The sequence below is a fragment of the Mustela erminea genome, chromosome 9, assembly GCF_009829155.1.
Source record: "Mustela erminea isolate mMusErm1 chromosome 9, mMusErm1.Pri, whole genome shotgun sequence".
NCBI classification, from domain to species: domain Eukaryota; kingdom Metazoa; phylum Chordata; class Mammalia; order Carnivora; family Mustelidae; genus Mustela; species Mustela erminea.
The window spans coordinates 41,763,719-42,917,151 of record NC_045622.1 but is presented as its reverse complement, the minus strand read 5'-3'; the positions used below and the strand labels follow the sequence as shown (position 1 = coordinate 42,917,151).

General features: G+C 38.1%; 4 protein-coding genes, 5 long non-coding RNA genes and 1 other non-coding gene across 15 annotated transcripts; 4 read left to right on the top strand and 6 right to left on the bottom strand.

Annotated features, from left to right (window-relative positions):
- Window positions 1–15,109: 15,109 nt before the first annotated feature.
- Window positions 15,110–20,080, bottom strand: LOC116598071. The gene is made up of 3 exons (XR_004288944.1): window positions 19,964–20,080; window positions 16,551–16,553; window positions 15,110–15,121 (listed from the first exon to the last, which is right to left on the bottom strand). It is a non-coding gene; the product is annotated as an uncharacterized LOC116598071 (long non-coding RNA).
- A 32,275-nt stretch (window positions 20,081–52,355) lies between these two features.
- On the top strand, window positions 52,356–52,462 carry LOC116600421. Its single transcript, XR_004289634.1, has one exon. It is a non-coding gene; the product is annotated as a U6 spliceosomal RNA (small nuclear RNA).
- Window positions 52,463–57,016: 4,554 nt separating this feature from the next.
- RAB38 (RAB38, member RAS oncogene family) lies at window positions 57,017–114,325 on the bottom strand. Its single transcript, XM_032358779.1, has 3 exons — window positions 113,868–114,325; window positions 89,063–89,343; window positions 57,017–57,903 (listed from the first exon to the last, which is right to left on the bottom strand). Exons 1-3 carry the CDS (start codon window positions 114,067–114,069, stop codon window positions 57,751–57,753), a joined length of 636 nt encoding a protein of 211 aa, XP_032214670.1. The 5' UTR covers window positions 114,070–114,325; the 3' UTR covers window positions 57,017–57,750.
- LOC116599094 lies at window positions 59,038–65,774 on the bottom strand. The gene is made up of 3 exons (XR_004289239.1): window positions 65,763–65,774; window positions 62,762–62,767; window positions 59,038–59,519 (listed from the first exon to the last, which is right to left on the bottom strand). It is a non-coding gene; the product is annotated as an uncharacterized LOC116599094 (long non-coding RNA).
- Window positions 114,326–194,006: 79,681 nt separating the features above from the next.
- CTSC (cathepsin C) lies at window positions 194,007–229,888 on the bottom strand. Of its 2 annotated transcripts, XM_032356380.1 has the most exons (7): window positions 229,625–229,886; window positions 227,603–227,748; window positions 210,080–210,246; window positions 204,895–205,050; window positions 200,667–200,782; window positions 196,386–196,517; window positions 194,007–195,026 (listed from the first exon to the last, which is right to left on the bottom strand). In XM_032356380.1, the coding sequence occupies exons 1-7, from the start codon at window positions 229,794–229,796 to the stop codon at window positions 194,524–194,526; spliced, it is 1,392 nt and encodes a 463-aa protein (XP_032212271.1). In that variant the 5' UTR covers window positions 229,797–229,886; the 3' UTR covers window positions 194,007–194,523. The 2 variants fall into 2 exon arrangements, with proteins under 2 accessions (XP_032212271.1, XP_032212272.1); XM_032356381.1 differs by lacking the exons at window positions 194,007–195,026; window positions 196,386–196,517; window positions 200,667–200,782; window positions 204,895–205,050; window positions 210,080–210,246 and adding exons at window positions 215,245–220,602; window positions 222,263–222,347 and having other exon boundaries at window positions 229,625–229,888.
- An 85-nt stretch (window positions 229,889–229,973) lies between these two features.
- Window positions 229,974–241,543, top strand: LOC116598106. Of its 2 annotated transcripts, none has more exons than XR_004288952.1 (3): window positions 229,974–230,128; window positions 236,566–236,696; window positions 240,965–241,543. It is a non-coding gene; the product is annotated as an uncharacterized LOC116598106 (long non-coding RNA). The 2 variants fall into 2 exon arrangements; XR_004288951.1 differs by having other exon boundaries at window positions 229,974–230,229.
- A 172,187-nt stretch (window positions 241,544–413,730) lies between these two features.
- GRM5 (glutamate metabotropic receptor 5) lies at window positions 413,731–977,673 on the bottom strand. 2 transcript variants are annotated; one of them, XM_032358929.1, is made up of 13 exons: window positions 977,287–977,673; window positions 972,689–972,889; window positions 941,904–943,192; window positions 922,550–922,640; window positions 921,471–922,332; window positions 736,753–737,002; window positions 560,454–560,689; window positions 512,424–512,670; window positions 499,268–499,436; window positions 493,558–493,684; window positions 468,221–469,160; window positions 436,103–436,198; window positions 413,731–419,113 (listed from the first exon to the last, which is right to left on the bottom strand). In XM_032358929.1, the coding sequence occupies exons 5-13, from the start codon at window positions 922,129–922,131 to the stop codon at window positions 418,186–418,188; spliced, it is 3,654 nt and encodes a 1,217-aa protein (XP_032214820.1). In that variant the 5' UTR covers window positions 922,132–922,332; window positions 922,550–922,640; window positions 941,904–943,192; window positions 972,689–972,889; window positions 977,287–977,673; the 3' UTR covers window positions 413,731–418,185. The 2 variants fall into 2 exon arrangements, with proteins under 2 accessions (XP_032214820.1, XP_032214821.1); XM_032358930.1 differs by lacking the exons at window positions 922,550–922,640; window positions 941,904–943,192; window positions 972,689–972,889; window positions 977,287–977,673 and adding an exon at window positions 939,745–939,956.
- LOC116599193 lies at window positions 419,051–448,180 on the top strand. 3 transcript variants are annotated; one of them, XR_004289271.1, is made up of 8 exons: window positions 419,051–419,137; window positions 420,941–421,059; window positions 435,156–435,246; window positions 438,069–438,158; window positions 439,141–439,298; window positions 439,809–439,911; window positions 440,381–440,525; window positions 446,395–448,180. It is a non-coding gene; the product is annotated as an uncharacterized LOC116599193 (long non-coding RNA). The 3 variants fall into 3 exon arrangements; XR_004289270.1 differs by lacking the exon at window positions 440,381–440,525; XR_004289272.1 differs by lacking the exons at window positions 435,156–435,246; window positions 438,069–438,158; window positions 440,381–440,525.
- On the bottom strand, window positions 538,792–541,727 carry LOC116599194. The gene is made up of 2 exons (XR_004289273.1): window positions 541,685–541,727; window positions 538,792–538,865 (listed from the first exon to the last, which is right to left on the bottom strand). It is a non-coding gene; the product is annotated as an uncharacterized LOC116599194 (long non-coding RNA).
- Window positions 977,674–1,046,704: 69,031 nt separating the features above from the next.
- On the top strand, window positions 1,046,705–1,153,095 carry TYR (tyrosinase). The gene is made up of 5 exons (XM_032360326.1): window positions 1,046,705–1,047,592; window positions 1,055,085–1,055,301; window positions 1,086,082–1,086,229; window positions 1,143,380–1,143,561; window positions 1,152,233–1,153,095. Exons 1-5 carry the CDS (start codon window positions 1,046,774–1,046,776, stop codon window positions 1,152,460–1,152,462), a joined length of 1,596 nt encoding a protein of 531 aa, XP_032216217.1. The 5' UTR covers window positions 1,046,705–1,046,773; the 3' UTR covers window positions 1,152,463–1,153,095.
- Window positions 1,153,096–1,153,433: the final 338 nt, after the last annotated feature.

The following is a 1,153,433-nucleotide window of genomic DNA, read 5'->3' as shown; positions in this document are numbered from 1 at the left end:
GGCTACAGAGACAGAGCGGAGGAGCTCTCAGCTCGGGGTTACCTTAAACTGTGAATCTGCGGCACAGTCAGATAACTGCTCTTTGAGCAGGGACCCCACAAGTGGCAGATCTGGGGAGACCCACCTTCATCCACTGGAAAAGCAGAGCAGCAGGAATCTCCTGGGTTTGGAGACTCCAAATGGGGCTGTGTGTCAGAGACAGAAATTCTTGATCACAGGCCAGGTGAGCTCCAAGGAATGCCAGAGACCAGGGAGACAGGAGTGATTGAGCACTTTTCTCTGAGGATGCACTGAAGAGTGGGGCCCCGAGCTCTCTGCTCCTCTGGGCTGGAGATTGGGAGGCTGCCATTTTTATTCCTGTCCTCCAGAGCACTATGGAAATTGGAAATCATTCAGGGAGCAAAAGCTCCCAAGAGTGAACTCGAGCAGATTACTTAGCCCTACCCCTGGCAAGGGTGGCATGATTCTGCCTCCAGCAAAGACTTTGAGAATCACTACAACAGGCCCCTCTCCCACAAGATCAGCAAGAACATCTCCCAAGACTAAGCTCACTGATCAAGAGAACAGCGGAATTCCTGAGGAAGGGAAAGCAAAGCATGGAATTCATGGCTTTTGCCCCATGATTCTTTAACCTTGTAAAGTTAATTAAAATTTTTAATTTTACTTTTTTCTTATTCTAATTCTTTTGACTTTTCGTCTTTCCTCTTTTAACATTTTTTAACTAGTTTATCTTAACAATACCTTTCTAAAAAAAAATCTTTTAAACCTTCAATATTATAGTCCTATTTTATCCCTCATTGTATCTAACTTTATTTTTTGTATACATATAGGGTTTTTTCTTCTAAAAAATTTTGGGATACAACTTCTTGTAATAGATCAAAATACACCCTAAATCTACCACAGGGCTTTGTTCCAGTCTCCAGCCTGACCAAATTCTCCCCACTTTCTTTTTCTTTTTTTTCCCAAACAACTTATCAATTCCTCTCTTATAACTTTTTTAATCTTCATCTTTACAGTCATATTCCATCCCTTCATCATATTTACCCTTATTTTTATATATAACATATATATATAAATTATATTTTATATATGTTATATATATATTTTTATAAACTTATATGTAAGTTCGTCTTTTGTGAAAATCTTGGGAGGTAGTTTCTTCTAAGAGACCAAAATACACACAAAATCAAGTGGGTGGCTCTATTCTATTCACCAGTCTAATATATAAATTTTTTTTTAACTTCCTTTTACCCTTTTTCTCCTCCCCCCGATTGGGGGGTCTCTTCTGATTTGGTTAGTGTACATTTTTCTGGGGTCCTTGCCACTCTCTTAGTCTTTTATTCTCTCATTCATATATTCTTATCTAGTTAAAATGACAAGGCAGAAAAACTCACCATAAAAAAAAAAAAAAACAAGAGATAGTACCAAGGGCAAGGAACCTAATCAATATGGACATTGGTAATATGTCAGATCTAGAGTTCAGAATGATGATTCTCAAGCTGCTAGCTGGGCTTGAAAAAGGCATGGAAGACATTAGAGAAAACTTTCTAGAGAAATAAAAGCCCTTTCTGGAGGAAAAAAAAGAACTAAAATCTACCCAAGCTAAAATTTAAAAAAAAAGCTATTAATCAGGTGCAATAAAAATGGAGGGTCTTATTACTAGGATAGATGAGGCAGAAGAGAGAATTAGTGAAATAGAAGACCAAAGGATGGAGAATAAAGAAGCTGAGCAAAAGAGAGACAAAGAACTATTGGACCATGAGGGGAGAATTCAAGAGATAAGTGATACTATAAGATGAAACAATATTAGAATAATTGGGATTCCAGAAGAAAAACAAAGAGAGAGGCAGAAGGAATATTGGAACAAATTATAGTAGAGATTTTCCCTAATATGGCAAAGGGAACAAGCATCAAAATCCAGGAGGCACAGAGAATTTCCCCCTCAAAATCAATAAAAATAGGTCCACACCCCATCATCTAATAGTAAAACTTACAAGTCTTAGTGACAAAGAGAAAATCCTGAAAGCAGCTCAGGACAAGAAGTCTGTAACATACAATGGTAGAAATATTTGATTGGCATCAGATTTATCCACGGAGACCTGGCAGGCCAGAAAAAACTGGCATGATATATTCAGAGTACTAAATGAAAAAAATTATGCAACCAAGAATACTATATCCAGCTAGGCTATCATTGAAAATAGAAGCAGAGATAAAAAGCTTCCAGGACAAACAAAAACTAAAAGAATTTGCAAAAACCAAACCAGCCCTACAGGAAATATTGAAAAGGGTCCTCTAATCAAAGAGAGAACCTAAAAGTAGTAAACCAGAAAGGAACAGATACAATATACAATAACAGACACCTCCCAGGCAATACACTGGCACTAAATTCATATCTCTCAATAGTTATCCTGAATGTTAATGGGCTAAATGCCCCAGTCAAAAGACACAGGGTATCAGAATGAATAAAAACAAGACCCATCCATATGCTGTCTACAACAAGCTCATTTTAGACCCAAAGACAACTCCAAATTTAAAGTGTGTGGGTGGAAAAGAATTTACCATGCTAATGGACATCAAAAGAAAGCTGGGGTGGCAATCCTTATATCAGATCAATTAGATTTTAAGCCAAAGACTGTAATAAGAGATAAGAAAGGACACGAGATCATACTCAAAGGGTCTGTCCAACAAGAAGATATAACATTTTTAAATATCTATGCCCCTAATACGGGAGCAGCCAACTATATAAACCAACTAATAACAAATTCAAAGAAATGGACAGATCATCCAAGCAAAAGATCAACAAGGAAATAAAGGCCTTAAATGACACACTGGACCAGATGGACATATATTCAGAACATTCCATCCCAAAGCAACAGAATACACATTCTTCTCAAGTGCACATGGAACATTCTCCAGAATAGATCATGTCCTCGGTCACACATTACGTCTCAACTGGTACCAAAACATTGAGATCATTCCCTGCATATTTTCCGACCACAATGCTCAGAAGCTATAACTCAATCACAAGAGGAAATTCGGAAGGAACCCAAATACATGGAGGCTAAATAGCATCCTACTAAAGAATAAATGAGTTAACCAAAAAATTAAAGAAGAATTGAAAATATTCATGGAAACAAATAATGAAAACAGATCTGTTCAAAATCTGTGGGACACAGCAACGGCAGTCCTGAGAGGAAAATATATAGTGATACAAGGTTTTCTCGAGAAACAAGAAAGGACTCAAATACACAACCTAACCCCATGCCTAAAGGAGCTGGAGAAAGAACAGCAAAGAAAGCCTAAATCCAGCAGGAGAAGAGAAATAATAAAGATCAGAGCAGAAATCAATGAAATAGAAACCAAAAAAACCATAGAACAAATCAATGAAACTAGGAACTGGTTCTTTGAAAGAATTAATAAGATTGATAAACCCCTGGCCAGACTTATCAAAAAGAAAAGAGAAAAGACACAAATAAATCAAATCATGAATGAAGAGGAGAGATCACAACCAACACCAAAGAAATACAAACAATTATAAGAACATATTATGAGCAGCTATACACTAGAAAATTTGACTATCTGGAAGAAGTGGATGCATTCCTACAGACTTACAAACTACCAAAACTAAACTAGGAAGAAATAGAAAACCGGAACAAACCCATAACTAGTAAAGGGAACAGAAGCAGTCATCACAAATCTTTCAAGAAACAAGAACCCAGGAACAGACGGCTTCCCAGGGGAATTCTACCAAACTCTTAAAGAAAAGTTAATACCTATTCTCCTGAAACTATTCAAAAAAAATGGAAATGGAAAAAAAAAACCCTTCCAAACTCATTTTATGCAACCAGGATTACCTTGATCCCAAAACCAAAGACCCCATCAAAAAAGAGATTTACAGACTAATATCCTTGATGAACTCAGATGCAAAAATTCTCACCAAAATACTAGCCAATAGGATTCAACAGTACATTAAAAGGATTATTCACCACAACCAAATGGAATTTATTCCAGGGCTGCAAGGTGGGTTCAACATCTGCAAATCAATCAATGTGATACAATACATTAATAAAAGAAAGAACAAGAACCATAGGATACTGTCTATAGATGCTGAAAAAGCATTTGACAAAGTACAGCATTTTTTCCTGATCAAAACTCTTCAAAGTGTAGGATAGAGGGTCCATACCTCCATATCATCAAAGTCATCTATGAAAAACCCAGCACGAATATCATTCTCAATGGAGAAAAACAGAGTTTTTCCACTAACGTCAGGAACATGGCAGGGATGTCCATTATCACCACTACTTTCAACATAGTACTAGAAGTCCTAGACTCAGCAGACAACAAAAAGAAATTAAAGGCATCTGAATTGGCAAAGAAGCAGTCAAACTCTCACTCTTTGCAGATGATATGATACTTTATGTGGAAAACCTGAAAGACTACACTCCAAAACTGCTAGAACTTGTACAGGAATTCAGTAAAGTGTCAGGATATAAAATCAATGCACAAAAATCAGTTGCATTTCTATACACCAACAACAAGACAGAAGAAAGAGAAATTAAGGAGTTGATTCCATTTACAATTTCACCCCAATCCACAAGATCCCTAGGAATAAACTTAACCAAAGAGGCAAAGAATGTGTACTCAGGAAACTATAAAGTACTCATGAAAGAAATTGAGGAAGACACAAAGAAATGGAAAAGCATTCCATGCTCATGGATTGGATGAACAAATTTTGTGAAAATGTCTCTGCTACCTAGAGCAATCTACACATTTAATACATTCCCTATCAAAATACCATCAACTTTTTTTAAAGAAATGGAACAAATAATCCTAAAATTTATGTGGAACCAGAAAAGACCCTGAATAGCCAGAGGAATGTTCAAAAAGAAAACCAAAGTTGGTGCATCACAACTGTAGACTTCAAGCTCTATTACAAAGCTGTCATCATCAAGACAGTATGGTACTGGCACAAAAACAGACACATAGATCAATGGAACAGAATAGAGAGCCCAGAAATGGACCCTCAACTCTATGGTCAACTATTCTTTGACAAAGCAGGAAAGAATGTCCAATGGAAAAAAAGACAGTCTCCTCAACAAATGATGTTGGGAAAATTGGACAGCCACATGTAAAAGAATGAAACTGTACCATCTCCTTATACCACACACAAAAATAGACTCAAAATGGATGAAAGACATCAATATGAGACAAGAATCCATCAAAATCCTTGAGGAGAACACAGGCAGCAACCTCTTCAACCTCAGCTACAGCAACTTCTTCCTAGAAACATAGCAAAAGGCAAGGGAAGAGAGGGCAAAAATGAACTCTTGGGACTTCATCAAGATCAAAAGCTTTTGCACAGCACAGGAAACAGTCAATGAAACCAAAAGACAACTGATAGAATGGGAGAAAATATTTGCAAATGACATATCATATAAAGGGCTAGTATCCAAAATCTATAAAGAACTTATCAAACTCAACACCCAAAGAACAAACAATCCAGTCAAGAAATGGGCAGAGGACATGAATGGACATTTCTGCAAAGAAGACATCCAGATGGCCAACAGACACATGAAAAAGTGCTCCACATCACTCGGCGTCAGGGAAATACAAATCAAAACCACAATAAAATATCACCTCACACCAGTCAGAATGGCTAAAATTAACAAGTCAGGAAACAACAGATGCTGGCGAGGATGTAGAGAAAGCGGAACCCTCCTACACTGTTGGTGGGAATGCAAGCTGGTGCAGCCACTCTGGAAAACAGCATGAAGGTTCCTCAAAAAGTTGAGAATAGAGCTACCCTATGACCCAGGAATCACACTACTGGGTATTTACCCTAAAGATACAAATGTAGTGATCCGAAGGGGCACATGCACCCGAATGTTTATAGCAGCAATGTCTACAATAGCCAAACTATGGAAAGAACCTAGATGTCCATCAACAGATGAATGGATAAAGATGTGAGATACACACACACACACACACAATGGAATACTATGCAGCCATCAAGAGAAATGAAATCTTGCTATTTGCAATGACGTGGATGGAACTAAAGGGTATTATACTGAGTGAAATAAGTCAATCAGAGAGAAAATTCTTGTGTGATCTCTCTGATATGAGGAATTTGAGAGGCAGGCTGGGGGGTCATGGGGAGTAGGGAAGGAAAAAATGAAAGAAGATGGGATTGGGAAGGAGACAAACCATAAGAGACTCTTAATCTCACAAAACAAACTGAGGGTTGCTGGGAAGAGGGGTTGTTGGGTTATGGACCTTGGGGAGGGTATGGGTTATGGTGAGTGCTACGAAGTGTGTAAGCCTAAAGATTCACAGACCTGTACCCCTGGGGCTAATAATACATTATATGTTAATAAAAAATTTTTTTTAAAGAAAGAAATGGAATAGACTGTAAACATATTGGAAAAGATCAATGAGATTATAAACTGGTTTTTTGTTAATGTAAACAAAATACAAAAAATCTTTAACTAAACTTACCCAGAAAAGAAAATGTTAGTGACTTAGTTAAATTATAAATAAGAGACTTTATGACTGATAGCCCACAAATACAAAGGATCATAAGAGACTACTATGACAAGAAATTATCCCAATCTGACAGCTAAAAATGACAGAAATTTATTCTTTCATGGTTATGGAGGCCAGGAAGCTAAAATCAAGGTTTTGATAGAGTTGATTCCTCTTGGAGACTGAAAGGAAAATACGTCCTAGCTCTCTAGCCAACTTCTGGTGGCTGTCTATAATCCTTTGTACTCTTTGAATTGTAGATACATCACTCCAATCTCTGCATCTGTCTTTACTTGGCCACCTCCCTCCGTGTCCCTGAGTGTCTTTTCCTTTTTCATCTTTTATAAGGACACTCATTATTCGACTTAGGGCCACTCTATCCAAGATGATCTTATTTCAATATAGTTACCTTAATTACATCTGCATAGGCCTTTATTCCAAATAAAGTCACATTCTGAAGTACTAAGTAGACATGCCTTTTGGAAGGCCACTACTCATATGGCTTTATTCATAATCACCAAAATATGGAAAAGCCCAAATTTTCTTAAACTGGACAATGGATCAATAAATTATGGAACACGCCTACAGCTCAGCAATAAAATAGAATGAACTCCAACTTACATGTAACAACATGGATGGATCTCAAAGGCCTCAGCTAAGTGAGACATTCCAGACTCAAAAGCTATATACTTTGTGATTCCATATTTACAGCATCCTAGAAAAAGCTAAGATTTAGGGACAAAATCAGATCAGTAATTGTCAGGGGATAACATGGGAGATGGGAATTGAGCACAAGATAGAACTTTGGGGGAAGATAGAACACCAAAATGATCAACGTTTTAATTGTGGTGGTTACATATCTGTATATATTTGCCAGCACTTATAGTTTAGGCCTCTCAGTGGTCAGGCCAAGGAGAGTCAATTAAATTTAATAAGCAATGGCTAAAGACAAAGTTTTTGAACAAAGATGTTAATCACTCCTGTGGTATACATATATAATGGAATATTATTCAGCCATAAAAAGAATGAAATCTTGCCATTTACAACAACTTGAATGGAGCCAGAACATATAGTGAAATAAGTCAAAGAAAGACAAATACCATATGATTATACTCATATGTGGAATCTAAGAAACAAATAAACAAAGGGGAAAAAAAGACAAATAAAAAAACACACTCTTAACTATAGATAGCTACGGTTACCAGAGGAGAGGTGGGTGGGGGGAATCAGTGAAATAGGTGAAGGGGATTAAGGAGTGCACTGAGTAATGTATGCAAATTCAAGGGAATCAGTGATTCCCTTGAATCACTGTATTGTACACCTGAAATTAATGTAACAGTGTATGCTAATTATACTGGAATTAAAAAATAATAAACATGTTAATCACCTTAATCTTAAAATGAAAAAATAATAATTTGTTGAATGAATCAGGAAAAGCAAGGTCTAGAGAGAAGGAGACCAGTTTTAAGAATCTAAGCAGGAAAAGTGTCAGTCCGGCAGAGGCACTGTGAAGTAAACAGTGTCAGAAAACATAACCACTGGGATACCTGAAAGGAACTTCAAATCTAAGCTAGCCAAACCTAACCTCTTAATCCTCCCCAACAAACGTGCTTCTCTCATAAACTACCTCTTCTCCTGAAACAGCAGCTACACTTTTCCAAGGTCCCTGATAAAAAACAGAGGTGCCATCATTGACTCTTTAACCTCAACCTCACATCTTGGTCATCAGCAAATCCCAAAACTCCATCTTTAATACTTGCTCAAAGGCCCCTATTTCTTAACTAACTTCATTGAAGGCATCCAGGTCCAAGCCACCAGCACCCCATTCCTGAATTTTCCCATTGCTCCCTAACTGGCCCCTAGCATCAACCTCTCCAATCTTTCCTCCATCCATTAGCCAGAGTCATTCATTTAAAACATAAGTCAGATCATTTAATTTCTCTGTGCAAAAACCTCCAACCATTTTCCATTGTACTAGTAAAAGCAAAGGTTCTACATTAGCCTACAAGATCTATATAACCTGGCCTTCTATTCCTCCTGACCTCATCTCCTACTACTCTTTTAGCTTACTTCCACCCCTCCACCCCCAGTCATACTAGCCACTTCACTGTACCTTGAACATGAATAGATACACTCTTCCCTCAGGGCTCTTGTATTTACTATTCTCTTTGTTGATCTGCTCTTCCTTCAGATGTTTGTAAGGCTAACTTCCCTTGAAAATATCATCTCCATAATGGAACCTCTTTGAAGACCCTATTTAAAATTACAGCCCTCATTCCCAGTTCTCCTTATCCCTTTTCTCTACTTAAATTTTCTCCTTGGCATGTTCCAATATCCGAGATATTACATGCATTTACATTATTGAATTTCATTGATCGAAAGATGCAAAAATTCATATTGTAACACATTTTAACATCTTGAAATCAAAAAGCTCATAACTGATAGTATCTTATTTTAATTAGTAGCATTTTTGTGATGATGCATAAAGTAATGATGTATTTGATAGTTATTGGTATCTTAGATTCAATTACATATGGCAACATTTATTATCTATTTATTTTCATTTGGCTATAAATTCTAAGAATTGTTTCTCTTGCTTAGTACGATATCCCTAACTCCTAGAAATATCTCTGGCTAATAGTAAGTGTTCGGTAAATAGTTATCCAATGAATATTGGATAAGAGTATTAAATGAATGAATGGCTATTTCAGACAAGTGTACAGAGGAAGTATCTGGCAACAGATAACAAGTTGAAAGCAGTATTATGTGTAGCAATAGTTAATGTAAGTCCTGCAGCCCAGGTACCTGGATATACTATCAGTAACCAATAATAGGGAAGTTGGGAGAAGAAGCTTCCCTGTGGTTGAAAGGAAGGGAGTATAAGGAATTTTGTGCTATGTTGTATTGAGAATCTGGGGCTAGAGTTCAGACAAAAAGTAAAAGCTAGAGAATTGACCCCATCTGCTCAGAAAGGAGAGGAAATATAGAAGTGAATGGGAGCTCCACGAGGGCTACAGTAAAAAAAAAAAAAAGGGGGGGGTGGGAGGTGGACAAAATCATACTGAAGAATAACTGTTACAATGAAGAAAAAGGAAAATGACCTGGCAAAGGATTTAGAGATTGATCAGAAAAGAAGAAGTCAAGATTACTTGGTCAGTGAGGTCATACTTCTACCTGAAAAATCCCTGAATCATTGTATCTATTTTGACTGAGAGTCTATTTTTCACTCCAAGACCAGACTGCATAATCGGGATCCTGCACTGAGCTTTCCTGCTTCCCTTACACATTTCCCTTTCCTGTTGGGTTGCTTTCTTCACTCTCTGATAGTAGCATTGTCTTTATAGCAATCTGTTATATCATGTGCTTCTTCTCAGCTCTTTGGAAATTTTTGAGGTTGCCACATCTTGATCACCATGGTAGCACCAGTGCCTACTACAGGGCCTGGAACATGATTGTGCTGAATGGGTGTTTGCTTAATGAAGTATTGTAAGATCAAACAAAAGTACAAAGAAACATATCCTTCTGGGCCTGGTGGGAAATAGATAACATACTCAAAATGGATAATTTGGTAAGAGTGTAGTAACAGATCCTGGATATCAACCTTTTGTCTGTACTGTCATTTGCAAATATCTTCTCCCATTCCGTGGGTTGCCTCTTTGTTTTCTTAGACTGTTTCCTTTGCTGTGCAGAAGCTTTTGATTTTGATGAAGTCCCAAAAGTTTATTTTCGCTTTTGTCTCCTTTGCCTTTGGAGACATATCTTGAAAGAAGTTGCTGTTGCTGATATCGAAGAGATTACTGCCTATGTTCTCCTCTAGGATTCTGATGGATTCCTGTCTCACGTTGAGGTCTTTTATCCATTTTGAGTTTATCTTTGTGTATGGTGTAAGAGAATGGTCAAGTTTCATTCTTCTACATATAGCTGCCCAGTTTTCCCAGCACCATTAATTGAAGAGACGGTCTTTTCTCCACTGTATATTTTTTCCTGTTTTGTCAAAGATTATTTGCCCATAGAGAATTCATATCTGGGTTCTCTACTCTGTTCCACTGGTCTATGTGTCAAGGATGTATAAAGAACTCCTCAAACAACACACACAAAACAGACAATCATATCAAAAAATGGGCAGAAGATATGAACAGACACTTCTCCAATGAAGACATACAAATGGCTATCAGACACATGAAAAAATGTTCATCATCTCTAGCCCTCAGGGAGATTCAAATTAAAACCTCATTGAGAGGGACGCCTGGGTGGCTCAGTTGGTTAAGCAGCTGCCTTCAGCTCAGGTCATGATCCCAGCATCCTGGGATGGAGTCCCATATCGGGCTCCTGCTCGGCAGGGAGCTTGCTTCTCCCTCTGCCTCTGCCTGTCATTCTGTCTGCCCATGCTTGCTCTCTCTCCCTCTCTCTCTCTGACAAATAAATAAAATCTTTAAAAAAAAAAAACCTCATTGAGATATCACCTTACACCAGTTAGAATGGCCAAAATTAGCAAGACAGGAAACAACACGTGTTGGAGGGGATGTGGAGAAATGGGAACCCTCTTACACTTTTGGTGGGAATGCAAATGGGTGCAGCCTCTTTGGAGAACAGTGTGGAGATTCCTCAAGAAATTAAAAATAGAGCTTCCCTATGACCCTGCAATTGCACTGCTGGATATTTACCCCAAAGATACAGATGTAGTGAAAAGAAGGGCCATCTGTACCCCAATGTTTATAACAGCAATGACCACGGTTGCCAAACTGTAGAAAGAACCAAGATGCCTTTCATTGGACGAATGTATAAGGAAGATGTGGTCCATATACACTATGGAGTATTATGCCTCCATCAGAAAGGATGAATACCCAACTTTTGTAGCAACATGGACGGGACTGGAAGAGATTATGCTGAGTGAAATAAGCCAAGCAGAGAGAGTCAATTATCATATGATTTCACTTATTTGTGGAGCATAACAAATAGCATGGAGGACATGGGGAATTAGAGAGGAGAAGGGAATTGGGGAAAATTGGAAGGGGAGGTGAACCATGAGAGAATATGGACTCTGAAAAACAATCTGAGGGTTTTGAAGGGGCTGGGGGTGGGAGGTTGGGGTACCAGGTGGTGGCTATTATAGAGGGCACAGATTGCATGGAGCATTGGGTGTGGTGCAAAAATAATGAATACTGTTATGCTGAAAATAAATAAAAAATAAATTTAAAGAAAAGAGTATAGTAACAGGACAATTTTTAAAGAATGGACAGGTGTAAAGAATCACAAGGGATACAGCATACACCTAGTGCATAATGGTTACTAGAACCAGAAGAAAGAGACTCTTAAAGGAACTGCCTTTACAGAAGGAATGATATCCTGGCAAGGCAATCCACCAGCCCTTGATGACCCTACAAGGAGCTAAACAACCTCACTCATCTCTCTTACTTTTATCTCTTCTTGATTCTCCCCACAGGCCAAATCCAGCTCAAAGCCAGAATGCATGGAGTCTCATGAATGCAGTTATTAGAGGTAGGCCTCCAAGTGCAAGGAGCAGGGTAAAGGGTAGAGGGTGTATCTGAAGGAACAATGGGAAAATGCCACAAGAAACCAAGTGACTTTTAAAGTCATAAAGCTCAAATATGACAAATGCAGTACTCAAACTCAGATATTCTGGCTCCAAATCTAATTATATTTCTATTAAATTGTGTCACCACTTAGTGCCAAATGCTATAAAGACATTAAACATTATGATGAAGGCTGAGAAAACTGCATTAACTTTAAGTTATGTGTCTGAGGAAAATAGTGTCAGCAATCCACAGGATTATAAGGAATAAGTGGTAATTTCTTATTCTAAAAAGGAATAAGAGAGATCATTGGGCAATGATCATTGGAAGATATCTTTGTACTAGTAGTCAACTATAGTCCACAATCCAAATTCACTGTCACTTACTTTTATAAATAAAGTTTTATTGGAACACAACTTATTTTCTTTTGCTTATGAATTTACTATGGCTGCTTTTGTACTACAGCTGCAGAGTTGAGTAGTTAGAACAGAGACTATAAAGCATGTGAGGCCTAGAGTATTTTCTCTTTGATTCTTTACAGAAAAAGTTTGACAACCCCTGTTTTACAGAGGATATGAGTTGAAGCTGTTCTTACCCCTGAACCTACCTTTCTTGGTAGACTCAGGGGTAAAGTCCAGAGGCAGGCATTAACTTTTAAGAAGGCAGGTTAATGTAGCATTGTATCAACTAGAGTCAGGAGTCTAGTTTGAATTCTAGCTCCACAACCTACTAACTGTACAATCTTGAGTAAACTACTTAACCTTTCTAAGCTTCTATTTCTTTATTTCGAAAATGTGATACAGTATTAAGACTTATTTTATAAGGTTATTGTGAGAACTAAAAGATATATGCATTTTAGGAATTCCTAAATCATGATTGTGATTCTGCTGCTTTAGGAGATAATTAGAATAGGTAGGAATCATAAAGTATTGCAAATATTATTTTAATAAATTTTAATTTCTCACTTAACAAAACTTCAGAAACATACTAAAATCCAATAATATTTTGTTATACCACGAATTAATAGATGAGCCAATAAGAAATAAATCCTGCTTTACCACTTGAGTGAGTCAACCAAAGAGAAGTACGGCAGCCTAGAAGGTGAGAGGGAAGAAAAATACTATTGAGTGAAGCCTTAGTTGGGGACATGGGCTGTCTGGTATACATTCTCCTTGTTGACTTCCTTCCTTCCTTCCTTATACAGCTTCTCAGCCTTTCCCAAAGAAGCTCAACAGCTGCTATGTCAATGATCCAGTAAGAGTCATTAATATATCATTCAACAAAAGTCAACCTTTCAGTGAGGAAGTAATGCAATCTTTATCCAAGGAGGATATGTGAAAACGGGGGTTGATGCTGTCACTTCTTCCTAGACCCTTGCACAAAGTAAATGGTCCTCTGCCTCAACAGTTAAGTGTTAAGGCTTAAGATATTAAGATTTCCTAGTTCTGTTGAGTCTTGATGAGACCTGACATAAGCATACCAATTACTAGGCCTTGAGTTTTTCAAAGAGCTGGGTGTTAGAGCTGGGATATAAGCCAGGGTAAGATTCCGAGTCACAGAGTTTTTGGATTGATTAATCAAATGACCAATCCTGTGGTCAGGATTTCCTTAACATCCTAGTAAACAGCACAGGAATTTGGTGTCAACTAGATGGCCAAGCAGGAAAATACAGATAAATAGTTAGATAAGTAGAGTGTTTCTTTTGGCTTTTCCACTGTCTTTTTCTAGGAGTAGCTGTAGTTTAAGTCCCAAACCTTCTGAGATATGGAAGCAGGGCACTTTTTTTTTTTTCTAGGTAACTCAGACTTTTCTGGGACAGAATGAAGAGCTTATCACAGTTCCAGCTCCCAAAACCTGGGAAGCATTCAATATGTGATATCTATTATTTTTACAGAATAAATGAAACTTAAAAAGTGGACTAGACAATGCTATGGGAACAATGGGGAGGGATGTCCATAAAAAGAAGTCTCATAATATAACTTTTAATACAGCTAAGGGGGTAAAAGTGGATGGAGAGGAGAGAGGAAGGACATTTGTCAATTTTGCCTTTCCTCTGAAAGGCGTCATATGCCTTGTTGAGCAGAATGTGCCTAGAACATAATACCTAATTCTTAAGCCTCTTTTTATGAGGTCATCTGCCACATGATGAACTCTGGATGAAGATCTACTTGCCACCAGGCGCAGAGCAAGGGAAAAGCCCAGGCTTTGCTATTTACTATATTGTTTCATGTTCTTTACATACTTTATCCTAAAGAATATGTTATGTAGGTAGATAATAGTTAATTCTAGTTTTCACCATAGGTATGATAAATTAATAAAAGAATTCATCCCTAGTCAAGAATACTCACTTCAAGGTGAGTGATTAACATCTGACAGCCTTTATTCAGAAGTCTGTATTTCAAAGGTAGTATACAAATGTGTAAATTTTAAGAAAAGATGCCTAAAGTCACAAGAGTTCATTTTAAGTATATATAAGATCACAAAAGAAGATAGGACTTTCTTTCACACAGCCAGACCTCATGAAGAGTGGAAGGATTCTAGAATTGGGAGATCACACAAGATACAAAAGATGTGTTGACACCTATTTTAGGGCTCCGTTTTGTGGTTGACCAAAAAATAAATAAATAAATAAAATAATTTTCCTTTGTTTCCAGTACCACCAATTAACCAGCTTTCTCACTATACTTTTTAAGTTTAGACTTCTTCAGAGGAAATTTGATTGGTTTATTGAGATAGTTGATTGGGTCCCCAGGGCCCCTATGGCCATAGTTGACTCACTAGGCAACCTCACAGACTTTGGGCTAGCCTAAACATACTGACTGCCTTTGGGTGAGATGTTTACCTCAGATCCAATCTACAATAACCAGAAGAGTGAATTTATATGGTGCACATCAGTTCCACCTATAGCTAAAAATCTGCTCAGTTCTGTGGGCTCTGTGTATTGTAGGCATTCAAAATATAATAGGTTTCTCTCTATCACATACTGTATTTTCCTTGAAGTGTGAAATTATCATATGGGCTCAACTTTCCTGGTGTGTTTAGCAACACCCACCTCCCATCTTCTCCTATACTTTGTCTCTAACTCTACTCCTGTGGGCCATAACAGTAAAGATTAGATATTCAGGGTTTAATGTTTAAACCCAGGTTATGACAGAGTTCAAGTATAAAGAGCCCAGCTACTTCTTTCTTTTTGGAAGTCTGCCATCCCCAGCTAGGTCATTTATGCTTATCCTTGCTTCCTGAACTCCTACACCTGTCACTAGCTTCTCTGTTTTATGCTTGTGCCTGATAACATTATCTTGATTGCTACTAGTGCTTTTAATTTATATTGATCTTGACTTCTGTATTTCTGACTTTGGTCCTGAAGTCCTAACTTGGTTTAATTCCATGTCATTTCCTTAGAAGGAAGAGACGTATGTCCCCAAGGCTCACTTTTCTTTTGATTCTTGACATGTTTTGAAAAATAACCAATAATAATAATTTTTAAAATCTGTATTGTTAAAATAAAAATCCACTTTGGATTTGGAAGGATTTTAAGAAATACAAACTTTGCATAAGGATAATTTTCTCTTTTTATTTTCCAAAGGAACTCTAAATAATTTATTTTCATTTCTTCTAGGAAAATACATACAAAAGATTCCATTTGGACCTTTCAGGAAACATGGGATGGATGATATTGCACATTTTACATCCACCATCAAAAGTCAGCCTTAATTGGAGAGTATGGAAAATGGCCATGGAATAAGAGGACCCTAGGTCCACCTGCTCCCATGAATATAATCAGATAACTATCAAATCACCCTAAATACCCTAGAAATTGACCTGAAGACATGCAGAAAAATCTCCACAGCTAAAGGTTGAGAAGAGGCCCTATCAAAGAAGGTGGGAAGTATGGAGACACAGTTTGGGAAAGAAACAGATTGTGACCACTGGTGTGGGGAGGGAAATGCTGTCACAGAGAGGGGGGAGAGATGACTAACACATGGGGAAGCATATGGGAAAAATGAATCCCTATGGCAACTGGCTTGTAAAGTAAGAGGGTCTGAATTTCATGAGTTCTTGAAATTAGCAGGGTTTAAAGCCTAAATTTCTAAAGGTCAGCAGACTCAGCTCAGGGAGAGCCTGGAGGATATTGTGCTGCTCTTGGAGAGAGGATAGGCAAAGAACCCATGGACATCCAGCCTAGAAAGTGATCTGAAGAGCACCTGGGGCACACAGTGGGAAGGTTATCTGCTCATCTCAGAGGATGATCCTGAGAGGCAACATTCATGGCGAGACCCCTCCAGGAAAAAAGGAACTAACAGGCACCATTTCCCTGACCTGCTCCTCATCATAAACACAGATCCACCTGAAAGGACCAACACAGTGCTTACACTCACCACCTAACTTTTACACCAAGCTCTCACCCCGCACTCCAATGTAACTGCCCTTCCCAGCTATTCTTGGCTCAGTCCCAGTATGGTGGGCCCCATGCCCCAGAAGACTGGCTCAAACCCCCTGTTCACAGCACATCTCTTGACCCAGGAGTTTGCATAACCTTAGTTGCATAACCTTCATTTCACAAGCAGACCAGAGCACAGCTAGTCAAAATGCACCACATTTAGGGAGGGACCAAACCCTGCCTACAATAGATAAAGAGAACCTCTGAAGATAGCTGGCCTAAAGGATAAAGTGGCCAGGACAAAACAGCAGAACACACACAACACGCACTGGAGAAACACATTAAAATACCAGGCCCTAGGGAACAGGGGATGCCATACTGCAAGGCACTACAGGATCTCTTTACCCTCATCAACAGGAGAAATTGTTAAACTTCCTAACATAGAGAAGCAGCCACAGGGACTTAGATAAAATGAGAAGACAGTGGAATTTGTTCTAATTAAAAGAATAGGACGAGGCTGTGGCCAGAGAGCTAAGTGAAACATATATAAGTAATATGTCTGATAGAGACTTTAAAGTCTCACTGGACTTGAGAAAAGCATGGAAGACATGTGTGAGACCATTAACATAGCAATAAGGAGTAACATAGCAGAAATAAAGGGCTCAATAAATGAAATAAGAAACAAGCCTGACAGAATGAACAGCATGCTGGAAGAAGCAAATAAATGAATAAGTTACCTGGAAGCGAGAGTGGTGGAAAGTCATCAAGCTGAACAAAAGTGAAAAAAAAAACAAAAAACTATGCAAAAGGAGAACAGACCTAGGGAATGCTGTGACTCCATCAAACAAAGTAACTTTCACATTATAGGAGTCCCAGGAATAAAGAGAGAAAAAAAAGGGACAGAACATGTATTTGAAGAGATAATAGCTGAACACTTCCCTAATCTGAGGAAGGCAATATATTCCAGATCCGGGAGGCACAGAGAACCCCCAACAAAATCAATAACCACAGATTCACACCAAGACATTGGTGAGAAAAATTTAAGAGAAACAACACAAAAGAAGACTGTTACATACAAGGGAAATCCGAAAAGCTCATCCAGGGATTTTTCAGCAGAAACTTTCCAAGCCAGAAGAAAGTGGTATGATATATTCAAAGTATTAAATGGCAATAATCTGCAGCCAAAAATACTCTATCCAGCAAGTCTCTCATTCAGAACAGAAGGAGAAATAAGGAGTTACCCAGGAAAATGAAAAACTAAAAGAGTGCATGACCACTAAATCAGCCCTGAAAGAAATATTTAAGGGGACTCCTTGAGTGGAGGAACTCAAAATAGAAGGATGTAAAATATTACACTATATACCTAACATAGGGAGAAGAGGAGTAAAGAATGTGCTCAAATGACCATCAACTTAACATAGACAGTAATATGCAGAAGAGGTTATACACAAACTTAAGGGTAACCACACATCAAAAACCACTAATAAATATGCAAATAATAAAGAGAAAGAAATGTGAATATATCATTAAAGAAAATAAGCAAACCATAAAAGAGAAAGATGAAAAAGGATCAGAGAAAATCTTCAGAAACAATCAATAAAACAAGTAATAAAATGGTGATAAATACATAGCTATCAATAACTATTTTGAGAAAAAGAAAAGATGAGGGAGGAGTCAAGATGGCAGAGAAGTAGCAGGCTGAGATGATACCAGGTAGCAGGAGATCAGCTAGATAGTTATCAAACCATCCAAACACCTACAAATCCAACAGGAGATCGAAGAGAAGAAGAGCAGCAATTCTAGAAACAGAAAATTGACCACTTTCTGAAGTTGGACCTGAGGGGAAGTGAATCCAAAGCTATGGGAAGGTAGACCATGGGGGAGGGGCCAGCTCCTGGCAAGCAGCAGAGCAACAGAGCACAAAATCAACTTTTAAAAGTCTGCTGCACTGATGGCCATCGCTCCAGAGATTAAACTGGGGTGAAGCCCACGCAAGGACAGCGTGGCTTCAGGTCCCATGGGGTCACAGAAGGATCAGGGGTATCTGAGTGTCAAAGAGCTCACAGGTATTAAAGAAGGGAAGCCAGCTACGGAGAGGGAGCCGAGGAGTGAGCTCTCAACTAGAGGTTACCTTAATGTGTGATCTGTGGCAAAGTCCACTGCTCTGTGAGTGGGAACCCCACAGATCTGGGGAGACACCCCTGAAAAAACACAGGGATCAGCAGGGTTTGGAGACTCCAGTTGGAGCTGTGTGCCAGAGACAGAGATGCTCAGTCACAGGCTGGGTGAGCCAGCCAGAGGCCAGGGAGATGGGGGTGACTGAGTGCTTTTCTCTGAAGGCACACTAAGGAATGGGGCCCCGAGCTCTCGGCTCCTCCCAGCCAGAGATTGGGAAGCTGCCATTTTCATTCCCGTCCTCCGGAACTCTACAGGAAGCATTCAGGGAACAAAAACTCCTGAAAGTGAACCCAGGCAGACTACTTAGCCTGGCCCCTGGTAAGGGCGGTACAATTCTGACTCGGGCAAAGACACTTGAGAATCATTATAACAGCCCCCCCCCCAAGAAGATCAGCAAGAAATCCAGCCACAACCAAGTTCAGTTACCAAGGAGAACAGCAGAATTCCAGAGGAGGAGAAAGCAAAACATGGAATTCATGACTTTCTCCACATGATTCTTCAGTCTAGCAAAGTTAATTAATTTTTTTAATTTTATTTTTTTCTTCTGCTAATTTTTTTTAACTTTTACCCTTTCCTCTTTTAATGTTGTTTAACTAGTTTATCTCAACAATACCTTTCAAAAAAACCTTTTTTGAACCTTCATTATTATAGTCATATTTTATCCTTCATTGTATCTAACTTTATTTTTTGTATACACATAGGGTTTCTTCTTCTAAAAAAATTTGGGATATAACTTCTTCTAATAGATCAAAATATACCCTAAATCTAGCACAGGGCTTTGTTCTAGTCTCCAGCCTGAGCAAATTTTCCCACATTCTCTTTCTTTATTCCCCAACCAACTTATCAACACCTTTTTTAGAATTTTTTTTTAAGATTTATTTATATATTTGTCAGAGAGAGAGAGCACATAGGCAGACAAAGTGGCAGGCAGAGGCAGAGGGAGAAGCAGGCTCCCTGCTGAGCAAGGAGCCTGATGTGGGACTCAATCCCAGGATGTTGGGATCATGACCTGAGCCAAAGGCAGCTGCTTAACCAACTGAGCCACCCAGGTGTCCCAGATTTTTTTTTTTTAATTTTCATCTTTATAGTTATATTCCATCCCTTCATCATGTTTACCTTATATATGTTTTTCATTCTTTAAAATTTTGGGAGGTAGTTTCTTCCAGGAGACCAAAATACTCCCCAAATTAAGTGGGTGGCCCTGTTCTAGTCACCAGTCTAATATATCTATTTTTTCTTTGTTAAAAATTTTCTTTCTTTATTTCATTTTATTTTCTCTTATTTATTTATTTATTTATTTATTTATTTATTTATTTAGAACTTCTTCTATCCCCTATCCCCCCCACACACAATTAGGGTTCTCCTATGATATGGTTACAGCACATTTTACTGGGATCTTTTCCACCCTTTTAGTATTTTATTCACTCCTTCATATACTCTTATCTGGATAAAATGACAAGGCAGAAAAACTTGCCAAAAAAAAAAAAAAAACAAGAGGCAGTACTGAAGGCCAGGGACCTAATCAATACAGACATTGGAAATATGTCAGATCTAGAGTTCAGAATGACGATTCTCAAGGTGCTAGCTGGGCTCAAAAAAGGCATGGAAGATATTAGAGAAAACCTGTCTGGAGAAATAAAAGCTCTTTCTGGAAAAATAAAAGAACTAAAATCTAACCAAGTTGAAATAAAAAAAGCTATTAATGAGGTACAATAAAAAATGGAGGATCTTACTGCTAGGATAAATGAGGCAGAAGAGAGAATTAGTGATATAGAAGACCAAATGACAGAGAATAAAGAAACTGAGCAAAAGAGAGACAAACAACTACTGGACCATAAGGGGAGAATTCAAGATAAGTGATACCATAAGACAAAACAACATTAGAATAATTGGGATTCCAGAAGAAAAAGAAAGAAAGAGGGGAGCAGACGGTATATTGGAGAGAATTATTGTAGAGAATTTCCCTAATATCGCAAAGGGAACAAGCATCAAAATCCAGAAGGTGCAGAGAACCCCCCTCAAAATCAATAAGAATAGGTCCACACCCCATCATCCAATAGTAATATTTACAAGTTTTAGAGAAAAAGAGAAAATCCTGAAAGCAGCTCAGGACAAAAAGTCTGTAACATACAATGGTAAAAATATTAGACTGGCAACAGACTTATCCACAGAGACCTGGCAGGCCAGAAAGAACTGGCATGATATATTTAGAGCACTAAATGAGAAAAACATGCAGCCAAGAATACTATATCCAGCTAGACTATCATTGAAAATAGAAGCAGATATTAAAAGCTTCCAGGACAAACAAAAACTAAAAGAATTTGTAAACACCAAACCACCTCTACAGGAAATATTGAAAGGGGTCCTCTATGCAAAGAGAGAGCCTAAAAGTAGTAGGCCAGAAAGGAACTGAGAAAATATACAGTAACAGTCACCTTACAGGCAATACAGTGGCACTAAATTCATATCTCTCAATAGTTATCCTGAATGTAAATGGGCTAAACGCCCCCAATCAAAAGACACAAGGTATCAGAATGAATAAAAAAAAAAAAAAAACCATCCATATGCTGTCTACAACAAGCTCATTTTAGACCCAAAGACACCTCCAGATTTAAAGTGGGGGGATGGAAAAGTATTTACCATGCTAATGGACATCAAAAGAAAGCTGGGGTAACAATCCTTATATCAGATCAATTACTTTTTAAGCTAAAGAGCTAAAGACTATAATAAGAGATGAGGAAGGCACTATATCATACTCAAAGGGTCTGTCCAACAAGAAGATCTAAAAATTTTAAATATGTATTTCCCTAACATGGGAGCAGCCAACTACATAAACCAATTAATAACAAAATCAAAGAAACACATTGACAATAATACAATAATAGTAGGGAACTTTAACACTCCCCTCACTGAAATGGACAGATCATCCAAGCAAAAGATCAACAAGGAAATAAAGGCCTTAGACACACTGGACCAGAGGGACCTCACAGATATATTCAGAACATTCCATCCCAAAGCAACAGAATACACATTCTTCTGTAGTGCACATGGAACATCCTCCAGAATAGATCATATCCTGGGTCCTAAATCAGGTCTCAGCTGGTATCAAAAGATTGGGATCATTCCCTGCATATTTTCAGACCACAATGCTCTGAAGCTAGAACTCAATCACAAAAGGAAATTTGGAAAGAATCCAAATACCTGGAGACTAAAGAGCATCCTTCTAAAGAGTGAATGGGTTAACCAGGGAATTAAAGAGGGATTGAAAAATTTATGGAAACAAATGATAATGAAAACACAAGGGTTCAAAATCTGTGGGACACAGCAAAGGCAGTCCTGAGAGAAATATATATAACAATATAAGCCTTTCTCAAGAAATAAGAAGGGTCTCAAATACATGACCTAACCCTACACTTAAAGTAGCTGGAGAAAGAACAAGAAAGGAAGCCTAAACCCAACAGGAAAAGAGAAATCATAAAGATCAGAGCAGAAATCAATGAAATAGAAACCAAAAAAACAATAGAACAAATCAAACTAAGAGTTGGCCCTTTGAAAGAATTAATAAGATTGATAAACCCCTGGCCAGACTTACCAAAAAGAAAAGAGAAAGGACCCAAATAAATAAAACCATAAATGAAAGAGGAGAAATAACAACCAATACCAAAGAAATACAAACAATTATAAGAACATATTATGAGTAATTATATGCCAGCAAATTTGACAATCTGGAAGAAATGGATGCATTCCTAGATACATATAAACAACCACAACTGAACCAGGAAGAAATAGAAAAACTGAACAGACCCATAACCAGTAAGGAGATTGAAGCAGTCATCAAAAATCTCCCAAGAAACAAGACATTAAAAACAAAGAAACAAAACATTTAAAGAAGAATTAATTCCTATTCTCCTGAAACAGTTCCAAAAAATAGAAATGGAAGAAAAACTTCCAAACTCATTTTATAAGGCTAGCATTACCTTGATCTCAGAACCAGACAAGGATTCCATCAAAAAAGAGAATTACAGACCAATATACTTGGTGAACACAAGGAAAATTCTCAAAATGGTGCAAAAATTCTCACCAAAATACTAGCCAATAGGATCCAACAGTACATTAAAAGGATTATTCACCACAACCAAGTGGGATTTATTCCAGGGCTGCAAGTTGGTTCAACATCCACAAATCAATCAATGTGATAAAATACATTTATAAAAGAAAGAACAAGAACCATATGATACTCTCCATAGATGCTGAAAAAGCATTTGACAAAGTACAGCATCCTTTCCTGATCAAAATTCTGCAAAGTGTAGGTATAGAGTGTCCATACCTCAATATCATCAAAGCCATCTATGAAAAACCCACCACAAGTATCATTCTCAATGGAGAAAAACTGAGAGCTTTTCCACTAAGGTCAGGAACATGGCAGGGATGTCTATTATCACCACTGCTGTTCAACATAGTACTAGAAGTCATAGCCTCAGCAATCAGAAAATAAAAAGAAAGTAAAGGCATCCAAATCAGCAAAGAGGAATTCAAACTCTCACTCTTTGCAGATGATACGATACTCTATGTGGAAAACCCAAAAGGCTCCACTCCAAATCTGCTAGAACTTGTACAGGAATTCAGTAAAGTGTCAGGATATAAAATCAATGCACAGAAGTCAGTTACTTTTCTTTACACCAACAACAAGACAGAAGAAAGAGAAATTAAGGAGTCAATCCCCTTTACAATTGCACCCAAAACCATAAGATACCTAAGAATAAACCTAACCAAAGAGGCAAAGAATGTATACTCAGAAAACTATAAAGTACTCATGAAAGAAATTGAGGAAGACAAAAAGAAATGGAAAAGCATTCCATGTTCATGGATTGGATGAACAAATATTGTGAAAATGTCTATGTTACCTAAAGCAATCTACACATTTAATGCAATCCCTATCAAAATACCGTCCATTTTTTTCAAAGAAATGGAACAAATAATCCTAAAATTTGTATGAAACCAGAAAAGACCTCGAATAGCCAGAGGAATATTGAAAAAAGAAAGCCAAAATTGGTGGCATCACAATTACAGATTCAAGCTCTAATACAAAGCTGTCATCATCAAGACAATATGGTACTGGCACATAAGCAGACACATAGATGAAAGGAACAGAATAGAGAGCCCAGAAATGGACCCTCAACTCTATGGTCAACTATTCTTTGACAAAGCAGGAAAGAATATCCAATGGAAAAAAGGCAGTCTCTTCAACAAATGGTGTTGGGAAAATTGGACAGCCACATGCAGAAAAATGAAGCTGGACCATTTCCTTACACCACACATGAAAATAGACTCAAAATGGATGGAAGACCTCAATGTGAGAAGGGAATCCATCAAAATCCTTGAGGAGACCACAGGCAGCAACCTCTTCGACCTCAGCCACAGCAACATCTTCCTAGGAACATCGCCAAAGGCAAGGGAAGCAAGGGCAAAAATGAACTATTGGGACTTCATCAAGATCAAAAGCTTTTGCACAGCAAAGAAAACAGTCAACAAAACAAAAGACAACTGACAGAATGGGAGAAGATATTTGAAAATGACATATCAGATAGAGGGCTAGTGTTCAAAATCTATAAAGAGCTTATCAAACTCAACACCCAAAGAACAAATAATCCAATCAAGAAATGGGCAGAGGACATGAACAGACATTTCTGTAAAGAAGACATCCAGATGGCCAACAGACACATGAAAAAATGCTCCACATCACTAGGCATCAGGGAAATACAAATCCAAACCACAATGAGATATCACCTCACACCAGTCAGAATGGCTACAATTAACAAGTCAGGAAATGACAGATGCTGGCAAGGATGCGGAGAAAGGGGAACCCTCCTACACTGTTGGTGGGAATGCAAGCTGGTGAACCACTCTGAGAAACAGCATGGAGGTTCCTCAAAAAAGTTGAAAATAGAGCTACCCTATGACCCAGCAATTGCACTACTGGGTATTTACCCTAAAAACACAAATGTAGTGATACAAAGGGGCACGTGCACCTGAATGTTTATAATAGCAATGTCCACAATAGCCAAACTATGGAAAGAACCTAGATGTCCATCAACAGATGAATGGATAAAGAGGTGGTATATATATATGATGGAATACTATGCAGCCATCAAAAAAATGAAATCTTTCCATTTGCAATGACACGGGTGTAACTAGGGGGTATTATGTTTAGCAAAATAAGTCAATTGGAGAAAGACAACTATCATATGATCTCCCTGATATGAGGAAGTGGAGATGCAACGTGGGGATGTTGGAGGTAGGAAAAGAATAAATGAAACAAGATGGAATCAGGAGGGAGACAAACCATAAGAGACTCTTAATCTCACAAAACAAACTGAGGGTTGCCAGGGGGAGGGAGGCAGGGAGAGGGCCGTGGGGCTATGGACATTAAGGAGGGTATGTGCTATGGTGAGTGCGTGAAGTGTGTAAACCTGACGATTCACAGACCTGTACCCCTGGGGCTAATAATACATTATATGTTAATAATAATAATAATAATTACTTTGAATGTAAATGGACTGAAATCTCCATTTAAAAGACATAGCGTGACAGAATGGATAAAATAAGAAGAACCATCTCTGCTGCTTATAAAAGATTCATTTAGACCTGATGACAACGGCAGATTGAAAATAAGGGAATGTAGAAACATTTATCATGCAAGTGGGTATCAAAAGAAAGCCAGAGTAGCAATTTTTATTTTTTCTTTAGATTTTATTTATTTATTTGAGAGAGAGAGAGAAACAGAGTGAGAATGAATGGGGGGAAGGGGCACAAGAAGAAGGAAAGCAGACTCCCCACTGAGCAGGAATCCTGAAAAAGGACTTGATCCCAGGATTCCAAAATCATGACCTGAGCCAAAAACAGACACTTAACTGACTGAGCCATCCAGGCACTTCAGAGTAGCAATTCTCATATCAGACAAAATGGATTTTAAAACAAAGACTGTAACAAGAGACAAGGAGTGTCACTGTATAATAATAAAGATGTTGATCCAACAAGAAGATTTAACAATTGTAAATATTTATATATCCAAAAAGGCAGCATCCAAATACATAAAACAATAACAAACATAAAGGAACCAATCAGTAATAATGCAATAATAATAAGGGACCTTAACATCCCACTTACATCAATGAACAGATCATCTAAACAAAAATCAACAAAGAAACAATGGCTTTTTGAATGATACACTGGACCAGATGAATTTAACAGATAAGTTCAGAACTTTCTATCCTAAAAGAGCAAAATACACATTCTTTTGAAGTCCACAGGAAATATTCTCCAGAATAGATCACACATTAGGCCACTAAACCAGCCTCAACAAGTTTAAGATCGAAGTCATATCATGTTTTTTACCACAAAACTATGAAACTAGAAGTCAACTACAAGAAAAGCTCTGAAAAGACCGCAGGTGCTTGAAGGTTAAATAACATGCTGCTGAACAATAAATGAGTTAACCAAAAAAATCAAAGAAATCAAAAATCAAAAATTATATGGAAACAAATGAATATGAAAACACGACTCTCCAAAACCTCTGGGATGCAATGAAAGCTCTTCTAAGAGGGAAGTTTATAGCAATACAGGACTACCTCAAGAAGCAAGAAAAATTTCAAATGAACAACCTAACTTTACACCTAAAGAAAAAGAACAAAAATAAAACCTAAAAGCAGCAGAAGGAAATAAATAGTGTGAAGACTGGAGCAGGAAAAATTAAATAAAAACTTAAAAAAAAGAAATAGAACAGAGATATGAAACCAGGACTTGGCTCTTTGAAAACATTCAATACAATTGATAAGTTCTTCACCAGACTTATCAAAAATAAAAGATAAAGGACCCAAATAAATAAAATCACAAATGAGCAAAAATAAATAAATAAATAAAAACCAACATCATAGAAATACAAACAATTACAAGAGAACATTATGAAAAACTGTATAGTAAGAAATTGGACAACCTAGAATAAATGGATAAATTCCTGGAAACATATGACCTACAAAAACTGAAATAAGAAGAAATAGAAAATTTGAACATACCAATTACCACCAAAGAAATTGAATCTGCAATCAAAACACTCCCATCAAATAAAGGTCTAGGAGTAGATGGCTTACAGGCAAATTCTACCAAATATTTAAAAAAGAGTTAATACCTATTATTCTCATACTATTCAAAAAAATAGAAAGGGAAGGAAATTTCCATATTAATTCTTTTTAAAGATTTATTTATTATTTTAGAGAGAGAGAGAGAGAGAGAGAGAGAGAGAGAGAGACTGGGGAAGAGACAGAAGGAAAGAAAGAGAGAGAATCCTCAAGACTCTTCACTGAGCACAGAGCCCAATGCAGGCTCAATCCCAGGATCATGAGAGCATATATGACCTAAGACAAAATCAATAGTTAGGTTCTTAAGTGACTGAGCCACTCAGGTGCCCCCCAATTTCATTCTATGAGGCCAACATTACCCTGATTCCAAAAGCAGATAAAGACACCACAAATAAAAGAGAAGCACCAATATAAAAAGTTAAAATACATAAAAGATTAAAAAGATAAAAATATTTAAAAAGATAAAAATATAAAAGAGAAGGCCGATATCTCTGATGAACATTGATGCAAAAAGCCTCAATAAAATACTAGGCAAACCAAGTCCAACAATACATTTAAAATATCATTCACCATGATCAAGTAGGATTTATCCTAAGTTACAAGTGTGGTTCAATACTCACAAATCAAAGTGACACATCACATTAATAATAGAAAGGATAAGAATCATATGATCATTTCAATAGATGCAGAAAAGACATTTGACAAAGTACATCTATTCATGATAAAAACCCTAAATAAAGTAGTTTTAGAGGGAACATAACTCAACATAATAAAGGTCATATATGAAAACCCCATAGCTAACATCATGTGTAATGTGGATAAACTGAGAGGTTTTTCCTTAAGATCAGGAACAAGACAAAGATGTCCACTCTCGCTACTTTTATTCAACATAGTACTGGAAGTTCTAGCTATAGCAATCAAACAACAATAAGAAATAAAAGGCATCCAAATTGGTAAGGAAAAAGTAAAACTTTCACTACTTGCAGAAAAAATGATACTCTATCAAAATGATAAGGACTCTGCAAAAACAAAACAAAACAAAACAAACAACAACATACAGAATGGGGAAAAGATGTCTTCAACAAATGGTGTTGAAAAAAACTGGACGGCAACATGCAAAAGAATGAAACTGGACCACTCTTATACCATACACAAAAATAAATTCAAAGTGGATCAAAGACATAGAAGTGAGATGGCTAACTATAAAAATCCTAGACAATGTAACAGGTAGTAACTTCTCTGACATTGACTGTAGCAACTATTTTCTAGATAGGTCCCCTGAGTCAAGGGAAAGAAGAATAAACTATTGAGACTACATTAAAATAAAAAGCTTCTGCACAACAAAAGAATCAATCAGCAAAACTAAAGGCAATCTATGGAATGAGAGAAGATATTCGTAAATGACATACCATTGAAGGGTTAATAATCCAAAATATAACGAACTTATACAACTCAACCCAAAAAACAAATAATCCAGTTTAAAAATGGGCAGAGAAATGAACAAACATTTCTCCGAAGCAGACTTCTAGATGACCAACAGACATATGAAAAGATGTTTATCATTGCTTACCATCAGGGAAATGCAAATCAAAATGATGATGTGATATCGCCTTACACATGTCAGAATGGTTAAAATCAACAACACAAGAAACAACAGGTGTTGGAGAGGATGTGGAGAAAGGAGAACCCTCCTGCACTGTTGGTAGGAATGCAAACTGGTGCAGCTACTGTGAAAGACAGTAGAGCAGTTCTTCAAAAAGTTAAAAATGGAACTACTATATGATCCAGAAATTGCTTTAATGGCTATTTACCCAAAGAATACGAAGTTATTAATTCAAAGGGATATATGCACCCATATGTGTATAGCCATTATTTATAATAGCCAAGATATTGAAGCAGCCCAAGTATTAACTGATTTATAAATGGATAAGGAAGGTGTGGTATATATCTATAATTGAAAATTGTTCAGCCATAAGAAACAATGAAATCTTGACATTTACAATGACCTGGATAGAGCCAGTGAGTACAATCCCAAGTAAATCAGGCACAGAAAGACAAATACCGTATGATTTCACTCGTATGTGGAATTTAAGAAATAAAATAATCAAAGGAAGTAAAGAAAAAGAGGAGAGAGAGACAACCAAGAAACAGACTCTTAACTATAGAGAACAAACTGATGGTTATGAGAGGGGGAGTGGGTGGAGATGGGTGAAATTGATGATGCGGATGAAGGAGTGTACTTGTCATTATGAACACAGAGAATTGTTTAATCACTGTATCATACACATGAAACTAAAATAACACTCTATGCTAATTAACAGGAATTAAAAGAAAAACTTGGAAAAAAGTGAGCCTTAACCAAGTTTATAGGTTTCACAAGGGGAAGAGACAATCATTTTCAATGGTAGAGCTGTTTTCTAACCAAAGCAAACTGATTTTGGTGGAAGCAGTACTAATGAAATTTGCTCAAAACAGAGTATGGGGCCAATATAATTTATTGATTGGATTTTCTCAAGGGTCCGTTTGTGGAAAAGAAAAGTTATGTTATGCTGATTAACAGAGACCATATGTTACAACTTGAAAGAGGTCATCCTTTGAGCCAGCAAGGGATGGGGAGGAAAGGCTTTAGATACCAATATGGAGAGTTAGGAGACCTAGACATATTTATCTCCTCACTGGATTTTCACAGTTATGTTTGGGAAAAGGGAGTATCACCTACAAAACTTGAAAGCGCTATAGAAAAAGAGCATCTGGGGTGCCTGGGTGGCTCAGTGGGTTAAAGCCGCTGCCTTCAGCTCAGGTCATGATCTCAGGGTCCTGGGGTCGAGCCCCGCATCAGGCTCTCTGCTCAGCAGGGAGCCTGCTTCCCTCTCTCTCTCTGCCTGCCTCTCCATCTACTTGTGATTTCTCTCTGTAAAATAAATTAAAAAAATCTTTAAAAAAAAAAAAGAAAAAAGAAAAAGAGCATCTAATAATGATCTTATAAAACAAGACATTTACTAATGTCCTTTTCCATAACTCTAGCTTAGTGAGTTGTACTCACTTGCATTCATGGCTAGAGAAGCAGTAGGGTGTTATAGAAAGGCAACAACTTTAAATTTACAAATACCCAGAATTGATAGTTGGTTCAAACAGTTAATAGCTCTGAGACCTTGGGAAAATTGCCTAATTTATTTGAGACTCTAGTTTCTCACAAAATGGGACTACACTTATAGACTTTGATAGGATTAAATGCCCATCTCTTTCCCTGGAATATTCTGTCCTTTTTCAGAGGACTGGTTCTTCTCTCTTTCCTAACCTTGCTTAAGCTACCCATCAGAGTAGCTTTTCCTGCATTCCAAAAGGGCCCTGTTCTTAAGTCTATCTAAACTGCTATCTAGTGAGTAGCTGAGCAATGTAATTGTCATAGGCTGTAAATCCAGGTCTCAAAAAAAATTAACTTTTATTTTTCTATATTGAACATACTTTGTCTACCAAGTCTTAATCCATCTTTCACAGAATCCTAATTTCAAAGTCTTCAGAGTCTTTTAAGTAAAATCAGCATTTGTCACCCCCATTTCTCGGGTTTATCTAATGCTACCATTGTGTGTGAGTGTGTTTGGCGGGCAGAGGATTTGTTTGAAACCTTGATATAAGCATATAACCATTAGGTAATAAGTCAATCAGAGAAAGAAAATTATCATAAGATCTCACTGACATGAGGAATTTGAGAAACAAGACAGAGGATCATAGGAGAAGGGAGGAAGAAATGAAACAAGATGAAACCAGGGAAGACACAAACCATAAGGGACTCTTAATCTCTGGAAACAAACTGAGGGTTCCTGGAGGGCAGGTGGGTGGGAAGGATGGGGTGGCTGGGTAATGGACACTGAGGAGGGTATGTGCTATGGTGAGTGCTGTGAACTGTGTAAGACTGATGAATCACAGATGTGTACCCCTGAAACAAATAATACAATATATGTTAACTTTAAAAAATAAATAATTAATTTTTAAAAACTGTAACATCACCAAAAAAATATGTTTTATTGCAACATCTGATGGTCAGTCTGTTCAAGACACATCATTCCCAGACATGGTACTAAAACAGTTAGCCCCATTCAGTTCTGAGATCCTGTCCCACAACTGTTTCTGCTCTATTGATCTCCCAACACAAGAGATTCAGGAAACCCTAAGAATCCACCCACAGTACTTTCTAATGGAAACACAGGGCCCTGTGAACTAGAATCCTCCACTGGGCAATCAATGTGCAAAGCCCTTCTTCCTCGGACTGCCCATCTTTGATGAGTGAATTCCAGGAAAATGGGATCAACAGCTCCTCACTAGAGGGATAAGTGTTGAATTTCATAACAGAGCTTTAAGTCAATGTGACCAATTAATACAAAAGCCCTGAGGACTAAACCTCTGGAATTCTTTCCCTTTCTTCCAGTCCAAGAGCTGATTTTACTTAAGAAGTTTACTCCATCATTGGGAGAGTAAACTGTGTATCATGCAATAGGCAGTGCATTGCAAAATGGTTTTCATGTGAGGTAGTTTGGTTTAATGGTTGAGAGAAAGAAAAAATTCAGTCTCAAATCTCTGCTTTCCTTCTCACTAGCTGTGTCCAGTGACACATCTCACCTTCCTGCATCTCAATAAGCTCATTTTAAATGGGAATACTGGGCTCACATCTTGGTATTGATGCAAGGATTAAAAGAGATAATGTATATAAATAAAGTTCTAGCAGCACCATTTGGCATATAATAAATGTCAATAAAAATGGTAGTATTAATGTTAATATAGATGAAAACAAAATATTAATTTTTGACAAAATGAAAAGTCACTATATGTATCTTCTAAATCCTGCATTCCCCAGCCTTAGTTTTCTGCCAGTTTATTTAAAGTATTTAAATTGTAAACATTTTACCTGCTGACATTTACTTCATTGGGTTAGATTTGCATTTTAGGTATGGTAGACTAGCTAATGGGGGAGTCCATGCTCCTGACCAGAGAAACTGGGGGGAATGGGGAACAACCTAAAAAGCTTAGAAAATATGTTAGAGGGTGCCTGGGTGGCTCAGTGGGTTAAAGCCTCTGCCTTAAGCTCAGGTTGTGATCCTAGGGTCCTGAGATGGAGCCCCACATAGGGCTCTCTGCTCAGCGGGGAGCCTGCTTCCCTTCCTCTCTCTCTGCCTGCCTCTCTGCCTACTTGTGATCTCTGTCAAATAAATAAATAAAATCTTAAAAAAAAAGAAAGAAAGAAAGAAAATATGTTAGAAAGTAGCTGAAAGGTTCAGATGCAGCCAGAACCAAAGGGATTGAAATTCCAGAAAGGAGTCTCATCATGGGGCCTGATCTTCTCCACTTCTCTTCTTTACCCTGGGGGCATTTGTTGGTTCTTTCTTGGACAGGAGTCTGACAACTTGGGCTTTGAATCTGGGGTGGGCACAGAAAACCTGGTGGAGTATTTGGAGGAAACTTGACAGGGCTTCAAGGCCACTGCCAGCTTTACCCTTGAGACTGCCACTGAACCCTTTGGCTACATAGGGCAGGTGGCTAAACTCAAGTGAAAAGCTTTTTTTTTTTTTTTTTAAGATTTTATTTATTTATTTGACAGACAGAAATCACAAGTAGGCAAAGAGGCAGGCCGAGAGAAAGGGGGAATCAGGCTCCCCACCAAGCAGAGAGCCTAATGAGGGGCTGGATCCAGGACCCTGAGATCACGACCCAAGCCGAAGGCAGAGGCTCAACCCACTGAGCTGCCAGGTTCCCTCAAGGGAAAAGCTTTTTAAGGGCTGAGCAGGTTCAAGAGTCTCAGGAATTGAAGAGCACATTTCTGTATCAATGAGGAGGAGTAAGGAATATGTTAGTATATTAGGCTCCTTGTCAAAAGGGGGATAAGTAGAACCAAGATAAGCTCACCCCTGATAGGGCTGCCCCTCAGCCTTGACTCAGAACTGCCCATGATTTGATTCAGGCCACCACTCTTCCGACCTACAAAGATGAAGGGTATCATCTGAAGTTTATTTTTAAAAAATATTTTATTTGATAGGAATTGCATTAAATGTGTAGATTGCTTTAGGTAGCATAGCACTACTGGGTATTTACCCTAAAGATAAAAATGTAGTGATCTGAAGGGGCACGTGCACCCAAATGTTTATAGCAGCAATGTTTACAATAGCCAAACTATGGAAAGAACCTAGATGTCCATCAATAGATGAATGGATAAAGAAGATGTGGTATATATACACAATGGAATACTATGTAGCCATCAAAAGAAATGAAATCTTACCATTTGTGACGACGTGGATGGAATTAGAAGGTATCATGCTTAGCAAAATAAGCCAAGCGGAGAAAGACAACTATCATATGATCTCCCTGATATGAGGAAGTGGAGATGCAACATGGGGGGGGGGGGTTAAGGGAGTAGGAGAAGAATAAATGAAACAAGATGGAATTGGGAGGGAGACAAACCATAAGTGACTCTTAATCTCACAAAACAAACTGAGGGTTGCTGAAGGGAGGGGGGTTGGGGGAAGGGGGGTGGGGTTATGGACATTGGGGAGGGTATGTGCTATGGTGAGTGCTGTGAAGTGTGTAAACCTGGTGATTCACAGACCTGTACCCCGGGGGATAAAAATATATTATATGTTTATAAAAAATAAAAAATTTTTAAAAATTTTATTTATTTGAGAAAGAGAGAGAGAGAGCACACATGAGAGAGAACACAAACAGGAGGGAGGGGCAATGGGAGAGGGAGAAGCAGACTCCCTGCTGAGCTGGGAGCCCCAATATAGGGCTCCATCTCGGGACCTTAGATCATGATCTGAGACAAAGGTAGATGCTTAACCAACTGAGCCACCCAGGCACTCCAAAGTCTATTTTTTTTTAAGATTTTATTTATTTATTTGAGAGAGAGAGAGCATGAGTAGGGGCAGAGGGAGAAGCCAACTCCCCACTGAGCAGGGAGCCAGATGTGGGACTTGGTCCCAGGACTCTGAGATCATGACCTGAACCAAAGGCAGACACCCAACCAACTAGGTGCCCCCAAAGTCTTTTTTTTAATAATCAAACTTTTTAAAAAATTAGTAAGACCAGAAAAGTAGAGACTGCATGATGAAAAAAGCAAAATAGAAAACTAAAACAGATAGCATAGACAGACCAACAAGTCATTCAGCTGCTGGAGTTTGGTAATGGAGACTATGATTAATAGGACTAAGGTGTGGGAGGATGCCAAAAAGATTAAAACGTTAGCCAAAAACTGATCTTACAAAAGACCATTAAACGCAAATTACAGAATTAAAATACATAACATCTAAAACATCTGAAATTAATTACTGTATTAAATTAAAATTTAAAAAATGGAATTGTTTTTCTGAAAATAAATAAATCAATTAAAAAATAAAAATAAAAAATGGAGTTGGTAAGATACTCTTCTTTTTTTCATCTATAAGCAGTAAAATTGAGGTACTAGATTCATAATGAATGATGATGTTCTGTCATTTTTGTAGTGTTCCTTCTCCTAGCCTCTCTCTCTCAAGCTCTGAAATTAAATCAACAATATACACAGCACTGAGTGCCATATACAAAAGGCTCAAGAGGGGGAGCTGTGAATAGAAAGGGAAGCTGAAGAATTTAAGAAAAAAGACTGATAAAGGATGGTCAGTATCTTCAGAGGAGATTACTGAATAATGTGTTGCATGGATCACTGGGTATGGTGCATAAACAATGAATTTTGGATCACTGAAAAAGTAAAATTTAATAAATAAATAAATAAATAAATTCAGGAGAGTAGCTTCTAGTCCAAGCTTCTTATTAATCGACTGTGAAACTTTGGGAAAAACTTTTTCCTCTAAAACTCAATTTAATCCTGTTGAAAACAAGAGGGCAACCCAGTATCTATGTCTAAGATTCTTTCCAATTATGAGGTTTAAAGCAAACTGAGACAATAAGACATAGGTCAGAAAACCCCATTTTAATTATAGGAAAATCTGTTCATGGATTTCCTGAAGATTTTTAAACATTTGTTTAAATGTTTGTTGTTTGTATAGGTATTTTTTGTTGTTGTTGAGGTATAATTTACATAAAATATGCTTCACTCCTTTAGGTGTGCAGCCCAATACTTTTTGACAAATACACATATGGTTATGTAACCACCACCATAATCAAGATACAGAACATCTCCAATGGCCCCAAAGTCCCCATATCTCTTTTTAGTAAATCCTAGCTCCCAATAACCACTAATCTTTTTTATTTTTATTTTTCTGTTTTAGCATTCATCTCCTTTGCCTGGTATTTTATCTTTCAACTTAAAATCATATTCATTTTTATATCTGTCAGAGAGGTAGCTATTCAGCATTCTTTTATATATGTATACATTCAGGCATACATAGTTAATCCTGTCAAGCAGCAACTCATTTGTACAAGTTCTTCTCACCAGGATTTTGTCTTTTCTCTACTGCCTTCTCAGTCTTTGACAATATGATAATGTTAAAATCTACCATTATTTTATTCTAACGGTGGATTATTACATTAGGTTTTTTTCTTAGAATGAGTTAACATTTTTTAAGTTTTTATTTTTTAATTTATGGCTTATGTATATTTTTATTATTATGCTATGTTAGTCACCATACAGTACATCATTAATTTTTTTTGTACTGTTCTATGATTAACCATTTTTGTGTAACATCCAGTGCTCCATGTAATACATGCCCTCCTCAATACCCATTGTTGGGCTCACCTATCCTTTCACCGCCCCCTTCTAAAACCCTCAGTTTGATTCTCGGTCCATAGTCTCTCATGGTTTGTCTCTCCCTCTGACGCCTGATTTCCCGCCCCCCTCATTTGACAAAATACAGCACACCCTTCAGATTAAAACTCTTCAGAATATAGGGATAGAGGGAACATTCATTTCTCAATTTCATAAAATTCATCTATGAAAAACCCACAGTTAATATCATTCTCAATGAGGAAATGCTGAGTCTTTCCCTTAAGATCAGAAACATGGCAAGAATCCCCACTCTCACCACTGTTGTTCAACATAGTATTAGAAGTCCTAGCAACAGCAATCAGACAACAAAAAGAAATAAAATGTATTCAAATTAGCAAAGAAGAAGTCAAACTCTCTCTTCACAGATGACATGATACTTTATGTGGAAAACCCAAAAGATTCCACCCCAAAATTACTAGAACTCATACAGCAATTTAGTAATGTGGCAGGATACAAAAATCAATGCACAGAAATCAGTTGCTTTCTTGAACAGTAACAATGTAACTGTAGAAAGAGAAATTACAGAATCGATTCCATTTACAATAGCACCAAAAACCACAAGATACCTTGGAATAAACCTAACCAAAGAGGTAAAGGATCTATACTCTAGGAACTACAAAACACTCATGAAAGAAATTGAAGAAGACAATCTTTTCCAAAGATGGAAAAACATTCCATGCTCATGGATCAGAGGAAAAAAACATTATTAAAATGGCTAGGCTGCCCAGAGCAATCTATACTTTCAGTGCTGTCCAGATCAAAATACCAACAGCAATTTTCAAAGTGCTGGAAGAAACAATCCTAAAATTTGTATGGAACCAGAAAAGACCCTGAATTGCTGAGGAAATGTTGGAGGAAAAAAAAAAAAAAAAAAAGCTGGGAGCATCACATTGCCTGATTTCAAGCTATATTACAAAGCTGTGATCACCAAGACAGCATTGTACTGGCACAAAAGCAGACACATAGATCAATGGAACAGAATAGAGAGCCCAGATATGGACCCTCAACTCTATGGTCAAATAATCATCAACAAAGCAGGAAAAAACATCCAATGGAAAAAAGACAGTCTCTTTAATAAATGATGATGCTGGGCAAATTGGACCACTATAAACAGAAGAATGAAACTCAACCATTCCCTTACACAATACACAGAGAAAAACTCAAAATGGATGAAAGACCTCAATATGAGACAGGAATCCAACAAAAACCTTGAGAACATAGGCAATAACCTCTTCATTATCAGCCACAGCTACTCCTTTCAAGACACATTTCCAAAGGCAAGGAAACAAAAGTGAAAATGAACCTTTGGGATTCTATCAAGATAAAAAGCTTCTGCACAGCAAAGGAAACAGTAAACAGAACAAAGGGGCAACACACTGAATGGGAGAAGATATTTGCAAATGACACTCCAAAGGGCTGATATCCAAGACCTATAAAGAACTTCTCAAACTGAACACCCCAAAAAACCCAAATAATCAAGTCAAAAAATAGGCAGAAGACATGAACAGACACTTCTCCAATAAAAGACATACAAATGGCTAAAAGACACATGAAAAAATGTTCATCATCATTAGCCATCAGGGAAATGCAAATCAAAACCACATCAAGATACCACCTTATACCAGTTAGAATGGCAAAAATTAGCAAGGCAAGAAACAAAAAGCATTGAAGAGGTTGTGGAGAAGGGGTACCTCTTACACCATTGGTGGGAATGCAAGTTGATGCAGCCACTTTGGAAAACAGTGTGAGGGTTCCTCAAAAAATTAAAAACAGAGCTACCCTAAGACCCTGCAATTGCACTACCAGGCATTTGCCCCAAAGATACAAATTCAGTGAAAAGAATGGTCATATGGACCCCTATTCATCGCAACAATGTCCATAATAGTCAAACTGTGGAAAAAGCTGAGAGGCCCTTCAACAGAAAAATGGATAAAGATGATGTGATCCATATACACAATGGACTACTACACAACCATCAGAAAGGATGAATACCCAACTTTTGCAACAATATGGTTGGGACTGGAGGAGATTATGCTAAGTTAAATAAGTCAAGCAGAGAAAGTCAATTATCATATGGTTTCACTTACTTGTACAACATAAGTTTTTATTTAAATTCTAGTTAACAGATAGTGTAGTGATTCATCACTTACATATAAAGCCCAGTGTTGATCACAAGTGCCCTTCATAACACCCATAACCTATGTAGCCCATCCCCTCATGCACCTCCCCTCCAGCAACACTGTTCTCTATAGTTAATAGTCTCATAGTTTGCTTGCTCTTTTACCTCCCTTCCCCATGTCCTTTTGTTTTATTCCTTAAATTCCACATATGATGAAATCGTATGGTGGTTGTCTTTCTTTGACTAACTTATTTTGCTTAGCATAACAATACCCTCTAGTTTATCCACATCATTTCAAATGACAAGCTTCCATTATTTTTATGGCTGAGTAATATTTTATTATATATTTATACTACATTTTAATCCATTCATGAATTAATGGACATTTGGGCTCTTTCCATAATTTTGGTAACCACTAATCTGATTTAGGTCAATATAGTTCTGTATTTTCTAAAATGTCTTATAAATAGAATTGTTGTAGTCCTTTGTGATCTGTTTTTTTACATTTAACAAGATGATTTTTTAATCCAAGTTAATGCGTTTATCAATAATTCATTTTGTATATTGCTGAATAGTATTCCATCATATATGTATATATATGGCACATTTTGTTTATCAGTTCATCAGCAAATAGCCAATTGGGGTTTTTTTTGCATTTTGGGCTACTTTACTATGAATAATTTGGTACATTTTTTTGTCTAGACATGTTTTCATTCATTTTGGATAAATACTTAGCAGTAAGATATCAGGCTCGTATGACAGGTCTATGTTTAACTTTTATTTTAAAAAAATCTACTGAACTATTTTCCAAAGTATCTGTACCATTTTGCATTGCAGCCAGCAATAAATGAGAGAGAGCTTCAGTTGCTCTAAATCCTAATATATTTATCCCTTTTAATTAGCTTTTCCTAGTAACTAATGATTTTAACTATCTTTGCATGTATTCTTATATGACATGTATTTTTGGTTAAATAAAAGCATGTTAAAATCCTTGGCTTAATGTTCTTACTTTTTAATTGACATTTTTACTGAGGTAATTATAGACTTGTATACAGTTATTAGATATAATAGGTAGTGATCCCTTGTAAAATTTGCTCAGTTTCTAACAATGTAAAAGCTTGCAAAACTATAGAATAACATAGATAGGGCCCATTAATCTCATTCAGATTTCCCATTTTATTTGTATGTGTGTATGTGTGTTAAATCCTATATAATTTCATTACCCATGTAGGTTTGTGTATCCATCATCCCAGTTAAGATAGTGAAGAGTTCCAATACCACAAAGATCACTACTGTTGCCCTCCTAAAACAGTTCCTACCTCCTGAATCCCCCTTTCTCCTAACACCTGGCAATCACTAATCTGTCCTCCATTCTCTAAATTTTGTCATTTAAGAAAGTTATATAATTGAAATCGTACAGTATGAAACCTTTTGTGATTGATTTTCTCACTCAGTACATTCCATGAATATTTATCAAAGTTGTTGTGTGTCTCAATAGCTTGCATCACTGAACAGTATTTCATGGTATGGCCATACCACAGATTGGTTAACACTCATCCAAAGGACATCCAGGTTCCAGCTACTACAAATAAGATTGCTATGAATATTCTTGTACCTAAGGGCCCCACTGGTAGAGGGATTCCACAGCACTCCTTCCCCACCAGGTGGCCCAGGGTGGTGAGTCCCCTTCCCTCTCCTCAGGCAGCACCAGCAGGGTTTCCATCACCTACCTACAGTAGTACATGTTGTAGAGGGTTTTAATTGTCTATTGTAGCAAGGGTTTTTCTTAAGATTTTTTGCTTATTCATTTGAGAGTGAGAGAGTGAGCATGTGCAAGAGCATAAGCAGGGCAAGTGTCAGAGGGAGAAGCAGACTCCCTGCTGAGAAGGGAGCCCAATGCAAGACTTGATACCAGGACCTGGGATCATGTCCTGAGCTGAAAGTAGATACTTAACCAACTGAGCCACCTAGGTGCCCACAAAAAGGTTTTTTTTTTTTTAATTACAAATTCATTTTGCTCTCTCTCCACTCTTGCCTCATACCTGAAAATTATCCTGAAATAGATCATAGATCTAAAAATTAAAGCTAAGATTGAGTAGACATAAAAGAAAATCTTTATGAACTTGGCTATGTAAATATTTCTTAGAACACAAAATACATGAAACAAAAGAAAACAGTAATAAATTTCAACTAAATCTAAACTTTTGCTTTTCTAAGAACACTGAAAATAATGTGAAAATGCAAACCACATATTAGGGGGGAGTACTTGCAATCTATAAAAGTGTTAAAGGACTTGTGTTCATAATATTTAAAGAATTCTTACAAGTCCAAAGTCAGAATACAGACAACACAATTAAAAACTGGACCAGGGGCACCCGAGTGGCTCAGCCAGTTAAGCATCCAGCTCTTGGTTTTGGCTCAGGTCATGATCTCACAGTGGTGAAATTGAGCTCTCAACCACAGAGTCTGCCTGAGATATTCCTCTCTCGCTCGCTCTGCCCCCTCCCCCAACTCATGCACACACTCTTTCCCTCAAAAAATTACATATTTTTTAAAGACTTTTATTTATTTACCTGACAGAGAGAAAGAGAGCTTAAGCCAGGGGAGTGACAGGCAGAGGTAGAGGGAGAAGCAGGGCCCCACTGAGCTGAGAGCCTGACATAAGACCTAATCCCAGGATCATGTCCTGAGCTAAAGCCAGATGCTTAACCCACTGAGCTACCCAGGTGCCCCAATAAATAAAATTAAAACAAACAAAAAAATTGGGCCAAATTAGGGTGGGCATGTGAAACAGGAAATAGGAACCCAGTTATAGCAAGGACCTCATCTAGAAGTCTCTTTTACCCTCTGCACTGAAAACGATCTCTTCCTATATAGAGGCAACTTCTCCATCTCTGAAAGGATGGAGGATCACTGGAGCTTGGGTTTGCTCCATTAGCTCCATTAATGTATCCTAGTGGTGGATGGTCATCATGGCATCCATTTTGTTCCATAGTCATCTATCTTCTGGGCTAGTGTCCTCTGCACCAACCCAAAAGGAGGAGAGAAGTATGGAGAGGGTTACCTTGAATGTGGTCCCTTTTCTATTTTACCCCCTCCCTTTTTTTCAATTCTTCCAGTACTTCCCTGGAGCAGCAGAATCCCCTTGGGCCATGGGAGGCAAGTGGCCTCTGAGAATATGGAGGCTGTCTACACAATGGTTCCCAGCCCTGGGAGTCAGGCCTCAGTTGAGGCTTAGTCTCTCAGGCAAAATCAGGTGCTGGCATAGTCTTTTCAACAACTATTGCTTGGACACTGGAGAGCCACATGCAAAAGAATGAAGTTAGACCTCATCCTCATAGAATACTCAAAAGTTAAGTGAAAATGGATCATAGACATAAATATAAGAACTAAAAGTACTTTAAAATAGTCTATCTTCATTTTGTGTCTTCTTAATAGGCATAATACTAAAAATTTTTTAAGAAATTTCTTTTATGACTAAAATCAACAACACAAGAAACAACAGGTGTTGGTGAGGATGTGGTGAACTCTTGGTGGGAAAGCAAACTGCTTTGGAAAATTAGTACGGATGTTCCTCAAAAAGTTAAAAATAAGACTACCTGATGACTTAGGTAATCTACCTAAACTACCAGCAAGCTCACTACTAGGGATTTCGCCAAAGAATACAACAATACTAATTCAAAGGAATACACACACCCCAACGTTTATAACAGCAATACCTACAATCACCATTTATGGAAAAAGCCCAAGTGTCCATTGATTGATGAATAAATAAAGAAGGCATGGTGTATGTATACAATAGAATATTAGCAGCCATAAAAAGAATGGAATCTTGCCATTTGCAACAACAGGGATGGAGCTAGATTATGCTAAGCAAAATAAGTCAGGCAGAGAAAGACAACTACCATATGATTTCACTTGTATGTGGAATTTAAGAAACAAAACAAAGGAACAAAGGAAAAAGAGAGAGACAAGCCAAGAAACAGACTCTTAACTATAGAAAACAAATTGTCGGTTTCCAGAGGGAAGTTGGGTGAGGGGATGGGTGAAATAAGTGATGCAGATTAAGGAGTACACTTGTGATGAACACTGGCTGATGTATGAAAGTGTTGAATCACTATATTGTACACCTGAAACTAATATAACACTATATTAACTAACTGGAATTTAAATAAAAACTTTTTAAAAATTATTTTTAGGTAAGCTAATTCTATCCTAAATCCTTTTTATTCTGAATTAAGCATATGATGGACCAATGAAAATGGAAATGCTTTTTTTTCCTGCTTTTTTTTAATTTTTAAATTTTTTTATAAACATATAATGTATTTTTATCCCCATGGGTACAGGTCTGTGAATTGCCAGGTTTACATACTTGACAGCACTCACCATAGCACATACCCTCCCCAATGTCCATAATCCCCCTCTCCCGACCCCCCGACCCCCAGCAACCTTCAGTTTGTTTTGTAAGATTAAGAGTCACTTAGGGTTTGTCTCTCTCCCAATCCCATCTTGTTTCATTTATTCTTTTCCTATCCCTCAAGCCCCCCATGTTGCATCTCTACTTCCTCATATCAGGGAGATCATATGATAATTGTCTTTCGCTGATTGACTTATTTCACTAAGCATAATACCCTCTAGTTCCATCCACCTCATTGCAAATAGCAAGATTTCATTTCTTTTGATGGCTGCATAGTATTCCATTGTATATATATATATATATATACCACCTCTTCTTTATCCATTCATCTGTTGATGGACATCAAGGTTCTTTCCATAGTTTGGCTATTGTGGACATTGCTGCTATAAACTTTCTGGTACATGTGCCCCTTCGGATCACTATGTTTGTATCTTTAGGGTAAATACCCAGTAGTGCTATTGCTGGGTCATAGGGTAGCTTTATTTTCAATTTTTTGAGGAACATCCATGCTGTTTTTCAGAGTGGTTGCACCAGCTTGCATTCCCACCAACAGTGTAGGAGGGATCCCCTTTCTCTGCATCCTCACCAGCACCTGTCATTTCCTGACTTGTTAATTTTAGTCATTCTGACTGGTGTGATGTGGTATCTCATTGTGGTTTTGATTTGTATTTCCCTGATGCCGAGTGATGTGGAGCATTTTTTCATGTGTCTGTTGGCCATCTGAATGTCTTCTTTACAGAAACGTCTGTTCATGTCCTCTGCCCATTTCTTGATTGGATTATTTGTTCTTTGGGTGTTGAGTTTGATAAGCTCTTTATAGATTTTGGACACTAGCCTTTTATCTGATATGTCATTTTCAAATATCTTCTCCCATTATGTCAGTTGTCTTTTGTTTTGTTGACTGTTTTCTTTGCTGTGCAAAAGCTTTTGATCTTGATGAAGTCCCAATAGTTCATTTTTGCCCTTGCTTCCCTTGCCTTTGGCTATGGTCTTAGGAAGAAGTTGCTGTGGTTGAGGTCGAAGAGGTTGCTGCCTGTGTTCTCCTCAAGGATTTTGATGGATTCCTTTCTCACATGGAGGTCCTTCATCCATTTGGAGTCTATTTTCATGTGTGGTGTAAGGAAATGGTCCAGCTTCATTCTTCTACATGTGGTTGTCCAATTTTCCCAACACCATTTATTGAAGAGGCTGTCTTTTTGGAAATGCTTTTCTATGTGTTTGTTTTATTTCAAATAAAACTCTTCAACAATTTCTATTTGTTTTAGTAATTAGTAAAACACAAATAGAATTATAACTGATATAAAAATATCAAACACAATCTCCACAGAATAAGAAATTTGTCTATGCAATTCACTCTTATGCAAAGTGATTATATGTAATATATTTTAATGCAATGAAATTATGAAATATAGACTCTGGGATTAAAATCGAGCCTGGTTTGTTATTAAATATTCAGTGATGTTTATGCTCTAAAGCTCAAGGAAATCCCTTTCCTCGTCATATTCTTATGTTTTTCAATTTTCACAAAATCCATTACCTCTTCTTGAGTCTCTCAGTCTCTGTGTGGCATTCTGAAATCAAAAGGAGGGAGGGAAAAAGAGAACTTAAAATGGGCACAGGTGTGAATTCTGCTTAAATTATATTGACATTCCATTGCTATCAATTAGAATCTCCTGAGGAGAGTAAACTAATCTAGAGTATGAGTGTAGTCAAATTAAAACAGGAGAAGTTTCACATGTGCATACCTACACATACACAGAGTGAGCTCAACGAATGAGAGCGTATGTTAAAAAATGCCACAACACTTGTAGTGATTGACATTCTCTTAGGACAAGAGTGTTGGATCTAATCTCTCTAAAGCTAAATGTATGGTTGCTACAGTAAAACCCATGGTACGTAGGTCTATGCGATACTTGTTTTGCCTTGTGATAATCTGAGTTATAGTTCAGATATCAGAATATCTGATCAGAATAATAACAGCATTTACTCAAGTTCAAGATTCTAGGGACTCTTCTAAATGCTTCAAATAGATTACAGTAGTTCTCCCTTATCTAGCAGAACAGGTTTCAAAACCCACAGTGGATGCCTCAAATGAGAAACCCACATCTACTGTTTTTTTCTATACATACTTCTCTATGACAAAGTTTAACTTACAAATTGGACACAGTAAGAGATGAGCAACAGTAACTAATAATAAAATAAAACCATTATAACAGCATACTGTAATAAAGTTATGTGGATGCAGTTTCACTCTCTCAAAGTTTCTTATTTTACTGACTCACCCTCCCTGCGAGGACGGGAGATGATATCAAGCCCTTGAAATGACATGAAGTGAACCGCGTGACACAGGCATATGTGAAGCACCAGGGTTAGGCTCCTGAAGGAGGGTCATCTATTTCCAGACCAGGGTGCCTTGGGAGTAACTGAAACTGCAGATGAGGCAGGGACTACTGGAGATACTTAACAAGCATTTATTTGGTAGTGATTCTCAACTTCCCTTAACCCATGCTTCCCTCCCCTCTTTCCCTTAAGTAGGCTACACGCCCAGCATGGAGCCCAATGTGGGGCTTGAACTCTTGACCCGGAGATCAAGACCTGTGCTGAGGTCAAGAGTCAGAGGCTTAACCACCTGAGCTACCCAGGTGCCCCAACCAAGCCCCTTTAGTAAGTGCTAAATCATCACTCTCTTCTCTTCCCATCCTCTTTTACTCTCAGACACACACCGGTTCTGACATGACATTTCACCTAGCACCTTTCCACCTTCTATATGTTATTCCCATCAGCCATGGCCCTCTGTTGCAAGTCCAGCCCATGAAATTAACTTCTACATATCCCATCCACAGAGCATTTTTAAATCATCTGAGATTTGTATCACAAAAATATTAGGTATTTTCGTTTTCTAAATATAAAACTGTAAGATTGAATATTTTCCCTCTTGTCACCACTGCTTTGAGAGTTTAATATATAGCCCATTCCCTCTTTCACTCTTGAAAATTTTTGATTTAAGGAATCTCGTATTTACTCAATGTCTATGTATTGGTCCTGTGTTTGTGCTTTATATACTATTTCTTTAAATTCCACAGCATTACTTCAAGGTAAATTTATAATTTTCTATTAAAGATGGGTTATTTAAGACTCAGAGGTACAACAACTCACTTCAACAGTAACAAGAGCCAGGCCAAGCGTTTGAAATCTAGTGTGGCAGAGACAAGTCTACCCATTCACCATCCATTTCATTTTCTGACAGTACATTTCCCAGGCACTCTTACAACTCGGTGGAAGGTTCTAAGCTCTGGTCAGTTCATTGTGGACAAATGTTATAGGGTGGGCTTTAGAGAATGCTTTTCAGTCTTTTATGTTCTCTCCCTCCCCTACTGCACATCCAGATACAGGGGACTCCAAAGTGGTGGAGTGACATAAGGGAAGAAGCCAAAATAGTTGAATTTCTGCTTGTAGAGTGGGAGGATTGTAGAGTCACCCAGGGACCAGATCACAACTTCATTTAAATAGAAGTGATCCTTCATTAAGTTATCATTAATGGTTTGTAGTTATTTGTCTCCACAGTTATCATGACGTCTCCTAATTAACACACTTGGCCAGTTATCAGCTTATTGCCGCTGTGTTCCAAATCCATGCTCTTTTCCTGGCATTTTGATTCTACAGCTGGACACTACAAACATTTCTCCTCTGCCAGCAGGCACACTGTAATGGCTTTGCCAGTGCAGGGTGCTAGAGGAATACTGTAGGAAGGAGGGGACTGTTTTCCTAGAACCGATGCTGCCAGAGGTCACCCTCCTACCAGCAGACAGGTTTCTTGCCAGAGGCCCTGACAATGACAAAGATCTACCAGTGCACACCATCCAATGAGTTTCAGCAGCACACCATCAAGCAACTTCCCAGAAAGTGGTTCTCTGCTCATCAGCCAAGGTAGGAGGCACCCAAGTGAACTCTTCCACCATCCAATGGGCCTCAGCAATACCTTCAATAATGAAATCTGGATGTCAGCCTCGGGCAAGAGGTGGGAAGTGGGCAGGCTCTGCCAAGCATTTTCCTTCTTTGGATGCTCTCCTTCATCCACAGAAGTGGTGGTTTTTCCCTACACCTGCTATTCCTGTAGAGTTCCTTCTAACTCTCTTCATAATTAATTTGCTTTTACTAGTTAACAATTCCTTATGTTAAATATTCCCTACTCACTGTATAATGTCTGTTTCCCTACTGAAACTTAACTGATTACATACATGAAATTTACTTCTTAAGAATTGGTGCCAGCTAAACGTTGTCACATAAAATATGGTCCCAAGGAGGCATATTGAAAATAAAGTCTTTTGAGTAAGCTAGTCTTGAGTTTGAGGACTGGCTTTGTCACTTGCTAGCTGTGTGATCTTTGGAGAGTCTCTAAATATCTCTCTGATTTGGAGTCTCTAAATATCTCTGTTGCTATGGAGATTAAGTAGTGTATGCACATCCTTGGCACAAAGTAGGTACCAGATAAATGGTATTTCAAATAATAATTCACTATGAGGATTTTTCAGTACCTGTGATTGAGCATTATTTCCTTCTATTATTTTCAAGTGACTGTGTCCCCCACAGTCTCACTGTAGATCTTTGTGTACTTATGTCTAAATAAAGCATTTCTAAATGTAGCTTAAGTTTTGTTCTCTCACTTCATTTCTTTTGCCAAAAATTATAGTTGAATATCACTTCCCTTAAAATTAATCAGTATTGAGGCGCCTGGGTGGCTCAGTGGGTTAAAGCCTCGGCTCAGGTCATGATCCCAGGGTCCTGGGATAGACCCCCACCCCCGCTTCCCACCCCCGCTGCCTGCCTCTCTGCCTACTTGTGATCTCTGTCTGTCAAATAAATAAATAAAATATTTTAAAAAAATTAATCAGTATTTAAGGAGTTTGTCAAATTCTTTCTTATAAGAGCTACTTTTGGGAGATTCTATGACCCCACATTAACGTTTTCACAAGTTTTTTATTTCCCATCCTTCTTTGATCCCACTCAATATTCTCTCTCTCTCTGAAAAAGAGATTCCCAAATCATACTTCATGGACTTTTAAGAATAACTACGTCCTGATTTTCACAGGCAAACACCATCTGGTTAAAGCATTTTTTAAATTAATTTTTAAATGTTAATTTAAATACAACATGTGGTATGATGCGTCTATTAGAACTTCCTCTACAGTAATTTCACAATGTCATCTAGTTCCCAAAAGTATTTATGTGCTTTATTTTTATTCTGTAAACCACTTGTCACTATTTATCTATTTATTTTGGGGATACTGACTGTTTAGTTATTTTTAGCATAAAGCACCTGTTCTTCCCTCAACTATGTCTTTACATATTTCCCTACTAGAAGAATATTTGAAGTAAAGCTTCCAATGCCTATGAAAGTCTTCCATTTAAGTGCTAGCTGTTGTTGTAAATAAGCATTATGGTCAAGAACATGGACTGGTCCACAGACACATTGGGTACAAGTCTTAACTCCCCTTTTCTTATTCAAATATAATTAACTTACAGTGTTATATTAGTTTTAGGTACACAGTATGATTTAACAATTCTGTACATTTCTCAGTACTCATCATGATAAGTGAACTCTTAATGTCCTCTATTTTACCCATCCCCCACCCACCTCCACTCTGGTAACCACTACTTTGTTCTCCGGGTTTAAGAGTCTGGTTTATTTATTTGTTGTCTCCTTTCTTCCTCTCCTTGTTCATTTATTTTGTTCATTAAATCCACATACCAGTGAGATCATATGGTATCTATCTTTCTCTGACTGACCTATTTCACTTAGAATTATACTCTCTAATTCCATCCCTGTCATTGCAAATGGCAAGATTTCATTCTTTTTGTGGCTGAATATATTCCATTGTGTTTGTGTGTGTGTGTGTGTACATACATATATATATGTATGTACATATATTGCATCTTCTTCACCCATACATCTATTGATGGACAGTTGAGTTGCTTCCACAATTCATCTATTATAAGTAATGCTGCAATAAACATAGAGGTGCACGTATCTTTTTATATTAGTGTTTTCATTTTCTTTGGGTAAATATCCAGTAGTGAAGTTACTAGAATCAAGTGATAATTCTTTTTTAAATTTTTTGAGGAAACTCCACATTGTTCTCCACAGTGCTGTGCCAGTTTGCATTCCTACCAATAGTGCTCAAGAATACCTTGTTCTGTACGACCTTGGCAACACTTGTTTCTTGTGTTTTTGAATTTATCCACTCTGAGAGGTGTAAAGTGACATCTTGTTGTGGTTTTAATTCGCATTTCCCTGATAATTAGTGATGAATAGCCAAACCAATCTTTTTTTTTTAAGATTTTATTTATTTACCTGACAGAGAGTGATCACAAGTAGGCAGAGTAGCAGGCAGAGAGAGAGAGAGAGGGAAGCAGGCTCCCTGCTGAGCAGAGAGCCCGACGCAGGACCTGATCCCAGAACCTGAGACCACAACCCGAGCCCAAGGCAGCAGCCCAACCCACTGAGTCACCCATCTTAAGAAAGAAAAACAAAGCTGGAGGTACCACAATCCCAGCTTTCAAGATATACTACAAAGCTATAGTAATCAAAACAATATAATATTGCCTCAAAAATAGACACAGAGATCAATGGAACAGAATAAAGAGTCCATAAATAAATCCATAAATACATGGTCAATGAATCTACAACAAAGGAAGAAAAAATATACAATGGAAAAAAGTCTCTTCAACAAATGATGTTGGGAAAACTGGACAAAAGAAAGAAACTGGACCACTTTCTTACACCATACACAAAAATAAACTCAAAATAGATTAAAGACCTAAATGCGAGACCTGAAACCATACAATTCCTAGAAGGAAATATAGGTAGTAATTTCTTTGTCTTCAGCCATAGAAACATTTTTCTAAATTTGTTTCCTCTGGGAAATAAGAGAAAAACTAAACTATTGGGACTATATCAAAACAAAAAGCTTTTGCACAATGAAGGTAGCCATCAACAAAACAAAAAGGCAGCCTACTGAATGGGAAAATATACTTGCAAATGATATATCCAATAAAGGGTTAATATCCAAAGCATATAAAGAACTTATATAACTGAACACACAAAACCACACAAATAATCCAAATTTTAAAATGGCAAAGAACCTGAAGGGACATTTTTCTAAAGGAGGCAAACAGATGGCCAACAGACACATAAAAGATGCTCAACATCACTAGCTCCACTTTTCATGACCATGTGGGCATATTAGTTGGGGTGTCTGAGTTACAAGTGGCAGAAAATCAACTCAGTCTGCCCTGAACAGAGGGAAAAAAGAAACCAAAGAGGAATTTATTGCATCACACACCTTAAAGGTTAACTCAGGTTTCAGACACGGCTGGGCTAAGGGATTCCGATCAGGTTTTCATTTGCTCCTGCTCTCTTTTCTCTCCTTCTTAACTTTTCATCCATATTGGCATGTGCTTACCAAACTGTCACATTCTGTGGTATGAGCAAATTGTGACTATTTCCCATGGCCCCCTATCTTAAAGCTCTGGAGGGGAAGGCACAAGAGAGCCTCGACTGGTTTAGTGGAATCACCAGCGCAACCGCAGATCTGTTACTTTAGCCAGGAAGAATGAGGTACTCTGATTAGCCTACTGTGGCCAAAAGGGCAGATACACTGACTAAAAGTTCCATCTAGAATCATATAATGTATGTGACCATTGTTCTCTATCATCCTGTTTTCTGACCCATAAATCGTGAAATCACCTGCCGCCCCATAGGGAGATCATGATGATGAAATGGCATTTTGTTTGGGAAAGATATAAGACTTGAGCAATAAATATTAACATTTATTATAATAATAAGATAAAAATGAAGAATATCATGTAGTAGAGACAGAAAATGACCTTTTTTCTTTTCTTTTCTTTCTTTCTTTCTTTTTTTTGATCCGTAACTGTATCTTTTGCCTGTCTTGTTAACTCTTACCCATCTCCCTGAGGAAATAGCAAAACTTAAAAAGCAAGGACCCATGACTTTTAGTTCTCATGTTTCCATGACAACAATCATCATAGAGAAAGGAAAGATACTAACATATAGTAAGCACTATGCATTTTAGTAGAGACCTTGACATGGGATCCACTTAAACGTACCAAATGCAACTTGTTCAGAGCAGTCACTTGATAGCTGTTTGATTTAAGGAGTTCAGGGAATGCAAATTGACTGATGTTATACACTTGGCATAAAGTAACTTCTTAACAGTGCAGTCCAAGAAGAAAACAGAAGACAGTGTATTGTATTACAAGCAATAGAATTCTTTGATATTTCACATTTAAAAAAAAAAAACACTTTCATAAGCTTTCTTTAAGCCCTTTTGTAAGAACATTTTGTTCTAATAAAAAGCATCATCTGGGCCAATTGGCAGTTGGAATTCCAGAGTCTTGTGCCTACCATTAATTACAGTTTCAAGGAGTACATTGCACTTAAAAATATTCTAGGGCCTGCGCCTGGGGATTAATATTCTGAAAATCAATACAATTGAACAAAATAAGTTGGTTTGTTGAAATGAAATTTTCAGACTCATCAAGTGTGATGGTGTGTATAAACTTCTCAGACATACTTTGCCCCCCCGCTTAGTCCATCAGCACCTCTGACATTTCTGCTGGGATTCCTTATGCTCCTTTCTAATGTTGGAGAATTCTCTGTGCCTGGAGTGCCCAGAAAACAAAGGATATTATCAGACCCAAATAGCTCAGATGCAGCTGAATCCAAATCCAGGTATAATACTCCTTCCAACATCTGAAAGCAAGTCATGAATTCAGAAGTGATGACTACCAGGACAGATGCCAGCAGTGGTAAAGGACACCTTGTGAGATTCCTTCCCGGGGACTAACAGCAGAATCAGTCTCCATATGGGGGCAAGATAATGCACTGGGGGAAATGATAACCCCATACCGATTTCTCCTGTGGCCCTAGTTTTTTATCACAACTTTATTATTTATTTGCATATCATACATTTCACCCATTTAAAGAATAACATTCAATGGATTTTCATAAATTCACAATGTCGTGCGAGCATCACCATAATCAATTTTCAATCACTTCCATCACCCCAAAGAGAAAAACTATACCCTTTAGCAGTCACACCTAATCCCCTCCAAGCCTGAGCAGCCATGAATCTCCTTTCTATCTTTATAGATTTGTTGTTCTAATTTTGGTACCTCCAAAAATATCTGCCATTTTTATCTGACCGTTTTATTTCCACTACTTGGATTTAATAAATAACTAAGCAGAAAGAACAATATTACACGTATCAATTACTTGCTATGGTTTCAGAGCTATGCTAAAGTGTTCTTCATGTATCACAAGAGGACACCACCTCTCCCAGTAGGTAAGAGAAGTGATTGGCAGTGTGCAGCGTATGGTAAGGTCTATTGGCATTTCCCAGAGCTGACTATTGTGCTCTGTGCTCCAACAGTGCCCCCTCCAGAAATCTAAGAGGAGAGGGTTTTGTTTCACAGTTCAGAGCAGGGACATTGTGATTAGGCTCTCAGGGGTGGAATCTTTGCCTTGCCAGTCTGCAGCTGTGTGAGTTTTGGCACGTTGCTCAGTATCTCTGTCCTTCAATTTCTACATTTGTAAAATGAGGCAATGCGTAATTCTTTGTAGTGTTGTGGGGATTAAATGACATAATAAAGGAAAGCTTACATATCAGTGACTACCCATGGTGTGTATTCTATAAATAACAGTGACTGTATCACTATCATACAGCATGTGACAAGAGCTAAGCAAATGTGGAAAGAGATTTGAGTTACTTAGACCTACAAGGCTGCAGGGCTGTGCCATTGGGCCAATCCATGAAGAAAGGGTAAGATTTCCAGGCCGGAATAGGCAAAGAATATTGTCAACAGAAGGAAGTGTTAGCTGAACAAAATAGTCTAGTGTGGCTAGAACTGGTGTTTCAGGAAGAGAAGAGTAGATGCATATAGTCTATTTCCTCAAACACAATTGGAGCTGCAGTCTCTACATTTAAAAACAGCCGATTGGGACGCCTGGGTGGCTCAGTTGGTTGGACGGCTGCCTTCGGCTCGGGTCATGGTCTTGGAGTCTCGGGATCGAGACCCGCATCGGGCTCCCAGCTCCATGGGGAGTCTGCTTCTCCCTCTGACCTTCTCCTCACTCATGCTCTCTCACTGTCTCTCTCTCAAATAAATAAATAAAATATTAAAAAAAAAAAACAGCCGATTTTTTGAAAGAGATATCTTGGTTTGGACATTTGACTTCTCTCTTGATACATGGTAAACTGTTTACATATTTGAATTCCTACCTGAAGATCTGAGACCATGGTGCTCACCTCAGCGGCACATATACTGAAATTTAAATGATACACAGAAGATTAGCATGGCACCTGTGGAGGCATGACATGCAAAATTGTGAAGCCTTCGCTATTTTAAAGGTTATAGGTTCCTCTTGCTGAAAAAATAAAAAGAAAAGATCTGAGACCACAACTTGGTTATTTGTATATCCAGAGAAGTGTCTAGCTGAATGCTGGGAGTATAGTCATTGTTCAATAAATATTTGTTGAGGGAGTAAGGGAGTCAATAAATCAATAGATACTCATTTTGAAGACTGTGTAAATAACAATTTTCTGTGGTGGATTAGGGCAGTTCTAATCTTACCATGCATATTTTAGACACCACATTTCAGTGGAGGTTTAAGAAAGAAAAGCAGTGAATTAGAGACTCCATGGTAATGAAAATTAATGCCTGAATGACCTGATGTTTTAAGAACTATTAGCAGTTGAAGCTCAATCAAAAATGCAAATCCCCTGGGGTGCCTTGGTCACTCAGTTAAGAGACCAACTCTTGATTTCAGCTGGGGTCATGATCTTAGGGAGGTGAGATCGAACTCGGTGTTGGGCTCTGAGCTCAGCATGGCGCCTGCTTGTCCTTCTCCCTCCCTCTGCTTGCTCTCACTCTCTCTCTCTCAAATAAGTAAATAAATAAAATCTTTCTAAAAATGAGAATCTCTTCATTGGGAGATGTTCCTTAGAAGTACTGGCAGAGGAGTAGAGAAGCAGGGCAGAAAAGGAAAGCAGGAAGGTTGTGATAACGAGCAGGTCACCACTGTGTGAAACTTTGCCTCGGTCCCGGGGCAGGGTTCCAGGGGCTCTGAGAGTTCCTAGAGTAAGCTTCAGATTTATCCCACCTGAGGAGGGGAGGACTACTTACCTCTCTGTCAGCCTCAGATGAGACTACTCCTGGCAAGGCTAACTCTGTGGCACTGGGTCTGTCCAGCATGCATGGCAAATACAGCCCATGCTTCTGGAGAATGCTCAGGCAGAGCTGTAGCGGATTACCATCAGAAGCCGCGTGCTGAGGAGATGTGGGCATTTCCTTGCTATGCCTTGCATATCTCAGATTCACTTACACTGCATGTTAAGTTCAGTCTGCCCTTTCACTGATTTTTTTTTTTTTTTTAGGGAAATTATTTGTCATAGTTCCGAGAGAGACAGAAATAGAGAACTTATGGGGCACCTGGGTGGCTCAGTGTGTTAAGCCTCTGCCTTCGGCTCAGGTCATGATCCCAGGGTCCTGGGATCGAGCCCCACATCAGGCTCTCTGCTCTGCAGGGAGCCTGCTTCCTCCTCTCTCTCTGCCTGCCTCTCTGCCTACTTGTGATCTCTGTCAGATAAATAAAGAAAAAATCTTTAAAAAAAAAAAAAAAAAAGAAAGAAATAGAGAACTTATAACAAAGGCCTGGTAGGACAAGCTATAATCTCCACTGCTGTAGTTAATCCTGAGACAATATTCGGTATCCAGCCTTTTCCTCCTTTACCACGTCCATTCCCCTGACCTATCTGCTCCTAGGCTAGTGTCCCTGCGTGGTGCAAGAACTGATAGTTTTATTCCTGAGAGTGTGAGGCCCTGGTTACATGTCCTCATCAAGATGTTATCAGGTCACTTGCCCTGTCAGTTCTCACTAAGCAGGGAAGCATCAAGAGGCACCCCCAGGAGTCCCCTGATTTCCAGACACACCCCTCCCCATTCTGTTATTTGGCAGCAATTCTATCCTCTTGGTAATCAGGACAAATTACCCCTGCCTGTGTAGCAACCTAACCACCTTCTCCGACAACAGGCCTGTGGGCACGAGGAGCCAAAAGTCATCAGGCAGCAGCTGAAGCTGTAGATTCAGCCGAACCTTGACCGTGTCCCTTGGTGGGATTATCAAGACCTCTGACTCTGCAGAACGTGGGCTTGTAATGAGAGGAAGCTCACTTTCTTACTTTGGTTATTGAAAGTGAGAGTAGGAAGCTTCACTCCCACTTCGACCTTGGATGTTCTCCAGGACCCCGCCCTGAATATACCAGCGTCGGGTCAGAGGAGTACCACGTGGTGAGTCTTAGCCATGTCGCTGTCATTCCCAGTGAAACACAGGAACATACTTACAGTCTCAAACCTGCTACAGAGAAGAGCCACTGCTGACCTTCTCATCAATGCTGGTATCCCTCTGGTGGGGACACTTCTTACTGTCTTCATGAAGGGGGTGTCTTTGGGCTTTCCGGAAGAAGTAATGAACTGATAGTTTCTCTGACATCACAAAATAAATACATTATCATATGCCCGCCTCTCTGAGACCTTGGAATTCTCCTCTAATACTTTGCCAGGGTAGTTCTGGCATCTCCACATCATTCATTTTAGGCCAACATTGTTTCCAAGCTTCAAAGAGCTATTTCTAGTAGCACATTGGGATTGGCTCCAAGTTCACTTGCCAGAGTGTTAAAAATTAACTCATTAAAGAGTGCTCTCCTAGAAATAGATTATCCATCATCTGGTGCTACATTCTGTCCTCCCTGATTGCATCTCAAGACCAAATCGGGAACATTCTTCAGATTCCTACCAGTACTTACTTATTAGCCAGGCTCTGTGGTTCATTTGATTAATAATCCATCTCATCCCGCATTACAGAATTTTGCTACTTTTCTACTCTGCTCGAACTGAGACTTGATCTTAGTTATTTGTCTAGAAGCAATGAGGGCATATGGGAGCAGAACTTGAGAAGGAAAGCATCACCTTATAAAACATCCTCCTCAGGTTGGAGTGTTGATGTGGCAAGTAGCTGTTCTCCCCTAGGGAAGCGTAAGGACCTTTTTTTCTGGGCCACAGTTTCAGAAGACTCTTATGGGTCAAGACTCCTAAGACTATCTACCCAAATATCTCCTTTTATATTTCAGTGTCTATCTCCTGTCCTACAAGAATTCTGATTTTAGTGGAGGGGACTTGCAAGCTCTGTGATGTCAGTCTTCTTTAAAAGTCTGCTTCTCCTAGAATCAAATCTTGGGCCTGATTTTCAGTATATCCTCTCTATCGTGTAGCTGAAGGAAATGAAGATCATTTTGATTATTGTTTGGAGGTCTTAAAGCTTTTACACCAAATCCTGAGATGACTGTTGGCTGACTCAAGACTACCTCCTACAGAGTTTCTAGAAGTTAACCGACTCTACAATCTCATGTCTTTCAAACACAAGAGCAATAAACTTTCTTTCCTTCCATATTCTATCCCAATCCACTTGATGAGTTTTACTAGTTATGGTGTTACTGTTTACTAGGGATTAGCTCCACCTCATTGTTTACTAGCAATGAAGTCCTTGTTGCCACTCAGGTACTGAATGATTCAGTTCAAGAAGCTGGTGCTGAGAATCTGCTTCTTAGGCCATCTTTGTCTCAGCCAACTTAGGCTAGGTTTGGGCTCCCATAAGACCCTGATATAAGGACTTGAATGAGAGTAGCTTATTTGGGAAGTGAACCCAGTTAGGACCAGTAGAGGAAGTGAGGAAAAAGAAAAGGAAGCCCATGCAAGATGAGTCAGATAGAAGGTTTCCCCTGTGAGAACCAGGGGTGTAACCCCACTGGGGACTTTTGTGAGACTTCATCAAGCATGACTCAGAATGTTGTTCTTGAGGGACAAGGAACCTAGGCTACTCAACTTCCAATTCCTACTATCACTGGTTGAGAGCTGCTCCTGGCGACATTCACTCCTGGAATTTCTCACCTACCTGCCTCATGTGTCAAGTGCTTCAGAGGCCAGAGAATGCCCTCAGCAAATGAGTCACAAATACTTATAATAAGAATCTGAGTGGTTGGTGCTTATAGAAACAGTGAATGCCAAGATAATATCTGGACGGAACACTCAAAAACATCTGTTACAAAAGATAAAGTTCCTGTGAGAGTATTATGTCAGTGCTGCCTTTTTTTTGGAAAGAGAGAGAGAGCATGAATGAGGAGAAGCAGAGGGAAAGAGAGAATCCCAAGCAGACCCCATGCTCAGTGCGGAGCCCAATGTGGGGCTCCATCTTGTGATTCTGAGATCCAGATATGAGCTGAAATCAAGAGTCAGACACTAATCCCACTGAGCCACCCACATGGCCCTCAAAGATGCCATTCAATGCCATTAAAAAGTAGTAGCTAGGGCGCCTGGGTGGCTCAGTGGGTTAAAGTCTCTGCCTTCAGCTCGGGTCATGATCTCAGGGTCCTGGGATCAGTCCCGAGTCGGGCTCTCTGCTCAGCAGGGAGCCTGCTTCCTCCTCTCTCTCTGCCTGCCTCTCTGCCTACTTGTGATCTCTCTGTCAAATAAATAAATAAAATCTTAAAAAAAAAAAAAAAAAGTAGTAGCTACCCACAGCATATCAGCACCATAGCCCTTGTGTAAACCAAAATGGTACCACGCATATTTAAGTTGTTTCTTTGCATGTCAATGAGTGTGGTACCTTTCTTGATCAGCGAATATGAGAATATATTCCTCTGCTTAACCAAGAATGTACAGATACAATGATTGGCCTAGAAGCTGATATGAACAATAGACAGACTCATCTCAGTGTAACAGTGCCCAGAGAAGTTCTTTCAAGTGTATGTTTCTCATCCCCTTTCTGAAGCAAAAGTTTAGAAATGGGTCTTGAGAGCCACGGACACAGAGTCAAAGAAAAAAATCACAACACTAAGACACTTACAGCCTTTTCAGAAATAGGGAAACAGCATCTTTTAATGTTTTCTTTTCCACTTGTGAAAATATATATAATATATATTACATGAACAGAAGAGTCCCACAGCTTGAGTCAGAGAAAGCTAGCAGAAAGGCACATATGGAGACAGGTCTGTTCATATAGTTTTCAGTTAAACCGACATTTAGGGCAGGGCGAGTGACAATAAAAGCCAGAAAAGCACAGAAAACCTATGTCCATGACTCTGAAGGGCTACATCAGAGACGACTCTTCGGTCTGTTGAAAATGGAGGTCATCTCTGGAGAAAAAAAATGTTTCTACTTAATAGGCCTGTCAGCCCAGCAGAGAATGCATTGAAATCTGGACAAAGGCACCAGAGCAAAGTGAAACCAGTGCTCAACTTGACAGCTACTCTGCTCCTCTCCCCTTTCTCTTAAAGACCTGAGGCCTTGGCTGATTTCAAGAAACAAGTAACAGGGCCGATGCTGGCCCTACAGAATTGCAGTTGGATACAAGACAGAATTTTGTAACAGACTACATATTAACAAGCCTGTAAACACTGTGCTGATGCTGGCAGAAACATAAAAAAGAACATTGGCTATTTTTCTCTCTTTTAGGAAAGGTACCAGCATAGGTCTTTGGCTTGCCACGTGTGTATCCCCATCCTGACATTTACTCAAATTGGTAAGAATTGAGACATGAGATACTGGGATTATTTCCATCAGATGCCAGCAAAGAAGCCTACTAGGATTTGGCACAGCTGGAGCAGCTGACAATCTTAGGCGATGTGAGATGGGGCTTCACGATGTCAGGCTCGATGGACTCCATTAGGTCACATTCATTTGCAAGTATATGTTTCACCAGGCATCTGGAGGCTTCATCAATGTTGATATTCTCCTACAGATGGGAAAAAAACAAACAGCTTTTCTTATCAATATTCTAAAATAATGGCAGAGCAGGGATCTATAAGTGACAAAGGATAATATTTTTTTGGCAATTCCTTTAAGTACCTCTTTTATACCCTATCCATGTATCCTCTATCTAGTCCCCTCACTCTCATTCCTTCCAAGGCCTTACTTTTTAGTCCTTCACAAAAACAAACGAACTTGTTTTGTCCTTCAGGAGAAATCGTATTTAATGGGCTCACTTCCTTTTAGTAGGTTGAATTTAAGTTAGAGGGAGATTTTCTAATTTTATATACTCTTACACAGTAGCATAATTTTACGTGAGGCACATAAGTCTCCAGGCTGACTTAGGTTCATAACTGCCCTCTGCCACAGACTACTTTTGTGACCTTGATAGGAAATAAGAATAATAAGAAACCTCTTCTAGGGGTCAGCAGTGATTTCACAGGTACTTTCTGGCCGGCTGCCTTTAGATCAAATGGTAGGAGCGCACTGCTCGTCACATCTTTGGAGTGAGTCATGGACATGTGACTTTCAGCGGACAATGAACTGGGAGGAAAAATGACATGTCTCGCTTTCATATAGAAGTAATAAAAGACAATGCTTAATCACCATGCTCTTTTCTCCCTGCTTCTGCAATCACAGAAGCACCGAGATGGAAATTCTCTTGGCCTGGGTCTATGAATGAGGATCAAGAGAAGCCAAGTATTCCATGAGGATGTATGTAGCACAAGTCAAAGTTACGACCCTGTTGTTTTAGGCCACTGAAATTTAGGGCCATCACTGTAATATTCCCTAGACAATCCAGATGGATGTAACTCTTTAAAGGAAAATATGAAATCAGAATTTGAATATGCTGTTCAAGAATAAAATAAGCTTTGATTTGGGGAAAATATGGAGCAAACATTTAAATCTAAAATACATTGTTTATTGAGGGGCTGGGATAGCATTATCAGTTAAGAATCCAACTCTTGGTCTTGGCTCAGGTCATGATCTCAGGATGGTGAGATCAAACCCCATGTCGGGCTCTGTGCTCAGCATGGAGTCTGCTTGAGATTCTCTGTCCCTCTGCCCCTCCTGCTTGTGCTCTCTTTCAAATAAATAAATAAATAAATAATCCTTTAAAAAATAAAGTATATTGTTTATTCAGTTACTCTAGATTAATTTTTCCCCCTGCTAATCAGAAAACTGTGAAATACAGAATATTCACTACTGGCATACTAAACAAAAACACCTTCATCTCCAGTAAAGTCAAATTGCTGATCTCCAGTAAAGTCAAAGTCAGTAAAGAACGTCTCTGAGTGTTTCCTCATAGTCAATATAAAGAGATAAGGACTTTATAAAATTGTTTCACTACAAGACCTTGTCCAATCTGAAGTATAACTACTTATCTCTGAATTCTGTATGTATGTTGAGATCACTGCATGAAGCCATACTACATGGAAAATGTAAGAGGTAGTGATGGTTTTCGATTGGTATCTATGGCTAATGGCACTAGATGTAAACATTCATTAGCATGTTCCCCATCCTTCAAGTCCAGTCCTGAGTTCACCTGCTACAAAAGCTTAAGGTAATTTCTGGAGTTCCAGGAAATAGACTGATTATTTTCTCAGTTATTTTCTCTATTAATAGACTGATTAATTCTAGTTGCTTTTTTGGCTTGTTTGTTGTGTCCTGGTTGGTGGTGGTTTTTATACCAGACCAGAATTCATGTCTCTAAGCCCTCCATTCCTCATCTATGCAACACTCTTGATGACGATATGTACTTAATGAAAAACTGCCTCTCCTCACAGGGGACAGTGGTCATTGGAGCTTGTATAATGTATACATTCTGGGTACTTTATACACATAATCTTACTTGATCCCATTTAAAGCCCTGTAAGGTAAGAGTTTGTTTTTTCTTACTGATTCTTTTGTTATTGTTTGGCTGGGCCTGGGGATGGCCTTGCTACCTTTGGCTGAAATATGTGCCTCATTCCAAGGAAGCCAGTCCACAAAGATCAGCCTCCTTCTGCCCTGTTTACTACTGGGTGGGTTACTGGGCCTTCAAGTCATTGCCCACGCTTGGCAAGCCTCCTGCAACTCTTCCTCTTCCTGGTGTCATGCCTGGGGGGTCACACTTGAACTATCAGCTCTCAGGCAGTAATCTGATCTAGAAAGGGCCTGGCTCTTTGGGAGAGACCCAACTCAACAGCTGCTCTTGACCAATTTATGGTCTGCTTATGTAACCAACTAGAAGCCTGGCCCAGGTTCTCTACTGCCTCCAATTCTAGGAAGTGCAAATGGGCAGCCTCACTCAGCCTTCCAGGCCTTGGCCTCATGGGCCAGCTCATCTCACCGAAGAAGCCCTACATTTGAGTGGTTTTAAGATGCTTGCCCAACCATTAGTAAACCAACACTTGGGTTCCCATTTGCCTATTGCTTGTGTTAGGGAAGGAGACAATAAAATTTCACCTCAAATACCAAACACAGAATGTCAATATATCTGTTTACAGATAAGAAAACTTACTGTTTAGGTAGATTAATGAGACAGGGAAACCAAAGGATTCCATAAAAATCTGCTTTCTGCTCCTTTTCCTGCTTCTATTCTTGATAAGACCTGCACCCCACCCCACTTTACACATGCCTCAGGATGCTCTCATCTCCTGTTGGCTCACATTTGATTCCCATCCTATGCACAGCCAAAGACACTCTGAGCTAGTCCTGATGGACCTTCTCTGGTCCCTGGACCTGGCCTGCCAGCACCATTAAGGAACTTCCCAAGATCACAAAGTGCCTGGGTTGGGGCCAGAACTCACACCTACATCTTCCTAACATCAAAGCATGGCTCTTACCATGCCATACTCCTCTCCAAGATTGTTTTGAAGATCAAGTGCAATAACAAATAAAAGTTCTTACCATGGTGTTAGGCCCAGTAGGTGCTAAATAAATCTTAGTTTCTTGCTCTTTCATATATTAGAAGAAAAACACGTACATGTGGTAGGAAAAACACGTTTTAAGTATTAAAAGGCCCCCCTACACATACAATGTTAAGTTAAACTAGTCAGTAGTATTCTTTAAACCTCCACTCATTTTAGCATGCCAATTAAGTAGGGTGCTCTTTCCTCAGCGTGCACCTTGGCAAACTCTACTAATGAGGTGAGTGAAATGCGAGTGTGGACAAATGTATGAAAATTCATCAGCATTAGAGGAAGACAACAAAAACCTAAGCCCAATTAGTGGCAGCCTCGTAGGAATGTGTTAGTAAAAGAGAAGACGATGCTGCTAAAGTTGTTTGTGAAGTTTAACACACCTAGTAGAGGCTAACTGGTGTCAGGGCTAGGACATGAGGTCATGGGGGATAGGGTTGTTGACAAAGGAATCCATCAGAGCCACGGACTGTCAGTGCCTGCTTTCAGGTGCATATATACGAAAAACATAAACAACGGCAGCTCAAGACGGCTGAGTGACATTCATTTGCCCGTCCAATTGATATTATTCAGATTCCCACTAAGTAGTAGACATACCAAGAAAAAGGTGATAAAAGAAGTCCCATCCTTAACTGAGCTTAAACACTAGCAAGGTTCATGTAAACGGCGGCGGTATGCGGTGAGGTGGGAAAAGGCATCCTGCACTGGACCACTGTGGAGTCTTGAATGCTAAAGGGGTCAGGTAGAGTCACTGAGGGTTTTCTTCAGGTGAAGTGTCAACAGACACAGTATGATACGCATCCGTGACTACACAGAACTGGAGAGGCCCTTAGCACTCCGTTTGATCAATTAATCTATCAGTAAGTATTTAGAAAATACCTATGGGACGAACCATGGTGTTTTCGCCAAGGCATACCTAGTTTAGATTAGAAATTGAAAGAGGACTCTCTCTCTCTCTTAAATAAATAAATAAAATCTTTTTTAAAAAAATGGAGTGGAGAACTCCCTCCCAACCCTGGCTGCGACGGCTCCCGGATTTCAGACTTCCAGCCTCCAGAACAGTGAGAAAATTAATTTATGTTGTGTAAGCCTCCCAGGCTGTGCTGTTTTGCAGTGACAGTGTGCACTGGTGAACCCATCTTAGGTTAGCTTTGAAACACCTATTTGCCTGCAAAGATAATTAATAATTTTAAAGTTAAAAACTTAATTAATTAATTAGTTAATTAATTAATGGGGCGCCTGGTGGCTCAGTTGGTTAAGGGTCTGCCTTTGACTGAGGTCACGGTCTCAGGGTCCTGGGATCGAGGCCCACATCAGGTTCCTTGCTCAGCAGGGAGTCTGCTTCTCCCTCTGTCCCTGTCTGCCACTCCCCCTGCTTGTGCTCTCTGCTCGCTCTCTCTCTCTGTGTCAAATAAATAAAATCTGAGAGAAAGAAAGAAATTAATTGAAAGAGGAGCAATCAATCCACATGCATTCTACGAAAAGGCCTGGTATGTAGTGTTTTGAGCACAGGCAGGAAGCCAAACTTGACCTTGGAAGAATTACTTTAACCACTCTCCGTGCCTCAGTGTCCTCATCTGTCATCAAGAAATTAAGAAATCTACTTTACAGGTGATTGTAAGTTAATACACATTCATATTTAGAACACGTGAACTACTTAGACAAATACTCAGACAAGGGCACAGCATACAGATTCAAAAAATGTTATCACAATATTCTCATTGAATCATCAGAAGAACACAAGAGTGTGTGTATTCTATTTCTTCATTTTGCACTTGAGGAGACAGGGTGATTGGCTGACCTCAAGACACACACTAGTTAGTCATGGGGCCACAAGTGAGTCCTGGGAGAAGAGTCAATAAGAATACCTACCACAGTATTTACCATACGCTCACAAAAAGCAAGGTATAAAATGTTGAGAGCACATGCTTGGAGCCAGACCCTCATCTCAGCTCCTCCAAAATAATTCCCCAAATAAATAAGAACAATATGTCTGGAAAACATGTTTCCAGCATAAGAAAAAAAAAAGTAAGAGCCCTCGGTCAGGGCCTCCAGCAAAGCTGATTTGTACTGCTGGTCCTACTGTCTTTCTACACACCACTGAGGTCACAGTCAAGGGCTTAGAAGAATGGCAAGACAGAGCAAAGTTCCTCTCTCCTTCTGTCCGTGGCTAGCCTGGATAATCAAACCTGCCTGGCACAACTACAGGCTCAGACCCTTTGGGCGATTATATTGCAATGTAATTGCCTGAGCTACTTGGCATCCAAGCAGACACAGCCAAGTCCACGTTTTCTAGGTGCTGTGAAGACACACCGCTGCGGGCTTAATTGCAAAATACGACCTGGGGGGTTTTATTTGCATTTTTTCTAGACGCTAGTAAAGTCTCCAGGAGGAAATTTATATATTCCATGACTTTCAGGATATGTACACTTAGACTGAATCTGACTGACTTATTTACATACTGCAGTGTGACAAGATGTTCTATTGCACGGACTGTGTTAGGTGTATGTGTCCCCGTCTTTGTGTCTCTGTTCAGAACCTTTTCATTCATATCAGTAAGCATGCCTCAAAAAAAGGCTTAAAATTCCTAACAAGGCATTTTAGTGAAAACAAATGGTAGTAACTATTATTATTGGTGTTGAGTGTCTACTCCATGCTGGGCATATAGCGGGTGTTATGAAATATTAGTTATGAAATAATGCTCACATCCAATCCTCATAAAAAATCCATTAAAAAAACTAATTGCCATATTTTATTTTTTTTAAGATTTTATTTATTTATTTGATAGAGAGATAGAAAGCACAAGTAGGCAGAGAGGCCGGCAGAGGGAAAGGGAGAAGCAGACTCCCTGCCATGTAGGGACCCCGATGTGGGGCTTGATCCAAGGACCCTCGGATCATGACCTGAGCCAAAGGCAGCTGCTATTAAGCCATATCTTAAAGGTAAAGAAACTTTAACCTTCAACAAGGTTAGGTAACTTACCCAGAACACTATGTGATCTCAGTCAATCTGTCTTTCCAGCCAATATTGGTCGACCTCCACTTCCTATCCTGTTCCCATACATTACACTGCAATGTCTTCCAGAAATAAGACAGATGTTAAAATAATTTTATTTCTAAATCAGTAGTTCGCAATCCTGGCTGCATATTCAAATTATTTAAAGGGTTTAAAAAAAAAAAAAAAAAAAGATCTATTGCCAGGGCCCTCCTCCTGGGCATTGAAATAATTGGTCTGGGATGGGGCCCAGCATGGATATTTTTAAAAAGATTCTCCATTTCTTTAAAATGTGCGTCCACATTTGAGACACACTTGTACAATTAAAAATGTCTTTAATGACACTGCTTTTTATTTCAGTAGTGAACTTTCTGGAAGTACCATTTAATAAGTGATTTTAAGCTGCACTGATTGTAATCTTCCCGTAGAGGATAGCATATTAATCTAACTATCTGAGGTCTTGGGTACTTGTCAGTTTTTTAATTAGCTCTTCAGAACATCTGTCTGGTGGCAAATTATTTAATCTCTGACCCCCGGTGCCAGAGAGCAAAAATATTCTAGCGGAAACGCTTCACATCTGCCTAGTTGGGAACTGGCAAAGAATTCATCCTCCTCTAATCTTTCCAAATGCATCAACCTCAAACAAAACACCAAGTGTACCAGAGGCTCTGAGGTTAGGGCACTAAATTCCTCAGCTCTGTGAAGTCTTAATTAGAGCAGATGGCCCCCGGGATAACACCATCTCTGGAAGAAGTCTCACGCAGAACGGGGGTTTTCAAGTCCTTTCTCTAAGAGTCGGGCTTGTTTATTGAGCACATAAGTGCTAAACAGTTAGCGTGCTTTCATTTGCTTTAGTTCACATCTAGTATGGGGCGGGCCCAGCAGACACCCGCATCTTTGTCTGCTTTGCGCTTCTTTCCTCCCCCACCCCTAACGTCGCTCCCCGCATCCTTCCGGTAACTGCTTCTTCCCAATCCTGAGCTTCTACTGGGGCTCCTCTAACCTGAGCCCTCTCTCTCAGATGTTGCTCTCAGAAGTTGGCATTTCATTTAATTTTCACAAAAAAGCTGAGGCAGGAGGCATTGCCCTCCTTATACGGATGAGAGGGAGGAGCACAGAGGCTAAATGACACATGCAAGGTGTCGGGGTCAGGAAGGGGCAGAACCTGGCTTCCAGCTCCAACCCTCTGAGCTTCTGTCTTGACTTTTCCTTCCCCCTGCTGGCTTCTTAATGACCAACAGTTGGTTAGTGCCCAAGCAAAGGTCTGCCTGAATCCAAAGCCCAAGGTTTTACTCTGGAGAGTGCGCTTCGGATAAACCAGGTCCTCGTGATGTCCTGTTGTCTGAAAGTCCCTTTTAGTCTACCTAACAGGCGCTGCGAAGGACAGATTGAGCCATGCTGACATACACTTCAACGACAGGGCAGAGTCACAGGTCCGCATGTAGATACTGGTGAAAAAGAGCCAAGTTCACAGACAAAAGCCGTTCCAAAGACTGTGTCCCACTGACAAGCTCCCCCCCGCCCCCGCCCCACCCCAGGCTTGCCTCAGCCCTGTCCAGGCACTCGATGTCCAACTTCATTCCTTACCCTGTTTCTCCCCTCTCCTCTGTAGCCCCAGGGCCTCGTACCTTACAGCTCTCTTCCCTAATCTCTCCGTCATCCTTCTAGCAGCTCAGGAACGCTGCCCCAGCCGGGAAATACCTCCAGGTTTGCCACTTACCAGGGAAATCAGATATTGCTAATTCAACCTGCTTTCTTTGACACAACCAGAAATCTAGGCAACAGAGAAGGAAAGTGACTTGCCTGGCATCACACAGACTGCCTCTTAGCTCTTGCTGTTTGCATACTTAAGCTTGTTTCCAGAAGCCTTAACTCTTCCGAGCAGCCTTCTCTCAGCACCATGAAACGTATCGTCAGGGCTCCTTGGCACTTTCTACCCACCTGGCACTTACCAGAGCCTATCCTCCGTGTCCTTAAAAATGGATTTTACCTTATTACATTTGTGTTCCCGGCTCCCAGCACAGTGTCTGGTGCATAAGAGGTCCTTAAACAAAATTACCAAAGTAAGCTCACACCTGTGAAAACTTAGTGACCGTCATGTCATTCACCCTATGAACAAAGCTAACCCTCATGAAAAACTCAGGTGAGGAAACTGACAGACAGAGGGTTTAAAATTTTTCCCAGAGTCACACAGCCAGCAAGTCAAACTTTCTGCACCTGGTTCCCCAGCCAATGCTTGGACCCTTCTCCTCTGACCCCGGAAAGGTCAATGTTATTAAACGGCAAAGCCTGACTGGAGCCCAGAGGCCTTGCTCCTAACCCAGGGTACAACACTCCTCTCCATAAACATCTGCGGAGGAAATGACACACATCTCCGTGCTTAAGAGCCACTGCTTTCTTCCTGCATTTCAGAAACTGTGAACGAGCCGTTGCCATGTGGTACGTCTGGCCCACAGGTATTTATTTATTTATTTTTAACTGTAAATGTCCTTCAGTGACACAAGGACACACTCTCTAGTTTGCCACCTACCTTACTCATTTCCTTAACTTCCTGGCTTCTGGAGGAATGTGAGTTTCCCCATCCCGGTCTCTTCTCCCATAGTGGACTACCAATCCTAGGACCGGGCAGGCACAGTTCCCAAGATCTTTCATAGAGTTTACCATTCCTGGACACATGAGCAAATGCAATGTGCAATGTATGACTTACTACTAAATGGCTATAAGAATCAAAACCTTGGGCGCCTGGGTGGCTCAGTGGTTTAAAGCCTCTGCCTTCAGCTCAGATCATGATCTCAGGGTCCTGGGATCGAGGCCCGCATCGGGCTCTCTGCTCAGTAGGGAGCCTGCTTCCCTCTCTCTCTCTATCTGCCTCTCTGTCTACTTGTGATTTCTGTCAAATAAATAAATAAAAATTAAATTAAATTAAAATAAAGAATCAAAACATTCCTAGATTTTGCCTCAATCAACATTTGGCTTTAATACAGTGTTTTGTTTTGTTTTTTAATTTCCCTCACTGTGAGTCCCATACTGAAACAGTGATAGAGTACCCAATAATCAGTCTTGAAAAGAAAACAAAGAATAAACATAAGCCTAAAAACTATCATTTAGCCAGACTTTATAAACCCCATTAATAAAGACACAGCAACTTTAGTTACAATACTTGCCCGTACATCAGTTGAGAGGATAAATGGCCCACCAGACACAAAATATTAATATTATGCTAAAAGTTATGTATGTAGCACAGTGATGACGGAACACTTAGTCAGGTACGATGCTATGTAAGCTTCATGAATGACCTAATTTCACTCTGAGTGCACGCTGGGAGGTGGATTTATTATTAATCTATTCCACAGACTAGAAGCCTGGGACACATAAAGGATAAGCTGGGTGTCCAAAGGATTTGCTGGACTTACTCAATTCAAGTTCAAGTCTCATTTATCGAGTGCTAGCTGTGAGCAGAAATTATCTATTTAATAATTCGCTTTTGTGATAATTAGATGCTTTCATTCTGACACCTCCATGTACCAAGTCTGAGGCTTGAGACTGGAACATCGTCATCCCAGAAAGCAGCAGGATATAATGGAAAAAGCAAGATTTGGAGTCAAGCTTTAAACCTGATATTGTCCCTGTCTGTGCAGCCAAGGGCAGATCCAAATCCTGAGCCTCCCCTGCCTAATCTGTAAACTGAGGCTAAAGATAACCACACATCATAGGGCTCTTGTTAGAATTTAAGAGTTAAATGCTACACACAGAAGAAGCACTTAGACATTACGTATACATCCTCAGATACACACGAGCCTCCCTACAATGTCTGCTTCTTTCATCTTCTCCCTTCAGGTCATTCTTCTGTGATCACCTTTCACAAGAAGTTGCCTCTGACTCCCCCAGGCTGGGGACAAGCACCCCTCTACTCCAGCACCTGCCACGGATCAGTATGTAATAGCTCGTCAGTCTGTAACCTCCACTGGGCTGAGGCTTCTGTGGGCTTCCTGGTTGCCCAGTGGTGAGCCCAGTGCCCGCAGACAGTAGGCACCTGGACCATACCAGGTAAACATCTTTGGGTAGATATCTTTGGAAGATATTGGTAAAGATAATGGGTAAATGTGTTAATTCTAACACACGAATGCATAAACAAATTAACAAGGGCCCTGCAAAGAGTAACAAGACCGGTTTCAACCTGAAAACAATTTTAGGTGTGGGCGATTTCTGCAGGGAGTGAAGAGGAAAATGTGTTTACCACAGAATTTATCTCTCAAGTCAAACTGCCTGTTCTTACCTTGTTTTCCAGGGATAATTTGACACCATTCTTTTTGGGTGAAATGGAAGGAAGACTGACTGAACCATTTTATAAAAATCGGGCTGAACTTCTAAAGGCTTTGCAGTTGAGCAGACCTACATTGGATGCTGATTCTGCTCCTTGAAAAATAAGTCTTTATATCCCAATGTTTCAAAACCTATTCCAGGTGATTTCCACGAGTTAGTCACTAGATGATTAACTTGGGCAAAATAGTCACTTTTCTTGGGTGTCACCTATAATATAAAGATAATAGAACCCACCCAACAGAATTAAGAAGATTAGATATAATTATATATGGGGCAAAAGTAGAAATGGGGTAGTATCATACATATTTATGACTATATGTTATATATTAATATTTTAGTATCATCTTTTCTTAACAACTTTTGTGAAACTGAATGAATGGTCAATTCAAACTTCACAATTACTTTCCAGGTCTGTCCTTTATCTTTTTTTAATATACTGCCCTTTTGTCTAGCCCTCAACTATCTAGCAGAGAATCTGAAACCTTTTGCTTTTCCAGATAGCATAAATGAAGCTCTTTCCACCACCATTGTTAGAATAGCATTAGCTTGGGTGAAAATATATAGCGATAAAAACTATGTGTAAAAGGTGATCTGTTGTTAATACTAAACAAATTCTTCTTTTAGCACCTTTTTTTTATGTTTCAATGTCATGCTATTAGCAAACTATCAGAGTTCTGGCCTCAAACCTAGGACCCAAGTCTACACTTCCCTACCACATCTCTGATGTCTGACTCCTAAATTCCACACTCAGCTAACAAGTCATTCTTAGACTGGGCAACCTCCCTGCAGTAGCACTCAGCATGTGCTAAATAATTTTCTTTTTTCTGATGTGGAATAACCCTGCCCTTTTCTTCATTCTATAAACTTATAGTAGCAAAGAAGGAGGAAATACATCACAGCTCCTATCATGTAATACTGAAGCATCATATAACCGAATGAAATCATTTATTATTCCACAAATAATCATCGATCCCTTTTCATGGACAAGGTACTTTCATCAGAGTCTCTACCATCTTTGCGTTAACACACTATGGCTCCAGTCATTATGTGATTATGTTATTAGCCCAGGCCTCTCCTGCCTCTGCTTAGAAACAATGATAGTGAAGTGCTCCATCTCACGGTCACTGTGACCTATGTAGCCAGGCCCTACAGAGTCTCTTCTATGATCTCATGCCTCCATTTTCTTCCCATGGCAATTGTCTTCCATGTTCCTTCCAGACTGTCTCCCGACTACTCTAACTCAAGAGTATGACAGATCTCACCCTGATTCCCAGCTAAAAACTTTGCTGGCTCACATTGCCTAATCAGAATCAGTCCAAAGCACTAAACTGATGGCCAACCAACAGGGCTCCAACTTAAGTCTCCTGGCTCATGCCTACCGACGCCCCTTACATTAGCTGGGTTTCAACTGAACTGTGCCAAAGTCCATTCCCTCAATATGCTTTGCTTGGCTTGTTCTTACTCCTTCTCTATCTGTAGGCCCTCTGCCTACAGAGTGAACATATCTCATTTGGAAGCAGTTAGCTACTGACATCTAACTGATTCACAAGAGCTTCATTTTACTCTGCTTTGAACATTCACGTGAAATTTGGATACAATTCCCAGTTTCAGAATCTTCTCAGTATCTTGAATTTTGATTTTTTGTGTATTTACTTACTTAAGAGTAAAGATGCAGTAAGAGGACTCAGAACTAACCTAGTTGCTAGCTACATAACCTCAGGGAAGTCACCAAAAGTCACCATGCATGCAATTGTGCATGACTGGTGCCTCCATTTCTACACCTATAATTGTGGTAAAAAATAATGTCATTTTCACAAGGTTGTTGAGGATGTTAATAAAACCTGGTGAGCTATGTGAAAGAACTCAGCAATTGTGTCAGTGTATAAAAGCCCTGCAAATAAAAAAAAAACAAACACTTGAGGAATAGCACAACATTGCTTAAAGATTAAGTTAGATATGATAATGTTTGAAAGGACAGACATAACATACTTCTTTATCAGAGTAAGGTATGTCAACGTGGGTTCTGTAGTTTCATAACATGGTACAGGGGAAAAAAGGCATCTTATGGTTAAGTAAGTTTAAGAAAAGTTAAGTTAAAAATGATTCAAAGATGTTTCGTGAACCCTGGTTTCCTCAGAGTCCTAGTAGCTCACAGAACGTGGTGTGGGATTCAACTTCTTGCATTAAATGGAGAACAGTTTTGGCATCTTGAGTGGGAGGACGTGAGGGGAACAAAAGCAACACAGCAGACGGGGGAACAGAGGGTAAAGGTCCACAACCATAATGTGAATCTAGGAGAGGCGGATTCACATGGGGATGGGAAGGTTGGAAAGAAGCAAGCAGTTCCCCTTTCCTCTTCCATCTCCGAGTAGAGAGCAAGTGTGCATTATTGCATCAACGCATCTGATCACAGAACTCTCATCTCGTGCTCTTACAAAGCTGGTGTTGCCCTACGCACAATCTGGCATTACTGATGGGGAGTAGTGGCAGCATATCTAGAAGCAGTTGTGGATGGCCAAGGGGTGGAGTGGATAGAGACATCTCTGTAACGGACTCTCTGTTCTACTTGTGGTTTTCTACCTTTACCTAGGTGACGCAAGGTGTTTTTACCTTTTCTTGTTTTCCTGAGCCTAGCCCCAAATGAAGTTTGTGTATTTTTTTTAAAATGTGACTAAGAGAGTTGAGAGAGATAAGGCTAATAATAAAGAAAGAGATCTTGGGCCTGGTTGGTGATGATAAGTTCCTGACATTATCCCCTCTGGGAGCTTTCCCTGGCAGATGTTGGGTGGGGCTCTTTGGTGTTTCCATTGCAACCTCCGTGGTTGCTTTAATCATGCATGGTTGCAATGACTTTCAGCCCATTACTACATATTAAACTTCTTGAGAGCAGAAAATGGCCCTTTTTTGCACTCGGAGTGTAACCAGCAGCTTATATAGGGCCTGTTGGCACATAGATGCTCATCAAGTAATTTATGAATGAACTGAGCTATGAAAGGGAAAGAGAAATGGACCAATACCAATTAAAATCACAAGAAAATATTGTGATCTCTTTTCTGTTGTTGTCTATTACACTGAACTTCCTTTAAACGCAGGACAACTTTAGACAGATAATTAAGGGAGCTGGGTCCTAGCCCTGACATCATGACAAACTAGCTGGGTCACTCTGAACAGGTCACGTCTTCTCTTTGGCATCAGTCTGATCAGCTGTGAAAGGAGAGAATTTATATTCTGCCTTCCTTTCAAACAGGAATGAAGGTGACTCGAGACTATCTCAACCCTTGACTAATGCAGTTAAACTGGTGGAAGTTCTAAGAATAATGTTTCCTTAAATGGGAACTATTTCTCAAATTGAGAGTTTAAGAACAAGACACTTACTTAAGCAATCACTTACTAGAGCAAGTGCACTCTATCAACATGATTAGCCATACATTTTTGGTTGCAAAAAATCAGAAACCCATCGAAGGGTAGCTCCCAGGAGCGACAGAACTGCTGAAAGATCCAGACAGGGCTTTCAAACACCACCAGCTCGGCTTCATTATTCTCTATCTGCCCAGCAGCTTTTTGCGTAGAAGGTGGGAGAGAGCTTCCAGCAGTTTCTGGGCTTACATCCTCACAGCTTTGCCCCCCAAAAGGAAAAGGCCTCTTAACCCCAAACTTAGCTATAGGAGTACTGGGGAAAAACCCGAATGAGCCTGGCCACCTGTTCAGACTCAATATTTCGAGACTAAAACAATTCTGAGGCCAGAAGAGAATGGCCCAGGACCAGCCCCACTCAGGTCATGTGGACAAGATTAGCCAATTATGATGGCTTGAAGACAGACAGTATGCGGGAAATGGTAACTTCCATTTGGATAACCCGTGGGGGGACCTGAAAGGGAACATTTGGGAGCAGAAGCCCAAAACTGGTCACGGAGGAATCAAGGCAAAATCAGGAAACTCTCTGTTGTATTTACTTTACAGCTTTTTGGACATTTATAATCTCCTACACTAATGTGTGTTTGTATTATAGACAGACATAAGTAAGGTATGATTTTAAAAGAAAAAAAAATATTTTTTCCATAGAGTTGCACATTATTAAACAGATACAGCTCTAGTGGCATCTGATAACTTTCACATATGCAGAATAAGTGGACGACTGAAGCTCTTACATTGGCCATGCACAAAGAAGTAAGTAGAGTTGAAACATACATGATCTGAAAAGAAGTACCTCTTCAGAAAGGTAGGCAGTAGTTGCTTAATAATTTTTTTGAAAAGGAATAAAAGAGGCTCTTGGAACTTAAGACTTAAACTTAGTCCTTATTTTCTGGTTATTTTTATAGATTTCCATGGAATGAAGCCAATTCAAAAGGACGAGAACTTTGCCAGGTAAAGCAGATTTCTGTTTCGAATGCAAACTTTCAAAATCTTAACTGTGTTCCTGAGAACCATTTAAGATGTACTACATGCTTTCTTCCATTACATGATTCAGAAGACAACTTAGCTTTTCTTATGGACCCTGGGTTCCTTTTACTTTTTCTCTCTTCCTTCTTTTGCTGGTGTTGTGTACATGTAGCTTTAGGTCTACAGCTATAAGATATAAGCCAATTCTGTGTGTTGACAACTTAAGAGTAAATACAGCCTAAAATGGAGAGAACAGAGTACTTTTTAATAGACCCCTATTTCTGACTAATAGAGACATTAAAATGTTAACAGTGAAATCAGTTGGTGGTTTGATTACAGATAATTTTATCCATCTATTTTATAATTCTGGTTACTTTATAAGTTATTTATAACGTGTACATACCATGTTAGCATTCACATTCAGAGGAGTGATTAATCTTGAATCATGAATAGTGTAGGTCCTAATATCTTTATTTTACTTTCAAAACCCAGAAAACAGGAAGGAAACAGTACATCTATAAATATTTCATGAACTGGAAAATAAAATTATGGAGTGTGAATGGAAACTTGTGTAGGTTTTACTCTGAGATGTAAAGCAATCCATAAGATTGAGTCTAGAGAAAATTAAGGATGAAAAGCTCAGATACAGAAATTCTAACTCTACAGTCATGAGTAACCCAGTGAAGAAAAAAGAGGAAGGAGATCAAAAAGAAACCAGTTTGACTACAGGAACATCTCAGTTAAGATTAGGTTTAAAAGTAACATGTACAACAGGTAGGCGAAGGGAAGTAAACTCAGAACAGATTCGAGGGGGCCTGAGCTCATCCAGATAGGGTCAGGATGCACAAACCAAGTCTAAGGACATGCCTGGAGAAAAAGAGAAGAGTAAAAGAAAACAGCGCTGGGGTTTAACCAGAGCCAAAGAATTGATCACAAAGGGAAAGAAAGCCTGATGCTGAAATAATGCGACGTGAGGTTAACAGATGACACAGAGAAGGCCAGGCTAACATAACAAACCCACTTCCCTCTCTTCTAATAATAATGATTTCAGATTGAGCAATCAGGACCCAGCCTTTCAAATGTTTTGTTTAGTAAATGCCTCTCATCACGTCCTGTGAACAGGGGGCTGTGGACTGGTTCCAAAGGAAAATGAGTAGATAGTGCCATAGAGCTCAAACCCCTGTTGGGAGCTAACCGCATTTTTATCAGAAGTTGGGATGAAGTCGTAAAAGGCATTATGAGCAAATTTTTGTTAGCCCCACAAGTAAGAGACAGAAGTGATGTGATGAAGGGTGGATTTTAGAAGGTTCTCAGAGAGATATAAACACCTGCCAAGTATAAATTAGCTCATTATTTTTGAAAATCTATATGAATGTATGTAATCAGAACTGTACAAACATCTATTCCCTTTGATCTAATAATCTTTTAAGAATAAGACCCCATTTTAAAAATCTTAAATACGTAAAATAATTGATGTATAAAGATATTCAAAATGACATTATTTATAATAGTGACAAATGAAAACAGTCAAAATGCAGAATAATAAGAGGAGGGTCAAATAGAGGGGATGCTTTGGCGCATCCTTATGGTGCGATATAATTCAGCTACTAAAAATGACATCTACAGAGAGTTCGCCATGGAAAATGTTCATGATGAATTTTAAAGTTGTATATGATATGACGTAATTAGGAAATACGATGCTAACAGTGATCAATCCTGAGTGGGAGCTTCTGTGTGATTTTGTTTTTCATTATCAAGTCCCATTTTTCTAAACTAGGTAAGATTTACTTTATCCACATTGGCATTTCCACTCATGCCCTGATTATCTACACATTATACGGTATCTCCTCTTCTTTTCTAACAGAAACCTGATTAGTCATAGGTAGCAAAAACTGTATTTCCCTGGCTTCTCTGTGCTAAGGGTAGTTATGATTAATAAAATATAAGCAGAAATCTATTTGGTAAACTTCGGGTAAAACTATTGTTTCCTAAACTTTAAAAAAGAGGAGGTGGGGTGGGAAAACTCCATTGTTTACAGGTCTTTGCCCTTACCCTATCCAGAATACTTGCTCCTGTCTAGAAACCAGTATAACAGGCATAAGTGTAAGCTGCCCCAACATTTCCACCTCCCAGGGTCCATGACCACTGAGTAGAGAAAGGACCTACGAATCTGATAGATACTCATTCCTCTAATTAGATTACCTTACATAAGACTCCATTATATGGGGTGCCTGGGTGCCTGGATGGCTCAGTGGGTTAAACCTCTGCCTTTGGCTCAGGTCATGATCTCAGGGTCCTGGGATCAAGCCCCGCAGCAGGCTCTCTGCTCAGTAGGGAGCCTTCTTCCCCCGCACTCTCTCTGCCTGCCTCTCTGCCTACTTGTGATCTCTGCCTGTCAAATAAATAAATAAAATCTTTAAAAAAAAAAAAAAAGACTCCATCGTAGATGACTGGGGAGAGATTCTCCCTCTGACCTTGAAGAGGTAAATTGCCATCTTGTGAAAGGCCATGTGGCTAGAAACTGACGTCAGCCTCTAGTACCTGAGAGCAACCCGCAATCAACAGCCATCTGTCATTGTTTTTAGGGTCTTTTCCAAACGTGTATGGATATAACCTTAACTGAATTTGACATTTTACTTTTAGCAAAAGTAATAGATTAAAATGAAACTGAAATCATAGATTAAAATCTCAGAAGAGAATTTAATAGATAGTAGTATAAAATCCAACACTTGGGCCTAAATGATCAGCAGCTTAAATCAGTAGTCTAAGATCTTATTTGACAACTTACCAATTGCAAAAATAAGGAGGCTTTTCAATGACCATGAGTGTAGCATATGTCAACAATTTGCTGTGGCTGTTAAAATAAATTAAAGCAGCATAATACTACAAAAAATTAAAAATGTGATCAAGGTAAGGTAGGTTAAAGCCTCATTATACCATGCTCTGTCTAGTCTGTCTGGTATATATTATCAACAGCCCTGGCCACTACACTAAAAAAGGCAGATGGGCCGATTACAGAGCACCCAGATAGGGAATCAGAATGACGAGGGTTCTCAAAGCCACTTCACAAGAACAACGAGCAGGAGTTCTTAACAAAGAATTTCACAAAAGAGTGAAGAATCAGAGGATTTGTGAAAGTCATTAAGAAACTCAATATTAGAAACTTCCAAAATGCAAGTACTCTTCAAATGTTAAATGTCATCATTTTGAACATTGTTGGCAAATAAAAGCTGATTTGCAGTCTACATGATGAACTTAATTTACAAAGTTTGTAAATGAAACTTAAGTTTGCATTACTGCTCTTAGAGGTGGATTTGAGTATCTCCCACCTCTGTAAAACCAAGTGAAAGCCATGCTCCAATCATCTCCTGGAGACTGGTCTCCGTGAGACCACCCAGGGACTGGAAAGAAAGTGCACTGTTGATAGCATTGAGGGAGAAAACGATTTTATCACTTTCTTACTTTGCCTTTTAGACCCCTCAACTAGCAGAAAGGCAGCAAGTAAACCCAAATTGATGCCTTTAACAGAGAGCCTATGCTGGGTCATCTTTTCTTGTCCATCTTTTTCCCACTTTACTACTGAGAATAGCACAGGAAAAGAAGATGAAATTTCAGGCTACTTACATGTAATCTTATTAGGGTCCTACACTGAGAAGAGTTCACTAAGTTCCAATCTTAGCTTTTCCGGAAAATACCTGGGCCATCTACTACTTCCGCTCTCCCTGGTCTCTTTGTCCCATCCAAATGTGGGAGTGCCCAGAGATCAGTACTTGGTCCTTTGACCTGCCACCTGGACTTTCCTCCTCAACTCCAGAATGATGAACAACCATTTGCTGGACATCTGCTCTTAGGTGTCTTCTAGATGTTAACATACACAAAACTAAGTCTAGCTATCTCCTCACAGACCCCTCCACACCTCAGGATTCCTACCTCAGAAAACGGCAACTCTCTTCTAGCGGCTCAGGCGAAACACCACAGAGCCCTGCCCAAATCTTCTCTTTCTTACAGAATCTTCCCTCAGATGGTCAGGAAATCCTATCTGCTACCTGTTCAAATCTACGTGTAGAGTTTGACTACTTCCCACAATTTCTCTTTTGTAGGTGCTGCAGTCGAGTCCCAGCTAATGTCCTGCTTCCAGTTTTTCCCACTACAACCCAGGCTCAACATGACCACCCAAATGATTGCTTAAACCAAATCATATCACATCCCATCTCACTGGAAGCAAAACCCAAAGTAGTTATAATGCTCCAAACACTCAGCATGACCCCTGTCACCTCTCTGACAAAAAACAAACAAACAAAATAACACCTCTGAGTAGAGTGAAACCTTCCCTCATCACCTGCCTGAAAGGGTTCCCCTTCCTTTGAACTCTTTCCTGTATCCTGTGCAAATGCACCACACTAGCTCTACACACCTACCTTGCTTGAATTTTCTTCTCAGCATTTAGTTCCACAGACAAATGATAGGTTGCACGTACTCATCTTTTTATTACCTATCTCCACCATGACAATGCAAGCCCCAAGAAGGCAAGGATTTTATTTGTCGTGTCCCCTGGTATAACTCTGCCGCCTAGAACGGTGTCTGTCACATAGAGGAGAGGTACTCAGGGACTATTTGAAGAATGAATGAATGAAACTATAAAATAAGTAGTTAGACCACAAGATCATTCCCAAGTCCTCTCTAGATCTATTTTCCTGTGTTTCTGCTCAATGGTAGAGGAAGACATAATGACATGATAATCTGGGGGTTAAGTGTGGGCTTCTCTTACTGTGGTAACAGTAGACCTCTTTAGACCTTGATGATTTGGCATTATTGTTCACATCTATCCTTTACAAGGACTAAACTTATAACCAGATGAACCAGAGTGATAATTCTCTTTCCAAAGAACTCTTCCTCTTCAAAGGGACTTACCCAGGAAAAATGGTCATAATCAGCTTTTTGAGGTATTGTTAAAAAATGGGACTTACACACAGTGTTTCAGAAACATACTGTATGCATAATGCTAGGCACCCCATTGCTGACACCCCCTCTTTTACCTTGGGAACCCTGGGGAACATGAAAACCAGAGGACTTGCCATTTGGTACACAAAGATTGTGCCCACCCTAGAAAATTCAAAGGGATCAAGAATTAGAAAAGTTATCCATAGAGAAATTCCTTCCCCTGGAGCAACCTTTGACAGGAAAGTGATTCTCAAAAGATGAATCTACCTCATTTGGTTCAAAGAAATAGATTTACAACCCTTGATTTTTCTGTCATTGGCTTTTCTACCTTATACCTAGGACAATCTAATCACTTCAGGATATCCCTGAACACGTCAGGCTAACCTAGTCTTCGAACAGTGTCCTAGCATGTCAGGTCAATGGACAGGCTGCTGAGAAGCAGCTGCTGCTTCTCATTTATATCTAATGGATATTGCTTTTTCCTCCAATCCCAGCAGGCTAGCCCAAGAAATCAATACCTCACTAGTCAGTGAGGCAGACAGAGATGAAACAGGAAGCCTTGGGAGAGCAGGGCTGCCGCCTACAAATCTAAGGCCATTTGCTTCAAAGATGGCAAACAATACACATCAAAGAAGGTAAAGGACCACAAAACAGGGACAAACAAAATCAATACTGAAAAAAAATGAAGTAACACAGCGAAGGGAGAAGGCAGATATGTCTTAGTAACAAAACCCCTCCTGACACAGGAAGCAGCCCTTCCCAGGAAGAAGGTTCTGGCAATGGTTCCGACAGAGGAGACACAGCTTGTGCCTGTCATTTTTCTCTTCAAGGTGGAATGCTAGTACAGAAAACAACAGGCAGATCAGAATCAACCAGACCTGGGTGTAAATCCTAGTTCTGAGACTCAGAGTTGTGCGACCTTGCGTAACTTACTCAAATCCTGTCGTGCTTTAATTTCCACATTACAAAATGCGGATAAAGTCACCCTAATGTTCAAAGAAACTCTAATGAGTTAAACTATATAATGACTAAGATTGTGTCAGAAATGAAGTAGACCAGCAACAAAAGGCCAAAGAGTACGTGCACCTTCTAGGTAAACGTGACAGACTTGCCAAAAATGCTGAAAAATTGATTTCAAGGAAACAAAATATTTCACTTAGAATCTCAAGAATTAAAAGAATGTGAAAATGTGCAGCAGCATTCAAGAGATTTCAATGCACTTTTTAAGGAATCTGAACATAATGAATAATGTAGTGGATTTACAAGAACAAGGGCTTTGAATAGAGGGATCTGGGTTCTAATTCCGACTCTGCCCCTTGCGACCCATATGATCATGAGTAAATCATTCAGCCTCTCTAAGCCTCAGCTCCTTAATTTGTAAAACAGGCATAATAACAGGATCTCATTCATAAGGGTTTGTGAGAAGTAAATGAAATAAAGCATTCAGGACAAGGCCTGGTAAGAAGAGAAAGGGTGGGCCACATAAATATAAAGTTTCACTATTATTCTTAATAGTAAGATATTTTGTTGTCCTGTATTGACAATTTTCTGGTGAGTGATAAAGCTATTAATTCTGCAGCAGTGACATGTTCTTACTTAAGATATCTCAGAGGGGCGCCTGGGTAGCTTAGCTGGTTGAGCCTCCACCTTCGGCTCAGGTCATAATTTCAGGGTCCTGGGATCGAGTCCCACATCAGGCTCCCTGCTCAGTGGGTGGCCTGCTTCTCCCTCTCCCTCTACACCTCCCCTCACTCAAGCTCACTCTCTCTCTCTCCTTCTCTGTCTCTCCAATAAATAATAAAATCTTTAAAAAAACAAAAAGAATTCTTAGAATAAAGACAAAAAGCTTATCTTCACTTTTAAGAATACCCAGGATCTCCTAACAGTGGCTTCTAATGTCCCTCTGCACAGCATCCCTTGAAAAGGAATTCCTCTCACTAGTCCTCCTTGGACTTTCCACTGGGGACTTTCTCATCCTTGGTGACAAGGAAGCTGTCTCACTCTCAGAGGCAACAGCCTTTCCCTCAAGTGTCCTCACAACTTGCGTAAAAGTCGCCAATTTTTTATGGATATTGATACTGTATTATAATTATTTGTCTTTGTGAGTTTCCTTCTAGGAGACTTACAACTTCTTTTTTACTTTTTAAAGATTTTATTTATTTATTTGTAAGAGAGAGAGAGCATGCGCACAAGCAGGGGGAGTGGCAGGTAGAAGGAGAGGGACAAACAGGTTCCCCGCGGAGCAGGGGGAGCCCGAAGTGGGACTCGATCCCAGAACCCCGGGATTCATGAACTGAACCGAAGGCAGTTGCCTAACCAACTGAGCCAGGCACCCCGACACTGGAAACTTCTTAATGGGAAGAATCTGTGCCCTTAAGCATCAGGGCCCCACTGCTTGGCGAAGCAGTCTACATAAATACATAGTAGCCATCCGAGGACTGCTTGAGGAATGAATGAATGAATGAATAAATGAGTGGATGAATTAACAAAATATAACACAAGTCATCTTAACTAGGGTGCTTATCAAAATCACCAGAGGACTATTTTCCAAAGACATATTTTGAGCCCCTCCAGACACCTCAGAGCAAGGCTGAGCCATGTGCAATCTTGGCATGTTCCTCAGAAGTTCCTGATCTACACCTCTTTAAGAATCATTGTCACTGGGGCACCTGGGTGACTCAATCGGTTAAGCATCCAACTCTTGATTTCAGCTTGGGTCATGATCTCAGGGTGGTAAGATCGAACCCCACATCAGGCTCCATGGTCAGTGGGGAATCTGCTTGAGATTCTCTCCCTCTCCCTTCCCCAACCCAACACTTGTGCTCTCTCACTGTCTCTCTGAAATAAATAAACGGATCTTTTTTAAAAAGTCATCGTCACTGGATTGAGTTCTGGACTAGATCTGAAGTCTCAGCCTGGTTTCTCCACTCAAAATCATTGAAAAGCTTCTCTGCAATTCCATTTTACCAGTAGTAAGAAAAAAACAGGATGATAGCCGTTGCGTGTGGCTCAAATGACAATTACTGAAGAAAATGAGAGATGACTGTAAACAAGATGACAGGAATTTCAATGAGGAGAAAACTGCTAAATTGTGATCCTGGGGTGTAAAGGAGGAGTATGCTGGATAATAAGATCCACAGGCTAATGGGAGATTCTTGTGGGTTCTTATGTGGCATGACCAAGCAAACAATCCTGCAGTTCCCAGTCTAGGCCCTAAGGCATGAAGGGGGGGGGGGGTGTTTCCCTCATCATCATTTTCCTTCTCTGCTCCCCCTCCACACTGCAGGGCACTACAACCTCCCCGCTGTGCAAAGTGTCTATAGAGCTTTCTGGATGAAAGGAGTTATGTAATGGAGAGTCCTCCTGGGAAATACAGCAGTAAATTAATTTTTCTGCTTCTGCACAGCTCTCTAAGGACAGAAATACCCCACCAAGGGTAGGGAAAAGAATAATAAGTAAAAGAATCTTCTGAAAGAGTCCTTGAAAAGCAGTGCAGCAAAATGTTCTGTCCTATCTAATAACAACTGACCACATGACCACTCTGCGTGTGCAAGCCACTGAGCTGGTGGACAAGACAGAGGGTTTCCCAGTGCAGCACAGGGACCAGGCACCTAAAGAAAGAACCTTAACATAACTGTGGTAAGAGGTTGGGGAAACTACCTGAGAGTCGGTAATGGAGAGCACTTGAGCCGAGTCCTGAGGGAAGACTTGAGAGAGACAAGTGCATAACTGTAGGAAGCATGTCCCAGACAGGGGGAATAGCAAAATATAAACAGGGGGTGTGATGCAGTTTCGTGTCATTAGGGGACAAACGGAGGGACAAGGTAACCAGAGACAGAGCCTGGAGGGGCAAGAAAGAACCTCACTGTGGGGTTTTCTGCGCTCAGGAATGGAGGGGTTCTGAAGGATGAGTAACCGGGTTCTAAGGGACCATGAGTTAGATGTCCAGGTGGATATGTGGTCTCCACATCAGATGATCTGATGGGCAGAAAAGCTAATGAATTTAGTTTCAGATGTATGGGTTTTGAAGAGTTGTCTAGGCGATATCCTGGTAGAGATCCAGAAGGGTATGAAGCTTGAAGTTTGGGAAGGAAGTCTTGGTTGGAGATCAAGATCCAGGAGGGAAAAGGACTCCGGAAATGTAAATTAATGAGCATGGCTGTGCTTCCGATAATACTTCACTTACAAAATACGGGGCAGGCTACATCTGGGCTGCAGGATATAGTTCACTGACCCCCGTTCTAAGGTGTCTAAACTTGAGTCAAGAAGTTGAGCCTACAGAAGATCTTGGATTATCTTGGGTAGGTTGAGTTTTTAGCACCATACAGTATAGACTACTGCAGGCAAGTTTTTAGAACCATACAGTACATGCACAAGTTTTTAGCACCATACAGTACAGACTACCATGACACAGACTACCATGTAAGGCCATCATTTCCTTTCCTTTTTTTTTAATGATTTTAAATATTTTATTTATTTATTTATTTATTTATTTATTTATTTGAGAGAGAGAGAGAGCGGGGGGAGAGACTGTGAGAGAGGGAGAGAAATTCTCCAGCAGAGTCCCTGCTGAGTGCAGAACTTAACAAGGGGCTCAATCCCAGGACCCCGAGATGATAAGCTGAGCTGAAACCGAGTCGGCTGCTTACCCAACTCAGCCACCTAGGCACCCCGCCATCATGCCTTTAAATGATGTCTTCTAACTTTGCTCTGATTTCAGATTGGGCCCTTCCTTCAATGTCCTAAGTACAGACAGCTCTCATCAAGTCACCTAAAATTCCAAGGTTAAGTGTGCTGGGAGCAAGTAAGTCAGTGAAGGCACACCTTACAAGCGCATCTAAATTCTTTGGCAATGGATGCCTAAAATCTGTAATATCTATTTCCTATAGGAAATTCCAACATTTTAAGAATAAGAACTGGCACCTCATAGCATGTCCTGAACTCAGAAAGGCCTTAATATACATCATTCCCCACACAGACCTGGACAGTCACTCAATAAAAATTGTGTTGAATCAGTGAATGCACCAGTGACTGTCGAGAATTTTCTCATGGTTTGACATTTGAAAAATGGGAATAATCAGAGATGGCCTACTACCCAATTTAAAAATAAAAGGTTTTTTTTTTTTTTTAATGGTGTTCTATATTTAACCCACTAAAAAATGAATTAGAATGACTCTCCACTCATACCCAGGTAATTATCTATGTATTTCCAATTTATATAAGGACATTATGTTTCTAAGTGTCTATTTTCCAGAAGCTTATAAAATAAATGATAGGTGATACTACTCTTCAAGCAGCTTCCAGAAAAACTAGCCACTTCTTAACTGCTGCGTATTTCAGCCTGCAGGGTAATAATAATGATGATAATAATAACAATAAAGAACTCAGTAAACAAGGAACACAGAAAACTTTTCCCTTAACTGAGAATTCTAGGCCAGCATTTCCTAAGCATGCCCCACTTCTGTGTTAAGTACTGCACATGATCAAACGTATTTAGGCACTTCTGCCTGGTGTCGTCTCTCTTGGAGAACACACTAGAAAAAGCCATTATTTGTATGGCACACCATCACTTTAGAAATCTACACTGGCACTGGGGCATATTTTGATTTTGAAATGTTAACATATGAAAGAACAAAATGAGTATGTTAGAATAAAAAAAAAAAGATAGTGATTATACAGCTTTAAAGAAGTCACCTACATCTCAACTTTTTATTTCTTGCAAAATGGTGAGTAAGAATAAAGCCTACACAATAGGCTCAGGCTAAGGCACAAAAATCTTTGCATGAAGCTCCCATATAGCAACCAGCAAGAAATACAACCACAGTTCTTACTGGAGATTCAGAATGCACATTAGAATAGCAAAGTCCCAAGAAGTCCCACAGCAAGGGAAGCTATAGTTAAGGTTGTTTTCTCAAATGTATTTGACCATGTGTATTAATCCATGTTCTCGGTTTCAAGACAGAATCTGAAGCTAGCTAAGTATGAAATAGTTTATTCAAGAAATACTGTTTGTGTAGTTTGTAGGATGATTTAATAGTCTAAAGAAATGGGTTCAAGCCTAAGCTTCCAGAAACTCAAACCCCACAGAGAACAGGCCTGATGAGGACATAGCTGCCAGCCACCATGGAGCACTGGGTCCTATAAATCCACAAAGCTTCAAGGAGCTCAGCTTGAATGCAACGAACCCGGGACCAACAGTGTTTCTCTTTCTGGGTCAAGCACGCGACCTTGCAGACTCCGCTGCCTCCTAAGGATGCAGACTGCTCTTCTTCCACCTACTCCCCACCCCCCACCAAAAAATGGATTTGGTATTGCACCTTCTTCTTCTAGTTGCTCAATCAGTATGACTGGTAGAATCTAGGTCATATGCCTGGGCTCTGGCTGCAAAGAGAACCAAAGAAGAAAGTTTTATGGGTTCTTCCTGGGGAGGTAAGCCGGCTGTGGCTGGAAGTTCCAATCCAAAAACATGAAAAATATCCACTATGCTGAGGACCACCCTGTAAAAAATGAGTAACTTCTTACAGAAAGCCCTGCTGAGTATACTCCTTCCCCCAGAAGGACACAAGTCAACATTTTTCTCTTTAACTGCAGGAAAGACACTAAAACTGAGTGCAGTTTAATGTAAGAAAGTTTCTTCCTGGGGTGCCTATTGATTTTAGAACATTCTGAGAAAGAGGGAGGGCCTAAAAAGTCACTATATCTAGGACAGGAATCTGCCAGGAGTAGGCCACGAGGTGGAGAGGCACTGCAGGTCTGCGATCTTGGTTCCTGTCACTACCACTGGAGAGATATTACTGTTCCATTATTTCCCATCTACCCAGGCATTTTTTTGGTGTCCTGTTTCTCAACACAGCCACACGTAAACCGCTGCACCATAAAAGCAGGATGGAACAGTCTGGAAAGGACAGAGATACAGAAATAGACTCTTCCACTGAGTGTAACCGCTGTGTGCACCAGAGCTGAGTATGGATAGTGACATCTAGCCCCGTGGATGGGCGGAGGAAACAGATGACAGGGATGTTATGTTTGAGGGGTAGCTTTGGTGTATATGTGTAATCAGGCATAATGTATATATTATGTCACTCAATGCTCTCGACAGCCCTAGAAGGTGGGTGGGTGTGGCCATAAAAGCGAATCTTAAAGGAGCGACTGGAGGATATTCAGGCCATGGCACAACTATATACCAGGTAAATGGGCCAGCAGGTAGCAGAGACCCACCGGCCACTAAGAAGGACCCAGAAGATAGGAATCCCAACACTGGGGATGGTCCAACAAGAACAGACCAGCTCTCATCCTAAAGAAACAAATCTACCAAAATGTATTTTGAGGACTGGGTTTGGCCACAGAAATACATAAAAGAGATATTATTAGAGTTCAGGTATGATGCAGACAGGGAGAAGTTCTGGAGCTCCTGATCTATAGGATGATCGTGTAAATCTAAATTACAACCCAGGAATGGGGGTGTTACAATAACTATCCTAGGACAGCAGAATAAACCAGGAATGTCCTTGGAAAATGGGACATGTGATCACTACAAGTATCCATCATCTGGTCCTAGTGAATCCACAGGTGGAATTCAAGCAAACACGGCTGAGAAAGGGAGAGAATGCCAAGGTTGAACACTAAAAGAAATTCGACTTAGGAGAGACAGTTTTCCCTTTTATTCCTTTGGTTTTAATATTTGAAGAGATGGTGTAAAAAGTCAGTGATGCCAGCTAGCATACGTTTTATTTTTTTGCTCTTAATGCACAGCCAGAGGCTACCATGAGTGTTCCAGCAACAGCAATGAGACAGGAGAACTCTCATGGAAAGTCATTCCAGAAGACTGAAGAGCAAGAGGACAAATTTCCTTTAGCAGTAGGGCCAGCAGCAAGATGGAGGCTAGTCCTAGTGAGTGAAATTCAGCTTCAGAAATGGCCAAGCCCCAGTGCTGTGGCAAGACATGGCCATGGAGACAAAGCCAAAGGTCATAGCTTTTGGTGCATTTAAGTTGTAGAGACGTGAAAAAAAAGGAAATCAGATGTTTATCACCAGACAGAATGATTACTACATCACTCAAAAGGACTTTAATTATTAGTAGATTCACTTTCTAAGAGAAAGGTCTCTATGGGAAATCCCCAATCCCAAATGTTGTAATCAAAGAAGAGGAGGACTGTAGTCTCCAAATGCTGCCATCTTGTCTTCAGGTAGACAGTCTGATTTTAAGATTTTATTTATTTGAGAGAGAGAGAGAGAGAGTAAGAGAGAGACCACAAGCAGGGGAGAGGGAGAAGCAGGCCCCCTGCCAATAGGCTCCCCTGCCAGGGAGCCCAATGTAGGGCTCGATCCCAGGACCCTGGGATCATGACCTGAGTCAAAGGCAGATGCTTAAATGACTGAGCCACCCAGGAGCTCCCAAAGATCTTTTACAAAAGACTTTTGGAGCAGTTTGAACTCCAGCATCCACGCTGCAATACTGTTCCAGAGATTCAAGATGCTGACTTTGCATACTAACCTGGCACCGGGGAGACACGTTCGTTATGAAGACATTCAGGACAATTTCTATAGCAGTACATTTGAAGGGAAGATGTTGAATGCAGTACAATGAGGCCTGTGCCCTCTTTAGCAATTCAGTGCACTTCAGGCTTGTGAAATCCCTCCACCCTCTCTCTGTACAAAGCTTCTCTTTAAAGTTTACACTGGCAGGGATTTGGAGGATTAAAAATCCCATATCTAAGTACCGTGGGTCATTCGGGCCTTAAGTTAATGAACCTCATGCTCTTAAGCAGAGTTTGACTGCCATGGTCAAGCAAGAACCGTCAGAGTGAGGTGAAAGAAAACATCCAAGAGTTTCTTCGGTCCACAAGCAATTCTAGCTCTCCCTGCAAATTCATAAGTCTTTTTCTCTCTTTTCTTCTCCTTTTTTTTTTTCTTTTCCTAACATTTTCCTCCTAACACTGTATATATTTTACTTATACTTTATTGTTTGTTATCATTATCCACAAGGTCAGGATTCTGTTTTATACATTTCTATATTCCCAGAGCTTGGTACATAACAGCTGTTCAGTAACATTTGTTGAATGAATGAATGAATGAATGAATGAGTGAGTGACGGAAGACTCCCTCACCATAGAGATATGAATCATTCATTCCAGTTTGCCCTTCAGATGGAAAGTAACCTATTGAGGGAAGGAATTCTTGAAGGAGAGCAATTCTTTTGAAAGAAAGGAATTTGAAGGAATATGCAGAAGCCGTATAAGGAAATTGAGCATGGAGCTAAGAAATAAGAATAGGTAAATTCACATGCATTTTTTGCCATGTAAAATGAAAAAAGCCAGACTAACATCCAAAATCAAACTATAAAAAATGTCATATTTCTGGGGCACCCGGGTGGCTCAGTCGGTTGAACGTCCAACTTTTGATCTCTGTTCAGGTCTTGATCTCAGGGCCATGAGTTCAAGCCCTGCATTAAAAAAAAAAAAAAAAAAAAAAGTCCTCTTTCTTAAATTTCTAAACCTCATCAGACCTTTGAGTTTTGCTCTACATTTTTCTCTTTATAGGAATCACCCCTCAAACAAACAAACCAAAAGGGTTCACTGACAAGAAAAGTAGAAAGACAACAGTAAGTGATGGATACCCCCATCGTGAATCAAAGGAAAAATCCTAAGAAATAGGGGGAAAGAAGGTTTTTGGAAGAGAGGAGAAAAGCATACTAAAAGTGTTCCATGGCTCCAAGAAAGCAGGCAAAAACCCCAGGAACTTCTGGAAGTAGCAACTTCCATACACAGGCCAACTCACAGATACCACTGAGACAGGAGGCAGATACTGAGACCGTCCAGGTCATGCAGCTGGAACAAAAAAGTCTCCCAACTATGACCAAGAAGGTGGCACCATCACCCGCTTCTCCGTCTCTATCATCCCGCAGACCACGCAGTTGCTTAATCCCCACTGGTGTTTAAACTTCAGCGAGGGACACCTGGGTGGCTCAGTCAGTTGAGTGTCTGCCTTTGGCTGAGGTCCTAATCCCAGGGTCCTGGGATCGAGCCCCATGTTGGGCTCTCCACGCGGCAGAGAGCCTGCTTCTCCTTCTCCCTCTGCCCCTCCCCATGCTTATGCTTGCTCTCTCTCTCTCAAATAAATAAATAATTACCTTAAAAAAAATAAACTTCAGTGAGAGTCTCAAATCAGGTTTTTCTTTCCAATCCCTACCATTTACCCTCATTCAAAGCCTCGCCATTTTCCCATAGGAATGTAATGACTACCGTGTTACTTTGCCTCCTACCTTTCCCTAGTCCCTAGGGAAAATCTGACCAACCTGCTCTCCAGCATAGAACGGGTCAGAGACTCCTCCTCAGTCTATCTGAATGACGTCCATTCCTATTATATTTTCAAACCATTCTCTAATGATTGCTTAAATGTTTACAATAAGGCCTTCGTGTGATTTCCATAAGTAGAGACAATGCCTATCTTTTTCACAGCTGAATCCCAAGCAACTAGCACAGTGTCTTTGCTCTGTCTTTAATATGTTTTCCACAAATTAATAAAAAGGGGAAAATTATGATCTAAAACTATGCAGAATGTATTCCTAATAATGTAAAATTTATACATTTATATGCAGATAGATACATATTACATAAATATACAATATAGATTTCAATATACAATTCATTTATAAATATAAAACGTAAATTATTTCATATTTTATATTTATATTTTATTTCATATAATTATATATTAAAAATGTATTAACATAAAATATATGCACACAGGAAATAGAAAAATACAGTGGAACATTTATTTTTTAATTTATGCTTTTTTTAACTTTCAAATTTTACCATATAAGCTTCGTTCTCTCTCTCTGAGATAAAAATATAGGCAAAAACAAAAGGGAGCAGAACAAAAACCATGCCTCTGACAAATCAGATAGCAGCATGGGGCAGAATGGGAAGAATAATGTCCTTATCATGCCACACTGGGTTCTTCATCTTCCCGCCTTGATTCTGCCCCATGCCCTGCTACTCCTCTGCCCACCAGAAAAGTGAAAAGTGCCAAACAACATGGTGTTCTTCACAGTTACACTTGCTGCCTACTCTTTAATTCTACTGTTCCAGTATTTCCAATGGGATAGTTCCACATTCTTGCCACCTTTTCATTTTTAGAGCAAAGCACAATTCCCGCATGCAGAAGAACACATTAAATATTCATGGAGTAAATTAATTAATACATGGATAAGGCAGTGACATTGAATGTGAGACCTATTTCTTTCATTGACTCTAAAATCGTACTTACCTAATAGGATTATGTGAGGACTAAAGGAGAAAATGCATATAAAACACGCCTAACATATAGTAAGCGCTTGATAAACAAACACAGTTATTAACCATTATCACTGAGACCATGTACGAGTCGCTTTTTACTCTCTTGGGCAAATACATCTTAAATTGTGGATAGCAATTTCTGCCCTGCCCACTCATCCCCTTGAGATGAGAAAGAGCTTCAAGCCATTTGGGAACCACAAATCACTAGACAAACACATATTAATATCATGATGATGATGACAATGATTACATGATTATTTTCTTTTTGCATCTTGCCTAATACCTTTCTCCTTTAAGGTCACATTACCTTTGCTGATGTTTCAAACCATCCTACGAAACCGTGCTCCTTGCAGAACTGGTCCATCTTGAGGCCATTGTTCATGAGCACGTCCTTCCCCTGGTCACACTTGTTGGCCAACAAAACCACTGAAACTGGTTTGCCATTAGGGAGACTCAACTTTGAGTCCAAATCATTCTTCCACTTTGTCACTGCTTCAAATGTAGCTGGCCTGGTGACATCGAAGACAATAAACGCACCCATCGCTTCTCGGTAATAGACCCTTGTCATGTTCCCAAATCTTTCTTGACCTATCACCAAAAAGAAACAGAAATCAAAGCCTTATTACAATTGTAAACAGAAGCACATCCTGGAGCCTCAGGAGGCCTCCAGGATGAGCAGACCGCTCAGGAAAGCGCTTCAGTGCCTCACTGTACAGAGTCAGCTCAATACACAGTCGCATACCTTTGTTTTTGATCTTTGAGTCCAGAAGGGATTCAATCATTTAACAAGTATTTTATTTACTAAAACTTCTGTATACCATATAATGTTCTAGAACTGTGCTAGCAGGGCATGAAACTGGCCACACACAGCTACTTATGTTTAAATTAATTAAAATTAAATCGACTTTAAAATTCATTTCTTCAGTTACACTAGCTACCTACATTTCAAGTGTGTAGTAAATTAAAAAAAAAAAAATTTTTTTTTAAGTGTGTAGTAACCACATATGGCCAGTGGCAACAGGATCAGATGACACCAATATATCATATCTCCATTACTCCTGTATGTTCTACTGGACAAAACTGCTCTAAGCACTTGGGATATAACAATTAAAACATGAAAGTCCCTATCATTGTGGAGCTTACAATTTAGTGGGGTGACAGATTATAAATGATAAACATAATAAACATAACTAAACTATGTAATATGTTAAAAGGCACCCACAGTCAATCCAATTAAGGATAGTAGGAGCTAGCATTTAGTTCTATTTACTAACGGTCAGAAATGCAGCTTACACAGAAAATCATAAAGGTCCAACTATTATCACCATTTTACAGTGAGAACGTTGAGACCTCAAGAGCCTAAGTAACTTGTTAAATTATACAGATAGTGAGCTTCGGAAGTTGGAACTCAAATCTGAACTTTCTGAATCGAGAGCCCATAGTCACTTGCCAACACTGCATCCTCTCAACTACCAAACCATTAGTCTTAGACTCTCTCCTCCAGGCTTTTGTGCCATGAGTGTCTCACTCAACTCTGCTGAACAGATAACAGATATTTCTATCAGTGCCGGTCTCCAGACTACATGCTTGAAATACAACAGTAAACCAGATGGCCTTAAGTACTCTACAATCTATTGGGGGAGAAAAGCCCTTTGACAGAGAAAGAGAAAGAGAGAAAGGCAGGCATGCAGGCACTGGTCTTATTCAGTCCAATCAACTAGAATCACTTTTGTTCTGATTCTTAATTTTTTAAATGAATGTTGGCCATTTTGTTAAACACTCTAAGGTTAGTCTTCCTCATCCGCAAAATGGCAGCAATAATGTATACCTCACAGGGCTGTCAAGTGGATGAAATGAATGAACATATAGAAAGCACCCATTATGGGACCTTAGAACTAACTGGTCCTTGAGGTTTCCATGCCTTTCTTCAGCATGTTAAAAATTATGAAAGACGATAGGGCATAGGTAGTGAAATCAGATCCAGAGCAGGGTTTACAGCAAAAAATTACTGGACTTTCCATCGATTAACAAAATGAAATGAATCCTATTGCTTTTAACCCTAGCCACTACTAGTAGCAGAAGACAGGTGCTTAATGAAGGCTGGGTTTGTATTTTTTGAACCCTAAACTCCAGAAGTGTAGGACCAGACAAAGGCCTTTTATTCTGATTTGGTCACTTATTTATGGTAGAGTCTAATAATAAGTTATGTAAATTAAAACAAAGCAAGGTGTGTATTTAATAAGCCACTGTGTAGCAAAAGAATAAAATGCCAAAACTAGTGGGTATCTCAGAAGATTCAGGTCAACATCTCGAAGAACACTTCACACTTAACTTTGAACACAAGATGTTGTGGTGGTGAGTTTTAATTCATGTTAACAAACTCTTTTGCAGGTACTTGAGTGGCTCAGTTGGTTAAGCGTCTGCCTTCAGCCCAGTTCATGATCCCAGGGTCCTGGGATCCAGCCCTACATCAGGCTCCTTGCTCAGCAGGAAGCCTGCTTCTCCCTCTCCCTCTGCAGCTCCCCCCTGCTTGTGCTCTCTCTCTCTCTCTGTCAAATAAATAAGTAAATCTTAAAACAAAACAAAACAAAACAAACAAACAAAAACCCTCTGCAGGTTGTTATAATCACATGAGCATGCACATTGAAGAGCACTGCAGATTCTGAGGACATGATCCATGAGCACTGAGTGAAAATGGATGCAGGTCAAGGTTCCGTCTTAGTGGTCCTAGTGGACAAGTGTTTGTGTTTACACATGTATCAGTGGAAAGAAGAGCATTCTGTAAGGGCCAGCACATGACAACCCTAAAACATTTCTTACACGGTTTTTTACCACAGAAGCCTTTCTTTGTCCCCCACAATCTAGCCGATGAAAGAAAGTGGCTTAATACTCTTCATATGACACAAAACCCGCAGTTGAACTTTCATTTCTCCCAAATGAGTTTTAGATTTCTTTTATTTCATTTCCTTTTTTAGTTCCTAACACAAACAGTAATCCCCTTTAATACTGCTCAGGATGGCCATGACATTTCAAGAAGAGAGGGGGAAAAAAAGCCCTCTGTGATCATTCAGGACTCCAAAAGCCTCTGGGCTTTGGGCAGTTGTCTTATGATCCCTTGCAGGAACTAATCAGATGAAAGGCAAAGTCATGGGTTATTCAATAATCTACTTGTCCAGAGTTTTCATAGTAGAGTAAGGAGGTCCTCAAGAAGAAAAATTTTTACAGTTCCAATACATGGCAAAAGGTCATTTTGAAGACCATGCAAAAAAGCAATGTATATATAGGCTTAACACCTTCATAGGAATTGAAAAAGGACAATCTGTGTGTGTGTGTGTGTGTGTGTGTGTGAGGGAAAGTGTGCCAGATCAGGAACAAAGGGGGAAAAAGTGATCTTTTGTAAACTGAGGTCACTGAGCCCACAGACTTGAAAAGTTTGTATTTCCGGGGTTCCGGCAAGAGGTCATGTTCAGACAAAGGCATTTCCAGTGCTCACATTTTATCCTTTCTTTGTCAGCTGATAGCGCTCTCTCTGCTGCTTCTTATGAAAAGAATGAGAACCATGTGACTCTTCATTTGTGCCTACATATGGGCAACATAGAGACCTGGTGAATTTATCACAGGTAATTTACTTGAAACAAACAAACAACAAAAAAACACAGTTCAAAAATTTCCAGTGGGGTTAGAGCACTCGTTCAATGCACATTTACTGAATAGCTAATACAGGCTCTGTGTTTTCTCCTGCAAATACATAGTTTTTTGCCCTTGAGGGACTTCTAAACTAAGACATGTCTTATTGGATGCCTGCCCCGAAAATGACCCAATTCACCATGTAGGCTCCCATTTCTCTTAGACTCTACACACACATCCATGGCCATGTCAATGTGACTCATGATTCAGTGTCCAGCTCCCAGACAAGTTCAATGACAAAGCAATGAACTGAATCACAAGAGTTAACACGGTAGCTGCAGCGATCATTTGGACAATCTTACTGCAGAAGGCAATAAATTGAATGGCCAGAGACATGGGTCTTAGTCTTAATTACTGGTTACCAGTGCAGCCTTAGACAAATGCATTTATCTGTTTGCGACTCAGTTTTCTCACTTATAAAATGAATTTGTTCTAGCTGACCTCTAAGGTCCCCTCCTACTTTCCTGCTTCTAGAGGTAAAATATTCCTAGTAAGTCAATGCTTGGCCTCTGTCCCAACAGCCTTCAGTGGTCTGTTTTGTGTCACAGACTCAGCTAAAAATACACACAGGTAATAGAGTCATAATGTGTATTTAATGGTATTTTCTCTTGGCAATTAATACTCTAGAGATATTCTCAGTGGGCACAGGCAAGCCAGGAATCGTCTACATAGACATAGAAACAATGGGAGGAAGCACCCTGGATGTTCTGTTAATCTGGGCACATTCTTTTTGCCACTCCACCACTAACCTACAGCTCTGTGAGCTCAGATTAGCAACTCCACTATTCTGAGTCTGTTTTCCTCATTGCTAAAATAGTGGTTTGGATACCTGAAACTAAATTCATTACTGCCTTGGCAACCCTTCCAATCACCCTCCACGGATGCAGGCTCTCCGCTTGCTACGTCCCAGTGTTCCCTCCAGTGCTCAGCATCACTAGTTACACTGCTCCCCTGAGCGCTACCTTCAAGTCATCTTCTGACTCTTTCCTCGCCCCTCTGCCTAAAGGGTCTCCAACATTCTACCAATGCTTCTGCTTTAGAAGCAGGTCCGGATCGTCAACAACCCCCCACCATCAGCACTGTTAATGCTCCCATTTAAGCCCTCACCTGGAGCCCTGACAGCTCCCCAAGGAGGCTCCCGGCATGTCAGCTCTCATCGCTCCTGCTCTCCCTCAAAATAAATACAAACACAGGTCTTCAGACCTTTTGGCAGTATAAGAGATCACCAGATGGGCATCCATTGGGAGGAAATGAAAACACTATCTTCAAGAGCTATCTGCACCCCCATGTTCACTGCAGCATTGTTCGTAAGGACTGAGACATGGAAACCTCTTAAGTGTCCATCAGTGAAGGAATAAAAAAAGAAATGTGGTATGTACATGCAGCGGGATATTATCAGCATGGAAAGGAAGGAAACCCTGCCTTTTGCAACAACATGGGCAAAAGCAATGAGAGCATTATACTAGGGGAAATAAGTCAGAGAAATAAAATACTGTAATGATCTCACTTATATGTGGAATCTAAAAAAGCCAGACTGGTAGGGGCACCTGGGTGGCCCTGCTGTTTAAGCATCTTTTTCTTGATTTCAGTTCAGGTTGGGAGATTGGCTCCACGATGGGCATGGAGCCTGCTTGGGATTCTCGATCTCCCTCTCCTTCTGCCCCTCCTCGCCCATCACTCATGTGCTTTCTCTGTCTCTTTCTCTCTTAAAAAAAAAAAAAAAAAAAAAGCCAAACTCATAGAACAGAGAGTAGACAGGTGATTGCTACGACAGGGAGTAGAAGATATAGGGAGATGTTGGCCAAAGGGTATAAGCTTCCAGTTATAAGATAAATAAGTTCTGGAGAGCTAATGTACAGTATGGTGATTATAGTTAAAAATACTGTATTATATACTGCAAGCTGCTAAGAGAGTAGCTCTTAAGTATTCTCACCACGTACCAAAAAATGGTAATTATGTGAAGTGATGAAGGTGTTCATCCTAATGTAATCATTTGAAAATATATAAGTATATTAAACCATCACGATGTACAGCTTTAATCTATATAAAGTTATATACCAATTATATCTCAATAAAGCCAAAAAAAAATCCTCTTAGGTATTTAGAGAATACTCATTCCTGGGCCCTGCTCTTCAGAGATTCTTACCCTGCTAGTTTGTGTGGGGTCCAGGAAGCTGTTTTGAAGGCCTCCCTAGGTGAAGTCTTTAAACTCTATTTCTTTCAGAGTCCACGTTCAAAAGGTCAACAATACCCGTATGCTCCACTACCTTAGCCCGTCAGTGACACATGCTTAGAAACAGACACCTTCGGGGCGCCTGGGTGGCTCAGTGGGTCAAAGCCTCTGCCTTCGGCTCAGGTCATGATCTCAGGGTCCTGGGATTGAGCCCCGCATCAGGCTCTCTGCTCAGCGGGGAGCCTGCTTCCTCCCCTCTCTCTGTCTGCCTCTCTGCCTACTTGTGATCTCTGTCAAATAAATAAATAAATTTTTTTAAAAAATAAAAGAATAAAAAAAGAAACAGACACCTTCATTATTAACAGTGCACAAGGAGACTTTGGCTCCAACCACCTTTCCAAACTCCTCCTGTCACTTCCTTCAACAAGCTCCATGGCCATGCCACAAGGGAATACTTATTCTCTCTAAACACACCCTCCATTACTGCCTCGGATTTTCTTGCCTTTTTATACCTCTGTTCCCAAAGCCTGAATTCCTTCCTCACCTTTCTTCCTACTCCGTTCAGTGAAGACATATGCATCCTACAATTGTGCCCTGAAGTGAAATGTCATATATGCATTTATATATATTATTATATATAATAATAAAATACATAATACATAATACATATATACATAATATATATATAATATATTATATATATATATAATTTTTTGAGAGACAGACAGCCATAAGCAGGGGGGTTGGGGGACAGGCAGAGGGAAAGGGAGAGAGAAAATCTTAAGCTGGTTCCACTGAGTGCAGAGCCTGAAACAGGGTTTCATGACCCTGAGATCATGACCTGAGCCAAAATCAAGAGTCAGATGGAGCACCTGGTGGTTCAGTCAGTTGAGCATTTGCCTTGGCCCAGATCATGATCCCAGGATCCTGGAACTGAGTCCCACATCAGGCTCCCTCTTTAGCGGGGAGTCTGCTTCTCCATCTCACTCTGCCCCTCCCCTCTGCTCAGGCACACATGCGTGCTCTCTTTCTCAAATAAATAAATAAAATCTTAAATTTAAAAAAAAAAAAAAAAGAGTCAGATGCTTAACTAACTGAGGCACCCAGATGCCCTGATTATAATTTAACGTTGCAAAGCTGAGGCCTATTCTATACTTGTATGATATAGTAAATACTCAAGATACTATTGTAGAAATAAGCTGAAATTAAAGTTATTTCTTTCTCTAAAATACATCACCATGTGTTCATGAACTAGTGTTCATGAACACTAGTTCATGAACATGTTCATACGTAACTGTGTTACGTACTAATGCACTTACTCTATATTATACTCTCACGTCCAATAAGTAATCAATAGTGGAGAAAATTAACATTATGCTGACAGGGTTATGCACGTATCTGTTGCAACAAGTTTCACACTGGAATGTTATGTTTTTGTTATCATTCTCATCTTCTTAAGAAATAATCCCTTAGAATCAATTTACTCTACTCAAAATAATATAAGTTTTGGGTCATGCATAATCCATAAAGCTAAAAGTACCAAGATACTCTCTTTGTTTCCAGGGAATAATAGCATGAAAAGCAGGAGGATGAAACCAAAAGTATGTATGGATCTTGGACAAGGATCTAGAGGAAAACAAATCCATCTGATTACTGTGATGGCCAAGAGGACACTGAACTTACAGTAGGTTAAGGTAGTTTTGAAGACTCAGGGAAACCCACAGACGAGGATCAGAGTCTGGTTAACATGCTCGTGAGTAGGTTTTCTCCAGGTTTTAGGAGCCCATCTGACCCTGCGGCCATATTTTTGAGACTCTTTCCTCTTCCCTCTTTCCTACTTTGCCCCCACCAAGCCAGCGACAGAAGCGCATAATCCATCACTCTTTTTCCAAGTCCGCTGGGCTGAAACTGGCATTAACCATGGGCAATCATCGCTCACAAAATTACAAGTGCCCCTAGCCAGAACCACCTTTCAGCAGTCCCCATGACACGTATTGTGTGCACCAGAGTGTGCAAAAAGGTCTCCTTCCTGAGTGAAGGAATAGTCCCTAATTCCCTCCCCGCTCCCAGCAGATACATGCAGACTTAACAAGACGGTAAGAGCCACCCTCTGCCATGTCCCTTGTCTTCATCATCATCACTCCAGTGAGGATCGCCCCATCTCGCTTCACTCATTCACTGAACAACTAAGTTTTGAATGCTTGTTATTTTTCAGGCACTCTTCGAGCAATGAGCAAAAAGAATTAGAGGTCCTTGTTCTAATGAATCTCATGTTCTAGTAGAAAAGATAAAAAGCTGGTAAGGTACACGTAACACTACATTAGCTGGTAAAGTGGTAGGGAGGAAAATAAAGTAGGAAAGGAGAAAATGGTATGTGGGGGTGAGGGCCAAGTTATGCAGGATGGATAGTGAAGGTCCACAGGGAAGTGGTCACTTAAGTAAAGACCCGAAAGAGGTAAAGGAGAAAGTCGTATGGATATTTAGAAGTGCGTTTTTGAAAGAACACCACCAAGAGAGAAAGACTCCGAAGCACAAATGTGTCTGCCAAGTGTTTAGAGAAGAGCAAGGAGTCTATCTGGAGAGGACGGAGCAGAGGAAGAGGAACATGCGGTGAGGCAGGCAGACCTCGGGGTCCAGACCGGAGCCCATTTCAGGCCATCGTAGGAAGGCTGCCTTGTATTCTGCAGGAGAGAGGAAAGCACTGAGGACAGGAGGAGTCCTGAAGGAACAGAAGAGAAACATGAATGAAATGGACACCGTGGCTGCTACAGTAAGGAATGATCCACAGGAGTCAAGGTTGGAAGTGGAGAGACAATCATCCCGGCAAGAGAGAATGACGTGGACGGATGTGGTGATGGTGAATGCTGGTAAAGATGGGTTTCTTCCTAAATACATCTGGAGGTCGAGATGCTCGTGGAGACGTTGTATATGAAATGATTCAAGCAGGACTCCAGAACTTTTGGCTTCAAAGATCAAAAGTACGGAGTTGCTATTAGCTGAGATGGAGAAGACTTTTGCAGGTGCAGGTTTTGTGGAAATAGTCAGGATTCTGATATGTTAAGTCTGAGATGTCTGTTAGGCTGAGATGTTGAGGAGGCAGCTGTGCACACAAGGCTGAAGTTCCAGGGGGCGGTCAGCACTGGAGATTGAACTGGTACTTTAATTTCCATACACCTCTGCCAAATTCACCCGATCATTTCCCTAATTAAACACTTTCAGAGATCTACTTCTGTTTACAGAAGATGCCACAAACTGGAGGTTGGTTGGGCTGCTAACATGTTCTGTGACCCATGCAAGATTTAAGGCAATTTGAACAATTTGCCAACAGTTATAAATTGGAAGATCTCTAGGGGGTGCCTGGGTGGCTCAGTTGGTGAAGCCTCCAACTCTTGGTTATGATCCAGGTCATGATCTCATGGGCAGTGGGATAGACCCTGTGTTGGGATCTGAGTTCAGCACGGTGTCTTCTTGAGATTCTCTCCCTCTGCCCCTCAACCCACTCACACGTGCCCTCTTGCTCTCTCTCAAATAAATAAATAAATCTTTTTTAAAAATTGGAAGATCTCTGGGGCACCTGGGTGGCTCAGTGGGTTAAAGCCTCTGCCTTCGGCTTCGGTCATGATCTCGGGGTCCTGGGATCGAGCCCCACATTGGGCTCTCCGCTCAACAGGGAGCCTGCTTCCCCCTCTCTATCTGCCTATCTCTCTGCCTACTTGTGATCTCTATCTGTCAAATAAACAAATAAAATCTTTTTTTAAAAAATTGGAAGATCTCTAATAAGACAGATATTGGAATGTCTTGAAAACTCAGAGCATTTAGAGTTACAATGTCCACATCATATGAGTAATGTTTGGGAGTTAATTCACTTGAGCTGAGTAGTACCAAATACCCACTTTTAAAGGCAAAATAATTTGTTCACATGCCATTTCTTTTGCATTGTCACATATCACAGAACACTGCCTTAAATTTAAATGTGTGTAATTATATCCATTTTATAATAATAATTCCAACAAAATATTTAGAATTTAATGAAATTGATATGACTTTATTTTAAAGAAATTGTTGCTACTGATCTGTTTTTCTTATGGCTCTTGTAGGCTCTAACAAATGGTTACTTAGGATCCCATGTTTGTTCATTTTTGCATCAAAATACTCTTTAGCACATGGGCCTGTTCCAGTAGATCCACCTAACTATCAGTAGAGTTTTACAAAGAAAAAAATGTGAGCCAGGATTATGGGGAAGCTGTGTTCCCATTTCCTAGGGAAGCAAGGACCAGTAGCTTCGGTGGTCCTAAATTGGAAAAAGATTTTTCAGAGAGAAACTCATCAAAATAGGAGCAAGAGTTTGCCAGACAGAGAAAAGAGTTCATTTACTTTACCATCTGGGCCCCCAGTGATTTCTTACTGGGGAGGGGGTACCCCAGGAAGAGGAGTGAACCGAATAAAGCAAGGTCTTGATCGCACCCACTTACTTGCTATGCTTGCTTAGACTCCTGCTCATTCTTAAGATTCACTTTGAATAAAATCGGTCCCCGATTCAGAACCACCCAAGCTCCTTCTGCAACTTCTTCGGTTTCCCCATTTCACCTCACTAGTGGTTGTCATCTCATAGGAAATCTTACTTCTGTTCAACAAGATGGTAAAGCTAGAGGCACTGTACTGAATTAAGCTAAAGTGTGCAAGAGTGAGATGACATAAAAAATAACAATTGGGGGCGCCTGGGTGGCTCAGTGGGTTAAGCCTCTGCCTTCTGCTCAGGTCATGATCTCAGGGGCCTGGGATCGAGCCCCGCATCAGGCTCTCTGCTCAGCGGGGAGCCTGCTTCCCTCTCTCTCTCTCTCTCTGCCTCTCTGCCTGCTTGTGATCTCTCTGTCAAATAAATAAAATCTTTAAAAAAAAAAAATTGGTTTTTCATAAGTTTTGTCCCTAAGGGTGGGTGAATTGTAGTGACCTATTTTAAAAATAAATTTCAAAATATTCCAATTAAATTCTATATTTATATTTAAATTTTAGGCTGTGTATGGGGGTGGGGGAAGAGAAACAGAGACAGAGAGACAATTAATACCCCAGTATCCCAGATTTTTTTGTCAGAATTTATTTTGACTGAGGTCTGACACTACTCAGCTTAGATGACATAATTCACTTGAATAGAGAATAATGTAATGTCAAATACTGGATAGTGGGAGGGAATGAAACCAAGTCACAGATGAGAGGTTGGCATGAATCAAGATAAAACAATCAGCATCCCATGTTGTTAATTTAACTACAACTTAAACAAATACCTAACAAACAACCTAAAAATACCTCCACTGAACTATAAGCTCAAATGTGTTAAGAAAAAGGTATGTTTGAATTACTTAGCATTTGAGACATCATCTCTAAGTAACCTTTAAAGATTCTTTTATAAGTAACTCATAAGACAGTAAAAAGTCAGGATTTCTAACACTTTTACAAATAACTCACAAGTCTAGGACTCAGAACTAGACTCTAAAGGTTTCACTCTTGGGGCGCCTGGGTGGCTCAGTGGGTTAAAGTCTCTGCCTTTGGCTCAGGTCATGATCTCAGGGTCCCGCGATTAAGCCCCGCATCGGGAGCCTGCTTCCCCCTCTCTTCTCTGCCTGCCTCTCTGCCTACTTGTGATCTCTATCCCTCAAATAAATAAATAAATAAATAAATAAATAAATAAATACTTCACTCTTAAAGAATTTCCAGATTCCTTTAGAGCTGTAGTTCCCAAAATGTGTACCAAGGTGCTCTGGGGTGTGTCAATGAACTCACAAGGGTGCAAGTGGATAAACAGGATATCTTAAAATTTCAAGGTAAACATGGAGGTACTCAAGCTCAGTCAAACACCTCAGGAACTACTAACTTGAGATAGTTCACAATTTTTACATTAGACCATGCTACATTCCTTCTAATGCGATCCTATCTTTTTGAAACAGGTGTTCATAGTTTGTGTGATATAAAGCAAGAGTCATGTGAAAATCAACGTGAAACAGGAAACAAGGGGGGTGATATCTACTCGGACTCAAAATTCTATTCCATGGCCCAAAGGCACACATATACCAACAGTAAATAATTATAGTTATTAAAAATGAAATTCAAAATCTTTTAAATTTGTGTTCCAATTTTTTTCAAATGGCTACTAAGTTTTTAGAACATAATACTTATTCAATTATTTGGTGCTAACTACTTAATAAATTGAACTTGGCGGGAGGGGGGAAGCCTGGGTGGCTCAGTCAGTTAAGAGTCTGCCCTTGGTTCAGGTCATGATCTCCATTCAAGTGAATTATCTCATCTAAGCTGAGTAGTGTCAGACCTAAGTCAAAATAAATTCTGACCAAAAAATCTGGGATACTGGGGTATTAATTGTCTCTCTCTGTCTCTGTTTCTCTCCCCCCACCCCATACACAGCCTGAAATTTAAATATAAATATAGGATTTAAATAGAATATTTTGAAATTTATTTTTAAAATGGGTCACTACAATTCTTCCACCCTTCCTTTCTATGATATTATTGTTTCTGGATACTTGAAAAACCGATTGCTACTTTTTTAAATTAAGATTTTATGCATTTATTTCAGAGAGAGAGTGGGAGTCTGGGCAGGGGTAGGGAAAGGAGTCTGTTTCTCTCGCTCCCTTTCCTCCAGCCACCACCCCTGCCCAGGCTCACGCTCTCTTTCTCTCAAATAAATACATAAAATCTTTATTTAAAAAAAAAAAAAAAAGATGGTTTTTATTAAGCCAAGCCAACCCCATGGTCTCAGCAGTGATGTGTGCAAAGAACTCAGCTCATTTAATTCTTAGCTCTATCTAAAACTATCAAGATTCAAAACATAATTTTTCTTTTAAAATAAATAATGTGTATCTTCTAAATGCCACTTAATCTCTGGAATGGGAAAATGACTGCACTGTTGTATCACAGTCAGGAAACAGTAGAACAGAGTAGTCAGAAAACAGCAAACAGAAAACATCTCTGTTCCTACCCAGCACCATCCCTCACGACCTCTATGACTTTTGAAAAGTTTTTTGTGTTTTTTTTTCTTCCTTGACTATGTTGTTTTCTAGCTCATCTAAGCAAATTTCTCTTGGCTCTGTGATGGGGCTAGTGACAGGACCTACCAGATCTACTCACTGTGAGCAATAAATGAAAGGATACATAAAAACACTTAGCACTGGGCGCCTGGGTGGCTCAGTCGTTAAGTATCTACCTTTGACTCCATCCCAGGATCCAGCCCCGCTTCAGGCTCCCTGCTCAGTGGGAAGCCTGCTTTTCCCTTTACCACTTTTCCTGCTTGTGTTCTCTCTCTCGCTATGTCTCTCTCTCTCTCTCTCTCTCAATCTCTGTCAAATAAATAAATAAATATTTTAACAAACCATGCCCGACACTCCATAAATGTTGGCTCTTTTTTTTTTTTTTTAAAGATCTTATTTATTTATTTGACACAGAGAGAGAGAGAGATAACAAGGAGGCAGAGAGGCAGGCAGGGAGGGGAGGGCAAGCAGGCTCCCTGCTTAGCAGAGAGCCGGATGCAGGACTCCATCCCAGGACCCTGAGATCATGACCTGAGCCGAAAGAAGAAGCTTAACCCACGGAGCCACCCAGGCGCCCTAAATGTTGGCTCTTAATAACACATTACATTGTACGGACAAATAGTCTTCCCAAAAAATAATTTGTCAATTTCCTTTAAATTTTGCGTGAAATTAGACTGCAAATTGCATGAATCCCGCTCACTACGGATATTCTCTTTGTCTACATTAGGCTGAGGGATTACATAAGAAGCTAAGTTTTTCATCACTTTTCTTGAGAGAACAGTTTTGTGCAAGGCTGATGAGGAAGAAAGGTTAATAATATATCGGGCTACGGGCTCCTGGATGGCTCAGCGGGGAAAGCCACTGCCTTCGGCTCAGGTCATGATCTCAGGGTCCTGGGATCGAGTCCCGCATCAGGCTCTCTGCTCAGCAGGGAGCCTGCTTCCCTCTCTCTCTCTCTGCCTGCCTCTCTGCTTACTTGTGATCTCTCTCTGTCAAATAAATAAATAAAATCTTTAAAAAATAACAATAATAATAATATATCAGGCTAAAAGAGGCTACAATAAGTAGGGACTCGGAGCAAAAAGAAAGAACTCTGATTTCTCTGAAATTATTGACCATCCTCTCCTAAAATTCTCCTTTGCTTCCCAAAAAACCCACACTTGCTTGGTTCTCCCCACAGTGTAGTACTTTATTCTTCTCTACCTCTTTGCTGACTTCACAGTCATTTCATTAAATCATGTCACAACCGTGGCAAGGTCTGCTAAAGCACACCAAGGATATGGGAAAGGTGGGAAATAACTCTTAATACAAGGCTAAAGGAAGAAGTGCTACCGGGAGGAAAAAAAAAAAAAAGGTTGCATGAGATTCAAGAGAAGAATGAGAGAATTAGGGAAGTCTGCAGAGGAGTTGCCCTTCTAGATGAATCTTTTTTTTTTCTTCTAGATAAATCTTAAACATTAGATAAGATTTGGATATGTGGAAACAAAGGGAAGGGTATGTTAACCAGCAAGAAGGGAAGGAGCAAGGCAACGAAAACGGGGTGAGAGCAAGGAAGGAAGAGGTTCAAATGGCCAAATTTTCAGCCTCATAATGGAGAGCAGAGGAAATAATATTAGGGATGTTATTTGACCCAGACCTGGAAGTCTCTGGGTATTCCCAATCTCATCATCCTGTCTTCTGCATTGCATAAATTTCCAGAGGGCTGGGTGCCCTCTGGAATAAAATTCAATTACTTTTGTGTCTCAGTGCTTAAGACTACACCAACACATCTAGTGTTAAAAAATCAGTTTTTAATTTTTCAAATTCCATCATTAATAACCCAGAGATGCCTGCATTCTGGTTCCAGATCTACTATTGACTAGTTCTAAAAGCCTGAGAAACAAAGGCAAACCTTCTCTCAGGGCACTGCTTTCTCTTCTATAAAAGGAAAGGTTGGGTTTGATGAGCCCTCAAGATCTTAACTTTGTGAAAATTACCCTTCAAAATTATTACTTCTTCTACTGTGTCAAAAAATCATTGCAATAGTTTTGCCACTTGACCTTCAAATGAATGACACTTCATTCCAAATTATAAAGACATGGTTAAATGATGAAGTACAGCTTTTAAGAATGGTCTTTAAGGTCACTCCCCAGTTTTTATGATGAAAAAATGAAACAGAATGCTACTTTCAGAAAAGTGACTACCATATTTATCAGATTTATAGTGTCTACATTTTTAATACATTAATATTCATAAAATTATTAAATCTTTCAAGCATAAGCAAATTAAGGGATTTTTTTGTTTTGTTTTAATGAAGAAATTTTTAGGTCAATGATATACCTGAGAATTGAAGCCATGATGAAATAGTTGACTAGAAAACTTGAATGAACAAACACTTGAGGCCTGCTAACTACCAAGAACAACGCTGGGAGCTAGGGTTATAGATTGGAAAGACATTCCAGTAGAGCAGTAGAAGGTTTCTAAGCCGGGACAAGCATGGTTATTACAGGAACAGAGAAACAGCGCCTCCATGGGCACATGAGCTCAACAGACATTTCTTAAAGGAGGTGAGTTGGGCTGAGTGACCAAGAATCCATAGGAGTTATCTAAGTGAAAAAGAGGAAAGTATATTTAGCCAGCGACTATCATATGAGCCATAGCACAGAGGAGGTGAGAGGTGAATTGAAGCCACCGAAAGAGATCTGGAATGGTCAAGAGTCCGAGGTATGAGAGATAAGGCTGGAATGGGTGACCTCAAACTTCACGGTAAAAAAGTTTAGCCTCTAATTCTGAAAGAGATGGTGATCCACCAAAGAATGCCAAACAGGAGCATTTCTGATTGGAGAATGAAGTCATGCTCAAAACTCTCACCTCTGCGGACTACAAACTGATGGGGTGGGGCGGAGCTTGAGGAAGGGACAGGTGTTAGGAAGCTGCTACAGTGGTCCTGATGAGTGGTGAAGACACAGGCCACCACAAAGGGATAACACGGAGTTAGTTTTCAAGACAGAAGAGATAGAATTTGATTAATACCTACGAGTAAGAAACTAAAAGGAGTGGGGAATGCTGGAAGTTAAAACCTGAGTTATTTTCAAAGAGTAATTTATGATCATATTCTCTATTAAATTTACAAACAGTTAAAAAAAAAATGGTGGAACTCAGTAATGTTAAAACCCAGGCTACAGAGTCTTGACCTTGCCAAGTCAGACACTACTCTAACACACTAACCTAGAAGATGAGGATCTTGCCTTGATGGAATAAACATGACTTCTACTCCCAGGAGAAGCAGGGCCAGCATATACCTCTGGGAGTCTCCATCTCAGAGTTAAAAGAAAGAAAGAAAAGTAAAGAGAGGCAGGGGCAGGGTGGTTCTTAATGACTTGAAAGCTTTGCAGGATTCCCCAGAGTGAATCATAAGAAGATGGAGAGAAAGGGCTCTAAGCCTTTCTACAAAGCAACTACTCTCAAAAACTCTTCAGGTGAGTGATGACTCCAGTATCCAACCACTGTCACTGAGCGGCCACTGTGGGCCAGGCACCATGTTCTACTCAGGCTTGGTCGAGTTTCCTCACCTCCAAAATTAGAAATGATAAGACCTATTTGTCACAAGCAGTGTGGTGTTTAAATTGCAAAAACTGCCTTGGCAAATTGATCAATGTAAGAGATTACCTTTGACCTTTAGCTTAGCATATATGTCCTTTCATGGTTTGTGTGCTGCTCCCTCACCAAGCCCTCCTCCTGTATTGTAACCTGTAGCGATGCCAGATTACCACTGACCACACCATGTCTCCTCACCTTCACACCACAGCTAGGGTAGGTGTCCTGTTTTGACTTTCTTTTAACACTTTCCCTTCAGAACACTCATCAAAACAGTGATCAAATAATTATCTCTCCGCTTTATGTCCCACCAGACTATCATATTCCATAATTGCAAAAATTGATCCACTTTGTTTATCCCTTAGTTCCTCTTCTCACCAAGAGAATGAATAAATTTTCCCAGGCAAAATCTTACACCTCTCAAATGCTCAAATTTTAAAATGACTTTGTAAATAAAATTCAGAATAATAAAACAAAAACAAATCTTTAAGTACTGCTTCAACACTCAAAGACAATAGCTGTATTCATGACAAGCCACAATGACATGGATCCTATGTTTCCTCTTGACCTGGTCAAGCCTCAAGGACTCCCTGCTAGGACCTCACCCACTCTTCCCTCAATGGTTCTGTGACTTGAAATCTGTCCTCTTTTTTGCCATCAGCCTTCCTATCACCTCATCTCTAGTGTTTTCATTCCTCATTTCATGACATGCATAATCTATAGGCAATAGGGAGCCACCAAAGCAATGTTCCAGAAAGATGAACTTGACCTTGGGTCACATAACAATTGAAGAAAGAAGAGACTAGTCAGATGGCTATTACAGAAGAAAAACAAGGAAGTAATAATAGCACTGTCCTTGGTCTACAGCAGTGGCAAGAGAAGCATAATCACTATCTGAGTTGGGAGGGTCAAAGAAGAAAATATGGCAGAAGTTTCAAGTTCAAGTGACTATGGGAAAGGTAATACCAAGTCCAGAGAATGGGGAAAGATGCCTAGTTTCGACATATAAAATATCATCCTTTACTACTTATCATTAAGAGGGATGATTGTGCATTGGGGAGGGTATGTGCTATGGTGAGTGCTATGAAGTATGTAAGCCTGACGATTCACAGACCTATACCCCTGGGGCAAATAATACATTATATGTTAATTTAGAAAAAATTTTAAAAAAAGAAGGATGATTGCGGATGTTCTCTGTATTCTCTGTTGTTGTTACTGTCATTTTCTACTTTATGATTTTGCTACATTCAGCATATTTTACTTCACTAATAGAGAAAAAACAACAATCTGCTTTTTCATGCCACTTTGCTATGACATATTGATCTTGCCAGATATATGAGAGATCGTGATAGAGATGGCCAGCAGGAAGACCAAACTGTAGGTCTGAAGGTCATGGAAATCAAAATTAGATACATGTTTTTGGAGACACCTGCATGGAGTTTAAAGCCATGGGAACATGTAAGACTCTCAACAGAAGGAGACAAAACTGAAGAGAGCCAGAGGATGAACTTCAGCCTCAAGCTGTAGAGCCCTGAAATCACTGATCACAGGGAGTAACAGGTTGTAGGTAAGAGGATTGGATATATTCCAGGAGCCAGAGGCTTTACCCTACCTGCTCAGTTGTTGTTTTTGTTTGTTTGTTTGTTTGTTTGTTTGTTGTTTTTTAAAGATTTTATTTATTTATTTACTTGACAGAGAGAGATCACAAGCAGGGAGAGAGAGAGGGAAGCAGGCTCCCCGCCGAGCAGAGAGCCCGATGCGGAGCTCAATCCCAGGACCCTGGGATCACGACCCGAGCTGAAGGCAGAGGCTTAACCCACTGAGCCACCCAGGCGCCCATACCTGCTCAGTTTTAAGCTCAGAGAATGGACAGATGTGGTTCAGGCAGGAGCTCTGTGCCACCAGAATATTTTGGAGTGTCCTTCTTGATACAGTTCATTAACTGTTACAGTGATTTGCTTTGGTGCCACACGCCCATCAAACCGTGAACTTCTTGAGGCCAGCAACCATGCCTTGTTCGCTCCTTTATCTTCCCCTCACCTAGAACTGTCTCTAACACATACTGCCCCTTTCATATACATTTGTGCTGAAGAAACCAGCCACACACCTTAGAGCTATTCCTCCCCATCCCGTCCTTCTCTCAAATGACTTAGCTTTGGTCAGACTCCTATGCGCTCTCCTGTCAGAACTAGTCCTCTAAAACACAGTTGTCCCACATGCCTAATGCTCACATGTCTGTGACAGAGTTTCTACTGCCCTGCAGAAAGCCCCGGGGTGTTTTGCCCACACACCGTTCACCCTACTTAGAAAGTTCCCCATCTTACTGCGTGTACACACTGCTTACCATGTTAGTCCGGATGGTATTTAGAAAATCTATAATTAGCCAGGCTAGGCTAGAAACAAGGCAATAAACTGCCCAGCAGAGAGTAGCCCAGACTTGACACACATTTTTTTGTTTGTTTGTTTGACATGTGGTTGCCAAATTTAGCTCATTCTACATTTCTAGATCTATTATGTTGACATTTAAGACCCTTCTTCTAAAACTCCTTGGAGAATTACAGTCTTTAAGAATCAGACACTGAAGAGAGTCAAGTCTAAAACCTGCCTTCTCCACCCCACCACCACCACCAACCCGCATCGAATTTCACAATGCAGAAGCATTTCATAAAACCTGAAACAACAAAGCACTGTGATGCAGATGAACCTCATGGCTACTGGCATGGGGACTCCATGTCCCAGGGCTCCTGACTCTAAGCCCAGGCTGCCTCCCCATCACTCTGCCTGTTAGATAATGTCCTCCAATGTTTCTCTGTCACACAGTTTAGGCAGGGGAAGTTACCACAGAAGTGCCTGATGGAAGTACTTTTCCTTGGCCACTTGCTGACTCTTGCAACCCTGGGCAAGTCCCTGACCTCTGATTCTTGTTTTTCTCTAATATAAAATAGGTGTAATACTACCTGATCTGTGTATACCCTCAGCGATGCTGGGCAGATCAAGCAGGAAAATGTACGTGAAGGTAGTTCGTACTAACAGTTAAGAACAGAATAAGAGCTAACATTTATTCACCAGGTGTTATACGTCAAGCAGGCACCACTTCCCAGGAATTACCTCGTTTTATTTTTTTAACAACTCTAAGGAGCAGGTTCTGCTACTGTCCTTGGTTTACAGACAGGAAACCACAGCTCAGACATGTAAGTGACTTGCACCCATCCCAAAGCTGGCAAGGGAAGAAGTTGGAAGAAGCTGGCCCATATAACCTGGGCACACTGAAAATGCTTTAGAACTGGCAGAAACTACAAGAGTATTACATGATACAAATATGTGGTATCCCAGGAAAATGAAACAAGAGCCTTTTTGTAGATGAGGCATCTGAGGTCGAGCAAGGTCTAGCAACTGAGGTCCCATAGTTTGCCCAGCGTCAAGTAGTATATTTTTAAAACATATTTAGAATATGTCTAGGGATGCTTGGATGGCTCAGTCGGTTAAGTGTCCAACTCTTGATTTCAGTTCAGGTCCTCATCTCAGGGTCATGAGATCAAGCACCATGCCAGGCTTGAGCTCCGCAGGGAGTCTGCTTGAGATTCTCTCTCTCCCCACCCCTCGCTGACCCTCCTCTCCACTCTCATGCACTCTCTCTCTCTTAAATAAATAGATAAATCTTTTTTTAAAGAAAGAATGTGTCTAAAGTATTTTATTTTGAGGGCATCTAAGTGACTCAGTTAAGCGTCTACCTTCAGCTCAGGTCCTGATCCCAGAGTCCCCGGATCAAGCCCCACACTGGCTTCCTTGCTGGTGACTGGTCAGGGAGCCCACTTCTCCCTCTACCCCTCACCTCACTCCTGCTTTCTCTAATAAATAAAATCTTTAAAAAACAAATAAATAAAGTATTTTAATTTTTTTTAAAGATTTATTTATTTATTTATTTATTTGCAAGACAGGGAGCAAGAGTCGGGGAGGGAGAAAGGGAATCCTAAGCAGGCTCCATGCCCAGCATGGAACCTGATGTGGAGCTCGATCTCACAATCCTGAGATCAGGACCTGAGCCAAAATCAAGAGTCAGATGCATAACTGACAGAGCCACCCAGGCGCCCCCGAAGTATTTTATTTTTAAATTGTGGGAAGTAGAGCAAAGCTGTTAGAAACCTTGGTACTGGATTCCATGGCCAAATTTTAAATTCCAGCACTACCACTTAACCAACTATGTTACTGGGGAATTAAAAATTAAGTATGTGTATTATACACATAATAATAAATGCTTAAGAAATGTTAGCTGCTATTACTACGACCATCCCAAATCCTCCAGCTGTGCTCCCAAAGCACACAAAGAGTTCTAGACAAAACTGTACTGTTCTCTTTGAAAATGCTGATGGAATAATTACAGTAATCAGATTTGGAGAGGAATAGAAAGGAGAGTCTCAAATGTGAACCTTTTGCTTACTTTTTTTCCTGATAAATCTATTTTAAAAACTCTACAACCAAGAATCAATTTTTCAGAAATAGATTTTCATTCTATTTCATCCCACTACCTGTACAGTCGTTCTGATTAATATCCAGAAACACGTTAGAAATAGGAAGAAGGCAAGAAAAACCTTAGGTAAATCTAAAGAAGCAACACAGAAAGAAAGAAAGAGAGAGAGCAAGAAAGAGAGAAAGAAAGAAAGAAAGAAAATGAAAGAAGTAATACCTTTCAGTGGGAGGAGGGTATAATCCCAGGGGACCAACTATGACCCAGGCACTCACAGGCCTGTGGTCTCTAAGAGCATGGCTTGATTCCAAGTCACACAGAACTGTATTAATTGGGCTCTTCCACTTAATAGGTAGGTGGCCTTGGGCGGAGGGACTTAATTTCTCTTGACACTGTCAAGTGCTCTGGAAGCCAGAGCTGACCCAGCTGCTCCTCCGTGATAGAATCTTTGGGACTCAGGATGATTGCCATTCCCTGTGAGGTTTGCGGAATTTACCATGTTGGTTTTCAGCCTACTTCACAAGCCCTGAGAGGTATTTTAAAAAAAGAAAAAAAAGTTTTCTGTTTTTTGTTTTTATTAAGTAATCTCTATGCCCAGTGTGGGGCTGGAACTCATGACCAGGGAGATCAAGAGTCATATGCTCCACAGGCTGAGCCAGCCAGGCACCCCCTGAGAGGTATTTTTTGGAGTCTTTGAGGAATAGACGGGTCAGTCAAAGTGGCTACAAGAGACGTATCACAGAATTTAGTTGGACACGTACAGGCCATGAGTTGGCACTGAATCAAATGAATATCAAAAATCCCATGAGCAAAGATTCCCTCCATTGCAGATGGATATGATATTCTATCAATGACAGGGCCTGTCCTCTCTATGTCATCCATCCTCTCAACCACCTCAAAGTGTGGCCCTCCTGTTCACACTTTAGCCTCACCTGTTCTTTCCACACACACAGCAGAGTTGAACCCAAAGGAGAAAGAGAAGCATTCTTAGGTCTGGACAGACAGGCTGATCTGAAGGTGCTGTAAGGTACGCTTAGCTGACTAGAGTCTGAGTGGGTACTTGAGGTTGGATTTCGTATGAATTCACTCCTCACAGGGCTACCTGTGTAGCTTGAAATATGTCACCACGATGTTCCACTAAACCTTTCCACAAGGGCCCAACTTCCCCACAACAAGTAGGGCCTGATTCCCAGCTTCTAACACAGCTCATGAGGGCCTTTGGGCTGGAGGCTGTCAAAGGCAGGTTATCACTGAACATCAGAGCCCTGGGAAAAAGTAGTTCCCCTCCTGAGATACTACACACCACTACAGCTGTACAAACGACTTTCCAAACGCCTCAGATTTCTTATTTGCACAGAATTCTGTGGCTATAGCCTTCCCAGCAACTTCAGTCCAGAAACAGAGCTTCAGAGGCATTTCTTCTTTCTTTTTTCCTTTTTTTTTTTTAAGATTTTATTTATTTATTTGGGAGAGAGAGAAAGCACAAAGGGAGAGGGGGAAGCAGGCGTCCTGCTGAGCAGGGAGCCTGACATGGGGCTCCAACCCAGGACCCCAGGTTCATGAACAGAGCCCAAGGCAGACACTTAACTGACTGACCCGCCCATATGCCCTGCTATGCAGTCTCTTTAAAAAAAAAAAAAAAATTGACAAACAATTACTTCATATGAGACTAGAGAGAAAGCAAGAAGCTTAGTGAGGAGGTTAATGCAATAGTCCAGGTGAGAAAAGAGGGTGACTTAAAATAAGGTTGACACCCAGGTGCCTCCTCAGGAGGCATTTCGAAATTTGATGCTTAAATTGTTCATGACAGCATGCTGTACCACGAATAAAGCTGAAAAATGATGCCGGGTATTCTGGACCAGATTATAGATGTAATATAGGACTCCTCATTTATTATGACTTAGCACATTCGTATCATGCCCTTCTTGCCTACCATTATACATGTTATTGTCACAATAATCCCTGAGGTTCTCCTGGATAGTAGGTACTGTCACCTTTAGGTGGCATTTGTTGGTTGCCCATTTCTTATTTAATGGGAGAAAGCATCCTGCCTAATTTGTAGATAAGGCAACTGAGATCAGGAGGTTAAGAAATTTGCCTAAAACAGCTCAGGACATGTGGGGTAAAACAGGGATACAGTCAAAAGTGGTTCGCCTCTGGAATTGAGACTCTTAATTACTATGCCTTTCTACCTTCTCTGTTAGATCAGGACACTGAGATTCACGGACATTCTCTAACATGCTAAGGTCACATCCCTACTTGCGTTTGACACAAAAGTCTAAATGACAGCTACATCCCCTTTGAAACAGTAAGTTCCTTCTAAACTTGAGTTCTAGATATATCAGCGCAGCCAGAAGAGTTTTCAGACAATAAACCATCCAACAACCGAAGTGCAGAGACTCACAGTGGCTTTTCTAGATGAAAAGCCCAATCAGTGGCTGATGGCATCGTCTGGTCCCTGATAACCCCCTATGCCACCAGAGCTGCTGAAGATGACTCCAAATGTAGGAATCTGTTCACATGCCAAAAGTTTTATCATAAGACTCAGCGGCTCATGATTAAAGAGGCACCGGAGTCCCCAGAAACAGAAATACCCTTTCAGAAATTTTCCACATTTACTCTTGCTTCCAGCCATGATTAAATATTTCCCAGACAAATACACCAGCTAAAAAGGAAACTGTTTTCTGAAAGAGAAGTGGCGAGTTTGGGTCCAGCACTTAAGCAAAGGCTCCTGGTACCACAATGAACAGCCAGAGGTGAAGTGGCACTGTTCACAGAGAATCCCAGAGGACCTTGAAACGTCGGAGCAGGAAGATTCCTGAGCTGCCATGGCCAATCCCTTTTCACTTAAGAGGGATGCAACTGAGCAGAAGGGACGCGTCTGGAGCCACTGGGCAGGTTGGTGAGTGACAGAGCCAAGATCTGTAATGAGGGGTTGGACATGGCCAGGTTGCAAACAGCTTCAGTCCAAGGGCTCACACATTTGCCTCACGTTTGCCTGACTCCCCCGCCCAACTTGGGGGACAAACCCTCAGAAGTAAACTCTGGTTTCAAACATTGTAATGAAGTTTCTCATTTCCCAGATCTCTCAGTGAAAACTTAATGGGCAAATCAAGAAATCTTAGGGCTAATGTCATAGACTCTTTGACAAAAGTGCCCCTAAGGTAGGTGCATGACTCCTTTTCTTTTTTTCTTTAAGATTTTATTTATTTATTTGACCGGGAGAGCACAAGCAGGGTGAGTGGCAGACGGAGGGAGAGGGAGAAGCAGGCTCCCCTCTAAGCAGGGACCCCCATGCGGGGCTAGATCCAATACCAGGGTCCTGCTCAACCAGCAAAGCCACCCAGGCACAAGCCTCCTTTTCATAGACCACAGAGAAACACGGAAATAATACTTTGCTCCAAAAACATATACACGAAGATCCTTGGCTTCCTCAAAGCTGAGGACCTCAAATTCACTTGACTGAGAGGGGACAGGAGTTGGAATGAACTAAGTAAGTAGTTAAAAACAGCAGTTGCGGGGCGGCTCAGTGGGTTAAAGCCTCTGCCTTCGGCTCAGGTCATGATCTCAGGGTCCTAGGATCGAGCCCCACATCGGGCTCTCTGCTCAGCAGAGAGTCGGCTTCCTTCTCTCTCTCTGCCTGCCTCTCTGCCTACTTGTGATCTCTCTCTGTGTCAAATAAATACAATCTTAAGAAAAACAAAACAACAAAACAGCAGTTGGGGGACAACAAGTGGGTAAGAGCCCTTCTAGCCCGGAACGCTCCTGCCCGCTGTTAACCGGTCTCAGGGCTTCCCCCTTGGTGGCTGGCATGACACTAGGGGCCGTGTCACCGGCAGCGTCGTCCACGCCCGGAAAAAGAGCCAGAGACCGAGAACTCCAGACAGTCTCTCCCCAGATAGTCTCTCCCTGGGTCCCTGGGGAGGCCCGCACGGGGTCGAGAGATCCCACGGGAGGGTGTGCGAGGGAGTTCGAGCAACAGCGCCAAAGCGCCAGGGAATGCACTTGAAGTTTCAGCGAGCGAGACAGAAAAACTTTTGTTTCCTCGGAAACCAAGTTTCCAGCGCACCAGGAAAAGTCTCGTGCGGGCGCCCGGGACCGGCCCGCAGCCCCCCGCCCCGGAACTGCAGGGCCGCGGCGAGGCCCCCGTGCCCTCGCCCCTCCCCCGGGGGCTCACCTGCGATGTCCCAGAGCTGCAGGCGCACCACCGTCTCCGGGTCCCAGTGCAGCACCTTGAGCGCGAAGTCCACGCCGATGGTGGCCCGGTAGTGCGAGGAGAAGTTCTGGTGCACGTAGCGCTTGATGATGCTGGTCTTGCCCACGCCCAGGTCGCCGATCACCAGCAGCTTGTACAGGTGCTCCTTGTGCGGGGCCTGCATCCTGGCGGGCCGCCCGCGTGCCGGACCAGGGAGCGCAGCTAGGGCCTGGGCGGGAGACCGACTCCGGGAGCACGAGTGCGGGCGCCGGGGAGAGGAGCGGCGGGGCGGGGGCGAGGGGCGGAACTCCTCCCCCGCCGCCTGGAGAAACGCCCAGACAGGCGCCCAGGGGTTAATCCTCCTTCCTTTCCCGGGGCCGCGCGCCGCCCTGGAGCGGGTGGAAGAGAGAGCGTCTCCGGGGACTGGCAACCAGGGGGCTCCCGTCTTAATGCCTGTTGCAAAGGTTATTCGTGCAGCACTTTACAGTCTCCGAAGCACTTTCCTCGCCTGTGATCCTGAACACAAAGCTTTGAGGTGTGGGCTTTGTTTTCCACGTTTTCCGTGCAGGAAAACTGCGTGTGGAAAAGTTCAGCGCATTGCAGGAGATGGAAGTGACAAACCCGGGGGAACCCAGGGCTCCTGAGCTTGGAGACCCGCCCCCAGCCCTCACTGTAGGGAGAGCTTGGAAGAGAGGCAGCTGAGAATACAATTTCAGGAGGAAGGGTCGGGGTCTCGGTTCCTTATGCACTGGTTTTTTGAGGTGAGTGGCCCTGGGCAAGTCATTTGACCTTGGGCAAGCCTCAGTTTGCTTTCTTCCTCGGTGGCGGTGGCGTGATAATGGTAATCCGAACCTGTCACCTCTCTTGGAGAGAAAACACTGAGCGCTTTCACACCTATTCAACTGTCAGTGGCCCAACAAGGGGGACCATGGAGCTGAAAACGCAGAGGGCATCCTTAGTTTTTAGACTTCTCTCCTATCCTAAAAGCTCTGGGCAACACTGAAATACAATTTCAATAACTATTCAGATTAGTTTAAATGCTAACAATAGCAAGTATTTATCCAGCACTTGCTGTGTGCCAATTTTTATATACTTACCACTTTATTGCCCTAGCAGTCTTAAATCGATACCATTATTCTTCCCATTTTACAAAGGAGGAAAAGGAGGCGTAGACATTTTAAGTAATGTACCCAGTATCAACCACTAATAAGGAAAAAGCCACCTTAAAAGCCAATTTCCTGAGCCAGAAAGGGGTTTTTGGTTTGTTTCTTAACGTACTCTTTTAACCAATCTGTATTTGTGCTTGGGATGATACAGAAATAACACAAAGATTCCTCGTCCCCAAAACTTTACCTTCTTGCGGGAGACTGACAATAATAACTAAGTACGATTTGTAACGTATTAGTCACTGATAAAATAAGGTAGGGGAACAGGCACGAAGAGTTGGAATGGGGTTGGCCTTTTAGAGAGGGGGCCAGAGGAGTTCTCTCTGAGAAGGGAACTATTCAGTTAAAAACATCAGTTTCTGAGGAAGTGGCATGTAGATCTAAGGGACAAGCATCCTGGACCAAAGTGAGTCATTTTGTACCTGAATGTGCCAGGAACTGAGCAACGACCCCATTATCTCATTTCAACTTTCCAACTGTATCGGGTCGTATTTTGTCCAGTTGATAGATGAGGAAAGCAAGACAGAGCACAGCTTTCCCAAACCCACACAAAGTGTTAAAACGGGGATTCCAGTACAGGCTTGGGGGAGAAAGAGGAGAGGAAGTTTGGCGGGCCTACTGTGTGCCTGCCATCAGACGACAAAACTGCGCACACTATTGTCAGCGTCCGCAGGCCCCTCACAAGCAGAGGGACGCCCCAGCGGCCTGCCCTGGATAAATCACATAGCCTCTCTGGAGCTCAGTTTCCACAACCACAAAATGAAAATAAGACTATCTGCCTCCTAGAGTTGCTGGTACAAGTCAATAAGATGCCAAGCCTGTAGCAGGTGCTGATGGCAGTTATTTTATTTTAGTATTTATTTATTAAAGATTTTATTTATTTATTTGACACACAGAGAGAGATAGATCACAAATAAGCAGAGCAGCAGGCAGAGAGAGAGGAGGACCCTGAGATCATGACCTGAACCAGAAGGCAGAGGCTTAACTCACTGAGCCTCCCAGGTGCCCCTGATGGCAGTTATTAATAGCAAGTGAGGGACAAGCTTTTCACACCATGTTCTCTGATATAAATACTAGGGACCGGCACCCTATCTTGTCAGCTTTCTGTCCCCTCCGGGGGTAACTCAGAAGCTTTGCTCCTAATCGGCACGCAGCAAAGGTGTGCAGAATTGCCCTGGTTTGCGTTTTATGGAATGCTCAGACAGGTAGCCATCCTTCTTCAGTTCCCACCCACGCAGGGACACACCAGGCAGATCATATCTAACAAGTAAGCCAAGTGTTCTACCTGCTTCAAGTATTGGCCAACACTGTGGCTTCATTTTGCAGGGACAGGAGTTGATAGACCTGAGGGGCCTCCGCCCTTCTTCGAGCTTGAAAAACGAGTGATAATTACAAAGACCCTCCCCAGATCTAAAATCCTGGCTCTGTAGATCTCAAGACAAGTTTGGTCCGGGCACGGAGCTGGTGGAGGAAACAAGGAGGGGGTAGAAGTTTGAGACATAACGTGAGCCCAGCCCTCGCTGTTGGGCCTGACCCAACCGCTTCACAGGCCCCGGCCTGTCTTCCCAGCCTCGTCCCCGCTGAGTCATCGCCCCCCCCACCTGCTCCTCTCTGCTGATCAGGAGCACGTCAGAGCACCAAATGGTGAGATTTTTACTGTGTAGGGCAGCAGACCAAGACCCAGATTTTTTGAGATGGAAGCCTATAAAATTGGGTGAGGAGAGTGGTCTTTAAGACAAAAAAAAAATTAAGGAACAGTTCCTGAAGCTTCAGCCTCCCTGCCTCTCCAGGGGGCAGGCAATCCCTCCATCAGGGGCAGTGGGCAGCCAGAGACAGCAAGCTCCCTGGCTAGACAGGAAGTATAGCAATTTGTTTCCAGAGTTATTCATTTAGGTCTCATGACAGTTCTTCACAGTGGGAAGAAATTACTCTTGGTTTATATTTTTTAAATCTTTTAGACTAAAGCCGCTCGGTGAGCTTGCCAGGCAAGCAGCCCCGTGAAATCCCGAAAGACCCCAAGTAAAATGAGGGAACTAGGTTGCAAGATCCCTGGAGCGCTCGGCTGACCCTGGGCCTTTTGGACACCTTCCTGCAGGAGTGACGCCCCAGATGATTCTAATCACCCCCACAATGGCACCATTCCCCGAGCTGTGGCGTTGTCTCTCCTGTGCTCCATCTGCTCCCCCTACCCAACTAGGACATTTGGGAGAAGGCTGTGGAAGGGCCATTTTAAAACAAACACTGTGGTTCTCTTCCGGTTTCATGGCTCCATTCTCTCCTCAGCTGCTCCGCATTTGCCCCCGAGGTATGGGCTCTCCAAGCACATTTTTGGGACGGCAAACCTTTCTGTGCCCCCTTGCTTTGCTTTGAATTTTTCTTCCCTTAGAACTAGGCTGCAAGCCAGGAGCCAGGAATTTGAAGGCAGAATATCAGCTAGATTCAGGCTAGAGTAGCTTTAAGTGAAAAGGACATTAGCCAACAGGTCGACCATCCTTGCCTCCTATCCTCCCTCTACCCCCGGATTATAAGACTCCATAAGAACCCATCTGCCCCAACCGAAGAATCCGTCTGCCTTGGATATGTTGGGACTCTCTGGAGGATGCCTGGCTTCATGCCGACAAGTCAGCTCTCCTTCCCTCCAGAGTGAATGGCTGGGGTTGTGCCATGTGGCTCCTCCCAGCAGCTACCCGGTACCATGGAGACCCATTTTCCACAGAAGCTCTTAAAGCATCTCTAGTGATGCTTTGATAATCTTACTACCCTCAAATTGCTACACCACAGCACGCCCTCTCCTGAACAACAGGAAGGGAGATGACTCAAGTCTGTAAAAGCTCTAGGAGACCATGCAGTGCTCAGAATTCAGGCATGGAATGGCCTTCCCAAAAGCACTGAGTCAGATTTCTCTAGGTCTCCGTTCCCCTGCTATCCAACAGGGTGCATATTCTTGCACATATTCAGTGGTAAAACGAATTGAAACGATTGGAAATTGCTTTGCAAACATAAACGTGAAGGCTGCATGTTTCCCTCCCAGGCTATTGCATGAGGTGAGTCCCTAAAAAGTTACCTTGTCTGCCTTCACCGGTAAGAGAGCGGTAGGGAGTTACTCATTAGCTCATATGGCTCTTCATGATTGCTCTTGAAAAATTACCTAAATAAATTCAAGGTAGGGTAACAAAGACTCTGTTGCAGGAAAGGTAAGGTAATTTTTCTTCGATTAATGCAAGCAATATATCTTCTGAAAAAGGCCTGTAAGAGACTACCCTAGAATTTATCATCCAAACAGGTACTCTTGAGAGTGAAAGGGGGACCTATTAATAATTACACCAAACCACAGAAACAAGCCAGGGCTGTCCACAAGAATGTTTACTCCTGAAGCAGAGGGCTAGAGCTCTCACGTGAGACCCACAACCAAGAATGACATTTGAAAAATCTCTTAAAGCATCATTTTAATAAATAGTTGGGGCCAAGGTAAGGCTGAGCTAATTTCTCGTTCTCTTCCAAGAGGCCCCCTTTTATCTACTAGCTTGTCAGAAACGTGTACTTACTTGCAATGGGAGTTATTCCAGTATTGACTCAGGACTGAGCAGGTCCCTGGAAGTAGGCAACCATTTTCACATTATTTGGAGAGAGGCCAAGATGGGTTCTGTATGGAAAGTGCTTGAAATGAATACACGTCAGTCTATGAGAATTTTGATGTTGGACTTTTTACCCAGAGAGAAAAACTATAATGGGATATTTACTGGTTATCATCAGAAATTGATTGCAGGTGAGTTTTTGAAGCCACCATTCAGTTTGGACCTAGAAAAGCAGATTATGCGCTAAACCATTTTCAGCAGATTTATTACCAGCTAAACCTATATGCTAAAGCTACACGCATTTGACTAGCTTTCAACAGAGGGGGGCTGAGCTGGGATTCATTTTCCTCCTAACCCACCCAATATGGACGAGTATAAATGGCCTGTGGAATGGCCAAAAGGCAAGCATCTGAGAAAAGGGAGCAAAATGATTCAATACGACTCAAGAGTTTCAACTGTCTTGAACCACGCACCAAGCCCTTTATCTTATTTAACCTTCACATCCAAACTGTTTTAGGTATCCCCACTTTGTAACGAGGGAAATGGGGATCCCAGAATTTAAATAATTTGCCCAAAGTGACGGAATGAAATTTGTAACTCGTGATTCCTAAATCCCTGCTTTTCCTACCCTACACACTCCTATGGCATGCGGTAAAAATCGAGATCCAGGCTTCTCCAGCTTTGTTTCTGCTATTACACCAGATATCGAAGCCATAAAAAAGAGGGGAGGGGTGATTCTCTTTATGTTTTACAAAGTCCTAAGTATGGAGGGAAACATCCAATAAAGGAGGAAAATAAAAAAGTACGCTTTAACCATGAAAGGGTACATGGCACCCTCTCTCACCAAGCCAGATGAATAGACAGCACTCCATTTGGATGCCGTGCTAGCCCTCTGTGGGCGTGACCTGATCTAGCAAACGTAGAGAGCGTAAAACAAGGAGCCTACGTCTGATGCTCTCAGAGAAGACAGTAGTCTAATAACACTCAGGATCTCCTGGGAGTGGAACGCCCAGCCCATAACAAGTGGGGATATAGGGACTGGTATGGTCTCACTCAGAGGATAACTCGAGAAAATTACTGACAAGAGTACTGATCCAAGAATATTTATGTGCAACATACCATGACAGAATTGTTTTGAGGGGCAGGGGCAGGAATGGGATCTTAGATTTATCTACAAGAATGTCCCTACCGTAAAATTTCACCATTTACATTGACGTGGATGGAACTGGAAGCGATTATGCTGAGTGAAATACGTCAATCAGAGAAAGACAATTATCATATGGTTTCACTCATATGTGGACTATAAGACACAGTGCAGGGCGCCTGGGTGGCTCAGTGGGTTAAGCCGCTGCCTTCAGCTCAGGTCATGATCTCAGGGTCCTGGGATCGAGTCCTGCATCGGGCTCTCTGCTCAGCAGGGAGCCTGCTTCCTCCTCTCTCTCTCTCTCTCTCTGCCTGCCTCTCTGCCTACTTGTGATCTCTCTCTGTCAACTAAATAAATAAAAAATCTTAAAAAAAAAAAAAAGACACAGTGCAGAGGATCATAGGAGAAGGGAAGGAAAACAGAATGGGAAGAAATCAGAGAGGGAGACAAACCATGAGAGACTTTTAACTATGGGAAAGAAACTGAGGGCTTCTGGGGGGTGGGCAGTGGGGGGATGGGGTCGCTGGGGGACCGGCATTAAGGAGGGCACATGATGTGATGATCCCCAGGTGTTAAACACAACTGATAAATTATTGACCAAAACATCTGAAACTAATGACATACAATATGTTGGCTAATTGAATTAAAAATAAAAATGTTCCTGCCATCAACATGTTTGCAGTCTGGTTAGTGTCGCTCAGCAGGCACACACATGGCCTTCTACCTCCCTTTCTGCCCCCTTCCCAGATCCCTTCACTGGCTGCTTCCTTTCTCTGCTGCCCACTGCTCAACTGTGCTAGCCTCCTTCTGTGGGGCTCTGCTTTTTCCTGCCTGAGCCCATCCACTTTGGTGACAATGGAGCAAACATGGCTATGGATTCAACTCTGGCATCAGACCCACTTACCGTGGTTTCACATGTGAACTTCACCGCCAAGCAGCGGTAGGACTTCCGTAAAGAAATGTAGCCTTATGCGCCTTTGTAAACCTGTCTCTTCAGGTATAAAATGAGAATAATAATTTCCCCCTCCTGCAGTTTTCAGGACACCTGCATGAAATTGGGCTGTGTAGTGCCTTGCCTGGTGTTTGGCCCAGGATATGCACTGAAAAGCAAACGGTGTTAAACTATCAAATTTACTGATGACTTCTAGATCTGTGTCTGAGACTCCAACCTCACTCTTGCATTCCATACCCTGTTCCAACAGCTTTGGGGGCATTTCTACCAGGCTCTCTGGCGGACATTTCAAGTGCAGCATATGCAAAACTGAACACATTATCTACCCTAACAGACTTGTTCCTTTTCCTGTATTCCTGGTTTTGGTCAGTGGTTCCACCCTCCCCACAGTCTACCAAGCCTGAAAACTCAGTCATGCTCGACTCCTCCCTCTGCATTACCCACGCATCCCATCATCTGAGTCCTCTGATTCGATCTTGGACAAATTCCTGAGCGCATTTCTTCCACTCCACTCTGTCAGAAAACAGAGGTGAATATCTATTCAAAATTATTGAGGACAAAGGATTTTTAAGCATTATGCAAAAGGCAAAAATCATAAAAGGAAAAACGTTTTAAATGTATATATATTAAAAATTCCCCGAGGCAAGATGAATGGTAAGTGCAAACGGAGGAGAAATTTGCAACTTTTAAGACAGGCAAAAAGGGAATATACTTTATATATAAAGAGCTCTTATAAATTATTTTAAAACATCCAAATAGATAAAGGGATGGGATATAAATAAACAACCACCACACAAGAAAATGAAAAGCCACTAGTAACAGGAGCAGAAAAATTAAACAATGAGATACCATTTTCCACTTTTTAAACAGACAAGTATGTTTTAATACTAAAAATACCCAATACTGACACAAATGCAAAGAAAGACATGATCATTTGATCGTAGTGGGGCTATAATTTGAGAAAAAGCTGTTGGAGGGAAATGTGGTTATATGTATCAAAAACCTTAAAAATGCAGTGCTCTTTGACTGAATGATGCCATTTGTATGAATTTATGATAGCAAAATCATTAGAGGTTTGTACATATTTATTTATTTTTTTATTCTATTTCTAGGAAGAAATCTTACTAGACTCCTTAATGGTAAAGCATACATCTTTAATAGTATATATTTCACTTCACAAATGCATATTATAGTGTTGCTTATCATGGAACAAAATTAGAACTTCTCAAATGCGCATCAGGTTAAATATAATAATGCTATAAATATGTAATGGCTCATCATATAACCTTTATAAAAAGGATGTGAAAGAAAAATACTGATTGATTTGGAAAGGTGGTCATCATGTTTTTCACAATATTTTAAAACTGGAAAAAAATGGTAAATTATTATTATACCCCATTTGGCATATCTATCTAATTTCCATTATATATATATATATATATATATATATATATATATATATATATATATGTAATATGCACACCAAAAAGTTACGGAAAATTATCTATTTGTTATCGAAGATTATCTCTGGATGATGAGGTAACTGCTTTGCTGTATCACATTTTTTCCTACTTTTCTATGTATTGTTTTTACAGGGAACATTATTGATTTCAAAGGAAGAAGAACAATTTTTTAAATGCATGTACACTGCATGGGTCTTGGAGCAGTTTGGCCAGCAGCCCCATTCCAGGCTTCAGCTGTCATTGTGTAACAGCGTTTTCTAGGCCTCTCCCCCAGGTGCTGAGAATCGTCAGTGTTTTAGATTTCAGTCTTTTTCCAGCCAACCTTTCTCATCCTGATTCCACTGATCTTATCAGTGCTGAGATGTTTGCCCTCCCCAGGGAACCACGGCCCCGTTTCATGGGTGGCATAATCAGGCCCACGCTCCAGAATGTCAGACAGGGTCCCCGCGCTATCCTGGAACCCCTGTCCCAGCAGCCCAGGCTCAGCTCACAGGGCATTGATGGAAGCCGTGCCCACAAGCTCCACCTGCCTGAAAGGAGGCATCGTCTTTCCGCCAAAGAGATGGGCCTCCCAGACCTTCAGAGCCTCCTTGTCTCCCTCCTGCCCATGTCCTGCTCTTCCACTCCGACACCAGTTTGCTGATTCTGCCTCCCAGACCCCTCCCATTCACCCTGGGCTTTCCACTTCAGTCCCTCTTGGCATCCCATCAAGTGGCTGCTTCCTCAGGAAATCTCCCTGGCTCTGTGTCCCCTTCTTAGACCCATCTGTCACCACTCTGAGATCAGTCTTCCTCAGAAATAATTTTTTCCAGTAGGGCACACCTCTACTCACAACCTCTGAACTCATTTTATGTTTGAGAGGAATAAATTCGGTCTTATTTAACCATTCCTGAGTGGTATTCTGTTCCATGCCACCAAACCAAATCCCAAATGACACACCTCTTGACGTCCAGCAAGGTCCTCTCCTTCCTAGCACACATATGTAACAGCAGCATGTATGTACACCGTTCCCGGCTCTGAATCCTACCAGAATTACTTTTGGAGATTTCCTCCCAATCTAGCCTACTGATCACGTATCTTACCAGCACCTTGGCACGGTACCTGCCACGTCACACCCGTGGGCTCTAGACAAGGTCTGTCTTCTTTCAGACCCAGCAGCATTTACTGTCCGGCTGATGTGGACAGTAAGGGTTTGCATGACAATGGAAAATATGAACCATGTGAGATCCTGTCTTACTGCCAACCCTTTTAAGCCCTGGATGCAATAAGCTGCTTGTTTTTTTTCTACAAGGAACTTACTGGAGCGTTGCGACTGGCATCCACAGTAAGCAAGGGAAGGGAGAGAGTCCCATGACTGCTAGACTAGAAGTTTTAAGAACTGTGTTCCATATTTTACTCTGCCCCTAGTTCCCAGGCCAGCCTGGTCAATTCACCCCACACCATCAGACCCCCTCTGAATACTTTCTCTAAATTGATGACCTTCTCAAAGACAATCCAGGCATATATGTTAAGAGTCTTGAAAACAGGCATGGGCATAATTATGCAACACACAGTAAATGCCTTGTAAGCTGCTGTTCCTCTTTCAAGACTCCATCCTAAAAAATAATCAGGCTTTCAAAGATTTAAGCACAAGATTTTTAGTAGTAACATGAGTACCAATCAATAGAGAATTGGCTAAAAAGACAGCAGCATATCTATAAAATTTAATATTTGATAGCTATTAAATATACATACAAATATAAACATAAATTTATATTTATACAAATATAAATACATTTGTAAAAAATATTTAGTGCCAGGTAATGTTTTGGGTATTTTATGGAAAGAAGCAAACTATGAAATTATACACGGAACACATCGATGCTATCATCTGTCTGTTCACAACCCTCCTGGGAGCTTCCCAGGTGTAGTCTAAAACCAGCCCCCATGCTTAGAGGTCAGGAAGAGAGGAACAGAGGCAGGCCACCCCAGGTGGTTAGGTGGCTATTCAAATAAGCAAAGGGAACTTATGTGTAAGGCTGGTTTTGGGTGGAATGGATGAATGGATCCCCACACCTGCCCCCCACATCTTAGGAGTATATGAAGAGGTCCTAACCGGGTTCAGTCAGGTACCCTGTGCAGTCATTGTCAACAGTGTCTCATAACTATGTCAAGGCTATGCCCCTGGAGCAGCCTCTGAGAGCAGGAAGAACAAGCAGAACACTTGGTCCCAAGCTGGGGTGGGGGTTGGGGGATCCAAGTGGCCAGTGACATTCCCACAACACCATCCCAATCTTGCAAACATATGTGCATGCTTATACGTATAGCTGGCAGGAACCTTACAGAAATACTTATTTTTATTTACCCTTGGCATTTTGAAATTTCACAGTAATGCACCTTTGTTGATGTCACGAAGTAAGCTCATGGCCTTCATTTTGGCAGCAGCATTTTTGTAGTATTTCTTTGATAATTTGATTTTTTTTTAATCTTTTTGCAGTATCTTGAATTTTCTTTTAATCTAATTCTAAACTCATTATTAAGACGTTGTGGGGGTAGGGGGCGCCTGGGTGGCTCAGTTGTTTAAGCCTCTGCCTTCGGCTCTGGTCATGATCCCAGGATTCCGGGATCGAGCCCCACATCGGGCTCTCTGCTCAGTGGGAAGCCTATTTCTCCCTCTCCCGCTCCCCCTGCTTGTGCTCCCTCTCTTGCTATGTCTCCCTCTGTCAAATAAATAAATAAAATCTTTAAAAAAAAAAAAAAACTTTCTTTCCTAAGTGTTTCATTCTTTTTGTTTCTCTTACTTTCTAGAAGACTTGCTCAACTTGCTTTGCCAAGTGTTCCATTGAAAGTTTTTTTTTATTAGCCACTACTTTTTTTAAATATGACAGCTTCTGAAAACATAAATATACACCTTAATCAATGAGCTCTCTTTGTTGATTTTTGTGAACAAATTTCATAGCAGCTTCCTAAATGTTATTGGAAAATTCACCAGTCCTCCCTACCCCGGCCCCACCACACTGGAAGTGTTGAGCACAGGAAATGTATGATGCCTGTAGATTTGCAAGCTCTAACAACCCTTAACCTCAGCAGTAACCGAGGAGTTTTGTGAAAGACGTAAATGATGGCCACTGGGGAGGGGGAATTCTTAAATTGCCTTGATCGACACTGGAGGGCCGTTTCCTTGAACTAAGCTCACTTTGGGGCAAGCTAAGAGGTAGGGAAAACAAATAGTTTTTGCTGTTTTTCCCCCAGTTACCTAATAGCCCTCTTTATCTCAGAAGTTTGGGTTAAGAAGAACTCAAAGGAAAGAGAAAATGTGAGCAAAGAGGAAGGATGGAAGTGTGCCTGTTGTTGTTTTTTTTAAAAAAAAAAAAAAAGCAAAAGCCTTTTAGCTCTGGTCCCTTCAGACTCCAGTCTACCCATTAGAGGCGTTTGGAAATGTGTTTCTGTTGACAAGGGTTTGGATCTGAGATCTTTGTCAGCAGCTGGGCACTTGCATCAGAAACTAGCCTCCCTCAGCCAGTTCCCACTGGAGAAGAGATTCTTAGCTGGACAGCGGGGATCACCTCGCCCAGGTTAGGCCCCACAAACTGGCCTATGTTACAGGGAACTGAGCCACAAGGAGGACCAGAGGCCTCAAAGACATGTCCGTTGGGCTTCTCAGGCTGGTAATTCCATGATAAGAAAAAAAAGAGAGAGAAAAGGGAAGGGAAGGGGAGGGTTAAGGAAAGGAAAAGAAAAGAAAGGAAAGAAAGGGAAGGGAAGAAAAAGGCACCAGCTTCCTGGGCTGTTGGGTACCAGAAGGCTCAGGAAGATCAGGGCTATAGACATTCACAACTCCAGGGCTCAGGGGACTAGTGTTTACAACAGCTGTACAGAGGGAAGAAGGCCTCCTCCACTTAGTTTAGAGATCCTGGTGAGAGCCACTGCTGAGTGCTTTTTGCGGCTGCTTCCTTCATTCAGTGTAATAATTCTTCAACCAAGCCTTTACTACCAACTCATTAAAGTTGGTAACCCCATCCAAGCACGTGACCTTGATGAACACATCCACCAATATTCTCAGCTGTTCCGGGATAAAATCTGTGCATCTCCAATGAGCACCTCTTGGCTGTGCTGACAGATCTTTCTGGAGGGCAATAGTTTGATCAGCTGAATGACTCCTGAGTCACTCCACAGTACCTCAGTTTACTCTAGGTTATTTATTGTTATTATTTAAGGTTTTCCAGTTTGTTAATTCTCTTCCACCTAGGAAAACTTTGCATTGCAAGAACTTTTCTTGAGCCCTTTTAAAGCAGTCCCCTTGGAGAACAACTATCAGAAAGCAACTCCTGATGCAGCCCCATCGCCACCCCCATCAGGGTCACGGCCTCTCCAATGAATGGCCTGGTCTTCCAGCTCCTGGTATGCAAGGCTGGCATTCTTTCCTACTGATACAGACTCCTGAGGCTCAGCCTGGGGGATTAGACAGCCCCTTGCCCTCCAGAGAAAAGGGCCAAATAAATAATAATTGAAGATGAAAGGGATTTTCACAGTTTCAACTGAGGCTAAGAAGATTACATGTATTCTAACCCTAATCACAGTGGTAGCTTTATTGCCACTGGGGTTCACGGTGAGGTCACAAGTCACTGGCAGCAAATAGGGGCCTTGGAAGAGCAAGTTATGTATCAATGTGCATTGTCTGCTATTTGCTAATTAACTAGTGCTGCCTGGCATGTATTATACAGTGAAGTTAGCAGAACTAGGAAAAACAAGATTTGGGACACTGGGCTGAGGGGCATTACTGAAAAGCCTGTAATTATGGGTCCTAGCAAGAGAAGTGACAGCCATCCTGGCTGAGAGAAGGAATGTATTTATGTAGCCAATCCCTGGGACACACAAGCAGGGAGGCCAATGGGAACTCTTAATTTTGCATTTGTGGCTCTTCAGATGCCACTGAAAAAGACAAATTATTTGGTCTCCTCTCAGCTCTACAACTCACCTGCCGTTGACCTTGGGCTGTCCTTGGATCTCTCCGAGCCTGGGATTCTTTTTTTTTCTTTTTTAATTTTTATTTTTTATAAACATATAATGTATTTTTATCTCCAGGAGTACAAGCCTGGGATTCTTTAACAGTAAATGTGATGAATATTATCTGCCCTCCCTAGTTGTAAAAATCAAATTAGATAAATGACTGAGCAATTATTTAGGAAATTAAAGAGATTACTATACAAAAGGTGTTATGATTTCTCAGTACTCCTGTTGCCCACACTATAAAACTGAAGGAACTCTGCTATAAGACCAAATATTAATATTCTACTCTAAGACATTTATTATAGGGTAAGAAAACTTTATTGTCCAGGCTATTAAACTAAAAGACCAAAAGAATTCAGCCTCCAGAAAGCATCCCTGAACATGGCCAACTAGAAAACTCCTCTAGCCCCTCTAAAAGTCTGTGACCCATGTTGCTGTTGCTTCGAGCAGACCTGAGTTCAAACTGTGGCTCTCCTACTCATTATCTGTATTAACTTGGGGAAGTCACTTGGCAATGGGTCTTGGAGCTTTCATGTCTGTATCCACTATGTAAGGCAAGCCTATTCTTTTTTATGGCTGAATTATCCCCTTTTGTTTCTGAGGGAACTCAGGTTGAGAGGCTAAGTTCCTCCTCCAAAGCCATATTAGGTGTTAATACTTGCATTGGGATTTAAACCCAGAACAGTCCAGGTCTGACATATTCATGCCTACCGTGAAGCAATGATGCATAATCAAAAGAGCACATGGTAGATATTTGCTAAGTGCAGGCATGGTGTACTGGTTACGGGTGTAGGCCCAGGAGCCAGATTGCCTGGCTTCACTCTGGCCCTGCCATTCATCTGCTGTGTGACCAAGAGCAGGATACTTAATCTCTCTGCCTCAGTTTCTTCTCCTGTAAAATGAAGATAAAAGTAGTATAACTTCGTCAGGCTGAGTACTGAGTTAATGCATATAAAACTCAGTCAGTTAAACCTCTGACTCTTGATCTTGGCTCAGGTCATGAACCCAAGTCCTGGGGTTCAAACCCGGGTGGGATCCTGCATCTGGACCTGCCTTGAGCCCCACGACCAACCAGCCCCACCCCCAGCCCAGTGTCAAGCCCTGTGTGGCCCTCTGCACTCAGCAGGAAGTCTGTTTGAGGATTCTCTCCCTCCATCTCCCTCCCTCTACCCATACACACTCTCTCTCAAATAAATTTTTTTAAAAATTATATAATCATTGTTTAATAGTAATTTTCGGAACTTCTCACCAATCTGTACTATACACGTATTATTCTCCACTTTATGAAGGGGCAAAATGTGGTCACTAAAAAGAAAATTTATGGGGCGTCTGGGTGGCTCAGTGGGTTCAAGCCTCTGCTTTCGGCTCAGGTCATGATCCCAGGGTCCTGAGATCGAGCCCTACATTGGGCTCTCTGCTCAGCAGGGAGCCTGCTTCCTCCTCTCTGCCTACTTGTGATCTCTATCTGTCAAATAAATAAATAAAATCTTTTTAAAAAATTTATTTTCTTTCTTTTTATTCACCACATGGAGACATATAGGGATTTTTTTTATTTTTTTAAAATTATACATTCATAGGGCACCTGGGTGGCTCAGTGGGTTAAAGCCTCTGCCTTTGACTCAGGTCATGATCCCAGGGTCCTGGGATTGGGTCCCACGTCGGGCTCTCTGCTCAGCGATGAGCCTTCTTCCCTTCCTCTCTCTGCCTGCCTCTCTGCCTACTTGTGATCTCTGCCTGTCAAATAAATAAATAAATAAAAATCTTAAAAAAAAAAATTATACATTCATACAAGTACATTTTCAAGAAGTGTGGAAAATACAGAAAGTAAAAAAAAATCATTCACAATTTCTTCAGCTAATAATCACTGCCAACATTTTACTGCATTGAATTTTGTTACTTATTTCTGTGTTGATTTCTTTAGAATGTACTTATGTGTAGATATATAAATACAGTTATAACAATATCATATAGGTATCTTGATTTCTTTTTTTTTAAATTATTTATTTATTTATTTATTTGACAGAGATCACATGCACGCAGAGAGGCAGGCAGAGAGAGAGAGGGGGGGGGGGAAGCAGGCTCCCTGCTGAGCAGAGAGCCCGATGCGGGACTCGATCCCAGGACTCTGAGATCATGACCTGAGCCGAAGGCAGCGGCCCAACCCACTGAGCCACCCAGGTGCCCCTAGGTATCTTGATTTCTTAATTCTAATTGTTTACACAATGGGGATTTCCTTTTCAAGCATTATGAAATGTATTTTTTCCAAACAGTCATCATCCATTGTCCCTTAAAAGTGTATTTAAGATAACAAGCAGGAAATTAGCAGTTTTGAACCCAAATAAAGCTTTCTGGTTATAACATCACTACAGTTAGTGAGATTTTCCTATTTTTAACTCCATATGTATGAAGTGATATATCACAGGAAATGTTAAGAAAATATCATTTCCGTTTTCAAAAGATAATAAAACATCTGTGGGTTTTGGGGGTTTTTTTCCTCAAAGTGAAATAGGGTGTAATAAAAATAGTCTTCTTGAGCTATATAAATTATCTTTCAGATATTTTGGGAGTTTATCCAAAATGCGAATTTCACAAAAAAATCAATGTGGTCTTTGAACGTAATTTTTAGCATTTGCAAATTTGCTCTATCTAATTATACTTAGCACTTAGCACTTCTTATCTTAAGAGCATCAAAGCATTTCACACATCTTAATAAAGACTCAAAGCTTTTTTTAATTAAAGATTTAATCTGGAGTGATATGCAACAAAGAAAATCTATAAAAATATCCTTTATATGATGCTACATGTAATATATGGTTAGATTCAATTTCTAGAGCACTAAAATAAAGGCTCTATTTCACAATAAATACTATAGCAAATTGAATCAAACCCCCTTATTTTCATTTTTTATCTATGATAATTACTACCAAAATAAAAGATTCAAATAGTAACTATTTGTCAAGTACAGTCAATTAGGTAAATAAATAGATTTTTAAAAACTTTACTAAATCCTCATGCTTTTCCTTCTTGCATATAAAAATATTTGCAATATTTCAGGTACATTTGAAAGAAGATATAATTTTTATTACTATGGTTTAAAGTTTGATATGTACTTTTATTATCTACTTTATCGCTTATATTTTTATGTCCTTTTAGCCTTGCTATTTTTGTCCTTTTGATCTGCCTTGAATTACAAAAGGTATATATTTTTTCTTTTGCAAAATGTATATTAAAAGTGTCTCTTTTCACAAAAATAAATACAAAAATAACAAATAAATAAATAAATAAATACAAAGAAAATGTTTTCCACTGTTGAACTGCCAATCTTGCATCACTGCTCGCACACACCGATTCTCAGCTGCTCCTCCAGAGTTCCCTGGGTGCCAACCCTAGTCCCCCTGTGGGGTCCCATTTCCACTCCAACAAGATGAAAGGAGCTATCATGAACCAGGGGAAACTTGCCAAATTGCAAGTACAGATGGTGGGAAGGGAACCACTCACTCAAAGAAGTTGGTTCACAGACCAGCTATGCAGATGATAAAAACTTCAGTTCTTCCCAAAGAAGTTAGGGGGAAATGATATTTCTTCGTATTGAAGGAGTGAACAGGTTCCCAAACCAAGGGACAGGATCCCCCTTCACAACCCTAAAGTTTGGGCATCCCTCAGAGGAAGGCTTTCACCTTTCCAGACCATGCTGAAACAGAGCAGCTAACAAATGCTACCCAGTGTCTCCATGGTTGTTGTAGACGGTCTGGCCAGTTTCAGAAGACTGGCGGAAGCTCTGTCCAATCTGTGAATTGTTTGCAAAAGCACCACTTGCTACCAGAGAGAGGAGGAGGGTGAAGTTCCAGATCCTGTGGAGAATTTTGATGAAGCTTCTAAGAACAGAGCAAACTGAACTGAGTCAACTTCTCAAAAAGATAAAACTTGAAGTTACTGGGAGCTGCTGTTTTATAGTATGATTGCTTTTAAAAATATTGTTCATGGATCTGATAAAATCTAGATCTCTAATATTTTGGGGGGGATTTTTTATTTTTCATTTTTTATTAATTATTTTTATTAACATATAATGTATTATTTGCCCCAGGGGTACAGGTCTGTGAATCTTCAGGCTTACACATCTCATAGCCCTCACCATAGCACATACCCTCCCCAATGTCCATAATAGATCTCTAATATTTTTAAGCCTTAGCCCTTTGGACACTGTAGCTCTTTCTAGTTTGGGCTTATATGCACTTAATTCTTTGCAGGTAATTAAACTGAAGAAGCCTGGGAGTAAAGTTTTATTTTTTTGTTTTGCTTTAAAGGTTTTATTTATTTGACAGAGAGCACAAGAAGAGTGAGCAGCAGGCAGTGGGAGAGGGAGAAGCAAGCCCCCTGCTGAGCAGGGAGCCTGATGTGGGGCTCGATCACAGGACCCTGGGATCATGACCTGAGCCAAAGGCGGATGCTTAGGCAACTGAGCCACCAGGCACCCCAAGGGAATGAAGTCTGAAACAAAGGTAATTAAGTTCTTTGCCTAGTAATATATACATACATACATACATACATACATACATACATAAAATCTTTTCCCCTGTCATTTTTTTTTAAATAGTTTCCCAGCCCTCTGTCATTACTAGTTTGGATATCTAATTGCTCTTTCTCAGCAACATCTGTAAGATACACCTGAAAAATTGCACTGGCCAGCCTCCCAGTTGGACAGTGACAGGTACTTCTGGTGTCGGAAAAAGAAACTATGCCATGGTCTAGGAAGGGAAAAACATACAGATCTCATAGAGTATTTTTTTTATACCCTTGATTAGATTGTTCAAAGAATATATAATCTGGAGCATTTGTGCTAAGGAGTATCTGTAAGAATTTCAATGTAATCTTAGAGAATGACAATTAGCATGTTTATCTGGAAAGGAAGTTTTGAAATTAGGAAGCCAGGAAGGTAGGAAAGAAAATAGAAAATGACATGGGATAACTCCCTTCTATTGTGCAGGAGGAAGTAATATAGGCATTTGGTGCTCATAAAGGAACAATGTGGCAGAAATTGGCTAGCCATTCACCAAAACCATTTCCTGTTTTTCTCTGAGATTATAGCTTGACTATTTTCTTTCTTTTTTTTTTTTTAAGATTTATTTATTTGACACAGAGAGAGAGAGATCACAAGTAGGCAGAGAGGCAGGCAGAGAGAAAGGGGGAAGCAGGCTCCCCGCTGAGCAGAGAGCCCAATGTGGGGCTCAATCTCGGGACTCTGGGATCATGACCTGAGCCAAAGGCAGAGGCTCAACCCACTGAGCCACCCAGGTACCCCTAGCTTGACTATTTTCTACTGGACTTTCAGTCAGATATAACCATGTGACCCACGTCTGACCAAGGTAATATCACAGACATGAACAACAACTTTTAGACTTGACTCATAAAATTACCTACACATACTCCTTCATGTTCCTTCTCTTTCCACGGCTTGATGATAAAGAGCACAGAGGTCTTGCAAGCTGTATGTTGAAAATGGAGGAGCCATAGCACTTCAGCTTCTAACTGGAATGGAGTAAAGGGATCAGATTTCCCTTCCTTCCTGAAACAACAATGAACTGGACAATATATTTAAAACAATGGTTTACAAGGCATTGGATATCTGGCAATGAGGGACAGTGATCCCTGAGAGACAGCCAACAGGTAAGCTTTACAATGGCCTCAAGAGTTTCCAGGACATGGCTTAGGGAGTGGGAAACCAGAGAGGACCCAGCACACTTGTCTGAACTGAGAAGTCAGAGATGGGAGCCAGGACACCCAGGCAGCCAGAGTTCACAGGATAGAGTACTATAAAGGAAACTGCTTTCCAGAGAAAGAGAACATAAGAGATATGCAGAAGGTACCCCCTTTAGTGTTCAGCAAAATACTCATCGCAAATGTGTGTGAGGAAACTATCTAAGGCTGGAAAAAGAATGTTCTAGAGGAAATAGTACCCAGAGATCACACAGGGCTAAAAAGGTCTTCTTATCAGCTAAGCTGGAAAACCTCATAATTTATGAACTGCTGAGGGAAGTTTTTAGAACTAAGATTCTCTCTCTCCCCCTCCTGCTGCCTCCCCCCCCAATGCTTACTCTCTCTCTAAATAAATTAATAACATCTTTTAAAAAATCTCTTACAGGGATTACAACTTTCTACCTTTAATTATAATCAATCACATGCATGTAATATGCTAAGAATATAACTACAGAGACAGCCAAGAACTGGAAGATTGTGAATCAAAACTCCTAGAGGACTGAAGGGAGATAGAACTTTTTGGCCAACAAAGGAAAATTTGGTCTCATTACAATGAGTTCCAAGAATATCTCTGTTTTGAGTGGAAAGTACTTAGGTACCAAATGTTACTATGCCACTTCTCCTTTTCTCAAGACAAGAAATAACATGAATTTTAGAGCATACAGTGTGTTATATCCAACAATGACCAAGAGTGAGAAAATGTTCTGATGAACATTCCTCCAAGGAGGAAAGTTCCCCAGATATTTTCAAGATCTAACAGTGAAGTCCCATGACATCTGAAAGATCAAACACAGGAGTAAATGAATCACCTAGAGAACTAAATTAAGCATCAATTCTGCCACTAATTCAAGTCCCCTGGTTTACTTTGGTGTTTCTGTCAGTTTGGTGCTAGGTGATGGCTGAAAGATATCATAAAGTCATGTTAGTAGGTCATGGTGAACTCCTACTGAGCAGGAGAACAGTCAGTTCTGGTTGCAAGCAAATACACTGGGTGGGTCACTTGTTCGCACCTATGAACTTGTGCAAGTTCACTGGCAGTATGTAAGATAGTAAATATACAATGAAGGAACTTTTATGAATGGTCCTTTAAATTTTTCAATATTGTATTTTATAATGAACCAATAACTAAAGTGGCCTACCAAAATAATATTTTGGCAGCAACAAAAATGTTTTTACTAAAAATGAAATTAAAATGATCGTGATCATGAAAATAACCAAAGAATAGTCTGGGCATTTCAAAAGAACAAATCAAGTACACACCAAAGTAAAGCATAAAACAAGCCAATGCATGTTTGTACTATTAAATTCAAAACAGTATTTAAATTTCAGTGATATCATCTATCACATTTTTTTTAAAGATTTTATTTATTTATTTTTAGAGGGAGTGTGAGCTCACAAGAGAGTCGGGGGAGGAGCAGAACGGAGGCACAGGGAAAGGGAGAGAGAATCGGAAGCGAATTGGATCCCACGACAGTGAGATCATGACCTGAGCCAATATCAAGAGTCAGATGCTTAATTGGCTGAGCCACCAAGGTGACCCTCATCTACCACATTTAATTAATACTCAACTCTAATTAAATAAATTCTAGATGTATGTATCTAATTTATATATATATATAGAGAGAGAGAGAGAGAGAGAGAGAGAGATTTTAGTTCTAAAAGAGCTAGTGAGTTTATACCCACTCTTATCCTTACACATATTTTAGTAACATCATATAAAAATAAGTTAAATTCGCACTAGAAATCCATGGAAATGTTTTCATTTTAAGTGACGTCTATATTTTACTCAAGTTTGAGAAACAATCTTATATCAAACTTTTTCTTAATTAAACATGTAGAGGGCAAGCTCTACATTTCAGAAATTCTCAAGCTTGATAGGTAAAGTACCAGAAGAAATGATATCAAGACGAAAAAGGCACAAGAAATTCCTAGAAATTCTTCACACCTCAGCAATTAATTTTTTTTAAAGATTGTATTTATTTATTTGACAGAGAAAGACAGAGATCACAAGTGGGCAGAGAAGCAGGAAGAGAGAGAGGAGGAACCAGGCTCCCTTCCGAGCAGAGAGCCCGATGCAGGGCTCCATCCCAGGGCCCCGAGATCATGACCTGAGCCGAAGGCAGAGGCTTAACCCACTGAGCCACCCAGGTGCCCCAGACAATTAATTTTTTAAAACCCTCCACGAGTGAAAACATTATACCTTTTGTTCTACCCTAGACTTTAAATGCCTAAGAAAGTTTTCATACCTGATTCACCATTATCTTACACTCTAACTTATTTAATACGTGTTTATATAAATAAATACACTCCAAAATTGGTCAAAACTAGGAAGTGGCAAGTCAGTCCATGACCACACATATTTCAAGTCAACAAAATTTATTGATTATGTGCTGAGAGCAGTTACTAAGCTAGGTGCTGTGGATGGATGAAAATAATATATCTTCGTGAATAATCACTGAGAGACAGACATAGAAACTGTAAAGCAGTATGGAAAAATTAAGACATATATTATAATTTATATATATATTTTATTATAAAATATGTATTACATGTTAAATTATGTATATACATCCAGAAAATGTTCAGAAGATGGAATAATTCACTTCAGAACGGTAGCCGCACTGGGTCAGGGAGGAGGAGGGAAGAGGAGGGTCAGGGAAACAAGTACAAAAGAGATGGTTAGATTCGGTTTTAAAAGCTGAAAGGATTTTCTTAAATAGTATAGAGTATGAAGCTCCTTCTAGGCAGAAAGAGCGTACATGCCCTGGGAACACAAGCGGCAGATTTTTAAAAAATTTAATCGTATGAAAAAAAAAATTAATCGTATGAAATGGTAAATTCTGTGACAGAATAAACTTCCTAGAAAAATAATTCATTATGTTTACTCAGACTGAAAACCATATTTGAATTTACTTGGTCAAATATCCTACACTTGATTTCTTCCTGAAACCAAAGAAGAGAAAAATTATATTTTAAAATGTTTATAAACTATGGACATTAAGATTTTATACTTCATCTGGCATGTGAGTCGGGGTTCTCCAGAGAACCAGTAGGAGATGCACAGACAGAGGACATACAGGCAGGCAGGCAGGCAGACAGACAGACAGATAATTATAGGAATTGGCTCACATGATTAGGGAGGTTCTGCTGTCTGCAAGCTGGAGACCCAGGAAAGCTGGTTGTATAATTCAGTCTGAGTCTGAGGTCTGACAACCAGGGACACTGATGGTGTAAAACATACCATGAGAGAGTGGAGCCAAACTAACTTTCCAATCACTGACTCGTTGATTAAGTGTCCTTGAAATTACTCAACAAAACTTTAAACTGACTGCTTTGAAATGGAGATGAATATATTTTAATAGACACCTAGTAAGGAAAAACAGTCCCACTAAGAAGTAATACCTGGAAAATACAAGGTTTCATTAATCATGACAGTCAGTGATATTCTTTTAACTCTAAAAACTGGAAATATGAGCCTGAGAACTTGCAAGTGTAAAGACTTGCAAGCGATAATCAAGAGATGACGGCTGAAGAGCAGGGCAGGGCTCATTCAGCTTCTTCCATGAGTCAGCACAAGCTCCTTGCCCGCACTGGGGTCGTCTTCCCACCCTTGTGTCATTTGTGTCTCACCCTGATGGCTTCCCCATAGGAAAACCCAGTCTGTTCGTCTCCATTCCAGTTCTCACCTACTACTCAATCTTCTCTCAACCCAACGTTCACAGCCCAACTTCTGCCATCAGCCTTGAAGCCCTTTAAAGCGAACACCATTGTATTTTTATTTCTGTTTCCATCAGTCAACTCCTGAAGTTCAGGACTCCCAGCTGATCCCCTACTGTGATCCTGCTTCTTATCTAGGCCTTAGCATTTGAAATCCTTCCACTGTGTTCTCAGGAACTCATCCATTACGTCATCCACAAAGTCCTCTACCTCACACCAGTATCTCTCAACAGTGACTTTTTTTTTAAGATTTTATTTATTTATTTGACAGACAGAGATCACAAGTAGGCAGAGATGCAGGCAGAGAGAAAGGAGGAAGCAGGCTTCCTGCTTAGCAGAGAGCCCTATGCGGGGTTCCAACCCAGAACCCTGAGATCGAGACCTGAGCCAAAGGCAGAGGCTTAACCCACTGAGCCACCCAGGCGCCCCTCAACAGTGACTTTTGCTAGAAACCGACTTCTGGAACTGACTTTTGCTAGGGATCCTGCCTTCCCCATAGGTGTCTAACATACCATATCTTAGATATTAACACATGGCTAGTAGTTGAGAGAAAAGATCAGTCCACAGGGAGACTTCCAGAAGGGTTTCCTTCAACCTCCAGATAAATGAGCTTTGGTGACCCTATAATCATCATAGGAGACATTATCTAACTTTCCTATGTATTTTAGGCTGCAACTGTAGCAGAACAGACTACTGAGAATATTTTGAGTTATAATCTCATTGTACATTTCTCTGTGATTAAGAAAGGGGATCTTTGGTGTGGTCCAGAGTCTAGGTTTATACTTACTTCAGTCTCCTACTTATGTGACTTATGTGGCCCTTCAGTCTCTTACTTATGTGACTCTGTATAAGATTCCTAATCCTTTACAGCCTGAATTGTCTTATTTTTATAATGTAGATGATAATATCTTTGAGAGTCTGAAAGTTCAATGAGAAAATTTACATGAAAATAACTGCATTTTTCATTTACATGAAAAAAGCATGCACTCAAAAATGACGTTTGTTCTCTTTTGGACTTCTATGTCTGAGAAGGCTTTGTTTAGGAGAAGGATGTCTATAACTTCAACTTTGGGTATAATATCTCGATAGCTCTTACAAAAATAAGTAATATAAAGGGAAATCATCCTATTTTCAGATTCTTCACATTATAATTAAAAAACCCTTCACATTTGTATATTCTTTTTCATTATCCAAAGACTTCTTTTTTTTTTTAAGATTTTATTTATTTATTTGACAGATAGAGATCACAAGTAGGCAGAGAGGCAGGCAGAGAGAGAGGAGGAAGCAGGCTCCCTGCTGAGCAGAGAGCCCGATGCGGGGCTTCATCCCATGATCATGAGATCATGACCTGAGCCAAAGGCAGAGGCTTAACCCACTGAGCCACCCAGGTGCCCCTATCCAAAGACTTTTCATACATATTATATTCAAAACTCTGCAAATATTAATTCATGTTTCTAGATAGAGACTGAATTTCAAAGAAATCCTTCTACATGGCTCCTCAATGAAAATGATCTGTTTCGATAAACTATGTTTGCTGATTTTATCTCAAAATATAATAAATTCCCAAATTCAAGAAATGATTCATAAAACTGGGGAATATTTAATAAAACAAAAGGTAGTTAACTTCCAAAAAAGATCTCTACTTTCAAAGGTAGTAAGCTGGGTCACACCTATATTCCCACTGGGTTTAAACCATTAAGCCTAGAAAAAGTCAGATAAATGATACAAATCCTAATTTTGAAGACATCAAAATGCTGTGGGACCATGGATTAGATTAAAATTTCGGAGAAGGTTATGTCCTAGGTAAGTGAGCTAAAGATCTCCAGTCATTGTTTCCCACTAAGGGCATTGCCCATTCTTTTTTTTCTTTTTTAAAGATTTTATTTATTTATTTGTTAGAGAGAGAGAGAGATATCACAGGCAGACAGAATGGCAGGCAGAGGCAGAGGGAGAAGCAGGCTCCCTGCTGAGCAAGGAGCCCGATGTGGGACTGGATCCCAGGACACTGGGATCATGACCTGAGCCAAAGGCAGACACTTAACCAACTGAGCCACCCAGGCGTCCCAGCATTGCCCATTCTGACCCCAGGCTTAGGGCTGGGAGTGGTCCAGGTCTACAACCTCTTCTGGGGAAGGAGAAATCCAAAGCTGTTAACAACCATGCCATGCTGGTGTAAAACAAGTTGGAAACTTGAGGGACCTCAAAGTCTACTATGATTCTGCTCCTAATCTCCAATGTGCTGGCAGCACGGGCAGGGTGCGGGAGATAGGTAGTGGATTTCCACACCACCACCAATTCTTTAGCCCTACCTGGGTGTCCTACAATTCAACTCAATTCTGACATTATCTACTATTTACTGGGAGAAAGCATTAGATTCCACAGGATAAGGGTACAGTTCTACAAGATTCTCCACCCTACTTCAGATGCCAGTTGAAAGCCCCAGTTGTCACCTATGTCTTTGATCAACAGGCTACATAAAGAGTAGAGGTTCCCAACATTCCCTCCATGGGTTCAATTAATTTTCTAGAATGGCACACAGAACTCAGAGAAACATTTTATTTGTCAGATTGTTAGTTTATTATAAAAGGATGTAACTCAGCAATAGCCAGATAGAATAGACACACAGGGCAAGGTATAGGGAAAGGACACAGCTTCCATGCCCCCTCCAAGCACACCACTCCCTCCCACATCTCCACATGTCTCCCAGAGGAACCTCTCCAAACCCCATGCTTTCAGGTTCTTATGGAGGTTACAATACATAGGCAAGATTACATCATTGGCCATTGGTAACTTAACTCAATCTTTAACCCCTCTCCCCTCAGCAAGAGGTTGGGTTAGAACTGAAAGTTTCAACCCTCAAATCACATGTAACCAGCTCCTCTCCCATCCGCATCTTTAGGTGCTTTCTAAGTAACTTTTTGAACATAACAAAAGATATCTTTCTCTCTCTAGGCATTTAGAAAATTCTAAGGATTCTAGGAGCCCCTATGCCTGAAACTGGGACAAAAACCAAATATATATCTCTTATTATCAATCACAATGTCACAAAAGCCCTCATAAAACAGTTCCTAAACTGGGGCTGCACAGAGGCTGGGAGTTATCAAAAGACTCTAGAAGGGGATGTTAAAATGCCCTTAGTCTCAGGGTGATGAGAATATAGACTGATGAGATAAGACCAGCCTCAAGCACACAGCCAACCTCTCCTCGGAGACATTTTACCAGATTATGAAGCTGAATGAGGTAGGAGGCCCCAAAGCTATGCAGAAACCTCTGAAGAACATAGTTGGTTCTCCCATGGTTTTTCAGTACCAAAGAGACAAATGCTTGCCAATCTCTCAGTGTAAACCCTAGCATTTAGGATTGCTACATGTCCTTGGTGAATTGTCCTCTTTATTACTACAAGATGGCATTCTCTCCCATTGGTAATATTCCACCTTCTAAAGTTCACTTTGTGTGAATTACTATAGTCATATGAGTTCTTTTAATTAGTTTTAGGCACAAAATTACACATCTCCTTCTCCCACAGCAGTTCCTCTCACATTTTGATAATATGGTAGGGTACCTTCAGTTTATGAAGTGATCAAAAAGCCTTCACATTGTGTGCTGAATATCCAGCACAGTTATATGAGCCGGCCACGCCATGAAAGGCATGAAGTAAGGTGTGACTCTCCTTTCCCTTCCACATACGGTCTCACCATGCTCTTTGCAGAGACCGATACGAGCACTGAGCTTCCCACACTCACAGCAGTATCTCAAGAACACTCAGGAGGATGCCTGGAAATTCTCAGTGTGCTACGTTCTAATTCTGTTTCTTTCCCAGTCAGAATGCAATTGAGTGTGATGTGACATTTAGTCGATCCGTTCTCATTTATTTTCTAAAGTACATCAGTCCTTGGAAATTTTACTTATTGTTAACCTAAATGCATGCCAAATTGGTAATTTTCTTGGTATTGGTTGACGGCACACTTGTCGCTAAGACCAAAAACGTAGGCCAGTCCCCACCCTCCCAAAATTCCACAGAGATGCTAGCCCATCTAGGCAGATTCTTCAAAGAACGTGACTAACAAGTCACCTCCTGAGGTGAGATTAAAGGATGACAGAAATTTGGAAGGAAAACAGCCGAGGTTGTTAAGATACCCACTACTCCCAGACAAAAGAGGTGTGTTCTCCCTCTTTCAGGTCTATTGAGAAAGGTTGCGAGAAGACCACTTAGGCAACTTGATATACAACCCTTGGGATGTGGGAACTAATGTCAAAGAAATCTGAACTGGGCAGGCCAGTGACTACTGTCCTAGGGTCAGAGTGAAAAGTGGTATCCAGGGCAGGAAGCAGCCAAGTTTCCAGTGATGACAGGGGAGATGTGTATTTGTCAAGGGCTCAAGGAGGATTGCATAGTAGGGAGCCAGCCTGGAGAGCGCTTTGAAATAGACTGTGTCCAAGAATCAGCCTCATTATAAATGTGTTTATTAGATTCATAAAGAAAAGGGTAGAAGTCATGAGTAGACAGCCAAAAGGGAGACACTGCCAACATCAAGGGTATGAAAATCAGATGTTTCCATCTAGGAATCTCCAAAGAAGCCACAAATGTGCCTCATGACAGGGGAAAAAGGAAAATCACTGACCATCCACCACACCCAGAGACCACTAGCTCCGGATCACAAGCATACAAGTGAAGCATGACATTTCCTGATTCTGACCTCTTTGTTCTTTCCTTATACCAATCCTAGAGAATTCAGAATCTCATCTAGTAAAAAGAAGCTTATCATCATTTCCTACCCCAAAACTGGTTTCCCAGCACGATATTCATGCAAGTTGGAGAAAAGGAAAACTTTAGTTTCCAAGGGATTTCATAGTTTTAGTTTCTCAGACTGAACATTTTAATTATGAGACTGAGATTTTTCTTGCAATTAAAGTGATGTTTAAATATCTGGGAGTGCCTGGCATTGTCTTAGTACCTGATCTGTTTTTCACAGACACCAAACAAAGGAACAGCTTCAAGGTAGTTACATGAATTGGTATTGGTTGTGAGGAGATGGTTGTTTCTGTCACAGAATTGCTAGATGCAGATCAATTCCATTTCCTCTTCCAGGGAAACACAGGAAAAGTAATTTCCCAGCTTTTACTGTATCTGGGTTGGGGTCGTGTGACTGAAATCCGGGCAGTAACTGTCCAGTAAAAAAGGGACTGGAGATTCCCATTATGTAGCTCTGGCTATCAACCACCCCAAAGATTCTTACCTAATTTTCTCTGACCTTACGACCACAGACGATGGAAATCATGCTGCATGATGGGAAGTCAATATCCCCAAGTCACTACTCGGAAGGCAGTACTACCCCCCAATCCCCAGGAAATCACCTGACCCTATGCGGACTGTTACATGAGCAAAAAATAAACCTTTATTGTTTTAATCTGCTGCAATTTGTTTTCCTCAGCAGCTAGAGTTAATTACCCTGATGAACACACAGCCTAACTCTCTTTCTGACAATATTAGCAATTATACGCATCATACCCACAACTGATGGTGATTAATCAGTGAGTGGTAAGACGAAGTAGAGAGTGATTTCCTTGGAGAACCAGAGGTCTGCTTCTAAAGCCTGAAGAGAACACAGAATCACAGAAATCTGCCCTTTAGAGGACAGGCTACCAGGACAGCATCACAAAGCTGTGGTGTGGAGAGATGAGTAGGATATGTCTATCTGAGGTCCACAGGAATGGCGAAGGCCCCAGTTGGGTATTTAAACCCTACTCAAATTTAAACCAAGGTCAACTCCTGGTTTCTTAGTGGGAAGATGAAATTATGACTTTTGGTTGGATTAGCCAGAGAAACATTTGGTTACACACAAATCTGAGCTTGGCCTGGAGAGGTAGGTGGGGTATAATCAGACAGAAAAGAAGAGAGAGGGTGTCTGTGGAAGGAAGCACAAAAAAGGGTCAGGGGCACTTGGGTGGGGCAGTCAGTCAGGCGTCTGACTCTTGATAAGAGCTCAGGTCATGATCTCAGGGTTGTGGGATCAAGCCCAACATTGGGCTCTGTGCTCAATGGAGAGTCTGCTTGAGATTCTTTCCTCCTCCCCCTCTACTCTTCTCCATGTCCTTTCTCTCTAAAAACAAATAAAAAAAATTTTTTTTAAGGACTGAAAAGATGAAAAGGGATAGAGGAGAATTTTAAATAATGGTTTGGTAACGTAGCGTAACTATTAGATGATTCCCAGGGATAACGTATTAAGGGCTTACCATATGCCAGTTATTGTACTAGGTGTTTTATATCTCATTTAATTCTTACAATCCAGAGAGATATGTATTCTACAATCCCATTTTATAGATGAGAATGCAGAAGCATACGGAAAGAACCTATCTCAGGTCAGTAGCACAGTAAGTGTAACATCAGAATTCAGACTCAAGGAGTCTGACTCTAGTAAATGCTCTTAACCACTATATTGTATAAGAAGATGAAGGTTGGAGGCAGTGAGAAATGGAAAGACCTCTAACTTCGAAATCATAATCAACTTGACTTGAATTCTCTCTCTGTCATATGAAATACTGGGCACTTGAAACTTTCTGAGTCTAAATATATATTCTTCTTTTTTTTTCTTTTAACGAAGGTAACACCACCTACCTACATTCATTCATCCATTCCTTCATTTTTAATTAAAGAACTCTCCAGGGTTAAGCGGTAACTTGCCCAGTACCCAGCCCACAATGAAGTGGCTCAGTACATAGTTATTCTTAAAATAGTGCAACATAGTATGCTGTGGGGAGAAGATTATGCATTTAGATTTTAGATATTTTGATTTTGCATCTAGATGATAGAGGTGGGCCTGGCTAGAAAATGCCCAGGAGATAGTTGGCACTCAGGTGGCAACGCCTGGCAACATTGCCAGACACAGGACTGGAGCTTGGGGTAAATGTGAGCTTTGAAACAATAGCCACGTGTATAATGTGCTAATTGAGTTCCTGGCAGTGAATGAGATTTGTGAGAAAGAAGTGTAAAGTGGGAACAGTGGCTATTACGTGGTGGGAGATGAAATGAATCCAGGAAGGAATGATGAGGGAAATTGTAACTTTAGTTAAGTTTAATTAGAAAAGAGCTTGCACGTCTTAAAGAGAAAGGGGATAACAGAATTATCTCTTACTTGGAATATCTAAGTGTCATGGATGAAAAGATTGCTGAAGATGAAGTATTTGTCACCATCTACAATGTGTATTCACATATGGATAGCATTTTTTTTTAAAGATTTTATTTATTTATTTGACAGAGAGAGATCACAAGTAGATGGAGAGGCAGGCAGAGAGAGAGCGGGGTGGGGGGGGAGCAGGCTCCCTGTTGAGCAGAGAGCCGGATGTGGGACTCGATCCCAGGACCCTGAGACCATGACCCGAGCCGAAGGCAGTGGCCTTAACCCACTGAGCCATCCAGGCGCCCATGGATAGCATTTTTAATTACATTTTTAAATTTTAAAAAATGCCTATTTCCCTGTAAATAACTGATAAATTAGAAGTGTTCATATTCATTCTTACATGCTATCATGACTGCATCTTAAACAGCTTCTTCCATTTCCACTGGACTTTTTCAAAATAACAAAAAGAAAAATAGTCCTTTCCCACAGAGAGTTTAAGTCCTTCTAATCTCTTCAATTCCTAATCTCTGGTGCACTTTTTTCAAAGTAATCTTTCTGTTCTTTATTCCACAACTAAACATTTGGGAGTCCCTACCACATGCAATGCACTGGGCTAGGCTTCCTGGGGATTAAAAAAAATGTAAAAATAGTCAACTATCTTTAAGGATTGTATATTTCAGAGAGGAAAAAAAAAGATATTTATAGGGAAACTGTGTGTAAAAATCACCACAAAACAGGGGTTAATGTTCATGCCATGGGGAGGTAAAAACTTCGTAGGGGTTCAGGAGAGGTCCTGTAGAGATACAGGACCGGGGTAGTTGGAAGTGAAATGTGAGGAAAGGGAACACTTCCAGAAAATTTGAGTAATTATAAAGAATTAAATTTCAAATTTTTATTTTTCTTGCTTACACAAAGCTACCATGCCATACTGATGTGTTCCATTAACAAAGATCAAACTTATATATTTCCTCTTCCTTTTGATTTGAAACAATTTTTATTTAGCCATACTGAGCACACTAGCTTATATAAAAAATTTTTTAAAACTAGCAATTTTCCATAATCATCCTACTGTTTGGAATATACCTACTCAGGTATAATTCTAACGTTCACACAAATAGGAGAAGGAAATTATCTTTTGATTTTCCCAATCTGCCACCCACTCAGAAGGCAGGAAAATAGCCCTTTACTGCAAATCTGTTGACCACCTTAATCTAACCCAATTAAGATAGAAGAACTAACTTAGTTCCTAGTAATATATGTATGGCACTTTCCCAATTGCTCTCTATTAAATAAATCAAGGTTTCATCAAATGACCAATACAATTCAAGGACAGAACAGTCCTCAGAATTTTGGAGCAAAACATCCTTCTATTTGAAAACCATCATGGATTTTTAAGTTTATTAGGAAGGGCATGCAGTAGAGGGGAAAATAGCCCGCCATCCAGAGTTTGCTAAATCCTAGCTGCAACTTCCTTCATAAAGTATCAGCTCACTACCATAACTGTCACTTCTTATGAGAGAAGTTTATAGAAATTTCTCTCTACCATGTCTTGCATTATCATTCCTATAGATTTTCATAATACGTGTTGTGAACAAGAAGCAATCATTTATTGGATAAGAGAGGCAGGCTTCCTATCACTGAAAAAAAAGTAATCACCCCTTGAAGTTCAGTCATATTTAAATAGTAATAACAGAACTTGTGATCTATCAGATACTGAGCTAAATGGTTTATCACAAACCTCAAGTCTGTGGGCATCGTGGTATAATGAAAGAGTTAATGTTCGAGAGTCAGATAGGTTGGAGCTCAAAACTAACCTTAACTATCTGGGTACCTTGAACAAGTTGCATATCCTTTTTTTTTTTTTTTTTTTAAGATTTTATTTATTTATTTGACAGAGATCAGAAGTAGGCAGAGAGGCAGGCAGAGAGAGGGGAGGGGGGAGCAGGCTCCCAGCTGAGCAGGGAGCCCCATGCGGGGCTCGATCCCAGGACCCTGAGCCGAAGGCAATGGCTTAACCCACTGAGCCACCCAGGTACCCCTGCATATCCTTTTTGAATCTCATTCCCTTATCTATATGAAAGAGACAACAATATCTAACAAATATTATATATGTAAAACTTCTTCTATAGCACTTGATATACAATAGGTACTCAATATATTCACAAGCCTAATAATGGTAGTCACAAAAAATTTGCCCACACTTTTAATAACATTCTCCTGGTGTTTCTGGCCACATGGCCTTAGTGTCTCACCAGTAAATCCAATTAGGCAAAGGAGTAACTATAAATGAATTTTGGTACCCAGAAAGCTACATTTGGGTACACACTAATGTTGACTCTTATTAATACCAATGCCTTGGTTATAGCTGAAAATTCAAGTCAGATGACTTACTCTTTGTCTTCAGATCCTGATAACTTTATACACATAAATTAATTTACTCTAGAAGCCCTATTCATTTCCCTACCTTTTTTTTCATCTGTAGTTTGAAGATCACTATTAACATTGTCTTCTTTAGTTTCAGACATTCGTAAGACCTACCACAACCTTTCCTGCCAGACGTGATCAAAGCTTTGAAGTCAATGACACATTTCATGGAAGATATTCGACAGCTGTTCTATGATGAGAATTAATAGGGTGTCTCCTTTCTTACAGGGGCTTGTGTGCAATTAATGCTAAGGGTTTATGGGGTATCTCTGAATAGTTTTGCTTTTGGTCTGGATCCTATCTGACTGAAATTTTTCCAATCTCTCAATAAAATTGTATACTGTTCTGTGCAGAGGGAGACCTTCCCCATCATTCATTAGCTATGTAGTTTTTAAATTTTTTCTAATTACTTTTTGCTGGTCTGTAAAAGGCAAATTGACATTTGTACGCTGAACTTATTAAATTCATTTGCTAATTCTTACAGTTTATCCGGAGATTCTTTGGGATTTCCCACATCTATAATCATGTTAGCCACAGATAATGGCAGTTTATTTTTTTCTTCCTTTCCAAAACTCGGGCCATTTTCTTCTAAGAGCTCGAGTATAACATTACACAAAAAAGGTATGAGGGGTCGGATTGCCTGGGTGGCTGAGCGATTAAGTGCCCGCCTCCAGCTCAGGTCAGGACCCCAGGGTCCTGGGATCCAGTGCTGCGTCCAGGAGTCTGCTTCTCCTTCTACTCTTCCCCCCTGCTCATGATCTCTCTCCCGCTCACTCTCTCAAATAAAATCTTCAAAAAAAAAAAAAAGGGGGGGGGTGTAAATGAGCTTCTTACTTTCATTCCTGATCTCATGGTGCACACTTCAAAGATTTTACCATTAACCAGTGAGGTGTTTATAGATTTTTTCATAAGATTAAAGAAATTTCTAATATGCTAGGATTTTTATCATGTGAATTCATGCTGTTATCAAATGCCTTTTTCTGCAACAACTAACATAATCATATGATTTAATACTTCATTTTCTTAATATAGATTATATTAATTTTGAATACTGGAACAATCTGAAATAAACCCACCCTGATCTCACCTGATTCCATTATCAGCCAATGTAATTTGGGATTTTTGTGTCTATGTTTATGACAGATATTAACCTGTAATATTTCTTTCTTAATGTGTCCCTATCAGGTTTTGTTATCAACATTATACTGGCTTAACAAAATTAGAAGTGCTCCCACATTTTCTATTTTCTGACCAAGTTTAGATAAGACTGGTATTATTTTTTTCCTTTAATGTTTGGAATAGTTCACCACTAAACTCATCTGTGCTTGGAGTTTCCTCTGTGGGAAGGTTTTTATTTTCTGTCACATTTCTTGTAAAAAAAATTTTTTTTAATTTTATTCATTTATTTGACAGAGAGACACAGTGAGAGAGGGAACACAAGCAGGGGGAGTGGGAGAGGGAGAAGCCGACTTGCTGCTGACCCCAGGACCCTGAAATCTTGACCTGAGCCCAAGGCAGAGACTTAAGGACTAAGCCACCCAAGCGCCCCCTTTTTGTCACCTTTCTTTACTAGATAAAGGACCATGCACTTTTCATAATATGCCTTGCGTATATTTTTAATAAATTGCATTTTAAAGTAATTTACTGGTTTTATCAAAATTGTGTAATTTGATGGCTAATGTTTTTCATTATCTCTATTTTAATTTCTTTAGACCCTAACAATAATCCCCTCACTTTCATTCCTGATATTATTTGTGCTCACATTTACTCTTCGTAACAACCCTATGAAGTAGGTATTATAATTTTCTCACTTTTATGGAGAAGGTAATTTATCTCCAAGATTAAGAAGCCGTCCAAATTCACATAGTCAGTCAGCACAGAGCCAGGACTCAAAGCAAGTTCTGTTGCCTCAAAAGCCTGTATTTTTTACAACCACCTCCTACTTACTTCAACCATACATGGTAGTCATGACTATACACTGATTTTAGTCTTTTTGGGCGTTGGGGGAACATAAGGGAGCAGGGCTTTTGTCCACGAAAAAGAACAAACAGACTAGGAAAAAGATAAATGAACTTTCCTGGGCTCTAAACACTTACACACTTGACATCAGTCCTGTTTGACTCATTTTCCACTTAACATGTGCCTTTACAGGCTACTCACTTTCTCTGAAGTGCGCCTCCTCATCCTGTTAGAAAACTAAATTCTCATTTAACTATCAGCTTCCGTTCTGTGAAGCCTTCCTTCTATTCTATTCTTCCATTCTGGGTCTTCGATCCCAAGAATTCCTTAACTCTCCCAACAAAATAGATCTGTTACATTACCACTTTATTCTTTTACAAACCTCTCTTATAGCTGCTATATTGATATACATCATTTGACGATGTTTATAAACACCTGCTCTCCCACTGACTTACCCGTCTCTGGGGGGTAATAGGCATACCGTCTCCTGCATTTTGCTATCCCCAGTGTTAAGCATAACCATAAAGGAGGTGCACAGTGAAAACATGCTCGCTATTTTATAGGGCCAATTATTTTTACACAGTCTTCTGACCTACCCCCCAGATCTTTTCCCTCAAGGAATCTACTAGAACAAAACACTGCTTGGCATATACAAAGCGCGCTGCCTACCTATGGACTTTCTCCAAAGTAAAAATGGTCTCAAATACTTTCATCATTCGAAACTCCAAATAGAATTATTTTAAATGAAGAAATGCTGATACCTAGCTACAAAAACTGAAACATCTTTCAAATGCTTACCTGTAAGTGATTAATAATTAAACACACCCTCCCCCCTCCCCGCAGAATTAATTGTATTATCTCAATGAGCGACATCAAAGTCTAAATTTGATCTAAATTTGAAGGTTTCACTAACTGTGAGGCTCAGAATAAATATTTGTCCTGTTACCTTTCTTCTCCCCATCCCACTCTATTCTCCCTTGTTTACGAATTATGAATGTACCTTGTGATGCACAGACCACAACCCGTCCAGGGCGCCCCTCAAAGAAGGCCTAGGAAAACCTGATAGAACTTAAAGCTGCAATACAGGGCATGGCCACTAGGTGGAACCTCATAAAATCTATGTTTGCCTGTGGCCTGTTATTAATCACTTCAGCCCCTGGAATGCTGAGGCTGAAAAGGACCAAGGAAAGCCACAAACCAATTCTTTCATTTTCTTAGAGAAGGAATGTGAGGGCCAGTCAAGGAAAGGACGAGCCTTGGGCCACCCGCTGAATTAGTAGTGGTCGACTCCAAGTCAGCAGCATTGCTATAGGTCTTTGGGTTTGCCACTGTGATTATTTTGCCCCAGGGCTACCAAGGGGAAAGGCCTACAGCTTAAATAAAAGCAGCTGACAGGGCTGACCAATCTCTCTATGGCGAGACAAAGCGGTATTGGCACAACATTGTGCTGTGTTCTGGAACAGTCAGCACAAAGAGTTTGGGATCTCCAGAAAAAGGAAGCCAGGATACATACAGCTTTCTGGATGGAGGACAAGTCATTTTACGCCCCAGCTACGTTTGCTGATTTCCCAGTCCTATTTGCCCAAGCATACGATTTTTTTTTTTTTTTTTTTTTGACAGAGAGATAGAGATCACAAGTAGGCAGAGAGGCGGGCAGGCAGAAGCGGGGGGCGGGGGCAGGCTCCCGCTGAGCAGAGAGCCCGATGCGGGGCTCAATTCCAGGACCCTGTATCATGACCTAAGCGAAGGCAGAGGCTTAACGTACTGAGCCTGGCCACTGAGCCACCCAGGCGTCCCCCAGGCGCCCCCCAAGCGCCCCCCAAGCACACTTTTTGTAGAACCTCCTAGAAGATGTTAGAATTACAAAGAAATGCAAAAACCTTAGTAGTTACAGATTCTAAGGGAACAAAGGGAATGCAAAAACGGTCTCTAGCAGGCCTGGAAACAGCCACATTAGATCAGAGACAGTAAATCAGTGGCGGGGCGCCTGGGTGGCTCAGTGGGTTAAAGCCTCTGCCTTCAGCTCGCGTCATGGTCCCAGGGTCCTGGGATCGAGCCCCACATCGGGCTCTATGCTCCACAGAGAGCCTGCTTCCTCCTCTCTCTCTGCCTGCCTCTCTGCCTACTTGTGATCTTAGTCTGTCAAATAAATAAATAAAATCTTAAAAAAAAAAAAAAAATCAGTGGCAAAAAAATAAGTAAGACCCTGCCTTCCTTACCTGATATCAGGAGCCCAGGACCCCAGGGCCACATCAGTTTACACCCTCTCTGGGAGCATGCCCAGAACCCCTTTTCCTAGTCTGACAGTCACCTCTGCTTCCTTATAATGTTAAAGGCCCCACCACAGGAGAAGCATAGGCTTCATTAACATAACACGGGATTCAGGTGTAGGCTTGTATTCTAAGTGCCTGTGCAACCTCCTGCCCGCCTTTATATACAATGCTTAAAGCTCCCCTTTCTGAATATGCATCCTAATCCTAAATAAAGGAAACTCACTCACCCCTGCTCCAGGAGTCCTGACTTTGAAAGTCATGCCCCAAGACCTCCTTATCTGATGCAAATGGAGTTTCCTTTGTGGGACAACTCCACCTGGTGTAGTCTCTCTCCATGGTGACTCATTCAGAAGAGAACTCACTAGTTCCATTACAGTGTTAACCATCTTGAGCTAGAGGAAGTGGGCTTCAGGTCTGTCTGTAACCGCACATCAGAATGAAAGGAGCTAGACTTCCTACTGCAGAATCAGAGACCTTATGTTATGGGTCTATTTCAACTGTAGGAAGGGGCTTGTGCAGACTGAGTGGAAAGGACTATCATTAGTTTTTCCACTGACAAACCGTGTAGTCCCAGAGGCAAATTTCTTGCCCACTGTATCTAAGGGGTAACTCAGTGCAGTCCGCCTTGCCTAAGGGGCTCAGTCGGAGCAAGGGAGTTACTGGACTTTGGGATCAGAGGATTGCGGGACAAAACTGATGGAGACAGGTTAATGTTGGGTCCCCCAATAACGGGTCTGTGATTAAAAGAGCGAGACTGATACAAAGCGAAGTTCAATGCTTCGCTCCAAGCATCGAGAATCAAACCGACCGGCCGGGGCCGCGCCTCTTACAGAGAGCGAGACCCCCTCCCTGCTTCACAGACTAACTTTTATAGAGCAAAGGCCATGTGGTTGGGCCTGGCCACACACAGGTGGCCAATGAGATCGCAACACACAGAGGAAGCTGCACAGTCATGCTAGGTCACACACGGGTGGCCAGTTGAACTACAATTCACTCCATAGTAGCTATTTGAATTAGCCTATCACCTTAATCAGAATGGGCACCCAAAAGTCACCCCAAGGGCGGGGCCCATACTCCTTGGTAGCTAGGAGACAGTATGCGCCTCCACTGATTGAATGTTTCCACCTGACCTGACCCACCCTTGTATTTGGGCTTTGTTACCTGGGACTGGTTTCCTGGACTTGCTTTTAAGTAAGTTCCTCTGGGTGGGGGCCGTGGAGGCCAAGAAAAACAAGGCTGTACCCATCTCGAGTCTAGCTCAGACACAAGTGCAGCCATCTTGATGTTCCAGATTATCACAAAATATTTCTTGGCTTCTGACCTACTCAGGTTAGCACTTTAAACAGTCCCTCTCTCCTTTAGTGATTGATTTAAACCCCTGGACTCAGCTGCCTCTGTCTTTCATAACTCCCCTATACATTCCCCAACGGATCAATGTTGACCCAAGTAGGGGGACAACTCTACACCCCTGCTCAGCAGGAAGAAGTTACAGAAGATGAGACCTTCCACCTTCAACAACCTTAAAGATTTAAGGGTCAAAATTGTTCAGGGGGAAATGTGGAGGCCAAGAAAATCAAGGCCATCCCACCTCAGGTTTAGCCTTAGCGTAAGTATAGCCATCTTAGTTCTGGCAGCCATCTCAGACCCCTGTGCCCAAGGGCTGAACTTTCCCCCACCCTGCTTTAGTGACCTCCACCCTGTTTTGGTTCCAGGAATCCCCACCCTGCTTTAGTAACAGGAACCCATAAATACCCCTGCCTTAACTAAGCTCGGGGTCCAAGTCCCTACTCCACTGCATCAAGTATACTTGAGCCCAAGCTTAAGCTTGTCGAATAAACCCTCTTGTGATTGCATCGGTGCTTGGCTCCTTGGTGGTCTCTCGGATGCAAAAACTTGGGCACAACAGGGGCAGAGTCAATTTAAGTTTTACTGCATAAAAAATAAAATGGCTGTTCAACCGAGGTGGGGCCGCTCTGGCTAAATAGGCCCTTACAGTTATCACTGGCAGCTTCTCCAGCCCTTCAATTCTATCCAGTCCCTTCTCCCAGGGTCCCTATTCTGCCATGCAGCTGTCCTAGAGAGGGGACGTGGCAAACAAACACAGGGATCTGAGAAATGGAGGCAAGACAGGAGACAGTAGTGTTAGGAGTTGGTTGGACAGGTAGAGAGTCAGGGACTCCAACAAGGAAATACGGAGTCAGGACAACTGAGCCAAAACAGCACTGACATCCTGCTTTGCCACTGAGACAGGACCGCAGTGACATTCTGCTTTGCAGCCTTTGCAGAAATGACTTCTGTAAAAACCTCCTAAAATAAGACAATTAACCACAAAAGCATTTGTTACTATCACGGGTAAGGGGCAGGCAAGACCTAAGCCTCCAGATGTCAACAAGAAAAGACCATCAGAACATGGACATTAACCCAATAGGTAGACAGTTACATGACCAAAGCCCTGATTGGCACTACTGTGCACTCCCTGATTGCTTAAGAAAGTTCTGCCAAAGAGCTCATAAAACCCCCCAAACTTAGAAACTCTGGGGGCAACCCACTGGAGCCCTCCTCCCTCTCTGGGAGCCTTGTACTCTTGCTCAGTAAATTTTGCTTTGCTGCTGCCCATCACTCTTCATCTGGTCTATCTCTTCATTCTTCAAAGCAATACAACCAAAAATCACAGGTGCTAAGGGGACACAAATCCTCTAACATTTGCTGGGAGCTCGCTCTGGATCTCTACCATCACCAAGGACATCTACAGTGAGTAGTGGGCAGCAAGTCTGTCTGTCTCTCCCATGAGCGCCAAAACAATGGGCACCCATCAGCCATATAAGAGCGATTAGCAAGGTTGCCGTTCTCAAGTGTTGGTTGACAGATTTTCTGAATTCCTTTCAGACTGATCCCCCGACATCAGTTGGGAATTTGGGTTTAGCAAGGACTCAGTATTCCTTTCGAGGCAGATCACTAGACATGGGGAACCTGGGAAAACCAAGCAGCACCTGCTGGGTCCTGACTAAAGGTACTCTTTGGTGGACACCCGAAGGCTCCGGAGGAACCTGGCTCCTTAACAACCTCGTCCGGCCATCCAGAGAGAAACCCCTCTATCATTCTTTTCTTGGCTAATTCCTTCCTAAAGAGAATGATGGGAAAAATCCAGGACGATCCCCCTGGACATACTCCTGAATATGGTTTGGGTGGCCTCCAAGGGATCACACTCACAGCTCCCTGTCATGGTGAGGAACAATCTTCTGTCTCTGTCGTCCGGTGGCATCTATACTGATGGCAGCATCTTTGACTCACACTCCCTTACTCCAGCTACCCAGTCAGATAGAAGGAATCTTCATATTAACCAAAAGGGCAGACCATTGAGACCTCAGGGTCCTGGCCCAGACAATACTTCTGGAAGCCCACCCTTTGATTCCTGTAGTAGTAAAGTGCTGGCATTGCCTTGTCTGCACATACACAGAGAAGAGGCTTAAATAGAGGGTATGATCCAACACCCCTGAGTTCTGATCTCTGTGATGTACCATACAGTCAACTTCCTCACCTCAATGGGGTCATCCATCTCTACCAGCCTATTGCCACCCCCCTCCCCAAATGGGATTTACCATGGACTCCCCATTGGCTGTGTCATATCTGTGAAAGAATTACAAGACAAGGCTCAGGGGTGAGGGTCTTTCCACGTTACTTGCCTCTCCCCATGTGCCCTGTCTTGTCACTCCAGCAGCTGGCCTTTTCTAACCTCCTATTATGGCTACGCCACACTGCGCATTTTTACTATGACCCTCATGCTGACTTCCAGTGGGCTATAAGGAGTCAGGCACATCCGTCTACCACTAGAGGAGTCTTACTTGGTCCCAATCCGTAGGCATTGAGTCCCGCGGGTCGGACACAAGAACACAGACAAGGAAAGGGCCTGGGAAACAGGGGCTACTCTATGGAAGTAGAGCCAACCCTGGTTAAGAGCGACTAGTCCCAGCACCTGGCAGAGATGATCAGGGTGTTGGCTGCCAGTCACTTAGCAGCCCAGCCAGTAACCAGGAACATGCCTCCCTGGCATCTATAGAAAAGGGACCAAAGGGACGCCTTTCTCCTCTGATTCTATAGATGTTTCTTCTCTGTTTCTGTAACTCCCTGGCTAAAGACAATATACCTCTGGGATGCATCTTGAATAATTGGGACCAATTTTACCCTCAAAACTTGAAGAAAAAATGACCTATATATATATATATATATTAAGATTTTATTTATTTATTTGAGAGAGAAAGAGGGCGAGAGAGAGAGAGAGAACAAGCAGGGGGAGTAGGAGAGAGAGAAGCAAACTTCCCGCTGAGCAGGGAGCCCAATGAAGGGCTCTATCCCAGGACCCTGGGATCATGACCTGAGCCGAAGGCAGGCACTTAACTGACTGAGCCACCCAGGCACCCAACTCATTATTTTGCACAGAGACATGGCCATGATACAAACTGGAGAAAGAGTCCTGGCTGTCTGACGGAACTATCAATTTTAACACCATTTTACAGCTAGACTTGTTTTGCAAACAGGAGGCAAGATGGGGGAAGTACCTTGTGTACAATGTTTCTGGGCCTTGCGGAAAATCAAGGCCTCTGCCAGCTGTGGAAGTTTAATCCTAGCCTCCTGGCTGCTGTCTTTCACAGACCCACCATGGCGGGGGAGGGGCAGGGGAGAAAAACAAAGGAATACCTGCTTGTGTGGGTCTTGGACCAGTTCCCCCTGCCTGTCTGCTATGCTCAAAACCCCTACAGATGCTCGAGGGCTTCTCCTCAGTCTTTTCCTGCATTAATGGCCAGAACTGGATCCAACTGTCTCTGGTTAGTCTCCCCCAGGGCGGGGACTTTACAGAATACTCCCAAGCAGCTGCTGTAACTCCGTTCCGGGGAAGTTCCCGGTCCTCTCTGGCTGGACATAGACTGCCAAATTCCACTTTGGTGAAAACACAGATGAACAAAAATCTGTGTCTGCTCGCCTGTCCGAGGTGATGAGGTTTAGACCCAGGAACCTTCTTTCTCTGCCTTCCGGCAGTCCTCTGCCTCTTCTGTCTCCCCCTCCTCCTTTGGTTTCTGCGCCACTCTGGACGCCTCCTGCATACACCCCCCCTTTAGACGTCCCCACCAGGGTCTGAGGTGAAAATTGACCCTGGAGAACAAATTGGTTGACTTCTAAAAGAGAATCCAGGTGAAACATAATTTGGTATTTAAACTGATATAAGTTGGTTTAATTAAGATAAAAGTTAAAGTTATCACTATGAAATATAAAGCTTGTGTTCTAAATTGGTTTGCTGAAGGTTAATAAGCTCCTGTTATTTTTGCTGCAGTTTGTTAGCAAAAAGCTGATCTCATCTGTCCCAAAGTTTTCATGAGTAATAGTTAAGGGTAACCTGAAACTTTAAAGTTTTGCTTGGATGATGAACAGGATTGAAGTCTTGGGACAGCTAGGTCTTTTCCAAATAGGTTAAAATGCTAAAGTCTTAATAACTGGACATTGGTTTGTCCTTTTGACTTCTCACTGCAAAGGAACTAAGGGATGGGTCGGTCTATTGATAAACATTATGCTAGGTTACTGTCACCCAGACTTGGGAAGAAAACCCAACACTTTTCTTAAAAAGGTTGAGAGATGCTCTCATTAAATACATAGCTATCTCCCCCGGTTCTCTCAAGGCCGAGATTATTCTGAAAGACAAAATTCGTTACCCAGTCAGCCCCAGATATTAGAAAAAACCTGTGAAAGTTGACTGTCAGCCCTGAGGGGACCTTTGAAGAGCTCTTGGAAGCTGTTAATCGGGTCTTTTACAACCAGGACCAAGAGGAGAGTAAGAGTAATGAACAGGAAAAGAGGCTGAAAAAGATATCGGAGGCTCTGGTTGGGGCCCTACAAGCCAGTGGCCCCCCCGGCTACCTGAGACTCGCATACCAGATGCCACCTCTGTGGGCACCCAGGGCACTGGAGATGAGAATGCCCTCCTGGGAAAAAGTCAAAGCCCCACAACCCCTGTCACGTATGTGGAGGAGGGTCCTGGAAATCAGAATGCCCTCGAGGATCTCAATCCATGAGGGCTCAGACAACCAGCACCCCCAATAAGGACTCGGGGTTTGGGGCTCCTTACAGTGATTCCTCCAAAACACCTTACCATGGAAAATCCAGAGCCTCAGGTAATTTTGGAAATAGGAGAAAGCCAATCAATCTCCTTTTATTTATTTATTTATTTATTTATTTATTTATTTAAAAATTTTATTTTTTTTAAAGATTTTATTTATTTATTTGACAGAGAGAGATTACATGTAGGCAGAGAGGCAGGCAGAGAGAGAGAGAGGAGGAAGCAGGCTTCCTGCTGAGCAGAAAGCCTGATGTGGGACTCGATCCCAGAACTCTGGGATCATGACCTGAGCTGAAGGCAGCGGCTTAACCCACTGAGCCACCCAGGCGCCCCCAATCTCCTTTTAGATACAGGAACCACCTTTTCTGTTCTACTCTTCACCTCAGGCCAACCTTAGAGCTGCAGCATTGTTAAGTGTGTTACTGGACAGTCTATAACCAGATTCCTCTCACCCACTGGGATGTGCTTGGGGAGATCTCACTTTCTCCCATTCCTTCTTAATAATGCCTGAGAGCCCCACTCATCTCTTGGGAGAGATAGCATGGCCAATTTAATAGCCCCTGAACAGACTAGCAACTATCTTCCCTTGGTAATGGCTGAAGCTAATCCCCAGGTCCGGGCAACTCAGGGAGAAGTGGGTCAGGCCTCAACCGCAGGGCCTCATTCACATACACCTTAAGCACCCCACAACTTCCCCTTGTCAGAAACAATACCCTCTAAAACCAGAAGCAAGGGGGCACCTGTGTGGCTCAGGGGGTTAAGCCTCTGCCTTCCACTCGGGTTATGATCTCGGGGTTCTGGGATTGGGTCCCGCATCGGGCTCTCTGCTCAGCGGGGAGCCTGCTTCCTCCTCTCTCTCTGCCTGCCTCTCTGTCTGTCAAATAAATAAATAAAATTAAAAAAAAAAAAAAAACACTTTAAAACCAGAAGCAAGGGAGGGCCTAATAAAAAATCATACATAACCTTAGACAGCAGGGACTTCTAAAAGAATGTAAGAGTCCCCGCAACACCCTGACCTTGGGGGTGCGGAAGCCTAATGGAGAATGGATACTGTTCAGGACCTCTGTGGTTCAACTTCATCCCATAGTTCCTAACCCTTGCACCCTACTGGCTCAAATCCCCGCTGACGCCAGTTGGTTCACAGTCTTAGACTTAAAGGATGGCGTCTTGTGTATTACAATGCACCTACACTCTCAGTTCCTGTTCGCATTTGAAGATCCTACTAACCCAGCCTCTCAGTTAACATGGACAGTCTTGCCCCAGGGACTCCAAGACAGTCCTCATCCATTTGGGCAAGCCCTATCTCAAGATCTCACAGACTTCTCCTCGGAGAACTGTGTCCTGACAATATGCGGGTGATCTCCTGTTTGTGGCCCCTGTGAGCGAGCATTCAGATTGGTTCTCAAAACCTTCTCAGCTTTCTGGGTGTCAGAGGGGTAGAAGGCCTCTCAGCCCAAGGCACAGCTATGTAAGACCTCTATCAAGTGCCTGGGCTCGATCCATCCTGAAGGAATGAGAAAGCTAGAAGAAGGTAGAATCCAACCTATTGCTTCCTACCCTTTCCCTAGGACTCAAAGACAGTTGAGGGGCATCTGGGTGGCTCAGTGGGTTAAGCCTCTGCCTTCAGCTCAGGTCATGATCCCAGGGTCCTGGGACCGAGCCCTGCAATGGGCTCTCTGCTCAGTGGGGAGCCTGCTTCACCCCCACCCCCCGTCTGCCCTTCTGCTTATGTGTGATATCTATCACATAAATAAATTAAAAATATTAAAGAAAAAAAAGACAATTGAGAGGTTTCCTGGGCAAAATAGGGTATTGCTGCTTCTGGATACCAGGATATGGGGACAGAGCACACCCCTAATTGGTCGATCGGAGAACTCAAACAACTGATACTCATCTACTAATATGGGGCTTGGACTCAGTAAAAGCTTTTAAGGATCCCAAGAAGGCATTACTCAATGTTACTGCGTTAAGCCTCCCTCCTGAGAAGGATTACAGCCTGTATGTGACAGAAAGAAAAGGAATGGCCTCGGGTGTCCCGACCCAGGCCAGAGTGCCAGCACAATAGCCAGTGGGATATCCAAGCAAAAACCTTAACTTGGTGGCCCATGGCCGGTCAATGTGTCTGAGAGTGGTGGCAGTCATGGCTGTCTCGATCCCGGAGGCTACAAAACTAACTCTGGAACAAGATCTTACTGTATACACACTGCTCATAATATTCAAAGGGTCCTGTGAACTAATGACAGGCACTGGCTCACAGATAGTCATCTTCTGCCAAACCAAGTACTATCCCTGCAATGTCCGGTCATGCAGATAGAAACTCCCGTCACTTTAACTCCTGCCCCTTCTTCCCCTAGAAGAATGCTGCTTCTGTGTCAACAACACAGGCCAGATGGTCTGTCATTTGGATTGTTCAGATAACCTGCTAGCCCAAATGGAGGCCCTCTCCTCTGATGGAAGTCCCTTGGGACACAGCAGTTAACTCTGGGTATGGCTGTTGATGTCCCTGCTATTAGTCATTTTCCTCCTCTGTCTTTTCAGTTCCTATATTCTATTTATTTGGCAGAGAGAGCACAAATAGGAGTCGGGGTTGGGGGGAGCAGGCTCCTCGCCGATCAGAGAGCCCCATGCGGGGCTCGATCCCAGGGGCCTGAGATCATGACCCGAGCCGAAGACAGAGTTTTAACCCACTGAACTACCCTAGCTCCCCTCTAAGTGTCTTTCTCTGATTTATCTGGTCTGGTCAGGCTACAGATGGGCCTGTCTGTGCAGCCACAGATGGAGAGAGCCCCTATAGACTTCTACCTGGGACCCTCAAGACAGACCTCTGGGGATGAAACCCTGCAACCTTTCCTTCTTCAACAGCGCCTCCTGCCATGGGGAAGCGGTTAGCTCCTTTGTCGCCCTCTCTCCCTAATGGCAATTAGGATCACTGCTTTATATTTGTATTTGTAGTAGCCACTCCAAATAGAAATGCTCCATATAAAAGGATTAATTAGGCCTCTGGTATCTTCATTTTTAAGTTTTGCAAATTGAAGATAAAAAGTGAAGCAGTTAAAAATTATTTTGTCCTATAGAATTTCCAGAAAGGGTAATATCCAAAGCCAGTTGTACACTTACACTTTTTACCGTCATTCTGTGTTGTTAAACCGCATTTGAGAAGCACTTCTGTAACCTAGTAAAATTAAAATGTAGACCACAGGGACTCCTGAGTAGCTCAGTTGGTTAAGCATCTGCCTTCAGCTCAGGTCATGACCCCAGGGTTCTGAGACTGGGTCCCATGTCCAGCTCCTTGCTCAGCAGGCAACCTGCTTCTCCCTTTGCCTACAGCTCCCTCTGCTTGTGCTCTAACAAATAAATAAGAACTTAAATAAATAAATAAATAAAATCTAGTCAATAACAAAGCATTAATGTGTATAGATCATCATATATAAAGATTATTTTATTACAAACAAATCTGTGTGTTAGGTAATATTGTCACAATATGTCAGAAGAAAATGTTAAAAACAACAGCAGAACAAATTGTGTCACAGGTAAATGTCAAAGCTGAGACTTTGTATCTGGTCAATTTAGCCTGTGCTCCTAACCACTACATGGGTTCACTATTCATTTCCTTAGACTCAAAGCTCAGAAAATAAACTACGGAAAGAATTACTTGTCTACAGAGATTAATTTATAATAGTGAAAAACTAGAAGCCAAATAAAGATCATATAGTAGAGAAAAATAAATAAATTATAAAACAATATATAGCCATCTGAAAGTATATATACGTATGTGTATATATGTGTATGTAAATATATAAAATAACTAAAAAAATGAAAAAGGCTTGTGGTATAATAACTTCTTAAAATGTGATATAAATCTATATTAATTCTATATAAATCTATATTAATTTTTTAAATCCTTTTAAATAAAATCTTTTTTTAAAAAGAGAGATTTTATTTATTTATTTATTTAACACAGAGAAAGAGAGAGAGAGAGAGAGGAGAGCACGCACACATAGGAGGAGCAGCAGAGGGACAGAGAGAAGCAGACGGCCTGCTCAGCAGGGAGCCTGATGTGGGGCTGATCCCAGGACCCTGGGATCATGACCTGAGCTGAAGGCAGACGCTTAACGACTGAGCCACCCAGGTGCTCAATAAATAAATAAAATCTTAAAAAATAAATGAAGAACCACCAAAAAATAAGGGTGTGCACCACCTCAACGGTTTAGAGAATTCTGCATTGCAAGCTTCTTCCTGCAAATGTCTGTGCCTTGAGGCCCTGCTCACAATTCCCTCATTAACTGGATTTAAAATAACCACAGGGAGTGAAGACCTTATGGCTTGAAATGTTTAAAGTTAGTTTTAAAATCTGTATTACATCAAAAATAAAATCAAATAAAATCAAATCTGTATTACATCAAGAGTTAAGCTTTTGCTTGCTTATAATGTCTAAATTCTATTGTATAGTTATAGATTCTTTCTAGTTCAAGCAAGGACCTGGCAGAAAACTCAGATGGATCGTAATTTAATAGAGTAGATGCCTGAAGGACAGAAATTTATCATGGGTAGATGTGCATTTAAAGCCACTAACACTCTTTTCATGTTAATTTAATCACTAATTCACCTAAGAGTCACTTAACCCAAAAGTTTCCATTCAATCTCAGAAGCCAGGTAACCAAGATTTAGCTGAGTAATATGAGGTACCACGGGAGGGGATCCAACCCATCTAGAAAGGGCAGAACATTGAGGGAGAGAGGAGAACCTTCTCTCACCTTCCTAAAATCTATTCTGTCTTTGTTATCACCATATCCAGAACCTTAGTTCAGACCTTGAGTAATTTAGGAACACAGAGCTTCCCAATGGGCTTCCCTGCCTCTCCGTCACTTCAGGGCCTCCCAACTTCAACAGAGCTGCCCCTGAGCCTTCCATTTCTTCACTCAGTAAATAGATCCTGAGCCCCTGCTGGGAGGCAGGCACTGTTCTAGAGCTCTGGTCACGATAGCCCAGACTTGAACACCTCCCTGTCCCTTGACCTTCCTGTTACAGTGCACATCCCTTAGCGTGGCACGCAGGGCCCACCTCCTGACCAGTCCGCTTCCCGCATCTCAAACCCCAGCCCTGCTGCACTGCGTGGTTTTTCCCTGGCACCTGTGTTCCCACTCCTCACAGCCTTTGCATGCATACTTGTCTGCCTTCAGCAGACTGTCTCCTCCTGGCCTGTCTGAACTCACCCCTTCCAGGAAGGAGAGATGACGAAAGTAGATGGAATCTCCCAAGGGCATCTACACTGATATTTTTTAAAACAAACAAACAAAAAATAGTTTCTGTTACTTATGCACACACACACACACACACACACACCAAAAAAAAAAAGAAAAGAAAAGACGCATTTACATTAACTGTGGTTATTTCTAAAGAGTTAAACAGTCGATTTTTTTTTCATCTTTCCATTTCCCTGTACCTTTTGCAAACTTCCTTTTAATGATCATCTATTTGATTTTGTAACTGACAAACATTTTTACCTTAGGAAGGGTGGAGGAGCAAAAGGGCAGAAGCAGAGAAAAAAGGTAAAATGCAAGATTGAGAAATGTGCAACAAATTTCAGAATGTTCCATCAGTTACCCATCAGTTTACTGAGCTCATCTTTCTTCTTGGCTACGAAAAATCACCCACACGTTTCCCATTGATAGTCAGACTCAGTTAATTACAGCATTGTTTGTGGCTGCTCCTGGGCAGGGTCAATACAGGTAATTAGATCTTTTACAATCTTTAGAAAGTTACTCTCATTCCCTGTGAAACCTCAATTATCAGACGCAAGGAGACACAGTCCGCAGCGTGAATGAGTAACGTGATCCTAAGGTCCGTGAACGGAAAAACTGAGGCAATTAGAAAGATAACTCAGACATGGATTTTTGTCCCTGAACAGCCAGGCGCAATTAATTTTTGTCAGAAATATTTAGAAAAAGGTCTCAATTCTGCATTTCAGGAAAATCGGGTGCCTTAAAGAATCATACATTCTTAGAGCTAGACAGACCCTTTGGAGTTGTCAAACTTTGTTTCAGAAGTTTGAAGTGAAAGCTTTTCTTCAGCTCACCTTTTTTTTTTTTTTTTTAAAGATTTTATTTATTTGTCAGAGAGAGAGAGAGCACACAAGCAGGCGGGGTGGCAGGTAGAGGTGGAGAGAGAAGTAGGCTTTCGCCCAGCAAGGAGCCCTATGCGGGACTCGATCCCAGGACCCTGAAATCATGACCTGAGCCGAAGGTAGTGGCTTTACTGACTGAGCCACCCAGGCATCCCCAGCTCACCTCTTATATAGGAGCTTCTCCATCATAACCTGTGGGGAGCATGAGATGGCAGAAATGGCAGGGGTAATGAGCCTGGACAAGTGGGCTTGATTCCAGTTACATCCCTGGTAAGTCAGTTGGCCAGCCTGAACTTCTGTTTTCTTGTGAGTAAAGACAGTAGCATCGACCTCAAAGATGGGTTGTGAAGGCCAGAGGAAGTGCAGCCTGCATATGGTGGGTGGTATTAACAAGTGGGCACTGAGGTTTTACATCGGCTCTCCTCCATCTAAATACTAGGGAAATGAGTTTGCCCCTTGGAAACTGAAATTAAGGCGGACATACGTAAAACCACTGAACAAGTCTGAATAATTTACAGTGCAGCAGAACTGGTTTGTGTCTGACTGAATTTATTAACACTCAAAGAAGGGATGTGAGGTCAGAAGGAGGGGTTGAGACTCTCAGAGGCATTCCACGTAGTAGCATTTTCCTGGAGGATTTTTCATATTGGCCAGTCATCTGTAAGTCCTATTCATGAGGGGATGGCCAGCGGGGAATGATTGGAGGGATTTTCTGCCAAGGAGGTTTCGAGTCCTACTTTCCTAGGCACTGTTGCCCTTACTTGCCGGCCTGGGTGTCAGGGTGTCTAAGTCTAACGCCTTTAGACCTCAGGTCCCTCTGGCTTCCTCTGTCCGGATTCCATGCTTTTCATTCAACCTCTGCTGCATCTTTGGAATCCCACGCCAGTCAGCCTCTACCCACAGTGCATACTGGGCTCTCAGAAGCTGAGTATTGCACTCCCTATGGTCATTATTTCTTATGGTAAATTCATAAATTGGCATTTAACTTTTACATCTCAGCTCTATGAGCCTGCTTGGTGTGAAACGCCCAACAGATGAATCTACTCTTTGTGCCAATAACATCAGCAGGGCCTCCGATCGGGGAAAACTGAGCAAGGCAATAAATGTCCCCTCTTGAGAGAGGATGGCTGGCAGCCTCCTTTCGTGGGATGGCCAGATGGCACTTTATGGCTAGATTCGATCTTTTTTAGTTTCCATCCTAGTCAGATGTGAAGTAGTCATTACATCTCTTAGGCTGAAGGATACATGAAGCACTGTCCAAGACAGATACTTGTGAGCTAAGAGTATCCTGGGGAGGGGATCCTGGGAAGCACCAACAGAGAAGTGGGGGCAAGAAGGAGCAAATGGAAGAAAGCCAGGAAAGTCTACAATATCAAGCAAGTTAATGTTGGGGGAGCTAGGTCTCAATCTCAGTAGGAATTCAGGGAGAAGATATTGACTTGAACATGGCAGAGTTACTTGCCTCCCGACCTCCGCAGACAAGGAAGGTGTACATCTGCCCACCAGTTTGCATCTTTTTGGCTGAAAGCTATTTCCTAGTGCATCAGCTCCTAGCACATCGGGCCTGCTGATGTCTGGCATCTCAGGGATGCCCTCCCAGGTAAGGACCATACAGAAGAGGTGTGTAGGCCTGTATTCAAAAGGGATTGAGTGCTGGGGGTGCAGAGGGCAATGAATGAGGTACTCCACAGTACCTGCCATTGGAGGGAGCTCATGAAAGGATAAAGCACAACCGATAGTCTCAAGTGCTTATGATGACTGGACACAATTCCGCATGAAAATCCAATTCACTGACATGGGTAAAAACAGTGGAAAATTCTCTGTGTTTTTGGATTTGATTCCATAAAGGGCACAGAAAGAAAGAAGGCCAATCTGAGGATGATTTCCACTTCTCCACATTCTCTGTGACTGGGAAAGTGATGGCTGTGGGAACTTACTCCAGAATGTTACAGCTTCGCCTCATAAGTACATTCTGTCTCTCATGTCTGGCAGAAACCAAAGCATGGTTGTGGGCCAGCTGACCCCAGTTTAACTCAGGCAAGTGTGATGAGATCAGAACATAAGCTTAAACATCTCTGTCCCCAACACTCAAAGTACAAGTAATGTCAGATTTGTAAAAATTTCTCAGTTTTATGTAGGATGCACTGAAGACTCTCTCACCTACCCAACTTTTAAGGAAATCCTTATGTCATTTACTTGAAGGACTGTTGGTATGGGTTTCTTTCTATCTTCCTTTTCATGAAACAAGAATGCTAAAAGGACAGGAGGGAGGTGAGGCTTAGACCAGAAATGGTGCCCACCAGGCATTAAAATCTTGAGCAGGGAAGAAGCAAGATCAGTGTATGCGTGTCTCTACTGGCCTTGCTCCTTGTGGCTGTGCGGTGGTTCTTGCTCCTTGAAGGAGGAGTGGTTCCCTTATCTTTCCTGCTCCAAGCTGTAGTAAAATCTCTTCCACCACCTCTCTGCCTGGGAGACTGCTCTCGGGGAAGACTGCAGACCTTCATAGCTAAACTCAGCTCCCATTCTTCTTTATACCTTCTCAGGCCACAGCTGCCAGCCCTGACCTGCATCCCCCCTGCCCTCTTCTGCGGAGGCCTATTGGGTATGGATTCCCCCCACAAAACTAAAAGTCAAAAGTACATTTCATTGCCTGTTCTTGAACAAGAGAGCTTAGTCACTACACTGGAACTAGAATCAGCCTTGATTAATTTCAAATTCCCTTTTTTGGTCTGTGAATTCTTAGACATAGATAAACAGAAATGCAGGAGGAGAGGAGAAGGAGAGTGACATGGTGATAAAGGGACTGGGGCGGGGGACGGTGACACACAGCTCCAAAGTCACTCACCGGAACCAAGAAGAACCAGCTGGCATCAAAGGCATTTCTGTTGCTAAAAGCAACAAAAATAAAATTTCTGGCCTAAAATTCCACCAGAAGATTTCAGGAGTTATAATTATTTACTCATATACGTTTCTGATGGAAGGGTCCCTGCCTTGACCGTCATTGGCGATCAATAGGCATCTGATTTCAGCCAGTCTCCAAGTTCCAGACTGCCCTGCACCATTCTCATCGGCGAAGATCACCTTAGTCATGGGATATTTAAAGACACAAAGAATTGACAAAGGTTTTTCTTTTAGATGTTATTGTTTTGAATTAGGTATTACATTCCCCAAAGTCCTCTATTAAGTTCCCTTTGAAGCATCTCTAGTGCAGTGGGTGATACTTTGGGTTCTAAGATCATTTCAAGAACCTCACTATAGGCTTTTTGGCTGTCTGAATCACACACACACACACACACACATACACACACACACATTTGTGTACGTGTGATGGAAATATTTAATATTTGCTTCATATAATAATTTTGAAAGTTCAGTGAAGAATGCTAAAGGGATTTGTTAAAAATGCAGGTCACTTCCTAAGATTCTGTCTTAATACGTTTGATATGGACCTTAGGAACCTATATTTTTAATAATGGTTTTCAGACGCAGGGGTGAGAGGACCACTTTCTGTAAAATTTATTTGATATCATCTACATGTCAAGCAATTTGCTAAAAGTGTTACAGGCTTTATCAAACCATCACCTCAATTCTGTAACACAAATACTACCAGCCTCGTTTTATAGATGAGTAAATGGGAGCTGAGAGAAAAGTTGAAACTCAAGGTCATTTAGTAAGTATGTGGTAGATCAGAGATTCAAATTAAATTATATCTAATGATTGCAAAACCTAAAGTTCTTCAACCACATTACAGTATAAAACAAATTTAAGTATCTAGGATGTTTTGATTCTAGCAAATGCGGCCATTCTTTACTAATACATCTTAAATTAAAAAAATAATAATCTGTTCAACCCTGCTGGTAAGGGAGTCTGGGAAATAAAATTTCAAGGCTTCTAGTCACATCTGTACAGGGGAGAGCAAAGGAAGGAAAGTGTGGGTGAACATTATTCTATAGTGACCTCACATATGTGATGGTTGTGGAAATGCACCTCGCCGGTCTCCACGCTGCTGGCTCTGATGTCATTTATATAACACGCGTATGTAACATCATGGTGTATGATGTTAGTTCATTCATTCACCAAGTAGACCTTTTTGTCTAATCTGCGATAACTGGAGAAGGAAGAGCACCGAGAACCGAGTCCAGGAGTCCTTGAACACCAGTATATCTCCAGCACCTATCAACATGGTGTACAAAGAATAGACAATAAACATTCCGCCAACAAATATTTTCTCTTCAGCCAGCATTTTACCTTGAGTCACCTACTTCTATCCATCAAACATACCAATCTCCATCCTGATGGGAATATAAATTATATGTTCCCTTTGGAGGACAATCTGGTGAAATACATTAGTCTTAAGAATGTGGGGCACCTGGGTGGCTCAGTTATTAAGTATCTGCTTCCACTTGGGTTGTGATCCGAGGTCCTGGGATTGAGCCCCGCATCGGGCTCTCTGCTCAGCGGGGGAACCTGCTTCCTCCTCTCTCTCTGCCTGCTTCTCTGCCTACTTGTCATCTCTGTCTGTCAAATGAATAAATAAAATCTTAAAAAAAAAAAAGAATGGCACATTTGTAATAGGAAAAATGTAGAAAATATAAATGTGCCTTAGTAGAAAATTTGTTAAAATTATGGCATATTCGAATGGACTAGTATGAAGTCGTTTAAAAGGATAATGAGATAGGTTGATGGAAACGTTGACAGGAAAAAAAAAAGGTAAACAATATAATCCACTGAAATGTTTTAGAATATTCGGAAAATTCAGAAATATTTTCAATTTTGTAAAAGTAAAAAAGTAAAGAAAATTAGTTTCATCTATATGGATGCATTAAAATAAACAAGAAGAGGGACACCTAGGTGGCTCAGTCGGTTGAGCATCTGCCTTCAGCTCAGATCATAATCACAGGGGCCAGGGAATGAGCCCTACATCCGGCTCCCTGCTCAGTGGGGAGTCTGCTTCTCCCTCTCCTTCTGCCCTTCTTCCCACTTGTTCTCTCACACAAGCTCTCTCTCTCTTTCTCTCAAATAAATAAAATCTTAAAAAAAATAAGATACAATAAAATGTACAAGAAGAATGAGCCTATAATGTCAACAGTGGTTCTCCCTGGGCAGTGGGATTGTGACTTTATAGGTCAGAACAGAAAATCAGACTCAATGAGAGCGAAGGGATCTGAGAATTTGCCAAACTTAAAATCCAGAAGCAGTACTCATTTTAGGTAATGATATATGCAGCTACTCAGGGTCACAAAAATATGGTTTCTTGCTCTCTTCTTCAGTCTCCTTCATCTTCAGTGCACAAAAGAGGACCACTTGGCCCCGAGGGATGCCCTCAGATAGCCACGTGATTCAGCACACTTGTTCCCCATTCAGAGGGAGAGAAAGGGTCTCTTCCAATTCTTCTTGCTTAAGTCCTGGGTTTTGCTCTTAGGGCTCAAGTTAAGCTTGTGCCTCATGCTGAACCAGCACCATACCCAGGAAGGTAGGATTGGCTTCAACCAATCTGGAATTTCTCTGGAACTGGGCCTCAGCATCCCTTGAATGGGTGACTGGTAAAGACCCCAGTGGAAAATCAGGGCCCCTTTATCCGAAGAGGTGAACAGAGCCCAAGGAAGCACCCACAAATGTGGTAATAGATAATTACCTACGCTATGCCTTTTACTCAATAACCTTATGTCCTTTTTTTTTAAGCCATCCTTTAGTCATAATTCATGTATTGATGCTAGTTATGCTGTGGTAATAAATAATGCCTGGAGAGCAGCGACTCAAGACAACTCAGATTCCTTCCACCCATGTTCCATGCCCATCTTGAGCTGGGCTGGGAGTCCTGTTTCATGTTGTCTTTACTTAGGGACACAAACGGGCAGAGCCACAGCCTCCTGGAATGTCACCGCTCTTTTTGAAGGCAGAGGGACAACAAAGCAAGAAGCCATCAGCCCTTCTCTCCCATTTATTTCCTCAGCCAGGACGAGTGGCATGGCTGTGCTTAACATCAGGAGGGCGGGGAAGTGTGATTCTGCCCTGTGCTCAGAGGCAGGGAGCTGCAGATAGACGTGTGAGCAGCACAAAGGATCACAGGAAAGCAGGAGACCACGAGACTCGGGGAAACACAGCCTGGGTGCAAATTCTGACTTCACACTATGCCAACGCTACCATTTTAACCAAGGGAATAAGTCTCAGTTTCTTTCTTTCTTGAGCAGGTATAGTCAGGCTTATGCCATAGGGTTGTAATAAGGCTACATCTACAATTTCAAATACTCGAGTGTCTGAGGCATAATAGATGCTCAATAAAACTAGCTGAACAAGAAATAATCACTGTGCAGACTACTGTTACCCAGCCACATACCGATGATGTTTCAGAGTCACGTAGTTATTTTATTTTCACTTTTAAATTCAGAGACAGTGTCTAATGCAACTGGGGAAATTGCCATGTGGGGGAGGACAGAAGGAATTTCCCTTTCTTGGTGAGAAGCTGTCTCAGCTGGGTTCCCCAGTAAACAGACTCTGGGGTAAACACTTGTTTGCAGGAACAGCCTCTGCAAAGGGATGGGTGACTCTTGATCTGGGGTCTGTGGGTTTGAGCCCTACGTTGGGTGTAGACATTATTTTAAAAAAATAATAAAAAGTTAAACCAGCAAATGGCACAGACTGTAACACTGGAGGAATCCAGATTATGACTTGTCATTATTTCTCACTGAACTATGCTTCCATCTGAATAGTAAGTGAGGTGTTTCAGTTTAATATTCTAATATATAAACTGGGACATTTATTAAAAAATGCAGAGTCGGGGGGCACCTGGGTGGCTCAGTGGGTTAAAGCCTCTGCCTTCGGCTCAGGTCATGATCCCAGGGTCCTGGGATCGAGCCCCGCATCAGGCTCCCTACTCAGCAGGGAGCCTGCTTTCCCCCCACCCCTCTCTGCCTGCCTCTCTGCCTCCTTGTGATCTCTGTCTGTCAAATAAATAAATAAAATCTTTAAAAAAAAAAAATGCAGAGTCGGTATAGAATCTAAATTATTTTTCTCTCGCCTCTCCTTTGTCCTCATGTAGGAATAATTGCCCCGTGTTAGGTCACAAATGGAAATTATTTTCATGGCAATCACCTCAGATAATTCCTGGAAGGTAAAAATCACTATTTGGCTTATTCTACAGTGGATGAAAAACTTTCTAATATTCTTAGACTGGAGAATGGAATTTCTGGAGGATTTCTTAGGGACATTTACCTACTTCTTAAAGGCATAACCATTTAATGATTTTTTTATTTAAAAGTATATATATTGGGATGCCTGAATGGCTCAGTCAGTTAAGCCGCTGGCTTCGGCTCAGGTCATGATCCCAGGGTCCTAGGATGAGCCACGCATCGGGCTCCTTGTTCATCGGGGAGCCTGCTTCTCTCTTTCTCTCCACCTGCCACTCTGCCTGCTTGTGCTCTTTCTCTCTCTGACAAATAAATAAATAAAATCTTTAAAAAAAAAAACAAAAACCCAGTATATATATTTAGGAGTACAAAACTGCATCATCTAAAAAATACAACTTTAAATAAACCTCATGCTTGCTGTAGAGCATTCAAACCACTTGGAGACACAAGTGTGCTCTGCTTGCCTTTAAGGGAACTTTACTGAAAAAGTCTGCAAAGCCTATTCTGAACAGTGACAGCTTTCTAATTACTGGCCAATTACCGCTTCTTTCAAATTTCATGGTTTTTATTTTTTTTTTTAAGATTTTATTTATTTATTTGACTGACAGAAATCCCAAGTAGGCAGAGAGGCAGGCAGAGAGAGAGAGGGGGAAGCAGGCTCCCTGCTGAGCAGAGAGTCCGACGTGGGGCTTGATCCCAGGACCCTGAGCCAAAGGCAGAGGCTTTAACCTGCTGAGCCACCCAGGTGCCCCAAATTTCATGGTTTTTATACTGAAAAATCACACTTCCAGTGATTGTTTCCTTGGGAAACAGAACAAAGCTTACACTTCTGTTACACCGCTAAGGGTGAACGTCTGTCTATCTTATCCTTCAAAGGGGCGCTATGTAAGCAGGCCAATGACACTCCAAAGAGATAGGAAGAACCTACCATCTCAAAGAGTCTTTCAAAACACGGTCATGATGGAGTGATCAGTGAGAACGGAATGAGTGATCATGGTTGTCAAGAGTTTTCCACAGGCCAGAATCTTTTCACAAAGTTGATCTCATATAACGCAGTTCTCAGGAACTATGTATTATCCTGATTTGAGTGAAGAAACAGAGGCTCAGAGAAATTAAGAAAATGGGAAAGGGTTTAAACTCAAGTTTGTTGTGTTCAAAAATTACAGCTCCTTTATGTTAACAAGTTGTCGGCCAAAAATCCTAAATTCTTTTGACTTCTATAGAGAAGACCTATAGCACAGAGAAAGGTGTCTAGGCTTTGGAATCACACAGAAATTTAGATCCTAGTTCTGTCTTGTACCAACTCTATCACATTTAGAAAGGACTTAATGTTTTTTTGAGCCTAAGATATTTTATCTAGAAAATTCCAAAACCCAGTGCTGAGTTGTGAGGATAAGAATGATATATAAAAGCATAGCAGAAGTTGAAATAAATAATAGTAATTTTGTTAGATTTTGTATTTAAGTTACACAGAATAACATTCTAGGAGCTTCCAGATCTAGCTTTATATAATTCCTTGGAGGATGAATTCAGCAAATATGATGAAATGAATGTGTCACTCCTCCTTCCCTATCTAGTTAGAAGGAAAAGCCCTGAGTCACTGCAGAGCCCTGGGCAGGAGAAGAAAATATTCTGAGTCAGGAGCTCGCCTACCTGTATAATTCAGCCCAGCCCTTTTGCTTAAGCTCCTCCAGGCAGTTGCTGATAGATGAGCAAATACCCTCCTCCAGTTTTCCCAAAGAAGCCTTGGTAATATAATCTCAGTATGCTGTGGCCACTGTTTTTTTTGTTTGTTTGTTTTTTGTTTTTTAATCTTCCTCTTTTACCTGACCCACTTTTGTGTGCGATATTTCCTCCACCATTTGAGCCAGTTTTAATTAAAGCTGATAATTCTGGGGTGCCTTCTACATGCTCCCTGATGAGTGTGATATAAATGGACACAATAAACAGACCATCTAATATTGATAGAGTCTACAGCTGCATCTGCTAATTAGGGCCAATAAAGGCTTTTGGGGCAAGAGTTCCCATGTGACATTTGTTTAATTAAAGCCTTTGTCTGCCCTACTCAGAAGGGTGAAAAATATTCCACTTAAAATGGACTGAAAACAAACATAGCTTTTAGAATGCAGAACATTCCATAATATACATTCCTGGACTTCTAGAAGGAAGCTTTTAGGCTGAGATAATGTTTTCTCTTGATAATACCTACAACGTGGTTGTTGTTTTAATGAAACCGGATCATTTATTCTATTTCTCAAGCCACCTGTATACTTAAGAGTAGGTTTGATCAATAAGCTTTAAGGGAAGGGAGTAGATTCACAGATAAGGCAGGGATCATAGAACCTACTGGCAGATTGGATCCCTCCTGTATTATCCCATGGATGATGAGCTTGCCTTGACCAACTATATAATGTTTGCTCTCAATCATGAGTTATTTACTGCAGATCTTTTTGTACCTGTTACAGGTCAAGGAAAAAAAAAAAAACCCACATGTAGTTCGATAATGAAGTGGGAAGGGCTTTGGGCACAGAGACCGGAGGTTTGGATTTCACTCCTAATTTTGCAATGAATTTAGGAAATTACTCTTCAAGTCTCAGTTGCTTTACCTTAAGAAATGGATATATGTATATTTGGGGAGGGGTTTAACCTGTTTGATTTCAAGACTTTGCTGCTTTAATTACTCTGATTATACTTTGAGGGGATTTTTCCAAATGCGGTTCGTATGACCTGCCAATTTTCAAGTAATTAAAACATAAAAGCATATGTTAACAAATTGACAAATTATTCTTTCACAATCTATCTTGTAAGGTTTTTACTTTTTGATGATCTATGTTGTAAGGTTGCTTTTAATTCAATATGAAAAATTCCAATTATAAATGAACTATAGATGCAGAGAATGAATGGCTAATTAATAGGAAGTATTGGCTCTTAGAAACCTAGATAAAATGATGTTTTTGTGGCATAAATCGAAGACTCTGATCTATATGGCTGTTCTTAGTTCATGATTCAGCCCTATATTTTGCTAAAAATGATAAATAGTGCAGCGTCTTAATTCTACAGTGCACTCCCTCTCCATATATTAATGTTTCTGAAATCAAGATGCTTCTCAAAAATCAAAGCCAAAAAGAGCTAGCCTTCATTTACAAGATGTTATTGCCTCCAGATATGCAAATTTCGCTGTGTGTGTGTGTGTGTGAGAGAGAGAGAGAGAGAGAGAGAAAGAGAGAGAGAGACCGAGAGAGGAGAAAATTTTTATTTAATACTCACCTGTGTTTAGTTACTTGCACTCTACTGGGGATTAAATTTCAGCTTTTATATTTAGGACACTAATTGTTACTAAATATGCCTTCAAAAATACTACCCTAGGAGGCAGTATTGGAAAAAAACAGTTATTATGAATGTTGACACTTTCCTGTCAACCACAAATTAGTAAATCAAAAGATTCCTCAACTCTTTCAGGACAGGTCATGAAATAGAGCTAGGAGAGATTGATTTGGCCAGGTCCCCTGTGTGAAGGACCGCAACTCCAGTTCCAGAATTCTCTCTTTGTAAGCTTTCTTTCCTCTTTTCTTCTTTCCTTTTTTAAAAATAAGTGATTTTATTCTTGATATCTTCACATTATTAACGATTCGATACATATGGAAATTTAATGCATATATAAATTATCAATCAATCAATCAATAGACTAGGTTAGAATAGACAAATTTCCTCTGTGGAAGAAAAATTCCAAATAATGTAGGTTGATCCTTCATCCTCAAATAAGTGAAGCATAACTCCTGAACTCCGTGTGGGCTGTGTATAGTAATTTCCCTCCGAGAGTAAAGTATGAAAAATGGGAAAAAGAATAACCTGACAGTGGAAAAACCAGACAGCTGTCACCTCAACCAGGTGAGTAAGGCTGACAGTGATGAGCCATGTGGACAGTAGGAACCCCTGATATAATGGGATGGGAATGGCACTTCCCCTTTGGGATCTTCCTCCCCCAAATCTGTAACCACAGCCTAACCATAAAAATACACCAAATAAATCCCAATTGGGCGATATTCTATGAATACCTAACTTGTATTCATCAAAACTGTCAAGGATATCATAACCAAGGGAAGTCTGAGACACTGTCATGGCCAAGGGGAGCTTAAGGAGACGTGATCACTAAATGTAATGGGATATGCTAGATGGCATTCTTGAAATTGAAAGAGACATTAGATAAAAATTAAGGTATTCTAACTAAGGAATTAAACTATGAACATAAGTTAATAAGAATGCATCAGTGTTGGCAAATGGACCATACTTAGGTAAGTTGTTAATAATAGGGAAGCTGGCTGTGTAGGTAGATAGGAACTCTCTGTACCATTTTCACTATTTTCCTGTAAATCTTACACTATTCTAAAGCAAAGAGTTTATTTAAAAAAAATAAGTAGTCCAAGGGAAGTACTGTATTTTTAAAATCTTTTTATATCACAAGAGATATTTCCTAAAATAGATTTCTATTTATTACATATGCCTTTAAAATTGAGAAGTTAGAGTCATATTTTTTAAGAATTTTTTTCAATTTTAGAATTTCTGTTAACTACCATCTGTGATAGATGAGAATTAGTACAAGTATGTATTATTCCTTCTTCTTGCCTTCTACCCCTTTCTTTTGATATATCATTATGTGTCAATATCATTATATTTAAAATATATAATACCTCCCACAAGTGTTTACCTTTAGTCCTATATTTAAATAATTGGGTGTTAGCATTTTTAACCCCTTTTTTTCTATTCATGAAATTTTTATTTAAAATACATCAGTGCATCCTCCAAATCTCATTATCAAGTAGAGTTTTGTTTTACAAAACTAACTCTGAGGTTTTTTATTTCCTGAGATCTGGGATGTCTGAAGACATCAATACACAGTATTATACTGGAAAGAAATATAAGCAGGAAGGAACTTACTGCATCACCCTTTTTAACCTTTGCATTTTTAAACGCTAACTATGTGGGTGTGTGTGATTTGCATTAAACAAATAAGAAGCTTGCATTAAATGTTTTCTTTTTTAAAATTTTTTTAAATTTATTTTCAGCATAACAGTATTCATTAAATGTTTTCTTAACGGATTCTGCTGGCTTATTGCTCTGTATAATGAAATCACCCTGCCTTTTTCAGCATCACAGAGTTTAAGTTGAAGATTTTTCACATTCAGAATCGAAAGATTACATTGAACTAACGTCGTTCATTTGGAGTTTTAGGATATGTAGGAAACTAGAATAACAGAAATGAAAATAAGAGGCATGGGAAGAAAGCACGGAAGAGTACCTCTTAGTTCTGTGCCACCAGTAGTTCTGAGACTAGTCTCTGGACTTTCCATAAGGAGTCCAGGCCTTCACTCTTCTGACATAACATTTGAAAACACTTTGTACGGGACCACGTGGAGCAGAGGTTTGTGATGGGAACGGGGGCAAGAAGCACGAGCGTGAGTGTGGCGATACTGGCAGAGCTCGCTTCTGCGGACAGTGTCCAGCATCCCTGCCCACCTCAAGCACAGTCTCAGTGCTTTGGGGATGCTGGGCACGTTCCAGCATGATCGTGTTCCTCTCTGAGCCTTTATGAATTCGGAGCACCCGTCTCAGCCTCTGTCTCATCGGCAGGCTGCTACCCACCTCCTAGGTGTGGGAATTTGTCAGGGAGCTCAGCGTCCGGGGAGATCGCAATAAAAATTAACTTCTAAAAGTAGAGGCTGCAGGTCCGCTTTGAGCAAGCAGTCAGCATTATGGGTAGAGTCCCTTCAGTAGAAACTTGTAGATGTGTAACTATGAAGGAATGAGACATTTACTGAATGAAGGGAAAGGTGAGTATGATCTCTTGAGCTCCAGAACAGGCTATGCCATCAAGTACCCTCCAGCATACAAGCTGGCCTCTCCGTCTCCCGTGCTTTTCCCCAGCAAACCCAATACCTGGTCCAGAGACCACCTATCACATCACCTGTGAGATTTTTGTCCTCCGTATTCTCCTACACATGAGCGGTCGGAGCTTTTTAATTTACAAGGAAAAAGTAGCTGTAGCCAAAACAGGGATTCCAATATAAGGAGAAGGGGCAAATTCAGAAAAATGTCAGTGCTGCTGTGTCTCAAGAAAATACTGTTGCCAGGAGTAGAAAACTGAATGATCTGTTTCTTTATCTCTGCTCCTGCTAACAAGTCTGTCTCTCTGTCTCCCTCTCTCCCTTTCAGATTGATGTGCTCTGTTTAAATTATTCAAGTCCAGGGGCGCCTGGTGGTTCGGTGGGTTACAGCCTCTGCCTTTGGCTCAGGTCATGATACCAGGGTCCTGGGATTGAGCCCCGCATTGGGTTCTCTGCTCGGCAGGGAGCCTGCTTCCCTTCCTCTCTCTGCCTGCCTCTCTGCCTACTTGTGATCTCTGTCTGTCAAATAAATAAATAAAATCTTTTTTAAAAATATAAATAAATTATTCAAGTCCATGCAAAGGGCTTCCTTTCTCTAGAAAGTTGGAATGATAATACATGATGAAGGCAAACGTGATTATAATAATGCTGCTGGTAGTGATGAAATACCCATTTTCTACCCCTAAACACAAGGGTAGTACCTATCTAGGATGCATGTCATAAATATTGGACAAAATCATATACAGAGAAATTAAGTCCACTTCCTGAGCCACGGTAATTTAAAAGTCAACACACTCACTGTGTTCCAGGCGAGTTTTGAACGGCTTTAGGTAAATTCTCTTCTTTAACACTGCACAACTGTATGAGTTGGGAGCTCTCAGAACCTCATTGTCCAGCAGAGGAATCAAACAGCCAGAGATGGGCGTAGGTGGGTAGGAGCACCTGGGACTGAAGCTTGTCCGTCTGATTCAAGGGCGTGTGCTCTTGACCTCTCAGTTACACCGACTTTCAGGTCGAATTTGAACCCCAAGACAGTGGCGATCTTGTAACGGTTTCAACCAATGAAATTTTAGGTACAACCTGAGACAGATTTGGCTTTTATAAAGATCACTCAGATGATAAAATCGAGAATACGTGAGGATGCAAAGGTTAGCTCCCAGCATCGCTAGTAAAATTAAGCATAAAAATAATTCTGTGCCAAGAAGCTAGAAATATATGTGACTCAAAATAACCCAGATAAATATATCACAGCCCTGAAGCCATTTGATGATTTTAAAGGGTTCAGACCAAGGTTACCCCGCATGCTGGTTTTTCAGAAAGCATTAGTTCTTCCTCTTTTCTCCTGTGAGGCAAAAACCTAGCTTAATGGCAGGACTAAGGACTTTTCAACTTCTGACAGCAGGCCAAACCTTGAGATAAAACAGCCTTGGATTCATGAAGAGATCAATCAGATATTCAGCATTTCCAGGACCAGACTGAGAGTGAGCTCCAGAGGGATACCCGAGGCCCCAAGTTTAAACATCCCTAAGTACAGGCTTGCAAAGCAAGTGTGTGTGTGTGTGCTGCAAATCCTATGCCCTAGCAATTGCAACTCAAAGAGAGCCGAATGGATTCAAAATATTTCATCTTCATACCAGGCACAGTCCCAATTTCTATTTGTAAACTGATGAAAACCAGATTCCTCTCAGCACTTGGCCTTCAGTTCTCAATTTCTCTCTCTCTCTCTCTCTCTCTCTCCCACACACATCTCCACATAAACATACATGTATGTACATCCCCACGTATATAAACACATACACACACAGATGCCTGCATACTTTAGTGATTAATTTTCCTTTGATATATTGTGTTTAAACAAATTCAGTTCCAGACAACGTGGATAGAAAATTGTTCCCTTTCATTTAATTCAGAATGCTCTTTGGTTTCCTTGTATTTTTTAATGATTTATTCTTGTGTTTCAGAGTTCCTCAAAGCCTGCACAGGGTCTTCCTCTATAAGCAAGTAAAAGAGTCAGAGCAACAAGAAATAACTTTTTTATTTTGCATAACCCAGGTCTATTTCATGATATTTTAGTCGATCTTTGCTTTTATGGGATATGAGGTCTTGGTATTCTGGATACAAAAAGAAAGAAGTCCATGTTTTCCCTCCTTAACAGCCAGCCTATTTTTCAGAGGTGAGGCTGTTGACCTAGATACTCTGCAGTGATCTGGTCACTTCCCCGGACAGTACTTCAAGATGTTATTATGCGGAATATTACTCTATTATATAACCCCTGGATGATCTCTAAATATATCCCCATCCTCCATACTTCAGAATGTCTGTGAAGTTATCAGAGATCAATACAATGTTTGCATAACAAGTATTCCCCACGGATTCACTCAAGACCCAGAAATAAAGTCTGATGAAGTAAGGCACGTTATGTGTGTACATGAGGTAAAGGTCTGTCTGGAAAAGGCAGAGAGGATTATAAACCCACAGAGTATCTCTGGTGATCATAAAGGCCTGCCTTGCAGGTTTCTTCCTTCTTTGCCCTGATTTGCTAGTATCTAGCACAACGAAAATAACATTTTTCCTCTTCATTGATGTACCTACGTACATGATATGCTGGAGTGATTTTTTTAGAGTTTATGTTATTGCTTCTTTCCAAAACAATCTCTGAATGTAAACACAGATTAAATTGAACAGTAATTTAAAGGTTTCTGAATAGTAGATGGGACTATTCATATCATGAAACTAACAAACATGTTTTTGAACAGCAGTAGGGGTCAGCAATTGTGCGAAGTATGGAGCATGTATCATCTGAGATCTACATTCCCTTAGGACATAGAAAGTCAGAGGATGACGCTGTTTCCACTCTAATAGTGAGAACAAGCTGCATACTATACAAAACCACAGAAGATTTTAAATGTATTAGAGAACAGAGGCCATGAGGTAGCCTGGGGAATTGAAGTACACAAGGTGATGGGCCTTTCTTGGATGAGAGAGCAGATCCGCCTTCTGCAGAACGCTAAGAGGAAGAGGGGGCTGCCATATACGTGAAAAAGAAACTAGATGGAATTCAATTAATTTTTAAATGCTGAGGCTTGGAGATCTCTGCATCCCCTCCCTCACTGACTCTTTCCTTGGGCCTTCACTTCACTTCACCTTCAGTGCTCACAAGAAAGACTGGGGACAGAGAAGAAGAAATTAAAGAGATACTCTCTGTGGTGCAAGGTATGTGGCCATCTAAGTGAGGGTGAAGAGAGGGAGCTGAGAGGAGCCTGCTTGTGGGAGAAGGCAGTCATGGCTGCAGGAGGAAGGGCAGGACAGAGTGCTGCAAGAGATCACTCTTCCTGAGAGGCAGGCAGGGGATCACCTAGTGTGCAGGAGGACCGCAAGGCCCCTGCTAGTGTTCCTGGCCTCTCACCAATGAGGACAAATCTTCACTGTCATGGGGAATGTGAGGACTGCCATGCACAGAAGATCACTAAACAGGGGGGTACAGAGCAAATGGGACAAACAGATGGTAAACACCAAGATGGCAGACTCAAATCCAGCTGTTTCAGTAACTACACTAAGTATAAATGGATTCAACACTGTAGCAAAATTTAAGGATTGCCAGACAGAATTAAAAAAAAAAAAAAGAAGAAAGACCCACCTATATACTGTTTACAAGTAACACGTAAAAACACAAACAAGTTGAATAACAAAGAAATAAAATAATATACCTTTGAACCTTAAATGTAAGAAAGATGGTGTAACTTTTGATTCAAGAAGTTGCCCACATAATAACACCCTGCTCTTGGAATCAATCAACCTTTCCCTTTTGACTCATGGATACTCTTAAGGACAATGTACCTCCATTTCTCTGTTCATGCCATAATTTTTCATGCTTTGTCTTTTTCACTGCAAAGCACCTATGTGTTTTTTATTGTTTATCACTAACCTAAGCAAGCAAATTAAGTGCATCAAATTCATCGAAGTTTACAATTGCATCAGGGAAGCATGAAACATAAACAGATACTGAGTGTTCAACGATTTGGTAAGAGGGACTGTTAGAGATTTCTGGAAAGGGGCACTTGGGTGGCTCAGTGGGTTAAAGCCTCTGCCTTCGGCTCGGGTCATGATCTCGGGGTCCTGGGATGGAGCCCCACTTCAGGCTTTCTGCTCAGTGGGGGGCCTGCTTCCCTTCCTCTCTCTCTGTCTGCCTCTCTGCCTACTTGTGGCCTCTGTCTCTGTCAAATAGATAAATAAAATCTTAAAAAAAAAAAAAAGATTTCTGGAAAAAGGAGTCTGACAAGGGGGAAGGTGAGACAGAAAATGCTTTGAAGAAACCAACAGCCTCCTCATCGATTTCATGGTTTCCAGTCAACCCTTCCTTTCAACTTTTCCTTAACAACAAATAAAAATGTTCACAAAATAACAATTGGATCATATTACTTCCTGCACAAATTGTTCTCCCCACTGATCCTATCTCCACCAGTAGGGGTATCTGTTTACTACGGTTAAAATTCAAAGTATGTGGGCTGAAATCCAGGCCCAAAGCTGGAATCTTCCTTTTTCCCCAGAACCTTGAACATTCACTCTCCAGGACTGTGTTAACCCCCCAGAGCCCTAGCCCAATTTCTTGGGTCCAGATATCATGCTTAGCCATTATATTGCTGGGTACTGATGATATGCCTACCTACTGCATCTAGGCACTAGCTTGGAATCATTTGCCAAAACCGAGAACCATGTTATTGCCTCCATTTGTGCCCATACCCGTCTTCCATCAACTAAAATTTCCCCGTAGATATATCAATGCTGCCTGGATCCCATCACCTTGTTTCCTTGAAGTCCATATATTGGACTGATGCTTCCCTTTATCTCTCGCCAACTCACCTCTGAGGTCCTAGATTGCTTTCCAAGCACAAGTTTATATAACATGGTTCCATTTGCCTCTCTCCTTGCTGACTTGTAATCTCCCTTCTCCAAGTAAAAGAGCCAGGATGATGGGAAGCAAATGCACACAGGACTGAACTCAGCCAGAATTATCATCAGATTGAAAGACAGTGAGTTAATGCTATCGCCTTTAACACAGAAGACAAGCTATGCCCTCATCTCGATGGAGAGAACCCATTTAGAGGTCTCAAACCACTAAATGATATGAGGTCATGGGTTAGAGGATAGTGACGTTTCAGAGGAAGGAGATCCTGGTTGAAATAAATTTTCTAAGAAAAAGGAATGTGGGCATCAACACATACTTAAGACATCAAGACATATTTACTTATGGGCACATTTGTAGACACTCGAGCCCACACCTGTTTTATAGTAACAGATCAATCACGAGTAGGATAATTACCTTCAGAAACTATAAAAGTACTAATGCTAAGGAAGGTATAAATAATTCTCCAAGTCATTATTGCTAAAAGTGGTATAGAATTTTCTGTGAGGCACAGTTAAGGGAAGAATTACTAACACGCTGTCTACTGCATTGCATTTCAGGTAAAAAAAACAATGAAAATAATGTAGCAAAGTGGAAAGAAAAGAGGCTCAAGTCTAGTATATGTGCTGCCGAAGCGAGCACAAGAGGCTCAAGTCTAGAGTTGTAGGTTTGAGTACTGATTCTTCCAAATACCCTGAGGCAGGCTTTTGGTCTCACTGGATCTCAGTTTTTATATCTATAAAATGGGCTATTAAAACCTGTCCTATCCCATGGCTTGTTTGGAAGAATAATACAAATATTATACTACCATGCAAAAGGTAATTAATGTGTTTATTATTATGGCCATTTAGACAGACACAGTGTCTCATAATCAGGTTAATATAATGGCTTATTTTTGACATGCAAATGACCACTAAATGTTTTAAATCCTTCTTTAACACAGGAGATTTGAAGATCAGCTTTTGAAGCCAGGGTTTTGGGCAGAAACCAAGATAATTCAGCTGCTAGCTACAAAGTACTACAGCAAGTGCCAGAAACACAACTCATTTTTGAATTGGGAAAATATCTTTGCCAAACCATGTCTTAAGGGTTTTTATAGTTCTTTCCCACATGTCACCATGAAAATGTTATTTTTCACATCTCATTTTTGAATGGGGCTGTCAGGATAACAAGTATCAACTGTTGTCCAGGTCCAGGAAATTGATCCAGTTAAACTGAATCTAAGAAGGAGGAGTATTTTAGGGAAGCCAGTGACTGATGTCTTGAAGGCATGGGCAGCCCTGACCGAAATAAACATGGGGGTCTGGTCTCCAGTTGCTGACTGGTATTCCCAAGTCTGCTTCTGCACAGACAAGCTCCCAGATGAATATTCCAAAATCGGCATTGACACCTGGGAGGGCATGGCAGTTGAGGAAATATTTGAAATATGTGACAACTAATCATGTTATAACTAAAGAGAACATGCCCCTTCCACTCTCAGCCGTCCCTCTCTTGTGGCCACATTAGAAAAAGGAGATCTGTCCAGAGCGGATCACAACATCTACATTCCCGGGGGCTAGAATCTTCATGTAGATGGTTTGGGGAGGGATGAGGGCTCCGCTAATGTGTGCAGGCATCCAGGACGTGCTCGGGAATGTCCTCCCCCTCTTACACTGCCACCCTGTGCATCAGGAGGGATCCGGAGAGGCTGAAGTGATAGCATAAATAGGTCTGAGTTTCTTAGAATGGGTGTGAAACTTCAATAAATGAAGCCATTTATTAATAAATTATTAATTATTATAAATTATTAATTAATTCCTTTCATTAAAAAAATGTTAATAACTGAAACACTTTCAAGGGACTCAGCCCTCCAAGAAGATCATTTTTTTAAAGGTTTTATTTATTTATTTGAGAGAGAGAAAGAGAAAGCATGAGAGGGGAGAAGGTCAGAGGGAGAAGCAGACTCCCCATGGAGCTGGGAGCCCGATGTGGGACTCGATCCCGGGACTCCAGGATCATGAACTGAGCTGAAGGCAGTCGCTTAACCAACTGAGCCACCCAGATGCCCAAGAAGATCATTTTTTAAAGAACACCTAATAGAAGTTATTGCAAATAAACAACTCTTAGAAGTTTACATCCCACATACTTACAATACCACAATAAACCACTTATATCCTACTAAGAAGTTTTGATATTAGTCAGATAAAAAGCTATTCCCCCTCACAATATTTGTCATTCAACTTGGTGTATCTCTATTGGCCAAGAAGATTTTGCTGACTTTGAACTCCTGTAGCCTGGCGTTCTGAAATCCACAAGTTTCCTGAAGGTGCATTTTCAGACTCCTTACCTTTTCCACCTTTACGTATTCCTGAGCTATGGAGAGCCAGCTGGAGACCAAGGAGGGATGTGACACGGTCCCCATGGCCTCAGTGAGGACCGGAAGAGGGCGAGCCTGGGAATAGGAGGGGGAAACAGGAGGCTGGGACAGTGACACAAGTTGCAACTCCTGAGAGCTTCAGACCGACCCATGGGCACAGACAGACAGGATACGTCTTCAGAAGTGAGCACGAGTAGGAGGTCATGACTAATTGAACACTGGGGGAGGGGAAGAAGAGGGAATCAATGACAGCGCCTCTCGTTTCTGATTTGGGGAATGTGGTGAATGGCGGCGCCCTTAAAGGGTGAAGGTGAGCTTACTTTGGGGATGGGTAAAGGATGATGTACACAGATCTGTGCATTTTACTATTGGTAATGGGACTCGTACATCGATGTATGAGTGGGAAGTGAGAGATCTGGTTTCAAGTCACAGCAGGCATTTTTCTGCTGGCCCCAGAGAGCCCCACCTCCTGGCATTCCGGCTCGCTGTACACCTCTCACCTTGATGAACTGGCTTCCGATCAGCAAAATGTGGGAACACTGAGGAGACGTCTCTCAAGATTAGGTTACGAAGACTGTGACTCCCATCTCGCTAGGGTGCCCTCTCCATTGCCTTCACAGGGGGCACACTTAGATGAAGCCAGCTGCTATGCTGGAGAGGTCCACGTGGCAAGGCTCTCGGTGTGCTCTCTGGCCAACAGCCAGGGGGCAACTAAAGGCTTTAATCCAAAAATATGCAAGGAACTGAATACTGCCTCCAGTGGCTGCAGGAGCCTTCACGGGCTGAGTCTTCAGATCACAATGCAGACTATTTGATGACACCCTGAGTCCCTTCTTTGTGAGCAGCCAGGAAGCAGAAAACCCAGTGAAACTGAACCCAGATTCCTGACCCACAGCAATTGTAAGACGATAAATGTGTGTCGGTTTAGGCCATTAAGCTTCTGGGTAATGGGTTTTGCCCCTACAGATAACCAATACATGAAGCTCTGGCGGTGGGACCTTAGATTGGAGACTCACCCCAAATGAATGGTTTATGCTAACATTTATGCTAAATGGATGGTTTATGCTGGAAAGCTCAACAAAAGATAATGTGTAGTGATGGGGAAAAGGAGATTGGTATAGAAGCTGGAGGAATAGTAAACTTTTTTTTAAAAAAAGATTTTATTTATCTATTTGAGAGCTTGAGCTCAAGCTCCTGAGTGAGAAAGCACAAGCAGGGGGAGCGGCAGAGGGAGCAACAGAGGAAGAGGGAGAAGCAGACTCCCTGCTGAGCAGGGGCCCTGATGTGAGACTCGGTTCCAGGACCATGGGATCACGACCTGAGCCAAAGGCAGGCGGCTCCAGGTGCCCCTGGAGGAAGAGCAAAATTAAGGGAGGGAGGGGGGACCACAAGCCAGAGGAGAACCATAAAGAAGGAGAGATCTGAAAGGTGCGAATTGGAAGGTTAAGGAAAGCGTGACCCAGTATCAAATGCTGAGATCAAGACTGAAAACTGCTTTTAGCAACACGGTGTTTTCTGCTTACTTTGATGTGAACAGTTTCAAAGAAGTGACCTGGCAGAAGGCAGATTTCAACAGACTGAGGAGAAAACACAAAGTGAGAAGGGAAAAGAAACTTCTTTGAAGAAGCAAAATTGTTAAGAGAAGGAAAGAATAATGTGCTATTTGCAGTAAGATGAAAAGAAGTAGCTTTTTTATGAGGGGAGAGAGACTTGAGCGTGTAAGGCCTTCTTGGTCATGCAAATTTTGATTACATTTTCGGGTATTTATAACTAAGTTGTTATAACAAAAACAATAAAGAAATAACATTCATTCACAATCTTCCTGCCCTTTAGAAGGTGCTTATGTGTCCATTTGCATTTTACAGAACAACAAAGCATCACCTTTGTATATATTGTAAACATTTGCTAGTGTCTTGTATCAGCATCAGAGTTGTTTTTAATATTGCATAATATTGTCAAGCTTGCATACTATAAATGATCTATTTCCTATTTGTTGGATCTCTAGGTTGTTTCCAACTTTTCATAAATGTAAATAACACTGTGATTAATTGTGCAATGTTGCTCCCAAACAAAAATAGTGCAGCTCATCCTAAAAGATGTTTTCTGGATGCTTGCCAAAAGGAGCACTCCTCCGGCTACCCAGGGCTCTGAGCTGAATTCAATAAAAATTCATGCAAAAACTGCAAGGACTTGGGGCGCCTGGGTGGCTCAGTGGGTTAAGCCGCTGTCTTTGGCTCAGGTCATGATCTCAGGGTCCTGGGATCGAGTCCCGCATCGGGCTCTTTGCTCAGCAGGGAGCCCGCTTCCCTCTCTCTCTCTGCCTGCCTCTCCGTCTACTTGTGATTTCTCTCTGTCAAATAAATAAATAAAATCTTAAAAAAAAAAAACCAAAAACTGCAGGGACTCTTTCTTTTTGCTTCTTTCATTATCCCAGACTTCAAAAGCCCAACAGGTGGGTAGTTGAAATATACAGAAAGAGATCCCTGAGTGCTCAGATTGATGTTAAACTTTCACTGAGCCCAAATGCTTTCCATGAACCCACTGTAGGTTGATGTCTTTGTACCAACATCTAGAGGCATAAGAAATAGAGCAGAGGGGCTCAATCACCTTTCTTTTTTTCTTATCTAGTTTTCATATTTTTTTCAAAAAGATTTTTTTCTTTCCTTCTTTGAGAGAGAGAGCACGAGCAGGGGGAGGAGCAGAGGGACAGGGAAAAGCAGACTCCCCACCCAGCAGGGAGCCAGATACCTGGCTGTATCCCAGAACCCCGGGAGCATGACCTGGACTGAGAAGACAGACTCTTAACTGACTGAGCCACCCAGGTGTCTCCTATTTTTCATATTTGAAGAAACGTGGCTGTCCTTAATGACTTACTTGCCATTGCACTCCAAGTAAAATAATCTACTCTCCCTCGGAGCACCAAGGGTGCTACCAGAAGATATCTTCCATTTGAGCCTGTAGCAATTGTTGCAAATCTGCTAAACATTAGGTTTGCCAAATCCTTAAAAAGAATCGCTATAGCATTTCTGGTGAGATGCTTTTTGAAAGGAAAAGCTTTTACTGCTTTTGCAGTGGTCAGCTGCAAGTTCACCACGTTTAAAATAGAATGTCATGCCTTTTTCCTTTTTTCATCTCCTGATTGACCTCTCTGTCTCTGAGATCACCCTTCTTTTGTTCATCCTGGTTTAAGATGATGAAGGAATCTTCTCATTTCTCAGGGCTAGCGCAAGTATGATAGTTACCTACAAAAGGACAAGGAAGTAAGTAAGCCCCTTACATACAATGTCTCATTCAATTCCTTGTAAAGATTGTTTTACAGATTAGGAATCAGAGTGGTTAAGTAGAGCTCGCTCATTGATTTGGGATTAGAAACCAGGTCTCCGTGTTTTCGAAATACAGCTTTGTTCTTTCTCCCTCAACATGTTCTTTCTCTGCCTTCCCCAGTTCTGTTGGAGAACCACCCCATTGTTCCATTGATCAAAATTTTTGGATCAATAAGTGATAGTGTTGAATTGACTTTTTCAGGAAATGGTCCCTATTACTCTCCCTGTCTTTTTGTTAAAGGGCTTACCACACCATCTGGCACAAAGTAAGACTTTGATAAATGGTAGCTATCATTATCAATAAAAACAACTAACTGGGTGCAAAAATCTAGGACATCTGGCAGAGTTAAGTTGGAAGAGATAATGGCGACGAGGTGGCCACGGGTTGACCCCCAAGCCGGACCTGAGCAATTAGAATTTCCTTACCTCCTCGCCTTGCTTGGAATGTGCGATCTGCCCTTTCCCACAGTGGGAGCTCTTCTAATGCCATTACCTTGAGGAAGGTGTCCTCGAGGCCATCCAGATGGTACACATGCCTGAAACCAGGTAAGGCCTCTTATGATGCTGGCAGGCATGTGCAGAGATCTACCCATCTTGTGGCTGCTTCAGATGAGCCTTGTAAGTTCTCTTGCTTATTAAACCTGCCACAGATCAGTCCAGAGTGACCTCCCTCTTTCCTCAGTCTCTCCTTGCCCTCTGTGTATGGCGTTGCGGGGGAGGGGCAGTCTGTGAACCACCAAGGAATGTCCTAGCTGAAGCTACCACAGCGGGCCGGGGGCAGCAGTGGGTTCAGGGGAAGAGGCCATAGTGATGCTACTGGTGTGGATGAAGTTCTAGAATATAGGTGACGTTTGGTGGGGTGAGGTCCGGAGCCGATGACCAAGAAAGAATTCTTGAGACATCTTTGGTGTCAATGGTGCTTTATTAAAGTGGGGGGACAGGACCCGTGGGCAGGAAGAGCTGCTGCCCCGGGGTTGTGAGGGGTTGCAGGTTATGTACCATGGAGTTGAGGAGAGGTAAGGAAAAGGGAGGTTTCAGTAGAACTTTCATATGCTAAAGAGGACCTACAAGATACGGATACCAGAGGCCTTGTCATTGCCAAGGTTGTTTTGCCCTCTCACAAGGTATTAAGAAAAACAATCTGAGGGTTTTGAAGGGGCGAGGGGTGGTGGGAGCGGAGGTGGGGTGGGTTGGGGGAGCCAGGTGGTGGGTATTAAGGAGGGCACGTATTGCATGGAGCACTGGGTGTGGTGCAAAAAACAATGAATTCTGTTATGCTGAAAAGAAAAAAAATTTCACAGATGTCCCACCCAGGAGTGGGGGTAGGGGAAGGTTGGAGGGTGTCACCTTTTGCTTTGATCTCAGCCAGCCTTCTGTTCCCTTATCAGTGGCAGCACAGTCGTGGGGCTCCAGTACTGCACAAAATGAAGAATTCTTGAAAGCAAGCAACAGAAGAAGCTCTCCACTAGTGGAAGCACTGTTCTTGCCAGGTGGAGTTTTGCCATCAGAGGCCTGCTCTGAAGACACCAACAGGAGGAGTAAGACTAGGTCCCGACCCCAGAGAGACCAAGACAAGGGGCTGGAAAAAGAGCCACTAGGGTTCAGAGAACAAATGGGGAGCTCAGTGTCCAAACAGGATCTGACCGAGGGTGGGATTATGACAGCAAACTGAGTTACCCACCAGATACAGGCCCCCTGAGCCCCACCTGCCGAGCCCTTTAAAATGGTTCCTCCCAGTCTATAGCTGAAAGAAAATGGGTAATGAAATTTCCACTGTGAAATGACTACTCACTGGGAAAAAAAGTGCCTGTAGGCACAGAAGTATGCTTCACTATGCTGGGGCTTGTACATCTCCAAGAGGTTACTGAAATTTTATGCAGAATTTAGGATTAGTGTGTGCTGTTTTGATGGGGAACGAATCCATCATTTTATCAGTCTCAGAACTTTTATCTGTCTCAGCGTCTGTGGTCCATGACCTCGCAAGGACAAAGGAATGATGTTTTAAAGAATTTTTTTTTTAAAGATTTTATTTATTTATTTGACAGAGAGAGATTACAAGTAGGCAGAGAGAGAGAGGAGGAAGCAGGCTCCCCGCTGAGCAGAGAGCCCGATGTGGGACTCGATCCCAGGACCCTGAGATCATGACCTGAGCCGAAGGCAGCAGCTTAACCCACTGAGCCACCCAGGTGCCCCAAGAAATGTTCTTTTTAAGCACAAATACTACAGTCTAGTTTTTTCCTCGGTCAAAAGTCTGGTGAGTTGAGATGGGGTGTTCACCTTCTATGGCAGATTTGTCTCATACACCTGGGCCTCCAATTACCATTCTATCTTCCCATTTGCTCCTCTCTATTTTGAAAATACAGATTCAGCAATTTCTGGTCCACTAATGAGCTCCATTCTTACTACATGGCTAAGCGTTTAATAAGTATAACATCTTTTTCAGATCATAGTGTGGGTTCCTATGGGGTGAAGGCTACCATAAGATGGGCCCAGTCTGTTGTCCTCACATGGAGAAGAAGTGGCCTGTCTTCTCTCATTTCTTCCATCTTCCCCAACCGCTCGGGCCTTGCACATCTTTTACTCCCCGGTCTTCATTCTTCACAGCCCAGCTCAAATTTCATGTATTCTCTGGAAGCTTCTGGGATAACGTTAGCCCCCTGGAATTCTCTGCCTTCTCTGAAGTCTATATTACACTTAGGTGCTGGGAAAAATGCGTCAGGCAGTGAGCGTGTTGTAGGCAGGCTTTCTCCACCATGGCTCCACTCAAAATAATTCTTCATTGTGGACTGCCTCTCCTCGCCCGGCATGACAACCCAGTGTCTGCTAACATCAGCAAACGGCCCCTGAGACAAATCACCTCTGGCTCAGAACCACTGTTGAAGCATGATCTTCATGTATCAGGCGATGTGATGTGTTAGACTCTGTACAGACCTTATTCAGGGTCATAGTCCATTCTCCTACCTTTATCTTCCTTTACTGCCGTTCACCCCTGGCTTCTGAGCTCACCTTGGACTGTGCTTTACCTTTACAAAGCACTTCAAACTCTTTACAAAGGGGCAGGTAATATATAAACACTTACTGCTTCTTTTACCCTTTGCCACACATAACCCAGAGAGGTAAATGTTACCATTGCCTTCTAACAGACAGACACCTGTCTGTTAAATCTGTGTTCAATAACTAAAAATCTGTGTTCAATAACTGAACTCTAAATAACGAAAATGAGAGCAGCGAAGACTCAAAGTCAGGATTGTCTTCTTCCAAAGTTCACGGTATTTTCAGAGCACAACGCTGCTTTGGTTACTTTCTCTCTAGAGACTCCTTGTTACTGCTCAACTGTATTTCAGCCTGCAGACCAGGGATCATGTCTATTGCCTCTTGGGAATACTGAGCATTTCTTAAGATGCCACAGGAATAGTTAATTCAAGGGAAAATTATTTATTTATTTATTTGTTTGTTTGTTTATTTATTTATTTATTTATTTTTAGCTCTCCAGAACCCCACAAAAGAGAATGCTGGTATTAAGAGCATTCATTTTCTACCACTTAAAACTACACTGCAACTGTTCAATACTTTTGAAGGGTCAGAAAATACATTCCAGGAAAAAAAAAATCATCTCTATGATTTCTTTAAAGCACAACCCCAGCTTCATGGCATTTCCCTCATTTCCACAGGGGAAGCCTACTTTTCCAGTTTAATTCTTTTCCATTGATTGCTAGGATTTCAATCTCTTTAGGCCTTCTGCATTAGAGGCAGGAACATGTCTGTTTTTCATTTTTCCCAACTTGAAAGGTTTGGAGTTTATCATATTCTTTCCCCTTTTAATGACCTGTAGAACTGAACTTCAAAAAACAAATATGCCTTTTAGGACAGAAAGCTCCAACTCAGTGTTTGGATCTGCATCACATCCTCAAATATGGAAAAGTAGAGGTTAAATTTTTCACTTCTGCTAACTCTTAGAAAGCATTTAAGGAAAAGTAGTCTTGATAAACAGACTTCTGAAAGGAAAAAGGAGGAAACTAGCAAAGGTGTTGTGTTTCCTGTACAAAGGCTAGTTTCTCTCCTGAGATTTTGGTCAGCTGTCATCACGAGGACATTCTGTAGCACAAGCAGGTCCGCTGAGGTTTCAATTATTTTACAGTCCAGGCGATTTCACACTTCCAGTCACAACTATGGTTCAATGAGGCCAATGTTTTACAGCTGATGAAACGAAGACCCAGTGGTTAAGTGACCCGCTACCAATATTCAATTTCAAGTTCACCCAATTCCTGTCACAGCAGAAGACTTTGATACATTTAAAGCTTTCCAGTTATGGTCAGGAAGTTTCCACTTAACCTTCATCCAAAAATAAATCTTTATTACAGCTAAGAAATAGAAATATTAATATCGCTGTATTTAGAGGACAACTGTTAAATTAAGCCTTCCAAACCACAGCATGTGGGCTGAAGCTTAAGAGTACTACTAGCTCCTGAGAGATAATAGGATTTCTGAAAGTTGGAAAATAACTTAGAAATGATTTTACAGAACAAGGTGAGTTTATGTGTCTCACAATATACAGATTTCCTCCTTTTGTAATTGGGAGGCAGAATTGGGAGGAATAGTAAAAGTTCTGGATACAGTGGAATCTAGATTTAACTTTATGAACTAGTAGTTATCTATAGCTTTACTAACTAGTAGCACGCTACTAGGTAGTAAAGGTATGCTACTTCACCCACCTCTGTAAGCCCATTTTTTATTTTAATGGGAGGTGAACCAGATGACCTTCCAACACTAATGTTTTGTGACCCCATTATGCTTACCTTATCCTTACAGGAAAATCCCAAATAGGAAGATAAACATATTATGACCTTAGATTAGTGTTTTTTGTTTCAAAATTGCAGTGACTTTTCTCTCAGCCGTAGCCTTCACACTTGATGGCCTCACTGTTTTTCTCTCCAGAGGTAGCCACAGAAGCAATCACGTGGTGAAGGATGTAAAAACCTCTGTACCAAGGGGCGCCTGGGTGGCTCAGTCAGTGAAGCGTCCGCCTCTTGGTCTCCGTTCAGGTCATGATCTCAGGGCCGTGAGACTGAGCACTCACTGAGCACGGAGTCGGCTTGAGACTCTCTCCCCCTCCCTCTGCTCCTCCCGCTTGTGCTCTCTCTTTTTCAAATAAATAAAAACAAACAACCACATCTGTACCAAAAAATCAAAATTATCTCCCTCAAGTTTTTAAAAGTTTTTCTGTTTCTTTGAGTTAGTGTTCCTCTGTAGGTTCTTTTCTTCCTTAAAAGAAAAAAAATCTCCCAAGCCCCTCCTCTACTCTCATAGAGCTTGTTTATTAATAGAACATGTCTCAACTGCCTCCTCAGAGCAAACAGTTATCTTATGATTTGAATTTAGAAAAGGAAGACTTGAGTAATAACTAATATTTACATACTCCTTTCTATGTTCCAAGCACTGTTTACATGCTCTACATAATAGGAAGGCCTTTAATCCTCAGAGAACTCAATGAAGTAGCTACGTATATCCCTTACTATTCAAGTCTATCCAGTCCCTGGCTTTCATGCTTGGAGGTCAAACAGAGGTCAGTGAGCAAGGCTGCCTGGCTGGGAAACTGAGTTATCTGAATCTACTTCAGTTTCCCCACTTGGGACAGTGAAAGACTTGAGTTTAAGGAAAGCAAACAATGGTGCCCCAAAGCGCCAATCTATTTGGTTCCTCGGTTGCAACAGCAGGGTTTAGAGGGAGAGGTCACAGAGGGAGGGTTATCTATCCAGTTCTCTCTGGTTCACAGCTCAGGCACCTGAAAAACAGGTGGGTTAAGGAAAACTGCCTCAGGCCTTATGCTAATATGAGGCAGAGCCAGAAAGGTGATCCAGGCACTAGGCACCCAAGTCACCCAAGTCAATGCCATGCTTGTGGCTTCACCGCCCAGCTAAAACTTCACTTTCCTTTGTGGACGGTGGTGTCTCCACATGTACAATGCCGTTCTCCTGGATAGGTCTTTGGGGAGTTTAGCCAGAGTTCCCATTCCACTTTTTTTGCAGAGCTCAATCCGTCAACAGTGATTAAATGTTCTATTAGCACCACTATAAACAAGTCTGAGATTACGAAATTTGTTTTTTCTACAGTTTAAGAGTTTAATCACAGGTCTTTAGGAACAGTGACGTTCCATTCAGTCGCCATCTCTAATGAATTCTGCCACGGGGGATGAAGCAGTGATCTCTGTCATTTAGAAACAGGAAAAGCAGACTTCCATAGCGGATAAATGCAGGTTGAAGTGCAGTGGATTCTCGGTCTGGGTAATCCCTCTCATAATGTCAGGAAAGTTAGGGTCCCCGAGAACCACGGCTTGTCAACTAATCACACTTGTGAGAATTGCTCCCCATCGCCAGTTAAGTTCCCACCTCTATGTAGTCTTTCAATATTTGCTGAAGTATTTTATGAATGACACCAGCAATGATTTCCTTAAGAGTTCATCCCGGATTCTCATGAAATTATGCAAAACCATGGGTTCCCTGTATCTTCATGACTTACTCTCTTTGGGGTCAGCAGACAGCTGTGCAGGTAGAAATCCAGAGGATAAGCTCCTGTTTTCCTGTTAAATAATACCTTATCGGTTAACCTGACAGGTAATATCTCTATAAGTTCTAGTGAAAAATAAATCCATGCTTGGTTTCAAAGTCAATTTACACTTTCACAATAGCAACAAGGCAGGCAAGGAATAAAGCCAAGACTAAGAGAGCATTCATAGCTCCTTGGAGGCCTTCCACATGACAAATGTGCTGGCTCTGCGCAGCATTCAGAGTGTCTGCTTTTGAGTCACCATGAAGGAGAGAGTCAAAGGTATGGGACCGGGGCAAGGACACCCCAGAAGCCACACCTTACACACGGGGCATACTCATGCAAGGAGAGAAAAGACGTCATTGTAGTGAATTGCAATACAAAAAGCCCATGAGGTTCCGGACAAAACTCTGACGCTTAACGTCAAAGTGAAATTTCCAAGTGTACACCTAGTATCTCTGGTCGTTTTAGATTTTCTGGTCGAAAATGCTGAGACTCAGTGTACAGGGCGCTCAGGGAGAACTGGCTTTAGATCTTGGTTCTAACCAGACCCAGTCATTACCATTTGGTGACCTGACTGAATCACTTGCCCTTTTCTAAGCTAGGCATTCTTTCCATGCAGAGAGAACAGATCCCATGAGCTCTCTGGCTCCTACGGGTTCCAAGAGGCTTGTGGGTTTTGCTTATGTTTTTTAACTCTGACCACCCAATCTGCCTGACTGTCACATCATTTCTAATAGATGCTATCTGTTTAACTCAGCAAAGAGGTTTCATATCACTGTGAAATATCCCTTGGAGATCTCAAAGATCTGTCCCAATCTAAACTGTTAACTTCCCACTAATGAGGCTGTAAATCTCACCCAGGGAAGGCTGACCAATACTTCCAGAGGCAAGATAAGCCAAAAGTTTAACCAACCCAGTTTCATCAAAACTCATTTCTCCCTTTTGGCCTCTGGCTTATCAAATATCCAGGGGATAATTTTAGGCTAACCTTAGTCATTATTTGAGTATGCTCCTTAGCATAAAGGTCCATAGTTGTTGTTGTTTTTTCAGTTGAAATATACTCACATTCTTTGTTTTTAAAGTACTTACATAGATAATAACCATGAATCTAACTGAAGGGTCAGTGGTGAAAACTGTTAAGCATGTATATATATTTTGTAATCTGTATCACCTGAACACTTACAGAAAAAAACTTTTAAAAAATGTAATAATCATTGCCATATTTTCTTGCGATTTTTATTTTAAAGATTTTATTTGAGAGAGAGCGCGCGCGCATGTACTCCTGAGCAGGAGGGTGGGTGTGTGGGTCATGGGGGCTGGGGAGGAAAGCAGAGGGGAAGCAGACTCCTTCCTGAGTGTGGAGCCCAACCTGGGGCTCAATTCCAGGACCCTGAGATCATGACCTGAACCGAAGGCAGGCGCTCAACCGAGGGATGCAGGCGCCCAGGCTCTTGTGATTTTTACAATTTAAAAGTAAGTCTGTGTTCTCACAAAGGCTTGGGAAAAATGTAACATGTTTGACTTACAATGATTAACAAAATCCTGCGTTTTGTTACTGCAGAGCTGTCAAGTAGGCCAGAGGTCAGTTCAAATTAAAGGCAGTTTTAATTTTAAAGGCCACAATCTTGATAGGCATCTACCTGGAATCCCTGAAAGTGCTGCTCTAAGAGGCTCCCGTCTGGGAACGGACCCCTCCCCCCACCGCCCGTGGCGAGCGGGGAGGGCCGGGAGCGCCCCCTACAGCCGCGGAATCGGCGTGGCGGCCATGGCGATGCTCTCGATGGCGCACTCATCGGTTCCTCTGCGGATCCGGAAGTACCCGTTCTCCCCCCAGCTGGCGCCCCAGCTGTTCTTTACAATCCAGTAATCCATGCCAGAGGCCGCGTCGGTGCCGTAGCCCACCAGCAGAACGGCGTGATTCGTCAGCTCGAAAGGGTTGAAAGGGTCCCGCAGGCCCGTGTGGTAATAGATCCCCGAGCGGTAGTGGAAGAAGTCATCGTAGACTTGAAAAGCGACGGCCATGGGCCCGTGGTGGACCAGCTCGAGCTTCATCAGGGCCTCGTTGCAGGCGCCGTAGAAACCGCCCACGTAGTGGTACTCGGAGGAGTAGTAGCGGGGACAGTCCTTCTTGGGTTTGCAGGGCGAATCCGCGGCCTTGTAGGGGAAGCAGGCCTCTTCCACCAGCCCGAAGTCTTGGGCGTATTTTCCTGCAATGAGGTACGGGAAGCCACCTTCACAGCCTGAGGAGGAATACCACACACACTGGTCACCCCTCCGTTAGAGAGCGGCACGGAAGAAATGGTCCCCTTTCTTTTTTCTTTTTCCCCTTTCTTTTCTACTCCATCGATCCTGTTACACTCGGGAGCCGTTCCTAGCTTAAATGCTACTCGGTCCACTGCCCACAGCCCTCTACGTACCTGTCCTCTCATCTCCATCGCATGAACACACAGTTATCCGGCACCTGGGCTGGAAGTAACTATAGCCTAGTGCTTAGGTGGGAAGGCTCTGAAGCCTGACCATGCAGGTTCAAATCCTAAACTGTGGAAGAATTTCACTTCTCTGTCCCTCTGTTGACTTGTTTGTAAAATACAGATAGGAAGAGGACTTTCCTTGTGGGAGTAAATTAGTTACTTCATGTTAAGTAACTTCATGTGAACTTTTCCTGGTTTAGGAAAAGTTGGCCACTCTTGTCATGATTAAATAGCCAGACACCACAACATGGCTCTTCCTGAAGGAAGTCTGCTCTGACCACCACCTGCAAAGAAGCTCTAAATCAGGTTCCCATCACCCTCCTCCAGTCCTGGCCATATTGTGCACATCCATAAGCCTGGATCTTTTCTTCAACGTTCCTTTGATTATTTAATTTCTACTTTCCTCACTTCAGTCTAAGCGTCATGAGGGTAAGGACTGTCTTTGATACTCAGTCCCCAGGGCCTAAAAGTCACCTTGGTGGTAGTTTTCTTATTTCAGAAAGACTAAAAGGTCCAATGACAAAGAATCATTCCTAAGCAGTTTCATTTCATAACTGCCAAATCTGGGGATGACAGCAGAAAACTTTACGACGAGAATGTTTTGCTCTAAATCAATGGCAGCTGGGCTTTCTACATCGTCACCCGAGGCCTGTTCTGGAAGCCAAGTACACATCTGTCACTCTCCCCTAGAGAGAAACCAGTGTTAGCGTGGCTGTAGTATGAATTCGGATTCGGAGTCAAAGTTTAGTTGGAACTGAAACTCTAATATTTAGAATCTATGTGGCCTTCAAAATGTTATAGAACAACTTCACATTGTCCCGGCTCTGTAAATAGGGCTATAAATAGGACTGTCTACTTCTCAGGGTTTTGAGCCTTGTTGGATAACGTACATAAATGGCCCCGAAGAGCTGGTGCTCACTCGGTATAGAGTAACTACTGACATTTTGCTGAATGGTGCAGTGAATTCCATGAGAAGCACTTGTTAGTAAGTGAGAAGGCTTGAACTCCAGAACTTGCACCCAGGCGCTCTGACTGTAGATACTGTGCTCTGTGCCACACCATCCTTTTACCTTTGTCGGCCATGGCCAGATACACCCAGGTAAATAGCGCCTGAAATACGAAACTCACCTTGAGCATACTGGCTGCAAGAGACCACCTCCTGAGGGCTCAAGATCGGGGTCTGAGTGTTGTTGGTTAGTATACGGATTCGCGCTTCCAGCATTCCCATCGAAGCAAATGCGTAGCAGCTTCCACACGATGCTGGTGATCAAAAGCAAACACATGTAACCTAAGGGAACTTTGAAGCACTTACAAAGAAACATGGACACATCTAGAAATCCGAGGGGAGAGATGCAGTTAATATATTTATACCGAGTGCTGCTGCTGTTGTTCATAAGGATCAGTCCAATACAGACGATTCAATCGACAAATACTATTAACCTCATAGGCAAACATAAAGATCTCAGCTTTTTCACCGAAAGGCAAATGTTATGACATGGGCCTTTCCTTGAGACTATTTTAGGAGGCAAAACAAAACAAAATGAAATCCAAAACACTCCCCTAGTCTCTGCAAAGCATTTGACACTATTCTTGACAATGAAATTCTATAGGTCTATAGCACATGGAGCCTCTCAGTTGAGAGATTCCTTTGGAGGGATATATGTGAGCTGAGCTTTTCAGTATCTCAAGAGTAGCATTTTCTTTTTCTTTTTTAAAGATTTATTTATTTATTTGAGAGAGAGCATGACGAGCACGCACACAGGGCAGAGAGGGCCAGAGGTAGAGGGAGAAGCAGACTCTTTGCTGAGCACAGAGCCCGACGTAGGGCTCGATCCCAGGAGCCTGGGATCATGGCCTGAGCCAAAGGCAGACACTTAATAAATGAGCCACCCAGGTGCCCCTAGTGATGCTTTTTAGATACAATACAATCTTCTAATGCAGACTGTGTTCTTTTCAGTTTATAGGTCTGCATCTACTTTAAACAATCTTCACATTTTCTTCCCCATCATCTTGTCACTAAATAGGCCAAAGTTAACTGACACATTTTGTTTTTAGAACCATCCAAGTAACACTATCCTTGGGACCCTGCTTTCAAATGATAGAGTGTCAAAGAACCAGATCAACGAGAGTAAACTGACAATGCCAGTGTTCCTTTCATGAGTCTTCTAATAAATAACATCCCAGGAATCTGGAAATGGTCCCATTTTGATCATCTGGCATTCCTGGGCCACAGTGGCCACAGAAATAATCACCCTTGCTACTAAACACAGAACTCTTCTCATCAGACCATCCAGCACTATGAGAGGGCCTTGCCATGTGTCCATCCAAGAACTCAGTATGCTGTTAACAGAGACACCATGGGAATGAGGTAAGGAGATGACCTTCCTCAAGCCAGTGATGTTCCCAGAAGAATGTGTCAGCTGCCAAGAAAATTAATGCCTCTCTTCAGTCAAGGCTGGAATACAGATTTTAAAAGGTCTATTATCCCTTAAGAATACTACAGCTTAAAAAAGAATAAGGGGGATCTGGGGCACCTGGGTGGCTCAGTGGGTTAAAGCCTCTGCCTTCTGCTCAGGTCATGATCCCAGAGTCCTGGGATCAAGCTCCACATCGGGCTCTCTGATCCCTGGGGATTCCTCCTCTCTCTCTCTCTCTCTCTGCCTGCCTCTCTGCCTACTTGTGATCTCTGTCTGTAAAAATAAATAAATAAAATCTGAAAAAGAAAACAAAAGAGTAAGGTGATCTGACTCTGATTCAGAGGTCTGTGGTGAATACATTTATTTCCACCACCTCAAATAGGTAATGTTATTTTTACACGGTTTAAGTGTTTTCAGCTATAGCTTCCCACAACGGAGAACACACTGAGCTAAGAAGGAGTCAGGAGTTTTCTCCATCCTCAGCCTGTCACTCAGCCGTGTGGTCCTGGGCAAGTCACTGGAACTTCCTGGCATTTCTTTTTATCTTGTGTATAAAATGAACAGCATGGAACAGACAGGGTTAAGGTCTCTGCATTCTAGTACTAATGGTACAGATGGTATTTAGAACAAGGCTTAAATGAACTAGAGTTTAGACAGTAGGAAAACACTGCACTTCCTAACTAACGTGACCTGAGAGACATTTCCCCCCTCTCTCTTGAAGATACAATAGTAAATAAAGACAGCATAGCGCAGAGAAGAACCCAGAAAGTCCAAGCCTTCCAATTTCCTAGCTTCTCCTCCCTCTCAAACTTGGAAGAAATCCAGCTACATGGCTGGTGCTTAAAGCTGCTTTCAAGTGTAAAGGTAAGACCTCATTTGTCCTGCCAGTATTTCTTCTTTTCATTAATCTTGATCTACTCTCTGAATACAGAAAAGTTGTGAATTCCCTTAACTTGGGTAATTCTGAATTCTGAGTGTTCTAGAATGCTGGTGTTCCTGAAGTCAGTGGAAATTTCCAAGTAGCCCTGTTTTTAAGAAGAGAAAATAACTAATATTTTCCCCAACCTTAAGTAAAGAAAACCAAAAGGAAGTCAAAAGGGGAACCTTAAAAATTGCCCATGTCTGTACAAACCATATTTACAGCACTCAAACAATATGGGATATCAGAGATAATAGCTTTTGCCAAGCTACAAGAAAAGCAGTGTCAAAGAATTTGGCTTTAAAGAGTCTAATTTCTGCCCCCTTGCAAAACACCCCCCCACCCCCAGATTATTGTCTTGTCACCAGTCAGCTGTATCTTTTAGGAAGTAAGTGGAACTAAACTTCTCTTTTAGCCATCTCCCATGCCCCCGATAGATTTTAAAAACTCTCTGTGAAGTAGTTACCCTTTGGTTATTTTAGTACTTTGCTTGCAGATCTTGCGAAATGGCAAGTCCCTAGGCCAAGAGCCATGCCACAGTACTCTTTATATCCCTAGCCATTAAAAAAAAGATCTTAACAGATGTTAGATGCTCTATAAATACTCTATAATACAGCAAAAGCAACCATGCATCAGGCCTTCAACAATCAACACTTGACATACATTATATACTTAATCCTGTCAGAGAGGTATAGGGAATGCTTGATGACAGTAAATTTTAATCCTCTCTTAATAACCCTTTAATTTCACTTTCCATTCATTCCTCAATTTACCTTCAAAGTTCTCTCATTTCCTAACCCCCCTTTCCAAAAAAGCCCTCCCCGGGAAAGGAAAGGTAGGGAAGAATTTTCAGGATCCACATATTCTCTCGAGTGGAAGAGTCCCAGAAGAATGTGTAGAAGCAAAAGCAAAGAGTCGAGTCTGATGTCCTCGTGACTGGCTGGGCTCTAAGACCTGCTTGAAGCTCCGCCCACTCAGAACACTTGGCAAGAACTCACTGAGCATGGAGCTGAAGGGCTTGTGGTGACTGCTGAGGAGTGAGAGGGGCTGATTATCACTGAGTTTCTAGGGAAGGGGAAGGACAATTTATCTTTGGGTACTATTAATTTATAATCCTCTCAGGAGACACTAATCAGAATGTTTCTAGACAACAAATACTACATCTATTTTATAGTAACAAATCAGTCATGCATACTATAATTATCTTCAAAATGAGCTGAGAAGCAATAAACCTGAGTATGGCATAAATGATCCTCCATGTGATTGTTGGCTAAAATTTAGGATAACAGGATAATTTGCTAGTGAGTACGATTAGAGGAAGAGTTATTAAATCTATTCATATTGGATCAAATTTCCAGAAATAATGGGTAAAATGCAACAAGAGTGACACTTTTGGTAAATCTGGGCTGTGTAAAGCCTCCATTCAGGAAGCGGGGTTAATACTTACCATCATGTGTCATGTTCTGACAGAAAGTGAATTAAAAATGTCCTTACACAGTTCAAAAAATCTACTTTACCAGAAAAAAAAATTTAAAGGATGCATTTTTCTGGGCTCTTACAGTAATTAAAACTAAATGATGGGGGGCAGGGAGAGGTGGAGAGTGGGTGGACAAGTAACAAAGAAGGATTTCACCAAACCACTTGTAGGAGGAAGACCAATTTTAACTCTAGGCGAACCTTTGTTTCTACATGAGTCTCTCCTGCGAGAGAGGGCAGAGTTTGTCTTACCTATTAATTTCATTAGCTAGCTAGAATGTATTTTGTAATTACTGTATGTATTGTATTGTATGTATTGTATTTGAATGTATTTTGTATTTCATTAGCTAGCTAGAATGTATTTTGAGAAGGATGCCCAAGAATGCTGGGCTCTGCTGGAGAGCTTATCTATTATCCAGGTCTGTCATGGATACAAAAGGAAGAGGTGGCCACTGGCCACGTACGTTCCATTTCTTTACTAAAGTGGATCATGCCTGTTGCATCTCTGTATGCCCTGAATCTACCCAAGAGCCTGGCACAGAGTAAATGTCCAATAAACACTTCCAAATGAATAAATGAAAAATCAGGCTTTTTTACCTTGGTTTCGAACAGGAGTAACAAAATTGATACCATGAACATTTCTCCAATCCCACGATGATGGCAAATGTAACATCTTCTCATTTATGTCAGCGGTCAGTGGTGCAGGTTTGGGCCTGGGATGGAAATATACATCAGACTTCAATATAGAGTCTTTCCTTTGAGGATAACTTCCTAACCTTTAATTCCATGACTTTAGCTACCTGGATGCCTAGAATCTAGATTCTAGCCTAAAGAGCACTTGTCCCATCAGAGTTTCCATTACACATGCCCATTATGCAATGTATCAATTACACCACTAAGCTGTGTCAATGGCTTTTATTATCTGTGTCTTTTTCAGGATCTATTATCTTTCTTCTATGAAATGACACTGGTTCTATACATCACGGAGATGCTACCGCTAGTATGCTTAAATAACTGCATTTTCTTAAACAGATTTTGACCAAGAAAGTAGACATATGGGATGTTAAAGACGGCCTTTGAAGGATACAGAGAAAAGAGAGGAGTGAGGCAGGTGGAAAAGAAGGGAAGGAGGCACAGAAATTAGAGGTCTCAGGATAAAGTAGACTGACCAGCTCCTTCAACAACAGACCAAAATGCTTCATCAGTATCGAAGTGTAGCCTACATAATGTAGTTGGAAAGTTAAGACCGGAAAAGCAGAGTTGCCTGTAACAATAGATAGACACATTGTCTGGAAATGAGAAAATTGTCCTATAAGCTTCTTCATATTAGTAGTTTAAGACAAATAGCATTCCAGCTCTAGACATCCTAGATTTCTTGGGAGCTTTCCAAGTCTGCTAAATGACTTCATTGTTCCATGTCTTTGTGCTGCTACTCCTTTTATCTAAAATGCCTGTTGCCCACTGCTTAGAAGAAATCCCTTTAGGGGCTTTTCCCTGATTTCTAATTTAAGGACTACTCCCAGAGCAGCCCCTCGTCACCAGACCCCAAGTAAAACTCACTGCTCTTCTCTTTCAACTCTTTAGTTAGGACACTACTATTATACCCTGATAATATGTATCTTTCTGATACTGTAACTACTTGAATTTCTCATTCAACTTGGCATTGCCAGACTGCACTATTCCAACTTTTCAGTGGTTATCCTGTACTTTAGACCAGATTCCAATTTAGTCACTGGTAAAGGTTATTTCTGGACTTCTTCATGTCCTCTGTAAGTACTCCCAAGGAGCTCCCTTCTGCACATGCTTCTTTTAGAGAGGATGTTAAGTCAAGGCTAGGACACAATGGAAGGGAGAGGAAATAAAGGAAGAGAAAAAAGAATCACATATTAATAGCCATCATAACCTTGAGAATTATTAAAAATAGACAGCACATTCCATACAGAAATGTCAACTTTTCACTAAAATATTAACTAAGCTGGGACACTGCTGGAAGCTGTATGTGACACAGAGAGGAACATGAGATGGTCTTTGACCATATGAAGGTCAGCATTAAGAGACATGAAACAGAGCAATCACAATCACAAATACAAAGAAGTTGTATTATCATAAAATATACAACTTGGATAGTACCCATGGAATAACCAAGGTACTTAAAAAAGCTATGCACCATGAAAACTGTATATATAGGGCAGGGGAAAAATCAAACCAAGAAACAAATATTGGATACTTCCTTTAAGATTTGTAAGTAAACATTAGGGTACGAACAACTTTTGGAAGGAAATAAATAGTTTCTGTGATTTCACACTGAGAGCCCAAAAGATTTGATCAATCAACAGATATTAACTAATTGTCTTGTATATACTTAGGAATACACTATGTAATTTGAAGGATAAAGAAGGAATAGAAGTTTTGCAGCAAAATGTAATTTCAGAGCAGGTATCTATCTTAGGGTCATACAGACCTCCTACAAGTGATTTCACCACTTACTAGCTGTGTGACATGTGTCAAAGAGTTTAACATCACAAAACTCCAACTGACTCCTACTAAAATGGGTATAATCACCTATACCTCAGAAGATTATTATAAAAGCTCAACGTAGTAATGATTAACAAGTGCTTAGAACACTTCCTGTCTCTGCAAATCCTTAATAGAGTAAGCTCTTATGATGGTAACTACCACTATCATCATCCGTGTCAGTAACAGGACTAAACATGATGCAGATACATTTATTTAAGTGACCATCTGGCCCAAAGCAGGCACTCAAATGTTAACTTGCTTCTTCCTGGCATCCTATAAGGCTGGGTGTTTGTCTGTCAAGATACAGACAGACAAAACCAACAATGTGACAATCGATCTCAATGATGTGAAAACGAAGAGTGAAAGAGGAACTGGTGAGACAGGAAGACTGCCAACATTACTGGTACACTACACATTACAGGTTCTTCCTTTGGCTCTAGATTTCTTAAGAATCTGGTGAAAGCATTACTCTACATTCTACATTATTCTACACTTCTGGCAGTCTCAATGACTCTATAAACCTCAATTTAAGAACCTGTGAGAGATTCACTGGATTCTTCTAAAAGAACTAATTTATGTACAAAAATGCTACCAAAAACCAAGTAGCCAGACCACAATGTCTACTTTGGTATTTCCCATTTCACTCAGTTCTACCTCCTACCCTTAAACTTCTGAATGGAGCCTTAGCCTTAAAAGCAGCCCTGCAGGAAGCTAGCCTTTCTCTAAAACAAAGATGGTTGGGTGGAGGGACAGAATCATCAAACATAAAAGCAGCATGGCCCATGAGGCATGGCCACGCAATCGTGTCTGAGGCTCAGATCTTTCACGTGGGAGCTCTGGGACCCATAGGCTCAAGTGCTGACACCTCTTCCTCTCATGCTCCTTTGGATTTTCACTGAACAGTTCTCAACTTCCTGTCTCACACATGCACAGTAGAACTCTGTCACTTTAGCAAACCTGAGAAGGGACACAGCATGCTCCCTTCCCTAATTTCCATTAACCAGAGCGTCTCATGGACTAGAAATTCCTTAGAACACACTTTAATACTGTATGAGATTCTTTTGAGAAAGGGGCAGAATAATGAGAGAATGCTATCAGTTGCGATAGGAAAATTCTCCATATAGCCTAGTAGTTGAAAAATGTCAGAGCATTAGGATTATTAGTCTGCAAATGAAAAAGTGAGAAATGCATTTTAGTTAATTAACCAATTAGTGGTCTGTTCAAATAAAATCTGAACCAAAAACTCTATAGATGTTAAGGAAATAATCATTGTATTCTCTGAAAACTGGAGAATGTTTCAACATACTAAGAGAGAAAATAACCAACCTACATAATTTATTGAGTCCCACTGACTCCCTATTGGTTTCCAGTTCTCTGCCCTTCAGTTATACCAATTTCTTCTCCTGGAACAAAGTATGGCATCACAGGAATATCCTTGGTCATTTAACCCATGTTAAGGGACCACATATTCTGGTATATATAGTTTGGAGGAAATTTTTAAAAATCTGCCAAATTCCTGACTCTATAAATTTGAAGTATATTTGACTCAATCTCCTTAAGAAAGAAGTAAGCTATGGGGTGTGTAAGCTACAGATGGGAAGTGTCACTTCTGGCTGAGGGTAGCTAATAGAGATAAATTGATATAGAAGAAGCCATTTTTTTTTGCTGGACCTTCTAACAAAGAGGTTTTGAGATTTTTATAGGTGACAAATCTGAGTTATTATAGGCTAGGTGAGGGATACTTGAAGCAAAGGGAACAGCATGAATGGAGGTAACTTGAAAGCAAAGATTTCGGTAATTGTGTCATATTGTTTGAAAACGGGCCATGGTACTAAATATAGGCATAGTCACATTTAGATGGCTTTGGTTACCAGTAAATGTATTAGGAGATAACAGGTAGTGATGCAACCTTAGCTGGATACAGGAAGATGAAACTGGCATTTCAGAGAATGGCTGAGAATGGGGCCCGGGAGGGAAAGAGACCCAAGAGATAGCACTAGAGAGACAGGAGGTGGGAGGCTGATCATAATGCAGCAGAGAAATGATCAAACCCTACATCAGCATGTATAAAATGGCCAGGGAATGATGGAAGTGGCAGATGTTGTGAAAGCAAGACCCATAAATAGGACTCGGAGAGCACCAGAAAACCTATGGAAAGGAGAGGGAGAGAGAACAAAGATAACCTAAAAAAGATTAGGCTCCCATGGCCAATAGAATGGTGGGCAAACCAGGGAGAGCAAGCTGAAAGGGAGGGTGACCTTCAACACAAATACCTTCATTAGCAATACATGGATATATGCTTTATTACCTGGGCATTCTCCAGCTACTCCGGCCACCGCCTCTCCTCATCATGTCTCTCAGGGTCAGTGTCTCATATTCCATGTATCTGGTTGCAGTCCAAGACTTCTGCATGGTATTGATCGCTTTCACAAACTCATCGTTATACTTGTAGAGCCTATGAGAGCTGCCAACAAAAATAAGGAAGCCTCAGTTATCCTCTTTATTGATGTAATTAGACTCCATTAAAAGAGGTACCCTTATGCTCTGGACCTTAAGTGGAATGTGTAATCATCTTTTAGGAAGGCATTTTTTTTTTGTAATGTACCTGAACCACTTTATTCAAATCTATAAAATAATCTTTATTTTATATTTTTAGTATAAAAATTCATAAGCTAAGTGCACCTCACTGCAGAGACACATGATACTGAATTTCCATAGCAGTCAATGGTATAGTCAAACATCACATGTTCAGAACACAAAATTTAGATAAACTGCAATGATCAGATAAAATAATCGAACTTCAGAAAACAAAAACTGAACTAAAACAAAAACTGATCCCTGAAATATTCTTTAAAAAAAAAACACATTTTATTTATTTATTTGACAGAGAGAGACAGTGAGAGAGTGAACACAAACAAAGGGCAGAGGGGCAGGGAGAATCATGCGGAGCCCGACTTGGGGCTCAATCCCAGGACCCAAGGATCATGACCTGAACTGAAGGCAGACACTTAACAACTGAGCCACCCAGGTGCCCCAGATCCCTGAAATATTCCTAACCCTCATGAAACTTCACTGGTCTCAAGTCATTTTGTAGTGAGGCATTCAGAGTATGACCCCATTAACCCAGCTCAAGAATCCTTGGGAGCCATGAGTAACTGCATCAGACTCTCTAGCATTAAATTTTACCAATTTTTTTTATCGAAAAATCCCCTTAATCTGGCTCTAAAGTTATCAGGCTTCTGAAATGCATCCCACTCCTTGCTCCTCATATTTTAAACAAACCATTGTTTATAGTAGTTTCTGTTGATATCTTTTGTTCAAACAAAAATCGGTTTTTCTGGTACCAAAGCAAATTTGGGTTTGGTTCATACATGAAGAGACAACCTATGAGGAGGGTCCAAAAAGCACCCTTCACTTTTGCCTGAGGAGGTGCACAGCCTGGAACTGGAATATCACCTATAAAAATAAAAATTCAATATGCATGTGTAAGGATGGTCAATGAAACACTTTAATAATAGCAATACATTATAAATACCCTGAGTGGCTTAGTGGGTTTAAGTATCACTCTTCACGTCAGGTCATGATCCCAAGGTCCTGGGATTGAGCCCAGCATTGGTCTCCCTGCTCAGCGGGGAGCCTGCTTCTCCCTCTGCTTCTGCCCCTGCTCACTACTCGTTCCTTTTCTCTCTTTCTCTCTCTCTAAAATAAATAAATAAAATCTTTTAAAAAAAGATAAATAACCTAATAAGCATCTGAAGATAAGGAATGATTAAAGAAATAATGGTACTTCATTTACTACATAGTTTATTCAGTGAAACTGTATAGAAATTATTTAGTGTGTGAATATTAAGGGAAACCACACTAAAACGGGAGTAGGGAGGTTGGCAGGGAGCTTTCATGCCCTACTACTGGTCATCAACTGTGAATCCAACAGGATGATAGGGACCTTGCATGTGAACACCATCGACTACCAGTAAGAGGAACAGCCCAGCCAAAAGAGACTGCCACATCACAGCCAATGAGAAGCCATGATACTTTCACCTCCTGGTTTACTCCAGTGGACTTTTTGTTCATAGAGCCTTCCCAACCCTTCCTTTCTCCTATAAAAGAGCCTGCTTCTCCTTTGTTCTGCCGCCTTGCCTACAGTTTTTGCTGTAGCTTGCCTGTCCCAGTTGAGGTTCCCTGCTATTCCTGAATAAAACCATCTTTTGCTGGTAAGATAATTGGTAGTTTTTTTTTTTTTTTTTTTAAAGATTTTATTTATTTATTTGACAGAGAGAAATCACAAGTAGTCGGAGAGGCAGGCAGAGAGAGAGAGAGGGAAGCAGGCTCCCTGCTGAGCAGAGAGCCTGATGCGGGACTCGATCCCAGGACCCTGAGATCATGACCTGAGCCGAAGGCAGCGGCTTAACCCACTGAGCCACCCAGGCACCCCGATAATTGGTAGTTTTAATGTTAACAAGTGATATGGAAGAGTGTTCAAACTTTATTAAATAATAAGGCAAGTTATCAAAGTTTAGATAGAATTAATCGCTTTTTATGAAAACACACTTATATTCTAAATACATTTTTGCAAATGCCAAAAATGGTACGTCTGAGTGACAATGTAGGATCACTACCTTTCCTCACCTTCTATAATTTCCACAATTTACCTTTCTTTTTTTTTTTTTTTTAAAGATTTTATTTATTTATTTGACAGAGAGAGATCATAAGTAGGCAGAGAGGCAGGCAGAGAGAGAGGAGGAAGCAGGCTTCCTGCAGAGCAGAGAGCCCAATGCAGGGCTCGATCCCAGGACCCTGAGACTATAACCTGAGCCGAAGACAGAGGCTCAACCCCCTGAGCCACCCAGGTGCCCCTACAATTTACCTTTCTAATGTTGTAATAATAATAATAAAAGGAGATGATGGCAGAAACTGTGTATCATGTACATATAACATGGCAAACATTATTACCATATGGTGCAAAAAATATATTACTACATGGGACCTGGGTTTATAACCTTGTTACTCAAACTTGGTTCTTGAGTTCCATATTAGCAGCTGTACCTGGAAGCCCTCTAAGTATCCAGTCCAAACCACCTAAGTCAGAATCTATAGTTGTAACAAGATTCCCAGATGGTTCAAAGTACCACTAAAATTTGAGAAGCACTGGTTTCCCTGTTATCAAATGCCTGGATATAGATACAAATAAATCTAGCACAAAAAGCATGTTTACAAAGCAAAAAGATTGGGGGAGTTGATTAGTCACACAATTCAAACCCGCATCAAACTTATGTGCCAGGTGCCAGGAATGACAGAATATACAACATTATTTCTACTAAGGAAGGGTCTGTTACTTAGGCGTAACTCATTATCCAAGACTTCCCAATTATCCAAAGCAAGACACACCTAATCTGAGTAAATTTAGCCATACTGTGAACTTTTCTTTCTCTTTTTATTTAGATGTTCACCAAGGAAGTATTCTGATACAGTCAAAAAACCTGGGAGCACTGAAGACAGTAAGAAAGATGTGGAACTACATGCAGAATGTTTGTGTGTTTTTATCAAAGTTCTTCCTTTCTTGGTGCAAAGTGAGGAACCAGAGAGGCACCTTCACTGAAGAGATTTTAAAACTGCCCTAATCATATTTCTGACAACACTCCCACAACAACAAAAACAAGTTATAGTTGTTTGTCTCTTTAGACGTGGGGGTAAAATTTTAAATTGTAAATGTGTATTTTTTTTTTAAGATTTTATTTATTTATTTGACAGAGAGATATCACAAGCAGATGGAGAGTCAGGCAGAGAGGGAGATAGAGAGAAGAGGGAAGCAGGCTCCCTGCTGAGCAGAGAGCCCGTTGCAGGACTCGATCCCAGGACCCCGAGATCATGACCTGAGCCAAAGGCAGCGGCTTAACCACTGAGCCACCCAGGCGCCCCATTGTAAATGTGTATTTTTAAGTATTTTCTACTGATGAGTCACTACTGATTTTGACGTAGTCAAGAAGCAGAATTCAGTCCTATTTCCCTTGCTTTATCGCTGATGGCTGGCAACCATCAGACACAGACATGTGCATTGTAATAATGACAAGCTAGGTCCCAAACACTGATTTTCAATGTTTAAGATCCAAGGATACTGAAAATAATGTACTTTACTATGGGATGACAGATCATTGAGAGCTGAAAGGGACCTTGAAGGGAATTTAGTCCCCAGTGTTCATTTTATAGGTGATCTAACAAACACAGGTTCTGAGCACTCCAGCTGGTAGTTTCTTCATAAAATGAGGCGTTTGAAATAATCAAGAAGAGCACATTAGTACATAAAATCTCCTAAATGGTGGGGTGAAAAGTGAACAGTTTAATAAGAAATGCATTGTTCAAGGATCAAGCCAAGCCAAGCAATTAAAAAGATAAATTCAAAATGGAGGGGATGTATTAGTTTAGATCTTGGTGCGTACTTTTCCAGACAAGTACGACATGTCCTCTTTAAACCCATGCCCCCAACCTCTCTACAACAGAATCATTCATTGCCAGCATGACCTGGCTTAGGAGGATTTATTCACATGTACTTTCAGTGGATTTCATAAACTAAATGAAACAGAAAAAGTTGCTACCATTAATATCCATTTGTCTTCTCCTTCCAAGTGAATAAAATCTGAAATCTCGTTTGTATGGTTCAGTTACTTAAACTGGACCTTACTTAACAAGAATATTAGCTACTTGTTTTATGTTGAATTGTGTCCTTCCAGAATTCACAGCTTTAAGTCCTAACCTCCAGTACCTCTGAAAGTGACTATATGTGGAGAGATGACCTTTACTAATGATAAAATGAGGTTGTACGGGCAGTCCCAACCCTGATTAAGATTGGGTGTGCTTAAGAGAAAAAGAGAGGACACAGAGAGAGGGTGGCAGTGTAAGGACACTGGAAGAAAGTGGCCGTGTCAAGCCAGGGACAGTGGCTTCCCAAGAAATCAAACCTGCTGACACTGATCTTGGACTTGTAGCCTCCGGAACTGTGAGAAAATAAATTTCTGTTGCTGAAGTCACTCAGTCTGGGGTCCTTAGTTAAGGTAGCCCTAGCAAACTACTATACTCCATGAATACTAAGAATTTTTATTTCACTTACTCACTGTCTTGTGTAAAATTTATTTCAATTAGTATCACCATTTGTTGCAACATAAACATATGTATCTATGAGAGTTCTACAACATGTTATCACATGGCAATAATAAAATGATTTTTCTTTATTAGTCACTGCAATTCTATGGTCTCTCATACAAATTTCCTTTAAAGCCACCATTAGTCCACTACTTTGGGAGTGCTATGGAGAGAAACACTTTCTCCTCTCAGTTCCATTACTCAACACCAGGGAGGTTTTACAGAATATGGCTTCTGTTTCTAAGCCAAATAAACTTTATGTAATCAAAATAAAAACTTCCAAGAACTAACCTAGACACATACTTCTACATACTCTACAGAAAAATTAAATGTATCTCCCACTGATGACAACTCACTTTTCCTGGAGCCTCCCAGAATCGGCTGTGTTCACCTTCACCTTCTCAGGGGTACTTCCCACCTTGGTCCCAGTGAAACAAGCCCAGTTCCGGCCCAGCACATCATGCACCCATCCAGGCAGGGTCTCATTGCAGTAACTGGTTACAGTGTGACCCTCTTCTTTATACTGCAATTAAATCAGGGGAGGAAACATCAAGTGAATCAATGATCATCTCGTAGGTCCATTTCCCTGGCTCCCGTTCAGTCAAGAAGCTCCTTCTTTCATCTTGGGAACCAGACTCTGCCAACCAAAATAAAAACTTCACCCTGAGAGGCTACATTCTGCGAATTAGCCTAGAAAAGGATGAGAAATAAACTTTTCTATGATTACCATCGCTGAGTGCCAAATAAAATTTACATAAGAAAACATTTCTGGGAATCAAAAGCAGGGGAAGAAACATTTTTAGAGCATCTGCCACATTCCAGGCATTTTACAAAAGTTCCCTCCTTCAATCTTCACAGGAAGCCTATGAGGAAGGAGGCTTCGATAACCTCATTTTACCAGCCAGCAAGTAGAAGTCCAGCTCAGAGAGGCTACGGAGCTCCTAAGGAAACAGAGCCGTGAAGGGGCAGAAACAAAATTCTGCTCTGGCCCTCAGACTATACCCTCTTCTACTCACAAAATATGGACTCCAGCAAACGACAAAACAAAGAGCGAAACATTTCCACACATAAAATCTTTTCTTCTGTCAACTCACAATTGAGTAGGACATTCTGATTATGGGGGAGCTAAGAGAAACCTGATTATTAAATATTCTCTCCATTTAATGTCACGAATATGGCCCTCTGTCTCATCGCAAAATTCATACTGAAAAACACCTACAAAGGAGAGATCTGGGATTTGAACTCATAGTTAAGCTCCAGAGCTTACAACCCCTCAAGTGATAGTATCTCCTCAAGGAAGAGGGACATAATATGCAGAATGAGAGAAGAGTGTGAGGAAGGAAACAAATCAGGCTCCACTTCAATGAGGAGGGACTTGGGCCCATGGCAGGCATTGATTTAATCTAATAGAACAAAAGCCCCAAAGCAGCCAGACAACCAAACAAACTGGCACGGCAGTCAGCTGTGTTGTAATACTTTCCAAAAGTCCACAGTAGGTTATTTTTGGTTCACAGGATATCATTTGCGAACTCCTAATAAATACGACGGATATTACATTACCTGTGTGCTTGGGTTGGCAAGCTTCTTTTTTTAAAAGCCAGAAAATCAATATTTTAAGGCTTGCAAACTATAAGACCTCTGTCAAAACCACTCTACTCTGCCACTGCCATATAAAAGATGTATAGGGAATACAGACCTGCATGAAGTAGGATGCGTAGCAATAAAATTCTCTTTATAAAAATAGGCCTGTGAGGGGCACCTAAGTGGCTCAGTTGGTTAAGCGTCTGCCTTCGGCTCAGGTCGTGATCTCAGGGTCCTGGGATGGAGCCCTGCATTGGGCTCTCTACTCACTGGGGAATGTGCTTCTTCCTTTCTCCCTCTGCCTGTCTCCCCTGCTTGTGCTCTCTCTCTGAAATAAATAAATAGAAATCTTAAAACAAAAATAGGCCTGTGGTTTGCAAACCCTGAGTTTAGAGGAATGCATGGATTAAACTCAACATAAAGTAAAACTACCGTATTATAACTGACTCTTTCTAAATTTAAAGCATATATTTAGGAATGGAGTTAAAAACGTCTGGCTTTACAATCCCAAGGAGCTAGATTTGAATCTTGGGCTTCAACGTCCACTAAGTTCCCTAGCACTGGATATGTTATCATGGATTATTCATACTTAGCATTGTGCATCTGTGTTGGTGGTTCATGACATCGTGAGAGCTGTCTGTCTGCCTCTGGCTAAGAATATCTTGACTTGCAGGACTTCAGGTTTCCATTCCTTCTGTCGCTGCCAAAGCCCCACCCAGGACGAGGAACACTGCGTAGAGGCCTAGGATATGACTGAGCTATGGCATTACAGGGTGTGTTGTATGAGAAGGTTATTAAAACTTTTATGTATTATGTCAAAACTATACACAACTGCTATTTTTATAGACAAAAACCACAGAAATATGGGTAACCTCATATGATGTAACCTAAACCCCTTTGTGTTGTATTCCGTTTCTCTTTGGCTCAGGCTCTGAATCACGTTCCCTCCTCTGCTATGTACTGACTGGTTGGAGAGGCCCAGTGGGGCTAGGCCAAGGCCCCCCACCCCTGCAGTTTCAGAAAGCGGTCTGACCAGGTTTTGAAGAGTTCTTAAAATATACCTTATAGAAACTGTCAGATACACATAAGTGGAAAAAAAAAATGCTAAACACAGGAAGGCACTCATCACAAGAGAACGGAAAACTTAAAAACAAAACCAAGAACAAGAGTGCGTCCTAAATGTTCATCTATAAAAGTAATTTAGTAAATTAATAACTCAAATCGTATTATACAGCATTCTACATGATAAACGGGAGTTCTGTAAGACAGAGGTAAGTAAAGTAAGGCGAGAGAAGGCTGCCTCCTTCTATGAATACAGTTTTACAGAGCACAACCAGGCCCACTCCTGTCTGCACAGTCCGTGGCCGTTTTCACGCTACAGCAGAAGGGCTGGGTAGCTTCCTCGGAGAACACAGGCCCACAAAGCCTGCAACGTTTACTATCTGGCCTTATAAGAGAAAGTGCATCAACCCCTCTACAGAAAAAACAAACAAACAAAAAAACAAAATAAAACAAAACCTATGTTAAGAAGGAAAAAAAATTACAAGACAGTGCTTAAGTTGAATACAAATACATAAAATTTTTCTGAAATAAGGTTTTAAATATAGAAAACAAAAGGTGAAACGGGTGTCTGGGTGGAATTTTCTTGTTTATAAAATGAAGGTTTATAAAAAGAAAAAAAGTTTGTTTATAAAATAAATTTTGTGAAATTAATCACTTAAAAAAAGACTCTTATTTCCTAAGAATGAGACTCACAAAGTCCTAGAAGAGGACACCCCCGAGGGATGATCCACGCATTGTTAGAGGCTACTCATGATCTTCTGTTTAGAATTAGGAAAGCACTTTCTGAGGAAAAAAAAAAAAAAAAAGATTGTTATTTATGCAACTGATTTTGTATTTTGCTAGGGTCTTTCACTTATTTATCAAGTACTTATCGGTCACATTTTTCTCAGACACCGTGCATGTGCCAGGCACACATGCACACGTGTACTGAAGGGGCCCCCAGCCCAGCCCTTAGGAGGCTCACAATTCAATGAAGAAAACAGATGTAAATAATTCAGATGTAAAAACAGATGTAAGTAAAAATGACATCATGTGGTTCAGCAAGTTAACCACACTGGAGAAGCCCGGGAAACTTCCCCGTCTAGACAGAAATTTAGATCACAGATAAAATAACTTTCCCTCAAAACCAAAAGAGTTAGGGGCATTCAAGTTGGAAGAACTGGGCCCCATGTTTTTTAAGAGTGTAGTTTCAGGGACACCTGGGTGGCTCAGTGGGTTAAGCCGCTGCCTTCGGCTCAGGTCGTGATCCCAGGGTCCTGGGATCGAGTCCCGCATCGGGCTCCTTGCTCGGCAGGGAGCCTGCCTCTCTCTTCACCTCTGCCTGCCTCTCTGCCTGCTTGTGTGCTTTCTCTCTCTCTCTCTGACAAATAAATAAAAAAAAAAAAAAAAAAAAAGAGTGTAGTTTCAAACACCTGCTTGACAACTCTGAGTCACAGTCCCAAGCATCACATCTAAGACCAGATGAACTTTCCCTGGGACAGGAAGGCCATCTTGTTATTTTGAAAGGGGGAAAAACTTCAGCAGGAGCATGACTGGTATCATGGCAGCCTCTCACCAGATTTGTTGGAGGACTCGAGATTCCTCACTGATATTACGGCGTGATGGCACCTCCACATTTATTGTCACCTCACGCTTTATAAATACAGGTCACTCAAGAATCTCAGAAGTTCAGGGGAACAGAGAGATAATAGAGTCTCGGGGATAAAGAGCCCTAAAGAAGGTCAAATGAGAATTTATAACCAAGGGCTCCTAGACCCAAGGGTTTTTCCCCATACTGCGGACCACTTCTTCATACCTTTTATCTTCGCACAAAGAGCTAAAGAAGTAAATGTACTGGTCAGTGGCCAAACATGGAGAGGAGATACCTAGAAGCCATGCAGCAAAGGTTTAAATCCCAACTGTGAGGGGCTTCTGTCTATATCATTTGAGGCTCACAGGATTCCTTGGCATAAGAGGCATTACTCTTCCCATGGGGGGAAAAATTTGTTTTGCAAGGTAAATGGAGAAGAGAGAATTCGAGTATGGGCTCACAGGTGATAGGATCATTGCTTCATCCATTGTTTCCCTAAAAAAAAAAATTGGAGAAGATTAACGGACTCCCAGAAGTCAGGTCCAACTTGCTGTCCAGGCCCTTTAAGGGCAACCTACATTCTCTAGCAGCCTGAACAGGTTAACGGTCCTTCCCCACAAGTCAGCTGTCTATGCTGCCTTGGCTTGTTCAGTCTTTTTACCACTTTTTGTCAAGGGTTTTTGATGGGGGGGTGGGTAGAGGTCAAGGACATGGACTTCAAGTTGGACTGCCGCTACCGTATCCACCTCTCCAATTTACTGGCCATGTGATCCTAAAGCAGGTTATTTATCCTTTCTATGACCTCATTCATAAAATCAGAATGACAAAAGACACCATCTCATAGATTCTGTTTTATACATACTAACCCATTTAATCCTCACAGCATCTTCTGAGGTTATTCTGGTCTTGAAAACAAGCGCCATGAGCACAGGAGTTTTTGTTTATTCGGGAAGTAGGAAACTGGTATTAGGAAGCAATTACTTATGGAATGAGTGAATAAACAAATGAAGAACAGAAGAGAAAGAACAAGCGTTAAGTCCCATTTAGCAGTAACACGAGAAACTCAGAAAAGATACAAAGTTTGTAACAGAAGTATGTGCTAAAATATTAGAGAGACCCTGAAATTACCTTATTAAAGGTAGGACATGGTTGTTAATATCACTGTGCAGGACTCAATAGGAAGGAGGAATTCATCACTTCAGAAGCCAAGTGCTCAGGACTATCCAACCTGCGAGGACCACATGCTGTGCTCTGTTATTTTCTTGACTGGAATGTTCTCATGGTATCTGTCATTTTTTTTTTTTTTTGGCCGTTATTACAAAATACTTTCTCTGTGATTTCTGACATTATTACCAATTAAGAAGTTGAAATTTTGGCCACACTACCCAGCTTGAAATGTATCCAAAAAATTTTTTTAAAGGTTTATTTATGTAAACATCAGTGTCTGAATACAGTCTTGTGCAGATGGTATGATTTAAGATTCTATTCATTTATGCCAATTTCAACAAATAGATAATTTCAGAAAATGTAAAGAAATTCCACACACCAGCCCTTAGCGTTAGCAATCTACTAGGATTCCATAGTTATCCATTTGCCTCTTCAAAATTACTGCTGGATTGCCAAACACTCCAACCTCTCCTGAAGTCCCCACTCATTTTATCAACTCTCCAATTAACATTTACCTAGTAATATTCACCACATGAAAAAGAACTGACTGGGATATTTTAGAACTTAATGTTATTTACCCTGGATCTCTCCCAACTGCTTTTTGACATGGAGGCCTTTCAAATCAATTTGTTCCACTGTTTCCCTGACTAATAATATACTTGGCAAATATTTGAATACTTTATGTAATGCACTAGGAGAAAAAAAACTGTTTAGTAAAAGGACTTTGCCCTTTAAATCCCGTTCCTCCACTTATAATTCACGTACACTCAAGCCACAACTGAAGAGCCCCAATTTCCTCACCTGATTGGGGAAGGAAACCTACACTTCACTGGATTCCTATGAAGGATAAAGAGAACACTCAAGTGTGAAGAGTTTAAAAAGTTACGAAACACTCAAAAAGCAATAATATAAACACTACTACCTGTTACCATGGGGGATACAAAATTGTCTTAAGACTTTACCTGTGTCAGGGAAGAACTTAAACACTAAACCCAATCTGTCAAAACTCAACATATTCTGTCAACCAGTGGCTTTCAAAATGAGATGAAAAGATGATCCCCTGGAATATGGGGGAAACACGGAATTTCTATTTACATTTGTAATTATATAAATAACACTGAAAACCCACTTCCATTGTTATCTAATATCCAAAACGACAGAGACAGGACCACTCAGTTTCAAGGTCTGGTGTTCACCGGCCCTGCAGCTTGCTTACCTGTGCGATGGTTAGGACACTGCGTCTTCCCTTGTACTCGTGCCTGCCTAAACTGATTTATGTACGTCTCTGCTTTAATTCGGCTAATTCTCACAAAATGAACAAATGGCTTAAAATACTTGCAGAGAAACCAGAACTTGCAAATAAATCTAAGCAGACGTGAGAAAAGGGCAAAGCTTACATCTGCCCTATTCCTAGTAGGAACTGTCAGCCATATAAAAATGTGAGTTTTTGAAATCGGATGTTTTGAAAGGGTTCCATTGCTGCAGTCTTCAGCTTCTCATCTTATTTATCAACAAAACAAACATTTCAGTTAAAATTTGTCCAGCTACACCGGTGAGCATAGCGGAATGCACAGAGCTGTAGAATCACTATACTGTACCTCTGACCCTAATCTAACATTGTGTGTCGACTATACTTCCATTTAAAAAACTGTCCACTAAACTGTCACTAACCCTAATACCAAACAGCAATTCTTCCAAACTTGACTGAACTTTGACACTCCTACTTTTAACAAAATGAATCAAAACTAGTGAAATCTTTGAAAGATTTTCAGTGGAAAAACTGCTTCCAAATGTTTAAAATTTTCAGTATGAAAATTATAGGAAACAGATTCTTATGATAATGAAGCATACTTTTCTATTATTTTCAAAGGATATCATCATGAAATATGTTTGGGCAGGACCTGTATTTGTGATAGCAAGTGAATCAAATATTTAATCATTTAATATTATGCCATGTGTCTGACAACGAACATCAGTATAGTACTGTAGGTATATAATTTATTAAGTGTACCTTTATACACCATGGAATACATAATAAAAGTTTTGGAGCACCAGGTCTTATCCATCAAGGTCATTCATCACTTCCAAAAAGAACACCCAGCATGATGTTGATTGACTTAATGGCAAACCATATACTAGAGATATTACATTCCGGCAATGCTGAATAACAAAAAATGTTTACTGGCATATTGCCCTTTGTTTGTTGTATATATCTGTGTAAATGTAAATTAACTGCTTTCAATTGCAGTCAGGTCTAGAGTGTGGGTAAAAGCCAAACAAAAGAGAATAAGACACACCCTCTAAATGGATACTTGGCCAAACTTCCCCCAAGAGTACCACATTTTTCCTCAGAAAGAAACATACTTCCCTCTGTCAGTTTCAAGGATTAGCTCTAGTTTTCTGACTTAACTATTGTTTAAAAAGTTGAATTTCGAAGAATTTTGATACTGCTAGGAAATCATTATAGTGGTTGCAACCAAAATACCTTCTAGCATTTTACTGAAGGAACTGGCAGCTGGATAGGCATGTGAAAAGGGAGGGGCATACATTTATTTGCCTCCACTCCTTAAAAGACTTTCAGTTTAAATGAAGATATATATCCCAGAACTAGTTAAAACCAGGTTGTCACTCAACAAAGTAGTCAAAATCTCTTGGCTCACTCCTCACTTCCTTGCTTATAAAACTGTTCAACTGGGAGACTAAGAGATATCTCAGAGTTCACCTTATCTAACTTTTGGCTGGTGCCTCTCACTGTTGTAAAGACAGAGGAAGGCAGGGCATAACCTAGAGCATTCCAGGCTAGTTCCTGGTTGTTGCCTCTCCAGGCTTTGGGGAAACACTGCCATCATAAAGCTCACTATTTACCCTGACAGCTAACTTAGTTTTGAGTAATTCTGAAAGTTAGAATTTTGAGCCCTATCTTGGCCTTTACAATCTCACACAAAAATGAAAATCTAAGCAAACCAAATAAAGTCTAAACGTCTCCACTGTTTTCTACCATGTCATTCAACAAATATGGCCTGAGGGTCCACCACAACAGACTTTCGGTACATAAAGGTAACAGAACTCCCAGGAACACATCAATGAAACAACAAGACAACACAACAAATATTACTCAATTTTCTTCTACAGACATTTATTAAAGGTCTATTTATCACAGATCACGCTATACATAGAGAACAAAATGATTAGTTGATACAGAGTATATTACTGCCCTCAGAATTTAAAGACTAGAGAAGACAAACAGCAATCATGAGAGAGAATGCTAAGCAGTATATAATATGGAGCTTCCTAATACAAATATCTGTAATTCTGTACCCATCAAGTTGTCTTCTCCATAATCAAAACATTTATGTGCAAAGTTGCTCAGAGAAAAAGAAAAAAAAGACTTCAGTAGAGGTGATGTAAAATTCCATATGAAATACATTCTTATACACATTAGCTGCTTTGTCAGTATTCACATCCTGGAAGTTAGGTTGAAAATACACAACTCTTTTAGAGCTCTGGAGACGGTAACTGGGTATGTTTTTTAGAACACAAGAATGAAAAATATTAAATAGCATTGTTCCTGATTTGTGCTTCTAGAATCCTCTAGAATTAATTCTTTGTAAGCTGATAATACTTGTGAAAAGCCTTTGAAGAGACAAGGGAAGTGCGGTCAATTTTCCAAACACTTAAAAATCCTGGGTAATTGGGTTCTGAAGACACACAGGGAGAAGTGACAGATTTTCAATCTGGAAGAAGGTGAGAACGTGCTATCAAAAATCACTCCACATTTACAGCACTTAGAATAGTACTACCTGAGTAGAGGTGACTGCAAAGAACAACATGAACCAAATAATGCCATTTCTCCCACTAACACAGAAAGCTGGGGAAGGTTTCACAGAGGCAGCATCAAGGTCCTGAGTGATGAATTATCGGGTCCAGAGGTAGGACGGAACAAACCATCTAGGTTTAAGTACTTGGGTATAGGATGACTTTACTTTTATAAGGCATGACCTGCCCAGAATAACAGACCTCTCAGAGATCATAAAAGTTATCTGAACCAATAAAATAATGAAAATCTGGTATCTAGAGCTCCCTCCATTGAAGCAAAGATTCAGGATAAAAGCCCTCCCAGAATATAGGGACTAGGTGTAACCCCACATTTTCAATTTACCATGGGTGGTATTAATTCTGAACTGAGCAGGAAACCAGTACATTGTTTAGTAGGAAAGAGCTGAAAGATAGCCATCAGTGTGAACAATAGTGTAATGAAAGAAGTCAACTTGGCAAGAGTACTTAATTTGTAATTAATTTGAAACTTAACAAAACTCTCCATCCAATCTAGAGGACTACAAAAGGAAAGAAGTTAAGTTATCCTCTTGAAAAGAACCCTGGTTTAGGAAAGAAAGGGAATAGCCAAGTTTGGTAAGGAAATAGAAGCTTTAGGCCAGTTCTCCTAAAATTTCAAAAGGAGCCATGCAATGCAATTGATTCCATTAAACTAGCATTTGTGATGCTTACAAACTAGGATTCACCAGAAAATCTACTGAAATATTACTCCAAGTACCACTGTTTCTTTGTGAAATGGGTTTTCTTTTACTCTTTAGCCCCAAGGAGGTCCTTAGGCTTAAGAGATTAGCTCTTGTCATTTTACAGTTAGATGCAGTGTGAGCTTAAACACCATTGAGACTAATCTTCCCCATCTATAAAATAAAGTTAGTTAATGTCTACTTCATAAGATTCTTGTAAGGTAAAGCAGGTCAAGTTCTTAGAACAAAGCTGGTATCTAATAAAAAAACAGATGAAAAAAAGTACTAATCACCCCATCTTTCTGGCGAGGGTAAGGCAGGCCTATGATCTGCAAAATTACCTTTTAGCAGTTTGACTTATCTCTCAGCAAGCCCGGTCCTCCAGACCAGTCCTCCCCAGAACCATCTTTCCACCAACAACCTATCTGTGCGTCTCAAGATATCCTGAAGCATTTTCTCCTTACAACAGGTGCTGGGGTTTCTCAAGGTAATTAGAGAAAGAAGGTGCACAAGAAGATAATATAACTGGAAGTAAAATCTGCATGATGAACAAAATTAAACACAAAATTCAAATCCTCATCAATCTGGAAACAATCATCTCAATAGAGCAGTATTCGAAAGGGAGAAACAGGAGTTGCGTATCGTTCCTTTCATTCAAAGGCTGAATGGTGGAGCCACCTAAGACTTCCAAACTTTTCTTTCCTTTTTCCTGTGTAGTCTCTGGTTGTTCACATTTCAAAATGGCGGTTGCTGCTTTCCAAGGAAATGTTCAGGAGGGCAGCTGCCTTGGAGGTAGGTCACCAGGACTCCTCAGCATTTTACAGGCAAAGACAAGACTCCAGAAGGGAATGCAGCTGCCCCAGGTCTCTGCTAGCTGTCAGAGGAAGGCAGGTCCATGGCTGCATGCGGCTCTGCCTCTTAGCCCCAAAGTCTCTGTGTGGCTGCTGTTTTAAAAGAGGCCCTCAACAGATGCTCTATTTAACAACTAAAAGACAATAAAAACTAGAGTTACAAGCCAACAAGGATCACACTCTTAAGAATGTTTAATTATATTAATTTACGTAAAACACACACACACACACACACACACACACACACACACACAGTACTAGCATTTGAAATGCTTGTAAATTTTTAGTGCTATTTAAGACATTCACAAAAAGCTGCCATTCTCAAAAGCTGAATGCTTAAGCAACATGTATCAGGCACACAGCCAACATGCTCAAGAAGCACATGCAGATGCATTTGAAATTAACTACCACTGCAGAAATCTAATTTTGAAATGTACTTAGAAGAAACAGGCTAATCTAACAACCCAGATGCATTAACACGTGTATCGTTCAAATTCTACATGGAGGCTTAAGGATGTTTTGATCTGTACTTCCATGTACCAGGCTATTTATCCATTTACAGAGCAAATACCTACTCAGGGGGGAGGGGAGGTATCTTCTAATGGAGGTGTCCCTTTAATTAGAAGGAACAGTGAGAGTTTTAAGACAGAATTTTGTAAACTGTACAAAAAATGAGAAGACCTCATTTTTTTGCGAGAAAAAAGTGATGAACTTATTTGGGGAAAGTTTCCTATTTTATCTTCCTAAGCAACCGCTCTCTAATATATTAAAGATCCTGATAAGTTCTGAAATAAAGGAAATGATTCAATACCATCTATACTTATTCAAGTACTAGGAATTCAGGAAAAAAAAAAAGCTTATTAATTTTGGCTCTAATTTCCACTTTGATCCATTCACAGCAGCTGCCTGGAACCACCTTCAAAGGTTCACAGGATGGAGTGAACAGAACTGATGAGCAGTTCCTACTTAGCAGATGTGTGGGCCGCTGCTGGGCCATCAACAGTGTGGAAAACGCTGATACAGGATAAAGCTGTGGCGCTTCCAACACTTGCCTCCAGTTCCCTTTTTCATAGCCCCCTTCTGTACTTCAGAGATTGTAAAAGAGGTAAGGAAAGGGGAAATAATATTGTGTTAAAATGCAAGGAATAGTTAAGTCCCTATCAACTTTACTCTCTAATCACCCTTTGCCCATAAAAATGTTAAAACCTTTATATTTATGGATCCAGTGAGAGTGAGATATAAACAACTTTTCCAAGTATGAGGAGAATGTAAAGAGTGAAAAAGGTCCTCTTCCTCCTAGTCAGTAGTCTGTGCTCTGACCAGGAGCCAGTGTGAAAAAGATGGGGGAGTCTCCCAAGGATGAGCGGCAGGTACGTGGATTTCTCTGGAAGAGCTGCCCTCTCTACCAGAAGGCAGACCTAAAATGTCAGAGCCTCCCATGGTTCCCTCTTGAGCCCTTTTAGAAAAAAAAATGAGCAACCCCAGGAGGCACAGCTACTTCAGGGAAGTGAAACAACCTTGGGCTGACCTTTTCTTAACCGAGTCTTGATCTTTTTGGGTTCAGGTCTGCTCAAGTTAGCAGTATCAGACTCGGGAGAACCAATTTGATGTGTGCAAAGAGAATAAAGTGAAAGCTCACTCACATACAATAGTGCAGGCAGGTAAGAAATTGCAAATAAGCAGGCTCAAGCAAGGAATCTGTGCAAAATCCCTAATCTTTCCAGTCTCTCTCACCCAGATGAATCAACAAACATTGCTCGCTTTTAAGAAGTTAAAAATTTCAACAGAGCTCACCCAGTTTGTTCCTCAGATGTCTCAAATCATGTACCCTCACAGTTCCCAGCTGCATGAACAACTGACTGATAAAATCAGTGACATCCTATGAAGAGTTCACAATGGGAAACTAAGTCATCATGTTAAGATTAAGTATCACCATGAAAGAAAATGAAATTAAGCACGGACTGTTAAACTTCCCATCCATTCCCTAAACTGAAACACTCTTAAGAGTAAACCACAGGGGTGCCTGGGTGGCTCAGTGGGTTAAAGCCTCTGCCTTTGGCTCGGGTCATGATCCCAAGGTTCTGGGATCAAGCCCTGCATCGGTTCTCTGCTCAGCAGGGAGCCTGCTTCCCTTCCTCTCTCTGTTTCTCTGTGCCTGCCTCTCTGCCTACTTATGATCTCTGTCTGTCAAATAAATAAATAAAATCTTAAAAAAAAAAAAAAGAGTAAACCACAAGTTGTTAAAATTAAAAAAACAAAAAAACAAAAAGCACCAAAATCTGGATCTCAGTATGCTGAATCTATATTAAATTACCTGAAAAAAACAAGTATTCCGAAAGCTGAACCATCAGATCTTAAATATGAACCCAGAAAGCGGAGTGAAAAAAAAGTGACAAGATTCCCAAATCTTTAATTGTAGAAACCTAATTGACACTTCTGGCTGTTGAGACAAACTGGAAATTGACAAGTCAGTAGCACACAAAATGAGCTATAAATCCTCTGGTATGGCTTTCCCAACATACAGCTCGTTTCCAGTACCAACCTGCTTTTGGAACACCCATAGAAGTGTTTTTTAGCTTAGAGTTTTACTAAGACTAGTGGGCCCTAAACAAAATCTATGAAGTTTGCTTGATGGTCATAAAATAAAATTTTCAGCCATGAGTCTAGTTTCCCTTCTATACATCTTCAGCACCTGGGTGACTTATTCTTCAAAACAAAATCGGTTCCTGCTCTACTGCTTCTTTCTATAGTCTCGGAGAAAGTGAAATGAGAAGCAGGAAAAGGCTAGAAAGTCTATTCAACCTGAGTGTGGTTTTTGGGACTTAGTATCTTTCATATGACTTTCTTCCTCTGTACAATTAGATAGACAGTGGAAAGTGAGCAAAATATATAAAAGCATTAAAAAGTCATTTTTCGGGGCACCTGGGTGGCTCAGTGGGTTAAAGCCTCTGCCTTCAGCTCAGGTCATGGCCCCCAGGTCCTGTGATTGAGCCCTACATCGGGCTCTCTGCTCGGCAGGGAGCCTGCTTCTCCATCTCTCTTTCTGCCTGCCTCTCTGCCTACTTGTGATCTCTGTCTGTCAAATAAATAAATAAAATCTTAAAAAAAAAAAATAAAAAAAATAAAAAATAAATATAAAGTCATTTATCCACCAAACAGCAAGTTGCCATAATTAAACATCCTGTCTCATTACACTTGGTTTTCATTTAAGGGGTCTGCTGCTTGGGCACCTGGGTGGCTCAGGCAGTTAAGTGTCTGCCTTTGGCTCAGGTCATGATCCCAGGACTCTGGGATCAACTCCCACTTCGGGCTCACTACTCAGTGCGAAGTATGCTTCTGTGCCCCTCCCTTAGCTCCTGCACTTTTTCTCTCTCTCTCCCTCTTGCTCACTCTCTCTCAAGTAAATAAAATCTTGAAAAAAAAAAAAAAAAAGAGGTCAGCTGTTTTTAATCTGCAGATATTCTCAAGCGGTACCTGGGTTTGAGAATTACAACCAAATGGTAAAGTGATTAAATCTGAGGACTCTTAGAAAACAACCTGCAGTCAGTACTGTCATTTATTTTGGCCAGTACATTATTTTAAAAGGAAACTGAATATGAATGCCTCTAAGAAAGTTTTCATTTTGTCATAGGTTCTAACTCCTCCTTACTGTTTTACATTAGGGTCATTTCAAATGCTTAGGTACCTGCCTGGGTGGGCCCTAAATGCATTTGAGTTTGTAACCCTCTACAAAGGGTCCAGATAATTGAATATATGTGGGAAGTTGAGTAGAAAAACTTACCTTCTAAGAATATATACCCAGTACTTCCTACAAAACTGAAACTATCCAAAAACTTTCGGTGTCAAGATGTATCTCCTTCCAAGCTTTTCTCTAGCTTGAAGTCACATGCAAAAAAAAGATTATCTCGACTTCACTCCCAGTGTCTCAAGCAGGTAAAACTAAGGTGCGCGGGGGGGGGGGGGGGGGGGGGGGGGGGGGGGGTGATAGGAAAAGGGCTTACAAACCTTGAGTCATGAAAAATGCCCATCTTCCAAGTGAGGCCTACAAATTTTAATAAGGCAAATTCCTACCAATAGCAGTGGCGTCACAACTGTTTCAAAGTCGGCATGCAGGGAGAACGACATGGAAGCTGTATGCTCTGTTGAGATGTAGTGTAGTCTGGGGAGCAGGTGGCCCAGGAGCCCAACAGAATACCCTGCCCAGATCACCTGCTCTGCTCCGCAAACTCTAGTAGCAACAGTAACAGACAATCAAATGCAAATGTGTCATGTAATGAACGCATATCTGAAGAGGACAAAAGGAAACAAGCAGTAGGGTCTGGTATGAGTCAAAGGAGCAATCTAGAAACCCACTTGATGTGTAGACTAACAATGGACAAAATCAAGAGGACAGATGGACATAGCAAAAATGTCAGATGTTTCTTTAACAGCGGTAGACTAAATGGAGGATGTTGTAGTTTACAGGACACATTTTAAATACAAAATTCTGCTTATACCTCAGTAATTCTTCATTTCTTAAAAATAAATTAATGTTGATTCTCAAAGCTATTTTCTAAGTCTGTAAAAGAAGCCAAGAGTGCTTTGTGCATTTCAATAGTACTCTTCTGCAAAATAAATCATAATTTTTTTTAGAAATTATTTATTTATTTATTTGACATAGAGAGAGAGAGATCACAAGTAGGCAGAGATGCAGGGAGAGGGAGAGGGAAGCAGGCTCCCCGCTGAGCAGAGAGCCAGACGCAGGACTCGATCCCAGGACCCCAATACCATGACCCGAGTCAAAGGCAGCAGCCCAACCCACTGAGCCACCCAGGTGCTCCCGCAAGATAAAATATTAAAAAAATAAACTCAATTCCACTCTATCATTTTTCTCAGATTTTTAAAAAAATTCAGTTCCTCATTACCCTGTCAGCTGGATTTGCTAAAAGGACATAGATTTTATCACACTACAAAACATGTTGACCTAGAACTACTTGATTAGGTTAACAGAAATTTTAAAGCCAACTATCTTATATATATCCTGCTCTGTTTACTGAAATTATGATCTTATCACAAAGCCTAACTATTGTCTAGTCAGAGTGATTGATTTCTCAGCACGAAAACAGCTCTGATAACGATTCTGGTCAAACAGGCACTTCAAGAATATACTGTAATCAGTTAATGGAAGAACATTCTTCCTATTTTTATTCCTAATCAGAGAACACCATTCAGGAGGCTGCGATTAGGTAGGGTTCTGGCCTAAAACAGTGTGACTGAGTACACTTATAACCTCATTTGGCATTATTAAGTGGTTCTCTACTGACCTAGGACTTAAGTTCTAAGGCTATGGAAAAATACCAAATGGGCTTACACTGTGATTTAAAGAGAAACACAAAGAGGTATTCCTATTCCTCATCCAGCCACCGGCTGTTGCCTCTGTCGCTACCAGCTCTGGATTCTTCTTTAAGCTGAAAGCAGACTTAAAGTACTAATGCAGGGAAACTCGTCTGTATCTATTTTCAGTTATGGCTCAGGAAATTAAGTGGTGACTTTAGAAGTCTGCCCAATAGTTTTTTCCATTCTACAGAAAGGAAGAATGAAAACTTTCCTAAGCCAAACGGGTAAAACTATTTTATTAATTCATCTACACTTAAATACAACTCCCATCTAAGCCTTAAATAATTTTTTATTCAATCTCTTTCTCAACTGAATTCTACTTCACAGATTCATTTTCATTTTTTTGAACAAAGTCTCAACCAAGTGCCTAGTATGTGTCAGGCGAAAAAGGACAGGGTGGGGGTTGGGGGGAGGCCTTGAATACCTCCTTGTACCTCAGTTCCACAGGCAAGTGGTTCTCAAAATGAAGGCAAAGAATTTTCAAAGGGCTGCAGCGGAGTACCTACAAGTCTGTGGAGCCCTAGGCTCATCAATGTGCAAACCAAGAATTATATTCGCAATGAATTATACTCACTACCAAAGTATTACAACTTTAAAGACTCATACAGGTACTGTCATGTATTTTTTTTTTTTTTAAATACACAGTATCCAGTGGTGATAGTGCAATGTTTCATAAATGGTCAAGCATGAGCTCCAACTACTAAAATGAACAGCCGGCCCTCCACAGCCCGAAGGACAGATCAGCACCCACCCACTGATACCAGAGCAGCCAACCCAGGCATGAGGGGATGATTTTCCCTCTTGTTCCCGCTTTCCTTTTTTCATACTCAAGGGAGATTCTCATGGGGGGGGGGGGGAAGGGGAGTTATTATTCTAAGAAAAATAGTTGGCTTGGATGTAACACCATATTGTAGTGATTAGATCGCAAGAAATCCCAATACATTTAGAGGTTACGTTTTTGTTGGTGCTTTGTTTTTCCATCATCTTTAACAGATTCTTTCCCCACTTTCCCATGAATCGCTACAATTGGCTAACTCTTAGCAGATGTTCCAAAGGCTGTAAACCCTACTTTCTGAGAAAGTCTGTGTTTGTTTATCTCTATTTATAGTAAGAAACGGCAAGTCTCAGGTTTGTGTCCTCAATGTACTTAAACCAGTTAGCACTCTGCTAACATTACCCTAGAACGTGTCTGCAGTTGGAAGCACTGTGTTAGAACAGAAGGACAGACATTGAAAGAAGAAAACGGGCTGCACTGGCAGGGCTACCTTTTACTTTAGCCTAGGGAGTAACTCAAGTTCTCTGTTTGTCTCAGCTTAGTAAAGTGAGTTATTCACATTAATATATCTAGCACAGCACATTCTAACAGTCCCCGACTTTACAATGGTCCAACTTACCATCTTGGGCTTTACGAGGTTGTAAAAGTTATACACATTCAGTAAGAATCAGAATTGGACTATTAGTATTTTCCTGGGCTAGCACTATGCAGTAGAACACTCTCTTGTGGCTCCGGGAGAATCAGGAGCGAATCAGTCAGCCCCGTGATCCCAAGACCAAGTGCAGGGCTTGAACTCAGGACCCCGAGATCAAGACTGGAGTGGAGATCAAGAGTTGGACACCTAACGACTTGAGCCACCCAGATGCCCAGTGCTGTCACTTCTAGTTATCTTAAACCAAAAATCAAAATCCTGAGGGTCTGGTAAGAAGAAGCTTCAGATACCAAATCACTGAAAATACAAACGCATTTCCAACAAAACTAACCTTAAAAAAGGCAAACCACTTGTAGTCGTTCAACACAATCTCAAAGCCTTGATTGTAAATGATGGTGAAATGGCCGGTATTGCCGAGATCATCACGTACTGTGTCCAACTTCTCAAGATGAACCACTACTTTTTTTTCCGGTTGTCCTAAAAAAAAAAAAATTCACAACACAGGAAAATTATTTGGATTTCAACAAATGGGAGGGGAAATCTCCTCTATAGTTTCCATTATTTTTAAGCAGCTTTCCTTTCATGCTACTGGATTTGGACCAGTCTAGCCTGTGAAGATACCAGTCTCCATCCTGTTGCTTACCTCTGCACACTCCCACAGGGATCTGAGGCAAGCCTGTGAAATGAGGGCTCAATAGAGCTGTCAAGTAGCTGACCAGGCAGAGACCCCAGAAAGTACAGCCCTTACCTTCCCAGAACATCCAAACACTGAGGAAATTTGTCCACTAAGGAAAAGGAGAAATAAGGGATGTTTAAAATGATACACAGAAATGGGTTGAATACAGGATGCCTATCAAAAAAAAAAAAAAAAAAAAAAGGAAATATAAAAGGATTTGCTATCAGATTATAAATACAAAGGGAATTATCTCTTCAGAGAAGAAAAGGGGTCTCTTTCAACTCAATGGCTCTCTAGTTCAGAACCTCAGAATCTGAATCCTTCCACAGTATTCAGCAAATGCAAGGTTTCTATCCTATAAAGATATTTTATGCTGACAGGAACTAAGCTTTCAACTTTCAGAAGATGGGGGTGTAGATCTGTGTGCGTCTTTACTAGATTAAAGTCAAAGGTCTGACTTACAGACACAGGCTGCCTGAAAGGGTTCTGCTCTGTCCATCTGGAGGTTTCACACTTTGGACGGTTTTTCCAAGTTTCAGATTAATGCTCTGAAATAGGAGATTGCATGTGACCGAATAGCACCAATCCTGATCTCCCTCTCCTTTGGACCTCCACATTATACATTTAAAACAGAAGGTTTGGAAAGCCCAGGATTAGGAAATGTCACACAGTCATTTGGAGTTGGACAGTTGAACAGTTGAACAGGTCTATTTTAGTAACAAATGACCTGGCAATCATCCTTCTGCTGACAAGGAAATCACAGAAGACAGATTCACTTACTCTGCACATACCACAGGGTGGTTAAGGGTTTGGGTACAGCAAGAGTGCCTCTTCTGAACGGGAGATAGCTTTTTTCCTTCTCCCTTCACTAACTCTTCATCCTCAGTATAGCTATGTTATCTGAGGGCATGTGGAATATCCCAGTGGTGTTCTAACACTAGGTATTTATTGACAGCTTTCCACCAGCCAGACATTGTGCTTGTCTCTAGCATTCCCCAAAATAATTACAGACTAAAGAGTTATTTCCCAAAAAAGAACGGAAACAAAGAAACAGGGAGTGTTGGGGGGCAACTTTTATATATCTCCCTGCAATACATGAAACAATGTAGCATCATACCAAAAGTTTTCTTGGACTAGCAGCATCAACACACGTGTAAATCAAAAACGCTGGGCATAAGGGCTTTTTCCCACAAGCTAAGAAAAGGAAAAAAAAAACCAAAAAAACCAACAACAACAAAACATTTTCTTGCTATGCTTTTCGGTGTTTGAGCTCATTTTCCATGGGCAAAATTTTTAAAAATTCAGATTGGACAGGGAGATCATTAGACTACACTGTCTCCACTCTCTTCCAAACTAAACAGACAGAAAAAAAAAAAAAAGAAACCAAAAAACAAAAACCCAAGGGGAATGGAAAGTTCCTGAAAAAAGTGTTTAGGTCCGGTAACAACCAAAGAAACATGAAATGAGAAGTTCTCAGCTGCTGAACTTAGCCTTCTTGGTCCTGGAGCGGTAAAGGGCACCCCAAGGGGTTTTAAGTCCACCCGGCTTCCCACCGGCACCGGCCCCGGGTGGGGGCGCTCCTGTCGGCGCTGAGGAAAGAAGAGCTCGGGGGACGGAAAGGAAGGAGTCCCGGGCTAAAGCGGGTAGGGGTGGGAGTCCGGGGGCGCCGCGGCTTACCCATAAGCAAGCAGTTGACGTTGCGTTGGGAACCAACGGGGCCCACCTGGAAGACCCACGTGCCCAGCAGCTCAGGGTAGGTGCAGTTGGCAGGTGTATCGCCGTGTGCGGTACCGACGCCGCAGAGGACCAGGAGGAGGGCGGCCAGCAGTGAGCGGGGACAGGTACCCATGCTGGCGGGGCTCCGGAGGGAAAACGAAGAGACAGACAGCGGACCGCCGAGAGTGAGGCGATCCGGACAGCGCGTGCCTTAAAATAACCAGAGCTGCCGGAAACCCGCGGCCGGCAAGGGCGGGGGCGGGGTCTGGGGCGCCGGGGGCGGGGGGCGGGGCGCTCGGGAGCAGTCCCGCCCGCAGGTGAGGCCCTCTCCGAGGGCCTGGCGCACTCTTCGGTACCTGGCTGCCGCTGGACCTTGAGCCCTGAGAGAAGCGAAGCACACGTTCTATGACCACGGGACGTCTCAAAATAGGACTTAAGAGCCACAGTGACTTTGCTTATTGAAAAGTAACTGGGCGGGGGGAGGGGTACGTGGAGAAAAAGAGGAATGTGTGCGGGCGGGAGGACACCAAAATCAGAAAGAGGTCCTCGGAGGGAGACTGAAGAAGGTAAGGCTAGGGATGCAGGAGGGAACACTCGGAAGGCGGGAAACATTCCCAGATAGGGAGAGATCTAATAAGTGGGGTTTTCTTTTACTTGCTTTTCTTCTCCACTTAGTCCTCAACCAACTCAGTTTTTTTCCCCTTCCTCGGAAAAATTTTACTCGCTACCCCCAGTCACCCTAGCTGTTTGAGAACTGCTCTTCCTTCCGTTTTCCAACAAAACTTTCACAACCTTTTTTTTTTTTTTTTTTTGCTTGGTTTTGTCTAGTTTCCTGTTAATGTTATTTATTACCCACAAGAGAATTCATTTGTAGTGCAAACTTGCGGTTTTTGAGTATTCGTTTTTTTCCCCCCTGCAAACTTTATAGGATTTGGTTAACACATTCAAGCACACACATGCCCAAAAGATGTCAGATTATGTGACTCAACCCCTTCTCCTCTAACGATGAAAGCAGGAGGCTCAGAGAGAGGAAGTAACTTGCGCAGAGTGAGGAAGGAAGCTGGTGGGAGAAAGCTGCTCTTACCAGCAGGTTCCAGTGTGCCAGTCTGACTGCCAATTAATTTTTAGGTAGCACTGTTTCCAAGTGCCTCTTTGCTTAGTTTAAATATCACCCTTTTCTGTGAGAGCTTCTCTGACTTTCCTGGCTGTTGGTGGAAGTTGGGTCTGCTTTTGCACACAAAACCCATTGTGCGTGTCAGCCCTTGTGTCAGCATCAAGGGCAAGTGATGAACAAAACAAACTTTTCTGTGTCCCTGCCCAGTAGGGCACATGCATTTTGCCCTCATCACACTGGTTACAAGTAAATATGCACATTTAACACACGATTCGCCTTTGTCTCCCTAGATCCTAATGCAAAAACACTCAAACTTTCTTGGAGTGTTAAAATAAATACGTAAGTGAAGGGGCTCAGAGCAAGTCTTCTCAAAATGTGCCCCTTGTGCATGTGGACTGTTTTGAGCTGAAGGTAATTAAGACTACAAGGTCAAGAAAAGCATGTTTGCCCCTCAACTACCTAGAAGAATCTAAATGGGGATCTTTCTCAGAATGAGAGTTATTACCAGAGATAACTTCTTTTTTTTAAAACTCATCTGTGTTGTAGGGTAAACATCTAATTATCAAACACCTGCTCTTCTTACTGCTGTGTGAATCCTACATCTGTCCTTTGAGGTGCCAGGCCCCTATCCCGTCCTTAGCTCAGGTTGGCGTACATAACTCATTTCACCTTTCTGGCTTTGAAGTGCTCATGTATGTGGGGTTCCCGTACAGACAAAATCACATTTAATTTCCTCCTGTTAATCTGATCCATGTCAATTTAATTCTTAGCCCTGCCAGAACTTTTGAAGGGTAGAGGAAAATTTTCTTCTCCCTGATACTTACCTCGGTTTCTCAGCCTGAAAGCCGATTTCAGTTTGGCAAGAGGAGTCACTTTGGAAGCTCAGAAGTGTACATATTCTGTAATGCAGGCACAAACTGCGAAGGCAGGGCTGGGGTCTTTTAGATTTTATAGTCCTATACTTAAGATTCAAAGTTGACATCATGTAATTAAGCTAACACACTTAGAGATGTAGCACCGCCTTTCCAAGTTCCTGGGAAAGCAAGCTATTTGTTGTTAAAACATTAAAACTTTTACTAGGTTGTCAATATCAAAGAGTCAAAGAGTTCAACAGTCCTGTTGTAATTTTCTTTGATAGCTGTAATCAAAGTAGTATACCTAATTATGAAGAAAGTTTAAATAGTCTCTTTTTTTTTTTTTTTTTTTTAAATTTGAGAGAGAGCATACAAGCAGGGGGAAGGGCAGAGGGAGAAGGAGAAGCAGACTTCCCAGTGAGCAGGGAGCGGGACATGGCGCTTGATCACAGGGCCCAGGGATCATGACCTGAGCTGAAGGCAGGCGCTCAATCAACTAAGCCACGCAGGTGCCCCTACATAGTCTTTATTCAATGAATGATAACTGAAAAGGGATTTTGCAGACCTTTTAGTCTAATGGGTTCATTTTAATATTGGAAAATGGAGATCCAGGGATCATAACTTGCTTAATGTCACATTGCCAGTTACTGAGATTCAAAAATAAGCCTCAGGTAACTTGATTTTTTTTTTTTAAGATTTTATTTATTTATTTGACAGACAGAGATCACAGGTAGGCAGAGAGGCAGGAAGAGAGAGAGAGAAAGGGAAGCAGGCTCCCTGCGGAGCAGAGAGCCTGATGCTTGGCTCGATCCCAGGACGCTGAGATCATGACCTGAGCCAAAGGCAGCGGCTTAACCCACTGAGCCACCCAGGCACCCCAGGTAACTTGATTTTAAATTTAGTTTATCTCCAGGGTGCCTGGGTAGCTCAGTGGGTTAAACCTTTGCCTTCAGGTCATGATCTCAGGGTCCTGGGATCAAGCCCTGCATCAGGCTCTCTGCTTCCCTCTCTCTCTCTCTGTCTACTTGTGATTTCTCTCTCTGTCAAATAAATAAATAAAATCTTTTAAAAAATTAGTTTACTCCAATTATCTACTAATTCCCAAACTGTTCCCCCCTCAAAATAAAATATTGCCCTGTCTCCATTAGCAAGGAGGAAAATCGGTGATTCTCAAACTGATGCGGCCCTAAGTTTTAATTTTTAACAAATATTTTATAGAGATCTTTATTACTCTGAAATGAAATGTACATATAAGCCAGTTATATACTTAATAAAAAAGAAAAATATGCCAAATTTTTAATTCAATTTCTAATTCAAAGACATATTTCAGCATCTAAAATGCCCATGGATCAATATACTGGAAAACAGAATAAGATATTCAGATACTTTTTTTTGCCTCTATGCAAAATTATAGAATCAGGATAAAAATGACGGGTACCTTTTCTCTGAAAACAGAAATCATTTCAGTGAGTTAGAACACAAATATTAGGGTGTCGGGGTGGCTTAGTCGGTTAAGTATCAGACTCTTGATTTTGGCTCAGGTCATGATCTCAGGGTTGTGAGACTGAGCCCCATACCAGGCTCTGCACTGGGTATGGAGCCTGCTTAAGTAAGATTCTTTCTGTCTCTCCCTCTGCACCCTGCCAAAAAACAAAACCAACAACAAAAAAAAAAACCCACAAATATCTCATCAGATATTCATCAGGTCATTCAACTACCATACCTAGGTGCTGATGCTAGATAACTCTTGGTCAAGTCTCAATGCTAGATAGCTCTTGGTCAGGTGTCAATGCTGGATAAATCTTGGTCAGGTGTCAGTGCTAGATAACTTGGTCAAGTCCCAGCAGAACAAAGTACAATCTCCTATTGATTTACCTGGAAGTTTCATTCCTGAAAATCTGGCATGTATTGAAATGATATGATACAAAACCAATTTTTTAAAAGACTTTGAAGGAGAGAAAGGGAAAGAGAGCACAAGTAGGGGAAGGGGCAGAGGGAGAAGGAGAAGCGAGATTCCCTGCCGAGCAAGGAGCTGTCACAGGGCTCAATCCCAAGACCCTGGGATCATGACCAAGCCAAAGGCAGATGCTTAACTGAGTTACCCAGGTGCCCCATAACCCAACTGATATTCTATGCAAACCAGAATTTGGTTCTCAGATTATTATAACAAGTAAGTTTCTAGAGAGGCTGCCTTGCTTAGAAGTAGTTCCCAAAGTGTGGTCCCAGAACCAATAGGACCAGCAGCAGCCACATCTTCTTGGAATTTGTAAAAAAGCAAATTCCTGACCCTACCTCATAACCTACTGAATCAGGAAAATTCTGGGTAGGTCCCAGCAATCTGTGCTTTAACAATCCCCTTTCCAGAGTTCCTGATACAGCTATTGTTGCGAATCACTGGTTTAAACATTGTCAAGGACTCAAGTCACACTGCTTGAGAGGGAAGCCTGGCCTCTGCCTTTCACCAGATGTTTGATCTTGGAAGTTATTTTTACTTCTTTTTGTGCCTTGATTTTCTCATCTATAAAATGTACATAATTATGTTCCCTATCTGCCTCATCTGGTTTTGAGAAGACAAAATGAATAAATACAGATCTCTATGAAGATCTGACTACATTTATTATTGTGTTTATTTCTGTTAGAAAACTTATCCCTCTTAATTAAAAATAGGCTCCAAATCTTGTTCTCTATTGTAATCCTAGCACCCTGAATAATTTTTGGCACACAATAAGTTCTCAAATATATGTTGAATGACTAGTACTATGATGGACATGAATGTACCTATATCTCATGGTAAAGAGCAAAAAGCGTCATGATTTCCAAGTTCCCTGCCTTGAGTGTAAGTTTGAAAGCCACTGTTCTGGAATGCATATTAAAATAATGAAAGATTTTAGAAGTAGAGAAATAAAGAAGAAAAAACTTGACATACCATTGTAGCACGTTATTTGGTTGTGTGTACACTTAGAAATAGAGAAATAGTACTCTTAGAAATAGAGAAGAAAAAACTTGACATATAGTTGTAGCATGTTACTTTCTTGCATGTACACCTCTGTCATTGGGAGTCATAATAATCATCTTAGTCATTTTATTTATGTAGGACTTTACATTGTACCAAGATAATTCACATATATTAGGTCATTTAATTATCACACAATTGTATGAGGAGGATATTATCTGAGACTCAGAGAATTTATTAGGGACCAACGCCCATGAAAGTGGAAGTTGAGAGGAAAGAGGAATAGGAGGGCAAAGCCTTGGATTTCACTCCCGTGAAAGGAAGGAGGGAAAGAGGGTTGTGGAGAAAGAGACTCAGGAATACAACTCTGAGATCCCCAGCTAGCACAGCAGAGATGAGCTTGACGTGGGCAGACATGGCCAGGCCCTAATACCTGAGTTGCATTTAGTTGTCTGCCTTGACTGGAAAGCTGAGGTGGTTCCTGAAGTCATTACAGGGGGAGGCTGTTGGCCAGCTGCCCTCTATGCAGGCTGTCTCTTAAAGAGACATGGAGCAGTGCTGAGCCATGGCTCCTACAGTGGGGACCTTTGTTTGGAAGTAGGGTTGACCCACAAGCTTAAAGGTCTTGTCACGTCCTGTCATGTTCTGAGTATAGTTTCTGTCCTTCTGATCTCCTGGGCAGATGGCAGAATGCTCTCTTGTGTTACCCCATGTTCCTGTGTTTTATGATTCATTTCAATGATCTGTCTGCTTTTTCCACTAGGATCCACGTTCCTTGATAGCAGGACTCCATTATTTTTGTATGTCAAAGTTTTTGACAGAGCCTGGCCCATATTCACTCATTTATCCTCTTCATAAAGAAAGGGTGGATCCTATGCAGGAAGGAAGACATAAGAAGCAAGTAATTAGCTTTCTGTACATGAAAACAAACTAATTAGAGCTTACCCTTGCTGAAATAAGAGGGTTGCTAGGAATGCTGTGCAGGTTGGCTGATTGCACTATAAGGTTTCTCCCACTTTTTGTTCTTAGGACCCCTTTGCATTCTTAAAGATTATGAAGACTCCAAAGAACTTTTGTGTGTATGGGTTATATCGGCAATATTTACCCTAGCAGAAACTGGATGTAAAAAGTACTGACTTACTGAATAATAACAATAAAGTGAAAGTAACACAATTCTAAAAATATATAGCTATATTATCAAAAACATGAAAAAAAAAAACCAGGAAAGTAACATTGTTTTACCATTTTGCAAATTTGAACGCCTGGGTTAATGGAAAAGTGCTGGATTATCTGCTTCCACGTTGCATATGTTGGGATAAGTTGTTCTGGTTGGAGAATATGAAGAACACCCACCATCATATAGGTGTATAGTTGAAAAAAAGAACCTTACAGACTCCTAAAGAAGTCCCATGGATTCCCACAAGTTCTTGGAGCATGTGCTGAGAACTTCTTCACTAGAATAACTGCATATTCTGAGATGCTCTCAAACGTGCATGGCCTTGGTGGTGAGGTGGATAGAGATAGGCAGGACGTGTGGTTTTCCAACCACGAACACAACTGCAAGAACGGAGAAACTGCTTAAGCCATGTTCCCTACTGATTGGGGGTTACTAGTGTCATTTTTTTATAAGAGGGGTGGTAATATTCTAAGTTTACTCAGTTAAGATGTAAAAATTGGAGGAGGACATCCTTGCATTTGATGGAATATGAGCTGATGAAGTTAGAGAATTATTGTGCTCTCTTTGTTATTTGAATAAAACACTCTTTGTGTTTCTATTTGAATAGCTTATCATAGCTTGCATAGTACAATCAGATGTTATGTAAATCTGATAGCAATCTTACATATCTCATTACTCCCACTCTACCGATAAGGAAAATGGGGTTTAGGAAACAGAAGTCACTTTTCCGCAGTCACGCTGTTCGCTGTTCGTGGGTATAGATAGGTCTGATAACCAACCGAAGACTTTTCTGCTCTCTGTTAGATTGCTGGAGTGTGATTTCAGAAGAGAAGCATGGTCTACTTATTGATGCCATCAGATATAAAATTAAAAGAAAGAAAGGTTCTACAAGTGAACTGGACAGAAGATGTATATGTTGAGGCAGCAATGGAACTGTAAGTTATGGAGAAAGTCTCTACCATTTGACCCTATTCTCACTTCACTATTCCTTCTGTGAAATAACACAAGTTTGGGAAATGAAATTTTTTTTAAAGATTTTATTTATTTGACAGACAGAGATCACAAGTAGGCAGAGAGGCAGGCAGAGAGACATGGAAGCAGGCTCCCTGCTGAGCAGAGAGCCTGATGTGGGCCTTGATCCCAGGACCCTGGGATCATGACCTGAGCCGAAAGCAGAGGCTTTAACCCACTGAGCCACCCAGGTGCCCAGAAATGAAATTTTTAAGAAGCATTATTTTTACTGATAGACCAGACTAATCCTGTAGATCACACAGAGTAAGAGCCAATTATGGATGTGTCCACTTTGTTCCCTTTCCACCAACATCATTCTGGTCCCATATGCCATCCTTTCTTGCTGAACAACCATGATTAGCTTCTAATTTCATCCACTTTTTTCTTGAATGTAGTGTACAAGCCAGGAACCTAAGGGACATCTTTGACGCTTCCTTTTCGCACACCTTCCTTCTGATCAGCCAGTATATCACACGGAGCCTACCCTCAGCACTGGTTTTTTAATAAATGTAAATCATATCAAGTTACTCCAAATATTGGAAAGCTGAATACTTCCTAATAGGTTACCTTTCTATCACCTTTGAATAAAATTCTATGGGAAAGATCTGCATGAACTGTCCCCTGTCTCTTTGTTTTCCACTTGCTCACTGTCCTGGGAACTGTCACCCTCTGTTTGATCCTCAGACGCTCTAGCTTTCTTCTCTCTTCCTTATCTTTGTACTCTGCTATCCTCTCTGCCTGAAATAACTTACCTCCTCACATGACTGCTCATTCTCACCATTGATGACATTATCACTGATAAGTATTTCGCCTTCTCAGGAAGGCCTCCTTTACCCATGCTACCTGAAGCTGCCTTCTCCAGCTCTTCAGTTTTATTACTACATTTATTTCTAGGTAACACCTAAAATTGCTAAAAACTGCCTGTAATTATTGAATATTCTTGTTTATTATGCTTCTCCCCTACTCGAAGGTAAGCTCCATGAGGCGTGGGACTTCTCTGTTTTGTTCGCCATGGTATTTCCAACATGTGGTAGGTGCTCTGAACTTAAAAAAAATAAAACTGCCAGTGTTTTACCAGCAAAGACAGGCTTATTCGGGAATAGCAGAGAACTGCAATCCAGGCAAGCAAGCTGTGGCAGAAGCATAGGCAGGTCAGCAGTGCAAAGGAGATAAACGCTCTTTTATAGAGGAAAGGGGGAAGTTAGAGAGGTTGTTGGAAACACAAAGTCCACTGCAGTAAACTGGGAGTTGCAAGTACAGTGCCTTCTATTTAAGTTAATATACTTGTGTGCGTTAGTTTGGAAGTTGACCCTGCACGGCTCCACAACTGTTTGGTTTGCTCTCCTGAAGTGAAGTTACGAACACATGCTGGGCAATAGGAATGCTAACCCATGTCTCAGCATTTTATTTCAAAGTTTCATATTTTGATTTGAATTCCCTTTTTTGTATATGTTATCAATGACAAGGAAACATGAAATCAACCAAGGTGAATTCTAAAATAGCAAAACTGTATAGCTTTTGCATGAAGAGCATTATTCAGGTTTCAAGGTCCAGACTGTCAGGATGACAGGTTTCAAGGTGAAGACTGTCCATTACTCCAAATAGAGAAAGACATCCCTTTTCTAAGAATCAGATAACTTACTCAAGTGATGATATGAGAACATTTAAAGTATTTCATTTTAGTAAGTTGAAAATAAATTGACATTATTTATCATGACTTTTTATTATTTAAGTTGACATAATCAAACTGATTTAGGCATTCCTCTTTTTAAACATTTAGTACCCTTAGAATTTAAATATATATATATATATATATATATATATATATATAATTAAATATATAAATAACTTTAGTGTGAGTACAATTAAGGTAACAACTCTGAGGAAAAATGACCTCAAATTTATCATCATTTTTATTTGTTCTGTAGGGGCAGAAAACTTCTCTGTTCTTCCTTTCTAGGTTCTTTGGATAGTTTAATAATTAAATTGATATAACACAGATTGACAGGAGAAAGAGAAACAAAAGTTTCCTAACATGTGTGCCTACTGTTCACATAGGAGAGACCCCATGAGACTGGACACCTGATTCCTGGGCCTGTAATGAATGCATAAGCAGAATTATAGTTCTTTTAGTTGCATTATTAACTTAGCTCCACATTTGTTTGGTTCCCTACTTAATTATACTTTACACACCTCTTATCATTAAATTTGCCTTATTCACTCCTACCCCGTGTTTACCCACTGATTGTAGAAACTTAATAGGAACCCAGCAGTAACATTCTTTTGAAATTAATGGACATACCTGATGTACCAGTTCCCAAAAGGCACCTCACTGTCCGAAAGAATGCATACCTCCAGATTGTTTCAAGCCCCCCATTCTCCTAAAGTTTTCAAGAAGCCCTTCACCCTCTTCTCCTGTATTCACTTCCTTTGCAAATTTATAAGCTGTCCCTAGGCTCAACAGGACAAGACCTGTCCTCAACAGGACAAGAAGCCCCTGCCTTCTCATTGGGCTGTCCTTCTGATAATAAAGCTTTCTTTGCTTTGAAACAGGTGTTTCAGACATCAGCTTACTGCCCATTGGATGCATAGACAAGTTTGAGTCTGATAACACCAGGAAAACTGAGTACCTCTCCAAAATGGCCAAAGCCATCACCTTAAATACCATCTTCAGCTAAAGACAAAAGATATTCACGATGGGAAGTCAGTGATAGGAGGTTACCAGGAAAAGCACAGTAAACACGAGTAAGATTGTAATGGAGATGTAAGTCCCTGCCATCTCCATTTATAACAGTTTCTAGAGATTTAGAGTCATCCCCATCTTCCTGGTGCAAATGGAGATTTCCCTTGTTAACTTCTCTTCTAACTTCCACTGGGTTTTCAGAACTTTACCTTTATCTGCTGTTTCTTAAAAATGGCCAGCTTGAAATAATCGATAGGCCAAAGAGGCATATTTTTGGGGAGGTATAATTTGTTCTCCTTCAGTTGCTACTGCTGATTTTTGTTCCTTATATTTAACCATATTTATCATATTATGTAATGAAATAGAAAATTCAATAAATTTTGTTTAAAATTACACCAAGTACATTTTGCTATTGTGCTACAAAGTTTCTTCCCCACTTCCACCCCTTTTCCTTTTCCTTCTTGTCCTCACCCTGCCGTGCAAGGTAATCTGTGTTTACTTCCTGGTGAGCCTGCTCCCAGATCTTTTACTAAACTTACCAGCCATTTACAAACATGCATAAGAAGCAGAGCCCATGATTATAAAGCCACAGATTCTAGATCCTGAATGCCATGGTTTGAATCCTGGCACAACCTTTTACTATCTTGTGTGACTTTTGGGAAGCTACCTTTTCTGACTCAGTTTTTACCTTAATAAAATTGAGATCATAGTAGTATCTACATAACACGGTTGTAGTGAAGTTTTGAATGAGTGAAAATGTGAAATGCTTTTAATAATGCTGTCACAAAATAAGCACTATAGAAGTGCTAGGTGAGTATGGATTTTGCGGTTTATTTTTATGACACAGAAGCAGACTGGATATATTTCTCCTCCATCCGATTTCATTTTTTAATAAAAATTTTTTATTCTTGAGGCCTGAGTTGGTCTCTGGTCTGGGTATGGAGACTGCTTAAGAGTCTCTCTCCTCCCCGTCCCCTACCTGCTTGCACGTGTGCATGCCTGCTCTCAAAAAATGTTGTTTTTCATTCCTAAAAATGAACTACAGAAATCTCTCCACATCAAGAAATTGAGTTTGTTTAAGGAAAATGGAGGCATGGTACTTAAGGCATATAACAAACCAATGTAACTGTTATTTAATGGGCAGTTGGGTTTTTTCTAGGTATTTTAGCATTATTACTTTTTTACCATTGCAAAACATGCTGCAGTAAGAATTTTTGAACATAAATCCTTCCTATAGCTGCCTTACTTTCTTCTTTCTTTCCTTCTTTTCTTTTTCTTTCTTTTTTTTTTTTTTTCTTTTTTTTTCTTTAGCTGCTTTTATTTCTGTACGAAAGTGACAGCAACTCATTGCTGGGTCAAATAGATACTGCAGCACTGAGTGTCCAGGAGAGCCCTAGCATATAGGACTTCTCCCAGTGTCGCCAGTTAGACCCCAAGACCTGACCTTTACTGCCCGTCTGTTTGTACCCACTGATCCTGTCACATTTTCCCTTAATCTCTTCTTTGTAGCTTATTTCTTAACTCAAGCAAAAGACCTGTGAGCCATCCCCTGATGGAAACCAGCAAGACCACCCCACAAGCAATCATGACTACTCTGAGGAAGAGCGCTGGAGGCCCCGATCACCCGGGGCAGTTTGTGCTCAACCCCCAACTCACACCTGCTCTGCAGGTCCCTGGAGTGACTCATGGAGTGCCCAGCACTTACCTTTATCTCATTATAATCCTAAAATCTCTACCCAGGAGGAGCACAAGCCTCATTTACATAATATACAATGCAGGTACAGGCATGTTTCCTTAAGATGCTTGCACCACTGATGTCTGCCTCTGTATATGAATGACCAGGCTTCCTGTTCTAAATATCCATCCTACTCCTCAATAAAAGGAACCCATTCACAGAGAATCTTGGCTTTTGGTTATTCCTTGTGATCTCCTTACCTGCTACAGATAACCTTTGCTTTGTGTGACAGTCCCACCTACCATAGTTTCTGTGACTCACCAAGGAGCAAACTCATGTTCATTCAGTGACACCAGCGACGTCAGAGAATCATCCCCTCTCCCCGGCCTGGCCTGCTCCTTGCAAACCTCCTCTCCCCCCAGAGTTATAAATCTTTTAAATTGTTTTAAATGTAAATATTTTAAGCTGTTTTAAATTGGTTGAAGTACTTAAAATAATTATTATTTAATTTTAACTGTGTATCTCTGAAACACACCTAAGGTGTGTTTTTGTATATCGTGTGATATAGGAGTTCAGTTGTCTTTTCATTCAGGCAGCGGTACCAACGCTTTATTAAATCTTATTCTCTCTAAATTTAAACACCGAATTTTAGTATGGTCAATTCCATAAACAATAGAATGCTTTGTTTCATTTTGTCTTACCGATTGACTTTAAAACAAGTTTGATCCTTATTCTCCGTTTTCATATTTTCAGCTTTCTCAGGCATTTTCCCTCCTCCATAATGAATTTTAAGAGCACTTTATTTGTTTTAACATTTTTTGCCACCTTCAAAATTGTATGTTTTGCAACCCATCAACTTTGGTTTACTTGTTTGTTTGTTTTCTTAATGGAGCATTCAATGGATATTATTTTATTTTTTAGGTTTTTATTTTAATTCCAGTTAGTTAACATATAGTGTTATATTAGTTTCAGGTGCTCAATATCATGATTCAACAATTCCATACATCACCCTGTGCTCATGAGAACAAGTGCACTTGTTAATCACCAACACCTATTTCTACTATCCAACCCCCTTCTGGTAACCATCAGTATGTTTTTAGTTGAGTCTGTTTCCTGATTTCTCTCTTTCTCTTTGAGTATTATTTTATCTCATTAAAAAATTTTTTATTTAGAGAAAGAGAGAGTGGGGTGGGGTGCAGAAGGAGAGGGAGAGAGAGAATCTTAAGTAGGCTCCGTGCCCATCACAGAGCCCAACTTGGGGCTTGATTTCATGACCCCGAGATCATGACCTGAGCCTAAATCAAGAGTCAGATGCTTAACCGAGCTACCCAGGAAACCTTGAGTATTATTTCAAAAGAATTAACTTTGTATTTATTCATCTACCATAATTCTTTGGGTTTCCTTTTTCTTTCTTTTTCAATTTGAGGATCTACTTGGCTTTATTAAATGGTATACAAATTGGGTAGCATCACATCTAGCCAGTAGAAGGAAGCTCTGAGAAGTTGTACAAAATAGGAGGTTTTTATTTTTTTATTTTTTATTTTTTTTTTTAAGATTTTATTTATTTATTTGAGAGAGAGACAGGGAGAGAGAGCATGAGTGAGGAGAAGGGCAGAGAGAGAAGCAGACTCCCCGTGGAGCTGGGACCCCAATGCGGGACTCGATTCCGGGACTCCGAGATCATGACCTGAGCCGAAGGCAGTTGTCCAACCAACTGAGCCACCCAGGTGTCCCAAAATAGGAGGTTTTTATAAAGGAGGATGGGTCAAGAAAATTATTAGCAAAAGGAAAAGATTGTTCCAGGCAAGATTTTTGTTTGCTTTGGTTCAACATCAAAATAAACTCTTATTTTACCAGCAAAATATGTGTTTATTTGGGAATAACAGAGAACTAAGATCTAAGACCAGCAAGCTATGGCAAAAACCACAGGCAAGTCTGCAGAACAGAGAAGAGATATGCTCTTTTATAGAGAAAAGCAGAAAGTTGGGAGAGTTGTTATAAATAAAAGGTCCACTGGGATAAAAGTATAGTGGCTTCTCTTTGGCTAAACTATGGCCTTCTTTTATTGGCTGAGCTGTTGCCTGGAGAAGAAGTAAGACTTTCTTCTTCCTGCTGGGATAGTAAAGTAGTACCCATGAGCAAGGTCCCTGTCTTCCTGTTGGATTTGCCATTGATGAAGAGTGGTAGGGCATAAGAGCTCCCCTGCCAAGCCACCCTACTCCATTTTGATGAGGTTTCCCTTAATTAATTTTCACATTTCCCCATTTTGATCAAGATCTTTCTTTTAAAAGTATTGCTGATTAATAGTTGGATTCTTTATATTTAGTGATTTTGCCCCTCAGTTCAATGAAGGACCTTTTCTGGTTGTCATATCCTCTGTTAGAAAGAAGTATTTAGTAATTAGAAGCCAGTTAAGATCATATTTGAGGGGCGCCTGGGTGGCTCAGTGGGTTAAGCCGCTGCCTTCAGCTCAGGTCATGATCTCAGGGTCCTGGGATGGAGCCCCGCATTGGGCTCTCTGCTCAGCAGGGAGCCTGCTTCCTCCTCTCTCTGTGCCTGCCTCTCTGCCTGCTTGTCATCTCTCTCTGTCAAATAAATAAATAAAATCTTTAAAAAAAAAAAAAAAAGATCATATTTGAGTAACCAGAAAGGTTAGGAGGGAGAAACTCTGAGGTATTCTAGTCTAAAGTCTACATCTTCTCAAAGTTGTAAGTGTTGGAGATCATCTTGAAGCCTTGAGCCAACCTCACCTCATTGGGTACTTTTTTTTCTTTTTTTTTTTTTAAGTTCAACAGTCAACAAAATACAAAACTTAAAATCATTATACAAAACAGATGAAGTAACATAACAATTCCAAATTGTATGATAGTTCTCAACCAGACTCTAGGTCTGAAAGTAGCCAGCTCATATATTTATTGGCACTTATTCCAACTTAGGGGAGAAAGGATCTCCTTATGAAGGCAAACCTGGAGTCTCTGTGTCTAGAAGTCTCTGCTTAAAGCAACCATGAAAGCAGATGAGTGGATACAGCAAGAGCACACAGAAAGAATTAACGGACTGCATTTGGGAAGGTACAGCACAGGTATAAACATGAAGCAGTAGCTGATAAAGCTTGCTGCAAAACAGCAAAACTTCAAAGAATCTTTTTAAAACAACTTTGCCATCTCAGAGGTGTCTGGGTGGCTCAGTTAAGCATCAGACTCTTGATTTCGGTTCAGGTCATGATCTCAGTATTGTGAGATCAAGCCCTGTGTCAGGCTCTGTGAGAGTTTGCTTGAGATTCTCTCTCTCACCCTCTGCTCTTCCTGATGCTCATTATCTAAATAAATAAATAAAATATAAACTACAAAGCAAAATAAAACAGTATTGTTATCTGAGAAGAACTGTTTGGAACCAATTGTGTTATTGATAATATGGCTTGTAAGATTGTGAATTCAGGGACCATGAATTTGAATATGCTTCCAAAGTCAGTTAATAGTTCAGATGAAAGATGACTTGGGTGAATTCTGAACCTTCTAACCCTTCAGAAAAAGCAAGTAAAAAATTAACTTGTCCTGAGTTCATGATTGAGGCTATTTGAAAAGAAGAGCCCCCCACCCCCGCCCCTTCACAAGGGTTTGGGAAATGCAAACAAGGGGCTTCTCTTTCGAAGAAACAGAGAAGCAGCAACAATGAGAAAAAGGTATACAGGCCTGCTCTGGACATTTTGGGAAAAGTCTTTCAACAGATGTCATCTGCTCCAATTCCAGGAAGTCTTCACTTTCAGGTCAGGAGCTGGTGGGTGGCTCCAGTCAGAGTTTGGTGCTCTCTTTAGATTTGCCCCGTGAACCCCATAATCTGTTTCCTGGAGTTGAGAGGCAAAGCAGTTGGTTTGTAGTTCCTCATAAGGGCCTTTTCAGTGAGGTTGCAGAAAATGTTTCTGGAGGTGTCTATTCCAATAGATGAAGTCTCCACTTTGCCAGGTGTGATGTTAAGGTCATTGTCTCATGGCAGTGCACTATGAAAAGACCTTTCTACCAAAGTACGATTATTTCTAATAGAAACTATGAGGAATTTATGCCGTGGAAGTAGATCTCTTTTTATCAGCTGTGGTTCAAAGGAGGCAGGGGCCAAATGCATTAGATGCCCTGTGACTATCTCAAAGGCTAGGAGTCTATGAGTTCCCAAGGGGGTAGATCTGAAATTAAGAAGGACTAATAAGAGGCACCTGGGTGGCTCCGTGGGTTAAGTCTCTGCCTTCAGCTCAGGTCATGGTCTCAGGGTCCTGGGATCGAGCCCCAAATCGGGCTCTCTGCTCAGTGGAGAGCCTGCTTCCCACTCACCCTCTGCCTGCCTCTCTGCGTACTTGTGATCTCTCTCTCTGTCAAATGAATAAATAAAATCTTAAAAAAAAAAAAAAAGACTAATGAGAAGGCAGTGAACTCTTAATACTGTCATTAGTGAGTGCACCTAACTCTGAAGATTCAGGATGTTATATATGATGAAGTATTACAAAAATTTGCCCAACAACACAGATTTCTTGAAGAACTTGACTGGTTAAGGGGTTCCCCACGTTTGAGAGGCATTTCCTAGGTAAGAATAATCTTTTCAAACAGAATTTTAGCCAGAAGAAGTGTTGATCTGTCTACAAGGGAAAGCTTTGGTCCAATAAAAAGGAAACACAAAAATGACTAAAACATTTATATCCATGATATTGGGAAAGGTAATGAAATACATTTACCAAACCTAAAATGATCCATTGTTTAATTTAAAATGTTCACAAGTGGTTCCCCGGATTATATCCTGATTAAGTGGGACAAGCAAGATAGGCACTTTCTGTGGCCTTCTCAAATTTCCCCACCAATACTGGTTCATAAGCATGATCATTTTTCAGTAGAAAAATGGTTTAATGTATGTACAGTGGTAAGTAGTGGGAATTTTAGGATTTCTAAGAGGTCTGGACTGTTATTTGGCCCAAACCCAAGTTCTCTTTTTATTGAGGCAACAGTTACTAGATTGCCAATATTGTTTCTCCCACCCTGGGGCCTCTTTTTCAATGTCTTTTGTCAATTTTACCAAATTCTCATTTGGGAGAAGATCTCTTTGGGCCATGACAGAAGTTTGGCTATTAGTTTCCTTGACAGCAAGCATTTTTGGTGGAAATATCAGTGAGGTGGATTAGGTCTCCAGGGACTGCCTGGAAACCTTAATAACCAGAGAAGCCAACAGGAAAATGGCTTCTAATGTATTTTGGATAAAGGAGCCATTTTGATTTTTATCCTCCTTGGAGGTAAACACATCTCGCAGTTTCTCTAATACTCCAATGTCAGGAGCTACCCCAAATGTATACTAATTATCAGCATAAATGTTTGCTATTTTACACTTTGATGTATAATTCAGCATTTTGGGCTGAAGTACCAAAGATAAAGGAGCTGTCTCAATGACTTCAGAAGACTTAAAATAGCATATCCAATATAATATTTACCATGTTTGTCCTTTAAGTAAGAAGCATCAGTAAAGCATGAAAACTCTGCATTAGTGGGTGCCTGGGTAGCTCAGTTGGTTAAGTGATGGCCTTCGGCTCAAGTCATGATCCTGGAATCCCGGGTCCAGTCTCACATAGGGCTCTTTGCTCAGCAGGGAGACTGCTTCTCCCTCTGACCATTCCCCCTCTCATGCTCTCTCTCAAATAAATAAATGAAATTAAAAAAAAAAAAAGATCTGCATTATTAGAGGAGTTTCTCTGTAATTGTCACAGAGAGTCAAAAGGTGATCTGTCAGTATTAAACAGCCATGAGGGGTTTTGTCTGACTCCAAATGTAGTCCCTGTTTTGAGATCAGATGCCTTAATCTGAGTTTCAGCAAACTGTAATTTGTCTTTGGAGAGTTTATGTCTCTTTAAGGCCAAAAGGTACATGCTGTCTTCCTTGAAGAAGTTTGAAAAAGGGGGTAAGGGAAGCAAATCGTCTATGTATTAAAGCAAAGTAGAGCCTACAGAAAACTTTGTATCATCCAAATCAGCTTTTAAGGTTTGTGAAAAGAAAGAAGGACTCTCTTTGTAACCCTAGGGCATTACTTATTGTCCAGCTATATTTCTGTTCTTCCCAAGTGAAAGCAAAAAGATATTGGCTATCCTTCTCTACAGAATACTAAAACTGCACCGCCTAGATCAATTACAGAGACAAATTTGCTTTCACGGGAATGGATGTTAGTAGCATGTGGGGGTTAGGAATGATAGGGTCCCTAGGGATAACAGTATTATGTATTTCTCAGAGGTCCTGCACAAACTTTCATCCCCAGTCACACATTTCTCGTGTGTAAAATTGGGGTATTAGAGGGGCTAGTGCAGGGGATATTGAGGCCCTGGGTCTTGTAATCTTCTATTATGGGCTTAATGCCCTGAAGGAATTCTTTATTTATAAGGTATTGATTAATTATGGAAACAGATTTTGGGGGATCTGTTTGAATATTGATGGGAGATGCACTGTGGATTCTGTCAACATCAATTGAAGATTCTGCTCTTAAAAGAGGATGGTGACTGATTCAACAGGAACAAATGATTATTGCCCCAGACTCAACTATAGTGTCATTACAGACAGAGCATAGAAAGATGTCAAATTCCCCTGGTAGGCTATTTTGATTACTACTTTTAGCCCACTGAGCCACCCAGGAGCCCCTGATCACTACTTTTAAATTATAAAATCATTTTCCTATTTCAGGAGAAATTCTGACATGATACTTTTTAAGAAATCTCAGACTGATAAATTTCTAGAGGTGGAGGAACTAAGGAGAAAAAGGGTGAGTCTCTCTTGAAAGACCTAGACAAAGGGATTAGGTTCAGAGACAGGGAACTGTTGCAGTTGATTGGACTCCCACTATTTGAAGTATTTTACTGCTCTGATGCAGGTGCTGCTTTATACCTGTGGGATTAAGCACTATGAGTGTATCTCCATTGTCAATACAGAGATTCATTCTCAGTCTGAGGAGTGGTTTCTCCAAGTTGATTAAGAGAGAGAACTGGGAAAAGATCCTCAGTTCCTAGTGGAGTTCCTGAGAGACGTTCCTCAAAGCTCCACCACTGGGAATTAGGAGGACACTAGAAAGGTTGGTTAGAAGGTTCCTGGAGCACTTATAACAATCCTCTTTCCAATGCCCTGTCTCCTTGGAATAATAGCAGAAACTAGAAGGTTTGGGGGTTTATTGGGGGCATCCATTTGCCAAAGTTGAAAAAAGGATTTTAGCAGTCTTTATTTTTTTCTTTTTTTAAAGATTTATCTAATTATTGATTTGCCAGAGAGAGATCACAAGTAGACAGAGAGGCAAGCAGAGAGAGAGGGAAGCAGGCTCCCTGCTGAACAGAGAGCCTGATGCGGGACTCGATCCCAGGACCCTGAGATCATGACCCGAGCCGAAGGCAGTGGCCTAACCCACTGAGCCACCCAGGCGCCCAGCGGTCTGTCTTCTTTTAGGAAGCTCATCTAGGATTAAGTAAGCTGGTTTGCCATATTAACTATATCTGGAGTGGACAATTTCCCATTCCATCCTGGTCCTTTTGACTAAGAGGAAAGATCCTAGTTCAGCTCATTAATAAATAGAATTATATGCTAGCAGGTAGAGACAACATCCAAATGAAGACCAGAATATTCTTAAAAGACAGTTTGGAGTTGATTGTAACAGTAATGAAAAGAGAGGTTCACAAGGCTTCTGTGTGTAAGCCTGAATTTTGTTCCTATCAACAGGCTTAGGAAAAGCTATTATAACAGCTCAGCAGAGATTCCCAGTGAGTTTTCTAGCTTGTTACCCAAAAGTTAGGAGTCTGTTTCTCTAATTCCCCTTCAAGATGTTCCCTTCTGGGTAGTTTCATAGAATGTTTGGTCTGATCCTCACCAACTGGTATGCAGACTAATTGATATAAACCTGAGAAATAAGGCAGATAAATTTCAATAACTATGCTAAATTCTTCAGCAAACTTATGGGTGTTCTCAGTTACTTGAAGAAACTCCTTAACTATGAGTTACAATCTAGCCTTAGTCCAGGGAACATAAAATATATGAGGTTATTTAGATCTTTTAAGTTAAGAACTTTAACTTTAAAAAGGCAAGTTTCAGTAGGTTCAGAAGAGGAGTGAGTGGGAGAAATGCAGAAGAAAAGAGTTCAGCAGAGAGAATAGAGGAAAATAGTGCTGGACGTGGAGCCTGAGCACAAGATGGCCGCCATGTGTCTACAGACAGAGAAGATGGAGAGGGACGAAAGAGGCCCCAGAAATCATTTTGACTTATGGCAATGGTTTGCCTCAGTTAATACAGAAATGGTATTTTGCAAAGACACAAAGAGAATCCTGAAAACATCTGTAAGTTTCAAGGTACCATTTAAAAATAGGCATCCCATTCAGTTGCTCCCCCCACCCTTCCCCCAACCACAGCTTTCTAATTTAATTTTGAGTAGAATAAGTTTGGGGAAATCTAAAGTTCCTCATAATGGCCACTGAAGTTCTAAATTGTTTTCGGCTAAGTTTTGGTCCACTTAGTGAGAAATTCACATGAGGAGGGACCATAGTTTTTGTTTTTGCTTTTGTTTGTGCAAAAAGATTTTTTGGGGGGGGGGATTTTTTTGTTTTGTTTTTTATTAACATATAATGTATTATTAGCCCCAGGGGTACAGGTCTGTGAATCGCCAGATTTACACTTCGCAGCACTCACCATAGCACATACCTTCCCTAATGGGACCATAGTTTTTTAAACATAAAACCTGCCCAAGTCTGAGTTGCTGGGGAGGCACCCTCAAAGCACTTGGTGACTGAGATGCCATTTTTTAAGAGGTTTTTCTGGAGAAAAGACAAAAATTTCCAAATACCAGTTTCAACAGAAACAGCCTGTTTCCAGAAGAAATCAGATCAAGTGCTGGAACAGGGCCAGTAGGAATAGCCCAGTTCTGAAGAAAGTGGACCAAAGGCTGGCATAGGTCCATCAGGAACAGTCCCATTTTGAAAAGAAGTTGGGCCAAACAATGACTCTGAGATTAAAAACAAAAACAAAAACCAAGACCTTGAAAGAGATCCCCAACAAAGCCTGCCAAGCTCAAACACAAAGCATGGAGCTCAAAGCCCAGGAGAAAACTTATCCTCAACTCCAAGGTCAGTGAGAGAGCAGTAAGCCCAATAGGCACCATCACCTGTTTGTTCTCCAGCCCTGTAGTTGTCAGAGGTCTTCTACGGATCCCACTTCTGGTCACCAAGTAATATTAATATTACAAGTAAAACTGCCAGTTATTTTATTGGCAAAAATGGTTGTTTTGGGGGAAGAGCAGAAAATTGCCATCAGGGACAAACTATAGTGAAAACCTCCTGACTCCATTTTAGTGTGGTTTCCCATGATTAATTTTCACAATGTTTAATGAATTAATTTCATATTTGTAAGAATTTTTCCTCCCAACTTCATTTGGTTCATTTTGTCTTTCTTTCCTTAATTTATTAGCATGAGTACTTAGCAGCTATTTTCACTCTTTTCCTTTAATAATTAAGGTATATTAGGCTCACACCTTTTTTCCAAGTATCCCACAAGTATACTTTTTTTCCCTTCCTTTTGTAATTTAAAAGCTTATAATTTAGACTTAGTTTCCTCTATAAGTTATTTAGGAGTCTCTTAATTTTGAGTAGTTAAGTTCAAATTTAACTTGTTTTCTTCTTTTATTAGATTATGTTCTGTAAAATAGCAGCATTTAAAATTTCTTTAGTTTCTTTGTGGCAAAATTTACGGCTGAGATTTATAAAATAAATATAAAAATTACATTTTCTTTACTCAAGCCAACTGATACACAAAGTAATTAAGTCTTTCTGTGGTTATGATTGTTATTTATTGTCTCTTGTATCTTTCAATTATGAAGAGTGAAATATCTCAATGTAACTTCATTATAATAAAGTTCTGAGTTATCTAATTATTAATATTTTATTTGTTTTGTTATCTGGTACATTTCCATGTAAGTATCTTATATCTTCTTTGAAACCTATGCTTTTTGCCTGTTCATAGATGTTCCACAGTAGCTCTTCCCTCTGGAAATTCTACCTAAACCTGCAGACTCAAAAGTACCTTCTAAAACTTGCTAGCTTGCCATTCCTGGGTGTTGTTTTGCTCTAAGACTTAGTTAACTTTGAGCAAAGAGGGAGAGAATGCTTGGGGTGAAAATCCACACTGCTATTCGATGCTTTGGGTTTTTAATTTAGTTTTTTCTAGTTGGCTCTTATGATTTTTTTTAAATATTTTATTTATTTATTTGAGAGAGAGACAGTGAGAGAGAGTATGAGTGAGGAGAAGGTCAGAGAGAGAAGCAGACCCCCCATGGAGCTGGGAGCCCGATGCGGGACTCGATCCCGGGACTCCAGGATCATGACCTGAGCCGAAGGCAGTCGCCCAACCAACTGAGCCACCCAGGTGCCGGCTCTTATGATTTTAATGGGCCTTCTAACCCATGTAGGGTACAGAATATTGATAAGAGTTATTAGTAGTAAACTAAGAGGAACAGAGAAACAGAATTAAAAGTGACAGCATGGATAGAAGCAAAAATGTCCAGGTTTAATTCCTTTTTATGATAACAATGACCATTTATTAGATGTCCACTATGTATACACATTATGTACACTTGCACACTGTTTAATCCCCATAGCTGCACTATAACACAGGTATTATTCACTGCATTTAGAAATGAAAGAGTGTTTAGAACACTCCTAGTAAGTATTAGGTATCTTACTAAATGCCATGCAAGTTAATAAGTGGCTGAACTAGAAAAGTCTGGCTGATTCCCAAAGTATGTCTGAATCCCAATACCCATTTCTATCCATCGAACCCACTGCCTTACTTGTATGAAAATTAAGAAGATATCTGAATAAATGGTCATACAGAGATAATAAAAGAAGTCTAATACTTAACCACAAAAATTGCATTTATTCAGTAAATATTTGTTCAGCATGGTACTAGTGTTGCAACCACTAAAAGTAAGAGGAAATGATGGTGGAGTACGTGTTTTGGGAAGAAAGACAAATGGAAATGTGTTATTTGAAGTACCTGTGGAATATCACAGTGGAGATGTCTACTGATAAGCTGGGAATATTGGTGTAGGACTCAGGGGAGAGGCCATTCAGTCATTCAACAGATATTTATGAGGCATCTTATCCGTTCAAGGCATAGGCAGGCTATGAAAATAGTTGCAGATGTTAAGACTACTATAGGTATTACTGATCACAGTTTTTATTACTATCTCCAAATATATGACAGTTGGCCCTTATAGGAGTAGAGAAGATCATCCAAAGCAAGTCAAGAGAATGTAGGGTGTGCAGGCATAGTTAACAAGGAAAGGCTGAAGATAGCTATTATAATAATTACCAAAATTTAAGAGATAAGCTCAAGAAAAAAAAAATTATGAAGGAAAGATTAAGAGAATCAGAATGAGGACCAAGAAAGATAATAATATTTTGAAAGTCAGAAAGAACCACTTTGGAGTCTAAATTTTAATGAGTGGAATTTTGCTTCAACTATCTGTAAGTCACGATCAACTGTGTCTTCCTCTTCTGGGTCCACCACCAAGCTGGTGCTCCATTTCTTGGACTCAGGGGAAGACTCCCAGCTATTTGGGAAACTTATCAGAAACCTGGGGTTTGATAGTCCCCAAATCCCCTAGAAATCAGAGGGCTCCCTGAAACTGTAGCATGGCTACTCCTGATAGACATTACTGTAAGTATTGTTTCATATGTTGTGGTTCTACAATATACACATTGAGTATTATCTTGAACCTGCTCATTTCCATTATACCATTCTACTACAATGTGGCACATACTGACAATTGCTTTAAAAAGTAAATTTCACATATGAGCTTATTTATCATTGGCCTCCCCTTATAAAAGGATACAGATACATTACCATAATTTACTAGTTGTTTAGAACCTGAATAAATAGGAATTATTGTGATATGTTTCAATTTTTTTATTGATTTTTTGGGAAAAACTGAAGTTTAGTCAATAGACCTGTTGCATCATTGCAAGAGCTAATGAAAAAATTCATCCACATGACTCACATGACATGTCTGAAAGTCAAAAATAAGTATTTCATTTTCTGTACAATGTGACATTCAGCATGGCTCCCTAAAGACCAGAAAAACAACTCAAATCATTTCTGATTAGGTTCAACTGAATCCTTTAATAGGAAGTAAGTGATACAGAAGTATTAATATCTCTACAGACAGAGAAAAATGACAGAGAATCGCTGTAATTATCCCTAATTGAGAAACCAATTTACATGAATGTTCTTTTTAATAATAAAAATAATCAAAATTTCCCCAAAGTATTGATTATATTTAAGGGGGAAACAAGTATCTTTCAAGGGCCAAAAAAGCTGGGTTTTAACTGTATCACTGCCATTAATTCACTTGGGGAGTTTGAGGAGATTAATTCTAACTACCCCTGTGACTCTTCCCTTGTCAAATTAGGAAAAATTGCCCTACCAACCTTGATTTGTTGTTATGAACTTTGAAAAAGATGAAAAAAATAAAAGAAAAAAAAAAGATGAATTCACTCTGGTAGTATTTACTAAGTGTTTACTGTGTGTCAGTAGTATTTACTGTGTTCTAGCACCAGAGGTTCAGTGAAGAACATAGCAGATGAGGTCCCTGCTTTCCTAGAACTTAAATTCAAGCCAAGAATAAAATCATTACACAGTTACATGAGGATGAGTACAATGAAGGTAAGCATCAGAGGTAACAGCAATGTACAGTAGTTTGGGAAGTCAGGGAAGGACTCTCTGAGGAAAATGACATTAAGGTGAGGTGTGCAGGGTAGGGGTTCTATATGTTAATGGCATTCTGAGTAGAGGCAAGAACATATATAGAGGCTGGAGGAATTTGAGGAAGTGTGCAGAGTTTGGAACAGCAAACACAAAGAGTGATGGGGAAGAAGTGAAAAATAATGATTGTGCAAACACACCGTGACATGGCTAGTGAGAACATAAATTGGTTTAACTTTTGGAAAGCATTTTGGTAATATGAAATAAGAATGTCAAAAAAGTATTTCTAGCCTCTGACTCAACAATCTCACACCTGGACATCTATCCTACTAAAAACCAGATTACATACAGGAAAAAGCTAAGAATAAAGATACTCATTAAAGTAATAGAGAATTTGTAACTGAGAAAAACCAGGAAAAAAGTATCTAACTCTAAAGAAATGAGCAAAAATATGGTGTGTGCATATTAAGAAATATACATAGCTATTAAGTTTGCTTTTGAAGAGTTCATAGTAATTTAAGAAAACATTTGACATAATATAATTTATTTAATAATACTAAGAGAAGAAGGGGCAATGAAGGAGTGGGCCCAGATAAATACTGCTCACACCTGGATCCAGATCACAGCCGAGGAACTGTCAGAAGAGGGTATCCTGATCTTATATAAGGGTTACTGGCAAATCAGCCTCACACCCCTCCAGAGAAATAAATTATCTTCATTACCCTGGAATGTCACTGAGAAGAAGAAGGAAAGAGCTCATCTTTCTTATTCTAATCAGCAAACCTGTCCTTTTACCTGTAGGGAAACTCAATTTCTAGCTTCCAAGGCTTTCTGTTATGGGAACAACCTTGCAAAGACAGTCCACAACAAATGTGTAGAAAGGCCATGGGGTGGGGTAACTGGCTCGCTCAGTTGGTGGAACATGTGACTCTTGATCTTGGGGTTGTATGTTTGAGTCCACACTAGGTATAGAAATTACTTTAAAAAAAAATGCAGTGGAGGATCATCTCCCTATAGCCCCAAGCTTTTTATGATTTTTTATTATTTCTACTGCTAGTATTTCTTTTTTTAAGGTTATTTATTTTATTTGGTAATCTCTATACCAACATGATGCTCTAGTTTGTGACCCCAATATCAAGAGCCACATGTTCTCTCAAATGAACCAGCCAGGAGCCCCACTCCTAATGTCTTTTTTTTTTTTTTTTTTTTTTTTTTTTGAGAGAGGAGCAGAAGGAGAGGGAGAGAGAGAATCTTAAACAGACTCCACGCCCAGCAGGCAGCCCAATGCTGGGCTTGATTTCAGAACCCTGAGATTGTGACCTGAACCAAAATGCTTAACCAACTGAGCCACCCAGAGGCCCCGAATAATAATTCTTCATGCTGTTTTAGCAAGAATTATTATAATGAGCACATGATATTCGTAGTTGTGTGGAAAATGGAAAGTTGGCTACATAGTGACATTCCTTCCCATAAGTATTGGCCAGCCTACAGAAGTTTCTGCCATTAATTAGTGTCAAAATTTCTCTGGGTTCCATTTTTGATTAAATGGTTTTTAGGCTAGTTGGCCACCTAAACTCTAATCGACTTTAAATTCTATGATTTTATTATTCCTTAAGTAGAGACAAAAGAAAAAAAACTCTATAATGAATGAAAACATATTCAAATCACTTTATTTGAAGGAAACTGTCCAATTATAATCTCAATAGTATAAAGTCAAGTTAATCAAGTCAAGTGATCTAGTACAGCCTCTATAAATAGATTTTAAATAAAATTCAGGTAGGTTTTTTTTTCCTATGCAGAAATTAAATTCACAGACTGTTTCTAGAACAAAACAGAGCTGTGGTGTTGGAGACAGATATTAATAAGATGTGGTAAAGATTATGGAAAACATAAATATATAAGAACAGGCAAGGAAACAAAGAAGTTGAAAATACACAGCTTATTATTTTCTTGATTTAGACCCAGTATGATTTTTCTCAATCTATAGAATGTTATATAAAGAATTTGGTCTCAACGTTCTCTTGTGGAAAGAACACTAGAGTTAGAAGACCGAATTTTGGCATCTGTTTACTATTAAGCAATGTACTATTTTGGAGAATTACTCTGAGGTTTAGATATACTCACTATAAAACAAAGACAATTCTTACTTTAAAGAGCTGCTCTTAGGATCACATGTGATGATGATATATGTGACAGTGTTTTGTAAAGTATAAGATCTACCGTAGAAATGTAAATAAAGGTTAACTGGGTGGTGATGGCTCTCATAGAGTTCTCTGAGAAGGGATGTGTGAAGGGAGCCTGAAGGGAGAGACCATCAATTCTTCTAAGGGCAAGGAAGGGACCTGAATCAGAACGAGATGAGGTTCTGCTAATCCTTGATGGTGGCTGGCCGTATTTAAGGAGAGACTTAAGGGGAAGACTGAGACTCACTGACTCAAGCAGTACACCTTAGGCAGAAGGAAAACTTATGCAGGCAAAAGAGGCATGAAAGATGCTACTTTGTTTGCAAAAAGTTTTGACATGATAAGAAAACAGAAATTAACTTCTTGGTAGCAATTTCCCTCCTAGTTCATCACTGATGTCTGAAATTTTACTCACGTGGTTAATTCTAAGTCCTCCCTGTTATATCAACTATACTTAATCATTCCTTCTTCTGCACAGCTAACTGCCTCATAATGTACCTGCTTCCACCACCATACCAGTCACAGGGTTCATTTAATTCATTGATTTGCCTGTGTTCCTGAGCATCACCTAGGGCTTGGGCCTGGGCAGCGGAGGCTGTAACTAAGTACTATACAGGAGTGGAATCGGTTTCAAGAAAGGGTTATTGAATTGAATTGCCTCTGGTTAAGATATAAACACTTCTGAGAACTATAACTAAATATGCCTAAATCATGACCTCTCCACCAGTAAAATTTTAAAACATCACTTCTAACTTCACAGTGGTTAAGATTATTTTTTTCCCACAACCTCTTTAGTAATAATAGCAGACAAAGTGATGAAAAAGGGATTCATACTTAGATAAGGCTCAGAGAGAACATCGTAGCAGGGGGCCCTCACGTGTGGGGGGTTTCCTGAAAGCCAACTAGAAGGAAAGGGGAAGCAACAGCAACAACATTGGTCTTCATATTTTTTCCACTAAACTGCCCTACCTGCCTTCAAGAAACTCACAGTTCTTTTGAGAAGAGTGACATGAAAAACAAACAACAACAAAATGAAGAACTGTATATAGGATTTCCAAATACAGATCATACGAAGTTGTTTTATGGGGTTGAGGGAGCAAAATGCAAAAAAACACACATACATGGATATTATGTCTCATACTCACTTTTTAATAAGCGTGTTGTGATTAAGCTACAAATTCATGTAAGAACATGTATAGAAATATATAGTCAACAGAGAGGGAGAAAAGCCATGAGATACTCTTAACTATAGGGAACAAACTGAGGGTTGGTGGGGGGTGGGGTTGGGAGAGGGGTAACTGGATGATGGGCATTAAGGAGGGCACATGATGTGATGAGCACTGGGTGTTATATACAACTGAAGAATTACTGAACTCTACATCTGAAACTAATGATGTAGTATAAATTGGCTAACTGAATTTAAATTAAAAAAATATTTAGTCAAAATATATTATAACAACTAATTCTAAAGGTAGTGAGATGGAGGTGAAATAGAGATTGACAAGGACATTAAGAAAAATAATTTGAATTGGTTATTTTTATTAGAAAAGGTGGAAAGTACTGCTGCACAGCATGTTTGAGAGGCAGCTGCTGACATTCTCTGCCCAAGAGGCAGGAAAACCAGGCTTCAGGCCAATATGACAACTATCTGACTGAAGATACCAGGCAAGTCATTCTGCTTAACTGGGTGTGTCTTGGTTTACCTGTTCTGTGTTAATCAAATGGAGACTAGAATAATCAAGATAGAGTATTTTGTGGTCATGAAAGTCTCTGAATTAGATTTGGGATGATAATTCTATTGTATAAAGACTTAGCAAAATTCCAGCCATTTGAAACTTGGTTATTTGAATTTCACTATGAAGGGAAGAGCACCTATTATCTCATATATTTTGCATTAATTTTTATTTTTTTAAAGATTTTATTTATTTATTTGACAGACAGAGATCACAGGTAGGCAGAGAGGCAGGCAGAGAGAGAGGAGGAAGCAGGCTCCCTGCTGAGCAGAGAGCCCAATGCGGGGCTCCATCCCAGGACCCTGGGATCATGACCTGAGCCGAAGGCAGAGGCTTTAACGCAGTGAGCCACCCAGGCACCCATATTTTGCATTAATTTTTAAAAGACACAATCCTCATAAAAACATGGGAGAGGAATAATAATATGCACATTATCATCTTGTAAACAATCCACAGTTTCTAAGTAATGGTGTCAGCATCTGACCTAAGTCAACATCCAATCTCTATGCTCTTTCATTATAACACATGCCTTATGTGCCCAATTCTTTTTTATTATTATTTTTTTAAGATTTCATATATTTATTTGAGAGAGAGAGATCACAAGTAGGCAGAGAGGCAGGCAGAGAGAGAGGGGGAAGCAGGCTCCCTGCCAAGCAGAGAGCTCGATGTGGGGCTCAATCCCAGGACCCTGAGAATCATGACCTGAGCCAAAGGCAGAGGCTTAACCTACTGAGCCACCCAGGTGCCCCTACCCAATTCTTTATCGTATAAAAGCAAACAGAAAATTTCCTAATTTCCAAGGCCTGACAAAAATCTAACATTACCACAAGCCTCTATGTCTCTCTGCAATTTGTCCCTTAAGAAACTCTAACAGTTCAAGAAGCATTTATATTAAACAGTTACCTCCTTCATTTGAGAAAGCTTCAGAGTCAAAAAGCGAAACAGTTTGGCAGAGCTAGCAAAACCACAAGTCAAGATCTCTTACTTTTTGGTGGCTAGTGTCGTTTTTAACTTCCTCTGTTTTAAAATCAGAGCAACTACCATTCTGCAGCTCATCAGGGTGTACTGCGGGATATGAGAAGGGGTGAGCCACTCTCAAAAGTAGAGTAGTGATTCAAAGAAGAGTAAACAGACATGGAGTGACGCTATAGAAAATGGTTCTCTAGCTGCTGATAAAACTCTCGTATGCTCAGAGTATATATGACATCTGGGCACCTGGGTAGCTCAGTAGGTTAAGCACTGGGCTCTTGATTTCAGTGGCTCAGGGTTCTGAGCCCTGTGTTGGGCTCTGGGCTGGGCCTAGAGCCTGCTTGAAACTCTCTCCCTCTGCCTCTGCCCCTTCCCCACTCCCTCCCTCTTTCTAAAAAACAAAAACAAACAAACAAAAACACATGCACCAAAAAATTATATTGAAACCCTGTACCAATTTCCCCTTTCCTTCTCTTTATTCCTTCCTTCATTTTTTATTTTAGTCAAACAAAAGGTTTGAAAGAAAGGGAGTAGAGTGTTTTCAATGGAAAAGAGTTTTAAATCTTTTGAGTCTTGCTTTCTTCCAAAAGTAGAGAATTCGACTAAGTTTATTCTTTTAGTTTTGGCATGCTAACATCACAGTTTCAAATTTAGAAATTTATTTTAGGTGGGGATTTATAAAACATTTTAAAACATTTCCCATTTTTAGGGATAGACAGAAATAGGCTTAATTCTTCAAACATGGAAAGCACTAAGGATCTATCAGCTTTTCCGACAACTTAATACACCCGAAGAGATGAATACTGCTATAAGAACTGTCCCTCCCTTGGGGCGCCTGGGTGGCTCAGTGGGTTAAGCCACTGCCTTCTGCTCAGGTCGTGATCTCCGGGTCATGGGATCAAGTCCTGCATCGGGCTCTCTGCTCAGCAGGGAGCCTGCCTCCTCCTCTCTCTCTCTCTGCCTGCCTCTCTGCCTACTTGTGATCTCTGTCAAATAAATAAATAAAATCTTTAAAAAAAAAAAAAAAAGAACTGTCTCTCCCTTGAATGCAAACAACATCTCTGGAATGGGGTGAGGAGAGCTAGGGAGGTTTAACCCACAGAAAACTGAACCAGATGAGAGAGAAAAAACACAGGGACTGTTTTTGGTGAACTGTGCTAAATAACTAATAAGAAATAATTAATTCAGTAAATGAATAATATGTTAAAGTTTTCATTGTTATATTCAGTAAATAATAGCCCAAACGCATGTTCACCAACCCTGCATCTTTTGTCGCTCTCCATTCTGACAAAGAGTTTCCCCAAATGTACCAACCTGTATACTCATCCCTATCCACCTCTGCCCCTCATTTACCCCCTGTTCTTACTCCTCATCCTCCACAGAAGAGAAGGAAGAATAGGAGTTGTTCTCTCTCAGGTTTACCATTATTTTAGTGAGGGTAGTGACAATGTCTGTTTTGTCCTGTTGTACCCCATTAACTAGCAATCACCTGTCGAAGGTATGAACTGATATCCCTTCAAGCTGAAGAATGTGTAGCACCCACAGAAGCTTCCTTCCCCAGTGGAAAATTGAGAGCCCCATCTAATCCTCAACTTCCTGCGCTTGGGCTTCATGAATAGAGAGTTTCCTCTTCTTATGGGGAAGGAATAACGGCAAAGCCAGCTCTCACAATAATTGTCAAGTTTGAATTCTCACTCTTTCTGCTCCCCTCAGGGTTTTTCTTCTCTGCACAGCTGTAAATGATTTATTTCTCCCAGGGAAAAGACATAAATTTAACAAGGCTCTTTGGTGACTGCATTTCAATTTTCCTTTTGAACAAATATACATTCTTCATTAATAATAAAAGAAAATCCAATAGAAAAATGAACCAGGGATATGAATTAGCAGTTTAAGTGAAATAAAAATATTTAGATTCTTACCGGTTAATTCACGATGCAAATTAAATGGAGATATTTTGCCTAGAAGTGATAAAAATGTAATAGATTGAACATATCCACTTTGGGTAAAGATGTGGAGAGATAGGTATTTTGCTTTCTTATTGATGGGCACAACAATGGAAAGAGCCCTTCTCAGGAGTAATTTGACAATATTGATAAAATGTAGTGCTTTAACTCTGCAATTCCATGGGTTATGGGTTCATTATATTATAGTTTATAAAAGTGGAGTTGTGAGTAATAGGAGAGTGGCTAAGTCAATTAAGGAAAATCCATAGTATAGAATATTTTTGGAGCTGTTAAAAGAAGAGTAAGATAGACCTTTCAATATAGACATGGAAAGATGGCCATAATACAAGGTATAAAAATAAATTACCTGGTAAAAGAATATGTATAAATTTTGTGTTTGTATTTACAAAGAAATAAACTATGTAGGATAATCAGAAAATTCTTGGCAGTCATTGCTTGAGGTGGAAGTGTGTTATGGGGGTGGGGGCTGAGATACAAGCACTGCAGTGATCCAAACAGAGGACTCTCTAACATTCTAGGAGGCGAGGATTTTTGTCAACTACAATTTTTTTTTTTTAATTTATTTATTTATTTATTTATTTAACAGAGATCACAAGTAGGCAGAGAGGCAGGCAGAGAGAGAGGAGGAAGCAGGCTCCCCGCTGAGCAGAGAGTCCAACGTGGGGCTCGATCCCAAGACCCTGAGAGATCATGACCTGAGCTGAAGGCAGAGACTTTAACCCACGGAGCCACCCAGGTATCCCAGTCAACTACATTTTTAATTGTAAACTCAATAGAGAAAATTTTAAAAGTAAATTTCAATCTTAATTTATTGAAGACAAATTGTTTTTTATGTTTCGATGTTCCTTTTTTACCCCCTGCATATATTATTTGAGTACTTTGTGCCCTGTGGTTTGATGGTGAATTCTAGTGAATGTGCTAGCACACTTGCCCACACATTCAGGTTCCTACTTTTATAGAGCTAACAGACTTTATCTCTGTGTATACGTGCTTTTCTTCACTGTGGCACAGAATTTATACCTCCTATTATTTTGCTTAACATTGCATCTTATTCCTAAACACAATAGTTATTATTTTGAATAGACCATCAAACAAACACAAGCCCTAAAATATACATTATTATTCCCCTATAAGTAGACATTTAGGATATATATGCATCGTTTCCCAGTTAAGGGATCTACTATCTAAGGAGGTGTTAGTATCTACACATACACTTTGGAGGGTAGGGGAAGGAAAATTACAGATGGAGTCCAAGAGATGTTGCCTGGTACTGCACAGGGTGACCCTAGAACAGAAATAGTTACATTGATACCTTTTACTTCTTGTGCACCTCCTATGAGCCAACCTCTATCCTGTACACCTCTTAATTCTCACAATAAGACAACAGTATCAGTATCTTTATTTTACCAATGAGAAAATTGAGTTCTGAGAGATATTGTGACAAGAGTGTGATATACCATCACTTAATTAATTAATTTTTTAAGATTTACTTATTTGAGAGAGAAAGAATGCAGGGAGGAGGGGGAGAGAGAGAGTCCCAACCAGACTCCCCACTGAGCACAGAGCCTGACTCGAGCCTCCATCCCATGACCCCGTGATCATGACCTGAGCCAAAATCAAGAGCTGGTCACTTAACTGACTGAACTCCAGGCACCCCTACCACCACTTAAAAAAAACACTTTTAGAGGTGCCTGGGTGGTTCAGTGGGTTAAAGCCTCTGCCTTCAGCTCAGGTCATGATCCCAGGGTCCTGGGATCGAGCCCCACATCAGACTCTCTGCTCAGGGGGGAGCCTGCTTCCTCCTCTCTCTCTGCCTGCCTCTCTGCCTACTTGTGATCTCTGTCAAATAAATAAATAAAATCTTTAAAAAATAAAAAAAAATTTAAAAACACTTTTAAATTGTCTTTTTTGAAGGAGGAAATTGATAATCACATTTAATCCCAAAACTCCAACAAGATATGTATCTTTATCTTAAATTTGCATTTGAGGAAATTTAGAAAACATAAAGCCCAGGTTTTTCAGGACCTAAATTGGTAGACTGGTAGCAAGGGTGTCAAGCAACACTAGTAAGTGATGGCATCTCACAGTGAGAGTAGATTCTCCTACTGCCATCCCAAGCACGGGATGAGGCAGGGGGATTCTCTGTTCCAAGATTTTCTCAATTGTTGTTTCCACTACACTGTCTATCTCAAGTTATTCCTAGGTAGATTCCTTCTCCTTAGTATGTCCCCAAGTTTCCCTTTCCATTTTGGTTGAAACCAGAAGGATGAAAAGAAAGCAGGACTCGTCATGACTGAGTACTTGATGCACATGGAGCAAAGACAACAGCAAGGTGACTTTAATGGAGAGGCTGAAGATAAACATATCTTTGACATTGCATGGTGATAAGATCACCTGTAAATAAACACTCTGCTGTTACTCACACAAAACACCACATATTCTGCCTCTGAAAAACTCCCTGACAAGACAGGGTTTCTCCCTGCCAGAGGCCATAGACTAGAATGTGTGGTCTTTCGCTCTTCTGCAGAACCCCTGTGTTTTCCAGTCCACCAAAGAGAGCTCAAACTGCCCCTCACCCCCGTGTCAGGAATCCTGGAGTTCAAACCGCACTTACTCCCTTATTCTAATGACAGTCATGTCAATCATTTCAGTTGTGCCTAAGGATATAGACATGTCCTCAGGCTACTTTACTCCTGCAGAGTCAGGAGAGTGGCAGTTATGAGTATAAAACTTCAAGTTAAAAGATTTTGATTAGAACAACCAGTCTGTTCCTGACTAGATTTTGGCAATTTATTACACCTTTCTGAGCTGGTTTTTGTAAAATGACAAAGCCAATATTATGTTTTTCATAAAATTATTGTGGAGAGTAAGTGTGGCTACCTAGTGTCAATGGCCATCACCACCATCATCATGGTTGCATCATGATTTTGTAGGTCTAAAATCCTTTACAGCTTCCATGTTGGGTTATACCGTCTATTTTTTCTGATCCCCAGGCTCAGACTTTTCTCTCAAACCTTGACTCATTTCTCACCTCCCTGACTTCCTTGGGTGTACCCCAGGTATTCTGGTCTTTCTCCAGTCTTCAGACCACCTTGTTTTCTCAATGTCCCTTGACACCTGGATGGCAGTTCCTCTGCTGAGTCCCACATGGACCCATGAGAGCAAGCCTCTGTTTCTAGCACATGGTCCAGGAAACGTTTCCAATAAATGTTTTTCTCTTTTCTGTGTGCTAAATTTTCAACCTTCGAACTCCATACTTTCTCAACTGCAAGCTTTCCCAAAACTTTAACTGTTGCCTTTAGTTTATTCTGACTCAGGAGTGATCTATGGTGAAAATTCTTTGGGAAATACAAAGTGCTATAGAAATGTTGAAAATGTTACTGCTTGTCTTCTGGCCAGCCGTTAGTACAAAATTCCAAACATTAAAACTAAAGCATTAAAAATCTCATTCACATTTTGATTTCTTCTATACTTTTACATGTAAAGGAGAAATACTTTTTTTTTTTTTTTTAATTTATTTGACAGACAGAGATCACAAGTAGGCAGAGAGACAGGCAGAGAGAGAGAGGAGGAACCAGGCTCCCCATGGAGCAGAGAGCAGGATGCAGGGCTCAATCCCAGAACCCTGGGATCATGACCTGAGTCAAAGGCAGAGGCATAACCCACTGAGACACCCAGGTGCCCACAGAGATACGTTTTTACTTTTATTCCTTTTCTAGACATTTGAGGACTTATGCAGTCTGCTTTCAATTCAGCAAAGCCTCTTTAGCTGTGCAAACCTAAGAATAAAGTTGGGTTTATGAAAAAAATGTACTTAATTTTTTACCAAGAAAAGCAGTTTAATTAGTTTCTATTCATAATCCCAAGCTTATTAATCAAGTGCTGGCAATCCAGGATCTTTAGAAAATTACTGTGATGAATATAGTTTATAACTTATTACAGAATATTTTTATTTTATTTTACTTTCATTATGACAAGTGCACTCTTCAATCCCCATCTTCTACTTCACCCATCCCTCCACGAACTTTCCCTACTCCCCCAACTATCAGTTTGCTCTCTATAGTTAAAAGTCTGCTTCTTGGTTAACTCTCCCTCTTTTTTCCCTTTGCTCATTTGTTTTGTTTCTTAAATTTAACATGCGAGTGAGATCATATGGTATTTGTCTTTCTCTGACTTATTCTGCTTAGCATAATACTCTCTGGCTCCATCCTTGTTGTTGCAAATGGCAAGATTTCATTCTTTTTATGGCTTAGTAATATTCCAGGGTGTGTGTGTGTGTGTGTGTGTGTGTGTGTGTGTGTGTACACCTAACTTCTTTATCCATTTATCTATCCATGGACGCTTAGGCTGTTTCTGTAATTTGGCTATTATAAATAATGCTGCAATAATAATAGGTGTGTGTGTATCCCTTTGAATTTTAAGTAAGTGTTTTTTGTATTTGGGGGGTAAATACTTATATGGTAGTTCTATTTTTAACTTTAGGAGAAACCTCCATACTGTTTTCCAGTTGCTGTCCCTCTTTGGATTCCCACCAACACTGTAAGAGGGTTCATTTTTCTCAGCATACTAGCCAACACTTGTTTCCTGTCCTGATGATTTTAGTCATTCTGACAGGTGTGAGGTGACATTTCATTGCAGTTTTGATTTACATTTAAATCAAAGATTTAATTAGTGATGTTGTGCATCACCAGATTAGTGATATTGTGCATTTTTTTTTATATATCTGTTGACCATTTGGATGTCTTCTTTGGAGACATGTCTGTTCATATATTTGGCCCATTTTTAATTGGATTATTTTTGGGTATTGAATTGCATTAAGTACTTTATGTATTTTGGATATTAACCCTTTATTGAATATGTCATTTGCAAATATCTTCTCCCATTCAGTAGGCTGCCTTTAGTTTTGTTGATTACTTCCTTCCCTGCACAGAAACTTTTTATTTTAATGTAGTTCCAACAGTTTATTTTTGCTTTTATTTCTCTTGTTCAGGAGAAATATCTAGAAAAATGTTGCTGTGGCCGATGTCAGAAAAATTATTGCCTGTGCTCTCTTCAAGGATTTTCATGGTTTCAGGTCTCACAACTTAGGTCTTTATCCATTTTGAGTTTATCTTTGTGTACGTGTAGGAAAGTTTCATTCTTTTGCATGTAGCCATCCAGTTTTACCAACATTTGTTGAGGAGAATTCTTTTCCTATTGTATAGTCATTCTTCCTTTGTTGAAGATTAATTGACCATATGATTGTGGGCTTATTTTGGGGTTTTCTATTCTATACTATTGAACTATGCATCTATTTTTATTCTAGTACTGTATTGTTTTAATTACTACTGCTTTGTAATATAACTTGAAATCCGGAATTGTAATGCCTCCAGTTTTGTTGTTCTTTTTCAAGATTGCTTTGGCTACTCAAAGTTTTTGGTGGTTCCATGCAAAGTTTAGGATTATTTGTTCTAGTTCTGTGGAAAATGCTGTTAATATTTTGATAGGGATTGCATTAAATGTGTAGATTGCTTTGGGTAGTATACGTATTTTAACAATATTTCTTCTTCCAACCCATGAGCATGACGGTCTTTCCATTTCTTTGCATCACCCTGAATTTCTTTTCTTTGGTCTTATAGTTTTCAGAGTACAGGTCTTTCACCTCTTCGGTGAAGTTTACTCCTAGATAATTTACTGGTTTTGATGCACTTATAAATAGGATTATTTTTTTCATTTCACTTTCTGATGCTTCATTATTAGTGTATAAGAATGTGACAGATTTCTATACATAGATTTTTGTGTTCTGGAACTTTATTGAATTCATTTATCAGTTCTCGTAGTTTCTTGGTGGACTCTTAGGGTTTTCTATGTATGTTACCATGTTGTCTGCAAATAGTGAGAATTTTCCTTCATCCTTACCAATTTGGATGCCTTTTATTTCTTTAGCTGATTGCTGTAGCTAGGGCTTTCAGTACTATGTTGGATGATATTTTAAAGCATTTTATGCAACAAATTGCTGTTACCAGATCAAAACCTTTTTTATGGGTCAAATAATATCACCATAATATTATTTCAATTATATTTTGTTCTGTTAGCTCATAGACATAGTAATTCAATATCCATTTCACATACTAATAAAAAGCCAAACAATGCTGTAGAAAAATTGAGAAAGTATAAATAGCCACTAACAATAAAAGAAATATAAATATCAATAATGCTTAGAAAATGCTTGTAATTTGAATAAAACATCAAAATTAAAATGAGACCTTGATAAATTAGCATATTGATCAAAACATGTATGATCTATAATATCCAATTGTTGGCTGTATTTTGAAGTGGCACTGTCTAATAGAATTTTCTGTGATGATGGAAATGTTCTACATCTCTGGTATCCCAAATGGTAGGCACTAACAACATGTGATTATTGATCATAAAAATATAGCCAGTGTGACTGAGAACTGAATTTTGAATTCTATTTAATTTAAATTTAAGCAACTATATGTAGGTAGTCGGTTCCCGTATTGGAAAGCACAAGTTTGAGAAGATGGGAAATTCATTAAATCTTTTGTGCTAGTATAAATTCACATACCTTTTTGGGTGAATGATTTGGAGAAATCAAAATTTAAAAGGCAGACACATTTGGACTTAGCAGTAGTAACAGCTGTGATTATGAGCACTTTAATGAATACTTGAAAATATGCAAAAACTCAAATGACATTTACTGGAGTATAATTTTTAAGAGTTAATAATTAGAAACCCAGTTAAATATCTATTAGTTAAAAATAGCTTAAGTAAGTTATGATAGGTTTGTAGCATGCATTTTATAGTTGTTCATAAAAGTTTATGTTAGATTTGAAATATTGATTTGAAAAGCTATCCATGATAGTCTGTTAGACTAAAAAATTAATGACATAGCTAAAAATATACATAGTATAGCAAGTTCATTTCCCAAAGAAAAGAATGTGTCTATATGCTTATCTATACGTAGCCAAAAGCATGATAATATATTAAACCAAGTGCCAGTGGTGGTTTTCAATGGAAGATGGGTTTATATGCTGATGTGCTATTTAAATATTTAAAAAGTGTGTTTTCTTTTCGAAATTAAAAGTAATCCATAGGAGGGGAAAAAAACGTCTACTGCTGTGTTCATTAGAATTCAAATTATGTGACATTTGTATTCTACCTTTTAAGATTTTATAATTTCAGACATGAAAAAAAATGCACTTATTAACAGTTGTGAATGCTGGGATGTTGACTACACCAATATACAAAATGGAAAAGATACATGATGGTATATTTACTCTTTGATGTGTGCAGGTGGTATTACTGAAGGTAGTTGGCAATCTTCATGCAGAAATGTGGGAGAAAGGTCACTGTGAAATCAGCTGTCTTTGAATGCCAAAATCATGTGGTATTTATCCTACATATTAGCCCCAGGGGGATGCCAACCAAGCCTAAGCCTAGACTTTTGCTGATTGATATCTTTTCTTTTAAGCTTCTGGTTATCACAAAGTGTTGGATCAAAGGAAAGGCTTTTTCTAAAATATAAATTTGATCTCCTCAGTCTTTCAAATAAAAATCTTTAGAAGTCTCCACGCAGGTTACAGAATATTGTTTAAGTCTAAAGTCCTTAGCATCATGTACCAAGACTTTTGCAGTCTGGCCCCAATTTTATTCTCCTTTATCTTGCACTGCTTATCCATTCTCTTCCCTTATACAAGACACTATGCATTCATTCCTGAAATATGCCACCCAAACCTTTATGTTCCTTTCCAGATAATTTTTCTCATAATAATCCTGATTACACCCTTCTGTTCTTATCTACCTACTGAACTAGCTTAATGTCACCTCTTTGAGTCTCTCCCTGATGCCCCTAGGCGAACTAATCTCCCTCATGCTCTCTGTTTTCTGAAACTCTCTGTAATTACCTCTATCCTAAATTAGAGATGTTTACATATTAAATTAGAGATAATTATTTGCATTACTCATTACCATTTTCCCCTCTCAATGATGAGTTCCTCAGGCTGCTATCATGTCTTATTCATCTGTGTATGAGTTAATGTATATATAACTTGGCAAAGTGTAAGCCCTTGATATATAGAGTTATTATTTTGTTGTGTATATTCTTAGTGCTTCCTCAAATGTATATTACAGATTTCACATTTAATTGATTTTTCCTGAATTAGTGAATTCCTCATAGCGCATACCTGAATGACTTGTATATCACCTAAACCCTAGCTGAAATTGTACTGTCACATTGCTCATCTATGCTTCTGTGAATGCTAAAATTTTCTGATCTTCCCTGGTTTTAGATTACCATATTTCTCCTTGTCTTTATATCTTCATTTAATTTGTTCATTTCTTATAGAAACATGTACTGAACACCTGTTTGAACCAGAGAACTTACTAGGCACTGGGATTATAGAAGTAGATACAATGAAAATTATTCCTGCCCTCATGAAACTTCAGCATCTAGCAGAAAACATAAATATTCAATAAAAGGTTATATAATTAAAACTTGTTATCTGTAATGTAGGTAAATCAAAGGGTATTAGGAATGCTTATTTTAAAAAGACTAATTTCATCAGATGAGTTAAGAAATACTTCTTTGAGGAAGTGATATTTAGGTTGATATCCGAAGAAAAGATAAGAATTACGTAAAAAAGGGGGGTGGGATTGAGAAAATGGGGGCAAATTTCGGACAAAGGGACCTAAACTCAGAAAAATAGATCCTGAGTGAGAAGAAGGCAGTAGGCTTTACAGGGCCCAGTTGTTCTGTAGTGAGTATGACTCCCTTTGCTAAGATTTTATGTATACATAACCATGCATGATATTAATGGAACAGTCAGGATGTAGCATCAAAGGTCCATGGAGTTCAAAAGCAAAACTGTTTAGTAAAACTTTGGTTTAGTCAGGAATTAGGTATGTATTTATCCCATTTATCATGTTTAGGTTGTAATCTCCGCAAACAAGGAATCATAAGGAAGTCCATCCACTTCCCATGAGCACTCTTACAGATGAAGAAGATAGATTTATAGCCTGGTACTCCAGTGTTTCCCACCACAATGTATACATCTATCATGATAAAGACATATATTTCTATCAGTTTTTAAATTCAAATTCTAAAATTGAGTTTTAAGTTCTTCCCCACAGACGTCTGTTTTGCTGAAGCTGTTAACTGTTCTTTTCTGGCATCAAACTTATCTAACTCTGAGCAATAAGTAGAGTCTTTTTGTCCAGGCTCAGAGAGGCAAGTATAATCCCCACCCTGGGTTCTGGAACCTACCTATTTTCCTGAGTCTACTTGAAAAGAGATATTAAAAGAGCTGATTCAATCATGATCTTCCCCACTTAAAACATCAATACCTTCCCTTCAACACAATGTTTTATTTTTCTTTGGGTAAACTGAGGTACTAATATCTCTCCTGAGTTAGAGCTTATGAAGGCAAAATATGTAGTTCAGGTCTGGTTAGTATTGATTTTGATGAGTAAAGACATGGTATTTCCAAGGTTTGGTGCCTGCAAAAGTCCTTTTGCTATGCATATAGAGAAAAAGTAATCTGTGGTCACGGGATGAACTGCTAACCTTAGTTGGCCACCTTATAAATGTGGGCCCTTGGTCACAAGATTGCACAATAGGAAAACCACTGATAGTAGATCACAAGTGTCATCTTTATGGGGGGAAAAGGCAAAATATTTAAAATAAGCAAGAGTCCTCTCCAACCTCACTTCCCACTCCTGATAAAAAATTATGTGCCAAGATACTTCCATCTTTCTTTGAATACAGTGCAATCAATAAAATTGAAATGAAAAGAATATGACGGAGGCAGGGATGACTAAAGAAATTCCACTGAACTCATTTAAATTATACTGCCAGTCACTGGGTAAGCAGCCAAACTGATTAGAGTTGATTCCTTTGTGATTCAGTTTGCTGAATCACGGGAGTACCCAAAGAAGGATATTGTCTTACAATGATACTTCACATGATCACAAGAACAGGAAATGCACTGGGCCTGGGTTCAGATTACATCAAACGGTTTATACTTAGATCTAAACTGATTCAGAACTGGGCTTTGCTCTCCTGCTGCCAAGTTCTATCTCTTCTTCTGTAGGATTCACTTTTCCAATTCTGCATCTTTTTCCTGAACTGAATCAGGGAAATGTCTTCTTGCCAGATAAGGGAGATATAATTTCACTGTTGCACTGCCCTATTTTTAAAAAAAAAAAATTTTTTTTCCCAAGAATCTTACATGTATCATCAAATGTGACTCAAGTGTGAGTCTTGCTCATGTTTTACTGGTGTTTGTTTAGAAGTGGAAACAGGGAGGGAAAAGAGCCTAGAACCCACAGCACTCTGAAAGAACATCTATTCATTTGTCTGTCTTCACTGTGGCCTGTTTGCTCCTCCAGAGCAGGGCATGTAGTCACACTTGCTACCAAATCCCCAGGGCCTTCCTCAGTGCCTGGTACAACAATGAATGTTTCTAGAATATATAAGCTTTCTGGAATAGGAAAAATAGTTGAAAGACCTAGAGATGTTTCGCAGGACAAGGAAAGACCTAAAGGGGACACAAATCTCATCTATTGGTTCTCTCTCTCTCTTTTTTAAAAGATGTTATTTATTTAAGAGAGAGCAAGGAAGTGAGAGAGAGAACACAAGGGGGGGAGAGGGGCAGAAGGAGAAGCAGACATCCCATGGAGCAGGGAGCCCAACATGGGGCTCAATCCCAGACCCTAGGACCATTACCTGAGCTGAAGGCAGCTGCTTAACTGACTGAGCCACCCAGTTGCTCCTCACCTATTTGTTTCTTAAGAGTGGATAACTGGAGGAGAGAAATGCCTTGTCTGTTTTACTATAAACAGTCGAGTCTAGAGTCAGGACAAAGAGTTTGTTCATGGAAAACGATTTCTGTTCCAAGGAGCTAATGCTTTTTAAAACTATCACCAAGACACATACATCAGCTACATCTGCTAATGTGAGTAAAGCATTTTGAGAAAATGGAAAGGAAGTCAGCATTAGAGTGTGATTATTATCACTCGTTTCAAGTAGACAGATTAGGCCATGCATTTTATAGCACTACAGACTCATTTCCCCTGTGTAGCTTCCCCTAACCTCCTCCCCAACTGGGAAGAAGTAATATCTCTGTGTTTGGATACATCTTTTGTCATAGCACTGTACCACTTACACATACTTCACTTGCACTAAATCCAGATCCTTGATGGAAGGGAGGATGGGAAGGAAACTAAGGGTTAACTGGAGTTATTACTCTATCAGACATAATACTAGATTTTATTCTTTCTACAGTCTCTACTTTCATTTAATTGTTATAATAGCTTAATGACATAGGTATTATTTCCCCCATTTTGCAGATGAAAAACTCAAGAGAGGTTAATAGAACCTGACCAGAGCCACACAGCTGTTTCCAGGTGCTGTTTCCAAGTGCTATTTCCAAGAATCTCAGGTCTTGCTGACAGCAGAGTCCAAGCCTGTTTTCCCCATCACACCTAGAGGGATTGGTTCTACAGTAAGACTGACTAAGGTAGACCTCAACTCTTCCTCCCCCAAGCTGCGTAACTTATTAATCTCTGTTATAGTTAACTGAATTGTAAATGAAAATATAATAATGGTACATACTTCATAGGACTGATGTGAGGGACAAATAAAATAATACTTACTAATAGTTTAGGAGAGTTCCTGGAAGATGGTAAAGGTTGAGTGAAGGTTAACTCTTTTGGAGGATGGATAAAAGGTTCTTTTCTTTTGAATCAACAGAACTCAGTGTGGTGCCTCATTCAATGCCTACCACTTAGCAAAACCTCAAAAAAAAAAAATGGTTGTAGGACTTAATTTTATAATGATAGCATAAATTAGCAGAATTATCTGGAAGCTATTTCCCTGGTATGCTCTCAAATGTAAATTTTTTCCCCTCGTAGTTCATATGCTTCAGGAAACACAATGTGGGGTCCCCTACTCATTTCTTGGCACTCCTAGTCTTTTCCACCTGTTTTCTTTTAAAACAAGCTTTCAAATGTCAATTAACAAATGTGGAAGGAATGATGAAATTAGAAAAATTTGTGAACATGATAGTTGTAACTATTTCAGGCAAGAACCATCAATTGATGCAAAAACTAGTAGATAAGACTTTCCATTTCTGCTTAGAATGTAGAAAGTGGCAAGCAAATGTCACTTTTGTAGCAATGAGAAAGGTTAGATAATCTGCAAAATCATAAATTTTCTTGAAATCATAAGAGAGCTGAGGTGGCAAGGCAAACCAATTCAATTTCAATGAATGACATGCCCCTCTGAGAAGAGATGGGATTAAAGAACTATTTGATTTTTGACAGAACATGAGAGGAAAATATTGCTGTCGGCAAATCAGGTAAGAGGCAATCAGCTACAACATTACACATTCTTAAAGTCAATGAGTAGGAGAGCTTAGCATTTTAGAGTGATGTGAGAACCTTGACACAAGCAGAATTCACCCTAACCCACAGTTTCTTTTCCACAGGCCTCCAAAGATGTTCTGATTAAAGGCTGGATGCAGGGCTTCAGGCAGCATGGAGACCCCTGGGTGACAACAATGTGCAGGTGTTTAGGTAGTGATGGCTTACCTGGGGGAGGAAGTTGTAAATCACACCTCACTTCCCCAGATCTGTGTCTCATATATCACAAATTCTTAAGCCACCGGGAGAGGGGCAGGAACCACTCCAAAATGTAGAGCCCTGGAAAAGATCCTCCGCTTATGTGAAAGTGATGATGTAGATGTATCTTTTTCTGAGGAGGGTTAAGAAACCTTCCCATCCCTGCACCCAGAGAAAAATCTACTCCTTCTGGGGGAAGGGTAGAATTAGAAGGTGAAAAAAGGGGCACCTCGGTGGCTCAGTAGGTTAAGCATCTGCCGTTGGCTCATCATGATCCCAGGGTCCTGGGATCCAGCCTATGTAGGGCTCCTTGCTCAGTGGGGAACCTGCTTCTCCCTCTCCTCCCTGCTCCTGCTTTCTCTGTCACTATCTCTGTATCTCTCTCTCAAATAAATAAATAAATAAATTTTTTTTTTAAGATTTTATTTTTTTTATTTATTTGACAGAGATCACAAGTGGGCAGAGAGGCAGACAGAGAGAGAGAGGAGGAAGCAGGCTCCCGCTGAGCAGAGAGCCTGATGCGGGGCTCGATCCTAGGACCCTGGGATCATGACCTGAGCCGAAGGCAGAGGCTTAACCCACTGAGCCACCCAGGCGCCCCAATAAAATATTTTTTTTTTTAAAAAGTGAAAGAAAAGCTCCTGGGTCCAGGGTCCAGGACTGATACAAAGTAGAGATCAGCTACTCCTGAGAGATGGATAGGAAATCTTTCCTGCCCAAGACCTGAAGTAGATAGCAGAGGAACCATAGGGAAGCCACAGGTATGAATGCTGAAAAGTTGTGGCTCCAAGGCCAGGTATATAGCCCCTGCTTAAGACTGAGGTATGAAGTTTATTCATGATTATTAATCATAGTAGTGACACTCTAATGCTGTGATCTTTTTTCTAATCACTTAATTCACATTGTAACACATGGCCAAGTTTTGAGCCCTCGTTTTGACTTGCAAAATTCATTAGACTTACAGAAGTCATACCCAGCATCTATAATCACACTGACCCACCCTCAATCATCGTAGTTACTTTCCACTCTATCCCAACCAATTCTAGCTCTAACAAGCCTTCTAGATACCAAACATCTCATCTTTTATGATATCTTTCCTTACCACTCTGGGCTGAATTAATTTCTTTCTTTACTTTAGCAAATGACAGTGTCTCTCACATTTCAGTATGATATCATTAATTTTGTAAAGCGAAGGCTGATCTCAAGCCTAGGATTCTGTAGTATTCAAATACTATCTCACCATAGAATTACTCAGAGTTCTTTCTTACTTTCTTAAAGTTGTACCCCCACTGAACTCATTTAGATCCAAAAAAACCTGGGAGATAAAGACAAAATGTATTTATCTTCTTACTGTTTTCACTTGGATTTCTTTGGGATCAGAAAACAAACTGGGCTTCTTTCACATCTGGTTTTCATTACTCTAGCCAAACTGAAATGAAATTACTTTGTCCAAATAAATAATGCCACCAACTTTTATAAGTATATACCTTTTATATTGGTTGGATATTGATATCCCTATCCAGAAAACTGCCCACTATAGCATGACAACAAGATATACGGGAGGAAACAGATTGCTTGGAACAAATAAACTTGAACAAAAGCAAAGGTTGTTGGATCAGACTGCAGGGTATTTTACTTAGACCAGTATTTCACAGACTCTGTCTCTGTTTCTCAAGCTGATAATAGATTTCCCCTGAAATGAATAATTAATTTCCTGATCAAGTGCATTGGGAAAATGCTGCACAGTGTGATTTATAACACAAGTTAACTATTCAAAGTTTTTCAGAAGTCCTACTAAAATCTGTTATACTTAAATACCCTTTAAACATCTCTCAGATCACTAATATTTTCAGATCTGTCTGGAAAATTCTATTTTCACAACTATTCCCAGGCATATTTTCCCCTTTTGTTAATCATTTCTGTCAGTCAGCATTTGGTTGCAGAGTACTGAAGTAGAAAGAAATTTACTGATGTGTATTAAATGACCTACTGAATTTGGAGGAAAAATTAAGTAACAAGACATGAGGCTGAACTTCCATCAATGACTGCTAAAGCTACACCCAAGAACTGTAACTCTAAGGGTGCTTCTGTTTTTTATCATGATCAGGAATTCATCTGCTCAGTCAAGAGGCTGCTGCTTTAGATAATTCCATAACCACTCTGCTCTGCTGTGATCGACAACAGAAAAATAAATGCCTCACACCTGGCCTTTCCCCCCACTTAACCTAATTTAAATTCAGATTTCTCACTTGTGCATCTGACTGGTAAAACATAAACATATCCAGAGTCTTTGCTTCAAGGGAATCTGGAAAATGTGATTTTCAACTTTCCAGCCTCTGCAATACTAGAAGGTGATAAGAATAGATGTTGAAAGATTTCTGTTTTTCTCCCAGAGGTTGAGACATTTCACCATTTCTGTTTACTCTCAGCATATATTAATTATATTGCAAGGTAATGAGATTTCTGATGATGCAATAATGAAATAATAAAAATACATATGAGTAAAGCTAGGTTCATAAAGATTCATGACGGCAGGAACTACCTAGCTCAGTGCCTATAACAGAATAGCTGATCGAGCTATAACTCCCCAATCAAATATGGGCCTGAAATGATTGCATGTTCAAAGAATGGCCCTCCAAAACCAAGTAGCTCTTGAAATCCCGACTGCAATTCAAGGAGGTCCAGAATTATATGACTGTCTCCTAACAGGACCCAGTGGCTGTGCAACCCTAACTTGTGTCCACAGACTCCCCCAGGCTGGATAGGCCACTGTACTCTGGGTTTTGCCTGGATGCATGGACTCAATTAAAACCATCACTAACCCAGCCAAACTTCCAAATTTCAACAATGGTGGACACGGTTTGTGTTACATTGGTATTACCACCTAGCATCCTCTTTTGAGACTGGAGGATGTCTGGCACATGGAAACTCTTTTTTTTTTTTTTTTTTTTTTTACAGATTTTATTTATTTATTTGACAGACAGAGATCACAAGTAGGCAGAGAAGCAGGCAGAGAGAGAGAAGGAAGCAGGCTCCCTGCTGAGCAGAGAGCCCAATGCAGGGCTCGATCCCAGTACCCTGGGATCATGACCTGAGCCCAAGGTAGAGGCTTTAACCCACTGAGCCACCCAGGCGCCCCCACATGGAAACTCTTAATAAGTACATGGTCAAAGCCCTAAATGACCCTCAAAGTAGCATTTCCTATTAAATGCTAAGGCAATACAAATTTGTAAAGCAGCTTTACAAAACAGAATGTCATTAGATGTTTTTAACTCTTGCACAAAGTAGACTGGCATTAGCATAAACAGCAGGCTGTACGTACAGCCCAGATTACCACAGAATACTTCTGGGTTTCTACCTGACAAGAATCCTCAACTTGGCAGTTTAAAGTGATCTCTCCTTTTAATGATTGCTTTAATCTCCTGGACTGGAGGAAAATTATCAAAGGTTAACTATCAAAGATCTTTTATTCAGACCTCTCTCTCATAATATTAACTGTATTTTGTTGTCATTTCTGGTGTCTCCCTGCCTAGTGCCAAGGCTCCTTCACTGCCATTACTTCCAGCTAACAGAAGATCCTTTCTACTCAAGGAGGTTCATATGCTGACCACGTTGGATTCAGCTGCCTCCCCACTTTGTGACTCCCCTATACATTCCTCAACTGACCAATATTGACCCATTGGTAGGGACATCTCTATGCCCCTATTCAGCAGGAGGACGTTACAGAAGATAAGACCTTCCAAATTCCACCTTAAAGATTTAAGGGTTCAAATTGTTCAGGGGTGAAACTATGAGGGAGGAGAAGGCTGACTGAGGACAAAGCAGAAGCTAACACTCTGCCAGCTCCCCCCTCCTCCTGGGTGGGACAGGTGTGACATTCTTCCATGAATCTCCCAACTATCTTAAAGTTAATGTCTTGCTAGAGGGAGAAAAACAACCTTAACTTGACAATGGCAAAGCCTCTGGTATCTTGTTGGTCTTCTTTAGCATATGAAAGTTCTTTTGAAACCTCCTTTTTCCTTACTTCCCCCAACCCCATAGTACATAATCAGGCACCTCTCACAACCCCAGTGCAGCAGTTCTTTCTGCTCAGGAGTCCTGTCCCCACACTTTAATAAACCACCATTTTGCACCAAAAAGAAAAAAAAAAGGATAGCTGATCTAGAAAATGGCGTCACTTTAATGACTGAATGAGATTATAGGATCACCTTAACCAACCTTCCTGTTACCCTAAGGACAAAACTGAGCTCCAAAGAGATGAAATGATTAGTTAATGTTCTCCACAGTGGAACCCATCCAAAGTCTCCTATCTTAAGTTTCTGGTCATTTTATTGTTTCAAGGTTCTGAGACTGTAATTCACCATATCAAATAAAGTAATTTGCCCTTTTTAATGGATTAGAGGGAGACAGCAATCTGTAATCAAAAGGAAACAAACAAATCGAATCAATAAACATTACTGAGCTGTTAAAATATGTAGAATGCTATGCTAGGTATTGTGGAGAACATAATTAATTATATAAAATCCTGCCCCTCTAAATATCAACAAAATGAAGTTCTCAGGGTGGACTTTCTCTCTGTTCTGTCACATGCAGAGTGTTAGAGCAAAATTACACATGCAATCCCTACAGCCACTTCTACATACACTTCCCAATACCTGAAGGCCTAGGAATGAAACAGAAAGATAGTACATTTAAACCTAAAGATATTGATAATTACATCAATTCTACATGGTTCAAACATTTCAACTAAAAGAGATCCCAGTCAGAGATTTTAGACTCGATAAAGAAAACAAGGGGTGCCTGGGAGGCTCAATGGGTTAAGCCTCTGCCTTTGGATCAGGTCATGATCTCAGGGTCCTGGGGTTGAGCCCCACATTGGACTCTCTGCTCAGCAGGGAGCCTGCTTCCCCCTCTCTCTCTGCCTGCCTCTCTGCCTACTTGTGATCTCTCTCTCTCTGTCAAATAAATAAATAGTCTTTAAAGAAGAAGAAAAAAAAAAGTACCAATCAAATACCAATCTATAAGAACCCAAGTTTAAAGGTAGAATTAGATAAATGTACAAGGATGAAAAAATATATAACATGCAAAAACGAATCAAGAGGAAACCAGAACGACTATGTTAGCATCAGACAAAGGGGATAACAGAACGAGCAATATTACTAGGGATAAATAGGAACATTTCATAATGAAAAACAGGTCAATTATGAAGATGACATTATGATCTTAATGTGTAAGCACATTACAAGGCAAAAACTGATAGAATTGAAAGGAAAGACTGGCAAATCCATAATTAGAGTTGTAGATTGAACTCCCAGTGATTGATAGGACAAACAGAATCAGTAAGGGTAGAAGATTGGAATGACACAATTGGGCAACATGACATAACTGACATTTATAAAATAATATATCCCCATAAAGCAACATATACATTTTTCTCAAGTATACATGAGAGAATCACCAAGATATAACATGTGCTAAGCTAAAATAAATCTTAGCAAATTAAAAAGATTCCAATTAGTCAAAGTGTGATCTGGGAACATAAAGAATTAAACCAGAATATTAACAAAATGTTATCCAGAAAATTCTGAAATATCTGAAAATTAAACAACACTCTTCTAAATAATCTATGGATCAAAGAAGTATTTCCAGGGGGAGATTATGAAATATTTTAAACTAGATAAAAATAAGAATGTAACATGTCAGTGTTAGTGTGGCACTGCTCAAAGAGTGCCTAGATGAAAATCTATAGCATAATACTTATATTAAGAAAAGAACAATTGTCTCATATCAATGGTCTACATTTCAACTTTAATTTTTTTTTTAAAGATTTTTGTTTATTTGACAGACAGATCACAAGTAGTCAGAGATGCAAGCAGAGAGAGAGGAGGAAGCAGGCTCCCCACTGAGCAGAGAGCCCGATGTGGGGCTGGATCCCAGGACCCTGAGACCATGACCTGAGCTGAAGGCAGAGGCTTTTACCCACTGAGCCACCCAGGCACCCCAACTTTAAATATTTTTAAATAAGAAGAGCAAATTTGGTCCAAAGTAAGACATGGAAACAAATAATGGAGCAAGTAAAAATCATTACAACTGAAATGGAGAAAAAAAAATAGAGAAAACCAGTAAAACTAATAGCTGCTTCTTGTCAAAGCTTCAATCAATTTATAAAACTCTAGCCAGACTAGGCAAGAACAAGAAGAAATTGCACAATTTACCAACATCAGAAAGGAAAGAGGGGCCATAACTGCAGATTTTTCTGACATTAAAAGATAACAGGGGACTATTTTGAACAGTTTCATGCTATAAATTAAAAAACATAGATTAAATAAACAAAATCCTTGAGAGAAAAAAGTAACAAAGTTTACTCACAAAGAAATGACCTAGATAGTCACATATCTAGTTCACATAGTTTTTATCTTAAAAGTCTGTTGAAGGGCACCTGGGTGGCTCAGTCCTTAAGCCTTCGGTTCAGGTCCTGATCCCAGGGTCCTGGGATCAAGTTCTGCTTCTGGCTTTTTGCTCAGCTGGAAGTCTGCTTCTCCCCCTCCCTCTGCCTCTGCTTGTATTTCCTCTCTCGCTGTCTCTCTCTATCAAATAAATAAATAAAATCTTAGGGAAAAAAAAAAAAGACACACTGCATTTCTGATTTATTTGTCAGATATTTTACATTTTTTTTCTTCTTATGCTTATGAGGGATATTAGTGTTCAGTTTCAGGGGGATGTTAGGTTTTGCCAGCAGGATAACTCTGACCTCATAAAATCACAAGTGTTATCTACTGTACTAACGTCAGAATTTCAGGATAAATATGAAGAAAAACACACTTTCACAATTTATAGTCAACTTGCTAAAAAACAAAGATAAAGAGAAAATCTTGAAGTGAGAGAAAAAAGCATTATACAAATGCAAAAAATAGGCAGACTTCTCTTCTGAAATGCTGCCAGCCATTAGACAATGACTGGCTTATCTGACGCACAGAAAAAAAAAACAACTCCCCACCCAGAATTATGCCCAGTGTAAGCATTTTACAAATAGGAAAACAAGGTGCCTTTTCAGACAACTAAAGTAAAGATAAATTATTTCCAGCAGACTTGCATGAAAAGACATGATAAGGACAGTTCTTTTGACAGAGGAAGTATGGGATCAGGTAGACTTCTGAATCAACACATGAGCGCAGGCACCCCAAAAGTTGGGGATGGGGAGGAGGCAGTGGCAGCAGCTGGACATGGTAATAATGTGAGTAAATATAACACACTTTAATTTTTTTAGTCCCTTTAAAATAAATTTGACTGTATTTATCCTGCTTTATGAGTTTCTCTGAGGCTTTTGGAAATGTGGCTTATTGTATTTCATTATATTTGAAATAGTCTTGGCCTTCACCTCTTCAGATATTTCTTCTGCCACATTCTCTTCTTCCCAAAATTCTAATTACGGGTATTTTAAACCATTTGGTATTGTTTTACTACTCAGATGTTTCTGTTTGCTTTTTCACTCTTTTTTTTTTTTTTTTTCCCCTCTTTGTGTTTTAGTTTGGGTAATTTTTATTGAACTATCTTCAAATTTACTGATTCTTTCCACTGCTGTGTCCCTCCTAATAAGCCTGTTGAAGTAATTTCTTCATGTATTTTTTCTAACATTTACATTTGAATCTTTTTTGTACTTTACTTATTTATTCTGAATCCTCCCCATCTTTTCACACATGCTGCCATTTCTTTCACTACTAAATTCTTTAACAGGTTAATTGTAGTTATTTTAAGCTCCATGCCTGATAGTCAATCTTTGGGCCATTTCCAATTCTGGTTCTGTTCATGCTTTTATTTCTTAAATATAGGTTTCTTTTTTTTCTTACTTTGTGTGTCTCATAATGATTAAATAAATGCTAGACATGGTGACTGGAATGTGAGTTAAAGCTAGGTAAATAAAATTTACACCTGGCAATGGGCAGCCTTTTCTTCTGTCAGACAATCTGAAGGGAAAGGCTGAGTAAATCTGATCTGTAGCTGAGCTAGGTTTAAGTTTCCTCTAGTGGTAGGGCAGTATTAACTTAAATTTAGCACAAGATGCAGAGTGCTAGAAGTTTTCCTGTCCCATCCTTGGCTCTCTGTGGGCTTGCATGCCTATGACACATGGGAGGTTTCTCTCCATGCTTTTGTCTCTCCCTTGGTGAAACAAAGACTGCTACAATTTGTTACTTGTGGTAAGAGCAATCCTTTCTTGGTTCTGCTGCTTTAGCCTCAATCTTAGGTAGACCCTGTGCACAAGGGTCTCAGTGGTAGGATTTTCCAGTGTTCCTTTCTCTTCCCAAGTGATAGCCAGTTGCCACCTTATGCTCATACAGAACCTGTACACAGGTGGACTTCTCCAAGTACTCTTCCACTCACACACCCAGGTAGGCCCATGCCTCTGCCACTAATAGGCCTCTTTCTGGTCCTGCCCTGTCCCCAGTTTTCCTCATGAACCCCAGACAGATGCACACAGAAAAAAGCTGTGAGAGACAGTAGATTTCTTTGCATCTGAGACTCCCAGGAATAATAAACTGTCATGCTGGTCCATACCCAGTCTTTAAGAATTAATTAAAATATTTGTTATATCCTACTACCCACTTTTATCATTAATTACCTTATCATCTTTTTGGGGGTGAAAATTCATTATCTGAAAATAATGAAAGGATATGAATGTTTCAACATCTATGAAATTCATTAACCATAACAAAGATATGATCTTACATTGCTTAATTCATGACACATAAATATCTGGAAAGAGGTTTATACCAACTTTATAAAGGAAGGAACTGTAAAAAACTGACATAAACTGTCACCATACAACTAACAAATGGTGAATCCAGTTCTCACTATCCAGAATTACTTCAACCTTCATGTATCTACTCTCCTAGAAGGCTTCCTCCCAAATATTTACAGTAAGTGGACATCTGAGAAAATAAAAAACAAAACCATTAATGCCTATTAAATGAGGTGTGGAAGGAGGAGTGAATGATGTCATGTTTCAGAACCTGCCTACTCACATGATCTAAATAAGGCACAGAGATTGTCAGATGATCTTGCCTTAGAATCAGTGCAGCATATGGGCTTCCGAGGCTGTATAAGTTCACCCTGGCCACATTTAAGGACATTTTTGAAATAACCAGCAGGAATAAACTTTGCAGCTTAAACCTAACCTTCTGTAGAAAGCCTTTTCTAAAACCCCTAGACTGACCTCTACACTCTTTCTCTGGGCTCCACAGTTCTTTCTCCCTTTTATCTTCATACTTGTACTGACAGTGTTTCATGATTCTTGCTTTTTTGTGTCTCTCTGGATAGGGAATCAATTCCCCTCTTAGAGGTGAACTACTTCTTATTTTTCATGGTACTGAAGATACAGAAAGAACATGACAAATATTTGTTAAATGAACTTAATGTCTTTGTGATGTGAAAAGATACATGTCACTATACTTCACCTTCTTAAAAAAAATAAGCTACAGCTATAATATTTGTCATAATTTAGATAGCACATCATTTTCTAAACATCAATGTTTGCAAAATATTGGGTTTTAGAAAGAATGACTTTTAAAAATTTACCCTTTGTATGAAAGAATGAAGCATATTAACTTTGTACAAAACATAATGAAATAGTATGCCTTACTAGATACAATATAAATAAGATTGGCAAGTTGGAGTGATTTTTGTTGCACTGAAGAATGCTTATGTTTCTAAAAGAACCCCTGAGTATTTCTAGAATTTGCCTTGATTACAGTAAAGGCCAAATGCAATAATTAAGAGAAGCAAAATAGTATAATACCATGCTTCCTCATCATTTTTAAGTCAGAAATGTCTTTCAATGAAGTACTACATGGAAGCCAAATATAAAAAATACATTTGAAGTTTTACTCTCCTCTGGTTGAAGTAAAAGTAGGGTGAGATTCACAAGGTGGACCCCTTTCTACCTCTTTTTTTTTTTTTTTTTAAGATTTTATTTATTTGGGGCGCCTGGGTGGCTCAGTGGGTTAAGCCTCTGCCTTCGGCTCGGGTCATGATCTCAGGGTCCTGGGATCGAGCCCCACGTCGGGCTCTCTGCTCAGCGGGAAGCCTGCTTCCTCCTCTCTACCTGCCTCTCTGCCTACTTGTGATCTCTGTCAAATAAATAAATAAAATCTTTAAAAAAAAAAAAAGATTTTATTTATTTGACAGACAGAGGTCACAAGTAGGCAGAGAAGTGGAAGGGAAGCAGGCTCCCTACGGAACAGAGAGCCTGATGTGGGGCTTGATCCCAGGACCCTGGGATCATGACCTGAGCCGAAAGCAGAGGCTTTAACCCACTGAGCCACCCAGGTGCCCCAGCCCTTTCTACCTATTTTCCATTTACACACACAGGCACATATTCCCTGGAAGCTTGAGAAAACCATGGGACTCTGTGAAGGACAGACTGAAAACACCAGTGTACTAGAATGAGCCTTCCAACAGGGCACTGGGAGACCTGGTTAAATAATAACGTTTTCACCAAGACATTCAATATCTTGGTTTTTAGAAGTTCCTCAGGTGATTCTGGTATTTAGCAAGACTCAGAGATCACTAGGTATGTATTCCTATGGTCTTTTAGAAATTTACTTTATTATTATTTTTCCCCATATCTTATATGTATTCTCTTTTCCTTCCTTATTAGTTTCTTTTTTACTTGTCTCCCCACTTTACTTCCTTTCTCTTTTCTTCCCTTTCTTTTTCTTCTTTTTCCTTCCTGAATAATACAGTCCAAAAGACATGAGATAGTACGTGTCTATGGTGCGAGGAGGGCCACTATAGCAGAGTGCATGCAGTCAGAGCTCAAGGGGGTTAGGAAGGATGTCTATGTAGGAGGGTATTACAATGATGGCATCAGAATCCAAGAGTTGGGGGAGATGGCCCTGAATACTGTGCTGGAGCCAGAGCAGGGTGAAGAGGGCATACACATACCAGGAGTTGGGAATCAACAGTTCTCAGGCCAATATGGGAACCACAGACCCTTTCACACCCTTCCTTGCTAGACAGGTTGCCTAATCCCAATCCCTGGACAATACAGCCCAGGGTATGTAGTCTGAGTAGAGTTAGGGCAGTAGAGTGAGGAGGGTGTCCTCATGAGGAGTGGAGGCAGGTAAGGGAGTATGTCAGAGCCCAAGCAGAGAGAAGAGGGCATCTGCAAGAGGGCATAGTGGGCATTAGTACTGGAAGATGGTTGACATTCCTGGGGCTTGGACAAATAAGTAGACAAAGGATAAGGTGAGCCAAGTTTTTGCTCTCAGAAAAGAAAATTACAAATATGGAAGGAGAGAAAACTAGAATGTACCTGTGGTGTTGGACTGGACTTACAATATCAATGTGACCTTATGATATTCCATGTACAGGCAGATACAAATACAGATGTAATTGTGAGTATGTATGTATATCTATATATATATCTAAGATTCATTTATTTATTATTTTGAGAGAGAGAAAATGTGGGGGGTGGGGAAGGGCAGAGGAAGAGGGAGAGATAGAACCTCAAGCAGACTTGATCTCACAACCCTGAAATCACGACCTGAGCCTAAGTCAAGAGTCAGATGCTTAACTGACTGAGCCACCTAGGCACTCCTCTACATACTATATCTAACTCTAAGTCTTTATATTATGTTCTTACCCTGTCCACTGAGGGGCCTAGGGTCAGCAATAAATCAACAGAAGTGAATATATCTAGCACCCAGATCTTAGTTTGTAAATATCATTATACTTCCAATAAAAAAAAGCAAGGAGTTCATGGAGAAATAGCTGGTTCCAGGTCTGGGGAAGGGAAAATATAAAATGAGTCCAGAATACAGATGTATATGCATGCAGAAATTGAAAGTTTCATGAGCAATGGAATATTAAAAGTTCAAAGTGCCTACTCACAAAATATTTACTGATTATGAAGGGAAAAAAGTATAAATTTACAGTGGAGAAGCTTGGTAGACACCATCCTAATCAAGTGATTGAGGTGCACATTACCAGTAATGGGACAAATCAAAATTATTTGCCCTGTGACAGGATGTACTCAGCATCACTGCTGTTATTCCTGCAATAAATGGATTACTTGAAGCTAATTATGAGGAAATGCCAGATGAACCCTCGCTGGTGTAAGTGCTACAGAGAAACTAGCCTGGAATCGTCAAAATTATGGAGTCATAAAAGTCAAGGAAAAACTAAAGAACTACTGGGGATTGAAGAAAGCTGACATGAAAACTAAACAGGAAACACTATTATGAGCTGGGTCTTTTTGTTATTAGAGATCGTATTGGTATAATTAATGAATGTTAATGGGATCTGAAGATTCGTTAGTGGTGATATTCTAGTACTTAATTTTCTGACTTTAATCATTTTATTATAAATATATAGAACAATGTGCTTGTTTGTAAGAAATACATGCAAAAGTAGAGGTAACAGAGCATCATGTCAACTATTTAACCTCAAAAGATCAGGGTAAAACTATTCCTATTATACTTACAACTTTTCTGTAATTTGAGGTTATTTCAAAATAAAAGTACATAATTAAAATGTATATATTTCCAGACTTTAAGTTCTTGAAATGACAGAAAATGTTTCACTTTCTTTTAATCCCATTCAAAAACCTGGGACAGCTCCAAGAGGTACTTTAAAAAAAAAAAGGAGGGGGGTTTTTCAAACAAATAAATTTAGAAGACTGGATAGAAACCAATGATAACTAAAAAGTGACTGCTATTACCACTTCAGAGAACACAACAATTAATACCGATTGTTTTCACTAGCCTCTATATACTAATGCAATAACCAATAATATATTTTAAAGTGCTGAAATAAAAATAGTTGTTGATAAATCCTAAAACAAAGAATTAAATACCACCTCCCATTTCACTGAGCATTTCAATTATTTAAGATTTTACTGCACACAAATAATTCAAAGAACTGCTTTATTGTTATGGACTGGGGATAAGATATGAATATTTAAACACAATTTGCATTCAGAAGATGTAATGTATAGTATGGTGACTAAAGTTAACAATACAGTATCATATATTTGACAGTTGCTAAGAGATTACGTCTTAAAACTTCTCATCACAGGAAAAAAAATAAAACCACATGAAGTGATAGATGTGAATTAAATTTCTTGTAGCAATCATTTTATAATATACAAATACATCAATCATCATGTTATATGCCTAAAACGAATATAACAGTAGTATAAATTATATCTTAATAAAACTGGAAAAAAACACAATTTGCAGATATTTTTGGTAGAGATAATTATGTTCCTATCTCTACATCCATTTACACTTTCTTCCTTAGTAAGAGACCTCTGGTTTTTGAGCTGAGCACACTGCCACTAGAAGACAAGACTGTATTTCCCATCCTCCTTTATAGTTAGGAATAGTAACCGAGTTTATGGCAATGCACTGTTAGTGGCTATTGTCCAGAACTTCATGAAAGGCTTAAAGCTATTCCAACCCTAGACTATCTAATGCTATAGTTCTTTACCTAAGAGCATAAGTTTCCATCTTATATAGGTTTCGGAATTTTTCTGTTAAATGCAGCTGAATATAATCTTAAGAAATACTCCATATGTTAACAAAAATTCTCGACTAATCCAAACATCTGTCAAACATATTTAAAGCATAGTTTAAATGTTAAGTCCATTATTTATTAGTTCTATAAGCTTGCAAAGGATATTTAGTGTCTTTTAGCTTCAGATTCCTCATTTGTAAAAAGGAAATAATAATAATAATAATAATATCTACTTCATAGTGGTTGAGTGGATATTCAATTAGATGATGGTTACTTCAGAATGTCTGAAACAGTAAGGATGCAATAAGTGCTAATAGATCATGCCAGCTCTTCTTTTAATGCACATTATTTTCTTTCCCTGTTTTGTGAACTGTAGGATTGTTAATGCTTTGCCAAGTTCTTACCACAGACTTTATTTCTTCTTTAAAATTTTCACTGATATTCATGATATAAAAATTCTTTCCTTAAATTCTAATCAGTTTAATGCTGATTTTCTGTTCTACCCTCTTTTTCTTTTCTATCTAAAATCTGAATCATCCGTTTACCTTATCTGTAAACCATTTGTCTTAAGAAACAGGTGTTGTTGAGCTGGAGTCGGTTAAGTCAAGTAAGGTGGGGGCAGAGGTGTGTTTTGGTGTCGGCAAATGCACCAACACAGCTCTTGGGTTGTCCTCTTCACTAAGGAACTGCAGGCTGGATTACCATGCAAGATCTTGATATAGCTTAAACCTATAAGCAAAGTTTGTGTGTCTCTTTTCCACTAGTGTTCATAGTATAAAATTATCATTCTTACGTCTCAGTGAGACCACTGTTTCTATGTTCCTTCTCAAAACTATGTGACACATACTGGAATGACAAATACGATTGAAGATTCCTAACAAATACAGTAGACCAGGACAGATAAGTTACATATGATTCTCAAATGGTATCTCCCACTGAAGGTGGGCTGTAACTCCCAGAGCACTTCCCTGCCTTCTGAGTAGATCTTGATTTTCTAGGAAGACCCAGCCAGAGCTCAACTCCTAGGAAGAGTAAGGCAAAATCTGGCAGCAGTTTAATCCAATCATAATCAATCCAATCAAACTTTTGTTCTATTGTGAAGATTGCAAAGATGAAAAACACAAGATCTCCTTTTCTATAAACACTTATAATTGGTTATAGTCTATGGCAGAGTCCAGCCAGACAGCCAAGGTGAAGTCTTTTAAGCTTCTAGGAATTTAAGAGATTGAAAACATTCCATGGAATTCAATATTATATGGTTCATTAGGATCTGTTGTGGCTGGCCTTGGACATTTTTGGCTGATTAGCAGAATTAGAAGATCATGTGATGTTGGAGGATTTATCTTTGTGACTTTAAGATGCTGGTTCCATTGCTGGTATAATTATGTAAAGCCAAGAATCTAGGAAAGAATTGCCAGAGGAGGATTTAAAAGTAAGATTTTATATGAAACTACCTACCTTAACCCTGAAAGAAAACAAACCAATGGCAACAGCAGCAACTGAGCAGAGACTCAAGCATAGAAAACCCAAATACAACCCACTGGAGTTAGTGTGAACAAAGCTGAGTTCAACTGCATAAACATCATATGTACCATAAGGTTTTCAATCAAGTAAATAAAGTATGTGTACGTTGTAAAACAAAACAAAAACAAAAAACTTGGAAGTGAAGGTCTTATTCCTTTTTGTATTTCCCATTCTTAGCCTAGTAAATGGCAGGGCATTAAATAAATGTTTAATTAACTTAAAAAACACAAACTCATTAAGCTATAGTAAGAGGCAGAGCTCTTACAGAAATCTGTTCCTTAAGAAATGACACTAGGTTGTTCACAATTTTTTTGAATAAGATGGGATAGAAATTTCAGGGTATAGGAGAAAAAAAAAGTCAAAGAATTTTTCTTTTTAAAAGTCTTCAGCCAAGAAAATACTTACCAGTGTTCAGATGCCATGTACTTTGCTTTAAGTTCTCTGCTAAGGGGAGGTTTATTTTGCACACTTGAGCCATCTAGACATTTGCGCTGGCATATTTCCTTTGGAAAAGGAAGCAAAAATTAAGTTTGCCCACAAGTCAAAGTCCACAGGCAAGACTGTAGGATGCTTTTAAGTGAAGTATGCAAATCCTTTTTAATCAGCTCCCCTATGGCAGATATGTTGGTATTCAATCCAAACTCTTTTAAGTTACTCAGGATGGTAAGCAGCATGTCTCTCTATATTCCTTAAAGAAATAATTCAAAAGCAACTTAAGACAATTTTTGGCAAGACAAGATTTCCCCTTGGAATTCTGGAAACACGTAAAAATTTCATGTGGGGTGCTGAGAATGGAGATGATTTTCAGGACCCTAAAGTGGAGTATGTCAAAAGGTGTTCATCATGTCCATTCCATTACAGCTAGCTATAGCTAGCTGGTTCCTCTGTTGTTTCCTGAAAGAAACACAAGCCTTCCAACTCTTTTTCAGATCAGGAAAATATTCAATTCCTAAATCTTCCTAATTTCCTCTATATAGGTATTCAAACTTGTGATACTAGATTAACAACTTTATAAAATTGTATATGTCTTCGTAAGACTAATTTCCCACAGGGCATGAATCAATTTTTATAATGGAAGGTATAATTGTCATGGCTTCTCAGGGAATTTCATCACTTTACATTAATTAAATGCTCTGGGAAGAGAGATATAGAGAGAAAGATAGCAAGATACACACACAAATACACATACAGAAAATGGAATGAGATTAACAGTGAGAGAAAGAGAAATTCAAAAGCCATCTGCTCTACTTATTGAATGAGCAAAAGGATTTTTGGACCCCTTATATAGTCTCTTTCTGTACACTTAGCATAGGATGATCATCTTAGTAAACTGGAGTCATTTCAAGATTTAAAAACTTGTATGTTTTTGATACAGCATGGTCTCAAATGTAAACCAATTATTACGCTATAAAATTGTCATTTTTAGGGACGCCTTGGTGGCTCAGTTGGTTAAGCAGCTGCCTTCGGCTCAGGTCATGATCCCAGCGTCCTGGGATCGAGTCCCACATCAGGCTCCTTGCTCGGAAGGGAGCCTGCTTCTCCTTCTGTCTCTGCCTGCCATTCTGTCTGTCTGTGCTCACTCTCTCTCCCTCTCTCTCTCTCTGACAAATAAATAAAATCTAAAAAAAAAAAAAAATGTCATTTTTATAGGTCCAAACCTGTCAAGTTCTAGCACCTGCCTATTGCTCAACTGTTCACATAATCTCTTATTCACTCTGTTGGTGAGGGAGGGATGACCCCTCACTTCCCACAAATAATACAAGATGATCAATCATATGACATTCAACCCTGGAAGTAAGGAAGGAAGGTTGCTTGTCATATAGGGCTACAAGGGGTTGTATCTGAGAGCACAGTGAACAAGCAGGGGCTATGGAAGCCAGGCTTTAAAGTAACAAGATGATGAGGTGCCCTTGGCTCTTATAGGAGGATGTAACTGGCTTGTTTGAATAATCCAGGGAACTGAAAGGGGTTGTATCTGAGAGCACAGTGAACAAGCAGGGGCTATGGAAGCCAGGCTTTAAAGTAACAAGATGATGAGGTGCCCTTGGCTCTTATAGGAGGATGTAACTGGCTTGTTTGAATAATCCAGGGAACTGAAAGGGGTTGTATCTGAGAGCACAGTGAACAAGCAGGGGCTATGGAAGCCAGGCTTTAAAGTAACAAGATGATGAGGTGCCCTTGGCTCTTATAGGAGGATGTAACTGGCTTGTTTGAATAATCCAGGGAACTGAAACAGTCAGGTTGAGGTACATGGGTAGCTGCTAGCTGAGGGAGTCTGCTGCTTAGGAAGCGTATCTGGTGAGAGGAAAGATAAACTACCCTTGGGACCCTTTGGAACCCAGGGACACATGTCAAAGTAGCACGTGCAATTTTAGATTCTACAAATACATCAACCTAACTTCAACCGATAATTCAACTGGGAAGAACTTCAACTGAAAAAAAAAGTTGGTATGTTCCATTGTTGGAGAAAATTTGGTTATGTTGTATACATATCTTTGATATGGAGCCTTCCCAATCATGATTTTTAGTATATATGATTTTCTGATTGCTAAGACAGATGCTGCTAGTTGTCTACTCAAGATTGGTTCTTTCTTCTTTACTAACTTCAACTTTATTCAGGCAACAATGTACTCAGTTAAAAAGTGTGATGTCACAGGCTCCATTATATTTGTAGTGACCATGTGACATAACTTTGGCAAGAAGATATTAACAGGAAGCTACTGGGTGGGACTTTCAGAAAAGCAATGTTTCCCTGATAAAATGTAACAGACTCATCTGGCACACATCTTTTTTTCTTAGCATCTTTGTCTTTTTCCTTTCTTGCTCCCTCATATGAACATGCAATGTCTAGAAATGGAGAATCATGACCATAAGAAGGATGAAAATTATATACATATATGAAAAATTTCAGGAGTTAATGTGGCATAAATTTAAATGTTGACTTCCAGTCCAAGACTTAGCCAGATAAACATGAAAACAATATATAAGTATATATATTATGATATATTTTATATATATATAAATAAATGAAATATAAATTTCAGTATTCTCATTATCTACTTTTCAATTTTCAAGGTTCTTGTAAAGTTTACATCTGAAATGGTTTTATACAATATACACTCCATTGTGTCTGGCTGGCTTCCTTTGCTTCACATTATGCTCTTGGGATTCATCCATATTTGCATATATTTGCATATAGCTGTAGACTTATTCATGCTTATTGGTTTATATTTACCACCAGGTGAATATACACAGTGTATTCATCCATTCCTGTATATACAAGCATTTGAGTAGTTGCCAGGTAGGGGCTAGTTCCATTATTATTTGCAAAGTATTGTTACAAACATTCTTGTATTTGTCTTTTGGTGACTGTATGCAGGCACTTCAATTGGATGCATATCTAAGAGTGGAATTGCGGGGGCACGGGGTTTATGAATGTTCGATTTTCTAGATACCGTCACACAGTTCTCTAAAGTGTAGCAGTGATTCCCCCTGTAACAATTTATTCTTCGATTACAGGGTATAAAAATCCTTGTTCTTCCATATTCTTATTAATGCTTGGTATTCTCTGGCATTTTCATTTTACCCACTTTGGTAAGGACGTTGTAGTATACAACTAGTTATAATTTGCCTTTCTTTGATAAACAATTGTTTACCATAGACTGGGTGGCATTTATTTCTCACAGTTCTGGAGGCTGAGAAGTCTCAGATCAAAGCTCTTGCAGATCTAGGGTTTGAGGAGGGCCTGCTTCCTGGCTTATAAAGAGCCACCTTCTCCCTGTATTCTGACATAGTTGAGAGAGAGGAGGCACATTCTTTCTTGTGTTTTCTTATAACAGTACTAATATTATCATGTAGGCTCTATCCTAATGACCTAATTAACTCTCAAGGGCCCAATCTCCAAATATCATCACACTGAAGATTAGGGTTCCAACATATACATTTGGGGGGAACATAAACATTTAGTCCATTGCAACAATGAAATTGAGTGCTTTTTCAGGTGTATATTTTTGATTTGGATAGCTTCTCTTGTCTATTCAATTCTGTGACCATTTCCCTTTTGAGATCTCTCCCCTTTTCCTTAATTTATAGGTCTTCTTTGCATATTCTGAATATACTGCCTTGTTAATATAGGTATTACAAGTATTTATAGGTGTTTTCATATATTCTGAATGCAACTCCTTTTTTAAGAAACACAGAGTACACTTTATTCATAAATAAGTCTCCATAAAGTTAAAAGCAGGGACAACCTCTTTTTGGAAAAAGGAATATAAGAAGACAACATATCACTTATTTTATATATGTATATATCTTATCATCATCAGTGAGTTGCTTTTATCTTTCCTTTCTCTTAATGGAGTGTTTTGATAAAGAAAAGTTCTGGAGAAGAATTTCCAAGTTATTATTATGCATATGCAGTGATTTTGGTGTCCTGTGTAAGAAACAGCTGCCTACTACAAGTTCATGTAGATATTTCTCTATGTTTTCTTCTAAAGATCTTTTTCCCCAGTAACTTTCAGTGAAGTGTATTCTGTATGAACCAGAAAGAGCTTGTTTACTTTGCCTGCAACTAAGAATACTATTATTTATAATCACCTGGATATACCAGTCACCCCAAACTCATCCAGAATAAAATTGCTCTATCCTCAAAAACTAGATCACTGCCTATATTCTCTGTAAAAGCATGTAAAAGTAGCTACAGAAGCCAGAAATCTAGGAATTATTTGTGATACCTTCTTTTTCACTTACCACATTTAATCTCTCTCCCTATTAATTACTACTGCTGTGTGATACAGTGGCTTAAAGCAGCAGTAACTATTTGTTATCTCTCACAATTACTATGGTTCAAGAATTCAGATGGGACTTGGCTAGGCAATTCTGGCAAGTAGTGTCTCTTAAGCAGGCTGAAGTCCTATGTCAGCTAACACTGCAGTGCTCAGAAGGCTTGGCTGGGGCAGGAAGATCTATTTTGGGAAGCTGGCTCATACACATGGCTGGCAAGTTGGTCCTGATTGTTGGTTTAATGCCCCAATTCTCCTCTACACACACCTCCTCAAAGGGCTGCTTGAGCTTCCTTATGGTATGGCTCCTGGCTTGCCCCCAGATGAGTATCTAAGATACCGAGGCAGAAGTTGCAATGCCTCATTTGATCTAACCTCAGTAGTAACTGTCACTTCTGTAAATATTTTATTGGTCACAGAGGTCAGTTTGATTCAATGTGGAAGATTTTATTTATTTATTTGATAGAGAGAAACACAGTGAGAGAGGGAACACAAGCAGGAGGAAGCAAGAGGAAGAAACAGGGAGCCCAAGGCAGGGGATCAATCCAAGGACCCGGGGATCATGACCTGAGCTGAAGGCAGATGCTTCATGACTGAGCCACCCAGGTGCCCCTCAATGTGGAAGTTTTTTCAACAAGAACATGAATAACAGAAGGTGAGGATCACTGGGTACCATCTTGGAGGCTGGCTACAATAATCACTGAGTTTTGTCCATTCTGTATGAGAAGTATCTCTCAACTCTGTGACTGCTGTGGTCTAACGCACAACCATTTATCTCTTGTCTAATGTGACATATCTTCTTTAAAACCCCTTACAGGGGTGCCTGGGTGGCTCAGTGGATTAAGCCACTGCCTTCGGCTCAGGTCATGATCTCAGGGTCCTGGGATAGAGTCCCGCATCGGGCTCTCTGCTCAGCAAGGGGCCTGCTTCCCTTCCTCTCTCTTTGCCTGCCTCTCTGCCTACTTGTGATCTCTCTCTATCAGATGAATAAGTAAAATCTTTAAAAAAAAAAAACCCTTACAAATCTTCTCACCAGGAGCCAGAGTGATTTTTCCAAAAGATAATCTGATCATGCTAGTCCTCTGCTTCAAATCATCAGTAGTGAAAATACTTACAATTTATAAAGATTATATTATAAAATATAAAGATTATATAATATAATCAGCATTATAAATATTTCCTAATAATTTTAAGAAAATATCTAAAGCCACTGAAAGACATATTGGGTCTTCCCTGATTTGGCTCTGCTTTCCTGTACCTCTCCTTCTATCTACTGTACTATTGCCTCAATAGTCCTCTCTCAGTTACTCCAGTGCTTAGATACTTTTATTTAACTCTAATGCTTCTTCCTGGAATACTCTTCCCCCTCACCATTTCTCATCTGACTAACTCCTAATCACTCTAAGATGCCCAGTTAAATACTAAGTCCTGGTCTAGGGGAGACAAGATGGCGGAGAAGTGGGAGGAGGCGCCGTTTCAACCTGTCCCCTAAAGTGAGCTGATTACCTACCAAAGAACTCTGATCACCCATGAAATCAGCCTGAGATTAGAATTACACACTTCTGGATCTCTACAGGGGCAGAAGACGCCCATGGGCAGGTAAAGCGGAGTGGGAACATCAGACCAATATCAGAAGATAAACAAAAGGGGGAGAGAGCCACCAGAAGTGACCCACTGGAAAGTAATACCTCAATACAAGAGTGCCCTGTGACTGCGGACAAGCATTAACTTGGAGTCTCGTCGAAAGCACTCAAAAAGAGCAAAGGATCATAGGGGGAAATTGGGGGAATCAGGGCGGTTAGGGACAGGGGCTTAAGCCCGCCAACCCTGGACAGCCACCTCTGGCACTGAGCCAGTGAGAGTGCAGCGAAGAAACAAGGTCTTGGTCCCTGAGCCACCGGCATGCCTGAGAGTGTCTGGGTGGCAGCGCCCAAGAGGCTGAGAAAGCCTTGCCAACCGGCAGAACCACAGCCTTTTGTACTCTCCACGCATGCAGTGTGTGACTGGAGTCTGAGTCGCACCCTACACCCTCCCCTGAAAGAGGTCTGTGCAGGCGCTAGTTGGCGCTCTCTGGGACATGGAGAGTCTGAGCACGCCCAGCCCGGGCCAGCAGGAAAATTTCAGTGCGCTATCGCTGCTTGAGACCTCTCTGGTGGTCTGGAGCTGCCCAGACAGCCATGGCTAGTATTCTTCATGGTTTTGGGTACAAGCTGGAGTTCCTAGGACCCCAGAGACCATGAAGGCGAACGTGCTCTGCCAGTGGCAGAGGGGGAATTTATGTGCTCTGGAGCACCTAGAGGGGAAGAAACTGATGCTCTTCTCTGAGAGGGAGGTCTGGGTGCAGTGTGCTTTCCTCTAAACCTCCAAAAACTGTCAAAAGCTGCCAAGGGGAGAGAAAACAAATTAACAACCAAACAAAAAAACCTCCAGAGAACAAAAACCTGAAAAACCAGTTTCCTCAGACCCCACCCCCTTGATGGGAGCAGGAGGACTTAACTCAGGGAACACTGCCTGAAAACCCATGTGGCAGGCCCCTCCCCCAGAAAGTCAGCCCCCCACCCAAAAAAAGACAAGAGGACAACCACCATTACTTCATAGATAGAACTTTTGTTTTTAATTCGTTCCCACTATTCTGGTTCTTTTCATTTTTTAATATATAAATTTTTAACCTATTTACCATCACAATGAGATGTTCAGTACATCAAATTCCATAATAACCTTTTAACCTGAACTTTTTGATATATATACCTGTGTTTTTCTTTTGCTTTTCTATTTTTTAATTGATTTAATTATTATTTTCTTAATATTCATATAAAGATGAGCTTCAAGATAATCCCCTTCCCCCAATCAATGCAACCCCTATAGTTAAACCAGTTTTAATCCCCCTTTAGCTCAGGAAAGTTGAGTCCTTTAACAAAGATATCAAGATACATCCAAGAAAAATCAAAATAAACTTCCTCGCCCATACTGAGAATTTATAACCACTCTCCCATCTTTTTCTTCTATTAGTGTTTCTGTGTATTTGTTCGTATCCTGGTAGTATATAAATCTTATACTTGGTGTTCTTTTTGTCAAGGTTCTTTTTTTTTCTCATGTCATCTACTTTTGTTGGTCTTTTTGTTAGTCTGTTTTTGTTTGTATTCTTCATAAATCTTACCTTTGGGGCCCATTTGGACTGGGCCTTCTCTTTTATTTCTTTCTTTCTTTTTTCTGTCTGTCTCTCTCTTTTTTTCTTTTTTCTTTCTTTTTGGTAGGGACTCTTGATTGCTCAGAAGCCTTCCAGGGTGCACCTTGCCTGCGCCATGGTCGATACATTCAGCTACATATCTGTTCAACCATCTCTCACCAAAATGACTAGGAGGATGAATGTCCACCATAAGAAAAATTCAGAGACTGGGCCTTTTGCATCAGAGCTATTGGATATGGACATAGACAGTATGTCGGAAAGGGAATTCAGGCTAACAATTATCTAGGCAATAGCTAGGTTGGAGAAAGCCTTGGATGACAAAATGGAATTGATTAGGGCAGAAGCGAAAGCCACCAGGGATGATGTTCACAATGTTCTCAATGAGTTCCAATCTAATCTAAATTCTCTAAAAGCAAGGGTAACTGAGGGAGAAGATAGAATTAGTGATCTGGAGGACAAACAAATAGAGAAAAAGGATCAGCAGGAAGCCTGGAAAAAACAGCTTAGAAGCCATAAAAACAAAATTAGGGAAATAAATGACACCACAAAACGTTCCAACATCAGAATTATTGGAATACCTGAGGGGGAGGAGAAAGAAAGAAGACTAGAGGATATAGTTGAATGAATTCTCCATGAAAATTTTCCCAGTCTCACGAATGGAACCAGAGTTTATGTACTAGACACAGGAAGGTCTCCCCCCAAGATCACAGAATCTAGAAAGACCTCAAGACACCTGATAGTGAAAATGATGAATCATAATTGTAGACAGGAGCTCTTGAAAGCAGCTAGGGTAAAGAAATTCCTTACGTACAGAGGAAAGCCCATCAGAATAACGTCAGACCTGTCCACAGAAACCTGGCCAGCCAGAAAGGGCTGGCAAGATGTATTCAGGGCACTAAATGAGAAGAACATCCAGCCAAGAATACTTTATCCATAAAGACTGACATTTAAGATGCATGGAGAGAGAAAGAGCTTCCAAGACCGACAAGGTTTAAAAGAGTATGTGACGACCAAGCTGACACTACAGGAAATATTAAGGGATGTTCTATAAAAGAGGAAAAATTCTAAGAATATCTTTGAACAGAAATATATGGAGACAATCTACAGAAATAAAGAATTCACAGGTAACACGATGTCAATAAAAACGTATCTATCAATAATCACTCTCAACGTGAATGGCCTAAATGCACCCATAAAACAACACAGGGTTGCAGATTGGATAAAACGACAGGACCCATCCATATGCTCTCTAAAAGAGACCCATTTTGAACCTAAGAATACATCCAGACTGAAAGTGAAGGGATGGAGAAGCATCTTTCATGCCAATGGGCCTCAAAAGAAGGCTGGGGTAGTGATTCTCATATCAGATAAATTAGATTTTAAACTAAAGACTGTAGTCAGAAATATAGAATGACACTACATAATTCTTAAAGGGACTATCCACCAAGAAGATCTAACAATTGTAAATATTTATGCCCCCAATATGGGAGCAGCCAATTAAATAACAAAACTGTTAAGCAAGATAAAGAGTAATATTGATATGAATACATTAATAGTAGGAGATCTTAACACGCCACTCTCAGTAATAGATCACCCAAGCAGAAAATGAATAAAGCAGCAAGAGTATTGAATGACACATTGGACCAGATGACCTCATAGATATATACAGAACATTCCACCCTAAGACAACAGAAAACACATTCTTCTCGAGTGCACATGGAACCTTCTCCAAAATAGACCACATTCTGGGTCACAAATCAGGGCTCAACTGACACGAAAAGACTGAGATTATTCCCTGCATATTATCAGATCACAATGCCTTGAAACTGGAGCTCAACCACAAGGAAGAGTTTGGAAGGAATTCAAACACCTAGAAGCTAAACACCACCTTGCTTAAGAATGCTTGGATCAACCGGGAAATCAAAGAAGAACTTAAACAATTCACTGAAAACAATGAGAATGAAGACACTTCAGTCCAAAACCTATGGGATACAGCAAAGGTGGTCTTAAGTGGGAAATACATAGCCATCTAAGCCTCCCTCAAAAAAACTGAAAAATCCAGAATACACCAGCTGTCTCTACACTTTAAAGAACTGGAGAATCAACAACAAATTAAGCCAATTCCACACACAAGAAGGGAAATAATCAAGACTAGAACAGAGATCAATGAGATAGAAACTAGAGATACAGTAGAATGCATCAATGAAACTAGAAACTTTTTTTTTAAAAGAATCAATAAGATCAATGAACCATTGGCCAAACTAATCCAAAAGAAAAGAGAGAAAGCTCAAATTAACAAAATTATGAATGAAAAGGGAGAGATCACAGCTAACACCAAGGAAATAGAAACAATCATCAGAAATAATTATCAACAGTTACATGCCAATAAGTTAAGCAACCTAGATGAAATGGATGTATTCCTAGAAAAATATAAACTTCCAAAATTGAACCAGGAAGAAATCAACAACCTGAATAGACTGATATCTAATAATGAGATTGAAGCAGTGATCAAAAACCTCCCAAAAAACAAGAGCCCAGGATCTGATGGATTCCCTGGGGAATTCTACCAAAGTTTCAAGGAAGAAATAACACCTATTCTCCTGAAGCTGTTTCAAAAAATTGAAGCAGAAGGAAAACTTCTAGACTCTTTCTACGAAGCCAGCATTACCCTGATCCCCAAACCAGGCAAAGACCCCACCAAAAAGGAGAATTTCAGACCAAAATCCCTGATGAATATGGATGCTAAGATTCTCAACAAGATCCTAGCAAATAGGATCCAACAGCACATTAAAAAGACTCTCCACCATGACCAGGTGGGATTCACCCCTGGGTTTCAAGGATGGCTCAACATTCGCAAATCAATCAATGTGATAGAATAAATCAATAAGAGAAGAGAGAAGAACCACATGGTCTTCTCAATTGATGCAGAAAAAGCATTTGACAAAATCCAGCATCCATTCCTGATTAAAACACTTCAACGTATAGGGATAGAGGGAGCATTCCTCAACTTCATAAAATCTATCTATGAAAGACCCACAGCAAATATCATCCTCAATGGGAAAAAGCTTGCAGCCTTCCCGTTGAGATCAGGAACACAACAAGGATGCCCACTCTCACCACTCTTGTTCAACATAGTATTAGAAGTTCTAGCAACAGCAATCAGACAACAAAGAGAAATAAAAGGTATCCAAATTGGCAATGAAGAAGTCAAACTCTCTTTCTTTGCAGATGACATGATTCTTTATATGGAAAACCCAAAAGACTCCACCCCTAAACTACTAGAACTCATACAGCAATTCAACAACGTGGCAGGATACAAAGTCAGAAATCAGTGGCTTTCTTATACACTAACAATGAAAATACAGAAAGGGATATTAGAGAATCGATTCCATTTACTACAGCACCAAAAACCATAAGATACCTGGGAATAGACCTAACCAAAGAGGTAAAGGATCTGTACTGGAGGAACTACAGAATGCCCATAAAAGAAATTGAAGAAGACACAAAAAGATGGAAGACCATTCCATGCTCTTGGATTGGAAGAATAAACATTGTTAAAATGTCTATACTGCCTAGAGCAATCTATACTTTTAATGCCATTCCAATCAAAATTCCACTGGTATTTTTCAAAGAGCTGGAGCAAATAATCCAAAAATTTGTATGGAATCAGAAGAGACCCCGAATTCTAAGGAAATATTGAAAAACAAAAATAAAACTGGGGGCATCACATTACCTGATTTCAAACTTTACTACAAAGCTGTGATCACCAAGACAGCATGGTACTGGCATAAAAACAGACACATAGACCAGTGAAACAGAGTAGAGAGCCCAGATATGGACCCTCAACTCTATGGTCAAATGATCTTCGACAAAACAGGAAAAAATATCCAGTGGAAAAAAGACAGTCTCTTCAATAAATGGTGATGGGAAAATTGGACAGCTATATGTAGAAGAATGAAAGTCAACTATTCTCTTACACCATACACAAAGATAAACTTGAAATGGATAAAAGACCTCAACGTGAGACAGGAATCCATCAGAATCCTAGAGGAGAACATAGGCAGTAACCTCTTCGATATCAGCCACAGCAACTTCTTTCAAGATATGTCTCCAAAGGCAAAGGAAACAAAAGCAAAAATGAATTTTTGGGACTTCATCAAAATCAAAAGCTTCTGCACAGCAAAGGAAACAGTCAAGAAAACAAAAAGGCAACCCACAGAATGGGAGAAGATATTTGCAAATGACAGTACAGACAAAAGGTTGATATCCAGGATCTATAAAGAACTTCTCAAACTCAACACACACAAAACAGATAATCCTATCAAAAAATGGGCAGAAGATATGAACAGACACTTCTCCAATGAAGACATACAAATGGCTATCAGACACATGAAAAAATGTTCATCATCACTAGCCATCAGGGAGATTCAAATTAAAACCACATTGAGATATCACCTTACACCAGTTAGAATGGCCAAAATTAGCAAGACAGGAAACAACATGTGTTGGAGGGGATGTGGAGAAAAGGGAACCCTCTTACACTGTTGGTGGGAATGCAAGTTGGTGCAACCTCTTTGGAGAACAGTGTGGAGATTCCTCAAGAAATTAAAAATAGAACTTCCCTATGACCCTGCAATTGCACTCCTGGGTATTTACCCCAAAGATACAGATGTTGTGAAAAGAAGGGCCATCTGTACCCCAATGTTTATAGCAGCAATGGCCAGGGTCCCCAAACTGTGGAAAGAACCAAGATGCCCTTCAACGGACAAACGGATAAGGAAGATGTGGTTCATACACACTATGGAGTATTATGCCTCCATCAGAAAGGATGAATACCCAACTTTTTTATCAACATGGATGGGACTGGAGGAGATTATGCTGAGTGAAATAAGCCAAGCAAAGAGAGTCAATTATCATATGGTTTCACTTATTTGTGGAGCATAAGAAATAACACGGAGGACATGGGGAGATGGAGAGGAGAAGGGAGTTGAGGGAAACTGGAGGGGGAGATGAACCATGAGAGACTATGGACTCTGAAAAACAATCTGAGGGTTTTGAAGGGGCAGGGCTTGGGAGGTTTGGTGAGCCTGGTGGTGGGTATTATGGAGGGCACGTATTGCATGGATCACTGGTGTGGTGCATGAACAATGAATTCTGGAACACTGAAAAGAAATTTAAAAAATTAAAAAGTAAAAAAAAATACTGATTCCTAACCTATTTTTTTTCTAAGCTCCTAACACTTCATTAGATGTTACTGTTATCCTAGGGCGCCTGAGTGGTTCGGTTAGTTGAGCATCCGACTCTTGATTTTGGCACAGGTCATGATCTCAGGGTCCTGGGATGGAGCCCTGTGTGGGGCTCTGTGCTCAGTGGAGAGTCTGCTTGAGGGTTTTCCTTCTCTCTCTCCTTCTGCCCCTCTCCCTGTCTAAAATAAAATAAATAAATCTTTTTAAAAAACTAGACCTTACTGCTGTTTTTTTATCACATCATATGATTCCTTTCTACCATAGCCCTTAGTTTAGTATATTTAACTATTTAGGTACCTACTTGATTAGTGTCTCTCTTTTCTACTAAAGTTCTGTAGGAATTGGAACCATATCTCCTTTGCATTCCATAAGGAAGTTCCTAACTCATAGTAAGTCAATGCATATTCTTGAATAGCCTTGAATGAATGGATGAATAGACTAATAGATGGGTGGGAGTGACTGAGTACCTAAAAGGCCAGCTGAGTAGAGAGCCTTATATATTGGGACATGAAGAAAAACAAGGTGGTAGATTTACCTGGATGTATCTTTTCCCCAAGATAATTGGTTCCAGAATTTCTTTTATGGATATGTGTGTCTACAAAATGGTGAAGGGATTAATGGGAAAGTTGTATTCCAGCCAATAGGGAGAATCTATAAACAATCCATACTTTACAGCATGGTTATCACTGAAGGAATGCCAGTTCATACATGCAAAAGAGTGACCACTTTCTTTGCAAACACATTTTGCCCTGTATGTATTATTGTTCATTATCAGAAGCTATTTCAATTTAATTAAAGAAATGAATAGTCTCCATTCTCTTGCATTGTGTTTAACTACAGAGCACCTAGAAGACTTCCCTCGAAGTCTTTAAAACTGAAAGGGCTTCTCTCGCTTCTAATCTTTATATAACATAATCAGAAGCAACCTAGATTCCCTGTCAGCTTAATGCTCTACAGAATAAAATGTCAATGACAGAGTACTTTCAAGTAGAGCCGTAACATGAATTCTTTTTTTAAAAAAAGTTTAGGGCTTCAAAAAATGAGGGCATGAACTATTTATAGTTGTCTTTATTTTTTATTTTAGCCCCAGTTCTTAATTCCACATACATCTCAGTAACTTTGTTTCTTAAAAACACTAAGGAACAGTAACTCAAAATGATAAAGCAATCTCTAAAAAGTAATTTTGGAAAGAAGATCTTAATATGAATACAAAGATGAAAATTACATGCAGTCAATGTGTTTGGTATATTTCGTTTTGTCAGTTTTGTGTGTGATGAGAAAAAAATTATCTATATAAAATACACAATATGCATTACAGACCACTCCTTTGCTACAGACCCTCATTTTCTAAATCTTGTCTAGTTTCTCTCCAATATCATGCATAATTGATCATATGCTGAAGCTTTTCCCTATTTGCTTAAACCAGATATCCATGGGGCCTTCCTGAAGTATTTACAAAGAAGAGAAGCTAGAGCTGTATTTGGTTCTATCAAGCAATTTCTTGGTGAGAATGAACAATGAGTTTAATTTCTCTCAATAGGGAATCATTTTGCCTTACTTCCTAGGGAGAAAAGCAATGAAAGAAGAAGTCATAAACTGGAGAACACATAAAATTTTAACTTCAATTTTATTCTACTTTGTAATAATAATGTTTGCAGTTGTATAGCATGCTACATATAGCACTTTCATGTTTACTAAGATATATTTTGTGCTTGCTTATACGGGATTCTTTCTTGTTAAAAGTCTATGTATTTTTTATACTTACCAAATTAGCTTAAATCTTTTCATTATCTACTTTTATTGGTCTGTGCCATGAATAAACATGCTCAGTACTATTAAGAATTCACATATACACACACATATGCTTAAGAAAGAACATCTGCTCATAATCCAAAATCAAATGACAAGAAGAAGACAAGCGCACAGACACCAATAACACTAGGGAAAATGTGGTAATGTGTGAAAGGACTCATAAAGAAAGAAGTTGTTCTGAGTAGAGTAGAAATTATCACTAGGATTCTTGAAGGCTATTTACAACTAGATACTTTGTACTTTATTCACTAGGTTGAACATTTACCATTATTCTGTGAGACAACTATTATTTCCATTTTACTGATGAAAGAAAAAGATTCTCAAAGTTCTTGAGTTCCCAATCCCAAATCAAAATAAATAAATGGAAGATCTAGAATCAAAAACCATGTCAAGTGCCTAGGTATTTGGCTATCATGAAAAGCTTCACATGGAAGTATCATTTGAATTAAGCCGAGCTTTGAAGAAATCAACAGAATTTTCAATAGACGAAGAGAGGGACAGGAGAAACCAACCATTTGAGCAGAAGAATAAATCAGACCCCAGGAAGCTGGAATGGGTATCTGGAGGAGTGAGCTCAAGCACAACAGTGAGTTCTCAGCACAAAGCTGAGAGTTGACAGAGGAATATGAACTCTAGCATACAACTGAGAATAATGCCAAGGATGAGTAAAAACGAAGATTGGGCACTAAGTGCTCAGGATATTAAGGAGGTAGGGGCATGAACTAGTTTTCAGGGGGAGAAATGAAAGCTAGGATGGATAATGCATGTCATTACATAAACTAAACTTGAAAAGTTCCCATGTCTCTGTTTTCGACCCCACACTGAAAAATACTGTGGTATCTGATTTTTGCCTTGTGTTTCAGAGACTGAAAGCAGTCACCGGTATCTTCAACTTCCTTATTATCTTCATCTCCCAGGAACCGATGATTTCTTTATCCATTTTCCTAACAATTAGATAAAGCCAATGACTAAGTCCTGGCCACTATCATGTGAGTTAAGTGATAAGCAGTACTTCCAGGCCTAGTATAGGAAAGCCCCCCTGAATCTGCTGGATCAATGATGGTGGGGGGGACACCATCCACTGACATATATTACTTGTCAGGTGGGAAACACCACACCCCCTGTCCTTTCTGTGGTAGTAAACCACTGGAATTGTGGGATTTATTGTCTCTGCAGTTATTCCATCCTGATACTCTTTGCTTCATATGTTGGCATGGTAACTACCATCTGACTTGGTCCCCAATTCTCTCCTGGTCGCTATTCCTGAGACTGAATAGTGCTGGAGAAATTATGCAGCCCTATAGGATAATGCCTCAACTGAGCTCCTAGTGTTGCTGGGTAATCCTTCTGTGTGCTTCTGGTCATGAACTGTTCTCATTTCCTTTATGGCCTATTTTGAGGATTCACTTCTCTCTTTAAGATCCTTCCTGTCCTCGCTTTCAGCAGATGAATCAGCCTTCTCTTTAGTTAAGTGCTTATTCAGAAATTGTGTCCGTGCTTTTGTTGCCCTTTTCTTATTAATTTAAGCAGTCCTTTCCATTTTATGGATATAAGGCCATTATGTGTGTAAGATTTTTAAAAAGGCTAAAATTAAAAAGACTGACTATACCAAAAGTTAGGAATGATGCGGAGGAATTGGAACTCTTGTACACCCTTGATGGAAATGTAAAATGCACAATCACTCTGTAAAACTTTGGGCACTTTTTCAAAAAGTTCAGCTTCCACGTATTCTATAATCTAGACATTCCACTCTGAAGTAGTTACCCAAGGTAACTACTTCTACTTCTACAGAGAAGATCCCCAGTAGTAGTCTGGCTGAGAAGAGGCTTTATACAGCGGATTTTTTGTTGTTTTGTGGCAGGGAGTGAGATGTAAATGCTTTTCTCTATTTTCCTTATAAACCCTTCACTAAGGTTAATGTCTGCGACTAGTTACTGTGTGTAAACTGTTTTTGATGAAAAGACTGCTGATAATAGGGTTATATTAGCAACATCTATTGATTACTTACCTTGGTCCAAGTACTGTACAATCCACATTAGCATATATTACCCTTTTCAAAACTTACAGTTACCTTGATTAATTATTATTCTTTTAGAAATGAGAAACAATGTACCTTGTACTAAAATCAAAATAAAACAAATAACAACTAAAAAGTTGCTAAGAATAACATACTGGGTGATCCTAATACCCTTTGCCATCCAATTAAAGATAAAGCTGCTTATTATTATCTTTACTTGGAACTTGACCTTATTTTTAATCCCAGTTTTTGACTTGTCAATCTCAGGTTAGTATTCGTGGGAACTTACTTTGGGCTAGGCTTGAGGCAAACAAACAAACAAACTTAGGAGTGAGCTGAAAATAAAACATAATACCTACATTTGAAGCTTTAGAGGGGATGGAGAATAAAAAGATATTGCCTGCATATCTATAGTGAAGTCAAGGTCCAAAGAAACACAGAGGAAAAGTACTGATGGTGTGAAAAAAGGAGTCTTCCTAGAGGAAGTGACACTTCAACTGAATCTTAAAAGATATGTAGGTATAAGAGAAAAAGCAGGGGGAAGGGGCCCTGAGCCACTTCTGACGAGGGACTTGATGGTACAAAAGTACTGACATTACAAATCACAAAGTCACCAGAGAACAGTGGGTGGTTCAGAATGGCTGCAGTCTGGAACAGGGATTTCAATACATGGCTCATGGCAATAAATATGGGAAATGGTACAGAGAACACCAATTCCTAGGAAACTACTCTTGTGTTTAGCAGCCAACTGGACCTAAATCAGAATCAGTCCCCCACACTCTATCGACAGGAATTTTATAACCATTTTTCCTTCTTAGACATACAACATGGAACTCAGTATTCTGATTTTCATTTATTTTTATATATACACTCAGTTTAAAACAGAGAAGAACAGATTATTTCATGGCACAGAACTTCTTATATAGACGACTATTGTAAGATACCCTGATTTTGTCCTCAATTTTGTAGGTTCTTTAATGGGATCTGATCACCTTCCCCAGGGATGAGAAGGCCCAAGAGCCCCCGGTGGACTGCCTCACATTAACAAAATTTACAACCAAATTGCAAATTAAATGTCCATTTATTGACTGATAACACAGGAATGCCTCTTCATTGGACAGAATATTAGATCTGGGCATTCTTGGTAAAGGGAATGGCATTTAGTGAAGAACTACTCCATACAGCAGTGAGCACTTACTTGTATTATTTCAATTAGTTGTCATCACAATTTTGTAATGTAGTTCAAATGAGAAACCTTAAATGATCTTCCTTGTTCTCACAGCTCTTAAGTCTTAAAGCTAAGATCCAAACCTAAGATTCTTTGATTTCTATCCCATACAATGGACAGAGTGCATCCACACTGGCTAGGGAAAAATGATGATAATCTAATTATTTTAATTTTAATTTATTGGATGCTTCCTTTCAGCCAGGTGCTTTTACATACATTATCTTATGGAAGCTTCACAACACCTCTATTAGGTGGGAAACTATTTTCATTTTAGAAGTAAGTAGATGGATGTTCGGAAAGATTAAGTAACTTTTCCAACCTTTCAACCTGGTTAAGTGGAGGGGCAAATATTTAATCCAGGTCTTTCTGCACACAAAGTTCTTTCCACTGCTAGTCCAATAAGAATATTTGATGAATGAGAGAGTGGAGAGAATTTATTAGTGAGAGTACTCCATCTGCACTGGGATAGAGGATAGAAAACCATTGAAATTGCCCTAGTAGGGACTGATTATGTGTTTATAACTTGATGTAGCAGACTGAACAGTTTATACTAACAGTTTTTGCTTTTATTAAGAAGTCTTATTAGTCACAAAAAGCTCATCACCATCTTTACTCATTGTAGGAATTATACAGTATAATTTTCAGTTTATATATCTTTTTTCTCAGAAAAAGTTTTAGGGATGACAAAGAAACAAATTTTCTCCAACCTGAGCAAAAATATAATTACTTTTTGATAATATCCTAGAGCAATTTTTCTTTACTAATTGGTAGTATATCTGTTTAATGACCTGATCAGTGAAATTATAGTTTAGCCTTAAAAAATGGATATATATATGGCTTTACAAACTTAAAACCTTTAAGCAGTCTTGGGACTACATCAATAAATTTTAGCAGACATTCTTTTCTTTCTTTCTTTTTTTTTCCAGACATTTTTTCTAACACCTAGACTAACAATCTTATCAAGACAGTGCTTTTTGTTTTGTGGGAGTGTGTGGCATTTTTTTTTTTTTTCTATAAAGGCTTTTTGCAGAAGTAAGATTTGAACTAGCTTTCTTTGAAGTTAGTACCCTTATGGCAAGTTAGAAATAAATCTAAACCTCTGCTCAAAATCAATACATCTGAGAAACTTCCTTCAACATTCTTTGTCTCTTGAATTCAACTGCTTGAGAAAGTTTTTTTTTTTTTTTAAGATTTTATTTATTTATTTGACAGAGAGATCGAAAGATCCAGAAAGCACAGGTGGGTGGAATGGCAGAGGGAGAGGGAGAAGCAGCCTCTCCACTGAGCAGGGAACCCATTGCAGGTCTTGATCCCAGGACCCAGAGACCATGATCTGAGCCAAAGGCAGGTGCTTAACTAACTGAGCCACCCAGGTGCCCTGAAAGTTTTGTTTTTTTTTCCACTGTAGCTCAATTATCTGGTATAAGGTTTGGTACAAGTGAACATGTTTTCTAAATGTTAGCTGAATAAATGAGTATTTGAATGAATTTCCAACTATGGACTTGGCTTCATTTATAAAATGCTTAGTTTTTGGAAAGATATCCCTGGTAAAGGAAATTCATGTACAGGGACCCACAAAATGGAGGCTGCTCCAATGGCCCAGATCACACTCCAGATCTAAACCAAAGTTAGCACACACTTAGGGGAAACACTTCGCTGTCTTGGAAACCTAACAGATACCAATCATAATCCTCCAATTCAGATTTAGCTAGCTCACCTTATACAGAAAACAGTATTTCTAGCCAATCACACTTTGTGTCTGTATTGCCTCCTGTAAATTCCATAAAACTTGCTCTTACCCAAAATCCCATGAAAGAGTGCTTCACTACTTGTGAGGCAATCCCCAGTCCATGGATTGTTTTCCCTTCCATAAAGGATATCAAACTTTGGGACCTCCTCTCCAGATTTCTCAGGTACGCCCTGTCTTACCTGGCTTAGAGTTTTCTAGGCTCTGGTATTTTCTGACTGGCCTGGAACAATTCCCTCTCCCTCCAACCAATTAATTCACATCACATTCAAGGATAGTTTCCAAATCCCCTTCTCCTATGCACAAGATTTTTGTTGTTGTTGTTTTGTTTTCTCCTTAAATTTGAAAAGGATGGTGGAAATTTATTTAGGTAACTCAGAGAATATTTAAAACAAAAGAGAAAAAATAAAACAAAAGAGAAGTAGGTAGAAGGTTAAGAAAAGGTCATTATAGTTAGTAAGAAGAGTCTGACTCACTGGAAAAAAAAAAAAAAAGCCATTAGCTGACAAAAACAAATCAGAAGAAAAATAATGAGAACATTTTGGGTGTCTGGCCAAACCAATACCAAAGCTACAAGTGATGAGAATGGGAAATTGGTCAGAAAACACCACAGGCACACCTCTGAGGTACTGCTGGTTCAGTTCCAGACTACCATAATAAACTGAGTATCACAATGAAACGAGTCATGAATTTTCTGTATTCCCAGTACATATAAAAGTTATGTTTCCACTATACTGTAGTTTATTAAGTGTGAAATAGTACATCTAAATATATCTATATTAAATATAGATATATCTAGATGTATCTCTCTATATCTAGATATATCTATATTTAATATAGATATATTTGTATCTAAATATATCTAAATATTATATCTAAATAGCATTATATCTAAAGACAATGTACATACCTTAATTAAAATATACACACCTTAATTAAAACACATTTTATTGATAGGGTAGGGTAGTAGATGCTGAAGGTTGGGGTGGTTGTAGCAATTTCCTAAAGTAAGATAACAATGAAGTTTGCTGCATCAGTTGACTCCTTTCACGAATGATTTCTCTGTAACATGCTATGCTGCTTAATAGCATTTTACTCTCAGTAGAACTTCTTTCAAAATTGAGTCAATCTTCTCAAACTCTGCCACTGCCTTATCAATTAAGTTTATATATATTCTAAATCCTTTGCTGTCACTTCAATAATTTTCAAAGCGTCTTCACCAGGAGTGGAGTCCATCACATGAAATCACTTTCTTTGTTCATTCATATGAAGCAATTTCTCATCTATTCCAAGTTTCATCATGAGATCACAATAATTCAGTCCCATCTTCAGGCTCTATTTCTAATTCTAGTTTTCTTGCTGTTTCCACCTCATCTGCAGTTACTTCCTTCCCTCAAGTCTTGAACCTCCAATTTGTAAAAAAAAAAAAAAAAAAAACCCCAAAAAAACAAAACCAAAACAACAACAACAATAAAAAAAACCGATGTATCTGTGACGTATAATAAAGCAAAGTTCAATAAAATGAGGTATGTCTGCTCTCATGAGATGGAGAAATTTGCATGGCTCCTAAAGTGTGTGTAACTTTGTGTTGGCTGGCTATGTGACTTTTCGGCACCCTCATTTTTAAAAAAATATTTATTTATTTAGTTAATTTATTTATTTGAGAGAGGGGAGTGTGGAGAGGCAGAGGGAGAGGGAAAGAGAGTCTCAAAGAGATTCCATGCTGAGCATGGAACCCAATGTAGGGCTCCATCTCACAGCCCTGAAATCATGACCTGAGCTGAAACCAAGAGTCAGACACTTAACCAACTGTACCACCCAGGCACCCACTGCGCCCTAAGTTTTTAAAGGAGGAGATTGGATTAACTGATTCACAAGATCCTTTCCAATTCAAACATTTTATAAAGGACTAGAATTTTCTAGCAGATTAAATAGGTTCTTATGTTTTAAGTCATAAAGTCATATTTAGTCTCATATAATTTGGTCTTTATTTTTTCTTCATTATTTAAGCCACAATTATTGAATGGTTGCATGGTGTTTGAATAGTGTTTTAGGTAGTAAGCATACAAGATGGGTAAGATAAAATAACTGCCATCTACTGCCTCACAGTTTTATAAACAGCAACAGAGCTATTGGAGCAGAGAAGATAGCTCGGGGAGGGAGGTTAGGATAGAGACAGAGTGAAAAGTTAAGAGCAAGAGAAAACATTTTGTTATTTCCGAAGACACAAGTGAGGCCACCATTTTAAAATAAAGACTGGGGGGAAAAACCCAAAAACTTCTCCATCCCTTACTGTTTCAAACTGACTATGGGTCAAAAGATAGCAGCAATATCCCTCCACTGAAAGCTCTGGTAAAAAGGCTCTCTGGAGACCACAAACTCAGACAACTTCTCAGACATGAAATTTTACCCATATTCCAGGACAGAGAGAAGTCTAAGTCCATGGTTAAGTAGGCTTCGCCATTCAGTATCTGCCTATGTTTCTTTTTTCAATCAACGTATCATGAAGTGAGGTTTCCTAATCACTGGATTTTCAAATTATCAAAACTTCTACTCAAGAGACTTCAAGTTCTTCCAAGAAATTATGCTTTTGCATTACTACTGGCTTTGGACTGAGCTTTCCTCATCAAGCAGGAATCCAAATAAAGCCCCTTCCCAAACAAAAATAAAATAAAATAAAATAAATAAAGAATGGCTAGGATTTTCATTTTCACTTTGGTTTTATGAGTATGGTTAGTGCCGTATGACTTCAGCCACCTAGAAGGTTAACTAGGGATTCACTGGACTTTCCACACCTTCTGTAAGAGAGGATAGCTGATTCTTAGTTGTGTTGATGTGGTGACTACCTAGCCTGGCCTACAGATTTGTGTTCAATGAAAAATAGCCACCTGGAGATCTGGGAGGTTGCTCAGTGGCTCTCACAGAGTTTGCTGCTGACATGGAAGTCTGAATTCCAGATGGAAACCCTGAGAACAGAAGTGCCTAGACCTGGCTGGGAATTTGGCCACCCTCTGAGGCCCGTGCAGGTGGATAAATGTGTGAAGCAAGTGAGCACAAGAGAATAGAAAGCAATGTGATTAGCAATTAACTGGAAAGAATATTACACTAAAAATCTTCAAATTCTCATGTCTCTCTCTCTCTCCTTTGAACTCAATGCCTGGAAATGGCTCAGGCAGTCCCAAGTCTCAGTCTGAGATCTCTGGTGGCCAATAAACTTCACCCCTGCATGATGACTTTTGATCTCAGATGCCTGGTCTAGTGCCTGGCACACTGTAGTACTTAACTAAGGAAGCTATTTCTGTTGTTGCTTACTTGTTTTAATGCCTCTTGTTCGAAAAGGTATTTAAAGTGGCCAAAGGGTAAATACTATTACTAGGATGACTATCATAAGTAATGTAAGAGGTTTAGGGCTGAACATATAGAAACATTTATTAAGTTAAAATAGTACATATGGACTACAGAAATACACAAAAAAATTATAAAGAAAAATATACATAGATATATAAACTGCGTATGCCTACATTAAGAAACACAACATCATCAGCATCATGGAAGCACCAGGCCACTTCATGCTCATTTCTAAGGATGATGCTTAACATCAGTTAACCATGTCTGCCTCCTAGAATGATCAGTGTAGAATCCAATTATTTTACTTATCTCCTCCATCAGACTGTGAAAGACTTTAGTCAGGGAACCAGTCTTTCTCTCCCGTGGACCCATATTATCATTTCAGTGGCTTATAGAGTCATCTTAAAGTCCCCAGAGCCCAGACTTAAGAAGCCACAGAAAAATCCCATTTCCAGGTCACATCTCAGTTTCTGATTTTATATGTCAGAATTAGCTCTTTAGATGTACTTAGAGGTCTCAGAGAGAGGCATATTCTAAATACAGTCTCTCTGGTTAAGCATTAAAAACTGGAGTAGAGGGTGGTGATGCAAAAGGGGTTAATTAGCATTTTGTGTACATTAGATAACAGAGCTGCTTCCAGTTCAATGACCAGCATCAGACATTCTCTAGAAATGTGTTTGATGGAAATTCCCACTTACTCTTGCTTAAGTGGGTTGATAAAACTTTAGTTAGCAAGTTGCAACACTGAGGTCGGGGGAGGAAGGAGACAAGTACCCACAAAGAAATTAAACTCAAGTGCTTTCTGGTATACCAAATAACTATGGGAAATTCAAGGCAGGATTGGAGGTTTCTGGCAAGCAGCCCCTCTATTCATTTTCCTGTCTGTCTTTAACTGGATCATGGCACACATTTTTTAATGTAGCTATTTCCTTTGTACACCATTGTCTTTAGCTTAGGTTTACCTCTAATCAATTCAAATTATCCTCATGCCAGTCCTGTGTTGAAATGTTACTGAGCACCAACTGAAAAAGATCATACTTTACTACAAGATGGGGATCCAGCAAGCTGTGAAGGAAGGGTGCAATAATCAGTCTGGAAACATCTGTGGGAGTAACCAGATGTTTTATTTAGAAGAGACAGGCAGGCTGAGTGAATGACAGAAAAAGGCAAAAGAGTAGATGACTCATTTCTGAGCAGATGAGAGCACAAATGCTCATGGATTTTCTTTTTGTTTAAAGCATGGTAGTTGGATTAAGTGTCTGAAATCATCCCCCTCATACCCTGTACATTTTCAAACTGTTGAATTAAGCTTCTTGGTTCATGGCTCCTACTCAAGGATAACTGCCTTTGCATAGCAAATTTCTGATGCCTGGATTGGAAGAATCAGAGCAAAGCCATACCTGTTCAAAAGCTGTGGTGGTGTGATTTTCAGGTCACTAGGAAAGACTTCATCGTGTTTCTCTCTCCCTGAAGTTCATAATCCCACCAAAAAGGATTCCTTCTTTAGACAAAATCAATCAGAATCTCAAACTTAGTTTTTTTGTTTTTTTTTTTTTTAAAGATTTTATTTATTTTATTTGACAGAGAGAGAGATCACAAGTAGGCAGAGAGGCAGGCAGAGACAGAGGGGGAAGCAGGCTCCCTGCTGAGCAGAGAGCCCGATGTGGGACTCGATCCCAGGACCCTGAGATCATGACCTGAGCGGAAGGCAGCGGCTTAATCCACTGAGCCACCCAGGCGCCCCTCAAACTTAGTTTTAAAATGTAAATCCTGCTACAAGGATTATCAAGTAAAATTCTGTCTGAATCTCTTAAAAAGCAAATTAAGGGCCGAGAGAAAAGCTAGTGCTGCGAGAATGAGAGAGAGAGAGAGAGAGAGAGAGAGAGATAATGTATGTGCGTGGCTTTCTTGAGAATGTAGTTCATTAGGCACCTCTCTGACCCTGGATTTTGACATTCTAGCATAGCAGCAAGCAGAAAAAGGGAAGCATTTGAGGAAGCAAAAAGGAAGACAAGAGTTCAGAAAATGAAATGAGAGAAAACCAATTTTGGATTTTGAACTGATGATTTGACTTTTTTGAGTCTCAATTTTCTCATCTGTAAAATAGAAACAATAATCTTTTTTCCCCCATCTATTTTTGGTCAGTGACCAGAAGGGACTCTTTTTCCTTTGCCAGATTAATTAATTAACTAATTATCTTGTTCTTTCTACAAAACAACTAGAATAAGATTTGGAATTTCAAGAGATGTATATAAGATTTTTTATTTATTTACTCGAGAGAGAGACAGTGAGAGAGAGCATTAACGAGGAGAAGGTCAGAGAGAGAAGCAGACTCCCCATGGAGCTGGGAGCCTGATGCGGGACTCGATCCCAGGACTCCAGGATCATGACCTGAGCCGAAGGCAGTCGTCCAACCAACTGAGCCACCCAGGCGTCCCTCAAGAGATGTATATAATCAAAAGAGTCTTTTCTGTTCTATATTTGTTTCTTGGCCCTTCTCTGGTGAGAATTCTTTCTTACTATTTTTTTTTTTTCCCAAAGGCATATTGAAAGAATAGTCTTTCTATCTTGGGTTAGAGACTGGGGACTAAAAGAAGTTGGATCAAGTTCATAGTTATGGACATAATTTGATCAGTAATTTGAAAAGGTCACATGATTTTGTGTTTTTAGTCTTTACTTATCTAAGGAAATTTTTTTTTGGAAGGCTTCTTTGATACTATCCTCTAGGTTACTTTCACTACTGATAGTTGGCCAAACCCAAGATTTTTCAAGAATGGAAAGATTTCATGTCAAATGTCCATCAGTTTTGGCTGCACAAGTTTCTAGAGACAGCTCAGGATCCCTGCAAATTATACCTCTAAGATTGAGAAGAGTAAACATGATACTAAATGTAAAGCACCTAGCAGAGGGCCTACATGCAATATGTATTCACAGCAATTTACATGCTGACAATTTCGAGAGTAGCTTTTCCGGATTTTTTGGAACCACTCTCTTTTATGCTACAAAATTCTTTATCCTTTTTCACTGATTGAAGGGGTAAAACATGAGCTTACAGAAAATTTAAATTTCAAGACACATGATATTTATTTCTATGGGCACCCAGAAGTATTGTTACTACTGAATTATTAGTGCATTGGCTATTAAGATATTAAAGCCCACGTTACCAGTTTAAAACAAAACAAAACTACAAAACTAGCTGTCTCTAGAAACTTGTGCAGCCATGATTATGACTGGGGACTTAGAATATCATAAACTTTTTCATTACCAGTTGGTTTGGAGCCAATTCCATCACTAATTTAGACTTTTCCTGAAGCAATTTTCAGTCTCTACCACCACTTGAAGTAATGAGTTTCACAAGTGTGCTTCATAATGAGATAAGTCTTTGCTGCCGAAGTCTTCCTCCTTCCCCTCATCCTCCTCTTCCTTCTTCTCCTTTTATTTATTTTTTTTCTCTTACTCCACTGCCTCTTCCTCCTTTTTCTGCTTCTTGAGGTCAAATTAACTATCAAGCTCAAAGCAGAGTTTCCTAGCTCTGACAGACTAGAACATCCAAATTATGTTTACCCATGAATAAAATCAGATTTAGGGAATACCTTTAACTATTTGGTTGTCAACCTCTCCAGGCTATTGACAAATATTTCATTTCTTATCCTATCACATAGAAAAATTGTGCTGCTCATCTACTTTAATATGGGGCATACTCATGTGACTTATATTTCCCAATGAAATCTGAATGAAAGTAGCATATGGCCACTTCTGAGCAGAAGTTTTAAGAGCCATGCTCAATTTGTCCCATCTCTTTCCCTGATGAAATAACTGTTGACAATTAAACCCTTACCAGCATAGTTCCCTATTATGAGCAGTGCTGACCTGCAATGGAAATGTACAGGGAAGAGAGAAATAAATCAGCTGTTAGGCCATTGAGATTTGGAGGATGGTTGTTACTCCAGTGCATAATCTAGCCTATTATAATAAAATACAATTGCATAATAGATTCTTAGCTTTTATCTTCTAAGACTGCAAAGTTAGTTTCTTTTTTCTTTTTTAAGACTTTGTTTATGTTGAGAGAGAGAGAGAGTGCACAAGCATGAGCTGAGGGAGAGGCAGAGGCAGGCGGAGAAAGAGAATCTCAAGCAGACTCTAGGTTGAGTGCAGAGCCCCATGCAGGGCTCAATCTCAGGACCCTGAGATCATAACATGAGCTGAAATCAAGAGTCAGATGTTTAATCAACTGAGACACCAAGGAGCCCCTGAAAAGTTAGTTTCTAATGATGGTTTTCAAGTCAATGTAAATATATGCCATACATTGATAAGAAGATCTAATACTCATGGCTGGTGAAATCTTCACTTGAATCCCTTCACTTTTCTTCATCTCCATCATCATCATCATCATCACCAGCATTATCAATGATGTACTTAATAGTAAATTACAGACTTTAAAGTTAAGAAATAAAACGAGTTATCTTTCTAACAGTCTTATTCCAGAAATGAGAAAGCTCAGATTTTCCAGAGATAAGGGATTTCTCTAGGATGATGTAACTAAGTTTCTTTTTAATTTTAACTTGTAATATTTTTCTAGATCTTTGAACTTTTAAACTCATGCCATTCCTTTGTGTATCCAATTTTTCAATTAAATTTTTAAAAAGTGAGTATTTCCTGCTTAGTAGAATAACCAAGATTAGTATTAATATCTTTTACCAGAGACCAGTGCTAGTTCTACATGTATTAATTTCTTAGGGCTGCCATAACAAAGTACCACAAGACTCAGTGGCTTAACAGAAATGTATTTCTCATGGTTCTAGAAACTGGATGTCCACAAGATGGACTTCCACAGTTCTGGAAACTGGAAGTCCACAAGATGTTGGCATCTCAGGTTTCTTCTGAGGTTTCTCTCTTCATTGTGAAGATACTCATCATTTTGTATCCTTTACATGAACTTCCCTCTGTGCATACATACCCCTGGTGTCTCTGTGTTCAAATTTTCTTTTTTTTTTTAAAGGATACCAATCAGACTGGATTAAGGCCCACTTTCACAGCTTTATATTACCTTAATCAGCCTTTAAGGTCTTACCTCCACAAATAGTTACATTTTGAGGTACTGGAAGAGCTTCAACATATCAGTTTGGAGTGGGGGACTGGATTCAGTCCCCAACACTAAGATGACAAACTGATAGCATTTTATATTAAAAACAAAATAAAACAAAAGTTATGGTTAGAATCCCACTGCAATTTTCACTAGCAGTGATGTTTACAGAGTATCAGGTGGAGGAGTTGGACAGAAAATATCTGGAAGACTAGTATATTTGCCCACACTACAAAAGGCATTCTACCCCAGTCCTGAGACTATACCCCAGTTTAGTGCAACTGACAGCTGAGCCATCTATAAGCTATGTAAGATTGACCACACCTCTGAAGGGGAATTCTCCCAGATGCTAAATGTAAAGAATCTCACTCCCAGTAATGAAAGTCATAATACTTCTCTCTTCTCTCTCTCTTGGTCCCTCCCTTTTTTCCCTCCTTACCCTCCCCGCCCCCCCCCCCCCCCCAGCATATGGACCCTGTGAGTACAATGCCAGTTTCAGGTACTATGCTAGGATAACCCTGTCATCCAGGGGCTCATATCTAGGACATAAAACAGAAAAGAGATCTCACAATTAGAAATAATGTAATATGTGCAATGCTCTAGGCTATATGAAACCCTGGAGGAGGATTTTCTAAGTCACAATTGAAGGAGGTGGGAAAGAGTCTTATCCCTTTCATTTCTACAACTGTTTTTTTCTTTTTAAAAGATATTCTTATGTTATTGTCATTATATGCCAAGAGATAGAGCATGTTATATCAGGCACTATGCAAAGCATGGGACAGAAAATTTCTAACTAGTAACTGGGAAATATGCTTCAAAAGAAGTTAGCCCCATTTGAAGTTATCCCTTTGAGGGCCTACCCTATAATTCCAAAGATGCTGCCTTTCCTTCAGGTATTTGGAATTTACATTTGGTGAGACTGTGAACTCTTCTAGAACACAACAAAAATGAATTTAATGTACAGTACATGATTAGGGCTTATAAAACAAGTCAATAAATCCAGAGACAGTGACACATTTTTAGTATCATGTCTGGTGGATAATACTTGTTCCTGCATGTTCTGGGTTTCTAGAGAGTTAAGACACCCAGATTAAACAAAATCGTGATCAGGTGAAGAATGTTTAGAGTTCATAATGAAGTATGACTATACAGTAACAGAACTGGATTCCTTTCAAAGCAGCTCTGAAGAAAACCAGAACAAAAGCAGGAAGACAAGAAAGCAGGGTTTGGTGAAGAGCAATGTCATTCTCAAATGTGAAAAGTGCTAGGTGTGATGTAGGAGGAGATTGCTATATAAAACCATAAGTATTTTCTAAGAAAAGCAGATTGTATTAGGGGTATAGTTTCTTCTGAGAACAAAAGCGCCATCCCAGGATTACTCAAGCCCTGGATGATTGTGAACAAACAAAAGTGCCCTACAGTTGAATTTCTAGATTGGTCTTAAAAGAATTTGAAGCTCCTAGGAGCAAACCAGAGGAAGCCCAACAGGAAGGAGAAGAGAGGAGAGATACCATCAAGATGAAGAAAGGACAAGTGACACCACTGTGCCTGGGTGACTAGGGGGCAAAGGTAGATTGGTTCACACCGCGATTTGTTTCTTTGCTGATTATACTGTTATTGCAAGTGTGAGCACCACACCTGCATGATTTTATTGTTGGTGTGTTTTAGATTCAAAGAAAAGATCTGAAATCTTATAATTGAGTCAAAGTGCTACAAATCAGAGACACCGTGCAAAGAAGATGAGATAAATAAAACCGATGTGTGGGAATAGTTCAGAGCTAGAAGTGACAAAGGAAACCTAAATTCTCCAGGGATTCATAGAACCCTCAGAAAAGGCTTTCATTGTGGCATGGGAATTCTGAGAAGTCTCGGCTTAATGAAGGAGTAGGGTTACTGCAGCTAACATGTGGGTTTCATGTAAAAGACAGTGCTAGACAGACTTTTTTTTTTTTTTTTTAAAGGAGAACACTTAATTTGAACAAACAGAACTGCATACTGTTAAGTTTTGCAGGTGAGATAAACACAACACCAGGTGAGGTAGGCACAAGGCAAGATTTATTAAAGTTGCTCTCCAGCGAAGTTTCAGGGCTCAGGAGAAGGGGAGCCAGGAAAGTAGCGCCCGGAGGAGGTGGGCACTCTCCCGCAAAGTTCCTCGACTCTGGAAAGCCAAGTTGGGGGAAGTCACACTGGGAGGGCCAAGGCAGGGCATGGGCTCACATCCATATATGGTAAGGTATTTGGTGATCAGAGGATATGGGGCATATGGGGGGAGGGGCTCCTCATACTCCTGTTTCCTGCATAGGTATCAGGTTACCTATGGAGACGTGACCTGGGCGTACATCCTTTTGGCGAGTCAAGGGTTAAGGAGGGGGGCTGCTGGAAGATGGCGGCCCCTGCTGTCATTTCTATTGTTCCTCCTGCATTCCCGGAACCACCGACCAAACACAAAACTTCCCTTAAATCCTTCTGTTTATTTTATACATTTTGTTTCCAAGAATCTGTGGTATAATCTGATCCCAGAGAGGGATATGATACCATGTGCAGAAAAAATGGGATGAACTAGACATAAGATCAGTTATAGAAAAGTGATCCCAGAGCTCTCTCCCTCTACCCCAGAAATGTCCTCCTTTTTCTTCCTTTGCTTTATAAAGAAAAGTTTCCCAACCAGCTACTGCCACTGTTACAGAACTGAACATGTCTGCTGGCATACCATTGTATTCTCTGGGAATTTCTATTTTAGCACCTGTATAATTTTAAAGAACTTATCTCTTTACATATATATTTTTCTTCCCCTTTAGAATGTGAGCTACTTGAGGGCAGAGAACATATCTTATTTATTTATGTTTACCCTGAACCTGTTATTTATATGAATCATCCAGGAAATGTTTACTGAATAAATGAGTGAAAAAGTAGTTAAATGAATGTATGCATAAGTACATGAACGAGAATGGGTATCTATATTCCTGGAACTTACAATGTAAATATAGAAAAATCTGAGTAACGAAGGATGAGTGAGACCGCAAACCAAGTCAAAACTTTACAAAAGTCAAAAGGAATTTCACTTGACTTCCTTCTTAGAGACTATCTTTGTTTGCATGGTTTAAACATATTTCATCTCCATGTCTTTTTCTTTAGAATTTCTGTAAGCTATCATCCTCAAAAAGCAAATCATTCCCTGAGAAACAAAAGAGGAAATAAGTGAAATTGGTTTGCATGTCTTACTGAATTCTTAAAATGAATGAATAACCTGGAAACACTTTCCCTTACACTCAGTTGATCATTCTTCAATCTACATAACCCACTAAATCATAAGCTTGATATACTGTTAAGAATGAAGCAAAATCCAAAGAACCAATTACATCCCCAATCAGGGTTACTGGCAATGTGCTCAGCAGCTGGTGAGAGAAAAGAGGAAGTGGCTAAACCAGAAGATCTCATCAGCCTGTTGATCATGTGAGGGAAACTCATAAGTTTTCTTTCTGTTGTTCTCGTAGATGCTCTGTGTCACCCAAAGGGAGACAAAAGACCTCTTTAAAGAGATCACATAAAGCTGATAATAGGAGTGCACGGGTAAATCTGAACCTTGGGGAGGGATTACAGACAGAAAACTAGAAGCATCAATTTGCCCTGTTCCTGGTCTTCTTCAAAGACCTGTTTCCAAAGCCAGCCAGCATGAGCTATTGTTGCTCTGCAGTCAACCAGAACACATTCTATTGCTGGAGAAAAAGCAGTATATGTGGGAAGGAACCCAGCAGCACTCTTTTGTGGGCCTTGGCTTATGACTGCACAGCAGAGGACCACAAAAGGAAACTAGCTTGCTTCAGGGTTTTTTTGTTTTTGTTTTTTAGGAAGAATTGATTTGAACAAACAAAACTATGTATCCTCCCTTAAATCCTTGTGCTGATTTTGTGCAATTTGTTTCCAAGGATCTATGGTATAATTTGATCTTGGTGAGACATGTGATGTTATGTGAGCACAAAAAAAAAAAGACAAAGTGAAAAAGAAAGGCTTATATTAAAAATTATTTTAAGATTGGAAATGAATGTGGGCTAGAAGGAAAGGATGTGGTTTGGTAGCTAAGAGGACCAGGAGGAAAGAGGGTGTGTTAGGTAGAAAGCGCATGACATTTGAAATAGTAGAAGTTAGAGGGCCTAGTGTTTGGGATGGGCAAATATTGGAAACCACTTGGGGGGGGGGGGCAGGTGATTATACCCCCAGACAAGAGATGGGCAGAGTCTCTAAAATCCAAGGTCAGATCCACAAACCTTTGTTTCATTTTTGGCTTTGACTATATACTGAGATCATTTAAAAATGACCAATGCCCTGATATTAGAGGAAGCTCTCTAGGTGATTTTAGCATACCACAAGCTAGAGGATGCACCCTCACTATACCCTGGGCAGTTTCAGTCTTGTAATATTCCTGGCAGTATTTCTTGACTTCTTTTGCTTTAATGACCATTTGTAGTGTGTCACCTGCTGATCCACCTGCCCTCTAAACATATGGTTTTTCAAATTTAAGATGCAGAGGAATTTCCAGGGTATTTTGTAAATTAATTTTTAAAGGACATATTTTGATTCAGTAAATCTGGGAAGAGTGTGAGCCTTAATGTTCTAACAAGTTCTTTGCTGGCCCTTTGAACACACTGGGTAGCAAGACCTTAAATTATACCTACTCACAGCCTTGTTCATACTTCAATTTTGCTGTAGCTTTTAAGAGGCCAGGCTTTGTTTTCTGACCACATTGACTTCTACCCTTCTACTCACTGATTGAGTCTAAACTACTAACCTAGTTTCCTCACCTATGAAAGGGTAAATGGGGGTTTTATGAGGATTATAAAAGATTTCTAAAGTGGACTTACATGCAGGGCATAGCACAAAGTTAGTGTCTAATATATATTCAATATGATTAACTCTAACTCCTTAAATACTTTCTCTCATCAGAGCTCCTTTCATTTTTTTTCTCCTCTGCTCACTCACTTCCACTGAATTTTACAGAGATTCTCAGTTCACCGAGTTGATCTCTAGTCCCATGAATTCCCCCAACTTCCTTAATTCGCGGCTTTTCCCTTGGCCTCTCTTCCCTTTCCACCCACATGCGTTCTCTGGTCAATCATGAAGACCAGGCCTTCCATCCATCCACTCATTAAACAAGTATTTTCTGAGTACCTGGTATGTGTCAGGCACTGCAGTAAGCCCTAGGAGTATATTTGGTGGCCAGCTGGTAAATTTTAATGGACATAAACATGTATATGTACATATGCATTTATACAGACATACATGTTTTTATATAAAACACTGATACAAAGAATGGCAGCACATGATGTTCAATACTCTTTATTGTAAATTTCATAGTGTCAATTAGTTCCCATTTTTTTTTTTTTTTTGGCAAACTCTTTTGTCTTCAGCCAATTTATGGCTGTAACTGATCAATAAAATAAACCACAGAAGAATGTCACTTGATTTTTTCAATATATATTAATGAGTAAGATGAAAGCAAAATGAGGACAAATGTTTTAACTTATTTGTTTGCCAACAACAAGCTTCCTTGCTAACCTCAGATTTTGAATACCAGAAGAACATTTTCTAAAGTTTTTGTGTAACAGCTATAAGCGCAGTCCATTTTTAAGCTTAATCAATGTTATTAATATTTTCACCTTTTTTTAGAAAATAAATAGTAAGTTATCAACTAGTGTTCACTAATTTCTGTGGTAGAAATACTTCCACTACAGTTGATTTCAAGCTCTCAATGTGACGTCACTGGACAGGTATTTGAATAGAGATGTACAGTAGCACATCAATAGTGTTTCTACTATACAGATACAATCAATGAAAACAACCTCAAGAGAATAGATAAAGGGATGCAGGGTATGATAAATAGGAAGTGATTATTTACTAACTTTTGAAATTACACTTTATGGGACACCTGGGTGTCACAGTTGGTTAAGCGTTTAACTCTCGGTTTTCAGCTAAGATCATGATCTCAGGGCCATCAAATAAATAAATTATATATTTATATATTTTTTAAGATTTTATTTGTCAGAGAGAGAGACAGGGGGAGAGAGCACAAGTAGGGAGAGTGGCAGGCATAGGGAGAGGCAGACTCCCCACTGAGCAAGGAACTTGATGTGGGACTCCATCCCAGGACGTTGGGATCATGACCTTACCTGAAACCAAAAGTCAGACACTTAACTGACTGAGCAATCCAGGCATCCTAATATTTACAAAAATCTTGGAAAAAAAAAAAAAAAAAAAGAAAAAGAAGTAAAGGTGGAAACGAGGTAGGTCCACCTATGAAGAGTCTTTTAAGCCAGGGTAATATTTTGAACATTTTCCCCAGAGCAAAGGGAATCAAATTATTTAGCATGACCAGTTTGCATTTATAAAGAATAGATGAAAGGAAGGGTAGACTGGAAGCCGGAGAATCCATTAGATCAGAGGAGCATGATAAGTTTGGGAAAAAGTCGACTGGGGATGCCTAACCCTGGATACAGACTATCACCTGCTTGTTTGTTCTTTTTTACTTCCATTTCTCAGTTCAGGTTAACAATCACTTGTTTGGTACCAACTCTCTGCCAGGCACCATGCCAGCAGCAGGATATCCACCCCAAGCTTCCAGACTCAGCATTGTTGTCCTTTATCAGCAGTCACGTGGGGTAAGATAAATAAGTTTACGGATTCCCTAAACTCATTCTGCCACTTATTAAGTGCACAATCTAGGGTGAGTCACTTACTCCTTCTGAATTTTCCTCTCCTGATGTGTCAATAACTTTATAGTTACTTCAAGAGGCTATTCTGGGAATCAAATATAAAGTATACAAAAACTTAAAAAGTCATAAATGATTTATTCAAATGATTTATTTCTTCTCTTTTATTTCTTTATATCCCATGTGCTCTAATTCTTACATTCTTTTCCTTTTCTTTCTTTCTTTAATTAACATATAATGTATTGTTTGTTTCAGGGGTACAGGCCTATGAATCATCAGTCTTACACAATTCACAGCACTCACCACAGCACATACCCTCCCCAGTGTCCATCACCAGCCACCCCCTCCCTTCCCCCACCCTCTCCCCCTCCAGCAACACTCAGTTTGTTTCCTGAAATTAAGAGTCTCTTAGCCTCCCTCTGTTTTCTTCTTGTTTCATTTTTTCCTCCCTTCCCCTATGATCCTCTGTCTTATTTCTCAACCAATTCTTATATTCTTTTAAAATTTCCTCTAGGTCATATTTCTCATTAAATTAGGTCAACAAATAATTCTTGAGAGCCTGTTCTATGCTATCCACTCACCTGAATTTCCCTCTGTATTTGTTTTATATATGTGTTTTACACACACACACACACAAACACAATTCTTGTCCTTCATTGGAATTTATTCTCTGAACATGTAAGTATATATAACAAAGCTCGTATTATGTTTTTAAATGGAAAAGAGAAGTGATTACAAAATACGTTGGATTGGGCAAGCATGTTTGTGTGTATATGTGTGTGGTATGTGAAGGGAAACAGGACAGAAAATATATAAATTTATGCATGGAACCAAAGATTGGAAAAGTATACTTCAAACATTAGTAGATTTCATTGCCAGATGATTTCATTTGGCTTTCTTTTCATATTTTCTAAATTTCCTGTAATAAATACATTTTACAAATTGAGAAGTATCACCACACATTTCAGTTAAGAGTATAAAGTGCAAAGTCCTATGAATAACTTATATATAGGATGTTATAGGAATGGATATTTCCTTTTTTTCTCTTCTTTTTTTTTTTGTGGGGGGGGGTAGGGATGGAGTAGATATTTCTAAATTAAACGATGCTTGACTGGAATCCCATGCTCAGCTCTGAGGGATAGAAAGTTTTTTAGGAAAGAACCTAGGGAATGACATTTCAGAAAGAGGACCCAGGAGGAAGAGAGGCTCAGCATGGAGTGCTCAGAGGATGATATTATATGTATAGTTCCTACTGCCTGAAGTGTGCCTTGGGGTGAAGCAGGAGATGGGAACTGAATGCCATGTTATGGATCTTAGATTTTATCCTTTAAGTGCTAAGGCATTTAAGCACAGAATTCATTCAGAGTCAGACCTTCACTTTCAGTAGATTATAATGGTAGCAGCATGAAACATGTTGAATAGAAAGGTTAGAGGCAGATGGGAAGCATGGAGACTTGTCAGGAAGCCAGTGTCCAAGTTAAAAGAAAATGATAGAGGTCTGGACAAGAACAATGTAGTAAGGATGAATAGAAATATTTTATAGATAATTAAGAAATATCTTGGGCTTATATCCTACTCTGCCAATGTCATACTACAGCGCTAAATTAATAAAACCACTATTCAGATTAAGAGAATACACGTGGTGCCTACATAAAATGCCTACATGATTTTCCAAGTGAAGAGTGTCAAAGCAGATGGGAAGGCCAAGACTGAAAGACCTTGGAAGAACTCATAATCTGGGTTAGGGCTAACTTCTGCAGGCACAGAGGAAATATTTAGGGTTAGAAACTGCCATACTCTGACCCAGGACGAGCCCACAGAGAGATGGGAAAAAGCACTGGGCCTGAGAGACTCCTGAGGAAGACCCAACAGGCCTCAATAGCAGATGAAGAGTAGAGCCCCTGCGGTCCTGTGGGTCGTCAAAGGACAGGCTGTGCAGATACGAGACTTGGAAAGGGGGGAGAGGGAGTTTTGTTTTTGAGTCATGCTTAGTTTTCGTGGCAGCACGATTTCCAATTGGCATAAAGTGAGTCAGGAATTAACAGAGAAAGCAAAGAGCTCGAGTGTGTCATGAGAACAGGATGTCAAGACATGTTTGCTGGCAGTGAGAAACAACTTGGCTGTCCATGCTAAGGAGGGGCATAAGGCACAGGGAGGGATACATTCTCAAACTCTCTTTGGCCCATGCTTTACCTCATTCAAGGTCTGCTTTATGTTTGTGCCAAGAGAGCAAAAGCTTTCCTGGTGTGATTTTGAGGCTTTCTCTTCATCATCTCTCCCTGATCATACACGTGGGAAGTGTCTAAAAACTGTCCAATTAAGAGACAAGTCTTCCTCTTCCATATAAATGAGTGAATGTAGGTGTAGAAATACAAACCAAGTTGTGACTGATCACTGCCTTTCTGCTGGCAGACCTTGATGAGTGTGAAGACCGGGGTGTGAGAGGGGAGAGAAGCCCTAAAGCAAGTTGTCAGGAACATAGGGAGGCTTTGCAGTAGAATGCCAAGAGCCTGATATCAGAAGTCAGGGGCACCTATGACATATGCCTTCTGAAGTGATGCCCAGAGAGGGCCACAGCCTCATGTCTCTGAAGAACCCGCTGAATTCTGCTACTGGGGGAAGTCAAACCTTGAGTGAGGTCTGAGGGGGTTAGATAACCTGACTTAGATAATCCCTAAGATTCCTTTCATTTTCACATTTAGATTCCATGGACTAGAAGGATTGAAAATAACAATTATTTGAAGCTTTTGCAGAAAATGAGAGGAAGCTATAAAAGTGACCTTTCCACAATAGGATAACAGAAGGTTTTACCCAACCAACATAGAAGGTCACAGGTAAAAAAATCACAGGGCTGCCCTTTTCAGTGAGGCCTATTTTGAGTTTCAAAGGTATGTGCCTCACACTAGCCCTACATTAAAATACATTTGGGATTTGGCAGGGTGGTGTGTGTGTGTGCATTTATTTCTTTTTACTCAAGTGAAAATTCTTTCTTCAGCAAAAAGCCCCAAGGTACAGGAAATATAACGAGGAAGCAGTAGGTGATGATGGGGTGGAGTGGTAGACAGCTGCTTTGGGCCCCCCTAAGGCTTCAGACTGGATACCAGGAAATGACCTGTCACATGACCTCCAGGAACCTGAAGACTTGTGGAACAGCTTTTCTGAGAAGACTTGCCTGGCAAACACTCACCCACAGCTTCCTCTTGCTAGCTAGTCCTAAAGGAGTTCACTGTTAGCAATGCAAGAGCGGCTACCCTGATGTCCCTCTCCCCAAACTCCAGTGTGGCTCAGAGAAGGCTGCCTATTTCCTTTACTCCTCAGAGGGGAGCTTGCTCCTGTGGTAAATACTTCCCTGGGAACTATTTTTTTCCCCCTCTGGTTTATTACAATTTTCCTAATCCTTTACTGTCAACAGATTTTCTTGTTAAAATGCAATTGTTGCTGGGGCACCTATTTGACTAAGTTGGAAAGCATGCAACTCTTAATCTCAGGGTCTTGAGTTCAAGTCCTACAGGGATCCTACTTAATTTAAAAAAAAAAAGGAGTCTGTAAAATGGAATTGTTGCCAATTAAACAAAATGAAGCTTGCTTTATAATTTTATCACTGGTTAGGCCCATGGTGATACATAGTAAATTTCTGAGGCCTTCTATTTCATTAAAAAAAAAAGGGGGGGGGTGCCTGGGTGGCTCAGTGGGTTAAAGCCTCTGCCTTCGGCTCAGGTCATGATCTCAGGGTCCTGAGATGGAGCCCCACATCAGGCTCTCTGCTCAGCAGGGAGCCTACTTCCTCCTCTCTCTGCCTGCCTCTCTGCCTACTTGTCATCTCTGTCTGTCAAATAAATAAATAAAATCTTTAAAAAAAAAAAAAAAAGTACTTGTTTGGGCTAGTTCTTTTTTCTGGGAGAAGCTGAAACTGCCCTGGGGATGGATGTGGATGAAATAAAGTCGGAAAGGCAGAGTAGGATTTCTGCACCGACTGGCAAGAAAACTTCTACCTGTGTGTGTATGACCTTGATTTGGGCAAGGTTATCAAATTTCCAGGGGTTAAAAGCAGAGCAGATGATTCAGTGAACAATTTTAAAACTGAATTTTGATACTCTATTTGAAATTTCCCTGGAACAAAAGCTTGTGGACCAATTCCTACATTGAATCTAAAAGTCCTAGTCTGTGAAATGCTGAGTACTAGACAGACTAAAAATCTTCAGATTACTCTCCCTTGCCTTCTTCCCACTGTTGTCTTTTTCCTATGGAGTTCCGTAATAGAAGATGGTAAGGTCATCCGAACTTTTCTAGGACAGTCAGCTAGCAGAGTGTGACTGTATTCTTCTCTGGGCAGAAGAAAACTCTGCCATCCTTTTCTTTGTCTCTCTATGTCCACCTATCCTTCAAAACACAGACATTATACTTCCTTCATCATAAATCCTCCTTTAATTCTTCCAAAATAAATTTTGAGAACTATAAGTAAAAGATTTCTCTCTCCTAAACTTTCTTTTTTTTTTTTTTTTAAGATTTTTTTTATTTGTTTATTTGTCAGAGAGAGAGAGCGAGCACAGGCAGGGTAGCAGGCAGAGTCAGAGGGAGAGGTAGAAGGAGCCTAATGTAGGACTCGATCCCAAGACGCTGGGATCATGACCTGAGCCGAAGGCAGCTACTTAACCAACTGAGCCACCCAGGCGTCCCTCTCCTAAACTTTCAAAGAACACAAAGCACTGTTTTATTCATCTGTAATTAGAATTTAATGGATTCTAAGCTATCAATTAAGCCCTTTACAAGTACTAATACTGTAGGTAAATACACTTATCTCCCTTTGTAACTGATAAAGAGATGAAAAGATGATTAGGTGATTTGCCCAAGGCCACTGGTAACTGGTAGAGCCATTTCTTTGCTGTATCGATACACGTAATATACTCTTTAACTTTACTGATGTTTATATTAAGTCTCATCTACATTTTTTCCTTGCAACAATAATTAACATTTGCAAAAGGCTTTTACATTTTGCCCATTCGTGAGCTCATTAACAGCAAGAACACTATTGTGATGTGGTATTACTATTTAACTCATTTCATCAACGAGGGCTCCCCACTTTCCATGGGAAGTTCTGTTATGGTGCCTAAATTGAGCCAGATGCTTTGATTATAGATTTCACTCCTCCTCAGACCACCGAACTCTCTTACCTAGCCTCATTTGAGGCCCTGGGCCAGGTCTTTCTCGTCATCATAAGTGCCTGAAGACTAAAGTTGTGGGGACAAGGAAGGGGCATGTCCAGCACTGGCTCAGGGCTCAGAGAAGGCCACATATTCCCTCTACCCCTAAAAGCTGCCTTAGGGAGAGAATGTTCAGATCTTTCTAAAGTTGTATTACTTCCAATAGGATTAAGGGGTATCACTTTACATTGGACCATTATAGGAGGTCATAGAATGTAAGAAACCAGGTCAATATAACCAGTGGCTTTATATGACCAGGTCAATAAGTAGTTTTCACCAGCCCAAATCTGGATATTGGTTCACAGAATGGTTCCTTCTCTTCTCTGAGTTTAGAATAAAGCTCCAGTTCCATTTGGCCAACATACACTAAGAAAAACTAATGTGGAATAAAGAGTTATTTAAATGAATCCCTACAGTAGTTAAAGGACATGTTATAGTTCATTTATCCTTTTAGTCAGTCACCGTCTTGAGCACTGTGTGTCAGACTCAGTGCATTTTAGAGCTTTACAGGTAAAACAGTGAACAAGAATTTGTCCACTCCCTCAAGGATTTCATAATCTTGTGAGAGAGAGAGATACAAAACGGTTATGGGTTATGCTTGTGATGGCTGCTCAGAATGACAAAAGCAGGGTGTTTTGCATCGAGAAGAGGGTTACCTACATGGCAGAGAGTTGGATAAAGCAGAAGGTGACAATGGAGGGGAGGAGAGTGATCGAAGGAATGAGATACAGGGGACGGGATTCCTGGCAAACGGAATAGCATGCACGTGGGTGAGAGACAAAAGAGGACACGCAGAGTCCTCTGTGTGTTCACACTTGCGGAAGTGGAGTTCAGCACTTGCGGAATATATTTGTATAGTAGGACTGGAATGTCTTCTGCCTCTTGGGAGGTTAGAGCGAATGCTGGTCTCTGAGGGTTATATCGCCTCACCATTTACTCACCTAATAATGTCATTACACTTTAAAGGATTTCTCCAGGCCTTGGGGCAAAAAAGTTCCAACTGTTAAAAAACAACTTATGCTCCAGCACCTGGGTGGCTCAGTCACTGAGCATCTATCTGCCTTTAGCTCAGGTCATGATCCCAGCGTCCTGGGATTGAGCCCCATATCGTGCTCCCTGCTCAGCAGGAAGACTGCTTCTTCCTCTCCAACTCCCCCTGCTTGTGTTCCTATTCTCACTATCTCTGTCAAATAAATAAGTGAAATCTTTTAAAAACAAAACAACAACCACAACAGCTAATGCCAAAAGGGCCTAGTATCTTGCTTCAGAAGTAAATGGATGGAGGATAGTGTTTTCTGGTTACTATATTGTGTAATAAACTGCCCCAGATGTAGTGGCTTGAAACAACAAGCATTTTATTATGCTTAGATTGTGTAGGTCAGAAGCTTATGAAGGACCAATGAAGAAAGCTACCTCCCATAAAATACAAAAACACATCCTGAGATGGACCACTGGGACTATGTAGTATGAGTATGGCAAGCCAAGGCTAACGTAAGAGTCTTCTTGGAGGCAGACTTCTTCCTCTTGTTTCCTTAGTTGGTCAAGCCCTCAACTAAGCCTTGGGTGTCCTTCCATGGCTGGACTCCTGGCACCAGGTGACGTACCTCTCATTCTACACAATATTTTACAAATGGACTTTTGTGAATGGATGATCTGTTGAGGCCACAGTGATCCCTCCTGTTGGCCTCACCCTTTTTCTGTTAAGCTCAGAAGTAAGCCTGAGTTGAGATATTCAGATTCTCTCATAAGGACTAGAGTCTGTACCCCTGTTAGACTCCTGAGAGTTCTCAAACCCTCAGTTTTTTGTTTTTGTTTTTGTTTGTTTGTTTGTTTTCTTTTTCAACCCCAGTAGAATTTGAAGGAATTTAACAAAGCTATGGGTAAGAACCATATCTCATTGGTTTCCTTTTAAATTTTTAGTTAAGAATGATTTTTTTTGAATAGGCAACATAGATAAAAGTTCCAAGATGACTAGATAAATAGGTACTCTTCTACACCATCATGTGCCTCATAAATGTTTCCAGTTTTTCTAGTATAGGACCTCAAAATACTCATTGAGTTTTAGCAGTCAAGTTCCTAGCAAAGTACACATAGTACATGAGATGGATTTAGCTAATGAGCCTTAAGCTTCAGGGCACCTCACTTGTCTGGGCCCTGTCCTAGTTTGTTTGGGCTGCTATAACAAACTTCCATAGGCTGGGTGGCTTGTACATAACTATTTCTCACGGTTTGGATGCTAGGAAGTCTAAGATCAAGGTGCCAGCAAATCTGGTGTCTGGTGAGGACCTGCTGTGTGGTTCATAGTTATTTTTTCACTGTGTCCTCACATAGTGGGGAGCTCTCTGTGGTTTCTTTTGTAAGGGCACAGATCCTATTCATGAAGGCTTCACCCTCATGCCCTAAACATCTCCCAAAGGTCCCACTTCCTAACACCAACCCACTGAGAGTTAGGATTTAACCTAAGTGTTTGAGGGAGACACAAACACTGGCTACAGCAGGTACCTTCCAAGTCACCTTCCAGGAGCACTATCAAATTGTCTTTGCAAAATTTGTAAGCGTAGTACGTTTTTACCACATTATTTGAGTCTAAGGACTCTCTCCCCTGGTACCTAGTGGATAGGGAGCAAACTCCCCTTGCCAAAAGGTATAGTGGGAGAGTACCTGTGGGTAATTTTAGGATCTGGTCAAGGAGAAATTGAAGTGGGAATATATTTTGTTTATGTTTAGGGAGAGATGTTTACAAGTTTTACAGTCTCTTCTGTAAATAGCTAAGTTATTGTTAAGTGTAGCATTGATTTTCCATTATATTCTTATTGCTCAGTCACCTACTGTCATAATGTGAATCTGTGAGGCCAGAGTTATCTGTTATACAAAAATGTGTAATGGCACCTGGAGTCAGACGTATGTGTGAGAAAAAGAAAAAGTATTATAGTGCTGGGGGAGACCATTTATTAAGGAGACCATTGTGTTATTTTTCTAAACTTTGTGATGTTTATACTGTCAGCACTGTTATATTTGTAATTTTTTCCCAAGTCTTTTGTCAATTTAAGAACATGTGTTTACACTATTTTTTGCTATTTTGTGTTCTTTTCCTTATTACCCCAAATTTTAAGAACTTCTGGCCCCACAGACAAGTGATCCTCTCCTAGATAAATAATAGCTCAGCAGGTGTCTTACTACTTTCCTTTCCTCCTCTGCCCATCTGTCCCCAAGGAATGACCCAACAATAGAAGGATTGGCTGTGTTTTCCACAATATAGTCTTAGCACTTTCTCAGTCTTTGCCGAAGTCGCCAGATCATAATCTCCATCATTATCGTTCAGATTAAAATGCAATCTTTACAAGTCATCTTGGCTACGCCAATGCCCGAGTTAATGAGCTGAGAAAAGGACAAAAAGGAGAAACCTAAAGGCAAAGTGAGGTGAGGGTGAGAAACAGCATCTCCTCTGCTGCCCATTCTTCACAAACTTTTCTAGTTTTATTTCCAGTTTAGTCAGTGTGTGTTCACTCTTTCTCTGACCTTGAGAGGACACTGTCAGATATGCACAAGGGAGGAACAAGAAGAACTCCAGGTAAACTAGACACCGACACAACACACCGAATCGGAGTCATTTGTCTTCTTTGACAGCGCTTTACCGCGCTGGATGGAAGGAGAAGAGATCATCAGTAAAGCAAATTGCTCAGATGGAGTTCTCAATCAGCTCTGTAGTCTTCAGAGGATGTATCCGGCTGAAGACATGTCCAGTCCAGGCCCTAATGGCTTTATTATTATTATTATTTTGCTTATGTGGAGAAATAACGGTTAATACAGTTAACTATCCCAAGGCAAAGGAGTAGTATTAAAAAAGAGTACTGTAGAATGTTATTGATTTCTCAAATATTTTAAGGTTTGGATTTAATAACATATAATACAATTTCTTTTTATGGGATCTTTATGTTTTCCCAATCTTCAATACACCATGTGTTTCGTATTTCAAAATCCTAGTAAGATCAGTTGAATGGAACATGATCTGAGTTACAGAAATCTATGGCCTTTAGAGCCACATTCCCCCAGTCATTTCTTTCTACATGACTGAATCTACTTTACGCTTATTCATATTTTTCTATTTATTAAATATACACAGTAAAATGTGGTATGTTCTATAAGAGGAAGGATCGGAGTCACAAGGATTCCCAAGCTGCATTGCAGAAATGGGTGAGGGAGAGAAGATGAGAAAAACTTAGAAACGCATCTAAACTGAATTTATGCTTTTTTTTTTTTTAAAGACCACATCTGTTTTGTTCTCCATTCCTTGCCCAGTACATATGAGTTCCTGGCATATGGGAGTTATTCTGGGTACAGGGGAGGGATGTGGGAGAAGAAAAAAAAAAGTTGTTTCACATGGAGACAATAGATATCTTCCAAAGAGGAGGAAGCACAGAGATTAACATTAATAATTTACTGAGGTCCTAAAATGTGCTAAAATTGCTATGTGGATGTGGTGAAAGATACATCTGAAGAGTGGTGATCAGTTAGGAAGTACATGCATACCTGAGAGCTTCACAATTTTCAGTAATATTTAAAAAGAGGTCATTTACTTGGAAAGAACCAGGTAGTTGGCAACATAATTGGGATACAGCTGAAGCCATCAAACCTCTGAACTATGATTTGTATGAGGAGATAAATTCCCTTTGTTATTTAAGCCAGTTTCTGCTATTTGCAACTGAAAGCAGCTGAGCTTTATGTCAGAGGCTAGATCGAGGGTAAATGCAGAAAAGGTACCTGCTCCCACCACACTGCTCTAAACGTTCTGTTACAGCAGCCTCACTGGCAGTGTCACCATGGAACTCATTAGAAAAGCAAATTCTTGGGCCCCACCCCAGGCCTACTGAATCTCTGAGGCAGGACCAGGGATCCTTTTGAACAGGCTTTCCAGGTGACCTTTATGCTTGCTGAAATTTGAAAACCACGGCTGTCCTGAGAGGTCTCTCCTGTGTATCTCCAAGAAGTAGCAGGTATTGCAGATACCCCTGTAAGGCAGACCAGCCTTGAGGGTTACTGTAAAATATTCTCTTTCCTAAGTGCATGTGGAGGTACACACTCCAGAGTTTCAAGGGATGCATACTAAGATTTTGTTCTTACCAGAGGTTTGCCCCCAGTGATTTGAGAATTAATTCCAGCTGGTTTCATTGCAAAAGAAGAGGTGAAACAACTGGAAGAATATTTCTTCTTTACTTAAACATTTCTTCTTTATATGAAGGAAAGTATATCCTATAGGTTCTTTGGCTGCTAGGAATAGTACAGGTCTCTAATGATTTTATTTTATTTTATATTAAAGCTTTTATTTATTCATTTGAGGGAGAGAGAGAGTACTAGCAGGGGGAGCAGGAGTGGGAAAAAGCAAGGCAGTCTCCCGGCTGAGCAAGGAGCCTGAGGCAAGACTTGATCCTAGGACCCTGAAATCATGACCTGAGCCAAAGGCAGATGCTTAACTGACAGACCCACCCACGCATCCTTCTAAGGATTTCAAATAAGCAGAAGATATTTAGTGGAAGGACTGCCTAATTCACAGAGGATTCTGTAGCAGCAGAAACACGGACCATTCTCTTTTGAGTGTTGCCACTGGATGAGGCATTTAGAACAATCTTATACCCCTGTGTCTTCACTGAAGTGTGACACTTCACACTGTAAAATGACAGAATGGCCTACTTTTGGGTCCCATAATCACACATGTGTTCTATGAACGATTGGCAGACTTATAACAATCACATGGATGGAGTTGGTGAGATGCTGTTTCCCCACAGGAAAAGCTGTTGGACGTTAACAAAAACACAGATACCGTGTTAACGCTTCCAATTCAGAAAAACAAGGAAGAAGAAGAAAAAAAGACTGTATAAAAAAGTCAAACGTGGGGCGCCTGGGTGGCTCAGAGGGTTGGGCCTCTGCCTTGAGCTCAGTTCATAGTACCGGGGTCCTGGGATCAAGTCCCACATGGTGCTCTTTGCTCAGTGGGAGCCTGCTTCTTTCTCTCCCTCTGCCTGCCATTTCCTCTGTTTGTGTTCTCTCTCTCTGTCAAATAAAATTAAACAACAACAACAACAACAACGAAAAACTTAAGAGAAAAAAAAAGCCAAATGTGAATCATGAGAATGAAGTTTGAAAGTTATGAATCTTTCATAGATTCATAGAATGAATTCATAGAATGAATGACCTCACGAGATGTATACATTTAATAAGCAACGAAAATAGTTAAACAGCATACACTAGTTATTGTGCATTCATGGCAAGTATGAGGCTTGTTTTATATACAGCAGGGTTTTTCAATATCTGTGCAATGTACAATCATTCTCTGTTGGGGGTGGGGAATGCAGCCCTGTGCACTGTAAGATGCTTAGCAGTATCTCTGGCTTTACTCCAAAGTTACCAGTAGCTGCCCCTTCTCCCTCAAGACAATCACAGATGTCTCCAGACATTGTCATACGTCCTCTGGGTCAAAACTGCACCTGGTTTAAAACCACTGATTTAGAGATTCCTGAGCTTCTGGAAAAAAACATGATCCAGTAAGGATGATTTTTAAGCACTGCTGGGAAAAGAAAAGCTTGCTGTTGATCACAGGAGACAGGGATAAATTGGCATGACTATTGTACTTTCTACTGATTCATTTAGATATGAATGAATGTAAACATCCTTATCAACCAGAGATGCTTTGTTCTTCCAAACCATGCATCATATAAGGGAAGGAAAGTTTCAGGAAGATGGCTAACCATTTCTCACTCCTGCTGACTTGTATCAGGATTAAAGACATTTAAAAATAGAATTCTTTCTAAGTGTTGAGCAGGAAGTTAAAGTAAGTGAAGGGACTACAAATCCCAAGTGGTATTTTTGATATATCTTCCCAACCATGAGACTTAAGAAGAGAGAAAAATGGTCTCAGAATTGAACATTTGGCTACACAGATGGTACTGGCAATCATTTGGACTTCTGAACAATAGCCCAAGACACTGGAATGTTGAGCTATTGAATGACATCTATTTCCTTAAAGCAGGAACATTTGTCTGTGAGGAATAGTACTTCTCAAAGCGTTGTCTCTATCAGAGTTATTACCCAGAATACCAGTGTCTGGACCTTAACAAAGACCTACTGAGACCACTGGGAAAAGGAGATTGGAAGTTACGAATTTGCAACACAAAATTAGTGCTATAGGTCCTTAGACACTGTGAGCTTTGAGAATTTATGGTCTACTAGATACTTTATCTGTCAGTTAATTACACAGCATCAAACCAGGTAAAAAGTGAGGAAAAATATGATAAGAAACTTCTAATATGGGGCTCCTGGGTGGCTCAGCTGGTGAAGTGTCTGCCTTCAGCTCTGGGATTGAGTCTTGCACTGGGCTCCCTGCTCAGCAGGGAGTCAGCTTCTCCCTTTCCCACTCCCCCTTCTTGTGCTCTCTCTCTTTCTTTCAAATAAATAAATAAAATCTTAAAAAAAAAAAGTAAGTTCCAATGTGAAGAAAGGAACATATATCAAGTATCTGGTAATTCTAAAAACAAAAAAAAAGCAGAACTAAAAACAGTAATAAAGAGGACAAGCTAATGTATACCTACATATTAACTTGTAAAATTGAGATTATTACCTCAAATAATAAGCATTAATCTTATAAGGATTACTGAGAGTTGCTGGGTTTAAGTGTGAGCCCTATTTAAAAAAACAATATATCTTTTAGGCTAGAATTCAGAGATTTATTGTATATTAAGAAATGTACTGCAAAAATCTGCAAATTAGACTTCAGAGTCCATTTTCATGAGGACAGAGGGAGGGAAATCAAAGTGATCACAGTGGAGATACATTAGAAGCAGCAGGGACCAGTTATAAAAATGAGTAATATATCCTAAGAAAGGACACAAAGCCAATCCTGCAACATCTGCCAAAACACTACTCTGGCTCCAAGAAAGGTTTCTGATGAATTCTTTACTACCTTTTGGATAACTGCACTCCTGAGAAGTAGGTAAAATTTTTAGAGTAACTGATATATGGGGCCTAAAGATATAGTGAAATGAATGAGATTTGCGTTGGGTAGAAAGCTGCCATGTTTGTTGGTTTATTATAGCCAGGAAAGGAAACACCAAGCATAGTCTGAAGTTAGCTTTGCAAAGCAGATTTCAAGTTCAGAGGAAAAAACAACAAAAAAAAACAAAAAAAAACCCCAAAACAACACCATGACACAGCATTCTGAACATCTGGAAGGGAAGTTTACTAGAGAGATTACAAAACTCTCAAAAAAAGCAATTGGCATTGTATGGTTGCCAAATAATAATGCTTATTATTTGAGGTAATAATCTCAATTTTACAAGTTAACAGAGAACAGAAGGGCATAATTTAAAAAATCAGTGACATTGTACAGAGAGTGTGCTGAAGTGACCAGATTTTCAAAAAAAGTACTATGTGAGTGGCAGAATAATTTATCAAACCATTAATATGTTTACTCTTTTTCATCTCTCATCCCTAATTCACTTCCTCATAAATTTTTCTAGAGTGGGAAACAGAAGCTTCTTTCATCTATGGCTCTTCTTTATTTTTCTGTAAAAATCCCTTAAGTTTACTATAGAGATTATACTAATGAATGTCCCTAAATATCAGGCATGAAGACTGTTGTAAAAACACTGTTAAGAGACTTTCTCATCCTGGGAAAGGGAAAGAGTTTAACGGGTTCTGAAAGCAACTGCATCTTTACAACATCCAACAAAAGACCCCTGTCGAGTAAGTTTCCCAGACCACAGAGAAAATGCCTGTGTAGTACAACTAAAGAACATGGATAGCAACCACTGTCATTACCCACACTAGAAAAGATACTTATGCCTTAGGGAATCAGCAAGGTGGGGTCCTGTGTTTCAGGTCAAGGGGTGTCAAAGAAGTTATCAGATGAACTGATAAACAAGGACTGGAGGGGCATTCCTAATCCTTTGGTGCCCTATGTTGGAATCTTTGCACAAATTTTGATCAAAGACTAAAGAATTCCAATAAGACATTCTATTAAATTCCCCCACATGGACTAGGTATGTGATACTGGGAAACTTAATCAGTCTCTTTGTGCTTCAGCTTCTTCTGTAAAGTAAGGAGGATCCATATCATAAAGGAGTAAAGAGATTAAATGAGACAAGCAAATGCTGTGGCAACACAGGGTCAGAGATGTATAAGGACTGGGTCAATAACTTCACTGTTCTTTTTTCTTTTCCAAGTTTAAAAATATAAAGCATTCTTGAGATTTCTGACTGGCTGACAACAGCAGGACTATTTAAAAGTCTACAAAGGAGGACTGACTTAGTCCACCTAAGTCCTTCCTTCACCAATGAAGGGCATTGGAGGTATATGTTCCTGAAAAATTAAAGCAGAGAGGCTATGGATTTGGGGACACCCAGCAAAGAGGTAAAGCTCTGTACTTTGAAAAGAGTGATTACTGGTAGTTATATATTGAAGGTAAGATTTCTCATCCTAGCCTCCTTTGTCTATCTAGCTTCAAAGAATCAGTAGCTAGACTTATAAATTCCTGATAGAAGTTTGGGGGATTATTCTCTAGAGTAAAATAAAATAACTGATACAGAAAAAAAGACCTGCATATATTGAAAATTGGAGAAGTCTTATATAAAGGCTGGGATACTTTCCAATTTCCAGTTTAGATTGATGTGCATCAGTTAAGAAGCCCTGAATATGTACATAATACTTCCAACCAGCTCTTTAGGAACCCACTTTTAAATATAAAAGGGAAAGAAAGGATTATTAAACATTATAGGAAATATCTAAATTGAAAGAGAGAAAATAGAAACAAAAAAAATCTACTTAGAAAAGTAAGAGACAAGAAAAGAAGAAAACTTGTAAGAGATCAAAAATTAATACCACAGAGATAAGAAAAACTACTTTAGCCATTCTGATAAGTGAACAGGAAGCTTTAAAAAATGAACAATCAGAGACGCTTGGGTGGCTCAGTTGGTTAAGTGTCTGCCTTCAGCTTGGGTTGTGATCCTGGGGTTCTGGGATCGAGTCCCACATCGGGCTCCTTGCTCAGCAGGGAGCCTGCTTCTCTCTCTGCCTCTGCCTGCCACTCTGCCTGCTTGTGCACGCTCTCTCTCTCTCTCTGACAAATAAATAAAATAAATCTTTAGGGAAAAAAATGAACAATCAGAAAGTAAGAAAGAGTTGCCAGAAATTAAAATAGGATATCCAAAGTAAAAGAAAAATGCTTGTAAGATAAACTTAATGAAATCATTCACAAATACAAAAAAAAAAAAAAAAGTCAAACAGATAAAAACAGAATAAATAAAATTTAGGGAATCAATCTAGAAGGCATTATTTTAAAAAAATACAAACTTGGGGGAAAATGAAGAACTGGAAAGAAGTAAATTATCAAATAAATAATATAATGAAATCAGGATATGGATTTCTAGTTGAAAAGGTCCACTGAGAATTCACCAAAACAAATGAATTTGCAAACACCGAAGATAAAACGTTAATTCAAAATTGATCAGACAGTAAAAACAGTATATATAAAGATTTTGTGTTAAGAATGGTAGTTTGCAGATAATGGACTATGGCCTCCTAAATACTGAGAGGAAATGTTTTTCGACATAGAATCATTATGTCCAACTCAATATTCAATCAGGTGTGAGGGTAAAGGACAAGAAGTTTCAGTCAAATACAATCTCAATCTCCATGCACCTCTTTTCAGAAAGCTCCTGGAAAATGTGCACCAGACCAAAAAAGGGGGTATATGAGGACACAGGAGAACATGGTTTTGTGGGAATAGATAACCCAGAGCAGGAAAAAGAGGAGGTGAATTCCTAAAATGGTGACAGAATCTCCAGGACCTCCACAGTGCAGCAGGATTTCTGTAGATCAGCCTCCAGAGTGGAGTATAGGACACAGACTCTCAAAAAGACTCCAAGGAAAAACTGGAAAAAAGAAATGGATTTGGCTGAATGATAGGTTTTTGTGTGCAAAGTTGTAATAGAGCTATTAAAAAAAGGGTAGGAAGAAGGCTTAGCCATATATTCATGTAAGCACATGAAAAAAAAAAAAAGAGGCCAATTTTAACTCTGGTAATACAAGAAACCTGTATAAGAAATGGCCAAGAGACTATTTGGTTCAGCAGTAATATTTATGTTATCATAACAATAAAAACACTATACAAATTTAACCAATAATAATAATGATAACTATAAAGGGGATAATGTGGGATAAAAGGGAAGGGAGAATGAAAGAAAACCAACATCTTCATTTTCTATAATAGGAAGGCAGTTGAGAATGTATAACTATGATGATATACAAGATAATAGTCAATGTATATTTTTAAATGTTTTTGCTTTGGAATAATAAATTTATATAAAGTTGCCCAAAAATGTCCAGAGAAGTCCCATGTAACCTTCACCTCATTTTGTAAATAACCATCTCACTCTTTTTCCATATCAGCTGTACTGGTTTACATTTCCACCAGCACTGCATGTGATCCAGGTTTTCTGCAACTTGTCAGCATTTGTTGTGGCAGCACTTTTAATTTTAGTCATTCCGACAGGTGTGTGGTAGCATTTCACTGAACTAAGTTTTCTTTTTTTTTAAACAGTCTCTACACTCAACGTGCAGCTGGAACCCACAACACCAAGATTAAGAGTTGCATGTTCCATGCACTCTTCATTGAGGTTCTGTCTTCTTTTGATGCTACAGATGTTGGCTATCTCTGCCTGTGCTTATCTGCCATCTGTATATCCTTTTCAGTAAAATATCTATTCGTTTCTACTGCCTATATTCTAACTGGATTATATATATATATATTTTTACTGTTGAGTTTTAAGAGTTCCTTATGTGTTCTAGGTATTTGTCTTTTATTGGATATGTGGTTTATAAGTATTTTCTCTCAGCCTGCACCTTATTGTCTGTCTTTTCACCCTCTCAAAAGGATGCAGAGAAGTTTTTACTTTTTTTTTTTTTTAAGATTTTTAAAATTTATTTACCTGACAGAGATCACAAGTAGTCAGAGAGGCAGGCAGAGAGAGAGAGAGGAGGAAAAGCAGACTCCCCGTTGAGCAGAGAGCCCAATGCGGAGCTGGATCCCAGGACCCTGAGATCATGACCTGAGCCGAAGGTAGAGGCTTAACCCACTGAGCCACTCAGGCGCCCAAGAAGTTTTTACTTTTACTTTTAAAGAAATGTAATTGATCAATTTTCCACTGGAGCATGTTCTTCATGTCAAGAACAGGAAGTCTTCACATAGCCCTAGTTCCTGCATACTTCTTCCCTATATTGTCTTTCTTTCTTAAATTGAGAGGCTTGTGTGTTTATTTGCCTACAGATGTTCAATTGCTCTGGCATCATTCATTGAAAAGACTACCGTTCCTCCAGTTAAATTTACTTTCAGATCTTTGTCAAAAATCACTTAGCCATATTTGTGTCAGGTTTATTTCTGCATTCTCTATTGTGTACTATTAGATTGTCTATCCCTTTGCCAGTACCATTGTCTTTGTTACTATAGGTATATAATGTTTTAACTTCAAGTTGAGTTACTCCTCCCACTTTATTCTTTTTCAAAATGGTTTTAGCTATAATAGGCCCTTTAAGTTCCACATACATTTTATTTTTTTTTCCACATACATTTTAGAATAATACTGTCTATAGCTATAAAAATTTTTTTTGGTGTGACTTTGATGGGACTTTTGTTAAACCTGTTGATCAGTTTAGAAAGAACCAATGTCTTCATTATCTTGAGTCTTGCAATCAATGAACATAGTATGGCTCTCCACTAATTTAGGTCATCTTTGATCTATTTCATTAACATGCAAGTTTTAGTATATAGCTCCTACACAGCTTTTGGTACATTTATACTTAAATGTTTTATTTTCTTTGGAATAACTATAAAAAGTATTTTTTTTTTAAATTTTGGTACTCACAACGTGTTTATTGCTAGTATGTAGAAATGCAATTGATTTTTAAGTGTTGATCTTGTACACTACACCCTTACTGAACTTGCTTTTTAGTTCTGAGAGGGCTGATTTTGTTTTTGCTTTTGTTTTGCTGTTGTTATTTGTTTGTTTTTGTAAATTCTTTGGTATTCTCTATGTAGACAATCATGTCATCTGCAAATAGGGACAGCTGTATTTCTTCCTTTCCAATCCATATTGTAATTTGCTTTTTATTTCTTTTCCTTGCCTTATTGTTTTGGCTAGAATTTCTAATACTATGTTAAATAAGAGTGGTGAAAGTTTATTTTAGTTGCTATATTTTTCAGTTTTGCAATTTTTATTTCTTTTATTCATTTGGTGGTATTTCTTTTTCTTAAATTTTTCCAAGAGTATTTATAATATTCTTATTTTTTAAATTCTGGCTATAAATATGTGTCAAATAATTCCAGTATTTGATTCATCTCGGTGTCTTTTGATTGTCTTCTCTTTCAGGTTGAGATATTTTTCTGGTTTTTGGTTCGGCGGGTGATTTTTGGTTGGATCATCAGAACTTGGAATATTAGGAGATTCTGAATTCTATTTTTTATTTTAGGTAATAATCAAACCTTTTAGTCTTAGCAAACAGGTCATAATATACTTTTGTGGGCTGTGTTTCCAATGACAATTGAGTTTTCAGAGCCCTCTCAGTGTGATTTTGGTCTGCTTCCCTTAAGTGGTGCTGAAGGAAGGGTCTTTGTTTCATTTCTACCCCTGGAGTGGGAGATATGCACTTCCTGGACCTGGTAACTCCAAGTGGAAAGCAGGAGAGATTGGGCTTATAAGGGTAGAAAGTTTTTCCCGTGGCCACCAGATGCCAACAAGCCTTTCAGTCTCTGCTGGTATGCCTCTGCAGTCAGAATGTGCTGCCCAGGCCTCCCTCCCTGGTTCTGTTCCTCGGAGAGATGGGAGATGCCAGGCTACTATCTTTTCCTCAAGTCCTGTGGTCTCTAACAGCTCTTCTTTCTTTCCACATTTCAGAGTCCTCCTATACATGACCACTCTGCTCTTTTATTTCCAGGTTTCTCAGTTGTACTTAGTGGGGAGGAACAAGCAGAGATGAGTCTATTCTATTGTGTCCCAAACGAAAACCCCAATTATCAGTAAATGCATTTTTTTAAACATATAGAAGCAAATTTTAGAACAAATAGCAAAATAACTGAAAATAGTTGGTTTGGAGGAACACAATGCAGAGGAGAAAGTCTTTAAGACAGAATATAGGACTTTTTTTTTCCCCCACCCTTAGTCTTCTGACACTATCTGACTTTTAAAACTATTTGCAGCTACTATTTAGGTGTGGTAAGCAGAATGATGGCCTCTAAAGATGCCGTGCCCTAATTCCTGAAACAATGTGATGAGATACCCTTTTGTGAATATATTAGTTACATGGCAACAGGGACTTTACAGATTTAATTTAAGTTACTAATTAATTGACCTTAAAATGGGGAGTTTCTCCTGGATTATCCAGATGGGTCCAGTATAACCACACAAACCTTTTAAAACATATGGCAAGGACAAAAGAGAGAAACAGAAGACAAAGACATGCTCTGCAGATGCATAAGAAAGCAAACATACATGTGGTGAACTGTCAGTGTAGAGTGCCAGCCTTCATTTTAGCAGCTAGGAGTGATCTCTAGCTGACAGAAAAGAGACAGGGACCTTAGTCCCTAGAGCATCCAAGAACTGCATTCTGCTAATTCTGCCCAGAGGTGTATTCTTTCCCAGGGCCTCCTGGCTTGCAGACACCTTGATTCTCTTATGAGATTTTAAGCAGAGGAGTCATTCAAGCATACTTGGACTTGATCTACTAAACTCTGCTGTAACAGATGGGTATTGTGTTAAGCCACGAAATAAATAAATAAATGAATATTTATTTATGTCAGGAAAGAAGAAATTGGTTAAAAATTCATTAAAAAAGAAACATGTAAACAAGAGAAAATAAATTGTCATACCGTTGTATATAGTCCTCTTATTATAGTTAACCCATTATATAATGATTAGTTCTATTTATATGGCTCCCATTCTAGATTATATGTTTATATCCTTTAAGATGATGCTAATGTCCATGACAGTGCTAATGCATGAGAACTGAAACAACAAATTCTAACGTGGAATAATAATAAAAGCTCCTAATTATTGAGTTGCTACTTTCCAACACAGTGTGATAGGTATCTTATACATATTAATGCACTCATCTCATCCTACTAGTCACTATTCTACCTATTTTACATATGAGAAAAGTGAGGTTTGGAGAAGTTCACTAACTGGCCCAAGTTAATGCATTTTCTAAATGCTAAGCTGGGATTCAAAGACTTTAAAATTAGTGAGTTTCCCACTATAACAAACTTACCTCTCTTATAAAAAAGCAATTGATATTTGGTTTCTAAATATTCTTTCTTGCCAAAAGAATGTTGGAAAAGAAAACCAAAACTGGAGGCATCACAATCTCAGAATTCAAGCTCTATTACAAAGTTGTAATGGTATGTCAGCTTGGTACTGTTATACCAAGGAAATACCAATGGAAAGATAGTATGGTACTGGTAAAAAAACAGACACAGAGATCAATGGAACAGAATCAAGAACCGAGGAATGGACCCTCAACTCTATGGTCAACTAATCTTTGACAAAACAGAGAAGAATGCCCAATGGATATTCACAAAAAAACAGTGTTGGGGAAATTGGACAGCCACCTGCAGAAGAATGAAAGTGGACCATTTCCTTACACCAGACACAAAAATAGACTCAAAATGGATGAAAGACCTCATTGTGAGACAGGAATCCATCAAAATCCTAGAGAAGAACACAGGCAGCAACCTCTGTGACACCAGCCACAGCAACTCCTTGCTAGACCCGTCTCCAAAGGCAAGGGAAACAAAGGCAAAATGAACTACTGTGACTTCAAGATAAAAAGCTTTTGCACAGCAAAGAAACAGTCAACAAAACCAAAAGACAGCTGACAGAATGGGAGATTATTTGCAAATGACATATCAGATAAAGGGCAGTATCCAAAATCTATAAAGAACTTACCAAACTCAACACCCAAAGAACAAATAATCTAATAAAAAATGGGCAGAAGATACAAACAGACATTTATCCAAAGAAGACATCCAAATGGCCAACACACACATGAAAAAATGCTCAACATCACTCGGCAGCAGGGAAATACAAATCAAAGCCACAATGAGATATCACTTCACACCAGTCAGAATGGCTAAAATTAACCAGTCAGGAAATGACAGGAGTTGGTGAGAATATGGAGAAAGGGGAACCCTCCTACACTGCTGGTGGGAATGCAAGCTGGTGCAGCCACTCTGGAAAACAGTATGGAGGTTCCTCAAAAGATGAACACAGAGCTAACCTATGACCCAGTAACTGTACTACTGCAACTGGGTATTTACTCCAAAGATACAAATGCAGTGAAGGGGCACCTGCACCCCAGTGTTTATAGCAGCAATGTCCACAATAGCCAAACTATGGAAAAAGCCCAGATGTCCATCAACAGATGGATGCATAAAGATGTAGTATATATAATACAACGGAATATTACTCAGCCATCAAAAATTGAAATCTTGGGGCGCCTGGGTGGCTCAGTGGGTTAAAGCCTCTGCCTTCGGCTCAGGTCATGATCCCAGGGTCCTGGGATCGAGCCCCGCATCAGGCTCTCTGTTCAGCGGGGAGCCTCCTTCCCCCCTCTTCTCTCTCTCCCTGCTTGCCTCTCTGCCTACTTGTGATCCCTGTCTGTCAAATAAATAAATAAAATCTTAAAAAAAAATTGAAATCTTGTCATTTGCAGTGATATGGGTGGAACTAGAGGGTATTATGCTAAGCAAAGTAAGTCAATCAGAGAAAGGCAACTGTCATATGATCTCACTGATATGTGGAATTTAAGAAACAAAACATAATCAGAGGGAAGAAAGGAAAAAGTAAAAGAACATGAAATGAGAGAGGAAAAGAAACCATAAGAGACTCTTAATCATAGGAGACAAACTGAGGGTTGCTGGAGGTGAGGGAGGTGGAAGGGATGGGTAAGTGGGTGATGGACATTAAGAAGGGCATTTGATGTAATGAGTATTGGGTATTACATAAGACTGATGAATGATTGACCTCTACCTCTGAAACTAATAATACATTATATGTTAATTAACTGAATTTAAATTTAAAAAAAGATAAATAAATATTCTTTCTTGAATTTGGCTAAAAATCTTTTCCTCTGAGGAATATGGGCTTTTTACATATAAAGATTGGATTTATAGGGACTCCTGGGTAGCTCACTCCACTAAGTGTCTGTCTTCAGCTCAGGTCATGATCCCAGACTCCTGGCATCAAGCCCCCATGGCAGTCTCCCAGCTCAGCCACAATACTTTAGTCTTTTTATTTTTATAATAACACTAAAGTATGTTACATAGAACAATGGAAAATTCAAGTTATGAATCCACGTCTATCTGGCTCCAAAGCTCTAAAGCATGTAGTTATTCTTCTACGTTGCCTCTTTCATTCATTCATATGACTTCATCTGTCCTTTACAATTCCAACTTGGCACAGTAAGTTATATCACAGTAAACACTTAATAAGTGTTTATAGAACTGAATTTTCTTAAATTGAATCCTTCATAATACAAAGTTCTCCTCATCCCAGAAAGATAATGGAGAAATAAAAAACAACCATCAACTTAAGATTTTTGATTTTCATGTCTTTTGGGATGTGTTCTTTCCCCCAAATCTAGCTGTCTGGATGTGTAGCCTTCCAAAGGGAAGTATGCTCTGATAGAAGCAATGCTAAATCAAATCCAGCCTCTTTTACTGTTTACTTGCTCCCACAAGGCAGACTAAGTCATCTTTCTCTGGGAGGCAACTTAAAGCCATTTCTTTAACTCTATTTGGTGTTAGAAGCAAGTTGCTACCTACCCCACATCTCTAGCATTTTGATCTAAAGTCCTTTAGCTTCCTCATCCTTTTCTTCTAGGCAGGTGTCCCTCTTATGGATAGTAAAAAGAACATTTTTGTTATAGTATTTTAAATCAGAAGAAAACATTCCCAGAGGTTATTTAAAGCAAACCAAAACAATACTTAATGTAGAGCTCTATTTTAGTTCTTTGGATTCAACATACGAGAAAGGAGAGTATCTTTAATAGGTGTTGATCTCTCCCTCAATCTCTTTCTCATACATTTAGTGTATTGAGTAAAGGTACATCCCAAACCACCAAAAACTCATGGTGTAGTGTGGAGACAATCACATTAACAAATAATAATGGTATGCAATTATGTGAGATTTCTTAGATACATGTAAGGTCCTATGGAGACACAGAGAAGGAACAATTAACTGTGCTAGGGCCCAAAGAAGGGCCCATTCAGCTTTTGAAATTGATGTCATGTCAAGGTATCAAAGATTGAAGAAAAGTTTGTCACACAGGAGAAAAGAAAGTCTACTCCAGAGTGGGGATAGTGTGAGCAAAGTCACGTGAAATGACACAGAGAACTTTCAATATTTCCTTTCACTGAAAGAGAATAGCACAGGGGAAGGCAAGTAACAGGAGCTGAGGCTGGAAAGGTAGGCAGTATCGAGCCCTTCCTGCCTCCCTTATATTCTCACTCTGTCACACCACAGGGTCAATGAAGAGCTCTGTCTTCACTATATACAACTATCCTCCTGAAGCTTCCCTGCTACCCATTCTTTGCACCAGTTCCATCTGTTCGGTTCAGACCTTTCTCATTTGTGTCTTTGCTTTTTTCCTCAACCCTTCGAATTGATCCTAGGCACTTCTGCTAGCTTCTATGCACATCCTATTGTATGTGACTCCTGTTCTCTCTCCCAAGATCATTTCTGAGTACTTCAGATAAACACAACTCCCAGTTTTTGTAGGTTTTTCTCTTTAGCCCTGCTACTGGTAACACTCCCTCAGGCCATACTGCAAAAAGCTTTGTGCAACATGCTAAGGCATTTGGATTTTACTTTGAGGCCAACAGTGAACAATTAATGATGTGTCAGCAGAGGAGTGACATGAGCAGATCTGCATTTTGGTAAATATCCCTCTAGTTGAAGTGTAGAAATGAATGGGAAAAACAGGCAGGGAAATCCATGGAGAGGTTCATAATGATTAAGACATGAAGAGTGACAGGCAGATGATGGAGGAAGAAGGGGAGGTGGATTCAAGAGTCAGTCAGTAGATATCATGTCATGTTATCACCAGTCACTATAATCAACTTAGGTCAATTTTCTCTTTTCTTTTTTTTAAGATTTTATTTATTTGACAGAGACACAGAGAGAGAGGGAACACAAGCAGGGAAAGTGAGAGAGGGGAGAAGCAGGCTTCCCAATGAGCAGGGAGCCAAATGCAGGGCTTGATCCTAGGACCCTAGGATCATGCCCTGAGCGGAAGGCAGACGCTTAATGGCTGAGTCACCCAGGTGCCCCTTCTCTTTTATTTCTTAAAAGGACCTGCCAATGCCTATATGTTTATTCTTGTGTTATCCCTTAAATCCATCTCTCCAACTAATATAAACAATTATTAATCCACAGAAATAAACTTAGAGCTGACTTTGACATCATTTAAGGCAACTGATGACAGAATGGAGGTCCCACTGTGAGAGGCCACATGTATGGTTGTTCTCCTGCTAGTTTCTAATCTAATTTTCATGCCATTACACAATGACTTTTGTTTTTATTTCCACTCCTTATTTCACGTAGGTACATTCTCAATCAAATAAAAGTACACATTGCTTCCATATTCTGCATTCTTTCTCTAGGGAGTACACAGGGCTTAGAGAGGAAGTTGGAAGAGGGACACAAAATCCACGTGTGTGCAGCAATGACACTACTTACCACTGAGCACCATCCCCAAGTCACTGGGCTGGAGAACTCTCTCCTGTATTGTTAGGTTCTACACTATAATCTTGCCTGCTTCCAGCCCAGTGGTTATGCCTCCCCTTGGAAAGCTCACACTATCTGATTGGGGGTGACTTTAAATGGAATGTCACTCCAGTGGCACCTTTGTGGCTTGCCATCAGCATCTTCCATTAAGTACAGCCAGAAGAGTGTCTGAGGGACTGTATGAAAGAGGCAATTTCCCAGTTATAAGGAACCTCAATTGTTTTAACAGCCCCAAGCCCTGTCACACACTTCTACTGAAGGAAGATAATGCTTTTTAGCTTGTCACAGAGTGTGATTCCCTTATATGATAGCTTTAGGTACCTCACTGTTTACTTTAAAAGCCCACCTTCTACTTCCATATCATTGGCAGCTGTTGTTAAATTTCTAAGTAAAACAACCATTTTGAGGGAGATTCAACCGACTAAGCCACCCAGGCGCCCATATATTCCATTGTTTTTAATGCACTTTAGCATTTCTTTAATCTCTCCCACAGAGAAGAAATCCCACCTAGTCTTATTGTTTTCTTTCAGTGGGATCTCTGCTTTGTATGAACTGAGACACGTGAACAATGCAGTAAACAGCATTTCTCTTTCACAGCTAAATACATTTACAGCTTGGGGGAGGAAAAAAAAAGCAAACATTGCCAAATGCAGCACATCAGTAAACTTCAGGATCTGGAATGGACTTTAGAGGTCTTGTCATCTGATATTTTGCAAACCAAATCATACTACAGTCTCAGTGGTCACCATCCACCAGGTAAAATCTAGAATTTGAGATAGGAAGAAAGGGAATCTGAGCCTCATTCCCAGAGGGGAATGGTGAAAGGAATAGTCACAAAAGGGTAAACAATGTGCCATACTGATCAGTAAATCAGCAGATGGGAACTATAGATCTAATCTGCAGATGAGGAAAATGGGACACAGAAAGAGTAAAGATTTGTTCAAGGTCACACAGCACACCATTGGCTATTTGAAGATGCATCCCTGAGTCTCTTTACTGTACTCCTTGTACATGATACCATAGCTGCTATTTGACCATTTACTTACACTAAGTACCTTGTCAGTAAAGACACATCTTTCCTTAACAGAATAGTTACTAGAGTCTGAGAGGTTTAAGTTTAAGTTCTTCTACACTCTGTGACTTGGGGTAAGCTAAGATGTTTTAGCTTTCTAAGCTTCAATTACTTCATATTTAATATCGTAATACTGATAGTACCTATGTTACCATACCAGGAATACGTGGACATTAAATAATAAATACATGCAAACTTTTTTGCTGAAGCCTGACACTGTGCTTAATAAAATTAAAATTATTAAAATTTTTAAAAATTATATGTAACTTGTCCAAGACAGTGCATAACAAAAAAATGGTAGTAAATTACAGAGTTTCCACCTCATTTTATCTCTAAGTAGGAAGGAAAACTTCCATTGCTTCCTTCATTCTTAGGATCCTCACCAAAACCTGATTTTCCACTCTCACTTTGGTGCTACCAAAAAAGGCAATCTTATCAATAGACTCTTTGAAATTCTCTTGAGAGTCTTCAAATTTCCTACTAATCGATCAAGACATTTTCTTAGAATATAATCAAATATCATCACTCTAAGAAAATATTGCCTAATGCCTACATTGTCTTCTAATAATACAATCAATTGTCCTTATAATCACACTTCTGTCTTAGACATGAACATAATCTTCCAAATAGTTGGTAGGCATATTTTCATGTATTTATCATCTTTTTATTTTTTTAAGATTTTATTTATTCATTTGACAGAGAGAGAGAGATCACAAGTAGGAAAGAGGCAGGCAGAGAGAGAAGGAAGCAGGCTCTCCACTGAGCAGAGAGCCCGATGCGGGGCTTGATCCCAGGACCCCGAAACCATGACCTAAGCAAAGGCTTAACCCACTGAGCCACCCAGGTGCCCCGGTATTTATCATCTTTACTTATCCATCCAGTTTTATTAGGTCTTAAGCTCCTTCCCTTCAATATCACCATTACAGTGTTTTGTCAGTCACTGTTTATTTTTCTCTTACTTCTAGTGCTTCTCCTGGAAAGTCAGGTCTTCACACTGGTTCCAGAGTGGTCTTCCTGAAATAAAATGATAATCTCATCATTTCCTACTTACAACTCACCAGTGAGTGACTGTGGGTTGTCTCACTATCCATACTTCAGTGCTCACTTTAGGGTGAATATCAAGACCCATTATGAAGACTAACCCCTTATGTCTAAAAGCTGGCCCATGGCCACCTCTATAGCTTTGTCTCTTGCCATATTTCTTGATATCTGAGTTCCCATCTAGTCCCCCACACCACTGTTGAAAATTATGTTTTATCTGTTTGAAAGGCCTATAACTCTATTCATAGCCATACTCCCCTCCCTGTCACTTTTGTCTTATTTTACTCCATTCGTTCTTCACATTTTTAGATCTTCACTGTGGTAGGCAGATTAATGGCCCTGCAAAGATGTTTACCTGCTAATCCCTGAAATCTACTTCTATGTGTGATGGTTAATTTCATGGGTCAACTAGGCCAGATATTTGGCCAAATATTATTCTACATGTTTTTGTAAGGCATTTTTTATAAAATATTTAAATTTGAATCAGTACATTTGAATCAGTACACTTTGAATACCCTCTATAATGTGGGTGGGTTTCATTCAATCAGCAGAAGGTTTAATTAAAGACCTTCTCCAGTGAAAAAAAACTACATCTATAAATCTACTTCTATATGTCTATTGGTTTTGTTTCTCTGGAGAACCCTGACTATATACCACGTTACCTGACAAAGGAAAAGAAACTTGGCATATGTGATTAAATTAAAGATCTTGTGATGGAAAGATTATCTCGAATCATTCAGTATGTCCAACATAATCACAAGGGAGGCAGGAGAGGCAGAGTCAGAAAGAATTTGAAGCTCCTGCACTTGGCTGGCTTTGAAGATGAAGGAAAGGGCAATAAGCCAAGAAATTTAGGAGGCTTCTAGAAGTTGTAAATGATAAGAAGACAGATTCTCTCCTAGAATATCCAGAAATACAGCCCTGACAACACCATGACCAACACCATAGTGAAAGCTATTTTAGATTCCTGTCCTCCAGAACTATAAAATAATAAATTTGTATTGCTTTAAGTCAATAAGTTTGTGTCATTTTGTTAGAGCAGCAGTAGGAAACTAATACAGATTTTGGAACCTAAAAGTAGAATGGTGCTATGTGAATACCTAAAATGTGTAAAACAGTTTAGGAATTGGGCAATGGGCAGAAGATGTAAAAATTTTGAACAGCATGAGAGAAAAAGCCTAGATTGCCTTTAATAGACTGGACATTAAAAACTCTGCTAGTGAAAACTCAGAATGAAGTGAAAAGCATAGTAGAGAAAATATATTGTCTTAATGCATGCATAAATCATTATCATCAGATTATTGATAGAAATATGGACATTAAAGAAACTGCTGGTATGGGATCAGAAGAAAATTAGAAAGGTGTTATTGGAAACTGAAAGAAAAAAGATACTTGTCATACTGTGGTGGAAAGCTTAGCTGAATTAAGTACAGCTATGTTGTAAGCAAAACCTGTAAGCAATGAAACTGGATATCTACCCAGGTACATTCCAAGCAAAGTATGAACAGTGTGACCTGGTTCCTTCTTGCTACTAAGTTAAATAAGGAGAAAAAGACAGACTAAGGGGAGAACGGTTAAGGAAAAAGAAACCAGGACTTCATGATTTGGAACATTCTCAACCTAACCAAACAGCAAAAGATGTAAAAGTTAGAAGATTCATTGTCAGGGACGTGTACTCTGGACTAAAAGTCAACAATATACCCAAAAACTTTCTTATAGTGGATAGGAAGGATTAAAAAGTCAGCATATTCAGTCACACAGAATGCTCTTTGAAGAGGTTAGGCATGTAACTCCTGGATTCCCCTCAGCCATCTAAATAAAATCCAGGAATAAAGATGGGTTTACATAAGGAAGATCTGCAGAAGCACTTCCTGCTTAAAGGAGTGAATCCCTAAGAAATACATGAAAGACCCCTGAAGTCCTTGAAAGTGCTGTATCATCAGAAACCCTGATGGCCTGGACTGAAGGAAAAAAAACAAAAACAAAACCAAAAAACCCCAGAAGGAAGACTTTTAGATTTACAAAATTCTCTGAGAGGAAACAGGCAAATTAAAATTTACTAAGAGAGTAGACTTTAAATGTTCATACACAAAAAAAGAAAGGAAAAAAAGGCAAATATGTGAGATTAAAAAAAAAAGTATACATACACACATATTTTATATATATATAATTTCCAAATTTGAAAATGTGTCAGGGGAATACAAAGAGAAGGTGGATACTATGGTTACTAGTGTTTTGGAAGAACAAGGAGAAATATATGACCAAACATATAACAAAATATACAGAAAGAGAGACAAGAGAAGGACTAAAGGACTTGGAAGAAAACCTAAGGGAATTTTATTTGCTAAAATGGTGAGACTTATAGAAATGAAAGGAGCTAGCATAAGAGCAATGTTTAACAAATGACAGAAAAAAATCTCGAATTTAAAAACATTTCAGTCTTCTAATTTAGAGTCCTCACAATGTTCAGGCAAGATGGACAAAACAAAGATACAGATATATACATATCCTGGTAAAATACATGAACACTAAAGATAAAGACTTTTTTTTTTTCAGATAAAGACTTTGAAAGATTAAAACATAAAGATTATAATTTAAAAGTTTCCTGACCGAAAAATAAGTTTAAAAAAAAATAAGTACTAAAGTGATATCAGGTATTTAATTTAAAATAGCAGAATCTAGAGGATAAAGAATAACAGCTACTGATGATGGATTAAAGAACTGCTACACTGGACTCTTTATTTTTATTTTATTTTAATTTTTTTTTTACTCAATAATATTCATGTCATATTTATTCAGCCTGCATGTTTGCTATTTTTTTAAAAAATTACATTTAAAAATTCAAGTGTGGAAAAAAAATATTTTACAGATTGGTACTGTTTTCAATATTAATGAAATGCTACCTAATGCAACTTTTTAAAAAAAATAAACACATAATGTATTTTTATCCCTGGGGTACAGGTCTGTGAATCGGCAGGTTTACACACTTCACAGCACTCACCATAGCATATACCCTCCCCAATGTCCATAACCCCAACCCCCTCTAACCCCACCCCCCTCTTCCAACCCCCCTGACCCCAGCAACCCTCAGTTTGTTTTGGACTCTTTTAATTTTTTTAAGATTTTATTTTTAAGTAATCTCTACACCCAACGTGGGGTTCAAACTCACAATCCTGAGATTATGGGTTGCATGCTCTACTGCCTGAGCCAGCCAGGCACCCCAGAGCTACTACACTGGACTCTTATACCTAATCAGATACTATTTAACTGTCAGGATAAAAGGAAAAAAGTATAGGTATTCAAATATTTAGAGAATATATCTATTTGATAAAAAATGTTCCTGAAAGGATTCTAATAAATGAAGAAATGAAACCAATTAGAGAATTAAGATGGTAGAAACTGAGGTGGTTGACTCAATCTCTCATTCTTAACCTCCACGTATATGTGTGTATAAATGGATAATGATAGTGTGTGAATGTATACAATTCTAAACAAGAGCTCTTCAACTAATATAGTCATACTGCAAGGGGAAAATTTGATAATCACCTGTGATTAAAATTTTCAATTTATCTTAACAAATATCAGGTATTCGGGAAGTTGGAGAATGGGAGAAATCTTAAAACTTTCTAAATGTCTTATCCTGGAGTAGCTAAAGGTTAGGGAAATAAAATACACTAAAATGTTTATCATAACACAGAGTAAAACAAAGCAAGAGAAATAGGAAACATAGAGATGGAAAATACTTGGTATCTTGTTTTTATGTAATACTGAATATACAGATTTATAAATTTAGAGACACATAGAGGTGTGAGTTTCAGGAAATGAAGGGTAAACACAATGGTTTGGAAGAATACAAATACTCCCTAATAAAAAAGTGTGAGATGTTGAGTCAAAACCAATTAAAACCAGGGGCACCTGGGTGGCTCAGTGGGTTAAGCCTCTGCCTTCGGCTCAGGTCATGATCCCAGGGTCCTGGGATTGAGCCCTGCGTCAGGCTCTCTGCTCAGCAGGGAGCCTGCTTCCCTCTCTCTCTCTGCCTACTTGTGATCTCTCTGTCAAATAAATAAATAAAATCTTAAAAAAAAAAAACAAAAACAAAATAAAATGAGGAAAATGAATAAGAAGAACAAGCATGAAAAACATAAAGTAAAATGGAAAGAAAAAAACCAAGTACATCAGTTGTTACAGCAAATGTGAGATAACTTATTAAAATAAAAAGCAATGGGGAAAAATGTACTTTTTAATAAATGTTTTGGTCAATTGAATATTCATAGGGAAATAAATAAAAGTGGATGTTCCTCACACATAGAACAAAATCAAAAACATTAACTTCAGATAGTTTATAGACCAAAACATAAAAGGAAAAACTACAAAACATTCAGAAGATCACATGATAAAATATAATCATGTAGTATTATAGAAAAACTGCTTAAACAAACAAAAATTATCCATTTGCTAATACAATGACATCTACAGAAAGTGATAAAAAGAAAAAGGTATGTGCAGCACATATACCTAGCAAGTGGCTTGTACTAGACTATAAAAAAAAAAAAAAGTGAAAAAGCAACAAGAATAAAAGAGGAAACTCAAAAGAATATTGGGCAGAAGACCTGAACTCTTGTTTCGAATAATAGGAAATCCAAATGATCAATAAACATATAGAAGTGTACACTATCCTTAGTAATCAGGGGAAAAAAATTAAACCACACCATTATACCAGAGGGGCAGACACACAAAAATAGGAAAGTCTGACAATAGTAAGTGTCAACTAGAAGGATGTCAACTAGAAGATATTCATATTCACTGCTGGTGGTCTTGAAATTAATTCAGTTACACTGGCAAATGGTTTGGCATTATCAAGTAAAGTTGAAGATGCACATGATCTATGATGCAGTTGATTTACTCATGTTATACATCCCAGAAAATTCATGCATATGTGCTCTAAGATATGTGATAAAAAATATGTAGGGCAGCATTGTTCACAATGGCCAAAACTAAAAAAAAATGTCCCTCAACAGGAGAATGGATAAATAAATTGTGATGTATTCATAAAAGAGAATTCTGCACAGTGATGAAAATGAACTCGAATTATATGCAAGAGCACAGATGAAACTTAACAAATATACTGCTATAAAAAGGAGCAAGACATGGGGCACCTGGGTGGCTCAGTGGGTTAAAGCCTCTGCCTTCGGCTCAAGTCATGATCCCAGGGTCTGGGGATCAAGCTCCGCATCTGGCTCTCTGCTCAACGGGGAGCCTGCTTCCTCCTCTCTCTCTGCCTGCTTCTTTGTCTACTTGTGATCTCCGTCTGTCAAATAAATAAATAAAATCTTTAAAAAAAAAAAAAAAAGGAGCAAGACATGAAATAATGAATATAGTAAAATTCAAAAGCAGTCATGACATTTCAAACTTAAGGGTGGTAACAGCGGCCTCCCTCAAAATCTCACTATACCCAGCTCACATGTTTACAGTTTTATAAACTCTTCTCAAAATTAGTAATTTGTGTATGCCAACTCTTCCTGATGTATTTTTATCTGATTCAAAAGTCAAAGTTATGGTAAATTTGGTTTGGAAACACTACTATTATTGATTGTATTTTCCAAAGTCAGCCACAAAATTATTTCCCACCACACATGCTCTTCCTACATGAGATTTCTCCCGTAGGTAGGTGAGATTTAGGTTCTCTCCTCTTAAAACTGGTTGGGTGTATAATGATTGGATGGAACTAGAGGGTATTGTGCTAAACAAAATAAGTCAATCAGAAAGACAAATATCATATGATCTCACTGATAAGTGGAATTTAAGAACCAAAACAGAGGATCATAGAGGAAGAGAAGAAAAAATAAAACAGGACAAACCAGACAGGAAGACAAACCATAAGAGGTTCTTAATAATCTCAGGAAACAAACTGAGGGTTGCTGGAGGGAAGGAGAGGGAAGGGGAGGGAGGTGGAGGGAATGGGACGACTGGGTGATGGACATTGGGGAGGGTATGTACTGTACTGAGCACTGCGTATTACATAAGACTGGTGATCACTGACCTCTACCTCTACACCAGTAATCATTATATGTTAATTAATTCCAAACATAAATTTTAAAATGTTTAAAAAAACCCAAAAAACTGGTTGGGTATGTGCCAGCTAAGTGGTGCTGTGTGACCTCCAAAGCTAGGTCTAAAAATGTGATACAGCTTCCTCCTTATTCTTGTAGGACCCTCATTCCTAGAACTCAGTCACTATTCATGAGAAAGCCTAGTCAGCCATATAGAGTGTCATTTTTAGGGGTTCATATGTAGGTATGAGGTCCCAGTTGATAGCCAGCACAATCCACCATGCATGTCAATGAGCAAACATTCAAATCACTCTAGATCTCAGCTACTAAGTCATTCCTAGCCATTGAGTCTACCCATCTGAGGTCCCAGACATCAAAGAGAAACAACCTAGCCCCACATTATATTTATGACTTCCTAACCTACAGAATCCATGAGTATAATACAATAGTGGTTGCACTACGCCACTAGGCTGGGGTTGTTAGGAAGCAAAGGAATAACTAGAAGAGATTTTGGTACCATAAGTTGTGTGTTACCATCACAAAAACCTAAAATAGCTATCACTGACTTCAGGACTATGCAGTGTATGAAAGCCAGAAGGCCTCAAAAAAGTATTAGTGAAGCCAGCAGAGTTTTGAAGAGGCCATAGTAAGAGCTTGAAGAAAATAAGTAACTTTTAATTAGTAGTTGTAGTAACAACTAATAAGTTGTTACTTATTAGTGAAAAGTTTGGCAACACTGTCACCTGCAGTGTAGAAAACAAGATACATACCTAATAAACTTGATGACATAACTTAGATTTCCAGGAGAACCACTCAAAGTGCCACCTGGCTTCTTCTCACTGCATAATAAATGTGAGAGGAGAGACATGAGCTCAAAAAACATTAAATCTAAAAGAACCAGGACTTGTTGGGTTCAAAAATACAACTATCTCATTCTCACCTTCTCCATGTGTCAAATTATTCTGAATTTAAGAAATGAGCTCTAGTCAAAGATCAAAATTAAAGTAAGGCTGTCAGATCTTTTCTTAGGACAACAAAAATATGTAACACACTGTTTTACAGAACCTCTCAGACTGACAGAAAGTTCATCTGAAAGAGGGTGCCTTGAAGATTTTCTCCAATAAGGTTTATAGACATTCTGTGATTAAGAATCTTTTCCAAGGGGCACCTGGGTGGCTCAGTGGGTTAAAGCCTCTGCCTTCGGCTCAGGTCATGGTCCCAGGGTCCTGGGATCGAGCCCCACATCGGGCTCTCTGCTCAGCAGGGAGCCTACTACCTCCTCTCTCTCTCTGCCTGCCTCTCTGCCTACCTGTGATTTCTATCTGTCAAATAAATTAATAAAACCTTTAAAAAAAAAGAATCTTTTCCAAATTTTCATTTTTTGATTGTTTTATTACATGAAATTGATTCATGTTCTTTTAAAGAAATTATCCTCATTAATAACTGTACATATTCATCTAATTCACAAATTTTAAGCAAAATATAAGTGCTATTCTCAAAGAAACAGTAAATGCTTGCTTTCAATTATTAACGATAAAACTTTGGAGTATCACTGTATCCAAACTTTATGTTACCAGCAATAATAAGTCACTCATATTTTTTACTGAAAGAATCAGCTTTTCTTTCCTCAAAAGGAAGTTACTGATTTTTTTTTTTTTTTTTTTTTTTTTACTTATTTGTCAGAGAGAGCAAGAGCGAGCACAGGCAGACAGAGAGGCAGGCAGAGTCAAGGAGCCCGATGTGGGACTCGATCCCAGGACACCGGGATCACGACCTGAGCCGAAGGCAGCCGCTTAACCAACTGAGCCACCCAGGCGTCCCGGGAAGTTACTGATTTTTATTTTGTACTCTCTTCCACGTCAACAAGACATTCTAGGCTCTTCTAACTTTTGCACGGTAACAGAAAAATGTCTAGACTACAGTGCATTATTAATGTCATTTTGTTCTCCCCTATAGATTCAGAAGAATCAATCTAAACTAAGAATTATCAGTCACATCATAATTCAAGGATAATGACAAACCAATGCTTTATCTAAAGAACAATGTGCTTCATAAGCAATCCTTAGAGCAGCCCTGCAACTTATCATGACTTAGGCCACCTGGAAGACAGTGCTGCATATTTTGCAGATGCCACCATGATGGGAATCCAGTCCCCTAGTGGCCTTTGTGGTATCCTAAGACAATCATCATAAACCAATAAAATTATGACTTTCTAATTAATATTGCTGCTTACCACAATTACCATTGTAGTAGTAACTACAATTACTACTACATGAAAGAATCTCGAGGAAAAAAAAGAGCTGTGCAGCCATTTCAGTACTAAAATATGAAAATGAATTTTTGAGAACTTAAGAACCAAGACAGTACATGGGTAGGAGCAGGTAGACTTAGGTGGCTATACTGAGTCCAGGCAAAAAAGAAAGACAATTATACCATATGGTTTCACTTATATGTGGAACATAAAGAACAGCGTGGAGGATCATAGGGGAAGGGAAGGAAAACTGAATGGGAAGAAATCAAAGAGGGAGACTAACCATGAGAGACTCGCCTCAGGGAAACAAACAGGATTACAGAAGGAAGGAGGGTGGGAGGATGGGGTAACTCAGGAGCGCACATGATGTAATGAGCACTGGGTGTTATATGCAACTGATGAATCGTTGAACACTACATCAACAACTAATGATGTAGTGTTCAACGATTCATCAGTATGCTGGCTAACTGAACATAATAATAAAAAGAGAAAAAAATACAAAAAAAATTAAAAATTATAAATTCAAAAAAAGGGGAAAAATATAAGCATTTTCTTCATTTGACAATACAAAATTCTGGGGTAAAACTATAAATGAATTATAGTTCTAAATGCATATGATGCAAATATTTGTGTATGTAATTGAAACCTACAGTGAAATACATTTTGAAGCAAAAAAAATTTTGTTGGTACCAAAAAGCCTAAACAAACAAAACCAAAACCAAAACTAAAATACAGCAAAAAGGAGAGAATATACAACAATGAACTTATATTCAAACATGTTACTCCATTCTTCTGATTTATTAATCCTCATTATGTCCCTAGAACACTGAGGTCAATAAATGCAGAACTCAAATAGACAAAAGTCAAAAATTTTTATATTCTTTAATATTCCCTTTGTAAACTTAGCTCCACAAACTCGGAACTGAAAATACATATGGTACTTCTGGAAATTTTTAGGATTGTTTTTCAAACTAATTGTTAGAAACATAACTAGATAGGTTAGAATTCAGAGAATAACATCTGAAATAACCAAACAGCACAAGCAGAGCTATGAGAATATAAATACACTACCATGAGATTAAACTTTACACTATGATCTATTGATAGTTCACCCACAAATCAACATACTGTGAACACAAAGTTATGAAAATAATTCACTTCAGCCAGTGAGCTTGGGATCATTCAGAAGGAATACACGTTATGTTGGCACATATATATTCTGATACAGATGAGCACAGGTATCAATTGGTAAATGAGTGCTCCCAATACTTACTGCATCAAGAAAATTACTTTAAAATTTGTTCTAAATCTTTTTTTTATAAAATAAAATTTATTAAAATTTATTAAAATTTTTATAAAATGCAATAATTGTATTTTACCCTAGTAAGCAGCAAACAGTGGAAAATAACATTTAAAAAATGTCATTTAAGATAGCACCAAAATAGTCAAACACATTTGAGACTTATAATGAAAGATATACAAGACTTTGTACTAAAAACTAAAAGATTATTACTGAGAGAAATTAAAGATTTAAATAGAGAGACCATGTTCATGAACTGTGATGATATCAAGCCCCCACAAATTAATCTATTTACCTACTGCAGTCCCAATATAAATTCCAGCAGTGTTACAGATTGAATGATTGTGCACCCCCCCAAATTCACATGTTGAAATCCTAATCTTCACTGTAATGATATTAAAAGATGGGGTCTTGCGAGGTAATTAGGTAATATGGGTGCAGTCCTCATGGATGGGATTAGTTCCCTTATAAGAAGAAAGATTTAAAATCTCTCTCTCTCCATCTTTCCCTCCTTCCCTCCCTCTCTCGTTTTCCATCACTTTCTCTCTGTCTCTCCCTCTCTCTCTGCCATGTGAAAAAGTAACAAAATGTAACCAGCCTGCAAACTTAGACATGGACCTTCATCAGATACCAGATCTGTCAGCTCCTTTACCATAGACTTCCCAGCCTCCAGAACTGTGAGAAAAAAATTTGTTATTTAAGCCATCCAGTCTATAGTAGTACATTGTTACAGAAGCCCAAGGTTACTTAGAGAAGCAGTTCTAAACTTTTTGGATAAAATTAACAGGTTGTAGTCCCTGTTGTTTGTTTTTTTTTAATTTTTTATTTTTTATAAACATATATTTTTATCCCCAGGAGTACAGGTCTGTGAATCGCCAGGTTTACACACTTCACAGCACTCACCAAAGCACATACCCTCCCCAATGTCCATAACCCCACCCCCTTCTCCCAATCCCCCTCCCCCCAGCAACCCTCAGTTTGTTTTGTGAGATTAAGAGTCACTTATGGTTTGTCTCCCTCCCAATCCCATCTTGTTTCATTGATTCTTCTCCTACCCACTTAAGCCCCCATGTTGCATCACCACTTCCTCATATCAGGGAGATCATATGATAGTTGTCTTTCTCTGCTTGACTTATTTCGCTAAGCATGATACGCTCTAGTTCCATCCATGTTGTTGCAAATAGCAAGATTTCATTTCTTTTGATGGCTGCATAGTATTCCATTGTGTATACCACATCTTCTTGATCCATTCATCTGTTGATGGATATCTAGGTTCTTTCCATAGTTTGGCTATTGTGGACATTGCTGCTATAAACATTCGGGTGCACGTGCCTCTTTGGATCACCTCCTTTGTATCTTTAGGGTAAATACACAGTAGTGCAATTGCTGGGTCATAGGGCAGTTCTATTTTCAACATTTTAAGGAACCTCCATGCTGTTTTCCAGATTGGTTGCACCAGCTTGCATTCCCACCAACAGTGTAGGAGGGCTCCCCTTTCTCCGCATCCTCGCCAGCATCTGTCATTTCCTGACTTGTTTATTTTAGCCATTCTGACTGGTGTGAGGTGATATCTCATTGTGGTTTTGATTTGTATTTCCCTGATGCCGAGTGATATGGAGCACTTTTTCATGTGTCTGTTGGCCATCTGGATGTCTTCTTTGCAGAAATGTCTGTTCATGTCCTCTGCCCATTTCTTGATTGGATTCTTTGTTCTTTGGGTGTTGAGTTTGCTAAGTTCTTTATAGATTTTGGACACTAGTCCTTTATCTGATATGTCGTTTGCAAATATCTTCTCCCATTCTGTCAGTTGTCTTTTGATTTTGTTAACTGTTTCCTTTGCTGTGCAAAAGCTTTTGATCTTGATGAAATCCCAATAGTTCATTTTTGCCCTTGCTTCCCTTGCCTTTGGCGATGTTCCTAGGAAGATGTTGCTGCCGCTGAGGTCAAAGAGGTTGCTGCCTGTGTACTCCTCAAGGGTTTTGATGGATTCCTTTCGCACATTGAGGTCCTTCATCCATTTTGAGTCTATTTTCGTGTGTGGTGTAAGGAAATGGTCCAATTTCATTTTTCTGCATGTGGCTGTCCAATTTTCCCAGCACCATTTATTGAAGAGGCTGTCTTTTTTCCATTGGACATTCTTTCCTGCTTTGTCGAAGATTAGTTGACTGTAGAGTTGAGGGTCTATTTCTGGGCTCTCTATTCTGTTCCATTGATCTATGTGTCTGTTTTTGTGCCAGTACCATGCTGTCTTGATGTTGACAGCTTTGTAATAGGGCTTGAAGTCTGGAATTGTGAAGCCACCAACTTTGGCTTTCTTTTTCAATATCCCTTTGGCTTTGAGGTCTTTTCTGGTTCCATATAAATTTTAGAATTATTTGTTCCATTTCTTTGAAAAAGATGGATGGTACTTTGATAGGAATTGCATTAGATGTGTAGACTGCTTTAGGTAGCATAGACATTTTCACAATATTTATTCTTCCAATCCAGGAGCATGGAACATTTTTCCATTTCTTTGTGTCTTCCTCAATTTATTTCATGAGTACTTTACAGTTTTCTGAGTATAGATTTTGTGCCTCTTTGGTTAGGTTTATTCCTAGGTATCTTATGGTTTGGGGTGCAATTGTAAATGCGATTGACTCCTTAATTTCTCTTTCTTCTGTCTTGTTGTTGGTGTAGAGAAATGCAACTGATTTCTGTGCTTTGATTTTATATCCTGACACTTTACTGAATTCCTGTACAAGTTCTAGCAGTTTTGGAGTGGAGTCTTTTGGGTTTTCCACATATAGTATCATATCATCTGCGAAGAGTGATAATTTGACTTCTTCTTTGCCGATTTGGATGCCTTTAATTTCTTTTTGTTGTCTGATTGCTGAGGCTAGGTCTTCTAGTACTATGTTGAATGGCAGTGGTGATAATGGACATCCCTGCCGTGTTCCTGACCTTAGCGGAAAAGCTTTCAGTTTTTCTCCATTGAGAATGATATTTGCGGTGGGTTTTTCATAGATGGCTTTGATGATATTGAGGTATGTCCCCTCTATCCCTACACTTTGAAGAGTTTTGATCAGGAAGGGATGCTGTACTTTGTCAAATGCTTTTTCAGCATCTATTGAGAGTATCATATGGTTCTTGTTCTTTCTTTTATTGATGTGTTGTATCACATTGACTGATTTGCGGATGTTGAACCAACCTTGCAGCCCTGGAATAAATTCCACTTGGTCATGGTGAATAATCCTTTTAATGTACTGTTGAATCCTATTGGCTAGTATTTTGGTGAGAATTTTCACATCTGTGTTCATCAAGGATATTGGTCTATAGCTCTCTTTTTTGATGGGATCCTTGTCTGGTTTTGGGATCAAGGTGATGCTGGCCTCATAAAAGGAGTTTGGAAGTTTTCCTTCCATTTCTATTTTTTGGAACAGTTTCAGGAGAATAGGAATTAGTTCTTCTTTAAATGTTTTAGAATTCCCCCGGGAAGCCATCTGGCCCTGGGCTTTTGTTTGTTTGGAGATTTTTAATGACTATTTCAATCTCCTTACTGGTTATGGGTCTGTTCAGGCTTTCTATTTCTTCCTGGTTCAGTTGTGGTAGTTTATATGTTTCTAGGAATGCATCCATTTCTTCCAGATTGTCAAATTTGTTGGCGTCGAGTTGCTCACAGTATGTTCTTATAATAGTTTGTATTTCTTTGGTGTTAGTTGTGATCTCTTCTCTTTCATTCATGATTTTATTTATTTGGGTCCTTTCTCTTTTCTTTTAGATAAGTCGGGCCAGGGGTTTATCAATTTTATTAATTCTTTCAAAGAACCAGCTCCTAGTTTCGTTGATTTGCTCTATTGTTTTTTTGGTTTCTATTTCATTGATTTCTGCTCTGATCGTTATGATTTCTCTTCTCCTGCTTGGCTTAGGGTTTCTTTCTTGTTCTTTCTCCAGCTCCTTTCGGTATCGGGTTAGGTTGTGTACCTGAGACCTTTCTTGTTTCTTTTTTTTTTTTTTAAAGATTTTATTTAATTTGACAGAGAGAAATCACAAGTAGATGGAAAGGCAGGCAGAGAGAGAGAGAGAGGGAAGCAGGCTCCCTGCTGAGCAGAGAGCCTGATGCGGGACTCGATCCCAGGACCCTGAGATCATGACCTGAGCCGAAGGCCGCGGCTTAACCCACTGAGCCACCCATGCACCCCTTTCTTGTTTCTTGAGAAATGCTTGTACCGCTATATATTTTCCTCTCAGGACTGCCTTTGTGTGTCCCACAGATTTTGAACCGTTGTATTTTCATTATCATTTGTTTCCATCATTTTTTTCAATTTTTCTTTAATTTCCTGGTTGACCCATTCATTCTTTAGAAGGATGCTGTTTGGTCTCCATGTATTTGGGTTCTTTCCAAATTTCCTCTTGTGGTTGAGTTCTAGCTTCAGAGCATTGTGGTCTGAAAATATGCAGGGAATGATCCCAATCTTTTGATACCGGCTGAGTCCTGATTTAGGACCGAGGATGTGATCTATTCTGGAGAATGTTCTATGTGCACTAGAGAAAATGTGTATTCTGTTGCTTTGGGATGAAATGTTCTGAATATATCTGTGATGTCCATCTGGTCCAGTGTGTCGTTTAAGGCCTTTATTTCCTTGCTGATCTTTTGCTTGGATGATCTGTCCATTTCAGTGAGGGCAGTGTTAAAGTCCCCTACTATTATTGTATTATTGTTGATGTGTTTCTTTGATTTTGTTATTAATTGGTTTATATAGTTGGCTGCTCCCACACTGGGGGCATAGATATTTAAAATTGTTAGATCTTCTTGTTGGACAGACCCTTTGAGTATGATATCGTGTCCTTCCTCATCTCTTATTATAGTCTTTGGCTTAAAATGTAATTGATCTGATATAAGGATTGCCACTCCTGCTTTCTTCTGATGTCCATTAGCATGGTAAATTCTTTTCCACCCCCTCACTTTAAATCTGGAGGTGTCTTCGGGCTCAAAATGAGTTTCTTGGAGGCAACATATAGATGGGTTTTCTTTTTTTATCCATTCTGATATCCTGTGTCTTTTGATTGGGTCATTTAGCCCATTAACATTCAGGGTAACTACTGAGAGATATGAATTTAGTGCCACTGTATTGCCTGTAAGGTGACTGTTACTGTATGTTGTCTCTGTTCCTTACTGATTTACCACTTGTAGGCTCTCTCTTTGCTTAGAGGACCCCTTTCAATATTTCTGTAGAGCTGGTTTGGTGTTTGAAAATTCTTTCAGTTTTTGTTTGTCCTGGAAGCTTTTAATCTCTCCTTCTATTTTCAATGATAGCCTAGCTGGATATAGTATTCTTGACTGCATGTTTTTCTCATTTAGTGCTCTGAAAATATCATGCCAGCTCTTTCTGGCCTGCCAGGTATCGGTGGATAAGTCAGCTGCCAATCTAATATTTTTACCATTGTATGTTACAGACTTCTTTTCCTGGGCTGCTTTCAGGATTTTCTCTTTGTCACTGAGACTTATAAATTTTACTATTAGGTGAAAGGGTGTGGGCCTATTCTTATTGATTTTGAGGGGCGTTCTCTGAACCTCCTGAATTTTGATGCTCGTTCCCTTCGCCATATTAGGGAAATTCTCACTAATAATTCTCTCCAGTATACCTTCTGCTCCTCTCTCTCTTTCTTCTTCTTCTGGAATCCCAATTTTTCTAATGTTGTTTCGTCTTATGGTGTCACTTATCTCTCGAATTCTCCCCTCGTGGTCCAGTAGCTGTTTGTCCCTCTTTTGCTCAGCTTCTTTATTCTCTGTCATTTTGTCTTCTATATCACTAATTCTTTCTTCTGCCTCATTTATCCTAGCAGTGAGAGCCTCCATTTTTGTTGCACCTCATTAATAGCTTTTTTGATTTCAACTTGGTTAGATTTTAGCTCTTTTATTTCTCCAGAAAGGGCTTTTATATCTCCCGATATAAAAAAGGGTTTTTATATATAGAGGGTTTCTCTAATATCTTCCATGCCTTTTTCAAGCCCAGCTAGAACCTTGAGAATTGTCATTCTGAACTCTAGATCTGACATATTACCAATGTCTGTATTGATTAGGTCCCTAGCCTTCGGTACTGCCTCTTGTTCTTTTTTTTATGGTGAATATTTTCGCCTTGTCATTTTGTCCAGATAAGAGTATATGAAGGAGCAAGTAAAATACTAAAAGGGTGGCAACAACCCCAGGAAAATATGCTTTAACCAAATCAGAAGAGATCCCAAATCGTGAAGGGGGAGAAAGGAGATAAAAAGAGGTTCAAAAAGAAAGAAAGAAAAAAAAGAAAAAAAAAGAATTAAAAAAAAGAAAACAAATAAAGAAAAATAATAAAAGAAAAAATATATATATTAGATAAACTAGTTAAAAAACGTTAAAAAAGAAAAGGGTAAAAGTTAAAAAAAAATTTAGCAGAAGAAGAGAAAAAAAATGAAAAAGAAAAAAAAATTAAATTAACTGCCACACTAAAAAAATCACAGGGAGAAAGCCAGTAGTTCCGTGCTTTGCTTTCTCCTCCTCTGGAATTCTGCTGCTCTCCTTGGTATTGAAACCGCACTCCTTGGTAGGTGAACTTGGTCTTGGCTGGATTTCTTGTTGATCTTCTGGGGGAGGGGCCTGGTGTAGTGATTCTCAAGTGTCTTTGCCCCAGGCAGAATTGCACCGCCCTTACCAGGGGCTGAGTAATCTGCTCGGGTTTGCTTTCAGGAGCTTTTGTTCCCTGAGCGCTTTCCATAGAGTTCCGGAGGACGGGAATACAAATGGCGGCCTCCTTGTCTCCGGCCCAGAGGATCCGAGAGCCTGGGGCCCCACTCCTCAGTGCGCCCTCAGAGAACAGCTCCCAGTTACTCCCGTCTGCCTGACCTCCAGCTGCGCTCCGAGCTCACTGAGCCTGCGACCGGTTCAAGGTAACCCAGAGCTGTCATCTTACTGTCGGCTCTGTCTCTGTGGCTTGTTTTCCCATTCCAACACCCGCAAGCTCTGCGACACTCAGACACCCCCGATCCTTCTGTGACCCTGCGGGACCTGCGGCCATGCTGACCCCGCGTGGGCTTCGCCCTGGTTTAGCCTCTGGAGCAATGACCCTCAGCAGAACAGACTTTTAAAAGTCCTGATTTTGTGCTCTGTTGCTCCACCGCTTGCCGGGAGCCGGCCCCTCCCCCCAGGGTCTATCTTCTGGTTGCTTTAGATTCACTTCTCCGCCAGTCTTACCTTTCAGAAAGTGGTTGTTTTTCTGTTTCCAGAATTGCTGTTCTTCTTCTCTTCGATCTGGATGGATTTGCAGGTGTTTGCAATCTTTAGATAAGCTATCTAGCTGATCTTCTGCTAGCGGAAGTAGTCTCAGCCTGCTACTTCTCCGCCATCTTGACTCCTCCCCTTAAAACTTGTTCTAAATCTTTAAAAAAAAAAAAAAAGGGGGGGTGGGAGACCCGCATGGCTCAGTGGGTTAAAGCCTCTGCCTTTGGCTCAGGTCATGATCTCAGGGTCCTGGGATCGAGCCCCACATCAGGCTCTCTGCTCAGCAGGGAACCTGCTTCTCTGCCTACTTATGATCTCTCTCTCTCTCTCTCTCTCTGTCAAATACATACATAAAACCGTAAAAAAAAAAAGTGTTCTGACTCTTCATACAACAATAAAATCAAAGCAATTGTTAGGATGGTTAAAAAAAAAAAAGAAAATATATTCTATGTGAGATAGGATAAGTGTTACAGAGAAGTAAGAGAAGCAGGAGTGCTGGGGAACACTGAGACTGAAGTTTTTGTTTAATATGGAATACAAATGAAAGGTTTTCAAAAATACTGGGGCACCTGGGTGCTCAGTTGGTTGTCTGCCTTCCACTCAGGTCACGATCCCAGGGTCCTGAGTTGAACTCTGCACTGGGATCGCTGTTCAGTGTGGAGCCTGCTTCTCCCTCTGCCTGTGCTCCTGCTCGTGCTCTCTCTCAAATAAATAAATAACATCTTAAAAAATATGTGTGTGTGTATATACATACATCTGTGTGTGTGTGTGTGTGTGTCTGTGTATACACACACACATATATATAACAGGTTCTTCTGTGATCATTTATAGAGCTATATTCTATGTACCTTTCTGAATGTGTTTATTATACTTCAAAAATGTTTTAGAAAATCCAGTCATCATCAACAATGTTTCAACTACTTCATTTATTTTATAAATGTACTTAAATGTAAAATTCATGACTTCAAAATTATTTTTATGGCTTCTGTTGATCCTCTGGACTAGAAGGGACATTATTTAAAATAATATACTAGTTTTACTATTTATGACTAAGAAAAGTGGAGTTCTTGAGAACTTTGAAAACTGCATTAAATCTTTGTGCAGATGGTACAGTGCAATACTAAAGAGGGAGACTGAAGTTTCAGCCAAGATTCTGAAAATTTCCAGATGTTTTAGTTGGGACGATCTCCAAATAAAATTATCTCTAGATAATGCAATCACTGGTAAATTATTCTATTATTCTAGTCACCTTTTTACAATAAACTTTCAATTTGTTTTTAGTAAACACATAAGTATCAAAGAGGATTAAATAATACATCTAAAGATCTAGAAATCAGCAAATGAAAGAATATACATGCAAGTTGAGCTGGCAGCAACTTGTTTTCTAGCTGTGGAAGTAGTTTGGACATTCTGTCAGACCTCTGATAGTCACTCTGTTGGAAATAATGAAATGGAGGTCACTAAAAATGTTTTAAGAAAATCTTAAATTAAACTTGGCTTTTCCAAATGATATTTTAACAGAAATGTTAGTATTTTCTTTCTTTTTAAAAGAAGGAAACATATCAGTTGTAAAATTGATATATTAATTCAATAAAAAGAGTGCTTGTATAAACCAAAGCAAAGAATGCATAAAAGAGAGGTGGAATTCTAGAAATTCTAGAAATGAAGAAATATGACATACAAACAAAACAAAAAGCAACAACTTCTAGAGGTTAGATCAATAATTAATTATATGAAAATATGCTTGTAAGATGACAAACATGAAAGCATAATAAAAGCATAATAAAATTTTGTATTTAAATAGTAAAATTTTTGTATTTCGAATTTATTGAGTCTTGAAAGTTGGCCCAATGATGTCTGCAAACCTCTATGAATCAGTGGTAAAAATAACTTATTAAAATTGGGGTAACTAAGTATGATAGTATAATGATCATTCCTTAACGTAATCTAATAAATGATTTTCTTCACTTAGTCAAAAGTAGAGAGATTAATACTACCTGAGATTTTAATACGCTCAAAGGTAGTAAAAAAAAATCATTTTGAAAATAACTTTTTCTATTCATCTTGGGTCTATTGTCATCTTGAACATTATCTTTTCATTCTTTTTTTTTTTTTTAAGATTTTTATTTATTTATTTGACAGAGAGTTCACTAGCAGGCAGAGAGGCAGGCAGAAAAAGGAGAAAGGAGGCTCCCCGCTGAACAGAGGGCCCAATGCAGGGCTAGATCCCAGGATCCTGGGATCGTGACCTGAGCTGAAGGCAGAGGCTTTAACCCACTGAGCCACCCAGGCGCCCTTTTTCATTCTCTTTTTGATAACTAGTTGATGATTTGAGTTACATTTTTGGGGTTATTTTTATAACATACTTGTTAGGAAGTTATTAATTTTTTTATTTGAAATTTTTTTGCTGAAGAGTTGCAAATAATATTCTTTTTTTTTTTTTAAGATTTTATTTATTTATTTGACAGACAGAGATTACAAGCAGGCAGAGAGGCAGGTAGAGAGGCAGGCAGAGAGAGGGGAGGAAGCAGGCTCCCCGCTGAGCAGAGAGCCTGATGCAGGGCTCGATCTCAGGACTCTGAGATCATGACCTGAGCCGAAGGCAGTGGCTTAACCCAGTGAGCCACCCAGGTGCCCCGCAAATAATATTCTTATATACATTTTCCTCATTTTCATACCTCTAGATATATTTTTTCTTATTTCTAAATTCAACTGTTTTTGCTCTTTCACTGTTTTGCTTAGTTAATTCTTATCTATTGTCAAATGATAACTCAGTAATTAATTTTTCCTGAAGTATATTCTATTTCATTAGTTTTAAAAGTTACTAGTTCTTTTACCCTATTTATATCTGCATAATTTTAATTGTTTTATCTTCTAAATTAGTGATTTAAATGTTAACTTTCTTCACTTTTGTCTTTTGTTCTTTAATAACGAAGACATTTAAAGTATCTATACCCATATATATTTCTACATATTCATATAACTAACACAAATACTCATGTACTTGGTTACAAAGTACATCTTCACATCTTTTCCAAAAGTAAAGATTTTATAAGTATTCTCTGATAATAAGCAAACATATTAAAAATAAATAATAAAATTGCATAAAAACTTGGAATTAATTAATACACATTTAGATAACCTTTAGATCATATCAAAATAAAACCTAAAATTACCTAATTCCTATAAAAAAGACAAAATGTGAACACTTCAAACCCAACCTATAGGAAACTAAAACAATTAACAGAATACAATACATACCTTAAATGTCTTCATTATATATATGTATTTGTAAGTTGAATCAATTATCAACCAATAATACTCATTTTATAAATATATATATAACTTATATATGCATATATGAATATATATATAACTTCAATCAACTAATTACCAAAAAAGAGAAAAGAAAGGTAATGTTTAAAAAGACAATAGGTCCGGGACCCCTGGGTGGCTCAGTTGGTTGGATGACTGCCTTCGGCTCAGGTCATGATCCTGGAGTCCCGGGATCGAGTCCTGCATTGGGCTCTCAGCTCCATGGGGAGTCTGCTTCTCCCTCTGACTTTCTCCTTGCTCATGCTCTCTCTCAAATAAATAAATAAAATCTTAAAAAAAAAAAAAAAGACAATAGGTCCAAGGTGAGTAGAAGAATGGAAACAAAAGATAAGCACAAAAATAAATGATATATTAGACTAAAATAACAAAAGAAAAAAATTAATGAAACTAAGAGCTGCTTCTTTGAAAAGATAAACAAAATTGATAAACTCTTAACCAGATTCATCAAGAAAAAAAGATAAAAGACCCAAATAAATAATATCAGAAACAAGACAGGACAAGTAACAAATGACACCACAGAAATATAAAGGATGGTAAGAGAATATTCTAAAAAAACTATACACCAACAAACTGGGCAAACTAGAAGAAAATGGATAAATTCCTACAAATATACAGCGTACTGAAATTGAACCAGGAAGAAATAGGAAATCCAAAGACTGATTACAAATTACAAAACTGAACTGGTAATACAGAAGCTATAAAAAAAATACAGGGTGTCTGGGTGGCTCTGTCAGTTAGGCATCCAACTCTTTTTTTTTTTTTTTTTAAGATTTTATTTCTTTATTTGGAAGAGACACAGAGAGAGAGGGAACACAAGCAGGGGGAGTGAGAGAGCAGAAGCAGGCTTCCACTGAGCAGGGAGCCCCATGCAGGGCTCGATCTCAGGACTCTGGGATCATGACCTGAGCTGAAGACAGACACTTGACTGAGACACCCATGCACTCCAGGCATCCAACTTTTGATTTCAGCTCTTGTCATAATCTCAGGGTTGTGAGATCAAGCCCCATGTCATGCTCCACATTCACGGCATCTGCTTGAGATTTTCTCCCTCTCCCTTTGCCCCTCCTCCCACCAATGGTCTCTCTCTCTCTCTCTAAAATAAGTAAATAAATCTTTAAAGAGAAAAAAAAACTATTAAAAAAAAGTCCTCGACAAATTGAGTTCAGAGGTGAATTTTACCAAATATTTGAAAAGCTAATACTTAGTCTTTTCAAACCATTCCAAAAAATAGAGGAAGGAACGCTTCCAAATACATTTTACAAGGTCAGCATTAACCTGATACAAAAAGCAAAGGCATCACAAAAAAAGAAATCTTCAGGCCAATCAATATCCATGATGAACAGAGATACAAAAATCCTCAACAAAATATTAGTAAAACCACATACACTGAAAAGATCAAGTGGGATTTATTCTGGAGATCCAAGGATGGTTCAGTATTTGTGAATAATCAATATGATACTTCACATCAATAAAACAATATGATCATCTCAATGACTGCAGGGAAAGCATCTGACAAAATTCAACAACCATTCATGATAAAATAAATCTCAACAGAGTGGTGTTAGAGGGAACATACCTCATTCATACTTCCATATATGAAAAACCCACAGCTAACATCATACTCAATGGTGAAAAATTGAGAGCATTTACTCTAAGATGAGGAACAAGACAAGGATGTCTACACTTGCCAATTTTATTTATCATAATACTGGAAGTTTTAGCTAAGCAATGTGATAAGAAAAAGGAAATAAGATAAATCCATGTTGGCAAAGAAGAAGTTAAACTGTCGCTACTTGTATAAAACATGATACTATATATAGAAAATTCTAAGACTTCATTAAAAAACTACTAGAATATATGAATTCAGTAAAGTTGCAGGATATAAAATTAATACTCAGAAATTGGTAGTGTTTCTATATATTAATAATGAAGCAGCAGAAGGAGAAATTAAGAAAATAGCATTATTGGGATGCCTGCATGGCTCAGTTGGTTAAGCATCTGACTCTTGATTGCAGCTCAGGTCTTGACCTCAGGATCATGAGTTCAAGCCCTGCATTCAGCTCCATGCTGGGTGTGGAGCCTACTTAAAAAGAAAGAAAAGGAAAAAGAAAATAGAAAAGAAAAAAGAAAAAGAAAGGAAAGAAGAGAGGAGAAGAGAGAACAGAAGAGAAAAGAAAGAAAACAACACTACAATTATACCAAAAAAAGAATAAAATACCTAGGAATAAACATAACCAAAGAGGTGAAAGAGCCGTACTCTGAAAACTATAAAACACTGATGAAAAAGATTAAAGGTGACACAAACAAATGGAAAGATGGTCCATGCTCATGAAGTAGAAGAACTAATATTGTTAAAATGTCCATACTACTCAAAGCAATCTATGGATTCAATGTAAACCCTATCAAAATACCAACCACATTTCTCACAAAACTAGAACAAATAACCCTAAAATTTATATGGAACTACAAAAGACCTGAATAGCCAAAGCAATCTTGAAAAAGAAAGACAAAACTGGAAGTATCAAAATTCTAGATTTCATGATACACTACACAGCTACAGTAACCAGAACAGTACAGTACTGGCACAAAAACAGACACGCAGATCAGTGGGACACAATAAAGAGCCCAGAAATAAATCCACAGATATATGGTCAGTTAATCTATGACAAATGAGGCAAGAATACATAATGGGGAAAAGACAGTTTCTTCAATAAATGTTGCTAGGAAAACTAAACAGTTACATGTAAAAGAATGAAGTTGGACTATCTTTTAACACCATACACAAGAATAAACTCAAAATGGATTAAAGACCTAAGTGTGAAAACTGGAACCAAAAAAATCCTAGATGAGAACACAGGCAGAAATTTCTCTGATGTTGGGTGTGGCATTATTTTTCTAGATGTATCTCCTAAGGCAAGGAAAACAAAAACAAAAATATACTACTGGAACTCCATCAAAATAAAGCTTTTGCACAGTAAATGAAACCATCAACAAAACGAAAAAGTAATGGCTAAATAGGAGAAGATATTTGCAAGTGATATATCTGATAAGGGGTTAATATCCAAAATATATAAAGAGCTTATACAACTCAACACCAAAACACAAACAATCCAATTTTTAAAAATGGGCAAAGGACCTTGATAGCCATTTTTCCAAAGAAGACATACAGATGGCCAAGAAACAGATGAAAAGATGCTCAACATCACTAATCATTAGAAAAAAGCAAATCAAAACCACAATGAGATATTACCTTAAACCTGTCTCAATGGATAAAATAAAAAATATAAATAACAAGTGTGGAGGAAAAGGAATCATCTTGGACTGTTTTGGTGGGAATCAGACTATAAATACAGAGAACAGACTGATAGTTACTGGAAGGGAGGGGCATAATAGGTAAAAGTGAGCGGGAGATCCAGGCTTCCAGTTATAGAACAAATAGCTCATGGGGATGAAAGGCAAAGCATAAGAATATAGTCAGTGATACTGTAATAGTGATGTATGGGGACAGATGATAGCTGCACTTGTGGTGAACATAGCACAGTGTATGAGCTTGTTGAATCACTATGTTACACTTGTGAAGCTAATGTAACATTGTGTGTCAATTATACTCAAATTTAAAAAAAAGAAAAATTTAAAAAAAGAAAAAAAGACCACCAAAAATGAACAAACAAGCAAGTAAATAAAAAGACAATAGGATCAGATGGTTTTGCAGCTAAGATCTAACTTTACTTTTTTAAAAAAAGATTTTATTAGACAGAGAGAGACTCAGCGAAAGAGGGAACACTAGCAAGGGGAGTGGGAGAGGGAGAAACAGGCTTCCTGTGGAACAGGCAGCCCAATGTGGGGCTCGATCCCAGGACCCTGGGATCATGACCTGAGCCGAAGGCAGACGCTTAACAACTGAGCGACCCAGGCACCCCAAGATCCAACTTTAAAATATACATTAATTGCAATGGTCAATAATTACAGATCACTGAAAAAGAAAAATAGCCCAATTCATGTTATAAAGGCTAGGGTTCCTTTTAACTGTACATATTAGAAACCTAATTACAGTAGAAAAAAAATAAAAGCTTATTTTAACTTCAAAACAAGTATGTCTGAGGCAGGGGTCCAGGGGCCTTAGTTCCATGGTAGAAGGGTCAGACTACTAGGTTTCCTATTCCCTGGCTTTTCTCTCAAGATGGCTACTCCATTTCCAGCCACCAACAGTAAAATTGTGACAAAGGATAAAAGGGGCAAGTGAGCACCTAGACCAGACTTCCATCGTATTTCCTGGGCCAGTGTTTACTGGGCCAGTGAGGTTACTCCTCACTGGAAGAAATGAAAGACTGAATTACTAGGTTTTACAGTGTCTATTATAGGGACTGGCAAGAAGTTAGGATTAACATTATGTGTGTATCTAAGGTATGGTAACAGAAGAGGAATGCATTTAACAGACGAGGGAGTTTGGTGGAGAAAACTGGAAATTTTGAAAAGGAACAAAATCTAATTCTGTAAACATATTTAATGTAAAAATTGAGAGTTTGAGCTTTGGAAAAATTTAGTAGCGGTCACACTTTACATCAAAATCTATCCTAGCATTATATTTCAGCTATCTTAGCTAAAACTAAGAACTGGGTAGAGAGGTTACCTTGCTTGGACTGATGTATGCAGGTGCTTGGGGGGTGCTTAAGTCTGGTACTCCCCTCCAGAGCTTGCTGGCACCCCACTCTCAACTCCACTCAACCCTGACATAAGGTTCCTGTCAAACCTCTCTGCTCTTGAATCCAGCTAGTCTCTTCACTTTGATGGCTACTTCCAATCAGCCAGGGTATAAGCAGCTGAAGCCCCTAAGTGTTGCTTCTTCTATTGCTCTCCTGTAGAATCCCAATGGAAGAAAAGCTAATGCAATTATGAAACTGAGGCAGAGTTTATTGATCAATTACATGGATACTGGATTCAAATATGGATTTGATCTCCTTCCCAGCCACTTGTTAGCTATGTGTAGTCTTGGGTAAAAAAATTTAACACCTTTGAATCTTGGACACCACACCTCTAAAATAACTACTACACAGAGTAATACAAGTACTGGCATAATGGCTTGCATATAGTAACCAGTTAATAATTTTTAGCTCTAAGTAATATCATTAGATGATGCTTATGAACAACTGAGAAATGTCTTATTAGAGATTTTCTCCTGCCATAATTTTATTCTTTCAGTCAGTCATTTTTTCAGCATCTTCTACTGTGCTAAAAACTTTGGGACTCACCAAGAATTTTAACCTAACAATTTTTTATGAGTATTAATTTAGCTAACACATACAATGAACCCTAGGTGAATATCCCTTTACACAAAAAGAAGCTAAAAATCAGATCAACGAAGTTATTTGTTCCAAGCTAAATAGGGAAAAGATCAAGGGCAGACAGGATCAGGCTTCTCTGTTCTCAGTTCACTACCTTTCTTAAGAAGTTTCCAAGGTGGGTGCTGCCTGGGTGGCTCAGTGGGTTAAGCCTCTGCCTTCAGCTCAGGTCATGATCTCAGGGTCCTGGGATAAAGTCCCGCATCGGGCTCTCTGCTGGGCAGGGAGCCTGCTTCCTCCTCTCTCTCTCTCTCTCTCTGCTTGCCTCTCTGTCTACTTGTGATCTCTGTCAAATAAATAAAATCCTTAAAAAAAAAAAAAAAAGAAGTTTCCAAGGTGGTTATGCATCAGAATTCTCTGGGAACCTTTTTTCTAAAGCACAAATGCCTGGGACCTACTCACTTTCATGCTTCAGTGAGTTTGGGAATTACCACTCTACCTTTGGTGTTCAACATGGTAGCTACTAGCTATATGTGGCTATTTAAATTTAAATTTAAATAAAATGAAACTTAAATTCAGTCCCTCAGACACACTAGCTAGCTACATTTGAAGTGCTCAATAGTTACATATGGCGAATGGTTACTGCACAGCATCACACATATTATAGAATATTACCAACATTGCAGAAAGTTCCATTGGAGAGAACTCTAGTCTATCTCATTCTGCTTCCTAGGATTTTGTAGTCAGTCTGACTGGGTATAAATAAAAATTTTTTGCTAACATATACTGATCCAGGGGAGAGAGTAGAGGTTGGTGGTAGCGGAGCATAATGAGTTGCTCAAGAACTTGGAAATAAGATGTTCCTTTGAGAAGAAACTTGTAGAATCAATGCCATCTTGATCATATCAGAGAAATGAAATATCTAGTGGTAGTGGCTCACCAGCCAATGAACTTAACTATAACTTGCTTGATTACAGTAACATATTAAAGATGGACTATCAGTCACTAAAGAGTAGAGAAGAAGAATCACAGAGATGAGCTTTGAGCCATGACCACTTAAGTACCATCCACGGAGTAGGAACTTTCATCAAGAAAAGACAAGACCAAGGTGCCTGGGTGGCTCTATCATTAAGCACCTGTCTTCAGTTCAGGTCATAATTCCAGGGTCCTGGGATTAAGCCCCACATTAGGCTCCTTGGGAGAAGGCTTCCCACTTGCGTTCCCCCTGCTTGTGTTCCCTCTCTTGTTGTCTCTCTCTCTCTCTGTCAAATAAATAAATAAAATATTTTTAGAAAAAGACAAGACAAGACCTTCTCTAGATGTTTGCAGCATGCCAATATATACAAATAATGCTATACAGTTATATGTTGTTGATTCTATATAATTCCTGTTTTTAATTTCATGCTTTAAAACAGCATTATTAATATTTGTTTCATGAAGGCCAAAGAAGAGAATATGACAGAATTTCTCCTTCATATTCAATTCTCATTGATTGCTATGTATTTTTATAGATTAGAATACTGGAATTGTTTTCTTTCCTGTTTTATTCACTTGTATATGTAAGTCTACCACTTAGAAATTCATCCGTCTCCTCTGTGCTGAGCCTGTAAAGCTAAGGACCAGACTTTGACACATAGTAAATTAAACACACCAAAGTGGTGGTGAACTGTGATATGATTTCTTGGCCTCCTTTCTTTGTTACAGACACCAGTGACGCACCCTACATAGTCCCTGCATGTGCTAGCAAAACTGATCAGCAGACAATGAAATCATCTCTATCTGCAATGTCTCACTTACTTTCATCACAGAATCACAAAAGTTATTTTTAGGATAATGTGACAAGGAAATTGAGGTTCAAGGAAGTATAATGATTTGACCAGTCATGAAATTAGCTGGAGAGCTCAAACACCTAGTTTTTCTAAATCCCAGCTAAGTACTTTCCCCATTATTTTCTTTTCATTCTGTCAGAACTTAACAACTAACCTACAACCATGTCATATCAGAGTTCTGTAGCATTCAAAATCTGTTCTGGAAATTAACTTGTAATTAACTTATCAAGTTCATTTACTCCTCACAGTGAATTTTTGTTTATTTCTCTGATGATCAAGTACAATAGAATTCTCTGATGTGTGTGTTTTAATTGCTTTGAGGCTCATTAACTAGAGCATTTGTCATTGTTTTATGCAGCCCAGTAGGAAAATCATCATTTGGAAATTATACTACTGCTAGTTGAATATCAGAAACACAGTATCAAGATTTCCTAAAGCTAGTAACAGACCACTGTATGTCAAATGAATCCTTGCTTCCCTAGACCAATGTTAAAATCATATTCTGTCATGCACACGTTAGATACCTCCAACATTTATTTATTGGATGGATGTGTACCCTCTATCTCTTTTAAGCTTAGAATTTTCACCCAATCATATCCAAACTTCGACCAATGAAATCAAATCTAAAAATCACCCCTGATGATATGTGAAGTTCATGACTCCAAAATTTACACCTCTCCTTGGGTTCCTAAATACAAGATTGTTTTAAATCTCAAGCTGTATATTTTATGTGAATATCCTTTATATACCTTAAAACCCACCTAGTATGAAGCAGACATGACTTCTCTCTGCAAACCTGCTCCCAATTTATTACTCAACTCACTTTCTAATATTTAATAAGAAATGTTGGAGTCATCTTTTCTTTCTTCATCTTATGGCATCAAGTCTTTTTCCCTAAACGTTCCACTAACTCTTTCTGAAATGTCTCTTTATTCAACCCATCTTTACACTACCTCTGCCAAAAAGGTGATACTTGGCTATATGCAATATAAATATAAATATAAATATATACATAAATATATAAATATATACATTTATATACATAGATATATACATTTAATCCTCACAATACATCCCATGAAAGGCGTCATTAGCATTATTTCCATTTTTCAGATTAAGACACTGAAACGGTTTCAGAAACTCCCTGAGCTCATATACTTAACAAAGCCTGGAGAAAAGATTCCAACCAGGCAGTCTAGTCCTAGACTGTCCAGTCCTAGACTAGACAGCAGGCTCTTAAAGACTGACTGACTGACTAAAGATGATGCTCCAGTCCTTCTGCCTGCCCACTCCAGGGCTGCTAACAAGATTCGGGTTCTGCAACCTCCCAACTGGTCTTTCTGCTCTAGTAACTCTCATTTCTCAACCACTCAAAAAAAGTGAGGGGACAGAGATGAAAGAAATCCTTTTGCCCTTATTATTTTGTCTTCTTCCCACTTAAAACCTTTTAAAAACTCTCATCACCTACCCCTCTCCTTCCCCTCTCCTTCACAATGCCCACAACTTAGAAATTCCCTCCCAAGTTGCTTACTGTCACTTTCCTTGAAGTCGTCTTATGTCAGTTTCACTTGTGTGCTCTGTCCTGCTTCAGTGCTCCTCCTTATGATGTTTCTGCTTTTCAAATGCCTTTTTCCACATCTTGCCCCATGTCCAGTACCAGTTCTTCAAAGTCAAGTTCATCCTTTATAGCTCTCCTCCAAAAAAAAAAACCTTCTCTTCATTCCCAAATAATTTACTCCCCAGCCTGCCACTTCTCTTTCTCTCTCCTTTGGGTGCTCTCATGGTCCCTCATTCTGGAAGGTGAGGAAAGATAGGGGCACACAAAACTAAAAAGAACAATTCAGTGTTAGGGAAGTTATTTACTTCAAACACCTAATTTTATAAGCAGGGACCTTAAAAACTGTGAGAGAAAAGGACTTTGCTTTGACAGAAATTGCTGACTCTGAGTTCAGTATGTAATGAGCACTATTAATATGACTCATCAATTCATATGATGAAAATGCTAAGCAGCCACTAAACATGATAATAGAAAACTTGGAAAGATATCCATGGAAACTTGCAAGAAAGATTAATAAAGTGTTACATACGTTTGATTCCATTTCTATAGGATGATGTATGTGCATGCATGTGTGTGTTTGTGTGTGAGAAGACAGAGACACAGAGGAGATGTGTGCGGAAGAACGTTCATCCAAGTGCAAACAATGTTTATGTTTAGATGATGACATTTGTTCTATATAATTCTGATACTATTTAAAGTATATACAACAAGAATGCATAATTGTTATAACCAGTAAAAGCACAAAAGGGCTGAGTGAATGCTTAGAACAGAGAAGGAAATGAGCTCCTCCAAGTATTTGTTTGTGAAATACATCACAGATTTAACTAAAGGATCCCTGTCATTTTCTTTCCTTTTACAGTTTCCATTTTTATATTTTTTCCATAAGAACTTTATTACTAGGTAGTTTAGACAAAACTGCCTAGTTTTCTGCTCCTTTGAATTTCAACTTTAATTAAATTAACAAAGTTGCTATAGCTCTACTCCCAACTGAAAAAGAAAAGACATCATTTCCCAATAAAACATCTTCTCCTCCCTGAGGTATTCTATGACTATATTAACTGAGAGGGCTGGAATTCTCCTACATGCTTCTTTTAATAAGTCATGTGACATTTTTATAAGCAATTTAAGAATATTGCCAAAAAGGACACTGATGGACTGAAGGGTCATACTTTAAATGAGGCTCACTTAAAGGTCACACTATACACTTTGAGGGTCTTCCTGAGACCGGGCATACTATAACTCTTAACAGCATTCCTGATGGCCTCACTAACTGTATTTCACTAAATCTCTGATGCTCCTCATTACAAGAAAATGAGGCTTCTATTTAAACAAAATGTTTTAACATTTTAAGAGCAATAGATTTTTCTTCTCATGAGCACATTCTTTGATTGTTTGTCCTGGTTCCCTTCAGACAGTACACATACTTCTGCCTCCTGTCAGCATCTGTCCCACCCACTTCACACAGCCCATGCCAGTCTGCTTGCCACACCTCCACGTTATGTTAATTTGGGAAGCATCTGTTGCATCACATGGTTGAGGCAGTACCACGTGGTGCAAAGAGCATGAGCCTTGCAGCCAGACATACCTGGGCTTGTGCCTTGGTCCTACTCATTGCCAAGTGGCCTTCACTAAGATACTTAATGTCTATGAATCTCAATTTTCTCATGGGAAAAATGTGAGCAATTCTAAATGCTGGTGTTTGTGAGGATTTAGTGAGTCAGGAATGTGTTTGTAAAGTCCTCAGCAGTGCCTGGCATATTGTAGAGTCTCTACAAAGTGTAGCTATTAAGAATCAAGTTAAAACCACTCTGGCTTCTTTCCTTAGTGATGCCACAAGGCTTCTCCATAGTCTTTTCCACAGGAAAACTAAACATTTGGATTTTAAAAGCATTTTATTTTACACAGTACCTCTGCAGGCAGAATATTACCACAACACTACAAGATATATGCATACAACATATCCCCATTTAACAATTTAGAACAATGAGGCTCAAAATATTAAGTCTTGAAACTCCTTAGGTAGAAGAGAGGAAAGCAGTAATAGAACCCAGGTGTTTAGGAATAAAGATATATTTTCTTTTGGCACAGCCATGTTGCTTCCCTGCTTTTAACTGGTGACTTAACAGTGACAGCCACTTGCTTGGGTCACAAACACAACTACCTACTCATATTCAAAATATATACAAACCGGAGTCCCTACTATATGTCAAAGCATACTACATGGCTTTTGTACAAACATCATACCAGATAACCTGGGTAGTACTACTCCCTGGGGTAGCAGTAACCTCTACTTCATAGAAAGGCGGTCAACTTGCCTATGGTCACACAGTCACTAAGCATCAGCTGGATGACAAAAATGTTTGAAAAATATTGGATCAGATGGTTGGTAAGTCTTAATGAGCTCTAAACTTTAAAACTTCTTCTCTCATAAGACAATGTTTCATGTGAAATTCTCTTTTCTTCTTTTTTTTAAATTTCAGCATGTTTCTTCACATGACAAAGTTGAAAATATTTCAAGTGTGCTATATACAAAACTGATCAAGGCATTAATTCGGGTTAATGGAATTAATTGTTAAGAGTAATTTCTCATCAAGAATTTACTGGTACTCATATAATTCTGATTTAAATGCTTATAACCATTAACACAGAATCAGAATGCTTTTAAAAACAACTACAGGAGGGGTGCCTGGGTGGCTCAGTGGGTTAAGCCTTTGCCTTTGGCTCAGGTTGTCATGATCCCAGGGTCCTGGGATCAAGCCCCAAAACAAGCCCCACAACAAGCCCCACATCGGGCTCTCTCCTCAGCAGGGAGCCTGCTTCCCCCTCTTTCTCTGTCTGCCTCTCTGCCTACTTGTGATCTCTGTCAAATAAATAAAAAGAAATCTTAACAACAACAACAACAACAACAACAACAACAACTACAGGATTAAAAATATATCCACTCTTTCTCCAGAACAGAGTAAGATTTTGATTAATGATCTTTGAACAAGTAAGTGAATATTTAAACAGTATGATGTTTGTTCATCACTTTCTAACTATAAAACTCACTAATTAAAATGTGAACTACAAGGGAAGATGGAGATACCACCATGGACAGAGATACTTATTTCACTTTAAGAATGAGGTTGACTCTGAATAAGGATTTACTGTAAAATGAAAAATATAATCATGCCTCAACTGCCTCGACTTAATGGACCCAAAATCCCCATTTGAGAAAAATCACCCAGAAACTTGACAACAGCAAGACTAAATTTTCCATCTTTCAACCATATTTGGGTGACAGCCACAGCCTAGCTGTTAAGGTTTTCCAGTTCTGTTTCAGTTAAAATTATTCATTTCAAAAGGTAAAATCCTACTAACACTGAATTGCAGAGGGACCTTGACATAAAGCCCTTGCTGTCCATAGACACTTCACTGGGGCAGATTTTTCTAGGTTAGGCTCTCTATGAAGAATGTCCACTTACTTCCAGTGGAAAACAAGAGTTTTGCAACTGGGATCAAAAGGAACGTGTATAACAATTTTTTTCTGTTGGCTTAAGAAAGAGGCTTAAGAGTTGGAAATATTTCTTGGTAGAGAAAGGTAGTATTTTGGCAGGAAGGAGTATAATTTTTTTAATGTAAGTTGGCTAAAATGACCTTTTCTGCTATAATCTAGATATATGTCATTGGTGCTGTACTCTCAGAGTACACTTTACTCTGTGGGTGAGTAACAAATGTTTCCCTTGGGGTGGGGGGAAATGAGGCTGGCATTCATCCTAGGTTACTGGGCTTTGTTCCCCATCACGCTCATCTGCTCAGCCACGACCATTAATTCAGTAGGTCAGCCTCTGCTGAAAGGAGCCCCAGTTAGTAAATCAATGCACAATAACAGAATCATGCATTCTAAGGGAAAACAGTCAGCAGTTCCATGCCACACAGGAGTGCCTTCAATTTTGAGATAGCCAAGACTTCATTCACTAAGGATGTGAAAGGGCCTGATGTTAGACCTGTTTCTTTTCTCTGTATCCATTGGAAATCAGGTGTCAGAAATGAGTTAGGAAAAAAATACAAAGGAACAAGAAAATAAATGACCAGACCATGTCATTAACAGGGTTTTAATCAGGGCTGTACGTTTTTCCTATGTTCTGTCATTCAGAAACTTACTGAAACGTATTTGTCCTCCCAACCCTCAGTTTCTAAGCTCTCTGTCACTTCTACTTATGTCATAAAGACCTCAGAAGTATCACTGATGCACTTTGTCTTATCTTCATTCTTTAGAATATCATTATATTAGTCTTTTCCTTTCCGTGCCCTGCCAACAACCTGGACACGGTCCTCAATAATACACACCAAGTCTGTGACCATTTTCTTTTAGCTGGTATCTCTGTCTCCTGGTTCAACTCTGTCTCAGCTCAATTTGCCTTCTTTCAATGCTAATTTCATCATGACATTTCTTAGTTTATGCACCTTTAGTAGTTTTCTGTTTCCCAAAGTCACATGGCCTGGCTTTGGGGCTTCTCCATATTATGGCCTCATTTTAATTTTGCCTCTTCCACTGTTCTCTAACACATTTCTCCTAACTTACACAGAATCATCATCCATCCATGCAGCCATCCATCCATCCATCCTCATGAACCCATGGAGTGCCCATTCACATGTGCACACCCAGCACAGGGTCATCCACATAAGTACAATTACTACTTTCATAAATGGGTCTACGAATCAAAGAGTCCTTTCCCACACTTTCCTCAGTGGACTGGCCACAAACCCAGTGATTCTTCCATGCCCAAGATGGTCCAAAGCTCCCAGGGAAGCCCTTTCCTACTACTCTGGTCATTGGGTTTTGTTTTTCTTTGAGTTCTCAAGGCATCTACTGTTTTTACTATACCACAAAGTACTTCATTAGACTCCAATTTCTTTTCACTCTATTTTATTGCTTTTTTAGATAGTCTGATCTTTCAAAAGAAAGCCCACATTATCTGAAGAAAAATTATTTGCCTTGTGCTATTTTGCATCCCTTACATATACCCACAATAAGTCGGGACTAGTGAATGGTATTGGAGAGGTTAGTGTGTCTACCTAGTCGCAACCTCTTCTAACAGAACATTTTTTTGTTCACAGTTTTGGCGGACTGAACAATGTGCACACCTTGAATATGTCCATCGAAACAGTTTGCTAGCTCAGGTGAACACCTGAATCAAATTCTGGACATCCAAACTACTGCAGAAAGATAAGCTATAGTTTAAATTTGGCTCATACATATTGATAAATTAGCTGAAAGCAAAAAAGAAAGAGGGAAATTTGTTGCACACAAAATCACTGAGTGACGTTAATGGAGGGCTTTGTAGTAAAGACTCTTCCCTCTTCTAAGATCACTAGTCCTAGCTTCCAGGCTGCCCAGCTATCCCACAGGTCCTATATTTCATTATGCAAGCCTCACCCAATCCTGACAACACTTCCCCCCTTTTGCTCTAAGTTAGTTTAGTAATGTTCCTAAGAATAAAAGAGTCTCGATTAGTCTTTTCTGAGAAAGCATGCTCCTTTGGGAAGTGACCAAGATTCTCCTCTCCTCCCTGGCTCTCTGCCAGGGTCCTTTGGCCCTTTGTTCCTTGATGCAATCATTCTCACCATTTTTCTCATGCTTTCCTTTTCTTTTGTCTTGGAACTTTACTCTGGAATTAGAACTGAGTAAAACTGAGACCCCAGAGTGGCAATAAATTATAGTACACATTTTATGAGTCATGACACTGAGTGGACCCAAACGAATTATGAATTTCTGATGGAGGCATCAAAATATTTGTCATAAAAACCAAACAAAATGTTTTCCGAAAGACTCTCATGGAAAAATCTGAGCCAGAATTGAGTGTGTAGCTTTCCTATTAACTACTGAAGTAGAACAAAACCAGAGTCCCAAAATTTGATATAAACAAAGATCCAAATACTCAATCATTATTTCATTTGATCCTCTTGATCCAACACTGTTTTCTGGTGTTAAAATACAGAGCTTGACAGAAATAACAATATCTTATTTTTGAACTGTGCTTTGTAGATTACTAAGTGTTTTCACATCCACATTGGAAGTGGCTGAGAACATGGACTCAAAAGCCATGTCCCTGATTCACTGCTTATTGCTGTGTGAGCTTGGACACATTTTTCTTAAATTCCCTGTTCTTCAGTTTCTCCATTTGTGAAACAGGAATAAATTAGCATCTGTATCATGGGGTCAATGAATAAATATGCAAAGCCTTTAAAATAGTCCTTATGCATGATAAGCACCTTATTAGTCTTACCTACACTAACTATGGATGGATGATGAATTTGTGTAAGTTAGGAGAAATGTGTTAGAGAATAGTAGAAGAGGCAAAATTAAAATGAGGCCATAATATGGAGAAGCCCCAAAGCCAGGCCATGGGACTTTGGGAAACAGAAAACTATTAAAGGTGCACAAACTAAGAAATGTCATGATGAAATTAGCATTAGCATTGCCCTCTATTTGGTTTCCACAATCACCCTGCAAGGCAAGCTGAGCATGGATAATTATAGATACTTTACTTTTGAGGAAACCAACACCAAGAGAGAACTAATGACTTGTTAATGGTAGTTGTATAACAGAAATCTAAACTCAGGACTTTTAAACTTCAACTCCAAGGATGTTTGATGATAGAACTGTCTTCATTGGAACTGTCTATACAATTCACAGTGATTGCCAAGGAATAAATGCTTCTTACATAGAGAGATAGTCCCTCAAGCAGCTTTTTAGTAGGCACCCCATCCCCAGTGACAGGACCAGAGTTGGGCATGCAATCAAGCTCAGTCAGAATTCCTTGGCTAGGAATTTGGAATCCAGAAGGAAGGAAAGACTAAAAATAAAAATAAAACTGAGCAAGAAAGAGTGAGAGATCCACTGTGGCTTGAGCTCAGTCATGTGCTCTTGGGAACTCTAAGTAGCCATTTCCTCCAGCATCACCATATTCCACCAGGGGGCTAAGGAAGCAGAGATCAGAGGGAAGAGGTGAATACAACTTTACCTGCCAACAGTTTTCCCATCTCTATTTGTAGCCCTTCCTGAGAGCTGGCCATATTCCTTTGGAGAGGGAGAGTGTTATGAGACAACTTAGCCATGGCAAGGAGATGTTCATATTGAGTTAATAGCACCAACTCTGTTTGAACTCAAATCCAATCTCTACCACTTACTAGCTATGTCACTTTGGTTAAAAGCTTGGTGTCGTTTTCCTCATCTGTAAAATGGGGATAACAACTGTACCTACCTCATCAGTACCACTATGAGGAAAAAATGAGATAACAATAATGGTTTTAGAATAGTGTAGGACTTTAAATGCTCAATAATCATTAGCTGCTAAATTCCCTTTTGGGGTTAAGCCAGGTCAAAATAGTTGGCATTGAATTGGTTTAGCATATTATCACCCTCCAAGCAATCCAACTTGGAAAATCATAGTCATATGACTTCTCTTTTTCCGTAATTTTCCAGTCACTAAGTCCTATTAGGTCTAACATTGTGATCGATTCCTTTTGCTATAGCCCTATTCCTTAAATCCTCATTTCATTGTATTTAGCTTTCTGGATTGCTAATGTGTTTATCTGTCTTGTACATTGGTTCCAGAGTAGATGACTGCAGGCATAGAACAGCATTGTTGAATGGGGTTGATTGCCATATGTGAGTATCAACTATTTATTTTAGGTAGGAAATATGCTGTCCTACTCTCTTCCATCTCCACTTAGAGAACAGTTGTCAAATATCACAATCTAGAATTCAAAATCCTTTATTATCTGGCCCCCATATGGTATTCAGTTCCCCATGCTCAATTCATGCTCGACATCACTTATGCTCTATCTTCACTGAACTGATTATTCATTTTCCTTAAATTTACATAGTCCTTCCATATTTTGGTAACTTGTTTCCTCTGGACTCTTTCCTGCCTACCTATTGAAATTATCCTTCCACAAACCCAAATCAAGGACTTTGTTTTCCAAAAAGTCTTTCAGAATGTCCCAGAATGTTGCCTCTCTCTGTTTGCTGATCTAACTGAACTTGAGAGGAGAGTCCTTCTCTGGGTTAACTCTGCTGCTCCTTACCCAGCTCCAATGAACATTTGTCAATTTCTTCAGCAGTGGTTTTCAAAGTCCCCCACAAAGCAGTTAAATTTAGATGAGTAAAAAGGCTGTGTGGGGAGAAGTAAACAAGGTGACATTCTTCATACGCCAGATTCGGTATTAACTAAAATGACAATAATTTGGGTGGAATATATGAAGAGAAGAATCAGTCCCTAGAACATCCCATTCTTCTGCTGGCTCTTATTTGCTTGCTCTAGGCTGCAAACATGCAGACATTAGGTAGGTACATATCACTCAGGCAGTGTGAACTGACATGTTGCTGAAAGGCTACAACTGAGGGATTCGATTTTTTTAAATCCCAAAACAAATCATGAAAGAAAGGTGCAAACAGGTAAACATTGGATAGTTTAAACTATGCTATTTTCTACTTAATAAAAAGAGAGGACTTCTGCCATGTGCTATCTTCAGGTCAAATGCTAGTTGTCTGAAAAGAAACCATAACTCAGACATGTTGAACAAAACAGAGATTTGAAGGCAAAGTGATTTCTCCCCAAAGCATGAAGTGTGTTACACGTGAACCATTATCTCTGTCCTTTCCAAGGATCTGGGTCACATTCTATTATTTAAGAGAAAGAGGCAGTTGGGAAACTGCTCATGTGTATGCCTTGGGATAAACCATTTTATCTATCTACCTTTTATTTTTGCCATGCAAACATTCTTCTTGCACTGTTAATTCTCAGTATAGCCCTGTGAGGAAGGCACCATGGTTATTTCCATTTTGTAATTAATGAAACTGAGTATTAGGTGAAGTAACTGGCTCAAAATCCCAGTTTAAGTAATCTGTCTAATACATCATACTATACTAAGTGGAAGAGCAGAGATTTTAATATAGGTTTGTCTTACTCCAAAGCTGTCTCTCGTAGAGGTCCCCCACATCTCTCCCAAGTCTTTTATAGTCTACTTATACTTAATATTTAGGCAGACATGGAGAGACCATTTAATTATCATCTAAACTGGGATATTTTTGAGACTGAAAGAAGATACAACCAGAACTTGTGCTGGGATAACAGGCATGAATTGGGACTGCCCCCAAGGGAAACCAAGGTGTGTCATCTTGGTTCTGTATCTATTTGGGGAAAGAACACAGACTTAGGAATGAAATAATCTTGGGATCAAATACAATTTTAAAGGCTCAGCTTTCTCAGCTCTAGGATGACCATAATCAAATCCATACATGATTTTTATAGACTACCTGGCATTATCAAAGTTCATGGTAACTAATGCAAAAAGAACACAGGACCTATTTATTATTCCCCTTTTCCTTCATATATTATTTTCTTAATCCTTCATTTGCATAAATTATTTACATCTCCATTTACATGCCCCCAGAATTCAAGGTGTAAATCTTAAAAAATCACATTGCCCACTCCCAGAGTAAATAAAAAGCTCACTGGCACTCAACATATATTTGATAATTTTACTAACAGGGAAATAAATTACATGCAGGGTTTGACAATAATTATCTTTCTTTTTTTTTTGAAAAATGAATTATGTCTAGATTTTCTTGTAAACGAACAGATTCTTACCTTTTTCTATATATTTCTATATATATTTCTCTATATATCTATTTCTATATATTTCTTTTCTATATATTTTTGGGCATTATATGGGGTCACTTTTCTAACTTGTTATATCATCAGTATCCCATAAATTTCTTCATTATTAAGATTATTTTTTTTTAAAAAGAAATATTCAGTAATCCTTAAATGGTCCAAAATGTTCTTTTACACAGACTTCCTGCAGACAGCATCAAAATCACCTGGGTTCTATAACAACTACAGATTCCTTAAGCTCTACCCCTGAAGATTCTGCTTCCATAAATGTAGGGAGTAGTGCACAAAGTTTCTTTCTTTCTTTAAGCCCATGAGCTGATTCAGACAAGCAGACATGGTTATAAGTGACTTTTTTAAAGTTTCCTTAAAGTTCCTAAAGTTTCTTCTAAACCAATCATCACAGTAGTTCAATCATTAAAGAAACATGTATTAGGCATCTATTAAATGGTATGCACTAGGTACAGAAAATACAGCTGTGAATAATATAGGTCCTGATTTCATAGCAATTAAAGACAGTAGGTTCCTTAAAGCCTAAATTTTCAGATAGTTCTAATCGTGGGATAAATACTGTCGGAAAGAACCTTATGATTCATATGGCATGAATTTAGATTTTCACAAATTCCCAAAAACTTGGAAAGAAAACAACAAAGTCACAGTAAGAAGGACTCATTCATTCAAACATCAGAGACCTTCAAGTAAATTATGGAAGAGCTGAAATCAAGACTATTAAATTTGTGAATGAAAATTTCTATTATACTCACAACAAAATAAGAGTTTGTCATCAACTCATCTCTCCCCTGTCTATTTTCTGAGTACCATATAACCTCATTCAAGCATGTATTTCTATAGTTGCAGTTTTCCTATTGGTATGTGTAACTGATAAATTTACCTCTACCACTGGATTAGATTACCCATGAGGGTGGCTACTGGCCCATGTTTTCTGTCACTATTATACCCCTAGTGCCTAGGACCATACTTCATATACAATAGATAATCAAAAAACATTTCTTGAATGTATAAGCAAATGAATGCATGAGACTTTTCTGCTGGCCATACTATAACATTCATATTCTAAAGGACTGTACAGTACTTCTAGGTAGCCTCCTGAGGGAACTTCACGTTTTCCTGATAATCTAGCATTTCCAAATCTTTCCTGGAAGTCTAGAGAGCCTATTGTGCATTTTGTTCAATAAATATCTACAGTGGCAATAAATATCCATAATTTAAGGGAGGCTTCTATTTTTTTAAAAAGTGTCAAAGGTCACAGTTGTGAAATATCTGGAAAAAATGAAAATATTTGTGTATAAATTTTGTTCTGAATTCTTGGGTAAATAGTCATTGCCAAACTTTTTTTTTGGAGAAGCTGTATATTTTATCTTCCCACCATCAGTGTACAAAGATACTTGTTTAATTGCTTTTCTCCTAATATGAAAAATTATCATTTAAATGTTTACTAATGTGTCAGAAACAATTACTTATCATTGCAATTTGTAATTCTTTTACTTCTCATAAAATTCAACTTTCACCTATTGTCATTTGCATTTTTCTTAATAATCAAACTACTGATTTTTTTCCCTTCATAATCTCCTGAGCTTAAATAGTCATTTTCTTCCTATTTTTTTTAAGATTTCACTTTTTTTAAAAACACTTAACAGTTTAATTGTACTTAAATATAGAGTGGTATTTGGTGTTTTTCAAATTCTCTAATTTTGGTTTTTACATGCTCTATTTTTACGTGAAGAGTATGTGTTTGTGCCTGTGTGTTTCTTCTTTATTTAACCTTTATTTAATTATTAAGCAAAATGCAGACTTGCTGCTTTGTATGACAAGCCTTTCTCTTTTTTCATCTCTTTCCTCTGGTAGGAGAGCTACTTACTTCTGTTTTATCCTGTTTTAAGGAGTCTTAAGGTTTCCCCCATATGTGAGTGACTTTGAAAGGGAAGCAAAGGACAGCAACAATGTGGCTTGTTGAAAACTCATGTTCAGTGTTTATCAAAGATAAAGAGGTTATTTTCTCACGTGGAGCTGCCTGACTTGCAGAAAAGTCCTCAGTCAACCCTTGGCTATAGATTATCAAGTGTTTCCTGCTGGATTATAGGAAAAGGTCTTTGGTTTGGGTTCATAGAGATGAAAGGAAGAGAGAATTTACTTGAATCACCAGTTTTTAGATACAGAGAAACCCAAGCATAAAGGATAAATGAGATAATTCAGTACACGTGACAATATCTAGCACAATGCTTGGTACATAAAAAGTGTCAACAGATACAAGTTTGTCTGGTCTACACCAAAGATAAAAGCAAAATAACTTTTTTTTTTTTGAGTCTTATAGCATAGATTCAAAAACAGTGGCCTTAGAATTGTATAGCCAGGTAAAGAATATCTCCTCAGTACTTAATATCTCAGTAAGTTATTCTCATAATATCTCAGTAAGTTATTCAATGTCTTTGTACTTGGTTTCCTGAATCTAAAATGAGAATCTAGTTCTGTAGCACTTTCGATTATGTTTAGCAGCATATCATTATAGTAGTTTATTTATTATGCAAAAGAAATCACAGAGGGAGACCACCCATGGAATATATAGTGTCTTTTAATACCCTCAGAAACCTAGGCTCTTTCTATTCTGCATCCTTAACAAGTGACTTCCATCCCAAAAGTCACCCTAGAGTTCAAGAGAGCTAATAGAACTCTAGTCATTTTGTTTACAATTTGTGCATCAAGAACCTGAAATTAAATTGGGGCTCTCTTTCTAAGCACAAAGGAAAGAATTACTAACCATGCAAGAATTTAGTAGTATCTGCCACATAAGAACTCTTTTGCAGGGATGGTGACATAATTAAATAGGATGAGTTATGTAAGGTGTCAGTGACAACGCCTGGGGCAAAGGAATAGAGTATTATAAGTGGTATTTACTACAGATCAACATCACAAAGAAAATCCATCAGAATCAAGACCTGTGTGTAGGTCTCCAGCTCTTCCCTACATTTCATTTCTTGTGTATTAAGGATATATTGATGAGTAAAATGTAGGGGGATTTTTAGAGGTTTCCACCAGCTACTAACGTATGTGTTTTTAATGAGATGAACTTCTGCTTGGTCCTTTCTTCTGCAGCCTGGGAAGTCTGCAGATTCAGAAACCTGATTTTGTTGACATAATGATAATAGATGCATCTTAGAAGAGACCCATGGTAAACAAGCCTACATAGGCTAATATATAATTACTAGAATGTCAACTTATTGATTTACACTGAGGAAATATAACTTCCAAAGGGAAGGATACCATAATCTTTTGCCAATATACTCATTCCCTGAGAGTGATCTACGCCTAAACCAAAATTTTATTTTAGAGTTATTAGTGAATATAATGGCAAGAAAAAAAAATGAGCTTAACCTGGAAAATCACATCCTCTAGCTAAGAGCCACCTTCCTTCCGGTGCCATGCTAGGGCCATACTGACAACTTTCCACATTTGCTTTCCCTTTTTTCTTTTCCCCCCTATCATGTATAGTTCCCATGTTCTCTTAAGAACTTATTAAAATTAGCATCTAAGTCTATTATTGCCAAACTTTGCTGATTATTTGATGCTAAATTTTATACCTAGGTCCTGGCCTAGATCTACTTAACCTGAATTTCTAGAAACTTCAAGAGAAGTAGCTCAGGAATCAATGTATTGAAAACTATCTCCAGATGTTTCTGCTGAATGACACTCCCTAGCCTGCTACTAGGAATCACTGCTCTAATCTACAACTTTCCTAAGACAGCTCTGGCACTGAAATGAGAGCCAGAAGGAGGCAGCTGGGGAAAGGAAGAACACAAACATTTTTACCCTACCGGGAGGTGCTTATCTTCTCCCATCCCCATTTAATTTTCAGTCTGAAATTCTGAAGGAGCTTCTTCCTACCTGCCTTGAGAATTCTATTATAATGAGCCACTGTGACTCATTCTGTCAAGGAAGGGACAATTTATCAGTACTTAGCAGACATACTTAGTAGATTAAAATGCAGAAAATGATTCATAGGCTAAGCCAGAAGGAGAAATTTTGGTGGGGCAGAAAAAGGAACACCCACTTTTGACTGAATGGATTAGGTAAGGATCTAAGAAGGCAATGATATCTAAATGCAGCCTTGACCAGTGGGTGGGATTTTGACAAGTGACCAATGAGAGGTATCAGTCCAGGCAAAAAGAATACTGTGTGCACAGTACACAGAAGTCTGACACTGCAGTATCATCTCTTTGAATTTACACCAGAGGTCAACTCTGTTCCCTCCCTCCACTTGTCTGTAAGATAATTCTTAACTTTGGAAAATTCCCATGGGTATGTGATGCTGCCCATGTTGAAAGGTCAGTTTCCAGAGCTTTGAGAACCTGATCCAAAGCCGTGTCTTACAAACTAACAAAGAAATAATAACAGAGAAGATGAAGCCAAGCCCTACGGAAGGTTAAAACTGGAGGTGAATGGTTTCATTGTCTCTTAGGTAGTTCAGAGATCCAAGAATTGGGCTGACATAGATGTTCTGATTCATTAGCAAAATGTCCTTAAGGGCATGAGAAGACCTTGAAGGCTATTGTAAAGATTTAGCTTTTAGTCTCAGTAATGTGAGAGGGTCTTGGAAGGTTTTAAGCAAAGGAAGGTCAGGATATAACTTATATTTTTAAAGGGATCACTCTGGCTATTGTGCTGCAATATGCTGGGGTGGGGGAAAGGGACATATGGTGGCAGCAGAGACCAGTTAGAAGGATACTGCTAAAATCTAGGCAAGAGACAATTGTATCTTGAACCAGGTAGAAGTAGAATGCTGTTAAGTGTTCTGATTCTATGTTTTGAATGTATATCAAATGATAGTTATGAAGGTATCAAAGAGAAAGAGAAGAAAGAGAAGAAGGGTGTAGTTTTTGACTGAGCAATTAGAAGAACAGATTTGACAGAAACATTTTGGTAGTTTAATGCTTAGTATAAGAGCGAACAGCTAATCATTTTATAGTCCTCCATTACATAATGTAATGTTATGAAATTATTTTATCAGCAGAACCTCCTTGAGATAGGCTTAGCACTATTATCAACTCTATTTTACAGAAAATAAAACTATGGCTGGCTCAAGGAAATAAAATATTTGGCCTTACATCTCACAGCTAGTTGGTGATGGGACTCAAATTTTAACTGAGGTCTGACAGATCCATCCAAGTCACACTCTGGCTGTTTGCCTTTTAATTTACTGTTCATCCAGTATTTATTCAGTCTAGGAGTAATGCTGTTTTCACACTGATTCCTTATACTCCAATCTATGTCACCAAAGCAGCTACAGCTAATGCCATTCTGGGGAGATGCAGACACAACAGGAAAGGTGAGAGAAATGTTTAACTGTATTACTGTGCTTCTCTAACAAACACACACACTTAGCCATGTACACTTGTGACCTTAAGTGGTGGCAACTTCTGCAAATTGCTGAGATACAAAGGAGTTCAAATAAAAGGAGGCAGTAGGGTGTCATGAAGTAGTCCTCACATCAGGACCTGATAGAAGACCTAGTTCAAGTTTCAGCATTCCAAAATATTAGCTATCTGATTATGTCCCCGTCAAAAAGCTAATGAAATCTTATTTAGGATGAAACATTATTATTAATGTTAATAAAAATAATTAACAACTTGTGAATGGCATTGGCCACCAACATTACTTTGCTTTAGCCACCATTAATCCTGCAAAGAAGGATGTCTTACTGATGAGAATTCTTACATTGTTAGTAAGCAGAGCTGGGAGTGTTAGTAAACAGAGCTGAGGACATGTTAATTCCATGGCTCTTTATAAAACACTTTCTATAGGGTCACCTGGGTGGCTCAGTCTGTTAAGCGACTGTCTTTGGGTCAAATCACGATCTTTGGGCTCTCGAATGGAGCCCCACATTGGGCACCCTGCCCAGTGGGAGCCTGCTTCTCCCTCTCCCTCTGCTGCTCCCCCTGCCTATGCTCTCCTACTCTCTGTCAAATAAATAAATAAAATCTTCAAGGGAAAAAAAAAAAAAACAAAACTTGCCATATAGAATCCTCTGAAATACCTGGGCTAATCCTCTATTTCTTCCAATTGCCAAGAATTTTGGCTTGAATTAATGAATCCTTGATCTAATAAAAACCCTAAAATACAAATGTTAGTTGAAAACTTGCTAAGCTTTCTCCTTAGCTCTTCTTCCTCTCCGTCCATTTGCTATCCCAAAACAACTTGTCACTTCAGTCACGGACAGATTAATGGCATGGTGAATTTATATTCAGTTGTTTTCCTGATTCAGATAGCTGTATGTTTCTTAGCACTCCTAGTGTCCCTCTGGAAGGTTTGCATGTGCTTCTTGAGCAGCAAAGGGACGTGTTGGTTAAAAATGAGTTAAAAACAAAGTAATCAAAACGGTCCCTGGTAGGGGAGGAAGGAGTATAATGGAATGATCCTGAAAGAGGACCATTTTCCCTGGGTGTCTAGATGCTATCACATGCAGCCTTGACCATCTGTCAGCAGAACGGATTTTTAGCATATTGTCCACAGATGGATGATGTTAACAGTGGCTACAATCCCTTGCCCAGGGCTTCTGAGCCAGAAGTGTGTCAGACTCATCTCTGGAGAATACCGAGGGAAATGCTGCTATATAGCATGTCTCACTCCTTTGCTGCTAGTGTTTTCCAAGTTGGCAACTGCATAAGCACATGATATTCGTTATTTAAAAAAGAAAAAAAAAAAAGTGAGAGTCATTTGGGACCTTCCTAAATTATTCTCTCTAGGAAAGAAACTGGGAGAAAGATTTTCAAATCTGATTCCAATCTTCCAAATCATTTAACCAGAGTGTCTTGCTGACCTTGGCCAGCCAGCTGCTCTGTTTTGTCTCTCCTGAATCCCATCCATTTATGATTTTCAAGCCACCTGTCAGTATGGTAAGCAGGAGAGAGGCCACAGCAAGACAGCAAATTAGATTTGAATGTCTGTGTGAGCTTCTCTGTCATTGGAAGCTAATGCAACTGCATGTTGAGCAAGCAGAGGATCCAAACCAAAGAGAAGCTGGAGCAGAAAGCCACCAGAATGGGACTAGGAAATGGGTTCTAGTATAATTCACTAGGTTTATGTTGGATTAAATGACATTACATATGTTCTATGTTATAAACACAGAGCAGATGTTCAATCTTTCCCTTTCCTGGTCCTGACTCTTTCATGAACTAATTGTGGCACTGGACAAATCAGCCATACTCTCTGCAATCTCATCTCTAATGGAAGAAGAGCTGAGAATAAAGGATGCATATTTAGATACTCTGTTGCCAAGAACTGTGCTAGGTGTTTTAACATAAATTATTACATTTAATCTTCATAACAACCCTTTTGGTAGGTATTATCATCATGAGTCAAATGAGGCATGCAACATAGTTTTAATGATTTGCCCAAGTTCATGCAAACTATTTTTTTAAGTTATTATTTTAATTCCAGTTAGTTAATACGGAATGCTATATTAGTTTCTGGTGTACAATACACTGATTCAGTAATTCCATACATCACCCAAAGCTCATTCTGACAAATGTAACCCTTAATTCCCATCACCTATTCATCCATTCCCCTCCACAACTGTCAGTTTTTTCTCTATCGAGATTGTTTCTTGATTTGTCTCTGCTTTGTCTTCCCTTTTGCTTGTTTGTTTTGTATCTTAAAGTCCACATATGAGTGAAATCATATGGTATTTGTCTTTCTCTGACTTATTTTGCTTAGCATTATACTCTCTAGCTTATCCATGTTGTTGCAAATGGGAAGATGACATTCTTTTTTACAGCTGAATAATATTCCTGTGTGTGTGTGTGTGTGTGTACCACCTCTTTATCCATCCATCAGTCCATGACTTTTGGAATGTTTTCATATCTTGTAAATAATGTATGCTTCCCTTTGAATTAGTGTTTTTGTGTATTTTTTAAGTAAATAACCCATAAAGTGATTGCTGGATCAAACAGTAGTTCTGTTTTTAACTTTTTGAGGAATTTCCACAGTTTTTCAGAGTGGCTGTACTGGTTTACATTCCCACCAACAGGGGACAAATGTTCCTAGATCTCTACATCCTTGCCAACATCTTTTGTTTCTTGTGTTGTTGGTTTTAGCCTCTCTGACAGGTGTAAGATGATAACTCATTGAACTTTTGATTCTCATTTCCCTAATGGTAAGTGATGATGAACACCTTTTCATGTGTTTATTGGCCATCTGTATGTCCTCTTTGGAAAAATGTCTGTTCTGTCTTCTGCCCATTTTTTTATTTAGACTGTTTAATTTTGGGGTATAGAGTTTTATAAGTTCTTTATATATATATTGAATACTAACTCCTTGTTGGACATGTCATTTACAAATATTTTCTCCCATTCAGTAGGTTGCCTTTTAGTTTTGTTGATTGTTTCCTTTTCTGTGCAGAAGCTTTTTATTTTGATGCAGTGCCAATAGTTTTTTTTTCTTTTTCATTCCTGAGGGGGCCTACCTAGAAAAATGCTGCTAAGGCCAACGTCAGAGAACTTACTGTCTGTGTTCTTTCCTAGGATTTTTATGGATTCAGGTCTTACATTGAGGTCTTTAATACATTCTGAATTTATTTTTGTGTATGGTGTAAGACAGTGGTCCGATTTTCCCAAAACAATTTGTTGAAGAGACTCTTTTGTTTCCTGTTGAAAATTCTTTCACGCTTTGTCAAAGACTAAATGACCATATAGTTGTAGGTTTACTTCTGGGTTGTCTATTCTGTTCCAATGATTTATGTGACTATTTTTGTGCCAGTACCATACTGTTCTGATCACTAAAGCTTTGTCTGAAAGTGTGACACCTCCAAACTTTTTTCTTTTTCAAGGCTGTTGTGACTATTTGGGTTTTTTTGTGGCTTCATACAAATTTTAGAATTGTTTGTTCTGGTTTTGTGAAAAATGCTGTTGGTACTTTGATAGGGATTGCATTAAATCTGTAGATTGCTTTGGGTAGTATAGACATTTTTAACAATATTTGTTCTTCCAACCCATGAGTATGGAATGCCTTTGCATATCTTGTGTCATCTTCAGTTTCTTTCATCAGTGTTTTATACTTTTTAGTATACAGGTCTTTCACCTCTTTGATTAGGTTTATTCCTAGGTATCTTGTTATTTTGGGTGCCATTGTAAATGGGATTTTTTTCTTATTTTCTCTTTCTGCTGCTTCATTCTTGTTGTATAGAAATCCAACAGATTTCTGTACATTGATTTTATATCCTGAGACTTCACTGATTTTTAAATATCAGTTCTGGAAGATTTTGGGTGGAGTCTTTCAGGTTTTCTATATATAGTATCAGGTCTTCTGCAAATAGTGAAAGTTTGAAATGTTACTTACTGTTCTGGATGCCTTTTATTTCTTTTTGTTGTCTGACTTCTGTGGCTAGGGCTTCCAGTGCTATGTTGAATAAAAGTGGTAAGACCAGATATCTTTGCTTTTTTCCTGACCTTACCGGAAACCCATTAAGGATGATAGTAGCTATGGGTTTTTCATACAAGAGCCATGTGAACTTTAAATAATATTTGGGGTTTGTGGACTCCAATAAGAAGGCCAATGAGAGAATTGGAAATAATGCTTCTTAAATTTTTCCTTATCAAGAGGAATATGAATGCATGAAATTATTTCACATCTTCTGTTTTACCTTTAAAACTCACATGGGTTGGGGCGCCTGGGTGGCTCAGCGGGTTAAAGCCTCTGCCTTCGGCTCAGGTCATGATCCCAGAGTCCTGGGATCAAGCCCCGCATCGGGCTCTCTGCTCAGCGGGGAGCCTGCTTCCTGCTCTCTCTCTCTCTCTGCCTGCCTTTCCACCTGCCTGTAATTTCTGTCAAATAAATAAATAAAATCTTTAAAAAATTAAAAAAAATAAAAAAAAAAACTCACATGGGTTTATTTGCATTCTATCCTGTAACACATGTGTGATTGTTTTAATATAAAATGAAGGCCTTATAGTTTTGTTTATTCTCTTGTTCCATGTGTTCCCTTCATAGTGTTAGTTCCTAGAGACATGCATATTAGAAATGTGGTAATAATCAATTTTAGTAGATAATCTCTATGGTTCCTTCCATTTTAATGATTTACAGGTTTAACCAACTGCTCTAATATCAGGCAATTAGGATTATAAAGATAAATAGTTGTCAATGATACTTAGAAATGTAATGTTATATTATTCCAAAGGTAATTGGTTAAAGTATTGCTAATATTAGCTTAGTCTCCATAGGCTGATGCAAAGGACAAGCTTAGAGTTGACTGGCTATCCTTTCCTGAATAAGTGTATTTTATACTGTCAAATGTTATAGTTCTAGGCAGCCCATGTGAGATGTGTAAAGCTTTGAAGAAAGGGAATGTGCCATTTCCCAGCTCCCAAAGACCATGGTGCCCTCAGGAGGCCCCTCTTACAGACGCAGTTCTTACCCATTCAGGATTCTCTTTATCCTCTAGCCCCTTAGGTCCAAAGATTCATGGCCACTTTCTACTATGGCTAGGCCCTACTAAGCTCTAGTTAGTTGTCTAACCCTGCTCATACTTTTGCAAATTGTTCCTTCATTAACACCTTTTCAATTATCTTTTTAGGTAGGCAACCTGTTTCCTGCTGAGATTCTATTCCTTTTTTTTTGAGTTCTGCCCCCATTATCTGTTACTTACTGGACTTGTTGACTATAGTTTCAGAATCTTCTCAACTCTCAAACAGAACTCATCACAAATCTGCTCCTCCCAATGTTTTGCCTGACAATGTTTCAGACATCCCAGTCTCTCCATCTCACTCACTTCAGCTAGCCAGTCACTAATCTGTATCAGTTCTCCTTCATGTTTCCTGAATTTACCACTTCTTCACCATCTGTACAGTTTCTCCTCTCATTATTTGTCAAGTATTTTGCCTCCTCATGGATCCATCTGCCCCTAATTTGCCTTCCCCATTCCTTTTCCATTTTTCTCTCCTATCCCAATCATATTTTACAAGCAAAAAAAATCTCTTCATGCCAATCTACTCTGTAAGTCGTTTCAATGGTTCCTTATCACCTTAAAGATAAAAGTCTAAACTCCTTAGAAAAGCATACAAGCCTTTCTTTCTTTTTTTTTAACCTTCTTAGTCACCTTCTTGATACTTTATAAGAACTCTACACTTGAGTACTGCCAAATCCCTTCATGTTTATCACAGATGGCTGAACTTCACACTTATATGTTGTACATGCTATTTCCTTTGCCAAGAATATCCTTTGTGTTGTAGTCTGACCTCCAACATCACCTGCTTTAGGAAACTTCCCCAGATAACCTTAACCCTCACAAGTGCTTTGGGTATATCTTAAGGATTCCAAAGGCCCCCCCTCCCAGCTGATGGCATGCCCTAGGCAAGGTGCTCTGTTTCGCTGGATAAAATACCATCCCTGATGTCTATCCTGCTGTATGCCAAATGAATACCAGAAGCCTTACGCTTGCTCTTCTCCTTGAGGTGCTCTTGACTGGGCTTGGAACTCAAGTGAGGGCTGTGCTGGAGGGCAGCACTTCAGTCAAGTCTCATAAGACATGTGGGAATCACTGAGAGACCTTGGAGTCAGAGGTGGTGTTGAATGCCAGGTCTCCCGCTTTTAAGGACAAAAAGTCCAGAGAGTGTTATGCCAATGGATAACTTGCTTAATAGTTATGCAAAGGTGTCAAGTTCGAGTGCAGTTTTAAGAACTCCTATAAGTGAAACTGGCTTACAATTTTGCCTTTGAAGTGTTAGGCCCATCTCACCTTATCACACAGTCAGAAGTTCCCTTTGTTACCTGTAAAATATTACTGGTCAGGCAAATGTAATTTAAGTTTCCATCCATACTGTAAAGTTCATTAATTTAGAAGCTAAAACATAGGAATAATTTAGGAATATATTAGGAAAATATAGTGTTTTTCAATCTTTGATTTGTGAAGTGGTATATAAACTCACAATTACCCCCTAGGAATTAAAAAATCAAAATTTTTAGGTAGCAAATAAAGAGGAATTTTTAATTAAATAATTTATTTTTTATCTTTACATATTCTGCCTTAATTATGTATTATATACAGTTGTCCCTTGAACAGTGTGTGGGGCACTGACCCCACATAATCAAAAATCTGTTTATAACTTTTGATCTCAAAGAACTACTAATACCCTACTATTGACTGGAAGCCTTACCAATAATAAAAGCAATTAACACATATTTTGTATGCTATATGTATATACACTACATTCTTACAATAAACTAAGCTAGAGACAATGTTACTAAGAAAATCATAAGAGAAAATATATTTATAGTTCTATAAAAAATCTGTGCATAAGTGGACCCATATTCAAACCTGTGCTGTTCAAAGGTCAACTGTAATAGGATTTGCTCTTATATTATCTTTTAGAATTGATATATGTTTTACAGCTCCAGCTCAGACTTCCTCCCTGAGCTCTAAACCCTAATACCCACCTACCTTCCCTTAGAGACATCTCAAATTCAGTATGTCCTGATTCACCTTCAAAAATCTGTTCCAACTGCTGCCTTTCCTAACTCAGAGGCTGCTCCATCCTGGTCTAAAAACTTTGGACTCATCATTCTCAATTCCTCTTTCTTTAGCAGCCCACTTCCAATCCATTATCAAATCTTGATGACTCCATCTTAGACACATATGCAAATTATGACCTCATCTCGTGACCTCCACTGCTACCACCAGTCTACAAGTCAGTCTCAGTTTCTTGTCTGTTAATTCCAATAGCTTCTTAACAGCCTCCCTGCTTCCTAAGTCTGCCTCCTAAAAATTTACTCCAGGGTTTCCAGACTGGTCCTCTTAAAATAAACTACATAAGTTATTGTTCTGCTAAAAACCCTCTTAAGAGAAAAGCCAGCCTCCTTATTATGGCATGTGAGGCTCTATAGGAGTTGACTCTGGGCTTACTGACAACAGCAGCTACTCCAGGATCAGTCTCTTAGCCACACTAGACTTGTAGTTCCTTGTAGTTTCATACTTGTTCCTCAGGGTCTTTGCATTTATCATTCCTCCACCTGGTGTATTCTTTCCCAAATATGTTCATGATTTGTTTCTGTACCTCCTTCATGTCTTTGCTCAGATACTACCTAGAAGTAAAGTCTTTCCTGATGAATTTATTTAAAATCACTCCCCTGGGGTGCTTGGGTGGCTCAATGGGTTAAAGCCTCTGCCTTTGGCTCAGGTCATGATCCCAGGGTCCTGGGATTGAGCCCTCCATCAAGTTCCTTGCTTGGTGGGAAGCCCGTTTCTCTCTCTCTCCCACTCCCCCTGCTGTGTTCCCTCTTTTGCTGTGTCTCTCTGTTAAATAAATAAATAAAGTCTTAAAAATAAAATAAAATAAAATAAAATCACTCCCCTTTCCTGATATTTTCTCCTCTAATTTATTTTTCTCCACAGCACTTAATACTTTCCAATATATGCTAGACTTTGCTTTAAATTTATCTCTTCTCAACACAAACACACACATTCATATGCATAAGAAAAAGTAAGGCCCCAGTAACATAATTTTTGTTTTGTTCATTGCTAGACCTCCCAGAATCTAGAAAAATGTCCTGGCACATAGCGGGCACCCATTAAGTATTTGTTGTTTGGATGAATTACATATATATAAAGACAAACCTCAACTCTTTTCCATTCATCAAAACATTTCTTAAAATCTATGCTAAATTATAGTTGGAAGAAAAACCCATGTTTTGATGATGAAACAAAATGAGATTATTTCATGTTTAGCTTACATATTAAATGTAATTTAAAAATAGGTTGAAATATACTACATATGATGAAAAAAACAACCTGTCTTCATGATCTGTGTTAAGAAGTATATTTGGAATTATGGGGCGCCTGAGTGGCTCAGTGGGTTAAGCCGCTGCCTTCAGCTCAGGTCATGATCTCAGGGTCCTGGGATTGAGTCCTGCATTGGGCTCTGCTCAGCAGGGAACCTGCCCCACCCCTCCCCTGCCTACCTGTGATCTGTCAAATAAATAAAAATCTTAAAAAAAATTTTTTTTAAAGAAGTATATTTGGAATTTAAATAATCAAGTTGCATATATTTCTAATGTTCATGATTTGTTTCTAAATTAAACCAGACGTGTTCATATTGGAACCAAAAGTGACTGGATGCCTCCTTGGGTTTAGCAGACTTAGCAAAGGTTTCTCGAACCCACAGATGTCATTCTTAGCAGCTGCTCCGCTCCTTGTTTTTCTCAGTGTCCCAGACATCTCTGTGACTTCCCAACACTAGGGTAAGTTTTGTTTTTTCGTTTTTTGCCAAGATGGGATCTGTATCCTCTAGAAGTCCCCACAAAGGCAGCATTGTGGAACAGCCCACCAGACCGCCTCCCCTGCCCTCCCCATCCTTCTCCTGGTGTCGGTTATTCTGGGTTTGACACCAGCGTCCGGGGTAAGCCTCTGGCAGGCGACCCTGTGTCCTCGCCAGTGCACTTGAGACCAGTCATTGTGTTGTCGCCTGCCGTGTTGCGCGCATTCCGTCCCCTCCCGGTGCCCTCTGGCGGGAAGCAGGACAGGCCCGCCGCCCTCTTCCAGTCTTTTTCTTCCCTACCTCCCCGGCACACCCCGTTGACTGTAAAAAGGGCAGTCAACCGGTTAGGTTTTGAACTGGCCCCAGGGAAATGGGTCAGGAGCTGTGCGGGCGAGGGACGCTTCAGAACCACTGGATGACTGAGAGAACTAAAATGAAACAGACTCAGTGGAAACCATTCTTTCGAAGAACCGGCAAGGGGATGTAAGTGAAGCAGTAAAAGAGGGCGACTTTTCACAAGTTCACCTACCCTGTCGTGGAGCTGGACCAGCGGCTGGACATGGCCTAGGGGCGTCTGAGGCAGCTGAGCACCAGGTGGGCCAGAAGCGCCTGGGCGGGAAGCAGAGGGCCTTGCCTGAGCGCCTGCGCACTACGCGCAAGGAGCCCTATGGAGAAGCCCAGGTGGTGCAAAGGCATCTGTGGGCCTACCCGGTTTTCCAAACGCAGGTAGAGGGCTTCTGCAAGGACCCGACCTTCAGTGAGGTGGAAAGCAAGCCGGGATTGACTGGCCACTCCCTAGGCGAATTCTCCATCCCTTACAAAGCTGTGAAGCACAGCTAGCCCCACATCCAGGCCACTTGGTATAGCTGCTTTGTAGCCTGCGTGCCAATAAAGGCATAGCCTTCTCTTAAAAGGAAGGAAGGAAGAAAGAAGAAAGTAAGCTTCAAGATGGGTGTTGGGTCACATGGATCTAAATACTTAATTTCTCTTTAGTTATTAACAGTAGCCCGGATGTGGAAACACCCATCAATAGATGAATGGATAAAGAACATGTGACATAAATATAGTGGAATGTTCTTCAGTCTGAAAAAAGAAGGAAAGACTGCTTTTTATAACATACCAGGTGAACCTTGAGGACCTTATGCTAATTGAGATAATCTAGTCACAAAAGGACAAATGCTGCAAGATTCCACTTATATGAGAGATCTCAAATAGTCAAACTTGAAGAGTAGATTGCTGATTGCCAGTGGCAGGGATTGGGAGAAGAGAAGAGTTGCTTGCTATTATTTGGGTATAAAGTTTTAGTGTAAGGGCCTATTCAGCCAAAGCGGCCCCACCCCGGTTGAACTGCCATTTTGTTGTAAAACTTAAATTGACCTTGCCCGCCCCCCGGGAACTTATTTAAAAGCAAGTCCTGGAAACCAGTCCCAGGTAACAAAGTCCAAATACAAGGGTGGGTCAGGCCAGGTGGAGGTATTCAATCAGTGGGGATGCATACTGTCTCCTAGTTACCGAGGAGTATGGGCCCCACCCTTTGGGCTCCTTTTGGGCTTCAATTCTGAACTCGGTGATAGGCTGTTTAAATGTCTACTAGGATAAATTGTAATTCAGTTGGTCGCCTAGTATCACTGTGGAGTTTCCTGTGTGTGTTACAATCTCATTGGCCACCTTTGTGTGACCAGGTCCAACCACATGGCCTTTGCTCTATAAAAGTTAGTCTGGAAAGCAGGGAGGGGTCATCCTCTCTGGAGGGGCGGCCCCAACCGGTCTTTTTGACGGTCGGTCTGATTCCTGATGCTTGGCGCGAAATAAAGCTTTGCTTGACCTTTGCTTTGTATCAGTCTCGCTTTTTTAATCACGGACCCATTATTGGGGTACCCAATTTTGGGGCACCCAACATTAGTAAGGCAAGATGAAATTCTAGAAATCTGCTGTACAACATTGTGCTTATAATAAAAAACCATATTATACACCTAAAGACTTTTTGAGAGGGTGGATCTCAGGATGTGTTTGTTATTGCTGCAATAAAAAAAAAAAGGGAGTTAAAATGGATGTATCTACTGTCTTAAAGACATGAAGACCCTTGCATAACTTTGGAAATCTTAGAAATATTAATATAAGACCAGTGTTGCAGCTCCCAGAAGAAAAGAGAAAGTATAGGGAAGGGGGATTGTCTGAGTGGAGGAAACTCCAGAACTGAAGGAGGCTCTCGTCCAAAGTCATACACAATGCAATTTGTATTCTTCTAAAGGGCTTCCTTTTTTGCCCTCCCCAGTTCTAAATATCCTTTTGTTTTAAAGATTCTATTTATTTATTTGAGACAGAGAAAGGGAACAGAATGGGGGGGGGAGGGGCAGGGGAGGAGTAGCAGACTCACTGCTGAGCAGGGAGATCTACACCTGGGCTTAACCTAGGACCCCAACCAAGATCAAGACCTGAGCCCAGGGTAGACGCTTAACCAACTGAGCCAACCAGTCCCCCCAGTTTTAAATATCCTGATTCAAATACTACATCTTTGTTATATTCTCTCTCATTTGTTGTTCTTTTTGAGTATTATTTATTTGTACTAGTTACTAACCAGAGGTGATTTAATAGTCCACTTTTTCATCTAATCTAATTCGGTTGTAAATTTTTATATCAACTTCTTTCTCACATTTAGTTCTGATATTTGCTATAGTAAATGGTTGTGAGCCTGTGGTGTGGGTAAGAGAGAGAACCATGTGTGTTTAAGATTCTGAATTCTGATTGGTTGAATTTATTTATGTACTGCCTGTTCAAGAAAGATGCATAAATGCTTAGGAATAAAAGTAACAGTATCAATTTTGCATCAGTGTATTATTATGTGCTTCATATTTTACATAATATTTTATTAAATCTGGATACCCAACACTACTATCACTATATGACTACAGCTGCTGTAGCAGCTAACATTGAGGGAACATATTCTGTGCTAAACACCGTGCCCTTCACTTCCTGTACATTTTCTCATTTAATTGTCCCAGTGAGTTCTAGTCAAATCAAACTAACGGTGAATACTCCTGAACATACCATGCACTTTCTTATGTCAGTGAATATGCTATTCCCTATGCCTAACCATTTTCTTCTGTATGCATCTGGTTGGCTCCTACTGATCCTTTAAAATTCTGTTCTTTGGAAAGAACAATTATTTTCTATATCTTGGAACATATGGATCTCGCCCACATCTTTCCCCTTTACTTCCTCTTTGTCAGGCATAGTTTACTGTTCCTCCTGCTCCACAATTAAAAAAATTACTGTGTCTATGTCTTTAATTTTCTCTGCTAGCTTAGCAGATTTTACAGTGTTCACGAGCAATCTGTGACATGAAATTGCTTGCCCGAAGTCCAAACTCATCACTACTTTTTCCCTTTTTGTTTCTTCATTACACTTCATTTAATATTTTTCTTTTTTAGGGGCGCCTGGGTGGCTCAGTGGGTTAAGCCGCTGCCTTCGGCTCGGGTCGTGATCCCAGGGTCCTGGGATCGAGTCCCGCATTGGGCTCTCTGCTCAGCAGGGAGCCTGCTTCCCTCTCTCTCTCTCTCTCTCTCTGCCTGCCTCTCCATCTACTTGTGATTTCTCTCTGTCAAATAAATAAATAAAATCTTTAAAAAAAAATTTTTCTTTTTTAATTTTTTTAATTTTTTTTTTTTTAATAAACATGTAATGTATTTTTATCCCTAGGGGTACAGGTCTGTGAATCGCCAGGTTTACACACTTCACAGCACTCACCATAGCACATACCCTCCCCAGTGTCCATAACACCACACCCCTCTCCCAACCCCCCCTCCCCTCAGCAACCCTCAGTTTGTTTTGTGAGATTAAGGGTCACTTATGGTTTATCTCCCTCCCAATCCCATCTTGTTTCATTTATTCTTCTCCTACCCCCTTAACCCCCCCATGTTGCATCTCCACTTCCTCATATCAGAGAGATCATATGATAGTTGTCTTTCTCCGATTTTCATTTAATGTTTTATTCCTTGTTTTAGATTTTATAGGTTGATGAATCTGCTTATAGTAGATTTCTTTCTTTCATTAAAGTATTAAAATCTGCTTTCTCCTTTCTTGACTTAGAATTTATCTAGCTCTTCAGGTATCATACAAAATAGTTGTGAGTTAGAGTGAGCCGTTTTGGTTTACCCAGGAAAGTCCAGTTGTTTGTAGTTGCCCCAGGTAAAGCCACTTGTCTCAATGTAACTAATGCTTACACTTTAATCATAGTCACACTTTAGAAATTATGCATATATGGCATATTTCTCTCATTCCTGATTTAATGGGAATGCTAATATTTTTCTATTAATATCATGTTGGCTATAAGTTCTAATAGAAGTTTTCTCATCTTAAGAAACTTTCCTTCTATTTTTAGCTGCTACTTTGTTTTACTTTATTTTAAGATTTTATGTATTTATTTCAGAAAGAGCAAGCATGAGCAGGGAGAGGGGCAGAGAGAGAGGGGGAAGCAGGCCCCCCCTGAGCAGGGAGCCTGATAAGGGGCTTAATCCCAGAATGGGGAGATCATGACCTGAGCCAAAGGCACCACCCAGGCACCCATGCTACTTTTTTAATTTTAAACAGGAATTGGTATTGACTTAACAACTGTTTTTATCATATTTATTATATAGATTATAGTTTTCTCTTATGTTAATATAGTATACTAAGTTAATAGATTTTCTAATGTTGAACAACACTTAAAATCTTAGAATTAACTATGTTTAGTTATGAAGAATTACTAGTTTGTCAAATTTCACAACTTGATGTACAGTTTATTTGGAATTTTAAAATCTTTGTTTATGAGAATAGCCTATAACTATTTCCTTCCTTGTTTGATTCGTCTTCCAAGGTTATAAAAGCCTCAAAAAATGAGTTATAGATATTTCTATGTTTTTCCATGTTATGTATTTATATTCTATAATAAAATTCAAGTATTTAGGTAAATGCTTTTTAAGGTAAGATATTTAAAAAATTTCTCGCATGATATTTTATCATTTTTGGCTTATCTGCATTTTCTGCTTGTTTTTGTTTCAATTTATTTTATATTTTCCTAGAATAATATTCATCAATATTTTCAGGTTTATTAGTAAAATGTTTTACCTAGTATTTTCTTTTTTTTTTTTAAGATTTATTTTTATTTTTATTTTTTATTTATTTGACAGAGATCACAAGTAGAGAGGCAGAGAGAAAGAGGGGAAAGCAGGCTCCCCACTGAGCAGAGAGCCCAATGCAGGGCTCAATCCCAGGACCCTGGGGTCATGATCTGAGCTGAAGGCAGAGGCTTTAACCCACTGAGCCACCCAGGTGCCCTACCTAGTATTTTCCTATATGTACTCTCTATACATGTAGCTGTGACTCCTTTCTTTTTACTAATATTCATTGCGATTTCTCTTTTTTACTTGATTAAGTTTGACATGTGATCATTAGTGTATTGGTTTTTCAAATTATAAGACTTAAATTTTAATGATCACTTTTAACTTTCTGTGAGATACTTATATTATTTTATTCGAAGATTTATTTATTTAATGGGGGGGAGTATTAGAGGGAGAGAGTCTTTCAAGCACTCCCTACTGAGCACAGAGCCAGACATAGGACTCCATCTCATAACCCACCAAGATCAGGACCTGAACGAAAACCAAAAGTTTGACGTTCAACCAACTGAACCTCCCAGATGCCCCAGATATTTGTTTTTTTGTTTTTTTGGGGTTTTTTTGACAGACAGAGATCACAAGTAGGCAGAGAGAGAGGAGGAAGCAGGCTCCTTGCTGAGCAGAGAGCCCAATGCGGGGCTCAATCCCAGGACCCTGGGATCATGACCTGAGCCAAAGGCAGAGGCTTTAACCCACTGAGCCACCCAGGCGCCCAAGATATTTGTATTTTTGTATTAATTCTGTCTTAATCAGTATTTGTATTTTCTTTTTTCTTAAATTTTCAACATGTTCAGTTGAATGTTTAATTAATTTATCTTCAGTCTATTTTTTAATGTACACGTTTAATGTAAAACATTTTCTTTGGAGTACACTAGTGGTTATACAGATTTTAATATGCAGGGTTTTCACTAATGTTCATTCTGAAGTAAGTAGTAACTTTAGTTTTCTTCTTCATCATAAGAAAGCTCTTATACAAATTATACAAATTAAGATATCTCTTATACAAATTAACATATTTCTTTTCCACATCTTTTTTTTTAATTTCAAAATTCATTTTTTAAGTCAGTGAATGTAGACTATATGATTTTTACTTTTTGGGATTTGTTAAGATTTCCTTTGTGGTTAAATCTAACTTTAATGCCTATAAATATTTCATGGATGATGAAAAGAATGTCTGTTATCTGTTAAGAAGAACAAAACTCTAAATAAATTTCATTATTTCTGGTATTCATGTTACTTGAATCCTCTAAATTCTACTTCTTTTTTTTTTTTCTTTTTCCTTCAGCTTCTTGCTGTATTGTGAGTTAAATATATTAAAAAGGTTCATCATGATTGTGGGATTTTTATGTGTGCATATTTCTATTAGTCTTTCTTTATATGTTTTGAAGCCATATTGTTGAGCACATATAGGTTCAAGATTGTTGTGTTTCCCGAGTAGATTTTTATCAATTCAAAATGTCCCTTTTGGGGGCGCCTGGGTGGCTCAGTGGGTTAAGCCGCTGCCTTCGGCTCAGGTCATGATCTCAGGGTCCTGGGATCGAGTCCCGCATCGGGCTCTCTGCTCAGCAGGGAGCCTGCTTCCTCCTCTCTCTCTCTCTGCCTGCCTCTCTGCCTACTTGTGATCTCTCTCTGTCAAATAAATAAATAAAATCTTTAAAAAAAAAAAAAAAAAAAAAAAAAAAAAACAAAATGTCCCTTTTGGCCCTCTAAATTAATTTCATTTTGAGTTACTTCTTGTCGGACAACATTCCTATACCCACCTTTGTTTATTTAGCATTTACGCTCTCAGGGTTTTTGTATATATGAGGGTTGGGTTAACTGATGGTGCTGGTTGATACCACTCAGTAACACAACTGCATTATTTTTTCTCTAGGTCTTAGCTTCCTTTAATCTTTTATCTGTTTGTTGGCCTAGTCATCATGACTTCTTTTTCTTGTGTCCCTCATCCCCACTTTGTCCATTTGGAATGGCTGTATCTTGGCTCCTTCTTTTTTTTAATTCTTTTTATTTTTATTTAAAAAGATTTTTTAATTCATTTATTTGACAGAGAGAGGGAGAGAAAGAACAAGCAGGAGAAGTGGCAGACAGAGGGAGAAGCAGGCTCCTTACTGAGCTGGGAGCCAGACACAGGTCTCTATCTCAGGACCCCAGGATCAAGTCCAAGTTGAAAGCAGATGCTTAACAGACTAAATTAACCAGGCACCCCTTGGGTCCTTATTTCTTAAGAATTGAATTTGGGGTTCTTTGTTATAATACAAAGAGCAAGAAAGCATTTCTACTGGCTTTTCTCTTACTGACCAGATAGAACTAGCTAGGGTGTTCTCCTAATTTTGCTGCTCAATTTCTCCGAGATCATTAGGATTGGTACTTGCCTTCCTAGAATAAGAACTTTTCTCTCTGTGTACATTTCCAGTTTTTAATACCTCCTTGGATTGTGGGGTGTGGGGGATATACTAGGGTTAATGATATGAATTGAGCTCTTTAGGGAAAGAAAGTATGTGACAGAGAGAACCACAATACACAGGTAAGTAAAAGTTGAAATCATTATTCTGAATATGCAGGAGTAGAAATGCATTATTAAGGTATATGTTATAGACACACCCATATAACTTTGCTTTTTTAGAAAAGTTTGAAAATAGTTTCTAAAATAACTTCTGGATAGCACTCTTATAGTCGTCTACTGCTCCTGGCATACAGTTCACTGGTTCCTTAAAATCTCCCAATACTATAGTGTCACATCCAAAGCTGTTGGAACTGAGAAAGCCATCCAACATATCCGATGAAAACAAAAAACAAAAACAAAAAAAGAAAGAAAGAGAAAAAAAAGAAAAAAACAAATTCTCAATGTGACCCCTGAGAGTAAAGTTAATGTGCTGGTAGAGACCTGAGGAATCAGAAAATAGAAGGAAAGTGGATAATAAAATTGAGTAAGACTTCCCATGGCTCAATAAAATGGCTCTGAAGGTGACACTACAGATCCTTTTTTTTTTTCTTCTCTAAAAGCCTTAGGAGATCATTATGGAAATAGCAACTAATTTTCAAGACTGAAGAAGAAAAATGTGTACAAATTATAAATTTTATATCATAGTATTTTCAAAATTCATTCTATGAAACTCTACTCAGAGGAGACTACTCATAAATAGTAATAAAAAAAAACCTTCTAAAGTTACTGTACATTAACATATTTAAGGAGTGGCAAGTTCTGGGGGTGCCTCGGTGGCTCAGTCAGCTAAGCATCTGCCTTCGGCTCTGGTCATGATCCTGAGGTCCTGGGATCAAGACCTGTGTTGGGTTCCCTGCCCAAAGAGGAGCCTGCTTCTCCCTCTCCCTTTGCCTGCTTCTCCCTCTGCTTGTGCTCTCCCTCTCTCTCTCTTCCTGTCCAATAGAGAAATAAAAATCTTAAAAAAAAAAAAAAAAAAAAAAGAGTGGCAAGTTCTGAAGCAAATGTAGTCATTTAACTTAGAGTTACTGTGTTTTCCAAACTTTTAAAACTCTAAAATCTTTTACTTTATGAAACACCTGTTACTACTTAGCAGTTTAGAAATGCCAATTTACTACATTATGTAATTTTCATGGGCATACCATTCATATAATTTATTATTTAACATTTGTCCTGTTACAGAAACACGATAGCTATGTAAAACTTTCTTTTATGTCAACTGGTAAAAATACAAGCTATATATAAATAAGCCAAATGTGTCTGATATATATACCACATAACTAGTCTGCTTATATAAATGTTTATATGGGTCATGTCCCTCAAAAGACTCATATGTCACAGCAAAAATAAATGTTTTTGGTCTGGAGTAAAAGCTAATTAAAAATATTGGCTCATGTGGCTGTTCTCCTATAATATTTTTTGTTTAGGACTCTAAGAATAGTCACAGAGGCTGAGACTACAAGTTTCCTTCATAGAATTTACTAAAATCTTCTTTAAAAAATAACAAACAGGATCAAATGTAGTAACTAATTCTGAATTTCAAAATACTTTGAGAAAAAATAAAAATATTATATTTAAGAAGATAATTTCATTAATATAATTCCGTCTATTTACCTACTTATGTATCTAGCTGACTACCTTGAAACAGTAAATGTTTGAGACTTATTTTTAAAAACTGATCATTCATGTATAGTATAACCAAAAAATTAACCAGTATCCAGCGTAGATGATAACAGAAGAAAAGCATTCTTTCTGTGGTGTTTAAGATCATTTGGCTAAGTCATCTACGATGGACAATTCTAAGGTTGCATGAATTCCAACCTCAATAGGCTTCCTCTCCACCCCTGCCCAGTGACATATGCTGTAAGTTGGACAAGAATTTTTTATAGTTCCACAAACATATTAGATATAACATATCTAAGCTGAATATTAACTATATAATAAATTCCATGTTGCCACGAATAAAAGCTCTTATCTACTGACCATTTGTCATGTACCAGGAATGCTGGAAATGAAAGAAATCCCACCAGTTATTGTAATTCATTTCTGCATTTAAAAAAAGAGGAACTGAGTTATAGAGAGCTCAAGGTAATTTTCCAAGGTCAAATGCACCAGGGTGATGGATTTTTTAGTTCACTGTTATTTCTATTGCGTTGGCGGGTTTTGACTGGCCTACCATGAGTCTATGGAGTCTTAGAAGACTCATTTGGTCTTTAGAAAATGATTTGCTTTATGTGTTCCAGGTATCTCACGTCCACCCTAAGTTTATATAAACATATGCCCATTTATATTACTTCAGAATAGAAGACACTGAAGCAGTAGAATCTGACAAAGCACACAAAATGGTTTTCTTTTTTAAGATCAAACATATTTTGTATCAATTTCCATATGTATAAGAATATATGTATATACATATTATATGTGTATAAATAATACAATGTAGGGAAGCAGAGAGAAGCTATGTTTTAAAATCTACATTGTTTTTCTCTTCCACACATCATGCTTTTACGTTTTAGATAACCTGTGTTCAAGGAGTGTAAATTTGCTTAAGAATCCATCAAAGTAGAAAGTGATTTGACAAGTAATTTTTTCCCATAAAATTATACAGATATGCCCATACATGCACACACAAACATACACACATAGACACATATATAGATGGACCCAAAGGAAAATGTCTATATAGATGTGTGTATGTTTGTATACACAACCAGACATACACAGATATATAAACACCCATAATCTATATTATTTTTATGATGTAACCTCTATCAACACAGATAACTGTGGAACTATAATTTGTATTTATATTTCCAGACACAAAGTCAAGGTTTAATCCCTACATGCTTCATTGTTTAAAAAAAATAATATGTCTTAAAAGATGTTTGTAGATGTCTTTGAGGACAGCTTCTCTGGTTGGTTTGTGGTTGGTTTACATTTTTAATTTAATCTATTGTCCATAGGCTACTATGTAAATCCCATAATTCAAATGTGTAGATCACTCAGAATTTAAAGATGAATTAATAGTATGGCTCTCTGGGTCTTGGAAAAACACTATTAAGACAACATTCTAAACATTTAAGGGGAAGAATCTTAAAGTCATACCATAGTTTCTTTTTTAATATTTTTCAAAAAGTAACTGACTTCACAAACACCAACTGTAACATGATTTAGACAACTGAGAAACAGGCAAGGGTACTTTCAAATGCTAAAAGAAAACACATTTATACAAGTACAAAGCAAAACAATGCTGATAAAAATGTTAAACTTTATGAAAAAAATCATTTGCAATTCACATCAAAATAATTTAACATTCTCTATTGTTTTAATAGTACAAGCTGCAACAACAGAAAAAGAACAGATACGCGCACACAATTTTAAAACCAAATCAGTTAAAGTGCAGAAAAAAGTAAATACAAGCACTTGTAGCCCACACAAATCTTTTAGGATTGGCACCATCTTTCTAAAACATCTATATTCTATATAGATTTCTAATTACAACACCACCAGCAGCTGCCATTGAATTCTAGAAATACACACAATATACATAGTATATTTGTTCACATTGGGAAGATCAGTGAAATTCAGCCAACTATTTTATACATACCTCATTCTTTAGCAGATAGTAGAGAATCTCCCAGGCCTCAGACCCTCTTGAGAATGAATTTTGATTTATCTTTATGCTTTTCACTGATCTGTATTTTTTCACAGTATAAAATTGTAAATGGTTAACTATAGAGATTCTGCCAGCTCAAGGGTTATTAAGAAGCTGTGGCTAAATGTGAACTCAGATACTTTTGAAGTCTCCAAAACATGTACATTTTGCTGGGAGACTAGCATAGGAAGTGTTTTTTGTTTTTTTCTTAAAAAGTGTTAAATTCCTGGTTTGGAAGTCACAGAACTGCAGCAGAGCCATTGTAACAACTCATTCACAGTCAGAAATAGCTCCTAGTCTTCCTGATGGCTTGCTGGGAACAGCAGAAGTTTGGGAAAGACTTTGACTAACAAGGATTAGCACATTCGGGGATTTACTGTTTTTCTTTGCTTCTTTCAAATCTCATATGGTTTTCCTTTGCGTCCTCCCTCTCTGTTCCCCACCCCTCACCCAGAGAGATGCTTCTTCCCAATCCACTTAGGGTCTTCTCTGCCCCTACTCCTCTCCCAAAACAGAAGAGTGAGTGGACTGCTTAGATGGTCCATATAACTTGATCAAACTGGGTCTTCTTTCTTTCATCCTGGGACCAAACTGTCCTGTAGGGTCACTTTTCTGAATCTTAGCATTTCACTGTACTTTCCCCTTCCTTTTGGTCATGCTGGTCCAACTGAATTATCACTGGACACCAGGAACAGACTGTTTTCAAGGAAATTCAATGAAAATAGGTACCCAAATGAATTGCGAAGTTCATATCCTAGCCCTAGAATGAATATTCAGTTCTCCTTGTAGATTTATTACTTGGAACCTGGTATTAAAATTGGCAAAGAGACAGAGCTAGCATCATTCCAAAATAAAAGATCCCAAGAATGCATTACGAATAATATTATGTATTATACAATGTACTGAATGAAATGGCAAAGGGTGCAGAAACACAGAGAAAAATACATATTGTTTTCCTTCAATTGGATAAATTATTTTTCTTATTACAGTTTATCATAATTTCATATAGAATTATCAGATGGAAATTTAATTTTGCACTAAATTTTAATTTCTGATGAATTTTCTCATTAAGGTAGTGTACTTTTTAACGAAATACATCACTAAAAGTTTAGAAGAGGAATTTGCTCAAGGAAGAAGTTTTTAAAACTGTTTTTCTATTGGTCAATACAGAATAAAATGGAAATCAACCAAAGGGTTTAAGAAGCAAATTTAAAATTTAGACAATATTTGGAAAGGTTTTAATGTTTAAGAAATCAAGATGGTAATCCCCAGGTGAATGCCACCCTTTTCAAGAGGATTGAGGGCTGTTAATGATTCAAAATTCAAAATATTTACATTTGTTTTTGAAGTAGAGGCAGACATTCGCTTTCAATGAAACCATAAAGTTTGGCTAAATTCACTCTTTCAAGAGTCTCATTGGAACTGGGTTTCAGGGTGCTCTGATGACATTTTCAAATCTGGCATGGGAAGTTTGATTTTTGAAAATTTATATTTTACTAAATTAATGTGTGCTTTTAATATTTTATACTGGGAGATTTGATTTAAAGATTTAAGAACAGGTATCAGGAAAGTCAAGCAGTATACGTATTATAAATTTTAAAACTGGGGAATGGTAAGTTATGTGAATGGATATATTTCCATTCCTCAATTCCTTTTTTAAAGTAGATATACAATAAAAAATACATGCCAAAATAAGGATATTGAGCTAAAGAAAAAGGTTTCATTTATTTTTCTTTCTGCTAAAAATATACTTCTGCCTCAGCAAATCTTTTTCATAAGGCTATCTTTAGTATAAGGCTAGATCAACTAAACTCTAAATTTATAGGATACCTCCTCCTTTTATTACCATCCTTATTTAAAAATTAAAAACGAAACCAAAACCAAACCAAAACAAACAAACAAACAAACAAAAAGAAACATTTGGCACCTGAGGAGAGCTGTAATGGGAAGAAGAAAGAGATGACAGTGGATGCAGGTCTCGAGCTATGAATACTACCTATATGAGCCTATTAAAGCACATGTATTTCTATTATATCTTTAAATCTCTTTTCTGCAGTATTTAAAAAGTGACAGTATGAAGTGCACAAAATCATATTAATTATTTTAAAAAGGAAATATTAATAATTGCTTTGCCTCTTTTTGGAATGGCTAAGAAAGACTGTGTGGTTTATATTCATTAAGGTTCCTCTGTTTTAGTATTCTGTATTGCTTTGAAAAATCTACATTTGTCATAGTTCATAGCTGCCCTATTTAAGCAGCCGAGAGAAGTTAAAATCACTGCTCACTGGCATAGCTAAATCTCTGCTAAGCCGACTTGACACAGTTTAAAATTTCCAGTGTATTAAGATTGCGTTAACTTTTCGAACAACAGTCCCTTCAATCAAGACGCTGTCTTCAGAGGGTCTATAGACCATTCTTCCAGTGGTGGGACTCGAAAAGAACAGAGGAGCTCTTTGTGCATCAGGTTCTCAAAGAAAAGGAATGAAGAAGCCCAAATGCATATATTAATATTTTAGCTGGCAATGCTAATGGAACAGCATTCGTAAGGAGGAGTGGCCACATTTCATGAAAGAGATAGCCAAGCTGGAGCTCAGGAATTATTATTGTTATTGTTATTATTATTATTATTATAAAGAGAATTTCCAGCTACACAACGTACCCCAGTGAGGGAATTACAAAACAGTATTCCAGAAAATATTTTTTTTGCTACTCCAGTATTGATTGGCAACATGGTGAAATAGTCAAGAAATCTTCCACTGGTTTTCTTGGTTAATGGAGGTGAGTTGAAATAACTAGGTGGACTCCTGGATGCAGGCTTCTGGAAGAGGATTTCAAACCAAATCGGAGAGGAATGTCTCTGGTAAAAGTCCTGCACACGTCAGCGCAGCACACATTATCCCGTTGTGTGTTATGCATGGGACACACTCAAAACAACGCCTCAGTAAATACTGGGCCCAGGTACTGCTTTTCAAGGTCTTTACAGGACAGAAAAAAGAAAGAAAAAAAGAGAGAGAGAGAGAAAGAGAAAGGTTGACGTTTTGGTCCCAGATTTTGAGTTTGTTAGAAAATGTACATTCATGTTTGGTGAATCAAAGAATCTTCTGGGAAAAGAATTAAAGTAAACAAAACTTTTTACAGTTGCTTATTAACTATGCTCTTCCCCCTCCATTATGCTGTTTCACGCTCATTGCTTCCCTAGAGCAAAGCACTTGGTATGGAACCGGTTCGACAGACTCCTTGTCAGCCCTCAAAAAGATAAGCAGTGTTTCTTAAAAGCCCGTGTTTTCTAAGGCCACTAGAAGAAAATCTGCCAGAAGATTTGTGGTTGGTGTCTTCGTCGGTTGATGTGAAATAGCACTATTAATCTCATGTTTCCGTTGCGGGTGCACTTGGCATCTTCCACCTCGGGTCTTAACCAGGCGACTATGCTTGTCACTGGGTCTGCGTGAACGCGGGAGGTCTCGGCTCCGTCGGCGGAAGCCAGCGTGGTTTCCGAGGACATTCACAACGACGAGGAGCTCTGAGTGTAATCTCTTATGATCAGTGTGTCATATTTGGGAGACGATGGGATACAGAGGGCCGACTCCGACACCGGCGAGTTGGGGGTGGTACTCCCCGAGTCCACCGAGTCTCTAAAGGGGGACGGCGGGGTGAGAGCCACCAACTCTTCCAGGTCCGGCTTCCCCGCCGCAGCCTCGGGCCCGGCCCCCGCCGGGGGCTCTTCGGCAGCGCCCCCTACCGGCGGGGCCGCCGCCGCCGCCACCGCCGCGGGGGGCGCGCCGCCCGTGACCTCGATGGCGGGCAGCGGCTGGATTTCGGCGAACGTCGTCATGGTCGTGGGCAGCTGGATCTCTTTGGGGATCAGGTAGGACGAGCAGAGCGGGGCGCCCACGCCGGGGCCGGGCGCCGCGGTGGACAGCATCATGGAGTTGAGCTCGCTGATGTTGGCCGTGAAGCGGGTCACCACGCTGCTGATCTGCTCCATGAGCGAGCCCTGCGAGGAGCTGCTGCGCGCCGCGGGCTCCGAGTGCAGCGACGGCACGTCGTCGTCCGTGCGGCTGGCCGAGCCCGCGCGCTGGCTCAGCGTGCTGATGGGCGACGGCGAGCGCGGGCGCGCGGGCGCGGGGAAGTGCTCCTCGGCCTCCGCCACGTCGTACAGCGCCTTGGGGCCGGCGTCCGGGGGCTCCGCCCCGCCGGGGCCGCCGCCTGCGCCCCCCGCGCCCCCGCCCGCGCCGCCCGCGGCCCCCGCGCCGCCGCCCGCGCCGCCCGTGCCCAGGCCGCGGCTCTCGGTGCTCTTGGGGAAGGGCTTGATGACGGCCGTTTGGTTGGGGTTCTCCTTCTTGTTGATGTGGATGGACAGCCGCTGCCACAGGTGCTGCCCCCGGCTGCTCTTCTCGTTCTGGGCCCACGTGACGGACTTTCCGTTGGAGCTGCGGAGAGAAGGGAGACCAGAGGTAACTCGGAGGTTCCCCACTGCTGGGTGACGGGACTCGGGTTGGGAAGGACTTCTCCTGGTCTTTCAGGAAAGAAGGCTTCAGAGGACACCCCGGGCAGAGGTCTTAAAGAGAGGCCTTCGGTTTATCATTACCTCGAAACTGTGTGGCAGGGGACAGTAGGAAGGATAAAGGATGGAGATTATTGGAGATGTAGCAGCAGTTCTGAGCCCGCCCAGGAGTGCAGGGGCTGGTTAGGCCGCAAAGCTAGAAACCAAGCCTTGCAGTATTGTGGCGGTGTGCAGAAGTGCCTGGTACTGGGCACGAGCTTCTTGAAGTTGGCGGCCTCAGAAAGAAAAGGGTAGTACTAGGACCTCAACTCACCAGCCCAGTCATCAGAGGGGAGGAAAAGGGTAGGAGTCAAGGGTTACCAGGAAATAGACAGCGGTTCCAGTTCACTTTTTATCCTGCAAGCCAACTATTGGTGTATTTGACTAGGGGTTTCTTTCGCAACTCCAGACTTTGAACATGGTTTTAGTTAGCCTGGCTTATCTGCTGGAAAATAGAAATTCATTGAACACATACACAAATTTCTAATTAATTAGAGCGTTTCTACTTCACCCCAATTTTCCTCCCAAATTTGTTTTTAGGCTTATAGCTTGAATCACAATTCTATGAGAGAGCATATTGATTTCCAGTTAGGGTCTTGATGCGTGTTTCTGGCTCACTAGACTTCTTAGGACCTTTCCCCCTCTTCCCTTTCTCTTAGCAGTCCATTTTGGTTTCCATCCTGGGGTCTGAAAGCGCCTCTGATGAAGATGGAATTGGTGCCACAGCCTCAGGTCCTGACTCTGTCCTCCTTACCAGTAAATATGACGCAACTTCTGAAACCACAGACCCTCTCTCAGGAACCTCACTAGTGGTCAGAGGATGTGGCCAGACCTTCAGGGATGTTCTGTGGAGAGAGTGTGGGGGATATTGGGGATTTCTCATGACAAAGGAATCCAAGATCTCTGTAGGGAGGGGATCTCTTTCTGTCCTAGATGGTGTGACCAAGTGAGAACCTTGAGCAGTCTATGAACAAAAGGCGTTGGCCACCCAGTTTTCTCATCTCAGCCAGGGTTGATGAAACTTAATCATGCCTAACACTCATATAGGGCATTTGTCCGCTATTTGTCCTGGCAGGACCCCAGGAAGATTCTGATGGTCTGGTTTGGGTTCCAAGGATCTATGCATTTTGCAGCACTCCATCCCCAAAGTGATGACACTGCAGGTGTTTCCCAAACTGAGAAACTCTAGCAGGAAGCTCTCCTTTCTTTCTGGGTTCCCATTGCTCCCTTGGCCTCCTTGCTGGAGGACTGAACTGCTTTTTTCCAGGAAGGGGTCTGAATTGTATTTGGAGTCCATCTTCCATGGACTGCCAGAGACACCTACTCCTTTGAAAATAGACCCATGTTTCTGCAGATCCTATGACAGGATGCTTCCTCTTTCCCATCCTGCTTCTCGTTTTTTACATCTGTCCCTTTCCTCTTTGTGGTCTTCCTTTTTCTGCTCTTCCTCTGAGATCTCATTCTATTTAATCTACCCAATATTTTGCAACCTGGTGTCATTCAGAATTCTGGAACGAGATATGTCCTCCTCCCCTGCCCCTCTTCCTGCAAAGAATGGATAAATTCTTTCCAGGTTTGGAGGCTGACGTGCATCTCCAGTAGCAGAATAGGCCCTGTCAACCCAACTTTTCCTTTGCAGATTTGTTTCTACATTTTTGCATTAACCTGACCTGCCACCTTTTATGTTTTTAGTGCATTACTTTCTTCTTCCCAGGTGTCTACTAACTTCTGGAACATGGCACAGAAGAAATGGGCCAGACTCTTTATGGGATTTCATTGGGAGGATTGTTGCCAACAATCCCTTTTCTCTCCTACCAGCAGGATAAGAAACAGGTATGTTGGAAAGGACAATTAATCTTTCAGGTTGCTGAGGCCGCTTTTAATACAAAGCATGGGCTAGAAACTAGAAGCCTAACTGGATTTATCCTACCAAGCTTTACTGTAGAAAGATTCTTGCTTCCGGCATAGAGAGGTTTTGATGGAGCATAACTCTGGCTATTAATGGTGACAGGAATCACATGTAGTGGCGCCTAAAAACATGATGGCACATTGAAAAGACTTTGGATGAATGTGCGAGAAGGAAGCTATCCTACCCAGCCAGTCTGCACAGAGTACTGACATTGCGGCCTGCCATGCCTTTGCTCATAGTGTCTATGGTCATATGGGAGAGAGAGCACAAGACAGACAAGCTGCACACCAGTGGAAATGGATGCAGGAGACATCAGAGAAATGGAGGCCAAATCTGAGCACTTCCTTTCATTCCTTGGGTTATGACAGGGTTTTTTTTTCCCTCCAAAATGGGAAATTTTAATAAGCACTTTTTGGACAAATGGGATTTTCTTAAGCTAACGGGACCATTGCATGGTGTCCTCAAAGTTCAGTAGACAAAGGAACCTAAAATCTGGGTTCTAATCCTGGATCTCCCATCCTGAATGATTGGAAAATAATAGTCTGAAAGCCTTGATCAAAAGCAGAGAGGATGTAATTTAGCAAAGGTGGTTGTGAGGATTCAATGAAACAGACTGTACAAGTGTGAAAGGTTCTTGTAAGGAGAAGGTATCTAAGAGTGTTAGTTTTTTCATTCCATGTGAATATTGCATTTCAGAAAATCAATATACTCATGTGATTTTGAGCTCTGGCTGAGAAACAGGGAATTCAGTGTAAAGTAAAATATTTTATGTGGTAAAGCCATAAGATATTTTTGGTTGTTCCATCGGGTTTGGTCTGTGGTCTTTTTCCATGCTAAGTTGTCTGCTTAGTGATTGCATCCACTTCACTAAATTCTACAATATTCCACAGTTTACATCTTCCCAAAATGCTCTTTCATGGTGTTCCCCCCTCGCTGTCTCTTCCTTGCATTTTGACTATGCTCTTCCTATCAGGTTTTGTTTGTTTGTTTGTTTTTGTTTTTTTTTTTTTCAGATTTTACTTTAATTGCTTTTTCTTGAGATACTTTTCTGACCCTGCCTTGAATGCTTTTCCGACCCTTCTAACCTTGACTAGGTTAGAACTAGGGTTCTTCTTATCCTGCTATAGCCAGGGTACCCAGTACGTGCGTTCCATAATATGTTTGAACTAATAATTGAGTGGATATATGCATTTCATTTAAAAAAATCTATACTGATTGTTTTTGTTAGAATTACGTTTTAAAAATAATTCAATATTAAAAAACATTCAATATTTAAAAAAAAACCATTTCTTTTGTTTTATGGATCAATCTACTTTTCATATAACTTACTGTAATCAGTAGTGCTCGGTGTATGCAAATAAAAGATATTTAATTAATTAAGTACAAAAACACAGATCTTCATTTCTACTATGAAAATCACAAAGGATTTGTTCCTTTTTTTGTAATTTATATACATATATGTGTATGTATGTAGGTACATATATATGTGTGTGTGTGTGTGTTTGTGTATTTGTTTTAGTGAAATTTCTCAGTGATGGAAGTTTATGGAGGCAGTATTGATAGTAGCCCCAGAATGTGGGTGTATGATCTGGCCCTGAGTGATGGTGGACAAATCACTTAACACCTTTGTGCCTCTTTGTTCTTTCATATAAAAAGGAAGAAATAAACCTCCCCTTGCTTACCTCACATGATTTCTGGGAGGAATCCAAATGGTAGTACATGTGAGGGTAATTTATAAAGCACAGCACCTCTACAAACTTCACCATCAAATCTTACAACCAGTTGAGATAAAACCATTATTGTTGCTGTTGTTGAGATTTTTTTTTTTTTTTTTTTTTTGGATCAGGATTATACATTTGCCTTAAGGGCCCTGAGGTAAGACAAGAGAAAGCAAACTTTTCCTTACCTGTCTATAGCACTTGACCTTCCCCACTGAATATTTTAGGCATTAGAGAAAAAGGAGGAGAGAGGAATGGAGAGAGACAGAACAGATGGTTTGCTACATCTGGAAAGGATAGTTTGGCCAAAAAAACCTGTAAAAAGTGTGCTCTTTCCAGGCACCAATTAACCCTTTCCCAAATATAAAACTATGTTTTCTAATGTTCTTTCTACTATACAATTGGTTCTTTTCTGGGAGGGAGAAAAGAACATTTTGATAATGTTATTTGAGGATTGCATTTTTTGTTTTTGTTTACAGTTTGTGTCTGCCAAAATGACACCAGCTACCCTTATTCTCAGAAGTTTATTCTTCCTTTTTCTATTCCATGCATGACACATAAATAATTTATTCACTTCAAGCAGGCTCTGAATGCCAGCTCAATGACCTCTCCCAGTTTCTCTATTCATCTGCCAAAACCTGTAGGAATTAGCATTCTGCCATGGCAAACCATCATTAGGAGGCAAATGTTAATAAAGAGAGTTTGACCATTCAAAAAGTCTACGGAATTTAGAATTTTTGTGTTTATTTTAAATGGCTGTTGAATTAAAAAAAAAAAAATTAAAAATGACTGTTGAATGGCCGGTGTGGTTCTTTCCTGAAAAATTGGTTAGGGTTTTATTAAGGCCATAGAAACAATTAAAATCCTCAGAACACTTCACTGAATGAAAAAAACTATGCCTTTATCCTCTTTTGTTACATGGTTTAGTAGTACCTTCATGAGTTGTACAGATTTAGGGTATCAGAATAATCAAATATATCCTTTGAAAATTAGCACATTCTTTTCATGAAAAAATTATCTTCATTACTACACCTCTCTTGTTTATGATTTTGAGTTTAGAAGTAGCCAGGAGAGAGGAATAGTAAGATTATGAGCTTCCTAATACATAAAATATATATTTTTTAAAGGTTTTATTTATCCATTTGACAGAGAGAGAGAGAGACAGAGCACAAGCAGGGGGAACAGTAGAGGCAGAGGGAAAAGCAGACCCGCTGAGCAGGGAGCTAGTGCGGGGCTCAGTCCCAGGACCTTTGAGATCATGACCCGAGCTGAAGGCAGACTCTCAACGACTGAGCCACCCAGGCGCCCCTACAAAAAAATATTTAAAAAAAATTTTAAAAAGCTCATAATGTCATTAGCAAATATGTCTTTGGAATGACTACAGAAAATACTAGGCCAGTAAAAGAATTTCATGAATTAAGAATATTATAAGCAGAAAATTTCCAATTGCAGTTCCATTTTTCTGCACATTTCATAGTTCGTTTTGAATTACAAAGTATGGAAATACGTTTTTAAAAAGATGAAGAATTTGATATTGTTCACATTCAGACACTCTAAATTAGGTGGAATACTTTCTTTCTGAGCCTTGCCTAAAATCTGACATCTTGATTTTGACAATTACACTGAGAAATACACCATATATAAGAAAATGGCAGAATCATCCATATAAGTTTCCCCAGTTACACCATAAATGGATGTAAAAAGCTATCTTGCTGACAAAAACAAGTTAAATGGCTGTGATGATGTATGCATTAGAAACACACGTATAGACAAAGACACTTGAGTAAATGGAAATGAATTACCTCCAGTGACACAATAATTGGAAGCACTATCACCTTATATTTGCATCGTGCTTTATAAAGTACTTTAGGAAAACCGATTGTCAGAGTTAGATAGGATCCATGTTTTGGTCCTTCTTTCAAAAATAAAACTGAGGCTCTGTGAGATAGGCGATTTGCCCAAAGTTAAGCAGTGAGAAAATGACAACGTGGAACCAATACCATCTCATGATTTCCAATTCACTTTTCATGAAAGTACATCACCCATATTTGTTTTTTGAAGTAAGCTGTCCTTATTTCAAGCCCTCAGATGTTACCTGGTGATGATAGGCATTTTTAAGTCGATAAGTTAGTCATTTGATTTATGTTCTCTATTACCATATGTCTTCGTTCTTCTTAATCATATACTTTGAAGTCTCAAGAAAGCACCTTATATCACTCTTTGGTTGTTAACTCAAATAGCATAGGTTGACCCGAGCACTTACACTTGGCAAGGATAATATTGGATGCCTCGATGATGAAGGCACTTTGTACCACCATATAAACAAAGAGCATAGAGCAATTTTTAGCCCCTCTTTTTCCCTCCATGCTGTGATCTAGTTGTCTTATGTGTAGCACACTTATTTTCTCTCTTATTTTGGAATGCTACTGAATGAGAATGGTGTAATATCAAGGATAACTATTTTGCAAATTTTGACATTTCAACTGATATTGGTAACAAGTGATATGTGATACCTTGGCAAATGACTGTGATTGATCAGTATTTTTTGGTACTGTGGTGGAGAGCTGCTGACATGAGACTTCCCTCAAAAAAGGCAAGAGAGAAGATGCACGTAGAAGGCTAGGAATATGAATCATTCCTAGTATTTTGATAGAAAGAGGTTGTTTATCTTTTCCCTAGGTCCTTGAAAGAAGGAAGCAGATGGACAGTTGGAAGGGTGCTGAGGACAAGGAGAATGAGAGATTGTGGAGCATGGGAGCAAGTAGTTCATTGGGTAACTGTAGAGTACAGATCACAAGGGATTCAAAACTTCACAAGAGGAAGAAATCATTTCTAGCAGGAGGGAAGTGGCCAGGGAATGATGCTTGCCTCAGGAGACAGATTGTATCTACACCTAGAAAAATTAGTAGATTATGGCAAAATCCAAAAAGAGCAGTAGGCATTACCCTCCAGGAAAGAGCAGTGACATAAGTTCAGGAATCCACAAAGGATATTCTAAGATAAGCAGTAGTCCTATATGGGGATGGATAAAGAACAGCAGGTTAAGAGTTTGGACTTTCTTGTTTACTATAAAAATGTCTTGGGGCACTTGGGTGGCTCAGTGTGTTAAGCCTCTGCCTTCGGCTCAGGTCATGATCCCAGGGTTCTGGGATCAAGCCCCGCATCGGGCTCTTTGCTCAGCAGGGCAGCCCTCTGCCTGCCTCTCTCCCTACTTGTGATCTCTCTCTCTCTCTCTCTGTCAAATATATAAATGAAATCTTAGAAAATAAAAAAAAAAATGCCTTGTGGCCACCCATGACCTACAAGGATCTTCTTTCTTTTCCTTTCTTTTGCTATTTTAATAACTCACTAATAATTAACCTCGGACTTCTTATCAGTATAGAGAGGTGGTCTAATATATTTAACCAGAGAGATATGGTCTAATTATTAGATACATATGTAATCTACATACTCAATCAATAAATGAATGAATATATAACGAAATACTCATGGGTTCTTTTCTGTGTTATTCTTTAACAGTAGGAATTCTTTTGTGTTATTTAATCTTTTATGTATTCCATATTTCTGGAGCTCCACAAAAACAATTAAATATAGGAAGCCTGCCAAAATCTGCTTTAAAACCTCACTGCAGATTCATCCATTGACCTTATTCCTTGTCTGCTCCAGTCCTGGTCATACTTCAGGAATATGTTAAGGCCTAATTAATATCTGTTAAGTTAATTAGTCCTTCAGGCAATAAAGAACCAAGAAGATTGAAACAAGCAAAAGAGTGGTGTCCAGGGTAGATTTAAGAAGCTGTTATCATAGTGCAGGGACACAGTGTTAAGATGATAACAGGTGTGAAAAAAATGAGGACGGAAAGGAATATACCGATCTGAAAACTACTGTGAAAGAAACGACATTTGTCCTTGCCTATTGGTATCAGAGGAATGCAGAGAAAAGGTTGCTTACTGGGGAAAGAAGTTTCAAGGAAGGATTTGCAAATAAAGTGGAGATTAACGAGGCCTTAAAGGCTGGGGAATGTTAAAATAACACGAATAAACAAAATTCAATTAATATGTGTGTTGCATATATGGCAAAACAGCTAATGCCACATGTTCAATCCCAGGAAACCCTTCCAACAACCTTGTGGAGTGGATTTTTGCCTCCCTTTTTAGTAGCTGGGAGTGAGCTACTGGCTGCCTGCTTCTATGATAATTCCCTCAGAGATCATCTCTCACTAGGCATTTAGTCCCTAATAAAAATCCTTGTGGAACGAGAACCACTTGGCTCTATTTTAACTAGGCTTGGGTTCAGCAGGATGCTTTCTCAACAGATCACAATCCATGGTGCGTGGGGGGGTTGGTTATTAAAGTTCCTTGTGCTTCTAGGTGCTACTCCCCTCCCCCCCATCCTCATAAGGAGAAAGCATCTAACGAAGGTCATAAAGGGCCATAAAGCAGGAACATGTGCCAAGCAAAGGCATTCTGTTGGATCACTACAGTCTCTTCTTTCTCAAGTGAAACTATTTTTTTAAATTTAAAATTCAGTAACCTGGGCTCAATCCTCAAACTAAACCACTCCTTGTACTGAGATATAATTTCTAGACTTTAGTTGAGGTGCTTCAACTAAGATTAGAGGATGTTTTTTTATCCAAACCGGAAATTATTTTCTTACAGCAATTACCATAAAGCCCAGATTACAATTTCATAAAGAGGGAGCAATAGAAGACATGGCTGTTTTGCACCCCTTGGCTGATACCACCAAGACGCCTTGGTGGAGGAATCCAGCTTGATTGAAAGCTTGAATAAAACATGGGATTGGGATTGGTGACGAAGAAGAGGAGAATCCTGGGAGGATAATAGCTCTCCTTGGAATAGAACTTTACATCTCACAAGGTGTTTCCATCTGTTTTATTATATTTGACCTTCACGACAGCTGTCTAACATAGCACTTATTGCATGGTATTTTTAACCACTTATTTACAAATCTGTTTCTGCACGAAGCCTTGAACACTCTAAGGGCAATGACTATGTGCATTTCCTATGCTTGGTTTGGTGCCTGGTGCAGGGGAGTGGGCTGGGAGTATTAGGGAAAGGAAGCAAATTCATATTTGCCTTGAAGGCCTCATATAAACATATTATTAGGGATGCCTACGAGGCGTGGTTAAGCAGCTGCCTTTGGCTCAGGCCATGATCTCAGGGGTCCTGGGATCCAGTCCGCATTGGGCTCCCTGCTCAGCGGGGAGTCTGCTTCTCCCTCCCCCTGCTCCTGCTCTCTCTCTTGCTCTCAAATAAATAAATAAAATCTTTAAAAAATAAACAGATATTATTATTAACCTGCACTAGATGCAAAATCTGAGGCTTATAGAACCTGTGCCCAAGTCAAATGAAGGCAAAACACTGCCTCAAATTGGACCTCAAATCCAGAATCATTGTCAACATGTGGTATTGTCTGTGTGCTAAGGACACACAAAAACCAAAGGACTAACAAGACACATCCGAATGGAGCATCCAGGGAAATAATAACACCCAAGTTTGTATCCGTAAAATGACCTGATGATAAATGCCAAAGCTCTCTATTAACATTGACCTGAACATTGCAGAGATGAATACTGAGGGAGTGGAGAATAAGACATTTGTCCCAGGATTGTGATAATAGTTGCTGAAGAAATGATTTCTGCTTAGAAAAAAGATTCCTTATGCCTTAAGTGGTGAAGTAACATTTTTAAGAATAAATAATTCTTATGTTAAGGAATCCATTCAAAAGGATTCATGAAACATAGGATTAGCTGAAATAGTGATTCAAGTTTCCAGAGCATTTAGCTCTGCTGAATAGTTTGTCCTTATTTTGGTATTATCCACCTACCGGGAATATGGTGACAAGATTAGGTGGACATTGCAAGATTTTTTCAGTATTTTGTGGCAGGAATAAAAGTTAAGTATGCCTCTAGTATTGACTTCTTCCTCTAGAGTTCAAGAATTTGAACTGATAACTCCCAAGATTGTTCCCTTTGTGGCCTTTGTTCTATGAGATAGTTCTGGTTCCCCTTCCTCCCTTTTATAAGAAATTATAAGCTATTGGATCTTTTGTCTCTATATCTATACATAAATACTTATATTTGTATATAACTACTAAATTATCATATATATGTATTTCATGGGCAAGGACAGCAGCCTTAACAAAAGATTTTGAGCAGCTTCTTCTTTTTTTTTTTTTTGGCCAACAAAAAGGATGTTAGACAAGAAGAGGACTGAGGGAAACTGAGAGCAGAGAGCCAGGGAACCCAAGCGGTCCTGTTACTAAGTCATACTATGCCACATATGTATTACGTATATATTATACCATGCTGAAAGAAGAAGTAGAATATACTTACAGCAATTAGTGATTCTTCTGGAAAAATAAGCAAAGGAAATTAAGAATCTGGTTTATATTCTTTTATATTTGTGGCATTTACTGAAGTTAATCATTTCTAGTCTGATCACAAGACATTAGCTGAACTCAGTTTTTGTCAGACTTCCAAAATATTTCCCTAAGAAATTCTTTTAATAAGATTCCAGGAAATTATTATAAGTTACTCAAAAATCTGTAACTTTGTTCCTTTACTTTTTTAAAAAAATTTTTTATTTGAGTGAGAGAGAGAGAGAGAACGAGTAGGGGAGGAGCAGAGGCAGAGGGAGAAGCAGACTCCCCACTGAGCAGGGAGCCCGATGCGGGGTTCTGGGATCCCAGGTCTCTGGGATCAGGATCTGAGCCAAAGGCAGATCTTAACCAACTGAGACACCCAGGCACCCTGTTCCTTTTTATTTTTTTTTCCTGTTTGATATGCTTTTATAAAACTGGTTGGCAAACTGTATAGAAAGTGAGAATGACCATAGGTTGAATAAATGGCTCTATGGCCAGATAAGTTAAGTAGATTTAAACTGCTTTCTGTGGAGCTTCTCAAGTCCGTCTGTCTGTCTGCCTGCCTTCCTAACTTCCTTGCTTCCTTCCTTCCTTCCTCCCTAAGAGAGTGCTCACTGATTTCCCCGGAGGTGGTGATGAGGGAGAGGGAGAAACAGAATCTTAAGCCGGCTCCATGCCCAGCCATCCCAAGTTCCCCTCGAGTCTTTGTTTTGTAAGGATTTACTGAAAATCTCCAAGAAGAGCATAGAGCAGGTAATGTTGGCTATGCCAATTTGATCCATAATGTCCACTTCTGCCTTTTCTTCTCTCTTGCTCATCTAACATTCTTTGAATATATTTTGTGACATTTTCTTCCAAGGATTCTAAAAACCTGAACTGGAAACATGTTGCTTTCTTCCTCCCTTATTCAAATCTGGGCCTTATTATTTGGATGATAGATATAACTATACCTTAAAATAGCCGATTGCTCCTGCGGCTTCCATCAGAATGAATTTTATACCTTTATTAAGATTGTCAGGAGCACATGGATGGCGCAGTCGATTACGCATCCATTGTTGTGATCTCAGGGTCATGAGATTGAGCCCCATGTCAGGTTCTACCCTCAGCATGGAGTCTGCTTGAGACTCTGTCTCCCTCTCCCTCTGCCCCTCCTCTCCATGCAATCTCTCTCAAATAAACACATAAATCTTTTTAAAAAATAAAAGAAAAAGACTCTCAGTTCTTTAGTGTGGAGATTATTCCATATTTTCTGGAACACCCCATGGTCCCTAAAACAGGGCAGCCTACGTACAGAAAGGTTCTCCTTGCCCTCTTATTGACTGATTTACTGAATCTACAGTCCCAGAGCACTTTTGGATACTGAGAGTGGAATATTGAACAGGACATGTTTTTGTCTTCAAAAACTTCAAGTTTATTAGGAAGAGATAGGTGATGAGATAATATGGCAGTATTGGAGGTAACTCAAAATACTTTAGAACTATGAGTTTGGGCAGATGTAAAGTAGAATGTAAGAATTTTGGAAAGGTTTCGAAGAGGAATTGACATTAGATTTGGATTTTGAAAACTGAGTAAGAGTTTGCCAACTAGAATAGGAATAGGGGTTGGAAAAGATGGATTAAAGGAGCAAGGAGGGGCAATTCAGGGGGAGACACAGCATGTGTTAGGGTGTGAAATTGTAGGAAGGAGTCAGCTTTGTTTGGAGAATTGTAAGAAATTTGGGGTTTTAGAGAAGAGAACATATGTGACAAAACATGAATAAAAGGTCAAAGAGTTAGACTAGGGTTAGTATGTGAAGTTCCTTGTATTCTGAGTGTGTGGGTTTGGATTTTATCGCAGGTGACAGATATCATAGTGGTTAGAGCATGAACTCCAGAATCACCCTGAGTTCGGCTCCAGTGTGGACTTTATTGTTTACATTTTTAAAGATGAAGTACAAGACCATATAGGTAAGACACTTAAAGCCAGTTGTCTGGTGTATCTAAACACTAGGGAGAACCATGGGAGAATATGAATTTTAAGGCAGAGAAATTATATCATTGAATTAATTTCATTGATACTACTAGATTTTGTTCTACATACTTTTCCAGAATTGGTTGTTGAGAAAACAAGGGTGATGGTAGGTGGAGAATGGTAGAAAAGACCCCATAAAAGGACTTTATAAGATGAGTGGACTTGGGGAACAGTAATACTAAATAGAATCTATTGAATGCCTGCTAAGTGCTTTGCTTGCATTATCTCATTTAGTTCTCACAGCACCATATAGGAAGGGAAGTGCTCTATTATTATCTTCATTTTACAGACAATGGAGATTAAAGAGGTAAAATGGTGCTTCAAGGTCACACTGGCTAGTGCTAGAATCAGGTTTTAAAGTCTTTGACTTCAGAATTTTCACTAAATCACTCTATTATTTAATATCCCTGAGCCTCATTTTCCTCATCTGTACCATGGAAAGATCATTGTTGGGAGAATTTAGTGCATAACCAATGGGAAGGTACTGCTGCTGTGTTTGAGGCATCGTAATTTCAGCAAGGGTAATAAGTAATTATTTTTACTTGCTTTAGAATATCTCTAAATGAAAGTTAGAACATTGATCTGAAACTGACTCTGGGGAGGAGTGAAGAGAAGACTACTGCAGCAGTCCTATCACTATGAAACTAGCTAGCTTCATACTAGAAAGATAGATCATTTCTCTCTGTGGCTCTGAATTTTATATATGTGTGTAGTCCTTTCTGAACACTCAGTTCAGGTGACTATTATTTAGTTTATATTACTCTTAATACTGTTTGCACTGGCTTAAGCTGTAGTTTTTTGATATCAAATGAGGAGTTAATTGGACACATAAATTTTCCTTTGGGATAGGGTTTCTCTTCCATTGCAATTATCTGTGTTTTTTTTTGTTTTTGTTTTTGACTCTGTTCTCCTGTGGACTATGGATTTTCAAGGACATCAGTCAAGTTATTTTTACCCATTTGTCTCTAGAGTCTTGTAAGTGCTTAGCTCGTGGTAGTTGCTTAATAAAATGAGTGTTACATGAAGGAAGAAATAATTGAATCAATGAAAGGCAAAACAGTGTTAACACAGACATCACATTTTAGGATTGCTTTTCAAATCTGAGTTCCTCATGACTATGACGTCACCATTACCAGATTCTCTGAAGGCTCTATGAAACATTTATACCCATTAAAATTAAATGCTACACCTACTAGGTGAAAATCAGTTACTCAAGTGGATTAATACCTTACGTAACTGATATCATGACATTGCAACAGTAAAAATAACCATGTACCACCCTCCTTCCTTCAAGCACTGGAGGGGAACTATAGATCTATCTATTTCATTTGATTAGGGAGCCCTTTTCCAAAGAGAGACAGGGAGGCTCAGAATGTTTTTGCCTCTCCTTCATGGGGTATGACATAAGCACTTCAGAACACAGACTCCAATGAGGATGCGGATGGAATGGCCGTGCTGAGACAGGAGATAATAACATTCATTGTTGAGGTTTTAGCCATCTCAGAGGTGGACCATCTTGGTATAAACTCACACGATAATAGGGTTTAGAGAATTTCCGGTTCTTAGAGCACCTCCCTGTTTAGGACTGTCTTTCACTTCTCCTGGCATCAGGAGGTCTCTGCTCTGAAACACACTTAGACTGTCCACTGTGGGAATATGAAAAGATGACAAGTTATGCTAGAATCTGACAGAAGGGAAAAAAATTCGCATAAAAGGAAAACAACAACATAATATTTCAGGAAGCTAGAGTGTAAGGGATACATATAATGTTCTTATTCCTTTCCAAATGTTGGGGTAGACGGAAAAGGGAGAAGTGAGGGAGTGTCTCTAAGGCCCTGTCATCATTTCAGGTGAGATGATAGTGTTCAGCTCTAGGGCAGCATGCCCCAGAAAACTCCCTCCCCTGCCAGGTAACTTGGCTCTGGAAGAACTATCCCTGGCATGAATTCACCAGCTCCTGTCCTTTGCATAGTTTCAGCATAGAAAACATAGGCAAATGAGATGCACGGCAACATTCCAGGTTTTCTGCTGTTTTGAGCTTCCTTTAGCCCCTCCCTGGGATGGATTATTTGGTTAAGGCTATAGAACCAGCCCAGATGTTTGCAGAGTAAATATGCTTGACTCTGACTCTAGGAAGCAATGAGGGGGAGGGCAGTGGGAGCTCATAAGAAGGAGGGCATCCACAGCTGATGTCAAAAGTATCTGTAAAAGCGGAGTGGTGATTCTTTCCCCAGCCCTTCTGTTCAATTCCAGAGGAAGCACACTGGAAATAACTACTGAGCCGTCTTATTTAGAAATGGTTTACATTGCCGTTGTCTCCTCTCATATCTTTTCTCTTAATATTCATTTCAACTTATTTCTCCTGGATAAACGTCATTGTGTATGTATGTGTGCATATTTATATAAACAAATATGAGACTGGAAAAAAAGATTTGACAGTCTTAGACATTTTGGCTTCTCCTTTCAGGTGTCTCTAGGCATTTTTTCCTCCCTAATGGAAAGCTCTCTTTACAACACTGAAGGACTTGATTTCCCTCCCGAGTACTTTCACTCTCTTCTATCTTGTTTTATTTAATACTAAGTAAATGGGAAGGAAGAAAAAGTAGGACAGGAAGACCATTTGTTTCCAGTGAATTACATTTATCCATGGGGCTGAGGTGGTCATTCCAAGAGAACGATCCTTAATAGGGCATGCAGTAGTCCCCTGGGCTTCACCTGGATGTATCAGTGTAATAAGCCTTGTCATTACCTTGGCTATATCCAAACAAGTGAGGGAACAAAAGCTAACTATTATTTTGCTGTTGTAGAGAAACTTGAACTATTCCCAGTATTGATACATTGAATTGCTCTTTCTGAAGATTTGGACCTGACCCAAGGAATCTGGTCTCATTAACCTAGAGTCCCCTTACCCTCTGTGTCCCACTTTCTCTTTACCCATACTCATTCAGGACAGCCTTGAGCAAATGTAATCCATCGCTGGGCTGCTTGGACCGGAGATTTCTAAACATTGACTAAACACTGCCAAGACCAATGCATGACACAATGGAGACCTAATGTTTACCATGAATAGCTCCATGTCATCTCCTAGACGAATGGATTACTCCACCATATCGATTTATAGGTATAAATTGGAATGACCTAGGACAGTTGCTACAGTACAGATTTTGTCTCTGTGTATTTGATAGGCAGCCAAGTTTGGGAAGTCCAGTCCTAGATAACTGCTTCAAATCAGAAGTCACTCTGGACAGGGCCCCTGTATTCATTTAATACAGTCATTTCACCTTGTCCAGCCAACTCCAGTGCTGTCTGACTGATTTTCAAGAACAGGAATTATAGCACTTTGTCATATCTGAAGGAAAGGAAACTAGAAGGCCCAATAGCGGTCTGTTGAGTTACTCCCACAAAATGATCCACTGAGGCTTATCTTCCAGACACACTGAGATCCAAAGATGGCTATATAAAGCGATCATGGGCATAAGGACATCAGATACACTAACGCATACATGCATATATATGTATGTCTACACAGGTACACATGTTCTCAATGCCTTGTCCCTGGGAGCCATGGATGAAGCTGGCCAACCTCTCTGCCAGGGCTGCTATAAAAGATTGGCCAGACTATACACTACACAGTTCTAGGTACCATTTTCATAGACTGCAACATGAATTCCACTGCCCCCCCCCAGAAGTTGTGCAATGTGGTGGTCCTTGGAGAAAGACATTATTTTGAAAACCAGAAGGAGCCTACTACAGAGGAAGCAAATACAATATTTGGGGTGAAAGTTCAACAGGGCTCCACAGGATCTTCTTCTTGCTGGGGAGCTGGATGCCAAGCTCTGGTCTCCGCACACGCACACATACATGTACATGCTGTACTTCCTGAACTTCCCCTTTCCTTTTTCACCCAGGCTGACTTTCAGGAGCTTCCCTTCCACACCTTTGTACCACCGATGGATGGGGAAATGCCACAATAAAGTAGAAGTGGAGAGTTAGTTCATGGTGAGTGATTCCCCAGCTCAAGACTCCTCCGAGATTCTGGAACTGTTTGATGCCAATCTTGACAGTATTTATCTCCAGAGCCCTTTTCTTGAAACGCGGTCCCATGCAATAAAGCACGTTCACTTCATGCAACACAGCTAAGTTGATGCTTATAGTTCTAAATAACCCAGTTGACTGGGCACAGCTCAGTCGGGAGTGCCTGGTAGGAAGGGACATGCACAGCGCAGCGACAGGGGATGTTGGCCACCAGACACAGAGAAAGAAAGGAGCTGCAAAGCTATGGTAGCTAGAGGAGGACTAGCTTTCCTGATTTCAGTTCATGAAGAGCCTCTTGCCTCTACAGCTCACTAGTTTGGCACGGCATTTGCCCTTGGCTGTAAGATGATGTTATACTGAAACAAAGAATAATACCCAGGTTTGTCTGGGATCAGGGCTGGAATCTTCCCTCATTACAGTCCTTCCCTCAGAACTAGTCCTAGGCTTTTACATTTGTTTTACTGATTGGTCAGTCCCAAAAAGTGAATTTCCTCCAATCTCTTCCACTTTGCAAACTCCAGAAGCATTTGACCAATAAGCTAAACTCCATGGGAGAACCAAGTGTGAGCTAAGGCTTCAGACATGCAAAGCACACGACCCTGGGAAACAGCAGCATCTGGGACAGGAGGCTCCCATCACTTCACATAAGGATGGCATGGGTTTTGCAAATCAAACACACACAGAGAACCAGTGGTGGCCCTGGTTGGACACACTGCATGGGGTACACAGTGGAGCGAGGACCTAGACCAGGGAGCCACCTGTTCCTCTAGCTTGCGGACATTGAGTTCACACCACCTCAGGCCACTCACGGTTTGCTTACCTGCTCATTGTTGCTCTCCCACCATTCCCCACACTCCCTTTGGGGGTGAAACACTCTATTTCCGACTTGTGCTGGGCCAGTCTCCTGTCTTTGTACCTGGTGAGCATGAACAAGGACAGGAGCAAACAGAAAGATATGATTGTGTGCTTAACTGGCCAGGCTGAGGAAGGGCGGTGGCTGCAGAGGGCGTTCCCATGGTAAAGCGGGCTTCTGCTCTTCCCTGCAGTGGCTGACCTGTAACACGTGTTAGATGCTTGTGATGGCATGTGGATCACGTCGGGCATGATTTTGTTATGCTTTTAAACCACACATGATCTGCTCTTCTATATGGCCTATTAATCTAGGATTTCATCACATTTAACTGTCAACGGTAAAAGGAAGGCAGTTTCTAACCTCTACGGAAAAGAATGATATCAATAAATTAGAATTCATTTAGTGTTTACCGTGCGCCGGACATGGTGTTAGGATTTTACCTAAATTTAATCCTGGCGACAACCCGTGGCAGAGGCTCTGTTATGATTATATCCATTTTACTGAGAAAAAGAAACCGAAGATTGCGAGGATTAAGTAGATTGATCAAGGATTTTGAACACAGGGAATCCCAGTTTAGAACTCACAATTTTAGTCATTGTAATGTGCTGCCTTCCTTTGTGTGTGTGTGTGTGTGTGTGTGTTTCCAAATCGTTCTTTTCATTAACAAAGCTTGTTGAGCAGCATTATGTCTGAACATTCTATTAGAGATTGGTAGTGATGCCGAAAGAGAAGAGAGGCTTCTTGGATATAAGAGGTTCATATGCCATTAAGCTGAACAGTCAGTATTGGGCTGCCTGCATTGTGGAGGATAGCTCAAACAGCTTTTGTATCAGAACTGGCAATTCACCACACCTGGAAGGTACCAGATGATTTGTCCAAGATAAGTCATAAGAGTCCCAACATTAGTCTGCTCCACGGTGAATCAAGACGAGCCTTTACATCTGAATGACCATTTTCAGAGCCAACATGCTTTCACAGAAATCATCTTTTAAATCCATCAACTTATGCCTGTGGGTAACTAAAGACAGTGTCGCTCATTTGCCAGATGAGGACCCCGAGACTTAATTTAACTGACTTGACCAAAGTCACAAGCCTCACTAGTAAAGAAGAACTGTTAGTAGAGCATGCAAGGCACAAGACTCTTTTTTGTTTTTGTTTTTTAATGATTTCATTTATTTATTTTGGGGAGAGAGAGAGAATGAGAGAGAGAGAGCATGAGAGGAGAGAGGTCAGTGGGAGAAGCAGACTCCCTGCTGAGCAGGGAGCTTGATTCGGGGCTCGATCCCGGGACTTCAGGATCACGACCTGAGCTGAAGGCAGTTACTCAACCAACTGAGCCACCCAGGTGCCCCTAGGCCCAAGACTGTTAAAGTTTCTTTCCTTTTTCCCTTCTAAAACTGGAACCTGAGATGATGCCATTTCCTCCATGCCCCTGGTGTTCAATAGGCAGGGATAAAGGGACTTGGTATCAAAGACTTATTTATCCCTGGAATAATCATTTTTTTCTCCTCAGTTTCTTTTTTTGCTGTCTCAAAATGAATATGAAATAAAACAAAGTACAACAAAACCAAAATTATTTTTAGTCCTGGATAGAGGCCTTCCTCTTAATTTTCCTTTTTTAATTTTCCTTTTTTAAAAAAGATGTTCAAAATATTTAGTATTTGAATAAAAAATGGCTCATTAAATCGAGCCAAGCGGATGGACTGGATTACCTTATTCAATAGACTTTAATTGAGCATGTGTTTAATTCTAGACAATGCACTTGGGCCTGGAGATAGAATCCACAGGTCCTGCCTCACAGAGTTCACAGTGTAGGGGAGAAGGAGAGGAGGAAGGTGCATGTTGTTTATCAGTTTCGGCCAATTATCATGAGAGAGGGTCTTCTGGAGATTTCTAAGAACAGTTTTTTTGTTTGTTTTTACCCTTGGCAAAGAAAACACTGGAAACCATGGTCTCTTTTTGCTATGGACAATTGTCTGATGTACTTAACAATGCTACAGCCATGTTATAGGCACAAGAGAAGGTAAGCCGACATTCTAAAAATTGGTGTCATGAAAGATTAGAAGAATGTAGGTCCTAGACAATATCTCTGAGAGATGGAATTAGCCTGTTTTGTCTCAGAACTTCTTTTTATGTGAGTCTTATCATGTCAGCCACTTTGAATTAGGTTTTAGATTCTCTGATGCCAAAATCCTCCTAGCATTTACTTTGCTTTTGTTACTTTTTCCGTCACAGCCCAGTCTGTGAATTTCTAAGGTTGTTTATTTACAGCATTAGGTCTGGATATTTATAAATTCTCTTTGTGTGTGTATGTGTGTGTATTTATGAAGATCCTAAAGAAGCAAGTTACTAACAAATGCTTTAGACTTAACTGATCATTTGTCTTTTAAATATTGCTCCTTTTTATATATACTATTGTATATAGAAAAGTATAAGAATCTTCACAGAGTTAGATTTTGTATAGGAAGAAAAAGAGGGAGACTGACTGGGTAAAACAAATGATTATTTTTTCAGTAACCCACATTTAGAGAACATCTAAACAATTGGCTATTATACCCATGGTAAAACACCACTGTTAAGTTATTAGAAGCCATGCTAATTGCAGTCCTAATCCATGTAATATGGTGATTTAAAAGACAGATAGATATTTGGTTATTCAGATGACCAAATATAAGTAATATAGACGACCAAATATATATGAGAATATATATATTTCTTTGATATATGTGGTCTACTTCCACTGTTCAGGCTCAGAGTTCCCCAAACCCTTGGAATTTCCTAAGTGTTGAGGGTCATAAAGGTGCCTTTTGTTATGTTAATAAGCCAAGTCCAGAAAGCACTTAAGGATGGAGGCTGGTTACCAGTGGATTAGTTGGAACTTCCAGTCCCACCCCCTTGCCCGCTGGGAGGGGAGGGGAGGTGTCCTGGAGACTGAGTTCAACCACCAGTGGTTGATGATGTAATCAATCATGCCTTTGTAATAAAACCTCCATAAAACCCCACAGGGACGGGTTTGGAAAGTTTCTGGATTGGTGCACACATGGAGATGCCAAGAGGGGGGCTCACCCTGAGAGGGTACAGAAGATCCACATAGCTGCCCTATGCGTTTCTTCCATCTGGCTCCTCCTGAGTTATTTATGTCCTACAAGAAACCTGTGATCTGGTAAGTAAAATGTCTCTCAGGAGATTACTGAAACCTGAGGAGGGGGATCACGAGAATTTCTGGTTTATAGCCGGCTGGTCAGAAATATAAGTAACAGCCTGATTTGGGACTGGCTAAGAAGTCCAAAGAGGGGGTTGTTGGAATCTCCAATCTACAGCTCGTTGGTCAGAAGCCCAAGTGATGATAGCCTGGGCTTGTGACTGGCATCAGAGTGGGTAACGGAATGGGGGGGCAATCTTGTAGGACTGAACTCAACCTGTGGCATCTCTAGGTTGAAAGTGCCAGAACTGATTTGAATTACAGGACACACAACTGGTCAAGAGAATTGCTTGTTGGTGTGGGAAGTGCCCACACCCCCAGCACACAGCACCAGAACTGGGTCCAGGAAACCAAAGCAACCAGTTACTCTAGGTTTAGTGTTGCACTGTCAGAATGATTAACTGATGGGAACTATCACATGTCAGAGTACTGGTAAGTGCTTCAATAAAGCTTTTGGTTATATGTTTGCAGAATTGGCCTTGGTCTGCATGGACTTGCCAAAGATTTTTCTCAATCACCTTTCCTGTCACTAGACTAAGAAAGTATCAAGAAAAATGAAATGAAGAATACAAAGGTGTGTCTCTGTGCTCGTCTCTACCTAGTCCAGTTCTAGAGCCGTGTAAAGGTGGCCCTGGCTCACTGATGATTTTGAAATTCTCTTCCAGATGCCATCATGTCTGAGTTTGGGGCCAGATTTTACTTCCTAGTTTTCCCTTTGCCTTCCTGGCTTTGGACAGAATGTTTTTGCCCTTACTTTTCAGCCACTGTTTCCCTTTCCCTCTGTCCCAGTATGGGCCTTCCTAACCTCTCCGCTCCATCCCAATACAGACTTTCGTAATGTATATTTAAAAAGTCTAAGAATATTCAACTCTTTTCCCGTGCTGACTCCTCAAATACCAGCCTAGCCTCAGCTTTTGGACTCTAGACACAGCTCAGATCAGACACCTACCCCTGGGCTACATCCTTCATGATCATCCAAAAACACAGTTTCTGATTTTAAAATGTATGAGGCAGAGTGCAACCCACTGCATTTTATTTTCCAGATTTATGGCCATGTCGCCTTTAAGATTATCCTAATTTTGGATGCTGACAGTGATAAAGTAAGGAGAAAACTGATATACATGTGAAGAGCATTTCCAATATTGGAGACAACTTTCCCTGTGCCATGTGATTCTCTCCACAAACAAAGTAATTATTATCCTCATCCTTTAGGAGAACCTGTGGCTCCGAACACTTTACAGCCTGGCCAAGTCTCCATAGTGGCCACAGAAACAGGGCTAGAAGCCACATGTTCTACCTCCAAACATCATGATTTTTTTTTTTTTGAACACCTCACTTCTTAATGTCATTTTACTCTGGGGAAAAAAAAAAAAAGACCAAACCTTTTCTAAATAATCTAATAACCCATTTATTTGAGGGACTGAAAAATGTCATCCATGAAGGGGACAGTGTCCGCTTAATACAGCTGGGCTTCAGACTATACCATGGCCAGGGAGAACAGATCACTCTCCAGGCCGCTTGCTAACATGGAAACAGACCGCCATTCCTCTGACTAGAGTTCACCGATAAGAGAATACACAAAAATCTGAAGGTCAAAGAGGCACTGCTGAGAACACCTGTCGGTCACTGATGATGTAGGGGATATTGCACAGTATCAGAAGACACGCAGGATGAGGGGGTGGACTTTTTCAACAACTCTAAAATGTTACAAAGAGAACCAAAGGAAATCTCAAGTCAGTCTTTCAAGTCGGATTGCTAAAGGGAGAATTCTAGGGGAAGACAGAAGGGAAGTCCTTACAGATCTTCACTGTGGAGGGGAAGAGGAAGGCCAAATCTGATTCATGGTTACAAAGTGATTCCCTGCTTCAGTCTCATCCTTTGCCCCCTGTGTGTCTGTACGCAAGTAAATATATTCAAATGGTTTACTACTTGCTCCCACAGATCTGGTGGCCCCCGTACCCAGAAAAAAATAGCTTTTGTCCAGACTTGGCAATGTCAAGCTGATTCACTCGAAGATGTCAAATTAAGCACAAAGAAATAAGCATGATTAATAGCCTGAGAAAATAATGTCAGAGATGAACGTAAGTTGGGAAAGCATTTGAGAAGCTGCCAGGGAACATGCTGCTCTGTCCTCTATAAAATAAAAAGAAGGTGGAAGTTGATAGGTGGGGAACAATGCAAATAAGCAATTAAAATGTAAAGAATCAGCTGTATTGGCCCAGTAACTCTATTCATAGGAATTTATTCTAAGGCAATAATTCAACAGAAGCTCAAAGGCTTTTGTACAAAGATTTTCCCTTTCAGTGTTATAGAAAAATAGCAGAAACTAAGCAAAACAAGAACAAACCGCTGGAGAATGGTTTAATAAATTATAGCATAGCAATATTATGGAAATGTGTTAAATTTTGTATTGAGTAAGGCCTTTCATTTGGCTTCCAGAAAATTCCCCAAGGATGTATTTTAATCCCACTTATGATGAGAACTTGTTTTCAGATATGAATCATGTGAAGTCATTGCCTTTTGCCATGCCTTTTTTTTTTTTTTTTTTTTTGATGCTATTTGTTTCACAATAGAAACCCAGGAAGATACAGATTTTAAAATGAATTCTAAGGTGCTTTACAAGCTTACACAACCTCCTCAATGGGGAAAACTTTTCAGGGAGGAGCACAGCTTTGACTGACCAGAGGGAGGATCTTCAGAAGAGAACAGGATGAGCCTAAAGAATTGTCGTGGCAAAGCATTAATTAAAAGTTGCTGGCTTCTCTCTTAGGACGGAGGGATTTTCAGACAAAATAATTTATTCTTCCTGAAAACTGATGAGTTGTTTTCCAACAGGAATTTTTCCTAACATTTTTTGTGCATAAACAGCTGGAAAAGCTTTGGAACCAGACAAGCTGGTTAATGACAAGAGCCAGTATTTACTGAGCACTGGGAATATACCAGACACACCAGCAACTGCACTATTTTTTGAACCCTTTTATGTTTTTTACTGATCTCCTGGCTTAAGCCCCTGCCTCTCCTCTTCTTTGGACCCTTTTCATGCTAGTGGGAAGGGAGCCTACTCTCTTTTCCCCATCCTGTACTGATCTCGGTTACAAACTGCACTTAGTAACTTCATTTTCTCAGCCCGGGGTCCGTTGGAGCCCAAACCTCAGTGCTTCTCCGTAGAAGCAGATTTGCTCTGAAAGTGAGTTAGACACAGGGGCCCTCACAACAGTCCCTTGCAAGGCCCTGTTACTATTTTTGTAGTCACATTTTGTTATCTTTTTCATAAATAGAGTCCCTTCCCAAAATTGTATGACCTTAAGTCTCAAAAAACTTGAATCTACTGGGGTGCCTGGGTGGCTCAGTAGGTTAAGTGTCCGACTCTCCGTTTCGACTCAGGTTGTGATCTCATTTGTTGTGAGATGGAGCCCCCCATGGGGGGGGGGTCTATGCTCAGCGGGGAGTCTGCTTGAGATTCTCTCCCTCTGCCCCTCCCTCCCCACCTGCTTGCTGGCTTGCGCTCTCTCTCTAAAACAAATAAATAAATCAGGAACACTTTGGTGGCTCAGTTGGTTGAGCCTTTGGCTCAGGTCATGATCTCAGGGTCCTGGTAGGGAGCCCTTCTCCCTCTGTACCTCCTTCTACTCATGCTCTCTCCCAAATAAATAAAATTTTTGAAAAAATTAGAAGTAAAATAAATAAATAAATCTTAAAAAGAAAACCCAAAACCCAAAAAACTAAACTTGAATCTACTGCTTCCCAGAGTTTGCCTTCCTCCTCTCCCATAAGGAAACCATAAACCAGCTGCATTGTGTTAGTGGACATGCTAATACTCTCCGAGTTATAATGGCCCCACCCCACCAAACAGGCATGTTGGTGATCAGGTGAAGGAGTTTATAGAAAATCCTTAATCTTAACAGGTGTATATTAGTGGTACTTTTATACCTGTCACTTTTTTTTTTCCGCTTCTAATAACATCCATAACCAGACAAATCTGCTTCTAATAACATCCATAACCAGACAAAATAAAAATATTTTGTCCTGTTTTCTCTACGTGCCCTGTAATACTTAGGAAGGCATGGGTCCTCCTATGGGACAGGAGGTGATCCCCGTTACATCTCGTGGGTAAACGAAGCTTTGATTTTTCTCATTGTCCAGACCTTGTTCTCAGGACCTGGGTGCTTCCACATGCCCTAACTCAGGCTGCGGGAATATAGGCTGGATTTGAGAATGGAATGCAGACAGAAGACTTTCTTTTCTTTATCTTAACCCTTCTCTCCTGTTGTTCTTTGGTAACCCTCCTGTTCTCTTCCTTCAGAACACTTATTTCCGATTCTAATTAGGTATCAGTTTGCCTACGAGCTCATTATGTCTCTCACTAAAGTGTAAACTTCACAGGAGCAAGGGCACGCATGTTCCTTTTGCAAGCACCTAGTACAGGGCCTGGCATAGGGCAGCCACTCAGTGGAGGCTTTTTTGTATGATTGCAGCTGCAGAAATGGTAAAAGCAAGAACAGTGAGGCGGTACTGTTTATGCAAACCTAGCTCCATCTCACCTGCGTTTCCCTTTCTGTTGTACACACACAGGGTCATGGTCATTCACCCATCCTGATAGCAACAGACTTGCTCTGTTGGCCACCCTCCTTTCTCCCTCTGTCCTCTTCTTTCACCTTCACAGTTCCAGCCCCACTGCCACACACAAAACTCTTCCTTTTCTTTCTTTCTTTGTCTCTTGACTACTGAGGGATAAATAAAAAGTGTTTCCAGGTATGGCCAAAAGTCTTAGTTCCCCTTCCTCTAGGGTTTAAAAATCACTTGATTTTGACAGCACCAAGAGGAGGTAGGGGTGGCAGAGGGAGGTTGCGGTGTTCCTGGTCCCTGTGTGCATGTGAGGGGCTGAGAAGTGCAGGCAGGTCATGCTTCACGTGACTGTGACAGCTGTCTGAGAGTGGGGACAACACCCAGAGCGAGGGGAGCAGCCGCGGCAAGTCTGAGTTTGCGGAGTTGTGCTCTGACTCACATGAGCTTCACAAAAATCCCCTCTACTCTAGTACATGGGACAGAATGTACTGAAATCACAAGTCTTGGACCTTTCTACTTCCTTTCTACCTCCCTTAAGGTCTTCGTTTCATTTTTTTAATAGTATCATTTTAATAAAGGCGATTCTGCTTCTCCTGATTTTAAGATAATATCTTATCGTTTATTATAATCACATACAACTACAACAGATGGATAAACTAATTTTGCCATTTCTGATCAGATTCCACATTGTTCAATGTGTGTCACAATAAATTGAAAGTGAGATTGTCTTAATTTCATAATGGGAGACACCCGAAGAAACATTTCATAAAAATGATGCTATGAAGTCTTATCTTAGGTACTTGTGTCTTAAGTACTCATTATACACCAAGTACTCAACTAGTAGTTGCATGGTGATCTAGAAGTGTATGAGTTTATCATGGCAGAGTGTGATCAATGAATGTATGAATTTACATAGTGTCATATATACTACATATATACATACAAAAACATATATGACCACACACACATACATACACACAATTGCACATACATCTCTAAATAATCATATACAAACACACGCATAGAGCTAAATATACAATAGGCCTCCAAATTTTTTTAAACATGTTGGGTTTTAGTTTGTTTGAGATAGGCAATCAGTCGAGGTAATTAAGTGTACTGGCTTGGGAACTGGTCAACATGAGTTTGATTCCTAGCAATACCACTAACTGTATGATTTTGAGTAACTTATATAACTTTTCTTATATTTTTTCTTTGAATAATGGGAGCAATGCTACTTAACTCATAGTGTTGATGTTTTGCATGAGGATTTTAGTATTTGATTTCACAAAGACATTATGAGATAGGTACTATTATCATCCTCATTTTACAGATAAAGAAACTGAGCCACAGAATGGTTAAGTAACTTGCTGAAAGTCACACAGTAAGAGGGGGCAAAGCCAGGCACATATCTGAGCTGTTGAACTCTAAAGCTTGTACTCTAGAACACTAGAACTAAAATTAATAAAGGGATGATGAAAGGGAAAAGAAAACACATTTTAAAAAAAATCAAAGAGAAGCCAAAGAATAAGAAGAGGAAAGGGAATAAATGCAAGTTCCAGGCACTGTATTAGGAGTTTTTATATATTGTCTGAAGCATCCTTACATCCCTGGGGAGGGGTAGTGATGACTTTATTCAAAATGAAACAAGATGGGGCCCAGGAGGGAGACAAACCATAAGAGTCTTCTTAGTCTCAGGAAACAAACTGAGGGTTACTGGAGGGGAGGGAGGTGGAAGGGATAGGGTGACTGGGGGATGGACACTGGGGAGGGTGTGTGTTAATGGTGAGCACTGTGAATTGTGTAAGACTGATGCATCACAGACCTGTACCCCTGAAGCAAATAATACATCATGTGTTAATAAAAAAAAAAAGAGAACCAGTGTTCACATGGCTGATGAGTATTGATGTTGGAATTCCATAGGTTCTGCTTATAAATAATATCCTCAGACACATATTGTGTGTCTTCAGATGCTTAGCATAGTGCTTAGTTCTGTAGCTGACAGTAAGAAAATGCATTTCACAGCCTCTGACCTCAAAGAGCTTGTAATCTAATGGGTATGACAAACATGGACACTGTAAACGGAGAACCCTAAATCTAGGGCGAAGATAACAACACCACATGTGGACAAGACTGACTGAACATAGAACTAAAATGGTAAATCTCGTGATGGGTTCTAATTTAACCAGGACTGGGAGGCACATTGTGCAGTTGTGCGCTGTTGTGTGCATAAGTAAAAAGACATGATGTTATTTTATTTTCCTTTCTATTTATTTATTTTTAAAATTTGAGATAGTGTATGCATGCACGTGAGCAAGCTGCGGGAGGGACAGAGGGAGAGAGATCATCTCCAGCAGACTTCCCAGTGAGGGCAGAGTCCTATCTCAGGACACTTGAGGTCATGACCTGAGCCAAAATCCAGAGTCAGATTCTTAAGCAACTGCGCCACCCAGGTGCCCCATGATATTTTTTCATTTCCTTTCTTCTCACACAGGACCTGTCAAAATGGAGGGCTTAAGCTCTCTCCATCCCTAGAAAGAGGGTGACTTGAAGGGGAGAAAGAGGAAAACCAATGGGGGCAAGACCATTGCTCTGCCTGTTAGCTCCATGTCAGAGCCACATCTGTATCCTATGCCCATGATGGTGTCTAGAACCTGGCAGGGTTTAATGAAAGAAATGTGCTGGTGGAAAGAACAAATGAGAAAAAAAGAAAAAAAAAAAAAGATTACTTCAGGGAAGATGTAGAGAAATCACAAGGAAGCAAAAGATAAACAACACTACAACCAGGACCCATGGTATCGTGTTGTCTTTCAAGGCCTTTGCTGTCTGCTCTTAGATAACTACGTCCTTTCCTGTGCCCCCGACAAAGACCTGAAGCACCTATACGGTTCTCTGCTGACATTATCTGTTCACATCTCTGGCTCCACTTTGAGGAGAGGCATTGTCCAGGGAAAGGACAGTATTATATTCATCTTGATTACCTCCAGTGCCTAAAATACCATCTAGCTCACAGAAGACAGCGTTACGAATCATAGGCTCTCAGCAAATGCTACTTGTGTATTACTACAGTCGGGATGATAAACATGCACTGAGCAGAGAACCTTGCTTTCCTGTGACTGACTTCCGCCCAACTCGTTCCAGCCAACTTGTTTTTGCTGTCTGGTATACAATTTAGAGCCTCCAACCTCTACTGACTTCAGTTGAATTTATTAATTTGGATCCCATTCTCCGTAAAAGCGTGCATTGCCCCCTTGTGTCTCCTCTAGTGAAACACCCCACGACCCCGTTCCGGTATTTGTCCCCCTTCCTGTGGGGCTCTGCTGCCCTCTAGGGGGCCTTGTTCATCTCACACTTCTCGGGACCCGGTTAGATCTGCATTTGGCAGCACAGTCCTTGGGTGGGAAGGCCATGCTCAGGGCGGGGCTGCCAGCTCCCAGGGCTCCCTTGCCTGCTCTTCTCATCCCCATCTTGTAAGTTTGTGGCTCTATAGTGTAATCAGTTTAGGGGTTTGGTACTTGAGCTTCGTTAAGCAAGGAGGATGTCAAGAAGAGAAACTCATCACAAGTGGAGGTTTGGAGAGCGCTGCCGTGGGGTCTCCGTTCGTTGGTACCAACAGGGTCCTCAGTTACGGGTATCCCACTTGTGTCACGGTATTTTACATATTGCATCAACATGTATTCTATGGAGTCCAGTAGCCGACTAATGGAAGTGTTCGACCTGATGAATGAACAATGATTTCTGTCTTTGCCTCGGCCTCTGGGGACAAAGAACTCCCTCAAAGCATCTGGGGATTCCATTGCTTTTTGTCAAAGCCCAAAGTAACATCTGGTTGCCACATCCAGTTAGGATGACCCTTACCTCTACCTAGTTTGACTTTGCTGGAGCCGTTGACCACTTCTTCGTTTATGAATTGCTCTTTTTCCTTTCGTGTCACCACTTGCATCTGGGGGTCAGGGGTACTTGGTCTGTTCTTCTGGAATTCTTTGGTCTGCAGACTCCCTTTCCTTATCTAATTTCTGGTTTTGCCCTTGGTTCTCCCACATTGTACTTCAAACACTAAACTCTCCTGATTTTCAGGCCAGTTTTTCCAGCAGCTTCTTGGACTTGTTCACTTAGATGTTCTCTTGGGAATCTTGAATTTAATAATTCCAAAACTAAACTCGTGTTTTCTTCACACTTTCTCTCCTTTAACTTGGGATCATCTCCGGTTCCAAATTTCTTTTAGTTCATCCTTTTTTTTTTTTTTTTTAAGATTTTACATATTCACGAGAGACAGAGAGAGATGGAGAGAGAGACCAGAGTGAGGCAGAGGCAGAGGGAGAAGCAGACTCGCTGCTGAGCAGGAACCCAACACGGGGCTCAGTCTCAGGACCTGGGATCATGACCCAAGCCAAAGGCAGATAGTCAAGCGACTGAGTCACCCTGATGCCCTCATTTCATCCTCTTATCATCACATGTGGATGGCTCCCCCACAGAGCTTTTATTTTAATTTCCAGCCTGGACTTCTCTAAGCTTATAAGACATAGTATTAATGTGTCCAAAACTGAATACTTGATTTTAACCTTCAAAACTCTCTTCCCCAAGTCTGAATTACAACACTCTCAGTCATCCCATTTACACAGATCAAAAACCTGGAGCTCATGTTTAATTTTTCTCTTTCCTTTATAAACAACTTAATGATTGAGTACTCTATTGTTACACTTTCCACTTGATATCGTCCCAGTCTCTCAGCGAGCCTGTCTCAGTGAATGTCTGATTTCTTTCGTCTCTTCTTTCCACTCTATATTCTATTCTGTCTCTAGAAACCAGACGGGTCTGTTTAACATATTAGTCTCATCATGTAACTTCTTGAAACTTCTAAAGTTCTCCATCACATTCAGGACAAAAAAACATCTGTACTTCACCTAGTCTGATCCTCAAGTGCCAGTTCACAATTTCTCTTACTGTTCTCCCCACTTTTTATTTTACTCCAACCACAATGGACACAATGACAGTCTTGTTCCTGCCTCAAGATCTTTCTACCTGCTGTACCCTCTGCCTGGAACACTTAGCCTTCACCTCCCAGACCTTTATGTGTCTTATTTTCTCACTTCATTGTGCTCTCTGTTCAATTGATTGAGAGGCTGTTCATGACACCATATCTAAAAATATCTAAAATAACTTGCCAAAGCTCACTGTAGTCTCTCACCTTTTCTCACTTTTCTTTAAAGAAATTATACCTACCTGGAATTATAGGATGTATTTTTTTTTTAGCATCTGGAACTATGCTATGTATTTATTTACTTTTTGTTATCATTCTCTCCAAATATAATTGAAATTCTGTGGGGATTGAAATTTTGTTTTGTTTCACATTTAACCTCAAAGCTTAGAGCAGTTCCTGGTACACAGTACATTCTCAATTCATACTTGCCAGATGTACTCAGTTAATAATTTCCGAGTCATCATATAACTCATATAACTTGGACTTGATCTTCAATGGGGTGATTATATAAGATGTATTATGTATTAGTTTGAAAATATTTAAAAAATAGCTTATAATGTCTCAAAAGCATCTAATATCTGATTAAATATGTTTAAGTTGAGGACAAGGACAAATTAAGCATGGCTGCCATTTTGAGACTGGAAAGTGGCATTTGTTACATTTAACAGAAAGACAGAAATAGTGAAACTATTGCAGAAGAATTTATTTTATATAAAAGAGTGAGTTTTGGACATGCCGAGGTTGAGATGATGCTAGTTATGAAGATGGTACTATCCAGTTGCCATGTGAAGACTAACAACTAGAACTTAAGGAAGAATACTTGAGAATTGAAAGTGCAATGATGGTTGGGTTTTCCAAAGAAAAGAACACAAGGAAAAAGGAGCCAAGGACCATGGACTGATCTTAGAGAGACAACTAAGGACAGGAAGTGGCCCCACGTAGCCCTAAACTTGGTAACTTTGTGCCTGCTGTTACCTCTTACTGGAATGTCTTCCCCTAATGAGCAACTCAAACATGTCCACTTAGCTTTCTTTTCAGTGCCACCTCCTCTGTGCATTTTTTTAGTAGATCATTGAGAGTTGAAATTGATAACCGATCCCCCCTTTTGAGACCAACAGGAATTTTTTTTCAGCTCAAGAGTAATGGAGAATATAAGAGTACAAAGAGCATGGAGAGTAGCCTGGCAGTCATGGGTTTCATGGGTTTCAGTCAGCTCAATCATAAGCTAAGTGTATGATCTTGGAAAAATGATTTCATCTCTATGAGCCTTCATTTCTACAGCTATAAAAATTAGTGTATCTTTGCTTTTCAAGGCTGTTGTACAAATTGAATGACATGTAATAGTTCAGAGCACACTGAAGGAGCTCAAAAAACATTCATTTTCTTCATGTGTGTGTATGTGTTAGGGGACATTGGGAGGAGTGCTAGAGTAGTCAGTGGACAAATGACTCAAAAAAGGTGGAAAAACTATTTTAGCCAAGAAGCTAGAGAAAAGGATATTCTTATCTTCCCACTGGTTATTTCTTCCTCAACAATTCCATCTTTACCAAGGGAATGGAGTTTGAGAAAAGAGGAAGAATCATTAACTCACAGAATTATGCCGAAGGTGTACTTTCTTTTGGTATGAAATGTTATGTTCTGAAAGAGATATGACTTGTATACCCCAGATATGGTGTAGCTAGCTCACTTACAAACAAGGCTACTACAAATGAACATTTCTAGATGCAAAATTTTTAAAAAATGCTTAATTTGCCCTACCACCCAATTTATATCAATATTTTTATCAAATTCAAGTAGTAACAAATGAAATCACTAATGTCACTTGCAAACTAAAATTCACTGTAATCACAGCATTCAAGAATATCAATTCATTATACAAAGGGAATGTTTTAGATGCAATTCATCAAAATCATCCAGACATAGTCTTTTATAGTTCCACAAATATACTTTAATTATTGCAGAGCCAAACCATTTAATTAATCATTTCAAAGCATTTCTCTTCCCCCAAATTAAATACCTGAATCATATCATTCGTACAACCCACCAGATCTAAATCTTCTTAATTTACCTCTACCTACCCGATGAGATATATTTAATTTCTGTCAAATATAACAGAAATATATTTAATCTCTGTTAAATATAGCAAATATATTTAAATGGTATATTATCAGGCAGTGGTAGAACAGGACTTGACAAGTTGACTTATTCTCTTGGAAGATAAACTACTATTGATTGCTGATTCACCATTAGGTGAGGAAGCAGATCTTCACCGGAGGCTAGAAAAGTGAATCTTTGTTGGTCACTCACATATTTATCAGAGAATATATATATATTTAGTTTGGGAGAAAGAGAGAGAGAGAACACAGAGGGAGAGGGAGAAGCAGATTCCCTGCTGAGGAGAAAGTCTGATGCAGGGCTGGATCCCAGGACCCTGGGATCACGACCTGAGCCAAAGGCAGATGCTGAACTGACTGAGCCACCCAGGCACCCTTAGAGAACCTTTTATGTATTTCTATTTTAATTTTTTTTCAAGATTCATTTATTTATTTATTTGACACAGAGAAAGAGAGAAAGAGAGAGAGAGAACATGTGGGAGTGGGAGAGGAGAAGCAGGCTCCCCACTGAGCAGGGAGCCAGACATGGAGCTCGATTCCAGGACCCTGGGATCATAACCTGAGTCGAAGGCAAATAAATGCTTAACAACTGAGCCACCCAGGCGCCCCCCTAGAGAACCTTTTAAAACCGTCACTGTGTTAGTTATTGATGATGAAGACCTAGAAAGCAATGCATACAGGAAATTTACAGTCTATCAGTGAGAAAAGCAAATAAATAAAACACAATTTCAGGGGTTCTACATGAAGGGACCCAGCAAGTCCAATGGAAATGCAATTTATAAAAGAGGTATAATATTTGGGTTAGGGATTGGAGGGTAAGAAGGTATTTTTTAGGTAGAAGGAAGATAATCACAGGTATTAGTAGAGGCAAAAAGAATAGAATATACACAGGCAGGAGCATACCAAACAAAGAAATAGCTGAAGCCTTTCAGCACTGGTGGAGGGGACATCATAGTGGGCAGGATATGTAGTATGTGGTTGGAGGAGCGCTGGTGGAGGGGACCTTTGGGGATTGGTGGAGTAGACTGGTGGCTGGCCCTCAGGTTGAGAAGGTCAAGTCTTGAAGGGCCAGGTCTTTAAGGGCTTAGTGAGCTATGTAATAGAGTTTTAGATACTTATATTTTATGGCTTAAAGACCTACAATTTGAAGGTTGGGTAACATGATCAAATTTGTGGTTTAGGAAGATGGCTCTGGCAGCTGTTGGGACAGGTTGGCATATCAATAATAGAGATTTAGGACCTTACGTTAGTAGTTCAGACAATAGGTTATGGGATTCGGATCCATGGCGATATCAGTGAGAATGCAAGAGATAAGGTAATGTCAGTAGAGAATGTGATTGATTGGATGTGAAGCATCAAGGAAAGTGAAGAGTCAAGATTGACACAGGTTTGGGCAGCAAGGTTGAAGGTGTAACCTTTATCCAGAGAGGAAATGTAAAAATAAGAAGAGCCTGCAATGAGAATGTTTAGATAAGGGATGATGAGGTTATTACTTAATTTCCTGGTCAAAATAATATTTTCCTCTCATGTCCTGTCTTATACATTATAATTATCCAGGATGTCAAAAACACTGAATTCTAAAAATTGACTTAAATGTTTGCATGCAATAAGTGCTTGAGAAATATCTGGTGAATTTCAACCATACCTGACCACTTTTATTTTTATTTTACAGATTTTGTTTATTTTAGACAGAGAGCGAGCATGAGCCAGGGTCGGGGGAGGTAGAGGATGAGGGAGAGAGAGAATCTCAAGCAGATTCTGAGCGCAGAGCCCCACACAGGGCTCGGTCTCGGGACTCTGAGATGGTGACCTGAGCCACAATCAAGAGTCAAACGCTTAACTGACTGAACCACCCAGGTGCTCCAAGCTGAGGACTTTTTAAAAAGATATATTCCACCATCACACATAGTTTTAAATGACTAAATTTAGAAGCAGTCTTTATTTGAAGAAAGGAAATAAAAACATTAAAAAATTGTAACTGGTAAAACTGTAACCATGTTCTTAGTCTGCTGCTTCTTTTAAGAAATATATCCTATTCCTTGCATTAATTTAGTTCAAGTAAGTGCTGTCTGCATTATGTGGCTATTTCAGCCAAAAAAACCCTGAAATGGGTTTTTGTGCATACTTGCTTTGATGACCAAACCGGGTTGACTTAGGACCTTAACTAGTTCGTAACTCAGCAGAGTACTCTAGACAGTGGCTTGAAGTCTCACAGTAAGAGAAAGTACTAAGGGAGAGAGTTAACAAAAGAAAATGGGGCAATGGTTATCATTTCATTTGTTAAAGGGGTTTAAATGGCAAGGTAAATCAAAATACAGGGAAGACGACACTTTTTACAAATCACTTTTTTCAATCCTGACCTTTCATTGATACCTACAAGCTCTTCACTACTCTTTCAAATATAGTATTAGCGTTTATAATTTCTGGTAGTTAAGGTCTAAAGCCAACTCTGGGATTAGAATTGAAGGTCCAACTCTTTCTAGATATCTATCCTTAGGCAATTTGCTTTCCCTCCTTGTGCCTCAATTCTCTCGTTTATAAAGCGAGGCTACTAATGTTACCTGCTTCATGGGGTTGTCTTAGGATTTGACGGAACTTTCCGAGGAACTGATAATAGCACCCGCCAAATTATAAATGCTGGTAATGGTTAGATTTTAGCATCAGCTTCATCATTCTGGCCATCCCTCATCCACTTCCTACACTCCACCTTCTCTTCTCTGGTTTCCACCTGTTTACACTTTGGGCTGGAGGGCTGAAAAGCTTGATTTTAAATCTAGCAATGGTGACTGCCTGACCCCATACTTGGCATCCTTTCTCATCTGCGTCCCACTGCCAGTCTGTAGCCTCGTCTTACTTGCACTGCGTGCTCCACGACAAAATGCTGCAGACTCTGACTCGTTAGGTTTTACTGAAGTAAAAGGCTATCTGCTTCTTCATCATGCTTTGGTGCCCTCTGGAAATGGGATGACTCAGGGAAGATTGACTTCTCAGTCAGGAGGTCAAGCTTTTGAGAAAGCCTGACATTTATGGCTAAAGTTCTTAACTGCAACACTGGTATTCAAACCCTGGTTGAGCCACTCACCACTTTGGGCAAGTGTCTTCATCTTTCTAAACTTTGGTGTCTTCATTGGTATAATGGGCATGAGAAGTCTTCCAAGCAGGATCATGTAAGAAATGTAGTGTTCTAACAGAACAAAAGACAACTTACTGAATGGGAGATGTTTGTAAAGGACATATCCAGTAAGGGGTTACTAATCAAAATATATAAAGAATTTATACAACTCAACATCAAAAAACCTCAAATAATCCAATTAAAAATTGCCAGAAGCTATGAACAGACATTTCCCCAAAAATGACATACAGATGGCCAACAAACGCATGAAAAGACGCTCAACACCACTCATCATCAGGGAAATGCAAATCAAAGCCACAATGAGATACCACCTCACACCTGTCAGAAAGTACAAGTATTGGGCAGATGTGGAGAAAAAGGAACCCTCACACGCTGTTGGTGGGAATGCAAACGGTGCAGCCACTGTGGACAAACTGGTGCAGCCACTGTGGAAAACAGTATGGAGGTTCCTCAACCATTAAAAATAGAACTACCCTATAATCCACTAATTCTACTACTGAGTATTTACCCAAAGAATACAAAAACACTGGATCAAAAATGTATATGCACCCCAATATTTATTGCAGGGTTATTACAATAGCCAAGATAAGGAGGCAGCCCATCTATCCATGGATAGATGAATGGATAAGGAAGAGGTGAGATACATGCACATACACACACAGACACAGACACACATACGTATACACACACAAAATGGTATATTATTCAGTCATTAAGAAAGAATGAAATCTTGCCATTTGCAACAACATGGATAGATCTAGAAGGCATAATGCTAAGTGAAATAAGTCAGAGAAAGACAACTATATGATTTCATTCACATGTACAATTTAAGAAACAAAACAAGTGAACATAGAAAAAAAAGAGAGAGAGAGAGACAAATGAGCAAACAAAAAACCCCAAACTCTGAACTACAGAGAACAAACTGGTGGTCACCAAATGGAGGAGGGTGGGTGAACTAGGTAAAGCGGATTAATTTAGGATGAGCGCTGGGTAATGTATGGAAATGCTGAATCACTATATTGTACACCAGAAACTAACAGCACTGTATGTATGTTAATTATACTGGAGTTAAAAAAAAGAAAAAGAAATGAATTGGATTAAATACATAGTATGCATGGGCACTGGTATCCCCAATAAATTAAAGATCTTGATAGAAGTTGATTTGATTCCTGAAGAATAAACTCTGGAATCCTAATCAATTGAATTCAAAAGGCAATTTCTGGTGGCAGAGTGTGTGGCAGGAAAATATTTAAGCAACGCTCCTCTACAGCATATAACAATATGTATGTTTTTAAAATCTAGCATCACTATTCTAGGAATTGATGCTGATTTTTTTCCCCCCAGTTTTTATTTTATTTATTTATTTATTTATTTATTTTTTTAATTTCCCCCCAGTTTTTATATGTCACACCATTTTTATAGGTATGGAAATGTGTTATCAATGAAGATGAGAAAACCACAACAGGTTCGTGTTAGGAATTTTCTTCAGTCAGTACATCTGGGAATCAACACATCTACTGTTCGCACTGCTTTCTACAAAAGTTTGACTCCAGCTGCTCGCATCAAGCTGTCTATGTAAGTCCACAGTGTGGTCTGCATTGTTAACCGCACAAGCTCTCTAAAACCCTCGCTCCCCTGGTGCTGCCCAGAGAACCCCGCCTGCCACCTAGTGGCCAGAAGAGGGACTGGTCCATGCTGCCTGGGACGGGCATGGAGGGTTATGGGTGCAAGGAAAAGAAGAGAGAAGGGGACAGTCCGTAAACAGTTGACACACTGAGCCCAGTTCTTCACTGGCACCACTGAGGATGGTTAGAAATGCCCCGGAGTTAAAGGCTGTCTGCTCCTTTCAGCTCACGACTTGCTCTCTGTCTGGCACTGTTCTCCCTGGAGATGCAGTTGCAAAGCAGTGTCTGCACAGTGAATACAATTAAATGAAAGCCTCTGGAAATGTCCAAGGGGAAATTAGATAACATGTGCTTTGATGCAGGGATTTGGAGTTTGAAGGTGAAAAAGACAGGCAAGACATCAGAAGTCTGCATCTGCTTAGCCCCAGTTCAGCCCATTAGTATTCTGCTAATGTGTCTTTGTAAGTTCTTCACTGAAGTCAGTTTGCTCCGTTTCTCTCAAATATCATCAGACGTTTCAAACATCTTTTAGATTGAAAGAAGTCCTAAACTTAGTCTTCTGTGATGAGTGGATGTTGAGATCAATTTTTTTCTTACATTTTTATTAACCAACAAAAGGGAAAAAGTGCTTGCTGGTCCATTTGGGCTGGAACATTTGGTTCCAAATTTGCTGTCCTGGCAGCCATTAGAGCAGTAGAGATGTCTGCTTTTGCCCTGGTCCATTCTTCAGCGGGCTGCTCTCTTGGCTGTACCCCATGGCCAGACAGTCCCTGGGAGAAGCATCCTGAACTCAAATTCCCTCTTATTTCCTTCAGATGTTCCTTCGGAGACTTTTCCCCCTCACTGTTATAATGTGTCTGTCTGAGTCAGAACACACTCTTGGGAGTGCCTGACTTCCACCGACGGGTCAGGTGTTCCCTGCTGTCTTCAGTTTGTGACCAAGACACTGGTGGGAGCCAGAGTGAAATGGAACAGGCATATCATAGAAGGTAGTTGAGATGGATGATGGAGGACAGTGGGAACCTTCTATCCTTTGAGGAGCATAAGTAGGAGGGATCAGTAGGGCTTGATTTCCTTTTTACCTCCTGTATCCCCACAATAGCAATTTACTGAGCTCCTACCCAGAGCCAACCTAGGGGGGATAAACAAGAAAATGTTCTTGCCCTCAGGGACTTCTGGTAGAGTGTGTGTGTGTGTGTGTGTGTGTGCGCGTGTGTGTGTGTGTGACCACAGTAAACCCTCGCAGAATGAGGTTTATGAGGGTTTACTGTGGTCATATATCTCTCACACACACACACACACACACACACACACACAGAGTACACCAATACAGAATGTCATGGAACCTCACCAGAATTTCATGTAGAAAAGACCAACATCTCCTCTCTCTCTGCCTGAGCCAAGATATCTTTTAGGGAGTGTAATGGTCAGAATAGAATCATTTAGTTGAGCTCCAGAGCTTACAGATTAACATCTTCAAATCTGTCTCTGACTCTGACATCCCTGACTTCCTGTTATAACAACCCTTGTTGTTATAACAACCCTTGTTGTTATAACAACCCTTGGTTGTTATACCTTGGTTCCCCCTGAATAATTCAGGATAATCTCTTCTCAAGATCCTTAACATAATCACATCCACAAAGTCCCTTTTGCCATGGAAGGTGACATATTCAGATGTTCCAGGGAAAGGACTGTTTCCATGCTTGAGGGTCATTACTCCGCCTACCAAAGAGGACCATCCATGTTGATATTACACTACTCTCCCTTGTTCTGCCCATGCCATCTAAAACTGAAGAAAGTGTCTTTGCTGGTTTGGTTTTGCTTTTCTTTTTATGGCAATATTATATGGTGCCTTTCCCACTCCTCCATTCGTTCACCATGCTCCCCCATGTTGCACTGACATCACTGTTGGGGGGTGAGTATAGGGGAATGGCAGATGATCTCCTGACTGGACACTGGCTCTAGTGAGGTAAAAGTGTATGCCCTGCAGTCACTGAGGCAGAGAGTGGAAGACTCCTGTAGAATTTATGAATGGAGTGTGGGAAGTATGCTTCATAATCCAACCAATAACAAAGCTCTGGTAAAAGCAGTGTTATTACCTTATGGCCAGGTGGGCAGGTGATGACCTAGAGTTTGAGTCCACAGAGCAAAAGTCCTGATATGGGGCAAACAGGAAGGAGGAACAATTACCCACTTTATATATCCTCTTGAAAGCTTGTCAGTCATGTTATTGTGGGGAAAAACATGGTGTTTCGACTTGGGTTTGAATCCCACCTGCATCCCTTATGAGCCGCACCATCTTGGACAAATCATTAAACCTCTCTGCATTTAAGTTTCCTCGCCTTTAAAACAGAGAATAATAATTATATCTAATTCACGGGGAACCTGGGTGGCTCAATCAGTCCATTGTCCAATTCTTCGTTTTGGCTCAGGTCCTGATCTCAGGGTTGTCATGCTCTGCACTCAACAGGGAGTCTCTTCTCCCTCTCCCTCTGCCCCTCCTCCAACTTGCACGTGCTTTCTCTCTTCTCTCCTCAAATAAATAAAATCTTTTAAAAAATAAAATAAATAGGGGCACCTAAAGCCTCTGCCTTCGGCTCAGGTCATGATCCCAGGGTCCTGGGATCGAGCCCTGCATTGGGCTCTCTGCTCAGCGGGGAGCCTGCTCTCTGCCCTGCTAGTGATCTCTGTCTGTCAAATAAATAAATAAAATCTTAAAAATATAAGATAAATAATATCTAATTCACATGGTTGTTATTGGCTGAGAACATGTAAGCCTGTGGTTCTCAACATGTGATCCACATGTCACCACACATTCATCAATATGAAATCCTTATCATCTGGGAGCTGGTTAGAAAGGCAAACTCTCTGGCCCCACCCCAGACCTGCTGCATCAGAAACTCTGCAGTTGGGGAGCTTTATTCTAGAAGATACTCATGTGTAATCCACGTAGTATAGAGTCTCACACATGACTGGGACTTGCTTAGCAGATGCTGACTAGAATGAACTTTACCTTCTCTGGGAGCTTCATTGGGGTTACCGCACTTTGGTTTTTAGTTACCATTCATTTTAGAAGAACAAGCAAGGTCAGTGACAGCTCTGTTTGTTTACTGAGTCATGATCTCTCTCTCTCTCTTTTTTTTCCCCCTCCAAGTAAAAAAGCCACCTGAATTACAGAAAACAGTGCTATTAGTCTGCATTTTGGCCATGCCACTTTAATTCAGCAGAGGGAGAGTCACAGTTTCTGGCAACTTCTATCATCCAGAGTGTGCAGAGAAGGAGCCCAAGAATAAGGCCAGGCAGCAAGCTTGTACACAGGAGGGATGTTGTGACTCACTCTTTCTTTCTCTCTCTCTCTCTCTTTCTTTGACTAAACAGAAGTGAGCAAGTGAGTACGCACTTGCCTTCCCAAAGAGAGCTTCATATCATGTGATGTATAAAATTGACCACAGTGATTCATCACTTAGTTTCTAAACATTAAGTAAAATGGACCCATCTGGGCCAAGTTAAAAATCAAAATAGTTTTTTCATGAAGAAATATAAACGCACTGCCAAAATCACAAGGGGAATGAGAAGAGTGGCTAACACTTACAAATCTCTTTCAAACTCTGAGGAAAGCCTAACTTTTTTTTTTTTTAAGATTTTTTATTTATTTGTTTGACAGACAGAGATCTCAAGTAGGCGGAGAGGCAGGCAGAGAGAGAGAGAGAGGAGGAAGCAGGCTTCCCGCTGAGCAGAGAGCCCAATGTGGGGCTCGATCCTAGGACCCTTGAGATCATGACCTGAGCCAAAGGCCGAGGCTTTAACCCACTGAGCCACCCAGGCGCCCTGGAAAGCCTAACTTTTGAAAAAAGCACTGTCACAGAGATTCTGTAGCCTTCTACTTAAGAATATAATGGAGATTTTGAGGACCATTTGCCCCCAGGATGTAGCCATGATTTACTAGTAATTCAGGCCAGGTTCCCAAAGTCAAGTGTTTCCATTTCAGTAAATTTCCTGAAGACTGATGTCATGGAACATCATATTAGGTCACCGGAGCTATGTATTAGGTGGATGGGAACTGAGATGACCTCATGATTAGGAGAAAGGAAACTCACATCTCATGAGCCTGCCTGTGGAACATACTCTGTGTAATGCTCATGATCCTAGGAGCATAGCACACAGTGGAATACAGAGGATCATCCTCATCTTCCAGAGGTTCTGAGAATTAAGGGCTTGGTCTCAAGTCCCAGCTGGTGAGTGGCAGAGCCAGGAATGGAATCCATATCTTTGCTGACTAGGCTCCCTTCCTGCACCACGGTACTTCTGTCAGGTTATAATGGGATTGACACCGACAGCCTTGTTCCATGATGTCACCCTGACTGATTGGCCTATATGCTAAACAAACAAACAAACAAACAAAATCACCTTTAGGGTCTTTTCTCTGGGAGTAAAAAATAGAATCAAAATACTAATCAGTCAGACTTTTTTTCCACACAAACAAAATCTATACAGATAGTTTTAAATCACCATTAAATAGGAAAGCTATCAGGCAGCCCTTTCAAGTTCAGATTTTACCTCAGAGGCTTCTGAGATAAAACACAAGTCAAATCAGGCTCAGCTGAGGGAATGACTATGGCAAGAAAGTACAGGGCCATAAAGATTGAGGGAGCAGTTTTCAGGGAAACTCCTAGAGGCAAGTCATGTCATGCACCCATTCAGTCTCAATTTTCCTCTGCTCAGGCGACAAAATAAGAGCTGGGGTAGGGACCATTGTTGGATGGTTATCTGCATGTGCCTGGAAGCCAGCCTGTCTTCATGGGAAACATGCCTCTTCTACTGACTCTCTTCATGGATTTGAGCAAGCAAATTACCCTCTGCGTATCCCAGTTGCCTTATCTGTAAGAAGAGGATTGTTTGGAGGATATAAAGAGTTAATCCGCATAAGGGTTCTGAGGCTCACAGGGGCCATCACCAAATGCTCAATGAATATAATTATACACAATCTTCCACCCTCCTTTGTGTCAAACGCCAGTGTCATTCGCACGTCAGTATTCATCTACACCCGCCCCCCCGCCCCCGCCGCCCCGCATCTATCCATTTATTCAACAAACATTTTTGCGTCCTAACCAGTGCCTGGCACTGGGCTGGGTTCGAGTGGCACAGGAAAAATGAAGACATGGACCCTGTGCTTAGTAAGTTCATGCGACAGTGTGTGTGTGCGTGTGTGTTTGCGCACCGTCATGCATGTATATGCGTGCGTGTAAGGGGGTCTTACAGTTAAACATGGAATTATAACACAGGACGATGAATGTGCTAGAGGGAGAAGCACATGGCTCACTTGGATCATGAAGGGTGGGACCTAATGTGGTCTCAGAGAGTCAGGACAGGCTTGCCAGTAGAAGTGGTATCAAAGTTGAGTGTGATTTGGCCAAGTTGAGGGTGGTGGGGCAGGTGTATTTTGTAACACATTAGCTGCACTGATAGCAGCCTGAAAGCAAGAAAATTGAGTGTGTCCGAATGGAAAGTCAAGCAGGGAGTGACCAGATGCCAGGCTGGCTGGGAGAAGGCCCCTTCTGTAGCCTTTCCTGCCACAGAAGGGGAAGGAAGTTTGGCTTTATCCTATCCTCGCTGGTGAAGCCCTGAGGATGGCTAAGCAAGCATAAAGTATATAAATAGTATCTACTGTTTGAATTGGATCCTTTGGGCGGTTTTCTAATTCTCCACATGCATCTGGGCTCCTCTGTTCCCCTGTGGACTCCTATCACAGCACTCCATCACGTTATGAAACCTAACCTGTGTCCCGTTCTGTTTCGGGAGACTGAGAGCTCCTCAAAGAGTGTTTCTTACTTATCTCTGGATTCCCAGAATCTACTTGTACTCTGTGGAAGCTTGATGAAAAACAACAAGTTTGCTTGCAGCATAAAGCATTTTTTCTTACATTTTTTGAATGAAGAAGTTGCGAGGCATGTGTGCTAAATGTTCTGAGAGTCAGATGAGGGAAAATCTGTGAGACAGTCTCTTCTGACAGGGTTTTAGTGGGGAAGCTGCACCTTGTAAGAGAAGAACCACCTGGAAAGATAGAATGAAGAAGCAGGGGATTCTAAAGAGGAAGAGATACACAAACATGCATCATAACTTCTTAATGATATCTAAGCAAATGGAAATCCTCAAAGCTCTGAGCACAGTTGGGGTATACTGACACATACTGACATATAGAGAACTAGTTTTCCAGGCAAATTATAATTTGGGCAAAGGACGTGAAAGGGTTAGCTGTTGCTTTAGCAGATAGTCTGATTAGGCTCTCATGACCAAGTCAATGAAAGCAAAGTTCATTAGTTAATTAAAACAAAAGCGGCAAATGATAGTTTCTAAAATTAAGGTGGGCCGTGCTGATGTTTCTGCCTGAGGAGAATCCCCAACGAGGCTTTTACCTTCTGAGAACATGTATGATCTAGAGCTACAGCCTCCGTCATTCATTTAGCCATGAAATGCCCATTGCATCTGAAAGCCTCAGCCCCACGATGCTGGAAATTCTGAATCTTGTAGAACCAGAACTTTAGACTCAACACGTTCAGTGCTTTATTTAGGTCAGAAGTGGTTTTGTGTTCATTTGTCAATTTGCAGCTGAAGTGAAGGCCTTACACGGAAGCGTGGCATCATCTGCTTGACAATGATTTGATGCTGTGCCATGTCGTGCTGGAGAATTAGTGTCTAGAACCAAAATGTTAATCACAGGGACTGCTATACATTGATGGCATAAATAGTACGTTTCTATATAAAAAAAATCTATAGTGACTCACTCCCGTTTAAATAAAAATCTCCCATTGCTATTTCAGTGAATTGAATGACTGACTCTGAGCACTTTTCTTTCTGGGGCTCTAGGGTGAGCCTATTTCACTTCCCAGAAAGCTGCTAGATCTCTTGGTCTTGGCTCTGTTTTTCCCTTAGGTGCTTAAGAGGACACAAGTGATTCTTTCTCCATGACCGGAGGTGGAAACGGGCTCTTTCTGTCCCCCTTCTCACTGAAGACAGGAACGACGCTTCAGTCTCCCAGAAACAGGTCTTCTCTTTGGCTGTGATATTTTCCATCGTAAGTTCCCTTTGTAGTATCAGTGCTCCAGAAAGTTAAGAGAGTTACCTGGAAGTAATAGTCCTATGTTCAACAGCTTGGGGAACGACTGAAAAGAATGAATGAATGAATGAATGATTGGTTTCTACATTGCAAAACTTCTCAGTGTTTATCCCTAAACACAGTCACACTATTCTAAAGGAATAGTTAGCATGCTTTCAAATTTGTTTGACCAAATACCTTTTCTTTTTTTTCCCCCATGGAACAATTTATGAGACTAGCTCTCCAAAGAATACATTCTGGGGAAGGTTTAGCTCTAAGGCCAACGAGCTAAGGTCTGAGTTGGGAGCTGAGTATAACTGACTGGTCACAAGACTGTGGGCGAGGGTTCTAACCACGATAACCCAAGTTCCCTGTTTGAAAAATGGGAAAGATTATTGCTCCTTCTTTCAACATTTTCAATAATTACCACTAGGTGATTCTCCTACCATTACCACTACCCCTGCCACTACAAGGTACTATCACTTTCCATGGTAAATGCTATTCATGGGCTTATCCAACAAGCACTTCACATCCCTGTCTCCCCCCTCAGTTTACGTTATAGAAGATGTGAAAGGTAAATGCACACTTTTTCCCCACTCTCTTGCACCTAGGAGACAGCAGGAGACCATTTTGGCCAATGAGACAGAAAGGGATCCTGAGAGGACCATTGTTTTCCCTAATGAAAGGATGCAACACATAGAGCCACTGTGCAACCATAAGTAAAAAGGCCTGGAGAGGATGCCTGGGTGGCTCAGTCGGTTAAGTGTGTGCCTTTTGCTCAGGTCATGATTCCAGGGTCCTGGGATTGAGCCCCATGTCAGACTCCCTGCTCAGCTTCTCTCTCTCTCTCTGCCTTTCCCCCTGGCTTGTACACTCTCTCTCTTTCCCTCATTCTCTCTCTCTCTCTGAAATAAATAAATAAAATCTTAAAAAAAACAAAAGGTGCAGGGAAGAGCGGACATGTTGACTCTGGCACCACTGAGAAGAGGAAGACCATGTCTGTCCACATGTTTATGGTAACACGAGGGAAGTAAAACCCGTACAAATCGTATAAGTCTCTGAAAATCAGGCTTTCTCTTACTTGTATCTGAGCACATTTCTAAACATTTATCTACCATTGATTGAGTGCTATCTATACACTAATACTAAGCATTTGACATACATCACTTCATCTACTCTAACAATAGGGATCATTGTCTCCCATTTTACAGCTGAGGAAGCAGACTGGTGCACCTTATTCAAATTCACACAACTAGGTTTGAATCCAGGTGTGGCTCCAAAGCCAGAAATATACACTAGTTTGCTATATTTCCATCTACTCTCTCCACATCCGCTGCTCCAAGAATGTGTCCTAACTTTTAGAAACATAGTCACTACAACCTTGGGAGGTATTACTTTCATTCTAAGGTGTGCAATTAGTGTAATCTTTAAAATGGAGCCCTAGCTGTCTGCCATGAGATGTATAGGACTTTTCAAAAATGGCCCAGACAAGTCTGGGTTTATAGGAAAATAAATAGATGGAAAAAAACAGAACCAAGCTGGGAGTAGTATAGTAGCTGCTTCTCTCCAAAGACCCAGAGTCAGATATTTAAGCTAACTATTTAAGGCCCCTGTAGATCCCAATAAATGGGCTCATTGGCATATTATAGAATTCAAGCCCGAGAAACTCAACTAATGAAGGTAATTCAGAATAAAACATGAAAATATTAGAAGTATCCAAGTTTACTTCTTGCCCACTAGTCCCATTAAGTCCTGGAGATAGATAATGTGATACACACTGGCCTTTATAAAGTAAAAAGATAAATCCATATGTAACCAGTTATATCTTACAATGTGATAAATATCACAGTAACATTCTGAATGTCTTGATGTTGGATCACAGAGAAAAATACTCAGTGTGAGAGCTCATGGGAAACCTAGAGGAAAATTATTTTAGTTTGGATCTAAATTATTTTGTAGAGTTATAGCTAGAAGAGGATGCTGGTTGGGGATATGTGTGATGCAAGGGTATAGAGCTTTTTCTGGGCTTTCTTCTCCACATCAAAAGCAGGGTCCAGCCTGAATGTGCCAGTTAATGACAAAAAAATAAGTCACTGTCTCAGCCATAATCACATAGACCAGCATTTGCCACAACTACATATAGGAAACTCAACAAATGTCAAAGGTCCCTCTTCACCATCTTCAATATTCTAATACCCAAACTGCAAAATCAAGGACTGCATGGCCCATAGTGAAAAAGGTTAAAATATTGCCAAAAATCTCAAGAATTTCTATTTTCTACTGGCACTATTAGTAAATTTTGTTATTTATGTTGCCCCTTATTTATTGAAGTAGAGATGAAATAGTTGAAAAGAGTAACCAAATGTTACTAGAGGTAGGTTAGAATTAGAGCAAAACATGAGGTCGATGGATGGGAGTGATGACTTGATTCTTGAGCAGAAACCGAGGGCCATGGGAGTGCAGGGGATATTTGTAAGAGATATCACAGTAGGCTTCATGTTATGAAAGGCAATAAAACCACTAGGGGATAGTAGTATGCATACGTAAACACAAGCAAGAAATACCCACCACATTCCTACCTTCCCAAATTTATTTGCTCAGTAAATATACCAAAGATTATTAAATGTCTTCTATGCATCAAGGGCCCTTGTTGACACTTGCAGGCACTGGAGGCACAGTGATGACAAGGGAGACAAGGCTCCCACTCTGAAGGAGCTCACCTTGCTTAAATTAGGCCAAAGGGTGTGCTGTACAATCTGACAAGGAACCAGACCATGTCGAAATGGAGATGCTTTGGTAGGCTCAGTCTGTGTAATCAATGTGTCTATAGACCTCTACTGCCTTTTACGGTGCTCTCTCTGTTATTAGGGTCATCCTGGTTGCATTCCTGATACAGACACTTTCAGGGGTGGAAGAAGATTGACAATTGTTAACACTGTTAGAAATAGCAAATAAAGATTTACAAAGTGCTTACTATATGGCATATACTTTACATGTATTTACTCATGTAGTCTTTCAACCCTGTCTGAAGGCTGTGGTTCATTATCTCCTCCATTCATCGGAGGAGGAAACCAAGGCATAGAGAGGTTAAGTGATTTGCCTACAGTTCCACAGCTGGTAAGTGATGCTGCCAGTATCAATCCCAGAGCTCCCTGGCTCTGTACTCTGATACCTTCTTCAGGAAAGCCGCTACTGTGTACCTGGCCTTTACACATAATTATTTCTTTCACTCCTTACAATCTTCTGAGGTAGGTGATATGATCTCAATTTGGCAAATAAAGAAACTCAGGCTCAGAGAGAAGGAATGGCAGTGCCAGGGTTCAGACTCAGGAGAAGCTGGCCACAAAGCCAGTGTTCCTCCCCATTGCTTCACACTGTCTAAGGAACCTGCCCGAAGCAAGTTTTTGGGGTGCTTAAGCTAGGCTCGCAAGTCCGTCCTTCTAGGAGCCTGTTTTACCTATCAGGAAAGGTTTTATTGGGAGAGAGTTGGGTAAAAGAAAAGTCTGAAAAATAGATCTACTTAGACAAAATAAAAGGCTGATCTTACAGAAGTTTTGGAAAAAGAATATTCTAGAGAGGAGTCAGGAAAGCAGATGGAAAATATTCTGGCAGTTTAGAGAGATGAAAGGTCTTCTGTGGCCAGACCATGACATTGCCACGATTTACTAAAGAAACTCAAGACATAGTTGTTTGCCCCAAGATTTACAATTTAGTTAAATACCTTTCTTGGTGTACATGGAAAGAGATAAGAGGCATACAGGGATTAGAAAAAATTAAAAGAGGCAAGGATACAAGTTAATAATGCAAATGAATGAAATATGTGATTAAGTATCTTGTGAGTGTTTCTCAATCTTCAGAAGCACAGTACCTTTACCATCACCGTTATTCAGGCTTTGAAGAATAAGAGCTGATAGAAATGTGGGACTTTCCATGCAGGCTAAATTGTGGTATAAGAGAATTGTTCAAGCAATAATATTTAGCTATTTATCTTCCATTCAAAAGATGTTTATCTTCCAATTATGTATCCAGACTTTAGGAAAATTGTAAAATCTCTGTAGAGTAAGCAGATGATATCTTCACTAGCTCTTTCAGTATGCACTTCTTAAATGGAAGGAGTCCTTATTCCCAGTAATAATCCATGTAGCCTTTTTAGTACCTCTAAATTTGTTCCCAAGCCACTGATAAGATGATCTCATTTCCCCCATGTTGGGAAGTTATTAGTTGCACTAATTTCACATTGACCCCTCACAGAGGCCACAGTCTTCTCTTCCCCAGAGAAGCAGGGAAGGAGAAAGTGTTTACTAGCCAGGCTTACCACTGGCATAAGTCTGAGCAGCTCTATTGGGTGATTGGTTACACTTTAAGTTCTTAGAATTTATCATATTTAAACAGATTTTAAGGAATCATAGTTCTCTGAGATAGCATGCAATATAGCAATCTATGCTACCAGCATTCTCTAGATGTTTATTGAAGATACAGATCTCAATTGGCTCAAAAAAAAAAAAAAAAGAGAGAGAGAGAGAGAGAGAGAGAGAGAGAGAGAGAATATGCGTGCCCGCGTGCGGGATCTTGTTGCCTTCTGAAGTGCCTTGGAGGTGTTTATCACGTTAGGAGGTCCCTCGTGGTGGGGGAATCACTGGCTGTTGGCTCCGGATTCTTTTCAGATGGAAATTACCCACAAGTACTACCTGGGATACTGAGCTTGAAGGGTAGGAAGGGGACTCTGGGCAACAGAGAAGATGGGAAACTGGCTGGTGGTTGTGGAAGATTATATGCAAAGTCACTTTTGGAAACTTAGACATTTCCCAAAGAGTTCAAGTTGCCCATTAAGAACTAAAACACAGAGTCTGCATTCACATGTCTCTATGGGATGGACAGTCGAGGGTTCTTCTGGGTTTGGAAAAGTTCAGGCACACAGTGCAGCCAGATGTATAAGGCTCGTGGTACTCTGTGCTCAGCATAACCTTCTGTGTTAACAATAACCTTCTCTACTCTGTTCTGGTAAATTAGAATTTGGTCCATGATGTATTTCTGTCCTCTCAGGACTTGGCTTAATCACTTGCCTTGTCTTGGCTTAATGTCTTAGCTGTGTTCTCCCTGCCCTTTTGGACCTCATCTCCTTTCTGCTGAAGCTGTGCTTTTTCTCTCCATCCCAACTTCTCTGTTTCTGGCTTTGGCATAAGTAACTGGGGCCACACCCAATTAATCCCATAAAAACCATTCAATGAGAATGCCCAAGGCCCCCTTTCCCCACCCCACCCCTCCTCCCAGAGTTTGATTCATTCAGATATTTCCTATAAAAGACCAGGAAGCAAATGCCATTGCTTCAACTATAGAGGCCAGTACCCCATAACTCCCCACCACCCCATTTTACCTTAAGGTTTCCCCAGAGGAGCCCCTCCTCTTCCACAGGTTGACCAGGCTGCTGGATCTGCTGGCTGCCGAGGATGACTTGCCGTCCCCCACATGCATGCGCACCACGGTAGACGTGGTGAAGGCGCTGCGCACATTCCTCTCTGGTTTGGCCAGGATGATGTACACCTTCGGCACAAACATGCAGCCCAGTGCCACTGTGGCACTGAGACTGACGGAGAAACACATGGTGATGATTTTGTAGTTGCTGCCAAAGTAGATTGGCACAAAGGCCAGCCATATAATGCAGGTGGTGTACATAGTGAAGGCAATATACTTGGCCTCGTTGAAGTTAGCTGGAACGTTTCTTGTCTTGAAAGCATAGAAGGTACAGCTCAAAATCAGCAAGCCATTGTATCCAAGAGGAGTGACAACCCCTAGGTTGGTGGTATTACAGATCAGGTACACTTCTCGAATGCTTGGGTAGTCGTGCATTATATCAGGAGGCTCCATTATAAAGAGGGCAACAATGATGCCCAACTGAATGCATATGAGAATGAAAGCAATCACCAGCTGGGCACAGGCACTCATGAATCTGGGCTTTTTGGTACAGATCTTCTTCTTGCTGCCGGCCAGGATCCTTGCAATACGATTGGTCTTGGTTACAAGGGCTGAGTAGCTCATGGCTGGGGAAAGACCGATACCAATTCTCTGAAGGTAGCAATAAATCTGTTTGGGCTTCGCAATGAGGCAGAAGGTACATAAGTAACCCAGGCAGATGCCGGCAAGGATGATATAGCAGAGTTCCCTGCTGGAGGACTTGACTACTGGTGTATCACGGTAAATGATGAAGACTGCAGTGACAAATAGGGTGGCCAGCAGGCCAAGGCAGGCAAACACCACAGCTGCAATGGGCTCAGGATCACCCCAGCGGAGATACTGTACTGGGATCAAGTCACAGCCTGCAGAGACACAGACACATTGGAGAAAAAAAAAAAGGAAGCATTTACTCGGGTCACCTAAGTAAACTGCCTAAGTTACAGCAGCTGCTTATGACCCTTTTCAGGACCCTTTGACTCCAATCTACCTTTCCAATCTCAATATCCCATGTTACTCAGTTCTTCATATATTCATTCATAAAATATGTATCTTTATAGTATCACACATCCTGTGAGAGGAGCTGTTCTAGGTTCTGAAAACAAAATAGTGAAGAACATGCGCCCTGCTCTCCTAAGAAATAATTGGGGAGGGAGTGCTTCTAAATAATTACTTACAACTGTGATAAGGGCCATTAAGAAGGACAGCATGGTTCCTAATGCAGTCTGTGGGAGCAATCAAAGCCTCCTTCAACAGGATTGAGCAAATGGAAGTGTTGTTTCGATGACTGGGCATTCAGTAGGTACAGCATATGGGGATTAATTGTAAGGAAAGCTAGGGGCCACTGGAAGTATGAAAGGAGGCCACCGTACAGGTGCAGTGAGTGGCCGAGATAAGGCTGGGAGGTTGGAAGGAAAGGCTCTTGCAAAGCAGAGAGGCCTAGACCAATAGGAAATCATTGGAGGGATCTATATATACAGGAAAGGAAGGACATGGTCACACCAGTGTTAAACATCCCTTTGGATGCTGTGTTGATCTGGGATGAGATAAAAGTGTGGAAAGATTTGAAAATTATTTGAAGCAATAGAGAGAGTTTAAATGGATGTGGGCTCCTTGAGAGTTCAAGACATCAAGGATGACCAACAGTGGATCCATCTATGCTGTCCTTGAATCCACTGTATAGAAAGGTTAGGATTTTCAGAGAACCACATGGTTCCATTGTTATAAAAGAGAAGATACTTAATAAAAAAGGGGGGGGGCAGCAGAGGCAAAATGACCCCAGAGGCAAACAACTGGTCTGTGTGGGAAGTACCCACACTCCACACTCCAAAAACTATTCTTGACCCGTGGCTTGCATGTTTTTGTATCACTTCACTACACATCAGGGAAAAAAAAAATGACAGAACTTGGCATCATTTGGGGTATGCACCTTGTTTTCACATTTCTTTATGATCGTGATTCTCAAACGTGGCTGCACACTGGAATCACCCAGAGGCATTTTAAAAAAATACTGTGGCCTGGGTCTCGCTGTCGGAGTTTCTGATTTAACTGGTTTGGACATCAGGATTTTTAACAGATACTCCAAGTGATTCTAAAGGTACAGTTAAAGTTAAGAACCACTGCTCTTAGAAGAGTCATTTCTCTCTCTCTCTCTTTCTCTGTGGATGTGTGTGTGTGTGTGTGTGTGTGTGTGTGTATAAAGTAACATTTGTTACATTTAACAGAAACATGGAAATAAAGAAACCGTATTGAGTGAGCAGGAAAGGAGTTAAACAATCTGGAGCACTGGACATTTGAGGAACATGGCAGAGATAACTAATTGCCTGCAAATATCCACTCTCCCCTTTATTCTCAGCAGCAGATCCCTATTTCATTTGGGGCTGGTAAAGAGTGCAGCCACACTACATTTTCCAGCAACGTTTCAGTGAGATTGCTATGTGACTAGGTTTTAGCCAGAAAGATATAAGCAGGGAACTCCTTATAGAAAAATGACTAATCTTGGAGAATACCCTTTGGCCCTCCTCGGCTTTCTCCTTCCCCTTCCTGGAATATAAAGATGGTGGTTAGAGCTCCAGCAGTTATCTTGGAATATAAAGTAACTTTAAGAACAGAAAATGTGTCCTAAGTTTTGAAAGAGAATCCCCATTAACCATGGAATCACTCACTAGCTCTAGACTACAGACATCACATTTGTCTTGTTTAAGCTACTTCTCACCCCCCCATATATGCATCCAACCCTAATCCTAATTGTTACAAGTGTAAGATTTTCCTATTAAATTCACATATCTCACAGTCAAGGGTGTTGCAGTAAGAGGCTTTGAATATCAAAAGTTACTTGGAGGTAAGGGAGACAACAATAAGTAATAATAGCAAAGAAACATGTGGATCTTTCAAAATATGTCTAAGGGCAGCTCTTGTAAAAAGGCAAAGAAATATTCTTATTTCTGCTTTGTCAGTCTCTTTCTTCAAGATCTCAGGCTTGAAACAGTATTGCTGTTAAATTCATTATGGGTTTAATGGGACTTGTGAGTTAGCCTTGGATCTTTGGTACACTTTACAGAATTGTTTCTATGGGAAAAGCAGTCTTATTTTAAAAACCTGTGTATTTAGAGACACCCGGGTGGCTCAGTCAGTTACGAGTCTGATTCTTCTTTTTTTTTTTTTAATATTTTATTTATTTATTTGACACAGAGAGAGAGAGATCACAAGTAGGCAGAGGTAGGCAGAGAGAGAGGTGGAAGCAGGCTCCCTGCCGAGCAGAGAGTCTGATGTGGGGCTCGATCCCAGGACTCTGGGATCATGACCTGAGCTGAAGGCAGAGCTTTAACCCACCGAGCCAGCCAGGCACCCCACAAGTCTGATTCTTGATTTTGGAGCAGGTCATGACCTCAGTGTCATGAGAACAGACCCAGCTTAGGGCTCAAGCTAAGCATGGAGCTGCTTAAGATTTTCTCTCTTCCTCTCTCTCTGTCTCTTTCCCCTGCTTGCTCTCTCTCTCTAAAACGAAACAAAGCAAAAAAAACAAGAGACTACCGTGTATTTAATATTGAAACAAGGTGGTTTTAACTTAAAAAAATGTGGATGGCCCAGACTAAATATGAGACCGTTATTTTACATAATGTTTTTAATTGTGAATAAACACATATCTCCTTGCTAATGAAGATTTTGTATCCTTATTTTTAGGCATCTGCGTTCACATACGCGGCTTATATGTGGGAATTCAATCTCTGAAATTTTAGTATACCACGGGGTTTTGCTTCATATTTATAGATTTGTTGCTGGAAGAGACTATTTTATAGTAGTAAAATAGGGATTAGTCAATTATTCCTGTCTTTATTCTTCTATAACTGTTTATTGAGAACAGTGATGTGACAATGAAATCTATTATCTACTGTAGTTAATTCTAACGGGGCCTGTTTCCCCTCATAGGTCATGAGCTGTTAATACCCACAGTAACTTACTGGCATAGGAAGCAGGTTATGTGGTACGTGAAGTGGGAGTTCTTTCATTAGCTAAAAAGAATTAACTGAAAAAAGATGTATAAATATTTACTTTAAAGGCTCTCATTTTACTCCTTTTTCTCTGCTGTTCTGCTAAATCTTAATTGTTTCTATTTAGATGTAATTAGCACCCTAATCCTAAATGTTTTTCATATGACAGCACTCACCACTATTTTTACATCAAATTCTTGAACTCTTCCCATGTAACCCATTAACATCATGTGTGAATCTAAAGAAAATGCCATTAGATATATTTGTTGGAAGAAATGTGCATGAGGCATGCCTCTAATGTGATGTGATTATTGTCACAAATTTGCCAGAATTTATACATTCAAATGTGTGTTTTTTCTTTAATGTGAACCACTCAGAAGGCTTTATGTTTAGTTTAATGATGCTGCCATTGCACAAAATACTTTTGTAACTATTCTCTTGGAATAGCAAATTGGATTCTGATTAGAGTGTTATAATCACTGAATCTTATAATTGGATAAGTTCTTAGAGTTTCCAAAAACGGATGTGCTTCACAATCACTTGCAGCGTCTACAAAAATTCAATTCAAGGGTCTAACTCAGGAGATTTTGAATCAGTGCATTTTGAATCAGGACAAAGGAATCTTATTTTGAATAAGTAAGCTTAATGACTATACAACTGATCCTTGGTTCTTGGTTGGCAGCCCAACCTTAGAGTATCAAACTGACTTCTTATCCTGTCTGTGAATGCCTTCTTTGATAATTCCAAGGTGTGATCATCCACCTGTACCTAAGACTTTGTTTCAAAGATTTTATTTATTTATTTGGCAGACAGAGATCACAAGTAGGCAGAGAGGCAGGCAGAGAGGGAAAGAGGAGGAAGCAGGCTCCCTGCTGAGCAGAGAGCCCAATGTGGGGCTCCATCCCAGGACCCTGAGATCATGACCTGAGCCGAAGGCAGAGGCTTTAACCCACTGAGCCACCCAGGCACCCCTGTACCTAAGACTTTGAACTATATCTCAAGGCCAAGATTAGTGATGGGGGAAGAAAGATCAGAAAGGCAGGAGGTGAGGATGGCAAGTGGAGATTGGAGGTGAATAAACTGATCAGAAGGCTATCACAAGAGGATGATGGGAAAAAACTAAGTCATTGTACTGAAGAAGACATTGAGTTGGGAAAGACATTTTAAAGCTGGGACTGAAAGAAATTATGAGGTAGACAGAAGTTTCAGGAAAGGGACTTCTAGCCAAGTTGATAGCAATGCTAGTAAAATAACTAAGACAAGGGCTGTAGGAAGAAAAGTGTCAGATTTTGTGGTGATGATACCTAGTTCCAATTTAGACATGTTGTATATGAAATGTCTATGAGGTACTGAGTAGGTGGAAACAGAGGTTTAGAAGAGATATCAGGGTGAAGGTTACAGCTTTGGGAGTCATCTGTTTACAGGTGGAAATAAGAGATATATACATAAATACAATTAATGAGGAATTTCACAGTTAGAGAGCAGAGCTTAGAAGTCTGGCTGAACACCAATATTACGGAATGGCAGAGGAAAAGTATATGTCAGGGAAGACATAAGGTAGACCAGATAGAAGGAAAGAAGAGTATCAAAAGCCAAAGGGAAGTGGTCAGCTGGATGGCCCTCCAACAATATCACTGGAGATTTTCTTTCTTTCTTTCTTTTTTTTTTTTTTTTTTTAAAATCCTTACCCAGAGGGCTGGCACAAAGTTGTGAGCTTCAGGTTTGCAGATATCTCTTCTGGTGGTTTATCTTTCTCTTATTTCTTCCCCCCCTTACTACTATTAGATCTATTTCTTTTGAACAAGATGGTTTCCTTCCATTGTTATATTCCTATCATGGAACATATTCTTCCAAATCTCAGAATAATGCTAATCTTATTATGATATAAATTTAAATTCCCATTAACTACAACCTCTGCTGTGTGCATTGGTTTACAAACATCTGAATGCCCTGCTACTCTTCCTAAAGCCTTCTTTATTCCTTCTGTGAATTACTGTGCATTTTCTTCCTTACTATTTGCTTGTTTTTTAATCCCTGTTTCCTTCTTAGTGTAATGGTAAGTTATTGGAAGTACTCTTAGTGTACTGGTCAATTACTGCATACTGGAAGGGTATATGGAGTTTAACTAGGGGTAGAGTACGTTTATTTTATCATTTTAGTATAAATTTAATCAATTTAACATATGTTATATCTTGATTAAGGAATCTTGATCACGAGAATGAAGTTACCTCCTAGCAAGCATATTAGAGCTTCACAGAAGACACACAACAATGCAGTTCTTTCTAGAAATCAGATGATCAACAGAGTAGAAAAAAAAGACCTATTTTCTGATAAAATCTATTTAAATAGCTACCCATTTCTCATTTTTCTCCTCTTTCATGCTTGATCCTTTTTCTATTGTTCTCTAGTATAATCTATGCTTTCATAGTTCGAAGTGATAAATACTGAAAATACAAGATTTTTTTTTTTAAGGGAAAGTGAACTGACAAAAAACTGTATTATCCACATTCATCCTGTGATTACACCAATATGCTTTCCATAACTCTAACGGGAGAATGGATGGTCCACTGATTTCCTGGACACCTAAAATTTATATCACTACTCAGTAATAACTGGTACTCATGTTTATTTTTCAGGTATTAGTCTTAAAGGATTAATATTCCTGTAGTTAGTAGTTCCTAGACTATTACATTTCCATGTCCTTTTCCAGGTGTCTGTTTAGGCAGAAGTGTAAGGGCCTATTCAGGCAGAGTAGCCCCACCCTGGTTGAACTGCCATTTTGCTGTAAAGCTTAAACTGACCTTGCCCACCCCCCCAGTCCCAGGTAACAAAATCCAAGTCCAAGGGTGGGTCAGGCCAGGTGGAGGTATTCAATCAGTGGGGGCACATACTGTCTCCTAGCTACCAAGAAGTATGGGCCCCCGCCCTTTGGGAGCCTTTTGGCGCCAATCCTAACCAAGGTGTAATAGGCTGGTTCAAATGTCTACTAGGGTAAATTGTAATTCATTTGGTCGCCTAGCATCACTGTGGAGTTTCCTGTGTGTGTTACAATCTCATTGGCCACCTGTGTGTGGCCAGGTCCAACCACATGGCCTTTGCTCTATAAAAGTTAGGCTGGAAAGCAGGGAGGGGTCGTCCTCTCTGGAGGGGCCGCCCCAATGGGTCTGTTTGATGGTCGGTCTGACTCCTGATGCTTGGCGCAAAATAAAGCTTTGCTTGACCTTCGCTTTGTATCAGTCTCACTCCTTTAATCACGGACCCATTATTGGGGTGCCCAATTTTGGGGGACCCAACAGAAGGAATGAGGAGGCAAAGATCCTGGATGGATATTCAGGATATACCTGATATATATATATATATATAGATATATATATATATATATCTATATATATATATATATATCTGATATTCTATAAGTCAGCGAGGCAGGAACTCCCTAACAAGTTCCATATGTATGTGTCCTCAGCCATTTCAGGTGTACAACACTGATGTGGGGCCATTGTGGGACTATCCTTTGATACCTGAGCAATAGATCTGCCCAGAGTACAAGGTGTTGACTGGTGACTAACATCATGCTTGCTTTCAGTCTGTTCCGTCCATAGACCATTTTTCTGTCTTTAATCAAGATTTTGGTTTCTAGGATGTTGAGCCAAGGATAGCAAAAGAATGCAGACTCAGAATTCTTTCTGCATTGTTCATACCCCTGAAAAGAATCTCTTCACATAGCCTGAGCTAAAGGTTTTTTCTTTATCACTTCCATGGTTCAGAAGAATTGGAAAAAGGTGTGTGCATGTGTGCGTGTGTGTGCATGTGTATGTGTGTGTGATATTTAGGTACCTTATTTTTCTTTGTGGCATTTACTATACCATCACCTATTTTGTGTGTATGAGAGAGGGAGTGAGAGTGGAAGATTATATTGTTAAGGTCTACCCTCCTTCCTTCCTTGACTATAACACTCTAATATTAGGGGATTTGTCTCTTTTGCTCACAAATGGTACTGAGCATGTTGCCTCACTCATATTAACATAGCAATTCACAAAGTAATATATACACCATACAATCAAACTTTATAATTTTCTTCCTGGTGTATGGATCAAGCTATTCACAGCAAACATTTTTTGTTGCCTTTAGGAAGTTCCAAGTTACAGAATTCCTAGTTACCATTATAGATAGAAGTCTAAATTCAGTAAAGATTCAGTAAATAAACTTAGTAAATGGAGTAAACATTCTGGTAACCAGAGAGAGCAAAACTAAATAAATACCTCAAAAGCTTACTTCTGCATAGAGGTGACCTGTTTCACATTAGAAATATTCCTGGTACTAATTTGGCAATGATAAATGTTTTATATTGACAGACTAATGTAGCTCTGAGTAGTTCATTGGATCTGGGAAGCATGGGTAGAAGAAAGAGAAAGGCAGGAGACAGAAGTCATTCTTTAAGAAGTGCCATCTAACTATAAAGTTCAGGGCACTCTTCTCAAGAAGGCTATGAATTGCAACATGTTTTACTTTAGGCCAGGAAAAAAAAGTCCTCAGTGGGGAAGGCTTATCTAGAGTTGATTGATTTTTATCACTATGTCATCATAAAACAAAACATACCATGATTACTACCTGATTTAGTTGGTATCCAAAATGTTGGGTAAGTTTTATCTGAAACTGCCTCCAAAGGAAGTTACCTCATTCCTACTTACACCAGCATTACAAAAAGGAGGAAACTAACATTTATTGAGTGCCTGCTATATGTCAGATGTTATCCTAGATATTTTATTAAACAAGTCAGGTAAGTATCATTAATTCTGTTTTATAGAGGAATAGTATAAGGTTTGATATGCTAACTTATTGGGGCTGATATTAAAATCCTGTGGGATTTCTGACTGATTGATTGATTGATGGTGTATCAGGAGAGGGAAATGGATCAAGTACCCCTTTGAAAGGGGTCTTGAGTCTTCTTAGTAGGAAAGAGAATCATGAATGATTAACAGTGTCTGCTCATGGGTAAGGAGGGGCTAGTGGTAGCATACATATTTGATATTAGTTATCCTAACAGAAGGTCATGCCTCCTTCTGAGAAAATCTCATTGGTTCAGAATCATCAACAATGTCCTCATCCTGGCATGTATGTCCTGAGTTGCTGGGCCAGAGACACCAGTTGTTGCCTTTGTGTCTCTAAAGTTTTCTAGTGTAGACATTTTCCTGAATGGGCACCGGATCCCCACAGGTGACAAGAACAATGATTGACTGTGGTACATTTCTAACATTGCCACACAGGAGACTCACAGCATTCATTTTTCACTGGACCCAGCCTATATCATGCCCTTCATGGTTTATTAAATATTTGTGTTTTAGATTCCCTTAATCAAATCCCCTCAGAGAGCTGACAACTCAGGGCTGTAGCTTTCATTTAGTTTTCACTTTTTGTTCTTTTTTATTGGTTACGTTTTACAGGGGAGTTTGAAAATGTATGCAAAGATTTATTTCATAATTAAAGCTTAAAGGATGGTTTAATGGGACTACGGGTGCTAAAGGGAAGGATTATCACAGATGTACATTTGTAGGGAAAGCTTTGAAAATATGACTTCTGGTCATACTGCAGATGAAGAAGAGAGGAAAAACACAGCGTAGGGATTTCAGTAGTAAAACATTCTGACTAAAACATTTTGGTCCATTTTTATCTTTCCCTCTTCCTTTTCACTAGCTGACTCCTCCTTCCTCTTTCATTTGCCAGGTTTTTCTGATCTCCTGAGCCGGAAGAACAGGTCCCTCCCAGGTGGTCAGCCTCTGGGCCTGGGCCTATCAGCGCACCTGCACACCAGTGTTTTGCACATAATGGCACAGTCGTCATGCTCACAGTGAGTTTGCAGCATCTGTCTTACCCGATGGACTGTGAGCAATTCGAAAGCAGGAGGCCATGCCTTTGCTTTTGTACTGTGCTTGACACATAACAGGGAAGGAAACAGGTGAATGAATGCGTGATTACATTAAAGAAGAGGAGGGACAATTGAAGAATCAGGAGATGGCACTTCATTTTCAGCTTGCACACAACTTTTTCCTGTTACTGTTAGAAGCTTTTACTCTATTTCTGTCTCAATTTTCCTGCACGTGAAACAGAAATAATGCAGAAATCCATTCCTTTCTCGTCCCTATAATGAGAGCTTTGGTCTCGAGAAACCCTTGGAAAAGAATTCATATGTGAGAAATTAGACTGATTACCTGAAAAGCATGAGTGAAGCAATTTCTCAGGACTTGGTCTATAAAAAACTTAAGACTATTTTTGTGTTTCACTAGAATAAAACACTACAGTCCTCACTTTAAAACCAACAGACTCTCAATAAAGTTTTACACAGACATTTTCACCTCTAATGAGTGTTTTACAATTAATTTATATCTCTTTCTATTAAAATTATGGCTAGCCAGGTCCTCTGGCTTTAGTCAGACTCTTAAAATTTTTTTCAAATACTCTGGGTACTAAAAGGCATTTTCTTCCTGTATAGCCGGTCTTCCATCGAAACATTCAGAGGCTTTTTGATTTTATGACTTGGGAGTTTTTGCAGACCCCACAGTATTCCTTCTGTGTTCCCACAGTCCCTGTCACATGATCGTGATTTTTTTGCGGGGGAGTGGCTCAGAGACAAAGGAAGAGTGTTCTAAGGCCTGGGTTTACATTACCTTGCCTAAGGCTAATTGCAGAATTATATGTATATTCTGCCGTAGATTTTACCTCTCCTTTCTCTTCCCAAGACTACTAATTCCTGAATTTTACGTGTCATAATATTTAAGTATTTCTTAATTGAGCCACTGGTATATATGTTATTAACTAAAATGCTCTTATTTACTATAAGAAGAAAATATAGGAACACCCCCCCCATATATAAATGCATAAGGGCCAAGATTAATGCCTCATTTTTACCATTAAAGAGATTAAAAATTTGTTCATCTAGCCCAACTAGAGCACATCACTCACTTCTTAGTTGAGCGTACATTAGGAAGCACCCACTCCCATTCAAGATACTTGGCCCACACCACGATGACACACAGACAATCATTCATTTCTTTAAAATGGTGGCTTGGGCGCCGGGTGGCTCAGTTTGTTAAACAAGCCTTCGGCTCAGGTCAGGATCGTAGAGTCCAGAGATGGAGTCCCACATCAGGCTCCCTGCTCAGTGGGGGGTCTGCCTCTGACCCTCCCCCTTCTCATCCTCTCTTTCTCTCTCTCTCATTCTCTAAAAAAAAAAAAAAAATTAAAAAAATGGTGGCTTAATTAAACACTCAGGCTCTGTGACTCTTTTCTTCTAGGCACTTTCATCTTCTTCAGGTCCCCACATTCTAGTAGGTGGGCACCATTACTTCATGCATTTTTAAAGAGGAGAACTGAGGTCAGATTGGATGTGGAAAGCATCTGAAGGGACCACAGGAGGAAAAGAACAGATGTGGAAAACAGAAGAAATGTAAAGAAAAGTGTGAAAAGCAGAAGTCAGATGTGCAGAGGCCTATCTCTACAGCCTCATGACAGAATGTCATAAGAGAATTCCAATATTTCTGGCAATTATTGCTGAGACTTCCAATCAGAAGTTGATAACTGCTTTAGGAAGGAAGATAATAGTGCCTTCCTGCCTACATCTCAAGGATTCGACCAAGGGCCATATAAAATAACATGCAACTTGAAGAGTGTCATGATAATTATGAAGTGAGAAAAGGAGGAAAAAGAAAAGTCTATGCATAAAAAGGCAGTGACTCAACATCTGTTAAATTGTTTTTGTGTTTTATTAGATTGTTCTATGTTCTTCTGGGGAAAAGCCAGGCCTATTTCATCTTTCTTGCCTGTTTATATATACACAGCCCCAAGTAAATGATATTATTTTGTCTTAAATTGTTTGTAAGTACAAGGCAGCACATATGCTCTCAGAATTTTTCACTTGACTTAATGTGATTTTTAAGAGGTGGCAAGTAGGAGACATTTATCTGTTTCATATTACTCATGTACTATACCATTGCCTTATGAAGTATTTTCCAAGTAGGTTAGATAGTGTAGTGGTAGGCATTGTATTATAATGTTTTATGTTATTGGGGGGAAATGCGATAATTTATTTTGGGTAAGCTCTATTTATCAAGAACTGAAATCAATGAAACCACATTATTTTCTTCAGTCTGGTTATATCAGAGTGGTTTCTGACCATGAGGACATTGTTTTTAGCCAGACCACAAATTTATCACTGCGAAGAATACAGCACACATTTTTCATTGCATGGTTTCTGGCAAGATGAAAACTGGCTTATGTTCTCTTTGAGACTTGTTTTGAGAAGGTCCATTGAGAGAGGGCCTTTTAGCAATTTTATTTTTTTCCTGGGCACAAATGGTATTGTGCCTATAGATATATCATCTTTTTGACTTCTCTAGTGGGATAAACAAATTTATCAGTTAATGAAAATTGAGAAATTGGAAGAGTAAGAAGGCATTTTACAATTTTTTGATGCACGAGCCCTGGAATTTCACTTAAAAAAAAAAAACCCCATTGTTCTTTTCAGCATTAACAAAACAGCTTCATCAAACTTGCTATTTGAAAAAGACCACTGTGCATAATTTTTCTTTGCATTTTAGAGATCCTTTCAGAAGGAATCCAGTGATTCATGTTCATTTCCATATTGCCTATGGCATCGTATCAAGGAAAAAGTACAGAGTTTTACATCAGGGCTTTTACAGTAAGGCTTAAACCTTTTTTCTTTTACTTACTTTGTGACCACAAACACTGATATTTTACATTTTCAACCTCAGTTTTCTGTAAGATGGAGATAATGATTCCAGTCTTTGGATTAGTTAGCAGAATAAGAAGTTCATATTGCAGTGGGTGACAGACACTCTCTACATGGGGATTTGTTTTCTTCTATTCTGTAATTTATTTCTTCAGTAAATATTTATTATCTATTATGTTCTAGGAACTTGATATTCCAAAGTGAACAAAACAGGCAAGGAAAGAAAAAAAAATTAGCTTATATTCCAACTAGAGATATTGACAATATGCAAATAATGAGTAAAAATAAATTAATACATAAATAACATAATAGAATAAAAGTTAAATATGAAATGGAGAAAATAAGAGGTAGAAGAGGGTAAGGAGGGACAACTGGTAATATTAAACAGGTTGCCCAGGCTAGACCTTTGAGCAAGGACTTGGAGGAAGGAAGGATAATAGTATGTGTGTCTGGGATAGAGCAATCCAGTACAGAACAGCTAGGGCAATGACCCTAGGATAAGAGCCTTCTAAATGTTTTATCAGAAATAAAGAAGGACAAATGTGTTAGAGGGAAGGGGAGGTGAAGTGAAGAGAAGGTACTTCAGAGACATAACAAAGGACCAGATTATACAAAACATAAATTTGTAAGGACTTTGACTTTGTTTTTCTGTTCCTTTGTTTTTGTTTTTTATTTTTTTATTATGTTAAGTTAGCCACCATATAGGACATCATTAGTTTTTGATGAAGTGTTCAATGATACATTGGTTGACTTTGAATGAGATAGGATTAAAAGGATTATCCACAATGACCAGGTGGGATTTATCCCGGGGATGCAAGGGTGGTTCAACATTTGCAAATCAATCACTATGAGAGAACAAATGTGAGAGAAGAGAGAAGAAACACAGGGTCCTCTCAGTTGATGCAGAAAGAGCTTTTGACAAGATACAGCATCTGTTCCTGATTAAAATGCTTCAAAGTATAGGGATAGAGGGAATATTCCTCAACTTCATAAAATCTATCTATGAAAAACCCACAGCAAATATCATCCTCAATGGGGAAAACCCGACAGCCTTCCTTTTGAGATCAGGAACACGACTAGGATGTCCACCCTCACCACTCTTATTCAACATAGTACTAGAACTTCTAGTAACAGTAATCAGATAACAAAAAGAAATAAAAGGTATTCAAACTGGCAAAGAAGTGGTCAAATTTTTTCTCAGATGACATGATACTTTATATGGAAAACCCAAAAGACTCCACCTCCAAACTACTAGAACTCATATAGCAATTCGGTAATATGGCAGGATATAAAATTAAAGCAGAGAAATCAGTTGCTTTCTTATACACTAACAATAAAAATATAAAAAAGGGAAGTTAGAGATCCGATTCCATTTACTATAGCACCAAGAACCATTAGATAGCTGGGAATAAACCCAGTTAAAGAGGTAAAGGATCTGTACTCAAGGAACTACAAAACACTCATGAAAGAAATTGAAGAAGACACAAAAAGATGGGAAAGCATTCCATGCTCATGGATTGGAAGAATAAACTTTGTTAAAATGTCTATACTGCCTAGAGCAATCTATACTTTCAATGCCATCCTGATAAAAATTCCATCGGCATTTTTCAAAGAGCTGGTGGAAACAATCCTAAAATTTGTATGGAACCAGAAGAGACCCCGAATTGCTAAGGAAATGTTGACTAATAAAAACAAAACTGGGGGCATCATTTTGCCTGATTTCAAGCTTTACTACAAAGCTGTGATCACCAAGACAGAATGGTATTGGCACAAAAACAGACACATATACCAGTGGAACAGAGTAAAGAGCCCAGATATGGACCTGCAACTCTATGGTCAACTGATCTTCGACACAGCAGGAAAAGATACACAGTGGAAAAAAGATAGTCTCTTCGATAAATGGTGCTGGGGAAACTGGACAGCTATATGTAGAAGAATGAAACTTGACCATTCTCTTATACTATACACAAAGATGAATGAGATAGAAAACCATCATAGGTTCTCAGACAATAGAGTAAAATAATCTGGCTTACTTTCCAAAAATATATCTCTGCCTGAGGTGTTAAGAAGTGGCTGGGTGTGGTGCATAAACAATGAATTTTGGAACACTGAAGAAAAATAATATTAAATTAAATTTTAAAAAAAAGGAAAAAAAGAAAAAAAAAGAAGTGGCTATAGGTAGGGGGCAAGGGTAGAATCAGAAGACTACTTAGGAGGTTATTTCAGTAGTGAAGGTAATTAATGATGATTACTAGGATAAGGGATCTTACAGTGGAGGTAGTGAGCAGTGGTAGAATTCTGTTTGAAGAGTCAGTGGGATTTTCTGATCGACTGATTAAAGGATATGAGAAGAATCAAAAGATGATTCCAGGGTCCCTGGGTGGCTCAGTTGGCTAAGCAACTGCCTTTGGCTCAGGTCATGATCCCAGAGTCCTGGGATCGAGTCCCACATCAGGCTCCCAGCTCCATGGGAAGTATGTTTCTCCCTCTGACCTCCCCTCTCATGCTCTCCCACTCTGTCTCTCTCTCTCAAATAAATGAATAAAATCTTAAAAAAAAAAAAAGAAAAAAGAAAAGAAAAGGTGATTCTAAAGTTATTGTCTTGTGAAAGAATGGATTTGCCATCAATAGAATGCTACTGATAGAGCAGCCTTGGGGGTCAGGAAGGTAAAGACCTGGTTTGCATCTCTGGAACTGTAGAATTTAAGATATCTCTTAGACATTCAAATAGATAAATATTAGACAGCTGAATATTCAAGTTTGGAGATTAGATGAGAAATCTGAGCTATATATTTAAACTCAGAAATTTCTTCAGTGTGTAACTGAGAACAATAACATGAGACTGAGTAAGATCACCAATGAAGCAAATGTGGATAAAAAAGACTAAGCCTTGAGGCACTTCAAAACTTTATCTTTAACTTAATTTCAAACACATAACTGGATATAAATGTAAATATGCTGAGGGCAATAGATGCTAAATCCCTTTGGGAGGAAGATTAAAAAAATCTTTTTTCCCCTTGTGATTGAGAAAAATAGCAGAAGTGGATAATGATGCCCTTGATGGAACCAGAAAACTCTTGATTACAGAGAGTGGTTTAAAAAAAAGGGTGGGGGAGGCTGGGTGGCTCAGTCAGTTGAGCATGTGACTCTTGATTTCCTCTCAGGTCTTAGTCTCAGGGTCGTGAGCTCAAGCCCCAAATACCTTTCAGTAGTGTTATAGATCATGACTACTTTTCTGGAGTTTCTAGATCACTGTTAACCTGAATAATCCGTTCATTTAGAATCAGAAGGCCTAAGAAGATCATCTGAGTGACCTTAAAAGAAATGTTCAACAGATAAAAATTCACTGCCTATTCTGTGCCATTCACTGGGCTAGACAGACAGTGACTTAAAGGATCTTACTGTCAAACGTGGAAGACACTAAATAGAGTTTTGAACTTTTTCCGGATTTTCTCATTCATTCATCTTTAATCAATCAATCTCTATATTCATTTCTCATCACTATATATTTTTAAAAATTTTATTAACATTAGAATGATTATATAAATGAACTGTTAACAGATACTAAACTCCTTGTACACTATTTCATCTCTAATACTTCTTTGAATTAGTTACTACTATTATTACCTTCATTTTATGTAAGAAGTTGAAGCTCAGACAAGGAAATTTGTTTACGTAAAGTCTCACAATGAATCAGCTGCAGAGTATAGATTTGAACATGGATATGTCTGAGTCCAATGCCTTTTGATTTAAACCACTATGCTACTGCAAGATAATAAAGATGAATTGTTACAGACACGGCCAAAATTCTCATCTGCATTTTTTAAACTACATTTGTCATAAATTTACCTTCCTCAGATTCTATTGGTGTTTATGTATCAAATTAAGGAAAATCTAGAAAATGCTTAGTGACCTGGGAATTCCATTGTTAAACAAAGTAGTCTCTTACACCTGGTCACCATTATGATGTTTGATCTTTAGAAAAGGATAGTCCCCAGCACCTGGATGGCTCAGTTGGTTAAACATCTGCCTTTGACTCAGGTCATAAACCTAAGGCCCTCGGATGGAGCTACCCTCAGGAGGGATCCTGCTTCTCCCTCTGACCCTCCCCCTGCTCATGAGTATGCTCTTTCTGAAAGAAAGAAAGAAAGAAAGAAAGAAAGAAAGAAAGAAAGAAAGAAAGAAAGAAAAGGTAGTTCCCATAATTCAAGCTTTGTTAGAAGGGTGAATGTGCAATAGTGCTTCCCTTGCCCCTGAATAGCTTTCTGATATTAGAAAAAATATTTTCAGACACATACATTCTTCGATAGGACATGTAACATTCCTCAGGGTCTTTTTTTTTCCACTTAAAAATCCCTCTCCCTTTTACCTGGTTAACTTCTAATTTCACATTCATTGATTCCATTTCCTTCCAGAAGGTACCACCAAACTGCCAAGACCTGGTTAATTTTCTCTTCTCAATGCTCCTATAGTATTCCCTACTTACTCTCATCCCAACACTTTCTTTCCTCCTTTGTTCCTTTCCTTTGTTTATTCATTCATTATCTTATTTCCTCTTTTCTCTTGTATTCTCTCAGTGGACAAACATATTAAATCAATTTCTACTATATGTGGGGCATACTTAATATATTACATTGAAATTGCCTTTTTATTAGTATGTTTGTCTGCCCAGGCCCTGAGATATTTGAGGGTAGGATCTGTGTCTCCATGATCACTGATTGTCTGGTGCTCAGTGCTATGTTTGCACCTGGTTAGAATTATTCACTCATTGAGTGCTGTGAATTATGTAAACCTGGTGATTCACAGACCTGTACCCCTGGGGATAAAAATATATGTTTATAAAAAATAAAAAATTAAAAAAAAAAAGAATTATTCACTCATGACTACTATCTTCTGTACCACCAGTGAACCTGGCATATGGTACATTTGTAACATATATCATAGGTAATACTTTCAATGCAATTATTTCTTAAAGTCAGCCCTCTTCTGTTATGGACAGTTGAGTCTATATAAATGAAAGTCAGGTACCTTCCATTTACATCTCTATCGATAGAACTTTGCACAGTTGCCAACAGTGTAGCAACCTGATGAACTTTTGTTGAATGAATGATAGAATACCAGATGGTATAACATATATTCTTATTCAAATTTCTACCTAACCTAGAAGCCAAGAAATTAGGTCACCATTTTTGAAAACCTGTTGTGTTTAATATTAACTGAAACTATTTATTATAATCATAATGATAAAAATAAACCGATTTCTCAACTAAACTCATAACAGATCTCTAAAGAATCAGAAGCAAATAATATTTAATACATGGCAAAGATCTTTTACCCCTTTCCTCAGCCAAACTGAATTGGAATAAACAGGAGGTATATTTTAAGCACATTTGAAATGAAAATATCACAGCAACTTGGAATAATTAACATGTGACCAGCCTGAAACCTGAATTTTTTTCTTTTCTATAATTTCTGGATTATATGGGATTCCAAAATGTGATGGTGGAGAAAGGAAGGCAGTGTAGCATAAAACAGTGAAATCACAGTACTTAGGCTTGATTTTCTATTAGTTTTGTCAGTTAGTCACTAGTTTGAACAATTTACAGAATCTTCCTGGGTCTTAATTAACTCGGTTATAAAATAGTAATATCTATCTCAAGGGATTCAAAAGGATAATGCTTAAGATAGTTATAATTTTTGGTAATGAAAATCAGTCTTCCCTATATATTTTTTAAATGTACTTATTTATTACAGGACAAAAAAAAAAAAGGCTCAAGAAAAGTGGGACAAACTGAGGAACACAAATGAAGTAATTATTTGTAAGAAGAGAGTAAAACTGAAATGTAGGGAGTTATAAAACCTGAGTGGTTAGTCCCCTTGGAGCTCATCCTCCAATCCCTCCCAGGTTCCCACCAACTCCCTTTTGTTTGACTCTCCTCTCTTTTTCTTCCTAAATGAAGTTACGAGAAAGTTCCAATCTCCAAAGCAATTAGGTAACTGGGGGAACCAAAGAAACTTCCTAGAGAATGTTCCTATTGACATTAAGATGTTGATATGTCCTGCCTTCTTTCTATTTTACAGCTCTGCTTTGAAAATAAATAAGATACATTTCCTCATAATTGAAAAGCAGGAAATCATTCTAACTTCCTGTCATAAAGCTTCTCATTGAGTTACTTTCTGGAAAGTCATTTTGTTTTTGCTTCTTCCTTTCATCAGGTTTGTTTGAAGGTTGCCAGACTTGGCAAACCCACCTGAAAGTGTTTCCCATGGTTTGGCTTTCAACAGAGGAGCCAAAGATCTGCTACTTTCAGCCCATCCCAAATTCTTTGACAGAAACAAATTAAAGATTCTTTCTAGGCAGTTTTTATATTTATCTGGTGGGGAATGGTGTGCAATGAAAAAGTTGTCTTGGCAGAAGCTTTTAAGGAATTCTCTGAATACTGAACCCCAATTGTTGCTTTCCACTATTTTTTTCCTCCTTCCTTGCTCAAACCACATTAGACTGCAGTTGCATTCCTCTGCCAGGGAAACAATTACCTTCTCCTTTTGATTTTAATTCCTAACCAGAGCTCTTCCTTGCTCTTTTTCCCCCCACCACAACATCATAGTCTAAACCGCAAATAGCTTCACATTGTAATCTGCAAAATTTCATTACAGTGGTTTTTCTCGTATCCTCCTTTTAAAATCCCCATTTTAATCTTTATTTTTAAATCGTATCTTTCAGTTTCAATATTTGAATAGCTCAAGTAGTCTGAAGTATTTTCAGTTCTAAAATTTGTAAACACACACAGAATTATAGAACAAACATAAAAAATCCAGGTTTGTTAAATGGCAATATTTTGTCATACTTATCTCAAATCACACACACACAGCTTACAGACAAAATTAAAACCTCTTCTGTAACTCCCATCTGACTCCCTCCCTTCTCTCTCTGTAGATGAAGCCACTGTTCCAAAATCATGTTTTTAAAAAATATTCACTCTTTACATCGCAACTATTTGAATAATATTTATAGAGTAAATGACTGTATTAACTTCCTTCAGTTTTTTGGACATTCCTGGAGGTGATAATTGCCTTGTTCCAAACTATTCTTTCCACTAGAACGTAAACATCATAAGGGCAGAGAATTTTATGTTTTAGTCATGGAAATATTTTCAGCCCTTAGAACATTGCCTGGGGCAGAAGAAGTGCTAGGTATATATTTGTTGAACAAATGACTAAATGATTCAATAATGATTTTCAGTTTCCCTTAGAATAAACTTCAAATTATTTACCATGGTTCACAAAGCCCTCCAAGCATTGGCCTCTGCCTCACTTGCCCCGCTCATTCCCTCCACCCCATAGTCTCTGTTCCTTTTAAATTCTTGTATTCTATGCCCCAAACTCTTCTCTCTCATTTTAGTTTGGTCAACTTCCACCTTTCCTTTAATTCTTGTATGACCAATGTTCACGGAAGAGGCAAACTTAAAACTCATTTAAGTTGCTTCCACTGATACAGGGCCCTATGCCCTTGGGTATTCTCTGGTGTTAACAATCAGCATTTCACTATTCTCCATCAATATTTAGATGATCATCTCCTTGAGGGCAGGGATTCCATCTATCCTATTCCCTGCTAACACAGACATCGGAAGAGTGTTAGACAAAGAATAAAAACTTGCTGTCTCCGTGAGAATAAGTAGGATTAGGGCCGTTGTGTTCTGCTCTCCCTCATCCTCCATTTTTAAATCTTTTTTTTTCTTCTTCTTCCTGTTTTTTGTGTCAGATTCTCTTTCTCACTTTTCCTCATCCTGGTTCCTGCCAATTTATGATAGCTATTAAGAATATAACTAGCTTTGGGGTGCCTAGGTGGCTCAGTGTGTTAAGCCTCTGCCTTTGGCTCAGGTCATGATCTCAGGGTCCTGGGATCAAGTCTCAAATTGGGCTCTGTGGGGAGCCTGCTTCCCCTTCTCTCTCTGCCTGCCTCTCTGTCTACTTGTGATCTCTCTCTGGCAAATAAAATACGTAAATAAATAAAATCCTAAAAAAAAAGAAAATGGCTAGCTTAAAATTTATTTTAATGACCTAATTAGTAGAAATACATTCTCATAACATAATCCAATATTATATACATATATGTTTATACACACCTATGTGTGTGTGTTTATGAAAAAGTCACCCATAATCCCAGCACTCACAAACACCTTTTCCTACCAATGAGTCATCTTCATTTCAGCCATCTATCATATGAATAGACAAAAATATACAGATATATGGATAAATATGTCAACAGATATTAATGTCAGTTTATTGCCACTTTTAGTTGTTTTTCTGAACAATTATTCAATTGTTAGTTGGCTCATATCTCTTGACCATGCTACCATTCTTATAGAATTGGTATATAGGATTAAATAAATTAACATTTGTAAGATTTCAAACAGTTCTTGAAATGTAGAAAGCATCATGTATGTGGTAGTTGCTATCTATTATCACAATGAGGGCACTGACCCAGAGGTGACCTGAGCTGTCATGTTATGGGGCTGCAGTAGAGTAACTACAAGCCAAGTGGGTGGAAGGAAGACTTAAAATATTCCCCAGGCATCTCTGTGGTGGCTTTGGAAGAGCTGAAGTCATCAGAGCAGTTTTCTGGCTAGAGAGCAGCCCCAAGGGATCTGCTACTTTGATTCAGAGTCAGTGAGACAAAGTCGCAAACACCTATAGGCTACTTGGAAAAATGCCGTAGATCTCAATTAAAGGTTAAACTTCACATGATATCAATGCAGAAACCTTTCCAAGTTTGGCAGTTATTGCTCCCACCTTCTCTTCCCCTACTCCCACATATACATGCACTCACATCTATGCATGCAGCAGGAGGAAAAGCCTCTCATTCCGCTTGAAAACCTCTACTGGCCCTACACTGATTACAGGATAAAGTCCAAACTCTTTAGTTAAAGCCTGTTGTCACTGGATGGCCCTAATATGTACTTTCATCTTCATTTGTTACACTCCCCACAATCTTCCTGCTGGTTGACATACATTGACTGAGTTTCTCCCCTGTGCTAGGCATCATGTCAGATGCTGGGAATGCAAATATGATTGAGATTCACATCCTTGGACAACTAATGATTCAGTAGGAGAGGAAGATAAAGATAAAGGCCATTAAAATCCAGTTTGAATACTGACCTAAAGAGGGAAGAAGAATTTGCTTTAGAAATACAGTATAGGGGACTTCTCAGTCTAAGTACATCAACAAAGATTTCAGAGAGAAGGTTACATTTGAATGGCATAAGAAAGGATTGAGTCAGAGTTACTCAAGTAAAGAGGAGTAAGTGCCTTCCAAGCGGAGAAGATAACACAGGCATGGACATAGAGGAATAAAATGGTATTGTGTATAGATAACGTATCATAAACAGTCCTTGATGCTGGGAGGTAAAATGAGAGTTGCCAAGTGGTAGTGACTGGAACTAGAAAGGTTATAGGAGGGTGGAGATGAGAGGGAATTTTGTATGCCACGTTGAAAACCTTAGAATGTATCCAGTAGAGATACGGAAACTGCTAAGTCTTAAACAATGAAGTAAAAGGACAATTCTGTATTTTGGATACATTATCCAGCAGCAACATGAAAAGTAGACTTTTGTAGAGTTTTGTGGCATACATTTGGGAATAGGGAAGTACACTGGGAAATTACTGCAATGCTCAGATGTGAAATGATGAGAACCTGGTCAAGGGAAGAGTTGTACAAATGGAGAGGAGGGGAGGGAATAAGAATATTTAGAAATTCAAATAGCCAGGCTTGACAAGTGAGTGGATATGGGTGGCCAAGCATAAAGAAGAGTCTAAGATGGTGCACTTCATTTTGGTTAGGGCACCCAAGAGAATGGTGGTGCCATTTAAAGCCTTGATGTTGCACACACATTCCAATATGAACTTCTCCACTTTTTTAAAAAAAGTGAGTTGAAGATTATGCCTCAAGATTATACCTTTTTTTTTTTTTTTTAAATCTCCCCGCTGAGCAGAGAGCCTGATGCAGGGCTCGATCCCAGGACCCTGGGATCATGACCTGAGCCAAAAGCAGAGGCTTTAACCCACTGAGCCATCCAGGTGCCCCAAGATTATACTTCCTCCAATTCTCCATGTTAAGTATGCCCTCCTTCATTTTTCCATAGTACTTTGTTCTTTCCTCATCTACCTGCAGCACAAGTATACTGTGTTGTTACTGTTTATATGCTTTCCCCCACTAGATTTTAAGTTTCTTGGAAGCTTTGACTATATTTTGTTTTTTCAGCTCCTATTACATTTTCTGGCTCAAACTAAGGAGCTTGTTAAATTAATTAATCCATACCTGAAAATCTCAAAGACATGTCAAACTGATCTAAGACAAACCAAACTATTGATCTTTATCAAAGAATGCATTTATTTCTTCAGTCTTCAAGGCAGAAAATTTGGTACCTTTACATAATATCTACTGCAGCCAGTTCACTTGTATGTCCTGTCAATTCTACTTCAAAAGCATATCTCCAACCTTCCAATGTGCTATTTAGTCCAGGACACCAAGAACCCCTGCCTGCAGTAGCCACCCAACCTGTATCCCTTTCTCCCACATTCCATCCCTCTCCAAATTATTCTCTTGGACAGCTATCAGAATTTTATTTTTGAAAATATACATCCAGTCATGTTGGTTTTTTTTTTTTTTCCTATTACACTCCCTGCAATGGTTTCTCATTACACTTTATACCAAACACTCAAATCCTAAACATATTCTAGAAGGTTATATATGATCTAGTTCCTGCTACCTTTCTGATTTTCCCATTTGGTTACTCATACACAGACTATGCTTCTCTCTCAGTTAGAAATGCCCTTCTCACCATGCTTAGCTAGCTATTTCTATTTCTCATTTAGGCCTCAACTAATTTTCACTTCTTCAAAGAAGAACTGCAAATTTAAATGATTTCTTCCCTAATGCTTTTATTTTTTAAATTCTTGTTCCTTTATTTAATATTAAACACAGTTTGTGTGTGTGTGTGTATGCTGTAACTCATCCATTCAACTATTGAAGGCTTGTGTTCAGTGCTGAGTTGGCTCTGGGAATACCAGGATGTATGACTATCAGAAAGCTCATGGTCTGGTGATGAAAACAGGACTCAAGTACGATTAGAAGGCACTCGGATGTTTTATTTATTTATTTTTTAAAGGAGGTCTTCCATATAAATACCAGTCACTGAAGCAAAGTCATTAATGTGAACTGATCTTGAAAGGTCCAGGATCACAGGATTTGTAGAACCAGGCTTTTGGAATTGCTAATATGACTACCCGGTTAATCTCTCACCCTGTGAGGGATGGAGTTTAACACTGATTTTCATAGTCTCCCAGCCTCTAGGAGATCTACGTTAATTGTAAAACCACTACATGACCTGACATCCCACTTGATGGGTCCTCTGCCTGGAGTGTTTTTTCTCTTATTTTTCTTGAAAACCAAATTATATAGGTCCTTTCCTCATATTCCATGTCCACAAATCTTCCCTTTTATTATAATTGTACTAATATTTTTACCTTTTTGCCTCCCTTATTAACTTCTTTTTAAAAAAGATTTACTTATTTATTTGGGGGGGCAGATTCTCCACTGAGCATGGAACCCAATGTAGGGTTCAGTCCAAGGAGCCTAAGATCATGAGCCAAAATCAAGTCAGCTGCTTAAATGACTGAGCCACCCAGGCACCCCCTTTTTAACTTCTTTAAGATAGATGTTGCAGCTTTATTTCTTTATATTTATTTTAATGGTAGGCAAATAGGCATGTAACATATGCATTTAACAAAAGTTTACAGAATAAATTGGAAGAAAAGATGAAGGGTATTATATTCTGTTTTTGTATTGTAAAAATTAGAAATAGCTATGAAATATAATCTTGATAACACAATGACGTATCCCTTTACATGTTCGGGAGAAAAAAAGAACCCAAACCAAAACAACACAAAAGCCAAACAGACAAGACAAACCATAATAGCAAAAACAAACAAACAAACAAAAAACCAAGCAGAGATGAGTTTTACCTTGTGCTAACATTATTCAAAAACTCATTAGTTAGAGCTTCCTGGTTTGGACTAAGGAAAAGTATGAAGAGTATCAAAGTTTTAGACCAACTTCCACCCAACTCCATGCTACGTTTTTGCTCTTGGATATGTCATGACATATTTTAGTCTTTTCCTGGCTAATAGCTCTCCCACTCCTCTTCAAATGACGGTTAACTGGGGCCCTGCTTAGGATCTTCTGGGAATATCTGGAGAATGGGGTGAAAAAGTCCAGTAGAAAACCTAGGGATTCTGATCTACTTTGGGGGTAAAGGTGGGAATATTGACCAATCTCTTCCTGAGATGTTTTTATGATTAGCCCAAGCATTGGGAAGGCTTCTGTTCCTAAGGGAATTCTTCGTCACATGAACAAGACAACCAAGATGAGAAATACTTGGAGTTGTGACCCCATCCACCCATGTCTTTGTCCTTTTGCAGTTGATTTTGAGGTATGTACCCAAGCTGACATTGTGATACATATACCTGTAAGGTCATCAGTGGGCCACGACCCCAGCTGGCACGCCTTGCAGGTGTACTCATCAAAGACATACTCATTTTCTTTACAGGGTGTACAGGTCCAACAACAGCTGACTTCCCCCTTCCGGATCACCTAAGGTAAATATTTAAAATTTTGATTATTTTTTTGTATAGAGAAAAATCCAGCAATCTGTTATTCAAATATGCTGCTTTGCAAAACAGAAATGGCTTTCACATAAATTATTTCAAATGGTATCAGATAGACAGGATAAGTATTAATATTCTCATTTTATAATCACAGAAACGGAAGCTGAGTTTAAGTGATCAGTCCGCATCATAAAATTAGTTGGTGATAGGGTCTGGAATTAAATTAAATGCAAGTCATTGGATACTTAGCTTTAGATATCTATATTTAATTAAGTGCCTGTGTTTATGCTCATATATAAATACAGTCATTTACATATTTATGTGTGTAACTGAATTTTCCCCAGAGTCTGTGTCCATCTTTACCCGAAATTAAGAAATTTTACTCTGTGAATTTACCTTGACTTCCCTCCAGTAGTTGAATAATTGTTAGCAAAAACATCATATACCTGCTACAGTTCAGAAATCTACCCATATTGATTAAAAAATCATTAAGAATTTCTACTGAATTAAGAGGTAGAACATGATTTTTTTTTTTTCTGGAGTTTGTCTCTTGGTCTGTTTCTACTCAAAATCTGGGTCAATAACTCACAGCTCATTCTTTCCTACTCTAGTAGCTTTGATTTGCTTGGGATGACAGTGGATAAGTTCTTTGAGGCTATTATATACCCTTCATCCATTAGGTTTTTTTAAGGCAATGGGAAATAATTGAAATAATTTAGCAGTTGAAGGACTCCCAGATGTTATTCTTTAGAAATGGATGTCTTTTGTTTTTTTCCACCACTGGTGCATGCATAGCCTCTGTGGAGTAGAGACAGCATTCATTAAACATTCCTATAAATAATTAAAACTGTGATTAATCACCAGCAATAACCAGACACAGCGATGATTATACCGTAGATTCCTTGTCCTCCATGCTGACTCTATTACTGACAGTAACCATGTCTGGATACTGATAGCCAGAAACCGTTGGAATCTGGCACCTCTTTCCTTTTTTTTTTTTTTTTTCAGAATTAAATTTTATTTCACATTGGTAGAAATGGCACCTCTTTCTTTATATTTTCTATCCCTTTTGTTGGCTCTTGACACTGCAAGCACACAAGGAGAGAATGATGATGAAAGGGTCTGAATCGTCCTTTCTTTAAAATAACCAGCTAAGTGAGGCAGAATCACTAATTAGACCTGCTTACTCTATCTAAGTATTCTTCACAATACTACTACTCATTGACTGTTTTCTGCATGCCGCATGCAGTTATCTCATTAAAACATTACAGGGGCTCTGTTTAAGGTGGTTGGTTTTATTTTGTTCTTTTTTTTTTAAGGGAGAAAACTGAGGTATAGTGAGCTTACAATGAACAGGTGATGTATGGAAGCATGGGATCATATACTGCATACCTGAAACTAATATAACATTGTACGTATAACTACCTGGAATTAAAATAAAACTTAAAAACAATATAGATAGGGTTCATGATATTTTGAAAGATGTAGTAGAGAGTCCTGGCCTTGAGAATCAAGAGGTGCTATGGTTCTAGTCTTTCTTGTAGCCACTAAATAAATAGTTGTGCAGCTTTGAACAGTCCCCCAGCTGATCCCAAGACCAATGTTTTTAAAATAATATCTAGCTGTATAGGCTTTCCTGAGGATTAAGTAAAATAGCACAGTGATTTGTAAACTGTAGAACACTCTAAAAATGTTAGCTGTTTTATTTGTAATATGCATATAAATATATACATAGAGAAATAAATTTGATTTTAAGGTAATTTCAACCACACTTGGTAAAACTATTGTTGGACAATTACTAGCTTTGTAATGCAAACAAGAATTTGAAATATTGAAGAATTCTCTTTCTTAGCAAGGCAGGGCATAGAAAAGCGGTTGCATTTTTCTTTCTAAAAATATGCTCACTTCCATGCTTTTGTTTGCACTGGTGTGTAAATTTCAGGATTTTTTTTCAGGTTTTTTTTTTTTTAAACCAAAATAATATCATTTCCTTTTCCAAGTAATTCCAATATTACAGTTTTTTTTTTTTTTTAAATTCTGGTGACAGCTCTGTATGTCTGTTTCTGATCATTCAGAATTGATTTTTTTTCACTTGATATATATGTTCTGTTTCACATTGATTTTGAGTATAAGAGGTAGTGATAATTCTGTTACATAGTGATTCCCATTCTTTTTGAAGACTGTGGAAGTAGTGATGCTTCCTTTATGATTAACCATATATAACACATTTGAACCTTTGCCAGACCAAGTATACTTCCATCAACACTAAGTTAACAAATATGAACAATAGCATGAGATGTTGACATCTTTAATGAATTTGCTCAATGACACCCTTAAACCATATTAAGAAAATGTTGTCAATTGTATATTTAGTGAAAAATGATATATGGTTAGGAAAATAAAATTTGGGATTAAAAAGACTAAATAAACATCATGGGTTAACTAGTATTAAAAATATGATACTAGGGAGTCAAATTCTTCCATCATGTAAGTTATTCCCCATAGAACGGGGTAGAAAAGTATATATTAACATATCTCCCAAATCAGCCCTTCAGCATTGTGAAGTTATATGTTCAAGCTGTCTTGCTGTGAAAAGTCAAAACAAATAATGTCCTGGTGATAATTTACACAGGCTTATCTTTCCGCAGGAGGAAATGGAAATTACAAACAATCAATATTCTGAGTGAGTCGAAAAAGAATTTCACATACAGAGTGTAATTGCAAGATGACTGGGCAAGATGCAGACCGTCACTGAATATTAAGGGTAGGCAAACTTTTTCTGCAAGAGACCAGATAGTAAATACTTTTGGCTTTGTGCGCCAGATAGTCTCTATTGGAATTCAACTCTTTAACTATATTCATTATAACATGAAAGCAGGCATAGACAATACATAAAGAAATGAGCATGGTGTACTTCAATAAAACTTTATTTTTAAAAAGATTTATTTCTTTATTTGAGAGAGACACAGAGAGAGAACATGGGCACATGAGTTGAGGGAGAGACAAAGGGAGAGAGAATCTCAAGCAGACTCCCCACTGAGCATGGCGTCCAATGTGGGCTTGATGCCAGGACCCCTGAGATCAGACCTGAGCTGAAATCAAGAGTCAGACACTTAACCAACTGAGCCACTCAGGCGCCCCTCAACAAAACTTAATTATATAATCAGGCAGCAGACTGAATTTGGCACATGAATTGTGGTTCATTAACACTTGTTTTGTACCATAACAAAACATACAGAAATTTTTAGCTATTCTATAAGCTACTGTGCCATTTAGCAGATACTAATAAATATATATTTATCTTTATTTATCTTCTCTTTCTTCTTTCTGGTTTTATGCTTATCAAATCTTCAGAACCACCTCTTAAAGATCTTACAATCAATACTGAATAACTTCAGTTTCATTTGTAATCATCGATGAATGAACACCTCAAATGTTCCAAACAGGGTAAACCCGAGATTGACTGAAAAGAGTAAATCCAACTTCTCTAGGTGTATACACTGCCTGAAATGTTGTACTGTAATATTTCAATAAGTATTTGATAAGTAAATAATTGTGGTATCATTTTTCTTCCCCTAGGTATTATACCCAAATAACTAAACTTCTTTCTATTTTTATTATATCTTCATTCTTTCTTTTCTGACTTTTTATTTCCTGTAACTGTGGCCAGAACTTACTCAGTCTAAAAGTAACTTTTCAATGCCCTCAAACTACCAGGACTGCCCCTTACCTGATTCTTCTTGCTGCTCAGTTGCCCTTTTATCTTGTTTAAGATCCAAGTTCTATTTTCAGAAGGCTCCAGATGAAGGGCTAACTCCAATTTTCCTGTCTTTCCCTCAGTTCTTGTCTTCCTTGACCTCTCTCTTCCACTGATCACCACTTAACATGATAGTGTGCTCTCTCGTTCTGTCTCTCCCTGGCCTTGTTGTCTTTCACTCTACCTTTTCTTCTTGCTTTATGCTTTCAAAGCAGATCTTCAAGATCTATTCTTGGTCTACTTTTATTTTCTCTTTCAGGGTCAGTGACCGATTTACTTGAACAGCTCCAACTACAGCTCTAGTCAGTTAACTTCTAAATCTGTATCTTCAGCCTTCTCATTGTTGTAGGCCAGTGTTTTCTATCATTGGCTAGATATCTCAAGATCAACAGGCTGCTAAACTAGCCCATTATTCTTCTCTAAAACCATTCCCATTTTTCTGTGCTTGATAATGACACTTTCTAGTTACTAAGATTGAAATGGTGATTGATTGTCATAGACTTCCTTTTCTTCTCCAACACTATATCCAATTGGTAACCAGGGCTGACTGAGTATACCTGTCTATATAATATTTCTCTCAAATATCTCCCCTGCTCACTCTCCATTCTCACTGCTCCCTCCATAATCCAAGCTTCTTGTCACCATTATCACAGTGTCCTTACTTTCTCTATTCATGTTTCATAGCTACTCATACCTCCCACCAACTATAGTCCAGCTTATCCCAACATCTTTGTGAAGATTACTCTGACTCATAGTTAATAAAAATTAAGTTCAACCTGCTTAGTATGACATTCAAAACTCTCCACAAATATGGCTTCAATCTATCATTTTGACTTTCTCTTTAATAATGACTATTTAAAGCAATGTACCCTAGATTATTCTGTTATTCCAAAACAGTCTTCAATAGACTACTTCTATATTTTTCCTATTACTGTTCCTTCTACATATGTGATCATTTTCCCACATCTCTCCCTGAAATCATATCAGTTCTTCATGGTCAGTTCTTCATATTTTACTAAGAATAAACCTTTTCCTTTCTTTTATATGAGCTTATATACGTGTTTTTTTCCCTTTCTTAATGAAGTCATTGCATTTTATATTTGTGCCCATTTTTCCTCAGCTAGACTATAAATCTTCTGGCAGTGAATGTGTGTTACTTATTTTTGCCCCATTGATATAAACTATTACATTAGCAGGAGTTTGATAAACATTTGTTAAGTTAATTTGAAATTAATGTGGTTTCCAACTGTGAACTATTTATCCCCAGGAAACATGTCTTTAAAAGGCTTACATGAGTATGAAGGGTGTGGGGAAGCATGACTCAACAACTGGTTCAATCAGTCTGACTATTAAGATTATTGTGGGTCATACTATCAGAAGGAATTAATGAGAGAAAAGTAAACAAAACAAAACAAAAACAGCCCCCCAAACCCCACAAAACACAATTTCTGACATTATAATGTAAATGTAAGCTTGTAATGTAAAAAAGCAAATATCTAAATGTTTTAGAAATAGCCAGTAATGGGGCACCTGGGTGGCCCAGTTGGTTGAGTGTGCAACTCCTTGTTTCTGCTCAGGTCATGATCTCAGGTTGTGAGATTGAACCCTGTGTCAGGCTCCACGCTCAGTGCAGAGTCTTCTTGGGATTCTTTCCCTCTTCCTCTCCCTCTGCTCTTCCAACCTCCCTCCACAGCATGCACACACACCCACGCATTCTCTCTCAAATAAATAAATCTTTTTTTAAAAGAAATAACCAATGATAATGAACTTTTGAATTTATGACAAAAATTAAAAAAAAAGACTCTATTTTACCTTTATCTGGCCTTTCTCACATGGTTCACTGCACACAGATCTGATGATGTTGTTTTTCTTGGACCATACTTCATCATCATCCATTTTTAATTCTCCATTGTCCCAGCTTCCAACATTGATGTAATCAAAATAATCTTTTCCCATTTCCTTGAAATTCATTATTTCATACCTTAGGAACAAGAATATAATGATAATTTAGCTAATGATATAAGTTTTCAGTGATGAAAAAGCAATAGATTTCATTCCCCAAAAATGTATCTACTGTCATATTAGTGACACTGGAATTTTCCATGATACTAAGCTGAGAATAACAAAAAAGCCTGTTTGCTTCACTTTCTCTTAAGAGACCTTTTTTTTTTTCTTTTTACCATCAAGCTTATACCTGAAATAGAAGATAATCCCATGTGAGAAGGTGACTTGACCTCAGCAGGATGAAAGACAGTTTTGAAATAACTTCAAGAAGTTTAAACAAGTACTACTGTTAGGCTTCTAAAAAAGGTAGAAAGGTTTTTTTTTTTTTTTTTAATCTCCACTCAAATAAAATGACAAAATTTTCCTTTACTAACCAAGTAAGAAATTTGGTAAGCCTCTAATCTTGTCTTCAGCTTTAGGGAATGTGGATATAATCTGGATAGGGGATGATCTTACTTTTCCTTTTATCAATGGCTAAACTTATTATATAAAAGATACTTTCAGGAATGATGTTTACAGTAAGTCTGAAAGGAATTTATGAGGTTGGAAGATGACAGCAGAGTAGGAGGATCCTAGACTTGTCTTGCCCCTCAAGTACAATTAGATAATTATCAAATCATCTTAAATACCCTAGAAATAAATCTGAAGACTGGAAGAAGAAACTCCATAACTAAAGATAAAAGGTAGGAAGCATGGAGACTCAGTTTGGGAGAAAGAGGTTATGGCTGCTGTGGTGCGGAGGCAGCCACTGTTGCAGAGAAGGGTGAGAGACAGACTAACACACAGGGACTGCATGAGGAAAACAAATCCCCATACCAATTGACTTGGAGGGTAAGAAGGCCTGAATTTCATGAGTTCTTGCAAAGGGTGGGGCTTAAAGCCTAACATTCTAAAGGTCAGTGGGCTTGGGCCCAGGAGAACCTGGAAGATATTGGGGCTACTCTTGTAGAAGAGGCAGGTAAATAACTTGCAGACATGCAGCATGGAATCAGATAGCTGAAGAGTTCTTAGGGCACAGAGTGGTGAGATTATCTGCTCATTTTGGAGCATGTCCTAAAGAAGCACCATTCACAAGAATGAAGGAAATGGGAAGTGCCATTTCCCTGCACTGCCCTTCAGCATAAACACAGAGCTACCTGTGGTATCCAGCCCAACACGGACCACTCATTACCTAACTTTCTTAAGAAACTCTGACCCATGTTTCAGTCAGTCCTTCCCAGTCAGTCTTGCCTAAATCCCAGCATGACAGGCCACTTCCTCAAGAAGACTGGACAAAACCCCAGCTCATACCATATCTCCCAATGCAGGAGTTTTTTGATAATTTGATAATTGACTTTTTCTGCTTGATTATTTTGCTCAGCTTAATCTCTTCCAGTCCCATTCATGTTGATGTAAATTTGGGTATTCATCCTTTCTGATGGCTGAGTAATATTCCATTATATATATGGACCACATCTTTATTCATTCGTCTGTTGAAGGGTATCTTGGTTCTTTTCACAGTTTGGTGACTGTGGCCATTGCTGCTATGAACATTGGAATACAGATGGCCCTTCTTTTCACTACATCTGTATCTTTGGGGTAAATACCCAGTAGGGCAATTGCTGGGTCATAGGGTAACTCTATTTTTAATTTTTTTGAGGAATTTCCACACTGTTTTCCAAAGTGGCTACCAACTTGCATTTCCACCACCAGTGTAAGAGAGTTCCCCTTTCTTTACATTAAAGGGGAGTGTTTAAGTGGAAAACACAGCTAACAGTGAAAGTATAGTGGAAACACGAAAGCAGTAAAAATTAATATTCCCATAAAAATCAGTCAAGGAACTCACAAAATAAAACGATATAAAATATAATAACATATATCTATCTAAAAATGGATTCAATCTTAAATGGACCATTGACTTGATATAGACTATTATATGCAGAAAAGGATATATGCAAACCTAATGGTGACCATATGTCAAAAACCACTAATAAATATGCAAAGAATAAAAGGAAAGAAATCCAAATATATCTCTAAAGAAAATCAGCAAAACATAAAAGAAAGAAAAGAAAAAGGAAAATTTTCAGAAACAACCACAAAACAAATAAGAAAATAACAATAAGTCCATATCTGTCAATAACTACTTTAATGTAAATGGAGTAAATGCTCAAATCAAAAGACATAAGGTGACAGAATGGATAAAAAACAAGACCCATCTATATTCTGCCTACAAGGGATTCCTTTTAGAGCTAAAGACACCTGAAGATTGAAAGTGAGGGGATGGAGAAACATTTATTATGCAAATTGATGTCAAAGGAAAGCTGGAATAGCCAATACTTATCTCTGACAAAATAGACTTTAAAACACAGACTGAAAAAAGGACAAAGAAGGGGACATATAATAATCCAACATCCAACATAGGAGCACCCAAATACATAAAACAGTTAATAACAAATATAAAGGAACTAATCTATAATAATACAATAATAGTAGGGGACTTTAACACCACACTTGCATCAATGGACAGATCATCTAAACAGAAAATCAACAAGGAAACAATAGTTTTATATGACACACTGGAACAGATGGATTTAACAGATGTATTCAGAACCTTCCATCCTAAAACAGCAGAATACAAATTCTTTGTAAGTGCACCAGGAACATTCTCCAGAATAGATCACATATTAGCCCACAAAACAAACCTCAACAAATTCAAGAAAATCAGTCATACCAGGCATCTTTTCTGACCACAACACTATGAAACCAGAAGATAATTACAACAAAAAGCCTGGAAAGACTATAAATACATGGAGGTTAAATAACATGCTACTAGAAAATGAACGGTTCATTTTTAGGACATAAGAGAAAGGATAAAAAAAATATGAAAACAAATGAAAATGAAAACACAATAGTCTAAATCCTTTGGGATGCAGTAGAAGCAGTTCTAAGAGGGAATAGCCATATAGGCCTCCCTCAACAAGCCAGGAAAGCCTCAAATAAACATCCTTACACTGAAAGGAACTAGAAAAAGAACAAAAAAACCTAAAACCAGCAGAAGAAAGGAAATAATAAAGATTAGAGCATAAATAAATGATATGGAAACTAAAAAACAAAAAACAAAAAACAACCACAAAAAAGAAATCAACAACAACAACAACAAAGAACAAATCAATGAAAGCAGGACCTGGTTTTTTGAAAACAATCAGTAAAATTGATAAACCTCTACCCGAATTTATCAAGGAAAAAAAGAGAAAGGATTCAAATAAATAAATTCATAAGTGAGAGAGGAGAAATAAAAACCAACACATAAAAATGTAAATAATTTTAAGGGCATATTAAGAAAACTATATGCCAATAAAATGGACAACTTAGAAGAAATGGGTAAATTTCTAGAAACATATAAGCTACCAAAACTGAAGCAGGAAGAAATACAAAATTTGAACAGATCAATAACCAACAGAAAAAGTGAATCAGAAATCCCAAAAAGTCCCACAAAGAAAAGCAGGACCAGATGGCTTCATTGCAAATTCTACCAAACACTTCAAGAAGACTTAATACCTATTCTTCTCAAACTATTCTAAAAAAACAGAATTAGAAGGAAAACTCCCAAACTCATTCTATGAGGCTAGCATTACTCTAATACCAAAACCAGATAAAAAAACCACTAAAAAAGAGAAGTACAGGTCAATATCCCTGATGCACATAGATGTAAAAATTCTCAACAAAACACTAGAAAACCAGATTCAACAATATATTAAAAAAAATCATTCACCATGGTCAAATGGGATAATTCTGGATTGCAGAATTGGTTCAATAGTCCCAAATCAATCAATGTGATATATCACATCAGTAAGAGAAAGGATAAAAACCATATAATCATTTCAATAGATGCTGAAAAGGCTTTTGTCAAAGTACAACATCCATTTATGATAAAAACTCTCAGCAAAGTAGCTTTAGAGGGAACATACCTCAACATGATAAAGACCATATATGAAAAATCAATAGCTAACATCATCCTTAATGGGGAAAAACTGACAATTTTCCCCCTAAGATTAGGAACAAGACAAGGATATCCACACTTTAAAAAGAATTTTATTTGGGTTACCTTGATGGCTTAGTTAGTTGAGCATCTGACTCTTGGTTTCAGCTCAGGTCATGATCTGGCAGCAGGATAGAGGCCTGCAATCAGCTCTGAGTACAGGCAAGTCTCGTGGAGGTTCTCTCCCACCTCCATCTCCCTCACCTGACCCCTTCCTTCCACACACGCTAGCATGCTCTTTAAATAATAAATAAGTACATAAATAAATAAGATCTTTATCTAAAAATTAAAAAAAAAATTTTTCTAACCAATCTCTTACACCCAACATGGAACTCAAACTCATGGTCCCAAGATTAAGAGCCACATGTTTTACCAACTGAGCCAGCCAAGCACCCCACATGACTTTTGTTCAGCATAATACTGGAAGTCCTAGCTACAGCAATCAGACAACAATAAAACAACAACAACAACAACAACAAGGCATCCAAATCGGTGAGATGGAAGTAAAACTTTTACTATTTGCAAATGACATCATACTACATAAAGAAAACCCAGAACATTCCACCAAGAAACAGCTAGAACTGATAAGCAAATTCAGTAGAGTCATAGGATGCAAAATCAATGTACAGAAATCTGCTCCATGTCTATATGCCAATAAGGAAGCAGCAGAAAGAGAAATTAAGAAAAGAATCCCATTTACAATGGCACCAATATAATAAGATACCTAGGAATAAACCTAACAAAGAATTTAAAGACCTATACTCTGAAAAGTATAAAACACTGATGACAGAAATTGAAGAGGACACAAAGAAATGGAAAAACTTTCCATTTCCATGGAAAAATGGAAATGGAAAAACATTTCCAACTCATGGGTTGGAAGAAAAAATAAGTTTAAAATGTCTATACTACTGAAAGCAATGTTTACATTTAATGCAATCCCTATCAAAATACTAACAGCATTTTCCACATAGCTAGAACAAACGATGCTAAAATTTATATGAACCACAAAAGACCCAAAACAGCCAAAGCGACCTTGGAAAAGCCAAGCAAAGTTGGATGTATCAAAATTTTGGACTTTAAGTTATATGAAAAAGCTGTATTGACCAAGACAGTATGGTAGTAGCATAAAAATAGACACAGAGATCAACATAATAGAATAGAAAACCCAGAAATAAATCCACAACTATATAGTCAATTAATCTTCATAAAACCAGGAAAGAATATCCAATGGAGAAAAGACATTCTCTTCAGCAAGTAGTGCTGGGAAAACCGGACAGCAATATGCAAAAGAATGAAACAGAACCACTTTCTCTTACCATTCAAAAAAATAAACTCAAAGTGGATTAAAGACCTAAACATGAGACCCGAAACCATAAAAATCCTTGAAGAGGGGACAGGAAGTAATTTCTCTGACATCAGCCATAGCAACATTCTTCTACATACATCTCCTGAGGCAAGGGAAACAAAAGCAAAAGCAAACTGTTGGGACTTCATCAAAATGAAAATGTTCTGCACAGTGAAGGAAACAATCAACAGAACTAAAAGGCAACCTTTGGAATGGGAGAAGATATCTGCAAGTAACATATCTTATGAAGGACTGGCATCTAAAATATATAAAGAACTTATAAAAGTCAACACCCAGTAAACAAACACTCCAATGAAAAAGTGGCAAAAGACATGAAAAGACATTTCTCCAAAGAAGACATTTAGACAGCTAACAGACACACGGAAAGATGTTCATAATCACTTACCATCAGGGAAATGCAAATCAAAACTACAATGCAATATCACGTCACACCTGTCAGAGTGGCTAAAATCAACAACGCAAAAAACAACAGGTGTTGGCAAGGGTGTGGAGAAAGGGGAGCTCTTGTGCACTATTGGTGGGAATGTGAACTGCTGCAGCCACACTGGAAAACAGTATGGTGGCTCCTCGAAAGGTAAAAACAGAAGCGTCCTAAGATGCAGCAATCACACTACTGAGTATTTATCCAAAGGAAACAAAAAACAAAAAACACTAATTAAAAGGGCTACATGCACCCTTATGTCTGTAGCAGCATTATCTACAATAATGGATATTGCAAATATAGAAGCAGCCCAAATGTCTATTGATTATATTGATTGGTAAATGGATAAAGTTTAATGTTTAATGTGTGTTTAATTAAACATTAATGTTTAATGTGTGTGTGCATGTATGTATATATGTATATGTCATGTATATGTATATATACATACATATATATGACACATACACAATCAGTCAGTGAAAGACAAATACCACATGATTTCACTCAAATGTGGAATTTAAGAAATAAAACAACTAGCAAAGGGAGAAAAGGGAGAGAGGGAGATATAAATCAAGAAATAGTTATAGAGAACAAACTGATGGTTACCAGGGAGACATGGGTTGGGGGTGGGTGATTTAGGTGATGGGGATTAAGGAGTGCACCTGTTGTGATGAGCACTGGATGATGTATGGAATTTTTGTTACTATACTGTACACCTGAAACTAATATAACACTGTATGTTAATTAGCTGGAATAAAATAAAATAAAATAAAATAAGTCTGAAAATAGTTTCTAAAGCCCTCATGCAATGTAAAAATACTGGAAGATACTAATACCTTGTGAGTTCTCAGCCTTTATTAGCTATTGTTCTCATTTTGAGTATGGGGATAGAGATGTAAAGAGGAAAAATTAATGCTCTTATTTGTAAGATATTTCTTGTGTGCAAGAACATTTCCAGAGAAGCATTTTTGAGATAATTTCCAGGACAGTGGATCGGCAATACCATCACTATCAGCTCCTGTAGACATAAATATGGGTATGTCTTAGGTACACAATGTCTTTATGTGGAAATCTATGCTTTTACCTCCTAGGATTTATAGGATTGACAGACGGGCTTTGATAAATGCCCCCTCCGTCTTTCCATGCTCAGCATAGTTGGCTATCTGGAAATTGACACGGATGGAAAACTTTCTAGCTTTTGGGTTCCAGTGACCAGATTACCATATTCAGACCAATGCTCAGTAAGGAAATGTTAAGAAAAAATCCGACGTAGTCTTTTTGGATCTACACTATAAAATGATACCATTCTGTTTTTACTCCCAATCACAATATTTTACAGTAGTGTCTTTTTCAGAACATTAATTCATTCTTAAATTGTGTTAGCTCTTCAGTAGCTTAAGGATCATCCTAAAATGTTTTATTTGCAGTAAGTAACAATTTTGAGTAGATATCTCAAGTTCACTTCTAAACCCAAAATACAGTCTACAGGATACATAACTGAGTCCTAAACCTTCCCACGTTATCCCACTTTCCAATGGCTACTATGCATACAATGAGTTGAGATAATAAAAAATAGAACACTAAGGCTAAAAAAGAAACTTATATATATGTCACTGACTACTTCAAATATATGGGCTCCTGAGACTTTCAAAAGTACTCTGTGTGAGCCAATAAAGACTCTGTGAGCAAATAAAAGCTTTGAACATTCTAGGCTGGGAAAAAGAAAGAATTATTGGTGTCAGCAAGCTTCTTTCTTTGCTGCTGCTGATTTGAAGGGTTGTGCGAGTTTTACTGCTCACGCCAAAGAAGCCCTCATGCCACTCCTACCTATCTTTAACTCTCGCAAGGCCTATTCATACTCTGAATTTTACAGATAATGGAACCGAAGCTTGGTGAGGTCATTGAATGGTACCATATTGTGGAGTGTGCAAGTGACAGAGCGAAGAGAAACTCAGCCTTTAGACTTCAAGTCCAATGTCTTCTCCATTAGACTGCTCTATATCTATCTGACAAAGTGAGGAATCAACTTTCATTGCTCCTTGATTGCAGAACTCTGTTTTATGTAGGAGAAATGGTAAAATGTGGAGAGATCTAATTTTTGCAAAATAAATATGAAAACTGTATAGAGTGGAAAATGTTATATTTGACAGGAAGGGATTTCAAGAAAAGTTAAACCTTAATTTTGGTTCAAACCTGTCAACCTGTTTTAACTGTGTAAGAGGTAATGAATCCTCCTCAGGGAATTAGCCTTTAGATCTCGGGTAATTATCTCTTGTCTACAAGAGAAATACAGAGATGGTATCACTAGTCGTTCTGTCAGTGAAATTATAACACTGCTGTAAAAATCTCTGGTCGCCCTACATTAGAAAAAGAAACAGGTAAAAACAATTCCCCATTAAAATATTTCTCCCTTGTCAATTGGTATGAATTCATTCAATTTTCAGAGATGGGATATAGATTTTATTCTCCATCATAAGTGAGAGAAACTGAGTGTTGAAAAATACTCTTAGATTTTAAGTAAAAATTAAAACACATAATGGCTCCCTGTAGTTGTATCCCATTATTTTTTCTCACTGTCTTGCTCTCTTGCTCTCTCTCACTGAGCCTCCTTATTTTCTGCATGTTTCTGCTCTTGAAACTTCCTTCTCAACACTGTGAGATATGTGTGACCTGTCTTCTGTAATATCTCTGCTTTCTTTCTCCTTTCTCTTTGCCTCTCCTTCTATCTCTCCCTTAACTGGCCCCAGTTCATAGTCAAAATATACTGAAAAATTTTTTTTTAAAGATTTATTTATTTATTTGACAGAGAGAGATTACAAGCAGGCAGAGAGGCAGGCAGAGAGAGAGAGGAGGAAGCAGGCTCCCTGCTGAGCAGAGAGCCCGATGCGGGACTCGATCCCAGGACCCTGAGATCATGACCTGAGCGGAAGGCAGTGGCCTAACCCATTGAGCCACCCAGGCGCCCTATACTGAAATTTTTAAAAAATGAATTTTATATAGCATTCAAAACCAAAATAAAATAGATAAAATCTGTTTTAACCCAAAAGAAAAAAAAAAAGGTCCTATTAAAGCACTAAATGGAAACTAGAGGCAGGCAGGTTTCAGTTTAGCAGAACTAAAGAACTTTCTAAGTGGTTAAACTCTCTGAAAATTAGAATAGGCTTCCTTCCTTAGAAGATAGTGAATTTTTGTTTTGTTTTGTTTTATTTTTATCCCAGGGGGCTGAAGCAAGATTGTCAGGGGAATGACAACCTCATGAGGGGGAAGGGGCTATGCAGAAATTTAGATTTATATAGCTCTTAAAATCCTCTCTGTCTATAATTCTAATGCTTAGGGGTGTGTGTGTGTGTGTGTGTGTGTGTGTGTGTGTGTGTGTGTTTTAAATTTTGATTCTTAAATGTGTGATAAATTGTCTGTTGGTCAAGAAAATAGACACTTCAAACACCAGTCCACGCAACAAAACAATTATAAAGATCTGTGTCTTTGGGGTTGGATTATTGGAGATTAAAGAGAAAGAACAAAGTGGCTTTGACCAAGTCCTTTAATGGTAACTAATAATGAAATCCTTTTCCAGGATACACATAGAACCATTTCATGTGTAACATAAAGAAAATGGTAAAAAAAAAAAAAATTAAGTTACATCCTCCTTATTTGAATTTAATGATTGTGCCTGGGAATTGCTACTGTCCTTGTTCTGTTATTAATTGACTACATGAGAGTGGGTGCAATTCTTCCTTTCTCTGAGACTCCAGTTTTGTCCCAAGGAAAGTTAAGAAATTAAAAAAAAAAAAAGTAATCTCTGTGATCCTTCTGTTGGAAGAACCACACATTAAGAACCTTCATGCAAACCAGCTCAGTATCTTCAAATTTCTGGAGTTCTAGCCTTACATTCTACTTGTCACATCTGCTCTGTCCACCCATTCCTCTTTTCTTGCCTCTTGGATTAACCAATTCTTCAAAAGTATTCTATTGGCTTTTTATTTATTTCTCTTGTTAAGGGATTAAACATACATTCTTTATCTTCTTCTACTTCAAGTTAATGTTTTGTCACTTAATGTAAATGATACAAAACTTGCCATTGTAGAGTTTTAGGCTCCCTTTCTTTATGCCGTTTTGCCAAATAGTTTACATGCCCATGTTTATTAATCCCACAATATAAAATTAAAATTCTTGCTTTAAATTGTTAGTTGTACTTAGTCTGATGTTGCCCTGCCCAGTTATGGTCAGTCCTAGGCAGTGGACTCTCTCTAAGAGGGTCAGAAATCTTTTGCTATGAAGGGACAGTCAATATTTTGAGGCTTTGTGAGATGGTCTCGTTTGAAACTCCTCAACACTTCCCCTGTAATGTGAAAGCAGCCAGAGACAGGCTCTAAATAAGTGGGTGTGACTGTGCTCCAATAAAACCTGATTTATGAAAACAGATAGCAGACTCCATTTGGCCTGCAGACCACAGTTGGCTGACCTGTGGTCTATACCATTGGTGGTAAATAGTCAAGGTCCATATTTCTTATCTGTAATTCTGAAATACTTAGAGCTCTGAAGATTATATTTTTATGCCTCACTTGGCAGCAAAGCATGACCCAATCTGAACTTCTCTGGTGGGAGAACTTGACCCGCTCTGTAATGAGGCTCTGCATTGCCTATTTATCATACTTGGGGTGACTATTGGTATGTTTTACTACAGAGATATTAATAAGTTGATTAAAGAGTGCTGTTCCACAGCATGCTGGTGGCATTAAAGGACTGTGTTTCCTTTTCTAAATGGAAAAATGCTCAATTCTGAAACACACCTGACCCCAAGGGTTTCCCTAAAGAATGTGGACTGATGGTGGTCGGATTCCATGTGAGGTTTAAGGACAGTGGTAAAAAGGAACTCTGTCTAACAGTCTGTGAGAGCAAGTTTCTCCTCTGTTTAAGACCTTCCTCCTGTGCCTCTGGCATTTTAGGGGACTCCCTAGTCACCCCAGGAGTCTCTGGTTCATTGCCCGGTTTGGAATGTCTTTGGCCCAACAGAATGGTAAATTTTACTCCACAGAAATAACAATAGAATGTCTACCAATATATTTCTCAAAAGACAGTGGCATTTTAGTTTTGGTCTGGTCGATTAATTGGCATGCTGGTATATAAGATTAGGAGTGAAGTCCCAGAGACTGAATTAGAAGCTTGGGTTGTCATGTACCAGATTGTATCTTTGAGGAAGTCACTTAATCTTTGTAAGCCTCAGTTTGTGAGGCTTCCGCTGGAAAAGAGAATGGTAACATTACCTCATAGGATTAAAAGGTAGAGGACTTAGCTAAGTGTTTGGCTCAGAACACATGTTCAATAAATATTAGTTTAGTTATTTTGTAAATAGAACTGGATTAATTGTAAGAATAAAAAGCTGCAAACCACCTTCCGGAGTCTGGTTCATGTCCTCAGAGGCCAATTAAGATTATTTATTAATGGGTTACTGTAACACCCAGCCTTTGAAATATGTGTAAATTCTCTGAACAATTGTGAATTCTTAGAAATTGTTTGCAAAATTTTATGCCTATTGTCCTTTAGAGAATATCTATAAATTTCATCTAAGTCTTACAGAGCTTCATGTTCCAAAAAAGGTTAAGAACTAAAGTCTTAAGTGCACCCCATTACAGCATATTTGGAGGATTATGAGTGAGACAGTGATGTTCTGTCTGATCCATTAAGGTTTCCCATTGGAATAGAGGTGAGACATTTCTTCCCTATCTGGTTTTATGGAACTGGCTTGGGTGCATGACATGAAAACTCTTTGAATATTTGGAGCTGTAGTCATCAAAGTTTATGATCAAGTCCCAAGCTGATGTCAGTTCCTTAGGTATGCTCACAGGAGTAATAAATCCATGTGTACATATAAGGGACTAGGCCTTGACTTGAGCCTACAGACTGAGCTCTTTGGTTGACCTGCCCTATGAAGCTTTATGACAAATGTGAAATTTTCTGTGGCTCTGATGAAATGCTTGTATTCCCTGTTCCCCATGGGTATACTAAACAGCCAAAAAGAAGAAAACTATATATGAAAAGTCAGCTAATCTTGGCAGAGAACCTGCTTGGAGCAATATTCTTCAAGTCTCTAGAAGAGAGAAAATATATAGATTTCCTCTTGGCTGCATGACTTGGAACTTGCTGTCACTTAGCAGTTCAGCTTGTGACATGGTAACAGCTGCCCCAGGGACCAGCTCCAGCTCACCTCAGTAGTACGGAAACCAGCTAGAACCACGCGGGTGGGCACGTGGGGTGTGAGTCATGGAGGGAGTTGCGAAACCTTCTCTTGGCAGGGTCTGCTGCAAACAGAGTGTAAAGACACCCTCTCCAAGCATACATGTCAAGCATAAACTGTTGCTGGAAGAATACTTGTGATTTTTATAGTGGGAGACCACAGGACCCTGATTGTGCCGACGTAAGGCAGCGTGAAGAGCCAGCCCTGCTACAGCTCAGAATATCATTTCAGCGACAATATCTGTCATGGATTAAAAGTCTCATGTGTAGAGTCACTTAAAAATTTAGAATATGAGATAGATGTGAATTCTGGTAAGTTCTAGTTACCTAATGACTTCCCTGGAGGCTGATCTGTAATAATGAGTAAGTTCATATTTCTCAGGCTCCTCTATAAATAACGAAAGGTGAATTTCAGAGTAAAAGGCAATTTAGTCCTCGAGAAAGGAGAAAGTCCTCTAGCTAAAAGATAATAAAATAAAATGACTTATAACTTACTATAGGTGCAGCAAACAACATAATAGCACCTCAGCCAGGTTTCTGAATTACCAGAAATGGAATTTTTCTGTTTCAGAATAGATCTATGGCCCATGAAGAGATCAGAGTACAGGGAATAACATGGAAAACATGTACAGAGAAACCACAGAGCTGATTTTTGAATTTCTACCATAACGTGAGGTTCCTGTCTCTAAGGGTGGGTCTCTGAAATAGGATGATTCCAAGAGCCTGTTTCGGAAGTCAGCATCAATATGTATACCTGACCACAGAAAATGGGTCTCCCCTTCTCAATCTTTAATCCTTTTGTGATGTTGGAGTTGGCCAAAGATGACCAGTAAGACTAGATAACCACAGAGGAGAGAAACAGGCATGTCAGGATCAACGGATGACTGTTCACATGCTATTGTCTAAAGGAAAATAGTAACAGTACCTTCCTGGAGAGTCTCCATTCTCATCAAAGAGGATCATATCTCCAGAAACCCCAGTAAAATTGGTTTTCATCAGGGAATCCAAAAGTTTCCGTCCATCGATTGGCTTCATTGCATCACAGAGGCCCGCATAGCCTGGACAGAGGGACATCTGCATGTTGTGGAGTCCATAGGCCATGGAATAGATAGCATTGATCACAAATCCCATTTTGGAATCCTGAACGTGATGTGTTCTTAGAGTCAGAGAACCTGTTAAGAAACAAATTATGAAAAAACAAAAACAAAAAACATAAAAAAAAGAAACAAATTATGGATTAACTATGAGATTTAATTCTACTCTAGCTCTCTCCATGGATTCTGAATAATTGGAGAATTCACAGGAATAATTTATCACAGTTAGAACCAGACTAAATGCAAAGATACAGGTGCCAGCATAGTGTGCTTACTAATTGTCTTCTATTTCCAGGTTTCTCTCCCCCGAAAACCTTGAAAAATGACCTGAATTCCCAACAGTAACAAGGTTTACTTCCTCTATTACCAATCTTTGGAGATAGATGCAGATGAACACTGTATTTCTGTGCCAGAAAATTTATCCTAAGGACAGATTAATCTCCTTAGTACTCAACAATGATAACATATTTCTTTGGTTTAGAAATCCACAACAAATCTCCAGTTCCCAAATTATTAAGTTCTAGCTTAGCAAACGTGATTTTCTACCACCTTGCCTCAACTTACCTGTTTGGATTTATCATGCACCACTTCCAACCTCAAAGCATATGCTCTCCATAAACTAGCCTATTTGGAAATTCTAAAATATAATCTAACATTTATGCTCCATTAATTAATTAATTATTGGAGGGTGACCTTAAGGAAAAGCTATGTGGTTGATGATCTAGGAACAAAAAGATGAAGCGGGTATGAATTCTGCACTTAAGAAGAAAGTTGTTGAATAACAGAGATAAATTATTTAACTCCAGGGAAGGTCAAAGGTGATGAATCTGTAACACATGTGGAGGTAAAATCTATGGAGGCCCAAAGAGGGAGAGACCCCTTTCAATGGAGGGCTCTTGGGAAAGTTTCATTAAAGAACTACCATTTGGTCTGGCTTACTGAGTCACTAAGAATGGAATGAGTGCCTATGACTTCTGACTGCTCAGAATGTGCTGGAGTGAGGGACATAATGTTGACCAAGATAAATCTAATTCTTGCCCTAGAGCCTAGATGGTACAGGAGCATCTAAGTGGGCCATTGCAGTGTGGTTTGATAAGTGCAGAGGAGGACTGAGTCAGGGGAGAACCAGAGCTCACTAGACCCAGAAGCTCACTGACGCTAGCTATTATGGCTGAGTATCAGTTGAGTGAAGAGTGGAGGGAAGAGTTTGCTTGAAGGCTCATAGATGAGATAGAGCATACTGTGTTTGGGAAACTTTTGGAAGGATGGCATGACCAGAACATGACATGGGAGATGCAAGAATGAGGAGAGCTAAAGGAGCAGAGGAGGGAAGGACTACTTAAACTACATTAAAATTGCTGCATTTTGTCATCAGATCCTTGGGATCCTTTGAAGTTTTAACTAGCAAGGGGCGTGATCAGATTTCTATTTCAGGAAGACCAGTCTGACTATGGTGTGGAGAAAGATTGAAAGGGCTGTGGGAGTGGAGCCAGAAAGACCCATAAAGAGGAGAGCCATGGTCTGCATGATAGCTGAAGGTGGCCTGGCCTAGGGGAAGGCCATGGTTATGAGCACTAGGGTCTAGGAGGCAGAATCTACTGCAAGACCTGGTGAGCAAAGAATGGGAAAGATTGAGACATGTAAAAACATGGTAAAAAGGTGAAAGGAACACCTGAGATAAGCACAGACCTTGTCATTTGGGGAAAAGTTTTTGTGAGCGAGAGAAAAAAGGAATTTTCCAAAGTAGCATGGTTCTTCATAACTTTTCAAACTGTAGAAGCATATTATGCCCTTCTTCTTTGCTGGCCCAAATGCTGATATTTTATTTCCCTGAGCAGAGAAACAGGTTAAACAGCATGGCTCATCCTGATACAAGTTTTAGATGGGGAATCCTGTTTCCATAAAAGAACTAGACATTGGACCCAGGCTACTTCCCACTATTCTTAAAATTCCCTTCTCTACACAGACAGTTTTCAAACTTCCACATTTCCCCTCCTGCCAATGGAAGAAACTCTGTACTCTAGGTACTAAGTCAAATAGTTCAGGGCCACTTTTTGCTCCTCTTTCCTTCATACCTTCTCAACTTTTATTTGATCTATCTTTCAAATTTATGTAGAATTAAAGTACTTCATACCAATCTACTTCTATCAGATTTAAGAAACATCATCTCCTGTCTGGATTACAGGGAACAGTCTTTGACTGGTCTCTTTTTTACTTTTGCCTATCCTCCCCTACTCTAGTCACTTTTCAACACAACAGCCAGAACTCTTTCCTTAAAATGTAGATCAGATCATGACACTCTCCTGATCAAACTTTCCAGTGGCTTATTTATTACTGAAAGTAAAAGCGACAGTCCTTGCAATGACTTTCAAAGACATACAGGAACTTGACTCATGGTGCTCTATCCCTCATCCATCTGATTGCATTTCCTAACACTCTACATTTAAATGAATCCTCTCTAGCCACACTAACCTCCTTCCCAATCCTCAACTGTTCAGGGATGCCCTGCCTCTGGGTCCTGTACTTGCTGTTCCTTCTACCCAGAATGCTCTGCCACAGAGATCTGCAGAAGCTGTTTCCTCCTCAATGCAGGTATTTGCTCAAATATCATCCTCTCTGTGACACCTTCTGGGGACATCATGTCTAAATCTCATCTTCACCTGGTCCTCTCCACACACACATACTCCCTACCTCCTTTCCCAGCAATATTTTCCTCCTTACCACCATTAAAATCTTACATGCTTGTCTTTTTATTGTCTGTCTGTGTCTGTCTCATCTACCCACTGAAACATAAACTCCGTTGAGGCCAGAGATTTTATTCCCACTTTTGTTCATAACTCAGAGCCTAGACCAGTGTCTCGCACATAGTGGGTCCCCAATAAATATCTGTTCAATGAATAAAAGAACTGTCCCTTCTAACTAGATTATCCCTTCTATTTTCTCTTCCTTCTTGACCCTGTAACACTTATTCTATCCATTTTCAAAGGTTCCAAGAACATTTCCTTCATGAGGAACACCATGATTGCAGGTACCACAATTAATCTTGCCTTTCCAAACCCCCTGTCATTTTCTCTATATCTCTCTCAGTCACCCTGCCCACCATACTATAGAAATGTGGGCATACTTAGGGGAGGGAGAATTTGAAAAATCCATTCCCCAAGTCAGTCCATCCCCTACCTTCCTCTAACTCCCCAAATGGATATGTGTTACTCACACATCACTTCAGCCTCCCAACCCACTATCAGGGGTCAGGAAAGGTTGCTTCTCCAGCTACTGGATAGGTGGTGGTTTGACTCTCATTACCTTACTTTTTTCTCTTATGAGCAGGAAGGGAGATGTAGCCATAAATTCTTGCTTTATGTCTTCCTAGCTCTGTGAATTGCACAAATTACTTAAATTCTCTAATATTCTGTGGGTCAGGAAAGGTTGCTTCTCCAGCTACTGGATAGGTGGTGGTTTGACTCTCATTACCTTACTTTTTTCTCTTATGAGCAGGAAGGGAGATGTAGCCATAAATTCTTGCTTTATGTCTTCCTAGCTCTGTGAATTGCACAAATTACTTAAATTCTCTAATATTCTGTTTAATCACCTGTTAAATGGTGATAACTCATAAATACCTCACACAGCACCAGGCACAAGGTAGATGCTTCAAAAATAGTCACTGTACCAAAATGTAAATCATAACGACCTTTAGCCACTGTGTTGTGTGGTCAAGACTTTGGAGAATGAAAGCAAGCCGAAGGTCTCGCCTGATAGGATGTGCAGTAGAGCTCTTAGGCAGTCCTCTTTCAGGTTCCATCCTGATTTTTCTTTATGCCTTGTCTGTGATAGACAACAACTATCACAAAGGCAACATTTGAGCTTTATTCATTTGTAAATCAAATCCTGGTGCTTAGGGCATGGTTACTGCACTGTTTGTTGAATTGAATGGAGCAAGAATGAAAATTTGCATTTTTGTTTGGCACTTCTCAAAATAAATTTTGCATATATCAGTGACGTGCATTGATACTGTATTCATACTCAGAGATAAAGATGCTGAGGTATACACAGTTTCAGTACATTTTTCAAGGTTATGCAAATAACATCAGAAGTAGACAAGAATTTCTAACACCAAGACTGGTGCCCTTTTTGCTATACTATATCACTTTCGCTAGAAGTAATCTCTGTACAATATTACTGTAATTTTCTAATTAAGAGATAAAGTGAGGGAAAACAAGCCCAAAACAAGATTGGATCTTTCCTGGAAAGTGCGATGTTTCTGTTCCCTCGAGTAATGCCCACTAGTGTTGCCTAAACGCTGGGCCCAGGGATATATAAAGGGGCTGACCAAAAGGAAGGGCTCAAAACAAAAGGGCACAATGGTTGTGCCCAGCCTGTTGAGTCATTTGTTGTTACTGGGCATCTGGAAAGAACTGGCTTATTTGGGCAGCTTTTGATTCTTGCTGAAGTCCCTGGTAACTGTTTTCCCTTGTCATTTGAAATGCCAAAAGACAGCAAATTCAAAAACAAACACACAAAGCCTGCCAGAAGACAACTAATGTAAATTTAACCTTTGTAATTTCTCCTTAAGTCATTTTGATGCATGAATTTTTAAAGAAAAACATCTTAATCTGTTTTAGCATTCTGGATGCAACAGGGGGTCAATTAATAGAAATTCAAGTTTAAATTCCACCTACACCACTTCACCTGGGTACCAGCCTTTTTCCTCCATTAGAAGCAGCAGCTCAAGGCTCAGTTATCACCTTTCGGTACCTGAGAGAGCTCCGGTGCAATGTGTGACAACAAAATAAATACTTTGAAAATGTTTTAATTTCATAAAACTCAATGAGCTTTAGGATTCTTTTCATGATAGATGAAGAAATTAAGGAAATCAAAATGCTTGTTAACAGCTGGCAAGCCTAACTTCTTTGTGCAGGGGGTGTGGTGGTAGCTGTATTTGAAAGCAATTAATGCAATAGACTCAGTATTTGTATGTGTAGGGGGGGATACTTGGTTAATTATGAATTCTTTTGCCTCTCATCTCTTCAGGCTTTGAGCTCTGTCTGTATATACCTGCTCACTACACACACACATCTGAAGGAGGTGAACCTGCAAGATATCTTACTTTGTGTTAGAGATGCATATGCCAACTACTAGGAACAGCAGAGCATAGAGGATTTAGAGTACAGATTCTGAAACAAGGCAGCAGGCTAGGATCAGAGCTCTGCCCACTACTTACTAGCTGTGTGACTTTGGCTTAGGTCATGAACCTCTCTGTGCCCGGAAAAAAAAAGTGTTTTTGTTTTTTTAAAAAATATTTTATTTATTTATTTGACAGAGACAGTGAGAGAGGGAACACAAGCAGGGGGAGTGGGAGAGGGAGAAGCAGGCTTCCTACTGAGCAGGGGGCCTGTTGCAGGGCTCAATCCCTGGACCCTGGGATCATGACCTGAGTCGAAGGTAGATGTTTAATGACTGAGTCACCTAGGTGCCCCCAAAAAATGGGTTTAATAATCCTATCTAATTAAAAGATTTACAAAAGTATTAAATGAGTTCGTATTTAGAAAGCACTTGATAAAATGACTTATGTTGCTTGGTCCCTGATCCAAGTTCTGTTACAAATGATCAGGTTTGTTTTTTCACATTCAAAATATAAAGATCTGGAAGAAGAGGAGGGGAGAGGCATTTGCTGGAGCAAGTATGTCTAGTGTGTTTTTGAAGAATAAAAGAAAGGCCAAAACAGTTAGTAAGGGGAAGACAAGCAGGATAGGCACTAAGGGAGCTAGATAGGATCTGTATGATATAGGACTTTGGGGTGTTTCTATCAGAAAAATATCATGATCTTTTCATCTTAAAAATTTTATTTTAAGGGGGCGCCTGGGTGGCTCAGTGGGTTAAGCCTCTGCTTTCGGCTTGGATCATGATCTCTAAGTTCTGAGATGGAGGCCCGCATCGGGTTCTCTGCTCAGTAGGGAGCCTGCTTCCCCCTCTCTCTCTGCCTGCCTCTCTGCCTACTTGTGATCTCTCTCTGTCAAATAAATAAATAAATAAAATCTCTAAATTTTTTTTTTACTTTGAAGATGGAAGATGGAATAAGAGTGGGAAAACCTAAGGAGTATGGAAACAGCATCTAAGAGAAATGGTGCCTTAGTATAGAATAGGATTCTAAGTATATTTAGGAACCAGGGAGAATAGGATGTGTTCTTCGGTTGGATGTGAGCTACCAAAGAAAAAGAAGAGTCAAGGGTTTGTCCAGGTTTTCATTTTAAGCAGCCAGGTGGATCAGAGTGCCTTTGAGGTGTGAGAAATAGGGCGGTAGGGGTGGGGAATCCAAATGCTGTCAGGGGTAGTTGAACAGGGAGGAGTCAGAGGCCAGTGTGACAGACCAGGCAACAGACTCTGCTGGCTTAGATGAGGGCGACAGCAATAGAGATGGCGAGAAGGGTTCAGATTCAGGGCACATTTTGAAAACTGATATGAGTTTCATTTTGAGAACTGATATGAGCAGTTGACAGATTGGATCTATCTCACTCATTGGACTCCTTCTTGAATTCCTGGGGCTGCACTATTTTACTAGCTGCATAGTGTTTCCTTATGTGGATATAGCATGACTTATTTTTTATTAGTCCCAAAACTAATTACATAATTTCTTGCTTGTGTTGTTACAATAGCCTCCTAACAGGTCTTACTGCCTCCCAGCTTGCTCTGCTGGAATCTCCATATTCCCAGTGTAGAAAACATAAAAAGTGGCCTTTCTAAAGCACAAAACTGATTTTGTTAGTCTCCTTTTAAAACCATTCAGTTGATAACCAAACTATACCCTAAATACTTTGCCCTTACTTTTAAGACCCATCTGTTCTCTTGATTTACCCCTCAATTTGGATCCATGATCATACACCAGGTATTTGGAACTTCTTGTAGCCACATAATAATCTCTTCTCCCTTGTATCTGGTCTCTGTGCTTTCCACTCCATATATCTGGAGCTTACTTTCCTGCAGATTTTCTACTTTTTAATTTGTGTAGGTCTAAGTCTTATCTCCACTTAGAAATTGGTCAAGACCCTCCTCCAGTATGGAGTTAAGGATTTGCTCTGCTCTTCCATAGTAGTGATGCTGGCATTTATCACACACTGAACTCCCAAATACACAAATTGCCTATTTATCTGTACCTCTCTACTCTAGACTTAAGGTTCTGCTTTGTTTTCTTGTAGCACTGGTAGTGACCTCCGGCTGGTTTCTAGTACACTCTGGGCTCCCCAACGACAAAGATTCTGTGTCATTCATACAGGTAGCCCTTGTGCCAAGCACAGTACCTGACACATAAATGACACCATTAATAGATGTTAAGTACATGAATGAGGCCTGATGAATGACAGGATATCTCATGGGCTCTCACCGACTTCCAGGTCTGGACTTTAGATCTAGTGGACTAAGCAATCATTTCTTTGGAGAAGAGCACTCAACAAAACCAATATTGCCAGTTGACAATAAGATTTACCAGGTGGAACAGGCAATCCCGTCAAGCAATCTCATGGGTTTTCCCCATCTCATAAAACTACATGAGAAAAATTCTGGCCCAGTCAAGATGGAGTAAGTCCTCTCCATCCTGGTTCTCCCACTGAGCGCAGCTAAAAGCCTGAGGCAGAAGGAGTGGAGCAGCTTTCAGAGGATTCTGAAAAGCAAATGGTAAAAGCTGGGTTGGGGAAGGAAACCAGAATTTAAAGCACCACTGAAACATGCATGGGGTTCTTGGATCCTTTCCCTCCCGTATTTCCAGGCTCAGCTGCAAAGATGGCCCAAAACATGGAACTGTGCACTAGTTTGAGGCATGGGCAGAAAGAGCTCCAAGAGAAGTCTGAAGTGTGCAAAAGGGCACCTCGTAAGTCAGAAAGAGTGGGGAAATTCCATTTTTGTTTGTTTTCCTGTGTGAGCCTCAGGGCAGCCCTGCAAGGGTGTTGGTGACAAAGGCCAACAGTGGCTGAGCAGGCTCCTGACCCTCTTGGGGTGTGAGCCCTCCTCCATGTCCAAAGGAACCGTGTCCCAAGAGTACAGGCAAATGCTATTTTCCTTTCTCTGGACTCTCCACATGTGGCTCCCATGGCAATCCAGCCAAAGGAACAGGAGGTAAGAGACTGAGGTAGAGACTAAGGCCTCAGATTTCTACCCACCTATCCAGGATAGGATGGGAGAGGCTTAAAATTGTCAGGGAGACTGGGGAGTGGGGAGAGACTGGTGTAGAAATGCCGGTCTCTACAGCCAGACTGAACTGGGGTTGGGGGGCACTCAGGACAATGATCCTACAAAGTTGCATACGAACTCCTGGGCTCCCACCTGATTTGGACAGCCATAGATTTGACCCTAATTAGCTGACCAAAGTTCAGAGATGTGACCTATGGGGTAGGACACTGCCTGGGTTCAAGACTGACCACTCGGTGAGGCACGTGAGCAATAAACTCTGAGAAAGCACTGCAGAGGCTTTGAAACTGGGCTGAAGGTGGAACCACAGCCCACAGAATGTGGGTTCCGACTTACAGCCAGATGCTAACCAGGCTGATTTCCGGTAATCAACATTCTCTAGAAGATAACATTATATATGAAATGTCCAGATTCATGGGATGATACCTGGACTATGGGACTGTCTGTGATCACTTGCAAGAGCTGTAAGGGTCCCAACCACCTTTTACTGATCTTTTGTCTACACTTTCAAACTCTTTACTCTCTGTTGGTTGACGCTACCTCTTCTCAGATGTCTTAAGAGAACTTGGAGCTCTATGCAATTCCTTTGTTCTGGCTGTTTACGCCTTAGGAGAAATTTCAGTTCTTAGTTAATTTATTTATTGACTTATTCAGAGATTAACTAAGTTATTGATTAAACAGATATTTATTGAGTCCATACTGTATGTCAGACCCTGTGATGGATGCTGGTGATACAAACATGGGTAACAACATCTCTGTCCTTAGAAACATTCAACAGGTAACATATGGGCTCAGTGACAGACGTTTGTGGGGGACCAAAGAGTGTGACCTTATCTGGGAAATGTTAAGGTCTGGAGTGCACATAGTAAAACAGCTCATTTTATTTAGACTTCTTTTCACATCCAAAAAGCAGTCGGAAAGAGAGGGCATGTTAATTACTTGGCATGTTGAGGCATGAAAGAACTGGACTCTATTCAACAGTATTTACTTTGTTCGAGGATTATTTCTTAGGGTTTACTCTGGGCCAACCCAACGTGGGCATGAGAATTCGTGCCAACCCAAACTGGCCAGCTGCTCTCAGGCTGGATCCACCTCACAACAGGCTGGAGAGAAGAAATGGAAGCAAGGGAAGAAAGGTGGTTCCCTTTTCATTTCTCTTCTCAAAACTGGATCTCAGATTTAGAATGCTTAATATTCAATCCTAATTTTACTATTGTTTAATCAAATGAGAAGACTCCAAAAGGATTAGCCAAACTGAAATCCTCCGGTATATGATAACAATTTAATTTTACAGTGCTCAAAACATGTTCTTTAATTCATTTGGGGAATCAGAATATTGAACCTTAGTAGCTTCTAAACAAAGGGAAATCAGACTGTCTTCACAATGCAGAATCAGAGAAGATTCAGGGACTTTAGGAAGCATCTAATCTAGAAGGGACAGAGAGGAAGCCCTTCAGATGAACTGGCCTTTAGATATGTTTTGTTTGGCTAAATGCGATTTTGTAGAAATTTTACAGGAGAATCAGCTTAGTAGGCTCTCTTGAAAAAGAAAACAAGAAAATGTCATAATACTGGCTTCACATTCTCACATGGTAAATGCTTCTCCCTTTTTTATCATCTCTTTGGCCCCTTTGCTCCTCTGATCTTCAGAACTCCTGATTTGGTCCAGTAAAAGCATTTTATAAATGAAGAAATAAGGCCAAAGGAGGGGAAACGATCTCCCCAAAGGCACAGCTTTGGTTATGGCAGCTGGCCCTAGACATCTTGTGCTTAAACTTTTGGACTAGTGCTATTTTCATAGGGGAGGCAAAGGAAACCATGATTTAAAATTCTTTTTAGCAAACTAACTCATGACCATAGAGTAATGAAACTGACAACATTTACTTAAATTTTTTTTTTTTTTTAAATGCCAAGTCAACTCTTTGCATTAGTCCTAAAACTACATACTGAAATACTTTTGGATTGTCCTCATTATTTCCTTTCTACCACCAGCAGGGGAAGGATAGTAGAGAGAAGGAAGATGTAAGGGAAGGGATTCAAATATTTTCTAGGAAGGAGATTATAAATCTGGAAGATGTCACTTAATAACATACTGTAACATTGCAAGGAAAAAGAAATAGTAGGGAAACAAGTTCTGCCTAACGTCATTTATTTTCTGAATCCACTCACTCCTTATGCATATGGTAAATGGACTCCAGTTATACTCAGTGGCTGACATAATCATTTGCTTTCACTGTGACAGAAGGGCAGAACATCCCCCAAGCCAGAATTAATCTTTTGCTTTTACGTGCTCCTACAGAAATGTGTGTATACCTCTATTAAAACACGTAATACTTTCTGCCATGCATTAGAATTACCTATGTGCTTGTCTGTGCCCATCACAGAGTATTAGCAGCATGGCTAAAACTGTCTTGTTTACACTGTATGCTCCACAGTTTCTAATGCTGGGGCATAGAGTGTGCAAACCATTCCTTCATTTAACATTTACTCAATAACTATTTTGTGCAAAAAGTCACAAAACAGACCATGGGATTCAGAGATTAGTTCATATAAGGCAATGAGTTCTATGCAGATGGGGCCCACATCGGTCTTGCTTTCCAGCACCAAGAACAGTGTTTGTAATGTCAGGGATGGTGGGTCTCATCAGAGATGGAAGAATACAAATGGACCTTTTGTATGGAACTTAATATAGGGTGGACCAGACAGAAACATGTATGTTCTAATGAAGATGAAGCTGGCTTCTTGGGAGCAGAGATTAACATTAATAAAATAAAGGAGAGGTTAAGTGATCTGGTGCTTGAATCAGAGATTAGTGATACCAGGAAGGAAAGAAAGAGTCTGTGAAAGGCCTGGATTGACCTCTGACATCACATAACTCGTTCACACTCTCTCTTAACACTGTGCCTTTTCTGTGCCAGGAAGCCTGGTGACACTGACACTGAGACCCATTTCCGTACACCGGTAGAGACACAAATTTCCAATACCTGCTGGGACTCCAATTTATAACTGTGCCCGAAATTCAGGCAGTTGACCTCTAAATGTTCATATTGAAATGCAGATGAACACAGCAGCTGCAGAAGAAAGACATGTCTTCAGGGAGCTACAGAAATTCAACAGGGATTGCACACTTCTATGTGCAGAACACCAAATTTTAAATTTAAATGATTCACCGTGAACAGCCGGTTGGCAGCCCTCTGATGGATGTGTTATTTCAGATAGTGTATCTCTTTCATTCACATTACAGTATTTTGAGGAACTTCCATATGGTGTGTAAATGAAGGAAGACTTCCAAAGGGATATGAAGGCTGGTGGTTATATTATTTAAAAGAGTACATGGCAAAGAGCCATGGCATTACATTCTCCTTACTATACTAAGACCAGATTCCTGGGCTGGAGCTTTCCACTTGGCCCTACCTGTCTATCCATCTTTGATGCCACCATTCTCTTCCATTTGAACTGTTTCACAATATTTCCTAAAGATGTGGCATTCTTATCTCTATCTACTGAGCTTCTGATCACATTTGAAAACACAGTTTAGTGATCTTTCCACTGTAAAGCCTTTCTAGAGTTTCCCAGTACAGTTGAATAATTCCTTTTTTCAGGGCTTCCCCATTTGGAAAACAAGTCAAATAATACCTTCATGTCGAGTTGTGAGATAGTACATATTGACATCGTGACCCCATAATAGCTACCAAATACTTGGAAGCATTTGGTTGGTGGTGTTGCCTATCTGGTACAATTTACAAGAAGTCACCAGATTATTCAAAGGTATTTATAAAATTAGTGTTCCCCATCTTTGAAAATTTGAAAATTACTATACTTTCTAATTTGAAAAATGTTCCAGAGTTTATACTTCTGAAAGTAAGAGATGCTAAGAATTCAAATTTCATTAAGCCTTTTATGTCTAATTAAAAATAACAAACATGCTAAATGGAAACGCCATCTCTTATAATAAGCATGGTGATAGAAATGAAATAGAAAATTGAAAAAAATGATTATAGTTTAGCATACAAACCTGTATATAAGCAAAATGCACAGGTCACAAATTGTCCATGTGAAAGATTAATTATCCTAATACTAGATATTTGATTAGAATGGAAAGATTTGATAGATATTGGGCCATGTTTACCAGAAACTATGAAGCTTCCTCTGTGAGTGTGCCATTTACTAGCACTTGCTTCTTCATTAGAGATATTTCATTAAAATCTCATTTATGCCACTTTCAACCATGACAATGATTATTTTCTATAAACCATTTTATTTTGAAATAATTTCAAAAATAGGCATTAATGGAAAAGAGACGGGAAAAGAAAGTATCCTACAGATGCTGGATACTACTAGGTGCTTTATCTTCATTATCTCATTTAATCCTCACAGTAGGCATATGAGCTAAAAACATTATTTTTTGTTTTTGTTTGGATAAGAAACTTTGGACTCGGAGACTAAAATACCCAATGACATAGAGCTAAAATGTAGTAAGATGGATTTCAGACTCAGTTCAGTCTGGGGCTATTAGATGGACTTTTTATACCAGTATCTCCCTTAATTTTTTACGAACATAAGAAAGCCACTTTTGTAAATGCCATCTTCTTTCCCTTGAAAATGAGACTCACCATCCCTATTATCTTTGGAGGACTAAGACTTAAGGAGAAATGAGAATGTATATGTAAAAGTTTCAATCAGTAGTAATGAGTAATATTGGGAAATTACAGTATTCTAATTTAGCTATTACAAAAGCCCTGTGGGTAGACATTATAATTAGCTGCATTTTTATACAAGGAAACTGAGGTTCATTTATGTTAAACAACTTTTCTAAGGACAAACAGATTGAAAACATCAAAGTGTATAATTTCAGAAGGTAAAATTCTGGTATGCCAGAAATTAGGAAATTCCTGCCTCAATAATGTATAATTAGGACATGTCTTAATTAGAAATATATTCCTAATTATATTACTATGTGCTTAGTCTAAATAATGATAATAATAATTATGACATATAAAAGATTAAAATATAAAAATAAAGCAAGTTTATGTATCCAAAATTTGGGCTGAGTCTATATATATTATATAAAAGTGTAGAGGAGAAAAAGGGAAGAAAAATACAAAGTTATCAAATGCCTACAGGTGTCAGTTTCTAGGTTTTTAAAAAAATACACATTTTTGACACTTTCCTCTCACTTCTTCATCCTCTAAAGTACCCATATCCAAGTCCTCTCGAGTCACCTCCAGTCTCCAAATGACCATAACCCTTCACTTTTGCTATCATAGTTACCTTGCAACCAACTTAGCTTTATCCACACTGGCCACCAATCAGTTTGTTCTCCATATACATAAAGAAAATATTTTTGAAAAACAAATATGATGATGTCATCATATTGTCTTCCTTGATTCACCTCACTCATAAAAACTTCACCTTACACCAGTTAGAATGGCCAAAATTAGCAAGACAGGAAACAACATGTGTTGGAGGGGATGTGGAGAAAGGGGAACCCTCTTATACTGTTGGTGGGAATGCAAGTTGGTGCAGCCTCTTTGGAGAACAGTGTGGAGATTCCTCAAGAAATTAAAAATAGAACTTCCCTATGACCCTGCCATTGCACTCCTGGGTATTTACCCCAAAGATACAGATGTAGTGAAAAGAAAGGCCATCTGTACCCCAATCTTTATAGCAGCAATGGCCACGGTCGCCAAACTGTGGAAAGAACCAAGATGCCCTTCAACAGACAAATGGATAAGGAAGATGTGGTCCATATACACTATGGAGTATTATGCCTCCATCAGAAAGGACGAATACCCAACTTTTGTAGCAACATGGACGGGACTGGAAGAGATTATGCTGAGTGAAATAAGTCAAGCAGAGAGAGTCAATTATCATATGGTTTCACTTATTTGTGGAGCATAACAAAAAGCATGGAGGACATGGGGAGTTAGAGAGAAGGGGGTTGGGGTAAATTGGAAGGGGAGGTGAATCATGAGAGACTATGGACTCTGAAAAACAATCTGAGGGGTTTGAAGTGGTGGGGGCGTGGGAGGTCGGGGTACCAGGTGGTGGGTATTATAGAGGGCACGGATTGCATGGAGCACTGGGTGTGGTGAAAAAATAATGATACTGTTATGCTGAAAATAAATAAATGAAAAAAAAACTTTGAATGAATTCCCATTGTCTTAAGATAAAAATAAATATGTTGCTCATATTCCGCCTAACCTTTCCAGGCTCATCTAAGGTGACTAACCTATGATGAATCCCAATATTTATTAGATTTCTATAGTATATAAGATGCAACAATTGTAATTGAAAATAGTTGCTAGGTACCCTCATGCACTGTTGGTGGGAACGCAAACTGGTGCAGCCACTGTGGAAAACAGTATGGAGGTTCTCCAAAAACTAAGAATAGAACTACCCTATGACCCAGTAATTCTACTACTGGATATTTACCCAAAGAATACAAAATCACAAGTTTGAAAAGACATATGCACCCCTGTGTTTATTGAAACATTATTTACAATAACCAAATCATGGAAACAGCCCTCCATAGGACTATTACTGAAGCATCCCTCAAGATGTGGTATGAATATAGAGAGAACAGAACATTACGCAGCCATAAAAAAGAATGAAATCTTGCAATTTGCTATGATATGGGTGGAACTAGAGAGTATAATGCTAAACAAAATGTCAGTCAGAGAAAGACAGAAAGCATATGATTTCACTCATATGTGGTACTTAAGAAACAAAACCGATGAACAAAGAAAAAAAAGAGACAAACCAAAACACAGACTCTTACCTATAGAGAACAAACTGGCAAGTTACTGGAGGGGAAGTGGGTGGGGGGATGGGTAAAAGAGGTGAAGGGGATTAAGAGTACAGTTATCATGAGGAGCACTGAGTAATGTACCAAATTGTTGAATCACTATATTGTATATTTTAAACTAATATAACACTGTGTGTTAACTACACTGGAATTAAAATTAAAAAAAAAAAAAAAAGGAGTACATAACTAAGTGGAATAAGAAACTGAAAGTGACCAAAAAAGAAACAAAGGAAAAAGCAAATGGTGAAGCACTGTTAGTATCTGGACTGAACACTGTTTCAAATACTCTTGCAGTGTGTTAACATAGAGAACCATGGAGGGGAATACTCTAAGAAACCAGCCTCTGGAATACTAAGTGTTTTATCTCCTAGGCTTCCTCCCAACTTTGTGTCATCTTGCCACCAGGCAGATACATACCCTCAGAGTCCCAGATACCATACAGCATAGGCCCTTCCCAGTGGACTCATGTTTAATGCCATGTGTTGAAGACAAAACCCAGTAACATAGAAACCATGAAGCTAAATCTCCTTGAGACAACTCAGGGCAACACTGATATTTCCTGTTTTCTATCATTCTGCAAAATTCCAAACTGCGTTAAACAGTGGCTTAATGTTATCAGCTAGCTAACTACTTACTAATTATTTGAGTTCTAATTCATCTATTACTTTTTAAATCATTATTGGTTTGGTTCTACCTAGTGTGCTACAGATCTGTTTTGCATTTATAGAAGGCAGCACACTATAATAAAAATGACAGAATTTTAGAGCATTGGATTCAAATTTCAGCTCTTTGTCGATGATATGTCTGACCTGGGCAAGCCAGTAAGCCTTGTAGCCTTAGTTTGTTCATCTGTAAAATATCAACAACAGTAATAATTTTTGAGGGCCAAGGCAGAGCAAGTGAATGAAAGAATAAGAGGAAACTATTTTATAATTACTATAAATTAATATTATTATTTTATAATCTATAGATGTGAGAGCAGGCTATACCAGTTCTCCAAAGAAATATGAGTTCTCCAAAGAAATGTATCTGCCTGGTGGCAAGAGGACACAAATTTGGGAGGAAGCCTAGGAGATAAAACACTTAGTATCCCAGGCTGGTTTCTTAGAGTATTCCCTTCCATGGTTCTCTATGTTAAGCATGATATCTGTAGAGAGGCAAATCAAAATTGAAACATTTTTGTCATTTGAGAAGAATCCCTGCTTCTTAGGTTTATTCTTTGCTGGAGGTCAAGGTGGGACCTGCCCTTGGGTATATTAACTGTGGACCACCTATAGATATTTCTGTCCTGGGTCCAAAGTACTCCTCCTTCCCTGCTCTGTCTCTAGGGCTAATCAATTTTTTTTTTTTTTTTTTTTTTTTAAAGATCAGAGTAGAAAATGATGGAGTTAAAAAATTAAATGATTCACAGAGACATTTTAAACTGTATACAATTTCTTGTCTAAAAAGAATATTTTCTAAACTCTTAAAAAGGATAAAGATAAGTTACTGCTTAAATACACAGTTCATCTTACCATTGTGAATATACATTGATTTCATTATAACCTAGACTTCGATCTCTCTTTTTTTTTTTTAAAGATTTTATTTATTTATTTGACAGAGATAGATCACAAGTAGGCAGAGAGGCAGGCAGAGATGGGGGGAAGCAGGCTCCCTGCTGAGCAGAGAGCCCGATATGGGACTTGATCCCAGGACCCTGAGGTCATGACCTGAGCCGAAGGCAGTGGCTTAACCCACTGAGCCGCCCAGGTGCCCCAACTTTGATCTCTTTAATTCATGGTTTCACCAACTCAGCACAAAGCTCAGAGCTGCATGCTAGGGGAAAACTATGGTCTTTAATAAATATGCAATGTACATTCCTTTCTTTATTTAAAAAAAATTTCTTGAGTACCAACTATATGTCAGGGCTGTTCTAGCCAGGGTTTTCTGTAAACATTTATTAAGCTCTGACTGTATTCAACAAGCTATACAATTGTTCATAGGCAGCATAGAAGTTGTGTATGCGCACACGAGTTAGCTTATTTGGAACTGTACAGCCTGAGGTTTGAGACCGCTTTGCTATTTACTAGCTATGTGATCTTGGGCAAGTCACTTAATCTCACTAAGCATTTTTCTTCCATTGTTTTAGAAAAGGACTCTAAGCATAGCCCTCTCATGAGATTGATGGAAGCATAACATGAGATCATGCTGGGCAAGTCTGGGTAAGAATAAAGCCTAGCAAGCAAGTAATTGCCAGTCAAATGTTAATTATGATAACAATGATGGTAATGAGACCCTTATAGTATTCCCAGTTGTTGAATCAATTTGTCATAATCATCATTATTTGGCCTCAGAATCCAAATCCCCTTCCCAATTTTGATGAACTTCTCATTATACCGGGATTCTGGTATGCATTATAAAGCTCCTTTCATTAGGGAAGTTGAAGGAGCCTTAGTCCATGGCATTCTCTGGTTCCTGGTTGCCAAGTAGTGGGAATGTAAACTCAGGCTCAGTAAGTTTAAGCTTCCTTCCAGGAACCTGGAGAAAGTGAATTAAAGCAAAAGGATAGCTGGTATTGATTCATAATGAAGTGAGCAGTGGGGGTCAAATGCAGTTAGACTCCAGCCAAACTGTTAAAATATGTGCTTCTTGTTTTGTGGCCTTAGGGAGCTGGTCCAAGTTTTCAAATGTGGCCCTCCAGCAACCAGTAGATCCTGAGAGGCCTCAATATTTTTCCAAATCCTAGTATTTATTTATATTTATATTTATTAATTTTACCTTCGAGAGCCAAACATTGGCTTCCAGTGATTACAACCAAAACCTCTGACATGAGTCAAACTGTTTGCAAAGCAACCTGTTATCAGCGGGACAACTACTCACTAATTATATGAATTCCAATTCTCTGTTAATTTTTATAATAATTACTGGTTTGGCTCTACCCAGTATTCCATGGGTTTATATGGGTGCGTATAGTCAAACAGAGGCAAATTATTTAATTTTAAGATTGAAGGAGAGCTACGGACCAAAACATTGCTGGAGTTAAATTGTTAAACAAAGAATGCAAACATCAAATTTGGTTCCCTACTCCTGTTTTCTCTTGTTGGGGAGAGCAGATGCTTTGTACCCCGGAATCGGCTTTCATAAGAAAGAACACTCTCCAATTGGTTGTGACTTTATGAACAAGCTGATGCAGTTTAGAGAAAAAGAATCACCAGGTCAATTTTCTTCCACTGGTGTGTTTTATTGCAGATGGAGCCTTAATTAAATATTACCTGAAAGCACAGAGGGAAACCCTCTCTGGTCCTTGCCTATTTCTTTCCCTCCTCCAGAGAAACTGAGAAACGTGAGAGGAAGGGAAAATGACAACAGAGAAACTGGAATAAGAAGCTGAAAATCTCAGGCGTCAAGGGAACTCCTACTAAAGACAACTTGCCATGTGCTTCTGAAATAGTCTGATTCAATACCAGTTTTGTCTTCTAACTCTTCCATGTGATGACTGGTAACAGCTAATCATCCAGGATTTTTACCCCCCCCCCCCCACTTTGAAGCAATTTACTATATGGCAGATAAGGTCTTCTAGAACCATAAAACATTCTTAAATATTGTTTTAATATTTTGCTAGAATTCTCACATGCAGCATATGACAGTTTAGCAGAATGTGGAAAACATTTTGACCTGGAACATCCCTGGAAGCAAGAGTTTGCATGTAGTTTACAGATGCACAAACCAAACCTCTTGTGTTGTTCTCTACTGCAGCCTATCGGGGTTTGTGATTTTGAATTATATTTTTCATACAGTGTTATTTTCAGCTGAACTCTTTCTTAGAATAGCATTCTTTTTATTTGTTCTGCAGTGTTGGGACTCTTAGCTCCATAATGTTGCTAGAGAAAAAATATGGTGTGGAGGAAAAATACTGAAAATGATAGGATTTATTGAATTTTAGTAAAGGCCAGAGACTGTGTGCCATGGACTCAAATATGTCCTCTCAAAAGTCCTAAATGTCCACATGATATTTGGAATAAGGCCTTTGGGAGATAGGTCCTTTGTAGGATATTTGGGATAGGGCCTATGAGAACATGAGTGTAGAACCCTCATGATGACATTAAGGTCCTTACAAGAAGAGACACCAGAGAGCTTGCTCTCTTTCTCTTTACCATGTGAAGAGGCACCTGTGTGCAAACCAGGAAGAAGAGGTTCTCACCAGAACCTGATCATACCAGCACCCTGATCTTGAGCTGGCAACTTCCAGAACTGTGAGAAAATAAATTACTGCTACTTAGACATCTTAGTCTACAGTATTTTGTTATGGTAGCCTCAGCTGACTAAGACACCATGTTAAGTGCTTCATAGGTCCTATCCCATCTTCTTCTCTGTAAGATCTCTAGTAGGTAGGCATTTAACATTATCCCAAATTTATATCTGGAGAAAGTGAGGAAAGAGAGTTTAAGCAACTTGTCCAGTAGCCCAGAGATATAAAGTGGCAGAACCAGTATATAAATCTAACCTGTTGAATGCCAAAGCTGATCTGTAACCACTCTACCTTGACGTCTCCAGTGTGTACAAATCTTTATGTAAACTTGCCACTCATCAGCCAATTTGATAACATCTGTCATATTTATTTATTTGTGAGTTTATGTCCTATTTCCCTGTAGAACATTTTTAGGTTGAATGGTCCGTGCTCTTTCTGCCCTTACTGTCTGAATGATGGGCACTAAAGACAACTGTCAATGGCCTCTAGCCTTAAGTTCTCTATGCTTATATCTAGCCTTCTGGTCTTGAATTTACTGTAATTTTATATCAGGACTTCCTCATTACCATGGCATGTCAATAAGCTACCAGCCCCACTTCTAGTTGTCCCTGCATCTGTGTAACTTCAAACATGAAATATTTTAAGGGAAACTCATTTTCTCTTCCTAATCAATCTTCTTTTTCTATTTTCCCCAATTCTCTATTAATAAAATTTTCTCAGTCACCTATAATTGAAGTCTTGAAATTACCCTTGACTCCTTCCTTTTCCTCAGCCCCACAGAGGGTCACCAAGTTTGTATCACTCTCCTGTCATCCAACAGTAGCTGCTGTGACATCCTCAAATTCCCAGTGGATTTAAACAATTAAAGCTTATTTCATGCTCACTTCCAATATTAACCCTTCCGTTATCCCACAAACTCCCAAGGATACTGTCAGATTAAACTTTTTAAATATGATTTTTTATTATATAATTTTATTACTAAAAAAACTTCCAAAAATAAAAATGAAAAAAAAAAAAAGAAAAATATTCAAGTCATGGCCTAGCATGCGCGATCTTTAGGAAATATTTCCCCACTTTCATTGACAGTCAGTCTGTTACCACATATGACACTTCCACTCCAGTTGAACAAGGTCACCCCCCATCACCTGAAGAGGCCTTGTATTTCTCAACTCCGTTCGTCAGCTTCCCTAGGCTTCAGTGCTTAGAATCAGACTCTCCCTCTCAATTGAACTTCTGGTCTCAACTCAAATGCTGGCTATATCATTAAGCTCTCACCTCCCCAGACACAAGCAATCTCTATCTTTCTAATGCCTAAAGCTCATAAGGCCTATTTCACTAATTTTCTACTTAACAGGTATAATGTTATATTAAAAGTATCCCCAGCTGAATTATAAGATACCTGAGGGAAGATGTCAACCACTAACTAATTTTTGCATCCTCTCTTACAATGTTTGAACTAGCCCAAGATCTTATTTAATTGATGTTGAAAAAATGATAATTTGATAAAGAATGTATAATAAAAATTTATATAAATGCCCTGGAGTTGCATCAATATTTTATTTCTTGAAAAGAAATCATGGGCCACTTAGGTCATAGTATCAGCTCTGATAGTCCCAAGGCTTTGAGGTAATCTGCAAGATTTTTCAAAAATAACAGCTCAATATCCTAGATATATTTCAGAGATTGAATTGAGAGGGTCAGTGGGAATCAACACAGTAACAGATGGAATTTTTTCCCCCCATGGGCATAGCTTTTTTTTAAAATTAAATTTAATTTTTCTTTCAGTGTTCCAAAATTCATTGTTTATGTACCACACCCAGTGCTACAGATGGAGCTTTTAATTCTTGTAGTCACTTTGGAGTCAAGTAACATTTAAACGCCACGACAAGAATCGGGAGCCACTGTCCATCAGCAGCAGTAGGTGGTTGTATCAAGGTAATTAAGGTTATATCAAGGCAATCAGGGTAATTGACAGTAGCTTCTGTGACAACTCTTGAATATCTAATCATGTAATTAATACAATGGGCTTATTCTTGCTCACATCACAGTCTGATAGAGATGGTGAAGCTGTCCTGAGTCTTCCAAGTGACTTGGAACCAAACTCTTTCTATCCCATTAATTGTGAGCTGGAATGCGTCATTGTCAATAAACAAGTAGAAGCCCTGTTCATAAGGGACTCTTCTACTCCTTCTTGCATGACTTTCCTATTTACTCAGGCTCATTTCTTTGCTTGACCTTTCCTCTCCACTTACCAAGGCCAAGCCATCCCTTCCAGTGATCCCTGAATACCCTGACTTGCACTGATTTCTCCTATCCATAGACCTCCATGATTCTTGCTAGTTGAGTCAGTCACACATTCCAGCAATGCTTTAAACCTGAGAGACTTTGTGGCAGAGTGGGTAGCCTGGGGACTGTGGAGTCAGACTGACTGCAGAGACTTGCAGTGTAACTTGTCTGGGCGAAAGTAGTGAACCTCTCCAAGCTTTAGTTTCTATTGAACACAATAGTTGTACTACTATTACCCAACAGAATGATAGGAAGAATAAGTGATAAAACTGTACTTGAGTCTCTCTTCCACAGTGCCTGGTGTATGGAAGCAGTCAATAAATAAAGGTTCCCTCTGCTTTACTTCCACTAGTTAAAAATACCCACTGCTTCCACTGCTACTGCCTGGATCTCAGCCATCATCTCTCATTTTATTACTGCAATAGCCTTCTAATTATCTCCCTGCTTTCTTCTCTGCCCACACTTACCATCTATTCTTAACATGACAGCCAAAGCGATCTTTAAACAAAACAAAACCAAATAAAAAGCCAGTTCAAGTCCTTCCTTTGCCCCAATCCTTTAATGGTTTCATGTTTCACTTGAGTAAAAGCCAAGGTCAATGCTATGCCAACAAAGCTTACAAGATCTACCCCTCTATTACCTATTTGCCATCATCTCCTCCTAGTTTCCTCCAATTAACTCTGCTCCAGCCACACCTGCTTTCCAACTCTTGCCCCTCTCTGGACTTTTGACCTGTAGTTTCACACTGCTGTGGTCATCTTCCCTCCCATCCACCTGCATTACTCCCTCATCTCCACCTGGGATTCATAGAAAATCACTCTCTTAGGAAGGTTGTCTCTGCATGCTCCCTAACATTCCAAATCCTGCTTCCCTACTTTCTTTTTCTCTTAGCAATTATCACCATCTAATGTAATACATAATTTACTTATCTATTTTGTTTTAATTTGTCTTCCCCTAATAAGAATGCAATCTCCGTGAAGGCAGGAAATTTAGTTTACTGTTAGAGCTCTAGCACCTAAAAAAAAAAAAAAAAAAAGGATCTGCACCTAGTAGGCATTCAGTTAAGTATTTTCTGAAGAGATAAAGTATTCAGTTTTAATAGAATATCTTTTATTCTTTTATGTTGATATCCTAAAGTCAAGTACCACATCATATGCTTCCCATGAATTCCACCCCAGTATTACCCAGTGCTGTAAGGGTACACCAATAATTTACCAATGTGAATTATCTCTTAATAGTCAAGCACTTTCACATCATTTTCTCAGTGATCATATCTTTGACAGAAGGCTCTCTTGTCACCTCAGTGCCACATCACAGCTGTGGGGGACAGTAGCTTCTTTATTTAGTACCCATCTGGCCTGGGTGTCAGTTCTCTACAATTTTTAAAGGTTGTGACACTGGCAATTACTGAAATGTCAAAACACTAGGCCATCCATGCAGGCTGTGACAACAACCATCCCACATAGTTACCATGGTGACATGGGTAAACTCATATATAGCATCTGACACTCTGACATAAAATTGAAGATAGCTCTATATATTGGCTCAAGGAATGGCTCCTGTTATAAAGCAGGTACACTAGACTAACACACCTACATTAATATGAAGACTAAGGCCACCAAAACACAGAGGAAATGTGTGTGTGTGTGTGTGTGTGTGTGTGTGTTTCAATGTCATAGTCTAATAATATGCTTTTAAACATCATTCCTAGCCTGGAGATTATTGGAAAATATGTTTACTAATACCACCTGGTGCATTTCATATTCCTTTTCAGAATAATGTAATACAAATACTTATAAAGCAAAACCCAAATTGGTAATTTGGTTACCACAAAGTTTTAATACATTTCTAGAGATCTTTTTATAGGACTTCTACATGCATCATCTTATCTTCATAATGAGTCTAAAATAGAAATATTATCTAAATTGTGTAAGTGACAAGGCAAGGCTAAGTAACCAGCCCACAGTTACAGAGTGAGTGAGTGGTGGAGCTGAACTTAATACAGTTTCCTGCCCACCACAAAGCTCTCCTGCCCACTGCACAGAGACTACTGAGCCATCTGAACAATTAGCACAGAAGGCTGCCTGGGACGCTCAAAGGGGATGAGCTTCAGGATTAAAAAAAAGAGAAAAAAAATCCTATATAATGAATTTCTGCTTGGTTATGGGCATCAAAATTAGAAGAGATAGAAGAGATCAAGAATTTGGTTATTTGCTAGAATTCTCTGAAGCTGAGAGTACGTCGGGCAATATATATTTATATATTTGCACTTGAAAACTTGAAGTATAATTGACATAGATTAAACTACATATATTGAAAGAGGACAATCTAATAAGTTTTCATATATTTATACTTTTGTGAAACCATTACGACAATCGAGATAATGAATGTATCAATCACCTCCAAGAGTTTCCTTATGGACCTTTTTAATCCCTCCCATTCCCAGGCAAACACTGATCAGCTGTCAGTGTAGATTGCTTTACATTTTCTAAGGCTTCAAAGAAATTGAATCATGCAGCATGTACTCTTTCTTTTCCTGGTTTCTTTCACTCAGCATAATTATTTAAAGATCTGCTACGTTGCTAGGTATACCAATAGTTCATTGCTTTCTGGTAATGAATGATATGCCCCTGGACCTACAAGCGATCCAAATCTCCCAGTGCCATTTTTTAAAAAGCCTATCCTTTCTCCACTGAATTGCTTGCTCATCTTTGTTAAAACCAGTTTTCCATATATGTGGGGTCTGTGTCTGAATTCCCCATTGATCTAGGTGCCTGTCTTTATGATGATACTACACTTTTAATTACTCTACTTTTAGACTGAGTTTTAAGATAATGTAGTGTTAACCCGCCAACTTCATTCTTCTTTTTCAGAGTTGTTTTGGGTAATTCAGGTTTTTTCCATTTCTATATAAAATTTTTAATCACTTCATCAATTTCTACTTTAAAAAAAACTGGTAAGTTTTAATTGGAATTCTTTGAATCTATAGATCAGTTTCAGCAGGACTGACACATTAACAGTCTTTTTTTTTTTTTTTAAAGATTTTATTTATTTGACAGAGAGGGGTCACAAGTAGGCAGAGAGGCAGGCAGAGAGAGAGAGGAGAAAGCAGGCTCCCTGCTGAGCAGAGAGCCCGACGCGGGGCTCGATCCTAGGACCCCAGGATCATGACCTGAGCCAAAGGCAGAGGCTTCAACCCACTGAGCCACCCAGGCGCCCCGACACATTAACAGTCTTGACTCTTCTGATATGTGCAAACATTGTCTCTCTCCATTTATTTAAATATTCAAATTTCTGAGCAACATTAGAAATATATGTGTATATATACACAATGGAATACTATGCAGCCATCAAAAGAAATGAAATATTGCCATTTGCGACAACATGGATGGAACTAGAGCGTATCATGCTTAGCGAAATAAGTCAAGCGGAGAAAGACAACTATCATATGATCTCCCTGATATGAGGAAGTGGTGATGCAACATGGGGGCTTAAGTGGGTAGAAGAAGAATCAATGAAACAAGATGGAATTGGGAGGGAGACAAACCATAAGTGACTCTTAATCTCACAAAACAAACTGAGGGTTGCTGGGGGGAGGGAGGTTGGGAGAAGGGGGTGGGGTTATGGACATTGGGGAGGGTATGTGCTTTGGTGAGTGCTGTGAAGTGTGTAAACCTGGTGATTCACAGACCTGTACTCCTGGGGATAAAAATATATGTTTATAAAAAATAAAAAATTAAAAAAAATATATGTGTATGTATATAAAATATATATGTTTTCAACATAAAGATTTGGATATTTGTTGCCAGATTTACCCTTAAGTATTTAATATCTATTTTTAAGATTTTATTTATTTATTTATATGACAGAGATCACAAGTAGGCAGGCAGAGAGGGAAAGAGGAGGAAGCAGGCTCGCCTCCAAGCAGAGAGCCCGATGTGGGGCTTGATCCCAGGACTCTGGGATCATGACCTGAGCCGAAGGCAGAGGCTTTAGCCCACTGAGCCACCCAGGCGCCCTGAGTATTTAATATTTTAATATTATGTTAAATGGTACTAATTTTTACTTCACTTTCTAATTGTTTACTGTTATTATATAGAAATACCATAGATTTTTATTTATGTTTCAAGTTTTTATTTAAATTTTAATTAGTTAACAGGCAGTGTAGTATTTGTTTCAGGAGTAGAATTTTGTGATTCATCACTTGTATATAACACCCCCGGCTCATCATAAGTGTTCTCCTTAATACCCATCACTCATTTAGTGCATCTTCCTGCCAACTTTCCCCCTCACCAGCAACACTGTTTTTCTCTATAGTTAAGAGCCCCTTATGGTTTCTACCCTTTTTTCCCCTTTTCTCTTACGTTCATCTGTTTTGTCTCTTAAATTCAACATATAAGAGAAATCATATGGTATTTAACTTTCTCTGACTGACTTACTTTGCTTAGCATAATAACTCTAGTTCCTTCCACATCATTACAAATGGCAAGATTTCATTCTTTTTGATTGTTGAATAATATTCCATCATATATATATATATATATATATATATATATATATATATATATCCCTCACATCACATCTTCTTTATCCATTGATCAGTTGAGTTGATGGACATCTGTGTTCTTTCCATAATTTGGCTATTGTTGATAATGCTGCTTTAAACACTGCGCATATGTGACCCTTTGAATCAGTATTTTTATATCCTATGGAAAAATACCTACTAGTACAATTGCTGTGTCATAAGGTAGTTCTATTTTCAACTTTTTGAGGAACCTTCCACCAATGGTGTAAGAGGGTTCCCTTTTCTCCACATCCTCCCCAACACCTGTTGTTTCCTGTGTTGTTAATTTTAACCATTCTGACAGGTGTGAGGTGGTATCTCATCATGGATTTGATTTGTATTTCCCTGATGATGAGTGATGCTGAGCATCTTTTTATGTGTCTGTTAGTTATCTGGATGTCTACTTTGGAAAAAATGTCTATGTCTTCTGCCCATTTCTTGACTGAATTATTTCTTTTTTGGGTGATTTTGATATGTTCTTTATAGATTTCCGGACACCAAACCATTGTCAGTTATGTCATTTGCAAATATCTTCTTCCATTCTGAATGTTGCCTTATAGTTTTGTTGATTGTTTCTTTTGCTGTGCAGAGCTTCTGATTTTGATGAAGTTCCAATAGTTTATTTTTGCTTTTGTTTCCCTTGCCTTAGGAGACATATCTTGAAAAATGTTGCTACAGCCCACATCAGAGAGGTTACTGCTTGCGTTTTGTTCTAGGAATTTATGGTTTCAGATCTCACATTTAGGTCTCAACCATTTTGAGCTTATTTTTGTATATGGTGTAAGAAAGTGGTCCAGTTTTATGCTGCATGTTGCTGTCCAGTTTTCCCAGCACCATCTGTTGAAAAGACTCTCTTTTTCCCATTGGATATTCTTTCCTGCTTTATCAGAGATTAACTAATCTACTAATTAACCATACAGTTGTGGGTTCAATAAATACAATAGATTTTTACACATTAATCTTGTATATTACAAACTTAATAAATTCACTAGAACTTTTTGAAGATCCCACTGGATTTTCTAGGTAGTGATTATGTCATTTGTCAATAAAGACAGTTTTACTTCATCATTTCAAATATGGAGATTTTTATTTCTTTACTTTAGTTGCGATAGTCTAGTTTCATTGACAGAAACTGGTGGTAAGAGCCAAACTTCTTATTACCTGATCATATGGGGAAATTTTACTAGGTTGAGGAAGTGCTGTCTATTCCTAGTTTGCTGACAATTTTATCATAAATTAATATTAGATTTTGGCACTTAACCATTTTGTAGATAAGTTTTTAATACAATAAATCACACTGGCCAATTTTTGAATATTAAATCAAACTTACATTTTGGGATAAACCTTACTTTGCCATGACATAGTGTATTTTTTACAACTAATTGGATATAATTTGTTAAAATTTTCTTCAAAATATTTACACTAATATTTCTGAGGTATATAGTTCTTTTCTTGTGATATCTTGGTCTGGTTTTATAACAGGGTAATGTTGGTCACATTGATTGAATTGGGAATTATTTCTGCCTTAATTTTCTGGTGGAGTTTATGTTAGAATTTCTATGAATTCTTTCTTAAATATTTAGTAGTGATTCTCAAATGAAGTCATCTGATCCATAGTTTTCTTTGTGGGAAAAATTTTAACTACAAATTTAATTTCTATAATAGATATAGGACTATTCAGGTTGTCTATTCTTTAGAGATCTTAGGTAGTTTACGCATTTTTTAAAAGATTTTATTTATTTATTTAACAAAGAGATACACAGCAAGAGAAGGAACACTAGCAGGGAGAGTGGGAAAGGAAGAGGCAGGCTTCTCGCTGAACAGGGAGCCTGATGCGGGGCTCTGTCCCAGGACCCTGGGATCATGACCTAACGAAGGCAGACACTTAACAACTGAGCCTAGTTTGTGCTCCTAGTTTGTGCATTTCAAGGAATTTTTCTGTTTTTTTTTTTTTTAAGATTTTTTAAATTTATTTGACAGAAATCCGAAGTAGGCAGAGAGGCAGGCAGAGAGAGAGGGGGAAGCAGGTTCCCTGCTGAGCAGAGAGCCCGACGTGGGGCTTGATCCCAGGACCCTGAGATCATGACCTGAGCCGAAGGCAGAGGCTTAACCCACTGAGCCACCCAGGCGCCCCAGAATTTTTCTGTTTTATCTAAGTTGACGAATTTATTGGATAGAATTGATTTAAAAAACATAACCTTATTTTCCTTTTTGTATTTGTTGACTCTGCAGTGATGTTCTACAACTCTCATTCCTGATATTTGTAATTTATTTTTCTTTATTTTCCTAATCAATCTCTTTTTTCAATTGTATTGATCTTTTAAAAGAACCAGACTTTAGTTTGATTGGTTTTCTCTATTGTATTTCTGGTTTGTATTACATTGATTTTCTTTTCTTTTTTTAAAAATTTTTAATTTTTTATTAACATATAATGTATTATTAGCCCCAGGGGTATAGGTCTGTGAATCACCAGGTTTACGTACTTCATAGAACTCACCATAGCACATACCTTCTCTAATGTCTATAACCCAACCATCCTTTCCCAACCCCCTGCCTCCCGGCAACCCTCAGTTTGTTTTCTGAGACTAAGAGTCTCTTATGGTTTGTCTCCCTCCTGATCCCATCTTGTTTCATTTGTCCCTTCCCTACCCGCCCCCCCCCCCACTTTGCCTCTCAACTTCCTCATATCAGGGAGATCGTATGATAATTGTCTTTCTCTGATTGACTTATTTTGCTCAACATAATATCCTCTAGTTCCATCCACGTCATCGCAAATGGCAAGAGTTCATTTCTTTTGATGGCTGCATAGTATTCCATTGTATATATATATATATATCACCTCTTCTTTATCCATTCATCTATTGATGGACATCTAGGTTCTTTCCATAGTTTGGCTATTGTGGACATTGCTGCTATAAACGTTTGGGTGCATGTGGCCCTTTGGATCACTACATTTGTATCTTTAGGGTAAATACCCAGTAGTTTGATTGCTGGGTCATAGGGTAGCTCTATTTTCAACTTTTTGAGGAACCTCCATGCTGTTTTCCAGAGTGGCTGCACCAGCTTGCATTCCCACCAACAGTGTAGGAGGGTTCCCCTTTCTTTACATCCTTGCCAGCATCTGTCGTTTCTTGACTTGCTAATTTTAGCCATTCTGACTGGTGTGATGTGGTATCTCATTGTGTATTTCCCTGATGCTGAGTGATATGGAGCACTTTTTCATGTATCTCTGTTGTCCACTTGGAGTTGTCTTTGCAGAAATGTCTGTTCACGTCCTCTGCCCATTTCTAGGTTGGATTATTTGTTCTTTGGGTGTTAAGTTTGATAAGTTCTTTATAGATTTTGGATACTAGCCTTTTAGCGATATTTCGTTTGCAAATACCTTCTCCCATTCTGTCAGTTGTCTTTTGTTTTTGTTGACTGTTTCCTTTGCTGTGCAAAAGCTTTTGATCTTGATGAAGTCCCAATTGTTCATTTTTGTCCTTGCTTCCCTTGCCTTTGGCTATGTTTCTAGGAGGAAGTTGCTGTGGCTGAGGTCGAAGAGATTGCTGCCCGTGTTCTCCTCAAGGATTTGGATGGATTGAGGTCTTTCTTACATTGAGGTCTTTCAACCATTTGGAGTCTATTTTTATGTGTGGTGTAAGGAAATGGTCCAGTTTCATTTTTCTGCATGTGGCTGTCCAATTTCCCAACACCGTTAGTTGAAGAGACTGTCTTGTTTCCATTGGAAACAAGTTCCTGCTTTAAGATTAGTTGACCATAGAGTTGAGGGTCTATTTCTGGGCTCTCTATTCTGTTCCACTGATCTATTTGTCTGTTTTTGTGCCAGTACCATACTGTCTCGATGATGACAGCTTTGTAATAAAGCTTAAAGTCTGGAATTGTAATGCCACCAACTTCGGCTTTCTTTTTCAACATTCCTCTGGCTATTTGAGGTCTTTTCTGGCTCTATATAAATTTTAGGATTATTTGTTCCATTCTTTGAAAAAAAAACGGATGGCATTTTGATAAGGATTGCATTAAACGTGTAGATTGCTTTAGGTAGCATAGACATTTTCACAATATTTGTTCTTCCAATCCAGGAGCATGGAACATTTTTTCCATTTCTTTGTGTCTTCCTCAGTTTCTTTCATGAGTGCTTTATAGTTTTCTGAGTACAGATTCTTTGCCTCTTTCATTAGGTTTAATCCTAGGTATCTTATGGTTTTGGGTGCAATTGTAAATGGGATTGACTCCTTAATTTCTCTTTCTTCTGTCTTGTTGTTGGTGTATAGAAATGCAACTGATTTCTGTGCACTACTTTTATATCCTGACACTTACTGAACTCCTGTATGAGTTCTGGCAGATTTGGAGTGGAGTCTTTTGGGTTTTTCACATGAAGTATCATATCATCTGCAAAGAGTGATATTTTGGCTTCTTTGCTGATTTGGATGCCTTTAACTTCTTTTTGTTGTCTGATTGCTGAGGCTAGGACTTCTATTACTATGTTGAATACCAGTGGTGATAATGGAAATCCCTGCCATGTTCCTGACCATAGCGGAAAAGATCTCAGTTTTTCTCCACTAAGAATGATATTCGCTGTGGGTTTTTATAGATGGCTTTGATGATACTGAGGTATGTACCCTCTATCCCTACACTCTGAAGAGTTTTGATCAAGAAAGGATGCTGTACTTTGTAAAATGCTTTTCCAGAATCTATGGAGAGTATCCTATGTTTCTTGTTTTTTCTTTTATTCATGTATTATATCACACTGATTGATTTGCAGATGTTGAACCAACCTTGCAGCCCTGGAATAAATCCCACTTGGTCATGGTGAATAATCCTTTTAATGTACTATTGGATCCTATTGGCTAGTATTTTGGTGAGAATTTTCACATCTGTGTTCATCAAGGATATTGGTCTATAGTTTTCTTTTTTGATGGAGTCTTTGTCTGGTTTTGGGATCAAGGTAATGCTGGCCTCATAAAATGAGTTTTGTGGTTTTCCTTCCATTTCTAGTTTTTGGAACAGTTTCAGGAGAATAGGAATTAGTTCTTTAAATGTTTGGTAGAATTCCCCTGGGAAGATGTCTGGTCCTGGGCTCTTGTTTGTTGGGAAATTTCTGATGACTGCTTCAATCTCCTTACTGGTTATGGGTCTGTTCAGGTTTTCTATTTCATCCTGGTTCAGTTGTGGTAGTTCATATGTCTCTAGGAATGCATCCATTTCTTCCAGATTATCAAATTTGCTGGTGTATAGTTGCTCATAATATGTTCTTATAATTGTTTGTATTTCTTTGGTGTTGGCTGTGATCTCTCCTCTTCATTCATGATTTTATTTATTTGGGTCCTTTCTCTTTTCTTTTTGATAAGTCTGGCCAGGGGTTTATCAATCTTATTAATTCTTTCAAAGAACCAGCTTCTAGTTTCATTGATTTGTTCTATTGTTTTTTTGGTTTCTATTTCATTGATTTCTGCTCTAATGTTTATTATTTCTCTTCTCCTGCTGGGTTTAGGCTTTGTTTGTTTTTCTTTCTCCAGCTCCTTTAAGTGTAGGCTTAGGTTGTGTACTTGAGACTTTTCTTGTTTCTTGAGAAAGGCTTGTATTGCTTTTTATTTTTCCTCTCAGGACTGTCTTTGCTGTGTCCCACAGATTTTAAACAGTTGTGTTTTCATTTTCATTTGTTTCCATGAATTTTTTCAATTCTTCTTTAATTTCCTGGTTGACCCATTCATTCTTTAGTAGGATGCTATTTAGCCTCCATGTATTTCTGTTCTTTCTAAATTTCCTCCTGTGATTGAGTTCTAGCTTCAGAGAATTGTGGTCTGAAAATATGCAGGGAATGATCCCAATATATTGGTACTGGTTGAGACCTGATTTGTGGCCCAGGGTGTGATCTATTCTGGAGAACGTTCCATGTGTAACAGAGAAGAATGTGTGTTCTGTTGCTTTGGGAGGGAATGTTCTGAATATATCTGTGAGATCCCTCTGGTCCAGTGTGTCATTTAAGGCCTTTATTTTCTTGTTGATCTTTTGCTTGAGTGATCTGTCCATTTCAGTGAGGGGGTGTTTAAAGTTCCCTACTATTATTGTATTATTGTTGATGTGTTTCTTCAATTTTGTTATTAATTGGTTTATATAGTTGGCTGCTCCCATGTTAGGGGCATAGATATTTAAAATTGTTAGATCTTCTTGTTGGACAACCCTTTGAGTATGATATAGTGTCCTTCCTCATCTCTTATTATAGTCTTTGGCTTAAAATCTAATTTATCTGATATAAGGATTGCCACCCCAGCTTTCTTTTGATGTCCATTAGCATGGTAAATTGTTTTCTACCCCCTCACTTTAAATCTGGAGGTGTCTTTGGGTCTAAAATGAGTTTCTTCTAGAGAGCATATGGATGGGTTTTGTTTTTTTATCCATTCTGATACCCTGTGTCTTTTGATTGGAGCATTTAGCTGATTTACAGTCAGGTAACTATTGAGAGATGTGAATTTCATGCCATTGTATTGCCAGTAAGGTGACTGTTACTGTATATTGTCTCTGTTCCTTTCTGGCCTACTACTTTTAGGCTCTCTCTTTGCATAGAGGAGCCCTTTCAATATTTCCTGTAGAGCTAGTTTGGTGTTTACAGACTCTTTTGGTTTTTGTTTGTCCTGAAAGCTTTTTATCTCTCCTTCTATTTTCAATGATAACCTAGCTGGATATAGTATTCTTGGCTGCATATTTTTCTCATTTAGGACTCTGAATATATCATGCCAGTTCTTTCTGCCCTGCCAGGTCTCCGTGGATAAGTCTGCTGCCAATCTGATATTTTTACCATTGTATGTTACAGACTTCTTGTCCCAGGCTGCTTTCAGGATTTTCTCTTTGTCACTTAGACTTATAAGTCTTACTATTAGATGATGGGGTGTAGACCTATCCTTACTGATTTTGAGGGGGATTCTCTGAGCCTCCTGGATTTTGATGCTTGTTCCCTTTGCCATATTAGGGAAATTCTCTACAATAATTCACTCCAGTATACTTTCTACCCCCCCCCTTTCTTTTTCTTCTGGAATCTCAATTGTTCTAATATTGTTTCATCTTATGGTATAATTTATCTTTCAAATTCTCCCCTCATGGTCCTGTAGTTTTTTTCTCTCTTTTGCCCAGCTTCTTTATTCTCTGTCATTTGGTCTTCTGTATCACTGATTCTCTCCTCTGCCTCCTTTATCCTAGCAGTAAGAGCCTCCATTTTTGATTGCACCTCATTAATAGTTTTTTTAAATTTCAGCTTGGTTAGATTTTAGTTCTTTTATTCCTCCAGAAAGGGTTTTTATTTCATCAGACAGTGTTTCTCTACTATCTTCCATGCCTTTTTTGAGCCAGCTAGTGCCTTGAGAATCGTCATTCTGAATCCTAGATCTGACATTATTACCAAAGTCCATATTGATTAGGTCCCTAGTTTTTGGTAATGACTCTTATTCTTTTTGTTGTTGTTGTTGTGAGTTTTTCCGCCTTGTCATTTTATCCAGATAAGAATATATGAATGAGGGAATAAAATACTAAAATGGTGGAAAAGACCCCAGAAAAATGTGTGTTAACCAAATCAGAAGAGACCCCAAATCATGGGAAGAATAAAGGGGTAAAAAGAAGTTAAAAAAAAAAAAAAGCCTGGTGAATAGAACAGAGACACCCCGGGGCACCTGGGTGGCTCAGTGGGTTAAAGCCTCTGCCTTCAACTCAGGTCATGATCCCAGGGTCTTGGGATCGAGCCCCACATCAGGCTCTCTGCTCAGCAGGGAGCCTGCTTCCTCCTTCTCTCTCCCTCTTTCTTCTCTCTCTTTCTCTCTCTGCTTTTCTGCCTACTTGTGATCTCTGTCTGTCAAATAAATAAATAAATAAAATCTTAAGAAAAAGAAAAAAGAACAGAGCCACCCATTTGGTTTTGGGAGTATTTTGGTCTCTTAAAAGAACCTACTTTCCAAATTTTTAAAGAAAAAAAATTAAAAAAATATATATATACACACACACACACAAATAAGGGTAATCATGATGAAGGGATGGAATATTACTGTAAAGATGAAAATTTTTAAAAAATTCCAAAAAAGGAGTTGATAAGTTGGTTGGGAAAAAAAAGAAAAAGAAAGTGGAGAGAATTTGCTCAGGCTGGAGATTAGAACAAAACCTGTGCTAGATTTAGGGTATATTTTTATCTATTAGAAGAAGTTGTATCCCAAAATTCTTTAGGAAAAAAAAAATCCTATGTGTATACAAAAGATAAAGTTAGATACAATGAAGGATAAAATATGACTATAATAATAAATGTTCAAAAATATTTTTTTCATGAAAGTTATTGTTAAGATAAACTAGTTAAAAAAGGATAAAAGAGGAAAGAGTAAAAGTTAAACAAATTAGAATAAGAAAAAAATTAGAAAAATTTAATTAACTTTCTAAGGCTAAAGAATCATGGGCAAAAAGCCATGAATTCCACACTTTGCTTTCCCCTCCTCTGGAATTCCGCTGTTCTCCTTGATCAGTGAGCTTGATCTGGGCTGGATTTCTTGCTGATCTTTTGGGGTAGGGGCCTGTTGTAGTGATTCTCAAGTGTCTTTGCCCGAGGTGAAATTCTACTGCCTTGCCAGGGGCCAGGCTAAGTAATCTGCTCGAGTTCACTCTAGGGAGCTTTTGTTCCCTGAACGCTTTCTATAAAGTTCTGGAGAAAGGGAATGAAAATGGCAGCCTTCCAAGCTCTGGCCCAGAGGAGCCCAGAGCTCAGGCCCCCACTCCTCAGTGCACCCCTGGAGAAAAGCAGTCAATTACTCCCATCTCGCCGCTCTCCGGCAGTGCTCCGAGCTCACCTGGCCTGTGACTGAGAGTTTCTGTCTCTGGCACACAGCCCCATTTGGAGTCTCTAAACCGAGCAGATCCTTGAGCTCTTTCAAGGGTGTCTCCTCGGATCTTCTGGGGTCCCTTCTCAAAGAGCAGTTGTCTGACTATGCCACTGATTACAGTTTAAGGTAACCGGAAGCTGAGACCTCACTGTTTGGCTCTGTCTCTGTAGCCGGCTTCCCCACTCTAATACCTGCGAGCTCTGTGACACTCAGACACCCCTGATCCTTCTTTGACCCCCGTAGGACCTGAGACCATGCTGTCCTTGTGAGGGCTCCACCCCTGCTTAGCCTCTGGAGCAATGTCCCCCAGTGGAGCAGACTTCTAAAAGTTCTGATTTTGTGCTCCATTGCTCCGCCGTTTGCTGGGAGCCCCCCACCCCACCCCACCCCGCCGCAGTCTATCTTCCCTTTGCTTCTGATTCACTTCTGCAGGTCCTAGCTTTCAGAAAGTGGTTGACTTTCTGTTTCTAGAATTGCTGCTCTTTTCTTTGATCTCCTGTTGGATTTGTAGGCGTTCAGAATGGCTTGATAACTATCTAGCTGAACTCCTGCTACCTGATGTCCTCTCAGCCTGCTACTCCTCTGCCACCTTGACTCCTCTTTCTACATTGATTTTCACAATGGTCAATTACTTCCTTTCTTCTACTTACTTTGAGTTTAATTTGCTCTTCTTTTCCAGATTTCTTAAGGTAGATCTCCAGTCATTAACTTGAGATATTTTTCTTTCCTGATGTAGTAAGTTAATGCTATAAAATTTCCCCTGAGTGTTGTTTTAGCCCTCTAAAATGTAAGTTTTTCTAGTTATACAGCTGTAGACAGACACTGTTCCTTGTCCCATATGGGTGGCATACTGTTCTCTCTAATCTTATGGCTCCTTCCCAGGTCTGAAGTATTATCCTTATATGTGGGCAGTAGTCAATACTCAGTTGCATACTCAAGATGGAGCCTCTGCTGATCTCCAGAGTTCTTACTTCCTGTACCTCTCTTTGTTTCTGTGCTCTGAGATCTCTAGCTTCTTTGGTTTCTCTGAGCTCACAATTCCATCTTCTTAACTCAGAGGGCTCACCTCATTTATTTCCTCTTTCTTAAGAATAACCATTCTTCATCTCTTGATATCCAATGTCTTGAAAACTATTGTTTTATATATTTTGTCTTGTTTTGTTTTAGTTGCTTTTTTAAGAAGGAAATTAAATCCAGTCTTTGTTACTTCACCTTTGCTAGAAGCAACACTTCTCCCATCACATCTTCAAGTGTGTTCCCATAAATCATCATACTTAAGCCTCTCTCGAGTCCTCTGTCAGTTAGATATCCAGTTTTAATACTCATCTCATCTCACACATGAGAAAATGGAGATTCAGAGACACCTAATAGTGGCTAAAGGTTGAATTTTTTAATATAGATTTTCTGGGTGTAAATCTAATGTTTGTTACAGTGCACCTGTATATCTTAGGTGACTGAGTCACCAAGCTTGTCTGGTCTCTCTTTGCTTTATCTTAAATATCTTTAATACATCATGCGTTCCATTTCCAGTGTCTTAAGAGTCTGAGCACGTTGACAGTTGACAGTTTCTAAGGCAAGGGTTTCTTCTGGGGATCTCTTTGAGTATTTTTTGATGGTAGCTACTCATCATGAAGAATTATATACACTGACACTTACTTGGATGGATAATTACTCTTATTTCTTAAACTCTGGAATTCAAATAAGAAATATGACAGATTATGTTTCTTAAAAAATTGATATGTTAATATCTGGGGCCTTGATCTGGCTCTATGTTCCCTTTCTTTAAAGCAGAGTCCAAGATGGTGAAATTTTTCCCTCCTGGCAATGAAAAGTATCAAAATGTAACAAATCCAATAATTGAATTAAGCCAAAACTGACACATCAAATTCTAATTAACTTAATTCTTTGGCTGATATAAAGACAGAAATGGGCTTCTGCTTAGCAGATTTCATCACACACTCTATGATAATGTGATCAAATTTCTTTTTCAATATATGGTTATTAAATTGTCCTAGTATAGTCTTTCCTGAAGTATGGTGATAACAAATGTCGTATCAGATGAGTTCATAGTAAAACAAAACAACAACAGAGGAGATGCTGAATTAAAGAAAGGTATTTACTTTTTTTTTACAATGGGATTTGTCCTTTTCTAACATGTAGGTATACATTATGAATCTCTAAAAAATGGATACAGAATATAATAACTCAATATATGCAACCCTGGAATCCTTTTTTCACATTGGATTAGTTTTCAAGTGCTATCTTGGATATGTAGAACAAGGATGAGAAATATCTAATCTAGGCACTGGTATGGAATTTCATTTATTTGGCCATTGTGATGCCTCTACTAGATCTCAACTTCTCTTTTCTAGATAATTATTTCCTCTCAATGTACTATTCCAGGTTTTCTCATTATGTTTTCAGACAGAGATGATGAAGTGTTTTGAACAATGTCTAAACAACAAATAAGGTTTTTTTTTCCCACCTTAAGATTTATTTATTGGGGCACCTGGGTGGCTCAGTTAGTTAGGTGTCTGACTCTTGATTTTGGCTCAGATCAAGGGCTCAGGATTGTGATATTGAGCTCTGCCTCTGGCTCCACACTGGATATGGAGCCTTCTTGATATTCTCTCTCTCCCTCCTCTCTTTCTCCCTCTTTCTGTCTCTCTCTCTCTCCCTCTCTTATCTCTCTCCCTCTCTTAAAAATTATTTATTTATTTATTAGAAAGATATTGAGACAGAGTGAGTGCCCATAACACGGGAGGGGCAGAGGGAGAGAGAGAAAATCCTCAAGTAGAACCCTTGGTAAGTATGGAGTCCAATGTGGGGCTCCATCCCAGGACCCTGAGATCATGACCTCAGCTGAAATCGAATCAGCTGCTTAACTGAAGCAAACAAGATGGCAAAAAAAAAAAAAAAAATCTCTGATGCATAAAGAAGTATCCTTTAACTAACCCACCTCAAATACTTATGACACATATTCATCAGACAAAATGTGGACACCTTGACTGGAAACTTGCTGTAATAATAAGGGAAAAGAGCTAACTCCAAGCTTGTGAAATTAACCTTTTTGAATACAGGAAGTGCTTTTAATGTAAAAAAAATTTCACACACCATAAATGCGAATTGTACTATTAGTGTCTTTTATATAGAAAATGCGTAATGGCAATAAGCTACCATGATTTGAGCAATTTAAAATTAATTTGTAATTTGTTAACTGTAACAGCTTGTGCATGAAAATAAGGTACTTAGGTCTACAAACACACACATGTTCACAGAGTATATGCAAGGCACTGTTCAGCTCACTGATAGTACTAAACCACATAAGAATTCCAGATCCAGGCAACAAACCAACAGTGAGTAGCCATGGGACTTGCAGCCCACAGATTGGGATCCACTGTTCTAGATCCTCTAGCCATTGTAACACTACTTGGGTCTAAGGGAAATGAAGTCACATTCACTTAACAATATTTATCACATTCTTGCTCTATATAAGGCATCATGCTAGGAATTTGGAAAACACAGATGAGTAAGACAGTTCCTCTCCTTGAGAAATTTATAATTTAATGGAGACAGATGGACATAAAATGTTTACATACTGGTGTAACAATGTGAAAAATCTATTTATACATTAGTGTAATATAGCGGAAAAAATGATATTGCTGTAGCTGCTTTATCTCCTCTGAGGATGGCATTGTGTTTTCTCTGGAGTAAATGGCTTTCTGTTTGGCAATGTAACTTTAGCAGCAGCTTTGTACTCAAAAAGTGAGCAACCCTTCCCCCAAGGGTAGAATTTTGAAAGAGACAAGAAAACAAAGAAACAGTTCAACAGCTATACCTATGAAATGGAGAGATATTTACTGTGACAAATAAAAATATTGAGAGGAAAGGGGTAAGGGTTCTAGAGAAAGAAAGGGAGAGGAATCAAGCAACATAGTGGCAGAAATCTGGTGGGAGTGGGTGTGTATGGGGGAGAGTATTGTGAGAAATTTGGACTGGAAGGAATGTTAGGCAAGATATAGTGGCAACAGGAAATTTATTTGGAGGTGGGGTAGTTAAAGTGAACTCATTAAATCAGAAATGGAACACAGAGAAGTGCAAAAATCTTAACTATGCATCAATTTTTTTTTTTCAAAAGAAACACATCCTAGTGATCATCACTGGCTCAAGAAACAGCACATCACTAGAGCCCCAGAAATGCCCTCTTGGCCAAAGGACTTTTATGTTGATCTGAACCCATTTTTCTCATCTTCATTTTATTGATAATAGTTTGGCATAGACGGAAATGCTCATGTGAGAGGTGACTTGGTGGCTTAAAAATAAAGGGAGTGGAGTACTACATTTAATATCTGGATTGGTATGTAACAAAAAGAAGACAAAAGGCATAGGAAGTGACCTGAGGAAAAGTAGAGTTTTTTTTGAGAACTGGATACTGAAGTCATCCAAAACCGTGAGAATATAAGCTCAGTGGAATTGACAGATATCTTGAGGAAAGTCTTTCACTGAGCAAACCATATGTGCAAAAGTTCAGGGACCTAGGTAGGCATGCCACTCTAAACTGGACAAGCACAATCTGTGAAGTGTTTGAAGCATAGAGTTCTTGGGCTTAAGGAATAGAAGATGAGATCTGAAAAACATATATGGTGAATTTGAAGAATTTTGGGGCAAAGAGGTGGTATTCTTTTTACAGATACAGGAGAACCATGGAAGATCATTAAGAATGGCAGTAACAAGGATGAGATTCATTCTTTAAATGGACTCCTTTGGGGCTAGTTGTCAACATAAAATGGAAGAGGAAGAAGCTGGTATCAATAAGAAGATTAGATAGGAAGATTATTCTAATATGTGAGGTGAGGGATCATGAAGAACCAAATCACAGCATGGTCATGGTATAAAGATGTGAATTCAGCCAGCAATGAAGAACAGAAAACAGATGTGGAAAATGTTCAAACAGTAGAATTAATGTGTTGGAGACTACGGCATGGTTGGAGTCGAGGACCAAACCAGGCCCTGACTTGTGTCTCCTTCAAAGTCCAGACACCTTGACAAGGTTAAGGACAGGGAAAGTTGAGTGCACCAAGAAAGAGTCTGTGCTATGTGTAGTGCGCTTGCCTACGTGACTTCCCACACACTCTCCCTACAGTAGGGAACAATGTGGCCAGGGTCCTGAATTCTTAGTTAGTCCTTGTTGTTCTGTACCTCCCATAACTCACTCCCTGGTTGATTGTCTTGCTAATGGCTTTAGCCGAAACTACCTGGCATCACGAGGTTTGCTTGTAATAAATGTAAACTTGTTATAGAAACTTGTGGTCATCTGGCTATGTACTGATGTATTACTCCTCCTATTGTGGTCTGCCTTATAAATGCTTGTAAGATGTGGAATAAAATTGGCACTGTTGGACATCATCTTCATTGTCCCTCCTGTCTCCATCTCTTTGTCTCTTAATTTCCTTTCACCATCCTCTTAGCCCTCATGGTTTCCCTGGTCGATTCATCGCGCTGGCCGCGACATTAATGGTATTTGGTCACCAGTTGGCTGAGAGGGTGCTAGAAGCGAACAGGAAAGGACCCCTTATCCCTGCATCTTGGGAGACTGGGTAGATGGGTATATCATTTACTCAAACTGGAGATGCTAAAAGGAGGAGCTCAAAGTTTGGGGCTGTGGTTGCAAAAGTTATAATGAGGTGAGTTCTGGGTATATAAGTTTGAGGTGCCCTCAGGACATCCAGGTAAGAATGTTTGTGTGTTAGTGTCATAAATGACACCTCCAGAAGCTACTGGAAGTGACAGGGAGAAATCACAGAAAGGAGACAGTAAATGAATGTCAGTGGGTGACAGTGTAACTGTAAAGGAAATGGGTCCTGAAATTGGTTCAAAAATAGAATAGCATACAGTTACTAGAAAACAGTTTTAATTTATTTCTCCATAGCTTTTATTACTGGGTTGCTTAAATAAACAATTTGAAAAGTTAAACTATATTCTTCATACTTTTAATTTATTATCATTATTAACCATTTCATTTATAATTCAAGTCTAACATAATTGTCCAATTTAAGTAAAACTTACTGAAATTGGGCTCACTGTTAATAGCATATAAACCTAGATTCTGTCAAAACCACATAGTTAAAACACTGAAGAGTTATACTAATATTTTGATTTAAGTTTTTAAATGCTTAAAAATAAAACAAAAACTAAAAAAAGTATAAGTATTTTGGACATTATAAACTGCAGGTTTCACTTATATATCCAAACTGGGATTGCAGGGGTAGTGACGATTAAGAATACAAAATAAAAGAGGAGACTTTGGTGTTGGGTAGGATGGAGAAGAAAGCAAATGAAAATTCTTTTACTGTATAACTTTAATAGGCCAAAGAAATGCAAAATTAAGAAAAATTAAAGGCAGTGAAGATGGATGGACAAAACAAAGACAGGATGAATGAACAAAGAGGAGACCTATGAAAGTGGGTAGGTGTCACGCACTGCTTTCTCATCTGAGGGAATCTGCAAGTTGTGGACCAGGCTGCCAATCTAGTTTGGTCTGAATGAAGGGACCTTAGTTTACTAGGGCAGCCATAACAAAGTACCAGAAACTAGGTGGCTTAAAACAACACAAATTCATTCTCTTGTAGTTCTGGAGTCTGGAAGTCAGAAATCAATGTGTTTATAGGGCTGAGCTTCCTCTAGACTCTTGGTAGTATCCTCTCTTGCCTCTTCCTAGCCTCTGGTGGTGGCCTTTGACTTTTGGCATTCCTTGTCCTTGTGTTGCATCACTCAAGTTTCTGCCTTTGTCTTCCTCTGCTACTCTCCCTGTGTCTCTCTGTCTCTGTGTCCCTTCTCCTCTTTGGAGGTGACAAGAGACCACCCTATTCTAGTGTCTCCACCTACTAACTAATTACATCTGTGATGATGCTATTTTTCAATGAAGTTACCTTCTGAGGTTCTGGGGAAGGGCATGAAGTGTGGCTGGGGGAAGGAGAGGTATAACTCCACACTGTACATGACACTTCTGGAAAAAAGAGAAAACAGAAGTACTTTTCGATATTGAAATGATCTGGTATCTCAGTTTATAAACGATAGGAGCCTTAAGTGCATGATAGCTATTTTCCCTTGTGATTCATTTGCTGATTCCGGAGGCTGCATGGAGGCTTAATAATTTGAAGAGGAAAACTGAAATCTCACATTGTTTTATATTATCTGAAAGAAAAGCCCCACCTGAGGAAAAGAAACTGCTCAAACTTCAATTATTCCTTTCCTCCAATGCATGCCAAGTTTAGAAAAGTATGGTACAGGAGGCTGGAGAGCAAAGCTCAAAAATAGTAAAAAATCTGATTAAATCAGTCAGCCAGGGCATGGGATACACTAGGCTCTCAGTGGAAATTCCATGTCAGTTGTCCCTTAAAGACATTTTTAAACCAAAAGTTGACTCCTTCTGTCTTATATTATAACTTACCTCATCTCAATTTCTTTGAATCTGGAAAAAGCAAACCATCACAGGGGAGAAAATAATATAAAATTCAATCTGATGGTATTTTATTCTCAATGTCTAGCACAAAAGAAAACATATGGTAGATGTATCAAGAAGCACAACATGTAAACAATATGAAAAATAAGTCAATAGAAGAAGACTGACAGAAGATCCAGATGTTAGGATTAGAAAAAAGGTGCCATAAAATAGTTATAACAATCTGTTCAAGGAAATAAGACAAGTGATTGAAAAAAGTAGACAAGAAACAGTATTTCAGCAGAAAACTGAGGACTATGAAAAGAAAGAAAATGGACATTCTGTGACTGTAAAACACCATATCTGAAATTTAAAAAACTTATTTTGGTTAACAGCTGACTAGACATAGGTGGAAATATGATTGGAATAATCAGAGACAGAATAATAGAAAAGAATCAAATTGAAGTATGGAGAAGGAAAAGATAGGGAAGAAAGCCCAGAGAAAAAGTCACTTCTATGACACAGCCAAATAAGCTAATATTTGTGTATTTGAGCACAAGAAGGAACAGAGAGAGAAAAATGTGACAGAGGAATATTTCAGGAAATAATGGCTGGGAAATTTTCAAAGCTGACACAGGTCTTTCCTCCACAGGTTTAAGAAGTTCCTGAAACCTGAACAATGAAATATATATCTCATCATAGTCAACTAAAAACTTAAAAAAAAATCTTAAAAGCCTAGAAAAAAGACACATTGCCATCAAGGAAACAACATCAAGAATGGTGGCTAAATTTTCAATGAAATCATGGAATTCAGAAAACAAAATGGAATGTTGTTTTCAAAGAAAAAATTAACTGAAGAAGACCTGACAATACAGAATGCTATACTTTGTGAATACATTTTTCAAAAATTAAGGTGAAATATAGATATTCTTAAGATAAAAAAGCTGATAGGGTATCTGGGTGGCTCAGTGGGTTAAGCCTCTGCCTTCGGCTCGGGTCATGATATCAGGGTCCTGGGGTCAAGTTCCCGCATTGGGCTCTCTGCTTGGCAGGGAGCCTGCTTCTCCCTGCCGCCCCCCGCACCTGCCTCTCTGCCTACTTGTGATCTCTGTCTGTCAAATAAATAAACAAAATCTTAAAAATAAAATCTATAAAAAAAGAAAAAAGCTGATAAATTTGTTGGCAGTAGACCTACATTATAAGAAATATTAAAAGAAATTCTTTAGGCTGAAAAAAAATCACAGGCGAAAGCAAGGAAGTACAAGAAGGAATGAAGAACACTGAAATGGGTAAGTATGACTGTTGACATTTAGGGCAACAATCCTAGCAAAGCCTGTACTGTACATAATCCATATTGAAATAAATTATATGGCAATAGCAAAAAATAGTGTAGGGAATAAACAGATATAAATATTTGCAAGATTATTGAATATAAACAAGGACCAACTTAAAATTGTTTGTATAAATTAAAGATTCATTTAGTAATTTCTATTGAAAACTAAATGAATTATACTAAGATGAAACAAAAATATTAAGAGAAGTAATAGAGTAAGATAATAAAAATTATTGGTGAATCTACAAGAAGGAAGTAAAAGGGGAATAAAGAATTAAAGAACAAGTGGACAAATAGAAAACAAATAACAAACGAGAGAAATAGGAACTAGTAATAAGCCATGGTTTAAATGGGTAATTTTCACTATATGTATATCTAACAAAGTATATCCACACTATACTTGAACACTACACTACTTGAACAGACACTTTATAAAATAAGATGTCCCAATTTCCAGTAAGCATATGAGAAAGAACTTACCTTGTAATAGATAATGGAAAGCCCATCAAAATCACAATATGATACAAACACACACTTGTAGAATGTTTTAAATAATAATAAAAGAAAAAAACAGATAGTAACAACTGTTGACAGAGTGCAGAGCAACTTGAACTCTCATACATTTCAGGGAAAGTAGAAATTAGTCCAATCACTTCATAAAACTGCTTGGGACTATCTACTAAAGCTAAACATATGCAAAGCCTATGATGCAGCATTTCTATTACTAGGTATACATCTAACAGTAATTAGGATATAGGTCTGCCAGAAGATACATACATACTTGTTCATAAAACCTTAATTTCTAATACCTAAAACCATAAATAATCCAAATGTCCATCTACAGGAGAAGTGATAGCTAAATTCTGGTAGTAAATCCATACAAAGGGACATGGCACAGCGATAAAAAACAATAAACTACCAATATATGCAATGATGGGATAAACTCTACCACATTATTTTGAGGGGAAAGGCCAGACACAAAAAAAGCAAATAATGTAAGATTCCATTTATGTGGTATAAGATAGGAGTCAAAACTAACAGGCATTGAAAGAATTCCTATGAATGGGGCATACTCTCTACAAAACGACTGCTCATTCTGGACTACTAGGTTTAGATAACTCTCCCAACTTTTATACTTTGCCTTCCAAGAATCTCCTAAGAAAAATAAGCAGTAATCAGCTATGAGTACTTCTATTCTTTGTGTCAAGCCATTTTTTCCCATTGAACTACTGTTAGATTTAAGGTACTGTAGACAGTGAGTAAGGTAAACCTTCTTGACTGGCATGAATTACAAACTCTTAATACTTCTTAACCTTCCATTTAAAAAATGGTTCTCTTATGCACATGGCCTGATGAAAGGGCTTAAGTACATTATATTTAGGAAAGTACTGGTAACATTCAATAGTGTTAAATGTGAGTAAACTACTGGAGCCTCTTTGAAGATGGGGAATAAGATACAAAAAGGACATTTGAGTAAATAAGGAAATATGGTCAGAAGTAGAGCATAGTGAATATTTGGGTGTACGTTACTGCATTCCATAGTTATACACAAATAATTTTAAGATTTTTCTTTTTTGTATCTTTGACCTATATATTGACTAGTATATAATGCAAATTTAATGGCAATTTTTTAAAAAAAAAAGTCATATTCTATCTCTTTAGTGTATCATATTGGCGAAACTTTAGACAAACTGAGTTAAAAAAAATTTTTTTTATTAGCATATAATGTATTATTAGCCCCAGGGGTACAGGTCTGTGAATCCCCAGATTTACACATTTCACAGCACTCACCATAGCACATACCTTCCCCAATGTCCATAACCCCACTACCCTCTCTCTTGCTCCCTCCCCTGGGCAACCCTCAGTTTGTTTTGTGAGATTAAGAGTCTCTTATGGTTTGTCTCCCTCCTGATCCCACTTTGTTTCATTTACTCTTTTCCTACCCCCTATTCCCCCATGTTGCCTCTCAACTTCTTCATATCAGGGAGATCAGATAAACTGAGTTTAAGTTCCAGAGTTTAGTAGTTAGGTGACCTTGAGCAAGTTATCTTTTCTCTCTAAACCTTGGCTTTGTTATTTTTAAATAAGGATAATCATAGTACTTTCTTTATTGAAAGAATAACAGAAGTATTGCATATAAGTGTCCATGTTTATGTACAAAATGACATCCTTTGTCAGATAAGATTCCAGGGGTGGCAGAGTGGCTGAAGAGGGTTTTCTAGTAGGATAGTAAGGAACCAATTCTGAGCAGAGAAATTATATCAGGGTCATCATGTGAAAGACATAAAACTATAGTAGTAGGTTGAAAGGAAGGCTCTTACAGAACAATTGCCATAGAAATAATATTCCATAGAAACCAATTAAGAGTTTTTCAAGACTATATCTATGTAAGATATCCAACAGTGGAAAAAAAAATAAGAGAAACAACTATTTCAAGGAGAAGACATTTCAGACAAAAAGGCAAAGAAGAAGAGCATTGGTACAAAAGAAGGTGAAGACCAACTGGAAACATTCCCTTCGCCACACTGGTTAGGGACTGGCATTAACTCCTTGGTAAAAGAGAACTGAAGATGAGATCAGATCTATTGACTTTCTATGACTCCTTAAATGTAGCTCCATACAGTAATCTGTACACAGTCACAGAACTGGATCCCAGAGGGGAAGAAGTTCCCAAATCTCAAGAGAGGAAAGAAGTCTACGTCCCTCAGAGACTGGATAGAATGGTGAAAAATACGAAATTAGCTATAAAAATTGAGATTGTGTAACAGAAGTCACAATGTTATGTATGCTCACACATTTTTCTTTCTTGAAAATAAAAATAAAAACAAAGGAGGTTACCAAACATTTGAAGATTTTGGACAAGCAGTATCTGAAGTGAGAGAGAAACAAACACAGGCTCACACCATGAGCCTTCTGTGATTTCTGGATTTCAGTGACCAGTACAATATCCCACACTCCAGCATCCCCCCCTTCCCTCACTACCTTAATAGGAACTGACATAGGTTGCCAAGTTCTTATTTTAACAAGTACTGACATTTAAAAACAATCACAACTCACCATTTACTCCATTCTTCATTTTACAAAAAAACGAACTTATACCAAAAAATATAGGATGGACATGAACTGGGAAGGAAAGTGCATTATGAAAAACTCTCTATATCACTCTCATTATTCTCACTTTCGTGCTGGTATGGGACAACTTCTCTGTGGACGGAATTGGTTTGTGGGCCAGGATTTCCAACCTACTGCCCCAAAGCACTGTGGTGTTCCAGCATCGTGGATAAAGGCACCTATACCACCAACTCAAACATTTTATTCCTATGCAAATGCATATAGAGATTTTGTTACACAATGTGGGTATAAGGCAGTCTCAACAAATCCCTTATCAATTTAACAAACTTTTATTTTTGCAAAATTTGACATATAGATCAATTTTGGCCCTACATCGGTTATTAGAGTTGAGATTCCCTTTCAATGAGCAACCAATAATAGTACCAAGACCCTATGTTTTACTCATATAATATCACTTACAACAGTGGATTGCAACATTGGCTGCCCTGACTAGCTCCCTTCTAGACACTGAACATCTTGAGGGCAGTAACTAGTTTTCCTTACAACCAAAGCAACAGTTGGGACAATGTGAGCCCTTATACCTATGTAAGAACAAATGACTTTGCTCAGATTATGTCTCCTGAAACATAATAACAATACACAACAAACCCCTGCCATGTTCTAGTTTATTGATGAAAAGAGGAATTGGCTCTGTCCTTCAAAATTTACTGATTCATTCTTCAGAATACACGAAACCATTACTAAGTGTTTAGCTCTGTGCTAACTGTTAAAGACAATCAAGACGAGCAGAATGGAGCTCTTGCCTTCAAGGGTGGCAACAGTACTTGCTCTCAGGAGCTCACATTATCCTCTTAGCAAAGTGCCAGTTTCCTGAATGATATAAATAATAAAATTGTTTGTGATCTCCACGGAGTAAACACTTGCTCTGATATGCTTTTCTTAATGAAAATAAGGTCTGTTTATCACTGTAAGTAGCAATACCCACTCTATTTCTCTAAGAGTCCTCTTCTCTAACAGATTACAGCCACTATCCCCCGACACACTTTACTTAAATTGGAGCCTTAGCCTTATCCACTATAAATGAAACAATAAATCTGCTTACTATTGCAAGTCTTGTTGTATTTGCTGTTCTCCTGTGCAAAACCTTCCAGCCGGCACTGAAAACGATGCTGCCAAAATTCTTGAAACCAAGGGTTTCGAAGGTTTGTTTCTGGACGGAGCTTCAGATAATAATCATCAAACCACTTGACATCGGGAGATTGGAGCTTGATTGTGATTCCACCAACAGCTTCTCGCTGATATCCATCTGTCACATCATACCTGTCAGCCCAGCCATCACTGTGGGGAAACAAAAACCAGCTCAGCTCAGAACAGATACTTTCTAAGGAAATGATTCCATATTTGCTTTCCTTTTGAAAATATCAGTCATTAAAAGGCGCCTCAGGCCACTTCAGGGTCCTACATTATACCTACATGATTACTGAGCCACCCAGGTGCCCTGAGTGTTTAGTAGCTAGGTCCAGTTAAATTTAAATCCATTCTGTTCCTTTACTTTATTGTAATGATTATAATGATCATAAAGTAAAAATGAAAATATTTTGGAGTACCTGGGTGGCTCAGTGGGTTAAAACCTCTGTCTTTGGCTCAGTTCATGATCCCTGGGTCCTGGGATCAAGTCCCTCATTGGGCTCTCTGCTCAGCAGGGAGCCTATTTCCCTTCCTCTCTCTCTGCCTGCCTTTCTGCCTACTTGTGCTGTCTGTCAAATAAAATAAAAATTAAAAAAAAAATCTTTTAAAAAATGAAAATATTTCTCAAACACACCTAATATTAATTTAACCATCCTACAACATGATATTCTTTTTTTATCACATTTTACAAGAAATTATAAAGAGGTTTAAAAAAGCTTCTGATTATGGTCATTCTGTTAAGTATAGATTCTTTAGCACTTCACACCAAAGTCCCATAATCCACAGTCCATATACTCTTTCCCATCACAAGGTACTTCTTCAATATATTTAAAATGCACACATGAAATCCTGTTTGCGTTGGACAGATTAGAAAACTTCTTAACAATGAACCATCAAGGATGGTGACAGGGACCATCCACTTCAATATTACTATCATTCTATGCACTGATAACTCAACGTAACCTAGGGATTTTAAAATAAAAGAGAGTTTGAAACCAGAGAGTTCATAATACAATGGTTTAAGAGTGTGAAAGAATAAAGGGAAAAGTAGTCTAAGCTTATTTGGAAAATATGTGAAACAAAACTTTGGAAATAAAAGACATAAAAAGATATTTATATCAAATTTGGGCACACCTCAGGGAAGGACAAAAGATACTGATTTTTCCATCCTCTCTCCCACTGGAAGATGCACAACTTGTGCTAAGTATCTGCTGGGACCCAGTGGGGCTGTCCTTCCTTTGAAGACAGGCAAGTGCTTTTTCAGGGAAGATAAAGAAAATCAAGGGACATTATAACATTGAGAAAAGGTAACAAATAGGGAAGAGAAAGAGTTTGGAAAGAGCTGAGCGGAAGAACAGGATGGAGCCTCTGAATGTGAAGCAGGAAGTGCTTGGAGGTTAGAGGGGGTGGGGTGAGGGTGGACACCAGAGAAAGGGGGAGAGAAAGGATTTACATTCACAATCATTGTTTATTTCATACATATTAGATATATTTATCAGAAGGTGAATCTCCCTTTATCTTCCTTCAAATGTATTTTTCTCTTTTTAACTTTTTTTGTAGGCGGAGAGCATGCTCCAATATTTTGCATATAAAATCAGTGCTGGGGAAGGTATTACGTAAGTAATTAATTAAAATAAGTATAAAAAATGTACTTTTATTCTAGCATGCTCTGCTATGGCAACTCTGACTTAAAAACTGATCATGAGAGTTTTTCCAAAGGTCGCAGATTACTCATTAAGATATCATAGGGGCTTGCCATAACTTGAGATGTTTCCTACGGCATCAGTGGGTGGAAGAGGAGAAACAAACAAACAGAACGAAACATTTCTTCTTCTAAGTCGTCACTGACTAAAGAGATTTCGTTAAAAAATTATGGTAAAGTTTCAAAAACTTTTGTGGCAGCTCAGGAAAAAGACGAATAAGTCATGCAATATGTTTTGTCCCAGTGTTGAATTTGGTTACTTCACACATTCTCTTCCCTCAAATTTCTCATTTTCAGCTGCAGAAGATTTTATTTAAAGCTGACAAGTTGAAATGATGTGGGCTTGTTTGCCTCATTTTCTCCCTCTGTTGTGGAGGGTTTATTATATCACTGGTATGAGAGTGTGGGTCTCATTGGCGCCGGAGGAGATGCAGGGGCGTGCTGCAAACGGGGCAGGAAGGGCTGTTTGTCAAGCAGAGCCCCATTCTCCAAGAAGTGGGAATTTAAATTGCTCCTTTTGTTAATGCTAGCTTGCTCTTATGTAACACTATGATTATGAATATTACATAAGAAATGTAAGATTATAATGGGTCCAATTTACCCTTCACAATTCATTCATTGAATTTAATAGGGATTGTAAAAAGCTTGTCTTGATAAACTTTTCTGGAGGAAATATTTCCATAAAAAAAGTATCTATGCCAGAGTTTGTTAACTGACTCAATTCACACCATGTTCTTCAGCTTTTATTTATTTATTTTTTTTGTTCAGGTATAAATTCCTTCTCCATATTTAAGAAGTTGGCAATAGATATTTTATTAGTAGTCTATAAGTTAGAGTTGTGCAGTCAAATGTTCTACCACTGAGCTATGCCCCCTAGAGTTGTGAATTTAAAAGTTTTGTTCCAGATGTTTCCATTCAACAGCAAAGTAAAAAATCATAATGGAGTTTGTAATTAAATAGAAAATTCCAATATCTATTTGATAACCAAGGTTATTCTATTTAAACTTAGTGAGGAATGTCTGCTGTATAAGTTTCAAGAAACTTCATTCCATGATGGCTAAGTTAGATGGTGTCGTATTGACTTTAGGTTATTAAACATTAACATTTTCATAAAAATGTGCTTTTAAGATTTGTGTTAAGATGACAGGGTATCTCTAAGTAAGAAATAATAAATCCAAAAGCAAAATGAAATGCCAAGAAAAGCTTACGCTACTTTTCTATGATATAATGCTTTACATTATACGGATAGATTAGACTGTCAAGTACTACCTAAATACTTTTGGGAGACATCTATTTTACCAAAGAAGGAATAAAGAGTGGGGAGGAAGATAAGGGAAGAAACTAAAAATACACCATATTTAAAATACCTCTCCCCATTTAGTATCTATCTATCAATCTACCTGCCTATGTATCTCCACCCATTCATCCATCCATTCATCCGTTTATCTAATTTCTCTTCTCCCTGGTGGGCATTTTACCCATGTCCCCATAATCCACTTCATTAGTTTTCTTCTGATTCCTTGATATACAGTCAGTCTTCATTATTTGCAGATTCTGTATGTGCAGATTCACCTACTAGCTAAAATTTATTTGCAAGCCCCACATTAATACCCGTGGCACCTTCATGACACTTCTCACACGCACAGGGTGGCAAAAATTGTTGAGTCTCTGGATGTGCACATTCCCAGCTGAGACTGAACAAGCTCCTCTGCTTTCTGGTTGGAGCTTTCATATTATAAACAAGTGTCCCTTTCATGATCTGTTTAGTAGCAGGGTTTTTGTATTTTTGTGGGTTTTTTGTTGTTGTTTTTGATTTCACTGTTTAAAATACCCCCCACCCCGCATAGTGCTAATGTGTTATCTAGAGTTCCCAAGTGCAAGAAGTCTATGATATCGCCTACACAGAAAATGCATTTTTAAAATCAGCTACATTCATGCATGAGTAAAGTGTTATTTGGTGGGAGTTCAATATTAATGAATCAACAATATATTTTAAATAAGGTATCTTTAGACAGGGCATGCATTAAGCAAGGTTATGTACTGCCTACTTGATGGAAATGTTGTGAAAAGAGGCCCACAGCAATTTAAACCTGTCCTTCTCCTGGGGACAGTGGTCACTATTCACTAATTCAATGTTTGGTGCATGTTTATGGCACATAACTTCTGTGGAAAACAAGAATTCGGTGTACATGTAATGTTCTTAACTGGAGTGTTATATTAGGCCTCCACCTTTTCTTTGACTATAGAAACTGAGTGACTTGGACATTTAGAACAGGAAAAACATTTTTAGCTTACTTAGGTTGGCTTAACTAAAGGAGGAATCTTTAATATAGACCCACTCTCAAGGAATCTAAGGTATTGGATTCTTTAAATTCTCCCTGAAGACATCTTAAGGACATGCTCATCTGGCAAGAATTTATTTTCATTTTCTTTCCAAACTGTATAACCCAAATATATATGCCTCTTCTATTATCTACATATCCTCCTTTCTCCTCTCAGCCCTCAATTCCCACTATTCCTCCTATTTAGCAATTCACAGAAATTTAATTTTTATCTCTTTTCAATAGAAGGTTGTTGTTTAACAAAATTGACTCCGAAATTCTCCAGCTAGAGTTCATCTTCAATCTCTCTATAGCTTTTCTTATTTCCGCCAACATTTATTAAATACCTGCCTATCTTGGACTAAATTATTTTGTGGCCATGAAAAATTCCAGTGTCCCAGTGGTTTAGTACAAAAGTTTATTTCTAGCTCAGCATTTAGATTCCTTGCAGAGGGTTATAATTCTCCTCCATGTTGCCTTCATTCTGAGACACAGTCTGAAAGAATAGTTTCCTTCTGGGACATGGCCAATTTCGTAGAAGGAAAAAATATCCAATGGTTCTTTTTTCTTTTTTTTTTTTTTAAAGATTTTATTTATTTATTTGAGAGAGAGAAAGAGAGAGAGAGAATGAGAGAGAGAGTATTTGGAGAGAGAGGTCAGCAGGAGAAGCAAACTCCCTGCTGAGCAGGGAGCCTGGTGCAGGACTCGATCCCAGGACTCCATGATCATGACCTGAGCCGAAGGCAGCCGCTCAACCAACTGAACCACCCAGGCGCCCATCATCCAATGGTTCTTAAGTAGTCCACTCAGAAGTGGTGCAGGTCACTTCTGCTCATATTTCATTGATGAGAACAAGTCATATGGGCAAGCCTTACCTAAATAGGACAGGTGTGTATGATTTTTCCCACACAGGGGATCAATGAATGTTGTGAATAAAAATTCACTTCACTACATTTATTATCTATTGAAACTGCTTTGAGATTGAGAAAAACAAGTTAAGTAAGTTTTACACACTATACTCCAAGACTCACAGTCTAGTAGAGGAATGGAGAAGAGGACAGACATATAAATCAATGACCTCATACAAATAAATATTGTTGCAGGTGTGAAACAAATGTAATTAATTCTGTTAGGGAAATCAGATTTATCTATTTATTTATTTATTCATTTATTTATAAAAGGAAACACATTTATTTGACAGAGAGAGTGTGGAGGCAGAGCAGAGGGAGAGGGAGAGAGAATCTTAAGCAGGCTCCACGTTCAATATTCGGCATGGAGCCTGACTTGGGGCCCATCTTAGCACCCTGAGATCATGACCTGAGATTAAATCAAGATTTGGATGCTTAACAAATGAGCCACACAGGTGCACCCAGCTTTATTTATTTTTTAAATATTTATTTATTTTATTATGGGGGGCAGGGAAGAGGGAGAGGAAGAGAATTTCAAGCAAACTCCCATTGATCTTGGAGCTCCGCTTAGCTCTGTCTCAGAACACTGAGATCATGACCTGAGTTGAAACCAGGAGACCGGAGCTTAACCAACCAAGCCAGTGAGGTACCTTGAAAGATCAGTTTTAAATTGAGTTTGATAAGTATGGGTAATACTTTTATATATATATCATATGAAATATATATATTTTATATATATAATATGGAGTGACAACGGTATTTTGAAATTTTATTTTCTAGGTAGGGAGAAGGTATTTGGGAATCTGGAAAAAGTGACTTAGAAGCAGTGCAGCTACTTTGATCACTCAGGACAGTGAACCAATGAGAAGTAAGCAGAGGAACACTAGTTGCGAATGGCCTTTTGTGTCATCCCAATGGTTTGGACTTTTTCATTCAGATGACAGGGAGCCAGTGGTGGCTTTTAAGGTGGGAAATAAAATGAGGAGATGATGAGAATCGGAGGAAATATGGTAGCAGCGGGAACAGATCAGAGTGATCATAGATGAGTATTCAGGGAATCAAGTTAGAAAATGTGCTGCAGCGGTAACTGAATTTAAAGCAGGAGCAGGAGGCCTGCAGAGGCTTTTTTGTAAGGAATACCAAGAATCCCCTAGGAAGAGATGTGTGGAAAATAGGGGTAAAGGGGGAGTTTTATACTTTATGCTATCATGAGGATATTGTTGTTCCATATCCTAAATGTAAAGTAGAGGGAGACAACAGGTCTGGGGTGAAAAAAAAAAATATATAAGTTGGAGTCTGTGATGATCAGATTTCCCTTTATATGCTCTCTAGTGGTTCTTTTGTCCTGCATTTCGATCTATTCTCTACATATACAACTGATTTGAATGTTAAAAAAATTAATCCAGGGGCGCCTGGATGGCTCAGTGGGTTAAGCCTCTGCCTTCAGCTCAGGTCATGATCTTAAGGTCCTGGGATAGAGCCCCGCATCGGGCTCTCTGCTCGGCAGGGAGCCTGCTTCCTCCTCTCTCTCTTCTCTGCTTGACTGTCTGCCTACTTGTAATCTCTCTCTGTCAAATAGCTGCATAAAATCTTTAAAAAAATTAATAAAATTTAACAATTTTCTTATCTTTGGGCCAGTACCATATTAACCTACCCTATTCTGTTTAGTTTCTATATATGCAAAACAATAGCTATTGGCAATCAGAAAATGAGAAATAACAAAAATAATAGAACTCTAAAGACTTGATACTCTCTACCACTATGTCCTTATAATATAAATATTTTAACCTTAGAATTATTATTTTTATCATTTGTTTTATTAAATCACTGATATGTAAAGCAGATCAATACTTATGGTTATAAAATAATTACCTCAGGGTTTACAACCAATAGATTTAATATAAAAATATATTTCTGGAATGTTGAAGCCCTTGAAGTCTACATGGAACAGGAATAAAAAAATTGGAAAATTATGAAGAGAAAATTTTATGAATTATCAAATGTTAGAGATGTTAAATAATTTAAAAATTGTTTCTCTTATCAAAATCTAAATCTGTATAATGTAGATGATATAATCTTCCTTTCCTCATTTCCTGCTCATATATTTTAAGTGATTGCTATGGAAAACAGAAAAATATACGTAGCACAGAAAATTGCTTTGGATGATCCTTTAGTTACAGTCTCCATGTACTACTCATTCCAGTTCATTAACTAGGAAAGCATTTGGAATGCCGCTTTGGTGTGTTCAAACTGCTCAGACACTGTGGTAGGTTCTAGTACGTGCCCTTAAGGAGTCAACAGTCCATTAGGCATGACCTGGCTGAATGGGCAATCCTGACTTATGAACCCACTGGCAGTTTCCTCATTTACTCTTCAGACTGAACATGCTCTTTCCTTTTTCCTCAGTCTATCTGCAAACAGTACAGTTCATTAGATTTCCAGTCACTGCATCACTTATGGAAAATCACATTCCTGTCCTACCTCCCTGAGATTATTCCCTAATCACCTCAATTAGTATTCTGGGTGTTTTCAAACTCTCTGTTCTTAACATTTACAATCTCTTGATTTATTTACATGGAAGGCTAATCACATACAATGGGTATGGATTCCATTAGTTGCACTCTCAAATGGCAACCCGAAGATTCAGTATAACTCCACAGAATTCTTGGGGAGGCATCTGTCATGGGCAAACAACTTGAAAAATCCCCTCCAAGTCTGTTTCAAAAGGAGTAATACCAGACTAAAAATATAAGCATCAGAATAACTATTCTTCCGAGGGAGCAGTCATTAAATTAATGGAAGGAGATGGGGTTGGGATGCTGTGCCAGGCACACACGGTCATTCTTCAGTCCTGTGTGCCAGAATGTTGGTGCTTCACAGAGTCAGCACACACATGTTGCATCCTGGAGATGTAACACATGGATTCCTTTGCCTCAAATGTGTCATGTGTTCCCACTTCCAGGCCTTCTAGAAAGAGTGCCACCCCTTCAACGCGTCATGTGTCTTCTGATTTTAAAATCCAGTTCATCTGTCAAGCCAGCAGACTGGGCTAGAATGCAGCCTAGCAAACCTTCTTGAGCTCCTCTGGGCTGAACAGTTTCCTCCTCTCTGCTTCCAAAATGTTGGGACATTTATTCCTTTATTCATTGAACAAGTATTGGGTAACAAATATGCTAAATGTAGGGATAAAGTAGTAAACAGGAAGACAAGACTTGCTCTCATGGGGCAATATTATGATGCTTTTAGTTTTGCATGTGTCATCACATTTATTTCTGTTTTCTCTAACTAGACTAGAAATGTTATGCTTTGGACAGCTCCTCATCTTTATGTCTATTATAAAGGCTGGCACATAGTAAGCACTCAAGAAATGTTTTATATAACGTATTAGAAAATTAGATCTTCAAAGGCAAACTTCAAATTATAGAGAATTATTTTAAGATAACTGGATATATTCATTTTTAACTGAGGATGCCGTGCTGTCAGATGCACCTTATAAAATGACTGTGAAAGGCTGAATTGATTCCCCCTCTAAAATGGTCCTTTCCAATCTCTACCTGATGCTATTAAGGTTAATGAGTACATTCATTAGGCCGCATCCCAGAATTTTTTTATTTTTTTCAAAATCTGTTCACAACCCACATAATTATTATGGAAACTGCTGTTCTACCCACATGTAATCATCATCCTGCCAAATCTTTTACCAATAGCATTTTAACAGATATTTCAGGATTTTTTTTTTTTCCCTAATAGTGGGAGTCTGCTGACTGGTTGGCTGTCTTCATATAATATATATATTTTTCTCTTCTGGGGGAGTAGGAGGTCTTAGAATCTCTAAATAATAGTGAAAGGCATGAAAGGATATTGCACTTTCAGATAAAAGTTCTTATGAATATACACCATTCAACACTAATGAGTTATTTAATTCTATAGAGAAGTACAATGTAGATTTTTTAAGAAAATAGTTGGGTTACCTACTGAGAATTAACCTATCTCTGGGGTTTATAAATGTGAGTTTTTCCCATTTCCAAGGCTTTATAAAGAATAAGGAGATGTGGATTGCAGGAGCTATATTAGGACATTCGAAAGAAAGATTAAAAAGTTAGGAACCTATATTTTGCTATGTGTCTAGAGTAGATCAGGTGATTTCTATTGTATTATTTTCCCTAATTCTCTATAGGCTTTGGAGGTGACTATTTTTAGCACCAGTTTTTACTGCTCAGGAAACTGAAGCTCTGAGTGATTAAGGAACCTACTCAAAATTTCACAGCAAATATAGAGGGGATTTAAACCCAGATATTTGCGCTGCAAAACTCCTGTGCTTTCCATACCACCTAGAGCCTCCTAAGTAAATTAGTGAATTACAGCGATGGTAGCACAGAGAAGAGTTTCTTAAGTGGATCCTATTTAAGAGGCAGGTAAGGGAGGATAAGGAGCAGAGAGTACGGCTGTGGCTGCATAGGTAGAATTCTAACATGGCGCCTGAGATTCCTGGTGTTTATTGATTCCTCTTACCTTTTTATTCAAACACTAATCTAGATAGGTACTGCTGTGAAGGGATTTTCAAGATGCAATTAAGGTCCCAAATAAATTGACCTTAAAAATACAATATCAACCTCAGTGAGTTTGGCCCAATCAGGCAATCCCTGAAAAGTGATTGGCTTTTCCCAGACAAAGAGACTCCAACATGAGAGGGATTTGAGGAGAGAGGGCTGGAGGAGAAGCTCCATGGCTGGCTTTAAAGATGGTGGCAGCTCTGTATAAAGAAACACAGTGGCCTCTGGGAGCTAAGAGTGCCACCCGGTGAACAAACAGCAAAGAAACAGGGACTCAGGCTCACGTCCAAAAAGAACTGAATGCAGCCAAGAACTTCAATGTGCTTGGAAGCAGATCCTCCACAAAACCTCTAGAAAGGAATGCAGTTCAGCCAGCGCTCAGATTTCAGTTTGTTTAACCCTCAGTGTAGAACCCACTTATGCTAAGCATGGAGCCCTAACTTCAAGAAAGCATGAGATGATAATGAACACTGTTTTAAGCTGCTAAACTTGTGGTAATTTTCTACACAGTAACTAAAAGTTATTACATATTCCCCACCTCTCTGCTACATTTCCTCACTTGGAAGGAATGCAATTGTAGGAAGTTTGACTGAATTCTTGGTTTGGTCTCAAAAGAAAGACTTCCAAAGGTTTGGGGATTACCAAAAATTATGGAGAGTATTTAAAATATTGGAATAGTTGAAATATCCAATTTTCTTCAATTTAGACTTCAGGATGGTAAACATTTTCCCCTCTGGTTTAAAGATTTCTTCTACATGGGATGCTTCCTTATCACACACATCCTCCACAGAGGAGAAGCTGAGAAAGATCTTTGTGAATAGATTATTTTGCAAGTTGCACAATCTATTGTTTCTCTTCTCACGTTATAGCAATTTGGAGAAATGTAAAAATTGAGGCAACTGTGTAAGATGTGCAATATGGTAAGATAATTCAGTTACATGGAGAAAGCACATTATGAGTAGACTATTGTACCCACAGCTTTCTATAACCTCTTCTAGGTTTTCTCATGAAGCTTCCTTTCTTAGGATAACCTCACAGTTTTCAAACCCCTTTTCCACTGACTTGAACTAATTTTTTCTGTTATGCCAGTAAACTAAGCATGATGTTCAGAATAATTATTTATGGAACATCTATTAAGTTCCAAGCAATAAAGCGTATTTCATGGTGATGCTGGTGAATATACCCTCCCCCCACCCCAATACACACACAGATTTGTTTTCTTCCCTTATATCTTAAAACGGATAATCAGGGATTTCATAATTTCAGATCCAACTGTTCTGGTTAGCAGCATTTAATGAGTAGCATGGCACATGCTAAATTCTCTGTAGAGTGTTGCCAATGAGGACTAAGAGAAGAAAAGCTGTCATTCCTTACCCACTCTGCAGCATTAGAGAAAGAAATATGAACTTACAGAGCAGTAATGGTCCTCACATATTTAGGGTTTGCTGTCTGCTAGGTGTAGCTCCAAGCAGTTTTTCTGCCAGGTACTATCTATATATTCATATTCATCATATATTAGAGAGGCTGGATGGGGGAGGGCAGAGGGAGAGAGAGAATATTACGCAGGCTCCATATCCAGCACAGAGCCTGACATGGGCTTGATTCCACAACCCTGAGATCACAACCTGAGCCAAAATTAAGAGTGGGATGCTTAATTGACTGAGCCACCCATGTGCCCCTCATATGATATTTTATATCTTCACATATCATATGATAAAAGTTCAGCTGGAAAAATAATAAATCACCCAGGGTTATATAGGGTTCAACCTTGGTCTACCTAAATTTTGAAATCAAAACTGAATCTGTACAACCTATTAATGTGGTCTTTGATCCAAATTGAAGTTACCTGGTTTTGTACACGAAAACATAGAGAGACAGTTATTTTAATTTCTGTTAAACACACACACGCATGCATGCACACATTTGGAATTTTTTTTCCTTCTCCCTGGGACTGTAAACAAAGAATTGCCTTAAACACTGCATTCATATTCTGGAAAAAAAAATGCCCATCTTTGTAGCGTGAGAATACACTGGCACAGTTATTAAGGATCTTTCTACTCACAAAGAAAAGAGCTATTAGGAGAAGCTCAAGAGACCTTGATGTCTGTACATAAACACAGAATGGACTCTCTTCAGTACACATTTCACTTTGAGGCAACATGTTTTTCCTTGACAAAATATCCCCATGACACCCACTGAAACCAAGTCTGTTGTTAACTTCTCACATCTATCAGAGATGGTTTACCATTGAATACTTACAAGCTGTGGAAGACCAGTAAATAATCAAAAAATGCTCTGGGTATGAGACTAAGGTTTAGAAATAGTTATTACTGAAGAAGCCAGATAAAAGTCAGAACCTAGATTATGCTGAGTGAAATCAGTCAAGCAGAGAGAGTCAATTATCATATGGTTTCACTTATTTGTGGAGCATAACAAATAGCATGGAGGACATGGGGAGTTAGAGAGGAGAAGGGAGTTGGGGGAAGTTGGAAGGGGAGGTGAACCATGAGAGACTATGGACTCTGAAAAACAATCTGAGGGGTTTGAATTGACAGGTGGGTGGGAGGTTGGGTGAACCAGGTGGTGGGTATTATAGAGGGCACGGATTGCATGGAGCACTGGGTGTGGTGAAAAAATAATGAATACTGTTATGCCGAAAATAAATAAAAAATAAATTAAAAAAAAAAGAAAAAAAAAAGTCAGAACCTAAAAGCCTGGAAATTTAGATGAATTTAGATGCTACAGGCCTAATAATTAATCCAAATTGACTGAAAATGTAAGTCACATATTAGAAACTGAACAGCTCCTTCCACTTCCAGCTATGATAGATTAGACAAGCCTGCCACTGAAGACAATTAGAAAAGCAAGATAAATTTTGAAAAATTTCTGCTAATGTTGTAAGAAAGCTGTTCAAGTCAGCCATGTCTCAGGATGAAGATTTTAAAGAGAAAAAAATTGTACTGAGTTATAATTTTCCCTATGAGTTATGATAATTTACTGCAAGGGAGGGATGAGTGGCTAAGGGGTTGGAACAAAAGCAGAAAGTGAGGCTCAAAGTTTTTTAAGTTCTGGGTTAACATTACTCCAAAACATGATCAGGAAATATCTGGGAGAGAAGACAGCACAGATGTGACAAAGACATTTGGTACTATCCCTTGAGCCATCTGCTTATTTGTAGGCAGTTGGTGAGAAGCTTAGAAGTTGAGCATAAGGCAGTGGCTAACAGGCTGAAAAGATGAGCAGAGCTTTACACAGTTACGGTGGATTGAAGAAAAACTAATTGGAATTTTGGACCTCCAAAAAGAAATACTCCCAGTAAATACTCTTGGGTTTCATTTGCGATCTTTAAAGGCTATACCCTCCTTGTGAGGCCAAATCAGAAAAAGACAAGCCCCAACAAAAAAGGGACTCAACTTCAAATCATCTTAATAGTAGATTAGATTAAAATGGTCACTCTCTAACTGCTGGAAAGCAACAAAAGCAAATCTTTGGATGTACGTACCATTAGACTTAGCTTCAGATGACCTCTACATTGTCTATCATTCAATTAAAGTAAATTTAAGCAGTTTTTTTAGGTAGGGGTGAGATGTAGAGGATGTTTATGAATGGATTCTAAAATTTGCATAGAAATATAAATGACTAAGAGTAGTTACTATTATATTGATAAAGGGAACAAAGTTGGGAAAATATACCATTTAGATGCCAAGGCTTAGTATGAAGTTAAAGCTATATATAATTTGTAGAGATCGATAAACAGACCAGTGGGACAGAGTCAAAGTCCAAACACAAAGTCAAAACACAAAGATGTCCAAAAAATGTTCTATTAAAAAATGATAAATCTATATCTAACGGAAAAATCTTGATACTTAATCCTTGAAAATTAATTCCAGGCAGATTATAGATCTAAATGTAAATGATAAAACAATAAAGCTTCTAGCTGATTACAAAAACTTCCATATATAACACAAGGAGAATATATTCATCATCTTAGGGTAAGAAAGATTTCTCAAACACAGTATAGAAAGGACTGACCATAAAATCAGGATAATCAAAAGTATTTATAATAAAGTTGACATCTATCTATCTATATATCAAAAGATGTCACTGAATGAAAAGGAGACCACAAATTAAGAGAAGATCTCTGGAGTGTGTGTGTGTGTGTGTGTGTGTGTGTGTGTGTATGTGTAAGTAGATATATAGATAGTAGATGGATTAATATGTAGGTAGGTAGATGATAGATAATTTAGAAAGTACTCATCCTTAGAATACATAAGAATTCATTTACATTAGTATAAAAATAAATCCTATAGAAAAAACAATCAAGAAGTTTGAACACTACATTTCTCAAGACAGCTTTGAAATGGCCAATAGATACAACAAGAGCTCCACTTCATTCATAAGGGCAAAACAAAGGAAAGCCATAATGAAGAGCATTATACACCAACATAGATCTTAAAATCTTAAAATCAATTTTAAAAAAGATTGATATAGACCAGGGTTAAATCTGAAGTAATTTCATTTCTCAAACATTGACGGTAAAAGTATAACTTGTATAATCACTTTGGAAAACTATTAGAGTCTTTTCTTTTCTTTCTTTCTTTCTTTTTTTTTTTTTTTAAAGATTTTATTTATTTGAGAGAAAGAGAGAGAACCAGAGAGAGAACACAAATGGAGGGGAGGGGCAGAGGCAGAAACAGACTTCCCACTAAGCAGAGAGCCCAATATAGGGCTCAATCCCAAGATCCTGGAATGATAATATGAGCTAAAGGCAGAGGTTTAACTTACTGAGCCACCTAGATGCCCCTAGGCAGTGTCTATCTCAACTGAATATAAGCATACACTATGACCAAGCAATTCTATTCTTTGGTATGTCCCCACTAGAAATGCTCTCATATACATATCAAAAGGTATGTAGAAGAATGTTTACATGAGCACTATTTGCAATAGTTCTGTTTTTGAAGACAACCAAAATCTTTTTTTTTTTTTTTAAGATGTTGTTTATTTGACAGAGACACAGAGAGAGTGGGAACACAAGCAGTGAGAGAGGGAGACAGAGAAGCGGGCTTCTCGATGAGCAAGGAGCCCGATGTGGGGCTCTATCCCAGGACCCTGGGATCATGACCTGAGCCAAAGGCAGACACTTAACCGACTGAGATACTCAGGTGCCCCAACAACCAAAATCTTGATTGCCAGGTAAAAAGATCGTAAATTGTGGCTTACTTCACACAACTAGTACGGATAGAATGAAAATGAACAAGTACCTCTACATGAAGCAAAATGTATAATATAAACATAATGTTGAATGGAAAAATACACACAAAAGAGAAAAACATATTCCATTTATATTAAATTAAGACAAAGACAATCTAACCTACAATATTAGAAGTTAAGATAATGGTTATTTTTGATGACTGTGCTCCAGCTTTCCTCCTGTTATTGATTTCTATTTCATTCCACTGTGGTAAGAAAAGATATTTGACATAATTTCTATCTTCCTGATTTTGTTAAGACTTGTTTTGTGGCCTAATATATGATCTATCTTAGAAAATGTTCTGTGTGCACTTGAGAAAAATGTGTATTCTGCTGCTGTAGGAAGGAATGTTCTGTATATGTCTGATAGGTCCATTTGATCTATAGTGTTGTTCAAATCCTCTGTTTCCTTATTGATTTCCTGTCTGGATGATATATCCATTGTTGAGAGTGGGGTATTAAAGTCCTCAACTTTTAATTCTTTGATGTTTATTTCTCCTTTTAGTTCTGTTAGTATTTGATTATATATTTAGGAGCTCTGATGTTGAGTGCATAAGTATTTACAATTGTTTTTATCTTCTTAATGGATACACCCATTTATCATTACATAATAACCTACTTTGTCATTTCTGACCATTTTTAACTTAAAGTCTATTTTGTCTAATACAAGTATACTAGTCTACTACCCTTGTTTTCTTTTGGTTTCCATTTGTTTGAGATATCTTTTCTATCCCTTCACTTTCAGTCTATGTGGGCTTAAAACTAAAGTTACTTTTTGTATGCATATTGTTGGATTTTGTTTTTTTATCCATTTAGCCATTCTTTGCTTTTTGATTGGATAATTTAATCCATTTATGTTTAAAGTGATTATAAAGATGTTAAGACTTAAAATTGCAATTTTTTTGTTTTCTATTTTATTTTTCTGGTTTGATGCCTTGTTCCTGTGTCCTCTTTTGCAGGGTTCATTTGTGATTTGATGACCTTTTGTAGTGGTATGCTTTGACTCTGTTAGCATAATCTTTTGTGTACCTGCTACAGATTTTTCCTTTGTGCTTATCATGAGGCATACAAAAAATGTCTTGTAACAACATAATTTCAATAGCACATGAAATTTTAGCTTTTACTATTCCCCTCCTCATATTTTTGGTTATTGATATAATTTCCATCTTTTGTAATATTATGTACCAAATAAAAAATCATTGTAGCTATGGTTTTCTTAATGTATATGTTTTTAAACTTTTAATCTAGAATTATGAGTGAATTATGCACCAGTATTACAATATTTGAATCTGACTTTATCTGTTTACCAATGCCTGTGAGTTTTACACATTCAGATATTTTTTACAGTGTTAATTAATGTATTTTTTACCTCTGCTTGAAGAATATCCTTTAGCATTCTTGTAAGGCAAGTCTAGTGGTGATGAACTCCCTTAGGTTTTTTGTTTTGGAGAGAGTTTATCTTTCCTTCATTTCTGAAGGACAGTGTGCCTGGTATACTGTTCTTGGTTGACAGTTTTCACCTCTGGTCGGGTTAGGTTGTTGGCTATATTCTGTTGGGGGTGGTAGCACTGGTTGGACTTCTTGATTGAGCTATGGGCTTGGCTCTTCATTTGCTTCTGTGTGGAGTCTCAGGCCATGGTCTTTCACTGGATGCTGTTGTTGGCTGGACTCTGTTCAGGTGGGGCTGCAGGCAGAGCTTTGTAGTAAGACAGGATCTCAAGCTATGCTTTATAATCAGGTGGGGACACCGACTATGTGCTGAAGTTGAGTGAGACTACAGGCTGGGCTTCCCAATTGGATAGGCCAATGGCTTTGTTCTGATGTTGGGCAAGATCACTGGATAGGCTCTTTGGTTGGGAGAAGCCTGCAGCTGTATTCTATAGTTGGGTAGAGTTAGAGACAGTGTTCCACATTTTGTGGGGTGAGGATTACTTTCCAGGCTCCTTTGTTGGGAAGAGGAGTCTCTGGCTATGTTCCATGACTGGACTGGGTCACTGGTGAGGCTTCCTGATGGCTGTGTTCAGCAATCAGGTAAAGCCATAGATTGGGCTCTATTGTGGGATGGAGTTATTGGCTGGGATCCATACTGAGTGGCACTGAAGACTGGGTTCCAAGACTGTCCAGGGTCACCATTTAGACTCCACAGCTGCCTGGGTTCTCTGATAAGGCTTCCTAACTGAACAAGACTTGAGGGTTTATTTATTTATTTAGATTTTATTTGATGGAGAGAGAGAAGAGAACAAGCAGGGGGCAATAGGCAGAGGGAGAGGAAGAAGCTCCCTACTCAGCAGAGAGTCTGATGTAGGGCTCCATCCCAGGCCCTGAAATCATGACCTAAGCCAAAGGCCGATGCTTAGCTGACTGAGCCACCCACGTGCCCCATGGGTATATTTAGTTCCTAAGCAAGGGTTCAAATTTGCTTCCCCTCCCAGACAGGGCCATTTGACAGGCTCCAGGGCTGGTACAGAGTTTTGCCTGATTCAGGCTGGTGACATGAATCAGGAAAAAATCTCTCACAGCGTGCCAGTCAGGGCCACAGACTCAATTCTATAAACTGGCTGAGGCTTTGTCTGGGCTCTCCGCTCAGGTGCTCCTGCAAACACAGCTGTAGGATGTGCTATGGAGTTGCCCGGGTTCTCTGGTTAGACCTCTTGGTCAGTTGAGTATGGAGGTTATACTCAGCAATAGGCAGGGCTTCCAGTTTTGTTCCTCAACTGGGTTGAGCTGTAGAATAAGCTCCACAGCCAGTGCAGCTCATTGGCTGATAAACAAAACCAGGCAGAACTGCCCGTGGGCTCCCTGGTCAGACAGGACAACTGGCTCCTGCAGCTGGGCAGAGGCACTGTTCAGATCTCTACTCAGGTGTAGTTATAAAGAGGAATGTGGTTTGCCAAGATCTGTGTGCTAGCTGCTAAAAAATCTCTAACTCCATTCTCTGTTTCTGTCTGATCCTCAGCTGTCAAGCCCTGTAGTTTTCCCAAGGATCCAAACAAAGTGAGAGGCTAGTGAGAAGTGAGAAGCTAGTCAGGAAGAATCTTGCAACACTGGGGGAGCTAGATGTCCACCTTGGGCTCTTTATTCCCCACTGGAGAAAACCTAGGTTCAGGGGCACCTCTTGTTCTGCCGCTGTGCAGGCCTGGGGCAGGGGTGATGAGGCCCGCATGTTGCTGTACTTCTGGCCCTTCCATTGGGTTCAGTGCTTCTCAGTCTCCGTGCTCTAGAGGTGCTTCAGTGGCATCTTTCATTCTGGGATTTTCACTACTGTGTCTTGTCTACTCACAACTGCTAGTTGTGAGGGTGACAAAGTCAGGAATGACCTGTGTTGCTATCTTGGTGACATCACTCTGGCCAGCCAGTTTGGCTTTCTTAGAAGTTTTAAACATGAATATGACATAGTTCAATGCACAGTTTTGATGGAATACTCTTCTCCACAAACATATCTGAAGAAAGGCAAGAATTACTAGAAGGAAGCCTAGGACTTACAATGCAGATGAGGTCAGATGAGCGTTTGAGAGAAAAGAGAGCACACGATAAAAGTAAAGCACTCAAGTCCTTCAGGGAGGCAGGGCTTGTAGATTAGTATTCTGTAACGTGGGAGTAAGGTGAAGGAGTCTAGAAGGACTCTGAATTTTCTTATTTGTGTGACAAGTACCATTTAGTAAAGAGAAATGTGTATTGGGGCTTTAGTTTTAAGTATGTTGACTTTGAAATGTTTGTAAGATATTCAAATGGATTTTGTCAAGAATGCAGATACACAGATAGTCTGAAACTTAGAGAAATCTGGTCTGAGATATTTAATTTAAATGTTGCCAACAAGGGGTGCCTGGGTGGCTCAATCATTGAAGCATCTGTCTTCAGCACAGATCATGATCTCAGGGTCCTGGTATCGAGCCCCGTGTCAGGCTCCCTGATCAGGAGGGAGCCTGCTTCTCCCTCTCCCACTGCCACTTCCCCTACTTGTGCTCTTTCATTCTCTTTCTCTCTGAAATAAATAAATAAAATCTTTTAAAAAAAATCAACGTTGCCAACAAATCAGTTTATGGTAGAATTGTTAGAAGGTAATGTGATCACCCATTGAGAGTGTTTTGTGTGACATAAGCAAGGGAGAAACGTCTAGGTCCAGATGATATCTATATTTAAGGAATATGTGGAGGAAAAGATACACTTTTAGGAATCTGATAAAGAAAAGATAAAGAGGAAAGAGAATAACAATGAGTATAGTGATAGGAGTAGGGTGCTATACAAAGCCAAAAAAGGCAAGAGCTTCAAAAATAACAATTTAGCCACCAGTTGACCCATTATAAGACATAGGACTTAAAATTGTCCTTAGGCTCTGACAACACAATCAGGGCATTCTAGTGGAGTGGTAAGGACAGAAGCCAGAATTTAGTAGAATGAGACTAAAGGAAAACAGACTGAAGGAAAAGATCCACACCAGGGTTGGTGTGGATCATAATGGAATGAGGTTGCAAGCTTTTCTCTAGTATTTCTCAACAGTTGAGAAATAGGGCTGCTGAAGGTGGATTATAGAATGGATTTTGCCAAATGAGTGAAATGTATAGATCAGGTTTGCAAACTGAGGGTTGGGCTAAGAAACTGGTTTGAGTAATCAACTCTGGTACAGGATGATTAAGAAACTCAGGCTGGCCTGGAAGGAGCTGAGATATTGGGCGGGGGGTGTGGAAATGGAGACATCATAAAATAAGGGCCTTCAATGAAAGCAAGGGCATATGAAGAATCATGGAAGTGATAAAAGTGAGATTAAGAGATGATAAAATAGGATAAAAACAGAGAGGAAGGCAAGCCATAAGAGAGTCTTAACTATAGAGAATGAACTGAGGGTTGCTAGAGGTGAGGTGGGCAGGGGATGGGCCAAATGGGTGATGGGCATTAAGGAGAACACTTGTTGGGATAAGCACTGGGTGTTAGATGTAAGTGATGAATCATCAGATTCTACTCCTGAAACCGATGCTATACACTATGCTAACTAACTTGAATTTAAATAAAAAATAAATAAATACATGCTTTACTAATAAAAAAAAAGTATTAAAAGGAATAAGCCAAATACATTCTGCAGGTCTCCGAAATTATAGTAGTGGGATTTGTTTCCGAGGTGAACCATATAAACCTAACCCAGACTATTTAAAAATAAGAGAGAATGAGTTACACTCTTATTAGTAAGCATTAGAAGATCCAACAATAACAACGCAAAAGAGATGATAGAAGCATGTTTGTTCAGAGAATGAGATATTGGATTTAGGATTTCTAGGTAATGGAAGAACTGAAGATGTGCCATTAGGCATTCGCTAGGATAAACTGGACATTCATTTCCTTTACTCCCCATACAACAATATTCTTTTAAATTAAATTTCACTTCAACCAATTACGTTTAAGCACCCATATATTATCATGTTTGATTACAATTAAGAAATTTTACAACTGGGGCAGTTCTCAAGCAGATGTCAGCAAGCAATGTCTTAATGACAAGGAGGTTATTTTCTTTGTTATTGTTATTTGAGGCTTATTTGTTGAGTTGTTTGAACGTAATGTGATGTTCGTCTGTTGGACAGAATGTTTTTACCTAACTGGGAACATTGACCTTCTTAGCTTTTCTACTAACCAGAAAATCACTATTAGTATCTGTTCTCTGGAGCAGTTAGGGTCTTATACATACAGTCACACTCATGTCCACACATACCAATACACACACTAACACATATAAACCCACATACATTCATGTACAGCACTTGGATACAGATACATTTGCATGGGAAAAACACAACCAGTGTTCAGTGTAAGCATCACCTTACCTGAGACATTCTTCCTTATAGGATATTTTGGGAAGGGACAAACAAAAATTCATTCGTTCCAAAGAACTGAAACAGTATGATGACCTACAGCTCTACAATTACTGGCAGTGAGCAGTGCAGATTTTAGTCACAATTCAATACAGAAGAGTCAGACAAAAAATACACTCAAGATGTGAATTTAGGCAGTTCAGTGATTTTGCCTGGACCTATGTCTAGTTATTATCTTCACCCCAGAGAAGCCTGGCAACTTAATTTATTTCTGAGAGGTAGATTCATTTGTTCCTCATCTTACCAAATTCACTTGCTATAGATTTTTTAGGGGAATAAAATTCACTCTTTTAGTTTGATATTGCTGCTAAAATTGTTTAACAGTGGCTCTTGATGCCTGCATGTCCAGTTAGAGCAAAGGTTATGTTTCAAAACTAGAAAGGAAGAAAAAGTTGTTGAGGGAGGTGTATTTTATTTTTAGTAGAAAATATGAACCTAGACAATGTGAGAGGAGTAGAAAAGGGATGGATAGGGCTGGTTGGTTCATAGTTTAATGTCTCTATCAGACAGGACACACATTATCCTCTCTCACTTAGATTAGGTGCTACTGGCCTTCCTTTGCTGTTACCAGCGAGATTTTTAAAACACAAACCAAATAATACCACATCCATGCTGAAAAATTTTCTTTGGCTCTCTCTGGCTTTAAATAAAGTCCAAAATTCTTAACAAAGCACACAGACCCTTCATGATATTGTCCTGGATCAGTATTCTCTCTTATCTTCTCCCTTTCTTTCCATATGTCCCGATTACTTCAAGTTCCCAGAAAATACCATGGTTACTTATTAATTCTCCCCAGTATCAGTTTTTTTTTTTTTTTTAATTTATAGTTAATCTTTTTTTTTTTTTTTTTTTTAATTTATTTATTTATTTATTTATTTATTTATTTTTTATTTCCAGCATAACAGTATTCATTATTTTTGCACCACACCCCGTGCTCCATGCAATCCGTGCCCTCTATAATACCCACCACCTGGTACCCCAACCTCCCACCCCCCGTCCCTTCAAAACCCTCAGATTGTTTTTCAGAGTCCATAGTGGGTAGGAGAAGAATAAATGAAACAAGATGGGATTGGGAGGGAGACAAACCATAAGTGACTTTTAATCTCACAAAACAAACTGAGGGTTGCTGGGGGGAGGGGGTTTGGGAGAAGGGGGTGGGATTATGGACATAGGGGAGGGTATGTGCTTTGGTGAGTGCTGTGAAGTGTGTAAACCTGGTGATTCACAGACCTGTACCCCTGGGGATAGAGTATTATGCCTCCATCAGAAAGGATGAATACCCAACTTTTGTAGCAACATGGACGGGACTGGAAGAGATTATGCTGAGTGAAATAAGTCAAGCAGAGAGAGTCAATTATCATATGGTCCCCAGTATCAGTTTTAATAATCACTCATGTTTGCTTAGTCCCACCTTTCTTCCCTTCATTTTACTAATTCTACCTGTTTGCTGACCTCTTTTCAGATGTATTCTAAGATCTAAGCCTCTTGTGATCCCACCAGCCTGAAAGAGAGGCTTTTGTATCTTAATTCCAATTTTGTATGCATCACATTGAATTTCATTCGTTTATATGCTTCTCTTCCTCCAGAAATGGTGAACTTCTTAAGGACGGTGATTTAGTTCTGTAGCTCTAGCACTTAACTCATTGCTTGTTGATGAAGCAGAGACTACGTCTTGGATAAATGGAAGGAGTGTGGCAGTGGTTAAAGAGGAACATTTTTTATCAGAACGAACAGAGAGATATGCTAGCAGTTTAAATGGATAAGGATTGGAGGCTATGCTGAGGTTTCAGGCCTGTGGGGCATTTGAGAGGGAAAGTAATATTTTCTGTTTACAGGAAGATTAAAGCCTTTTTGGTTGATAAACTTTCGGTGCATGAAATAATTTCGAACAACCTAAGGCTATCTCTAAGCAAAGGTGCTGTGTACCAGAAGAGAAATATTTACAGGAATAAGGGTAATCAGGTCAGGGTTTAAAGAAAAGAAAGGGTTTGAACTGAGTTTTCATTATCCATAGGTTTTGTGTAGGCTGAGAAAAACAGGATTTTTTTTTTTTTTTTTTTTGAGATAAAGGAATCATCAGGCACTAGAATGGAGATTTTCATGGCACGTGTAAGAGGTGGTAAGGATTCCATCTTAACTTTTGCCTCCATGAAGATCCAAACTCTCTACATGGATTCTGCCCCACAATCATAACTATTTCCCAGATGGTTCTATCTAGGTATCCCAAACTTTATACTTAAAGTCAAACTCATCTTCTTTCCTCCCTAGTCAGTTTTCCTGTCTTGACCTCTCTCTCAAGTCATCCAGACTTCAAAGTTGGGACTCATTGGTTCATGTCCTCCAAATGAAGAGTGAGTTACTGGCCTTGGCACATACGAGGCATTCTGTAAATGTTTACCAAATTGACAAAAGGAAATAATCTGGAGTCCAAAGTGATCATGTGAAGGTTAAACACAGGAATGGATGGATGTAGTATGGAAAGGCAGAAAGAATAGATAGCCATAATCGAGGGTCTAGGCATCCCAACATGTAGAAGAATCAAACATAGTGTTTGAAGCATTAAAAACATTAGGTGTTAGGAACTACAGCTCTGGTTTCATGAACCCTTGAATAAAAGATCTGAAGTTAATTATAACAAAGAACCTGGCAACAGGGATCATTAGGAAACAACGTATTTTATCCTCTAGGGAAGTTACCAGCATTCCATAAAATTTAATTTAATGTCTTAAATTTTGTTATAATACTCTCATAAAATTCAGTCTATCTAATTCAGTGTTTTATTTCCCTAATTGATTAGTTTTATAACTGTGATTGACTTGAGTCCTACTCCCAACCTTTCCAGAAGAATTGAGTGAGCTGTAAAATTCTCCAAAGGATATTATTAATTCAGTCTTCAATGAATTATTTGTAAACTTCAAAATGTTCATTAGTACTATATATCTATGCTATCATTTGAGTTACAGTGACAAATACTACATTCTTTATTCGTTCTCATCCCCACTCCACATATTCTTAAGTTCCTTGGGGGCAGGTATTGTGTCTTTATTATATTTTTGTCCCAGTACTTGGCAAATAGTGAACACTGAATAAATATTTGTTGAATTAGTGAATGATAAATTACACATTTAATTGCTATGATTCATATATGCACAGAATGCTACAGGAATTATAATGAGAATGATAATTACTTATTGCCTAGAATAGTGTATTTCAGAGGGAATTTCAATTTTGGTCACAAATTTTGGATAGAATAAGTGAATCAGACAGAGTGAATCCCTCAACTCAAGTATTTCACCATTATCAAGTTGCTAGATAATGAAAGTAATTATTTTTAAAGTGGAAATACAGACTTGATAAGTTAGTGAGTTTAAACCCGAAGTTAATCCATTTATCTAATCAACATGTATTTATTTAACACCTACTGTATGCCAGACACTGCACTTAATGCTTCTGGTCAAATAGTGACCAAGATGTGGTCATTTGGTTCAAAGAACTCAGTGATTATTTATCCGAAATTATAGAAAAAAAATTTATATTTAAAAAATGAAAATAGGGGGCGCCTGGGTGGCTTAGTGGGTTAAGCCGCTGCCTTCAGCTCAGGTCATGATCTCAGGGTCCTGGGATCGAGTCCCGCATCGGGCTCTCTGCTCAGCGGGAAGCCTGCTTCCTCCTCTCTCTCTGCCTGCCTCTCTGCCTACTTGTGATCTCTCTCTGTCAAATAAATAAATAAAATCTTTAAAAAAAAAAAGAAAATCGGCCACCGGGATGGCTCAGTTGGTTGAGCAGCTGCCTTTGGCTCAGGTCATGATCCTGGGGTCCTGGGATCAAGGCCTTCATCAGACCCCCTGCTCAGTGGGGAGCCTACTTCTCCCTTGGCTTGCCCCTCCCCCTGCTTGTGCTCTCTCTCTTTCTGTCAAATAAATACAATCTTTAAAAATATAAAACATGAAAATAATATCTTCTGCCTAACCAACTACTTGAAAAAACTGCTAAATGAAGTTAGAGTAATAAGATAATAAGTTTTTCTATAAAATGATAACTTTAAATTCTTTTATTGGTGGACACCTTTTTATTTATGCTAATGTCTAATGATGTTGATTTTACTATATGCATTTATGTGACTAGAAGCTATCTCTCTCTCTCTCTCTACATATATATGTATATATAATAGTTTTTATTCAGTTATACATTTGCAGCATTCTTCAGAAGCTCTCACTCATAGTGGGTAGTGGTTTCCTGTCAATATTCACTTTTGTCTTCCTCTGTAGTAAGCAAATATTTTAACTCCAGAAGTATGACCTGATTAGTCTCAGGGTAATCTATCTTATTGTCACAGGTATGGGTTTAGGTAACCTTAGCCAATATAGTTAGAATTTATATTTATTCTGGCTTAATCAGAACTTTTCTAGGAATTGTGTGATGTTGATATTCTCTTTCCCCCTGAGGACAATGTCATATGAAATCGTAAAACTGCTAATTTCTATTCTGTCATGAGGGAGGAACCAACCCAAGAGAGAATCTACTTTGGTTTCATGTTTCATGGAAAGTCACAAGGAAATGGAGTCAGAGTTCTGGTTACAACATACCTAAAACTTGACCACTCTGGACTTTTTAGTTATATGAACTAATATATTCTCTTTAATGCTGCAGCCAGTCTACATTGAGTTATCTGTTATTTATTTTTTTTAAAAGATTTTATTTATTTTTTTGACAGACAAGATCACAAGTAGGCAGAGAGGCAGGTAGAGAGAGAGAGAGAGAGGAGGAAGCAGGCTCCCTGCTGAGCAGAGAGTCCGACGTGGGGCTTGATCCCAGGACACTGGGATCATGACCTAAGCTGAAGGCAGAGGCTTTAACCCACTGAGTCACCCAGGCACCTCGAGTTATCTGTTATAAAAAATAAAAACATTAAAACATTATTTTTTATATCTATATAAAAAATAAAAACATTAAAAATTATAAGTAGGTGCTAAATTGATATGTGGCTATTAATTCATCACTTATCATAAAGCTGTATCTTTGTGCTTAGTGTATTGCATTAAACATTTAACTAGAAGAGACTTTTATTTCACTGAAAACTAAAAATTGGCAAGTTTTTAGATTAACATTGCATACTATCACAATACATAAAATGCTATTATTACTACCAGATAATCAGTTATAGACAATTATGTTGTGTAAATTTCATGATATTGGAATAAATATATAGCATTGATAATGAAATTGTGATCCTTAGCAATTTAAAATTCACAATATACAGGATAATGTGGACTTAAGCTTGCAAAGTGATGGATTTTTAATTGGTCTAACCCTTCCTGAACTTCTCCTCACTTGCCCATTATCTAAACCACACCACAGAAATTGTTGCTTCCTTAAGTCCACTGACCATCAGCACCCATTTTCCACCTTTTAAGATATTTCAACAAAATATCTTTTAAATAAAAATCTTTTTTTAAAGATATTTCAACAAAGTTCTTTCCTCTCCATAATCTTCTCATTTATTTTTTAACTCATTCATTCAACACATCAACACGTTTATTTAGCAACTCCTACATGCCAGACAATGAACTTAGTTGCAAAACATTTAATATAACAACAAAAAAGATATATGCGATGCCATTATAGAGAATAAAAGCATTTATACCAAGATCACATAATAATTTTAAATTAAAGATTGACTACAATAAGAGAAAGAGGTACAAAAATGAAGAAATATCAGATGCTTACTTGACCTCATCTGGGGGCCAGGATGACTTCCATGATGATGTGAACATTTAATCAGATCTTAAAAGATGATGCTATTTAAAAATGAAAGAAATATGCCAATAATATTTCTATCAGGTAAAGCAGGATCCTGAGAAGAACCTATTTGAAGATCCCATTGAAGTCCCTAAGATAGGAAGACAGACAACTCATTGAAACAAGTGAAAGAGGGCCAGGGCAGAGAATGAGAGGGGAGAGTGGCAAATGTGCCAGAAACCACATCACTGGAACCTCCCAGGCCACTTGAAAGATTTTAGTCTTTGCCCTAAGAATGAAAAGTCACTGAAGAGTTCCAAGTAAGCAATGGCAGGATCAGATTTGTATTTTAGAAACATCACTCTCTAAACTAGTTAAGAAGAATAGCATAGAAATATGAATTCTATTTTAAATATGGTGACTTTCTAATATATAATTGAAGTTACTGGGTATATTAGTTTGGGATTCCAAAAATTTGGTATTGTACACATGAATCTGAGAATAAGGAGTCAGCATTCTCAGGTTATAAAAGAAGTAAAATACGAACGAGCTTGTCTTAATATGTGTGTATGTATACACACACTTATCTATCCATCCAACCATCTATCCATCCATCCACCCATCGGGATTTTATTCCTTTATATTATCAGGAATCTCACTCATAGAGTTAGCTTCACAAATCACTATATTCTGGGATTCAAATAATTTTATTAACCCCTTCTATTTAGAAGTTGGGAGACAACTTAAATTCAATTAGGTTAAAAACAATGTGGAAAGTGAATAAATTGAACAGCAAGTGTCATTATTCTGAGGCATATCTCTGTTGATACCACTTAGCTTGATTTCTTTTTAATTAATCAATAAATCAAGAAAGTACTTTTAAAATTTAAATTTTAGGTAGTTAACAGTGCAATATTGTTTTCTGGAGTAGAAATCAGGGATTCATTACTTACATACAACACCCAGTACTCATCATCACAAGCGCCCTCCTTCATATCCATCCCCCATCTAGCCCATCCCCCACCCACTTCCTTCCATCAACCCTGCTTGTTCTCTACCCATCACGAGTTTTTACGGTTTGTTTCCCAATATCCTTTTTTTTTCTTTTATTTTCCCCTTCCCGTATGTTCCTCTGTTTTCTTAAATTCCATGTGAGAATGAAATCATATGATGTCTTTTTCTGACTGACTTATTTCACTTAGCATAATATACTCCAGCTCCATCCATGTTGTTGCAAATGGCAAGATTTTATTCTATTTTGATGGCTGAGTAATATAGTAATATATATATATATATATATATATACACATTCACATACATACATACATACCATCTCTTCTTTATCCATTCATCAGTCGATGGACATTTGGGCTCTCTCTATGGTCTGGCTATTGTTGATAATGTTGTTAAAAGCATCAGGGTGCAGATGCCCTTACAAAAAAATACTTTTGTATCCTGTGGAAAAATACTTAGTGCAATTGCATAGATTGTAGCGTAGTCCTATTTTTAACATTTTGACTAACCTCCATCCTGTTCTCCAGAGTGGCTGCACCAGTTTGCATTCTCAGTAAAACCCAAGCTTGGCCACATATTGGAAAAATCCTTTTTAAGTAAGATATTTTTCTGCCTTTGAGAACTGAATTTGGCACTCACTCCCAGAACCCTGTTTCATGACACCTTCCTTACTCTTCATCTTTTTCATCCATTTAATAGGAAAAACCCAAAGCCCTGAGAGTTGCTACAATTTCAATGATTAAACCACTAACTTTCTTACATAAACCAAGTCTATGATCCTACTCCTCCTGGCTTCTCCAGATACTGGATAGAGATGGGCAGTGATTTCAGTGACGATCATCACCAAACCAAGATTTCACGCATTTCCTCATGTTTGCATCTCACTACTATCATATCACTTACACCATTTTTCTTCTTGAGCCTTCTGGATGGTCTGAAAAGCACTCAGAAAGAAGTCTATAAGGAAGATTGTGAAAAAGGAATGATGGTATGAGTTCCACTCTGGACTGTCCACGATACAAATTTCCCACTTGAATTTTAGAAGGTCTGTGATGAGGCTACTACTTTATATGTAAGATTTACTTAAGTCCCGAGCTTGACTGAGAGACCTCTTGAACGGGAGCCTACATCACTTAACAAAAGAGAGTATACTGGAGCAAATTTGGGAATTTGGGAATCAAAATTTCATCATGGTATGAAACACTATGTGAAAAAGGTAGATGAGAATTGTAGATAAGAGACAATTATAGGGGCACCTGGGTGGCTCAGTGGGTTAAGCCTCTGCCTTCAGCTCAGGTCATGATCTCAGAGTCCTGGGATCGAGCCCCACATCGGGCTCTCTGCTCAGCGGGGAGCCTGCTTCCCCCTCTCTCTCTTCCTGCCTCTCTGCCTACTTGTGATCTCTGTCTATCAAATAAATAAATAAAAATCTTAAAAAAAAAGAGACAATTATAGGACTTTTGCAAAACTCTGCGCCTTTTGTAAGATTTTCATGACTGATTCTAAGTCTCAGATTCAATGCCATTTATTGTGGCTAGATCAAACCTTCCTCTTCAAAAACACTTGCTCTCAGAATCCTTGTCAGCATTTCAATTTTTCTCTTTGCATTGTCTCATTTCTTGCATCTTCAAATTTGCATAGGCCTCAACATGCTTAAAAGTAGTCTTAACTTGCTCTTATCCCCTGATAAGCTATGTCATCTGTATTCCTTTTTGTTCACTTTCAAACTTGTGTTAATGGACCATACTTTACACTTTCACTTCTTCATCAATCTCTTACCTTTTTTAAGTTGTTTTCCCTTCTACTCTTACCCACAGAAATTACTTTGTCAAAATAACTAAGTGCATGTACACACACACACACACACACACACACACCCACACCCCAAATTTTGTAATTTTCTCCTCTGACTTATCTGGAGCCCTTTCTTGAAATTCTTTCCTCTTGGTTTCATGATCAGGTCTATTTGGTTTGGAACTCCTCTTCTGGTTTCTTTTCTTTCTTTCCATTGTTTCATTTCTGAATTGTATTTCCCCTCTTGTCCACAAACTCCATAAGTTGAGTTCTTTTTTTTTTTTTCCCATTATTTTTTTTTTGAGAAATCTAGCTATTTTCCTGGTGATCAAATGTCCTCTCATTGAATGATCCAAATCGTAGTCACCACATATACTGCCATATGTTTGTATATGAAAAATCTAGTGTTCACATACCAATATTGTTAGCATGATTTAAAATGTATGATTACTGTTTGATTTAAATTCAGTGAACTGACTTTAAATAGGACTCATGGCCCAGAATAGGTAACTTATTACCTTATGTGTCAATATGCATCCATGGGGCTACTGGGATGGTGGCACAAGTAAAGAGGCAGATGCAAGGGTGTCATGCTACTTTATGGTGAATATAATATAAAAAGTCAGCAAAAATCTATCCTTGGAGAATAATGATTTTAATAAATTACTGCATTTATTCAAATCAGAAAAAGTAGACATTGATTATAAATCGGGTATTGTGCTGGATGTAATCATGTGTAGCAATAATATATAGGACAGTGGGCTACCTATGTATTTAGCTATATGGAAACGACCACCACAATATCAGTTATGTGACAACTAAAAGAAGTTCTTGCACTACTTCTTTTTTCTCTCTAAATCCTACTCTTCCTCCAAGGACACATTCTAGCATTAATTATCTCCTGACACCTTAATCAACCTCCCTTTGCTCTTAATAATTAATCATTTTTTAAAATGTATCTGCTTATGATGTTTTGTCTGTCTGCTTATTAATTCAGTTATCTGAAATCACAGTTGGACAGGTTATGGTCAGATGTTTACTTATGAATATTACCACTAATTGGTGATCTCCATGAATTAAGGCATATTCTTTTCTTCCTTTCTTCCTTCCTCCTTTGTTCCCTCCTTTCCTCCTTCGTTTCTTCTTTTTTTTTTTTTTTTTTCTTGATATTTCCCATGTCTGGTTCATTACAGCTACTTCATAACTTACTGGTGTTTACAATGAATAGCCCTTTTGATCAACTAATATTTTAGGCAACCATTTTTTACTGAGCATCTTCAAAGATGTCAATTTCATTACCACCTTGGTTAACTTCTCAGCTCTTAAACAAAAGAAAGATACTTTTCTCCCAACTCATACAAAATAAAGTTTCCATCCTATTTTTAAAGTACTTTTCCTCCTAACAATTTAGGACAATGAGTCATAGCTACAATGCCACCACAGGCAGGTCTCAGGGGATCATTGTCCCCACAAGGAAGTGCATTAATTTCACACTGTGGTTCATTAATGGTATTGTCAATGCCCCCATGAGATATGGGCGTTTGTGAATCCCTGATGTTTCCTGATGACTTGGCTTGCACTCTATTCCTCTACCAAGAAGTTCTTCCCACTAAGTTGTCACTAGGGAAAACAGTGCAAAAATGGCACATCATATAAACTATGCACACAATCATCTACTACAGTAGCATTTTATACTACACCTGTTAATTGTATGTACATATATATATATATATTTATCTATTTTCCGCTAGACTAAAGCATGTTCATTTCCTGGGCACAATGTGATAAGCTATTCAGGGAAGTATCAGAATGGAGGCTGTCAGTTGGCATTATTCTCCAACTCACTAATAACCACTCAAAAACCTAAAGTTTTATTATTTAGAAATTAGTTTTCTGGATAAATTCATATCTAGTTGGTAGTTCAAAAATAATTCTTTGTGCTCTCATTCAGGATTCAATATCTACTTTGAATAAATGAAAATTACACAGAAACAATCCTTCACCAGTGAAAAAGTACTTAAGGAACCCTCATATGTGCCAAGCACTGGTCTAGGCCCTGGGAAATTAGTAGTGACGACTTAACCAGGGACCCTGCTCTTCTGGAGCTGCTTTCAGAGGGATTTGCGGAAAAAAAAAAAAATAGCCACACAAAAACACACACTTGTACTATAATAAAAGAGAGGGGAGTCTAAGAGTCAATAATAATTGTGGCAGGGATTGTAGTACTTAGCAAGAGTGATCAGCAAAGAGTCTTCCGAGTTTGTGACATTTGAACTGAGACCTGAATAATGAGAAGGAAGCACTCAGAGGGAAGTCTGGAAAGAGAATACTCTGGGCAGAGAAAACAGCAAATATAAGGGCTCTGATGCAGAAATAAGCCCTGGCATGTTCTTAGAATGAAGAACAGAGTAGCTGAAGCATAACGTACAAGAAGGAGAGTGGTAAGAGTTTACTCTCTGGAAGTAGCAAGGGATTGGATCATGTTGGATTTGTAGGTCATTTTATTTTAAATGTGATGGGAAACCCAATATACTAGTCCAGGTAAGGGATATTGATGGCTTGGAACTGAGAGGTGAAAATACTTGTGATACCAGTTATTGCATTGGGTATGTATCATGAAGCTTAAATGCTGTGCAATTTACTGTTGGTTGGATATGAAGAGTTACAGTGGAGAGGAAGAGGTGAGCCTAGAGGTTTTTGGCTTGAAGAATGCATGGAAGAAATATAATTAAAGGGGAGCTATCTGGGGGTGGAGGGTGGAGCAAGAGGTTCAGAGACACAGTTCAAGTTAACTATATTAACATGCTAAATTTAAAATGCCTCTTAGATATTCTAATTGAAATGTTGCAAAGACAGCTGAAATATGTGTCTGGAGATCAAGGGGAGAGGCCCAGCCTGGAAACAATGTATTTCAGAATGAGCAGCAATGGAGGTGGCCTTCAAAACCACAGGAAAAATGAGAGCATGAGGCAAAGAGCAGAGGACACTATTGAGTTTTTCACAAACTCTCTCCTTCCTCCTTCTCCTGAGTGTTTCTACCCTCCACATATCCCCACACTCTCCTCTCTGATTGCTCAGCTGGTCCTTCTTCAAACTCCCTTCAAATCATCCCTTCCCTATCTCATGGTCCTCATGGCACTGACTAGATTTTGTTTTCTACTACAGTTCTAGTTTAGCTTTATCTCCTCTACTAGACCCTCTTATGATAACAGTCCCACCTGGAAGCTTTCTGTCTGATTTGCCTGGAAATGTTATTTCCTTTCCCAATCTCTGCTCTTTCCTAATATTTTGCCTGGTCTGCACTTATCTTCTGGGCAGGACCTTTCCTCCCTAATGCCTTTCCTAGCCATCCAGTCCAAATGATGGTCTGGTACAACTCTAGATTTACGATCTCTTATGGTAAGATATAGCTATATCAGGAGTTCATCATTAAACAATATGTATTCCAGGGGCTCCTGGGTGGCTCAGTTTGTTAAGGGTCCAACTCTTGGTTTCAGCACAGGTCACGATCTCAGCGTCCTGAAACCAAACCCTGAGCCCTTCATCTGGCTCTGTACTCAGAGGGGAATCTTCTTGAAGATTCTCTCCTCTGCCCCTCCCCCAACTCATGCATGAGCACATGTGTGCACTCGCTCTAAAATAATGAAACAAATCTTTAAAAAATATAAAAATAATAGAATTTCATGATCTATCTACACATGATGGAAGAAAATGAATTTTACATATTTTGCACCTAAATTTCTATGTAGTTTCACTGAGGAAAATGGAAATTTTCAATTCAATATGTATATCTGCTTGGGGCTTTATATTTAGAAAAACCCCTTCACCAACGTTACTTAAATAACTCATTAGCATTTTAACATTAATAATATTAATAATAATAAAACTAATACTAACTATTAGTATTACTATGCTATATATGAGAAAAGTTAGGAAATTTTAAAAACTTTATCTAAATTACAGATAAGTGACACTATTGAGAGTCAAATCCAGAAGATTGTCTATCACTTGAGTCTTCCTTCCAGTCTAACACAGCTTATTCAAAAGTCTCAAATATTTCATGTAAGCCTTCATTTAAATTTAACCTTTTCCTTCCATCCACTAGATGTATTTACATACCCCCATTCACAGGCATTTGTACATACATACTTATATTAAATGGTCAATTAGGCTATACCATTTGTAAAGGTCTTGGATGAGAATTGAGAAGGGCAGTATGACAGGTATGATTATAAACATATAAACTGAAACTACAAAGATCAACTTTCAATACTGGACTTAAATACTAAAATCTTAAACTGTTAGAATCAGATCACTGGGTATTTAAATAAATGTCCTAAATGCACTAAGTAGGGAATGAAATAAACTTTATATCTTAACATCTACTTGTTATGTAATCTCTTTCAATTTTAACTGTATTTAATTTTAAATCACTTTATTCCTAATAGCTATAATTAAGGTGCAAATGGGCAAGGTTTTTTTTTTAATTTTAAATTTTAAATTTTAAATTTTTTATAAACATATATTTTTATCCCCAGGGGTACAGGCCTGTGAATCGCCAGGTTTACACACTTCACAGCACTCACCAAAGCACATATCCTCCCCAGTGTCCATAATCCCACCCCCCTTTTCTCAACCCCCCTCCCCCAGCAACCCTCCCTGATATGAGGAAGTGGTGATGCAACATGGGCAAGTTATTTTTTGATGCCCAGGCTGTAGAAAGCTTAAATAAGAGCTAAGAGTAATATTCTTCAGTGGTGCCTGGGTCATTCAGTTGTTTGAGGAAACTGGCTTTTGATTTCACGTTGGATCTTCAGCTTGGATCATGGTCTCAGGGTCCTGGGATAAGGCCCTGTATGGGTCTCTGCATGTAGCAGGGATCTGCTTGGGATTCTCTCTTTCTCTCTCCTTCTGCCCCTCCCCCGGATCACTGTTTCTCTAAATAAATAAAATCTTTTTTTAAAAAAAGGAATAGTATTCTCTAAATTTTAGTACAAAATTCAAAAGCATCAATAAAATATTGACCAAAGTGGGACTTCTTATATTTGAATAAAATCTACTTGATTTCCTAATACAGTGTAGTAAAAATCAATTTTTAAGAAACATAGAAAGATCCAACCAGAAACATTTTACTTATCCTCATACTATTTTTTTAGTTATTTATCAAAGAAACAAAATTATCCAAATATTTTATTCACTAATCCAAACCACATCAAAGAGGAGCCCAACTGAATGCAAACTTGTGTAACCACTATAGAAAACCTTATGGAGTTTCCTCAAAAAACATTAAAAACAGAATTACCATAGGATCCAACAATTCTGCTACTAGTAAATTCCATTTGCCCCAAGAATATGAAAACACTAATTTGAAAACATATATGCACCCTTATGTTTATTGCAGCATTATTTACAATGGCCAGGATATGGAAGAGGTGATATATAAATATAAGTAAAAATATAAGTATATATAATGAAATATTACTCAGACATAGAATGAAATCTTGCCACTTGCAACAACATGAATGGATCTAGAGAGCACAATGCTAAGTGAAATAAGTCAGTCAGAGAAAGACAAATACCCCATGATTTCACTCATGTGTTGAATTTAAGAAACAAAGCAAAGAAACAAAGAAAAAAAATAGACAAACAAACAAACAAACAGACAAAACAGACTCTTAAGTGTTGAGAACAAACTGATGGTTACCAGAAGGCAAGTGGGTGTGTGGGTGGGATGGGTGACATAGGTGATGGGGATTAAGGACCTCACTTACCATGATGAGCACTGAGTAATGTACAGAATTGTTGAATCACTATATTGTACACCTGAAACTAATATAACACTGTTAACTACACCAAAGGGAATTAAAATAAAAAAAAAAAGGAACCCACTCTCTACCCTTTATTTGCTCACCAAATGAGAGAATTACATTAATTACTAGCTAATAGTTATAGGAACACAGTAGAAAAAGAATTGTCTTTGAATCAGACAGATGAGAATTTTGATTCCAGCCAGCCCCTCGATTTATTAGATTAGACCTTGAGCAGTGAGTGAGCTTCCATGAAGCTCACTTTCCTCATCTGCAGAATGTGAGACAAAGGACCACCTTTCATGGTTGTTGTTATAATGAATGTTAAAATATCAAAAGCATTCATTCAAAATGACACTAAATGAAAGGGTCATTGCAAAGATAAAAACGTACAATGTAATGCTCAAAGCATTGTGGACGGTACCAAGCAGACACTTGATAAAGATTCATTGAATAAATGAATACTAGAAATTACTGAGATACCGAAAAGACTCTGTGTTTTAACAGTTTTTGTCCACATGGAAAAACAAACCATTCCCCCTTGTATTTCATTCCGTGAATCTTTATCAAATGCCTTCTCTGTGTTAGGCACTGTGCCAGGCTCTGGGTATGGTGAATAAGTGTCACTTGCAAAGAAGTTAAACAGATCCTTGCATAGGCAACTCGCTCACACTGAGGTGAGACTGGTAGCACAAAGACTGACGTGAACTTGCAGGAAGGGTACACAATCTAGAGGAGTTTGTTAAGACTTCTCAGAGAAGGACCGTGAGGTAGAAGTCTGCACAAAAAGAGTGACAGAACCGAGGGGATGAAAACCTGTTATAGAAGGGGGAAGGGCAGCCTACCCAGGAGAGGAAGCCTGGATCACTGCAGGCCTGCACCGCTCAGCAGTGAGGAATCTGTACCCTGCAGACATGCTTGCTAATTTTCTTCAGTTTCTAATTCACTAACCTCTCTGGATCCTGATCCCAGACAGTCCCTCAGGCACTAGTCTCACTTGCATTTGGACTCCCCTTTACCAGGTCATTTTCTGATCCCCAGCCCTGTTTTTTCTTCTCCCTGCTCAGCTTTGAGGTCATGCTTATTCCTTATGGTGTCTGACATCAGTTCGTGACCATTCTCGGCTTCTTTCCTCGGCACTGCTCTTGGTGTGAAGACAGGGGCTTGGCTGTGTGGTGTGCTGATACAGACAACCACCAGACACCATCCAAGACTAAGCTGGGAGATCCTTAATTAAAAAACAAAACAAAACTAGTTTCTTTGTTTGTTTGTTTGTTTTTTCCTTAATTGAGGAGACATGTTTCAAGTTCTTTCTTTCTTTACACCAGACACTAAGGAATCCAAACAACCTGTCCTCCAGGAGCTCACTACCCAGCTGGGTTGAATAACATAAAAACAAATGCCTAGCACAGCAAGAGAGGTGCTAATAAAAATGAGCACAAAGGCCTAGGACATCAACAGCTTATTAATACAGATAAATAAAAGTAGAGTTGAGCATATATAACACTGACACATATATCAACCATCACAGTATTATTTTTATTTATGGTTAAATTAACTTTTCTATATTACAGAAATGGTTTTAGAATATGTGAAACTTTCTTGACCCTGACTTTCAGATACATGATACAGAATATTTGATTCTAACTTAATAGCTCACATTTTATTCTTGGAACAGAACTCAATCTGTTTTGGGGGGAGAAGAGGAACTCCATCATTGTGGGAAGGCATATTAGAAACCTTGAACAAAGAAAGGAAAACCGTCACTATTTGCATATGACATGATATTATATATAGAAAACCCTAAAAGCTCCACCAAAAAAGTATTAGAATAAAGGAATTCAGTATAGTCAACAGCATACAGAATTAACATACACAAATTGGTTGTGTTCTGCACACTAGTAATGAGCTGTCAGAAAGAGAAATTTTAAAAAAATGATCTTATTTATAATTATATTAAAAAGAATAAAATACCTAGGAATAAATTTAACCAATGAGGTAAAAGACCTATATGCTGAAAACTATAAGAAATTATTGAAAGAAACTGAAGATGACACAAATAAATGGAAACACATTTTATGCTCATGGACTGGAAGAATTAATATTGCTAAAATGTCCACACTACCCACAGCAACTACGGCTACAATGCAATCCCTATGAAAATACCAATGGCATTTTTCACAGAACTAGAGCAAATAATCCCAAGATTTGTATAGAGCCACAGAAGATCCTGAAAAGCCAAAGTGATCTTGAGAAAGAGCAAAGCTAGAATTTTCACAGTCCCAGATTTCAAACTATACTACAAAGCTGTCAAAATCAAAGCAGTCTACTGGTACTGGCACCAAAACAGACACATAGATTAATGAATAGAGCAGAGAGCCCAGAAATAAACCCAAACATACATGGTTGATTAATCCACAACAAAGAACTTAAGAATACACAATAGGGAAAAGACAATCTCTTCAAAAGAAGACGGGTGTTGGGAACACTGGATAGCTACATGCAACAGAATGAAACTGGACCATTTTCTTACACGATATATCAAAGTAAATTCAAAATGAATTAAAGAATTAAATGCAAGACCTGAGGCCATAAAACTAGAAGAAAACAATGATGGTAAGCTCTTTGACATCGGTCTTAGCAATATTTATATATGTTTTTGAACTAGTTTCCTCAAGCAACAGTAACAAAAGCTAAAATAAACAAATGGAATCACAACAAACTAAAAAGTTTTTCACAACAAAGGAAGCCATCAACAAAATGAAAATGCAATGTTCTGAATAAGAAAAGATATTTGCAAAGTATGCATATCACAAGGGGTTAATATCCAAAATATATGAAGAACTTACACAACTTAATATTTTAAAAAATCCCGACTAAAAGCTGGGTAGAGGGTCTTGAATTGATATTTTTTCCAAAGAAGACATCGATGACCAACACACACAGGAAAAGATGTTTAATATCACTAATCATCAGGGAAATACAAATCAAAATCACAATGTGCTATCACCTCACAGCTGTCAGATTTACTATAATAAAAGACAAAAAATAACAAGTGTTGGCAAGGATATGGAGAAAAAGAAACCCTTGTCTACTTGGTGAGAATGTAAATTGGTGTAGCCACGGTGGAAATCAGTATCAAAGTTCTAAAAAAAATTAAAAATAGAACCACCATATGATTCAGCAATTCTACTTCTAGGTATTTATCCAAAGAAAACAAAAACACTGATTTAAAGAGATAATACACCTCTCTGTTCACTGCAACATTATTTATTATTGCCAAGATATGGAAGCAACCTAAGTGTCTATCAATAGATAATTGGATGAGGATTAGGTATGGGCGTGCACGTGTGCATGAGTGTGCCTGCACACACACACACACACACACACACACACAGGAATGTTAGTCACCATAAAAATGAATGAAATCTTGCCATTTGTGGAAAGCCTGGGTGAATCAAAACGGTATTATACTAAATGAAATAAGTCAGATAGAAACACAAATACTGTATGATTTCACTCACACGTGGAATCTAAAAAACAATACAAATGAACAAGCAGAATAGAAACAAAGTGTTGCTTTCCAGAGCAGGGAGGCATTGGGGATTAAGCCAAACAAGTGAAGGGGATTAAGAGCTACAAACTTCCAGTTACAAAATAAATCAGGGGGGATGTATTGTGCAGCATAGGGATTAAAACATCAGTGATGTTGTAATAATTTATAAGGTGACAGATGGTAACAAGATGTATTGTGGGGATCATTTCAGAACATATAACATCATCAAATCATTAGGAGGCACACCTGAAACTCATAGGATATTGTATATCAATTATACTTAAGTAAAAAAATTTAAAAAAAAGAAAAATAATTAAAAAGAAAGTGATAGAATGAAATAGATTTATTCATTAAAATAGGGTATTATATGAAATTCCCCAATGACATTTTTATTCACAAAGCTTCATCTTTTTAAAAAGATGAATTCTGGAATGAATTACAATTTGTTTGAAAGAAATAGCTCCTAACTCACATGACTTGTCATGGTTGGGCACTGATTGATAAATACCTAAATTCCTGTTCTGGATTTGAAGCTACACTAGGTGCCAAGGCAACTAAAATGAATGATACATTTCCTCTCCTGGAAGAAGAGTCACTCTGGTCACAGAGATCCACATGGTTCTGAGAGAGGAGGGTAAAATGCTCTTCTCAGTCAGGCTGGGGCTGCAGGAGAGAGGAGCCATAGGAGGTTTCCAAGAAGTAAGCCTTGAAAACAAACTATATAAGCACTGAACCCACATTCCATCCTGACCTCACATCTCTATTCATCTCTCTGCTCAGTGAGTTGAGGTAGCTTTACAGCTGCAACTCACATATGTGGAATTTGGAAGAGAACCAATCTCAAACCAGCATATAGATAAGTTTACTTAACCCGATATACAAAGGTCGCAGAACAGAAAGAGGACCCTGCCCTGTGGGTTCTTTAAATAAGTTTCCAGTGGCAGGAAGAGAAGACTCGAGCTAGAGTGTAGTTCTGCAAATTGCAGAGGGTAATAGAGTGGAGGGGTGGTGGGAAGGTGGTGTAGGAGAAGAGAATACATTTCTAATAAAGTTAAATATGGGCTTGAGTCAAATGCCTCTTCTACTGTGACCACAGTTTTATTTTTTTCCCTCTATTATACTGTAGGAAGGATCACATTTAACATATTTTAATTATTACAATGACCCACGCAGTCATTTCTCTGTATTCCTAAGAACAGTGTGTATATGTGTCATCACTCTGGTATTTGGTATTTCAAAAGAATAATAGTTACTTTGCTCAGCCATGTAGGAAGCCCCAAGAGTGACCTTCATATTGGAAGTAAGAAACGTTATCTATGCAGTCAAAGCAATTATATTTATGGTCACATGTAGAAAAGATTCTATCTACACCCATAATTTTAACCACTATCTCTGTATTGAGGATTACTTTATGCCTGCTGACTAACGTCCTCAGCTGCTCTCTACTCTGTCTGCCCACTGAAGCCTGGATAGTCCACAAACACTCCAATCTCAACATCCAGATTTCTCATTTATCTCTCCACACACTTACCCGTCACCTTGTGTTTCCTGGCACGGTTAATAGATACTACCACCTACCCAGGAATTTAAGCCAGACTTTATCTACAGTTCCCACCTCTCTTATGCTGTCTTTCCTATGAACTCCCAAAAAACAGTCATTTAATCAGGATCAAGTAAGGTTTGACGTTCGATCATAAATACCCCTCACACAAGACTCATGTCCATCTCACGGACTCTTCTTAGACAAGAATGTTAGAACACCCTACATTCTGTTCCCATGGTTCCACAATGAACTCTTTATGATGTAATTGATAACGTCATCCTCTTGCTTGAGAGAGCTCCTGAAGAGCAGAAAGATAGAGTCTAAATTACTTACTTAGCATGACCTCCTCCCTTCCTTAGCCAGGACATGCCGTCAATCTCCCCAGAGGAATATTGTGCTGTGGGAATTCTGGAAGCCCTGCACCATTTTTTTCGGTCTCTGGAGAACTCCTGCACAAGCCCTCCATGTTGAGCTCAAAACGGATCTTTTAGAAAACTTTCATGGACCTCGGGCTAGTTAGAGACTCTTTCACCCTCTCATAACATCCTTATCTCATTGCCTCTGCACTCTAATATTTCCTTTTCTGATCTGTCCTTCCCTGCGAGCCCCTTCAGGGCAGGTAGGATCATCAGTTCACCTCTGTCTCTCACACCTCTACTTGGGTTCTGCATAATGTAAATGTTCTGTGATAGCTCTTGGAACATATTAAAGCATGAACGCAGGTGAGGGAATGAGTAAATGAATGAACCAGATCATGATTAGCTGCAGAATGAACTTCAAATAAAAAAAATTACGCCGAATGAGTGGAGCCCAACTTTCACCCAAGGCCCTCATGACATTCAAAAACCCTATCACTGATCTTCTCTGTGACCTCCAATGAGTCACTTCGTTTCTCATCTGTAAAGCTTAATTAGTGTTTCAGCAAGAAGTGCAAGCTCTCAAAATGCTAGGTGTTAAATTCATTGCTTCAGAAACAGTGTCAAGCGCATAGTCATTCGAAATAAAACTATAAGATAGGCAACAATACTCCATTTTCAATTAAAAATGCTAGGTTCCCTCTTGCCTAAAATAGACTTAAAGGCAGCTGGCTCCCAGCTGCTCCTGAAGATGCCTCCGCTTTAAGTATGGGAGTGCTGTCATTTCTGAGATACAAAGTTGTTTCTCTTAATTCCAGGGTAACCTCTCGTGATGGTGGCACCTGGGGGCCTGTGTGGGATGAGTGCTCAGAGAGAATGGGAGGAGAGGCAAACAGGCAGTTCTCCTGAGGGAAGCGGCTGATTGGCTCATTGTCAGCCAGAAGGCCAGCAATTTTACAGTTTCTCCACTGGGCTTGAATCTACTGCAGAGGAGAGGAAATGGAATTTATTTTAGCCAAGTGGGGAATTAAGTGAAAGTGAAAGAAAAAAATGAAGTTTAAAGCTACACACGAAGATGGCATCATATGAAAGCAATTATATTCAATTCAATTCAACAGACATCTTTTCAAGATCCTACTATTTACAAAATGCTGTGTTAGATTCTGTGGAAGATACTCTGATGCGGGGAAGAGCAACAGTTGGGAGCCTCGACAGTTTCACACAGGCAGTCATAAATGTGTCATTATAAGTCATTATAATGTGTCAAATATAAGTGGACCTGGAAATGGAAATATAAAAGATGGTGGGGAGAAGAAAAGGACTTGGTTTTGGAAAAACCTTCTCAGAGGAAGTAGAATCTAGTGTCTGGGCAGGCTCCCAACCTGCACCTGAAAAAGTTGAGAAATAAAGAGTAACATGGTGTGGGGTAAATTATCACCATAATCACTGATGACACTAAACAGGGAGACAACACTCATGGAGAAACAAGTTCTTAAAACGGGTCCCCAGAAACAGGTAGACTTACCATTCATCATGGCAACCCTCAACGGCATATACCTTTCCTTATGGACAGGCTGAATACATAAGATTTAGGAACTTAGGGCAGTTCTTGCTTTAAAATAAGGATTGCTCCCCACAGAAGATAGGTAAAGATGAGGTGGGACTCAGTATTCTTCCCATAGTTACCAGTCAGAGAAATCACCTTACCTCCTCAGAGAGAAGCCCAGAGCTACACTAATTAAGCCCCCTCCGAGGAAGGAAATATTAGGACTAGGGAAAAAATGTTCCCAACATACGCTAGGATCTAAGTGGTGAAAGAGAAGGAAGGGTTACAAATAGGAACTTTGTAAGGTAGCCCTGAGGAGATGGAATGGGACGATTAAGAACACGCTGTGAATAAAACAGACATGGGTTTGGGGCGCCTGCGTGGCTCAGTGGGTTAAGCCGCTGCCTTCGGCTCAGGTCATGATCACAGGGTCCTGGGATCAAGCCCTGCATCGGGCTCTCTGCTCAGCGGGGAGCCTGCTTCCTTCTCTCTTTCTCTGCCTGCCTCTCTGCCTACTTGTGATTTCTCTCTGTCAAATAAATAAATAAAATCTTTAAAAAAAAAAACAAAACAGACATGGGTTTAATCCTAATTCTTCTTGATATAAACAAATCACCTAAATTCTCTCACCCTTGGTTTCTTCATCTTCAAGTTGGAGCTAAGAGTACCCACTTCACAGAGCTCAATAATTAGTAGCTACGATAACTTCTACTACCAGAGCAACTGGACAAGAGGATTTGCTGAATAAGAAGAAGCTTCCTTCACAAACTGATTTGGTGATTTTAAGTTTTATTAATAATCTATTTCTTTCTGATGTATCAGCTTGGTGAACCAAATTTCTGGGTAATAGGTTTTCTTGAAGTGAACCGGGCCTATTAAATACATTTAGCCCACCGTATTTCTGCAGTGTAGTAGCTTGTGAAAGAAGAATGTTACAGGCAGGTACAAAGAACGGTGCAAGAAGTATGGTATAAGGCACACGGATAGGACCCAGTTTAAGTGAAGTGGTGTGAAGGCGAATAAAAGACTGCCAGAGGACCCGAAGGAGGAAAGAACACTGGGAGTCATTTCATTTCCAGTTTCACACTTTTTAGAGCACCTAACTCTTTTAATAGGACCAGGTGAATGAGCCTGAACAAGCTTAAACAAAACCCTGCCTGTTTCAGGGCCCTAAATGCCCTTATCTGCATGACTGAACAATCAGAAGAACATTTATGACCATGCAAAGGAAGATTATTCAGGGATGCACTTTCTTGGTCTTTTAGAAAGCAATGTTATGGGTATTTTTATTAAATAAATATGAGTGTTTATGGGTATGGAATCATCATTGTAGGCTGTTGATTACATGTGACTTAAGGGAAGGTGAACTATTTCTCCTGTTTATGAATGTGCTAGAATGCTAAAAGACATCCATCACACATGGTTATTAGAAGACTACCTGACAAACTAGTGTCTTTATATGGAAATTTTTTTTTTAAAAGATTTTTATTTATTTATTTGACAGACAGAGATCACAAGCAGGCAGAGAGGCAGGCAGAGAGAGAGAAAGAGGAGGAGGAAGCAGGCTCCCTGTGGGCAGAGAGCCCGATGCGGAGCTTGATCTCAGGACCCTGAGATCATGACCTGAGCCAAAGGCAGTGGCTTTAACCCACTTAGCCACCCAGGCGCCCCCAAATGGAAATGTTTTTAAGCTTCCTGATGAACTAATTGCTCATAAATGAGCTCTGAATTTAACCATATACACCTTGGCTCCGTGCTACTTCAACAACTGACCTGAGAATTCTGTGTCTGGATCTAAGGTTGCAGAATAATTGGGAGGGCTGATTTGCAGCCATCTAGGTGTGACCTCTGACAAGGGGAAAGAAGAGAGCAAAGAGCTAGCGTGCCTCTTAATTTTCATCAACTACATTTTCAGAAAGGAAGCCAAAAGGACTTGTCTGGCTGCAATTTAACAATCTCTAGAAAGGATTATGTAACCATGTAGCAATGAGTTTATCTTTTAAAAATGTATGGTTCTTAGATGTTGAAAATATCGCTGCTTGACCACTTAACTCAGCCATCCTCCAAATATGGACTTCCATTATTTCTAAAGTGCAGCCGTCCTACTTGCTTTTAAGACCAAATGCTGACATTCACTCAGAAGAAACTTTTCACACAAGAGCCTATCTCTACTTCGTGTGATCGTATTACTGCTTTGAAAGGCTCTAGGTCAGTATTTTTAGGAAATAACTATGTTAGGGTTTCTTTTACTTTCTTTTCTTTCTTTCTTTCTTTCTTTTTTTTTTTTTTTTTCAGAATTTTCTCCAGGTCCCAAGTAAGTCTACCTTTTCCCTTTACCAAAGAAGCATTAAGATTCTAACATGGTGACTTCCTCTTCATATTTGAATATTTCCTGGTGGGGTTTTCTGTGTCCTCCAGTTACAATGGTCCTGAAAGAACATATGCAGTTTAGTTTTCAAGTAAACTAAACTCATATCTTTGATAGTTGTGTTACTATGATGACAAGAATGACCCATGATTTGAGAGAGGGGGGAAAAAAAAGGCCGACAGATTATTTGGATATTAAACTACTCAACCTAAGATACACTTAGGTGAGATGTGATAGCACTTTGGCAGTCCAAGCCAGACACGCCTTGATCTCATTATGGCATTTGGTATTTAATAATGGAGTCCCTTGGGGTGCCTGGGTGGCTCGGTGGGTTAAAGCCTCTGCCTTCAGCTCAGGTCATGGTCTCAGGGTCATAGGATTGAGCCCCACATTGGGCTCTCTGCTCTGCAGGGAGCCTGCTTCCTCCTTTCTCTCTGCCTGCTTCTCTGCCTACTTGTGATCTCTGTCTGTCAAATAAATAAATAAATAAAATCTTTAAGAAACATGGAGTCCCCCCGAGAAACATATGTGGCATTTCTGATCTTCAGTTTAGTCCTCAGTAAAATGGGTTTTATAATGTTGCCTATATGATCGTATGCTTGTGAAGTTTTCGTGGGGTGATGTATATAAAGTACTGGCACAGTATTCTGCATATTTTCCATGCAGCAAGCCTTTAATATGTATTTGGAATTACTACTTTGAAAGGGAGAAATAGTTAAAAAATATTTGGACTTCATCAAAGTTCTCTCTAAGCTCCAGATTATGGTTACATTTCCTGTCGGATGATTGCATACTTTTAAAAAACTCTCTGGAGAGTGATAGTGCATCTCCTCGTGTATGATTTAATTTTTTTCCTCCCAAGCCTGCCAGCTACAATTTAAGCACTTATTCTCTTTTCCATTATTTGTGGATTGGCCCAAGAGCTGATTTATCATATAATTTATGTCTCATGTGTATACAGCATGTAGTGTATATAATTGCTATATATAGTATGTTTATAAAATGCTCATCATGGAATCAAATCCTAAGTCAGCAGTTCTCTTGCAGATGCAGCTGCATCCAAATGACTCTCTCTGGGGAAGGAACTATTTTACTCCCCAATCCCCCACAAGGCCACAGGAAGCCAGGAACTCAAAGAGGAGCTGACAGAGGGCAGTTTTTCGCTGAGGGAGAGCTGCTTTTTCCCGACGGTAATGCCAGCACAACCCTTGTGTTTGGTTCTGTCATTAAGGATTAATGTGCTTTTGCATGGGTTCCCAGAGGAGCATTTTATGTTTTGTGATTCCCTGTGAGAATTAGGATAACACTTTGCAAGTGCCCACTGTTAACCAACAGTAAAACACAAAATAAATGGATAACTGGAGCAGCTGTGTGAAGTCACGTTCCTTCTCTTCCAACGTTGCGTGGTGTGGTGTGCAAGTGAAGCAACAGGGTACGCATTACAGAATAAAGATTTGGTAGAGCTTTTTTTTAATCTCATATCTACAGACCACATGAATTCCATGTGAACTGAAATTAACATGGGTGAAACTGATCCACAATACATGCAAAATCATGAGTTGATGGGAAAGCACTTTTTTTCGGGGGGGGGGGGGTCTGGAGAGAAATTCATAACTGTCATCAATTTCTTACAGGATCCACAATTCAAAAACTAAGGACCATACTGAAGACTCAACCTCAAAATTCATAAAATTCTCTTTGTATGTAAGTAAACTCATTAAATATTTAATCACATTTTGTCTGGACCTGTTTAGATGTGTCTGTCTTGGCATTCCTTCCATCCAGTTATGGCTTTATAATGCTGCTTTATTTTTTATATATTTTTAAAGATAGATTTATTTATTTGTCAGAGAGAGAGAGGGAGAGAGAGAGAGAGATCACAAGTGGGCAGAGCCACAGGCAGAGGGAGAAGCCGGCTCTCCGTTGAGCAGAGAGCCCCAATGTGGGACTTGATACCAGGATCTTGAGATCATGATCTGAGCCAAAGACTGACACTTAACTGACTGAACGACCCAGGCACCCCTGTAACCAAACCCTGAAAGCCATTCTAGACATCTTGTCTCTCACAGGTAATCTAGCAGCTGGTATTGTCAATGTTACTGACTGAATACTTTTCAATTCTCTCCACTTTCTCCAACTCCATGAGCTGAGTGTCATATCATAATCCTTAATCTAAACAACTGCAATGACCCCTTACTTCTCCATCACCACCCAGGCTTGTCCCCCATCCATCCTCCATAGGGCAGTTGGAGGACCTTTTAAACATGCAAGTCTAATTTTCTATTTTCCTGATTAAAATGATCTAGTGAGTTCTTTGGGGGTAAAGACAAAACTCCTGCATGATCTGGCCCTTGCTTACTGATCCCACTCTACTGCACACACCTGTCTGTTTTTTCCACTCCAGCCGGAATAACCTTTTAATCCTTCATATGGGCCGTGTCTTTCTCTGCCAAAGGGTCTCAGCATCTAGGGTTCCCTCTACCTTGAGTACTCCTTATTTTCTTCATCCATTACACACTACTAAAGCTTTGTATCTCCATGCAGTAAGTGTTACCTTTGCAAAACCTTCCATGACATCCATGATTAGGTCATTTCCACTTTTATGCACGTTCACAGAACCACATTTCTTTATTTTAGAACACTAAGTGCAACTGTAAGATTTTATTTACTCTGGGATTATTTGATAAGTGTGAAGTCTCTCAATGGGCATAACTTTGGTGGATATTCACTTTATGTGAGAACAGAAGTTCCCTGACATAGAATATATATAGATTATTAGTGGCAAGGAATTTAAAGGAAAAAAAAAAAAAGGAAATCCATATCAACAAGAAGGTCTGGGAAAAGACAAATGTATGAACTTATGGGAGTGTCCAAAGTGTAAGGAACATTATGTAGTATGTTAAAGTTCATCAGAAAGCATCACCATGGAAAGGGCACCAAACAACCACTTGATACAGCCATTCTGTCATGGGTCATTCCATTGCTGACATAATGGGCTCAAGAAGACAGTAGCTATTGGCTATGCATGGATTTCACAGCATGGGCTTTCATTCTCCAAGACTGATCTAGTTAGTTACAATGTGAAAGCAGCTTTAACTCATAAACAAAGAGACCAAGTTCAAGTTCCTCATATGGAACTATTGCTCAAGGAGACTAACCAACTACTTGGGATATGATGTCTGTATTGTACTTCTACCTTGAAAGGGAAAACAATTTATTTTCAGTGATATTAACACATAGTCCAAGTATGGATGTATCTTTCCTGTCCACAGGGCTTCTGTTAGCACCTCTAAATAATGGCTCACAGAGTATTTGATCTACCAATGTGGGATCTTGCATAATGTTGCAGTAGACTAAGGTCCCCACTGATCAGCCAAAGAGGTGTGGTAGCAGTCACATATCCGTGGGATTCGATGATCCTATCACATATTATACCCCCCAGAAACTGCCAGCCATATAGAGCAATGGGACAACATCTTGAAGGCACAACTGAGGTATCAGTTTGGAAACAATGTCCTCCAAGGATGGGATAACATTCTTTAAGATTCAGTGCATCTTTAATCAATGAAGTCATGGTGTATCTTTTGTAGGTAATGTGTATTGGCTCAGCAACCAAGGGTGGAACTAGAAGTGGCCCCACTTATCAGCACTCTATGTGTCTCCCTTGGGGTATTTGTGTTTTCCCTCCCCCACACACCTAGGTTCTGTGTCTAGATGTCCTGGCTCTCAAAGAGAGATGCTTTTAACAAGTGATAGCAAGAGTCTCAAAAAATTGTTAGCTTAGCTGCTACTCAGTCATTTTAGATTTATTGAGTGAAGAAAGCAGAAAGCAAGGAAAGAAACCACCATCCTGGCCTGGATAATTGACACAAGTCATCAGGAAGGAAGAGCTGCCAATACATGATGGCCACAATGATAGGGAATAATATGATTTCCACTTGAGTGAATCACTTGAATGTCTTTTGGTACATCCCTGTCCCAAATTGACAGAAAATTAATGAGCGCAGCAGCCACGGACTATAAATGACATAATAACCAGGAGCTCAGACTCCTCAGGGATGAAGCTCTGTATCACAACCAGTAGGTAAGCCATCAAAACAAGCATAGCTAAGGATGCATGTAGAAGTGAGGAAATCTAGAACATAAATATACAAATCTAGAATAGGTAGTAGCAGAAGGAAAGAATGACAATAGTATCAGTGAAAGACTCGAGGTCAGTTATGGTTTGTTCCATCAACCTTCCTTTTGTATATTTCCCTAGGAAAAAAGACCAATCAAAATCTTGGAGCAGATATTTCTAGCAGAGCAAACTTAGTATATGAAGCCACTAGATCCAAACAGTATAAGAAAAGACTGCAGCAGATACAGGAAAGCTATTTTGTCCAAAATACTCCCATCCACAGGAAAAGTTGTGTGATTCATGGGCACAAAGAGAGATGATTTGCTTCAAAAGGGGAAAGCTCTGAAAGGTTATCTAGCTCAAGAGTCCTAAGGATCAGAGAAAGTTCTCAGTTCCAACTGCCTCACATTTCAGCTTCTCTTTCTGTTCAATCCTGCTTTGTTTTATCCTTCACAGTTGTTACCAAGATCCTCCCCAGCAAAGCCCCTACATGCATTTTTCAGATTTGTGGTGTCTGTTTTCCTGGAGACCCAGATATTGTGTTATGATCCCAAGAGGAAATTCAGCTACTCTTAAGTATCTTGTATTCACTTGATTTTATGCGGAGGCAATATGTACTTGAGGGTAACTTAAAAGGTTGTTTTGGACAATTTTGTAGGGTCAAAAACCATGTGACTCATTGAATTAAGGCTCACTGATAAGGTGTTTTTGGCTGAACTGTGTCCCCTAGAGACTTATATATTGAACTGTGACCCCACAGTACCTATGAATGCCAGTAACGTCTTCTCCACATAGAGCATCAGACGTAGGATGAAACCATTGCATACTCTTCTCCCAAAGCCATTCATAGCTGCTTCTGGCAGAAAAAGAAGCCCAGTATTTAAGTGGAACTGGCTATTTTGAACATTATTGTTTGAACATTATTATTTGGAAATTATTTCATCCCTGACGCTGTTCAGAAAGATTTAATGGCCTCAAGAGCAAAAGAGAATGAGTGCCTCTGCCTGACCCTTTTGCTCTCCTTCCATCCCTTCCTTTCTCCCATTTATTTAGTCTTTAACTAAAGCACGGGAAAAGTCTATTTGCGAAGGGCTGCCCTTGACCTGGGGACGCAACAATGGACAAGACTGACATAGCCTCTTGCTTTCATGGGATGTTTTTCTTCTTATCATTATGCTTTTTTCTGTTCTCTCATAATTACCCTTTCTCAACTACCACAGGAGGAAACTGATTATATATAATTTATTAAGGCTTGTCTACCCTGGGTTGGTGGAATGCATATGTGATCTTATTTCCTTTTGTTTACATAAAGTTCTTCCTCTCTTTGTTTTCTTATTTTAGCAATTTTCTTTCTGTGGATCTTGTACCCTGCCCCCATTTCTAGCCTCAGCATAAACTTATTACAAAACCAGACTACGTATCAAATGCCCAGGAGGTTTCAATGTTGTTATAAGTACATAAGAAACTATGTTTATATATTACAGGTAAGACAGGTAACACAATTACCACCCACATCCTGAAAAAAGCATGTCTGGGGCTCACCTTCCACCTGTGTTCAACATGGGGGTTGTATGAGGTCAGCGGTGGTTCTTTGCTGTCTCCTGGCTACACATGAGAATCACCTGGGGGCTCTGAAGACCCACCAGTGTTTGAGCTTCACTCCCAGAGACCTTACTTAAGTGATCAAGAGTGGCACCTGGGGATTGGTATTTTTTAGAACATCCCAGAGGGTCTTGATTGTAGCCAGGGTAGAGAACCACTGGGCTGGATCATTTCTTTAGGTCTCTTCTAACTTCAACACTTCAGTCACCCCTAAATGTAAACTTCATACAAATAAATGCTAAGAGTATTACTGTGTTGAAGGCTCAAATTACATCTCCACAACGCTAACGTGGTTAACAGGCATTTGTGGTGAGGATTTCCCACCAGTATGGTGAGGATTTTCACATGGGGTTAAGTGATGCTACCACTTAACCATCTACTGAAATAACTTTTCTCTCTGCCTCCCACTCATTTCCAACCCACCCTCCAAACACTTGCCAAGAATCACTACTCTTAAAAATCGAATCTGATTGTTTCACTCCTCTCTGTGCCGCACCCCTTCCGTGATTGCTCTTTCCCTCTGGATCAGGTGCAAACTCCTTGGGTCAGTCACACCATAAACTGCCCTCTTCTGCCCACTTAGGATATTCATATATACATACTCTATGTGTTTCAATGTTATTACAGTTTTTAACTTTTTTTTTTTTAACATACGTTAGCTTAGTGAAGTCTCCTAACAACCCTATGACTTAGACACAGTTGTTCTCCATGTTATCCATTTAGTAATCAAGACCCAGAGAGGTTCAATAACTTCCTAATGACACAGAGATAGCATTTCAGGCTTTGTATTCGAAATCTGACACATTGATCCCAAATCCCGGGTTTCTTGACCCCTAAGTTTTGTTATCTCCCTCACATACCCCATCAAGTTTCATTTGTTGTTCTTCTATTATGAATGCTCATCCTTTCCTAGATCCTCAACTATTGATTAATATCTACGGTCCTTAATGAGTCAGCTGAGGCGTTTTCTCTCTGAGAATTAGTTCCTAAGCCCTCACACTGCACTCTACACTGAGTACCTCACCTCTACTGTCCAGGCATCTTGTCTCAACATCTATATCTTGGCATTTACTGCACTGTCCTATAATTTTATTTTTATGTATCTCCTTCAAAGTGTGAAATCCTCCTGGGCACCCTGTGAAATCCTCGAGGGCAGGGACTGTGTACTGTTACCATCCCCCACAGTGGAGAATGAAGTCCCTGACATGGAATGTTCTCTTAGATAAAGTAGCCATATAATTTATCATTTAAACCTATAGGTGAAAGAAGCATTATTAACAGTTGTCCAGGGATTATAGATATAAACTTGGATTGCATAGTTACCTTATTTTACTGTTTCCTGAGGCAATTTCCCCGGGTCTTAATGATCAAATTCTGACAATACAGATATTGGCTTACCTTTAAGTAAATGTCTTTATTGTACAAGAAAGATTGTATAACTTCTCCAAGATATGAGTGCTTATAATTTTACAATATCTATACTTTTGCTTACAGCTAATTTTAAATTAAGAATCAATAGCTATATATAGAACTGGTGTCTCATTAAAGGGAATGGTATTTAGTTAGTGGTGACAAATCATTGGCATTGTTAAGGGAAATCTCAAGAAATTGGTGATCTTGCAGTAAAGTTAACTACTGACTGACATGGTATAGAGGTTGCAGTGTTTGAGGACTGATGATGTTTCTCTCTTTCTCTCATTCCTGCTGGATGAAGACCAAAGAATAATTCTGCAGCTCTTTCTGTGCCTTGTTTCCAAGTCACTCAAGGGGAAACCAGTGGATAATCTGACTGGTCCTCATTTAGTCATTAACAAGATGGTTACTGGTGCTTGGCGGTCAAGGGTTGACTTCCAGTTCTGCCACCTCTTATCTGTGTGATCCTGGGTAAATTAATTAATTGCCTCAATTTCCTCATCTATAAAATATGACAAACCTACCTCATCTAGTTATCATGTTGGTTAAGTTCATATCTAAAACTACTTCAATCAATGCCTGGCATTTGATTATATAGAAGTATATGGCAGATAAAGACATGAGCAGTGTCATTTGGGTGTAAAGGCCATGCACATGTGGAAAGCTCTCTTCTCTTTTCTATGAAATGAGTGGGTGATGGTTGGCTGAAGCCAACCAGCCTGACCATCCCCAATGACCAACTCTCATATATTACCCACTTAATAACTTAATAATTCCTCCATATTCGGAAGAGTGTTGCTAGTACTTTGACTTTTCAAATCATGAGGCCTCTGGTAGGTGATACAACCCTGAGGTTTTGATTCAAGCTGAGGAAAAAGGAGGACCTTTAGTCTGAAGTTTCAGCTATATATCAGGAATACTATGGACTGTGGTCCAGTTAATAAAGCAGAGTACTGTAGTACCTGGGTGGCTCAGTCAATTAAGCATCCAGCTTTTGATTTTCGCTCAGGTCATGATCTCAGAGTCCTGGGATTGAGCCCCGCATTGGGCTCCATACTCACCCAGGTGTCTGCTTGAGATTCTCTTTCCCTCTCCCTCTGCCTGTACCCCCACTCAGGTGCTCTCTCACTCTCTCTCAAAATAAATAATAAATACAATCTTTAAAAACAAAACAAAACAGAACAGGGTACTTTATTCTCTGTGCACACATTCCTCAGGATTTTGGAGAAGAACATTTTTCCAGTATGGAATTTCAACATTCTTTGTGCCTTTGAACAACTTCCATATATATTCACACTGTAACCCTTTCACAGTGGTACATCAGCACAAAAGTAGTAGCCTGACTGGATACGATTGCTTGTCAACATGTTCAGCAAAGGGTGAGTGTAGATATCAGAGCTTCCCAAAGGAGAAGATGCTGACTTATCTGGAATGATCAGTGAGTGGCCCAAGAAAGGCGAGGGACAAGGAAGGGAGTCACATGGGTAAAGACACAATCAGAGAAGTGATCATGGTCAGCGCCCGTGAAGGTGTGAAGTGTTCTGGGTAGCTGCAGCATGAGAGAGGGATAAAGCAGAGATCCACCATGAGGCTAAAGGGCTGATTAGAGGTCAGGTTTCTTTCTGATGAGCAAAAAAGAGTCCTTTAACCCGGGTGTGGCAAGCTTGGATTTGCAATGCTGATAGACTTCCATGGACCCCTGGCATGGAAGCAGGTAGGCAATGCCAGTGAGGCCCAGAATGAGGACTGGCTTCCCTGGAAACAGAATCCAAACCTAGTTGTCTTAAGTGAGGGAACCCAAATAATGCCCTAGAGAGGAGGCTACCTTAGTGTCATCCTGACCAATCGCAGCAGAAACCAGCACGAACCCACCACACCAGATCCTGGGCTGTCAGCTCAAACTCTAAAGCCACAGAGGCTGTATTTCTGTGACTGTTTCCAGGCAAGCCTGTGCTGCTGGCATCGTCCCCATGTGCCCTGGGGGCAAATTTAGCTGGGTTCTGAATGTGTGAATGCCCCATTATAGCTGAATGTCTGAAAATCTCTCTTCACAAACATGCCCTGAACAAACAGAATCTGTTCTCAATAGGAAATAACTGTGCCACTGGAGTTGGCACGGCAAAGTTGGAAAGCGAGCTAGGTACAGCCCCGCTGCCTATTGAGCTGCCTCTTCCAGTTTCTTGCTAAAGGCCCCTTGGCTTCTCTCTTCACCACAAACCAGAGGGGAAATGCTGTGCATTCACATTCACAACTCCAATTGTTTCCAATTAAACTGCCCCAGGAGCTGAATTAACCTCAGCGAAACGTTTCTCAGTATTGTGGCACTCTGCAATTGAGAGGTTTCAACCAAGATTCCCTAAAGACAGGCATTATTCCTTTCTCTGCTCCAGAAGAAAGCACTTGCAAAGTTGCAATTGTGTTCCCCACAGAAAGTGTTGTTTTGTTTGGTTTCATGAAACTGGTGGGTGGGAAGAACATTCTGGCAACAAAATAGAAAAAAAACGTCTAGAGAAGAATAGTCTCCAGCACATCCCTGAAAGAGTTGTATTGAAGTTCCTTTTATTCTTAGGCCCTGATTGAAACTTCTGCTAAGCAGGTGACCATGCTGGCCTTGGCTGCTAACAGGAGCCCAAGAAAGGAGGTAATAATAGGACATGGATTGCCACCAACCTGAGATTAAATCATGGCTTTGTCACATACTGCTTGTAGCAAATTAGACAAGTCACTTAAGTTACCCCAGCGCATTTTCTCCACCCGCACAGAAGAAGTGTGGTTGAAAATGTAGCATGCTATTATAAATTGCTTTGCAAAATATAATGAGCTCCTCAACTCTAAAGGCTCAAAATTGCTTAATAAAAGTTTGAAGAACATAGTCTTTCTTTGGCTTCTGGTTTCATTAATTTATTAAAAAATAATTAAAACCTGTTCAGAATAATCCCCCAGAAGAGGAGCCCACCAGAGGAATAAATAACACAACCTCACTCTTACCTCCCTTGAACTTTTTGTTCCAGCCTCCTAGTGGCTGAATCCAAAGGCAAAAGAGCCCACTATGAAGTCCACATGTGTTAGCTCCCAGGGTGCTGGGTTGGACTGAGAAGAGACAATTGTGAATGGGAAGTGGCAACTGCAAGGGATGTTCCTAAGAGAATGTGTCTTTAATTTAAAGTCAGTTGACGCTTTCAGCCTTAGAACCCTTTGCCTAAATAAAGCTCCCCTGGTTCTCATACTGATGTACACTTCTCCAGGACACGTGCTTTAGGTTCTGAGTCCTTGGGTTTACAACCTGGACCTACAACTTGTTAGCTCTATTGATGAAGTCCCAGAACCTAAGTCAGGTTCGGTGGGGTGAGGAGGTTCGGAGCTGACGACTAAAGAAAGAATTCTTAAGACGTCGTTGGTGCAAAATGGTGGTTTATTAAAGCACGGGGACAGGACCCGTGGGCAGGAAGAGCTGCTGCTGCCCCGGGTTGTGAGGAGTGGTTGGTTATATACACAGGAGTTGGGTAGGTGAGGACAAAGGGGTGTTCAGAAGGGCTATTGGGGCAAAGAATACTATCAGGATATTGAAGGCTTAGTTGCTATCGAGTAAAGACAATTGGAAGTCTGGTGGAATGTTCCATTCCTGCTATCAAGCATCCTTGTTAATAAGATTTAGGTTTAGAAGAAATTTAACTTTATTTACTTTTCCTTCTACCTCTGCCTCCTTCGGTTTTTATGGAGGGGAGGGTAACATTAGGCTTGAGGAACTGAGTTCTGTGTCTTTGGAGATTGGGCTATTGATAAGGTAACTTCTTTGTTGTAATCTTAAGGAAATTTGCAAACCAAGGGAGACTCCTGTCTTGCAGGATTGCGATCTCAGCAAGTTAACTATTTATCATTTTATGGCAGTCAGGGGTACCTGAGGAATGCTACACATATGGAGGGGAGCAGATGAAGGGGGGGGTGCAAGGCGCCAGCTTTTGCTTTGTCCTCAGCCAGCCTCCTGCTCCCTCATCATTCCCCCCTGAACAATTTTGACCCTTAAATCTTTAAGGTGGTTGAAGGTGGAAGGTCTCATCTTCTGTAACTTCTTCGTGCTATGACTGTGAGCAACTTGTTTAAACTCTCAGTTTTCTCATCTATCAAATGAGAATCATAGGAGTAACTTTTGATTGGGACTACTGAAGGGATTAAATGTCATTTTTCACTTAAAACATTTAGAAGAGTGTCTGGCAAATAGGTGGTATCAAAAAAACACTTACTCTCCTAATTCATATTAGTGACATTTCAAAGAATGAAGAAGCAAAGTTTAGAGACTTTTCCAAAAAGTCACACAACTAGTCAGTGTCAGAACTGAGGGAGAGAGATTATAACCCATCGACTCCAGTAACAGTAATCTGCACTTTCCTGTAACCTTCCTGAGGGCAAAGATTAGATCTTAATCATTTTGCATTCAAGAAGCCATCATAGTACACAACTTTTGCTCAATAAATATTGGATGAATGAGTATATAAAGCACTGTGACAGAGATACAGAACTAATTATTGAAGGAGAGAGGAAAGTTGCCCTTGCTAGCCTAAAATTCTTCTCTCTCGTCCTATATAAATGGTTCTACAAATAATAAAATGTAAATTGCCTTCTTCAAGAAGGTACTGAGATTTAGTAATAAATTATAAACAACTGATACATTATATGACTGTTCTGAGGTCTGTTACTTTGGTCAAAATATTTGAGTGATCACTTCTGAAGTCCCCTCCCCCATCTCATATATATTAGGAGAGGTGGTCTATAGCTTGTAGGAACTCATTAGAACCAACATTCTCCAAGGCTAGGGTTTTTGCTATTGTTTTATGGAGGAATTGATGCATTATTCAATGTGCTTTATTCATTTAATCTCATATTGACTATAGGGATAGCCTGGGGCTTCTCTGGGAAAATTGAGACTGTAAGAGTATTATCAAGAGTCGTGACCTTAACATCTCACTTGCATGGGAGGTAAGACAGGATTCTTAAATAACCGAGGTAACTTAGTCATCTTGGGTTAGAATGGTCTTAGAATAAATCTTCTTCATAGTTTGATGTCAATAAATCCATAAGGAAAAAAGACTAAGAGTTAGAAGACTTGGGTCATATCATTGACAGTTGGTTGGCTAGGGCAATTTCACTAAACTGTAAAATAAAAATAATAACCTCCTTTGTCACCCTCTCAGGAACATCATTGAATCAGGTGCAATTTTTATCCTGTCCATGCTGTGAATAATATAAAGAACAATACAAAAACCAAAAGTTATTATCTTTCTGTTTGTAAGACATTGTTTTCCCTATTTGGTTCTTTGGTATTCACCAAGGGCTTCTTTCTTCCATTTGCCCAATGTTTGCCTCTATGTCTGGGTATAGAAAGGCGTTAGTGCAGAAAAAAGGAATGCCTGCCTTCCCTTCCCTTCTAGATTTGGGGAGATCGTAGCAGATTATAACAAAATTTTGGAACACTCACAGTTTTCAACTGCATTCCAGAAAGCATAGTGTCACACTGTACCTCTAATTCACTTTGAACATTTAGTCAAAATAAATATTTACTAAACAGCTTTTAAGAGCCAGGTTCTGTGTTGGTCAAGTGGTTTCTAAATAAATATTAATAAAAATGTCCTCTTTCCTAAGAGAGTTCATGGTTTATTATAGAAAAGTGAAGGGATTAACAGTAAGAGCTTTGGGTAAGTAACTGGATCCTCTTTCCCCAAGCCTCTGTTTTTGACATGTGTTAAATAGAGATAATTGCATCTACCACTTAAGGTTGCTGTGAAGATGAAAGAATCTTGATAATTATAAAGCTTTGAGCACAGTGTCTGTCACATAAGTGCTCAGCCAGTGATGGCTGTTTTTCTTAGGGAAGGCAAGTGCAGAAACAGATCTTGCTGTGCCATTTGCTATCCAGTGACAGAACAGAGGTGTCTTTACCCGTTTCCTTTCAATGTCCAGGAGTACAGACACTTTTTGCTGTATAATCAAATACTAAAATGTCAGAGACATGAATATGATGTTATAAATGTTCCACAGAAGGAATAAGACTAGTCTTTTTCTCCAGGAGGACGTAAGCAATTTCACCTCTGCAGGCTTGGGTAACCTGGCTCAGGCACTCTGGGCCTTCTTTGGAGACTAAAATTCATTGTGGGCCTTAAATGTTAAAATGCTATAGGAGATGCTCAGGTCATGATCCCAGGGTCCTGGGATCGAGACTCACATCAGGCTCTCCGCTCAGCAAGGAGCCTGCTTCTCTCTCTCTCTCTGCCTGCCTCTCTGCCTACTTGTGATCTCTCTCTGTCAAATAAATAAATAAAACCTTTAAAAAAATTTTAAAAATGCTATAGGAGAAAAACATTTCCAATTTTTCCTAAAAATAGCCCCAAATTGTTGACCGTTCTTCATGAAAATGAATAAACCAGATTTTTTTTTTCTGTTGAAAACAGTACATTTTTAAAAGACAGTAACAGGAAAAAGATTGACACTGTGAAATTTTAAGATCTTATGGCCTATAATCAACTTATCAAAGATATATTTTTTAGTTTTCAAGTAGGTGGATTTTTTTTGTGTGTCGAATATGGATTTTAATTTTCACCTCTTTCAATCATGGTGGTTGATTTGATATGGACTTATGGGTTTTGCTTTGCAGTTTCAGTTAACCAGTGAAAGAGAGGCATAGACAATGAATTCTGGAGAATTCTAGAAGTTAGAGGAGCTGCCATGGGCTACAGAGAGGCTGTGGAAGATTTTCAAAAGGATGCAGGCTGTGAACTGGGTTTTTAATGAACTATCAGAATACGGTGTGTGGAGGCCGAGGGGTAGGACGGTTTCTCAGAGAGCAGATTAGGTGAGCCTAATGTTAGAAATGCATGGAAATGTTGGGCTGGGAGTGTCAGCTACAAAGTCAGCTTCAAAAACGACCATGCACAAATTTGGGAGCACTTATTCATTTAGGGTAAAAATGGAGGAGAATTATTTTGATGGAGACATTCTGAGAAACAGCAATAGAAATCTGGACCATGTCTTGCAGCTCACAGGTCTGGCCATATAGCATGGAAGAGTCTGGCAGTTTTGCAAATCGCTGGAGTCCCTTCCTCAAGGCATAGCTGCACCTTGATCCCACCTAGGTGGTAATCACTTAGCCTCTGCTGCTTGCAAGTGCATCTACAGTTTCTTCTTAAAGTTCTCAAGTAATCTGTGCAAGGGAGTCTCATGTACACAAGAATGAGACAGATGTATGTTTCCTGTTGGTATAGATGAGAGTGTCTATAGTACAGCTGTGTCTAGACCTCTATAAAGACATGACTCCTTGCTTCTCCCTGGGACCCGTCATGAGGAAAAATCCCCAGAGACCATAAATTCCACTAGTTCTGCATGAAAGAAAAAACGTCAGTACAAGTTAAGGAACTTTTTTGGATCCCAGCTTATGCCTGATTTTTCTTCAGAATTAGAAGTGTTTCTAAAATGGGACATTTGAAAGAATTATTTTCCCAACTATATTTTGGGGTGTGTATGTATCACTTGAAAAGAATCAAAGGTGGGGAAAACAATTAACACTTAGGGAATGCTTGGAAATATACAAAGCCTTTATGTACATTTCACCTTCGTAATAATCCTCTGAAATAGAGTTATACCTTATAGAGTAAAAGCATCGCCAGGACAGTAGTTTTCTGTTTTATTCCCCCAAGTGCTTAAAATAGTACCTGTCATATGCTAGATGCTCAAGAAATATTTGTGAAATAAAAATGAATTGAGTTGAATCTTGTCAATGAAGAAATAGTAATAAAGAACAATTAAGTCTATATCCCAGGACTGCGGAGCTATTATGGGCTAAGCATGGTACATATAGGAAGATCTGAGAATAGTTTTATCTTGACTATAAGACACAGGATTTGTCAACTACATCACAAATGTAGAAAGAAAATTTGTATTTGTATGTAAGAAAAAAAAACAAACAAACTACGCAATTCTCAGTAAGGTGGATGTTACTAATTTAGAGTGGAATTTATCTAGGAAACAGGTATTGCTTCTGGTCCTTCCTGGATTATTCTACAGTTGAATCCTCTCCTAATTCAGAACAGGGAGAGATTTTACCTGAATACTGGTAAGCTGCCTTAAATCCTTTTTGGAACAAGAATGAGTAAACAGAAATACAAATAATGCTGAGGAGACACTGTGGTCTCATTATCACTTCAACAGTTATTTACTAAGTGCCCACTCTGGAATTTTGCTTTGGGTATGTAGCCTCAGGGATCAGGAACACAGCAGAGAAAGGATACAATTCCTGCCTGAAGTAGCACTCAGCTTTATTCTAGGTGGGAAGAGTCAAATCAGTGTTTCCTAAACCTGGTTGCATATAAGAATAACCCGTGGATCTTGTTAAAAATACAGAATTAAACTATCTGGGGTTGGGTCTGAGAATTTTTGTTTTATCAACAGCCTCAGATCATTCTGATTCACAACCACAATTAGGAAACACTGAATTAGATGCACACTCAAATCCCTTCCAGCTTTGGAATTTTGTGATTTTTCTATTATTCTACAAGTGGCCTACAAAAATAGAGAGGGAAAAAAAAAAAAAAAAGAGGTATATGTTTCTGCCAGCAGAGCATTGTTCTGAGAGGGAATGCTAGAGTGAAAAGGATGGGAGCTTTTAGAAAGGATGAAGTTTGGTCTGGAAAGTCATGCGCAATGCTGGGTCAGCAGCAGCCTAAGCCCTGAGTGACTTAGGCCAGAGGTAGATTGCCTAGGCAATTCAGGTTTGGTATTCAATTCAGGGTGTGAGTTGGACTGATTATGGAAACTAAGCCAGCCTACTTGCTTGCATTTTTATTCTTTCCTATTTAGAAAAACAGCAAATTATCATGTATGTCCGTGCCTTACTAGCAAAGCTACACAATGCAACTGCTTCCTTCCTTTAAAGGAAAAGGGCTCCATACAAAAACGGCCTTCTCTAGACCGAGACATTTAAACAGGAATCAACTCTTTACCACAGAAAACCAGGATTAGTGACTACTGAGGGTTATATATTAAAAAAAGTTCTGTTAATCTTTGTGTACATTAAGATTACTTTATAAGCACTGAAAGATCGGAAAAATAGTTAATACTTTACTATATACAATAATAACATTTATTAATATTGTTAATGAGTATAGTAGTTAACATTTATTTATTGTTTAATATTCCCAGGCACTATATTTTGAAACATTCTCCACAATTGATTTAATTTTCATAACAACTTTATAAACTAGATCCCTTTTTAAATTCCATTTTACTGATGAAGAAATTGAGGTTTATAGAGATTGAGTTCCTTGAAACATCCAGCTGACAAGTTCAAGGCAAAAACTCCAGCCTACTTCTATTTGAATCCTCAGTCCCTGTTTTTAAAAACTATATTAAATAAGCTAAGTAAATAAAACAGATCTTTCCATACAATAGAATATTGTTCTCTAGCTGTTAAGTTGTGTTTTTGAAAATATTCAAAGGCATGTGAAGATGTTTATGGCATAGTCATAGGTATATATGACACATATTAAGGAAATATACATACATACATATTTAGGAAAAGGTTTGAAGAAAATACATAAAAATGTTAACATTTTTCTCTAGGTGGTTGAATTATAGATGTATATTGTGTTGTACCCAATACTTCTCCATTTTTAAAATATTTTCTATAATAAATATTTATAGTTTGAAGGGTACTTATGTGTTATTAATTAAAATAAAAATTTGTGGGCACATGGGTGGCTTAGTCAGTCAAATGTCTGCCTTCAGCTCAGATGATAAATCCAGGGTCCTGGGATGGCATCCCATGTTGGGCTCCTGATCAGCGAAAAGTCTTCTTCTTTCTCTCCCTCTGCCCCTCCTCCCCGCTTGTGTGCACTCTCTCTCCCTCTCATAAATAAATAAAAATCTTATAAGGTAAAATAAAATAAAATAAAACCTTTTAGTGTATTAGAAAGATTATAAGGAAATTTATCAAAATATTGAAAAGGCTCTTATTTAGGCAAAAGAGCTATGAACACTCAAAAATGTCACTTAAAAAATAATTTCTAAAGGCTCCTCATAGAAAATATTTTTAAAAATCCAAATACCTTAGTTATCATACCAGATTTTTATAATCTAGCCCTTGGCTCTCTTTCCAGATAACATTTATCTTTCCAGAAAGATTTATAATCTTTCAAGACTTAATCCCTAGAACTCTCTGTAAGATCTATTCTACTTTCTGGTTTTACCAAAACCTTTGAGGGTGACATGACCTATTTCTTCATATGTCAATCTCTGTCCATATGGTTCCTGGAATCACTGGACTGAAGCCTTTTTGAGGCCAAGGTTCCTATTGCCTTAATCCCCTGTATTCAAGGTACCTAACATGGTACTCTTGACCCAGGAAGCCTTCCGTACATACTGGTTGAGTCAATAGAGCGGGTAGGTCCAGACTTTACGGCCAGTTCAAATGGAAGAGTAGTGTGCGGGTTGGGTTTCATATTCACCCTATGCATTTGTTTGAAAGTCTGACAGTAGAAATACATTCACTTACTAGTTTTGTAATTTGAAATACAGAGATGAAAAAACATGTTTCATGTCATTTTTCTTGACAGCAAAGAAAAGGTTAGCTGTTATTAGTAGCCGTTATCATTTTTTTTTTAAGATCTTATTTATTTATTTGTCAGAGAGAGAGCAAGCACAGGCAGGCAGAGGCAGACAGAGAGAGAGGGAGAAGCAGGCTCCCTGCTGAGCAAGGAGCCTGATGTGGGACTCAATCCCAGGCCCCTGGGATCATGACCTGAGCCAAAGGCAGCCACTTAACCAACTGAGCCACCCAGGCGTCCTGCCATTATCATCTTTTAATCCTCTATTCAATATCAGCTCTTTCCTAAAATATCCCTGTATTCCCCTTAGGCTCAGTTAATTTCTCTACCTTCTTATTGTTCATTTTGCTTTTTATGTCTCTGTACCTACATATTTACTACATTGAAATAATTTATTTCTGTTTTCCCTATGTGATATGAGGCAGAGCATAGCATCTAATTCACTTTTATACTCTAAGAGCTTAACTCATAGTATACATTTGTTTAGGACTGAACATGCACAGGGCTCCTTTTCTCAAATAACTGACAGACTCTGTGAAGGACATCTGACTGAATTCCTCCTCTCCTTCCAGTTGTTACCCCCTTGCCCTACCCAGTGAACCATACCCAGCTCACCTGCCTAAAATGACCTCATTCCATCTCTTGTCCAACACACTCTATTCCCCTTCCCTGAAACATTTTTCTCCTTAGTACTAAGATACTAACATATAGTACTTAGTTAGTACTTAGTAATAACATACTAACATATAGTTTACTTGTCTATCTCTTTGTTATTTTTCTCTCCTCACCAAAATGTAAGCTCCATGAAGACAGAGATAGGTGTCTGGTGTGTTCACTGCTATATCCCTCAAGTCTAAAATAGGCCCAGATGTACAGGCAATATCCGACTGATATTTGTTGAATAAATGAATGCCATGTACAAAACTATAAAGGCACGCACAAAAGGTGTTCTTTGGTGGATGGAGTGCTCTACTGTACAAAATCAAAGCCTTTTTCTCAAATATTGTTTTGACAACCAATGAGTAGCAGTGAACCTAAGATAATACTCCAGAGAGAGCTTCGAGTGGGAGTCATTTATATTGACTGATGAGTGCAGCTCTAACAGGATCTTAACTGTCCCTAGCAGATAATTAAGGGAAGGGAAAGATGAGCATCCTTTCATAAAACAGGAGTAATTTATGAAGCAGTTACCCTCGGCCTCTGCTACAAAGTGCTTGAATGAGTACCTACCTGCCAGTCTGCTATCCCCCTTAAAAATTGCTTAGGACTCTGCCTCTCACGCAACCTACTGGGTGAAGAAGACTATAACATTTTACCCCACAAATGGTAACCAAAGTAGTCTTAACTTTAAACATACTTGCCACAAGTATAACTAGATACTCATCCTAGCCAGGGTTCAGTCCCAACAAAGTCCCTTTTAGAGCAGCATGTGACACCATAGTAGAATTTTTTCCACGCATCCCACCAGGATAATGGAGTGAGCAATAGTGCCATTAAGTAGCCGAGATAATTTACTGACGGCCTTGACAAAAGATTGGGAGCAAGAACAAAAGATACATTTTGTTTTAGAATATTTGCTGTCCCTTGTCCCATTTTCCTTTAGGCAACATGAAGCGAGTATAATCTGTTGTTTACTCAGATCTTTTCTAGTTTTACTTAATAAAATCAGACTGTCTGGTATAGAATACCATGGGTATTCTTTTCTCCATAATGGGGATACATATCTGGTTTCTCCAAAATTAAGTCAACATGCTGTAAAAGAGTTAAAAAGGATGCTGGAGAGCACCTTTCCATGTAACTTAGAAGAAAATAAAAATAAAAAGTATCACGTGTCCTCTCCAAAGACCACTTCTGTGGACTCAGACTCACACCGTGTTTGTATGACAACTGTTGTCAGGAATGTTTGCGTGTGCGGTGGAGGGGGTGGGGACGGACCATGTTCAGCTTACACTACCTAGCTCAAAACCAGTCCCAGCTGGCAGTGACAAGTATTCAGTGATTTCTACAACTCTCAGATGTGTTTTTCCAGAAGTAGAAACAAATATACCTGATTCATATAGGGGAGCCATGATGTAGCCATTTGATATGTGGATTCAAATCCAGGCATTTCCACTATTATTACCTGCGTGAACTTAAGCACCATTCTTAATCTTTCTAAAACTTACTCCCTTTGGTTGTAGATTTGGTAATAACAGAACCTTAGTATAGGATTACTGGAAAGGTTAAATGGGAGAACACATGTAAAACCTTTAACCTCTTGCCTGTGACACAGAAACAGAATAATTGTTACCTATAATAATATTTTCATTATTCAAAGAGCAGCTAACTTTCTGTCTTTCTAGAAACAGAGTATTCTGGTGGGACTATGAGACTGAGAAGTGTCCACAGAAGAGGTCGCGTCTGATCATTATGGTCACCTCCACAATATTTGGGGATCTGAACACAAGAATGCATGGCTTCATATTTTCTTGATTTTATTGACTGAGAAATACGGAATGAGGGACTATTCTTTTTTTTTTTTTTTTTTTGGACTATTCAAAAGTAGACAAGCATGTTTAATGCATGTTAGCAACAAAAACACACTTTAAGTTTTCTGATTAGAACATTCTCTTTCATTGTAAGTGGCACTAATCATGTATACTTTATTACTGTTATGTACCCGTAATTATTCCAAACACCAATAAACCTCTCCAGAATCAAACTGTTACAAATGCACAGTCACATCTTGATTTGGGGCCATCCAAGTAACTAACAGTTTGTTGGAAATGAGTCCAAAGCATCTATCTGTGAAGTCTCTGTCTGTAATGAAATTTTTATGCTTTTGAGGTTAATATAGAAAGAATGTCCTATTGTACCAAGATCTTCGAATAAGTGAAAAGAAATTGACAAAAAAGGGCAGCTTTTGTTCTCCACAATACTGGATGCAAATTTGAAAGACTGTTCACTTTTATGAAGACACACCTCATTGCTTCCTAATTTCTTCCCAGAAAAACAGACTGGGGATGTAAGGTGTGACTGAATGACTAGTGATATCTAATTATCACAAGCTGAACACATGGCCTGTCACTGAGTATTGGGTCAATTCACATTTCTAAATTAATTAGCAAAGCAATGAGAAGAAAATATCAAATGACCGAACATACTTTTGGTCCACATTTAGCCAAGATTACAGGCATTGCTGAGAATCGCTAACAACACCTGCGCATTTAACCTGTAACCGTACTTGGCATTATATTCGCACCCTTCTTTGGTTTTGGCCTTTTGGGGGTGATGGGGAAGGTAGAAAAGCAGAACGGTATTAATAAACTTGTAAGACTGTGAATTTGAGTTGTTATCACTGTGGATAAAGCCCAGCCCCATTTTTAGCTTATTGGGAAATCTCCTGAGATTCTGACACAGCTCCATCCTACCCCGGGCCCTTGCTGTGTCTGTCATTTGGACATATCTCTAAGTGATGAGCTGAGGGAAAACCCAGAAATGAGAGGAATCACTTCATGGTGACTTTTGTATTTCTCAAAAACTGTAACATGCAGAATGCTCAGTGCAGCTGCTTCTGTTCCTCAATCCCTCACATTTGTTGGGAGGCAGTGGCACAAAAAATTCTCTCTGCACTAAAGACCAGGGAGATCCTTGGCAAAAAGCCAAAGATATCCCATTGTGTGCTGTATAAAAAAATAGTCTGTTTAGTTTGAGCTTTCTAGTAATTCATGGGTATGGCATGATTTATTGATTTTTTAAGTTCACAGACTTTATTGTTTTAGAGCAGTTTTAGGTTACAGAAAAATTTATCAGAAAGAACAGATATACCCATTTTATTGTACTTGACTTTATTACTTTGCGTTGTTTATTGTGTTTTCTGCAAATTAAACATTTGTGGCAGCGCTGCATTGAGCAAGTCAATTGGCACCCTTTTCCAGTAGCGTTTGCTCACTTCACATCTCTGTGTCACATTTAAGTCATTCTCACGATATTTCAGACTTTTTCATTATTCTGTTTGTCATGGTGATCTGTGATCAGTGACCTTGGATGTTGCTACTGTCATTGTTTTGGAGTGCCAAAAACCGTGCCCATAAAAGACAAAGAATTCAACCAAAAAATGTATTTGTTCTGACTTTTCCACCAGCTGGCCATTCCTCCACCTCCCTCCCTCCCTCTCCTTGGGCTTCCTTATTCCCCAAAACAGAATAATCTTGAAATTAAGCCAATTAATAATTCTATAATGCCCTCTAAGTGTTCAAGTGAAAGGAAGGGTCACACATCCCTCACTTTAAGTCAAAAGCTTGAAACGATTAAGCTTCATGTGGAACGCATGTTGAAACCAAAGACAGGCCAAAAGCACAGTCTCTCATGCCATATAGATCGCGGAGTTGTGGATGCAAATGAAAAGTTCTTGAAGGAGATTAAAAGTGCTACCCCAGTGGACACACACATAACAAGAAAGGGAAGCATCCTCAATGCTGATAAGGAGAAAGTCTGAGTGGTCTGGAAAGATCAAACTAGCCACAACATTCCTTTAAGCCAAAGTCTAATCTAGAGCAGGGTCCTAACTCTCTTCAATTCTGTGAAGGTGAGAGGGTGAAGAAGCTGCAGAAGAAAGGTGTGATGCTAGCAGAGCTTGGTTCATGAATTTAAAGGAGAGAAGCCGCCTCTATAACTTAGAAGTTCAAGATGAAGCAGTAAGGCTGATGTAGAAGGTGCAGCAAGTTATCCAGAAGATCTACCTGAGATAATTCATGAAGGTGGTTACACTAAACAACAGATTTTCAATGTAGATGAAACAGCCTGCTATTGGAAGAAGATGCATCTAGGACTTTCAGAGTTAGAGAGAAGTCAGTGTCTGGCTTCAAAGCCTGAAGGGGCAGGCTGACTCTCCTCTTAGGGGCTAATGTCGCTGGTGACTTTCACTTAAAGCCAATGCTCATTTACCATCCTGAAAATCCTAGAGCCCTTCAGAATGATGTTAAATCGGTGCTGCCTGTGCTCTATCAGTGGAACAACAAAACCTGGATAACTGCATATCTGTTTGCAATTTGGCTTACTGAATATTTTAAGCCCACTGTTGGCACCCACTGCTCAGAAAAAATTCTTCCTTTCAGAACATTATTGCTCATTGACAATGCACTAGGTCACCCAAGAACTCTGATGGAGATGTACACCATTGATGTTGTTTTCATGCCTGCTAACACAATATCCATTTGCAGCTTATGGATCAATAAGTAATTTCAACTTTTAAGTCTTATTATTTAAGAAATATGTGTTGTAAGGCTATAGCTGCCATAGCCAGTGATTCCGTTGATGGATCTGGGCAAAGCCAGTTGAAAATCTGGAAAGGAGACACTGTTCTAGATGTCATGAAGATCATTTGTGATTCATGGGGAGAAGACAAAATATCAGCATGAAGAGGAGTTTGGAAGTAGATTGCAAACCTCATGGATGATTGTGAGATGTTCAAGACTTCAGTGGAAGAGGCAACTGCAGATGTGTCACAGAGAACTAGAGTTAGAAGTGGAGCCTGAAGATGGGACTCAACTGGTGTGATCTCATGTTAAAACTTTAATGGATGAGAAGATGCTTCATATGGTTGAACAGAGTAAATGGTCACTTGAGATGGAATGTCCTCCTGGTAAAGATGCTGGGAAGGCTGCTGAATGGACAATGGAAACATTTAGGATATTACATACACTTTGTAAATCAGTGGAAGTGTTTGAGAGAATTGACTTCAATTTTGAAAGTTCTACTGTAGATGAAATGCTATCAAGCAGCTTCACAGACTACACAGAAATCATCTGTGAAAGGAAGAGTCAATCAGGGCAGCAAACTACATTGCTGTCTTACTTAAACTGCCACAGCCACCCAACCTTCACCCTGACCCCTTAGCGGCCATCAACACCAAGGCAAGACCTAGCAAAGAGATTATGACTGGCTGAAGGCTCGGATGATGCTTAGAATTTTTAACAATAAAGTAGTTTTAAATTAAGGTATGTATTTTTTAGACACAATGCTATTGCACCCTTAACAGACTACAGTATAGTGCAAACCTTTTATGCATCATGAAAAAAAATTCATCTGACTCACTTTATTGCAATATTTGCTTTAGTGAAGTATTCATTTTACTGCGGTGGTCTGGAAACAAACCTGAGATATCTTTGAAGTATGCCTGCATAGAGTTCTTATGCACCACCTCATGCTACTCTCAGTGTCCCCTGTTATTAACATACTGCATTCGTGTAGTACACTTGTTGCAACCAAAGAACCAATATTAACAAATTATTATTGACAAGAGTTCATAGATTATGTTAGACTTCACCCTTTGTATTGTACATTGTGTGGGTTTTGACAAATGTAGAACATGTACTCTGTGATCATGTGGTATAGAATAGCTTTATGGTACAGAATAGTATCACTATCCTAAAACTTTCCTGTATTCTACCCATTCATCTTCTTCCCAAGCCCCTAAAGCTGTTGGCAAGCCCTGATGTTTCTATGGTCTCCAGAGTTTTGCCTTTTCCACCATGTTATATAGCTGGAGTCATACAGAATGGAGCCTTTTCAGATTCATTCATTGTGCTTAGCAAGAGGCTTTCAAGGTTTCTCCGTGGGGTTTCAGAGTTTGATGGTTTATTTCTTTTCATTATTAAATACTATCATATGTACCCCAGTTTGTGTATCCATTCACCCACTGAAAGGCATCATGGTTGCCTCCAAGTTTGGGCAATATGACTAAAGCTTCTGTAAACATCTGTGTGCAGGTTTTGGTGTGAACATAAGTTTTCAATTCATTTGGGTAAATATCAAGGAGTGTGATTGCTGGATTATACGGCAAGAGTATTTTTAGCTTTGCAAGAAACTGTTAAACTGTCTTCCAAAGTGGCTGGACCATTTTGCATTCTCACTAGCACAGAATGAGAGTCCCTGTTGCTCCTTGCTTTTTTCTTGCTTCTCTCTCCAATCAAGTGGTTGTTAGCGTTGAAGGAGTCATTAAGCTACGTGAATTCTAAAAAAGACATGGGGAATATCCAAAAATTCAGGCAACTAGGTAACAAACAACTGTTCAGTGTGGAGCATCCTTTGCCTGTGATCTCTGACATTCTGAGCTGCAGTTCCCCTGTGAGTAGTATCTCCAGGTCCCTCCAGCCCTGCAGTCACAACCCCCATCTTGGCCAAGATCAAAGCATTCTACTTGAACCACATGTCTGCTCTTCTAGTACCTATTATAACTCTTTACTCACTTGGTAGCCAGAGTGAGCATTTTAAAATGCAAATCCTAACCTAAACACTTTCAAGAGATAGTTCAAATTTTTTTTTTTTTTTTAGATGGTGGGGAGAGAGAGAATCTAAGATAAATCCACTTAGAGCAATGCCAGACATGGCGCTTGATTCCACAAGCCCAAGATCATGACCTGAGCTAAAATCAAGAGTAGAGAGCCTAACCCACTGAGCCACCCAGCACCCTGAGAGTTCAGTTTCTTAATACAATGTAGGAGGCCTTGCACATGTTGGTAACTACCTATATCTCCCCATCCACCTCTGACCACTTGGCTGCTCAGTTCTGAGCATTTCTACTGGCTATCTCTGTCTTTCATAGGAATATTGAATTGCTAACCCACCACAAAGACTAAGCACATGACATTCCTTTGTGTGGGACGTCCATTCCCTCTGCTCTTCACCTGTTGAAATCATATTCATTTTCAGGTCTCCACTGAAATGATCTTTCCTCAGGAGACCTTCTCGGGTAAGCTGCTCATCTTGGCCCTAAAGTTACTGGCTTCTCAATACCCCATATTATTTCTTCACAGTGTCTCCCAAAATTGTTAGTTTATAATTAACTATTTGATATTTATTTCCTTCTCTAGATAGTATGTTTTATGAGGGTAGGGTTACTTTATTCTCAGAATCATAATGTGATTGAGTATTGCAAGAAATCAATGAATACTTAGTGAATGGACGAATAATAAACATATAAATATTATACTTCCAGATGGTAATTACTGAGTTAAAAAAAAAAAAACGTCATCAATGTACGACTGAAAACAGAAATTTCTGATATCCAGAAAAAATGACACTTTTTTTTCAATGACCACAGAAAGTTGATGGAGTTCTTTATCATACAGGCTTAGCCATAAGTATAAGATTCTTCACAACTTCCATCCTGCCTGCTTCTCCAGACTCATCACCTGCCACTCCTCCCTTATATGTGATGTTCTAGTAATGCTGGAATGAACTGTTTGGTATTCCCCATAGGAACCATGTTGCTTAACAGTCCTGTGACATTGCTTCCTCTTTTTCTACTGCTGGAAATACCCTCACTGTCTGGCAAATCACCTGTGATTCTTCTTGGTACAACTTACTTGCTGCCTGCCTCCTTCAGGAAGCCTTCCATAAATTCTCAGCCCAGGCCAAGTGTATCTGTGTGCTCCCACATGTAGTCCTATATCATGGCTCAAATGTTCAACAATGTTTAATGAATGAGATGAATATCACTTATCAAATTATGCCATGTCATTGGAATATGTTTTTATCTTTCCATCTCCCCTAGAGTAATGAGACTCTTTCCCTTGTCTACTGTTTTATCCCCAGTGCCTGGCATGGAGTGGCCACCTGATCTAAATGAGCTGAATGATCAATACCAAAGAGTATTAAGTAGGTTAAGATTTTCTCAAGCATCCTTTCTGTTCATCCTCGGTCCGTAAGGGCTTATAAATAATCACCTTATCCTTTTTGTCCAGCTTTGATAACCTAAGCAGTTATAAAAAATACATGAATTTGCTGACTTCCCTAAAAGCTGTACAAATTCATCTCTTGTAGACTATAAGAACAGTAACTGTGTCCCAGCTATAGTCTAAACTTCTGTAGGACCCCTGGATCAATGCTCCTGTTGCAGACACATTCCAAAGATGAAACCAGAAGAAATATTTGTTCAGGTTTTCCTGGATATCATTCTAGTTCTCCCTTCAATGACAGAGCCAATAACTCTTCATCGGTTTCCTCTTTGAAACATCCTGGCCAGTCACCAAATGTGAGCACTCCCTCCTCTGAGCCCTATCACACTTTGTACATGTCTTCATCATAGGACTTACCAAGTTGTATTAAAACCATTCGTTGAGGGGCGCCTGGGTGGCTCAGTCAGTTAAGCATCTGCCTTCGACTGAGGACATGATCTCAGGGTCCTAGGATCAAGCCCCACATCTGGCTCCCTACTCAGTGGAGAGCCTACTTCTCCCTCTATTTCTGCCCCTCCCATGCCTGTTCTCTCTTGCTCTCTCTCATATAAATAAAATCTTTAAAAAATAAATTTAAAATAAAACAAAACACTTGTTGAAATACATGTCTCTCATGGTTGACTGCAAGCTCCCTGAAGGCAGGATTCTGTCCCATCAATCTCTAAATTCTAAGAATCTAATCCAGTGGCTAGCCCAGGCACACAACAATCCATGGTTTTTGAATACATAAACCAATAATGAGACATACAATGGAATAAGGATAGTGTAATAAATAGGTGTTATAAATACCCGAAAACCAAGAATGCCACAATTTTTGAAAAACACAGTATAACCTTTAACATCGGCTCTACAGAAGTAACTGATAGTTACTGAACGCCTACTTTGTACTGAACATGTGCTAAGTTCCGAGCACTTCATCAATGTGCTTGTTTCATCTTTAAAATAACCTGTCAAAGTAAATGCAATGAGCTTACTTTTTTTAGATGAGGAAACCTGAATTCAGAGAATAGGGTTATAAGTATATGAAATGTCTGCCAGCAGGGCGCCTGGGTGGCTCAGTTTGTTAAGCATCTGCCTTTGGCTGAGGTCCTGATACAGGGTCCTGGGATGGAGTCCTGCATCAGGCTCCCTGCTCAGGGTAGTCTGAGTCTCCTTCTGCCTCTCTTCTCCCTGTCCCCAGCCCCCAACCTTGGGCTCTCTCTCTTGCTCGCTCTCTCAAATGAGTAAATAAAATCTTAAAAAAAAAAAAAAGAAATATCTGACACCAAAGTTCCCTTTCCTGCTATTGAGACACTATTATTGAAAGAGAAAAATATTTAGAATGGGAGAGAATATGTGGAAAAAGATGAAGCGATCTCTGATTAACGGTCCACAGTAATCCTCCTCACATACAACTTGTCAGCCTCAGAACACAAAGTCCCATTGTATCCCCTTGACTGTCCCTGCACATCTCTCTGTGTCTAAGCAGATAGAACTCAGTCTGCCCCAGAGACACTGGGAGGCTATACTTTTCCAGAACTGGGTGGCATCATAGAGGCCTTAAACAGGGAGCTTTGTCAAAGGATCCTTTCAAAGCTGTGGTGACCTAAGTGTATTTTCTACTTTTTTCCCCTGAATTTCCTTAACACTTTAATTTCACTACAATCTATTAGTTCTGCTAAGTAGATTTCATAGGGATAGCCCAATAAAACTACTTAGCAATAATGGATATAATGACAGATGAAAAAAATTTTACTTTTTATAGGATCAAACAATTCTTTGTATTATAGTGTGCTGTTTCTCTGGGTGTTTGCTCATTTTCTTCATTATAAGTTTTTTGAAAGTAGGAACCACATTCTGCTTAGGTGTGTCTCCCCAGCATCTGGAACAGTATCTTAAATGTAATTACTATAAATTAAAGTCTGTCATTGAATACTTAAGGCATATATATCTTCCATCTGTGATGGAAGGTTCTGGAAAGCCTGATGAGAAATATACACTTTGAGATGAAGAATAACACACACACACACACACACACACACACACACACACACACACACACGACAAGAGAGAAGACGAGATACAGTGAAATCAAATTCTTTCCTCAGACCATGCAATGTGAGGGTCAGAACCCAGATTTTCTGGCTCTGAATCCTCTCTGTTTGTAATGTAATCACCTTGGGGGGTAGGGGATGTCTTGATATGGCATACCTTGAGAGCCCAGCAAATTTCTTACTTCTTTAATTCCACGAAAATAAGCAATGCTGCTATTTATGCTATGGTAGTTGGAGACACATTAACAAGTGAAAATTGAAAAGCTAGAAATAGCAAGGCTTTTGTGGTTCAATGTTAAGATTTCTGGGAGTTGACCCCACAGGACTGCAGATGTTTTCTCTGCTTGTCTATGTTACATAATAGCAGAGAAATTTCTCAGGAACCTGAGCAGATTTTATTCTTGCAAATGTTTATGGTTCCGGGAAAGCTCAAGGTTATTAGTAAGCTTTGGAAAAGGCAATAGGCTTCCATAAGAACAAAATGCAATAGTGGAAGAAAAGTGGGGGAAAGGAGTGTCTGTGGTCAATCCCACCCTTACAGTAACAGTTTCCCACGCTTTCTAAATCAGTGAGTCTCCTGATGCCTGCCTGCTAAGGCGGGTTTCTAAGAGGGTTGGGTAAGTGGTATTTACCAAAACGTAGTGTGAGGGCCACTGGGAATCTACAGGATGATTTTACTCACTGGTGAATAGTTTTATTTCAATACTCATGTATTTTTACGGCTAATTTATATTTATTAAAATTACTCTACTTTTCCATTTATAGAAGTAAAGCAAAATTTCCCTCTAAGTAAACTAATTTCATTATGGAACTGATTTTATTCAGAAATTACAAGGAAACTAGTATAGGTAGTACATGGATATGAAAAATTACTTCTGAAATATGAAACACTTGTGACTCATATTCAAGAAACACTACATTACAGCATAAGTTGACCCTAATAGTCCTATTTTCTAATTTCCTTTGTAAAATAAAAGTCTCCAGGAGTTGTCCTTCTCAACAAGTTGAATCTGTTTTTAGTTTCAGAATATCTAGATCATTTTTTTTCTGGCCCCAACGTGAAAGTGTCATGTATTATTATTATTATTTTACAAAAGGCAATACCTAGTACAAAAGGTGCTAAGTAAAGGCACCAGTTATGCATTTTTAAGGGGTCTGTGAGTGACAATGTATAGGGCAAATTGGAAGTAGATTCCAGAGCTGGAATTAACACTGCTTGGTTACCAGATGGCTGTAACAGATGACTAGCGAGAGACATCTAGATGGGTTCTAGGTTCACTGAAGTACCATTTAATCAGGTAATTATATATTAAAATAAGTGAATTCTGTAACTTACTGGTCTCACTGAGATTTTACATTTGATGTGCACATTCAAAATAAACATATTTTAAGCTATCACTGCTTTTATAACACTTGAGTCACTCACTCTAAATGAAATCCTCTCATTATATAACACCAAGAAATATATTAAGTTTTTAAGCTTTATTTTATTTTTTTAGTAATTTCTACACTAATGTGGGGCTTGAACACACAACCCCAAGATTAAGAGTCACATCCTCTTCTGACTGAGCTGGCCAGGTGCACCATGAAATATATTATTATTTTTTTAATGTTGGTATTTACCACATTCTCACTCTTATCTTATGGGCTTTTTCTTCACTTCCCCAAAGATAACTGTTACTTTAACAGTGCAATGAAATCTCTCAGCTTCCCTGGCACTCTGTGGTCAGTAAACTTCATCTAAAAATGTAGTTTCATCAAGATTCCATTTTGCCAGAAAAATGAAATAAAAGTAGTTGTCAGGACAAACATATTCTGTGCCCATTAACTTGTTGCTTGGTTTCACACCAGTAAAATGTTTATTTCATTCTGTGTCACTTCCTACCTGTCTCTCTTCATCTCTGCCAGCTCTGTTTCCACACAGCAGTCTATAATAACAGCCTGGCAAGGAGTGAGCTTAGTCCTCGAGACCCTGAGCCAAGGAGCATCTGGAAGTAGGTTGGGGCCTCTTTCCCTTTGAGGGGTAAATAGGGTCTGGAATATGTCTGCTGCCCCCACACCTGATATCATGGCTATGGAGACAGTGCCTAAGGGTACCTTGTACCATAGCTTCACACTCTATGAACACCAGTGTATGTGTGCTTCTGGCTTTCCACTAGTTTATAACTTGAAAACAGCTCATCAGTTTTCACACTGTTCTCAAATCTGAGGTGTGATAATGTCAAATGCCAGAGTGTCCGATGACACTGACTCAGGCAATACCCTTCTCCATACTACTGACACCATAACATCCAGCTACAGCTGTCCCCCACAGTCATGAAGGGAGTGCACTCATACAACTGTCCGACAGTCAAATCCAAAAAATATCAGTATTTATTTTTATGTCTAGAGTAACCATAGGGCCTCATTTCCTGTGGTATCTCCCTCTATGCATGTAATGCTCTTTGGCACTCACAGACTTGGACTGATTTAGACAGTCAATGGTGGTCACTCAGTTTATATCCTTTGAAACCCCTGTTCACCTCTCTTAACCTCAAAGGGACTGAAAGCTACGATTTTTAAAGATCCTTCCAGTTCTAACATTTCATGAGAAATAAGGCCCACATGAAGTACACAGAAAAGCAGTGAATTAAACTAAAAAAATCTTCCCTAAAACCCACACATTCCAAGTAATAATATGAAATTTACTTTCTTTTTGACCTCACAGATTAACTTTTCACATGCAAGTTGATCTTATGCCTACCAAACCCTACACAGGTAAAGAAATATAAGTTCTGATGTCCCTGACATTTAGCAAGAAACTAAAAGAACAGGGCCGAGTCAGCTTAGAGACAGAATAGGCTGATTCCAACAGTAGGACTCTGGGGACCCCCTTTCTAACAAGGCTATTTCCTCAACCAATAAACCTCTGTTATTACCTAGGGGAGTTGATGTTCCCTGCCTCTCTTTCCAACTTTCTTACAATTATGTGAATGTTGAGGAGGACAGGGTCCTGCTTTGCTAGCATTTTCCATGGTGCCTTCAATTGGCCAGCCTAGGCACGTTTCTCTGCAGAATAAGAATGGATTGGGAACCAGCAGAATTTGCTGATTCTCTGTGGTTAAATCTTGCATGGCAACTATATAATCCACCATGACAAAATGAAAGTGCTCCTTTCATTGGATCAGTAGCCATTTCACCAGGGATGAAATTTTTTTTGTTTTTTTTTTAATCACCAATATGTGGAGAATGAGGCAGCACAGTTTAGCCAAGTGCTGGCTACCTCTGGCCCCTGTCCCAGGGTGGCAGCTGTGCAGCCTTGTCATCTAGCCTCCAAATCGGTCTATTTATCCAGAAAAGAGATACACTGGGTAGATGAAATTAAATTCTGGACCATGAAGCTACCTATGTAAATTAATTATGGAAGTCAGGATTAGGAAAAAAAAAAAAAAAAGAAAGGCCTCTAGAGGAAAAGAGAGAATGGGAATCCCCAATATTAAGCCTGGATATGAACTTGCAACTTTCAGTTCACGTCTTGAAAAGATTTCATGCCAGCAGAGAGGAGCCAATTCTCATCAAGTGTTGCCCCATTTGTACAGACACAGATTTCACAACTGGTGGTTCTTTCCAAAGGTACAATGTCATTAGGGTATGCATCTAGGTCTCCACAGTTTTACAGGCAGGGTGAAGAGCTGAATAGATCTTGCCTGTCCATCCCCCAGAACTAAGCCAATGTCAGGGACAGTGTCTTTGTCTCTGAGAAAACATCTTTCTCTCCATGCCTTACATCTAGGAAGTAGTCAACAAAGTCTTAAATGTTGATGAAAATTAATGAAATGTAGGGGCATGGGACATGCATTAAATGTCATTTATGTGTTGTGTTCTTTCACATCTTTTCTTTTTTCACATGTAGAACACTAAGACTCAGAGAGCTTGTAATACCTGTAAGTGGTAGCGCAAGAGTTACTGATTTTTCATTCCATATGTGGTGGTCTTCTGCACTGATCCACTGGCACTGAGGGGTTCAAGAGCTGGCTAGCTACATGACATGTTTTTACAGAACATCTTTTGGTGTTTTATCCTCCAGCTCTATGCAAAATAAAAGATGGGGAGGGACTATCTGAGGGTTTCAGAGGGGAGGGTTGTTGGGGATGGGGTAGCTTGGTGATGGGTATTAAGAAGGGCACTTTGTTGTAATGAGTGCTGGGTGTTATATGCAAATAATGAATCATGGAACACTATATAAAAAACTAATAAAGTACTGTATGGTGACTAACATAACATAATAAAAAAATAAAATTACATATTGTACAAGTGAAGTAAAAAAAGGTGGGGAGGGGCACCTTGTCAGGATTTTACACTCTAAACTTCATTCACATCTAGCTATACTACAAGGTACACATTCCTTTTTAACAGATTTTAAAAGACTAAGTGAAATTAAAATATTTTGAATTATTGGAAACAAGCCATAAGAGACTCTTAATGGTAGAGAACAAACTGGGGGCTGATAGAGGGAGGTGGGTGGGGGATGGGCTAGATGGGTGATGGGTATTAAGGAGGGCACTTGTGATGAGCTCTGGGTGGTGTATGTAAGGGAAGAATTACTGAATTCTACTATAGAAACCAACATTGCACTGTATGTTAACTATCTAGAATTTAAATAATAAAAAAAGCTATCAAGTTATATTTGAGAACTTTATAAATGGGAGCAGTAATTACATAATCCCTAAACTGCACAGTTACCATGTCCATGAACCTTTCAAATAAAGGGAACTGTTTATAAATGGGCTACCCAAAGACAGTGGTTTTAATGCATTGAGAATTTCTCATGTTTGCTTTTAAAAAATAGGAGTATTTTCATTGAAATTTTTGTATTTTCCTTAGACTAATAACAATATAGACCAGGCTTACTATATATACTGTTAACAATGGGTGTTCCATAATTAGTGTCTCCACAGTACTGGTTTGCCCAGAATAGATGGATTTAAGCCTGTTTTCCTGGTATAATTAATAATAGCACTTTCAGAACTGAAAATGATAAGGGATGCTGGTTGGCTTGTCTTGAGAATACTCATCCTTTTAGCCCTCAGCCAGGCATGAGCCAGAGACTTCCAGCCATCCATGTATGCATTTTGTCATGCCAACTTTACTGTTTTTCTTTATGTGCCATAGCATTAATATGGTTAACACATCAACTGAGCAATGCAAGGCTAGGCAAGGGAAAACATCCTCCAATTTTTAAAAGTGCACAGGACAAATGTAATGGATTACTTTCCCTGAGTCCGAGACTTCAGGGAATTAGAAATCTATATTGTCAAGTTTATTTGGGGAGTTATAAAAATCTGGTCATTAGTATTGGTGTCTCCAATCAAGCTCATAGACACAGAGAACAGATTTGTGGTTGCCAGAGGCAAGGGGGTCACAAGGTATAAATTTTCAGCTATAGAAAATAAGTCATGGGGCTATAATGTACAGCATGGTTACTATATTTAATAATACTGTATGGCATATTTCATTGTTGCTAAAAGACTACATCTCAGAAATTCTTATCACAAGGAAAACAAATATTTTCTAACTATGTAAGGTGACAGATGTTAATTAGATTTATTGTGATCATTTCACAATGTATACAAATAATGAATCGTTATGTTGTACATCTGAAACAAATACCTCCATTAAAAGAAAAAGCAATAATACTGGTTTTTCAATACCAGAAGGGAATCTGGAGTTATGGGCTTAGATTTTATTTTATTATTATTTTTTTAATTTGAATTCAATGAGCCAACATATAGTAATCATTAATTTTAGATGTAGTGTTCAATAATTTATCAGTTGTGTATAACACCCAGTGGTCATCATATCACATGCCCTCCTTAATGCCCATCCCCCAATTATCCCATTCCCCTCTCACCTCCCCTCCAGCAAGCCTCAAGATCTTAGATTTTAATCTTGACTATGATGTGCCCTTTGGCAATTAACTTGCTTTTTCTAATTTTTGGACTCCTCACTTATTAAATGGAGATATTTTTACTTATATCTCATAAGATTATTTTGAGAATTAAAATCACACATTAAGAATCTAATACCAGGGGTGCCTGGGTAGCTCAGTCAGTTAAGCATCTGCCTTCAGCTCAGGTCATGATCCCAGAGTCTTGGGAACAAGCCCCACATTGGCCTTCCTGCTCAGCCGAGAGTCTGCTTTTCCCTCTAATATGCTCCCCCTGCTTGGGTTCTCTTTATCTCTCTGTCTCTCTCTCTATCTCTCTGTCTCTCTCTCTCTCTGTCAAATAAATAAATTTTTAAAAGAATTTAATACCAAATACTCAAATAGATATTAATAATTATTAGTAAATGATACTTGGGTGTGCCCTTCCAGTAGAACCCATTATCACTGAAAAAAAAAATCAATGTTCTTTTCCATTTTTTTCCTCTGTAGAAAGTAACCTTTTTTGAGAGCCAAGACTAGGTCTTACTCATCTGAGAACCTGAGAGACTGCAGTGGTGAGTGTGGTCATGTTAGGCATCTGAATGTTTTGAAAGAAAGGTTATACAAAAAATGGGAATGTTAGTTGACTTTCCTATCTTCTGTATGAATATACTATGTGTCTTTGTAAGATTTCCTTTAAATCTCTGGACTTCAGAATAAATGTATTCACTTTCAGTAATTTCAACCAACATGAACAATATTAATTATCAATACTGAAAAGCCAATGACAAAAATGCCACATGTTTTTTTGATCAGTTAAGTAAACTAACTTTGTTTTTAGGAACTAGAATATAGCTTTAGAAGTGAGTGCTTCTAAATTTTTTTTTTTTTATTTAGAAAAAACATTTTTTGGGAGGTTTTGATCACTGCTTCAATCTGGTTACTAGATATCGGTTTATTCAGGTTGTCAATTTCTTCCTGCTTCAATTTGGGGAATTTATAGTTTTCCAAGAATGCATCCATTTCATCTAGGTTGCTTAGCTTATTGGCATATAACTGTTGATAATAACTTCTGATGATGGATTCCCTGGAGAATCCTACCAAACTTTCAAAGAAGAAATAACACCTATTCTCCTGAAGCTGTTTCAAAAAATTGAAGCAGAAGGAAAACTTCCAGACTCTTTCTATGAAGCCAGCATTACCCTGATCCCCAAACCAGGCAAAGACCCTACCTAAAAGGAGAATTTCAGACCAATATCACTGATGAATATGGATGCTAAAATTCTCAACAAGATCCTAGCAAACAGGATCCAACAGCACATTGGGATTCATTCCTGGGCTACAAGGATGGTTCAACATTCGCAAATCAATCAATGTGATAGAACAAATTAATATGAGAAGAGAGAAGAATCACATGGTCCTCTCAATTGATGCAGAAAAAGTATTTGGCAAAATTCAGCATCTGTTCCTGATGAAAATGCTTCAAAGTATAGGGATAGAGGGAAGATTCCCGAACTTCATCAAATCTATCTATGAAAGACCCACAGCAAATATCATCCTCAATCTGAAAAAGCTTGCAGCCTTCCTGTTGAGATCAGGAACACAGCAAGGATGCCCACTCTCACCGCTCTTGTTCAACATAGTATTAAAAGTCCTAGCAACAGCAATCAGACAACAAAGAGAAATAAAAGGTACCCAAATTGGCAATGAAGAAGTCAAACACTCTCTCTTCATAGATGACATGATTCTTTATATGGAAAACCCAAAGACTCCACCCCCAAACTACTAGAACTCATACAGCAATTTAGTAATGTGGCAGGATACAAAGTCAATGTGCAGAAATCAGTGGCTTTCTTATACACTAACAATGAAATTACAGAAAGAGAAATTAGAGCATCGATTTCATTTACTATAGCACCAAGAACCATAAGATACCTGGGAATAAACCTAGGTAAAGGATCTGTACTCGACGAACTACAGAACACTCATGAAAGAAACTGAAGAAGACACAAAAAGATGGAAGACCATTCCATGCTCTTGGATCAGAAGAATAAATATTGTTAAGATGTCTATACTGCCTAGAGCAATCTATACTTTAATGCCATTCTGATCAAAATTCCACTGGTATTTTTCAAAGAGCTGGAGCAAATAATCCAGAAATTTGTATGGAACCAGAAGAGACCCGGAATCACTAAGGAAATGTTGAAAAACAAAAATAAAACTGGGGGCATTACATTACCTGATTTCAAGCTTTACTACAAAGCTATGATCACCAAGACAGCATGGTACTGGCATAAAAACAGACACATAGACCAGTGGAACAGAGTAGAGAGCCCAGATATGGACCCTCAACTCTACGGTCAAACAATCTTCAACAAAACAGGAAAAAATATCCAGTGGAAAAAAGACAGTCTTTTCAATAAATGGTGCTGGGAAAACTGGAAAGCTATACGTAGAAGAATGAAACTCGACCATTCTCTTACACCACACACAAAGATAAACTAAAAATGGATAAAAGACCTCAATGTGAAACAGGAATCCACCAGAATCCTAGAGGAGAACATAGGCAGTAACCTCTTCGATATCAGCCACAGACTTCTTTCAAGATATGTCTCCAAAGGCAAAGGAAACAAAAGCGAAAATGAACTTTTGGGACTTCATCAAGATCAAAAGCTTATACACAGCAAAGGAAACAGTCAAGAAAACAAAGAGGCAACCCATGGAATGGGAGAAGATATTTGCAAATGATAGTACAGACAAAAGGTTGATATCCAGGATCTATAAAGAACTTCTCAAACTCAACACACACAAAACAGATAATCATATCAAAAAATGGGCAGAAGATATGAGCAGACACTTCTCCAATGAAGACATAAAAATGGCTACCAAACACATGAAAAAATGTTCATCATCACTAGCCATGAGGGAGATTCAAATTAAAACCACATTGAGATATCACCTTACATCACTTAGAATGGCCAAAATTAGCAAGACAGGAAACAACATGTGTTGGAGGGGATGTGGAGAATTCTTCTTACACTGTTGGTGGGAATGCAAGTTAGTGCAGCCACTTTGGAGAACAGTGTGGAGATTCCTCAAGAAATTAAAAATAGAACTTCCCTATGACCCTGCCATTGCACTCCTGGGTATTTACCCCAAAGATACAGGTATAGTGAAAAGAAGGGCCATCTATACCCCAATGTTCATAGCAGCAATGGCCATGGTCGACAAACTGTGGAAAGAACCAAGATGCCCTTCACTGGACGAATGGATAAGGAAGATGTGGTCCATATACACTATGAAGTATTAGGCCTCCATCAGAAAGGATGAATACCCAACTTTTGTAGCAACATGGATGGGACTGGAAGAAATTATGCTGAGTGAAATAAGTCAAGCAGAGAGAGTCAATTTTCATATGGTTTCACTTATTTGTGGAGCATAACAAATAACTTGGAGGACAAGGGGAGTTAGGAAGAAGTTGGGGGAAATGGAAGGGGAAGTGAACCATGAGAGACTATGGACTCTGAAAAACAATCTGAGGTGTTTGAACTGGCGGGGGGTTGGGAGGTTGGGGGAACCAGGTGGTGGGTATTAGAGAGGGCACGGATTGCATGGAGCACTGGGTGTGGTGCAAAAACAAGGAATATTGTTATGGTGAAATAAAAACTATTTACATGCACAAGAGTATTTGTTCTAGCATTGTTTATAAAAATTAGTAAAAATAACCTAAATTTCCAGTGATAGAATGATTAAGGTAGGTATGTTTAGCCACATGATGTAACATTTTTGTGGGAGGCCGCAATAAGGCTTGAGACGAGGACCAAACCAGCCCTGACTTGTGCCTCCTTTAAAGACCGAATAACCTAACAAAAGGTTTAGGATGGGAAAAGTTGAGTAGCACTGAGAAAGGGTCTGTGCTATGTGTTGTGCGCTTGCCTACGTGACTTCCCACATGCTTGCTAAACAAATGAGAACAATTCGGTTAGGGTCAAAAGTTCGTTCCTGGTCCTTGCTGCCCTAGTACAGCCCATAAATTACTTTCAGGTTTGCTGTATCAATACAGAACAATTGTACTGGCATCAGCCATTTGACATCATTTATAGTTAAATGTGAAACTTATTATGGGAACTCATGGTTGTTTAACTAGACACAGATGTATTGCTTCTCCTATTATCACTATATATATGGCCTTAATGCTTTGAATAAACTTAGCACTGTTGGACATCCTCCTCAGTGCTCCTCCTGCCTCCATCTCTTTGCTTCTCGAATTCTTTTCTTCATCCTCTTACCCTCACATTCCTGGTCGATTTGTCGCACCAGCCACGACACATTTTGCTCTCAAATAAAAGAAAATTACATGCTACACAGAAAAATTTAAAGTGATTTTAAAAGCTGGGATAGAAAATTGATAATTACCATGTTTTTGAAACATGTATATTAAGATGAATAAACCAGAATGAAGAAAGTTAGGAAGTTTTAGCTAGTGAAAATAGATTTTTAAAAATTCAGTTATTCAGAGAATAGTTTTCAAGCCAAACATTTTGAGCTATTACTAACATTTGAAATCACAGGACATTTTTGAAATGTTTAAATTCCTGTTTCTGTATTTTATAGTGTTATTTTATTATTTGTACTTTAGCATAGTTATAAAATCTCTTCTGAATATGAAACATGCCAGAATAGAGTATAAAAAGATTTATTATGTAACGCAAAGCTGGTAACCTAAATATTATGTCTTAACATTTGTGCAATATATGGATATTTAAGAAATGGTATGGAGAAATTAATGGTCAGACCTTAGTAAAATGGTGTTTTCGAGTTCCTGAATTGCACTTGACAAGTTGCCTTCCTTAAATGTGCATTAAAATAAAAGATTCATCCACTTCCAAGCCTTCCTTTAAAACAGCCCCATCTATTGTTTGGAACAGGGTAGCAAATGTCTTAGTGATCTGGTTGTTCACTACCTGCCCTTGTGAATGTGAAGATGTCTGAGTTCACAATTCTTTATTGGTTTATTTAAACATGAACAATTATTTCATAGTTTTGAAAACAATTTTCTTATCCTCCATGTTATTTCTTATGTTTCACAACTAAGTGAAACCATATGATAATTGACTTTCTTGGCTTGACTTATTTCACTCATATTAGGAGAAGGAAAGGAAAAGTGAAATCAGAGGGGAAGAAGAACCATGAGAGACTGTGGACTCCGAGAAACAAACTGAGGGTTTTAGAAGGGAGGGGTGTGGAGGGATGCGTTGGCTCGGTGATGGGTATTAAGGAGGGTGCGTATTGCATGGAGTATTAGGTGTTATATGTAAACAATGAATCTTGGAACATTACACCAAAAACTAATGATGTATTGTAGGGTGACTAACAATGTATGAGCATTGTATGGAAACAATGCCCATAGCTGCAGACTTGTTCCTTCTCTGACTACTGAGGGTTTAAATAATATAAAGTAGCCAAAAGTTTATACCCTGATTCTCACCTTCACCTCACCCTTATACCTCTTTGCTGACTGATCTTGACTTTACCTTGTCCAAAAAAAAAAATCCTTCCATGGCTCCTAATGACTACTGGATGAAATCAGTACATTTTGCAATTGCATTCAAGACCTCTTCAATACCTACCTCCAGCAGCACTCCTGCATATACTCCATGCTCCATGATGAACCTATCCCTGAAATTACCTGCTCTTGGCTCTTTGTTGTGCCATTCCTTTACCACATTTCCCTTCTCTCCCCTATCTTTACATGTTCTGATTCCAAATGTCCTTCGAGGTGCATCTAAAATGTTGCCTTGCTCATGAGATTTTTTTTATACTTAAGGGATTTCTCTATTTCCAACTTCTGCATGGAAATACAGTTAAATATGTCATAGCATTTAGTACTTTTTACATTTTCATTTTATACCTTTTACTGGACTGTAGGATCCTTGAGAATACCCTAGTTTTGCTTTATATAATCATCAGAGTACAAGTAGTATTCTTGGCATATGATCAATAGGCTCAGATTTATGAAAATTCCACTACTTGTACAAATAATTCTCATGTAGTTTTTTACCAATTCCCTAAACATTAACATATTACAAAACCAAGTACAACTTTCAAGACCAGGGATTTGACCTTAACTCTAAACTGATAACTGGTCTTCTAAGTTTTGTCAAATTTTGTCCATTTCTCCACTAATGTCTTTTCTCTAGATGAGGACTCAGTCTGGGATCATTTTGTTGTTAGTCACTTTACATTTTCTTCAATTTAGCACAGATCTTCAGTCTGCCTTTGTTTTTGATGACTGCTTCACTTTTGAAGAATACTGGGAGTTATTTTGTAGATTATTGCTTAATTTGGGTTTGTTTATGTTTGTTATTTATTAAACTTGGATCATGCATTTTTGGTAAGAAAAAAATCTTTTTTTGAGCCTTTTCAAGAAATCATATCAACAGGCATGTGATATTAATATGTCTCATTACCACTGGTATTCATTTTGATCACTTGGTTATTTGTCAGATCTCTCTAATATCTGGTTACTATTTTTCTCTTTGTAATAGCTAAGTGCAGTATAGAGAGATACTTCCAGAATATGAAAATATCTTATTTCTCATTATTTTAACACATTAATTTTAGCATCCACTGATGATATTGCCTGATACAATTGTTGCTATGATGTTCACCAAATTGTTTTTCCTATTTTCATCACTCTTTTCCACTCACTAATTGGATTTTACCATGAGGAATAGCTTCCCACACCCACCCTCACTTACATATATTTAGTCATTTACTTCCATTATTTATATTTGTAATCTATTATTGACTCATGGATATTTTTCAATTAATATTCTTAATATCATTACATAGATCTTGGAGAAGCATATATTTATATATTTTTTGAGAATATTGGGGCAGAATGCAGCTGGGAACTATTCTGAATGTTACAACTATTTCAACTCAATTTTCACAGTAATGCTCTAGGTAGGTAGTATTATCAAACTCCTTTAAAGATGAGGAAATTGAGACACCAGAGTTTAGATGACTTGCCCAAGTCATTCCACCAGTAGGTGACACAGTTAGGATCAGAACCTTAGCAGTCGGGCTCCAGAATCCATGTTTTTAACCAAAATAATAGAAAAAAAAATCATCAAATAAGGTATGGTGAGAATGAGAAGGAATTTTTTCTCTTCTGTCATTCTCATTTCTCTAGCCAAGAACAGTAAATGCACAAGGCATGTAAGGACTCAGCTTCATGGAACCAGAAGGCGGAGCTTGTTTGCAAGGGGGAGGTTGGAGGATGATAATCTGGCTGCATGGGCAGGTTCTAGTAAGAATAGTAGAGCAATTAGAGATATAACAGAAGATGGTTTAATCATGCTCCAGATATGGTCTATTAGTAGTATTTTCCTCTGTGCTGTCTTAACTATGCTCATTGCTGTAACTGATTAGGAGTGTATACCATGAGTGCAAGATGGGAGAATGAATATACCTGAGGTAGTTAACTAGTCAAATCTAGAAGGAAGACCAAGAATTAGGAAATTAGGTAGCAACCTCTGTTGATGAGATGGTAGGTGATTGAAGTATACATATGATAAAAAGAATTACTATCTAAGTCTAGAAATAGGGATAGTCCAAAGTAGGTGACCACCAGATCAGTGGTCTGGAATAGCAGGCAGGTAGTCAGGCTGATTACAAAGCAGAGAATTGGAGAAAAATTTCATTTCTACAGCTGGGCCAGAACAGGAGAAGAAAAGGGAATGTTACAAACTGGAAACCTTCAAGACCCTCTCTTTGGTAGACAGAGTAGCACATAACTACACAACCAGATTAGATCTAGTGATTAGATTTCAGACTAAACTTTTCGTGGGGCTGAGAGTGTTGCCATTTCTACTGCATCTTCCAGGAAATATCTCAAGAGCTGGACAACACTGAAGTGATAGATGGGGCTCTTTCATTCATTCTTACATCCACGCATTCACTCTTTATGGAGTGTCTCCAATGAGCCTTGCATACATGCAGGGAATAGGTCATGATCAAGACATGATCTACACCCTTGAAGGATCCAAATTCTAGTGAGGTTGTGCTTCAGTTATGAAGAGTGGATGCACCTGGGAGGGACTGGCCCCTTAGACTTGTGGTGGTGTGTCTGGACAGGAGAGTTAAGACAAGATTTCATGGAGGAGACAGTTCCAGCTGTGAGGATAATCAAGGCAGAGAAATTGAGACAAGTGCCCACAGAAGCATACACCTGTTATAAATGCCAACACATTAAAACAATATGAAGTGGCCCATCTTAGTGAAAGAATATCATCAAAACCACCCACATTACCATCTCTGATTAGCATGATCAGCTATTGTAGAGTGAGAGGAAGGTTAGGCTGTGCTTCAGATATTTATAGACTCTTAAATAGCTGTAAAGCATAGCACTGAATGACATTTCTGTGACCCCTTCCCTAATAATAGGAATTAGAGCTGTGTAAGATCTAGACGGTCATGGAGTTCAATCTCTAATTATTTCTAATTCTAGACAAGGTATAATAATAATTATTTACATTTGCATAATCCTCACAAAACACCTTCATAACCATTATCTCATTTGGTCCTCACAACAATTTAATGAAATAAACAAGAAAGATATTATTAAAATCCTTATTTCCCAGAGGAGGAAACTAAAGGAGTTAGTAATCTTAATGACTGCAGAAGAAAAATCCAGAAAGTAGAAGCAAATCTGGAAACAGGCTTCTAATTTCTCTTCTAGTATTCTCTCTGTAATACCAACTTCTCTAATTTGCCAGCTAATCAAGGAACAGCTCATACAGATGGTCCCCAACTTACGATGGTTTGACTTACATTTTTTTTTTTTTTTTACTTTACAACAGTTCAACAGTGATATATATTCAATAGAAACTATACTATTAATTTTGAATTTTGATCTTTTCCTGGGCCAGTGATATGCAGGATGATCCTCTTGTGACGGTGGCCAGGGGCAGGGGCAGGGAGCTGCAGCTCCCAGGCAGCCACATGATTATGGGGGTAAACCACCTGCAACCCTTAAAACCATTCTGGAAACTGAACACTCATTTTCCTTCTCACTTTCAGTATAGTATTCAATAAATTACATGAGATATTCAATATTTTATTACAAAATAGTCTTTGTGTTAGATGGCTTTGCCCAACTGCAGGCTAATATAAGTGTTCTGAGTATCTTTAGGGTTGACTAAATATTGTTATTCAGTAGGTTAGATCCATTAAATGCATTTCAACTTATTATATTTTCAGCTTGCAATGAGGAGTCTATTGGGACATAACCTTGTAAGAAGACCTTCACTTTGAAATGGGGAGTCTGATATTCTCTCTTAGTGATTCCCTATGCATGCATCCTTCCTGTTGAAAGGCTATGAGGAGGGGGAATAATAATGTTACAGAGAGAAAGTCTTTCAAAGTGTGACCTCTCTGGAATAGCTATCTTAACATGTCCTCAGGAGTTTGTTGAAAAAGCATATTCTTATCTTCAGGTCAAATATAAAAATAGTAAGTTTGTTATTCAAACACTGCCTTAAAGTCTCCTAGCCTCTCCTTCTAATGAGATTGCTACCCATTAAGCCCTATTTGATATAAAATCCGTATCTGCTCCTGCATGGGCTGTGGATATCAGACCCAGGGTTTTCATGGGAAAAGTTGGGGAGCCATCTCATCTTCCCTACAGAACTTCAAAAGGCAAGAAAATATGCATAGCTCTGAGGAAAATCCCAACTGAAAGTAATCAGTTAAACTGCCTTATTTGGCACAGAATCTGGGTATAACATAGGTCTCATGATTATGCTTTTTTAGTGGCATGGGATTTGGGGAGTGGGAGAAGGGAAAGTGGTGGGCAGATGATATTCTGATAACCAGAGCATGTGGAACTTTATCCTTACCTCAGTTCCCAAGCCTCTGGGACATACACACTGTATCTCCCACACCATTCCCTCTCCACTGCTGGATATGTTCAGGATGATTGGAAATGACAGAGCCTGGGCCTTTCCCAAAATGACCCTCAATGGTAACCTCTTCAAAAGCACTGTCTCTTATTTTGTGGGCTCCAAATAGCAGTGGACTTGCAGGATTCAGTGACAGTAAAGGGGATATGATTGCAAAGCCTCAGGATAGGCCTTGGGCCATTTTGGCAGGATCCAAATTATCAGTGAACCCAACAGCCTGTCTAGAAGAGATGTGAGGCAAATAAAATCATATTGAATCATATCAGAAAACTAACAACAATTTCTACAATTAATCACTAACCCAAAATGGCAGATTATGGCCCCCAGAAGCAGCAGATACTTCTAATTAGTGCTGGATGATTGACCACACACACTGATTTGGCCATACATGTTGGAAGGAATTACAGTTAATTGCCAATGGTAATGAAGTTCATATTGACTAGTTAGGCAAATATCAAAAGCAAAGTTCAAAGCTGTTTCAAGAAAAGATTGAAATGGTGCTGAAGGCTGATGAACAAGGCAGCTGTTTACTGGTTTATCAAATGAATTTTAATATGAGAAACATGCTAGTGAAATTACTGAAAGGGGTAAACATGTCCTGCCTATTTACTAAGTTCTGTATTTATAAAACTAGGATGATGGTTGGATAAGTAAATTTGCACCTCAACCTGGTAGGAAGCCAAATGAGAGCAATTTGATTTACATTAAATATCTCCAAGTGAAGAATATTAATGAAATGTCAGAGGAAAAAAAAAGGCAAGACAAGAAAAAATGATAGTGAGGCTTAATAGTAATGCATTACAAACAGACAGGGAGACATTAACAGCCAGACATTCTGTGCAGTAAACCATTATTTATGACAAGGTCACCTTTGCTATAAGTAGACTTTTAGCAACCACTGAGTTATAGGCTGGCGGAGACCTTAAAACTTACAAAATCTATTCTTTTCATTTTACAGTGTCTGCAACTGAGGCCCAGGAGTAGGAGATAGAAGAGAGCATTGTTGTGGAAAAGTATACATTTCAGTGTCTTTTGCAGACCCCATTCATTCAATCCTGTTATAAACCTTGAGGGGCAGGTGTCATTAGTCTTAGGTCATACAAGAGAAAATTAAGGCTTCAGAAAAGTGGTAGAGCTTGTCATGCCACTCCTGCTGCCTTTAGGGAGAATAATGTCTGGTCCATTTGGTGAGCCAGTGGCAGCTGGGGGGCTGGACTCCAGTCTCAGGAATTCATCCCTGACCCAGGGATGAATAACACTTCTATCAGGGGCATTTTCTAGGATCTCAAAAGTAGTATCTGGGAAACACTTAAAAAGTGCAAGCACTGAAAAACCATTGGGTTTTAGGACTACTTATCCCAGAAGAGTCACATGTCTATATACCAATTTAGAAATAAAAAACTTCCCTAGAGAATACTGACTAATGATGTTGGTTACCATTGATTGAAAGCCAGCTTTATATGCTTGGCTCTATGGTAGACAATTTACTTTTATTTATACCTGATAGTATAATTATTACTAGACCTTGCACATTAAAAAAAAAAAAAAAAGGAAAAGAAAGGAAAAGTATTGCATTACAGAGTGGTTAGGTGACTCCCACAAAGTTCCGTGGTCAAGAAGTGACATAACCAGATTTTATACCCAGGTCTTTGGGCCCCAACACTCCTGTTTTTGCTTCTCCACCACTCAGATCTCTTAATATTCCCTAACTCTTCACTGAGCCTTATAGCATTCTCAGTCTGAAAAGTTCACTTGGATATTGATCTTGGTACATAGCCTGTATTTCTAAATTCCAAGTTTCTTTCTGTGCTAGTCCTGTCTCCTTGGCATGCTTGGATACCTCCCTCTATCCTCCCCAACCTGAATGATGGTACCTTACATACTGCTGACTCAGCTTATGCCAATAGTAATAGCTGTGACTGAGGGCTACTATAGGCAAGCTCTGGGGGAGGTTCCCCAGTATCCACTCCCAACACTAGATTTTGTTGATGTTGTTGTTAGTTTCTGTCCTTGCTAAGAACTGCCCAAGGCTTCAAGTGGGAGGTTCAGAAGTAGTGTCCATTGCTAAACTTTGATAACATCCAGTTAACCTTGGACCCATCTTTCTATGAACACTCCAATCTATCTTTCTTTGTAGGATAGGTGGGAACTAACTTCAACTGACTGGATCTCCCAAATGATTCTGTTTAAAAAGTTTGGCACCCTTTATCTCATTTCCTCATCTCTCTCATAATCATGTTACATTTCTTTCAACTGCTTTTCTTCTTTGCAGGTACTCCCTATCCCAGAACCCTGGCTAGAAGAAAATCCAGTAAGAGTGAGCCCTGGTCCTCAGGGAAAGCAACAGAAATGAAGAAAACACTTTAAAATGTAGAAGCAGCAGACAGATCTCCCAATGCTAATGAGGCCCAAATAGAAAACTGTAAGTAGACAAGTACTTAATGGCATCAATCAGTGATCCAAGGGTAAGGACTGATAAAATTTAGGAATAGAGTTAAAATTCAGAATAAAACTGATTTCCTTTTAAGAATGAGAATAAAAATTAGAATTTAAGAATAAGAATTCAGAATAAAACTGAATTCATTTTAAGAGACAAGCTTGAAGAGAAACTTCCTTGGACTAAGGCATTGGAAAGATTATGTTCTCTCTATTTTGGTCCCCCCCACCCCCCCACTGAGACTAGAAGCAGACTTTTTGAAAGATATATTTTTCAAGATTTTTTTCTTGTCCCTTTTAGTCTTCATACAAAAATGCTATATAATGTGATCTCAAATATATTTAAATATCATAAAAGTAATTATATTTTGTTTTTTAGTCTTGATAAAAAATGGGTATTCTTGGTTATAATATTTGATGTGCTTGATGAGCTTTAATATATTTAATAATTTAATAATATATTTAAATATATTTAATATATAAGACTTTATTTCAAGTTACCTTGCTGAGTTGGAGACTACTGAGCATATAGCTGTTGTTTGAGATAAAGTTACCCAACTCCATCAACAATAAACATAAAATCTTAAAATGAACCTTCTTTTTTTTTTAACTTTTTACTGTAGAAAGTTTCAAACACATACAAAGAGAGACAGAATAATAGAAAATGGATTCCCACTTATCCATCAACTGGCTTCCTTTCTCTTCAAAATTTTGCCAGTCATCTTGTCCCACCTAAACTCCTTTCTCTCTCTCTCTTTCTCTCTCTTTCCCCATCGTCTGTCCCTCTCTTATTGTAGTATTTTAGAGCTAATACTTGATATCAAGGCATTTCACCTGTAAAACATTAGTTTTTCTAACAGACATTTAAAATAGATTCATATTTCAAAATATCATAATAATACCTAATAAATTATTAAGAATCATTTATTAATATTATTTAATACTTATTTCAATACTGAAATTTAAATGTTGATGAAACCAGTTTTTATTGTGAAATGTAGTCAGGATATCTCTGGTATAGTAAGATGAGGAATTATCACCAATGTGACCAGGGTTAGCAAGACTAGGACTCTTGGACGAGAAGCTTCTCTGATTCTGTTTTATAGAAAAGAGCTTCCTGCCTGTATTTCCTAGCTGACTTATGTCCAGATTATCTTGCCTTATTCTCTGTTTTCTGAATTAATTCTCCTAAATTCTAATTGATGATTGAGATTTGACTCTCTACTTTGCAACATGCATTCCTGTATGAACACTTATTCTAGATTTGATTCTAGTACTTCAGTTAACCTTTGATCCCCATTTTCTATGGAGACTGCAAAATCCACTGGTAAGTCTCTGCCATCACACAGTTTATGTTAAACAAGTACCTTCTCCATTTATTACTCGTGTGACTTTGGGCAAATTATTTATCTTCTCTGTGCCTAGTCCCCTCATCTGCAAAATGAACACAAGAGTACTTTCCTTAAAGAGTTGTTTGAGAATTAGAAGAAATAACTCTTTGTTGAGTGCCTGGTATATACTAAGCACTCAATAAATGTTCGACATTATGGTCCCCCTTGCTTCCAGCCTTTGCTGTGGGTTTGATAATCCTGGGGTTTTCTCTATTCCTCTTTGACTTCTTTAGCATGTCCCAACAAACACCTTAATTCGGGTGTCATCTCTTTGGGGATAGCCATTCTCATTATTGTCACTCCTATCACCCTATTGACATTGCTCATATCTTCTTTTGCACTTTCTCTGAAACATTAATAGATTTCCATAAGAACTAAAAAATAAAAATCCCCATCTTTAATTTGCCTTTTCTTACTATTGCTCAATAAGCTGCTTAACAACAAGACTGGTATTTAAGGCACCTTTGCTCAGTGTACTGCTAGCATAGGATCTGTCATAAATGTTTACTGAATGAATCCCTACATATTATATATAAGCGCACTTTTCTTTTCTTGCTATTTTTAATACTAGTTCTTATCTTGTCCCAGGGACCCAGTGCTCCCAGAATCCTATAGTATTTCCTTTAGTAACCCTCAAAAGTTTTCTATTTTCTATCACACCATGATTGAGCTCTATGTGGACTTCAAAGTCCTGTATAATCCAACCTCACTATATTGACCCAATTGTATCTTACTCTACTTGACAATTACAGTTCCTCGGCTGATAGGCAGGACTCTTTCCATCCTACACATAATGATACAATATTTATTTCCATTGTTAAGCACTTTTCAAAACAGAGCTTCTATCATTCAAGTCCCTAAGTGAGAAAATGGTATGATTTTTTTTTTCTTTGCCATACTCCTTATGTTTAAAAGAGACATCTTATTTTGATTTCGTGGTATTTTATTGGCTTCTGTAACTCTTAATCAAACACTCCATTATATGATGGATCAGATGGCCTAGATTTAAATTTTGACTTTTTCACTTGCTAGCTGCAAATATTTAACCCCACGAAGCCTCATTTTGTTCAGTTGTGAAAGGGCAGGAACATTAATACTCATCTCAGTGGGTTGCTTTGAGGGTTAAATAAGACAATGAGGTTAAATATTGCAAAGGTTAAATAAATACTAACTGTAATGAAGATGGTATCAATAGCAAAGAGTCTGTTTTCTTGGGATGACACTGGATTCAGTTTGCACCCACTGCATTTAGAGACAACCAAACACAAAGGTAAGTCTACATATTTTTTTCTTTCTTTCTTTTTTAAAAATTTCATTTATGTATTTGACAGACAGAGATCACAAGTAGGCAAAGAGACAGGGAGAGAGAGAGAGAGGGAAGCAGGCTCCCTGCTGAGCAAAGAGCCCGATGTGGGGCTCGATCCCAGGACTGTGAGATCAAGACCTGAGCTGAAGGCAGAGGTTTAACCCACTGAGCCACCCAGGTGCCCCTATTTTTTTTTTTTAAATATATAAGCTGATTGATTTTTCTCCTGCTTTCTTCATACTAATTGGTTTAAAGGCAACAGATTTGCAGAATTCCTGATCTCTTGTTACAGCCAAAGAGATCTCTTGTTATAGCCTACTAGTATGGCTAGAATAACCATTTTCTATATATACATACATGAAAGCTAACTGCAAGCAGAAAAAAGTACATAGCATGTAAGCATTTGAGAGTGAAGGATAATTATGGTTGCTATTGCCAATATAAAAATTTAAAAACTATAATAAAGTGAAGAAATGAAGCTATAAAAATGTAAGCTTGAAATACTATGAATAGCTCTATGTCCACACATTTGATAACTTAGGTAAACTGTAATAACTACTTGAGAGGTACAATCTACCAAAATTCATACAAAGGGAAGTAAATAATCTGAATAGGTTTATGACTAAAGTACTAAAGAAACTGAATCAGTAATTAATAATTAAAAAAAAAAAAAGCAATTACCCAGACAGATCATTTCCATGAATGCAAGGCTGATTCAACATTTGAAAATCAAGTGTTGTAATTCATCACTTCAACAGAGTAAGGAAGAAAAGTCATGTCATCATATCAAGGGATGCCAAAAAATGTATTTGACAAAATCTATAACAATTTATAATTTTAAAAATATAAAAAACTGGAGGGAAATCCCCTCAACCTGATAAAGAATGTCTATAAAAGATCTATAGCTAATATTATAATTAGTTAGGAGAAACTGGGTACTTTTCACTTAAGATTAGGGGCAAAATAAGGATGCCCCTGCCTCATCACTCCTATTTCACACCACACCACTCTGGAAGTCCTGGTTAATGCAGTAGAACAGGAAATGTATACATATATGGAAGGAATAAATAAAACTGTCTTTGCTCAGAGACTACATGATTGTTTATGCAAAAAGTGTCAAAGAATTGGAAAAAAGATGCTATAATTAAAAAGCAATTAGAGCAAGGTCACAATATGCAAAGTTGGTACACTAAAGTCAATTGGTTTCTTTATTATTAGCAATAACCACTTAGAATTTTAACTAAAACTGTAATACCATTTATAAGAAGAATGAAGTGCTTGGGAAATAACTATAACAAAATATGTACAGGATCTAAATGTGGAAATCTATAAAATTATGATGGAAGTGATCAGGAAAGATCTAGACAAGTGGAGAGATGTTCTGCATTCATGGATTAAGAGTCAATGTTGAGATGTCAATTCTTTCCAAGTTGATATGCAGAGTCAAGTCAATTCCAATCAAAATACTTGGTATGATTTCAGTCTTCTTAAATTTGTTGAGACTTGTTTTGTGACCCAACATGTGATCTGTCTTAAAGAATGTTCATATACTCGCAAGAAAAATGTGTATCATATTGCTGTTGGGTGGGAATGTTCCAGATGTAGAACCATTTGGTCTAAGCATTGTTCAAGTTTGCTATTTCCTTATTAGTTTTCTCTCTGGATGTTCTTTCTAATGTTGAAAGTGGGGTGCCGAAGTCTCCTGCTCTTCTTGTATTGCTGTTTATTTATCCCTTTAATCTGTCAGTGTTTGCTCTATATGTTTAGGTGTGCTCATTTTGGGTGCATGCATAATTGTTATGTCTTCCTGATGAATTGAGTATTTTATCAATATATAATGGCTCTCATTGTCTACTTTGAGAATTTTTGGCTTAAAGTCTATTTTATCTGATATAAGTATTTCCACCCTTGCTCACTTTTAGTTACCATTTGTATGGAATATATTTTTTCTATCCCTTTACTTTCAGCATCTATATGCAAGATATTAGTGGATATTAACAAATTGATTCTAAGGTTTGTATTGAAAGGCAAGAGGCCCACAATATCCAATACAATAGTAACAAAAAAGTATAAAGTTGAAAGATAGACATTACCCATCTTTAAGAGTTCCTATAAAGCTGCAGCATACTATGGGTGGAAAAATAGACACATAGATCAGTGAAACAGAATAGAGAGCTGGAAGTAGACTCACACAAATGTATTTAATTTAACTTAGATAAAGAGCAAAGGCAACTCAGGGGATAGTAGATAGTCTTTTCAACAAATGGCACTGAAGAATCAGACATCTATTTTTAAAAAATTAATATAGACACAGACCTTAACAACTTTCACAATAATTAACTCAAAATGGTTCATGTAAAATGCAAAGGCAAAATGCAAAATTATGCAAATGTAAAATGCAAAACTTTAAACTTTTAGAAGATAACATAGGAACAAATGTAAGTAACCTTGAGTTTGGCACTGATCACGCAGTCTATGGGCACCCCCTCAAAGAAAGATGAATTCACCTTTATTAAAATTTAAAAAAATTCTACTCTGAGAACAATTCTGTGAAGAGGATGAAGAGACAAATTATATACAGGAAAAACAGTATTTCAAAAACATATATGATAAAATCTTCCTTTTTTTTTTTTAAGATTTTATTTATTTATTTAAGAGAGAGCGCGAGTAAGAGAGAACACCAGAGGAGAGAATGTCAGAGAGAGGAGCAGACTCCCTGTGGAGCTGGGAGCCCGATGCGGGACTTGATTCTGGGACTCCAGGATCATGACCTGAGCCGAAGGCAGTTGCTTAACCAACTGAGCCACCCAGGTGCCCCTGATAAAAGATTTCTATCCAAAATACATAAAGAACTGTAAAAGTCAGCAATAAGAAAACAAACAATCCATTAAGAATTTAGCAAAAGATTTGAGCAGACATCTCACCAAAGAAGATATACAGGTGACAAATAAGCACAAGAAAAGATACTCAACATCATTTGTCATCCATCACGTACCCTATTAGAATGTCTAAAATTTAAAAAGGTGACAATACTAACTGCTGATAAGGATTTAGAGCAACAGAAACTCTAAGACATTTCTGGGGGAATGTAAAACAGTACACTTTGGGGAAAAAAGTTTGGTAGTTTTTTACAAAGCTACTCTATGATCCACCAGTTGAGTTCCTAGGTATATTTCTAATTGAGTTGAGAACTGACATCCACATAAAAGCCTGCGCCCAAATGTTTATAGAAACTTTACTAATAATGTCCAAAAATGAGAAGTAACTTGATATTCTGCATTAGGAGAATAGATAAACCATGGTACATCCTAGCAAAGGAATATCATTCAATGATAAAAAAGAAATGAGCTACCAAACCATGGAAAAACTTGGAAGAATATTAAATGAACATAGCTAAGTGAACAAAGCCAATGTGAAATGCCAGATACTGTGTGATTACAGTTATATTACATTATGAAAAAGGCAAAAATTTAGAGACACCCAAAAGTATTGTTGTTGCCAGGGACTGGGAAGGCAGGAAAATGAATATATGAAGCATGGTGGGATTTTAGGTCAGTGAAACCATTCTGTACACGGATAGATACATGCTATTACGCGTTTGTAAAAAACCTACATAAATTTGCAACATAAAGAGTGGATTGTAACATATACAAATTAAAAAAAATCATTTAGGATTTTGGGGATGCCAGGAAAGAATGTCACTTGTAACAAGAGTATCTAATCTTATTAAAAATGTATGAAACAACCTCACTAAAGGAGGGGTTAGCCTAAGTATCTTTGGAAATAAATGGAGCCTATATGTCAAAAGAAACTGCCTGCAAGTAGTATGTTGTAGTCAGTGTTGTTTCACATGGGGATATGGTTTAACTATGATGATACTGATGCATAAGTATCCCTCAGTTGAGTAATTAAATAAATGTATATCAGCAGATTGTGAGAGCCAACTTTCTTACTGTTGGGAGGGATTTTACAGATTAACAAAGTGAGGGGGCTAGAATAATCCATGTGGTAATAGAAGAGAATCGGAGACAGCAAGAATGCATGCTCAATTCAACATTAATGCAGACTGTTACATACAGAAATATTTATAGTTATGTGTATACATGGGTTAGTGTACACACAGATGTTTCTCTGCTCTGGCAGTTGCAAGGGCTCAGCAGTAGTAAGCACGCCTAGCATCGGATTTTTTTTTTAAAGATTTTATTTCTTTATTTGTCACAGAAAAAAAGAGAAAGAGAGTACAAGCAGGGGGAACAGCAAGCAGAAGGAGAAGCAGGCTCCCCACTGAGCAGGGAGCCCAATGTGAGACTCGATCCCTCGATCCCAGGACTCTGGGATCATGACCTGAGCTGAAGGCAGACACTTAACCAACTGAGCCACCCAGGCACCCCCATGAGACTATTTTTTATTTATTGTGTTGTTAGTCACCATAAAATGTATCATTAGTTTTTGATGCAGTGTTCCAAGATTTATTGTTTATGCACCACACCCCGTGCTCCATGCAATACATGCCCTCCTTCATACCCACCACTAGGTTCACTCATCACCCCCCCCCCCCCCCGCCGCCAAAGCCCTCAGTTTTTTCTCAGAGTCCACAGTCTCTCTGGTTTGTTTTCCCCTCCTATTTCCCCCTATTCACTTTTCCTTTCCTTCACCTAATGTTCTCCATATTATTCCTTATGTTCCACAAGTAAGTGAAACCATATGATAATTGACTCTCTCTGCTAGACTTATTTCACTCAGCATAATCTGCTCCAGTCCCATCCATGTTGATAAAAAAGTTGGGTATTCATCCTTTGTGATGGAGGCATAATATTCCAGTGTATATATGGACCACACCTTCTTTATCCATTCATCTGTTGAAGGGCATTTCAGCTCTATCCACAGTTAAGTTATTGTGGCCATTGCTGCTATGAATATTGGGGTACAGATGGTCCTTCTTTCCACTACATCTGTGTCTTTAGGGTAAATACCCAGTGGTGCAATTGCCAGGTCATAGGGTAGCTCTATTTTTAATTTTTGAGAAGCCTCCACATTGTTTTCCAAATTGGCTGCACCAACTTGCATTTCCACCAACAGTTTAACAGGGTTCCCCTTTCTCCACATCCTCTCCAACATTTGTTGTTTCCTACCTTCTTAATCTTTGCCATTCTAACCGGTATAAGGTGGTATCAATGTGGTTTTGATTTGAATTTCCCTGATGGCTAGTGATGACGAACATTTTTTCATGTGTCTTTTAGCCATTTGTATGTCTTCATTGAAGAAGTATCTGCTCATGTTTTCTGCCCATTTTTTGACATGTTTATCTGTTTTTTGGATGTTGAGTTTGAGGAGTTCTTTATAGAACTTAGATATCAGCCCTTTGTCTGTAGTGCCATTTGTGAATATCTTCTCCCATTCTGTGGGTTGCTTCTTTGTTTTGCTGACTGTTTCCTTTGCTGTGCAGAAGCAGAAGTTGTGATGAAGTCCCAAAAGTTCATTTTTACTTTTGCTTCCTTTGCCTTTGGAGATGTGATTGAAAGAAGTTGTTGTGGCCAGTGTCAAAGAGGTTACTGCCTATGTTCTTCTCCAGGATTTTGAAGGATTCCCGTTTCACACTGAAGTCTTTCATCCACTTTGCGTTTATCTTTGTGAATGGTGTAAGAGAATGGTCAAGTTTCATTCTTCTACACATAGCTGTCCAATTTTCCCAGCACCATTTATTTATTTTTTTTATTTTTTTAAAGATTTTATTTATTTATTTGACAGAGAGAAATTACAAGTACACTGAGAGGCAGGCAGAGAGAGAGAGAGAGAAGGAAGCAGGCTCCCTGCTGAGCAGAGAGCCCGATGCGGAACTCGATCCCAGGACCCTGAGATCATGACCAGAGCTGAAGGCAGCGGCTTAACCCACTGAGCCACCCAGGCGCCCCCCCACCAGCACCATTTATTGAAGAGACTGTCTTTTTTCCACTGGGTATTTTTTCCTGCTTTGTCAATGATTATTTGACCATAGAGCTGAGGGTCCATATCTGGGCTCTTACTCTGTTCCACTGGTCTATGTGTCTGTTTTTGTGCCAGTACCATGCTGTCTTGGTGATCACAGCTTTGTAATAAAGCTTGAAATCAGGCAACATGATGCCCCCAGCTTTGTTTTTCTTTTTCAACATTTCCTTAGCAATTCAGGGTCTTTTCTGGTTCCATACAAATTTTAGGATTGTTTGTTCCAACTCTTTGAAAAATGCCACTGGTATTTTGATCAGGTTGGCAATGAAAGTATAGATTGCTCTGGGCAGCACAGACATTTTAACAATGTTTATTCTTCCAATCCGTAAGCACGGAATCAGACTTTTTCTATGAAGCCAGCATTACCTTGATTCCCAAACCAGGCAAAAACTTCATCAAAAAGGAGAATGTCTTTTTTTTTTTTTTTTTAAGATTTTATTTATTTGACAGACAGATCACAAGTAGGCAGAGAGGCAGACGGGGGTGGGGGAAGCAGGCTCCCTGCTGAGCAGAGACCCCCCCCCCCCCCCCCCGCCCCATGCAGGACTCAATCCCAGGATCCTGGGATCATGACCTGAGCTGAGGCAGAGACTTTAACCCATTGAGCCACCCAGGTGCCCCCAAAAGGAGAATTTTAGACCAATATTCCTGATGCATATAGATGCAAGATTCTCAACAAGATCCAACAGTACATTAATAGGATCCAACAGTACATTAAAAAGTTTATCCACCATGACTAAAAGGGATTTATCCCTGGGATGCAAGGGTGGTTCAGCATTCACAAATCAATCAATGTAAAAGAACAATCAATAAGAGAAGAGAGAACACATGGTCCTCTCAATTGATGCTGAAAAATATTTGACAAAATACAACATTTCCTGATTAAAAGTCTTCAAAGTATAGGGACAGGGGGAACATTCCTCAACTTCATAAAATCCATCTATGAAAAACCCACAGCAAATATAATTTTCAATGGGAAAAGCTTACTTCCCATTGAGAAGGGGGAACACAACAGGAACATGACAAGGATGTCCACTCTCACCACTGCTGTTCAACATAGTACTAGAATTCCTAGCAAAATCAATCAGAAAACAAAAGGAAATAAAAGGTATTCAAATTGGCAAAGAAGTCAAACTCTCTCTCTTCACAGATGACATGATACTTTCTGTGGAAGACCCAAAAGGCTCCACCCCAAATTACTAGAACTCATATAGCAATTTGGTAAAGTGGCAGGATACAAAATCAATGTACAGACATCAGTTGCTTTCTTATACACTAAAAATGAAACAATAGAATGGGCATTTAGAGAATCAATTCTATTTATAACAGCACCAAAACCCATAAGATATCTTGGAATAAACCTAACCAAAGAGATAAAGGATCTGTACTCGAGGAACTAGAACACTCATGAAAGAAATTGAAGAAAACATAAAAAGATGGAAAAACATAGCATCCAGATCTTGATTTCTATTACCATTCTCCAATAAGAGTATGCAAGAGTTCTTGGAGCTATGGCTGATTCTAGGAGAAGCCTGGAGCATTATGTAGTACCGTCATAAAGTAAGGAAGATGTCACAAAACAATCACAACAAAAGACATTGAGGGGAGTATGTCCGGGGGCACAAGAACAAACTGGAAGAACTCCAGTTTATTTGAGCAATAAAATACAGTATTATTGGATTGCAGTCTAAGAAATAAAAGACCATACTGATTAAAGTAAGTGAGTAAGTTAATAACACAGGTAAAACTCCTCTGTAGAATTCCAAACAAACTATATAAGTATTGTATCATAACGGAGGGGGAGCAAAGCCCTACACTCTTAAAGTGTTAATATGTGTAGTGTCTTCCTTCCAAAGAGTAAAGAGTGGAAGCAGGAGCAGAGAATAGCTTTATAGTGGGGACAATGAACGTAAACATTCTTTCAGCAAGGTGACCAAGGTCAACATCAACAGTCATAAATCACATCGATAATATGCACCCTTAAAATGATTTGATTAAAATGTCACCTTACCTCTATGATGTACTTTCCAAAACCCTTTAACCCCAGTTAACCATGAGAAAAATGAGACAAATCTCAGTTTGGGAATATTCTACAAAATACCTGACCAGTGCTCATCAAAACTCTCAAGGTCATCAAAAACAAAGAAAGTGTGGGAAACTGTTACAACCCTGAGGAGCCCAAGAAGACATGATGACAAAATAAATGTATTCTGGATGGGATCCAAGAACAAGAAAAGGGCATCAGATAAAAACTAAGGAAATCTTAATAAACTATGGACTTTACTTAATGACATACTAATAGTCTTCATTAACTTTAACAAATGCACCATATTAATATGTGTAATGTATTATTTAAAACATTAATTTAGGGGAAATTGTTTATGTGTGTGTTTGGGAGGAAATAGGGAACTCTGTACTATCTGTTCAATATTTTTGTAAATCTCAAACTTCTAAGAAATAAAGCCTATTCATAAAGAAATTAATTGAAAAAATTCTTTGCTCTTAATTACTTGATGAAGCATGCATATAGTTTCTGTTTTAATGAAGTAGGACTCAGACACTGTGTTGGCTTGGTTATATATTTGTTTTTATTACTTTGTGATTGATAGTATGTGTCACTAAAACTGAATAGAATTTTATCACATGAAAGGAGTAACAGGAATATGTTTCCAGCAGAGAATGTACTCTTGTCAGAAATTGATGAGGGTTACAATTCTAAGGCATCTAATGATTTAAATCATTTACAGCACATGTATTAGTAGAATATGGCAGAGTATAATTTAAACATAATCATTTGATAATGTATGCAGTTCCAAAAAGAATAACAGAGGGACATTTGTCACTTAGCCTCAGAATGGATTCCTGGACAAATATGACCATATTGCCACTCAGCAGTTGCTAAGCAATTTAAATGTCCTTTTCTCATTTTTAACTCAGCTAAATCAGAAATTCATCCTTAACTACATGGTAAATCTATAGGCTCATGAAAAATAACATTCGGTAACAACAGAAAAACAAACGTGGAATTTAAGAAACAAGACACATGAACATGAATCTGGTATAAAACAGATTTTTACCTACAGGGAAAAAACTGAGGGTTGCTGGAGGGGAGGTCTGCAGCAGGGATGGGTTAAATGGGTGATGGATATTAAGGAGGGCACTTGTTGTGATGAGCACTGGTTGTTGTGAGACTCACTAAATCCTACATGTAAAACTAACATTGCCATGTATGTTAATTAATTGATTTTAAATAAAAGCTTGGAAAAAAATAAAAAGAAAAACAAATCCTAAATACGTGGTTAATACCACACAAAGTATGATATGGAAAGATCTTGATAGACATCCAGTTCCAGGTAGTCTGGGATGGTGGTTTCTCTAGCCACTTGACATGTGGCTGGTCTGAACTAATAGGTACTAAAGTGTAAAACACACTCATGATTTTGAATAGTTCACACCAAAAGAGAGAAAGCAAAATAGCTCAATAATTTTTATATTGTTTACATACTGAAATGATAACATTTTAAATACATTAGATAAAATACTAAAATTTTCACCTGTTCCTTTTCACTTTTATAAGTGTTGCCATTAGAAAATTTAAAATTATACATGTGACTTATACTGTATTTCTCTTCATTATATTTCTATTGGGCAACACTGATCTAGTCTAATTTGATTTTTATATAAAGGAAGAAACTACGACCTGGAGAACTTATTCTAATCAATTCAAGGTCCTCTTCTCAGTTAAGCTGGGTATTTTTAAGCAAAAATGTTTCTCTGTTAGATTCAGGAGAAAAGCTGTTTCAAATTATGTGTCAGGATATCTTCACTTAGGTTTCATAAAGCTTAAATATACTTTACATAATAATGCACTGCTCTCTATTGAAGCAAGATCTTGGCATGCTGCTTTTCTGGGTTAAATAAAATAAGCGACCATTTATTGAGTGCTTACTCTATCTACAGCAGGGGTGTTCTTTGTATCATAAATAACTTGTCTCATTTATTAGTTTAATTCTCGCTAAAATCCTTTGTAGATGGTGAATCTGATGCCCAGAGAGCAATTTTCTTAAGAAACCAGATAAGTCAGAAAGTAGTAGGCATGGGATTTAGACTGGGATGTTCAATCTAAAGCCTGTGTTATCCACTGTTCTCAACTGCTTCATGCATACGTGAAGATGTGTCTTGCTAAGCAGCTGGGGCTGTCAATAGGAAACCTGTTAAGGAGAATGTAGCCTTTCACAGTTATTTGAGAGCAGAAAATCCCTTCAATTCTTCATCTGGCTGAGTCCAGCCATGGTGTCATTTGCTCTAAAGAAAATGGGCATACTGTATTTTATTCTCCGGTGTCTCAAATTTATCAGGTTCTGCTCAGTATAAAAGATCACATGGAAACAAAGGCTAAGGAGAAGGAGAACAGCAGTTTGGGTTTGGATTGGTGTTCCATTTTTTTCTGCTATTTAGAAAACCCCCAATTATCTGAAGATTTCAATAACAGGATTTTGTTCTGTGCTTTTTCAGGAGAAAGAGGAAATGACATCAGAGATTTCTAATTTCAGAATTAAAGAAATTAATATCCTTGCACACCCACACTCATGCTCACCCACACATAAGAGCTCTGAAGGAGGTTCATCACCCCTGAAACTGTTCCCCCCCCAACTTCTATATTGCAGCTAAAAATCTTCCTTATTTGGGTTCTTAGTCACCAAAAAGCAAAAGCCACAGCTCATTTGCTTCAAATCAATCTTTTTTCCTACCTCACACATCAACACTATTACCAACATCCATTAATGTCAACTCCATGATGTCTCTTGCATTATCTCCCTCTTCTTTAGAATGACAACCAACTAGTGATGACCTCCATCACCTTTTCCTAGTCTGTGACATGTCTCCCTCTTGTTCTCCATGTTCTAGCCACTCCAGCTTCTTTCATTTCCTGGAAATTGCGATACCACTCCCTATGCCTAGAATGTTCTCCCACATCTCCTTTCCCTAGCAAAGTATAACTTCATTCTTCAGGTCTCAATTCTTCTGCTGAATCCCTTCTGCATAATGAAGGAGATGATGAAGATCATCTTTAAATAGTTCCTTATGGTCTTTTTTGGGGGTAGCATTTATTATGTTAATAATTAATTGTGTACTTACATTTTAATACCTCTCTTCTCTGTCGGAATGCTCTTAAATGTTAGGCTAAGTTACTTCTCCACTATACCATACTGCTTTTTTTTTTTTCTTATCAATGATATTCTCTATTAATTCTATTGGGAAGTATTTGAAAATTTTCAAAATACTAGCAAAAGTATCAAGTTTTTTATATTTAATTCTTTTAAACTTTAATTAAAAAAACTTAAACCACAGGTGGCTGTGAGCATGGTTCAGATTAGTTATGGTTTGAGACTCCTTTTCTGGGCCTACCTTAATAAGGCTGACCAAGCTCCTTTCTAGTTGCATGATATTGGAAAAATATGTTCTCTGTGAGTCACTTTGCTCATCTGGAAAATGGGGATAATAATGCCACTAAACCTCAGAGTTTTTGGAGCAAAGAGAGATAATCCGGGCAATATATTTGATGGTACATACATAATATCTGCAAATGTTGTCAAGTATTAGCTTGCATTTTAGGATATCTATGTATTTAGGAAATATATACACATATCTCATGATTTATTAGACACATAAAAAAGTGATTAAAACAAACTCTCAGAATTAAACTCCCATTACTAAGGGGAGCACCTCTCAAGAGTGAGACACATTCACAGCATCCTTTGATCTACTCACATATTACATTTCTACATTTCTGTAGTTATCAAAACATGGAGTTTTTTTTTCATTAGGAAGTCTTAAAACTTCTTGAAACCAACTTAGGCTTATTCTTTTTTTTTTTTTTTTTTTTTTTTGAGTAGCTTTATGTTTAGCATTCAGGGCTGGAGAAACAAATAAATGGGACAGTAGATAAACAACCAAGCAATTATGTTCTGTATTTTCTTTGATGTAACCTTTTGTGCAAAGCTTATTTTGCAAAACACACAGGGGTACGGGTGGCTAAGAAAGGAAGCATGAGGGGAAGAGAAAATACAATGTCTTTAAGATACATTTCTCTAATTATCAGCACTGCTCCCATGTGACTCTGGAGAATGCCAGAATGTGCTGTGTGCATCAGCAACAGAGAACTGAAAACTGCATAAACAGAGAGGGACCTCAGAAGCTACACACACACACACACACACACACACACACACACACACAGATACACACACACATCCTTATTATGTAGGCATGAACCTATTATTTGTTTACAGATATGTGAAGAACTCAAACAAGTCTATTTTTACTGCACTAACTACTATGTATCCATGCTTCTGTGCATATATTATGTCAGATGTACAGTTAAGTGAAACAAAGGTGTGGCACAGTCTTTTGCTTGGCATTTCGAAGCAGGATGGATTTTCCTGGCTGTGATTCTGGCCATCCCAACTACATTTTATTCTCACAGATGGTCCCCTGGTTGCTTCCAGCTAGGTCCATTTGTCAGGCAAACAGGGAGCTTGTTCTACTGCTCAGTGACTTTCAGAATGGTCCCTGGGTTCCTGCTAAGTGTGAACAAAGAGGGGAACCATCAAGGCGCTGACAACAGAACAACCCTGGTATGGAGCTCTGCTAGGGGAGCAAGAGTCCTGGGTCTAATCGCCTCTTAGCTCAGTGACACCTGTTGAAACAAACAAGCCAACAGACCTGAGATCCCACGCTGAGCAGAGGAATTAGGGACACTCCTCACTGCCAACAACATGGCTGCATGACAGTAGGAGCCTGAGAATCACACTAACACAGTACTGGATTTATATGTGTGTTTCCAAGCCTTTCTTCTATGCTATCCTTCTTGGAGAAAAATGTTGCATTTATGCATTGAAAAAATATTGTGATTCACAAAATTATTTATTTATTTATTTATTTATTTATTTAAATGTTTACAGATTTTGTCCTTGTATCACGTTTTTGGAAATGTATGTTATTAGATCCATTTTGTTTCTAAAACTATTAAAGAAGAGATGAATTCTGATGAGAAAATGTCAGTTATTCTCATTATTATTAGTAGTAGTAGCAGTGATGGCTAACTTTTACTAAGTACATGTTGTTTTGCCAGACACTTCCTTGTGATTTTACATGTATTGGTCCATTTAAGATTGTCTCTATTATAGGGGCGCCTAGGTGGCTCAGTGGGTTAAAGCTTCTGCCTTCAGCTCAGGTCATGATCCCAGCGTCCTGGGATCAAGCCCCGCATCGGGCTCTCTGCTCAGCAGGGCGCCTGCTTCCTCCTCTCTCTCTGCCTGCCTCTCTGCCTACTTGTCATCTCTGTCTGTCAAATAAATAAATAAAATATTTAAAAAAAGATTGTCTCTATTATAAATGAAGCTGTACAACTCATGCTCTGTATATTGGAAAATGTTACATTTCACCACATTATAGGGGAAAATTGTCTTTATCAACATAATGCCCAAATAACTTAACTGTCAATTCAAATGGTCCAAGACTGACCATTTGTGGTTCTAACAGGTTCCAGAAGAAATATAGTGATTAATGGATGCAATTGCTAACAGACCACACACTATGTATGCCAGGCAAGGCATACATACATTGTTGTTGTTTGAGAGATGAAGTCATTTGCCCAGGATCATTCTGCTAGACTGTGGTAAAGTCAGGGCTGAAACTAAAGTCTGCCTGATTCCAAAGGGTGGACTCTAAATTATTATGCTAGCAAGGTCCCAAATTAATTATTTCCTAAATATTGCATTTGTTTCCACACTTTCAAAATGGAGTGAATCTTTACATATAGTTTGAGACATGGATGCTATCTATTAGATTTAGTGAGGTTTAATTATCACCTTACAGTAATTTTTAGATACCTTCAAATTAAACTCAGTATGATTGACTTTATTCAAACAATGTATTCATTAGCGTTATCTCTGAAACTTAAGAAACTTGTAACAATCCGGCATTAAATGGTGGGTCTCCAGGTACCTCGGTGGCTCAGTCTTAAGCATATGACTCTCGATTTTGGCTCAGGTCATGCTTTCCGGGTTGTGACATCAAGCCCCACTTGGGGTTCCATGTTCTGTTGGGAGTCTGCTTCTCTCCCTCTGCACCCTCCACCCCTGCTTGCAATTGCACGCTCACACACACACACACACATTCTCTCTCTCTCTCTCATATAAGTCTTTACAGAGTGTGGCTTTTCATCATTGCCCACCTATAATTATGACTTGATGACTGAACTTCATTATATAATAATAGTTGTCTATTAAAATATCTTCAGGGTCTAAAATACTACTTCACTAAGGAAAAAAGAGAGCGAGAGAGAGAATGTAGGTAGGTAGGTGTGTCTGAGCAGAAATGAGAGTATATGCAAACCCAAAGGAAAACAATGAAATACAGGTAGTTAGAGCAGGGCGTCTGTCCCATAATTAGGTCTCCTACATAATAATGGTAATTTTCCAGGAGTCTGATTTTTAATTCTATTTTTCTTCTTTTCCTCTTTCTGGATAATAAGGACAATTCTACCCATACTCATCTTGGATGCCAGAACATTTCTGTGATTGAGACAGCACATGATCAACTTTGGCAGAAACAAAGAAACACTTCTATTTCTTACATTTTTTTCTTGTTTGCACTTAGAAAATATCTTACACACCTAGTTTATAGGGTTTTGGAAGGATTATATGAACTAGTGCTTATAAAGCATCTTACACACTGGCTCATAGGAAACACTAGTGATTACTTTTACATTCCATCTTTTGATCCCATAAATCTAGCAGTAAGTCCTTCTATATACAGAAGAAAAAATAATTCTCCTAAATCAGTGGAGTGCTGCTTGTTAGCCTCATATCAGCTTAAGAAAACCCAGTAGGCACATTTCTTCCTAACTTCTCCTAATGCTACAAATCAACCCCCCCCACATCATCTCCCCAATTCTTGTTATTTGCCCCAAGATCCAGTTATACATCCATTAGTGTAAGAGATAATTTACCTTTCATATTCTTCCATCAAGGAAATCTTATAGTAGCAGGATGGAAAGCAAAAATGGAAAGAAAGCAAGGAATTATCTTATTTGTGCCCACAGCAATCTCATGCTCTGTTCAAGTGTCAAAGATAAGGCAAAGTCTCCTAATATACCGATCCATCAGGTAGGATATCCAATCATAGTAGAAAAGTCTGCTAGTTTAGAACCTTCCACTGGAGCCACACGTCTACTCTCCATCCTTATGCCCCCTGGAGAACTAATTGATCATTGCATTCTTCTCACTGAGACCACTCTTAGGTGTTAGACACTGTGCTGAGGACTTTAAACGCAAGTCACATTACATTATGACAGTAGTTTAATGTAGTAGATATTACCTGCAATGAAATACAGAGGAGGAAAATAAAGTTCAGAGAGACTACGTGAACAACCCAACGTCAACAATATTCTAAGTATTTGAGTTTGACTGGCTATAATATAGGTAGTCAGACTCCAAAGCCTATATATATTCTTTATCACTACATCATCTTCTCTCCTATTCTGTTGAATAAAAACTGTGTTGCCATGGGTAGATGTTATTCATCTTATAAGTGAAGATAACTGAAGCATTAGGAAATGAGTGTCTTTTAAAAATGATTCCATAAATGTAGAATTTCATGTCTCTTTACAGAATTATACAAAATACAAGACAAGTCCCTAAATCCGATTAGCAGAAAAGGCTGTCCATTTTGGGGAATGTTAATCTGTGGTCACATGTTGCAAATATTTAACTGCTATCTCCATCACATAATCCCTTCTGGTAAATTTATCTTGAAATATTTTTACAGCTTTATGCTATATAATTCACAGGAGAAGACCTAACTTAAGCTAATATTTTGAAACCATTACCAAGAGGTCTTGCAATGTAAAATTCTATATTCAATTTACCACACTATGGCAACTAACACACTAAAAAAGCAGAACATTTTGATTACTAGCATTAAGCAGAGCTCTTAAATGTATTCTGCAGAGGACTGTCAGTGGAGGTGGAGTGTATGGGATTATCTTTCTATCTCAACTGAAATGATTCCACGATAAGCATTTGGTTACTTAGTAACATTAAAATTGCATTTATGTTCCCTTATAATTAACGACTTTCAAATAAATACTTTTGTGAACAAATTACATACTTCACCAGAATTTTATTCTTTCTATCTTGGTAATTATTTCACTCAATTCTTAACTGTAGAAAGCATGATTTTCCTTTATAAATACTTTCTAAAGAAAGGTTGAAATTCTAAAGAAAGGTTGAAATTTTAAGAACTCCACCAAAAAACTACTGGAAGTGATAAATGAACTCAGTAAAGTTGCAGAATACAAAATTAATACCAGAAGTTGGTAGTGTTACTATGCATCAGTAACAAAGTCACAGAAAAAGAAATTAAGAAAACAACACAATTTACAACTGCATGAAAAATATTACATACCTAGGAATAAATTTTACTAAGGAGGTAAAATACTTGCACTTGAAAACTATAAAACACTGATGAAAGAAATTGAAGATGACAAACAAATGCAAAGATATTCCATAGTCATTGACTGGTAGAACCAATACTTTTAAAATGTCCTTATTATCCAAAGTAATTACAAATTCAAAGCAATCCCTATCAAATGCCACCAGCATTGTTCATAAAACTAGAACTAATAATAAAAAATTTGTATGGAACCACAAAAGACCCCAATGAGGCAGCGAAATCTTGAGAAATAAAAAAGTTGAAGGTATCACAATCCCAGATGTCAAGATATACCACAAAGTTATAGTAATTAAAACAGTATGATACTGGTGTCAAATAGACATACAGATCAACGTAACAGAAGAGAGCCCAGAAATAAACCTATGCTTAAATGGTCAATTATTCTATGATAAAGTAGGCAAGATTATGCAAGGGCAAAAAGATGGTCTCTTCAATAAATGGTGCTGGAGAAACCAGACAGCTACATGTAAAAGAGTGGAATTGGACTAAATTTTAACATCACACACAAAACTAAATCACAATTTCTCTGTAATGTCTCTGACACTCATAGTAAATTCTTCTAGCTATGTCCCCTAAGGCAAGGGAAACAAAGGAAAAGATAAACTATTGGAACTACCTCAAAACAAAAAGCTGCACAGCAAATGAAATCATAGACAAATAAAAGGACAACCTACTGGATGGGAGAAGGTATTTGCTAATGATATATCAAATAAGGGGTTAACAGTTTAGATAAATCAATAAGGAGTTAATATCCAAACTATATAAAGAACTTATATAACTCAACACCAAAAAACCAAACAAGTCAGTTAAAGAATAGGCAAAGACCCTGAATGGACATTTTTCCAAAAAAGACATACAGATGGCCAACACACACATGAAAAGATACTCAACATCAGTAATCACCAAGGAAATGCAAACCAAAACCACAATGAGCTATCACCTATTAGAATGGCTAAAGTAAAAAAGACAAAAAGTACTGAGTGTTGGTGAGGATGTGGAGAAGAAGGAAACTTGTACATAGTTGGTGGGAATGTAATTTGGTAGAGTCACTTGGAAAATAATATGCAGGTTCCTTAAAAAGTAAAAATAGAAAAACCATATGATCTATAATTCAACTACAGGGCAATTACCCAAAGAAAATAAAAACACTCATTTGAAATGGTATATGCACCCCTATGTTTATTATAGCATTATTTACAATAACCAAGATATAGAAGCAACTTAAGTATCCATCAATAGATTAATGGATAAGGAAAATGTGGTATGTGCATGCACATGTGCAGGGGTGTGTGTTTAAAATATATAACAGAATATTAGATAGCCATAAAAAGGATGAGATCATGCCACTGAAGATAACTTGGGTAGACTCAGAGGGTATTATGCTAAGTGAAATAAATTAGACTAAAAAAGACAAATACCACATGATTTCACTTATAAGTAGAACCTTAAAAAAAAAAAAAAAGTTAACATACAGTTTATTATTAGTTTCAGCGGTAGTATTTAGTGAGTCATTAGTTGCATATAATACCCAGTGCTCATTATAACACTAGCGTGAATTTAAATTAAATCTAAATAAATAAAGATACTGGGGTTAAGATGTGGACATATTTGGGAGGGCCTTATTCTGCCTACTACAAAGTCTTTTTCCTAAGTGTATTACTTTAGTCACTTAAGCGATAAACACAGAGTTGCAGCCTGAAAAAAAAAAAAACCAAACAAATAAATAAATAAGTAGCAGAATCAAACTTATGAATACAGAGAACAAAATGATGGCTGGCAGAGGGGAAGTAGGAGGGAAGTTGGGCAAAGTAAGTGAAGGGGGGGTGGAAGATACAGGCTTATGGTTATGGAAAGAGTACATCACAGGAATAAAAGGCATAGCGAAAGGAATATACTCAATGATATTGTAATGAAATAGAAATAGAAAAATAGAAATGTGTAAAGACAGATTGGAGCTGTGGTCAATACAGCATAGTCGTACATGTGAAACATTGTATGTAAGCAATACTCAAAAGAAAAAAAGGAGAAAGTTTGGTTTATGTTGAAGTGCAATATGCAAATGAATAAAAAGGAAATAGACCAAAGATTTCTCAAAGAACTGAGAAAGATGTAAAGAAGATGTGTACTCTCATATCCTTAGGATTCCAAAATACCCATAGTGAATGACACTAGATACTGAAGATAGTTGAACAATCATGTCTAAGAGTAGTGTGTGTAGTTATGTAGTTAGAAACACATTTTGGTAAATGATATATAATACTTATACACTCAACATTGTGCAGTCAAGTATTCAGTGGCTTGATTCAATTAGTCAATTTTACTAAATATAGTTACAAATAATGTGCATTTAAGAAAGGCTAATTATGGGGTGCCTGGGTGTCTCAGTGGGTTAAATCCTCTGCCTTCGGCTCAGGTCATGATCTCAGGGTCCTGGGATCAAGCCCTGTATCAGGCTCTCTGCTCAGTGGGGAGCCTGCTTCCCCCTCTCTCTCTGCCTGCCTCTCTGCCTACTTGTAATCTCAGTCTGTTAAATAAATAAAATCTTTTTAAAAGCTCATTAATATTGATGAGGTGAAGCTTCCAATTTTTATTGAAAATTTTAGCATGAAAGAAATTAACAAACAAAACAGTAGCTATGTTTTGTCATTTTTTGACATGGCTAGCGACAGTGACAGTGACCCTGAATTATTTACTGAGGTATCTACTGGAAAGAAAATAAAGTAATATCGTGCTTTTATTGGCAGCACTTTCATTCTCTCCTCAGGTGTCAAAGATACTGTGATATCATCTAATCATATATTGACACATTAGGTGAGATACCCAGTCTCTTAGTTTAAAAATCTGTTGTTTCAGAAGCACCAATAGGAAGCACACATTTTCTGTTTTCACTCTTACATCCAAGAGATATCAAGTATTTGCCATACATTGTGCCAGGCATTGGATATACAGGCATGAATAAGACATGGTCTTATTGGCACCAAGAAGATCATGGCCTAGGAGATGAACAGATTATTTAAATGTAAAGCATAATGAAATAGAAGTATACATAAGATGTATGGACAGGGTGATAGAGGGGACACTTGGGAGGGTTCTGAATGATATGTATGAGTTTGATAGGTACACAAGAGCCACCTCAGTTATCACTTCCTCCAAGAAATATTTGCTGTGTCTGTCTTCCCTACACCAACCAGAATGAATCTGAAGTGATGGCTCACAAAATGCTTAATGCATTGTACTGCCATGATTTGGTATAGATAACACCACATAATTCTCTAAGGGCTTTCCACTTTCTTAAAAGTAAAAGCCAAAGTGGTCATAAATCCTGCATTATTCAGTCAATTCACTTTGGCTTTTTGTACTTGACCCTTTCAACTCTTCTGATAATTCCTGCCATGTCAGCCACTCTGGAAGATGTGCAGAGTATCTTCCACTTCTGATCCTTTGTCTTTGTACCATCCTCAGCCTAGATAGCTCTTCCCATAAATACCAGCGTGGCTGGCCCCCTCTCGTCTCTTTTAAGTCTTCTCAAATATTAACCTCTCAGTAAAGCCATTCCTGACTATCTTATGTCACCACTTTCAATACACTCTGCAAATGTCCTTCCCTGACTTATTTTTCTTATATTCAATGCTTTACATTTGTGTTTATTGTCTGTCTGCACTCCCTGACATTAGTTGGGCTCGTAGAAAGGACTTCTATAAAAACATGAATCATATTTTATCCAATAATTCCATTTACTCATAAATTAGAATTTAAACTCCATGAAGTCAGGAAGAGGTCCTGGCACACAGGAGACCCTCTAAAAATATTTGTAGGATGAATTAAAACTAAAATCATGTGTTTATTTGTTGAAAATTCTAAACCCTTACAATGTTTCAGATGTCCTTTTTATAGGACCTTCAGATGGAAGAGACAAGCAGATGCAAGTATGTAAATGAAAACATATTAGTAATAAATACACAATAAAAGAAATAAACATAGCTCTTTACTTAAAAATATAGTATGTGTTTGTGTGTGTTCACATTTTAATTGAGATAGTCAGGAAAGGCCTCTTGAAGGAGATAATGTTTTAACTGAGACCTGATGTCTAAAATGGAACACTAATTTACATAGGTTGGTAAGTAGATATCAGTAACATTCAAAGCAGGTATTAGGCAAGTATAAATGTCTAATACAAGAAAGAAGTGGACATTCTTTTAAATGCCAGGACAACAAAAATGGAGAGGTTGTGGAGGACTGTGGGATGAGTACAGTTGTTAGTAGAGGCCACATCATGAAAGGCATTAGGAGACATAAGGCAATGGGATTTATTTGAGGAGTTTATGGAAGGTGTTGACTGGCTTTGATTAGAAAAATGACAGGACCTCTTAAAATTTCCAAGAAGAGTCTTTGGAATCCTGTGTGATAAGGGACCACTAAAAAGAGCCAGAATAGAAGTCTCCTATAGCAGACCAGGTGTGATCCAATGGTTTGGATTAGAAAGGTAACAGAAACAGTGGAAAAGAGCAAATATATTTAAGGTCCACTTTAAAAATAGATTAACAGGGCGCCTGGGTGGCTCAGTGGGTTAAGCCGCTGCTTTCGGCTCAGGTCATGATCTCAGGGGTCCTGGGATCGAGTCCCGCATCAGGCTCTCTGCTCAGCAGGGAGCCTGCTTCCTCCTCTCTCTCTCTGCCTGCCTCTCTGCCTACTTGTAATCTCTCTCTGTCAAATAAATAAATAAAAATCTTAAAAAAAATAGATTAACAGATGGTGCTGATGGGTTGAATTTGGGAAGTGAAGAAAGGGGTTAACTTCCTGTTTGGGTTGTGAATTAATATCACTTACTGAGGTGGGGAATCTGACTTGAGTTGGGAGGAAGGAATGGACATCTAGTTTTGGTGTGTTTTTTTGTTGTTGTTTTTTTTGTTTTGTTTTGTTTTGTTTTTTACATTTTAAGTTTGAAGAGGCTTTATGATACCCAAGTGAATATCATGTAGGTAGGTAGATACATGGTTCAATGTAGCCTGTCTTAACCATTATGCTATCAATTTCTCAAGGGGAGATATTTTACCTCATTCGTCTCTATGGCAAAGTAGGTGTTTTATAAATGTTGTTGTAAATACTATTGACATTGTAAATCCTATTCTCTTTATAACCTGCTGGCTTATGTTAGGTTTGCAAGAAACATCTTACTCTTATCTCTATAGATCAGGATAGGCCATTATATATAAATGGTGAGTTCTAGAATAACTTTTTAAAAATATTTCTCTTTTATAAAATAAACCCTTTGGATATGACACAATAAACATGATGGAAAGTTTTTTTAGAAGAAACAAGGCAGATTAAACATGGGGTAAAAATTGTATCCCATAAGGAAACAAGAATTTTGGATTGGAAGACCCTAAGAATAAACAGAAAACATTAAGAACAGAGTGAGGAGAGGCCAAGGACCATGTGAGGAGGTAAAATACATGAAAAGTTAGGGTGTTAGAAAGGACTTTTATGGGTAAATAAATCATAATTTATCCAAAAATTCCATTTATAAATATATTAAAGTTCTGGTTATATATTTTTTTTCCCAGCCTCCATGTTTCATATGACATCTCTTCTATTTGAGAACAAAGACTTGTCAGACTTGGCTATAAAAATAGTGAAAATAGGTGTCTCGAGGACTTTCAAGAACTTCCCTATGACCCTGCCATTGCACTCCTGGGTATTTACCCCAAAGATACAGATGTCGTGAAAAGAAGGGCCATCTGTACCCCAATGTTTATAGCAGCAATGGCCACGGTTGCCAAACTGTGGAAAGAACCAAGATGCCCTTCAATGGACGAATGGATAAGGAAGATGTGGTCCATATACACTATGGAGTATTATGCCTCCATCAGAAAGGACGAATACCCAACTTTTGTAACAACATGGACAGGACTGGAAGAGATTATGCTGAGTGAAATAAGTCAATTAGAGAGAGTCAATTATCATATGGTTTCACTTATTTGTGGAGCATAACAAATAGCATGGAGGACATGGGGAGTTAGGAGAAGAGAGTTGGGGGAAATTGGAAGGGGAGGTGAATCATGAGAGACTATGGACTCTGAAAAACAATCTGAGGGTTTTGAAAGGGCGGGGGGTGGGAGATCGGGGTACCAGGTGGTGGGTATTATAGAGGGCACGGATTGCATGGAGCACTGGGTGTGGTGCAAAAATAATGAATACTGTTATGCTGAAAATAAAAAATAAATTTTAAAAAGAAGTCTTGAAAAAAAATAAAAATAGTGAGAATAAATCACTGAAAATCTGTTAAAACTATTTGAGCTCTCAAAAAATGTGACTATGATGGAAACAGATTAAAGAAATTTCTTAACTTTCAGTTCTGTTTAAAGTAAATGCAGTTGACTCTTGAATGAACACAGATTTGAACTGTGTGGGCTTGCTTATTTATGAATTTTTAAAATATAAATGCAGTATAGCACTGTAAATGTATTTTTATTCATCATTTTCTTAACATTTTCTTTTCTCTAGCTTATTGTAAGAATACAGTGGATAATACATATACAAAATATGTGTTAATTGATTATTTGTTATTAGTAAGACTTTCAGTCAAGAGTAGCTATTAGTAATTAAGTTTTGGGAGAGTCAAAACTTACACATGGGTTTTCAATTGTGTGGAAAGTCAGAATCCCTAACCCCCAAGTTGTTCAAGGCTCAACTGTGTTGTTTCAAATTCTGGCAATTGCTAGGGAAAATGGAAATATGGCTATAAAATTGTACATGGAAATCTAGTTGCAAAACACATCAAGTAGAGATTTATACAGTTAGATATAACTTCTCAGATCCAATAAGTGTAATAGCCTAAAGGAATGGTGAAAACCCCCAAATTTGGTTGGAGATTCTATGCTACATTTCCCATAAGTCATTGGTATTTTTACCATAAATCACTGGCTTCCATTTTTTTATTGGCCTCTTGGGGAGTATATTGTTTAGGAAAGGGGGTAATTTTAGAAGAAAAAAGCCAGGGTCTTCTTGGATTGATAACATAATTAAAGGAAAGAACAGTGGACTAAGAAGTAGAATCATGTTCTGCACTGGTCCCAACTCTAAATTTAGGGAAGTTTGTTCCTCCATCTGTTTCTTATTACAACAACTGGATGATGAAGAAGGGACAAATAATTGTTAATGTTCCTTCTATTTATAATAATCAAATCTATGATTGACAGAAGAATGGTAAACTAAGAAGTGGAGGATAATATCCTTAATAAGGAAATTATAGGTTGTGAGATAAATTGTCAGGATTTGCAGGCAAAATTAAATTTAAATAGCACAGAAGCAAAAAGGAAATTATCTTTTTTAAGTGAAAGGTTAATGAGTTGTTTAGGTAAAGCCTTTCTATCAGTGGAGATATTTTCTATATACAAAAACTTTTCATTTTGTCATTAATAGAAATGACATTTATTGTTAAAGTTCACCATATTTAACCATTTAAAAATATTTTTTAATATAAAAGAGAATTTGTAAAACACTTCAAAAATCCTGTCATGAATCTTACCTTTTGGAATGATAGAAACCTCTTAACTACCTCCTTCTGGTATCATGTTAAAGACTCAGGGGGAAATTTCAAAATCTTTAAACCACATGCCAGTAGCATTCCACAGTCTAAGGGATAGCTATTAAGCTAAAAAGTTCACTAGTTCCAGAGATTTTTTTTTCTTTTCTTCCACTTCTCCTTATAGTAAATTCTGTGTTGTTGCAGTATCAAAGTGTTTGCTGCTTCCCAAATAGACAATGCTCTTCTGTTCCTTGTCTTTGCACATAAAATTCCTCTGGCTTACTACATACTTCCCTTCCTGTATTTCTACCCAAACCTTGCATATTCTTCTTAGTACCAAATACCAAATGAAGTCTTCCTTGACTCCATTAAAATCATTAGTGTCTAAAATTAATTTGCTTAACAATTTTTTATTGACCATCTATTATGTGTCAGGTAAGTTTTGAGTATTATTCTAGACTTTCTATGCTGTTTTTGCACTGTATTTATCTTCCCATCTCTCTACCCATTCATTAATTCACTCATAAAATGTGATTCATATTATTTGAACACATGCAATAACATAGTGGACTGTACTTACCAATTTAGACAACTATTTTTGCTACCAAACTCTGAATTCTTTGAGTGCCTAGACTCTATCTTACTCATCGTTACTGAGTCAGAAAATGAATAAAAAAAGTGATACATTTGGGACTTCATCAAGATCAAAAGCTTCTGCACAGCAAAGGAAACAGTCAACAAAACAAAGAGGCAACCCACGGAATTGGAGAAGATATTTGCAAATGACAGTACAGACAAAAGATTGATATCCAGGATCTATAAAGAACTCCTCAAACTCAACACACACAAAACAGACAATCATATAAAAAAATGGGCAGAAGACATGAACAGACACTTCTCCAATGAAGACATACAAATGCTATCAGACACATGAAAAAATGTTCATCATCACTAGCCATCAGGGAGATTCAAATTAAAACCACATTGAGATACCACCGTACACCAGTTAGAATGGCCAAAATTAGCAAGACAGGAAACAACGTGTGTTGGAAAGGATGTGGAGAAAGGAGAACCCTCTTACACTGTTGGTGGGAATGCAAGTTGGTGCAGCCACTTTGGAGAACAGTGTGGAGATTCCTCAAGAAATTAAAAATAGAACTTCCCTACGACCCTGTGACTGCACTACTGGGTATTTACCCCAAAGATACAGATGTAGTGAAAAGAAGGGCCTATATCTATACCCCAATGTTTATAGCAGCAATGGCCACTGTCGCCAAAATGTGGAAAGAACCAAGATGCCCTTCAACGGACGAATGGATAAGGAAGATGTGGTCCATATACACTATGGAGTATTATGCCTCCATCAGAAAGGATGAATACCCAACTTTTGTAACACATGGACGGGACTGGAAGAGATTATGCTGAATGAAATAAGTGAATCAGAGAGAGTCAATTATCATATGGTTTCACTTATTTGTGGAGCATAAGAAATAACATGGAGGACAAGGGGAGATGGAGAGGAGAAGGGAGTTGAGGGAAATTGGAAGGGGAGGTGAACCATGAGAGACTATGGACTCTGAAAAACAATCTGAGGGTTTTGAAGGGGCAGGGGTTTGGAGGTTGGGGGAACCAGGTGGTAGGTATTAGAGAGGGCACGGATTGCATAGAGCACTGGGTGTGATGCAAAAAACAATGAATATTGTTACGCTGAAAAGAAAAAAAAGCTATACATGAAAACATTTATATTTTATTATTATGTAATAGCCAATATGACTAGGAATATTAGCATCATAAAAAAACTTACCACATGAGATTTATAACTTTAGATGAAGCATACCATTTTTCTTTTTTAAAACATAAACAGTATCACTGGGAAATAAGGTATAATAAATCATTTTAAAAACATGTATGGGATTACATGTATATGACATACAGGCAGACTCTTGGGATAGTATGAGAGGACAGGATGCCTAGGATGGAAAAGAGAGAAAAAATAATGAAGTCAAAATGAGGAATAATGACAAGGGGTAGAGCATTTTAGAAAACAGAGGTAATGATTTGGAGTTAGGAAATAACCTGATGTACTCTGCAAAGGTGAGGCTGGAGCATTTAACAGTGAGAATGAACACAGAAAAAATAGATTTAGAAAGGATGGCAAGGGTTAGACTATGAAGAGCTTGAAATGCAATGATAGATAGCCTGAACTTTATCTTGTAGGTGGCAGGGAGCCTCTGGAAATTAGAGCAGAATTAAATTTTAGAAAGATCACTCTAGCAGCAATGAGGAAGATGAATTGCAAGGATGGTAGAGGGAATGCAGGGAGACCATATAGGAGACTATTGCAATGGCAAGAGATAATGAAGGTCTGAAAACACTGGCAGCATGAATGCAGAGAAATGGCCTGAAGGGTCAGTCATCAATTAGACTTAAGGGTTAAGGTTTCAAAATAAGATTGTACGATGACTCTCATTCTTCAGGATTCAAACTTCTGAAGAAGAAGGCAGGAAGAGCTCTACATGGTAAGATAATAACCTGGTTTCATTCTAGCTGAGCTTGAGGTACCTATCAAAAATTCACTGAAAATGTCATATGTGGGTGAAGAAATTGTGTGCTGAAAATTTAGATATGAGGTAACATAATAAGGTGCTTAAGAACAACTCTATATTATTTTTCTGTATTTTCAATGTCAAATGTAAAGCCTGGAACCTTCAGTGAATGCTCAACTGTTGCCATTACTGCTAAGATGATACCAACACCAAGCTCCAAGCTCTCTTGATAAGACAGGTAACAGAGGCAAATCTCCTGTCACAAAGTAGAGGCTCAATAAACAGACATTCCACAGATAACTTGGACTGCTGGGATTGTTTTGATTTGTTTTGTTTACTAAATTGCTTGTCTTATAATTATAAAATATCAGTATGTGTTAAATGACCAACATTACAATATATACAGACATATACAGGATATTATTGAATAAAGAGGGTTTAAATTATGTTAAGGCATTATATTAATATTTTTAAAAAGCTAACAATTTTATTGCATAGTCAGAAATGGAACAGATGCTAATTCACGTTTAACCCCTGGCTAGAAGTTTTTGTTGGTTGGTTGGCTGGTTGGTTGGTTGGTTGGTTGGTTGAGTTTTGTTTGTTTGTTTATTTAGTGTTTACCCTGTGTTCTATAAAGTCATTTGCTTTTCTCTGGGCTTTTATGTCATTTATTTCCTATTCAGTAATTTGTAACATTCTGTTTCAGCCTAGCTAGAAAATAGTAAAATGGATTTGAAGACATTGATCTGTATAGGACCTAGGTTGATGTATAAGCTAGGCAGAAGGACATCTGTAGAAATAAAAGAAAGCTGGGAGAGCAAGTTAGATACAATGTGGAGTTTCAGACAATAAGACTGTCACCATCCATGCTGCTTCATCTTACCATCCAATTTTATTGTCTACAATCTGATTTGTTGTTGTTGTTCTTGCAGTGGCATTAAGGGTTGAGTCCTGTGATCAAACTAGTAGCACTGTTTCAGGTATTTTTGCTCTAGAAGTAGTCCATCTCATGCTTAGATGGTTTGTAAACCATGAATGAATCTGTATGAATCTAATCTGGGGAAAACCAGTCATGGGTAACTTAAGATATTTGTTCCATTATTCTAATTTGGTTTACAGGATGGAAAAAGCACAATGGAGGCCAACTCTTGAAATAAAAGAACTAAACAAATGTGTTGGCTAGGGAAACTACTCTTCCACTAGTTGCCATTAACATGTTTCATTCAAAAAGTAAAACATATTTAAAATAGTGCTTCTATGATTTCTGGTACTGAGAAGATGACAGTGACATTGAAAATAAGGGGGGTTTCTGATAGACTAATAAAGTTCGAAACTATATCTCTGTTGTAAGAAGGAAATATTAAAGACAGGACTTTCTAACAACAACCCAATTAGTATTTAGTCAGTACATATTGTCTGGCTTACCTAATATATTTCTGGAACATATTTTTGGAAGAGGTAAGAAAGATAACAGAGATTTGATTATAAAATAATATCACCTAATAGCATTTTCTTGAATTTTTTTTCTTAGTGGTCTTATAGGAAATAATATCCTTCCCTATTCCCATAAAATTAAGAATTCTCATAGACTTGAGAATATGTGCATGTATTTTTAAAAATTCTCTACAAAATTCTTTAAAAATTATAAAGTGTTGGGGTGCCTGGGTGGCTCAGTGGGTTAAGCCGCTGCCTTCGGCTCAGGTCATGATCTCAGGGTCCTGGGATTGAGTCCTGCATCGGGCTCTCTGCTCAGCAGGGAGCCTGCTTCCCTCTCTCTCTCTCTCTGCCTGCCTCTCCATCTGCTTGTGATTTCTCTCTGTCAAATAAATAAATAAAATCTTAAAAAAAAATTAAAAAGTGTCTAACAAATAGCACATATTGGCAAGGATGTGGAGAAATCGGAACTCTCATGCACTGTTGGTGGGAATATAAATTGGTACAGCCACTGTGAAAGAGAGTATGGAGATTCTTCAAATAATTAAAACTAGAGCTATCCGACAGTCCAGTAATCATGCTCCTGAATATTTACCCAAAGGATAGGAAAACACTGATTCAAAGGGATACATGCTTCCCTAAGTTTATTTTAGCATTATTTATAATAGCCAAATTATGGAAGCAGCCCAAGTGTCTAACAGTAGGTGAATGGATAAAGAAGAGTGTTATGTATGTACAATAGAATATTACTCAGCCATAACAAAGAATGAAATCTTGCTATTTATAACAACATGAATGGATCTAGAGAGTATGATGCTCAGCAAAAGAAGCCAGTCAGAGAAAGACATATACCATATGATTCCACTCATAGGTGAAATTTAAAAAATTAAACAAATGAACAAAAGAAAAAGAAAAGAAACAAATCATAACTCTTAACTCTAAAGAAAAAACTGATGGGGTGCCTGGGTGGCTCAGTGGGTTAAAGCCTCTGCTATTTAGATATTCTGCCTCTGCCTTCAGCTCAGGTCATGATCTCAGGGTCCTGGGATCGAGTCCGTGTCGGGTTCTCTGCTCAGCAGGGAGCCCGCTTCTTCTTTTCCTAGCCTGCCTCTCTGCCTACTTGTGATATTTCTCTGTCAAATAAATAAATAAAATCTTTACAGAACAAACTGATGGTTACCAGAGGGGAGGTGGGAGAGGGGGATGGGTAAAATAGGTGATGGGGATTAAGGAGTGCACCTGTTACGATGAGCACCGGGTGATGAGTAGAAATGTTGAATCACTGTATTGTACACCCAAGCCTAATATAACAGCACATAATAACTACACTGGAAATAAAAAAAAAATAAAAACCACAAAGTACCAATCCTAAGATGAAGATAAAAATGAGAATGTGTTTCTGAGTAAGGGGAAGTTTTTATTATACAGACATTACTTAATTTTTTAGAACTAGAGCCCAGACAAACCAACCAGGAAGGCCAACCATGATTGCTCACACTGAAATAGGAACAATCAGGTGGTGAGGTAAAAAGGAAGGAACTGAAGGCAGCAGGGACAGATTGGGAAGTGCAGAGAAATAATAAATAATTTGGCACTTGGAATCTTTAATGTATCTGGATCACACCCATACAGAATTAGGTAAAAAAGTATATTCACATCCTAATGGATATATCCTGATGGGGTACATGAAGGTCTACACTCTCCATGAGTCTGAAGCCTAGTTAATATGAGAAATAGCTAAGATAACTTGACAATTGTAGATATAAAACCTAAAGAACTCGGACATAATCACCGCCCTCCAAGGTGTATTAAAAGAGAAAGAATTTTGTTCATGTGGCTTTAATGACCAAAGACCAAACGATGACCAAAGACCAAAATGCAAGGCGTAGAATTTACAAAAATTCTTTAAATAAGCAAGAGTATTTAATAATCAAAACCAGACATATAAAAAGATGGCAGGATCCACATCACTGGAATATGAAAATGTACTAAAAGTCATTGGAATCTCCACCTGTAGAATTTCACAAGGGAGATTATGGCAAACTGGAACTGAATGAGCTCTAGATTTCACAAGAGAAAGCAGTGTCCCAGAGGGAGGGAAGTAACTAGGCTAGGTCTGAACAATTGGTGACATATTCTGATGCCATTTAATTCACAGCCCATGCCCTCCATACTACATAACAGTGGCTACTCAACAGTGTTGTGATTCCTTCAGGGACGCCAAAGAGGGAAGTACTGAACTGGACAACAAAGCTGGAAAAGAAGGACAAATGAATTAACTGTGAACATAGAATATCCTATTATAATAGATTATATAACAGGGGAAGGCAAATGAAGATTTTTTTTTATGACATTATTGCTTGAAGCCATCTGAGAAGTCATTAGAAATAACCAACAGTGGTGGTAGTGGTAGTAGTGGTCATAGTGGTGGTAACTAAAGGGTTGTACACTTATTTGTGCAAGGCTCTGTGACAGGTTCTTTGCCTAGACAGTACTCTACAGCAACCTTATCAATTGGATATTATTATTATGCCTCATTTTACAAATGAGTAAACAAAAACTTAAAGAGGTTGCATTACTAGCTTGAAATATTTTCTCTACTAAGACTTAGAATTCAGTCTATGTCCTGAACCATTTTGCTTTACTGCCAATGTGCTTATCACAGTATGTCTCTTAGTTTGAGAAAACAAAATATTTCAGAGTTACACGTGTCCTTACTGAATAAAAAGGCCTTAGAGAGACATTTCAGAAGTTTTCTTGGTAAAAAACAAAAATAATTAGCCAATCTTCTGGATTGTTACTTATTTAATGAAATGTATTAGTAATTTGAAATGGACTACAATGAATTAGTCAGAGAAAATGGGTTCAACTAATTGGTCCAGAAAATCATCTCAAGGATATAATTAAATTGCCTAGTGTACTATTACTGCTAGCATAAACACTATTAGAGATCTTCAGGATTGCTTGCATTTCCAGCATAATTAAAAATAAGTGGTGAGAAAGACAAGATCCATGAATAAAATGTGGTTCAAGGAATCAGTCATGTGGTTAGCTAATGAAAGCAAAGCAAGGTCAGTATTTGAAACGTTTCCAACATTTGGGTTTGCTGCTATGTATTTTAGTTCTTAAGAATCATTCATTTAAAATAATAATCAAACTCTAAGTGTTTTGTTATATTTTGTTTTATTTTTAGGGCAGTTACCATCTTTGTTAAGACCATACTTCTGGGTTGCTTGGAACAATAGATATTTAATAGACACATGTTGAATAACTGAATTCAATTTTTGTAAAAAGTACCATTTTTATTCAAATTTTATGGAAGACAAAGTTTAAGACATACATATACTATATTATTCAGTGAATATAGTGAATTTAATTTGTTTCAAGCTAATGATAGATAATTGGATTAGAAAAATCACATATAACTTCAATTCTATTGTTACTTCTATAGAAATTCATGATGATAAAAAGTTAGGTAATAAATAGTAAAGAATGTAATTATGTTTAAGTGTCAGGATATTTTCATGACTGATTTCCATTTATGCATGAGGGGTTACAGAAGAGAGATCAACATTTGCCATGCGTCCTGCATTATATATGCCTGATTCATAGCTAAAAAAAAAAAAAATTAGAACTTGGTAGATGTAAAACAATATTCTTGGTATCTTACTTAGCATCTTATGTGTTTCTTCTTTTTCACAAGTTACCTTCTGTAAGAGCCATGAAGTAATATTGCTCTCCAAGGAAGAAGCAAAAAAAAAAAAAAAAAAGTGCCTGCATCACTTTGCCTGATGACACAGGTGAGAGGAAGGTATAGAACATATGTCTTAGGAAAGGCGAGTAATTTTATTATATTCTTAGAATCCAGATTACTTCTTGGTACACAGTAGGCAACCAAGAAATGTTTGCTATTAAATTAATGAATTCCAAATTAATTTCCATGACTGTGTAAACTTGGGTGTCATCTCTGCAGAATTTATGTATTCAGCATAAGAAGATGGGGGTTTTCATTATCCAGTATTTTTTTCAGCAAATGCAAATCAAAGAATCAACTCCTGAGAAATGCTAAATATAATAAGCATGCCTTAAGTGATCTAAGCAATAGCCTAGAGGGTTTTACCATTAAATTCTTCTGAGGTTTGCTTAAGATCATACCAAAAACACTGTGAGGCAGCACAACAAAAATTTAATAAATTGGGCAACATTATTTCCCAATAATACTCTCTTTTAAATTTTCTAGGTTCCCCTACCTGTCACAACATATACTACGTATGTTGTGGTATAAGGCAGTTGAAATGGGTGTCAGGACAACTATATTCCTATCTTGATTTTGAAAATAAAATTTACTCCGTGAACTTAGTTTCAAGAGTTGCTGTTGTTAAGCATGAGCGTTAGGGAAGTTTCCTGCTTGTGCTCACTCTCTTGCTCTCTTGCTTTCTCTCTCTCACTCTCTTCACACCTCTCCAAATTTCATTGGAGGGATATGACATAAACATAGAAATAATAAACCTTAAAAATGTTTTGGTGTATGATAAAATACCATGTTGTCATTTTTCCTTCTCTGCGTTTCATAATACTATTAAAAACCCTGTGCTTAGCTCTCACTGACTGGAATCCCATTTCCTTTTTCATCTGCTCTTTCCTCCTTCACTTAGCAAACAACTAACTCCTTTAAGTCCCCAGGCCAAGTATCAGTTTCTGATGGAAATCTTTTCTGACACTAAATGCTTTCCTTCCACCTAAATCAGTGTTAGGTGGCATTCAACTCTGCTCTCGATCTTATCATTGAATATGACAACAACATTCAATTAACTTCCTCCTGTCCTCTCCATTTGTCGGAAAAATCCCTTGAGGTCAGGTGCTTATCTTACTAATCTCTCATCTGCTCATTCCAAAAACTTTTGTTGAACATTTGCTATGTATAAGTCATTGGATTTGGGGTTAGGAATTCTTGACCCAAATTTCAGTACACTGGGCAGAAAACAACTCTGTGGAATGAACGAATTAATTAATGAATGGTAACTTAAATCAAGGAAATTTCAAAATGCAGCTCACTAGGGAAAAAAAGTCTTAAATGGAAAGTTTGTTATTGTAGGGTGGCTGTTCTAGCAGGCAGAGAACCACGACCCTTACCTTACATCATTAAGGTCATAATTCTCTATTTTAAAAAAGTGAACTTTCAGTCTTTAAATGTCATTTTTTAATAGTTTTAACATTGTTAAGGAAAACAAGTGAGAACACAACAAATACGGTAGATTTTGAAAAGTATATGTTATTGGAAGAAGTTATATTATGATCAGAATGATTGCTTCACAGGTTGGGATATTTGAGAGAGAGTTGAGATTTAAAATCCTGGCTTTTGAGTTGAAGTTGCATTTCTGTGCTCTTTATTATTTTTAGAAGAGCATGGAAAAAGTACAATAATGAATCCTATTCTATACAAAAAATCAGAGAAGATGCAAGAGTTAAACGTGCAACTTTGGCATTTGTTCTAAAGTAGCTGTGCATGTATACTAAGTGAGAAAGGTATAAAGTAAAAAAAAAAAATGAGTACTTCTAAATGAATTACTGTTTAGTATCCAATGCTGACAAAGATGTGAAAAATAGGAACCCTCAGGTCCTTTTTTTGAGAGCAAATTGGTAATATGCATCAAGAATTCTAAAAGTACATGTCACTTCATTCAAGAAGTTTGCTCTCAGATATTCATCTTAAAGAAAATCGTCCACATCTTTTCCTATGAGGATTTTCATTGCATTTCTGTTCATAATAGTAATAATCCAATAGTAATAATCTTATCCAACCTAAATTTTTGTTATTGATTTCCTAAATAACTTATGAAGATTAAAAATAAATATTTAAAACTAAGCATTTAAGATAGAAATGTATCAGCAATAATTAAGTAAGGGACTACAAAGCTCTATATGTAGTGTTACTTGTTTTTTAAGTCTGTATGAATGTATATATATTAATTTATTGACATATAGATGACCCAAAGTACAACACAGTGATTCCACATCTCTATGTTATGCTATGCTCACTATAAGTGTGGTTACCATTTGTATAGAAATGAATATTGAAAAAGAATTACATATTATATATATATATATACACATACACACGTGTGTGTGTGTATATACATATATGTATATGTATACACATAGACACACACAAACATATATATGATACCCATATGTATGCACATGGAAAATTTTGAAATGTATGCACCAAATTATTAGTCCTATTCATTTGAGGGCAGTGAGGTTGTGGATAATATTAATAAATGAGAAATGAAATAAATGCTACAAAGAAATAGAAGAGCATACCACTGAGATATTCCAAGCTTAAAATACCATACATGGTACCTTTAGTGGAAAACATATATGATTTCAGCCTAAATTTACATATGAACCTATATGTCTACCTATCTTGGGGTTTTTTGGAACCCTGTTGGTTTTCCTGTGTGCTAGGCTTATAGCAGTTCTACAATAATAGAGGCCAAAGATCTCTCAATCCACGATTTCTTATCCTTTACCTACAGAAATGAGAATGGTATGAATAGTTTAGAAAGTGCCCAGCTCAAACCAAATACTGGATAATGTGCTGAAGCACATATTAGCAATCCCAATTGAAACTGTCTGGGCTTTGGTCCCAGACTTCCTGGCAAACAGACTCTGTAGCTCTGTAGGCCTATAGACAATGGAAGTTAGAACCAGCTTCCCAGAGAAAAGAGAAAGTGACATCATGAATGACTTCCTAACTGGGAAAAAATCTCAGCAGCAATTTCTGAAAAGAGCACTACAGGGAGTTTATGCACATCTGTGAGAAAAGAGAAAAAAATAAACAAGTAAACCTCAGGGTTGGAAAGGAACTTACCTACCATTTAGCTCAACCCTTTCATTTCACAGAGGAAGAAACTGAGGCCAAAAAGGGGAAATAGTTGCCAAAACCACTCTGTGAACTAGTTCTTTAAAATAAAGTCTCCTGATTCCCAGTTTAGTAGGGGTCTTATTTAGGACACCTATGTCACAACACTAGTGTTTCTGCGGTTCTGTCACTCTCCAGACAAAAGGAGATTATGTTATACCAAATTTTCTTCTGACCACCCAGGCAGGGTTATGTAATATTTGTGGTTATAACATAAAACTCTTTTTTTTTTAAGATTTTATTTATTTATTTGACAGAGAGAGATAACAAGTAGACAGAGAGGCAGGAGAGAGAGAGAGGGAAGCAGGCTCCCTGCTGAGCAGAGAGCCCGATGCGGGACTCAATCCCAGGACCCTGAGATCATGACCTGAGCCGAAGGCAGCGGCTTAACCCACTGAGCCACCCAGGTGCCCAATAACACAAAACTCTTTTTAAACGTCTGTTAGATTTACCTGTACCTTTACAGTATCAAATTATTTATTTATTTATCTCTCATAGCAAATTATGTGTTCCTTGGGGACAAGAATCATTTTTTTTACTCACTTCAAATCTTCAGTACCAATTACATAGTCCAGGGTACGGCAGGCACTCAATAAATATTTCATAAATGAATGAATGATTTTCTTCCTGTTACAACTGGTGGTAAGAGTCCTGTTCATGAATCAGCCAGTAGATATCATGATACAATGGGAAGGGTGGACTCTGCTAGGGAAGAGCCCTGGATTTCAGTCCTACTGGTAGCAGTTCCTAAATGCAAGACTTCAGGCAAGACCATTAAGTATCCTTAGAAACATATTCCTCAAGGAAAAAAAAAAAGAAACATATTCCTCATTCATAAACTGGAAAAATAAGATCTCCTCTTCCACCTTCACATGTGTCCATGAGGATCAAATGTGGTATGTGTGAAAGCAAGAGCGATTTTATTAAGAGCAAATTGTTACAAGAATGAAAGGGAAGGGTGTGCAGGGGAAGGGTCTGACTTTTAATCATGGTCTGGATTTTTCAGGTCGTGCCATTCAAAGAAGGACGATTATATTAAAAGAGAATATGTAGGCTTATTCTGTTGGTAAATGACAGGTATGCTCTGCCTCAGGTATGCTCTGCTGAGAGATCCAAGTAAATGGTTATATAGGCCTGAAAGAATGACAATGCAGAGGCATTATCAATAGACCTTTGACATGTGAGAGTGACACAGCCACAGATTTGGGGATTCCCATAAATTTGAAATACCTTAAATTCCAAAAATTTCTCCTCAAATGCATAAATAATTGCAAGTGGAGGATAAGAAAGATGTTGCCATATATGTCCTTGACAACTGGCCAAAGGAGTTGTTCCTATTTGGCCCTGGATTGGAGATTCCTATTTATAGATCAGTAAAAAGAAATTAACTAATTAACTAAATTAATTAACTACATGGCACAGGCTGCTAGGTTTTCTTTCGCCTGACAGACATTGGAGATGTTAAATTCAAGAATCCCAACATCCTTCTGTGGCTGTACAGACTGATATACTTCTTTAAGGCAAATAAATCTATTGTTCTAATCATCTGTCCAAGTCCTACTGGAAGAAAATTTAGGAACATCTCATCCTCTAAGCATATCACCTAACATAAATTCTGTGCATTGATCTCAGAGATTCATTACCTCTGGCTTAAGCACCAAAGTGGTGTAGCAAGAGGATAATGGAAGGAAAGTGAAGCATAGGGGAGAAACCTGTATGATAGGAAAATTAGATTTCTTTTATAGAGATAGTGAATGTAGAGATAGAGAAGGCACATTTGCTTTGGAAGCAGGTAAGTCTGGATTTAAATTCTGGTCCTGGCATTTGATAGATATACAGTCTCAGTTAAATTTTATAACCTGTAGGAAGAGAAAAACTTACATAGGCCACACTGACAGGGGTAGAAGAATTTAGTATGCTAAGCACAGGTTAGATCTTTCCCTGATTGCTCCCATTTGCTCAACGCAATAGGCCAGCAATCTTCCCAAGCTTTGGGAAATCTCTTCCCTTAGTTGACCAAACAGGGAGTGGAGTGGGGAAAGAAGACATGGAGGTATATTCTAGGATAGTTCTTCTAAGTTTCAGGGAGATAAATTCTCTCCTTTTTCCTGGATTTACTTGATGTTATTTTTTCTTTTCTTTTCTTTCTTTTTTTTTTTTTTGACTCTTGCAGTGGAAGTGGTAAGAACTCATGGATCAAGATTCAAGAGTAAGGACACAGAGTATGAAAAACAAAAAAGGGATTTCTTCTGCAGCTGGTTCAGGCTCTAAGACTATAAAGTCTAGCTCAGTTCACAAAAGAACTGAAATTCCAAGTAGAAATTGATGCCAAAAGCTCAACTATAACAAATGTGGTGATTTTGGCCTAGGGTCTCCCCGCCCCATAAACACACGCACTGCAGACCTAATGGGGGCTGTTGCAAACATTAGTGGGAATCACATAAGCTTTCACATGTATCACCTCCTGTGTGCAGTCATTTCTCCATATAATTATAGAAAACAGAAAATACTGCTTCTTAAAACATTCAGGGCTAGTTTATAGAAAAATGGGGCAGATTAACCATCTGTATAGCTTTACTAATGTAAAAGAGAGACTTCAAGGCAAATTGAACATTGACCTATGAATCTTCAATCTTCTAATCATCAAAAATACTTAAGAAAATTAAGCACCAAAGAGTAAAGCCTAGGCATCGTCATTTGCATCCTCCCCTTTTCCTGTTCTCCGTAATCAGCACACAGTAAATGCTCAAAAACTTTGTTCAATGAAAGACTCCATTAATCTCACTAAAAATATATCTCTCCAACTTACTTTGTTGTGGTTGAGGGGTGTTGGATCTTTTTAGAATACTCTCTTCTCTATGCCTTCTTCCATCATTGTCACTGTCATTTAAAATTTCTGGTAAGGCTTCTTCTTCTTTTTTTTTTTTAAGATTTCATTTATTTATTTGAGAGCGAGCACACACACAGAGGGAGGGGCAGAAGGAGAGGCAGATACCCCATTGAGCAGGGAGCCCAACGTGGGATTCAATCCCAGGACCCCGGGATCATGACTTACCCCAAAGACAGACACTTAACTGACTGAGCCACCCAGGTGCCCTGAGGTTTCTATTCTGCAAATGTCTTTGACTCACTACCTCTTTCCAAGATCTCTAGAGGTCAAGTCCTTCACAGGCAGCTGTCGGGTACTGCCAAGAGCACTAGGAAGGAAAATAACAATTCAAATCCCATCATGACCTTCACTAGCTGTAAGGCCTTGAACAATGCATTTAATCCCTCCTGACCTCAGTTTCCATATCTATGCAATGTAAAGAAAAAACTTTAACTCTGACTCTTAACCAGGAACACACACTGATATCACTGATGGAACCTATTACCATATCCAAACCCAGGTCCACCCCCAGAGATTCTGACTTAGTAAGTATGAGGAGATAGAGACAGGGGAGACAGCCTAAAACATCTGTATTTCTAAGCTGGTCCATAAGTTTCCTTCAAACATAAGTTTGAAGTTTTAGAACTTCCTGCATTCTCAATTATTTATTCAAGAATTTATTAAACAGGAATGGGGATACTTTGTATTATTCTAAATCCTCTGGAGGAAATGCATAGGATATTTGAACATTAATCTAACCATTAATTTTAATTATTCTGTTACTCATTAATTTTAATGGTCAATTTAATTATTAACAGATGAGATCTAATTCTTTTGGTCTCTGCTTCTAGCTAATCAGGTTCTGGAGCCAAGGAAGTTATATGCAAACTACACTCTATCTTTTGGTTGATCTCCACTGTGGACACTAACTAGTTTCCAGGAACCAACTGATGGCTGGAGAGGACACAGCTCTGTGGCTGGTACTACTCAGGCCACTTTACATGGAGCTGGATTTACGCCTAATTATGAAGCAGGCCACACTTACAAGTTCTGTTGCCCTTTATTATCTTCCACACAGAAATACAGTCTTGGGCTGCCTCATTGGTGTGCTACAGAATCTACCCTAACTTCTTATACCTGTATTGGTTTAATATGTATGAAGGTCCTCATAAATTAACCGGTCCTCAGGGTCACTAATGGCTAATACCCTTACCTTATTTCCTTATCCTGAACTGTCAGATACAACATAAACTTTACAAGAGAACTTCAAGACATCAATCTTCTTCCTTAAAGACTTGATTTAAATGTTACTTCAGTGAATTCTTCCCTGCCTTGTCCAGGCAAATCCAAATCCTACCTCCCCTGAGCTGCTTCTACATTTTATATGCTGCGCTAATTATCTTTTAGCATGGATTTCTCACCAGACTATAGGTCTCTTGATGTCAAAGGCATTGCCTTTTTATCTGTGCATCTTCATTGCCAGCTGTAATTCCTGAACACAGTCAGCCTCCCAAAGTTGCTGGGTGAACAAAGGCTGAATGGATAATATAAGAATTTCAGAAAGCTTTTAAAAACTATCTTAAAACTTTCAGTAGCTTTTGAAAGGGAATTTCTAAAATCTCCTCATAACTGAACTTATTGGTGAGTTTGTAGTCTATCTTTCCTGAAAGAAAAAAAAAAAAGGGCCATCAAACTCTATTGTTTAGACAAAGACATGACATCCATTCCCTCATGCCTTTATTCAGACACACTGTGTCTATAGTCCTATTCAGACAGGCACTGTGAAATGCAGAGGTGAGTCTGAAATGGACTCTTTCTTCAAGTGATTTATAATCAGTGGGGTAGATAAAAACATCAACGAATAGGAGTAATTCAATGTTACAAGTCAGGTACAGAGAAAGTTCTGCAAGAACTTAGAGAAAGTGATCAAGGAAGGACTCATAGGAAAAGTGAACTTTGAATTGGATCTGGAGAAAATACAGTATATGAATAAACAGAGAATTAGGAAAGGTATTGCAAGCAAACAGAATACATATACAAAGACAAGGAGGTGAGGAAAACATGTGTGGGGTTCACACATATTTCTACTGTTGGGGAGAAAAGTATGAAAAGTTGTGTAGAATGGAGGCAGATCATATTCAGCTCTTAGTGTGCACAAGAGAGTTTGAATTGTATCTTCTTACATCAGTGGGGAACCACTGGATTTCTCAGCAGGGAGTATGACATTACCAGAAATGGAAAGTCCTCTCCCATAAGACAAACCTAAATTCAGGTATCAGCTCTACCATTTATTAACTGGGGTGACCTGAAGCTAGTTACTTAAACACTTTGACACCGAGTTCACAGTCTGCTTTGTTAGTTACCAAAATGATTAAAGAATCGATCACCTGAAAGCAGTGAACACTGCTCATAGCTCAGAATATTTTATTTTAGGAAGAATATTCTGTCTCCAATGAGAATGCTATTTTGAAATCTAAAGAGATGGGAAATAGAGAAACTGTTGAGGAGACTTTTGTTCAAATGGGAGACAACGAAGCCTGGGCTAGTGTCTAAGAGAACAATAGAACCTATACCCCATATGTGCTTAGTACATGGGAAGCCAATCCTAATGCGGCTTCTACCGCCGTTATGTGAAACCTGCCCCTGCTCTGCTAAGGGCCAATGTGACATTTACCCCTTGATCAGACCTGCAAACCACCACTGTGTTAAGCACTCACAACTGGGCCGTGTGAGTCAGGAGTGATTGATGGTCTGCCGTCTTTCTGAGAAACCCAAAAACTGCAAGTAATTATTGCCTATCAGGCTGTTAAGCAAGTCTGTTACTAAAAGAAAGATCTGATATGCAAGCTGTTTTTAGTGTTTCTCAAGAACGATTAGACAGTAAGCAGGAAGATTCTCTTCATATAAACTATCATTTTTTGAAGGATCCAAAAGTTAGGAAATGCATCTTTCAAATAAAACCTTTTTGTATTATTTGACTACACTGTGTTAAGAAATTAAGTTGTATCTACTATCCAATTAGCAAGCTATTTCTCACTTGCCATTGAGTTTTTATAACACTTTAGGATATTTATTTCTCAGTATTTGTTATCCTTTATAGAATGCCAATTTTAATCCAAAAATAAGCACACAGGACATTTTATAGCATATATTTTGGTAAAATATTCAATTATGAATTTCTAGATTTGGGTTATTATTTTAAGAGATGCATGTGTATAAGTGACATTGTATAATATCTATTATTCAATCATATTCACTCAGTCATGATTGCAATTCAATCATATTATAAGGAATTGACATTTCCTTATAATATAAACACATTTTATGTACATATATGTGGAATGCGTTTGGACATGTATATTAAAGACTTCCTACCTCGTATTTCAATTTGTTACTCGAAAATAAATTTTCAAATGACATTATTTCCTAATTTCTAACGAGTTATAGCACTAAAATTTTGCAAGATAAAAGAATCTGACTATCCTTAGACCCTGCATATTATTTTATAGCTATACAATTTAACTTTTTTGAAGATTTATTTATTTGTCTTAGGGGGGAGGGGCTGGAGGAGAGGTAGAGAGAATCTCAGGACCCATGAAATCATGTCCTGAGCTAAAACCAAGAGTCTGACATTCAAACAACTGAGCCACCCAGATGTTCCATCGTCACAGGATTTTCCATGTAATATGCAGAGTGTGTATTTACTATGAAAACTGATTTTCTTGAAAGAACATGCAAGCACACAAGGAAAACATACTAAAAAATTATGCTGTATTCGTATTACTATTTCTAATTTCTCCCCTTTAAATAAGGGAAAGAAAAGAAGAAAATGTCATGGATTCTTACAGTCAAATTGCATGGCATTGTCAAAAACAGCTTCCGTGAAGTGAAAAAGAAAGTTTCCCCAGACTTTACTAAGAGATGACCAATTTCTCAAAACACATTTCAACACAGTGACCATGGAAAATGACATTCCTACGGTGTCGGCATGCTATGTTGGAATCCAAACTATCACTGCCGGAGAAATAATAGTAATAGCATCAGAATTAGCTATTTTAACAGCTCTTCTTTTCAATCTCTCAATCTTCCTAGATGAACTGCTGGCTTGGCAGAAATCTCTGAATTCTGCTCATTCCATGTTCATGAATACTAATCATGTACCTTGAAATATGATCCCTGAACATGAATTCATTCTGCTCCCCAAGACATATTTTTATTTTTCACATTTCACAAAGATTTATGAGAGACACTTCTTTGGCATTTGTTGGCATCAGTGTTTCACTAATTAACATTCTTGTATACCCACAGAGGAGAATGGACAGAGATTTGCAATCCACTTCCTTTATCTTTGAATAGCTCGTTTGTTCCTGTGTGGAGACTGTTAATTAGTTTAACCAAGACTTCTTAAAAACATTTCCTTCCTCTGTTTTTTTTTTTTTTTTTAATTCTCAAGTCACTGAGGGGAAAAAAAAACACAGAGCAACTGATTCAAATGAAGAACATTATCTGATATATTTCCTGTAATTGAGGAACTACTTGGAAAATAGTCTCATCACGAAGACATGGGAATATCCAAGTGAAGGAAAGAATGTGATGAGTAAGTGTATTTTCTTAAGCTTCACGCCGAGCTTCCTTTACTCTCTATGTAGCATACTGAAGAATGTCTTTAACTGTAACTAGCTGATTCAAGTTTAAGCCCCCAGCTTCCCCATGCCTTGGCTCTGTGATCTTAAGCAAGTTAATTAGGGTGATGACAGAGGAACGTGGAGGTTATATAGGTTCATTCGATCATTTTTCTTTTCTCTGTCAGCAAATTTGCCTTACGTAGTTCATCCCATTTAATCTTTGCAACCATTCATCAGAGTAAATATGATTAACTCTATGTTACATCCTAGAAAACTGAAACCCAGAGATACTGAACAACCAAGGTAATAAGTGGTAAAGAGAATAACCAGACAACTTCAAGTAACAAATGTGCTTTGAAAACAGTGCAACATTACTGACATGTAAAGTACTACATCACATAAAGACAAAAAATCAATACTAACTGAGACCAGGTATCAAGCAATTAATATGTCAAAAAAGCTGGGGGGGTGGGAATTCCCCAGAGATAGGGTTGTCAGATTTGGCAAATAAGAATATAGAATTACCTGCTGAATTTGAATTTCATAAAAATAATACATACTTTTAGCACGAGTATTTTCCATATAATATTTGACATAATTGATAGTAGACAAATGTGTTTTTTTTAAATTTGACATTCAAATTTGACTGGGTGTCATATTTTATCTGACAGCCCTACTCAGGGAACTTCACCTATGAAAAATAAAGGTTAGAAAGACTATTAATACTGAAGACAGAAACTACTGGAGGAGTTTGTACAATAGGATTTTATGTTTTGGTTAGACCTCTGATATGACCATTATTAGGAATGAGATCCCATAAATGAGTATGATTTCAGAGCAAAATAGTTAGATGAAACTAATGTCTGGATCAGCAAGTTTGAGTTAATGGAATAATACTTTGTGGTAGTCTCACGGGGATCCAGGAAAGCCAGTAATTATGAGGTTAAGGTAGATGAGAAAGGTTTGATGAGAAGAACTTGGGCAAACTCTTCAAAGAAGAGTAGGATTCAGGAATATGAAAAAAAAAAAAAAAAGAAATAAGGGAATGTTAGTACCTCTCTGTGGCAGCATTAGCAAAAACACACACATGAGACTGAGCCTGTATTAAACACCAATTCTGCCCGAATATTCCCTGTAGCCCTATAAGCATAATACAAAGAAAGAGCTAAGATGAGAGTAAATGCCCATAAGTAAGTTGAGCAAGTTAGACTCTTGGAAACCAGGGACCGAGTTAGGAAAAGAAAAGATACTAAAGATCAGTTAGGGGCTATTGAAGTAAGCATGCCACAGAAGACATCAGCTGGGAGAATGAATCCCTCCCCCCATTTCTCCAAAATTAAGACTGAGCAGGAAGAAAGGAAACAGCTTTTATCAGTAATTTAATATGTTGCCAGATAGAATACTCACAATTAAATCATTATAAAATATAAATGGAAGTTCAGAGATGTTCAATGTCCACCCAGGACCATTGTATATATTTTTTTCCTAATCTATTTATTGCCAATCATGGTCAAGGAGGAAGTCAATAATGACAGATGGTCTCCTTGCCCTTAACAAGTTTTCAAATTTATCTCAGTATTTGAGAGAAACAGACTGAAGTCAGGAAGCCTGTTACTAAAAAGTTGACAGAGTTCATTCACCTATAAAATGGAAGTAAGACTACCTACCTTAGAAAAGATAATGAAGAATGAATTAGATAATGTTTGGGAAAAAATTATCTTAACTATAATATTTTATGCTCCCAGCTTTGAAAAAGCCATTGATCTAGAAATACTTCCAGCAACCTTTCCAAGATACTGTGATTCTACAAGAGATTAGAAGTACAGCTTAGAAGAACAACAATTCAATTATTCAGACATGTCCCCAGCAGGACATGGATGAAGCTGGTGTCACTGAAGACAAATAACAAAAGATATTTTCTGAAAAACATTCTGAATACATTTTATGACAGACTAGAGAAAGGGGACAGAGAGAATAAAAGGCTTAAAATGAATTTTAAAATATAAAGAAACGAAGACTTTGATAAGCTGAATAAGGAATCATAAACCCAATTTTGCATATTTTATAACAACAAAAACCTTTATAGAACCCACAGCATTGTCCAGTATTCTCCATATATAGAGAAATTCTGACCCTTTGTCCTTCCAGACACAAAGGGAAGAAAGGATTCCTGGAGGCCTCTCAGGTAGAAAAGAAAACGGTTTTGTCTGATATTAGCTTTGGTGCACTTTTGTTGATTGAATGAACCTACTCTGTTTCAGTCAGTGAAAGTAGAATGGATTTTTTGTTCAGAATTAGAGAGATTTGGCTCTGTAGCTTAATACTTATAGGATAAAATAAAGATTTGACAAGATGGGGAAGTAATGATACAAAATATATACACTGCCATATGTATTAAATGATCTATCTTACATAAAGCGTACCACAGGCACACAATAAATGATTTCCTTCCCTTCTTCTCTAATCAAATCTACCCCACCAGGTCCAATGCCTGTTCTCTCCCAATGGTATAACATGCCAAAAATCCCAATGCCTGGCGGTACAAATTTACAACATGTGTCAGAGATAATGGTCAGGAATGACATGATACTTTCCCTGATGGAAGTCTTTTTCTCCAGTGTGTAAAGGGAGAATTGCATCATGATGCAATACATTAAATGAGTATATTCTAGGGCTCTCTGGTGATATTGCTAATGTTACTGTCTTCAGTGGTAACAAGAGGAAGGTGAAGTTAACTTCCCTTGCTTCTGAAGTAGTATGTTTTATAAATCTGAAGGGTACAATATTATAATAATTACCTACATACCATTTTAACCATATTCTGCCAAAAAATTACATTTCAATAGTAATTCCATAAATATCCAAGAGAAGTTGTTCCAATATCCATATATATTGCAGTTAGCTCAGCAGGAAAAACCATTTAGTGATGAGACTCTGAAGCTCCTCCACAAACTTGAGATAATTATATGTGATCCATCAACTACCAAAAGCATATTGGTGAGAGCTGCCCAATTTGGTATGAATAAGAATTTTAGAATTGTAGAATGATCTAGCTGAAGAGAATCTTTCTAATGCATTCATTGCAGAGATAAGGAAATGACACCTAAAGATTATTTGCTTAGGCTTGCCCAATAAGTGGAAGAGATGATTCTGAACAAGCTCTTTTGACTTAAATGCTTTCCATTAATAAACTATCATCACTGATACAAATACAGCTAATACTTTGACTCTACCTTGAAGAGCTTTATAAGCAGATACCAAAAAAACCCTCTATGAAAACTTTTCAATAAGGAAAGACAAAATTACATTTAATTCCCCAAACCTAGATTTTAAAACAGAAGCCTTGAATTCTAGGAATTACAATACTCTTTTTGAAAGCATAATACACACCTAGTTTTACATATGGGGGAATGGAAACAGTAATATTTTAAATGTTTTGAGCATGGTTTTATAGTTAGAAAATGACGGGAATCCAAGGCCTGTGAATCTCAGTCTATGCATTTTCCTCTCATGTCATATATCCTTTCTCACCTAAATGCTGGCAACATTTCTACATCTGAAACTAATATTACACTGTATGTTAACCAACTGGTATTTAGTTAAAAATCTGAGAAAAAAGAAATTAAGCAAAGCAGATACACAAATGTGTACCTACATATTCCCACATACAGTACACGATTCATGTAAAATATTGGATTATCCAGATAGTTCCATGTTTGAGCAAGAATTTACAATGCTGAATAAAGTAGCTCAAAAATATTTAGGAAAGAAATACCTTCTCTTTATTCCATTTCAATTGACTCCACATCTATATCCTACATAGAATCTTTATAACAATATTTACTTTCTTGTTTAGCCATTAATTAAAAAGATAAAGAAAAGCAAGATTTGGTATGCAATAGTTATTTCAACTAGTAAATGATTAAGAAATTAGAGCCGTTGAACTCTGGCTTCTGACCAAACTGTTGTAATAAAGATGAGATTTACCCTCTCATCTGAAACAGCAAAAAAAACAAAACAACAAAAAAACAAAAAAAAAACCCAAAACTTGAGAAAATATACAAAAAAAGTAGTTTTCAAGAAACTGTATATAAATCAGTGGAGGACAGTGATCCATGAAAGATGGGAAATAAGCAAGAGAGACCCTATAACTGCCCCTAGCCTACTACTTAAGGGAATTTCCAGGCCATTGCCCAAGGAGTCTGGGGAGACAAAGGCTGCTAGACTTTACAAGATACAAGACTATAGAAGAGGACCCTAGAGATCTACAGAAGTCCTCCCTGAAGTATTTACTAGGGTACTGATCAGTACATGCATGTGGACTAACTACGAGGTTGTGTAATATGTCATGTGAAATGATTATATTGCATAATACCCAGAGAGTATACAGGGCATGGAATAGTGCATGTTCCCATATGCCAGAGTAGGAAAATATAATTTATAGGCATGGGGAAGAAATCAGAGAGAGACAAATTATAAGAGACTCCAGATTCTGGGAACCAGACAGAGGGTTACAGAAGGGAGAGCAGTGAGGGGATGGGGCAACTGGGTGATGTGTACATACATATTCCATACATAGGAGGGCATGTGTGATGATGAGCACTGTGTGTTATACCTAACTAAGGAATTGTTGAATACTACATCAAAAATTAATGATGTACTCTATTCTGGCTAATTGAAAATAATAATAATAATAATAATAATGACATTGGAAAAACTCATAAATTAGCAGGCATTGAGTAGAGTACTCAGAAGGCTCTTGCTTCTTTGATGGAAAATAATTACCTCTAGACTAAGCACAGATATAGTCCTGCCTAAGAAATTATGAAACAGGACCAGTAAGGATCATGCTGCTTCCAACTAACTTCATCCTAAGACAAAACTGAATGCACACACATATACACACACAACCACCACCACAAAGGTAAAATTTACATGATCTAGAATCCAATAAAAAAGTTACCAGACATGCATAATAGTAGGAAGTTACAAACCATAATGAAAAAAAGATTAGTCAAAAAAAAAAAAAGATTTGTCAATTGAAACAGACACAAAACTATGAAAAATATTACCATGTATCAATGTGTCAAGTCACCAAGGGGACATGATAATCCTAAACATCCAAGCACCTAATAACAGGGTTTCAAAATACATGAAGTAAAAATTTATGAAACTGAAAAAGACAGAGATGAATTCACAACCATGGCCCAAATCTCAACACCCCTCTCCAGTGATTGACAGAACAAAATGGCTGAAAAATAATAAAGATAGATAGGTCTTGAACTCAGTCAACCAAAATGAGCTAGCTGAAATTTATAGAACATTATACCAAATGACAGCACAGTATGTATCATTTTTAAATCCACACAGAATATTTGTCAAGTCAGACCATATTCTAGGTGATAAAATTAATATCAAATTGAATTAAAACAATTTAAGTCATGCAAAATATACCTCTGGCCACAATAAAATTACATTAGAAATCAATGCCAGAAATATATATGAAAATCCTTCACTATTTGGAAATTAATAACTCACTTATAGTACCACATTAAAGAAGAAATCAAAATAGAAATTAGAAGACAGTTTGAAGTGAAAGAAAATAAAAATATAGCATATCAACATTTGTGGGATATAAATAAAGAACTACTTAAGGAAAAATTTAGGGGACTATATGCCTTTATTAAAAAAGAAGAAAGGTCATAAATCAAAAGCCTTAGCTTCCACTTTACAAAATTAGGAAAAAATGAAACAAAAAGTAAGCAGGGAAAAAAATTAAAAAGAAAATCAAAGCAGAAATCAATGAAAGAGAACACAGAAAAACACCTAAGAAAAATCAATGAAACAAAAGCTTCTTTTTTTTTTTTTTAAGATTTATTTATTTATTTGACAGACAGAAATCACAAGGAGGCAGAGAGGCAGGCAGAGAGAGAAAGGAGGAAGCAGGCTCCCCGCTGATCAGAGAGCCCGATTCGGGGCTCGATCCCAGGACCCTGGGATCATGACCTGAGCCGAAGGCAGAGGCTTTAACCCACTGAGCCACCCAGGTGCCCCGAAACAAAAAATTCTTATTAGAGAAAATTCATAAAATTGATAAATCTCTAGCCAGATTGATCAAGAAGAAAAAAGAGAGAGAGAAGACACAAATTACCAATAGGAATTATAAAACAAGTGACATCATTATGAATTCTATAGATATTAAAGGGATCATAAAGGAGCATTTTAAATAATTTTATGCTAACGAATTTGAAACATAGATGAAATAGAAAAAATTCTTTACAACTCATTTATGAGCAAATAGATAAGTTCACTTACAGTTCTTTAAAAATGAATTTGCATTTCAAACTCATCAAACAAAAACCATTTAACTGCTTAACTGCTGAAGTTTATTACAGTAACTTGAAAGTGGTTTGCCACACAAAAATAAATTAAATACTATAGATTAACACACAGAAAAATAAAAATATGATCATTTAAATAGACACAATAAAGGCATTTGACAAAATCCAACATCCATTCCTGATAAATGCTCTCAATAAACTAGGAATAGAAGGGATCTTACTCAACCTAATAAAGGACATCTATAAAAAAGTTAAAGCTAATATCATATGTAGTGGTGAAATACTGAATGCTTTCCCCATAAGATTATAAAGAAGAAAAGGATGTCTCCTGTCACCATAACTTATTTAACATTTTAGTAGAGGTTCTAGACAATGAAATAAGACAAGAAAAAAAAATTAAGGGTACATGGATTGGAAAGTTTTTGGGGTAGCAGAAATGCTCATCTGTATATTTTAAAATATGCAGTTAGTTGTGTCAATTATATGTTAAGAAAGCTGTTAACAAAATATTACCAGGAAACACACATACACAAAAATAAATTAATGCCCATGAAACACAACAATAAATTAATTAAATCATCACTTGATTAAGACAAAATCTGACTCTGTAATTTTCTGTCATTGTGGTTCACATAATTGGTCTTAAAATGTCTTGAAATTGGGGCACCTGGGTGGCTCAGTGGGTTAAAGCCTCTGCCTTTGGTTCCGGTCATGATCCCAGGGACTTCTCTGCTCAGCAGGGAGCCTGCTTCCCTTCCTCTCTCTGCCTGCCTCTCTGCCTACTTATGATCTCTGTCTGTCAAATAAATAAATAAAATCTTAAAAAAAAAAAAAAGTCTTCAAATTGGATTGAAAATTTGAAGTAGGAACACAGATGGAAATTTTTTACAAATAATTTTGGTTATGTTTGCTTAGTTGTGTCAGTGAAGTATAACCAGTGTTTACATGTCTTTTTTGATGTAGGACAGTTTAACATTGGGCAATATTAAGACTTTTTTCTTCATTTTTTTATCCATGTCTATGTGTTGTTGTTGTTGTTTTTCCATTAGACTTATTGCTTCATGGCCTTAAACTATGACTTATCCAATTTTTAGCTGTACTTAAGATAATTCCCAGGCCCTGAGGAATTTATTATATCGTCATATGACATCAACTCAGAAAAGTAATAATCTTTTACCATATTTAAAATTTTACATTGATTTCTAATTTATTTGACTAATGTTACTAAAATTAACATCAGTAAATTAAGGATATTTTTACCATTTCACAGACCAACCAACCAACCAACAAACAAAAAATTACTTTGAATGTGTGAGGAAACAAATTGTAAGTTCCTTGAGAAAGAGCTAGTAATATTTAGTTATTTATCAAATTACTGAATGCCTACTTTGTGCTAGGTTTTGTGTTAAATTAAATGAAAAAAAAAAAAAAAGAAGTTTAGATAAGTAACTTGGCTGACATCTCACCTGATAATCCGTAGAACTAAGAACTAAAATTAACTTTGTTCTACTTTGAAGTCTGTCTTTTTAGCCACCACGCTAGAGTATTTCCCTAAGCCTGTTTCTTTCTTTCTATTGTTTCATCTACAAATTTAGATGGAAACTTAGAGGTAGTAAGCACTCATGGACTACTTAGTAAATAATGAGCACATTGTTCACTGACATTTACATTATTTAAATTGACCAAAACCTTAGTTTCTTTTTCCTTTGAAAAGTCAGAGAGCTTATGAAGCATGAACATAAAAGACAATAAATCCACCTCCATTATAAAAAAGAAAAAAATGAAAATTAATAGTTTAACGGATTTGTAGCAATCTCATCTTTGTGCTGCCTTGGAAGACAGATGGAATCCTGTATGTCTTAAGTTGAAACAGCTCATTTGGTTTCCTTGCCACCATTATCTCTGGCTTTATTCAGCAATAGGTTGTAATCATGATTATGACAGAAAAAAAAATCAGCCTTTGATATTCTAATAAATATCTTTATCTTGTGCAAAGCATATGACCAACCTATATCTTGAAAATATGCTCATGAATGATGAATATGTATGTCAAATGTGATTGTTATGCCCTTTCTAGTAGCAAGATTAGACTTATAAATGTATGGCTGCTTTGATATTCTGTAATTTTCTCATTGCTGTTAAACATTCATTATACAGAAATTATAGTTTTGCAAATTGTAGCAGAATAACACATTCAATTAGTATGTATACAATAGGCATTATTCAACCCTATGTCCTTCTACATCAATTTTTCAAATTATTCTCCTCAAAGTAGCTGTAATCATTCAGTTCATTTGCAGAACAAAACTAGTACTCCTATTATATGCCTCTAAATCATTGTTTCCTATATAAATATTCTATGAAATCAGTAGATATCAAAGGTAAATGCAGATTTCAATTCTATAAAATAGGAAAGGAAATAAAAAGAAAATATTAAGTTTGACAGAATCTCCAAGATCAGTGAATGCATTAAATGGACCTAATTGCCAGAGTTTATATTTATCATTACTAAATTTCAACTTCTAGTTTAAGTTTAATATTTCAGTTGGGAAGGTATTTTTTCTTCTAATTTTGATTCTGTCATTAGTCTCATAAGTTGAAACTTCCAGTGCTTAGTAAAGGACAAATCTGATAAGCAATACTTCCATGACTTCATACAAATCACTAATACAAATGTTTCCAAGAGAGAGAAAAAAGGCAGTCTAAGTAGAGTGTAAAGAATTTGGAGCTTGGAATCAAAATAACTAGGTTTCAGGCTTGATGCCACCATTTCTGAGCTGGTGACCTTGGGTAAATCATATAACACTGAGAGTTACAGCTTATTCCTTTAACGCAGAGAAAATGTACAAAAAATACTTTGTCATGTGCAAATGCTAAGTTTATAAATGGTTTCCATAATATATAGCAGATGTATCACTGAAGATACTTTTTTTGAAGACATTTTCTGGGTTGATATTAATGTATAAATATTATTTAACTAATGAGTTCAGCTAAATTCATATTTAGGTACCAACACATCTAAACTCCCATTTTTTACATCATCCTCAATAATATCTGTCCAGATTTTTACCAGATATATTGCTAAATTCAATACCTCAATTGTCATTTTTTGAAGGAAAGAATGAATGAAAAGAACACATGTTGTTAATGGCAATACCATAATTTGCCCTTCATTCCTATTAAAGTTGGCAATCATTCTTAGTTAATTCATGTGATTTTTGTGGATCACATAATTCCTTTTTTAAGGGTCCCAAACCAAAAATTTTAAAAACAATCCAATATAATCAGCAAAATTAATGTTCCCATTATTTCTATCCTTCTCTTCCCCCAACCACATGGTTTTTGAAAATGAAGTATTCACTGGCCACCTGATTCATCTGCAGTTAAGCAGAAGGAAAAAGAGCTTTGGAGTTTGAAAAACTCTGATTTGAACTTGGTTCTGACATTTATTAGTCATGCAAGTAGCCTGGCTTCTCGGAGCATCTCATGCAGAAAATAATTTTTATTTTGCCAGTTTGTTATGAAAATTAAATGAAATAACATGTGCACAGTGTTTAATCAATGTCTGACCACACCAAATGTTATCTCCACAATATTCTGTTCCCTCATCCCATTTTCTTTCTGAAACAGAGTGAAATATTTCCTGGTTTATCTTTTTGAGGCATAAATTCCTAAACATACACTCCAACTAGTAAATATGGTGAACACTAAGAGAAAGGCTTTTCTAAAAGTTTCATAAGCCAACAAAAGTACCAGATTGGCTCTATCAACATCCCTTTCCTTGGAGCACTAGACAATTCAGCCTCATACAGGAAAGAAAAAATTATCTGTATTCAGACCTGTAGGATCTCATTTTAGAAATATATACAAACAGAGGGCACAGCCAACAGATATACATCTCTGAAGTCAGGAAATTTGTCAGCAAAGGTAATGATCCGATGGCCTCAGCTGAGTTCCTGAAAGGTCTCTACAACAGTGTTAAAATGGCCATAAATAACAAGATAATTAAACATTTGTGCTGAAAATCCTTTTTGAACAGAGCTGTTCTAAGTTTCTGAAGCAAGTCATCAAAAAAGAAGTGAAAGTAGAGTTTGGGCTTCTTAAAATCACTAGTTTCCTGTTTCTTATTTAAAAAAAAAAATGCACACAAATCTTTTGACATGTTTACAGCTTTGGAAATATTCCTGAGGAGCCAAAAAGGGGAGAACAAAGCAGGGGAAAGGGGGTATATATCTAAAATGTCCACCATTTGAACAGAGAGCTCTTAGTTGCAAGACTAGCTCAACAAGGATAAGTTCATTGTTTTCTGCCACCTTCCTTCAGGCTGTACAAGGCAGGACTCTTAATTTCTCTGCTCTTCTTCTAGTACGACTTTACTTCAGACTTTTAGGATCTCCTGAATTACTGTAATGATATTTCAGCTGATCTTTCCAGGCTCTAGCCTGGTTTTCCTTTTGATCCACTACCATTTTACTCCTGGAGTAACCCTTGGGATACGAAACTTGCTCCTGTAGTCTCCCTGCTTAAAGTGTCCCATAAGTCCATTGTCTTCAGGATAAAATGAAGACTAGGAAAAGAGTTACTTCCAGTTTTGAACCTAGAATATGTTTCAAGATTCTTATTCAGTCACAGAAAATTCAAATTGAAGAAGAGAAAATTAGGAGCACCTGGGTGACTCAGTCAGTTAAGTGTCTGTCTGCCTTCCACTCAGGTCATGATCTCAGAGTCCCCAGATCAAGCCCAGTGTTGGGCTCGCTGCTCAACAGGGAATCCTATTCTCCCTCTCCCTCTGACCCTACCCCCACTTGTACTCTCTTTCTTTTGCTCTCTCTTTCAAATAAATGATTAAAATCTCTGAAAAAGAAAAATGAAAAAGTATTATGGAGAGGAGTAGGTATTCCCAGTGAAAACAGTAATGGAAGGAAGAATGAACAATAAAGCCCTGTCTTTGGGAGACCATGGGCTTGACCTGAGAAGATTTAGACCTCAGGCTGACTTTGAAGGATTGAAGAGGTTGAATTAATCAAGATAACTGGTAAGAAAAATTCAGGGCATGAGTTGAGTTCATACATAACTCTGTGAAAGAAGCAGGTAGAGAGGTGGGGTCTTGCATGAGATGACAATAGCATTTGCCAGCATATCTAACTTCTTCCCAACCATGAACTCATCAGTCTTTCTTGGACCTAACACATGGCAAGTCTACAACAAATATTCAGTGATGAATAAATTAGTCTATATAGATTCCCCTTCTTTGCTATGCAAACTTTACAATGAGGCAGCTTGTGCCCAGTGCTTTACAGAGAAGCTTGTCTTTTGATGCCTGCCTGTTTCATGAGCAATAATTTCAGTGGAAGTTGTGACTCAAGTACCTTTTGATATTTCTTCTCTCAGACCATTGTTTAGATCAAATATTCAAATGAATTTATATAATATATATTTTGTGAACAACTACTAAATACCAGGCATTGAAAATACAGTGGTAAATAAAACAGACATAATCTATGCCCCATGGAACTTATGTCTTAATTGGAAAGAGAATTATAAAAACAGGTAATTTCACCACAGGATGACTCACAATTTAACAGGTGACCTGCTATGTCCTTATCATTGTGCCAGACATAGTAGAGCTTATAATCTTGTAAAGAATGGATATTATATAGATAAAAATATCAGTTCCTATATAGTTACAAATTACACAAATGCAATGCTTTAAAACACAGGATAATATGAGATCACAAAACAGAAGTTACTTTAGGAAATAAGAAAAGATTCACTGAGGAAGTGATATCTACACTAATATTTGATGGATAAGTAGGAATTGGCTGAGCTAAAAACTATAAGAAGAACATTCAGATTGAAAGAATAGTATGTGCCTGGGTGGCTCAGTGGGTTAAAGCCTCTGCCTTCAGCTCAGGTCATGGTCTCAGGGTCCTGGGATGGAACCCCACATCAGGCTGCTTCCCTTCCTCTCTCTCTGTCTGCAGGCTCTCTGCTTCCCTTCCTCTCTCTCTGTCTGTGAATGATTCTTTTAGTGTACTTTTGGATCCATTTTTGTAGTATTTTTGTGGAATTTTTGCATCCACGTAGGGGTCTTTGTCTGGTAATGCTGATCTCACGGAATGAGTTTGGACATTTTCCTTTCATTTTTATTTTTTGGAATACTTTGAGAAGAAGAGGTATTAACTCTTATTTAAATGTTTGGTAGAATTCTCTTTGAAGATATATGGCCCTGAACTTTTGTTTTTTGGGAGATTTTTGATTACTTATTTAATTTCCTTGTTCATTATTGGTTTGTTCAAGTTTTCTATTTCTACAGTTTTGGTAGTTTACATGTTTCTAGAAATTTATTAATTTCTTCCAGATTGTCTGATTTTGTAGCATATAACTTTTCATAATATTCTCTTATAATTGTTCGCATTTCTGTGGTGTTGGTTGTTATTTCTCCTTTCTCATTTGTGATTTTATTGACTTGGGTCCTTTCTCTTTTCTTTTTGATAACTCTGGGGTTTATCAATTTTATGAATTTTTTCAAAGAACCCTTTCCTGATTTCATTGATCTGTTCTACTGTTTTTTTGGGTTTTGTTTTGAGATTCTATATCATTTATTTTTGCTCTAATTATTATTTCTCTACTTCTGCTTGGTTTAGACTTTGTTCTTTTCTCTAGCTCCTTCAGGTGTAGGTTAAGTTGTTTATTTGAAAATTTTCTTGCTTCTTGAGGTAGGCCTGTATTGCTATATAATTCTCTCTTATGACCACTTTGGCTGTAGCCCAAAGGTTTTGGACCATTGTGTTTTCATTTTCATTTGTTTCCATGTATTTTTTTTTAATTCTCCTTTAATTTCCTGGTTGTTCCATTCATTCTTTAGCAGCATGCTGTTTAACCTCCATGTATGTTTGGTCTTTCCAAAATTCTTCCTGTGGTTAACTTCAAGTTTCATAGTGTTGTGGTCAGAAAAGTTGCATGGTATGATCTCAATCTTTTTGTACTTGCTGAGGCCTGATTTGTGACCTAGTATGTGATCTATTCCAGAGACTATCCCATGTGCACTTGGAAAAAAATGTGTATTCGTTGCTTAAGATGAAATATCCTGAATACACCTCGTAAGTCAACTGTCCAGTGTGTCATTCAAAGCTATTGTTTCCTTGTTGATTTTCTGCTTGGAAGATCTATTGCTCTGAGTGGGATGTTAAAGTCCCCTACTATTATTGTATTATTATCAATGAGCTCCTTTATGTTTGTTATGATTGTATTATATATTTGGGTGCTCCCAAGTTGGGGCCATAAATATTTAAAATTGTTAGATCTTCTGGCTTGATAGGCCACTTTATTATTATATAGTGTTCTTCTTTATCTCCTGTTAGTCTTTGGTTTAAAATCTAGTTTGTCTGACATTAAGTGTTTCTACTTTGCCTTTCTTTTTATGTCCATTTGCATAATAAATGTTTCTGCAGCCCCTCACTTTCAATCTGCAGATATCTTTGGGTCTAAAATGAGTCTCTTGGGGATGACTGGATGGCTCAGTTGGTTAAGCATCTGCCTTTAGCTTGGGTCGTGATCCTAGGGTCCTAGGATTGAGTCCTGCATTGGGCTTCTGGTTCAGCAGGGAGTCTGCTTCTCCCTCTGCCTGCTTTGCCCCTGCTTGTGCGTGTGGTCTCACCCTCTCTCTCACACACACAAATAAAACTTAAAAAATAAATTAATAATAAAATTAACAAATAATTAATAAAATTAATAAATAAGGTAAAATGAGTCTCTTGTAGTGAGCATATAAATGAGTCTTGGTAGTTTTTTTTTTTTTTTTTAAATACATTCTGACACCCTATGTCTTTTGATTTGCGTATTTAGTCCATTTTGCAGTCAGAGCCAATTATTGATAGATATAATTTAGTGCCACTTTCTTACCTGATTTGTCTGGATATTTTATCCATTCCTTTCTGTCTTTATCAATTTTGGTCTTTTCTTCCCATCAAAAAATCCCCTTTAATATTTTTTGCAGGACTGTTTTTGTTTTTTTAGTTTTTGTTTTTATTTTCCTGGGGAACTCTTTTTCTCTCCTTCTATTCTCAGAGATAACCTTGCTAGATAGAGTACTCTTGGCTGGAGATTTTTCCCATTCATCATGTTGACTATATCATGCCACTCTCTTCTGTTCTGCCAAGGCAGATTTCTCTGAAATCTGTGACAGCTTTGTGGGTCTTCCCTAATAAGTTAGGGACTTGTTTTTGTTTTGCTGATTTTAGGATATTTTTTCTTTATCATTATATTTTGAAAATTTAAGAACAATGTGTGTTAGTGTTGGCCTGTTTTTATTGACTTTGATGGGAGTTTTCTGTGTTTCTTGGATTTGGATGTTTGTTTCCTTCCCCAGATTAGGGAAGTTTTCAGCTATAATTTCCTCAAACAAAACTTCTGCCCCCTTTATTCTCTCTTCTCCCGGGACTCCTATGTTATTAATGTTATATTTGATTGAGTCACTGAGTTACCTATGTCTACTCTTGTGATCCACCATTCTTCTCTTTTGTTCAGCTTCATGATTTTCCATAATTCTATCATTTATAGCGCTTATTTATTCCTCTGCTTGTTCCATCCTTGTAGTTTTTATATCCAGTTGGTTTTGAATCTCAGTTATTGTACCTTTCATTTCTGCCTGAATATTTTTTAACTTTTTTCCTCTGAGGGAAGGGTCTCCCTGATGTCTTCTATGCTTGTCTCAAGCCCAGCAAGTATCGTTATGATTGTTGTTTTAAATTTCATATCAGGCGTATTACTTATATCTGCTTTGGTTAGATCTCTGGCCATGATCTTTTCTTGTTCTTTCTTCTGGGATAAATTCCACCATCCATGTTGGCCTTTTGTCTAGGTATCTGTATTCATCCCTGTGTTAAAAAATCCTGTTATGTTTCCTGCTCTTGAGAGTAATGACTTTATGAAGAAGAGGTCAGGAAGTGTCTGTGGTGTGCGCTGGGTGCACTCCATTGCTGTATTTTGTCTGCTCTATCCCTCAGGTCAATCATCTGAAGAGGTTCTCCTTGCCTGAGGTGGACAGTGTTCAGACTTTGGCCAGAGTGTGGCAAGTTTTAACTAGGTGTGCTGTAGTCTCTGTTTTAAATGAGACCTGATGCTATTTCTTCTAGAATTGAAGCTTTGCAGAATGCTATGGTCAATAGACATGTTGCATGTGGGGGTTTGTGCTGGTTTTCTGGGGGAATGGCCTGTTGTGCTTGTCTTCTGGTACACCTGCCCGAGAAATGCAGTCGGTACTTCTGGTACACCAGCAGAATGCAGTCGGAGTGGCACTTGGTGTAAGTGGTTTAGGCTGCCACTATTTGGTGCTATGTGGCTTACTGAGGTTTATGTTGGGGGTGGGGAGGAGAAATGGCACCAGCCAATTCCTTTGACCCCAGATAGGGGAGTTCTTGCTTGCTGTGTTCATGGAAGGACTCCCCCAAAAGGTAAATAATTTCTCCTCATGCATTCTAGACATTTCTTAGATCACTGCTTTCATGCTGTCTCTGGGTTAAATGCCTGCCTGAAAAAGTGCAGTGCATACTGGGCTCTATCCCATCCAAACCTGCTGACTTTTAAAACTCCAAACGTTAGGGACTTAGTATGATAGAAATCTGCGGTGGTCCTCTGGGAGAGGGTCTTGCTGTGCTGGGACTGATGCACACATTTGACCTACAATGGCAGTCACGCCAGAGTGCAGGCACATGGCATTAGCTGCCTCAGCAGGTGTCTCCGTGCCTATACTAAGGCAGGGAGGGGGCAGAAAGTAAAATGGTGCCTGCCACCTTTTTTGTCCCCAGAAAGGCAATGCCATTTCTCACAGATGCACTCCAAGAAGAAGGAACAGTCTCCTCTCTGCCTCCCACCGTGCACTTTAGGTGATCCTCAGATCCCTCTGTCTGCCCCCCAGGGTATTTGCCTGTCTTCTCTCCAGGAGTAGGACAGTACCCTTAGATTTTTTTATCCCAGAAAAGGCCACAGACCTCTAAAACCAATCTTTGAACCCTGCTGGTTGCAAAAGTTCACAAAAATCTGTGTCTCTCATTTTCCAAGACAATGGCTTTGGGGATGTGTTTTCCTTGTGCTTATTATCCCTACATGCTCTACTCTCTCCTGCCTTTCTCTGTGATCAGGGCTCCTTCCCTTCAACAGCACTTTAGATCAGTTTCTCCCCCAAACCAAATCTCTGCATTTCCTACCTTCCTCAAAGTGGCTTCTTCTCTCCCTCTAGTTGAGTGTAATTTGTTCTGTCAGTCCTCAGGTTGATTTTTCCAGTATTCAGAATGATTTGAGAGTTATCTAGCTGTGTTCAAGGGATGAAACAAGCCTAGGGTCCTCCAACTATGCCACCATCTTAGCTCCGCCTGATTTCCATTCTTTTTAGTTCTCTCTGTGTGCTCTTTCTACCTGCCCCCAACTCTCTCTCATCCTTCTCTAGAAGTTTGATATATCTTCTCTTTTTCTCCAGTTATCTGAAATTTGACAAAAAATGTGCCTCAGTGTGGTGGGGGTGATTTCCACCCACTGAGGTATTCAGCAGGCCATTTTAACCTTGAAATTTGTATTCTTCAGTTCTGGGAAAACTTTTAATATGGTAAACATGGTTTTAATGATTTATTCCTTTAATTTTCTTTATTCTTTTTCAAATTCTTATTAAACATTTGTGTATCCAAATCAGTTCTCTAGTTTTCTTATATTTTCTCTTCTATGTACCATTCTTTGCCTTTTAGTCTTATATTTTTAAATATATTTCCTTAATTTGCTTCTCGTATCTCCTCTTTCAGTGTTTTACTTCTATTGCTACATAGACTTTTATTTCTAAGACTTTTTCTTATTCTATTTATTTGTTTGGTCTTTTCTTCTATTTTCAAAGATGCAATATCTTATCATGTCTTTGAAGATATTACTATTAGTTCTTTATTTGAACTTTTCATCTCCCTGAAGAGTCTCTGTTTCTTCCAAATAGCCTTTTATGTTTACTGGTTTTGTACTTTGTCTTCCATGTTAGAGGCTTTTCTCAGATGTCTAGGGATATGCAATGGTTTCTTTTTATTTAATGATGGAACTTAAAAAAAATTAAAATGGAGATTCTGTGCCTTTGGCTGAGGCCTGTCTGTTGTGGATTTCTTATCAGGCAGTCCTGACTGGGCTATTCACTTGGCATCCCTGAAGCTGGGCTGCTCACATGTCTCAGGGAAGAAGTTAATTCCACTCTTCTGTTTAGGGAGAAAGATGTGGCTGCCTGCATGTTAGGATCCCAGTGAGGAAGCAGACTAAGGCTGTTAACATTTGGCACGTGAACATTTACTTATTTCCTCATTTAAGTATAGTGCCCTGTATCTCAACCGGCTTGGGCCCTTCAATCCAGAGATTCTCTTTTTTGCCCTGTACTCTGAATAAACTTCAACTTTTCTGCCAGAATCTAGGTGGGATTCTGGATTTGTTTAGAATTATACAAAATTTCAATTACTTCTGCTTTTTTTAAAGCCTGGCTTCCAGAGGTAACTACCATCACAAATTTCTGAGCTTTTGGGGGGTTCTGTATTGTATATTGGATTGTTTCTTGGTTAAAAATATGGCTATCTTTCTACCACTTGTCCATTTAAGAATTTGTGTTGCTGTCATCTCTTTTTCCATTTTTTTTTTTTTGGTCTTTAAATAATTTATGAAAAAAAAATCCCTTTATTCAATTTGGAGACATTCAGGAGAAAAAGAGAATTAAGCGTGAGCATTCAAGTTTCATTATTGGAAGTTGTTTGGATCAACTTTTAAAGCTTCACAGAATGTGCTGGGGTGGTGGAGGAGAACTGTGGATAACAGTGGTCTTTGATGAACACATCAGGAACTACAGGAACTATAGGGCTGGATTATATGAAGGAATCCTTTCACCTTTTTAAACCTCTATAAACTTTGCCCTTTCCCCCATCAACCCATAGACAAGGCCTATGGCTTATTTAGAAAGTTCTAAATCATTACAGGTTCTGCATGTGTCTGTGTATGTGTGTGTGTGAAGGGGGTGTTACATTGAACGTTCTTAACAATTATTGTCCTTTACAAATCATATATTTGTATTATATACTTATTTTTAGATTTGTAAATACTGCATGCATAATCATTTATGTAAACCTAAGCAACATGGTTCTAATCTTAGATATATAAACACATATAATTCAAAACTCATGAGTTCTTATGAAAGCTACCACTTCTGACCATGAGTGTAGTCTAAAACAATTGTGTGCCTTACACAATTATTAGTACCTCAGTCTGATGTGTTTCAGTTTTTTCCTTAAACTTTTATCTGCAATCTTTAATTCTTTTCATGTTTCTGTTGGGTGCTCAATTTACCTTTAGGATCATCCATTATTTCAATTAACAGGTTAAAGATCAACCAATTTGGATCTTGACTCCTTTGAGTTAAGGTTTGTTCCTTTTTAAATTACTGCTGAGTTTCTTCTTCCTTGATTTATACCATTTTGCCAGTCAATAAAGCAAATGCCACCCAAACAAGGTTGAAAGATTTTCACTATTTCATCCAGTTGTCTTTAATTTTTCCCTCTAGAGGCATTATGTTAGCACTAGCCCAATCATTCAGGAAAACTAGAGGCAGTTCTATTTGTTTTATTTATCACTCTGTCATCTTAATTATATTAATTCAGAAATTAGTTATGTCTTAAATCAGCAAATCAATCTCTTCTATGACTTTTATCAAGACAAGGGAATAGATATCACTTAACACACACTTGTAGGTATTTCTCAACAATCCTGGTAAAATGAGATTGACAACATAAACCACAAGTGAGGTACAATAAATGAAAGACACTTGAAAAAACTGCTTTGTGTCTTAAACATGAATAAGTCATTCAAAATATGAAAGAAGAAAGATAAGTTGAACTCAGATGATCATGGCTTTTGGAATTAAGTAAATTAGGGCAAATACTGGGTCTAGCCATTAGAAAGATTATCACTGTTTATGTATCTTTATGTTTCTTGAAGAAACACCAAAAAGAGTTAAGGTGCCTTGGATTAGAGTGTGAATGATACTACATGCTTTCTTTGATATTTTCATTCATCCTTACTTTATTTCATCTTAACACACTGCAAGCTCAAACACTACTATAAATGTTAACTATATTTTGCATTGTAATTTGAAACATAAATGTATTGTAATTTTTTGATAGTTACTGGGTTATGTAATAAGAAGTGATTATTTTTATGTAAAAGAAAAGGACAAGTCTCACTGTAGGTATCAAGCTGGCTTTTAAACTCATTGCTACTCCTTCAGGGATAGTATCTTTAAAGGTAGAGGCACATCATGGGGAAGCCTTGTAACACTACAAACATCATTATGGTAACTAAATAATTTAGAGTCAACAGAACATTGGCAACTAAATTTTTTCCAATTTTAGCAAAATATATGATCATTAATTAAGACTATCTTACTTTTGAAAATAAGCAAAAAAAAAAAAAGAATTCTTTACTGCATTATTAGACTTTGCTTCTACACAGAAAAAAAATTCAGATTGAAAAGGAGTACTATGAAATGGGAGAAAGTACTTTCAGATGCCTTATCAGATAAGAGGATAATATCCAAAGTATATAAGAAACTCACATAATGCAACAGCAAAATATCCAAACAATTCAATAAAAAAAGGGCAGAAGACTTAAATATGTACTCCTGCAAGGAAATACAAATGGACAACAGTTATATGAAAAGATGATTTTCCTCACTAACCATCATAGATATGCAGATCTAAACCATGATGGACTATCATCTTCTCCCCATTAGGATGGCTCTTATGAAAAAGGCAAGAGATAAGTACAATGAGGATGTGGAGAAATTGGAATACTTACATGCTGTTGGTAGGTATGCAGAAAGGTGCAGTCACAATAGAGAAACTGCCACAATTCAGGTTTCTCAAAAAATCAAAAATAGAAGTCTTATAGGATCCAACAATCTCACTTCTGAATATATTTTCAAAATAATTGAAATAATTATATTATATTAATTATTATATAATAAGTCATTACAGCTTTATTCATAATAATAAAAATATGGGAACAAACTACAAATCCACTACAAATGAATAAAGAAAATATGGGGGTCCTAGCTGGCTCAGTCAGTTAGGTGTCTGACTTCAGCTCAGGTCATGATCTCAGGGTTCTGGGATCGAGCACCGCATTGGACTTCCCACTCAAGGGAAGTCTGCTTGTCCCTCTGCCCACTCCTCTTCTGATACTCTCTCTCTTTCTCAAATAAATAAATAAATAAATAAATATTTAAAATATGGTATATATACATACAAAAAAAAAGGAAAGAAATCCTAACATTTATTACAACATGGATGAATCTGGAGAACCTTATGCTAAGTGAAATAAACCAGTCACAGATGGACAAATACTGCATGATTCCACTCATACAAGTTATCTAAAAAGTTCAACTCATAGAAAGAACGAATAAAATGATGGTTGCTGAGGCATGGTAGGAAATGCAATGGAGAACTGCTTTTCAATGGATATAAAGTTTTAATTATGCAAGATGCATATTTAATTAAGTTCTTGAGATCTGCTCTATAATTAATAACATAGTCCCCATAGTTAACAATACAATAAAGTTTAAAAATTTTAAAATAAGTTGAGAAGACAGATCTTATGTTAAGTATGCTCACTAAAACACACATAACATGCATAAACACAAGGACGTTTTTGGAAATGATAGGTGTCTTTAGTACTCTGGCTATGGTGATGGTATCAGTTTAGGCATATACCCAAACTCCTCAAGAGTTTCAATTGTGTGCAATATGTTGTATATCAATTATACCTTGATAAAGATAAAAACATAGAATAAAACATTTTTGTGTGTTTGTTTAAATCCTCCAAAAGAATAGGGTTACACTGGTCATTTTTGCTGCCTCACAGTCAATGTATAGCGTTGCAATACAATAAATACCAAATAAATAATTGTTTAAGAAATAAATGAATGGGGGGCACTTGGGTGGCTCAGTGGGTTCAGCCTCTGCCTTCAGCTCAGGTCATGGTCTCAGGGTCCTGGGATCGATCGAGCCCTGCATCAGGCTCTCTGCTCAGCGGGGGAGCTTGCTTCCCTCTCTTTCTCTGTCTGCTTCTCTGGCTACTTGTGATTTCTCTGTCAAGTAAATTAAAAAAATCTCAAAAATAAAGAAATTAATGAATGGAAAAATCCTTTAAAAAATAAGGACAGATGTAGCATCAGGGTGGCTCAGTCTGTTAAGCATCTGCCTTCAGCTCAGGTCATGATCCCAGGGTCCTGGGATCAAGTCCCAAATCAGGCTCCTTGCTCAGCAGGGAGCCTGCTCCCCACCCCACCCCCGCCGCCTGCCACTCCCCGCTGCTTATATATGTATATGTATAATATATATACGTATATATATTATGTATATATATTATGTATATATATACACACACATAAAAATAAATAAAATCTTTTTAAAAAAATAAGGACAGAGAGCAACTGTACATACATAGACACAGATGAATAGATATGTGTGTGTAATTGTTTAATTTCATTTCTGACCTTTGAAATTTTCATTTAAGCTTTCTAAGGGCCCGTGAGCCTGCATTTGGTGGCCACCAGTCTAGTGCTTATTTTGGTGGCTGATGTCCATTTTCAGCCATCTGGACACATATTCACTGATGGCTATCATGCATTTCCCGAGCAAGGAGGATTAAATTGCCTAATGCACATGAAAGCATTTGTAATCTTCAAAGCAACTACAGAAATATAAGGTATTAGCACTGTTAGAGCTATGATATTGCCTCAAAATGTACAGTAGCAAATTATAAGCCAAGAAAACCCCTTGTCTATTTAGAAATCATAAAATTATGCAACATGTTTTAAAAATGAAATTTTCCCACTGGAGTTTCCACCACTGCTTTTTTCAATTATTTTGCCACATAATCCAGCCTGCCATAAAAACTGCAAAAATGTAAAAATGGAATTGTCAAGCTATAATAATCTCTTGAGACAACCATATTAAACGTAGTTACATCTTACACGAGTTTTTTGGCATATCTTCAGAACTAAGATTCTATTGTGGGAGACAAAAGCTTTATTTGTAATGTTTTTTTTTTTTTTTTTAATAATGTTCTCTTCTCTGGCTGAATAAGTGATTTGTACAAATGACAAATGTCCTTTTTTTTTCTTTCTTTGAGATATGAGAACACCTGAACTAAAAACACAGAAAGCCTGGTAAATTCAACATTTCTGTAAGTAATGATCAGTGAGCAAATGGCAGTAACATCCACCTCCCCATTATCTCAGTCACCTTCTCCTAGGGCCACCTCCTAGGCTGTAACCTCATTTGGCTCTGCTCATTATCAGCACTGTTGCATTTTAATACCCTAATCTTCAAGTACATCTCATTTTTCTGGTTCTCACATGACTCATCCCCACATGCGTCCTCATATTTCATGGAGATCTCTAGAACTCTTAGCTTTTAATTTTACTCTAACATATTAGGCCCCTCTTTCTCTCCACAGCTTTGTTTTGAGACAAAGGAAGAGACAGCTGTTCAGAGAGGCCGGGGTGGAATGAGGCTGGTGAGAGCAAGGGAACTAGCTCAGCTGTTCTGAGATCATATAAATACTTATTTGGCTGATGATGTGAAACTTCCTTTATCTCCCAGATACACTATCTCTGATCTCTGACTATTCCAGATTCTAAGAGGGAAAATTAAAAAAAAAAATTTACCTGCCAAAATATGGGTTAGGGGTTCTCCAGCTTTTTAAAGATGATTTTATTAGGTGCTAATTAGATGTTTTTCCAGGGACAGAGGATAGAGCAATAAACAAAATGATAAAAATCCCTGCTCTCCTGGAGTTTATCTTCTAGCACAGACTAGAAAAAAAAAATAAACCCAGTGAATAAGAAAATTATGTATCCTAGTAGAAGGTAATAATGTGCTAGACATAGGTAAAGAATCCAGTGAGGAAGGTATCTGGGAGAAGACTGTTTCAGGCAAGGGAAACATTAAGTACATAGGCCTTGGGGTGGAAATGTAACTCAGATCTTTTGACGAACAGTAGGAAGACCACTGTGGCTGGGCTAAAGTCAGAGAAGAGAGAGGCAACAGGACATAGGTGGGGAGATACAAGTGGGAGTCTGGTACGGTATTGTAAAGACTGTGGCTTTTACTCTAAATGAACTGGCAAGTCAGTTTGATGGGTTTGGAGGCAGGAGTAGGTGGAGTAAGGCTAAAGTAGTGTGTTTAGGTTGCCATGTTGAGCCAGATCCCAACATCATTTTTAAAAGTATCCTTTACGATAGAGCAAACTGTAAGTTCAGCACTTAGGCTCCTAATTTCACATCTCATTTTATATGTTCTAATGTGAGTTTGTGAGTTTTTGTGTGTGTGTGAGTGTGTGTGTGTGTGAGTGTGCACACATTCTTTAATTTGTATATTTGGATCTGAAGATATGAGCGCTAATGCTTACTAAAATGACAATGTAAAAAGAAAAAATAAGTAAATATGCTAAAGACAAAAATTTTAAATTTCATTCTAAGTAGTAAAATAACAAACTAATCTCATCAAGTACAGGGAAGGCTACTTGTTATAATTACTACCATACAGCAGTGTTTTAGAGATTTTAGATTTTAGAATTTTAGAGTAAATACAGTAAGTTGAGAAAATAACATAAGTAATGGAGAGGAAGTTATCAATTATTTTGTGTCGATAAAATTATTGTGTATCTCTTCTGGAAAAAGCTAAAATATTGAAAAAAGGAATTTGAATTATACAAACAATTAGTTGCTTTTCTCTATACTAGCAATAATTAGCTAGACATAAAATATGCTAACAAAACTACAATGCATAGTTAATAGTTCAATAAAAATACAATATCTTCATAAAGTAATCTTTATGGAAGGATATAAAAATCTGATAAAAATTCATTTCCTATTTTTGTAACATCTAATATCATTAAAATTTCAACTCTTCAAAAATTAATATTTAGAAACTCAATTTTATAATTAGAAAAATAATCTTAAAGTTGTTAGGGATGAACAATATTTAACCAAAAATTATGGAAATAATAATTAGTATGGCATGTTTTACTAGTTATTAAAGTTCACTAAAATGATAATAAAAGTACTCTGCTACTAACAAAAGTGGTACTAAAGAGAAAGTCTAAAATTATATACTAGTATACAGAATGTAATTAATTTCAAAATGTAAAATTTAATATATGAAGCTTTATTGTTATTTCATTAGGAAATGATTATTTATTTAATAACTCTTGCAGGCACACTTGAGAATCTACCTTAAAGAAAATATGCTGTATCTCATACTGAATAGATCTAATTAAAAAAAATTTTCTGATTGGATTAAATGAATAAAGGTTAAAAAAAAAATAAGCAGTACTCTCCCGGTTTCAGAGAAAACAATTTTTTTCTTTTTTTTTCTTCAGAGAAAGATTTTCATCAAAGAAAATCCAGAAGCTATAAAAGAACCATATTTAATTATGTACATGAAAAAAATCACAAAACATATTCAGAGTAACAAAAATATATGTACCAAAACCCCCCAAAAAACTAAAAATAAAGAAAAAATTGGTGTGATGGGAATGTGTATATTATAAGAGCAAGACTGTGGAGCAATAGGAAATTTTACTCATTCTTGATATAAATATAAAATAATACCATCACTTTGGAAGGTAGTTAGCAATTTCTTACAAAAGCACATATACCCCTACATTATAATCCAACTCACTAAAAAGAAATGAACTACCGAGCTATGAAAAGACATGGGGGAAACTTAAGTGCACATTACTAAGTGAAAGAAGACAATCTGGGGCGCCTGGGTGGCTCAGTGGGTTAGGCCGCTGCCTTCGGCTCAGGTGGTGATCTCAGGGTCCTGGGATCGAGCCCGGCATCGGGCTCTCTGCTCAGCAGGGAGCCTGCTTCCTCCTCTCTCTCTCTGCCTGCCTCTCTGCCTACTTGTGATCTCTGTCTGTCAAATAAATAAATAAAATCTTAAAAAAAAAAAAAAGACAATCTGAAAAGGCTACATACTGATTCCAACTACAGGACATTCTGGAAAAGTCAAAACTATGAAGAGAGTAAGGATATCACTGGTTGTGAAAGGTTAGCAGAGAGAAAGCAAGAGCAATGAATAGGCAGAGCACAGGGTAGTGCAAATGCTCTGTATGACACAGTATGACTCTGTAATTACACACTTTTCTACACTCATTGCATGTACAACACCAAGAGTGAGCCATAAGCTAAACTATGAACTCTGGATGATAATGACTTATCAATGTAGGTTTATAAATTGTAATAAATGTACCATTTGGGTGGGGAATGTTGATAATGGAAAGACTATGGATGTGTGTGGGAGTAAGATTATGGGAAATGTATGTACCTTTGTCTCAACTTTGCTGTGAACCTGTAACTGCTCTAAAAACTAATCTATTAAACAAATAAAACAAATTAAGGGGTCCGAGAATATTAAATTGAGAGTATCTACAAATCATCTTAAAAAATAAAGATTTACATTCATGTCTTGATAAGACAGCAGAAGACAATAGAGCTTTCAGGTATTCTGAACAGATAACAGAACCATTTCTAATCTACATTCACCATAGTTGGTAAGGCTAATGCATTACAGAGTCCTGAAAAAACTAAACCTATTTTCTTTCCCTTCTCAATGAGTTAAAACTTTGCAGTCTTCCTCTGAAATGGCACACACGTGTGTCCAGATATGCTCATTGAATTCCTTATCTCACTGTTTTACTAATCATTTCTTTTCCCATTGAAAGTGATTGATCAGGGGCGCCTGCGTGGCTTAGTGGGTTAAGCTGCTGCCCTGCTCAGGTCATGATCCCAGAGTCCTGGGATCAAGCCCCACATTGGGTTCTCTGCTCAGCAGGGATCCTGCTTCCTCCCCTCTCTCTGCCTGCCTCTCTGCCTACTTGTGATCTCTCTTTCTGTGTCAAATAAATAAACAAAATGGAAATGCATCCCTTTAAAAAAAAAAGTGATTGATCAGTTGATCTCATGAGTTAGCCTAACAGTGCCTCATTTTTCACTGATGTATTTTGTGAGGGCCAGAAGATCAGCATTCTCTATGGAAACCTATGAAATAGAGCTTTCTTGCGAAATCACAGAGTGTGCCCTAGGAATTCCCTCTGTCCTCTGCCACAGGGCTTTTAGTTGGCTTCCTTCCAGAGTGGCCTGCGTTCACAAGATTCTATTCCATAAGAGTTTGAGAAGCCTGCCTTTCACTGAGGCTGATTGGAGTTGAGGAACCTGCCACCCTTGATTTTCCTCTGTGGTCACAGCTGTTCTCAAATGTTCATAATATGTTAGGTACTAGATGTCACAGAGATTAATAAACCTTTGCCCACATTCAGGAAGCTCATATTACAATGTAGAAGAGAAAGAGGAAAACAGAAAAATAGAAATGACAGTCACAGAGGCTTTAAGGGATCTGTAGAAGTCCTACTAGAAAATGTTTAGGAAGTCTTTGAAACTGTTGGGTAATGTCTCACATGAAAAACTTGAGTTTCACTGTAAGACAGAGAGGTCACTCCAAGGAGAAGACCATCTAGATGATTCTTTAAGCTTGGTATGTTTTGGGAATTAAAAGAATTTTGCTATAGGAAAGATAAGGAGTTGGTAGTGCTGGGAAGAGGGTAGAAGTATAATAATTCCACTATTTAGGTGGCATGTATTGGCACTGATTCACCCATTGGTTATGATTCTCATCTGCTGCAGTTGGACCCATGTCTTACTAGTTGTCAAGTATTTTAAATTTCACCTTTGAATGTAATAGGAAATGACTGGCAGATTTGGCCATATTTTAAAGGGCCATGCATGCCAAATTAGAGATTTGAATATGAAAAAGAGAGTTAAGTAAGATTATTATGCAGAAAGATTACATAAGTAAATTTGTTTTTTTGAAAGAGTAACTCTCAGGAAAATGGGGAAGACGGATAGAAGGAGAAAGGATAAGCTTTTAATCTATGTCATCAGTTCAATTTAGCAAATGAGAGGAATAAAGATAATTTTATTAGAAAGATTAATATTTATAACCAAACAGGGCATTCTTTATTAAATTTAGTACATTCTTTTATTTTGGATAAAATTAAATCAGTCAGGATTGAAAAAAATGGTATTTCAAATGCATCATATGTTTCAATTGCTTTGAACATTATGTTCCAGAATGCTAAAATTTAAAAAAAAGAAAACTTCTTTGTTCTTGGTCTCCTCTCCATGATAAACATAGCACCCAAATCTGTGCCTCTAATTCTGACCAACATTCCTTGGGCTGTCTGATCCCATGACCAAGGAGTGGCCTTCAAATCTCAAGGAGAATTAAGAAGAATCTGGAGTTTAAGTGCAAACCATGACTACTGCTGAATAAATATTCAAAGTCCCAATATGTATGTAAGTAAGCAGAGCTATCTCAACAGATGGGGGAAAAAACCCTCTAGATGAGGGGTCAGCAGACTTTTCTTCGTGTGTGTGTGTGTGTGTGTGTGTGTAGGGCCACACAGGAAATATTTTAGGCTTTTTGAAACATGTGGTCTTTATTACAACTAGCTCTACCAATGTAACCTCAGAACAGCCATTGACATTGTGTGAATGAGTGTGGCTTTTCCAATAAAACTATTTACAAAAACAGGAAGTGGATTTGACCCATGGGAGTTAGTTAGCCAGCCACTGTTTTAGAATGCTTTATCACAGCATCCTCCAACTAACAGAAACAGGTACATGAAATAGTCACTTCACCAAACCATATTAGTCTTCCAGAAAAAGGTGGAAGAGTAAATGAACTTCACCTGGTTTCACCACAGAACAATATTTTATGTTTACCTCTTTTTCTTCACAGGTGTCCGATTTTTTTTTTTTTTAGATTTTATTTAAATTTGAGTTAGTTAACATATAGCAATTATTAGTTTCTGGGGTCAAATTTAAAGTGATTCATCAGTTGCATATAACACCCAATGCTCATTATATCACATGTCCCCCTTAATGCGTATCACTCAGTTACCCCATCTCCCACCTACCTCCTCTCCAGCAACCCTTAGTTTATTTCCCGGAGTTGAGAGTCTCTTATGGTTTGTCTCCCTCTCTGTTTTCATCTTATTTTATTTTTCCTTCCCTTCCCCTGTGTTCACCCATTCTGTTTCTTAAATTCCACATGTGAATGAAATCATACGGTATTTGTCTTTCTCTGACTTACTTATTTTGCTTAGCATAATAGCAAAAACTATCTACTTCCATGCACATTATTACAAACGGCAAGATTTCATTCTTTTTGATGGCTGAGCAATAGTCCATTATATATATAAAACACTACATCTTCTTTATCCATTCATCAGTTGATGGATGTATGGGCTCTTTTCATACTTTGGCTATTGAGGACACTGCTATTATAAACATTGAGGTACATGGATCCCTTTGAATCATTATTTTTGTATCCTTTGGATAAATACCTCATAGTGCAATTGTTGGATCATAGGGTAGCTTTATTTTTAAATTTTTGAGGAACCTCCATAGTTTTCCACAGTAGCTGTACCAGTTTGTATTCCCACCATATCCTCACCAATACTGGTTATTTCCTGTATTGTTAATTTTAGCTGTTCTGACTGGTATGAGGTGATACCTCATTGTGGTTTTGATTTGTATTTTCCTGATGATGAGTGATGTTGAGCATTTTTCATATGTCTGTTAGCCATATGTATGTCTTGGAGAAATGTCTGTTCATGCCTTTTGCCCATTTCTTGACCATATATATATATATATATATATATATATATATATATATATAGTTGTTGTTGTTGTTTTTGGGGTGTTGAGTTTGATAAGTTCTTCATAGTTTTTAGATACTGGCACTTTATCTGATTGATGATTTGCACATAGCTCCTCCCATTCCAAAGGCTGCCTTTTAGTGTTGTTGATTGTTTCCTTTACTGTTCAGAAGATTTTTATCCTGATGAAGTCCTAATAGTTCATTTTTGCTTTTGTTTCCCTTGCCTCCAGGACATGTCTAGTAAGAAGTTGCTCTGGCCAAGGTCAAAGAAGTTGCTGTCTGTGTTCTCCTCTAGAAGTTTGATGGATTCTTTTCTCACATTTAGGCTTTCAACCATTTTGAATTTATTTTTGTGTATGTTGTAAGAAAGTGGTCCAGTTTCATTCTTCTGCATATTGTTGTCCAGTTTTTCCAACACTATTTGTTGAAGAGACTGTCATTTTTCCACTGGATATCTTTCCTGCTTTGTCGAAGATTAACTGACCATAGAATAGAGGGTCCATTTCTGGGTTCTTGATTCTGTTCCATTGATATATGTGCATGTTTTTGTGCCAGTACCATACTGTCTTGATGATGACCGCTTTGTAACACAGCTTGAACTCCAGAACTGTGATACCACCAGGTTTGGTTTTCTTTTTCAATACTACTTTAGCTAATCAGAGTCTTTTCTCTGTCCATATAAATCTTAGGATTGTTTTTTCCAGATCTGCGAAAAATGCTGGTGTTATTTTGACAGGGGTTGCATTAAATGTGTAGGTTGCTTTGGGTAGTATAGACATTTTAACATATTTGTTCTTCCAATCCATAAGCATGGAATGTTTTTCCATTTCTTTGTGTCTTCTTCAATTTCTTTTTTTTTTTTTAATTTTTTATTTATGTGAGAGAGAGAGAGAGAGAACATGAGCTGTGGGGGTGGGGTGGTGTTGTGGGAAGGGCAGAAGGAGAGGGAGAAGCAGAGTCCCTGCTGGGTAGGAATCCCAATGCAGGGCTCAATCCCAGGACCCAGAGATCATGACCTGGGCCAAAGGTAGATGCTTAACTGACTAATCCACCACTCAATTTCTTTCATATGTGTTCTATAGTTATGAGAGTACAAATCTTTTACCTCTTCGGTTAGGTTTATTTCTAGGTGTCTTAAGGTTTTTGGTGTAATTGTAAATGGGATCAATTCCTTGATTTCTCTTTCTGCTGCTTCATTACTGGTGTATAGAAATGCAACAGACTTCTGTGCATTGATTTTTATACCCCAAGATTTTGCCAAATTCTTGTATCAGTTCAAACAATTTTTTGGTGGAGTCTTTTAGGCTTTCTACACAGAGTATCATGTCATCTGCGAAGAGTGAAAGTTCGACTTCTACCCAACTAATCTGGGTATTAAATCATTCTTATAAAGAAATCTTAAACTTTTCTATTTGCTGAAAACTAAATTTCATCGGACTGTTCCCATGTAAAAATAGTAATGCAGACTGAAAAATCCATCCAATCATTGTATTCTTCTGGTTTACATAATGTTGGGTTGCTCCAGATATTATTTATCTTAGGAAGGAGGAGGATGGAGGGGAGGGGAATCTTTCTTTTGCAGTCATCTTAATGGTTAGTTTTTCTTTATTAAAGATTGTCAATTTTAAGAACAGAGAATTAATTAATTAATTCTCTGTAAAATTTATCCTTTATACCATAAGAATCAAGTTTATTACTGAAATAAAGAATTATTGAAGATCCAACAAGTTTACCATAGTGGTTAAGGATACAGACTACCTTCTAATGCCCTCTCTGCCACTTACTGCTTGTGTGATCTTGAGTGAATTGTTTGTTTCTTTGTGCTCAGCAATAAAGTAATAATAACAGCTTTCAAATATGATTGTTATGAAAAGTCAATAAATTAATACAGGAAACCCAAGCAGTCAGGGCAGTGTTTGTTACACAAAAAGCACTCCACAAAGAGCTATTAATAACATCCAATTACTTTAAATTTTACTTAAACATATTTTGCAAGAGCAATGCATCTTAAAGCTACCAGAACCCTCTGAGATGCAGATGCCTCTAAAGCACAAGCCCTGGGACTATAAGAGGCCTTTGAAGTCATTTGTTGTTTTCATCACTCACACAGAAATCTTTCTTTGTCCAACAACATCCAGGCCTTCTGTTCTCCTTCTGGGCATTTTCAGTTGTGAGATCCATAGCACCTTACAAAGCAACTGGTTTCATTTAAATTTCAGCTTCACATCTAATAAGCACAGTGATACTGATGAGACAAGTGATGTCTCTGAGGTCAGTGTCTTCACTTGTAAAGTCAAGTTAATATTCTTTATCTACTTCAGAATGGGCTTGAGAGAGAGAAAAATATTTCTCACTCTTTATATTTCACAAAGGAGCATTCCAGGGAGATTTCCAATCTCCAGGAGGGAAAAGCATGGAAAGAAAAGACTCAGCTTGTCTCACCATCTCCCTTCCTTCCCTTGGGAATGAGTGACTGGCCTGTCTGGTGAGGTGGAGGAAGAACTGAGCGGGTGTGACTCAGCCTCTTGTTTTTATGGAGCAGTCTGTGCTCTAACAGTTTTCCTGTCATTCTGAAAGCCATCTTCTAAAGCAGGAAAGTCCTGCTATTGTCCAGCCCTGCCTGTGACTCTAGGTTTGGGGGCCAGTTTTAGGAGGTCCAGTTGTCACAGATCAAAGACTTGGTCTCTAATTAACTGATATACATTAATCTCTATGACTCATTCCCATTGGTTTTTAATTTGAGAACAGGGCTGTTGTTTAATCAACCTTTAAAACCCTAATGTTAAGAATTCATTACAATTCTTGATGAGACAGTACATATGCAAATGTTATTTTAAGAGCATTTCTCCATGACAGTATACTCAGATCTTTCTCTCCCTACTGTTTGTAATAAATGGAATAATATAAAATAAAGATAGTATATAAGACCACTTATTAACAGTGTAGTTTTCCTTGTTTTCCAATGTTTACTGACAACTTCTCAAACCACCGATACCCCCCACTCTACAACATACACACATTCCCTTTTTGCCTCCAAAATTACAAAGAAAAGAGGGGCTATCAAGTAACTTTTGTATTTTTAAACCTTTAAACATACCTATCTCATTTTTTAAAATAATTTCTGTTCCCTTCTGGAGTTGAATTTTCATCTTGCTCCCTCCATCTACACTTCAAATGTCACTCATTCCCACATTTAAGGGGTTTTGTGCAATTAATTGTCCTCCCTCATTTATTAAATTCTCTATCCAACCTTGATCCTAAAATTAAATGACTAAACCTCTGTGGCTGGCCTCTGTATGTAATATATAAATCCTTATGAATCATAAAAGAAAATGCTTGGCATTGTCCAAAATGTTGTAAACAAAGTCAAAATTAAATAACAAGAAGGAAAATATTTGCTACACATGTCAATGAACCACTCTCTTTAATTTATAAAGTACTTTTGTACAAACCAACAAGGTGGAAAAAAAACAGAAAAAATTGAAGGGCATGAAGTTTGAAGAAAAATAAATATATCACTTATTCATATATGAAAGATACAGAATATCACTCATAATTAAAGAAGTACCAATTAAAATATTATGATGCCAGTTTTCACCTATAAAATTAGCAAGTGCCAAATAATTTAATACCATGTATAGACAAAGACATAAAAATATAAGCGTTTTTCACTATATAGCTTTGTTCATCATTAAAATTATTTTTTCATGATCACAAATTATGTTTTTTGGAAAAAGTAACTATTAAAAACCTGTCTCTTGACCTCATATTTCCTTAAAAGTTTTATCACTCCCCATTTCTTACTAGTTTAACCTCACAAAACTATATGACATGGGTTCATTTTCTCACCTCCTTACATCCTAGCTACTTCATTCTTAATTTACTTTAATCTCTTCATTTGTCCATCTGTTGCTAAATGACCAATTAATAAATCTACCTCAAGGGACGCCTGGGTGGCTCAGTCAGTTAAATGTCTGCCTGCCTTCAGCTCACATCATGATCTCAGGGTCCTGGCATTGAGTCCCACATCAGGCTCCTTGCTTAGCGGGGAGTCTGCTTCTCCCTCTGCCTGCCTCTCCCCCTGCTTGTGCACTCTCTCTCTCTCTCTGACAAATAAATAAATAAAATATTTAAAACAATCTGAGGGTTTTGAAGGGACGGGGGGTGGGAGGTTGGGGTACCAGGTGGTGGGTATTATAGAGGGCACGGATTGCATGGAGCACGGGGTGTGGTGCAAAAATAATGAATACTGTTATGCTGGAAATAAAAAAAAATAAAAATAAAAAAAAATGTAAAAAAAAATGTAAAAAAAAAATAAAAATAAAGATTAAAAAAATAATAATAAAAAAAAATAAACTAAAAAAAAATCAATCAATCAACCTATCTATCTATCTATCTCAATAAAACTAAAGGTCCTTTGAGTATTATTTTCACTGATCTAGAATTATTTGACACTGATGGCCCCTCCTGTAAACATTCTCCTCCACAGGAATGGGATGACACAACACTCTGGGTTTTCCTCTTCCATCTCTGGATTTACTTTTTCCCTATCACCTTTTCATAATTCATCCTTTTTCCAATCATTACATTTCAAGATCCCTTTCAAAGCCAAGTTCTGAGACTTCTTCTACTTGAATTCTCCATGCTCATGTCTTCCATTCATAAATCTAAACTACTCAAATGATTCACTCATTTTTATTTACAGCCTACATATCTCTTCTGAGCCCCAGACTCACATATTCTTCAGCTTTCTTAGCTATATTTATGTTTGAGAAGCACATCATGCCATTATTTCAAAAACTCATGATCTGTTTTCTACTTCACACTTGATTCTTTTCCAACTCTCTCCATCTTGGTAAAATTATCTCATTCATCTTGTTATAAAACATAAGAATCTTACGAGTCAATCTTGACATCTCCCCCATGCTTCTCTATAATACTCAATGTGCCCAACAGCTCCTACTTTCCCCCAACTTCCTGAGTTGTACATAATTTACAAAAAGTTACATATATTTAATGTATACATTTTAATGAGTTTGGACTTATGTATATATCCTGATAGCATCATAACAAAAACATAATAAGTACATTTTAATTAGTAATCTACTACTTATTCCATGATCATATCATTTTTGTTATGGATACTGGTTCCTCTGTATCTACCCTATCTTTTCTAATCCATAATACACCCAATTATCTTTTGAAATACCACACCTAACATATTCTTACCTACACCAGAAAAAAAAAAAGTTTCTCCAACAATGGGATAAATATCAAAATACTATAAGGCTGAAAACATGGTCTTCTAGGTTCCTGTCCAAACTTCTTCACACATGTTCCGCTTACCTTCTTGCTCAACCTTCATGGTTCATAATCTGAGACAGATATAACTAGACTACTGCTTGTTTATAAACTGAACTTCATGCAACTAGTCTGGTCTTTCCAACTCAAGTGTAGATAAGCAGAAAACAACTCCAGGCCAAATGGAGCATAATTTGGCTAGCTTTATTTGTACTAAAAATTCATCACAAAAATTTCAATAATTTTCAAGGCATTTTACTAAGTTTGTTTAATTTTCAAAGGACAAACCTAAAACAATAAAAACAATAAAGCAAAATTAAATGGCGCTTATCACAAGTATAGAAACATTTTTATGTTCCTAAGCCTTCTCTCTTTGTGATAATTAGAATGGCCACTAGGATAAGAAACTGGTATAATCTTGTCCACTCATTTAACTTCTAAGTCTCGATTTTCTTCCCTACAAAAACGGGGTCATTCCTACCAAACTCAAAGGTATCTAAAAGTTGACATATTCAACATTGCTGACAGCGCTAAATTAATCTCTCTCTCTTGCTCTCTCTCTTCCTCTACTCCTCCCCTCTTATCTCCTCTCATCATTTCCTCTCCCTTCCTTCCCCCTCTCTTTCCTTCTTCCCTTGTCTCCTGACACATAACAAGAACTCAATGAAAATAAGTTTTCCTCACGGTTAAAAGATACTGAGTGGCCCACTGGAAGACAAGTATACTTATTTTAAAAGGAGCTGCAATTTAGAATGAATACTCTGATAATATGCAAGGATAAATACTAATGTTTACTTCTGAATAATACCTACTGTAATGGCTTTAGTAGAACAATTATTTGTAATTCTATCCACAAACATATTGATTAGAATAAGCTCTTGTCCTTTCCACTTTGAAAAATGTCGATGGAGAGTGGCCTCCTGATAAGAAATATAGGTTATAATTCCCAATTTCCTCTTGCAGCCTGGTAACAATCATCATATTGAAGGACAGAGATTCTTAATTCAAATGGATACATAGTTTTAGTTAATTATAGACAAGATAAAAAAAAGATCTTTAAATAGTTAATTTGCCAAAAGGTGCCCTTGTTTCCAAGTTCATATTTAAGTATATAATAATATGCAATAATAATAATTAGTATATAATAATATATAACAATAATATAATATGATGTGTTCTTAGGTCGAAAACTAACACTGTATCCATTCTAGGGAAAAAAAAAGCTCCTTTAGAAATGTTATTACTGTTCAGATTATTGATCCCATTCTGCGGTCAGGGCCAGAGTGTTCAGCAAGACTATTTCAGGGACCTGGACAGGACATTTTTATTGGCAATAAGACAACAGATTACCCTGAGTTCAAGTGAGAAGACCCAGTGGCCACGTCTATATCACTCTAACATTCTTCTGATGTTCAGCACAGATGGTGAGATATGTTGATGGATGAGGTTGTCTCAGCAGCACAGTTATCTTCCTAGTCCCGCCACGCATTTCAGCTGAATGACCTATTAAACATGGCTGTCCCAAGACAACTGGACAGATTTATAACTACAGCTGTTAAATGGGACCCTCTAGGAAGTTCTGAATATAGATTCCCTTCTCATAACCTTGACTTTAAATTTTTTTCTTTTCTTTTTTTTTTTTTTTTTTTTTTTTTTTTTTAAGAGAGAGAGCAAGCATGCATGTATGTGTGAGTGGTGGGGAGGAGCAGAGGGAGAGACAGAATCTTAAGCAGGCTTCACACCCCGTGCACAGCCAGATGGGGGCTCAATCTCACAAACCTGAGATCATTACCTGAAGTGAAATCAAGAGTCAGACACTTAACTAATTGGGCCACCCAGGCATCTGCTGACCTCTAATTTCTAAGAACCATCTTGAGTTGAGTCTGAGCTGGGTAGGGGAAGGAAGGAGCATAAATGGAGACTGGGGGAATATATGCTATAAAATAATCTCAAATTATTAAGAGCACAACATAAAGAATATAGTCATTGATATTGTAATAGCACTGTATGGTGACAGATGATAGGTGCATCTAAGGTGAGTTTAACATAACCCATAGATATATTGAATCACAAATTTGTACACCTGAAACTAATGTAACATTGCGTGTCAGCTACAGGAATTATAGGGTGAATTATATTTTTAGAAAGGAGCATTAAAATGAAAATGCTAACTTAAATTTGAATGATCTAGGATAATTTCTTTATATACTCAGGTTCTGTGAAGAACTGGGAGTTTGCTATCAGACAACTTCTCTACTGTTTCTATTTACAGGAAATAGGCTAGTAGAGAAAAGTACCATGGTAATCAGGTTCTTGTGTGACTTTAACCATGTTACCCAAATTTTGGGGTTATCAGTTTCCTCACTTGTAAAATGGGAGTGAATAGATGTGCTAAATTCTCTTATAACTACTACATTTTACTTTTCTGCTCACTGCCCTAGATCTCCATTCTTATGACTAGGTATACTTTCAATTTCCTGAAAAATAACAGAACACAGCACTAAATGCTCAGTTTCTAGAATTACACATACTTATATTTAATTTTTTCTTCAATACCTCCATCCATATAGCCTACTATTACTCAATATTAATTGAGTCTTAGAGTCCTTGCCTATAAAATGGAGATAATAGTACTCAACATGAAGTTATTCTTAGATTTACTTATTTTTTTTTCATAGCACTTACTACCTTCTATCTAACTTGCCACCAGTAAGGTCCATAAGGGTAGTAAGTATTGTCTTGTTTTATTCACAGATACATCCCAAACCTTTTAACATATAGTAGCCAGTCAGTATCTATCAAATGAATACATAAAACAATGAATGTACAGAGTTTAGTGTAGTAATTGGAAGAAAACATTTAATAAATGATCCCATAAATGATCTTGATAAATAGTCTCATTAATACCTAGAGTGTCCTTTCACCATGAAGAAGTAGAAAAGGAAGAAGCAGGAATGTTTCAAAAAGATAAAGGGAATGGATGACCACACCATTACTAAATATCTGCAAGAGTACCACACATGACTTTCAAAGACAAAAATATGAGCCAAGGGATGGAAACTACAGGTAGACTTTTTTTTTTTTTTTTTGGAAGAGTAAGAAGAGGGGCGCCTGGGTGGCTCAGATGTTTAGGCATCTGCCTTCGGCTCAGGTCATGATCCCATGGTCCTGGGATCGAACCCCGCAACTGGCTCCCTGCTTGGGCGGGGAGTCTGCTTCTCCCTCACTCTCCCCATTGTCCCCCCTGCTAGTGATCTCTCTGTCAGATAAATAAATAGAATCTTTAAGAAAAAAAAAAAAAAGAGTAAGAAGAATTTTCTAACAAAACTCCTCTAAGATGAAATGAACTGGTGCTCAAGTAAATACTGAATTATTCTTAGCTGATGAATGAAGGGATTAAGAAATCTAATTAAAGGTTATGAATCTATTATTGCATGAATCAAATGATGTGGAGAGAACTTCTTATAAATAGCATACAAAATAAATTTTACAATATATAAAATAATGGCATCTGGCTGGCTCAGTCAGTAGAGTGTGTGACATATGATCTTGGGGTTGTAAGTTTGACCCCACATCAGGTGTAGAGATTACTCAAAAAATAAAATCTTAATTTATTTGTAGATATATATATATATATATATAACATTATTAAAATTGGGCATGTATGTTATATAGATATGGAATTTTGGCCTTGTGGTGCTGTTGGCAACAAAAATTAAGATGGAAAATAGCAAATATCATGAATACCTACTTATTTTCCTTGTGTACATGTGACCAAAAAGCACTTATTTCTTGAGAAATCATATGGGCTGGAAAACAAATGCTGCTGATTTGTCTTATTAACGTTGGCAAAGGCAGAAGATAGGAGCTACAAAATCTCATGCCCCACCAGAAAAACAGGACTATTTAAAGCCAGCTTCTTTCTTTCCTGTTCTTTTTACCCCAGTGGTAACTGCATTTTGGAATTTAATACCAGAGTGGGAGTGCTTCTGGGTTGTATGAAACTAACTGGTGCGTCACTCTTGCCAGCTAGGGATGATTTTAGACAAAATGCATGACATCAGTGAAAAATGAATCTCACTCAATATCATTTTTATGAAGGATAGTTGGCCTCATACTAAAATAGTCCCATCAATCTACTGCCATCAGGTCAGACAGAAAAGCATTAGGTACATAAAATGGCTGTCATAAAATGTAGCCAAGCAGGAGCCAAGTCTGATTGCAGAAGGTCAGTTAGGCATTTAGAAAATAAAGGAAGCATGTTTTCTTTAACGAGCCGTCAAAAGTTAATAACAAGTGAGTTAGCTTTCTGTTTTGGACAGAAATATTGAGAAAGATGCAAGGGTTCTAAAGGTTTTCTCTAGTTTTTAAATTGGCTGCCTACTTAAAAGATGTACTATGGTAAAACTTTTTAAAGTTCTAGAATAGTGAACTACATTCACATGGTCAAACTGTGAGGTCCTTTTACGAATTGTAATGGTTAATGTCATGTGACCACTTACTGGGCCATGGGGTGCCCAGATACTTGGCTAAACTTTATTCTGGGTGTGTCTATGAAGGTGTTTCTGGATGACATTAGCATTTGCATCAATATACTAAGTAATGAAGATTGTTCTCATTAGTTAGTGACCTCATCCAATCTACCAAAGACCTGAGAAGAACAAAAATGACTAAGTAAGAAGGAACTCTTCCTGCATGATTGCTTGAGCTGGGATGTTGGTCTTTTCTGGCCTTCAGACTTGAACCCAAACATTGGCTCTTCTTGGATGCCAAGCCTGTTGGTTTTCAGACCAGAACTATACCACTGGGTCTTCTGGTGTATCATCTCACCTCACCTCATCTCACCTCTCTCTCTTTCTCTCTCCCTTTCTCTCTTTCTCACACACACACATACACCATTATATCCCACTTCTCTAGAGAACTCAAATATACTGATTCAAAGCATCAGCAGGGAATGAGCTGAGCTGAACCCATCAAGTGGATTATCCAGATAATTAAAATCAGTCCCAGTAGAAGTCAGTGTTTTAGAAACTTGCCCGGCAACAGTGTAGATGATCAGGCAATGTAGTAACACTTTTGTAATGTAAATAATGAGCCAATTTTCCAATGCTTTAAAAAATTAGTCCTAAAGCAATTCTTCACTTTCAAACTCAAAATTCTATGACTCTATGTTATAACACAAGTTTAGGTAGCCTTTCTCAAAATCAATTTCAAAAAGTCTGAAAAAATGCTTATTTCTCAAGGGAATTATGAAATGATCCAAGTATCTAAGAACCCATCTCATTTTCTTATAGTCATTTTGTTTTCAAGACCTACATACTCACCACCTTCATGTGTTGATTACTGTTATCATCATTAATCAGCACATGGCATATCTACTTATTTTCCATGATTATCTCCAGGCTCCAGAGATACTTAATTTCTACTTCTACCACACAGATGAAGTTTCCAAAGCATCTGTCCTTATGCACCAGAAGATAATCTTTGATTCTGCCAAATTCCTGGCATTACCTTCATGTGAATTTTGACATTGTCACTCACCTGCCCAGAAGCAGAAATTCGCCTGCTAGACCCAAGCGCCTCATGGCCATCAGCAGACCTCTCACCGTCATGCCTTCACAGAAGCAGGCCACCACCCGGGCCTTGGGCAAGTGACTCCTGAGCTTCTTCAGCAGTTTATCAAAGCTCTGTTCCCCTGCATTGCTATAGATTTTGTAAGAGTGAGCGATGCAAATTCCTTCCTTGGCTGACATATCTTTGAAAGCTTCCATCCCACTCTCTCCATAGTTGCCTGTGTGAAAACAGATAAGCAGAGAAGTAGTGAGATGGCAGTTCTGGGTACAATGGGACCAATTAAGAATGCAGAAGCACTGGAAGCATGAAGGTCACTTGGTAGTATTGAACTTGGAGCTGGAAGACCTGAATGAATTTTTGCTCTTTCGTTGACTTGTTCATTTAAGCAATTTACAATGAAACTACATTACATGTATATGTCTTGAACTGCAAATTCTGTTTTTAAGGAGAGAAAGAGAAAATAGTATAAAAAGGAGAAGAAATTCAGCTTCCCTTCTAACTTAAAAAACTCATACTCTAGTATGAGATGATGGAAGACATTCATCTGCTATATTTTCATTCTATCTTCCTTCCCTTGGCTCATCTCATCCCACCAGTTCATATCCCTGTATTTAAAGATACAATATATACACTTAATAAGGTATAGATGCCATTGTACAAATAAAACATGTATTATATTATGCATTATATGTATTATACTATTATGCATATTTTATTCTATTAGCAATCATAAGAATTTGCAGCTTTATCCCAACTGAAAATTCCATATCCTTGCTTGGGATTCAAGTTTTGTCACAGGTAAATGCATAAGCTTCAAATGAAACATTTGAAGTTTCACTTTGTACAATTATAGGGAAGTTAGTGATTTGGGGGAGTAATTCCAAAGTTTTCTACAAACCTGGGGAGCCTAAGGACTGATGGTGGTCCTTTAAATTAATGAGAAGTTGTGATAATCAACTTGTATGCCAGGAAGTGTATCAAAACCTTTACAGATGTGATCTTATTTAACTCTCACAAGAATATACTGAGGTATGCATTATAAATTCCATTTTGCAGATAAGAAAACAGATGAAGCAGTTGGGTTTACACCTGCCCAAAGTTACATACTCAGAGGTGGAATTCTATACTACATTCTCAGTTCTGAGAATGCAGATTCTGATTCTGCTTCCTCCACTTGTCCATGGCTGACTTTTGGAAGACTCAAAAGTTCAATTATATCTACATTTCTTTTTCCTATTTAAAGGTCATGATACTTTCATTTTAGATATTTTCAGAGCCTCTTAAGGCTCTATAAATCATACCAGACTCATTTTCTGAGTTTCCAAAAGATTAGGTGGGTAGGGGGGAATGATTTAAAAAATACAGGAGCAGAGTAGAGAGCCCAGATATGGACCCTCAACTCTATGGTCAATTAATATTTGACAAAACAGGAAAAAATATACAGTGGAAAAAAGACAGTCTCTTCAATAAATGGTGCTGGGAAAACTGGACAGCTATACGTAGAAGAATGAAACTCGACCATTCTCTTACACCATACACAGAGATAAACTCAAAATGGATAAAAGACCTCAACGTGAGACAGGAATCCATCAGAATCACAGAGGAGAACGTAGGCAGTAACCTCTTCAATATCAGCCACAGCAGCTTCTTTCAAGATATGTCTCCAAAGGCAAAGGAAACAAAAGCGAAAATAAACTTTTGGGACTTCATCAAAATCAAAAGCTTCTGCACAGCAAAGGAAACAGTCAAAAAAACAAAGAGGCAACCCACGGAATGGGAGAAGATATTTGCAAATGACAGTACAGACAAAAGGTTGATATCCAGGATCTATAATGAACTCCTCAAATTCAACACACATGAAACAGGCAAACATATCAAAAAATGGGCAGAAGATATGAACAGACACTTCTCCAATCAAGACATACAAATGGCTATCAGACACATGAAAAAATGTTCATCATCACTAGCCCTCAGGGAGATTCAAATTAAAACCACATTGAGATATCACCTTACATCAGTTAGAATGGCCAAAATTAACAAAACAGGAAACAACATGTGTTGGAGAGGATGTGGAGAAAGGGGAACCCTCTTACACTGTTGGTGGGAATGCAAGTTGGTGCAGCCTCTTTGGAGAACAATGTGGAGATTCCTCAAGAAATTAAAAATAGAACTTCCCTATGACCCTGCAATTGCACTCCTGGGTATTTACCCCAAAAATACAGATGTCGTGAAAAGAAGGGCCATCTGTACCCCAATGTTTATAGCAGCAATGGCCACGGTTGCCAAACTATGGAAAGAACCAAGATGCCCTTCAATGGACGAATGGATAAGGAAGATGTGATCCATATACACTATGGAGTATTACGCCTCCATCAGAAAGGACGAATACCCAACTTTTGTAGCAACATGGATAGGACTGGAAGAGATTATGCTGTGCGAAATAAGTCAAGCAGAGAGAGTCAATTATCATATGGTTTCACTTATTTGTGGAGCATAACAAATATCATGGAGGACAAGGGGTGTTAGGAGAAGGGAGTTGGGGTAAATTGGAAGGGGAGGTGAATCATGAGAGACTATGGACTCTGAAAAACAATCTGAGGGGTTTGAAGTGACAGGGGGCTAGGAGGTTGGGATACTAGGTGGTGGGTATTATAGAGGGCACAGATTGCATGGAGCACTGGGTGTGGTGAAAAAATAATTAATACTGTTTTTCTGAAAATAAATACATCAATTTAATAAAAAAAATTAAAAAAAAAAAAGAATACAGGAGCCTATTACAAGACAAGCATGCTATGGAGCATCTAAGGGAGACCGAGGAATGGGAATTTCATCAGAAAGACATCTTCAATGAATAAGGATGTAAAAGGCATTTGGTTGCATCAGTTTTAATATATGACTCTAATAGAGGTCATTTATAAATCAGTATACCTGTATAACATTTTGATTTTTGAAGTCACTTCATATAGATTAGCTCATGCTCCTTACACCAACTCTATGGTAGAGAGGATATTATCTTCCAAGCATAACTGATAAAACTGAAGTTCCCATTTAGCAAGTAGGTGGCCAAGTCTTGGTTTGAACATATAACGTCTCACTCCCGACCCTGTGTATGTTCCACCTAGAGCAGGTAATGAGATACTCTTGTTGGAAATGAGATCCTTGGACTTTGAGCATGGGTTTTTATGTGGTTTTATCTTCTTGAACAAACTGTAAAGTGCAAAGCAGAACAGGATGGCTTAAGTTCTAGCCAAAAAACCTGATGGGCCAGCTGCCTCTTCCTTTTTTTTTTTTTCCTGGAGAAAAATCCAGAAATAAAATAACAAGAATCCTCTATGATGATGGAAAATGGGCAATGTAGTTATTTTGCAATTAACAAAGTTTAAAGGACCCCCTCTGAAAAACATACCCAGGGGCCTAAATTACTAGTTTTATACTAATCTGAGTAATGTATTATTCTCGGTTTTATTTTTAGCCAACTCTATTTTCCAACTGACTGTCTTGCACTTAATGCTTTCATTAGTACTGGGGTATTTGCATAAATAATTTGAAATTAGGTACATAGTGATTGTGATGGCAATGATAAAAATTCTCAATTTATTTGCAGATAAATAAGAAAAAAACAACAACTGAGGAATTCATAATCTTTAGCTCCTCTCCCAACAACTTTAACATTATTTTTGTTTAAGCAGTAAGTTATACAGAAGCAGCTTGTAATAAAGAGAGAATCTTGTTATTAGAGTGATCTGAGTTATAATTCTGCTTGGATAGTCTCTCTAAATCTAGCTTTTTCACCTGAAAATCTGCTTAATATATGAGTATTTTGTATATTATATAATGTTAAGTATTATATCTAGTTTAAATTATAATAAATGTTTATGATTATTATAATATATATTAATATGTTCTATAATTAATTATATATACTATTCTGTAATAGTATATATAACATTTATGAATACTATATATAGTTATAATAGCTACTATAAAATAATATATATGTTAAATATATAAAATATTTGATAGGTAGCCTGAACCCAATTAATTGTACCTATTGGCACTAAATGTTCTAGATACAGTGAAGCTGCTCTCTCCTGAAGCATGTAAGACAAATAATGGAGCAAAAGGCATTAATACTGAACACTGGATTGAAAAATAAACTTAAACTAGTTGGGGAAATATTATTTTCTTATAACAAAGCCTAAGCCATACACTTTAAATTTAAAAGAGGAAACAGTTTTAATATATGTGTAATGTAAAAATTCGGCAGAATAATTTTGATTTAATAAAAGTCATGATAGGATGAGAATTAAAAATGGCATCATGTATTCTAATAAAACTAGGAAGCCTAAATTCAGTGTTGAGCTCTTTCAGTGGTTGATATACAGACTGGAATTACACATTTAAAAATAAAGAATAAACTACTGAAAAGTTCATTAGTTTCTCATAGGAAATGAAATAGATTTCAAGCAATGTATAAGATGAGAAAAAGCTGAGGAAACAAAGATTAATTTTTCCAACAGGGAAACAAAAATGATACAGGAAGGTACAGTGTAAAATATGATACTAGCCTGTGGCTTCATTTTAACCAACTGGTAAAAGCAGGAAGGAATCCATCAGACACTCTTTTCTAAATAGCAGAGGGCTAGTGATTCGGAATTGTGGGGAAAAAATGTAATCAAGGCTTTACTGCAACAATGCAAATGCCATTTCCTTATTTTCAGCTTTATGAATCCACATAGGGACAAAGCAAAAAACTCATTATGCAATAGAAATAAATCTTAACAACCTTTACAAAAAAATGAAAGGAAAAAATGATAAGTTGAGAGACAGAAGCTGGGAGAGCTGAGGTGTTAAAATCCTTCATGTACAATTTGGAAGTCAAGATACACAGAAAACAAAAGATGAATTATTTGAATCTAAAAAAGTAAGAGACTAATCTAAAATAGGATTATATTTAAGGGATGATACATAAATTAAGAGATGCTTATTTTCCATAAATTAAAAAGTAGGCATTAAAAAAAAAAAGCATATTGAAATAAGCCAATCAGAGAAAGAAAATTGTCATTTGATCTCTCTGATATGAGGAATTTCAGAGGCATTGTTGGGGGTTGTGGGAGGTACAGAGGGAAAAAAATAGACAAGATGGGATTGGGAGGGAGACAAACTATAAAATACTCTTAATCTCACAAAACTAACTGAGGTTGCTGGGGAGTGGGGGTAGGAGGGTTAGGATGGCTGCATTATGGACATTAGGGAGGGTATGTGTTATGGTGAGTACTGTGAAATGTGTAAGGCTGATGATTCACAGACATGTACCTCTGGAGTAAATAATACATTATATGTTAATAAAAAAAAATTAGGGAGGGAGGAACAAGATGGCAGAGGAGCAGAAGACCTAAATCATCAAGTCCCAGGAGTTCAGCTAGATAGTTATTAGACCATTCTGAACAGCTACCAATTCAACAGGAGAGAGAAGAGAAGAGCAGCAATTCAAGGAACAGAAAATCGACCACTTTCCAGAAGGTAGGACGTGTGGAGAAGTGAATCTCAGGCAACATTTGGGAAGATAGACCATGGGGGGAGGGGCCAGATCCCATCAAGTGAAAGAGCAGTGGAGCACAAAATTGGAACTTTTAGAAGTCCGCTCCACTGAGGCACATTGCTCCAAAGGTTAAGCGGGGGTGAAGCACTCCCGGGGACAGTGTGGTTTCAGGACCCATGGGGTCACAGAAAGGCCAGGGTTGTCTGAGTGTGGCAGAGCTGCCAGGTATTGGAGTGGGGAAGCTGAATATAGAGAATACAGAGATGGAGCTGAGGAGTGAGCTCTCAGCTCTGGGTTACCTTGTACTGTGTTCAAAGGCACAGCTGGGCCACTGCTCTTAGAGCAGTGACCCCACATGTAACAGATCCAGAGAGAAACCTTCCTTCCTCCTTTGGGAGGAGCAGCACAGGAGTGTGCAGCAGGAATCTTCTGGGTTTGGAGACTCTAAATGGGACCATGCACCAGAGATAGAAATGCTCAGTCACAGGCTGGGTGAGCACAGAATGTGGCCTGAGACCAGGGAGATGGGAGGGATTGACTGCTTTTCTGTAAGGGTGCATTGAGAAATGGGGTCCTGAGCTCTCGGCTCTCATTGAGTTGGAGATTGGGAGGCTGCCATTTTCATTCCTGTCCTCCAAAGCTGTATGGAAATTGGTCAGGGAACAAAAGCTATGAGAGCGAACCTGAGCAGATTGCTTAGCCTGGCACCTAGCAAGTGTGGTGTAATTCAGTAAGAACATCCAGCCAAGACCAACTTCAATAATCAATGAGAAGTGTGAAACTCCAGAGCTAGGGGAATGCAACACATAAAATTCATAGCTTTATTTCCATGATTCTTAAGTCACTCAAAGTTAAATTTTTTTAATTTTATTTTTTTCTTACTCTATTTTTTGAAATTTTTCCTCTTTCCTATTTTAACATATTTTATCTTGCCAATAACTTTTTAAAAATCTTTTTAAAATTTTCATTGTTATATTCATATTTTGTCCCCTCACTATGTTTAACCTTATTTTTTGTATAGAGATAGGTTTTTTTTTTCTTTAAAATTTTGGGATACAATTTCTTCTAATAGCTTAAAAGATACCTTAAACTTAGCACATGGCTTTGTTCTAGTCTCCAGCCTGATCACATTCTTTCCTCTTTTTTTTTCTTTTTTCAACCAACTTCTTATTAATTCCTTTTTAGAATCTTTTAAAATTTTTAACTTTACATTCATATTCTACCTCTTCATTGTGTTTACCCTTATTTTTTGTATATAGATGTTTTTCTTTCTTTAAAATTTTGGGAGGTAGTTTCTTCTAAAAGATCAAGGTACACCCAAAATCAAGTGTGTGGCTCTCTTCTATTCACCAGTCATATATATATATATATTCTCCTACCCTTTTTCTTCCCTGGTTTTGGGTCTCTTCTGATTTGTTTAGTGTATATTTTTCTGGAGTCATTGCTACCTTTTTGGTATTTTGTTCTCTCATTCATCTATTCTTATCTGGATAAAATGACAAGGCAGAAAAACTCACCACACACACACACACACACACACACACACACACACGAGCAAGAGGCTGTATCAATGGCTAGGGAATTAATCAACATGGACATTAGTAATACATCAGAACTAGAGTTCAGAATGATGATTATCAAGGTGCTAGCTGGCCTTGAAAAAAGCATGGAAAATTTCAGAAAATCCCTCTCTGGAGAAATAAAATTCCTTTCTGGAGAGATAAAAGAGCTAAAACTAACCAAGTTGAAATTTTAAAAAAGTTATTACTGAGGTGCAATAAAAAATGCTAGGCTAGGATAAATGAAAAAAAGAAGAGAAAATTAGTGACATAGAAGCAAAATGATGGAGAATAAAGAAACTGAGTAAAAGAGACAAACAACTACTGGAAAATGAGGGGAGAATTCAAGAGATAATTGATATCATAAGACAGAATTATATTAGAATAATTGGGATCCCAGAAGATGAAGAAAGAGAAAGAGGCAGAAGGTATTTTGGAGCAAATTAAAGCAGAGAATTTCCCTAATTTGGCGAAGGGAACAGGCATCAAAATCCAGGAGGCACAGAAAACCCCACTCAAAATCAATAAAAAATAGGACCACACCTCGTCATCTAATAGTAAAACTTACAGGTCTCAGTGACCTAGATTTTCAAGAGAAAATCCTGAAAGCAGTTTGGGACAAGAGGTCTGTAACATGCAATGGTAGAAATATTAGATTGGCAGCAGACCTATCCACAGAGATATGTTAGGCCAGCAAGGACTGACATGATATATTCAGAGCACTAAATTGGAAAAATATGCAGCCAAGAATATTATATCTAGCTAGCCTGCCAATGAAAATAGAAGGAGAGATAAAAAGCTTCCAGGACAAACAAAAACTAAAAGAATTTGCAAACATCAAACCAGCCCTACAGGAAATATCGAAAGGGTCCTCTAATCAAAGAGAGAGCTTAAAAGTAACAGACCAGATTGGAACAGAGACAATATACAGCAACCGTCACCTTACAGGTAATACAATGGCACTAAATGCATAACTTTCAATAGTTACCCTGAATGTAAATGAGCTAAATGCCTCAATAAAAAACACAGGGTATCAGAATGGATAAAAAAACAAGACCATCAATTTACTGTCTCCAAGAAGCTCATTTTAGACTCAAAGACACCTCCAGATTTAAATTGAGGGGATAGAAAACAATTTACCATGCTAATGGACATCAAAAGAAAGTTGGGGTAGCAATCCTTATATCAAATTCAATTTTAAGTCAAAGACCATAATAAGTGATGAGGAAGGACACTATATCACACTTAAAGAGTCTGCCCAACAAGATCTAACAATTTTAAATATCTATGCCCCTAACATGGGAGCAGCCAATTATATAAAAGAATTAATAACAAAATCAAATGAACACATCAACAATAATAGAATAATAGTAGGGGACACCCCCCTCACTGAAATGGACAGATCATCTAAGCAAAAGATCCATAAGGAAATAAAGGCTTTAAATGACACACTGGACCAGATGGGCATCACAGATATATTTAGAACATTCCATCCCAAAACAGCAGAACACACACTCTTCTCTAGTGCACATGGAACTTTCTCCAGAATAGATCACATCCTCGGTCACTGTTGGGAACTGTTTGCGTTGTTATGGCTCTGGAAGCCTGGATAAGAAGTGAACTTGGACACACTTGGGGACACCCTTGTGTGCCAAGGGAACTTGGAGCAAGTCCAGCGGGGATGCTCACGTGGCTTGACTCTGAAAGGCTATTCAGGGTGAAAATAACATCTGCGTAGTTTTATGTGATTCACTTGTGACTTACCTTGAGAAAAAACACATTCTTGAAACCTTAAGATTATTACAAAAGTCTGGAGGTTAATAACCTGTTAACATCCTGCCTGACTCATTTTTCACTGATGTATATGATTGAGTATTGATACCAGCATTGTGCTGAAGCTGTATAAAACTGGTTACATGAAGAAATAAAGTTGCTACTCGCCTGAGATGGAGTAGTCCTCCTGAGCCCGCTATGTCTCTCTCTCTCTTTTCCTTAAATCTCCCAGCCCTACTTTCAGGTGTTGTTCTCTGGCTGGACCGGCAGGTCACAAATTGGGTCTCAACCAGTACCAAAAGATTGGGATCACTCCTTGCATATTTTCAAACCATTGTGTGTTGAAACTAGAACTCAACAATAAGAGGAAAGTTGGAAAGAACTCAAACACATGAAGGCTAAAGAGCATCCTACTAAAGAATGAATGGGTCAACCAGGAAATTAAAGATAAATTAAAAAGAATTATTTGAATCAAAGGAAAATGAAAACACAACAGTTCAAAATCTTTCAGATACAACAAATGCAGTCTTGAGAGCAAAGTATATAGCAATACAAGACTTTCTCAAGAAACAAGAAAGGTCTCAAATATACAACCTAACCCTACACCTAAAGGAGCTGGAGAAAGAACAGCAAAGAAAGCCTAAACACAACAGAAGAGAAATAATGAGGATCAGAGCAGAAATCAATGAAATAGAAACCAAAAGAACAGTAGAACAAACCAAGGCAACTAGGTGCTGGTTCTTCGAAAGAATTTATAAGATTGATAACCCCCTGGCAAGACTTACCAAGAAGAAAAGAGAAAGGACCCAAATTAATAAAACCATAAATGAAAGAGGAGAAATCACAACCAACACCAAAGAAATACAATTATACGAACATATTACAAGCAACTACATGCCAGCAAATTTGACAATCTGGAAGAAATGGATGCATTCCTAGAGGCATATAGACTACAAAAACTGAACCAGGAAGAAATAGAAAACCTGAACAGACCTGTAACCAGTAAGGAGATTGAAACAGTCATCAAAAATCTCCCAACAAACAAGAGCCCAGGGCCAGAGAGCTCCCCAGGGGAATTCTACCAAACATTTAAAGAAGAATTAATACCTATTCTCCTGAAACTGTTCCAAAAAATAGAAATGAAAGGAAAATATCCAAACTCATTTTATGAGGCCGGCATTACCTTGATCCCCAAAACCAAAGACCCCATCACAAAGGAGAATTGCAACCAATATCCTTGATGAACACAGATGTGAAAATTCTCACCAAAATACTAGCCAATAGGATCCAACAATACATTAAAAGGATTATTCACCATGACCAAGTGAGATTTTGGCTGCAAGGTTGGTTCAACATCCGCAAATCAATCAATCTGATACAATACATGAACAAAAGAAAGTACAAGAACCGTAGGATACTCTCAATAGATACTAAAAAAAAAAAAAAAAAAAAAAAAAAAAAAAGCATTTGACAAAGTAAAGCATCTTTTCTTTATCAAAACTCTTCAAAGTATAGGGATAGAGAGCACACACCTCAATATCATAAAAGCCATCTACAAAAAACCCACAGTGAATATTATTTTCAATGGGGAAAAACTGAGAGCTTTTTCCCTAAGGTCAGGAACATGGCAGGGCTGTCCACTAAAACCACTGCTATACAGCATAGTACTAGAAGTCCTAGCCTCAGCAATCAGACAACAAAAATAGATAAAAGGCATCTGAATCAGCAAAGAAGTCGTCAAACTGTCACTCCTGGTGGATGATATGATACTTTATGTGGAAAACCCAAAAGAATCCACTCTAAAACTGTTGGAATTCATATAGGAATTCAGTGAAGTGTCAGGATATAAAATCAGTGCACAGAAATCAGTTGCATTTCTATATACCAGGAGCAAGACAGAAGAAAGAAATTAAGGAGTTGATCCCATTTACAATTATTACTGTGGCTTAAACATACTTTCAGATAAAGATAATAAAGTATAGGAACATATGTAAGATATATACATATCTAGTAAATGAGAGATTTTTCTAGTAAAATGTACACTCAGAATATGGTTCACATTTAGAAATTTTGTCTGTATTGGGGAAGTGATCATAAGAATAAAAATTAAATTAATAGAATTATACTAAAAATACTAAAATACTTTTCTTTGATATTTATTTCTTTTTCTCCATCAGACCATCTTTTTTTTCCACTGAAGTTTATGTGGTCATGTACAATCTCTTACCATTTCCTATCTTTCTTCAAAACTTTACCAAATATTATATTTGGGGGTCTTATTTCTTACTATGCTCTTCCATATGTCCTTTGGATGTCCCCACTCATTCCCAGTTATTTACTTTTCTTCATGTTGCTCTTTCCACCCTGAATACCCTTTCCCCCTGTCTCCATGTTGAAATCTTACCCATTCTTCCTGGTCCAATTCAAATGACCAGACTGTAAACTTATTTAGGAAATAGACCACATTCTCCATGGCACCACCCAGCAAATGTTTGTGGAACTAAACTGACCTACTCCACCATGGTTTTCAAAAATTTCCCTACAAGGAACAGGGTGGCCTATTCATTTAATAGACATTAATGAAATAATTAAATACAGGTTTGACAGTAGCACATGGTAGACTCTCGATATTTACCTATTTCAGCTATTGACCTATTTTTATAACATGAAGAGATAAGTTTTGTTACTTGTGATTGTTAGAGAAATTTCTAATTACGGTTCCTTCATCGTTATGACAAGGCTGATCACACTAATGTTTTTTTTTATATTGAGAATTTTGTTAAAATCCAATCCAAGATATTAAAATTTTTTCCTTAAGAAAATACAACCCACTTCATATATGTGTTTTATCATGAGATTTCCAAGGAAAGTTCCTCGAGTCGGATAATGAGTTGTGGTGTTATTTGGGTATTACATTGTATTCGGCTCAACTAAAATACATATTCTGTATTCTATGTTATGTATGTTTATGTATGTATATAAAGTATATACATGCTGTACATACTTACTTATATTTTGGATATATTATATATCCTACTTTCAAATACCACAAGCCCCTTGAAGTTAGTAAATCCATTTAAACGTATCACCACACAATAGAAACTCAGGCTCTTGAACAGAAAAGGTGGTCAGAAAGATAGGTAAAGAGCAAAATTTTAGGAAAGTATGTTTATTTGTTCAAATATGATCATCAAGCAGATGCTAAAAAAAGTCCACATTAGAACTTTAATTTTTCCTTTTAGTTTACCCAAATGATCATTTTCCAAAATGGAAATGAAGATTCTCAATATAAATAGTAGTTTAAAAATATTCTCATTTGCTTCTACTACCAACATCCTATTACTATTATAAATAGTGTATTCTTTATTGACAACTACTAGTGAAGGAAAACGCTGCAATTTCTCATGGGAGCTACTGCCTAGGATAATACCATCCCCCAGACTATGTATGAGTGGGATCAATAAATCAGTGCCCAAACACCACTTCCTTCCCTTTCATGGGGCCATAGATGTTCGTCAAGGGTTTTTAGCTAAAACTGCCCTTATTGAGTGGGCTATGCCTTAGTTAAACCAGTGGTTAACTAAAACAGCTAAGAAGGGAAAAAAGCCAGGGAGACAAACCACTCTTCTCATTGTATTAATATCTCTTTTGTACAGATGTTCCTCTTTTTAAAAACTATGTCTTCTCCCCATTATAGCCATCTGTGCAATGAGTATAACAATTTCAAACTCTATATTGCACTCATTTATATTTGTCTCTTACTATTAGACAATTATGTTCTTCAAAGTAGGTATTTATATTCTCACAACAAAAACAATAGATGTACATATTTTTGTTCAATGAAAAGAAAGAAGTTAAGTGTCCCTAAATAAGCGTATAGAAATGAGATTTAGATGTTTGGGATGCTGGAAATATTATTAATGGAAAGATTTTTAAAGCTAAAGGATTGAATTACATAAAACATTATTATCATCTATCATATACACTCATTATGGTTCCATGGATTATTGTAATAAATGCCTTTGATATGAAAACCTTGGCTAACAAACAGATTTCCAATGGACCAATTATTTCAAATCCTACCCTGGAGTGTATCTATACCATGACCCATATAACACAGCATTCAATGTGAGGTATGACATTTTTAGATATGATCCAGAGTGTTTTATTATTGAAGGTACTAGAAGGATCTCATTTAGCAGAATCACTTTAGGCATTACTCTAGGCATGGATTATATAAGCAACATTTGAGCAATATTCCAATAGTAAATTCAGCAGGAAAAAATAACTATTGTGACATAACTTAGTAACTTGGATTTTGAAATATATATAATATATGTGATATATATGTATATATAATATTATTTATGGGAATACAAACCAGGGCTATTGAATATTGTCAGAATAGTATGTACCAAGCAATTGCTGAGCGGTATACTATTTTGGTGAACTTTCCTATTGTCTAGCAAAAGAAGTTTGATCTTACAAGCAAAAATATGGGATGCCTGGGTGGCTCAGTCAGTTAAGTGTCTGCCTTCGGCTCAGGTCATGTTCCCAGGGTCCTGGGATCAAGACCCGTGCATCAGGCTTCTTGCTCAAGGGTGGCAGGGTTGGAGAGGAGAGCCTGCTTCTCCCTCTGCCTGTCACTCCCCCTGCTTATGCTTGTTCTTGCTCTTTCTGTAATAAATAAATAAAATATAAATAAGTAAGTAAATAGCAAGCAAAGAAACAAGTTGACTGTATAAATCCATACACAGCAGAGGACATGAAATCACACCAAGGAAAGAAGAATACATGAGAGTTATAGCTGCCACAGATGTGAAGTACAACAATTCTGAGTCCCACCTGTGGTTCTGTACTGTAAGCTGCTAAGCCTTAGAATCAAAAGTTGTGAGATACGCTCCCTTCAGTAACTCTAATCCATATAATTCGGTTGAACGGAGATAGAGAAAACTGAAAGGGAACCAAATTTAGAAAAAAAAGAAGATCAAGTTTTAGAATTTATTTTTAAATATCTTTGAAATAGCTAAGTAGGAATGCCAAATAGAAAACTGAATAAGGACATTCTGGCTCAGAGAATAGAAGTCTAAATTGGAACTATTTGGGATCATCGGAATATGGACAGCAACATTAAGAACTGCAACTATAGGATATGAAGAGAAGAGGGATCTGATTATATCCTAAAACATTCAAATATTTATGCATTAATTGAGAAGGAGAAGTTGACATAGACAATGAAGAAGAAAAAACCAAGACAATGTGTTGTCATAGGAGCTAAGATAATAAGATGCTTTTATTTTCTTTTGTACATTAACTGTATAAATAGTAAAGTAAGATGCATGGTGAAAAAAATCACTGATTTTAGCCATATAGTAAAAGACATATAGAAGCAGGATGTGTGTGAATGGGAGTAAGAGAATGAATACTGCATATTTATATACAACATTTTGAGACATTTGGCAGTGAAGAGAAACAAAGAGGTATGGTGGTAATTGGAAGAGAATGTGGAAATCAAAGGACAAGTTTTATTTTCTGATAGGGGTACCTTAGAAGAAGGGCTGAGCCCAGGACATGGGGCAGAATAAGCACTCAATACATGACAGTTTCTATCATCATCAGTATCATTATCATCAATCTAGATTCTGTAGAATTAATTGGTAAAAGGTTAATAATAATATTATTGGTCACTTCAAATAATAAGACTACTAATAATTTATTAATCACTATTTAAACCCACAAATCCTTTGAGGTAGCTATTATTTCTTACATGTTATAAATAAGGAGTTTATGCTAAGAGAATTTGCCAAATAATTGATAGATTCATGTCATATTTCAAAGCCTATGCTTCCTTCCTCCTATATATTATACCCTTAAAACACTAAGGGAGAGTTGGTCATTTAGTTCTGTGGTTCTTCTAAAATCATTTACCCACCACTAAACATTTCATGTGAAACCAATGCCCAATACTGCTGAATAGAATTCATCTCAGCAAACATACATTATTTAATAAATAAGTTTTTCCTAGTTACTACAAATATGATAGACATATATGATTTAGCACTAGATGATCCAATCTGTGTCACTGCTGAGAACTGATGTTTAAACATCAAAGCCTTCTTTGTACAAAATATACAATGTTTAATTATAACTTCTCTATAGACAAAGACCTGTAAAATAAGAGGGGGCTTTTGGAAAGAGATATGCCGTATCATCTGTCATTGTTACTTAGCAAAATCTTTACCAGGAAAGGAATCTCTGCTGGGACTTCAGAGGGACAGAAGAAGAGAAAAAACTAATATTGCTATTAAAAATATTGCAGTGTTTTTAATTTTTACCTTGTGAATATAGCTTAAATTGAGATCTGTAAAATGAAAAAAAAAATCACTTTTATTAATCTGCTCAAAAACAGTGGAGTGGTTGACTCATTTCTTTCTTGGCTCTTCTTCTTAAAGGAAAATAAAGTTGAGAGAGAAGCTGTGACCCAGATTCCTGCTCTAACCCTCCAGAATTCAACTTCCTTCTTTCTTTGTAAGCTGTCAACTTCACAGCTAAATCCTGCAGTGCATGTCTCATTAAGAGTGATTCTGTATCCACAGAAAGGACTGTGTGTCAATGGGTCGGGAGGGTTGGTGAGCTATTCATTTTGCCTGTTTTAGCTGGCAAGTCACCTCTGATCCTGGATTCTAACTGGATCTAATGACAACCCGGAAACTCTCCCATCTCAGCGGAAGGCCGAAAATCTCGGCAGCACAGCCAAAGCCATTCAAGCTTGACAGACTTTGCTAAAAAGAAGCAACTTCTCTGACAGCCACTCCCTGACCTGCCACTATCTTCTCCAGTTTACATCTGTGCTGTTTGGCTTCTGCGGCTGCTGGATTCTCTCTGGAAGTACTGTAACTCCCACAATACAGACAGCAGGGACTCAGTTTGAAAATATCTGCCTGGCGCTTCATTTACCGCAGGACTGAGCAATGAGTAGAAAGAGCTGGAATGCAGCGCCATGGCTGTGGTGTTGTGGCCAAATGAGCTTTATTCAGAGGGGGTCAACCACACTGTCTGTGTTTAGCATTATGGTCTTGGGAACTGTCTTCTGTAGTGCAGACCTCTGCTGTCCAACATGGTGGCCATTGGCCACATGTAGCTATTAAGCATTTGACATATGACTAATTCAAATTAAGATATTCTAGCCACAATAAAACAAAATAGACTTCAAAGACTCAGTATGAAAAAAAAGATTGTTAAAAACATCATTAATATTTTGTAATTTGATTACATGTTGAAGTGATAAAATTTGGGATGTACTGGGCTAGATAAAATGCATTTTTAAAATTAATGTCACTTGTTTCTTTTTACCCTTTCTCACAATCACCCACATAAAATTATATACTCATTATATCCTTATTAGAATGTACTGAATTATACATTCAGAGAAGATTGACCTTCTATATATTTCAGGGTAGAATCTAAATCTCTTAAGAATACTTTATACTGTCCAGATTTTTAAAAATTATCTAGTGTCTAATCTTTTCTCTAGACTCACTGTCTACATTTTCTTTATGTACATAGCACATGCTTTAGCCATACCAAAGAATAAACAGATCACCAAATACACCATGATTTTTCACATCTCCAAATTTCACACAAACTCCTTTTTCCTAAAATACTCTTCTGTGTAGCTAATTTTGGCTCATCCTTCAAAACCCAGCTGAAAGTGACATAACTCTAACTCTTTAGTTCTAAATTGATACTCTCTGCTGTGCCCTTCCTGCCCACCTCCACTCCAACATCACAGGATTTTTCTTATTTTATTACAATTATTTATGTGTTATTACCTAAGAAACTGTGAACTAATCAGCTAAAAGAGGTTACATCTTAGTTACTCCTTTTGTCCACAGTCTGGGCAGCCTAAGTATTTGTTGAATAAATTTTAGAAAACAAGTACTGACTTTCCCCCCCAGGTTTACAAATGTATAATTGACATGTAACACTGTGTAAATTTAAGGTGCAAATGTGATGACTGGACATGCATATATGTTATTACATGACTACAGCAACAAAGCTAGGTAACATATCCATCACCTCACATAGTTGCTTTTGTTTTTTTCAGTGAGGATATTTAAGATCTACTCTCTTAGCCACCTTCAAGTATACAATATAGTATTGCTAAGTACAGTCAATATGGTGTATATTAAATCTTCAGAATTTACTCATCTTACAATAGCAAGTTTGTACCCTTTGACCACCCTTTCCCCATTTCTCCCACTCCCTGGCCCCAACAACCACCAATTTACTCTCTGTTTTTGAGTTCAGCTTTTTTAGATTTCACATAGAAGTGAGATCTTACAGTATTTGTGTTTCTCAGCTTGACTTATTTTCGTTAGCATGATGCCCCCGAGGTTCATTGATTTCTCATTAAAAAATTACTATTGAGCATCTAGTATAAATAGTAGAGCAAAGTTTCTCTGCTGTTGAAGCTACCCTGCATTCACCATGATCTGGAGGGACTGAGAACGTCGAGGATGAAGGGCTGCACAGCTCAGGAATCTGTGCCTTGAACAGAATTCGCAGATAGTGTCTGAAACTGGTTCTTCAACTTAACACCTGCGGGATCTTTGAGAAACCATATAACTTCTTCTGCCAATCTGACTTTGTATCTATAAAATGATATGCACTCTGGGGATACTTTAAGTTTTCAATCTGCCTCCTATGTTGTTTTGTTATTTTGTGATAAAGAGAATTTGAATAATTTCCTCATTCCCTTTTAAATGTGCTTGCTTCAAATTCCATTTTTCACTTCTCAATATATGCATTCCGAGCCTTGTAGATGATTCTTAAGTTAAATTTTCTTTGTAAATTTAAATGTTTCAAGAGCCAGAACTTCTACTCAATGCAGTTTATTGGAAAGGTGTCTGATAAAATGCCTCTGGTAATATATGAAAAATAGTCATCATTAAAGTGGGAAATTTTGCAATTTATTTAACTATACTTAATTCAATCATCTGTTCTGCCTATAGTTTCCAGACATCATTTCAAGTATTAGCTGGTCTTTTTGGATATCCCATTCTCTGTAAGTGTCTGCGTTGGTGGTATAGTGGTGAGCATAGCTGCCTTCCCATTCTCTGTAAGATATGCTTAGTCCTCTAAAACTTCTTTCTCTCTTTCTTTCCTTCCTGCTTTCTTTTCTTCTTTCTTCTCTTCTCTCCCTTCCTTCCTTCCTTCCTTCTCTTTCTTTCTCTTTAATGCACTCATATCAATTTGTTCAAAGATTCCAACAATGCAATAAACATTCCACCAGACACAACACATGCATTTTTGTATGTATCAAACCAAAGGAGAACAAAATTCACTAAATACATGTCTAAAAGAACTAAAATTGCTTACTGATAATTGAAAACCCCGGGGGAAACCTATGGGGGAAATGTGTATTTCTTTATAAAGAAGATTTAACAGCATGTGTGCATGCACCAAAAGTTCCCCAGGAGTGTCCAAGAGTCTGTTCTAAGACAAGAGCAAAAGCTCCTGGCCTGGGATAAGAAGTTGTGATTGTAGGGCTCATTTAGAAGGAAGCCCAATTCAAGCATTAGTAAGTAAACTCTGGTTTTATATACTTTCTAATGCCACTAAAAATCTTGCTTAATATGGCGGAAAGAAAGGGGTATGTGGTGGAAGGCTGATACAACTTAGTAGCTTCTTTTTTTTTTTTTTTTTTTTTTATTTCCAGCATAACAGTATTCATTATTTTTGCACCACACCCCGTGCTCCATGCAATCCGTGCCCTCTATAATACCCACCACCTGGTACCCCAACCTCCCACCCCCCGTCCCTTCAAAACCCTCAGATTGTTTTTCAGAGTCCATAGTCTCTCATGGTTCACCTCCCCTTCCAATTTCCCCCAACTCCCTTCTCCACTCTAAGTCCCCATGTCCTCCATGCTATTTGTTATGCTCCACAAATAAGTGAAACCATATGATAATTGACTCTCTCTGCTTGACTTATTTCACTCAGCATAATCTCTTCCAGTCCCGTCCATGTTGCTACAAAAGTTGGGTATTCATCCTTTCTGATGGAGGCATAATACTCTATCCCCAGGGGTACAGGTCTGTGAATCACCAGGTTTACACACTTCACAGCACTCACCAAAGCACATACCCTCCCCAATGTCCATAATCCCACCTCCCTTTCCCAAGCCCCCTCCCCCCAGCAACCCTCAGTTTGTGACACCATAAGACAAAACAACATTAGAATAATTGGGATTCCAGAAGAAGAAGAAAGAGAGAGGGGAACTTAGTAGCTTCTTAATCGTAGTTAGTTTCCATGGATCCCAGATTCAATATCTTTAACAGAAATAGGTTCCATTGTACTCAATATCCAAGCATTTGTTGAAATGAATTTAAAAAAATAAAAACTATATAAGGCTGGGAGATTTGAGATGAATAAATATGTCTGTTAATATAATATTAATTAACATATAGAGGACTGATAAGTTAATGTCCTTATATATATAATGATCATTGTTCTTATATGTGATTGTGTATGATATTCATAAATATATATGATACACACATATACATACATATGTATACATATGCATGTATATACTGTAACAGCTGTACAAAGTCCTGAGGTGAAAGAAGAGATTTTCTTCTAATTGGACACATTGGACTTACATACTACATCCTTTTGCTCTTTTTGTTTTCTCCTTCAATTATATCTGGGTAATTTTTTATTATTTCATTTTAATTATTTTTTATCTGAGTATAGCTCATATAGAATGCTACATTAGTTTCAGATATATAACACAGAGATTCAATCCTTCCATACATAGGCTATGCTTACCATATTTGACATGGTAAATAGCTTAGTTACACCTTATTTCAAAGGACTAGCTTTGTCACTGGAAGTAGATGTTATCAAACTTTTCTCCATCTGCCCCCAATGGTTATAGGAAGTAACTTGGCCTGCTTCCTCCATATCATAGGGTTGAGGGAAATCAAGGATGAGGTAGGAAAAGAAAGTTAGCCAATACAAGAGTGGATTAGTGAGGCCATGGATTTCTCATTTTGTTGGACCATCATTCAAGAGGCCATATAAAGCTGCTTCTCAAAGCCATGATGAGGAAGAAGAGAGAAGATCATGTCCACTGTCTCTCATTTGCCAATGGTTAAAGATTACCTGCTCTGGGCATTAGTTCCCCTACTCTTCTTTCTTATCATGAATTGGCTCCAACAAGTCTACCTCAGCAGAGCAAGGGAGCTCTTAAGTAGAATGTGAGAAGTATGTGGAGAAGATGCAAGGCAAGGCATTACTGAGATGCACCTGTGAAATGATTTCAAGTTCAGGTAAAGCAGATTATTGGCTGGGAGTGAAACTCAAAACAAAGGCCTGCAAATAAAGGAAACCAGGAAGATTTGAATTGGTATTTTTTTTTTTAAAGATTTTATTTATTTATTTGACAGACAGAGATCACAAGTAGGCAGAGAGGCAGGCAGAGAGAGAGGAGGAAGCAGACTCCCCACTGAGCAGAGAGCCTGATGTGGGGCTCGATCCCAGGACCCTGGACCATGACCCGAGCTGAAGGCAGAGGCTTTAACCCACTGAGCCACCCAGGTGCCCCTTGAATTGGTATCTTAAGTGATATCTGATACCAGAGAGGTAAAACACTGGGTTATTTTAACTATTTGCTAGTGCCTCTGGTTTTTTTCGCTTTTGACCAGATGTCTGCTTGGCTCCCATAATATGCAGGATATTTGTTGGTAAACGTTTAACAATGACCTCTTTAATGGGAAATGTGTGTGTGTGTGTGTGTGTATTACAAATGTTCCTGAATATACAATTAATATAGCACACCCTTTAGAAATAATAATAAAATACACAGTGTACTTTATTATAAATCCCATACAGTTGATTAACTCTCACAAAATACTTTCATTGAATTTTGCCAAAATCTTATATCCATAGCCAATGTATGTGCACAATTCACCAATCAGGGTATTTCTGATATGAATGTTGACTAAAACTTATATACATTAAGGTGTTTGATGAAAGTGAAGCTGAGTAAGTTGTAGTGAGAACTTTGTTTACCAATCAATGGGACATATAACTTCTTCGCTGAATCACAAAATAGTTTCAAATGCTAGAAGAGTTTTTAAATATATTGTGCAATCACAATGTGATGGTTATAGATTTGACATGCTGTTAAGTTTAATCTAAATTGTTAAGATCCTCTCCATCAAATCAAGTCTTGATTGTTAGTGTGCCAGTTTCTATGGCTTAAATATTCTCACCATGATCAGCTTTCAATCTGCTAATGTGAGGTCATTAAACATGGAGTTAGTTGGAAGGGAGTGCACAGTAGCACATCAATACAGTATATTGACCATATGCTGTCACTGTAAATTGCCTAAAGAGTCAGAAAACTGTAAAATGTGGTGAAATAATTAGCAATAATCTGTTTTTCATTAGAATGCATTGATATTTTACTTTTTAAAATAATTTACTTAATTATAAATGTATAATTTTTAATAATGGCTCAGCTTAACAACAGGCTACTGAAAATTTAACAATTCTCTTGTTCATACCTCTCTATGAGCTGTTGCTAACACACTCCAGATATGTCAATAAGCTCTTTTAAGATTCTGCTGGCTGGGGCACCTGGGTGGCTCAGCTGGTTAAGAGTCTCACTCTTGGTTTGGGCTCAAGTCATGATCTGAGGCTCATGAGACTGAACTCTGTGTTGGGTTCTATACTCAATGGGGGGGTGGGGAGTCTACTTGAGATTCTCTTCCTCTGCCCCTCCACTGTTCACTGACTCTCTCTCTGTCTCTCTTCAATAAATAAATAAATAAATATTAAAGATTCTGTTGGCCAATGATCTCTGTGTTGTTTTCAGTTACTCCAGGACTTTGAAAGTTACAGACTCCCTTTGAAAAGATCCAATACAGTAAAGGTGAAAGACGAATGGTGGAAAAAGGAATATTATACCATTTCTGATACAGTTCAGGAAAAGGTCTGCTCATGAAGTAGAGTTTAAGTTGGGTCTTGCAGATGGAATGGATTTGGACAATCAGGAGATGGCACTCCAGATGGAGCTAAAAGAACCAGCACAGGTTGAGGTGGATAAGTATGTGATGAAGATCCAAACATCCTACCTCAAAGACAGCAAGAAGGAATGGCCAAGTCCAGTCCAGGATCACAGTGGAGAGGCCCTAACTTGATAGATAAAGAGGCACAATAGAAGGTGTTTGAGAGAGCAGATGACATTACCTAAATGCATTTAGGAAAGAGTACTGTCTTAATAACGAGCCAAGAGGGGTGCCTGGGTGGTTCAGTGAGTTAAGCCTTTGCCTTCTGCTTGGGTCATGATCTCAGGGTCCTGGGATCGAGCCTCACATCGGGCTCTCTGCTCAGCGGGGAGCCTGCTTCCTCCTCTTTCTCTGCCTGTCTCTCTGCCTACTTGTGATCTGTCTGTCAAATAAACAAATAAAATCTTAAAAAAAAAAAAAAGCCACTTAAAAAATAACAAGCCAAGAGAGTGGAGTGGCTGTCCAGGGAAAAACTATAGAGTACTGTAATTACAAAGTTTAGAAATAATAAGGGACTGAATGAGGCTAGTGATAATGGAAACAGATGCAATGTGTGTGGGCTACTATGTAATATAACTCAGAGGGATCTGGGATTCATGTGGAATAGAAAGTGAACGATGGTCTTTGGGATTATGCTACGTGATCTTTTGTTTGCTTGTTTGTTTAAGATTTTCTTTATTTATCTGAGAGAGACAGAGAGAGCAAGTGAGCATGAGCAGGAGGAGGGGCAGAGGGAGAAACAGACTCCCCGCTGGGCAGGGAACCCAACACGAGGTCTTAATTCCAGGACTGGAGATCATGACCTGAGCTGAAGGCAGATGATTAACTGACTGAGCCACACAGGTGTGGCCTCAAAAAAAGTAACTGACAGATGATTACTTCACATGAGATTAGACAGTAAGTAGGAAGCTTGGTTAGGTGGTTAATGCAACAGTCCCAGTGAGAAACGAGGGGGGCTTAAAAGTAGCAGCAGTGAACATTAAATTCAGACGCTGAACTGTGTGTCTCTAAAATTCATATTTCATAATCTTAATCCCCAGGGCCTCAGAATAGTACTATATTTGAAGATCAAGCCTTTGAATAGGTAATTATGGTAAAATGAGGTCATATGGGTGCTTCCAAATCCAATACGATATGTCCTTATCAAAAGAGGAGATTAGAGCACAAACATGCACAAAGGGAAGATGATGTGGGGACACAAGGGGAAGACAGCCATCCATAAGGCAAAGAGTCAGGCCCTGGGAAGGAAACAACCCAGCTGATACACTGATTTTAGGCTTCTAGCCTCCAGAACTGTGAGGAAACTAATTTCTGTTATTTAAGCCACCCAGTTTATAATTCTTTGTTATGGGTGCCCAAGCAAATGAAAACAGCCCTCTGCCCCCATCCTTAGGCAAGACAAAAAGTAATCTAATTCTGTGGTCAGACGAATCATGAGTATTTGGAAACGTCGTTGGTGTTTGTAATACGTGGACTGAGTTGGTTCTTGCATCAGCAATTTCCTAAGCACATGAGCCTAGGCAAATTGTATAAATATATCTCTGAGCTTTGGTTTCTTAAGTCACATCAGATAGGATATGACAGCCAAAAGTCTGGCACAAAATACATCTAACCAAAGTTAGTTCTTAGTTCTCTCATAGTTTTTCTTCCTAACAGTCACAAAACAGACCTCAAAAGAATGGCAGTAAATAGACTAGGTTTAAATCTCACTTGAATTTGTGAAACCTGGATTCAAATCCTGGCTCTGTCACTTACTGGTGTTTGGGCAAGTAACTTAATCTTTTGAAACCTTTGCGCCTCATCTATAAAATTTTCATAAAGGGACTATTAGGATTGAATGTGATTTTGCATGTGAAAGGCTTAGAACATAAATATTGTTTAGTACACAGAAAAGGCTCAACAAGTATGGCTATTATTAATCACAAGCAATTTTATAAGTTCTTTTTCTGTAAGTTTTCTTAGACACTGGTATTTGCCATCATTGTCTATGACCAACTTCTCTCAATAGAAATTCTTCCTCTGAGGTTTGCCTTTATTCTCAATGCTTCAGCTAACACCTACGGCTCCCAATTTATATCTCCAGTTAGATACCTGGCAAATGTTAATTCAGCTGTTGCCAGGCATTCTTCCCAGACATTTAAAACTAGAGCTGTTCATTAGCTATGGTAGTGTACTGAGTGTTCGGTAGGGTTGCTACTAAGTAATAACATTTTAGTGTTTCTTAAAAACATGGTCCCTATCCCTGTTGCCTATGTAGGCATCTCACAAAGCAAATTAGAACAGGCATAACCTCTGTCATCAGGGAACTTAATAGCTAAAGCATCTTGATTGGATTCACCCAGTGTTTTAATAAAATCACTCACGGTCCAATTCTCTTGTCCTCGTTTTTTTGCTGATAAAATCCCAGGACAGTACTGAAGTGTTGGCTTTTTTCACTCTGTTGCACTAATGTCTGCTCTTTTCCCCATACTCTAATCCTTTAATCATACCTTTGGGATACTAGAGTGTAGTAAACCATTTGGGATTATCTCACACACATGAATAGCAAGTTATTCTCTGAAGCATATGGAGACTGCCAATGTGGCTTATTTCCTCCCTGTCCCTCAAGATATCTTTGATTCCTCCCAGGGCTCCACAGCACACTTCTGGCAAGAGAAATCCCTGAAATGGAAGTCCTGACTATTCCCAACTTTGCATTGTAAGAGCAAGTCAGACTTAGAATGATCCCAGGATTCAGGGCTATATTGAGTCATGAACTTTTGGAACTGTAGGCCAGCTATGAAAAAAGTTGAACCATGATGGTCATGCTTTGATAAGAACTCATTCTTATTAATACAAACATGGTATCTATCTAGCTCCTGAAAAGTACCTCAGTGCCATCTCTGTGTACCTGGCAACAGACTCCTCTGCCTATTTATTGGACATGAGTATATAATCTGCTTTACGCTTATAGTTCTTTAGCCCCTTGGCCTAAAGGGGTGAGATGCTACCTAAACTGGTCGTCAGGTCTTTTCCTTGGATTTTTCAAGCTCAATTTCAAAACTTATATAGGGAATGTCTTTATTGCCTGCAAAATCTCTTCATTCTCTGCAAAAATGTAAGCCAAGCATACAGCATGGTTCTAGACACATGAAGAAATGTAAAAAGAGAACAATGCCCCCGTTTAAAAAAAAAAAAAGTGGGGCAAGAAATTAAGGGGCAGAAGGTGGATCCATCGAAATTAAGTTCCTGGTTTTCCTTCCTAGTTTTCTCCTACTGAATCCCTGCTTTTAACAATTACAGAAATAAATGAATCCCTTTTTTTGCTTAAGCTAGCTTGGTTTCAATTTCTGTCATTTGCAATGACAGTGTACTGACTGTTATTCTATTCAAAGCAAGAAACAAATACAAGATAGCAGAAGAAATAATTCCATAGAAGTATCAGAACTTTAGTTATGCCATAGGAAGGATAGGAAAAGAAATACTTTACTAGATGGCACAAAATTCCAGATATGGGACAGAACTTTATGTGGGCTTGAGAGAAGAGATAATGGATATGAAATATATTTGTGGTTGTTACCAGATTTTTCTAAATTACAGGGTCCATGTGTGTTATCAATGGGAAAAAAACACTAAAATACAGAGAGGTTTCAAAGCCAGACAGCAAGTTTCAACCTAATCCAGAAGACAATAAAACCATTTTTATGTTCTAAGCAGGAAAGTTATAGAATGAAAATAACACTTAAAAAATCTTTTCCTGGAAGTAATTTGTAGTGATGGCTGGAGACAAGAATATAGTGAGAGATCTCATGAGAGGCTCCTGAAAGAATCCAGTTATGAGAAGACAAGAGCCTGAAATTGGACATGGATAGCAGGCATGGAAAAGAAAGAGTTAATTGTGAAGGCACTTCTAAGAAGAAAACAGTGTTTGGCATTACATGAAATAGTGGAGCATAGACCACACTCCAGAGTGCAAAGGTAAAATGAGAATAAGAAGCACAAGGTACATGGAAGTGAAAGGAAGGAATTAACCAATCTAACTCAGGTAAATCAACATTAGCAAGAAGACACTTGTATATTAGGGAACCTTTCATTCACACAATATTTTCCACTCTTCAGAGCAATATATAATGCTAATTAGTGTAAAAGAATTTATAGATATTAAACCAATATCTAGATAACTAACTTCAATTGCATTTAACTGGCAACTAAATATATTATAATTCCATAATAACCACGGGAGAATGAGTTAGATATTATTACACCATGTATACAGTTAAAAAAAACCTGAAGTTCAGAAATTTTCAGTAACTTGCTAAAGATCACAAAACTAAAAAATATTGGGAATAGAAACTAGGCTTCTGGAATTTATCGAGTTCTCTTTCCATTATAGCACAGAAACTTACAAATCCAATTACCATTTTGCTATTAGGAAAACCTACATTTTCATTTAGAAGAAAAATGAAGACAGAAAAAAAGAAATTAACGCTATTTAGCATTGTCAGGGTATCCTGGAAATCTTCGTGAAACTGATGAAAGCTACATGTTCCAGAAGATATTATATCATCATATATGCAAAGAATCAGGAGCAATAAAATTAAGAGCTGAAGAGGAAAAGCAAGTCAAGATACAGGTAACAATACACAGTACAATGTGATGAGCGAAATTGAATCATCTAAGACTTATAATACAGAGAAATGATGGAAATCTGGGATAATTTAAATTTCATTGAAGTGAGTCTTCTAAAAGGTAAATTCATAATAAATTAAGGTGAAGCTGAAATTTCTTTCTCCTTCAAGAACTCTATATTTTAAATGAGGGATTTTTTAGAATAGATCAAAATGAATGTCAGATGTTAACTATATTCTGAATGCTAATGAAAACAAAATACACTATGTAAAATATTTTAAGCTAATCAGATCCATCTTACTAAGAAAGGTATGCTATCACAGTGCTTTGATTCTAAAGTCTTCTATTAAATGATAATAAACTAAAGGATGGACAGAACAAAATTAAACAGTAAATATTTACTAAGCATTTATACTTGGGGTCTCTGGGCATTGAAAAGCACATAGAAAAGATCGAGAAAGTTCATGCCTTGAGAAATCTATACTATGGTGGGGGGTGGGGTGGGAAAAGCAAACTTACTTTAAAAGGGAAACAACAATTTAATATAACACATAGTATAATAAAAGAAAGCAGACAAGAATTTAGATTTTGTAAGACATGAAGTTCAAGAAGGATCACATTTCAGGTGAAGAGAGAAAGGCATAGAGATGAGACAGTGTAAGATCATTAATCAATGATGTATAATCCACTTTGACTTGGAAGAGAATAATTTCATAGCATAAGAGAAGATTGTTGGACTAAAAACACAACATAAAGGCATGTTGTAGAGGATGGTGAGTGTGGGCTGAGCAAATGAACTCCAAAGAATTGATCTGAGCATCTTTTGCCCTGATAGCTAGCCATCTGTCATTATTTCTATGGAGATCATTCAGTGGAGAAGAGATATTTTATTTGCTTCTCTTGGTCTACTCCACATTTACAGGATGTCTTACCTGGCCTTCATGGTCTCAAAGGGTCTGTGGATAGAGTTTATAGCATTCATGACATTGATTAGGCAAAAATGAGAAGAAACATACGAAAATCTGTGTTTAATACAGTATGCCAGTGTTTAGAAGGAAACTGATCACATGTGTGCTTACATTTGAAATTAAAAGAGGTAAAAAATAAATAATCTAAGTTTCAATCTTAATAAACCAGGGAGAGAAAAAGATCAAATTAAACCCAAAGTAGGCAGAAGGGAGGAAGGGGAGAGACAAATATTGATAAAAATCTAAAATAGAAAAACAACTGAGAAAATTAATGAAGCCGAAAAGCTGAATCACTAGTGATATTGACCAAGATTAAAAGGGAGCTAGCATAAATCACAAATATCAGGAATGAAACAAGGACATCATAATACAGCATACAGGAATTAAAAATATATTAAAGGAATAATACTAACAACTCTATGACCACAAACTGATGACATAGAAGAAATGAGACAATCCTTTCAAACATACATCTACCAAGAGTCCCTTAAGAAAAAATGGATAATTGGAATAGTTCTAGATCTAGTTAAAAATATATTAATACTTGACATTCTTCCAAAAAAGAAAGCTCCAGGTTCAGATCATTCCACTACCCAATTCCTTCAAACATTTAAGGAAGATATAATACCATTTCTATAAAATCTCTTCTAGGAAATAGGATAAGAGAAAGCAATTCCCAATTAATTTTAAAAAACCATAACTGGTCTAATACGGAAGTCTGAGAAAGATATTACAAGAAGACTACATACAAGAAAAATCCTCAATAAAATGTTAACAAATCAATCCCAACAATAATAAGAGACAATATATCACAACAGAGTGGGGCTTATTCTAAGGAATGCAAAGCTAGCAAAGGAAACAGTCAAGAAAACAAAGAGGCAACCCACGGAATCAGAGAAGATATTTACAAATGACAGTACAGACAAAAGGTTGATATCCAGGATCTATAAAGACCTCCTCAAACTCAACACACACAAAACAGACAATCATATCAAAAAATGGGCAGAAGATATGAACAGACACTTCTCCAATAAAGACATACAAACGGCTATCAGACACATGAAAAAATGTTCATCATCACTAGCCCTCAGGGAGATTCAAATTAAAACCACATTAAGATATCACCTTCCACCAGTTAGAATGGCTAAAATTAGCAAGACAGGAAACAACATGTGTTGGAGGGGATGTGGAGAAAGGGGAACCCTCTTACACTGTTGGTGGGAATGCAAGTTGGTGCAGCCACTTTGGAGAACAGTGTGGAGATTCCTCAAGAAATTAAAAATATGGGCGCCTGTGTGGCTCAGTTGGTTGAGCAACTGCCTTGGGCTCAGGTCATGATCTTGGACTTCCAGGATCAAGCCCCACATCGGGCTCCCAGCTCCTTGGGGAGTCTGCTTCTCCCTCTGACCTTCTCCTTTCTCATGTTCTCTCTCACTCATTCTCCCTCAAATAAATAAATAAAATCTTTAAAAAAAAAAAAGAAAGAAATTAAAAATAGAACTTCCCTATGACCCTGCAATTGCGCTAATGGGTATTTACCCCAAAGATACAGATGTCATGAAAAGAAGGGCCATCTGTACCCCAATGTTTATAGCAGCAATGGCCACGGTCGCCAAACTGTGGAAAGAACCAAGATGTCCTTCAACGGACGAATGGATAAGGAAGATGTGGTCCATATACACTATGGAGTATTATGCCTCCATGAGAAAGGACGAATACCCAACTTTTGTAGCAACATGGACAGGACTGGAAGAGATTATGCTGAGTGAAATAAGTCAAGCAGAGAGAGTCAATTATCATATGGTTTCACTTATTTGTGGAGCACAACAAATATCATGGAGGACAAGGGGTGTTAGGAGAAGGGAGTTGGGGTAAATTGGAAGGGGAGGTGAATCATGAGAGACTATGGACTCTGAAAGACAACCTGAGGGTTTTGAAGGGGCAGGGGGTGGGAGGTCGGGGTACCAGGTGGTGGTTATAGAGGGCACAGATTGCATGGAGCACTGGGTGTGGTGCAAAAATAATGAATACTGTTATGCTGAAAATAAATTAAAAAAATAAAATGATGCAACATGGGGGCTTAAGTGGGTAGAAGAAGAATCAATGAAACAAGATAGAATTGGGAGGGAGACAAACCATAAGTGACTCTTAATCTCACAAAACAAACTGAGGGTTGCTGGGGGGAGGGGGTTGGGAGAAGGGGGTGTGATTATGGACATTGGGGAGGGTATGTGCTTTGGTGAGTGCTGTGAAGTGTGTAAACCTGGTGATTCACAGACCTGTACCCCTGGGGATAAAAATATATGTTTATAAAAATAAAAAATTAAAAAAAAATAAAAAAAATAAAAAGAAAAAAAGAAAGAATGCAAAGCTAGCTTAAGCAATATAATTGGTCATAGTCAGATAATAAGGAAAAAATAATATGATCTCACTATTTGCAGGAAGAACATTAGATAAGATTCAATATTCATACATAATAGAAATTCTTATCAAAGCAGGAATATAATGAAATTTCATTAACATGATAAATGACATTTACTAAAAATATAAGGATAACTATGCTTCTGTGAAAGACTAAATGCATTGCCATTAGATCAGGAACAATGAAAGTATGTCCCCTCCTATCATTATGATTAACATTAAACTGGAAAGTCCTAACCAGTGCAATAAGGCAGGAAAAATTTATAAGATAAATTCAGATTGGTAATTAGGAAATAAGACTATCTTCTTTCACAGACATCATCTCCCATAATTGTCTAGGTAAAATATCCCAAGGATTTTAAAGAAGCTCCTAACTTAAAAAGTCAGTTTAGCAACATTACAGAATATAGAATTGTCACACAAAATCATCCACATTTCTAAACATTAGCAATAAACAGCTGAAATTCAAAGTTTAAATAATAGTGTAATTTATAATATCACCTTGCATAAGTTAAGTACTTACAGTATATCAAAATAAAATAGCAGAGGATCTGCATACTGAAAACTACATAGAATAAAGAAATCATAAGAGCTAAACAAATGGAGAGATACATATGTTCATGAATTGGAAAATTCAATATTGTTAAGATGATATTTTCCCCCAGATTTAGCCAAAGATTTGACAAAATTTCCATCAAAAATTCCAAGAGAATTTTCTTTGTAGATAGTAAAAAGTTCATTTTCAGATTTATATGGAAAGGAAAATGACCTAGAATAGCCAATTTTTAAATATTTTATTTATTTATTTGATAGACAGAGATCACAAGTAGGCAGAGGGCAGGCAGAGAGAGAGGGAAGGGAAACAGGCTCCCCACTGAGCAGAGAGCCCGACGCAGGGCTCAATCCCAGGACCTTGGAACCTGAGCCAAAGGCAGAGGCTTTAACCCACTGAGCCACCCAGGTGCCCCTAGAATAGCCAATTTTTTAAAAATGAGTATTCATCCTGCCCAATATCAAGGCTCACTATAAAGTTACACTGCTCAAACTTTAGTGGTAAAAGTATAGACACAGAGGTCAATGGAAGAGAAAAGAGAGTCCAGAAATATACCCAAACACATATGGCAAATTGTTGCTTGACTTAGTTGCAAAGGCAACTAAGGTAATTTCAAGGAAAAAGGATAGTCTTTTTAAACAAGTGGTACTGGAATGATTGGGCATATATCAGTAAAGAAAGAAACTTCTATGCAAATTTCATACCTTATTAAAAAGTAACTCAACTATATATATATATATAATGTAAATCATAGATATAAATATAAAATCTAAATTAGAAAACAGGAGAGTGGAGAGTATCTTTGTGACCTTCAGTGGAAAAACAGTTCTTAGATAGCATACCAAGACATGATTCATAAAATTAAAACAACCTTGGCATATTAGACTTTATGAAAATGAAACACTCTTGCTCTCTGAAAGATATTCTCAGAATTTAAAGACAAGCAACAGACTGGAAGAAAGTATTTGCCGGTTACAAATCTGACAAAGGATTTATACTGAAGTATGGGAAGTACTCTCAAGACTCAACAAGAAGAAAACAAAGAATTCAATTTTAAAAATGGGTGGGGATGCTTAGGAAGATGGTGGAGTGGGATGATCTAAGGCTCACCTCCTCCCACAGAAACTTCAGGCCAGCAACTTGTTTGAGACACATACAGTGTAATTCACTCTGAAGATGACCTGAAGGCTAGTAGAACAGCTCTTCTACCATTAAGGATATAAAGAAAGAGCCCAATCAACAAGGGTAGGAGGGGCAGGGATATAGTAGGGAACCAAACCCCTGTATGGAAACTCACAAAGAGGAGGGATATCACATGCGTGGAAGTCCTGACTGAGGACAAGGGCATCAGGTTCTGAGGCAGGCCCCCTGACTCTGGGGATTTGCACAGAGAAGACAAGCCTTCATAACATCTGACTTTGAAAATCAGTAGGGCTTTACACTCTGGAAAACAGTATGGAGGTTCCTCAAAAAGTTGAAAATAGAGCTACTCTACAACCCAGCAATTGCATTACTGGGTATTTATCCTAAAGATACAAATGTAGTAATCTGAAGGGGCACATGCACCCCAGTGTTTATAGCGGCAATGTCCGCAATAGCCAAACTATGGGAAGAACCTAGATGTCCATCAATAGATGAATGGATAACAAAGATGTGATAATATATCACAATTCATATGCATGAATATTATGAATACATATATTCATAATATTATTATTATGAATAATTCAAATGGGTAATTGGAATAGCTCATTGAATTCTCCTGTAAACCTGCTCCACCCAACAAACCAGCCCTGACAAGTACCCCTCCAAAGCGACTCCTGCTTTGGGGAGATAGAGGGGGAGGAGGAGGGGAAGACTTGCCCACTGGTTAAGAGACCTCTAGGGCAACATCAAGCTTACTAACATTTGCTTTATCAGGGACTCAGAAGGAGAAGAGATAGATATATGAGAGATATATTACTGTGTAGTCTAGTCCAGTGAACAGCAAATATTTTTATAGCAAAGACAATTTATAATAGTTTAGAATCTTGACATTATTATTAATTAAAGATTACCACCGATGTCAAAGAAACCAAGTAATAACTATTCATTGGTTCCTCAGATTTATCTCTATTTCTGCTTTGAATAATAGGCAGAGTGGCTTGTGGAAAAATAATAATGATAAGCAGCAATATTTTATATTCCTTGTAGTTCAAAAATATTTTTACAAACCAATTATGATAGTCAACATTTATTATTAGCTGTGCAAACTTCTTTACTGTATTATTTTATTTAATACTCATGCTATAACTGAGAGATGGGAATGGTTATTATTCCCTCCTTACAATAAAAGACATAGCCTTATTGACATTATATTATTATTAAATCACAAAGCTACAGATTAGGATTCAAATTCCAGTCTGTCTGTTGTCAAAGCTCATCACCCCTATAACCTAGCTGAGAAGAAGTTTTCAGACTTACCTCCCTTCTACAGGTGATGAAAATGTGTCACAGAGTCTGTTATGTGATCCTGTGATACAAATTTCCCCAATCTAAAAACCACTGGCATTGGGGTGCCTGGGTGGCTCAGTTGGTTAAAGTTAAGCATCTACCTTCATCTCAGGTCATGATTCCAGGGTCCTAGGAATGAGTTCTTCATTGGGCTCTCTGCTCAGTGGAGAGCTTGCTTTTCCCTTTCCCTCTGCCTCTCCCCCTGCTTGTGCAATATATTTCCTTCTGTGTCAAATAAATAAATAAAATCTTTAAAAAAATAAAATAAGACCACTGGTGTCTACAAAGAAGAACTCAAATCAGTCTTTCTTTTAACTATTTTTTTGAGTGTTTCCTATAGGGCTTACAATATACATCTTAACTCATCAAAATCTACTTCAGATTTATACTAACTTAATTCTAGTAAAATGTAGAAATTTTACTCCAGAGTTAACATTGTCTATAGTTATTTACCATCCAAATAAGTATTTATTCAAACAAGTATTTTACTTCATGTTGTTTGAGGTTTCATAACTCAGATCTTGATAAATAAAATGCTTCTTTTACCTCTGTATTTGAGTGGACATTTGAACTTATTTTCTGCCTGTGAAAGGCAAAATAATGGCCCTCAACTATGTCTGCACCCTAATTCTCATGTCCAGGAGATATGTGACTTTACTTGGAAAAAGAGACTTTGCAGATGTGATTAAGGTTAAGGACCTCATGATGGGGTACTTATTCTGGGTTATTGAGACAGTCCCCCTCTAATCACTTGAGTCCTTTCAAGTAAGGAAACTTTTCTGATTGCAGAGAAACAGAGAGATGGCAGAAAGAAAACAAAAAAAATGAGGAAATAAAAGCGTGTTCTCATTGGTCATATTGCTATTACAAAGACCAAAACAAAGCTACAATATATCTGTCAAAAGGTGAGAAATATAATAAAGATTATTATAAAAGACTTGTCATTTTTTCCATAAAATTGGAAGAATATATATAAATAAAACTTTAGTGTATTCTCTAAATATTAATCAAAACTCAGAATAAAGATACCTTTTTATAGCTAAATAAGTTTTAAATAAATTAATCATTACCTTAAAAGAACAATAACTGCTAGGGAAATAAGAATAGAGTTTGTAATAAGCTCTGTATGTATAAATTTATTTCTATTTTAATTAAGCATGAATATTGCTAACTATTTGGATTTTAAAGCAAGATTTTCTTCTTCTTTTTTTTATGATTTTATTTATTTATTTGACAGAGAGAGAGAGAGAGAGATCACAAATAGGCAGAGAGGCAGGCAGAGAGAGAGCAGGGAGCCTGATGCAGGGCTCAGTCTGAGGACCCTGAGATCATGACCTGAGCCAAAGACAGAAGCTTAAACCACTGAGCCATCCAGACACCCCAAAGCAAGGTTTCCTTAAAAATCAATCAAAATACAAAAAGCATATTTGTTACATTTTTTAATGTAAGATATAGTATTACTATAATGTTTAGGATCATGAAATTTTGCTTGTATGCTTTTTTATACATATTATTGAAATACATCCTTCATGTGGTCACATAGACTTTTAAAGTCTTCATTCATGTGTGATAAAGTTTACTTTATTTTTGTATATACAAGGAGTAGATGCATTTGGCTTTATCCAATTACCAACAGAGGTAAGAGGGAACAGACTCTTCCTTTCTGGAAAAGAACAGATTTTATAATTATTTCAGGATATTGAACACAAATGCACTGTTGAAAAACTTGCTGATAAAAACTACCCACCACATAATCAACATGGGTTTTAGGTCTTACTATTTTGGACTCTGAATAGGAAAAAGAAAAATAGTCTGGAAATATTTGAGGAGTGCTAGGTAAAATGTGGGTAGAAAACCAGATATATCTGTTTTTAGAGCAGTTACGAGAAAGGATGCAGCTGTCAAAATTGTAGCATTTAGACAATTAAGTGCTTGAGTATTGAGTTTCAGGCAGCTATGATAGTCTGGAATCATCAGAAAATATGTTTTTTAAATTTTTATATTTTTAAAGATTTATTTATTTATTTGAGGTGGGGGCAGATAAAGAGAGAGAGGGAGAGAAGCAGACTCCCCTTTGAGCACCGTGAGATCATGACCTGAACCAAAATCAAGAGTGGGTCGCTTAACTGACTGAGGACCCAGGCGGCCCCAGAAAATATGTCTTTAACCCTTTACCATTCTACATACCAGTCAACTGAATTCCTATCTTCACAAATTTAAAAACCAAAACAACAAAACTCTAGGGACTATCAGCCATGTTAACAATTTGTTCAAATTAAACTGAGACCTATAGGACTCCTTAAGCCAGAGCTGATTTAATAGGTGGGTCATTCTTTGGAGACTTTAGAATTCGCTTGAACTCAGAGTTTTCTAGTAAAGGAAGGTAATTTCCTTACTTTGCCACCTTAAACTAATGCTTAAAGATCTGAGTAAAAATCACTTCCTTTGTGTGGGAAGGAACATGTGGGCTTTGGAACCAGAAAAGGATTGTTGTGAGTCATTACTCACTAGCCTTATATTCTTTACCAACTTTATTAGTTTCCTAGACTGCCATAACAAAGTACCACAAACTACGTGATTTTACACAACCAAAAGTTATTATCTCATAGTTCCGGAGGGCAGAAGTCCAAAAGACAGGGTCATGATCCACTGAAAGCTGTATTTGCCTATTTCTAGGTTCTGGCTGATTTGACAGTAATCTTTGGCATTCCTTGTCTTATAAATACATAGCTCTCATCTTCCACCTTCTCTTGGCATGCTGCACGTGTGTCTTCTCATTGTCTTCTTTATGTGCATTTCTGTCTCTGTGCCTAATTTCCCCCTTTTATAAGAGTATCAGTGATATTAAATTACAGTTTACAGTTTACTTTTACTTGATTATCTTTTTACTTACAGTTTACTTTTAACTTGATTATCTCTGTAAAGGCCCTATTTCCAAATGATCACATTCTGAGGTACTTGGTGTTAGGACTTTAACATATCTTTTGAAATGGACACAATTCAACTGAAATGCCACTTACTTAATTTCCCTAAGCTTCCGCTTCTTCATCTGTAAAATGCAAATAATCCCGTCTGCATTATTATTGAGAAAGAAGCTATGCAAAGCCAACTAGCAGCTGTGTACCACAGGTGCTCAAATATATATAATTTCCCCCTTTTCATTTACATTTCTCCCAGATATTTATATCTCCTTTATGTTCACCCAAAATATGATGCGATTTTCCTTCCACTTATTATATTAAAACTGTATATCTATTTATTTGCCTGGCTTGCTACTATATTTGAGTTAGGAGATTGTTACAGTAATTTTTAGATGCTCAATAGATACCTTAGTCTACTCACTAAGGGGACTTATTGATAAAAGGAGGAATGAACAAATGATGGATAGATGAAAAATGCCTAGGCCAAAATATTCCTTTTAAACCTAATTTCTCTTGGTGGGTCAGAGCCTAGAGAGTACCAAAAGTAATCTAAGGAATATACATGTTCTGCTTTATTATTCCTTTGTTTATGTTCTTATTCTTGTCACATGAGGTTCCCTAGTAATCTGATAGTGATCTTGAGGTTTTTTTTTTTTCACTACAAGCTTGGATTTTTAAAATCCAGTGGTGTTCACTGCAGTCTCCCAGGGGTTTCTGTTTAGAATATCTGCCAAAATAATTCATTGTTCTCTCAAGTTATTTCATCTTTAAAGACATCAACTTTCTGCCTGGGAGGGGGGCGTGGAGAGAAATCTCATCAAGAAAGATGCTGGTTAAAATCAGGCATCTATCAATCAGAGTTAAGTTATCTCACACTCTGAAATGGCAGAGATGCAGAACCCATTTACATTTTGCAATAAAAATTCCTTCTTCCCCATTTACTATATTTGGAAGAAAAACCTAGTCGCTTCACTGATTATTTATGAGAAAACAATAACAACAACAACAACAGAGAACAGTATTCTAATAGAATTTTAAAAGCACACCCATATTCTTGAATGCTTCCACCCTCAAGTAATGACAGAGGAAATGGACTGATTTATAACCAAAGATTGCTTTATAATAATGACCTGCAGTTTGAAATCCAAGCTTCATTTAGCAACATGAAGCAATTATTCATAATACTGGAATAGCCTGAAATAATCTTTTATTATCCTGAATATAAATCTGAAGTTAAGGGGAAAAAAGCCTACACATTTTCCATGCAAAGGAGTGTAAAATATTCTCAGCCTTACACTCCAGAAAAAATCTGAAGAACCAACTTAAGTCCACATTTTGTTTTTTTGTCCAAATAATTAAGGCAAAGGAAAGTTTTGGTCAGAGGATTATATTTATCCATACTTTTAGCACGATCGTTGTTTTCTAGCTCCACAAAAAATTCTCTCTCCAGTTCAGTGAACTTTGAATTTGATCCACTCACAAAGCTGATTCTCCCAGCTGCTACTTAATAAACCTAAGAAGACTTTAAAAGATACATCAGGAAAAAACAAGTTCTAGAGGGAGACTGTTTACCCACATTAATTAATTGCTTATTTTATGGGTGTCTGCTGTCCATGCAAACAGTTCTGCTAGGAATTATTATTTATTGACATGTAGGTGGTGTAAAGAAGGAAATGGAGTGGCACCTGGGCGGCTCAGTCTGTTAAGTGTCTGACACTTGCTTTTGACCCAGGTTGTGGTGTCAGGGTCCTGAGATTGAGCATGGCACCAGGCTTCACTCTCAGCATGGAGTCTGCTTGGGACTCTTTATCCCCCTTCAGCCCTCCCACTCATGTGTGCTACACTTTCTCTCTCTCAAACAAATAAACCTTAAGAGGAGGAGGAGGGGGAGGAGGAGGGGGAGGGGGAGGGGGACGGGGAGGGGGAGGGGGAGGGGGAGGGGGAGGGGGAGGGGGAGGAGGGGGAGGAGGAGAATGAAATGGACCATTCATCTGGATCTAGAACTAGACATAGCTTCAACTTCAGATAAAGCCATGAATGTTTTATGAACTATACAGATTGGAGTAACATGTTGGTAAGTGTACAACCACCTGCTCTCTGGGAGATAAAAAGCCCTGACATGCAGCATTTGTTGACATCCATGGCCTACACATGCCCATCATTGCCAGTTTCAAGTTTCCAACATGAAGTTGCTGAACATGGAGTTGGGAAGAGAAGCACATAATTGGTTCCTGCGAGTTGGTGGGAACAAACCTCAATGGACCACTGCTTAGATTTAAGTGTGTAAATGATTACTGTGCCAGATAAGATATTAAAGAATTTATGTGCTATTTAACAGAGAGGGTCTTCTATGTCCAAAAAAATGACAGTCAAAATTACCATTTTGAATAGCTAAATCTGTGGCCATCCTCATAATGCTAATGCAATTAAAGCAGTAATAACTTTCTCCATGGAAGGTATATTACCTTCAACAAAACACATTATTAGATTATACTAAATTTTATAGAATACCTACTATGTATTATATTGGACCTTTGCTATGAGCACATGATTTAGAGATGAGTGGGACACTGCATTTGTCTTTACATTCTAGAGAGGGCCACTAAAAAGCTAATTCTAGTAGATAATGGAACAAATAATAACTACCTGTTTGTAGTGCAGAGAAGGGATATTTAGTCCAGTCTGATTCACAGTGGCTTTCCGGGAAAATGATATTGCCATAGCCAGCATTTATAAAACACAGACTTTGTTACTTTAGAGTCTTTCTAGTATTGCCATTTTTTTTTATTTTTTATTTTTTATAAACATATATTTTTATCCCCAGGGGTACAGGTCTGTGAATCACCAGGTTTACACACTTCACAGCACTCACCAAAGCACATACCCTCCCCAATGTCCATAATCCCACCCCCTTCTCCCAAACCCCCTCCCCCCAGCAACCCTCAGTTTGTTTTGTGAGATTAAGAGTCACTTATGGTTTGTCTCCCTCCCAATTCCATCTTGTTTCATTTATTCTTCTCCTACCCACTTAAGCCCCCATGTTGCATCACCACTTCCTCATATCAGGGAGATCATATGATAGTTGTCTTTCTCTGCTTGACTTATTTCGCTAAGCATGATACGCTCTAGTTCCATCCATGTTGTCGCAAATGGCAAGATTTCATTTCTTTTGATGGCTGCATAGTATTCCATTGTGTATATATACCACATCTTCTTGATCCATTCATCTGTTGATGGACATCTAGGTTCTTTCCATAGTTTGGCGATTGTGGACATTGCTGCTATAAACATTCGGGTGCACGTGCCCCTTTGGATCACTACGTTTGTATCTCTAGGGTAAATACCCAATAGTGCAATTGCTGGGTCATAGGGCAGTTCTATTTTCAACATTTTGAGGAACCTCCATGCTGTTTTCCAGAGTGGCTGCACCAGCTTGCATTCCCACCAACAGTGTAGGAGGGTTCCCCTTTCTCCGCATCCTCGCCAGCATCTGTCATTTCCTGACTTGTTGATTTTAGCCATTCTGACTGGTGTGAGGTGATATCTCATTGTGGTTTTGATTTGTATTTCCCTGATGCCGAGTGATATGGAGCACTTTTTCATGTGTCTGTTGGCCATCTGGATGTCTTCTTTGCAGAAATGTCTGTTCATGTCCTCTGCCCATTTCTTGATTGCCATTTTGAGGTGAACTCTGAAGACTTCACTTGAAGGCAAAGTAGGTCCCTGATTTTACGAGGATGGTAAATACAGGCTGAAGATCAGACAGAATTTTTATGTCAGGTATAAGATCTTAAAAGGAACAGAGATCTATTTGGTGGTGACGCTGAGATGGAGAGCTCAGGGGTAGCTGGTGGATTAGGTAATTAACAAGTTCCACTTAGTCATTTTCCCTTATCTGTTTTTTAATCAGTGGAATCAAAGGTTTAGGCTGAATACTAACAAAGTAACAGCTATTGTTTACTGTCTGACTTCAATGCTGTTATTTCACATACAATGATGCACTTAATTGTCAAAATAAACCTATCAAGTGATATAAAGATACCTATCTTTCTCTCTTTATATACAATATTTGAGGTAATTATAAGCTGCCTAAAATCCCAAAGTTAACAAGGGACAGAGGTAGAATTCTAATCAAGCTCTTCGTGACCATTCTCTTAGGCTTTTCCTGAGGTAGTTTCCAGCCTCATGTTCTTTGATTTCCGATTTATCTTGCAGTGTTGCCTTAATTGCTATATTGGCCACACAACAAAGACTGGGGAAACCAGGGATTTGGGCTGTTCCCTTCTAATATATGCACCCTTGTGCAATAGCTTGGGAAATGACAGGGAATTTTGCTATCAAGTTTTCACATTAACTTTTTAGCAATATTCCCCAGTTTACCAATTAGGAGGGAGGTCTGTCTTCTCCTTGGCCTTCAAAAAGTGATCATTTGCTTGATCGCTCTCAACAGAGATCTTCCCATAGCCTCTGATATTTTCTTTTCATCTCTTCTGGGTTGTTTATTTTTAATTGCTTAACATTTTTGAAGCCTCCTCCTCTGTGCATCGCAAACCTATGGCTAAAAAAGCCAAATGCTTCTACTTTGTTCCCCACCTTCCGTGCAAACAGCCAAAATGAATTTCACAAACGAGCCATGTTTTTTTTCACAACTCTTGAATTACACAGGCTGTTTTCACTTCTGGGAGTGGTTTCATCCTTTCACCCATTTCTTTACACGGTGCTTTCTCATTAGTTTTGATTTAGATGAACCTGTGAGAAACTCCCCAAGGGTCTCCCATCTTTACTCTGCTGTAGTCCTCATCCTATTATATTGTGTGATGCTTTTCTTTTTTTCTCATAAAACCACAGACTTCCTAAAAGCAGAGAAAAATTGACCTCTTGCCTTTGGTGCAATTTTGCTATAACATAAGGTGGAAGAGCTTGGGCTCTGCAGCTAGGATATCTAGGGTTCATTTTGCCCTCTGCCACTCAATAGCTGTGTAGCCTTGAGAGAATTTCTCAATTTCTCCCAGCATCACTTAATCATTTGTGAAGAGCACATACTAAGACAACTCACCTTGTAAGGGCCTATTTAGCCAGAGCAATTCCATCTCGGTTAAACAGCGATTTTGTTGTTTATGCAGTAAAACTTAAACTGACCATTCCGACCGCCCCCCCCCCCCCCGCCCCGCCTCCCGAGGATCTTACTTCTCAGCAAGTCTGGGAAACCGGTAAAATATGGTTGACCAGTCCCTGATAACAGAGCCCAAATACAAGGGAGGGTCAGGCCAGGTGGAGACATACAATCACTATCTCCCTAAAGAATGTGGGCCCCACCTTTTGGGTGCCTTTTGGGTGCCAATTCTGATCAAGGTGATAGGCTAGGTCAAATAGGTACTATAGGGTGAACTGTAATTCAATTGGCCACCCCTGTGGGACCTAGCATGACTATGCAACTTTCTCTGTGTGTTACAATCTCATTGGCCACCTGTGTGTGGCCAGGCTCAACCACATGGCCTTTGCTCTATTAAAGTTAGTCTGTGAGGCAGGGAGGGGTCGGCCTGTCAGAGGCAGCCCTCACCTGTCGGTTTGATTCTTGATGCTTGGCTTGAAATAAAGCTTTGCTTGACCTTCGCTTTGTATCAGTCTCGCTCCTTTGATCACGGACCCTAACCACCTCAAAAGATGTTTGTCAGGATTAAATGGAAGTAGTTCATGTAACTTGCCTGGCACATTTATGGTACATACTGATAATTCAACAAACATTATTATTAGGTGCTCAAATATTGAATCATAAGAAATGAATATATTTACTTATTGAGAAAATATTCATTGAGGTTGACTTTATGCTAGGTACATTTCTAAGTCCTGAGTAAGAGGCAGTAAGCACATGACAGTCATTTCCTAGTTCTATTGCACTTACGTTCTCTTAAAGAGACACAAACATCAAACATAAAAATAAATATGTATGGAAATAAAAAAGAGTAAGAGAATAGAAAATAAAAAGAAAATTCTATTTTAGATAAGGTAACCAGAGATGGCCTTCTGATTATGATCAGTCTTATTCACATACCTGAATGAAGAGAGGGGTATATCTATAACTCAATCTGGGAGAAGACTAAATGCAAAGGCCCTGAGGCTAGAGGATTTCTGACATTTTTTCACAGAAAAGCAAGTCAACTGGCTGTTTTGTTAGAAAAGGAGTGATCAAAGGGGAGTTAAGTTGGCAGAGGGGATATTAGAAGTAGAGGGTGAGCATGATAATGTGACAGAAGTTTAGGGCTTATTAACCAGGTAAGGACTATGGATTTCACTATGGAAAGTGGCATGGAAAGCCATTTCAGAATTTGTAATAAGATTACAGGATGAACTAATAATGCTTCACTTGAAAAATAAGATAAATAATTGGCAGAAGGGGCACCTTCAGATAGATAGTCAAGGGTCTAGTAGCCAACTGATAAAAAAGGATACACTAAAAAGATGAAGTTAATGGAAAGGTGAAGAATTCACAAATGAGATATTAAGAACAAAACTAAACTGAACTTGTACAAAGGAAAGTGAAGACAAAGGCACTGTGATAGGTATGAGACTGTGAGTGTACATATGCAAGTTTCAGTCTAGTTATCAACCCCTTACCATGTAGAGAAACTTTGAGCATTTATTGTATTATCCTCTTGGATCCCATACTCTGAAACATTTTATTCACCAAAAATAATTATAATTAACTCATGCTACCATATTGTATTCATCAAAGCTGTAAATAATCATCAATCTGAACTGATTGGTGAGAGCAAACCAATGTCATCCCCTCGTAAAGTCACCATACTAGCCAAGAGCGAATGAACCTACAATTTTCATCAGCCTGTTCTACCTGATGGCAAGTATCACACGCTATCTCTTTGGCTTGTTTAAATACTGGAAATAACTTGTAGAGAACCTCCCTCTCCCTCTGCTGCTCCCCCTGCTTGTGTGCATGCTCTCTCTCTCTTAAATAAATTAATAAAAAAATCTTTAAAAAAAATAAAACTCTGCATTATTTTGATTTGTTTTCATTTTAGGCAGAGGCAAACCTATATTCCTAGGTGAAATAGTGTTGGTAAGTTTTTGAAAAATAAATGCATGCTAAAATTTTGGAAATTATGTGTTAAAAATAACCATAATCATGGTATAATGAATGTAATACCTTTCTTGGAATTAGGATATGTGGCATAAATGTGACCTTAGTCACATAATAGCTATGCAACCTTGTATAGATCACTTAATCCTACTTAAACATCATCATCCTCAGCTAAAATTGGGTGAATTAACAGGGAGCAGTTAGATAGACTAAACCATGCTACCATGTTTGAAGGTTGTAAGGGATCCAGTGGTGCCTGAATGGCTCAGTCAATTGAACATCTCTGACTCTTGGGTTTGGCTCAGGTCATGATCTCATGGATTGTGAGATCAGGTCCCATACTGGGCTCTGCACTCAGCAGGTAGTCCACTGGATGATTCTCTCCCTCTGCCCCTCCTTGCACTGGTATCCTCTCTCTAAATTAAATTAATAAATCTTTAAAAAAGAAAGTGGTAAATGATCCATACTGGAAAAGGTTAAGGTAGGACATAATCAGTCAGTATTATTTTTTCAAATATATATTTTTAAATTGAGGTATAATTAATATATGGTGTTATATTAGTTTCAGGTATTCAATATAACAATTCAACAATTCTATACATCATTCAGTGCTCATCACTATAAGTGTACTCCTAATCCCCTTTATCTACTTTGCCCATACTCCCTCAGATCCCCTCTGGCAACCATTAATTTGTTCTCTGTCTTTAGAGTCCACTGTTTTCCTTTTTTTTCTTAGTTTGTTTTTTTCTTAAATTCCACATATGAGTAAAATCATATGGTATTTCTCTTTCACTTAGTTCACTTAGAGTAATAGGCTCTAAGTCCATCCATATTGCAAACAGCAAGATCTTAATTCTTTTTTATGGCTAAGCAATATTCCAGTGTGCATGTGTAGGGGGTGTGTGTCTACACCTGATTCCATTTTGGAAGCTTACATGCTTCTAGGAAATTATCCACTTATTTTAGGTTGTTCAATTTGTTGGCATATACTTTTTTAAAAAATATTTATTTATTTATTTGACAGCAGGAGGGATTACAATTAGGAAGAGAGGCAGACAGAGAGAGGGGGAAAGCAGGCTCCCTGCTGGGCAGGAAGCCCGATATGGGGCTGGATCCCAGGACCCTGAGATCATGATCGGAGCTGAAGGCAGAGGCTTAACCCACTGAGCCACCCAGGTGCCCTGTTGGCCTATACTTTTTAATAATATTCTCTTACAACCCTTTGTATTTCTGTGATGTCAGTAGTTATTTCTCCTCCTTCATTTCTGATTTCATTGATTCAAGTCTTCTTTCTTTTTTTCTTGATGAGTCTGGTGAAACATATATCGATTTTGTTGATCCTTCCAAAGAATGAGCTCCTGGTTTCATAGATTTGTTCTATTGTGGTTTTTGTTTTTGTTTTGATTTTATTTCTTTTATTTCTGTTCTAAAACTTATTATTTCTCCCCTTCTATTGGCTTTGGGCTTTGTTTGTTCTTCTTTTTCAAGCTACTTTACATTTAAGGTTAGGTTATTTGAGATTTTTCTTGTTTTTTGAGGTAAGCCTGTATTGCTATAAACTTCCCTCTTCCAACAGCTTTTGTTGCATACTAAAGACTATTGTGTTTTCATTTCCATTTGTCTCCATGCATGTTTTTAATTTCCTCTTTGGTTTCTTGACTGACCCATTAACTGTTTAGTAGCATATTATTTGACCTTAATGTCTTTGTGTTCTTTGCAGATTTTTTTTCATAATTGAATTCTAGTTTTATATTGTTGTAGCTGGAAAAGATGCATGATATGACTTCAATCTTTTTTAATGTACTGAGGCTTGTTTTATGGCATAAAATGTGATTGATTCTGGAAAATGTTCCATGTGTTCTTAAAAAACTGTGTATTCTATTTTTGGATGGACTGTTCTATACATAAATATTAGGTCCATCTGGTCTAACATGTCATTAACTGTTTCCTTGTTGATTTTCTGTCTAGATGATTTATCCACTGATGTATGTGGGGTATTAATTTTATTTTTTTTTTAAGATTTTATTTATTTATTTGACAGAGAGAAATCACAAGTAGATGGAGAGGCAGGCAGAGAGAGAGAGAGAGGGAAGCAGGCTCCCTGCTGAGCAGAGAGCCCGATGCAGGCCTCGATCCCAGGACCCTGAGATCATGACCCGAGCCGAAGGCAGCGGCTTAACCCACTGAGCCACCCAGGCGCCCTGTATGTGGGGTATTAAGGTCTCCTATTATTATTGTATTACTGTCAATTTTTTCCTTTACATCTACAATTATTACTGTAAATATTACTACCTCAGCTTTCTTTGTGCTTCCATTTTCATGATAAATGTTCCTTTATCCCTTCATTTTCAATCTATGTGTGTCTTTAGATCTGATGTGAGTTTCTTGTAGGAAGGATATGAATCTTGTTTTTTTTTTAAAGCCATTTGCTCACCCTCTGTCTTTTGAGTAGAATATTAGTATACTTTTATTTAAAGTAAATATTTATAGATATGTACTTATTGCCATTTTGTTACTTGTTTTACAGTTGTTTTTGTATTTCTTCTTTGTTCCTTTCTTTTCCTGGTGTCTTCTCTTGTGATTTGATGGCTTTCTTTAGTGTTATGCTTGAGTTGCTTTCATTGTGTTTTTTGTGCATTATAAATTTTTGATCTGTGGTTACTATTCAGTTCATACATAACATCTTATGTGTTTAGCACTTTAGATTGATGGTTGCTCAAGTTTGAACTCATTCTAAAGGCACTAAATCTTTACTTTCCCACCATGCTTTATGTATGATGTTGTGCTTTACATCCTTTTATTTTGTGAATCCCTGACTGATTTTTGTAGATATAATTGATTTTACTGCTTTTGTGCTTTAACCTCCATACTAGTTTTATAAGTGATTAAACGATGCTTTTATTATACATTTGCTTTTATGTGTGAAAATTTTTCCTTTATAAGTTTCATATTCCTGGATGCCTGGGTGGCTCAGTTGTTAAGTGTTTGCCTTTAGTTCAGGTCATGATCCCAGTGTCCTGGGGTTGAGCCCTGTACAGGGCTCCCTGTTCAGTGGGGAACATCCTTCCCTCTCTCCTCCCAACTAGTGCTCTCTTTCACTATCTCTGTCTCTCTCTCTCTTAAATAAATAAAATCTTTTTTTAAAAAAGTTTCTAACTCCTGCTTATAGTCTTTTCTTTACATTCGAAGAATTCTCTTTAACATTTTTTATAAAGTTTAGTGGCCATGAACTCCTTTAACTCTTGTTGAGAACTTCTTTATCTCTCTTCCTATTCTGAATGATAACTTGGCTAGGTAGAGTGTACTTGGTTGCAGTTTTGTGGGGGTTTTTTGTTTGTTTGTTTGTTTGGTCTTCTTTTGTTTTGCTTTTTCCTTTTAGCACTTTGAATAGATCATGCTACTCCCTCTGGCCTGCAAAATCTCTGCCAAAAAAATTATCTGATACCTTTATGGAGTTGCTCTTTTATATAACCGTTTTCCTTATTGCTTTTAAAATTCTCCCTTTATCACTCTCTTTTGACATTTTAATTATTTTGTGTCTTGGTGTAAACTTCCTTAGGTTAATTTCGTTGGGTGATCTCTGTGTTTCCTGGATTTGGATGTCTATTTCCTCCCCCTGATTAGGGAAGTTTTTAGCTTTTTTATTTGAAATAAATTTTTTGTCCCCTTCTTACCATCTTCTCTTTTTGGGATCCCTATAATGTGTATATTATTACACTTGATGAAGTCATTGAATTACCTTAATCTATTCTCATTTCATAATATTCTCTTTTCTTTTAGCTGTTCAGCTTGGTTGCTTTCCATTACCATGTCTTCCAGATCACTGATCTGTTGTTCTCTCTTCTCTAATCAGCAACTGATTCTCTCTAGTGCATTTTTTTAATATTGGTCATTGAGTTCTTCATCTCTGTTTGGCTCTTTTTCATATTTTCTCTCTCTTTTCTCAAGTCCAGTGAGTATCTTTATGACCACTACTTTGAATCCTTTATCAGGCATATTGCTTCTCTCTGCTTCATTTAGCTCTTTTGTTGCACTTTTGTCCCATTCTTTCATTTGGGACATATTTCTCTGTTTCCTTTTTTTTTTTTTTGTCTAAATTTCTGTGTTTATTTCTATGATTTAGGAAAGCCAGCTAAATTTCCTGATTTTGAAAGTCATGGCCTTATGAAGAAGAGATCCTGTGGTGTCCTGTAGCACAGTGCACCCCATTCATCAGAACCAGGAGCTCCAGAGGTGTCTTCTATGTGGATGGTGTTCACTCTACTGTGTGGTTAAGCTGTATTTGCTAGCAATCTATTTGGCTGCAATGACCCATTTTGCCTATTCATCAGCAGTAACTATTATTAATAAAAAGAAATATTAAGTAATTCCAGGTGTTCATTAACTATTCTGAACACCTATGACTGCCAATGACAGTCTTTATTTTGTCTGGCTAGCCTTATAATTTAAGAGTTAGTTTGAGGATTTTAGATAGTTTGGCTAATAGGTAAAGAATGCTGGCTTGGAAGCAGATGCTGGAGTCCAAATTCTGTCTTTCCAGCTGTGAGACTTTGCATAGATTATTTGGCTTTTCTATGCCATAGTGTCCTCATCTATAGAATGGGGATGTTCATGACAATCCAAGTTCCTAGAGGCTTATTGGGCATATAGTGCCTGCCCCATTAATGTTAGCTAGTAAATGTCACTGTAGAGTTTGGCTGGAAGCCTGCTAACAGCCACAGGGTCTTAGCTGGTCACATTTCATCCTCCCACAAAAGCCCCATGAAACACCCTCTGGTCTTCTGTGTTCCTTCTCTGCCCAGGTATGCTACCAGTGTCATGCATGGACACAGAAAGAGACTAGGTGCAACTGAGAGAGAAGACTAAGAAAAAGAAAATTGTGGAAATACAATAAAATGCTATTTCATCAGAACAGAGTAGACTTTTAGAAGGCAGAGTGCTGGGCCACAACTGGGCCTCTTACGCTGTATCTTATCACTAAATGTTTGTACGGCTTTAAGATGTCACAATTTCTCTGCAGCTGTTTTTACTCATCTGTATATTTGAAATTATTACAATCACATTGAGTAACTGTGTAAAACTTTACTGTTTACAAGGGAGAAGGGCAAAATAACATAACTGTGAAAACATAGAGTTTGGGAATCAAGCAGATAAGGATCAATCCCAGGTTCTGCCATTCTTACCCATATAATCTCTGCAATTCACTTAACTTCTCTATGCCCCAGTGTCTTAATCAGAAGAATAGCAATTAAGAAATATTCCTCATAGAGGGCACCTGGGTGGCTCAGTCATTAAGCATCTGCCTTCGGCTCAGATTATGATCCTAGGGTCCGGGGATCAAGTCCCACATTGGGCTCCCTACTCGTTGGAAAGCCAGCTTCTCCCTCTCCCATTCCCTCTGCTTGTGTTTCTGCTCTTGCTAGCTTTCTTTCATATAAATAAATAAAGTCTTTAAAAATAAAAAGAGAAATATTCCTCATAGAATTACTAAAAATTTAAATAAAAATGTATAAATACATATACATGGTTCCAGAATCTCACAGCAGAAAGTTTGGCAATAGCTTTTAAAACACCTCACATGTTCGCTCTGTTGTATGTGATTCATGGCATTTGCACAGAATTCCACCATAACTAGAAACAATATTAATTGACAGGACTAAAAGCAAAATAAGATAATACTGGTAAAAGTGTATTATAAAACAATGCTATAAAAATAGAATATGTACTAAAATATTAACTATGGTTGTCAAAATGAGATAAAACTTGAAGCAATATTTCTTATTTATCCTTTCCTATATTTTACTTTTCTACAAATACTACATTTTCAATATTTGATCAAATGACATGTGCAATAAAAATAACTGTAACTAGAGTTACAACAGCCTGTCTTGCAGTGCCCTTCAAAGTAGAGCAAACCTGCTGTTCCCACCTTCTATCTGGTAGTTGCAATAGGAGGTATTGCTTCTCAAAAGCCTAGGATTGTATGAAAGCATTTTGTTTTTTTTTTTTTTTTTTTGAAAATGAAAATAATAGTCATGATTCATCCTCTTCTTACATGATAAAAGGGAAAACAAATTATTAGATTTTTCTAGTAATGTGAATAAAAATCATTGCCTCAAGTCTGGTCAGTAGTGATAGCATCCTTGCAACCATTCCTGGCGTAGTCTCTTTCCTCTGCAATCCATCTATCACAAGGATTCACATCTTTCACAGCCCCCAGCACAGACAAGATAACTGTTTTCCTGTGAACTTGAAAATGATTGCCCAAAGCATAAAGAGGGTAATTTTTTTGCACTTTTTTCAGAAGTAATATGGTCTCAAGTTTGATTTTCAGCTTATTATCCTATTATATCTTCTTTTACTCTTGTATTTTATTTTCTAGGTTTATTGAAGTATCATCTCCAGTGTTTTGGTCATTTTCCCCCCAGTCTGGTTATGCATTACTATTCCCCTATTATTTGCTTTTGAAAACCTTTTCAATATCTCAGATTAACATACCACCAAAGAGTAGATTTTAAACTAACTGGTCAGATTTCAGGATGCCCACTGAAAAATGGGTCACATTAAGAGTGAGGTCACCCAAATGCATGTGGCTCTCTCTTCTCTACACTCCCCAAGGAAACCCATCCACCTTGCCTTCCTGGCTGCCTTTTACTAGTACTTTAGTGCTCAGGAATATTCATCCCTTGGAGCTCTGCAGCCAGCTAGTAGTTAGATTTGGATATTGAGATACAAAGTTTTGCTTAGGAACCTTGAGTCTAATTCACATACTTAAATCCAACTTTCCCAGAGAGTTTCATTGGCAGTTATAGGCACTATTCCAACTAAAAGTAACATGGAACTTTGATTTCTCATTTGCCATTGTTCATTGAGTATATAATTGCCTCTGAAGCCTCAAGGGAAATAGATGATTTGTAAGACATGGTTCTAGCAGTGTTGGGTTGCTCTGGTCAAATACCATTAATAACAATCTAAAACTCATCTTACACTTACACTTAACAGATTAGCAAAGTTGGCACCTTGTTCTTGCGTATCTACCTCCTCCTTCAGTGTGGCTGGTGTGTGAGGTAAACTGGGAAATCGCTGTCGTCGTCATCGTCGTCGTGGTCATCATCTTTTTTTAACCTACCACTAACATATAGCTGAATGGCTAGACAGACCTGCTTTCCTTATTTCCTCTGATTTATGTTTGATTTTTCTCTTCACTCTGAATCTTATGTTTCCTGGGAAAGAGGGTCCTCCTCTGCCCATCCCCATCAGTGCACACATGTACTCATGCACGCACACACACTAGTTCATAACTTTGACTTCTTTCCTTTATGGCAATTATTACAACCTGCGTTTTTCTCTTTTTGTTTATCTATTTGCTCGATGTCTCACAGGCTTCCCCGCTGTGTATATAAGCACCACAAGGGCTCGCTTGTATATCCATAGTCTGCACAGCAGTGCCTCTCTGGGATAAGGAACACAATAATAATAAATGCATTCTTACCTGATATCAGGTCCTCAGACTCCCATGGTGGGAAGCCTCAGCTATTTCAATAATGGTAAATTTGGGGGTAAATAAGATTTTTCCTGCTGCTTGTCTTCAATTTTTTTTCTAGGAGATGGTATATTTTATTCTTTTCTTTTTTTGATTGTGGTAAAATATTTAAAGTTACCATTTTAACCACTTTAAGTATAAAACTCAGTGGCATTAATTACATTCATAATGTACAACCATCATCACTATTTCCAAAACCTTTTTCTCCTAAATGGAAACTCTTTATCCATTAACCAATAACCTCCCATTCCTCCTTTCCCAGTCCCTACTTTCTGTCAATGCCAAAATATCTATTCTAGATATTTCAATATCTCAGATATTCAATATCTCAGATATTCAAATATCTATTCTAGATATTTTCATATAAATTGAATAAAACAATGTTTGACTTTTTGTGTTTAGCTTATTTTTCTTAGAATAATGTTTTCAAGGTTCACCCTCATTGTCTCATGGAATGGAATTTTTTAAATGGCTGAATAATAATCCATTGTAAGGATATACTGCCTTTTGTTCTCAATGTGCACTTGTGTTGTTTACACCTGTTGGTTATTGTAAAATAGTTCTTTTACAGATACTGGTGTATGAGTATATTTTTGAGTCCCTGTTTTTGATACTTCCGGGTGTGCACCTAGAAGTAGAATTTTAAGGTAATGTGGTAGCTCTACAGTTAGTTAACTTTATGTGGTACCACCAACCTGTTTTTCAGTAGTTGCACGATGTTACATTCGGGTGAGTGTAGTTGAGACTGGATTTTCCTCTACCTAAGCTTATAAGCCATGAATGTATTAAACAAAATCTTGAAGCAGTTTCTCATAGATATGTCTGAAATTGTCAAGCAGATAAGGAGAAATATTTTCACCTATGCCACTTAAATCTGAAGCAGTTATAAGCAAAAACATGACAAACCAGCAGAGGTATTTAAGACCTATTTCAAGCAAGAATGCAACAGTTGAAACACCTATGCACATAAATATATAGCCACATAAGTGGGCTCAACACTTAGAGGAATAAAATGCAGAATATAGGGGACGCCTGGGTGGCTCAGTTGGTTAAAATGCAGAATATATTTTATTTCTATTTGAAATAAAAGTCCTAAAATTCCATGCAACCTAAAATTTAAAAGAAAAATGAAATTCCTGATCTTTGACCCTTTTGGTAGCTGGAGAATAGGGAGGGAAAGAGAAATTCAAAGACTTTCTAATTCTTAAGGATTAAATCTTTTACTGAAATGAGCATATACCCTAAACTAATAGTAAACACCTCATGTCATATTTGGAACAAAATGGTTTCTTTATAAATAAGAACATATATTTTTTTTTCCTACCCAGTTCTTGATTTTTCCATATGACTCACCTGCTCCCAAAGAAATTAAAAAGATTAAAATTCACCATATAGAGTTTAATAACAATAAAAAAAAATAGGAATAGTTCCCGTTGTGTACACAGCTCAGCTCCAGGTACAGGGATAACAAGTCTGGACTCTGGGGAGTCATAAGAAAAGAGATTCATTTTTAACAAGCCTTTCGCCTACACAACACTATAATTGCACAGCATGTGTGGGTGTCTGTATCTTTCTCTATTTATCTATCCTGTGTTCCCTGCTCATTTCCTACTGAAAAAAAAGTAATAATAAAATAAGCCAGGTGAAATTAAAACAAACAAATTAGAAAGCATTTAGATATTTTGGATTCAAAGGGAAAACTCCTCTTCCCTGCTGGAAAACTTTAAACGTTTCTATCTGTAGTATTGGCAGTGTGAGTAGTTCATTCATGTACCAACAGGACTTTAACCCAGATCACATACAGTACTCAAAAAAGCACTGACGTTCACAGCCTTGTTCTTCAACCTGGCTCTAATTCTAATATGCTGTGTGATGTTGAGAGAGACATGAAATCTCTTTGAGCTGTGTTTTTTTTTTATTTGTAAACTGAAGAGGTTGAGCTAGATTGTTGGTTTACACATCATGTTATCTTAGAAGTTAAAATTAGATGTGAGGGGTTGGCAAATTGGTAGGGCTCTGGGCTCCTTATTCTCCCTTCAAACACAGTGCTTTTACCTTTATTTGTCTTATGCTTTTGGAGTCTGTGCATAATTCTGTTTGGGAGAAGAAGAAGTTCTCTTATTGGAGGTAGTGAGGGGGAAGACCTAGAAATATGAATTATATAGTACCAATAAATTCTCTACCCAAGTAAGAACTTCACCTATTTCCTTAATATAAACCAGTGAAAATGACAGCATCTCCCAGGTGGGGGTGCTGGTGAGCAATCTATAAGTAAGGGCTGTATAATACTGTTAAGTACTGGTGAGGTTCAGAGGAGCCTATATCCATATGACTTCATAAAGGGACCAAAATGAAGAGTAGCAGAGTGCTCAAAAGTCAAGATTGTGGGGAACAAGTCAAAATTCTACTCTTCAACAGTTTTTTTTTTCCTTTCTGTGCATCAAGATGATACATTAAATTATAAATTGACTTTGTTATAATTAAAACCATAATTATTATTGACAATCTACTATCATCAAACAAATCCATTATTATTTTCATAAACGGTGTGACTCATACTAGGTAACTTCTTTACTTCCTCCTATTTCATAAAAATAACTTCAAGATGGAAATCAAGATGCTCTGATTCTGGTCTTGGTTCCCTAAACTAACTCTACAGTCAAAGGCTGGCCTGTGCCCTCTAAGCGTGTGTCCTGTATTTCTGTACACTGTCACATTTTTGCCGTAGTATAGTTATATAAGCGTTAAAAAACATTAAAAATAATAATGTGAAAGCAAATGTCTAATATTTGGGTATCACAACTGTATAAGAAAAAGACTTGTAAGACCTCTCCATAAGAAAAAGCCTATAGAAACACTTTATTGCTGTTTTATCTCTTTCTCTCTCTCTGTATCTATCTATATATCTATATATAATATATATCTATCTCTCTCTATATATAGATATATATATCTCAGGTTAATCAGTCTACAATTGAGGATAATATATAAGCTCTTGATGATATTCTTATCCAAGGATATGTTGGTTTTATAATCTTTAGAGTTAGAAACATCCATGTTGGTCATTTTGTCCAACATCTTGTTTAACATGAAATCCTTTCCACACCATCTCTGACAGATTGTAACTAAACTCAGCCCAGAGAATTCCAGCTATAATAAGGATATTATTATCAAACAGATTAACAAAAAAAAAACAAAAACAAAAAAACAAGCAAACGAAGAACACTTGAAAATGCCCTTCCCTGGATGTGGATTTCACTGTCTTAAGACACAGACTAAGCTTTACCCACTGACCGCATCATGCACATGCCCATCCCTTAAATGTGTGATGGAGGCTGACACAGTGCCAGGGTTGCCCACATGGGCACTGAACCCAGGAATGTGATTTAGCAAGGCAACATGCTCAGTTTAATCCTCTGCTGTCATGGTTCTGATAGTCTTAATAATTTTAGAACAATGATGCCACAGCTTGATTTTAGAGTGGGCCTTGCAAATTATGTAACCAGTTCTGTATATTTTCTTGAATCCTATGTTCCCAAGCTTAATAATTCCTGGCCCCTCATTCACAGTTGCTTGCATTAAGGTAATTTGTCAATAACCATGTTAGAAGGTGGTGCCCAGAATTAAGCCTGGTGCTCTAGGTATGGGCTGCTTAGCGAGGAAATCAGAGAAATAATTGTGTCCTGTGCTGATTATTCCTTGTGTTTCCATGTCCCCACCCACTCCAGACCAAATCTCCAGACTTCTTTGTCCTGCTTGGTGCCCAAAATGTTGACCTTTGAAATGGTATCAGCTGTGATCCCTTCTTGCTTGGCTTCTTCCAGTAGAGGCTAATGGGAGGCAATAAGAGTGGAAGGGTACAGAAGAGAGAGTTCAGGGTATTTCTTTCTCCCTCTTTCCCATCGCAGAGCTGCACCTCTGACAGAAAGAAGCTGCATACTTCCCTGACACTTCCCTCTGGTTGGCCCCTCTTACACAACTCCATATCTCACTGGGTTAATAATACTATTTCTCTCTTTGTTCCATCAATTCTAGTGGGTAATACTGTTTTCCAGTGGTTGGTGGTCCCCTAGTGTTGACTATACTGTATAGTCCCTTCATTAAAGTATCTTCTTTTTTTTTTTTTAAGATTTCATTTATGTTTTTGAGAGAGAAACAGAGAGCCCAAGCAGTGGGGAGGGAGATTAGAGGGAGAAGGAGAAGCAGATTCCACTGAGCAGGGAGCCCAATGGAGGGCTCGATCTCAGGACCCCAAGGTCCTGCTGCTGGGCCTACTTGGGATCTCTGTCTGTCAAAAAAATAAAAATCTTTAAAATAAAATAAAATAAAAATCAACTTTTATGAAAAAGTGAATGTCAATGTTTTCCAGAAGATAGAATAATCAATAATTATACAGAACACTAGATATGGCTACCACAACTTCCACGTGATAAAATAAAAAGTTCTTAATTTCTAATAATGTTGAGAACAAAAGCAATTGAAGAGGAGATAAAGAAGGAGGAGGCAGAGGAGGAGGAGGAGAACGGAAACATCAACAGCTATGCTCCAAGCAGTTCTTCAAGCAGCCCTATAAAGCTTTTCTAAAATAACATATGGTTGTGGTTTTATGCATAAACCATAGAGCAATTCACTCCTTGAAGGGCCTCAATCTAGAAGCCACCAAAATATAAGTCCCACAAGGACTGCTCCATCTCTCTGTTCACTGTTGATCCTACTCCCAGAATCGCTCTGTGCACATGGTAGCTACTCAGCAAATAGTTGTCAAATGAAAAGGTGAATCTAACTCCTGTATTTTAAATACACAAATTAATCAAAATTTAGCAATTATACTTCTACTATTTAATATTTAATTAACAGTTAAATACTCATAATTCAACTATTCACCTATTTAAGCCATCTACACTAAAATGCTCCCATCTATTGCTTTTCCATTTCTTGTAGCCTTTCTTTGGGCCTTTTTTTTCGGAAGGCTAAAACTCTAAGGCATACCATACTCATTCATGGTCAACCTCATGATGTTGTGCATAAAGAAAGCCCTCTTTCTTTCTTCGTGGTTTGGAAGAAGAGAGCTGAATAAAACCAGGACTGAGGATGTACCAAAAGGAAGCAAGTCAGCATAGACCACAGACATGCAGGAAGCTTCGTCCTCCTAAGTGCCGTCCCCCAGTTCTGTTAGTGCTATTTGCATACAGCCAAATATCCCAAGACTGAAAATTAAAGCTTTCAGAATTTTTGGCAGAAAAAATGCATTCTAGAAGTAAGACCTCAGTGTTAGACTGTTTTGACTGTGAGAAGGCATCATTATTTAGAGTGTGCAATGTGCATGCTAGCCCCTCAAAAAGAGAAGAAAAAAAAACTTGATTTGAAAGCTGAACATATTTGTCATTATTTAGAAAGAATATTACATTTTAAAAGGCCTAAATGTTTTCAATAGAAATTTTTCAACCACAAAAGACTTAGCATTTTGTCATAAATTTGGCATTTGTCAGACCACTGAACTTAATTTAAATGGGCCGAACTTTGTCTCTTGGCAACGAGAATCCACAGGAATCGGTAGGCACTGTCTCTGGGGGGAGATCACGCTCCTCAATATTTATGAGCCACATTATTAACTCCTCCATCTTTTCTCTAGCTGAAGGCTGGCATTACTATTGAAAATCCCACAAAGTTAAACCACCAATATAGGCGGGAAGGATTTTCACTCTGTTTTCTCTAGTTTTGTTTTATTTGTATGTGTGTTCAATTAAGTTTAATGTAATAACAATGAGATTTAGATTTCTTAAAAACGTTCTCCAGAGACATTACTCATAGCTTACATGAAATCTCTAATAAATGCACATTATATGCAGTGCTTCCTGCTAAAATCTGGGGAAAATGCACATAAAAATATGATCTAAAAATTCCCTCAGATGTTGGGATTTCAGACCCAGATTCTGGGCTATCACACTCACTCCAGCTTCCAAACTAGTTGGTTTTTAACATAGAAATAAAGATGGTAGCCCTGACATGTATTACTACCTGGGGCTTGTGAGTAGCTTCTAATGGGACTGTGAGCTCTCTTGGGATTATGTGCGGTTTCTCTGATGGATGCACACACGGACATTTTGCCAGGCTAACAGCCCATCAGATTCTCAAAGGGACCATGAGTAAAAATGATGAGAAATTTTAATGTGGGGAAAAGTGTATCAGACTAAAATTTACCAGGTCTGGTTTCTGAATATAGTAGGGTGCTCGTGAGTTATATAATGAATAAATCACCCTCTTGCTGGACCATTGTTACCTCATCTCTGAAATGGGAATAATAAGCCATCCCAATGATTCCCCACTGTGCAGTGCAATCAACTGCATGTAGCACCAAAAAGAGTAGATATGAGGAGTCTATGAACCTATAAATGTACCAAGCTCCATCTATATATTGATGTGCCTCATATATGTGTTTCTAGAGAATGGTGACTTTCCTGCGATTAATAAAACAGAAAAGTATTTAAAAGCATCCCTCAGACAGGTGTTGGAAAGGATGCGGAGAAAGGAGAACCTTCCTACACTCCTACACTGTTGGTGGGAATGCAAGCTGGTGACAGCCACTCTGGAAAACAGTATGAGGGTTCCTCAAAAAGTTGAAAATAGACCTACTGCATGACCCAGCAACCACTACTGGGTATTTACCCTAAAGATACAAATGTAGTGATCCGAAGGGGGTACCTGCACCCCACTGTTTATAGTAGCAATGTCCACAATAACTAACCTGTGGAAAAAGCCTAGATGTCCATTAGCAGATAAACGGATAAAGAAGATGTGGTATTATAAACACACACACACAAACACACACGGAATATTATTCAACCAACAAAAAACCAAAATCTTGCCCTTAGCAATGACATGGATGGAACTAGAGGGTATTATGCTAAGCCAAATAAGTCAATCAGAGAAAAACAATTTTTATATGATCTCACTGATATGAGGAAATGGAGAAATTCAAAAGACAGAGGATCATAGGGGAGAGGGGGGGAAAATGAAACAAGATGAAACCAGAGAGGGAGACAAACCATAAGAGACTCTTAATCTCAGGAACCAAACTGAGGGCTGCTGGAGAGGAGGGGAGTGGGAAGGATGGGGTAACTGGGTGATGGACATTAGGAAGGGTATGTGTTATGGTGAGTGCTGGGAACTGGGTAAGTCTGGTGAATCACAGACCTGTACTCCTGAGACAAATAATATACAATATGTTAATTAAAAAATAAAAACTAAGCAAAAGCATCCTCAATTAATGCTAGGTTTTGGGTACTCTGTTTTCTGAATCAACCAATACTGAAAAAAAAAAATGACAATTAAGAGTTGGCTCTGCCAAAACATACTGGAAGGGCTAGTCCAGATGATCCCCGTGATACGTGCAATTCAGTAAACATAAAGTTCAAACTTTTAATTAAATATCCCAAATATGGACCTATAATTGTATGTTTTAATTCTGAAGTTCTGTTTACATACATCAAGATAATTTTAACATTTAGACCCTTTGTTAGCAGATGCCTTTGCAGTAAAATGGTATTAAGAGCTGCGGGTAGAAAAATTCTTTCCCTTAATGTTATCTAGAGGTATGTACCTATGTTATATACATCCAAGTGTTTATTTCTTAGGTACTTTGGTTGATGAAGATAAGATTTAGTGTCAGACACACTTAAGTTCATATAGCTCTTTCCCTAGTCAAATAAGTAACCAAGTAAATAAACATTTCCAACTTCATTTTCATCATTTGAAATAAGGATAATAATAACCATGTTATACTACAGGACATACAAAAATATTAGACTCTATATCCCATGTCTGAGAGGTTCTTGGTTCTGGATTATTGGTTCAGTCTGCACTTTCAAGGATATATGCACCCAACTATGATCCAAGTAAACTCTTACACTGTTTTTGTTGTTGTTTTAATAGAATTTCATTTTCCTCTTTTAATTATTTTTAATTTAAATTCCAGTTGGTTACTATATAGTGTAACATTAGCTCCAGGTGTACAGTATAGTGATTCAACATCTCATACAACACCCAGTGCTCAGCACAAGTGCCTTCTTTAATCCCAATCATCTCTTTCATCCATCCCCTGCCCACCTCTAGTAATCACCAGTTTGTTCTCTGCAGTTAAGAGTCTGTTTTGGGGGGTGCCTGGGTGGCTCAGTGGGTTGAGCCTCTGCCTTCAGCTCAGGTCATGGTCTCAGGGTCCTGGGATGGAGCCCCGCATGGGCTCTCTGCTCAGCAGGGAGCCTGCTTCCTCCTCTCTCTCTGCCTACTTGTGATCTGTCTGTCAAATAAATGAATAAAATCTTTAAAAAAAAAGAGTCTGTTTTTGGTTTGCCTCTCTCTTATTCTTCCCTTTGCTTGTTGGTTTTATTTCCAAATTCTAAATATGAGTGACATCATATGGTAAATACCATAAAATAAAGTCTTCTCTAAGTTATTTTGCTTAGCATTATACTCTCTAGGTCCATCCATGTTGTTGTGAATGGGAAGAGTTCATTCCTTTTTATGGCAGAATCATATTCCATTATGTATATGTATATAATACATTATATCCATTATGTATATAATGGAATATGATTCCATTCCAATGGAATATGATTCTGCCATAAATATGTGATATATATTTATATCATATTTTCTTTATATATTCACCAATCATTTATACTCTTTTAAATTACCTTTTAAAATTAAACTGTAACTAATTACTCATATTAATAAATCTAATAATAAAAGGATTAGTAACAACTAATTACTCATATTAACAATCCAATAATAAAAAGCTATAATATTGCTTTGTAGAGCAATACTTAAAAAAAGCACCATGTATAATTTCCTTTACCACTGATCTTTAACTATTGTTAAACATAAACTCAATACTGACATTTTACAAATTTAATTAAGAAATTCCTTCATTCAGACTCAGATTTTCCTATGTATATGCAAAAGCAAGATAAAAAATCTGAGGTTGTTTTAACTTATCACAAAAAGTTTTTGTTAAGGACAATGGTCTACTTAAAACTAATAAAGAGCCTGATAGAATTTGGGTTTATTAATCTTTTTTTGTGATATTAAGCATATTGTCTATTTATCTATAAGTATTTTATAAACTGATAAAGTTAACGTACATTTATAAATGAGACCTTATAGATTCTTTTTTTAAAATACATTACAAATGATAAATTATTTAATCCACCAAACTCAGTTTATTTTATTATCATCGTTTCTCTTAAAATAAGATTATTGGATAGTTCAAAGAAATAAATTAAAATATAAATATCTGAATAAAGTTGTTAAACAAAGAGAAGAGACTGTCATCTCTCCCAACTTTACTGCTGTGTATGTGTCTCAAGCCTCCCCAAAATAAGACAAGCCAAAGAATGGCTGTGTTAACTCAGGCAAAGGAAAATGGTGGATTAAATAATAATCTGGCATACTAGTCAAAGCAAAAGAGACACAGCTTGGATTATTTGGCCCTCCAATATTATTTCATATCATATTCTTAACTCTTGGGAGGTAAAGAACAAAAGGAAGCAGCCATAAGGACCATTTTTAATTATTGATGAAGTGAAAGTGTGGTAGGTTTTTTAAAAAATAAAGGTGAGGACGTGTGGTGTCTGATTTTACTATTTCTAGCTATGGAAAGTTAAACCTAGTATATAAAAATGAAGGACATTATTCTAATGACAGAATGGGAGAAAAATGTTACTATATGTACTACTGGTGTGACTACTTCCAAAAACAATTGGAAACTTTCCTGGAAACATTTTTTTAAAAATTCTCCAAAGACCTTAGAATATTATGGGCTATAAGAATAACCATTACAAATAAACACTATTTCTTATTCATTCAACAAATATTTTTTAAAGATTTATTTATTTATTTGAGAGAGAGACAGAGAAAGAGAAAGTGCACACATATGCAAGTCAGGGGAGGGACAGAGGGAGAGAATATTTGAACAGAGCCAGATGCGAGGCTTGATCCCATGACCCATGAGATCATGACCTGAGCCTCTGAGTTGAAGCCAAGAGTCAGATGCTCAACCAACTGAGCCACCCAGGTGCTCCAGCAAATATTAAGTATACACTTTGCTAGGCACTGTGATGTTGAGTTCTGGTTATTCTTCAAAGGAGGATATGATATATCCCACTCAGGGAATATACATCAAGATGGAAAAAATAGACTTATTAACAATTAACCACATAAAATTAAAACTTAACAGAGAGAGAAACAATATTGGGAAACCAAAAAGAAAAGTAAATCAATGCTAATTAGGAAGATCAAGAAAGCTCCAAAGTAGACAGTGGCATTTGATTTAGGTCCCTGTGATAAGAGTGTGAACAGGTAAAGAAACCTAGGCAGACCTGGAAACCAGGTTGAGGAAATAGCATGATCAAGGACAGAATTTGTAAATTCTTAGCCCTAGTTTGTGCTCTGAAAGAGATAAAATGCAGTTACTATTGTTGTTTATCTCCTGCACTGGCTCTATGTTATAACCTGGATATTTTATTGTGTATGATGTCATATCTCATTCGGGGAATAAATGCCCTTATATCTTAGTTTTACTGTCATTTGCTATTTGGAAATAGATAGAAAGTATGCTGAAATATTTTTGAGCCATTTTTTCATGGTTCATATTTGAACTAAAGTGACAGCACTATTTAAATCTTCTCTTCTGTCTCCCAATATATAACATTATTTATGTTGTGAAGGGACGTGACTTGGTCCATTTATTAAGATATTCTAATGTATGAACCCACCTATAAAGAAGAGAGAGTAGTAATTCAGTGACTCCACAAATAAATCCACCTGGATCAGGTTCAAGGTTGACCAGCCTTATCAAAGATTGAAACACATGATAATGACAGTTTCAGGAAGAATGCAGGGAAAGAAATCTCATGAACTATTAATGGGGATACAAACTGGCATGAGATTACTGGGTGATAATTCATCCACCCACATCAAAACCCCACTTTTTTTTCTACCTTTCTGATATAATCGTAAAATAATGATGTTTCAAAGGGATATGTAAATGTTCTGATCCAGGAATTATGCTTGTAACAATTATGCCAAAGTAATAATGTAAGATGTAGGAAAGATTTGATTATGAAAAAAATTGCCTTATGTTTACATACAAAGCACAGAATATTTGGAAATAAAAGAAATGCCTAGTGACAGTTATGGCACAGTCATAGTATGCGATACTGATATATTATGCAGATAGTAAAAATTGCAATGCCCATATATACATTTAGTTAGTGACATGGAAATGTTCAAGATCTGTGTAAGTGATGCTCAGCATAGTTCACTGCAAATAGCAAGCACTTGATCCTGCTTAGTTATTATTATTGTTCTTGTCTATCATAATGAAAATGTAATAGAATATAAATAATATGAAGCAGGTTTTAAAAACTCTGTGTATACAAGATAATCATAAAGAAATAGTTATATATGTAACAAACATGTTAAGTGTTGTTATATTTAGTCCAGGTATTACAGCGATTTAAAAATCACTCTTTGTTAGCCAAAGCAACCTTGAGAAACAAGAGCAAAGCTGGAATTATCACAATTCTAGATTGCAAAATACACTACAAAGCTCTAGGAATCCAAACAGTATGGTACTAGAACAAAACTAGATGCATAGATCAGTGGAAGAGGACAGAGAACCCAGAAATAAATCCACGCTTACATAGTCAATTAATCTATGAAAAAGGAGACAAGAATATACCTTGTGGAAAAGACAGTCTCTTCAATAACTGGAGCCTGGATGACTGGACAACTATATGTAAAAGAATGACCCTGGACCACTTTCCCACACCATACACAAAAAAACTATTGGGATGACACCAAAATAAAGAGTTTTAGCACAATGAGGGAAACCATCAACAACAACAACAACAAAAATGCAACCTACCAAATGGGAGAAGATACTTGAAAATCATTTATCTGATAAGGGGTTGGTATCTAAAATATATAAAGAATTTACATGACTCAACACTAAAAACAAACAAATAAATCAATTTAAAAATGGACAGAGGACCTGAATAGATATTTTTCCAAAGAACACATACAGATGGCCAATAGCCACATGAAAAGATGCTCAACATCACTAATCACCAGGGAAATACAAATTAAAACCATAGTGAGATATGACCTCACATATGTCAAAATGGCTACTATCAAAAGGACAATAGATAGCAAGTGTTGATGAGGGTATGGAGAAAAAGGGACTCTTGTGCACTGTTCGTGGGAATGTAAATTGGTGTAGCCACCATGGAAAACGGTATGGAGATTCCACAAGAGATTAAAAATAGAAATACCATATGATCCAGTAATTCCACTACTAGGGATTTACTCAAAGAAAATAAAAACTAATTTGAAAAGATATATGCACTTCTATGTTTACTGTAGTGTTATTTACAATATAGCTAAAATATGGAAGCAATCCAAGTGTCCACTGATAGATAAATGGATAAAGAAGATGTGGAATATTACTTAGCCATAAAAACAAGACTGGGGCACCTGGGTGGCCCAGTTGGTTAAGTGTCTGACTTTGCCTCAGGTCATAATCTTAGGGTCCTGGAATCAAGCCCCAAGTCAGACTCCCTGTTCTGGAGGGAATCTGCTTCTTCCTGTCACTCTCACTCTGTGTCCTTTCTCTAATAAATAAATAAAAGTCTTAAAAAAAAAAAAAAAAGAACAAGATCTTGCCCTTTGTAACAACACGAATGGATCTAGAGGGTACAATGTCAGATGAACTAAGAGAAGGAAAAATACCATGTAATTTCACTTATATGTGGAATCTAACAACAACAAAAAAAAACAACAAAAAACCAGAAAGAGACTCTTGAGTACAGAGAATAAACTGGTGGTTGTCAGAGGGGTGGTTGGTTGTAGGGATGGGGCAATTAAGAGGCAAAAAATTCCAAAACAAATAAGTCACAGGAATGAGAAACACAGCAGAGAGAATAGTCAGTAATATTATAATAATACTATATGGTGACAGATGGTGACTACACTTACCGTGGTAAGCACAGTGTAATGTAAAGAACTGTCAAATCACTATGTTATACACCTAAAACTAATATAACCTTGCATTGTTAACTATCTGTAAATTTAAAGAAAATCAGTCTCTGTTTTATATATACTTGCTAGCCTCTAGATATTTTCTGAGATTCCCAATACTTTTAAATCGCACTGGCCCACTTCAAATTGAAATCCACTCTAGACAAAACAATATTACATGGAAGTTTCATTGCCCTGTTGATATGTTAGATAAAAAGTCTTTAAAACCTGATCTTGCCAAAATGCCAGGTAGGCTTTCATTAAAGACCACCTAAACTGTTAACATTTAATTTGCAATTACTTATCTACTTGCCTTGACCCATATGTCTCTAAATCATGTAGATGACCTTTTTACAAATCAATTTTATTTGGATAAACACACTCTTTTGAGATTCTTTTAAGTGATCTCAGAGACAAGCCTTCTAAATGGGTAATTCAGAAAGGTCACTCATAAGTAATTAACATTTAAACTTTACACTACTTTGTATCTTTTAATAAACTAGAAAACTTGAGAGGTTTTCAGAAAATACTTCGGTGTGCAGTACAAATGTTTGCCCAATTCCTTTTGTAAAGCACATGCTTTGACTTGCCAGTGGAAAAGAAATATGTCATTTTTCCCCCCTCAAAGAACATCTAACTAAATATGAGGCTCAAGAAAAATAAATAAATAAAATAACAGCAATAAATGTCGAAGTGTAAGTATATGATCTGGTGTTCTATTTGTGAAATGTTTCTTCTACGTTGGCCAGGACTCTCCTGTCTCACTGTTCATTGCTAAATTTCAAATGGATGTATTAGAGATAAACTGCATGTTAATAGCTTTTCAACTGTTCATATTTTCTCATCTCTCAAAATCCATGGACACGCTGCTCTTTGGATATTTTCCCTCACTTCTAAAAATTTAAATACTTCCATTAATGTTCTCATTTATCATTCCACGCCCTATGTTCCATTCAGTCTTACTTGTAGGATCGTTTTAGTTTGCATCTTAAATCAGTGTACCAGCACACAATTGTCTAGGTCAAATTTGACACTTTTCCTAATTCTCTCCATTATGTACCCTTGTATTAGACCCAAATCAGGAAGAGCCAGAAATCACATTAAAAAGTATTATTTAATTCATTCATTTCCTTACATGTTGGCTGCCTAAACTGCTCCAGGGAGATAAGAATAAAGCCCCTTTTAAAACACTCTTCAGAGATTAAAATCACTTCTTCCTTCAGTAAATGGCTTGGAACATTCATTACATATGCCATGCACTCAAGGGAATATAAAAGTGAACCTCATTTGGACCTACTGAAATAAAAATCTACCCTCAGATACTAGCAAAAAAGGCAAGGACTTCCAGTGCTAACGTCCTAAGATTGGTTTTATCTTTCCAATATTTTTTTCTTCTTTTAAAAAGGGGCTTAACATCAATAAAGTCAGGCTTGCTATAGCATGACTAAAAACTACCAAAGGAAAACAAACAGAAACTCATTTCACACAGCTTGCTTCTTCTCTAGCTTTTTCCTTCTTAATAATGTCATCAAAACAGTTAGGAGAGGTTCATTTTTTGTTCTTGCATCTTTTTGTTTGTTTTGATCGTTGAATAAGGCCATATAATCAAAGAGGGATCTTCTATTCTTTGACAACAGGGTTCATAATGAAGTCTATAAATTTGTCAAACATTGTCACAGTTGATTTCAAGAATAACCCACAAAATCTAATAGCTCTTCTCTTCTGAACGAGAGTCTAATAGCCCAATACTGGTGCACATTTTGGTGCCCAAAGCCATATCTAATTTATTTGCCATGTGTTTTTGAGAAACAAAACAGTGGCATATGGAATGCAGAGGATCATTTGCACAAAGAGAAGGTTAAATAATACCAGAACCCAAAGTAAAAATGGAGAATTTGAATAACTGATGTAAAGGAAAGTGACAGGAGACTCAAGTTATTACGTAGAACAATAAGGTAGAATAAGGCTAAATGCAAAATCATATTCAGTATTATACTCATGTTGTGCACCATGATTTAATTTCAGAAAAATATTGTCATCAATCGTATTAAATTCATAATTTTGTTAAAGTTTTATTGGATGTTAATTTAATTTAAATTTTATTTGAAAATCTGCTCTACTTAAAACTGAGTAGGCATTACAAATATTATTATTTAATTCATAATGTAATGCTGTTTTATTTCAAACATTAAGATAAAAATAATGCGTATGCTTTTCCTTTAGAAGGAGTTGAAAGTTAAATCTGAAACACGCGAGGCTACAGAAAGAGGCTCTCGATGTGCAAGAGAGTTTGCCAAATTCTGAGTGAAAACTCTGGGGGAGGAAAGGGATAGGGCAAATTAACATCCATAAAATCCTTGTCGTGGGCCTACTATGTGCCAGGTACTACACTAGCTTTTGTTGTAATTAGCAGTTTCATTTAATTCTCACATCAACACTAAGTTTGTAGCTATTAATATCCCCACATGACAAATGAGAAAATAGGAGCACAGAAACATCAGCTGGCTTCGTCCAGGTCCCAACCGAGCAAACAACAGAACTAAGATTCAGAATCTGATTTTATTCTTCTACAATCCCATATTCTCCTCCAAAGGAACTGTGTTGCGTTTTGGCTCTCAATTTTCAGGTTAGAATGTGCCAAAAATCAAGTAAGTGAATAAGATGACAAGGGTGAACTGGAACAGTGAAAAGAGAAGATGACACAAGTGATGACAAGAAATAATTTGTATCTTTTAAATTACCACTCATCCAATCCTTGTTACCTGGAAGTAATGATTTCCCAGTTTACAAATAAGGAAACAAGACTGGGAAGCTGGGAAAGTTATATGGTTCAAAAGATGGAAAGCAGGAGCTACCCATCTTGTTTGTCTAAGCTCTGAACTGACTCTGTAGTTATTACGAGCAACCAAGCTTCCAAATAAATAAGGAGGGATTCCTGCAAGCTCTCAATGTGGTCTGGACATTAAGTTCTCCCATTACCAGATGCCATCATAAAAGCAAAGGGCTCAGAGGTCTCATTTTGAGCCTCATCCCTTCACAGGATTAATGGAAGGAGACACTCTTGTCAAAGAAACCCAAGAAAATAGAAATTTTACAGGATGAATAATCTTTATATAGAGAATATACATTGTATGTTTTCATGTTGTCTTCTGTTAATTATACTCTTTATAAAAAGTGTTTATAAAATATACATTCTACTATTTCTGGGAAGAGCTGACTCGTATAGTATATGCTTGGCATAGGAATACTTAAAAGTAAAACTAAGTAAATCACGACTAATCCTGATGTCTTTGGGCAACAGTCAGATAACATACAGATTATATCTATTTTAATTTTTTTTCAACATCTTTTACCAAGTAATCCCACATTTCCTTTTTCTGATTATCCAAAGTCAATAGGAACTTCTGAATATTAGTGGATACAAATATCAAGACTATAGGCAGTCATGGAAACAGAGTCTCAGAAAAACCAGTGTTCAAATGACATATGTAAGTTTGTTAACCAAGTGCCTAGAATTGGCAAGAAGTCAATATATAGTGAATAGCATTAGTAGTCAGAAGCTCACTGTTTTAAACGTAAGTCAAATCTTAATATATAAAAGCACTTTTTGAGGGAAAGAGAAGCTGGACTCTTAAGCCAATAGCAGTAAGACATATCTGAGTCACGCAACTCTTTCTCATTATCATTTCTCACACTTTTCTTCTGTTTACTACCGTGTTGAAGAAAGAAAGGGAAGTTGTGAAAATGAGAAAAACAATATGAAATAAAATGGCATTTAACATACAACTAAGGAAAGCTGACAAAACTAGATAAAATGTGTGGTAAGGACAAACACTTTAATACAAAGGATATAACTATGGATGTGTAAATATCAGCTTTTAAGGATATTAAAGCCAGAATTAAAGATCCCCCCATAATATTTTTAACCTGCTAATTTTAGATCATTATGAATGGTAACAGAAATATTCATCTATTTGCTCACAGAAAATTAGCAAGCTGTAAGACACCAAAAGGGTCAGTCCCTTCACTCAATTAGTTTTATACCAACCAACAGGACTATTAAAATGTAAACCTACCCTTGAAAGAAGAATGTAGCCTGGGCACAATTTATTAACTATTAATCGCTTTGAATACTAATAGTATACTTGACTGCTCTAGGATTTGAGGTATAGAGAGTAGGAGCTGGAGAACTTAGAAGCAAGATTACTAAAGAAAGAGCAGTTTCAATCTTGGCCATGTTATATAACTTACATTTTATTATAGAAAAGAACAAATGATATCAGTGAGAGTAACAAAAAAATTCTTGAAGTCATCTAAAGACAAGAATGTTTCTTTGGGTCTTCTCAGAAAGAATGTAAGTACTGAGCCCAATTGGAGCACTAAGGAGCCAAGTGGCCTCCATCTTAATGTGTGGGATTGTCCTCATGATTTCTCATATAAAACATCCTACCTATCAGACCTTCTTGCCTTGAAGGTGCTTAAAATTAAACAGTAAATGACATTATTAATAATGTTCTCTGAGTAGAACAAGGAAAACATGAAAGTAATTTGAGAACCTGATAAAGCAATATTTACATAAGCTCTTCTTAACAATTCTCTCATTTCCTCATTTATAATGACTGAAACCTAATTGACAGATTTCTCATTTTCTACCCAATGACAACATATCTTTCTGATATGAATTTGTGTATCACCATTTATCAGCAATAGTATAATAAATGACCCAAATGAAAACAATTATAGTAACTTTTTTTTATCCAGCATTCATATACCTCAAACTCTAAATTAAATAAATTACACTCTCAGTGAGTAGAAGGGGAAAAAAAAGGTTTCTGAACAAAATCTGTGCCACAAAATTCTTGCACTCTGCACATCGCCTTCAAGAGAGCCTTTCAGTCACTCACATACCTTATATGTCTCTTATTTTGTAGACAGATTTTAAAGCAAACTCAACCCAAGCATACTTCAGAATAGAAGCAGAAAATGAGAAGAGATGGCTGTGGCCAAGTCACACTTATATATCTGAGCAAAGGCAACAAAGGTGCAAACAAAAATGACAAGTAATGCATAAGACTGACATAATCAGTGTTATTTACAAAAGGCCAAACAGTTGTCATGACTCAAAAACTTCAGAAAACAGGGCTGTATCAAAACAATTACAAATGATCATAATGAAAAGCTTTATAGATAAGATATTACTCTCCATATTTTTTACTCATGTTAGGAAGATGCAGAGTGTGGAATAAAACCATTTGTTTTTTTAAAAAATATATTGTTTTTTAAAAGGTGAAGAAATGTTTTGTATTTTTTTTAACCTTTGAAGAGGTAAACATCCATTATTTAAAACATTAAGAGAGGGATGCCTGGCTGGCTCATTGGGTTAAGCTTCTGTCTTCAGTTCAGGTCATGATTTCAAGGTCCTGGGATCCAGCCTGGGATTGAGTCCCTCATCAGGCTCTCTGCTCTCTGCTCATCAGGGAACCTGCTTCCCCCTCTCTCTCTGCCTCTACTTGTAATCTCTCTCTCTGTCAAATAAATAAATAAAATCTTTAAAATAAAAATAAATAAATAAATAGGAGAAAAAACTCGATCTTCAACAAGGAAAAAAAAAAAAGGACCATTACTGAGCATGTATTATATTTCAATTCTTGTGCTAATGCTTTTCACATATTTTCTAATTTAATCCATACAAAAATCTTTTCAAGTAATTATTAGTATTAATGTTATTATTATTTAATTTTTTAAGAGAGAGAGAATGCATATGCATGTGTGTGGGTGGGGGAGGAGAGGCAAAGGGAGAGAGAGAATCTTAAGCAGGCTCCATGCTCCTTGCAGAGCCCCACATGGGGCTCAAGCTCACAAACCTGAGATCATGACCTGAGCCAAGATAAAGAGTCTGAGGCTTCACCAACTGAGCCACCCCAGTGCCCCTGAGGTAGTTATTACTATTTCATCCTTTTAGGAGAATCAACTATGCCTGGGAGAAGTCATGTAATGTGTCTAAAGTTACACATTCAGTAAGTGGTAGAACAGAATTCCATTTTTCTGACTCTCGAGTACCTCTGTCTGAAACATTCTGTCTTGATTTACTATCTTCTTACCCCATCTGCAGCACAACAGTGTTTCAGTAAAGGCAGGTTAACCATTTGAAAGCAACATTAAACTTTTGTTATACTTTTACATCTGCATGTTTTGGCATCAGATAAAATTTAAATTTGTTTTTGATTTCCTAGGATACATTAGTGTTACTTCTTGAAAACAGACCTATCATTATCACTTCTTGAAAACAGACAGATCATTAACATGCTCCAGGATGGATTCTAGTCCATATTCCCTTTTATCATTGTAACTGTGAATTGGTACTGGGTTTGCTGCCCTACTGATAACTTGCGCAAAGAGTTCCTGATTGTGCTATAGTTTAAATACACGATTGCTCTATTTTTCCCCTTCTGCAATAATTTTCCTTGCATATTCTATATTTTTAGTTGATGACTAATTCATCTGTGGATGACTCAAGAATCCCTTTTTATTCTGGCACATCTAAATAATTTCTTTTCCCTTGAGATCACCATAACGTATATTCTAATTTCATTCCCCAAATGTCCCTGCTAAGATCTGAACTGGTTACTCAATTTTGTTTTGCTTTGTTTTTAATCTTCACAACTCTGGAGCCAGGTATATCTACTTTAAACCAATATCTTTACAATACAAAGCAATTAGTTTTCAAATCAAAAAACCAAATTTCCCACATTAATTGCTTTTTTATGAAGCTCAAACAAACAAGATGTACCAATGTTACCCTAGAGACTAGGGAAAATTATCATAACACTAGAGAAAAATAGGCCAAAATGATCAAAGGACAGTAGAAGCTAGTAGCTTTTAGGAGTTGTAGTTTGTGTGCATATTTTTTCTCCACATTCAGGCTATAAAGGAAGAGAGCATGATCGTTCTTCTTTGGTAATTCTCACTTGGCCTTCTAACAAGTACTTCTGGGACACCCCCATGTGTTAGGCATTAGGCTGTGCCCTTGAGGCCTGCCCTCAAGGAGCTCACAGTTTAAGAACAGATAAAACAAACACAAAGTCAGATCTGAATCATTGCAAGTATGTATATGTTTGGTGAAATAATATAAGCTCACCTGACATTTAGTAGCTAATGGATAAATAGTGTTGAGGGGTAGGAAGGAGATAAAATACCTACTGTTTAAATAAAGACTGGTATTTAGAAATGGTAGCTTCCAGTTGAAAAATAAGCCGGAGGAGGGACATGCCAACCAATATTTATTCTGTAAAAATAAAGAAGTCAGAAGTAAAGCCAGTGTGCAAAGGACAGTGCCCAAGTTGGGGTAGTTGTGACAGAAAGAGCAAAAATGACACAAAGAGCTGAAATGCAGAAATAGAAGGAGCCAGACTGAGTATCACTCAATGAGATTTAGCAAAGCTGAGTAGCCTACTTTCAAACTTGGAGCTTCTTAACACAAATAGGTAAACCTGTCCAGAAACACCAGAATGGAAATTATTAGTGGCCCAGGCCTGAGCTGACACATTCCAAAATTCCCCCAAATAAACCAATTGTTGTTTTACTTCTCCGTGCTTTAGCTTCGATTTGCAACATTATTGAAGTGGCCCTTTTTTCCCTGATCTGAAATCACCCCACATACTGTGATCTCATCCTGGATTTGTTATCTTTTTGGAAGAACTTGTAAAAACATTTCAGCCTCATTGGACAGTCAACATTTTTTTTTTTTACTTCATTTATTTGGTACAAAGGAGACTTTTTGATCAAAATAAGAAAAAAGAGTTCTCTGGGTTTTTTATTTTATTAACTTTTGAAAAATGGAAATGGCTTAATTATTCAAAAATAGAACAAACACAAGAGGAAAAAACAAACTCTGAAAGTGAATAAAAATAGAAATAAATAATTCTGATTCCATGAAAAACTGATAAAATATTCACACAGGGAAAAATTAATTCAAACTATTTTGAACACAGTATTTTTATTGTAAAACCAATGTAAAATATAGCATGAGACTAAAAACTCAAAAACAATCTCAAACTTTATTTAGATGGTTTCTTCATGATAATCTGGGTGGACCAAATAAAAAATAAAAAATTAAAAAAAAAAAAGAAACTACTTGGGCACTTTCTGGGATTGAAGAGATGATTAAATATGGATATTTTGGGGGGAGCAAGATAATTCACTGCAGGAGTAGAGAAATACAAATATCATAGAGAGGGAGATGAGCCTGAATCCTGTAGAGTTGTATGTCAATGTGAACCACCCTATAAATGCACTCATGCGTTCTCATGGGCAAGCATGTATACACACACACACAATTTTTTTCCTAATTAAATCCCCCAAAAGGGCCAATAAATGATGACATACCAGAGGCAAAACAACAATAACAACAATAAAACCCAAACAACAACAACAACAACAACAATAAAAACACTCCAGAACTTAGATTTTTGTTCCTAATTAGCATTTTCCAATAATAAGAACCAGGGCTTCTTGGAGAAATGGCTGATTCCAGTATGGGGCAGGAAGAGTACAAGGTGAGCCTGGAACACCTTGTTGTGCCAGAAAATAAGGAGATGCTGAAAGCCTAATGGGGACATTACAAAAGAACACAGAAGCCAGTGTCAAAGGAGATCCCACTAACAAAACTGGAACAACTTGCACATCAAAAAAGAATGATGATACTAAGGGAACATAACACATTCAAATTAAAAAAAAAAAAGGAAGAAAAGAAACCGTGTGTACATAGCAATAAGAGAAGGAAATGGACAGAGAAGAGAAATTAGAAAAGAACAGAGGAGGGAAGGGAAGAGGAAAAAAACTCCTTTCCAGAAAAATGGCATCTATAACTGTAGAACCACCATACTGGGAACCATATTGGGAAAATTTTAGTTTTGCAAAGTGGAAAATTACCTTTACCATAGATATTATCTCATGGTTTTAGTCTTAACCAAATAGCATCATGTGTTCATGACATGATGCCATGAGACCTACCCCACCAACTGCAGGGTGTCCTTGCCTGAGATGTTTGCCTCGAGTTGACCCTGATTGAGACAGACAAATGGAAGAGCAACTGACCTGGACTCTCAAATAATGCAATGAGATGAAAACAATGCAAGTGAAAGAGACTCTTACTTGATCAAGAGAGACTGAGGAGAAATAATGTGAATATATGAATACTGATTGAACATATAAAAATAAAAAATAAAACACAAAACAAAACAAAATAAAATATAGTCATAAAGGACATTTTTTTAGATGACTGGGGTAATCTGTATGGGCTGTGTATTGGGGATGTTATTGAATCAATGCTGACTTTCTTAGGTATCATAAAGGTGCTGAGGCTACTCCAGGGAAGTCACTTATTTTTGAAATATGCATGCTGAGGTGTCTGTGGGTGAAATGTTATGACATCTGCAGCCTATTTTCAAATGGCTTGGCATAAAGGAAGTCCAGGGTAAGGTTTTAGCAGATGGCGAATTTGGTGAGAGATATATATGCTGTACCATTATTTCAACTTTTAGTTTGTTTTAATTTTTTTTTTTTTTTGAGAGGCAGAGAGGGGGGAGGTGCAGAGGGATAGAGACAGACAGAGAACATAAAGCAGGCTCCACACTCATCGTGGAACTTGACATGGGACTCGATTTCATGAACCTGAGATCACGACCTAAGCCGAAATCAAGAGTCAGTCACATAACCAACTGAGCCACCTAGGCACCCCGGGTTTGATTTTTTTTTTAATGAAAAAATATAAACAAGCCAGAGACACTGTTTGAACAATTAAGTCCATTCTAAATCCCAGATTAATGCAATCATTATCTATTTTCTTCTCAAATGAGAACTGCACGAAGGACAGCGCCTCCTCTCCCCCTAGCCACAAGTTTCTAATGACCCTCCAAAATTCTCCTAGAATTTTACATTCATAAATTAAATCTGAGCACATCACTCACATACTTAAAACATTTTCAGGGGTTCTGTTGCCCTACAGGATGACTTTTAAGCCTAACACAGCATACAAGATCTTCTATTTGAAGATCTGATGACCTAGATTTCTCATTTTCCTTTAAAATGACAGTGTTGAAATTCAAAAACAGTGTGACACTGCTGAACTTTGAAATTACTTTGATGTTTTGAGTTTAATTTACTTTTATATTATTGCATTTCCTCTGTTAGTATCTCAACAAATAGGTTTCAACATCTGTGATATCCCAGTGTTCTCATTTTTTATTGTCATAGCTGCAGGATGCAAAGTAGAGGCCCACACCAAAAATTTCAGGATAATACATGTATCATGCAAGCAACTCCAATTGCTCTATTAATATGGAACCATTTCTTGAATCCTTACAACTCCCTAGGAAGCAAGGGGCAAGTGGCCCCATCTGAGCACATTATTGCTATCATTATTCATAACTGTTATTACTCTGAGGTTTAGAGAGATTAACTGATTCGCTCTAACAGCTTCTCATAGTTATCGTTAGTAAAAAGCTCCTGAACCCTATGACCAGTATTGTCTCTTTTTTCACATATTAGGCAATTAAATTTTGATGTCAGTATAGTTTTTAAATTTATAGTAGTCATTTAATCAAAACTTATTTTCATTTCTGAAAATTAGATGCTGTTAAAATATCTCCAGACAACTAAAAATCATCATAAAGTCAACCTAAGTTTCTCTTCTATACATTAGCCTCAGAGTTGGCAACAACTGGATAATCTCATCCATTTCTTCCATTTGTTCTCCCATGTAAATACCACTAATTCTGAAATTTCAGAGTCTAAGTCTGACTGTGAATGGCCAATTTTCTATTGAACATCTCAATATATTGCTACTACTCATCTATAACATTTCAAAATAAAAATAAAGTCCATTTCCTTCCCATGAAATTCTTCTTTCTCCTGCGATTTCCTTATCAATTAGTAATATAATATATGGCTTCCAAGTGAAAACTTTCAGTGCCCCACAGGACTTCTCCCTTTCCCTCTCTCTCACTTGCCATGGAAAGTAGTTGAGTAGAAACAGAATAGGTACTAATAGATCTGGACTTTGTGTCAGTAGACATGAATTTGGATTCTGGCTACATCTCTGAGCACACACCCTCACTTGTATCAGGCCTCTAAAACAGAAGTAAAATTCTCTAAAATAAAGATAACAAACTTCACCTCAAGAGGATGTTGTGAGGGGTACCTGGGTGGCTCGGTTGGTTAAGCAAGTGCCTTCAGCTCAGGTCATGATCCAGGGGTCCTGGGATCAAGTCCCACATCAGGCTCCCTGCTCAGGCGAGAGTCTGCTTCTCCTTCTGACCTTCCTCCCTCTCATGCTCTCTTTCTCTCTCAAATAAATAAAATCTTAAAAAAAAAAAAAAGAGGTTGTTGTGAATCATAACTATGACTAATCAAGGTCAAATATGTGGCACATTAATAGTGTTGGATGGAGAACAGATGTTCCTAAATTATTTGACCTAAAGAATGATACATTTGAGCTCCGTCTTGAAGGTTAAATTGATCACTGTTCTAACCTCATTTTTAGATGGGGGTTGTTCCAACCTTACAGCCTTGTCTTGTGATGAGATGAGTGAGTTTGCTTTGCTGAGGTGCAAAGGATGTGGAGATACAGAAGTTAAACTTGAAGCTGGAAAGATAGGGAGAGGCCAGATTAGACAAAGTCAAGATTTTGGATGACAGAGAACCAAGGAAGGTTTATAAGTGGGAAAAAAAATATATAATTGAGTTGTGTACATTTGTGTGTGTGTATACAGGAAAATAAGATAATAATTTAATTATTCCTTTTTTTTTTTTTTTTTAAGAAGACAGCTGGGCATGCCTGGGTGGCTCAGTCAGGTAAGTAACTGACTCTTAATCTCAGCTCAGATCTTAATCTCAGATCTGTGAGTTGAAGTTCAAGACATATTGTTAGTTGAAGCTCCGTGTTGGAGCCTACTTAAAAAATTAAAAAATAAAAATAAAAAAAAGAAGACACCTGTGTCCAGTCTATAGCTACATTTCTACCCTAGCAATTTAAAAATTCTTGTTTGCCATTTTGACTCAAACCCCAAATAGAAAAATGCACCGAATCAAAGAATTAAAAACAGACTTTAATTCACTATGATGTTTAGAATTTGTATATTATCACTTAATTAAATGCAAACACCAAATTTTCTTATACAGCTTTCTTAAATTTTCTTTGTCATATATTCTGGATCTGTTCATGTGAATGGAATAATCAGTTATTTTAGGGAGCACACTGTTATGACCTTTTCAAAAATAATAATAATAATTATTATTATTATATTTAATATTATTATTACTTTAAGTTAGTTATTCAGTCTGGCTTCCTTACAGGGTTGTGGAAGAAAATGAGAACACGATGGAGTTCATATGACTGACAGAACACCAGTCAATGAAACCATCCAGTTATCACCTGGAGCATTCTTAATCTAACTGCCTTATTATTTCCTGTTCTTTAATCAGAGTGAGAATGTTTACCTACAGGGCAAGTCTGCAAGGGTAGACTCACTAAGGAATCTAACAGCTCTATCACTAAAGCCTTCTTTGGCTTTAAAAATGAATTGAACATGGGGTGCCTGGGTGACTCAGTGGGTTAAAGCCTCTGCCTTCGGCTCAGGTCATGATCCCAGGGTCCTGGGATCGAGCCCTGCATCAGGCTCCCTGGGATCCTGCTTCCTCTTCTCTCTGCCTGCTTCTCTGCCTACTTGTGATCTCTGTCTGTCAAAGGAATAAATAAAATCTTTAAAAAAAATGAATTGAACATACTGAATTTTTTAGAGAAATAGGAAACACATGATCAAGAAATGTTTTGATAGGATGGCTAAGTGAAAGATTATAGCCAGGATTATTAAAACAACTCCCTTTTATTATATCACATATAAAACCTCATGTGTGACTTAGTCTTCCCATTTTATCCCACCTCTTGCTTTAATATTTTGACATTTTTGCCTGTTAAAGTTGATAGAACTCCCTATTTTCGGGTTGGTTTTTTTTTTTTTTTTTTTTTGAAAATGTTTGCTGAATTAATGCTAGCGAAACAACTTTAAACAGCTTCCCCCCAGACCTATTTCCGCACATGCTAGTGCCTCCCACAGAGAGATCCATGCAAACTCCCCATTAAGACAATAGTCCCTCAGGCCCATGGTCTTCTGACTCCACTGCAGTGCTTACCAATGCACGCTATGGAGGTTTAGACACATATAATGTATTATTTCCCCCCTTTTGTATCCTAGCATTGCTATTCCCTTTTCTTAGCATCCCTTCCACACTCTGCCTGGTGAACTCATCATTCAAGGAAGGCTCTGCTGTAACTTTCAAACATTATCTCTGGCTTTTAAGTCCTTGCTGACAACCCTCTCTACTGTCGGTATAATCTTGGTTGATTAATAGATTAATATCATCTATCAGTAATGCAGGAAAAGACCTACCTTTCCTGGGTGGAGGAGGGATTACCAGGGCTCCCTCCTCCTATTGAACAACCTTGTGCAGAGTGAAGGAAAAAGGAGTAAATAAATATTCTATTATATATAAAATACCTCATTCTCACCTTCTTTCTCCAAACCACTGATAATAATATAAAAAATCTGAATGAGTGTGAAGATGAACCCAGGAAACAGCTGTAATTTTAAGGGCTGAATTCTAGAGCCAGCACTAGAAAATTAGACGGTGAAGCCCTTGGCTTTTAAATGTGATCAGTAGAAACCTTGGTTCCATGGAAATTGGAGGTAACTGGGAAAAAAGAAGGAAGAGTGAGGGTGCAAAGGGACAGGTAGTGGTGAGAGGAGGAGGCTTTGGACAACCTAAGTTCACCTTGGCCAGAACAATTTCATTTCTACCGGTTTGATATGCTGGCCTTCTGTATAAGACTCCCTTTCTAAAAATAAAGAAGACAACAGTTGCTTTTTTTTTTTAAATTTTTGAAAATAACTGGTATAAACATTCGACTTCCCATATTAGGGATCCAAAGCATTAGGAACTTCTTTCTCCAGTGAATGAATCAGGAATTGGTATTCAAAAGAGTGAGTTGTGTGCAGGTTTCTTTAGTTGAGGTCCCAGTGTGGTACACCAAGGACAGATGGCTACCATTTCATGCTTTCGTTAGAGATGACGTGCTCCTTCAGTTTACAAAAGTCTCCACTGGTTAGAAACAAAATTTTACCCATGACAGTAAAAAAGTAGACCTTAGTAATTCTCTCCTCCTTTTACACATTCATGAAATTTCCCTGACATGGGGGAATACATTGTGTTTGTTAACTGAGGTAGAACTCGGCTGGACAAAGTCCAAGTCTACAAGATCTCATAAAGTTCCTTGAAGTTATGAGTCTCTGCTACATGTGGCAAACATGTTTTCCCCTCTAACGTATCCAGCTAATATGCCTCTTTTTTTGATGATCACTGTTCAGAACATGATCATTTCCAAAAGATTACATGAATTCAAGAAATAGTTACTGTATGCAGCTAATATGCCTCTTTTTTTGATGATCACTGTTCGGAACATGATCATTTCCAAAAGATTACATGAATTCAAGAAATACTTACTGTATCCAGCTAATATGTCTCTTTTTTTGATGATCACTGTTCAGAACATGATCATTTCCAAAAGTTTACATGAATTCAAGAAATAGTTACTGTTCTCCTATTAGGTGCTCAGATCTCAGAGAAAGTTAATCATGGAAGTCATTCAAAATCACAATTTTTAAAAAAGGGAAAATCAGATTTGGACCCAAGTAATATAAGGAAGAAAGAAGATAAATAAAAGCAAGTGGAGATAAAGGGAAAAGGGAGTTAAAAAAAGGAACGAATGTTTTCAACTGGGGCACCCAATGGGAAATTAGGCATGGCCAACTTCCCATTTTATATCTGGAATGGCATTACTCTGTTACCAACAAAACAGCAAGCCCAGAATCAGCTTGTTTTGCTCCATTTTTACTTTCTGGATTGATGACTGATAAGCAGATACTTGATTCTGTGGCTGTCCCTTGAAGTGACCCTCCTAAGATGTACCAGCAGCCTTTGGCCACTATGGTTAGTGTTAATAATAAAAATGCAATGAATAAGACATAGACCCCATTTTAAATCTGAGAGCGATCTAGAGGGAAGCCACCTTCTTTCATCCATGAATGCACACTCTTTCAATTGTTTTCCCTTCAGTGTTATGCTTTTCCACCTGTGTGCCCATTTAGTTTTGAACATTTTCCATCAATATAATCATTACACTATGTTGTAACTACTGGTTCCCTGTGTCTCTTCCATTACTGTAAACTCTGTGAGGGAGATACTTTGCTCTACTTGATTTCCTCTACTTCCCAGGGTGTACCTCAGTTTTGAAATATAGTAGACATACCAAATAAATATCTGGATATTTGAACAAATTTTACCATAAAAAGCACAATCATGAACTATTACCCTATTTGGAGACATTTCAAGTAATTGAACAGATCAATGAGTGAGCCTGAGGCAATGTAACATGGACAATTTATGAAGTGTGCATTTGTTATTACACAATATGAAATATAAATAGAACAAGGTAAAGAGTTTTAGTTTAAAGAAACTGAAGGCTAAACTTAAGGAACCTTTGAAATATATTCTTTTTTTAAAAAAATTAACATATAATGTATTATTAGCCCCAGGGGTACAGGTCTGTGAATTACCAGGTTTACACACTTCACAGCACTCACCATAGCACATACCTTCCCCAATGTCCATAGCCCCACGACCCTTTCCCTGCCCCCTTCCCCCAGTAACCTTGTTTGTTTTGTGAGATTAAAAGTCTCTTATGGTTTGATCCCTCCCGATCCCATCTTGTTTCATTTATTCTTTTCCTAACCCCCAAAGCCCCCATGTTGCATCTCCACTTCCTCATACCAGGGAGATCATATGATAGTTGTCTTTCTCTGATTGACTTATGAAATATATTCTTTTTAAAAATATTTTATTTACTTATTTGACAGAGATCACAAGTAGGCAGAGAGGCAGGCAGAGAGAGAGGGGGAAGCCGGCTCCCCACTGAGCAGAGAGACCGATGCGGGGCTCAATCCCAAGACCCTGGGATCATGACCTGAGCCAAAGGCAGAGGCTTTAACCCACTGAGCCACCCAGGCACCCCTGAAATATATTCTTCTAAAATAAATATCAGGAGATGGATAAACAGGTGGAACACAGGGCATTTTCAGGAAAGTGAAAGGAATCTTTGGATGGATACTTATCATAGATAAAGACATCATGTCTGTCAGAACACACTGAACTACAGAATACAAGGAGTGAGCCTGACTGTAAGTATGGGCCATAGTGGATAATAATGTGTCAAGACTGTCTCACTAATTGTAAGGAATGTACCACACTAATGCAACATGTTATCCTAATGGATAAGAAGACAAAGGGTTACATGGGAACTCTCTGAACTTTCCATTCAATTTTTCCTTAAACCTGAAACTGCTCTAAAAAAAATAAAAAGTCTAAGTAAAAAGAAAAATCACATCAAATAAAGATAGAGGTATTACAGAGTTATCTCTAAGGATATTCATGGCAATGTTTTTCAAACAGCAAACGTATATATATAATCTCTCTCTATATAATCTATATATATATAATCTATATAAATATATATATAATCTAATACAGGTAGAGTATGTAATCATCAAACAAAATTTGAGAAGCCAAAAATGATGTATGTATCACTTATGATTCAATATTTCATCTGTTATCTCTTAGATCTCATTAAGAACAATTACTCTTTCTCATTTACAATTCTAGAATTGTCTTTATTTAGCAAAATTCCTGTCATATAGTATAACTCAGCAGATTCTATGTTGTACTGGCAATTGAGAAAAAAGGTAACTGAAAATATTTATAAGAGGAATCTATTAAGAGACATGTGTGTGACATATGTTTGTGTGTGGGTGGAAAGAGAGAGGATGTATATGAGAAACACATTTGCATATATAATATGCATGGACAGAGAGAGAGAGAAACTCAGTAAGAGACAATAAATAGCATTATCTCTGAGGATTTTTTTTTCAAAAAACTTTTTTTTTAATTTTTTAGTTTTTAATAAACATATAATGTATTATTAGCCCCAGGGATCAAAATTTTTTTAACTTAGGAATACTTTCTAGATTTTCTGCAATAAATAGATTAATTGTAAGGAAAAAATAAAGAACTAGAAAATGAGTTACAAACTACTGAAAGCAATGCATGTATTTATGAAGTGATATCCTTTGACACGGGGCAGTCTACTGCTAGAATGGCAAGGCAAATAGAAGTACACGACCAAAAAGTTAGAAAAAATACTAAGAAAAGCTATCAGGGATTCCAGCCAGAGAGTCCAAAATGCCATCCTCTTGTACTACAAGAACACTTCTTTGGGCCTTATTTTCTTTAAGAGTCCCAAGCTCAAAAACTATTTTATAGCAAAACCCATTCTATTGTGATCATTGAACAGAATTTTCACCTCATGAGCCCAACCCACATTAAATTCCCAGGTTTATTGTTAGGATCAAAGGAGATGCTCCTGGGGAGAGAAGCTGGAAGTGTCTAGGCATACAAATGCACCTACGAATGATGCTCCAGTCATTTGGTACCACCAGTGTTGGTAAAGAACCAGGACTGAAACCAGAAAATGTTTATTATAGAAAGTCAGACTACTAATTCTTGCTTCACAGTTCCTCGTTTTCAAATGCCAGGGTGTGTTTGTATGAGAGAGAGAGAGAATAAAGACCTCTGTCATGTGATGACAGGGTGATGAGCACAGGGTATTATATACAATTGATAAATTATTGAACTCTACATCTGAAACTGATGAAGCTCTATACGTTGGCTAAATGAATTCAAATAAAAAATAGCTTGATGGCTGCATAGTATTCCATGGAACTAGAGCGTATCATGCTTAGCGAAATAAGTCAAGCAGAGAAAGACAACTATCATATGATCTCCCTGATATGAGGAAGTGGTGATGCAACATGGGGGCTTAAGTGGGTAGGAGAAGAATCAATGAAACAAGATGGGATTGGGAGGGAGACAAACCATAAGTGACTCTTAATCTCACAAAACAAACTGAGGGTTGCTGGGGGGAGGGGGTTTGGGAGAAGGGGGTGGGATTATGGACATTGGGGAGGGTATGTGCTTTGGTGAGTGCTGTGAAGTGTGTAAACCTGGTGATTCACAGACCTGTACCCCTGGGGATAAAAATATATGTTCATAAAAAATAAAAAATTAATTAAAAAAATAGCTTGATAAGGACTAACAAGTAATTTATGAATTTTCTGGTTCTTTAAAAAAAGAGGGAGAGGGTTGCATTATTTAATAGGGAGGCCCAGGCAATGTGCTTATCCCTTCTGAACTTCAGTTCTCTCTGAATTACAAACAACAATATCTAGACAAGAGCGAATGTCTGAGGATAAGACACTCTATGTGCATCTGCAGGTACATGCTGAAATGCTCAATAAACAAGTGCCACGGGATGACTGAGGCGTAATTCTGGCCTGGATCTGTGCATGAGCATGTGCATGTGTTCTGTATGTGTACATCATTACACAAACTGTGCATCACCTCATCTCTCAAGCATGGGAGTTTATTCAGTGCACTGAGTTTTGATTGCCCTGTACTGGCTGTTCTACCCCTGTTTAGTGCGGCAATAACAGAAGACACTTTTGGTGGAGCGACATTTCTAAAATGCAGTTCTGTTCCTGCCACACCCCTCCCTACAACTCACTGAACTTTCCCCAACTTCCTTTGTACGACTTTTTCAGAAGGTGGTTAAGGTTGCACAGGGGTTGAGGGGGGAGCTTTGAGCCATGCCCTTGCATACTTCAGTGTTAGCTCTCATCAAAATCTTTCTCCTCTATCACACACACACACACACACACACACACACACACACACACACAGACCATGCTCTCTGCTTTTTCTCTGAGCTCATTCACACAATCTTCTTTCTCTGGAACATGAACCTCTGAAAACACTTCATCTTTTGAGTTTGTTCACTGAAGGCTTGATGGCTCTCTGTACTTCCCATTGTCACTGCTGTGACATTGGTCACACTGGATTATAACCGTCTGCTAATCGTGTGTCTCATACATGAGCCTGGAGCTGCCCAAGAGTAGAGGTCCTCCCCCTTCCTCACCATTTTATTGCCAATGAATTAGAACGTAAACAGTATGTGGTGTGCACTCAGTTAATATTGGATGAAAGGCTGAATAAATACATTAATGTTCTAATGCAAAATTTATACTCCAAAACAAGCAGAAAAACTTCTATCTTCAACTTAGTCAACTATTTCCTCTACATTTCATGGAAAGAGGGTTTCTGGCCAGAGGGCTCTTTATCTCCAGCAGTTCTAACGTGGAAAATCACAGGGGCTCAGATGCTGTCTGAATTTCTACTGTCTACCAATGTTAAATGCCTAGAGGAAAATCAGACAACGGGTATCTTTAAAAAAAAAACAATCAGAACAATTTATCTTCAGTCTTGGGAAAGCATTTCCATTTCTTACACGAGAATAAAAACAAAGAGTAGTATATATCCATTTCCATCTGCTATCCCATGATTGTTTTTATCTGTAAAATCTTCTAAAATGAATACAGAGAAGATGGAAAGAAAAATTTAAAAATGCAATGGCCACTGTAACTATATCTGAGTGTTGGGACTCTGGATGATTCTTTTCCAAACTACCTATTCTTAAAATTATCTCTATGAAAATTATAATGTAAAATGAATAGAGGTTGAAGAAAGCACCCAGTTTTCTGAATTACTAATTCTCATATTGCAAAGACAATAAAATAAAAACCTTGATGTTACAGATAAAACTCATGGCACTCCATTACAGTACCTTACAGTTTGTAAGGGTTCCAGTTTACTGACGGAGGGCCATGAAATGAGAAGAGAGGGATCGAGGTATGAACATCAACACTCCAGTTTTTAAATGAATACATTCTCTCTGATGTGTACACACACACACACACACACACACACACACAAGCATGCACATTTCTGCAAGTAGATCAAAAGCTCCTAGCATAAAATTAGGCACAAAATAGGTTTTCAGAATGAGACCTTGAGAAGTACTGCTTCTTTATGTCGCAAAAGCCTATTTTATCATATTTTTCCTCATTCAGATAGTATCTTTTTTTTTTTAAAGATTGTATTTATTTATTTGACAGACAGAGATCACAAGTAGGCAGAGAGGCAGGCAGAGAGAGAGAGAGAGGTGGAGGAAGCAGGCTCTCTTCTCTGCAGAGCAGAGAGCCCGATGCGGGACTCGATCCCAGGACCCTGAGATCATGACCCGAGCTGCAGGCAGAGGCTTTAACCCACTGAGCCACCCAGGCGCCCTCAGATAGTATCTTTAAAGGAGTACAGAAAGGTATGTTAAAAGGACTATAACCTGATTATGTATACTCTGATGGTCCCTCAAATCACATATCCTGACCCATTATAAGCCATAGACCATACAAATCTGCACTCTCATTGGCTTCCCATCCCTTGTCGTGGGCACTACTGCCAGGTTCTGTGGAGTGTTCTGGACCTTAAATAAATATTAGTTAACTAGCCTCCTGTAGACAAGCTCACTATCCACAGAATAATTTGATCCCCATATCTATGCTACTTAATCACACAACTTGTGACAAAAAAATATAAAATGTCATTTTATGTTAAAAGAAAGGTCATAAAAAGTTAATAATTTACAGTGAGGCAGAAAATAATATAATCCAGTGTTTTATGCTGATAAAGATATTTCAGCAGCCATTTGCTTATGGCCTCTGTAATGTGGTATCTTGCCTTACAAGGTTTCAAGAGAAGCCTTTCACCTAAATGGGCATGTCATGGAACAAAGACTTGTGTAAACATCACTGAAAGAAACACATTATATTTTATGTTAATTCAGTGTTTTGGATTATAAATGCTGTAGACAAAGTTACTATTCAAAGAATGGTTATCAACATGCTGGTCAACTTCCAGACTTAGCTTCACATTCTGGCCGTTTCTGAGCAGTCTCATCCAACGCTAAGTACAAGTCCCTGGTCTGAATGCTTTCCTTCCCAGTGAAGACTGAAGAAAGCACAATAGGAAATCATGTTGACACTGTTCATATTAACTGTCTCCAAAATGGTCCATTTGAGATGTAACCATGCAGACCTAAAGGAAAATCAGTGCAGGATTCAAAACTCTGCCATTAACATCATGAGACTCCCAAAATGAGACTCCCAAAGTGACACCTGACACTTGTTCCACTATGTAACTTGTTAACATAATGTCAAAATAGGTTTTTAGCTGACATTTCTTTGTATCCTCTTGCAGGCAAGTAAAGCCAGTGTTAGCACTTTTATTACAATGTTATATAAAGAAAAATGAGGCTCAGAGAGAAGAGATAGTTGATGGAAGATTATTTAACAACTTAATATTACATGAGAATCCAACACTATCTAAGAGAACTTTCTACAGTGCTGGAAAGGCTCTCCTAATCAAAGCAGTCTTACATCTGTAGCTACTGAGTACCTGAAATATGACTGAAACTAAGGAATTTTCATTTGTTTAAATTTAACTCATTTAAATTTAAATAGCCACATGTAGCTAGTAGCTCCAGTACTGGACAACACAGGCCTGGCCAGTCCCTCCTTGCTCTGCCCTGCAACCACCTGGGAGAGAGTGTTAGCACTGCCCAGAGCTCAGTCGACTTGCAGTAGGGGTCCTTCCAGCCTCGCTGTCCTGTGCCATGCATGAATGCATGGTGAGGAGGACACTGGAAAGGGTGAATGGAAGAAGGTTGCAAGGCAAAGGCTGAAAGAACAAGATCTAACAGAAAAGAAGGAACTCTTTTTATCTATTATGTTTTACATAACAACAGAATCCATGGAGATACTTTCCCATTTAATAAGTTTCCCCAAAATAATGTGAACAAATTTTATTAACAATTGATGGCCTTCTTCACAATGTAAGTGTGCATTAACAACAATGACAACAATGAAAAGTCAACAAATAAGCAACAGTGTATTGTTTTTACACAGATATAAATTCAGGCTAAGATAAGGTATAACATACCTATGAAGATATGCAATGCTGGGATTCTTAAAGAATAGACAGGATGGAGAAAATCTTTAAAATGTGCCATACAAGGGGCGCCTGGGTGGCTCAGTGGCTCAGGTCATGCTCCCTGAGGGTCCTGAGATCGAGCCCTGCATCAAGCCCTGCCTGCATCGGGCTCTCTGCTCAGCAGGGAGCCTGCTTCCCTTCCTCTCTCTGCCTGCCTCTCTGTCTACTTGTGATCTGTCTGTCAAATGGATAAATAAAATCTTTAAAAAAAAAAATAAAATGTGCCATACAAAACTCTTTGAATGGTTCAACCTAGGTTTTGTGGATTGATTATGTCTGTGCATTAATGATGATTCAGAAAAATCTTGGGCGAATATTTGGGTTTAACCCTAAGTTAGTGATGAGCATGTATGTTTATATTCTATCTTGAAAATCAGTAAATGTTTATATTCTATCTTGAAAATCAGTATATTACTGCTTCATAACTGTAATACATATATATAATTATGTTATTATAATTTTGTTTAAATCTGTGTTTCCCTAGCATGTACAATATAATCTGCCACATCTCTTCCTCCACCCTCTACTGGTTCATTAGCTTTAATATCCATATTCTTCCTATCAAGTTTCTTTACATTTTCCCTGTACTCTAATAATCTCTGTTCCTCTCCCTCTTCCAAATTTCCCTGAACTTTCTTGCTTTTCTGCCTATACCGTGGTGATCTCTTGGAGCCCTGTTCCCACTGCCCTGCACCCACTAAGTCTTGCATTTTCAGTATGTAGACCAGATCCCTCCCACTGAAGTCTTCTTTCCCATCAGAAGTCATCACTCCCCACTCAGTGTTTCCTTAGCAATTCTGACCTTGACATCATGTCGTGCACAGTCTGAAAGTCCATGTTTCTAGTTAATAGTCAAAAAGCACCTTGAGGTCAGGACCATTCAAATCCCTCCAAAGTACCTGCTTATGAATTTAGTTCTTAACACCAGTTTTAAAATTTGTTTGTTTGTTTTTAATCAGGTTGGGAAAACAGCACTTGTTTTTGTCACACTGACTCTAAACCATCAGTTTCACAAAACAGCTTCAGAAGGAAATGCAAACTCTACTCCAGCTACTCCTGATACTATCCCTAAGTGAGAATGTGAAAGCACAGAGCTTAGAGTAACACATTGGCACAGGATCCCCTCCGCCTGATAATTTTGTCAGAATAAATAATCACCTAACACTTCGCCTTCACAATCTCTGCACAGAAAAACTAGAGCGCTCAGAAGGCAACTCCCTTAACAAGATTCTAAGTAGTCAGAGAATAAAATAAATCTTAGTGATAGGTGGCATTTATCATAATTAAACTTATTCTAATTAAGTGAATTATTTTCTTGCTCAGTTATTATTCTATAAAACATATTTTACCATAACTTGATAAGCATTTATTCATTTATTCAACAAATACTCATTAAGAACACATATGCTAGACATTCTGCTAAGCTGGAAACTGATTATAAGTATTACATTGTCCCTGTTCTCAAGTACTCAGTCCCATAGGAGAGGCAGAATTACATAATAGCTTAAAGCACAACCGTAAGTACCTTGACTTCCATTCATCTTCCGGCGTAAGCAACTGATCATTTAACTTTGGGTTTTCCCCTTTGCTTCTCTTGTGCCTCTTCATCTGTAAAATGGGGGACACTAAAAGGACATGACTCACCAGGTTATTCTGAGAATTAAATAACACAATGTGCATAAAGATGTACAGTACGTGGTTCAATGTTTGGCATGTATTGAGTGCTTTGTAATCAGTAGTAATACTAACAGCAATTCAACATGAAGAGTGCTATGATCAAAGAATACAGAGTCTGCTGTGCACATGTGAAAGAACCAGGATCTCATTCTGTCAGAGTAAGCTGGGGAAGGTTTCCCAGAGGGAGGAGTGGTGAAATCAAGACCTGAACTATAAGTAAGGATTTTCCTAAAGACGTTATTAGAAAGGGATGGCTATTTTAAATTAAAGACACATCCTCAGAGAAATATATTCAGAGATCTGTAAACACCACAGGATGGCTTGACCATAAGGCATCTGGAGAAGAACCTAGAGATCATGGCAAAGAGATTCAAGAAACATTCAGAAGAGGAAGGCTTTGAGTGGATTTCCATTTTACAAAGATCATTATGGCTATAGCGTAAAAAAAACATATACTTTAAGGAGCTGAAGTTTTAAGTGAGAAAACAAATTGGGAAGTTACTTCAACTACCCCACACCATGGATGATATGACTTTGAATTAGTTATGAAAGTCATGGCTGGAGATGAGGGAGGGATGAGGAAGAATCAAAATGAGGTCATGATTGGTCCCATATCTTGGCTATTGTCAATAATGTTGCAATGAACAGAAGGGTGCACATATCTTTTCAAATTAGTGTTTTCATTTTCTCTAGGTAAATATCCAGTAGTGGAATTACTGGATCAGATAAATAAAGAAGATGTAATACACACACACACACACACACACACACACACACACGAATATTATTCAGCCATAAAAAATGAGCTTTTGTCATTTGCAACAATACGGATGGTTATGGGGGTATAATGCCAAGTGAAGTAAGTCAGGGAGAGACAGACAAGTATGTGATTTCACTCATATGTAGAATTTAAGAAAAAAAAATGAACAAACTAAAAAGAGACAAACAAAAAGACTCTAAAATACAGAGAACAAACTGGTAGTCTCCAGAGAGGAGGTGGGTGGGGGGATGGGTGAAACAGGGGAAGAAGATTAAGAGTACCCTTACCTTGATGAGCACTGAATAATGTATAGAACTACTGAATCACTGTATTGTACACCTGAAACTAATACAGTATTGTATTAGTGAATTGTACTTCAGTAAATAAAGAAAACAGTACTTCAGTAAATAAAGAAATTTATATGATGTCATGATTGGTAACAGGGGTTGAGATATCACCATAATATCACAGCAGAAGAAGGTACATTGCTCAGTGAGTTATTTTTTGCCCATTTGCTATAATAAAAATGGACGTACAAATACTTGAGTTGCCATTACCAATAATAAATATATTTCAATCCCTTTTGAAGGTCATCTATCCTTTCAGTTTATTCATATATAAATTGAGGATAATAATATGGACATGCCTGGGTTGTTGAGAAAACAAAGTAAACTGTGAATTTAAAGTAACTGGCCTAGTACAGCTATGTATTAGGAGCTAAATAAATATGTTTCTTTCCCACTATCATCTTTAGTAGCCAGAGGGAACATGTATCCCAGTTTTTCCCCAAATTGTCTTTGTTTATCCTTGTGGTTCTGGTGTCCTTGGTTTGCTAAAAAGTGAAAACTCCAAAAGAAATGCTACTGTATCATTTTTAATGACAGCATTAAACCTCAAGAAAAATATTGTAGGGGCCCTTGGACATATTTATGCATAATGTAAAATATTTAATGCAATTTGTTTCTGAGGCTGGGCTGGTGAGGACTCTTCTTCCTTTTGATAGTATAGTTCATGTCATTGATAAGTTTTGGTATTGAAGAGTCTGGTTGTTTCCCCACAACTCCCAGCCTCTATTTCTCAATCTTATTCACATCTAAAGGTAGCCAAGACTATATATTCTTTCAAATGGAATGTAAGCAGAAATGATGTGTAAACCTTTGGCACTGTCTCCTTTTCCTGCACTGTCTTCCTTTTCCTCTCCTTCAGGCTCAAATGCGGATGGTGACCTTTAGCCAGCTTCAACCATAGGTGAAGGCAACAGCCTAAGAGAGGATAGGGCAGCAGGAGATGCAAACTGCATCTAGCAGTAATCCCATAGAGCACAGCTGCTCCTTGCTTTGAGTCACCTACCCACCTTTGAACAGGTACCTTTCTTACCTGCATAAGAAAGAACAAACTATCTTTCTTGTTTGGGAAAAAACCCTGCATTAAAAAAGTAGAGATGGTTTTGATAGATGTACCTTTGTTACTTCTACCTTTGTCCATGATCTCATCTGGTAAAGCATGAAATAGATGTGTAGTTAACAATGTTTTCACTTTAACAGATGATTAAATATGAAAGACAATAGTTTCTCTTCTGTTGACTTTTCAGACAATAATTTTTTTCAAGGATAGCATACAGGACTTTTGCTGACAAAACAGAGTATATTTTGACATGAGTAGCCAGGGATAGGTGACTCCTGGTCTAGGCCTTTTATAGAGGAAGTCTCTGATGTTCTTGGTATTTGGTGTATTAGCTGGTCTGTAGCACCAGGGGGAAAGTAGAAGATGAGTAAGCTGGGTACACATGAAATATGTTCAGTGAATAGAGGTCAAGCAACCAGTCTTGTTGGGAGTAATATGAACTCTTTTATTGCAGTGGTTTGGTCATTTGCGAATGGGATAAATCTACAACTATGCATGCATTTAATTATATTGTAACATTTTATTTTGTAAATGAACTATTTCAACAGCAATGATCTAAAAAATGAGAGGTACATGTTTTGTGACAAGTCACATGTTTCCATTTCCAGAAAGTTCCACTAATAAAAATTAATGTATGATATGAACTTCCTTATACAAACAATTTTTAAACACTTACCATCTAAAATGACAGTCATATAACTGACATGAACCTGATGACACAAAACTGAGGAAGTCAGCATCTGCTTCAACGATTAGTCATTAGTTTAAGAACACTGCACCTGAGATGATAATGCAACACATATATCAATTCAGAAGTTGCATGACTTTTCATTAAGATCAAATAACTGTGTTCTGTGTTAATTTTGCCCACTTTCACTTCAAGTTGTCTTGTGTGAATAAAGGAAATAAAATGGTAGTGTTAGCTCAATTAACTGCAACAGTTTAAGATGTAATTCATAGAAGAATCATTAGATGCTTTTTATTTTTCTCTTCCAGGTTACAGAATAAACTTTTGGAAGTTCTTTCCACTGAAAGTGAAATATCTAGCAGTACTGTGAATGCTACCACAAATTCAGTTTAAACGATAAGCACTGAAGATAAAGTGACTTGTTTGTATGTATGTATGTATGTATGTATGTATTTATTTCAGCATAACAGTATTCATTGTTTTTGCACCACACCCAGTGCTCCATGCAATCTGTGCCCTCTATAATACCTTTTTATGATGTCAATAAAAGTAAAAATTTTGATGGAGCATAGCACCATGAAAAAAACAATCATCTTACTATACAAAGAAGAGTAAGAAGCAGCAATATATTTGCAATTTGTTGCACTATAAACATAATTCATAAGAGCATCAAAATAAGCTTTAACATTACATCAATCCAAGTAGAATCTATAGTTGTCAAAAGCACAAACATACAAAGTGTAGCTAAAATTTTAAGTATTTGTAATGGAGCAGACATTGAATAATTTAAAAAATAACCTTTAGCATGCTTAAGTATGTCCTATCCACCATCAAGCAAAATTTAAAAGTGTCAGCTTTTGAAGAACTAACTTTACATAAATCTTAATCTTCTTCCTTGATAGTGAATGAATTTTGTAAATCAGCTGTATAAATTTTGGTTGGATTTTGATTTCAGTTTATAATCTGTGATCAAACTATTCAATTAATAGAGTTCCCAAAAAATTATCTTTTAAAAATTTTGGTAGAATTACACATAATGATAACAAAGCTTATCAAAAAAAGTATTTAAATTTATGCTACTAAAGCAAAAAGAACAGATTAGAAGGAAAGCTCAAACTATGCATAGTGTTCTAATTCTTATATTCTATAATTATGTTTTGTACTATTTCAAACCATGGAAAGAATTTAATTTAATTTAATTTAATTTAATTTAATTTAATTTAACGATTTAATTTTAGAGGGAAAGAGAAACACATGTGTGCATTAGTGTGCATAGGGGAGAGAGGGGCAAAGGGAGAAGGAGAGAATCCTAAGCAGGCTCTACTCTCAGTACTGAGCCTGAAGCAGAGCTGGATCTCACAACCCTGAGATTATCGCTGGTAGAACATGACCTGAGTCGAAATCAAGGGTCGGATGTCTAACTAACTGAGCCACCCTAGGTGCCTCTATGGAAAGAATATTTTTTTTTTTACGGACTCCTATTTTTTAATTTGGGAAATTTATAACACAAAGGATTGAAATTGAGAAGATACAGAATTTTCTAGCATCTAAATTGTTTAGGTAATTAAAATAATCATAGAAACAATTTATTTGATGAGTTTTGTCTTATAAAAATATTTCTCAAAAAAATATTCTTAAGAAAGGGGAAAAGACCGGGCGCCTGGGTGGCTCAGTGGTTTAAAGCCTCTGCCTTCAGCTCAGGTCATGATCCCAGAATCCTGGGATCAAGCCCCGCATCAGGCCCTCTGCTCAGCAGGGAGCCTGCTTTCCCCTCTCTGCTTGCCTGCCTCTCTGCCTACTTGTGATCTCTGTCTGTCAAATAAATAAAATCTTAAAAAAGGGGGGGGAGACCATAACTATAAAACTATGTATGCTTAAATATTTATACATTTCAATATAAAAATATAACTGAATACATCTTTCATTTGGAATTTTTTGATGTCTAGTAGGTATATTACTGAGTACCCAGAATGACTTCTGTTTTGTGGGTGATATATATTGATATTTAGCATATTAGAAATTAAAAAAAAATTACTTTACTTAAAATAATAAACCCATTATATGTTACTATAAATACTTTGATAGAAATTGGTAGACATTTCTATAGAAAAATTCTTAGTGAGAATAGAGGTGCTTTATTTTTTTCAATTTTTGTAAAGTATCTGACTTATAGGAGGCAGTTGGGATTTTCATATTTGCTTCTGCAGTCAGTCTGTTGTGATATCATGTGAGTAAGTCTATGGAAAACTCTACCATACGTTCATGAGAGAATGAGAGCAAAAAAGGTAAATGACTGGCTAGTCTTATATAAAAGTGATTTCGATTTCATGGGTGTGGCAAAAGATTTTGAGTCCTCTCGAAGTTTTTATACTATATTTTGGTAATTGTTGTTCTTTAAGAAAAGATCAGTTGAAGGTACCAACAATTAAAACTTATTAACTCAGGGGCGCCTGGGTGGCTCAGTGGGTTAAGCCGCTGCCTTCGGCTCAGGTCATGATCTCAGGGTCCTGGGATCGAGTCCCGCATCGGGCTCTCTGCTCAGCGGGGAGCCTGCTTCCTCCTCTCTATCTCTCTCTGCCTGCCTCTCTGCCTACTTGTGATTTCTCTCTGTCAAATAAATAAATAAAATCTTTAAAAAAAAAAAAAAACTTATTAACTCAAAATGCAAGTCTGAAGATGTTTATAACAATTTTGTAGAAAAAAATAAAAATAGTGATATAATAAAACAAATATATTCAGAAAAGTATCAGTGACTATTAGAGACAGATATGTCTGAGAAACTGATAAAATTTTATAAAATTTTACTAATATTCAAATTATATAATTTTTAATTAACTTCAATGTACATGTTATCATAGAAATATGTTATTTATAGACTTCTTTTCCCGGGCTGCTTTCAGGATTTTCTCTTTGTCACTGAGACTTGTAAATTTTACTATTAGGTGACGGGGTGTGGGCCTATTCTTATTGATTTTGAGGGGCATTCTCTGAACCTCCTGAATTTTGATGCTCGTTCCCTTTGCCATATTGGGGAAATTCTCCCCAATAATTCTCTCCAGTATACCTTCTGCTCCCCTCTCTCTTTCTTCTTCTTCTGGAATCCCAATTATTCTAATGTTGTTTCGTCTTATGGTGTCACTTATCTCTCGAATTCTCCCCTCGTGGTCCAGTAGCTGTTTGTCCCTCTTTTGCTCAGCTTCTTGCCATTTGCGACAACATGGATGGAACTAGAGCGTATCATGCTTAGTGAAATAAGTCAAGCAGAGAAAGACAACTATCATATGATCTCCCTGATATGAGGAAGTGGTGATGCAACATGGGGGCTTAAGTGGGTAGGAGAAGAATCAATGAAACAAGATGGGATTGGGAGGGAGACAAACCATAAGTGACTCTTAATCTCACAAAACAAACTGAGGGTTGCTGGGGGGAGGGGGTTTGGGAGAAGGGGGTGGGATTATGGACATTGGGGAGGGTTTGTGCTTTGGTGAGTGCTGTGAAGTGTGTAAACCTGGTGATTCACAGACCTGTACCCCTGGGGATAAAAATATATGTTTATAAAAAATAAAAAATTTAAAAAAAAAAAAAAAAAGAAATATGTTATTTATAGAAATAATTTCTTGATATTTATTGAACGTTATTTATAGAAAAATGTTATTCATAATTTTATTTTATTTTTTAAATTTTTTAAATTTATTTTCAGCGTAACAGTATTCATTGCTTTTGTACCACACCCAGTGCTCCATGCAATCCGTGCCCTCTCCAATACCTACCACACCTGGTTCCCCCAACCTCCCACCCTCCCCCACCCCTTCAAAACCCTCAGATTGTTTTTCAGAGTCCATAGTCTCTCATGGTTCGCCTCCCCTTCCAATTTCCCTCAACTCCCTTCTCCTCTCTAACTTCCCTTATATAATTTTATTTTTGTATGCATTTAAATCTCAAAATTTATTTTTAGAATATGAAATCTTAGAGTATACAAAGTTTTACAGGTCTGAACTGATAAACTGTTTATCTCAAAACTATAGTTCTTTTAAAGTTTTGAGATGTTCTATTTTGGGAACACACCAAAAGACCATACTCCCCCATACCTGCACATGTACACACACAAACATTAACACAAACACACACTGTTTCATCTCTTATTTGGGAGACTGCTGAGTTATTGACCTTGGTTGAGTCAGCCAGAGCCAGAGAGCTCTGAGTTAGAACCACTGCCCAGCCAAGAAGAAGGAAATGTGATGTCAGTGCTTTGGTATTAATCATACTACTAAATTTATGCTTAGATGAGATAGGGAGGAATAAATCATTAAAGTCACTAGCCTTTTTAACTGGATAAAAATATACAGTTAGAACTTGGAAAAATTTTCATCTCTTATTTTCCATAAGGAAGAAATTTTCAACTAAATTTACAATACTCAAAAGACAAAAACACTAATTCAAAGAGACACATGCACCCCTATGTTTATAGTAGCGTTATCTATAATAACCAAATTATGGAAATGCCCATGGATAGATAAGCTAGATAAGTGAATGAAGATGTGGTATGTATATATAGTATTTCATTATTTTATGAAGTATTATTCTGCCGTAAAAAAGAATGAAATCTTACCATTTGCAACAGTATGGATGGGGCTAGAGAGTATAATCCTAAGCAAAATAAGTCAGTCAATGATTTCACTTACATGTGGAATTCAAGAAACCAAACAAAGGGGTAAAAATAAAAACCCAAAAAACAGATTCTTTATTAGAACAGACTGATGGTTACCAAAGGGGAGGAGGGGAGGAGGATGGGTGAAACAGTGATGGGGATTAAGGAGGGCACTTGTTGTGCTGAGCACAGGATGGTGTATGGAAATGTAGAATAACTAAGTTGTATACCTGAGACTAATTTTACACTGTATGTTAACTATATTGGAATTAAAATGAAAACTTAATAAAAAAATATGGAGTTCAACAAAAGTTTCACTGATTAAGATGATGGTTGAGTACACATCTGGATGAGGTGGGGGAGCAAGACCGACAATGCAGACCACTGGGAGAAAGCACACTGTACGAAGAGGGAACTTCATGTCCAAAAGACCTGAGGATGACTTGTACTTGGAGTTTTTGAGGAAGAACAAGTAATCCATTTGCCTAGAACAAACTGAGGGCATGGGTAAAGTCAAGTCTTGAGGTCAGAGAAGTCATGGGGATCAGGATAATGCATTGATCAATTTGCAGTTACTAAGAATCAGTTCGGGAGCTACTAAAAGGTTATAAGCAAGGCAGAGACATTATCCAATAATTAACACTTTTAATAATTACTAAGTGTCAGGCAGTATTCTAAATACTTCATATAAGCTTACTTAATTCTCACAAGAGTTGAGAATATTGTTACATAATTGCAACTGTGTTTTGCTAAAGGAATAAATTTCTGGTATTCTTATCACAAAAAAGAGGTTACTGTGTATGGATATATGTTAATTAGCCAGATTATATTAATCATGTCTACATCATGTTGTACATCTCAAATACATATAATTTTGATTTTAAAAAAGAATATTACTAAATATTAAAAGGGAGTTATAGACTTCTTAAGATTGATATTGTAAACCACTCTTTATAGATAAAGACAAAGTTTTCTAGGAAGGAGGATTCACTGTTAACAAGTTGATTTCTGACTAATGCTTCATGCAACAGAACTAATTTTTAGTGTAAAAGGATCACACTGTGTGGTGAGAAACGAAGTAGCAGAGCAAATGTGGAAGCAGAGAGATTTGGCAAACAATATCCAGGAGTTCTCATACACGCAGGAAAATATGAAAGATGAAGATGTTTTTGTTGATTTATCCTGCATTCTTCATTACTATTGATGGCCCAATAATGTCAAATGTTGTATTTGATAGCACGGGACAAAAACAAGAGTAAAGGGTTCAACAGAATTAGAGGATAGATCTGAAACCAAATGAACCTATAGGACCGTGGTTAGTATAAATAATAAGCCTCAAGTGATTCTGGTAAAGTCACCTATTATTTCTTTTTGTTGCACAGAACAAAAACAAGAACAAAAACACAAATCCTAGACTCATCACAGTAAATGAGTCAACAGATACTGGAATTCTAGGATACTAATAAGGATGCTAACAAGGCTCAGAGATATTAGACAATATATACTAATGGACACCCAGCTAACAGTTGTCAGAGTTTAGATTTGAACCCGATTGTGTTAGACTTCAGAGCTTAAAATAGCTGCTAAATTTTAACCCTAAAACTTTGATTTATACTTGCTCAGGAACCCCTGGATCTCTGGGTGGTAATTTCTTCAGGAATAACCTAAATATATAAATCAAGTCAAGTCAATCTAGGAGGCTTGACCAGAGCCAGGTGGGGTGAAAGGAGAACCCTGAGACCGGGCAGCATAAATGAATCAATCACTGTTTCAGAATATTGTTCTGAGCAGACAGGCAGATAAACAAGTGGGCGCAATGTTCAAACAGCTCAGCTGTCCCCCGTGATTTGCTTTTTTGTTTAAGTCAAAATAATTCAGCCAGGTTGTCCTCAGAGAACTGTTACATCATTTTTAAGAGACATTTTGCTTATTTTAAGAATACTGGCAAATCCAAAGAGACACAGCAGCCAAGAACTGGGCTGCCATTTGCAATTGTGCCAGGGTCAAAGTCACTGTCTGTCCTTGGGCCATTCGTTTGGGTGTTCTGAGACCTCATTTTCTATTTCACAGTAAAACAGACATTTTGCTACTTACACATTTTTACTTTTAGATTTTTCAGATAATTTGCCATTTAATAAGAAGTGTAGACAAGATGTTATTATCTTTTCTCTGTTAATTTTATCTTCCTTCTTTCTACCTCCCATATTTCCAACATAACATTCCAAGATTTGCTTGACTTTTCACGATCTCTCTTTTTTTTTCAGTTCCTAATAAATCTGTCATCTGGCACTGAATATTCCTTTTATTAATGGTGGTTATCCTTTAATACATATGTCCTATCTACCCACAGTAGCTGGAAGATCCTAGAAGGCAGAGAGCCACAAAAATGAACATATTTCTGTATACTTCCAGGGATCAGCCAAATGCTGCACAGGAAATAAGAGTTGGCTGAGTATTTGATGATGATGGTGATTGCAGTAACAATTATGGTTTATGGAGGGATGAATGGTACCAGTCACATTATATAATGCCTTATTTTACCCCTACAAAAAATTGCAAGATATTATTATGATTTGATTTTAGAGATGAAAAAATTGAGATGTACAGAGTTTAAATAATTTGGGAAAATCAGAGAAAAATGGCAATGATGTGATAAAAATCTAGACTTTGTGGGCTTCCTGGGTGGCTCAGTCATTAAGCGTCTACCGCTGGCTCAGGTCATGATTTTGGGGTCCTGGGATTGAGCCACACATCACCCCCTGCTCAGCAGAAAACCTACTTCTCCCTCTCCCACTCCTCCTGCTTGTGTTCCCTCTCTTGCTATGTCTCTCTCTGTCAAATAAATAAATAAAATCTTAAAAAGTCTAGATTTTTCTATATCCTACACTGATGCAGTGTGGCAAAAGTATCAATTTAAATATATATGTATTTTTAAATATATTATATATATGTATATATATACACTCACCATTCATTCACCAAACATTTATGCATCCATTGTCCATTACATTAATGATTCATCAATTCATCTCCCTTCCCTTTTATTCATACACTTATCCCTTATCCACTCATTCATCCTTTTGATCCATCCATCCACTCACCATGTCATCCATTCCTTCACTCACTTACCCAGCCATTCATTTAACCATGTATGTACACACCAAGCAATCCATTCATTCATCAATCTACTCACCTATCCAATGATTCCCTAACTCATTTATTAATTCCCTCAGCCATCTGAATGTTGATCCCTAGAAAATCACTCCATTTATTCAGTTAGTCACTCATTCATTTAGCAACTTACTCATTCCTGATCCATCTATTTATTAACTCACATATTTACCTAATAATTAAAAATACATTCACTGTTATCAAGCCATTACATTGTAACACATCCTTGTTAGACACATAGAAAACCAAAATGAATGAAGCATAGTCTCTGCCTTGAGTTTAAAGAAGTTCAAGAATCTAGAAAAGTACTGTGTGGCAGAGGAGAAAATATCTTTGTTGTATAGATGGTTCAATAAAAAATTCTCAAAGTAGGTGACATACAAATGCAGTTTCAAAAGAAACATGAGTTGGCAAGTTAGAAAACAAGAGAAACAGTTATTTCAGACAATGAGAAATGGCAAAATAAATGCAAATTTGAATTAAATAATGGGATACATATAGCAAATTGTCAGCCATTCTCTAATATTCATTACACCATTCTCTGTGATACTAATGAAACCACTAATTAGTAGCAAGGCAAATAGTTACCTAAAATCAAACTTACATTTTCCAGCCTCTCTTGTAGTTAAATATTGCCACAAGCTTTGATGATTGAGTATGAGCATGAGTAATGTATGCAATATGCATATTATGTTTTAAATTTAACATAATATCTTTCTCTTTTATCTTTATTTTGGCTGGAATACCATTATACTACTGAACCACCTTGGATCATGAAGATAAAATCAACCTGCTAGATATGGCAGAATAAATAACAGGATAGAAAAATTCAGAACCCTGATGACTTCAGGCTTTTGAATATTTTCTAGCTTGGGCTTTTACCCTCTCTCTGTGTTTAAGACACTTTTAGTTAATTGTTCATATTTTTAATAGTATATGAACCTATACTGAAACAATTTAGAATTTGGTACCTTAAAATGGGATGCTTCTTTAGCAGAATATTAAATATATGACATTGTCTTTGAGGAAACAGAGTCAGCTGTGAAGATCCAGGTAATGCACCCTGGAAAGCTGACAACTCTTAGTATATTGTGGTAAATAGTTGTAAAACTTGTCATTATATTTAAAAAGAAGACCACTTCCTAAGAGAGAGTCAATGCTCCAGAGGAAATGAACAGAAATATTCAGAATATTGGTATATACCGGGTCCTTCCTTAATATTTTAGTAAGGGCTCAGAAGAGATGGAGGACATTGGGCTGGAAGTACGGAGTTTGCTCAGAGTGAAGACTATACAAATAAGCTAAGTAATAAGTACCCTCTCTATATGCAGCTTGAAATATAAACTGATAGAGAATTTGGTAGTTTGTGGCCTTACAGCTTGGAAAATTTAATTGATTTTTTAAATCTTAGATTGAAACAGAAACAGGCTTCAAAAGAAGCATCTTAGCTGGAAGAAAGGATGTGGCACCAAACCTTTTTAATTAAAAAATGTTAGCCAGACACTGGAGCTACTGCGGTAGCAAAAATCAAATTATCTTCCCATTTAAACCTGTTGTTTCCAATGACTCGAGATAGCTGCCATGATTTTGAGAAACAGTGGGATAGACAGGATTTATAAAGGATTAAAAAGAAGGCCAGATTTTCCAGACTTAATACCATAGTAAAGCCACATTTTTCTCAGGGAAGTAGGGAGCTAGAATGTACACCACTCCCAATCTAACAATAAAAATATGCTGGGCAAACATCCAGTTCACAAGTTTTTTGACCTCTTCAAAGTGCTGTTGTTACATGGCAACCAATGGCTCCCAATCTACAAATGCAGAGATAAGTGAAGCATAATCATTTTCTAAAATTATTGATGGACAACAAATTACTGATTCAAGAAGCTCAGAACAAAAAGCAGGATAAATACCAAAAAGACCAGCTCTAAGCACATCATATTCAAGCTGCTGTAAACCGAAGACAAAGGTAATTTCTTCATGGTCACCAAGGAATGAAATCGAATTGTATACAGTGCAACAATACTAAGAATTACACATGTCTCTTCTGAAATCATGCACGCTGGAAGATAATGGAGTAACATGTTAAAAGTACTTTAAGAAAACAAACTGAAGGGGCGCCTAGGTGGCTCAGTGGGTTAAGCTGCTGCCTTCGGCTCAGGTCATGATCTCAGAGTCCTGGGATTGAGCCCTGCATCAAGCCCTGCATCGGGCTCTCTGCTCAGCAGGGAGCCTGCTTCTCTCTCTCTCTCTCTCTCTCTCTCTGCCTGCCTCTCTGTCTACTTGTGATCTCTTTCTGTCACATAAATAAAATCTTTAAAAAAAAAGAAAGAAAGAAAACAAACTGAAAATTTCCTTTTAAAATGCATGGTTAACCAAAGTAGTCAGAAAAAGAAGAAAAATGAAGCAAAACTCAAATGGAGCAAATACAAAATACCTAGCAGTTCATAGATTTTAATCCTACCATATCAATAGCAGCATTAAGTGTGAATAGGATTGTCAAATTGCATAAAAGTCTAAGATATATGGCTATATGTTATCTACAAGAACCTCATTTTAAATATAAAACCTTATAAATGATAAAGGTAAAAAGATGGAAAGAGATGTAATAAAGAAACCCTAACCAAAAGAAAGTGGGGGTGGCATTATTAATACCAGATAAAGTAGATCTCAGAAGTAGGAATATTATCGGAAATAAGAAATCACATAATTTTGCTTGGAAGACACAAAAATTCTTATTTGTATATGCAATGAACAACGTAGATTCAGAATATGTAAATCAGAAACTATTAGAACAGAAAAGAGAAATAGACAAATCTACAATTGTAGTTGAAAACTTTAATATTCTATTCACTAATTTAAAGAACAAGTAGGCAAAAAATTAGGATGCTTATAGAATACCTCAAAAACATTAGGAACCAACTTGACATACTGTAGAGTATTCTAGCCCCAAACAGCAGAATACACACTGTTCTCAAGCACACATATGACATTCACCAAGTCAGAGTAGATACTGAGAAATTCAATAAACTTTAAATTTTATAAAAGGAAAAATGAAACAAAGTGTATTCTTGTGCCACAGTGAATTTAACTAGAAATGAGAAACAGAAAGATATCTGGAAAATCCTCAAATATTTGAAAACTAAACAACACACCTTTATTTTAAGCTTTGGGTAATTAACATACAGTGTTACAGTTGTTTCAGGTACATAATATAGCAGTTCAACAATCCTATACATTACTCAGTGCTCATCAAGGTAAGTGTATTAATTTAAAAAGAAAAGCACTTCTTTTTTAAAAAAATTTCATTTATTAGAGAGAGAGAGAGAAAACGAATGAGCAGAGGAAGAGGGAGAAGCAGGGTCACTGCTGAGCAGGGAGCCCAATGCAAAGCTGGATCCCAGGACTCTGGGACCATTACCTGAGCTGAAGGCAGACATTTAACTGAATGCGCCACACAGGCGCCCCAAGAGAAGTGTATTCTTAATCCACTTCATCTATTTCACCCCTCCCCCACAACCCACCACCCTTCTGGTAACCATCAGTTTGTTCTCTCTAATTAACTATTTTTTGGTTTGTCTTCATTCCCCCTTTGTTTGGTTTCTTAAATTCCACATATGAGTGACATCATATGGCATTTGTCTTTCTCTGACTGGCTTATTTTGCTTAACATTATATTCCCTAGACCCATCCATATTGTCACAAATGGCAAGATTCCATTCTTTTGATGGCTGAGTAATATTTCAGTGTGCGTGTGCGTGTGTGTACCACATCTTTACCCTCTCATCTAGCCATTGACACTTAGGTTGCTTCCATAATTTGACTGCTGTAAGTAATGCTGAAAAAAAAAAAAAAACCCACACCTTTAAATAATGTCAAGGGTCAACATGGAACTCTCAAAGAAAAAAAAGTTAGACTGAATGAATAAATAAAGACAAAACAAAATTTGTAAGATGCATATAAATAAGTTTTTAGAGAGAAAGCTATAGCGTTAAAATGCTTATCTAATAAAAGAATAGATTTTAAATTGGTAACCTAAATTCCAACTTAAGAAATAGTTAATCCAAACCAAGTAGAAAAAAATGAGTTATGAGAAGAAATCACTGAAACTGCAAATAGAAAAGCAACAGAAAAAAAAATTATCAAAAACTGCATAACTGGAAAAAAAAAGGATAAAGCTTTAGTCAGGCTGGTAACCAAAAAAGAAAAAAGATATAAGTATCCATATCAGGAATGAAATAAGGGACATCATGATACACTCTCAGACATTTAAAGTATAAAAGGGGAAAACTGAGCAATTCAATGACCATGAATTTGACATGTTTGATGGTCATTTTACTCTGGTTGCACTGTTCTTATTTTAGTGTTGCATTGTGGGTACGTAATGGGCACTGGATCATCCAGAACTACAGCTAGACCTGCTATAGGTAAGTACCTATAACCTTCATGCCAAATACAGTCACTGGATGGGTCTTTGAGACTGTCTCTCAAATGAGGTATGTTCCCCATGTACAAGGAAGTGTACACAAATGTATTTGGGTAATCAAAGAACACATTCACAGGTAACACTTGTTGTTCTTTAATTTTTACTGTATTCTCTCATAGAACAAGATCCATGAGTTTTCACTGTGTTCAATGGCCACCCAGAATAAAAAATTCTATTTCTCACCATCCTTTAAAGCTAGCTGTCATTATGCATCTAGTCCAAAAGAAGTGCCAAACTGGTATATGGAATTCAAGGTCCTGTACTTTATCAGGGGTAGCTTAGCTATTAAAACAGAAACCAGTCTTTCAATCAAAAGGTTTTTTTTTTTTTTTAAGATTTTACATATTTACTTATTTTACAGTGAACGAGAGAGAGACATAGAGCGCATGAGAGTTGGGGACAGGGGCCAGAGGGAAAGAGTCTCAAGAAGAATCTGCATTGAATGTGGACCCCAATGAAGGCCTCAATTTTATGACCCTGAGACTATGATCTGAGCTTAAAACAATAGTTGGATGCCTACCCAGTTTGAGCCATCCAGGTGCCCCTCAATCAGAAGGTATTTCATAAAACAAGTTTGTTAAACAGTGACAGATGATCTGAGAAGTCAAACACAGTCAATTCCTTAAAAAAGAAAAACTATCCAAACTCATTCAAAAAGATATAGATAAGCTAAATCCTAATCTATTAAGGATTAACAGCAGAAGGACTCCACTGTACCTCATAGGATAGAAGGGTAACAGGAATCCAGAAACCTAAGCTCCCAGTTGATGGTTGCTTGAAAGCTGAGAGACTGGAGTTAGGTGGTGTAGGCCACTAGTTTGAGGCCACAAGCACAGAAGAAATGCAGCTGCTGTAGATGTCACTTGAGGCAGACAGCGAGGAGGGAAATACCCTACCTGAAAAAGTCACCTACCAGATTATACAGCAGAACAGGTACAAGTGAGGAACATACCTTAGAGCATCCCATAAATGACTAAGAAATACACATGAATGAGATAGCTGGGCCTTACCCTTCCTTTGAATTGGAATTTAGACATGATGGGAAGCCATCTGCTGATGGTACAGCAACAGGACAGAGAGGGTCCCTGACAATTTCATTGAGGATTTTATATGAAAAAGCTCAGCCCAACTAACACCAACGAAATAGAAACAATCATCAGAAATTATTATCAACAGTTATATGCCAATAAGTTAAGCAGCCTAGATGAAATGGATGCATTCCTGCAAAACTATAAACTCCCAAAATTTAAACAGGAAGAAATTGACAACCTGAATAGACCAATATCTAATAACGAAGACTGAAGCAGTGATCGATCAAAAACCTCCCAAAACATAAGAGCCTGGGACCTGCGGATTCCCTGTGGAATTCTACCAAATTTTCAAAGAAAAAATAACACCTATTCTTCTGAAGCGCTTTCAAAAAATTGAAACAGAAGAAAAACTTCCAGACTCTTTTTATGAAGCCAGCATTACCCTGATCCCCAAACCAGACAAAGACCCCACCAAAAAGGAGAATTTCAGACCAGTATCACTGATGAATATGGATGCTAAGATTCTCAACAAGATCCTAGCTAATAAGGTCCAACAGCACATTAAAAAGATTATTCACCATGACCAGGTGAGATTCATCCCTGTGTTACAAGGATGGCTCAACATTTGCAAATCAATCAATGTGATAGAACAAATCAATAAAGGAAGAGAGAAGAACCGCATGGCCCTCTTAATTGATATAGAAAAAGCATTTGACAAAATCCAGCATCTGTTCCTGATTAAAATGCTTCAAAGTATAGGGATAGAGGTAACATTCCTGAACTTCATAAAATCTATCTATGAAAAACCTCATCATCCTCAATGGGAGAAAGCTCACAGCCTTCCTATTGAGATCAGGAATACAACAAGGATGCCCACTCTCACCACTCTTGTTCAACATAGTATTAGAAGTCCTAGCAACAGCAATCAGACAACAAAGAAAAATAAAAGGTATCCAAATTGGCGATGAAGAAGTCAAACTCTCTCTCTTCGCAGATGACATGATACTTTATATGGAAAACCCAAAAGACTCCACTCCCAAACTACTAGAACTCATATAGCAATTCAGTAATGTGGCAGGATACAAAGTCAATGTACAGAAATCAGTTGCTGTCTTATATACTAACAATGAAAATACAGAAAGGGAAATTAGAGAATCAATTCCATTTACTATAGCACCAAGAGCCATAAAATACCTGGGAATAAATCTAACAAAAAGGTAAAGGATCTGTACTCGAGGAACTACAGAACACTCATGAATGAAATTGAAGAAGACACAAAAAGATGGAAGACCATTCCATGCTCTTGGATCAGTAGAATAAATATTGTTAAAAAGTCTATACTTCCTAGAGCAATCTATACTTTTAATGCCATTCCCATCAAAATTCCACTGGTATTTTTCAAAGAGCTGGAGCAAATAATCCTAAAATTTGTATGGAATCAGAAGAGACCCCGAATTGCTAAGGAAATGTTGAAAAAGAAATAGAAAACTGGGGGTATCATGTTACCTGATTTCAAGCTTTACTACAAAGCTGTGATCACCAAGACAGCATGGTACTGGCATAAAAACAGACACATAGACCAGTGGAACAGAGTAGAAAGCCCAGACATGGACCCTCAACTCTATGGTCAAATAATCTTCAATAAAGCAGGAAAAAATATACAGTGGAAAAAAGACAGTCTCTTCAATAAATGGTGCTGGGAAAATTGGACAGCTATATGTAGAAGAATGAAACTCGACCATTCTCTTACACCATACACAAAGATAAACTTGAAATGGATAAAAGACCTCAATGTGAGACAGGAATCCATCAGAATCACAGAGGAGAACGTAGGCAGTAACCTCTTCAATATCAGCCACAGCAACTTCTTTCAAGATATGTCTCCAAAGACAAAGGAAACAAAAGTGAAAATGAACTTTTGGGACTTCATCAAGATCAAAAGCTTCTGCACAGCAAAGAAAACAGTCAACAAAACAAAGAGGCAACCCACGGAGTAGGAGAAGATATTTGCAAATGACAGTACAGACAAAAGGCTGATATCCAGGATCTATAAAGAACTTCTCAAACTCAACACACACAAAACAGATAATCATGTCAAAAAATGGGCAGAAGACATGAACAGACACTTCTCCAATGAAGACATACAAATGGCTATCAGACAGATGAAAACATGTTCATCATCACTAGCCATCAGGGAAATTCAAATTAAAACCACATTGAGATACCACCTTATACCAGTTAGAATGGCCAAAATTAGCAAGACAGGAAACAATGTGTGTTGGAGAGAATGTGGAGAAAGGAAATGCAAGGTGGTGCAGCCACTTTGGAAAATGGTGTGGAGATTCGTCAAGAAATTAAAAATAGAGCTTCCCTATGATCCTGCAATTGCACTTCTGGGTATTTACCCCAAAGATACAGATGCAGTGAAAAGAAGGGCCATCTGTACCCCAATGTTTATAGCAGCAATGGCCACGGTCACCAAACTGTGGAAAGAACCAAGATACCCTTCAATGGACAAATGGATAAGGAAGATGTGGTCCATATACACTATGGAGTATTATGCCTCCATTAGAAAGGATGAATACCCAACTTTTGTAGCAACATGGATGGGACTGGAAGAGATTATGCTGAGTGAAATAAGTCAATCAGAGAGAGTCAGTTATCATATGGTTTCACTTATTTGCGGAGCATAAAAATAACACAGAGGACATAGGGAGATGGAGAGGAGAAGGGAGTTGAGGGAAATTGGAAGGGGAGATGAACCATGAGAGACTATGGATTCTGAAAAACAATCTGAGGGTTTTGAAGGGGTGGGGGTGGGAGGTTGGGGGGAGCCAGGTGGTGGGTCTTATGGAGGGCACACATGGCATGGAGCACTGGGTGTGGTACATAAACAATGAATTCTGTTACGCTGAAAAGAAATTAATTAAAAAAAAAAAAAAAGCTCAGCCCAGACTTTTATGAGAAAAAGAAATACACATGTCTAGTTAGAGCCACTGTTGATTTTGAATGTCTGATCCAGTAGTTAATCTGTATTAATACAGTACATTACAATTAGAACTGGAATCAAGGCTATGGGAGACAGAGTTATAAGAGGGCATAAAAAGCAGGCAGGGACATATTGTATGGAATCTATTATGTGCAACATCCAGGATGAGCAAGGCTCCAGAGAAAGAAAGTAGATCAGTGGTTTCCAGAGGCTGGAGAAGTAATTGTTCATGGGTTGAAGATTTCTTTTTAAGGTAATAAAAACAATATGGAATTAGATAGTGGTAATGTTTGTACAAGTTTGTTAATATACTAAAAACCACTGAATTATACACTTAAAAAATAAAAACTGAATTTTAAAAAGTAGGCAAGAGGATAATCAAAGCTTGTATCAAAGCTTATATGCTAATTCCAAGACATCTTGGTTCCTTCTATACGATATGGAAAGAAATTGTAGGGTTTTTCAGAGGTAAGAAAAATGAGATTGGATTTTTTAAAAGAAAAGTCCCGCATCAATGTGTAAGATATATTGTGGACAGAAGTGGACAATCCTGGAGGCAAGACAACAGTCGGTTCACTCAAGAGGGAGACAATGAAGACATGAACGAGGGCAATGGCAATGAATACAGAACAAGGCAGAAGGCAATAGGGGAAGAGGAAATGAAATGGAGAGCACAGCAAGATATTTCAGTCATTTAACTCCTGTCCTCATTAACTACACATTCTGTAAAACGATCTAAAACATCTATGCTTTTTTTGCTCAAGTTTTTATTTAAATTCTAGTTCGTTTACATATAGAGTAATAGAGGTTTCAGGAGTAGAAGTCAGTGATTCATCACTTACATACAATACCAAGTGCTCATCACAAATGCCCTCCTTAATACCCATCACCCATTTAGCCCATTCCCTGCCACTTCTCTTCATCAACCTTCGGTTTGCTCTCTATCAGTAACAGTATGTTATGGTTATCCTCCCTCTTTGTTTTCTTCCTTCCCATGTGTTCAGTTTCAATTTTTTTTTCAAATTCTGTCATTGACTATATAATTAACCTGCTATGATAACTTAGCTTGGGTCACCAATCATATGAGGGCAATACTTGCAGATACCTACTTCCACAGACCAAGCTTAATACTCTCCAGGTAGTTTTGGGGACCAAAATAACTGCCTTTGCTAAACATAGTACACTATGCCAAGATGACTTTTTTAATTACCCTCTAAACTAAGATCCAAATGTATCTTATGAAATATGACCAGTCTAACTTTTCCATCAAAAGAACCTCTTCATGTCAGTGATTTCTTTACTGAAATCAATCACCCATCTCCTGGAACTCCCATTAAGAGAAGGCTCTTGGGTGCTAATAAAATAGATTACAGCCAATGAATTGAAATTACCTTTAACTCTTATTTGTCAAAGATCTAATATGTAGATCTGATGTTAATAGCTTCATCAAAGCTCAGATGTTGATAGTGGTACTAATTCTGCATGAAAATTTGTTTTAATCTAATTCTTTAGACATGAGACTGTAATGAACATGAAAGAAATAAACATATCAAAAATGAAATATAGGAATACTCTTTGTAATGTTCCACCTGAATGATGAGTTAGTTCCATATGCAGAAGGAAAGTTAGTATAAAATATATAACTCCATCTATGTTTCCATCCAGTCTTCATACATTTTGAGTTACAGCCATTTCAAGAAACTTGACTTTCCATGAATACAACTTCCATTTGTGTTCATGGGAACACCCCCTCTGAACCTTTACATATGCTATTTTCTCTGATGAAAATTCTTTCTTTTGCCTAGTTAATATTTATTTTTCAAGACCCAAGTAGGTATTCCTTCTTCTGGGAAACCTTTTCTGAATCACTACCATACCCCAATATAGGTTCAGTGACCAAACTTATTTATTCACAAGATACACTATTTAAGGAAAATATTAACTTAAAAAGATGTATTCATTTGGGTAATTTGATTTACCTTCTATAACAAATAAATGTTTGAAAGTGGAGTGGCTCAAACAAAATGGAAGTTTCTTACTCACTACCCAGTAGTTCATTGTGAGTGGCTCTGCTTCACACAGTACAATTCAGGCATTTCTGCTTCTTATATCCTCTGGTTGCTACTTTCCCTAACTTTCCACTGGTATTTGCATCTAGCAGACAGAAGGAGAAAAAAGAGGAAAAGGAAGTATAGCTTTTCCTTTAAAGTTTTGGTCCAGATATGCCACACATTACTTCTACTTGCATTCCAGTGGTTAAATTATATTTTGGCCCCACTTATCTAAAAATGAAGTGAGGCTGAAAAATGAAGACTTGCTGTATACACAGGAAGAAGAGATGATGATTTTTGCTGAACAGCTAGTAGCAGCATTAAACTGAAAGTGATTAAGTTAACAGATTAACTGGGATTTTGGCTGGCATGCCCTCTGAGGACAGGTGATAGCATGTCAGGATCCAGCTCTGAGCCAGCACACTGCATGTCTGGAATCAATATTTCTAACTGTTCCATTCTCCCATCCAAGAGTACTATGCTAAGCGAAATAAGTCAATCATAGGAAGACAAATACCATATGATTTCACTCATATGTGGAATTTAAGAAACAAACAAATGAGCATAGGGGGAAAAAAGAACAAAAGAAACCAAGAAACAGACTCTTAACTATAGAGAGCAAATTGATGCTTACCAGAGAGGAAGTAGGTGGGGAGATGGGGTGAGTAGGTAATGGGGGTTAGCATAGTACTCTTGGATGAGAAAATGTTCTTGTACAGAGAAAATACATATTGGAGAATCAAGGATATGGTAGGCAGATGATCCCCTAAGGGTTTCAGGTTCTGATACTTATAATCTATAAATATCACCTCATAACAAAAGCATCCTTGCAGATGTGACTAAAGTAATAATCTTGAGATGGTAAGATTATCTTGGATTATCAAGGAAGCCCTCAAAAGCCATTACAAGTATTCTTATCAGAGAGAGGAAGAGGGAGATTTGAACAGAACAGGAAAGGCAATGTGAAGATAGAGGCTTTTATTAGAGTTATGTGGGCATGAACCTTCATGTCAGCACAGTAATGTTAATTTTGGACTTCCGGCCTCCTGAACTAGGAGAAAATAAATTTCTGTTGTTTTAAGCATCAAGTCTGTCGTCATTTGTTATGGCCACTAAAGGAAACTAATATGAAGGATAATGGGACATCATTTCTGAAACTTTTTAACTTTTTCAGAATATGAGAAACATTAACAGGCATATCTTGGTGAAAGCCATACAAGAGCTCTGGATATTTTATCAACATTTTTATAAATCTGAAATTATTTCCAAAAAGTTTTTAAAAGCTCTAAAATTAGAAGGTTAAATTGGCAAAGGCTAAGAGCTACTACTCAAGTAACATGAAACTGGAAGAAGCTAAAAAAAATTGCTGAGAGATTATGACCCCTAAATTTCTATTTCATCCTTAGAATTTTGGTCTTTTATCCTAAAACTCTTTACTTCTTAGTTGTAAGGTATCTATAATATCTATATGTACCACAGTTGTCTTCAAGATCCAGGGAGTAGTGAAAGAGAATAAGGGGTCCTGTCAGTTGATTCTATCCATTTTTTCAAGAAAGCAAGTTTTCTATCTACTGCTAGAAAATCTCTGTAGCTAGAACTTTAGTTACAAGAGAATTTGGAGAGGTGAGCAATCACTTTCCCAGCTTTTTGTGTAGATATGGCAATGGATGAAAAGACTGAAAATATCTGTTGAGTAGACTAATAAAAAATATGTCTTACATGTACTTGCCTATCACCCTCTTTAGATGGTTAGGTCCTTGACAATATTTATATTTGTATTTAAAGGTCTTAGCAGAATGCTTAAAATATGTACTTAATGGTTGTAGAAATTACTTATGTTTGTGTCAGTGAATGTGTGAGTTAACGGATTAATGAACCTAATACTCCAAGATTATATTAATCATGTGAATAAATATGTTTTACCAGAACATAGTTTTCAATATGGAATCACACTGATACATAAAGAACACTGATATTTCAGAATACTTTGACACCTATGCCATGTATCAGACAAATCTTATATACCAAGCATATGATATATGCCATATATGATATATCCTTGGTATATAAGATTTGTATCATGATGATTTATCTATGGATTTCTCGTTTGTGCCCACTGTTATGGTATCAGATTAAAACCATATCAAACTTTTGCCTGAATTGTTAAAATACCTCTTCTCTCTCACCTCTTCGATTTTTTTTCTCTCTCACCCCATCAAATGAGGGAAGTAAGTAGGCACAAGAAAGGCAAACTTGGTAAACAACTATAAGGAGTGACTCTATGGTACTTACTAAATATTGTGAAGATTCTTTCTTAGATACCAAGGGGATGGGAATACCAAACACAGGAGAAGAGATTAATTGTTAAGAAACAGATTATGTAAATTGAAATGTGATGTGCTTATGGGACATCCTGGTGCAAGTGAAGAGTCAAGGATCAGACACTTGAGGCTTGAACTAAGATAAAGTAAAACATGAGATATCCATTTGACATTCTTCAGCACATAAGTGATAGTTGAAGCTTACGGACAGATGAGAAGAAGGAACCATGTACAGTGTGAAACGAACAAACCAAGTAAAACCCTGAATATTCACAAACCCTAATGGCAGGTGGAGAATTGAAAGTAAAATTGTAAGGAAACAATAATAGCTACCATTTACTACAGTGTGCAAAGCATCACGATGTTAGGTGTAGGCAGAGCTCCATTATGCACCGTGTAAGATTACTAGCAGTACCTCAGGTTTAAGTGAGGAACGAGAAGCAAGAACGTTCCAGCTCTTTGTCCCTGGGTAGAGACAGAGCCAGCCCCTGTTACTTGACCAGAGGAAGGGGTACTGAAACAGAAGCAGCCTATGATGGCCACAAGAAGAAAGAGTTTAAGGTTAGACTGAGTTCATCAATCACATGGGTCTGTAATTTGACAACTACTGGTGATACCTGCCAGTGAAATGTCAGTTCAAAATGAACTTTAAAAGAGATTTTAAAGATTTTAGGATGAAATAGGAGGCGAGGACATAACAGAAGATCACAGATTTGGTTCTGGAAGACATTCATTCCAAATTAGTTGGAACAACGGTACCTGACACGCAGGAAAAGCAGAGAAGGAGCACTGTTTTGTGAGAGCCATAAGGAAAATGTGTGGGAAGGGAAAAGACAATGCACCAAACCTCAGTAGTTTAGTAGGCCTGCTCAAGTCAGTCCAACTGCACACCAGCTAAAAAATCTTCCACTAAAGGAAACCCATCCTGGGAAATAAATATGTGGGTTTTGCTGTCAATTTTTCTTTCTGGGTAGCCAGCTATATCACTCTGAAGTACAGCAAAATAAGGCCTCATGAATGCTGCAGACTCAGAATGTAATGCAGGAAAAGCTTTAGTTCCTATCCACGTTTCCTTCACTATGAGCATGGGAAGAGCAGAGGATTCTGAAAGTTGAGGAGATGTATGTCCTAGATAAATATTTCAGATAAGAATAGCTAGCATTAATTAAAAATTTACCATGTGTCCATCTGTGCTAAATCCCTCAAATGACTCATTTTTTATGGCCGTCAGACCATACTTTGACTTTACTAAGTCCATGTGCAAATGAGGAAACTGATGCTGAGAGGTGTATAATAACTTGCCTGTGTCATGTACCTTGTAAGTGGCAGAGCTTTGATTCTAAATGGACAGGAATGACTCCTGACGATATACTCTTACCTCTCTACAGTGTAATGTGCTATGTAGTTTGGTGGAAACTCATCAATAGCTCTTAGATGAGAGCAATAGGCATATATCAAAATATGGACTTCCCTGAGCCTTGAGGGGAAAGAGCATAAAGAGGAGACAACAGTGTAAATGTCATGAAATTAGAATTTAGCATTTCAGGGACCTTGGGAATCATCTACTTTAAAGTTCTCAAAACAGAAACCTCTCTGCAATATACATTCTCAGGGTACCTAACTACAACTTGAACACTTCCAGTAGTAAACAGCAGTCCAGTTAATGGGCAAAACCATGTTTTCCATTCATTCATCTCTCACTTTTCTTTTAATTACTTTCTGAACCATCATCTGCCTCCCTCCAACTTGGTCCCAATTTTATAGCAGTTAAAAAAATACTCATTATCTTTAATCAGCATCTGCGTACTCTCAATGTATGTATTTTAAGTTGTAATTACCTAGGACTCAATTTTATTTCTCTCTTCTTGAGGTTAAAATCAATAATCATTAGCTGGAATCACTCCACTTAGAGCATCAGTAAATCTACCAAATTAACTAATCAAATAGGTGGAACCAACATAACAAGCAATTTCATAAACACCTCTGTGCTAACTGCAGCCTGAATATTCATGTAAAAGTGTAAAACCAATGTTAGACCGTAACTCTCTGTTCAAATGTATATGAAGCACATTATATTCAGAACATTATTTCATTCTTACCCTAACTAAGGGAGGACGCTCTTATGATCCCCATTTATCCATGTGGAAACTAAGGCTAGTGGAAGCACAATTTGGTCTGATATGTCTGGTTTCAAACCTCAGTTTTTCGTCCCATGGTATGTTGCAATTGAAATGAAATCAACATCACCCCTTTAACAGATGTGAAAACTGAGGTCCTGATATGCTAAGGACTGTGGTGCTTGCCACACTTTAATGTCCATCTGAATCACCTGGAGATCACGATAAATTGTTTTAGATTCGGTAGATCTGAATGGGAGTCTAAGATTTTACCTTGCTACCATGTGACACTGATGTTGCTGGCCCATGGGCCACATTTTGAGGAAAACAGTTAATTAGTCTTGAGATTTAAAATGAGTCCCACCCAGCAGCTTTGGCATGATCTGAGAACTTCTTAGAAATTCAATCTGTCTGGCCTTGCTTGAAACCCACCAAATTAGAAAGTCTGGGCACAGGAACTGGAAATCCAAGTTTTAGCAATCTTTCACAGTTTTTGTGTTCACACGGAAGTTTGAGAACCATTAATTCAGATTGCACATTGAATTAATATCAGAATAAAAATGATGTCTCCTCACACTCCTGAACAGTGATCTTTCCTGTATCCCAGACGGGTCCTCTCAGAGCTGGAATTAGCGACACTAAGCCATATTGGTCTATAAATGCTCCTCCCTTCAGATATCCATGTGCTGGTTTTAAAATTATGCCAACAAATTCTTTGATACGCCTCTCTTCAATAAATAAAGCTGCTTAAACTGAATTTCATGAACTTCAATAAATAAAGCTGCTTAAATGTTGGCTGAGTTGACTGCTGCATAGCTAATGAATAGATACAACCTAAGTGATGACCTGTTACTTCCATGAACAGAATATAGAGAGACTAAAGCTTCTATCTTGGGCACATTATGTCTCCCAGAAACCTGCGGATATGGTGTGAGGACATTCAGGTAGCCTAAGGAGAGACCCATGTGGTGGGAAACTGAAATCTCCTTAGGCCTGCCAACACACACATGGGGGAGCTATGGAAAGACTGTTCCTCCACACAAGCTTTCCCACAAGCTCATGAGAGAACCTTGGGCCAGAGTTACCCAGCTATACAGCTCCCAGATTCCTGACCTAGTAAAACCATAAGAAAACTAATTTTTATTGTTTTAAGTTGTTGAAATCTAAGGTTATCTGCTACACATCAATGGAAAAATAATCTAGTCCCTCAGCAGTTGGTTTCCTGTGAAGTGATCAAGCTAACAGGGTAATTCAAAGCTTCCTATATTCTGGCTGTTTCTTGAAGAAGCAACCTATGGAGCTTTCCCCCTCATACTGCTTTTCTTCTTGACTTTTTTAAAATATCAACTGCCTCAAAAAATGACCATATTTTAAGAGTGACTTCTGTCTGGAAATAATACTACTAAACTTGACATAAAATATGGGTTCAAGAAATGCCCGAGACTTACCAAATTACAGTGCAAATGCATCAATCACTATTTAAAAAAAGAGTAACATCATCCCAGTCTCAAATAGCACACTCATGCCTTAGTGAATATACAAGCCCTTCCGAGACTCGAGAGATGGGAATTGCACCAGCTAAAATGGATTTCGTGAACTAGGTAATACAAGTATTCAAATCATTTTAGAACATGAGAGCTAAACACTTAAATTAAAATTTTACTTCCAAATACCATTTATGCAGCATGACTTTGAACTTCTCTGTGTTTCAGATTCATTAGCCTAAATAAAAGCACTGACAGGGATGTTGTGGTCACCATAGTCCCACACGGTTCTAACATACTATCCATTTCCAGTGAAACAGACCCCTGAAATACACATTGAGAAATGATTGCAATAACATCCCAATCTTAGGCCTAATTAGTCCCGCAGAGGTATATTTTGAAACTTGTATTCCTGAGGAATTAGCCAAATAAGGTTAAAAGCCTTTTGCCTAGTACAATCATCAAAGCAAAGCCATTCATTATGCAAAATACCCGCAAACGTTAAATAAATCTCTGATACATTAACACATTTATGACACTGAATACATTGCCAGGATAAATCAACATATTACCAGGGTATTGATGAGAGAACTGCCTTCTGAGCCACCCACCTTGACTTCCTGGTGTCTAACAAGGAACAGTCGCAGAGAACAGCTGAACTGGGCTAAGAAGGAATGCTAATGCTGGAAACGTCATGCTATTTTGGTTTTCTAAAGTTGAAATGGAATTTTTAGCTTGCCTGGTTTTCTACTTTTTTTTTCTTTTTTGTGAGATGATCATTCAGACTCTGCTTAAATACTTCAATGTTATTACATTAAAGGCATCTCATTCCATGTTTCATCATCCTTCCCTCCTCAAAGATCCTTGCCTCATAAATCTAAATACTGCTTCTCTGAAGACTTCCCAGGACTGGGTTAAAAAACACAATAGATGACCAGAGGTTGAGTTAAAGATAATAAAAGGACAATGCCACGCCCAAATTTTTGCAGTGTAGTCTGGAGGACTGTTCAGAAGGAGTCAAGATGGAAGGCCTGTTAAGGAATACAGTTCTAGCACAGATCCCTCGTATAAACATGAAAGAGGTCACATCAGAAGGGGTACAAAAGACCTGAACAGTCTAGCTCATTTTAGCCCTAATGGGTTAACAATGTCCAGAGTCAAACGAGGTAAGGGAGTACCTGTGTTAAGGGAAAAGTTAACCAAAACTGATCGTAACTCAGCCCCCATTTGCCTTTGCTTGCCTTGTCCCCAAAGATGCCTAGATTCCCTGGGGGAACTACTATGGGTACAGATAATATTAAGAAAAGGGTAAAGGCCTATAAGGTGAGGACTGCCATTGCTTGCAGTGGGAGCAGATTGTGAGAGCACTCTGATGGTCTCCCTCTGAAGAACAAATTATTGAGTCAATGCTGTTGGATCCAAAGGTATTACACATCAAAAGTAATTTAAGAGTTTTCATACAGTTTTTTCTGTGCTTTATAAAATGCAGTCATAGTCACTGCCTATAGTATGTAGTCCCTCTTTTGTTCTAATAATAAATGCACTCTTCTTTTGTAAACGTCACAGGATTTGGTTACCTTTGTGCCAGCTGAGGCTCTGAAATGATAGAAGAGGTTCACCAGGAATTCAAAAAGAATGTCTTTCAGTTTTAAGATATAGAAGGGATTTCTGGGCAAAATTTACATTTTGATGATTTATCGCTTTCCCCCATAACCTTAAACTGGCAAAAACTATAAATAATTTAATTTTATACATATTTCTGATGTGTGTGCATGTTCATGTATGTGTGTATATGTGACATAGTGTATATAAGTGTGCATAAATTCCCAAGAGGAAAAAAAAACCATAAAGAAGGACAATTAATTCTTCTTTAAGCCAAATATCTCTAGTTCCTTCAACCCAGGCTTAAGTGGCACAGAATTGAAACCTATAGAGTCACTCATCTCTTGAGACACTTAATGGTTTGTTTGGCCCCTTCTTGCAGGAGAGTCCCTCAACCCAAAATGGAATACAATTCTACTAGGGTGGGCTACAGTAGAGCCTACAGTGGTTATACCATTACTGATTCACCTTTAATTTACAGTAAATTAGTCTATGATTTTTGAAAAGTTATTTATTTATTTATTTAGAATGCCGAAGCAGGGGTGGAGGCAGAGGGAGAAGGAGAGAGAAATTCTCAGGCAGAGTCTACACAGAGCATGGAACCTGACATAGGGCTCAATCTCAAGATCCTGAGATCATGACCTGAGCCAAAATCAAGAGTCAGACACTCAACTGACAGAGCTACCTAGGGACTCCTCTTTAGATAGCTTTTAATGAGAGTTTTAGAAAGCCACAGATGCATTATTCTATTCATATTCAAGCACAGTATGTTTTAAACTAAAATAAAATTTATCTTTATAAAATATCATCTTATTAGAGGCAGCAGAATGTAACAGAAGGGTTTGAGCTTTGGTGTGAGAAAGACCTGCCTTTGTACCTCTAGAATGCTGCTGGTTGTGTGACTAAGGGTCAGTTCCTTGACCTCTCTGTGCCTCAGGTCCTTCATATGTAAAAGAGAACAACAAATGCTAACTCTTGTGGGTTAATGTGATGGTTACAGAAAATACATAAGAAGTATTCTGCATATAATGGCAGTTCAACAAATGGTATATTATCCTTTCATTATTACTGTTATCATGATGTTTAACAATTTTGAAGGACTAGATCTCAAAGATTTGAATCTTTCCAAATTTCATCAGTACTCCATCTCTGTCAGTATCCAAATCAATAATGCAAATGTCCTCAGGACATGACTGCAATTAGAGTTTGTGGTCTACCACTAGGTAACAACTTCTGGGTTGTTGCAGATTATTTAATCTAAAATAAGAGCTCACATGTATTGATTCTCAGTAAAATCCAGGACAGATACAGTATAGCTATTCAATAAGTTATCACAATTTTACAAAGAAACAGAGGTACAAAAAGGAGTGCAATTATGATTCTGAACATGGAACCCAAACTCCCAACCCCCACAGAATCTGTGTGTTTCTTACTATTACCAAACAGGTTCTGAGTCTGCTTTAACAATCCATACAGTTTGTCATCTGAGATGTGTGAATATTATATCTTGTTAAACACCCTGCCAAAATCCAGACATAATATGCCTGGAGTCTTACAACTTTGTATTTCTAAACTTTCTATTTTTATTTAAAAAGGATAAAAAGCTTAAACTTTATTATGGTTTAGTTTCCTTTTCAGAGTTCTCAAAAATACCTTGAATAACAAGGTCTAAACTCTTGTTGAAATTTACTTAAGTTTTAGGAGTCTTGTGAATCTATTTCCCTCTTTTCGTAAACTCTGTTTTTTATAGGACTTCCGTAACTTGATTCTTATTTTCCAAAGACTTTGTTTTTTTATCTAATAAGTGGAGATAATAAGATCTAATAAATGACGTTGTTGTAAGGAATACATTTAAAAATCCAAGTGCTGAAGTCTTGGCATAAAACTAATCAATAATAGCTATTATTATGTAAATTTTATTCACAATAGATTTGTGAGGAAGTTGATGATGCTGTTTTTCAACACTGTATTCTTTATTATTAGCAGCACTCTATTATACACAGAAGCAATGTTCAATAATTGTTTGCTGAATTAAGCACCCAGAGTAAGTTTTTATATTGCACCAGTGCAATTCAGTAGCAAACCTGAATACATAAAACATTTTGTTTTTCAGAAATAAAAATAGAATTATTTTAGACTACTTGTGGAAGCTTATTTCCACTAAAGTTGTCCTATAAATAAATAAAAATATGTAGGTATGCTGATTTTTTCCTATAGGCTTAACATATTTCCCCTAAATAATCCCGCTGGAGAAGATAGTAAATGAATAATTTCATCTCTAGTAAACTGCTCAATAATGGAGCAAAAAACACTCAGTTTGTTCTAATTTTCTTACATATTGATGAAATAGTATTTCTCCTGTGCAGAGAGTAAGATTCCAGCAGAATTGTATTTTCAAATAATAGATTCACTTGCTGGGCACCTGGGTGGCTCAGTGGGTTAATAAAACCTCTGCCTTCAGCTCAGGTGATGATCTCAGGGTCCTGAGATCCAGCCCCGCATGGGGCTCTCTGTTCAGCAGGAGTCTGCTTCCCACCCCCCCCACCTCATCTCTCTGCCTACTTGTGATTTCTCTCTCTCTCCATCAAATAAATAAATAAAATCTTTTTAAAAAAATAGATTCACTTAAAATATTAAAAAGACCCTTGCTCTAAATGAAGGAACATTTTAAATGATTGGGGAAATTCATCACAGATGGTTTCAACATAAGACACCTTTAAATGTTTGATAATTATTGATAAAGTCTTTAAAAACTGGGCTCAATATTTTAAAAATGAAGTTCTGCTCAGAATTCACAAATTTGAATTTCAAGGGTGCTGTCTACTTGTTATTAGATACCAAGGTTTTAGATATCTGAAGCAGTGTCACCTGCAAGAGGTCAAGACTTGGTCTGAGTAAGTGACTGCGGCAGGTAAGAAGCCCACTTTCTACAGTGATTCAGATTTTACTTTGAGCTATCACACGGACACCTTCCATGTTTCAGGAAGGGTCATATGCCTGTAAAAGGAAATTTTCTAGAGGAAGACAGATTTCATAAGATTCCCTCAAAACTCTGAGACTCTTGTGCTGGTATTTGAAGGGAGTGTTGTTTGATTTCAAAATGCCCCAGTAAAAATGGGTAGAGAGAAGAATTACTTCCTCTTGCCCAGCAACCTAACTCCAATCACCAAAGCATCCAATCTCCCAGAAATCTTGCACAGAACCTTTTATTTCCCCTGACATGCAGCATTTCTGTTCATAAATCCTTAGACCTAGCATGTGCCCCAACTGATACCGTATAGAAAATCCTGCATGTTTTTATTTATAGTAGCTACGTTTTTCTTTCACTTGTACCAAATCCATCCTCAGACTGGCCTGCTCTGGGAGGTTGATGTTGGAGAGGAGGAAGAAGGCAACTGAAGATGTGAGTGCCTCGTAGGGTCGGTTCCTACACAAGGTGCTCCTAACTATTTAGGTCATGTAAACCTCACAATCTCTATTAGGTATGCATTGCCTTCATTATTCTGATAAGAAAACTGGGGCTCAAAGAGGGTCAGCAGCTTATCAGAAGCCACTGACCCAGTGAGTGGGAAAGCCATGATTCTGTGCATGATTCCTAACTTCAGCTCACACACCTTTAAGTCTGCACAGACTTTTACTGTGTCAGACAAGACATCCCCACAACAGGATGTCTTGGTGCCCTTCAGTAAACTCCCACTTTCTCTAAAACTGTCCTTGTTTCTTATAAAAATCCATTTTACAAGGACCCAGGATTCTTTTTCTTTTTCAGCAATGTAGTTTCATCCCTAATGCTGCTCATAACTCTTAAATAATCTAAACCTAGTGAACAGTGGCAAGAGCCACAGACAGGGGAGAGGAGAGTAAGGAGCCTTGGGGTGCTGTGCTCAATGCTTAGCCTCCTCTGCGGAGGACAGGCTCTTAGAGCAACAGAAGCCTCTTGAATCATGGAGAGTCAAACGGGTCTTCCCATCATTCTTTCCAAAGTGAAGGAGGGTTTATCAGGTAACCAGTTGGTCATTAAAATTACTTTCTTATGTTTGTTGTGCAGTTTTTTTTTTTTAATAATCTGAAATAGTTCAAAGAATTTAGTTAGTGTCATTGGAATAACAGAATTTTTTTCTAGCCTACCTTTTTATTTATGTAAACAGTATTCTGTATCCCTTGAATTTATAAAATTGAAACATAGGAAAAAGAGTGATATATATTTTGCTAACATTTCAATTTTAACATTAAGTAATATTTAATGACAGGTTTATGAATAATAGAGCAAAAGAGATTCTTCCAGCTTATAAAAAGCTGGCATTTCTAACAAATTATTTTATATGTATAATAATCAGACTTCCTAATTTGTAGTATTTTTTTTTAAGATTTTATTTATTTATTTGACACAGAGAGAGCACAAGTAGGCAGAAAGGTGGAGGTGGGGGCCAGAAGCAGGCTCCCTGCTGAGCAGAGAGCTTGATGCAGGCCTTGCTCCCAGGACCCTGAGAGCATGACCTGAGCTGAAGGCAGAGGCTAAACTCACTGAGTCACCCAGGCGTCCCCCTAATTTGTAATATTTTATCTTTTGATAAATTCAATAAGATATGAGAATATCTTAATCCAGGATAATTCTATAACCGCATGAGGAAAAAATAGATACAGATAGATATACACATATACAATTTATCTGCATTTTTCTTTTAGAGACATACAGTAGATTAATAGTAACATATATCACATTAGGATACAATTTTGTGAAGGAAGAATAATGGAAATACACATTCAAGAGTAACTGGAGGAGCGCCTGGGTGGTTCAGTGGGTTAAAGCCTCTGCCTTCGGCTCAGGTCATGCTCCCAGGGTCCTGGGATGGAGCCCCACATGGGCTTGGGGGGCTCTCTGCTCAGCAGGAAGCCTGCTTCCCTCCCCCCGCCCACCCCCCGCCTGCCTCTCTGCTTACTTGTGATCTCTGTCAAATAAGTAAATAAAATCTTATAATAAATAAATAAGAGTAACTGGAAATGATGTTAATTTTATGACAGTTAAAAATTAGTTCAATCCTGAGTATCAGAGGGCTAGTTTTTAGATCCCACTTGTTACTTTTAAATCAATGATATTACTATGCTTTATTTTAAAATGTAAATACAATGTAACAGAAATCATGTCCTTTGTAACTAAAGTTATAATTAGACATTTTAGATAATATAAAAATGAACAAGTGTGTGTACCTATTGGACAGGTATGATTGGCAGGGGCATATATATTCTTTCAGAATCTATAGGAGCAAAAATGTCTGAAAAAAAATGAGATAAAGCTAGGTTAGTGCAGTAGTTGATTTTTAAGTAGCTGGTTTTAAATATTTAAATATAAGTAATTCTGGGGCAATGTGGAAGAGCAAAGACCCATGATCTAATAGGGGAAGGACCCTGAGGCTAGAAACTGACTGCATCTTATTTGTTGTTCTAGACCTAGCACATAGTTGGTGCTCATTAAAATACGTGTTTTATGAATCTCTAATTTATAGTAGGGGAATCTATGTTAATCCACATTGTTTTAGCTTCAGTTAAAGCTATAAATAAAGAATTCTCTTATGAACATCTCTGCTGATTTTCTTTTTCCAAAGAAGTTAAATCTTAAGCTAATTTTCATAATATGACACACCCTGCTTTTTTACTTTTTCTTTTGCAAGGCATTCACATTTCCAAGTGTATGCTATAATACTAACAGATGACTTTTTGTAATGTGGTCATATTAACATTTGGATTAATTCATTAAAATTTTTCTTCCTCACAGCAATTCTCTTGCTACTTTAATAAATTCACACACAAATAAAACTCTATTTCCCCGTTGGTTGTTTTCGCAATTTATCTTAATTAGCACCTAAAGCTTCTATGTGCTGGTGACTATACGTATATTATACAACTAATTAGCAATATTTTCTTAATTGTAAGAGAGTTTCTTCCCTAAATTTAAACAAACAAGTAAAAAAGTAAAACCTGGCTAAATGAAGTTCACTTTATACTTTTTAAGAGAGATATTTTTAATATAAATGGTTTCAAATCTATATAGCACTCAGCTTAAGGCCAACATCAGACTTGCAGTGTACCAGTGGGGAACCTTTGAGAGACTTGAGGTACTTTTATTTTCCAAGGTATAGCATCCCAAAGAAATATTCCATTCCATGTCTTCAAATTCTAAGAACATCTGCCTGATAATATCAGGAAAAGGAAATTTTATATTTATATTTAAGATTTTGTTCAATTGTCATTTTAACAACTTTCTCCATTGTCTTTCTAATTGCATTATCTATAACTTAATGTCAATGCAACTTAATCATTTACTGAGTGCTTTTGACCCCAGGCCCTTTAAGCACAGAGAGTTATAAATGCCACCCACTAGGACCAAGTCCCGCTACCCCACTCCCATCTCCAAATCTCTACCTCCCTATGTGCTTTAATACCTGGTTGCAGTCCTGTAATTTTTCTGTGGCTTTCTCTCTATCCCCATGCCCACAACTCCAGAATGTTGGTGTGCCTCACCTCATACCACCACAGCTGGACAGGACTCGTGCTGTTTGTTTATATCTCCAGAGTCTGGCAAGTAGTAAGTACATAATAAACATCCTTTAAATTGTTTCATTTTAATAATGATTGTGGGAGTGGGTAAAACAAGGCAATTCTCCAAAACAACTGTAAGATAATTAAAGCTATAACTCATTTTAACAGGAGAGCTCTATGGCTCTCAATCACACCCTACATCTCACTGGTCCTTGGATTTTGATTCTGCAGAACCTAACGGACACTTAGAACAATGGTTTAATAAATAAAAACTTCTGATACAAAACAAACTCAAGTCCTCATCATGATAGGAACACCAACAGACAGTGTTTCTGGTTTTTTGTTTTTTTAAGATTTTTTATTTAATTAACAGACAGAGATCACAAGAATGTGGAGGGGCAGACAGAGAGAGAGAGGAGGAAGCAGGCTCCCAATGGAGCAGAGAGCCCGATGCGGGGCTCGATCCCAGGATGCTGAGATCATGACCTTAGCCGAAGGCAGAGGCTTTAACCCACTGAGCCACCCAGGCATCCCTGTTTTGTTTTTTTGTTTTTTTTTAAGATTTTTTTTTTTTTTGACACAGAGAAAGGGATCACAAGTAGGCACAGAGGCAGGCTGAGAGAGAGCGGTAAGCATGCTCCCTGCTGAGCAGAGAGCCCAGTGCAGGGCTGGAATCCAGGACCATGAGATCATGACCTGAGCTGAAGGCAGAGGCTTAACCCACTGAGCCACCCAGGCGCCCCAGTGTTTCTGTTTCATATAATGCTTCAATTCAGCAGTTTTCTAAGAAAAGACATAGGTACCTCTTTCAGAGAATCTGCAATGTCCAAGTTCTTTTCATAGTATTACTAAGACATTGTCTATCTTTTTCTGCTGTATGAAACTTGCACTGATGGTACAAAAGCAGTGCTTAGGAAAACTGTGGGGCCTTAATATGAATTGACAGCAGTACCAAACTGTAAATGTTTGGGTTTTCTTTTTTTCACCACCACACATGTGTAATAAAAAAGCTAAAAAGAAACTCTAGTTTAACTCATATCAACTTTTTTTTAAGATTTATTTACCCATTTTAGACAGAGAGAGAGCGAGAGCATGCGCATGAGCAGGGAAGGGGCAAAGGCAGAGAGAGAGAATCCTGAAGCAGACTCCCCACTGAGTAAGGAGCCCAGTGATGCTGGGCTGGACCCCCGGACCCTGAGATCATGACCTCAGCTGAAATCAAGAGCTGGCCATTCAACCAGCTGAGCCACCCAGGTGCCCCATCAACTTATTTTTTTTTTTCAATGCACATCTTTAAAGTGTTCTGTATGATAAAATAGAAAGTACTCATGAAGCTCTTTTGCTGCATACCAAAATAGGATGGTGGCTCTAGGAACAGCACTTGTGAGATTGAATTATGAGATGAACTAGTTATTTCTTTCATAGAATTGCAGCTTTATTTGAAAGAATGACCAACATACAAATGATGGTGACTTAGACTTCGATATTTTCCTGGGTATTTTCCTTGGATATTATCCTTGGATATTTTTTCCTTTTTTTTTTATTTTTTAAAAGATTTTATTTGAGACAGAGGAAGAGGGAGAGAGAGAGAGAACACAGAGGGAAAAGGAGAAGCAGACTGTCTACTGAGCAGAGAGACTGATACGGGATAGATCCTAGGACCTTGGGATCATGACCTGAGCTGAAGGCAGAAGCTTTGACTGAGCCACTCAGGTGCCCCTATTTTCTAAAAATTTAATGAAGTGCCTCTATCATTTTAAAGGAAACAACTGGCCATATTTTATGCCGATGATAAAACTTGCAATTAAAAGAAAAAAGAAAGAATTTTGGAAAATTTTTTATACATTGTCATGAATTTAACAGTTTTTCAGTACTTGAATACTATTTTAATGAGATCAATGGTGACATTAACAAATAAGCTCTTTTGAAAGAACATAATAAAATGTGTCAATATTTAGAAGAACTTCAGAACTTAGTCAACCAATATTTTCCAAGTGACCAATGAATAGAATTACAAAATCAGGCAAGGGTAAAAGATTCATTCAAAGTAAAATTTAGGGGCACCAGGATGGCTCAGTGGGTTAGGCCTCTGCCTTCAGCTCAGGTCAAGATCTCAGGGTCCTGGGATCGAGTACCGCATCAGGCTCTCTGCTCAGCAGGGAGCCTGCATGCCTTCCTCTCTTTCTCTGCCTGCCTCTCTGCCTACTTGTGATCCCTGTCAAATAAATTAAAAAATCTTAAAAAAGAAAAAGTAAAAATTAGCCAATTGATTTCATCGTAAAAGAGCTCAAAATTTTCATTGGTATGCTTATCAGATGCTATATTGCATTTAACCTTTTAGGCATTTATATATTTTCACTGTAGAGTCAATGTGACATATCCATTTATCTAACAGCATGATGCTAGAATTTTGTCAAATACTTGGATCAAAACAACATATTGAAAAGACTGAATGTTGAAGCAGCTACTAGAATTGAGATATCTTGTATGAAGCCAGACATTTAAAAGATTCACAAAGACATTTTAAAATACCCACTCTTTTGAATAATTATTTTTGTTTTGGTAGAGAAAATGCTTTTTAATAAAAGTTGGTATTTCACATAATTATTATATTATTGTCTTAAGTTTATAAATATATTTAAACATTTCTCTGTTCATTTTTAATATGGCGAATATCAATATACATAAACCACATAAACAAAAGCTCTTTGGGGACCTGCTATTTTTTAAGAATGTAAAGAAATGTGGAGATCAAAATTCTGAAAACTGTTTTCTTAATTTACATTAATTTACTTTGGACTCATAACAGCCCCGTCAGGTGTGTTTTTAGGAAAAAAAGACTGGGGGCACCTGGGTGGCTCAGTCAGTTAAGTGACTCTCTTTGGCTCAGGTCATGATCCTGGAGTCCTGGGACAGTCCAGCGCTGGGCTCCCTGCTCAGTGAAGAGTTTGCTTCTCCTTTTTCCTCTGCCTCTGCCCCCAACTTGTGCACTCTTTTTCTCTCTCTCTCAAATAAATAAATAAATAAATAAACTTTAAAAAATGAAACAAAGACCCACAGAATTTAAATGAAATGATGAAAATAACAAGCCAGAATATAAAAAGGCCAGAAATTGAGCGTAGATTTATGTCCAGAACTCTTTCTATGAGACCTCATTCTCACTATCAGGTTTATAGAGTTAGTAAGAATCATTTGCCTTTGGTTTGGGTCCATAATATAAAATACAAAATGAAAATGAAGATAGCTTTTGCTTTATGTGTGCCTTTAAAAATCTATAGCTAATCAGAGTAAGGTCTGTTTACAGTACTCAAAACAGAAAGGTATTGGAGGAAGAAAAGATTAAAAGACCAATGGAACAGAAAACTCAGAAACAAAGTCACATAAACATGCTCAACAAATTTTGACAAAAGTAGAAAAACAATGTAATGGAGGAAGCATGGCCTTTTAAAGAAATAATGCTAGAGGAAATGGATATACATAGGCCTAGAAATTAAGCTCAATCTAAGATTAATTTAATAGATAACAGGCTTAAACTTGAATCACAAAATTATTAATCCTTTAGGAAAACAAAAACATAAAGAACAGCTTTAGGATCTAGGGATGGCAGAGTCTTAGTCTTGTCACCAGAAGGACAATCCATAAAATTAAAACTGATAAATAGGCCTTCATCAAAATTAAAGCTTTTGCTTTGTGAAAACCCACATGAAGGAAATAAAAAGGCAGTCTATAGACTGGGAGAAAGTATTTGCGAACCATATCTCACAAAGGACAAATTGCTACAATTTATAAAGGATTTTCAAAGTTCAACATTAAATTAATAAAAATAATAATGCAATTAGAAACTGAACAAAAGATATGAAGAAATATTTCACTTGGATAAAAGACCTCAACGTGAGGCAGGAATCCATCAGAATCCTAGAGGAGAACATAGGCAGTAACCTCTTCCATATGAGCCACAGCAACTTCTTTCAAAATATGTCTCCAAAGGCAAAGGAAACAAAAGTGAAAATGAACTTTTGGGACTTCATCAAGATCAAAAGCTTCTGCACAGCAAAGGAAACAGTCAACAAAACAAAGAGGCAACCCACGGAATAGGAGAAGATATTCGCAAATGACAATACAGACAAAGGGCTGATATCCAGGATCTATAAAGAACTCCTCAAATGCAACACACACAAAACAGATAATTATGTTAAAAAATGGGCAGATGACATGAACAGACACTTCTCCAATGAAGACATACAAATGGCTATCAGACACATGAAAAAATGTTCATCATCACTAGCCATTAGGGAGATTCAAATCAAAACCACATTGAGATACCACCTCACACCAGTAAGAATGGCCAAAATTAATAAGACAGTAAACAACATGTGTTGGAGAGGATGTAGAGAAAGGGGAACCCTCTTACACTGTTGGTGGGAATGCAAGTTGGTGCAGCCACTTTGGAAAATGGTGTGGAGATTCCTTAAGAAATTAAAAATAGAGCTTCCCTATGATCCTGCATTTGCACTATGGGTATTTACCCCAAATATACAGATGTAGTGAAAAGAAGGGCCATCTGTACCCCAATGTTTATAGCAGCAATGGCCATGGTCGCCAAACTGCGGGAAGAACCAAGATGCTCTTCAACGGACAAATGGATAAGGAAGATGTGGTCCATCTTAAAAATTATGCCTCCATCAGAAAGGATGAATACCCAACTTTTATATCGACACAGACAGGACTGGAAGAGATTATGCTGAATGAAATAAGTCAAGCATAGAGAGTCAGTTATCATATGGTTTTGCTTATTTGTGGAGCATAAGAAATAACATAGAGGACATGGGGAGATGGAGGGGAGAAGGGAGTTGGGGGAAATTGGAGGGGTAGACAAACCATGAAAGACTATGGACTCTGAAAAATAATCTGAGGGTTTTGGAGGGGTGGGGGATGGAAGGTTGGGTGAACCTGGTGGTGGGTACTATGGAGGGCACGCATTGCATGGAACACTGGGTGTGGTATATAAACAATGAATTCTGGAACACTGAAAATAAATTTTAAAAATAAACTAAATTTTTAAAAAATTGCCTGATGACATGCAAAACAAAAAAGAAATATTTCACTGAAAATTTTGTGCAAATAGAGAGGTGATTAATACCATAGCTAACAGGAAAAAGCAACTTAAAACCATAATGAGTTATCACTGCACAACTACCAGGATGGCTAAAATAAAAAAATGATAACACCAATCATTCATACATTGCTGGTGGAAATTTAAAATTGTACATCCACTGTGGAAACAGCTTGGCAATTTCTTAATAAAAATAAACATTCCGCTACCATATAACCCAGCAACTGCACAAGACATTTATCCTAGAAAATGAAAACTCATGTTCACAGAAGAATGTGTACACAAATTCTCATAACAGTTTTAATCACCATAAGTAGAAGCAGATGTCCTTCAGTGAGTGAATGTTTAAATAAATGATGAGAAAAAAAGAAAAAAATAAATAAATGATGATACATCTATACCATGGAATATTACTGGGCAACAAGAAGGAATAAACTGTTAATACATGTAATTTATATAAATCTCCATAGGATTTTGCTGAATGAAAAAAACAATACTCCAAGTTATATATTCTGTGGTTCCATTTATATGACACTATTGAAAGGATAAAAATATAGAAATGGACAACAGAGTGGTGGTAGACAGAAGACCAGGAAAAGAAAGGAAGGGAAAAGCGGCTGTGGTTGTAAAAGGCAATACGAGGTTGGAACATGGTGATGGAACTCCATGGAAACCCTTCTTCTTGATGGTACAATGCATTATAGTTTGTTTGTTTGTTTGTTTGTTTCAGGATTTTTTGTTTGTTTGTTTAAATTCAATTAGTTGACATATAATACATCATTAGTTTCATATGTAGAGTTCAATAATTCATTAGTTGGGTATAACACCCAGACATGCACTACAGTTTTGCATGGTATTATCATTGGTGGAAACTGGCTAAAGGGTACAGGGTTTTGTTTGTATTTTTTTTAACTGCATGTGAATTTACATTTATCACAAAATAGTTTAATTTTTAAAAAAATCTATGACTGTGTAACACTCTTTCAAAGTATGGCAAGGTCATGAAAAACAAGGAAATCCTGAAAAACTATCAAAGACCAGAGGTATCAACACTACTAAATACAACATAATATCCTGAATTTGATCCCTGCACAGAAGAAGAGCAATTAGTAGAAAAATTGATGAGATGCAAATAAAGATTCTAATTTAATGACATTAAACCAAAGTTAATTTTTTAACTCTTTTTAAAGATTTTATTTATTTATTTGACAGACAGAGAAATTCCAAGTCAGCAAAGAGGCAGGCAGAAAGAGAAGAAAGCAGGCTCCCTGCTGAGCAGAGACACCCCCCCCCCCAGGTCCTCGATCCCAGGACCCTGGGATCATGACCTGAGCCAACGACAGAGGCTTAACCCACTGAGCCACCCAGGTGCCCAATTTCTTTTTACTCTTAACAAATGTACCAGAAATATGTAAAGTGTTAACATTAGAGGAGACCAGGTAAAAGGTAGGCAGGAATCATGTTTTATCTCTGCAATTTCATTGTAAGTCTAAAATTATTCCCAAATAAACAATTTAACAAAGACCTGTGGTTAAGAATTGTCCCCTATCCATTGTTTCTAGTCAAATACCAAGCATTTTATCTAGGCAAACAAGGTACTCTGTCATTTACCTTCCATCTTCCTTCCAGACTTATCTCTGGCTGTTGGTGTGTTGTCCTTGAAGCTATACAGTACGAATGCCTTGTAGTTCTCCAAATGTGTTTCATTGGATCAACATTTTTCTTTTTTTTTAAATTTTATTTATTTATTTGACAGACCAAGATCACAAGTAGGCAGAGAGGCAGGCAGAGAGAGAGGGAAGCAGGCTCCCTGCTGAGCAGAGAGCCTGATGTGGGGCTCGATCCCAGGACCCTGGGATTATGACCTGAGCTGAAGGCAGAGACAACCCACTGAGCCACCCAGGCACCCCCAACATTTATTTCTTTATACAGACTATTCACTAGGACAAGAGTGACTTTCTATTCTCCCTGCTCTTCCCACTTGTTAAAATCTAGTCATCGTTTAGATATCGAGCTCAGACAAAATATTTTTCATGAATTATTCCTTGACCATCTTTACAACAGCACTGATCACTCTTCTGTTTATTTTACATAGAAAAAATACTCTCATATGACTAGTAATGGCTTTTTACTATGTTTTTTTTTTTTTTTCCTCCATTTTGATGAAGCAGTAAAGTAGTGTGGGGCAATGAACAGACTTTGGATTAAAATACACCTAGATCTGAATTTTTCCTTCACTATATTTATTTTTATTTTTTATTTTTTGGATTTTTTTCAATTTATTTATTTTCAGAAAAACAGTATTCATTATTTTTTCACCACACCCAGTGCTCCATGCAATCCGTGCCCTCTATAATACCCACCACCTGGTCCCCCCAATCTCCCACCTCCCCGCCACTTCAAACCCCTCAGATTGTTTTTCAGAGTCCATAGTCTCACATGATTCACTATATTTTAACTCTACATGACACTTAACACTGAGCCTCAATTACTTCTTCTATTAGAAAACCAGGACTATTATTTTACTTTATAAATTTGCTGTGAAATTAACTGAGAGAAAATAATAATACAATAACATGGTATGGTGACAGATGGTGACTACACTTAGCATGATGAGCATTGAGTAATGTAGAGAACTGTGACATCACTATATTGTACACCTGAAACTAATATAATATTATATGCTAATTGTGCTTCATTTTTAAAAAAATTAAGCGAAAAAGTACTTAAAACACCTAGTAAGATACCTGGCAAAAATTCAATTATATTATTAATTCTCATTGTTACTTTTAAGTTGTTATCATTATTACATGTTATATGTTTGCAATGCCTTAGTATTGCTGTGAAAAGAATTTTGACATCATGGATCCTCTGAGAAGGTCTCTGGGACACCCCACTATCCACTGCCATTGTCTGAAAAGTACTGAATTAAAGCATGTAATATAGAAAAACACTCAGTTGGTGTTTGATATGGTTAGGATTTGATTAAGATGAGGATTTGAATTAACTGTCATAAGGTTTTCTTTACTAAATCACTGTCCCAAGTAGAGGAACACCGATCAAGATCCACAGACCAGTGAGGTAGGGTTTGACTAGATGCCCTTGATTTCAAGGAGTTGTGACTTAAGTTTTCTTAATTACCTTAGGAAATGATTTACCAATAACTTACCTCTTATATTGTACTCAGAGCATTCACTTACTTCTCATTCGTTTTCATAATCATTATTAAAATAAAATCATTTAAAGAATGTTTATTATATACCTATAATTTGCCAGACTCCAGAGGTATAGAAATGAACAAAATGTGTCCTGTCTAGCTGTGGGGCACCTAACCTTCAGAATTAAAAACAAGTTCAAAAATTACAAGGATAGTAAAAAAAAGAAAAAAAAATTGCCAGAGAATTAATGACATTATAACTAAGATTTAAAACACATGAAGAGCTTTGGGTGTGAGACTAGAATAGGAGGCCTCTAAACAGAGAGAACAGGAAACAACTGATGTCCACATGGGAAAAGACATGAAACAGGAGAACCACTAAGAGACAGTTGAATTGAACAAAGTCTATGTGTGAACATGTGACTTAAAATAAGGCCAGGGAGGGGCACCTGGGTAGCTCAGTGGTTAAAGCCTCGGCCTTTGGCTCAGGTCATGATCCTGGCGTCCTGGGATGGAGCCCCACATCAGGCTCTCTGCTCAGCAGGGAGCCTTCTCCCCAGCCCCCTGCCTGTCTCTCTCCCTACTTGTGATCTCCGTCTGTCAAATAAATAAATAAAATCTTTAAAAAAAAAGAAAATAAGGCCAGGGAGGTATATAGTGAAAAGTACAGAAGAGAAGAGTAGACTGAATGTTATGAAGGATGTTTAATGCATTAATGATGTAGGATGTGGCCCCAAGCAAGGACAATTAGAAATCATCAGGATGGGCTTAATTAATAACTATGATGGCTGCTAAGCTACTGAGATCTCCAGGGTGCAAATCATTTGGCATTCTCTAAACACAAGTTCTCATTTCTAAGAATACGGTTGAAAAGTAGTAAGTTGTATCAAATATGGGAAGGGCCTCCAGCAAGCCCCAGTTCATGAAATGTCAAATGATAAAATACATACAAATGAGTGAGCATAAACTGGAGCCATGGGCATGGAATAGGGAGGAACCGTGTGATTGCTTTCTTCTGAATTCTTCATCCAGAGACTTTCCAGCAGGTGACATCTACCCCAGATATTGTCTTTAAAATAAATGACAGAAGAAAAACAAAATCAAAAAATTTTAAAACTCTCACAGAACAGAGGGACAATGGTACATAGTTGTTAAAGTAAATATTACACTCACATGAGAGCTTATAGCTTCACATTTTTCAGGAAAATTTTAATTATCACTCAATTTATTAGTTTCACAGTTCAACTCAACACCAAAAAAAAAAAAAAAACCAACCCTGTGGGATAGTTTTACTACAAAAATGGCCTATTTTCTATGCACATAATTTGATTACTACTCTGTATTTGTCTCTGTAGTTCATGAGAAATATTAACCCTATCTGTAATAAAACACTCCATCTTCAAAACTATGAAGGAACATGCTGATGAAATTCCAAAGGACTTGCCTGAATGCCACTGAAGAGAAGAAATGATGGCATTTGGTGCATTTGGGCCTCATAAACCATGAAAAGATAATTCAGGTTAAAACAACACACACTTAATACACACAAGCACAAACAGACACATAGGTCTGAACACCTTACATGACTAGAGGAAATTACCTAATTAATTTGAACGGTGGTTAAATTCAAAACAGCATAAATCGGTGGCAACCCTATTTCCTTCTTCACTTAAAGACAAAAATAACAAAAGAAAACATCTAACATCTGCGTATTTTTAAAAATCTGAATTCTCTTGGTCTCTTCTCACCTGCTCTACTTCGTCCATTTTAAGCTATCTGGGGAGTCTCTGAGTCATAAGGGGAGCTATATTAGGATAGGAGCTATACTGAGATATGTCAAAAACGAAGAGAGTGATAACATGCCACACAAGACCTTATGATGCTAGAAGGAAGAAAGAATTCCATAGAGTATCAAACCAAAGTTCTCCAGAGACAGGTATTAAAGCAGAGGTCTGAAGCTAAGAGTCAGGGCCAGGATGAAGGAAACCAATACTACTGAGCTGGAAGCATAGGGCAATGTGAGGAAGAGTAGCGATAGGGTCTAGTACACATGTCCAGTAGAATTATTATAATTCAAATACTGCATTTATGGATGTGTGGTGTATGGTTTAAAGCTATAATTTCAACTCCATTAATTTGTGCTAAGAAACATTTTCCATCATGTCCATTGTGTGTGTATATGTGTGTGTGTGAATTTCATTTAGAATGAAAAAATTCATGAAATATACTTTTTACAATATTTAATGCACTCTGGTATTTCCACAATACTGTGTTATATACTTTTTAAAAAGTTTATTTAAAATATATTTTTGTTCATTGAGTTGTTTTTACAAACCATTAATAGGCCTCATCTGGCACATCCACTGGCTAGAAGAAACAAAAGCAAATTGGATATTCAAATATGGCAAAGAAATCTGGTTTTCTAGAGGGAAAAGAGTAAATAGTAGGTGACGAATGTAGTATTTGTATATTCTTTCAGAATACTAAATCTAAAATTGGCACTAGGAGTTTTCTAGTTACAGACCTTGATTTGACAGATGGGAAAAAAAGTCACCAAATAGAGTCACTTGTCCAATGTCTCCCAGTAAGCGGCAGAGTTGTATTTAAAACTCAAATTTACTATCTCCTGGGACTCTTTCCAGTATAGGTACATATACATAGTTGCCTAAGAAGTTTCACAGAGAAGCAAGGAAGGATGCATTGAAATTAGATTTATAAGGTCCCAGAATTCCAGGTTAAAGCATATTATACTTAATCTTGTGGGTCATACCAAGTTATTAAACAATTGTTATCAAGAAAACCACATGAAAAATTGTGTGTTTATAAGATACACGTGGCAATTTTATGGGAGTAGATTGACAGAAAGAGCAAGACAGAAAGACCAATTAAGGCAATTACAGCATTCCAGGAATAGATTAGAGACTTGGGGTCTGACTGACAGAACTCAAAATGTAAGGGAAAACAAAGATGACATAGCATCATGAAGAAGATTTGGCAAGAGTTGGTTGGCAATGGGGTATGAAGGGTGAAGAAGACAGTAAAATTAAGTACAAGTGGTATTTCCAGCCTTGAAGACAGGGATAAGAGTGGTATCTCTGACATTATAGATGGAATCAAGAAAAGAAAAATGTTATTTTCAATACAGAGATGGTTGGTTAAGTTTAAGATGTGCAGACTTGAGGGCAATGATACAAATCTAATGTATATGTCCTTTTACCAGCTTTTTTGAGCTATCCTTGACATATAAATAACTGCACATATTTAACACATATAATTTGATGAGTTTGATCATATGCAAAACCTACGATACCACCACTACGATCAAAGTAATAGACATACCAACACCTTCCAGAATTTCCTTATGGTTCTTTGTTTTTTGGTTTTGTTTGTTTATTATGGCAAGAATACAAAATGTAAACTACCTTCTTTACAGATGCTGTACAGTTGATCTCTAGAATGTATTCATCTAGCAAAACTGAAACTTTAGACTCATTGAACAACACCTCCCCATTTCCTCCACTTCTCTTTGCCCTTTAGCAACCACTCTCACGTTCTTTTATTCTATGAGTTTGACTATTTCAAATATCTCATATAAGTGGAATTATGCAATATTTGTTGTTCTGTGAGTTAACATGTTGCCCTTCAGTTTCATCCCATATTGTTATAATATTATGAGTGAAAGCCTAAAAATAGGAAAGAAGCTGGCATGGGTGATGAACACTTGGGAGGAATCAAAAATGGATAGATCTCTTTAAGAACAAATGTTTTTGAAGAAGCCAAGCACTCAAGCTGAACCCAGGGCAGATACTTGCAATCACAGGTCAGAGGCAGGACCCATCTAATCAGAGAAGGAGGAATTCAGATAATTTAACTACCATTTTTTGAGGAGCTAATATGTTCCAGAGACTCCGGACTGTAGTCCAGAGACTATACTATATATAAAAAAAAATTTACAGATAAATATAGTCAATGGAATTATAATATGCTTGCCAAGCTATAATGAGATCCCTAATCCCCCTATCATGGTAGTGTTAGGGATGAAGGAATATTGGAGCCAGGATTTTCCTTACTGCCAAGCAGTATTAAGAAAGCAACACCCACTTTAATGAAAACCATGTGAGGAGTCTGAATTTCTACTCTCACCTAGTAAAAATGAGGTACTATGACCTTCTTTGATGGACTGGCACTAGAGAGATCTCTTGGACAGTCAGAACTTTCATCACCACCCAGTGGTAATGAAGATACCACCTCCTCTTGACTTCCAGTGGTATCAGTGGGAAGTCTTATATGGAGTTTGAACTTCTAATCCTGCTCAGCAGTAACTGACACCCAGATTGGGTTGTCAATGGAGACCAAATGAGGAACCTGGAATTCTACCCCACCCAACAGTAACAAGGTGACACCCCATCTTCTTCTGCTAGAGCAATGTCAAAGTAAACCAGTTAAAACAGAAGATTTCATTAAGAAATCTCATAATGCCTCAAATATCCAGATTTTTATAAAAATCACTCAAGCACTCATATCATGAAACAGGAAGATCTCAGATTGACTGAAAAAAGACCATCAACAGATCCCAAGAACAGCATGACTGAGATATTAACATACATTTTAAAATAGTCATCTTAAAGAGGGCAGAAGGAGGGAAGGTAGGTAAGACGAGTGAAGGGCAGTGGGAGAGACAGGGTTCCAGTTATGGAATGAGTATATCATGGGAATTAAATGCACAGCATAAGAAATATAGTCAATGATATTACAGTAGTGATATACTTGGACAAATGACAGCTACACTTGTGATGAAAATAGCACAACATATAAATTTGTCAAATCACTAGGTTGTACACCTGAACCTAATGTAACATTGTGTGTCAAGTATACTCAAATTAAAAAAATATATAAAAAATAGTCATCTTAAAATGTTTCAATAGGAAATTGTGAAAATAATGAAAAAAATGAAAGTCTCAGCATAGAAATGGAAGATATAAAGGAGAACTAAATGAAAAATGAAAAATATAATAACAAGAAAAAACCAAAACCCCTTAATGGATGGGCTTATCAACAGAATAGAGGGAATAGGAGAATCAGTGAATAGGGAAGCAAAAGAACAGAACTACTCAATCTTAATAAGAGAAAATGGATTAAAAAAAGAAAGGAACTTCAGGGACCTGAGGTATTATAACAAAAGATGCTTAACTATCATGTCATTGAAGTCCTGCAAAGAGAAGAGAAAGAAAATAAAGCAAAATGTATTGAAATAAATAATGGCTGAAAACTTCCCAAATTTGGTAAAAGATATAAGCCTAGAGATTCAAGAAGCTGAGCAAATTCCAAACACAAATCCCATAAAATCCACTACAAAGCACATTATGGTTAAACTTTTGAAAAATAAAGACAAAACCTCTTAAAAGCAATTAGACAGAAAGGGCACATTACCTTTTGTGAAAAAATAACCTGTATTGGCAGATTTTATCAGAAACCAGTGAGGTCAGAAAGAAGTAACAAAGTATTTTTTAAAGGCTGCAAGAAAAGAACACTGGAACTAAAACCTATATTCAGTACAATTGTTCTTCAGAAATGAAGGGGCGATAAAATATTTTCAAACAAAGTAAAACCAGGAAAATGTATTGTCAGAAATGTACATCAAAAGACCATTGAGAGTATATTCTCTAAACAGAAAGAGAAAGGAAAAGAAGGAATCTTGGAACATCAGAAAGGAAGAAGAAATAGAAAAAGTAAAATATAAGTAAATAAGTTACATTTCCCTTCTCTTCAATTATGTGTAACAGTTGAAGAAATTACATAACATTGCTTAATATGGTTCTAAATAAACGTAGGGGAAATACTTAAGATAATTATGTTATAATTAGGGAATGGGAAAAAAGATACAAATATAGGTACATTTCCTATAATTCACTTGAACTTGAAAAATAACATCCTAGACTGTGATAAACTATGAGTATCTAATGTAATACTTAGAAGAAAAGCTTTTCAAACAGATCCATTCAAAAACAATATAAATACATCAAAATGAAATTTCAGAGTATTCAAGTAAACCACAGGAAGGTAGAAAAAAAAAACACAAAGAAACCAATACTAGAAAGTCATCAGAAATCAAAAATAATGGGGCATGTGGGTGGCACAGACGGTTAAGAGTCTGACTCTTGGTTCCAGCTCAGGTCATGATCTCGGAGTCCTGAGATTGAGCCCCTCACCGGGCTCAGCCTGGAGTCTGCTTAAGACTCTCTCTTCCTTTCCCTCTGCTTCCCCACACCCAGCACACACACTCTCTCTAAAATAAATAAATCTTTTTTTTTAAATCAAAAATAAAATGGAAACTTGAACCATAATATAGCAATATTACACTGAAGGTAAATGATCTAAATACACCAATTAAAAGAGATTGACAGAGCGGATTAAAAAAACATGGGCCACAATATAGTGTCTATAAGAAACTCCAAGTATAATGATATAGGCAGACTAAAAGTAAGAAAAAAATGGGAAAGGATATATTATGCAAACCATAATCCAAAAAAGCAGTAGTGGTTATATTAAGCAGACTTCTAAGCCAAGAAAATTACCAGAGATAGAGCAAGACATTACATAATGATTAAACGGCAATCAAATCCTAAATATGTATGCAATAAATAATAAAGCTGCTAATTATGTGAAGCAAGAGCCAATAAAATTGAGAGGAGAAATGAGCAAATCTACAATTTCAGTGGAAGACATCAACACTCTTCTAAACATTTCACCGAATAACCAGCAAAAAAACCAGTAAGGATAGAGAATTGTTCAACATCATCAAATAACAGGATTTACTGAACATTTATAGAACATTCTGATTAACTGTTGTTGAGAATTGTAATAAATAATTATTTATTTATTATTAATAATAAAGGAATAAATGCTTTCCTAAGTTTGAGAACAAATCAAGGATGTCAGATCTTGAATAAGAATATATTCTTATTCAAAATAGATCTAGACATTTAAATCAGTAGAATAGGCAATAAAAAGAAAGATTAAAAAGAAAGAAAGAAAACTATCCTTATTTGGGGATGACACTATTGTCTAAATAGAAAAATCTCAAGAAATCTACAAAACAACTCCTCACCTAGCAAGTAAGTTTAGCAAGGCTGCGAAAATTAACTGTATTTCTATACACCAGCAATAAGCATATGAACACAGAAAGTAAAAGTGCTATACCATTTACCATCCATGTAACAAAGTACCTGAAGTACTTTGGTCTAAATTAAAAAAAAAAAAAAAGTACAGATTTTTTTCATAGATACAGACCAAAATAACCCTAAAATTTTTATCCAAAGGTAAAGGAACTAGAATAGCTAACACAATTTTGGAGGGAAAGAATAAGGTCAGTGTACTTAGTTTCAAGATCCAGTATTTAGTTACAGTAACCAATAATATCTGATGCTGGCAGAAGGATAAGCACACAGATCAATAGAACAGATCAGAGAATTCAGGAATACACCCACACAAATATGCCAATATGCCAACTGATTTTTGAGAAACGGATAAATGAATTCATTGGAGGAATAGAGCCTTTTCAACAAAAGATGATTCAGCAAGTTGTCATGCACAGGCAAAACAGACAGACAAACACACAGAAAGCAAGACTTATAAAAGGAAATGCTGATAAATGAGACTTTGTTTAAATTAAAAACTGTGTTCTACACAGGACCATATTAGGCATGTTAAAACAAGCTATAGACTGGAAGAAAATATCTGTAAGCCAAGTAACCAACAAAGGAATACTGTCTAGACTATATAAAGAATTATCAAATTTCAAGAGCAAAAATGAATACATGAATAAATAAATATTTTAATTAGAATATGGGCAAGATTCTTGGTCAGACATTTTGCCGAAGAGGATACACCAATGACAAATAAGCATATGAAAATGTGTTCAACATTAGGAGCCATCAGGGAAATGTCAAAGAAACTAGAGACACCATTAAACACTTTACAGTAAACACTTTACTTAAAAAAATTTTTTTAAATGAATGACAGAAACAATTGTTCATGCATCAATAGTAGGAATATAAAATGGACACAGCCACTCTGGAAAAGAGTTTGGAGGTTTCTTGAAAAAAAAAGAAAAACTAAATTAAATGACACTTTTCACTACCTTACCAATCAGCAATTGCACTCCTAGGTATTTATCCTAGAGAAATGAAAACTTACGCTCACACACTAAAACTGTACTGGAATGTTCACAGCCGAAAATGGGAATCAGATCAGACGTCCTTCAGTGGGTGAACGGGTAAACAGACTGTGGTATATCTATACCATGGACACTGCCTATCTATAACAAGGAACAAGGCATTGATATACCCAACAATCAATATAAATCTCCAGAAACTTGTGCTAAAGAAAGCAAACTAATCCCACAGGGCCTCGTACTGTAGGGTTCCATTTACGGAACACATCTGAGATGACAAGATGGTAGAAATGGTGAAGAGATTAGCACTTGCCAAGGGTGAGAGGAGGTCACTGATAGAAAATGGAAGCATGAGGGCTCCCTGGGATGGTGAACCAGCTCTGTGTCCTGACTGGACTAATGTCACTAGCCGGGGTATGACCTGTATTGCAGTTTGCAAAATGCTATTGGAGGAGACTGTGTAGAGTACATGAGGTCTCTCTGTATATTTTTTTATGACTTCATGTGAAGCTGTAATTATCTCAAAATTGAAAGCTTATTTTTCAAAGCCCTGACATCAGCATTCTGCTTTATTAAAAATAAATCATTCAAGGACTTTAAATAACTACACATTAATCGTAATAAAGCCAACAAAAACAAAACACATATATTTTAGGCAGATTGTCATTGCTAAGACAAAAATTATAAGTCCTATTTTTTTCTTAATGTTCTCACTTCAGCGTGATTTTTATTTATATTGAAATAAGAAGCACCTATGTTTCTTGGAACTATGAGCTGTCTTCTTCTTCCTCAGGAGAGTTCTGGAAATATGGTGATAACAACATTTTAAAAGGCATGTGGGCATAAAGGAAGTGCTTGGAGCACATGTTGTCTTCTAAACCTCTTGGCTTAAATGCAGTGGCTTCTATTTCAAATTTATCTATTTTCAGCTTGCTTTCCTAACTGTATTTAGGTTAAGAAAGATGTAAAGTGCCAAAGTTGGAAGACAATTAAAAATTCCAGAAGATTATACTTTAAATAAAGTCATAACAAGGAAGAGAAGAATTTTATTAAAATGTGTAAGTTATTTGCATCAGGGAAAGAGTTGGTGGATATATTTAGCAAACCGGATATGCATGATCTTGCCATTCAAGAACATTAGAAAAATCCCGTTTTAGAGCCCTTACTTCCTAAGAAATACTCAAAAAGGGGAAGCTGCTAATAAAAAGCACCAGATTTTTTTTACTGTGATTCCCAAATAAAGACAGGCTTGTTTCGCAATGAATCCTGGTAGACTACCTTTAGCAACAGCAACCTGTCATTCAAGTTCATTGGTTCCTTTATTCACCATATATATGATGTGTGAAGCTGGGACGTATATTCTCCAAATACACAAGCTGCAACAAGAGCAACTTCTGTTTTGCGTGTGTCCAACATCAGTGAAATACACGGGACCAAGAGAAATGAGTGCTTAACAAAATCAACTGTTGTATACTTGACAATCAGTGTACGTTCTTGTATTTTTGTTTATGTATTTTAGCGAAATCAAATAGTAATCCTGATATGTTTAAAATTCTGCAGGGACTTCCCTTCTCTGTCACTTTTCTGCACTTTTCCCCAACTGCTCAGAACTCTCCTCCCCAGACAGCCAAGTATCTGATTTCCTCCACTCCTTGAAATGGTTCTCTAAAGTCCCCTCCTCAGTGAGGCTTGCCCTGGGAACCTTCCTTAACATTCAGTCTAGGTTATCCCACACTCACACACTTTAAGGTTCATTGATTATTTGTCTTTACAGTCTTTCTTCACTAGTAGAATATAAGCTCCGAAAAGCAGGATTTTTTTCCTGTTATTGTTCACTGCTCTATCTGCAGTGTCATATTTCTTAAGACAAGGCACAGATTCCATACTTGAACAGTTATGTTAAATAAATGAAAGAACTTGTGTTTTTCTTCCCTTGCCATGTTTCCACTAACATTTGCTTAGTATTTATTATGCTGATGGCATCAGGCTAGTGCCGGAAGCAGAAGCGACTACAGGCTAGACTCACAAGTTTTGCTGTGGAGAGAACAGCTGGACTGAGGTCAGGGAGGGGTATCGAGAACAAACAGACAAGGCAGTGCTTTGGGTCCAATCCCCGTTATAGTGCCAACTTCTTCTTGCTAACACAAGACGCAAACAGATCATAATAGAGCCTTTAAAATCCTTACTCTTGGGGAATCTGTCAAATGAGGGGATGGTGGAGAGACAGAGACGGAAAGACAGGGTGTACAATGTCATGTGCATTAGGTTGAACTTAAATAATGGGAATTCTTGGAACATGGACAAAGGACTGTCTGGATGGCATGGAAGACTCTAAGGGCAACACTTGAACTAGGTCTTAAAGGATTAATGACTAATTTTTAATGGTCATCTCCCAAATTGGGAAGCTTGAATGAACTGCAGTGGGAAGTTGTTGAGACACTATCTTGAACCTTTAAACAAGTTGTTAATTTGAAGCACAAGGCTAAGTGTTGCCTTACTGTCAAAATCTCAGTGGGGGCCTCTCTCCCCACCTTGCACTGGATTGAAGCAATACACAGCCTGGGCCCCTGACCATGTAGCCCTAATTCTGACAAAGTAATACTATTTCTCGTGCTAAAATGTTTTATAATTTAAAAAACATATTCACATTTGTTATCTCATTAATACCTTATAATATGGATAGTAGATATTGCTGCCTCTTTTTTTAAAGACAGGGAAATGAGGTTTAAGAGATGTATTTTCACCCACTCCCAAAATTATGTATCTAGTTAATGACAGATGGGGAACTTCTGCCCCATTTTTCTGACATCAAGTCATACCCAGATATCTGTTTAATTCCTACCACCCTCACTAGCTAGTACATTCAATGAAGAAAGGAGCTACATCCCCAGAACCATAATAATCCTTAAGACCGTTCATCTACTATTAGTTCATCTACTAAAATAGCAGAGAGAGCCAAGTATATGGGGAAAAATTCAGGGGTCTTGGTGGATGTGTTGGTAAGAGAATTAAGATCTCACCTGATTTTTCTCCATTTTCTCAGTAAAATAAGAAGGAAGGTCATATTGAATGTAAAGAGCCAGATAAATTTTACAGGTATCAGAAGAGAGGAGCAGGTGCAAAGCAGTAATCTAGGGCAGTGGGAGGGTGAATGAACTAACAAAATGTGGTTGTAGGATTGACAGGCGGTAAATTGGGGCCACATAAGGTTTATGATAATAAATTAAAGCAAAAGTCGTCAGGATCATAGTGTGTTTTCTCTGGCCCTGTTCAGCTGCTCAGGTGCACATATAAAAAAGGAGAAAGCAGGCTCAGCCGAGGCAGTTGTACCAGCCAAGTACAGTGGCAGGAACTACACATGAGGAAAAATAAAGTTATGCCGGTGGGTGCACATGAAGTTAAACTTGAAATACAGGCCACATGAGTGAATGAATTTCATATGAATGAAATGGTCATGAGGACTTGAGAAAGAAGATGGAGATTAAAAAGGTAAGTAAAGTCAATGAGTTTTAGGTCTTCATGGAATGAAAGAATGACGGGAGTTGAGGGTAGTGGAGGAATACAATTAGGAAGAAAGAAGGTAGGAGATCCTGGCATATTAATAGGTGCTAAATGCTGCATTTTTAAATGAATGAATATCCCACAACTCTCTCCTAAATGCCAGAGGCTACAGCAGATAATCTCCTTTTATCCTCTATGTTAAATTCCAAGACACTTACATTTAAATTTCTAAGGTAAATTTCTCATTTATTCAGCAAGAAAATATGGCTTGTAATATTTTGTAAAGATTTTATTTATTTATTTGAGAGAGAGAGAGAGAATGAGAGAGAGAGAGAGAGAGAAAGAGAAAGAGAGCATGAGATGGTGGAGGGTCAGTGGGAGAAGCAGACTCCCTGCCGAGCAGGATGCCTGATGTGGGACTCAATCCCTGGACTCCAGGATCACGACCTGAGCCAAAGGCAGTCACTTAAACAACTAAGCAACCCAGGGGCCCTGGCTTGTAATATTTTGACATCATCTTATTTTATCAGGGATAAACTGTAAGTACAAAGTACAAAGGAGCCTGAAAATATCTAATATTGACATTTCTCTACAACTTAAAAATTGGATTTCTCACATTGTTTACATTTATACTTTCAATTGTCTCTGTTAAAGACCGCCAGCGCTTGGTTAGGAGGAGGGGGCAGTCCTTTTTTTTCCCATTTAGTAACCAAGGTTGGGGACCATTAGTGAGGACAGAATAAAGATACATCATCTGAGAGAAGCTCATAGGATTTGGGGATCTCTAACCTGAAACCAAAAGGAAAAACAAAACACTCCTAAGATAACGAAGGAAGGCATCCGCAGGACAAAGTCTTACTGTTTAACAGAGCTTAGGTTCTGGGATCTTTAGACCTGGGTTTGAAATCCACCTTTGGGACTTGAGCAAGTTACTTCTATCCTTCTAAGAACCATTTTGCTCTTCTATAAAGCATAGCCAAGTGCACTGTTTGTAAGGTTGGTGAGAAAAGGAATTTGATTACATGAACTTTCAGGTCTACTCAAAATCTACAAATTTTTGACCCCACATCCAACTGGGTGAAATATTCATGGTTTTGAGACTAGAAATGCATTCTCTTCTAAAGAAAGACATCTTTCAAACACAGCTCTGCTTGGTTCCTCAGTCCACTTAAAGAGCTTAGAAGCCAAGAGAGATAATGTGTAGGTTACGTACAGTTGAAAACTCCAGAATTTTACCTCAAGAAGTAGAACAAACTCCAGCAGACCCAGCCGTAGCTGGGCTTAGGACACTACTGCCTTCTATGACAGAAAGATTTCATGTGCTAGAAGCTGGGCCAACAAGGCTCTTACTGAGGTGAAATCTATCTTTAGATTGGTGCTCACAAGTCAGATTGTGCAACTGGTTGTTAAAATATTTTACCGTGTCTTACCGTGTTTTATGTATTTGTAAAAGGAATAGCTTTGAAACAGTTGTTGCCAAAACTTGAAGGATTTCTCATCAATTCAGCAAAAGTTGCATGCACACCACTCTAAATAAATAAATAAAATAAAGCAAGCTATATTTTCCATAAGTAGAAGAGCCTAGAAAGAGCAGAAAAGACAGGGACCAGAAAGAACCACCTGTTTCTGTCAGGTTTGTTGGACTTGGGAAAGGTATGTAATTTGGGAGGCTGGGGTCAGGAAAGGCAAGGTATTATTTCCTATCTAGCACCAGATAGCTAAGAAAACAAATGTAACAGGGATGGATACATTGTAATCCAGGTCAAAGATCTCTGAATTCAGAATGATTTAAGTTTGAATTGTGGGCTTGGCAGTCTTTTTTTCTTTTCTTCCTTTTTAAAGATTTTATTTATTTATTTGTCAGAGAGAGAGCACACACAAGCAGGCAGAGGCAGACAGAGAAGCAGGCTCCCTGCCAAGAAAGAAGCCCAATGTGGGACTCGATCCCAGCACCCTGGGATCATGACCTGAGCCTAACGCAGCGGCTTAACCTACTGAGCCACCCAGGCATCCCTGGACTTGGCAGTCTTAGATAAATTACTCAGTTTTCTCATCTGCAATATGGACACAGTAACACCAATTTTTAAAAAAGATTTTGTGAACATAAAATAGGATAGTGTAGCCAGTGTCTAGTTGAATGGCTGGCACTTAGAAAGTGGTTAATAATTTATTGCCGAGGGATATTTTCAGTGACCCTTTGCCACAAATGTCATATGGAGGATCCAGGGTGGGTGTCTGAGTTGCTTGATCTGATTATCCGAAACATTCCTTTTATTTAAATTTTATTTCATACCTACTCTACTTTTGCCATCTTGCTAGGCATCTGGACTATAAAAATAGAAGTCCGACCCCATCTTTAGGAGCTTATGAACTATGAGAGAATGAAATAAGGAAACAGCAGGAAAGCACAATGTGCTGTGAAATCATGGAGGACAGACCCTGACAGGGACCCGGAGCCTGAAACAGCCGTGGTTGGAGAAGACTTGCAGGGATTCATTACATAGAACCCCATTACAAGGTGAGAAACAGCAATGAAAGATTATAGCAAAGTGAGACACACAGCATGACACAATATGGAAAGAAACAGCAGAGTTGAAGAATACAATTTAGAATTCAGACACTTGGTCTCTGTGATCTGACTATGCCACATATTCCTTCAGGACCAAGTAAATGTATATAACTCCCCTAAGCCTAAATGGGCTCATCTGTGAAGTGGACTTCATTGCATTGTTGTTGGGCTTAAAGGAGATAACATATTTCACTTCTTCTTACAGCCATCATTTTCAAGCTAGCATAAGTAAGAGCAGACGTCCTCTCTCAGACACTTCCTTACATTCAGCTGGACCCTGCTTCTCACCTATGTTCCACCATGAAGGCTCAGGTACCTTTTCAAGACAAATATCAGGTAAAGTCAGACTTCTGTTTAAAAGCCCCCAAATGATTTCCATTGCCTCTTGAGCCAAATAATTAATGAAGGGCTAAATGATTTGTCCCATCTCACTCAAGTCACTTTCATGACTCACCTTCCTGAATGCTCTGCAGCCCCACTGCCCCTCTGGAAGTTCACATGTGTCAGTGCCTCCTTCTATGCTTTGTGTTTTGCACACTGCCTCTGCCTTGTACTCCTGGGTCTCCCACCTGGCCTACATAATTTCTAGTCATTCTCCACCTCTTATGTCAAGTGACCATCCCTACCCTTCCTGATTAGGTCACATACTCCTATCATGCTTGCTCCCTTGACTTTGTAGCTCTTGACAAATATGAAACTTGGCATTTGCTTGGGTGAGAATGTGGATTCCTCTCCATTCCATGACTACTACCCAAGGAGAGCAAGGAAGGCAATCGTCATTGCCTGATCTAGATAATTAGTGATCTTTGCTTGGCGATGGATCTCTCTACTAAGTATAATGCCAAGTATATGATAGGCATTCAGGAAGTATTGTCTCAAATGGATGTATAAGTCAAAACTCCAAACTCAGTGATTGATCACATTGCTGGTATCAATGGGAGTGGTTTTTATTACTGTCATTGTTGTTCTCAGTTATTTCAGTTGTAGGGATTTACAAATAGAGCACAGGTATAAGTCAATGAGGGAGAAAAAGAAATACTACTTGGGGAAGTAGGAAGAGAACAGATCTTGGCAGGCTTGTCTGCCTTTCTAAGTACTACAGGTTAAAGGGGTTAAAGCAAAAGAGCACTGTGAACAGGTCACTAAGAAACTTCTGATTTCCAGAGTACAGAACCGATTGGAAGAACAAAGTGAAAGGAGGGAGGCCAGTTAGAAGGATCTTATGTAATCAAGGTGAAAAGTAAAAATGGGTCCTGATTCCCTACTCTTCCTGGGTTCACTGCTATGTCATTAATAACTACACTTGGATGGCTTCAGTGACAACTTTTATTCATTATTTGTTACATCACTCAAAATGTGAAAGCATCTATAACTTCAAATTTTAAAAAAGGAGTCCTGAGCACCACTTAAAAATGGAATTTCAAACTTTAATATGATTATAATACACTCAAAAATACCTATTTTGCTTTTTGATATGGAATAAAATTATCTATTTTTTCTTTTTGTTGAGTCTTGATTAAAAAGGAGCATGTAGAAATAATAAGATTGCATGATGGAGAAAAAATTGTTTTGGGCCAAAATTTGTTCATTGGGATCCTATGTATGTTGCAAAAAAAGAAAAAAAGAGAAAGAAAGCTTTATGCAGTGCTGATAAATAAACTGAAGGATATAGAGTATTTACTACCTACACTACTGACTTTGCTAACAAAAGTAAAAGTCATGGTTAGCTGGATAATTAAGCAAATATTCCAAGTAAAATTAAATTTGACTATGCTCAGATTGCTATAACAAGTAACATGTTTTCTCTCTTATTTTTGCCATTATATATAAATCAACAAGGACTATTTTCTTGTAAAAATTGTTTTACTAGTCTGTTTTTCTACTCTGTTTTACTAGTCTGTTTTTACCCACCTAAATGTTATTCTTCATGGCTTTGTTTGTATAGACATCAAATAGCATATACTCAAAACTATGGCTAGAGTAGATGATAAATGATAATTCACTAATTGCTAGTCTTTTCACTTAGAACTCAGGGAATACATAAGTTTTGTTGTTATTATTGTTTTCATCATAAAGTGAAGTTCTCTATTTTTACACAGCACAAAATTTCATCATAATTTCTGATACTGGAGAATATAGTTTGGTCTCCTCTACTTTCTTTCATTCCACGGTGTAAGTTTAAAAGATATCTCTTGGCGCACCTGAATGGCGCACATGATTAAGCATCTGCCCTTGGCTCAAGTCATCATTTCTAGGTCCTGGGATTGAGCCCCATGTGGGGCTCCCAGCTCGGTGGGGAGTCTGCTTCTCCCTCTCCCTCTGCCTCTCCCCCTACTTGCGCTCTCCCTGCCTCTTTCTCTCAAATGAATAAAATCTTCAAAAAAAAAAAGACCTCTCATTAACTCTGATTCAAACTCTGGGCAAAATTTTGTTTTTTCAAAATATACAGTAAGTTATGATTTCCTTGGTCATACTTAAGCAATGGTTTTGGTAAAAGCAATCAACAGAAAACACGTTTAGAGGACAGAAGGAAAAATAAATGTGCATGGGTTCTTTTAAAATACCTGCATGTCCATCTGCCATTGTTATTTCTTTAGAGTTTGTTTCCTAATTAAGGGCATTTGGGCATCATTTATTTTTTAAAAGTAACTGACAGGGACACCTGGGTGGCTCAGTCAGTTAAGAGGCTGCCTTCATCTCAGGTCATGATCCCAGGGTCCTGGCATGAAACACCGAGTCAGGCTCCCAGTTCGACAGGAAGCCTGCTTCTCCCTCTCCCTCTGCCTGCTGCTGCCCCTGCTTGTGCTCTCCTTCTCTCTCTCTCTCTGTTAAATAGATTTGAAAAATCTTTAAAAAAAAAAAAAAAGTAACTGACAAACATATCACTAATGAGTCTAAGTTGCCTTTAACCCTTTCACCTTAAACACCATATAAAAGACACGGTCAGTGTCTAATCCTTCTTACGCATTTCTTCCTCTTTTGCCCCCTTACAAAAACAAAAAACAAAACTGAAATGTAAAGAATAATCCCAGTGTTTATAAGTTAATTTCAAGTGTATAAAATGAATTTGTTAAAACAAAGGTAAGTTGACATGTCCGTATGCATGGATGGAATAACACTAAATTGTAAATCACGTAGTTTTAGTTCTTATTCTTAACTCTTTTCCTTCTCTGGTATTCCTCAGACTTCCAACTTTAATGACCTATTTTTTAATTGTGTAAAAACTGAAAGGTGAATAATTCGATCATTATGTTCATATCATTTCAATCACTCATTAACCTAAGTTTCCTTGAATGACAAACAGCAGTCCATTGATAAAAACTAAAGCTTAGCAAAATGGAGCAATTTACTCAAGATCACCCAACAATTGACAAAACTAAGACTCTGCCAAAACCATTGTATGTGACACGATGGCTGTAGGAATTAATTAGATGGGAGGAATCCTTTCACAATGTAAATGTGTATGTATATCAAATCATTATATACTTTCAATCTCTTACGTATACTTTAAATCTCTTACAGTTTAAACTGTCACTATACCTTAATAAAGCTGAAAAAAAAAAACCCATAGAGCCATTGTAACCACCAGGTAAAAAAATAAAAATAATATACACATAAAATTGTACAAACTACCAAACAGCTTAAGACCTAAACAAACCAATATTGTCCTCAAAGCATAAAATAAAAATGTGAAATCAAAACATTTATGATTTTAAGGAGATATCTGCAAAATGAAACATACATCAAGTAATTAGGTACATCTCTCCACATACATATGTATATACCTGATACACACCTAAAAATACTCATGCACTCCTATACATACACTTATTAAAGCAACAGGAAAAAAAGAACTTATTAAAACTCAAACCTTCAAATTATAAAATATAAAAATATTTTCACGTTTTTAGCAACAGAAAACTTTTAAATGTAGAATGTGAGTATATTTTAATATGAATATTACTTTGGGAACAGCAGGTGTACATGCAAGGGTTCCTAAAACTTAGGCAAGTCTTAAGATGGCTTTGACATGTATGATGGCTTCTATCTAAGAGCCTGAGCTGCTGCAAGGACACCAGACCACAGGCTACACCTCAGTCAGCACAGTAAGTCTGAGGACTTGGAAAGAGTCGTGAGAGGACTAAGGTTAGGGAAACAAAGGGAGAAGAGGAAGGGTGGATATGGGGTAACCACTGCCAGTGCCTTAGACTTGACAGGGAATCAGTTGCATGGGATTGAGGTAAATACTGGGCAGATAGGTTTTTTAACGTGAGTTTTTTAAGCCTCAAGACCACATGTGATTAGACAGATCTATATACGGTGAAGGCATGCCCCAAAGCACTTTGTCTTAAAGTTGCATGATGAGTATATGAAGTAACCAGAATGTGGACTGAGATCTGATTCCAAAGTCTAAGATTTTTCCACTGTTACCCTACAAAGATGAAACTGAATAATGATGCCCAAATTTCACAGCAAATCTGAAGCTAGAGGAAGTAAAAATGTATATACCCCAGTCTCAGAATTCTTCCCTAGAGTCTTTCCACATACATACACTTTCCCATCACTCCCTATAAGCTATAAACTATTTGAGGGAAAAATGTCAAATGTCTAAAGACCACAGAATTAAGGAGTTCTGGTAGACAGCAGCAACTGTCTAGAGTAAGGGTCCTTAGGCTTGGGTCCACACGGTTGTAAGAGAATCAGAATGGCACAGAATAATTGAAACTATATATAGATTGATAAGATTTCCATATTTCTGACAAGAAAATTCATAGGTTTCATAGGTATTCTCAAAGGGACTGTGACTGAAAATGTTTAGAACTAGTGATAGAAAACAAACAACTTTTTATAGATAAGAAATTGCAAGCACGGAGGGTTACAGTGACCCTGGGGGAAACACACAGCCTGTAGGGGAAGAATAGCTCCTAGAACAAAGTCTCTTCCTTCCTATTCCAGCACCCTTTCCTATCAAAGCGCCACATATAATGCCCCACACCATGAGGTTGCTGGTGTCTGGGGACTGCAGCTCCTAAATATGGGAAAGTGAGAAGCCTTGGTGTCTTAAGTATCCTGGGGGGACCATAGGTCCCTCCCTCATTTGTAACGAAGAAGACTGATAAGAAAATCTGTCTTTAGTTTTACATGGTTCAATTTGGAGAGAGAAACAATATCTTCTGTTTTATAAATTATGGTGTAAGGCTGTGACCATTTTCTAAGAGAACGTAATGACTTAGGACCTGCTCACTTCAGTAAACAAAACCTCAGTAAGAGGTAATTAATGTTCACGTGCATCCGGCTAAATTTTCCTAATGCATTGGCCTCTCCTCCCCTGCCCCTTTTACAACTCCTATAATCCCTCATAAACCCTACTTTCAGTAATTTACAGCCAGGTTTCTTATTGTATTTTAACATAATAATGCAATGCTAATTTAGGTGTTAGTTTTTGAGGGCAGACAGATTAAAAATATTTTACTAATATATTCCTCAAGGTTTTCAGGCTAATGCATTTGTGGATTTTATAAAAAAAAATTTAAAGGAGAGATGACATCTATATTATCAGGTCAGTGTGTCTAGCTGAACTTTTCTATATTGTGGAGAAATTGTCAGGAGCTGCAAAAGAATTTTCCAATTTGCTTATATGTAGGGATTAATCCTGATTAGTGAAAACCAGAACTTCACAGAAAATTGCCCTTTTAGTCATAGTGGCATCTCAACATTGATGACTAGAATTTTGCAATCTACTTTCAGAAGGAAGTGGGTATGATACACTTGAAAAAGCACAGTGATCCATCTTTGCTGTCACCGCTACCAATGACAACACTCTTGTCAATGCAGCAGTCATAACATCTTGACCATTCACTGAGATTTCACTGGGAGCAAGTCTGCTAAATGCACTGCTTCCATAACTATACCTAAGACTCATGCCATTGTTATTATGTGGATGCTATTGCTCCTTTTAATATCTACCAGATGCCAATATCATCTCCTAGAGGTTTTCATAAGTGAGGAAATTTGCTTTGATGAAGATTAAATGGCTGGCCCTTTCTTCCATAACTGGTAAGGAACCAGGTCTGGATTTGGCCCCCAATAACTCTGATTCCAAACCTAGTTCTACAAACCACCAAGGTATTTTGTCTCCCTAGCTGTTTTATTTCATAGCAATAGGGCACAGGTTAATTGATGTATTTTCTACACTGACTCAAAAGGAAGGAAGGAAGGAAAGAAAGAAAGGGAATACAATCATAAATTTAAAATAATAAAGTGGAAAATGTATGGTCAAAGGAAAAGAAATGAAAGTAAAGTGAACAGTAGAATGAGTAGTCTTTTGTTGGATGAAAGAAGGCAAAATATACCTGCTAAGTATACTAGCAAGTAAACATCTGTATAAGGTAGAAGGAATTTAACACGCTGGTCCACATTCCTTAGGTTAGAGCACCCAGATCGAGTTTAGTGGGCCCTGGCTTTGAGTTACCACGAGCAGAGTGTGGACCATTTAACTTAGCATGCTGGGAGAGTGAATTTGGTTATCTTGCAAACAGAGACATTGGTAAAATGCATGTGGAAAAATACAATTACTTTATGACTCTGCCTCCAGTGTGTATAGAATTCTGTGTCTAGGGCCTAGCCTATTAAAAGAAGTAGGAGCTACTGTTGCACTGTTTATGGCAACCCACACCCTAACATGACAAGGAAAGAGATACACAGAAGGAGACAATGCATTCAAAGCATGCACAACACTGAACAAAATCTGTAGATCCCAAGGAGACCAATGATGTAAAAAAAAAAAAAAATCCCTAAAACCTCAGCACATCAGCATCATAGCCAGTCCAAATGGTCAAAGAGCAAGCAGGCAATGCTCAAGAACAACATGAAGAATCTTTCCATACTGTTTGAGTAATCTCATAAAATTCACTTGGTGCTCTATTATTAGCCAAAGCACTGAGAACTTATTTGCCATTACAGATGGTGAAGGATTTCTAGTTTGCATAAAATCAACATCCCATGAAGTCCTGGAAAAAACATATGTTTGCAGATGATTATTCAAAGACAGCACCAGACACCAGAACATTCATTATTCATTAGCTGCATCATTACAAATTTAATATGATCCATTCTCCATATTTCACTGAATCCAAGTCCCTGTGGACAAAGTTGATACAGGCAGTTTTATTTCGTTTTTCAGCTCAGATTAGATCAGTCTGGAGGATGATATGTTAGTTCGCCTCATGCGAGAGCTTTGTAAATATGATAAATGACAGATGCTGGAGGTAAAACAGATATGTATTGTTTTTTCTAGATTTGTCAATAGCTACTGTAGGAGAAACTAGGCTCTCCACACTCGTGTTCCTGCCTTGGCCCACACAGAGCAAATATCTGTGAGTACTTCTACCTTCTGGAGAATATTAGAAAGAAACATCTGTATTTGTCTCTAACTTCTCTTTTGTTATTTAAAATAGCCCCTGAAGAGGAAGTGTAGAACTTTCCATGTGACAGCTGTTTACAGCTGACTTTTGGATCTCTGCGTTGCACTTTATGGACATGTTTTAATCAGGATACTCGTGGAGAAGAGAGTAAATAATAAAAAATCAGGTAACGAAATTCCACTGTAACCCCCCAACAACTCAATATATTCTGACCTGCTTTTAAATCTTGGCTCTATGAGGTCAGATTTACTACCCTCAAACTACTTTCAGGCAGAAATCCTTTTGCTTCTGGTTGTGGCAATAGCTATATACTCTGAAAGCTGCCCATCACCCCATGTCACCCTCCTTTTCATAATTAAGGGTTTAGCCAGATGTCATTTCTACTGAGAAATGGTTTTTACATCTCAAGTCTAAATCTAATGTCCCTTCTATGACCCTTTAGCAATTTTAACCCTTTTATAGCACTGACCACAGCCAGCCAGATGATTACTGAAATTATTTGACTATGTACCTTGCTCAATGCCTAGAATGTGAATCACTCATAAGTAGAGTTTACATGATAATTGTGTGCTCCCTCAATTCTTACAGAGCACATTATATATGAAAGGTATAGAGAGATTTGAATCTATGAATTTACATGTATCTCCATATATATCTGTAAAGATATAGCTGTAAAGAATATATATATATATGTGTGTATATATACACACATTCTAATTCAGGAGTGGTTAACATCAATAAATCATGTCTTCTACTAAGAGATTCAGAAGTACAATCACTAATGACACCCTTGACTACATGCACATACATGAATATGTGTGCATACATCACACACACATGCACACGTGTCTCTGTATATACATGCACAACACCCCACACATCTACTCTTATCTTTAACTATGACCAGTAACTCAACCTCTATTTTTCTTTTTTAAGATTTTATTTATTTATTTTACAGAGAGAGAGATACAGTGAGAGAGGGAACACAAGTAGGGGGAGTGAGAGAGAGAGAAGCAGGCTTCCCACTGAGCAAGGAACCTGATGCCAGGCTCAATCCCAGAACCCTGGGATCATGACCTGAGCTGAAGACAGACGCTTAACCAACTAAGCCATCTCTCTATTTCTTAATCAAAAATTTCTTTGCAGCAAAATTGCCAAAGCCATGAGTCATTTTTAGAATGTAGTATCCCAACACAACACAACACAACATAAAATGTGTGTTAATAGTTAACAGTGCTGGCATATCATAAAAGCACGAAGAAATTTCACTGAGCTAATCTGAATTTGGCTTAGAAGTTGTTGCCTCAAGTCACTGTTCCTGTGCACGGGGCTCCTTCTTTTCCTTGTGTCCATTACTCTTAAATGTTCAGTTCTGGATCTGCCGACTTCTTGGGAACAGATTACCCACTGTGGGTGCTGAGGCAACCTGTACCCATTCATCTTTTACAAGGCTGGTTCACAGGGTGGCCAGCCCCCTGTGAAAGACCACACCTTGGTGTTTATGTCAATCATTTGAATCACACAAAACACAGTACCACAATGTTCGGCTGAAAGAACACAGAACTAGGTGTCAAAAGATCTGGGTTTAAATAACATTCCATTACTTACTATTTATTTGAACTTGGATTAGGCACTTAATGTGTCTAAACTTCAAATTCTTGGGGCACCTGTGTGGCTCCGTTTGCTAAGTATCTGCCCTTGGCTTAGATGATGATTTTGGGATCTTGGTATCAAGCCCCATATCAGGCTCCATGCTCAGCTGGGAGTCTCTCTCTCCCGCTCACTCTCTCTGTTCTCTCTCTCTCCCTGTCCTTCAAATAAATAAATAAATAAATAAATAAATCGTTAAAAAAAAAAAAAAACCCTCAAATTCTTTATTGGTAAACTGAGCACAATTCTAAAGTTTCATAAATACATGCCATAACATACATGTTATGTAATTTTGTAAAATTTTATTCTACAAAAGTCAGTGATTCCAGTGCACTCAATTTAAAATTTATATCTCATTATTTTTGTTTCTTTTCAATGTGAGGTACCTCATGATATCAGTTTGGTGCCAGTTCCGAGGAAACATGTTGGCTGTTCATTTTATTGTTCCTCTTCCTGCCACTTGTGTTCATGACTGAAGAGAGATCAATGGGTGTCTTGGCAGTATTGGGAAGATGTATTCCTTAGGTAATATTTAGAGGTAGTTAACTCACGGCAAACAGAAATGTTTCTAGATATGAGTCTGCCCTCATGTGGATATCTGAGCCTTACTCTTCATCGGGCAATTGTCAGTTCATTTTTTGCCTGAAGCTATTAAAGAGAAACATATACTTTTTTCTGTGCATTTCTGAAGAGTACAGATAGCACCAGCTGCCATTTCCCAGTATATGTGTTAAGTACTTTGGAGGGTGTTCATCGAACTTTCCATTAGAAAAGCTTCCTGAGTGGGTGAAAGTTATTTGATTGAAAATAGCTTCGTGAGCTCTCATTAAAGCTTTGAGTGTGACTACACAAACCAGTCTGGAAGAACACCAGTCATCACCTGGTTATTCTTACCTTGAGCCTCCCATTAGCTAACAATGTGATTTAAAGAACATGTCATTTAACTTTGCCAGTCTCATTTTTTCTCTTGAAATAGAAGGCATGATATGTGTGCAGCTGAGGTCTTCATTCTTCTAAAAGTGATCTAATGTGGTTTATAATAAAAGGAGCAGGTTCCAGAAACTGAATAATGAAAATCCAGTTGGAAGGAAAATGAATTAAAGGTATCAATCATCTAAGGAAAAAAAATACTATCTTTAGAAATTTATTCTAGCACTGAGTCCCCTGGAAATTTAGGTAAAAAGAAAAAAAATGTCTATCACATACACCTACACACACACATATATATTTACATAATACCATGTATATATAATACAATATATAACACATATACTTTATATTTATTACATATTTATGTTATATGTATATTTATATGTTTTGCACATGGAAAAATATTTGTTTTCCATATATATGCATATTTTCATAAAATTTGTTCCAATTGGAAATTTTCATGTTGATGTTCCTTTATATAAGGACTTTGAGCAACAAGACTGATTAATGTCTTTAATACTAGTTTTATAGAAATAAATTAATAATTTTTTCAGTATTTTGAGAATGTGGTATTTGCTGACGAATGTATAATCCTTTACATACATTCTCCATAGTCATTTAAATATATCTAAAAAGTTGTTATTATCATCTCCATTTCTAGATAGGATGAAACCAGGATTAAAACAAATTAAGTGATTTCCTTATGGCCAATGAGCTGGTATAATATAAAGTCATTATCATGTACTATTTTAATGCATCTGGACATAACTCAGCAGACATGCTTCTTCTGAGAGGTCAAACCAATGAAGAACATATTGGCACCTCAGATTTGGTACACAGATACCAATTTCTACCTCTCAAGGGATAGAGGATAAAATAGTCTTGAATATATCCTAAAGTAAATATTGCTTTCACTCAGTTTTCCATGGGGAAAAGGAAATGGATAATAGCCACTTACACATAAACTTTCCAATAAGATTATAAAATAAGGGTATTTTGTTTTATTTTATTTTTAAAGATTTTATTAATTTGCCACAGAGAGAGATCACAAGTAGGCAGAGAGAAAGGGGGAAGCAGGCTCCCTGCTGAGCAGAAAGCTCAAAGTAGGACTCAATCCCAGGACCCTGAGATCATGATCAGAGCTGAAGGCAGAGGCTTAACACACTGAGGCACACAGGTGCCCCTAAAATAAGGGTATTTTAAATTGCTGGTAAAGTATGATTTCACGGGGCACCAGGGTGGCTCAGTTGGCTAAGCATCTGACTCTTGATTTTGGCTCAGGTAGTGATCTCAGGGTCCTGGGATTGAGCCCCGCATCAGGCTCTGCACTCAGTGGGGAGTCTGCTTGAGATTCTCTACCTTTCCATCTGCCCCCTTCCCTACTTGTGCTCTCTCTCTCTCTCAGATAAATAAATAAATCTTTTTTAAAAAAGAGTATGATTTCACTTACATGTGGAATCTAAAAAAAAAAAACAAAACACACACACACACACACACACACAAAAAGCAAAACCAATTAACAACAACAACAACAAAACCAGAGTCAGACCTATAAATAAAACAAACTGGTGGTTGCCAGAAGGGAAGGCGATGGGAGCATGGACAAAACGGGTGAAGATGAGTGGGAAGTACAGACTTCCAGTATGGAATGAAATAAATAAATAAATAACAGGGATAAAAGGCTCAGCATAGAAAATATAGTCAATGGTACTGTAGTAATGTTTATGGCAACAAATGGTAGCTACACTTATGGTGAGTGAGCACAACCTAAAATCCAAACTGGTCAAACCACTATGTTGTACACCTGAAACGAATGTCACATTGTGTGCCAATGAGGGTCAAATAAAAATACAAATAAATAAATAAATAAATAATTGGTAGAAAGAGAAGCTACATGTTTTTATTACAAGATATAAGAAATGAGATTGTCACTATCAGTAACACCAACAAGTCATTCATATTCTCTCAAGAATGACTACACATAGGTGGATATAAGGGGAATAAGCATGATGAGCCCTCAAGTCTTTGCAACAATAAGAGTCTGTCTCTGTAAAACAGACTGTATGGAAAAGCAAGCCTGTACCTGACTCCATTGACAATCAGGAATTCATCAATGCACCTTGTTCTATGTATGACCCTCAGATCATCAAAACTGAACTGCTAGACTTCTGGCATGACCATGGCTCTAGTCTTTAAGCAATACTGAACAGAAGATAAGTAGACACGTCTCCTAATACTGCTTTCTCCCCTACAACATAATCTCTGTTGAGAATGTTGTCCAATGAGGCAGGCTCATTCAGCTAAGATTAATATTCAAACAAGGCCCAGGAAAACACGCAGAGTGAAAACTGGCCTTAGCACAACCACTCCCCCTTTTCCCACCAGTTACGATGCTTTTCTTGTCCTCCCACACGAAAAAAAATGCCATTTACCAACAATCAAATACCTACCATGTGTCCAGTGTTTGACACAAATCATTAATCCTCCCAATTACTTTGCAAGAGAAGAACGAGAATTTCTACTTACAGGGACAAAGCTGAAGCTGATTGGCCAAGGTAACAAAGCTACTAACTGCAAACCCAGGATTTCAGTCCACATCTATCTGATCCTGGCTTGAACTCTTTAAACTAACAATGTGCTTTCTCTAACAAGCACTGTGTCAGGTGTGCAATTGTTACTGGGTATTTGCTGAGTCTTCACTACATAATTTCTATTAAAGTAGGAAAAGTAAAAGTCACTATGCCTACCATTATCACTCCATTTCCACTTCCTACCATGCCTCCCTCCACTTTGTCTCTCCTGCTCTTCTGGTTGTATATCCAGTTTTTGGAGCATAGTAGACCCTTTCTATGCAACCTTATGTAAAGTTGCTTAACTTCTCTGCCTCAGTTCCTTCATCTGTAAAATAAGAACAGTGATATCAATCTACAACACAAAGTGTTGGCTGCCAACAATCTACTCTAGCAGCCAGCACATTGTAGGACTAAATAAATTATGTAGCAAGTATTCAAATAAATGCTAGGTATTATTATCACCTTGTCATTACACATTTGTTAAGTGAATTAATGAATGAAACCTATAGGCAGGATGCACTGTCACTATAGAGGAAATGGCTATGCTTAAAACCAACAGGCACATGTGGACCATCTCCAATAGCTAAAATAGGGTCCTGCCCCTCAAAAATGAACCACTTTTTAGTGATTATATTATCAGTATGCAACAATATGGGAAATGGGCAACAGCCAGGACCTTCAGTTACTGTTCTTCTCCAAGAACTTATAAGCACAATCCCTGCTCAGGGAATCTTCTGGCCATAATAACCCTGTCTCTCTGGTTATTTGTTCATTTTAAAAATTCATGTACTTATTTTAACAGTGACTTGTTCCATTTTCCCCCCATTTATTCTACTACTTGAGTAATATCTATCAAGTATCCGAAACACTGTGGAAAGCACCAGAATATGAAGATAAAAGACCAAACACCTGCCCTGTGAAATGACTGTAATATAATGTGACATGAAACAGACAGGAGATACTAATCCAGGGGCGCCTGGGTGGCTCAGTGGGTTGGGTCGCTGCCTTCGGCTCAGGTCATGATCTCAGGGTCCTGGTCGGCGGGGAGCCTGCTTCCCTATCTCTCTCTCTCTCTGGCTGCCTCTCCGTCTACTTGTGATTTCTCTCTGTCAAATTAATAAATAAAATCTTTAAAAAATAAATAAATAAAGGAGATACTAATCCAGACCATGGTGGTAGGGGAGAGTGGGAAGATGTAACATTATAGGCTTACATAAGAGGAAGGTTTCCTAAAGGAGGGAACTGAGTTTTGAAGAATAATAAATTTTTAGAATAGCTTTAGATTTATAGAATTATCTCAAAAATAGTACAGAGAAGCCTTATGTGTTTCATATTCAGCTTCTCATATTGTTAACATCTTGCTTTAGTATGATTCATTTGTCACAAATAATGAACCAATACTGATACAATATGATTAACTAAAGTCCATGCTTTACTCTGATTCCCTTAGTTTTTACCTAATTTCGTTTTTCTTTGCTAGGATCCCATCTAGGGTACCATATTATATTCACTTGCTATGTCTCTTTAGGTCCTCAAGACTGACTGATTCTCAGATTTTTCTTGGTTTTGAATGCCTTGACCCTTTTGAGGGGTACTAATTAGAAATTTGTAGAACTGTCCTTCATCTAATATTTTTCTCTTAATTAGACTGAGATGACACATCTTGAAAGAAAGACCACCAAAGAAAGTGCCATTCTCTTCACCTTATACCAAAGGTGCATCCCATCAGCATTGCTGATGACTTAGTTTTACACTTGATCACCTGACTGAGGTCATGTTTACTAGGTTCTCTGCTGCAAAGTTATTCTTTCCCACGCTTTCATACCATGTAAGCTTAACGTCAAGAAAAACGCAATCTTAAAAACATCGTTTTTCATCTCAAATACATCTCAGATTTCAGAGTCGGGGCCTTATTTCCGATGTTAGAAGCTGCAGACATTTTTCCGCTATAAAATAGGGTGATGAATTGACGACCTTTGGTTTAACCATTCATATGATTAAATGGCTGATGGTGCCCTGCCTGAAAGAAGTGACACGACTCTGGAAGCCCCACTTATTACAATTTTCTTCACTCACACATTGAGCTCTGTTTTATGTGCTGCAGCTGCAGCAACCTCAGGACGTGCCTCATAATCTTGTCTGGGCAAAATCTGGGCAGGAGAGGGGTAGTGCACAGCTGTGCGTGGTCTGCGGAAGGAGGTAAGCAAAAGCATTAATGATTGTTAATTTCTCACTTTCGAGGTGCTGAATATACATTATCTTATTTAATTTAACCCACATAATAACCCTGTGAGGTTGGCATTACTGGCCCTATTTTACAGCAGAGTCGTAAAAGTCTCAGATCACACCAGATGGTAAGTGGCACAACTAGAATTTAAACCCAGGTGTTTGGAGTCCCAATCCCGTGTTTATAATACGAACACATATTTTAAGCAAAGATTTAACTTTAACAATATATTGCATTCTTTTTACCACCACAGAAACTGCAGAGCATGCTCGCTCTCAGAAAGAATTTTTAAGCTAAATTGTCATCTTTCTGACAAGTGGCAAAGGAAGAGAGATCCATACTGAGAATGTGAAGATCCAGTGCAGAATTTAAGGATAGACTACTGGAATTATGAAAGATTAGTGCAGTTAACCGTTAGAAAAATTAACAGTTAGAAAAATCTAATTATAGAACTATTAAGTAGAGGAGTGAAACCGAACCAGAGTGTGGTCCTAATGGTCTTCCTTCGATTGGATTAGTAGGTAGCTTCCTTAAAGTCTTCCGGATACTCCTATGAGGAACATAAGGAATAGTGTGGACAACCACAGAGGAAGGGAAGGAAAAATGAGTGGGAAGAAATCAGAGAGGGAGACAGACAATGAGAGACTCTGGACCCTAGAAAACAAACTGAGGGTTACAGAAGGGAGAAGGTTGGGGGGTAACCAAGTGATGGGTAGGGCTTGTGTTGTGATGAACACTGGATGTCATACACAACTAATGAATTGTTGAACACTATATCAAAAACTGATGATGTACTATATATTGGCTAACTGAACATAATAAAATAAAATAAAATAAAGAATTCCAGATAATTTGGCCTAACACAGAACTAGAGGCAACATCAATTCCAGCCCTTAGCCCCAGCATAGTTTTGGTAGATTACTAATTCATTACACCTGGGAACCGATGGATCATTACGTATCATCCTATGTGAAAATAGTAAGTTCAACCATTTATGCAGTATATACTCTGTGCCAGCCAAAGTCCTAACAGCCTTCACAATCACTATCTCACTTAATTCTAGAATATCCCTGCCATATAATGACGACGAATCCCATTTGACAGAAAAAGAAACTGAGGCTTACTGAGGATAGGAGCTTCCTAAAAGGGCCTATCTAGGATTCAAGTCCAGCACATTCTTCTTATGAGGCTTGTTTCCTTTCTAAAACACAGTGGGAGTCCCTATGAGGAAGGAATTGCCTCATTTCACCATCAGGCTCTGTGTCATAGCTATCTTCATACAGCCTCAGTGGTCTATAATAAATGAATTTGTTAGTAGAACAATCTGATACTCAATATTTTAAAACTAATGAGAAAAGGTCAAGTTTAAATGTCTACTCTATAAAAGAAATAAAATGAATGAGATCCAGTGAATACTTGGAATCCTGACAAGAAGAAAAAAAATCTCCTTAAAGTTCTTCCTGAGCCTTCTGATTCCCTCAATATCATAAAGAGAAAGAAAAATACTCAGAAAGGGGGAAAAACTATCACCACCAACAAGCTCATCCCATTACCTGCACAGGCCTCTTTATTTTTATTTTTAAAGATCTTATTTGAGAGAGAGAGAGAGAGAGAGAGAGAGAGAGCGCATATGCAAGAGAGCAAAAGCAATGGAGAGGGAGAAGCAGGCTGCCCATTGAGCAGGAAGCCTAATCCAGGGCTTGATCCCAGGACCCTGGGATCATGACCCAAGCTGAAGGCAGCTGCTTAATCAACTAAGCCACCAAGGTGTCCCTGCATAAGACTCTTTAATAGACGCCCATGGCTAAGGCTCCTGCTGTCAGTTCACTGCAGCAGCAATCCATTGGCTAACTGCTTCCTTAACTGTACCTTTCTGCTTCCTTGACTTGGTTCAAGGATGTTTTCACAAGCTGGGGGTATAGATACCAAAACCATTGGGAGAGCTGGTTCTACACAAGGTTGAGCATTCCTAGGTATCTTAACTCAAAGAAACACTTAATTGCAAAGTTCCCTGTCCTTTGGCGAAGACAATTTTAAAGCGCAGGCAATCTGTACTGAGAGCTGTAGCTCAAATTCCTGTGCACCCTTGAGAAAAGAGATACAGAGACACTACAGGGGGAAAATCCTGTGGAGGTGCCCAGTGCAGCGAAGGAACACAAGCTTTAGAACTGGAAAAAGTTAGCCTGAGTTCCAGGCTCTACGTCCATTCAGTTAAGTTCTTAGAACCTCAGTTTCTTCTCTTACATAACATGGTTTATCCTTTAAGTCATCCATCCATTCGAAATTATTTCATAGATGAATATTATGTACCAGGCTCTCCTTCAGGCATTGGGGATATTGGGCAAGGTCCCTCCTCTGACAAGCTGGGGGAGAGCAGAAAAGAAACAAAAGAATAGCAATGATGAAAAGCACATGAGCATCTGAGATAATAAGGGTTCTTAAGAAAATAAGTTATCTGGGAGAGAGTGTGGGGTGAGGCCTGGCCTAGATGGGATGGGATTGCTTAGACAACATGAGAGATGTAAGCAAAAGTAGGACTTGTTTCTTGGTTATTTTTAAAGATTTATGTATTTATCTTAGAGAGAGAGCAGGGAGGGCACAGAGGGAGACGGGGAGAGAATCCTGAAGCAGACCCCTGCTGAGTGGGGAGCCTGATGTGGAGCTGGATCCCAGGACTTTGAGATCATGACCTAAGCCAAAATCAAGAGTCAACTCCTCAATCAACTGAGCCACCCAGGGGCCCCTAGGCTGTATGTTTCCCTAGGACAGTTGCCTTATCATATTTTTCCCCAGGATAACACACTGAGGTATTCAACATAGATTTTAAATGAATATGTGTCTGGTCCCTAATAGGTATTCGCTTCATGGTTTTTCTTTCTGTATCAGTGAAAACTGATTTTCATGGATAAAGGATTCAATGTACACTACACAGACTAACTAATATTTTAAGTATTCTGATATTGTAGAACCCTGACTCCATGGTCACCAGCCACCAACTACTTAACATGATCTAGGGTAAACTACAAGGAAGACATTAAAAAAAAAAAAAGAAGAAGAAGAAGAAGAAGAAGAAGAAGAAGAAGAGTAATTACAATAGTCACTGTCCTTATTTGTCTGACCATGGGGGTAAAATATGTTCAAATGGACCTACAGTACAAGACAGCACCTTCTTGGGTTGCTAAGTGTGGTGTGAAAAACTTTCAGTATGTCAAGAGCTCACTTATGGTGGGACTCCAGAAGGGTTAAAGGAGGAGGGCTTTGAACATATTTTAGAAAGATTTAAAAATGAAAATGTAGGAGCAACAACTTTTCAGAAATTATGTTAAAATGAAATTTTCAGAAACTTAATTCTCAAATGTAAGGCTGCATCAGAATGCCTAAAATACAGATTGCTACCTCTACTCCCAAGTCCCTGATTCCGAAGTCTGGGGTAGGGTCCAAGAATGTGTATTTCTGACAAGTACCCAGATGATTCCCATGAAAGTTTCCAATTATTTCTCCCAAACAGTGATACAGGATATCCAGGGTGTTAGCACTATACTCCCCTGGTCAATTAGGGATAAATGAAGTAGATAACAGGCACATGCACGTGTGAGTGTGTGTGTGTGTGTTCATTGAGTGGGCAGATGCAGAATACTGTTAGAAAGTTGGAGAACGGTCTATCCTCTACTACCAAGGGAAAACATTATCCCTTTGTTTCTGCTTTCCATTTTATACAACATGGACCTAACCATTCTTCCACTGACTTCTTCCTTCTGCTTCCCAGACTCATGCTACTTATCATAATGTTAAAGAAATAAAATGTCTCTATTAAACTAGAAATAAGAGCCACTGAGGCCATGAGAAAGTCTAGTCTCAAGGTGATATAGACTAATTTTAATCTCTCATCCCAGATATAGCAGGATCTTTCCTTGACTAGCCATCCATGCTCCATCATTTCCTTGATGCTTTACTTTATGGTGGGTTCCTTTGTAAATTTAAAAATGTTAATGTTAAAAATGTATTACTGAAATAATATGATTTTGTTTTTCAGTGGAGGACCTTACTAAACCAAAATACCTGCAGACACATTCATTCATATTACCATAGTACATTTTTAGCCAAAAGTTCTCAAGATAAAAAAAAAAATGTATTCTATGCCAATGTATAATGGCCCAAAATATTAGAAAAACAATGTGTTCTACCTTGATCAACTTAATAAAATATTTTCAATTGTTGTTTGTATAATTGAAAAGAGCAAATTGAATATCCTGGCCTAGGCTTGAAATTGTGGATCAAGCCTTACAATCTAATATAAACAGCCCTAATGCTGTTTATAAATTATCTTTTACACCTTGGCCCAACCCTGACTTATAGTAGATTCCCTAAATAACCAGAACTGGCTGTTCTACAGATGATGATCTCAAATGACAAGTAATCAAATCAGTTCTACACCATGATTAGGCAAGTCTTCCACCATGAAAAATTAATTTCTCTCTTCTTGATGCCTTTCCTTAGCCAGAAATCTGTAAGACGTTGGCAGGAGAACCTGAAAGCTGAAAACAAGTGTAGTGAGAACGAAATCTAGAAAGTCTTGTTCATGCTATACTGGCCTCTATTTTCATCTCCATCTTGTGAAAGGGTGTATGGAGTAGTGGGAAATGAGAAAAAGGAAGATAAACAATACTTTGCTGCTCAGAAGGGAAAACCTCCATTTGTGTCCCTGACTGCCAAGGGAAAATATAGTTCTGAGCAAATGATAATACTTTCTATCTGTACTGGTGGTTGATGACAATGAATTGTGAGCTCAGTATCTGAGATGGACATGAAATTAATACCACAGTTTAGAAGTTGTTGAGGATGGCAACAAGAGATATGGAGGAAAGGAAAATGCAATCCAAATGCTGAAGACTTCATCAACAGTGAAAATATGAGACAAAGGTAATGCAGGCATATGGAATGCAGAGTCAATAAAATTACAAAGAAGAAACATGATAGCACCTAAGAATGACTTGGAAGTAATTTACACTTAAAAGATGCAATTAGTAGCATTAGTAACTAAGTAGCCATTAGTAACTATGTAACTAACTAGTAGCAATTAGTAATTAAGTTACAGTGTCCAATACACTACTGAAACAAAGAAGGTCAAGAAGAGTTCTTTTACTAAACAAAATTAGTTTATGACAAAGTTTCAAATTTTCATACTTCCACATAAAGTAAGAAACCATAAATCCAAGGTTGCAGTATAGACAAAGATCTCATGAATTAGTCATACCAGTCTAACCTCTAAGACTGTGACCCCTAGGTCTTAAAAGGAAACACTAAAGTTTTCTGTCCTTCTTAGACTATATAGTTATATTTAAATTCAACTTTGAATAAATGTAATTCAACATGTGTTTATTTGACATCCATGTACTCAGAATTTTGACAAGTGCTACGAACACATAAACAAACTTGTCATTCTTCATTACAAATAGCTTCCACTGCCATTAATGATAACTAAAATTTATGTAATACCATACTCCAACAGAATTATTACTTAATTTTGAACAATTCAAATACAAGAATTGAACCACTATATGACAAAAGTGTTTAGTGGAATTAAATTAACACACAACCTAATGTTAGGTGTTAAAAAAGAATCGTGCCTCGATACATCTCCAATGATACATCTTTTTTCTGATCAAAACATAGAATTTATAGCAAAAATAAACCTAAGAAATTAGGAGGGGAAGGAAAGCTACAAATTATTTTGTAGATGCACAATTAAAATTAATTTTTGATTATTCTGTCAGAATAGTACTTTGGAGGAATAATTCAATACAAGAAACAAACTAAGTGCGAAAACAATAACATCTAAGAAATGCAAATACATTAGCCCATTGATAGAAACTTAAGTTTCCTAATAATTAGTATTTTCTTCCTAAGATTCTGATATATTTTGACAGTGGGTCACATTCACTTTCAAAGGTAACAGGTCCCACTCCCCCAGGCATATATATTTAAATAGATGCAAAAAAAATTTGACAAAGTACAACATGCATTCATGATAAAAATCATCAAGAAAGTAGGTTTCAAAGGAAAACACCTCAACATATTACAGGCCATATATAAACAAAAACCCACAGCTAAGATCATCCTTAATGGGAAAAAAACTAAGAGCTCTTCCTCTACAGTCAGGAATAAGACAGGTATGTCCTCTCTCATCATATTTAACATAGCACTGGAAGTCCTAGCCACAGCAATCAGACAACAAAAAGAAATAAAAGGCATCCAAGTCAGCAAGGAAGAAATAAAACTCACTATTTGCAGATGACATGATACTATACATAGAAAACCCTAAGACTTCATCAAAAAACTGTTAGAACTGACAAACGAATTCAGTAAAGTCACAGGATATGAAATCAATATGTAGAAATCTGTTGTGTTTCTATACGCAGGTGTAAAGCAGCAGAGAGATAATTAAGGAATGGAATTCATTTGCAATTGCACTAAAAACAATAAGATACCTAGGAATAAACCTAACCAAAGACGTAAAAGACCTGTAATATGAAAACTATCAAACACTTATGAAAGAAATTGAAGAGGATACAAAAAAGTAGAAAACATTCCATGCTCATGGATTAAGAACAAATATTGCTAAAATGTCTATATTACCCAAAGCCATCTACACATTTAACATAATTGCTATCAAAATACCACCAGAATTTTTCACAAAGCTAGAACAAATAATCTTAATATTTGTATGGACAAACAAAAGACCCAAAATAGCCAAAGCAACCTTGAAAAGGAAAAGCAAAGCTGGAAGCACTAAAATTATGTACTTCAAGTTATATTACAAAGCTGTGGTAATCAAGGCAGTATGATCCTGGCACAAAAACAAACACATAGATCAGCAGGACAGAACAGAAAACCCACATAACTATGTGGTCAATTAATCTTTAATAAAACAGAAAAGAGTAAGTAATGGGAAAAAGTCTCTCTTCAACAAATGGTGCTGGGAAAACTGGGCAGCAACATGCAAAAGAATGAAACTGGACAACTTTCTTACACCATACACAAAAATAAATTCAAAATTGATGGAAAACCTAAATGTGACACAGGAAATCATCAAAACCCTAGAGGAGAAGACAGGCAGTAACATCTTTGATGTTGGCCAAAACAACTTCTTTCTAGATATGTCTCTGGAGGTAAATGAAGCAAAAGCAAAAATAAACTAGTGGGACTTCATCAAAATAAAATGCTTCTGCACAAAACTAAAAGGAAGCCAATGGAATGGAGAAGATATTTGCAAATGACATATCCAGTAAAGGATTAGTATCCAAAATATATAAAGAACTTAAAAAACTCAAAACAGGCAGAAGACATGAATAGATATTTTTCCAAAGTACACATACAGATGGCAAACAGACACATGGAAAGGCGCTCAACATCACTGATCATCAGGGAAATGCAAATCAAAACAACAAGATACTACCTCATACCTGTCAGACTGGTTAAAATCAACAATATAAGAGACAATAGGTGCTGGTAAGGATGTGAAGAACAAGGAGCACTCTTGCAGTGTTGACGAGAATGCCAACTGGTGCAGCCACCATGGAAAACAGTATGGAAGTTCCTTAAAAAGTTAAAAATAGGGGCGCCTAAGTGGCTCAGTGGGTTAAAGCTTCTGCCTTCAGCTCAGGTCATGATCCCAGGGTCCTGGGATTGAGCCCCGCATTGGGCTCTCTGCTCAACAGGGAGCCTGCTTCTCTTCCTCTCTCTGCCTGTGTCTCTGCCTACTTGTGATCTCTCTCTCTGTGTCAAATAAATAAATTTTTTTTAAAAAGTTAAAAATAGAATTTTCATATGATCTAGCAATTCTACTACTAGGTATTTATGCAAAGAACATGAAAACACTAACTCAAAAAGATATATCCCCTCCCATGTTTCTTGCACTTTTGTTTCCAATGGCCAAATTATGGAAATAGCCCAAGTGTTCAACGACTGATGAGTGGATAAAAAAAGAAGTGTTATATACAATGGAATATTACTCAGCCATAAAAAAGAAGGAAATCTTGCCGTTTGCAACAACATGGATGGAGTTAGAGGGTATAAGGCTAAGTGAAATAATTTGGTCAGAAAGATAAAATATTATTTCACTCATACATATACTTTAAGAAACAAAACAAATGAATAAAGGAAAAAGGAAGCAAACAAAAATACCAGATTTTTTTTTTTTTGTCAGAGAGAGAATGAGAGAGAATGGGCATGCAGGGGGGTTAGTGGCAGGCAGAAGGAGAAGCAGGCTCCCCACTGAGCAGGGAGTCCAATGAGGGACTGATTCCAGGACTCTGGGATCATGACCTGTGCCGAAGGCAGATGCTTAACCAACTGGCCACCCAGGAATCCCCAAAACCCAGACTCTTAACTACAGAGAACTGATGGTCATCAGAGGGAAGGCTGAAGGCAGGGAAGGAATGAGTGAAACGATGAAGGGGATTAAAAGTACACTTACGGCGATGAGCACTGAGTAATGTATAGAATTGCTGAATCACTGTATTATATACTTGAAACTAATACAACATGTAATATGGTATGTTAATTATACTGGAATTAAAATTAAAAAGAAATAACTCCTTTAAAATGTATAAACTAAGTCCTTAAGATGGATTATGTGATTATCCCAAGTTAGTATAAATGTGAGAATCTTAGATCCAGATTGTTTGACTCCAAATTTTGTGCTCTTATGCCCTGCTATATTTCATTAAGACCATAGGATATAGACACAAAATTGCCAATATTGTAATCATGTGGACATACACTGTTTAGGAGAGTAAATAGAGAAGAATGACTGGTGAGTTTGATTAAATAGCCCATGGAGGAAACAGGACAGACACAGTTCCAGAGATGGATAAAATGTGGTTAGGAAGGAGAAGGTCAGTCAACATTGATGTTTTTAAAAAACAGTCTCACCAGCATATGCATATGTGCAAACTCATCAAACTGTAAACATCAAACACATGCAGAGTTTTGTGTATCAATTATATCCCAATAAAACTGCTTTTACAGGACTATCACAAAAGCTGCAATATAATTTATGGGTTTGGTAATGGGCAGGGCTTACAAAGGAAGATTAAAGGATGATTTATCCTAGAGACAAGGTCTAACAAAGGTTTAATAACAACCTCATGCTTGATCCATGGTCACTCTATATATTTAAACCTTCAGAATTCTATTTCCTAGTGCCAAGCTTCATTTTGAAAGCAACTTGGATGGGGTTATGCAAAGACAGGGGAATATACAATGTTTTGCTTCTTAAGCAAGGCAGTCATTAGGTAAATATATTTGTATTTGCCTGAAATTTTTAGGCCAGCAATTACTTATCTAGAAAACTTATAATCTTGATGTTATACATTTTAAGAGCCTTAAAAATTGTTCATACCATTTCAAAGTTGCACAGTATTTAATCTATTGCTTTTTGTGTTTGTTCTGTTAATTTAGTTAATTTTTTCATACAGAGGTAAACATCAGATAAAATATGTTCACTTACATGCTTTTTAGGATTGCAAAAATAGAAACAGCTTAAGGATCTCCAAATCTGTCATGTTGCAGCAGAGATAGATTATATATTCATAGACAGCAATGTTTGTAAACGGTATGAGAAATATGGGAAAATTCTCTCTACAATGTTAACAAAAAATACAAACAAAAAATAAATACAAAATTGTGGATAATCAGTTTTAAATTAGTTACAATTAGTTTTTAAAATTGTGCACGAGAAAGAAAAATGATATTAAAACGTCTTTGTTTCTCTTGGAATGTTAACGATTTTCAAAATTCTTTTGGTAAATTTTTTCTTTTCCAAATGTTAAATAATATTTGTATATGGCTTTTAAATTTGGAAATAAGATATATGTTTTTAAATATGTCATTTTTGCCTTCCTTATTTTCACTTAATGAAGACCACTTATTTTTAGACACCAGAATGATAGAATAAATTTTTCTTTTCTTTTTTAATTAATTAATTAATTAATTTTTTAGAGAGAGAGAGAGGTGGACAGAGGGAGAATCTTGAGCAGGCTCCATGCCCAGCATGGAGCCCAGAGTGGCACCCAGTCTCAGGACCCTGAGATCATGACCTGAGCCAAAAACAAGGGTCTGATGTTTGACTGAGCTACACAGATGCCCCAATGGACGAATAATTCAAAGTGCCAATGTAATCCAAGAAGTTAGGCTTTGAACCAAAGCCTAGGCAAAAAATAAATAAATAAATAAATAAAGGCAATTATAACAACCTAATTAGTATTAACAGATCATGTTTGCTGACTGCTTCCTATGAATGGCACATCATAAATGTTTATTTGTGAATGCTTATTTAGTTAGCACAAATATCTGATGGAGGTCTACCATTATTCTTTTCTTCTGACTCAGTTTCCTCATCTATAAAACAGATGATCATAGTACTAGCTCACAGGACTGCTGTGAGTGTGAAATAAATTAATATGTGTGCAAGTACGCAGAGCAGTGCTGGGACAGCCGGTGAATGTTCTGTCCGTGTGTCCCATCAGCAGCGACAACAGCAGCATCACCAACAGCACCAACAATCCCTTATTTTTTAATTGTTTAAAAAGATTTTATTTATTTATTTGATAGAGGGAGAGAGGCAGAGAGAGACAGGGGATACAAGCAGGGGAAGCGGGAGAGGGAGAAGCAGGCTTCCCTCTGAGCAGGGAGCCTGACGCGGGGCTTGATTCCAGGGCCCTGCATCATGACCTGAGCTAAAGGCAGAAGCTTAACCAGCTTAGCCCTCCAGGTGCCCCTCATCAATCCCTTATAATTGATGAGGCTGAGATTTATAGTAGTCAGGTACCTTGTTCAAATGTTGGTCTATTTGATTATACGGTCCAAGCCCTCAAACTCGATGATAACAGGGGTAAATAATATTTCAATACTAACAAAAAAATAATTCCTTGTAAGACTGAGTTTTCTTCAAATAACAATTCTCTGGACATTAAGCCTACTTTCTAATCAGTGTCCTTGCACCAGGAGCTCTGTGACCTTAGATAAGTTGCTTAAATTTCCTAGGCCTCAGTTTCTCATTTACAAAATGAGAAGGTTGGAAAAAAACACACCACAAAGTAACAGCAATCAGGATATTTTGAATTTGTGTGTGTGTGTGTTAGGTATATTACTAAATCAATAATCAGGATTATCCAATGAGCCAAAAACATTAATAATCATTCCTTTTTTGGAAATGATGTAACTGATGGTTAGAAAGCAAGTAGGGTTGGGGCTGAGATTTGAATTCAGGTTTCTCTGAATTCAGTATCTGAGCTCCTTCAACACACCTGTGTTCCCACTGCTAGAAGTCCCAAGCCATATCAGATCCTACACTTCAACAATGTGTTACTTATGGCCCCATACATGATGTGGAAAAGAAGTCCCCTATCCCCCAACCACATCCAGCCAGCAGAATCTCACTCTTTTTATTGTGGTGGAGACGTCATTAATGAAAGGTCTTTGATTAGCATCTGAACTTCAGACTACTCTACTCAGTATTTTAGAAAAGCCTAGCCCAAGCATATAGATCTTGGCACACAGTAAATGTTCATTTAATATTTCATTAATATATCAAGCAGCTTTAGATTTATAAAGCACATTAAATGATTATTCAATTGACCATCATAACAAAAGACTAGTATGGAGAGTGCGGATATAACCATCTATCGTCTTACAAATGAGGATCTGCGGATTCAGAAAGGTTAAGTGAACTGCCCAAGGTCATCCTCAAGTGGGAAATCAAATACAGTCTCCAAAGTAATTCTAAGATTAATGCTCCCTCCACTGATCTCAAAACAAAATTCTTTGACACCCTAACTAGATCAGAGGTAAAGTTTCCTAGACTCAAATTAAATCACTTCAGTAAGAGTTTTGGCTCTTTTTCAGCTAAGATTCATTTCAGTTACCTTTGATTAGAAAATGTGTTGGGACACCTGGGTGGCTCAGTTGGTTGGGCAGCTGCCTTCGGCTCAGGTCATGATCCCAGCATCCTGGGATCGAGTCCTATACCAGGCTCCTTGCTCAGCAGGAAGCCTGCTTCTCCCTCTGCCTCTGTCTGCCACTCTGTCTGCCTGTGCTCACTCTCTCTGACAAATAAATAAAATCTTAAAAAAAGAAAATGTGTACAATTTCTGAAAGTCCACTCATGGCCACTTTCATATATTATATATTAAAATTTTGAGAACTTACTTTTTTTTTATGTCTCTCAATGATATTCTTTATTCCTATGGATGGCACAAGTTTTATACTCTCCTCAACCTCTTTAAACTTAAAGTCATATGCAATGCAATTTGCCATCTGCTGACAGAATGAAGGTAAAAGCAAAGGCGCGTAACAAGCTTTAAGCTCGCAGAGAAATTTCCTGCCAAACAAACCCAAAGTACTATTCTCTACAGTCACAAAACAATACTGTCTCCTTCAAGGATGATGTTTTTCAAGTAAATAAAGCCAGTTCAGTAAAACCATTAATTCTATTGGTTACTCAGAAGAATGTGAAAGATACTACAGTTCAAGATTCCGAACTAAGACTCAGAAAGAGAGAAGGTTGAGAATTTCAAGGAAGATGCAAATACCAAGAAACATCAAAATCAGAGATAGGATTGAGTTTATGAATAATTTCACTCAAAGAATCTAAATTTGTATCAGGGAAAAATGTAGTATGATTAAAAAGAATAAAAAAAATGTTTAAATTTTCCCAGAGTTCCACATAATTAGATAATTATCAGAGGTCTAAATTCATTAAAAGAAATGACTTCAATTTTGTTAAACAAACCAAAGAATGTCTCAATTACTAGTGATTATGTGTTTTATGGTTTATTGTTTGAGGTTGTGTCTGCCGTATCTGTTCATGAGGGAGATTAAAATCTTATTACTATATATAAAAATATTCTTAAGCATACCGAACTCAGACTATCCTGAATGGAACAATACTTATCAACTTTGTCTTAGACCAGGGGGCACTGAATAGTATAAACAAAAGGGCACAAAAAAATAAGAACTAATTATATTCTGTAGTAAGAGATGAGTGGACTAATTTATGAATTGAAAACAACAAAATTAAGTTGATAATGAATAATAGAGCCAGATAGCTTGCTTAATTTTTTTCTGTGTCTTGATATATTTTTTCCTTCTTTTCTCAATTTACTTCAATAGAAACATATTAATTACCAGGTTCATTTGTAATTCAATTTTTTTGAAATTCCATGAAATTGAAAGTAAACTAACATGACACTTCAATATGTCTTACTTAATTTGTATATTTCTCTAGCTTATTAAAAGATAAAAATTCATTATATAGCAATGCAGTAATTCATAATCCTGAAAAAATAATGACTCTTTATGCTTATTAGGGAGAGTCAAGGCTTGAAATACCAACCTTAATCTGGTGAAAGGTAGATACACGACTTTTGAAAATAAGTTACATAACCAAAAAAATATCAAAAGGTTGTGAAGAAACTGGCAGATACAATATTTCTGGTTTTAGACAGCTTAAGTTAAGGAACAAAGACATATCCTTTTTATACTCTATTTTTATTGCAACTATGGGTAGGACTAACATTCAGATAACAGTAATAATAGTAATAATAATAACAGTAATAATAACAGTAATAATAATATGCCAGAAATAGCACCAAAATTTATGTCTGGTATGAATTCATAGATTTTAATAAAAACTGATAATTTCTGATAACAGGACATGCCTGACAAATAATAGTTACTATTACTGTCACTGTTATTATTTGAGCTGTAATGATCTGTAAGAGAGCATCAGTTTAGTTTTCCATCTAATATGGCTATTACTCTGTTTTATATCCTAAGGTCCATATTATCTCCTATTGGTTTTATACTCAGGTCTCTGGAGTGTCTCAATGTGTTAACAGATTAGCTATTATCAGCAAAGCTGCTGTCCCAGACTAGTTAAGGGGCAAATTTACAAAGAAATTTTGTATCCATTGTAGGGTCTTTTTTACTACAAAAGATGTTCATGCTTGTTATAAAAGTTAGCATAATTCAGAAATACTTAAAATACAGTGTTAACTTTCCATTTTCAACTTCTCTGTTCCCATACCTCCACCCCCTACACACACACACACACACACACACACACACACACACACACACACACAGTGGAGACAACCATGTGAACCATCTAGCTCTGGGATTTTCCAGACTGCTCATTTTGCTGCCACCATAATGCTTCTCAGCAACTGAAGGAAGATTTTGTGGGATCTAGTTATAATTGTACCAAAGTACTGAACACTCTATATTGTATTATGTGATGGCAAACCTAACTTCCAAAATGAAAATTGGTAAAACTCTAATACTCACTGCATTTACTGGTCACTTTCCTAACTCTCCACCTCACTCATTAGTCAGTTTTAGCTAAGCAAAGCCAAAGTGAAACATTTAGTTATAGGTTTTCTCTTCTCACCCATATAAGGCAAGGCAAATTCTTGGTGAACTAATTTATTTTTTTCAATATTTCATTTATTTTACAGTGTGTGTGTGTGTGAGAGAGAGAGAGAGAGGATGTGAGCGCACACAAGTGGGGGGAGGGGCAGAGAAACACAATGTCTCAAACAGGCTCAGGGCTGAGCAGGGACCCTGAGATCAGGACCTGAGTCTAAATCAAGTCTTCTCTTAAGCAACTGACTGGCAAACTAATTTAGAAGACACTTATTGAGCACTTACTATGTGCCAAGGTTGACACTAAAATCTTTATATCTATTTTTCACAATAGTCTGCGGGGTAGGTATTATTATCTCAATTTAATAATGAGAAAACTAACTTAAGTGACTTAGTCTGAAGTTCCTCTACTAGCAAGAATATTAATCAGGATTTATACTCAAACTTGTCTATGTTCCCAATACTTAAATAGAATGGTTGAAAAGTAACAAGAAACAGGAAACCAAGATGTCTTTGCAGCAAACTTTGTAAATTTAAGGTCATGACCCCAATGTTATATGTTTAAACTTGTGCCTTATTATATACCCCCATTACATGTGGTTTATCACAATCTGTTTTATGTGATAAGCAACTATCTTGGGAATATTATCACATTATAGTGTGTGTGTGTGTGTGTGTGTGTGTGTGTGTTGTGTGTGTGTGTGTGTGTGTGTGTGTTGGGGGTGGATCTATTAATTTGATATATGTACACTTTTAGTGCCAAAATTATAATTAATATCATTTGTATTTATTTTTAATATACTTATTGGGATATAAAAAAAAATAAATACATAGTGTTCCCAGGCTTGTCTTGGTGTCTGATTAAAAGCTTGGACCAGAAACTTGCCTCTGATTTCCTGGTTTTGTGTCCTTGCCATTGTCCTATGTTGATGCTTATGTCACTTATCAACAACATATTAATTAGTTATATTTTCTCAAAGTCTTCACTATTTCCTACCATGAGTGTCTTAGAATTCTTGCTTATTTTTAATAAGAAGTCTTAGAACCCACCCATCCAGGAGAGACAAACCACATGACATGGTCACAGAAGAATGAATATGTATATTGCCATTCCCTAGCAAAAAAAAAAAAAAAAAGAAAGAAAAAAATGTATTAACAATGTTAAAAAGAAGAGTAGAGTAAGTAGCTTTCAGGGTTGTTGTTTTTTTTAGCTATAGGACATAGTAAGAAATAAATTTTTTAAGTGGTAACCCACAGGACACATATGGTTATGTGCAACTAAAATAAAAATGTACAAAACAATACCTACTCTTACTATTATGTAATACTCCGATGTTTACATTCTACTCTATCCTTTTTTATTCACCTCTATATTAACTGCTGGTCTCAACCCAATGAACAGGTTTTACAAATGACATGTGAGTTTTGATGCACTTCTTAAAAAAAACAAAAACAAAAACTAGACAATCTCTCTTAAAAGCCTTCATGTGTATATGAAAGCAGATACATAAAATGCATCATTGGGGCATAATCACTCATTTCGAAGTCCCCTCAAATGAACATAGCTGACTATCACACCTCTTGCCAAAAAAATCTCCTCAACTCAACATTTGGTTAAGTTGAGAAGTCTTTCTGGAGTACATGCAAATGTGCCAAAATGAGGATTTCATAACTCCTCATCCTGATGAATTCCAAAGAAGTCTTTCATACATAAGGCTACATCACTAACAATATGTTCTCCTGTTCCTAAAAAATGTGTACCATCCTGCTTCCTCCTATAACTGGCATCTGAAGGATGAAGTGTGGCGTCTGCAATGAAGATGTGAATAAAAACAACCAGATACAGTCTGTACTTATCATTAGACTCACACAAAGTTCTTCTGTGAGGTCAACTTGTTGCCACAAGCAACCTCCTTAATTTATCTTCTCTTTACTATAATTAATTCCTTCCATGGGAACAAAGGTGTTGCTTTCAAAGCTGAATAAAAAGATACAAGAAACATGCTCAAAGATTTTTCTCAGTGGGAAAACAAGTGGTTTTCTTATTTCCTAGGGAGAGAAAAGGAGTCAATAAAGTTGCACTCCACTCTTGCTTGAAGCCACCACTACCCTAATATAAAAGGAGAAAATTTGGGTTGATTTTAAAAGAATTGCCCTTGGGTCCAAATCCTCACTCTGCCACTAACTGGATGTGGCATTACTGGGAAAATTACTTCCTCTTTCCATACTTATTCTCTAACCTATGAAACAATTACTTTATCGGAATGTATTATGGAACAAATGAATCAAGTAACAAATTAATGAAATATCACAGCATATGCAATCATGTTTTAATTCACAGAATAATAGAATCTCAATTACATGACATTTAATTGTCATCAATATTAGTAGTTATCAAAAGGAACAAAGACTCCAACTCCCTCCTTCCCCCAAATGAGGCTTAAGTTCATTTTTCCATAGCCCCTCCAAGTGATTATCTGTTCCAGGCTGTGCACAGGACCTACAGAAAACTGACTCACCACTTTCTGAGAGAGGCAATTCCTTCAGTTAACAGTTATATGAGTGAATAAAATAAGCTTTTTAAAATTGAACCATAATTTGTTACTCTCATATTTCAGTAATTAGTTCTTTTTGTAATGCTCCTGGTTATGTAGCATGACTACAGCTTCTTTCCACCTGAATTTTCCAAACAACTACAGGTAGCAGTCAGGTCCCTGCTATGTCTTATCTTTTGTGTGCCAAATTCATTCTCTGAGGACACAGTTTCAAGTCTCATAACCATTTCTGACCACTCTATTTTGAACAGATCATACTTGGTTGTACTTATTTTAAATGTGATGCCCAACATTTATAAAAAAATCCATTCCAGGTGTGGTTTATGGACGCATAAAAGCAAGTCACAGAAAGTCAGTCTTGGAAAGCACCTACAAGAACATCCTTTCAAGCACCTCTTCATACAACAAATGAAGGAAAAAGCTGAAGTCATTTTCTCAGCGTCACAGTAAACACTCTTACCTCTGATGCCAGTGATATTTCTTTTAATTTTTTTTTCAACCTCCACAATATCATTAATGTAATCTCCAATTTTCACATATTCATTTCCAAATTAATGGAATAATGAGGCTATTACCCTTGACTAGACTTACTGAACAACCTATAAAAACATATAAAAACTGCCAGCATCTAAAGAAGGGATGAGGAAAACATGGTAAATAAGAGAGACAGAAAGAAAAAGAGAGAAAAGGGAGAAAAGGAAAGGATCTCCAGTTTAGACTTTTGTGGATATCCATCCTTGCTTTTTCATAAGTACTCACTTCATGTATATTGGGCAAGGTTCGCTGTGCAGAAATGGTTTTAATTGGAATACCATGCCCTCCCATTCCACACTAATCTTCAATCAAGAGCAACTTTTATTACTCAGACTAAACTTTATAAACCTAGAAGCTATTAAGCTTCTAATGACTGAGGAAGGGAGTCACAAGATCATCTCTTTAACAAATAGAATGAATGAACTCTCTAAACACTCAAACTCTAAAGCTCAGAAAATAACATGATCTCTTTGGGATCTGGAATAAAGGAGACAAAGGAAGAACACACAACGTGGGCTGCTCACATCCATAAAATGGATAAACGCTAAATATTTCAAACAGGCATACACACTAAGAGCTCATCTTCCTTAAAGGAAACATCTGATTAGTTGAAACTGTACATCCCCCTTCCCAGCTATGTATCTGTGTGTGTGTGTAAGCATCAGTGCAAAAATACCCTCTGAAAACAAGGGTTCTTCTAATTTAGTCATCCTGGACATGGAGTATTTTGGGGTAGGGGGTGGATATCTGGTATTTTCAACAGTGAATAGACAGTAATAGTGAATGAGAAAGTGGAAATAAGGATGCTGTGTCCATCAGGAACCTTTAGAGATGAGTTAGAGTCAAACCTGGTCTAAAGTCCACCCTTTCAGATCAAATCCTATAAACAGGGAAGATCTTGTCCAAGCCGCAGTTAGATATGTCAAAGGAGCCTATGTTTTCCCTGATCAAGGCAATAATAACTTCCTCAGAGGCCAGCCAATAACAGTCTAATAGACCATATGCTATCTCTGGTCTAATAGACCATATGCTATCTCTGGTCTAATAGATCATATGCTATCTATCTGAAAGGGAAGGTGAAAGCAGCATCCCCAGAACAAATTTTCCAGAGCTTCCTGTATTTCTTTCATTACTAACAACAAAGTTTCTGACAGTGATGTATGAAATGAAAAATTATTTATTTACTATTAAAGTTGCCACTCTATTTCCCAGATTATAGTTCTACAATCAAATCAATTTAATGGAGAATATTACAGACCTAAAAGTCTCTGTGTCTTCTGTTTTTTATGTGTTGTTATATCAGGGTAACCAATATAATTACCCAATCATTCCATAATCACAAAGATTTCTGGAGATCTCATGTTTTCAGAATTTTTGTGAAGCAAAGAAAAATCTTTCAAAGTTCCTGCAAACCTGCAATATGACTCAGGTAAAGAAGCAATTCATCTAATTCATAGGTCAAGAGCAAAGGGGTCACATTATTTCTCAAAGCTAACTTCCACATTAATGAATTCATTTGTAGTCCCTGTTACTACTTCAGATAGACACTAAAACTTTCAGCATACTGTACTATATGGTGAATAACATAACATAAAAAAATCTTTCAGCATATTGTCATAATTGAGATGAAGGAAAAGGAATAGAGCAATGAAATGGAGAAGTAACACAATAACAAAAAAGGGGGGGGTTAGGGGGAGGGTGGAGAAGAAGAAGAATTTGAGTAATTATCCCTAACAATGATGTAGAAATGGAATTCTGGACAGGAATACTGAGCTCCAAAACCTAACCCTGTAAGTAACTATGTATAAGTAAGGCCAAATTACTTGTTTTTACTGTCTCTGTTTCCCCAACTGTAACAGAGGTGTTTAACTATGTGCTCACTTAAGACACTTCCAGTATTAACATTCTACAAGATTTAATAATAGTTTGTATCTGAATTATTATCATGATAATCTCAAAATCCATTTCAACTCTCAACACTATTCAATCCCTAGAGAAACAAAATGAAACCCCTTTAAAAAGTACTACTAAGGCACACAGTGATATTTCTCTTCTTTCCATACTAAATTATTGTCTGATATAATCCCAATTAATAGAAAAAAAGTGACAGGAATAAGGTCCCATTTTTCAGAAGTTAGGCTAAGCATATAGACTATGAATCACACTGAAGATATTTCAAGCAGGGCTTGACTGTTATCACCTGTTAAAAAAATAAATTGATGGAAAGCCATATTACAACTTGAATGTGGTACAACCTTGCAATATGCAGGTTAGCCTGAAGACAATGTTCTTAATGATGTCATTTTACCAGTACAACTTATTGGTACATTCTTCCCCAAGAGCATCATTGACATGCTTTTTGTCTAGAAAAAATTAACATTCTTATATCATCAAATGGAAATAATAAATTCAAAAATGAATGCAAACAAAAAAGTAGTATCATATGAGTAACATTTTACAATTAATCAAGGGAGGCATCTTGGCAACTCATTTTTAATAAAGAAGCAAACCTGAAAAGTTGCAAGTGCCGCTATTTATCTACATGCTATATGTTCATAATTAGTGAGTTAAGTATTATTCTAACACAAATCCATCCATTCAGCAAATGGTCTTTGAACACCTACTATGTGCTAGGTACTCCAATAAGCACAAAATCAGCAAAATTGTAAAATATAAAAATCCTGTAAGTCACACATAAAGTACAATATACATGACTTTATACATAAAATCTAGTCTGTAACTACTTTTCTCAATGAAATAGAGCTAAATCAAGGAGAATCATGTAATAATGGAATGTATGCAAGTGTGTGATTACTTAAACATCAATACTTTAAGGGAATTATTGAATTTTTAGTCATGGGAGTATGGATGAAAGACTTTAAATGTTCCTTCTTGCTAACAGCATTTATTTCACAGTTATAAAATAACATATTATACTTCATTTCACATTTAAATACAAAGAGAGTAATTCATTTTAATACATGTATTTTGTTTTGATTCTGAAGTGTTAGTGTTATAGTAGTATCTAGTTGGGAGACGGGACAGTAAAAGTCATGGGAACACATCACTGTTTATATATGCTTATACAGGACTCAGTCTTGAAGGTATTCATTATGGTTAGCTGAGTAACATTTATGGCTTCAGCTAGGCTCTACATGTGATTGCAAGTAATGTGGGGTCAGGAAGGCAACTGTGTTGGATCTTCATTGGGTGCTCTCTCATAGTTGAGGTCAAGTGGTCTAAGACGGCCTCATCTGGAAACTCTGGGTGCTCTCATCCTTCACATGGTGAGGACAGTGTTCCAGGACAGGCAGACAAGAAGGGAAGTCCTCACTTCCACCACATCTTATTAACCAAAACAGTCATAAGACTGGTGCTCCTTGGGAGTCAGAGGAAACTACTAAGTCACAAAACAAAGGAAGTCATCAAAGCAGCAGGTCTGCCACACCTCCAAACAGGCAAGCACCACTGATCCTGTGACATCAAATGGACCCATATACCAAGGTCTGCAAAAGTGCTGAGGCAAAAGACCCCTGAGAGCAGAGAGAGCATTGACTAGATTGATGCCTCTAAAGGACTAACGTTTTTTCTTCTGAATGATTTCTGTTCCTTCCCTACACAGCTGAAGAACTAGTGTGGTCTGCATTTGAAAAAGAAAAAATTCTTTCATTTATTCTTCTCCTACCCACTTAAGCTTTTTTTTTTTTTCTTTTTTCACTTTCATACTATCAACTTGTTTTCCTAGAAGATCTAGGCACAATTTCTGCCTGGTTCAACAAGCCACTGTAAATACTAATCCTGTAGCCTAGAAAAACCACATATCAAGGAAATGGCAAGTGTAAGAGATTAGCACTGAAGCTAAACCCCTGATCTCGTCGTGCTCTCCTCTAGGATTCTGTGACAGCAACACTTTCTGGAAGGAACACCTTGTGAACCCTGCCAAGGGGACTGTACTACCATGTTTAAGTTTGACGTAAATGACCAACTTGCAGGGTGAGGGAGGATAAAGGATTTTTTTAATGGGACAACATCTTTTCATAGACCTCAATGCATCTTGGGAAAGCATTTAGAAACTTCAATGCTCTTTAAAAAAGAAGAATATCAACTGGGCAAAGGCGGGTAATTATGAGGACATGGGAATAGTGTAAGATACTGGGACTGAGAGACCCAGGGCTAGAGAGCATTATCCCACTTCAGCCAAGAAAGAGGCTGAAGGAAGAACCGGTATTACCATTTCATGGAAAATATCTCCAGGCTTTCTGAGGGGCCAGGCCGTAGAAAACCAGGTATCATCCTGGGGAGTTTCCATAGCACCCAACAGAGCTGTATGCCCTTATACTCCAGCACTTTTCTGACCCCAGATGTAATTTCACCGTGTGACACTTCCTACCACCCCACTCCTATGCAGATAATAATTGCTTGGGATCAAAGCAATAGAAATACTTTCTGACTAAACCACATAAAGAAATAAGCCAAAGAGTATTTCTTCCAGTCTTTGTCCATACTTGAAGCATGTTCTCTCCTAAATCCTGTTGGTATCCAAATATTTTGCCAGTATTTAGCAATACTACTTCTATTGACCTATTTTTGGCAAAATAACTAAATCTGCCAGGATTTGGCAATGAAATTTTTATTGGCTTATTTTTTTTTTTACCTACATATAGAATGCTCCCTCTTAATGTTTATGTTTCAATAGGTGGCTTATGTTTATACTACACAACTTCAAATGTTGGCATGTAAAAGTTATGCAAGAAAAGTAAGTCTCTCCCATTCTACCTGATCCCCTAACTCTTTTATTTCCTCCTCAGAAGAAGCAACTATTACCTGTTTTGTTCTTCTCTGAGAGCAATTCCTTGAATCCAATGGTTTACATAAACTCCATTTTGCACAAATAACATGCCATTACACAAAACTACACCTTGCTTTTTTCACTTAAAAAATGATCTTGGAGTTCATTATTATGTTTTCATTACCTACAGAATGCTTCATTCATTTTAATAGCTATGCAATAATACTTACATGAACAAATCAATTTATTTTATTAGATCACTATTGGCATACATTTAGGTTAAAAAATTTTAAATTAGAAAGAGCCAATGGAAAAAAAAAAAAAGAAACAGCCAATGGTCATGATTATGAGTTTCACTTAGAGCACAATCTTGAATTGGCCTGTCCTACATAGAGACCGAGACTTACTCTTCAAAAGCTAGAGGTAAGTCCCTAATGAAATTTATAATTTGAACCAAAACATAACTTTATCCTTGGCATTTTTTAAACATTTTTTTACTTTCCCAACTCATATTTCCTCATGCCCTTTTCTGGAAATCCATCTCTTCTTAATTTTCACCTTTTGTCAGTATTCTTCCTATCAAAATCTGACTCAAATTCCATTTCCTTCTTGACGATCTCCACCATGGAGCCCATCCCCCTAGAACAGGACTTGATATTTTCCATGTAAGTTTACTTTAAAGAAATATTTGTAACTTCTTGTCATCATGAATGATGGTTATATAAGCTTTAATGCATATCTCCCGTCCTTGGACAGACTGCCTACCCATTGAAGGTATTAATATATAAAACAGAGGGCTGTCCCCTCACAGGACTATCAGACGTCCTTACATGTATCTGTGCTTAATAAATATGCATTGTGTAAATATATCCTCAGGTGTGATTACATTGGATTATGTTCAATTAAAATAGGGCCCTAAGCTAGAAGTCAGTAAGGAGGAGTCCTACTATTAAAATTACTATTAAGTATATATTGGATGGACCATTTAAATGCTAAAAGCATTTATATTTTAAAATGGGAATAAAATACCTGGATTGCCTGTATCACTGGATTGTTGTGAGACTAAAGTGAAATACTGGTTTTATAATGAAAATCTCAGCATTAGAAAAAAATCCAAAGTCTCCTCAATCATCTATCCATCACTCAAAATCTCCACATACCAATATCTCAATAAGTAAACTACAAACTTATACACAAGAATTTCCATAGGCATAAAAATCTCAGTCTAGTATGGGAGACGATTTTATGTTTGTACAGCTTTGAACATTGTTAATGAGTGGGTACAGTGAAATCTACATTACACTACTTCATAATGAAGAGTTGGCTACAACAGACTGGTGATTGGTTACCAACCTCCAAAGTAGGTTCATTCTGATCATTTCATAAATTGCTCAATAACTCAACCCCACATTTTACAGGACTGGATTTTTTGAACCATATTGATAATGTCAATGCAACATTTTTTCATCTTAACTAACCCTCACCATGCTTCCATGAACTCTAAAAGTATTTTGTACCTTCTGGCCTTAGTATAGGCAGTATGTTGTGCTAGAAAGAGTGTTGTGTAATTAGTGAGTCTCATATTTGGGTCACTTAACCTCTGTAGTCAAACCAAACCTATCCCAAACAGCCTTGGTCATGAACTAATAAGTTATGTATATGAAAACATTTTTGAAGCACTATAACAAATAAGAAAGACTAACATTGTTATTGTTATAAAGCCTTGGTCACATTTTGCTCCTTTTTTGCTTTGAGCATAAAGAAACAATAAATTTCAAAGGAAAACTAATTTTGAATTGTTAAAAACTTACACTAAGTATGTTCTAGACAAGGGTTATATTAATTCATACATATCTCTCTTCCAGATTTAACAATACTCTCTTTTGAAAAAAAAAATAGTTGAAAGACTAAACTGTTTGGTAATTTTCTATTACAGTAGACCTGGCCAGAACAGACTGCCTCCAGTCCCTACCTGCATTTGTGTGTACCTCTCTTTATCAAAAACAGTTGGAACAACTTTAAGTGTGAAAATTATGAAATGCTAATTAGATTTCAGAAAACTTAAAACTCTCTAGAATCTTCATAGCAGAAATACAGGTAATATAATATGGTAATAGAACACACAAAAAAATTCATTTCACCAAATGATGGCCACATCAATATTCATATTAGCCTAAATCCAAGCCTCCCTAGACATCTGCCACTTGACCTCTTCTTTTATTACTGGGATAACCAGGCAACTCAAAAGATCCCAATAACCAAGAATATTTTAGCCTTCGATTATCTGAAATTATAACAGGGAATCTGCTGAGTGCATAAAAAGACACACATCAAGGGATATAAAGGATGCTTACCTTCTGTGTGCACAGCTGACACATAGGTCCAGTTGTACCTCTTCACTATGTCCACCATGGCCCGTGCTTGCTGAGCATCTGAGGGCACAACCCTCATGAAGTACTTGAACAGAGTCTTGTCACTCAGATCCATGCTTGTTGCTGAGTAAGCAATCTGAGGTATGTTGAAAAGCTGGAGCAAGTTCTGGACCTGAATGGCCACAGAACTGGAGCCAGGCCCAATGACCCCTACGATGGGCTTCTTGGAGCGGAAGGAAGAGGAAGACCCATCCACGCAGCGCACCAAACCTTCTTCTTCTTCTGAAGAAATGAGGGAGTCCCTTATGAACTCAATGCTCTGCTCTAGGGCCACAGCCGAATGCCAGCAGGAATCCCTTATCTCACAGCCCAGGGTGATGTTGGGCAAGAGCGTGGGGTCTGAGTTGATCCTTTCCAGAGTATGCAGCATGGCCTCCACTCTCTGAATGCCATACTGTTCACGAACTGCCCCACACTTCCTCTCATGAACTTTGTCCACTGTGGGCTGGTGGTGGACAGAAAAGAGAGCTCCAATAATGATGTCACCCGGCATGTGAGCCACCACCCTCCTCTCACTGGACTGTGCACTCCCACGGACATCTTCTTTCAAAAGCAGAACTGACAGGATCAACAGAAGGACCATTTTAGGAAAGGAGTTCAGGCTAATAAAGATAGCATGGTGGGGAAAATTTAGGAGAGTTCTGATAGATAGAATCAAACAACGTCCTATGTTGGGTGGCAAACCAAGGATTTAGCCAGTAATTTAGATGTGCTCTCTAAAGGACCACCATGTCCCCACGTACCATTTAGTTAGATGCGTCCATGTGATCATGATCTTCAAAACCTGGAAAAAAAATAGCATGGGTATTTTTAACAACGTAAGTACAACTACTTTGGGAAGCTCTAATGGTCTATACTAGTAGGCTTTGATGATGTAGATTAGGAATATAATCTTTTTGAAAAAAACAATCTAAAAATCTTTAAGACTCTCTTTTGTAATTGTGTAATTTGATGAAGCAATCCGATAGAGCTTCTTGATCCTACTTTACATGCATTAATACTTTTTTTCATTTGTTCATCTGGAGTACACAAAAGCAAATCTATGTGTGGCAGGCCAAATGATATTCTTATGTGAAGATGAGAGACAGCATCCTAAAAACAAAACAATGGCATGAATAGAAAACTTCAGGAAGCATGCAAACCAAAATAACAAGCATTAGTTATCTCTGGGTGATAACAGTTTTTGTTTTAGAAATACTTTTTATTTCTTTCCAAATTTTCAGTATTAGGATATATTAATTATGTAATCACAAAATTAAAGTGACTTTCTAACAAAAGCTACATAACCCCTCTTCAAATGCAAGGTAAGGCAAGCTGAATAATCTTCCCAATACGTAAGTATTGGGTCTAGTTTCCATATAATATAGAACAAAGTCAGTAGGTATTTCCAAGCTAAATGAACTATAGGAAAAAAAGAAGAAGAAGAAAAAGAAGAGGTTTGGGGTATTGCAGAGCGAAATGTTCCCAAACTAGGTAGAAAGACAAAGGGAAGTGGGCACTGGTTTGGGGCAAAAATAATATTCAGTTCAAGTTGCAGTTCTGCTATTAAGAATTATTAATAAATTATTCAACCTCTTAGTACCAGAATTTCCTCATCTGAAAAGTCCCATCATATGTACTAGGCTACTGTTATGGGAAACAACATAAGATATCAACTATGCAGTTGTTTTGTATATTGAATAGGAATATATATATATATATATCTCCAGGACATGACCTTTTCTGTTATTACATTTCTAAGGGCATTCTGTAGCTAGGTGGTGAAGACAGAAAATTCTCTGGCAACCCGCTCAGTCCTCCAGAGTCTTCAGAGTAATTACAGAGTCTTGTAATAAAATTCACAGTAATCAGTCCTCTATCTCCGATCCAGAAAAAAAAAAAAATTCCATATCACAAAGACTCCAAGGGCTAGAAGGATGCATATTTAGAACTATCCTTCCGAGTAGAAACTTAGCACTGCTTTGAATGTAGTCATCTATTTCAGTTTAAACTCCCGGGAAGAAGGAAATGTGTCCCTAATTGCCTACAGCCAATTCTAGCAGAGTTTTTAAAAGGGAACTGACAAATTAGTGATTTGGGTTATTGAAAGTATTGTATAAGAGACTTATTTGTTACGTTATCCTCTCTGCCAGTAAAGGATCTCAAATTGTTTTCAAGTGACTAACTTCCTAAACAACACCTTTCAAAGACAGGTGATGCTTCTTCAGGAATTTATACAAGCATGATGCTTCCCCAAGAATACTAATGGTTTTCAAAACCCATCAGGTCTGCAAAGATTCTAGTCCCGACACCAAGTGAAGATGACCTGAATCACAGTTCTCGTCATTCCCCGCATCCCAACATTTCTACCACTGCCTTCTACTGTCTCCTATGGCAACAGAGAAAGGCTGCCTTGCATAGGGCCAAACATTAAAACAAAAAACCTTATAAAATAACCAGATGTTCCAGGATAACTAGATGTTTAACAATATTTCGGGCAAAAATCAGTTTGGAAAAATCAGTTTGGCAAAAATCAGTATGGAAGTTGCCATTGTAGACAAGGAGAAGGGAGCAAAGGCTGATAATAGTTTTCTCATTTGAGAAATTATTTGAATATTCTCAAGCTTTCCCTTCATTTGCTTAGACCGAAGACCTAGAGACCAATGCTTGTTCTCATGAACATGTGACTTCTACTGCTTATGAGCATATCTCATAACCATATCTCATCTCTCATAAGCATATGAGCATATCCATATATAAAGAAATGACAGTGTCTTATTAAATCCAGAACATTAGTGAGAAAATGCAATAACAAAACAGGACTCGTTTTTATTACATAAGACCATCAAAGTGATAAGTGAGACTAAAAGTGGCCTATCAAAATGGTGAAACTAAAACATTCTTGTGAATTTTGTATTAGAATTATTTTAGGCAAGCTCTGTATATATTGAGAAATACTCAATACACACACACACACCACTAAAATATTGTCTTTCAGTTATAAGCTAAATTAATTTTTTTACTCATTCAAAAAATATCTACTAACTATTGAGTGGGAGAGACTAATGTAACAAAGAAGTGCAATGATGCACACTGATCAGTGCCATAATTATCTTTCATTGAACACCCATCATATGCCAGGCACTTGTTCATTAACTCATTTAACAAATATTTATGGCATGTCTATGCTATGACTCTGTCCTGGAAATTAAGTATTCAAGAGAGAATAGGTGATATTTGCTTCTTACAGGGCTCACAGATCAGTACTCTAAAAGATGACTTTAGCTAGAGCCTGGGAAATGCAAAGAACAATTAAATGAAGAAGGCAGTCATGTGAACAAGTGTGGCCAGAGCATAAAGAATGGGAGCAATCGTGGTACAAGATGAGGTGCAAAAATAAGAAAGGGCCAGACCATGTAGGATCAGGTAGATGCTTAAAAGGAAGTTGGACGTTAAGTGCAACAGAAAACTACTGAGGAGTTATAAACAAATGACTGGCAGAATTCAGTCTTACAAAAGATTGTTCTAGCTGCTCATTGTTCTGGATAATGGGCAGAAGAAATCTGATTACATTATACACAAATGATCTAAGTAGGGATCTGATTATACACAAATAATCTATTATTTGTTATCTATTATCTGATTATACACAAATAATCTAATATAATCTATTATAGATTATAATAATCTATAATAGATTATACACAAATAATCTATAATAATCTATTATCTGATTATACACAAATAATCTAAGTAGGGAATTACAGTGGCTTGGCTACTATTGGGGACAGCAGATACAGAAAGAAATGGACATCATCAGACATATTTTGCAGGTAGAATCAACTGGACTTGTGACAGGGTGTGGGTTATAAGGTAGAGAAAAATTAGGGTCTACTCTTAAGTTTAGAGTCTAAAAATGAGTGTATTTTACCACTTAAAGATATGGGATAGACAGGTATAGCAGCAGGTGGAGGCAGAGAAAACCTGAATAACTTTCTCTTGAACATGTTAAATGTGAGATAACCTTATTTTACTTTATTGTTAAAGATTTTATTTATTTATTTGACACAAAGAGAGAGGGATCACAAGCAGGCACGTGGCAGGCAGAGAGGGGAGGGCGAAGCAGGCTCCCCGCTGAGCAGAGAGCCCGATGCAGGACTTGATCCTAGGACCCTGAGATCATGACCAGAGCCAAAGGCAGAGGTTTAACCCACTGAGCCACCCAGGTGCCCCACATGAGATAACTTTAAAGCACCTAGGTTCGGGTGCCAAACAGGAGGGTGGATCTATAAGGCTGGATCAAGATGTGTGTTTCCTGTTAGATATATAATCTGAAGGTCACCAATACATAAAACCTTTGCAGTGAATATAATCACCTGAACAGCAAGCATAAGTAAAGAAAAGGTGGGGCTGGGAAGTCAGTCCCACATACAGGCCAGATTGTGGAAAAGCCCATTAACAGAACAAAGGCAAGTCATAAAATAGGGAGAGAACATAAGAACACGCAATGGAAGAGGAGCCAGAAGAGAATGTCCTGGGCAATTTATATTTACAGACACACAAAGGGTTTTCATGTTGCAAATAATAAAATACATCCTGTTCTCCCAAAGATATAATTTTCTATATGCATTGACTACCTGTGTGTGGATGTGTCTGTGTGTGGCAATAATCCTTACAGCAACCTCGAGATGTAAGTATTATTTTATTATCTCCATTTTACAAATGATGGTAATGGGTTATGATAAGTTAAAAATTGCCCAGTGGCTCATAACATATAAAGGTGTCTAATCACTGTATTGTATGCCTGAAACTAATGCAACATTGTGTGTCAATTATACTTAAATAAATAAATAAATGAAGTAGCTGATCCCTTAGAAAGCGGCGGACCTAGAATTTATGTCTATGCTTAGTGATTACATCACATACACTTTTCTTTTCTTTTTTTTTCTTTTTTTAAATATTTTATTTATTTGACAGAGAGGAACACAGAGTGGGAACACAAGCAGAGGGAATGGGAGAAGGAGAAGCAAGCTTCCCATTGAGCAGGGAGCCCGATACAGAGCTCAAACCCAGTACCCTGGGATCATGACTTGAGCCGAAGGCAGACACTTAACAACTGAGCCACCCAGGAGGCCCCCCATCACATACACTTTTCATTATCCCTTGCTGCCTTACTGCTCCTTCCTTCAAGAAAGGTATTTCCCAAGGTCATAAAAAAATGAGAAGGGCCACCCAAACATAGTTTAAACACCCCAGGGATATAGAATCCTACAGGAGTTTCCTTTAAACCTAGAGGGTGAAGAACATTCCAGGAAAATAGATGATTCAGTGCTTAGAATGTAGAAATGTGTATGACTGTCCAGTACAAAAGTGTTTATATTGCTGTCAGCCCCCAGTAGATTATGGCCTGTTGGATTATAAAACAATGACTGTTTAAAAAAAAAAAAAAAAAGCAATGACCACTGCTGTGGATGCACACAATGGCTGTACTTTATCGACATCAGCTATGAAGTTCACATACCTGGAAAGTACATTCTGAAACATATTGTGACTTGGAAACTTGACAGAATCGTGCCACAACTTAGCTTATTATAAGGTTAAACAAGAGATCACATGTGCTCCCAAAATACAACAAATTAATGGAATATAAATTCCAGATAGACCAATCGGGTATACACTAGCTCTAGCACCATCACTCATTTGTCGAATATGTGTTTATCAAGTAACTACTATGTAACAAGCACTCTTCTAGGTCCTGAGGCTTCAGTTATGGACAAAGCAGACAGACACCCATGCCCTTCCAAAGCTTAGACTCTAAAGGCGGGGTTGTCAGACAATAAACAACATAAGGAGGTAAAATGTTGTATGTACACAGTAATAAGGGTTAAAAAGAAGACTAGAGCAAGAAGGAAGATAGAGTCAGAGCTGTCAGAAAATTTTAATAATGTAACCAAAGAAGTAGACACATTAAAAGTAAAATCTGGGGGCACCTGGGTGTCTCAGTTGGTTAAGCAACTACCTTTGGCTCCGGTCATGATCCTGGAGTCCCTGGGACCATGGGGCCAAATCCGGCTCCTTGCTCAGTGGGGAGACTGCTTCTCCCCCGACCCTTCCCCTCTCATGCTCTCTTTCTCTCTCTTTCAAATAAATAAATCTTTAAAAAATAAAAAATTAAAATCTGGGCAAAGACCTAAAAGAAGAGAATGAGTTGTGCAAATATCTAGCGAAAGAACATTCTAAGTAAGGCCAAAATCAAATGCAAAGCCCCTGGGGCAGACTTCTGCTTCATATGTTGAGGAACAACAAGGAACCAATATGACTCCAGTGCAGTAAAACTAAGGAGAGAGAAAGTCAGGTCGAGAGACAGTATGATCATGTGGATTCTTTCTGGACTTTAATAGGCTGGGCTTTAATATCATGTGAGAGTGATTTTCCAGAAGAGTTTTCAATAGCAGACAAACGCACAAAGACCAACATTTTGTAACAAGAATTAGGGCACAAAGGCAGAACTGAAGAGGCAGTCAGGAAATGACTGCAAGAATCCCAGTCGGAGAGAGGACAGTGGCTTGGATCAGGGAGACGTGGCCCTCTCCGTGGAGAGAACGAGTGGAAGGGAGAGCGGAGGAGTGTGCTGTCAGATGGGACTTGGGATGTGAAGGAAAGATAAGGTTCAACGAAGACACTCAGGTTTTCGGCATGAGCAAATGAAAGATGGTACCACGTTAACTGAGGTGGAGGAAGCCATGGAAGAGCAGATTTGGGTGGACTTAATAGAAACTAGTTTTGATGTGTCAATTTTAAGATATATGTTAGAAAAAATAGAAATGGAAGGAAAACTTCCAAACTCATTTTATGAGGCCAGCATCACCTTGATCCCAAAACCAGACAAGGATCCCACCAAAAAAGAGAGCTATAGACCGATATCCTTGATGAACACAGATGCGAAAATACTCAACAAAATACTAGCCAATAGGATTCAACAGTACATTAAAAAGATTATTCACCACGACCAAGTGGGATTTATTCCAGGGCTGCAAGGTTGGTTCAACATCCGCAAATCAGTCAATGTGATACAACACATCAATAAAAGAAAGAACAAGAACCATATGATACTCTCAATAGATGCTGAAAAAGGATTTGACAAAGTACAGCATCCCTTCCTGATCAAAACTCTTCAAAGTGTAGGGATAGAGGGCACATACCTCAATATCATCAAAGCCATCTATGAAAAACCCACCGCAAATATCATTCTCAATGGAGAAAAACTGAAAGCTTTTCCGCTAAGGTCAGGAACACGGCAGGGATGTCCATTATCACCACTGCTATTCAACATAGTACTAGAGGTCCTAGCCTCAGCAATCAGACAACAAAAGGAAATTAAAGGCATCCAAATCGGCAAAGAAGAAGTCAAATTATCACTCTTCGCAGATGATATGATACTATATGTGGAAAACCCAAAAGACTCCACTCCAAAACTGCTAGAACTTATACAGGAATTCAGTAAAGTGTCAGGATATAAAATCAACGCACAGAAATCAGTTGCATTTCTCTACACCAACAGCAAGACAGAAGAAAGAGAAATTAAGGAGTCAATCCCATTTACAATTGCACCCAAAACCATAAGATACCTAGGAATAAACCTAACCAAAGAGACACAGAATCTATACTCAGAAAACTATAAAGTACTCATGAAAAAAACTGAGGAAGACACAAAGAAATGGAAAAATGTTCCATGCTCCTGGATTGGAAGAATAAATATTGTGAAAATGTCTATGCTACCTAAAGCAATCTACACATTTAATGCAATTCCTATCAAAGTACCATCCATCTTTTTCAAAGAAATGGAACAAATAATCCTAAAATTTATATGGAACCAGAAAAGACCTCGAATAGCCAAAGGGATATTGAAAAAGAAAGCCAACGTTGGTGGCTTCACAATTCCGGACTTCAAGCTCTATTACAAAGCTGTCGTCATCAAGACAGCATGGTACTGGCACAAAAACAGACACATAGATCAATGGAACAGAATAGAGAGCCCAGAAATAGACCCTCAACTCTATGGTCAACTAATCTTCGACAAAGCAGGAAAGAATGTCCAATGGAAAAAAGACAGCCTCTTCAATAAATGGTGCTGGGAAAATTGGACAGCCACATGCAGAAAAATGAAATTGGACCATTTCCTTACACCACACACAAAAATAGACTCAAAATGGATGAAGGACCTCAATGTGAGAAAGGAATCCATCAAAATCCTTGAGGAGAACACAGGCAGCAACCTCTTTGACCTCTGCCGCAGCAACATCTTCCTAGGAACAACGCAAAAGGCAAGGGAAGCAAGGGCAAAAATGAACTATTGGGATTTCATCAAGATCAAAAGCTTTTGCACAGCAAAGGAAACAGTTAACAAAATCAAAAGACAACTGACAGAATGGGAGAAGATATTTGCAAATGACATATCAGATAAAGGACTAGTGTCCAGAATCTATAAAGAACTTAGCAAACTCAACACCCAAAGAACAAATAATCCAATCAAGAAATGGGCAGAGGACATGAACAGACATTTCTGCAAAGAAGACATCCAGATGGCCAACAGACACATGAAAAAGTGCTCCATATCACTCGGCATCAGGGAAATACAAATCAAAACCACAATGAGATATCACCTCACACCAGTCAGAATGGCTAAAATCAACAAGTCAGGAAATGACAGATGCTGGCGAGGATGCGGAGAAAGGGGAACCCTCCTACACTGTTGGTGGGAATGCAAGCTGGTGCAGCCACTCTGGAAAACAGCATGGAGGTTCCTCAAAATGTTGAAAATAGAACTGCCCTATGACCCAGCAATTGCACTATTGGGTATTTACCCTAAGGATACAAACGTAGTGATCCAAAGGGGCACATGCACCCGAATGTTTATAGCAGCAATGTCCACAATAGCCAAACTATGGAAAGAACCTAGATGTCTATCAACAGATGAATGGATCAAGAAGATGTGGTATATATACACAATGGAATACTATGCAGCCATCAAAAGAAATGAAATCCTGCCATTTGCGACAACATGGATGGAACTAGAGCGTATCATGCTTAGCGAAATAAGTCAAGCAGAGAAAGACAACTATCATATGATCTCCCTGATATGAGGAAGTGGTGATGCAACATGGGGGCTTAAGTGGGTAGGAGAAGAATAAATGAAACAAGATGGGATTGGGAGGGAGACAAACCATAAGTGACTTTTAATCTCACAAAACAAACTGAGGGTTGCTGGGGGGAGGGGGTTTGGGAGAAGGGGGTGGGATTATGGACATTGGGGAGGGTATGTGCTTTGGTGAGTGCTGTGAAGTGTGTAAACCTGTGATTCACAGACCTGTACCCCTGGGGATAGAGTATTATGCCTCCATCAGAAAGGATGAATACCCAACTTTTGTAGCAACATGGACGGGACTGGAAGAGATTATGCTGAGTGAAATAAGTCAAGCAGAGAGAGTCAATTATCATATGGTTTCACTTATTTGTGGAGCATAACAAATAGCATGGAGGACATGGGGACTTAGAGTGGAGAAGGGAGTTGGGGGAAATTGGAAGGGGAGGTGAACCATGAGAGACTATGGACTCTGAAAAACAATCTGAGGGTTTTGAAGGGACGGGGGGTGGGAGGTTGGGGTACCAGGTGGTGGGTATTATAGAGGGCATGGATTGCATGGAGCACGGGGTGTGGTGCAAAAATAATGAATACTGTTATGCTGGAAATAAAAAAAAAAAACAATGAAAAAAAAAAAAGAAATTCAAGAAGAGACATTTAATAAGCAGCTGGTCATAAGAGGCTAAGGTTCTCAGAGAGGTCTGTGTAGGAGATATAAATGGGGGAGGCATCACTATACAGATAAGCATTTTTTACAAACCATGAAACTAAAGGAAGTCACCTAGGACGTGCAGATAGAAAGGAGACTAGCTCTAAGACTGAGTCCCAGGGAACTCCAATGATTAAGCTCCCAGAGATAAGGAGAAACCAACAAAGGAGACTGGAAAAAATTTTGGTACTATTTAAAATATAAATATGATATCAATATAAAACACTGAGTGTGTATGTATGCACGAGGTCTGGAAACATACATAGTGGACTAAAAGGGTGTTCTCTGAGTGGTGGGAATACATGTAAATTTTCATTTTTTCTTTGCCTTTATCTGTTTTCCAAATTTCTACATTTGCTACGAAAAGATGTTATTTGTGATATTACTTGAAGTGTGGGACTGAGGGGCCTGACATTAAATTTCTGCCCCTGTGGCCCTTATCTCTCTTGAATCTGCCCTTCCTGGGGAGTCAACTAGTCAAGCAAATTTGTATCCCCTTCAGGTATACACTGCTTTACCCAATGGTCTTATTCATGCTGCTTCTGATCCCTTACCTGCTCTTGCCTGAGTAGCCTTTATGGCAGAGTTTTTAAAGAGCATGGGCTGGAATCAAGTGGACCTGGGTTTGAATCCTAATACTGCCATGTGTTGGCTATGTGCCCTTGGTCACTTAGCCTCTCTGAGCCTAAGTGGAATGACAATAGTATTACTCTAAGGAGTTTTAATGAGGACTGAATGAGATAATATTTTAAAATAGTCCTTTTATAAAATCATCCCAGATCCTTCACCTTGTCGTATTGCTCTATCCCCTGAATTCACGTCACATTTTTATTGATACTTTGTGTTTATTACTAAGCTAATATTATAGCTATTTCTACACGTTTCATCATCCAACAGACTTTGGGTCCCTTAAAGGTTAAATTGGTACTATATACAGCACCTGGTATAATCTTTGCACAAAATAAACATTCAATAAATTCTGCTAAATGAACAAATAAATACAGTGAATTGCTTCCACTGGGTTTTCTGGTCAACTATCTGATTGAGGTTCTAAGATACTATCCCTTGCCCAACCCTGGGAAATTGAAAAGTGGATAATAAAAATTCTTCCGTCCAATGGGTTCAGACAACAGAGGTCCTCAAAAAAAGAAGCAGGGACTGACAATCTAGCAGGTAGAAACCTTTAGTGTTCCTCATGGCTTTTCAACATATTAAGAAAAATATCTTTACAGAAGTGGAGAGAGCCCTGTAGATAATTCAATTCAATTGAGACTCACAAAGATTAAATGATTTTTGGCAGGTCTGAGAGAAGAACCCAGCAAAATCCCATCTCAAAACCCAGGTTTAATCACATTCTACAACTTGGTATCTGCTCTTCCATAATTTTCTAAGCATATAATTTTTTTATCATATTTTTAAATTCAAATAGTGTTAGTTTGAAATCTCTATCAATACATTTTATTCTACTCTCTATATTGTAAATATATTTCCATATCGGTTCATTTTGTTGATGGAGACAACAATAATAATTAAAATATAGAGAGAGAGTTCACCACATGTTAGGCACTATGTTTAGTGTTTCAAGTGAAAAATATCATTTGTCATAAAAAAAACTGTAAGATGAACAACTTTATGCATATTTTACAGATGGGAGATATGAGGCTCAGATAGATGGAATGGTTTGTTTAATATTCTAAACTAAGTGACTATCAGAGCCAAGGTTCACACTCAGAGCATCCATTTCTTTTTAACAGCTGCATAGCATTCAACTACATTATTACACCAAAAATTATTTAATTATCCACATATTAGTAGATATTTAGATTGTTTATAGATTTTTCTACTGTTATAAATAATATATTTTACTTACTTTTGAAAGTATTTCTATAAATGCATGATATGGCTGGCATGCACATTTTCACATATTATTATCACATTTATTATTTAGATTTTAAAAGGTAACATCAACTTCCTGTATAAGTTTATGGGTGAGGCCATTCCTCCTTAGGTATCTCACCATGAGGTATATTCATTTACTTAACAAGAGTCTTAGAGGGGAAAAAAAAAAAGGGATGGGAAATAGTAATACTGTATCATTTTTTCAATTTATAGAACCTTTTCCCATTATTAATCTCACTTCAACCTATGACAAAATTACTGCCAAGAATATCTGATTATCCCATTTTATATATCAGAAAATAGAATCTATTAGAGAGACTAAATAGAGAATAAATTATTTGCTTTAAGTTATAACTCTGATGTAGTAGAGGTTATAGATTGGTAGCAAAAAAAAAAATCAGGTTTTTGTTACAGATACAGAGGAAGAATTAATACAATGATTTTAAAAGGTTTCAAAATGTTATAGATCTACAACCTTATATATGGAGTGCTTTAATTCAATCAAAAACAGTAAATGATAGGAGTTTACATAAACAGTGTAACATATAGTAGATTGGTTTAGGGTCTTATTTTCAGAGCCACTAGTCTGCTTTATTCAATAATATATCTCTTGGCTCACAACATAATAAAATTAATCACTATCCCATTATAGAAGAGAGTAGACATATATTTGATATGCATAAAGTATTTTTGCCTCCAGTAACCATACAGTCTTCTATTGTATCCTAACTGAAGAAAAAATGTTAGTGGGTAGAATTTGCATAAATGGCAACTTACACTGTAACCAGATTCACAGCTCACATTGTCTTTTATACTTAACAATCTTCTCAAACACTGACCATCTTTCTGGCACAGATGTCTCTTATATAACTTAATCCCCACACAAGCAAATCACACAGTTCGGGACATCAACACTAAAATGATTCCTTCTGCCTGAGGAATAGTCTCATCCTAAAGAGACAGGGGTGTCAATATTGCATATGCCATGAATGCCTTTGATGTATTTTCCTAAAAACAAGTGCATCCCATAGATGAGCGAGATTCTGAGGTATGATACCGAGAGCTTTATAGTCTAGGAAAGCTCCATTGTTGGAGCTATCTCAAGCACACATTTGTGACCTTGTAAACAAGGAAGCCCAGAACCCTCTCTGTTTAGCTCAGATCCAAAAAACATGCCATATTTTCAATGAAACTCCCTTAAACCAAAAAGGGGCCATAAAATATCATTGTACAAAAGTGAAATCCGTTATTTTCTGCATTAATTAAAAGGTGCTAGCACTAGAATAAAGCTCACTAAATCATTGTAAATCATTAAACAACTGGTTTAGTAGTCCATGAAGACCTGAAACAGCCTTCTACAGCAAAGCAATAAAAATGATGTAATCTACTGTTAACTAGTTTCAATTTAATTATCAAGCAGGGATTCCAGGCGTCTTCCCATTTTGCAGCCTTCAGCTGCTTTCTTGTTATTTATGGCATACCTCGAAAGACTGTAAAGCATTATTGTGCCTATTATATTACCTATCATCAGGTGCTTGAAAATGTGCTTTTGCATTTCTAACTTGATCTCTAGTTACTTATCAATGGCTAATATTTATTGAGTGACTACTTTGTGCTAAATAATGTACAAGCATTATTTAACATCAGTCTCAAAATGACCCATGAGGTAGGTGTGATTACTACCTACATTAAATATCTCTAGAAATTGAGATTTTGAGGTGAAGAATCTTGCCAGGAGTCCTATACCTATAATAAATGGCAAAGTCAGGACATGAACCCAACTCCCTCTGGCTCCAAAGCCCATACTCAACATAATCGGATGATAATATCTCCCAAAAGACCAAATGGGTTGGCTGGTTAAACCTTATGCATTGACTCCAAAACATTCTGGAGACTCTCTCTCCTTTCCATTACAAGTTTATGTAATGCCAGCCAACCACATATAGATGCCATAAAGCCAACTAAATAAATAGAGGTAACTCTATTTCCTGCAATCATTTAGATTATAGTTCCCCAACCTTAGCGACATACTGTGGAGGTTTACTGTCCTGTGCCTTGTAGAGGTCTCTAGATGCCAATAGCAAACACACCTCCTCTAGTTGTAACAAATGAAAATGTCCCCAGACACTGTCAAATGTCCCCTGTAAGTCAAAGTCATCTCCAGCTGAAAACTTCTGATCTATATCCTGGCAACATCTACATAAGCATCAGAAAAGAATATAATTAAGAACTAATTATCTGGCTTTGTCAGTCCCAGAAAACTTTTTCCTGAAGCATCCTAATAATTTAAGAACAGTAGTTTGGAATAGGTTTGTCTTATGCCTTCTTTAGTTTATAACTTTTTTCTGGCTACACTGTATTGTTTTAAAGCTTACAATTGCAATTTGAGAAATACAGATTAAATCCTGAGAATGAAGGATTATATTGCCTTACATCAAATAAGCATGGTAGCGTGGTTCTGAGTGGTCATAAGTCATTTATTATATAAATGAATGAGAAGAGTATCCTGTGATATACTTGATCATTCCAAAGGCCATTTTTAATATGAAATATCAAGTTCATTTTACATAGTAATTGTACATTAGTTTTTCAAAATCCAATTTTTATTTTTAAAAAGGTAATTATTATGTTATTTACCTTTATTCTCAGTCTTTAAAGAGTTCTACCTTATTGTGTATTAAGGCAAATTAGTTTTTAAGAAATATTTTTCAATTATTCCTTTGTAAAGTATTATGAATGTAAATAGGCTACATTATTATTATTATTACTATTACAGTGCCCACTAGTACCATTATGATTATGATCTTTTAATTTTCCTCATAACATTTATGTTTTAGAGCATTAAGCTTATGAACAATGACCTATAGCCAGAGTTACTGTGGAAAACGATCATTAGGGAATTATTCATAGGTCTGATATTTTTATAAGACCAACAGAATAGTATCTACATAAAACACATTTTTCACATCTAAGTCTTTCCTTTAAATTTCCCAACTAGTCTGACTAAAATAAGAGAAGATATTTGAAACAGCAATTATGTACCAACCACAGGGTTGCTGAGAAGATTAAATTCAGAAACTAGGGAAAGCTAGGAAACATTTGATATTCAAAGGCCTAGATGAGATTAACAGTCACAACTATGATTTCTACACCCTTAATTGTGGTCTAGAACTTTGCTTATATTTGTACAGTTAATTCATCATAATTATTCAATGCACCTTATAGTGTTACAACCTGTTCCTCATTTTTTTTTAAAGCAAAGTCCATGCCCAGCATGGAGCCCAATGTGGGGCTTGAGCTTAAGACCCTGATATCAAGAAATGAGCTATCTTCAAGAGTCTGACATTTAACCGACAGAGCCACCCAAGCGCCCACTCACCCCCCGCTCCCCATTTGAAAAATAAAGAAAACAGAGGCAGAGCAATATTAAGTAACTCACCCTTGGTTACACAGCTAGTAATCCCATACAAAGATGGGATTCAAACTCAGGCAAATCTTGTGTGAGCGTCTGCCTTTCCAACCATACCACAACTCACTGGAAACCACGAGAAAACAATTCCATAATGTTATGTGATGAAAGAGGGTAAGCTTGATTTCCAAACCAATCAGATGTATGTATTTACTCATTTTTCCCATTTCCTTGTCATATGACAATGGAAGAAAAACAACAACTTGGTTTTAACAACAGAGAATTAAGAACAAATATTGTCTTGCATAATTGTTATGAGGATTAAATAACACCAGTGCATGCCATGGCACCCAACATGCTCAAGGAAGGGTAGTTGCTGAAGCAGGGATGAGCCTGAATCAAGGCTTTTGTTTGGTTACCCTTCTGACTAAAGTTGGATATATAATTCAAACAAAACTAGAACTGGTAAAATCTAGACTTTTTTCTTCCTCTGTGAACTTAAAGGAAATGAAAGCAGGCTCATGGCATAACGCTTTTTACAACTACGTTTTAACTGACTGAGATGAAGAAATACCAAGAAGATATTGCCTTTTACAAATAGCCAAAAATTCAAAATCAAAATTCAAATTTTATTTTTCACATCATGAACTAAAAAAGATTTCTTTTGATGCTCTTATCTTGTGTCCTCCTAAGCTCCACTCATTAATGAAAATAATGACTAAATGATGCTCCAGGACTAGCATTAATATTCCTCTGAATTTTAAAAATAACAATATTTCTAAACTGTAAAATGTTCCTGCTTTGTATTACTACACCTTCAGCATATCCAAACTCCAAACAAACCAATTAACTTTAGCATATCCCAATAGATATCAAAAGATAGTCTTCAATATTTTATAAAGTTAGTTTATACTCTATTAAAATAACAGAGCAAAGAGGATAAAGGAAGAATAGTTGAATGCATGTCTTTCTTCATCCCATAAGGACAGAAAGCCTGGGAGAGAATGGTATACAAATAAGTACAATATTTTTCATGATTACTGTCATTTCATATTTTCCATCTGTAATTTCACCTATACTTTATTGACATTTAATTTAGTTTTTTAATCTAAAATGCTCTTAAAATTCCATAAAAGAAAATGTAAGACTCCTATAAATTCTTTAATGTGTTTTGAACAAAAATGAGAACATTAGAAGTATTAAAATCCTTTAGTCACAAACGTGATATTTGTTTTGTGCTGGTTGGACAAAGTTTTCACGCTGGTGTTTGTCACCAGATCCATCACATGGACTCTTAAGTGATGGAAGAGGCCTGTGTCTCCCTACGGAAGTACATATTTGGATTGTTCAAACATCACACCCTCTCCCAAATAATCTCAATAAGTCCTTTAAAAAATCAATATTGCAGTTTGGTTTCTCTTTGGGTACAGCCCACAGCCAAAATACTGCCTTGTGACCGCAGAGATCTAGGGGGTGCAATGAAAATATCCAAATGATACATTGTGTCAAGCAGAGTGTAAATGACTAGGGGAAATCTTTTCTCTTACAAGAAGCAGTTAGGTGGAAAGTATTCTACCCACATTCTTCTCCTAAGAAACCCTGAAGGATCTGTCCGACGTGCTGAAACAGTCCCCCCTGGAGAAGCCTTTGTAGGATGTGCATTAACCTGATGAGTTTAGGAAGCAGTATTTTCAAGTCCCAAACTAAACATCCTTTTAAACAGAAACTGAAATCTATAGAGGACAGAAATAGTCACAGTTGATTCTTAAATGTGAAAATCATAGATACACGAGAGAAATTACAGGAGAAAATTCCTTGTGCTCTGTGGTGGTAATGAGGGGCACAAAGCACATCTAACAAGAGATAGCATACCTAAACACATCAAAACTCAAAAGAGTATCTAGAATGTTGTATAACTAAGAGGATTCTACAGAAAACCTTGGCTTAGCCCCACTGGGAGAAGAGGCTGAACGTAGTAAAAGGCAATGTTAACTTGGCTGTCTCGAATGGCCAGAAGCCAACATTAAGAATACAGATTAGCTCTGGCTGAGTCTCAAGGGACTTAGAACAATAAAACAATATGTAGAGAAAGACGCAAAAGGTGGGAGGGAGATTCTGCCTTCCCACCGGCCTGTGTCAATTTCTTAGCGGGAAGTAAAGTGTTGGAGAATCTATCTGCCTGGTTACTCAAGCTTACAATTCAGCTGAGGCAGCACCAGGATTGTGCCTAAATAAGCACAAGTGCTTGTTAACCTCTCCTCAATTTCCCTGCCCTACAGCACCTGCTCCGGAGGGAAATGAGGGCGATTGGAAATTGCAGCACCAGTTTCAAGAGCCTTCCAGGCAGACTCATTTCCCTTCATGAGGTCCAAAGTCTGGGTTAGGCTCCGGTCACTGGTTAGCTCACGGGCCTGACTGGGGTTCTTTCCCCAAGTCACTGTATCCTGGGTTCCTTCCTCGGCATGCTGCTCATGCTGCCACTCCCGGGTCACTGGTAGGCTGTGTTTCCAAGGGGAAAGATGCAACCACAGGAGAGGAAAGAGCGAGAGGGCGCAGACTGGGGTTCAGAAAGAAGCACGCTAGCCTGAGTAAGAGCTGTGATTTCAGCACCACCCGCTGTCCCCCCTCCTCCTGCAGCAGGCGCTAACGGTCGCGGCATCTTACGGATCTACTGGGAAGCGATTCTCCTTCCTTCCCTCTCCACCTCTGCTGCTCCCAATTCCGAGCCCTCGGGTGGTTTGGGGCAGCATAATCTGCATTCTAAACATGCGCACCTGGCCTTAGGGAGCGGGAACTCGGATCCGAAGGCATGCAGGATCCGTTTCTCAATCCTTGCAGCCATTCCCTCCTTTATACCCCATTGCTCTTGCCTTTTCTCCCAACAGGTTTAACTAAGGCCATCAGCAAACAGAGCAGACTTTAAGCTCAAGGTCTGACCAACCTGCTCCACGCTCTTCCCACTCCCAAACCAAACTGTGAGGTACCCAGCAAGCTGATAGCTCCTACATCCTTCCCGAGCGCAGGGACACTTGGGCACACAGACCCTTAGCAAGCTTACCCCCCTGTTGGCCGCGCAGCGGGCAGTGAGACGCAGTCTAGCTAGCCCCCCATAAAGTTGGGCTGTGCTGATCAGCGGGGCAGAGTCAGCCTCTCCATTCCCAGGCTCCCCACTAAGAAGATCTTAAGCTCATCTCCTGAGCTCAGTGCGCACAGAACAGCAGAGCTGAGGGCGGCGTGTGCAGCAATCTCCCTGCTACTGAGAAAGGGGAGGGTGGGGGGGAAGGGGAGTTCGCGGAGGAGGGAGGGGTGGTAGTTTGTATTTATAGAGAACAGAGTTCTCAGCGCAACTTTTTGGTGCCACCAAGTGGCACAGTGAGTTCCTTTAGGAACACAGACTTTGGGTCGAATCTGGATGGGGGAACCAGCTCCGAATCCAGATGCTCACATGATAAGAGGAATCAGGGGCACCCATAAGACTTGAGTTTTCCCATGTGCACCTTCATATCTCAGCACCTGGGATACAGATCCCTGAGTTCTAGGAATAAGCTTGCATTAAAGGGAAAGAAGTACCTGTGCCCTCCTTGGACAAGTGGCAGAGGTGTCAAAGACAATGGGCAGATGCCACTTGCTTCCTAGGAGTCTAGGAACCCTTGTCTCAGGAACAAAATCCATTCTCTCCCTCCTAACCTCTGTGCGCAGATTACAGCGTTCTCAGATTGCACTCTAAAACCTTCCTGCCATCTGGAATGCCCAACCTTTCAAGTAAGATGCCATTCATTTTCCTTGTTTAGAATCAATTCCAGATTATTTCCCAAACCCTCAGATTCAAAGAACTTCACAGCTTGCCACCAAAGCTCCTTCTTTATTTGTTACCTTAAAAAAGCAAGTGACTTTAGGCTCTGTGGATCTGAATCTCTCCAAACAGCACTCAAAACTCTAGGTTCCCTTGGTTATAGTCTAAGTGTCTGCTTGTCCTTCTCAACCATTTCCACAGACCTCTCAGCATGCATTACACCAACAGCACAGCCAGGAGCTTGCAAATGTCTTTGGTACTTTTAGGGAGAATGCCCTGAAGATTCATTGATCTGGATTTCTGGGTGCTCTTCCTTCCTTGTATGCAGATCTAAAAACCCATAGGATCACAGAAAGACATTACTCCACAGAACTTCTGTGCCCTCAAACACAGAAGAATCTCTATGATTTGCAGAAATGAAAGAAATGGAGAAACTGAGTACACAAAGGTTAAGGGACTTTTTCAAGGTCACACATTTTCCTAGAGACCAAATCCAGAACTACCCAGGGTGGGACTAAATGAACACACGGATACCAAGCCTGACTTCCAGGCTTCCTCTCCTTCTCCTCCCCCATCCCCATTCATTCATACTCAACTCCCTTTCCTCCCCAACCCCCACCCGTTCCTCTTTCTGACCCCATCCTTTTCCAAAGTTCCATAAAGAAACCTAGTATAAGGTTTTTTCCTTATCCCCCACTGGGAGTACTTGAACCTGAGCTTATAGGTCCAGAGCGATAGGTATACCCCCTTAAAAATGGCCCCCTGATCTAGAAAACCTCTTCCTCCGTAGTGCAGTCATGCAAGTGTCATTTTAGAAATGGAACATTGGCATTCACACCCCGCCAGGTCTCTCTTCTGCTGCTTCTTTTCAGGGAAAAGCATTAACGAATGCTCTTCCTAGCCCCCAAACACCTAATGGTCTCAAAGACCGATAAGCTCCCTTCTCCCTACAAGGCACCCTTTTGTGCACATGTATCGGTATGCGAGAAAGAGAGAGAGACCGAAATCCAAACGCCTCCTTTGGCTCAGATCTCTATTTTCTCCTCTGCTTTTTTTTTAGTTCGTTTTCTATGGAAACGAGCCCACTTAAGTCCCTCACTTATGCAAATAAAATCAAAATGATCTTCATAAACCTCTCGTTGGAGCGACGCCGCGGTAGCCTGGGCTCCTGACTAGAAATTCGTGTCTGATTCACACAGCACACGTCCTTGCAGGGTGACTTTTCTAAACTTGCAGGACGTCTCAGCGTCCCTGGCTCCACCATTCTCCACCTGCCCACCACCTGCCCTCCTGGGTGCCTTTGCCCGCGCTCCCGCCCCTCGCCTGAACGCTGCCCGTCCCCGTGCTGGGGGAGGGGCTCCGGCGCTATCCTACTGCCGTGGTGGACTCTCAAGCCGAAAGAATGAAAACCGCGCTGTGCTTACCTGGCGCGCGCCCTGAGCCTGGCGCCCCCAGCCAGCCGCTCCTCGCGGGCTTCCTGCGCTCGCGTGCCGGCCTGGGCTGCAGCTGGAGCGCGAGTGACAGCGACGGAGGCAGCGGCGACAGGAGGCAGAGCGGCTCCGGGGCCCGCGGCGGTGGCGCTCTCGCGCGCGCCAGCGCCGGGAGCACGTGCCGCGCTCGGGCAGACGCAGCTGGAAGCGCAGCGCAGGGCCGCTTCCTACTCCTGCAGCGCGCGGCGCGGCGCGGCGCGGCAGGGTGGGGGTGTGGGCGGTGGACCGAGCAGGGCACAGACTCTGTGGGTAATCTGGAGCGTGGAGCTTCGTGGTCTCGGGGTGCAGGCGAAAGTAGCCTCGGGCTCCCTCTGCAGCGCTTCAGCTTCCTTCTGGGAGCTGCGGAAGGAGAAGAGCTGTGCGTGGAGGCGTGGGTGGTGTGTCACTCAGAGAGAAGCTGGGGGAGCAGGTAGATAATAAGCTTCACCCTGACGATGGCACTTAAACCCCTGACAATGATTAGGAGAAGGGGCGTCACTGCTGGAGGGTACAGGGAACCAGGAAGTCAGGGAACCCCAAGATGATTCAGAGGTGTGAGTGCTGAGAAAGAACCGTCTCTTTAACGGCATTACTTATTAATAATGCCATTTCGCATTTGTCTGCACTTCTTACAAACGATTCTTTATATATACATTAAAATTTCTCTCTCCGTAGTAGTTAAATATGTTTTACTTACTCAAATGACTTTCCTTTCCCTCCCCCACCACCCCCATAACTACCAAGACTGTAAAAAATGCTGAAGTTATCTTTACATTCCAAAAACAGACTTCATTTCCGCCCTTGAAAAAAGAGATTGGTATAAATTAATTGCATGGCTTAATTTAAAGAGAAGAAAGACATTGCAGCAATAGGATTATTACTATTCCCATTATACTTCCCTAGCTGAATTTTAGGAGCCAGGTGCTTGCAGCAGTTGAGTGAAAGACTGAAAGCTGAGGACACTCAGGTTGAAGCGGATGGTCCTGATGAATACATTACTAATGTAGATTTCCCAGGAGACCCTTGAAAACAAAACAAGTTGTTCTTTGATTGCCTCGGATTCAACCAGAAAAAGATACCATATCTACCACACCTTGTTGATCTTCACAATGGCATCTTTCTTCTCCCCATTTTCTTGTGCACCCTGATGGTGGCATTGTTAATTTCTCAGATTCTTTGATTGTAATCCAGGAAGCAAGCTTTAGTACTTTGTAGACAGGCCAGCAAAGGTGCAGTTGACCTTCCTGAATGAAAAAGATGAGAAACATGGTATGGATGAGAGAGTACAAAAATAGTGAGAGTACCCAGGAAAATAAAGGGGAACTAATGGCTAGCTGATTCTGGAGATGTGATTAAGTTTGGTTTACAAAATGATTTCTTAGCCCACTTGTCTGGGGGCATTGATGATAAGGAGGTCACAAATTTGATCCTGGCCTGGACTACTCAGCTTTGAGTGAGCATAGGACACACTAAGTTTCCCATCCTTCCTCCTCAGCTCGAACTAGCTCAAAGCACATCAGTGAGTGAGCTAAACCTAAGTAAGAAGAGGTTCTCATGGTGGCTACTTAGTTACTTAAACTCTTCAATTTCCTATGCATATTTCCTGCCCTGCTATCTGCCATGGTTGTGGAGAGGATGGGATGAGATAACACATGTCATAGCATGTCAGAAATGATAAAGCACTCCATAAATAGAATACATAGTTTACCAAGACAGATCCACTTCTGAAAGTTAAAATGCAAAGGACATTCCCCATGTTGAACAATAGTGATATTTTCAGCAGAGAAGGAAAACACAATTATATAATCTTGAATTGCTCAATGACATTTTACAGTATAGCTTTACCTCACAAAGGTAATGTGCTGAATTAGGTAAAATTAAAATAAAAAGGAGCAAAGAAACAATGTTTTAAGTCCCCAAAATAAGTTTTCATTGTAAAATATTCAAAAGTATCTCTTTTGCCTTAGGATGTGCTATTAATAATCAAAATATAAATCTTACGTAGAATAGTGTAAAGGAATGAAAAAGTTATTTATAACCGATTAAATTTAAAACTTGGAATTTTCTTTGATTCCTTCCTTTCTCTCACAGATGATAATTGGTCAGAAACTGGCTCTACCTTTGAAATGTATCCAAGAATGCTACCACTTCTAACCACCTTCACAGATACTGGCTGAATCAAACTATCATCATCTTTTTACCTAATTACAGCAATAGCTTCCAAACAGGTCTTTCAGCTCCTTCATTTTTCTCTATAGGCTATCTTCAACACAGCAGCCAGAGTGGGTTTTTTGTTTTAGTTTGGTTTTGTTTTCTAAGGAAGTTAGCTTAAATCAAAACCCTCCAGTAACTTTCCATTTTACTCAGAGTCACACACAAGTCTTCACTATGACTCCACATAATCTGTCCCCACTCCATTACCTTTCTGACCTCATTTCCTAGTACTCTTCCCTTGTCTTTGCTCCTTCTGCTCCATCCACCAGGACTCCCTTGCTATTTCTTAAACATGCCTGACATGCTCAATCTAATGGTCTTTGCATTAGCTGTTTCTTCTGCTTGGAAAGCTTTGTTCACATGTTATCTTTGGGCTAAATTCTCTCCTTAAATCTTTGCTAAAATCTTATGCCCAACAAGTGTTTCCCAGACTACCCTATTTAATAGTAAGAACTATTCTCCCTCAGGATCTTGGTGTTTCTGATCCGCTTTACCTAATTCTGTTTTCTCCCATAGCTCTTAATACAGTCCCGTATACTATATCCTTTTCTCATTTGTTATGATTATTGTTTATTGTCAGTCTATTCTCCTCCCTCCCATTAAAATGTGAACTCAAGAAAAGGAATCTTTGTTTTATTGATATATTCTAAACACTGAGAAGAAAATTCTAGCACATAGAAACAACTCACTATGTTTGAGTGTTTAAATGAATCTGTAAATAGAGGTATACATCCTTCACTTCCTAGTTGGCATCACTGACAGTAAGTCATGTGACTATTTGCAGGAGGTCTGCGAGACTACTGAGGCACAGCCCTTGTGCCCAACCTGGGCACACTACCCCACCTCTTACCCTCTTCTCTCTTTGCATTTGTGCTTCTTAAACTTAGCCAGTTCATGTTCTAGGCTCCAAAAGGATTATTGTAATCCTAATGTTTCACAACTATCTGGTTATCTCAATCCATCAACTAACAGATCATAAGTAGCCTTTTAAAGTAATAGTCTAAAGTAATAGTCATTCCTTTAATGGTAACTCATCAAGCATGTATTTTTTTCTTTTTTTGCCTGTTTCTATAAAAAGAACTGCAGTAGAATGTTGAACAAAATATGAAAACCCAAAGTTATTAAGTATATGTGTATGAGCATATTGATTTGTTCATACTATTTATTGTATATTTATTAAACTACCATGCACCAGGCATGGCTATGTGTTGGGGATACAATGGTAGATGAACTAGAATTGGTCTTTGTCCTTATGGAGCTTAAAGTCAAGTAAGGTTTTGGGTCGCACGAAGTAATATATCTTGCAGCTTGTGGGATGGGCAATGAAGAACTGAACAAGGTAAGTTATAAAGTGTGGCATGAAGAAGAGACTGGATATCTTTCCATAGGACGTTAAAAAAAATAAAACATAAGGAAAATTCTCTCTGGGATAGTAATATTAGGTATAGATCCAAAAAAGTCAACTATGCAAAGGATGTTGTATGTGTGTTTGCATTTATATGGGTTGGAGGTGGGGAGAAATGGTTGATAGTGAGAGTAAAGAAAGGAAGGGGTTTACAGTCATAAGGAACAACAGCTGGAACTTCTGAGGCAGGAGAACACTCGCCATGTTTTAGAAACTGAAAAGACTGGTGTCATTGAACTAGAGCTTGGAAAACCTTCACTGTATCTCAATATGCTCAACTGCAAAATGAATGTTGATCTTATTTTATCAGATCTTATTTAATAAATTTTAACTGGCTATATTTTAATTTTTTAAAAAAATATTTTATTTATTTATTTAACAGAGATCACAAGTAGGCAGAGAGGCAGGCAGAGAGAGGAGGAAGCAGGCTCCCTGCTGAGCAGAGAGCCGGATACGGGGCTCAATCCCAGGACCCTGAGACTATTACCTGAGCCGAAGGCAGAGGCTTTAACCCACTGAGCCACCCAGGCGCCCCTATACTTTAATTTTAATTCAATTAAGTAACATACAATGTATTATTTGTTTCAGGGGCACAGGTTTGTGATTCATTAGTCTTATATAATACCCAGAGCTCATTACCACACATACCCTCTCCAATGTCCATCACCCATCCACTCCATTCCTCCTAACCCCCCAACCCCCTCCAGCAACCCTCAGTTTGTTTCCTGAGATTAAGAGTCTCTTATGGTTTGTCTCCCTCTCTGATTTCATCTTGTTTTATTTTTTCCTCTCTTCCCCTATGATCCTCTGCCTTGTTTCTTAAATTGCACATATCAGTGAGATCATATAATTGTCTTTCTCTGATTGACTTATGTGAACGAGGCAATTATACATAAAAGTCATTAGAAATAGAAAATGAAAGCCATGCAGAAAGAGGAGGTGGAAAACACTCCAGTATTTTTGACTAGTGCTGGATCTGTGGTCTACCAGGAAATATTTAATTATGAGTTCACTATCAAACAAAAAGAAGAGGGCAGATGTCTTACCTAATTATTATTATGTAATATAAGAAAATGAGTTTGTTTTTCCAAAATATTTTTGTTAGTAAGTGCTAATATCATTATATAGACACTTGTATAAACTGTCCTTAAAGACTCAAGACCTTCAACAAGGATTTTAGACAAAAATACGAACCTTTTTCATAAGTTTGTATATACACAAACATATATTATATAAAACTCCAATCTAGCTTCCAGGCAAAATATGGAAATTTAACTCAAAGAAGTTGTAACTTATGGGTCTAGGGTTATTTATCTCTCTATTCTCCAAGCATGCCAGATTTAGAATATGGCCCCAGGAATTTTTTTCATTTGTCTGATACTGAGTAAAAAAATATAATAAAAGAGCTTTATTTCTCAGTACTTGAGAAACTACAAGTATTTCAGTCAGTGTTTTCCAGGACAAAGTCCTGTCCAACCAGTGCTCTTGGAAACTCACCTTCACTCTGTGATCACTGGCCATATTTCACTCTGTCATTATGATAGGCAAAACCCTTTCTTTCCTGGATGCCCAGAGTGAAAAACGAGATCTAATTAGATTTTGAGCCTGAACCCAAAGGGTGTTTCATAGTGCCTACTGGATTTCAAACCTAACAGATTCACACTTGAAAACTGGCTCTGACTTTTTGGGCCAGAGGGGATTGGGCAAGCTTCTAAACCTCAAAATCTCATTTTCTAATGTGGAAATGAGAAAATGGAAAATATAATTTGAAAAATACCTTGTTCTCTTGGTTATATAGATAATCATTTTGCAAACCAAAAAAGCAGTATAGTAAATCATGGTTCTTTTTTCTCACATTACTTTAAAATTTAGGTTTATTATTCAGTACAAAAGTATGTGTAGGCAAACTTTTTGACAATCATGTTGGATTATTAAGGCCTTAAATAACAAAAATAAAATTCCTCTCTGAACTATCTTTTTGTATTGACTAGAAATTCTTATTTCCCCTCTCTAAAATATAGATAATATTATCTTTCTAGTATGGTTGCTGCAAAGATATTAGCAATATTGAGGTGAAGGAATTGTACAGTCCCTGAAACATGGTAAGTACATGGTATTTGGTGATGATAATGATGTAAGAGAGGATTCATTAATTTTAATTTCCAGTTATTTACATACTGTACATTAGAGTGGGTTAAGCAGTAGACATATAGTTTGGAAATTGAGGCTCACTCTTTAAGACACTTGGAAATTTGAAAACCACTTTCTAGTCTGGTAGTGTTTGTGTCTTTGTAAATGTACTTAAATTATAGGACAAGGTCTTGTGGTAATTCTTAGTTAATAGTTTTGGTAAAGGAAGTGACTTGTTTCAACTACAGTAAAAAATATATTAAATCTAATGACAGCATTCTGTTTTGCATTTTAATGACCAAGTAAAGTTACACAAATTTTATCCTTCAAAACAGGGTTTAGAATCATTGCTTAATAGAACCCCTGGAAACTTTGCACCAGAATCATTGCTTAATAGAATCTCTGGAAACTGCACCATATACATAAAAGGTAATTATGTTCTTAATGGTATGCATACAACTGTTGCAACTATTCATAAAACATTTAAATATAAAGAGTCCTAACCACTTAAAATCTAACATTGTAAGATTCACTGTAGTGATTTAGGTGCTTTCTGTTGTTTTTTCAATGTTTCATTTTCTTATAAGTTCTTATAAGTTCATTTTCTTATAAGTTTCATTTTCTTATAACTTTCTTATAAGTAGTTTATTGAGCTAAAGTCAATAATTTAAAGTTATGTAGTAATCAATGCAATGCCAGAAGCTTGAAAATTGATGAACTGATTGCTTCTTTTATTTTGCTAAATACTTGGTTTTTACGTCTCTTCAGGATTTAGCAGGGATGTTGAGCTGTGCTAGGCATGTGGATGTAACAAGAACATTGACTAATGACCCAAGAGCCCATTTGCTACAATTGAAGTAATAAAGTATTCAGTTCTGTTCCTTAACTTCTATAATCTATAAAATGGGGGAAACGTGGGTTAATCGTGAAAACTCAATAAGCTATACTTGTAAAGGACAGGTCTTTGCATATGGTAAACATTCAACACATTGTCAGTCATAAATACTAAAGAAGAGAAGGCAGATAGACACTTAGCTGAGTAAGAGCACAATCTCTGAATTCAATCTGTATGGATTTAATCTTGGCAGTGTTGCTTACTGGTTGTGTTTAAAGTGATTATTTAGGGGTACCTGGGTGGCTCAGTGGGTTGAGCCTCTGCCTTTGGCTCGTCGTGATCTTAGGGTCCTGCGATTAAGCCCTGCGTTGGGCTCTCTGCTCGGTGGGGAGCCTGTTCCCTCTCCCATGTCTGTTTCTCTGCCTACTTGTGATCTCTATCAAATAAATAGGTAAAATCTTAAAAAAAAAGTGATTATTTAAACTTCCTGTATCTTAGTTTCATTTATAATGTAGTCAGAGAAGAATGTTAACTACTTCATAAGATCATTGTTAGTATTAAAAGAATTAGCTACTGTTAAGTTTTTAGAACAGTGCCTTGAACATTGTGAACATGCAGTGTTCACTATTATTGGCATAATATAGTAAACATTTTAATCCATAGTTACTCATTTAGGTTCCCATATTCTCTGATATACTGCAACCTTTTTGGGACAAGCATCATATTGTGTTAATTCCCCAACCTTAGTATTGTGCCTAGCATGCAGTGGTTACCAAACATATTTAATGAATAAATCAATGAATACATTCTATCAATCCATCCAGATTCTCAGGTTTTAAAGCAGCCTAAAATGAGTTCAGATCCATAAGCTTCTGAGTTTAGGGGCTTTACGCATTAGAACATGGGCTACACATTAGAATCATTTAGGAGAGTTTTTTAAACCACTGATTTAATTAGTATCATGTGAAGACCCCAGGAATTAGTGTTTTTAAGAGTGTCACAGATGATTCTAATGTGTAGCCAATATTCAGAACCGCCCAGTCCACTTAAACCCTATGTGTTCATTTTAAATATATGGCATAAATTATATCATAATTAGAGTAATAAGGGTATAGGTACCATATTTTAAGCAAAGCATAATTTGAAAATAGGTGCTGTGAGATTCATGGCCTGTTAACCCTTGCTGAGAATGGGAATCTTTTAAGATAAACTGCATTTCACATTTATAAAGATTTTAAAGGCGTACTTTATATCAGAAAGACACATATCCTCTCCAAATATTCTTCATATCAAATGTGGGAAGTAGATGGTAAAACCCAGGGAGCTGAAGTAGCTTGCCCTTATCACACAAGTTTAAAATAGCTACTTGAAAAAGTAAAATAACATCCTGAAACCCAACAGTCATGCTATTTACAGTATTTCACGCTGCCTCTTGTCCCTGCAAACACCCCTATACTTTGACATGTTAATTGTGAATATTGTCATACTTGTTTCATATATTCTAGAAAAAATATTTTTATTATAAAATCTCAAAGAAAGAGGCACCTGGGTGGCTCAGTCAGTGACGCATCCCACTCTTGATTCCTGCTGAGGTCGTGATCTCAGGGTCATGGGATTGAGCCCTGCTCTGGGCTCCCAGCTGGGCTTAGAGACCACTTGGGATTTTCTTTCTCCCTCTCCCTCTGTTACCCACCCTCCACACACACACATGTGAGCTCGCTCACATCCTCTCTCTCTAAAGAAAGGAAGGAAGGAAGGAAAGGAAAGAAAGAAGAAAAGAATCTCAAACAGATATCCTGCACTCTTAGGAAATAAAAGAGAACAAAAGAAAAACATATTAGTAATTCATTTTATGAAAGTACATTCAGGAATAACTATGTTCAAAATATTGCAAGATCATCGATTCAATGTTCTATGTAAAGACAAAGAAACAAAAATATTTAATTGTCCAGTAACTTCAAAATAAACTAGCTTTATTTATTTACATTTTATTTTCAACTTTTTAAGATTATATATATGTTATGCGTGCCTGCATTTGTGTATGTGTTTTGTTGTATTTATAGACTCTAAAGCAAATAGTACTTGAGCGATTGTTACATGTCAGGATTTGCACTGTATACAAAGGTTACAAAGTATAACAACCTCTGGATTCTGAAGGTCTAGTTGCATTTATATGATACATGAATATAAATTGTATTCTGGTTGTCTTACTTGAAATTTTTCTAAACACTTTTCTGTATTTGTAATTGTACTGGCTGATGATTATTTTTTTTACTACATTCTATTCATATTCAAATGAATTATATAAGGAAATCCTCAAGAAAGGGTCAAAATTTTAGAAAAACTGTGAGTTCACTCTTACTAGCTGGAATATTCACTTAGAATATTAAATGATCTATTTTCTAGTTATTGCTTTCTTTTTAGATTTTTAATGTTGTATTATTTTTCCCATTTCTTAGTAATATTCTTCAGTTAGAAAACCCAGTGGAGTTTTGTCCTACCTTCTTTTTTTCACATTTCCCTCCATAAATCTTCACTCAAAAAAATAGGAAGATGGGGGCGCCTGGGTGGCTCAGTGGGTTAAGCCGCTGCCTTCGGCTCAGGTCATGATCTCAGAGTCCTGGGATCGAGTCCCATATCGGGCTCTCTGCTCAGCAGGGAGCCTGCTTCCCTCTCTCTCTCTCTCTGCCAGCCTCTCTACCTATCTGTGATCTCTCTCTGTCAAATAAATAAAATCTTTAAAAAAAAAAAATAGGAAGATGGAAAATAAAGGAGAAAGAAGAAAAAAAGAAAAAAAAACTGAATGAAGAACGGAAGAAAAAGAGAAAGAGAAAGAGCTAAGGAGAGAGAAAAAAGGAAGGGATGGAAGGAGGGGAGAATAAAGAAAAGAGTACAAGTAGAATTTTATAAAAATTGTCGTTTCAAGACTGCATAATCTAAAATAAATCATATAATTTATAAAGAAGTTATCCTCAAATGAAGGTTAAAATTTATGTCAGCATTCCAAATTTAAGACTCAGAGGCTCAGCTCAAGACCTCTTCTCCTGATCTCTTGATGTGCCATGGACTCCTGTCTGGTTTCCATGGTGACCATTTTCATGAGTCTTTTAAATAATAAGAAAAATTTCTCTTCTCTCATCATTTATTTCCAGAATCTTTGAATTAGAATATTTCCCCTCTTCTTGGCATACCAGAGAAGACTGCCTTTAATTTAAACAACTTTAACTTAGATAATAAATTATCATCTCAAGAAAGAACTACAAGAAAGAGAAATAAATATACATTGGGCATTACAAATTTAAGTTTTAGATAGATGATAGACAATAGATGAGTGGAAGAGCCTTATCTTTACTTCCCTAATGAAATGCATATAAATATACATCTCCTTCTTCTATGGAAATAACATCTATAACACCAGTAAAGAGCTACTGAGGAAATAGAACTTGAGGGCATAAGCTGTGCTTCAGGGAAATTAAGTTAATAACCTATAGATGATTTCCAAATTCAAAACATTCTAAATATGACTCTCTCGCACCAAGTAATATGCAAAATATAATTAAGAAGTTCCCTAGAAACCTTGGCATTTTCTACTATAAGCATATTCTACCTAAATTTAAGCTCTCAATTTTGTCAGATCCATTATTGTTTCTTCAAAATTTTAATCCAATCCTTTTTTATTTGATTATATTATGTATTTTATTATGAGTTGTTGATTTCCAATTAGATACAGATAAATATACATTGAATAAATATATGAATATATATGGGTTTTATAGTTATATATATATGTATATATATGTTTTGTTTTTATATATAAATGTAATTATAAAGGCAACATACCCAGACAACAATATTTGATAACAGGATTGGTATAAAGTTGAGTTTTAAAATGTTCAGTGCTAGTGATTAATCTGTGTTCTATAGTTTAAAAATATTTAAAGGCAGAATTATGCAACCTTCAGGTTATAAGACATCTTTAAAGTACTGTTATCTAAAAAAATATAGGAAAAAAACTTAAATTTGAATTTCAGATTAATTAATTATTTTTCCTAATATAATTATGTGCCAAATATGTCATGGGACATACACTAAGCAAAAATTTCTTTTCTTAAAATTAAAGTTTAACTGAGTGTCTTGTATTTTTATTTGCTAAATCTGGCAAACCAATTTTTAAGCCACATACTCAAACTGCCCTATGTTCTGGGACTCTCACAGTGCAGTGGGGAACATGGAGGAGAAACAGTGACAAACAGTTAGATGAGACCTGGGATAGAACATTGTACAAGCTGCTAGTTGAGAGCTGTTTACAGAGGCTTTGAAAGCACCCAGGAGACAAAAATTTAAGATCTGGTGATCAAATGTTAGAAAGTTATAGTTATACATGGTTACATGTTCTAAAAGTCAAATCCTGTGACTGGGAGGCAAGAGCAGGATCACAATGGAAACAGAGCTTTTTCCTCTTGAAGATGCCTCCTGGGCCTACAGTTCATGATATCAAAGAGCCTCCATCCTGCAGTAATTACTTACAGTAGATATCAAAGAGGCATCATCAAAAAGCAACACCCAGACTAATACAACATAGCCGTTGATTTTTTTTAATGGATGAAAGTATCAGTTATGAAGCCTCTGGCAGTTTCTGTGAAAATTTGAAAATAATTTTGATAAAAGTAGCTCTAATAATATCTGAGTGCTTGAGAACAGCAATGAAGCCTTACTCATCTCAGTACTTCTAACACAACACCGAGCCTGGCAATCAAAACATATTTTTAGAGTAAATAAATTAATACCTCTTTACTCCCCTACTGATTCTGCTTATCTGTTCTGTTTTATCTAATTCTTGGCATACTTTCTTCCTCATGTTGGCTGGTATTCTTTCAGCTGAGAAGCTAACTGAGAGAGTGTAGATGTTCATGTTATAGAGCTTGCCTCAAGGACACAATACAACTAGAATCTCTTTCTACAATGACCAAAGAAGGGTAACAAAGTCATGTGGGGTTTGGGTGGGCATCACCATCTAGTGGTAGCAGGTTGGTATGGATACAAGGACACTGAAGTGTCGGATGATCCTTGATGTAAGGTAGATGGAGACAGTCTAGTGCCGGATGATCTACTGAGGCTCTGAGGAGAAGCAAATATCCTGTATGCCCTCTACTGAAAACGGTCAAGCCAGGGTTATGCAATTGTTCCATGAGACAGGTATATTGGGTATATTCATGGCAAGGTATATTCATGGCAAGATTCAACCCTAACAAGAAGCTTCAGTATGGATACTACACAGCTAATATGACATGAAAGTAGAAGGAAAGAATGTCATCTGTGGAATGAGATCCACTGGATATTGTGTGTGACAAGTTATTCCAGGATGAATTAAGACCCTAAAAAGATCCTAAAAAGGGTCCCCAGAGAATAAAATGATTAAGATGTATACCCATAAAAAAACTCAAAATAAAATCAATAACTACCTGTAAAAACAGTGCAAAAAGTCCTGTAAAGTTATTTATCCCAATGATAGCTGCCTCAATATTTATTTTCCAATAACAAGTATAAAGTATAAAGTCAATTTGAAAGAAGAGTACATATTTGCTATGTCCCTGAAATGTTCATGATTGGTTTTCCATTTGAGTAGCATAAGACTGGGCCTAAAAATGGCAAAATTAATTTTATCTAGTAAGTCTCTTCCTACTGTTGAAGTAAGGCTAATAACCTCCATTGGTTAGGTCTGATTCTGAAACAGGTTACTCCAATTAAAGGGTGGGCGGAGAGACCACAGTGGATATACTCAGTTTGCTGACTCTGGATGCTTTCAGCTACTATGCCTTTATGCATTTTAAAATTGTATGTATTCCTTTGGAATATTTTTAAATGCATACGATATATCATTTATAAGGTAGGCTGATTGAAAGTGTTGAGTGAAACTAGGTATCTTTCTTACTAATCATGTCTTTCCAAATATAGTCTGAAATGTTTGTGTTATTTTTATTTTTATACAGAGTATTAATAGAGTATTAATAGAGCATAGTAAATGCAGTGTTTTGCACTATTTTTTTATTTATAAGTACAAGTTATCCTCTTTGACATTTTTCATTGCTGTATAGAATTTCTTTATAGAGAGGTATGACAATTTTTGAACCAGTAACTACAAATAAACAATTAAGTTGTTTCCAGAATTGGGGTATTGCCAATCAGATGATAAAAAGTACTCTTACTGAACATATAACATTTCACACAACTGTGAATATGTATCATGCATATACCCAAAGAATATTTTCAGTTATCATTTTGACAGTCCTAAAATTCCCTCCATACAGGTTGTCCTAGTGAAAACTTCAGCAGGATGTATATCCTTTTGAAATGCTCTTAATTTCATCCCCTTCTTTTCCTAATGAGTGCATCTTTATCTTTCAAGATAAACTTGCTTCCCTACACATTCACTAAAACAGTATGTTCATCATAGGTATGATCTTGACAAATACAGTAGGAGAAAAATGACATCTCAGTATGGTTCTAATCTGCATGTCTCTTATTATGAATAAGTCCAAGTATCACTTTATATACTTATGAGTCAGTTGTAGTTCTATCAGCCATCCTTACCCTTTGCTTCTTTTTTCTGGAGCTTATTATGCTTTCCTTACTGATTTGTAAAAACTCTTTTCATAACAAAAAAAGTAGATCTTTGTGATATGAGTTGCAATTTTTTTTCAGTTTTTCATTTATCTATGGATTTTGTTTTTTGTGTTGATTAAATGAGATTTTTTAAAGATTGAAGGAATCCAATTGGTCAAATTTCCTAATATTACTTCTGGGTTTAACCCTATTTAGAAAGATTATTTTTTATTTACATATAATGTGTTATTTGTTTCAGGGATACAGGTCTGTGATTCATCAGTCATACACAATTCACAGGACTCAGCATAGCACATACCCTCCCCAATGTCCATCACCTAGCCACTCCATTCCTCCCACCCCTTCCCCTCCAGCAACCCTCAGTTTGTTTCCTGAGAACAAGAGTCTCTTATGGTTTGTCTCCCTCTCTGGTTTCATCTTGTTTTGTTTTTCCCTCCCTTCCCCTATGATCCTCTGTCTTGTTTTTCAGATTCCTCTTATCAGTGATATCATATGATAATTGTCTTTCTCTGATTGACTTATTTCACTTAGCATAAATGCCCTTTAGTTCCATTTATATGGAACTAGATATCTTTTTGATATCTTAGGCAAGATATCTTTTTCATGACTACATGGTATTCCATATATATCACCTCTTCTTTATTCATTCATCTGTTGATGGACATCTAGGCTCTTTACATAGTAGTTTGGCTATTGTGAGCATTGCTGTTAGAAACATTCGGGTGTACGTGCCCCTTCGGATCACTACATTTGTATCTTTAGGGTAAATACCCAGTAGTGCAATTGCTGGGTCATAGGGTAGCTCTATTTTAAACTTTATAAGGAAACTCCATACTGTTTCCCAGAGTGGCTGCACCAGCTTGCATTCTCACCAACAATGTAGGAGGGTTCTCCTAGAAAGATTTATTTTTCTAGTACTTTTATTGCTTCTATTCTGTTTCTGTTTCTAAGCTTCAGATTCACAGACTTCCTTTTGTTCTAAATGTTTATTTTGTGCTAAATCATGAGGTATACATCTAACTTTGTTTATTCCAGAAAGCCACCCAGTTGTACCAATCATGACATTAAATATCTATCTTTCCTCCCCTGATTTGAAAGTCCACCTTTTTCATATACTAAACAATCAATTATAGTTGGATCCATTTTTATATCATTTATATCAACTAATGGCAACTTTGTCCATTGGGGAACATCTGGAAATGTCTGGAGATGTTTTGATTGTCGTAACTTGGAAGTGGTACTGGCAGGTGTTGCTCAGAGGACACATTTGTGGTGAAATATCCTACACTGCACTTGACAACAATTGTGTATCCTAAGAGGTCACTAATGCCAAAACTGAGAAACCTTGCCCTTGATTTATATTCTAGTCCCCTAAGCCGTCTGTCCCTGAACCTCCTTCATACAATATTAGCTATCATAGTTTTCTGATATAATGCCAGATATAGTTAATTCCTTTTCAGTATATATCTTTTCTTGGAATTTTACTGGTTATTCCTGATTGTTTATTTTACAAAAAAAAACGATCTCTTTCTCTAACCTCCCTCCTGGCGCCCAATAAATCTCTAGGCATTTTTATTGGCATTGTGTTAAATTTTAAGCAACTTGGGCAGAATTGCTGTCTTTATCTCTTGTTTTCCTTAAAAACCTTTTTTTGTGTCATTCACTTGTCCTCTAATTTTTTTTATCTTATCAAAACCTTCTCTGTTTATAAGTTTACTTTCCTTTAATTTTTATTTGAAATGGGAGTCTTACTTTCACTATATTTTTTGGTGTCTTTTGTTTGAAGCTAATGGGTTTTTATAAATTAATTTTTAGCTTAATAATTCTTATCTTTTGTAAATATTTTATTTGACTTTAAACAGTTTTGCAAGATTGATTTGCTTTTACATAAACAATTATATGATCGCCAGAGAATGATAATTTTATTTTTCTAATTTGTATACCTCTTTTTTTCTTTCTTTCTCCAACTGTACTGCCTAATAACTCGCAAATGATGCTACATAATAGTGGTAAAAACTGGTAGCTTTGTTTTATTTCTGATTTTAACAAGAAAATGTTTTCCAGCAAACATGATGCCTGCCTATCTATTGCTATTCTATCAAAAATAGATGTTGAATTCTGACAATTTTTGTAACATTTTTGGAAATTATTTGTCACTCCTAGTAAAATTAGGTAGTGTTAACCAACAATAAAACATTCTTTTACTTCTAGAATAAGCACCATTTGGTAATAGTTTGTTATGCTTCTACTACTTTGCCCAATTCCACTTATTAATCTTTTATTTAGAATCTGCATTAGTACTCTATTTGAACAAACAGAGGAAAATATTGTTTTCATTGTACGATGCAGGCATGTAACAGCATTAGTATCATGTTACTAGCAGCATCATTTCTTTCTTATGAGATATGAATTCTAAATGTTCCCATCCAATAATCCCATCACTCTGGAAAAGACCAAGGATCCACAGATCAATTAGTTTTTGTTAGTGTAACAAACCCTCGCTCCTGTAACAGATAAATCCCTAAACCTCAAAAAGACTTACTGGTTGCTCATGTTAGTCAGCAGGGACAGTGGAGAAATTGGGGTTGAGATGCAAGAAATGGTGTCTTTTCTGCTACATATTAATTTAGGACCCAGGTAATTTCTATCTTGTGGCACTGCTATTTTTGATACATAGTTTCCAAATGTCTCTGGAGTGGGAAAGGAGACAGTGAGGGTTTTATGATCCTAATTATGATGTGTATCAATTCCACCTACATTCTGTTGGCCACAATTAAGTCAAATGGCCCAATTTAATCATGAGGGAGATTGGAAAACATAATCTTCATTTACACCCAGGAGGAAAATGAAACAAGTTGTTTAACACATTGGCAGCGGCAAAAAACAAAAGCAAAAACCTTTATCATCTAATCCACAAGAAAAGCAGAAAAGTGAGGAATCCGAGTCAGTAACAAAACCAACAAATAACAAAAAAGTCATATACCTTAACTTTTTCTATGTCTGTTCATAATATAGTTTTCTAAATGCTATCTTGCCTGAATTTCGAGGCCCTAGCTGCTAGAAGTATACTACCAAGGGGCAGGTTTAATCCATTCTCCCAACTAGGTCTCTATCAGATTCTCATGCTCCAGACCACTATACATCTGCCCTAACTGTCCCAAGACTAGATACCAGATAACCAAGGACAGCTTCTATTCCCCAGAACATGCTGAAATTATCCAAAGTAGCTCATCCCAAACTTGTTTCCCCGTGGAAACCACAATAAAGGCACTTGCCCACAGTTCTTATCTTCCCTTCTGCTTTGTGCCAGTCTGGTGTTTCTCTTGAGTAGGCCTGCTCAGCATGCGGTCTTCTCCTCAGGGAACTGTGAATAACAAACTGTAAAACTCAGTTTTCTTTCTCCTGATCTGTGGTTGGCTTCACCATACCTCACCGACACTTAAAACACTCTTAAAAGGGCACCTGGCATGGATGGGGCTAAAGAGTAAAATGCTAAGCAAAATAAGTCAGTCAGAGAAAGAGAAATGCCATATGATTTCACTCACATGTGGAATTTAATAAACAAAACAATTGAGCAAAGGGAAAAAGAGATAGATAAGTCAAGAGACAGACTCTTAACTACAGAGAACACACTGATGGTTTCCAAAGGGGAGGTGGGTACAGGACAGGTGAAATAAGGGATGGGGATTAAGGAGTGTGCTTATCATGATGAGCCTTGGGTAACGCACAGAATTATTGAATCACTATATAGTACACCTGACACTACTATAGCACTATATGTTAATGATACTGGAATAAAATAAAACAAAATGATTTTTTTTTAAAAGGGCTTATAAATGCACAATCCATCTTCAGGAAAACATATGCATTTTCAGAGCCTAATCAACAGAAATGTCTCAGAACATCATCTTTGTCAACACAGCACTATTAGTTTGGGTCCAAACTGATGAAGGAAACAGATATTTACTTGCATTATCCAAGGGAGAAAGCCCAAATAGTCAAATCAGTTGAATGCCTCTGTCCAAACCAGTTCTTAAATGAAAATTCATTCAATGTCATCAGCCTATAGGGGCATTGCACTCAATTCTCAAGAAGAGAAAGGAAATATGTTTCTAACTGACAAGAACATTTATATTTTGATAGCTTCAAAACTATATAAGAAAACTTACCTAAAATTTGTTGTAAGCTATTTCCTCTAAACTATGCAAGTGTGTCCAACTTAGAAAATCTACCACAAACTCAATGAAATAGTAACAGTCTAATTTATAAAACTAGCAGAAGGTCAGGTGCCAGTTCATTGTTTAAAATTTATTTTAAAGATTTTTATTTATTTATTTAACAGATAGAGATCACAAGTAGGCAGAGAGGCAGACAGAGAAAGGGAGGAGGAAGCTGGCTCCCTGCTGAGCAAAGAGCCCGATGTGGGGCTCAATCCCAGGAACCTGGGATCATGATCCGAGGCAAAGGCAGTGGCTTTAACCTACTGAGCCACCCAGGCACCCCGGGTGCCAGTTCATTTAATGGCTATTTTTCATTTCTTGTTTCAGTGCATCATTTCCTGAGGTTTGTTTGTTTGTTTGTTTATTTTTTAGAAAGAGAGCATGCAAGCAAGGGAGGAGGGGCAGAGGGGGAGGGAGAGAGAGAATCCTAAGCAGGCTCTACACTCGCTCACTGTGAGCCCCACACAGAACTCAATCCCACAACCCTGAGATCATGACCTGAGCTGAAATTAATAGTCCAATGGCCAACTGACTGAGCCACCCAGGCACCCCACCTAAGGTTTATCTTTATAAATGTGATTATCTTACAGGACGTGATTCTTTCCTAGAGTTCTCCTCAACCTCTTCTGTAGCAGTTGTGTTTCTCAGGCATCGATATAGTTTCAGGTTTGACATAATAACACCATGAATCACTGTTAAACGTACTTACAGGATTGTGCTATTAACCTAGATCTAAAGGTCCCTAGTTAGAAAGTACTACCAAATAATTTTTAATTTGATTTGTGTTCTACTCAGAACTTGGAGTATCAGGTATTATGGATTTCATCCTCTACTAGGTAAGCCATATCTTGGTTTGTTTAGCACATTTTTGTCAAATATTATTTAGTTACTCTTGTATTTATGGGAATGCTGTACCAAGTTCCCTGGGAGAAAAAGCAAAGCAGAGGACCTCTAGATTAGTGTGTGGTTAACGTCAAGGATCTGACTTGAGTTTGAATTCTAGTTCTTAGATTTAAGTAGCTCCTGCAAGCTTCATCTGATAACTTAAAATCTATAAATGAGTTTTGTACCTTTGAAATGTCAACACTGACATCTTTCTTTAACCATGTCAGAATTTAATGAGCTAATGCATATGACATAATTCAAATAAAGTCTTCTAAAGAGGGGATGCTGGATAGTTAAGGGATTTGGATGAAATTCACCCAGATTGTACATCTGTACATTTTAATGTCAATTTAGGCCAATAAAGGAAATATTCGTCTATCCATGCCTGACCTTCTATGATGTCCTAAACCTAAATATGCTGTCTCAGACATCCAGCAGACCATGTTTCCTGGTACACTGAACTCTTGAGTGCTTGCCCAAGTTTCTGACACAGAAGTGATTGCTTTGTTGTTTAACAAAACAAAAAATAATAATGTTACCATTGGTTGGGCATATAATAAGGTCTAAGCATCTTATTAGGCATTTTGCTTTCATTGACATAGGAATCCCATGATTAGGTATTCATGCGTCAAATCTTTCCCTTCTTTCCTCCCTTTCTTTCTTTCTTTCTTTCTTTCTTTCTTCCTTCCATCCTTCCTTTTGTACCTACACCCCACCACCCCCTTTTTATTTTCCGTGTAGAATTCCCACAGAAAAGGACACCTGGTCCTCCTCATACACAAATTAGAACTTAATTACCTAATTAACAATCTATGCATGATAAACTCCATGGTTCATAGATTGTAACTTTAAAAATGAATAAATTAAAATAGTAAATAGTAAATTTTACCATTTAACACACCTTCAAAGGAAAACTGTGTATGTTCCATGAAATAGTTGCCTAGGAAACAAATAATTTCATCTTATTTTTGGCATAGAACTGTAGGTGTATAAATGCTGTGAATCAGTCCCCAAACAGCATGAAAGCTGGTATTTATGAAGCCAGCAAGACAGGGAAGGAATTTCTACCTCATGGTAGATTAGGAAATCTAGAGAGGAAATGAGGTTTAAAATTTGTCTAAGAATTCTTTGAGAGATCCATTAGACAAGAACATCCCCTCAAGTTACTTGAAGATGGTAGGATGGTTGATATTTCTCCAAAGATATACAAATGGCCAATAAATATATGAAAAGATGCTCAAAATCACTAATCATCAGAGCAAGGGAAATTAAAACCATAATGAGATATCCCCTTAAACCAAATAGGATGGCCACTATGAATCATCATCATCATCATAATTAATAATAATGTGTTGGTGAAGGTGTGAAGAAATCAAAACTCTTATACATCATTGGTGGGGATGTAAAATGGTGCAGCTGCTATGGAAAACAGATGGCGGTTTCTCAAAAAATTAAAAGTGGAACTTCCATATAATTCAGCAATCCCATACATATCTTCATATTTACCTAAAAATACAGAAAAAAAATCTTGAAGATATATTTACGCATGACATTCTTATTGCCATGTTATTCACAGTAGCCAAGAAGTAGAAGCAACCCACATAGTCATCCTTGAATGGATGGATAAAGAAAATGTGATATACACATACAATGGAATATTACTTAGCCTAAAAAAAGGAGGAAATCTTGTCATCTGCCATAACATGGATAAATCTTGAGACCACTGTGTTGATTGAAATGACATGTCAGGAAAAGACAAATATCACATGATTCTATTTATAGTAGATACCTAAAATAGTCAAACTCTTAGTAGAATCGTAGTTGTCAGAAGCTGGGGTGAGGAGAAAAAGGGAACAATTAAATGATTATAGGTCTTCAGTTTTGCAAGATGAAAAAGTTCTAGAAAGCCATTGTAGTAACATATGCATATAACTGATATTGCTACACTGTGTAGCTAAAAATGGCTAAGAGAATAAATTTTATGTTTTTTACCATAAAAAATATAAAACAATTTTGGACTATTCAGATCCTTTGCCTTTTCATATAAATTATTGTCTCTAATAAGTATAATGTCTTTTTTATTCTTAATAATGATAATTTGTATTTTTTTCAATTTGTCTAGTCATTTATCAAGTTTAATCATCTATTCAAAGACCAAACTTCTGGTTTCATTAAGTTTTCTCTATTATTTTTCATATTTCTATTTCATTGATTTTTTACTTCATTTATTTCTTCTCTTACACTTATTATTTCCTTCTATTCAGTTGTTTTGAGCTTAATTTGGTCTTCTTTTAGTAGTTTCTTAAGTTGGAGTCTTAGAACATGGATTTGAGTCTTTTCTCTCCTGGTGTTTTTAGTGCTATAAATTTCATTATAAGCTGTACCCAACAAATTTTGATATATTAGACATACATTTTGACTTGTTTTAAAATGTTTTCTAATTTCCCTTGAGCTCTATTATTCAACCACATGTTATTTATAACTGTGTTCTCTAATTTTTGAATACTCGGAAAGGTACTTTTTTTTTTTTTTTTTAGTTTAATTCCATTGTGGCCTACATACATACTCATGATTTCAATCTTTTTAAATTTGTTGAGACATTTTTTAGATTCAGAATCTGATCTATCTTGATGTGTTCTGCACACAGTTGAAAAAATGTGTTTTATGTTTTGTTGGTTATAGGATTCCATAAAAACAATTGGGCCAAATTGATTGATAACTCAGTACCTGTCTTAAAAATTTTTGTCAACTTCTTTTACCCACTACTATGAGAAAAGCACAGAAGACTACAGGTATAATTGTGGATTTGTCTATTTCTCCTTTTGGCCCTATCAGTTTTTTGATTTTTGCAATTTGAATCTCTGTATGCATACACATTTCAGATCACTATATATTCTTGTTAAAATGACCCCCTGTAATCATATCATGCCCATTGTTGTCACTTACTGTAAAGTCAATTAGTGTCAAATTCAGCTAATATTTTCCTGGTATATGAAAGCAAATTGAGTCCATCAATATATTCAAAAGTATAACATATCATGATAAGTAGGCTTCATCTCATAAATGAAGCATTATGTCAACATTGGAAAATAATTTAATTCAGTATATGAACAAAATATGAAAAGAGGAAAAACCCATAATGACCTCAATAGAGGTATTAAAATATTTGACAAAAATTAAACATTTATTTATAATAAAAGCTCTCAGTACACTATAATTAAAAAGGAATTTTCTCAACCTGAAAAAGAGCACCTATGAAAAACTTTTTCCTAAGAGTAAAGGATCAAATTCTTTCTCACTTAAAAAATCAAGAACAAATAAAACTTGTCTTCTGTTACTAAATCTATTGAATATTTTACGGGAGGTATATCTTAACTAAAGCAGTATGACAAGATAAAAACAAACAATGCATATAAATTGAAAAGGAAGAAATTAGTATTTATATATGACATTGTAGTCTACATGGGAAAATCACCAAAAATATGGCCCAAAAAGCTTCTAGAACTAATAAGTGAGTTTAACAAAATTAGAGGCTGTAATTCAATATATAAAATTTAGTTGTATTTTATATATAATTCATGGAATATCGAGGTAAAGCAAAAGAGCCACCTAGGATATAAAATTTAAGATGGTACTCATTTTTAGACTTAGTGGGACAATCAATAAACAATATGAAATTTAGGGGCACCTGGAGGGTTAAAGCCTCTGCCTTCAGCTCAGGTCATGATCTCAGGGTCCTGGGATGGAGCCCTGCATTAGGTTCTCTGCTCAGCAGGGAGCCTCCCCCTCTCTTTCTGCCTGCCTCTCTGCCTACTTGTGATCTCTCTCTCAAATAGATAAATAAAATCTTTAAAACATATTTTAAATTTTTAAAATTTTTAATTTTTTAATTTTAAAATTTTAAAATTTAATTTTAATTTTAAAAATTTGAAATTAAAATTTTAAAATTTTTTTAAATTTAATTTTTAAAATTTTAATTTTAAAAATTTTTAGATTTTAAAATTTAAATAAAATAATACAATAACACCAAAAATCTTAAATATTTGGCGATAAGTCTAATAATATGTATCTGATTTGTATGCTAAAAATTGCAAAACAAGAGAAATTAATTGCCAAGAGAATTTAATAAAGATTTAAGTTGATGAACAGATAAACAGTGTTCATCAATTAAAAGACATAAATTCTCCTCAGATTGGTCTATAGATTAAATTCTAGCCTACATCAGTCTCTCAGCAAGTTTTTAAACTTTTGGTAGGAATTTATAAGCTTAATCTAAAATTTGTTTGGAAAGTGAAAGAATTGGAACAGGCTAAACACCCACAATAAAAAAAAAAAAAAAGTTGGAGGACTGAGACTCACTTCCTGATTTCCATGTTCACTGTAAAGCTACAAAAATCAAGACTTGAAAGGCAACATAAAGCATGGTTCCACTTATATAATTTCTGGAAAAGACAAAACCATAAGGATAGAAGCAGATCGCCTCTTCGCAAGCGCTCATGGTGGGGGAAAGGGAATAATTGCAAAATGGCACCAGGGAATGTTTTGGATGATGGCAAGTTTCTCTATCTTGATTGTGGAAGGATTTACACAACTACATAGAGCTGGTCACATTATGTATGTACTACATGATGATCACTAGAATAGTAGGTAAAACCATGAATAGAGGAATCATGGACTACAGATTCAGGATTTATTTTGTTTAAGTAACAGCTCACCTCTTTCTTGCCGCTGTCATCTCAGGGACTTAGATAGTGGGTGATTCACATTTTTCTCATTTGTAAAATAATGATGGTAATTATAAAGCTCTTTTGGCACAGTGCTTAGCACATGCATGTGATATATATATTTTTAATTTCCCTTCACTTCTTTGCTTTTTATGCCAGTATTTCTCAAAGTCTGACTTTTGAGCTTCTGCCACCAGAGTCTCTTGTATATTAAAATATAATCTTTGAGAATCAGATTGCAGAAAGTACATTTTAACTAGTGCTGAAATTGAGCAGACAATGATGCTCTGATACTCTCAGGCTTCACTTGTCCCCAGTCACTGTACCTCCTTCTTGTCCATAGGCAAAATCCTTACCTGCAAGATCTTCCTCAGTCTCTAAGAATGATTTTAATCGAGAGCCATGAAGGATTCATTTGTTTTCTCAAAGTGTCATCTGAGGACTTGGTGTATCAGAATATCCTGAGAGTGCTTGTTAAAAATCCAAATTTTTGAACTCCGATCCATACCTACTAAATTATAATCTCTAGGGATAAGGATTCAGGACTCTGCATTTAAACAAGTTTCCCAGGTGATTCTTATAAACTGTAATATTTAAGAACTCTAGCCAAACCCACCAATTGCACTTACTCAAAGTGTGACTAATATTGGGTTCATTTTGGGGTAACTCTACTGTCCTGTGGCTGGTTCTCACTTCCAAGCAGCAGGAATGGAGGAATTTAATGTATTTAGGTTGGTCAGATTCTGGCCCCAGCCTACAGCTAATGACCAGGTGCTGATTCCTACTGACATTTCTTTATTCTGCACCTGTTTATTGAGCCGATAGTAGGTGTCTGGCCCTAATCTATGTGTTGGGGATATAGCAGCAACTACAAAAAAAGAAAAAAAATTTCGTGAAGATAATTTTCTAATGCATATACATACAATTAACAAAATTAAGCAGTTAAGGATAACCTTTTAGATGATCAAACATTGTTATGGAGAAAAATGAACCAAGGATGGAAAGAGAAGTGTGAAGACTATAATTTTAAATAGGACGATCAAGAGAAGTCTCACAGGAAGTTGCTGCTCTTTCTGCTTCTTGTGTTTCTTAATACGGCGTAATGAAAAAATAATCTTTTCATTACTAATGTCATGCTTACCCTCTTTTAGGAAGCATTCCTAAAAGGAAGCACACCTCCTAAAAGAGGTAACACAGAGGTAACTATTACCATGATGGGTCACTGGCCTGTTCAGGACGGTTTGGCTAGCCCATCCTCTAAAGTCTCTTACCATAGCCTTCAGATGTGAAATCCTGGGACAGGACTTGGTTTTGCCTAGAGCCTGGAACTGGGTCTGGCTATAACATCTGCCCCAGGTCGGTTTCCCTAATTCAGCCATTACCAAAGGCACCTAGGGATGGTAGATTCACCTAGATTTGGAGGACTCCTTGCAGTAATAGACTCCCACCAGGAGAGGGTAGCAGAGGGTTGCAGAGCTTCCGCGGGCATAGGTCTTCCCCCATGGAAGCTATGTTCAAACAGAGCATTAATTAATATAGTCCAAGTCAAGAGGTGAGTTCACTGGGTAAAGCATTGGCCTGAGAAAGATGTCATTTGTAAGAGTTGGGACTCATCTGGAATTATACATGCCCTGGTAGAAAGGGAAAGCAAAGTGTTTCAGAGTGACAATTCCAGAACACTTTTCTAATAAGGTCTCTTACCTGCTAACAAACCTTTGATTTCTTGCTAAATAAAGTAGATCCCATGACATAAATGTACTGTGGTCCCTATTTATTAGCTTCCTTTCTGGTCACTTTCACATACTCCACTCCTGTTAAGTTCTATCCCATTAAGAACACAATGGCCTCTTCACATGCCAGGAAACTTTCTTTTCCTTTTTCTCTGTAGTAAACATTTGCATGAGTTCTTTGCTTACTCGGAACACATAAAGGATTAAAACTGAAGTCTCAGAGCATTCCCTTATTTCAGAATAACATAAAAAAAGGAGCAAGACCTCCTTTGGGGTTCTCACCTGGAACTCCATCAAATAGCATAGTCCCTGTACATTATAGATATCATATATATATATATATATATATATATATATATATATATATATAACATTTAGTGTAAGCAGTCATCATTTAATTACAGAAGACAATTAATTGAGATGGCAATTTTTATAGCCCTTCTTCTTAAGGGGTCAGCAGTATGATGACTTTCATTTCTACCTTATGCTCTACAGAAAACAAAAATAATGCCTCCTTTGTCAGCAGTACCAAGCAGAAAGCCTGTCACCTACTAATCTCTTTGAGTAGTAAGCTGACAGTGATATCAAACAAATGGAGCTAAAAAGGCATCACCAGAAGGCAGAATGTTCTTAAAACAATCATCCCCATGAGCCTTGGTCCAAACAGGGCCAAAGGTTGTACTATCCCCTGTGCTTCCAATGGCCAGGACACTGACATCTGTCATCTGCAGCAGATTTACCAACATCTCTCAGGACCTGAACTAACAGATAATAGTCTTGACTCCTAGAGCCAAATATATGAGAAGGGAAATGGACTGGGATTCACTGAGCTTGTTCTTTTCAACGATGTTATGAAAAAAATATTCAAAAATACTATTTTTCTTAGCTTTTTAAACAGAGTTGTAGAAAGTTATTATTATTTGCCTTATTTTTAGGAGGCAGTGAACTAAAAGGGGGTGGTAAAGGGACCTGTTTAAGGTCACTCACCAGTTTTATTGACATTAGAGTCCGTATTTTTTTTTTCTATTCTGCTGTGCTGTGCCAGTTCAATTCAATAGAACCCATGTATGATGTTTTATAATTTATAATACATGTTAATATTGGTTTTCTAATTTATCTGGTATGAGCACCATATTGGACAGGTAAAATGTTAGTTTTCTCTTTGGATAAATAAGATACTAAGACCAGAATGGGGATACATGAATTTTAACTTTAAATCCTATCTTCCTGGGGCGCCTGGGTGGCTCAGTGGGTTAAAGCCTCTGCTTTCGGCTCAGGTCATGATCCCGGGGTCCAGGGATCGAGCCCCACATTGGGCTCTCTGCTCAGCGGGGAGCCTGCTTCCCCCATTCTCTCTGCTTGCCTCTCTGCCTACTTGTGATCTCTCTCTGTCAAATAAATAAATAAAGTCTTAAAAAAAATAATAAAAAATAAAAAAATGAATCCTATCTTCCTTAAACAAATGCCTTGCCCTTGTAAAATAGTTCAGGCTGTTCAAATTATAACCAAGAACAAGAAAAAATTTGCCAGATAAGATCTGTCCTTTTTGTCTTAGATAAGTGCTTAATAACAATTCAACCTATCCACACATAAGGTGATAAAAACCTAACAAAATTGCATCTCCCTTACTCAAAATGCTGAGAAAAATCAGAAATAAATTTTGTCCTTTTAAACACTAAATAATCATGGTCCTTACTATTTTCTTACATGGTAAGATGGGCTAGGAGGGCAGGGATAGGTGGCAGTGACATAACTATTATTAGATAAGGAAGAGAGAGACAGAAACCAGGTGGGTCAGTCCAGATGTTTAGCAGAGTACATTAAGAAGTTTTTGTGGTTTTTTTTTATGATATGGTTATTTTAAAAAATGAAATTTAGGGCTGTGTTTGGCAGTAGAGTCTAGTAAGGATTAAACTTGTCATATGAGAATATTAAGGGGATGTGCTTTATTCTGCTAAATTACCACTAAACAGCAATGAAGCAATAATCCTGAAATTAATACCAAAGGATAATATTTAACAGACATGAAATACAGAGCAAAACATGACTATGAAAATAGATCTCCCTCAGAATTTCAGAAATATTGAAGAAATTTAGTATATAACAGAGGGATTCAAGCTAATCTAATGCAGGTATTAAGAAGCAAGGCGGGGCGCCTGGGTGGCTCAGTGGTTAAAGCCTCTGCCTTTGGCTCGGGTCATGGTCCTGGGGTCCTGGGATTGAGCCTCATGTCAGGCTCTCTGCTCAGCAGGGAGCCTGCCTCCTCCTCCTCTCTCTCTCTGCTTGCCTCTCTGCCTACTTGTGGTCTGTCAAATAGATAAAAATCTTAAAAAAAAAAAAAAAAGAAGAAAAAGAAGCAAGGGAAGCCAAATTGATGTCTATATTATACCTGCCATTCACAATATGATTAACTAATGTTTATTGAGCAATTATTATATGCCAGCCTTGTTTAATACATTCTTATACATGGTTTTATCTAATTCTCACAATTCTATTTAGTGAATGTAACAATCATCAATATCTTACAAATGAACAATAAGGCTTAGAGGTATTGTGCAACTTTTCTCAAAATCCCATAGGAAATAGAAACAGAATAGATCGGATAGGTGTATTTGATCCCAGTGCTTATGACCTTAAAACTCTTCTATGATGCAACTTCAAGAACCCGCAAATTATAGTACAGCAGAAACTTATCTCTAAATTATTCATTAATTTAGATTCAACTCTGTCACATAGAGTTAACAAGATTTCTAAGAAATATGCTAATAGAGCCATTACTTAGGATGCTTCCTTATTATCACCATTTTAAAAATAATCAAAATGAGCTATTCTGATGAAACCCTCTCACAGTTTGCAAACTTCTCCTTATTATATCTAGGAAATATATGTATTTGTGAAGGAAATCTTTGGTTCCTACCTTCTAGAAATTTTAATCTCTAAGAATAAATTAGTATGCTAGAATTGTTTAACAAAAACCCTCAGGTTTTTTTGCTTTGATGTCATGGAAGTGTGATGCAGCTTTAAGTACGTGAAGGGATAGTGATAAGGAATAGGGATAGGGATAAGTTTTACCCTTGAGGGTAGTTTGGAAATACTCAATTCATTAAGCACATTCTCTGAGCTGGGCTCTTACTGATTGGGAAGTGGGGTTGGGGGTAAGAGAAATAAACTGAGTAAATAGAAGATTTGGGCCCTATCCAGAAGGGATTTGTACTCCAAATAAAGTAGTTCATTACATATTAAATAACTTGGGAGGGGGATTTTTAAAGAAAATCCACTAGGAAATGATAATGTGATGCAAGAACACATAAACAGCCACTAATGTTGAGTGATTTCTATTGCCAGGTCCTATGGAAGAACATTTCTATACATGGTTGTGTTCATTCTTCACAACAGCTTTATAAAGTCATTATTACTTACTTCCAGTTTACCAACGAAATGGACTCTCATGGGACTTGAGAAAAAGGGAATGGAAGGTATAGGTTTACAGTCTGAGTCCAAGAGGCTGCTGTCTCTTCCCTACTCCCAATCTGGAATCTAACCAGCCATTGAGGTATTATCTTCTGAAACAAACGGTGCCCACTGCCAACTATCAGAATCTATACATAATGCCATGTAATGTCTGCTACATCTTAGCCATTCTGGAAGGCTTTGTTGGGTGATCATCCAGGAATATTCCTGGATACAAGTAAAGAGAACTTGTTAAATAGTGACAAGATACATGGATACATTAAAAAAAAAAAGTACATGGACACATAGATTGTGACTCTCAGAAACAGTGCAGTCCTGCAGTAAGATGCCGCTGGCATGGTTCGAAGGCTCAGTGAAAGTAGGGTGAGCACCTCTATCATCATATTTTTCTCTTGGCCTTTTCCCAAGATCACATGGAGGCTCCTCTAACTTCAGGCATCATGTTGGCATTCTAGCAGTATAAAGCAGTAAAGGACTAAGTTCATCTTTACAGGTCTCCAGGTAGCTATAGCAGTAGTAATGATAATAACTATAAAAGGAGCACTAATAATGACTTCAGTGCATTTGTTGCTACATTTGCACCCGTTTGTACAATATTTCTCCATAGATTGTCGTACACAATCCTTATGACAACTTAAGCAGTATTAGTATTATCTTCATTTTATATATCACAAAATTGAGACCCAGGAAGGTATCACCATATATGCAAGGTCACATAATTAGTAAGAAGGAAAAACGGGATTCCAGATGTTCTGACTCTGACTGATGCACTTAATCCTATACTAGCTACCCTCATGCTTATAATCAATGAATGGGTGATTGAATACATGCGTGTGTCAACACTTCAAAACCTCTTTCAGATGTCACATATCTCTATCATGCAATTCTTCTGAAGTCCTCTTTCCTTCTCTGTTTCTATTTATTTGTCACATCTCTCGCACCCTCTTATCCGTCCTTCTATCAAAGTCATTTTCCACATTCCCTTGTTTCTAGTATTCAGTTGTAAGAACCTAATGGACATCGTCTATGTTCATTATTAAGCTTAAGCACGTGGCAGGTGTTTAGTAAATGTGTGTGGAGAAGTCAGCTGAAGCCCTCTCCCTGGCCCATGCTATTTAATGAAACGTGCCAGAATCTGGGGTTCAATTCAACTAAGTCCAATTGCTTGGACTCTCTTTGGCCATTGCTAAGTATGCCTGTCATGAAATGTAATTTATGATCTCTGGAAATATAAATAAGGACCCAACAATTTTATAACTATTACACTCAACCTGTCCTACCAATAATCTCCAGAATAGAAAACACAGCTCTCCCCCCCACCCCACAGGAATAAATACCAGTTCTATTTCATAATAAATCAAGTTGTCTGTCTTCACTATATGTTAAATATTTGTAATATTTTTAAGGTAGTAATATTTTGGAAGCAGTATAATAATTGCCACTACCAAGTTGGATATTACATCTCTTTATTCTAGAACTTCAAGTTATTACACTTTCATTGTGTATTTCATATTCATCAGTTATGTTCAGAGTTTTGTTTCATCTGTTCACCTTTCCTTAACCCAGAAAATACTTTATGATAATGCCTTTCCTGTGCATATCACTATATGAAGCACTGGGAATATAAAGATGTAGTATAATAGACATTAGGAAGAATTATATTCAAGGTGCATTAATAGACAAAAGAAGGAGAAAATTTTCTTGAAATCATTATAGAAGGTGTTCTAGAAGGGGAAATATTGGGATAAGGTATTGAAAGATGAGAAGTTTATCAGCTAGACAAGAAGACATTAGGATAAAGGAAAAATCAGATACAGACATATCTAAAATAGGACACACTGGGGAATTATAAATAAAAGAAGCTTCTGGCTTGCTCACATTTTCTCTCCTCTTGCTTGAGTCAGTCACTTTGGGAAAGCCAGCTGCAGCTATGCTATCTTCAGAGACCTAAAATCCTCAAAACAACCAAATCTCAGTTTTTCATTACCTTCCTCTTATTTACCACCATTCTTTCTCACTTATGATAGCCACCGAGGTGGGTGGTGGGGAGGAGGCATTTATAACATTTTGCCCAGAAAACTTCCTAGCTGGATCATGCAGTTCAATAATAACATTTTCTGTTTTCCATATTACTGTAGACGAAAATATTCCTCAAATTTCAACTACCACATAACTAGGATCTTCCTTCTGTTTTCTTTTATTATCCTCACCTCCCTTTAAGCCATCACAGGATGCATTCTCAGAGTCCCTCATGTTTGGCAGACAGTTTCCTCACTAATACTCTTCCTACTATCATTCCAGCTTCTACCCACTGCCTGGTCCCAAAGTCACTCCCCAGTTTTTAGATATGTGTTATGATAGCACTCCCACACCCAAGAACTGAAGTCAGTAGGAGTTATCTGGTCTGTATAAAAAAATTACTCCAAAATTCGGTGATCTGAAATGTGAAATATTTGACATCTAACACAGTTTCTGAATATCAGGAAACGAGGAGCGTTTTACCTGGGTGGTTCTGACCTAAGATCACGCATGAGGCTGTACTCAAATGCATGCTGCAGATGCAATCATCTAAAAGCATGACTGGGGCAGGAGGATCTGCTTCCAAGTCACTCATGTGGCTGTTGGCAGGAGGCCTCCGTTCCCTGTGACATGAACCTCCCAGTATGACTTCTCAAACAGCTGCAGCTGGCTCTCCCAGAATGACTGCCTCAAGCAAGAGAGAGAAAACATGAGTAAGCCAGAAACTTCTTTTATTAACGATCGTCTCCATAGTTTCAGGCTGTCATTTCTATCTTTGCTTTACTCTCTTGAGCATATAGACCAGCTCTGATATATTGTTGAAGTCAGGTGAGCAGGGTCCTGAGCAGCAGTGGGTAGGATCCTTTGGCTCTTTTGGAGGCAGGTTACTACAGAGGGACCTAGTCACAGACTACCTTTGATACCTTTATATGCGAAGGCAAACCACTTACATGTGAGGTAAGAAGCATGGTAAGCCATTCACTACTCTCATTCTGTTTCATTTCTGTGCAGTCTGGACAGAAGGGTAAAAGTTTTGAGTCCAAGCCAACAAAGCATAGCAGAAAGCATGTCCTGCTGCTACATTTTTAAGATGAATATTTTAAGGGAGTGAATTATCCTCCATTCCTTACTTCTAAAAATAGTAAGTCACCTTATCAGCTACAGTGCATACTCAAGTTATCCTAATTTATTCTTGAATAAGCAGAAGGAACAGAGGACAGAGACAAACATTTGGTAAGTCATTGATAAGTAGAGACATTATACCTGTAGACGACATGGTCAATCTCATTTAATCCTCGCAACAACCTGGTAAGATATCCTTCATTTGACACTTGAAGCCGCAATTTGAAGGGACAGATACCAGAACAAAGAAAGCTACACAGAATGGAAAAAAACTATATATGGTGCTGAAAAAATCTACAGTGTTCCCCTGGAATCTTTAGCTAAGTGTGGAGCTGTGCATGGGTGAGAGTTCCTCAGGGTCAGGGAAAGGACAGCCATAAAGGAACAGGTGGAGAAACTGTAGAGTTCACACATAACCAGAAATCATTTTTCATCACTAGCTGGAGTAGAAAATGCAATACTCCAGAAGGCATCAGCTAGAGGACTCAGGATGATAATACCCAAATAGTGTTCAAAACTTGGCCTTGCTCCAGACCAACTTAATGAAGTTAAAAAGTCAGTCTCACAGGATGAGACTGATCCTAAGAAAATTAACTGCACCACAGAATAAAAGTTAGCAATACTTTAAAAATCCAATTACTCAACCAGATTAAATCTACCTCCCATCTAATAAGAAAAAAAACAGGTATGAAAGAAGCAGGAAAATCTACACTAATAAGGAGAAAAATTGATGGAAACAAAAAAAAAACACAGATAATAAAATAAATAAGAACATAACAGAGAGTTATAAGTACACCCCATATGTTCAAGAAAGTTGACAAAACCATGACCATGTTAAGAAATATGTGAAACTGAATTTCTAGATACAAAAATGGATTGTCTGAGATGAAAACTGTAATAGATTAGGAGCACAGTAACATTGTGGGGATTTGTGAACTTGATGCACTATAAAAAACTATCCAAATGAAGCACAATGGTAAGAGCAGTTTTTAAAAAATGGGACAAACTAATTCAGTCCAATATTAGGCATAAACAGAGTCATAGAAAGAAGGAAGCATAAAAAAATTAGAAAAAAAATAATGGTCAAGGTGCATCAAATTTCTTTAACAATAGAAAGGATAAAATTTCAAGAGCAGCTGAATATAAAAGAGACATACTGTGTACAGAGGAACAAAAAGAAAAATGACAAGGAACTTATTTATTGCCAGAAATAGCTTTAGCTAGAACATAAAGAAAAAACAACCTGAAACTATTCTCAAATGGGAATACTGTACCCAGTACAAATATCTATCAAAAATGAGGGTGAATTGACAACTTCTGACATACAAATGTTGAAAGAAACCACCGTTAACAGACCTTCCCTACAATGTATAGGAGCCTTAAAGGAAGTCACTCAGACAGAAGAAAAAACTAACAGGTGGTAAATAGATGGGTGAATATAATTTTTCCCTTTATTTATTTGATAGAGAAAGAGAGAGAGCATGGGGGTGGGGGAGGGGAAGCAGAGGAAGAAAGAGAAAGAAACTCTTAAGCAGACTTCACACAGAGCACGGAACCTGACATGGGACTTGGTCTCATGACCCGAAATCATGACGTGAGTTGAAACCAATAGTCAGAAGCTTAACCAACGGCTCCATCCAGGCACCCTTATAATTTTATTTTTATTTTTTATTTTTTATGAACATATAATATATTTTTATCCCTATAATTTTTCCTTTTAAAAAATTCTCTTTGAAAAAATATTGACTAAATAAAATAATAATGCATTGTAAAATATATGACATATTTAGAAACGAACTGTATATTAATAATATGAGAAAGGACGTCATCACCTCACATACAGTATATTATTAAAATAGTTGAGGAAAATGAAAGACATATAATGTCAATCCTAAAAGAACAGCTAAATATGCAAATAAGTAATTTGCAAATAAATAATTTGTATATTTGCAAAATAATAAAGAAGGTAAAAATGGAAAGATAAAAAAATTGAATTAATCCAAAACAAGGCAGAAATTGTGGAAAATTGTGATAAAGTACAAAGAGGACCAACTGAAACGAACAGCAAGATGGGAGACTTAATCCAAATCATATCAACAAACATTGAATGTAAATGATGTAAACATCCAAAGTGCAGAAAAGCCATACTGAATTTTATAAAGTGGCCCAGCTCTATGCTGCCTAAAAGAAATTCACTTTATAAGGACACAAATCTAATGAAAGGATGGATAAAGATATATCATGTTAATGTTAGCAAAAGAAAAGTAGAATGGCAAATTTATCATCCAAGTCTATTTTGCAGTAAAGATTATTACCAGGAATAAAACGATCATGTTATAATGACAAAGGAGTTAATTCATAATAATCTCTGTTATTAACTGAAGAAGATATCACAATTTTCAATGCTTTTGTGCTTAATAACAGAGTTTAAAAATACACATGAAGCATAGATTTATACAAATAAAAAGAGAAAAAAGTCCATGAATATAGTTGAGGATATCTCTCAATATTTTATGGAACAAATACACATAAAATCATTAACTATACAGAAGAATTTCATTTCCTTATCTTTATCAATAACCTGACCTATTAGACATCTATATAACGTTCCATCCAACGACATCAGGATACACATATTTTATAAATGTACATGCAACGTTACTAAGGCCATATTCTGGTCCATAAAACAAGTCTTACTCATATAAGTATGCTTACTGACTACAATGAAATTTACATAAAAACTAATGAGAGGCACCTGGGTGGCTCAGGGGGTTAAGCATCTGCTTTTGTCTCAGGTCATGATCTTGGTCCTGGGATCGAGCCCCATATCTGGCTCCCTGCTCAGCGGGGAATCTGCTTCTCCCTCTCCCACCATCTCAGTCTCTCTCTCAGATACATAAATAAAATCTTAAAAATAAATTGCAGACATTCTAGTAGCTGTACAGTGTAATTCACTGTGCTTTTAATTTGCATGTTCCTAATGACTGAAATTGAGTGTCTTTTCATGTATTTATTTTCCATATGTACATCTTTTATGGAATGTCTCTTCAAATCTTTTGTCTATTTTAAAATTGGCTGTTTATTATTGATGTGAAGTATAAATATATTCTTTATATATTTAGATAGAAGTTCTTTGTTAAATGCTGTTTTGCAAATATTTTCTTCCAGTTCATGACTTACTTTTTTTCCTTGTTGTTAATGGAGTTTTCTAAAGAGTAAAAATTTTTAAATTTTGATAAAGCTGAATCTATCCTTTTATATCTCTTGTTTTTTCATGTCCTGTTTAAATACCTTTGCTGAATCAAGATCTTCTGCTTTCTTGTGGATGTTTAATATTTTTTAGTTCTTAAATTTTAGGTCTGTAATTCATTTTGAGTTAATTTTTGCACATGAAATGAAGAAAGTATCTCCATCATACATGTTGCAAATATTTTATTTCAGTTTGTTTTATAAAAAAAAGTTTTAACTTTGTTTGTAATTGTTTTGTTGGTCACAAAAAATGTGCTTTCTAGTTTGGTGCACACCAAATTTTTCATCTTTTTAAAAATATCTGGTTTTGATTGATAGCTGGAATATCTTTATCTGCACCTAGGTTAAAGAGGAATGTATTTTCAGTTTAAAATTTTTTCAATAAAGATGAATAAAATCTTTTAAATGATATATCCTTCTAGGACTTGTCTAACTTGCTGCTTCCTATTATATTGGTGATCTATTTAGAGCTTATTTTTGTGTACAGTAAGGGATGGATCAAAGTTTATATATATATTTTTCAAATGACAACCTACTTGTTCTGAGCCCATCTTTGTCCATCTTTGAACCAGTGGTTTGAGCTGCCACTCTTCTCATGTATTTGAGTTCCATATTAAATGGGCTCTACTTTTGTTTTTTATTTTTCTATTCCACAGGCCTCTCTACTCTTGTTGTTTCACATCTGTAAGAGTAACAGCCTTTTCACCAACCTGCAGGAAAGTCTTCGCCAGGTTTAGGCTCCTTCCTGGATTACTGCTAAATTATATCCAGAGTTTAACTTTGTGACTGTTTCTTCTCCTCACTTGCCATATGAATCCAATGATTTCCTCTTTAGAGATCCTGAAAAAATAGTAATCCCGTAACTTCATTACTTTACAGTAAAACCACTTAACACAGAAGGAATACTTCTCCCCGGGGAGGCGGACTTCTCAGTACTCAGTGTCTCCTGGATACTCTTCTCTCCTTAACATTCTATCCCAGTTCCCAGGGTTCAGCTTCTACCCAGCAGGTTTCTGGCACAGGAAATCCAGGGCTGGAGCTTGATGCCAAGATGAAATTTGGAGTGGTGACCCTACTGATTTTGTGGAAATGTCTGAAAATCCATACACATCACTCAAAATGACTTCTGTCCCCTTATTCATTGATTGGTGTTGCAATTGCTTTTTCAATTGTTAGCACACAAAAGGGGAGTGGCCAATTCAGCCAGACATTAAGCAGCAGAGAGAATCTCAGATGTGGTATTCTTTTCTGGAGTATTGTTTGGTCTCACAAGTGTCACAGAAGAAATATAGATTGTTTAGATTAAGGTGTTAGCTATTTTCTATTTTGTTTTTTCAGTGTCTAGGAACCCATGTATTAAACTCTTTTCGAAATTCGGTGTCAGGAAAAACATTTACTCTTCCCAAGACCAAATACATTGTATCTAAATAGATTATTTTCTAAGCTTTATCAAATCTTTTTTTTTTTCTTTTTTGGAGTGGGGTGTGTGGTATAAAAGAACTAACCAAATAAACTGTTCTTTTGGTAACTAGAAATAGGTTAATAGTCCCTTGCTTAACATAATCACTGAGAGGAGTACCATGATAGCAGGGCAAGGAGAGAAATCTTACCAGAGAAAATTAAATGGACTGAGAGGTAAAATCAAGCAAACTGGTTATTTGACACTACAAAGTTAAACACACCTAAAGGCCAACATTACTAAAAAAATAAATCTTTCTCATAAAACAAAATTGCTCGTGGTTTGAATTCACTGGAAAAGAATTAGTCAAAATGTTAAATGACAAATACATTAAACTTCTTGTTTATGCTTTCCACAATGGTAGAAGGCAGATTTTCAAATTATTGAGTATAGTATCGAGATTAGTAAAGACACAAGAAGGAAAACGACTAATTATGTAAACTAGCTACGTTAGGACTAGGCAAGTCACTTGATAATTAAAGTGTCAGTGAAGTCAGGAAGATTTATAAGTCTTGTGTAATGAAATTATAACCTGAAAACTCTTGATTTTCCATATAAATGGTATCTTAGAATGACACGTGCATGTGCCACCTAGATTTTACTTAATACATGTTAATATTCACACTATCAGTGTTCTAAACTACTTCAGGATCAAATCTTTAGAAGAGAGAAAATAAACCCTATAAGAAATTTTATGTTATACTGTCAAAAATGGGGGTCAAGGGGCCAAGTTTCTACATCCATATATCTACTCTATGTCCTTTCCTTGGAAAGCTCATCTATTTAATATTACCTCCATCTTCAAAATTGATATCTTTAGCCTTCATTTTTTTATGTGTGAACTATCAACACCAATTTTCAGTTGTCTGATGGATATCTGCAATAGTGTACAAAGTAAGTCCTGCAAGTTTCATTCTAGCAACTTCCAATTTCTGGTCTAGCATGTATGAGGCTTGGTAATGACCACTCCATTCCTACAATTTGTGAAAAGCTGAACAACCTGGAAACTCAAGAACTCCTTTTTGTATCCATAAGAAAGTGAGGTCACGAGGAAAACCATTGTCTCCAGAGTTAGATAGACAGGCAAGCAAAACAGAGAATCACAACTTGCTGGAGCAGAATCCTTTAGAGGAACCAGTACTGGGATAGCAAATCCTAAACCATAATTGATGAATTGCTGGAGGTCAGTGTGGACAAGTTTGAGAGTCAAAAACTCCATGGGCTCAGCCACAAAGGAGGGAAGATGGAGGCTCCTACTTTTTTATGAGTTTTACCTCAAGAGCTTTACCAGGTTCTCATGGGGAATATCAGTGAAAAATCACCTCATTCTTTTTGCAGAGAAAGCAGGAAAAGTCACCATTTTGAAATACAACAGAGTGCTCTATATGAAAAGAAATATATATATATATATTTCAGCGTAACACAATCAATATTTTTTTGCACCACACCCAGTGCTCCATGCAATGCATGCCCTCCATAATACCCACCACCTGTCTCCCCCAACCTCCCACCCCCCACCCCTTCAAAACCCTCAGATTGTTTTTCAGAGTCCATAGTCTCTCATGGTTCATCCCCCCCTCCAATTTCCCTCAGCTCCCCTCTCCTCTCCATCTCCCTATGTCCTCCGTGTTATTTGTTATGCTCCACAAATAAGTGAAACCATATGATAATTGACTCTCTCTGATTGACTTATTTCACTCAGCAGAATCTCTTCCAGTCCCGTCCATGTTGATACAAAAGTTGGGTATTCGTCCTTTCTGATGGAGGCATAATACGCCATAGTATGTATGGACCACATCTTCCTTATCCATTTGTCCATTGAAGGGCATCTTGGTTCTTTCCACAGTTTGGCGACCGTGGCCATTGCTACTATAAACATTGGGGTACAGATGGCCCTTCTTTTCACTACATCTGTATCTTTGTGGTAAATACCCGGGAGTGCAATTACAGGGTCATAGGGAAGCTCCATTTTTAATTTCTTAAGGAATCTTCACACTGTTTTCCAAATGGCTGCATTCCCACCAACAGTGTAAGAGGGTTCCCCTTTCTCCACATCCTCTCCAACACATGTTGTTTCCTGTCTTGCTAATTTTGGCCATTCTAAGGTATCTCACTGTGGTTTTAATTTGAATGTCCCTGATGGCTAGTGATGATGAACATTTTTTCATGTGTTTGATAAGTGCTCTGTTCTTCTTAACACCTTCTGTCCTTAGGAGAAACTATTCAACCAGAGTCTAATATACTTTTCTTTCTTTCTTTCTTTCCTTCCTTACTTCTTCCTTCCTTTTTTCTTAGAGCCTAACTGACTGGGAAAAGGGAAATACCTAATCCCACCCAACTTTAGACTTGCAGAGGGAGGAAGAGAAATAATGCACTTCTAGACACTTCTAGCCTTCTGTGCAGGATAAAGGAAATACCCAGCTCCAACCCACTCTAGCCACTTTTTCCCATGTAAGTACAGGAGGAATTGAGAAGCACTTGTGAAGTTCACAATGCTGTGGCCCACACCCACTAAAAGACCAAGACTACTCATAGAACTATAGAATGTTGCCCCTCCCCCCAGCAACTCACCACCACATTAACTAAAGACCTATTTACAGCAGTTCCTTAACCCAGTGCATCATGTCCAACTAACAAGAAAAAAGTACAAAGCACACAAAAGACCAAAAACCCTACAGTTTTAAGAGACAGAGCAAGCAACACAAACGGATTAAGATCTAGCACACATGTCAGAATTATCAGACTAAAAATTTAAAACAACTGTGATTAATACGCTCATAACTCTAATGGGTAAAGTAGACAGTGTTCAAGAATAGATGGGGCAACACAAGCAGAGAGATGGAGTTTCGAAGAAAGAATTTAAAAAAAGATGTAGTAGAGATAAATGAAAGAAAAATAAAGAATGTCTTTAGTGACTTAGTCAGCTAAGCATCCAATTCTGGATTTCAGCTCATGTCATGATCTCAGGGTCCTGAGATTGAGTCCCATGTTGGTCTCTTCGCTCAGCCAAGAAGTCTGTTGGGATCCTCTCTCCTTCTGCCCCTCACCCAAACTTGTGGGCTCTCTCTCTCTCTTAAAATAATAAATAAATATTAATTATTAATCAATTTGATTGATAATCTTTAGTGGTTTTATTAGTAGAGTAGACAGCTGAGGAAAGACTCTCTGAGCTTGAAGATAGCTAAATAGAAACTGCCTAAACTGAAAAACACAGTGAAAAAAATGACTGAAAAAAACCCCTCAGAATGTTCAAAAACTGTGGGACAACTATAAAGGCATAACATACATGTAATGGGAATACCAGAAGAAGAAAGATAGAAAAGAACATAAGAAAATCTGAAGCAATAACTGAAAATTTCCCCCAATTTAATGTCAGACATCAAATCACAGATCCAGGAAGCTCTGAAAACACCAAGCAGGATAAATGCCAAGAACTTTCACCTAAGCATATTATATTTAAATTATAAGGCACCTGAGTGGCTCAGTTGCAAGAGCATGAGATGCTTGATCTTGGGGTCATGAGTTTCAGTCCTGTGATGGGTGTTAAGATTACTTTACTAAATAAAAAATAACAAACAAACAAAAAAACCAAAGACAAAGAAACACATCCTGAAAGAAACCAGAGGGAAAAATATCCAACTTCTCAGAAACCATGTAAGCAAGAAGAGAGTGAAGGGAAATGAGAGATGAAACGAGAGACTTGATGAGAGGAAAAAACGGCTACTAATGTAGGATTCTTTATCATGCAAAATGATCCTTCAAAGGCGAAAAATGAAAAAAATAAAGACTGTTTTGTGTTTTTCAGCATGATGTATAAGGCAGAGAATGGTGGGAGACCATGCTAGTTAGGTGGACAAAATGCAGATTAAAGGGAGTTAGACAAGTCACGTAAAAAATCAACTTGATCCCAGAATGCCTGAGTGGCTCAGTTATTTAAGTGTCTCAAGCTTGGTTTTGGCTCAGGTCATGATCTCAGGATCCTGTGACCAAGCTCCAGCAGGGTGCATAAAGAGCATAAAGAGCATAAAGCCTGCTTGGATTATCTCTTTTTCCCTCTCCCTCTGCCTTTCCTGCACCACTTGTGTTCTCTCTCTCTCAAAAAAATAAAATAAAATAAAATAAAATCAACTCAATCCTATAGTCAATGATACTAGTCAGTACTTTTTAAGTGCTTATCATTTCCTTTGTATTATGGTATTTTTTACATATATAATCTTATTTAAATCATCACACAATACAAGCAAGAAAATTGGGACACAGAGAAATTAAGTAATTTCTTAATAACAATGCAATGGGGAGTCATTAGAAGTTTTTAAGCAAGAAAACGATGTTGCTATACACATATTTGTTGCCTCTCTTACTGACTCCTTAATGGGTTCAGGAAATATTAAAGCTAAAATGGACTTGGGAGACAACATAGCTTAACAAGTCTAGTTTACCCAACAAGGAACAGAAGCCCAGAGAGACACATTAACTTGCAGATTCAGTAGTAGAGTATGATTAGAATCTAGGACTCCAGGCTGACTCTACAACTTCACCACACATTCCTTCCATTAACAGTCTCTGCTTGATTTTAAAGATCATCGATTCAAACCAATAACAATGACTGTAACCTTAGCCCTAATAACATCTTTTTTCCTTCTTTTTTTTAAATTTTTTAAAATTTTTTACTTTTTATAAACATATATTTTTATCCCCAGGGGTACAGGTCTGTGAATCACCAGGTTTACACACTTCATAGCACACACCAAAGCACATACCCTCCCCAATGTCCATAATCCCACCCCCTTCTCCCAAACCCCTTCCCCCCAGCAACCTTCATTTTGTTTTGTGAGATTAAGAGTCACTTATGGTTTGTCTCCCTCCCAATCCCATCTTGTTTCATCTATTCTTCTCCTACCCACTTAAGCCCCCATGTTGCATCACCACTTCCTCATATCAGGGAGATCATATGATAGTTGTCTTTCTCTGCTTGACTTATTTCACTAAGCATGATACGCTCTAGTTCCATCCATGTTGTCGCAAATGGCAAGATTTCATTTCTTTTGATGGCTGCATAGTATTCCATTGTGTATATATACCACATCTTCTTAATCCATTCATCTGTTGATGGACATCTAGGTTCTTTCCATAGTTTGGCTATTGTGGACATTGCTGCTATAAACATTCGGGTGCATGTGCCCCTTTGGATCACTACATTTGTATCTTTAGGGCAAATACCCAATAGTGCAATTGCTCGGTCATAGGGCAGTTCTATTTTCAACATTTTGAGGAACCTCCATGCTGTTTTCCAGAGTGGCTGCACCAGCTTGCATTCCCACCAACAGTGTAGGAGGGTTCCCCTTTCTCCGCATCCTCGCCAGCATCTGTCATTTCCTGACTTGTTGATTTTAGCCATTCTAACTGGTGTGAGGTGATATCTCATTGTGGTTTTGATTTGTATTTCCCTGATGCCGAGTGATATGGAGCACTTTTTCATGTGTCTGTTGGCCATCTGGATGTCTTCTTTGCAGAAATGTCTGTTCATGTCCTCTGCCCATTTCTTGATTGGATTATTTGTTCTTTGGGTGTTGAGTTTGCTAAGTTCTTTATAGATTCTGGACACTAGTCCTTTATCTGATATGTCGTTTGCAAATATCTTCTCCCATTCTGTCAGTTGTCTTTTGATTTTGTTAACTGTTTCCTTTGCTGTGCAAAAGCTTTTGATCTTGATGAAATCCCAATAGTTCATTTTTGCCCTTGCTTCCCTTGCCTTTGGCGTTGTTCCTAGGAAGATGTTGCTGCGACTGAGGTCGAAGAGGTTGCTGCCTGTGTTCTCCTCAAGGATTTTGATGGATTCCTTTCGCACATTGAGGTCCTTCATCCATTTTGAGTCTATTTTTGTGTGTGGTGTAAGGAAATGGTCCAATTTCATTTTTCTGCATGTGGCTGTCCAATTATCCCAGCACCATTTATTGAAGAGGCTGTCTTTTTGCCATTGGACATTCTTTCCTGCTTTGTCGAAGATTAGTCGACCATAGAGTTGAGGGTCTATTTCTGGGCTCTCTATTCTGTTCCATTGATCTTATTGTGTCTGTTTTTGTGCCAGTACCATGCTGTCTTGATGATGACAGCTTTGTAATAGAGCTTGAAGTTCGGAATTGTGATGCCACCAACGTTGGCTTTCTTTTTCAATATCCCTTTGGCTATTCGAGGTCTTTTCTGGTTCCATATACATTTTAGCATTATTTGTTCCATTTCTTTGAAAAAGATGGATGGTACTTTGATAGGAATTGCATTAAATGTGTAGATTGCTTTAGGTAGCATAGATAGTTTCACAATATTTATTCTTCCAATCCAGGAGCATGGAACCTTTTTCCATTTCTTTGTGTCTTCCTCAATTTCTTTCATGAGTACTTTATAGTTTTTTGAGTATAGATTCTTTACCTCTGTGGTTAGGTTTATTCCTAGGTATCTTATGGTTTTGGGTGCAATTGTAAATGGGACTGACTCCTTAATTTCTCTTTCTTCTGTCTTGCTGTTGGTGTAGAGAAATGCAACTGATTTCTGTGCATTGATTTTATATCCTGACACTTTACTGAATTCCTGTATAAGTTCTAGCAGTTTTGGAGTGGAGTCTTTTGGGTTTTCCACATATAGTATCATATCATCTGCGAAGAGTGATAATTTGACTTCTTCTTTGCCGATTTGGATGCCTTTAATTTCCTTTTGTTGTCTGATTGCTGAGGCTAGGATCTCTAGTACTATGTTGAATAGCAGTGGTGATAATGGACATCCCTGCCGTGTTCCTGACCTTAGCGGAAAAGCTTTCAGTTTTTCTCCATTGAGAATGATATTTGCAGTGGGTTTTTCATAGATGGCTTTGATGATATTGAGGTATGTGCCCTCTATCCCTACACTTTGAAGAGTTTTGATCAGGAAGGGATGCTGTACTTTGTCAAATGCTTTTTCAGCATCTATTGAGAGTATCATATGGTTCTTGTTCTTTCTTTTATTGATGTGTTGTATCACATTGACTGATTTGCGGATGTTGAACCAACCTTGCAGCCCTGGAATAAATCCCACTTGGTTGTGGTGAATAATCTTTTTAATGTACTGTTGAATCCTATTGGCTAGTATTTTGTTGAGTATTTTCGCATCTGTGTTCATCAAGGATATTGGTCTATAGCTCTCTTTTTTGATGGGATCCTTGTCTGGTTTTGGGATCAAGGTGATGCTGGCCTCATAAAATGAGTTTGGAAGTTTTCCTTCCATTTCTATTTTTTGGAACAGTTTCAGGAGAATAGGAATTAGTTCTTCTTTAAATGTTTGGTAGAATTCCCCCGGGAAGCCGTCTGGCCCTGGGCTTTTGTTTGTTTGGAGATTTTTAATGACTGTTTCAATCTCCGTACTGGTTATGGGTCTGTTCAGGCTTTCTATTTCTTCTTGGTTCAGTTGTGGTAGTTTATATGTTTCTAGGAATGCATCCATTTCTTCCAGATTCTCAAATTTTTTGGCGTAGAGTTGCTCATAGTATGTTCTTATAATTGTGTGTATTTCTTTGGTGTTAGTTGTGATTTCTCCTCTTTCATTCATGATTTTATTTATTTGGGTCCTTTCTCTTTTCTTTTTGATAAGTCGGGCCAGGGGTTTATCAATTTTATTAATTCTTTCAAAGAACCAGCTCCTAGTTTCGTTGATTTGCTCTATTGTCTTTTTGGTTTCTATCTCATTGATTTCTGCTCTGATCTTTATGATTTCTCTTCTCCTGCTTGGCTTAGGGTTTCTTTCTTGTTCTTTCTCCAGCTCCTTTAGGTGTAGGGTTAGGTTGTGTACCTGAGACCTTTCTTGTTTCTTGAGAAAGGCTTGTACCGCTATATATTTTCCTCTCAGGACTGCCTTTGTTGTGTCCCACAGATTTTGAACCATTGTATTTTCATTATCATTTGTTTCTATGATTTTTTTCAATTCTTCTTTAATTTCCCGGTTGACCCATTCATTCTTTAGAAGGATGCTGTTTAGTCTCCATGTATTTGGGTTCTTTCCAAACTTCCTTTTGTGGTTGAGTTCTAGCTTTAGAGCATTGTGGTCTGAAAATATGCAGGGAATGATCCCAATCTTTTGATACCGGTTGAGTCCTGATTTAGGACCGAGGATGTGATCTATTCTGGAAAATGTTCCATGTGCACTAGAGAAGAATGTGTATTCTGTTGCTTTGGGATGAAATGTTCTGAATATATCTGTGATGTCCATCTGGTCCAGTGTGTCGTTTAAGGCCTTTATTTCCTTGCTGATCTTTTGCTTGGATGATCTGTCCATTTCAGTGAGGGGAGTGTTAAAGTCCCCTATTATTGTATTATTGTTGATGTGTTTCTTTGATTTGTTATTAATTGGTTTATATAGTTGGCTGCTCCCACGTTGGGGGCATAGATATTTAAAATTGTTAAATCTTCTTGTTGGACAGACCCTTTGAGTATGATATAGTGTCCTTCCTCATCTCTTATTATAGTCTTTGGCTTAAAATCTAATTGATCTGATATAAGGATTGCCACTCCTGCTTTCTTCTGATGTCCATTAGCATGGTAAATTCTTTTCCACCCCCTCACTTTAAATCTGGAGGTGTCTTTGGGCTTAAAATGAGTTTCTTGGAGGCAACATATAGATGGGTTTTTTTTTTTTTTAATCCATTCTGATACCCTGTGTCTTTTGACAGGGGCATTTAGCCCATTAACATTCAGGGTAACTATTGAGAGATATGAATTTAGTGCCATTGTATTGCCTGTAAGGTGACTGTTACTGTATATGGTCTCTGTTCCTTTCTGATCTACCACTTGTAGGCTCTCTCTTTACTTAGAGGACCCCTTTCAATATTTCCTGTAGAGCTGGTTTGGTGTTTGCAAATTCTTTCAGTTTTTGTTTGTCCTGGAAGCTTTTAATCTCTCCTTCTATTTTCAATGGTAGCCTAGCTGGATATAGTATTCTTGGCTGCATGTTTTTCTCGTTTAGTGCTCTGAAAATATCATGCCAGCTCTTTCTGGCCTGCCAGGTCTCTGTGGATAAGTCAGCTGCCAATCTAATATTTTTACCATTGTATGTTACAGACTTCTTTTCCCGGGCTGCTTTCAGGATTTTCTCTTTGTCACTGAGACTTGTAAATTTTACTATTAGGTGGCGGGGTGTGGGCCTATTCTTATTGATTTTGAGGGGCGTTCTCTGAACCTCCTGAATTTTGATGCTCGTTCCCTTTCCCATATTGGGGAAATTCTCCCCAATAATTCTCTCCAGTATACCTTCTGCTCCTCTCTCTCTTTCTTCTTCTTCTGGAATCCTAATTATTCCAATGTTGTTTCGTCTTATGGTGTCACTTATCTCTCAAATTCTCCCCTCATGGTCCAGTAGCTGTTTGTCCCTCTTTTGCTCAGCTTCTTTATTCTCTGTCATTTGGTCTTCTATATCACTAATTCTTTCTTCTGCCTCATTTATCCTAGCAGTGAGAGCCTCCATTTTTTATTGCACCTCATAAATAGCTTTTTTGATTTCAACTTGGTTAGATTTTAGCTCTTTTATTTCTCCAGAAAGGGCTTTTATATCTCCCGAGAGGGTTTCTCTAATATCTTCCATGCCTTTTTCAAGCCCGGCTAGAACCTTGAGAATTGTCATTCTGAACTCTAGATCTGACATATTACCAATGTCTGTATTGATTAGGTCCCTAGCCTTTGGTACTGCCTCTTGTTCTTTTTTTTGTGTTGAATTTTTCCGTCTTGTCATTTTGTCCAGATAAGAGTATATGAAGGAGCAAGTAAAATACTAAAAGGGTGGCAACAACCCCAGGAAAATATGCTTTAACCAAATTAGAAGAGATCCCAAATCGTGAGGGGGGAGAAAGGGGATAAAAAGAGGTTCAAAAAGGAAGAAAGAAAAAAAAAGAAAAAAGAAAAAAAAAGAAAGAAAAGAATTAAAAAAAAGAAAACAAATAAGAAAAATATAAAAAAAGAAAATATATATATATTGGATAAACTAGTTAAAAAACGTTAAAAAAGAGAAAGGTAAAAGTTAAAAAAAAATTTACTAGAAGGCGAGAAAAAAAACAAAAAATGAAAAAGAAAAAAATTAAATTAACTGCAAGACTAAAAAAAAATCACAGGGAAAAAGCCATGAGTTCCGTGCTTTGCTTTCTCCTCCTCTGGAATTCTGCTGCTCTCCTTGGTATTGAAACCGCACTCCTTGGTAGGTGAACTTGGTCTCGGCTGGATTTCTTGTTGATCTTCTGGGGGAGGGGCCTGTTGTAGTGATTCTCAAGTGTCTTTGCCCCAGGCGGAATTGCACCGCCCTTACCAGGGGCCTGGGTGAGTAATCCGCTCGGGTTTGCTTTCAGGAGCTTTTGTTCCCTGAGCGCTTTCCGTAGAGTTCCGGAGGACGGGAATACAAATGGCGGCCTCCTGGTCTCCGGCCCGGAGGAGCCGAGAGCCCGGGACCCCACTCCTCAGTGCGCCCTCAGAGAACAGCGCCCAGTTACTCCCGTCTGCCTGACCTCCGGCCGCGCTCCGAGCTCACAGAGCCTGCGACCGGTTCAAGGTAACACCGAGCTGTGAGCTTACTGTCGGCTCTGTCTCTGTAGCCGGCTTTCCCGTTCCAATACCCGCAAGGTCTGCGACACCCAGACACCCCCGATCCTTCTGTGACCCTGCGGGACCTGAGGCCACGCTGACCCCACGTGGGGTTCGCCCCGGTTTAGCCTCTGGAGCAATGTCCCTCAGCGGAACAGACTTTTAAAAGTCCTGATTTTGTGCGCCGTTGCTCCGCCGCTTGCCGAGAGCCGGCCCCTCCCCCTGGGGTCTATCTTCCCGTCGCTTTGGATTCACTTCTCCGCCGGTCCTACCTTTCAGAAAGTGGTTGTTTTACTGTTTCCAGAATTGCTGTTCTTCTTCTCTTCGATCTGCCAATGGATTTTCAGGTGTTTGCAATCTTTAGATAAGCTATCTAGCTGATCTCCGGTAGCTGAAGTAGTCTCAGCCTGCTACTTCTCCGCCATCTTGACTCCTCCTTCCCTCTTTTTTCCTTCTTTTTCCACATTTACCATATCTGAAATGTATTGTGAGACAGAAAATAAACAGACATTGGTTTTCCTTCATATGAAATTAGAATAGTTGACATTCTTTGATGCTCACATAGTCATTTCAAACAGAATTGATTTCATTTTATTACAGCTTTTAGGATAAACTCTTGATAATGGCCTCATTAAATTAACACTCCTCCAACATGCTCCCTGGCAAATTGTGGAGCTGTTGTCTTTGAAATGGTGTAGGGAAAAGATCCTGGACTTACGAGCCAAGATAACAGGGCTCAAGATCAAGTTCCATTATTTGTAGGTCAAGTGGTCTTGGAACAATTACTTAAGTATTTTGGTGAATTAGTGGCAGCATTAATAACAGCCTTGCCAAATTGTTGGGAGGATTAAATTCTATTATGTTTGATATTTTTGATGTTTAAATGTTTTAGGACAAAAACTTACTTTTCTTTTCTTTTCTTTTTTTTTTTTTGTAGTCCACTAACTTGCTGAAGGCTAAGTGGTAATACAAGCAGATAATGAGAAAGTTTAAGACCTTGGTTCTTTATAATAACAAATAGCTGGGAATCTGCCAATGTAAAATTTTTTAAATTTATTTTTAAGTGAGAGAATTTTCTATTTTTTTAGAAATATTTTATTTATTTATTTGACAGAGAGATCACAAGTAGGCAGAGAGGAAGCAGGCTCCCCACTGACTAGAGAGCCTGATGCAGGGCTCTATCCCAGGATGCTGAGATCATAACCTGAGCCCAAGGCAGAGGTTTAACCCACAGAGCCACCCAGGTGCCCTAAGAATTTTCCATTTTAAAGACAGATTTCCTTCCTAAAGCTATTGTTTATGCAGCATATAACTTTAAAGGGAGTAAGATAAAATCCAAAATGCGGAAATAACACAAAAATGTATTTTAGATTTTTCAGTGTCATATTAAGGAACATAAAACAGGCCCATCTAAAATTTCAAAGACTATTTTAGAAATAAAGACTTATATAGTTAGATAGAAAATGAATTCAGAAATAAGTTTGCTAAATTAACCACAAAACCCAGGAGTATTTTATTTCCTTGGTGAATGACTTAGGATTTACTAGTGATTAGGGCCCTATTCATAGATTCTGTATAGCTGTAAACTTTTTTAAACTTTTTGAAAATTGCTAAATTACAAATATTTTTTGGTCTAGAAAAAAATTAAAATAATTTTTATCCAGGAGAAAAGATAACCCCAAAGGTTATAGTTTTTGTTTTTGTGGTTTTTTTTTTTTTTCCCCAAAGGTTATAGTTTTAATGACATGGAAGTTATTAGCCACTTTTGTGTCTAATACAGCAAATATATTTGCACATTTCTCTTCTATCTGAATAGATAAATATGTTCTACACAAGTTCTTTGTCTTTAGGGAGAGGGGAATTTTGTATAAGTGTCAGCTCAATGAATTTTCACAAACTGAACCTACCCAGGGTAACCAGCACTCAAGTCAGGGTGCAGACTATGGCTCCAGTCTAGAAGCCCCTACAATTACAGCTGAGCCATAGAAGCATAACCACTATCTGACTTCCAATCACATAGATTAGTTTTGCATATATATATATATACATATATATGTAGTGCATTGCATTTTATGTATATACGCAATGCAAAACTTACCTATGTCATATATGTCATCATCATATATATATACTGTATTTGATTATAATAATCATACAGTATGTGCTCTTTGTTTTCTGACTTATTTAAAACTTCAACATTAAATTTGGGAGATTCATCCAAGTTGGTGTGTATATTCATAGTTTGTTTATTCTTAATGCTGTATAGAATTCCATTGTGTGAATCTCTTTTTTAAAACTATAATTGGCATATAACATTATATTAGTTTCAAATATACAGCATGATTCGATATTTGTATATATTGCAAACGGTCATCACAATAAATCTTGTTAACATCCATCACCATACATAGTTGCCAATAATGATGAGAATTTTTAAGATGCACCCTTTTAGTAACTTTCAAATATGCAATATTATTAACTACAGTTACCATGCTGTATATTACATCTCCAAGACTTTTTAATCTTATAACTGGAAATTTGTACTTTCCCTTTGCCTTCATCTGTTTTACCCACCCCCCCACTTCCCATTTCTGACAAACACCAGTCTGTTCTCTGTTTCTTAAGATACAACAAATAAATGTTTTTTGAACCAGCTTTACCAACTTGCTATTTCCTTTAAATAATCAAATTTTTGAAATGTATTTGATAGATATTTATGCAAAAGTCATCATTTTTTAACATTTAAGAATATTGTTTTGAAGGAGTGGAACTTTCTGATGTCATTGTTGTTCTAGGAAGAATCCCTTGAATGCTCCCTCCAGCTAAGGTCACAAAAAGAAAGGGGGCCCTTGCCACTCCAGCAAAAAAGTGTACTGAACCATTATTGGAGAGTGGTCATTAATTGATAACATCTATCCATTTTATATTATTTCTAATGCCGTTAATATATCTACATAGAAGCAAAGAGCCTCAAAGAGAGAGATGTAGCTAGAGCCTATATTGAACCCCTGTCATTTTGTAGCTCAATTTTATTAAAATCTCTCTGATCCCATGGCTTGAAGTCAACCAGGTGAGGAATGTTGGCAGAAAGAATATCAAGGTCATCCCAGGGATACTCACTTGGAATAGTCAGGATGAGTGAATCCGGCTCACTTCCAGGACTGAATGACTGTGGAAAAAGGTAATATCACAAAAGAAAAACTGTGTGGAAAGGACCAAAACCCTCCACCCTCCTCTTTTTGCTCCAATTGCTCTAATAGCAGCAGTGCTCTGGGAATAGTCACTCAGTACATAAGGCTAAATAAAAACAGTAATCCTAGAGACCCAGTGCAGAGGCTTCTGGCTGTTCTCCAACTCAGCGTTACCACAGACTGTGAGGGGATCTACATCCATGGCTTGTTCAGGGGCAGTCATCTTGACAGCCCAATCTGTCCATATGGCTACTATGGGCAAACATCATACTTAGGAAAAATCCTTTCTCTCTTCCATTTCCTATAACCTTAGAATGTCCTGCCTGACCAGCCACTGGAATAGTGGACAATGAGACTATCCTGACTATCTGGGACACCTTACAATAGCAGCACTGAGAGCCCATGACAGAAGAAATGGCAGCTGGAGAGAAAGGCCATTACAAGACTGATTAAATGCATTAAGTTTCTTGCTCTGAATATTCTCAGGCAGCCCGTCTGGATTGAATAAGTTGTGGGATTCTGAAAATACACAACTCAAGGGAGAAAGCCACATTTAAAAAGGATAGTACGTTTTCTACTAACATAGAAAAGGTGAAAGAAGAGTGGATTACTCAAAAGAAATAGGAACTTTATGAATCTACAGCTAAAGTTTCAGTGAGACCTATTCTAGTTGTTATGGGTCAAGTTGTGTCCCTCAAAAATTCATAGGTTGAAGTCCTAACCCCCAGGACCCCAAAATACACCTTATTTGGAAATCAAGTCTTTACAGAAGTAATCAAGTTAGAATGAGTCATTTGGGTGAAATTTTATCCAGTATAACTGGTGTTACACAAAGGAAAAATTTGGACACAAACATGTATGTGTACAGGGAGAATTCCATGTGAATATGAAGATGGCTATCTGCAATGCAAGGAGAGTGGCCTGGAAGAAATCTTCCCCCATAGCCTTCAGATGGAACTAATCCTGACAACATGCTGATTTCAGGTGTCCAGCTTCCAAAACTGTGAGAAATTTCTGTTGTTTAAACCCCTCAGCTTGGATGTTTTGTTACAGCTGCCCTAGCAAACCAATATACAAGCTTTTATTGGAACAAATGAGTTATCTAGATTTCTAAGAAGATATAAATGCATACTGCATAAAATATTAACAACTATTTATTATGTTATTAATATAGCAAATTGTATATGTACAAATGTCATCCCCTTAAATTTTTCTTTCATGTCGAGGGAGCTCACTTACACCAATATGTAGCCCTTTAATCAAAACCGTTTGGAGACTTAATGTTAGTGTTATCATTGGCATTGAATACACTTCTTTGCTGCCTCTTGGGTCATAGAACAAGACTCAAACACAAGCACAAATGTGGACATGTGCTCAAAACTGACAAATCATATTATTGCCTGAACCTAGCCATCACAGTCCATCTGGTCATGAAATGTATTTAAAAGTAAATTCTTCTAATAAAAGGCTTCCAAATTGGCAAAGAAGAATTCAAACTCTCACTCTTTGCAGATGATATGGTACTTTGTGTAGAAAACCCAAGACTCCACTCCAAAACTGCTGGAACCCACACAGGAATTCAGTAAAGTGTCAGGATATAAAATCAATACACAGAAATCAGTTGCATTTCTATACACCAACAACAAGACAGAAGAAAGAGAAATTAAGGAGTCAATCCCTTTTACAACTGCACCCAAAACCATAAGATACCTAGGAATAAACCTAACCAAAGAGGCAAAGAATCTATACTCAGAAAACTACAGAATACTCATGAAAGAAATTGAGAAAGACACAAAGAAAGGGAAATACGTTCCATGCTCATGGATTGGAAGAACAAATATTGTGAAAATGTCTATGCTACATAGAGCAATCTACACATTTAAGACAATCCCTGTCAAAATATCATCAAATTTTTTTCAAAGAAATGGAAGAAATAATCCTAAAATTTATATGGATGCAGAAAAGGCCCCAAGTAGCCAGAGAAATGTTGAAAAAGAAAAACAAAGTTGGCAACATCACAATTCCAGGCTTCAAGCTCTATTACAAAGCTGCAGTCATCAAGACAGCATGGTACTGGCACAAAAACAGACACATAGATCACTGGAACAGAACAGAGAGCCCAGGAATAGACCCTCTACTCTATGGCCAACTAACCTTTGACAAAACAGGAAAGAATGTCCAATAGAAAAAAAGTCTCTTCACCAAATGTTGTTGGAAAAATTGGACAGCCACATGCAGAAGATGAAGCTGGACCATTTCCTTACACCACACATGAAAATAGACTCAAAATGGATGAAAGACCTCAATGTGAGAAAGGAATCCATCCAAATCCTTGAGGAGAACTCAGGTAGCAACCTCTTTGACCTCAGCCACAGCAACTTCTTCCTAGAAGCATCGCCAAAGGCAAGGGAAGCAAGAGCAAAAATGAACTATTGGGCCTTCATCAAGATCAAAAGTGTTTGCGCAGCAAAGGAAATAGTCAACAAAACCAAAAGACAACTGACAGAATGGAAGAAGATATTCACGAATGACATACCAGATAAAGGACTCGTATCCAAAATCTATAAAGAACTTATCAAACTCAACACCCAAAGAATAAATAATCCAATCAAGAAATGGGCAGAAGACATGGACAGATATTTCTGTAAAGAAGACATCCAGATGGCCAACAGACACATGAAAAAGTGCTTCACATCACTCGGCATCAGGGAAATACAAATCAAAACCACAATGAGATACCACCTCACACCAGTCAGAATGGCTAAAACTGACAAGTCAGGAGACGACAGATGTTAGAGAGGATGTGGAGACAGGGGAACTCCCCTACGCTGTTAGAGGGAATGCAAGCTGGTGCAGCCACTCTGGAAAACAGCATGGAGGTTCCTCAAAAAGTTGAAAATAGAGCTACCTTATGACCCAGCAATCACACTACTGAGTTTTACTCTAAAGATACAAATGTAGTGATCTGAAGGGGCACCTGCACTCGAATGTTTATAGCAGCAATGTCCACAACAGCCAAACTATGGAAAGAACCTAGATGTCCATCAACAGAGGAATGGATAAAGATGTCGTGTGTGTGTGTGTGTGTGTGTGTGTGTGTGTGTGTGTGTGTGTAGTGGAATACTATGCAGCCATCAAAAGAAATGAAATCTTGCCATTTGCAATGATGTGGATGGAACTAGAGAGTACTATGCTAAGCAAAATAAGTCAATCAGAGAAAGATAATTATCATATGATCTCCCTGATATGAGGAATTTGAGAGACAGAACTGGGGGCTTGGGGGGTAGGGAAGGAATAAATGAAACAAGATGGGATCAGGAAGGAGACAAACCATAAGAGACCCTTAATCTCACAAAACAAACTGAGGGTTGTTGGGAGGAGGGGGCTGTGGAGAGGGTGGTTTGGTTATGGACATTGGGGAAGGTGTGTGATATAGTGAGTGCTGTGAAGTTACACACTTAACAATTGACAGACCTGTACCCCTGGGGCAAATAATACATATATATTATGTATTAATTAAAAATAATTAATTTTTAAAAGGTAAAGGCTTATCTTTGTGTACGGTGTAAGAGAATGGTCGAGTTTCATTCTTCTACATATAGCTGTCCAGTTTTCCCAGCACCATTTATTGAAGAGACTGTCTTTTTTCCACTGTATATTTTTTCCTGTTTTGTCGAAGATTATTTGCCCAAAGAGTTGAGGGTCCGTATCTGGGCTCTCTGTGTTCCACTGGTCTATGTGTCTGTTTTTATGCCAGTACCATGCTGTCTTGGTGATTACAGCTTTGTAGTAAAGCTTGAAATCAGATAACATGATGCCCCCCATTTTATTTTTGTTTTTCAACATTTCCTTAGCAATTCGGGGTCTCTTCTGATTCCATACAAATTTTTGGATTATTTGCTCCAGCTCTTTGAAGAATACCAGTGGAATTTTGATTGAAATGGCATTAAAAGTATAGATTGCTCTAGGCAGTATAGACATTTTAACAGTGTTTATTCTTCTGATCCAAGAGCATGGAATGGTGTTTTGTCTTTTTGTGTCTTCTTCAATTTCTTTCATGAGTGTTCTGTAGTTCCTTGAGTACAGATCCTTTACCTCTTTGGTTAGGTTTATTCCCAGGTATCTTATGGTTCTTGTTGCTATAGTAAATGGAATCGATTCTCTAATTTCCCTTTCTGTATTTTCATTGTTAGTGTATAAGAAAGCCACTGATTTCTGTACATTGACTTTGTATCCTGCCACGTTGCTGAATTGCTGTATGAGTTCTAGTAGTTTGGGGGTGGAGTCTTTTGGGTTTTCCATATAAAGAATCAAGTCATCTGCGAAGAGAGGGAGTTTGACTTCTTCATTGCCAATTTGGATACCTTTTTTTTCTCTTTGTTGTCTGATTGCTGTTGCTAGGACTTCTAATAGCATGTTGAACAAGTGGGTATCCTTGTCGTGTTCCTGATCTCAACGGGAAGGCTGCAAGCTTTTTCCCATTGAGGATGGTATTTGCTGTGGGTATTTCATAGATAGATTTGATGAAGTTCAGGAATGTTCCCTCTATTCCTATACTTTGAAGCGTTTTAATCAGGAACGGATGCTGGATTTTGTCAAATGCTTTTTCTGCATCGATTGAGAGGACCATGTGGTTCTTCTCTCTTCTCATATTAGTTTGTTCTATCACATTGATTGATTTGCGAATGTTGAACCATCCTTGTAGTCCTTGTAGCCCAGGGATGAATCCCACCTGGTCATGGTGGATAATCTTTTTTTTTTTTTTAAGATTTTATTTATTTATTTGACAGAGATAGAGAGAGATCACAAGTAGGCAGAGAGGCAGGCAGAGAGAGGGGGAAGCAGGCTCACTGCTGAGTAGAGAGCCAGATGTGGGGCTTGATCCCAGGACCCTGAGATCATGACCTGAGCCGAAGGCAGAGGCTTAACCCACTGAGCCACCCAGGCGCCCCTGGATAATCTTTTTAATGTGCTGTTGGATCCTGTTTGCTAGGATCTTGTTGAGAATCTTAGCATCCATATTAATCAGTGATATTGGTCTGAAATTCTCCTTTTTGGTAGGGTCTTTTCCTGGTTTGGGGATCAGGGTAATGCTGGCTACATAGAAAGAATCTGGAAGTTTTCCTTCTGCTTCAATTTTTTGAAACAGCTTCAGGAGAATAGGTGCTATTTCTTCTTTGAAAGTTTGGTAGAATTCCCCAGGGAATCCGTCAGGTCCTGGGCTCTTGTTTTTTGGGAGGTTTTTGATCACTGCTTCAATCTCGTTACTAGACATTGGTCTATTCAGGTTGTTGATTTCTTCCTGGTTCAATTTTGGGAGTTTATAGTTTTGCAGGAATGCATCCATTTCATCTAGGTTGCTTAGCTTATTGGCATATAACTGTTGATAATAACTTCTGATGATTGTTTCTACTTCCTTGGTGTTCGTTGTGATCTCTCCCTTTTCATTCATAATTTTATGAATTTGGGCTTTCTCTCTTTTCTTTTGGATTAGTGTGGCCAATGGTTTATCTATCTTATTGATTCTTTCAAAAAACCAGCTTCTAGTTTCATTGATACGTTCTACTATATCTCTGGTTTCTACCTCATTGATCTCAGCTCTAATCTTGATCATTTCCCTTCTTATGTGTGGAGTTGGTTTGATTTGTTGTTGATTCTCCAGTTCTTTAAGGTGTAGAGACAGCTGGTGTGTTCTGGATTTTTCAATTTTTTTGAGAGAGGCTTGGATGGCTATATATTCCCCCCTTAGGACCGCCTTTGCTGTATCCCATAGGTTTTGGACTGAAGTGTCTTCATTCTTATTGGTTTCCATGAATTGTTTCAGTTTTTTGTTGATCTCCTGGTTGATCCAAGCATTCTTAAGCAAGGTGGTCTTTAGCTTCCAGGTGTTTGAGTTCCTTTGGAAAAAGATCTCAATGTGAGACAGGAATAGATCAGAATCCTAGAGGAGAGCATAGGCAGTAATCTCTTTGATATCAGCCACAGCAACTCCTTTCTAGATATATCTCCAAAGGCAAAGGAAACAAAAGCAAAAATAAACTTTTGGGACTTCATCAAAATCAAAAGCTTCTGCACAGCAAAAGAAACAGTCAACAAAACAAAGAGGCAACCCACGGAATCGGAGAAGATATTTGCAAATGACAGTACAGACAAAAGGTTGATATCCAGGATCTATAAAGAACTCCTCAAACACAACACACACAAAAACAGACAATCATATCAAAAAATGGGAAGAAGATATGAACAGACATTTCTCCAATCAAGACATACAAATGGCTATCAGACACATGAAAAAATGTTCATCATCACTAGCCCTCAGGGAGATTCAAATTAAAACCACAGTGAGACATCACCTTACACCAGTTAGAATGGTCAAAATTAGCAATACAGGAAACAACATGTGTTGGAGGGGATGTGGAGAAAGGGGAACCATCTTACACTGTTGGTGGGAATGCAAGTTGGTGCAGCCTTTTTGGAGAACAGTGTAGAGATTACTCAAGAAATTAAAAATAGAGCTTCCCTATGACCCTGTAATTGCACTACTGAGTATTTACCCCAAAGATACAGATGTAGTGAAAAGAAGGGCCATCTGTATCCCAATGTTTATAGCATCAATGGCCACGGTCGCCAAACTGTGGAAAGAACCAAGATGCCCTTCAACGGACAAATGGATAAGGAAGATGTGGTCCATATACACTATGGAGTATTATGCCTCCATCAGAAAGGACGAATACCTAACTTTTGTAGCAATATGGATGGGACTGGAAGAGATTCTGCTGATTGAAAAAAGTCAAGCAGAGAGAGTCAATTATAATATGGTTTCACTTATTTGTGAAGCATAACAAATAGCATGGAGGACATGGGGAGTTAGAGAGGAGAAGGGAGTTGGGGGAAATTGGAAGGGGAGGTGAACCATGAGAGACTGGACTCTGAAAAAGAACCTGAGGGTTTTGAAGGGGCAGGGGTGGGAGGTCGGGGTACCAGGTGGTGGGTATTACAGAGGGCACGGATTGCATGGAGCACTGGGTGTGGTGCAAAAAAAATGAATACTGTTATGCTGAAAATAAATTTTTAAAAAATGGAAAAAAAAAAAAAGTAAAGGCTTCTAGGGGCACCCAGTAGCTCAGTCAGTTATGCATCCAATTCTTGATTTTGGCTCAAGTCATGGTCTCAGGCCACTGGGATCAAACCCAAAGGTGGCTCCATACTTCGTGGGGGTCTGCTTAAGGTTCTTTCTCTCCCTCTATCTCTGCCCCTCTCCCTGCTTTCTCTAAAATAAGTAAATCTTAAAAAAAAAATTAAATGACTTCTTACCTACCAAGAAATCCCTCTACCACCTATTTTATTAATTTATTTTAAATTGTGTTTCTGTCCCTTACAACTGAAACTATGAAGCTTTACTCAATACATTTTTTAAAAAATTTCCTTTAGATTAATCCTCTCACTGATTAACTGTAGATTATATATCTCAGATTTTTAGAGAGGAACCATATGGCTTTATAGAATTAGACATATGAATGACTCATCAGTGATCACATAATTATAAGTGGAATTAGAACAAAATGTAGGCCTTGTAATTGATAAAATAACAAATTAACGAGATTTGGAAGCTGAAAATAGCACTGAAACTCTTCTTAACTAATTTTGTCTACTACTTGAATGCTCTTGATGATATTTCTAATAAATATCATATTAAAATGTTATGTTTATTATAACACATTGTTTTTCATAATGGTGGGAGTAATAAATGATATTTAATTTTAAGTGTACTAAATAAGGGATATAGTAATGTTATTTGACACCAAACATGTGATATGTCTATAAAATAATGGATTTACTTTCTAAGGGGCTTATAAATAGATTTTATGAAGTTCAGAATCTTCAAAGACGCTCCGTTTTCTTGATTGGATAGCTAATTACCAAGTTCCTCATGTAGAAATAATTAATATACACAATGATAATGGTAATAATAATACTTATATAATCATAGTGATTTCCTATGACAGTTTAAAAATTGATATATAGTACTCTAGGCCTTTGTTTCAAGATATACAAGGATATATTTCCTCAGTCTGAGAAATTATAAAAAAATACTAAGAACCCTGCCTCTTGCATTAAATAGAGTAATATAGGTGGTATAAGATAATCACTATACAAAAATTTTTCCTTTAGTCCAAATCTAGAATATCTCTTCCCATGTAGTAGAGGAAGAAGTAGTATCTAAGGCTGAAGTCCCACACAGATGGAATGCTTTTCAATTCTAACAAACTAAAGTTAGCATGCTATAATTGTGTCAACTAGCAATTTCTTTATTGCATACCTAGTACTGTGGGAGAAACACCTGTGAATCCCATTCTGTTAGATTAGATAATTATTATCAATGTGGAATTCAAACACATTATTTATAAAACAAAGCTACATGGGATAATTAATTTATAACTGTGTTATATGTGTATACAAATCCGAAAAGTAAAATGTAATACACATATATATACACATACGTATATGTATTTTTAAGCAATTAGGTTTGAACTGAGAACTATACAAAAAGACCTTAAGTAGGGGCGCCTGGGTGGCTCAGTGGGTTAAGCCGCTGCCTTCGGCTCAGGTCATGATCTCGGGGTCCCGGGATCGAGTCCCGCATCGGGCTCTCTGCTCAGCAGGGAGCCTGCTTCCTCCTCTCTCTCTCTCTGCCTGCCTCTCTGCCTACTTGTAATCTCTCTCTGTTAAATAAATAAATAAAGTCTTTAAAAAAAAAAAAAAAAAAAAAAAGACCTTAAGTAAAGTATAAATTGTATTGTAAATCATTTCCAAAACTATAATCTGATGATCTGGTAGCAGTCTATATATGAAATCTCCTGCAAGGTAGAGATATTATCAGAAATTACTTACAATACAATTTATACCTTAAGCATGACCTACTTAAGGTCTTTGTACATAGCTTTCAACTCAAATCTAATTGATTAAATGACTGTGTGTAGATATGATTATATGCAGATATAATGTTTTTATAAGGTTAGGTTTACAGAAAAAATTAAAGAGAACACCACAGCTTGAGTAGACAGCATTAATAAGTTAATCAAGGTTAGAAACATTCAGACACTAAAGAGAATTACTGAATTGCAACTAACATTTCCATGAACAATTGTAATAAGCAAACTACACATGCAGCAACGATCTTCAATAGCATTTACCACAGATATCTTTTCACTTGGTGCAAACAGACAACAATCAATAATCGCCATGGAATACTTGTGTAATCCATTCAACCAGACCATGTCAGCCTACGGTGACACTGATAAGGCCCCTGCAGTGGCTGTTTATCATGTCTGATATTGCAGAGAAGGCACTGGATAAAAAAATTGAGAGTTGTTCATCGAGGTGAAAAAGAATTATGATCTTAACAACTCATAATGTATTTTCTCTTAGGGAGTGAGTTATACTTTAGGAAACATTTTGGAAAGTCACCAAAGGTATCTGTAGACAATAAATGGCAAGATGATAAAAAAGACAGTTAATTTGCTCTATGTTAGAACTGAACAGAAATATCAGACTAGAGGGTAAGAAGAGAGAAAGAGAGAGAGGAGGGAAAGCCAGGGACCACATTGCAATAGCCAGGGAGTGAATCTGCAAACAGGCATTTCATATCTTATTTGGTCTATCCATACCTGATGTTAAGTTATTTGTGTTGCTTTAGAGAGAATATGAGCAGCTTACATTCTCATACTCATAGTCATCCTCCTTACTGATAATGAATTTAGTTTGTCAAATGGCCTCTCTACATTTGGAGTAAGTTCTTTTCCATAAGGTTCCTCAATGGATTCCTGAAGGGCTAGCTACAATGGCTGTCCAGAAAAGTTAATTACCCTAAATTCTCTAAGAGTAAGCAACATGAAATTCAATCTGGGCTCCCAGTTTGTTTGTTCCCAGTTCCAAAGATGGCCTATGTTTAATTCCTAGAGATTAATTTCAGAGAAGTTAAAGATGTTGTTTTCCTTGTTAATCATGTCTCCCTTTGCAATAGTACTGGGGAGATGGGGATTCAAATATAACACTTTTTTTTTAAGATTATTTATTTATTTATTTATTTATTTATTTATTTGACAAAGATCACAGTAGGCAGAGAGGCAGGCAGAGAGATAGGGGAAAGCAGGCTCCCTGCTGAGCAGAGAGCCCAATGTGGGGCTCAATCCCAGGACCCTGGGATCATGACTGAACTGAAGGCAGAGGCTTTAACCCACTGAGCCACCCAGGTGCCCCCAAATATAACACTTTTATAGAGCAATTGCAATGTCATAATGTGTGCCGAATCCCTTCCTTGGGAAAGCAGGCCAGGGGAAGGGATGGGGAAAAGACAGATCAAAAGATGAAATGAGTGTGGTTGTCTGTAACTTTAGGTGAAATCAAAATCAAGAGAAGAAACAGAAATAAAAGTCCACTGGGTGATGGCTCAGGCAAGATTACTAAATAAAGCAGAGAGGGAAATCTAAATAAGACATCAAAGATAAAATCAGGGCTAGATAAACACAAAGCAGTCTAAATAGAGATCAAAGAATAAATTTATTAATAGAAAAGTTAATTCATAATTATCCCCAAAGGTAGTGAGTATGGATTTACACTGGTATGATAATGAGGCATCTCACTCCCTTCTTAAATCTAAAAATCTTGGGGCATAATGATGGGGACCAGGGATCCATAGTATAAGCCTTTCTTGGGAACCATGCACTAAATGAACTGAGAAATGGAAAGCTCAAGAATGGCAGGGCAAATTTTAAAGGGGAGTAATGTAGTCAGGAGATGGATTTGTCCTTGTCTGATAACATGATTATTGCATGAAAGCAATGCATATTTGAGAAGATAAGAGCACTCAATGTGCCTGAGAGCAAATATAGTTCCAATAAAAGACCATGTATTGCATGACTGGTGAGTTCAAGTAAAGCACACCAACTGGTAGAAGAAATGTGACCTATTGAATGACAAATTCTTACCAGTCCAACTATTTGCTGTTATTGCTACAGTGAAGAGTGAGTGAAGGGAAAGATGGGGTAGTAAAACAGAAATTCCCTTATAGAAATTCTAAAGGAGCTAAAGGAAGAATATCAGAAAAAGGAGGTTTCTTTTGATGTTCCTCAGATTTTGTTCTTTCATCCCAAGGGCCATTGTAATATCCATGGTCAACCAGGCATATTTATAAGCCCATCAAGAGAAAGACTAGCAAACAAATCATGTGTGATCTGTACTTACCTTCCTCGTGTTACTTCCTAATCTCTATTACCACTGATACTTTCTGTTCTCCTACGACAAGACAGTGTTCATTTTCAGATGAATCTAAAATAAGTGAAGAAATAATATTAATTATACTTTATTCCAATTTAATTTCCCATCTTCCATTTTCCTTCTCACATAGCCCAGTTTGTCTCACGAGGGCATGGAAGACAGCATGTGTTCTGTGACAGTATAAGATTATTAAAAACAATACAGTTTTTGTAACATAAAAAAACATATTTAAACAATATTACTTCTGTCCTCAGTAAGAAAAGTTAAATCCCCAAAATGAAATCACCCACCCTTTGTAGACACCCAAATCAACAGTTTTCAATGACTTAATATCTTACTATGCTCTGTTTCAACTCAAAGAATTTCTCTCAAGTAATATCTGGATTCCTCTGCGTAACTGTGGCTCCTTCAGCATCTTCAGAGTTATATTAAGAAGAAGAAAGTCTACTACTCTAAGAAGGTCCACTTTTATAAATAATTCAAAATTCAGTAGGACCCAGAAGAATATCACATAATTAGCTCTACAACTGCACATGTTCTTTCTCTCTAAAAAATGCAAAAACAATATAGTACTTTCACAAATCATGCTAAGCAAAATTGTGTTTCTAGCAACGAGGACTGTAGTTCAGACTGTCATTACAAAGAACACAACAAAGATCCAGATGGTATCTGGGGAGATGGGAATTAGAGAGGAAGAGCATGTGAAGAGTCTCAAATGCTCTTGTATTCTTTCAAAACCTAAAAATTTGCAGTAATGTCACACCTAGACACCAGCTTTTACTGAAGTTGCCTTTTCCCCCATGGTGTCTTCCCTCAACAAGCCCAGATGTCTTCCAACACCAATATCTTCGTTTTCTTGGTCTCATCCTAAGATGGTCTTACTTAAATGGAACCTGCCTTCCTTTGTGATAGTTGCCTTCTGAAAATACAACCTTTCTGATTTATTCTGCATTTCCAAAGAATCAGAATCAGTATAACCACAAGACAGCTGCTGTTATCCTTTTTTCCTAGCACTGTCTATGACCGTCACCCTCTAAAACACAATGTGCTGGAGATTAATTAAGTCAGAGAGTTCTCTCCATCTAATGGAAAGCCTAAAATGAAGAAAATGAAATAAAAGTGAAAAACTTTTACTCAGTCAAGCAAGAGCTCAGTAACTCCAAAGTACAGGTCTCTCAAGGTAAAAGCAGTTTGAAGAATGTGGCTTAAATTTAAGTCCGATAGAATCCTTCTACAACCCATCCATATTTGTAGCCTGGAACACCCACCTAAGGAAGGAATTGACTTTACCAGCAGGCCTTCTACACTTACCAACTACTCATAGAGCAAAAAGGGAGGAAGACAGAATTAGAGAGCAACACACACAAATGGGCAAGTAGAAAGAGAAGACAAAGAGAAAAATACACTCAGAGGAGCTCAGAGATACCAGACAAAGAGAAAAAGAGACAGAGAGATTGAGATTTCTGTCTTTAGAAGGCAGTTTTAGGACCCTGACTCAAACATTCTCACCACAAAGTTGGAAACAGAATAATCTTTCCATCAGTCTTCTTACTCATCTGTGAGACAGGAAATAGAAGGAAAAGAGTAGAGTGTTTTCCCTCATATTTAGACAAAGTAACTCAACAGCTGGTGGAACAATGTTGCTCATTACATGCCAGTCCCATAAATTAGATTAACAACTGTTTCTTCTCTATGAGCAGGAACAAGTCAAGCCTCTCAGAGACAATGAAATCTGCCTTCTCAGCATGATGCTGGAGGACACAAAGTCTGCATAAATTGCTCTCCTCAAAGAGCCCAAAGGGAACATGGGGAAGGTAGAAAGATCTCTGCCACCATACCCAGCACTTGTTAAAATTCCAGGTGGTTTGCTATCATGGATGGAGTGAGTCTGAAGGCATGAATAGAAAGAACTGACTGGGAGGCAGAAATGTTGGGGAATTTTTTGCAGAGGAGGTGACATTTGAAAGATGATTTGAAAGTTAAGTAGGATTTTTATCAGGCAGTCAAGTTGAAAAGGGCATTCCAAGTAATAAGAGCAAAAACTTAGAGATATAAAGTATATAGCTCATTTGACAAACAGAGAGAAGTCAGTCAGAAAAGGCTCATGTTATTTGAATTGACAGAGAAATGAAATAACATGTGAACATGAGTGTACAGTTATCTGTGGAAAAGGCAATTTGCTCACATATTATGCCTCTTTTTAAATGTCATACAAAGGATCTAGATTTTAGTCTTTAGCAATAGGAGATCAATAAAATATCTTTCAGTATGAGAATAATGTAATCTGACCTGTGATTTAAGAAAAAATATCTCTGGTAGACATGGAAGGCTAAACTTTATGTGATCTCAAGATCTTTCTGGTCCAGGCAATCCCAACCACATCATTGGTGCAATGCTCCCCATCAGGAATGAAGTTCTGTAATCTTTGCATAGGGGAGGACCCTCCAACAACCTTGGGTCTCACTGACTCTTAGAAATGCTATAAAAGAGGACTTGGCCAATCTATGACATTAGGAGTTATCAATGTTTTACATAATGGTCCAAAGACAACCAAAAAATCATCTAGACCAATGTTAACATGGCTCAGAGAAAAATTTGATTGGTAAATTTAATCTCTCATAATCTTTGTGCCTAATGACCAGCTATAAGATAGTTCATAACCTGGGGAAGCACTACCCTCCTGAGAGTGTTTGGTAATTTATGGAGGTATTTTCAATGACCAAAATCACCAGAAAGTGCTGCTTTTAGTGTACAGGGTTCTGGGATACAAAACTTCCCCAAATGCTTAGAACAGGCTCTTAATAATAACTGTCAATAATACTTTGCCACACCCAAAATGCCAAAAGTTCTCCATTGAAAAACATTGTTATATCAATATTTACTGAAGTGTGTTCCATGGAACATTTTAATCAGAGGAATTCTATGAAAAACAAGCCAACAACTCAAAAAAAAAAAAAAAAAAACAAGTACCAGTGTATTATGCTAAGTGTGGTCAATTCTGAATATCCCATCTCTTCTTAGAGAATCTTTTTATAAATTTGCATACATCTTCCTAACCCAATGCTTCTTAAATGTATTTCTCTGTAACAGCCCATGGACCACTTTCAGAAATTGCTTGAGAAATATAGAATCCCAGACCACATCACAGATTTTGCATTTCTAACTAGCTCTGAGAGTAACACTGTTACTGCTGGTGGGAGGATTACACTTTGGGGAGCAAGGGGGACTCTTGCTTCTCAGCCCTTTCTGTGATTAGAATTGAATAGGGATTTAACATAGGTATATATACTGGTGTTGGCATCCCATTGCTGGAGATTCTGGTGACATTTATGTATCAGCATTTAAAAAAAAAAAAAAAAAAAAGCTCTGAAAACTCCCTAGGTGATTTTTTAAAATTAACATATAATGTATTCTCTGTGGGTTTTTCATAGATGGCTTTGATGATATTGAAGTATGTACCCTCTATCCCTACACTTTGAAGAATTTTGATCAAGAAAGGATGCTGTACTTTGTCAAATGCTTTTTCAACATCTATTGAGAATGTCATATGGTTCTTGTTCTTTATTTTATTAATGTATTGTATCACATTGATTGATTTGCAGATGTTGAACCAACCTTGCAGCCCTGGAATAAATCCCACTTGATCATGTTGAATAGTCCTTTTAATGTACTATTGGATCCTATTGGCTAGTATTTTGGTGAGAATTTTTGCATCTGTGTTCATCAAGGATATTGGTCTGTAAATCTCTTTTTTGGTGGGATCTTTGTCTGGTTTTGGGATCAAGGTAATGCTGGCCTCATTAAAATAAGATACCTAGGAATAAACCTGACCAAAGAGGCAAAGACTCTATACTCAGAAAACTATAAAGTACTCAAAAAGAAATTGAGGGAGACACAAAGAAATGGAAAAATGTTCCATGCTCATGGATTGGAAGAACAAATATTATGAAAATGTCTATGCTACCTAAAGCAATCTACACTTTTAACAATCCCTATCAAAATCCTATCCATTTTTTCCAAAGAAATGGAACAAATAATCCTAAAATTTATATGGAACCAGAAAAGACCTCAAATAGCCAGAGGAATATTGAAAAATAAAGCCAAAGTTGGCAACATCACAATTCCAGACTTCAAACTCTATTACAAAGCTGCCACCATCAAGCCAGTATGGTATGTAGTGATACAAATGTATCACTATAAATGTATCACCACGAGATACAAATGTAGTGATCCAAAGGGGTATATGCACCCCAGTGTTTATAGCAGCAATGTCCACAATAGCCAAACTATGAAAAGTGCCCAGATCCCCATCAACATATGAATGGATAAAGAAGATAAAGAAGATGTGAGACACACACACACACACACACACACACACTGGAATATTATGCAATCATCAAAACTGCCCAAATCTTGCCATTTACAACAATGTGGATAGAACTACAGGGTATTATGCTAAGCAAAATAAGTCAGTCAGAGAGGTACAATTATCATATGAACTCAATGATTTGAGGAATTTGAGAAACAAGACAGATGATCTATAGGGGAAGGGAAGGAAAAATGAAACAATGCAAAACCAGAGTGGAAGACAAACCTTAAGAGACTCTTGATTTTAGGAAACAAACTGGGGGTTTCAGGAGTTGAGGGGACTGGGAGGGATGGGGTGGCAGGCTGATGGACACTGGGGAGGGTATGTGATATTATGAGTGCTGTGAAATGGGTAAGACAGATGAATCACAGACCTATAGCCCTGAAACACATAATACATTAATTTTTTTTCCATTTTTTATTAACATATATGTATTATTTGCCCCAGGGGTACAGGGTTGTGAACTGCCAGGTTTACACACTTCATAGCACATGCCTTCCCCAATATCCATAATCCCACCACCATCTCCCTCCCCCCTCCCCCTGGCAACCCTCAGTTTGTTTTGTGAGATTGAGTCTCTTATGGTTTGTCTCCCTCCTGATCCCATCTTGTTTCATTTATTCCTTCCCTACTCCCCAAGCCCCAAATTCTGTCTCTCAAATTCCTCATATCAGGGAGATCATATGATAATTATCTTTCTCTGATTGACTTATTTCGCTTAGCATAATACTCTCTAGTTCCATCCACGTCATTGCAAATGGCAAGATTTCATTTCTTTTGATGGCTGCATAGAATTCCTATATATATATATAGGAATATATATATATATATATATATATATATATATATATATATATATATATATATGACATCTTTATCCATTCCTCTGTTGATGGACATCTAGGTTCTTTCCATAGTTTGGCTGTTGTGGACATTGCTGCTATAAACATTCGAGTGCAGGTGCCCCTTCAGATCACTACATTTGTATCTTTAGAGTAAAACTCAGTAGTGTGATTGCTGGGTCATAAGGTAGCTCTATTTTCAACTTTTTGAGGAACCTCCATGCTGTTTTCCAGAGTGGCTGCACCAGCTTGCATTCCCACTAACAGCGTAGGGGAGTTCCCCTGTCTCCACATCCTCTCTAACATCTGTCGTCTCCTGACTTGTCAGTTTTAGCCATTCTGACTGGTGTGAGGTGGTATCTCATTGTGGTTTTGATTTGTATTTCCCTGATGCCGAGTGATGTGAAGCACTTTTTCATGTGTCTGTTGGCCATCTGGATGTCTTCTTTACAGAAATATCTGTCCATGTCTTCTGCCCATTTCTTGATTGGATTATTTATTCTTTGGGTGTTGAGTTTGATAAGTTCTTTATAGATTTTGGATACGAGTCCTTTATCTGGTATGTCATTCGTGAATATCTTCTTCCATTCTGTCAGTTGTCTTTTGGTTTTGTTGACTATTTCCTTTGCTGCGCAAACACTTTTGATCTTGATGAAGGCCCAATAGTTCATTTTTGCTCTTGCTTCCCTTGCCTTTGGCGATGCTTCTAGGAAGAAGTTGCTGTGGCTGAGGTCAAAGAGGTTGCTACCTGAGTTCTCCTCAAGGATTTGGATGGATTCCTTTCTCACATTGAGGTCTTTCATCCATTTTGAGTCTATTTTCATGTGTGGTGTAAGGAAATGGTCCAGCTTCATCTTCTGCATGTGGCTGTCCAATTTTTCCAACAACATTTGGTGAAGAGACTTTTTTTCTATTGGACATTCTTTCCTGTTTTGTCAAAGGTTAGTTGGCCATAGAGTAGAGGGTCTATTCCTGGGCTCTCTGTTCTGTTCCAGTGATCTATGTGTCTGTTTTTGTGCCAGTACCATGCTGTCTTGATGACTGCAGCTTTGTAATAGAGCTTGAAGCCTGGAATTGTGATGTTGCCAACTTTGTTTTTCTTTTTCAACATTTCTCTGGCTACTTTGGGCCTTTTCTGCATCCATATAAATTTTAGGATTATTTGTTACATTTCTTTGAAAAAATTTGATGATATTTTGACAGGGATTGCATTAAATATGTAGATTGCTCTATGTAGCATAGACATTTTCACAATATTTGTTCTTCCAATCCATGAGCATGGAACGTATTTCCCTTTCTTTGTGTCTTTCTCAATTTCTTTCATGAGTATTCTGTAGTTTTCTGAGTATAGATTCTTTGCCTCTTTGGTTAGGTTTATTCCTAGGTATCTTATGGTTTTGGGTGCAGTTGTAAATGGGATTGACTCCTTAATTTCTCTTTCTTCTGTCTTGTTGTTGATGTACAGAAATGCAACTGATTTCTGTGTATTGATTTTATATCCTGACACTTTACTGAATTCCTGTGTGGGTTCCAGCAATTTTGGAGTGTAGACTTTTGGGTTTTACACATAAAGTATCAAATCATCTGCAAATAGTGAATTTGACTTCTTTGCTGATTCAAATGCTTTTTATTTCTTTTTTGTTGTCTGATTGCTAAGGCTAGGATTTCTAGTACTATGTTGAATAGCAGTGGGTGATAGTGGACAGCCCTGCCATGTGCCTGATACTGTGGGAGAAGCTCTCAGTTTTTCCCCATTGAGAATGATATTCACTGAGGGTTTTTCATAGATGGCTTTTATGATATTGAGGTATGTGCCATCTGTCCCTACACTGTGAAGAGTTTTGATCAAGAAAGGATGCTGTACTTTGTCAAATGTTTTTTCTGCCTCTATTGAGAGTATCCAATGGTTCTTCTTTTTTCTTTTGTTAATGCATTGTATCACACTGATTGATTTGTGGATGTTGAAACAACCTTACAGCCCAGGAATAAATTCGACTTGGTTGTGGTGAATAATCCTTTTAATGTACTGCTGTATCTTATTGGCTAGTATTTTGGTGAAAATTTTTGCATCCATATTCATAAGGGATATCGGTCTGTAATTCTCTTTTTTGATGGGGTCTTTGTCTGGTTTTGCGATCAAGGTAATGCTGGCCTAATGAAGTGAGTTTGGAAGTTTTCCTTCCATTTCTATTTTTTGGAACAGTTTCAGGAGAATAGGTATTAATTTTTCTTCAAATGTTTGGTAGAATTCCCTCAGACGCTGTCTGGCCCTGGGCCTTCTTTTTTTCTTTTTTTCTTTTTTTTTTTTTTTTGCAGATTTTTGATTACTGCTTTAATTTCCTTACTGGTTATGGGTCTGTTCAGGTTTTATATTTCTTCCTGGTTCAGGTTTGGTAGCCTTTGTCTCTAGAAATGCATCCCTTTCTACCAGATTGTCAAATTTGCTGGCATAGAGTTGCCCATAATATGTTCTTAGAATTGTTTGTATTTATTTGGTGTTGGTAGTGATCTCTCCTCTTTCTTTCATTATCTTATTAATTTGGGTCCTTTATCTTTTTTTTTTTTGATAAGTCTGGCCAGGGGTTTATCAATCTTATTAATTCTTTCAAAGAACAAGTGCCTAGTTTCATTGATTTGTTGTACTGTTCTTTTGGTTTCTATTTCATTGATTTCCACTCTGATCTTAATTATTTCTCTTTTCTTGCTGGGTTTAGGCTTTCTTTGTTGTTCTTTCTCCAGCTCCTTTAGGTGTAAGGTTAGGTTATGTAATTGAGACTCTTCTTGAAAACGGCTTGTATTGCTATATACTTTCTTCTCAGGACTGCCTTTGCTATGTCCCATAGATTTTGAACAGTTGTGTTTTCATTTTTATTTGTTTCCATGAATTTTTAAATTCTTCCTTAATTTCCTGGTTGACCCATTCATTCTTTAGTAGAATGCTCTTTGGCCTCCATGTATTTGAGTTCTTTCCAACTTTCCTCTAGTGATTGAGTTCAAGTTTCAAAGCATTGTGGTCTAAAAATATGCAGGGAATGATCCCAATCTTTTGGTACCAGTTGAGACCTGATTTGTGACCCAGGATGTGATCTATTCTGGAGAACGTTCCATGTGCACTCGAGAAGAATGTGTATTCTGTTACTTTGGGAATGAATGTTCTGAATATATCTGTGATGTCCATCTGGTTCACTGTGTCATTTAATGTCTTTATTTCCTTGATCTTTTGCTTAGATGATTTGTCCATTTCAGAGAATGGGGTGTTAAAATCCCTACTATTATTGTATTATTGTTGATTTGTTTCTTTGACTTTGTTATTAATTGGCTTATATAATTGACATCTCCCATGTTAAAGGCATTGATATTTATATGTAGAGGAATGAAACTCCACCATTCTCTTACACCATACACAAAGATAAACTCAAAATGGATAAAAGACCTCAACATGAGACAGGAATCCATCAGAATCCTAGAGGAGAACATAGGCAGTAACCTCTTCGGTATCAGCCACAGCAACTTCTTTCAAGATATGTCTCCAAAGGCAAAGGAAACAAAAGTGAAAATGAACTTTGGGACTTCATCAAGATCAAAAGCTTCTGCACAGCAAAGGAAACAGTCAACAAAACAAAGAGGCAACCCACGGAATCGGAGAAGATATATGCAAATGACAGTACAGACAAAAGGTTGATATCCAAGATCTATAAAGAACTCCTCAAACTCAACACACACAAAACAGACAATCATATTAAAAAAATGGTCATAAGATATGAACAGACACTTCTCCAATGAAGACATACAAATGGCTATCAGACACATGAAAAAATGTTCATCATCACTAGCCATCAGGGAGATTAAAATTAAAACCACAGTAAGATGCCACTTTACACCAGTTAGAATGGTCAAATTTAGCAAGGCAGGAAACAACGTGTGTTGGAGAGGATGTGGAGAAAAGATGTGGACCTCTTACATTGTTGGTGGGAATGCTAGTTGGTGCAGCCACTTTGGAAAACAGTGTGGTGATTCCTCAAGAAATTAAAAATAGAGCTTCCCTATGACCCTGCAATTGCACTACTGGGTATTTACCCCAAAGATACAGATGTAGTGAAAAGAAGGGCCATCTGTACCCCAATGTTTATAGTAGCAATGGTCACGGTCGCCAAACTGTGGAAAGAACCAAGATGCCCTTCAACAGACAAATGGATAAGGAAGATGTGGTCCATATACACTATGGAGTATTATGCCTCCATCAGAAAGGATGAATACCCAACTTTTGTAGCAACATGGGTAGGACTGGAAGAGATTCTGCTGAGTGAAATAAGTCAATCAGAGAGAGTCAATTATCATATGGTTTCACTTATTTGTGGAGCATAACAAATAGCATGGAGGACAAGGGGAGATGGAGAGGAGAAGGGAGTTGGGGGAAATTGGAAGGGGAGGTGAACCAAGAGAGATTATGGATTCTGAAAAACAACCTGAGGGTTTTGAAGGGGCGGGGGGGGGGGTGGGAGGTTGGGGGAACCAGGTGGTGGGTATTAAGGAGGGCACGGATTGCATGGAGCACTGGATGTGGTACAAAAACAATGACTACTGTTAAGTTGAAAAGAAATAATAAATTTTCAAAAAAACTAAAAAAAAAAATTGTTAGACCTTCTTGTTGGACTGACCCTTTATGTATGATATAGTGTCCTTCATCATCTCTTATTATAGTCTTTGGCTTAAAATCTAATTTGCCTGGTACAAGGATTGTCACCCAGCTTTCTTTTGATGTTCATTAGCATGGTAAACTGTTTTCCACCCCCTCACTTTAAATCTGGAGGTGTCTTTGGGTCTAAAATGAGTCTCTTGCAGACAGCATATCAATGGGTCTTATATTTTTTAACCATTCTGATACTCTGTGTCTTTTGATTGGGGCCTTTAGCCCATTTACATTCAGGGTAACTATTGAAAGATATGAATTTAATGCAATATATTTCCTATAAGGTGACTGTTACTGTATATTGTTTCTGTTCTTTTCTGGTCTGTTACTTTTAGACTCTCTCTCTGCTTAGAGGACCCTTTCAATCTTTCCTTTAGGGCTGGTTGGTATTTGCAAATTCTTTTAGTTTTTGTTTGTCCTGGAAGCTTATTTCTTTTTATCAGCTGGATATAGTATTCTTGGCTGCATATTTTTCTCACTTACTGTTCTGAATATATCATGCCAGCTTTTTCTAGCCTACCAGGTCTCTGTGAATAGGTCTGCTGCTAATCTAATATTTCTACCACTGTGGATTATAGACCTCTTTTCCTGAGATGCTTTTAGGATTTTCTCTTTGTTACTAAGACTTGTAAGTTTTATTATTAGACAATGGGGTGTTGACCTATTTTTATTGATTTTGAGGGGGGTTCTCTGTGCCTCCTATATTCTTATGCCTGTTTCCTTTCCCAAATTGTGAAAGTTTTCTGCTATAATTTGATCTAGTATACCTTCTGTCCCTCTCTGTCTTTCTTCTTCTGGGATCCCAATTATTCTAACATTGTTTCACTTATGGTATCACTTATCTCTTGAATTCTCCCCATCATGATCCAATGGTTGTTTATCTCTCTTTTTCTCAACTTCTTTATTCTCCATCATTTGGTCTTCTATATCACTAATTCTCTCTTCTATCTCTTTTGTCCTAGCAGTAAGAGCCTCCATTTTTTATTGCACCTCATTAATAGCCTTTTTTATTTCAACTTGGTTAGACTGTAGTTCTCTTATTTCTCCAGAAAGGGATTCTCTAGTATCTTCTATGCTTTTTTCAAGCCCAGCTAGTATCTTTATATTTGTCATTCTGAATTCTAATTCTGACATCTGACTATTGTCTGTATTGATTAGGTCCTTGGCAGTTAGGACTGCCTCTTGTTCCCTTTTTTGAGGTCAGTTTTTCCATTTTGTCATTTTGTTCAGAAAAGGACAGATTCGTAAGAGAACGAAATGCTAAAACTGTAGCAACGACCTCAGAAAAATATACACTAAACAAATCAGAAGAGACCCACAACCAGGAGGAAAAGAAAGAAGAATATGATCAGGCTGATGAATAGAACTGAGCCACACACTAGATTTTTGGTGTATTTTGGTCTGTTAGAAGAAACTGCCAAAATTTTAAAGACAGACAGAGAGAAAGAGAGAGAGAGAGAGAGAGAAAATACACACACACACACACACACACACACACACACACAAAAATAAGAGTAAATATGATGAAGGGATGGAATATGACTGTAAAGATGAAAATTTGAGAAGATTATAAAAGAGGAATTGATAAGATCCTGGCTGGAAAAAGAGAAAATAAATTTTTAAAATGGAAGGGGTGCTGAAAGTGATCAGGCAGGAGATTGAAGAAACCCATACACTAGATTTAAGGTATATTTTCATCTGTATCCCAAAATTTTAAAGAAAGAAAAACTTAGATATATACAAAAAATAAGGTTAAATATAATAAAGGGATAGAAAATGACTGTAAAAATGAAAATTTAAAAAAAAGATTTTTTAAAAGGATTTTTATTTCTTTATTTGACAGACAAATCACAAGTAGGAAGAGAGGCAGGCAGAGGGAGAGATGGGAAGCAGGCCCCCTGGCGAGCAGAGAGCCTGATGTGGAGCTCAATCCCAGGACCCTGAGACCATGACCTGAGCCGTAGGCAGAGGCTTTAACCACTGAGCCACCCAGGCACCCCTAAAAAAAGATTTTTAACAAAGGTATTGATAAGATGTTGGTTAAAATAGGAAAGAAGAAATTTTCAAAAAAAAAAGAAGAAAACGGACAAAATGAAAATTAAAAAAAATTTAACTTTGAAAGACTAAAGAATCATGGAAATAAAGCCATGAATTTCATGTACTGTATTCCTCTAGTGCTGGAGTTTTGCTGTTCTCATTGATCAGTACATTTGGTCTTGGCTGAATATTCTTACTGATCTTCTGGGGGAGGGGCCTGTTGCAGTAATTCTCAAATGTCTTTGCCTGAGACAGAATTGTACCACGTTTGCCAGGGACCAGGCTAAATAATCTTCTTGGGTTTATTCTCAGTAGCTTTTTTCCCTGAACACTTCCTGTACAGCTTTGGAGGGGAAGAATGAAGATGGCAGCCTACCAATCTCTGGCCTGGAGGAGCCAAGAGCTCAGGGCCCCATCCTCAGTGCACCCTCAGAGGAAAGCAGTCAATCCCTCCTGTCTGCTTGGTCTCCAGCCACACTCTGAGCTCACCCAACCTGTGACCAAGCATTTCTATCTCTGACTCATGGCCCTGTTCAGAGTCTCCAAACCCAGCAGATTCCTGCAGTGTGCTCCTGCACCGCATCCCCTGAGAGAGGAAGGTGAGTCTCCTGGGATCTACTGTGGGTCCCTACTCAAAGAGTAATGGGTCAACTGTGCCTTGGATCATGATTTAAGGTAACCCTGAAAGGAGAGTCCCCTCCTTGGCTCTGTCTCTGCAGTTGGCTTCCCTGCTCTGATACCCGGGAACTCTGCTGCACTCAGGGACCCCTGGTCTTTCTCTGACCCTGAGGGACCTGACATCATACTGTCCCCGCAAGTGTTCCACTCCCCGCTTAGCCACTGGAGCAACATCCCTCAGTGGAGCAGACTTTTAAAAGTTCTAAATTTGTGCTCACTACTCCTCCACTTGCTGGAAGCTGGTCCCTCCCCCTGTGGTCTTTCTTCCTGTTTATAGCCTTGGATTCACTTCTCCACACATCCTACCTTCCAGTAAGTGGTTGCTTTTCTGTTCATAGAATTGCTGCTATTCTTTTCTTTGATCTCCTATTGAGTTTGTAGGTGTTCAGAATGGTTTGATCACTATCTATCTGAATTCCTGGGACCAGATGAAATTTAGGTCTCCTACTCCTCCACTGTCTTGCTCCTCCTGTCCAGGTGATTTTAATATCCATTCTTGACAATTGAATTGCTTTGAATTGTTACTGCTTTTTATTTCATGGATACCCATTTATCATAACTGATACCAATGGCTTTTGTTTTTTGTTAATTTACTTATTTAGAAGAGGTCTGAGTTTGAATAAGTATAAAACGCATGATAAGCAAAAAAAAATCTGGATTATAATATAATATAATGAATATAATATAATATTCAGGTCTCAGAGCAACCTCAGGCTTGTGTCTCTCAAGTTTCACTTTTTTCATTTGAGAAATGACAAAAGAAGTTGGCATTGATTTATCATATAATGTTAATGATTTGAAGGAGAAATGGAGCTTATGTTTAGTGGAGCACACTTTAAAGAACCATTGCAAAGAGTCCATGGGTCAAAGAATGACATGTTTAGGCCTGTGTTTTGAAAGACTAATCTACCAAAATATCCATTAGAGAACTGAATGCAGCAAAGAGAAAGTGAAGGTGTGGAGAACAGTTTGGAGAGCATTTCAAATGTCCATTCAAGAGATTATGAAGTTTTAAAGAGAAAGAAGCAGTGTATGGAGGCAGAAGGAAATGAATCAGTTAGAAATACTTTGGGGTTAGTCTTGTTTGGATGTTACAGGACAAGAAACATAATTTTCCCTTTACCCTACTAGGTTCTTGGCTGAGACCCACCCCATAATAAAAAGATTAATAGGAGAAAAGCAAACAGAAATTTAATAATGTGTACACCTCCTCTATACATGGTAGAGACACAAGAAAATTGAGTAACTCTGAAATGTACCAAGCTACCACCATAAAGACTACCTTCAGATAAAGATAAAAATACGTTTGAGTGGAGGGAGCCAGCTATGAGAGCTATCAGGAAAAGCACAATAAACTGAAACCCCTTAAAAGCATAAAGTTGAACAAAAATCAAAACGGCTGCACTCATGCTTTAGGGAAGCTCGATTTTAAACTAAGTAACTTTTTCCTCTCTTCTACAAACTCCCCTCGTCCCTTCTCAGCCTTTGCTTCAGGAAACTCATACCATCCTGAAGACATGATCAATGAGGCTGGCAGCAGTACACAATTCCTGTTGAAATCAGCTAGATTCTCTATTTCCCTATAAATCCCCACCCCTAACCCCTTCCTCTGGATGGCTTGAATTTTTTGAAGGCCATGGCCATCTGCAGCCTCCTTTACCCATCAAAGCAATAAAGCTACTGTTCCTCTTTATGTTAAATGCTATTTTCACATCATATTTTGGCTACCAAGCAAGGAGATTGGTTTTCAACAACAAAACAAAGGTACGGTTATCTCATAGCTTTTAGACCTTGCCTTCTTCACTGATAAGAGTTTTGAGAGATTTAGTTATTCTCCTTTTTCTGTTACAAGAGAAGGAGAAACCCTCACAAATGGAGATCTGCCTTATAAGTGTCAATGTACCTTATAAAAGGGTAACTTCTACTTGGTTTTCAGAGCTCTTTCTTGTTTCTCAAAAAGTAATCAGCTCAAGGGGCATATATTAAGGTGATAGTTCTGCTCCCCTTCACTGTTTATTTGTCTAAATGTAGATAGAGTGAAATAACGGACAGTTTTACAAATACCTCCAAGATTTTTTTCTTGGAAAGCTAAAATACAGAAGGAGAAATAATTTAGGAGATAAAGGTTTGGAAATACACACACACACACATACACACACACACACAATGTGTGTGTGTGTGTGTGTAATTTTTTTAAGAATATGTACTTAAGAAAATACATATTTAAGCCTATGGCCATACCACCCTGAACATGCCTGATCTCCTCTAATCTCAGAAGCTAAGCAGGGTCCAGCCTCACTAGTACTTGGATGGGAGACCAACTAGTAATTGCAGCTGTCACTGGCTTTAAAAAAAAAAAAGGTGAATAAAACTGTAAAAGTTTAGATATCCTCCCAAGGAGAGAAAATAAATAGATGAAAGGAAAACACTAAGAATGAAACTGTATGTTAACAAATGCTGAACAATTCTACCCTAAGAAAACTGTTATCCTGATGGACTTATGAGCCTGTCTTACAGAAATTTGACTGAACACTGAAAGACCAGCTAAGACTGGAACTGGGAAGAATTCTTGCACTTGTGCAGAAGGGAGCAAGGGTGAATGAAAATAACATATCTGATGACAAACCCCGAGATCTCCCCACATTAGTCATGCTTAACACTGCCATTTGAATTATCTGCCTTAAGAAGAGGCATGATTCCTGAATGTGCATGCCCCCAAAAGGGGCCACCTCTCTTTGTCACTATAGCCAATCAGCATGTTCCACATTCTGACCCTTTGTCCTTATATATACTCAATCCTAACTCTTTGAGGAAGTTTGAGAAATCTTCTTCCCTCTCTTTGCTTGGTGCTTTGCAATAAAACCCCCTTTCTCTACTCCAAAAACTGGTGTCAGTGTTTGGCTTACTCTACATTAGGCAATAGAACAATGAGAAACCTCCATGTCAGTGATGAAAAGCAAGTGAAGGTGTGTAAGTAGAATAATCATATAAGAAGGAAACCACAAACAAAACAAAACACCATGGAAAGATTTTTCAATACAGACGTGGGCGGTAACAGAATCAGTGTGCAGAGTGATCTCAAAGAGTGGAAATAAAACTCATTGTTTTAACTACCATGAATCTACTCCTGACCTATGAGAGATGTATTTCCTACTAGGAAGGAAACTATAGTCAGATTAAGGGGTGAAAGATTGTGGGAATCAGGCTATAAAATGAAGGCAAAGAAAAACAATCCTGAAGGAGTTGTGAGAAGGTTTTTCCAGGGAGGAAATACTTGATATATTTCAGGGCAGGATGAAAGGCTGGTTGTAGGGTGTGATATGGCATTGGGGGCAGGGTTTGGGAGGAGATACAAAAACTAGTTGCAAGAAAAATCAATGGGAGGAAAGGTAGAAAGTCCCATTGCTCTGGAAAAGGAGGAATTTTCTGGTTAATGATCAGGTCATCTGCCAAGGAGAAACAAGTGTGTAAAAAAAAATGTTTTAGAGTATCTTTTGTAGGAAAGATGAATAGTAATGCTGAATACTATTGGTCCAGCTGAAGTTTTACATTAATTTGTATTTGACGAGAGGGTCACAGGTCTCTGATATTTTTTTCCCCTAATGATCTTACCCTGGGAATCTTGGAGAGAAATATTATTGATTAATCTAACTAGATTTCTTGCTTATTTGAGTAGAAAAGGATAGGGAGAAATACGTGTGACATTAATAGAATAAATTTTCTCTGGTTGTGTATTAAAAGATATTTTAAAAAAAGAATCACATGGTGGGAATGCAAGTTGGTACAGCCACTTTGGAAAAGATTCCTTAAGAAATTAAAAATAGAGCTATGCTATGACCCTGCAATTGCACTATTGGGTATTTACCCCAAAGATACAGATGTAGTGAAAAGAAGGGCCATCTCTATCCCAATGTTGATAGCAGCAATGATCATGGTCGCCAAACTGTGGAGAGAGCCACAATGCCCTTCAACAGAAGGATGGATAAAGAAGATGTGGTCCATATATACAAAGGAATATTATGCCTCCATCAGAAAGGATGAATACTCAACTTTTGTATCAACATGGATGGGACTGGAAGAGATTCTGCTGAGTGAAATAAGTCAAGCAGAGAGAATCAATTATCATATGGTTTCACTTACTTGTGGAGCATAAGGAATAACATGGAGAACATTGGGAGATGGAGAGGAGAGGTGAGCTGGGGGAAATCAGAGGGAGATACAAACCATGAGAGACTGTGGCCTCTGAGAACCAAACTGAGGATATTGGAGGGGAGAGGATGGGGGGTTAGGAGGGCTTGGTGGTGGGTATTAAGGAGGACACGTATTGCATGGAGCATTGGGTGTGGTGCTAAAACAATGAATCTTGGAACACTGAAAAAAATTTTTTTAAAATACAGTGGACTATTACTCAACCATAAAAAAGAATGGAATCTTGCCATTGGCAACAATGTGGATAGAGCTAGAGAGTATTATGCTAAGGGAAATTAGTCAGTCAGAGAAAGACAAACACCATATGATTTAATTCATATGTGGAATTTAAGAAACAAAACAGATGAATATTGAGGGGAAAAAAAAGAGAGGCAAACCAGGAAACAGACTCTTAAGTATAGAGAACAAACTGAGGGCTACTCGAGGGGAAGTGGGTGGAGGGATGGGTTAAACAGGTGATGGGGATTAAGGATTTTACTTGTGAGGAGCACTGGGTGGTGTATGTAATGTCTGAATTACTAAATTGCACACCTAAAACTAATATTACACTGTCTCTTAGCTAAGTGGATTTAAATAAAAATCAGGAGAAAAGGAGGCACCTGGGTGGCTCAGGGGGTTAAAGCCTGTTCCTTCAGCTCAGTCATGATCCCAGGGTCCTGGGATCGAGCCCCGCATCAGGATCTCTGCTCAGCAGGAAGCCTGCTTCCCTTCCTCTCTCTCTGCCTGCCTCTCCACCCACTTATAATCTCTGTCAAATAAATAAATAAAATATTTAAAAAAAAAACAGGAGAAAGAAAAAAAAACTGCATATCTGGAATATCACTATAAAAACATGTGGTTCTTTGTGAAAGGGATGAAGGAGTACACTTTTAATGATCATTGGGGTTTTGTATGGAAGTGTTGAGTCAATATATTGTACACCTGAAACTAATATTACACTGTATGTTAAATAGCTGGAATTTAAATAAAATTTAAAAAATCACAAATCTGGGACACTGGGGTGGCTCAGTCAGTTAAGCAACTGACTTGGGTTTAGGTCATGATCTTGGGGTTTGGGGATCAAGCCCCGCATCAACTCCTTGCTCAGCAGGGAGTCTGCTTCTTCCTTAGCCCCTCCTCCTGCTCATGCTCTCTCTTAAATACATAAGAAAGATCTTAAAAAACAAAATCCCAAATAACACCTTCAGCATTTCGACCTCTTCATGACCACAGAAGAGATGACAAGAGATATTATAGGCATTTGATTAGAACTGGGTCATTAGTTCAGTAACCACCCTCCCGTTGGTGTGACTGTGAAAGCTCTTGTCATCTGAGGGGAAAAATAATCCCTGTCATCAATTTGCGATAAGAGTGATTTTGACACCTCCTCAAATACTTCAAAAAGAATTTTCAGGTGATTTATTACCTGTCATAACAGATTGAGGCTCAAATTCTGAATACACCTTACTCAGTGTCAATCTAATCTGCAAAAAAGTTTAATGGACAAGGAGGGAGAAAATCAGGAAAGGGGAAATTAGCTATAAAGATAGCAAATTTGATTTCTCATTGTTCCAGTGCCTATTATAGCATACTTGAATAGAAGTTCAGAAAATAGGATAGTCCAAGGAGAAAGCATTATGATAAATAAAGAAAACAACATACACAGGGTAATCGTAAATTCCTCTCTGATAGATTTGGGGTATATCAATCTTTAAACTCCCAGACTTCATTTTAAAATCTCCAAAAGCCTCCATTCCATTTTGCAATTCTTTCACCTGATGAGATTTTACTAAAAATAAGATGAACAATTAGAGTTGACTTTGTAGCAGTTATTGATGTTATAGTGTCCCTATATTGATTACCATCATAATCATGTTTATTCCTCTGAGAATCAATTATATTTCTGTTGTAAATATCCACGCCATCCCCCCCTTTCAGTAGATGTGGCCTTTTTGAGGGGAGGAGGGACATCCTGGGGTGAAAAAAAAATCATATAGAAAGAAATGGAAGCCATTTGCTTTTAATATCTTTTCTTGATACATGGCCTTGACGAATCAAAGTCGAACTGATGAGAAGATTTCATAAAGATTTGATACGTTGAAATAGCTTAAAAATACCATTGGAATCCTCCCATCCCTTCATTTTTCCATCATTATGTCAATTTATATAATACAAAGGATGAAGAGCACAGTTTTCTGGTCTTAACTTCTCTAGTTCTCTTCTCTTACCTTTCCAAGACTTATTCCTTTACCAAAAATGTGGGCACTGGGTTCTGAAGAATGAAGTTACTAAATTTTACTTCTTTGAGGGGTTGGTTCTTGTGGAACCATGAGGATTAAAAATGTGACAAAGGTTTTCTAAAACAATTTTTTAGAAAAACAAAGAATTGTGGAATATTCAGATAAGCTATGATTCCAACAGTAATATTCACTTTCATTTCTTGAGGAATCATGGAGAAATTGAGGGAAAACAGCTAGCCAACATTAATTCAGAACATATTTCTTTAATATTGTTTAACATATATTTGGAAACCATGTTAAAAAGTGATGCTATAATTCCAACATTTATATTTCAGTTTTATAAAAAAGTTAAAGTCACCCTTCTCAATCCTCTATAGCCAGAAGCAAATATAATTAACAAGTTGAATGCACATTCTCAAATTTTTTCTTGAACTCACTCATATTCATATTTGCAATATACTTGCACTTGCTAATAGAATAGAAAGTCTATTCCTCTATTCCTCTATAGATAGAAGTCTATCTATCTATAGATAGAAAGTCTATTCCTCTATTCATTAGAATCAGGGAAGCCCTAAGACTTCTTTTTTTTTTTAACCAAATGTTTGTAAGTGAAACAACAGTAGTCTAGTTATAGACCTGGCCCTTCATTAGATTGGCAGCACCTACTTTGTTTTCCTGGGACACACTTTGGAAAACTCCCTTTTGAACCCAGTTTCTGTGTTGCGAGAAGCACCTGCCATGTGGAGAAGTTATGTCTGAGCAGTCTATTCAACAGGTCCAGCTAAGCTTCCATCCAACAGTCAACATCAACTGCCATCCATGTGAATGAGCCATCTGGGACATCCATCCCAGTGATATATTGAATTACTATAGTCAAAATTCTCTTTTGAATGTAGTTATTTGAAAAAAATCCAAAAAAGGATGATTCAAATGAGCCCAGCCAACCCACAGAACCATGAAAACTACCAGTAAATTTTTATATTAAGCCACTAAATTTGGGAGTGGATCATTATGCAGCAACAGATAACCAAAGCAGCCTTTTTTTCACATTTTAACATTGTTACTATTAGAATTATAATGAATGTGGTAATTGAAGGCAGCATACCATAATATGCAATAACAAATTTCTCTTCTGGTAGTACATAAGCTAACAGTGCTATAGATAATGCACTGTAGTGTTTTAGATATAGAGAACTGTATTTCTTTAAGAGGCCATTAACTAGGAAAGGATAAACCAACAAAAAATCAAAAACAGTGCCATGAATGAAAGTCCTAGTAGCTGTGATGGTTGAGATGTATTGGTGTGTGTGAGGAGGAATAGTAAATAAATCATGCAGACCCCAAATATTTAGGGTTTCAAGATTGAACATGCAAAGGAAAAAAGAGAAGAATACAGAATAGGGTATCAAGGACATAAAAATAAATCATCTATGCCAACTTACAAGCCAAAGTGTTTGTAAGAAGGCATGGGAAATGTTAAGAACACTGATTAAAAATTAAAAATATTATATTCCAAAATGACCGGTATACTAAAGTGCAGTCCTCTAGTTATCAGTTAAATTTCATAAAAGGTGAGAACTTGAGCAAGTTACTTCATCTCAAATTTCAGTTGCTATGTCTGATAAATAAAAAAGAATATTCCTCCAGGGGCACCTGGGTGGCTCAGTGGGTTAAGCCTCTGCCTTCGGCTCAGGTCATGATCTCAGGGTCCTGGGTTCGAGCCCCACATCGGGCTCTCTGCTCAGCAGGGAGCCTGCTTCTCCCTCTCTCTCTGCCTGCCTCTCTGCCTACTCCTACTTGTGTTCTCTCTCTGTCTATCAAATAAATAAATAAAAATCTTTAAAAAAAAAGAATATTCCTCCATAAGTTATCTTGTGAAATAATGCTTATGAAGGATATAACAGTATAAATTGATAATCAGTGCAAGGGATTTTTATTAATTTAATTTAATTTAATTTAATTATTAAAGTTTTAAAAATTAATTATTAATTACATTTTAAAATTAATTTTTAATTAAAATTTAAATTAGATTTTTAAATTAAAATTTGCAATTTAATTATTATTAAAGTGAACAGCAATGGCTTAGAATGAATCATATCTCACATTCTGGGCCAGAATTTAGTCCAGAACTCAACTCAATCTCTCAATCTTCTCCTTATTTTAAAACATTTAACCTATAAACTCCACTCTCATATTTAGATTACAGGATGCCAAAATTCCTAGGAAAATATAAGCATATCAAATACAATATATATAAAAACTATGCACACACACTAACAACATACACACATACATACATATAGTAAAATGTGCCAAATGGAGTTTATCTCAGGGATAGTTTATCCCATAAATTAATTAAATTTCAAAAATCAATATTATAATTCACCATACACACTGATTAAAAAGAAAAAAATTATATGATCATCTAAATAGATGCAAAAATAAATTATTTGACAAAATTCAATATGTGTTCATGAACAACATCCTGCTGCTGAAAAATTTTTTCTAATATCTAGGAATAGATGGAAACTTCCACAAACTAATAAACGGTATTTACAAAAATCCTACAGCTAAAATAATACTTTATTTCCCCTTAAGATCAGAAACAGGGCAATGACATCTATTCTAACCACTCATATTCAAGAGCATACTGCATATCCTAGTCAGTTCAGTACAATGGTGAAAGAGATAAAGACATAGATTGGAAAGGAAGACATGAAACTGCTCAGTTGGTTAAGCTTCCAACTCTTGATTTCAGCTTAAGTCATGATCTTGGGGTCATGAGATTGAGTCCTGCCTCGGGCTAGGTGTGGAGCCTGCTTAAGATTCTCTCTGTCCCTCTCCCTCTCTAAAAAAACCATGCTTTCCCCCAACACATGACATTACTGAATGTACAGAAAATTCCAAAGATGCACAAAAATAGTAGTTCAATATTTATATAGTTTGAAAAATGAAATTAACTAAATGGTACCATTTGTAATTGTATCAAAATGCATAAATGGAACAGAATATGTGCAAGATACACACAAAACTTGTATGCCCCAAACTACAAAATATTGATGAGAGAAATCAAATCTGGTTTCAAACCAGTATGAAAGTCATCTGGGGAAATTTTCAAAATTAAAATTTCCTGAGGCACCTGGGTGCCTCAGTCATTGGGTATCTGCCTTCAGCTCAGGTCATGATCTCGGGGTCCTGGGATCTAGCTCCATGTTGGGCTCCCTCCTCAGCGGGAAGCCTGCTTCTCCCTCTCCCACTCCCCCTGCTTGTATTTCCTCTCTCACTGTCTCTCTCTCTGTGTGTCAAATAAATAGATGACATCTTTAAAATAAAAAAATAAAAACAAATAAAATGTCCTGATTTCTCCCTGGATCTCCTTAATGAGACACTTTATTAATTAAATGAAGCCTAAATATCTGTACCTGCAGTTGATTGTCCTACAGACAAGTCTGCATTCATTTGGGTGAATAAGAAATGAGTCATTCGGCTCTTGGAAATGGACACCAAGTCTTAAATAAATGTTATTTTATCACTGAACTAAAGTAGGGTTATATTTTTTATTAGTTTGAGAAGAGGCTTTTATTCCCTCTCTCTTCCTGTCAAATACCTCTTCAATATGCTTCTTGTTTCCCTGAGCTTTTATTTTATTTTTTCTAAGATTTTCTTTATTTACTCAGAGAGAGAGAGTGAGGGGAAGGGTAGGAGAGGGCAAGAGAATCCCAAGCAGACTCCACACTGGGCACAGACGCAGTGCAGGGTTCTGTGCCGGACTTGATCCCATGGCCTGGATGGAGATCATGTCTTGAGCCAAAACCAAGAGTCAGTTGCCCAACAAACTGAACCACCCAGGATCCCCTCTTGTTCTCCCAAGCCTTTAGCAGATATCTGTATCTAATAAATAAAGGCTGGCTTGAGTAGAGTGTTTTCACAGTAAGTACCAGTGAAAGGGTAGTAACTAAAAAGAAGAAGATATCTGGAGGATCCTGGTATTCAACGATGTTCTTTTTTTTTTTTTGAAAAATTTTTTTGAAAATTATACTCTGACTTGCAATCCAGAGTCCCACAAACTTGCTGAGAGCGGCAACGCAGTGGTCACTGTACATGGAATCGAACTGTGGCCCGAGCAACATCTGGTGGTGAGGAGAGAGGTCTCTGGAAAAAGGTAAAAAGACTGCATGGATAGTCATCACACTAAGGTAATTATCATTAATGGGTTTGAGGGAGAAAGAAATGGGGATGGGACACAATCTTACAATGGCACGGGCTCTGGGGTGGCTCACAAAAGATTCACGGAGAAGTTGCTCTTGGTTTGAGAGACAGGCAATTTTCAAAAGCTTCATATCTTAAAGACTTCCAAATTTCTCACAACAGATGGTGGGGGGTGGGGATGGAGAGTTTAAAGAGTATTAAATTGTACACCTGAAACTAATATTACACAGTATGTTAACTAACTGGAATTTAAACAAAGACTTAAAAATAATAAAAAATAAAGAGCATTAAATAAGGGTCAGGAAGACTTGTTTCTGATGCTTGTTCTGCTTCTACATGACTGTAATCTTGGCTGTTTCTTTACACCTCTTCTGTCCTTATTTTCCTGCTCTATAATATGAGTGGATAGCATGAGTGGAAATTATCTTTAAGTTCCTATACTGGTCCAAAAAGAGTCTGTACTTCATATATGGGAAGTTTATACCAAATGAAACGTACACAAAACCGAGATTTGGATGAATAAGAAATGAGTCATTCAGCTCTTGGAAATGGACCACCAAATCTTAAGAAAATTCTTTTAACCTGAATAAGCATGAACATTTTTCCAAGAAGGACAAGAGAGAGACACAGAGAGACAAAAACAGAACATAGAAACACAGTGTCATATTAGAGATAATCTGTGCTGTGGCACTGAGAAAGATACAGTGTAACCTAAATCTTGAACACCTTGAAACACTGGTAACAGCTGAACAAGGAGAAAGAATTTATTGTCCACACAGAAATGACTGCAGTTGTTTTTCTCTTTACTATAACCCTGTTGGTTCTCCACTGGTCCCCATAGAGAACAAGGAGAGACAGAAGAAAGAGGCAGACCACTCCAGATTAGGAGGAAGCAAGCATCATGAGCAAGGAAATTTATGAGGCATCTCTTGGGCAGTAACAAGATAAGTTGATCACTGCACCTGAGTGCCTAAGTCTTAAAAGTTTATAGAGACACGCTGATGAGGTTAAGTCATGTGTACCATCAGGACGGTCTCAATAACACATTACCCTCTCAAGGCTACATCCCTCGAATGGCTCCGGCTGTGCGAACTGTGAGCAGAACATCCATTCCAAGTGCTGTGGAGGGGGAGAGGGGAAGTCCTGCTGCAAGTCAACCAGCGGTCATGTCCTCTAGATGACCTCCCCCAACAATCCCCATAGTACCTCTCATGGTATGGGGGTGGGAAGGGTTTATCCTCAGCTAGTTCAAATGAAGAGACTTTGTTTCCTCCTTTGAATGAAAGTCGCTATTTTCTTGAGTTGTTTTTTCTTTTCTTTTCTTTTTTAAATTTCTCTTCAACCTGGTGAATTTCTGAATGGTAAAATAATCTAAATCAAAGCCAGTTCTATAACTTTATATTTTCTCAGACAGGCCTCTGATCTGAGAGACTCGTGGGAAGATTTTGGAAGGAGAATGAGGAAGAGTGTGTGCAATATTGTGATTTATAAGAAATATATATTTGGTCTTTTTCTGTGGTTCCAGCTCCTAAGCCCCCTGGAATTTCTGAAGTGATGAAGATTTAAAGTTATTATATTAATTATATTATATTAATTATATTAATGAGGTGATTTATGGACCTAAAGATGGGGGCTGGTCACCAGAGGAACCAACCATGTGATTAGAGGGTCAAATATTTCCATCCCACCCCCTGACCTCCAAGGAGAGGGAGAGAAGCTGAAGGTCAAATGCTTCCTCAATGGCCAATGATTTAATCCATTATGCTTATGTAATGAAGCCTCCATAAAAACCAGAAAGGATAGGTTTCAGAGAGCATCTGAGTTGGTGAAGACATGGATGTTTTGGGAGAGTGGGGTGCCTGGGGAAGGCACAGAAGTTCTGCATCTTTTCTCACACCTTGCCCTTCACATCTCTTCCATCTGGCTTTCCCTGAGTTATACCCTTTTATAATAAACTGGTGATCTACTAAGTAGAATGTTTCTCTGAGTTCTGGGAACAGCTCTAGCAAATTAATTGAATGGGAGGAGGAGGTTGTAGAAACCACTGACTGATAGCCAGTTTGGTCCAAAGTACAGGTAACAACCTAGTGGTTCCATTGGCCTCCAAATTGGAAGGGATCCTTGGAGCCTCTAGCTTTTAACCAGTCAGTAAGAAGCCAGGGAACAGCTTGGGCTAGCTACTGACATCTGGAGTGGCAAGGGGGTGGCGGGGGCACAGTGGTAGTCTTGCAGTCAACTGTAGAACATGATGCTATTTCCTGGTTGAGAGTGTCCGATAGGAATCGGGTCCAGAAACTTCATTCAGTAAGCCCTGGTAACAATGCAATGCAGAGCAGCAGGAGTTGGTGATGATGGTAATCCTAACCTGTTTAATGTCTCTCATTCTCACCATCTCAGAACACAGGAAAAGAAGCTTGAGACAAGACAACTAGCTATGTATCAGTACACCATTCCTTTTTGTGGCTGAATACTATTGCAATATAGGGATATGCATTCATTCTTTGATGGACATATGGGGTTTTCCCGACCTTTTTATACTATTATGAATAATGCTGTTGTAAATGTTTTCCTACATGACTTTGTGTGAACACATGTTTTCATTTCTCCTTCCCTATCCCTAGAGTAACATTGCTTGGTCACATGGTAACTCTGTGTTTAGTGAAAACATTATGCTAAGTGAAAATAGTCACAAAAGAGCACATACTATATAACCTCACTTACTCAAAAGTTAAAAATAGGAAAATCTATAGAAACAGGATGTATATTAATGATTGTGTAAAGCAGAGAGTAGAGGGGACAGTATAGAAGAATAATAGGTAAAGGGTAAGGGGTTTCTTTTGGATGTGACAAAAATGTTCTAAAATTGTGAGGATGCTTGCATCTATTTGTGAATATATTAAAAACCAACAAAGTACAGTTTAGGTGAATTGTGTGGTATATGAATTGTATCTCAATAAAATTATTAAAGATAAATTGGAAAACACATTCATATCAAACTTAAAAAAAATGTACGTGGGAGACTTTTGTCTTACCCAGAACCATCTCTCCATGCTTGACCTTGGTTATTCCTTCTAAGTAATCCTATGTTGGTGTAAGCAAGGCTACTCTGTGTTTTCCACTGTCATAGCTTCTTCCACTTGCACAGATTTGTGTGTTTCATGGCTATCTTTACATTAGATTTCTATCCCTTTGGGAGGTGAAGTGATATCATACTAATAATTATTTCCCTAGGGCCAGACACAGAGTCTGGAGTACAATGGATAAAAAATCAATATGTTACACGGACAAATACCCCAAATCATTTTCCCCATTGGAGATTTAGAGAGTTTTGATAAGGAAGCATACAAGAGGATTTCACTTGGAGCGGCCAATTCTGTTAAGTGACAACTTAGACTTCTCATTTAAAGTGGTACTTGTCTAACAAGCTTCAGACACAGCATCTTAAACTTATGACCAAAATACTTAGAAGGACATGGATAAAGACAAAAATTCACACCATCATTTAAATGGCCACTGATGGTTTATGAGCTAAGAATTTCCACTAATTATGACTGAGAGAGAGGATTAAAATAAACCAATACCCAAACAAGCAGACATCAGTAAATGTCTGTTGTTGAATCACCTTTTCAGGTAGAAGAGTCTGTCTCTCCCTCTGCACCTGCCCCCCCTCTACTCCCTGCCCATGGGCACATGCTCTCTCTCTCTCTCAAATAAGTAAATAAATCTTTAAAAAAAAGTACAGAGAATTTTTATTTTGCTATTAAGATTTAGAATTAACATGAGTGCTGTAATTAAAATTTATGTGACTCATTTGTAAGTCTTCTTTGGAGACGTGTCTGTTCATGTCTTCTGCCCATTTTTTGATGTGATTATCTGTTCTGTAGGTATATTGAGTTTGAGGAGTATGATCTCGGATATCAGCCCTTTGTCTGTAGTGCTATTTGTGAAAATCTTCTCCCATTCCATGAGTTGTCTCTTTGTTTTGTTGACTGTTTTTCTTTGCAGTGCAGAAGCTTTTGATCTTGATGAAGTCCTAAAAGTTCATTTTTTGCTTTTGTTTCCTTTGTCTTTGGAGACATGTCTTGAAAGAAGTTGCTGTGGCTGATTTCGAAGAGGTTACTGCCTATGTTCTCCTCTAGGATTTCGATAGACCCCTGCCTCACGTTGAGGTCTTTTATCCATTTTGAGTTTATCTTTGTGTATGCTGTAAGAGAATGGAGGAGATAGATTATGCTGAGTGAAATAAGTCAAGCAAAGAGAGTCGATTATCATATGGTTTCACTTACTTGTGGAGCATAAGGAATAACATAAAGGACATGGGGAGATGGAGAGAAGTGAGCTGGGGGAAATCAGAGGGAGATACAACCCATGAGAGACTGTGGACTCTGAGAAACAAACTGAGGGTATTGGAGGGGAGGGGATGGAAGGTTTGGTGAGCCTCGTGGTGGGTATGAAGGAGGGTATGTATTTCATGGAGCACTGCGTGTGGTGCAAAAACAATGAATCTTGGAACACTGAAAAAGAAAATAAAATTACAAAAAAAATTTTTGTTACTCAAATAAGATAGTTCTAAATGGAAATGAATAGCCTTGAATTCATATGGTAGGGGACTCTTTATTATAAACAATAATTTTATCCTTACTAAGTCTTTGGGGCTGGAAGTCTATTTTAACTGATAACAATAAAGATACAGATTTATTTTGGTTAATAATTTCTGGTTTCTTTTCTTCTATTTCAATGTTTAGGTACCTCTACATTTGGAATCTTATTTGGGGCAATGAACAGGTATATACAAATTCAAGAAAAAAAAATTAGCTTTCTAATAAATGAATTAGTCTTCTAATCTTTAAGTGATATCTCTTTATCCTTAATAAAACTTATATTTTAAAGTCCATATTGTTTGTTATTTTATACTATAGTTCTACTTCATTTTTAAACCACTCAAACTACTTGATATTGTTACTGATATTATGGTCAGTATATTTATAATTTCCTATATCTTTTACCCAGTTGTATTTGCTCACCATTCAATCTTTCTGGATTTTTTTGTTCTCCACAATGAGTACTTGGTTTAGTCACTCTTTCACTGGGAAGCTGTGAATGGTAAATCTTCTCAGTGTGTCCTTCCAAGCGTCTGTATTTAATTTGATTCTTACATCATAATATATTAAACTATGAAACTGTATGTTTGGAGACTCTTTTCTGTTAGTATTTTGCATATGTCTTTGTATTGTCTTCTGTACTTAATAATTGGCTAACTTTTAAAAAAATTAATCTGTTTTTTTTTCTACCAGGTTCTTTTTTAAGATTTGTGTTTTTATTTGATTTTCTTTTGTTTTACTGTAATATTTTTGGAAGTCTATTTTATTTGCTCTGCTTGCAGCTCACTGAGCTTTTTAAATTAAGAATTAATGTTCTAGGGTGCCTGGGTGGCTCAGCGGATTAAGCCTCTGCCTTCGGCTCAGGTCATGATCTCAGGATCCTGGGATCCAGTCCCACATAGGGCTCTCTGCTCAGCAGGAAGCCTGTTTCCTCCTCTTTCTCTCTGCCTGCCTCTCTGCCTACTTGTGATCTCTCTCTGTCAAATAAATAAATAAAATCTGAAAAAAAAAAGAAATGTTCTATAATTCTGTAAAAATTTCACTCATCCATAGTTATTAATCATCTTTGCAATTTCCCTGAACCAGGGGGTATGAAGTCCCATCCAGCCTGTGCCTGAGGGGCAACCTTTTCACACTGCTGACTGTGCAAAGTTTCATCTCTCCTTCTTTTAGAGGCTTAAGGCGAAACCTCTGCCCTACATAGGTGTGGAAACCTTGTCTTTTAGCTTTAAGTTCATATCTGGATTATTGTTTTCATGGGCACTAAGTGCAACGGATTGATAAATGACCACACAAGCTTTTGATTCTCTATTCATGTCTGGAATTCAGGATTTCCCTTTCTGCCTTTTTTCCTTCTTTTCTTTCTTCCTCTCCCCCATCCTTCTACCCTTTCTTTCTTTTTGACTTCTACCAATTAATTATTTTTAAAATATTTTTGCATAATTTAAATGTATTTTAAAGCATGATGGAATTATTTAGTTTTTCTCTTCATATTTCTATGAGTATATATTTGTCATCCAAAAAAGGAAAGGAAAATAATCACATATATCTTGAGGAATCTAATAAAATAAAGCTTACAGCTGACAGAGTCTCATAATTTTTCTTAATTTAGATACTAAAAGAAAAATATGACTTTAATTAAGAAAATAAGTCCTCTAACACAACTCTTGGCTGGAAAGATTCTAAGCCATCAACTAGCAATGTAGACACATAGGCTGACTGAGGGAGGGTCTAGGCTATCAGATCAAAGAAAATCTTCCCTTTCTTCTGTCTTTCTGACAGAGCCCTGATGTCCTCAGCTCACCCTTTGTGGAAGATGGCCTTCTTTGGGCTTTACATTTAATCACTATACCTCAGTGAATTGAACTGAGTCATACAGTTGGCATGAAAGTCTATCTGAAAGCTGTCAGCTCTGTACATTCCTAGTTTATTTAAAAAAAAAAACAAACTATCATCTCTTGACAGGGGGAAAGAAGGGAATCAGGATGGTTTTGCAGTCATGCGATTAGAAAGACACAGTTGAAGTTGTGTATAATATGGCATAGGTGGAAGTTCTTGCTTCTGAAGAAAACTAGCAGTTTTTTCCAGAGTCTCTCCTTCCTCAGAACTACTTGCAAAATGAGTTGAATGCAGGGCATTTGCCTCATCTCTTCTTTCACAGTGACATAAGTCCAGTAAGTTCAGGCTGCGTCAGAGTTGTTTTTCTAGCATAAAGCATATGTTTTCTCTGTGTTTCAATGTCTCTGATCATGTGACATAAATATGCCTTTGTGCCCAGCAGCAGTTTTCAAAGGGCTTTACAAATATCAGATCTTTGAGGAGTAAGTGATCCGAAAGAAAGAAGCATTCTATGCCTGGGAATTTAGTTATAACTATAAAATATTCAGAGGGTCAAAAAAAGTTTCTTAATCCCTTAGACTGTCTGATCCTTGAACCATTTAAAATAGAAATATTAGGAAGCAGAATCTTAGTAGCACAAAGATATATTTGTTCCTAAACTTAATTTTTAATAAATTGAGATAATGTGGGATGAAAGAGAAATTGATAGTATAAAATTTTATATAATTCTTTCATATTCATTGCCTAATTTTTCTTAGAACTGCTTTATATAAGTAACAAATTCAGTATATATGAATTCCACTTTTTGAATTTTGTCTTTTAAGTAACGGCATGTCCTCCAGGAAAAAGATGCATAAAACACAAGGGAAAGGATATGGAATTTTTGAGGGGCTAGGATAGAAACCTCTTATTTTAATGATATCTAACTTAATTGTCACAGTAATCCTGTTAACTAATTTTATTATCCCTATTTTACATACATACATAAATAACAAAATAAAATGAAGCTCCAAATGAGGTTAATGACTGGTATAAAACAAAACTCCCTTGCTTTAAAGCCTATTTGTGTTTGTTTGTTTGTTTGTTTGTTTGATTTTGCTATGTATCATGATTGACTCTAGATAAAAGGCTATATTATTGGCCACTGGATAAAAGGAAGGTATTTGACAAAAGTAACAGTGTTTACATCTAAGTGGTGAGGGAACCAAACTCTAGCAAATGTGCTATCACCGAACTTCTAGGCCAGAAATCTTGCTAATTCCCTTATAGACTTGACATTATTGATTGACTTTTTTTCACACTTGCAATATTTATCATTGATTTAGGCTGAAAGCCACTTGAATAGCACAAAATCATTACACTGTGTCCATAATAAGGGTTATATATTTTATAATGAGACAACATCTATGAAATGTTGGCCTAGTCCTTGATGGTGATCAGTCGGAGCCAATGGTGAAGGAACTGGGTTGCAGTAATGAGGAAGCACTTTTTCTTGTTTGTCATGACCTTGCTGCATCTCCTTTTCTCTTATTTTCACTTAAAGTAATCCCATCCATTTGTCCACATGAGCCCTAATACCTATACACCATAAAGTATACAATATGCAGCCTTTAAACTCATCCCTAAATCATGTCGGTTTTCACACTGCCAGTATAGAAGTCATATTTTCTCATTAATTCTACTTTTCAACCATAATCAGATCCTTGAAGTCTTAAATGCATCTTGTCATCTCTGTATTTTGCTGCTCCCTTACCTGAGCTATACTCTCTTCCCCTTCACTTGTTTACCCATACCATTTTTCCTTCAAAACTCAATGCAGGCATCATCTCTCCCCAGGAAGCTGCCGGACAGTCTTGTCTCCCCAGGTCGCTTCACAGATGAGATGGGGAGATATGAGATGGAACATAGGTCTCTACCATGTTCCTCTCATTCCCTGCGCATAAATCCCAACAGAGAGAGATCTAGTGAGAAGAACAGAGGTATTATAACTGCACTGGTATGTTCAGACTCCAGATCCATTAGTTCTTAGTTGCATGCCCTTGGGTAAGTCATTCAAACTTTATGGACCTCATTTTCTTTATTGGCAAAATTTAGAATAACCATTTTATTCAGGTTTGCCCTGAAGATGAATGATGGCATGTGAAGAGCACAGAATAAGGGTTTTGCTGGATGCCGTTCTTTTGGTCTTCCAGGTCCATTCTTTGCCTTCTGTGCCTCATTCTGGGACACATGAGGCTGAGTACAAAAACTGCATTAATGGGCTCCTTGTTTCTCTGGCTTGAGCTTGGCCTCACTCACAGAGGTACACAGAAATAAAGATCAAAGGGCAGAGGAAAGTGAAGTCAGAGGTCAAGGTATTTAGTCCCCAAATCCTTTTTAGCTTTGTAGCCAGAGGTTGTCTGCATCCTTCTAAAAGGCCACAGCTCCTGTCAGCTGGCTCAGTCAATACAGTGACCTTCTCTGTGCTCCAGCAATTGTTCCCTCCCCTTGCCCTTCATGCCCAGGATGCTGCATTATCTCTTGTTCATTTCCTTTAACTCTTCAACCCAAATTGTAAATAGTTCCTTTATTAAACCATCCTCAAAAAGCCAGCTTCAGTGTGTCAGCTGTTTTCTGCCAGAGCCCTGACAAATATCACATTCAATATTATTAGCAATGTGCACTTAACAAACTGTTGTGTAATTGTCTCTTGATTTCTCTGAATCCCTTGCCAGACCATGAACTACTTCAGAGCAGGGATCATAGTTTATATGTCACTGCTATTCTCTGTTATCACATACAAAGCTTGGCAAAATATAACCACTCAATAAGTGTTTATTGATTAATTAGATAAGAGAAGGGATGCACATTATTCTGACTTCCTAATAGTAGACACTGCCCTTTATTCTTCTGAGCACAGTGCTTCTAAATGGGTGACATAAATACACGTCTGCTATAATGAATGTGAATTTTTTCCAGATATCAGAGTTTAAGATGACTAAAAGGAATGTTTCAAGGCAAATTATTCTTGGGGACAGTCAACAGACTATCAGGGTAAGTGCCACCTGAAAATAACTTACAAGGATAAGCAGAACTGAATGAACGCTGGAGAGGACACAAAAGTTGAGTTTGGGAGAGCATCTTCATAAATCCATACTTAGTTTAACAGTCTATGTAACCATTTGAAGAAAACTGTGTTGAAAAGGGAAACATTCTATAGATGATTTAGGTAAACATTTTTCCAACTGTTGCCTCGTTTTGAACATTACCATGGCTCATTCTTTTGGGACAATGCCACTTGAAATATAATCACTGGGGTAATTTTATTTTCCCTTCACCACAAGAGATATGTTAATTTTGTTAATTTAGTGGGGGTAGGAATAATTATGGGAATTATACCTTTAACTCTGTTCATCACAGGGATAAGTGGATGCCCAGGAAAAACAGGAACAGCTCAGAAAAAGGCAATGGGTTTCAAATGGTCGATTAGAAATTCTGGGTTGTGATGGGGGCATTGATTCAGGATAAAATAGTTTAAACTTTAAGAGACAAGAGCATTGAGTCTGTGGATATACTTTGTTGTCTGAATCTATGAAAAAGTAGCATTATTCAAACAACTTTTGGAAGTAGACCAAGCAGGCATTGTTACTTCTATTTTAAAATCAGAGAGGTTAGGTGCTTTGCCTGAAATCACATGGAACATGGAAGTACCAGAACTAATATGAACTAATCTGTGGCCCAGTGCTTCCCACTTTACCAGGATGACTCATCCCACCCAGAGTTGACCACTTGTTTACCAGACTTTAATGAAGGTCCATTTATCATAGGCTTTTTTCCCCCAAAGATTTTCTTCTAAGACTTCTATGTGTTTATTTCTCATTATAGTGAATTTAGTTTATCTATGTTGTTTTTTGGCACTTATATGAAATGCTTTCTTTTTTAATGATTTTATTTATTTATCTTGTCAGAGAGAGAAAGAGAGAGAGAGCACAAGCAGGGGGAACAACAGACAGAGGAAGAAGCAGACTCCCCACTGAGGAGGGAGCATGTTGCAGGACTCAATCCCAGGACCTTAACAGACTGAGCCACCCAGGTGTCTCATATGAGATGCTTTCTGATAATAAGAGATTATCTTTACTAAAAAAACACTTGGGGATTTCTCACGTTAACCCTCATTTTTTTCTTCTTAAAGAATTTACTTATTTATTTGACAGAGAAAGAAAGAGAACAAGCAGGGGGAATGACAGAGGGAGAAACAGGTTCCCTGCTGAGCAGGGAGCTCAATGTGGGGCTCAGTCCCAGGGCCCCAGATCATGACCTTACCTGAAAGCAGACACTTAACCAACTGAGCTACCCAGGCGTCCCTTGGTTTAAGTTTTGATGCCACCCTTATGCTTAAAAGCACACCCAAACCATTGGATGGCATTGCCTTTCTGGTGATTTCCTAACCTATTAGCTGAAGAGCCCTTAGGGAAATTAGTTAATGTATGGGGTCCTGGATGTTAAAAAACAACACGTGTTATGTGTAGACTGAGCAATTTCTTAGACTTAAACATGTACGGTAATGTTTTACAAATGCATATGCTCACTGCTAGAAAAAGAAAATATGAATTTATATGGGAGAATTATTAAACCAGTAGGTTTGCATAATTATCTATGTTTAATAAAAACTGAAAGATAATGTGCTTTCTCCCAGAGGATCTGCACTATCTAGTAACATGAAAATAAGTTGTTGTTGTTTTTCTTTTTCACTTGCAAAAATGCTGTGTATTTTAGTTTTACATTTTGTTTCACTAGCTAGGTCTGCTTTAATGTCATCAGAGGCTGTGCTGTCTTTTAGTGGCAACTCTGTAATTTTATCTTTGTACTAACCCATTTTCTTTTCTTTTCTTTTTAAGATTTTATTTATTTATTTGAGAGAGAGAATGAGAAAGAGCATGAAAGGGAAGAGGGCCAAAAGGAGAAGCAGACTCCCTGCTGAGCAGGGAGCCTGATACAGGACTTGATCCTGGCACTCCAGGATCATGACCTGAGGCATGACCAAAGGCGGTCACTTAACTGAGCCACCCAGGCACTGCCTATTTTCTTTAAGTGTCTTAAATTACACCCTCTGTTCTTACAATGCAGGTTCTGCTGTTTAGATAATTACTTTTTTGTTTGTTTAGATAATTTCTAATAAAAATTTAATTAAAATGGGATCATGGGGCACTTGAGTGGCTCAGTGGGTTAAAGCCTCTGCCTTCAGCTCAGGTCATGATCTCAGGGTCCTGGGATCGAGGCCCGCATTGGGCTCTCTGCTCCCCGGGGAGCCTGCTTCTCTCTTTCTCTCTGCCTGCCTCTTTGCCTACTTGTGATCTCTGTCTGTCAGAAAACAAAAAACAAAACAAAAAAAAACCTAAAAAGAATTAAAAAAAAATAAAATGGGTTCATGCATTAAGCAATAGCTGAACTAGCTTTACACATGGAATTATGAACACTCAAGAAATGGACACACAAAGATTAAAGCCCTATGCCTTTAGGATAATTTATAGAGGGGAGAACTAAAGCAAAGAAAATAGGAGCCATTTGGTATTGTGGCCATGATTTACCTAACACCCAACAGTTTTATGAGAACTAGTTTCGAAGGGAGATTTAGTATATGATTGAAGTATTCTATCACAAAAGACCACCTTCAGACTGAAGCAGAAGATGGCTAAGTTTCATCTCTACTCTAGAAGCTTATCAAGGATATGGTCAAGTATCCAAGGCTGGCCTTCACCATAGTTATGAGAATGTGACAAGCAACATATGAAGTTAAAATTAGTATAAAAGCAGGATTAGTACAGTAAAGTGCACTCAGCAAGTAAAATTTTATTGGTATGGAAGATAATACAATAAAATAGAATATCTGTGAGATTGATTTGGAGTTAGGCAGATAGATATGGCCTCTGAGATTCTCTAGTAGTTAGACCTTAAGCACTAACCTTAATTTTCTTAACTATATAGGGCTCTAATATGTTCCTTGTAGGTTCATTATAAGGATTAAATTTTGGACAGGGTGAAAAAAATTTATATTTAATTTAGCCAGCGGGACTATATAGATGATCCCACTTTTGTTGGCAACATCCAAAGCATCCTAGGCAGTAGCATGTTGAACATATGCCTCCTTCTTTCCTTTGGGGCTGATCAGGGTGTTGACCTTGGCCACATCAACATCATAGAGCTTCTTCATAGCCTGTTTGATCTCGTGCTTGTTGGCGTTGACATCCACAATGAACACAAGTGTGTTTTTGTCTTCGATTTTCTTCCTGGCTGACTCTTTGATCATGGTGGAACTTGATGATGTCATAGTGGTCAAGCTTGTTTCTCTTGGGGCTGCTCTTTCCAGGATTATCTGGGCTGCCTTCAGAGATGCAGTGTCTTGGTCATGGGAAGGTGGGTGACATGCAAATCTCTTTTTTTTGGCTCTGGACACCTTTTGGCACCAGTTTCTTGGCCTTCAGTGTTTTTGCTTTGGCTTTGGTGAGGGGTAGGAGCTTCTTTTCTTGCTTTTGGCATCATCTTCATGAGAAGCGAAGATTATTATTTTTTTTTAATTATGTGTAAAAAGCCTAGCCCAAAGTAGACATTTAGTAAATAGCATTGCATGAAAATGACTGTTGAATAAATCCTAGGTAAATACTAGTCCTTTCTCTTCAAGTAGGGAGGCCTCTAAGAGGATGTTGCGAAATGCATCCCTACCTCTCCCTGTCAGTATCTCTTCACAGTGGGCCTTCTCACCTTCCCTACACTATAATGGGATTGTATGATGTGATCTTAAAAGTTCATCCATTAGCCTAAACTGCTATGATTTATTAACTCAGTGTAGTGGATTTATGATTCCTCATTTTATTATTTATCTTTTTCTGAATGTTTGAAATATTTTAGAACTTTAAAACACACCTCACGGGACACCTGGGAGGCTCAGTGGGTTAAAGCCTCCGCCTTCGGCTCAGGTCATGATCCCAGTGTTCTGGGATCAAGCCCCGCATCCGGCTCTCTGCTCAGTGGGGAGCCTGCTTCCTCCTCTCTCTCTGCCTGCCTCTCTGCCTACTTGTGATCTGTCTGTCAAATAAATAAATAAAAATCTTAAAACACACACACACACACACACACACACACACACTTCACAAAATAAGGACAATAAAAGAAGAAGAAATAGACCTATCCATTTATCAATCTGTCCATTCTCCCTCAAATCATGTTACAGGTAAAGTGCCAGATACTCTACCAGGTACTAGGCTTTAAACCACATTTTGTCCTCAAAAGATTCATGGTCTAGAGAGGATGTGAGACAAATTGATAGATCATTACAAGGTATTCTGAGGAGTGCAATGTCAAAGGTGAAACTAGGGAATGATGAGAGAATAGAAAAAAGTCCCCCCACCCATCCTTGGTGGAGTCCTGTAGAAAGCATAGGCTTAATTGACATCAGAGTTAAACCTTTACAGTGTGACTAGATTATGCAAATGAATAGAGGAAAGCATTCTTAGTAGGGGAAAGGGCAGGTACTAAATTTAGAATTCTAAGGAAAGCAAGACATCTTGGTGTAATGGCAGAAGATGAGTGTCTTAGAGAATAAAGTTTTAATTAGAAGAAAAGGGCAAATGAGGATTCTGGTTAACGAAGAAGGGGCAATTTATAATAATGATATCTAATTATATCTAATAAAATAGTTATTTCCCAGCTCTTAAAACTGGAAAATCCTAGACATAATGAGAACCCTGTAGTGATGAACACCGTAAGCATCCAATTTGTGGTCTTTAATAGTAAAATTTAACATTTATTGGGTATTTAATACATGTCAGAACTTGTATGGTGTGTTTAACATATATCATATCATATAAAACTCGAAAGCAACCTATGTGATAGAGCTAAGTCCACTGAAGTCATGATAAGTGATACTATTGAACAAATCATAAGTTTATGCTTATTTTCCCCCCCTTTTTTCTTCCCATGAGGTCTAAGACTAATAACTGGCTGTCCTTGGATAAAAATTCAATGACCCCAGAGCATCAAATCACAGGCAAGGCCTGTGACTTATACAACTGTGTACTTCCCAATTATCTAATATAGGTTCTTGGACATGGTAGATACTAAATATTCATTGAATAAATGAATGAGTCTAACCTTCAACTGTAGAGAGTTGGTGGCTACACGTTTTTCCCTTCAACTCTGTACATACATACACATAAACACAATTATTATAACTATTACACAACATATCATAATGTAGATTGGCTTATGTCTACTAATTAACTGAATATTGGGACAAAGATGCATCGATTTTTTATTGAAATATCATTGAAAAGATGATTCAATTTTTACCTCCGAAAGAAACACAATACATAAACCAATAAGAAATCAAATACAGGGACGCCTGGGTGGCTCAGTTGGTTGGACGACTGCCTTCGGCTCAGGTCATGATCCCGGAGTTCCGGGATCGGGTCCCGCATCGGGCTCCCAGCTCCATGGGGAGTCTGCTTCTCCCTCTGACCTTCTCCTCGCTCATGCTCTCTCTCACTGTCTCTCTCTCAAATAAATAAATAAAATCTTTAAAAAAAAAAAGGTTTAAAAAAAAAAGAAATCAAATACATAAAATTCTAAAAGTCTTCATAATAGTTAAAACAAATGTGTAGGTTATGTTTACAGATTGTTAGGGCACTGAATCATTTCTGTGAAAATAGATAAATGACAGGAATTGAGGATATACTCCATCTTTCTAGTATAGAATGTATTTCAGAGTAACCAAATAATTGAGGAGGAAAAGTTATTCTTACAAAAAAATCACAATATATGCAAATAGAATTACAAAATTCATTGTAATCTTTACTGAAATAATGTACATAGGAAACTATTGTCAATGAATGATAAAATTATGGGGTAAAGTTTGTCAGAGAACTATAGAATAGAAATGATGGCTCGACATCACCTCCAACTACTGTTCAAATTAAAAAATTAAGAGTGCAAAAACCAGACAACATGTTCCTCTGATGTCCTTGAAAAAGTAGTACACGACAACACCTGTGAAGAAATTCTTAACAAAAACAACAAAATTGGTACTGAACCTAATCAAATCTCTCAATCTAATTCCCTAATTATGGAAACTCCAAGAGGTTATGACTGAAAGTCCATGAGGTGATAGAAAATAAGGATAAACAAACAGGCTAGATAATACTGCCAGGACAAAGTTAGTCATCCCTGAAGACTGGAGAATTCTACCTAAGAAAATCCAGTTTCTTCCATTAGTAAATTGCATTTTAAAAAAAGAAAAAAGATGAGAGCGTTGTCTGGGTGGCTCAGTCAGTTAAGCATAGGACTCTTAATTTTGGCTCAGGTCATGATCTCAGGATCATGGATGGAGCCTCACTTTGAACTTTGCACTCAGCATGGAGTCTGCATGTCCCCCTCCCTCTCTCCCTCTACTCCTTCCCCTGCACTCTCTCTCTCTCTCCCTCTCAAATAAATAAATAAATAAAATCTTCTTTTTTAAAAAAAGATGAGAAACAGTTTGGGTTTTTTTAATTTTATTTATTTATTTTTGTGTGTGAGAGAGAGAGAATGAGTGGTGGGGAGGGGCAGAGGGAGAAGCAGATTCCCTGCTGAGCAGGGATCCTGATATGGAATTTGATCCCAGGACCCTGGGATCATGACCTGAGCTGAAGGCATATCTTAACCAACTGAGCCATCCAGGTGTCAAAGAAACATAGATTTTTAAAAACAAAAAATATATTAACTGAAAGCAATATATAGACCTTGTTTGGATCTTCAAAAAAAAAAATGTTGAAGATAACTAAAGTAGACTGAGCATAGACTTGAAATTAGATGATACTAAAGATTTATTATTCTGTCTTTTTGTCCATGATGCTATACTGGTATTGTAGTTATAAACTTAAATCCTTAATTGTTACTTGTATATTCTGAGACATTACAGAGAAGATATGTTATCTGACATTTATTTTAAAATACTGAAGTTTTTTTTTTTTTTTTTAAATGTTAGTGAGACAGAAGACACAATGTTTACAGAAAGATGATGGTGTGGGTCACCTGGGTGGCTCAGTGGGTTAAAGCCTCTGCCTTCAGCTCAGGTCATGATCCCAGGGTCCTGGGATTGAGCCCAACATCAGGCTCTCTGCTCCATGGGGAGTCTGCTTCCTCCTCTCTCTCTGCCTGCCTCTCTGCCTACTTGTGATCTCTGTCTGTCAAATAAATAAAATCTTAAAAAGAAAAAAAAAGATGATGGTGGTTAAAGCGTGATGATGGGTATATGCCAATTAATTATATTATTTTTTCTGGTTTGCGTATATTTAACTATTTCCACAGTAAAATTTATTTTTAAAATGGTAAAATTCAAATTGAGCTCATTATGTTACTCATACTCAATAAAGGGTAGCTACCATTAAAACTGAGAGAAGGAAGGCTAAATCATGAAGCTGGGGAAGAAGGTTCAAACTATCATCAAATAAATGAGCAAAGACAAGAATAAGGGAAAAGAGCAAAGTTGACTGGCCAAAACCAACAAGTGGATGAATGATCAATGCAAACACCACAAGCCAGAAGACAATTGTTTATGACTAGACTATACCTTAAAGTCTCAAATTCAGCATGTCTAATATTGACCCATACTCAGTTTCCACAAAATTTTACCCTCAGTCTTTCCTCATTGTAGATAATGACAGAAGCTAGAAACCTAGATGTCAGCCCAAAATCTCTTTCCTCTTCACCTCTCACTCCTTTTCAATTTGTCACCCCTGTATCTCTCAAATCCATTCTCTTATGTCCCTCTCAGGGATTATCACTCTGGTTCCAAGCCAAATTTCTTGCCCGAGTTACTCCAATAATCTCTAATAGTGATTTCTAGATTTACTCTTGCTCTCATCCCCATGTGTGGTGTCATCTCAGCAGCTTGAGTGAAATGTTTGCAATTCACATATGAGAATGTCACAGCTTTGCTTCAAACCCATCAAGGACTATGACCTCATCCAGATGTACACCTCCACACTTACATCGCATCTCTGCAGTCTTGGGGGTTATAGCCATGTTAACTGTCTTTAGGATCCTTGAACATGTTATGCTCTTTCTACTTCAGAGCCTTTGTCTATAATATTCCCTGCCTGGGATGCCCTCAGACTCACTGTTGTCCTTTTCATCAGACTTCTAACCTCTCAGACATCACTTGGAATGTAACTTCTTCCAGAAAACCTGCCTTGACTATGCTTCATGATTAGATAGGTGCCCCTGCCATCTTTCCTAGTAGCTATTTTTTTTCTTTTATACCAGCTTTAAAAGTCATTTAACAAGAAAAAAAAATTAAAACACACAGCTATAAAGGTTACTTAAAATTATTAAAATTAAAATATTATTTTAATAAACGATATACTTTATGAGGGTAGAATCCTCTCTGGTATATTTACCATAGCATCCCTATCTCTCTGCATATGCCTGATAATTGATAGTCAATAAATACTTGCAAGGTATTTACTGAGCCCTAATTCTGGCTAATAGAGATTGCATTAGTTTAGGTATTACCAATACAATAATCTCCTAGAATAGGATAGGACACTTTCAAACTCTATAAACTAGAGACACCTACAGAATGTACATCTAGAGTTTAGGGAAGAACCAGTTTAAATGGGGTTGATATGTAGGAAGTTTGTTTTGACAATATATATACATGTGGGCCAGAGTAGATGTTGTTTTATATTTGATAGCAAGAGGTCTGTCAAGTTAAAGAAATCACTTTGGTAAAGGAAATTAAGAGGACAAAGTACATTTTTGCCATTAATCTAAGCATGCTTGGAAGGCTATAAAAAAACAGACTGGGAGAATTGACACAGAGGCCCAGTGGCGTGATGAAGGCTTTGTAAGTTGTTCACTGGGAAGCCTGATACGGGGGCAAGTGTAAAGCAAAATTCTTAATTAAATTGAACATTAGAAGTTGAATTCTGTCTCTAAGTAGACGGAACAGAATTACAAAAGGCCACATGTGGTTATAAGTACTACAGAACCAAGACTCCCCAGGGGCAAGAAACCCTGTGTTAATCTCTCAGTGGCTCTGAAAGGAGGAAGAAAAAATATTAAGCCTCCTTGTGGAGATCATGTGATGACTTCCTAATCCCAGCCAGAGGCAGCATTTCCATGGAAACTTATCTTCCCTTCCTCTTCACCCACACACTGCTCCTTCCACCTAAAAAGCTGGCTTTTGAGTCCCGAGAGAGGGGTATGGAAGCACCTTGATGTTTTTCTAAATAATGAGACAAACTCCAGCAGAAAGCGGAGGAAAGCAGAGGCAGGCACTGAGATTCACGTGCAAAGTGATGGTCTTCCCCAGAGCCCTGCAGCAGCTCCCGGACCAGACCCGGCTGCTTTCCTTGGAGCTTTTCCTAACGTTCGATTACTCTGTATGTGTGGGGGGACCACCCAGCTTCACGTCTGGAATAGGATCAAGGAGGAAATCTGGCAGGGACAACTGTGGTGTGAATACTCTTACCCTCTAATCCTTCAACTCACCTTAGTTTAAGCCACTTAATTTTTTTATGTTTGTTTTAATTTAATTTAATTTAATTTTTTCAGTGTTCCAAGATTCATTGTTTGTGCACCACACCCAGTGCTCCAGCAATATGAGCCACCAGGCTCACCTAAACCCCACCCCTCTCTCCTCCAAAACTTTTTAAGCCCCTTCCTTGACTGGTCCTGGGTTTCATTTCCACTAGTGTGGGGAGCCTACCTGAATCCAGTTCTCTGGTTCTGCCTCTATAGTTTTCCCCCTGCCTGAAGGATTATTTCCAGTCTCTTGGTCTTTCCAACTTTTGCCCACCATTCAGGTTTTATTCAAGGGGCATCGTTTTAGTAAAATTTGAATACTATTATCCAAAATGATGAAATCCTTTTCAGTACCCTCAGTTCACAAAAATGTTCCCTCATTAAAAGTCTGATATATGTAATATCTATACTGTTCATTTGAAAACGAGCCTAAGTGGTAGAATTCGGTTTTTATCCATGCCTTTCAATTTACCTAGCTCACTATATACAGAGAAAGAATTCTGGGATGCAAAAAAAAAAAAAAAAAAAAAAGAATTCTGGGATGCGTATGACCAATAAATATTTGCTGAATAAACATATTGACCCTATTCATTCACAACCTAAATTGAGAATTCTTTTACAAGACCCTATGGTAGACAAAATTTCAAAACACTTTCTGATTTCTAGATTTTACGAGTAAAACAAGGTGGCTACAGCATTTAAGTAAAAAGAGTTTCCTTTGGAATATTAGCTAGTAAAAGTCTCCACAATAAAGCAGACCACCTACCTATCCTTAGCAATAGTCAGAAAATAAACAGATTGCAGGAAAGTAGTCAACTGAATCAAGATAATCAGGGAGACACAGCAGAAAGATTTTTTTTTTCTTCAGATACTTTGTATGAAATAAATAATCTGCAATATAACCAGAGATAAGACAGAATCTTTAGGCTCTGAAGAGCATCTCTGTCTGCAAAGCTGAGTTTTGCAAATTCTGTGGCCTACTTATTACGGTCTCTGAGAAACAACTACCGTGCACCTATCATCTTTAATCTCTAACATTGCCTGAACTTTCTTAATAAGCTCTATTCCTGACACCACCTTTTATTTTCTAATTCAGATCTTCATTATTCTTCTAGTCAACTAGCTACCTTTCCTTAGATCAGGAAAAATTATTATTATTATCATTATTATTACCATGTGAATTAAACTATTAATGGTAAATGGTGTTTCTCACTTTAACATAGGCCTGTCCCACTGGTGGGATTCGTGCCAACTCTGAAGAAATGTTAGTCATGTGGTTTTCAGAAGATGAAAGCTTAAGATAAAGCCCAAGAATGTTTGATGCTGGAGGTGGGACTCGTATTATATAGGTCTCAGCCAAAACATGTGATAGTCACTGTAGGGGTAGCTGGAAAGAGAAGTGCGTGGCTCAATTAACTGGCTCAAGCCGATCTGTGAGGTCTAGGGGAAGAATGCTCCTGGCTGCTTTGTGCTTCCTACTCTGGAGTTTTCAGACCTCCACTGGCCATTTCCCTCGAGCCTGTGCCTCCTCCAAGAGCCTGATGGAGAAGGAATGCTGCCCACCGTGGAGGGGTGACGGGAGTCCCTGTGGCCAGCTCTCAGGTAGGGGTGCCTGTCAGAATATCGTTCTGTCTAATGCCCCCCGTGGGCCTCAGTTCCCCTTCACAGGGGTGGATGACCGGGAGTCCTGGCCCTCAGTCTTTTATAATAGGACCTGCCACTGCTTTGGCAACTTCATGGGATTCAACTGTGGAAATTGTAAGTTTGGCTTTTGGGGACCAAACTGCACAGAGAAACGACTTTTGGTGAGAAGAAACATCTTTGATCTGAGTGTCCCAGAGAAGAACAAATTTCTTGCCTACCTTACTTTAGCGAAGCATACCACCAGCTCAGACTATGTCATCCCCACAGGCACCTATGGCCAAATGAATAATGGATCAACCCCCATGTTTAATGACATCAACATTTATGACCTCTTTGTCTGGATGCATTATTACGTGTCAAGGGACACACTGCTCGGAGGGTCTCAAGTCTGGAAAGACATTGATTTTGCTCATGAAGCCCCAGGTTTCCTGCCTTGGCACAGACTCTTCTTGTTGCTGTGGGAACAAGAAATCCAGAAGCTCACTGGGGATGAGAACTTCACTATTCCATATTGGGACTGGCGAGATGCTAAAGGTTGTGACATTTGCACCAATGAGTACATGGGAGGGCACAACCCAGCAAACCCTAACTTACTCAGCCCAGCATCCTTCTTCTCCTCTTGGCAGGTAAGGCATCCTGGACATCCAATATTAGAACATAAAAGAACCTTAGCAATTAGGTCTTTATACACCTCCCTCCCCATCTCTCCTGCCAAGAGCAGAAAAGATCTCCTATTAAAAGTTCTCAGCATACCTTGTATTTTCCTCTATAGCACACTTCACAATTGTGATTACATAGGCATTTGTGTGTTTATTTGTCTAATATCCTCTACCATGTTCCTTTTAATAAATAAAGAGTGTTTGGTTCATCACTGTACTTCTCAGTACATAGAATGGTACCTGGCAAGTGGTAAGGGCTCATTAAGTGTTTGTTGGATGGATGAGCAGATATTTAGATGATTAAGTTAATGATCTAGGTCAGTGTCCCTGAAATTTTCTTCACAATAAAATTCGTACAGTGTACAAATTACAAATCCCTGCTCCTAGCTCTTAGACCCATTGATCAGAAATTTAACAGGGAGCCTTTGGGAAGGCATCATTTACTAAATGTCTATGACAATTATTATCATCAGGGAAATTGGGAGAATATTATTTAGATTAAATCTTTAAAAAAAAAATATGAGGACCCTGGGACCCAAGTAGGTAAATAATGAAAACAGCTAATTTACATTGAGCATCTAGCATGTGTAAAGCCCTGTTGCAAGTGTTTCTGTGTAGTTAACTCGACTAATGCTTTTACTATCCTTTCCCTTTGCTAAGGTTTAAAACACTGAGCTATAAAGGTGAACTGTACACAATCTCAGGATCACTAGGAACTAACAGAGATGGGTCAGGCTTGGCTGCCTGACCACCTATACTGTTCCCGAGGACATGTCTGCTATGATGTCTTCAGCCAGAGGATCTGGCTTATTCTGTCTCATCTTTTTTCATTAGCCTGTGGAAGAAATTAGCTTTTTTCCTAACTATGTGCAAACTTTAGAGGTACAAGGTAAGGGATTGCAATTCTGAAATTTAATTTCTATTTCTCCTATGCTGAATTTTTCACTCTGGATTAGGGACAAAATGTGAGCAAAGAAATATGCTTTTAATTATTTATCATTTTAAAACCATAAGGAGGAAGAAATGTTTTTTTGTCTGTATTCCAGACATTTCTAATACAGCACTTTTGACTAGCAGGGCTTTATGGAACTGAGCCTAAAGTTTAAATGAGATGGGAAGAGTCTGGCATTCGTATCTTACGCTCTGCAAGTTTGGAGTGTGAAGGGCTTCCTGCCCTCCCCACTAAGTTCACACACCTTCCAAATGGAGTCTATTGAAGCTCATTGAAAAATCGTCATGGTGTAATATACGGTATCACTAATGACAGCTATTTACCAAAAGGAATGAGTTTATTTATGCAGGAAAGGCTGCAAAAATGAGCTTGAAAAAAAAAAAAAAAGATTTATTTCAATAAGCCTTCAGACCTCCTACCTTAATTTATAAAGTGCAAAACTCTCATCTAGTTCTCTCATCCTCTGTGTCTCTCTGTCTTCCTAAAATAAATATTTTTTTTTAAAAAGTCTTTAAAAATAAATAAATAAAATCTTCTCTTGTGATTCTAATGTGCAGCCAGCACATTGAGAATCACTGATTTAATGAATCTGGAAATTGTTCTGGTATCTTTTTCACTTTAGAAACTCAGGTTCTACAATAAACATACCCCTAGTTTAAATGTTTCTGCCTGCATTGTACGCTAATCGAGATGTGAAGTGAGAATCAAACAGCTTCCGGACTCTGCGGATTCACAGGACCTTGGAAATCAGCTAGTGCTGGCCCCTCTAGTGCCAAGCCTCCATCTCTTCCTCAATTCCAGGAGTTTTGCAACACAAAAACAGAGTTTTTAGAAATTCATAGCATTTACTAACTGTGAGCTAAGAGACACTCAGTGGTGTGTGGTATAATGCCCTTATTTTATAAATGAAGATAGAGGCCCCCAAAAGGTGGGATTTGTCCAAGGTCACGCAGCAGAGGACTGAAGCCTTGTGTCTCTGACTCCAATGTTTTTTCTCTGTTAATAAGAAACAATTTAGGCTCAGAAGGATCATTTAGGTCACTGATTTACGGATATAAAATTTGACTTGTAGCCACTTGGACTCCCTTAAAATTCAGTTGTACAGACAACTGGCATCGATATTCTGATGTAGACCTTTTCATTTATGTTACAATAAAAATATTCCATTAGATTCTTTCTGATCCACATGCCTTACTCAGGAAAGAACTGACCCTTACTTACCCTTTTGAGTTATCATTACACTTTGTACAGATTTATATAATAGAAACTTCAGTTCATGTCATTGTTTTCAGACCTGTCTTTGTCTATCAGAATGTTGGCTGCTACAGGGAAGAGACCACTTCTAATTTATTTTTGTATCTGCAGAGCCCAGAACCATGATATAGGCATAGAATGGGCTTTATAAATGTATGCTGAATTGAACAAAATTAAGAATCATAGAAATGTTAACTCTAACAATAACATACATTAAAAATTAAACTCTCCATGCCTAGATTTCTAGAAACTTCGACCATACTTCTTTATAGCACTGGATCCCCAAGGCTAAGGGCACATCAGTGCAAAATAAGTGCTGACTCACTCAACATGTAAAATAAAACATTTTATGTAGTTCTCTCTGGGTTTCTATATATGTACGTATATGCATGCCGAAAAAAAAAAAAAAAGAAGATACAATAGAGAAAAGCAAGTTAAAATATATCTGAGTGTTATTTAAGCAAGATTAACAATATTTACTGATGGAATTTTCTATTAAATAAAATGATATATGAATTAGTGTTAGTATGTTTAAAAAATAATTTTTCTCAGATTCAGAATTTGTGTCTTTTCTGTATATATTTTCTCACCTAGTTCTTTAATGTCAAGAGCTTTTAATGTAGAAGCCTGTTTGTGATCAGTTAAAGCAGTCCAATATTTTTAGAGATGGGGGTTACTTAATAATGTTAATGTACAAACATCTGTGCTCAATGCAATCAGTTCCAATGTTATGCAAGCAGCAGACAGACCAGCCATAAAAAGGAAAGGTGTATCAAGGTAGCTGTCATGACAGACCAAAACAGAGAGAAATAAACATTCCTAGATGATACACATGAGTGAAATGTGGCCAGGGAATCCACTCATCAGGGGAAAGCTCATCACATGGAAGCAAACAGTGGGAAGAAAAAAGAAAAAAAGTCACATTTCAGCAGAGAGTCATGGGTTTTAGGTAACCATGACAACAGCTCAGTGAAATAACAGCTTCTCTTTTTTTCTTTATGGAAAAGATTCTGTGGAATGTCATATGGTTTACTTTTTTTTTCTTCCCCAGATAAATCTCTAATGCCCTAATAGAATCTTTGCTCCTAACAGCTTTTAATAGCTGGTAGTTTGTTGCTATATACTTTAGCTTAAGAGAACACTATCTAGGTTCACTTCCATTAATACGTCTGTTTCTTCTTTCTATCTCTCTTTTTTCATTTGCCTTGGAACACTTGATTCTTTCCCTCATCCTATGCTATAAATCACCTGTGTTGAAACAGAAAAAGAAGAACTTCCTCATCAGAGGACCTCTGCCACTTGCCAGGTGATATTGAACAAGTTATTTAGAGTCTTTTGCCTTTGGTTTATCTCAACAGTAAAAAAATGGAGTGCAGTTATTATATATGCTTGTTTTCTGTGTTAATGAAAGCAATAAATGCAATGGAAAGAAGAAAAAATGTAGTGGAAGGGTATAATCTTTTCAGTCGCAGAAACACGGGTTTCAGTGGACTTTTGTAATTTCGCTACAAGATACTGAATAAGTTACTTATTCTGGGAAATGTTTTCTTTAAAATTAGAATAGTGTTATAATACATCTTAAGGCATTATTGTGGAAGAATTCAATGGGATCTGTTAATGTAAAATGACTGGTTTAGTATCTGACATTTTCTTTCAGTTCCATGGGTGGAAATTATTACTATAACATTTTTATATATCAGTATTCATTATGACCATAATGAATATTCAGCCAGTGTTACAGAGCTGGGGTTAAAAACAATTTGGTAGCATGCCCAATGGTCTTGTATTCAATAATAGTATAATAGCTGTCATTATTTAAAAAAAAAAAAAGATTTTTTTAGAGAGAGGGAGAGCATGCACCAGGTGGGGTGGGGGGAAGGGGAAGAAGAGAGATTCTCAAGCAGACTCCCCGTTGAGTGCAGAGCCTGACTTGGGGCTGGATCCCACGACCATGAGATCATCCCATCGTCATGAGATCATGTCAAATGTCAGACACTCATCCGACTGAGCCACCCAGATACCCCAACAGCGATCATTATTAAACACTCTATTTGAAACGACGTAAGTGCTTTGCATATGTTACATTATTTGATCCTTCATAAAAAGTTGTTATAATCCCCATGTATAGATGAAAAACCTTAATACTCAGAGTTTAAGGGATTTGCTCAAGGTCATGTAGCTAATAATAGTCAGTACTAGAAATCATGTCTGACTGTAATCTCCATGATTCTAACCATCATGCTAACAATTTCCCCTCCCTGAGTCTCCTGTATCAAATACAAACATGATGACTTGGAACTAAGTTTTTCAAATTATTTCTGGAACCAGGGTAGATTTCCTCCTTGTTACTAATACATCCAGTCATCTGAACACTTAGTCACTTGGCAGTTGGCATGTCAGCAAAAATAGTTCCATTCAAACCTCTCTAATTTAAACAAGTCTGCTGTAGGAGTTTTTGAGGCACTAGGATCTTTTGAAAAAGTCCTGAGATGGTTTATTATTCCAACAGGAATGAAAATGATTTCATTTATGTATCTGCCATGATGTCTAGGTAATCGGCTGATAAAGGAATCCAATATATTATATTCAATGCAAAAGCTAGTTTAGCTTTATTCAACCATTCCTAAGCCATTTACAGGCAGTAATAAATGTTGTGGATATATACATTTCAAATCAGCACAGTGTATTAATATTCTAGCTCTGGCTCTAAGCATCATATGACCTTAGATAAGTCATCCAACAGACCTGGTTCTCAATTACTACGTGTGGATAAAAGGTTTGAGGAATGTCATAAATTGTGAAGAACCCTGGAAACTGACATTTGCTGGGCAAAAAAACTGTGCTATTTTCTATTACTGTTTTATTATTAATATAGTAAAACTGTGCTACTTTCTATTAGCATTTTATTTTATTATTAATATAGTAGATGTGAATTATACATTACTATGTTATATAATGGTATATTTTTATTATATCCTATTATATTTAATGTGATTTCCTATTACTGTTGAGAAAATTGAGACTTAGCAAGTCTAAATAACATGCTCACTGACACATCGCTAGTAAGTAGCAGAGTCGGAACTGATGCCCACATCTCCCGGAATTTGGCATCCAGCTCTTTTCCACCACACAACACTATTCATAAGTGATATCTTAGTGACCCCAAATTAAAAGCTTCTCTAAGTGTCTCTCATTCAACACAGTAGCAGCCATTCCTAGGGGGCACGTCTCATTCAGTTCCATTGCGTGGTAATTGAATTTGCTTTTATGTTTCTCTAGAGGGCAAACTCACTGGAGCAGGAGACTGATAAGATTGTCTTGATTATTTTTAACTGTGAAGCGAACAAGTGACCAGGAAGGCTTTTCACTTTTAAAGTATTGTTCCATGTCTTGCCTATTGTCCACAGAAGTATTCATCATAGAACAGGGTTTCAGTTGCTACTAGCCTTTTGTATTCTTCCCTACTCAGACTGCATTTCTTCATCATTAAAATAGGGGGAATGAATCATATAAATCTACACTGTGGTTGTGTGAAGTTTTAAAAATGTACACAGTGATGCCCTCCTCATGATCTCCATCAGAAAAGGGCCTCCTTGTATGTTTAATACAGATGATATGTTTAAAAAAATATCTTCTAGGGCAGAGGTTGGTACCAATTACAGGAGGAGTTAAAAAGGCTGTTGAACCCGTCTGTAGTTTGTAGACGATTCATTGGTTCATCCATCAAATATTGATTGAGCCTATATTCTAGATTCTGTGGGAAGTCCTAATAATAAAGTTGTCCTCGTGGAGACCACATTTTCTAAGGGAGATCATACTGATTGTTGATCAAGAAAGTCTAAAGTAAATGAAGTCTACATTTGGCAAGGAATAATGTTATCTACTCAGTGGGCACAGGTCTGTTAGGAAAAGTTTGTCATGGCAGGGTGGTTCTCGGGTACTTTTTATTCTGAGTTAAGATTAATATCTTGCTACTTAGTTCATTGCTCTCACTGAATTTAAGTCATCAATGATTTTAAGATGAATTAATTTATATAACATGGAGATGAAAAAATAAAGATAAATCTGCCTATTAAATTATGGTGTGATATTATAAATTATTTACAATTTGTATTTTATATTTATACTGAAAGAGCTCCTTTTGACTTCTTTAGTGAAATATTTTTATCCTAGTTTACTGTTCTGCCTACTTATCAATGAAACTATGAGCAAAGTAATTCTGTGAAGATTTCCTCAACATTCTTCCTATTTAGAGTCAGATCCTTTCAAATTTCTTTCCAAGTGAGAGTTACCAGGGTCGGTTTTTTCTAAAATACTGCCTTGGCCTTGAAGATGAGGTCAGATGTCAGATCCATGCCAAGGAGTGAGCATGCGTAGACATGAACAAAGTCGTGGCAGGGAGAAGCACGTGTAATGCTCAGAGAAGGCTAGCCAACCTGACTTTAGCAGTCATATCACAACATTTGTAAGCAAACTGAAGAGTGGTACCTAGACTCCGGCTATGTTCTGGAGGTACAATCGACAAGACTGCCTAATGATTTCAGTCATTAGTGAAAGACTCAAGAGAATAAAATACAAATGAAAACTCACCAGTTTCTGGCTTAAAAAGGATGACTCATGGGTTTGAGTGGCAGGACAGGTGGTGTGATAGGAAATACGGGGAGAGGAACAGAGTTTGGGGAGCCTAAATGTGACATGTGAGATGCATAGGAGATAAGATGGAAATGGGAAGTCAGAGATGAAGATACAGGTTTCAAGTTCAGAGGAGAGGTTTTAACTAGAGATAGGAATTAGGGAGTTCTCACCAGGTAGTGGGGATGTAAGCCAGAAAACCTGTGAGAGCCAAAAGAAGATATGTGGAGAGGGAAAACAAGAGCTGGGTAAACTCGGGACCAGGGCTAGCTTTGTGGGCATACATCCAGCAAAGTCCTACAGTGGATGTTTAACAGATGCTTGTCAGATTCATGTTCTCAACAAATACATATTTGACAAAATTATATGAAGTCATTTTTACTATCCTCCTTTGATTACTGAGGCCTAGGCAATTTAACTCATTTTCTTAAGTAGATGCAAGACAAGAATTTCTGTACTAGATTTTAGCTTTCATTGCTTTTTCTACAACCCTCAGAATGTTTCCTTGAACAATTTCCTTTAAAATATGAACCTCTAGGTGAATCTCCCTGCCTTCTTCCCCTACCCCCCGTTTGATGTTGAGGTGATCACAACTCCTTTAACATGAAGGTTTTTGTGTAGATCATCTGCACCCGCCTGGAGGAGTACAACAGCCGGCAGGCTTTATGCGACGGATCTCCCGAGGGACCGCTACTGCGCAATCCTGGAAACCACGACAAAGCCAGGACTCCGAGGCTCCCCTCCTCCGCTGATGTGGAATTCTGCCTAAGTCTGACCCAGTACGAATCCGATTCCATGGATAAAGCTGCCAATTTCAGCTTTAGAAATACACTGGAAGGTAAGCCCCTTTTATCACTCATTTAAAATTTCTTCTGTTTTTGTTTTTTTTTTTCCCCTGAACTCCTATTTGTAATCTCTTATTCAAAACCCCAGATATGTTTAAGAATTCTGAATTTTCTGATTAAGGAAAAGTGGCACATATACCTCTGTGGCCAATAATCCTCACAGAATCTGAGCAGCACACCGTAATCTGACACACACAACTCTTCAGTAAAAGGTACAAATACACCCGCTGTCACGATAAAGAAAGGCCATCGGCAGCCCAATGGTGAATAAGGTCAGCTTTTTCCACTGACAGAGTACTGACACTGAACAAAACATTTTAATACCACGTAGTGTTTTGGAATTATGGATAAAAGACTGTGGATCTATCATACTTTGCAAGTTTTAGTATTTTACCTAGTTTGAAAACTTTGAACACTAGGCTTTTTTAGCAAATTCCATTCTTTTGCCTATAATAGGGATAAAATCTATGCTTCAGGTTAAGTTGCCATCTCATTATCCCCCAAGATTGCTGTACTTTGTCAGAGATTCCTTCTCAGAGGCTCTTCTAGATCTTACTCTTCCTACAAAGCTCTCAGTCCTGCTTGCTTTTCTTCAGCACCTGTTGATTCTTCCCTGCTCATGTGGTCCTAGACAGAACCCACTTTTTTCACCTCAATATGCATTGTGGAAACAAACTGCAAACAAAACAAAACAAAACCAACCAACCAACCAACCAACCAACCAACCAAGAACATTCACTCAAGTCACAGATTTAATGGGAAGTTTGGTGAGAGAGAGGGCTAACTTGTTGAAAAGTCAACAACTCCACATTTAACTCTAAACAATCTACCTCTTTGGCACCCTACTGTGTAGACAAAACTTTCTCTCATTTCTTTCTTCTTAACTTTCTTTTTTTGTTTTCTTGTCATTGTGGTTGTTGTTTTATTTTCTAACTTCTGTTGCTCAACTATATAGAATAGTTTTACTCTCTCTTTCACATCCCTGGGTCCATCCAACCATAACCTTTGGGCCTTGCTCTCCTTGAGAAGCAGTTTAAACAAGAAATATATCACCTATGTCACCCGAAAGAGGAATCCTGCTTCCAGTCATTAAAATAAAAATTGTGTTTATCTTCTGAAAGTAATATTAATGATTAACATTTTACAGCTAATTGCTGTGCCAAACACTGTCTCACTTAATTCTTACAACCATCCTCTGAGAAATAGAGCACCATTATTTTGAGTTTAAAGAGAGGAGACAGAATTAGAAATATTATATAATTTGACTATAAGCATTCGTTAAGTGACTGAGCTAAATCTGTTCTGAGAATTGTCAATTGCCAAAACCCAAGAGTCCTTTCCATTGTACTCTGATGAACTAGAATGGGTTGAGAGTTTCTTGAGAGTGAACAATAAATATATCAAACTGGACTTTTAATGATATAATATTGGAAAGCAGTGCCAGGAATCTCAGAGCCTATACGCTGAGACAAAGGTGCACACACAAGTTGGCAGTTACCATCTGGGAGGACTGGGTGTCCCACTGGACTATGCAGAGGTTAACAGCAGGACTCCAAATTCTGACTTAATGACACTGCAAAGTTGGACCCCATCCTTAAGGAAACAGAAGTAATCTATAGGTTTTTCAGGCAGATTTTCTAGAAGTGAGAAAGCATGAATTATGTTACTAAGAAACATCAAGGAACATGGGCTGGTCACAGAAATAAGGTGAGTTTCTAATGCAGTTATTATTCTTATTCACACATAGTCTAGCACGCTTTCGAGGAGAAGAAAAAAGGCATACCATAGCACGTTGTCTGGCACATGACAGGTGCTCAGTAAGTTTTTGATAACTGAATACATAAATAAAACTGAATGCATTTCAAATTGCACCTAACCCACCACTTAGCTTATTTATCCCTGTTGTATGTTGCTAATGTGGGAAAACATTAGCAAACATTGATCTGAGCTATAAATGAAGGCTTTCCCTGATCAAGGGCACTTCTTTTATCCCTTTCTTTAACCTCTTATTCAGAAATAATTTCAAGCCTATAGAAAAATTACAACAATAAAATAATCCAAAGACACACATAAACCCATATTCACTTAGTGTGTACATTACATCTCGTTTGCTGTCTCTCTTTCCCAAACTGAACCACGTGAAGGTGAGTTGTATGGATTAGAATCCTTTATCCCTGGATACATCAGTGTATTTTTCCTTAGAGTAGGAATATTCTCATACATAATCACAGGCCAGTTATTAACTCCAGTAAATTCTATATTAATATAAAGCTTTATTCTAATCTAATATTTATATTCTGTTTTTAATGACCTAATAATGTCCTTTATAACATTTTCCTCTCTATCATCTATCCATCCATCTAATTATCTATATATCATCTATCTTATCTATGTAGATGGATAATCTATCAATCTATTTTAATCCACCTATGATAACAGGATCCAGACTAGAGTAGGTAACCTTGGTTGTCATGTCTCTTTAGCCTTCTTTCATCTGAAATATTTTTACAGATCCGCCTTTTTTAATTTAATGAGATTGGCACTTTGGGGGAATACAGTTTCTCCTACCATTTGTAAATAGGATTTCCTTTTTTTTGAGTCTGTCTGATATTTCCTCATAAATGGATGCAGGTAATGCCTTCTTGTCCAGAATTCTGTAAGTGGTTTTGTGTCTTTTTAAGAGAGTATCCCTTTGGGAGGCAGAGGACAACCATCTGTCTAATATTGGTGATGTGAAGTTTGATCATCTGCTCCAGATATGGTCCAATTTCCCCACTCCATAATTACTTACTTTCTTTCTTTCAAAATAATAAATTGACTACATGGAGATTTTTAAAATACTATGCAAATATTCTACATTCTTCTACAGTTGCCATCCAGTGGTTGTTACAAAATGATGATTTTCTATCTTCAGCACTTCCTTTACATTTATTAGCACTCAAGATTCTACTGTTAGCAGGATCCCACCTCCCTGGTGGGCTTCCTCTCTATCATCTATCCATCCATCTAATTATCTATATATCATCTATCTTATCTATGTAGATGGATAATCTATCAATCTATTTTAATCCACCTACGATATCAGTAAAGACTTTCAGCTCTCAGGATTTCTTCAATGGTATATAATTCTTTAAGGTGTAAAATTATCTTAGTGCTTAGATGGTCCCAGATTCCATCTATGGATACCCCATTCAAGCTGGCTTTTGTGTCTCTATTTCACCTCCCCATTTTTTTTTTTTTTAGCATTTTCTTTCTTTCTGATATAACAAAGTGTTCTAGAGTCATCTTGTATCTGCAGTGCCTCAGGCCCGAATCAGTCATTTTTTTTTCAGAAGCAATGGTTCCTTTCTGTGGGGAAGGATATCAGGAACAAAGATCTGGGAGCAAGTCTTGCTCACTGGACACATTTTAAAATCAGAATAGGGTGGGATGTGGGATGTCTTGACCTATAGGAGTGTTCAAGTGAGTATAGCTGTGAGGAGCACAGGGTGGGAGAAGCAGGAGCAAAGACAGCTACTGCATTCTTCTCTCAATAAATGTAGGTGGAATGGAATGGTCAATTTTGATTGATCCTCACGGTTATTGCTGCCCTTTGGTTCTTTTCAGCCTTGTGAGAGGTGTGTAATGTACATCCCATGGAACACATTCTCACAACAAGTCCTGGGATGGAGGAGCTGTTGTGTTTTCATCTGCTGAAGTTATTTTTGTAACCTCAGCTTTCCTCTTAGATTTAAACGTTGAAATAAATATTGAAAATGTGCCACTTGTGAATTGTGTAAAAGAGACTCATGTTCTTCAATAAAACAAGGGAAAAAATAAATATACATTATAAAATGTAGTCTTCTGATTAGGCTAAATATTTCGTCCCCAGGCAGTGTGGGCTATTGGATTCAAAGAAGAATCTTCTCACATCCAAATCTCTGACTGTCCATGGCGTCTTGTACTTCGCAGTTTATAATTGTGCTAATGCAAAATTAGCAGTGGCATGTGTGTTGGGGGCTGAGGGAGGAATGCCAGTTTAGCGAAGTGGTTAAAAGCAATCAAACTGACTGGAAGTTGATCCAAACTCCACCACTTCCTATGAAGTGGTTGAATATGTTATTTCACTTCTGGGCCTTAGTTTCACCATATTTAAAATGTAGATAAGAATAATAATTTATGGGGTTTGTGTTAAGACTAAATGATATAATACATGTAAGGAACTTATAACACTTTTTAATAACGGCAGCTATAATTATGTTAAACCAGGGTTAGTTGTTGACAACTCAGTTATCACTCATTAATTTTTCTGACAATTAGCTTAGAAAACAAGTATGGACTGACTCCTGAGAAAATGGGCCATGATGGGCTAGGTGTAGTAGAAAAATGGGGAGGGGGAACGATGGAAAAAATTTCTTGAGACAGACCGAGAGATAGATAGCATTTTTTGAGACAAAGAACTTTTCAGGGGGAATTCCCCAAAACAAGGAGATAAGAGAAAAGACAGCTCCTGTGACCCCAAAAGGGAAAAAGGTACAAAAACAAGGAACAATTCTAATTTAAAGTTGTGTTCACAACCCTAAGCACAGTGCAACTTAGGATCATAGAAACTTAGAGCTGAAGACACTTCACGTGTTCATGCCAACATCCCGTACTGTGCTGAGACGTCACTATGAAAACATTCCTGGGTGGCCATTCAAGGACAGGGACTAACCTACCTCACAAGTACAACAAAAAGCTCCAGGTTGAGGGGAAAAAAAAAAAAAAACCACTTAGTTCTATTCAATTTGATGAACACTTTTATGATCCCGATACTACAGGAAATTATAGATGCTTAAAGATGTATAAAGATGACAGTTACATGGTTTCTGACCTCAAGGGGCTTACTATCCAATGAGGAAATCCCACACAGGCACATGGGGAAAACACAATGTGACAGGCAGTATAAAATGAGGTAGGAACCCAGAGATAAACCAGACATGTTTCCCAAGAAAATAGAACTGGGTCTTGAAATATCAGTAAATTCTCACCAAAAAGGGAGGAGGAAAAGCATTTCCAGCAGAGGGGACAACGTGCACAGGGAACAGAGATGTGAAATTAGTTACCAAAAAATAAGAAGTTGTGTATGGCTGAAATATTAACTTTGCAGTGGGAGAGAAGAAGGGGTGTAAAGACTTTAGAATGTATCTCAATACCCCTTTATCTCAATCTACTCTAGAGGAAAAAAAAGTGATAAGCTCCTAAAAATAGGCCCACAGATCCCTACAGAATTAAGAAACTAAGGTTTGTTCTATGTCTCTCATAGCTTCCCTGTAGAAGAGAGATATTTGAAAACCCAATGTTTAAAAATCATGATACAATGTTTGTATCTTCAAGAATATGTCTACATACCTTGTTTTATGAAACATTGCTCTATAAAATGTGAGTCAGGAGAGGTAGGAGGAAGTTGTCCTCTCTGTTTTAATAAGGTCTGAAGCTAGTGGCTGCAGCAGAATGCGGGATGATTAATCAGTGAGCCACTGGGGCGGACGATGGATGGTGAGGGCTTGTTTTCAGGTAGGAGACTGAGATACAGATGAGTTGGTTGGAGTAGAGCAACTTTTGTACACTCCAGAGTAGAGAGGATCAGGAGCTCTCGGTAACCAAATGCGAGGTGGACAGGTGAGAAACACAGTGAGGATGGTTCTGAGATCGAATCGATCTTCCATCGATTTCTCATAATTTGTCCTTGTTTTGTCCTCTTAAGCTCTACACCATTAAAAAAGCTAGTTTGTCTTCTTATAACAACTCTTCAAAAATACCTGCTACTGTGATTCTCCAGAACTTTTCTTTCTGGCAGTCCTTCAACCCTATTTTATTGTGACTGCCAAATATATCATTGGGAAGCCTCTCACCTCTTCATTTACTAGGATTTCTTGAGAAGCAGTTCAAGGAAGTTAAAAAAGAAAGAAAGAAAGAAAGAAAGAAAGAAAGAAAGAAAGAAAGAAAGAAAGAAAGAGAAAGAAAAAGAAAAATAGCTGTGGGCTTTAAAGAAAGAAAATGGAAGTTTTGGCATTTTATGTGCATATTTGAAGAGAAAGGCAAGTCAGAGTGAAGTCTCATATGACTGCGTTCTCAGTGTCTGTGTTTGAGAAATGGACTTTATTAGGACATCCAGAAATGATCATACAGACTCAAAAACTAAATTCCATTGAGACCAACTGTATAAATCTTAATGCCAAGGAGATGGTTTCAGTGGGGTGGGACATTCTAGTGATGGGAAGACTCCAGTCCTCTCCTGCACACCTTTGCTGATCGGGAGGGAATCGGAAAGCTGAACAGCCTGGTATAGATTGGTATTCACTGACTCAGAACAGAGGTAAAAGATTTTGAGAAACTTAGAACAAGAAAACTTTTCCATGCCTGGATTACTGACCTCCCCAGAATTACCACCTTGCCAGCCCTATTGGTATTTGGATCAGACAGTGTTCCTGATCATAATAATAAAAATAAAAATGTTTGTGTGCCAGACATTCTCATTTTGAACATGTTATATTATTTAATCTTGACAACAGTCCTATGATATTTAAAATCCATTGATCAAACTAAGGCACCATCTTAAGTAGTTATTCCAGTGAGTTTAGAAAACAGTGTGTCTCCCTCCAGTTGAATGAGCTGATTCAACTCATTTGAGTTGAGGGTAGCCTCTTTTCTCTTTACTCCAAATTCTCAGGGAAAATAGGACCCTTCCAATAACATGTACGGAATTCAAACAAGTATCCTGTGTATTACTTTTCAAGTGGGTTTGCTTTGAATGTGCTTCTTAAATCAGGATATAACATTACCTTTTTAAAAGGCTGATATAAAATAAGGACTTATATTATGGAGAATGCTTTGTGGATATATATACATGTTTAAGAGATGTAGGGCATTAGCTGCACTCAGGGTAGAGTTAATACTTATGAAATAGGTTCATAAAATATAAGTTAAGTGTAATTCCTATATTTCAAATGTATGTTAAATTCTTAATCAGTGCCTTTTTTCTCAAAGCAGGAAGGTGGCAAGGTCAGAATACATTTATTATCTGGCTGTTAGAAACTATCTAGCCAGGATATAGTGATCGCCTGGTAGAAACTATGTTTGACCATTAAGGGGCACTTTAAATTTTGTGTAAACAGATTTCTTTAGACTTAGTGTCATTGTTCAGACACAGGGTAGTAGAAATTCACAGTTTTGTATTTTTTTTTCCCAGAAAAAAATACTTTAAAAACAAATAGTTTAGAGTGTTGGGATATGATTGCTTGATATTCAGTAAACTTTTAGCAACAAATGTGATAATGACATACCCTGAGATCTCTCTGTAAACCAAAACAAAACAAAACAAATTGGAGTGTTAGTCCTCATTTATTTATACAGCTTTAAACGATTCTTCAGTTTCTACCCTCTCTGACTTCTTGTAATGCTATGCAAATTGTCTTTGCCAAATGTGAATATTGAGAAAGTAAAAAAATTTATTTAAGGCATGTGTCATCTTTGCTATGAATTAAGAGATGCTGTTATTACGTACTGGCGAACACCATCTTGGAAAGCTACAGTGGAGAGAGAGAAGAACTTCCCAGATCTCTATAAAGTGGATTGAAACACTGATTTTGAAGGCGTATAACAATATATAGGAGTACTGGTTTTAACATTATGAACACTCCTCATTTTAAAAATCTATTTAATAACGACCTGTTTAGGCTATTGTGAGAATATACACACACCTAGCTCCTATTATATACACATGAAATGTTTCCTTTTCTTTACTCCTGTCCTTGTGATTTGCAATAGTTGTCCCAACTTCCCTTATAATTTAGTAAGTTACTAGTCCTCCTCATATGTATTTATTCATAATAGATAGCTTTTATTTATTTTTTCGTCATTTGAATTCACTTTTGAAAATGGCTATTTGCTGAAGGATAATCTTATTTTCCATTTAAGGTCACAAAAAGGAGCAAAATAATAATACACCTGTTCTAAATGTAGAGTCAGGCATTAGACATATGGAAATTTCACTTCCTTGGGACAAATCTTGGGGAAAATGCCAGCACTCATTAATAATAAACACTGCAAAGAAGAAGCAGGATTCTGTTTTTATACATTTATTTGTTTATTTAACAAATATGAGTTGAGAGACTTCAGGACACCAAAGACAAAGTAACTATGTCTTATGAAGGACTGCCTTGTAATCTTCTACAGTGGTAAGTCTAAAATATTTTGGCTTCATTATCTATTTACAGCTGTTACAAAATATGGAGAACGCCAATAAAACTTTGTTATGTTGGTTATATCTATAGCCACTTACCATTTTTAAAACTAAAAACTAAAAAAAAAATATTTGATTCATTAAAATAACAAAAATTATTAAATCCATATAAATAACATAATTAAATATATTGAAAATATATTAAATATATTTTGAAAAAACAATGGAAAGTGGTATGCCACTTCTTTATATTTTTGCAAAAAAAAAAAAAAAAAGACATCTGGATTCTATGTCTGCTTTCTACACTCAGTGATATTATGATATGGTGTTGGAGGGAAAACCTGAAGAAAACCCAGCCTCACACATATATAAAATTAGAATAAGGAGAAATATTTTAAAATATATTCTGGTAATTGTGGATTTTTTTTAAAGATTTTATTTATTTATTTGACAGAGAGATCACAAGTAGGTAGAGAGGCAGGCAGAGAGAGAGAGAGGAGGAACAGTCTTCCTGCTGATCAGAGAGCCCGATGTGGAACTCCATCCCAGGACCTGAGATCATGACCTGAGCCTAAGGCAAAAGCTTAATCCACTGAGCCACCCAGGCGCCCAGTAATTGTGGATCTTAATTTTTTTTATAAAGCCAAACTTGACAAATGGTTATTTATTTAAAGTTGAATTGCATTGTCAAATATGAAGCCATAAAATGAAGTTTTTATACTTGTTACATTTTAACCTATTAAAATCTATCTTATATTATGAGGGGATCCCCCCATATTTATTTTGTAATATCAGGAACATATCACTTGCAAAATATGGGTTCCCTTGGACTTGTTGATCTTTCATATTTTGAAATATGTCTAATATCAAAAAGTCATATTCATTCAGAAATGTTTAAGGTATTGAGAATCTCTTGAGCTTACAGTGATGGTATTAAATTTTTCAAAATTCAAAATTCAAACCTCAAAATTTCAAAATTCAAAATAATTTTTGCTTAAAAACTCAAATTTTATCGTGGGCAAAATATTATCTTCAGGTTTTTTCTTTTTTCTTTTTTAAGATTTACTTATTTATTTGAGAGAGAGTGGAAGGATCACTACCCAGTGATATTGAGGGAGAGAATCTCAAGTAGATTCTCCCCTGAGCATGAGACTCAATGTGGGGCCCTGTTGCAGAATCCTGAGATCATGACCTGAGCTTAAACCAAGAATCAGATGTTTAACCAACTCTGCTGAGCCACCCAGTGCCCCCATCAGTTATTTTCTTTTAAGTGACATTCTCCATAGATCCTATAGATCCCAATATCAAGAAAATTTCTGCCAAATGCCTAAGTCTGAATAACCAGAGTTTATGTCTCAGCTGTGTATTCAGGTAGAAATGGATTCCATAAAAAGCATGGTTATTTCAGTTCTCAGTGCAAACAATGGCACAACTGCTTTTCTTCTAGATAACCATCATACTTAAGAGTGCAGCAAAAGTATTACGTATGTATGTTCCATTCTGGCTTCTCTAGGTTACCAGAACAGAACTTTGGTCTCTGATATCCTCTCAATCATATTCTGTTCTATGGCCCAGCACTATTTACTCCACTCTGAGTGGGTATCTTAGAAGAAATCATTGTGCAAAAACAAAGGACTTTTTAGAAGACCAAAAATACAGAAGAATCACAGTCAACAAACTAATAAATGTACATAGACTTCCACTTCTGGGAAAGTGGAGTAGATACACATTTCCTTATTCCCCTCTCTCAGTACAACCAAAATCTCTGTATATTGTACATAAAGCAGAATAATACAAATGGTGAAGATAAGGCAGACTTGCGAGAGAACCTGGGACCTCTTGATGTGGTAAGGAGTCCCTTGTGCTTTCTTTTTGCCTCATATACCCAAGATCTAGAGCTGAAGAAGCCTGGAAATAGTAAGAAGTTTAGAAAAAGACAAAAACAAACTAAAGAGCAACAGAAATTTGCTCTCTTTAGCCAAAAGAAATAGGGAAGAAAGTTTTTAGGCAATAACCAGTATACTCCATTCAAACAATAAAAATACCAAAAAAAAAAAAAAAAAAAAAAAAGAAAGAAAGAAAGAAAAAAAAGAAAACAGGAAAAGAAAGAAAAGGAAATGAAATGAAAGGAAAGGAAAGAAAAGAAAAAAAAAAGGAAAGGTGGTAGAATCCCCACTCATACTAGTAAATGTTAGCTGGGGTGACTAGAACTTCATCCTTACCAGACTAACAACGTGTCCCAATCCTGGGGATGAGGCCTTCCAATCTGCAGTGTTAGTGGAGGTCCTGTAGGGGGCAGTAATGAGGCATTCCTACCTCTCAGAGCCAGAAAGTATAGAGGCTTGTAGAGAACAAGTCGGGTGGGGAAACTGTACTTCTACCCCCACCTTGCATTTATGAGGCAATATTTTGTTTCCCCTTCCCTTGCTGGACTTGAGTTAGAGAAAGCCAATTAAAACAGAGTTTTAATAAGATCCAGAGTCTCAGAACATAATACCCAAAATGTTTAGGATTCAGACAAAAATTATCACACCAAATAAATCCCATGCTCAAGTGAAAAAGGCCATCCGTGGACAGTAACACTGAGATGACAGAGAGGCTCATCATATAATGATAAATGAGTCATTCTCCCAAGAAGATATGGCAATCCTAAATATGTATGCACCAAACAAAGGAGCTCCAAAATATATGGAGCAAAAGCTGATAAAACTGAAAGGAAAATAGACAAATCTACAATTACAGTTGGAGAATTTAATACCTCTTTCTCAACAATTTATAAGACTTGACAGAATATCGACAAGAATTTGGAAGAACTCACAACACCATCAACCAAAAGGATCTGATTGACATTTATGGAACACTTTACGCAATCACAAAAGGATAAACATTCATTTTGAGAGCCCACAAAACATAGACTAAGATAGACCATATCCTAGACCAAAAAGAAACCTTAACAAATTTAAAAGAAGTGAAATCATACAGGTTGTATTCTCTTACCAAACTAGAAGTCAATAACATAAAGTTAACAGGAAAATATCATTAAAAAAAGAAGGGTAGAAAGAAAACCACAGTCTAACATCCTTCATACAAGGTTATTTCACTATATGAGTGTCTTCTATCTTGACTATTACATGGAAAATATCTTGACTGTAATATTATAGTATAGTTTTTCAGGGTGATACCATTGTGGGGAATTGAATAAAGGGCACATCAAATTTCTCCTTATAATTTTTTATAATTGTATGTGAATCTACAATTATCTGAAAATTTCAACTTTAATTTAGAAATAACAAAACCAAGAAACGAAGAAACATTTTTAGACCAATATTTGAAATCAATTTTAAATAGATGGGTGTGATAAAAGACCCTAATATTGAGTCCTTTTGGTCAAGAAATTGATGATACTTTTGTGTGCTGGCATTTATTCATAAATCAAGAGATCCAATTTGTAACACCATCCAAGATAATATTACAGTTATTGATATGTGGGAAAGCAGGCTTAGGACAAACATAATATAGATTTTATTCTAAGTGTCACATTCCACAAATAGCTATTATCACTTTTTTTCTTGCCAGTTTGAGATAAATAGAATTACTGCCCAGAGAATAAAGTAATTGCCCAATAACTGGTATACAATTCATCTGAATCTATAGATTGTTTACAGAGAATTCCCTTAAATATACATCATGGTTCTAGTAGAACAAGAAATACCTGCATCTCTAATTTTGTGAGTACCTCTAAAACATCTTTATTAAGCTTACAAACCATCCTTCTTAGATAGCCTTACCTTGTTTTGATTTATACAAACAGCATTAATATTTAGTTTTATTTTATAGTCATATATTATGGGGGAATAAGTTTCCATATAAATTCGTAATAGCTACTGTTTATGTTATAGTGACGTAAGACCAGAAACATTTTAACGAGGCAATGGCCAAGTAGATGACTAGCCTAGCTCACTGGTTAAGAAAGAGACTTCCTCCTATTTTTAAGTCCTGCAGTTGTCAAATTTCTGGTTTGAAGAAAAACGTAAAAGGTTATATGTCATTAGCCTTGGGAATCTGAGATACATTGTCTAATTAATCTATGAAAAATCTATTTTTCTTTTAAAGAGATTTGTAAGCAGTAGGATAAATAGAAAAGTTGATCATTAGACTAAAGTATTTGGGAAACATATTACATCCTAGAGTAAGAAATCTGAGAAGTTCTACAGTATAGAAAGCTGTTTTGATTTGTTTAACTAGAAAAATTTGTTTAACTAGAAAAATTTCTGACTAATTTGACCGTAGATCCCATGATTACCATCACCTTATATATTTTGTTTCTCCAAATAGTCTTTTAAACTCTTTTGATTTATACATTTCAAACACTTACCTGGGAAAATCTGTCCTAAAATTAAAATGTTACACGTTCAAATAAGAAGGATTAACTCTAGTCTCTATCTTTTTAGAGTCAATCAATTTCATGCCAGAGACCATGAATAATTATCCTTTTCTTCTTTACTGTTAAGTTTAAGAGGATCAATGTGATTATTTATTCTCAAGCTATTCCAAGAAACAAAAAAGGAAGGAAAACTTCCAAGTTCATTCTATGAGGCCAACGTTACCCTGACATCAAAACCAGATAAAGACTCCACTCTTAAAAAAGAGAACTATAGGTCAATATCCCTGATGAATACAGATGAAAAAATTCTAAGTAAATACTAGCAACCTGAATCCAACAATGCATTAAAAAAAATCAACCATGATTAAGTGGGATCCATTCCTGGGTTTTGCAAATCAATAACATGATCACATTAATTAAAAAAAAAAGAATAAAAATCGCATAATCATTTCAATAGATTCAGAAAAAACATATGACAAAGTTCAACATCCATTCATGATAAAAACCCTCAACAAAGTAGGTTTGGAGGGAACATACCTCAACATAATAAAGGCCATAAGAAAAATCAACAGCTATGATCATCCTCAATGGGAAAACAAACAAACACAACAGAGTTTTCTGCTAAGGTCAGGAACAAGACAGGTATGTCCACTCTCCCCAGTGTTATTTAACATAGTACTGGAAGTCCTAACCACATCAATCAGACAACAAAAAGAAATAAAAGGCATCCAACCAACAAGGAAGAAATGAAACTTTCACTATTTGCAGATGACATGATTCTCTATACAGAAAACTGGAAAAGGCTCCACTAAAAAACTGCTAAAGCTGATACAGAAATTCAGTAAGGCCAAGGATACAAAATTAATGTACAGAAATCTGTTGCATTTCTACATAAAAATAATGAAACAGCAGAAAGAGAAATTAAGGAATCAATCCCATTTACAACTGCACCAAAACCCATCAGATACCTAGAATAAACCTAATCAAAGAGGTGAAAGACCTACTCTGCAAACTATAACCCTGATGAAAGAAATTCAAGATGACACAAAAAAATGGAAAGAATATGCTCACAGGTTGGAAGAACAAAAACTGTTAAGAAGTCTATACATCCAAAGCAATCTGGACATTTAATGTAATCCTTATCAAGATACCCCCAACATTTTTCACAGAGCTAGAACAATGATCCTAAAATGTGTATGGACCCACAAAAGGCCCTGAATAGCTAAAGCAACCTTGAAAAAGAAGAGCAAAGCTAGAGAAATCACAAGTCCAGACTTCAAATTACATGACAAAACTATAGTAATCAAGACAGTATGGTACTGGCACAAAAATAGACACATACATCAATGGAACAGAATAGACAACCCAGAAATTAACCCACAACCACATGGTCAATTAATCTTTGACAAAGCAAGAAAGCATATCCAATAGGAAAAATAGAGTCTCTTCAATGAAGAGTGTTGGGAATGAAGGTGCTGGGAAAACTGGATAGTAACATGCAGAAGAATGAAACTGGACCACTTTCTTAAACCACACACAAAAATAGATTGAAAATAGATGAAAGAGGGGTGCCTGGGTGGCTCAGTTGGTTAAGTGACTGCCTTCAGCTCAGGTCATGATCCTGGAGTACCAGGATCAAGTCCCACATTGGGCTCCTTGCTCAGTGGGGAGTCTGCTTCTCCCTCTGACCTTTTACTTCTCATGCTCTCAGTCTCTCTCTCAAATAAATAAAAATCTTAAAAAAAAGAAAATGGATGGAAGACCTAAATGTGAGACAGGAAACCATTAAAATCCTAGAGAATACAGGAAATAACTTCTCTGATATTGGCTATAGCAGCTTCTTACTAGATGTCTCCAAGGGAAGGGGGAAAAAACCCACAAAAATATACTATTGGGACTTCATCAAAATTAAAGGCTTCATGGCCATGATCACCAAACCAGAGAGAGCCAAGGTGCCCTTCAACAGACAAATGGATAAAGAAGATATGGCCCATATATACAATGGTATATTGTGCTTCTATCAGACAGGATGAATACCCAAATTTGTATCAATATGGATGGGACTGGAGGAGATTATGCTGAGTGAAATAAGCCAAGCAGAGAGAGTCAATTATCATATGGTTTCACTTATTTATGGACCATAAGGAATAACATGGAAGACATTAGGAGAAGGAAAAGAAAAGTAAATTGGGGGAGATCAGAGCGGGAGACGAAGCATGAGAGACTGTGGACTCTGAGAAACAAACTGAGGTTTTGGGAGGGGAGGAGGTGGGGAGTTGGGAGGCCCTGATGGTGGGTACTAAGGAGGGCATGTGTTGCATGGAGCACTAGTTGTGGTGCATAAACAATGAGTCTTGGAACACTGGGAAAATAAAATTAAATTTAAAAAAATAAAAGGCTTCTGCACAGTGAAGGAAATAACAACACTAAAAGGAAGACTATGGAATGGGAAAAGATATTTGTCAATAAACTATCTGATAAAGGGTTAGTACCCAAAATATATAAAGAAATTACAAAACTCAACACCCCCCAAAAATGAAAATCCAGTTAAAAATGGGCAGAAGACATGAATAGATATTTTTCCAAAGAAGACATACAGATGGCCACCAGACACATGAAAATGTGCCCAACATTACTGATCATTAAGGAAATACAAATCAAAACTACAGTGAAATACCATCTCATGCCTGTCAGAATGGCCAAAATCAACAACACAAGAAAAAATCAGGTTTTGGTGAGGATGCAGGGAAAGAGGAACCCTCTTGTATTGTTGGGAATGCAAACTGGTATAGTCATTGTGAAACACAATGGAGGTTCCACAAAAATTTAAACGTAGAACTACCCAATGATCCAGCAATACTTGATATTTACCCAAAGGATACAAAAAAACTCATTCAAAGGGATACATGCACCCCAATATTTATAATAGCAGCATTATGTACAATAGGCAAACTATGGAAACAAACCAAATGTCCATCAACTGATGAATGAATAAAGAAGATATGGTACACACACACACACACACACACACACACAGAGGAATATTATTCAGTCATAAAAGAAAATAGAATTTTGCCATTTGCGAAGATAGGGATGAAGTTAGTGATTATTATGCTAAGCAAAATAATCCATCAGAGAAAGACAAATACTATATAATTTCATTCATATGTGGAATTTAAGAAACAAAACAAATGAACATGGGATGAAAAAAGAGAGAGAGAAAGGTAAACCAAGTCTTAACTACAGAGAACAAACTGAAGGTTACCAGAGAGGAGTTGGATGGGAGGAATGGGTAAAACAGGTGATAAGGATTAGGGGGTGCACTTACAATGACTACCAGGTGTTGTAAGGAAGTGCTGAATCACTAACTTGTACACCTGAAACTAATATTATGCTTTGACTAACTGGAATTTAAATAAAAACTTTTTAAAAAGAAGGGGAGAATATCCCAAAGTGATTATTTAGTTCATTGGTTATAGATTTCAGTGGAAATTTATAATAGAGCTTTAGCTAGATCCAGGGGCAAACATGTGAAGTAGAAGATTGTTTACAATGCCAAGTATGTGTGAGATAAAAACTATCAAGTTCTTTTTAAAAATTCATTAAAGTTGCTGCTTATACAACTCTAGGGATGCCATCCAATTTTTATTATATTGTGCTCCAGAGAAGGAAATTATAAAATAATAATCTAAATGGAACTCCCTAGGGTTGTACATTTTTATTATGCTATAAATCTATCCTCCCTTAAAACTAAAACTTAAAAAAACTAATAGCTAACAGTTGTTGAGAGGTTACTAAATGTTAGGTACTTTAGCAAACATTTTTTTCTACCTTTTATCAACGTTATCCTAAGTGGTAAGTTTTATTTATTATCCCCAATTTTATGGATTTAAAAAAAGTATGTCAGAAAGGCAAGGTCATCTGCTTATAGCAACATCAATCATAAGTGGCAGAGCTAGAATCCAAAATCAAACTGAATTTTGACCTCCTGATCTCAATTGGAAATGTTTAGAAATTTGACTAAGTATACTACCATCCTTGCAGAGAGATCTCTAGAACTCAAGACATGAGACCCTGGGTAGGCTATTTACATTCATATAGCACAACTGTTTCATCTACAAAATGGAGGCAATATTTCTGTACTATCTATCTCCAAGTGTTCATTTGAGTTTCAAGTAAGAATCGTTTGTTAAATATGGAAAGCCTCTGTTATACTGCGATGAAGAAAATTATTTTATTTTATTTTTTTAAGATTTTATTTATTTGACAGATCACAGGTAGGCAAGAGACAGGCAGAAGGCAGGGCGCGGGGGGGGGGGGGGCGGGGCGGCACGGGGGTGGGGGGGTAAGTGGGATCCCTGCTGAGCAGAAAGTCCCATGCGGGACTGGATCCCAGGACCCTGAGATCATGACCTGAGCCGAAGCAGAGGCTTAACCCACTGAGCCACCCAGATGCCCATGACGAAAATAATTTTAAAGATTTATTCATAATATTTGAAATCTATTATCTTTTTATCAATAATTTTAACCCAAACTCTATTTATTTTTATTTTTCATCCTCCAGTAAATTCAGAATCTTTTGATAGTTGCCTCACAGTAATTGAGTTATCAATAGAAGCTTTGAACATTAATGAACTTGGAATTATCATCTGAGTGTTTAAATAAGTAGAAGAGAATATACTGATAAAAAAGATTAGTTTTATAGGCAGAGATACTTGAAATATGATAATTAATAAGGATAAGAAGCCAAAAGCAACTACTCTCTAAGTATGCCTTCCAAGATTCTATAGGTCATTAGTTCCATAAGATATTGCTGAGTTAATCTATTTATTTCTGCTTCCCTTTATTAGTGCTCACTTTAAAATATTGTAAAAAGAAATCCCAAATAATGCAGCTTAAAAAAGACAGGGTTTTTTGTGTTTTGTTTTGTTTTTATTTTTGTTTTTGTTTTTTTGTTTTTTGTTATCATGAAACTTCAACAGAAGTAGATAATCCAGGATTGGTAGTGCAGTTCTACCATCTTCGACTCCCAACATCTAGACATTCTAAATCTTCATTTCAGGGGTGGCTCAGTTTTTAAACGTCTGCCCTTGCCTCAGGTCATAATCCCAGAGTCCTGGGATCAAGCTGCTTTGGGCCACTTCCGGCCCCCTGCTCAGCAGGAAGCCTGCTTCTCCCTGTCCCACTCCCCCTGCTTATGTTCCCCCCTCTCGCTGTGTCTCTGTCAAATAAATAAATAAAATCTTTAAAAATAAATAAATAAATCTTCATTTTAATATCTTCATCTTAATCAGCAAGAAGAGCACAAAGTAGGAAGAGGAATGTGTGTCCATTTCCCTTTAAATGTGTGTCCATTTCCCTTCTAACATAAGCTGGAAGTGTCTCTCGTCAATTCTGTTTTATCTCTCTGGTCAAATAGACATGGCCACACTTAGCTCTCAAGGGCAACTGAAAAATGTCATCTCCAGCTAGTGCCATGTGCCCCACTACATTTAGGATATTTATTATTAGGAAAAGGAAGAGAACTAGTACTGGTGAAGAAAATACCAGTTTCTTTACGATCCTTTTCCCTAGTGCTTGTTGAATTAATTTCCTTAGTGTTTTTGGTTAAATGAACATCAAGTATGTTCTGTCTACTATGTTTCATATAAGACAACAGTAAACCTGTAGTGGTAAGTGAAGTACCAAAATATTCTTTTATTCCAGAACTTTCAAGTTATTAAATTGGAGAATTTATGATATAACTTAGGTTATTAGAGTAAGGTGCTAGAATGCACAGACCAAATATTTGTGTCCCCTCCAAATTCATATGTTGAAATCTTCTCCCTCCAGGTGAAGTGTTAGAAGGTGGGCCTTTGGGATTTAATGAGGATTAGATGAGGTGATGAGAATGGAGCCCTCATGAGTAGGACTAGTCTCCTTCTAAGAGTCACAGCAGAGCTTGCTTCCCTCTCTACTCTCTGCCAGGTGTGGATACAACCAGAACTGTAGTTTGCAGACTATAGGAAGACTTCACCAGAACTTGACCATGCTGGCACCCTCTCCTTACAACATCCAGAACCGTAAAAAATAAATTTCTCTTGCTTATAAGTCACATGGTTTATGATACTTTGTTACAGTTGCCCACAGGGACTAAGACATTAGAGCCATAACAAACAAAGCCCCAAATCTTAGTGGTCTAACAAATAAAAATTGATTGATTGCTTGCTCAAGCCAAGCCCAGTTTGGATAATAATAGTTGGTGAGTGGCCTGTCATGTGGCTATTTTAGTGATTCTACCTACTCTCCCTCAGTTCTCTGGTGGATCTTCTGCATGTTCTTAGAAGACAAGAGAAGGGAGTGTTTGGAGGATCCTAAGGGAACAATATATGGGTCAAGCCTAGGAGTGGTTTACCTACCTTCTGCCCATATTTCATTAGACCCAGTTCATTCACAGGGCCACACCTAAATAGGAGGTTGATCGTACATCCAGAGTTCAAAGAAATAGGTTTTGTGAACACAATGAATGGATATGGGTTGTGTCTTTCTCTTTGAGCCTTTTTAATTTTTTCTTCTGTAGGATTTAATAATTGCTGGAGGTTTTAGTTTTGGACTCACATTGAAGCCTCAATTCCTAATTGATCTGTTCTCACTTGCCATTGCTTTCTTCTTCCCACCGACCTTTATACAGTATTTTCCCACTTTATCTCATTTTCCACGAAGTAGAAGAAGGCCATGAAATTCTGTTCTCCCTAGCCATTAAAAAAGTATATATTCTTCTTTCTCAATACCGTCTCTCAAAATGCATCCCATTACCTACGGATTTTGTGTGGTTTTTTTCTTTTTTTTTTTTTTTAAATTTATGTGTTTTTTTTCATTGAAGTATCACCCCTCTCTTCTTTCCTAACATCTACTGTTTTCTCTCCCAGGTGGAACAACACCATAACTATTTTTCATACAAGCTCCTTGACCCTTTCTCTATATAAAGTTATTTATTGCATCAGGAGAATATTGAAAGAATGGCCTATTCAATAACATAAAAGCCAGATTCAGAGCCATGATCCATCTCACACTATCATAAACCCAGGAACATTAGAGGTACATTCTAAGAATTTTAGCTTAACTGACTTTATTTTTTTTTAGCTTAACTTATTTTAAAGTTATGCTAGCAACTGTAGTTACATGTTTGAAAAAGGGAAAGAAATATGATGTATTTATTTATTCAATAGATAAAGTAGATAAAGCATCAACTTTGTGTAGTACCCAAGGAATGAATCTTGAATATGATGCAGATCCTTCTCTCTTGGATCTTACCGTCTGATTAAAAATTGGACCATGAATACATAAATTTAATCGAAAGAAAATAAATTATTAAGAAGAAGGAAGTATAATTGTTATTAAATAGTAAGATCTAACCAAGTGTTTATTGTTAGAGATACTCTATTTGGGAATCTGATATTTTCAAGGATGAGTTGGAATAAGTCAGATAAAGTACAAAAAATAAAATGGGAGAAATTACAAATTCTTTCCAATATCTTAACAAAATAGTCTTATAAATTCTCAGAGACTCCTTATAATTAATAACAACTGCTGGTATCAATATAGCCCCACTTTTTACTCCTAAAACTTTTCAGATTCATTATCTTAGTTGCTCCTCTCAAAAGGTTTATACCCCCTTTATTATTACACTTATTTTGGAAATGAGGGAACTGAAATTCAGAATAACTTGACCAGGTCACACAGATAATAAGGGGAGATTATGTCCCCAAGTTGTTCAAACAAAGAGACCAAGCTTTACAGGAAATAGAGAGTAGAGGTTAAGAATCAGGTTGCCTGGGTTTAAATTCTGATACTGTCACTAATAGCCAGATGATTCTTGGTAAGTTTAATCTGTCTTTACTTGAAATCCTCTATTTCCAAAGTGAGGAAAATCACAATACCTACTTTGTGTGGCTATTACATGGGTTAATATTTATAAATTACTTACTTAGAAGAGTCTCTGTAATGGGAAATTTTTGCTAAATAATAAAGTTACTGACTTGCATGCTTATTTTCTAGCTCCATGTACAAACCAAATTCTAAGCAATGGAGTAGACTAGTGTTTTAGATCTCCAGTGGACAAAAATTATTCCAGGGAGTATTAACCTTAAACTGAGTTGACATCCAAAGTGTAACAACATGATAATACTTTCTACTAAAAATGACTTTTAAAGTCAGACTTTGAGATGGAATTAAACCCTTCTACAAACTTCTGAAATTCAGTAAGGGAATTCAGTTTGACAGAAACAAACATGGGGCTTAAGGAGGTAAACATCTGGCCTTCTGTATTGGTGGTACTCCCAGAGAAGGCCAGTCTTTTGTGTTTTACGACAGGAATCTGATTGATTCAGCTAACTGTATACCATCTGAAGTCCTGTGATCGGAGGCTTATAAAGTACTCATCTAAAGAAAAAGGGAGAGTGGGAGCCACCATGATAGGGCATTCTCAATCTTGAAAGAGAATATTATGAAAAACTGGGCTGGATGAGATGTCTCAGCTTTTTCACTGAAAAGAATTAAAGGAAACAAGGATACTGCTGGAACTAGGAAAATGTGTTATGATGTCAGTGATTTTATATTTTAGTACAACTGATAGCTCCATATCAACTAAGAGTTACAGCATGACTAAGAGCAGAGCATTGAAATCTAATAGATAATTAGCCCAAATCCTGACTCTGCCATTTACCAGTTGACTGACTTTGGATAAACCACCATACTTTTTTCCATCTTAGTTTTCCCACATGAAAGTGGGCTGGATGGTATCTTCTTTACAGAGTTACTATAAGATTAGGTTCCATAAGAACATTAGGAAAACAGCCTCGTGCCTACCACACAGAAATCAGAAGTGCTGTAACATCAAAAATCTTTGTTGCCAAGAGGTAACTAAGTAAAAACAAAGGTGAGTAAAATATATGAATCATGTTTCTATTATAGTTAAATTGTGGAGAGGAAGCTTTGTGATATGCAAGCACAAGCCTCTAGTTGAAATTGGTGGTTGAAAATGCAAACATACTTGTGAAAGATTCAATCATATTTTCAAGTGATTTTAATCAAAGGTATATTAACAATAATTACCTTGGTACAACACAGAGAATATGGTCAGAAGTACTGTAATAGCGTTGTACTGTGACAGATGTTAGCCACGCTTGTGGTGAGCATAGCATGACATAGACTTGAGGAATTGCTATGTTGACCACCTGAAACTGATGTAACATTGTATGTCACCTATAGTTCAACTAAAAAAAACTTACCTTTAATTTAACACAAGTCGAATCTTTATTAATTTTGCTTCCCTACAACTGACTTTATTTGATGCTCTCATACATTCATGACAATAATTCCTACACACAAATTTATAGATATGAGTGATGAGAAAGAAAGAATGGGATAAGGGAAAGAACACAGGATTGAGAATGAGAACATTGAAGAGATACTTTTGGCATTCACTACTCAAAAAACATGTGATCTTCAATGTCACCTAGATGCCACAAACTTTTCATTTGCACTGGAAGCATGGTGGTACCTATTCTACCTCCCCTACGTGAGGAACATCCAGTCACATGTTGGAGTTGAATCATGTCTGCTGTGATAGCTGAAGTATCTTTTCTCTACTCTTTACTCAAAGACATCAAGTTGATACCTTGAAATTAACAATCATGGGGATATTTACACCATGAAAATTGACAGATGTTACAAAACAACATATTCTGCCCCTGCCCCATATTTCCCTTCTAAGATCTGGTTATTGGGCTCAGTGGGTTAAAGCCTCTGTCTTCAGCTCAGATCATGATCCCAAGGGTCCTGGAATCAAGCTCCGCATCAGGCTCTCTGATCAGCAGGGAGCCTGCTTCCTCCTCTCTCTCTGCCTGCCTCTCTGCCTACTTGTGATTGCTGTCATTTAAATAAATAAAATCTTTAAGATCTGGTTATTAATCTTTTGCTAACATACTACTGGGAATGTCCCATGAGAAAATGTGCCTGAAAATGTTTTTGCGAACTATAAAATATAATGCAAACATGTTAAAATATTCATTATAGAAAGTCATAGATATATAGATAATCTGTGACTTGCATATGAAAACGATCTTGCCTAATTAAAAATCAAGACATACATAAGATAGTAGGAAACATTTAAATCATTTAACTTGTATTTCACAGAATTGTTCTATTGAGTCACGCCAATGAAAGAATGTTATATAGAACCTTTGCAGGGTGACTAACCATCTCTGTTTGACTAGGATTATGGGGTTTCCCAGGACAAGGATTAGCTATCTAATTCACAAGGCCCAATGCAAAATGAAAATATGGAACACCTTGTTCAAAAAATATTAAGAATTTCTAGATAGCAACAGCAGAACATTAAGCCAAGTACGGGCAGTTCTGGGTGGGGAACACTCAGTTGCATGCTTGTGAAACCTGTCCTATCTATGACACAGGATTTTCAGTGCTAAAACCAGAACATTGTGGGGCAAACAAGGACCAGGATGGTTGGTTACCATACCTTTGCTTTGAAAAGAGTTGGCACTAGCATTAGTATGCCATCAATTTTTAGCATACCCAGTGAAATATACCAAGTGTGCCAATTAGTATCAATTCAGTCATAAGTGAAGAACAGGAAAGTAATACAGCTTGAATAACACTTTGTCTATAAAAATCTTTGCTTGTTTCAGTCTGTACAACTTGGTGAACTAAATGACTCTGCTGTGTGGTTCAATATTCCTGTCTTGCCAAACACACAAATCTAATCTTAGAATATAGAAACCAATTATAAAATTTTCCTTAAAAATAAGTTTCAGACAAATTTTAAATGAAGAAACGGACAATTATCTTTGATGTGTAAAAGCATTTTATTGATGCGTCTATAAACTCGAGATAAGATCTAAGAAATGCTGAAAAAATAATGAGATGATGTAAATTATATATGTGTTGTGTATTTATAACATGTATGTAAAGAAAATGATCACATACGTGCATGCACATATACAACACCCACACACCGAGTTACTAACAGGTGAAATTAGTCTGATATTGAAAACAACAAACAATTTAAAGTGATGACACATGAAATAATTCTGTTTCTCTCTTTTATTGAGTTTAGGGAGATGACTATGACTACTTACCCATAGTCTTTATATAAACAATGAAAATAATTAAAGCAGTGATTCTCAAACTTTAGTGTGCATTAGAATTGCCTGAAGACTTGTTGATGCAAATGGTAAATCCCACTGATTTCATTGCAGTAGTTCTCTGGAGGGCAAGAGTATTTGCATTTCTGACAAATTTATAGGTTAATGCTGCTGGCTCTGGGACCATATTTTTGAGAACCCTGGAATTTGTTGAGCATTTGTGACCTTAACTATCCATCTAATAATTATATGGTAAGAAGACATCATCCCCTGCTCCATTTGCTTCATTGCTCCATTCCCTGTTGTTGAAGGAATTTCCTGAGTCAAATTAAAAGTATTTTCTAATAAACATAAATGCTAATTAATTACATTTATGGCTGTAGAACTAGTACTTTATTTGAGAAATCTTGAAATTGGATTGAAAGTTAATGCTTCCATTATACCTAGGGACCTGCTTACAGCCAAGATCTTTTTTTTTTTTTTGGATGGGCAATATTGTATTTCTGCTGCAAGTAGTTTAAAGTATAAGCCTTTGTTAAAGTACTCAGCCATGAAATACAACCCCTCAAAATCATTGGGTATAACCTTGTGAGGCTATGCACTTCATAGTTCCTGAATTAAGTTGCACATTAGGAGACTAATTAGGGGGAATGTAGCCAGGGGCCAGATAGTCACTTTGCTTCAATCTTCAAAAACGCTAACGTACCTTTGTCTATCTTTTTGCTTTCTTCTCTCCATTTATATCACTGAAACTCTAGTATTAAAAGAGGTTTGAGATGCACTGAAAATAAAATTAAATCAAATAAATATACTCTGTTCTGAAGATTTAACTATGTACTTTTTCACATTTCAAAGTCTACTAGGCATGATGAAGTGCAACATCTATAACCCAACTTCCTAGAAAGGAGCATACAGAATTAAACAAGATGGTGAAAATGCCCATTCAGTGCCTGCCACGTAGTAGTTGCTAATTTTTTTAAACATTATTTTCAATGGTACACTTTGGAGCAGTTATCAGCTGAAAATATTTTATCTCATTTTTAAAATTTATTTTTTTTTAAGAGAGAGAGAGAGTGCATAAGTGGGAGGAAGCAGAGGAAGGTAAGAGAGATTCTCAAGCAGGTTCCACTCTGAGCAGGGCTCAGTCTCACAACCCTGAGATCATGACCTGAGCTGAAGTCAAGAGTCTAAACCATGAGAGACTGTTGTCTCTGAGAAACAAAGTGAGGGTTTTGGAGGGTTTTGGTGGGGTGTATTAATTGAGCCTGGTGGTGGGTATTAAGGAGGGCACGGTATTACATGGAGCACTGGGTGTGGTGCATAAACAATGAATTTTGGAACACTGAAAAAAAATTAAAACAGTCAGAGGCTTAATTGACTGGGCCACCAGGCACTACAACATGAAAATATTTTAAGGCAGAAGTGTGTGGTGTGTGATTTTAAGGGCAGAAGCATTTTGGGGCTTCCAGAATATAGGAGGAGAAAATTTCAAATGAAGGGAATAATACATTCAGAGGTAAAGTTTTTAAACTGTGAGCTCAAGTTTGGAGGATGGAAAGCAATTTAACCTAAATCAGTGAATTTCAACCCTGGTTTCACATTAAAATCACTTGGGTATTTTTAAAACTCCAAGTGCCTGAGCCCCACTCTCTACCAATTAAATCTCAATCTCCAAGGGTTGGAGAGAGGCTTCAATATTAAAAAACAAACAAACAAACAGAAAAACTCTCCAGAGTACTATTGGGGAGGAAATGAAAGAGAAAAGACACGGATTGATGAGCTGAAGTTTTGTGTTGTCAGGATCAGCCAGAAACTGTGGTTATTGACTTCCCATAGGAACACAGCACGCAGACTTGAAGGCCTAACCCAGAGTACTTTGGGCAACTGTCACTGCCCTTCATGAAGAACTGGGAGCCAGTTTGGCATCTGCAACTGCTAACAAGAACCATGCTGGCTTACAGGACTTCTCATCCTGGGGAATCCTTGGACAAGAGCTAAGCAGTCACCCATTCAGGATCTTGCTGTTAATACAAGTAAACAGCAAGCTCATAAATTCATTTGCTAGTTCACAGGAAAAAGGGGCTTCCAAGGTGACTCAGCAAGATTCAGCACAGATACAACCCAACTGCAATGTACCAAAAATCACAGATTTGAAACTAATCAGAGCTATCTTCGATTCCCTGATTCCGTCCATGACTAGCTTGAATTTAGATGTGCTAAGTAATAGATGTATAACTTCTATATAAGAAGTTATGTTGGGGTCCCTGGGTGGCTCAGTGGGTTAAGCCTCCACTTTCAGCTCAGGTCATGGTCCCAGGTCCCTTCTCAGCAGGGAGTCTGCTTCCCCCTTTCTCTCTTAGCCTCCTTTCTGCCTGCTTGTGATCTGTCTGTCAAATAAATAAATAAAATCTTAAAAAAAAAAAAGTTATCTAAGTTGTCTCATCTGTAAATTGGGACAATGATGCTATTTATGTCACAAGTAGCCCCAGGAATTAAAATGAGATCACATACATAAGAGATATTTCAAAAACTTGATGTGTAAACTGTTTTTATTTCAGCCTGGAATTTCCTCTTTGACTTGCTCTTCCAAAAGAGAATTAAATTCTCAGCAAGAGAACCTACTGATATTAGTGTAATCCTTTCTTATTTTTCCAAGGTGATTTACTGGCCAAAAAATGAATTGTGTGAAGTAAAATAGAGAATCATTTATTCAAATTTTCACAATATTCAAGTCCATGACATTTTCTCTATTTTGTCTCTTAACAAGCAGCAGAGTAGAGCTCTTTGAGGGTCCCTTAAGATTTTATGGAGAGAAACTGAATTTAAAAAAAAAAGATTTTATGGAGAGAAATGTATCTTTCCTATTCCCAGTCTTTATAGACTGGTATAAGTGAAGGATTTAAACATATTTTATATTTGGTTTTCTTTTAAATACAAAGATGTGAGAGCCTCTGTCTTTGTGGAAAATCAAAGCGAAATATTTGGTCCCTCCTCCTAAGACATTTCCAGTCTATTTGAAGAAACAAGATATGCACAGTTCATTTAGAAGAGTTAATATAATAAGATTATCTATTTAATAATCTTGTTCCTATACAAAGAGGTTGGGTGTTTGTTCAACCTGTATCTTTGAACTATTTCTGAGCATATCACAATAGTCTGACAAACTATATGTGCTTCTTATTCAGATGTCCTTTCTTAATAACTTCGGAGGCTTTCCCAGGTGCAATATCTGGCAAATTAGCCAAAGAAGTGAGCAAAGAAATACTAAGCCTTACCGAGAACTCTGTTAGGAATGTAATCCCACTTCCTAAAATCACCATAACTTTGGATGAGGGCATGCGGCAGGTAGGGTCTGTAGAGCCATGGAGTTTAGGAAAGGGGGAGGTGTTCAGTGCTAGGATGGGTCCTGATGGTGGGTAGTTGTGGCAAAAGAGACTTTTATGCAGTGAGAGTGCCTCGTATTCTTGGTTAGTGGCTTTCATGATAAGCATCCATTGATCAAATGCAATGAGCTGAGAGAAATAGTAGGTACTACTGAGGAAGCCTCCATTTGTGCCAGATTCTGTACTCGTATCACACTGGCTATCAAAATCATTCCTCATCAGAATCCAGATGGGCATTAATTATTCCCTCTCTTACCAGTGAAGAAACTGAGGCTCAAAAAAAGATAGCTATCTTGACAAAAGCTAGTAACAGAATTTAAAGTCAGGTCCTCAGAGCTCTAAAAATCTTTTCTCTATGGCAGTACCTTCAAACTGGGATAGACACCACTGCAGGTTCACCAAGACTTTCTATAGGATACATGGTACAGAACGTGTTAAAGAAATTTATTTCCAGGTCTTCCTCCCAAGTATATTTTTCTTTTCGTTTCTTTTTTTTTTTTTTTTTTTTTAGTATTTTATTTATTTATATGACACAAAGAGAGAGAGCACACACAAGCAGGGGGAGAGGGAGGGGAAGAACCGGACTCCCCACCAAGCAGGGAGCCCGATGTGAGACTTGATCCCAAGAACCTGGAATCATGACCTGAGCTGAAGGCAGCCGCTTAATGGACTGAGCCACCCAGGCGCCCCCCAAGTATAGTTTTCTAAAATGGATCTTGAATGGGAAAGTTCCTGAAGGTTCTCCTTTTCCTCTGCTCCTTACCTGTTACTTGTCTTCTACTTTTCAGGATTAAAGCCTTCCTCTCATATATCCTAAATCCATTCTCAACAGAACACATTCTCAGAAGAGGTAAAAACTCACAGGTTGCCAAACAAGTAAAGCATTCAAAACATTGGTGCCAGCGTCGCTAAACAGCATGACTTTAATGCGCTAGGTGTTGAATATCTTGAAAGTCATGTGGTTTGTAAATAAATTCATAATTTATAAGATTGCTTTAATTAAAGATGCTTGATTATCAGCTAATGAATCACATTATTTTGATGCCAGATCAGTGAGTCATTTTTAGCATGTAACTAAAAGAGAGTTCAAATAATTTGTGAGATTACTATAAAAAATCTTTTATTCCTGTGCAGTTACTTTTGAGAGGAAAATTTTCTCAGGACCCAGATTTAGTTTTTAATATTTAGAATAAGATTTATGCTAAACTTTATCCTCTGTAGCAATGGATTAATAGTGAATAATTTTTAATTAATGATCTTTCACCAATATATTAAACTTTCAATAAAATTTTACTTTTATATTTAATATTTTGTAAAATGTTTTAATATATTTATATGATTTTGATAAGCTGTTTATGGCTAAAATATTTAATGATAAATTAACCCAGATTAGATTAATGTTTCCATGAGAGTTTTAAAAAATAATTTTAATTTCTATACCTATTTTCATCTCAAAAAAGTTTTGTTTTTTTTTAAGATTTATTTATTTGTTTATTTGTTTATTTGACAGAGAGAGAAATCACAAGTAGGCAGAAAGGCAGACAGAGAGAGAGGAGGAAACAGGCTCCCCGCTGAGCAGAGAGCCTGATTGAGAGGCTCAATCCCAGGACCCTGAGACTATGACCTGAGCCAAAGGCAGAGGCTTTAACACACTGAGCCATCCAAGTGCCCCAAAGAAGTTTTTTTTTTTTTTTTTTTTTTAAATCATGCATATCTTGTATAATATTTAGGAATGTTTCTGTGGAAAAAGAGAATGTGAGATAAGTCCAAAAAGGAAACCTCATAAAATTACACATGATAATAGGGTTTGTTTAGGTATTCTTGATATGGGTATAGTGAATGAAGTGGATACATTTTTAAAACGTGGTGTTAAATTTTTAGTTTTGCATTTGAACTATTTGCAATATATCTGAAGTTATATCTTCTGAAAGTCTTTACAATTTTGATTAAAATAAACTGGATCTACTTAACAGTATGTGAGAACATATATAAAATGTGGTCTTAAAACTTTCCTTTGGTGTTATCAAGGGTAAAAGCTTAAAGACCATTGCTATACAGAAGTTTGTCTTCCATGATATGGGATTCATTGCTACATAGGAAAGGCAGTAAACCATTGCATATTCAAGAGCCTGAGCTCTAGAAGAAAACAAGCTTGTGTCCCAACCTAATTTCTCTTATTTTTAAATCTTGCAAGTTTCTTGTGTAATTTAATTTTTAAATCTTAATTTTTCTTATTTATTTTTAAATCTTACATATGCTACCTGACTTCTCTAAGCCCCTTTTTTCAAACTGATGTGATGGAGGTAATAAGGGTACCTAATTTGTAGGATCACTCTGAAGGGCATATGAAAAATCATGTCAAGCTCTTAGAAAAATCTCTGTGTACAGTAAAAGCCTTATGTATATAACCATAAAAGTTTCATAGACAAGAGGGGAGGGAAGTGCATGTTCTTAAGCTAAGCTCCCAGTAGGAGCAAGGCTTAGCATGGTCTCTGAGAATGAGCACAGAAGTTTCAAAAGGAGAGGAAAAAAATCACAGACTGAGGGACAGAAATACTGTGAGCCACAATGGTGGTCGAGCACAGTGCATCAAATGTAGAAGTCAAGATCTGCCCCTTTAAAAATGAACAGGTTGACAACAAGATAATCCTAGTTGCATAAAATTAGCTAGACCTCCCCTGCCCCAAAGTGCCTTCACTGTGTGTATCCTACCTTTATAATCATCATCTTCCAGTTTCTGTTTGATATTTCTAAATTCTGAGATTTAATAATGTGCCCTAGGCCAAGGGCTTCCCCCAACGAGGTTGCTGCTTAGAATTTAACTTTGGTAAATGGGACTTCTTTGTCTGGTTCTGAATCTGAGTTCTACTTATGTTTTGCCTGCATGGACTCTGAAATGCTACTTTCTTCTTCCTCTTCCCAGGGACTGTGTGAAAGAGAACACAAAATAACCAGAGCTCAGGTCTTGAAGTTTAGTTGATCAGAGTTAAAATGGAAATAATTGACAGAGTTGCTGAAAAGATTGGAGGACATACGCCACAAAAAGCATTTACATGATTAATATTCAGAAAGTAATAGCTCACATTATCATTATTCTCCCACGATTAATATTCCTGATACAATGAAAGGAACCATTTAATGGAGCTCTGATTAATTTTGAAGTGAATAATTTGCGAAATCAAACACAATCTGACCTGATGTCCGCTGGGCTGTGATGCGGACGGTCACAAATTTTCTGTTTCCTCTGGAACCAGAAACCAAAATTAAAAGTAACCACCAGAGCTGGGAAGCAAGGAGATACATAACAGGCTGGAAAGATCTGCTCTAAGTGCCATTAAAGACTGAAGGGAGACTGACCATACTGATTAGTATAAAAAGGTCCTATCACTTTGCAGTATCTAAAGGAGATATAATGGGCGGAAGCAACAGGAGGGAACATGATTGGCTCCACTTACTCCATCCGGTTAATCAGCCCACTGTACCTAGATTAATAGCTTTCCATTCCACCAGGATTTATTAAATAAGCAGTGGGCATCCAAAATGTAAGCAATATCAATAGAATCTCAAGTATAGTCACAAACCAAATGAGATAAGCATTGAGGTTTTCAATTATTAATGCAAACTGACTTTTTTCTTTCCAATTTTCTTTTTGCCCACAGGATTTGCTAGTCCACTCACTGGGATAGCAGATGCCTCTCAAAGCAGTATGCACAATGCCCTGCACATCTATATGAACGGAACGATGTCTCAGGTACAGGGATCTGCCAACGATCCTATTTTTCTTCTTCACCATACCTTTGTTGACAGGTTGGTTGACACTTTTTCACAAATTATGTGCTTGTGGGTGTTAAATGTAGTGGGACTTTATTACATGAAAGCTAAGAAATTATGGTAGTCTATTGTCTCCGATCAGATTCTCCCAGAAACAGCCCTGAAACTAAGGATTTGGATGCAAGTATTTAATTAAAGAGAAACCAGTAAGAGAATGGGTAAAACACAGTAAGAAGGGGGAAAAAGCCAAATAAGAGTACAGTTTCAGTTGAAGTCCCAGACTCAGCCAGATTTTGGTAGAGTATGAAATTACACTTCAGTTTGTCTTGCCTGAAAACAAGGGAACTGAGTTTTTGTATTACCGTATCAAATAGTCATTGGCTACAGGTTGCCCTGAGGTAGGAGCTGTAAAGCTTCCAGACACTAGTCCATTCCAGACTGACTATGTGGCTCCCAAGCCTAAGGGCAGTCTTTTGAAGGTGGCAGGGTCCTGTGGCCAGGGGTCAAGCTTGTAGTTTCAGAGAGGTGGGCGCACAGAGTTGGCACAAGGTGTCTAAGGCCACCTCAGCAGGACATAGATCTGCTATATCTCTCTTCAAAACATTTTCTTTCTCTCTGCCAATGTTATTTCTTCTTTTCCAATCTCAGACCCTCAATAGAAGCAGGTATGTCTTTGATCTCAACCATCAGCTTGAGCGTTATATGATTAGCTCTCCGGACACGATGCAATATGGCCCAGCCATCTTGTTTAATGTGCCTTAATTCTCCTGGAGCCTTTTTTACCCTTATTAACCCTCTTCCTCTTTGTTACATGTGCAGTGCCTTACCTTTAAAGAATTTAAACTTAATCATAGGTGATGATAGCAGAAGAGAAAGTACCTGGAGGAAGGTCAGCTGTCTGTTTCTGGAGTTCTTCAAGAAGACAGGAGGAAGTAAAGCATTGAATCATGACAGATGAATGTAGGGCTCTTTTTTCTTTCTTTTTTGTCTCCTCTTAGGGAGTTTTCTCCACTGTATAAAGGGCACAGATTTATACCTGCCATTAAGATAATACTTTCCTTCTCTGTGGTAAATAGAACAAATTCTGTTTTTCCTGTTTTATTTTTTTTAATGGTTTTATTTATTTATTTGACAGACAAAGATCACAAGTAGGCAGAGAGGCAGGCAGAGAGAGAGAGAGAGAGAGGAGGAAGCAGGCTCCCTGCTGAGCAGACAGCCCGATGTGGGGCTCAATCCCAGGACTCTGGGATCATGACCTGAGCCGAAGGCAGAGGCTTAACTTACTGAACCACCCAGGCACCCCTGTTTTTCTTGTTTTAAAGATAAAGAAACTGAAACTGAAAATTTAGATGTTTTACTCATATTGTCACCATTTCTTACTCACTCATTTCCCCAGGAAGATGGACACAACATCAGATAAAAAAGTAACCAACCATGAGCATGGACTATTACTAGGCACATTGTTGTTGTCTGCAGGACAACTCCAATATTATAGGAATTAAGTAACAGTCCAAGTCACGTTTCATTCAGAAATCAGTTTTTTTTTCTTTTTAAAGATTTTATTTATTTATTTGACAGATATCACAAGTAGGCAGAGAGGCAGGCAGAGAGACAGGAGGAAGCAGGCTCCCCGCCGAGCAGAGAGCCCGATGCAGGGCTCGATCACAGGACCCTGAGATCATGACCCAATCCGAAAGCAAAGGCTTTAACCTACTGAGCCACCCAGGCGCCCCCAGAAATCAGTTTTTAAGAAAGTGTATAAACACCAAAATTATGATATTAATATGATATCATAATTACCTATATCCATGTGGAAATGAGGGATCAGGAGGCTTGGAAAAAACATTTTATCAGAAAAGATAGATTGAACTCTTTTTATGAAATCATTTTTACATCCTATTGTCCTTGTGAATTCTTGGCATTTTTTGATCTTTAGTGTCCCATAAACCTTAAAGAATTTTAGAATTCCTAGACACCTTGATGCTCTAAGCAAGAAATCAGCACACTGTGGCTTATAGGCCCAGTCTGTCTTCTGACTTATTTGTAAGTCAGGATTGATTGAAACCACAGTCATTCATTTATAACTTGTCTGCGGCTGCTTTTATGCTATAAGGGCCAAGCTGGGTAGTTGCAACTGAGGCCATGGGGCACAAAGTGGAAAATATTTAGTTTCTGGCCTTTTATAGAAAAAGTTTGCTGACCCCTGCTAAACCACAGAATTCCATATTTATATAACAGATAAGGAAAAAAAAAAGTTGATCTTTAGCTAGCTTGCCTTTATCTGTCTTTGTAGAAAATAGTACAATTGAATTCAGTGTGTAGAAGCATGTTTGTTTGGCAGAGATAAAACCAGTATGCAGATGTATGGATTTTAAGCCTCTCTGTCACTCTAGAAAATTAAAATGTTCTACTTTCTTAGAATTCTCTGCTAATTCTATCTTACAATTAGGTATCTGTATGGTTATTAAAATAACTGAAAAATAATAAACAAATGACCAAGTAGTTTCTCACTCAGCCCAGAGCCAAGCTGAGGAAGATTCTGGGTATGGAGAAAAAGCACAATTAAGAAGGCTAGAGACCGTGGATTGCCACATAATACCGTAGCACGTGAACTTTCCTCTCAAGACTCTTCTCAGTCAGATGGTCAGTTCACCACTATTCTGCTCTTCACGCATGTATTTATTAGGTACCCTCTGTGTGCTGAGTATATTTGCCTAAATATTCCACATTCTTTCTTGCCTCGATGCATTGCTTATACCATTCTCCAAACCCGGAACATGCTTGTCCTTCAGTCATCTAATTTTTTTAAAGATTTTATTTATTTATTTGACAGAGAGAGATCACAAGTAGGCAGAGAGGCAGGCAGAGAGGGAGGAGGAAACAGGTTACCTGCTGAGCGGAGAGCCCGATGCGGGGCTCGATCCCAGAACCCTGGGATCATGACCTGAGCTGAAGGTAGAGGCTTTAACCCACTGAGCCACCCAGGCACCCCTAGTCATCTAATTTTTATGGCAACTTTAAGACTAGTTTCAATTTTTACCTCCTCCATGAAGTCGACCCAGACCATACCTGTCTATAACCATCTCTCCCATCCAGAGTGTGCTGGAGTCAGCCCACATTGGCTAGCAAGATCTAATATGGACATCCTTCCCCAACTTTTCTTTAGGAACCTCAAGCTATAGTTTGAAATTAGCCATGGTGGAAGTATTTATACCACGAAATTGGCAAATGCTGCACATCAAGGATTTTATTCTGTCAGCTGTTTATTAAAATAATGGCCAGGACACCACTCTTCCATCTATGAATTTATGCCACATTCTCTCTTTACTCTTCATTTAGGACACGTCGTTTGCATTGTTCTTGATTTATGTCATTACTCATTTGTGCTTTGTCCCTCTCACTAATCTGTGAACTACCTAATTAGGGCTCATGCTTGGTATTATATTTGTTTTTTTCACATTATTTTGTCTAGCCTACAATGAATAAATGTCTAATCAATTTCTATCAAATAAACAAATGATTGAAAAAAAACCTTAGCACACTGCATTTGCCACAGCTACAAAAGGAAGGACAGAGAAACCATTTTAACTGAAGAATTTTTTTAAGTCTTAAAAAGCAAAATGTAATAAGCATGTAATGCTATGAACATGTGTTAAGATTTTAGCATGTTTCTAGACCATCAGACCTGACTGTACGCATTGAGGAAACAATAGTGAGACAGGATTCTTGGTCTGAAAAAGCATAGTCTATTGGGAAATATAAACATGCAAGCCATGGTAGTACATTATGACTCATGCCCAGTCATGGGAGGCATTCTTAGAAAGCTGCATAAAACAAGGATGATATAAGAGCCGAGCCCTGAAGGGCAGCAGGCCTACAAGACAAGAATGAATATTCAAGGATCAGAAGCACAACTCCTGTCTACTTGAGACCATCACAAATGAGGAGTATAAACTGAAGAAGAAAATGCAAGATTGGCTTATAAAACAAGGAAATAAGCCTCAAAGCTCATGGGAAGAGAAGCTCATGACATTCGGGTGCCAAGTAGTCTGTCATCAAAATGTGCCAATGTTGGGAAAAGAAAGTTGAAAGCTAATTCCAATTCTCTCTACCACTTAAAAAAAAAATCAGAAAATAGACTCAATATAACAATTTTAAAAGATAATATACATTTAGTTTTTACTATATTTGAGGCACTATTCTACACTATTCACAAGTTCTAGTTCATTTAGTTCACACCAAGTCTGTAACATAGGTTCCAGTATTATCTTACTTTATAGATTTAAAAAAGAGTTATGGAGATTATATAGCTAGCAAAGGACAGAGTTGAGAGCTAAACAATGTAGTCTTTTTTCTTCTTCTTCTTTTTTTTTTTTTTTTTAAACAATGTAGTCTTACTACAGAACCAGGTTCTTAACCATTATGGGTAACTGCCTGGGGATCTGAACTATAACTGTCCTTCAGATTGCTCTTAGGTTGAAGATAAAACATTTTCATTAAAAATTCACTCATTAAAAAAAAATTCATTCCTTTATCAAACATTTTAAGTTTTTACTATATTCCCTATACCATGTGAGATACTATGCCTGTTTTATTTGTTGAGATAAATAAAAACTCTTGAACTTGGGTGCTTGCCATCTTCCAAAAAAGAAAAAAATAAATTAGCAATCGTAGCAATGTACTACAGCCAATAAAAGAAACATGAGAGGTATATGAATCCTGAAATGAAAAGCCTAACTCTGCCTTGAAAATTAAATTCTTTCCAGAAAAGACTCTCCTTTGATTTATTCTTAAAGACGAGGAAAAGTTACAGATATGACAATGAAGGAAAGGAAGTGTATGTCATACTTACAGAACAAAACTGGTAAATCCTAAGACAGAGGAAATCATGTTGAAGAAATTTTATTTAGACAAGCTGGAGAACAGGTTCCCATAGTAGTATCAAGATTAATATCAGATTTGAGGGTCCTGACATGTTCTTGGCTTCTTTGAAAGACTTCCTTTAAAAACTATATTGAAATTTTTAGTTTTTATTTTTGTTTTCTCATAAATTAAATAAAAAGATAATATAAAGTAGCAGATTAAGGGAAATTACCTAAAATCCATTCTGCAATTTAGAAAATTCAGAAAAGTAGAGAAAGGAACAAATTAACAAGAGAAGTCTCACTCCACCATTCCAATATACACTAAAAGAATTATATTTGCACACAATTCCATACTTTTTGCCTACTTAGTAATCTCAGATATATATCAACATTTGTGTATGTAGGTCTTTCCCTTTCCTTTTGAAAGCTTTATAGAATTTCATTGCATATCAAGAGAATGAGATGAGTCACAGAATGGAAGAAAATAATTGCAAAATACATATCTTATAAAGGACTTAATCCAAGTTATAAAAAGAACTCAACATTCAAGAAGAAGAAAATGAATCCAATTAAAAAGCAAGTCAAAGTCCTTAATAGACACCTCACTAGAGAAGATATACAATGGCAAGTTAAGTATATGAAAAGATATTCCACATCATATGTCATCAGGGAAATGCAAATTAAACCATAATACATACACCTATTAAGATGGTCAGAATCTGCTGACACCACCAAATACTGGTAAGGTTGGAGTGGGACCAGCCTCTCAATCATTGCTGGTAGAAATGCAAAATAACATGACCAGTTTGGAAGACAGTTTGGCAGCTTTTTACAAAACTAAACCTCCTTTTGCCATGTGATCCAGCAATTACGCTTCTTGGTATTTACCCAGAGAAGCTGAAAACACATGCCCACACAAATATCTGTGCATGGAAGGTCATAGCAATCTCATTTATACTTGCCAAAGCAGGGAGGTAACCAAAATGTCCTTCAATAGGTGAGTGGATAAATAACCTGTGCTATATCCAGACAGTGGATTGTCAGAGATAAAAAGAAATGAGCTATTAAGCCACACAAAGACATGAAAGAAACATAAATATATATTATTAAGTCGAATAAACCAATCTGAAGAGGGTACCAATTGTAGAATTCCTACTGTACAACGTTCTGGAAAAGGCAAAACTATGGAGACTATAAAATGATCAATGGTTCCCAGAGGGGAGAAAGGGGGCACAGAATAGGCAAAGCACAGAGGATTTTTAAGGCAGTGAAAATACACTCTGGGATATTATAATGATGGATATAAGTTTTTATACATTTTTCTAAACCTGAAGAATGTATACCACCAAGAGTAAACCCGTATGTAAACTATGGACTGGGGGAGGTAAAGATGCATCAATATAGGGTCATCAGTTGTACCAAATGTATCGTTCTGGTGAAGGATGTTGCTCATGGAGGAGATGAAGCGTGTGTCGGGGCAGAAGGTAGATGGGAAGTCTTCGTACCTTCCAATTTTGTTGTGAACCTAAAACGTCTCTGAAAAAAAGGAAAATGGTTATGGGTTAGTTGATGTTTTAAATAACTAAAATCATGACATGACACTGTATTCTTTTTTCTTTTAATTTTTTATTTGTTATTAACATATAATGTATTATAAGCCCCAGGGGTACAGGTCTGTGAGTCGCCACATGACACTGTATTTTTGCTGCTTAATATCAGGCAAAGCGCTATTAGGACTCGTAAATAGGAAGGTATTAGGGACGTGGACAATGAAGGCATTGATGAACCTCTAGGAACTACCCATAAAGCATACAATTTCTGAAAGACTTAATAGTCATTTACTTATATGAATATTAATAATAATGAATGTTAATGTTATTTACTTGTACAAATTTAACTTAAGAAAGGCTGAGTATCTCTTCCTCTTTGAGAACTCTTTCCATGTAACTCATCAATAGTAACTAACAAATACACCTACTTATTTCTATCTCTCGTTTCATCAGATGGATGGACAAAGCTTTTTGGTTTTTCCAGGAGCCCCCTAAGAAATCACATAGAGAGTTTTAGGTGTAAAAGATATTCTAAAAGATTTATTTAATTTTTTCCATATTTAGGATCTGATGTGGGCAAGACAGAAATTAAAGAAGTTATCAGAGGAGAATTGAACACTTGATTAAGATGGGATTATAGGTGACTGAGAAACAATATTTGGTTATATATTTAATCAAAATGTCAATAAAACACTTTAAAATAAGAAAAAGAAGGTAACATGATTATAAAGAATCTTAACTCTTTAACAGGAGAGGAAAGAGAAACCTTTGTTCTTTTGTTCTTTCTTATAGTCAGGAATATAATAAAGTCAACATAAAGTACAGAAAATTGTTCTGGTTGGACACAGAATCTCTGCTATCCAGAAAGTAAAGAATAATCCTTCATATTGTAACCAAAAATAAGGAATAAACTAAGGAAGTAAAGCCAAGCCATCAAAATGGAAAACATTTGCTAAGAATTTTAATAAATTTTATAACTATTTTTAAAACTTAGGTATTCTAAATCAGGTCAAATAAAATTTACTTTCCAAATTTTGTCTTTTATTAGCTCCTTCATATTGTGGATCAAACTGACATTTAAGACAAGAGTTTGGGTATTAAGGAGGGCATGTATTGCTGGAGCACTGGGTGTTATACGTAAACAATGAATCATGGAACACTACATCAAAAACTTAAGATGTACTGTATGGTGACTAACATAACATTTAGAAAAAGAGTTTAATATAATAAGAGATGAGGAAGTACACTATATCATACTCAAAGGGTCTGTCCAACAAGAAGATCTAACAATTTTAAATATCTATGCCCCCAACGTGGGAGCAGCCAACTATATAAACCAATCAATAACAAAATCAAAGAAACACATCAACAATAATACAATAATAGTAGGGGACTTTAACACTCCCCTCACTGAAATGGACAGATCATCCAAGCAAAAAATCAGCAAGGAAATAAAGGCCTTAAACGACACACTGGACCAGATGGACATCACAGATATATTCAGAACATTTCATCCCAAAGCAACAGAATACACATTCTTCTCTAGTGCACATGGAACATTCTCCAGAATAGATCACATCCTCGGTCCTAAAGCAGGACTCAACCGGTATCAAAAGATTGGGATCATTCCCTGCATATTTTCAGACCACAATGCTCTAAAGCTAGAATTCAACCACAAAAGGAAGTTTGGAAAGAACCCAAATACATGGAGACTAAACAGCATCCTTCTATAGAATGAATGGGTCAATCGGGAAATTAAAGAAGAATTGAAAAAAATCATGGAAACAAATGATAATGAAAACACAATGGTTCAAAATCTGTGGGACACAACAAAAGCAGTCCTGAGAGGAAAATATATAGCGGTTCAAGCCTTTCTCAAGAAACAAGAAAGGTCTCAGGTACACAACCTAACCCTACACCTAAAGGAGCTGGAGAAAGAACAAGAAAGAAACCCTAAGCCCAGCAGGAGAAGAGAAATCATAAAGATCAGAGGAGAAATCAATGAAATAGAAACCAAAAAAACAATAGAACAAATCAATGAAACTAGGAGCTGGTTCTTTGAAAGAATTAATAAAATTGATAAACCCCTGGCCCGACTTATCAAAAAGAAAAGAGAAAGGACCCAAATAAATAAAATCATGAATGAAAGAGGAGAGATCACAACTAACACCAAAGAAATACAAACTATTATAAGAACATACTATGAGCAACTCTACGCCAACAAATTTGACAATCTGGAAGAAATGGATGCATTCCTAGAAACATATAAACTACCACAACTGAACCAGGAAGAAATAGAAAGCCTGAACAGACCCATAACCAGTAAGGAGATTGAAACAGTCATTAAAAATCTCCAAACAAACAAAAGCCCAGGGCCAGATGGCTTCCCGGGGGAATTCTACCAAACATTTAAAGAAGAACTAATTCCTATTCTCCTGAAACTGTTCCAAAAAATACAAATGGAAGTAAAACTTCCAAACTCATTTTATGAGGCCAGCATCACCTTGATCCCCAAACCAGACAAGGATCCCATCAAAAAAGAGAGCTATAGACCAATATCCTTGATGAACACAGATGCGAAAATACTCAACAAAATACTAGCCAATAGGATTCAACAGTACATTAAAAGGATTATTCACCACGACCAAGTGGGATTTATTCCAGGGCTGCAAGGTTGGTTCAACATCCGCAAATCAGTCAATGTGATACAACACATCAATAAAAGAAAGAACAAGAACCATATGATACTCTCAATAGATGCTGAAAAAGCATTTGACAAAGTACAGCATCCCTTCCTGATCAAAACTCTTCAAAGTGTAGGGATAGAGGGCATATACCTCAATATCATCAAAGCCATCTATGAAAAACCCACCGCAAATATATTCTCAATGGAGAAAAACTGAAAGCTTTTCCGCTAAGGTCGGGAACACGGCAAGGATGTCCATTATCACCACTGCTATTCAACATAGTACTAGAGGTCCTAGCCTCAGCAATCAGACAACAAAAGGAAATTAAAAGCATCCAAATCGGCAAAGAAGAAGTCAAATTATCACTCTTTGCAGATGATATGATACTATATGTGGAAAACCCAAAAGACTCCACTCCAAAACTGCTAGAACTTATACAGGAATTCAGTAAAGTGTCAGGATATAAAATCAATGCACAGAAATCAGTTGCATTTCTCTACACCAACAGCAAGACAGAAGAAAGAGAAATTAAGGAGTCAATCCCATTTACAACTGCACCCAAAACCATAAGATACCTAGGAATAAACCTAACCAAAGAGGCACAGAATCTATACTCAGAAAACTATAAAGTACTCATGAAAGAAATTGAGGAAGACACAAAGAAATGGAAAAATGTTCCATGTTCCTGGATTGGAAGAATAAATATTGTGAAAATGTCTATGCTACCTAAAGCAATCTACACATTTAATGCAATTCCTATCAAAGTACCATCCATCTTTTTCAAAGAAATGGAACAAATAATTCTAAAATTTATATGGAACCAGAAAAGACCTCGAATAGCCAAAGGGATATTGAAAAAGAAAGCCAACGTTGGTGGCATCACAATTCCGGACTTCCAGCTCTATTACAAAGCTGTCATCATCAAGACAGCATGGTACTGGCACAAAAACAGACACAATAAGATCAATCGAACAGAATAGAGAGCCCAGAAGTAGACCCTCAACTCTACAGTCAACTAATCTTCGACAAAGCAGGAAAGAATGTCCAATGGAAAAAAGACAGCCTCTTCAATGAATGGTGCTGGGAAAATTGGACAGCCACATGCAGAAAAATGAAATTGGACCATTTTCTTACACCACACACAAAAATAGACTCAAAATGGATAAAGGACCTCAATGTGCGAAAGGAATCCATCAAAATCCTTGAGGAGAACACAGGCAGCAACCTCTTCGACCTCAGCCGCAACAATATCTTCCTAGGAACAACGCCAAAGGCAAGGGAAGCAAGGGCAAAAATGAACTATTGGGATTTCATCAAGATCAAAAGCTTTTGCACAGCAAAGGAAACAGTTAACAAAATCAAAAGACAACTGACAGAATGGGAGAAGATATTTGCAAACGACATATCAGATAAAGGACTAGTGTCCAGAATCTATAAAGAACTTAGCAAACTCAACACCCAAAGAACAAATAATCCAATCAAGAAATGGGCAGAGGACATGAACAGACATTTCTACAAAGAAGACATCCAGATGGCCAACAGACACATGAAAAAGTGCTCCATATCACTCGGCATCAGGGAAATGCAAATCAAAACCACAATGAGATATCACCTCACACCAGTCAGAATGGCTAAAATCAACAAGTCAGGAAATGACAGATGCTGGCGAGGATGCGGAGAAAGGGGAACCCTCCTACACTGTTGGTGGGAATGCAAGCTGGTGCAGCCACTCTGGAAAACAGCATGGAGGTTCCTCAAAATGTTGAAAATAGAACTGCCCTATGACCCAACAATTGCACTATTGGGTATTTACCCTAAAGATACAAACGTAGTGATCCAAAGGGGCACGTGCACCCGAATGTTTATAGCAGCAATGTCCACAATCGCCAAACTATGGAAAGAACCTAGATGTCCATCAACAGATGAATGGATCAAGAAGATGTGGTATATATACACAATGGAATACTATGCAGCCATCAAAAGAAATGAAATCTTGCCATTTGCGACAACATGGATGGAACTAGAGCGTATCATGCTTAGTGAAATAAGTCAAGCAGAGAAAGACAACTATCATATGATCTCCCTGATATGAGGAAGTGGTGATGCAACATGGGGGCTTAAGTGGGTAGGAGAAGAATAAATGAAACAAGATGGGATTGGGAGGGAGACAAACCATAAGTGACTCTTAATCTCACAAAACAAACTGAGGGTTGCTGGGGGGAGGGGGTTTGGGAGAAGGGGGTGGGATTATGGACACTGGGGAGGGTATGTGCTTTGGTGAGTGCTGTGAAGTGTGTAAACCTGGTGATTCACAGACCTGTACCCCTGGAGATAAAAACATATGTTTATAAAAAATAAAAAAATTAAAAAAAAAAAAAAAGAAAAGAAAAAGAGTTTAAGGGCTCCACAAGGTCAGTACTAATTTCATAATAATATTAAGATATGATTAACATGCAATGTGTTCATCATTGCTCTCTTTAAATGAATCAATAAATGTGTAAAAATATTCCATTGTATGGATACATTTTAATTTATTAATCTTTTTAACAGGCATTTTGATTGTTTCTCCCTTTTTTTTTTTTTTTTGCTAAACAATGTGTTTATATATGTGTATATATATACATATACCATATATATTTTGAACATCGTGAGTATAACTAAAGAACAAATTCTTATCATTGAAATTGAAAGGTAAGAGGTTAAATACATTCAAAATTTGTAGGTATTTCTAAATTGCCTTTCAAAAATGATTGTGCCAACTACATTCCCACAAGTAGAGAATGAAAGTATTTCCTTCACCCTGTACCTTCACCTGCAGCAGAGAGAGGTCATCAGCTTTATTAACCTTTGCTACTCTGAAAAGTAGAAAAATATCTATTTGAATTTCTCTATTTCCTGTACATACTATAGATTTTTTTTTCCTAAAATCTGTTGACATTTGTGGTTATTTTAGATTGGGTTTGGATTTGTTTGTTTGTTTGTTTTTGCCTTTTTACTATTAAATTGTAAAGGCTCTTCATAATATTTTTAAAAGTTAGCCCTTCTGTCATAAATATTACAAGTATTTTCCGCATTTTAAAATTATCTTTTAAGTTTTAATGGTATGCTGCTCATTTAAGAAACTGATTGTTTTCAGACGGCCTTTTTTTTAACTTCATCTTTCGTTTGTGGCATCAGTGTGTTTGCCTTCTTGTTTTGCGGTATTCTTATCTGTAAAAAGAATGGATTGTTATAAAAGCTCCAAGGTCCTTTCTGGACTTTACAATATCCTGGGTATTTTTTTTTTTTTTTTTAAGAAATGACAATAGAATGCATTAGCACAATTATAGGCCTTTCACAGGTTTCTTAGTGACAGTTTAATCATGCTTTTTAGTTATGATTAATAGGTAACTGACAAGTCCAATTCATAGTTAGTTTTTTTTTTTCCTCTGCCACTCAGAATAAGGAGCACAAGGGACTCTACCTATTCTTAGGTTTGTTAAAAAAAACAAAAAACTAAAAACAAATTCCTGGTGAAAAGAGAAGGTTGAGGAGTGATAACCCTAAAAGAAAGAATAGGTTGGGGTGTTATTTCTCCTTTTTCTTGAAGAAGACCAGATTTGGGGCATGCTAAAAATAGAGGGATTTGAAATTTGAAACTGATCTAACACTACCACACCCATCAAGCATAGCCGATGCTTAAACAATGGAAGTCAGGTTTTTTTTCGCTACAGTTTCCTCAGGAAGGAAGAAGAGCATGGGTGCCTACCAGAGGGTGTACAGTGGATAGATGTCAGAGCCATAGAAAAGGAGCTTTGGAAACACTTCCCTTTCCTTGACACATAATCCCTCCAGAAAGACTCCTGTGGACAAAAGCGAGCACATCTCTACATGCAGGTGTTCATCTGTTAATTCCACATTACACGCCCTCTTTGTTTCGTGCACCATAGGAAGCCATGGGGCTGCATCAGTCACTAAATACCTAATGCCACGCAGTCCAGATATGTAAATAAGCAATACAAAACAAGATGTAATTTCTTTAGTAACAGTGGTTTAATAGTCGGGGGCATGTGAAAGAACAGAAAAGATGTGAGGACATCTGTAGCCCCCACCCCAAACCCCAGCCAGGATGGCTGGTCTATGAACACTTGTTAGGGTCTCCTGTGGGGAATACTCTTATCACTGGTGACTTTATGAAGAAGGAGTGGGATTTTGACTTGTGAATTTTGGTAGTAAAAACCTTCCATGCATAGGGAACAAAACAAGAAAGGCAGAGAAATGTGAGGTTTAAAAACAAAAACACTTCAGGGAAGAGATGAAAGTTAAAATACAGTTAAGACGCTTGAGAGCACAGCGAACAGCTAACGGGGCCGACTGTGCCCCGAATGCCAAGTGCATCAGGTGGCTTGACTTGTTCAACGCTCCGGCGATCCTACCGGTGAAGTGCCATTTTCATCCTTAGCTGAGGGACGTAGAGACTGAGGCACAGAGAGGTGAAGTCAACTGTCAGGCTGTGTTCTGAACCTGGACTACATGGTTCTTCATAAAGAATTTAAAGAGCGGAGGAAATGTATCTAGAGAGAAAGAAGAGACTCTTCCCTCAACAGAGGAGCAGGGGCTGCCAGAAGACGTGGTTATTTTGAGCACTAGCAAAGCAGCATGGTTTAGTGCAGCAGGAGAGGATTCCAAAAACAAGGTGGTTTAAAAAAAAAAAAAAAATATCCTTAAGGAGCTCAGAGTGGAGGGGGGCGGGGAGCAACGGGGTGCAGGGGGATGAGAAGGAGAGCAAAGGCAGGGCCCGGAAATGGAGCGGGGAGGCTTCCATCGACATTGCCCCAAAGCTTAACTTTTCACTGATTGTTAAACCCCCTTCTGATGTCGGTGGGGCTCTTCTCCGTCAGACTGACAGAGCAGGCACCTGGCTCTGGGGCTTAAGGAGGCGGCGGTAGAGAAGGCAGGCCTGGCACTCCCCCTGTAGGAGCTCATGGTCTGGTTCCCAGACTGTAAGTATGGAAGACAAGTGCTCTAGTCCATGAACCAGGACACTCACGGGCCTGTGAGCATGTCCTGGCGCAGTTTTGTGATACTTGTGTGACCTTGGGAAGCTTGCTGAACCTCTCCCAGCCTTATTTTCCTCTTATAAGATGGCAGTAATAATACTGCCTTCCTCAAAGGAATATCAGTTTACACTTTCAAAACTGTAACACGTTATACAAGGACTAGCTGTTGTAAAGAGGATGGAGAAAAGGGGACTTTTAAGAGCTCATAGGGTGCTTTTGTTTTTTACCGACTATTTTCTTTGGGTTCCTCAGTATTGATAACACCCCATCGGTTCTCCTGTAGCCTGTCTCTTGAGTGCATGGGAATCTCAGCTAGGTACAGACGTGAAGCACAACGTTCCAGGGATGGCAAGCGTGCTTCACAACACAGCTGCAGATTAATTACACCTTTTGGAGAGGCTTGTTGGCTATATTTGCTACTGAGGCTTCCCCTCCACTCTACTCCCCAAGCATCCCCTGGGCCATCCTGCAAGGAAGGCTGCCCTGATCCACATGCCCATAAAGCAAATGCCTTGCCAACTTGGCAGCCTAGAAATAGTCTAGGCAGAAGGCAGGTCCCTGAAGCTTTAGGAATGAACAGCAGATTGCTTGCCTGCTGGTGAGTGCAAGGCTGAAACTTGCTCAGAAAGGCAGAAATCCCAGGGTTATAGAAGGAGGTGAGTTCAGAAGCCAGAGAAATGTCTTAATGTCTGCTCTAGGAATCAGATGGGATGGCAGAGGAGGACCTGGCTGTTTCTTGGTATCTTTTCCTGTTGTTGGATTGTAACCAGCTTTAACAATATACCCTCTTTGTTTTCTAAAGCAGGAAAATGAATTCCCTAGAACAGGGAGCCGTTGTAACATCGTAGTTATACTTACCCATATTCCCATGGGTGATTTTGTTGTTGCTATTATTATTCAGTTGAGCTCTTATATTAGTCAGCTTTGGTTAGACCAACTGTAGGTTTGTCTCTCTCTCTCTCTTCCAATAAATCTTGAGCTCCTTGAAGATAGGGTCTATGTGTTGAACATCTCTAGCATCTAGCACAGAGTCTAGCACCTAACACAGACCCTGGCACATAAGACACCTTCATTAAATACTTATTAAACTAAAGCATGATATGATAATTCTAAGGCAGGAAGCCATTTGCTGGGCTATCTATAACATTTTGTGGTGGGGTAAAATATTAATCTAAGGAAATTGAATTGTACCCTATTAGCTGATGAAGAAGCCATTTACTATGATAACATAAAGAATGTTCCTCCTACAATGTAGGACATCTTTCTTTGCGGGATTAATTTTTTTTAGTACTAGGGGAATTAAATTGCTTAAAGTATTGATAACTTAACGATCCCAAATGAAAGACAATAAAGAAACATGAGTTGTCATAATTTTTGCTGGATTTTTACATCTAAAAGAGAATTCCAAGATCAATCTGAACCCTTTGCTTTACAAATAAGGAAGCCAGGGACCAGAGACGGTGACCTGCCCAAGGACACAGTTTTCTGCAAAGTAGAGAGAAAAGTATTTCAAGGTCTTGTGCCAAGCAGAAGGTCTCAGAGACGGAATGGAATTTTTTAACATAACAGGGAGATATTTAACCAGGGAAGGCAGAAACAAAGTGACTATAGGAAGGTCTTCACCATAATTATTTAGCAAGCCAAAGATCAGAATGGCTGAAATAGCAACAAATATTAGGTCCAGGGGATGAACAGGGCTATAAAATAAGTCAAAAGGCTGGAAATCAGAAGACTAGGAAGCAATGAATCACGTGATTCAGATTTTAGCATAGACATGCTTCATTTGGAATCACAAGGCTGCTACATCTAGCTCCATGATTCCTGGAAAGTTGCTTATTATCCCCTAAGCCTTCCCTTTCTCAAAATTCTGCTAATATTAGTAGCTATCTGAAGCCATAGCTTTGATAATATATTTTTACAATGTATATGAAAGTTATTAGCATTCAGTTATAAGACAAGGTCCTTGCCATTAAGATGTTTGCATTCTAGAAAGGGAAAATACGAATAAACCAGGAAATAGAGACATAAACACAAAATTCAGTTGAGTACTATAATGTGATATAAAATATTTATTTTTATAAAGAATTACTTGGAAGATTTCCAGTTTAGATAGACTGGCTTCTCTGAGGAAATGAGCTATAAGTCGACACTGGACTTGTGAGGAGTCAGCCAGAAAATTCTTTTGGGAAAACATTTAAGGAAGTGAGAAGAACAAATCCAAAGGGATTGTTCCAAGACCTTGACTTGTCTCAGGGAAACCGATAAAGCAAAAAATGGTGTTTACCGTCTTACATCCATAGGGAACCTGGTACAAGACGAGGCTAAAGAGCTAGCAGAAATCAGCAAAGGTCTAAGAACAGTGGAAGGATTTTAAATGATTTTATCAGTATACTAAAATAAATTTAAGATCATTGACAGTTTCAAAAGTTATCCTGACTACTTTGATAAATGGATTGTTGGGGGCCAGAACTTCAATAAGGACAGGAATTACTCTATTACACTATCCAAACAAGAGATCATAGTGATTTCAACCAGTTGGGTGATGACAGAGTTTTGTGAATGAGACTGAGCTCACATGTATTTCAGAGGTAAAACCAACAGGATGTGTCACTGGACTAGATGATGATATAAATATATCTAATGCTAAAAGGGAAAAAAATTGAAATCAAGATGACTCTTAGGATTAGGAGCATTAGGGAAGACAAAGGGACCATTACTGAAGTAGAAAAAACTAGGCAAGAAATGAATTTAGTAAAGAAAACTGAATCAAGAGTTCTCTCTTGGATATATTAGGGTCCTTTTTGGATACGTCAATGAGATATTGAAGAGAGGCTGCCAAGTCTATTGGATATTGGAGTATAGAACTCAAAAGAAAGAAAAAGTTTGGAGACATATATTCGGTCATCTTTAACTTATAGGCATTATTTCACTTGATGGAAGTGGAAGAGATGACCCAGGCTCTCAGAATAAATAGGGAAGAAAATCCACAGTCTGGCAAACCTGATGAGTGGACACAGGTGAGTCAGCAAGGAAGGATGAGAATCACTGGTCAATGAAGGTGGAACAAAACAAAGATAATAAGTCACAAAAACCATGTAGGCAAAAAAACGAGGAAGTGAACAAACGCATCAAGTGTTCTTAAAATATTAATGCAGTGGGGAGAGAAAGAACCTATCAGGTCTGAAAACAGGGGGGTAGTTGTGTCTCTGAGAGCAACAGTTACAGTAGAATGTGAGCATCAGGAACCAGAAGAAGTAGGTTCCAAACAACTCCTTTGAAAACTTTTGACAAGAAAAAGAGCAGAGAGTTGGGAAGCTGGGAAGGGGATAAGAAACCAAAGGAGAAATTGAAACTTCTTATTTCTTTTTAAAAAGAAAGGATATTAAAGAATGTTTGAATGCTGCTGGAAATGAAAAACTACAGAGGAAGAGACCTGTTAGTGAGAGGGGAAACCTGCCAGAGAAAGGTTCTTGAGATTTGAGGTCCAAAGTCCAGTGGAGGTGGGCCTTTGCAATGACTAGGGATGGGTCTTCCTTTATGCCTGAATGGACATAAAAAGTAGATGTAGATGCATGTGTGTTTGTAAACTTGGTATTGGGAAAATTAGGGTCTTCTGATTCAACTACTTCCATTTTCTGACTGAAATATGAGAGGAGGGTCATCAGCTCTAAGCAGAGTATGGGTTGACTAGAAGGATAAGGAAGAGTTTGTGGAAGGTTTGAGAAATAAGTATTAACTAAATTATCCTTAACTCAGTCATTCAAAATAGCAGCAATCTGCTGAATTAAAGAAACATGCTAATAGGACAATAGCAAAGAAACAAAACATAAGTTTCATTAATCTCTGTTGAATATTCTGCAAGCCACTTCCACATACACTATCTTTCTTAATACTTAAAGTATTTATTATTCCATTTTTAGAATCTTGAAAAATGAGGCTCAGAAAGACCAAATATTTCAGAACTACTAATGTTGGAAATAAGATTTTAAATTTAAAAATTTCATTCATATGATGTGAAAATCCCTATCTCTCAGTTATATCATCATACCAACAAGGACGTCACCGTAATCACACTAGAAACACCGTCCGTCGGGTGATAGATTGGTTTGCTAGGGCTCCCAGTACCATAGCACAAGAGAAATTTATTTTCCTACTATTCTGGAGGCTAGAAGTCTAAGATCCAAGTATTGGCAAGGTTGGTTTCTCTCTCCTTCGCTTGTACATGTCTGTCTTCTCCCAGTATCTTCATATGGTTTCCCTCCCTACATGTCTGTGTCTGCATTTCATCTTGTTATAGAAAGGATGCCAGTCATATTGGATATGGACCAATGATAATATTTTAACTGAACTACATCTTTAAAGACCCTATCTCCAAGTGCAGTCACATCCTGGGGTGCTCAGGATTAGGACTTCCACCTATAAAGGGGGCCAGGGGTGGCATAATTGAGCATGTAACAGATGGTGAGAATGAGAGTCAAACTGTAGTAGAATGAAAACAGGATAGAAATTGAAAATGTCAAATGAGACCAAGCTTTTAATAATATGATGACAAAATAAAATAGGACAGTATATTATTTGAAAATAATTCAGAAAAAGTGTTTTGGAATGGCTTTTTTCTTTTTCTTTAACAATAAAAGATCCATGACTAAATTAATAACTTCAGAGAAATTTGCTAAGGAAATGAGAGGGGAGAAAAAGCATTAAATGTAAAGCACACGGAAATGCTTTAAAAAGTAAACTATGAAAAAAGATATATGACTTTGATTCTAAAAGATGATTCTCTGGGAAAAAGTATACCATATTTTTCTCCAGAGGAAAAAACTAATCAAAGAATTATAACTGATGTATAAAAGATTCATAGGAAATGCTATCTTGAGAATCTCATTTGTCAAATTATTCATAAAATGTCTTTTATCATATGACTTTGTTTTATTAAGTTACTTTAGATGATACAAGGGTTTCTGGAAATATCAAAACAAAATTTCTGCATACAGGTTTGGCAAAGCAGAGAACAGAGAAAACTGAGGGTGTGCACTATAAATATTATTTTTAGCCTGGAGTCAAGAAGGCCTAAGATAACTATTATCATGTACAAAATGTCACAATGATCTACAAATAACAATGAGGGTGAGAATCTGTTGGAAACTCAGGAAAGACATATTACTAAATCCAAGAAGTTACAACAGCACTAATAATGAAAGGAGTTTTCTGTAGCTGGATCCTTACACAAAACAATCTCTCAGGAGAAAGTAACATATATTTATCATTTTTTCTTTTTTTATTATTATGTTCAATTAGCCAACATATAGCACATCATTAGTTTTTGATGTAGTGTTCAGTGTTTCATTAATTGCATGTAACACCCAGTACTCATCACAACACATGTCTTCCTTAATACCCATCCCCTGGTCACCCCATCCCTCCACCCTCTCCCTTCTGTAACCCTCAGTTTGTTTGCCAGAGTCCAGAGTCTCTCATGGTTTGTCTCCCTCTCTGATTTCCCCCGCTTCAGATTTCCCTCCCTTCCCCTATGGTCCTCTGCACTCTTCCTTATGTTCCACATATGAGTGAAACCATATGATAATTGTCTTTCTCTGTTTGACTTACTTCACTTAGCATAATCCCCTCCAGTTCCATCCATGTCAGTGCAAATGGTGGGTATTCATCCTTTCTCATGGCTGAATAATATTCCATTGTATATATGAACTACATCTTTATCCATTCATCTGTTGAAGGACATCTTGGCTCCTTCCACAGTTTCAGGAGAAAGTTACATGTGTTTATCAAAAGAGAAAAAGGTTTTGAGAAAAATGCCTTAACCTCAAGAAAAAAAGCAGTAAAGCCTCTTTAATCTCAGTGAGAAAAAAGACAACCCTACAAGCTTCCAGATTTGTCTTAGGGGGTTTCTTCCAGTGTCAGCACAGCCTGGAGCTTGATGGCAGAATTTTTAGTCTTTTCCCAGAGGTGCCTAATCTTTTCCTAGCAATAGGGCAGGGACTTGGGGTAGAGGTCCAAATGTTTCCTCCCATTTCCTAACAGCCAACGCCTTTTCCTCAAATCAAAGAAGGTCTGTGACCTGAGCAGGCTTTCTGTGTGTCACAGCAGCCAGTTAACACCCTGTGGTCTTGGAGCCTAGAGCACAGATTGGTCCTCCAGGGACATCTCCGGTGACTCAGAGCTCAGCAGCCCCAACGTGTCTTCTCTTGGGTTTCCCAGTCTTTCCCACAGGCATCCAGTGGAGCTGTGGAAAAGAGCTGGTAAGTGGTCATGTATTGCCCTCATGTCTTGCATTCTCAGGAATTAGAAACAATCTATTTGTTAAAATTTTATTTCTTTCCTCCTTACCCCTTTTACCCCTTCCTCATATTCTGGTGAGCTGAAACAGGTCATATTTCCTGTCTCTCCTCAGCATGTCTTGTCACCCGTTGTAATCAGTTTGCCTGCTTTCACTGGGATGCTCACTCTCTGAGGAGGCAAAAATGTGATTTTTTAAATGATGACTTATTTTTATTGTTAAATCAGGAATGATGTACTCTGGTAATGTTTTTTAGCTCGTAAGCGGAAGCAGAGCTGATTGATGACAAGTATTAATTTTCTCCTCTCTTCTCAGTCACAAAGGGATGGCAATCCCAGTGTTAGTGGCAAGTGTCAGGATGGAAGTAACCAAGAAGAAAGCCTCAGGGTAAACATAGGGAGTGAGGAATGGATCTGGAGAGAGACCAAAGTAATAGCTAAGACATAAAAGGGTGTTCAGATGCTGATACAGAAGTGATGTCCGAGGAATAGCTAACAAGGAGCATGTAAACCTAAGAATCAGAGTTTAAAAGGAAGTGTCAGAGCTCACAACTGAAGAAATAAAGAAAGCCTCAAGAGCTGCTGTGGCCCTATTTTCCATCCAGAATAACTCCTGTGCTGCACTGTTATTACTGTGGGATTGACTTTGAAGAGCTGAGCTTCCCTTCTTGGTCAGTCTTGTGGGTATATGCAGAGGCAGAACACAGGCGAAAAATGGAAAAATGGAAATCCTGTTGAATAGTGGTATTTTACTTGTATTCTGACATTTGGTATCATGCAACTGCCACATGTGGTTCAAAAATTCCATCCGTAGATCATTGTGTCATCAGGATGCAGTGTGAGCAGAAAAGCCAACAGTGTAGGTCTGCAAGCATACTTGAAATTTTGCTAGTACATCTCGGGTATGCAATCGTCAATTTTAATTTAAAAATGGATGTGTGCTTCTGTTGTTAGAGAACTTATATGTTTGGAACAACTTAAGTATCGGAATAGATGTATTCACCTGTGAAATGTGTGAAATTTAAATACACATTGAGTATTTCTGATTCTCTCCTATGTCTTGTCTTCAAAGTATACTCTCCAGTTATTGTCTCAGTTTTTCTTAACTTTGTCTGAAATAAAAACTTAACCCATGACCAATTAGCCAAAAAATGCTTTTTTTTCTATAGTTTATTATAAAAAAAAAATTGGCAGAGATATGTGTGTGTGGGAGTGTACATGTGAGTGTATGTGTCTGTACTGGTCAGCATTCAGTGAAAGAGAATAAATATTGCCAGTTATTTTAACAGAGAGAACTTTATACAAATAGTAGTGGTAGATGAAATAGATTTGAGAATTAAAAAGGAAACTGAAAGAATATAGGGATAGGAAGAGCAGGAAATCCCTAGGGCTGGGAAAAGACAAGGAAGTGGTTAGACCTTAGAATCTGGTGGCTTACGGAAGACCTTCACAGAACTGGCCTCAGACTTCTGACTGGGGGATATTGTTCAGTTAGTATTGGTACCTTAAGGTACTAGTTCATATTAGAAGTGGGGGTTTTATGAAGCAGGAACTCAAACCTCTGAGTAAGGGATTCTAAGTCTGTTGGTACTGATACTTCAGGAGTTATCAGCATTTTACGGAACTAGATATCAGACTCCTAGGGAGGAATATAACCCATCTTCTGCTGAAACTTCTTAAGGGGAATGACGACACGGATTCTGGGAGTGCTGATAAAAAGCTGGAGGCTGGAATTTACTGCCTTCTCAGGCTCAAGAACAATCATTGAAATAAACAGGAGAGATCAAGCCCCTTGTTCTTCTTCCAGTTCATGTCAACATGGAGGGATCCAGCTAGGAAAGGAGATATTTAGGAAGTAATTAGGAGATAATTAGCTTACAGAGACTCAGCCCCAGTATCACAAATGGGATATAGGGGGATATCTCTAGGATCGAGAAACACTAGCAAATAACCAGCAGAGTCCACCCCTTGGCTGTTGGGAGTCAACACAGACACACCTTCCCACACAGTTAAGTTTCATGTTAAATCTGTACCATGCTTATTATTTTTTTCTTTAAAAAATAAAGATTCATTCTATTCCCCAAAAGAAATAACTAAAGCCCCAAAAGCCAGTATATTCATTTCTGATTAATAGAGCATCCTCTCTCTGGGAGATGGTATATGATCCTCAAAAACTTTAATAGTCTTTATGGAATATTCTGTATACTAAAAACTAAAGTGTAAAATTAGATATCTTTGATAATCCTTGTGTGGAATAAGAAGAAAGGAGATGTTAAAAGAGATGTTAATTAATATGTCAAAATATATGGACATAGATAGACACAAAAAAGTAGGGCATATGTAAAAATAACCTAGAATAGACAGGGAAGAAAACATGCAGAGCTGCTGCTGCCCTCATTTCCCTAACAGGTGATAATGCCTTGCTGTTAGTTATAATTTTTTCCACTACCCATAACACAGTTTTGTTTGGCTTCAGCCAGTATCTCAGCTAGCCAATGCATTTTTTTTTCTTTTTTTTTTTTCTTTTATTTATTTATTTATTTATTTATTTATTTATTTATTTTTTATTTCCAGCATAACAGTATTCATTATTTTTGCACCACACCCCGTGCTCCATGCAATCCGTGCCCTCTATAATACCCACCACCTGGTACCCCAACCTCCCACCCCCCCGTCCCTTCAAAACCCTCAGATTGTTTTTCAGAGTCCATAGTCTCTCATGGTTCACCTCCCCTTCCAATTTCCCCCAACTCCCTTCTCCTCTCCATCTCCCCTTGTCCTCCATGCTATTTGTTATGCTCCACAAATAAGTGAAACCATATGATAATTGACTCTCTCTGCTTGACTTATTTCACTCAGCATAATCTCTTCCAGTCCCGTCCATGTTGCTACAAAAGTTGGGTATTCATCCGTTCTGATGGAGGCATAATACTCTATCCCCAGGGGTACAGGTCTGTGAATCACCAGGTTTACACACTTCACAGCACTCACCAAAGCACATACCCTCCCCAATGTCCATAATCCCACCGTGTATGACCCCAACTTTTATTCCTAGAGGATGTGAATTCTAAGTTACTTTATCTTTCTTTGGTTTCTATAATCTACCATTAAATTTTAGCATTAAATATAGAAATGCTAAAAAAAACTCCCCAGAGAATGCCCTGACTTTCATAGTCTTTCCTGCACTACTGTGTAGCAACAACCCAAACATACCTAGATAATCAGAATCAATTGCATCAACCAGTGGAGTATAGTATTCCTCTTTCTTATATGTGTGCTCAGTGGTATAGAACATCTAAAATACCCTAGAATTAAACTTCCAATCCAGTGCAATATTTCTATTTAGCTATGGGGAAGTAGTTCTTCTACTTTGGAAAGTCATACCTGGAAACCAGACAATCTCAAAATTATGGTTATAGGGAAAAAAGTTATGTAAGTGGGTTGTAAAATACAATTGTGAAGGAACCATTTCCATTTCCACTCTTAGTTCCACTGCCTGTAAGGACGCACATGGGAGAAATATTACTCAGTAATTCAAAACACGTACTGCCTTCATAGGACAGGACCTCAATTCTTCAGGATGTTTTCTCCCTCAGGTATCTCAACTGAATCCTCAGCAGTCAATCCACTATATTATTAAGCCAGTAGCTTTTAGGTGATGGAGTGCATAGTAAAACTAGTGAATTCTACAGGAAATAGCACAATCGTGCATTTTTGCTATAAAATGAGTTCTATGGTCAGAAACAATGTTGAGTGGAATAATGTGATAATAAAAGAAACATCATCTGGGTCCATGTGTGGTGGTGCTGTCAGAGCATTAGCCACAAAGAAAACAAATCTAGATAGAGATATTCATCTGTCTTGGTGAAAGAAGTTTCTGTATGCTTTATGATGATAGAAGTCCCATGTAATCAGTGTATCAGGGGAGTGAACTATTCCCTGCTCCCAAAGCATGGTGTTTTATCTGAATCTCTCACACCTGAGAATATTAAAAGAATCTCATACACCACGTTGCTGAATTGCTATATGAGTTCTAGTAGTTTGGGGGTGGAGTCTTTTGGGTTTTCCATATAAAGAATCATGTCAACTGCTAAGAGACAGTTTGACTTCTTCATTACCAATTTGGATACCTTTTATTTCCCTTTGTTGTCTGATTGCTGTTGCTAGGACTTCTAATACTATGTTGAACAAGAGTGGTGAGGACGCAAGCTTTTTCCCATTGAGGATTATATTTGCTGTGGGTCTTTCATAGATAGATTTGATGAAGTTCAGGAATGTTCCCTCTATCCCTATACTTTGAAGTGTTTTAATCAGGAACGGATGCTGGATTTTGTCAAATGCTTTTTCTGCATTGATTGAGAGGACCATGTGGTTCTTCTCCCTTCTCTTATTAATTTGTTCTATCACATTGATTGATTTGCAAATGTTGAACCATCCTTGTAGCCCAGGGATGAATCCCACCTGGTCATGGTGGATAATCTTTTTAATGTGCTGTTGGATCCTGTTTTCTAGGATCTTGTTGAGAATTTTAGCATCCATATTCATCAGTGATATTGGTCTGAAATTCTTCTTTTTGTAGGGTCTTTGCCTGGTTTGGGGATCAGGGTAATGCTGGCTTCATAGAAAGAGTCAGGAAGTTTTCCTTCTGCTTCAATTTTTTGAAACAGCTTCAGGAGAATAGGTGCTATTTCTTCTTTGAAAGTTTGGTAGAATTCTGCGGGGAATCCATCAGGTCCTGGGCTTTTGTTTTTTGGGAGGTTTTTGATCACCGCTTCAATCTCATTACTACATATTGGTCTATTCAGGTTGTCAGTTTCTTCCTGATTCAATTTTGGGAGTTTATAGTTTTACAGGAATGCATCCATTTCATCTAGGTTGCTTAGCTTATTGGCATATAACTGTTGATAATAACTTCTGATGATTGTTTCTACTTCCTTGGTGTTCATTGTGATCTCTCCCTTCTCATTCATAATTTTATGTATTTGAGCTTTCTCTCTTTTCTTTTGGATTAGTGTTGCCAATGGTTTATTGATCTTATTGATTCTTTCAAAAAACCAGCTTCTAGTTTCATTGATACGTTCTACTGTATCTCTGGTTTCTACCTCATCGATCTCAGCTCTAATCTTGATCAGTTCCCTTCTTATGTGTGGAGTTGGTTGATTTGTTGTTGATTCTCCAGTTCTTTAAGGTGTAGAGACAGCTGGTGTGTTCTGGATTTTTCCATTTTTTTGAGGGAGGCTTGGATGGCTATGTATTTCCCCCTTAGGACTGCCTTTGCTGTATCCCATAGGTTTTGGATCGAAGTGTCTTCATTGTCATTGGTTTCCATGAATTGTTTCAGTTCTTCCTTGATCTCCTGGTTGATCCAAGCATTCTTAAGCAAGGTGGTCTTTAGCTTCTAGGTGTTTGAGTTCCTTCGGAACTTTTCCTTGTGATTGAGCTCCAGTTTCAAAACATTGTGATCTGAGAATGTGCAGGGAATAATCTCAGTCTTTTGGTATCGGTTGAGTCCTGATCTGTGACCCAGTATGTGGTCTATTCTGGAGAAGGTTCCATGTGCACTTGAGAAGAATGAGTATTCTGTTGTTTTAGGGTGGAATGTTCTGTATATATCTATGAGGTCCATCTGGTCCAATGTGTCATTCAATGCTCTTGTATCTTTATTGATTTTCTGCTTCAATGATCTGTCTATTTCTGAGAGAGGCATGTTAAGATCTCCAACGATTAGTGTATTCGTATCAATATGACTCTTTATCTTCATTAACAGTTTTCTTATGTAATTGGCTGCTCCCATATTGGGGGCATAGATATTTACAATTGTTAGATCATCTTGGTGGATAGTCCCTTTAAGAATGATGTAGTGTCCTTCTGGATCTCTGACTACAGTCTTTAGTTTAAAATCTAATTTGTCTGATATGAGAATGGCTACCCCAGCCTTTTTTTGAGGCCCATTGGCATGAAAGATGCTTCTCTATCCCTTCACTTTCAGTCTGGGTGTATCTTTAGGTTCAAAATGGGTCTCTTGTAGACAACATATGGATGGGTCCTGTCGTTTTATCCAGCAATTCAGTAACATGGCAGGATACAAGGTCAATGTACAGAAATCAGTGGCTTTCTTATACACTAACAATGAAAATACAGAAAGGGAAATTAGAGAATCGATTCCATTTACTACAGCACCAAGAACCAAAAGATACCTGGGAATAAACCTAACCAAAGAGGTAAAGGATCTGTACTCAAGGAACTACAGAACACTCATGAAAGAAATTGAAGAAGACACAGAAAGATGGAAGACCATTCCATGCTCTTGGATCAGAAGAACAAACATTGTTAAAATGTCTATACTGCCTAGAGCAATCTATACCTTTAATGCTATTCTGATCAAAATTCCACCGGTATTCTTCAAAGAGCTGGAACAAATAATCCTAAAATTTGTATGGAATCAGAAGAGACCCCGAATCACTAAGGAAATGTTGAAAAACAAAAATAAAACTGGGGGCATCACGTTACCTGATTTCAAGCTTTACTACAAAGCTGTGATCACCAAGACAGCATGGTACTGGCATAAAAACAGACACATAGACCAGTGGAACAGAGTAGAGAGCCCAGATATGGACCCTCAACTCTATGGTCAAATAATCTTCGACAAAACAGGAAAACATATACAATGGAAAAAAGACAGTCTCTTCAATAAATGTTGCTGGGAAAACTGGACAGCTATATGTAGAAGAATGAAACTCAACCATTCTCTTACACCGCACACAAAGATAAACTCAAAATGGATAAAAGAGCTCAACGTGAGACAGGAATCCATCAGAATCCTAGAGGAGAACATAGGCAGTAATCTCTTCGATATCAGCCACAGCAACTTCTTTCAAGATATGTCTCCAAAGGCAAAGGAAACAAAAGTGAAGATGAACTTTTGGGACTTCATCAAAATCAAAAGCTTCTGCACAACAAAGGAAATAGTCAAGAAAACAAAGAGGCAACCCACGGAATGGGAGAAGGTATTTGCAAATGACAGTACAGACAAAAGGTTGATATCCAGGATCTATAATGAACTCTTCAAACTCAACACACACAAAACAGACAATCATATCAAAAAATGAGCAGAAGATATGGACAGACACTTCTCCAATAAAGACATACAAATGGCTATCAGACACATGAAAAAATGTCCATCATCACTAGCCATCAGGGAGATTCAAATTAAAACTACATTGAGATATCACCTTACACCAGTTAGAATGGCCAAAAATAGCAAGACAGGAAACAACATGTGTTGGAGAGGATGTGGAGAAAGGGGAACCCTCTTACACTGTTGGTGGGAATGCAAGTTGGTGCAGCCTCTTTGGAGAACAGTGTGGAGATTCCTCAAGAAATTAAAAATAGAACTTTCCTATGACCCTGCCATTGCACTACTGGGTATTTACCCCAAAGATACAGATGTCGTGAAAAGAAGGGCCATTTGTACCCCAATGTTTATAGCAGCAATGGCCACGGTCCCCAAACTGTGGAAAGAACCAAGATGCCCTTCAAGGGACGAATGGATAAGGAAGATGTGGTCCATATACACTATGGAGTATTATGCCTCCATCAGAACGGATGAATACCCAACTTTTGTAGCAACATGGACGGGACTGGAAGAGATTCTGCTGAGTGAAATAAGTCAAGCAGAGAGAGTCAATTATCATATGGTTTCACTTATTTGTGGAGCATAACAAAAAGCATGGAGGACATGGGGAGTTAGAGAGAAGGGGGTTGGGGTAAATTGGAAGGGGAGGTGAATCATGAAAGACTATGGACTCTGAAAAACAATCTGAGGGTTTGAAGTGGTGGTGGGGTGGGAGGTCGGGGTACCAGGTGGTGGGTATTATAGAGGGCACAGATTGCATGGAGCACTGGGTGTGGTGAAAAAATAATGATACTGTTATGCTGAAAATAAATAAATGAAAGAAAAAAAAAAGAATCTCATACACCTGAAGATATTAACAGATTTGGCACTCCCTAGTGGTGCAAGCTAAGTCAGCCTTTTTGAGAAGGAAAGGTTTATCGTTGAATTCATGCCTAACCTCCACCTCTGTCACTACAACTTTGCTCAGGAGTTTTTTGAGCAACACTGTTGCAACTTGGGGAAGATGCTGAATGCCATCAACAGAATGTATAGCTTATTACCAATAATAGAAAGGTCTGTGAGACATTTGAATCTGCATCTGGGTCTGTGAGACAATAGCTTAATAATTGCAAATGTTCTAAATATAAAATTTTATTATTCTAATAGCATCTATTTTTCTCTTTAATATAAGTTCCCTTAGAGACAACTCCCTTGAGAATTCTTTCTATGGAGAAAGGGAAGTAAATTATTTTTTTTTTTTTAAAGATTTTATTTATTTATTTGACAGAGAGACATCACAAGTAGGCAGAGAGGCAGGCAGAGAGAGAGAGAGAGGAGGAAGCAGGCTCCCTGCTGAGCAGAGAGCCCGATGCGGGACTCGATCCCAGGACCCTGAGATCATGACCTGAGCCGAAGGCAGCGGCTTAACCCACTGAGCCACCCAGGCGCCCAGGGAAGTAAATTATTTTTAAAAATAACTTGTACTTCCTCTAGGATGGACAGATCCCAAAGACTTTGGTATATCATGATTAATCAGAAACTCCTTCCTATTTGCATACCAATTACCAAGAAAAGGTCTCATTTCAAAGAAGGGCAATATACATTCTTTGAGGAGAAAATTAAAAGATACCTTAACTCAAGGACCTGAGAACTGAAGACAAATACATTCATCTACTTCTCAACTATGTTCTTCACAGTTGAATAGACTCATTGGGAATGACTGAGTTCTCCATCTTAAGTGGAATCATTAGGAATGTGCCCCCCTCCAAGGGGTTTTGTGAAAACTGTTATCTTTTCCTTTGAAACTCTCCAGCAGTCTTTTCTTACCTCCCCATCTACCAACTAAGCTTCTAGCAACCCTTCAAACTCCAGCTCAAACATTTCTTCTCGTTTTCCTTCCCTTCAGAATTGATCACTTCCTCCTTCTTACTTTCTCATACTTATGTCTATCCTAGTGTCTGTTAACATTGCATGTTCCTGTATTTGTCTTCCTTTCCTAACTGTGGGCACTTTTAAGTTCAGGGACCAGTATTTCTGAGGTCTTTTTGTATAAGAATCAGTGCAGCTACTCCAAAATAGCTGAATTTTGAATGGGCACTTCAGGTTTAGGGGTAAACAAACAATGACTCTTAATTGCAGATAGAGAATGTGCCAAATATAAGGCTCTGTCCCATGCAGAGGATGGCCAGATACCATACTATTAGCTGCAGCCAAAATGCATAGTCTGCTCAGAAACTAAAGTTGTCCACTCAAATAGGTTTACTCTGGGATAAGACACCCAGTGTTCAAAGAAGTTTTATTTTGGTAGATAGGGACTCAATTCTAGAAGGACTTCACAAGTAGGATAACAAGATAGTAATCCAAGTCAAGAAAAACATGGCAGAAAAGAAGAAGCACAGTTATTGGAATGTATATAAGTGGTGGTCTGTCCATGATCAATGAGAACTTAGGTACTGTCACAGTGGTCTACCAATCCTTTCTACTGAGATTACAATTAGTCCTCAAAACTGATATTGTTGAGCCTGGGGGTGGATATTAAGCAAAATGTGGGTGAAAAGGTCTTGCAGAGGTTCAAAATATAAGCCAGGGCTTATTTACTTTGTTAATAAGTAAGTAAGTGAACTGTTTTTCTTCAATCCATTCAATAGCCATCCACTTATGTTTGCTTTTGTTTGTCTGTTTATTCACTATCTGGATCATAATTTCATGGACGTTTCCCCCAATATATTCTGTGATGCACAGCATCAAAGATGCCAGAGGAGGTGACACTTAAATCTTCATTTTTTCCTAATCTATTACCTAACTCTAAAGTTGTCTCATTTTTCACACTGAAGCACCCCCAACTTATATCACTGTTTTTCCATTTTTCACATTTTCCTTTGGCCAGATGTTGGCATATAGGTGATGGAATATTTTCTTTATTTTTCTCTTAGGAATGAGTTAGTATATCCATCAGACTTCTGGCAAAGAAATCAATTTCTTGTGTGTTTTTGCTTGATTTGATACAGACAGCAAATATGAAGACAATTTTTCCTCTTCAGTGCCTTCAAGATATCAGGTATTATAATTCCTCAAGTTATAAATAGTAATATTTTAAAAACCCACAATTTTTCTCATCTGTGTTTGGGTAGAACCCATCTGAGAAAACCCATTTTTTATCTTTCACTAGTAATCAATATGTATCTCATTACCACAATGCCACACCCTCAAAACAAATTAATATACATAAAAATCAATATTGTGAAAGCAATTAGAGAAATCTCTTGAGATACTTGTTTTCACCAAAAAAAACAGTTGTGCATAGTTAATTTTATCAGAAAATGAATGATTTTTAAAAAATCAATGATCCAGTCCCACTCAACTTAGTATATTTAATACATTCAACTCAGTGTCTGTTTCACTCATTTCCCAAATTAGACCTGACAGAAAAGGTAATCTACTATGAAACTGGTTCTCAAACCTTGTTATAGAAGTCTGAGATGCTTTTAAAAAATACCCATGTACAGGCCCCCTACAGACACACAGATTCTTATCTGATATGTAGAGAGGCCTGAGACTCAGCATGTTAATCTATTGAGAACTGTTGTGTTCATGCCCACAATGAGTGGGTCTAGAATTGACAACATATATATAACCACAGATGTGCTGAAAGTGAATTTTAAGAACACAGATAGCCATCAGCTATCTTAACCTCTTCTCTGCACAGCTAGACTTCTTTCTTTCAAGCTTAACATTCCTCTTTTCATATTGAAAGTTAAATTCTGCCCTGTTTTGAAGGATACTTGGCTAGGACCCTAGTATCTTGCATAACTCTTCTAAGCTCCTTTTCCCAAGAAGGTTGACACTACTTAAACCTCTATTACTGATAAAGAAATGCCAAACAGACAGACCACCTAAAACTCAGCACCTGACTGTTCCTGAACTATAGATTTCACACTAAATTAGGTTCTTCTGTAAAAACAATTAATGATTAACACCAAATATGACTACACTGAACTATGTAATGTAGCTCAATTTTGGAAAAAAGTCATTCTTATGAAGAGCTGGAAGAAATAGGACGCAGGAATAAGTTTTCAAGGCCTGTGAATTCGAGTAAGGCAAAAAGTCAAATCAGAGTCCATCACATACTTTTGAATGCTCATTTTTAGATCTCTGGATTCCCTGCACAGTGGCTTATCTACCCAAGGCCAGGACAATTTCCTAGACTTACCTTATTTGTGACTCTACATCTCTATCTCCAGACTGTATTCCAACAATTTCCCAGCATGTCTGCTGGTCAACCCTTAATGGGTAACAAAGAGAAGCATTCAGGACTTCTTAAAATATATTTCACTATTGTTACATTGAGCATCCCCTAATGTCAATTAAAAACATTCTCATTATGTAAATCTATTATTCCCTTTTGCTAGGAGATCATAGATGTATTACATTAATTGATTTTTGGATGTTAAACCAACCTTGAATACTTGGGATAAATCCCACTTAATTGTTGTGTATAATCCTTTTTATATGTTGCTGTATTTGGTTTAGTAGAATTTTGTTGAATATTTCAAATTTATATCCATAATGAACAAAAAGTAAAAAGAAAGTATATACCATACATAAAGGGAGAAAAGCAGTCAATAGATACCATGCCTAAGGGAGTCTAGATGTTATTTCTAGACAAATTCTTTAATCAACTTTTTAAATATGTGCAATAATCTAAAAGAAACTATGTATATAAAACTAAAGGAAAATATGAGAATGGCATCTTACTAAATAGAGAATTTTGATAAGGAAATAGAAATTATGAAGAAGAATTAGATAGAAATTTTAGGATTGAAAGGTATAATAACTGGAATAAAATATTAATGAGAAGGACTTAACAGATTTGAGTCTGCAGCAGAATCATTAAACTTGAAGGTCATGCAATTAAGATTAATCTGTTTGACAGAGAGAAGAAAGGTGAATAAAAATGAACAGAACCTAAGAGACCTGGGGGACACAATCAAAGATATCAACAAATGCATAATAGAGGCCTCAGAAAAAGAGGAAAGTGAGAAGGAATCAGAAACAATATTTGAGAAAAAATAACATAAAACTTCAAAAATGTGATAAAAAACACTAATCTATATATACAAGAATATCAACAAGCTCAAAGTAAGGTAAATGTAAAGAGATCCACCAATAGGCACATCATAGTAAAAATACTAAAAGCCAAAGACAAGGAGAACATCTAGAAAAAGCAAGAAAAATGTCTTATCACATAAAAAGGATTTCCAGTAAAATTAAATGTTCACTTCTCACCAGAAACTATGAAAACCAAAAAACAAAGGACTGACATATTCAACCTGATGAAAGAGAATATTGTGAATCAAGAATTCTATGTCCATCAAAATAGTCCTTAAAAAATGAAAGGGAAATTAAGATATTTCCCTGTAAACAAAATCTAAGAGATTGCATTGCTAGTAGACTTTCCCAATAACAATGCTAACAGGAGTCAGGTTAAAAAAGGACACTATACAGTGACTTAAATCTTCATGAAGAAATAAAGACATTGGGGAAAGGTAATAACAGGTAAATATAAATGCACTTTCAATTTGTAACTTCTTTCTTTGTCTGATTAAAAGAAAAATGCATAAAGCAAAAATTATAAACCTAGTTGGTGGGCATACATTATAGGTATGTGTACTATAGGAAAATAATGATATAAAGATGAGCGAGTTCTCTATAGGAGGAAATATTTTGTATAATATTCAAATTAAGTTGGTATTAATTTGAAGTGTATTGTTATAAGATGTCAGTGGTAATCCCAAGTGCAATCACTAATAAAATAACTCTAGATAGTATAGTAAAAGAAATGACAAAGGAACTAAAAGGATAACTAGAAAATATATATTTATCATAAGTGAGATCAGCAATGAAAGAACTAAGAGACAAAAAAGACCTAAGACATCATCAGAAAAAATATCAAAATGGCAGGAATAAGGACTTCCTTATTAGTAATTACACTGATATAAATAGATTGAATTCTCGAATTAAAGGCAGAAATTGGCTAATTGGATTTAAAAAAAAGAAACAAAAATGACCCAACCAATGTTGTCTAAAAAACCCCAATGTAGGTGTGCCTGGGTGGCTCAGTGGTTTAAGCCTCAGCCTTCAGCTCAGGTCATGATCTCAGGGACCTAGGATCAAGCCCTGCATTGGGCTCTCTGCTGGGCAGGGAGCCTGCTTCCCCCTCCCCACCCCCCTCTTGCCTCTCTGCCTACTTGTGATCTCTGTCTGTCAAATAAATAAATAAAGTCTTAAAAAAAAAAACTGTAAATATACATACACAAATAGGCTGAAAATAAAAGAAGGAAAAAAATTCATGCAAACAGTACTCAAAAGAGATCTGGACTAGTTATACTAATATCAGACTTTTTTTTTTTTTTAAATATTTTATTTATTTATTTGACAGAGAGAGATCACAGGTAGGCAGAGAAGCAGGCAGAGAGAGAGAGGAGGAAGCAGGCTCCCCGCTGAGCAGAGAGCCCGATATGGGACTCGATCCCAGGACCCTGAGATCATGACCTGAGCCGAAGGCAGCGGCTTAACCCACTGAGCCACCCAGGCGCCCCTAATATCAGACTTTAAAGAAGTGTCTTTAAAATAAAAATTATGACTAGATACAAAAGTAGACATAATATCATAATAAAAGGACCAATCAATCAAGAATACTTAACAATTATAATCATATATGGACCTATCAACAGAGTAACAAAATACACGAAGCAAATACACACCTAATTAAAGGGAGAAATACACAGTTTAACTGTAATGGAGACTTCAGTGCCCGACTTTCAATAATTACTAAGCCAAATATCAGCAAAGGAAAAGAAAATTTTAACAATACTACATACCAATGAAACCTAGCAGACATATATTGAACATTCCATCCAAAAGCAGAAAATATACAACCTTTCCCAGTGCACATGGAATATTCTCCAGCATCAATCATCTGTTAGACAATGAAATGAGTTCTAAAACTTATAAAAGATTAAAATAATAAAGTGTATGATCTCCAACCACAATAGACAGAAATGAGAAGACAATAATAGAAATTTGGAAATGTTATAAACATGTAGAAATTAAGCAACAGATTTCTAAATAACCACTGGGTCAGAGAAGAAATCATAAGAGAAATTAGAAAATACTTCAAGTTAAATTAAAACAAAACATACAAAAACACATGGGATGCAGCAAAAGTGATGTGCAGAGGAAAATTTATAGTTGTAAATCACCACATTAAAAACCAAGAAATATCTCAAATTCATAACCTAACCACCAACACTAGAAATTAGAAAAGGAAGAGCAAATTAAACACAAACAAGGAGGAAGAAATAATAAAAATTAGACTGGAAATGGGAATCAGAATTATTACTTATAGAGAATAGGAAAACAATGGAGAAAAATCAATAAAACCAAGAACCAATTCTTTGGAAAGCTCAACCAACATGATAATTGACCAAGAAAAAAAGAAGACTCAAATCACTAAAACCAGGAATGAAAGCAGGGACATTACTTCTAACTTTATGGGGGAAAAAATAGGTTATGAGGAAATACTATGAACAATTATAGAGCAACAAATTAGCAACCTAGATGAAAAGGACAAATTCCTAGAAACACATTAATTATGAAAACTAAGGCAAAAAGAAATAGAAAATGTGAAAAAAAACTATAAAAATAACAATATTGAGGTAGACTTTTTAAAAAAATCCAACAAAGAAAATCCCAGGATCAAATGGCTTAACTCATGAATTCTACCAAACATTTAAAGAACTAACACTAATTTAGGTTTTTCAAAAAATAAAATATGAAGAGGCATTTCCTAACTTATTCTATGAGGCCAGTATTACCCTCATAGTGAAGCTAGACAAAGCAATCACAGAAGAGAAAACTGCAGAATTAAATCCTTTATAGAAATGAAAATATCTTCAATAAAATACTGGAAAATTGAGTCCAACACTATATAAGGTTTAGACCACAGCCAAATGGTATTTTTTCCAAAGATGCAAGGTTAGTTCAACATATTACAATTAATCAATGTAATATACCATATTAATATAATGAAAGGGAATAGTTTCACTGGATGCAGTAAAAGCAGACACTCTTTCATAAAAGAATAACTTACAAAACTAGGAATAAAAGGAAACTTTCTCAATTTGATAAAGAACATCTATGAGAAGGAACAGTTAGTATCACACTTAACAGTTAAAAACTGAAATCATTTCCCCTAAGTTTAGGAAAAAGATAGGTTTGTTTGCCTTTGCCACTTCTATTTAGCATCATACTGAAGGTTTCAGCCAGGGCCATTAGGTAAGAAAAAGAATAAAAATTGTCCAAATTGGAAAGGAAGTAAAACCATCTCTAGGTGCAGATGACATGGTCTTATATAAAGAAAACCTTAAAGAATCTACCCCACACACACACACCAAAAGTGGGGGTAAAGTAATGAAAGTTCCTCAAATTTGCAGGATATAAAATCAATATATAAAAATGTATTTTATCTCGGGGCACCTGGGTGGCTCAGTCAGTTAAACATCTGGCTCAATTTCTGCCTAGGTCATGATCTCAGAATCCTGAGATTAAGCCCTGCATCACTGGGCTCTGTGCTCAACGGGGGATCTGTTTCTCTCCTTCTCCCTCTCTCTTTGTTCCTCCCCGTGCCTTCTCTCTTTCTCTCTCTCTCTCTCTCAAAAATAAGTATGTAAATAAATAAATAAATCTTTTTTAGAAGATTGTATTGCTATAACTAGCAATAAGCAGTCTGAAAATGAAATTAAGAAAACAATTCCATTTGCGGTAGCATCAGAAAGAATAGAATGCTTAGGAATAAATTTAAAGAAGCGCGAGACTTGTACACTGGAAACTACAAAACTTGAATGAAATTCAAGAAAATCTATTTAAATGGAAAGACACTGCTTTGATGAACTGGAAGACTTGTTAAAATGTCAACACTTCTCAAAATAATCTATAGATTCAAAGTAATCTCTGTCAAATGAGAAGTAAAAGAGTCATGATTCAAATGCCAGAGGGTTTTATGCTAAGTGAAGTAAGTCAGATAAAGACAAATGCCATTTGATTTCACCTATATGGGGAATCTATAAAACAAAACAAATGAACAAACAAATAAAAAAAACAAAAGCAGACTCCTAAATACAGAGACCAAACTGGTGGTTACCAGAGGGAAGGGGGTTGGTAGGAGGGCTGGGCTAAGCAGGTAAAAGGGTTTAGGAGGTTAAAACTTCCAGTTATAAAATAGGAAAGTTTCTTGAATAAATGCTTCTTTATTCATTCATTCATTCATTCATTCATTTTGGTATGACCTCATGAAACTTTCTGGGAATTTTAAATTGTTGGGGTTGTTTTTCATGATTTTCATGAGTTATGTTTGATTGGTGAACCAGGTCCACAGAGAGCTTCTTGCACTGCCCCTCAAGAAGTGGAGATCCAGGGGCACCTGGGTGGCTCAGTGGGTTAAACCTCTGCCTTCAGCTCAGATCATGATCTCAGGGTCCTGGGATCAAGCCCCACATTGGGCTCTCTGCTCAGCAGGGAGCCTGCTTACCCCTCTCTCTGCCTGCCTCTCTGCCTACTTGTGTTCTCTCTCTGTCAAATAAATAAATAAAATCTTTTTAAAAAAATAAGGTAATCAAATCTCTGAGAAACTCTTGTATTTTTAAATTATTATATCTAGTAATAATTTCTTAATAGCTAGAGATTTTCAACTGTTTTGGACACAAAGAGAAACTGTAAAGCCTCACTGACACAGACAAGCTCAACTTTCAGAAGGAAACAAGGAAATCCTAAGAACACAGGACATGAAAGATAAATGGCATTACTAATCCTCCCTGTCTAGGAGTGTATAGGCAGTTGAAGGAAAGGCTTCAAACAGGACATTCATTCCTCTGCTTTTGGAAAGAAGAGAGAGGGATTGTCAGCTGGGACCAAAGAAGAGTTCGCAAATATGGCTGCCATGTCCATCCTGTCCTTCAGAATTTCTCTCTCCCTGGCACATGGTTATGGATTGAAATGATCTCCATGGCTCCATTTCCCTTGAAGTTCCCTAAGAGCATCCTTCTCATTTCATGAATTTTACTCCTAATCACTTGGGGGAAAACAGGTAATAAGTAATAACAATTTGGGACATTTGTAGAGATTCCAAAGTTCTCACTGTCATAAACTCTTTGGTTTATATCCCTACCTTATCTCAAGATGGTCTGTATTTGCTCCTTTGGTCTTCTACCTTGTTAGTCATTGTTTTCAGAAGGGGTCTCTAATGTCTCTTCTCTCAAGAGATCATTCCTTAGCACAGGAATGATCCTTTCCTTTGTGTTCACTCTCTTCCCATGACAAAGACCCAACACAAACAGAATAATAGATTTCTCCTTTGCCTAAAGTGGCAATTTATATTTTTTATAAGGTTGGGTGACACTCAGAATCAGTAGTCTTTGCAAGAAATAGATTTGTCACAAACCATGACAGACTCTTGACTCTGGGAAACAAACTGAGGGCTGCTGGAGGGAAGTTGGTGGGGGGATGGGGTAACTGAGTGATGGACATTAAGTAGGGCATGTGATGTGACCAGTGCTGGGTGTTATAAGGAACTGATGAATCACTGAGCCTACATCAAAAACTAATGATGTGCTATATGTTGGCTAATTGAATTTAAATAAATTTTTTAAAAAGAAATGTATTTGTCAATTGGAATAGAAGACTAGAGGAATAGAAAAGAGAATTAGAAATTGTGGTAAAGATATTTGGCAACAGAAAAAAATAAAAGGGGTTAGATGGGTCTATAACAACTACTTTAGAGAAATAGGCACAGAAAATCTTTTTTTTTTTTTTTTCAGCCCTTGATCTATCTTTTCATGAGCTTCTTCCTTCTAGCAGTAGGAATCATTTGTTGTGATTAAGATGTCGGGCTGTCAACGCCAGTTGAATTTGCTTTCTGAAGGATGTTTTACATTATCTTCTTTGTTCATTAGGCTAGACTTGCACACAATATAATTTTTCTCATCTAACTTTCCAATGATATTACTATTATTGCTTCATAAATTATTTGTGTATTTGTGTTCCATATGTTTCTATAATTATACATCATAAATATTCTTAGGCATGTATAGGATATTTGCTGTTCACTGGAAAGAAGCATTTGAGCTCATATTGAATTTTTCTTCTGCCAGATGGCATTCCTGGTGTTCAAACATTTGTGACCTTCTTTGCTTTCTTGTTTCATTTATAGACATTAACTTTGGTTTTTCTTACAGTGTTAGTATAGGACCTAGTTACTTAGCTACCTCATATGTGTTGTCAGTCCCTTGCCTCTCCTCTCTAACAACAACATCAACAACAACAAATCCTTCCTAGGCAACACTTTCTCATATATCTTCTCATGCACAACTTTTTGTAATTTCATTCACCTTCTCAAGTGACAGCAGTGACTGATTACATCTGGAAAAATTCAAATGCCTTATGCTGACACCCATAGATTTTTGCTATTTTGCCCCAATCTGTCCATTTTTCCTCACTATTCCTTTTATCCATTTGCACCATATGAACATATTCTTTTTTTTTTTTCATTACATGTCCTGGAAAAGAGACAGAAGGAGATATGCAGGCCAAGTATAGTATTCATGAGTTGGCACCTGTTATATTAGTGATCCAAGATAAAGAATGAGATTCATAGTGATTTTTATTAAGGAGGGCTCCTAGAACCTACAAGGAAAATAAAAGATTCTATTTCATGCCAGATTGGCGAAAACTGATTAATGGAATTAGAGCCTTTGAGCAACCAATAATGCAAGGCTCTTTAGGCTAGGAGGTAGGCTGTTACGTGAAGAAATAATTCCATAACTTCTCTGAATTTCTTTCAAACGATACCAATTCTTTGTGAGGCTGAAAGCATTAGAGGTGCATCTGAAGGGCCAGATGCCAAAATGGTAGTAATATCCTTTTGTCTGGAGAAGAGAGCTTTCAGTACAAATAAAGGAGTTCTCCATCTGTGCGGGTAATAGATGTGTGGTGAACTCTGCTGTAACACTCAGAAGCAGATAAAATCAATCACGATTGGGGAAAAGTAGTAAGACTGCTAACATCACATCGAAAGTTGATCCCTAGGGCCTACAGACATGGTATTAAAAGCCCAATTTAGAGAGAACATTGGAAACCACAGTGTGTCATCTGGTGTTCATGATAACAATGCCAGGTCAGTGAAACGGTGGTTATATGAAGTACGCACACCTTGAACTTGTTTTACTGTTCTTGCCATCAGTGATGACTTTTACTGCATGATACCTAAAGACAGCTTTCCACATTAGATACAGGTCCTAGAGCCTTGGCTAAAGTAAAAATACTATGTGTGTGTATATATATATATATATACACACACACATATATATGTATGTGTATGTATATATATATATATATATATATATATATATATATATATATATATATATCTAAGGTATAAATAGTTTTTCTCCCTAAAAGTTGCTTAAGGGAAGGACTCTTATTTGAGACATTTTATCTTGCACTTTACCATACACTTCCCATACTTGCCTATGTAGGTAGATACTCAATAACTATCTGTTAAATGTGTTTTTAAAAATATGTATGTATATAATACATTCTCCTTCCCATGGGACAGATTCTAGACTAGTTACTTATCAAATATTTTTTGGGTGTCAAGAGCTTACAGGTGCTACTTTACTTTTTACAGATATAGCAGTGAGTGGAGTAAGCTTTCATTTCTCATACAACATGCCACTGGTTTTTCTACTCACAAGCTCTTTCACAATATTTTTCTTTTCCTGGCTAAATGAGAAAATGGGCAAATCATGCACGCTCGCTCTGTTTACAAAACATGCAGTTGGAAGCACTTGTTATCACGGAAAGTGCCCAGCGCAACAAACCAGAGTTTGGTTTCTGCTGTTCCATTTATTAACTAAATGAATTGAAGGAAGTCATTTAGACTCCTATTTTGGTCTGTTTGTTCAGTCTCTGTGTGTGTTTTCACGCAAACACTGCAGTGAGGTGATACTTTGCCAAGGCTAAGGACAGGTACTGCAGTGAGATGCCCTGGTTTTGAATCCCTGTTTTGCCACCTTCCACTATACCAGCTGTGTAACCTTGAGCATGAGTCTTACCCTCTTTGGGCTTCAGTTTTCCCATCTGTGAAACAAGGATAATCAAACACTCCCCACGGGACTGTTTGGTGACTTAAATGAGTTCCTACGTGAGTACTTTCAGCAGCATCTGGCATGTAGTGTTGCATAAGCTCACTGCTACTAATACCTCTCTTGCAGTACTGTTGGAGAAATAATAGAATGGATGTCAAAATCCCCAGCATAGTACCACATATCTAACTACTTAATAAATGGGAATGATTACCGAACTAATTGTCACTATTTTAGGAAGCTCGGAAGCATCACTATAGTGAGGAATAGTAGGAAGCAATGGAGAAATTTATGTTAAATGAAGAGAAATTTTGTAAGGAATGGGGGCAGCATAGCTGTCTTAAGAAAAGTCTTATTTATCTGCATATGTAGAAGTTGTTTTATCATTATTGGTCTACTGATACATCATAATCTCCAGTAGATGGAAATTGTATGTGTTGGTTTATTATTACTTAATATAGTATATAACGGTACAAATAGCAACTGTAATCATATTTCTGAAATTCAAATTCAATCATGGTCGCTCCTTATCTAAAGTACTTAGGTGGCAAATTAACTCTCAGGATCAATCCAGACTACATCCCCCTTCCCCTGTGCTGTGTATAGACCTTTCACAATCTGACCCTTCTCAACTTTCTGGTCTCACTCCCTATTAATCCCGCACCACTCTACATTCTACTCCCACACACCAAAAAAAAGTTTTCAGTTTTCAATTACATCGGTGTCCAGGCTCCCTGTGGATCACTAGTTTGAATGCGAATCCTCCAGGGTAATCTACTCCTCAGTTTAAATACCATCCCTGCTGTGAAAAGCTTTCCTTGACTCCCAATAATTGGTTGCTCCTGTTGCAGCCTCATAGGATTTATACACATGCTTCCAAGAGCATCATGAACCTTGCTTTGATATTTTATGTATCTTTTTATCACAAAATTGAGTAAAGATCCATGAGGATAAGAATCATTCTGACCTGTCCATTGATTTTGACATGAAGTGGGTATAAGAATATTTAATGAATAAGTGGGCAATTTAATGAAGGGTGCAAGGGAAGCTGCATTATCACCATTTCCCTGGGAAGAACACTAAGAATCTGGAGGTCACTCAGTAATATCTATTGAAATCCAGATGAAAAGCTTGCCCCATTTACAAAAAACGTTGTCTGGGAAGGCTGGCCCTTATGGATATTCTCATGGACTGCCCTGAGCAGATGTGTTCTGTGAGTGCAGCCAGACTCACTTGAGTGTAACTTCTGCCTAACACAATGATTCTCGGTCCTGAATGCACATTAGAGCCCCACAGGGAACATGGCAGCTTGCTTTTACTCCTCTTTCAAAACAACTCATGGCAGGGTGTCTTGCCACCTAATGACACCCCTAAGTGTTTATGGAAAAGGAAAAATACAACTCTGAAACTGCTTTTCATAGACTTCTAGGTTTTTGGTTCTTTTGGGTTCATTATCACTGACATTTCAGTTCTTATCCTAAAATTCCTTGAAGTTTCATCATTAGCTTAAGTTATTTTAATCTGGTTTTCATTCCTTTACGCATTCCCCAAACACTTGTCTGCCTTTCCCTAACTAAGCTAAGAATTCGTAGAGCATATATTTAAAATTATAGTCAAATGAGGTGGGCCCTGGATGAATTTTTTAGCGTGGAACAGGTTTATTACTTGCAGTTACTCATCCCTTACAATCTATGCTCTTAAAGTGTCCATTTCTTTTAAATAAGTTACTTTTCAGTAAAATTTCCAAATATTCCATAAATGAGTTCTATCATTAGGCAGGTGTGTGAAGAAAAGGAACTTCAGGGAACTGTTCATTTCAAACCCAGAGAGAGGCTCCAAGATTTTGCAGGGGTCTCAGGATAAATAAGTTATGTATCTATTGTCTGGTTATTCCATTTGGGTCCTCATATTCAGCTGTTGATTCATTTAATTATACAGTCATTAAACATGGTTATGTCAATTCCTTGCTTAAAACCCTCCAAAGTCTTCTCATACATTTCCAAGTAATTTTCAGACTGAGGCAGTATTGATGGCTAGGGACCTAATCAATACGGATATTAGTAAGATGTCAGAACTAGAGTTCAGAATGACAATTATCAAGGTGCTGGGCTCAAAAAAAGCATGGAAGATACTAGAGAATCTCTTTTTGGAGAAATAAAATCCATTTCTGGATAAATAAAAGAACTAAAATCTAACTAAGTTGAAATTTAAGAAGCTATAAATGAGATGCAATAAAAAATGGAGAGTCTTACTAGAATAAATGAGGCAGAAAAGAGAATCAGTGATATAGAAGACCAAATGATTGAGAATAAAGAAGCTGAGAAAGAGAGAGTTAAACAACTACTGGACCATGAAGGGAGAATTCGAAAGATAAGTGATACCATAAGACGAAACAATATTAGAATAATTGGAATCCAAGAAGAAGAAGAAAGAGAGAGGGGGACAGAATGTATACTGGTGCAAAGTATAACAGAGAACTTCCCTAATTTGAGGAAGGGAACAAGCATCAAAATCCAGGAAGCACAGAGAACTCACCTCAAAATCAATAAAAATAGATCAACACCCTGTCATCTAGTAGTAAAACTTACAAGTCTCAGTAATAAAAAGACAATCCTAAAAGTAGCTTGGGACAGAGGTCTGTAACATACCATGGTAAAAATATTAGATTGGCAGCAGACCTATCTTCAGAGACCTGGCAGAACTGAAAGGACTGGAATGATATGTTCAGAGCACTAAACAAGAAAAATATGCAGCCAAGAATACTATATCCAGCTAGGCTGCCACTGAAAATAGAAGGAGAGATAAAAAGCTTCCAGGACAAAAACTAAAAGTATTCGCAAACAATAAACCAGCCCTACAGGAAATATTGAAAGTGGTCCTCTAAGCAAGGAGAGCCTAAAAGTAACAGACCAGAAAGGAACAGAGACAATATACAGTAACAGTCACCTTATAGGCAATACAATGGCACTAAATTCATATCTTTCCATAGTTACCTGAATGTAAATGGGCTAAATTCCCCACCAAAAGACACAGGGTATCAGAATGGATGAATTGATATGTTGTCTGTAAGAAACTTGTTTTAGACCCAAAACACCTCCAGATTTAAAGTGAGGTGGTGGAAAACAATTTACCATGCTAATGGATGCCAAATAATTTTCAAACTTCTTACCTTTCTTAATATGGAAAAAGACCCTATATAGTTTTGGTTTAGTCCTATGTATCCACATACATCCTTCCTTCCAGCCCTTTGAACTGCTTGCTGGGCCCCAAAAGCATACCTCCATTTCTTCATGCTTGGGCTTTATTCTTTCCTAGACTGCCTTTTCCCATTTATTACTTTGCTCAGACTTGTGTTATTCATTTTTCAAGAGTTGGGTATGAGTGTCACGTAAAATAGGGTATCTTACTCAACACCAGCATTATGGTTAATTTTATATGTCAACTTAGCTAGGCCATGGTACCCAGGCATTTGGTCAAACATTATTCTAGATGTTTCTGTGAAGGTGTTTTTAAAGATGCTATTAATATTTCAATTGGTAGAATTTGACTAAAGCAGATTACCCCCCATAATGTGGGTAGATCTCATTTAATCAGCTGAAGCTCTTCATAGGAAAAAAAAATGAGCCTCCCCAAGTGAGAATGAATCGTGCTAGCAGACTGCTTTTGGATTTTAACTGTGTGTCTTGCCTTGGTCTGCAGTCTGCCTGCCTATTCAGCAGATTTTGGATTTGCCAAGTTCTACAATTCATATGAGACTCTCTCTCTCTCTGGCTTTCTCTGTTACCTTCTCTTCCTCTCTCTATATTTTTCTCTGTGTGTCTCTCTGCAAGCACAGAAACATGCATATACCCCACTGGTCCTGTTTTTCAGGGGAACTCTAATACATTACCCATGCCCTTCTGAATCAGATGCTATCTCTTCATTCTTTGTTCTCCTAAGATGTTAATGGCCCTTCTTCTCCCATGGAACTCATACCATACCAAGCTGAGTGACTCATCACATGGCAGCTCTCCTGAGGATGAAACAGTTCTCCGTTTGACTTTATATTCCCAGCACCTAGCCCAGTGGTTATTACATGCTAGGCACTGTCCTAACTGTCATGGGTCAGTGAATAGCACTATCTACAGAGATATCCAACTCAAAGCCATCAGCATCTCTTAGATTCTTCTTTTTCTCAGTTCTTTTTTCTAACCACTAAATGATATCTTAATGTATTTAATTCACATTCTCTTTGAGAATTTAGTAAAAATTTGTGTGCTCTCCCAAGAAAACTCTACAACTCCCACTAAATTTCACATATCTTCAAAGTACATGAACCCAGCTCACTTGTTGTATATGCAGTAAGAGTGACATTTAGTGAACCATGATCAATAAGACAACATCATTGCTCTCAGCGAGCATACACTATTAGAATGACACATAATCAGATGATTACAACATAACAAATGCAATAATCAGAGGAGAGGAACAGTAACTTTGATTGATATTTTCATAGACTTGGCATTTGATCGAACAGAAGGTATGGTAGAAAATAAATTTTAAGGAAACCCTATGAAAGGAAAATTCAAAAACAAGGTAATTATAGTTTTAATATAACAATACTTATCCTATTCTGTACATTATTCTAGGTAGTTTTACATATATTAACACATTTAATACTTATAAGAATTGCTTTAGGGGCGCCTGGGTGGCTCAGTGGGTTAAGCCGCTGCCTTCAGCTCAGGTCATGATCTCAGGGTCCTGGGATCGAGTCCCGCATCGGGCTCTCTGCTCAGCAGGGAGCCTGCTTCCTTCTCTCTCTCTCTGCCTGCCTCTCAGTGTACTTGTAATTTCTCTCTGTCAAATAAATAAATAAAATCTTTAAAAAAAAAAAAAAAAAAAAGAATTGCTTTAGGTAAGTACTATGATGTGTTACTTTTGCTAGGGCTACCATAACATAGTACTGCAGACTAGGTGAATTTGTTCCCCCTACTAGACCAGAATTTTGACTGGCTGGCTGTTGGTATCCCAGGAAGTGGGTCTCAAAGCAATGTGATGATCACTTCTTCTGTATTGGCCTTCCAGAAAGATGAAACCTAAGAAAATTAATCCTCGATTCTCTTATCTTTTCATTGTCTCACTACTCTCATAGCTTCACTTATTAACAGGCTGATGGCTTCTCCATTTATATTTCTGGAGTAAATCTTGCTCTAAACTCCGGACCCAAATATCTAGCTCCACACCTGACATTCCCATTGGGATAGTTCTACAGTATCTTCAAGCATACAACACATCAAAAATCAGAATATTAATATCCTTTCCTCATGTCACCCTTCCTCTCCAGTTGTCTACATTTTGGGGAATAAAAATATTTTGTCCTACAGTATAAGCCAGAAAACCTGGAGTTTTCTATGACACCTCATTCTTCAGTTGTGCTGATTCAAGAGTCACACACAATCTTTTTGCCTAGACCTTGCTTCCTCAGTGATTTCTTCATTCCTTGCTCCCTGTAAGGTATAGTAAAGGATCCCTTGCGATCCTTCAGCCCCACTCCACTGTGCAATCTGGCAATCCTTTAAAAATGATTATCATATCAATTCTTTAAAAATTATCAACTACCACCCCAGAGACAGTGACTCCATGTTGCTCTTCGGAAAAATACAAATATTTCTCACATGCCTTATGCTGCACTTCATGCTTGGGGTCCCACTTACCTCTCTAGCCTGATCTTAAACTATTTTGTCCCTGCTCTCCATTAACCCATCAGTCATTTAGTTCCTTGGACTTGCTATGTACTTCTCATCAAATGCCCTTTGCAAATTCTGAGTCTTCAGAAATATTCTTTCACCATTTATCTAAATGTGCCTTCTTCAGCTCTGGGTTTAACACACTATCAGAGACTTTCCAAGAGGCTGCAGATTAAATGAAGTCTCCCCATCACATCTTCTTACCATGTTGCTTTCTTGCACAGTATTTGCCAGTTTGAAATTACTGGTTAGTATCTGTCTCTACCCCTAGACTCTAAGTACCCCAAGGACAGGAAACTTCACCAAAGGTAACTTGGGGAACATTCCCTTGCACAGACAGTTTGTTATAGATGCTCAGAATGTACATATTCATCTGTCTCTAAAATAGACGAATAAATGAAAACTTGTTCTGTTATACAGGGGTATGTTACTTTTTTGTTGTGGTGGTGGTGGAGGTAGAGAAAATCAGTTCCTAAATATCCACCTACATCAAGGCTTTCTTGTTAGTTGTTCTTTAAAAATAATAATAATAATAATAAACTTATTGAAGAATAGTTTTCTAGTTACAAAAATGTTACCAAGAGAGAACCAAGTTCCCATATACCCCAGCTCTAATTTCCCCTATTATTAATGTCTTAACATTAGTATGGAACATTTGTCACAGTTATTGAAATAATACAGATCTATTATTAACCAAAGCTCAGACTTTGTTAAGATTACTTAGTAGTTATTTAACACCTTTTGCAGGATCCCAAGCAGGACACCACATTACATATAATCATAATGTCCCTTAGGCTCTTCTTGGCTGTGACAGGTTTTCAGACTTCCCTTGTTTTGGATGTCCTTGACAGTTTTGAGGAATACTGCTCCGATTTTTGTAGGACTCCCTATTGGGATTTGCCTGGTGTTTCTCTCATGTTTAAACTGGAGTTATGTGTTTTGGGTAGGAAGATGACAGAGGTAAGCACCATTCTCTTCATATCATATCAAGGCTGAGGTTTATCAACATAACATAAGATTTTTTTCCTTTTTTTAAAATTTATTTTTTATTTATTTTCAGCATAACAGTATTCATTATTTTTGCACCACACCCAGTGCTCCATGCAATCCATGCCCTCTATAATACCCACCACCTAGTACCCCAACCTCCCACCCCCCACCCCTTAAAAACCCTCAGATTGTTTTTCAGAGTCCATAGTCTCTCATGATTCACCTCCCCTTCCAATTTCCCCCAAATCCCTTCTCCTCTCTAACTCCCCATGTCCTCTATGCTATTTGTTATGCTCCACAAATAAGTGAAACCATATGATAATTGACTCTCTCTGCTTGACTTATTTCACTCAGCAGAATCTCTTCCAGTCCCATCCATGTTGCTACAAAAGTTGGGTATTCATCCTTTCTGATGGAAGCATAATACTCCATAGTGTATATGGATCACATCTTCCTTATCCATTTGTCCGTTGAAGGGCATCTTAATTCTTTCCACAGTTTGGGGACCGTGGCCATTGCTGCTATAAAGATTGGGGTACAGATGGCCCTTCTTTTCACTACATCTGTATCTTTGGGGTAAATACCCAGTAGTGTAATTGCAGGGTCATAGGGAAGTTCTATTTTTAATTTCTTGAGCAATCTCCACACTGTTCTCCAAAGAGGCTGCACCAACTTGCATTCCCACCAACAGTGTAAGAGGGTTCCCCTTTCTCCACATCCCCTCCAACACATGTTGTTTCCTGTCTTGCTAATTTTGGCAAGATAGGGTGATATCTCAATGTGGTTTTAATTTGAATCTCCATGAGGGCTAGTGATGATGAACAGTTTTTCATGTGTCTGATAGCCATTTATATGTCTTCATTGGAGAAGTGTCTGTTCATATCTTCTGCCCATTTTTTGATATGATTGTCTGTTTTGTGTGTGTTGAGTTTGAGGAGTTCTTTATAGATCCTGGATATCAACCTTTTGTCTGTACTGTCATTTGCAAATATCTTCTCCCATTCCGTGGGTTGCCTCTTTGTTTTCTCGACTGTTTCCTTTGCTATGCAGAAGCTTTTGATTTTTTTTTAAAGATTATTTATTTATTTATTTGACAGAGAGAGATGACAAGCAGGCAGAGAGGCAGGCAGAGAGGGAGAGGAGGAAGCAGACTCCCTGCTGAGCAGAGAGCCCAATGCGGGGCTCGATCCCAGGACTGTGGGATCATGACCTGAGCCAAAGGCAGCAGCTTAACCCACTGAGCTACACAGGCGCCCCAAAGCTTTTGATTTTGATGAAGTCCCAAAAGTTTATTTTTGCTTTTGTTTCCTTTGCCTTTGGAGACATATCTTGAAAGAAGTTGCTGTGGCTGATATCGAAGAGATTACTGCCTATGTTCTCCTCTAGGATTCTGATGGATTCCTGTCTCACGTTGAGCTCTTTTATCCATTTTGAGTTTATCTTTGTGTACGGTGTAAGAGAATGGTCGAGTTTCATTCTTCTACATATAGCTGCCCAGTTTTCCCAGCAACATTTATTGAAGAGACTGTCTTTTTTCCACTGTATATGTTTTCCTGTTTTGTCAAAGATTATTTGTCCATAGAGTTGAGGGTCCATATCTGGGTTCTCTACTCTGTTCCACTGGTCTATGTGTCTGTTTTTATGCCAGTACCATGCTGTCTTGGTGATCACAGCTTTGTAGTAAAGCTTGAAATCAGGTAGCGTGATGCCCCTAGTTTTATTTTTGTTTTTCAACATTTCCTTAGCGATTCGGGGTCTCTTCTGATTCCATACAAATTTTTGGATTATTTGCTCCAGTTCTTTGAAGAATACCAGTGGAATTTTGATCAGAATGGCATTAAAAGTATAGATTGCTCTAGGCAGTATAGACATTTTAACAATGTTTATTCTTCTGATCCAAGAGCATGGAATGGTCTTTCGTCTCTTTGTGTCTTCTTCAGTTTCATTCATGAGTGTTCTGTAGTTGCTCGAATACACATCCTTTACCTCTTTGGTTAGGTGTAACCTGGTTATTCCCAGGTATCTTATGGTTCTTGGTGCTATAGTAAATGGAATCAATTCTCTAATTTCCCTTTCTGTATTTTCATTGTTAGTGTATAAGAAAGCCACTGATTTCTGTACATTGACTTTGTATCCTGCCACATTGCTGAATTGCTGTATGAGTTCTAGTAGTTTGGGGGTGGAGTCTTTTGGATTTTCCATAAAAAGAATCATGTCATCTGCTAAGAGACAGAGTTTGACTTCTTCATTACCAATTTGGATACATTTTATTTCCCTTTGTTATCTGATTGCTGTTGCTAGGACTTCTAATACTATGTTGAACAAGAGTGGTGAGAGTGGGCATCCTTGTCGTGTTCCTAATCTCACGGGAAGGATGCAAGCTTTTTCCCATTGAGGATTATATTTGCTGTGGGTCTTTCATAAATAGATTTGATGAAGTTCAGGAATGTTCCCTCTATCCCTATACTTTGAAGCGTTTTAATCAGGAATGGATTTTGTCAAATGCTTTTTCTGCATTGATTGAGAGGACCATGTGGTTCTTCTCTCTTCTCATATTAGTTTGTTCTATCATATTGATTGATTTGCGAATGTTGAACCATCCTTGTAGCCCAGGGATGAATCCCTCCTGGTCATGGTGGATAATCTTTTTAATGTGCTGTTGCATCCTGTTTGCTAGGATCTTGTTGAGAATCTTAGCATCCATATTCATCAGTGATATTGGTCTGAAATTCTCCTTTTTGGTAGGGTCTTTGCCTGGTTTGGGGATCAGGGTAATGCTGGCTTCATAGAAAGAATCTGGAAGTTTTCCTTCTGCTTCAATTTTTTGAAACAGCTTCAGGAGAATAGGTGTTATTTCTTCTTTGAAAGTTTGGTAGAATTCCCCAGGGAATCCGTCAGGTCCTGGGCTCTTGTTTTTTGGGAGGTTTTTGATCACTGTTTCAATCTTGTTACTAGATATTGGTCTATTCAGGTTGTCAATTTTTTCCTGGTTCAATTTTGGGAGTTTATAGTTTTGCAGGAATGCATCCATTTCATCTAGGTTGCTTAGCTTATTGGCATATAACTGTTGATAATAACTTCTGATGATTGTTTCTACTTCTTTGGTGTTCATTGTGATCTCTCCCTTTTCATTCATAATTTTATGAATTTGGGCTTTCTCTCTTTTCTTTTGGATTAGTGTGGCCAATGGGTTATCGATTTTATTGATTCTTTCAAAAAACCAGCTTCTAGTTTCATTGATACATTCTACTGTATCTCTGGTTTCTACCTCATTGATCTCAGCTCTAATCTTGATCATTTCCCTTCTTATGTGTGGAGTTGGTTTGATTTGTTGTTGATTCTCCAGTTCTTTAAGGTGTAGAGACAGCTGGTGTGTTCTGGATTTTTCAATTTTTTTGAGAGAGGCTTGGATGGCTATGTATTTCCCCCTTAGGACCGCCTTTGCTGTACCCCATAGGTTTTTGGACCGAAGTGTCTTCATTTTCATTGGTTTCCATGAATTGTTTCAGTTCTTCTTTGATCTCCTGGTTGATCCAAGCATTCTTAAGCAAGGTGGTCTTTAGCTTCCAGGTGTTTGAGTTCCTTCGGAACTTTTCCTTGTGATTGAGCTCCAGTTTCAAAGCATTGTGATCTGAGAATATGCAGGGAATAATATCAGTTTTTTGGTTGAGTCCTGATCTGTGACCCAGTATGTGGTCTATTCTGGAGAAGGTTCCATGTGCACTTGAGAAGAATGAGTATTCTGTTTTAGGGTGGAATGTTCTGTATATATCTATGAGGTCCATCTGGTCCAATGTGTCATTCAATGCTCTTGTTTCTTTATTGATTTTCTGCTTCAATGATCTATTTCTGAGAGAGGCGTGTTAAGATCTCCTACTATTAATGTATTCATATCAATATGATTCTTTATCATGATTAACAGTTTTCTTATGTAATTGGCTACTCCCATATTGGGGGCATAGATATTTATAATTGTTAGTTCATCTTGGTGGATATAACATAAGATTATTGATGTTAACCTTCATCACCTGGCAGAGATGGGTTTGGTCAGGTTTCTCAAACTGTTAGATGACTCCACTGCTCCTCCCTAATACTCTTTGGAAGGAAGTCACTATGTGCAGAGTTATATACCACCTGCATTAAGTATTTGGAGTATCTACATAATTATTTAAAATTCTGCATGGCAGACTTATGTATTCCCCTCATTTATTTATTTATTCATTTATATCAGCGAGGACTCCTCTATATTTTACATTTTAGGTGATAATCTACTACTACTTTATTTATTCTGTGGCTCAGATTGTTCCAGCTTTGGCCATAGGGAGTGGTTTCAGTGGGTACCTCCGGGTCCTTTTATTGGAGAATATTTCTTCTGCTTTGTTCACTTTTTCTTCTTCTTCTGTTATTCCAATTACACGTATGTTACCCTCTTTTGAAATTATCCCACAGTTCTTGATTTATTTTTCCCCATTCTTTCTTCCTTGCATTCTGGTTTGGGAAGCTTCTATCTCCAAGCTTACTCATTCTTTTCTAAGCTGTGTCAACTGTTGAGCCTATCAATGTCATTATTCATTTCTGCTACAGTGTTTTTGATTTCCAGCATTTCCTCTGAGTCTTTCTTAGAGCCTTTCTACCAATCTGCTTCACTGCCCATCTGCTCTTGCATGTCATTTACTTTTTCTGTGAGAGCCCTTAACATATTATTCACAAATATTTAAATTGCCTGTCTGATAATTCCAATATCTATCACATATCTGAGTTAGTGTTTACTTTGCTTTGATTGCTTTGTCTCTTCAGACTGTCTTTTTCTTGGCTTTTGGCATGCCATGTGATTTGTTCTTTAAAATCAGATATATTTTATTGAGTAGTAGGAACTGAGGTAGCTAGGCCTTGAATGGAAGGATTTATGTTAATTGGCAAGAAGTTGGGCTGTGTTTAGTGATTTTTTGTAGCTGTAGGTGCTGGAGGCTTCAAATTTTCCTAGGTCTGTCTTAGTCTTCACTCTTGGCTTTGGGCTTTCTTGTATACTAGTCTTCGGACTGTCTGCCTTGTAGCTCTTTTTTTTTTTTTTTTTAGATTTTATTTATTTGACAGAGAAAGAGAGAGATGGAGGTAGAGTTAGCATTGGCAGGGGGAGGGGCAGAGAGAGAGGAAGAAACAGCTGAGCTAAGGAGCTCCATGTGGGACTTGATCCCAGGACCCCGGGATCATGACCTGAGCCAAAGGTAGGTGTTTAACGACTGAGCCACCCAGATACCCTATCTTGTAGCTCTTTCACTTGTAATCCCTATCATTATACTGGAGTTCTTTTGATATCAAGGTGGGGTGTGTATGTGTGTCCTAAAATATTAAATTTCAGTCTTTTACTTGGCCAATGTCTTGGGGCTGTGACCTTCATGACTGTTTCTTCAATTGTATAGCTTTTTTTTTTTTTTCCCCCTCCCTCCTACATGTTTGGTTACAGCAGTCCCAATTTGTTTCCTTGAAGTTCTGACCAAAGTGCCCTGTGCTTTATTTTCTCTTAAGTGAGACAGAAAATCTGGAATCCCCTTCCCCTAGTTGGGATAAGACTCTGGAAGTTTATTTCCTCTGAATGAAAGAGGTTTGTTATGGAGAAGTCTGGGGACTTAATTCATAACGGTCTCTCTCTCCCTCCCAGGAGAGGATTTTTCACCAGTCTTCATCATGAAAACCTGGTAGAGTTCCTGGAATTAAAATACCCAAATGCTTGGGAGTTCCCCTTACACTATGGCTCCCAGGAGTTTCTCACTACCACTGTTAGACCATACTCAATCTCCAACCATTCATCAAAATGTTCACGTATCTCTACCAGTTTTTGGATACAGCTGCTTCTCTTCCTGGTGAGCAAGTCTCAGCTGTGTTCCCCTGGATGTACTTATCTCTGCAGTTCTGAGGGGGGTAGGTGAGCCTTTGTCCTATGACCTCATTCTCTCATGATCCAAGAAAAGTTGTTGATTTTCCATTTGTCTAGCCTTTTCTTGCTGTAAGGATGAGAGTGTCCAGAATTCTTATATATCAGACTTGAAACCAGATGTCTTGCATTACTTTTATATATAAAACACATTCCTTCCTATTTGCATCTGCAATCATCTTTACATTTTCCTAATTCCAGAAAACTGTCTAGATACAGCTTATATAAATCTTTGGTAATAAGTTCTTGCCAAAATGTCAGTGTGATTATTTAAGTTAAGCATCAGTATTCCAATGTGAGTCATTTTAGACATGGTTTGATGAAATTAACTGAGGATGAGAACCACCAATAAAGAATTTAATCAAGATTAATACCTTCATTTTAAAAGGTTGATAAGGTGGGTGAGCACATTAACGGTTTTATCCATTAAATCTTTTGGTGCTAAGAATTGATGTCCTTGTCTTATCTAGGTAAAGAATTTTTGTTTCTTGGCAGAAAAAAAGATTATTTATAAGTTGAACTACAGTAGTAATTTTTCTCAATTGACAGAAGGCACAATTTTTGCCTCAAACCCTTATCTGGTAGCTTGTTTAGAAACAGTAGGCTGTGTCTAAATCAAAGTTTAGTAGAGGTGGGGTGGGAGATTAATTTTATCAGAGAGCCTCCTTCTCATTTAAAAAAATTAGATTTGTCAGTTGAAAAGCTGGTAAACATTGTTTAAGCATGTTTAAATATTTTTAAAACATTAAATATTGCATAATACAAATAAAATAGCCTTTAAAACATTATCTACAATACAATTCTCTTTTTGTTAAAATATATGTAGTGTTATTATGCATATTTTATAAACTAGATGGAACAGAAATATGAAATGATTACATGAATTCTTCTCTCATTTCTGCTCACTTGCATTTTCTGGATTGCATGTAATAAACAAGTAATGCTTTATCAAAAGAAAAAACCTGGGGCACCTGGGTGGCTCAGCCGTTAAGTGTCTGCCTTTGGCTCAGGTCATGATCCCAGGGTCCTGGGATTGAGATCCACTTTGGGCTCTCTGCTCAGCAGGAGGCCTGCTTCTCCCTCTCCCACTCCCCCTGCTTGTGTTCCCTCTCTCTCTTTCTCTCAGTCAAATAAATAAATAAAATCTTTAAAAAATCAATCAATCAATAAATAAAAAACCTACAGAAGTTAAAACAAAAAAGCTAATTAATATAACTTTAGGACTTGAATAGAATGTAGGGTTTGTTTGTTAGGCCAGTTACTAAGGCACACACAGAAAAACCAAACTTTTTGAATCTTCTTTCTCATTCCTGCTGGTCAGAATCATAACCCTTCTTAAAAAGACCCTGCTCAAAGGGGTACCTGGGTGGCTGAGTCAGTTAAGCATCCAAATCATGATCTCACGGTTGTGAGATCGAGATCGAGCTTTGCATTGGGCTTTGCACTGGGCATGGTGTCTCCTAAAGATTCTCTCTCTCCCTCTCCCTCTGCTCCTCACCCCTTCCACCACGGCTTATATTCTCCCTCTAAAATTTTTAAAAAATAAATGTTTACCTAATTAAAAAGAAGAAGAAGAACCATGTCAAATATACATGGCTTTGGCATTTCTGTAACAGTATGTCTCTTCTCTCTTGCCACTTGTAACATTCATCCAGGATAACATTAGTAGTGAGGAGTGGGGAGAAGAGGAAGAAGGGAATGTGGATGATGACTGTTTCCACTTAGATTTGTCAAGTACTTAAGTATACACCTTACTTATATTATACTAATTAATCCAGAAATATTCCCACTTCATAGGTGAGGAAAAGGAAAATCGAACAGGTTAAGAAATTTTACAAACATCCTTTGTCACAACCCATGGAACTCAGGGTTTTATGCAAGCTTGTGTTTCTCCAAAATTTGGCATATAATAAAAACTCAATAAACATATTTAATAATTGAGCTATTTAGAATTTATGGACCACAGTTTCAGGATTTAGCAGTGGCCTTCTGATCCTGCAATTAATTCACAATTAAAAGCCAATTTTCTGGGAAACAAACTGTGGGTTACAAAAGGGAGTGGGGTAACCACATAATGTTGCAATGAGCACTGGGTGTTATACGCAACTAATGAATCGTTGAACACTACATCAAAAACTAATGATGTACTATATGCTGGCTAACTGAACATAAATCAAGTAAATAAATAAATAAATAAATGAATAAATGTTAACTTTAAGCACGATGGGTTTTTGAAGTCCAGATTCTCTAAGCAAAGAGACTTGTTCTCCATCACGGAAAACATGATCACCATGCTGCCATCCAGCATCATTGTTACCTCCTTTATTGTACTTCATAATGCTTTTTCAAATTTGTTTGTTTGTTTGAAGCTTTATCTCTTTCCTTTACAGGCACCATCGCTTGGGCTATGCATGTACGTTTTATCTCCTGGAATACATTTTATAGCAGAGTAACAATATTTATTAGCACTTTCACAAATATTAGCACATTGGATAATCCCTTTGGAAATAGGACAGATACTATTGTTTTCATTTAAGGATGAGGAGGCTAGATCTCCAAGAATTTCAGTGATTTGCTTACAGTCATTCCCAGAGCTAGGCTCAAGGGGAGTTCTCTGACCTCAGATCTATGTTAAATGTTTTATATATATATATATATATATATATATATATATATATATATATACACACACTGACATACACACATATATGTATGATATATCTATATCACATAACCTCTGTTATATGACCTGATAATACAAAATCTTTTTCTTTCTCACATTTTTAGTGACACAATATAAATTCTCCTATAGTTTGAGTATTCTTACTCAGTCGTTTTTGTCCCTTAATTGTTTACCTTCTGTTCCAGGCAGAATTTTTAATTGCATTCAACAGATACTAACTCTGGCTAATTAAGAGAAAAAATCTTTACTAAAAGGATACTGAATAGGTCAGGAAATCATGGAGAATGAGGTTCAGAAACAGGTGGGGACAAGGGAGCAAGAGGGTAACAACCATGAAATCTGCTAAAACCATGCTATAAAACACTGGATATTTCCTTGATGTTCTTCCAGTCTTGAAATCCCCCATAAGTTATTGCAACTGTTTTTGCCCACGACCAGAATAGTTTTCCATCATTCTTGTTTCTGTGTGTCACTATATCTGTTTCAAAGGCTTCATGGGTATATCTGACGGACTGAGAATTGATCGTATGGCCATACTCTAGTTTCAGGGGAAGTTGGAAAACCAGTCCAAGTATATTTAGTCTCCGTTTTTGGAGGAGAGCTCTTTCTTTCCCCAAGTTTCATTAAGCATACTCTTCACAAAACATGGCAAGTTGGTTGAAATAATTGAAAATTCCCTACTGCGATCCCCCAAATGACCAAATTCCAGAACTGATTCTAACTTAGTTTTATGTGTTCTTTCTTTGGGCTAACTTTCTTTGAGACAAGAAACATATTTAATTTACAATTTCAACCCTGCTGTCACTCAACCAATAATTATCCTTGCTTTGAAGCTTTCTGAAAGGTTTAAACTTGTCATGTAGTTTCAGTTACCTAAGAATTCCCTTTCCAACGTTATCCTCTCACATTTCTTTCAAATGAGTGAGCTTCATCAGGGCCTGACAGTATGAGCTAGTGCTTTACAAAATATTTTCAAAGCATGAAAAATATATCTGGGATTTTTCCATGTCTTGGGGTTTTAAGATATGCCTTATTATTTTACTCCAAGAATTCTAAATATTTTATAAATAACATGTTTCTGAGTCTGAATAATCCTTTCCTCTACAGTATTTTTGAACAGTGGCTCCGAAGGCACCATCCTCTTCAAGAAGTTTATCCAGAAGCCAATGCACCCATTGGACACAACCGGGAATCCTACATGGTTCCTTTTATACCTCTCTACAGGAATGGTGATTTTTTTATTTCATCCAGAGATCTGGGCTATGATTATAGCAACCTACAGGAATCAGGTAAAGTTTAATTTCTTTCATATGAATTAGTGAATCTAGTGTGACCAGCTTCTTTTGAGAAAGTACCTAGCCTTACGTGTTTATAATGTTATCCCCAAAGCCTTTAAATTGGGAAGGCACATTACAACACTTAATTTTTCACTAATTTATTATTACATGAACTAAGATGCAAGGATCTTTAAATTCACATCCAATCTGCTTAATATAGGGCATTTTGTATATGGCAACCATGAAAAGAACGCTAGAATTAAAATCAGAAAAAAAAAAAAAAGGCGAGTTTAAGGCATGACTATCAGCTGACCATTAAGTGACCTTGGAAATTTTGCTTCAACCCCATGAATCTCGGTTTTTTAACCGAAAATATTGGGATCAGAATAGCGCAAAGAGATACTGTGACAGCTTTTTAAAGACCTTATTTATTTATTTATTTGAGAGCGAGAGAGAACATGAGCTGGGGAGTGCCAGATGGAGAGGGAGAGGCAGGTTCCCTGCTGAGCTGGGATCCTGACGCAGGGTTGGATCCCAGAAACCTGGGATTATGATCTGAGCTGAAGGCAAATGCTTAACCAACTGATCCACCTAGGCGCATCAAGATATTGTTATAATTAAATGAATATGATATATTAAAGTGTCCAAGATGGTGTGGTACAAGATGGACATCCAGCAGGTTTAGAGTTATCTTTGGGAACTTTCTCCTAGGGTTACCAAGAAACTATTATGATAATTGTTATGACCATAATTAAAGTAATAACATAAAACTCTAAGATTATAATTATACCCAGGCTTTAAATAACCTTCCTGAGTAGAAATATGTCAATATCTTAATAAATGAGGAACAGTTAACAATGCCTTCCCCCACCCAAGAGCTTGCTACATGCAGATCTTATACGTGTGTAATTAATAAATCATATATTAGATAAGTATTATTATCTCCAGAAATAGGTGAGGACACTAATACTATGAGAATTTAAGTGATTTTCCCAATAGCAGACACCAGTATATAGAGGAGCCAGATATCAGTACCACAAAGCCCTCTCTTCAAGTCACTACATCATTCTTCTACTCTAACACAAGAGAGTCAACAACCAAAACCAGTAAAACAACATATGGCTTGTAGGTAAGAGGTATTCAGTAAACATTGACATTTCATTAAATTCATTGATAATTCATAAAAAGGATAAGTCATAAAAACAAGAGAAGTAAATTAAACCAATTAATGACATTTACTAACTTCCAACCCTCATGCTAGATTTTAAAGACAAAAATGACTGACATAGTTCCAAACCTCAAGCAGCTCCAAGTTCAGTGTGGAAGCAGGACAATTGTGCAAGAAAATACAAAACATCAGGCTGTGTTTAATGCAGCAAAAGAGTCATAAACAAAAATCCGAAAGGAACACTGGGGAGAAAGCAATAACTTCTGAATAATCCAGCCTAGAAAGACCAGACCTTGAAGAATGAGCAGGCAAGTAGCAGATAGAAAAGAGCAGAGAAGATTCTAAACGAAGAGAATACCAAGAAAAATAGAGGTGGAAAGTGTACAGTGTAATTATGCAATGCTAAGTTCTCCTACTGGAGTAGTAGAAGTAATGGAAAATTTCCCTGAGGAGAGAAATGGAGTCCCATTATAATAACTAACACATATTGAGTATTTTTGATGTGAATGAAACTCCTCTAGGAATGCCCTGTTCCTTATTTTCTTTAATCTTCATAACTATTATATGAATGAGGCACTATTATTTCTTTTTTCCTTTTTTAGGTAAGAAAACAGAGGCTTAAAGAATGCAAATAAGGTGTCCTGGGCCATCAAGTTAGCATGTGGCACTGCAGAACCACAGTGTAGGGCCAACAAGAGAACCTGTATTTTGTCAAATTTTACCTGCCCTTTGGGGGACCCTTAGCTGAACAAATATGGGTTTCATTAACTTGTTTTGTTTTATCTGAAAATCATAGCCAGGGGAATGAATACTAAAATGGCTAGCATTGGATATCAGTTTTTTTGAAAACCTTGAGATCACTGAGAACAGGGGATTTTGCAAAGTGCCATCATATTGTAAGGGGAGTCAAAAAAGTGGTAGTCTCAAGTAACATGTTTCCCCTTCTGAAAGGGAGGGAAAGGATCAAATTGGGAATGGCTTTTCAGAGATTTACCACTTAGGATTTTATGATTTCCAAAACATGCCAAAATCTTTCATGGGCATAGCTTTTAAACATATTGTTCCTTCTGGCTGAATTCTGACCCTGTTTATCCATTTGTCAAACTCTCAGATAGTACATCATCTTATGCATATATATAGCCATGTTTAATCACTCCTTACTAGTTACGTAGTAATTTTTTATATTTAAAATTTCCCCTGTCCATCATGACTATAGTCCCACAAGATTAGACTTGACATTCTACAAGCTTCTCTAGTTTAAGTATCAAATGACATCCAGTATCTTTAGGTGAATCAGTTTGAGTACATGTGATATTGACCATGAAGTGTGGTATCACTTAACCAATATAAATAAAGCTTATTATTAATATATCGCCCCCTTTTAATACCCAGGTCATTTTTAGATATGTATTTTTAACATATTTCAAGTCTTCTATCATGCTATGTATTTTCTAGGTGGTATTATGATTTATTTATTCTTTCTACATACATGTATTTAGTAACCTCCTAACCAAGCATTGTCTTAGAATGGATACAGTGGTAAACAACATAGTCTATCTTCACAGGGTTTGCACTGTAATGGTAGATAAAGACCTTAAACAACCATGTACCTAATGACTTCTTTGTTTAGGGACATACCTACCTCTAGGGGTCAACGAAGTGATATTTCAGAGGACAGCAGTATGACTGGAAGAAGTGATTAGTTGAAAAGGGGATCTTGATTTTGGGTTTTGGCTACATTGTTAAAATAACAGAAGTGATTGATAAATTTTAAATGGTTTGAGTTTGCAAAACCTTGTTGCTGCAGCAGACAGGAAATTCTGTAGCAGTTGTAAAGCAACTTCAGAGAAGGAAGTGATGACATTGTTAGAGGCTTCCAGGAGAGTGGTGAAGACAGTGTGGGTGGCTGTGGTTGTGCTCAGGAGAGGGCAGAAGGCATGAAAGAATTTGAACTATTTTGAATTTATATAAAATGTACAGAACTTGGAAAGTGATTCATATATGAAATGAGAAAAGGAGATATCAGGGATGTCTATGAACTCTCTGGCCTATGAAAATGGTGGATGGTGACATGCTCACTGAGATAGGCACAGTAGGAGCAAGGCCAAACATGGAGGACTCTCCTGGTTGCACTAACTACACAGTGAAACGGGTGATAGGAAACATCAGGGCAAATATGTCTCGGGGGCAGGGGATGGCCTTGAAACTCAGAAGACGTTCTGGCCTGCAGTTACTAACAGGCAATAAATTACACACATCAGCATATGAATTGCTATCTCTGCTAATCTTCACAGTCTAATGTAGTAGTGATTTTGATTTTGTTTTATAGGTAAATTGAAAACAGAAAGGTTAGGTGACTAATTCTAAGTCATAGAGGTACTAAGTGGCCAATAGTGAATAATTTCCCCTCCTTTACTCCACAGTAGAGAGGGCTCTCTTTAGTCCCCATGTGTCTTGTCCACTATGTTCTATCTCATGGTTTCTTCTCTGGTGTCCAAATGGGTAATTTTTACTGAAAAGGCAACAAAAACCATCTAACACGGAGGAGGGGGTGAAGGCTCAAAGAGTCCCATTAGGGCCTTATGGTATTTATATTTCTAGTTAAATATTTAAAAAATAAAATGGATTTGAAATGTTTTATCTATTGACGGTAATTTTCATAAAACTGTAAATCTACACCATTAATTTTAAGAAGTTTGACTTTAAAAACAACAATAATTGCCTGTTTTCCTTTTACGAATTATTCTATTGCTTCTGATACACCTTCAAGGAATTTAAAATGTGTTCCTATTTCTTGCTAAACTTTAAGCCTACTAAAAAGAGTCCCTAAAAACTTTTTGATGTAATTTAGTTCTCAAGCAGTTTGTTATTCATCATTCAGGTACTCATGTTTGTAATTACTTAGGTGTTTTCTGCAAAAGGCAGCTGTCAAACATTTGTCAAACATTTTCTCTTATAATCGAATTTAGTGATGCTTTTAAAAAATGAGCAACAGGTGATTTTGTTGCATGCATAACTGATTCAAGGGGAGACCAAAAAGCTTTGGCAATGAAAGCTTGTGTCCTCAGTGCTGTTGGTAAATGTGATCCTGCTTTCTATATGGTACTGCTCTGTTGAGAGCCTCCTAAATGCAATATATTCCCAAAGACCTTGATATTTGAGGTTAGAAATGAGAGGAGGAGACATGATCATGGTAACTAGAGTGCCTCATTCTGCAGATGGGATTTAATGATGGGCTTCTCTCATTCACAGATGTGTTCAATAGCTACTATGCTTGTCTACACAGAATCTTCTCTATGTATTAATAATTATTTTAAAGTACCCGTGCAAGGTGGTGGTCCTGTTTCCTTTGCCTGGAATGGCTTGCCATCAACATCACATGCTCAAGTTCGATTCATTCCTCTACTCAGTGAGAAAGTCTTCTGGGAAGCCTTCCTTGACTCCCCAAACAGTTATAAGAGGTCTTACCACCACAATTCCATTGTATCTTTTTACATACTTTCATCATTGCAACATTACTCTTGAAATACTTAGCATGCTTGTCAGTCTTTTTTTACCGTTATTGTTTCCTTCAGACCAGGACCTCTGCTTATGTGTCTTTTCACTTACAGTGCCAGGACCACCACTTGGCATATCATGTGTCTCATGGAACATTTACTCTATGAATGAATCAACAAATGAATGAATACAAGAATGAAAGAAAAAACAAATAAGACCTAATACTTGCTCTCAAGAATTTATGATCAAGTCTAAAAAGACATACATATAAATAATTATTAACACATCGACAATTGTGTCAAGTGACCCAAGGGAGTAAAGAAACAGAGAGTCTGAGAATACAAAAGAAAGTTGAACTAAATAAGTAATCAAAGCAGGTTTGAGAGAGAAATTCTTTTTTTTTTTTTTAAGATTTTATTTATTTTATTTGACAGACAGAGATCACAAGTAGGCAGAGAAGCAGGCAGAGAGAGAGAGAGAGAGGAGGAAGCAGGCTCCCTGCTGAGCAGAGAGCCCGATGTGGGGCTCGATCCCAGGACTCCGGGATCATGACCTGAGCCAAAGGCAGAGGCTTTAACCCACTGAGCCACCCAGGCACCCCGAGAGAGAAATCCTTACTGGAAGCTTGTTCCATGGAAATGTCATTGAAATTACTATAGAATAATGAGAATTAGTAACAGTTATAAATTGCTTTCTAAGTGCTAAGTTATTATACCAAGCGCTATATATACATTGTCTCATTTAAAAATTATAGGCAAACCTTTTAAGTTATAGATTTGTAATTCATTAAGTTACGATAATGGTCCCAAACTAACTGATATATTTGTTGTGTGAGCCAATGAGCATGTGATTCGAACACAATAGAGCACAAGACAAACAGAATAAACTTTTATTCGGAAGAGAAAGGGTGACATGAATAAATGGAACTTTGGGTAAAGATAGAAAAATTCTGATATTAAGAAAGAATTTAAAGGTGCACTGTTTGGATAGCTGATAGCTGAGAATGAAAGGCTGAATTTCGGTTTGGAGCAACTAAGAAATGTAAAGAGTGTTTCAAAAAAGACCCTTGGTGACAGTAAAAATTGAGACCACTTGGAGTGGACTGAAGCAGAGAAATTGTAAGAGAAGCTGGACAGCAGAGTAGATGTAGAAATAGTATTTTGAAATTGTGATTTGGGTTTAAGCAGAGCCAGAAACAGAGGAAATCAGATTTCTTATGTAACCACTCTGTCCTCTGCAAGACATTTTAAATATTGAAGTAACTACTAGCAGAATAAGACAGACATTTGTAGTCACTCTTTCAAACTAATTTTAAATACATTGAAAACAGTGACATTTTGATGTTTCTTTTTAGTTTTAGCTTTTTGACTTTTATTGTTTAGATTTAAATATCAAAGTTATAAGTCATTTGTATAATTTATTTGGTAATATTTATCCTTTGCAACTTGTTATCCCTTACTGGTGAAGAGAAACTCTAAATTGCAATACTGTTCAAATTATGCTTACTGGGCTCTAGGAATTATAGAGGTAACTTAGTGACAGCTGGCAAAAAGATGGTGTCAAGGACAGAAGAAAAGGTAATGGGAAAAATGAACTGGGTTTTAGCTCTTTAGCCCCACATAAGCCAGAGAAGCTCACTTTTATCTCCTTTGAATGAATATTGGGTTTTAGTACTATGATATTCATTTGTAACACATTTTCCTGATTAAAAAAAAGAACAATCCTTCTTTAAAAAATATTTAGAACATTATCAAGTTTATGGCCAACAACATGACTTCCATTAAATTTTTTTTTTAAAGACCTTAAGTTGGGGCGCCTGGGTGGCTCAGTGGGTTAAAGCCTCTGCCTTCGGCTCAGGTCATGATCCCAGGATCCTGGAATTGAGCCCTGCATCCCGCTCTCCGCTCAGCAGGGAGCCTGCTTCCTCCCTTCTCTCTCTCTGCCTGCCTCTCTGCCTACTTATGATCTGTCAAATAAATAAATAAAATCTTTAAAAAAGAAAAAAAAAAAAGACCTTAAGTTGTGTACAGCCTTAAAGATTTATTTATTTATTTTTATTTATTCATTTGACCCTGGGACCCTGGGATCATGACCTGAGCTGAAGGCAGAGGCTTTAACCTACTGAGCCACCCAGGCGTCCCTCCATTTTAAATTTTATTTCATGTTGCTATCCCTGCTTTCCAAGATAGGTTATTAGATAAATATTCCCTTTCTCATTGGTTTGTATATCTCATTTTTATTATATACGGAGTTCATATATAATTGTAATTCCAAAATTTTGTAAGTTAATTACTCTATTGTGTGGTGGGTATAAAATCAACTTTTTAAAATAATTAGGGCTTTCAAAAATGCAAATGACAGAAACTCCACAGGAATGAGATTATATTAAAAAAGGGAATTTATTGGTTTAAAAAATCCAAGGATGGAATGAACACTCAAACTCTGGGAAAGGCAGAAATGCATCTGAGACTGAGGAACAGCAGGAACCAGGAAATTAAAAGCCGTAATACTCTCTCTCTCTCTCTCTCTGTATCTCTCTGTTTCTCTGTTCCTCTGTCCTTCTTTCTCTCTCTCCTCTAGCTCTCGTCTCTATTTCTTGGAGTGCATTCATCCTGTCTTTCACAAGTTGAGATGTAAGCCTGTCATAAGCTCTCAAGCCACCTGACAACTCCACCACAGAGAATACTGAGTAAAGATTCTGATTGGCCCCCCTTGAGTCAGTGGTCCACCATGTACTGAGCAATTATACCCAAGGAAAGAGTTCATAAAAGAATGTTATTGGGATACCTGGGTGGCTGTTAAGCATCTGCCTTCAGCTCAGCTCATGATCCCAGAGTCCTGGGATCCAATCCCACATCAGGCTCCTTGCTCAGAAACAATAACAATAACAAACAACAATAACAACAATAAAACAACAATAACAAAACAAACAAACAAAAAAGGTTAAAATTTCTGCATCAGTGAGGACGGGAAGGTAGGGATAGAAAGCAGATTCGGGTTCAAAGATCAATGGCTTAAATATATTTCTTGACTTACTGCTCAAGCAGCAGTCTTTGTATGTTGTTGAATATCAGCTCCACAATTTCAGGGACCAGAGCTGCTTCTTTCTTGTGATTCCACAAGACCTAGGGTTTAATCTGGACCACATGGTCCATGATGGCTCATGGACACATGACCTGCATTCCAGATAAGCAAAAAGAAAAAAGGAGAAAGGAGAAGACATAGCTTCTTATTTTTAAGGAAACTGCCGAAAAGTTACACATATTGCTTTTGTTCAAGACTTGAGTCACATAGACATAATTTGGTGCAAAAGAAGCCCAAGATTCACTTTCTGGTTTTCTTTGTGTACAAAATGAATATGGAGTATCTTAGAGTATCTTATAAGCAGTGATGGTATTTTTAAATCAATCAAGCAGAAGGATACAAGTTACTAACTCCCAAGGAAATATAATATAAAGAAATGTAATCATAGCACCGTATTTGTTTCCACTGTGAACATTTATATACTAAAACCAATGAAAACCCTTGATGTGGATTTGGCCCCAAATCATGAATTGTTATTGTACTGAAAAGGAAAGAAAAAGGGAGTTGTAAGAGAACAAAATTATTATTTCTGTATGAAGAACTCCAGATAGAAACTTGATGAATTAAAAGATGATAATATTTGCCTGTTATTTAGAAATGTGGAAGCAAATATCAGAATAAAGATCTAAAAGTTATGGTAGTTGACTTGGTCGTAGACACTGCATAATTTACAGGTTAGATATTATCAGTCAATTTTAAAACGTTCCAACGAAGTGGTGTTATGTTCCTATTCTCCTAATGAAGAAACTAAGGCATAAGAGTATTAAGTGTGACTTTTCTGAGCTCTTACAGCTCATAAGTGGCAGAGCTGTCATTCAGCCCCAAGCATCTGACTCCATAGTACTCTGCAAGGATAACGATGATGATGTTGGGATGATGATGGTGCAGCTAATGATGACAACAGTCAAAACATGGGATATCTTTCTGTTTCAGAACGGGACATTTTTCAAGATTACATTAGGCCCTACTTAGAACAAGCAAGTCGAATCTGGCCATGGCTCACTGGGGCTGCTGTGGTGGGCTCGGTCCTCACCGTTGTGCTGGGAGGGATCACTCGTCTATTGTGTCGGCGTCGCAAGAGAAAGCAGCTCCATGAAGAAAATCAGCCACTCCTCATGGAAAAGGAGGATTACCACAGTTTGTTGTATCAGACCCATTTATGAAAGGCTTAGGTAATAGAGTAAGGCCAACAAGGCCCTCACTTTAAATCAAATGATGCTCAAGTCCCCAGGAGTTGTCCCCAGAGCAATCCCTGACATTTGTTTATGAAGACTATTATCAGGATTGATACAAAGTGTTCCCACTCCTCCTCCAATTCAGGTAGAATACACCTCTGCTTGCCTCACTGTCATTTAATCATTCCTTTAATAGTTTTCCTCAAACCCATATTTCTAAGAAAAGGATGCCATTTAGTAATGAGTAACTGCTACCTGTATCTGAATGAAAGTGCTATTATAAAAATGTGGGAATAATTTTGATCGTTCCTCCTGATTGTTGAGTGAAATGTTTCCTTTTATTGTCCCCTTCCTTTGATTTTAATAAAATAGTAACAAATCCACACTGACTCTTTGGAACTTGAGAAGTACATTTCTACTTTCCTCAGAAAGAATAATGTTTCCTTTGTATTTTATATTCTTGTTCCAATGTGTTAGGGACTTCAAATAGTCAACAACTTTCAGCTCCCTCCTGCCATAGTCTGACTATGTGTCTGAAGGTCATTGAAAATAAAGGTCATGCCTGTATGATAAATCTGGCAAAGTATCTATCTCAAGATATACTCATTAAATACGTTGATAACAGTGATAATCCTATTGAAAGCTTTTTTTTTTTTTAAGTTTCTAAGAAGAATTTTATTAGAGGACATTAAAAATGCTACAAAATACGTGAAGTTTGAGAACTATTATGTGAATTGCCTTCTTGCAGTCCTAGTAAAATTACATTTCTGTTTCTCTTGGCTATTAATCCTTAAATTAGGATATGCAGATAATCCTGTTCCTTGAATTTTTGGTTCCCATTGAAATTCTAAGAATAGTACAATTTATATTACATTTCTATTATAGCTATGTATAGCATAAAAGATAAGGACCAGTTGTTGGAAGTTATAAAGGACCATTTTGGTCCAATAAAAGGAAAA

Bases quoted from the DNA above. Each gene is read 5' to 3' on its own strand.
- CTSC (XM_032356380.1), bottom strand. From the start codon at position 229,796: ATGGGTACCTGTCCCCGCTCACTGCTGGCCGCCCTCCTCCTGGTCCTC. The intron at 205,051-210,079 runs GTGAGTTGTCAT...TTTTGTTGGCAG, and splicing joins TCTGGGAGGCTCCAGGAAAA to CTCTCATAGGCTCTACAAGT. The intron at 200,783-204,894 runs GTAATAAAGCAT...TTTCCATCCCAG, and splicing joins AGTAGCTGGAGAATGCCCAG to GCCCAAACCTGCACCACTGA.
- GRM5 (XM_032358929.1), bottom strand. From the start codon at position 922,131: ATGGTCCTTCTGTTGATCCTGTCAGTTCTGCTTTTGAAAGAAGATGTC. The intron at 560,690-736,752 runs GTGAGTGACAAT...GTTTCCCCACAG, and splicing joins GAATTTCTGCTTCTGGGCAG to TGATGGCTGGGCTGACAGGT. The intron at 436,199-468,220 runs GTAAAATGGGGT...CATGCTCACCAG, and splicing joins TCCTCTGGGGAAACCTTAAG to GTACAAAGACAGGAGACTGG.
- TYR (XM_032360326.1), top strand. From the start codon at position 1,046,774: ATGCTCCTGGCTGCTTTGTGCTTCCTACTCTGGAGTTTTCAGACCTCC. The intron at 1,047,593-1,055,084 runs GTAAGGCATCCT...GTTTTTGTGTAG, and splicing joins CCTTCTTCTCCTCTTGGCAG to ATCATCTGCACCCGCCTGGA. The intron at 1,086,230-1,143,379 runs GTTGGTTGACAC...TTTCCTCTACAG, and splicing joins CACCATACCTTTGTTGACAG to TATTTTTGAACAGTGGCTCC.
- RAB38 (XM_032358779.1), bottom strand. From the start codon at position 114,069: ATGCAGGCCCCGCACAAGGAGCACCTGTACAAGCTGCTGGTGATCGGC. The intron at 89,344-113,867 runs GTGAGCCCCCGG...TTTTGGTGATAG, and splicing joins GCAGCTCTGGGACATCGCAG to GTCAAGAAAGATTTGGGAAC. The intron at 57,904-89,062 runs GTAATGTGACCT...TCCCATCTGTAG, and splicing joins GGTTTGAAACATCAGCAAAG to GAGAATATCAACATTGATGA.